Source organism: Periplaneta americana, chromosome 7 (assembly GCF_040183065.1).
Source record: "Periplaneta americana isolate PAMFEO1 chromosome 7, P.americana_PAMFEO1_priV1, whole genome shotgun sequence".
NCBI classification, from domain to species: domain Eukaryota; kingdom Metazoa; phylum Arthropoda; class Insecta; order Blattodea; family Blattidae; genus Periplaneta; species Periplaneta americana.
Window position 1 is genome coordinate 142,834,264 of NC_091123.1, and position 1,153,433 is coordinate 143,987,696.

General features: G+C 36.0%; 12 protein-coding genes and 2 non-coding genes across 21 annotated transcripts; 9 read left to right on the forward strand and 5 right to left on the reverse strand.

Annotated features, from left to right (window-relative positions):
• Positions 1 to 8,316: 8,316 nt before the first annotated feature.
• TfIIB (transcription factor IIB) lies at positions 8,317 to 50,190 on the reverse strand. The gene is made up of 7 exons (XM_069831405.1): positions 50,114 to 50,190; positions 49,833 to 49,943; positions 49,546 to 49,732; positions 37,439 to 37,654; positions 34,040 to 34,172; positions 24,310 to 24,431; positions 8,317 to 13,170 (listed from the first exon to the last, which is right to left on the reverse strand). Exons 1-7 carry the CDS (start codon positions 50,128 to 50,130, stop codon positions 13,009 to 13,011), a joined length of 948 nt encoding a protein of 315 aa, XP_069687506.1. The 5' UTR covers positions 50,131 to 50,190; the 3' UTR covers positions 8,317 to 13,008.
• A 106-nt stretch (positions 50,191 to 50,296) lies between these two features.
• Positions 50,297 to 765,259, reverse strand: Miga (mitoguardin). Of its 2 annotated transcripts, XM_069831414.1 has the most exons (10): positions 764,820 to 765,259; positions 764,538 to 764,691; positions 678,975 to 679,169; positions 88,937 to 89,127; positions 87,371 to 87,472; positions 63,795 to 63,907; positions 59,599 to 59,767; positions 58,346 to 58,579; positions 56,337 to 56,507; positions 50,297 to 51,432 (listed from the first exon to the last, which is right to left on the reverse strand). In XM_069831414.1, the coding sequence occupies exons 1-10, from the start codon at positions 764,916 to 764,918 to the stop codon at positions 51,271 to 51,273; spliced, it is 1,590 nt and encodes a 529-aa protein (XP_069687515.1). In that variant the 5' UTR covers positions 764,919 to 765,259; the 3' UTR covers positions 50,297 to 51,270. The 2 variants fall into 2 exon arrangements, with proteins under 2 accessions (XP_069687515.1, XP_069687516.1); XM_069831415.1 differs by lacking the exons at positions 764,538 to 764,691; positions 764,820 to 765,259 and adding an exon at positions 276,803 to 277,051 and having other exon boundaries at positions 678,975 to 679,091.
• uzip (beta-pore-forming protein unzipped) lies at positions 321,979 to 481,106 on the forward strand. 2 transcript variants are annotated; one of them, XM_069831406.1, is made up of 5 exons: positions 321,979 to 322,376; positions 464,599 to 464,818; positions 466,496 to 466,914; positions 474,105 to 474,439; positions 479,125 to 481,106. In XM_069831406.1, exons 2-5 carry the CDS (start codon positions 464,626 to 464,628, stop codon positions 479,669 to 479,671), a joined length of 1,494 nt encoding a protein of 497 aa, XP_069687507.1. In that variant the 5' UTR covers positions 321,979 to 322,376; positions 464,599 to 464,625; the 3' UTR covers positions 479,672 to 481,106. The 2 variants fall into 2 exon arrangements, with proteins under 2 accessions (XP_069687507.1, XP_069687508.1); XM_069831407.1 differs by having other exon boundaries at positions 322,235 to 322,376; positions 466,499 to 466,914.
• TRNAP-AGG (transfer RNA proline (anticodon AGG)) lies at positions 579,148 to 579,219 on the forward strand. Its single transcript has one exon. It is a non-coding gene; the product is annotated as a tRNA-Pro (tRNA).
• TRNAY-GUA (transfer RNA tyrosine (anticodon GUA)) lies at positions 647,689 to 647,761 on the reverse strand. The gene has a single exon. It is a non-coding gene; the product is annotated as a tRNA-Tyr (tRNA).
• A 56-nt stretch (positions 765,260 to 765,315) lies between the features above and the next one.
• Fbxo42 (F-box protein 42) lies at positions 765,316 to 777,753 on the forward strand. The gene is made up of 8 exons (XM_069831412.1): positions 765,316 to 765,581; positions 765,672 to 765,803; positions 765,886 to 766,097; positions 766,182 to 766,360; positions 768,833 to 768,963; positions 772,000 to 772,139; positions 773,618 to 773,784; positions 776,528 to 777,753. The coding sequence occupies exons 1-8, from the start codon at positions 765,422 to 765,424 to the stop codon at positions 777,369 to 777,371; spliced, it is 1,965 nt and encodes a 654-aa protein (XP_069687513.1). The 5' UTR covers positions 765,316 to 765,421; the 3' UTR covers positions 777,372 to 777,753.
• Positions 777,754 to 777,759: 6 nt separating this feature from the next.
• Positions 777,760 to 813,324, reverse strand: fand (Pre-mRNA-splicing factor SYF1 fand). The gene is made up of 18 exons (XM_069831408.1): positions 813,168 to 813,324; positions 812,556 to 812,704; positions 809,938 to 810,061; positions 806,636 to 806,833; positions 806,288 to 806,472; positions 804,470 to 804,584; positions 803,748 to 803,895; positions 802,171 to 802,322; positions 800,832 to 801,052; positions 797,069 to 797,231; positions 796,349 to 796,462; positions 792,663 to 792,825; positions 791,968 to 792,077; positions 787,237 to 787,440; positions 784,074 to 784,190; positions 781,161 to 781,299; positions 780,711 to 780,887; positions 777,760 to 777,964 (listed from the first exon to the last, which is right to left on the reverse strand). The coding sequence occupies exons 1-18, from the start codon at positions 813,207 to 813,209 to the stop codon at positions 777,870 to 777,872; spliced, it is 2,616 nt and encodes an 871-aa protein (XP_069687509.1). The 5' UTR covers positions 813,210 to 813,324; the 3' UTR covers positions 777,760 to 777,869.
• Positions 813,325 to 813,440: 116 nt separating this feature from the next.
• On the forward strand, positions 813,441 to 827,229 carry LOC138703509 (alpha-aspartyl dipeptidase-like). Its single transcript, XM_069831416.1, has 9 exons — positions 813,441 to 813,559; positions 814,219 to 814,865; positions 815,015 to 815,115; positions 818,018 to 818,138; positions 819,685 to 819,776; positions 821,533 to 821,687; positions 823,707 to 823,877; positions 824,771 to 824,913; positions 827,016 to 827,229. The coding sequence occupies exons 3-9, from the start codon at positions 815,037 to 815,039 to the stop codon at positions 827,083 to 827,085; spliced, it is 831 nt and encodes a 276-aa protein (XP_069687517.1). The 5' UTR covers positions 813,441 to 813,559; positions 814,219 to 814,865; positions 815,015 to 815,036; the 3' UTR covers positions 827,086 to 827,229.
• Positions 827,230 to 829,182: 1,953 nt separating this feature from the next.
• On the reverse strand, positions 829,183 to 837,259 carry LOC138703510 (alpha-aspartyl dipeptidase). The gene is made up of 6 exons (XM_069831417.1): positions 837,001 to 837,259; positions 836,812 to 836,903; positions 833,582 to 833,736; positions 832,738 to 832,908; positions 831,843 to 831,985; positions 829,183 to 829,382 (listed from the first exon to the last, which is right to left on the reverse strand). The coding sequence occupies exons 1-6, from the start codon at positions 837,099 to 837,101 to the stop codon at positions 829,319 to 829,321; spliced, it is 726 nt and encodes a 241-aa protein (XP_069687518.1). The 5' UTR covers positions 837,102 to 837,259; the 3' UTR covers positions 829,183 to 829,318.
• A 136-nt stretch (positions 837,260 to 837,395) lies between these two features.
• Fbw5 (F-box and WD repeat domain containing 5) lies at positions 837,396 to 872,183 on the forward strand. Of its 3 annotated transcripts, none has more exons than XM_069831411.1 (9): positions 837,396 to 837,598; positions 841,926 to 842,193; positions 843,655 to 843,812; positions 845,182 to 845,359; positions 847,905 to 848,370; positions 851,116 to 851,297; positions 852,355 to 852,754; positions 855,942 to 856,154; positions 859,942 to 872,183. In XM_069831411.1, the coding sequence occupies exons 2-9, from the start codon at positions 841,944 to 841,946 to the stop codon at positions 860,222 to 860,224; spliced, it is 2,130 nt and encodes a 709-aa protein (XP_069687512.1). In that variant the 5' UTR covers positions 837,396 to 837,598; positions 841,926 to 841,943; the 3' UTR covers positions 860,225 to 872,183. The 3 variants fall into 3 exon arrangements, with proteins under 3 accessions (XP_069687512.1, XP_069687510.1, XP_069687511.1); XM_069831409.1 differs by lacking the exon at positions 837,396 to 837,598 and adding an exon at positions 841,436 to 841,513; XM_069831410.1 differs by lacking the exon at positions 837,396 to 837,598 and adding an exon at positions 841,441 to 841,508.
• A 3,155-nt stretch (positions 872,184 to 875,338) lies between these two features.
• Positions 875,339 to 910,441, forward strand: LOC138703512 (E3 ubiquitin-protein ligase PPP1R11). 4 transcript variants are annotated; one of them, XM_069831419.1, is made up of 4 exons: positions 875,339 to 875,574; positions 883,198 to 883,306; positions 885,736 to 885,885; positions 899,758 to 910,441. In XM_069831419.1, exons 1-4 carry the CDS (start codon positions 875,494 to 875,496, stop codon positions 899,889 to 899,891), a joined length of 474 nt encoding a protein of 157 aa, XP_069687520.1. In that variant the 5' UTR covers positions 875,339 to 875,493; the 3' UTR covers positions 899,892 to 910,441. The 4 variants fall into 4 exon arrangements, with proteins under 4 accessions (XP_069687520.1, XP_069687522.1, XP_069687521.1 ...); XM_069831421.1 differs by lacking the exon at positions 899,758 to 910,441 and adding an exon at positions 891,238 to 899,722; XM_069831420.1 differs by having other exon boundaries at positions 875,340 to 875,574; positions 899,729 to 910,441.
• LOC138703511 (succinate--hydroxymethylglutarate CoA-transferase) lies at positions 875,552 to 879,867 on the forward strand. The gene is made up of 2 exons (XM_069831418.1): positions 875,552 to 876,856; positions 876,965 to 879,867. Exons 1-2 carry the CDS (start codon positions 875,744 to 875,746, stop codon positions 877,193 to 877,195), a joined length of 1,344 nt encoding a protein of 447 aa, XP_069687519.1. The 5' UTR covers positions 875,552 to 875,743; the 3' UTR covers positions 877,196 to 879,867.
• Positions 910,442 to 916,514: 6,073 nt separating the features above from the next.
• O-fut1 (O-fucosyltransferase 1) lies at positions 916,515 to 933,119 on the forward strand. The gene is made up of 7 exons (XM_069831424.1): positions 916,515 to 916,895; positions 916,980 to 917,095; positions 918,275 to 918,398; positions 923,061 to 923,255; positions 924,850 to 925,022; positions 926,624 to 926,860; positions 928,233 to 933,119. Exons 1-7 carry the CDS (start codon positions 916,757 to 916,759, stop codon positions 928,437 to 928,439), a joined length of 1,191 nt encoding a protein of 396 aa, XP_069687525.1. The 5' UTR covers positions 916,515 to 916,756; the 3' UTR covers positions 928,440 to 933,119.
• An 18,985-nt stretch (positions 933,120 to 952,104) lies between these two features.
• Positions 952,105 to 954,718, forward strand: LOC138703514 (uncharacterized). The gene has a single exon (XM_069831425.1). It carries the CDS (start codon positions 952,412 to 952,414, stop codon positions 953,438 to 953,440), a length of 1,029 nt encoding a protein of 342 aa, XP_069687526.1. The 5' UTR covers positions 952,105 to 952,411; the 3' UTR covers positions 953,441 to 954,718.
• The last annotated feature ends 198,715 nt before the right edge of the window (positions 954,719 to 1,153,433 follow it).

Sequence of the window (1,153,433 nt, forward strand, 5' to 3'; positions counted from 1 at the left end):
ACTCCATTGACGCTAAATAATCCAGTAGTTGATAACTTTCATTAGGGGAGACTGTTGTACCTTTAAACACTTTTCACGTTTTATTTTTTAATTTTGGGAAATGAAATTTTAAAAATGAAAATATGCTTGAAATAATTATTGAAGATTCTTTTACAACTTCCTGTATGTATTTTCCTGTTTTACAGATATATTAAGGATGGAAAAAATAAAATGAAGGGATGTGTAATGTGTTCTAAGGTACAACAGGTTCATGTACCTCGGAACATACACTCTTGTAAGTTAGAACACATGGAATATAGGTGGGAATATAGCTGTAAGAAGTGACAATCATATTTAAAATATATTTGCCATCATAAACAAGAACAGGCTTCTCTGATTTAGATTTTATTTCTTGGAGGAGCAATAAACTTTTTCGACAGCTTTCTTCAAGGCATCCTCTTGAGTGCCTCTTAACTCCAGACTTACTTCGTGACATGATCTTAAAATAAAAGAAAGACAAAAACCGATAGTACTGTGTACATTGGAACATGTTCCATGGTACAAAATGTTTTGTGTTCAAAGGTACAAGAGGGTACACGTTTAAACAAATATGGCTCCCAAAACCAGAGCTTGGAATAAATTATGGAAATTAAAATATGTTATTACTCACCAGATGATACGGAACACACAGTAACAAATACAATGTGGTTTTGTGTTAGAAAACATAATTATATCAATGAACGAAATGTTTACTTTTGGTTCTAAAAAATTTATTTTGACCACAGAACTCACACTTTGCAATAAATCAAACCGAAACTACGACCAGAGCTACTTAGCGGCTTTCTCTACAATCTACTTCAGTTTGAGTCCTCTAGGTAGCAGCAAAAATTAAAAAACAAAAAATTTTCAAAGGTACACTATGCTGAAGGTACAACAGTCTCCCCTAAATAACAAAGTAAAAAACAACTATCTGAAATGTTGCTTCTTCTCGTTTTTATCTACCAATTTACTACTTAGAGAGAAAGACAGTCTGTCAGCTTTCCCAATAACGGGACTGCCTCATTGGACAAAGCATAACACACAGAGTGAAAACAAAAAACAGACCACAAAAGAGAAATGTGGGGAATGAACAAAAAAGGGAAATTAAATACAGATAATAGCATACACATAACAGGCCTAAACATAGTAAACAAATAGATTAGATGTTCAAACAAAAGTTCTTCCTTCTGTTTTGTGAAAACTGACAGTGAGGGGCTGCAGACATTAGTTGTTTACCTGTAAGGAATAGTTGATAGCTAATGCATATTTATACTGTCTCTGCATTCAATATACCAACATAAAGAATCTTACCTTTGCTTCGTCTGTTCATTACAGTTATTGTTTGGGAGAAGACAAGATTTTCTAGGGAAGACCTAAGAGCAGGCATGTTCAGCACAGGCAATTCTAGTCTTTAAACGAGGTGCAATAGTGACCTAGAACCTCAGAATCGCTTGCAGTCATGCACTTAAAAGGTATTCTACGTCACTGTTGTACCTCGTTTAAAAGCTAGAAATGCCCGTGCTGATCATGCCTGCCTTATAAGTAAAATTGTGTGATATAATCCTCCCTTATTTCCTCTGAAATGAACTATTTTCTATATGTAAACTGGGACAAACTTGGCCAGAAAAAAAGGAGTTTAGGCATGATATCAGATGCAACATATTTTTGAAGTCCATTATTTCTTCTCCATTTCTTAAGAATTTTTTACCGTCTTAGAATTAGGGCTGATATCATGGTTTATTATTATTTTTTAAGGTACCCAGTCCTGTTCATTTTCTTCATATTATGCTGTACTGATTAATGTAGCCTGTTATTGATGTCATTTTGAGTGGTTCTGCAATATCTGAATTTCTTTTATGATCTGACCGTATACCTAAGGGTACGTACACGTTGGAGCAATGATAAACGATAAAAGAAACGACCTAGTGACGCTTTGGTATTATCAAAGAATCAAGTGTTCATATCGGAGCAATGAGAAGGCGGGAAGCGAACATTTTGATTTATCAGTAGAAGGTATTCTACACATCCACTTAATGAAAGAAGATATATATATATAAAATATCAGCTGCTAGGTTCAAGGTTAATATAACTTAAATATACGTACAAAATTGAGCCCATTTCTCATCCCAAAGCTAGTATACTGTAAATTCATTGTGTTGTGATTGGTTCTTGTGATCACATAACATATGACGAATAAATACACAACTGATCAATTTGCCAATATCTACAATAATTAATTTAATATGCCGAAATAATAATAAATCGATTAATATTCGGATATATTGATAACCACCGGTTATTATACAGATTAATATTGTCTTAATCAGAGATCATATGAACGACAAGAGCGAAGAAAATGGAACTTCTCTTTTTCGTCGCTTTTATCGTGTATCTTCGCTTTTATCGTTACTCCAATATGCACACCTCAATGACAATGCATGCTTCAATTCTCTCTGATATAGCATTGCTGCTTCTTTGATCGTTTATCGTCGCTCCAACGTGTACGTACCCTTACATACTTAAAGCAGAAATATTAGTATATTGATACAATTATAGCGATTTCTTTTAAAATAAGAGATGTTTTCACAGCACCGCTTTTCAAAAGAGTTCAATTATTTTCCTTTTAAGTACCAGCTACTGCCTTCATCATAATCAGAGACCGGAACTTTGGCAGAACACCTTTTTAAATGTGTTAAATCTATCTTCATTTTGAAAGTAAATCTGTACGAATTATACCTTTGTGATTGAAACGTCACAGTTTTATGTTGCCCTTTTCTGCCCTATTTTAATATAAATGCCTAATTTAAAACATAAATGCTTTATTTCACCTTTATTTGATTATTTATCTATTGTTTATTAATATATTATTAAAAATTGCCTACAGGTATATTTTAATTTATTTCTACAACCGCTACAATGAAAGTGACTTCACCGAATGTATATTACTGTCTTTCACTCAGTTCATATTCTCTTTGCAACAATGAGTGCTGCCATACAAAAAGGTATAACAGTAAGCGTTTTAATTATTATTGCTTGTGTTTATTTGTCAAGGCAACAATGAGTGCGAGTCTAACGTTATTTTTAACTGTTATTTTTCTTTCAGTTTTCATTGCGACATTGTTGTAGCTAGCTAAATATTTCATACCGCAACATATCAGTACAACCAAACACAAAAATGCACTTTTCAAGGCTACTGGGAAGAAGATTTCTTTGCTTCCAACAGTAATTGCAACATCGAGTCGAAGATCTCAATTTGCATTCGACTTATGTACAGCTTTTCTTGCTGCCGAAATCCCTTTGTGGAAAGTGCAAGGTTGTGGGTCTAGTGTAAGGTTTTTGCAATTGCCTTTTATTGCGTATTTTAGCTATTTATAATGTCTTTTTGCCTGCCTATTTTAGCTATTTAAGATGCCTTTTTATCTGCCTCTTTTAATGATTCATAATGCCTAAACTTCCGGTCTCTGATCATAATGTACAATAAGTCACTCAGAAAAATTACAAGTAACTTCCAACTACATACCAAACTTTTGTTAGACTGAGTGTGTGGATGTTTGTGATAGATGGCTATTGGTTTCAAGCAGTGAGGAAATTTTGCTGGTCAGAATTCAATAGGGAACAAATGCCCTTATTTATTCCTACCCATGCCAGATGTCCCAATTTTGTTGTGGAATAAATAATACATCTTTCCATTCCACGTTTTTTTTTTTTTTTCGTCCGGAGGAGGGCCTGTAGACAAACACTGCAGCCTTAGGCTTATTATGCAACCTCCTTATATTGGGATGATTTTGAAGCCCTTAGCACTGCTCTTCAAGCATGTGATTCACTGCTTAGTGCCATTTTATCGATTCAGGTATGACATCGAGTTCTGAAGAAGCCCACGTGAACAGCAAAGCCCCTTCATTTCCCTGTTAATATGCCACCTCCTCAAATCGATAACATCCATTCACAATTCACGTGCTTGCATTCTGCTGCATCCTTTGAACCAAAGATCACGGCACCACAGATTCTGCGACTCACCAAGGTGCCATCTATCTGAGGGAGCTACACTTCCCAATCTGCTGTAGTCCACTGTAGAAATCCGACAGCTCCTTGGAATTTGTGCAGCTCTCCCAGACAGATAACAACTGTAGGCGAATCCTGGAACAACATCTACCATGATATCCTGTCGACCTGAAACTCTTAAGATAATACACGTGTTGAAACTAATGAAGGCAAAAAATCCCAACCAGGTAATCTGTCCCAATTAGGATTTGAACCTGGGCCCGCTCATTTCACGGTCAGACAAGCTAACCATTACTCCACAGCAGTGGATTCCATTCCAAATTATAAGGCTGTTCACAAATATCACTCTACTAATAACAATGGTGAGGGTACATGTGCATTTGTTGACATCTAAATGAAAAATACAGGTGAATAGACCTTAATATTAAGCAACGTTGCTGCACCTCCAAGATCTGCTATGTGCATGTAAACAGACTTTTCAAGGAAAAGAAGAAAAAAACATTTTTACTTTTAATTCCCTTGATTGTCAAAGCTACTTTCGGTACAATTTCATCATTTTTCATGTTGTTATTGTTGTTTAGTCAACTGTCCGAAGACAGGTCTGGACCCCACAAGTGACACCATCAAAGAATTACTCAGAAGGCAACTAGACTAGGAGATGAGGTAGGGTGGCCAGTTCCTTTCCTTCTCCATTGCATACATCACTGTCTAGCTACATATTCCACTAATCAGACATCAGATGCATACAAACAATTGTTCTTCTGCTGACACATATCGTCAAGTGAGATGTACTGCCTGATAATAGATTTAGATATCAGCCAGAACCTCAATCAGAGGTAATTTTTCATGTAATGACTGAAAATGATTGAAATTATATCGAAAGTAGCTTTGGAATTAAAGGGAATTAAAAGTGATAATGCTTTTTCCTTTGTCCTGAAAAATCTGTTTAAATACATATAGCGGATTTTGGAGGCAATGAAGACATTGTCCTGAAACTGCACCAACCAGAAATCTTGGCAGAGTGCTTTCTGAAAGACCGCTGGGATGGTAATATTGATGCTGAAAATCTTCTCATCCTTCTTGGGAGAATGACTGGCAGATCTTTGATTGTTGAAGAGGAACCTCAAACATTTGCATAGCCACTCTGTCAGAATGCTAGTAAAGAACAAGTAATCAAGTAATTCCAACAATACGTCTTCAATAACATATATTAAATATGTTTTGTTTTTGCCAGCAATTTATATAATGTTTATTTTTTCACTATACCTCATTATTACGCCAATTTTTCTCAACTCATTCCTGTGTTTTTCAATACTTATTCACAAATCACTGTATCAAGAATACATTCTCTTCCTATCGAAATTTGCAGGTTATTCAAATCTGGTCGAGAACAATGAAATTTTTAAATATAACAGTGATTATTAGCATGTCTCCTTTAGAAGAAAAATTAAGTCTGTGTTGTACACATAATGGCAAAAAGAATGAGCCGCTGACAATTTCTAAGTTCCAGAGACATAACATTGTGCACGCTCGTCTCGTTCACCGGTAACAATAATTAAAACTATTTAAATTGCAAGTCGTTACGGCATTGGTCCATTGAATGAGTTAATAGTAGTAGCTCAAGGTTCGAATCTCCTACACTCTCTTTTTCTTTTAATTACAAATTTGCCATCATATACATCTCACAAAGCTATATTTATGTGGCGACATCTCTTAGAATATGTCCAAACTCTAATAAATAATAAACCTCCCTCTCTCTTCCAAGCAATACTCCTGTCTGTTAATAAAACATTGTGTCGTCATTAAGCTTGAAGATGGCACAGAGGCAATAGAGAGCGTGGCATACAGTGTCGTTGACCTGTAAGGAGAGAACATTTGATGATGAAGCATGCTGTGGACCGTCTAGCGTATACTCTCCCACAGGACTTCGATTGGAGAAATATAATTTTCTCCGACGAGATAAATAACAACGATGGTCCTGCCCTAGTTTATCGTATGGTTGGCCACCGATACGATGAACGCTTCGTGGGACAACTTAACAGGTCGGGTTGTGTGAGCATCGTGTGTTGGGGGTAGATGTCATACGATGTGGTAGGACTTCTCGAATGCTCCACGGTCGGTTTACAGCAGAAGTCTACGAACGCATTTTGGCAAATGTAATGATCCCTTCCGCCTGACAACGATATCCAGAAGGAACACTTTTCTTCCAGCAGGATAATCACCCAGTACACACTGCCAACCGGATTCAAAGATGGTTTACGAGGAAACTTGATGTTGATCTGGTCGACTGGCCTCCAAAATCACCAGATATGAATCCGACTGAAAATTTGTGGGCTGCAGTCAAACGGATCCTATGCTCTAATTGGGCAGAACAACCACCCGTTTGGACAGCTGATGAATTTTGGGCGAGTTCTAGATGCGTGGGAGGAGGTGGCCATGAATTTAGACTTGTTCCATAATCTTGTGGACTCCATGCCGCGCGGAATGAGGGCAGTTGTTGACGCAGGTGGTTTGTGGACGAGATATTAGTCCCCACCACAGGCCTTTTTTGTTAATATATTAAGAAATTGTTTTTTTTTGTTTATTTAATCATTTATTTTTGTTTCATATGCGTTCGATTTTTTAGGATGTGAAACAAGTATTTTTTGTTTATACAGACCAGATCTCGCCTATTAATAGCCAACAGGTGATGGGCAATAATATTTTTACAAGGCAGGCATAACGAAGTTTATGAACAAATACCATTTCACATTTTTAAACTAATAAATTAATTAAGTACTAATAAAAAAAAATAATAATGATACCGTACCGGGAGGCGAACTCACAACCACTGGTACGAAAGTCAGACATCTTACCACTGGACCACACACAACTCGTAAGGTTGACTACATTGTAGACGGACGACTTTCAATGAACAGACCACAGTAATGCCTTGCAGTGTGTTGCATTTACATGAGTGAACCGCACGATAGAACTTCGCATTTCTATCGACCAAGAGTCGGCCCATTCTTCTTGCCATAAGTGTATATATGGGGCGATTCAAACAGAACACCCAGTGTTAACTGTTGACAAACACTTTACCACAACAGATCACAGCAATAAACAAATATAGGAGTGCAAGGCAGTCTTGGGAGTTTGATGCGGTCTATGGTAATCAAATTTTGAAAACCACGTCTTGCAGAATATAATTCTTACATTATCATAAATAAAAATGGCTGGTTGGCTGCTAATACCACCAGCTATAAGGTGGAATCATCAAATAAAAGGGAGAATAACAGACGAAAAAGACGACTGACATAATTTAATTTTAATATGAGTGGGAAATGAGCATGCAGATGTGTCTAAGAGCCTTTCTATTCGGAGACAGAGTTCTTTATGTGGATTTCTCAGTTTATTTCCTTCATGAAGGAAGCCATGTTCAGGACTTTTTCAGTGTTCTTATATAAGGTGTAATTGAAAAGTTCTGGAATGTAAGAAATAGCAAGTTAACACGCGCTCTTAGCAATGTTGCCAAATGGTGCTGCATAGTGGCATTATTCCTTATTAACTTCCATTTTATCACAGCATCCTGCATCCATTTCTTTACATATGTGCAAAGTGTGTTTTGAGATTTCTGAGAAGGCAGACTTTCACAAGCAGTACATGAAGACTTAATTTTGCTTCAAGCTAGGGAAAATGTTCAGACTCCTGAAATGATGAAAACGGGTTAACATGAAAATTATATTGATTTTTTTTAAACCCAGGATGTCATGCATCATTAATTTTTACCTGAGGGACAAACTGTGAATTATTATTTCAATGTGTTGAAACATCTAAGATAAAATGTCAGAAAAAAAAACTAAAGTTGTGGAAAAACAATGATTCCAACACGACAATGTTCCTACGCATGCCTCATTTCTCATTCGTGACTTTTTGGCGAAAACAAACATTACTGTGCTTCCACACTCACCATAATCACCTGACTTGGCACTGACAGACTTTTCTTTATTTACCGAACTGAAATCCCCTTCAAAAGGACGATTTCAGGTAATTGCCGACATTATGGGAAATTCGCAGACAGAGGTATACTCAATTTCGAATTGGGAGCAGTACATAAATGCAGGTACTTTGAAGGTGATGAGGCTCACTAGGTTTTGTGTACAACTGAATAAAATATTTAAAAACAGTTACAGAATTTTCAAACAGACCTTTTACGTCCAATGATTTCATGCAGGTTTGTACTAGAAAATGTCAGATTAAAGCCAAGTATGAAACACTCGATCAACAAGGATGACTCACAAATAAAATTAACAAGGATCTGTGCAAATTCTTTTTATCTTCTGATACAGGTTAAATACAGTTATAACAAAAATGCAAGGAGGAATCCAGCCGGAATGTTGAACTTACGTATAAAAGAGCCATCGAAACATAAACTGTATAATTTTATTCATACAAAATACTCTATCCACAAATTTTAACATTTTATAATGTCACACTCAATTTCTTCCTTTAATCAGATGCAAACATTTAAAAATCTTACATTTCTCACAATGGAATCAATTTCTGAAGGTTACTCGGTAGCACAGAACGGAACTTAATAAGAAAATAAGAGTGCAATCTATTACATGTAACTACAACAATCATTATCTCATATTATAAGAGTTATATACAGTACTTGATGGCAATTGGTTATATGTGCACATACCCTAACAAAATAAATAAATACTTAATAAATCTGTAGGCAATTACAGAAAGTCTAGAGATAAAAGACAACCAATTACAATAACAATACATTGCAGATAATGTACTATTTTGCAAGAGTGTTCTGTTACGTAATAATGTAGCTGTCCTTTAGCTTTCTGACTGTAGGAATGTCGAAGGAACTTAAATGTCCTAATATATGCTTCAAGAATGCTGTCAAGTCTCTAATACAGTACAATGTTTTAAAGAGGTGTTGATGCTTCGTATACAGAATACAGTAAACACTCGAATACAATGCAATAAAGAATATATACACATCAGTACAGTAGAACCTCGATTATCCATCACCTACTGCTGCAAAAAAATTATGAAGTACAGTACATTATGTTAGTATGTATTTTTCCTACACACGGTTATTACAAGGCCTTACTGTTACACAGTATGTAGCAGAAATTCTGTGCTGTGTTGAACTTGTGGAAAGGAGTGTTTTTCCCATCGTGTTAAACAGTCACTATCTGCTTTCAGAGAAATGACCCCAGAAACTTCCACACAATTGCAAACCAGTGTTCTAGTGGTCAAAAGAAAATGTGTCATGTTAATTGTAAATAGGTCTACCAAAAAAAAAAAGTGCAAATAATTTTGGGATTTGCAAAAGGAGAAACCGTATATCACATTAGAATACGAGATTGGCATTACAATATGCTCGATTTAATAAAATACAAGGATAAAGAGCTATGTATTATTGTACTTCATTGTGTTTATTAGTTATAACTAGCATAATAAAGCATAGTGTTGTGTGTAGTATGTGTTTGCAGCCCCTTCATTACCACGGATCAGTGAGGGAAGTGAGACGGTATGCTCTGGTATGGAATACAGCCTCTGATTTCTATGGTCAGAAAAGATACCGTTAGTGAAAAATGACATACTGTCACTGAAAAAATGTGATCCGTACATTTGTATATATATTTCTTCACAGCAAAGAGTACTATCTTTTTGCTTCGTAGATCTAAACCACAGCCTTCTGGAACTGTATTCAACGTGTGTTAGGACACGTTTATTTGATAAGTCAACCCCTGGAATGCTTAGGACGGTAGCATTTCAAATATAGAAGGCTGTGGTCTGTAGCTTGTGTTGGCCATTGTTGCCAATTTAGTGACTGATGAGATCTTATTCTTTTAAAATATTTGTTAGTGACAAATATCGTTACTTATCTGTTATTTAAATAGGATTACATACAGTACTGTTTAAGAACTCGTTAATGATAGGAATAAAATTTTAATCATTAAAAACTATAGGAAGTAAATTAATTTTGCACCGCTGTTTAGCGATTTTCTGTAAAGGAGTATTGGCAATGTTTGGTTCGGGTTTGAATTTTGAGCTCTACTGCTTCAGTATGCGGTATCATTAAGTGACGGCTAACATAGAGGTTTAAATATAGGCCTAGTACTTGTTATTACTGTAGTGGTGTAAAGGTAAAAAAAGGTATCCCCGTCACACGCCATGTAGACACTTGGGGGGGCTTGGAGTTAGAGACCCATGCTTTTCCTGACCTCAGCACTAGAATGCGGTGGTGTGGTCGGCACCACGCTCTGACCGCATTTTACCCCCAGGAAAGACCCGGTACTCAATTTTATAGGTGGCTGAGTGAATCTCAGGGCTGTTCTGGAAGTTTGGCAACGAGAAAAATCCCGTCACCACTTGGGATCGAATCCCGGACCTTCCAGTCCATAGCCAGCTGCTCTACCAACTGAGCTGCCCGGCCGCCCATTGTAGTGGTGTTTGTAGTAATAATAATAATAATAATAATAATAATAATAATAATAATAATAATAATAATAATAATAATAAAGGATACATTTGTCATACGAGGAGTAAAGACAAAACTTCAGTGACACAAAAGTGATTGTGTTTGTAATGATGGGACTAGGCCCAGTAAATACAGCCTACATGAAAATAATTTTACTATGCGCGCTTTGTCAAACACTTTTTCAAGCCAGAAAAATGGCAGTGAAATAGAGTTCGGTTATTTTCCGACATTTCTGAATGTTACTCAAATCGCAAGCAACTTGAAATTTTTTATTAAGAAATTTTATGTGTTGCGTAATCTTCATAGATTCGCGTTACTGACTACACGAAACAATTTATCGTATGTCATGTACGTGTATGTTGCAAGGGAGAGGGTATACCTTTTTTAAATCAAAGTATGCCAGGGAAAAATCTTGGGGTAGCATAACGCCTCTGGTTTTTTCCCCACTTCTCTCACTGCATGGATAATAGAGGTTCTACTGTATTAAAGTCAGCCCTTGGTTCAACAAACTCTGATTTAGCCATTTTGGAAACAACAGACCAAAATGCTGACAGAATCAATTCCCCTTGTTCTGGATAGTTCCCACTGTCATCTTTCAGAATGTTAAATCCTGCCTTGAGGACGCAAAGACTGATATGGTCGTGATTTCTGTTGAACTCACAACAATACTTCAGCCTTCTGACGTATCCATAAACAAACCATTTAAGAGACGTATATGTCAGTCATATTCTCAATAAATGGCAAGAGAAAATAATGAGTAAGCGCCCGATGGGAAAACTAAAAGCCCATCATTACACAAGACATGCAAATGGACTTTAAGTGCCTCGTGGTTAATTCCTCCTGCCATTGTGTTCTCAAAGTAAGCTGACAGATCTCAGGACGATGCCTGTTTCTCTGACTGGTTTACCACAGCCACAACAACAAACGAATCAGAGCCCAAGATGAGCAATGACAATGGCGATTTCGAAGGTAAGAATTTATATAAACAGTTTTAAAGGAAAGGAAGACTGAATTTTGATGAAAATCAATTGATTTTTTAATTTTTGTTTTAAACAAATCTACAATTGAGGACGTAGCTGCAATAAGGGCCCATACTGTTCTGAGATATATAGAGTTGAAATTTTTAAAAACAGTGCACGGCATATAAAATATATTAAAATAAACAGGTTTATCAGCACTACTGTTCAACATTTCTCAACGAAACTTTGTGGGTATAACAAAGAAACTACGGAGAATCGATTTATGCATTCTCCGGAAAAAGGGCCTATGGGCCCTTATTGCAGCTACGTCCTCAATTTTCCTCTTTCTAAAAAATATAAAGTTTCGCAATTTTGAAGATACCCTGACATCACAGCAGTCGTTTTTAAATCACCCACCTGGATTCGATATACCCACTTTTTTCTTCACTGTTTCCTCACATTTAATTTTCTCAACATTCTTTGCATGCAAAACATTCTCTGTGGAACAATTCTTAATCTACTGCTTTAAAATTTGGTACAGAAGTGCAAAAATATGTAATGAACAGAAATTACGCTGCTTTTCTGCAGCTAATAAGTTTAATATAGCACATAATAATTATTACTTTTTTGAATTTCGAAAATTATTTCTGTATAAAATTTTCGATTTAATGAAATTCAAAAAAATTCCTGAACAGTAATCGCTCATGTGACATTAAAAGTTAGCATAATTATGATATCTCCAAAACTTTTGGACCAAATTAAAAAAATATTTTGCACACCATTACATAACATATAAATGTGTGGTCTAAATTTCAAGAAAACTGAATCAGTAGTTAAGAACTTACAAAATTCAATCATCCATGCCTTTAAAAAACACGAAATTGTTAGTGAGTGCACGCACGCACAATTATTACTTTAATATATAGTGTACCATATATTTTTACTTCTCGTGTAATTTAAGCATTCATATTTTCAAGACGATTTTTTCCCCCAAAAAATTTACGAAAAATGAAAGTAAATACGGAATTAGTTATTAAATCACGTACACACAGTACTTTTATCACTAATTTGTTAATTTATTTTATCATTTTGCACTTACTAATACTTAGACAAATACGGATAATCAGTATCCTGTTTGTTGAATTTAGGGTTGACTACATATTTCTTTCCTACGTTAAAACACCCACATTTCATGTTATTTGTGCACTTGCAGTTTCACTCCTGTCATGTAATGTACGAAGGCCCACTTAGGTCTCTTTTGATTTTAAGAAAGTAATACTCTTTCAGACCGTTTCTCTCTTGTTCCCAAAGACTCTCTTACTTGTTACTGAAGCTAGCAGATGCATCTCTCTGTCCTTTCGCATATTAAATTGTACATAAAATAATAATGTAAATGAGTAACAAACTTCTAAATCACATTTTGCCAGAGTCAAAAAAAAAAAAAAAAAAAAAAACCTACATATTCAGTGCATATTCTTAACAATATATCTTCCTCATGAAATCACTTCTCGTAACCATCTTATTAGTAGGTTTCTTAGTCCCTTACATCTGTGGTAACTGATCAATAGGAGTTGCAAATTTGAAGTCCTCTGGAAACAGCCTTGCAGCATGAGGGTACATGAGTTTGTATGACTGACGAATTGTTACATCTGCCACTCCAGCAATATCTCCAATTTCTTTTTGGCTTCGTTTATCTTCAGAAGCCTATAATGAAAAACTCAATTTTATTAATCACGTATACAATCTTTACATTACAGTAAACCGTATTTTGATATGGTTATTACTACATAATGTGAGCATGTGAGTCATCAAAATACAGTATTATTGTTAATACAAAGAATATAAAATGGAAATTATGAAGTTTGAGATTAGAGTTCTTCTAAAGCAGACGTGGGCATCAGTAGTACATGTCAAACGGAGTCGAACGCAAGGACGTGATCTTCCTCCCTCCACACCCCTAGCTGGGATACCTGTCCGACCGGTTGAAGCACTGGCGGTCAGCAGTGGATTTCACTAAAAAAAATGTCGCTCATTAAGGAAGCTCCTGAAGTAAAAAAGTCCAAAAATATTATTTCCACAAAGAATGGAAAAATGAATTCTTTTGTTGCGAAGAAGGGGAAAGCGTTAGGTGCTTATCATGCTACAAAATTTTACTAGCACGTTGAGCGACATTATGAAAAGACTCGTTTTAATGGAACAAATTTTTTTATTTTATTTTTTATAATAATAGTAGTCCACACCTGTGGAGTAATGGTTAGCGCGTATGGCCGCGAAACCCCAAGTGCAAGTGCACAAATATGGCTGGTTTAGATGTATATAAGCTTAAACAACTTTGCAAAGTAAAATATTCACATCTTCGGAGTTTTGTTATGAAAATTGCTTCCATGTTTGGCTCAACCTTTATTTGTGAACAGTTTTTTTTCTCAGTTGGCCATTGTAAAATCCAAATCAAGGTCACGCATTTCGGACGAAAATTTATTCTATCAGCTCACAATTGCAATGTCTGACATAACTCCCAATTTTGAAACATTTGCTGATTTACGTGACGAAGAAGAATAAACGAATCCTTTCTTTTAAGGGCATGAGTCAATTGACGTAAATTGACAAAAACAACAAAGAACTACAGTAAGAAGTTTAAAAAATAGCCTAATTGTTGTTTTTCTGTTTCTTAGTAATCTGCTTGATATTTTGTTAAGAATCTATTTTTCCTTAGTTTCTTAATTTTATTTTGAAAGGATGCAAATTAGTGACTGATGCCCTTTCAAAACAAATAGGTTCAGATTATGGCATTACTTTTTAACTGTTGTGGAATTGTACGTTTTATATCATTTTATAAGGTTTTTACAGTAATTGTTTAAATTAGAAATACAGTTATCTTTCAGCTTTTTGTAAAATAGTTTGTATTTGTTTTGGAAAATTTGTTTTCTTTCATTGTCATTATTCATAAAAATAACATTCGTAGAAACCGTGTATCTTTTTGTCCTGCGTAATTACTTAACGTTCCGTGTTTGAATACTTCACGTGATCCACCGCTGAGTATTACGTTAACAGGTGATGCGTGTTGCAGCAGAGTAGCACGGCGCATCTCTTTAAATGCCCACGTCTGTTCTAAAGCATTACTGGAAACAAGATTATAAAGCAGCTGCTGCAGCTTGAACATATGTGAAGCCCAGGGTGAAGGTGTTGTTAGTAAGAGTGTGACACAACGATGGTTTCAGTTTCAATAATGGAGAATGACACATTGCAATTGTAATATTGTAAAATTTTTTACTTGTTCCAGATCTTAAAGCTTCATTGCCCATGTAAGGTCTATGGAATAAAATAAATGAAATGAAAAAAAAAAAAAAAAAACCACTGTTGTTTTCCAGCTAGAAATAATAATATACTGGGTTAAGAGATGACGCTGAATTTGAAAAACAAATTGTAAAATATTGTAAAAATTTGTAAAAATTGTAAAATTTTGACTTGTTCCACATCTTAAAGCTTCATTGCTCATGTAAGATCTATGGAATATAATAAATGAAATAAAATAAAAAAAAACTACTGTTGCTTTCCAGCTAGAAATAATAATATACTGGGTTAAGAGATGACGCTGAATTTGAAAAAAAAAATTGTAAAATATTGTAAAAACTTGTAAAAATTGTAATTGTAATATTGTAAAATTTTTTACTTGTTCCACATCTTAAAGTTTCATTGCCCATGTAAGATATATGGAATATAATAAATGAAATAAAATAAAAAAAAACTACTGTTGCTTTCCAGCTAGAAATAATAATGTACTGGGTTAAGAGATGACCCTGAATTTGAAAAAAAAAAAATTGTAAAATACTGTAAAAACTTGTAAAAATTGTAATTGTAATATTGTAAAAATTTTTACTTGTTCCACATCTTAAAGTTTCATTGCTCATGTAAGATATATGAAATATAATAAATGAAATAAAATAAAAAAAAACTACTGTTGCTTTCCAGCTAGAAATAATAATGTACTGGGTTAAGAGATGACCCTGAATTTGAAAAAAAAAAAAATTGTAAAATATTGTAAAAACTTGTAAAAATTGTAATTGTAATATTGTAAAAATTTTTACTTGTTCCACATCTTAAAGCTTCATTGCTCATGTAAGATCTATGGAATATAATATATGAAATGGAAAGAAAAGAAAAAAAAAAAAACTAATGTTGCTTTCCAGCTAGTAATAATAATATACTGGGTTAAGAGATGACGCTGAATTTGAAAAAAAATTGTAAAATATTGTAAAAATTTGTAAAAATTGTAATTGTAATATTGTAAATTTTTTTACTTTGTTCCACATCTTAAAGCTTCATTGCTCATGTAAGATCTATGGAATATAATAAATGAAATGAAAAAAAAAAATGAAACATTAAACATTATTTACAACATACTGGAAGATCTAAGGTATGGAATATTGACAATACATGGAGAGTTTTGGAAGAAAACACAAAAAAGTACCCATAGGTTGTCAGAAGAACTTAGTGCTTCAAAAGATACAATACATCATTACATAGAGTTACCAGATTTTGCAAAATAAAAAAAGGAGTAGCCTACATTATGTTCACTAACACACTTTTTGATGACAAAAAATGAAACACATTAGCTTACTTACTCGAAACAATACATACATGAAATAATTACTGTTGTATGTAAGTTATTTGTTGGTCATTTAGTTCATTTCTAAGTGTACTTTGATAATGATCTGGCATTTTGTAACATTTCGAGATCATTACTTACGAATTTATAAAAATCTTTATGCTCGACCATGCCGAAATGTAGTAATTATACACCTGGTAGCAGTCCTTTAATGCATGTCATTAAAGTACACCTACTCATTAAAGTACAGGTGTTTTCAGCCAATGACAACCAGCTTACAGGTGTTCAGCCAATAACAAGTCAGCTTTGTACCGTTATAAAACCACAAGTATCGAGTGTTCTCGGATATGCAATCGAAAGAAAATTAGCAAAAAGTCACAGAGGCTGGAAATCCAATACTGTCGCAGAAGGTTATGTTCTGTTACTATAATAATTAGCGTTAATTGTAAATAATTTTCAAATAAATTCAATTTGTCATCTCGTTTTTCAATGTCGAATTCAATAATCAAGGTTATATAAAGTTTAATGGGATTACATCAAGGTCAGTGACATTATTGTTCCTCGGAAAAAATCAATACTTTCGCGTCTGCGCACATCTCACAATTCACGACCCAGAATAAGGTCACTTCCGATCTTGTCAGATACAAATAAAATGTATACATCTGAATAATTTCAAGTTAGAAATATGGTCGAGCATAAAAAGTCGTATGAAACTCGCCTATAATGGTAATTAAGAAGCTCGTATGAAAATTATGAAACTCGCTTACGCTCGTTTTATAAACATCCATACTCGCTTCTTAATTACTATCATTATAGGCTCGTTGCATAATGTACTATTACAATTCACTGTTATCTGAAGTTCAGTTTTAATGAAATCTGCAGAACATCTGTTCCTGGTGTCATTCCACTTACTTTTCATTAATGAAAAAATTCTTTCCACGAATGCATTAGATCCACAGATGCTGAACAAAAAATCTACCACCTTACTCATGTTTGAGACATTATGTTCAGGCACAGATGCAAAAAATTAACCCACTTTTGAAACATCATCTCCTTTTTCTTCACAGTTTCACAAAGGTTATCCCAATAACTACAGAACTTTTCATAAATGTCATCAACATACATATGCTCACTTAATTTCAAAACTTCTACTTACTCACTTACTTACTTACTTACTTACAAATGACTTTTAAGAAACCCGCAGGTTCATTGCCGCTCTCACATAAGCCCGCCATCGGTCCCTATCCTGTGCAAGATTAATCCAGTCTCTATTCCACCCCCCTCAAATCCATTTTAATATTATCCTCCCATTTACGTCTCGGCCTCCCTAAAGGTCTTTTTCCCTCCGGTCTCCCAACTAACATTTCTGGATTCGCCCATACGTGCTACATGCCCTGCACATCTCAAACGTCTGGATTTAATGTTCCTAATTATGTCAGGTGAAGAATACAATGCGTGCAGTTCTGTGTTGTGTAACTTCATCCCTCTTAGCCCCAAATATTTTACTAAGAACGTTATTTTCAAACACCCTTAATCTCTGTTCCTCTCTCAAAGTGAGAGTCCAAGTTTCACAACCACACAGAACAACTGGTAATATAATTGTTTTATAAATTCTAACTTTCAGATTTTTTGACAGCAGACTAGACGACAAAAGCTTCTCAACCGAATAACAGGCATTTTCCATATTTATTCTGCGTTTAATTTCCTCCTGAGTGTCATTTATATTTGTTACTGTTGCTCCAAGATATTTCAATTTTTCCACCTCTTCAAAGGATAGATCTCCAATTTTTATATTTCCATTTCATACAATATTCTGGTCACGATACATAATCATATACTTTGTCTCTTTGGAATTTACTTCCAAACCTATTGCTTTACTTGCTTCAAGTAAAATTTCCGTCTTTTCCCTAATCGTTTGTGAATTTTCTCCTTCTACTGCTTTTTCAAAATCCTTAAACTCAATTTCCATATGCAAAGCAAAAATTCTAGAGAAGCATAATGATTGTTACCTGTGGCATCAAACTTCTTTTGCAAATAATCATATTGCTGTAGAAATTGTTGATATCTGCACTTATCTTATTTTGCATTGTTGGGTTAACTCATACATGAGTTGCTTTGCATTGCTGCCATAGAATATATCTTTCATTCTTTGTTGCAATTTTGTGAAGAGGATTTTCATTTTGTTTGAACGTTTCGACACTTAAGATCACACCTTTCCAATTGACTTCCAATGTTGCTTATGAAGTGAAAGTAAATTTCAGGTAAGCTGGCTTGCTCTGGGTCATCATTTAATCAGATAATAGCTTAGGGCAGGCATCAGTACTTTGGAAATAACTTTTAATTGCACCCCAGTTCTACCGTAGTCAAATTACAGTTGGAGTTACGGAGAGCCATCTGGTTGGCACATGTCTTAGAATCTCAGCCCATTGTAAATTCACAAATTCAAAGAATGACTGCAACTCTTGTTTTCTTTTAGCAGAGACTGAGAAATGATAGTAAACTTTTAAGATAATACTCTCCACATCAATATTCAACTTGTCTGCAGAAAATTTCATTGCACTGTGTATTATGTGATTAGAGCAATTAGCCTTCATGATAGTCTTATTTTTACTTGACTGGTACATTGAATGGGTTTGTCCGAAATTTACATTGGTATTGTCTGCACTATATGCAGACAATTGATTCACATTTAAGTTGTAACTTTTTAAACTCTGCAGCACCAAACCATTTAAGGCAACAGCGGTTTCATTAGCATTTTCCACAAAATCTACAAGTTTATTTTGCACTCACTTCAGAGGATCAAAATAACGAATACACACAAGAAACATTTTACGATTACATACATAACAACAGAAGTATAAAAAGCTGCACCACTACAAAATTCAGTAGACTACCACTCGTACAACATTAACTCGATTTAATAGAAACAGTAAGGAAAGATCAACATACAAAAGAAGAACTAAAACAGATAACGTTATGCACTATTACAGAGAGATACTCATCATGAGAATGGCTACACATCTATACAGATGGTTCATTAATAAGTAGAGGAACAAATGCCAGAGCTGGAGTACACTCATCTCTTTTTTTTCACACTATATAGTTGTAGGTGAAAACAAATCAAATTTTGATGCAGAAATTGAAGCAATACTTTTTGCCTTAGAGCAATTAATATGTAGATCGAAAATGTTTTACAATGCTGTCTTACTAGTCGACTCAAAAGCTACAATACAAGCTATAGCATCAAACAAATTACCCCTTACAAATAAAATTAATGAAATCCGAAAACTAATAAAAATACTAGAAAACTTACAGAAGAAAATACACTTCCAATGGATACCATCACACGTTGGCATAAGTGAGAATGAAATTGCTGATGAATTAGCAAAAAAAGGCACAAAACTGCATAGACAAAACAAAGTTTTGAGTATACACACATTAGGCATCAAAATTAAGGCCAAATCAGAAGCAGAAATACTCCATAAAATTGCTCAACAATCACAAGGGAAAAAATGGGCAGATATCGACAAACTTTGGAAAACATATAGCTTAAAGCCAAGACAAGAAGCTGTTGCCGCCTTCAGCTTGAACACCAGTCATGACTGCCTTGCAGCACATCTCTGCAAAATTGGAATCCTTAATACTGAAGAATTTTTTTTTTTTAGTAGGTTATTTTACGACGCTTTATCAACATCTTAGGTTATTTAGCGTCTGAATGAGATGAAGGTGATAATGAAGGTGAAATGAGTCCGGGGTCCAGCACCGAAAGTTACCCAGCATTTGCTCATATTGGGTTGAGGGAAAACCCCGGAAAAAACCTCAACCAGGTAACTTGCCCTGACTGGGAATCGAACCCGGGCCACCTGGTTTCGCGGCCAGATGCGCTGACCGTTACTCCACAGATGTGGACAATATACTGAAGAATGCCCCTTATGCAACTTACCAGGTTCATCTATGGGAAGAGAACACCTATTCACATGCACTGCACTCAACAAGAAAGCACAACAAAATAAAAACTTCTCTCAACTTTATTGGGAAGCAAGAAGCAAAATGAGTTAAATGATCTCAAATTGCGGCCATTAGAGAAGAAGAAGAACAACAACATTTTTACGATTGCTTCTATTTGATGCATCCATAGCAAGCAGAAAAGCATTCTGCAGTTTTTAGAATGTCAAAAACTTACTGACGCTTCTGGGTACAAGTACATTCTTCGCTAGTGCGTCCACATGAAAGTTTAAAAGCAATCACTGAATCTTTGAAAATATGCGATACTAACTTATTACAACAGTCTAGGCTTGAATAACTCAAGTTACATAACACACCAGGCTCAACTCACATGAGCTGCTTCTATTACATTTGTCTTTGTTTTTAAGGTTTACAAAAATAATTCGAGAGTTTATTTCCATTACCTAAACTCAATATTTCCTTTTCTTTGTGGCCATTGTACTGCGAAAGCTGTTTCAGGTCACTTTGTCCACCATGAGAAATACTAAAATACTTTCTGCATATAACACAAAATACCTGATTTTTATCTGGACCCAGTTTAACCTATGAAAACAGTTTTTCTCACTTCTTTAGATACACCTGAGGATGTGATTGTCAGCGTGAGGATTTCAATTTCTTCTCTGGAGGAGTCTTTGATGGATTATCTTTATTTTCATTCATTTTTAAATGTTTGTTGTGTGGATTACAATTACAATGGATTGCTTCTCTCACAATCACACGTGCACAACACAATTACGAAAATGGAACTGAAAATTAACAGCACAGGGCCAGAGACACACGTCTCATCTTATTTGTTTTGCAGTGTAAGTGTTACCAACATAATTCTGAATCAACAAAAGGCTGCTGAGAAAACTAGATTTTTATGCACGTTTTCTCGTTTATATTGGTTTCAAAGCAAATAATAAATAGAGGAATAATATCACTACCAAAAAAATGGAAGAATCTGGGAAAAACGGAGTATCTGGCATCCCTGTTACAATAAGACGCTTAGAAAATCAGACATGAGTTGTAGATCTGTACCTAATGAATTGACACCTGAACAGGCTCAACACAGAGTGGATATCTGTCATCAACTTATCGCTAATCCCATGAATGAGAGATTAGGAGGATTTTCACGTTATGAAAAATAGATATATTACCGCAACCCTAGCATCTCAAAACAGTGCTCGATTCCTGTTAGTCTGCCAAAGTCGCTGTTAAAAAGAATCGGCTCGACTTCAAAATAATATTGTGTGTCAAGTAGAATTCTGAAGGTGTGATTCATTGAGAATTTGTTCCAAATGGATATGTAATTGATGTGGATCTTTATTCTCAACATCTAGAATGAGTTCATAAAGTTTTCAAAGAGAGGTACCAAGCAATATCGTGGAGCAACAGTAACAAATATAAATGATATTTAGGAGGAAATTAAACGCAGAATAAGTGTGGGAAATGCCTGTTATTATTCGGTTGAGAAGCTTTTGTCGTCTAGTCTGCTGTCAAAAAATCTGAAAGTTAGAATTTATAAAACAATTATATTACCAGTTGTTCTGTATGGTTGTGAATCCTGGACTCTCACTTTGAGAGAGGAACAGAGATTAAGGGTGTTTGAGAATAAGGTTCTTAGGAAAATAATAATACAGTAACTGAAATAGAATTATTTTACAACAGGACAAGGTGAGATCCGATAATGCTCCAATAACCATGGAAAAAATGGAGAAATTGGAAAGAATCGAACTATTACCACAATGTATATAGCCCTGATCTTGCACCTTCAGATTACCATCTGTTTCGATCCATGGTCCACTTTCTGCATAGAAGAAATTTAAAAAACTTGGAAGCTGCTGAAATGAGTATCACTGAATTCTTTGCATCAAAACCAGAAACTGGTACCATCGCGGGATAACAAACCTTGCTGAAAGATGGCTCAAGAGCATAAAATCTAACGGCTGAAGATTAGATTAATTTCTGGTCACAACACACTCCATCTAAAATTCTGCTCCAAAATCGACATTACTTATGAGGCAGTATCTGTAATATTCAATAGATACCTTATGAAGTGACTAAACAGGAACTGACATCATGTTGCTGTCAGTAGAGACTTGGTTGCCACATAGTTAATTTATATTTCCACCGTCTTATATTCTTCACTTCCTTTTCATGTTGAAGCACTCGAGATTGCATGTTTCTTTTAATCACAGTGTTAGTAACACTTTTACACTCGCAGCAGCTATGATACAGAACACAAAAGCAACTAAATATAACACACGTGGCCTGGTGCCATAAGTTTGGCAACACTGTCCTGATGAAGAAGAGAATATAGTACCTCACAGGTTGGCATTGTATTGCCAGTTTGTTCCTAGCAGACGGATTTTTCTATTGTAAATGCCAGTAAAAAGTTACGTTCTCACTTGATGTTGTAACGTTATACAAGCTACCCCTTTAGTCCGGACTCATCCCTCACCTATAGAACTACTTCTTGTTTCATCGCTTTAAAACATGGAAACTAGTATAGCTACTGTGGTAAACCTGGAAATGGAAAAGTTAATAATGCTGTGAAATCAAGACTGTTGAAAATAGTATCTATCCAGTACCTTTGCTTCAACCATCTTCTCTCATTTTACAAACCTATGAATCTACAATTGGTTCTCCTCTGAGAATGGCAAAATTTTACAGGCCATACAGGAGAATGGAGAAAGTTACATAATGCAGAACTCCACACATTATATTCTTCACATAACATAATTAGGAACATTAAATCCAAACATTTGAGATGGGCAGGGCATGTAGCACATATGAGTGAATCCAAAAATGCATATAGAGTGTTAGTTGGAAGACCTGAGGGAAAAAGACCTTTGCACAGGCTGAGATGTAGATGGGAGGATAATATTAAAATGGATTTGAGGGAAGTGCGATATTATTGTAGGGACTGGATTAATCTTGCTGGGCTTATGTGAGTGCGGCAATGAACTTCCGAGTTCCTTAAAAGCCATTTGTAAGTAAGTATTGGAGGTTTAACAGGAGTAGTTTTAGCAAATTCATCAATAACTGATATTGTAATTTGTATTACATGACACTTATTACCAAGTACCCTATTTTTATGACATTTTGTCAATAAGAGCAGTATTTGCTATCATAAAAAAATCCGTCATGCAACACCCCATTAACAGCCAGGAACAACCAGTCAACTGCTGGCCTCACGTCCACATGCTTGTGCAGAATGGCAGTATTGTGTGATTACCATGATGATCCTCAAAACAGTTATAACTGGTTATATTTGCTATTATAGCAGGTTTTATTCACTGATATTCACTTTTTACAACCCCAACTATAAATCCAAAATGATTAAAAGTACAATTTGTAACAATTATATGCTCAATGTAGCTCAGTCGGCAGACTCACTGGTCTGCTGATCAGGAGCTGCGCTCAGACTTGGGTTGGATCCCCCGTTTGGTCTGATTGAATGGTTTCTTCTGAGGTTTTCCACAGCCATGGGACTGATGCCGGATGGTCTATGGCGAGTCCTCGGCCTCACTTCATTTCACCCCCTTTGATCTGATTACCTGGTTGGGTTTTTTCCGAGGTTTTCCCCAACCATAAGGTAAATGCCAGGTAATCTTTTGGCGAATCCTTGGCCTTCACCTCATCTCACTACATCTCGCCAAAATATTGTAAAAATTGTAATTGTAATTGTAATCTTGTAAAATTTTAACTTGTTTCATATCTTAAAGCTACATTGCTAATATAAGATCTATGGAATATAATAAATGAAATGAAAAAAAAAAAGAAGTAAATCTAATATTTTTTTCCTGAACACTTCCTTGATTTAGCTGGTATACCTCGACATTACTCAGGGTATCCTGATGCTTATACAGCCTCAAATGTACTATCAATTTCATTCACTGGAGTCCTAGCATTTATTTTCATTATATGAGAAAGAATAGGAACTAATCGACAAATTTTATTAACAACATGAACAAGAAATTAAACTGAATGGCTACAAAATCTACCACCAGCACAACACGTTTTGTTCTTTCCTGGTCTTCCTTTATACAGCATTCAGAAGAAAATTCTCTGATATTTTAAATAGTCTTAGGGCATTGGTGAATTATATATTGTATTCATAACACTCAGTAAGACCAAAACCATTATTTTTAGGGATAAATATATGCGTATGTGTACAAGAACTTGGGTGAGTAATGGTGTCCCGACTTTTTAATAATTCTGTATTTAAAATTCAAACTGCAACCAACCTGTGAAGCCATGTAGATTGCTGCTGCTGCTACAGAAATTGGTGAACGACCAGGTACAATGTCAAGTTCCACTGCTTTTCGGGCAATGTGAGTAGCTGCACGCTGGACCATATTAGGAAGACCTGTTGATTAATATAAAACAAAACTATAACTTTCGTATCTCTCTTTCGTACACAAAATTATATAAATTTCGATTTACGTGAGTACCTAAAAGAAAATTTGTACTAAGGTTTTACACCAGATTTTACACCACATGCAATATCTCTCTCTCTATCTCTCTCTCTCTTTTTTTTTTTTTTTTTTTTTTGTGTGAAATCCTGAGAAACTTCTCTACTGATTACACTGACACATATTTAATGCTACAACTCTAACTCTTAACAAGCGATTCATTCATTAGTTAAATGTAATACTGTCTATATTTCAAGTAAAAAGTTATTTACATTTTCAGAACAAGGCCTGTACCACAGGCCATTCATTCATTCAATCCATTGCTGTGGAGTAACGGTTAACATGCCTGACCATGAAATGAGTGAAATTGCGTTCAATTTCTGATTGGCACAAGTTGCTGGTTGAGATTTTTCCTCAGGATTTTCCCTTCAAGCCATTAAGAGCTGGGTAATTTTTGGTGCTGGACCCTTATAGCTTACCCGCGAATGGGGATATCGGGATGGAATGTAGAGGCAAAACACAGTTGCCACATAGGTCACTTGACGCTCAGATTTAAACGTGTGCATATTGTTTAAAATACACTATGGAGCCCACGCATTTTTTGTCCTTGTCTTCAGATAAAGGCAACAGTTACGCTGTCTCCCAGCCTCCCCCCTCATGCAACTTTCTCCACGCTTGCCAATCAGAACGCCAAACCTCACTGTCAAGCAGAAGTAGAAGTACAGTCTATTTCAAAGCGTCTTAAATTGTTACCGCTCTATGAACTGAAGCACAGTAGGAAAACTTTGCTGTCATATGAGACTGTACTGGTCTCCTCTCGTTACCGCCTCCTTTCACTACAGAACTGCCTCCAACTTCCCCTCTTGGCTCGCAGACTTAACTTGGTCGAGCTGTAAATCACTTCACTAGCATGATCACCTTCATCTCATTCGATAATAGATAACCATAGCAGTTGATGAAGCATCGTACAATCTTCTTAATGTATCCAGCTGTTTGCTGACTGACAACATAAAGTCCACTATAGTCCACTGTAGTCTATTCAGTTGTTGTTTTTCACGAGAAATGAGGGATGTTTTGATCGGTGTTCATTATAGATGCCTGTTGCTAGTAGCCAGAGTTGGGGTGTTGTCAATATATACTGCAAGGCTGTGTCTTCTGCAACTGGTACTCATGATTTTAATTTACTTCTTTTGTGGTTTATGGATGGACAGTATAGAAAAATGTGTTCCAGATCTTCATCATGATTATTATACCACAGACAAGTAGGATTATCAGAAATGTGAAATCGGTGTAGGTACAACTGTGTGACAATGTGACCTGTTCTGGCTCTTGTTAAAAATGTTTGAACACGTGTGGCCAAGTTTTGTACATTTCAAGTCACTTGGTTTCTTTTGTACAAACTAAAATTTTTCCTTTGTCAGAAGAGAGCCAATTGTTGATCCATAAGTTTGTAAAATGAGATTTTACTAAAGCAAAAGCACTGGATAGAGATATCATTTTAAAAGGTCTTGGTTGCAAATATGTTGCCTGTTTTGCAATATTATCGACTTTCTCGTTTCCAGGTATACCACAATGACTAGTTATCCATTGAAATGTTATTTCCTTTTGGAGTTTTTTAGTTTACTTAGTTGTTTCTGAAGTGGAATAATTCTATGTGCATATAGATTTGGTACATATTTAATTATATTAAATATAGTCCCCTTGGAGTCGGAAAGTATGCAAATAGATTTTTCAGAAAAATTACAATAAACGAATTTAAAAAAAAAAAAAATATTTATTTATTCATTCATAGTTTTCTGCCCAAGGGCAGGTCTTTCACTACAACCAAGCTTTCTTCAATCTTTCCTATTTTGCACCTTCCTCTTCATTTCCGCATACTGTCTATCATCTAATATCTTCTTCTGCCCTGAACTTTTCTCCTGTCCACCATTCCTTCCAATGCATCCTTCAGTAAGTAGTTTCTTCTCAACCAGTGACCCATCCAATTCCTTTTTCCTCTCCCTGATTAGTTACAGAATAATTATTCTTTTTTCATCCAACCTTTCTAGCACAGCTTCATTTCTTAATCTATCTGTCCATTTCACACACTCCATTCTTCTCCATATTCACATTTCAAATGTTTCCGGTCGTTTCTCTTCACTTCAACATAATCTCCATGTTTCTGCCCCATACAATGCCACACTTCAAACAAAGCACTTCACTATCTCTTCCTTAGTTTTTACCAGAGGTCCGCAGAAGATGCTCCTTTTTCTATTAAAAGCTTCCTTTACCATTGCTATCCTCCTTTTTGACTTCCTGGCAGCAGCTCATGACACTACTTATATATCTCCAAGTGTCTTAAGCTGACCACTTGTTCCACTGCCTCATTTTGAAATCGCAGATTCACGTTCTTTATTTCTCTTTTGATAAACATGGTCTTCGTCTTGTTTGCATTTGTCTTCATCCCATAGTGCTCACAACTGTCATTTAGCTCCAGTAGCATATCCTTTAGAATCATCTCTTCTGCTAACAATGTCATATCAGCAGCAAATCTTACGCACAATTTTCTTACTTTTACTTCAATCACTAATGAATAAAGCAGCAAATTCTTCCAACATTTTTAATAATAACAATGGATAAAATTTTACTTTAATCACTAGTGAATAAGACAGTGAATTCTTCCAAATTTCTTCCAACATTTTTAATAACAACAATGGATAAAATTTTACTTTAATCACTAGTGAATAAGACAGTGAATTCTTCCAAATTTCTTCCAACATTTTTAATAATAACAATGGATAAAATTTTACTTTAATCACTAGTGAATAAGACAGTGAATTCTTCCAAATTTCTTCCAACATTTTTAATAATAACAATGGATAAAATTTTACTTTAATCACTAGTGAATAAGACAGTGAATTCTTCCAAATTTCTTCCAACATTTTTAATAATAACAATGGATAAAATTTTACTTTAATCACTAGTGAATAAGACAGTGAATTCTTCCAAATTTCTTCCAACATTTTTAATAATAACAATGGATAAAATTTTACTTTAATCACTAGTGAATAAGACAGTGAATTCTTCCAAATTTCTTCCAACATTGTTAAGAATAAGAATGGACAAAATTTTACTTTAATCACTAGTGAATAAACAGAAAATTCTTTCAACATTTTTAACAAAAATAATCAATAAAATTTGACTTTAATCACTGAATATCAACATTTTAAGAAAGTTTTCAAGCACACAGCCGACATATGCACAATGAGACAGTAGTTTAAATGACATACAAAACAGGGGTTGCCTTTGTATTGGGACAGTAATTCTTGTGTACTTTCTGGTATAAAACTATAGGCCTATAATAAATAAAGTGCACCACTCTATTTAGATAATAAAGGAGCTGGAGTCTTGAATTGCATAAATCAAACACATAAAAATAATATTTTCTTCATCATCATCATATCCGTCATGTATTAGACCCAACAGGATCTGTTACGGTCTCATGCCAGCGCTTGCGTGGTCTTCCCAATTTCCTCTTTCTTCGTGGTACATAAGTAAGAATCTGTTTAGGCCATCTAGTGCGATCCATCCTTTCGACATGTTTTTTCCAATGAAGTCGATATTGTTGAACAAAATTAACTATTGGATCCATTTTTAGTTCCTGCAATATGTCCACATTTTTACGGTGTTCCAGCAAAGAGCATCCCGCTGTTCGTCGCATGAACCTCATTTCAGCTGTCGTCAGCCTTTGCTCATCAGCTTTTCTGATTGTCCATGCCTCGCTACTGTAAGTGAGGACCGGTCGAGCTAGTGTCTTATATACCTTTAGCCTTGTATGTTTCTGAACATGGGATGATTTGAAGACGGTGTTAATTACGCCAGTGATTTTTATAAATTTAGATATTTTGTTTGACATATCTTCATCAGTGATGTAAGAGAGGTTATAACCTAAATAGTTAAATGAATTAACACGTTCAAAGTATTATTTATCATGATCTTTCTTGGAATTGGGTTCTCTCCCGAAAATGCCATGACTTTCGTTTTCTCTTTTGAGATTTCCATATTGAAATCTGAGGCGATTATTTGCAAATTATAAATGGCTCTCTGTGAAGCATCCTCTGTTTGAGCGATAATAACCTGATCGTCGGCAAACATTAGTGTATCGAGAACTGTGTTTCGATTAATTTGAATTCCAGCATGATGACTTTGCCTCCAAATGTATAAAATATGGTTCATATATATAATAAACAACAGAGGGGAAAGACCGCACCCTTGTCTAACACCTTGGTTGATGGAAGTCCAGCTAGTAGTTCCGCGTTCAGTTCTTATGGCAATTTCATTTTGTTGATATAAATTATAAATGGAGAGAATGATTTGGTTTGGCACATTATCATAGCGTAAAATCTCTAAAAGTTTATTTCTATCAACTCTATCAAAAGCTTTTATGAAATCAATAAAAGCTAAGTGGGTTTGAATATTAAATTCTCTGTCCTTTTCAATTAAAATCTTCATGGTGAAATAGCTGTCACAATATGATCTTCCTTTTCGGAATCCATTCTGTTCTTCAGTGATTTTGTCTTCGTAAAGATGTGATTGTTTATTTCTGATTATGGCTGTATAGATCTTATATCCAGAATTGAGAAGACTTATACCCCTATAATTTGCACATAATTTTTTGTTTCCTTTCTTATAAATGGGTACTAGAATGGCTTTTTGCCAACTTTCTGGGGGTTTTGATCCTGCCCATATATTGTTTACGAAATATAAAAATCTATAGGTAAATTCTTCTCCAGCGTATTTAGAAAGCTCGAAATTTAAATTATCTTCGCCTGGGACTTTCCCGTTTTTTAAACGTTTATATACTTCAATGAGTTCATCATAAGTAATCATATCTGTTGTGTTGTTGTTGGAAGTCTTTAATGTAAGAGAGATGTTTTTGTGAAACCATATATTTTTAAAGTAATCAAGTAGAGATTCGTTAGGAATAGGGTTTATAACAACATTTTCTTTTATCTCCGAATTTATTTTCTTTAAATTTTGAAAGTTTTGGGTCTTGGTAATGGTAAATCTCTTTCTAATCTTGAGACGAAATCATTCCATTTCTCTCTGTGTCGCTAATATTTCCTTCAATATAATAATTCAATGCATATCGCAGCTTAGCAAGGCAATGTAATGCAAAATTTCGACAGACTGCTCTGCTATATCCACCATATACACTCACTGGCAAATTTATCCTATAATTTATTTTAAGTTATTGTGTCTGTATGTTATATATGAAGATCTAGTCACGAACACAACAACAGTGGAAGTGCTTTGTGAAAGCAACACAGAATCAACAAGCTCCATAATTCCAGATTGACTCACTGATTGATTGTATGTCATTTAATGTTGAAAATTTCCGGATTTTTAATTCATTTTTTTTATTTTACTTCTAATTGTTTTGATGTCACTTTATTAAAATCAGTAATCATGGTACAAAATAAGTTAACATATACTAGGGTTCATATACTTTTTGAAAAAAAAAAAAATATGCGACACTTTCGGTTTGAATAAACCAACCAAATTTTATTGAGTTTCTTATTCATGAACGTCGACAAATGGAAAAGAACATACATTAGGCCTAATTATAATTATAGAGTATAGCAATATTAAAATTCAACTTTAAACAATATTAAATCATTGAGTTTTTCCTGTGATATACTTATCTGATGAATGTATTTTCTCAAGAGAAGATTGATTATGTTGTACCAAGTTATGAAATTCCACACGGTCCTTATTAAAAAACTTTAACAATGCATATCGCTTTCACAGTTTCTACAGATAGACCTAACCTTCTTTTCTTTCGTCCTTAAGGAGTTCATCTGGGAAAACAGTTTTTCAATACTAGCATAGTTATTACCACGTCCTCTACTGGGTGTTCATTTCAAAGTGTGTCACGACGTCACTGTTGTGAGTCAGCGATTTGGAGCGAGTTTCAGCTTTTATGTCAGAGAAGTTGCCTATTAATCAAGGCGTTCAATCTGAACTTGAGAATGTGTACTGTATAACTTGAACGTCGTAGCAACAGTTGGCAGTCTGTAAAGTCTGTGTGCTACCATAACCTCTTTCAGTGGCGGCTGGTGGTTTGAAAATATGGTGGTGCACAATGGATATCGAAGAGGAGTTAAACATACTTTACTTTAAAGTTTAAAACCGTGTATACCTGAGGGGGGATACATATAAGGCTTATTTACGTGCAATTAATAAATAAAATGACTAAATACAAGTATACCTTTTTATACAGAAAGTCCAAAAGTGGAAGGGATCGTGGGCGGAGCTCTCTATATTGCGATTTACCCTCATGAAAAACATTTGAGCACAGAATCGTCATCAGAATGCTACCAAGTAACGAAGTGCAACATTTTCGTTCATAAAATTCAAATGCAGCTTTCGTAGGCTGTTGGGAGATAGCAGCACTTATTATCAGAACGACAACTCTTAGAACTTCAAAGCAAAATACAAGCTCCTTTATGTATTGTGCCGTTTGTGTGCATGTAGACTGAGAAAGTAATGTGCGAAATATGCGACTGTTCATTGCACAAGCCGAATGAATACATTTTTCATGCTTATTACTCCGGACAAATGTCTAGTTGAAACTGATACTTTCCCGGTGAATTTAGTTTCTTCTGCACTGACGTTGGTGTCCATGTCAGGGTGTGCGACAAACCGTTCTCAATGAGGAAAGCAGTAGACCACGCCTCTAACCCCCCGCCCCCGCATTAGCCGAACATCTCTATGAATTACCTTTCATAGGTTTCCAACATCTTTGCAAACCAAGAGGCTCGAAGGCTCCTGCAGACGTACAAAACAAGATGCCAGCTGCAGATAGTCATGAATGAAAATTGTAAAAAAAATATATATATATATTTTTAATAGTAACGAAGCCGGGAGATTAGAAACATTACTGGGGGGTGTACAAACCTGCAACCCCCTTGAGAAGCCGCCACTGACCTCTTTCGAACTGTGTTTTGCGTGGGCAAGTCGTATGCAGGGTGTTTGTTATCATCAGTTGCGTATGGCAACATTCCACAATACAAATCAAATGCTCCGTGTCCATGTTGACCGTCGAAGTTAATGTCAACAAATACGTAAGTAATCGTCTTAACCCTCTCCCCATATCCCGACAGTAAGAAAAAAACTCACCTCAGTACGTGTTTCCAAACAGTTCACATTCCTGCCACTCCAGGCATTACCATACATATCAGTAAGTACTCTTCAGAATGAACGCCGTACTTGCTAGGCAACTTCTCTGGCACATAGGTAATACACCTCTGCGGAAGTGTAAGAAGATTGAATTCTCTAGGCTCATCGACAAGCCACATGACGGCATACAGCGAGTCATGACACACTTTGAACTGAACAAGCAGTAGTTATACTTTTCTCGCGACATGACAGTATTGCCAATTGGTAAGACATTTTTATGAACCAGAGCTTTCGATTTCTTGGCAATTACATGTTAAAATATAAGAATAAGGATGTTAAACGCAAATCCACAAAATATAAGATAATTCTGTATCCCGAAGAAGTTTATCAGGATGCCAGGACACAACCTTATAATAAGGGACGATCCCATAAAATACCAGACATATACAAACCCTACATATACAGATACGAGGAGGATCCAGGAAATAACGACCGTTCGCGCATACCCGCTGCGCAGCTGACTCCCCCTCCTTGTTTGAAGGTCAACTAGCTTCCTTAACATGTGTTCTCATAATGTTGTGAGTACTGGTTGCAACAAGTCGCCATTGTGCATTTTGTGTTACTTCAAAATGAACGACGTGATTGATAATCCCGCCGACTGTGAGGTGAGGAGTGTGATTCGATTTTTGAATGCCCAACATTTGAAACCTGCAGAAATTTACCGGCAATTGAAAGAAGTGTATGGTGATACTGTAATGAATGAAAGAAATGTGAGAAAATGGTGCGAAATGTTCAACAATGGGCGAACAAATGTCCACGATGAAACTCGACCCAGACGCCCATCACTCATCACAGAAGACCTGAAGACTAAAGTGAACAACAGAATCTTGCAAGACAGGCGCACATCACTCGACGAATTGCATATTGCCTTTCCTGACATTTCTCGTTCTTTGCTTGGTGAAATTGTGTCGCAACATCTTGGCTACCACAAAATCTGTGCACGATGGGTTCCACGGCAACTGAGTGACCAACACAAAACTCAGAGAATGGCCTCAGCATTGACATTCTTGATGCGATATCACACAGATGGAGATGCCTTTCTTGATCAAATTGTGACTGGTGATGAGACCTGGGTGTCTCACAACACCCCAGAGACCAAGCGCCAATCACGTCAGTGGCATCATTCCTCATCACCCAAGAAACCGAGAAAATTCAAACAGACTCTCTCAACATAAAAAGTCATGGCTACTGTCTTTTGGGATCGCAAAGGTGTTCTTTTGCTGGATTTCATGTCAAAAGGCACTACGATCAATGCAAATCGTTATTGTGAGACTTTACGAAAACTACGCGAGCCATCCAAAACAAGAGGCAAGGAATGCTTTCGAGAGGAGTTGTGCTTCTTCACGACAACGCCCCGCCCGCACACTGCTGCTTCAACTCGAGAATTGCTGGATCAATTCGGTTGGGAAATCTTTGATCATCCGCCCTATAGTCCAGACCTTGCTCCTAGCGATTTTCACCTTTTCACTAAGCTGAAAGACTTTCTGGGTGGTAGCGTTTTGGAAGTGATGAAGAGTTGAAGAAGACAGTGAACACCTGGCTTAATGAACTGGCGGCAGAGGAGTATAACACAGGAATTCTAAAGCTAGTGAACAGATATGACAAATGTTTAAATGTAGGTGGTGATTATGTAGAGAAGTAAAGGAAGCTTCAGTTATGTAACAGACTTTGTTTTTTCAAATAAATATATATTTTTTAATTATTACAACAAAACGGTCGTTATTTCCTGGATCCCCCTCGTACATAACTTCTGTGGATTTTCACTGAATACAAACTGATTATCAGGGTACAGAACATATAATCCTGAATGGAAATGTTTTTGTATCAATGAAATGTAAACATTCTCACCAATAGCATACCAGGTGTTACCTCCTCTCTACCATTGTTAAAAGGAGCAAGAAATAGAAGTAAGAATTCTAACAATGAGTTAGATTCTATCTCTTAGCATTCCAAATGAGACGAATGTGATTAGATATGAACTAACTTGTGATCAGATAAGAATTAATTTAATTAACTCGCAATGAAACAAAACTGATCGTATAAATTTGCTAGTGAGTGTAGTTCTGATCTTGTGTAATTGAATTTACATCTATCGGTGTACAATGAGAGACTGATTACGAGGGCAGTGTTTCCCTGACACTGATAATTTGATTAACACTGATAAAGAAATTACTCAACTAGATCAATGGAGACTTTTAGAGGACACAGGCTTGATAAATGTTCAAGGAAAAGGGTACAGGACGTAGGCATTTTAAAATTTCATTTCCAATATTGCACAGCATTCAAGAGACAGAGAAGCTATTACTTTCAAAACAACTCATAAAAGTGTAGTTATACTTACCAAGATTGGAACAGAATCGTGACATGAAGTCCCCTGTTGTAATAAGATCCACACTAGTTTCAAGAGCTTTCAGAATCAACTTGAAACAACGTCCGATTTCTTTCTTGCTAATTTTACTAACAGCACATATTTCCTGTAAAAGCACCACAAAAGATATTTATAATCTCAGAAGTAAGATATTTAACATCAATTGAAAGGGCCTATACACTGATTAGAATCCACACCTAAAAATATTAATGGGCACTGCATTCGTTTAAAAAGCTGTATGCAGACAACAGTGTAGAAGAAACAATGGGATACACAGGAGGTGTGAGAATTAAGAAACCTTGGGTCACAGGGAAAATGTTGGAGAAGGTGGAAAAACATCAACATAGAAGAAGGTAGAAGAAACTACAGGAAACTAACCAACGAACTAAGAAGAGAAACTGATAAAGCAAAGGAAGACTGGATGAAAGAGAAATGTAAAGAAATAGAGGATCTAGAGAGAAAAGGAAGATATGATTTAAGTAAAATGCTGCTTCTTCTTCTTCCTCCTCCTCCTCTAGGCTTATCAGCTTGTTCCAGCAGATAAGGAACCGCTCTAGCTCTTTTTAGGTCTTCCAGGACTTCTTCTCCCTCTTGTCACTCCATCTCTTACTCTTCTTACTTACTTACAAATGGCTTTTAAGGAACCCGAAGGTTCAATGCCGCCCTCACATAAGCCCACCATTGGTCCCTATCCTGTGCAAGACCAATCCAGTCTCCATCATCATATCCCATCTCCCTCAAATCCATTTTAATATTATCCTTCCATCTACGTCTCAGCCTCCCCAAAGGTCTTTTTCCCTCCGGCCTCCCAACTAACACACTATATGCATTTCTGGATTCGCCCATACGTGCTACATGCCCTGGCCATCTCAAATGTCTGGATTTAATGTTCCTATTTATGTCAAGTGAAGAATACAATGCATGAAGTTCTGCGTTGTTTAACTTTCTCCATTCTCCTGTAACTTCATCCCTCTTAGCCCCAAATATTTTCCTAAGAATCTTATTCTCAAACACCCTTAAACACCCGAACTCACACTTTCAGAAGTCGAAATTGCGATAGAAAATCTGAAAAAGTACAAGTCTCCAGGTATCGATCTAATTCCAGCAGAATTAATACAAGAGGGTGGAAGGGCATTATCTAGCGAAATTTATAAACTTGCACTTGCTATTTGGGAAAAGGATATTGTACCAGAACAATGGAAGGAGTCCATAATTGTACCTATTTTTAAGAAGGGGGACAAACTAACTGTGGTAACTTTCGAGAAATATCACTTTTGTTGACGTCGTACAAAATTTTGTCCAATATTCTTGTGAGAAGATTAACTCCGTACGTAGATGAAATTATTGGGGATCATCAGTGTCGTTTTAGGCATAATAGATCGACTATTGATCAGATTTTTTGTATTCGACAGATATTGGAGAAAAAATGGGAGTATAAAGGCACAGTACATCAGTTATTCATAGATTTCAAAAAGGCAAATAACTCTTCTTACTAGTCGATTCAATGGCATGCGTTCAATATGTTTATTCCATTCATCCCTTCTTCTAGCAGTCCACTTCTCAAAAGGCTGAATATTGCAGATATTTCTAATTTCTGTATTTCGTACTCTATCCAATTTGATTTTACCTATCACATTTCTTAAAACTTTCATTTCTGTGACATTCATAATTTGTGTTGTTTTTTTTTGTGTCTGATCTAGTTTCCACAGCATAAGTCATGATTGGCCTCATCACTGTTTTATATACTGTGATTTTCGTTTCTCTTCCTAAATAATTATTTTTTCAGATGTAACTATTAAGATATCCTGAAACAGCTGCCTTATTAACTTGATCCCTCACTTCTTCCTTTAGGCCTAAATATCCAGCACTTGAAACATGGATATGGAGAAGAATGGAACGTATGAAGTGGACAGACAAAATAAGACATGAAGCTGTATTGGAAAGAGTGGGTGGAGAAAGAATGATGCTGAAACTGAGCAGGAAGAGGAAAAGGAATTGGTTGGGTCACTGGCTGAGATGAAACTGCCTAGTGAAGGATGCACTGGAAGTAATGGTGAACGGGAGAAGAGTTTGGGGCAGAAGAAGATATCAAACGGTAGATGACATTGAGATAAATGGACCATATGAGGAGACAAAGAGGAAGGCAGAAAATAGGAAAGACTGGAGAAAGCTGACTTTGCAGTGAAAGACCTGCCCTTGGGCAGAACACTGAATGAATGAATGTTATATACTAATCAGTTTAAATAAGTATGTTGTTAATACAGTCAAACTTCCATACAACAAAATCCGATAAAATAATAAATCTTGTTGCAAAGATAAATAAGATTTAGCCATCATTGCAATAATGGTCAAATTTTAAAGAAACCCTCATAGAATGATAAAAGAATGATAGTTTTTTTTTTCCAATTTACTTGATTTTCATGTTCAGTGTTTCACTTTTCACTTGGTATCACCCTCTTAAAGAAATTTACTCGTTATTTCGTCTACCCTCTTTCATACCCATGTTGACCGATCTTGGCATTCTGTACAAGGAATGTGTTACAACAGAACTCTACTTGCTTCAAGGACATGTGACCCTTAACAGGATTTGCCTTTATGGTTCCTGTCACTGTCTTCCTGGTCGCCAGACACCTGTCATATTCAAGTGTTTTTTTTTTTTTTCAAAGTTGGTTATTTAATGACGCTGTATCAACTACGAGGTTATTTAGCGTCGATGAGATTGGTGATAGCAAGATGGTATTTGGCGAGATGAGGCCGAGGATTCGCCATAGATTACCTGGCATTCAGCTTACGGTTGGGGAAAACCTCGGAAAAAACCCAACCAGATAATCAGCCCAAGAGGGGATCAAATCCGCGCCCGAGCACAACTTCAGACCGGCAGGCAAGTGCCTTAATCGACTGAGCCACACCGGTGACTTTCAAGTGTTAGTTGTTAGTGATGGCAGATATGACAGAAAAACAAATCAGTTTAATCCAAAGTCCCCTCAAATTGATGCACTGAAGCATTAAAATTTCTCTTTGTTCAGTACACGTACATTGTCATCAAAGGAGGTAATTTTTAGAAAACAATAGTTTTATAAGTGGCAAACAAAATATGATTTTGTACATACTGAGACCTGAAGAATCCAAAAATGGAGAAACAAGTACATGGTGCCATTAAAAAAAAAAAAACACTCAATGGCACACTCTTTATAAATGAAAAGCATAGTATTTGAAAACATGTTCAAAATATTCCTTCTTTGATACCCTACAACTTTTGTATACATAGTTTCTTCATAAAATTAGAAATAAAGTTACAAGCATTGTTCCATACTTTTTTACTCTTTTTACTCACTCTGTATGTTATAGGTGACCTAGTAACATGTAACTCACCTTAAATGTTCGCGGTACACCTTCTTGACGACATGCAATGTACAGACAGGCTGAAGCAATGGCGTCATTGGATCGACCTTTCAAGTTCTTGCCATCATGCACTTGCTTGAAAAGAATATTAGCACGATCCACAATTGTCTTTGGCAGATTTATACGATCAGCCATACTGGTGATCTCTCGGAATGCATTGATTAATGCTCTGTCTGAGCTGCTCATCTGGAAAGCAAGACATTTTTCCATTAAACACTCTTTAAACAGTTCCCGGCTTCTTTTCCCCTTAATGTTAAAATTTTATAACTCTCCAGTTACTGTAACGAAGGAACAGTTTTTCATGAACACTCTGTTCCTGGTTGACTCCAAAGCTGCAAAGCAAACAACTACAAACAAATTATTAGGAAGACCAATAGTAATAGCAATTAGAAATACAGTGTAATCATAAAGCCATACTGGGTTTTGAAAGATTATATAATTGCAATGAAATATAACAGAGATGTGAAACATCCACTAAATTAAAGAATAACTCTCTAAGTTATTGTACAATCGAACTTCAGTCAATACACAGTATTAATTTGGAGCATTATTATTTCAGAAAAGAAGCAATAAGTTATTATGAAATTACAACAGAAGATATCAATATACGTGTAGATTTAATTACTGTAATATGGGGTCAAAGACTAAATTTAATAAAATGTTTCTGTTTTTATTCGTAACGAATGAACAAATAAACACTTTCATTACTATATTTATTCTTTGATACAACGAAATAAAATATAGTAAAAATTCGTCCCTATTCACCCTCATATTGAATTCATTAGACATGGAGGATCACTGCTTCAATTTGGAATTTTACTTTTGTTCAATTCCTGCTGGCTAAATTCGAAAATTCCAGAACAGAAGTTTGACATACAGCAAAAGTTGTATCGTTGTTTGAAAAAAGAAATCGTAATGAAACCTCAAATTATAGAGGAATCGGCATGTTAAACATAATTTACAAAACATCTGCAGGGGTATTAAATAACAGATTTAAGGTCATCACAGAAAGATTACTGCTAGAAGAACAAAGTGGTTTTATAAAGTGAAAATCATGTAGTGATATAGTAATAAAGGTAAAAAGGTAAAGGTATCCCCGTAACATGCCATGAAGGCACTTGGGGGGCATGGAGGTAGAGCCCCATGCTTTCCATGACCTCGGCACTAGAATGAGGTGGTGTGGTCGGCACCACGCTCTGACCGCCTTTTACCCCCGGGAAAGATCCGGTACTCAATTTTATAGGAGGCTGAGTGAACCTCGGGGCCGTTCTGAAAGTTTGGCAACGAGAAAAAATCCTGTCACCACCTGGGATCGAACCCCGGACCTTCCAGTCCGTAGCCAGCTGCTCTACCAACTGAGCTACCCGGCCGCCCAGTGATATAGTAATATATATTTACTATGTGTCAGATAATACAGAAAAAAATTGAATTTAATAAACCAACCTACATGACATTCATTGACTTCAAAAAAGCCTTCAACAGAGTTCATAGAAATTGCCTGTGGAATATAATGGTAAAACCAGGATACCCAAATTCTTTAGTAAACTGCATAAAAAGTCTACATAGTGGAACATTTTTTTATACTTGACATCTTTAATTACACAGAGAAAACATTTTAATAATCAGGGTGTATGACAAGGATGTACTCTGTCACCCATTCTTTTTAATATTTATATAGATGATACCATTAGAAAATGGAAAGAAAAAACATCAATACGGATCCAAATTAGTAAGAAAGACTATATTAATATACTTCCGAATGTTAAAGATGTTGTACTAATGGAAAACTGAAGATAAACTACGAAAATCAATCCATCTCTTACATCTAACTAGAAAAGAATATGATCTTAGAATATTAATAAATAAAACATATATAATGACATTCCACGGAAAATATTCAATATGTATTAAGATTGTAATTTAAGATCCAATATTAGAACAAGTACAAGGATTCGATTACCTGGGAAGCTACAGTATTACTTTTAACAAAGACAATGATATAGGCCTAGGTCTCAAGCTACAGAGATATCAAAGGATGTATGAAATAATAAATAGAACTGAATATGAGAATTTGTAAATTTTAATGCAAATTTTAATATAAATTTGTTTGCAATTTTTTTTATTTTGGACTAAGTTTAAAACACTTTGTGTGCAATGACTGTAAATAGATAGAAATATAAATATAAGTAAAAAAAATGCAAGTCATTTAGCAATAAAGAGAATAAAAAAAAATACTACGCAATGCAAATAAATCAGATACACAAAATATTTTTATGTTTTACTCATTTCAAATCCTCACGAGTTTATGTTGTCACTGATTTGGAAACTTCAAACCTCTGACCTTGAAATCTAGCTATTTTGACTTATACTCTTACTCCCTGACATGAAAGATATTATGTCACAGGCGGCCATGACTTGTGTCTGCAGGATTATATAATGGGGAACACAACATGGATGTTGTGATACAAAAAAAAAAAACAAAAAGCACACGCGCGCGCGCACACACACACACGCACGCACGCACACACACACACGCACGCGCACACACACACACACACACACAAAGTTGAAGGCAGTAGTTGTGGGTGTACCATCTGCTTATTCTCTGTATGTCTCCTGTTTTTCACTCAAGTTCTTACTTTAAAAGCAAGTTCTACCCTTGTTTATTTTTTTTTTGGTAAATTTAAAGAAATACCATGAAACTATGCATGGTAGAGCAATCTTTGTTTATACATTAGTCTTTCACAATAATGGAATAAAATACACTCACTTGTTAGCGTTTTTGTGAATAACATTTTGGATAGGTACTTTATAATATTGGCCTAGAGCTTTTGTTAAAACTAGAATGATTGACATTCGTACCAGCAAATTGTGTACTGTGGAAATCGTTCGTTTTTTTATTTTTTAATTGGGTTATTTTACGACGCTGTATCAACATCTAGGTTATTTAGCGTCTGAATGATATGAAGGTGATAATGCCAGTGAAAGGAGTCCGAGGTCCAGCACCGGAAGTTACCCAGCATTTGCTCATATTGGATTGAGGGAAAACTCCGGAAAAAACCTCAACCAGGTAACTTGCCCCGACCGGGATTCGAACCCGGGCCACCTGGTTTCGCAGCCAGACGCGCTGACCGTTATTCTACAGGTGTGGACATGGAAATCGTATCCTCTTAAAAGATATAATGTGTAATTCATATTCAGAGTACATAAAGAAACTTTATAAGCAGAAATATTTAAATTGGATGCAGTTATGCAAAAGGAAACCAAAACACAAAATCACAACTTTTTACATAATGTTATCAAGGAGCAGGAAAGAATCATATATTATACAAAAATGACCCAACCCATATCCTAGTACACCTGTAGAAAAAAATCTGCTTCAAAATTTTGAAACAAAAGAAAAACTTCGAACTTAAAAATCTTAGTTTCCATTTTCTGTGAACAGGCCATAATTGTCTAGCAAAACATCTGCACCAAATAGGAATCCAGACCGATCCATTGTGTATGCTCTGCGATTTACAAGAAGAGATGGACAGGAAGCATATTGCATGCTGCATAGCTATAAGATCATCTAGTGGATGCGACTGATACTGGGAAGCAAGAGGTTTATGGATTATTGGGAACTAGACTATACCAAAATCCTGCCAACGGAAAGAAAGGAGAAAGAAAAAACTTTCTGTGGGTTGGATTCCTTTTACATAGCTACTGTCATCAGAAAGAAAAAAAACATTTCTGTGGATTGGATTCCTTTTACATATAACTACATTGAAGTGCTGCCATTGGAAAGAAGAACAAAAAAACTTTCTGTGGGTTGGATCCCTTTTACGCAACTACAATAAAAGCCCAAAATAGCGTGGTACAACTTACAGCAAATTCGTACTTAACGCGGGGAAAGTATGTCCCTCAGTAAAAAAAATAAAATATACAGTACTTTTAGTGGAAATAAATCTTAAAAAAATAAATTAATGTACACGATAATACTACATAGAGTGTTTCTCCAGTATAACATGCTGTCTCAGCAAGTATATGCACAGCCTTTAGTTGACAATGACTTTTTCTTCGGGGTTGTAAAACTGCATTCCAAGGGATTTTGCAGGCTTAACAGGAAACAATTTGCGCATTAACAAATCATGAACGCATTTTTATTTTAGTTTTCTGAAATCTTGTAAAGTAAAAGTTATAATGTACAGCTGTCAAAAAAAAAAGTGGCCGCACTCGTGAACAGCGAATATTTTCAAAGTCCACTTCGGGTCACGGCGATGTTACACGATGCATGTGCTTGTACAAGCAGTTCCGGAACTACGAAAGTGTTCCATATCTGCTCCTCGCAGACCAGCGGTAGAGTGCTTGTTTAATGATTCAAAGGTTCTGGGTTCGGGCCTTGTTCAAGTTTTCATTTTATTTTTTTAATCGTTCTTTAGCGATGTAAATGATATTCAAATTATCATTTATATCCTGTTAATGTTCTTGATGGATATCACGTTATTTATATTTTGTTATCGTGCTTTAGAGATATGAATAAAATTCAAGTTATCATTTTTATTCTGTTATCGTTTTATAACGATATGAATAACAATTATTATTATTGTATCTCCAATGGTGGTTAGCCCTATTTTACATATGTATGTTAGGGCTATAGTTTTATACACAAAAAAGATAAGCAAAAAGAGAAATAGAAAAGAAAATTAAATTAGCTTACGCGATGTAAACAAAACATAAACAATCCGTAAATTAGGCATTGCGATTGCAAAACAAATATCAGTTATCAATTTGAAACATACAAAAACATTAACAACACACATACGTAACACTTCTATAACACAAATATGCAGATTTCCGTACCATACATCATAAAATAATACACAATAGTCACACAAACACAATCAAACTATAATTACGACATTGCGACGACATCAAGCATCCCATAACTGACTCACATACATAACAAATCAAGCATCCGTTGCAACACATACACTTCAACATAGTAACCACACTTTTAAAAGTTACAAATATGGTTCCAAGAAGAATAAATAGGACACTGTTACTAATTACTATTCTTCTACAATTTCTTAAATACATCTGTAATAAATCTGTGAAATTCCGATATGAATAATATTCACGTTTTTTATATTGTTATCGTTCTTTAGCGATATAAATAATATTCAAGTTATCATTTATATTGTTTTCCTTCATTAGCATTATAAAATAATATTCAAGTTATTTATATTGTTATTGTTCTTTCGGAATATAAATAATCTGTATTTTATGTAGATAATTATTATAACACAAATAAACATCTTTCTTTGTAAAATAGGTTATTTTATTTAGATAATTAAATACGTATTATATAATATCTTATATTAATTAAACAAACCGATATTTATCATTTATATTGTGTTATCGTCCTTTAGTGATACTGTATAAATAATATTCAAGTTATTTATATTGTAATTATTCTTTAGCGACATAAATAACATAAATTTAATATTAGGTTTGGAAAAATCCAGTTGCATAATACTGCTATTAGTTTTTCTTTTTGTATTATTACATTATACTATCTTGAACCACAATAAAATGAAAAGGAGTAACGAGGAATTGAACCTGAGACGTTGACATCTAAATTCCGACGTTCGTCCGCTGAGCTACGAGGGCAAAAGTGTGGAAACATTTTCGGAAAAATTGGCCCAATCACACTCTAAGATTTTCTGATGATTCGTAGAAGCTAGTCCAGGATGCGGGGGGCAAAGGCTAATTGAGATTTCCCGATCTCTGATAGGGTCAAACATCCTGATAGAATTAATATTTAACCCTTGCCGTGACTTTCGGTGAAGTCCGGAGGGCCCAATTAGTCAAATCCACTCTCCTCATCTCCACGCTTGGGCCCCCTGGAATTTAATAAGATGCGAAAGAGATAGTGGTGTGCGGAAAGCAACGGGATGTTACCGCATTTAGGCCTATCCTTCCCAAGAAAAACTGCAAACATGAACAAAGGAAGCTTTTAATAGAAGAAAAGGATCTTCTGCGGACCTCTGGAAAAAGAACTAAGGAAGATACTAGTGAAGTGCTTTGTGTGGAGTGTGGCATTGTATGGGGAAGGAACATGGAAGTTACGACGAAATGAAGAGAAACGAATTGAAGCATTTGAAATGTGAATGTGGAGAAGAACGGTGCGTGTGAAGTGGACAGATAGAATAAGAAATAAAATTGTGTTTGTAAAAGTGAGTGAAGAAAGAATGATGCTGAAACTGATTAGAAAGATAAAAAGGTTGGGTCTCTGGTTGAAAAGAATAATAGACGACATTAGGATATGTGGATCATATGCGGAGACTAAGAGGAAGGCAGAAAATAGGAAAGATTGGAGATTGCTGGGTTTGCAATGAAAGACCTGCCCGTGGACAGAACACTTATGTATGTATGTTCAGAATGCCTGGAACATCGTGTCTAAAAACAGTCGCTATTTGCAAAGACTAGTCAATTCCTAGCCCACTCGACTGCAAGATGATCGAGATAAGAGGAAGATAGACTAAATATTGAATTGTGGCTTTTTGTTTTGTTTTTTGAACGCTTAATTGTTTGAATGTTTTAAGGCCGACGCCAGTAAATTTGTTTTGTTTATGCCACGAAAGATATTTTTATTGAGAATAAAATCTTTTTTCTTTCCATTTGCAGCCACAATATCATAATGATAAAGTCATGGCATAAAATATTAATGAACCTGATGTTAATTACTAAAATAATCGTAAAAGAGAAAGGAGCCATTATGTATAGTTTGTCTCTCTCAAAAACAGAACAAAAAAGAACATAAAAAGCACGTGGTTGTAGTCGAACGCAGGACCTCATGAATAAGAAGCCTGAACGCTACCATTATGCTATCGATAACACACAGAATACTTCAATTATAACTGTAGATAACAGGCAACGTGGTCCAACAACATGTAACATCGCCTGTCTCCGAATTCTAACGAAGATACCCGAAGGGAACATTGTTTCAGGAGAGCGGCCACTTTTTCTTTTGACAGCTGTACCATGTTTTATTCTGTCACATGTTCTGAGTGTTAAGTTGTTCAGTTTTAATCTGTGTCACACGTTCTGAGTCTTATTTTAATTAAACGTTAAGTGCAGCAATGTCTCAAAAATGAAAAACATATTCACTGAGCGAAAAGCTTAAAATAATTGACTGTGTAAAAAGCGGAGAAACAAAGGCAAACTTGTCACGGGAATGCGGCATTTCAGAAGGTACAAATTGATGGTGAAAATGAAGAAAACGACCATAAAGATGGCGGTGAAGAAAATGTTGTAGAAGAGGAAGACAATATTCCAAGTGTTACTGAAGTGATATTTCATCTAAATAATCTAGGCCTATTGTCTCTGTTGGAAAGGCAAAATGAACCAAACAGTGTTCGTCTCCTCCATTTTGCTAATATAAAACAATACGCAGAGAAGAAATGCAGTGATTTAGTCAGTCTAATAAAATTTACAGACTTTTTAAGTCAGTGTAAAATCAGGGAAAACAATACAATAACAAGTTTTATGGAACAAACTGCATAACTGGTGAGTAGTTTATATTACAGTACATATTACATTACTTAAATTCATGTATAGAGCTATAGTGCATTAAATTTCCTTAACACATGGACCTATAATCACTTCCGATATATCGCGATTCAGCCATAACGTGGGGGTTAAGTATGTCCCCCAACAATCGTGCTATATAGGGCTTTTACTGTATATTCAATTATGGTTTATAAAAGCTGATAATATTGTTTTAGTTTTGAAGTCTCATAAAATCTTCAAACTGATTCACTCCATACACCTTGTACAGCTGGTAGGTTATATCATGTGTAAATTTTAGAAGGCTGACAGAATATACTTTCTGCAAATTCAACTTGGCCACAGCCTCCAGAATAACTTGGCAATGACTAATGAGTTTAGGTTGTTACTGAAAAGTTCCTAATGTATATAAGTCGTCACGGCACTCCAAAGAACGGGCGCTCTTCCGAACAGGGGCAGCGGCATTTTCCCTAAGGTTAGAGCCCAGTTTAGGTGTGTGTATTAATCGGAAAAAATGTCGGTAATATCATAGAAGACGGGCGCTTGGTTGAAAATAGTAAGTATTACCAACTTTTTTATTTCAGAGTTAAATGTTAGTGATCTTTTAGTGACTTTTATATGTTAGTGCTAGGTTTTTTATACTAGGTGTCGCCATGATTTTCTTTTAATTTGAATAGTTATAGTTGTCATTTATTCTAGAATTTTCATTAATTTTGAAGGGATAATGATGTCAGTTGTTCTTGGTTGTTTGACGTGAGACGTGTTATGTTGTGTCTGATGACTAAAGCTATTGAAAATTTGTCATTTTATGATTCTTGTGATTTACTTTCGATTTGATTGGTTATAGCTGTTATTTGTTCTAGAATTTTCGTTAATTTTGAATAGATAATGACGTCAGTTGTTCTTGGTTGTTTGACGTGAGTGTTGTTATATTGTAGATTTGTCTGCATTTGTCGAATGCGCATCATCATGCTTACGAAAAGGCACTTTTCAGTGCCAATAATTTATTTTGTGTGCACAAGGTTGGAATTTTGAAGTAAGAGGGAAAGGAAGGAATCCGTGTTCTGAAATTTATCTATTAAATTTTGTGTCTATTTTGACTGCATTAGATTTAAGAAATACTTCATTAGATTATTTTTCAACTTATTAAAATTTTAACAATACTGTTAGGAAATTTTAAGTATCCAAATATGTTCAATAGTACCAAGCACTACGTTATTCAACTAGGATCTTTTTTATATTGAAATTATGACACAGTAGCCTTTTAAGTAGGCAGTAGTGTCGTTAAGCCAGAAGTGAAGTGAAGTGTCTATTTTGGTTTAGTTTTTTAGCTGGTGAATAAGGATTGTGTTGAATGTTGAGTAGAAAACTGTTTTTGTGTGGTTTAAAGGATTTATTTACTGAATTTTCTGTATAAGTTAAGGTGTAATAAGTGTTCGAAGAGAATTTGATTTAGTGTAAACACATGGTTCATTTGTGCAAAGTTAACTATATAACAAAGTGTTGGTTTAATTCTTTGTTGTCTGCATGGTTTAAGTTTAGATTACCTTAAAGCCTGTGTCATTTATACTGGAAGTGAAGTGGTTGTCGTTGAAGACATTGATGAGAACTGAATTTCATTTGATAAGGTAATAAATTATTATGTTTTGTTTTGTGTTTTAGTGATTTTTTAGGGTAAAGTGCGGACGAATACTGCCAGAAAAGTACTACCAACTATGAAGTTCGAATGCCACCAAACGCCAAAGAAATCAAACGTGAAAAATTAAATATATTTTCATTTTTTTGGGGGGCTTGTTCTTCTTTAAAAATATGAATGTATATTTGATTTTTCATCTTTGATTTTGTGATGTTTGGTGACATTTGGACTTCATAATTGGCAGAAAGTTTTTTGGTAGTTTTCGTCAGCCATGTTGGATTTTGCCCGTCTTCTAGGAAATTACCAAAATGTCATATAAACATCCGTTCTATTCTCAATATTTTCTAGCCCCTAATTTACGATTAATACACACACACATGAACTGGGCTCTAACCTTATACTCTTTTCGCTGTAAGAAAAATCCTAATGTAAACATAAGCACGTTGCTGTCATACCCGTGATTGGCTCCCAGCCGAAACACTCACATGACGCAGGAAAATATAGTTCGTATTTGGAAACCATAATCTTGTATTATTTTAAAATAAAAAATTGAATTCTAGTTGTTAAATACGATGAAACATATAACTTCACTCATATGTAAAACGCTATGTAAAAGAAAAGCTACTTTTATATTTTGTTATGTACTATGAACGCGGATGAATACCAAGAGTAATACCGAGGTAGTCTGTTCTTGTAATAAGCTGGCGTCAGTTGAGCTCGCATAGCTTTTGCATCCTCGGTGTGTGTGGTTATTAAACATAAGAGTGGAAACCCTCTCAAAAGCGGAGAAAAACAAATAGTCTTAAATGTATATAATAAGTTAAGTGAGTTTTAATTACAGTAATTATAAAGTAAATGTTTCCTAAGCAAACGAATACATAGTAGTGAGGTTAGGTCCACTTGACGAGTAACGGGAAATGTGTAACATGAAACAGAATGTACAACAGTAGGCGGGAACATGTACTGAGAATCTATGGCGCCAAACAGCGGCCAATGAAGCCTCACTTCAGTCACGTGCTATTGTTTATATTAGGATTTTTCTTACAGCGAAAAGATTATAGAGGAAATGCCGCTGCCCCTGTTCGGAAGTGCGCCCCAAAGAACTCATAATCCTGAGGAACCGGGGTGCCTCGGATTTATTATGACTTGTGTTGGGGAAGCCCATGGTCCAGGTAACAAAGAGGTTTTCTCTGGGAGCTCCAGTTCTCCTGTGGCATCCCAACAAATCTCCACCATAATCTCATCCCATCGCAGGTGTATCACAGACCAGTCTTCTATGGTGCACCCTAGGCAATGACTCTAGTCGGTAAATAGGTTTAAACAACTGGCTTCATATAGGTGAATGACGAACAGACAAGTTTCCGCCATTAGGGGAAAAAATTTATTGTATACTGTATTTAATTTTGATTTGCAATTTATCATACTACATTATGTGCCTTTTAAGAACATGTAACAATGTCAATTTTTTATTTTCCACCTTTGCTTATCTTAATGTTTTTGGGTTTATATTAACGTTTTCGATACTTAGTGTGTATCATCTTCAGATATGTATGTCATTATGTGTTGTGAAGACCTAGCCTCTTATTGTGTAGTGGGTTATTCACGTGCGTGTGACTTATCATGATTTCTTAATTTAGCTAAAATTACTAGTCTCAGCCATGTACCACACAGGAACACTCCGACATCAGTTATAATTACACGCACGGCTGTACTAGATATACGGACTCAACAAAAATATCTTGTATCATATACGTCTAAGTACTTATATACAGTAACAGCATCAATGATTTTCACAATAGTCAACATGAACAACAAAAATTAAAAAACAATAAGCCTACAAAAAAACTCCAACAACATACAATACCATACTACAGATAATCAGTGAAAGTGCGTCAGAAAGACAGTATTTTAACCAAGAACAGCAATAACAACCCAATTTTACGACACAACAGGCTAACACAGCCAATCATAAATATGATAAAAGTGTTATAGTGTTTACAGTGTTTTACAGTGTTTTTTATAGTGTATATTTTACTTGTTTATATTTATGTGTCACAATATTGGTTTTAACATAATTTCCTATTTACCTATGTGTGCTTTCAAAAGAAAGAATTTTAACAGAATCATAACAAGCAACCACACACTGCATCAAGTACATTTATAGTAATTTTAGCTAAATTAAGAAATCATGATAGGTCACACGCACGTGAATAACCCACTACACAATAAGAGGCTAGGTCTTCACAACACATATTGATATACATATCTGAAGATGATACACGCTAAGTATCGAAAACGTTAATATAAACCCAAAAACATTAAGATAAGCAAATGTGGAAAATAAAAAATTCACATTGTAAAACATTAAGCTTATCGGCATCTCCAAAATGAAACTAACATGTAACAATGTTCAACATACAGTACGTTGCCAAGGCAAGTACTTTCACAAGGCTTGTGTATCAGTACTACACGACTAACTAAATGTCGCTTTAAAATATTCACTACATATTTTCACAGCAAACTTTCTACCCTTATCTTGTCTTTTGTTTACGATACGCACGACTCGACTAGAATCCAAGTAAGTATACACACCTTATCTTTCTTTGGTAACACAATTGTAAAAAAAAAATACTGTAAATTATAGGCCTAATTTTCTTATTCAGGTAGAAATAGGTATGTTACCAAAGTAATAATGGTAATTTATTATGCATCCCTCCTTCAAGCATCCTATTGCCTAATGCTAAGAAAGTGTCTTGTTGCTGACAGTCTGTAGATATTACTACATAAATTTCAGCCAGAGTATGACAAACTGTTCCGAGTGTATTCATGCCAAGGATATAACAAACTCTTCCGGGTGTATTTATGAGTCTGTATTCATGTTGTTACTTACAGTCCTCCGGTTCTGGTATTTTGAAACTCCAAAACCATCAAAGGAAGCATCTCCACGTCCAGGTCCAATCATTGTTGACAGATCTGATCCATTGAGTAAAGGATTTTCGGGCCCACCAACACGAGATGGATCTGCCCCGGCTTTTTCATTGCTGAATGTTCGCCACTCAGAACCCACATCAATTACCCTGTAAAAAAAGAAAAAAAATACGTAGTGTCATCGTAAATTGCAGATACACGTAGGCCCTCAATTAAACATGTATATGTACGAATATATAATTTTTCAACCTGTCACCCACTACAAGTCCACACTCTGAACATATCTGATCACCAGCTCGGTAATCTTCGATCAGATGTGCATCCGGATGTGCATTGCAGCATATTTTGTTAGCATCGTATCTAAAAGAAAATATATACAAGACACAATCAACAATTAATATGCGGAGGAAGAGTTACAATTGCTAATTATAAAATTCTATCACATCTTAAGTTCTGTACACAAATTTTCAATTTGTATTTTATGTGAAAGTAATACAATATGTCCAAAAATTATAAATATAAACAAATACCTTGATGAACTCGCCATAATCCAGCTGTTGCAAATGATAATGAAACAAACAATTGAGCATCGAGTTGTCCAATGACGATTTCCAGGTTAGCCAACATTCGCCATGGTTATTGAAAAATGTAACATGGTTAAGTAATAAGCGGCCATTTTTTGTCAAATTTCGTTAAATAAAATTGCAACTACGTTTTCATGAATACGCATTTATTCACACCATAATATTTACCATATAATTTATTATATTTACATACCACACGTAAATATATGCTTAAGAAATTATTTATAAACGTATATAATGTATAATGGAAATTAAGCAAGAAACAAAACCAATTTTATCACAATTATTCCAATCCAAGCCTTCAAATTGCAGCGACAAAATAATGAACATAATCACACAATTCCTTTGCAATACAAAATACAATACTTAGTTTAAATTGCAAGCTTGACTTTATGCACAAACATGATTACAAATACATTACAACCATTGTCACATTAAGCTCATTGTGTGATTATGTTATACGTAATATCTATAGTTGCTAGTTTCAAAACTATTCCTCTGTATATACGGGATATAATTCCCATAAACTGCATTTTCTGTTACATTCTCCTTAACCATTCAATCTCAAATCAATGGAATGGTAAACGATTGTAAGCTAATTCAAAGCTACACAATCTTAATGATGTACCAGTACACATCTGGAATAATGCTTTGTTCATAATATACCGGTACAGTACAACATATCTACTTATGAATTTTATAATTGGTCTACAATTTATTCATTATAGATAGCCTTAGTAGTTCGGTCCAAATTATAATTTCAGAATTCAAAGAAGAAAATAAAAGTTATATTTTCATAGCACTTAATTATCCCCTATTACCACAAACAATGGAATTGCACTTAAAAAGAACCCTAAAAAAATAAAATTTATTTAGTATCTATAAAAGATCGACAAATAATAAAACCAAGCCATAAAGAGGCTACAATGTTCCTAAAATAACACGTGGCACAATAAAATGTTGCAAAGGATTTTGCATTAAAGTGTCAAGAAAGATCACTACAAATTATTATTAGAACGTTTGCAGTTAAGAATTTTATAATGTTGTCTACTTAACACTAGCATATCTAGCAATTTTCATTTACACTGAATCTGAATATCATATTACATAGCACCACTAGCACTGGTTGGTATTGAAACCTTTTGATTCACAGCCTCTGCTCTTGATCTAAGGTGGCTTAGTAAATCTTGTGCAAGTTCCTCCACTGTAGTATACCGACATTTCTGGAAACTGAAGATATCTAGTAGAAATCCCATTACTTGATCCTGAAAAATTAAATTAGATATCTATAATTATCTTAAGGAGAATTAAGGCTTGGTAACAGAGCCTAAAAATGAAATGATATACCGTACCTATGTCTTAAAAACAATTAAAACTAAGTAACATCCTGGAAATTAAATGATATACCTACCTCAGATCCTAAAAACTAAATTATATATTGGTATGTATATCTTGACAACACTTATGATTTGGTAACAGATAGAAATTTATACTGGTAGCCTATTTAATTTTTCGTACAGAATAAAAGTACCCATCAAAAGTTTTAAAGCTGTCAGAGTAGCAGGGCAATGACATTAATAGATTGCTTATGTCTTACTATACTGTTGCTCTGTTTGAACTAGCGGGAATGCGACCATTTAAAAATTTGGCAGTTACTTTCCCTCTGTATAAAAAATGAAGTATAGATCAAAGATGTCTGACTTCATATCCAAGAAGCCGGATTTTAAAGATAAATTAAATATTTAGTAAGGCCTTTCTCTGAATGAAAGTATATATACGGCACAAATGAATTTTGCTCCTGAAGGAGAGATTCTGGACAAAATATACTGAATTTCTCGCTGATGTCAAAATTAAATTTTGCTAAATATAATTTTTGTCTATCACATTACCAGAGGTATCTAATGGCAAACATGACAAGCAGTAACTCACTGTAAACGATTCTGTGGAAATTAATTTAATATCGGCTACTAGTATAAACACAATAAAGTAGAAAAAAAGAAAAAACTACGCACTAAAACGTACTAATAAAAACATTCTGAAAACCAAACAATCAAATTTACAATTCATATTGATTTTCAGATGAGCCATTATTACATATATACTTGTATCAAGTTTTAAAAATATCAATCTTTATAACTTACCATTCAATAAAAAAAAAAAAAACAAATGTTACAAATATAACTTATTTTTCATATTTATTGAATTATAAGCCATAAAGATTGATATTTTGAAAACCTGATACAAGAATATACAAACAATCAAAGTTGAGCTATGTACAATGACGGACCAATTCTTTTGAAATGTCAGGATCCTTTACTCCAAATTCTGTTAATGACGTTTCATATACAGCATAAGTTTCAAATTAGAGTGTGTTAATTGGACTTTTCACAGCATGGATCTTTAAAGTGCAGCTTTCGCAAAACTTTAAATTTTGAGGTGTTTCCCTTTTGAACTGGCCCGTCGATATGTGTATTAGTTTTTATATTTGTTATTATATGAAGTATAATGACAAGACATTGTGAAAATTATATTAAAGAAATTGCTCCTAAACTAAATTCAGCATGTTTTGCTATTAGATCTATGCAAGAGATAGTAAATATGAGTATCAATACCTTAAAAACAACATACAGTGAAACCTGCCTTTGCGGTCACTTCATCTAAATGGTCACCTGGCCAAAAGGCCAATTTTCTCTGGAACCAATTGCATTTTCCATAAGATCAATACAAATTCTCTCTTTATTTAGCGGCCACCTCATGCGCCGGCCAGTGGCTGGGGTCTATTGGGATTGGAACCTGACTATAACGGTCACTGTCCAACGAAAATCTTTTCACAGATACTGTCTGACCTATTTTTTCGATGGTTAGAGGACAATAGCTAAGTGTACAACAGTACTCCCTCCATATCTTGGGGTTAGTTGGTTACTGTTTTATGACTCTTTTGTCACTTTCCACTTCGACCCTGCACAGCCATAAATTCTTACTCGTTTCTAAAGGACTGAAACACGGACGTTTTCTATCGAAAATGTCACAGTATGCTTCAGGTCAATAGTTAACCATTCGAATTTTTTTTCTTTCCTCTTCTATCTTCCTCTATTTGGAACAGCTTTTACGAATTTTTCTTCTTTTCATTCAGTTGATTCAGAGAAACTGTGAAGTTAGTTTGAGAGAGAAATCATGCCTAACAATAAATCTAGAGTAGTATTAAGTTTAGAGGTGAGACGAAAAATAATTAAAGAAAGTGAGAAGGGAACATCTGCTAGAAAAATTGCAGAAATATTCGAATGTGGAAGGACACAAATAAACGGTATAATTAAGAATAAAGATGCAATATTAAAAGGATGGGAGAAAAATATGCGTGGTGGCCAAAAAAGGAAGAGAGAATCTGTGTTTGGCAATGTGAATGATTTCGTTTACAAATGATTCAAGTGTGCGAGGGCAAAGAAATTGCCAGCAAGTGGGCCTATGATTCAAGAGAAAGCTCTTGAAATTGCCAAAGAACTCAATGTAAGCAATTTTGTTGCTAGTAATGGGTGATTAGAGTGCTTTAGAAAACAGCATAACATTGCATTTCGTTCTGTCTGGTGAAGGAGGCGATATTGCAACCAATGTTATTGAAGAATGGAAAAAATAGACTACCTTCAATTCTTGCTGAATATGAACTCAGAGACATTTACAATGTTGACGAAATAGGTTTTTTTTTTTTCAGGGCCCTCCCCAGAAAAACTTTAAGTTTTAAGAAAAAAGAGTGTAAAGGGGGGAAGTTGGCAAGACAGAATAACCCTGTTCTTTTGTTGTAATGCTGCAGGAGAAAAAGAACCACTTTAATGATAGGGAAATCATTGAAACCGAGATGTCTGAAAAATGTTGATATGGACTTATTGGGGGTGAAGTGGACTGCCAACAATAAAGCTTGGATGACATCATCATTGTTTGAGAATTAGCAATGCGATTTCAATTCCAAGATTAAACGACAAAATCGCAATGTGATCCGTGAAATTGATGTTTCTTACCCCAAATACATCACACCTCCATTCCCTTGATCAAGGTATTATCCAGTCATTTAAACTGAGGTACCGCAAGCGAGTTTTGAAAAGGCTAGTTGCAAGAATGGAAGAGGCTGACATTAATATGCATGATTGTTGTACACGCACAGTACTAAAAAGTCAATGAAATTCAGTATTTTCATGCTGATTCATAAAAAACCGCAACCTTAATCAAGCGGCCACCTGATAAAATGGCCATTTTACAAGGTAACTTCAGATGGCCGCTTTAGACAGGTTTCACTGTAGTTTGTATGCTTCCACTCGGTAATGAGTTTTGGAATAATAGGTATTCTGGAGAATTTCCACAGATAGTAACAGTATATTCCTATTACAAAAAGGACTAATTAGAATAATAGTAAGTGCTAAATCTAGGGAATCGTGTAGGACCATTTTAAAAAAGCTACAAATAATGCCCATGGCTTGTCAGTATATTTCTTTTATTAATAATCTCCCTCGTATGTAATCATGAAAACTTTGTAACTAATTCAACAGTTCATAGTATAAATACACGTCAGAAAATGACTTTCATACTCCATCGGCAAGTCTATCGTGCTATCAAAAAGGAGTGCGTTATATAGCATTAAAATTTTAATAGCCTCCCTATGGATATAAAAAATGAAGCTCAAAACATAAGATTATTTAGGGCCAAATGAAAGAAGTACATAATTTTTCATGCCTTCTATTCTGTAGGTGAATTCATGACATTCAACAATGCTTCATGAATATTTCTGTGTTGTATTTATTGATACTAAAACTTTGTGTTGTACTAATAGACTATATTATAAAACTCTTCTGTATATATTTCAACTAGACTGTGACTATAATTAAAACTTCATAGTACTGTTAAGATTTTTTTTTTTCGTTTGACATGTTCCGTATTCTAGTTGCGAAGTGATGTACAAATATCTTGGAATGTAAATAAATACAATACAATACAACAGCAGAACTTCTCTTTTCCATGCAAGTATTTTTGTATCCAAACATTTCTTTTCCTGCACTTGTTGTATGTTGTTCATGCAACACTGTACAGATCTGGCCTTTTCTTTCCCAAGTATCAGTGAAATTATAAAAAATAAGAACAAAGACATTCAAGTGTGAAACTTCAGAATGATGGATATTTGGAGCGTCTATCATTATTTTTATGCAAATTCGAATAAAGTGGATTAAATTTTAGAAGGAAAATTCTCAGAGCTTTCCACAGAGAACAATTCGAGCAAAGTTCCAAACAGTTCTCGTAAAAGACCAGCAAACAACTACTACCTGCGTAAAAACTAAACAAGGGCCAATACAGTTATGTGCGTGCTAAAACTTTGTTTATTTTGGGGATATCCAGATACCTTTTCCGAAACTTACTGTGCAGAAAACATTTAAGCACTGGACTTTATTCTTAAGAAAATAGGGGTGGTGATAGATCCTCTAAAAATTTGAGACAAATAAAATGCAGTTAAAAGGTTCTTTTTCAAAACTATCCTAATCCGATGAGTTTATTGTCAAAACTGTCCTTTTCTCCAGTTTGCTACTGTAAAAAAGGTAAAGGTATCCCCATAACATGCCATGAAGACAGTTGGGGGGCATGGAGGTAGAGCCCCATGCTTTCCTTGACCTCAGCACTAGAATGAGGTGGTGTGGTCGGCACCACGCTCTGACCGCCTTTTACCCCCGGGAAGGACCCGGTACTCAATTTTATAGGAGGCTGAGTGAACCTCGGGGCCGTTCTGAAAGTTTGGCAACGAGAAAAAATCCTGTCACCACCTGGGATCGAACCCCGGACCTTCCAGTCCGTAGCCAGCTGCTCTACCAACTGAGCTACCCTTTTCCAAACTATTATTTGAAATAACTTTATAACTTTTAGAAGAATATTTATGAAACGCCTGGAAACCAATCATTTCATTGTAATTTTACACTAGAAGAAGGTTTCTTTCATTAAACACTTACATTTCTCGAGTTACAAGATTTTCACGTTCAGAAGAAAATCATCTGTGATGGATAAGGACAGTTCTGCAATCACTTGCTCATACATTTTAATAACTTTCAACTTGTACTGTTCGTTCAACTGTTGTCTATAATTCTTTATTTAAAATCTATTTATAATTTCATTCTTTACGTTATAAAGTTTTTATACGTACTTTAAAGAACTGACAGATGTCCTTCAAATTTTCATCTGGTCCTAGAAATCCCCATGCCATAAGAGGTGACATTTGTTCGGATATAGCATAAAAATGTGACATGAAACCATATGGAAACTTCAGCATGCGTCGTTTAGCCTTCAGCACTGACCAAACTGCAGTTGTCAAGGCCTGTAAATAAATCATAACAAACAGTTGACATTAATCACTTTGTTATTCGCAAACGTCCATTATAACAAATTCAGAAGAAAAAGTTCAGGTAGGTATAAATTTCCCGAACAAATCATCATATCTATTTTAATCTATTTTATGTAGTATAACTTGTGTAGTAAAAATATATAGGTCAATATTTTCATTCAGGGGTATAGCACGCAACAGATGAAGTTCGCTGGAAATTCTCTTTCTGTAAACATCTTATGACTGAACCAAAGCAGCAACTATGCACTGACCTTGAAGTGAATATTCAATTGATGCAGGGGACATGTGGAAGAATAGTGTGTTTTTAAGACAGAGTTTACCGCAAAGGAGCACGGGCTGACCTGTGCGACCCAGCCAGACAGTAGTGATGAGTAACTCGCTCTTGGACTCTTACTTACTTTTTGCAAGGGTAGGGTTACCATGAGAAGAAATTCTATAGGAGGACATGGAATCTAAAATAAGTGGACATTGCTGAAAAAAGGAGGACTTTTTAAAAATTGGTATGAACAAAATTAAAGATAAAAACAATGGCTCAACTTAGTTTTCTCACTAGTTGCTGGATCACTATTACATCTGTACCCTACTTATTGGTGGAGCCCACTTTGTGCACAAGAGCCTGAAGAGACAAATTTATATCTTGTAACAAATAACTATGGAACTGTTCACAGGACACGTCCTTGAAATTATATTTCGCCATGATGATACCTCTGACTGTCTTCGTTAGCATGCGATTTCGTTCTTTTGTCCATTGAGCAGATATTAGGGAAAATACTCTCTCTGCACTTCCATTGTGACTTGGGATAAATAAATAGAATTGACATATTTTTATGAGTTCTGAGAACGTTTCAGTGCTCGTAGAACTATTGGAATTGAAGAATTTGCACCAATCTTTATCTAAACTTAAATCTTTGTCCAAATTAACTTGATTGGCATATCTTTGTACATTGCAGAAATTGATAAAATAGCTTAGAATCATGAATAGTGACATTTTTAGAGTGTAAGAATTCAATGCATGTCAATAGGTCATCATATTTTATTTTTTATGTGCTCTAACTTCAACCATTGAAAGCAGTTAAATTCTTTCATATGTTTTCACCATTTGTTCAGATATTCTATGCATAATATCGCACATTATTCAATATTTATATTAATTCTCGTTGAAATGCGAAATGCCGGACATTTCAAATTTTTTTTTAAATGCCTGCCGGACAGGATAAAATGATTAAAAAAGAGAACATGTCCTCCTTTTCCCGGACGGATGGTAATCCTATGCAAGAGCCAAAATCCCTGAATCAAGCTGTAAATCGAAAAGGTAATATAAAAATCGAGCCGGCAGAGATGAGGTTCCTACGTTATGTTAGATAAACAAGGGAAAGCTCATATGCAGTCTACCCAGAACAAGACAGGCCTACAATAATACACGGGATATAGATACATACAGAACCAAAAGTGATACGCATATAACAGGAATAAATCTAAGCCCATAAAATAGATTATACTTTATCTATAAATATCTCAACTATATAATGAATAAATGTTGCACACATAAAGACAGTATTATTTATATAACAGCTTGTAAATTGTACTTTAATAAACATTACTTTTCTAATCTATGATATGTATTTTTTTTTACTAATTAAAAATAATTTGCAACTAAAACATGTAAAATAAACTAGAGAACTAGAACATTTTTTTTTTAAATAAAGACTTAAATATAACAATCGATTTAAAAGCACCTACTTTATGGATTTACATATAGAAAAGTAAATAACTAAAATATACAGTATATTGTTAAAATTTGTAATATTTACTGTTTCCTTGAATCCATTGGAGAGCCATCGATTCTGTACAACAGCTGTGACAGACGAAGGAGGAGATTCAAGATCTTCAAATGCATCCATTAGAATGTAGTCCAGAACAACATCGTAAAATGTCATTGATTTTACTCCTTTCAAGCTTAGCTCCTGTTCCATGCTGATCCAATTACTTTGCTCTTGGAGGAAATCCAACATATCTTCATAGGCAATAAGGAAATCTTTAGGATCCTGCAAAATAGCATTGTTTAATAACTAATAATAATCTCCTGTTTCTAGCACCTCTAGGCCTAATCTATATTTCAAAGAGACGTAAATAGAGTAGGCTATCATAGAATACTAAATGACAGTGTATAATAAGTTTTCCTAATAGCATTCGTAGACTACACTGCAACCTTAGATGCACTAAGGCTCTGCGTGTTGCATAACACCAGGCGATATTGAATAATGTCAAGGAAAAAATTGTTCCGGGGCCGGGTATCGATCCCGGGAACTTTGGCTGAACGCACCAATGCTCTTACCAACTGAGCTACCCAGGAACTTCACCCGACACCGTCTCAACTTTTCTCTTTATGTCCACATAACTCGAGTGGGCTGACAAGACGCCAGGAACCCACATCGAGCGCACACAAACTCTGTGGACTTGAAAATTTAGTTTTCTGTTAACGTACCAACAGTAAGGAATATACTACAAATCTAGCGTTCAGGTAAAGCTCCCTGTAAAGTAGACTTGGCTAATGTCTGCCTGAAAGCTAGACTTGTATAGTATACTCGTCATTGTTGGTACGTTAACAGAAAAACACAATTTCCAAGTCACACAGCAGCTCAGTTGGTAAGAGCGTTGGTGTGTTCAGCCAAAGTTACCGGGATCGATACCCGGGCCCTAAACAATTTTTCCCTTGACATTATTCAAGTCTCCTTTACAGGGAGCTCTACCTGAAAAGAAAATTTACTTATTTATTTACTTATTGATTTACTGATTTGTTTATTTACTCATTTATTTATTTACTTATTTGTTTATTTACTCATTTATTTATTTACTTACTTAGCTATTTATTTATTTACTTATTTATATACTTATTTGTTTATTTACTCATTTATTTACTTACTTACTTAGCTGTTTGTTTGTTTATTTATTTACGAACTCATTCATTCACTTGCTCAATCAGCCTCTAGCTGTCACTTTTCTTTCTAATCTCTGCAATTCGCAGTACAACAAATTTTTGTTTAGAAGTTGCTATGAATATTACCTTTTCAGCAAATATAATGAGGTCAGCCAACATTTGTCGCCCGGTATCTGCGAACCAGAGCCATGTGCCACTGTCTTTAAAAAGATACTGGAATGACAGTCGAATACAATGCAGTTTACCTAGGAACTCAATGTCAGAGCTGCAGTGCACCATCTGAGTGCGAAGACACCTGCGGAGTAGAAGAGAACATTTTATAGCCATTGTTATTATACGGTCATCTTAAGAAATTACAGGACTCACGATATAACTAAGTAATCGGTACAGAATCTCTGCAGTACTGTAGTCGTAAAATAACCTCATTTCATTTGTCACAGTTGTGTTACAAATAGTTGTGTTATATATTTTTTTCGGAACATTTTCCGTCTGTCCAAATAGTTGCTTTCTTCGTTCCCTTACTTACAGCCTCAAGAAATGCACATGTATTGCTCATACAATGTTCTAATAAAATTAGCATCAGCGCATCAAACGTAAAAACGACTAATCTTTGATATATTGGCTCCAAAACAACGTCATTGTCAAGTTTGTTTACCATAACATAGCATTCATACTGGTCAAGAAACAAACGCTGACGTGACGATATTCTGAGAACTTCAGTGATCTAAAATTGACACAATACAATGGGATTGATGTAATTATGTCTAACATTTAAAAATAATTAGTTACTGCTGATTGAGGGAAACATTAATATAATTATGTGGTTCGTGATTCCCAGACTTCGTATGTGCTCGTAGGTAGGCCTACACTCCCTACTTTATTTTTTACAAAGTATTCATGGCTCACCAAGTCAGTCACACATACCAATAGCTTAAAACAAGCTTTAAAAAATATAGTAGGCCTACTTGTAAATTTTCAGAAACGTTTATTATTGCATCATAAATTTGGCAAGGCCAATAAACTAAAAAAAATTGATCAAAGGAAAATTTTCAAGAATATTTACAGTGAAACCTCTCCTTACGGACACTCCTCATATACGGATAGATTTTTATGTTCCAACTGAAATAATACAGAAATAATGATAAATTTAACTCTCGTTTACGGACACTCTCGAACACGGACACGGACAGCTGTTTCACAGTCCCAAGCTTGCTTTACCTCCTGACTGCGGACAGAACTTGGATTTGAAGACCTAATGAGTTACAAAAATGGAAAATTTAGTACAGAAATTCCTTAACATGAAACATAACATAAGAGTCTCGGCTACCACTAGCCCAGACGCTACCCCTTGTTATCTGAAAGCGGGTGGATAAGCAAAGTCATAAAATTTAACCTGTCTGATGGGTCCAAGGTTTCCGTGATCGTGAAATTGTATTCGACACATGATAGGGTTAGTAGGATTAATCTCTTCACATCAATCAGTTGTTCTGTTTCCAGAGACATGGCACCTGAACGTAAAGGTTAAGTTGAAAACTGTAAATTACAGTACTGCATAACTGTAGATCTAGAATAAAATTGCACGGCACAGTACTGTATTTTCCTGTTTCGGTCTTATCTATTGTAGTTCAAAGTTGCAAAGAATTTACTGTAATACTGTATACTGTATTTATAATTAAACTACAGTAATACATCTCATTTAAAGCGTAAAGGGATATATAAAGCATATTATAAATTTACTGTTAGATTGGGGAGCCTCCCTCCCAATGAAGGACACCTCCCAGATGCGGACAGAAAATTTTCATCACTATGTGTCTGCTGATTAAGATCAACGCCTGACATTACAATCAGTTGAAACATGACCAAATAGACAATTGGACTGGCCAGGTCGCCAAGAAAGGAAGTTTCCTACTGTCTAGCAGTCAGTGCGAGCAAGAATTTCTTATATAGGGATGTGTGGATATTTCTCTGGTTGCTATGCAACAGCGAGTGTTTATATTTCTCATGTATTCATTAACTTTGTCCGACAAGCGCAAGGAAGTTTCGCAGAAAATTTTCCATCTTCCATAGTTCTTAGTCGTCCTAAGTGAACAATCTTGTTAGAAAATTGAGAGAATGGAAATGTACAAGATAAAAAGCGTAGGAGGAGGTACCATGTTTTGACTCAGGAAACCCTAAACGAGTAACTATAGGCATTAAAAACGGGATAAAAATAAGAAGCGTGCTTTGTGCTCCTTTTTCAGTTTCCTTTACATTTCATCACCATATTTTATTTTTTTATTTTGCTAATAATTGTAACAAAATATAAATAAACAGAAAACTTTAGCTCGCCCCTGAAAGAGTAGAACTCGTGTTCAGAGGCGGATTCCTGAATTGAAATTAAGAAGTAGACTATATAATACAATTTGTCTTATGTTTACCATGCAATAAGAATAGGCCTATATAAATTTAAATTTACAATCTTTCAATTTTTATAAAATCCATACATAACTTTTTAAATGTAACACTAGAACTATTAGAATTGACAAGATTAGGATATTTAAATATGAATTTGTTATATATTCTTGGGCCTAAATTACTACTATGATTAAATACTGTAGCAGTGTTGCATTTTGGTTCAAACAATCTTAAAGAATTCATACCTTTTATTTCATAACTATGCAATAGAATTCAAAATTATTTCGATTTTTATGTATTAATTTTATTAATACAATATAATAAATTTGTCTTATTTTAAGAACATTAAAGTCTAAAAACAATTTTTGAGATGGAAAATCAATAGGTTTATGAAGACATATTTTAATTATTTGCTTCTGTAATAAATAAAGTGGATTAAAATTAGATTTAAATAAGCTACCCCATCCTATAATTCCATACATAATTACCGATTGAAATAAAATTAAGCATATTGTGCGTAATGAACTTATTGACAAGCAATTCCTCAATAAAACAAAATAATATATTATTTTACGTAATTTATTACAAAGGTAATTAATGTGTTCGTTCCATTTTAAATGATTGTCAAAAATTATGCCTAAATATTTAACTACAAAGGACTTCTTAATAATCGGACATTTACACTATATGCAATTTAATAATTAATATAGATGTAGAAGATTTGTTACATTTTTCAGATAATGAGAATGGAATAATTGTGGTTTTATTTTCGTTTTATTTTTATTGAAACTCTTTGAATTAATGCTAATAAACATGTATATTACAGCGATAAATTCTATTTTCAGCGAAATACGAGCGATTTCAAAGAATATGTATGATACTGGACTTACCTCACCGGCCCTGTGAAGAATGCGAAAGGAATGTATCAACTGTTACTCCCTCCAAAGCTACTTGAAACACGTCCCTATTCGCCAGATTCCGAACTGATAACGTCCACAATACAAGCTTCATAAAAACATCAATGAATCACTATACCTGTATTAACCCCTGCAGTAGCTGAATGGTCAGACCTTTAGCCTGCCAATACCTCTTATTAGTTTCACTACATCCCCACTCCCAGCTTCCCCTGTGATGTTCCCCTCCGGCCAGGGAAGGTGAGGTGAGTCCCACACTGCACTGTAGTCTTTTTAAATTTCAATTTGAACTGATTTTTCAGATTTTATTTCGTTCTTCAGGACATGGCAGGAACTTAGTTTTTGTGGAGTATGGCACGCTGTGAAAAGCGCATGCGCAATAATGATCTTTTTTTTGTCTGCCATAGAGCACGTGCATCAAAGAGTATAACTGTGATGCTCTCTGACATGGACAGCGATATTGTTCCCGAGCAGGGGTAAAAGGAGACACCAACTGTTTATAATATTTCGACTGTTAATTTTTAAATTACAATATTAAGTTGTCGGTTGCCATTGAATTTAAACATGAACATCCATTCAGTGTTACATTGTTATAGCAAAATGGTTATCCTCAACGTATAACGTTCCATTTTTTCCTTCAATTTCATGGTTTTTGATTGTGTCTTTTTTTAATGCTATTTTTTTTTTCAAATAATTAATTCTATAAAATCCTATTCTTAAAACATGTTTGCTATAAATGCAAAAAAAATAAATAAATAATAATAATAACATAATTTTACACCTCTAAATACAACACTACGTGCAGAACTTTTCAAAGTGAAATTATGGATTACATTTTTATTTGTAATGTAATGAATAATGATAATTAATGGTAATGATGAGTAGCTTTCTAAGAGGTTCTTTTGCGACTTTTTGCGTGCCGCATGACGCAAGCCGGTAGAGCAGCTGTATGTAGTGAAAAATGCCGCTCAGTGGTAATATTATAAATCCGATGTAGTATATAAGTGCACTTACCTGTATGGAATGCCACCTTCCTCTAGTTTCTTTAGAGCTGACTGATACAAGGGTAGATTTTCAGAGTCTGGGAATATGTCAGCAAATTCTTCAAATTCCCTGAGATCCGCTACCTAAAATGTGATTAATGTTGTCATCAGTCATACATTATAAGAGTTTAATGGCTGTCTTGCTTTGTAAACTCAAGTATGTCTTTCAAAGAAAAGTGGTGCGTTAGATATTGTACATTTTTTCTTGTTTTCGGTAGAATGTTGTTGTTGTTTAGTCAACTGTCCGAAGACAGGTTGGAATATCATAACTGACACCAATAAAGAATCACTTGTGAGGCAAATAAGCCAGGAGATAATGGGGTAGGTCGGTAGAAGGAATCAAGAAATTAAATACACCGTTCAATGATGCTGTACACTGTTTAGAAGAAGAAAATAAATTGACTACTATTTTATTTTCTGACAATCATTGAATCATATTTTCTTGTTCAAAGATGGTGTACAAGTTGCTTGTAAAATATAAGTAAATGTAATTTAAAAGTGTCTGCCTACAAAATTCTTTATTTATTTATTTATTTATTTATTATTTTTTATTTAATGTCACAGGCTTAAGACCTTAGGACCTTTTCTTTCAACCTGCCAGATAACACATAGGCTACAAATACAAACAGTAACAGTAAATAATGCAAATTAATGAAAATCAACAAGATCAAAAGAGAACACTTCAAAATACTTATAGGCCTAATATAAATACAAGAAAAAAGAGAAAGAAGAACTAAGAGTAATAATAATAATAATAATAATAATAATAATAATAATAATAATAATAATAATAATCGTCGTCGTTATCATAATTGATCAGATTTTTTTGTATTCGACAGATATTGGAGAAAAATTATTTATTCATAGATTGCAAAAAGGCATATGACTCTGTTAAGAGGGAAATTTATATAACATTCTTACAGAAGGTGGTATTCCGAAGGAACTAGTTCGATTAATTAAAATGTGTCTCAGTAAAACGTATACCACAGTCCGTATAGGCCAATTTCTCTCGGATGCTTTTCCAATTCACTGCGGGCTAAAGCAAAGAGATGCACTATCACCTTCACTTTTTAACTTTGCTTTAGAGTATGCCATTAGGAAAGTCCAGGATAACACAGAGAGGGTTTGGAATTGAACGAATTACATCAGCTTCTTGTCTATGCGGATGACGTGAATATGTTAGGAGAAAATCCACAAACGATTAGGGAAAACAGGAATTTTACTTGAAGCAAGTAAACAGATAGGTTTGGAAGTAAATCTCGAAAAGACAAACTATATGATTATGTCCCGTGACCACAATTTTGTACGAAATGGAAATATAAAAACTGGAAATTTATCCTTCGAAGAGGTGGAAAAATTCAAATATTTTGGAGTAACAGCAACAAATATAAATGACAATCGGGAGGAAATTAAACGCAGAATAAATATGCGAAATCCCTATTATTATTCGGTTGAGAAGTTTTTGTCATGTCGTCTGCTGTCCAAAAATCTGACAGTTAGAATTTATAAAACAGTTCGGTTGTTCTGTATGTTTGTGAAACTTTGACATTTTACACGTCTTTCTATTCTTCCCCTTCTTGCGGGTCGGTAATTCAAAATTCACAAAGGGATTCTGTTATAATTTTAATGTCTGTCCAGAAGGTTTCAATGAAGCAATCCTACTATTGAACTATCCAGCGTCAAGCTATAAACATGTCATAGAAAACTTATATGAAGCTACCAAAGTAAAGCCAGACAGAAATAAATAAAAAGAGAGGAGAAAGACGCGAGGACATTGAAAGAGAAAAGGAAGAATAAATAAAATAAGATTTAGACGAGAAAGTAGGAAAGAACAATTCGATTAAAAATAACGTGTATTATATGACAAAGTGGAGAGCTAACTTATGAGAAAAAGGATACACAAAAATACTTTAATAAATAAAAACAGAAGATAGGTCTAAACCAGAAGATATGAAGTAGAAGAGTGACAATAATGTGAACTACAAAGTTACTAATTATAATAATTAGTAGATGAACATTTTCATATGTGAGATGAAGCGAATACGTTATTTTGTAGTTGTGCTATTTCCCTAAGTTCCGTCTCCTGCTTTTATGTTAAGCAATACCCATTTAAACAGGATTAAACCAGTTAGTTACAATTCCAGCTTTCTGACGCTCTGACGTAATAATATGTTGCATATATAACACGTCACGTGAAACAACTGACACCTCCCCTACTAGTTCTCGAAACAAGATCCCAGACTGTTGTACAATTTCCGTTTGTTGATTAGACCTACTAAAGGACTATTAATCGAACTCTGACACGGGTTATATGAATGTTTATACCCTAACATAGGCAATTAGTATGCTTAGGTAACATGATCACTAACTGGTTTCATCTGGACTCGGAGTGCATGACATTGTGTTTTGTAACAAGAAACTAACGTTCTCTATACATCATCTCACATAAGGTGGTCTCTAAAAAGAGGAACTAGGGACGTTACGATACTACATTATAAGCGATACTTGGTGTCAATACTGAATTAATATTCAGTATCGATACCTCTACAGTACCAAGTACTAGGTTAAATTGCCCACCTCAAAATTACCAGAGGAAAAATGGTCAAAAACAAAAATGTCCAGAGCAAAATGTCCAAGGGAAAAAGTCCAGTCATTCATTCATTCATTCATTCATTCATTCATTCATTCATTCATTCATTCATTCATTCATTCATTCATTCATTCATTCATTCATTCATTCATTCATTCATTATATTCCATAGATCTTACATGAGCAATGACGCTTTAAGATGTGGAACAAGTTAAAATTTTACAATATTACAATTACAATTTTTACAATATTTTACCATTTTTACAGTTTTACAATTTTGTAATTTTCTACAATTTTTTACAATTTTCTGCGATTTTTTACAATATTTTGGCGAGATGTAGTGAGATGAGGTGAGGTCCGAGGATTCGCCAAAAGATTACCCGGCATTTGCCTTTTGGTTGGGGAAAACCTCGGAAAAAACCCAACCTGGTAATCAGATCGAAGGAGTGAAATGAAGTGATGCCGAGGACTCGCCATAGACCATCCGGCTTCAGTCCCACGGCTGGGGAAACCTCGGAAGAAACCATTCAATGAGACCAAAGGGGGATCCAACCCAAGCTCGAACGCAGCTCCGGATCAGCAGCAAAAAATGTCTTCATACAAAAATGTCCACAACAAAATGTCCAGTACAAAAAAGTCCGCATTCAATTTGAAACATGTATATGCTGACTCTTCAAGGATATCAACGAACAAACAATGGTCGCTGCTCATCATGCGAGTGTTTGGAGGTTAATTCAAAACATCAAAGATGAACAACATGAGAACGAAATTCTCATACACCAAATTCGAGTAGGTCATCGAAATATTAGGCCTTCAGAAACCAACAACGGATAGAGGCAATCGTCAGGAGATATCATGAATACAAAGACAGGAATGATATAAAACGCTACCTTCGTGCAATATCTTATCACTTAAACATAAACAGAAGAGGAGGTCAAGATCAAGAGAAGGAATAACAAATTCGTTGTAAATTGGAGATTTCTGTGTGTTTATACGAACATAAAAAATTATGATCTCATATAGGACATTTTACATAAAAAAATTCGTTGTAAATTGGAGATTTCTGTGTGTTTATACGAACATAAAAAATTATGATCTCATATAGGACATTTTACATAAAAAAATTCGTTGTAAATTGGAGATTTCTGTGTGTTTATACGAACATAAAAAATTATGATCGCATACAGGACATTTTACATAAAAAAATTCGTTGTAAATTGGAGATTTCTGTGTGTTTATACGAACATAAAAAATTATACGAACATAAAAAATTATGATCTCATATAGGACTTTTACATAAAAAATTCGTTGTAAATTGGAGATTTCTGCGTGTTTATACGAACATAAAAAATTATGATCTCATATAGGACATTTTACATAAAAAATTCGTTGTAAATTGGAGATTACTGCGTGTTTATACGAACATAAAATTATGATCTCATATAGGACATTTTACATAAAAAATTCGTTGTAAGTTGGAGATTACTGCGTGTTTATACGAACATAAAAAATTATGATCTCATATAGGACATTTTACATAAAAAATTCGTTGTAAATTGGAGATTTCTGTATGTTTAACATAACATTAAGAATTATTATTTCATGAATAGGATATTTTACATTTGTGAACATTTAAATAAGTGGACATTTAATTCTATGGACGTTTATATAAGTGGATATTTAATTTTATGGACATTTATATAAGTGGACATTGTATTTGTGAACATTTAATTTTTATGGACATTTATGTAAGTGGAATTTTGCTAGTGGACATTTCTGCTTGCGGACATATTGAAATGGACATTTTAACCTCCAACCATCGATAGGTATCGATAAAGTTCATTAAAGAGAAATGCCATTATATTGGGCCCATTATCGGTGATGATGTCTGTATTTGGGGGGGGGGGGGTTCCTATGCCCCATTCATTGAATATTTCCAACATTATATTACTGAGATATTCATGAGTGTGCTTAGAGTCCATTTCCTTCACTGAAGCATTAGCAGATACAAAGTTTGTGTCTTCAAAAAAGTGCACAGTTACAGCCAGGGTCGTTGCGAGTCTGCATTTTAAATCTCGTAGTTGATACAGCGTCGTTAAATAACCAAGTAAAAAAACCATAATATTGTAATTTTTCTGTTATAACATCATGCGAAACACAGTCGAAAGCCTTACTTAAATCACAAATTGTAGCAGAACTAAGTTTATGGTCCTCAAAAGCTTCTAAAATATAACTAATAAAAGTAATAACAGCTTTGGTTGTATTAGAATTAAATCTGAATCCTTAAACTCTCCAGCAATACCCTTAGCATTTGCGCCGCTTTCTAGGCGTTGAACAGCATTTAATTGAACGTTTTGTGACATGATGCCTTGCCGGTATGCGAGGGCTTGGATTCTCGTCACAACAGACCACGTTGTACTGTTTTCTGCTTTCTTTAGACTCAGACGAATTCTACTAAATCGGCGGGGCAGTGTACTAATGGAACTTGGGGGATCTCACGGCAACACTAAAGACGACGAATACGTAGACTTAAAAATTGTTGTGCTGCGCATCACACAACTAAGGTCGGCTATGGACAACCCTGGTAGCTCTAATTCTGATTAGAGCATGGGCCCGGGTTCTGCGGAATGTGAGGCCGACACTTCAGCCCGACTTAGCAGTCACACGAGAGGTGTAATGCTCCAGAACGGACAAAGCAAGTGCATTAATGCCTCCAACCACGAGGGTCAAGATGAAAAGGACCCTGGATGTGAGGTAATTATATACGTTGCTTCAAAGCTGTGCTGTCCAGGTTCGATTAATGACCTCCTGCCTGTACACTTCAGTTTTATTGCATCGGTGTAAAAAAAACAGTACTTATAAGGGCATTACACAAACTTCTAACTGAAGTACCACCAAATTTTTCCATAGTGGCACGTTTCAGCATCAGTAGAATAATTCTGAATTGGGAGTCACGACATAATATTGTCAAAAGCGAGCACACCTATGAGTACTCTTTGCAAAGGATGACGTGAGTGATGTGGGAATCACAAAGGAACAAAAAAAAGAGATACGTAACAGAGCGGATCAATTCATTTACGATGGAATAAGGAAATTAAAAAAAAAGTCTAATCAATAATTGATTCACAACCCCATCATCTAACTCACAATGTGTTGTGACTGAGCAGATATAGACCTAAAATACTAATAATACTTTACTTACTTATGGCTTTTAAGGAACCCGGAGGTCCACACCTGCGAAGTAAGGGTTAGCGCTTCTGGCCGCGAAAACAGGTGACCCGGGTTCGACCCCCGGTCGGGGCAAGTTACTTGGTTGAGGTTTTTCCGGGTTTTTTTTCTCAACCCAATATGAGCAAATGCTGGGTAACTTTCGGTTTGGACCTCGGACTCATTTCACCGGCATTATCATCTTCATCTCATTCAGACGCTAAATAACCTAAGATATTGATAAATCGTAGTAAAATAACTTAGTAAAAAAAAGAACCCGGAGGTTCATTACCGCCCTCACATAAGCCCGCCATCGATTCCTGTCCTGAGTAAGGATAATCCAGTCTCTACAGTCATATCCCACCTCCCTCAAATCCATTTTAATATTAACCTACTATCTACGTCTCGGCCAACCCAAAGGTCTATTCCCCTCCGGTCTCCCAATCTATATGCATTTCTGGATTCGCCCATACGTGCTACATGCCTGCCCATCTCAAACGTTTGGATTTAATGTTCCTAATTAAGTTATGTCAGGTGAAGAATACAATGCGTGCAGTTCTGCATTGTGTAACTTTCTCCATTCTCCTGTAACTTCATCCCTCTTAGCCCCAAATATTTTCCTAAGCATCGTATTCTCAGACACCCTTAACCTTTGTTCCTCTCTCAAAGTGAGGGTCCAAGTTTCACAACTAAACAGAACAACCGGTAATATAACTGTTTTATAAATTCTAACTTTCAGCTTTTTTGAGACTACTACTACTACTACTAACTATTACTGCTATTACTACTACTAACCTAACTACTACTATTACTACTACTAACTACTACTACTGCTATTACTACTACTAACTACTACTACCACTGCTGAGTACTACCACTACTGTCTACTAACTACCACCACCACCACCACTACTAATACAACTACTACTACCACTACTATCACTACTACTACTACTACTACTACTACTACTACTACTACTACTGTATTACTACTACTAATAATAATACACATCATTACCATACATGTAGTAAATGTGATGTAGAGTCGAGCAATATGTCACAGAACGAATAGAAAGGGCACGCGATATTACAGTAACATCTGGAATGCCATGAGGTTCGCAACACGCTACACAACGAATATAAAAGGGATGCTCACTTGCAGGCGCAATTTATGACTTTAGTATTAATAAAAGACGTGTTTCCGATAATGTATTGACATAAAAAATCTATCCCATAATAGGAACAACTATTTTGAAAAAAAAAGTATACATATAAAAAGAGAGGAGAACGACAAGGATAATATTTATCACCTCCCTGTTCAACATCTACTTGGAGGATTTAGTGAAGAACTGTTTTCAGAACAATGGGAGGGGTGATAGTAGGAAGAAGAATAAAGTGCATAATTTTTGGTGATGATAGGGTTTTGTTAGCAGAAATGGAGATGATACTAAGGACCTTGGGGAAAAGAACTAAGGAAGAAACTAGTGAAGTGCTTTATGTGGAGTAGAACACTACATAGGGCACAAACATGGACATTATGACGAAGCGAAAAGAAACGACTATAAATATTTTAAATGTGAATATGGAGAAGAATGGAGCGTGTAAAATGGACATACAGAATAAGAAATAAAGCTTTCATAGAAAGAGTGGACGAAAAAATAATAATGCTAAGACTAATTAGGAAAAGAAAAATAAATTGGCAGAAGAAGATATCAGATGATAGATAACATTAAGATATATGGATCGTATGCGGAGACTAAGAGGAAGACGTAAAAAGAGGGATGCTTGTAGAATGCTGGGTTTGTAGCCAAAGACCTGTCTTCGGGCAGAAAACTGTGAATATATATGTATTCATACACATCAGCAGGGAACGGATTTATATGGACTAAAAATATATGAAATATGTAAATATATATGTAGTTATTTTTACCAAAATATGGAATTAAATATGGATTTTTACCAAAATATGAAATTAAATATGGACTTAAAATTATAAAAAAATGACTATGTACGTTAAATATTGGTACATTTTAATCAAACTAAACAAAAAATATAATGGACGTACCTTATCTTCCAATGTAGTTTCAACAAAACACAATTTTTATTGTCTGTTACCATAACAATAGGTTACAAACATTTCTTTCAAGTGCTGAAAAGTGAATCTTCTTCTATTGTCTCTGAGGATAGATTTATACTGACTAAAAGAGCGTTCGACGTCACAAGAAGTAACTGGTACATAATTCAATTTCACAATGTCTGCTGGGGATAAGTCCAAGTTAATCTTCACTGTTGATTCACCACTCATCACAGCAACAACCTTTTGTAGTTCTTCATATCCAGGGTTTTTTGAAAGTACAGTGTCCACCTTAGCTCTTACTGCATCTGCAACTTTACCTCTACCACGATTCAGTTGTTCCACAGTACTATTTATAATTTCAAAACTTTCAGATAGTGAAAGGTGCCTATTTTGGAGACTTTTGAGCGTTTTTATGATGCATGAAAATGTATGCTGAATGTGAGCTAAGTCATTCTTCACACTTATGTCACAGGTAACTGTTTTCGCAGTATCAATTGAGACTGCATCTTCAGAGTCCAATGCAAGGAGAACATTGTTAATAGAGTCTATATGTTCGGCATAATATTCAACTGCTTCTAGCCATGTACCCCATCTAGTTAAAATTGGCTTTGGTGGCAATGGAATTTCAGGGTACATTTCTTTCAACACGTTAACTCTACTGGGAGCTTTGAGAAATACTTTTTTCACTGATGAAATCAACAAATCTACTTTAGGGAAATTGTCTCTGACCACTTCTGCCACACGATGAAATGCATGCGCCACACAAGTAAAATGAGTCAATTTAGGATATACAACAGATAATGCTTGTCCAGCTTTGACCATATAAGGGGCAGCATCGCTAATAAAGAATAACACATTATCGTACATAATACCCTTTGGCCACAGGATACCCATAGCTTCGTTGAACAGTTTAACTATAGTTTTGTTATTGCACTTTTCTAGAACATCACAATGTAAAAGAATTCGTTCAGAATATTGTTCACTTAACAAACCGATAACTACATTACCAACAAGTCTACCTTCTTTGTCGGGAGTCTCATCAATGGAAACCCAAATTGAACTATCTTTAATTTCATCTCTTATCTTCTGTATTGTCTCATCGTAGATGGATGGAGCATACGTCTTCCTAAGTGTTGACTCATCCGGGATTGTATGTTGAGTATATTTTTCAAGGAATTCCCTGAAGACCTTATTCTTTAGTTTGTAGAGAGGAATATCAGCAGAGATGAGAGAACGGCACAGGTCGATGTTAAACTCAGATCTTACATTCGATGTTGTTGGTTGTGTTAAAAACAATTGTCTCTGCTTGGAATTTAGTTGTTTGTTGGCCTGATGTTTACTAGTTGTAATGTGTTGTTGCACCAGGAACTTTTGTGTAGATGATACTGCACACTGACACAAATTACAAAATAATATTTTATTGTCAGTTGATAAACCATCTTCTTTAAATTCTGAAATGTAACTTGTTAGTTTTGATTTTAAATTGACTGAATGACGTACTTTTGGCATATTTACCGTCTTTATAGTATGATTTACAAAACTGAACCTATGTGTACTCTGACTGGCATTTAACTGTTGAGCTGCACAACTGAAGTCTGTTAAAAATTTTAAATTAAATTAATACAGTTTTGTAACTTACTTTCCCATTGTTGATAGGACTGCTAATTTTCAAATAACTCTGATGTTAAAGGGATTACTGAACATGTGTTTAAATCTCTATTGTTGAAATGTATTTTTAAAAGTTAATGCAATTTTGTTTTGTTTTATTGTTAAACCTAATATAATATGGACTGTTTTATATGAAATATGGAAAATATATGGAAATTAACGAAAATATGTACTAAACTCTAAAATATGGAAAAATATGGAAAATAAAAGTAGGATTTTTCAACCCTACACATTGTGAAACATAAAGATAATGCAAAATATAAATTATATTAGCTTTATAAGTAAATATGTATTTACATATAAATCCTTTCCCTGCACATCAGTAATTAGTATGCATGCATGTATGGAACGTTAATTGTTTTAAATCTATTTACAGACCCAGAAACAAAATCTGGGCCACCTAATTTTACTAAGTTCCAGATGCAATGCATTGCGCATGTGTAGCAAACAAGAGCACCTAAATGTGTGCTACTTGTGGGCAGTCTTGCGAAGCTTGTTGCCTACATAGAGGAGGACTGCTACCAAGACTCTGCCCATTTTTTAATTCCGTATCTGTACATATCATTTTTCGCAGGAAGAACGAAATTTACCAAATGCAAACCTACCATTCAAAAGCATTTATTATGTTTTATATTCCATAAAATAAAATACTAAAAATAATTTTAGACTAATATGGGCAATAATGTTGTGAAACTTCAACTAAGGCTTTCATTATTCTGTTGCAAGCACGTAGTTGTGATTTAATGCAAAATATCGTCAAAATATTTAGATTGTTAAAGTAGGGAAATTACTGAGAATTGGGCTAATGTTCATATGAACGTTGTTTACTTCAAAATGCAAAAAAATAATTAATATCTAACAGCATAAAATTACACGAATTTAAGATGTTGTCTAAGAGCTGATGTTAGTTAGCAATCTAGACCATTCATAGGTTTCTTGAAGAGAGACTCCCCGTTCTCTCAGAGAAAGTACCATTGGTATCACGGCTTCGCTTGTGGTATCAACAGGATGGTCACCCTGCCACAGGATTGGCCTCCACGATCGCCTGGTTTGGCTCCAATGGACGTCTTCTTACGGGGTTATGTAAAGGACCGTGTTTATCAGGACATTCCAGTGTTAAATACATAGAATCAGTATCACATTTTGCTCAGAAAATCCAAGAACGCTTTCTCGCGTTCGTGAAATCTTCGTGAGACGGATAACCTTCTGTACTGAGAAGCAGGGTGGATATTTTGAACATTTGATATAAATAAATACAAAAACAAATAGGTACCGTCCATAGAAAACATGTCTACATAAAATCAAATCTACCAACTTGTGTTCCTCTTTACTTTCCGAGTTTCTGAAAACTATTATCTTTCTACATATTCGTTAGTTGTAAACAAAAAAAAAATATTTATTTATGACCGGCGTAGCTCAGTTGGCTAAGACGCTTGCCTCTCGATCGGGTGTTGCCCTCGGGCGCGGGTTCGATTCCCGCTTGGGCTGATTATCTGGTTGAGTTTTTTCCAAATGTTTTCCCTAACCGTTACGCAAATGTCAGGTAATCTATGGCGAAACTTCAGCCTCGCCTCGCCAAATACCATCTCGCTCTCACCAATTCCGTCGACGCTAAATAATCTCGTAGTTGATACAACGTCGTCAAATAACCAAGCAAAAAAATAATATGTATGCTATGTTATGAAAGTGAACTGCACAACCATAAATTAAATAACTTATTCAATTTGTCCCGCTTCAAACCGTTATTGGTAGAAGCACATTGTTCAAACGCCCAGCATATTAGGCAACCCAACTTACTAGTATATATCAGTGATTCAACCGGTACAAGTCGTGTAGTACTAATATTATAAAACTAATATCAATTTTAGAACACACGAAAGAGTCAGTATTTAAAAACGTAGGCCTATATACGACCTCCAAGTTGATGCGCCCTGGGCAGCGCTTTGAGAATAATTCATTATGTTTTATACTCGCATTCTGTGGAATCTATACTAATAATAAATCTGTAGCCGAAATTTTTGTGTTAATTTTCGATTTTCCAAAAATAATTGGTCCTAACATATATAATTAACCACCCTGAAACCGAAAATCGCTTTTTTTTTTAATTTTTGTTTGTATGTCTGTCTGTCTGTCTGTATGTTTGTTACCTTTTCACGCGATAATGGCTGAACGGATTTCGATGAAAATTGGAATATAAATTAAGTTCGTTGTAACTTAGATTTTAGGCTATATGGCATTCAAAATACATTATTTAAAAGGGGGGTTATAAGGGGGCCTGAATTAAATGAATCGAAATATCTCGCTTATTATTGATTTTTGTGAAAACTGTTACATAACAAAAGTTTCTTTAAAAATAATTTGCGATAAGTTTTATTCCTTGAAAAATTTTGATAGGACTGATATTTAATGAGATAAATGAGTTTTAAAATTAAAATAACTGCCATCTAAGGCCGTGTAATGAATTAAAAAACAAATGACTTCGTCTATAAGGGGCCTTGGACTGCAACAATCGAAAGCTATGAAAGATAGCCTACAGAAGCTAAATTAACCGATTTGTATAATTAATTATTATTTCACCATTGGAAAGTGTAGTTTCTCTAGATGGACATAATGCTATAATGTTATTACAGTAACTTCTGATATAATATAATATAATATAATATAATATAATATAATATAATATAATATAATATAATATAATATAATATAATATAATATAATATAATATAATATAATATAATATAATATAATATAATATAATATAATATAATATAATTTAAGTTATTTGAAGGGTTCAGAACCATAGTGGGCCAAGCGCCATTTACTGAATACGAAGGAAACAAGGGTTAAAATTAAGTTATTACCATAATTCAATGGAAACCTATAACAAGTAAAATAAAATATACACATTAAATCTAAATGATGTCAATCTTCATTAAACTACGAGTATGATTGCATGTAGTAAAAATTAAGAAACATGTTAAAGGAATTGTCATTGCACCAAATGAGTGTCTCTGGACCAAAATGATCGCATTTTAATTATTTGGATGCAATTTAAATTAAGTAACATATTAAACGATTTATCCTTCTATCAAACACGAATGTTCCCTGGATCAAATGTCCTATTTTAATTATGTAATTACTTTATATTTATTTCTAACGGGTGCAGCGGAGCGCACGGGTACGGCTAGTAAAAGAATAAAAATCATTTTCGGACTAATATCCACAATAACGTTCTGCAACTTCAAGTAAGGTTTCCAATATTCTGTAATTGCAAGCTCGTGATTGTACTTTAATGGAAAATACCTCCTAAATACTCAAATTGTTAAAGCAGCTAAATTACTGAGGATTGAGCCAGTGTTCAATTAAATCTTCTAAAAAATGAAATAATAAGCAACATGTAATTTAATGAATTGAAGATGTTGCCTAAGAACTGACATAAGTTACGTCACTATCTAGACGACCTCTTAACACAAAAAATTAATGAAGCGCTGTCCCTATAAGGACTATTGCCATATCTGACACACACGGATACTTAAAACTGATAGCTGACACGCCGTGTTTAACATCAAAGCGATAGCGCAGAACCAAACAGTAGCAGCATTATTAGCGGGTTGGAGCGCTGCCAGGCGTAAATATGGGGCAGGATAATCACACTTGCCAATCAATTAAAAGTGTGCTAATACGTTTCATCTGTCTGTTGCAGCACCTAAATGAGGAAGTCAACAGTGAGTCCTCATGACGCTATATGAAGAGACTAAGCGGAGACTAACAAGCAAACATTCTGATGGGGGCAGATAGAAAAGTTAAATTTTTTTCTTCCACCATGTTAATAATGTCAAAAGAAGTGCTTTTACAAATTTTGGCCACTCGACCGAAATTACGAGGGCCGTAAAAATAATTTCGCCAGGGGCCGTTAACAGAAAAAAAGCACAATTACATTGTGAGAAATTTATTGGAACCGACAGAGCAATTGTTGAGCTATTCTTCAACATATTTTTCATCGGAATTGAGACATTTCTCTTATCATGGGATCGACAGAGAGAGGTGCAGACGCAGTCAAACGCTGGTTCCGATCTGAGACGGCTGACTTCTACAACACAAAAATTGATCCCATGGTATGACAAATGTCTCATCTCCAGTGGGGGATATGTTGACAAATAGCGCAACAATTGCTGTATGTGTTTCAATAAATATTTCCATACAATTGTGCTTTTTTCTATAAACGGCCCCAGGGAAAATCACTTTCTGGACGGCCTCGTAATTGCGGTCGAGTGGCCAAAATTTGTATAAGCACTTCTTTTGACATTATTAACATGGTGGAAGAAAAAAATAACTTTTTTTATCTGCCCCCATCAGAACGTTTGCTTGTAAGAGGAAGGAGGAAAATAGATTGGAGAATGACGGGTTTGCAGTAAAAGACCTGTCTTTGGACAGAAAATTAGAATGAATAAATATTTATCTAATCTAATAGCAAACACATTATTCTGAAGTAATAACTCAAGTTATCACAAAATATGTATTTTCTTGCTTCTGAATATCAACTATCAGACTATAGGGAACCCTTGTGTATCGTATATTTGTAGATCATTTAGCCGCAAAAGCGCTCCCAGGGCGCACCAAGTTGGAGATTGTATATACTTTTTTAAATACTGACTCTTTCGTGTGTTCTATAATTGATATTAGCCTTATAATATTAGTAATACAAGACTTGTACTGGGTGAATCACTGATAGACTAGTAAGTTGGGTTGCCTAATATGCTGGGCGTTTGAACAATGCACTTCTACCAATAACGGTTTGCAGCGAGACAAATTTAATATCTAATCTAAGGTTGTGCACTTCACTTTCATAACATAACATAACATACATTTTTTTTTTTGCTTGATTATTTAACGACGTTATATCAACTACGAGGTTATTTAGCGTCGACGGAATTGGTGAGAGCGAGATGGTATTTTGCGAGATGAGGCTGAAGATTCACCATAGATTACTTAACATTTGCCTTACAGTTAGGGAAAACCTTGAAAAAAACCCAACCAGGTAGTCAGCCCAAGTGGGAATCGAACCTGCGACCGAGAGCAACTCCCGATCGGGAGGCAAGCGTCTTAGCCAATTGAGTTACATCGGTCATAAATAAATATTTTTTTGTTTCTAATGAACGAATATGTAGAAAGATAATAGTTTTCAGAAACTCGGAAAGTAAAAAGGAACACAAGTTGGTAGATTTGATTTTATGTAGATTTTTTCTATGCACGGGACCCATTTGTTTTTTTTTTTTTTATTTATTTAAATCAAATGTTCAAAATATCCACCTTTCTTCTCAGCACAGAAGGTTATCTGCCTCACGAAGATTTCACGAACACGAGAAAGGGTTCTTGGATTTTCTGAGCAAAATGTGATAGTGATTCTGGAATGTCCTGATAAACACGGTCTCTTACATAACCCCATAAGAAGAAGTCCATTGGAGTCAAACCAGGCGATCGTGGAGGCCAATCCTTTGGCAGGGTGACCATCCTGTTGGTACCATAAGCGAAGCCGTCATGCCAATGGTACTTTCTCTAAGAGAACGGGGAGTCTCTCTTCAAGAAACAGAGCGTACGAGAGGCCAGTGACGTAATTTTTATAATCTCGGGTAGAAGTGCATTGTTTAATCCCCAATCTTAAAGTGATTCACTCGGTATGTGTCTACTTGCTAATGAATCAAGGGATCCCAATGTGTATTGAGGGCATAATTTTCACACAGCTATTTCAGTCAGCCAACGAACATGAGATATATAACGTTCTTCATCTTACTACCATAGGCCATAAAGATCCTGATTTCTAGAAAACAGAAATTTCTGAATTTTGAAAAATAATAAATCATATACGAATTTCGAAAAGTGATATCAAACTTCTATTAAAACTCAACATTTTAATAATATATATATTAATCAAATAAACTACCCATAGACCTACACTATTATGAAAATAATTAGGCCTATATATAACAAAGATAATGTATATTACATTAAAATACCGTTGAGGTGATAATTCAAAATGCTTAAGGAATCTTTGATGAGGTCTATGATAATTTTTTGGGCAGTTGGTGGTGAATACCAAATGTGTTTAATAAACCCCATGTAAATTTGGATATACTACGTCCACTACCAAAAAAAGTCTTATGACACTCGTTTTTTGGAGGTATACCGTAACGGATGTTCAAGTCAGAAATACTCTCATGGTTCATAAATACTTTTCTTTTCTTCCTTTGTCTGATCGATTGTTGTTTCGAAATGAACTGTATAATGAAGAACTACAGTTTGGTAATATCATCTCTTCTTACGGATCCTGCTGAAGAGCCGCACTGCACTTCTTCGCTGACATGCCATTTTGATTTTACAACGCAGAAGCTAGCATTGATCGCAGTTTATCGCGAGTGTTTATCAGTAGTTCTCCTTAAGCCTCGTTCACATTTTTCAAGTAACTTGAATTCAAGTCACGTGATTTCAAGTACCTGAATTCAAGTCGCCGTTCAGATATATTCAAGTTATTTGTTTTCAAGTAGGATAAAATGGCGTCCATGGATGTTGTGCAATTAGGAATTTCTGTAGTAGGAAGTCTCCGTGCCAGGGAAATGATAAATATATTGAAGAAATGGAAGACGCGTTGTTCACTATGGGTTAGGAATTAGATTAGTAATAGAAATACACGACCACTGACTATTACAAATAGAATAAGTGAAATCTTCAAGCAGATTTAATAATTCTTATCGCAAATATAATAAAACATAAGCGAGTCTGATTTACCATAATTGAAAATGATTATCTTGAAGCTGTTACAGTTCCCCCACAAAATCTATCAACCACATTGAACCATGCCAGTTTCGGCGATAAATATCATCCCTTCAAGCAACGCTCTTCTCTTCTTAATCCCTCATATCTTCCGCACTTCTTTTCTATCTACAGTTTAATAGTTTTGTATTATTTTTCATAGGCTATCTCATCTGTGTCCACGTTAAAATCTCTGCTGTTCAGTTCTTCAATGAATTCTTCTTTTCTTTGCAGCTTCCTTTGCATTTCTATTACGAAACTTTGCAGTTTCTATCATCCGCAGGGCTTCGTGAATTTTATACAACTTCAGAAACTCAAATATTTGGTCATTATTTCACTTACTGCTGTTTGCTATTATTTTTACGTTCTAGTAGAACTGTAAAACAATCAGCTGTTAATTTAACGCTCTTAAAATAGCTGTTAATTTAAATTCCCGCTCTTTTCTCCTTGAATTCAAGTTATCAAGTGACGTTCACACTTTTCAAGTCAAGTAAAAAGTAGAAAGGGATCCAACTTCACTTGAAACTTGAATTCAAGCCGTTAATTGATTTCAAGTCAACTTGAAACATAGTTCACACTTTTCAAGTTCGTCTTTTCAAGTGACTTGAATTCAAGTTACTTGAAAAGTGTGAACGAGGCTTTACGGCAGAAGCCAAACACATGGCCAAGAGTTTCAATCTCGCTGCAGTCAGAATGACGGCAGCAGATTGTGTTAGGACAAAATGCAATTACGAGACAAAAGCATTAATAGTGCTTACAATAACTTACACAGACCTAATGCTGGCATCCTCCAAGGTGAATATCTCCTCAAAGTCAATGTAACTAACAATGACAACCTGTGAAATTCTCTTATTCTGCTACAATAATTCAAAACGTCTTTGTGTGCAGATTAACAACTGAACACGTTGCCTGGAAGATTAAGACTGACATGGATTCATTCATTACACGAGATGAGTGCCGCCATATTTCATTCATACGCGACAACGCCGCTCTCATGTTTTGTTAAACATAATCCACACACAAGTGCGCTAATTAATAGCTTCAGCGTCAGCCGCGCTCGTTCGTAATGTAGGTAAATGTTAATCCCACCGCTCAGTTTATGGGATATTTCTCTTGTTGAAATAATGACTCAACATTTTTCTGTCACTATCCCAACATAAAGAAGTATAAGTTACTATTTAACTTCTATATGTCATAAAAATTAACTTACTAAATATGAGAGAGAACTGAAGCCAAGAACGAGCAGGTTAGATTGAAAAAAAAAGAAAACAATTAATCGTAGAATAACTTTCTTCATAGAATATTGGGTTGATGCAAAAGTTCTTAGTGTTTTTTCGCTCCGACGTTTGTTTTTATTTGAGATGAACAGCAGACAAAAATTAATCAATAGAGGAGAAGGTGGAAATATGGGCTAGGAGTGGTAATATGGGTTACCTCGTTTTTACTATAGACCTATATGGTGTTGTTAACTAGCGAAAAAGCTCTAAAATTACATCTCGTGTCCATCGTCTGCGTGCACAAAGAGACAAACCAGTTGCCTTTGTGGTGTGGATGTGGTGTGTTCTTTGTGTTTTTCATCAATTTCAAAGTTTTTGCAGGTATGTAGTCTCAATTTTATTCAAAGAAATACATTTCGTGTTTAGTAATCACGCTTGGTGTGTTGCACTGATTAAGAATAGCTCTATCACATGGCATAAGAGTAATATTTATTTAAGACAACAATTCCCATACATAATCTTAGAAACCTTCATGAGTCGATGCTGCTAATATGGGCTACCGCAATGTGTCAAATATGGGATAGGTAGCCCATATTACCAGCACGTTAACACGTCCTGTATTTTCACTATTGTCATTTGAGTTATTTGTTACAGAATATTGCCATTGATGTTACACAGGACTCCTATTTGTTTTTTTTTTTTTTTTTTTTTTTTTTTAGTTTTATTTTCAAATTTTTGTGGTAGTCCATATTTAGACCCCACTACCTATAGAGGACTACTTCGTATATCTTTCAAAAAGTAATTATATGCAAATATCTATTGCAACTATTGACCTTTAAGACTGGAAAAATTGTATATGAATAATTACTTTGTATGTCAATAAAGATTTCCAAGCAATATGCCACACCATTTTCCATTATTATGAGGAAAACAAACTGGTAGCCCATATTTCCACCTTCTCCTCTAATATATCCTCCAACATTACCTATGAATTTCAGCAAATGCTGGGATAGTTTTTCGATTTCGCGTCTGAAGAAATCTTTTAGTTTGGAGGTATAGAAGTCGTCAAGCTAACTTGAATAATTTCAAGGGAAAAATAGTTCCGAGGCCGGACATCGAACCATGATCTTTGGCTGAGCGCGCCAACGCTCTACCGACTGAGCTACCCAGGAACTCTATCAGACTCCGGCTCAATTTGACGCTCCAGTTATCGATTTCAACTGCAAAGCGAATATCAAGTTATTACATGTCTTTTACTACTGTGAAAGCCACCTGAATAAGTTTGCCAGTTTTATCGTATAGCCTACATCCTATATAATTTGCATTTGACGTTCAGTTTTGGAAACTAACTCCACACCATACGTTAGGTCCAAATATGTAGGATGTTCTTACGTCTACGGCGCAATGGAAGACCCAAGAAACTTGCACCAATTGAACACCGTAAAAGTCTTCACGCAGTTCCATCTATTGAATCTTTTTGATCGAGTTTCTGATATCACAATCATCTACTTATTTATGTAACACAGAGATTCCTTAATGTTTCCTAAGTCTTCATTTCTGACTAATGAAGTTCCATTTCAAATTGTCTTTATTTGTAACACACCTACTTCGTATATCCTTAACCTTTTTTCGTCTCCTTTGTTTAGACTCTTTTTTTCTTTTTGTTTTCTTTATTTTTATCCTTCTTCTTTTCTTTATCACTCTTTCTTTTCTTTTTATTATTTTTTCTTCCCCTTTATCTTTTCCCTTTCCTTTCTTAATTTTTTATTTTCTTTATTTTTTACCTTTTCTTCTTCTTTTATGTTTTTCTTTTCATTTCCTTCATATTTTTATTTTCTTTATTATTTTATTTTCATTTCCTTCATATTATTCTTCTCTTTATCTTTTTCCTTTCCTTTACTTTCCTTTTTTCTTTTCTTTATCTTTTTTCTTCTCTTTATCTTTTTCCTTTCCTTCCTTTTATTTTTTCTTCATCTTTTATTTTATTTTCCTTTATTTTTTTCTTGGTCTTCTTTCTTTTCTTTATCTTTATCCTTTCATTTCCTGTATTTTTTCTTCCTTTTATCTTTTTCTTTTCCTTTCCTTTATTCCTTGTCTTTTCTTTATTTTTTCCTTTCTTTTCCTTTATTCTTTGTCTTTTCTTTATTTTTTTCCTTTCTTTTTCTTTATTTTTCCATTACTTTCCTTTCTTTTTATCTTTTCCCTTTTCTTTCATTCTTTGTTTCTTTCTCTCTCTTCCTTTCTTCTGTTTAGCCTTCTTTTCTATCACCTTACAATTGAACACGGTGTAGGAGAGAAAAGATAGCTATGAACCAACACTTGACAAGCATACATTGTGGGCCCCATGGTCGTGTTGTCAGCACGTCGCAGACACCGCTGAGACAACACAGGACAGCGCATGACAAGGGACAAACACCCAGTCCCATGGACAGAAGATAAATCTCTTACATTGCCATTGTCTTAAACCAGATTTAATTGCATTATAGATTTCATCCCCCACCCCCAGCCACCTCCACTTGGAAATTTCAAATGGCACTCCAATATTTTTATACTTAAATATGAAAGAGTATTCAATTGTTTATACACCTTATTCATTTGTTTTCGCATCTTTTGTTTTCTATCGACGCCTGACAACCTGGATTGTTGTTATTGTTGATTAGAGCTGAAGAGAATAAAGCTACAAAAACTTATTGAGTATTTCATGTAATAGTTGTGTTTGTGTATTAAATTATTTTAAAATGTTGTATACCCTTCAAGAGAGAACATAAATCATCCTTATTGATTAGATTTAGGAAATTACACAAAATAAGCTGTGTTTTTATCCTAAAATCAAGTGATAATAACAAAAATACAGGTTGCCAGGCGACGATAGAAATCAAAAGATGCGAAAGCAAAGGAATGAGGTGTATAAACAATTGAATGCTCTTTCATATTTAAGTATAGAAATATAGGGTGTCATTTGAAATTTCAAAGTGGGGGGGGGCTGTGGGGTGGGGGTGAAATCTAAAATGCAATTAAGCCTGGTTTAAGACTTACCCCTCAATATCTAAATTGACGTGTTTTTTGTTTAAATTGAATTCAATGCAAATAATTAATTATTTAGACTGGGAAGTTTTGAAATGAAAGCCCTGTATTGTCAATTCCTTGTATAATACTATTTGCAGCGTTATTTATTTATATTACATCCTAGACTATATTTTAATAATTTCCTTGTTACTTATTATTAGTAATTTCTTCTGCCTGCATCGAGTCATATTTCATAAAACAAGGAAGTTTCTTTCCAAGAGAATAATATAATTATAATAGACATAATTTCACGAAGTTAGAAGTGAAAACAGTGGAGCGACTAAAACTTCGGTAAGCTCGGAAGGGAGAGCGATAATATCTTAGCACAGTCTTTACTGTCACGCTACAACGTCAGGGGGAGTGCAGCAAAAACTCTGCGAACCAAGGGCGGCGCCGACGTATAAAGTGCGAAACTGCTGCTATAAGATAGGGTTCAGCTGAGCAGGGTATTATGAGAGAGGAAGGTGTACGTCGGACCAAATTTAAGTGCCATTAAGTCCAGGTTTATACCGCTAGCTCAAGCGCCCGCGTCCCGATTGAGTAGAGGGCAACATAGAAATTACTTTCGAATGTTAGCTACTGTTATTGTACATTGAAAGTAAGGCTTCTTGCAGTCCGTTTCGTCCCCATCAATCGAAGTCATCCATCCAACGCAGCACTTTGAAATTAGCCGGTATACGCCTTTAGCCTATATAATCATACCCTCTTGCTTCTGAATTTTATACCAGCACTAGAATATTCAGTTAAAATCAGATACTTCACTACTGTCAAATTTGCTAAACATTTCTTAACGATATGTGTTGGCTAGAATTGCTGGTGGCTAGGTCATTAAATGTTACGAAAAAGAGTTCTGTTATCCCTGATCACTTTAAAATTCCTAGTCTTCTTCTTCTTCTTCTTCTTCTTCTTCTTCTTCTGACTTTCCGGTTTAGACGCTTTTGTCTGTTTCCGTTCACTGTTCTAACCATCTTGTTTGTGGTCCTCCCTGATCTTTTCGTTCTATTCTCTGCCTTTGCGTTCAACAAAAGCTTTCAAGCATAGCCCTATATCACAGGACTGGTGCATTTTCTTATAATCTATACTAATAATAAATCTGTAGCCGAAATTTTTCTGGTAATTTTCGATTTTCCAAAAATAATTGGTCCTAACATATATAATTAACCACCCTGAAACCGAAAATCGCATTTTTGACATTTTTATTTGAATGTCTGTCTGTATGTTTGTTACCTTTTCACGCGATAATGGCTGAACCGATTTATATGAAAATTGGAATATAAATTAAGTTCGTTGTAACTTAGATTTTAGGCTATATGGCATTCAAAATACTTTATTTAAAAGGGTAGTTATAAGGAGGCCTGAATTAAATAAATCGAAATATCTCGCTTATTATTGATTTTTGTGAAAAATGTTACATAACAAAAGTTTCTTTAAAAATGATTTCCGATAAGTTTTATTCTTGACAAAATTTTGATAGGACTGATATTTAATGAGATAAATGAGTTTTAAAATTAAAATAACGCCATCTAAGACGATGCAATGAAATAACAAATGACATCGTCTATAAGGGGCCTTGGACAACAACAATCGAAAAAGGGGCCTTGGACAGCAACAATCTAAAGCTATTAAACTTAGCCTACAGACAATGTTTCTGTATTTGTATGAAGTAATATCGGAAGCTAAATGAACCGATTGTATAATTAATTATTATTTCACCATTGGAAAGTGTAGTTTCTCTAGATGGACATACTGCTATAATGTTATTACAGTAACTTCTTAGTAAATCGAGGACAGGTAAGATTAAAATAGCTTCCTATGCGCAGAAAATTTGAGAGGCTTTTTTGTACATTCGTTTTCTTTATTTCTTAAAATAATATTTATGTACACACTCATTTTAATCTCAGAGAATTAACGAACAACTAGAGTGTATTGATTTAGTATGCAGTAATAGTACGTTAGCTTAGCAATCCATTATTTTATAATTCAAATTTTAACTATGCTCAATCGAATCGTGTTAAAATACATAAAATAGACTATATATGCAATAAATGCAATGCAAAAAAAAATGGGTAATGAGCCAAGCAGATCATGTTGCGCTGTTGTAAAAGCTGTTCCTCCTGAGATTCAAGAGCTCCCACAACAAATTAAAAACTTTCTAATTCGAGTACATCCGTTATCAACACACTTTTTACATAATATAATATAATATAATATAATATAATATAATATAATATAATATAATATAATATAATATAATATAATATAATATAATATAATATTATATAATATAACATAATATAATATAATATAAACATAATAATAAATCTGTAGCCAAAATTTTTTTGTTAATTTTCGCTTTTCCAAAAATAATTGGTAATAACAATTAAGTAACATGTTAAAGGAATTGTCATTGCACCAAATGAGTGATCTCTGGATCAAAATGATCGCATTTTAATATTTTAAATACAATTCAAAGTAACATATTAAACGATTTATCCTTTTATCAAACATGAATGTTCTCCGGATCAAATGTCCTATTTTAATTATGTAATTACTTTATATTTATTTCTAACGGGTGCAGCGGAGCGCACGGGTACGGCTAGTTATGTAATAAGAGAAAAGAACTGAATGATGTTAAATGACTATTTTTACAAGCGGAACTTAATCCTAAATGTTTTTCCTCACATCTATAATTATATCTGGTTTGAAAGCTTACCGTAATAAATTCTTGTTTTATTTTGCTTTAATTACGTGCTATTCTTACGATAAACTTGATGTAACATAATACCGAACTGAAAACTTCTTGGAAATTAGAAATTATACTAATAAATAACTCGTAAACGAATAGACTGTATTTGAGCTGCAGTCGATAAGAGAACAAAACTTCAAAACGGGCAATTTGTTTTTGCACTCACCTCATCCTGTGCAGAGACGAAGGACTCCGGAGAGGAAGTGATGGCGGTGCTGGTGTCTCCATGGAGACGCGTGGAGCTGTCCGTGCGGAACAGTACGGATCGCTGTGCAACACAAACAAAGCAACATCAACAATACAGAAACTGAGTACAAGTTTAAATTGGTAAATATTTGCCCTCAATTCTTACATCTCCTGCAGTGTTTGACCACAGCGCCGACTACAAGCAAGGTTTCTCACGTGGAAGACACCAAAATCAGACAGAACAGGGTATCAGCTGAAGAACAGCTTGTACAGGTTGTCTTAGATACGATACCGGTACATACAGAGCAGTTAGTTGGGTGGCCTATCCAGGTTATTACAGGAGAATAAATTTGTCTACGCCATATTACATAGAATAACAGGGTAGCTAATGAGAACATATTTTTTAAGTAAATGGCATTTATAACCCTTCCGATATATCTTTACCGGTGACGTTTCTAGTAACTAAGGAATACGTTTTACTCTTGATAGCAGTAGAACATAATTGGAACGTAACCTTTGTGTGATTTTCTTGACTTTTAAGCAACTCTCTGGAAAAATCAATATTTCCGTCCGGTTTTGTTTGTGACGTGCAATGCATGTCTGCAGCATCCTGATTTTCTATTAATGCAATATTTTTCTTATGTGTATTAGTATTACAATGTGCCTATATGTTTGCGTTTTGTTCTGTTGTAACTGAACAACAAACTTTGAACTGAATTACTTACTGTCCAGTTCCTTCACAATGTTTTATTTAATATTTATTCGTTGAAGCATATTGTTTCCGCTGTATGCATTAGCACTATGTTCGGTTCAAGTTTGTGGAGTATAGTGAAGTTCGATATTCGCCGATGTTCGTTCTGCATCACCTTGTTATAAAAATATTCGCTGTCCTTCACTCATGTTTTAATCTCTTAAGAATTTTAGCACAGATATTGCGGTTAGTTTTTCATATGAAATAAGACGAAGTTTTTAATACCTTGGTTGCCTCTCTCATGTTCGAACATTGCAGGACACTAATATGCACTGAACAACTGAACTCCCGGTACCTTCATATAATACCGCCTTCTTAAGATCACTGTAATTGGTGGTTGTCTTATGCATAGGGACTGCATGACGTAGATCAGTAGTCAAAACCCTGTGTGCACATAACCTGTTTTTTTGTTTGGGTTCTGAAACCGCCAGCCCTGCTAATAATAAATAAAACGAACGCAAAAATTTAAATTTGAATTTAAACATTATTTCAAATTCACAGGTAAGTATCACTGTAATCGGTGGTTGTCTTATGCTGAGTGTAAACAGGGACTGCATGACGTAGAACAGAATTCAAAACCCTGTGTGCACATAACCTGTTTTTTTTTGTTTGGGTTCCGAAACCGCCAGCCCTGCCAATAATAAATAAAACGAACGCAAAAATTTAAATTTGAATTTAAACATTATTTCAAGTTCACAGGTAGGTAACAGGGGAAGCGAAGTTATTGTCCTTGGGCATGAGGGATTACGCCAAGGCCACCCTTATAATTCATCATTGGCTGACATAGTAACTGACCTGATCTAAGAACAGGAGCTCGCATTGGTCCTGCAGGCGGTAGGCCGCGTCCAGAAGTCCCTGCAGGTCTTTGGAGAACTCCGCCTCTTCGCTGCTCGTGACGGCGAGGGGCGCCCCTCCCGCCGACAAGGAGGTGTACGCTGCCAGGGCGTCATCCCAGTAGTTGATGGCAGTCTCCAGGGCCTCCATACCTGCAACAATAAGCAAATTATTTCCCTTTATCTCCCTGATCAGTTTCAGCATTATTCTTTCTTCAGTCTCTCTTTGTGGTACAAAACTATAGAGCAGTGGCGGCTCGTGATAAAATATTATGTGTGTTCACAATTTTGTGTTCCAAAATCGAAGAGAATTTGAAATCGTACGTTTTTAGCCTAATATGAAATGTCATGATTCCAATGTTTCACTGTCGAAAAAACCGTATATAAATTCAAAACAACATATAATAATAATAATAATAATAATAATAATAATAATAATAATAATAATGAAACCTAGTCTTTTTATTTCCAATTTTTCCTGGAAAGCCAGTTTACCCAGTTCTTTACTCTTCAAAATTACTTGAACAGAGTTACTGTATTTTGATTCACAACACATTGATACACTATAGCCTATACCAGTACTGTAATCCCATTCGCATAGATTGATTACTATAAATACATGCCAGTAAATATTATTCTTAAATAATATACACCACCATACAGATATTTAAATTCATACCACCATCACATTCAGCCAGCACGTCTTTGAAAGCCCAACTATGCTATATGCCGACACTGAAGTATAGTAATTCACAAACTACACTCTCGCTGCAGAACTGTACACACATCCACATAAAGTAAACGTTCCGACAGTGAGATGCTGACACCTACAGGCTAAAATACAGACTTATTAAATTTTTTCCTCGAGATATAGCACGTAAACGATAGGCATCGATGCACCTGACATCTGTAGGATTAGATTCACTGTTCACTTAATGCTTTGTGCTCTTGACGAGTCATAAGCGGACAGCGAAAGACAATTTTCTCCCGCGCATACGTGAAATTTCTGTAACCTTCTTGAAAAGAGCACGGCTTGTACGTGAACGGATGTTGCCAAGTTTACATAAGAAGTTTATGCAATATGCGGGAAGTTTAAAATACTCGATCCTGGTATTATACATCCCCACTGCGCCAATACGCTATTAAATAATAAAACTAGTCGTGCATTAATGGAAACAAGGTGCTCACGTGCTCTTGTGCTCTTATTGACGTACCGCCACTGCTATAGAGTAATTTAAGTATGGGGAACTTTACTGTCTCTTACATTCATGATTAGTGTTGAGAATTGCAGTATATGCTCTAGAAATCCTAAATTATGCATGAAAATATGCACTTAATAATGCCGAAATATGCACTTATTGTTCATTAAAATCTGAAGTCAAAACTCAGGAGCCACGATCCCACGGTGTGGTGAAATGAGACGATTGGGAAAATCAAAATAAAACATCCCTCATAATAGTCATCAACACTATCGAGAAAAATCTGGAAAGCTTGGAGAGCTTATGAAGAGAGGTTTAGATCACCACGACCATTCAGGTGCTTCACTACTTGGCAACATAAGGAGCTGTTAGAAGTTGCTTTGAAGTTACTGAACGACAGCATCTTCAGCACAATTTTATTGAAAGGCATTTCTCTAATTGAAGACCTCCCCGGAAAAAGGATGTAACATCAGATTCTTGAAACATGTGATGTAGGTGGAATAAGTAATTTTATGCTCGACCGTGCCGAAATGTAGTAATTATACACCTGGTAGCAGCCCTTTAATGGACCTCATTAAAGTACACCTATTCATTAAAGTTCAGGTGTTCCACCAATCAGAAAATGCCATTGTAGCAATATGAAAGCGCAAGTATCGATTATTCTCGGATATGCAATCGAAAGACAACAATAAATCAATATATCACCTATATTTGAAATGAAGTCAGTCCTGTTACTATAATAATTAGTGTTAATTGTAAATAATATTCAAATAAATTCAATTTGTCATCTCGTTTTTCAATGTCAAGGTCAATGTCGACATCTGTTTCTCGGAAAAAATCAATACTTTCGCGTCTGCGCACATCTCACAATTTACGAGGTATTGCACAAGGTCAGTTCCGCTCCTCAGTCAGATAAGAATAACATGAATACTTATGAATAATTTCAAGTTAGAAATATGGTCGAGCATAAAAAGTCGTATGAAACTTGACTATAATGGTAATTAAGACGCTTGTATGAAAATTATGAAACTCGCTTGCGCTCGTTTCATAAACATACTCGCGTCTTAATTACTACCATTATCGGCTCGTTGCATAATGTACTATTAAAGCATTTATTTATCCAGAGGACTTTGGAAACTTTGTACCAAGAAAACGTTTTGTAACCTAAAGGAATGGAAGGTAATAAATATTATGAAGAAAGGAAAATACCCATCTAATGTAGGAGACACTTTTGTCCACATTCTCCCAAAACCAACGCCATCCAGTGCAAAAAGGCAGATCTGCTTAACGTGATACCGTTTTTATAACAGACTATGCAAATGTTTTTATGTAGAACTCTGCAGACATTTAAGCATCTCAACATCATGTGATATTTAATGTTTTTGAGTTTACTTGATTATAGACTATCACCTCTATTTTGTTTGGATGTTGTAATGTCTCTTTAAAAAATATTACCCTTGGAACACTATAGTCTACGTCAGTCATGTCAACTGATGCCCATAGGTGCAAGCGCGCGCTTTAGAGCTCAGGAGAGCCTGAGCGCTTTACAGCGGAAAGTGACAGACGAAAGAGGTAGTATATGCCGCTTGGTTGAGCTGTATACAGGGATGGCCAGCACTGATTCAATGGCTAAAGAGAAGAGAACATATTAAAACTGTCTGAGAAGTATATTAATTGCATTATAAGAATGTAAGTTTTAATTTTGATGCTCATTTTTCACAACTTTGCTTTTTTATTCAAAAGGAATATTTTCTCTAATTTTTTTTTTTTTACAGAAAAGTGAAATTATCAGATATTTTATTTAGTAGTCTTACAGGTACTGAAACAATGTTTTCGTAAATGTAATATATCGTAAATACGTATAACTGAAGTTAGTGCATTACAAATTTTGAAAATATTCTCATGCGAAATGTTTGTAAGGAAATTAATTAAGAAAGCAACTACTGTTATATCATAAAACAAAAGATATGTGCCCATGTGTTATAAAACGTCAGCTCTATAGCTTCAGCAGATTTCGAGAAAATAATTTAATATTCTGATGACAGGAAGTTGCGCACCATCATCATCTTAAAAGCATAATGTGATAAGAGTTTTGTCATGTAATATTAGTTACAGTTAAAACATATACCTAGGTAACTTTGTTTTGTAATATAGTATTGTTTTGATTAGTTTATTGATTACTTTTATAAGGCTAAAGATGCCATCAAAATCAATTCCAACTTAACATGTCATACATAATCTCTTTCCTTGGGGTATCACTTTCTTTATGAATGACGTGTTTCATTCACTTAGTATAGTATAGTTAAACTAGTATGGAATTTATGTGAATATTCATTCTGAAATCTTTATTATGTTATTAACGTTTAAAACACAACTGCAATAATAAGAAATTGGTGTAAATAATTTTATTTTATAAAAAATATAGATAATATCAAACAGAAAGAAGCCATATAAAAATAACGACATAAAATTTCACGTTCTGTTTGAAGTTTGTATACCACAGTCTTCTTAATCCAACAGGCTGCTTATTCATATACATGCACTTTTTTAATTAGATTCCTTTCAGTTATAAGCCCTTTTCTCTGCCATAGTTTTGTAAAAATATAGGCTATATATTTCTTTTTCCTTCCTTTCCCCCTTTTTTTTTTCTCTTTATCAGCCGATGAATTTATTATCATAGCCTTTTTATCGTGAATTTTATTTAATTTTCGTATTTCTTTTATTTTTTATTATTATTTTATTACATTCCATTTTGATATATTCTTCCTTACGTTTTTCCACATTAACCATTTGTACTAAATGAGTTGCTTTCACTATATTCCAATGTATTTTACTTTTTTTTCCTATTATGGTATTATTTTCATGTTGTTTAGTATCGATTTTATTATGCTATTATTATTATTTTTTGTAATATGTTAGTATTCTGTTCATTAACTTTTTGTTAAATTTTAACTGCTTGTATACTTTGTGACCTGGTAGAGTGTAAGAGAAGGCCCTATGGCCTTAACTCTGCCAGTATAAATAAAGAATTATATTATTATTATTATTATTATTATTATTATTATTAATCCTTCTTCATTACATATCTAGCGCTTGGTGCCCGCGCACGACGTCAAGGTCAGAAAAATGCGCTTGCTTGAACATCACTGGTCTACGTGAAAGCTATAAGGAACTTGGAATTTTCTATAATGTTTACTGTGTTATATATTACAATAAATAGAAATTATTTATATATTACGTTTACGTTTAAGATGAATATGTATTCTTCACAACTACATAAATCTTCTTCTTTTTCTTCATCTTCATGGTAGGCCATCGGCCCGTTCCGCTCTCAGAATTCGTCTTCCCATCGTCTTCTAGGACGTCCCACATCTCTGTGACCTTGTGACTGGTATAATAATGCTTGTTTAGTTAGGTTAGAAGGATCCATTCTTAAAATATGTTCATACCATTTTTGTTTGTAACTTTGAATTTTTTCATTTAAATTTAAAATTTTGAGTTCTTATCTTATTGTTTCACTAGGAATATGGTCTTTTAGAGAACATCCTGGAACGTATCTGAGGAACTTCATCTCTGACGTTTCTAATAATCTTCTGTCTGATCTATTCATGGCCCAATTTTCTGACCCATATATCACAATGGGAACTGCCGTTACTTTATAAAAACTTTAGTTTTGTTTCTTTTGTTGTTTTTGTTTGTAATGTTCTTTTAATCGTCCCACACATGCTTTGAAATTCGTAATTTTTTTCTTTTATATCGTTTTCCCAATTATGAGATATGTGACATAAATAGTTTGAAAAATAAACATAACAACAGAACTGGTAAAGTTTTTACTGTTTCCTGTAAAATTTTCTGAATGGCACATAAAACCTTTGCCATTTCCACTCTTCAAATAATAAATAAATAGAGCTACCCTCTTTTATTTAATGTTTAATATTCATGGCGAGAATGTTGCGTTCTTGGATCACTCATTACTCTGGACGACTTCCACAATCCCGTCACCCCATCGTGCTCTCATCAGCAGAGGTGGAGAGCGCGGATGGAAAAGACTAACGAGAGTCCTGCGATGAAATAATGAGAGGATGAACAGGGGACCGCGCAGGGGAGCAATCCATCATTTAAAACGAGGCCAAGGTCGGCGGAGTTCCCACTGCGACGATGGAATGCTCTGTACAAAATGCGCGTAATACACTCGCAAAGCCAATTCCGCAGCTGTGTGGGCAATCATGATCCACTTGTCCAAATTGTTGCAGCGGGGGTGGCGAAGACGTGACGTCATGGGCCGTGACCTTATTAGCCCCCATCTTCAATGACACAACTCGTCGCTCTGATTGTTTCCGCAGACCCCACGCTCCAGTTTGACTTGTAGTACTAAGTTTATTATTTTTATACGTGACAAAAGAACCTATAAGTACTCGTAGGCTCGGCTGCAGAAACATCGCTAACTAGGGTTTACTTTTGATCGAAGATCAGAAAATGAACTGAATTCTGTCCCTGGTCACATATACAGGGTGTTTCAAAAATATGGGGCATAATTTCAGGTATGTATTTCCCACATGTAGACAATCAAAATAGTTCATTACAACATGTGTCCGGAAATGCTTCATTTCCGAGTTATGGCCTTCACAACATTGAAATTCACCGGAACGTTTTTCTTTCCGCAGGTCGTTGCCGTCAAAGGAGACATTAAGAGGGCACTCTGACAGTTCATTCCGAGGCGAAGGTTACATTCAGTGTTGTGTAGGCGTTAGAGCTGGCAGAGATACACTTCATGTACGGTAAGGCGGACGGCAATGCTGCGCTGGCTCGTCGTTTGTACCAGGAGAGGTACCCACAGCGACAATGTCCAGATCGGAAGACATTTGTACGTCTCCATTACCGTCTGTGCGAGTATGGAAAATTTAACTCTCTTGGTTTGGGAAGGGGACGACCAAGATCTACAACTTCAGAAGTACAGGAGGAGATTCTGGAGGCTGTGAACATGACTCCTTCTATCAGCACACGAAGGGTAGCGTTGCAAGTCATACGACTGTCTGGAGACTGTTGAAAGAGTATCAATTGTATCCTTATCATTTGCAACGTGTACAGGCCCTGTCACCAGCAGATTACCCTGCACGAGTTAGGTTCTGTCAGTGGCTCTTGCAGCAGTGTGGTGTAAATCCGAACTTTCCTGCCTTAGTATTATTTACAGATGAAGCACAGTTCACACGAGATGGCATAACAAATTTCCACAATCAGCATGTATGGGCGTATGAAAACCCACGTGCAACTGTTCCATCTCATCTCCAGGTGCTGTTCTCCCTCAACATGTGGGCCGGTATCATTGGTGATCGATTAGTTGGACCCCATGTACTTGTAAACAGACTTACGGGGCAGGCGTACACAAACTTCCTGGAAAACACCATACCTCATGTTTTAGAAGACACTCCACTGATCAATCGTCAACACATTCACTTCTTGCATGATGGCGCTCCTGCACACTTCAGTCGTACGGCTCGACGGTACTTGGATCGAAGGTTTCCTGATCGATGGATAGGTAGAGGTGGCCCAATTGCTTGGCCTCCACGCTCACCTGATCTGAACCCTCTCGATTTCTACTTGTGGGGCCATTTAAAATCATTGCTTTATTCGTCTCCGGTGCCTGATTTGGAAAGCCTTCGGAATCGAATTGTGGCATGTTCTGAGGACATACGCAATACTCCTGGAGTTTGGGATCGTGTTCGCAGGTCAATGAGACATCGATGTGAGATCTGTATTCAAGCAGGAGGTGGACATTTTGAACATCTTCTGTAATGACAACGACCTGCGGAAAGAAAAACGTTCCGGTGGATTTCAATGTTGTGAAGGCCATAACTCGGAAATGAAGCATTTCCGGACACATGTTGTAATGAACTATTTTGATTGTCTACATGTGGGAAATACATACCTGAAATTATGCCCCGTATTTTTTAAACACTCTATATATATATCAGATTGCCATTCCCATGTTGTAAAATGGCAACATAAAAAGAGAACAACCACTAGGATCTCCACTGTCGGAAATGAATTTTTTGGTAACGACAGCTAGATGGAAGTACTACTGCAAGCTATTGCTCCATGTTTTTCAATTAGAGATATAACGTGACTTCTTTTACACTCGCTAGATGGCAGCATAGTGAAACTGATAAAAGTTGTTGCCTTAAAGTCCATTAAGCTGATCAATCTGTTATATATCTCTTCAGGGGTTCTAATTATGTTTATGTTCCATAACATTGCTCGTACATCACAAAAATTCATAGCGCGAGATGTAAGGGAAAATCATATTTTATAGCGAGTGGTTTGTAATACAGTGTTCGATATTTATATATCTCCTTCGTAACGACCATAAAGAAATAATAATAATAATAATAATAATAATAATAATAATAATAATAATAATAATAATAATAATAATGATTCTAACAACTACTCTGGTTACATCAGCTTCTCGTCTATGCGAATAACCTGAACATGTTAGGAGAAAATTCACAAACGACTAGAAAACACGGAAATTTTACTTCAAGCAAATAAAGCGATTGGTTTGGAAGTAAATCCCGAAAATACAAAGTATATGATTATGTCTCGTGACAAGAATATTGTACCAAATGGAAACATAAAAATTGGAAATTTATCCTTTGAAGAGGTGGAAAAATTCAAATATCTTGGAGCAACAGTAACAAATATAAATTACACTCGGGGGGAAATTAAACGCAGAATAAATATGGCAAATGCCTGTTATTATTCGGTTGAGAAGTTTTTGTCATCTAGTGTGCTGTCAAAAAATCTGAAACTTAGAATTTATAAAACAGTTATATTACCGGTTGTTCTTTATGGTTGTGAAACTTGGACTCTCACTTTGAAAGAGGAACAGAGATTAAGGATGTTTGAGAATAAGGTTCTTAAGAAAATATTTAGGGCTAAGAGGGATGAAGTTACAGGAGAATGGAGAAAGTTACACAACGCAGAACTGCACGCATTGTATCCTTCACATGACATAATTAGGAACATTAAATCCAGACGTATGAGATGGGCAGGAGATGTAGCACGTATGAGCGAATCCAGACATGCATATAGAGTGTTAGTTGGGAGACCGGAGGGAAAAAAAGACCTTTAGGGAGGCCGAGACGTAGATGGGAGGATTTGAGGAAGGTGGGATGTGATGATAGAGACTGGATTAATCTTGCACAGGACAGGGACCGATGGCGGGCTTATGTGAGGGCGGCAATGAACCTGCGGGTTCCTTAAAAGCCATTTGTAAATAACAACCACTCTTCTTTTTTGACGGGAAAACTATAATTTATCATCAAGGAGGGATTATTCATTAACCTTTTTTTCCATTACAGAAAAGATAATATTCACATAATCTTAATGTCAATTAATGAAGCTGTTTCTTAATGCTTAAAAGATGTCGAACGAGAATTCTTCATCATCATGTGTTGCTAAAAAGTCAGTATTGTAAGACTTGAAATGAATCATTCATATTTTCGATTGATAACTCAGCGGGACCACAAGCTTAAGTCCTTTATCGTTGCTTCAATCTTTAGATCCTGAAGGTTAGAAGTAAAAAATACAATTTTGAATGGGTAAGCAAGACTTCCAAACTAAAAGAAGCTCTTCAGACGAACTCATTCCTGCTAAACTCTGCGACTCAAAAGTCTGATATAAAAGAAAAAAAATATTTCAGCAAGATGATAAAAACTAGAGAATGTGAAAAAGCTAAACTCAGCTAAAATATCGTTTGAAAACACACAAACACACCTTGGCTCCGCGAACTTCTTCAAATCAATCGCGGACTCCCAGGGGCCATAGGACCTTAGGTTGGGAACCGTTAATCTAAGGCGTCCTTTCCTTTGAGAATCGCTCGTTGTGATGTAGGGTAAAGTTGCCTAATTCCGTGATACCCCTAATCCCGTGATACATTTTTTAAATTGAATGTCAGTCAAAGCTTTGACGTTTGACCATAGTGCCAGACATCTTTCTCGAAAGAATGCGTCCTTCTCCTACTTTTGAGACATCAGTGAACTTCCTAGCAAGATGCCCAATCCCAGGACATTCAGTTTAAAAACGTATCACGGTATCAGGAGTATCACGAAATTAGGCAACGTTGCATTACGTCACACCAGAATGACAACGATGGCAATTAATTGTGATATGATGAATTCCGGCAGGAGATATGGGAAGACCTCGACAAAATAAGCCCCAAACACATCATAATTTGTATTAGGATCCACTTGACTTACCGGGATATGGACTCAGGTCTGCGGCATGGAAAGCCAACGTTCTAGCCCTAACCGTTCGGCTATCGGTGCGTTTGAAAATTTCATACACCGCAGATGGCTGGCAGACCGCAATGCACTGTGGAAGCTGGAAGCTAGGCTACTGGTATTGTAAAAAGATCTGCGAGTCTAGTGAACAGCAGACAGAGACGTAATTGCACTGAGAAGTGATCACTCTGGGTTTAACGACCCCACTTCCTGCTTCTCCTGCTCATGTACGAAGAAAACGTGAAGCAGATTCAGATTCCGAGTGTCATCTTCTTCGTTGATCGATAGATTTACTGTAGTCGTTATGCCCATATTTAGCGAAACTGCGATGATGCGATATAAGGGCAACAGAATGCAAGTTGGATGAGCATATTAGAATGAAAAACAGAAATATTAGAGAGAAAAGCCTGTTATACAAGCTTAAGGTCTTCACAAATGACAGGATCTGTCAACAATTGAACTTTTGTCCACTTAGCAAATTACATGTTCGAATGATGATTCAAGAAGTTCGAAGCTTATTCGTGACGTCATTTTGAATTAAATTGCTTAGGTGAACATCAATAATATTCCCAATAATTACTCTGTTGTAACAATTTAAATCGCAAGAAATGAAACGATAAATGTGTTAATTTCTTATTCTTTTGAGACGTTACATAACCTACAGAGCGTCAGATAAATTCCATTACAAATATTCAAATTGCTTCCTCTCTTCTGCAATACACTTTTCAAAATTATTTTTTGTGTGCGTTCTTGTGACATTACGCATGCCTCCAAAATCCTGTTTTATAGATTCTCTATATTTTCTGGTTATGTATCGTAAACCTCTGATTTTGACTGTAGCCATAAAAATAAATCTAATGGTGTCATATCTGGCGATCGTACTAGCCATCTTATTGGTCCGTTGCGGTTTCAATTCATCTTTGAGAAAATTCCTTGTCCAGATATTCAAAAATAACTGCTGCATTGTGTGCTAGCGTACCATCCTGCTGAAGGAACATTTGAAATCTGTCTTGAAGAGGTAGTTCAGACAAGAAATCACACAGACAATTCTGAAGAAACTGTCAATATGGCGGCTGTTAAAGTTCCTTGATAAAAGTATGGACCTAACAAGCGTCTATCTAAAATTCCACACCACTCATTAGTATTCCAAACTTGTTGAAGATTTGGGGATTTTCTGCAACCCAATATGGCGATTCACTACTCCTATATTTTGAAATCTTACTTTATACGTTCATAAAACTTCAGATGGGAGACTGGGATCACAATCTATTTCAACCATTACTTCAAAAGCAACATTCAAACATCTCCCATAACCTTATCTCTCAAATCCTATAGAAAATTCAACTTAAATGGACGCATTTTATGCTGTTTCAAAGTTCGATGTCCTGAACTTTGGGATATACCTGATTCTTTTGCAACATGCCTTACGAATACCTGTGGGTTTTGATCAACATACACTGACACTGCTGCTGAATTATCATCACAAGCCACTTTGTTCTGGTGTCCTGGTTGTTTATTTGGTAATTACTAATCACCGAGCAAGCTTTTCTTCAAGTCTGAAGAAAATATTTTTGGAAAGTTGTAATAATGCTCAAGATAAAGTCTGCAACTATTTCGTGAATTTTTCCTGCACTCTCCATAAATAAGGATCATATCCACATAGCCCATTCATCGCTTGAAAACATGTTGCAGAGTTTATTAGTAACAGACAAACAAATATTGTGAAAACAGTTCTTTTGCTGCTATAGAAACATCACGGCCTACCGAATATTTGCATTGAAATTTACCTTTATAAAGATATTTTTGTGCGAGATCGTGCGTATTTGCTTGTTTTCCGCACAGAACCAATACGCGGTAAGTGTGAAATACCACATTCAGTATTCCCAACGTAACACACATAACAATTTCCCTCTTCTTACCGCTTAAGCGCGACATTCATTTTACTGCTTTAGGCTTTTAACATATTATTTTTAGAGACGTTTAACATAGTAATAATTATAAATTGGAAACTTACCACTGCAATTTCACCTAAATTGCAATGTTAATTATTGTTTTTTTAAATATTTGCAAAAATTAAGTAAAGTCTACTACTCCACGAAACTTATTGCATTCCTGATACAAGTAACATTAAGGAAGCCGTGAAAAAATCAACAAGATTCCAGATGCGGATGTTATTACTGCAATATGTTATATAAATAATATTGTTAAAATATTAAAATGAAAAATAAATCATTACATAACCTTACCGTTTATTTTAAGTTCGCATTTATAGACTGGGGGAAAAAAAAGACAAACGTATTACACGGCCTGCTGGAGTATAGTAAACACAGAAAACATTTTATAGCAACAATGTTGAAGAAACGAAAGGATTTAAGTTTTCCGAAGTTGGCGTCATTAAACAGAAACTAACATGGAGATTTCATTGCAACTAATTAGAAATTCGTCTTTCAGGTATGTAATAAACGATCTTCGCACAAAATAATGTACGATACACGAGCGGTATGTTTGTTTTCATGTTCTCGGAAATTAAAAAAGCTCAACTACGTTTCGCTTTTTCAATCTTTTCCTCGACCATGAAAACGTCAACATACCGCTCTTGTAACGTATATTACTATTTCATGACATAACTAAAACTGTACACATGATCCTTAAATGTTCTTGTTTTGTTAATGAATTCAGTACAAAGGTATGGTACTTCATACTCATATCAATTGAATGAGGATAAATAGAGCAATAAATGTATGGGATGAAATGCAGGGTTACCTATTAAAAGGAACTACGTGTTACCACAGTCTAGTATATACAGTCACGAAGCTTGAGTTGTGAGGGTGCTAGAAACAGTAGACTGTGCCGGTACTATTTCGCATTGACTGTAATGAGGCGATATTAGCAAGCCTAATGGTTAGCAACTATCTATGGATGCATATTTACTACGTATTGAGCTACGTAACTATATATATTAGACTGTGGTGTTACTATGAATTTCTGTAACACACTGTATAATAATCAGTTATTCCAAATGGCGTGTGCGGTGTATAAAATAATGAATGAATGATTGATACATAAATAAATAAATAAATAAAACTGAATGAACAAATGAATGAATAAATAAAGGAATGAACGAATCAATGAAGGAAGGAACAAACAAGCAAACAATCAAACAAATAAATAAACATATAAATGAAAAAATAGATAAATGGATAAACAGATAAAAGGATAAATAAATATATATGTAAATCAATAAAAGCAAATAACATATTTACATTCAATGCATCTTAGTATAATACACCTTCCAGAATTAATAAATCTCTATCCTCGAGGATATCCAAAACATGCACATGGAAAGTCGTTTATTCTTATTGAGAAGCGGTCACGTTTGTTCTGTCGGCTGAGTCGCTGAGCATGATCTGGAAGTATACATAATCGATTCCAGGCGAAGACTAAAGGTATTTCTCTGCAGCACCGTACCAGTATGTAACAAGCCTGCGCCGGGACGAAGTGATGCCTGGTCAGGGGCTCTAAGACGGCTCTTATGAGTTCCGTGTGTCCTCCTTACTGAAAAAATGTGGCGCTAACTATTTCTAAGAAAGTATGGGGTGTGGTCAGGAATGTCAGCCATGGCATTTGATCGGAAGGTTTCACACATCATTAGTTTGGGACACATCCTCTGGCGTTCCTCAAAATTATAAGCCGTACGAAATACTGAGACAATTAAGCTCAATTACAGAGAAAACTAATGACGTATAAACTAGTCAACGCGTAGGAGGGTGCCGGTTTTTCTCTCTGCTCTGTATAATTATAATTTCAAACGGCAATAAAAGTTCTTAAATTATACAATTTAATGTCTCCTGAGACAGGTTTGATGATGTGCGAAAATTATTCCTCTAGGAGCAGATCATTTCCACGTGACGAAAACTGGAATAATTAGCTACTAGATCTAATTTACACCACCGAGAACCGGGCTGTGGCTCTTCTACGCTATTAAGGACGTGTGAAAGAGTATTTGCGATAGTTGTGACAGACAAAAAACTTGCAAATTTTGACACTCTCCTTTCAACTAATTTAAATATGGGAGTGCTATGAACCGTCGCGTATTAAATAAATTAAGAAATTACGATATTATAAAACCTCTAAGACTTTCTACCTTGCCTAAAGAAGTAGGAGAGAGAGAAAAAATTCGCCAAGGGATAGTTGCCCTATAACAAGGGGTAGGCCTACCGTTTGGTTACAGCCACGTAATTAATTGCTTTGTATACAATATATATATATATATATATATATATATATATATATATATTCCTTCACAGTTAAGTGATTCTTATTATTATTCAAAAATAAAAACTAACAATTTTTATATCAGTATTTTGCATTATGGTTACACAACGTAGAACTGCACGCATTGTATTCTTCACCTGACGTAATTAGGAACATTAAATCCAGACGTTTGAGATGGGCAGGGCATGTAGCACGTATGGGCGAATCCAGAAAGGCATATAGAGTGTTACTTGGGAGGCCGGAGGAAAAAATATCTTTGGGAGATCGAGATGTAGATGGGAGGATAATATTAAAATGGATTTGAGGAAGGTGGGATATGATGATAGAGACTGAATTAATCTTGCTCAGGATAGGGACCGATGGCGGGCTTATGTGAGGACGGCAATGAACCTCCGGGTTTCTTAAAAGCCATAAGTATTTTGCATAATCTCATCTACACGATAGAAACACAGATATTAAAAAGGACAAAACTAAGCTTAAAATGATCTAAACGAAGTTCTGAGCTTATATTTTTGTGTTAATGTTTAAGTGTAGCTAAGTACGACTAAATACACAACCCACGACGTCATTCTTAAAATTGTTGCGTAATTGAAGGGTTCAGAGCCATAGTGGACCAAGCGCCATTTATGAAAACGGAGAAAGCAAGGGTTAAAGTTAAGTGAATACCATAGTTTAATGTAGATTGGCATATAATTTAGTTTTAATGTGTATACTTTATATTACTTACTATATGTTTCAATTGAATTATGGTAATAACTTCATTTTAACCCTTGTTTTCTACGGTTTTAGTAAATGGCGCTTGGCCCACTATGGTTCTAACCCTTCAATTGTAAAGGTACTAAGTTATTAGGATAACTTAAATATAAAATCATCTTTCCTAACAGATGATAGTCCAAAGGACTGTTGCGGTCTACAAAAGTTTTCCCGCCATCTCTCCACATAATTATAGTATTATAAAATTATAAAATAAATTCCGAAATTACCTTGAACGATCAGTAAGCTGTATGATATCACACATCTTCACCCAGGCGTAAACGGTTTGAGGGACAAACACCTACGAGTATTTACAGTGGTTCGGAAACAAGTGCGGTATTCTTTATGGGTACATTTAATTTGTCAACGTTAGTAGGTGTGCATCTGCAATATGCACTACAAAAATAAACACTGTTGGAAGTGGACCTACTTTTGAAACACGGAGCGGTAAAAACTAAATTTATAGCGCAGTCCTTCATGGCCCGCTGAAAAACGACATCCGCTAGGCTATAGGATATAAGAGCCGTAATTATGTGCATTCTTTATGATACTATGACACGGTGTGAAATATATACATGTAGAGTGGAAATGATATAACTATGCAGATTGAAGGGGGCAATAGAATACATTAAAATAAATAGTAAACCTATTATGCGTTTTGTGATTAAGTGCACGGTTAATTAGAAAATAGGAAAGTCTGCATAGTTTGGCAACAGAGCATCGCCGGCTCACGTACGAAAGCACACATGAACTTGGTCTGAACAGCAGAGTTCCGTCCGTTAGTCACTCCACTAATGTTGCCAAACTTCCTAACAGCAACAAATAAAGATGTCTTAATCTTTTTATTAGTAAGAAAACAGTCAATTTTATCGAAATAACTGCAAATGGATAAATCATTTCTTAGCAGCTTCTCTAAAGATAAGAGTAAAAATCATAATCATAGGGATAGTACTTATCGAGTAAAATAGTCTTAACATTTAAAGGAAACTAGTTTTCTCTGGCAAAAATATTCATTTGGGATTAATATGGTATTAGAGTTCGAATAAGCTGTTAAAATATGCATAGTTATATTCTACCATAGTACATATATACAGGGAAAATGAAAATGATGGACCCGATTTCAGTAATTTGTGTGAAACGTAATGAACGTATTGCATTGTGAGACGTGTGCTTCGAAAGGTAAATTTTTAAATATTACTATGATATACCGAAGTACATATGAATGGGTTATTTATGAAAGGGCCTAAGTCTTGAATACTAAATTGTTAGCAATTTAAGAAAAACTGCTTACAGACCGAAATTTTGAAATTAAGGCTGAAATAAAAATTGTATCATAAATTCTACTAAGCATTAGAGTGTGAAACTTAGTCCTCTTCATATCTAAATCGATGTATCTACACCCAAAGTGCAGTATTATATTACAAACTCATTTTCACAAAATTAGCGAGTGAGGTCCTTTCATAAATAACCCATTCATATGGAGTTTCAGTACAGTAATTCAGCGTTTCCATATGGTGAATAAACGCTAGAACGGAGAAAATTTCTCTCCGGCATGGCACCGGGACTCGAACCCGGTTTTCCAGCTGTACGTGTTGGCGCTTTATCCACTAAGCCAGCGTTTCTCAAACTTTTTTGAAGTGGGGACCACTTTTTAAAGTCAGAACAGTTCCGCGAACCACCTCACTCTTGTTCCCTTCGAAAGCAAATTTATCATTTTCGTAGCATATTTTAATACCAATATACTTACATTTTAAAATTGAATTAAAGTTCTGTACTTTGGTCCTCTGTTATGAATTCGGGTGGTTCCTGGCTGGCTTACAGGCGCGGCGCCAGATGTGCAGGGAAAAGATGTCGAGAAACACCATGTATATAGTGCTTTAAATCCCTCTTTTGTTGTTGAAAGTAGAGTGGGAAGTCGATAGACAGGTAAGGTAATAAATTTCATTAACTGTCTGTACTGGGAGAAAAGTGAAATTCGATTGCCATGTGTCATTTCCAAATTCTGAGATTTTAAGCTATAGTGAGATACGCAATTCGTTCGAATTTTATTTTTTCTTCTGTATTTTTTGAAGGACCACAAGGGCAGACCTCGAGGACCACAGGTGGTCCGCGGACCATAGTTTGAGAAACGCTGCACTAAGCCACACCGGATTCAAGCTCCGATGCCGGATTGAATCCCTCTCATTTTTTTTTAAGTTCTACTGTGTTCCCCTTTGTTGGCCTACCCTCGTGTACCGTGTCACAGTCTGTGTGGCAGTAGACACAATGTCCAACCACAAGTACAGACGTGCATTCATTACGAGTGACTAAGTAGCGTAGATAAATAAAGAAATGATTGGAACAGAACAGATTAATGATTCAATGAATGAATTGGTAATTCTTTAAGTGAATCAGTGAGAATGAAGGGATGAATGAGTGAGTGAATGAATGAATGAATGAATGAATGAATTGGTAATTCTTTAAGTGAATCAGTGAGAATGAAGGGATGAATGAGTGAGTCAATGAATGAATGAATGAATTGGTAATTCTTTAAGTGAATCAGTGAGAATGAAGGGATGAATGAGTGAGTCAATGAATGAATGAATGAATTGGTAATTCTTTAAGTGAATCAGTGAGAATGAAGGGATGAATGAGTGAGTCAATGAGTGAATGAATGAATGAATTGGTAATTCTTTAAGTGAATCAGTGAGAATGAAGGGATGAATGAGTGAGTCAATGAATGAAGGAATGAATGAATGAATGAATGAATGAATTGGTAATTCTTTAAGTGAATCAGTGAGAATGAAGGGATGAATGAGTGAGTCAATGAATGAATGAATGAATTGGTAATTCTTTAAGTGAATCAGTGAGAATGAAGGGATGAATGAGTGAGTCAATGAATGAATGAATGAATTGGTAATTCTTTAAGTGAATCAGTGAGAATGAAGGGATGAATGAGTGAGTCAATGAATGAATGAATGAATTGGTAATTCTTTAAGTGAATCAGTGAGAATGAAGGGATGAATGAGTGAGTCACTGAATGAATGGGTAATTCTTTAAGTGAATGTGTGGTAATGACTAGATTGATAAGTGAACCAACAGGATGGGCGCATGAATTTACGAATAAATGAAGACAGAAGATTTAAAAGACTAATCAAGGAATGAATAAATGGAAGAGTGTCCGGGTGCAGACATACAGATTAATATTCCAGTTTTAAATAATTGAATAATAGAACTTGACAAGGGTGTGGGATTACTCACACAGTTAGCCGCACAATTATGTGCTGTATGGCGTGAAATCATACTATTATCCATCAATCAAGCGCTATACAATCAGAATCATTGACGGTTTCATTGAAACGTACAGACCTCAATGCTCTGTTGATTAGTTATGCCTCGATATGCGTTTCATTGGATGTCGCAGTAGCCCATTTTCTGTGTCTATGCAGTGCGCGCTTTCAGTAGCGAAATAATATTGGTACGACACTAAACATTAACTTCAGAACATGAATAATATACAGAGTGTTAAAAAAAAGTATCCAATACTTTAGGAGGTGCTAGTATGAATAAAAACAAGAAAAAAAAATGTCTAATAAACATGGGTCCTACAACACATACTTTCTGAGATCTGAACACTTGTTTATAGGAGGTGCTCAATGTGACGTCCATTCATGGCAATGCATTCCTCTGCCCTTCGGCGTAAGAAATCACGCACTCTTTGAAACTGACCTGGTTGTTCAAGATAACCAAAAGTCTAGGGGATTTGGGTTTGGGGAACGAGCAGGCCAAGGTGTGGGGCCTCCTCAATCAATCCAGCGGTCCTGAAATGTCAGCGTCAGGTGTTCACGCTCACTGCGGAAAAAATGTGTTGGTGTGCCATCATGCATGAATCACATCTGTAGTCTTTGCTGACATAGCACGTACTCCAGCAAGGTAGGCAATACGTTAATAAGAAAGTTCTGATAACGAGCCCCAGTTAATCTCTGTGGTAGCACATATGGCCCTTAATCTATCACCAAGAACACCTGCCCATACGTTGATTGAGAATCGGTGCTGATGCCTTGTTTCTTCAACTGCATGGGGATTTTCATCAGCCTACACATGCTGATTATGAAAATTCACAACACAATCTCTGCTGAACCCCGGTCATATCCGCAACCAAACTTTTGTTTTCAGTATTCCTTGCGACGTAACAGTATTTCATGCCAAGAGTGTCAACTACGGTATGATTATCTAGTAACCTCCTGTATTGTAGGGCAGAAAAATGCATTGCCATAAATGGATGTCACATTGAGCACTTCCTATGAAGAAGTGTTCAGATCTCAGAAAATATGTGTTGTAGGACCCATGTTTATTAGACTTTTTTCTTGTTTTGATGCATACTATCACTTCCTAAAATATTGAATACTTTTTTAACAGCCTGTATTATTGTGGCAGTTGCGTGGTCAGCTCGTCCTGCAGGAAGATCGGGTTGGGTCCTAATAAGGACTAGGATTTTTCATTAAAAATTCCTTAGTGACACTTGTATAGCACAAGTTGCAGTTGAGATTTTTCCGTATCTACTTCTCCCGTCCACCAAGTTACGCATTAATATCATTGCGTTCAATGAATGAAGTAATGAGAGGGAAATAGGAGGAGAAAATTTAAAAGATACGCGAAAACGCGGAAGGGAGTTCGAGACTGAGAAAGAAGTATGTGAGCTCCAAACCTGTTGGCCATTTGTCTCACTCCGAATTTCGCTATTCCACTGAAGAAGTCTAGAAAATTTTGAATGGGAAAATTCCAGAAATAAACGTAACCTAATAGCTACCACATAAAGTGGTGAGGGGGAGGCGGTGGAGAAGTGCTGAAATAATGCTTGATATGGGAAAATTTTTCAGGAAAATTTATAATTACATCAGTACAATTACACAACTTCGCAAAAACAGTAAGATAATAAAATGTATGCTGATCACATTTGAGATGTCATTGCACAACATATTGGCGTATCTAGCGACAGAACCATTCTTCTGTTTTATTTAAAACGAAGAGTCTTGAATGTTTAGTAGGCAATATGTCAGATAACACATACGTCATCCGTTCGTAATTCACACACATAGTGGGCGATATCGTCTTTGTGTTTCTGCAGCTTACGGACTCAAGGCAGGTTTCCTCTGTCCTATACCATTCTAGTACAATGCAGTCTCTCTCTCTCGCACACAAATAACCATCTCTGCGGCTCAGTCACGTCCCGGAATCACATAATTACTCTGCCAGATGAGTGATTCCAATTCCAATGTTGCTGATCAAACAAGACGCACAACTGAACACAGGGTATCAGCTTCTCTGATGTGCCTTTGTTTCCCTTTCAGATTCAATTGTTTGTTTCTAGTTCATTGATCATCACATACAGGTATAACGACTTTTTAAAACTATAACATTCATCATTACAACCTCTGACTTCATAATAAAGTGAGAAATAAACAGTGTCATCCAAACGACACATAATTTCTTATTACAAAGTTTACGCAGTAGGCACCGGTAAATAAAAGAGAATTAACTTCATTTCTCACACTAGTTTATTAAACCTTGTCGGACTGTAAAGAAAACAACTATATAATTGATCCTACCATAAGGATTGAAACGGGAAGTAGCCAGCCGGAGGATGTCAATTAAGAAAAGATCAACATTTATCTGCCAACAGTTGATTACTTCAAAGCAAAATACCAGCTTGAAAACATTGAGGTTATTGGTTTTCTTATTGGAGCTCGTGGTGTGATTCCCAAATTCTTTAAAAGCTTCAGGAAGACTTTTGAACTACCACTGACACTTACTACTGACATCATAATTTCAGTTTTGAAACGCTCTTGCCAAATTCTTAGTCATCATATTCACTCTGTTTAATTTCTCTTTCTTCACTTTATAATTCACATTTGTTTATTTTAATTTTCTGTCAACAAATTTATGTAAACATTTAATATTTTAAAATTCATGTAGGGGAGTATACTGAGTCCTTCTGGGCTACCTCCAATGGGAGGCAGTTAACAATTAAAAAAAATATATGTTGTATAATATTATAGTATTGTGAAATTTAGATTTTCCTACCAATTTTTTTTTTGTTCTATTAAAATTGTAGATATAGCCTATTAACCTCTTGTATCCTAGAGGATACTTTGTCAATTTAAGGGTTAAGAAAATGATACACGCCCAAAAATATATTTTCGGTATTAGTGATAGGCTATTGAAAATAAGTATTTTCGGGAAAATTTGGAAATCAATATTTTGCAGCATCTAGGGTTCTGTAAATATTATGGAAAAAACAAAATCGGTACGGTATTTTAGATATTTTAAATTTATCTCACTGTTTATTAAACTAAATAAGGTTATTCATAAAATTAATGCCCTACTAAATGAAAAAAAAAATGAATTTTTATGAAACTTAATGCAGAGTTTCATAAAAAAGCAATATTTTCAAACTTACCTCAGTTTTATTGTTTACATTTCTCTGAGGATCTAGCATCTTTTATTGACTGATACATCCTTTTCCATCACATTATAAAAATCTTGACACTTCAGTTTTTAATTGGCACAGGCTTTCTATTCATATTTCATTAAAACAGTAGAGCATCTGCCCTGTTGTTTGACCATTTGTACTCTATTGTCAGCTTCAGTGAGGACATTCCGCGTGAACGCAAAACAATTAATATAAATCTTCCCACCTCTTTAAGTAAACACATGACTTTTGTTTCTTATTTTTTTTTCGATGATGATTTGGTGGTTATGTCTCATTAACATCGGCCCCAACACCAACATTATTTTCTCATTTACTGCCACAATATTGCGAGAAAACGTCAGTTCTTTTGCATGTTGATGAAAAATATGGTATAGAATCACATAGTCAACATAACTCATCTTATGCAAAAATGTTACATTGGCTCTTATGCCTATAATGGGACGATATCCATACATTTCTCTAGTCACCAGTTGTGACGTCAGCAGGGGGCTAGTATAGAGACATGTAGAGATGACTTCATTAAACCTGGATATACAGCGATCCTTAGCACAGTCAGCTGGTGTGGTTGAGAATGAGCTGGCAGTCAGTGTAATAGTTCAGTATGATAAAGGTAGAGCTAAGAGTTTACATGCCCTCTTAATAATTAATAGTATTAGTAATAGTAATGATGATGATGATAATGATGACCAGGGAACGGATTTATATGGACTAAAAATATATGAAATATGTAAATATATATGTAGTTATTTTTACCAAAATATGGAATTAAATATGGATTTTTACCAAAATATGGAATTAAATATGGACTTAAAATTATAAAAAAATGACTATGTACGTTAAATATTGGTACATTTTAATCAAACTAAACAAAAAATATAATGGACGTACCTTATCTTCCAATGTAGTTTCAACAAAACACAATTTTTATTGTCTGTTACCATAACAATAGGTTACAAACATTTCTTTCAAGTGCTGAAAAGTGAATCTTCTTCTATTGTCTCTGAGGATAGATTTATACTGACTAAAAGAGCGTTCGACGTCACAAGAAGTAACTGGTACATAATTCAATTTCACAATGTCTGCTGGGGATAAGTCCAAGTTAATCTTCACTGTTGATTCACCACTCATCACAGCAACAACCTTTTGTAGTTCTTCATATCCAGGGTTTTTTGAAAGTACAGTGTCCACCTTAGCTCTTACTGCATCTGCAACTTTACCTCTACCACGATTCAGTTGTTCCACAGTACTATTTATAATTTCAAAACTTTCAGATAGTGAAAGGTGCCTATTTTGGAGATTTTTGAGCGTTTTTATGATGCATGAAAATGTATGCTGAATGTGAGCTAAGTCATTCTTCACACTTATGTCACAGGTAACTGTTTTCGCAGTATCAATTGAGACTGCATCTTCAGAGTCCAATGCAAGGAGAACATTGTTAATAGAGTCTATATGTTCGGCATAATATTCAACTGCTTCTAGCCATGTACCCCATCTAGTTAAAATTGGCTTTGGTGGCAATGGAATTTCAGGGTACATTTCTTTCAACACGTTAACTCTACTGGGAGCTTTGAGAAATACTTTTTTCACTGATGAAATCAACAAATCTACTTTAGGGAAATTGTCTCTGACCACTTCTGCCACACGATGAAATGCATGCGCCACACAAGTAAAATGAGTCAATTTAGGATATACAACAGATAATGCTTGTCCAGCTTTGACCATATAAGGGGCAGCATCGCTAATAAAGAATAACACATTATCGTACATAATACCCTTTGGCCACAGGATACCCATAGCTTCGTTGAACAGTTTAACTATAGTTTTGTTATTGCACTTTTCTAGAACATCACAATGTAAAAGAATTCGTTCAGAATATTGTTCACTTAACAAACCGATAACTACATTACCAACAAGTCTACCTTCTTTGTCGGGAGTCTCATCAATGGAAACCCAAATTGAACTATCTTTAATTTCATCTCTTATCTTCTGTATTGTCTCATCGTAGATGGATGGAGCATACGTCTTCCTAAGTGTTGACTCATCCGGGATTGTATGTTGAGTATATTTTTCAAGGAATTCCCTGAAGACCTTATTCTTTAGTTTGTAGAGAGGAATATCAGCAGAGATGAGAGAACGGCACAGGTCGATGTTAAACTCAGATCTTACATTCGATGTTGTTGGTTGTGTTAAAAACAATTGTCTCTGCTTGGAATTTAGTTGTTTGTTGGCCTGATGTTTACTAGTTGTAATGTGTTGTTGCACCAGGAACTTTTGTGTAGATGATACTGCACACTGACACAAATTACAAAATAATATTTTATTGTCAGTTGATAAACCATCTTCTTTAAATTCTGAAATGTAACTTGTTAGTTTTGATTTTAAATTGACTGAATGACGTACTTTTGGCATATTTACCGTCTTTATAGTATGATTTACAAAACTGAACCTATGTGTACTCTGACTGGCATTTAACTGTTGAGCTGCACAACTGAAGTCTGTTAAAAATTTTAAATTAAATTAATACAGTTTTGTAACTTACTTTCCCATTGTTGATAGGACTGCTAATTTTCAAATAACTCTGATGTTAAAGGGATTACTGAACATGTGTTTAAATCTCTATTGTTGAAATGTATTTTTAAAAGTTAATGGAATTTTGTTTTGTTTTATTGTTAAACCTAATATAATATGGACTGTTTTATATGAAATATGGAAAATATATGGAAATTAACGAAAATATGTACTAAACTCTAAAATATGGAAAAATATGGAAAATAAAAGTAGGATTTTTCAACCCTACACATTGTGAAACATAAAGATAATGCAAAATATAAATTATATTAGCTTTATAAGTAAATATGTATTTACATATAAATCCTTTCCCTGATGATGACAATAATAATAATAATAATAATAATAATAATAATAATAATAATAATAATAATAATAATAATAATAATACTAGAGGAAGAGGTACAAATATGGAACACCATTTTGTTTTTATCGTTTTGAAACCTACATGTTTTGAATACTGAAAGTAAAGCATTGCCCTGTCTATTGCTGAATGTCCCTGTGAATGATACACCGAACTTAGAAGTTCGTGAGATGTTATAAAATGTTTGAAAAATAATAATTTACTCAAAATCTAACATATTTCTTTCGTAAAAATGGAGGTACAAATATGGAATACTATTAACAAGTTGCAAAATGAAGAAATTTCGAAATCAAAATGGCCTGTACTTAGAAAAGCACAGAACAAGCATTCAGCATCTTCATTAGAAGGTGTTTTCCCAACCGTAATACTGAATCCAGATGAATCGTCTCTCATGTCTTTTATCGAACTTGTTTTATGATTCCTTGCATCGCCTTTTCATTCCACTGTTTTCTAAGTTTCTTAGAAGGTGAAATTTTCCCTCCTCCTACAAGTGCCAACATTAGTGACGAAACAGAAAACCAGGGTATAAAGGTAGAATACTAATAATACCAATATTTCATATTTGTGATGTTATAAGTTATAACCTCAAAACATACGAGTATCATAATTTCAAAATGAAGTAAATTAAACATACATTGTTGTAATCATAGATTATTTCTCTTTAAGAATATATATAATTAATATTTCTAACACTGAGGGATAACAATGTATAATTATCCAACGAAAAACTCACCGCCAAAATTTTCACTTTCTTCGAAAATGCAATAATGATAAACGTTTCAACAGTTCAGCTTCCAATTGCAAACTAACATATTCCCCCGAAAGAGAGTATTAATGCGTAGTAATTTGAAGGCTTTCGCTAGAATACAACTCGTCTCAGGTCGTATATCACACTATTTCATATTTGTAACACTTCCTTTAATACTAAACGCAAAATGCTATCAAAGAGTTTGACGCACATAAATAATATTACAAAAAATAATTAAATCTACAAACTAATTTCTTTGAGATTTGAAAATGATTTTTTCATGAGAACTATATTTTTTGCTTTCCCTTTCCGACTTATCGCCTCTCACTTAAAATTTCCTGCATCGACCGAGTCGAAAATAAAGACGTAATAAGCAGAATGGTTGAAGAACGGGAAATCCCAGTGGCCATAAAAAAGAGGAAGACAATACATCATGTGACAACAAAAATATAAATTACTGAAAATTATCCTCCCAGAAAATGACAGCAAAAAGGGGCATTAGATGGAATAACAAGTCACGGTTATGCAACGTAAGAGAGTGGACGGACTTGAGAAAATTAGAAGAAATAATTTTGTATGGCAAATCGAGAGGATGTTGCTTAGGGTTGTATTTCTGTAGATTTCACAAATACCTGTCGTTCATTTCGAATCAGACACGTCAATCAAGGACATCCTGAGCACGTGATTTATTCCTTACATAATACCACAGTCTAGTATATACAATCACGAAGCTCAATACGTAGTAAATATGCATCCATAGATAGTTGCTAACCACTACTTTCGCTACTATCGCCTCATTACAGATAATGCGAAATAGTACCGGCACAGTCTATTGTTCCTAGCACCCTCACAACTCAAGCTTCGTGACTGTATATACAGGGACATCATTTTATTTTTACTTCAACTTTTATTGTATCTGAGTTTTTGAATGTACTTCACTCCCACCCCTTCTACTAACGAAGTTCCAACTGTCCTCCACACAGAACCAAGGCCGCAGTACTGTGTTAGTGAGTATAGTACGTTTCAGAAATATGTTCGCGTTTTCCAGTGACGAAAACTTCCAATATAGAATCATATTTTCGCAGAGATACTGTCGTCCGTTTGCCTACGTCGCATCCCGATTTCCCCCACCTGCTTCTGCTCGCTCCACTGTAAAGACTAGTGGTTGGGCTTTCTTAGCTCTTTTCTGAAAACATTAATTTCTGTTAGGAATTAATTGGACGTCTATGTAATATTATGCAACTGTTTAAAATAACTTAAATAAAAGGGCCTTGTTAAGTAATTAACTATCACGTGATTCCCCTCCTTTCTACGATCCTGCGACATAACCACTTGGACGGACAGTAGATAGCATGTCTGAGTAATTTTATCTGTGCGGGTCGGGCAGAAATGAAGATTGAATTTACAGTACGTAAGGTACTCTTTGACAGAGTAGGTACAGAATTATTTCAACATGAGTTACTAAGTATGAAGGACGAAACTGGTAATTGGAATTAGATGCAATAGTGTGTAGTGCGATAATAGGCACAAAAGATCTGAAGCCTGTATCGAAATGAACGGCCACCATTTTCAAAAATGTGTTTAAATATCCATATTATGATTATTTTTCAATTTAACTTCATTCTCTATATTGTACGCTAATGTGCTGTAGACAGTATAATATAAACTGCATAATGAATACGTTCGCATGGATAACCCAGTTCGTGAGTAAAAACACTTATTGTTAACACTGTACTGTATTTTGATTAAACAAAACCTAATGAAAATTATCAAACTCAAAATCGCGATATTTCCTACTTTACGTAAATGGATGAAAGACTTTTATTCCCTCCTATACCTAGTAAAGTGGTTTGTTTGTATTTTACGCCAGTACCATCGAACTCCAGTCGTGGAAGGAGGTAGCAAACTGTGTTTCCGGGTCTCAATTATTAATCAAAAGGTATAGCCAGGTTAATATTAAAAATGTTAGTAAAAATAAAATGATGTCCCTGTACTACACTGTGCTAATACCGTTGTCTTACCCTTAAAGTATACAATTCTTCCTTGCTCGCTCAGTTATTCATGTGTTATAATACAGTTCAATCGTGTGTTAATTTAAAAAGTGCAAAATGATTACGCAAAGTTGGCAGTAATACAGAAAGTTTAATGAATCCGACTTGCTAATTATTTTGTGAAAGAGCGTGGAAATAAATTATTTATGTTATTTGCAACGATGAAATCGCAGTCATGAAGGAATATACCATTGAAAGACACTACCAGACAAAACATTCTCGCGATTTTGATCAACACAGTGAGCATGAACACGTGAAGACAAAAGTATTGTTCAAAAGTTACTACTTAATAATAATTTTTATTTCAAGGTGGAAACTACAACTAAGAGGCCTATGTACAGATCCAGAAACAAAATTTGGGCCCCCTGAATTTTCCGAGTTCCAGTTATACCGTACTGCGCATGCTCAGTAAGCTTGTACGTATCATATTGTCCAATCACATGCTCCACTTTACAGTGGAAGTAGGCTGGGGTAGACTCCTTCAGGTTGATCCCATTGAGCCATCAATTTAGTAATTGAAGAAGATGCGAGCGTGTCATAACAGCGGCGGAGCTTCCTACGTGCAGCAGGATAATGACATCAACTCACGCACACGTCACCAAAATTAACTAAATGGTTTGACATATAGGTCAAAGTTACGAAATCCACTGTGAAGTAATACATTTGGCTTAATATTCCTTTTATTTTAACGGAATCAATGACGGAATTACGTCTTGAGCTGCACAGGAGGCAGGTAGTACGTAGAACTATTGTACAGAAGTGCTGTCTGTATGTGATTAACGTGGTCAGCGAACATAGACAAATAACATAAATAGACCTCCAACTCACAAGCAAACGTTCTGATGGGTGCAGATAAAATAGTTAAATTTTCTTCTTCCACCATGTTAATAATGTCAAAAGAAGTGCTTATACAAATTTTGGCCACTCGATCGCAATTACGAGATCGTCCAGAAAGTCATTTTCCCTGGGGTCGTTTATAGAAAAATGCACAATTGCATGGAAATATTTATTGAAACAGATACAGCAATTGTTGCGCTATTTGTCAACATATCCTCCACTTGAATTGAGACATTTGTCATACCATAGGATCAATTTTTGCGTCGTAGAAGTCAGCCGCCTCAGATCGGAACCAGCGTTTGACTGCGTCTGCACCTCTCTCTGTCGATCCCATGATATGAGAAATGTATCAGTTCCGATGGAAAATATGTTGGAAAAATAGCTCAACAATTGCTGTGTCTGTTCCAATAAATTTGTCCAATTAAATTATGTTTCTTTTTTTTTTTTTTTCTGTTAGCGGCCCCCGGCGAACTTATTTTTTACGACCCTCGTAATTGCGGTCGAGTGGCCAAAATTTGTATAAGCACTTCTTTTGACATTATTAACATGGTGGAAGAAAAAATTTTAACTTTTTTTATCTGCCCCCATCAGAACGTTTGCTTGTCAGTGTAAACTTTCGAGAGACTATTGAAGCGATTTTAAATCCATGCTAATGGTGGAAAAAAATCGGAAATACATCACATGTTACATAGCCCGATCGGTATTACAGGTATCCATTATACATATAACGTTTATTAGTAGTATTTTTCATATTACTCCCCAAAGAGCGCAAAATGGTTTATCAGTTTAAATGAAATCTTTACTACAACAAAAATATTTTTGTTTCCATAAAAATATGTCTATCTAAATATCAGGTATGACGTGTCTGAGCCTTTTGTCCGAAATTCCTTCGTTCAATTTTAAATTATTGCAATTATGCAATTATACACACACATACATACATACATACATACATACATACATACATACATACATACATACATACATACATAAGTACATACGTACACACGTACATACATACATACATACATACATACATACATACATACATACATACATACATACATACATACATACATACATACATACATACATACATACATACATACATACATAGAGGGCTTTTCAAAAGTAACACGTAACTGCAATTTAAAATTGAATTAAAAAATTTCGGACAAAAAGTTCAGATAAGTCAAACCTTGTACTTAGAAAGACATATTTTTTTATGGAATACATTTAAATGAGTATAAATGTGTATTTATTTTGTGTCACTTTAATTTAGGAAAAGAATAATGGTAATTTTCTAATTAAACTTACTTTTAAATAATCTCGCATGTACCAACAAAAAGGACACTGAAGCATGAACCGCCTAAGCCTGGAGGTGGAAGAGAATTTTCTTACAAGCTAGAGAACTAACAAGCAAACATTCTCATGAGGGCCGATAAAAAAAGTTAATATTTTTCTTCCACCATGTTAATAATGTCAAAACAAGTGCTTATGCAAATTTTGGCCAATCGAGAGGAATTACAAGGACCCTCCAGAAAGTAAGATCCCCTGAAGCCGTTTACATAAAGAAAACACAATGTCATGAAGCGATTTATTGGAACAAATACAGCAATTGTTGAACTATTTTTCAACATATTCCCTAACGGAACAGAGACATTCATAATACCGAGGGATCAAGTTTGTATAGTAGAAGACTGCCTCTTGGGATCGGAAACAGTGTGTGACAGCCGTCTGCACTTCTCTGTTGATCACATGGTATGACAAAAGTCTCAATTCCGGTGGGTAATAGGTTGAAAAATATCTCAACAATATCTGTATCTGCTCCAATGAATCTTTCCATGAAACTGTGTTTTCTTTCTGTAAACGGTCCCAGGGAAGCCTACTTCCTCGATGGCCTTCGTAACGGCGCTCCAGTAGCCGCAATTTGTATAAGCACTTGTTTTGACATTATTAACATCATGGAAAAAAAAAATTAACTTTTTTATCCTCGCCCATGAGAATGTTGGCTTGTAAGTTACGGATTTTACGTAGGCCTACGTAGCCTACATTGGGTGTATGGCGAGGAAGGGTTGTGAATATCACAGTCCGCAACCTTCGACAATTTTATCAATGACAACATAGGCCTACCTACTACGCAATTATAATCAAAATGAGGACGCACATTATCCAAAGCCGAGATGAATAACGCCAGACGTCATACACCCAACTCTACTTCACAAAATTAGCGCAGATGCCCACGGCTGCTCCAGTTTCACGCCCAATTACACTGAAAAGAGACAAATAAAATATGAAATTTATCTCTAATTCGTTATGATAAGACCAACGGCGACCACGGCTCTCTTTTGTTTCGAACAGAGCCGACGCGGACGGCTTTGTGCCGACGTTCTCAGAACTACACAGTACTAATTACAAGCATACCATTATTCCCATTCGACCAAATTAGATGTTTTCAAAGTGTGGGGCGAGAGCAGCTTTTAGGAAGAGTGGCTACACTTTTTATGAAACAATGTTTCAGAACACCGGTGATGTAAGAAGACCTAAAATAATCCTATTACATTATTCCATTATTATTATTATTATTATTATTATTATTATTATTATTATTATTATTGTATCTATTTTTAAGAAGGGGGACAAGACTAACTGTGGTAACTTTCAAGGAATATCACTTTTGTTGACGTCGTACAAAATTTTGTCCAATATTCTTTTGAGAAGATTAACTCCATATGTAGATGAAATTATTGGGGATCATCGGCGGTTTTAGGCGCAATAGATCGACTATTGATCAGATTTTTTGTATTCGATAGATGTTGGAGAAAAAATGGGAGTATAAGGGTACAGTACATCAGTTATTCATAGATTTCAAAAAGGCATATGACTTGGTTAAGTGAGAAGTTTTATATAATATTCTTATTGAATTTGGTATTCCCAAGAAACTAGTTCGATTAATTAAAATGTGTCTCATTGAAACTTACAGCAGAGTCCGTATAGGTCAATTTCTATCTGATGTTTTTCCAATTCACTGCGGGCTAAAGCAAGGAGATGCACTTTCACCTTCACTTTTTAACTTCGCTCTAAAATATGCCATTAGCAAAGTTCAGGATAACAGAGAGGGTTTGGAATTGAACGGGTTACATCAGCTTCTTGTCTATGCGGATGACGTGAATATGTTAGGAGAAAATCCACAAACGATGAGGGAAAACACGGGAATTTTAGTTGAAGGAAGTAAAGCGATAGGTTTGGAAGTAAATCCCGAAAAGACAAAGTATATGATTATGTCTCGTGACCAGAATATTGTACGAAATAGAAACATAGAAATTGGTGATTTATCGTTCGAAGTGGTTGAAAAATTAAAATATCTTGAAGCAACAGTAACAAATATAAATGACACTCGGGAGGAAATTAAACGCAGAATAAATATGGGAAATGCGTGTTATTATTCGGTTGAGAAACTTTTGTCATCCAGTCTGCTGTCAAAAAATCTGAAATTTAGAATTATAAAACAGTTATATTACCGGTTGTTCTGTATGGTTGTAACTTGGACTCTCACTTTGAGAGAGGAACAGAGATTAATGGATTTGAGAATAAGGTTCTTAGGAAAATATTTGGGGCTAAGAGGGATGAAGTTACAGAGAATAGAGAAAGTTACACAACGCAGAACTGCACGCATTTTTTTCTTCACCAAACATAATTAGGAACATTAAATCCAGACGTTTGAGATGGGCAGGGCATGTAGCACGTATGGGCAGATTCAGAAATGCATAGGCTATAGTGTGTTAGTTGGGAGACCAGAGAAAAAAAGACCTTTGGGGAGGCCGAGATGTAGATGGGAGGATAATATTAAAATGGATTTGAGAGAGGTAGGATATGATGATAGAGACTGGATTAATCTTGCATAGGATAGGGACCAATGGCGGACTTATGTGAGGGCGGCAATGAACCTTCGGGTTCCTTAAAAGCCATTTGTAAGTAAGTTTTATTATTATTATTATTATTATTATTATTATTATTATTATTATTATTATCTAGGGCTCTAGGCAATATATGTATTTATGCACTAGGCAAGGATATTTCATATCGCTCCTATTGCAAATATCGTCCAGAAGTTTTAGAATTAAATTAAACATGCTTTAATTAAAGGCAAGGGTAATGGTGTCCGCTTACACGCCATTTAAGCCGCCGTCAACATAGTCTAGGCTCTAGGGCAGCCATTTTCAACCGATGTCCCACAAGAAAATGAAAACAGTAAAGGTTGTCGTAGCAAAAATTGGAAAAATAAAAGTGAAAAGAGTAATAAAAAAAGTGAGTCCACAAGAGTCAACATCCAGCGAACGCGGATAAAGTCAACATTCAGTAAACACAGTGTAGGTGTGCGAGCGGCAGAGGAAAGAATGATTGACGTGCAGCTAGGGTTGCCAGATCAGTAAAGTTAGAATCTCGTACAAACCTTAAAAAATATCGTATTTTACTTGTCTTTCTAAAAAAAAATCGTACATTAAATACCTCGGCAAAACACATAAAATTGTATTTCCTAAATAAAAAAAATAAGAAAATATCGTAATACTTTTCTGCCACTATATTTTACATTTATATCATAAACTTCAAGTAGAAAGACAAAAAAGTATGTTAGTTCCATTAGTGAATGTGTATTTTGTTTTGGTGCTTCTCAATCTTTTTTTCTCCTTGCGTCCTTTTGCCATTCATCACATTGTCATTCTCTCCTATGGTGACTTAATAACAATACATATAACATTGAGAATATTTTATTATATATTTATACTAATGTACAAATTTTATCTCTTTTGTATTTCACAGTCCACATTTCCACCTAAAATCCTTAAAATTCCCTCCTGGTTGGAAACCACTGGTTTAGATTATATGAGTGTGCCATGGGATTGTAAATTACACCTTCAGTGTGTCGCATGTTCAAAAAACTTGAAAAAAAAACGCAGCTCTAGGGGTAGCGATGGGACATGGGTATTGCGTCGAATCGCACTGGGCTGATTATCGGATTGGTCTTGACGAGAACTACATCTTTCTCCTCACTAGGTAGGTATGGGGAAAGTTATCTTGGGGCTGACCATAGCATAAAAATTCAGCTCCTTCCCTTCTTCTCCTTGTTTTTTTTCCCCAACAAATTCTTGTCCTTGTATTCCTCTGATTCTCCTTGTATTCCCATTAGCCTATTCTGTTTGTATTACCCTGGTTCTTCTTGTATTCCTTAGTTCTCCTTGTGTTGCCCTTGTTCTCCCCTTGTTCTCCTTATTCGCTTTGTATTCCCCTGGTTTTCCTTCTATTCCCTTTGTTCTATTTGTTCCCTTGCTCTCCTTGTATTCCCTTTGTTCTCATTGAATTTCCCTAATTCTCCTTATATTCCCCTTGTTTTCTTTTCAAGATTGCATACAAAATTATGGGGATATGAGAAGTTTTAAGCTACCCCTCCCTTTTACAGAACACTGCACGCAGAAACAAAATAAAGTGGCTCAAATGTATAACAAAATAAAGAAATATCTATGAAACAATACTGTATGTTATAGCTGATATTGTCACGGAAGGACAAGTAATAGTAGGCCTACAGGTTGGAGAATTTCATCTCCGTAGTATTCAAAGTAAGAATCACAAGGAGTAGAGATAAAGACATTAACCTGAGCAGATTTAATATTCTGTGCGACACAATGAAATGAACTTTATAGTATAAGAAGAGGGCAGACAATATCACAGATTTATATAGAGCACCGGCTGTTCCAACTCTCTTGTATGAAACTGAATGCTGAACTTTTAGACTCAATAACAGAAAATGTTAAAAGTGTTTCCAGTTATTGGATGAAGACAGAGAATTGAAGCTATCAGAGATGAATTAAATGTGTCACTATTAGTAACAATGATTAAAAATATCAGAAGAAATGGCAGTCATATGTAAAAGATGGCAAAAATTCGCATTCCGAAAAGATTAGCTATATTAACATCTTAATTACGTAGAATTATAGGAATATCAACTCTTTGATGAAAAAAAGTTAGTTTTGGATCCGAAAGGGGTCATAAATCTGAAGATGATGATAATGATGATTATAGCTACTGAGTATGCGAGTTTCAAAAAAGATTAGGGAAGCTTGGTTCCAGGATTAACTCAAATATTATATATATCTTCACTTTTCTTTTCTTTTCCTATAAAGTCTCATATATTCTGTGGAACTACTTCCTATAGACTTGTTTATCTGTGCGTGACATTATTACACGCTTACAGTAAGTCTTTGCGTCATGGTCTCAGCATAGTAGTTGCATAAGCTAAACAAAAATGGTCCTAAGTTTTAAACCGTAAGAGATGGATCAAAACTATCTACGTTTTTTAAAAGATAGTACTTATTAACGTATAATAGGCCTCCTTGCAATATGTCCGCTCCATCTTCTACGATTTATCTATAGGAAGCGGTTGAAAGTCTGCATTATATGTTTTTTTTTGGGGGGGGGGGGTATTATTTAGACAATGTATGCTACAATTTTATTTTGGGAATAAAATAAACATAATTTTTGGAAAAATCAGTCTTTATTTTCTCATTTACGTCTAATTCCAGACCACATTATAAAAAATTAATCAGCCTCATGGGCTTTGAACACTTTCACTATGCTGCCATCTAACGACTGTAAAAAAAGTCACGTTATAATTCTCATTTGAATTGCATGGAACAACTGTGCTTCCATCCAGCGGTCCTTACCAATCGACAGTAGCGATCCTGGTGGTTGTTCTCTTCCACATGTTACCGTTTTTAACATGGGGATGGCCAATCTGTTACACATGTGATCAAGGGTATAACATAATAAAATTGTCTTTACAAATACGCCATAGATATAAAGTTATTAACATTCAAAGACAAAGTTACGTCAGTGTTACTCGAAAATCTGTGCATTTCATTCTAGTACATCACAAATAACAAAAGTAATGTTATTCAACGTTAAAAATGTATTGCGATAGTATGGAAGTGTGTACGTGGAGCAACAAAAGCATACACATACTCATAGTTGGAGAGAAGAGATGTTCTCTGAAAATACCAAAATGAATAAAATATATCGACAAATTAACTTCAGAATTAGTTAATATTTATAACGATTGTTGTTGTTTAGTCAACTGTCCGAAGAAAGGCCTGGACCCCACAAGTGACACCATCAAGGCATCACTCATGAGGCAACTGGGCCAGAAGATAATGGAGTAGGATGGCCAGTTCCTTTCCTTCTCCATTGCATACATCGCCAATTAGCTATATGTTACACTCATCAGACTTCAGATGCATGCAAACAATTGTTCTTCCTCTGACATATCGTCAAGTGAGTACTGCCTGATAATAGATGTACACACATAACCTCAATCAGAAGATTATATATACTGCGTGTTCAGTTCAAAGTGTGTCATGGCTCGCTGTATGTCATCATGTGGCTAGCCGATGAACCTAGAGAATTCAATCTTCCTACACTTCCGCAGAGACGTATTCCCTATGTGCCAGAGAAGTTGTCTGGCAAGTACGGCGTTCATTCAGAAGAGTACTTACCGATACGTACCGTAACGCCGGTAGTGGCAGGAATGTGAACTGTTTGGAAGCACGTACTGAGGTGAGTTTTTTCTTACTGTCGGGATATGGGGAGAGGGTTAAGACGATTACTTACGTACAGTATTTGTTGACATTAACTTCGACGGTCAACATGGACACGGAGCATTTGATTTGTGTTGTGGAATGTTGCCGTACGCAACCGATGATAACAAATACCCTTGCGTACGACTTGTCCGCGCAAAACACAGTTCGAAAGAGGTTATGGTAGCACACAGACCGTACAGACCGCCATCTGTTGCTACGACGTTTAAGTCATACCGTACACGTTCTCAAGTACAGATTGAACGCCTTGATTAATAGGCAACTTCTCTGACATAAAAGCTGAAACTCGCTTCAAATCGCTGACTCACAACAGTGACGTCATGACACTTTGAAATGAACACCCATTATACTATACTATACTATACTATACTATGCTATACTATACTATACTATGTCACTGCTACCAACCGTCTGTTTTGCACTTACATGCAAAATGTTACCAGATGGTATTCTACGTATTTATAGGTTATATTAATAATAATAATAATAATAATATATTCTTCACCTGACATAATTAGGAACATTAAATCCAGACGTTTGAGATGGGCAGGGCATGTAGCACGTATGGGCGAATCCAGAAATGCATATAGAGTGTTAGTTGGGAGACTGGAGGGAAAAAGACCTTTAGGGTGGCCGAGATGTAGATAATATTAAAATGGATTTGAGGGAGGTGGGGTATGATGATAGAGACTGGATTAATCTTGCACAGGATAGGGACCGATGGCGGGCTTATGTGAGGGCGGCAATGAACCTTCGGGTTCCTTAAAAGCCATTTGTAAGTAAGTAAGTAATATCTCTGCAATTCGTAGGGGTACGGTGATTTATGGCTATCTGGTACAATAGCAAACCTACAGGAAGGGAAGAAATACTCGGAAGGCTAGTTTTAGATTATCCTAATTTCGTGAAGACAGTACAGATCTGTGGACTTAAACCGTGTTTGATGGTTGATAATAAATGATGATGATGATGATGAAATCTTTGCTATACATAGGCATCTCTTTCTTTCGTGGAACTAATGATCTAAACAGGAAATAAACGTCTGGACATCAAAAAGCTTCATGTTCACTTCAACATGGCGGCAATCAAGCTGATGGAAATACCCGTATCTACAGAACAGGAAAGCATTCGTTTCATTGTAGCTGTAATTCCACAATAATGGTTATCCTCGCTTGGTGCGCTCTGGTGGAGATCAGCTCTGATATCACGTGACCCGCACCCCGCTGCTCAAGTCACGTTCAGCGTTTCGCTCCAATAGTTGTACATGTCCTGGAATAATACTTCCCTCGATGCTCAATCAGCAGCTTTCAGTCCTGGGGCCTCGATGCAATAAACGTTCAGAGAAAGAAACCAGGGACTGATTCTTTATATCTACGTGGCACATAAATAAAAAATGAAAGCATGTGTGGAAAATTTCGCTTCGTTTTCGTTTCGTTGTTCAAGAATGTTTATTATCAGACTGCATCGCAGGGTACCGAAACGCATTAAGTTACGAACGCACTGACCACTGTTTTGTGTAGATCGAGGGGAATGAGAGGTTGAAAGTGCAGTTACTTCTTGCCTCAACATGTAAACATTCTGTCACAGTAGGACACAAAATAAATGTTCACGTTTACAAATATAATATATATAGTGCATTTCTAGCACAAAAAATAATTGCCTAACATTACATGTTTAAATTTACATTATATTGTACATGTTTTAACAATATAAAATAATCATTTGTGTGTGAGCAGAAAATAAAAAATATACAGTACTTACATAAAATATATTTCTTCAAAATTCAATGCACCGAATTAGAAGGCACATTCGCAACGTATCAAAAGAAAAGTATCTCTTACTTTCACTCAAGATAACTAAAAAAAAAAAAAAAAAAAAAAAAAACGCTTTGAAATATTGTTGAAAGGGATGTTGGCATGTACAAACATACTCCACAAATGCCGGTGAAATTCTTTTTCATGTTGTAACTTATGTCTGATTTTAATGTTGAAGGCCAGTTTCGACTATATAATTAAATATTTACCATGTACCTTGTGCTATTACACTGCTTTTGAAAAAATCGAGTTCTATCTATCCTTATACTTTTTTTTAACAATTTGCAAAATTCAGTCTTTTTTTCTCTTTAATAAGGAAATATTCCTTTCCGAACTTCTCTATAAGTTCGTTCTGAAGGGAACACTTAATGCTCTTAATTTTCGACATGTTCCTCAGTAATGTGAATTATAAAACAGAGAAATTAACACTAACAGAAAAATACATGTATAAATAATAAAATAAATAAATGAAAAAAAAAATATATATATATACTTGCTTACTCACAGAATCTCAAGTACGTGTGGTGATTGCAGAGACCCACGCCAAGCAGAATTAGAAAGACGGTAATATAATTTCTTACGAAACCAGCTGTACTCTCACAGTGTCATCCCACCCCGTGGGTCATGACGTCATGTATACTCCGTGGGTTCCAAACTTCAGTCTCGCGAATCGGTAACCCTAGGCCGCAGTCTGGTTATATATTAATACGATTTTATAATGTCAAGCAATTTTTCGCTAATTCTGATCAGTGACAAATCGTATGTCTAAGATCCTGTCTTTGTTCACAGTGTCCAACACACTATTTTGTATTCATAGGAAACGATCTAAGGTTCTACTAGCTTTTCTCATTCTGGCAGATAATTTAACTGCATTTAGAATGACTAGATGTATTTTCCAAAGAATCGATTACTATTGTGCTACAATAACTTTTAAGCTTCCTATTCTGTTGAGTATGGTACTGAGAACCTTACAGGCCTTACTGAAACTCAGCTATTAAAACTTTATATCTTCTGAAACAGAATACAATCAATGCTTTTAGCACGTTTATTATGACAAGAGACTAGCAATTTAACTTCGAGCAATCGAACTCTCAGCTTAGTTGTCAATCATCTGGTCAGTGTAGAAGAGTGGAACCACGGCTATGGCAAATGCCATCTATGGCTCACTTTGACATGCCTGGTCTTATAACATAGTAAAAAGGATGGTGTTCTGTTAGGTTCCATTCTTTTGATATGCTGGTACCAGTTATTCTGTAGTTCTTTGAGATGAAGTATTCTGAGATCTGTTCTAATTAATATCTTCATTCCGTTTCTTAATTAGAAGTGTTATTCCCACTACTAAACTTAGGAACTTCAACTCAGCCGTTTCTATTTTCCTTTTATCTGAGCGGCTTTAGTGTCCAGTTCTCACTTTCGTAAGTAAAATGGGTACTACCATAATTTCATAAAATTTTAACTGTGTAGTTTTCTTAGTTTTTTTTATGTAATATACAGGAGCATTGTTTCACATATGCTATAAAATTTGTTTAAATTTATGTTTACGTCTGCTTATTATTTGAGCCGTTCAGAGCATAAGTGGTGTAAGTCAAAAATGGGTAATGAGGGTTAAAGTAAACATTCTGTAAAATACAGTCCAAAGTAGCATGTAATATTCAATTTATTTAAACTATTAGGAGTCGGTGGATAGCAAAAAGGACATATTAATTGCTACTTTGCGCTGTATGTTACAGAATTTTTACTTTAAGCCTCATTACCCAATTTTGACTTACACCACTTTTGCTCTGAAAGGCTCATTTAATCATTTCGTATATTGCTTTATTATTCATTAATTTCATTTATGCATTAATTTAATACAATAATCTATATATTATATGGGGCGAACAGTGACAAAACCGGATAGCTGACGACAGACTCCATTTTTCGTTGGATCTCCCTATTAAACATCCTGTAACAGTTCTTCATTTTTACATAGCACAGGAAAATGGATACAACCCCAACATAATAGACAACATCATAAGAAAGACTAAACGCAAACAAGAAAACGCCACACAAACAAAGGAAAGAAACAAATACATCACACTAACATATGAAAACAAGAACACATACAAAATTGCATCATTATTCAAGAAACTAAAATACAACATTGCATACAGAACACAGAACACACTACAAAAACATCTTAACACACAGACAAGACACACAAATAAATATAATTTAACAGGAGTTTACAAACTATCATGCAATAGTTGCAATGATTTCTACATAGGACAGACTGGAAGATCATTTCAAACACGTTACAAGGAACATATCACAGCCATAATCAAACTACACAACAGTTCAACCTATGAAGAATACATCACAAACTCCAACCACAGCTACAGTAACATAAACAACGACATGAAAATACTACACATCCAGCTAAAACTTGACATCCTAGAGCAATATGAAATTTATAAACATACTAGAACACATCCGCACCACATTCTCAACACTCAACTCAATTTCAAAACACACACCCTTTTCGACACAATCATAAACACACCCAACCACAACAGGAAACCAGAAGATAGCGCAGGATCTCCACTAGTCAAGCAACGTAAATACTAAATATTAACACGGTAAGAAATTTAATCAGTGATTTTGTAACATCTGTAAACATCTTGAATGCCACTTTTTGGCAGGATTAGTTTAGCAACTGATTTTAATGATGTATTCTATGTCATCTCCTAGCCTACATGCTTAGGATTGCGTCACAATAGTAAATCCCTTGTCATGCGACGAGCACTCAGTCATAAAACTGTCGATTACACTCGACCCATACCGCTAAGTGCCTTGTTATCACTTGTTGATAGAAATCAGCATTGGGCAACGCGACGGCAACTTGTAGATGGTCTTGGGCAAGCTGACACGTGGCCATCGACATGCCGACGATACATCGACGAAATTGACCCGGCCCGGGGGAGGGAGATGTTTCCATGGGAACGCCAATATTCTTAACTTGTTCCATAAATCCTTGGAGATATGTGCGTCTGTATGCGTACACGCGCGAGGACTGGGAGTCGGCGAAAGGGGAGACGACGGAAGTGTTCCCAAAGGGAAGATAATCCGTGTGCCCACAGGGTACGCGCTGTCCAATAAACTAGACCTTTGCAAGCAAGACGTCTTCAATCGATAACAAGGCCGTCCCGGGATTGATGGAGCATAGAGCTGAGCAGATGACAGAAAACAAGCGGCGCGTCTTCATAAACACCGGCAAACGAGTTCAAAAAAGAACTTTGCAGCCAAAAGGATTACCTCAAGGAATGGGTATAAAAATAGAAGATAAATTCCTATTTAATTTACAATTTGCAGACGATCAAGTAGTGACTACCCAAGATCTTTTTGATTTAGAATTTATGGTCAAAAGATTAAACAAATTTTATGAATCCTGGGGTCCCTCTATAAATTATAAGAAGACAGAATATTTGGCCATTAATACTAAAAGTAGTAATAATATTGTTATAGATGATGAAATTGAAATTAAAAAGTTAACCAGGCAAAATACCTAGGTACAATTATAACTAAAGCAGAAGGTATTGGCGAAGAGGAAATAAAAAACCGAATTCAACAAAGTAAAAAAATTATAACATGTTTAAATTCTATATGGTGGGATAAACATCTTTGGAAGGATACCAAAAAATATATGGGTAAAATGTTAGTTGAATCTGTATTAAACTACGGAAGTGAAATATGGGTAACGAATGCATATTATAGAACAATAATTTTGACCGTAGAAATGGATTATTTGAGACGAAGTGCTAGAGTCTCTCGCTTGGACCACATTAAAATGAAGAAATTAGGCATAGAATGGACGCTGAAGAGACAGTGTTAAATAGAATAGAAAATAAGAGTTTGAAGTGGTTTGGTCATCTGATGAGAATGGGCGAAGACAGATGGCCTAAACAAATTTACCAGTGGAAACCTCCAGGAAGAAGAGGAAGAGGTAGATAAAAAAGAACTTGGGACAACGAAGTAATGGAGGTCATGCACAAGAGGGGGTTGAGGACTGAAGCCGCACAAGACAGAAGGCTTTGGAGGATTGGCACAGCTGTAGAATCCTGAATATATATATATATATATATATATATATATATATATTATTTTTGACATAAAATGAAATGTGTTTGTGAATAATTTTATCAAACATTTTAGAAAAGTTATTCAAAACAGAAATAGGTCTATAATTACTACCACAGTTTTTACGACCATTTTAATATATTCATACCCATTCATTAAGACTGCTTGGTCTAATCAGATCTGTAACTTATTCTTTTTTCACTCCTATATGTCTATTAATTTTATACTACATGTTGCGTTGGTCAGATCCAAGCTTGAATATGTATCTGTTGTATGAAATTCCATTACTTCCACTGACTCGGCAAAATTGGAGAATATTCAAAGAAAATTTATTTCTTTGTGTTCCTATAGATTTTTACCTAATTCCGATGATTATAAGTATGAGATTAACTGAAAATATTTTAACTGTTGAACTTTATTTACCAGCTGTCAAGATCTTGATTATTTATGTTTTTGTAAAGTCAATAAGGGTGATATTGACTGTGAATCCTTCTTAAGCAATATCAGTCTTTGTATTCCTGCTAAGAGTTTAAGATTAAAAAAAAGTAGAATAGAAATCCTAAATCTCTCTTTCCGGTCTCCAGATGTATAAAATATACCAATTTGCATGGATTGAACTTGGATCCATTTAATGTGTAGTGTATACTTTTTGGAGTTTTATGTCAGTTGTATTTATGTCTTTTGTTTAGATATGTATTATAATATTATTCTCGTCATCTTTTATATTATTTGTATTATATTCATTTATATGATACCATTCTTTCATTTTCAATTATCATTATATTTAATCGCCACAATTTTAATAATTAATATTATTTGCATAATCTTTATACATAAATGTATAATACTTTCTATAAGAATTAACTCCTTTCCTAACATATAGCATTAATGCTTGTAAATCATTCATTGCAATCTTTGTTTTTCATTGTGTTGTTATTATTTAATTTGTACCATAGTTGTTCATTTTATTGTATTAATTGTATCACTGTGCTGGACTTTCATTGGCCAATGGCTGTTGTCCAACACATAAATATCAATAAATAAATAAATAATAATTATTATTACTATTATTATTATTATTATTATTATTATTATTATTATTATTATTATTGATTACCTGTGCAGATATGAATCATGAAGATATCTTCAAATTCGCTATAAATTATTATTATTATTACTATTATTATTATTATTATTATCATCACCATCATTCTCATAAGCTAATTGCTTCGGAATTGAAATTTCCTAACGCGGTCTACGTGCAAATGAGGTTTGTATCCAGGTGGATAAAGTTGCCTTAGTTTCTGAATACACAAGATATTATAGTCTGGACTATTACGCATGAATATTACACGAACAGAGTCCAAATACTGTAGCTACATAAAATTATTTGTGAGCGACTAATTGTGGCAGTTGAAACAAGAACATTAATAATCAAATCTTTTAAGAATCTGAATAGTAAGTAACCTTGGTACGATTACTAGAAAACGTTCTGAAACAGAGTAGGAAACAACCTACAACAGATGTTTGTAAAATGCAAGAAATCAATAAATGTAGGGGCAGAGTAGATTCTGGACAGATATGTTTGAAACAATGGATTTTTTTTTCTGTTAAGACTGCAAAGAAAAATAACGAACGTCCGAAATTTTTCCGAATTGTTAGGATATCAGTTCTTTGTACAGTAAAGGAATTAAATTTATCGATACGCTTAATGTCCGGAAATATGTTCATTCCAATTTTACTATATTCTGTAACAGTGACTGTAATATAAATACTTAAAATTAATGATTGCAAAAGTTTCTTATTGAACATGAATACCTTTTGTTAGAATTATACGTGATAAAAATACAATGTTGTTTTCAGTTTAAAAATGTAAAAAATTGCTATAAAATAATTTAAAATTCCTCATCTTATTAACAAATGAATTTATCGTAGGTAAGACGTGCTAAATTTTGTAACACAAATGATCGTGTGTCGGTCTGTTTGCCGTCTTTAATATTAATAATTAATTATTTGTTAGAGCTTACTCAAGCTTACATGAGTTTTGGAAACAAGCGAAACATAATTTTATATGTCCGTGTCATGATTAGGTTCTACCAAAACATGTTCTCCCGCTTCATCTCTACTTATTTTATATTCGTCAAATACTTCATTAACTCGTACAATGTGTGGGGAATTGGTAAAATAAAATATCTCACCCATCTATAAAAGAAAACGTATGTTGTAGTCTTAGGATTTGCATTAATAAGTTATTGAATTGTTACGAAAATGCTACGTACCTGAAAGGCGCGCCACGGTCCAAAAGACCGACTCTGTATTGTTAGATTCTTCACAAAAAAAAAAAAAACATGACAACAAAAAAGAATAGTAACAACACAAAGTTATAGCTCAACGAAGGAACAGAAGCTAATGCGGGCATGAACTCTTTGGGACGCTTTAAATGTGTTGTCAAAGCGTCAAAGAAAAAAAGCGGGGAAAAGACCGAAGCGCGCATCACTAAGGGTTAATACTTTACTTAATCACTTTTTAATACAAAGTGAAGTATAAATTATACGCAGTGTTTGCAACTCGATTCTTAAAAATCCGTTATTAAAAACATTGCAGAAGTCGCTAAATTGTATATTGTCAAGATAAAATGAAATTATTTTGCTGCTGTGAGCGTTAAATAGCAAGCTAAATTCCTATTCCAGTCAGCACTATCTGTGGATTAATTGTGATAATCATAGCTTATCTGTAAGATGGAAATTGCGCAAATTCTAATTTATTTTATCACAAATCTAGCCTTTTTTTTTGCATATTCTAGCATTTTTAGAAATGTATTTTGATTTCGATTCAATTTTGCAGGCTAACTATTTTTTACACGAACAGCTTATTTGTTTTACTCATCTAGCATATCTTTCGGAATGATTTAGCAACACTGCCTATACGGCATATAGGCCTACTTAATTCTTTACAATCGAAAATCATTCATCATTGCCAACATCTAGTTCCGGTTTCTTAGCTTCGGAGCCACAATCTTTCATAATTCATTGCAAGTTTTTGAGGTCATTGTGTTACTCCCTGAGAAAACGCACAAGTTGGAATTTAAAGAACATGGACGCTGTATTTATTGTGCGGAAAGTCGTTTCCGGGAACGCCGTGATTTGTTACTCTGCTGCATCCGAACTGGTTATTTGAATAGGAATTGAGTTGTCTGCGTCGTAGGACAACCTGTTTCTGAAGTAACAGCTTCGGCAGTGAGCGATTGAAAACCCTCATAAATTATCATTACAGGAAATCGGCACAATAGCAAGCAGTTCTCACAACAATTTCACCTCAAGTAGAACAAAACAAAGCAAACAAACTGGCACAACACGTCCTCACCACCGTGTCTTCCTTAAACAAACAATCATTCCCAATCGTAGCTTAGTCAGCTGACAATTTCTCGCCAAATAGGTAAGGCTTTTCTTCCCGGGAAACATCACTAAGGAGAGGTTGGTCTGAAAAGAAACGACTTGTGGATTGTAGTCTTGCAAAATATACGCAAAATACAATATTCGAAAAGAAATTACCAATATCATAGAATAAGAATTTCGTCGCGTTGTTATCAAAATTTTTTAACAATGTGAGACATGTATCTTACATTAGCAGAGAAATACCATTTCCAGACTCTAATTTAAATTGAGGTAAAGTGCATATTTTTGTGTCCGCAAAAACGGCAATTGGTTAACCGTGGAACGGAGCAACGCTTTCCGTCATTAAGGCCGTGACGAAGTCGGCAGAAAATATTATCCTCCTAACTCAGACACCCGTTATACAGGATTCATCAGGGAAACGGGCGATTTTAAACTACGCGCTACAGAAATAGTGTAGGCGATAGAAGGTGCTGTTATCTGTTATCGCCGAAACTATGCCGTTTACTCAGCGTTACATGATCATTCGCCATGGAACAATGGAACAGTGCACAGTGTGCATAAGCAATCAAAGCATTTTACAAAAACGACAGTTACGAGGCTGGTAGACGAGATTTTCGTACACATTTCAATATCGGAAGTCATGATCCTGTACCTAGCGCAATGCGATCAAATTATGGGTTACAAATTTCGAAGCCACAGGATCTGCTATGACGAGAAAGCCACCGGGTGGAAGAAGAACTGTCAGCAGCTTCGTAACTGTCATTGTTTTTGTAAAAAGCTTTGATTGCATATGCATACTGTGCACAGTTCTATTGTTCCATGGCGACTGATCATATAATGCTGCGTAAATGGCATACTTTCGGCAATATAACGACAGATAACAGCACCTTCTATCGCCTACAATATTTCTGTAGCTCGTGCTTTAAAATCGCCCATTTCCCTGGCGAACAAGATATGATATACATAGGCCCGGTTTCTTCAACCTTTGTTAAATTATAACAGTGTGTTATTCCATTTTAACTGTAAACTTAACAGTTGAAGCATTTCTTCAACTACTGTTAGTACTAACAGGCTGTTAAAACTTATGTTAATTTAACTGTCTAATTTCATGCAATTAAATCATTTCAACTCTCTGTCAGCATAGAAGTATCCAATATGGCTGGTGCGTTAGATGCTGTGCATTTATATCTTGATTATTTAGAAAATGATATCCATGAATACATAAACAGAGCGGATGATTGCTGTGATTTGACAGAACAGAAGTTCATACAAAGGCATGGGCTACTTTCTGCCAAGCCTCACTTTTCACTTTCAAAGTAGATCCGTTTATTTGTTTATTCTCAATAATTGGTTTATACTGCGAAATTATTTCCAGCAGAAGGCTTCTCTCGAACGAAGAGAAATTAGTCTCACGATTTCTTTTTGTTCCAGTGTTTTCCATTTCACAACAGCAATACGCCACTACACGCTACTGTGATACAGACGACGGAAAGAAGCATAAATCAAACCTGAGATAATAGAAAGACTTCTATCCTCTCTGAATCAAACAACGGAAACAAGCGAGAATCACAATTGTCAGAGTTCAGAAAACAGAATTGAGCCTATACTTGGTTATAGGTTATGGTTAAACTTTAGAATCTCTGGTCCTAACAGAGAGTTAGCAAACAGAATGTTAAAATGTGAAATGTAAAGTTGAAGAAACGTAATATTTTTAACAGAAATTCATACTTTTAACTTACAGTTAATTAACGCTATGTTAGGTGCATTTTAACAAAGGTTGAAGAAACCGGGCCATAGTGTTTATCACTTAAACACTAGTAATTCGCAGAATTAGTTCACATTCGAGAAACCTAGTGTTAAAATTTAACTCAAAGATCACTTATAGCCGTAATTCCATGCAACGTGCACACAATTATATTTCCATCCACAAATAACTTTTTGTTCTTGCCGTGCAAAAGAGAAAATATAACATGATGACTATGATGGTTTGACGGTAGTTAACGTTTAGTAGTTACATTCTATATTACAAGAAATTATTCGCCTTTCCGAACTCCAAAATTCATCAATCGCGTAACTATATCCACGGAGAGCACGCTATTTAAAATATACTGAACGTACACAGAAAATGTTACAGGTGCAGTTATCACTGGAAACACTGCCTTGGAAGAATTGAAACGGTGAGATCAATAACCATTTAAGTCCATTTGCACAAGTTTCGAGAAAAATGCAAAAAAGTTTTTTTCGTTTCTTACCTAATTATTATTTTTTGCATGTAATATTTCTGGCCGTTTTAGAGATTAAGACAAAGTAGTATACCAACTTTTAAAGTCGTAACACTTGTGGAAATATCCAAAATTTAATTTCAAATTTGCAAAAATTGAATGCCCAAAAGTGGACTTGAATGGTTATTGATCTCTAGCATGGTGCGAGAAGGCCCGCAGGTTGCGTCGTGATAAGTGCTACACTGTTTTATCCATCCCGTTGTCGACTTCCTATAACAGCAGTCTATGGGGTCAGTGTCCTGTCTCCTAGCTGAGTGTCGCCTGCAGCATTCATCTCTCTGACCTCTGTCGTAAAATACGCAGCAACGGCGAGCGCCAAGTCGGCCTCGTGGTTCGGGGTTCGCTCCCAGGGACCTGGTCTAGTGACTCACTTATCGGGATGTGTCGCAGTCTCCCCAGACGCCACACTTTTATATGTCAACTTCAGTCTTGAAGATTTGCATGATAAGAAAGAACTTCGCATAGTAATATAGCGTCATACTATTCCGGTCTGGAATCTGAGATTCTGGCTGTTGGAAGCAGCAACATTTCTAGTGGGAGTGCTGGAAATGTCGCTTTTGTTGTCTATGGCTAAGATTTGGAGACCTACCACCCGCCAAAACCATGTGTTTAGCAGCCAAGTGATTTTACATTTTTGTACAGTTAAAGTCTGTGTGATGTATCTTGTCTCACTGTGAAAAGAAAGAGAAAGTACATATGTCTTACTTCGTCTGTGTTATTATGGTGATGGGGGAGTGAAGCGATGCCGTCCATCCATCCAGTGGCGGAAGGGACTAGTTGATACATTCTGTAGCGCAAAATAAAATAACAAAATATCTCTCTTCGTTCAAATCTCACAAATAAGGTCAATTAAACAGTGTTCATGGGTTAGATGAGAAACATACAATATATAACACAGTTGTATGAACACTTTTAAAATAAAATATTATTAAAATTGATAAAATTCAGACATGTTTCGAAAGATTGCCTCTTCATCTTCAGTGACTCTACCACGACGGCTGGTTCAGGTGGTCGACCGCAAAGTAGCGTCAGTCTCCTTTAAGCCACGCTACTTTGCGGTCGACCACCTGAACCAGCCGTCGTGGTAGAGTCACTGAAGATGAAGAGGCAATCTTCAAAACATTTCTGAATTTTATCAATTTTAATAATGTATTTTATTTTAAAAGTGTTCATACAACTGTATTATATATATATATATATATATATATATATATATATATATATATATATATATTGTATGTTTCTCAACTCTCTTCGTACTGTGTAGTTCCGTCACTGAGCTTGTCTTTCAAAAACTGAGTTCCGGTAGCCTGTACAATAACAAGGTTTTGAAAGGAATCCTGAAAATTTACAACCCTCCTATAATCGCCACCCTCATTTGAAGGTACTTAGTTTTATTGCTACTGAGACAAGATAAACCTTACCAGGTATAGTAGCATCAACAGTCAGTAAATTACTGATAGCAATTTGCACTTTTATGATGTTGTTAGCAGAGAAGATACTAAGGGATATGCCAATGAAGCTAAATAACAGCTGTGAACAGTATGGGATGCAAATTAAAGCAAACAAGAAGAAGACCATGGTTACTAGAAGAAAAATAAAGAAGGTGAACGTGCGAATTCGAAATGAGGCTGTGGACAGCTTCAAATAGGCCTACTTGGCTGTACTGTAAGCAGTAACATGAGCTGCTGCCAGGAAGTCAAGAGGAAGATAGCAATGGCAAAGGAAGCTTTTAATAGAAAAACGACCATCTTCTGCGGACCTCTGGAAAAAAAAACTGAGGAAGAGAATAGTGAAGTGCTTTGTGTGGAACGTGGAGCAGAAACAGGACATTACGATGAAGTGAAGAGAAACGACTAGAAGCATTCAAATGTGGATATAGAGAGAAATAGAGCATGTGAAATGGAGACACAAAATAAGAAATGAAACTGTGCTAGAAAGAGTGAGTGAAGAAAGCATAATGTTGAAGCTGAAAAGATATATTAATCGGGTCACTGCTAAGAAAAAATGCCTCTAAGGAGAAACTGAAAGTAATGGTGAACGGGGAAAAAGTTCGGAGCAGAAGAAGATATCATTAATATATGCTCTACAGGTATATGGATCGTATGAGGAGCGGAAGAGGAAGGCGAAAAAGAGAGAAGATTGGAGAATGCTGGGTTTGAAGTGAAAGACCTACTCTTGGGTAGGAAATTATGAATGAATGTACAAATCTCGCCCTATTCTGTAAGAGAAAATTGTATAACTTACGTATATTATAAACACATACGGCATATTCGGTCTTAAAGTTTATTAATATTATCGTATCCTCTTTTCTATATTTATGTACTATTTTATTCTATTTCTATTGTTATAATTATATTCTGTAGTCTGTTTTTATTCTGCATTCTGATTTTATTAAGAAATAAAAAATATTCTAATTTTAATAAATGAATTCGAAATAGATTACTATATTTGTACTATCTATACTTCGTGTAATAAAGTAAAATATAAATGTGTACAAATACAGTATATCAAACAAGTGTACATGGAAGTAAGTGACGGTACGTGAAGAACAGCTTCCTCTAAACTAGACAGGATCGAGTGAAGTGTGCCTACACTAATCTCATAACCAGACTTAGAAACTTAATACTCGAACGTGTAGAATACCGCTGGTTCAGGTTAACTACGTCCAGAGCGTAGTTTGGCCGGTGGCAGAGTCGTAGTGCCGCAGCTACCATGGCGTTTGTTGGACAGGTCTGTTGATAGAGTTCCGCGTCACTCAGTTAAATAGGCACATCATCACATGTGATGCTGAGATGCGAGGGGATAAACGTAGAGTAATAAGGGATCATTGTAATAGCAAAAAACACGAGTAAAATCTTAAACTTCTTTCAGAACATTCAAAAGAGGAGTTAACATTAGTTTCTGCACCAGTTTGAAATAAAGAATCACAATTTTTTCTTGATTTCTTTGAAATGATGGTAGCTGCTAATATCCCTTTCAATAAAGTAAACAGTCCCTACTTCAAGGCTTTCAAAGAAAAATGTACTTCTAGAAAACTCCCGTCTGATGTTACTTTAAGGCAGTGATGTCAAAGCAAGCGCATTTTTCTGACCTTGACGTCGCGAGCGGGCATTAAGCGCTAGGTATGCTAGGGGGAATAAGCAGCCTGTTGGATTAAGAAAACAGTGGTGCACAAACTTCAAACGGAACGTGAAATTTTATGTCGTTATTTTTATATGGCTTCTTTCTGTTTGTTATTTTCTATGTTGTGTGTAAAACAAAAGTACTAACACCTATTTCTTAGCCTAATATTGTAGTTGTGTTTTAAATGTTAATAACATAATAAAGAGTAAAGAAGGAATATTCACACAAATTCCATAATAACTACAACTATTAAGTGAATTAAACACATCATTCATAAGGAAAGTGTTATCCCAAAGAAAGACACTGAATATGACATGATAAATTGAAATTTACATTGATGGTATCTTTAGCCTTATAAAATAATCAAAACGATATTATCCTACAAAGCAAAGTTGTCTAAGTATATGTTTTAACTGTAATTAATATTACATAATAAAACTCTTATCGCATTATGCTTTTAGGTGATATTGGTGCGCAACTTTCTGTTATCAGAATATTAAATTATCTCGAAATCTGCTGAAGGTATAGAGCTGACGTTTTACACATAGGCACGTATCTTTTGTTTGTGATGTAACAGTATTTGCTTTGTTAATTCATTTCCTTACAAACATTTTGCATGCGAATATTTTCAAACATTTTCAGTAATACGTATTTACGTATATTAGATTTACGAAAACATTGTTTCAGTAGCTTTACAGCTACTGAACAAACTTCTGAAAATTTCACTTTTCTGTAAAAAAGTTGAGAAAATATTCTTTTTGAATAAACACAAACTTGTGAAAAATGAACATTAAGATTAAACTTATATTGTTATAATGCACTTATACTTCTCAGACAAGTCTAAAAATTAACATGGATACAGTTGTAATAAGTTCTCTTCCCTTTATCCATTGAATCAGTGCTGGCCATCCTGTATATAGCTCGAACAAGCGGCATATACCACCTCTTTCCTCTGTCTCTTTCCTTTCCGCTGTAAAGCGCTCAGGCTCTCCTGGGCTCTAAAGCGCGCGCTTGATCCTATGGGTATCAGTTGACATCACTGCTTTAAGGAATAGCTATTTAAGAATATGCTATGAAAGTACATTGCACAAAAAAGGAAAGTAGTGACAGACAAAATATGGATACCTGTTGATGAATCTCACGATTCTGCTCGATGAAATGGCCAAAAATATCAACAAGACATCAAAAACACCACTTACCAAAGCAGTAAAATGGAAACTAAATACCAACTTGTTCTACAGACCAATGCCGTAACGACTTACAAAAGCAGTAAAATGGAAACTAAATAAAGTTATTTCACAAAACAGTGGCTATTTACATTTATGTGGAATAAGGAACAATGCTTTTTGATAAAAGTGGATCTAAAACATCTCACATAAATATCAATAATATACCGTATTTTCGTTTTGCTCCAATCACGTCGTGTGATATTGAGCGGAATTTATCGCAGTATAATTTTTTTTTTTTACATTAAAGAGAAGAAAACTGACATTTGACATACTTAGAATGACTGTTATGGTTCACTGTAACGCTGTAAACATAGGCTAAACTAAGAAAAGAGAAATGAAAATAAACTAGTGTTAATAGAGATCGGCTATAATATGCACATGTTGTGCTATGCATTGTGTATCAGGTATGTTCTTCACCTCATGTTGTATATAGTGTATACATTGTACATTAAATATTCCAACATTCTTTGTAATTTGTTTTAAAAATAAGGTAAATAAAAATCAGGAACATAATATTATTTTGCTGGAGAGTACAATCTAAGTATTGTTTTTGTTGTCATGCCTTTCCATCCAACCTCCACCCGTCCACCCACTGACTCTGACGATCTCTGAATTCACTGTCTTGTCATTATTAACTGTTTTTTTTCGGGTACTAAGTTTCGAAGTCTGCTCGTAACCGACCAGAAGAAGTTGGAGAACAAATTCCACGTATTTCAGCAGAAGAGAATCGCCCTGAATGGATTGTTGGCCGCTATGACTTGCAGACATGATTCAGATTTTGAGATGTGATGTTACTGAACTCTGTTTGGTGCGTGACCCAGAAGATGTGCCAAAGCCTTTCTTTGCTTGGCGTCGCGTCGCAAAGCATCGCAGCGTGCAGTTCTTTACGTCCGTCGCTGTGACGACGCCGCGGGGTCGAAACTGCCGTCCTTGGTTTATAGGTCACAGGACTAGGACGCTGTTTCTCCCGCTACGTGATCAATCCACCGCCTCTAGATGACGCCAATAGTCGAGAGGCATATTTAAAGGGACAGCATCAACTCCCTCCAAGCTAGAGATGGAATGATTGTTTTTGAGGGATATTATCTGCATTTAAAAAAGGATTTAGCGATGCCGCCCACATTAAGAGCGACCTACAGTCTGATCCGTTTGGGTAGGGATAATATTAATTTATTATAAAGCTATTATGGTAGTAGGAAAAATTTCTTGCTGGTTATATTATGATTAAAAGATAGGAGTTTTCATATATGACCATCAACAATGCATGATCTGAAAGGATAAATGAAAATCGTAGATGACTAAAATGGCTATTACAAATCAACAGCTGACACAATGTGTTCTTTAGTACCCTATGCTAAATTTGAGAATGTTGAAGAGTTCAAAGGGAATTTTGACGTGAGTATAGTATGCGTAATGTACCTAAATACGATTCCATAATGTCGTGGTATCGAACATTTGTAAAAAACAGGTTCTGAGTTTAAAAAAAAAACATGCAGGAGGTAGCAAGCGAAACCCAGTACGAGAAGCAGCTATCTCTTGGCTTGGCCCCCAAACTCCCCAGATCTAACCCCTTCTGATTTCTTCGTGTGGGGTTTTGTTAAAGACATTGTTTATTCACAGAAACCCAGGAACATTGATGATCTGAGAGTAAAAATTATTCAAGCTTTTAAACAAATCACCCCTCTTATGTTACAATGGGAGATTCCTCAGAGCTCAACATGACCCCCATTGCGCACCCTGCACAACTCATAACGGTGATGCAATTCAGTCTGGATTTAATGTTCCTAATTATGTCAGGTGAAGAATACAATGCGTGCAGTTCTGTGTTGTGTAACTTTCTCCATTCTCCTGTAACTTCATTCCTCTTAGCCCCAAATATTTTCCTAAGCACCTTATTCTCAAACACTCTTAACCTATGTTCCTCTCTCAAAGTTAGAGTTCAAGTTTCACAACCATAAAGAACAACCGGTAATATAACTGTTTTATAAATTCTAACTTTCAGAGTTTTTTGACAGCAGACTGGATGATAAAAGCTTCTCAACCAAATAATAGCAGGCATTTCCCATATTTATTCTGAGTTTAATTTGCTCCCGAGATTGTTACAGTTGCACCAAGATATTGGAACTTTTCCACCTTTTCAAAGGATACATTTTCAATTTTTATATTTCCTGTAGTATTTTTATATTTCCTGTAGTATTAATTAAAAAGAAACTGACATTAGTAATAAGACTTATCTGAAATTTCACGGTGAATTGTAAGTCATTCTGCCATATAACTTATGAACGTTTCAGCATTGTCATTATTGCTAATGCGATTAATTAATCTATGCTTTGAAATTAGAATTGAGTGGTTTGCGTGACATGCCTGGGGTCACGACGAGGTACAAAACTCGACCACACCCCCGCCCCATGGACTAGTTAGCGAAGGTAACAGAATAACCCCTCAAGAATGGCTCTTAATCTCTTAAGATCATAAAACGTCAACTATAGTATATGCATCGGTTAAGGTGAACGTCTTTAATAGTGTACAGAGGCACGGTCATGAATTCAAATACCACCGATGATATGAATATTTGAGGCGTTCAGAGTTAAAGTGGATCAAGTCCTTGAGACGTAGTTTTGAGATAACTTGTTAACTTGCTTTAGTGGATTATCTAATTTGACTAGCAATAATTGTATTGCTCCATTCTCAAATTCTAGATTTATAAAATATAAATAATTGTGATGTTAATTGATGCAAAGCTTTGGTGATCCACTATGGCTCAGAACATCGTGAACAAATAACTTAAACCAAAAGTGACTGGTGTCAACTACCGGCAAATGCTTGGAATTAAGACTTGATCAATTACTGTTCGAAAAAGATCCAACTTGAGATAATCAGAAAATGAATTAAAGTCAATTTATGAAAATTTGTGATTGAACCACTTTAGCTCTGAATGCCTCAACTATCTGTTGACAGTGTTATGTCGTGTGTAGTCTTACATGAGGGCCCCGAAACAGGAGTCCCACCATGCATTCGTATAGTCACACTATACATAGTGTTACATAATTATACGTACGAACTGCAGGATTGGTTAGAGGAGAATGAAGCAAGGTAAAAACTCTAGTAAACATACCTCCGGAAACCAGCAGCTCCGAAATCAATGGTGTTTATTTATATCTCATCACTACTGGTGCTATGGGGTAACCTAATACCCGATATGCAGTGAAAGGAGAGAGCGTTATAACTAGGGTTGCCAAATCTCCCATATTTCCCGGGATCTCCTGTATTTGCTCCTAATTTTTAACAATCTCCCGGGTCCCGTATTTTTCTTCTCTTCGAGCATTTTTCTTCCTTATTTTCGCAATGTAAAAATCGTTATTCTAAACACTTGGTTTTGCCGTGAATGATGACTGTTTATATGATGAATTTTGTTGTTCACGGGATGCATTGAAATGTGCAGTCTTTTCAAAAGGAATGCTTGCCGGAAATGGATTTTAGTGCTCTAACAATATTAATATTATAACTTTGGAAAAACTGCCTAGTTTTGTTCTATGCTTACCAAGTACCAATGCTCATACAAAGAGGATGTTTCATCTCATGAACAATAATTGGACAAATGTTCGGTACAGGAGTACGACACATCTAATTAAATCAGAGCTGCAAACTGCAATTGACTTAACTATTATGCGAGGCAAGATCTGTCTCAAAATACTCTTAAGTTAAGCCCAGCTGTCGAAGTGTAGAATAAAGTTGATTTTAGTAACTGAACTGAATAATTTGCTAATTTTCTATGTGAAATTTTGTCTATTACTTAATCTCTCGTATTTTCTAAAAAAAAAAAAAAAGTTGACAGCCCTAGTTATAACATACGTCCACCGTTTATGATAAGGCAGGAATCAGCACATTTCCTCATAGAAACTCGTACACGTTCGAATATCCCAGGCGCGTCTGTAATGAGTTGATAACCACTGAGAATGGGTTCCCGGAGTTCGTTAACATTATCAACAGGTCCAGAATATACAAAACATTTCAAACTTCCCAAACAAAAAATCCAGAGGATTGAAATCGGGGGACCTGAGGGGCTATGGTGTTGGTATGTCATGGTCGATACATCTGTTGTAGAAGCTTTTACATAACAACTCCGGAACATTCAAATGAAAGTGACCAGGTGCAACTACATTTCCCAAAGAGACACATCATCCAAAAGGTTGTGTAACTCATGTTGGAAAAATTGAAAGTAGGAAGACCATTAACCCAGATAAGACTGACGTCCTATATATAGGGCCCGGACGTTTTATTTTTTTAACATTGCTGTGTAAGATTTTCATAGTCGGCAATCATGATACCATAATCCTTATGTGTTATAAATTGCCTCCAATTTTTTTTCTTATATTTAGTCTGTCAGAGTCAATGTTATTATCATATTTGTGTGAAACGTCCGGTGTCCTATATATAGGACGTCAGTCTTATCTGGGTTAAGTCTGTCAAGTAAGAAATCAGGTTTTAAATGAATGAGGTGTATTCAATTGGTGGCCACAGTGATTACATCATATCTCGGGAAACGGTTGGTTTCCGAACTTATTTTTTTTTTTTTTTACTTTTTGCTTTGTTTCACTGTCCTCTAATCACGTCCAGGAGTTTGAGCTTATAATTACAAAACATCCTGTATGCAGTTGCGTCAATTTTTCGCTTAAGCAGCTTATAGCAGTATTTTCGCTACTTGGCATGAAGCCAAGTCTGATTATTTGTTGTATCGAGGGATATAATAGAGAATAAAACACTGACATATTCATTTATAAATGCATCTCCATTACGTCGGGATGTGTATAAAAAAAGTCAAATGAAATGTTGTCTGTTAAACAAATGCAGTGGTTTTATTTTATAGAATGTAACGGTAGTGTCAATATAATATTCAGTTAGTGTTTCAAATTTACTTCAATTTAGTAAAGAGGATTTATATTCATTTCTTCAATAAATCTACTTTATAACTCAGGGACTAACAAAATGCATAAACAAATAAATTGTTACCATGGTAACCATAACCACAGTGATCCAGTCTGTATATTTACAAAAAATGAAGTTTTGCATAAAAGCGTACGGCTTTTAACATATTAAAAAATTATAGGGTGTCATCTAAAAATACTCTCGATGACGTCATAACTCGTACAACAATAGTTACAAAAATATTTTGTTTTCATAAAAATTTTCTTTCTGTGTCTGAGCTTTTGTCCAAAAATCCCCTCATTCAATTTTAATTGCAGTTAAGCGATGGTTTTGAAAACCCCTGCGTATTTAAATATATTTTATTATTATTTTGTGTAATTTTTCGAAAAAATATGCATTACAAAAGTTTTCAGTAGTTTTATTATTGTTTTTAATCAATAACAACGTGCTTTTCAAATCATGTAACGAAACAACAATGCAATAATAGGAAGATGAAGGTCTTGGTTGCGGTTCAAGTGCATCGAGAACCGATATTAATTAATATACACGGCGTCCACAATGAGACTCCAACATTTTAAACAAGTATAGTGGAAAGGAAAATGTGTATACTATAATTACTATACATGAAAATGATAATGTAACTCATCAAATTTTTACTGTTACTGACATAATTCAGTTCAGTGCATTTGCACATGGGCTCCTAGGGTGGCGCGAAGAATGTCGATTTCACGCCATATGGTGTTCAGCATTTCTTCTGTGACAGAGTTTGTGGCGATGTTTTAAGTCCAGTAGGTCATTACCTTTTGTAGTGTATACTCTGTCTTTGACATACCCCCAAAAGAAAAAATCTAGTAGGGTAATGTCGGGGGAACGCGGAGGCCAAGGAATTGGACCGCCATGGCCAATGTAACGATTGGGGAATGTGTCATTTAAAAACTCTCGGACGTCAAGGATCCAATGGTGTGGAACGCCATCCTGCTGAAAAATTATTGTTGGCTGCATGCCTGTTATCTGTGGCACGGCAAAATTCTCCAACATACTCAATTAACTGTTACCAGTGACAGTATCCTTTTGAAAGAAAAATGGTCCAACAATTTGATTTTACAGAAGCAGTCTTGAATGTCGGAGGGTCCTTACTGTAAACATGACGAAGTTCCGTTGCACTTGAATAATGCATTTTGTTTCTGCATACCACCACACAGTCTGTATACGCTCGTTTGGAATCAGCATGTTAGAAACAATCTGTTGTTGCAGCGCCACTACGGCTATTGCACGCACTACAACATTACCACATAAACTTTTTGAGTTCCTGCTTCTGCTCCTTCCGGAATCACAGCTGTACAATCTGAAATGTAGAAGTCATATACTTTCAGAATGTTGGAATCTCATTGTGGTCACTTTGTATAATTGCATGATTAAACACAAAATCTGATTGAGCCTTTCTCTCCAGAAAGAAATCCTGCATATGGTGCTCACTCAAGAGCGAAACTATGTAAGTTCACTCTTAGCTAAGAGACTACAACGTGTTCATAATGTGTGCATACGATTCATCTGCAATACTCGTAAAATTGACCATATAACGCCTTTCCTCCAGTTACTTTCATGGGTGCATCTGAAGGAACGAAGAACAATACATTCACTGTCTCTTCTATTTTGAATAATGCATACTTCTACTCCGAATTATCTGCTATCGCGCTTTCAATTTCTCACATCTCTTCGAAGCCGACATCAAGTATTTCTATCCCTCATCATAGAACGTCTTTATACTCATTCTCCTACACTGTAGAAATACCTCGCCTATGGAACTCGTTACCTAATGACGTCAGGGACTGCCGGACTTTATCATAACTCAAAATTAAATTGGAAAAATTTGTCTTATTTCATGGTTTTTAGGTATTGCTAAAAGTGTTGATTCGTGAGTTTTACTTTAGACTAAAGTTGTAAGTTTCTTGTTCATGTTCGTTAATTAGTTAGGATATAATTAATTATGATAATCACTTATCTAAAGTTTGTGTGACTGCAACTAGTGTATATTTTTGTGTGGCTTTACTTTGTTTATAGTGTGATTTTTCTGTTTATTTCTGTTATTGTATTTGTATTTCTCGTGGCGTGGAAGAGAAGGCTTGATGACCTGAACTACATCAGAATAAATAAATAAATAAATACGTAAGTAAATAAATAAATAAATAAATAAGTAAATAAGTAAGTAAATAAGTAAGTATATAAATAAGTAAGTAAATAAATAAATAAACAAGTAACTAAATAAATAAGTAAATAAGTAAGTAAGTAAATAAGTAAGTAAGTAAATAAATAAGTAAGTAAGTAAATAAATAAATAAGTAAATAACTAACTAAATAAATAAATAAGTAAATAAATACGTAAGTAAATAAATAAAGAAGTAGCTAACTAAATAAGTAAATAAATAAGTATGTAAATAAATAAATAAATAATTAAATAAATAAATAACTACGGTACCGGGTTATTGGACCGGTGATATGTCAGGGGACTACAAGTTCAAGAGGTCCAACTGCGTTGGTTTATTTTTTAATTGTTATATTTAAAATGCAACAATAATTGCGTTTTTTTACAGTTACTCTGATATAATCACTCTGATCTTCAATAGAAAACTTCTTGTCTAATATGTTACACGTACCAGATATGAGTCTCTAAAAATTGTCATATACATGAAGCATTTGCTAAGTGCTAGTATAAAGTATTCATTTTCCAAGTTGAAAATTATAAAAAGTTATCTGAGAGATTCAATGAGCCCAGAGAGATTGCATGGATCAATAGTAGTATCCATCGAACAGCCCGCAGCTATGGAGCTAGACTTCAAAGAATTTACAAACAATTTTCCCGAGATCAAAGCAGAGAAGAAAAAAAATAAAGGAATGAAAGATATTTTATAATTCGAAAAGTTAACTACAGTGAAGCCTCAATTGTAGGCAGTTTGATTTTAGGATGGAGCACATCGACTCAGAGTTCAGCTACCTTATAGGGTCCGCAAGAACAATGTTCACTATTTCAGGCTCTCATTGTATATCGTAATTATACCAACAGAGAATCGAGGCAATTTCGTAAATTAGATCGCAAGAATTGAACAAATAGGTATACTCGTATTTTAAAAGAAATGAATTTATTGCGGTTGAATGTAAACATCTAATAAATAAATGGAAGATTATTAAAACAAGGAAAAATTTTAAATTTTGTGACATCTTTTTGATGTAAGAACTCTGAACTCTAGAGAATAAAAAATACTCATAAATAAAATAAAGTTAATTACTGCTTGTGCCACCACATAAACTATATATAACTTACTTATTTTATATATTATAGTAAGTACTGATTCTTTTGAGAGAGCAAAGAAAGAGCATAATCTCGCCATTGTTTATAATTGGTCTCTTTACTGTTTTTCTATTTTCAAGAATTGAACTGGAAATAGTATCAAAATCACTGATGCCAGTAATACTCCTCTTCCACTTCGCTAATGTACTCTGTGGTATTGACAGTTCTATAGCTGAACTTGCCACACTTACTTACTTACTTACTTATTACTTACTTACTTACTTACTTACTTACTTACTTACTTACTTGCTTACTTACTTACTGGCTTTTAAGGAACCCGGAGGTTCATTGCCGCCCTCACATAAGTCCGCCATTGGTCCCTATCCTGAGCAAGATTAATCCAGTCTCTATCATCATATCCCACCTCCCTCAAATCCATTTTAATATTATCTTCCCATCTACGTCTCGGCCTTCCCAAAGATCTTTTCCCCTCTGGCCTCCCAACTAACACTCTATATGCATTTCTGGATTCGCCCATACGTGCTACATGCCCTGCCCATCCCAAACGTCTGGATTTAATGTTCCTAATTATGTCAGGTGAAGGATATAATGCATGCAGCTTTGCGTTGTGTAACTTTCTTCATTCTCCTGTAACTTCATCCATCTTAGCCCCAAATATTTTCCTAAGAACCTTATTCTCAAAAACCCTCAATCTCTGTTCCTCTCTCAAAGTGAGAGTCCAAGTTTCACAGCCATACAGAACAACCGGTAATATAACTGTTTTATAAATTCTAACTTTCAGATTTTTTGACAGCAGACTAGATGACAAAAGCTTCTCAACCGAATAATAACAGGCATTTCCCATATTTATTCTGCATTTAATTTCCTTCCGAGTGTCATTTATATTTGTTACTGTTGCTCCAAGATGTTTGAATTTTTCCACCTCTTCGAAGGATAAATCTCCAACTTTTATAGTTCCATTTCGTACAATATTCTGATCACGATACATAATCATATACTTAGTCTTTTCGGGATTTACTTCCAAACCTATCTCTTTACTTGCTTCAAGTAGAATTTCCGCATTTTCCCTAATGTTTGAGGATTTTCTCCTAACATATTCACGTCATCCGCATAGACAAGAAGCTGATGTAACCCGTTCAATTCCAAACCCTCTCTATTATCCTGAACTTTCCTAATGGCATATTCTAGAGCGAAGTTAAAAAGTAAAGGTTATAGTGTATATCCCTGCTTTAGTCTGCAGTGAATTGGAAAAACATCAGAAAGAAAGTGGCCTATAAGGACTCTGCTGTAAGTTTCACTAAGACACATTTTAATTAATCCAACTAGTTTCTTGGGAATACCAAATTCAATAAGAATATTATATAAAACTTCTCTCTTAACCGTTCAGCTTTCTTTAATCTCTCTATCACAGCGAACTTAATTTTTTCGAGTACAGTACAATTTTTTTTCTTTTAAGCGTGGTTGCGCTCAATATGAAACACCCGACTAATACCAAGAGACAACTGTACACGAATACCTCATCTTCGTTCACTCACTCCCCACCCCCCTACTGCCTTAAGAGAAAAGGATAAACAATACTTTTTCCCTGTCTAAAATTGGGGCTCCAGTGTACATATAATTTACAAGTTTCTGAGTTGTATTTCATACTTGGCATTTAGAAATGTACAATATTTCTAATAGGCCTCTGTACGATATTGAAGTTATCAAGGGATAAACTAAACCCGATTACAGAATTAACAACGCTAATTGCAATGGAATTCTGCCTTAAACATTTTTACAGTGGCGCCATCGGCTATAGTTACGCCACTTTCTATAATTTCAGATTCAGTCTGAATTCACGTCAATCACAAATTTCACAAAAAAAAATACTGGTAAGTCCATTGAACATTTTACAGATTTTAAAATAATTTTAAGCGCTAGTAGAAAGTAAAGCCATCTCCATTACAGGCCCTGGAGGCCTGCGGAGTGACGAGAGATTAAGACTCCCACTTCCAATGGGCATTAATTGCAGTAGGAATATCAATTCTACGTACCCGCCGCCTTTTCCCCCAAGGAAATATTCTTGGCACTCATTTCTGTTAGAGGCTGAGTAAACCCCATGGTCATAGTGCGGCCGGAACACTAGGACAATAGAAAGAAATCATAGCACCATCGGAAATCGAACCTGCGATCTTCCGGTAATGCTGCGTTACTCCTCAACCCTTCGGCGGGTGCGTCTTTTCTGGTAACATGACCAGGCGCGCGGAGCACATTGTGCGCCACACAATTTTTCATTAAAAACGGCATTTTCTATAATGTTAATTAAATATTTTTAAGAGCGTTCTTATACACTTTATTGTTATTATATTTTAATACAAAGCGAACACTCGAATGGAGGAATAGGCGCGCGCAGAAGAAGTAGGAACTTATCCCCTCCACACATAATCGGAAAATCACGGAATGGCGCACACCGTGCGCCGCCGCGCCAGCAGGAGGGTTAACTGCAACTCTACCGCGCGCATCCTTTAATCGCTAGTAGTAATAATAATAATGTTTATATTTATTTCTTCTGGCGGAGTTAGGGCTATCAGGCCTTCTGACAGCTCAGTTAGAAAAAAAAAACTTAAATATACAATGTTGCAATGATAGGCCTACAAGTAGTATAGGCCTAATCAGTTTATTGACTCTCTGTAGAAATACCTGGTTACTCTAACATTATATTTAAAAAGGGTAGTATGCGGTAGGTACGCGGTATAAGCTTTACACTGTAAATCGAAAGTTCGCATGTTCTATTCGCGATGGGGTTATGGATTCTTTCCACTGATATAATCCTTTGGCCACGCTTTGGCCCTGTGGCTCACACAGCAATTAACAGAAGCGAGTGCAGAGAAATTTCCCTGCTAGCAAAGGTAACCAATACGCAGTGCATCTCTACTGCTACTCAGTTCCAACTGTCTTCTGAGGTGGAGGCTGTAACATCCCGTCAAACTAAAGGCTTTCTGTAGCACCTAATTCTTTTCATTACTTAAAAAAATAGTTTTTAACTAGATATCTCGCTGCAATAGATTGTTCTGACAACTTATATAGGATTTTTCAAAAGTAAGAGGTAACTTTAACTGGTCATATTTTCTTCATTTTCTGAACAATCTTAAAAATTCTGGCACTGGCTTATTACAAAAGAAATTAAATTTCTTACATCACCATGACGAGTTTGTTTCTTTCCATTGTTCTGGTGGTCGTGTTATCAGTAGGCACTTTCCTGTAACTTGGCCTGCAAGATCACCAGATATTAATCCAGCAGCTTATTCTTTGTGGGGCTACCTGAAGGACAGAGTGTCCTTGATGCGTTGAAGGACTCCATTGACACACTATGACAGATGTTCCAGAACCTGAACTCAGAGCTGCTGTATACAGTATTGCACAGAGGTTGTTACTTGTACAAGAACATAATGGTAGACATATACAACACCTTTGATGATGTTATGGCAGTGGGGATGATGCAAAAAATCTCATTTGTTGTGTAATATGCCGGTGCCTGAATTTTTAAGATTGTGTAGAAAATGAAGAAAATATGACCAACTAAAGTTACCTCTTACTTTTGAAAAGTTCCCACACTTTATTTTAAATTTAAATTTCAAAATCATAGAATAAGGAATAAAAGAAAAAGAAAAAAAAGGTGTGTCGTGAGTTTCTGGTAGCTTTATAGGAATGCCGCGAACATAAGAAATGAAGTGAAATATATGAGCCGTTCAGAGCAGAAGTGGTGTAAGTCAAAATTGGGCGATGAGGTTTAAAGTAAAAATTCTGTAAAATACAGCGCAAAGTAGCAATTAATATGTCCTTTGTGCTATCCACTGACTACTAATAGTTTAAATAATCTGAATATTAATTGTTACTTTGAACTGTATTTTACAGAATGTTTACTTTAACCCTCATTACTCATTTTTGACTTACACCACTTCTGCTCTCAACGGCTCATTTGGTAAAGTTACAAGAGGATTCACAACAATACAATAATAGTGGGTAGGATTCCCATTATCTTATGAAGAAATGGTGGAATGAATGACAACCGAAGAAACGGGAGTACTCTGAGAAAACCTACCCACTACTTTCTCTTTCCATCATAGATTCTACTTTGAGTTTTAGGAATTAGAACTCGGCTGTAATACGTGAAGAAAACGACACCTTATCCGTTTGAATGATGTTGTTCTCCCAAACAAATTCAATTAGAGTAGATTATCCTTGTTTTGATTTCAGTTTGTTCTGCTGGGTGTATTTATTGTACATGTAGAAATGATGGTACAATTTATTATCGCAGTCGAGTAGTTTTCACGGCAAAATTTGCACATGTTCTGTCAAAAAGTTTCAGTGACCGCAAATCACGGAAGGGCAATTACCACCACTCAACTATGGAGTAATAAATTTTACCGAAATTTTATCTAATTATGGCATCTGTTGCTTTTCTTGCATGTGATTTATTGCAGGTCGTGCGAAATGAATTATGAACTTCCCCTTATAGTTTATGTTACTTACTTACTTACAAATGGCTTTTAAGGAACCCGAAGGTTCATTGCCGCCCTCACATAAGCCCGCCATCGGTCCCTATCCTGTGCAAGATTAAGCCAGTCTCTATCATCATATCCCACCTCCCTCAAATCCATTTTAATATTATCCTCCCATCTACGTCTCGGCCTCCCTAAAGGTCTTTTTCCCTCCGGTCTCCCAACTAACACTCTATATGCATTTCTGGATTCGCCCATACGTGCTACATGCCCTGCCCATCTCAAACGTCTGGATTTCAAGTTCCTAATTATGTCAGGTGAAGAATACAATGTGTGCAGTTCTGTGTTGTGTAACTTTCTCCATTCTCCTGTAACTTCATCCCGCTTAGCCCCAAATATTTTCCTAAGCACCTTATTCTCAACCACCCTTAACCTATGTTCCTCTCTCAGAGTGAGAGTCCAAGTTTCACAGCCATATAGAAGAACCGGTAATATAACTGTTTTATAAATTCTAACTTTCAGATTTTTGGAGAGCAGACTGGATGATAAGAGCTTCTCAACCGAATAATAACACGCATTTCCCATATTTATTCTGCGTTTAATTTCCTCCCGAGTGTCATTTATATTTGTTACTGTTGCTCCAAGATATTTGAATTTTTCCACCTCTTCGAAGGATAAATCTCCAATATTTATATTTCCATTTCGTACAATATTCCCGTCACGAGACATAATCATATACTTTGTCTTTTCGGGATTTACTTCCAAACCGATCGCTTTACTTGCTTCAAGTAAAATTTCCGTGTTTTCCCTAACCGTTTGTGTATTTTCTCCTAACATATTCACGTCATCCGCATAGACAAGAAGCTGATGTAGCCCGTTCAATTCCAAACCCTGCCTGTTATCCTGAACTTTCCTAATGGCATATTCTATAGCGAAGTTAAAAAGTAAAGGTGATAGTGCATCTCCCTGCTTTAGCCCGCAGTGAATTGGAAAAGGATCAGATAGAAACAGCAGCGTACGTAGAGGTGAATGTGCAGAATTAGATCGTTGGCAGATACGGCATCACTTGAATTACTGCTACGGAGTTTTAATTATAAATAGATAATAAAATTAAAGAAAGCAGACGATAGGTCTTAGTACATAGAGAACAAATTTTTGAAATACATTTGGCAATATCAAGTGAAATTAGTATAACTGCAGATTGAAAGGGCTAATAGGATACATTAAAATAAATAAAAAACCTACTATACGTTTTGTAGTTAAGTGCAGGTTTAATTAGAAAATTAGACTGAAAGTTTGTGTAGTTTGGGAAAAGCGCATCACCGGCTATAAATACACACACGAACTCAAAAGCAGTATTCCGTCCAGTGGCGGCTCCTGCATATTTCTTAAGAGGAGGAAAGAAGTTAACAGCACGAAATGACACCTTCTTGAATGAAACCTGCTACAAATTAGCCTACATGCATATATGTAAGACCAGGTAGTGTTGGGGTTGGCCTTTCCTTCTGTATAGCAATAATCTCTTCTTGTAAACCGAGTTTCCTAAATTGTCCAAAATATATTATGTTTTCACTTCCATTCATTGTTGAATAATTGCGCAAATTAACAATTACAAGGAAATTCACAACCTCGTAGCATTTTTCGAGCACACTACAGCATCACACGTGTTGGAAGAGACTAGCTACTAACTCGTAACCGGAACCGTTTTACGGAAATGGGAATGGGAAATGATCTGAGGAAAGCGAGAACACCGCACCCACCCACGTGATCTGTGTTGCCACATGTACATTTTTACAGGTTCAGTATCACATGATTTTGTAGAATGTCAGTTCTTGTAAAGTCATACTATCATTATTGTTCAAAGCTCCCGGTGGCCGATTAATTTTTATGTTAAAAATTATGTAGTTTGGAGTACCTACTTTCAGTTTCAAATATATTTGTACAAAACTGACAATTTGGCTGTTGACCTGTCTAGTAAACAATGAACAGAAGTGAATTTCAGGGGCCAACTACGTAGAACTACTTTCTCTTTGTTTTACACAAACCCGACTTTAACTTTCAAATACCCACGAAAGTTTCAAACCATGAATAGTAGCTTATATAAAGTGCAATGAATAATATTTTTGATTTATAATTTTAAAAAAGTTTATATAGTATCTTTCGTAGCTTTGCGTTAAAACTGTTTTTAATGTGTCTCCTCCTAGATGTGTTATAGTCCGGTTGAATACAACATTGTTAGGTGGCAGCGGTAGCGAGCTTGCTGCACGACCAGTCGGTTTCTATTTCCCACCCATGCGCTGATTCAGAGGAGGATCTCCTCCCTCTCCGTTCATTTACGTGTTTTAAAACTCTGCTTCTTTCTCTGGCCGCTAGTGCGCTGTTATCTATGTGTGTTAACTGCAGTAGAGGAGGAATGGAGTGCCTTTCCTCCACTCAGACAATCTCGCATCTTTCTCACAGTTTTCCACAGCACATGAGCGCGCGTCGTTTAAAACTCTAACAACCGAGTTTTTCTTATAGCTGTGAACTTAAAAATTATCGAATCTTCCTCGAATTTCAAGGCACATATTTTATTTGGTATTTACTTTCAAAAGAAGAAAATGTGAGGAGGACGTTCCTCCCTTCCCTCCCCCAAGGAACTGCCACTGATTCCGTCCCTTAGTCACTGCAGCAGGGTTGCCAGATTTCCTAATGACAGGAAATAACGATAATTACGTATTTAATTTTTTTTATTTAATTTCAAAGACCGTTCTTTATCAGTTTCTCTAATGATAAGAGTTAATATCAGAATCGTATGGATAGTAGGCTAGTTATCCACTAAAAGTGTTAACATTTAGGGGAAAATTATTTTTTCTCAGAGAAGTATTCATTTGGGACAAATTCATTTAGTGTTCTTTCCAAGGGCAGATCTTTCACTGCAAATCTAGCTTTCTTCAATCTTTCCTATTTTCTGCCTTCCTCTTTGCCTCCTCATATGTTCCATATATTTTCCTCCTGATCAGTTTCAGCATCATTTTTTCTTTACCCACTCTTTCCAATACATAGCCAAATGGTGCCAAATATTTAGAAAAATAATGATTTCTCGTCGAACATTATTTTTTCGCGCCCACTACTACCACGTACGCCTGTAAGTCTTGGTTATAAAACTCCCTATCTATACGAGCGCACGAGTCGACAGTATGGTGTCACTTGCCGGTATCGCATATCTTTGCTTATCTTGTATCTTTTTCAGGTTTCAAAAACAATTTCTTCCATTGCTTTCAATTCTGAAAAATTAATAAATTATATTACTGTTTCTACTGAAAGTTTACAAACTCATTATTTTAAAACTTCATCTTATGTAAATCTCATAGAGCACGTATAATATGTCACGTGACATAAGCGAAACTTTCTTTAAAATCTCTTAATGTATTTATACAGGGTTGATTATTAAATGTGGCATTGTTATGTAATAAAACTGCATTAAATTTAGTGTAATAATAATCCGTGGCGCTACACCCCGTGAAGGGCCTAGACGGACCAACCGGCTGCTGGCCTCACGCCCATATGCCGAAGCAGAGGTGGACGATCATCCAACCAGAATGGAGGTATCGTATGGTTAGCACGATGATCTCCCCAGCCGTTATAGCTGGCATTCGCAACCGGATTTCGCTATCTATCGTAGTTCCCCAAGTGCATCACGATGCTGTGTAGGCACCGGTCCCATACACTAGCCAAAATTTCATGAGAAAATTACTTCCCCCATGAGTAATCGAACCAGCACGCATTCCGTAACGCGAGTCCTAGACAGGATTCCTTAGACCACGACGCCACTGCGCGGGACTAAATTTGTTGTAGGTAACTGAATTAGTAAGAACGTAATAACATTACATGAAATAATAGTGTATTCAAGTATATTGTAGACATACCAAGTTACACGCGCGCAAGGAGTGTTGCCTAACTACCAGTGATTATATTCACTACTATTTCCGTAAGAAGGTGTTTCTGGACATGGGTGACGAATTTCATGTTATGTAATTTTTTTCCGCATGACTCCCTGCGACGGATGTGTGGTCTACATATCATCAGCCTGTCGCGCAGGCGGTCCGGCTTCGAGTTCTGGCTCGGTCTGGGATTCTTAATTGAAAAATTCTTAATGATACTTTTGTAGGTCAAGGTCACAGTTGGGGGCTTTCTCGGGATTCTCCCATCGAGCGGAGTTTCTCTACATACAAGGAAGAATGTTCTGAGCTCAAAGCGCCAGCGACTTACAGTCGAAAACATTGAAATGTTGTGTGTTGAAATCCACTATAACAAGTCCATTAAAACCCAGTAAATGGGATAACGAATGTTCATGATCAATCATGTAACTGGTTTAAATCTTAATAAAATCATTTCATCAACACCTTTCTTGCGCATTTTTTATACATTTTCAGAACCTTTTTCCCCCTTTTCCGATCACAATTTGCAACTTAAAATCCCTTCACTAGATATGAGATATCACCAAAGCAGATAAAATCATAATCCTATGTACTGAAACAATATTATTATTTATTTATGGTATTCATTTATTCATGATCATCCTACAATATCATCGTAACTCCGTCTATCAGGCACCCCAATCTCAAAAGTGGGTTACATATAAGACGCTGTCACGAAGAAGGCCCGAAATGTCGAAAGACAAACTGGTGGAACTGAGGAAACAATTATAGTTTGATCTAATATTAAAATTTATTTTGTCTGACAGCATGAAATTCATTGGTTCAACTAAACAGTTCACGATTCATGAGACCTAACCTACAAATTTATTTTGTTTGATTGATGAAATCATTAGTACCAACTCTAAAAATCGAATACCACTTAAAATGTAAGAAGTCTACAAATTTTACTGCATCATTTATTAAAATTGATATTAATACTATTATTAATTACATTTAAATTTCAAACAACACTCGATAGTAACTTTTGTCTTATGAACGTTGGCGACTTCTTTAAAGGCAAACAATATTGTCAACATAACAATTAGAAAGTAACTGCCAGTTTTAGTAATTGTTAGTACCGAAATTGAAACAAAGTTGACAAAAGAAAATTCAACCTGACAACTAGAAATAACTAAAATCCACTAGCATATGTAGTAATCGGGAGAAAATGTTCAGGTTTCACCCTTGGGGGATAAAGTAAGAAGATCCGAACTATAGGCTACCTATCTGGAGGTCAGCGAAGTGGTTCACCAAGATAAAAGTAGGAGTTTTTCCCACCCCTTCAGAATATATTATTATTATTATTATTATTATTATTATTATTATTATTATTATTATTATTATTACTGAAGATGTCATAATTTAAACATTTTTCTAGGATCAGCAGAAAGGTTGCTTTTTTGCAGCAGGTTAGTTGTAATAATTTAATTCTTTCTACTGCTATTCAGTAGGTTTATCTTTATTTAACGCCACTGTTAAACAACATAGGCTATTTTGAGTAAGCATTTACGTCGAAGCACCACTATTGCTGTTATTTCTATTGATAATTGTTACTCTTAATCGGTTATTTAATAACGCTCTATCGACTGCATGGTTATTTAGTGTCGATGACAGCGAGATAGGATTTTTCGATGTGTGGCTGAGGATTTGCCATGGGGTTACGTGATATTCGTCTTGCAGTAAAAAAAAATTCGGAAAGAGCTTCCGCATGTGGCGGTACTTACAGTTGCTTGCCCAACGATCTCTTCTTTCAAACTACGTCATTTGCATGCTTGTGCTCTTCTGTCGTATACAATTACAGATTTTCCAGGTCATGTAGTTGAAAATTACGCTCTCACACAAATCTCCACGTTTACCATAACAAATTAAATCTGAAGAAAATAAATGATAATAGAATTTCCTCATGTGGCGTCCTGCATTGGGGAAGAGAACCGGTAGGCTACTGAAGTCAGTACAATGGCAAGTGGCACAAGAAGATGCTGGTCTGATCGAGTTTGTAGCTGAATGGTTCGCAGCCGACTGTATGCGCGTCACGCACGCTTGTGCGACCCGAGCTAGTCTTCAAAGAATCTGCCTTCCTGTCTCTCTCTCTTACTCAATTTGTCATACCTACAGCTGAACTTGTTCGGCGGGATTGCAAATTCGGCTCAGTTTCAGCATGCTCGGTGAATGGGACTTGGATGCTGGCGTCTCAAAGACGAGCGACGAGACAGCCTGCAGCGGCGGCTCAGGGAGGGGCGGTGAGGCGTGTTGTTATAGGCCGATAACAAGGGTTCATTTTTATGTATACTTTCGCATTACACATAAAGAGAAAGTATCTCTTTGGAGATTTTAACGGAGATACACTCTTCAACATCACTCATATCGAAAAAGAGATTTATATCATACCTGCCCTCTTTCCGTCCGTCCATCTATCTGTGAACAGTATTTTCTTCTAAATTATTTGAAAGATCTTGTTTCGTCCTATGTATAGAGTGAACCGTAAATAATGTCATTAATTTCAAAGGATCGTTCTTAGAGATATTTAAAACAAAATAGTTTAATACAATTTTGCTCGTTTTTGCTTCCTTTGCGAGATAAAAATTGTTTTCACTACAAAGGAATTTCTTCCTCGTACTGACTGCCAAACCCAGCGGGAATCTTCATTCTCTTCAACAGAGATAGGCTGATTCCAATTTGTATTGCTTTTTTCTTTTTTTATAGTAAGTCCTCGTAAAGATATGCAAATCGAATTGACAGATGGGACACGATATCTACAAGAGCGCAATCGTTCGGACCTGAAATATCATTCCCACTATAGGAATGGTAAACACAAGAAGTGCTAGCACTTGAGCCACAGACGCGGCACCTTTCTGTGTAACGAAGTGTGAAGGTTGAATTGAAAGGTATTTATTTTTTAATGACAAGTTTTTAATTGGTTTTAATTTTCCTTAAAAATTACTGGAAAGGTTGCGGCTCAAAGTACCAGCCGACACTGAGCAAAATATGAACATTAAATATAAAAATAATTAGTGCAAATTTCATCTGGAGTCCGGATAGATGAGAGTAATTAAGCACGCTATATTGATTTATAGTGGCAGTTCCAGTATTAAAACAAGAGGAATATGTTGAACGTCTTCAACGACTTTAGCTGAAACCTAAGCAGATAAATTCATTAGAATATGATTTCATTGGTTTCTCATCCGTCTTTAGATATGTAGTACCTGGAAGCCCGACAAATCGTACCGGGAAATATGTACCGAGACAATTCGTCCCAAGAATATAATTTGTACCGCGACAATTCGTTCCACGACAAATTGTTCCAAGAATATTTCGTTCCGAATCTACCACGTACCACGATATTATATTGTCCTATTGCGAAATTTTAATAATAAAATTAAGAAATTTCAATAATTAAGCAACTGTCTAGCAATAATCCTTAGCAATTGCTTAACATGTCAAAATTTAAAACAAGATCAAAATTCATTGTACAAACTGGTTAAACATCATGGATCGTCCACTTCTCACCATATCTCAGAAAGGCAAAGCGAAATTAATTTGGAAAGGATATCTGTACACCAAGCATAGAGAAAGAAGGGAGAAAACATAATGGAGATGTGAAAGAAGAAGAGAATGTTCTGCTAGAGTTCATTTATAAGTAGGGTCACATCAGGTTCTAAAAGGAAGTGATCATACGCATGCTCTTGATTGGGGCAAGTGCAGAGCAGAGATCAAAGAGTCAGCGCAGTCATCCAACAATAGCGAATCGTCATGTCAGCGGTGTCAAGTGAGACGTACTTAAAACTTAAAAAAAAAAATCAACTATAAATCATTTGGTGCAAAGGGTTCGTAAAGAAAATTTACCTCCCGATCCTAAATCCCTGGATGATTTGGAAGTCATACCAGACTGTTTCCAAATTGATAAGGACGACTCCTTTCTTTCAATGGCGACAGTAAACTGGCAGTATTTATGACTTATTTGGCACAAACGTGGGATTAAAACATGTTGGGGCAATTACTTTGAAACGATTTGTCACGGTACAAATCTTATTGAGGTTCCAAAACGCGTTGTGACAAATAGTTTGGGACGAATTGTCGCGGTACGATTTTTCCGGGACGAATAGTCATAGTACCTTCGAAATGGCCATTACTTCTTGCTTGCAAATGCGTTTTTGTCAACTTCCTTTTTATCCCTTTTTTAGCCATCTGATAATAATTAATGACGATGCAAAGAGAAGGTGCAAGAGAGAAAATCTAAAAGGTTCTCGCTACCCCCTTGGAAGGAATCTCGGGACTGATTGAAGCATATGTGTGAGCGCCGAAGCTGTTGGTCACTGGAATCAGCACTATAAATGCGTGTGAATTAGGAAAGAAAGAAGACAAAAAGATGGGGGAAAAGTGTTTTTTTCAAAACCATCTGATCTGGGATAACAGGAGTACACCTACACTGAGAGTATAGAAATAAAGATATCACATGTTTCATTATACAGATGAGAGGTCAGTCTCCAAAGAAGGATATGAAGTAGCCTGGGTATATTCTCAAAGCGCTCTTTTCCGATTTCTTGCGGGCTCTTTTCCACTCCATGAAACACCTTTCGAACTCCTCCTTTGGGACCAAGTTCAGCTGGCGTATCGGTTTGCAGCCGATTCGTTCCACATTCTCAACTCTTCTTTGCTCACAAATAATACAGTACCAACGTGCAGCCAGTGCAGGTGGACGGTATGTCGAGTTCTTGGTCTAAATCCTTTCTTTCCAAATCCCCAACTGCTTTTCCACTTTATGTGCTAAACACGTGCCTAACTTACACAGAGCCAATTCGCTCGAGAGTTAAGCGTTAATACATGGTGGACCTACATGGATCCGTTCATAACATGGCTCAGGCCACGGTGTAGCTCAAGCTGCTTATCTTCCACTCAGGTGCACTGGGTTAGATCCCCGTCCAGGTCGTGATGGAATTTATCGTGGACAAACAGACGTTTATCTCTATAATTCCATTAACTTTAGATTCTAGATTCTCCACTAATTTTATTATCATTTGCAGTACTAAATTGAGTGGCTCAGTGCCAGAGTTGCCTAAGCCACAATTACACTCAAAAAAGTTACTGAAGTCTAAACTCAGACCTCGTTTTTTGGAAATTACAATACGGGTTTTTGAATCCTATGTAGGAAGGGCTTGGGGCTCCGAGGCCCTCAGGCTTGTTAGGATATGTGGGTGTATGTCGTTATTGGATTCCCACGTTGGACGCCGATTGAGGGTGAGTGGTTATTGGGACCACACGTTGGGCGCCATTTGAGGGTGGGTGCGTCTCGATGTTGCGTGAGATTCACTCAGGGTAGCCGAGTTACGGTTGTGGTGCAGGTTGATGTCGGGAATAATACCAAGCCGGCTACTTAAATAAAAGGCAGCGTAAACTTCAAAACTATAAGTTTATTGTCGTATCCACTTGGTAAACCCTAGAGTATGTATTTCCGGCTGACTTATAATTCAATCGTTGGTCGCAATTCTGTATCGACTCAGTTGCAGCTCTGAATAAGCTCTATCCGATACTATAAATTCAATACTCTGTCCCGTACACTACGACACGAAGCGAAATAGTAGTCCTGTCGACACCAAACGAAGTAGTTATTCTGCCCTGTATGTAGGGCCGCCGACACGAAGTAAAGTTGTTTCGATGATCTCCGCTCCGAAGCGGAATAGTAGTCGTTTTGATGATCTCCGCTCCCCGTCACCCTTATTTATAAAAACCTATCCTACGCTAAAACTAACTATTCTATTGGTTAAAAACTACGTCACTAACTGGCCTAAAATCTATTCCCTATTGGTCCAAAGTGACCTCATAAGCTGGACCAAGATCTCTTCTTATTTGGCGCGAAATATGTCATCTCTAAATTTAAACTTTGGATTTCCCATAACATCTAATTAGTTTGTATATCTCACAAGAATACCCGTTCTTTGGAAAACCCAAGCTTGGCAGTATCTTTCCCACGGGTCTAGTCCGACTCCGGCTTTTATGCTTCATCGAGTCTATACGAAACCCCGCTCAAGGTGGCCCTAAATCTGTCCGATGCTGACAAGTGACGAAACACCTGTGTGGGAAGCTAATTCTAACGAAGTCGCCAGAACATCCCCGCGAATACATGTAATAGAAATATGGAGATATCACTTCGCTAATAAATCGGTCTCTCCCTCTCCTAATTACTGCTTCAAATGCCCATCTACATAACCATTGGAAATTCCCGAAAGAGTTTTCAATGTTATGAGATGTCCCCGCTTTCTGCCTATAACTAGCCTCACAGTTCCCCCACGCGATCAGCCGGTAACACATTATTTACAATACAGTGAGATTACAATGTCACTACAAACAATTACAATAAATATTACATATATCTTCACAAGCCTTTCTATGTACACAACTCTCACACAATAAGCACAACAATGTACAATTTATATCCACATTTACATATGTACAATACCATTCATTCACATATTTACATTTATTTATTAATTGATCAATTACACACTCTGCGTGCTTGGTTGTACCAGCCGCCCTGTACAGGTTCACCTAGCTGTACGCGTGAGACTAACCATCCTACTCTTTCTCATTCCTGCCTCCTAGCCTCTCCTGTTTGAAAGGCCGCAAGAGTTGCTTGTGGTACCTACCAACAGGTTTACTTTTTCCCCTTTCTACCAATTCGAAAGTATGATCTCCGTATTTACTTTTAATTTCGTAGGGCCCCTTGTACAGTAGCTCCATGCGTGAGTAACGTCCTCTAAGGGCGGAAGATAACTTCACGTCCCTTAGCAATACCAAATCGCCGGGTGAGGGCTCCCATTTGTGGCGATATCTTTTAACTTTACCGAGTCTATACTCAGCCTTTTTCCTGATTCGGTCGAAAGCTAGTTTACACAGTAGTTCATCACTAGGAGGCTCACCCTCCTGTATTGCCTGCGGCAAACTCTTTATCATAGGATCGGGATCGATCCCTAACATAAGTTTGATCGGAGCTATTCCGGTCGTTGGGTTGATAGAGTGGTTCATGACTCTCTCAATCACCTCACATTGCCTAAACCAGTCCTTATGGTTTCGGTGACACAGAATACGGAGGTACAATGATATATCCCTAAGCGCTCTTTCGCAGGGATTACCGCTGGGAAAGTATGCGGAGCAATTGTATAGTTTCACGCCCGCATCTTCCAGCCTTTTGCAAAACACTTTCGATTTATGTACCGACACATTGTCACTGAGCACCGCTGTTACCGGACCGTAAGTCGGTATGTAATCTCTAACCAGCTTGTCAGCACACAACTTACTAGAGATATTTCTTAAAGGGTAAATCTTTACAAATTTTGTGAAGACATCGTACGTAACAAATATGTACCTGTGTCCGAAGGACGATGTGGGCATTGGACCGTGTTCGTCCACTGCTACAAGTTCATTCTTTTTACCCCTGATAATGACTTGTGGTACATTGTCATACCTTACATTTAGAGGTTTCGCCCTCTGGCAGACCTCGCAACGAGATATTACCCTTCTAACCTTCTTTGACAGTTGCTTAATATAAAATGATTCTGACATAGTTAAAATGATCCTATCACTCCCAGAGTGACACATAGATAGGTGAAAGTTGTTTATAAGTTCATTCTCCATACTCGCAGGTATGTATATCTTCCACTTCTGGATATCCCTACCATGCAATTTATACAAGATACCAGAGCGCAATCCATACACTTCGTCTTTCACCTGTGAGATTTCTCTAGCTTTGTCCATTAAGGCCCTTATCGCGGAATCCTCCTGCTGCAAATCTGCAATTTTCCGAAATTTTCCCGTCAGAGCTCCATTCCTCGTGGAATCAATTTTCATCACGGCAATTTCGTACGCGGGGGCGGTGATAGTTTCCGGTAGCCCCGATTTGGAATTCAAACGAGAGAGACAATCACCAAAAATATTGTCTGCCCCCGGAATATGTCTAATCGTCACATCATGAGCCAAAATTTCGTGCACATACCTAGATATTCTAGAGTTCGTCAATTTGCATCTACTCAGAAATGCTAGGCTTACATGGTCAGTAAATATGATTATCTGCCTATTAAAGATATACTGACGGAACTTCTGTAGTGCGAAGTACACAGCAGAAATCTCTAGTTCCGTGATTGATGCGTTGCTTTCGGTACGCGACAGTCCCCTAGAAGCTGTGGCAATCACATGTCGCTTATTATCTTCATCTGTCTGACATAGAATTGCTCCATATCCATATGAAGACGCATCCGTATAAATCTGAAAAGGTAGGCTGTCGTTAGGCCTTTCCAACAGAATTGAGTCGGCAAAAAGCAGTTTCGTTCGATCGAATGCTTCCTGCTCTGCCGACCCCCACCTGAAGGGTGTATCCTTCTTTAACAATGCTCTGAGTGGGGCTACATGCTTAGCATAATTGACGAGAAACCGATTCTGGTATTGTAGGATACCTAGATACCTACGAACCTGTTTCCGGTTCCGCGGCGGCGGGATCCTCGAAATGCTCTGAATTCTCTCTTGGTCCGGTCTAATTCCGTCAGACGAAATTACGTAACCCAGGAAAACTGTCTCAACTTTAAAAAAGGCTGTTTTCCCCAGCTTGACTGTCATACCAGCCTCTCTCAATTTAGTAAGTACAAAATCAATATCCCTAATATGCCTATCAACATTATTGCCATATATAAGAAAATCGTCAATGTACTGTGCCAGAAAACCTTTCGTTGAATCACCAAAAATTATGTCAAGTGCCCTTAGTAGCGCAGATCCAGAACTCGCGATGCCGAATGGGCATCGGGTATACTGATAAACTTTCCCGTTATGTAGGAACGCTGTGAATTTTCTCGAGTCCTCGTCCAGCGGGATCTGCCAATACGAACTGGTCAAGTCCAAACTAGTGAATATAGAACAGTCACTGATACGGCCTAACAAAGTGTCCACTGACTCCGTCCTGAAATTATCTTTAACTGAAAACGAGTTAACGTGTCGGGCATCGATCGTTACTCTTAAGCTTCCATTGGGCTTCCTAACCCAGCACAATGCATTTACGTAAGGCGAGTCCGATACTTCTATAACTCCGTCTTTTAACATATCATTTATGACTTCGTCTGCCTGATCCCTTAAAGATAGGGGGATGGGTCTACATTTATGCCGAAATTCCTCCATTCCTACCACCTTAATTTTGTGTGTATACACTCTACACAGACCCGGCGCGTCTGAAAAGACATTTAAATGGCTACCTACAACATCCATTAAGCGTTTTCTTTCACTCTCACTCAGGCCGTGTGCCTGGTTAACTTTATCTCTCACTATTTCTAAAGTATCTGTCTTCCTATTGTTAGACGCGACTACCTGTCTAAGATCGCCAAGCGAACTCTCATTACAATATCTGGCCCTACCGCTAACGAGATTACGTCCTATTTGTCTCGCCTGGACTAATTCGCCGATACACAACTCGCATTCTCCGCAGCCTACTTGACACACTCCCCTAGTTACCTCGTTACCTTCCCACGGATTAACCTCTATAATTACATTCTTACAAATTTTGAGGTGCTCTACAAAAAATAACTCTTCCTGTAATTCAATCTCTCCCGCGGTTCTTTCATCTAACTCCGATCTAGCGCGATCCCTACTGAATGGGACATGGCCTACACTGCCGTTACCTGCCGTAACCCCTAGTCTGTTTTCCCTGAAATCTAATAGCGCGTGCCATTCATAAAAGCTTTCTACTCCAATAATGATGTCGGTAGTCAACCTTTGTATCACAAGAAAAATAGCATTTAATTTCACGTCTCCGCACTCTAACTCGAACCACACTTGATATTTTACCTTTTCCTTCTTCTTGCTTAGGGCGCCCGCACAGTACAGTGAACATATGGGTAACGTTTGCAGTTTTATTCCTGAATCCCTAACCTTTTGAAAAAATTCCAAGCTGCATACATTATTTGTGGAGCCCGAGTCCAACAACACACAACACTTAATCCCAAATATTTTAGCATCTATATAAGGCAATACATAAGTCCCATTATTTTCTAACTCTGGGTTAGTAATATCGCTCTGTCTCTTTACGCTTACCGCGTTGGTGGATTCTTTGGATAGTGACTTATTGCACTTAGCTACAGAAATCTCCGAACCCTTGAGACTTCCGTCTAGCAGTTTCCCGAGTGCGACGCAGTCGGTTCCACTGCTATCTCGTCTCTATTTCTACTATTTATAGGCTCCCGGCCCATACTTATTCTGACCGGACTTTGCTGACGTCCGTTCATGTCTCTATTCCTACTTTGTCCCACGTTACACTGTGTAGGTGGCCTATGGTACCCTTGTGAGGCCATTTCTTGTAGGACGTCTCGCCTATCTCTCTCCTGCTCCTGTCTCCTCCAATCACCTCGATTTTGCGGTCCCCTGCTAAAATTAGGCTGCCAGAATCCCTGTCTGTAATTTCTGTTCCTAAGCCAGTGTGGTTGGGTTCTAAGCCTATTATTTCCATTTTCTTGTCTTCCCGTGTACCATCTTATGTGGTTAACCCTACGCACGGGACCAACACCTCCTCTATCGTTTCTCATCCTGTTATGACTACTCTGGTTATTCCTACTATTATTGTAAGGACCCCCAAAGGGCGGGTCAATCCTTCTCTCCCTGTTGGGACTTTTCCCTCCATTATGGCCATTATGGTACCGACTATATGCATTGTTGGGGCTCCTATCACAACCCCAGCTACTCTGATTTTGGGCTCCTTTCCTTGGGGATGAAAAGGCTGTACTTGCCCCCTTCCCCGCTTTCTGGTCGGTGAGGCTTGAACCCTTTCCTTTGCCATGTTCATAATCTGCCTGTCCACTACATTCATAGTGCGTGGCGTCCGAACCATCCAGCGCAGTCAATAAATCTATTGTTTCCCCGAAGTCTCGGGGCCCTGCTACGATCAGATTATACCTTATGTTCTCGGGATACTGCGAAATCACAGTTTGGATCAGCTCTGAATCCGGTATTGGCTGATTGAGGCTTTTCCCTTTCTTAACAATTTCAAGAAAATAGTCTATCATAGAGACGCCTCTTCCCGCGTCAAACCTGCTCTGATTAATTTCCTTCCTAATTCTTTGTTGTTGTCTTTGTCCCCAGTATCTCTCCGAAAATTTTTCTCTGAATTCCTCATAAGTGACATTATCCCCTAGGGCCACTAGCGCCCAGTTGAGTGGTCGGCTCTTTAGGCTCTTTCGTACGACAGTCATTTTTAAGTCATCCGGCACCCCTCTTACTCTAAAGTACGTTTCTAGCTCACTTATGTAGTTATGTGGGTTTGAAAATTCAACCTCATCAAAAATAGGGTAACCAATCTCATTCAAAATGTGAGTGGGGTACTGGGGACGGCCTAAATATGCCTTGTCGTTTACATTTATCAACTCATTACGCACATCATCCCGTGAGGTCTGACATTCCTCACCAACACAATTGTTGACATGTCTTACATTCATGTTACTACCTGATGCCGGGCTCTCACTTGTGCCCTCTTGTCTAGAAACTGCACGGTCCGAGCTGCTATGTCCGCTTAAATTTGCGGGACTACCCCCATTTAGTACGTCGTTTATTGAGTTCAGTTTACTTCTTAATTCTTCCAAACATTCGTTATCCGCCCTTTCTTTATTCTTTATGGCTCGCTTGAGACCGTCCACTTCCTGATCCATCTCACCTATTTTCTCTTCTACCGAATTCTGAATTTCTCGAACCTTCTCCACTATCGCTTCCTCAACAGCTGATTTTAGGTCGCTATTCTCTCTCGTAGCGCTATCTCTAACCCTAACTTCTAAATCCTTCATACTTTCTGACATCCTATCCATAGCTATCTTCAATTGGTTCTCCATTCCGATCCCATTCTCGGTTAATTTCCCCTCTAGCTTCTCTATTTTGTCCTCCATCTTGTTTCCTCTTTCCGCTAATTTTGCAATATGATCTCTAATCTCTCTCGAACTTTCCCCCAATCTATTTTCCATTTGTTTTATTTGTTCTCTACTTTCCCTCAGAATCTGCTCTCTACTTTCCCTTGAGTTATTCTCTAATTTAGTTTCCATTTGTTTGATTTGTTCTCTACTTTCCCTTGAATTGTTGTCTAATTTATTTTCCATTTGCTTTATTTGTTCTTTACTTTCCCTTGAATGGTTGTCTAATTTATTTTCCATTTGCTTTATTTGTTCTTTACTTTCCCTTGAGTTATTTTCCATGAATTGTCTCATCTGCTCCCATAACTGTTCTAGCGTCATTTCCCCTTTGCCACTGTCTCTACTCTGTTGCTTTTCCACCGTTCGCTCTCCCTCTATTTCTTGTCCTGCGTTATTCTCGACCTCCTCCCTAATTTCCATAATTTCCTCGTCCTTCCTTTGCTCCATGGTTCCCTTGTTTCTATTTCCTCGTCTTTCTCGTATTTTCCTAACTAACTTACTCCTATGGCTACGTAGCATCATCTATATGCTACCCTGTCATCTATCCGACGCTCGCTTTCCCAATAATAATCTAACTAGGCCTGTATTTGCACTCGACTCACTTCCAACAGATTACGCAATACACTTATTTCACTCTTTCCCCCAAAATATCACACAAAAAAAAATACATATATATATATACACCCGAAATATCACACCAGAAATTGAAACATATACACTTTATAATTATTCCCCCAAAATATCATATACATATATACACATTTATACGTCTTCTATTCATACTTGCCACAGCCTCTCCGAGTCGCCTTCTCTGGTGGTCCCCGTGTTGTCTTCTCTAGTGTTGTCGTGATGTCGCGATGGCTTGATTCTGTTCCCGCCTTCCAGCGTCGTTCCTCGGCTATGCAGGGCTGAACTGCTCCGTCCGGTCCTCCTCGTTGTTTGGTGCTGTGTTCGCACCCGGGGCCGGTCACTGGAACAGCTGTCTTCCTTCGAGCCCCACGTTGGAAAGCGCCATTTGTGGGTGTATGTCGTTATTGGATTCCCACGTTGGACGCCGATTGAGGGTGAGTGGTTATTGGGACCACACGTTGGGCGCCATTTGAGGGTGGGTGCGTCTCGATGTTGCGTGAGATTCACTCAGGGTAGCCGAGTTACGGTTGTGGTGCAGGTTGATGTCGGGAATAATACCAAGCCGGCTACTTAAATAAAAGGCAGCGTAAACTTCAAAACTATAAGTTTATTGTCGTATCCACTTGGTAAACCCTAGAGTATGTATTTCCGGCTGACTTATAATTCAATCGTTGGTCGCAATTCTGTATCGACTCAGTTGCAGCTCTGAATAAGCTCTATCCGATACTATAAATTCAATACTCTGTCCCGTACACTACGACACGAAGCGAAATAGTAGTCCTGTCGACACCAAACGAAGTAGTTATTCTGCCCTGTATGTAGGGCCGCCGACACGAAGTAAAGTTGTTTCGATGATCTCCGCTCCGAAGCGGAATAGTAGTCGTTTTGATGATCTCCGCTCCCCGTCACCCTTATTTATAAAAACCTATCCTACGCTAAAACTAACTATTCTATTGGTTAAAAACTACGTCACTAACTGGCCTAAAATCTATTCCCTATTGGTCCAAAGTGACCTCATAAGCTGGACCAAGATCTCTTCTTATTGGGCGCGAAATATGTCATCTCTAAATTTAAACTTTGGATTTCCCATAACATCTAATTAGTTTGTATATCTCACAAGAATACCCGTTCTTTGGAAAACCCAAGCTTGGCAGTATCTTTCCCACGGGTCTAGTCCGACTCCGGCTTTTATGCTTCATCGAGTCTATACGAAACCCCGCTCAAGGTGGCCCTAAATCTGTCCGATGCTGACAAGTGACGAAACACCTGTGTGGGAAGCTAATTCTAACGAAGTCGCCAGAACATCCCCGCGAATACATGTAATAGAAATATGGAGATATCACTTCGCTAATAAATCGGTCTCTCCCTCTCCTAATTACTGCTTCAGATATTAGTCCGAGGATGAAACGTGGTTCTGTTAGCGCTGAAGAATGATGGCTCACCTGTCAGCATCGGATTCACAAATGCCATCCAGGCCACCTATCGACTTGAACAATCATCGCATATAGGCTACAGGGCGCAGAATGGGCTGAAGCAAGCCTGTGTGCAAAGACTCGTTCCTGATCTGGCCAATTAAAGATGGTTCTAATGGAGTGTGAACAATTTTAGTTTAAACTCTAAATCTATTTATATATTTTTTTTCTACATATGGGACGTAATAAGAAAAAACATCACGTCTTAGAAAGGTTTCTACTGTTAATAAACCAAATAATTTTAAGTAATGTATCATAGTGATATTACGAGGAAGAAAAATAAAATGTATAAAATTTGCTGATGATATGGCGTTGTTAGCAGAAGAGGAGATGATACTAAGAGATCTTGTATTTATTTATTTATTCATTCGTTCGTGCATTCATTCATTCATTTATTTATTTATTTACTTAATAATTAATTAATTAATTAGTTTATTTATTTATTTTATTTTATTTTATTTAGTTTTATTTTATTTACTTAATTTAATTTAATTTAATTTTATTTTTTAATTTAATTTAATTTAATTTTATTTTATTTTATTTTATTTTATTTAATTTTATTTTATTTTATTCATTCATTCATTCATTCATTCATTCATTCATTCATTCACTCATTCATTCATTCATTTATTTTATTTATTTATTCATTTATTTAATTAATTTATTTATCTATTTATTTATGTATTTATTTATTTTATTGCTAGTAAGTTTGAAATGAATACAAGTTAATACAATGCAAGATAAACTATCCCACTCCTGAATGAGTAAGACTCGTGCTCAGGAGGGGATTCCAATACAGACAAAAATAAAATTAAAATTGAGAGTGAATACAGATTAAAAAGTGTTTAATATGTTTAAAACCAAACTGTAAATCCAATACATTTTTTAATATCTTTTTATTAATTTGGGGATGATCCGTAATTAAAATTATATTAGAATAAAATTTGTTTAATAATCTGGGTCCTTGACTCATGCTATGATAAAACGCTGCATTGGTTTTACATTTTGGTTCAGACAAAAGCAGAGAATTCGTATTTTTAGTTCTATATTTATGTATATACCTTTCAAAGTTATTCAGATTGTTGTGAAAATATTTTAATAAAATAAAATAATAAATTTGTTTAATGTCGAAAACTTTGAAATGTTTAAACAACAATTCAGTTGAGTAATCTTTCTGTTTTTTTTTAACAAATTTTTAATACTTTTTTCTGTAGTAAAATTAACGTAGTAGTTAGTACTGGAGCTCAATGACAGCTGTCAGCAATATGGAATGAAGATAAATGCCAAAAGTGCTCGCCGGTAGCTGGTAAATTGAAACCATTTTTTCCAGCTACCAGCGACCTAAATGCCTTTAATGCGCATGCATCTTGAGAGTTCGCACACACTTCCCCACTTGCTAAACGCCTACTGATATTCATTTCGACGTGTATAATGGATTGATTAAGATTGATTTCAAATATTTACAATGTTTGGAATCAGGCTCATCCTGACCACCAAAACCTATATCTTATTGTGAAATTTTGAGATTAAGTAGGAGTTGAAATGGATACCAAAAAAGATAAAGGTAGTCTCTTCACATGCCATACAGGCTCTTCGGGACATAGAGATAGTCCCATGTTTTCATGACTTCTGCACTAGGATGAGGTGGAGTGAAATGGATACCAATAATAAGTAAATTTCTAAATGAAAAATTGAAGTTTTACAGCAAGTGACGGTTTTAGAAACTTGAGATAATTATCGATAGGCCTATTGACTTTTAGGTAATTAATACATATTATTTTATCAATGAACTAACTACAGATTTAATGAAAGAGTTTTATTATGACAGAAGACACTTTCCAGAAAAGTGGAATTATTTACGTGGTTATTTCCGCACTAAAAGTATCAAAATGTAGATCAGATGTCTCCAAAAGCGTACTCGCGAGTAAGCCCCTGAACGGAACTGAAGCCAGTACGTAATGCCCGCGCTCCGCCTCACCCATCCCCACCTGTACTGTACTCAATGTTTATGCGCAAACGAAGAGCAGTGGTGGACTGCCATTATCATTGTGTTGGTCGGAGTGTTCCACCGTTTCACAATGTCTTCTAATCATGGACGTAGTACATTCAAGGATGAAAGGAAAGAGAAATATATTTTCGTGTTAGTGGGAAGAATATGAAATGTTTAATTTGTTCGAAAAATCTTAAGAGTGTGTTAAAATTCAACACATGAAAATAATTTATTTTGGGACGTCTGTATAACTGTTGGTCATACATAATAATAAGTATATTACGATACGTTTACACTCAGTTTCGCAAGATATACTTACAGTTTTCGTTTCATTTTAGGTGAAATACATACAAATATTTTGATAAATTTGAAACAAGAAAATACAAACACAAATCACACACGTATCCTCAGTCTTAAACAAAAAAACTTCTTGCTAGCTATGTTCTAACTTGGAATATTGGAAAATCAATGAAGTCCTTTACAGAATGAGCATTTGTAAAATCATGCATACAGTATGTCTTCTAAATGTAATTCGAAATTAATTATTCCATTACTGAATATTCCCCAATCAAAAGTAGAAGCTTCCTAGTATGTCAAAATAATATACAAACGTAAGATATTTCTTTTCCTTTCGATGTTATTATTTGTAAACATAAGGGAGATCGTTCCCGCAACCCTCACTGACCGCTCCCATCTGTTGAGGTACGAGTCTCTCCCCACTTCTATAGCCTTACAGCACACTGTGTTCGGCGGGCAGTATCGGGATCACGAATGACTATACGCGTTTTGGAGACCTCTGATGTAGATCCTGGAGACTAATACAGCTCTTCCTGGAACTTTTACAAACTGTTATTATTTTTAAACACAATTTTGAAAAGCAGAGTGAGGACAGCTACAAAGACTGGCAGATCCAAACAAGCTTCGTTTTGATGACCCTGACTTTCTACCCAGCGACCAGCTAGACTACGAGCGACGAGCTCGGTAACCAGCCAGGCTTCGTCTTGTACGTCCACGACGCTTCGGCAAGGGATATCACAATATTGCCGCCATTTTTATCATTACAATCATAATCTCTATTACGATGTTTCCAAGGACCTGTGATCTTTGACAGGATGTAACGTAGGCCCAGGATTGCACAATACAAAGCAGTGCGTCCCCGAGGAATGAAGATAAATCTCTACTACCCCATTCAGCCATCAAACCCGGTATCACTTGTCTTGTAGCCGCGCACAAGACTCTGTACATTGTCATCGACCACAAAGACTAGACCCATCGATCCCCTTCGCTTGTGTTTCAGTGCTCTCAGAGTGCCTCTCTAAATTGCTTGGTGGTATCTGAAACGCATTCCTGGGACGGCATCGCTGCACCAACTCAGAAACTTAATTGCACTCGCAATATAGCTCGAGATGCCACATTCTCACATAAGTTTTACCAGTTCAACGTCCAACTATATAAAGTATTCAAATTCATTCACACTTATCGCATTTGCTTGTATGATCCCCTTCTCTCTTCGTATATTTGCTTACTCTAATTTTTAACGATTGAATTTCGTTTTTCCCGGCGTTTTATTCACCAACATTAAGTACGGTATGAGTTGAGTTTTGCTTTTATTTGTATTTATTTTACCGTTTTTAAAACACATGAAGTTGCATCAATGGCACATTCATCAACTTTCAATTGAATACTTATTATGATCTCACCAAATTATAGACTACTGAATAAAATATTATAGTATATCGTCGTTGTTCCTGCAATAACTCCTATGTGACATATTTATCGATTTTCAGATTTTTGCTCTATTAAATAACTTAAATAGTGATACAGCAAATAGTAAAGTCTCCTATATGTAATTATATTTCTTTGTTTCGAAAATGTAAGAATTTACAGTCTCCTATGCACGGCTGCCATAGGATGAATAAATGTGTTTTTTCTTCCTACTGAAAATTGTTATATTTTGCACATAGGAGTTATTGCAGGAACAACGACGATATACATTCATTCATAATGTTCTGCCCAGAGGCAGGTTTTTCACTGCAAACCTAGCATTCTCCAATCTTTCCTATTTTTTGCCTTCCTCTTAGTCTCCGCATAATTATGATCCATGTATTTTAACTCTAGCAAAACTAAGGTATTGTAAATAATATGCAGTAGCAACGGGAGAGTAGGCCTACTTTGTGACCGCTACAAAAATGTTTAATTTTGAACATATAATTTTTACATTTTTTATCAGCAAATAGTATGTATTAAAATAAAATTGAAATATCATTGTAAATTTTGGAACAATTACTACAACATAACAGTCTGGTAAATGTTGTGCATCACTTTCTTCACACCCGTCCTCACATACTGGACAAACCACAGTTTTACAACAAAAATGTTACATTTTGAACAATTTTTTTTTAAATTTTGTAACCAGAAAATAGTATGTACTATAATGTAAAAGAAAAATTGAAATGTCATTCTATATTTTCAAACAATTACTTCAACAAGGGGGGATATTTTTTGTCCACTTAGACATATTTTCGTACTTTAGTAAAACTATCAGTGAAAACGATTAAACAATAATACCATAAGATAGAATGATTCATAATTGACAATAAATAATATTTTCATATTTTAATATACCAATTATATGCTTAAAATAAAAATTTTGGAGGAGGTGGGCAAAAAAGTACCCCCCTCCGGTTGGTATTGCTAGCGTTAATGTTATCTATCATCTGATATCTTCTTCTGCCCAGAAGTTTTCTTCCCTTCACCATTCCTTTAAAAGCATCCTTCAGTGGGCAGTTTATTCTTAGCCAGTAACCCAGCCAATTCCTTTTTCTCTTCCTGATCAGTTTCAGCATCATTCTTTCTTCACTTACTCTTTCCAACAAAGCTTCATTTCTTATCGTGTCTGTCCATTTCACACATTCCATTCTTCTCCATATCCAAATTTCAAATGCTTCTAGTCGTTTCTCTTCACTTCGTCAGAATAGACATATTTCTGCCTCATACAATACCATACTCCGCACAAAGCACTTCACTAGTCTCTTCCTTTGTTCTTTTTCCATAGGTCCACAGAAGATTCTCTTTTTTTGCATTAAAAGTTTCCTTTGTCATTGCCTTTATGGCCTATATAAGGGGGTACTTATATCTATTTACTACATCAGTGATGTCAAAGCAAGCCCATTTTTCTGAACTTGACGTCGTGCGCGGGCAGTAAGCGCTAAGTATGGAAAGAGGAAGGGTTATGTATATGAATAAGCAACCTGTTGGATTAAGAAAACAGTGGTGCACAAACTTCAAACGGAACGTGAAATTTTATGTCGTTATTTTTATATGGCTTATTTCTGTTTAATATTATCTATATTGTCTGTAAAATAAACTGATTTCTTAATATTGCACTTGTGTTTTAAATCTAAATAACATAATACAGACTTAAGGAGGTATATTCACTTAAATTCCATAGTAGTATAATATTATACTGTATTAAGTGGATGAAACACATCATTCATAAAGAAAGTGAATTGCAAAGAAAGAGACTGAGTATGACATGATAAGTTGGAATTTTTATTGATGTTATCTTTAGCATTACAAAAGTAATCAATAAACTAATCAAAACAATATTACAGTACAAAGCAAAGTTACCTAGGTACTGCATCTGTTTTAAGTGTAACTAATATTACAGAACAAAACTCTTATCGCATTATGCTTTTAAGGTGATATTTGTGAGCAACTTCCTATATTCAGAATATTAAATTATTTTCTCGAAATCTGCTGAAGCTATAGAGCTGACATTTTTACAACACATGGGCACGTATCTTTTGCTTATGATGTGACAGTAGTTGCTTTTTTAATTCATTTCCTTACAAACAATTTCCATGCGAATATTTTCAAAATTTTCAATACACTATCTTCAGTAATACGTACATACAGTATATTAGATTTACGAAAACATTCTGTAAGGCTACTAAATAAATAGGCCTGAAAATTTCACTTTTCTATGCGAAAATATTTCTTTTGAATAAAAAAATCAAACTTGTGAAAAATGAGCATTGAAATTAAAACTTACATTTTTATAATGCACTTATACTTCTCAGGCAAATCTAAAAATTAACATGGATACAGTTTTAATAAGTTCTCTTTCCTTCATCTGTTGAATCAGTGCTGGCATCCCTGAATATAGCTCGACCAAGCGGCATACACCACCTCTTTCGTCTGTCTCTTTCCTTTCCGCTGTAAAGCGTTTAAGCTCTCCTGGGCTCTAAAGCGCGCGCTTGCTCCTGTGAACATCAATTGACATGCCTGTACTACATGGACATACAGTGGGACGTAGGGCCAGAAAGACGTCGAACCTAGACCTATAACGTACAGGACATCGCATTAGCCGATATACTGTATAGTACTAGATTGTAAGCAAAACTGAAGCTGCGCGCCTTTTGAGATTGTATAAAACGCAACAAGGCGTCGCGTCGGCCGATTCATTGGAAGAGCCACAGTCAGCGCATTTTATTGCCCCACCGTACAGTTTTGTGTTTACACTGCATATCAACTCGCGTGAATTTAAGTATACAACCGCTGCAGAGGGGACGAAGTATGCGACAGGGGTAATACTGGGATAAGCCTTGTCCAACAGAATTAGAGAGCTTTATTCTTCGCGATTGTGCATCACGACTGCTGACTATTAAGCTTATGGTTAAATGCGTCAGAGGGCGCCGCAGTCGAGATACGTAGCGGTATTAGCTTACCTCACCACTGAAAACAAACGAGGACCTGTTATTTGTCGAAGGACAAAATCATTTCTCCGCTGTCAAGCAATTTAAGCGCAGTTTAACCCTGACAACTACTTGTTTCTTATTTCAGTGGAGCAAAATTCAACATTAATTCTGGAATGCAAGTTTTTGTCATACACTAAACTTATACCAATGTATTTACTCCATATGTTGCTCCAGCTTCCTCTGCTTCATTTTTAGTTCTTCACTCCAAGTTCTTTCCTGACTAAACAAATATTCTAAATGTCCAATCAATAAAGATCTTTTTTTAAATATAATCTAAGGGGAGAGGATGGTATTTTTTTTAACTTTTTTCCTATTTGATGTAAAATATTATTTTTTTGTATGTAGAGAGCTCATAGCAGTAGCAACTCAACCAAATATAAATATTTTGAAAAAAATTATTTGGGGGCCCAGATTTGAAAAAAAAATATACCCAATGCAGGATTTTACTAAAACCGATATATCTAAACCATTTTTAAAGATAGATTCAAATAGTTTTTTGCAATGTACTTGCAAAAGCATGCTATACAAACTGTCTGTAACAGAATTTTGATGTTAGTTCCCAAGTTTGTAAAATAAACAATTAAAATTTAATAACACTTTTTTGATTTCCTTTTTTGCAAACAAACGGACGTATTTTTTAAATGAAATCAATTAACAAAATCTGTTACAGATAATGTTTTATAATAATGAAAATTTGCAGTAAAATAAAAAATACAGATAAAAAAATAAAACAGAATGAGAAAATTCAACTGTAATATGAATTGAAGTACAAGTGTCGCCGTAAAATCTGCAGAGAGCCCTTCAAAGCTATCATAGAAGTTTCCTTAATTGTTGTTGTTGGGACTCCAAATTTATGACAAAATGAGACGAATTGAGGACCGTTTTTGCAAACCTGCTAACTGAAAAAAAAAAACTAAATTTTACAGGAGAGACAAAAGACTATAGTAAGCAAGTTTTGCTGTAACTCTCAATTATAGCAGAAAGCAAGTTTTGAAAAAACGATCACACTTTGACACATTACAATGAAGAGTAATAACCCAATTTTACTAAGACGCCTTGAACATCATGTAGAGGCCTGCCTTATGTTAACAATCCATCAAAATCTCAATTTTGCAAATTTTGCAGTTAGCTAGTTTTGCAAAAAAACGGTACTCAATTGTTTTCTTATGATCCCTCTAATGCCCACCATTAATCCGATGACTTCTATATCCCTGAGTTTATATGATGTTTTGTAATAAGGGATAGTTGATTCATAAATTGCTCTTTTCTCTAGATTAACCTCTTCGGATTGATTCTGGTGCGTCTCGAATCTGATGGGTGGATCCAGAATATAACCTTTTGTCTCCCCAGGTTTTGATGTTATAACATCAAAACGCCGAAGACTTCCGGTATCCGCTATTCCATGGACTTCTTCATACAGAATGAGCAATTTGTCGGACAAAACTTTAGGAATATTTTCAGGTACCAAAAACATGAAATTGTTACATTGACATGGGTCCGGAAATGCTTGAAATATAGTAGCCTTACAGTCGTCGATGGCGCAGGCGTTTAACGACTTCAGCACAGCTTCTTTAAGGCCTTCCATGAATTGGAGTTGCCAGCAGTGAATGTAATTACTCTTTGTAAAAATGGCAGTCAAACACGGAAGAAATTTCGATGATTTTACAAAGAATTTAATCCTAGAAATGTTTTTGCACAACTCGCAGTTCTCTATTGTTATAGGTATTTCAAGAATTCTTATTAAGATAATGTTCTCGTTTATTCATGCTGCTGAAGTTTGTATATCATCTTTGCAAGATATTACGATTATAAAATAAATATAAGAAGAAAGAGAACTGACAAAAACAGTGAAAGAAAAAAAACTAAATAAAAAAGAAAGTAGTATACTCGAACCCCCAACCTCACGATTACGTTGTCCATTACGTTACGAAAAACATCATGATTTTCTGACTCGGGTATATGTTCATTCAGTCGTCATATTACCAGTATCGATTACAAACAGAGTTATCTGGTCATTTAGGGAATGTTCATATAATCGAAAACTGCTATCCGACATTCCAGAAACACTTATCTAACGAATACTACTATCGAGTAGATATCTGACGTTCCAAAAATTGACCATAAATTAGAATACTCCGCTACCAGGCCTTTAAAGTAAAAACTATAGCATTTCCACAGAAAAAACCACATGAGGGAAAATAACTTAAAACAGCGTTTCTCAAACTATGGTCCGCGGACTACCTGTGGTCCTTGAGGTCTGCCCTTGTGGTCCTTCAAAAAAGACAGAAGAAAAAATAAAATTCAAACGCATTGCGTATCTCACTATAGCTAAAAATCTCAGAGTTTCGAAATGACACATGGCAATCGCCTTTCACTTTTTCTCCCAGTATTGTCATTTAATGAAATGTATTACCCTACCTGTCTACTTACCGCCCACTCTACTCTCAACAACAAAAGAGGAATTTCAAGCACTACGAACGTGGCGTTTCTCGCCATCTTTTTCCTGCACATCTGGCGCCTGTAACCCAGTCAGGGACCACCCGAATTCATAACAGAGGACCAAAGTACCGAACCTTTTCATGTATTTATGACTTCTTTATAGTTTTGCCGGCACCCAGTCTGCACATTGAAATGGTCACGTACTGTACGTCGTACACCAATAATATAACTCTGAGGTCACAATTTGAAACTTATTTTCCAAGTAAATATGGCGAATTTTCATGGATTCGTGATCCCTTTCATTGCGATATTGAAAATAATAAACTTTCATAGAGTGAAAGAGAACAGTTAACTGAACTCTCGAATGACACCGGACTTAAAATGAAATTCGAAGCGGAAGGTGTGGTTAATTTCTGGACCTCATCACAAGTGAAAAGAGAATATAGTGAATTGTACAATGGTGCTTTAGAAATTATAATTCAGTTTGCTTCTACGTATCTGTGTGAGAAAGGGTTTTCATCGCTAACTCTAATAAAAATAAAATAAAATCGACTTGACGTATGTGACGATCTCCGATTTAAGCTTGTCAGCATACATCCAAGTATAGAACAACTGTGCAAGAATCTCATTAATGTGAGTACCAGCATTTATTTATTTTTTTAGTTAATTAGTTAAAGATTATCTAAACTCTAATACTTTGAATTATTAAAAAAAACGAAAATGAATTTTCTTTTATTTACATTAACTTAATTAGTTAATACTTACTTACTTACTGGCTTTTAAGGAACCCGGAGGTTCATTGCCGCCCTCACATAAGCCCGCCATTGGTCCCTATCCTGAGCAAGATTAATCCAGTCTCTACCATCATATCCTACCTCCCTCAAATCCATTTTAATATTATCTTCCCATCTACGTCTCGGCCTCCCCAAAGGTCTTTTGCCCTCCGGCTTCCCAACTAACACTCTATATGCATTTCTGGATTCGCCCATACGTGCTACATGTCCTGCCCATCTCAAACGTCTGGATTTTATGGTCCTAATTATGTCAGGTGAAGTATACAATGCGTGCACCTCTGTATTGTGTAACTTTCTCCATTCTTCTGTAACTTCATCCCTCTTAGCCCCAAATATTTTCCTAAGAACTTTATTCTCAAAAACCTTTAATCTCTGTTCCTATCTCAAAGTGAGAGTCCAAGTTTCACAACCATAAAGAACAACCGGTAATATAACTGTTTTATAAATTCTAACTTTCAGATTTTTTGACAGAATACTAGATGACAAAAGCTTCTCAACCGAATAGTAGTTAATAATTAGTCAATACTAAAATAAAATTAATATAATTAAAATAATTTTAATTAATTAATTCTATTTTAAAATATGTGTATACTAGTATCAAAATATCCTACAAAAATGATAAATTTGCTTTCGAAGGGAACAAGAGTAAGGTGGTCCGCGAAACTGTTCTGGCTTAAAAAAGTGATCCCCATTTCAAAAACGTTTGAGGAACGCTGATTTAAAACAACACTATGTTATGAACAGTATAAATTTTCAATTACAGATTTCATATATCACACTGTCCACAATAAGATATAAAACATTGGAAGTAGTGGGTTTTCAAGAACGTTTAGAACCTTGACAAGCTCCCCGGGAAGCACGCGGACGACGGACGCGACGGTAGATGGAGCCAGTCAGCCCGGCTGGTCCAGGCAATGTAACCACACGCACGTTGTTTCCTGAATCATTTCTTTTACAATGCGTTTCACAAGTCACGATGACATCCTGCGGTACAATAGACATTCAGGATTACAACACAAACGAATTCCAGCGCACAGCGGCGCTCTACACCCTCGCTTCGTTTTCTTAATCATCAGACACATACAGCGAGTTCACGTTAAAATGAGACACTACAAATTCTCAGATACTTTGATAGATCTCTCACGGATTCTGCAATTCGCTTACTTCTGCGAGGTTACGATTGTTCCCAGCTGCAGCTCGATTTTGTAGCGTATGCCTATGAATTCAGCGTATATAGGCCGCACTTATTTTACTCAATTATTGATTCAAAGACCGGAGTGCGGTCTGTACTCGAGATAATTAAAAACTTCTCTAATCTAATGAACAATGGATAGCTACAGCCACACAGTTTGCAACCGCTAACGGTTTCGACCGGTATCGTTACGTGGGCTATGAACTCGGGAATTTACATCTTTGCCAAATTTCTCAGTGCGTCTATCTTTGACTTAGCTCCTGTCTAAGAACCTAAGAAAAATGTTATTGTTTTCCCGAATTTATTGTCTAAAAATTGGGGTGCGGCTCATACACACATGCGCTTAATACACGCGAAAATAAGGTATCAACGTCACATACCAAGTGATCACACTGTAAGAACAACAGAACACATGAAACAGCAAAAAGGATTTCATTTAATAATTCTTCGCATATATTGCCAGCTGCTTCTAGGTCGAAGCGCAGGAAGTTTAGCAAGGGAAAGTTCTGTCTTCGTTGCATGTAATGTGTGATGAAAATAGCGTATACAATTATGTACAGTAGTGGCAAAAAAACCGGACCGACTCTTGTAGCTGATTTCAGAGCCTTGTTCACTCCAGAGCCACGATAGACTGGTAACTAAGACTTTCGTGGTTCGAATCCTGCCTGGAAGGAAACTTTTTTTTGTTCCTTATTCAAATTTATTCCCAATACTTTTCGATTGCAGCGATATTTTACTACTTAATTAACTTATTATTCCCAGAACATGAATTTTACCACCTTATTTTCTAATGGTTTTCAAATGGGCTACGTCAGCAGTCGAAACTACAAAAATTTCAATAGATTAATCGCTATCTTGTGGATGCGGGCGTGGCATGCGCAGTGGCTCATTTCGGGGACTTTGATTATTCCGTCGGTCCGGTTTTTTTTGCCACTACTGTACTTCTGTTGGTAATAAAAAATTGAAAGTGCAATGCCTTATTATGCTCCATTACGTAGAACTACGTGCTCTCCTTGAATTCTCCTTGTTCTCCTTATCTTCCCCTTGTTTTACTTATATTCCCGCTGTTCTCCTCGTATTTCCCTTGTTTTCCCTATCTTCGGTCTATTTTCCTTGTATTCTCCATGTTCCTTGTATTTCTCTTGTTCTCTTGTATTGTCCACGTTATTCCCTTGCTCTCCTTGCATTCCACTTGTTCTTCTTGTATTTCTCTTGTTTTCTTTGCATTCCCCTTGTTCTCCTTGTATTCCACATATTATGCTTGTCCTTGTCGTTCGTTTTCATTGTCTTCATCACGTTATCTTTGTCTTACCCTTGTTCTTTTTTATTGCCCTTGTTCTCCTTGTATTCGCCCTGTTCTACTTGTATTCTCCTTATTCCCCTTGCGTTCTCCTTGTTCTTCTTATCTTCCCCTTGTTCTACTCATATTCCCGTCGTTCTCCTTGTATTTACCTTGTTCTCCCTATCTTTCTCTTATTCTCCGTGTACTCTCCATGTTCCCCGCGCCGTGGCGTAGTGGTCTAAGGCATCCTGCCTAGGACTCGCGTTACGGAATGCGCGCTAGTTCGAGTCCTCATGGGGGAAGAAATTTTCTCATGAAATTTCGGCCAGTGTATGGGACCGGTGCCCACCTAGCATCGTGATGAACTTGGGGAGTTACGATATGTAGCGAAATCCGGTTGCGAAAGTCAACTATAACGGCTGGGGGGATCGTCGTGCTAACCACACGATACCTCCATTCTGGTTGGATGATCGTCCACTTCTGTTTCGGCATGTGGGCGTGAGGCCAGCAGCCGGCTGGTCGGTCTAGGCCCTTCACGGGCTGTAGCGCCACGGATTATTTATTCTCCAGGTTCTCTTTTATTCCCCTGGCACTCCTTGCATTTCTCTTGTTCTTGTACAGGGACATCATTTTATTTTTACTTCAATTTTTATTGTACCCGAGTTTTTGAAAGTACTTCACTCCCACCCCTTCTACTAATGAAGTTCAACCGTCCTCCACACAGATCCAAGACCGCATATACAATCATAGTAGCCTTACGATCGTAGTAAACAGTACGTTCCAAAAATATGTTCGCGTTTTCCAGTGACGAAAGAGCTTTCAATATTGAATTATTTTCGCACAGGTACTGTCGTCCATTTGCCTACGTCGTATCCCGGTTTCCCCCACCAGCTTTTATTCGCCAGCTAGTGGCTGGGCTGTCTTAGCTCTTTTCTGAGAACATTAATTTCTGTTAGGAATTGGACGTCTACGTAATATTATACAACTGTTTAAAATAACTTAAATAAAAGGACCTCGTTAAGTAATTAACTGTCACGTGATTTCCTCCCTTTCTACGATCCTACGACATAACCACTTGTACGGACAGTAGATAGCATGTCTGAGTAATTTTATCTTTTCGGATCGGGCAGAAGTGAAGATTGGATTTACAGTACGTAAGATAATCTTTTATAAAGTAGGTACAGAATTATTTCAACATGAGTTACTAATACGAAGGACGAAACTGGTAATTTGGATTAGGTACAATAGTCTATAGTGCGATAATATGCACATTAGAACTGAAGCCTGTATCGAAATGAACGGCCACCATTTTCATAAATGTGTTTAAATATCCAAATTATAATTATTTTTCAATTTAACTTCATTCTCTACATTGTACGCTAATGTGCTGTAGACAGTATAATATACACTGCATAATGAATACGTCCGAATGAATAGTTCAGTTCGTGAGTAAAAACACTCATTGTTAATACTGTACTGTATTTTGATTAAACAAAAACCTAATGAAAATGATCAAACTCAAAATCGCGATATTTCCTAGTTTACGTAAATGGATTATCTACTTTTCTTCCCTCCTATACCTAGTAAAGTGATTTGTTTGTATATTACGCCAGTATCATCGAACTCCAGTCGTGGAAGGAGGTAGCAAACGGCGTTGATCCAGAGGTATAGCCAGGTTAATATTAAAAATGTTAGTAAAAATAAAACGATGTCCCTGTACCTTTCCCCGTAACCTTATGGGGAAAAATAACTAGTTCTACCTCAAAACTTGGTCGATTTATAAAACGTGATGTAGGTGCTCGAATTCTATGACATAGTATACATATACGAATAAATTAAAATATATTCCTAAAGTTAAATAGTGATCGTGACTAGCTACCACGACCAATTGGCAAATGAAGACAAAGCACTGCACTGCTTATCTAAGAACTGCTCGTTCACATCGACCTCGAACGAAATCAGACGCGCCGAGCTATTAAGCAAACATGGTCTCATATCACAGACCACCCTGAAACATTGTACAATAGAAAGTAAGAGCACAATAAATCAACCCTCCCACCATTACAAATACAGGCGCGTTTATTATTGCAATAAAGCACATGTGAAGGGGAATAACGAAGCTGGCTTTTAGGACCGCTCGTCCACTTTCCATCTCTAAACGATGCCAAGGATCGCTGTTCACAACTGCTGACCCTTTAACAGTTTATGGTCTTCGAGCCCATAACGCTCACAACAGTCGTTTCACCGTGTTACAAGGTCTTTATTTGTTTCCAAGAAAATGCTTTATGATGATGCTCACGTGAACCATATACGAGTGCCATTTTTGTGTATTCCAGGAATTTTGTTTCCGTTACAATTCTCATGAATTTTTCTCTTAATCAGTGCCAGGGAGATCCAGTCATACGAGTTCTTCGAGGATTACCACACGTGAATTCGGTTTGAGAGCATGGTGTCTCAGTGAATTATAGGCTCAAACACCATGTCATACAGAGGTGCATTAATATCCAACGTTTCGGAGCGTAGTACAGTAAAATCCCGATTATTCGTCACCCTATTAACCGATTGGTGGTTTATCCGACTGTCTTTCTCTCTCGCAGAAAAAAATATCAAGTAGCCTACTGTACATTATATTAGTACGAATTTTTTTTGCGGATTATTTTTTACAAACCTTTAACCTCATGCATTATGGGCTACTCTTCGAGTGGCCGTACTGTTTAACTTCTATGCAAAATGTCTTCTACAAGTGTCAAAAGAAAACAGTTGTACTACGGAAAAAAGTGCAAGTATTCACTGGTTTGGGACAAGAGAAAATGTAGTTCATCTCACATCACAATACGAAATAGGAATTACAACTGTGCGCGATTTAGGCTAATGAAAAACAAATAAACTGTATAAAATTTGTAAATCTACAACATGAGACCTCTACTATTCCTATCTTTCCACAGGCATTCGTCATAAGGAGTTCCCTTGGCCATTAAAAACCCGTCGTTGAAAACCAGACTTAAGTACAATAAATAATGTTTTAATAACTGACTTATCGAAAAATCAAACATGAATTGTAAAAAAAGAAAGACTTAAATTAGTGAACTTCTGATCCACTGTCTAGCGTATTAAAAGAAAAGACCATGGAGGAAATTACGAAAATATTATGTACTTAGTTTATGAAAACTTTTTATGGTACGGATTATCTGATTTTTTCGATTAACCGTTCAGTCCATCCCCTTCATTACTACGGATAATAGAGGTTCTACTGTATTGACATCATCACCGCACACAACGAGAGGCGAACTACTGTATCTACTGGAGCCAGGATTGCCACCTTTTACTTTTCAGATGTAGGAACAAAATTTGGGGATTCTCTACCCATAAGTTCAAAGTTCTTTACACTTTTAATAGATGCCTACTGTTTTACACAAAATATAACATTATTAATCTTGTCTTATGTAAAAATTAATCCTATAACAAACACACACAATACACAAACTAACCTTGTCTTAGTAACATAAATGGAGCATCGAAATAAAACTCATATAGTACAATCCAAAATAATTCTGAAGACAGCAGGTAATACAAAGAATTTTACGAGACACATTAATATTACATTCATTTAAGAGTACTTCTATTTATAATTTATGTTGCTCTTAGCAGATTCGAACAGTTTTTCTTATTTTTTAACTTGTAAACAAATTCTGAACAAGTCATATTAATGTTCATACTGATGAGAAGTTCTGCATTGACCAAATCAACAAAACACTTATTTCTAATATCAGTCCACTTTAAAGTGATGAGAGAAAATTCTTTCTACATAAGCATTGGAGGATGGTATAGTTAAGGCACATGACACCATCTCTGCCAAAGCACGCAGACTGCAATGCTTAAAAATCCCCATCCACATCAAGTTCATAGTCTTGTCGATCCCTTCTCCTTCTAAAACTTATGGTAGTATGATGATGGAAGAGTGGAACAGAGAAAATTTCTCTCCGGCACCGGGATTTGAACCCGGGTTTTCAGCTCTACGTGCTGACGCTATCCACTATCCATTAAGCCACACCGGATTCCCATGCCGATGTCGGATCGAATCCTCTCAGTTTAAGTTCAACCTCTTAGGTTCCCTCTAGTGGCCTATCCTCCTACACTGAGTCATAGATGTATGACAGTGGCATAGTGTCGACACATATGCGCAGAGGTGCACTCTTTATGAGTGACTAAGTGGCCGGGATCCGACGGAATAAGCGCCGTCTTAAATCTTCTGTAGTGTTTTTAAGACACTATTAGTCTACAAATAGAGCACCGGTCGACACTAACTCCCAGTACAGTAGTTGTTTTTAAATGTTTTTGAAAGAAATTTGAATATTTACTTTTATTAATAATGACTGAAGTTTCTGCAGACTGTAGAGGACTGTTTTCAGATAAATGAAAAGTTCTTCTGAAGATACGAGTTATGTGTCAATACTTTTGTTTCACTTCACCGTGTGCAACATTTCCATAGTATTAAAATGTACAGTACATTGTGATTGTGATTTAATTGACGCACAACTCTAACCAGAATTGTCCTCCCTCTGTTCGATCCTTGGTCAGACATTGCTTGTGACTCTTATCGGTGACATTCAAACAATCAGTAAAGTGGCCAGTTGTTATTAGACAGAGCTAACGCAACAATTGCAATACAAAACATAGTTGGTTTCCATTTAGAAAAAAAAAAGTTGACTCTAATATCTTGAAAAGAATTTCATGTACAAAAAATACATTAAGTGTATCAGATGTCTCATTTCGATGCAATTTAACTTGTAATTGTCAGTTTGTGTATATCTGAAATATTTCACACGCTATCGGAGGTGAAAGAGTTAAGTGGGCCATCCTGTATATTGATGAAATTGTGTATAGCAACTTGTAAAGCTCGTTCTACACTTAATGTCTTATCTGACGTTTCACTTGATCAGTTAAGACGGTCAAGTAAATCGGAACAAAAACTTATGTCGACACTATTACATTCTAACCGACGTTTTTTGCTCAGTTACACAGATATCGTGGTAAAAATATTACTGTTAGCGATTATTTCATTGTTTCTCGCGAAATTACAAAGAAGAAAAAATATTCATCGTTCACAGTGGTGTAGAGTACATTGATAAAGAGGGGTAGATTCTCCCATGTGAATTTTCTTCGGAAATTAACGTAATGAATATCGACATTGGAATAATTACTGTATTTGCGAATGGACATACGCTCATTTAAAATTACTGTTATTAATAACCCCAGAAATACACAAAAAAAGATACTAGATTGTGAAGGGCTATCACTTTCCATAACAGGCCGTCAGCTGCTAAGATTTCTAGCGACAGATAGAAGGAGATCATGTCAGGCGTAACCATTTGTATCGTGTGTTCAATTCGTTCCACTAATTGAAGAATGGAACGTGGCTTAGTCGCACAGGCACGATTCTTGAAGAATCCTCAGAAAAAGAAGTCCAGGGGAGTCAAATCAGGTGATCGCGGAGGCCAATGGATTGGACCTATGCGACCGATCCACCTTCCTGGAAACACTTCGTCTACGGAATAAACGCATAATTTGAGCGACACTGTTTCCAAGTTCAAACCAGGCAGCAATTTTTCTCTTCCGCAATAACGTTAAGCGGCTGCGTGGCATTTTATTATTCCAGTCTATCACAACAATGTGTATAGGCATGGCAGTGTGCCATTATCCTTGGCGTATAGAAGGCCATACTACAGGTCATTTTTAGTCCTTGGCGTATAGAAGACCATGCTCCATGTCATTTTAAATTGGCATCAAATGCACATTACACATGGATAAGTAGCTTCCTCTGGCAGCGGAGGAGGGGGTATTTGTTTCCAAATGGACTGTACGGCACCGGGAAGGGTTCTTTCTCTTGAGGGTGAACATCATTTTAAAAAAATATCCAAAATAGTTGATTTTTCGATAATCTCGTTACTTATGAAAGACTCTGTACTATTAGGTAAGATTTTTAACCAATTCCAAACACTCTCAACAAACAATACTCCTCCTTATGTGTTCAGCACTGTGTAAGATTACCGTTTAACACATGAAAAAATATACACACTCAATCTTTATGAAAGAGCATTATAGAGTGGCAACATACAAAATTACAGCGCTTCCGTTCTTGCGTTGCGCATTATGTCATTCTTCCACGCCTACTACGAGATAATGAGAGATATTACAGAAAGGTAGGACATTTTACACTTTAAGATTGCCCTGAAATACGCTAACATAGTATAAATAAAACAATACTAGGCTATATTTCGCTACCTAGAGTAGACTGTATTCCGGGGCAGATATGCACTCTTCCATAGACTCAAACCAAATGATTTGGTTTCTGCGCACTTTGAAACGTTTGTTGCCTGGCTATAATATTCGCTTCATCGTCGTGAATCGAACTAAGGTCCTCTGATTCTGTAGCCACACATCCTACAGCTTGAGTCTTAGTTAAAGACGTTTCGTTATAAATGAGTGCCATGGAGATCCAGTACCTAGTTCCTGGAAGTTACCACACGCGAACTAGGTTTGATATCCAGTGTCTCTTTAATGGATCTGGTTCTTTGCAATTGTGTAATATTTCAATGACTTCGTGATGCTGTCTTAAGACTTGATTTATTAATCAGTCAACGCATAAGAAACGTTTCAGCACATTAAGAAACTAACAGTATGTGGTAAATCAGCATAATGCGAAATCGAAGGTACAGATATCTGGGGTAGACAGCTGATGAGAAGGCGAATGTAAGAAACTTGTGGAATGTGAAAGCAGGTTTCTGTGTACGAGATCGAACCAATGGCTTCACAATGATAGAGTGATAGTACAGTTATAGGGCGTTTCAACCGTTTGGCGGAACGGAAAATTCAAAACGTTTCCGACTATTCGTTTCTTTCATCTTCAGGGAAAGAATATTGGTAAAGAATGTGGAAGGAATTTCTTCCGGAACAGATCTTTAGCTTCCATAGTAACTGAGTCGTGTGTTTGAGTGTGTTTCAACTGTTTGTTTTTCGAAATGGAAATTAATTTGTTCCATCTTCAGAAAATACGAGTAAATAATTACGGAGGTCAAAGAAAGTTCTATAATGGATTAACAGCTTCCTTGGTGAGTTTATGGAATATATTTAGGATTTCTCAGTCATGATGTGAAATGAAAATTTGATTGCAGGATGAGAAAATATTTGAGGAATAAGGAAGCTATACGATATGTGAGGCTTATATAGGGATTGATTTGAAGTGTATCTGTAGAGTGTTTCAAGTATATTTTGCTAAAATGGGTAGGCCTACTTGTAAAACCAGACGTCTTCTTTCCTAGATACATACACGAAACAAAAAAGAAACATAGCTGGACTAAATTACTGGCTATATTTTCCTCGCCCCACAAAGTTGCCTGCTTTACGGACAAATAATTATATCTGCGATAAAAGGTCTCCATTGAAATGCGTCGTTCTCGCAGGACCAAAAGTGATGTACGAGCATAAAAGTACTTCCAAAAGGTCCTTCTGATAGAACTATTGAATCAGATATTTTAGAAACCACACAAGTCCATTTTTAGCCAAAACGAATTTAATATGATTCTGGAATTAATACATATATTTACACGTCTGTAGGAGAAAGTAGACATATCCGTCTTATTTTAAGCGATGAAGTCATGGCTAGGGATCGGATTTATAGAGTATAGGTTTTTAACATTAAACTTAAGGTTATAGGCCTAATAATTTTATTAACTCTCTTTCCATAAACTCTTATTTGTAATAATTAATGGTACATTGTTACAATTAATAACTGTTTCATGTTGAGAGTTAGATGTTAGCGTTTGATTGTTGATATTTTCTTGGGGTAAATATACGTGAATACAGAGTTACTAATGAAGCAGAGATGATGATAAAAAAATAAACGTAAGAGAAAAATAATTATCGGTTATTAATGTTAAAACATCATGCTATGCATTATCAACAATAATCTCATCTAGATTTATCTAGAAAAAAATCAAAACTCGAGAGGGATTTAATTGACTATTACACGATTAGAAGAAAGTATATAAAGATTAGAAGTAACTAAGTACTTCAATACAATAAAATATTAATTGACTTACGAAAATACAACTGTCTTCAAATGTATTATTGTACCATCTCAACATTACAAATATTACGCTAGATGCATGCTAGATGGCAGTAGTGAGTTATGATTACTAGCAATGCTTTCTCGTCGAGAAGTTATCGATCTATACACGATGACAGTGTTACTACTTACTAGTCAAGAAGGCTTTGTTGATTCAGTTTCATTTTTATTAAAACAGTTGCATTCCACTTCAATTATCCGGATCCCAGTAATCAACGTCACTTGACAGATGATTTTCAATAAATCTTAATATTAAACAATCTCTGATACGTGACTATCCATAATATCATATAGCAGAAGCTATAACATAACCTAACTAATATACACAAGTGTTACAAAAGTTTTAATTAACGACGATGACATAAAAAATAAACATGAATAATTTTAAAAGGAATAATTATTGAATGTACAATTTTCAAATTTGAATGTGGTTGGTGGTTCAATTGATGTTATATTGGACGTGTGCGTAATAGAAGTGGAACTCGTTGATTTAGGCCTACATGGTGTATTCAACTTATTCAGGATTTCCGAATGGTGCTCTTCATTTATTTGTAAATAGGATTTCAGAAGAAGCATAGGTATGATCAGTGATTTTTATTAATTCTTGTTCTTGACTGCCAATGCGAGTCATATTTGAAACGGCTGTGCATTGACTGGAGTGGTTTGTAATTATATATATATATATATATATTTTTTTTTTTTTTTTTTTTTTTTTTGACGTCCAGACCAGCGCAGTTTCAAATGTTGGCAAACAAAGAAACAAATGCTAGGGACGCGATAAAATTAAACAAATGCTAGGGATGCGATAAAATTAAATAAATGCTAGGGACGCGATAAAATTAAACAAATGCTAGGACGCGATAAAACTGTGCGATAAGCAGCCATGATTGGTTGAAATACGTCCTTTCGTACCGTTTTATTGGTCAAAAGTAGTATGACGTAGTAAGAGTGTAATAGTCAGTATAATCAGATTCTCATAGGTCAATCGAGTGTCAATGTGCTGGTTGATTGGCTGTATGGTGCTCGCTAGGAATTATCACACTAATATTGCATTGTAATAATTTTATACCATTAGAATTTAAGTTTATATAATACACATCAAATAAAAATATAAAAAGTGTATTAGTTATAATTGTGAATAATGTGTTTTTTTTCCTCTTCTCAACCTTTTTGTCTCATGCGCCCTTTCACCGTTCATCATACTATCATTTGACTAAAAATAGTGTATATAAAATTGAAAATATTTTATTTGATATACTAATGCATATGCATTTATCTCATTGTATTTTATAGCCCTCATTTCCTCCTAAAACCTTCAAAATTTCCCCCTGATTTGGAACTACTGGTTTAGATTATATGAGTGTGCCGCGGGATTTTAAATTACATCTTTAGTGTGTCACATGTTGAAAATGGTTGAAAAACGCTGTGCTAAATCGTGTCTATAACTGGAAGCGTCATTGAATGAAATGCTATGAGATAACGAGTATTCCATAAAACCTTCAACACGCAAGAGGTCTCTACATACCTGAACTATGGAAATCGCCATCACATCTGTATAAATAATTTCTTAACAAACTTGCAAGTGAGAAATGCTGACTTTCAAATCCAGCTTTCACTGGACCAAACAAACAGAGGTCAGACACAACGAGATCGGGGACCATCACAGGATTGGATGTGGCAAGAAAATACATAAAAAATATGCATCGCATTCTCTTAACATGTTATCATTCTATTCTTAACAATGGCAATAACATGAGGTCGAGTTGTGGTATAGGGCTTTGCGTTGTCATGCATCAGGAAAATACTTTTCAGTTTGGAACTCTACTCGTTAACCTATTGTATTATCTTGTCACAGAACATTCTGACACATTCACACCTGTGGAGTAACGGTTAGCGCGTCTGACCGCGAAACCAGGTGGCCCGGTCGGGGCAAGTTACCTGGTTGAAGTTGTTTTCCCTCAACCCAATATGAGCAATTGCTGGGTAACTATCGGTGCTGGACCCCGGACTCATCTCACCGGGATTATTCCATTCAGACGCTACATAACCCGAGAAGTTGATACAGCGTCGTAAAATAACCTACTAAAAAACATTTTAACACTAAAAGACGACTGATTCTTGGTAAAATTTAACTGCTAAAACGACTAATCCGCCCTACAATTCTCACATCGATAGTCTGTTATATAATATTATTTCAGACGATAGGACCCGGGATAGATTCATCCATCTAGGCATGTTTGTCCATTGTGTATCTTATTTATACTGTGCAATGGTTGTTCCAAGTTTGAGGGTTGGTCTGAGTGGCATTTGTGAATCCGATGCTGACAGGTGGGTCAATTACGTCAGCCCTGAAAGACCCAGATCCCATCCTCACACCGAGTACCTGACAAGCAACATTTATTCATTCATAATGTTCTGTGCAAGGGCAAGTCTTTCACTGCAAACTCAGCATTCTCCAGTCTTTTCTATTTTCTGTCTTCCTCTTGGTCTCCGTATATGATCCATATATCACATATTGAGGGATAGCAGCGATCCTAGTGGTTAGCAACTATCTATGGATGCATATTTACTACGTATTGAGCTTCGTGACTGTATATACTAGACTGTGCTAGAACTGTGGCGCTCCCTCTCCCCACTCGCTGCCCAGGATTCTAACATCTTTGGCAATCTTACCCTGTTGCTCTTCCGTCGTGCTTCGTTCTCCCCCCCCCCCTCATGTACTGGTAACTATAAAGTTAAGTCCATTTTCGGCTTTCCCCTTCAGAACTCTTTGATGTTCCTTCATATGGAACGGCGAAAATCGGAGTGAGGCAAATGGCCAACAGGTTTGGAGCTCTCATAAACACTTCCGCTTGGCCCCAATTTCCTTTGCGAAGATACGTTTGCGCATAGGTACCCTTTAAATGTTTCTTCTCCCATTTTCTCATCGGTATTGAAATTGAGGTAATAAATCCGAATATAGTCTGATATCGAAAAAAAAAACACATTATCCTTTACATTATCTTCGTCCCCTATTAAAGTTCATTATTTTACGCCTGTTGCCAACGAGAACGACAACACGTTCAATTAACCAAATCCAAGCAGGAAGGAGTCGAAATGTATACAAACGTAGCTTAATATAAAAAAACCCAAGTGAAACGTTTTCTCTTCCTTTTACCGTACTCTGCCGACATCAATACACACCACAGGATTTACGTGTATAAATAAATGTTTAATCTGCAAAACTTTTTCTTGGAAAGCAGTGGGCCTCACTTACAATGTTTTGCTTTCCTTCGGCGTATCACTAACACAGTAAATGCAACGACGAAAATAAACAACAGACTTAACGTATTCTGTTCGCACAGGGAAAACAAAGTTCTGAAGTTATAGACGTAGGTTTCCCTTTGAGCAACAAGGAATACATAACAGCCACAAAACTTTCCCTTCATTCCCAGTGTGGAAATAAATATGGTAGAATGCATCAGCAACTTTTTGTGTGTGTGTGTGTGTGTGTGTGTGTGTTTCTTTCTTTGGCTAATTTCCATTAAAAAATCTGCATCACATATTACGTTTAAAATCGTTACATCTCTAGAATGTGAATTCGAATCTGGGCCGTCTGGATGAAAGATTGTCGCAGAGCCACAGACGCGGCTTTATCTACTTTAGTTTATCCCCGGCCAGGTCGTGATGGAATAAAATTTGTGTTGGACGCAGGAGATGCTGCAGAGGGTTTTGTTATAGGTACTCCTGTTTCCTCTTTTCGTTCCACCAATATTCTCCATGTTCCCATAATTCAGTAGCTCCAAAACCGATTGTGGTGCTAGAGAGTGCAGTCGGAGCGTGAACTTGCTTATGTCTGTGGAAACACCGGAGCACGCAACTAGTCATAGTGGAGCGCTCCGCTCCGTTTAGTCCCTGTCTGACAACGCTGCCCTAATTTAATGTAGGCTATCATCTGCAATAGTTAAGGGGTTACATACATCTTCGCGGGTAAAAAGATTGATTTTTCATTATATGTGAAAGAAATTTTTAGATATCTATAAAATTGACCAAATTGTGCATTAAAATTTCCACCAATGCAAACACAATACCAGCCAGCAATCTGTAACTTCATCGCTCATTTTCTCAAATCTGTTTACATCGTATCTTTAATATTGTTTCAGATAATTGCATGACATTTTACATGAGCCTTTTCTTTAGTAAGATCAACAAACTGTAGTTCAATCTTTATCCTATTTATTTATTTACCAGAACTTCCTCAAATTAGAGGCTGTCGTTAGACAAAGCATACAAAACAAAAAAGGATAAATAGATTATGAAAGATAACAGAGTAAGAAAAATGGCAAACAAGTACACAAACAAACAATGGCAGTTCACAGGATAAGAAAAGTTACAAACAAGTAAAGAAGCAATGAAAGTTAATAAGAAAAAGAAAAATTATAATGGTGCGTCAGTTTTTTCAGTACACTGGATTAGAGTCCATATAGGTGGTTTCGTAAGAGTTTGACCGACCTTCTAATTATGTGGAGGACCAGTTCATTTAGAAAAGATTTGTGCAGTCCTAGGGTCTTACAGAATTGAGAAGAGACGTTAGGTATCGTTCCTTTTGCTCCAAACATCAATCCCGTGATACCGATATCGTGAAGTTGGTATTTATCTTTATAATACGGAATGGTTGGAACATAGGTTGCTCGTTTCTCCTCGTGTACGTCTTCAGGCTGTCCTTTATATGTTTCAAACCTGATGGTGGGATCAATGATCATACCCTGAGACAGGGATTCGGTAATGGCGATTATGTCAATGCGTCTGTTACTGCCATTGTCGGCAGTTCCGTGGACTTCTTCATAGACGGTGTATTTTAGGTTTCTAAGGGCATCGGCCAATTTAGTTCTAATTGCATGGTGCTTATGTATACGTAATGTTTCACCATAAGGGCAGGCCCCCAGGACATGTCCAAGGGTTTCTATCCTGTCCTGAGACCTACCAGGTATGGCTCTTACAGCACTTACGTTGGCAGTCATTTTGATAGCCTCCTTCCATTCACCGCTAGTCATTCCATCGGGGTTAGTTATCCATTTGTTAGAGGGAGTGAATTCACTGTACAGAATAAAGCAGAAATAAAAACAACACCTGAAAATGTAAATAGTTTTTCCTCATTATTAATATTATTTTCGTCTAGTTTAAAGCTCGGCTTGACAAGTCTGCGACCTCTCAGTTCTCCCGCATCCTCTTTTCCTCACATCTTACAACCACTTCAATTGACCTAACAGTAAAGCCATTCAAATAATTTATATTTGAACAGCTATTTATAAAATTAATACAGGATTTTCATTTCAAAACTTCCCAGTCTAAATAACTAATTATTTAAATTGAATTCAATTTAAACAAAAAATACGTCAATTTAGATATTGAAGGGGAAGTCTGAAACCAGGCTTAATCGCATTTTAAATTTTATCCCCACCTTCACCCCACTTTGATATTTCAAATGGTAACTCTATATTTTTATACTTAAATATGAAAGAACATTCAATTGTTTACATATCTCACTCATTTATTTTCGCATCTTTTGTTTTCTATCGTCGCCTGGCAACCTAGATTGCTATTGTTGATTAGAACTGAAGATAATAAAAGCTACAAAAACTTATTGACCATTTCATGGATAGTTGTGTTTGTGTATTAAATTATTTTAAAATGGTTCATACACTTCAAGAGAGAACATAAATCATCCTTATTGATTCAATTTAGGACACAAAATAAGATGTTATAGCGATGTACCGAAGTACATAAGATATTTCCATGCAGGAATTCTGCGTTATCATATGATGAAGAATTGGCGGAGCGAAGAAAAATTCTCTCCGGCACTGGGACTCGAACCCGGGTTTGCAGCTCTACGTGCTGACGCTCTATCCACTAAGCCACACCGGATTCCAATTCCGTTGCCGGATTGAATCCTCTCAGTTTAAGCTCCACCTCTTAGTTTCCCTTTAGTGGCCAACCCTCATACACTGTGTCACAGATGTATGACAGTGGCACGATGTCCAACACATTAATGTGCAGAGGTGCACTCATTATGAGTGACTAAGTGGCCGGGATCCGACGGAATGAGCGCCATCTTAAATCACTAAGTGATTATATACGCATATCATATTATAGCGATGCACCGAAGTACATAATGATATTTCCATGCAGGAATTCTGCGTTATCATATGGGCTATTCCGTATGAAATCGATCAGTAAAAAACCTCGCATTTTTTTATACTCTAATTTTTTCCCTACTTATACAAGATGCTGAGGGGAGTGCATTTTCAAAAATATACTATCGAAAGTCAAACGGTTTTCGTATTATTGAGCGACAAATTTAGCGTATTTTATAAAAACAAGCCTCTTTCAGCGCTCAGAACTCTGGAACCATTTACTGGAGAACATTGAACGAGAGCTCATTTTGAAGCTGACATTTGGTAGGTTATGTGAAGAAGTAATCCTTATTTTTATTGTACACAGAGAGACAGATAATATGATTTTACTTGCTTTTAGGCTTTTTGGCCATTTGTAAAAATGTAAAAAAATATTGAGAAAAAAACCTTGCATTATTAAGAGGAATTCGGTATTGTTTGCTTAGTGGTACGGCAATACGTTTCGAGGGTATTAAATAGATTATTTTCACACGCCTAGACTTGAACGGCGCAGTACCGCACGCACTGGCCGAGAGGTGAAGATAAGCGAACGTTGGACGTCATTTTACTCCTGTGCTTATGAAAACCTGTGATAAAGCTAGCACAGCCACGACTGTAGACGACACATCACGTGTTTGTCTCCTGGCCTTGCTTCCCTCGGCTATCTCCCGCCTCACAGTCATCTGGTTAGTTCACGCGTGTACTATTTATTTTCTTTATTTGATATTTTCAATACTTTCTTATCAACGTACCACCAGTAAAAAAGATGTGTTTATTTGTACTTTCAATGCGGAATCTTACCATATATTTTAAACATATTTTTTTCGTGGCCAAAGACGTCTTAATGAAGAAAAATCTAAATTTCTCCATTTCAATAAAAAGCAAGAAAAACTGTTTACATGTCAATATGAACTTTAACTTCTCAGCATCAAAATAAACCATGATTTTAATCATTGGGTGAAAGGGTTTCGGAGCCACAAAGTTTAAAATTGCTAATTTTATGAAAATACGATAAATTTAAATATTATTAATTTAAACACTATTAAGTTCTGATGCCTCAAGCTTTGCACAAAGCATTATATCACAGTTGTCTACGGACAGAAAAAGTTTCATTGTATTTAAAAATTGCAAGGTCAATTTTGTCTATATTTCGGTCGATTTGAGATGGAATAGCCCGTATGATGAAGGATCGGCGGAGCGGAGAAAAATTCTCTCCTGCACCGGATTCAATCCGGCATCGGAATTGTAACCCGGTGTGGCTTAGTGGATAGAGCGTCAGCACGTAGAGCTGAAAGCCCGGGTTCGAATCCCGGTGCCGGAGAGAATTTTTCTCCCCTCCGGCGATCCTTCATCATAAAATAACCTGTGTTTTTAAAACAATCAACTGATAATAACAAAAATACACTGGCTGTGGTAAATTCTGATGTTGCTGACAGTAATATTAGCATTGCCGTTATGGAGGCGACCTGCTGGACGCCATGCCAGTCATAACAGAGCAGCGCGGCGTGGCCTGGAATCAGTTGCAGCGTGGCGCTAGCGAGACACTGCGCTGGTTTACGTAACGAGGACCGGCATTTTATTACACGGCATTCTCCGGCAGGCCGGTTCACATTCTGACTCATCCCAGCTCAGTTTTTTAATGTTGTACGTGATGCTAGCTACGTCACCGCACTGCTCAATACCGCTGACGTCATGGCCGGCCAGCCTCCGTGTCGAGATGTGTCGCAACGTGAGCGCGAGGACCGGATAGCAACTCATCGGAAAGTTTCCTAAATGAAAACGCTTTCGCACTTCCTTGATCATCGCCGCAGGAGTGACTTGCCCGATGTGTCAGCCAGGCTTACAACTCCGAATTTCTGTTGTACTCATCTGAGCGCCAGACCAACAGCGGCACGCGCCGCACCACAGAGAGTTCGGTCACAAAACCACAGGCAGAGATAAGAACAGTCTGCCCACGTGACGTGGGTGAGTATCTACTGATTCTACGAAGTTAAAGCTCACTGTGTCAAAAAGAAAAGCAGGAATGAAAAACAAACATATTACCATATTTACTCGCATATTAGACCACTGTTTCCCTCCTTTTTAACGCAAAAAAGTAAGGGGGTCTTATATGCGCATATGTAAAATACAGTTATTAAAGTTAGGTAATATTACGCCTAAAGATACAAATTAGTTTTAAAATAACAAAACATTTTCTCCGCAAAGTCAATCACATCCAATTAAAAGATACAGAATAACTCACTCCTTTGTTGATCATTTTTAGGGTTACCATCCGTCCGGCAGGCATTTAAAACATTGAAATGTCCGGCATTTCGCATTTCAGCTAGAATTAATATGAATATTGAATAATATGCAATATTATGCACAGAATATATAAACAAATGGTGAAAACCTATGTAAAAATTTAACTGCTTTCAATGGTTGAAACTGGAGCACATAAAAAGCATAAAATATGACTGATGACCAATTGACATACATCGAATACTTACACTCTAAAAATGTCACTATTCATTATTCTAAGCTATTTTATCAATTGAGACGCGGAATCCAAGAGGGGCACCAAGTCCATTACATCAAACTTTTGGGAAATTGAAAAAAATGTTTGCTGTTGCTACAAAATGCCTCTGACTAATTATTTTTTGTTTCGTAAGTACATCTCCATTACATCATTTCATATAACCATGGCAACAAGATTCTACTAATTATTTTGCATGAGAAATAAATTTTCAAAGTGATTTAATATTGGGCCCCTCTTGGATTCCGAGTCTCAATTTTATTCTGCAATGTACAAAGATATGCCAATCAAATTAATTTGGTCAAAGATTTAAGCTTAGATAAACAATGGTGCAAATTCTTCAATTACAATAGTTCTGCGAGCACTGAAACTTCCTCGGAACTTTTAAAATAAGTCAATTCTATTTACTTATTCAAAGTCACAATGGAAGTGCTGAGAGAGTAGTTTCCCTAATATCTGCTCAATGGGCAAAAGAACGAAATCGCATGCCAACGGAGACAGTCAGAGGTATCATCATGGCGAAATGTAATTTCAAGGACATGTTTTGTGAACAGTTTCACAGTTATTTGGTACAAGATAGAAGTTTGTCTCTTCAGACTCTTGGGCACAAAGTGGGCTCCACCGATAAGTAAGGTACAGATGTAATACTGATCCAGCAACTAGTGAGGAAACTGACTACAGTCAGCCATTGTTTTTTTATCTTTAATTTTGTCCATACCAATTTTTAAAAAGTCCTCCTTTTTCAGCAATGTCCTCTTATTTTCAATTCCATGTCTTTCTATAGAGTTTCTTCTCACGGTAACCCTTATCATTTTTACATTCACACTTGACACTGATCTCTTTCCTTGAATGACTGACTTCGGAAGTATGGAATGCGAAAAGCCATACCATCAGAAGAAGAAAAAAGGGAATTTGTCTTCCTTTCTGTGCTATCACAATGGAAGAAGTAACAGGACAGAGAGTACGGTAGGTAGTTTGAGGATAAACACAGAGAGATATTCTTCTTTGTCAGCGTGGAGACAATATTGAAGAAGCCACGGAACAACGGTACAGAGAATGGCATGAGCATTACAGTGCACAAGTCTTAGGCAGGAATTTAGAACCTATAGCCTTGGATTGTACTGTACATAAGTCGGAGGGGTCTAATATGCGGATAAATATATCTATACATATTTTATTTTTTGCTCTTAAAGCAGCACGTCTTATATGCGAGAGGGTCTCTAATAAGCGAGTAAATACAGTAATGCGGAAAACAATGATTCACTAACATCGAAGAAACGGTTATAATCTTAATTCCAAACAAGAAGACTCCGCATGTGAACAAATGCACGTGTCTGAAGCCGTTCCTACTGGTTGCAGGAAAAAGAACCTCTTTATGGCGTAGAATGCGACATTAATCAGTTCCCTGTCTGAAAGCACACCTGTTAATATTTTCATAATCTTACTGACCAATTTGTTGTTTTCCTAAATACGAGAAGGAAATACTATATCTGAAGGTGGTGGAAAACTAAGTAAGACTGTCAAGAAAGAATGCGATTTGTAAGCGGGATCGACAACGGACCGTTGAGAATGAGCTGTGAAGAAAACATAAAAAGAAGATTGTGTAATTTATCTACGGCTGCGTCACCACGTAATCAGATTCTGTTACTGTTTGCTCCTTGTGTTGTATTACAATACGCTGTCAGTGCTGTGCGATGTTAAATTACGTGAATTTAACGTCCAGTGACATGTGTACAGTAGTGGCAAAAAAAAAACCGGACCGACCCTTGTAGCTGATTTCCGAGCCTTGTTCACTCCAGAGCATGATACACTGATAACTAAGACTTTCGTGGTTCGAATCCTGCCTGGGAAGGAAACTTTTTGTTGTTCCTTATTCAAATTTATTCCGAATTCTTTTCGATTGCAGCGATATTTTACTACTTTATTATTATTATTATTATTATTATTATTATTATTATTATTATTATTATTATTATTATTATTATATTGGGTTATTTTACGACGCTGTATCAACATCTAGGTTATTTAGCGTCTGAATGAAATGAAGGTGATAATGCCGGTGAAATGAGTCCGGGGTCCAGCACCGGAAGTTATCCAGCATTTGCTCGTTTACTTAATTAACTTATTATTCCCAGAACATAAATTTTCCCAGCAATCGAAAAGTCTTAGTTACCAGTCTATCGCGCTCTGGAGTGAACAAGTCTCTGAAGTCAGCTACAAGGGTCGGTCCAGTTTTTTTGCCACTACTGTACAGTAACAGTGCACAAAACTCGTATAATGTATTATAATATCATAAAGGAAACCGTTTCGTCCGTTATCTGACGTGAACACTTCATAATGTAAGTAGATCTACATTTTCGTAAAAATTCCATATGTTTTCGATGCTTTATGTTAGGTAATTAGTGTAAAATAATTCTGTTATGTCACGTCACGTCACGTCACGCCATTTTTAATTGCTCCACACGTGTTGATGCAGCCCTCATTTTCTGGCGCGAACAGAGGATCAATTAGCAGTTGCGGTGAAGGAGGATTTTGCGTTATATTTGTTGATATACGGAGTCTTCTTGTGTGGAATGATGATTAGTGCTACGATGGAGATTATTATTATTATTATTATTATTATTATCATTATTATTATTATATGGGGCCGTCAGAATGAATATGAGTCTCTTAGAAATAACAGCACAAGAGAGTAGAAGAGACATACTGTAAATAAGGGAATCGAGTAGTTATGTAATCTGCTTCATAGTCCTTGCCCAGTATTAACACTGTTTGGAGAAGGCGGGATTTCAGAATTAAATCATTTTGTGTAAATAAAACTCACCTCACTCACACAGCCACACATCGCTACTTGATACCAAAGGGTATTATGTACATAGCTCTTCGCTATGCTCACATAGGTAAGGCCAGTGAAAGGAAAAATGCGATTTATTATTTGGCTCAATGGTAAATGTGAAGAAGGAGATCCGGGTTCAATTTCCAACCAAGGTAGTGAAGCTACATCTTCTTTCAATAAAGATTGTTGCTTTGTTATTGTGTGCTATCGCATGCGGCATTTTGACATGCTGGCCTCATTACGAAAAGTCCCTAATTGCGAGTATCTACTTCTATCGGTATTTGATGTTAAATAATATAAATATGACGTAGATCCAGTTCTTACGTGAAGATAATTTGTCAGGGGACGGATTTATATATCCTAAGAAACTGCAAAATAGGTCTGTGCATGCACATATGCACTAAAAATAACAAAACAGTGTTTTATTTTAAGGGGTTAGGTACATCTTACAGTAGTAAAATTATTGGAAATATTCAATATTTTTTCCTCCATTACTGTACATCTTGTACAATAATGAAAATTGGTATGTGTAAAACACTGTCCTTCTGCTATATGAAAAAATATTTTTACGATTAAAATATATATATATATATATATATATATATATATATATATATATATATATATATATATATTTTTTTTTCAAAATTCATAATGGTGGTAATTCAATGTGCAGTAATGAAGCGTTTCCCTCATAACTCATAAACTTGTTACTTTTCATGTTCTCTCTCTTTTATTTTATTGCTGAAACTCATGTTTACAATATCATGCTCTTTCAAATACATTCCTTAATAAATAATATATCTTTTTTTTATTTTGTGTTAGAAGAAAATACTGATATTTGACCATTCTTTTGTAGATATGACATGCATAAATACACCCAAAAACGGTCATGACAGAATGTTGGATAGTTTTTTAATTATGTGGGAAACGCTTCATCACTGCATAGTGAACTGGATTTTGAAAAACAAATGTAAATAATTTTTTAAATCTTAAAAATATATTTTTTTTCATAAGGTCAGTGTTTTACACATACTAATTTTCATTATTGTACAATATAAAGTAATGGAGGAAAAAATGTTGAACATTTCCAAAAATTTTACTGCTGTAAGCTGTACCTAAGCCCTTAAGCAATTTGCTTTTATTCATAGTTTCTCTGTTATACATCAGAATACTGTATTGGGACATAACTTTGTTTACTTCTGCTTGAGTTGTATATTTTTCTAAATTGTCAGGAAACAAGCTTCTTCTGTCCACAAAAAAACCTTTTAAATGCTGAGAAATTCCTTCCATTGTTAGAATTATGGAGTGCCTGTTGATTCCCGCGGCATTATCCACAATGATTCGCCGATAACAGTGCACTGTCTGGATGTTGTCAGATTGCAATAAATAAAATATAACCTGTATCTGCATTTCTTCTGTATTCCATTTTTACGATTTTCCTTATTCTTAATTTTGGTTTAAGCACCACATTGCTAAATAGATAACAAGATAGGCTACGCTTCTATACGCGCTAAAAGCTAAAATATGCATTAACTCCTTAAAAATGCATATTTGCTTGCAAATAACTTGAAACGTATATACGGGGTGTATCAGAAATACGGTTGCATTGTGTGATGGCAATTGTTACAGGAAATATGAAATTAGTGTTGGAAATTCTTAAAATAACAACAATACCATACCACAACAATGCTGAGCTTACGTCATTAGTCAAGATGGCGCTGAACATGCAACAACAAATTGCAGTTGCAGCATGGACAATAACATACGGTAATGATCGTGAGGCCGCAAGACAAGCGAGACGTGATTTTAACGTAGCATTGCAGCCGTCGACTGTGGGTAAATGGAGAAAACGATTGCTGGCAGCGGGAAGTCTCCAGAGGAAAACCTCCTGGAAGGCCTCGCAGTAACACGGATGCAGCAACAACGGGAAAGATTCTGGAAGCGTTTGACATTAGCCCACAAAAATCGACCCGCCAAGCTTCGCGTGAGCTTGGAATCAATCATGCCAATGTGTTTTTGTGCTCTGAAACGTGAGAAGTAACATCCTTTGAAACCGACACATACAGGTGGCTGGGAAGAAGAGGACCGACAGAATGGCCAGCCCGTTCCCCGTATTTCACAGCCTGTGACTATTGGCTGTGGGTTTATTTGAAGGTGAAGGTTTATGTGGAAACCGCAAGACGTCGACACGCAGAAAATAGCAATTGAGGAAGAAATTTATGCTATTAAAATGGACGTACAGTATATCATAAATTAATTAATGATTTCTCAAAGCGTTGCCAATTATGTAGAATGGTTTGGATGTGAATGGTGAACAGTTTGAGACAATGAAGCGACTTGTTTAATTTGAATAACTGTCTTTCCAACAGTAATGCCATATTGCCTGTAACAGTAATATTATCATCACGCGATGCAATCAAATGCATAACCGTATTCTGATACACTCTGTCTATGATGGTAGCATATGATTTGCAACTAAAGAATAAAATATGCAAATATGCTAAAATCCCCCCTTAGTTATTGTTAGGCATTAATTGAACTCTTAACTTTTCATAAAAACATTTTCAGAAGAATTATTGACCCCATAGACCAGCGTTGTCAGACAGAGCCTAAACGGAGCGGAGCGCTCCACTATAACTCGTTGCGTGCTCCGGTGCTTCCACAGACATAAGCAAGTTCACGCTCCGACTGGACGTCTCTAGCTCCACAACCGGTTTCGGAGCCTACAACTCTGACACTACTGCTATAGACTATGAATATACTGAATATTTCATTACATTTGGGTCCACTTCAGCAGCCGATAGGATACACGAAAACAGTTTAAAAAGTTCATGTATACGTTTGCCCCATCTTTCCGAGTTCAAGCCAAGTGAACTGTACATACGCACTAACTCTATGTATGTTGCAGATTTTTTAAGAATTTTAACCTTACTATTCAGTGGGCATTTTAAACCAGTAGCATTAATATTAATGCATATAGAGTGTTAGTTGGGAGGCCAGAGGGAAAAAGACCTTTGGGGAGGCCGAGACGTAGATGAGAGGATAATATTAAAATGGATTTGAGGGAGGTGTGATATGATGATAGAGACTGGATTAATCTTGCTCAGGATAGGGACCGATGGAGGGCTTATGTAAGGGCGGCAAAGAAACTGCGTGTTCCTTAAAAGCCATTTGTAAGCAAGTAAGTAAGTATTGATATTATAAACTGGGCAGTTGCTGTCACTACCTGTTTCTATACCTATGTATACGTGTTTCTAGCGATCTTGAGAAGCACCTGCAAAATCACAGTGTCTGTTATGAGAGACTCAGGTGAAAGAGAGGCGAACAGCGGGTAGTAGCATGAATAAATGAGCCGATTCAGTCATTTCCAAACATCTTGAATCCTGAATCCAGACAAGAGATGACTACAGAAGTCAGAGGGAAGCCCCACCACCGACCGACGGACGAACTTTCACAACTTCTACTCATTCTCTCCACCCGCCTGCCCAGGTCCCGGGGCTGTTTAAAGGTCATAAGGAGGTTCACTAATGAAGTAACAGGCAAAGGCACTTTCGATAACACTCGGACGCGAAGAGTGGCTGGAAACCAGTCCGTTGAATTAATGAGGCGTATAAACAAGTCACTGTACACAGTACAATTTAAAAGCAACACATTGGCTGTCCACAACAGTGACCTGAGTTCGAATCTTAGTCAATATCATGGAATTATGGCCAAATCGTTGTCTTTTCTGCTGAAATCGGGGTCCAAATCTCGTCCTGATGAATTTGTGGTGAAGATAGACTTGTGGTACATTTCCTCGGGTATCCCGCCTTCCATGTCATCATTTTATCATCACGTCATTGCCTTGCCCTCTCTGGTAGCTCAATACCAGATCATGAATTTATCTTCAGCGGCATCGAGTTGGTTCCCGGACGTGGAATGGGATGATATTTGCGGTGGATGAAGGTTTCTGGTGACACTTTCTGTGACGTCACTCATGCCATGGAAACAGGAGTATGAGTGGTTTTCCACTCGGTTCGTCTCGCTCTATGCTAATGATGAGCTCTAAAATAAATGGGTCATGGACCTACATTTTCACACACACGAATTTAGGCATTTTTCCAAATTAAAACCCTTGAAATCGGAGTCTTGTCTTTCGCATATTGCCTTCGGTACTTTCGGGCGCGTTTAGTCGAGTGCCACTCTTATAGCGCAAGGGTTCGGATCCCTTCTCTTGCGAGGAATGCCGTTGAGCGATCCTGACCTGTTGCTGTTCTGTCGTGCTTCTCCCGCCTCCTCAATGCGTTAGCTATTTGGTTACGTCCATTTTCGTCTTTTCTCTTCAAAATTCTCTGTTGTTCCTTCAATGGAACGACGAAAATCGGAGTGAGACAAGTCGTAAAGAAGCTTGGAGCTCACACAGGAAGCCTTTTCGCGTTTTTTTAAATATTTTTCGTCCTGTCTTTCTTTCTTTCTTTCTGCCACACAATAGTCATAGAAATATTGGATACCTGGGTTATGTTATATACATTAATAGCAAATAAAATGCTCTACAGTACAATATTAAAAAAACACACACTGTATTTTATTACCGGTACTTCAGTTCGAGTATAGATGTTTCACGCAATCATTGGGCATTTCTTTCAATTTCCTGTCACTTCACTCATTAAAAAAATTAAAAATATACTTCTAGAAACGACAGCTTTGTCTATGTAAAAGGTATCCCCTTTATGGCCGGTTTCTAGAACGTTGGATAACTTTTTATCCTCTGGATAATTTTGAAATTTACTGTAGAAGTGTTTCTACAAATTCAAGATAACTTTATGCTATGAAAAATTATTGGTTAAATTATACAGTTATATGGTTGGATATCTATTTATCCAAGGACAAATATTCAACGTGGCGGATATAAAACAGCTGTTAGCCAACGTCCCGTGTTGGTTTTGTGTTGGTTTTTTTCCATGTATTTTCTTGGATCTTCTGATGAAGTTATACAAATAGTTGAAAGAATAATTATGAAGCCAAGAATATTTGGCAAAAAGTAAGAAATGAAATTTTTCATTTTATGACTTCATTATAAGCTCCTGTTAAGTTAGGCCTATGTACTTCTAATATACTTTTCATATATTTTTACATATACAACCCCTTCGAATCATATTAACAGATGGAGATTTTTCAAGATATTGATTGTCAAAAATCACAGTCCTCAGCATTTTAGAAAGAATTGAACCTAATATTGCCCCAAAATGTAAAAGGTGCATGTCGATTTCCCCCATGCTAACAACTTTAAGATTTTATACCACAGGGAACTTTCAAATATTAATTTGGGACGATTTACAAATTCACAAAACAACAGTATGCAGAGTCATAAAAAGAATTTCACGTTTAATTGCTAGTATGGACATATTACAATGCCCACGGAAGATAAAGCTAAAGCCATGGTTAATGAATTTCATGACATTTCTGGATTCCCAAATGTCATGGGTTGTATTGATGGTGCTAACATTAGGATATAGTCAAATGACTCTGAAATCAGGCCAATATAAAACAAGTAAATGAACTGATAATTTCTGTATGTGATTTGTAATTTGAGTATTAACTTACTAGCAAATTATTATTTATTACTTTAACCAGATTAAATACAAGAAATAAGATTTACACTAATCACAGCTTTCTGAACTCATTAAACTGTTAAATTTCAAGAACAGCCTTCCTGATTATACCAGTATTACTGTTCTACTGGCAGATTTTGGAACTAACTTAATTCATGGATAACTTATACAAGGACAAATTTAACTTGTTGGTTTCTAGAAACACAAAATGTTATCATTAAATAAATTTTATCCATGAGATAGTTCATCCAGGGTGTGTTGCATGAGTTTATACAGAGTGTTCAAATTAAGACGCAACCCTGGCCACGGCAGGAGGGCGGGCGATAGACCATTCTCTATAGCGGGAAAACCAAGCGGTGTTTTGCGATGGCAGGCGGGCGGGCTGGCGGATAGGCCGGTATTTCAAGCGGGAAAACACAGCAGTGTTGTGCGACCCAGCATGCAATTAGTGTCAGTTTGTCATCTGTAAGGTGTGAACGTGTTTGGTCAGTTTTAGTTTTCATTTAACGTGTTTGGTGAACTGTGCTCTGTTTAAGTTTAAATTTATCCTGGTGCTTACCACCATGTGACTTTTATTTTTGGGCCACCGCTGTAGCTCGGTCGGTTAAGGCGCTTGCCTACCGATCCGAAGTTGTGCTCGGGCGCAGGTTCGATTCCTGCTTGGGCTGATTACCTGGTTGAGTTTTTTCCGAGGTTTCTTCCAATCGTAAGACAAATGTCAGGTAATCTATGGCGAATCCTTGGCCCCATTTCGCCAAATATCACCTCGCTATCACCAAATCGACACTAAATAACCTCGTAGTTGATACAGCGTCGTTTAATAACTTAGTAAAAAACATATGTATGTGAACAATCCTCATACATTAGAGGAACTCCAAGAAAATATTCGGGCCGTAATCTCCAGCATTTCAAGGCAGGAATTGGATCGCCGGTGTGAGCGTTGTATTGAAGATGGTGGAGGTCATTTTGAACATCTTATGTCTTAGTCTTAAGGTAAGAAAATAAACACCATTAAATTAATTTTACGGAAGATAAACTAACACTAAATACGGGTAGAAAGAATGCATGCCGGGCCACTTAGCAGCTCAATTACCGCACAACGCCGCTGGATGTTACAGTTTGAGAGTACTGCCCGCCTACCGGTGCCTGGGTTGCGTCTTAAGTTGAAGGCGCTGTAGAATCCGGCCTTTAAATGCCATAAACCATCATGTGGATATGGAGGTACAGCTGCATGCTTTCGAGACCTCAGCACTAGAATGCGGTGGTGTAGTCAACCGCCTCGACCGCCTTTTTCTTCAGGGAAAGACTCGGTACTCAAGTTGGCAGGAGAATGAATGGATCCCGTTGTCTTTATGAAAGTTTTGACAATAAGAAAAATCCTGCCGCAACCAACTGGGTTCGAACCCATGACCTTCCAGTCATCACCAGCTGCTCTATCAACTGAGTTATACGGCCGAGATTTTCTATTTATGATCAGGTAATAGAAATTATAGTAGGCCTACTGACGATAACTTACAAAGAACCGTATTTAGCCTATAGCCACTACATCAGTAAAGAGTATAAAATCTAAAGACAGACTTATCAATATATAAAACAAAATTATTCGCTTTTGAATCACTAGAAAGAAAGAAATAAAAACTAATATCAGCAAGAAAATGACAAAGGAAACAAAGAAATTCTAATTATCTATGCAACGCTCTTCTTTTTAAGAAACGAAGATCCTTACTTACCTATTGGCTTTTAAGGAAACCGGAGGTTCATTGCCGCCCTCACATAAGCCCGCCATTGGTCCCTATCCTGAGCAAGATTAATCCAGTCTCTATCATCATATCCCACCTCCCTCAAATACATTTTAATATTATCTTCCCATCTACGTCTGGGCCTCCCCAAAGGTCTTTTTCCCTCAGGCCTCCCAACTAACACTCTATATGCACATCTGGATTCGCCCATACGTGTTACATGTCCTGCCCATCTCAAACGTCTGGATTTAAAGTTTCTAATTATGTCAGGTGAAGAATACAATGCGTGCAGTTCTGCATTGTGTAACTTTCTCCATTCTCCTGTAACTTCATCCCTCTTAGCCCCAAATATTTTCCTAAGAACCTTATTCTCAAACACCCTTAACCTATGTTCCTCTCTCAAAGTGAGAGTCCAAGTTTCACAACCATAAAGAACAACCGGTAATATAACTGTTTTATAAATTCTAACTTCCAGATTTTTTGACAACAGACTGGATGATAAAAGCTTCTCAACCGAATAATAACGGCATTTCCCATATTTATTCTGTGTTTAATTTCCTCCCGAGTATCATTTATATTTGTTACTGTTGCTCCCAAGTATTTGAATTTTTCCACCACTTCAAAAGATAAATTTCCAATTTTTATATTTCCATTTCGTACAATATTCTCGTCACGAGACATAAGAAACGAAGATACTGCTAATAAAATAAGCTAATTCTCATACTTATGCGGAACAATAAAAATGAACTTAAAAAATGTGAAAAAAAGACAATATTAATGTATAGTCTGTGAATTATATTCGGAGACTAGGAGGAAGACAGAAAAAAGGAAAGACTGGAGAATGCTGGCTTTGCAGTGAAAGACCTGCCTTTGGGCAGAACACTATGAATAAATGAATATGAAAAGATGTAAAACTAAAATTGTATAAAGTAATGGCAGTTCCCATGCTATTATGTGCCTCTGAATTTTGAACTCTGGCCTGAAGCACGTTCGGACATCAAACATTATTCCTACGATAAGAGCGAACAGACTACGCCCAGTAGAGGCCGCAGCGCACTAGCCTATAAAATCTATCGCCCTTGCCCGATCTAACCTCTTGGATCTAATGCTGAGTAACGCCGTGGCCGAGTACAGTAACGATATGTTCAGAAAGTTCGCTTTCAACGCAGCACCGGTGATATTCGAATAAGGATAAAGTAAATATGACTATAACAAGAACTAGAACACATGTAAGCAGTCATTTATTATAATATGTTCCAATTGTCATGAACGCAACCTTGACGGCGTGGGCCACTTCCTAGAATGAGTAACAACGCGGAGAGAAAAAAGCAAACATACACAATTATACAGCAATGAGTCACGCTGTTTATTCTGCGTTGCAAATGACTTCATCAAGGTCACTCCTGGTTTTCATTGATGAAATTAATTAGATTACGTTTCAAGTGCCGGCAAGCATGACTCCTGCACCTGTCTGCCAATAACATGCACATTATTTTACATCAGTGTTCAAAATTAATCATTAAACTTTATATGAAGCACTGAATTGTAAAATATATCCATATATTATGCAACAAACGAAAGTCGTGCTATACCGTGTGCCCCATTAGATACTGCGCTCGCATTTGTTACGGGTAGATGAAGATCGAAACGCATTGTTTCAGAATAACATTTAAATACTCTAAAGATATAATAATAATAATAATAATAATAATAATAATAATAATAATAATAATAATAATACCATTAGGAAAGTCCAGGATAACAGACAGGGTTTGGAATTGAACGGGTTACATCAGCTGCTTCTGAATGCGGATGACGTGAATATGTTACGAGAAAATCCACGAACTATTAGGGATAATACGGGAATTTTACTTGAAGCAAGTAAAGAGATAGGTTTGGAAGTAAATCCCGAAAAGATGTATATGATTACGTCTCCTGACCAGAACATAGTATAAAAATGGTAAATTTATCCTTTCAAAAGGTGGAAAAGTTCAGGTATCTTGGAGCAACAGTAACAAATATAAATGACATTCGGGAGAAAAATTAAACGCAGAATAAATATGGGAAATGCCTGTTATTATTCGGTTGAGAATCTTTTGTCATCCAGTCTGCTCTAAAAAAAAATTGAAAGTTAGAATTTATAAAAGAGTTATATTACTGGTTGTTCTGTATGGTTGTGAAACTTGGACTCTTACTTTGAGAGAGGAACAGAGGTTAAGAATGTTCGAGAATAAGGTCCTTAGGAAAATATTTGGGGCTAAGTGGGATGAAGTTACAGGAGAATGGAGAAAGTTACACAACGCAGAACTGCACGCATGTATTCTTCACCTGGCATAATAAGGAATATTAAATCCAGACGTTTGAGATGGGCAGGGCATGTAGCACGTACGGACGTATTCCATAAATGCATGTAGAGTGTTAGTTGGGAGGCCGGAGAGAAAAAGATTATGGGAAGACCGGGACGTAGATGGGAGGATAATATAAAAATGGGTTTGAGGGAGGTGGGATATGAAGGTAGAGACTGGATTAATCTTTCTCAGGATAGGGACCGATGGCGGGCTTATGTGAGGGCGGCAATGAACCCCCGGGTTCCTTAAAGCCAGTCAGTAAGTAATAGTAATTACTGAACTTGAAACTAACAATAAGACAATGATTTGTGACTTTTTAGAATTTTGAGGCTTTCAGTTCTTTTACTTACTTACTTACTTTATTTATTACTTTCAGTTCATTTAGTTTTTTTATTTAAAAATAATGTATTACTATAAAAGTTACTTACATACCTTTTGTATGGGAGACGTATATTAAGAGCAAGTCTGAAATTTCTGTACTAAATAGAAGAATACAAATAGGCTATAAAGTATCACGCAGAGAGATTTCCTTGTTCCTCTCCATGTTTTAAAATAAAAATTTCATTTCGAATCTAAAATTTTCAGATATAAATTAGTCTTCTTTGTAATGTGGACAATAAAAGAAAGCATATTTTATAATACTACTTTAATATAAATTGCATCTACTGAAAAATAAGCATGCAAGGTTTTATGCAATTATCTCGAATGCATGTTAGAAAATAAACACATAGGTAGTATTGAAAGATGTAAGTTAGGCTACTGGAAAATGCGGGCAAAGCTCCTCTGCAAGGGGGCGTCAAATTCTGAGGGATGATTCTTAAAACAATGTAGACTTTTCTATTAAATTATAAAATAAGAAAGTGCGACCTTTTTACTATTTGTGACCTAGATCTATCCTCTAGCGCTGTGGGGTATAAAATAACATTAAGAAAATATAAAATTAAATGGAGCCAAAATAAAACTTAATAAATAAATTAAAAATAAAGGAATACAAGAATGACAGAACACGAAATACCCAAGAAAGTTATGGACAATAAATTTGAAGGAAGAAGAGGTGTGGGACGGCCGAAACTGCGATGGATGGATGGAGTTTTGGAAGACTTGAGAAAGTTAATACTCAAAAGGGAAGCCGAGGCTCATAATGGGCTATTGTGCTGCTGCTGCTGCTGCTGCTGATGATGATGATGATGATGATGATGATGATGATGATGAAAGAAAATTGTAAAGAATTAATGTAACTCGATTTTATTTAAAATTAATTTGTTCACCCTTAACTTTTAGTCACTGCTACCTGTATAGCAATATACAGGGACATCATTTTATTTTTACTAACATTTTTAATATTAACCTGTCTATACCTTTAGAGAACCGGAAACACCGTTCGCTACCTCCTTCCACGACTGGAGTTCGATGATACTGGCGTAAAACACAAACAAATCACTTTACTAGGTATAGGAGGGAAGAAAAGTAGTTCGTCCATTTACGTAAACTAGGAAATATCGCAATTTTGAGTTTGATCATTTTCATTAGGTTTTTGTTTAATCAAAATGCAGTACTGTATTAAGAATAAGTGTTTTTACTCACGAACTGAATTATCCATGCGAACGTATTCATTATGCAGTGTATATTATATTGTCTACAGCACATTAGCGTACAATATAGAGAAAGAAGTTAAATTGAAAAATAATCTTAATATGAATATTTAAACACATTTTTGAAAATGGTGGCCGTTCATTTCGATACAGGCTTAAGTTCTTTTGTGCATATTATCGCACTATAGACCACTGTTACTAATTCTAATTTCCAGTTTCGTCCTTCGTACTAGTAACTCATGTTGAAATAATTCTGTACCTATAAAAGAGTACCTTACGTACTGTAAATTTAATCTTCACTTCTGCCCGACCGGCACAGATAAAATTACTCAGACATGCTATCTATTGTCCGTCCAAGTGGTTATGCCGCAGGATCGTAGAAAGGGGGGAAATCACGTGACAGTTGATTACTTAGCGAGGCCCTTTTATTTAAGTTGTTTTAAACAGTTGTATAATATTACGTAAACGTCCAATTCGTAACAGAAATTAATATTTTCAGAAAAGAGATAAGACAGCCCAGCTTTTACAGAGGGGCGTGCAGAAGCAGGTGGGGGAAATCGGGATGCGACGTAGGCAAACGAACAGTACCTGTGCGAAAATATGGTTCAATATTGAAAGCTCTTTCGTCACTGGAAAACGCGAACATATTTCTGGAACGTACTATACTCACTAACTCAGTGGTGTTTACTATATGCAGCTTTGATTCTGTCTGTAGGACAGTTGGAACTTCATTAGTAGAAGGGGTGGGAGTGAAGTACATTCAAAACCTCAGGTACAATAAAAATTGAAGTAAAAATAAAATGATGTCCCTGTACAATGCAGCCAGGTATAGGTCGCGCCAGGGATTTTGGCAGATGGATTTTCTAATTGTGATCTGGAGAGCGAGTCCTCTCCGCTGCAAGATCGGCTGTTATCTCTGTCGCAGTGGAATGGGTAGGACATAAGAGTAAACATGCACGCCCGAGTATTTGTGCATTCTGGACAGTCACCTCCAAAAACTAAACAAATATTACAGTAGTCTATATGTGTCTTTGGTATTCCCAAGAAACTTGTTCGATTAATTAAAATGTGTCTCAATGAAACTTACAGCAGAGTCCGTATAGGCCAGTTTCTATCTGATGCTTTTCCAATTCACTGCGGGCTAAAGCAAGGAGATGCACCATCACCTTTACTTTTTAACTTCGCTGTAGAGTATGCCATTAGGAATGTTCAGGATAACAGAGAGGGTTTGGAATTGAACGGGTTACATCAGCTTTTTGTCTATGCGGATGACGTGAATATGTTAGGAAATACTCCACAAACGATTAGGGAAAACACGGAAATTTTACTTGAAGCAAATAAAGCGATAGGTTTGGTAGTAAATCCCGAAAAGACAAAGTATATGATTATGTCTCGTGACCAGAATATTGTACGAAATGGAAATATAATCTGTTACATACATATATATGGAAATATGTTAATCCTTAGTCAATAGATAAGACTGAGTTTTACGAAATACGAACATTAAGGGATGGAAAATGGGAGGCAGTAATGATCAAAATAATTATACCGATTTATTTTTTTTTAACCAGCAGACGTGCAGCCTTTAAATTTAAAACAAAGATTCACTCATAAAATTGGGTTAGACTATTCAACTCATCTCTCAGAATTGTTTCTAAAATGTATAAGGAAAGTAAAAAAATTCAATTTCAACTTCAGTTTTTTTTTTACTTCCGAGTAGAGAGGAGAGAGAAAGAAGTCGACGATTTTAAAAATTCACTAAACTATATTTAACTAGAGACATAAAATTTAAAATGAAGGTTACTCTCAACACAATATTGGTTAAACATTCTTAGATTTTTTAAATACCATATCCTAAGGTACTGATGAAAAGGCAGAAGGGAGTGAGAAATCTCGTCATCCGATCTCGATGAAAGTCGATATCTGGGGATCTTTGCGATCACAGAATACGAATAAGGTATTATTTAGTCCGACTTTGTCCCTAAAGTGGTGGAGTGGGACAAAAATGGGTGAAAAATTAAATTAGATATCTTAGGGGTTTTCGAGACGAAAATTACGAATAATACAATTTGTGCGAATTCAATATGGCAGTTTCAGTACTATGAATTATATTAAAACAAATTAAACATCGGATATCGCACAGGTAACACATGCACAGTATTTAAGGGGGTATGTAACACCTTTTGATAGTAGGCCTATATATTTAGTAAAATCCAAAGTGTAATTTCTACATATTCTGAATGAATGTTGTGCTGGAATTTAATATAGTCATCAGCCAATCCTCTAGATTAATAAACAACTTTTTAGAATCCATAAAATACAGTATTTATTGTGAATGGTAATTATATTTTTCAATTGGTGCAATTTGTGCAGGGAAAATTGGTTTCTCCGATATTTTGTACGATTTCGAATATTTTAAAATGCTTTCTTCTCTGTTCTATTCACAATGTGCGTGTGAAGAAATTATTGTCCTTGTAATATCCATTACAATCCTATTTATTATACTCTTATATAAGTCTACCTTCCGCAGCATGCAATTTTACCCAATTAACCAAATTATATTTTGATTACTAAGAAGAATCGTAATTTTATTAACTTGAATTGTCGCACCACCAGTAGACGATCCCTAGATTATTACTGGACAAATCTTGTATATTGATCTGGTAAGGGTAGAATTATATATATATATATATATATATATATATATATATATATATATATATATATATATGCGCAATGCAATGCTTTTTCCTTTTAATTAAGAATTAATTTAATTTAGAAAATGTAGGCGACGTATTGTAAAATCATTGCGAACGGAAGTCATTTACATTTATTAAAGGTATTCTTTGAGTAGGACTGTACCGTGGTGTGTTTCATAATAAGGATAATTGATATGAACTGCTGTTATGAAAATATGAACGACTCAGAATGTTATCGCATCTCTTTCTCGCAGCTTACACAAACAATATTGGCTCGCCTACTGGAAATGTCATCGAGGTCATCTGCCAAAATCGGTGCCTCCGACTATAACACGCCGAGTAATCGAAGATCGTTCAAGCTCTGTTTCTTATGCATCCCTGGTACAGGGTATTATAAGTATGGCCACCTTTGATGTAGCAGTGTCTTATTTCAGTGACCTTCAAACCAGCTCTATCTACATCAGCGTGAGGTTCTGCCTTTTCCCCTAGAGTTAGCGTTGATATCGCACCAGCAGTCGACAGCAGAAATAGTTTTCAGCAGACTTGCCAGGGAATCAGGATTGTTGTTCCAAGCGTTCGCGGGTGCTCGACTACACTGACCTCTAGCGTTTGAAAGTGGAATTACACGTTAACGGAGCGCATGTGCGCAGAAAAACAGACCAGGAAAATTCGCTCATTGTCTATTTTTTATCATTCCTATTCTCTGTTATCACTGCATGACGTTGTTGCTTTCTTACATACAAAATGTGACATTTTTCCTGTTTGCATCTCCAATAAAGACGTTTTAGTCACGCATAAAAAAAATTGAGAAGGGAAATCCGCTAAACCCTAGAAGGACAAAGTGCGTATGTTACAGACAGAAAAGATTAGAGAATGATAATGCCTGGTGCCTGTCTCAGATGTAAGGCATATGAAAGAACCTTGTTCCTGATTAGCGAAACTTCAGACAAAAATGTATCGTTCATGTCTCGTCCACGCCAAGATTAAACTCAGCATACTCGCTTCTCGTATCTTTGGCAATAAATAATTCCATCTTACAAGTGTCTCCATTTCGAGAGCATTTTTTTAAATAGCTGGACTGGTGCAGTCCGGTAAGATCTTACGTAGTTGAAAAGGGAATACGTAATAAGGCAACAGATTCTCATTCCTGGAGTCTGTGAAGATACTTTGGTCGGAATGAAATGCCGTGTTTGATCGTGCGAGGGCAACTTTAAAAGCGAGACATCAGGCTTCGGCAAAAATAGACTTTTGTGTTCCTCGAGTTGCCGCACCCATGTGCGATGATGGTAGGTTAGTGCCGACCCACTTACAGATGAAGGGGTGGCACTGGTGGCTAGGGTGAAGGTCGTCGTGTGGCGTCTGCGTAGGCGTTCCTGTCATGCACACGTTTATTTACGAGCCACTCGCTGATGTATGTGCTGCACAACGCCGCCTGCTAATTATAAATCATGACAATGCATGTGACAAAGTCGTAATTATATCAAACTTGCAGATGCAGCCAATATCGTAATCACGGGGCACAGTGTTCAGCATGTAGCATCCTCTGCGTAGTTAGGAGACGTCATTCATGCTCTGCAGGACTTGAATTATCTACCCAGGAGTTGATTTTAATACCAATGACGAAAGGCGTGCAATTCGATTCAATAAACCTTTTAGTACCTATCAGGTTATTGTTATTATTATTATTATTATTATTATTATTATTATTATTATTATTATTATTATTATTATTACGTTGGGGACACTTTTTCCAAATCCCTAGACGAGTAGATATTTTAGCGTACAATGCTGACACTAAACAGGGCATCACTGTGGACCCCACGATACGTTTTGAAGTAGAATGTCATCAGTAGGGAGCGGATTTTTATGTGCTAAAAAAATTAAATATATTTTTTTTTATGTGCTAAAAATACGAAAATATTTGCTAAAAATAAAAAAATATATTTTCTTTTAAATATGACAAAAATACCTTACTTAGCTTGGAAAAAAAAAATGTTACTAGGTACCGGTACTCACCAACCACACTTGAGTGCTAGCAGTTGGCCGAGAATTGCAGTGAACAACAAAGGTCATCTCCAAATTCTCCATCACAAATGCATGCCCATTATCTCTGAACAACGACTTATACTGTGAAAACGATCTTTCCACATCACAGGACGTCAGACATGCATATTTAAAGCGAGGAATGTCACATACACATACACCGTCAATTTCACCTACAGGCACATCCTCCAATACTTGAGCAACTTTACACATTTTTTTATATCCACTGTTTTTTTTTCCAAAAAACATTCTGGAATTTGTCCCTTAGTAATTGTGCTTCTGAACCTGGTAGCGAGTCTAGTTTCATTTCCACGACATGCACCTCCCTATTTCAAACAGGTTTTTGGATGTTTCGAGTTTTTTATGGTGTCATACAAAAAGCTTAAATTTGCTAATAGGAAAGCCAAATCGTTTTTTAAATATCTTTCAGTATATCTTGAAGGATATCGATTGACGAAGCCCAATAACAGGGAATCACAAGATATATTCCTTACTTGATAGACATGAGCGAGAGATTTGTTTAAATTAAATAATGTTCATACCCAGCTCTTATCTGTTGTGTTTCACAAAGCGCAGAATAAAATCATCTTTAGCAACAATAAACATTCCTAATTTTGTGTTACAAGGTCTCTCCTCCTTGTCCATGTTAACTTATTCTCTAATAATAACACTGATATGCTGCCTAGCAGTTCTCAGAACTTGTGGCGATACTATTATGAAAATGGATCACGGATACACCACACAGCGCTTAGAAACACGAAGCAACCAAGAATTCTTAAAAAGATAACGTACTTCTGAGTGATATAGTTGATTTAGTTTTAAAATATTTAAAAGTTCTTGTAAAAAAATTATTTAAGTAAAAAACCCCAAGAGTTATGTGTTTATAATAGATTTCCTGAAAATATGTATTTACATAATTTTTTTGTGAAAATACGTGTTTTTATGTGAAATAAAATTCGGGTTTTAAACTTCATGTTCGGAATTTTTAACTTTGTTAATTGTGTTTTATCACACGCAAAAAGAATATTTAATTACATAGGAATCCGCTCCTTAGTCATCAGTTAGCCGAGGTCCACCTTGAGAAGAAGTCGATCTATGAGCCTACAGTCAACTATTTCTAGCTGAAATATTTCTTAATTCACGTTGAGGTATTCGGCTTGCTCATAAGTGCTCGAAGGACTATACCAGCTTTTTTCGAAGAATTTCGACGGCAGTTTGCTCTGCCAACGCCTCTGAGGGATGACATTGTGATAATTGTGTTAAAAATAATTGCCAAATCCTAATTAATCACATAGTGCCATATTAATAGCAATTGTAATTTTTCACGCCATTTTCTTTGTTTCCCTTTTTTAAAACTTAATATCTATGTTTACATATGTATAATAATTTTTTTTGAGGATATACTGAGTCCATAAGGGCTACCCTCAATGGGGGGCAGTTTAATATTATTATTATACCTACGGTAGTTCAACAATACCTCTAGTTCCAAATCTTAAGTTTCCCACTCCACACATCTAGTTCCAATTAACAATAGTTCCACAACATCTCCACACCTTTAATAGTTGTATTTCAGACGATATCAATTTAATTTCAGATATTATCGATTGTATTTCAGATTTGTCAATTGTATTTCAGATGGTACCGTATCAAATGTATTTCAGATTTGTCAATTGTAGTCTATTTCAAATGGTATCAAATGTATTTCAGTTTTGTCAATTGTATTTCAGATGGTATCAAATGTATTTCAGATTTTGTATCTTCAATTTTTGTTTTATTTTTATTCTTATAAAGTATATTGGGTTTCATATAAAGATTTTCAAAAATGTACTGTACTGTAAAGTACTGTACTTCTTAATGCAGTAATAAATTCCAAAGTTATTTATCGAATTATGTATTACATACATACGAACAATATAATTTGACATATGTATTACTGTACAATACAGTACTGTACATAGTCAACTTAATGTAACAAAATAAGCAGTGCATTTAAGATTACATATAGGTATGTAGTCACTTTTATTTCACAAAATAACAAATGTAGGTCTACTTGAGATTTTAATATATATTAAAAAATGGAAAATGGATTAAAAAATCAACTTTATTGCATTTTAGCGTCCGACAGACATATTCTCCATAGCTAAAGTTGAAGCATGTTGAATTGTACTGTCTTGTACTGCACGAGGACAATCATCACCACCTTCTGAAATACAAATTATAGTTTATGAAATACAATTGACAAATCTGAAATACAATTGATGTTTTCTGAAATACAATTAATACTATCTGAAATTAAATTGACAAATCTGAAATACAGTTGACTAATCTGAAATACAAATGATAGTATCTGAAATTAAATTGACAAATCTGAAATACAATTGACTAATCTGAAATACAAATGATAGTATCTGAAATTAAATTGACAAATCTGATATACAATTGACTAATCTGAAATACAAATGATAGTATCTGAAATTAAATTGACAAATCTGAAATACAATTGACTAATCTGAAATACAAATGATAGTATCTGAAATTAAATTGACAAATCTGAAATACAATTGACTAATATGAAATACAAATGATAGTATCTGAAATTAAATTGACAAATCTGAAATACAATTGACTAATCTGAAATACAAATGATAGTATCTGAAATTAAATTGACAAATCTGAAATACAATTGACTGATCTGAAATACAAATGATAGTATCTGAAATTAAATTGACAAATCTGAAATACAATTGACTAATCTGAAATACAAATGATAGTATCTGAAATTAAATTGACAAATCTGATATACAATTGACTAACCTGAAATACAAATGATAGTATCTGAAATTAAATTGACAAATATGAAATACAATTGACTGATCTGAAATACAAATGATACTATCTGAAATTATATTGACAAATTTTAAATACAATTGACTAATCTGAAATACAAATGATAGTAGGCCCTATCTGAAATTAAATTGACAAATCTGAAATACAATTGATAATTTCTGAAATTAAATTGATATTTTCTGAAATACAACTATACTTCAATTTTTTTTTCTTTCATATCTACATGTCATGCGTATTAGTTACCATTGTTGCCAGTTTCCACGACTATATAACATTCATACATGACTGAAGTGATACATTTTCGTGGCTGAGGAAGTTTTCTGCACTTACACGGTTTCCTGTATTATAGGCACTCCCAGAGAAAAGAAAAACATATAGAAGGCTCGAGCTTTAACTGTAACTAGAATTGTGTCTCTGAAGGGTCCTACTGAGTCATGTACCTAATGTGGAAGAGTTAGAATCAATTAAAGTTGTTGTTAATCTAAAAAGGATCGCTGCAGAACATCCCGAAATGCCATCCGCCCGAATTCTACGAAACAAATCAAGAGAAGTGCCGTCACGGGTTTTAGCAGTTCTACCACATCGGCAGAATCCAAAGAAAACTACGACTTAGGGATATTTCAGCTAATCCTCAAACGATCCAAGTCTTTATGCATTCCTGGCGAATTGAAAAAAGAGCAGCAGACGCAGAGACGATGATAAATCAATTGGGAATTTGACAGCGAATCAGAAAAACGCGAGAGAGAAGTACGAAATTGTCTAAGGAAGAATTTGTTATCCTCTTTTTTAATTTAACGAATGCAAACAGATAAATGATGTTCTTGGATATTTACGTATCTTTGAGTACAATATCTACTTCTAAATTTTACTATAAAGAAAATAAAATGTATAATCAAAATTATCAGTAATAAAGGGTTGTAACCGTTTATTATTTACGTTACAAAAATCAACAGTTGCGGAAACTAAATTACTTGTAGAATAAATATAATTTGGCAAAATAATACCCTGGAAGTAAAGTCTTTTGGGAAAATGGGCTGCGGCAAAATTGTTTGTTCAACTAAGGACTGTGGAACTACTAACTTTGGAAAAGACGTTTTGGAAAAACTGTCCACCAATCTTATTATAACTGTTACTATTAAATTTCAGTAATCCCACTGTGCATTATCTATATTATGGTTTTAGTTCATACAACATGATTTCAATAATATAGAAATGAGAGATGAAAGAAATCATAAACAGTGAATTACAAAGTTAAATATATAGTAGATCTACCATCTTGAGTAGCCTATATTTTGTACCCTCTGTTTAGGAAGCTGACATCCTTTATAATTTGTTGGGTCATTCAGTACTGAGTAAATACCGGTAGGTATAGGAGCGATTAGGATATTTAGACATATTTAAATTTATACTGCAATATTAAAAAATTATGAAAATAAGCAGAAATTATTCGAATAGGCCTATTTAGTTGTGCTCAAAAGTTGACTGAATTCATAAAAAAATAGTATATGAATAGCCTATACAAGAATGATCAAAATATGTTTGTCTGCACTTAAATTTTATTGCAATATTAAATTCTTACCTCTAATTGAGGTTCTGGCTGATACTTCTATTATCAGGCAGTAGGCTATGTCTCATTTGTCTCATGTGTCAGAGGAAGAACAAATTGTTGTACACATCTCAAATTTGATTAGTGAACTACCGTGAGTCTCTCTATGCATTTGTAGTGCCGAAATAGTATATTATGCAACGAGCCTATAATGGTAGTAATTAAGACGCGAGTATGTTTATGAAACGAGCTCGACCATATTTCTAACTTGAAATTATTCATAAGTATTCATGTTATTCTTATCTGACTGGGGAGCGGAAATGACCTTGTGCAATATCTAGTAAATTGTGAGATGTGCGCAGACGCGAAAGTATTGATTCTTTCCGAGAAACAAATGTCATTGACCTTGATATAATCTAGAAAGTAAAATAAACATTAATATTGATATAACCTTGAAATTGATTTAGACATTGAAAAACGAGATGACAAATTGAATTTATTTGAATATTATTTACAATTAACGCTAATTATTATAGTAACAGAACATAACCTTCTGCGACAGTATTGGATTCCAGCCTCCGTGACTTTTCGCTAATTGTCTTTCGATTGCATATCCGAAAATAATCGATACTTACGCTTTCATATTGCTACAATGATATTTTCCGATTGGTGGAATACTTGAACTTTAATGAATAGGTGTACTTTAATGAGGTCCATTAAAGGGCTGCTACCAGGTGTACAATTACTACATTTCGGCATGGTCGAACATAAAAAAAAAGAAAAGGTTAATATGCGGAGGGAAGGAACTGGTCACCCTACCCCATTATGTTCTGGCTTAATTGCCTCATGAATGATGCCTTATTGGTGTCACTTATGAGGTTTCAACCAATATTCTGACTGCCGACTATACATACATACATACATACATACATACATACATACATACATACATACATACATACATACATTGTTGTAGAAATGAAGAGAAACGGTTGGAATATTTGGCTGCACTTAAGTTTTTATGAAAACATTAAGTAATTATACAAAATTAAAGGAATGGTTAAAATATTTGGCTGCACTTATATTCTTCCGCCCGGTGGAATAGGCAGTGACCATACCAAGGCATCTTATTTTTCCATTCTTGGCAGTATGTCAGGAATGACATAAGAGTTAATCTTCTCTGGGGGAGAGAATTGGCAAAGAGGTCATCAAAATCATGACGTCATATTTTCATCCCACACAACACAGCTGACCTCAATATGAGCACGGTGACAAACTGAAGAACCCAACAATCAAACACGAGACAGCTGAAATAATTACTGCCTTCATATACATTACGTAACCAAACCGCAAACCCACCTCGATCGCTACATCTGAAAATATGTAAATAACATTAAGATATTCTGTAATTAAGTCTGGCCGTTTTCGAAATGTGTCTCTTCTCTTCGGAGATATACAATTTTGTAATAACCATTAACAAATATTTATTTTAATGTTTTGATGTTTGTTCGAACAACATTCTACTAATACAAGACAATAAACATAAAACTTCACATCAACACAATGATTCAAGGGACTGTACAATCTAAGCACAACAATGGTTTTAAGGGGAAATATCGGAAATAATTCTTGATAGTACGCCTAATAATGTTGTAGAACAAATACCGGCACTTACTTTATATGCAATATCTGACGTCTCCTTTAATATAAGTATGAATATAAGAAGAAAATTATTCTAGTGCTACAGTGTACGTAGAAATGTTGGACACCTAGATATAAACCTAAAATAAACAAAAAAACTATAAAATGACACTCTTCCCAAGTCAAGATGTGTCTTCGAAAAAATTTCTTCAATTAAGAATTTAAAAATGAGCAGCAAATTACAGCAGGATAAGACAACAAAATACGATTTTTTTTTTTTGCTTTAGAAGCTCGCACCAAAATAACAGGCAAAAATAAAGTACTGTAGTCCTACATCTGAAGTGTCACTCACACTTCCTCACTATTATCACTCATTATACCCATAACTACTTTTACTTTTTCTCTTCTCTTTTGATTATTCTCTTCTTCTCTTCCTTATTCTTCTCGATCTTTTTCCAGTTACACTTCTTGATCGCATCCCCACATTTTTCAATCACATTTAGTGCCTCTAAAATTTTTATTTTCAAATCCTTAGCTGTCGCAGGTTCTGACCTTTCTTGACTGTTCATCTCAGCCTTATATCTATCTCTGTCTTTCTTCTTTCCTTTTAATTTCATTATATCTAACACTCACTGAATCTATAAATGGGTTATCTATGCTATAGATTGAATAAATTGATGTGTGTTATTCAGTACATTCCTAGAACCAAGCTTGTTTTGTTTTTTGTTTGTTTGTTTGTTTTTTTTTTTTTTTTTGTTCTAATTCGAATATTATGTTCTGCTGCGGTCTACCTCACGACGTGCGTTTCGGGGAATACGTTCAAGGTGAAGTTCGAGTAGAAAAAGAAGTGAGTAATTGCGTAACAAACAACTTGCGGAGGTGAGCAGTCACTTAACCATCTCCTCCTCCTCCTTATCCGCAGCCTCAAATCTGCGGTCATTAGAACGATATTCTAGGAACAGGATGATGTAGATGTCTGTACTCTTGGAACACCACTCCATGGCGAATGAAAACCCTTGGCCAACGTTCACAATAATTGGACTTCCCTCGCGACCTCAAACTTGACAAAGCGAACGAAGAGGTATGGTATTCCTGTAATAAGGTTGGTCGTACAGCAGTGCTCGTAAAGGTTTTTCTGAACCGACGCATGCGAGATGCGAGGCCCTCCTCGCACAAATCCGGACTACACGAAAGATAGTGAGTGGTTTCTATGGTTGCGAGGTGCGCAGGCATCGCATCTCGCAACTATAGAAATCACTCACTATCTCTCGTGTAAAGATGGGATAAGCTCTTCTTTTTAAGAAACAGTTTCGCCTGTAACTGTTTCATGAACGAAGCTGTTCCAAAATAACAGTTTCATAAGAATATGTTTACAACATCAGTGCCAACTGTTTCAACTTCTCATCTGCTTCAGGAACATGTTTCAAAACCCTTGAATCGTCTTTAAATCAAATCAGCTGTTCAGTATTTTATGGCGACGAAAGTCATTTTTCGTAGGTTTCTGTTAAAGAGTACAGTAACTACAATTCAAAATGAATAGATTTTAGTAAAAATAATGCATATAATTCTAGGAGAGTTTAATAACGATAAGACATTAGCCGATAATATTTTTCGCGGTATATTAATAATTAACACTATGTTTGGGCACCATGAACATATTCTCCATCAATGGGCGGCTAATAATATTTAATATCAGATTTATTAGGGAATTTCATTCGTACAATTAAATTGTGCGGTCCTACATATGCTACTGTTGCACGAAGGCCGTGTGGAATATTGATATTATGTCTACTTTCGATTGGAGGTTGATGATAGCGCTACACGTAGTCTTTGCAGACAGCAAAGAACAGGGAAGGTGTTTAGAAATTGAACTGTTTATCTCTTGGAACCATGTGGAACGTTGAAGTGATCACTGGAGCAAGCAATGTAACACTCTTTGGAAAGTTGGAACAGGTTATTTCACGAAACTGTTTCGATAATTGTGGAACAGTTTCAAACAACTGTTCCAGCTTTTTTTACCCATCGCTACTCTCGTGTAGTCAGGATTTGTGCGACGCGGGCCTCGCACCTCGCATCTCGCAAGCGTCGGTCAGAAAAACCAAGGCTATAGGCAATTGTGAGAAACAGTTGACAGCTGTCACGTCTAATCAACTGCATTGAACATTCGGGTGATGATTAATCTGAAATTGGGCTTTTGCCGAAATTATTTGATGTGTTTTTATGTGAATATTTGAAAATATGTATTTACAATTTAAAAAATTCAAAATATGTGTTTTTATGTGAAATGAAATTTAAAATATATGCTCAGGCGACCTTGTCCGAAACTTAAAACACAATTACGAATTTATGTTACAGTGTAAATAAAATATTTATTTACCTAAGAATCCTAGCCTTACTTATCACATGTACGAGTACATTATTTTCAAGACTGGTAGAACCATACAAAGCAGAGCACACACACACACACACACAAAGATCCCTTGAATACATCATCAGAGACGCTTTAGTAAGATTTGTTTCTGTAAGCGTAAGCAGTGCAAGTGATAAGCGAAGAGTTTATAAAACATCGACAGGGAAAATATTTTCTTGTCGTGGAAGGAAGAATAACATTTTTAAAAGGCACCAGCATATGCCTTTCTTGCATACTTCTTGAATAGGATAACAATGAATTCGTTATCTTAAATAGAGTTGTTATTGAAAGCTACAGATTGTTAGTGCAAACGTGGGTTCTTGATCCTGGCACCAGTCTGACACAGAGAAAAAACACTTGATAGTAGTTATTGTGATGTACCGAAGTACATATAATATTTCCGTGCAGGAATTCTGCATTACCGTATGATGAAAGATGGGTGGAACGGAGAAAAATTCTCTCTGGCACCGGGACTCGAACCCGGGTTTTCAGCTCTACGTACTGACAGTAAGAGGTGGAACTTAAACTGAGAGGATTCAATCCGGCATCGGAATTGGAATCTGGTGTAGCTTAGTGGATAAAGCGTCAGCACGTAGAGCTGAAAACCCGTGTTCGAGTTACGGTGTCCGAGAGAATTTTTCTCCGCTTCACTCATCCTTCATCATATGGTAATGCAGAATTCCTGCACGGAAATATCACACGTACTTCGGTACATCACAATAATATGATATGGGTAAATAATCACTCAGTGATTTAAGACGGCGCTCATTCCGTAGGATCTCGGCCACTTAGTCACTCGTAATGAGTAGACCTCTGCACACAGTGCGTTGAACATTGTGCCACTGTCACACATCTGTGACACAGTGCATGAGGGTTGCTACTGAAGAGAAACTAAGAGGTGGAACTTAAACTGAGAGGATTCAGTCCGGCATCGGAACTGGAATCCGGTGTAGCTTAATGGACAAAGCGTCAGCACGTAGAGCTGAAAACCTGGGTTCGAGTCCCGATGCCGGAGAGAATTTTTCTCCGCTCCACCTATCCTTTATCACTTAATAGTAGGCCTACACACCTCGGGAGAGCGAGACAGCTTAGAGATAAGAGACCTTCTACAGATATTTAAAATAAGTGAACCTATATTGAAATGTCAGAATTCTATCGTATTATCAGGGTATAAGCAACAAAGATAATCTCTATGGTATAGTCATTTGTCAGTCTATAGCCTACTACAACATTTAATTTTTTTTAGTCAAGTACAATAAGTCCTTTGAAAAACAAATTCCTCTTTCTTCACTAAAAATTATCTTTTGTGCCTGAGGTTCCCCTAACGCAGCAACAGCAGCAGTAGTAGTAGTAGTAGTAGTAGTAGTAGTAGTAGTAGTGGTGGTGGTAGTAGTAGTAGTAGTGGTGGTAGTAGTAGTAGTAGTAGTAGTGGTGGTGGTAGTAGTAGTAGTAGTAGTGGTGGTGGTAGTAGTAGTAGTAGTAGTGGTGGTAGTAGTAGTAGTAGTAGTAATGGTGGTAGTAGTAGTAGTAGTAGTAGTAGTGGTGGTAGTAGTAGTAGTAGTGGTAGTAGTAGTGGTAGTAGTAGTAGTAGTAGTAGTGGTGGTGGTAGTAGTAGTAGTGGTGGTAGTAGTAGTAGTAGTAGTGGTGGTGGTAGTAGTAGTAGTAGTGGTAGTAGTAGTAGTAGTAGTAGTAGTGGTAGTAGTAGTAGTAGTAGTAGTAGTGGTGGTGGTGGTAGTAGTAGTAGTAGTGGTGTTAGTAGAAGTAGTAGTAGTAGTGGTGGTGGTGGTAGTAGTAGTAGTAGTAGTAGTGGTGGTAGTAGTAGTAGTAGTAGTAGTGGTAGTAGTAGTGGTAGTAGTAGTAGTAGTAGTAGTAGTGGTGGTGGTAGTAGTAGTAGTAGTGGTGGTAGTAGTAGTAGTAGTAGTAGTGGTGGTAGTAGTAGTAGTAGTAGTGGTGGTGGTGGTAGTAGTAGTGGTAGTAGTAGTAGTAGTAGTAGTAGTGGTAGTAGTAGTAGTAGTGGTGGTAGTAGTAGTAGTAGTAGTGGTGGCGGTAGTAGTAGTAGTAGTAGTAGTGGTGGTGGTAGTAGTAGTAGTAGTAGTAGTAGTGGTGGTGGTGGTAGTAGTAGTAGTGGTAGTAGTAGTAGTAGTAGTAGTGGTGGTGGTGGTGGTAGTAGTAGTAGTAGTGGTAGTAGTAGTAGTAGTAGTGGTGGTGGTGGTAGTAGTAGTAGTAGTAGTGGTAGTAGTAGTAGTAGTAGTGGTGGTGGTAGTAGTAGTAGTAGTAGTAGTGGTAGTAGTAGTAGTAGTAGTAGTGGTGGTGGTAGTGGTAGTAGTAGTAGTAGTAGTGGTGGTAGTAGTAGTAGTAGTAGTAGTGGTGGTGGTAGTAGTAGTAGTGGTAGAAGTTCATTTAAGAACGCTTTTAACTGCAGAGGTTATCCAGGATTGAAATTCAACGTGGGCCAGAAATGGCCAACGTATTTTCCCTGGCGCCCTTTATCAGGGACAGGGTTCTTTTACTTCCTGCAAATTCTCGACACGGACCAACCAAATTTACTTTCCTCTCATGCTAAGCCATGCTGATGATTTTATCGCCCTCGGCTTTGTATGAATTGAAAAGTCCTCTATCATTTTGTTCCTTTGCGCTTAGATCTACCAGAAATATTATTTTATACGATAATTTTTGACCCCATTATATTTCAAACACATTTATAAATAAACCCACACATTTTATAAACGTCTTTACATTGGAGTTTAGATCTAACAAACACTGCATGTTGCATAATGTTTCTGACACGTTGATCAGCGAGATTATTACTGCTTTTCGCAGTGCAACACGCTATTGAGCTATTATACCACAGTATTTTATTTTGTACAATGGCAAGACCCTTAAATTGCATTATATTATTCGCCCCGACTCTACGAGTGCGGCTCAAAGATGTCGCTAGTACCGAGAGTCGTAAAACACTTAGTTCGTCAGAGACTATCCAGAGTGCATCACAGGCGGTCGATCTACCTTACATTCACAATGGATGATGATGATGATGATGATGATGATGACGACGACGACGACGACGACGATGGAAAATGGTTGAAATGTCACAGGAGAATTGGAGTATCCCTCGAAAATATCTGTGTTGCCTGGACCACGGACTTGACCAAAATAAGTTATAAATTCAGAGTGGAACGACCGCGACTTGAAACAAGATACTCTGATTTATACGACTAGCGGGTTAACACTGAGCAACCGTGACGGTCAATACAAAATTTTATTGTTCTTTCGGAGCACTAATGCGATGACTGTGCTTCTGTTATCATCCCAAACAATACTGGTTAAATAGAATTTTGAACAATGGAGACAATGACAAGCATTGCACATTACAGACATCAATGAGAAAGAATCATCACGCATCATTGCACAGACTGCCTAAAGCTACCTCGGTGTTAAATCGAATGCGTAGGTATTACGTGATATGTTTTCATTTCATGATTTGGCCATTCATTGTAGGCTTTATATAAAATAATTATTACAGAACGCCTGATTTCACACATCAAACAGGCATTATCAATTTGAATTCATATTATTTAGCCTAACTGAAGTCAAAACAACCAATCAATGGATCAATGAGAATTACAAATCCACAGGTGGATATTTTTACTACGCTGCAATCTATCTTTATGTGGAACTATCCGTTTGCGCGAATGTTACAGTATCCTGTCGCAATCGACGTAGCTGCATGAACGGTAGTCCTTATATTCCCCTTGTTCTCCTTGTATTTATCTTGTTCTCCTTCTCTTACCCTTGTTATCCCTGTCATCTTCATATACTCCCTCGTCTTACCCTTCTTCTCTTTGTATTCCCTATGTTCTCGATGCCTTCCTCTTATTCTCCTATTCCCCTTTGTCCTCCTTTTATTTCCATTGTTCTCCTTGTTTCCTCTTGTATTTCTCTTATTTCCTTGTTTTTCCTTTGTTCATCTTGTATTCTCCCTTGTTCTCGTTGTCTCCCCACTTGATCTCCTTGTATTCCTCTTATTTCCTTGTTTTTCCCTTGTTCATCTTGTATTCTCCCTTGTTCTCGTTGTCTTCCCACTTGTTCCCCATGTATTCCTCTTATTTCCTTGTTTTTCCCTTGTTCATCTTGTATTCTCCCTTGTTCTCGTTGTCTCCCCACTTGTTCCCCTTGTATTCCTCTTATTTCCTTGCTTTTCCCTTGTTCATCTTGTATTCTCCCTTGTTCTCGTTGTCTTCCCACTTGTTCTCCTTGTATTCCTCTTACTTTCTTGTTATTTCCTTTCTCTTTGTATTCTCCTTGTTTCAACTTGTATTCCTCTTGTAGCGATGAGATGGATTGTATTTTTCTGTTATGGTCAATTTCCAATTTATCACACACACGCGCACACGCACACGCACACCCACACGCACACACACACACACACACACACACACACACACACACACACACACACACACACACACACACACACACCCTTAGTGAAGAAACGGTATCTCTTTTAGACGTCATGAAGAAGTATGAGGACGTGGAGATAGCGCTCCAGGTTTTGATTACCACGGCACTGGAATGAGATGGTGTTGTCGACAACACGTTCAGACCGCGATTTTATGCTTACCACTGGAAAAGACCGAGTATTCAGCTTGACAGGAAGCTGACTCCGAGGTGGACTGCGAGGCCGTTCTGGAAATTCTGGCAAAGAGGAAAATCCGTCACCATTTCAGGGATTGAATCCAGGGCCTTCCAATCCGTATCCAACTTCTCTACCTACTGACCTACTCGGTCGCCAATGAGGGTAAAGGGAGAGAAAATAATCTAAAGCTACACGAATGGCCGTCATTGTAATGGTTCTTGAGGCTAATTTTTACTTTCATGTGAGCTCCTACTATTTAGGCCACTTGTCTTACATAGTTCACACCGCCCAGTGGCAGGTGGGGAAAGGTTCAGTTATCTTCAGTAGCAAACACGACTATGTCGCTCTGTCCTATCGCAGCAACCAACCAATTGCTGGGGGAGGGATGAAAGAGCACCGGCAAAGCATATGTCCAATGATAATCCAAGTTAACAGAACGCCCGAATTTGACACTCCGAAATAGATACAGAGAGGGCAAGTAGATAAATAGTGGGTTTGTTTTAGCGCTCACCCCCAAATTTGAATTGTGAACTGCAGAAACCCCACCCCACATGTCCATTTGAGTAAATTTTTCAGGAGGCACAGAAAACTGATTATCTTCAAAAGCGTTTGATATTTTGAAGTGACTAATTTTTAAAGCGTAATAATAAGTTCTGGTGTTTGAAGTACACGAACTTTAATTTTTTTCTTTAAAATTTTCTGGAAACAGAAAAAATTAATCGTGGGGTTTTTCCAATTCATGTCTAGTAGGCCCAACAATCATTTTATTTCTTTAAACCAATTTTTAGGTGAAGAAGACGGGGAAGGACAATTTTTTTTTCTTATAAAGAACTTTAAACGTATATTTAAACCAAGGAATAAAATTGAAGAAATCACTCAAACATACAAAAGTGTAAAATTATGTGAACAGCAAAGTTCTGCCGTCGATTTGCAAAAGAGGACATGTCCACAATAACAAAGTGTTGGAAAATCGCAAAAACTATAACGAAGTTATCAAATTAAAATATTGATATATATTGTGACAGCTGCAACGGGGTTTGAACACGCGTCCGACAGGGCGCGCGGCAGACGAAACGCTGGTACGGGGAGCATCTGCATGCTGAAGGGCAGAGGGGGTGTATTACGTTAACGCGGCGAGGGGAGGGTGCGCGCGCAGCTGCTACTTGCGGAGTGAATGGGGGACGGACCCTCCCGACTCTTCCAGAAGTCCGTCGAAGTGGAGATATCCAGATAATTCGAGAGGACACCCGTAGAAATTTCTCGTAACTATGATTTTGCTATAAAAGAAGAAACGCGAGTGAACTTGGGCAGTTTTCAGTTTATTCAGTCATTCAGTGAGTAAGCCAGTGAACAGAGCAAGCCAGCCAGTCTTGTGTACCGGAGTTCGACTTGAGTGTGCGTCCGCAACTGTGTCAGCATCCGAAGGCCTGAGTTCGAGTGCAGTGGACCGCAGTTGGAGAGACCTGAGTTCGAGTACAGTGGACTGTCTCTGAAGGTCTGTGGTTCGAGATACTGTGAACTCGAGTGACTGAGCTAGAAGAACTGTGAACTGAGAACTGACAGTTCTGATTTTTAAATAGTGCTTTGTAAATATTAGTTAAGATTAACAGTTCATTCTTGTTCGTAATAGTCCAAGTAAATTGTCATTGTCGTCGGTGGAGTGCACTGACGAATACTGTGTTACTGTGTGGAGAGCAAATCCTATTGTTGAGATAATAAAGTTACATTGTTGTTTATTTTAAAAACGTTACAATATATATATTTTTTCTAATTAGATCACTATGGATACATAAATTCAGGATTCATGAAAATTTTATTTTTTTTTAAGTCTGTTATGTTTTTTTTTCCGATTTCCCAACACAATGTTATTTTGGACATGTCCCTTTTTGTAAATCGACGACAGATTTAATTCTTCAAATTTCTTTAATCCCATAAAAAAAACAAAGAAAAGCAAACAAAATCCTTTTATAATCTTTTCGCTGCAAGAAAAATCCTAATGTAAACAATAGCACGTGACTGAAGTGAGGCTTCATTGGCCGCTGTTTGGCGCCATAGATTCTCAGTACGTGTTCCCGCCTACTGTTGTACATTCTGTTTCATGTTAAACATTTCCTGTTACTCATCAAGTAGGCCTAACCTCACTACAATGCATTCGTTTGCTTAGGAAACATTTACTTTATAATTACCGCAATTGAATTATGTTTAAGTCTTATGTCTTCACAATGGACAGTTGAGGATACAGAAGCCATACTTCAGTATCACATGCTTACGTGAACAACTACGAGCTCAAGTGACGCCAGCTTGTTACAAGAACAGACTACCTCGGTATTACTGTTGGTATTCATCCGCGTTCATAGTACATAACAAAATATAAAAGTGGCTTTTCTTCTACATAGAGTTTTACACATGAGTGAAGTGAAATGTTTCATCGTATTTAACAACTAGAATTTAATTTTTTTATTTTCAAATAATACAAGATTGTGGTTTCCAAATACGAACTATATTTTCCTGCGTCATGTGAGTGTTTCAACTGGGAGCCAATCACGGGTATGACAGCAACGTGCTTATGTTTACATTAGGATTTTTCTTACAGCGAAAACAGTATAGTTTCTAAAATATTCACATGTCCTGGATTTACGGTGTTCCTGCAGTTTTCAGCAATTCAAACTTACTGCCACTGTGAAATGTACACTGAGCACTGTACTTGCTGCACCACTTGAAAGGCCTATGTATGAATACTACAACCACATGAAAAACTGAATTTGAGAAAAATTATGATTTGCGGTGTTTCTGCAATTCACAATTCATTTAACGCCTTAGGGAAAGCACGGGGGACTGTACGCAGGAAGAACTGTACTAATTTAGGACACTGCGCCAATGTTTTAAACACATTTATTTATGAAAAACTTTTGTCACCGTAGTTTCTATTTGTAGCACTTCTTTTTAGTAGAGCCAATAGAAAACTTTCTGGATGCAAACATTTTACAAGCAACAATGTTTTTTCAATTAGCAGGACTTCTTGAAGGTTTCATTGACGTAAACGAGTCCATCTCATACTTACTATGGGTTGTAAAGACGAAAGAGACATCACCCAGTGTTGTGTCATAAACAGGATATCAATGAAATTAGAATCCCCTGTCTCTTAATTCTCTTAATATATCAACAAGTTGAAAACTTAAAGTTATCGGAAGCAGCAGAAAGTTTGGACCTTAAAATCTATATGTAAAGGAAGAAAAATAAGAGATTAAAAAAACGAAGAAAACACCATCACGTCCACACCCGTGGAGTAACGGTTAGCGCGTCTGGCCGCGAAACCAGGTGGCCCGGGTTCGATTCCCGGTCGGGGAAAGTTCCTTGGTTGAGGTTTTCTCCGGGGTTTTCCCTCAACCCAATATGAGCAAATACTGGGTAACTTTCGGTGTTCGACGACGGACTCATTTCACCGGCATTATTACAGCTTGTCCAAGTCAAGTCTGCGAGTGGGGATATAGGGATGGAATGTAGACGCAAAACACAGTTGCCACATAGGTCACCTGACGCTCAGATTTCAACGTGTGCACATCGTTTAAAATACACTACGGAGCGCACGCATTTCTTGTCCTTGTCTTCAGATAAAGGCAACAGTTACGCTGCCTCCCCTCTCATGCAACTTTCTCTCCTACGCCCACGCTTGCCAATCAGAACACCAAACCTCATTGTCAAGCAGAAGTAGAAGTACGGTCTATTTCAAAGCGTCTTAAATTGTTACCGCTCTATGAACTGAAGCGCAGTAGGAAAACTTTGCTGTCATATGAGACTCTACTGGTCTCCTCTCGTTACCGCCTCCTTTCCCTACAGAACTGTCTCCAATTTCCCCTCTCGGCTCGCAGACTTAACTTGGTCGAGCTGTACCTTCATCTCATTCAGACGCTAAATAACCTAAGATGTTGATGTTATGTTTTATTTAACGACGCTCGCAACTGCAGAGGTTATATCAGCGTCGCCGGATGTGCCGGAATTTTATCCCGCAGGAGTTCTTTTACATGCCAGTAAATCTATTGACATGAGCCTGTCGCATTTAAACACACTTAAATGCCATCGATCTGGCCCGGGATCGAACCCGCAACCTTGGGCATAGAAGGCCAGCAAGATGTTGATAAAGCGTCGTAAAATAACCTACTAAAATAAAATTAAAAAACACCATCACCTGTTCTTCAGGTTTTCATCTTTTCATTTAAGGTCCTGACATCATACACTGTACATATGTACGCTGTGAGTGACGCTAACAACTCGAGAATGTGGGAACCAATTTGCGCTGCATAATGTCCAACATAACCCACACACCCACTTCATGTAAGATGAAATTAAGCATTTGTCTTACTCATGAGATGAGATAGTGTCCGACCTGGCAAAGTGCCTGAGTCGCTGAATTCGATGCGATACAAAGACTGGAGTTACAGTCCAGTCGACTTCAGGCGACACCCGTCAACCATTTCTCAATGATACACCTATTATAAATTTGTAGAGAATCGGTCGTGCTATACTCAACTCTAACGGTACCTCGCAGCCAAGGTGCTGGCTTCGAATCCATGTTTAGGACATGAATGTTTCTGTTTTGTTACCGAGACAGGCCTATTTTATATCGGCTTAGGCGCTGAACCGCCGCAAATAAGAATAGGCTATTTACTGTAGCTACGACATTACTCCTGTTCTATAATGTGTAAAGTCAATGAATAGTCAAATATGTGTCGCGTCTGTTGTAGCTTAAGTATTAGACAGCTGATCTTCCATCTAGGCGGCACAGGTTCGATCTCCGGCCAGGTCGTGATGGAATTTCTGGCGGACAAAGCAGACGTTGTAGAGGTATTTCTCTAGGTACTCCCGTTTCCCTCTTATCTTCACTTCCTCCTCATTTCATCTATCATATTCAATAGTCAAAATAGACTGACATGACATCTTTGGGGGTAGTACGGGTTTCCGATACTGATACAGAATGGGCTTGAGGATCCGAGCCCCTGAGGCTTCTCAGGCCACTCGTGTGCGAATGGAATCTGGCTCTTATCAGGTTCTAAGGCAAGATGGCCTACCTGTCACCGTCGAATTCACTAATGTCACCTATGTCATCTTCCGGACTTGGATAATCATCGCACATACAGTGTGGGAAAAAAACTCTGTGCAGAAAATTTGAGGGTGAAAATAGTGTTCAAAATTAAGTATTCTGAGACTAGGAACCGGAAGTCGCAAAAGCCTTGTTACGGCGCTACACGCTTCAACTTTCAAATTTAATTTTTTTGTGAAATCACAAGACCTTGCTTTTATTAAATGCGTGGACAGCATTAAATACACAACAAATCTTAGTAAATGTTCAGGCACAGCATCACTGACATTGTGACAAGTAACAAAGAGTGGCGCAACAAAGATTGGCGTGTTCTTTGGGAGATCCCAGAATTAGTTCCTAAGATTTCTGCTGCTGTCATTATGCGTTGTATTGAGATTTGTTCATTTTTAACTAGCGTGTCGTAAATTGCTTCCTTCATGGCACCCCGGAGGAAAAAATAGCAAGGTGTCAGGTTAGGTGAACGCGGAGGTCATGCTAATAGTCCACTGTGCCCAAATACATACATACATACATACATACATACATACATACATACATACATACATACATACATACATACATACATACATACATACATACAGTACATACATGAATTGACGAACGTTTAGTGGATAGTCAGACAGACAGACAGACAGACAGACAGACAGACAGACAGACAGACAGACAGACAGACAGACAGACAGACAGACAGACAGATAGATAGATAGATAGATAGATAGATAGATAGATAGATAGATAGATAGATAGATAGATAGATAGATAGATAGATAGATAGATAGATAGATAGATAGATAGATAGATAGATAGATAGATAGATAGATAGATAGATACGGCAATGTAATCGACTGTTTTGCGAGGCGTGCAAATCAAGCGCAGTAAATCGTAACCGAGAGGTGCGCCGTCATGTGTAATGGCATTACTAAAATGAGGAAGGAGTCGTCACACGTCGAGCTCGTGAACATTTGCAATGTCGGATATAGGGGGCGAGAAGATCGCTCTACCGTACATCATCACACAGTCTGACTGCTAAATATCCTGACGGGTCTGAACGCTAGTACTCCATTCTCGAATAAATGTTTACGAAACTATAAGACGTAAAAGGAAGATGAATATTTTAAGCTCTTAAAGATAAGAACTTTTGCTCTTTTAAGTCATTTTTTTAGGCTTATGAACTAAGGTAGTCTATGTGATGCAAATATGGCCAATGAAGATAATGTGGCCACATTACTGTTATATAGGTAATTGATATGATAAGCAAAAGTTAATACCAGTATATCGAACCATGTGTTAGGAAGTGTACATAATCAGCGACATTAGTGGGTAATACAGTAGCTAAACTGCTTCCACAGACCTTCTTTATAATATTCCTGTTGGTAAGTTCGTCTTATATTTCCTTTCAAGCAATTGGTAATTATAGTTTCTATATAACATTTTATAACTTGTTCAATGCTGCCTTACAGACACCCATTGCTTATTTAAAATGCATTCATATTGAACTGAAAAATAGCTCATCTTTTGAGAGGTGCTGGAAACAGGTAATATGGCCACATGGATATATGTGACTGTGAAATTTGTGATGTGTACATGCATATATGTGGAATGTGTTAAACACACAAAACACATGTCACACAATACTCATTGATTTTTTTTTTTTTTTTCATTTCTGTGTTTGTTAACTTTGTCGTTCTTTTTTTTTTTTTTTTTTTTCGAATTGCGATGTTTCATAGACCTAGTCAGAAATTATTTTTGGGAATATTTTTTTTTTTGAAGCCAAGAACCATTATTTTCAATCCAAACTTCATTAATCACCAACAAATGTTTTTCTTTCCAAAATAATAATTTTTCTTTCTTTTGGCCATTTTACCTTCATATGGGCACATTACCTACACAATGTAACATTTTTCAAAGTGTAAAAAACAAAGCACTATGATTTAAAGAAAAGTCTTCAATTATTTTTCTATGCATGCATAAAGAATCAAAGCTCATGCAAAAACGCAAAAGGTTTATTTAGGGAATAATACAGTCATGAAAAAATTATTTCAAATTAAGGTGGCCATATTACCTTCAGATACCTTAGCCTTAGAATACGTAGAAGGACACCTGTGACATAGGATAAGCATAGTACATGTCCACTATTTAACGTAACATACGATAATAATAATAATAATAATAATAATAATAATAATAATAATAATATATTTATTTAATCTGGCAGAGCTAAGGCCGAGTAGGCCTTCTCTTCCGCCCAGCCAGACTCTAATTCTAATTAAATACATTTGCTTACATAGTTATTACCAGGGAACGGATTTATATGGACTAAAAATATATGAAATATATAAATATATATGTAGTTATTTTTACCAAAATATGGAATTAAATATGGATTTTTACCAAAATATGGAATTAAATATGGACTTAAAATTATAAAAAAATGACTATGTACGTTAAATATTGGTACATTTTAATCAAACTAAACAAAAAATATAATGGACGTACCTTATCTTCCAATGTAGTTTCAACAAAACACAATTTTTATTGTCTGTTACCATAACAATAGGTTACAAACATTTCTTTCAAGTGCTGAAAAGTGAATCTTCTTCTATTGTCTCTGAGGATAGATTTATACTGACTAAAAGAGCGTTCGACGTCACAAGAAGTAACTGGTACATAATTCAATTTCACAATGTCTGCTGGGGATAAGTCCAAGTTAATCTTCACTGTTGATTCACCACTCATCACAGCAACAACCTTTTGTAGTTCTTCATATCCAGGGTTTTTTGAAAGTACAGTGTCCACCTTAGCTCTTACTGCATCTGCAACTTTACCTCTACCACGATTCAGTTGTTCCACAGTACTATTTATAATTTCAAAACTTTCAGATAGTGAAAGGTGCCTATTTTGGAGACTTTTGAGCGTTTTTATGATGCATGAAAATGTATGCTGAATGTGAGCTAAGTCATTCTTCACACTTATGTCACAGGTAACTGTTTTCGCAGTATCAATTGAGACTGCATCTTCAGAGTCCAATGCAAGAAGAACATTGTTAATAGAGTCTATATGTTCGGCATAATATTCAACTGCTTCTAGCCATGTACCCCATCTAGTTAAAATTGGCTTTGGTGGCAATGGAATTTCAGGGTACATTTCTTTCAACACGTTAACTCTACTGGGAGCTTTGAGAAATACTTTTTTCACTGATGAAATCAACAAATCTACTTTAGGGAAATTGTCTCTGACCACTTCTGCCACACGATGAAATGCATGCGCCACACAAGTAAAATGAGTCAATTTAGGATATACAACAGATAATGCTTGTCCAGCTTTGACCATATAAGGGGCAGCATCGCTAATAAAGAATAACACATTATCGTACATAATACCCTTTGGCCACAGGATACCCATAGCTTCGTTGAACAGTTTAACTATAGTTTTGTTATTGCACTTTTCTAGAACATCACAATGTAAAAGAATTCGTTCAGAATATTGTTCACTTAACAAACCGATAACTACATTACCAACAAGTCTACCTTCTTTGTCGGGAGTCTCATCAATGGAAACCCAAATTGAACTATCTTTAATTTCATCTCTTATCTTCTGTATTGTCTCATCGTAGATGGATGGAGCATACGTCTTCCTAAGTGTTGACTCATCCGGGATTGTATGTTGAGTATATTTTTCAAGGAATTCCCTGAAGACCTTATTCTTTAGTTTGTAGAGAGGAATATCAGCAGAGATGAGAGAACGGCACAGGTCGATGTTAAACTCAGATCTTACATTCGATGTTGTTGGTTGTGTTAAAAACAATTGTCTCTGCTTGGAATTTAGTTGTTTGTTGGCCTGATGTTTACTAGTTGTAATGTGTTGTTGCACCAGGAACTTTTGTGTAGATGATACTGCACACTGACACAAATTACAAAATAATATTTTATTGTCAGTTGATAAACCATCTTCTTTAAATTCTGAAATGTAACTTGTTAGTTTTGATTTTAAATTGACTGAATGACGTACTTTTGGCATATTTACCGTCTTTATAGTATGATTTACAAAACTGAACCTATGTGTACTCTGACTGGCATTTAACTGTTGAGCTGCACAACTGAAGTCTGTTAAAAATTTTAAATTAAATTAATACAGTTTTGTAAGTTACTTTCCCATTGTTGATAGGACTGCTAATTTTCAAATAACTCTGATGTTAAAGGGATTACTGAACATGTGTTTAAATCTCTATTGTTGAAATGTATTTTTAAAAGTTAATGGAATTTTGTTTTGTTTTATTGTTAAACCTAATATAATATGGACTGTTTTATATGAAATATGGAAAATATATGGAAATTAACGAAAATATGTACTAAACTCTAAAATATGGAAAAATATGGAAAATAAAAGTAGGATTTTTCAACCCTACACATTGTGAAACATAAAGATAATGCAAAATATAAATTATATTAGCTTTATAAGTAAATATGTATTTACATATAAATCCTTTCCCTGGTTATTACATTAATATCTAGATCATAAAACAACATGAAAGTAAATAATGAAAACTGGATAACTAATGTTAGTGTGACAATAATAAACACTGGTAAGAAACAGTTATAATAATAATAATGATAATAATACTAATGGTAATAATAATAGTAATAATAATAGTAATAATAATAATAATAATAATAATAATAATAATAATAATAATAATAATAATGAGATAATTTAGATATTTATCTGTGATATATATAACCATTAAACATTGAGAAACCTGAAACAGTTATTATTGTTGACAATAATTGTTAGAAAAATATCTCGTTAGCCTATTCTTAAATTGATTTGATGTCTGACAGTCCCTGACATTACTCGGTAGGGAATTCCAAAGTCGAGAACAGCCACAGTGAAAGAAGATGAATATGAGGATGTTCGGTGGGAGAGAATGGATAATATTGAGGAGTGTTGTGATCGTGTGTCTAGGTTATGATGGGTGGATAAATATAACACCGACAAAGAATATATAATACATATATATATATATATATATATATGTAATAATGCTAGTTGAGATTCCAATCATGACTATGACTAGGGTGTCCTGAATGGACGGGAGCGCTCAAGAGAGCCCGCAGGATCCAATCTCAGTGGTAGCAAGATGGTCAGAAAACTATAGGAAATGGATGGACGAGAAGAGAGAAAATTGAACATTAAAAATAGCCAGTTATGAAATCTAAATTACCTTGCGCACGCATTCGTAGTTTAAAGCACTCGCTTTTATTGAATTGTTTACCGAGGGTTTGAGAAAACATGTATCGAACACGTAGAGAGAAGTAAAAAAAAAAACATAAAAAATAAAAATCTCAGTGGTATCCATTGCTACCACTGGCTACCCCCTGTGGGTGCTCTTGGGAGAGCTGTCGTGATGGAGCTGCCAGTCACCATTCCTCCACAGTTTTTGTTTTGCGACAAACAGTATCTCGCAGGCGACGAAGAAAAATGGTAGCTTTTGTTGATTGTTTGACCGTTAGCAGCGTATACTCATAATGAACCAAATCTTGATAGTCAAAAATCAATGCCAGAACATTCATCACTCTCAAGTGATGCTCGGCTATCTTCGAAGCAATGGTACTACAACTTAATTTGTATTTCCCCAAAAGAAACATAAAAACTTCTTAATGTTCTTATTAGTCTCTTTCAGTGTGTCATTGAGTTTGTGGCAGAATTTGATGCAGATTCTCTGATCAATGAATGCAGTCAGACATTGTGGCACGAAACGAGTACACAAGTGCAGACCACACAACAATAAACACGGGCTTATTGCCAGAGATTGAATCGGATGTCAGGGGTGCTAAAACTCTGTTATACTTAGGAAGATCCAAAGCTTTACGCCACAAATTTTCATCCTTATTCTGAAAATAGTTGGGGAATAATACTTTTTTATCAGACCTCACATAAACAGATTTTTTGAAAAGTAATGCATAATTAAAGAGGTGGATTCCAAAGTGTCATAAGTCCTTTTTATAAAATATTAACTTGCATTATTCACGTTTTAACTTATTCCTTTCAACCATATAATTATATAAATATGTAAGTTTATTTAACAGACTCTTCTAAGTCTTGACTTAGTGTTGCATATGTTTTCTCAAACGGATCTAAGCGCGTCAAATTTATTTTATCAGTTTTTGTAATTTGTCTCATAACTTGTCATTTGGAAGGCCAGTTTGGAAATTCATCTCTTCAATTGCAATTAAAACTGAATGAGAGGATTTTGAACTAAAACCTCAGACACGACAAACCTTGTATTTAGAAATAAATATTTTTATGGAAATAAAATTTTTTATGCCTATAGTTATGAGAGTTATGACATCAAAGAGAATATTTTTGAATGACACACTATAATCTTTTAATATCATCTGAAAGGGCATTTTTTCTATCGCTGTGCAATACTTCATTTGTTTTATACAGAAGCACTGTGGTTACGATTACTATGGTAACTATTTAATCGTTCATACATTTTGTTAGTCCCTGTATTTTGAAAGCAGTTGAAGACCTACTATTCTAAATGCGCTAAGTGCCAATTTTTAAAATTTCATTTTATTCAATCTAAGGAAGGAACATCCATATGAGAATGTAACACTAAAATGTCACTGAAATGAGGAAAATGCTAAAAAAATTCTGCATCTTACAACTAGGGCACAAATGCAGGTATATTATACTATACTTCGGGGCTCTGCACTTACATCTTATATCATAATTTTTTAACTTTAAAATATAACGTTATAACTTACTTCGAAAGCATGGCGTTGAGTTGCTGGTCGTCATTTTCATTTACAAAGAGTTGAAACAAGGGCTAAAATTATTAAATCGATGTTCTTGTGCTTCCTGTAAGTCCCAAGAGATGTCAGGAGCTTGACAAGCACAGAAAAGAAGTGATCGATAACGATTCCACCTAGTGGCAAATTTGAAACTAAATGCATGTATGAAGTATAGTATACTATACTCTAGGACCCAGGAAATTAAAACTAGAAATGAATAAAATATGCTCTTACGGATGATACTAATTAAAAAAAACTGCAGGTTCTACAATAGTATTAATATTCTCGATGACGACTACTGTACAACCATAGTAGCAAAGATATTCTATTTCCACAAAAATATTCCTTTCTAAATAGACTTCAAGGCTTGGTGAGCCTGAGATTTTTGTTAAAAGGCTTCTTATTCAATTTTAATAGTAATTAATTTTATTTATTTATTTATTTAATACTTTACACTTCAGCTACGTTAGGCATTGCAACCCGAAAGAGCAGAAGCTCGTGCTCGGGAGCAGTTCAGATCAGCTATACAAAATATATCACAAAATTAAGAGAGTTCATTGAGCACAATAACATTAATAAATGGTAAAATACATACAGCGTGTAATAATAGGGTCTGTGTATATATAAAAAATACAAAAGTACATAAATATTGGAGTATCAATTTTTAACTCAATCAGCTTAAACAATTAAATAATTAATCTGATTTGTTTCTTAAATCTATGTATGTTAAGTGTACTTAGCTCAGGATAAGCTCTAATTAATGCATTATATATTTTGGGTCCAAAATTTCTGCTGTGTTTTAATCCAGCAGTTGTGTGGCATTTGGGAGTATTGAGAAAGAAACTGTAGTTTTGTCTCGTATGGTATTCGTGAGGATCAAATTTAAATTTATTGTGGTTTTTATGGAAGTAAATCAGCAATGTTTGTTCATAATTTTGTTCTAGATTTGACACACCAAATTCCTGAAAAATTAATTTTGTTGGGTAATCAAAAGGTTTATATAGACAAATTTTGATAATTCTTTTTTGGAGCAAATTTAAAGGATGGAGAGTCGATTTTGCCATTCCTAAAATACAATACTGAATTATGCGCTACTTTTGAAAAAGTCTGTATAATTCTAATGATTATTATTTTAACACATCTTTGTGTCTTCTGACGAAGTTAAAATAAATTTTCATTAAAATTATCAGTCGCGGAATACAAGACTTAACACTTCTCACGAATAACTGGAAATGACTAAAATAGAGTAAATTACCAAAGACTGATTTGAACAGGATAAAATTTTCCATTATGATATATCTTTGCCTGAATTGATATCTTATATCAATAGTGCAAATCTTTTTCTTGGAAAATATTGTTTCAAAACTGAGCCTATTATAGTGGCCGGAAATTTAGGAAGGCGGCGCAGTATCAAAGAGATCCAAACCGTGCACTGTAACGAATACGAAAGGCCGCTTTGAGCTGGACCGACCGCTCCTTTCACTTAAGTTCTAAACTGTAATTTATTTTCGATCGTTGCATAAGTACAACAAAATGACCGAACTGGATTATAAGTGGTGCTGAAATTACTGTCCTTAGTCACGTACATGCGTGTGTGGGCGTTGTAAACGTTACCAGCTTCTCAGGAAGAGTTTTGTAGGTTAAGAAATAAAACAAAATGATAGTTGTAACAGTAAGGAGAGATGAGACTTCCCAAACTTCGATTATTTAATACATTTAATATTTTCGTCAAGGTAACCAGAAAGAACAAACAAAGGAAATTTATTTTAAGGAGATTAGGCCTACTTGTGTTACTAATACAAATTTATGTAGAAATCGATAGATCCTTCCATCCATCTATTCAACTATCCACTCATCCATCCATCCATCCATCCACCCATTCATTCATTCATCCACCCATCCATCCCTCCATCCATCCATACAAATATCCAACTACAGTATCTATCCACCTATTCAACTATTCATCCATCCAACCATTCATCTATACAACCATACATCCAGCCACATATCCATCCATTCATTTATCCAACGTTCCCTTTATCCATCCATCCAGGCATCCATCCAACCATCTACCTATCCTACTATCCACCCATTCATCTATCCATCCAACTATTCACTCCATCCATCCATCCGTCCATCCATCCAAACATCCACCCATTCATCTATCCAACCATCCACCTATCTATCCATCCATTCATCCATCAATCCATCCATCCACCCACCCATCCACCTACACACTCAGGCACGCACCCAAAAACCCGGCCACTCATCCATCCATCATGATACATTTTAAGACGCACAATTATTAATTTAGAATTGAACGGGCTATATCAGCTGCTTGTCTATGCGATGACGTGAATATGTTAGGAGAAAATCCACAAACGATTAGGGAAAATACGAGAATTTTACTTGAACCAAGTAAAGAGATAGGTTTGGAAGTAAATCCCGAAAAAACAAAGTAGGGCCTATATGATTATGTCTCGTGACCAGAATATTGTACGGAATGGAAATATAAAAATTGGAAATTTATCCTTTGAAGAGGTGGAAAAATTCAAATTCCTGGAAGCAACAGTAACAAATATAAATGATACTCGGGAGGAAATTAAACATAGAATAAATATGGGAAATGCTTGTTATTATTCGGTTGAGAAGCTTTTATCATCCATTCTGCTGTCAAAAAATCTTAAAGTTAGAATTTATAAAACAGTTATATTACCGGTTGTTCTGTATGGCTGTGAAACTTGGACTCGCACTTCGAGAGAGGAACAGAGGTTAAGGGTGTTTGACAATAAGGTGTTTAGGAAAATATTTGGGGCTAAGAGGGATGAAGTTACAGGAGACTGGAGAAAGTTACACAACACAGAACTGCACGCATTGTATTCTTCACCTGACATAATTAGGAACATTAAATCCAGACATTTGAGATGGGTAGGGCATGTAGCACTTAAGGGCGAATCCAGAAATGGATATAAAATGTTAGTTGGGAGGCCGGAGGGCAAAAGACCTTTGGGGAGGTCGAGACGTAGATGGGAGGATAATACTAAAATGAATTTGAGGGAGGTGGGATATGATGGTAGAGACTGAATTAATCTTGCTCAGGATAGGGACCGATGGCGGACTTATGTGAGGGCGGCAATGAACCTCCGGGTTCCTTAACAGCCTTAAGTACTAAGTAGCAAAGTGTGCCCTTCAATATCGGTAATATGTATTATTTCTGTACTTAATATTGAAATATTAATAAGTTAATAATAATAATAATAATAATAATAATAATAATAGGCTAAGTAATTAGTAATTAAAATTCCGCACAATAGAAAGAAATGTGGCTCTCTGCAAATTATTATTTCTCATTTTTGGCTCTCCTCTAATTTATAGTAAATACCACTGGGCTAAGAAATTACCGTGGTAGGCGATCTAGCAAAGATTCTCGCATAGTATAAGCAAACAATACAACTTCCGGAAGAACTTTTAATACCTATAGGCCTGTCGAGAGCCACAATTTACCAGATACAGTATGCCAACGGGCTATAGCGTGAGAATGTGGCTGGAGCAGTTTGGAATTAATTTCTCTACAGCTGTAAGTAACCAACAAATGCAGTTAATATTGTACATTTTATTACTCGTGCTAGTGAAATATTAATAACAGCGCTGATACAGCGACAGCCGGTGCAAGGTCGTGGTGATGATAATGGTATTGCGCAGCTCGTCGCTCGCTCATTGATTCAGACTGCAGCCCGTCAGGATACTCACACGCCATTAGTACGACCCAGTTCCAGGGCCCCGACGCTTCCACAAACCCACGCGCCGCCTTATTAAAGTACGCAAGGCGCCGCCACTGCATACGCGTTTTGTTTTTCAGCTTTTTTTCCAGGGCTTTTGTCTTTTTAATCCTCTCGAAAACATGCGAGTCTCTTCTGACTTGAATAAATACTAAGGTGGGTGCTCCTGTTATGGCCATGTTCCTGATATGGCCACCCCCCTATTGTGAGTTAGTTAACCAAAAAATCCGCTAAATTGCAGCAGCATCCAGTGAAAGGGCATCTGGTATGTCACTTGATCGTTTTCCATCCAGTCAGGTTAAGCAATATGGCGTCAGTTGCCTGTTTTGCGGTTTTCATGTGACCTCTTCTTATTTTTCTCTGGCAAGTCTCCTTTATTTTATGCATGTTTTTCAAAGACTTGTATCATGAAAAAAATCGTACTCCATTCAGTTTTTAATGTTCTGTTGATTGATGTTGTAGTTGATGGCGTATCTTTTACGAGTTGTTCATAATCAAACGATTTTCGTGAAAGCTTACCTGCTCCTGATATGGCCATTCAAATGCACCACGGCCATATCAAGTTCATTTCACTTTTACTTTTTCACCTGACAAATTTACATGTCTTATAGCTGGGATTACGCAACAATTTTTTATTTTAAGAAAAACAACTTAATTTTTTATGGAAAAAACTGTTTTGACTACACTTTTGAATTATAAAAAAGATTATTAAGTGTCATTTTTATTTATTTACACCAAAATTATTTAATTCTAGCACAACTGCGCTATAAAACGGAAAACAATCACGATTTGTAGAACATGGAACAAGGGTGGCCATATCATGTGCAGATGTTCCTGATATGGCCACTAGGTAGACTTTTGGAATTTGGGACTTTTTGGACAATTAAAGCTATTTTTATGGGGAAAGGAAATTGTTTTAAGAACGTCCATTAGACTGAGAACGAGTAAGAGAAAAGTGGTTTACATTTTTTTTCAAAATGGCGGCTAGAAAAATTCTCAAACCTTAGCATGGCCATATCAGGGACACCTACCTTACGTCATGGCTCCAACTGAGGCGGTCTGTTCCCTCACAAGTCCATTACCTAACGACTTCTTATATAAATTGACTAAAAAGGTAAAGTAGATCCACAGAGTAAGTATATACCGTCCCTACCAAAAGTTTCAGGACACTCCTCCAAAAGTGATGTTTCACTCCTGTACGTGAAACTCCTTGATGTTTATACAGGGACCATATGCCTGTAAAAAGTGAAGTTTTTTTATGCAAACCCAATGGGTCGATTTCTAAAACACGGACGAAATCGTGGTTCCAAACCTCGGCTTTTGAACCGCGATCGAGGTCTGAATCCTTATGCGATTTCTAAAACGAAGTCGAGACGAGATTTAAGAAGAAACCGAGATTCGTGGGTTTTATATATGGCAACGCAGATTAGAATCGATTTTTATTCTTGTAAACAGACGATATTGGTAAGGAATGAACGTCGGGATTAATATTTATATTGAATTGCACAAATTCACATTCTTTTGTTCTCAGCTAATGTATTGTTATATTTACAAATTTACAGAATATATGTGCGTTTAAAATACTAGTATTACCTAGTATTTAATAGGGAACGGATTTTTGGGTACCAGAATGATATTGCCCAAATAATTAGTATAAATTGAGCGTTTATATTGTAGTTTATCATTTGTTCATAACTACTACCAACATTAACTACCTGAAAACCCGGTTCTAAGGAATTAATAACCTAAATATTAACTGGATTAAAATTTCAATTGAAACTAAAATGTAGTGTGGTTCTATTTTCACATATACTAGGCTAGTACTATGTGGAAAGCCCCAGTAGCATAAAACTTAAAAATAAAAAGACAAAATCACGTTTGCTTTATATTTTTATAGGCCCACATCAATTTCGAGTATTAAATAAAATGTCCAAAATTACTGTAAAAACTAAGAATTAAGTTATATAGTCTTATGGGCATAAATTTATAATTAATATAAAATATTATATCTTACTTCCCTGAAATCAACAAGAAGGTGTAAAAAAATTGTCAACCCGCCGCTTCTTGCACTTCGTTGCAGATTATTGTTTAGCGTTCTTGCTCAATTTTGTGTTGATTCCTTCGAAAATCGAAATATTCGTCTGAAATTATCGTTGTTATATAGTTACAAAGGATTATCTCTGTCACTCATCACTCTAATCTGGTGATTTAATAACGTAGAGACAAATTTTCATTTGATAATTATCCAGCTGATCTACTACCCCCATCTTGAATACATGAAGCCATGGTTTAAACCTACCCCAGCAGTGGCCTCTGCACCAGACCATGGTTTCGAGCCATGGCTCAGAAAAATGAAAAAGATCTCGTTTTATAAATCCAAACGGAGTTTAAAGCCATGGCCGGGGTCTAGACCTCGTTTTAGAAATCGATCCAATCTATCTTCCAAACTGTGGACAATATAACACTTTTTCTGTCATAAAACTTAATGAAAAATTACATATGTTGTAGGAAAAAATTACGAGTTTCTATTACTTTACTAGGTAAATATTTACCTAAGAATCCCAGCTCTAATTGTTAATATTAATAAGACTGTATGTTTAAAATTTGTTAATAGACCTACTCGTATGAATATAAACTTTCCATTTCAGTTGGGGGATATATTGACCCAAAGCCAAAACAATACTAAATTTCTTGGCATAATTATGGATAATCTATTGACTTGGAACGAGCATTCTGATTTTATTGCTAAAAAACTTTGTTCTGCTAACTTTGCTATTTTACAACTGAGAGATATACTGAACACCAAAATATTGATTTCAATTTACTATTCACTTGCTTATGCATATCTTAGTTATGCCGTTTTCTTATGGGGTAACTCTACCAATGTTAATAGGATATTTATTGCACAAAAAATTATTATACGATCCATTTTTAAATTAAAGAGTTTTGACTCATGCAAACCTTATTTTAAACAATACAAAATGTTAACATTTTCATCTATTTATATTTACAAATGCCTAATTTTCATGAAACAGCATGAGAATAAATACAATAAGAATTTAGATTATCATAATTATAATACACGAAATGCACATCTGTTCTCAATAAAAAAATAGACTTGTGAAATATGAAAAATCGCCTGCATATACTGGCATTGTGGTTTTTAACAAATTACCATTGCAGATACAATATTTACCTTATGCAAAATTTAAAGTGAAACTTAAACAGATTTTAACTGATCAGACTTTCTATTCAGTAAAAGAATTCTTAAATCACAAATTGTGATATATGCAATACTACTCGATTATAGGCTATTATTTATTTTAAATGTATTTTAACTTGTAGTGTTTTTTAATTTTGTTGTGTTTTTTATTTATTATGTAATTGACGTGTACATCCATGTATAATGGCCATGTATGGAATAAACAATCAATCAATCTACTTATGAATGAAACGATGTTTCCTCCTTTACGTATTTTTCTTTGCATCCAAAGCAATAGCAGTAGTTCAATAGAAAAATTTATTTGAACAGACACAGCAATTGTTGAGCTACTTTTTCAACCGAACGCTGGTTCCGATCCCAGACGGCTGACTTCTATGACACAAGGATACAAAAATTTATTCCATGGTATGATAGATGTCTCAAATGCAGTAGAGGATATGTTGACAAATAGTGCAACAATTGTTATATCTGTTTCAATAAATCTTTCCATGCAATTATGCTTTTTTTCTGTAAACGGCCCCAGGGAAAATCACTTTCTGGACGGCCTCGTAATTGCAGTCGAGTGGCAAAAATTGATATAAGCACTTCTTTTGACATTATTAACATGGAGGAAGAAAAAATTTTAACTTTTTTATCTGCTCCCATCAGAATTTTTCTTGTAAGTTCTTGTCCCTCACAACGTTCTTCCGATGATCATCGCTATCTAAATATCTTGCGTCATCCCAATACTGTCCAGCTTCCAGTAGTGCATAGCGTTTTGAATCTTTCTTCAATGATGTGATAAACATCGTCAACTCCCCTTTGGATGGAGCCCAACTTTCTAGTCGGTCTACGCAAACTCATTATGTTCTCCCACGCCTATTCTTCTCTTTATAACTTCGTTCCGAGTAGAAAATCCAGCGCTCAGAAGGAGATAGTACATGTCTACTGTTTAGAAGTCTAGTGAATCGTGGACCGTGTATCTGTAAGACATTTTAAATTATACTAATGGAAAAGAATGTCCTGAGATTCCGTTACAATTTTCAGAAATTAATTCCATAAAATTTTAGGATATTCCATATTATGCATATGAACGTAATTGCACTTTCACTGTTATTATCATTTTCGGAGTCATTCCCAACTTGAACATATGAAACCGGATCACTATAGCTTAGCTGTTATTTATAACAATAAATTCAACAGTTATTTGAGCCACAGGTGTAGCTCAAGAATAAACTTGAGGAGCTGGATTCGTAATCTGAATCGTCAATTCGATTTCCTGTTATGTTTATTAACTGTTTAGGTTTTTTGAGATGTTTTCCTCAGCTGTCACCTCGCCAACTTCCATCTCGCTATCATCAATTCCATCAACGCTAAGTAACCTCGCATTTGATATAGTGTCGTTGAAATATATTTAAAAAGCAGTGAGATGATATTTTCTTCTTTAAAGTCAATTTTCTATAGTTTTTAATAAAATATTTCACAAAGTTACAAAGTAGAACACGAACTTTCATAAGCCAGCGGCTTGTTAGAAAGTTCGCGAACAATTGGAAATGTATTTTCAAGTTCTCAGCAAATGTAAGAAACGTTATTATATCAAGCTTTCCAGTATATATACAACAATCAATTTGTTGGCATTTAGAGAACTTACTGACGTCCTCAGATGGTGCTATAAAATTACGGCCTTACGAAAGAAATCTTCTTCCAAGTTTATTAAAGTTCATTCTATACGAGTGATCACCGACTTGTAAACCGTGATCTTTCGCCTTTTTTTTTAATTTATACCGGGTGGCGCGTAAGACACTTTACAATTTGCATTACAATTTATTATATTCTGCGATAGTTACTTAAACTCTGACACACACGAAGACACAGTTTAGTATTCCTGTCCAAAAACTCGAATAGGTCTTCAGTGTTAATCTTTTTTTTTTTTTCTTAGCTTTTCAAGAGTTTCTGGTTTTCTCGCATACATTCAGTCTTTCATCGCATCCCACAGGTAGAAGTTTATATTGGAGTGAAATCAGATGAACGTCGGATATTTCAGTGGCTTTACACCGTTTATTAATGTAAGATTAACAACTTGATCCAAGTACACACGAACATCTCCCTAGCATAATGGAAAGGAATTCCATCGTGCTAGAAGTAGAGTTCATCAAAGTTATCCATATGCATCATGAGTCCTGCTACCACATGTAAACAAATAGATAATAACACTAATCGCATGTCATCTGTCTGCTACGCTTGTGGACAGTCCACAGTATAAAGAAGATACAGTAGAGACAACTCTTGTCGGCACCTTTGATGTTGGTACTAAAATCAAGCTTAGGGAGGTCTAGTTCTCAATGAATCCAACCATGTCGCTAGTATCGGCAGCGCTAACAGCTGATTTTAGTGATCAGATGTTCAGACATGCTAAACTTTCAGATGAAACTTTGTATTAACTGTTGTAATTATTCCTTTGTTCTGTAGTGATATTTGTGTCTTATTATGTAGTTCTAATGAAAATTCACTTTTTCTTTTCAAAATACATATAAAATTGCAGTGTTTATGATTGAAGTAAAACATACTATTAGCGAAATGCTTACCGTTTTATTCTGTTTCTTCATATCCATTGCATTTCTTTCCATATAATGTTATTAGCTAGTCAGCAAAATTTTATTATATCCATTGTTGACGTAACTTCATCGAAACTAATGTCATGATCTATGTAGCTAATGATTCAATATTACGTTACCAACATAAGCATCTACCAGTAACTTTAAAATTAGCGTCAATTAGTGAATATTTTCATGATATTTACATACGGAAGTAATTATTATTATGATTATGTTGCCATTCCTTTGCTTCATGTCTTTCAAATTATTAAAAGATGAGTAATAAATCTTTTCAGTTAATATTAAATTATGCCAGCCTGTCGTAGATGGAGATCCATCTGGCGGAGGTACCAGACAATACACCCGGTTTCGTGACATGCGCACTCAGAATTTGTTCCCACGAAATGGGCTAGTTGACCTTACTGCATCTTCTTTATACTGTGGACAGTCTTTCGTTTGTTTTGTTTCTTTCTTGTTTCGTTACCAGCCTGCAAAACTTCGATTAATATGATGCTAGCCTAAATGTTTTTCTCTTGTTTCGTTGCCAAACTACAAAACTTCGATTATCCATGATACCAACTTTAAACGCCACTAGTAAATTACTAGTGTCAAATTACATGCGTTGTTTTCATATTGCTACACTTACATTTATTTTCAAGAGCGTAAAGTGGCTTTTGCACCACTCTGTACAGTTGCAATATACAGAGTGGACATAAAGTCTTTCCCTAAATATAAACATTTATTACTGAAAAACTATGCTAGATACAAGGATGCGGTTTGCAGCAAATGATACCTCAACTTACCAAGTGTTCATGTATACACCTCAACATGTTCTCCGTTTGTTACCCGGATAATGTATCATCGATACTCGATTTCATGCCATGTCTCTCGTCAACATCTCGCTCTTCCGACCCCAAAACCGAACAATATATCTGTTGATTTTTCCGGAAGTGAAAAATTTTGCACAGACGTCTACAGTTCGACGCGTACAAAGTGCAAATCATGCAAGTTTTGTTGTCAGACGACCGTCCCCGAAGTGCTGCATTTGCTGCGGAATTTCTGGAAGGAATTGAACGACACAATGACTATTTTAAACAACTTTGTCTTTCTCATGAGGCAATCTCTCACACCTCCGGAAAAATCAGCAGACACAATGTTCGGATTTGGGGATCGGAAAATTGAGATTTTGGAGAAAACATGGCATGAAATCGGATTTCGATCTGACGTTCTCCGGGCAACGAATGGAGCACAGGTTGAGATGTAGCCATAAAAACTTGGTAAATTAGATGTAGCCATAAAAACTTGGTAAATTAAGGTATCATTTTCTGAAAAACGTTTTCCTATATCTAGCGTAGGTTTTCAGTAATAAGTGTTTATATACATCCTGTATTACTAAAGTTATTAATATTTACACTAAATGTTAATTTTGTATTTCGCCAACGTGTTATTTGTCAGGCCATCCATTTGTACCTTGAAAGATGTTCAATGTTTTCCAAGACAGATTTCTAACCTGACGTCGATGTACAAACATACTATCTAAGAGGATGCCAATTATCATATGAAGGTGAAAAAGATTTCCAAGCAAAGACATTTAAATACCAATAAATATTGGGCACATCAAATCAAATTTTCAAGTCGAATAAAGTTAAAAAAATAATAAGACTTGAAGTTATGCAACAGTTCAGCTATATGGTAGCGAAAGTCAGAGACTTCGAAAAGATTTAATAAGGTTAAGAGATATAACTTCAGGAAAAATAGTTGAGTGCATTTTGTTAGATCATAAACGAAATGAAGAAATCTTAACAAGGATTAGAAATTATATCTACTTTAGAAAGTGTAAAGTTTATTGGAGATTCAGAGTGGGACAAGGTTGTCGACATTATTGTGATTATGTGCTGAATATGTTAAATGACTGTTAGTTTGCTTGAATAAATACACACATACAGTGGTGACGAGGATTTATGAACTTCAGATCGATACATGACAACTTCGGACGGAAGAGGTGATGCATCGGCTAGAGACATTTTGATTATTGAGAATGCTGGATTGGTTTGGTTACAGCCAGTAGTATTGGGTTGTTACTGGAATATTTATGAAGAAATGTTGGAACAATATTTTAAAATAATTATGTACAGGAAGATAGTAAAGTGGCAATGTTCTTAACATTAGTAGGTGAAGAAGAGCATAACATTTTGAAGCATAAGTTCTCTAAAATAACATCTGTTTTTAAGGAGAGAATTGAATTTTAAGAATTACATCTGTTGTCACATGAGACTGTTCGGCAATGATCCGCTAAGTTTAAGAGTAAAGGTAACGAATACACATTCTTAACCCTTTCAGTCACGAATTATGTTTTTTGTTTAGAAAAGTCTAATTGTTTGTTCTTGACTCCTTTTAATTTTTTGTGAATTGCCCACAGTCTCATTTTTACAGCATGATGCCTGGATTTCCAGATATGAACTGTCCACTTGAGAGAACAAGGTGACTAAAAAGACCTGTCAACAACTGTCCGTGAAGCGGCATTGAAGTTGCTGTCCTCGTAGAGGACGCAGTGAATGAAAGAGTTAAAACTTTGTTGGATGAGAAGTTAGAAGTTGTGTGTGGTCTAATTAAAGGTCCAATGCTGGATAGTCTCTGTGAAGAAAAGCATATCACATCTTTGCAGGATATTGTTGAAAGAGCCACAAGAAAGGAAGCTTCGATGGCAACAATTTTATCATCTTACCCAGAAGTCGATCGTCTTAACGAAGATTGTTGTGCAGAATATGAGTGATAGAAGAGGAGATGTTTCAAGTAAAGAGGACTGCAGTACGGTTGTGATTGTTGTGGTGGAAGTAATCGTAACAAGACTGCCTGGAAGTTTAAAAATTATTACAGTGCGTTCGTAGCTCGGCCGGACCTGACTGGCGCGTCAGCGGTAGCTACAGCGCTACTCTGGCGGCAGGCGCGCCAATCTTCACCGCGGAACGGTCCGGCCGAGCTACGAACGCACTGTATTATTATATAATCACATGGGTCATTTAGCTATTTATTGGTCCAATTTAGGCCATACTAACATGTAAGACTGGGTGACAACAGGATACCTCTACACACTTAACGTAAGACAAATTTATTATATTGTATTAATAAAATTCATGCATAAAAATCGAAATAATTTTGAATTGTATTCTCATAGTTATGAAACAAAAGGTATGAATTCTTTAAGATTGTTTGAAACCAAAATGCAACACTGTTACAGTATTTAATCATAGTAGTAATTTAGGCCCAAGAATATATAACAAATTTATATTTAAATATCCTAATCTTGTCAATTCGAATAGTTCTAGTATTAAATTTTAAAAAGTTATGTATGGATTTTATAAAAATTGAAAAATTGTAAATTTAAATTTATACACGTATACTATAATTGCAAATTGTATTGTATAATTATTAATTATCATTGTATTGTATAATTATTAATTATAATTGTATTGTATAATTATTAATTATAATTGTATTGTATAATTATTAATTTCAATTCAGGAATCCGCCCCTGAGCACGCGTTCTACTCTTTCAGGGGCGAGCTAAAGTTTCTCTGTAAATTTTATGTTTTATGTTACGATTATTAGCAAAATAATAAATAAATAAATAAATAAATAAATAAATAAATTTGAAGACTACAGGAGAAAAACCTAATAAGTCACATTTTGCTGTTTTTATAGGCGAGCACGATAAAAGTTTCAAGACTCATTATAGGCCTATTCTATTGTCTTTGGGTTATCATTCTTCATATTTCTTTGGACTAATGAGGTTGTTATTCTGTACAGTTAAACTACACAAATCTATAGGCTATTGTTTGAGCTATTACATGACATCTAAAACATAAAATCTATAATAATTTTGGACATATCAAATTTTTCCCTTGTACTCTTCACTTTTAATCACCGAGAAGGAGAAAAAAGAAGACTAGGCCGACGGTTAAAACTGCAAATTTTATTTTGTGTGCCGAAACGGGCCTCCTGGTCTACAATAGTTAATAAGTTATGAGAAGATTTATATTGCGGTCTATCAGCTACATATCTCGAAGACTAATAGTGATCTACGGCCCACAGTTCGAGAAATTATGTTATAACTGGTAAAAGTAAGTCATCCTCAGCCGTTGTATCCTCAGATACCATCACTCGGGTTGGTGATTTTTTGCAAGAGCGATAAAATGCGAATGACTGTAAAATGCTTGTCCTTTTATATTTTCATTTTACATACATACCTCTTTTTAAATAATTCTGAATATGCGACAAAATGCGAAATTTATAGTAAAATACGATATAAATGCAAAACCGATGATTTTTTAAATTCAATGTATCTTATATAAAGTTAAATTTATTTTTATAAAGTAATATAGACACCGTGTCCCAAAGGGTTCTTTACAACTTCAAAGTCATGCAGCACGACTTATAATATCATCGAGCAGGGGTTTCCAAACTTTCTACTGCCACGGACCTTTTAAAGTTCATAATTGATTTGGCAGACCCTGTAAAATATGTTGTATAATTTAAACAGGTAAACATTTTCCACATATTAAATATTTGCGTGATTGAATTAAACATCATTAATAAACTGATAGGTATATTAAATATAATTTAACATAATCTGAAAATACATAAAATAGAACGTTGTTATTTTACGTTATATCATATCTTTCCTGTCAAGAATGAAACTAGTTTTTCAGACTTACAATAAGGTCATCAATGGATTATAGATGTCGCTTTGCAGCTGTCGGTTTTGCAAAGTCTAGCTCATTTGTAGATATTCTAAGTCACAAGTCCGGTTTAACATTAACTTTAGTTATATATTCGTTGTTCGAGAAGACTAAAGCACAAAATAGGCCTATGCATAATAATATTAGTAAATAGGCCCAATATGTTGATGTAAATGTACAGATGTGTTTAATGATTTCTTTCATTGGTGTCACTGATTTATGAACATGATTAACAAGGTAATAAATAATTGAAGATTGGAGATAAAATGCTATAAATGCCAATATGTTTGAAAATTAATTTTTCCAAAATACAGTCTATGTTCCTGGCTCGATCCAGTAGGCAAAGAGGATAAGTCTCATTGTAATTTTATTTAGTTTCTAGCTTATCCTAATAGACTATATGTGAAAAATGTATGACATTAAATTATTAGATATAAAAGCCTTGTTTTCTAGGGTCTTTCTCTTTAGCACTTACAACTCTTTTATGTTCAGCCTTCAGTTAGGATCTCTATGTAAGTACGATTTTGATTCCACAATGATATTTTCAATAGGCATTACCTAGCTTCTTATATTAAGGGGAGAGGATGGTATTTTTAAACTTTTTTCCTATTTGGTGTTAATTACTAATTTTTTTTTGTATGTAGAGAGCTCATAGCTGTGGCAACTCATCCAAATAAAAATATTTTGAAAAAAATTATTTGGGGACCCAAACTTGAAAAAAATATACCCAATGCAGGATTGTACTAAAACCGATATATCTAAACCGTTTTTAAAGATAGATTCAAACAGTTTTTGCAATGTATTTGCAAAAGTATGCTGTACAAACTGTCTGTAACAGAATTTTGATATTAGTCCCTACGTTTGTAAAATAAACAATTAAAATTTTGTAACAATTTTCTGATTTCCTTTCTTGCAAACAAACAGACGTATTTTTTTAATTAAGTCAATTAACAAAATTCTGTTACAGAGAAAAGTGTCCTATTAGTCTAAAGAATGTGTGTTCTAAATTTCATGCATGTATCTTTAATAGTTCAGAAATTATATCCATTTTGTCTGGCAATGTAGCAAAAACAATGAAGTTACTGGAAACCGATAAAAGCGGGCGTGTGATTTAAAAATCCGTAGCGCAGGGAGTTTAAATTGACGTCTCAACATCCGATAAGGGCACAAATACCCACAAAATGTTATGCAATGCATTCCAGACATATCAAAGGGTATTTTAAAGGAAAAGAAATTTGAAAATTTATTTTACTGGAAACAACAATAAAAGTGGGCGAGTGATTTAAAAATCCATAATGTAGGAAGTTTAAAAATGGCGATCCACACATATCACAGAGTATTTTAAAGATTTTTTTTAATTTAGTCATTTTTCATCAAACATACCATCCTCTCCCCTTAACCTAGAGTCCATGTTTTCCTTCAAAGCTCTTTCAAAAACTCAAAATGATGAATGTATAAACGCTACAAAATGCTAAATTTTAAAATAAAAACGCTAAATTTCTCATTTAAAATTTCTAAAAATCACCACCCCAAACAATCACGATAACCACTTTGTCGACGACAGTCGAGTTAGCTGAAAATACGTCTTTGTAAAGGGAATTTTGAAACTATAAATTTAAAGAAAAACATTCAGCGCGGCAGCAGAGGTTTTAGTGGCTACAAAGTAAGCAACAGCGATCGTTTACATCCCCCCCATTTTTAAGCAATGCATAAATTCCGTGCGCCATAAATTTCGCTGAGTACAGAATGCATGCACTTCTCAGGGACACATTAAAATAATCTGAGTAAGGAGGGAAGGGCCATGTCTTGCGACTTGACGCCATTTCGCTGTTTTATGACGTGATTAATTCGTTTTCCTTCCCTTTTATGCTTGCTCGCCCCTGTGTGACGCCCGCCCGCCCACCGCCTTCACCTGGATCAGAAGCTCACAAAGTGGCGCTTGCTCCAGCTTTATGGTCCGTCCCAAGATGCTCATTTAAAGTGTACACTCACTCCCCTGAAATAAATGTCACAACTAGCAGTCCAGATTTCGGGACTCGAACGAAATCCAAACCTTTCAATATGTAATAAGACTTGCTATAGTACAGTCGATGCGTTGATTTAATACCCGGTCGGAAGCCATTGTTTTGTGATATACAGTAGAACCTCTATTATCCGTGGTAATAAAGGGGGTGGACTTAACGGTTAATCGAAAAAAATCGGATAATCCGTACCATAAAAATGTTTATAATTTAAGTGCATAAAACACAATTTCGTAATTTCCTTTGTGGTCTTGTGTTAATGTGCTATGTAGTGGATCAGGGGTTAATTAAAAATTCGGTTGTCAACGACGGGTGCTTAAGGGCCAAGGATTGATGTTTGATGATTGTCTGCGGAAAGACAGATTGTGTTGTAGATGTGTTGTAGATTTACGTACTTCATACTTTTTATCCTTTTTATTTCTAATTCGCTTACAGTTGTAACGCCAATTTTCTACTCTGAAGCAGCATTAACCACAATTTCTTCTTTCTCAAACTTCTCAATTATCGGTATTTGTATTTTTTTATAATTAACACAATACGTTTTCATTGACAACTGTGGAAGACATTTGCATAGAAGTTATACAGAACGTCCACTCGAATAGTAGGAATAATTTAAGGACTGAATAAGTTGTACACGGGTTTGTGGAAATTCTTGGGGTAATGTCTTTGGAAGCAAGTAGTCATTATTTTACAAGTAATTATGTTTGTTGCCGAGAGCAAAGCATTTCTACTACATACTTTGTAGTTAGAGTAAAGGATTGTAATAATCTTCTGTAGGAACATAACTTACAGTACTTAATATTTTTTCTGCATCAAAAAGAAAATAGGAGCTAGAAAAAAAGTCGGATAATCCGACAATCGGTTAATAGGGTGACGGATAATCGGGGTTCTACTGGATCTTTTTTGCATGCATCAATACTTGCAATATCACGCGTTGTCACTTAACGCTGTAAAGATCGTCCCTATCTAGTTACGATTTACATTTAGCGATATATTTTTTCAACTCGCGTCAATTTTATTTATTTATTTGGGTTATTTTACGACGCTGTATCAACATCTAGGTTATTTAGCGTCTGAATGATATGACGGTGATAATGCCGGTGAAATGAGACCGGGATCCAACACCGAAAGTTACCCAAAATTTGTTCGTATTAGGTTGAGGGAAAACCCCGGAAAAAACCTCAACCAGATAACTTGCCCCGACCGGGATTGGAACCCGGGCCACCTGGTTTCGCGGCCAGACGCGCTGACCGTTACTCCACAGGTGTGGACAACTCGCGTCAATAGACTCGAGATACCGCAACGATGTTTCGTATTCCATTTGGAGTTGATATCGGCAAATCAATTAACGCATCATTGGTAATCAAATGTTACCGCTTCTTGTGACTGAAGGGCATCTGAGAAGGCCTAATCAGTAAATAAACTCTTATCCTATCTATTCAAAGAAAAGCGTCGTCTTTGATGTCGGCTGGGTATTAATAAAATGCGGGCACTATATTGTACTACCAAAACTTTTGTGGCTTTGATCTAGAAAATACAACTGGATCGGATTTAAGTAAATACATACTGATACGATTTAGGTACATAATGAGATCAAAAGAGGTAGTTACATAAAAATTTACCTCATAAAATAAAAATAAATATAGTGGAATAGATATTAATGTTGTTAGAATCAAATACGAATCACACAAAAACAGAAGCCGATAATTCAATGAAAAATGTACACAGTAAAAATAAAAATAAGCACATTGGAATACATACTAGTATTAGATTACAAATAAGTAGGATTCACAAAATTAAGCCAGAAACCGACAATTGAATAAAATTACACAATAATAATGATAATAATAATAATAATAATAATAATAATAATAATAGGGTAAAGTCGGATGAATCGGGTCAGAAAAGAGAAATGTCTTAATTATAAAACACATGTTCATACCAACGTTGTTTATTGTACGCAGTTACAAACTATGCACTTTAACTGTACGTATCACTAGTTAAGATTGCACAAATACTATTTAGAGTCTTTTAAACTGCATTTTAGTAAAGCTCTGCATGACCCTATTCGCCTTTCTCTAGTTGGGTGAATCGGGTCAAAGTAGTGGTTTAATAGGGTCAGTTGAAAAGCACACATATCACTTAAGAAAAACGCATCTTCAACAAACAAATTTCTTCCTTCCCTCTGCCTCAACACATTTCTCATGATACCATTCCCTTCTTTTTCCTTTGCACTGAATCCAGTCATTAAGACGAACAGATAAAGCATCACTATATTTGATCTTGCATAGTCCACATGATGTATTATTATCTTCTTCGCTGGATTCTGATTACTCACATGGTGATGACGATGATGTGGTTAATTCTGGATTCTCTTGTTGGTGTTTCCTTTTGCAGAACTCTGGTTCACATCAGGAACTTTTCCTCGTTGATCCACCATGATTCTGTCATTGTTGCTAGAGACCCAGTCGGCAAACCATCTCCGAATTCAGGTAGATGCTTCTTACCTTTAAAAATGACCATGGGAGGAATGAAGTTTCCTATGGCATTAGTGCAAGCTAAGTTGGTGACAAGCTCTCATTTTTCTACACACGTCTGGGCATATACAGTTCTGCTTCTTTTCTCGGCGAATACCTTCCTTGTTGATTCGTTGTTTAACGGGAAACCAGATTCATCCGCATTATAAATCATCTGCGGTTTGTCCATCAAGTCAAATTCTTCATTGGTCTTCCTCAACAATGAAAAATACTCCATCACATCTTCTTTATTAAGATCACTGCAACGAGCTGAAGAAAGTCCTTCCGCTTTTCTCAAAGAAATATTTGGGTTTCTTCCCATGAATTTTATTAGCCATGCTTTACCAGCCATTTGCTTTGCTTCAGAGAAGTTATGCTTTACATTATTGGATTCATAGGAAGCTTTACGCACATCGTTTGAGTCCAATGGAAAACAACAGGCAGAGAGTCTCAATATTCTAGAAATAAATTCTTTTTCCTGGTCTTTATTAAATACAGTTTGCCCACCCCTCAATTTTTCTGAAAGATCTTTCCCACTTTGGAGTCTTCTCTGATGGCAGGAATGAGGAACTCCAAATAATTCCTCTGCATGGCGCTGGCTTCTACCTTCCCGGAAAGCTTTAATAGCTTTCTTCATATCGTCCCCTGTCCACAAATAGTCATTTTTCTTTTATACTTCCCCATCTGTAATCATAACACGATCCATAAACTAAAATGGAAAAAAATGAGTACAGAAAATTTTGACCCGTTTCACCGTTTTAGTGACCCTATTCGCCCGAAACGCAATATTTCATTTTAGAGGGTCGGTTCTAATGCCAGAGGACATTAGAGCGCTGGCAATGCCATAACCTTACTTCAAACACATGCATGTATTATGTTACAAATCCCGAATAAATTACAAGACGAATTACATCACTTAGTTGAATATCATTTCAATAGTATTTTAAAAAGTAAAATATTTGCATGCCTTATCTCAAAAAGCACAATCTTCAACTAATAATAACACAACAACGAACATGACTTCCGATGCTTTGCTGTTTTCAACTTGTAGATGAAGTTCTCATGGTCGACTCTAAATGGCAGAACTTCCTTATGTACTTGTTATTTGGCGAGAAGGAGGAAATTTCTAAAAATGACCCGATTCGGTTACTGACTCGATTCATCCGACTTTACCCTAATAATAAAACAACACAGTGGAATACATATTGGTGTTAAGTGATGAATAAACACGATTTACATGATTACACAATAAAAATAAGAAACAAAAAATAAAAATAAATACAGTGGAATACATTCAATTAAATATTTGCAACGCGTTAGGTCTGGCAACTCATCATAAGATACTTTTCTAATTTACATTTAAAAGAAATTAAAGTTCGGCAGCCCTTGACTTCAGGCGGCAGAGAAGAATTCTAGTGACGAGAAGTACATTTAAATTATATATATATATATATATATATTTTTTTTTTTTTTTTATTTTAGTAGGTTATTTTACGACGCTTTATCAACAGCTTAGGTTATTTAGCGTCTGAATGAGATGAAGGTGATAATGCCGGTGAAATGAGTTCGGGGTCCAGCACCGAAAGTTATCCAGCATTTTCTCATATTGGGCTGAGGGAAAACCCCGGAAAAAACCTCAACCAGGTAATTTTCCCCGACCGGGAATCGAACCCGGTACACATGGTTTTGCGGCTAGACGCGTTAACCGTTACTCCACAAGTGTGGACTGTAAATTATATATGATTGCGTAGGAAAATTAAAATCACTTTGAGGTATCGAAAAGTCGAGTTATGGACGTTCGGCTATACATACATACATACATACATACATACATACATACATACATACATACATACATACATACATAAACATTTTATTTTCCATCGGCCGAAGAGGTGCAAAATGCTGTTATACATTAGTTCACCTCCAGGCCACAGAGATTTTTCACTTGGTGTCGCAGTGGAAGTAGTGTGTTAACCGTGGAGAGCATTAAGAGTAAGCTTAATTTCTTCCTTTCTATTAGCAATGACCGGGTTTGTTTTGAATGACGTAAATGCATCCCAGAAAATGTCATACAATGTCCATCACTTGGGTATATAAATCAAAACGTAACAATATGGTAGACATTGCAATGTGACAGGTGTCTCGTACTATTGATTTCATTGTGCAGAGCAATTGCCGTCGCGCTCGCAGGCATCCAGATGTTCAATTGTGTATTTTGGGACTACTGCTGTTGCCTAAGTGACGGTAGGTCTGATGACGATTCTCTCTGTCAAATGTATTTGAGCTCTTGTGCGAAACGTTAATATTTGTTTACTTCGTTGTTTACATTCCAGAGCTTATAGCTTAGTGATCTGCAACGTATATTATCTCAACTTGCTTATTGTTTTGTCAAGAATCTGTGGGAAGCCTTGGAGAGGACCATGATGCCAGACTATTCTACCTAGCCTATGAGATTTAATATTTATTTATTTTAGAACTAGCGATGGTTGGTAAGTTTTGGGAAAAATTGCAACATTATTTTCCTGAAGAAAATAAGCGAATTTCAGCCCCTTAGACTGAAATCTTTTGTGGTAAACGGGTAATATGTGCAATACTTGGAGACCGGAGATCGAATCCTGCCTGATAGCAATGTTAGTTTCGTAGGTGTATAGCAATGGCGGGCATTCCTGCGGCAGTGTCGCAGTGATGTCAGACCTCAGCGAAGCATCAAACTTAACCCCTACCTTCCCCTTCTCCCACTCCATGAAAATACTGCGCGTGTACGTGGCGGATTATACTGGATTGCTGTACTTCGGAGCTTCATTAGTGATACAATTTCTTTCGCAGAATCATATGAATCGAGAGGATATCAAACTTACAAGAAAGGGGATTCTTTTATTTCTCATGTTTAGGATCAGTTACAAATATTCAGGACGCGAACTTAAATATGTACATTCTTAAAATAAATCACCTGTTATACGAGTTCAAAGAACACAGATTCAGTGATTTTAAAGGGATGGAGAAAGATTTCAATATTTTTGCCACTCCTTTTCATGTTTAAATTGAAAATGTTATCCCAGAAGCAGTTCGGGGTACTGAATTTGCAGAATGATAGCCTCTTGAAAGCAGAATATGAAGGTCTGCTGGGGGTTAAATTTTTTTAAAAGATGTCTAGTACTACATATCCACTGCTTAGACAGTTTGCTTAAAAATAATGAGTACCGTCATTTCCCACAACTATGGTCCTGGAACATAACTATTGTCCACGATACAACTATTCAAATTTTGTACTCCATAGCGTAGTACCTCGTTTATCTATATTTTTGCTGTACTGCAGTTTGAATTCAAGTCACTGCAGCTATCTACGAACGGTCTATGTTATTTCAACAATGATCTTTGAATGGTTGTATCGTGGACCATAGTTGTGTTACAGGACCATAGTTATGGGAAATGCCGGTATGTATTCATCAACCTACCAGTGCAAACAGCTGTTTTCTAAAATTAAATTTATAAAGTCCAACCACAGATCCCGCTTAAGCGATGCTCATCTCCTTGCGCAACTGAAAATAGCATGCACAGATATAAATCCCAATTAAGAAGAAATTGCTTTGAAAAATGATTAATTAAATATCACGTGAATGAACTCTTCTAATTACATATGGTAGGTAGGAATATTGTGGCGCAACTGTCTGTAAATCCGTCACTGCACTGTAGAGTGCAACCCCTCCCACAGTATGTAGTTGCCATTTAAATCCTGTCTTGTGGGTTGCGTTCATTTTGCCCACCACTGGTGTATAGAAATTCGGCAACTTAGACCTATTCATTTGCGTACGAATCTATCAAAGAAAGATGCTAACTTGTAAAATTTACAAAGTTCAATCATTTCTTTTGGCAAGATGTCTGTACAGTACGTTTTATTATTATTATTATTATTATTATTATTATTATTATTATTATTACTACTATTATTATTATCATTATTAAATTATCAAATTTATATAAACATTATGCATAATTTATTATTATTATTATTATTATTATTATTATTATTATTATTATTATTACTACTACTACTACTATCATATTATCAAATTTATAAAAACATAATGCATCATAAATTCAGTTTTGAAACCATCATTAGCCCAGAGACATATACGAATCAAAATTTATAAAACTCTTGCTAGACCAGTTTTATCTCACTGACGCGAGGCTTGGACCATAAGAACACCTGATTCCTCAAGAATAACCACTGCCGAGATGAAGTTCATGAGACGGTACTGGATGTCTCCGCTTCAACAGGTTGTTGCGCCTGAAACATATGCTTTCCTTCACACAATAACGTTAAGCGTTTGATCACGTTCGCGACATGGAAAAGACCCTCTTCTTTCCCAGTTTAAGCACTGCTTTTTGTGCGGTTTGCCTGGAATTCACTCTTAAGTTCGATGTGAAAAGGTCATGTGATGATGGCTACACCTCTTGGTACGCTAATGAATTATTAAAATCTTTGTTGTGTTTCAGAGCTCAAGTCACTTGCGGCAATACATTTCCAAGGACAAATCTACCTTCCACGTTACTGGAATACAGAGTAAAAGCACTAATCATAATTATATAATCTATCAGCTAAAATAAATAGTGTGCTCTAAATTTACATTCAATAATAAAATATTTTAATAACTGTACTTTTTAAATACGTACTCTTTCAGAGAACCGTAGATAAAGAAATAAATAGCTTTGTTATCTGATTGAGTCCAGACTACAAATTAAAAATCCCGCGCCGTGGTGTCGTGGTCTAAGCATCCTGTATAGGACTCACGTTACGGAATGCGCGCTGGTTCGAGTCCTCATGGGGAAAGAAATTTTCTCATGAAATTTCGGCCAGTGTATTGGACCGGTGGCCACCCATCAACGTAATGCACTTGGAGAGCTACGATAGGTAGCGAAAATCCGGTTTCGCAAACCAGCTGTAACGGCTGGGGAGATCATCGTGCTAACCAGACGATACCTCCATTCTCCACCTCTGCTTCGGCAAGTGGACGTGACGCCAGCAGCCGGGTGGTCGGTGTTGACCCTTCACGGGCTGTAGCGCCATGGATTTACTTTTACATTTACAAATTAAAAATAAGATTGTTCACAAACTACTAGCTCTTTAGAGCGTATTGTGAGGATGATCTTTAAAGGACTGCCTAAAAATGCATTTAAAAGCAGTAAAACGTAATTTTCAACTATCACATTATAGATCAAAGTAGATCATGTGATTCAGAACACACACGGGTTGGCTTTCCACGGGCTGGAATCGCCTTGCGACTTGCTTTGGCCTGTACGCCCTATTTATGTCATGATTGTCCAAGTTCGATAGGCAGCACGGGCCACATTCATGATTCCGATAGTGACAGGTGGGTCATCCTGTCTCAGCCCTGATACAACCAAATCCCAGAAGAGTAGCCTGATAAGTCCCAGAGTCCGGAGTTCCAAACCCTTCCTGGGTCAGCATCGGAAACATATTTTTACTATTGCAAATAAGAGGTTAAAATGAAAGAAAGGTGGAGAGTGTTGTGGAACAATAGTGAAATTGGAGTACCCAGAGAAAAACCCTCTCCAGCGTCTGTGTTGACCACGATAAATTCCATCACGAACATGGGCAGCCTGGATGGAAAACCAACATGCTAACGGTGAGCCACAGAGAAAGAATAGGCCTATACGAATTCAGATGAATATTAATAGCGAACTAATACAACAAATTACCAAGCAAGTGGCTCATGCGTTTCGCATGGGACAGGAATTCGGGAGGTCCGTGGTTCGAACCCCGGACCCACCAACTTTTCTGTGGTTTTCCACAGTTACTTAGGCAAATGTCGGATTGGATTTTCATTGCCACGGTCCATTTCCCTTCCCCTCCCGTGTAGAAAAAGAATTTAGATTTCATATCATTCATCTTCTTCATCTCATTCCATAGACATATTCAGGTCAAGACGCATGTCTTTGTTGCTTTCTACGTAACCGCTCCTGGGTTTCCAGTTCTTCCGCAAAATCTCTGCCAAGATTCATCCCTTAAGAGCACTTCGAAGGACGCTTCGAAATCTTGGAAAGGCCGTTGGAATGGATCCCATGCTGCTTGGTCACCTTGGCGGTATGAACTTAGGGCGGTGGGTAGGGGGCCCCTGATTGGGTGAACGAGTGACGGTTCACATGCGGCCGATGGGCTGGTACACCTCATCCTCATTCATCCCACAAATTCGGGGTGCGCAATAGACCTCAGTATGGCCGACGTGCAAAGGATCGTCCCTAACCCGTCCCTAGCAACCGTTACCTAACCTAACCTAATCTAATAGAACGACTTCAAATATTTAAGATGCACTATAAGTCATATTTCGGCTTGTCATAAAACATAAGAAGTACTACAATTCTAACGCCTATGTGAAACAAAAAGGCGAAACTTCTATAAAAAATGAAGGATGAGTGGAACGGAGAAAAATTCTCTCCGGCACCGGCCTTTGAACCCGGGTTTCAGCTCTACGTGCTGACGCTCTATCCACTAAGCCACACCGGATTCCCATCCCGATGTCGGATCGAATCCTCTCAGTTTATGTTCCACCTCTTGGGTTCCCTCTAGTGGCCTACCCTCATGTATGACAGTGGCACACTGTCCACACATGTGCAGAGGCGCACTCGTTATGAGTGACTAAGTGACCGGGATCCGACGGAGTAAGCGCCGTCTTAAATCACTAGGTGATTATTTATCGCGTATCATATATTATTACGATGTACCGAAGTACATATGATATTCCCATCCCGATGTCGGATCGAATCCTCTCAGTTTAAGTTCCATCTCTTGTGTTCCCTCTAATGGCCTACCCTCACGCACTGCGTCATAGATGTATGACAGTGGCACAATGTTCACACATCCGGTGTGGCTTAGTGGATAGAGAGTCAGCACGCAGAACTGAAAACTCGGGTTCAAATCCCGGTGCCGGAGAGAATTTTTTTCCGTTCCACTCATCCTTCATCATATGATGACGCAGAATTTCTGCACGGAAATATCATATGTACTTCGGTACATCTTAATAATATTATATAACAAAACCAAAACCAGACATGTCGCACAAATAAAATAATATCAGTCCCAATCTTCTTTAACCATAAGAATATAGGATTTTAAGGAATTCAAACATATGAAATGAAATTCCTTGGGCTAGGGTTAGAGACTGGAACTTCTAGGCTAAGTTCAGATGTGAATTCGAATCGAACGGATGTAAACTGTACGTTGTAAGCAGATATAATTCATAGGCTGCTGTTTTTATACGCCTGGGATATGTAATCCGCCCACACAACAAAACCCAGATAAGGAAAGGCAGCATGTAAATAGCAATTACAACAAAACTCGGATCAAAAAAGTGTACATGTAATTTGTATACACCTCGAGCTTCAGGTATACAATAACACACATTTAAAGTAGGCTATAGCTGATTACGTAACACGCCAAGTCAATATCAGCAGTTCAATACTGACCACAGTAGGGAATTCTACATACATAGGTAAAATACCTCGTGTCAGCAGTTCGTCATTGACCGCCGTACGACATTTTACCGAATCAGAACATTTTAGTGCTTTTAGATTACTGAAAATTAGTGACAGTGGTAAAAAGTAAAGCTATTAGACAATTTTATATTTTGTAGATTTTGAGAACTTAAATGTGTGAAATTGTCTATCCATTCTATAAAATGTTATGTAACATTGAATGTACTAAATGAAGATGTGAGTTCAAATTTGAACCAGTAACACAAAATTACATTAAAAAAATCATTCCGTAAATGGTAAATGTAACGTGCAAGAGGAAAATTTCCTGATATACAGTATGTGAAAGATCATGCAAAAATTAGGAAGGTACGATTCTACTTTTATATTATTATTATTATTATTATTATTATTATTATTATTATTATTATTATTATTATTGTTAGGGGAAACTCGACTAATTCCGCAGTACGGGTAATTCCACAGTAGTGCATATATGATTTTACTGCGGCTTTACAATAGCGTAAACGTACGTTTTGAGAGGCTGTCAACAGGAGGCATGTCCTCTGCAGTGCTATAGAAAAAAATCAAGCATATTGGTCGACACCTCTGCCGGCAATACAATGAATCATCGAAAGTTGGCTATTTTTCGTGTTTTGCTACACAGCTGTCAAGAAAGTGAGCATTGTTACATATAAATTGTTCCTTTTATGTTACTTTCATAATGTATTTCATAATTATTTACTACTGCGAAATTAGCCAAGTCCTATCGCGGATTTATCCACAGTGTTGCGGAATTATCCGAGTTGTTCTTTTCCAACTGTAATATATGTACATCTAAATATATTTGCATTTTAATAGGTCTCTTTATCTCAGGTTTCAGGTTTCGTCCATGTCTACATACCTTGATAATATTTTTCAATAAACATTTGCATAAAAATATGATAGATTTACTTCTTAACATTGCGGAATTAGCCGAGTCACCCCTACTACTACTCATTACGACATTATAACTAGTGTACTAGAAAAAGGAATTGGGTTGTGTCATTGGCTGAGAAGAAACTACCTATTGAAAGATGTAGTGGAAGAAATGGTGAACAGGAGAAGAGTTCGAGGCAGAAGAAGATATCAGATGTTAGACGACATTAAAACATATGCCTATGTATCATATGCGGAAACTAAGAGGAATGCAGTAAATAAGATAGATTGGATAATGCTGGTTTGCAGTGAAAGACGTGTCATTTGTCAGAACACTATGTAAATATACCCTATTTTTTATTCATTCCTTTCTCATGTAAGGCCTATATTACACTATTAAATTTCTGTGTCACGGAATATGATAAAATTTTTGATCAAATAAATATGATCGAATATAAGATTTTGAGTATATTACACTATGTCAAAGCTTTTATCATATCTTTCATCACAGTTCTAATAATAGATTCACAACATTTCTATACCTGTTACAACTGTAAATGCAGTAAAGGTTATCACATTACTAGGCTTACAAAGAAAAAACGTATTTCATCGGCTTAGAGTGTAAACCTGCTAACAAAAAAGGACATTTTACAGGGTAAACAAAAAACTGAGTATAAGTAAACTCTGAAACTTTAGGAGCAAATCCAAAGTAAAGGTGGTGAAGTTTCAGAGTTAATTTATACTCAGAAATCCATCAAATTCTACTGAGAGAACTTCAGTGTGAAGATGTGAAATCCTATATAGCATACTCGTATTAAGTATTTAATAATGGATGGTGAAAAATTTCATGTGTCTCATAATGTAATATTAAACATTTTGTAGTTTTCACAGACCATGTGTACTTAATGTCCGCCATTTTCTTTCTTCCCAGTCACAGATTTTATCAAAGGTATGATGATGACTATAACTTTTATCACAGAACTATGTCACAGCTAGATGTGATCAAAGATGATATACGAGTATTATACTGTAAAAGATTTTATCTGATATATTTTATCAAACTTCTGTGACACAGAAATGAGATAGTGTAATATAGAGCTAAGAACTTTTTTACATCTCGCTGACATAGATAGTATTGAAGCTGACAAATGTCTTCACTGTAATGATGGACAATGGACATAAGAAAGACCAAGGTAATTTACATATATGTATATGCAATATGCGTCAAGGCTACTAAAAATATATTGTTCATTGCCCTCACTTCGCTGAGAGAGACTACGCGGCGCCGCAAATGCTGGCTGGCTCTCGCGAGAAGAGACCCATTAATCACAGACTCCATGCTGGCTACAACGTACCTTCCTCTACATGTTCATCGAATAATTTCATAAAAACACAACGGAGCAGGGGGCAAGGACGGAGTATAAACACATATATTAATTAATATGTATACCCACAGCGAACCAAAACAGAGCGCACTCAGCCTGAAGGGACTTTGGGAATAGGGCAGGGGTCAAACGCAAAATCTACATCAACGCTAGATAAGGTCAAACGAATTTATTCAAGAGTAGCTGTAAAATGCTGATTTCACTTAAAGGTTGCCTTTTTCAAACGAGGAATTTACAAATGTGGAAAATTTTATTATAATTAATGACAGGCAAAATATGAAATTTCATATTCTAAATCATTCCTGCTACAGGCATGGGAACAATAATTTTTTACGAGTCACGATATATGTATAATGTGATTAACACCAAACAATGTTTCATATTTCATAACTCTTTGGTAAAATGTTCAAATTTCATAAAATCTTCATATTTTGTACGATTCTCTTCCCTTCGTTAATATTTTCATAACTACCACTGAACCCCGCTCTCCAGGTATTTAAGGGAGAAAACAGAGATTTTTCCAGAAAAACACTTGAAAAACTCAAGCCAACCATTCTACCAACATGTCCAATATTCCGGGACTCCCATGATCATGTGAATCTCCAAATTCCCTTCAGAGTCATTGAAATCGTGGAGTCAATTAATTTGAGAGGCCAAAACAAAATAAGTGGCTCCTATTTATGTAGCTACGTGTAAATTCATGTTTTAAACGGGTTTCGACCATCAACTGAGGATAATATTAAAATGGATTTGAGGGAGGTGGGATGTGATGGTAGAGACTGCATTAATATTTCTCAGGATAGAAACCGATAGCGGGCTTATGTGAGGGCGGTATTGAACCACTGGGTTTTTATTAAATGCCATAAGTAAGTATTATTATTATTATTATTATTATTATTATTATTATTATTATTATTATTCTCACCTCCATGCCACCCAAATGCCTTCATGGCATGTTACGGGGATAACTTTTATTATTATTAGAGGAACTGGAGGGTTTCATTCCATTCATTAGACACACATATCTTACAGCAAATTGTAATTATTTATTTATCTTAATTTCATCAACATAATTCCTGTAAAGACGTTACACGCAGTCATAGAGGGTTTCCCAAATCATCTGTCCTTTTTTTTAAGTTGAAAGAAACAGGGAAACTTCACAGCCCGATATACACACGCGCATTATTCCAGACAATTCGAGTTTGTTGAATGATAATTTCGCATACTATTGTCAGCGCATTTCCAACCGGCAGATCAAAGTCAAGCAATGGACTGCGTTTGCCACGCGTGTTTACCCCATTCCTGGACCATTCTCCTCAACTAAAATCAGCTGGCACAGCCGGGATTACCAATGCTTCAGTTCACAGTTTTCAGTTCAGGGACTCGTGCGTGGTTTGTACGTTTGTACGTGACCTTGATCCGCCAGTTCGAAATACACTGAGTATAGTACAGAATTACCGAAGATACCACACTTTTTCATAGTCAGATTTTGTGCCATTAGACCAGGGGTACTCAAACTTTTGAAGATTGTGAGCACCGCCCACATGTAATAGAAGTGAGCGAGCACCATGAAACGGAATGGGTTTAATAGGTCTATGTAAATACATAAATAAAATAAATAAATATATTTTTAAAACACTCTTTTTGAACTTGAATGTTACTCAGAATTTCAGTAATGTCCAAGGACAAGTCGCCTTTAGCTACACGTAACAGTTCTGCAGATGTGAACTAGTTAATCATGATCATGCTTTGTTCTTGAGATATCTTATAAGCAGGGAAAGGAAGTTCATGCCCTAAAAACGTGAAGAATACGTATGAATTTATGCCGTAAAAATAGATAAATATGCTACAAAATATGCATTATCAGTCTGAGATTATTTTAACAGAATAATAAGGTATAGACAATTTACGTTTAGTCTATGGATTTTGAAGAGCTTGCCTCATTGCTGAATGCTCCATTTATGCTGTTACAGTTCACAACTAAGCAGTGACGTATGCTTTCTGTTGTAATTCTTCGCCTGTTGTCTCTCAGCATAGCATTTTAGCGCGAAAAACTTCGTTCTACGTCACAAGAAGTAAGAGGGGCTTGCACAAAAACTGTGAGCTGTTCTATAGAAAATTTTGTTGGTTTTTGGGGTGTTTTTCCTTTGAGAATATCTTGAATTTCTTTAAGTTGATAATATCCAGGTTTTTTGGAAAGAATATTTGCTTTTTTCTCTTTCACTGTATCTCCTACATTTCCTGGAACTGATGTTAAACTGGATATTGTTCTATCGAAATCTGCTAAAGACTGCAGTAAAGGAATACCAATTGCTAACTTGAGAGGCTCCCTATGAGGGCGTCATCGTTACGTTCAAAATTCATAAACATAAATTAGTCGTGTTTACGAGGTTACACGCTTTTAAAAATGAGGGAAAGACAAATAAACACATACAATATGCAGTTTCCCTGCATAAATTTTAAAATATGATGCTATTATAAATAAAGGCAAAATATGCACTTTCATGCACAATGAAAGTAATATCATTGTATTCAGAAATTTGTGATTCATGTAGATAATCTTTCAGCATATTCACACAACGATAGAGAATAAATATGCAAATGCATGAACTTCCTTTCCCTACTCATAAGTGATATATTTTTTTTCGCCTAGGTAGATTGTCCCGAACGTAGCCAGACATTCGAGAGAAACACTCAATAGTAGCCTATTTGGAGTCTTTTTGTATCTTCTGCTCACAATAAAGCTACTAATTTCTCCTTTTGAAACAAATATTTCAGCGCTAAGGAGGAATGTAGATTATCAGCTGAAGTTCCGCTTGAGCAGCCATATTATTGTCTTGAATAATCTTATTTTTTCTGATTAAGTCCACATTGAATTGAGAGGGGTTATACACCATGAAATACGAGAAGAACTATCAGGTCTCTAAGATATTAAAATGGATGATTTGTTCCATTTCGTATAACAAAATTTGATTTGAAAAAAGACCTCAGGAGCGTTCGTGCTCGCGAGCGCTTTCTTACTCGCATGTCATTAAAAGAGCACCATGTTGAGAACGCCTGCGTTAGACGATACTTTCGGACAGTGGCGGTGCGTCAATTAGAGCACAAGAGCACGTGAACACCTTGTTTCCAAGAATGCACGACTAGTTTTATTATTTAATACCATACTGACGTAATGGGGATGTATAATATCAGAATCCAGTATTTTAAACTTCCCGCATCTTGTGTAAGCTTCTTATGTAAACTTGGCAACGTGCGTTCAAGTACAAGCTGTGCTCTTTTCAATGAGGTTACAGGAATTGTATGCATGCGTGGGACAAAATTGCCTTTAGCTGGCCGCTTATGACTCGTCAAGAGCACAAAGCGTTAAGTGAACAGTGAATCTATTCTACAGATGTCATATACATCGATGCCTATCGTTCAAATGCTGTATCTCGAGGTAGGAAAGTTTAATAGTCTGTATTTTAGCCTGTAGGTGTCAGCATTTCTTACTGCCGGAACGTTTACATTGTATGGGTGTGTGTACAGTGCTGCTACGAATGTAGTTTGTGAATTATTATACTTCAGTATTAGCATAATAGAATAGTGTAACTTTCAAACACTGCTGGCTGACTGTGATAGTGGTGTGAATTTAAGTATCTGTATGGTGGTGTATAATATTTACTGGCATGTATTTATAGTAATCAATCTATGCGAATAGGATTACAGTAGGCCTAGTGGTATAGGCTATAGTGTATCATTATGTTGTGAACCAAAATATATTACTGAACACACGCTTTTGTAAATGACGGTACTGTGGTATGTATTAATTTTAACAAACGTAAACAATGAAATCTGTTCAAGCAATTTTGAACAGTAAAGAACTGAGTAAACTGACTTACCGGGAAAAGTTTAAAATAAAAATATTGGTTTTTACTATTATTATTACTAATGTTGTCATTATTATTATCATTATTATTATTATTATTATCATTATTATTATTATTATTATTATTATTATTATTATTATTATTATTATATTTTGAATTTATACACGGTTTTTTTCAATAATGAAACATTGGAATCATGACATTTCATATTTTAAATTATCTTCGGTTTTGGAACACAAAATTGTGAACACGCGTTATATTTTATCACGAGCCGCCACTGTTTTCGGATACATAAACAATTTGCAACTTATTTATGGCTCCTTATTTTTTTTTCTCAAGGCTTCAGATAGTCACATATAAATATAAAAGGTAAACGTAACTCACTATGCAAATGTAGGACGCGTCTTCCTCCCACACTCGAATTTTGCAATCGCGTACATTGCGTCTTGCGTAAGAGGCCGTACCGTGCTGAGCAAACAAGAATTGAATGTAGTGCAGGATGCTGGACCAGGGTCGCTCGTGACGTGGTCCCCATCCCAGACGGCGCACCCCCGCTTCGTCCCAGTAACACATTGACACGCGTTACGCCGGTCAGGGTCACTCAATGTTTCACGGTACAAGACTCATCCATATCTGAAAACCACCACCCGATATCATTTTTAGTGGTTTTATCAACACCACCGTTCCATTGTTGTCAAATCGTTCCTGAATCCAATGCAGGTCTCACGTTTTCTTTTTACAAATCTTGGTCTCTCTTATGACAGCATCCACTCGCTTCAGTATTAAGCTTTAGTACTTCATCGCATAATAATCAGCTTTTGTTTCATCTTCCAATATTTCTTCTCCCGTTAATGTTACATTAGTAGGTTTCGTTTGGTAATTTGGCGTCATCCATTCATAATAAATAGTTCTATATGATTATGTACTTCCAAATACACGTTTTCTTGTAATTTGTTCGGCGAAATTTTATTTATAATTTTATTAATTCCCAAAATTACTTTCAAAGTGCAACTTTTGCATTTAGTAGACCAAGTGTAATTTCCGCTCTATTCAACGGCTCTTAAGTTTCTATACATCAGAAACACCATCTACTATTAATACAAAAGGATGTGCTGATGAGTATTCGATGGATAAAAAGTGATTCCTCGTATCTACAAAAATTGTCCCAAGGCCCAACCAGACTCTAATTGAATACAATATTTGCCTTACATAATACAGTAATTATTATAATACCTAGACCGTACAAAAAATAATATAAAAGTGAGTAGTAAAAGTAAATAATAAAAGTAAAAGTAAATAATAGTCAGATAAGTAGTATTAGTGAAACAATAATAAATAATGATAGTAAATAATAATAATAATAATAATAATAATAATAATAATAATAATAATAATAATAATGCAATTAAAATATTTATCCTATAAAACATATAACCATTAAAAATTGAGAAAATTGAAAAATAACTACTATTGTTAAAGAGAATTATTTGGTAAATACTTCCTTAATCTATTGGTTATTTAACGACCTGTATCAACTACTAGGCTTTTAGCCTTCATGGGATTGATGATAATGAGAATAGACTGAGGATTCGCAATACAGTACTCAGATTACATGGCGATCGGCTTACGGTTGGGGAAAACCTCGGAAAAAATCCAACCAGGTAATCCACGCTCGAGCAGATAACAGACAGGATTAGAAGGCAACACATCTGCCGATTGAGCTACGCAGGTGGCGTTGTTAATGTTGATCATGATGATAATTTATATGACGATATATAGTGATGATTAGACTTGTAATGTTGGATACCTATTGTAATAGTAGTAGTAGTAGTAGTAGTAATAGTAGTAGTAGTAGTAGTAGTAGTAGTAGTAGTAGTAATGGTAGTAGTAGTAGTAGTAACAGCAGTAGTAGTTCTATTTTGTTGACAGAGTTAAGGCCATAAGGTCTTCTCTTCCACTCAACCAGGTTTCAATAATATACATGAAATACAAAATTATGTGATAGATTACAAAACAACACAAAAGAAGCAACCTTAGAAATTACATAAAATATAGTAGAAAATTACAAATAGTCAAGATCAGTTACATAATATAAGGAGAATATAAAATAAAGTAGAAAACTACATATAATCAAAATCAGTTACATAACATACACAATTTATAATACATAAACTGCTCGAGATAATTCGATGATTAATTCACTTGAGATACAGTATACAGTTAATATACTGATAGGAAAATATATGTGGGTTACAAGACATAAAAAGTTGAATAGCAAAATCGTACTATATAGCATACAGTTACAAATGATTAAGTAATATATCAAGATAATGAAAAAGGGGGGGGGGAAGAAGAAGAGAGAGGAGAAAAAAATAACAACTTGGTCATTTAAAACTAGTTAGAGACTTCCGCAAGAGTCCAGTTCTGTTCAATAAAAACATTTCTAAGTAGAGTGTGCTTAAAAGATTTTAGACTCCGACTGCTCCTGATTTCCTGTGACAAGGAATTCCAGGAACGGGCTGTGTGTATTGTGAAGGAAGCAGAGTAGAGAGATGTTTGATGATATGCAATTGATAGAACAAAGTTATCCTGTGAACGCGTATCACGGTTGTGGTGGTATGCGTTACGGTGATTTCAAGTAAACAGTGTACCTGCTGAATACTCCGTTCGCCAGTAACTACCGTAGGATGCGTAAGCAGTGTACCTGCTGAATAATAATGCCGAAGGTTAAAGGTTCTCAGGCGCATATTTTTGCAGCGGAATTTGGTGAGTGTTTTGAAATGAATGACGGGAACAGTACATGTAAATTATGTAATAACATACCAGGTGACAAGCGATATTATATACAGAGACATTGTAGCACAAAAAACGAAAGGATACTCAAACCCACGAATAATTCTATGATATTTTTCTGCACGTAACGAAAGGTACGTAAAAATATATCTTTGTAATGCTATGAAGCGTATATTTACTTTTAGAGCTGTCCAGATTTGTTTATGTGCACCTTGTTATTCCCGTAATCGATCGCAGATGTCCTCGTAATAGCTCACGTCCTCGGTCTATGTGCATGCTGCAGTCAACTTGTGTAATCGGTCACCAGCATTACAAGCCTAGTGATGACCGTCGCATAATTCAACACACAGCAAAATCTCGTGCAAAATAATAATCACTTACGTCAAGCATATGCATGGGGCTGTATTTACAGAGGATTTACATCAGGATTAACCTTATGTGAGATTATGTACACAGCTGTGACGCAGTCTTAACACTTAATTTAAAGAGACAGGGAGTGCGTCACGTTTATAATCCTGTGAGAAGAACAAAAGTAATAAACACGGCGCGGCGGCTGACTGTCTACAGAAGTGAAGTACTGCACCAGTATTTGTTTTTAAATTAGAATCCCATGTCTACCTCCTACAGCAAGATATTGTGACTCATACAAATAACAGACCAGCAACAAGGGCTGGGACCACGCACACCTACTTTGAGAACTTTGTCAAATTTATTTTCTCATTATCAAATGTAAGATAGAGTCAATATGACCACACTAAGCTGTTCCCACACACCTAATAGTAAACGCAGGGTCTCCACCAGTGAAAAATAAAAGGAACCAAACTTGGCGGAAGAAAATACCAGATCTGGGAGAAAAGTATTACATTCACTTTTCTCCAAATTTTACAAATACTTTTTTTCCCCTAGTTTAGTCTTTTATATAATACTTCGATGTAACTTACTGAGTTTTTTATTTTACTTATCCATAATGGCTTTACTGGTATCGATGCGTTACATGAAACATAAAACACTAAAAATAGAAACTTTCCATAACTTGATCAGAATTGACTTTCAATCGACTGTTTTAACCTTTCTAATGTTTGTAATATGATATGTATAATATACAGTATTATGTACAATACAGGGCATATCAAAAGTCCGGTAACACTTTCACTATTTTATTACACAAAAACTACTAATGATAGCACTTTCAAACACACGTCAGTTTAAAGTCAAACTCTCAAAGTTCATTTTACACCTTAAAGTACGGTCACACGTCGCTACTTTTGCAGCGCTACTTTTATACTGCAGCTGCAAAAGTTGCGTGTCGTGTTCACACGTAAGCCAAAAGTAGCGCGCTGCACGCTACTTTTCGTGCTGCGCAACCCGAGTGCAGCAAAAGTTGCAACTGGAGGTTGCGAGTCTGTTCACACGCAAGGCGCTACTTTTGCAGCCGCAGTCTTGCTGCAAGTTCCCATCTCAGTGTTGACTTCTCAATATACATTTTGTGGTTATGTTCGCATTATTAAGAAACTTATGCGAAAGCTTCCTTATCTATTATTTGCTTTTCTGTCGTATCTAGTATTCAGAAATTGACATTATTTTTACTATAAAGCTTTTAAAAACGCTTATATACTTAAATGATAACCAACAGTATATTCACGTAATCAATGTTGGCAACCCTCCTGTTTGGATCTACGCTACGGAAAATTAAAAAAATGAATTATATCCTCAGCAATTATACTCAGACTGTGTTGTGTATTTAATAACTGTTACAAATAATTTATTTTCATCACATTTAGCATTAAAATATATCCAAACGATAAAAGTATCATTGGCACATTTGGGTGGTGACACTGGTTGCAACCGCAGCAAAAGTTTCAACAAAACCGATATCAAGAATGCTGCGGCTGCAACCCTGAGAACCCTGTTCACACGTCGCTACTTTTAAGTTGCGCGCAGCATGGAAAAGTAGCGGGCAGCAGGTTCGGCAGTCGCTACTTTTCGGGTTGCACCGTTGTTCACACGTCGCAGTACAAGAGTTGCGCAGTCTTTTGTACTGCAGCGCTGCAAACGTAGGCGACGTGTGATCGTACCTTTACAGAGATTCAATGTGTGAACCACGAGTGCCTCGGCAGATGTCCAAACGGTAATCAAACTCTTCCCATACCCTTTTCAACATATCCTCTGTGACCGTGGCGGCAGCTTCTCGAATTATGGTTTCTAGTTCCCCTAAATCACGTGGCAAAGGCGGTACAAACACACGGTCCTTTAGGTACCCCAATAGAAAAAATTCACATCCAGTCATATCGGGTGACCTTGGTGGCCATGTCATGAAACATCTGTCCCTTACTCCAGCACGTCCTATCCAACCATCAGACATCTCCGTATTCAGGTAAGCACGAACTGCATTGTGGAAATGTGGCGGAGCCCCATCTTGCTGAAAGATGAAATCTTCATCGAGATCTTGTCTAAGTTGAGGCACCAACCATTGCTCCAACATGTCCAGATATGAATGTCCAGTCACAGTAGCCTCAATGAAGAAGAAAGGTCCGTACAGTTTTCGTCGTGACAACGCGCAGAAAACATTCACCTTTGGTGAATCACGCTCATGTTCAATGATTCTGTGAGGTTTCTGTGTACCCCAAACACGACAGTTGTGCTTGTTAATTTTTCCACTCGTATGGAATGTCGCTTCGTCGCTGAAAATTAAGTTTTCGCTACGAATTTTCTTCCCAGCTACAACAACAGGCAGCAGACGACGATGACTTATTCAGCCGTATAAAGTACTCGTATTTGTTATTGTATTGCATTAAACTAATCTTATTTTTATAGATGGCATTCCCAAAATTAAAGTTTACTGAAAACAAAAAGAGAGGAAGAAAATTACAATGAAACAAAAGTACTCCTGATCTACTACTGTCCTTCCTGGATTACAATGTCTTGACAGTTGCATTGCAATGCACAATCATATTCATACGAATATTCTCAAAACGAAAATTCCTATGCTGATAGTCACTTAAGGGGTTAGGTACAGGTTATAGCAGTAATATTTTTGGAAATATTCAACATTTTTTTCCTCCATTACTGTATCTTGTACAATAATTAAAATTGGTATGTGTAAAACACTGTTCTTCTGCTATATGAAAAAAAGTATTTTTACGATTTATAAAAGTTATTTATATATATATATATATATATATATATATATATATTTTCCAAAATTAAAAATAGTGGCAGTTCACTGTGCAGTGTTGAAGCGTTTCCCTCATAACTCATAAACTTGTTAACTTTTCATATTCTCTCTCTTCTATTTTATTACTGAAACTCATGTTTACAATATCATGCTCTTTCACCTAATTCCTTAATAAATAATATATTTTTTTATTTTGTGTTAAAGAAAAGACTGATATTTGACCATTTCTTAAATGACTTTATTTTTAATCAGACAATCTATCAAAGGTATAAAACTGATTTTGCATCATATTGTAGATATGACATGCATAAATGAACACAAAAAATTTCATCAAAGAATGTTGGATAGTTTTTGAGTTATGACGGAAAAGTTTCATCATTGCACACCATTTTTAATTTTGAAAAAAAAAAAAAAAAAAAAAACATAGCCTATATCAATAATTTTTTCAATCGTAAAAATATTTTTTTTTTCAAATAGCAGAAGGACAGTGTTTTACACATACTAATTACCATTTTTGTACAAGATACAGTACTGGAAGAAAAAATTGTTGAATATTTCCAAATTTTACTGCTGCAAGCTGTATCTAACCCCTTAAGAGAAGGTCGATTGTTTATTTGATAGTGATGTAGATGCTGTTTCTTCTTTCGTATTCATGGAATGCATATTTAAATGCTTAATATGTTTTTTTTTTTACTGCAGTGAACTTTTAGTGCATAGCCTCTTGTGTCCTTGTATTTCTACATTACATACTTCACAAGTAATTTTATCGTCATTAAAATAGAAATGCGACCAAATTCTTCTATAAATTGCTGTATCTTGTGCCCGTTTCGCTTTGGCATTTTCGTACTGGGATACTCTTCATCTGTACTGAATGCAAATACTGTATATAACTGACTATGGTATTGCTATCTACGGTCATTAGTTTTATAGGCATACGCAAGTCCCTCATGCATTTGTATGTATTCAATACCTCCCTCTGCAGTGTATTACGTCACAGCAGACGGAAGGCTGGTTTACTGCATACAGTTCTATAGGGGAACAACTTACAAAACTCCGTTGGTCTGCCCATGCGTCAATCTTAAAGAGTTACATAATATACTATTTAACTCCTCCTTCCTGTCAACCAATAGTAGCGCGTACTGATAGCAGTAATGCGTCAGATGACTTGTCAATCTGTAGCGACAATGGTTTAGATTAAAGGAGGGAAAATCCAAACTCCGCCTCCAGCACAGCGGTAAGGTTTAGTAACTTCCTACAACGGAGTTTTGCCAGTTGCAGGCCTATAGCAGTGCAGAACATAACTTGCGTACACTGCTAATCACCACCACCACCACCACCATCATCATCATCATCATCATCAAAGTTTGAAAGCTGAACTAACTTTTAAATTCTCAAACATGGGGTCTCCTTAACCGTATAGTCGGCATGGAAACAAGCTAACTCGAAGAAAAACATAAAATACATGAGTCCTATGTAAGTGGCATAAGAAGATGAAATATCTGAAAGCATCAGAAGCCTAATTAGAAGAAGCGGATGAAATAATAATTTCGAATCAGGATACAAAGCCAGTAAACATAACGAGAGTTCTATCAAAAATGGACATTCCGGCTCTCAGATAGACCTACAGATTTTTCCACTTCATTAACAGGTTGTCAGAAATCTTGTGCTTCGCTTCGAAGGTCAGCTCTATTACATTATCCACGTTCTATCCCTAGCCAAAAATATCAACTCATCTCCTGTCAGTGCTGACATTCAATCTATCTCGTAACGCAACACACAATACACGTATGTCCCACATTCAGTGTGAGTGAGATATGTCTGAACCCCGGGGAACCGAGTGACTCAAGCAGCGAGTATAAGATACACGTCACCGCTCACTTTCACAGGTCAGGGTCGCAGGTTACAGGTAAGTTCATTACTATTCAGTGACATTTCCCAGAAATGAACAAAATTGTTTTCTGAAATAATTCTATCAACTTTATCAGCTATAAAGCGCCACAATGTCAGACATGTGATTTCTATCAGAGTTATCACTAGGACACGGAAGTTCATGCATTTGCTTTTTTTTCTTAGAGGTTAAAAATGTATGCTTATACATTATGTGCACGAATTATGGAATTTTCAGTTATTTGAACATGATTTTATGGCGCATATAACTGTATACTTTCGTGATTTTGATTAATCCATCATATTTCAATATTTTAGTGCCTATATGGCATATTTTAATAAGTTTTATGGTATTTTTAAAATCTGGAGCTTTGTATTATGCTCGGCACATATTAATAGCCAACGAGGTTGTTAATTCATTGGACTCGAATGATGCTACATCAATAGAAACAGTGCAAAATATTTTGTCAGGCACTGGGTTAGAAGAGAATCTTGTTTTCATATCTGCCCATTTTTCTTTCTAACAACAGCCATAACGTCACTGGAAGATGTAGATCTTCCTTAAATGAATCACTTACTGTTTAAAAAAAAAAAAAGAAAAAAAACAATATGCAATTTAAGTTCTGTTCAAAAAATGGCGGTGTTGTAATTTATGTTAAAAACATCTAAATTACAAACAGATTGATGTAGGTCATATATGAGATGAAAAAAAAATTGAGATGACCGTAATTGAATTAAGTGATCATACGCTGATAATTGCTGCGTTGTATAGATCACCAGATGGCTGTGTTGATATATTTTTAGAGGACATGGAAAAATGTCTAAATTTCCTAACATCTTTAAAGGGCGAGGTAGTAATCTGTGGCCACATAAATGCTCATTTTGACATAACTTCTAGTAGGCAGTCAGCCTTTTGTTTACAAAACCTTCTAAGTCAAGAAGGTTTTCATTGCGTAAATCGAGAACCTGCAAGAATTAATGCATGCCTGGATAATATAATAACAAATATGAATCAGAACAATTATATGTGCTCTTTAGTTAAGAATAACATATCTGACAATGATTACACTAAAGTTTGTAGTTAAGTGTAACGCTAATCTAAATCTAAATAGTATGATATTAACTAGATGTTTTACAGATTTGGGTATACAAAATTTTTCAAATTCATTGAGAAGTATTGATTGGTCTAACATCTTAGATAAAAATAAGTATTCCGCGGAAACAAATTTTGAATTATTTTTTTTAACTTTTTTACAGGAGTTTGACATAAGTTCCCCTGTCGTAAAGAGGTCTATGAAATCGTGTACTTTATTAGGCTCTAAAGGTAAAAGTTGGTATTCCCCTAAATTACATGCTATGAAAGACAAATTAATGTTACTACAAGATATGTGTAAAAAAAACTTGTGTGATAACAAAATAGTCAAAGATTATCAGGTTTCCTATAGGAAAGAGATACAGGCTGAGAAACAAAAAGCTAATGAAATGTTTATAAACAAAGCTGATAATAAATGTAGGGCAGCTTGGTCAATAATAAATTCTATAGCTCAAAAAGGTGAAAACAAAAATAAGAATTGTAGGGATCTGCATCCAAATGTTTTAAATGATTATTTTACAAAATCAATAGGTAAAATCATCTCCAGTATACCTACATCATTAGAAGAAGCATTAAATAGTCTTCATCAGTCAAACATTCGAGTTAATGTCAATTTCACCTTAAGTGAGGTATCTTGTGAACAGGTCTTTGAAGCCATTTGTAAGTTAAATGATACTAAGAGTAAAGATTATTATGAGGTATCAGCCAACCTTGTAAAATCAGTCGCTAATAGTATAGTTATGCCATTGACTTACTGTATTAATTTGTGTATACTACAAGGTGTATTTCCAAATATGTTAAAAATAGCAAAAGTTATACCTATATACAAGAAGGGTGACATTACATTGCCTAGTAGTTATCGGCCTATCTCCTTAGTCCCAATATTTAGTAAAATCTTTTAAATCTTGATAAAAGATCAATTCTATAGTTATCTTGAAACTAATAACTTAATCTTAAATCAGCAGTATGGTTTCCGTACTGGAAAGAGTACAGTGGCTGCAGTAAATTCTCTTTTGGAAACTGTATATCATGCATATGAAAATGGTGAAAGTACAAAGGCAATTTTTTGTGACCTTAGTAAGGCATTTGATTGTGTTAATCATAAGATCCTGTTGGCAAAACTTGAGTACTATGGTGTGAATGTAAAAGAAATTAAACTGTTTAAATCGTATCTTGAAGAAAGATTTCAGATTGTTTCTGTAAATGGTGTACAATCTGAATCAACACACGTTTTAGTGGGGGTTCCTCAGGGCTCCATTTTAGGTCCTTTACTGTTTATAGTTATGTTAAATGATGTTGGACAATTTGTAAACTGTAATTCTAAAGTTATTTTGTATGCAGATGATACAACTTTCCTAAATGTCAATAGGTCACTAGATATTCTTACAGAACAAACAGAAAGCACATTACATCAGTGTAAAGTTTGGTTTCATAAAAATGATTTTTATCAATGATGAAAAAACACAAATGCTGACATTTACTAAAAAAGATATTAGTGAGGGTAACCAAGAGGATATTAAACTGTTGGGTTTCCTCATAGATAGACATCCATCTTGGAAATCACATATTAGGTATGTATGCAGTGTTATCTTCTGTAACCTATTTGTTAAAAAAATTGATGAACATTGTTAGTTTTGAATATGTTCGAAATGCATACTTTGCCTTTTTTCAAAGTGTATTCAGATATGGACTTATTTTGTGAGGAAATTCTAGTGATATTACAGACATTTTATTAATTCAAAAGAAAGTTATTAGAATACTGACAGCTTGAAAAAGTAGAACACACTGTAGACCTCTGTTCATACAGGCAGGTATTCAGACCGTCATAAATCTGTACATATATGATGTTCTAGAGTTTATGAAAGAACATTTGCAAGATTTTAATATGAGAAGTGAGATACACAATCATACAACGAGGAATAGGCAATTATTAGATTATCCACTTTGTAGACTTAGTGTGACAAAAATACTATAAATTGATTGGAATCAAATTATTTAATAAGCTCCCTGTAAACATTCAACTTCTTCCTGTTGAAAGTTATAAAACAAAATTGTACAGTTGGTTAATTAAAAACCCACTTTACTCAATAAATGAGGTCTTTGAAATTGACATACATTTTTAAACAATGCAGTTTTAAATGTTATGGTTGTTGTTTCTTAACTTTTTTTTAATAATGAGACTTTAAATGAAACCTAGTGGTAAATCAATTTACATTTAAATTTCAATGTATTAATGAACAGAGTAAATTGCACTACCTTATGTTGCATTTTTAAAGTTTATCATTAGCCTCTGTTTGTAGTATTCTTAATTAGTTATTAAACATATCACAATTAGTACTTGATACTGTCTTTTATCTAGTAAATATAGTACTTTTAACTTTATATTATGTAATTTGATAAATATCTACATTGTTTTTATAATTAAATTTTTATTTTGTATATCTATGAAGTGTATTGCAGTAAGATTGTAACATTTGACAATGTCTATAGTGAAGTTTTTCATTCAATGACAATAAAGATTATTATTATTATTATTATTATTATTATTATTATTATTATTATTATTATTATTATTATTATGGGACAAAAGTGAAAGAGAAAGTGAATTATGTAATTTCAAAATATTCTGGTTATAAACAGATCTGCGATATTCGAGACATCCTCGAAGCAAAAATCGTCTGTCACACCAAGAGACTTGCTTCTCTCTGTGGAGCAGTTAACATCATTTAAATATGCCCCAATAACATCTTGTGACGTGGAGAGAAGTTTTTCACGTTACAGAAGTGTTTTGCGAGACAACAGACGAAGTTTTTCATTTGAACATTTGTGCAAAGTGATGGTTGTGAACTGCAATTCATCAGTCAACATTGGCAGCGGGACCACTTCTGCTTCAGCCTCTTCTAAGGAATAATGTAAGTTTATTATTATTAATACTAACTCGTCTAGTCTACTGTCAAGGGACATTAATTCTTTTAATTTAATAGTGCACATTTATTGGCATATTTTCAACTTTTTAAGAGCATATTCGCATGCATATTTCATAATATTTTAGGGCAGACGTCTCAATAGGGCCTCCTAGGAGCACTTCCTCCTCTCTCTATTTTTTTTATGTAAAAGTGAAACAAGATGCGGGAGCAGTTCGTGTATCTCCGTATGACGTCATTGACCGCGACGTTTGAATAAACATCTGCAACCGCTACGATGTTGTGTCCATCTCCGAGGAAAGAATGTTCTTATTACCGCAAATGTATGAAGAAATAAAAGCTTTCATAGGGCAAGTGAAATTGTGGGAGTCGCAAGTTTCAGTGGGTAACTGTTACCACTTTATTAATCTAAAATTGTTACCTACGTATTCTGAATCTAGACCAGTGTAACAAATATAATGAAGTACTGAAGGTCTTCAGAAAATAATTTGAGACCAGATTTAAGGTTGTTTGTGAATTTCTAAGATGTTTCGGTTATTTTTAATTATTGAAAACATTACGAACTATATTATTTAACTGTTATTGTAATTAATATATTAATATTGACGTATCATAAAAATACGTACTTTAACAACCAACAAGTTTAATTGTAATTTTAGTATTATTTAATTGAATTTTATTTCATTTAATACAGTATAAACTTAAAAAAAAAAGAGAGATACCAAAAACCATTTACTAGAAATGAAGTACTGTTGTTGTTTTGTCAACGGTCCGAAGCCAGGTCTGAACGTCATAAGTGATACCAACAAGGCACCACTTATGAGGCAACTAGGCCAGGAGATAATGGAGTAAGGTGGCCAGTTCCTTGTGCTTAAATAATTACGTAACATGTATGGTTCTTCATGCTTCAGATGTCTTATTTTTACTAATTGATATATATATACTCAGAAAATAAATTTATTATCATTATTATTATTATTATTATTATTATTATTATTATTACTGCAAACTACTTAAGAAATTTTAATCCTTTCGAAAATAACCGTCTATTGTGACAGTACAACTCAAAAGTGCAGATTTGTGACATTTCTCCCTCGACAGTTACAACTTAGCTCGCTCATGCTTGTAACATGAATCAGCGATCGGCTATCTTCGGGTATTGCACTGATCTCTTCTGCTGACCATGCTATCTACACTTGCTCTCTGTAACAACTTTCATGCGTTGGCCTTGAGACGCCTGTTTTAGCGCATGGACTTCCGGACCCTAGTTATCACCCATTTTGATAAGAAATTTCAAAATTCAATACAATATTAATTACAATAGAGCACTTTAAACACGTAAATGTGTAGCCTGTACGAAAGACGTGAAATATACAATAAACTAAGCAAGAAGAGGTGTGGAAAAATCCATAAGATAATGAACAAGATTATATACAGTCATTATATAGAACATATATGATTGTGAAGGAAGGGTCTTAACAGGGCGTCAAAAAATCTGAGGTGTATCAGGCCACCTGCAAATGGAATACGTCACCAGCTTCGGGAATGAAACTACAGTTGTGTTAGTTCGAATGTTTTATTTTTGTTTAGATATAAAAATGGAGAGTACGATCTATGATGAGAGAAATAATTAATGAAGGGCATGCAAGCTAATGCGGTACTTGCGTTCTTATTTTAGAGTACAAACAAAAAGAGAGAGAGGGAGAGAGAGTAAGAGAAAAAATGTAGCCTATCTGTTTTCTAGACAGATCACGTGACCTGGTTATGAAAGCGATACCTACTGAAAGGGTCTACTCTATGACATGTCGTAATGCAATTTATGTTTGGGATGTTTTATTGACGTTCACTGCGTATCTGCAAGGTGGCCTTGTACACGGTTACGGACTGCTAAATTCGCGCTGAGTAAGGAGGAATGTCAATTTGTGTGACACGTGGCTTCATAACTCAAACCCGTGCCCGAGATTCTGGAGGATGCATTCACACAACTTGTCTGGTTATCCAGAGCAATCTCATCTCGCGAAACAAAAAGGAAAATTTAATTAAATCGCCAGACACGTGCTGTCTCCACCCAAGTGTCATGCCTGTGCGCTCCTCAGTAGCTGTTGGTTTCTATCTGTGACACGTATTACATCATGGAGCTACAACAGCCTTTCAATAAGTGACGACACAATCCCCTTTTACAATAAAATAAAATAGAAAACCAGTTTTTTTTAAGTTGACAGCAGTGTGCCATATTACGTTGTTTCATCTCCAGATTTCAGCAGAAACATTCCTTATATATCATAAGCACCAAGTAAGTGCTATAGACATAGGCAAAAGTACAAATATTTTAGTCAAATACCGTACAATAATTAAAATGTTATACAGGACATATCAAAAGTCCGGTAACACTTTCACTATTTTATTACACAAAAACTACTAATGATAGCATTTTCAAACACACGTCAGTTTAAAGTCAAATTCTCGAAGTTCTGTTTACACCTTACAGAGATTCAGTGTGTGAACCACAAGTGCCTCGGCAGATGTCCAAACGATAATCAAATTCTTCCCATACCCTTTTTAACATATCCTCTGTGACCGTGGCGGCAGCTTCTCGAATTCTGGTTTTTAGTTCCCCTAAATCACGTGGCAAAGGCGGTACAAACACACGGTCCTTTAGGTACCCCAATAGAAAAAATTCACATCCAGTCATATCGGGTGACCTTGGTGGCCATGTCATGAAACATCTGTCCCTTACTCCAGCACGTCCTATCCAACCATCAGACATCTCCGTATTCAGGCAAGCACGAACTGCATTGTGGAAATGTGGCGGAGCCCCATCTTGCTGAAAGATGAAATCGTCATCGAGATCTTGTCTAAGTTGAGGCACCAACCATTGCTCCAACATGTCCAGATATGAATGTCCAGTCACAGTAGCCTCAATGAAGAAGAAAGGTCCGTTCAGTTTTCGTTGTGACAACGCGCAGAAAACATTCACCTTTGGTGAATCACGCTCATGTTCAATGATTCTGTGAGGTTTCTGTGTACCCCAAACACGACAGTTGTGCTTGTTAATTTTCCGAGTCACTCGTGGTTTACACATTGAATCTCTGTAAGGTGTAAACAGAACTTTGACAGTTTGACTTTAAACTCACGTGTGTTTGCAAGTGCTATCATTTGTAGTTTTTGTGTAATAAACTATTGAAAGTGTTACCGGACTTTTGATATGCCCTGTATTTACAGAAGTTCGTGATTATACTACTCTGTTCATTTTCAAGCGTTCCCGATATGCCTTGTCGTATTTTAGCTTTTTATGCTTCGTCATTTCACTGAAACTAACTGTTGAGCACAACTATTTCACAATTATTTCTCCCTAAACTTAATTTTTTTTTATTATACTAGCAGAACTTGTAATTCTGGATCGAATGACACCAAAACTAACGCTGTACGATATATAATTCCAGAGTTATAGGCGTTTATTGGCGCATGATTCAACGTTTTATCTCTCTATATCGTCGCTAGGCAGCCGGGTAGAACAGCTGGCTACGGACTGGAAGGTCCGGAGTTCGATCCTGGATAGTGATGAAATTTTCTCGTTGCCCAACTTCCAGAACGGTCCCGAGGTTCACTCGGCCCCTATAAAATTCAGTACCGGGTCTTTCCCGGGGGTTAAAGGTGGTCGGAACATGGTGCCAACCAAACCACATTCTTCTAGTGCCGAGATAAAGAAAGCATTGGGCTCTATTTCCATGCCTCCTCAAGTGCCTTCATGGCATGTACCGGGGATACCTTTACTTTTTTTTTTTTTAATATCATCGCTAGCTCCACCACTCCTATAAGAAAGAAGTCATTTTTTAAGCTTAAACCTCAAATCGCGAGAATTATTCTCTCTAAATCTGTAGATCCAAAAGACTGGAACTAGTAGGGGAAACTGGGCTAAGTCCGCAGTAGTGCATAGGGTAAACATTGGTAATTTCGTGATAATTTCATGAAAACTAATTTAAAATGCAAATGTGTAAATATATCCTTATTCCGATTTTTTCATCTAAAAGACGAAAACTTGCTGTACAAATCTGAAGACATAAAAGATTGGATACGTTCTTGAATATATGCCAAGAACCACTTTTATAACTTAAGCTGAAAGGTTGGTTATTTCGTGATAACCTTGGTAATTTCGTGAGAGGTAGAAGAATTGTGGAAAAATTCATTAAAGTCAAATGAAATTCTCATTTATTGTTACAAGACTTCAAACATAGTAATTCCGTCTAATATTCATAGCAAGAAAACATAGAAATACATATCTACACATAATAAGAATGAAATCAAAGTAAAAATTGAAATTGAAAAGGCATCTTCTTTGCCCTGAAAGGGTGAACACTTTTATTACTGACTTTACTATAGCCTATATTACTAGGGTAACTCCAAAAGTAATGCATAACATTTGTTTAAAAATTATATTTTTATCCTACAGCTTTGCTATATTCACAGAATGTAGATCATCCTTAAGGAACAAAATGTCACTTTTCCATATAATCCCTGCCCCTTTCAACTGCCTTACGTAACCTAGGAACGAGGGCCTGTAGACCAGCACAGTAAAAGTCTGGACCAACACGTCTGAGCCACTCTTTAGCAGCGTGCACAAGGGAGTCATCTTCTAACTTCGTTCCGCGAAGGGATCCTTCAGTTTACCAAAGAGATGGTAATCGCACGGTGCCAGTTCAGGACTGTAATGCGGATGTTTCAGTGTTGTCTATCCGAATTTTCTGATCTGGTCTGTGGTCTTGTGACTAACATATGGCTGTGCGTTGTCGTGCAATAGCAGAACATTCTGCTTCTCTCGATGTCGTCGAACACGACTCAGTCGAACTTGAAGTTTCTTGAGAGTTGCAACATACGCGTCAGAATTAATGGTGGTTCCGTGTGGCATGATGTCCACAAGCAAGAGTCCTTCTGAATCGAAAAACACAGTAGCCATAACGTTTCCTGCCGAAGGTGTACTTTTGAATTTCCATTTCTTTGGTGAATTTGCATGATGCCACTCCATTGTCTGCCTCTGTCTCCGGTCCAAAATGGTGGAGCCATGTTTCATCTTCTGTCACAATTCTTGCAAGTCATCTAGCACTTATCATTGACACTTAGCATGATAACAAATCAAACAGAAGCTACACTGAACCCATTGCGTCTCCGTTTTCTTTTCTGTTATCACATATTGTCTTCAGATTTCTAAAATTCCTATTGTAATACATTTTATACTATTTTAAAAATTGTAACACTTAATGCTCAACAAAATTTCGCCTCAAACAGCTAAGATTTCTATCAGTAAGTCTAAGCCTATATGGCGACTACAGATGTATCTAAAATTCCAAAAACATTTCCTAAAATTTCATGAAGATACAATAAATCTTTGTACCAAATATCATATGTTTACCTTTAGTAATAAGCCTGTAATGTAATTACAAAACTCCACAAAATTTGTATGCCAGAGAAGTCGACGCAAACTTGCTCTCTCCGAACATAAAAGCTCACTGAAGCAACTACAATAGTCACACAAAGCGTAGCTGTATGTTTCTGGAAACTGGACAACATATGCAATCCCTTGGCGGAAATTTGGATCTCGTAACACCATTGGTTAGTTCACAAAAGAGCAAAGAAAAAGTATCACGAAATAACCACTGCCACGAAATTACCAATGTTTACCCTATATGATTTTACTACGGCTTTACAATAGCGTGAACGTACGTTTTGAGAGACTGTCAACAGGAGGCATATCCTCTGAAGTGCTATAGAAAAAAATCAAGCATATTGGTCGACACCTGTGTCGGCAATACAGTGAAACATCGAAAGTTGGTTGTTTTTCGTGTTTTGCTACACAACTGTGAAGAAAGTGACCATTGTTACATATAAATTGTTCCTTTTATGTTACCTTTATAAAGTATTTCATAAATATTACTACTACGGAATTAGTCAAGTCCTATTGCGGATTTATCCGCACTGTTGCGAAATTACCCTAGTTGTTCTTTTTCAACTGTAATATATGTAAAACTAAATATATTTACATTTTAATAGTTCTCTTTATCTCATTTGGTAATGAAAGGTTTCGTTCATGTCTACATACCTTGATAATATTTTTCAATAAACATTTTGATAAAAATATGATAGATTTACTTCTTAATATTGCGGAATTAGCTGAGTCTCCCCTAATTATATAAAATTCGGGCATTATTGACGACAGACATGTTATTCTATTGAACCTGACGCAAGTTGCAGAAGTTTATTCTCGCAGTTTTTGAGCCCAGCAAATGTTTGTGTCATGGCCCATGAGCTGTTTGTTCTACTGCAGTCTGAAATTACGTATTTTATATTGTTCGAACAGGAGATACGTGACAGCAGAGGAGTGATTGTTTGGCGATAACGTGATCGCAATTGCAGGAATCTGCTCCACTGTTCCACCTTCCCCACGGGCTTCGCAAAACAAAGCAATTCCGCAGATGCATGAAAATCGTTCTAATGAAAACAACGGCTGATTAAATTCTTTCTATTTTTATACCAAGTCATTAGAACAGAATTCTGCAGTACGAAGTGAAGCGATTCATGTATAAACGCCAATTACATAGGGCGAGCGTTCAAATCATTTCAAAATGAAAACTTTTTCAATTTATGTGTTAGCCTGAGGAAATTCGTCGCTATATACCTCGAATCGGATTTTATTAGGTAGTTCCGAACATAACTTACAGACAGCCAGATTTAAATTAAATAAAATGCCATGAATATAATTTTAAAATGTCGACAAAATTATATTAGCCTTTAATTGTTGGGAGCACTTAGAATAAACATTGTTTTGCAGGAAAGAAGTATAAAGAAATGAGTAAGTTCGATTAAATCGTTATAAAAAAATTCTGGCCCGTATCAGGCATACACTGGCAATAGGCATTGGAATACGTCATCCAGTTACGGAAATTAAACTACAGTTACATTGGTTTGAATATTTTATTTTTGTTTCGGTTTATAAATGGAGAGTATGGATCTATGGTAAGAGAAGTAATTAATGAAGAGCGTGCAATATATTTTCTCTTCATAGGAAATGACATGACATTCCGAAATTAGTCCTAGATCACAACACATTTTTCACTGTGGTTCACTCAAAGTGTATCTGTGTGTCTATTATCATTGTAATATTGCAGAACTCGAAACAGACAAGTTGTACCTGAAGTCCGTAGCTGCTCCCGTTGCTGAGATATTACTAAGAGAGTCCGCGGAATACGGCTAATTTTATACGCAAATTCGACACCCTCATGTCCATGGCGACGTGGATGTGTTCACACAAGTTATATTGGTTCAGACTTAATTGCTAATAATATCATAATTTGGCTGCGGCTCGTAGTCTTGTTACAGTAAGCATTTGGAATTCGCTGTCATTTTTGTTTCACTACTGATCCCCGAACGGTTGTCCATACTCAGTGCGAGGAAAGACGTTTTCTACGTTAGAAATCCAATATCAGAATTGAAGACTGGACATAAGAAAGGCTGTAAGCGTCAAGGCGTTGAAAATTAGTTAAAGAAAATCTATGTCCCTGGTCCAACCCACTATGAAAAATGATAAGTCCCATTGTAATATTACATAGGCCCTAGATTCTCGCATAGATGTGCAAAACGTATTGTATTACATTACTAGGCGCACAAGAAAGTTCTGTTTTCTACGTTTGTCTCTTTGGCACTTAGGCCTACAGTCTTTTATATCAAGTCTGCAATATTGAAGATACTCAAGTGAAATAAATATGGAAATTCATTTGTTTATGTTGTAGTATACAAAGAGTTCTTAAGCACACAAGAAAGAAAGCAAAGCCGAAATGACAGGAATAACAACACTATCAATATTACGGGGGTCATCCTCGACGACCATAATATAGACGTATACGAGGATCTATAGAAAGAATTCTTTCTTCTTAATATTTTGCTTTAAAGATCCTCTAACGTGGGGCTCAAAAAAGTATTGGTTATAGGCTACGCTGCATCGCACGTAGAGCTCTGTCTTTACAAAATGCTTGTGTGCACGTGCGACTAGTTACTGTAGCGGCTGTTTTTACAGTCCGCTTCGTGTGAATGAACTCATAATAGAATTTACATTTACAGGATTACTTATGTTTCAAATTAATTTACTCGGGACAAACAATAATTATAATCAAGCACTACAAGGGCTATTCTTCACAGTTGTATTAGGTATCTACTTTACCGTCTTACAAGCTTATGAATATATAGAAGCACCTGTCACCATTGCAGATTCCGTTTATGGTTCTACATTCTTTATTGCACATTTACAAAAAAAATATAGCCTAATTATCAATTCTGTAGTGCTCGGGAAAAGTGGCACAAGTCAAAAATGTTAATTTTACAGAAGAAGGAAAAAACTGTCTTCACACTGGTTTATGTCGATTTGATTTTCTTCTGTATGAATTATTCTAATTTTGAGAAATACTTATGTCTCTTTTCCCAAGCGAGCAGACGTTCCATAAGTTGTCAATAAATTAATAAAAAATGTTTGTGGAAACTGACTTATGCCACTTTTCCCAAGCACTGCAGAATTAAGTCAAACACTATTTCCCCATGCAAACCTGGCTTTCAGGTAAACCTCCCTGTGAAGCAGACTTGAATAATATCAAGAGAAAAATTTTTCCGGGGCCGGGTATCGAAATATTAAAAATGTTATGTTTTATTTAACGACGTTCGCAACTGCAGAGGTTATATCAGCGTCGCCGGTGTGCCGGAATTTTGTCCCGCACGAGTTCTTTTATATGGCAGTAAATCTACTGACATGAACGTATCGCATTTAAGCACACTTAAATACCATCGACCTGGCCCGGGATCGAACCTGCACCGGGTATCGATTCCGGGACCCTTCGCTTAGCGCACGAATGCTCTACCGAATGAGCCATCCAGGAACTACACCCGACACCGTCCCAATTTTCCTTTTACATCCACACAACTCAAGTGGGCTGACAAGGCGCCAGAAACCCAACTTTGAGTGCACACAAACTCTGTGTGACGTATAAATTATGCAAATCTGGCTTTCAGGTAAAGCTCCCTGTGAAGCAGCCTTAACAATTCAGACAGGCGATCCTTTTCTTCAAGAAATTTTAGAATTTCCTCTCGCAGAGCAAACAATTTTGCCAATGTGTGGCTGTATCTCAGGCACCTTACGTCTGCGCCCATGTTGCTCTGTGGAGACATGCTGAAACTGTCGTGCTCAAGAAATAAAACTCTAAAAGCGCTCGTACTTTAATATTCAATGTTCAGTTTTTACAAGAGAAAAGGCGAGCCACGCAAAAAGCCATGACGGCCCGGATGCGGCTCGCGAGCCGTAGTTTGGACGACCCTAGTTTAGGAAGAATTTTTGTTTATAGAATGAAAGACGGTATGCCCAAACCACTTTTCTTTTAGTATCCCGAAAAGACAAAGTACATGATTATGTCTCGTGACGAGAATATTATACGAAATGGAAATATAAAAATTGAAAATTTATCTTTTGAAGAGGTGGAGAAGTTCAAATATCTTGGAGCAACACTAACAAATATAAATGATACTCGGGAAGAAATTAAACACAGAATAAATATGGGAAATGCCTGTTATTATTCGGTTGAGAAGCTTTTATCATCCAGTCTGTTGTCAAAAAATCTGAAAGTTAGAATTTATAAAACAGTTATATTACCGGTTGTTCTTTATGGTTGTGAAACTTGGACTCTCACTTTGAGAGAGGAACATAGGTTAAGGGTGTTTGAGAATAAGGTGCTAAGAGGGATGAAGTTACAGGAGAATGGAGAAAGTTATACAACACAGAACTGCACGCATTGTATTCTTCACCTGACATAATTAGGACCATTAAATCCAGACGTTTGAGATGGGCAGGGAATGTAGCACGTATGGACGAATCCAGAAATGTATATAGAGTGTTAGTTGGGAGGCCGGAGGGAAAAAGACCTTTATGAAGGCCGAGACGTAGGTGGGAAGATAATATTATAATGGATTTGAGGGAGGTGGGCTATGATGATAGAGAATGGATTAATCTTGCTCAGGATAGGGACCAATGGCGGGCTTATGTGAGGGCGGCAATGAACCTCCGGGTTCCTTAAAAGTCAGTAAGTAAGTAAGTATAAAGGATGCTGAAAACGTATAGCCTATTGCTGGGAAAATATATAAATATATTTTTAAGCATCAGACTTCATATAACGAAAAAGGCAAAAACAAAGTAAGCTTATGGATAGTTCCCTTAAATAACGTCTCTAAAGTCTGTCAGTGTAATTCTGAAACACACTATATAATACGATTCATTTTAAGCAGTTCCTTTTTGCGACAATTCTACCAAGAGCGGAACTCTATCGGAAATTGATGGCTACCTGTATTCGTTTTGTTCCAAGTTGTACAGGATCCGCTAACTGCGAAAACTGATTGAGCTCTAGAACTATCCCGTGATGCACGGAACGGTAGGCTAATCCGTGCACGCTATATTAATTTGCAGCGTATAAGAACTTACAAATCCCACATTCATGCGTTTTATCTACAGACCTATGTTGCACGCCTCCAGCAAAATATGACATGTGTTCAACAAAACGCTCGCTTTTCGATTGAAATAATAAGTGTACAAAAGCGAAAACAACATATGAACAAGAACGGGCAAAGGTCAGGTCGTTTGAAGTCGGTATAACATGCAATCTGCTTCACTATTCATTAAAAATACCAAATGCCTTTTTGCGTAGAAAAAGTACAAATGAACAAGCTCTAATATGTTTCAAGAATGGATAACACAACAAACTACAAGCCATGAGAACATCGAATACTTAGGAGACACCTAAAATCTTTTAAATCAGGCAGGAATTGCTATAGTATATCTATGCCTAAATTATGATGCATGATGATCAAAAAGAAGTTTTTTTGACAATTATTAATTACTGCTTATCCCGAGATCAACTAGATGTTAATGACTTTTAAAGTTTTCATTTTTTTACTTTCTGGCATACTTCCTCCTTTGAGCTGAAAGTAGACCACCATATTATGGTAAGGGCTGGCATGTGATCGCTGGCAGTGAATGTCATACAGAGAAATTTTTTATTCTGTATGTAATTGAAATGTCTTTTGTGTGCGCAATTTGCAGTCTGGATAGACTATTACTATTTATCCCTTGCTCTATAGGGTAAAGGTTGGTAATACTGTGATACGAGTAATATTGTGATAGTTATTTTTGAGAATTTATTACAATTTTACTGAGTAAGAGAAGGTCCGGTTTTGTGCAGAAACTTGTCCACGAACATTCCCTTAATATGTTGACACAAAAAAACATCTTCCTCTCGCTCAGTAAAATTCTAATAAATTCTCAAAAAGAACTATCACAATATTACTCGTATCACAGTATTACCAACCTTTACCCTAATACCTATTTAGTCTGCTTTCAAAAAAACTGAAAGAATTTATGAAACAGTTATATTACCGTTTGTTCAGTATAATTATGAAACTTGAACTTTCACTTTCAGAAAGAAACAGAGGTTAATGGTATTCGAGAATAATGTGCTTAGGAAAATACTGGGGTTAAGAGGGATGAAGTCACAGGAAAATGGAGAAAGTTACACAACACAGAACTGTACGCTTTGTATTTTTTCACGTAACATAATTAGAAACATTAAATCTAGGCCTATATGTCTGAAATAGGCAGGGTATGTAACACGTATGGATGAATCCAGAAATGCGTATAGCCACCTGAGTACTGAGAGTATAGTATACTATGCTATTTTTAATACATGATTATGTTATAAGATGTATGTACAGAGACTCGAAGTATAGTACAATATTTGTGTCCTAACTGTAACCTGCAGAATTTTTTCAGCATTTTTTCCTCATGTCAGTGACTTATTTTTTTAAGTGTTGAATGATATTGAACTTTAAAAATAAAACAACAAATGTCTCAGGACTCAGGAGGATAGAGTATTAATTGGAATATCGGAGGGAAAAAGACCTTTTGAGAGGACGAGCCGTAGATGGGAGGATAATATTAAAATGGATTTGAGATAGTTGGGATATGATGCTAGGGACTGGATTAATCTTGCTCAGGATAGGGACCTATGGTGGGCTTATGTGAGAGCGGCAATGAACCTGCGGGTTCTCTGAAAGGCATTTGTAAGTAAGTAAGTTATGTAAGTAAGTTCATAAATGGTGACACCGTGTTTCAAAATTATGGCAACACTTTCATACTATTAATATTAAGAAAGTATTAATTATACAATATTCGTGCATTATATTTGTAAAAAAAGACTCTCAAAGTTTTTATTGGTAGTTATATACCCTCAATGTGAGGATCCTTTGTTATAACGCATACATCAACACTACAGTCAAATTCTTGCCACAGTCTCTCCAACATAAGTCTATTTCTGTGTATAGATGCATTCGCAGCAATGATCCGATGCCTTACTTCTTCAAGCTCATCGGATAGAGGTGACACATAAACAGCATCCTTCACATACCCCCAAAGAAAGAAGACGCATGTGTCAAGTCTGGTGACATGGGAGGTCAAGGACGATAAGCTTTATCAGCGGCGGTAGAACGACCAATCGAAAGATGTGACATATGGTCAATTCGAAAATGACTAAGAAATAACTTTTGTACATTGTTACTAAATATGTTCTCCCAAGCTGCAAAAATCAAAACTATTATGTGTGGAGTTGCCAATATCTGCTATGGCAACAGAGGTATGAAATACGTTTTCCGATACTTAGAGCTTGAAACTTATGGAGTTCAACTATGAAATAACGTATAACATGTTAATTTCTCATTATTACTGTACAGTATTATTATTATTATTATTATTATTATTATTATTATTGTTGTTGTTGTTTGTAATAGGCCTATATAACGAAAACAAGTCAACTTCAATAAATTATTGCCATGGTAACCGAAATAGCTGAAACACAATCAAAGACAGCCATGGATTCAATGAAAAGATTAGACTTTTGTGGTCTTACCTCGGGACGAAAGCACTTACGGACACTACTTTATTCAGAAAAAATTAATTACCGGTACATGCCCTCTATCATATCTGAAAAATAGGAATATTTATTCTGAAACACCTTGTATAACCTCGTTATTCCAGGTCTGGATTGGCAAGGGTTGTAACCACATAACCTTGAACTTTTAACCCCTCTTATTCACTTTAAGTTCTTGTAGAAATTCATAAACAAAGTTTGACTAAACTTGTGTGTCTACTGTCTATATTACATTCTGTACAAAGTTTCAAAATTTTGAGCTGAATTGTTCCGTATTTCTCCTATTCCAAGTTCCTTTCTTCACCTTGCTGAAAATAAAGGTGATAAGTATTTCGTGGAAAATACTGTATAGGAATTAAGGTTAATACAGAAAATAAATATCTGGAACAAGTGTCTTATTTCCAATAACTGGGTTGTGATATCATTTCCAGCAACTGGGTTGTGACATATGTCATATAACACAACGGCAACGTGGAAGCTACTTACGTAAGTTAGTAATGGATCTGTGGTACACTCGAAAACATAAAAAAAGTGACAGGAAATTCACGAAATTCCAGTGATTACGTGAATAAATGTTCATATTGCTTTGTCATTTTTACTGTTATATTTTAATATTAAGAATATCGCTTTGCCAGACACTTACTCACTTGCAAGTAGATTAGGTAACACTCTACAGATCGCAGCAGCCGTACGCTTTGGCGTGTGCAGTATCTGGCGGTGACTTTTGAACTTCGTGTTACACTAAAAATGATACAGATTTTCTCATCAATTGTACCTTTAAAAAGTATTCACCTAAAAAATACGATACATGACTGCGTAGCATTGATTCCCTTATATTGCACTACCAAACTTACAATGTAGAGACGATTGTGCACCCTACATGTGATGATTTTCCAAATACGATGAGTGGTCCAGAGGGCTATCGTGAATCCGAGGCTGACAAGCGGGTCATCCTGTCTCTGCCTTGACAGAGCCAGGTTTCATGCCCAGGGGAGTACCTGTTATACTCCAACACCAGAAGCTCCAACCCTTTAAATTATCGGGGACTCTTCGTACTACTGCCCAAGACTTAGCTCCAATGTAATTTATATTGTAAATGGAATGTAGGGGAAGTACGGAGTGTTGATAGAATGAAAGAGGGAAAATGCAATATCCCAAAATATTATTTTTCATATGATGTTAAGGAACTTTAGGCTGTAATTATTAATGTTCTCGATGATGATGTAACTCGCAGAACAATAGCCACAAAAATTGCAATACTTCATTTGTTTCATGGAGAAGCACTAAGGTTGGTTGTGGTTACTATAGTAACAATTAAACTGTTGACACATTTTCTTAGTTGCTGTGTTATGAAAGCAGTTTTATTGGTGAAATCATCACGAAACAACATGTTCTTAACAGACACTGAGAGAAGTGAGATAATGATGATAGCATTTTGTACCAACAAGATGCTTCTTCTCATTTTGCTGCTCCTTTTCGGGAATATCTGAATGAAGTACCAATATTTCAAAATAATTGGATCGGAAGAAGAGGACACTAGAGTGGCCTGCAAGATCACCTGATCTTTCTCCATTTAATTACTTTTTATAGGATACTGAAATGTAGAGTCTTTGCTACGAGACCTGGTGATATTGATGAGTTGATGATGAGAATAAGGAAGGAATGTTGAGAACTGCAATCAGCAGCAATTGGAAATGTTAAAAAGGAGTCCATACAGCGCACTAGCAATTGGTAGACTGTGAATAAGGAACGTTTCGAATAGCTATCTAATTAAATAAACTGAATTTAATGTCTAAACTCGGAGAAGGCAATTTAGAACTTCAGAGAAACGCCGTTTCAATTAAAGACTTGCATGAACGCAAATTTAAAAATGTAATCTTTCAGACGATATTAAAAAAGCCATTGGGCGTAATTTAAAAATATTCTCGAGTGCATCGCAACCCGCACTATAGTCGCAAAAATATTTTGTGTCTATAAAAATATTCCTTCCTAAATAAAAGTTTTGACGTGTCTGAGCTTTTAGTCCAAAATCCCCTCATTAAATTTTAATTGCAACTATGCGTTGTTGTTGAAAACCTCTGTAGACCTATATTTAACTTACACCTGCGTAGAAATTCGTTCTCGTAATTCTAAACACAACTTCTCATTACTATGCGGCAAGCTTGTAAAGAAGATGAGCACCTGCGAGACAGATAACTCTTCAGTCATTACTGTTTGGCGGGATTTCTAGCATTGAATCTTAGGCGTCAGTAACGAATATTACTCTTTACTGTTTTTGCAAATCTATATGCAGACAAAAGCAATCAAGTGCACTTCTGTTAATAGATTAAAGTATAAACCTGACATGGCCATGTAACATATCAAGTGTTCCAATTTAATAAAAGTCAAATCACTAACCAATCCTACACAGAATTGTGTTAATAGGAATACACTTTATGTAATACATCTGTCATCCCATCTTTAAGGGGTTAGGTACAGCTTACAGGAGAAACATTTTTGGAAATATTCAACACTTTTTTCCTCCATTACTGTACCTTGTACAATAACGAAAATTGGTATGTGTAAAATACTGTCCTGCTGTATGAAAAAAAATATATATAATATATATTTTTACGATTTAAACAATTTTTTTTTTTTTTTCAAAATTCATAATGGTGGTAGTTCACTGTGCAGTGATGAAGCGTTTCCCTCATAACTCACAAACTTGTTAACTACTTCATGTTCTCTCTCTTTTATTTTATTGCTGAAACACATGTTTATAATATAATGCTCTTTCAAATACATTCCTTAATAATTAATATTTTTTCTTATTTTGTGTTAAAAGATAATACTAATATTTGACCATATTTGTTAATGAATTTATTTTTTATAAGACAATCTATCTTGCATCATATTGTAGATATGACATGCATAAATACGAGTACATACAAAACATTTAATCACAGAATGTTGGATAGTTTTTGAGTTATGTGGGAAATGCTTCATCACTGCACAGTGAACTGAATTTTGAAAAAAAAAATAAATAAATAAATAAATAATTTTTTTAAATCGTAAAAATATTTTTTTCACATAGCATGCCTTAAATTTAATTAAATTGTTTTGTATTATAATATAGCTCAACTTATAAATGATCGTTTGCGTTTGTAAATTTAATAATCTGATTGGCTATGTATTGTATACTATTAGTAGAGCCATCGACGTAGCTCAGTCGGCAGACTCGCTGGGCTGTTGATCCGGAGCTGCGTTCGCGCTTGGGTTGCATCCCCCTTTGGACTTTGGTTTCTTCGGAGGTTTTCCCCAGCCGTGGGACTGAAGCCGGATGGTCTATGGCGAGTCCTTGACATCAACCCCTTTGATTTGATTACCTGGTTGGGTTTTTCCGAGGTTTCCCCCACCGAAAAGGCAAATGCCGGGTAATATTTTGGCGAATCCTAGGACCTCATCTCATCTCACTACATCTCGCCAAAATGTAACAAAATTGTACAAAATTGTAAAAATTGTAGAAAATTACTAAATTGTAAAACTATAAAAATTTGTAAAAATTGTAATTGTAATATTGTAAAATGTTGACATGTTCCACATCTTAAAGCTTCATTGCTCATGTAAGATCTATGGAATAAAATAAATAAATGAATGAATGAATGAATGAATGAATGAATGAATGAATGAATGAATGAATGAATGAATGAATGAATGAATGAACAGTGTTTTACACATACTAGTTTTCATTATTGTACAAGATACAGTAATGGAGGAAAAAAAATTGAATGTTTCCAAAATTTTACTGCTGTAAGCTGTACTTCTTCTTCTTCTTCTTTCCCTTAGTTTAACCTCTCCCTTTTAGGTGCATTTACACGAGCCACGCCACACGGGCCTTACAGGGCCGCGACCTGTCGGGAGAGGAATTAAGCTATTGGATCACATACATACTTTTTTGACCACACAAGGACATGGAGGGCCTCCCCGGATGAGGGATCAGCTCAGTGCCAGGGCCACCTCCGATACAACACAAACATTTAAGACATTACACAGCATTCACTCACACATATGTAAGGATTAAGGGAAGGATCGCCGTCCATGGCCGGACTTTCAAGAGGTACAATCCCGGCATTTGCCTGGAAATAACTGAGGAAACCATGAAAAACCTCAGTTAGGGTTGCCGGCCCCTGGGATCGAACCCCGGACCTCCCGAATGCAAGGCCAGCCCTCTACCCTTCCGCTAGCCCGCTCGGTAAGCTGTACTTAACCCCTTAATACAAAATACGTGGACTACGGAACAATAAACCATACGAAGTAAGAGTTTAATAGACAGTAAAATAGTATAACAAGCTAGTTATAACTGTGTAGAAACTTTAGGAACATGTAATTGAATATCAATAAATACACACTGTCTCTAAAAATGTTAACGCTTACAAGGACAGTGATTCAGTTAATGTTTATGTTACTGTACAAAGGATCTTGGAGAGGAGACATGTTTTCATTTCTTTAAAATAAGGTACGTCATGGTATTTAAATAGCTACAATGAATTTGTTTTCATCCCTATTGTAAAAATAGCTACAAGATTCACCTTGGAGCAAAAACGAAAGATTGAGACTTGGATGAAGGTGTTTCAGTCCCCCACAATGATTCGCAAAACATATGAAGCAATTTCAACATTGACCCACCATCTAGATTAACCATTTACCGCATTTATGACAAGTTCGTCGAAACCCAGTTCATTTGCTGACAATTACAAAGCGAACAGGCCGATTCCTTGAAAACACAGTTGCTGTACAAGATGCTTCCTTACGTAATCTGAGCAAATCAACAAGACGGTACAGTACAGAATCTGGTCTCCCCAGGTCAATTGTTTGGAAAATCTTGGATGGTGCTCCACCACACTTTGCTCGGGAGGTCTGAACGTATCTTAATGAAATATTTCAACGAAGATGGATTGGTAGAGGAGAACCAATTCAATGGCCAGCACGTTCACCGGATCTTACTTCCGACGATTGACCGTGGGGTATTCTGAAAGACACTATATATATATATATATATATATATATATATATATATATATATATATATATATATATATGCAACAAAGACACGCAATGATGATGATCTGCGAAAGAGAATAACGGATGTAAATGCAGCAATCTCACAAGAAATCCAAGCTCTGCATACCACATGGAAAAGATTCCTTACATGTGTTGACCACGATGGTGAACAAATGGAGACATTTTGAAGTTGTATTTAAGTGTGAATCACTACCCATGGTACTATAAAGAGATCTCTAAAAATACGAGACGAGAAACTAAATTAAAGTTTTATAAAGTAATGGCAGGTCCTATATATGGCTGTGAATTTTGGACTTTAACTAAAAAAGAAGAACAAATGATTGAAACAGCTGAAACGAATTTTTTAAGATATTGCTCGATATAACCTACTAGATACACAAGAAGTGAAGATATTCGAAATGAACTGAATATCTTTAAATTAACAGACAAAATAAAACAATATAGAAACAACTGGAAGGACATGTGGACAGAATGAATGATTCCCGCATTCCAAAATTAGTTTTAAATTATAAACCGACAGGTAGGCCTATAAGAAATATTGGCAGAACAAGAAAAAAATGGATATAATTTTTGACTACAACCAATGAGACCGGAACGAGCCTTGATGGCTTAAACCGTGAAATTTTGATGATGATGATGATGATGATGATGATGATGATGATGATGATGATGATGATCACTATCCATATAGAGATATTAGATATGTTAAGTCAAGGCCCATCCAAATTAAAAAAAAAAGGAAAATACGTTAAGTCCGAAAATTAGTGGAAGGCGAGAGATATTGGATACGTCATAAACAAAACTTACCTACAATAAACATATCAGCAGGGAGAGAACAGTTGGATGCATATTGGTAGATAAAAAGAAGTGATGAAGTTTTACAGAACTATAAATCACACTTACTTTCGACGATCTTAATAAAGACAAAATTTATTGGATATAACACGTCAAAAAAGACGTGTGTACAGATATTAACACTGCTGAACCACAGATCAAAAGAGAAGGAAATTTGTTTGCCGAAACATACCGCTTGGTGTAATAAACGTGAATGATTATTATCATGACGAACCGCCTTGGTAGCTCAGTTTGTCGCCAACAAACTTATGATGCCTGCAGATCCGGGTTCGAATCCCTGTATTGACGCAACCGTATTTGTGGTGGACAAAGTCAACAAAGTCAAGGTTCATGAGGGTTTTTCGCTGGGTACTCACATTTCTCTCCATCGTTCCACTATCCATTTCAATATTAATTTATAGCATCAATATTACAATAGTATAAACTAAAACTATGTCGACGTGATGTAGTATTATGACTGGCTTACAGATGGCATTAGTCTGAGGACTCTGAGGAGTAGTACTCTTTCTGAGGGAGTGAAAGGGCAATATAGTGGGACTTCACCGGAACATTAAGTCTATATGACTAAATCGACAGATGGCATTACATAACTGAGTCACTAAATCTACAAAAAAGTGGCCGTTTAAGCTACAGGAAATATTCTAAAGTAAAGGAGTGATAAGTCACAATAAGTCAATTTTATTATGCGGTGCTATCCTTCGGGCCCTCCCTCCTTATAAAAATGCATTATGATGTCGGCAATCGTTTTATATAACGATGAGGTTCGTCTCTATAAATTCGTAATGTTGAAAAGATAGTAATGCGCATAAAACTATATATATTTTTCATTGAGTTATTTTACGACGTTTTATCAACTGCTGTCGTTATCTAGCGTCGGAGTTAGATGAAGGTGATGATTCCAATGAAATGAGTCGGGATCCAGCGCCGAAAGTTACCCAGCATTTGCTCTTAATATGTTGAGGGAAAATCCCAGAAAAAGTCAACCAGGTAACTTTTCTAAACTAGGGTTTGAACCCGGGCCCGCTCGTTGCATGGTCAGACATGTTAACCGTTACTCCACAGCTGTGAATATAAATCTATATTAATGTGCTAATGTTTTCACTGCCATTTTCTTTTGAGTTTTCTACTTCTAAAGGTTGAGGGACAGTTTTAAAGCTGTACGCAAGCCACAATGCATTTTTAATGTGATATGGTGTTCTATGCCAGGTGCAGCCAGGAGTCTTGTCGTTGCCACGTCATGGAAGTTTCGTTATGTGCATGTCTAGGGTCAGGTCGCGAAAATGTCCATAATAGTTCAATCAGATCAAAGCTTTCTCCTTGCTATAGAGCTAAAAATGAAGAAATGTTATCCTAATAATCGTTGTATCATATAAGCGTTTTCTTTTTTTCCCAGTAACAATAAAATTGCAGCATATTTATTTTCTGACCTGAAGAATTAGTCCACAATAACAATTATACAGGGTGTTTAAAAAATACGGGGCATAATTTCAGGTATGTATTTCCCACATGTAAACAATCAAAATAGTTCATTACAACATGTGTCCGGAAATACTTTATTTCCGAGTTATGGCCTTCACAACATTGAAATTCACCGGAAAGTTTTTCTTTCCGCAGGTCGTTGCCGTCAAAGGAGACATTAAGAGGGCACTCTGACAGTTCATTCCGAGGCGAAGGTTACATTCAGTGTTGTGTAGGCATTAGACTGTGCGACATGTATTCAAATCAAGAGCTGGCAGAGATACACTTCATGTACGGTAAGGCGGACGGCAATGCTGCGCTGGCTTGTCGTTTGTACCAAGAGAGGTACCCACAGCGACAATGTCCAGGTCGGAAGACATTTGTACGTCTCCATTACCGTCTGTGCGAGTATGGAAAATTTAACTCTCCTGGTTTGGGAAGGGGACGACCAAGATCTACAACTCCAGAAGTACAGGAGGAGATTCTGGAGGCTGTGAACATGACTCCTTCTATCAGCACACGAAGGGTAGCGTTGCAAGTCAATGTTCCTCATACGACTGTCTGGAGACTGTTGAAAGAGTATCAATTGTATCCTTATCATTTGCAACGTGTACAGGCCCTGTCACCAGCAGATTACCCTGCACGAGTTAGGTTCTGTCAGTGGCTCTTGCAGCAGAGTGGTGTAAATCCAAACTTTCCTGCCTTAGTATTATTTACAGATGAAGCACAGTTCACACGAGATGTCATAACAAATTTCCACAATCAGCATGTATGGGCGTATGAAAACCCACGTGCAACTGTTCCATCTCATCACCAGGTGCGGTTCTCCCTCAACATGTGGGCCGGTATCATTGGTGATCGATTAGTTGGACCCCATGTACTTGTAAACAGACTTACGGGGCAGGCGTACACAAACTTCCTGGAAAACACCATACCTCATGTTTTAGAAGACACTCCACTGATCAATCGTCAACACATTCACTTCTTGCATGATGGCGCTCCTGCACACTTCAGTCGTACGGCTCGACGGTACTTGGATCGAAGGTTTCCTGATCGATGGATAGGTAGAGGTGGCCCAATTGCTTGGCCTCCACGCTCACCTGATCTGAACCCTCTCGATTTCTACTTGTGGGGCCATTTAAAATCATTGGTTTATTCGTCTCCGGTGCCTGATTTGGAATCCCTTCGGAATCGAATTGTGGCAAGTTCTGAGGACATACGCAATACTCCTGGAGTTTGGGATCGTGTTCGCAGGTCAATGAGACATCGATGTGAGATCTGTATTCAAGCAGGAGGTGGACATTTTGAACATCTTCTGTAATGACAACGACCTGCGGAAAGAAAAACGTTCCGGTGAATTTCAATGTTGTGAAGGCCATAACTCGGAAATGAAGCATTTCCGGACACATGTTGTAATGAACTATTTTGATTGTCTACATGTGGGAAATACATACCTGAAATTATGCCCCGTATTTTTAAATACCCTGTATATTACTCATTGGTCATTATATGCCCCAGAAACAAGTAATCTCAAGGCATCAAATCAGGGGAGCGGATTGGCCATTCAACTGAACCTGCTCTTCCGATTCAACGTCCAGGATATGCGAGATTTAGAAATTCTCGTATAGCGAGAGTAAAGTGTGCAGGTGCATCGTCCTTCTGCATCCCCACCTGCTAATACACTATAAGTGTCACATTTATTAACATCTCTGGAATAACTGGCTTTAATAAGTTGTACATTTCTCCATTCAAATGTGGTGATAAGATGCAAAGTATGATTAGCTACTTTCGCAATGTAGGTCCTAACATTACGGGCTTGTACTGGCTGAGGATTATTTTGGGGACCACAGGTACCCATTCCAAAAATGTTATATTTCGATCCTTCCATAAGCTCTTTCAGTTTGAGCACAACCTCTTGAATCACCCGGTCTCTCTAGACCAGCCCTCTCCGCACGTCACCAATTAGAGATCAAAGAAATGCTATTATGGATTTTCAATGAAAAATTTCAACCTGGATCGCCTGCATGACTGCAGGATGGTGTAGACCACGGAACCACCGCACGAGAAAAACTTTCAAATAACTCCTCATTTTTAGCTTAAAGAATAACAGTAACCTAGCATGAATCACATTCTTAGAATTTTATTAATCCAGTGCTATTTATGATAAAATATGTTATTAACTTATTTGTAACATTTCCTGAAACATATTTTATAGTGCAGCTGATGAATGTAGATCTTTAACGTTGCGTGAAAGTCACTGTCCTGGAATGGAATCTCGCCTGGGACATGAGCGTGAATGTGATGTTACGATTTGTCTTACAAGCACATATTCTCATGGGGATACATAAAAAAGTTATTACTTTTTCCTTCCACCATGTTAATAACGTCAAAACAAGTGCTTATACAAATGTTTACCACTCGAGCGCAATTACGAGGGTCGTCTAGGAAGTAAGTTTCTCTGGGACCGTTTACAGAAAGAAAACACAATTTCATGGAAAGATTTATTTGTACAGACACAGGAATTGTTGAGTTATTTTTCAACATATTCCCCATCGGAATTGAGATATTTGTCATACCATGGGATCAACTTTTGTATCTCTGTGTCGTAGAAGTCTGCCGCCTGGGATCGGAACCAGTGTGTGACAGCCGTCTGCATCTCTTTGTCGATTCCATGGTATGACTAATGTCTCAATTCCAGTGGGGAATATATTAAAAAATAGCTCAATAGCTCTATTTGTTCTAATAAATTTTTCCGATGAAATTGCATTTTCTTTCTGTAAACGGCCCTAGGGAAACTTATTTTTACGGTCCTCGTAATTGCGCTCGAGTAGCCAAAATTTGTACAGGCACCAGTTTTGACATTATTAACATGGTGGAAGAAAAAAATAACTTTTTTATCTGCCCCCCATGAGAATGTTTGATGTTAGTTTGAGGCCTGGCATCCTTCTGACGTATGTACCAGCATATATCATATATGTAGGCTTATGTATCTACGTAATATGTATAGAGACTCGAAAAATCCAGGTATAGACTTAAGATCAAGGACGTTCGAGGTTTGTAAGCGCAACAGCAAGAAAGTTACGTTGGAGTTCATTACCCTGCAGCAAATGAAGACCTGCCACACGAATCCATCCTTGAGATGGACCAACATACCAGCATTACGACGAAACGGTAATTCTGATTACTATAATCCTGCATCAACAAGAAAGATGCGTAGCATGGAATTACATAGCAGCCTATTATTTTGAAACAAAAAGTTAGTCCTAGTATACGTCGACTCGAGAAGAATGTCTCGAAAACTTCGCGAGAAATGCGGATGTATAGAAAAATAAACGATGTAATACAATTTATATGTATTTTCAAAAGTGAGAGAAAATTTAGATTTTTCACATTTTCTTTCACGTTTATGCAATCATTTTTTTTTGTATCCAATGGCGGGTATTTGACTGTGTCATTGACACAAGTGTAACCAAGTATCAGCTACGAGCAGAAGCTGTAGTTCTTTTTGCCGTCGTATACGTTGCCCTCGGTGCACCATGGGAGGCGAACAACATGATGATGATTATGATGAAGCATGATGATGATTATGATGAAGATGATGATTATTAATGGAGAAAGGGTGGAATGCCGGTAGGGGGAACGTTAGTATCCCGGGAAAACCTGCCACCAAGCGCCGTCTTTGTCTATCATAAATTCACTTGAACACCCGATTATCAGTCAATTTTAATCCACTGCGAAATATCTATCATCATAATGTCCAGTACGAAAAATGTCGCCAGTTATCATATGTCCAGTATAAAATATGTCCACAGTCATTTAATGGCCATTATCTTAAATGTCCATTGTTATTAAATGTCTAATAACAGAAATGTCCACAGTCATCAAACGCCCATAAAATATGTCCACAGTCATTAAATGTCCAATGTAAAAAATTTCCATAGTCATTAAATTGCCATTAAAAATGTCCGGAGTTATTACGTGTATGGTATTATGAATATGCAGAACAATATTTATGAAATGTAAATAAATCATACAAGTTAGCTTTTCATTGTATTAATAGGATTAAAGGAATTTTAAGAATTAAGTAAGCTGAATAATTTCAAGGAAAAAATTAGTCCGGGGCAGAGCGTCGAAACCGGCATCTTTGGCTAAGAACGCCAATGCTCTACCGACTGAGCTACCCAGAAATTCTACCAGACCCCAGCTCAATTATTCCCTTTATATCCACATACCTCAAGTGAGTTGACAAGACGTCAGGGACCCAACATTGAGTGCACACATTTTGTGTGATTTAAATTTGTGCTTTTCTGTTAACAAACAGTAACGTGTATTATGCTATTCATATAATCTTGAATTTTTGTATGTTGTGTACTTTTTTCAATTTTTTTGGCTTAAATATGAAGTCCTTTATAATATAAAAAAATCTTTCTTCGTCATCTTCACTTAAAAATTGTTGTAAAGAAATTAAATGATTGTTACTACAGAGCGATTGAAAAGTCTCTCCGCGGCTATATTAGTTCTAGTAATCCTGTAGAAAGTTGGCACTCCCCCATTCATTCCGGTTTGACAACCTCACACTCCCAGTACGTTATATGCTTAGCGGCCAGTGCTGCCACTTGAATTCTCTGCCTAGTGGATTCTCGGCTACACAAGCACTGCGGAGAGAATTCTCGATCGCACTGTAGTAGTTAATTACAGAAACCCCACATGTCCAGGCAATTCAGATTTTTTTTTTTTTCAGAAAATACTAAAGAGAAAAATGAATTATCATGTATGTCGAACACTAGAACTTATTATTATGCTTGAATAAAAAAATGCCACTTCAAAATATCAAACGCTTTTGAAGAGAATAAGTTTTTTTCTGCCTCCTGAAAAATTTACTCAAATGGACATGTGGAGTTTCTGTAATTCACGATTCAATTTAGTAAAAGGTCTAGCGATGATAGTGGGAACTTTTTCAATCGCAATAATTTAATTCCGAGTTTAAGCTTTGAATCGGTATGATTAAATATTGTTTAAATCCCTTCGTTTTCACTGTACTGTAGTACAAAGCTTTCTGATTGTACCTTATTAAAAATATACTTAGCGACTTCGTCCTTGTGAAGAAAGTGAATAGCGGAGAGCTATACAGATGCCAGCCAGCATCTTCCCTCATAAAGGCAACAGCAAAACAACAGAGAGAAAGGATTAACTGCCACGTCGTTTTTTGTTTTACTTCTTTCACACAGTAGTTAATATCCTTTTCATTCCACCGACGATTCATAATCCTTTGCTAATCTTGCAGACTTTGATCAGTCTAGTTTTTTGTCTCAGTTAATCTTCTTCTCGGTTTTCTTTTTGGCGGCGTTTTGTTCATAAGGCAACCGTCACACCGTCTTACTGATTACGTGCGTAAGATATTTACAAACTTTTCGTGACGGGACTACGCCCTAAAAATAATATAAACTTCGCAACATCGTCTTATTTCATTTAGGCAATAACGCCATGCTTATACTGCCATAATTTTATTTGTTAGTGTAATTGTTCATATCATTTCGACATTCAGTATTTCACAGTAAGAAACTGTGGTGTAGATATAGCAATGCAACAAGTGTCACTATGTCTACGTACTGAGCTATCGCAGTCACTTGTTCGAAGCGGAGGAAGGTAGTCACATTAACCAAGGAGGCGACAAAATACAAATTTCGCTGGCAATACCACCCATCGTTGTAAGATTGGGTTTTGGTATTATTAATTAATTTCCCAACCTTTTGGTCTAGTGTTTACCAACGCTGGCTGTTGTCAGAATGTTTCAGATTTGATTCTAGACTCTACAGAGGGACGTTTCTTCAGTTAGGAGTTGTTACTGGCTAGGTGTTTACGCTGTCGTTAGCTTTAAGTTAAATTTAGTTATATACAGGGTGTTAAAATAGTATCCAATATTTTAGGAGGTGCTTTTTTTATTTTTAATTTATTGCGTTATTTTACGACGCTGTATCAACATCTATGTTATTTAGCGTCTGAATGAAATGAAGGCGATAATGCCGGTGAAATGAGTCCGGGGTCCAGCACCCAGCATTTGCTCGTATTGGGTCGAGGGAAAATCCCGGAAAAAACCTCAACCAGGTAACTTGCCCTAACCGGGATTCGAACCCGGGCCACCTGGTTTCGCAGCCAGACGCGCTGACCGTTACTCCACAGGTGTGGGCTTAGGAGGTGCTAGTGTGCACCAAAACAAGAAAATAATGTCTAATAAACATGGGTCCTACAACACATACTTTCTAAGATCTGAACACTTGTTCATAGGAGACACTCAATGTGACGTCCATTCATGGCAATACACTCCTGTCCCTCGGTGTAAGGAATCACGCACTCTTTGAAATTTATTTTAATACATTAATAAGAAAGTCCTGATAACGATCCCCAGTTAATCTCTGTGGTAGCACGTATGACCCTATTAATCTATCACCAAGAACGCCTGCCCATACGTTGATTGAGAATCGGTGCTATGTCTCGTTTCTTCAACTGCGTGGGGATTTTCATCAGCCCACACATGCTGATTACGAAAATTCACAACACCATCTCTGCAGAATCCCGCTTATATCCGCAACCAGACTTGTTTTCAGTATTCCTTGCGACGTATCAGTATTCCATGACAGAAATGTCAACTACAGTATGATTATCTGGTAGTCTGCTATATTGTAGGGCAGAGAAATGCATTGCTATGAATGGACGTCACATTGAGCACCTCGTATGAACAAGTGTTCAGATCTCAGAAAGAATGTGTTGTAGGACTCATGTTTATTAGACATTATTTTCTTGTTTTCATGCATACTATCACCTCCTAAAATATTGGATCCTTTTTTTTAACACCCTGTATAAGTTATACCGAATGTTTTGAAATTCCCACTCCAAATTTCTTGGGCTTGTAGAGGGGACTGGGTAGATAGCATTTTGAATAGGAACTCATGTAAAATAAATTTTAAAAAGTATTAAAATTTTCCTCTTCTGGTGGGTCAAAGAGACGTACTGACGTAATTCCAGTTCCAACCAAAATGTTTTTAATGTCCAATGCCAAGGAAACAAAGAAAATGTTCATTTTTCCTCTTCAAATGATGGTTAGCCGACCAAGGAAGATTAATTTTTGAGGAGCATAGAAATCCTTAGCATAGATTCCATCGGTACAGTAGATTTGCAGAACGCACAACATTGTAAATAAATGGAGGGGGTAGGCCTAGAAATTTGCCATTAATTTTTCATTATCATTTCGCCAATAATAATAACAATAATAATAACAATAATAATAATAATACTAATAATAATAATAATAATAATAATAATAATAATAATGGTATCTGAAGTCTGACTAGTGTAATATGTAGCTCAGGGACCGTCAAGTGACTACACTCTCGTGCGTACGTACAAGCCCTCAAGCCCTGACGTACGGCTGCGGGCAAGGGTAGCTGCTTCCACAGTGGCGGAGCTAAGAACTTGTATGTGAACCAAATTTGTGATAAGAATGTAAATTAATTTCAGCTTTTAATTGAAGCACGCTTTCACTGTTAATTGCACTATACTGAAAAACAGTACTCTATACAATTTTGTACAGTTAACTATATACGAAACAAATTTTTGCATGTTTGCACAATAATGAAACAAAACAAAATATACACTTTTATACAGATTAATATACTGTTTGTCTTCTTCTCATTGCTATACAATTCAATTAACAAAATAAAACAACAGTACAAACATTGTCATTCAAATACAATTCTCTAATAATAGTACTTTTTCTTAAACATCAGAGATCCGCTGCGATTTTTGCAGTTTTCTGTTAGTAAGCAGCTATTTAATTCTCGGAGCTATTGTTTTAGTACCAGCCAATCGCAAACATACTTTCAATTGTTCATCACTTAGTTGTTTCTGTGACGTGACTTTGTAAACTTCATTAAACAAAACAGTGTTTCGCATACGTAGGTTGTCCCGAACATTTACAACGTTCTTGCAGCAAGATTGTACTGTTTAGGAAACCTTTCTCGTGGAAAACAAGTATAGAAATGGTTAATACTTTTTTGTTTTGATACTTATCCTTTAGCTCAATATCGCTTTGTAAATCAAGTATTTCTAATTGTAGTTCAGCAGGAATATCCAGGACACTCACTGAAAAAGATATTCCAAATATCTTAAATTGTTGTTCAAGATCTCTAATATCCTCAAATCTACGTTCGAAACTTCGCACAATTGTTGCATTATTCTTATATATTCTTTCATGTCCAAGGCTTCTAACAGGTTTCCCATGTACATCCATAAATAAGGCAGTTTCATTTCTAAGTGCGAGAAAACGTTCCAGAATTTTTCGACTTCACCACCTTACCTCGGTATGGTAGAGTAAATCCCCATACTGTTAATACCATCAAGCAGTGCCCTGAAGTCCCTGTGATTGAGTCCTTTAGACCTTATGAAATTAATTGTTCGCATAACAACATCCATTACATTGCTAAGGCTCATGTTTTAGCACATAAATATTCCTGGTGCAAAATGCAGTGCACCGGTGCCCCCAAGCGACCTCGATAGGTTCCACCACTGATAGACTGCAGTGTACAAGTGTACTGCCCGCAGTGGAAGCCGTAAGCAGGCCTGTACGCCCTCTCGCGATCTTGACTCGACTTTGCTGAGCCTGATGTAGCTAGTCGGCGATGTATGCAATGGAGGGGGAAAGGAACTGGCCAACGTACTCCATCATCTCCTGGCCTAGTTGCCTCATAAGTGGTGCCTTCTTGGTATCACTTGTGAGGTTTAGACCTGTATTCGGACAGTTAACATAATAATAATAATAATAATAATAATACATTCTCATCTATCCCAATACCATCGGAGGCAATTTCCGTATTTCCCCCGCCTCACACACTGATATAGCTTAGGAAGTAGTTGCATGGCATTGGAAATAAACACTTTTTCTCTATACAACAATACCTACTGTACACTGGGCATAATGAGAATTTAATGTTTGGTCGTCGTTCATGCTCTAGTTTTCAGGCCTTGATACTTGCAAACGGATGTTTTTTTTCTGCTTACATATTATTATATTTTATTTTACTTTCACCGTAAAAGCCTCGACTAAGAGAATGTGTTTGTCTTTGCCACTTCTGAATCTAAATAAAAAATACGTTATTTTAAGTTGTCAGTTGCTTAAAAGCAAGGTTAGAAGTTTATACTAAAGATTGTTCATTAGAAAGGAATAGGAACAACATTTTTTATCCTTCAATATAATCTTAAAACAGTGTAGGCCCTAAAAATGGATCATCATTACAGTTATCATCCACTTATATTTTAGGACTTATCGTCCGTTTATTTTCATTCGTGCGATGATCTTCTATCACATTAGACATTCACGAGATGTGAGACTTTGAGTTTGTGGTCGTCATGGCTTAGGAAAAACATAATCTCTTAAAGAGGAGAGAAAATATTTCTCCCCATTAACAATCGAAGGTCTGTTGGGTTTATCGAATACAGCAAAAATATGATTGCGAATGAGGTTGCGTCTTGTGTTTTTTAAGTTTCTTCTTCAAGATTTCACGCTAGGCTTATAATCTTGTTGATATTAGGCCTATTCATGATTTCGCTATTTTCCATTCTGTTCATCAATCCAACTAATAGCGAAAAGAAAAAAAAAATTGCAAAAGAGGTTTAAAAATCAACTGAGCTTCGTGATAGATGAAACAAAATAAGAGATTGGAAACACCATTGACGGCAATACGGCAAGGCGCTTCTTTGAGAACCGAATAACTGAAATCGACGAGGAAATTATGACAAGATTTCACACAGTCCTACAAACGAGATCATGTAGTTTCGAGATTTACTGTGCAGTGTTTAATAATTGTTATTGTGTAGAAACATGAAAAAAAAATTGTGGAAACATATAACCAAAGCCACCGTTTCTGGCGTGTGAAATAAGCAGTGGGAACGTTGAGAGCGAGTGTCTTATCTTTGTCGCAATGTGTGGGCGAGAAAGCTGACAACTAACTGGCAGACGTGACTTCTGTTTTAGGAGGTGGCACCTCTCTCAGCCGAAGTGGCAACAGATGCCACTGACTGGGCAAAGTACTCAAGGACACATCCCAGAAGCGCAAAGTGCGAGTATCTTGCATTCAGTGGACAATAAGACTGACAACACTGTGATTGGCAGATCGCTGACGTGACGTGTATTTGGGTGGTACCGTTGTCAGCTGCACTGGCAACAAGTGCTCACTGACTTGCCTTTTACTTAAGGACACACGCCAGGAACGCTGGCGCTGGCTGTACCTACGGTATCAAATGCCTCCTACAATGCACAAAATGTTAGTTTATGGACCTATAGTGATTTTCTGAGCTTTACACATTTCACTTAACAATGTGTCAGAGGAAGAACAATTGTTTGTATGCATCTGAAGTCTGACTAGTGTAATATGTAGCTAGTCGGCGATGTATGCAATGGAGGGGGAATGAAACTGGCCATTATCTCCTGGACTAGTTGCCTCATAAGTGGTGCCTTCTCGGTATCACTTGTGAAGTTCAGACCTGTCTTCGAACAGTTGACTAAAAAAAACTCTCTGCTGGCCATCTAAGTGACGAAGCTCAAGAAGCTCGGGAAAAGATTTTATTTTATTTTAGTTGGTTTTAATGACGCTGTATAAACTACTAGGTTATTTAGCGTCGATGAGATTGGTGATAGCGAGATGATATTTGGCGAGATGAGGCCGAGGATTCGCCATAGATTACCTGACATTCACATTACGGTTGGGGAAAACCTAAAAAAAAAAAAATCCAACCAGGTAATCAGCCCAAGCGGGGATCAAACCCACGCCCGAACGCAACTTCAGACCGGCAGGCAAGCGCCTTAACCGACTGAGCCACGCCGGTGGCTTCGGGAAAGAAAATTAAAAAATACAGAGAGGGGTTTTCGCGAAAAATGACTCAAGTTGAAACCAACGAAGATGTATTACATGGAACTATCACTAGTTGTTGAATATAAACAGACAGGGCTTTCTATACCTGAAAATCCTGAATACAGTCGTAACAAAAATAGGCTCACATCACTCTTAAGGTACGGTCACACATCGCTGCTTTTGCTGCGCAACTTTTGTACTGCAGCTGCAAAAGTTGCGTGTCGTGTTCACACGTAAGCCAAAAGTAGCGCGCTGCACGCTACTTCTCGTGCTGCGCAACCCGAGTGCTGCAAAAGTTGCAACTGGAGGTTGCGAGTCTGTTCACACACAAGGCGCTACTTTTGCAGCCGCAGTCATGCTGCAGGTTTCCATCTCCGTATTGACTTCTCAATATACATTTTGTGGTTATGTTCGCATTATTAATAAACTCATGCGAAAGCTTCCTTATCTTTTATTTGCTTTTCTGTCCTAACTAGTATTCAGAAATTGGCATTATTTTTACTATAAAGCTTTTAAAAACGCCTATATACTTAAATGATAACCAACAGCATATTCACGTAATCAATGTTGGCAACCCTCCTGTTTGAAACTACGCTACAGAAAATTAAAAAAGTGAATTATATCGTCAGCAAATATGCTCAGACTGTGTTGTATATTTAATAACTGTTACAAATAATTTATTTTCATCACATCTAACATTAAAATACATCCAAACAATAAAAGTATCATTGGCACATTTGGGTGGCAACACTAGTCGCAACCGCAGCAAAAGTTTCAACAAAACCGATATCAAAAATGCTGCGGCTGCAACCCTGAGAACCCTGTTCACACGTCGGTACTTTTAAGCTGCGCGCAGCCAGGGTTGCCAGATTGGGCTACAAGTAGCCAATTGGGCTACTTGAAATTTGAATTGGCTATTGATTTTTACCATTGGGCTACTTGCGACTTTTTGGGCTACTCAAAAAATTTTGGGACTATTTTTGGGCTATTTTCTTTCTGATTTGAATTTGTGCAAAATTAATAATAATAGGTGTAATAATAGTCTTCCACTCCGTGAAAAAAAAAAAAAAAAAAAAAAAACCTTTTACAGTGTACGTCTCGCCTTATTCTACCACCATCTTAACCACGAGAAACGAAGTACCTATGCGAAATACATACAGTATATTGCACAATGTCACATGACCAAGCCAGTGTAAGGGGATTTTCTCGTTTCTCCATGACCAGTGCTAGCAGAAATGCAGGGCGAAGTGCGGCCTGCAGGCAGATAATAATCAGTTCCTGTTTTTACTTTACTTCAAGCGTTAGTATTTTTGTGAATGCCGATGTAGTTTTATTACAATAATCTTAAATTAGGAACTAGGATCTGTTGTAAAAGTAATATACAGTTTTTAAGTTATATTAGAGTTACTTTTTTGACATTTTTTTGTACAAAGTAGGCTAATTATTATTGAATTCTGAGTCCTATAGTGAAATAATTTTAAGAGAACTGTGTTTGTTGTAGAAGTGATATACAGTAACATTTTAAAATTGTGATAGTGAATAACTTTTTATACATTTATTTTGTTTTGTGATCATACTGAAAATGGAAATATTTATTATTTCGTTCTGTAATTGCTGAAAATAGAAAAGTGGGAGAAGTACCTTATACCAAAACGTTTAATAGCCAATGGTTAAATGATACTTCATTCTCAAACTGGCTTCAGGATGTGAAAGACGACAGCAATAAAGCAGATTGTAAAGTTTATAAAGTTCAAATTAGTGCTCATAAAGGAGACTTGAAAAAAAAAAACATTCCGATTCCGTTAAACATATATAATCCGCGAAATATAAATCTGCCATTTATATTGGGCTACTTATTCTGAATGTTGGCTACTTTTTCAGGCGAGCTTTCGCTACTTTTAGTTGTACCAATTTGGCAACCCTGCGCGCAACATGGAAAAGTAGCGAGCAGCAGGTTCGGCTGCCGCTACTTTTCGGGTTGCACCGTTGTTCACACGTCGCAGTACGATAGTTGCGCAGTCTTTTGTACTGCATCGCTGCAAAAGTAGCGACGTGTGACCGTACCTTTAGGCTTTAAAATGTGCACCCCTGTCTTAGACTGACAAAACATTTGTAAGGAATGTCTCATCAAAGAACAGACAGAGGTAATCCTCGCCGATTGTTTAATTACAGCACCTGGATGTACTGCACGTTGCACAAGGATGCGCAACACTGTGGCAATGGGGTAGATAGGAAACTTCACAATGCCTCGTCCGCCTCGTGTAACGGTTCGCTCCTGAAGTCCTGAATCATGATATTCAAAATGCGGAGGGGAAGGGAAAGGAGGAAATCTACTTTGAAAATGATGTCATAGACTTAAAAGAATGCGATTGGTCGTGTACAGTGACCAATGGGGAGTAGGAGCGGGTAAAATGAGTGGCCGCGCGGAGCCCGACCGCGTCGCCGGCCAGCCCGCACATCTTCCCGGCGACGGCGAGCGGTTCAGTTTGTTGGTGGCTTGTGGAGAAGTTGCACGTAGCTCTCCGCCTGTGTTAACCCCTCGCGCTGTGTATAAACACAGCATAGACTGTGTTACATCAATCGATAGTGTACGAGTATTCATCTGTCTGCGACTGTATATTCGTTTCATTCAGTATATGATATAGCCATTGTTCTTATGTGTGAAGTGAAATCAATATATTGATCCCATAATTGCCATATTCAATTGATGATTTGCAGTGTTGTGTGTGTAGTGTTTTGTTTCTGAAGCTCTCCTATATAGCCACGCGAGCCGGGACTTTCCCGGGAGTATTTAAAAAAAAGTTCAGGTAAGCATCAAACGTTGTTGGTGATACGAAATAAAAGTAACCCCCTGTATTTCCTTACAAGATACATGTATAAATGTGCAACAGGAAGAGGTAAAATACGAAGTTTATAAAGAAATGTAAATATTCGCTGTACATACTCCACCCCTTTTATTTGATTTTTGTTTTCATCGAGATAAAACTGTAAAATTTAACGCAGTGCATATTCCACTCATTTTCTTTGCATTAAAACTTCATAAATCATTGCAATGGAAAAAAATTAATGTCTATAATACGATGTTTTTTTTTTATTTCTCAGCCGTATGTTGAAATTTAATCTCCAATATTTTTCAACTGCCTACATTCCAGAAGTAAAATAAATTCCTAGTATTACTGTAAAAATAATTCTTGTAATGAGTGCTTGATTATACTTATTTTCTAGAAGTCCATAACTTTTTTAAATTTTCTAATAAAAGTTTAACTAATTCATATATGGAGCTTAAATCTATTGCTAGAAATAAAGTAAAGTTTTCCTCAAGAAATGTTACCTTCACAATAAAAGTCTATATTGAGCCCCGATATGAATGTCTAAGTCTTACAGTCAGATAAAATGTATAGCCTATAAATATAGGCTACTAGAAAACACGTAATATAAATATGCAATTAAAATTACATAAATAACAGATCATGTTAATGAATTTACCTCATTCACTACTGTCGCAATGTTCATGGAAAGTTATTCTGAGATTATTCTCTGTGAAACTTCGGCGTCTGTAGCTGAATATTTTTATGCAGTGAAACTGTGCTTCCTACGTCACAAGACGTTACCGGTATCAACACAACTACTGAGCGGAGTTGCCAAATTTATGTAAACAAAAAGTACTAAAATGGTTACGCTTTTTCTTCCGTTTTCTTCATAAATCTGACATTTAAGGAGGTAAAAAAATCAATGAAATGTTCATTTTTATATGATTAGGAAAGTAGGCACACCAGACATTTTTTTATTGAAATATGCATTTATACGTGCAATGAAATATATGCCATAATCGAATGCATAAAATTGTCAAGTAATATCTGTTTTGTATATTTTTAGAACGACATTTCGAACATTATTTTGCATATAAATTCGGACTCCTGTCGTAAGAATGTGACATGTTCACTGCACGCTCTTTAACACTGTCAACATTCGACAACGCGTGTTTTAAAGAGTACAGTATAGGCCTATATTTCTGAAATTGAAGCTTATTTATACCGGTTTAAAAATGTTCTCTCCAGATCAGATACTTATAGTAGTGTACATACTTCATAACTTAAAAACTGACATGATTCAATTTATGCTTCCATCTCTTTGTTTTCTTGGTTCGATTCCAGTCTGGAGCAACGACTATCATGTTAACTTCAGCTTTTTCAATGTAAGCCAACTTTAAGCAGTTTTTATTTAAATCTCTTTCAGTTCATTGTAATGCCGTGCTCTGTAATGTGTCACTTATTCTACGCAATTGAACTTTCGTTACATGTAAGTGTGATATGACGCCTTGGTTAGGAATGTAGATTGCATTGTTTATGAAGAGTCTATGCTATTGTATTCAACGGTTTAGGCGGGGCTTTGGCATTACATGGAAGTTACGGCCGAAGGTTCGAAACCCTCCTCGGGTATAAATAATAGTTTGCAATGTAACACTCTCTCTTCTGTTTAAGCCAGGCGTCTTTTAGATTGCATATAGCAGGGGTTCGAGAGAGGAAATGAGTAGATGATTCACTGATTCGCTTGTCTGTAACGTATAGCACCAAAAACTAAATAACACCAATTTCGAAGTATGAATTAGACTTGCAGATATTGATACTGCAGATTGTTTCTAGGTGTGAATATAATTTGAAAAATGAATTCGCAAAATATCTGCTATGAAATACAGAAGAAATGAACCAGAAGTGGTTTAAGTCAAATACAGAGCAAAGTAGCATTTAATATATCCTTTGTGCTATCCACTGATTACTAACAGTTTAAATAAATTGAATATTAATTGCTACTTTGCGCTGAATTTTACAGAATGTTTACTTTAACCCTCATTACCCATTTTTGACTTACACCACTTCTGCTCTGAACGGCTCAAATATAGGTGTAACGTCAAATTGCATCAAACTGTCAGAATCACCAATATTTTATATAAAATAGATAATTAAATTTAATTCCTTATCTTTTTGCATTGCAATCTACACCTCTCCTATATCGCATTGTAATGTAATTTGACGAAAAGGGAGGGACATAGCTATATTATACATTGACGGTCAGTTAAAAAGTGTAACTGTGAGTCTACAACCACAGTCCAGTAGGCTATATACAGTCACGAAGCTTGAGTTGATGAGGGTACTAGGAACAATTGACTGTGCCGGTACTATTTCACCTGGTTTCACATTGTATGTGATGAGGCGATAGTAGCGATTCTAGTGGTTAGCAACTATCTATGGATGCATATTCCCTACGTATTGAGTTTCGTGACTGTATATACTAGACTGTACTATAACTGGAAGGAGACTATACAAAAAATAAAATAAGCATATTATAGTGAAGGGAAGCGAAACTTAAAAATATTTTGTTACGCCTTTATGATGTACAGATACGGAAATAAAATTTGGAGCTCCCTTATTTCGCTTACAACACACTGCGCATGTGCAGTAAACAAGAGTCTCTGTATGTAGACTGTACTATAAAATACTAGTAGACAACCGTGTGAAATAATTGCCTACCTATGGGTGGTCTCCCATCGAGAGTATCGTTCCAAATTTTAATTCCGTATCTGTACATAGCTAATTTTGTAGGCGTAAGTCATCACTAAAAATTTTCACTTTATCAATAACTCACGAGCCTGAATCGCTTACGAATTTATGCATAAGCGAGGAAAACATGGCGTAATATTTAATAAGACCATTTCGCGAATAGAACAACAAATAATAGTAAATTGGTAAAAGAAGACTGGCTCATATTATTTACTTAAATCTTGCCATATTTCGTACGTATTCGTTAAAGAAAATGAAAATATTTTACTGTATTTACAATTAATACAATTATTCACCTACTGTTAGACCTAACTACTGATGAACGACAGAAAAAATGAAATAATAGAAATATTCATGTTTATTACAGAAACAATTATATTTTCAAATATATAAATTTAATTAAATGCACAATAATTATGGAATTGACATTCCGTAATAGTACATTTATTAGGTGTAATTGATGTAGAGACAATTTTTATTTTTGAATATAATTTCTGAGTTTATTAATAATTAGGTGATGGTGTTTCTCATAGATTTGTGAAAACAACTGCGAATCATCAGCGACAAGACAAAAGTGACAATATGAAATCCACAGTATTGCAGTGATAGATGGCTCTGATTGGTTGAAAATCAACGGATTCTAATACACCACTGGTGAATTGATACATAAACGAACTACTGTAGTAATCTTTACTGAGTCAATTTCTATCGTATTTCCAAATAAAACAAAACTGTGATTAACTGTATAAAAGGAGTCATAAAAAGTTACCAAGTCCTGTACAGAAAAGAACTGCGATGTTGCAAAAGTGAACTAAGAGATCTTCACAAAATAGGTTACATGTTTTTAGTATCTTTAATATAGGAAAATAAACTTCTTGGCACGTCAGTTTCTCTGTGTACAGTTCTCTTATCTTACATTATTTGCAGCATTTTGTTTATATTCACTTATCATCATCATCATCATCATCATCATCATCATCATCATCATCAAACAAATCCAGCAGGATCAATTAATGAAACCTGTTCATATACTATGAATCCCCGATAGTTAATTATTGTCCCTTAATTCCAATATTTATCTCAGGTATATAATTAATTATACGTTTCGTAATACGGTCGTCAGTAGTGCTTATTGCATATATTTATATTCAAAATATTCCGCAATCTTTCTCGCTTGTCTCAATAATTCTTTTGTTAGGTTCAGAAATAAGAAATCTACAACAAAAGGGGTGCTACCACATATTTGTAAAATTTCTGGTTCCTTTCTTTTCATATACAGCACTTTGAATTGTATTACATAAATAACTGAATCTATTTATTCGTTTTACAATCGGCAACTTAATTTCTTATATAGGATATATTTATAACAGCTATAGTAGTTGAACTTGTCCATTCTAAAATTTTTTCATCAAGAACAACTTCTGCTCTACGTATTTCCCGTCCTTTGAAGGCTAATATTTTTGCTTTATTTGTTGAAATACATTTATAATTGACATATTTATGTTAATTAAATTATGACTCTCTTTAAGCTGTTCTAGGAACAAGGTAATAAAATCTAACAGCAAAGAGTATTACATATAAAACCCATCTCTAAAGAGTCCACGGCGCCGGAGGATATGCAGCGAAATATAATAATTATGTTTTGTTATTTTTATGCATTACTGATATGATATCTAAACAGCTCTTTATTTCATCGACCTTAGCAACCTAAACAATGACTTGATCCACAGCAGTGAATTAAAAATGTGTTTAATTACTCTTTCCTTTACAACTAGCATATTACCAACAATAAAATTCACGCGTTCATTAATTTATCACTTCTTCACGACTAACACAATACCAAGAACAGGCCTGCAATTTAAAATAAAATTGCTGAAATTTTTCTTAGGCTATATTATCTGGTTTCCATATCAGTAATGTATAATAGTATATACATTATGCAACGAGCTTATAATGGTAGTAATTAAGACGCGAGTATGTTTATGAAACGAGCGCAAGCGAGTTTCATAATTTTCATAAGAGCGTCTTAATTACCATTATAGGCAAGTTTCATACGACTTTTTATGCTCGATCATATTTCTAACTTGAAATTATTCATAAGTATTCATGTTATTCTTATCTGACTGGGGAGCGGAACTGACCTTGTGCAATATCTCGTAAATTTTGAAATGTGCGCAAACGCGAAAGTATTGATTTTTTCCGAGAAACAAATGTCATTGACCTTGATATAATCTAGAGAGTAAAATAAACATTAATCTTGATATAACCTTGAAATTGGTTTAGACATTGAAAAACGAGATGACAAATTGAATTTATTTGAATATTATTTACAATTAACGCTAATTATTATAGTAACAGAACATAACCTTCTGCGACAGTATTGGATTTCCAGCCTCCGTGACGTTTCGCTAGTTGTCTTTCGATTGCATATCCGAGAATAATTGATACTTGCGCTTTCATATTGCTACAATGGTGATTTCTGATTGATGGAACACCTGAACTTTAATGAATAAGTGTACTTTAATGAGGCCCATTAAAGGGCTGCTACCAGGTGTATAATTACTACATTTCGGGATGGTCGAGCATAAAATATTGTATAGCACACCAGAATAAACAGATTTTACTTTCTTATAGGCCTACTATAAATTACTACATTCACCAGCACAAAAAGCGAAACACATCACAATTTTCATACTTTTTATTATAGAATCTACGTCATTGCTATTGGTAATTATACCTACCGAAAATATTTTGGTTACCACAATAATATACCGATATTTTACCGACAATTATTTTAATTAGCGATTAACGATTCAATTGTTTTCTAGTCGTATAGTCATTTGTATGAATACCTTAAATAAAATAAAATTGAAGTGTTTCGCTCTTGTCTCGGTCAGTGAACATCACAGCCATGAGAAAGAAAGGGTTGTACTTTAGAAGTTGTGAATACCCGTGAAATCTGAACATTTCCGGACCTTAGTCTAAGACCTGTTACATACAAGGCTAGCCATATCGGGAGCTTCAAACCTCACGGTTACTACGGCAATACAGGATAAAGTTTAGTCTTGCCGTATCACATACTGTAAGAGAACAATACGTGACATAAATACGGAATGGAAACACTATCGGCCAGATTCTTGGGTTTCAAGGAACAATAGCAGACGTTATGGTTGTTGCATGGGCAACCAAGCAACGAAATGGAACTGTACAGCACAAAACCAGTCGCCATGCCAACTGCGTATGCCGGTGTGAACGACGCTGGAAGCCGAACATATTCCTTCTGTACAGTGTGATCATAAACAATTAAGCCATGCATATAAAAATTTTCTGCGAATATATCTTGACTTCTTTGCTGGCTCTCCCTGCACATTGTTCCCATGACAACCTGTATACCGGGTGTAACTGGATTCTGGTAAACCCCAAAATATATATTTTACAGTTATACGATTGAAATGAAACTTGGGGAAAATGTTTAATGTGATATAAAATACACAAACATCTGTGCCATTGAAATACCATTTTCGTATTAGCTGAAAATAACTTTAATTTATTTAATACATATGGAAACAACAGTAGCTGCTATGGAATATCGTGGTTTTGAAACAAATGAATGTTTGTTTACATATTTATTGTAATAACGTTTACATATTTATTGTAATTGCGATGGTAGACAAATTATTGCACAATTATACTTCATAATGATGGAACAGTTGTTCAATACTTAAATAACAGATTCGGAGTAAACTGGATAGGGGCCAATGGCTCTGTTACTTGGCCAGCTACGTCACCTGACTTAACGCTGTTAGACTTATTTTATTTTCCCACCTAAAAATGCTGTTTCTTCAGCACCAACGACTTTAAAAGATTTAAAAATCGAAATAGCTACTATAACCCCTTAGCAATTACATAATGTTATGGGGAGGTAATTGAAAGAGCCAGTTTATGACAGTGGTCATTTTGAGCAACACACAGACATCTTGGATTATTAATTCAGGATATATTGTTAAAAATTTCTTTGTTCTTCGTAAAGAAAAAAGAAACTAAACGTTCAAGAAATGATTAAAATCCTGTTCCCTTTATTCTAATGACTAGAACTAATGACATTGAAAAATATCCACAACCAAAATTTCACTTACTACCCATCAGTGAAATCAGGATTTGCAGACGATACGTCTGTGAAAATATATACAGTGTATTTCATTTGAACTAAGCGATTTTTTTTTTTTTATAATCTGAATTGTATTTTTTTAAATACTAAAATCCAGTTGTAGCCTCTGTATTTTGTTCCCGAAAACATTACACCAAATTTCAAATTTCATAAATGTCGGTGTAGAAATACAAAAGATATTTGAAACCTATCAAAATTCATTTACATCCTGTATAATGACTGGGAATACAAGTGGCGTGGGTGTTTACTGAATTCGAGGTTGTACCAAATTAGATCATTAAAAATGAAAGGATGTGCGAAATTGGGTCGTTATATATGAAGACAACAAAAAGGAATTGCAAGTATATATGACAGTAAAGTAACGAAGTACAGAAATAACAATGTTGACGTAATGACACAAAATGGAATTTCCAGACAAAGAACAAAATTTAAGTTAAAAGGAACAGTCTGTTGTACTGTGCGAGATATCAGTGCAACATTCTAACTGAGCAATTACTACTGCTACTTAGGTTTATTTGTCTATTTTATTGCTTATTTATCTTCCTACTTTTTCTTCTTCCTTACTTATTTATTTCCATTCCTTGTTTTTACCTCTTTCGTCATTTTCTTTTATTTCTTCCTTCCCTTTCTTTGTTATTATTTTTGTCATCTTTGTATCTTTCATTTCTCCTTCTTCTATGTTGTTGTTGGTTGTCCCAAGACAGGCCTGAACCTCATAAGTGATAACAAGAAGACACCACTTATGAGGCAACTAGGTCAGGAGATAATGGTGTAGGGTGGCAGTTCCTTTCCCCCTCATGTGGTAGCTACTAGGTTATGTCCATTTTCGGCTTTTCCCTTTGAAAATCAGAGTGAGATAAGTGGCCAACAGCCTTCGAGCTCACATAGGCACTTCCTCTAAACCAGTAGTGTCAGAGTTGTAAGCTCCGAAACCGGTTGTGGTGCTAGAGACGTCCAGTCGAAGCGTGAACTTGCTTATGTCTGTGGAAGCACCGGAGCACGCAACGAGTTATAGTGGAGCGCTCCGCTCCGTTTAGGCTGTGTCTGACAACGCTGCTCTAAACCCTAAATTCACTTGCAAGGACGCATGATCGCGTACTTCTTAATTGTTTCTCCCCAATTTCCCCATTATTTCATTGTATTCGCATAAATGGAGACACGAAAGAATTCTTATGTAAAAAGGAAATAGGCTGTGAATACTGCTGGAAATGTGAACATGGCAGCGTTCCAATTGATTTTGTCACAAGTTTACAGTTTTCTTTTTTGCAGTCACCCTACAACAAGAAACATGATACAAGCACGAACACGAGTAATACCATGTACCGAGATACGAGAAGCCCTGTATTGAAAATAATGCGATCACGAACGGAACTACAAAGAAAATAATGGAATTAATTATAGTGCACCACGTGTGATACTGGATACAACGAATATGCGCGTCCGTAAACAAAGCAGCGCTTCTCCTCATATGAATTCTGTATTAAAAAAATTTAAGCCTTGTCATTTTGCGTTCTAGGTACATAGAAATTTAGACGTATTGTATTTGCATCTGATTATAGGTTTTTGGATTTAAATCCCGCCGAGGGTAGGCCTACTCATTTTTAAAGGTGACAAAATCCTTAACATAGAATCCTCCGGTACGGAAGTGAGTCTGGAGACCCCTTTTCTTGTATTCGACGGCACGTAAATAATTGTCTTTGATAGAGAGGGATCCATACAAAATTACCGACCAGATGTTTCTTGTCTCCATCAAGTTCTCTTCTTTACGGATAGTTTCTGCGACAGTCTATCTATCGTGACTGCAGATGATTCTGCAGAATGTCTCGAGACCACAGAGACCTCTGGCGAACAAAGCAGCAAAAAAAAAAAAAAAAAAAAAAAAAATAGACGATCCGAATTTGCATGGATTTAATCGCAAATAAAATACGTCTGTCTTTATAAGAGTCTGTTATTACTTGGTTTACTGTTGGGAAGCGAAAATTGAGTTACAAGATTACGTAGTTATAAAAGAAAAGGTCATATCAATGAAATAAGATTATTATTTATTTACTTTATTTTATTTTTTTTTTTACTTTACGCAGTTTCAGCACGGACGTCATTTCAGTTTTTGCTTGTGGGGAGGGGACAAGATTTTTAGGGAATACCTTGTAGGTTTATAGCATGGTGTACTCCCTCCCTATTTCATATTTCCTCTGAAATGAATTATTTTCCATATCGTAAATTGAGGTAATCTTAACCGTTGTGGTAAACTTGACCAAAAAAGAAAAAGAAAGAAAGCAAATAGATTTAAACCGTGATGTCAGATGCACTTTAAGTATTTTTGTATTATTTCAAATTACATATAGGGTTGATATGGTTTAATTTTTTTGTTTTGTGGTCAAGTTTACCCCGTTGTACAATATATATATATATTTTTATTTTTTACCAAGTTATTTTACAACGCTGTATCAACATATCAGGTTATTTAGAGTCTGAATGAAATGAACGTGATAATGCCGGTGAAATGAGTCCAGGGAGCAGCACCGAAAGTTACCCAGCATTTGCTCGTATTGGGTTGAGGGAAAACCCTGGAAAAAACTTCAACTAGGTAACTTGCCCCGACCGGGATTCGAACCCGGGCCACCTGGTTTCGCGGCTAGATGCGCTGACCGTTACTCCACAAGTGTGGACCTTGTACAATATATTTCCAGTTTTCACACATAGCCTTTTTTTCTCTCTTGTAAGGAGGAAGGACCCAAAGACTTGCACTGCAGCCTGAGGCTTACTGTGCTTACCACTCCTATTCTTTGAATGATTGGGTAACTGAACGGCCGCGCTCTTGTACAAGTACAGCACGCCGCACCGTGAACTTAACTTTGTCTATGGTATGAATGATGATATATGAATTAATTATGGCGGAATGAACCCGAGGTCCAACACCGAAAATTACCCAGCAATTCTGCTTCAATTGGTTGAGGGAAAACCTCGGGAAAAAAACCCCAACCAGGATTTGGTTTCATGGTCAGACGTGCTAACCATTACTACACAGCGGTGGACACAAGTAGCCTTAGTTATAACTTCTTATCCTACTTATAGCCTACTATGCTGCTAATATTACGTAGGTGCGAAGAAATGTACACACGCTATTTTATTGATAACGAAATTTTAATTTCGATTAACATGAAAATTCTACTTTAATTCCTAATAGGTAATAAAGCAATGGGTAACGCCTTTGTTTCATTTGATCAAAGTCCTTAATTAGCTTGTCTTTTATTCCTTAAGCGTTCATAAAAGTGGAATAATTACTAAAAGTACAGTTCTTACAGTTTTTCTTTAGTAGTACGTGCAACTAAATCATAATTTTCTTCTAATCTTAAACTCAAGGGGAAGGGCAATTTCCCCTCTTTAAATAACGTGTCTGGATTTCACTGACCTTAGAATATTTTCTATTACTGAACCTGTAAATAAGTGGGAAGAATATGGTATTAAAGTAGACCGACAGAACAAATCTTAAAACTAAAGACATTCGGGAAGAAATAGTGTAGAAAAAAGACAACAATGGTTTGCCTATTCTTGATAGGTTTTGATGGTGATTGATAAAATGAGTGTTTCAGTTTTCTCTGTACTATCAGAGCTCCATCTAAATAAAAAAAAAAAATCTGCGACCCTTCTTGTATATGATTACACCGTCGAAGCAAAGGATTATTAAATTTCAGAACATTTTATATTTTTCCCTGCTGCTGGATGTCCGTAATTTAAGAAAATCCAGCTAAAGCTTTGTGCTACCCCGACAGTAACATCTGCCACCGCTTCGTCTTTCCCCTCTGCAGCCCTTAAAGCAGGGTATATTTTCTGCCAGCTGCCCTCTCAAGAAAAGTGTTAAAACTGTTTCTCCGGCAGACATGCAGCGGCCATAACACGGCCATCCCGTGTAATTATTTAGAGATGCTGTCCAAAGACGACGCTACAAGTCACTGTAATTGACAGAGTCGGCCTTCTTATTAGCAGCACTCACTCGCACCTTGACTTCCCTCGGCGTCTTTATCGGATAAATAGCGGACACACCACCCCACACTTTGCTGATGGAGAATCAATACCAAACTAGCAGGCATGGCAGATCCAATGCACTCCACGTCACTTTTAGTGCCGTTTTCATTGACAGCCTGCTGTTTCGCATTCATTTCGAAGCTTTTAAAAACATTCATCAGCAATTGAAGGGTCTGGTGTAAGAGAGGAGTAACTCCATATTACCATATTTCTCAGGAAAGACGATTAAGTGTCTTCCTCTTGTGCCAAACACATAAGCGGGGTAAGTTTCAATCTCTTGTGATACGCTCAATTTCCAGAGTATCTACCTCGTTCGTGTACCAAACCTGTCATTATGTTTTCTGTATAAAAGATTTTTTTTTTTAATTTTGGAGTTACCTCCCTCTTGCACCAACCCCTTCAATTCCTCCCTATCAGCTTGGATTCGAGAAAGAGCATTCTACAACTCGTCAACTTGAATGCATAGCTAAAGTTTTCGAAGCTAAACAACGTATCTTAGCTATATTTCTCGACTTGAGAAAAGCTTTCGACCGCGTCTGGCTCCCAGGACTTCTCTATAAGTTGCATAAAATTGGCACTTCAGTTACACTTACAATATAATCCATAGTTTCCTCACACCTTCGTGTGAAAAATGGAAATGAGAAATCGTCATCCAGAGTGATCAACGCCGATTTCCGACAAGACTCTGTCCTTTGTTCTATCCCTTTCAATATTTACGAGTACATTTCTGATTTTTCTGCAGATGATACAGCTATACACATAGTTCTCTCAAAAGCCTACAACCTCAAGGCTAGACAACATTTACAATCTGCTTTAGCCCATAACTACTTGGCTTAACAAATGGCGTATATCTCTTAATCACAGTAGGGTAAAGTTGCCCATTTCCGTGATAACCCTCATCCCGGGACACTTTTTAAAAATTGAATGTCAGTCAAAGCTTTGCCATTCGACCATAGCGCCAGACATCTTTCTCGAAAGATTGCATTTTTCTCCTGCTTTTGACACATCGGTGAGCTTCATAGCAAGATACCCAATCCCGCGACATTCAGTGGAAAAAACGATCACGGAATTAGGCAACGTTACCCTAAATGGCGTCGCGGTCTAAGGCATCCTGCCTAGAACTCGCGTTAAGGAATGCGCGCTGGTTCGAGTCCTCATGGGGGAAGAAATTTTCTCATGAAATTTCGGCCAGTGTACGGGACCGGTGTCCACTCAGCATCGTGATGCACTTGGGGAGCTACGATAGGTAGCGAAAATCCGGTTTCGCAAACCAGCTATAACGGCTGGTGGGATCATCGTGCTAAGCACACGATACCTTCATACTGGTTGGATGACCGTCCACCTCTGCTTCGGCATGTGGACGTGAGGCCAGCAGCCGGCTGGTCGGTCTTGGCCCTTCATGGACTGTAGCGCCATGGATTTATATCACTACTCCCAATAATACTAGACAATATTCTCATCCCATGGAAACCTCCAGATTAGACAGTGAAATACTTAGAAGTTCATTTATATCAACTTGAAGCACCACATCAACATTAAACTCGAGATTCTTAAAACTTTATCCTCTTATTAACAGAAAGTCGTCTTTACAAAGTAACATTAGAATTCCATTATAGACTTCATTATTCCGCCCTCTAGTCAATTATGCATGTCCAATTTGGGGCGATGCAGCGCCAAACAAAATTCGAAGAATGCAGTCCTTTCAAACCAAAGTACTATGAACTGCTGTTAATGCACCTTGGTTTATCCGTAATTCACAACTGCATAGAGAACTGGGATTATACACTACACAAGAATTCATCCGAAAGTAGGCAAGAACATTCTTCTCACACCTTAACAATATCTCAGGAGTAGCTTTCTTTTCTCTCGGGAAAAGATCCGCTGAACCCACAAGAATCAAGAAGTGTCTTACACAGGACATTCTATTACAATCTTCATATTCACCCAATTTACCCGATGAAGAACAAACATATAATAATAATAATAATAATAATAATAATAATAATAATAATAATAATAATAATAATAATAATAATAATAATGTATAAATTTATAAAATTATATTCAAACATTCTTATATTTTCTGTATAAATTGGTTGACTTCTTTCTTGTTATGTACTTATAAGCCTATATTGTAATGCGTATTTTTTCACAGATCTGTACAGCGCTACGACGTTCACTATCAATAAAAATCTATTAACAATAAAGAAATATAACTATCATATCCGATGCTTGATCATAATCGTCGTCGTCCTCATCGTCTCTTCAAGGATTGGAACCTTTCGCAAATTCCGTTCTCTTACCAGAATTACAAACTCGCACACCCACTATCATGGAATACTTCGCCATCCGGCCGGATAACATAGTAGTACTAGTATAGAATGACACAACCATCCGGCCAGTCATGGTACACTACCGTGTCATTTCACGTGACTCAAGTTACACGTGTTCACACAGACAATGACTGAGACAACTTTCTAAAAATATAAAATGAATAAACCTTTCATAATAATTTAATTGATGTTTTCATGCCCGCGACTAACGTAACAATTTACAATATTATCAATCTACAAACTGAATAAATAACAGAAGAATATGGAATGAAAATTTCAACAGGGATATAATAAATATCAATGACTTTTAAGAGACAAGATCCAGTAAGAAGTAATGCACCTAGTAATAAACAAAATTACTGAACATAATTGTCACCGGTAACTGAATTATCTAGGATGCTTACAATCGTATGAAAATAAATATATACATACTTAACAAAATTTAAGTATTTTTAAGAATAACAGAAATAACTATTAAGAATATATTTAAACCCACAAAAAGTCTTCCGCTCTGGAGTAACGGTTAGCATATCTGATCGTGGAACGAGTGGGCTCGAGTTCAAATTCTGGTTGGGACAAGTTATCTGGTTGGGTTTTTTCGCCAGGTTTTCCCTCAACCAATTGAAGCAGAATTGCTGTGTAACTTTCGGCGATGGACTTCGGACTCATTTCACCATAATTTATTCACAAAGGACCATCATCATCATCATCATCATCATCATCATAGTCCGGGTTAAGTTCACTGTGAAGCGTGCTGTATTCGTACAAGAGCGCGGCCGTTTCACAACAAAATCATTCAAAGAACAGTGGTAAGCATAATAAGCATCGGGCTGCAGTGTCTCGGGTATCTCCTCCATAAAAAATGAGAACCACGAAATCTTCAAAAAGTACACTAATAAAAACTTGACGTACTCCTCTCCCAATTTCACTTCCTTCTGACATTTCTTCTGCTATCCTGACTTTGACTCGTTTCATATAAATATTAGGGTAATTATAGAATAAGTGCATGCGGAATGACGTTTATGAGAAAAACTGCACAGTATATTTGGTCAGGTTGTAAAAGAAATTAAGATATTCTAAATTAATTAAAATTCACCTCAATTTTAGATAAAATCATATAATATGGATGTCAAGATGGATTGAGTGATCTGTCACTAGCACACGCTATTGAGACTTCTAATTAATTTCTCCTTTTGAACCGTGCCTGCATTTACAGAACTCTGAAAGAAACTTAACTGCAGCGTCTAAACGATAAAGAACTTGGAGCATATTCATGGGGAGTGTTTGCAGTTTGTAACTTCACTCAACTCTCCTTCAACCCCTTATCGCAACCCTCTTCTAGATTTTATTGAGAATTCTGGTCGACCACTGGCTTATCAAGGGGGAGAAGGGAGGGTCTTCCAACTGCGCACAACCTTCATGGGAATATTAGTATCTGCAAAAGCGGCATTGCAGGTTTAAATCCATTGAGCCGCCTACCATTCAGCTCGTAGACGCGGCAATCTGGCCAAATGCGACGCATGGCTAATGAAATCTTCACAGTGGCCATTCATCTCTATCTTTGTTCCTTTTAATTTGGAATATTCGTCTTCATTAAACGTATAGCAATGAGTGGGGCGAGGGGGTGTAGGAAACGCTTTAACTGGCATTTCACAATAAGCATGCTCAAGAGCTCGGATGTGTATTCAAATACAATACTGAAATACGAATAAGCACAAAAATTCACTGCTGTTCATGTTATATAGCAATGTCTCTGATGTAAACAAGTGGTGTATGGAGAAGTCATCTGTAAATATTCTTCGTTCCATGACAAAAACATCTTTTCTCATTATAAGTGTGTCCTTTCTTTAGATGTTTTATAATCACTTTGCTTATAGCGTAGAATAACAAATCTTATTGCAGCGTCTGAGATAACTTATTCAAGGGATTTTTTGGTGTATTAATTATTTAAAAACCTACGATGAAGACGAGCTGCAATACTCAATATGTCACCTGAATATAATAGCACAAAATTTCAATATGAAAATTTCCTCAAACAGAATAAAAATTATGGCGTTCCAAGGTAAACAGCCAGTTAGGAATAAAATTTGCATTGGAATCCATACGTTAGAACAGGTAAACTCATTTAAATATAGGTTATATTTTAACATATTTACCTGTTACTGATATATCTGAAAATATTCAATATTTTAATGGAGCTTTAAGAACCACCAACCAGGTCTTCACAACCAGGAAAACCCAAAAACATACCAGGTTAAAAGCATATAAAGTACTAGCATGACCTGTCCTCATGTATGGTAGTGAGGCCTGGACTGTCCGAAACTCAGATGCTCAACTCCGAACAACTGCGGAAATGAGGACTGCCGGCTACAGCTTGCTTGACCACAAAAGGAATTGACTAATGACAAAAGAATTGAAAATTATACCTATTTATGAACATCTCAACCACTATAGGCCTAGACAGAAATGGCTTAACCATGTCAATAGGATGGACCGTTCCAGACTCCCAAGACAAATTCTCCGCTATATATCACATGGAAGACGATCTTTGGGACGCTCCCTGAAAAGGTGGACGGAGACTGTAACAGGCCACTAGGCCTATTACCTGCAAGGACGATGATGATGATGGTGCAACTTCTGTTGTGCTCTGTACGCATCTGCAGTGATGTAGTGATAACACTGCTAACGCTGAATCTCAAAGGACATTTTAATGTCAGTTATTATGCTGTGTGGAAGAGTTTTTGTCTGTTTATCTTGACTAACTAACCGTAACTTACATTACAAATAATTACAGTGTTATTAAGTTATTTAGAACCTTAAGATACTCCAACTATTTTCATATTTACTTCAAGGAAAGACCAAAACATGGAATATAAAAAAGGTGGCTTGAAATAAAACAAATTTACATGTCAAAATTGTGATATGAAACATACGTTTCCTTATACACATTTTTTTCTTTTTAGTGTTTGGAATATGACAAGATTTGCAGCAAGTTATAGATTAAAATAAAGAGTATTTGAAACATTATTTAATGGATTAAGGCAACTTAAACTATAAACATATTCATTCAACAAAAACATTCCCACATTAATTTTAAAAAAAAATTCACCTCGGTATGACATTTTCTTAATATAATTTTATTTTAAATCGTTTTCGCCTATATTTGTTCGGCTTTATGATAGATCTACACACATATTTGAAGTGTTAAATCAAAACAGGCAACACTGGTCATTGTGTCGTGACACATGGCGATTGTAATGTAGGCCTACTTTAAAAGGAAAGATAAGAGGTTGTCATTGTGTCAATATATGTTGGTATTAAACTATAGGAGTTATAGACGACAAACAAAAGCTTTCTTGCTATAGAACGAACTGTGGTTACTCTTCGCGATTTGTCGGAAAGAATGTGCACGTGTGTGATGTAAGAGATTTGAACATATTATGTCTGTACATTGTGTTAATAATACTGGTAGTGTTGGGTAAAATAGAGTATAATTTTAAAGATATATGCTTTCTGTAAATGTTGTAGAAAGTTGCAATTAATTTTGTACATAAATCCGAACACTTTAATTGTTGTCATATTGTCATCATCGTTATTTTTGTGACTCGTTCCTAATTAGAACTACATTTGATCATTTGGATAGCCTAATTCAGTGGAAATTTCAGCGAGAGAATCACGTGGATCCGGAACTACCCAAGAATCTGGAATAACATTTTTTTCTTCCGTTGTTTATATATTTGAAATGAGCTAACAAAAACAGGAACCATGCTCAATTTAACTCTTGTCTTGGTGATAAATGTAATAATGCTATGACGATATTCGTATTTTCTGTGTCATATAGAAGAAATACTACTTGAAGGTACGAGACTAGTTTAACTCCGAGCAGTGATCTCACAAAATATTTTTCCTCGTATCGTGACCTGGGGTAAATGTCGTGTGTCTTGTCGGTCATAAGATTCATGCACTCATCACAGTAATAGTAGGCCTACTGCTTTTCTTCTTTTTCGTCCCTGGATGGTAAACTGGTTGAAGTTACTTCATCAGCTGTCATCAGCACAGTGCACCCTCGGGCTAGCGTCTTTTACCCGTGGATAAGACATCACTGGCGTGCATCCGTGGGTGCTGGCGGGTATGCTTTCTCCCTTCTGCACTACGGAGCATATTAAGATGCACTCGTTACACTTTACCCATTTCAGCGAGAGCTGACGACCACTGGCTTACATGATCTGCCGATATTTTGCTTTCCTGACGGTTTGCGCAACATTACCTCCTTCGAAAGTCTTCCAGTAGGCCTATTCACTCTGATATACTATTATTTCCATACTGCATATTCATATGAGGCGCTCAGCGCACAAATGGCCCAACCCACAAAATTTGCATAGTGAGTTTATGGCTTTAAAGAGCTCCCCATATTATTCTCTTCAAAGTGTAAATCGACCTAATCATCATTCCCAGTTTTTTCCATGAGATTTCAGCACAACTTTCGTTTGTGTATTGCATTTCGCCCACTGTTACAAAGAAATAAAGCGGAAATATATTTTTGTGGGTTGGCCAGTTGTGCGCTGAGTGCCTCATATTTTCTAATTTCATAAGTTATTTAATGAATATAAAATTTTCTTCTTTTGTGCTAGAAATTTATGCAATTCTAAACACCCATTTACCGATCTCAAAAATCTCATCTATGTTGTTCGATTCATGCTTAAGTCATAAATCAGAAAAGCCGTAATTATCTACGTAATAATGTACTTCTTATCTTGGTGTCTCTCTTTTTGAGTATGCTAAGTGGAGTCTTTCATATTAATAATTTAATTCGAATGTGTAGACTACATTAATTTCGTGGATCACACAACATAGAGAAATCATGAAAAGATGTCCACAACTGTGGAGTAACGGTTAGCGCGTCTAGCCGCGAAACTAGGTGGCCCGGGTTAGATTCCCGGTCGGGGCAAGTTACCTGGTTGAGGTTTTTTCCGGGGTTTTCCCTCAACCCAATATGAGCAAATGCTGGGTAACTTTCGGTGTTGGACCTCGGACTCATTTCACCGGCATTATCACCTTCATCTCATTCAGGCGCTAAATAACCTAAGCTGTTGTTAAAGCGTCGTAAAATAACCTACTAAAATGAAATAAAATAAAAATGAAAAGATGACAAGAAGATTGACTCAGCACCGTCTTTCTCCACAAAAAATTCTACTAACATTCGGCGGGATTTGAACTGGGATCTTTGGTATTAAAAAACCGACATCCCTTCCTCTCGGTGAAATTCCAAGTCTTGAAAATAAATTTGCAAGTCGTCTTCCGTAACTGTACATTTCGCTGACAAAGTACAACTAATGGCCAACACGTGGATAGCGGCGTCTACTACAAACAGGGCCACCGCGCGCAATCTGTAATACATGAAAAAAAAAGTTCGTTCATGAGAATGTGGATCAATACACGGGGACCGGCTGGCTAGTTGCTGCGCGCTCGTTTTTGCTGTAGCAATAAGCTTAGGGCTTCCTTCTTCCGCACAGCGACAAGTGTATAGGCCTATAGCAAAGCATGTGATGACGCAACATTCCTAAATCTTGCGATGTTCCAGACAGGATAAGCGAATCTTGGGACTCACACCTAACCGACATATCTCTGTGAACCGAGATAGCTACTTTATCCGTGATTTTACGCAGTCTCTCTTAGAAATAGTTCAAGAACATACTGAAATAAACCACAACTACTTCTATATTTATCTCTATATTGATTTTCTTATGGAAGGAGGATAAATGTTACGATGAAAATGTTCCGGAATTTTTTCACTTCGTGGGATGTTCAACAAAGACAGAAAAAACATCTGACTGTTGAAGCAATGTTATTTTGTGTGAAGGGTCGTCGACTTCGCTACCGCCCCCACTGCAGAGGGTAGGCAATACTGCCTGACACTCACATGTCACTCCATATTTTCCTTGGTCTGCGTTGGTCACGTCCGTCACCAGCTTAATACTGATGCGCACTCCTAAGCAGTCGCATTTTTTTCATGCTTTTTAAATGAACTTTCCCATTTTTCTGCACTGTTCACTTTTTTCATCGAATGAATAAATGCTGAGTTTACTTTGTATTTTTTCATTCTATGTAGTTTTTACATGCCATGCGTTTGTTCCTCTCAAAAATTTAATTTCTGCTGCTTGTATTTTGAAATCTATTTTTGTTGCAATCTAATTTTCATTCCCGAATGTTAGAACTGCTAGGGTCATGACATTATAGTATACAATTTAAATTTTGTTTTTCTTCTTGCTTCATTTTTCGTACTGCTATGATCATAACCAGGCTTCGAGACTTTGGACCCGATACAATAACTTTACTGTGCATATGCTATAGGCTGTTGACTCGCTGCAGGTAGTGAAAGGTAGAGATGTGTTGAGGTAACAACGTTGCTATTTAGAGTAGAGTAAGGTAATATGGGGAAACACACATATGTACATTCTGAATGACAGTGCCAAGAGAATGTCAAAAACATTTATTCTCCTGTCTTTTATAAGCATTTGTGTTTAATTATACACAGTGTTAATGGTGGAAATAAACATGTATCAATTTTAATTTCTTCATTTATCCCATGGATCGTATTTAGTAAGTGAAGTTACAGTACCGAATTGCAATGTGCTACAAGATAGATTTTCAGTGTCTCAAACGTAAATCTTTTTCGGTTATCTGCCAAACACAGTTTGTACTGTGAAAAGCTGCGCTCTACGTCGCATGACGTGATAGGAGCAAAACGATAAAACCTAACACCATTGCAATCTCTAAGAGACAGTCCTTTATTCTCGGGTGACTCTATGTCCACTAATTTGCTGCTTATATTACACAATGTTCCATATCCGTTATTTTTACATAAAATTTATTTCCACTTCTGTTTTACACTTTCAGTAACCGGTGTACTTGGTGTCTCATTAAATCTCTGTGTCATTTCCTCAATTAATTTGAGGGCTTCCGGCATCTCTTGCTCTGACTTTTCTAATCGTGTAATAGTTTCAGACACAGTTTGAAAATAGGTTTGTATGAAAACCAAATTATTAATAAGAACCTTCAAATCCAGAGCGTTTTTCTTTGTGTATTTGTTCGCATCCATTCTACAGTACCCCCACCCACTGTACGCTTTACCACTATATTCAGTACGCCGTTATGCGGATTTCCCATTGAACAACTCTATTGGGTCCGAAGTCTCGAAGCCTAGTCATAACCTTATAAAATTTCAATTTTGTTTCTCTTGCTTTATATTTCATTGCTCCCCGTTTTGTCCCACATATGTTTTAGTTCGTTAAAAGTAAAATCGCTCATTATAAAATCATCTTAAGGCCATAATTCATTTACGCTGCAGAATTATGAAGGAATATTGAGATGACAGAACAAATACTGAAAAGAGCAGAGCACGTTAAGTTTGATGAATCCACTTCGTTAAAAAGAATGGATATTCTGGTTTATTACAATATGTTATTTCATTCGAAAGTCCGTTTATGATCCTTACTTAATTGCTCATATTTAATTATTATAACAATCCATACATTTTATCTTTCCACGCTCGCGAAGCGGCAGTACACAGCGCAGCTGTCCACATGCGGACGTGGAAAGATAAAATGTATGCTGTGTATTCTTATGTACTTTCGTTTCGTTAGATTGATTTAAAATTAACTTTGCACTGTAAATTAACTACAATAAACAATTGTCTCAATCACACATTGCAAGACTTCGCAAATACGACTTGAACACGCGGAAAATGTTCCTATAATACTATGTAACCCTAAACGTGTAGCGAAAAAGTTGTACACTTCAACTTCTTATTTAATTCATTTAGGCTTCATCACAGCATCACAGGATGTTTTAAATGATATTCTAGTTTCCTACTAGTGTTAATTACGAAGCAACAGTTTCCTTTTCGAGTTACTGATTTGAAACTACAATTTGCAATTCCCCTTAGTGAAGATTAGAGCTAGAGGTGCAATTTGTTAACTGTGAATTCGAGGAATTGAATCCCTAATTTCAATTTAATGGCAATTGGGAGGTCTGTACCAAGTTCCGTTTTATTTCCAAGAAATAATAATGCACATTATACATAACTGGACTGCGCAAATTAAGGTCCGCGATCCGAATCCGACCCTCTCGGCCGTGATTCCGCAATGTAACATCGCCGCATCGGAACATTTCCTAAACAGAAGAAAATGCTGTGTATGGGCGAGAAGAAGAACAGAAAGAAGGATTTTGTATTATGAGAAACGGTCGTTTCACACTTCTACACTATTCGTTTTTCTGTATAAATAGACTACATGATCCAGATTTGCGCACGTGTTTTGATTTGCTTCTTTCGTTGCGTAAACGTATCTTTCCTTGGCGAGAGAGTACAAAGCTTACTGTTAAGACATTCTTGAGCTAGAGATTTGAAACTTTTACTGAGTATACATATTAACATCAGAACCACATATTGTAAATTTCAATCTTCTCTCATATACACTTAAAAACTTATTTTGTTTTCTTAATTTTCTTAGTGAAAATTCTATTTCTAAACACAATTATTATTTTAATCTATTTTTTCTTAAAGATAACACTGCATATTGTGCAATGGAGCATTAGTAATGCCCTACTCTAATTTGTTCATTTCTAAAAAAAAAAAATACATAATTTCTTCTATCTTCAAACATTAATAAAAAATAATACTGCTTTACGTATAATTCTCTAGTAATAAAACTATGCTGAATACAACCAATCAAATGCTCCATTTCACAACAGAGATATTAATGAATAAGTATGCCAAGTTTCATCACTCTAGCTTTAACCATTGAGAAATAAAATGAATACTTGTCGTTGAAAACGTAGGAAATTTCTTTTTTTGATGTAATTAAATTTAAAGTTTTGATTAACGTGAATTAACACAACTTCTACAAATTCATTTGTAGATTAAATATACAGACATTATGCCATAAAATTTTCACGAAAATACTTCTCCTGAAACCGTACATTTTTAGCGCGAAAATTAAAAAAGATCAAATTTATAAAAAATTATTATTATTATTATTATTATTATTATTATTATTATTATTATTATTATACAGGTTTACAATGCATTAGCAGCATCTTCCTCTGCCCAGAGTCTACAATCTTAGGCCTATCTTTTTCCTCCGACCTTCACTACAGTACGTATCTTCCTATTCCCGTTCTTGTAACCCCTTTTAACACATTGTCTTCTTGGCTTCCTCTATCCATGTATTTTGAGGTCTGTCTCTTCCTCTTCTTCCATAAGTCTAAGGAATCCATTCTAGTATTCACTTTGGCAATTTTTCATCGCTCATCCGTTTCACACATTCATACCACCCCAGTCACCTATATTTTACACAATAAAAATTGAATTTTGCATATTCATCTTTTGTCTAATCACCTCATTTCTTGTTCTTTCACGTCTAGAATACCTGGCTGAACGTCTCAAAGAGTCCATTTCCATTGATAATAATTTTGACCGTAAATTTTTATTAATCTAGCAAGTTTCCGCTCTGTATGTCACTATTGCGAATGTGTTTGAATTCTGGTGCCTTTAAAAAATACATTTTTGTTCCATAATATGAAATTTAACACAGCTGTTCCTGATCTTTATTTATCCTACTCATATATTTAATATCACCATCTCTACTAATTTCCTTATTAATATTGACATCTAAATATTCAAAATCATTACATCCCTTAATGAGACCTTTTCCACCTTGCAAAACTGAATCTCTAGTATTTTCATCACATCCCATAATATATCATATATTTTCTAAATATATTTTTAAAGCCCATTTGTCATTCTACCGATTTTCTAATCATATATTCCGTATCTTCATATTCTGTTGGTATTCATTACTTTAGAAACGTAAAATGAGGAAGTATGCAATCATTTATTAAAGTTTGTACACCCCTGTCCTGAGCGTTAATTTAGCAGAATTAGGCCTGCTGTAAATCCTCTACCACAGCCCTCTAATTTATGTATCACTGCTCGTCTGGATTTCCCAAACGGACAATTCAACTATTTGGTCGTGATGTCATCGTTACAACGACAGAGACTATGCACGTTAATATGTAGCGGTCGGCAGTTTGTAATTCGCTGACACATCTCGAAATGTCCTATATGATTTCGAGAGCAATTTCTCACTACATCAGACTCTCCATTAATCGAACTATTAAGCAATTTCCTCAATACTTTCCTTCTGTGATACGAGCAACTAGATATAGAATTCTATGCAATCATTATGACAAAGAACTGATTACGGTCGCGAACGCCTAGGGCGAGACTCGACTTCTTTACCATGAGTTTTCTATCTGATGAATTAGAAAACTGTCTGAGTCTATCTCTGTGATATCTTCGAAGCTGCAGATCATCTCAGTGCCAAAGGACCTACACTCGACCTCTCGAAAGAGATGAGAAATGTACGTTAAATATAACCAAAATGTTTAGTATAAATATGGGCTTACTTAACTTCATTTTTTTTAAGTGAAAAGCTTATGCTCTAGTGTTCAAATAAACAAATCGTTACGAAAATTGTAACATGTGATGTCAGTTGTTTAGCTATGGCAATGAGTTGTCACACTATTCTGACGTCACTTGCTTAGCAACGGATCATTCAGATGAAACGTAGTAGGCTAATTTCACTGTAAATACGTGTGCGCGCGTGCGTTTTTTTTACATATATTCAATAAAGAACTAAGGAAAATAATCATTAATAATATTTACAACGCATAACATTAATAAAGAAGAACCAATTCCTTAAAAAAATAAATATCACAATAACACGCAATCGAGAACATGAACGTTTTGCGCAATTACAGGGATCCTATGAATGTCCTGTCACTTTTATTTTAAGAACTACTGCAGCCTTGTAGTTTTCGCAAGAATATCTCTTACTGTAACAGAAGTAAAATTTGAAATGTAAATTCAAATAGTCGCTTTCTTTCTCACTTGATTATAAAACGCGCCAAGAAAAATGCGTTTCTAAAATGTATGTATAAAGAGGAGTTTAAAGACGTTTGAATGTTAAAAAGGCCATATCAATAGGTTCATTATCTCAGAAACTATTGAGTTAAAAAATGTGATTTTTTTAGAGGACGTTTATTCATTTCTGTTGAATACACTGATAATCAATAATTTTAAATATCGATTATATGATTTTTATAGATTCAGGCATTTTGTTTCAAGATTAACTGTTTAATGAAATTTAACAAAAATGGAATCAGAACGTTACAGTAATATCTGAATTATGTAGTAAAAATTTCATGCAGATGCACTGTACATAATAGTTTTTTTTTTAGAAAATGTAGTATTTATGTTGAAAAAAATCACTTTTGAGTAAATCGCGTTTAAAGAATAGTGAATACTTAAAAATACACAAATATTTTTAAAAATGATTTTAAAATAGTAAATATTCTAATATTTTAATAAATCAAGCGCCAAATTAAGCATGATGGTCCATATATTCAGATAATAAAAATCATAATTTGTCAGTAAGGTTCTTTGTGACTGGAACAGGAGAGCTAATATGTTTTTTTAAATACATCATTTACCTGTACTGGTATGGAATATTCTAATAAAAAACCACCAAATTAAGGAGAAATATCCATATATTCAGATAGGTACTATAAAAACTCAAAATTTCAGTACTTGTCAGTTAAGATCTTTAACCACCCCTTAATACCAGTACCCCAGTTTCACAAATTAAAAATAACAAAATACTCGTACCATATTAAGAATGTTAGCGGTATTGTGAAGTCTAGCGTCCCCTGTCTAATAAGGTTGAAGTTGCATGCGCTGATAAAACCCGCAGTCAGAAATATCGGATCCAATTTGTGTCGAGTTAGATGTAAAAAAAAACTAATGCAATTGATTTTCTATAATGCTGAGATACGAAATGCAGTCATCAATGAAGCTCACTTCTGTAATATCGGCAAATATTGTATCGCTAGGTACGATTTCCGATAAATCTAATACGGGTCTGCAGATCCGAAAATTCCGGGAAGGACTGCAGCTCTCACTTCTGCTCGAGTTGACGGAAGATTCCCCCCTTCGAGATTCATTCAGTCGATCGGCGAAACGGAGGAAGACGAGCGAGGGGCGAAACACTTTTTCTACGACAAGAATGTTTGGACTGAAGACGAGCAGGGAGGAGGGAACGAGGTAATTTCACGACCCGAAACTGTCGAGCAGAATCCTACAATGTGCCCAGGAGAATGAGAGAGTCGTGGGAATGTTTGAATGTTATACTTTCACAGAGAATGCGTTCGAGAAGAATGTGGTGAAAAGCTAAACGCAGCCAAGCAAATTACAGGCATGAGAATGTTTGGGCTGTTCATTGTGTATCATCCTGAGATGCAACGTTGCTGGAACTTTTTGTTTGAAATATTAGTCCATTCCTGTACACATTTACAAATTGCTAAGAAAACTTAGGGGAAATAATTATCATTTCTTTGTCTCTCAGTCATCTGTGTTTATCGTTAGAGTCTGGAATCACTGTTCCAAACCAGGTAGGAGATAACTGATTATTGAAGATAAAAATTCTTGCCATTATTTCGTTACGAGAGGAATTAAAACGGGATCGCGTGTTACTGGACTACAACAGAATGGCTAACAAGAGTTCCCAAACAAAAATCACTCGTAATTTTTAGTTTCAGAATAATTAATCTTATAAACCTCTTTGGTCGCTCACAGCCGTGATCTGGGCCTTCTTACTTTATATACCCTAGGGATGAATCCTAACCATTTAATTTCCGCTCCCCTATTACTACAATAATGCTAGTGAATTACAGTGATTTTCTAATTGCCATGTTGAAGTTTCTTTTGTCAAGTTTGTTTCGAATTTGGGTAGGCCTACTACTGATATATTACAATTGACAGTTACTATATAATTATTATGTGGCAGCATCGTTTGCCTTTGAAAAACCTGTCAACATTCATGAAGCGAAAGTTAACAGTGAGTTTTACTTCAAATTTGAACATAATATTAATATTAATAAATAATACAGTAACACTATTATTAATAACAACAGTATACATTTTAAAAAGGCATTCGGTTTTCGGAGTCCGTACTAATCATTATTCATGAGATCAAAGAAAATAAATTTTTAGGTTAGGTCTCGTGAATCATAAACGGTTTAGTCAAACCAATGAATTTCATGTTCCCAGACAAAATAAATTTTAATCATAAATAAACAAACAAAGTTAATAATAATAATAATAATAATAATAATAATAATAATAATAATTTATTATTTCCGTATATAGAATTGTGATTTTGCCTGCTTTGGTGATATCTGGTAACAGTTGGCAACACTGAAAAGACGGCCATATTAGCTTCTTAGGAATTAATCGTACGTGATTTATTGGTAAAAAAAAAAACAGTCGTGATATCACAGATACATAGACAAAGTCAAAAGAAAAACAAACGAACTAACTAAAATACTATATCAACACTAGTTTCCATAAATTTATTTACATCATAAACCTCACTCGTGAACCTCACTGTAGAAGATAGAATCTGGAATAGATAATGTGTTCTGAATTTCGGGGTACGATAGTTACCCTCACCGTTACAGATTTAATTATTACAGCATTCTTCATTATATTTCATAAAAAAAGGCACATGGTGGCGAACGAGATACTGTGATACCAAATGGAGATGGTCAGCAGGTCGATATCGGGATGCCAAGGGCGAGATCCGATTTCTCTGTTAGGATTGGTCTGCAAACCTGGTGATCGTTAGAAAACTACCTAATTTATGTCTGTAAATAAACAGCGCTTCAAATACAAATTCCTTCTTTTAACATGGGTTCATACACACATTAGTACACACAGTACGGTCGCAATGGTGAAGGAACCTCCCTCTTCGCAAAAATAAGAAGTCAAAAGGCATAGAGAATCATAATTATTATACAATTACGTGCAGAGAAGTTTACTAACTATGAAGATGCGAAAATATCAAATCATATTCAAGGGGATGAGATTTTTCATACAAGAAATTGCGCTGCTGGAAGCTTTTGCCGTTGAGCAATGGGCTAATACAATGGGTATAAAAAGAGTAAGGCAAGTGTAAACAGAACTTCCTTGCTTTCTACTAATTGCTTACAATGTTTTTTTGTCATTCGTGTTTTAACCCATTCATCTACTCTAACGGTTTTAAGAAATTTTACGCTTCTGTTACTCTCTGAAAGGTAGGTCAAGCCTGTGGGAATCAAGTCAACTGTGAATGAAATTATGTAAACCTCACAGGCAGAAAAAAAAGCTGTCAAAAGAATAAACAATAGTGTTAGATCTCTTTAAAAGAATTAAAAAAAAAAAGCAATCAAGGTATAAAAAAGATCTTTCCGTTTCCTGGCAACCATTCAGAATTGTATCAGCGGATGCGATAGCTAATGAACTGAATGACATTGCAAAAGAGTCAAAATCGGTCGTATGCCGTAACGTGATGTTGAAATTTCTTCGTGTTAGTTTTTTTTTCCTCCAACTTTACTAAGTTTTCTCTATTGCTTGTTATGTTTGATTGTGTAAAATTGTCACAAAGACGTAGGCTACAATATTATAGCAGGCCTATGTATTTCCAGGTGACTATTACAGATTAGGTTTCAGGATAAGTGGAAGATGCTATCGTAGGTTAGATTTCCATATTTGTCAGTTCGATGTCCTATTTTGCCGGCGTCGCGCCTAATCCTACAGTTTCATCACCATTTAGCATTCGTAATTTAAAATGTTTAAAAGGGCAAAATAAGAGCAAAGTCATTGCAAAATTTAAATGGCTATGAAAGATATTACGTTTCTCGTATTAGAACAGGCAGGAAGCTAAAAAAACCTTTCCCGTTTCCTGTCTAGCATTCAAAACTTTTAACGGACGTAATGGATAGTACACTGGAAAATATTTAATTTAAGAATAGAAACTAATTTAATTTGCGTTTAAATTGCTCTATGCCGTAAAGGGAAATGTATTTATTATTCTTTTTTATTTCGTGTCAGAATATGGATGTTCCACAATGTAAACACCACCACTGCAAGATCATAATCTATACCAAAAACAGCGTACAAATTTTAAACGAGTAATCCTTTAAGAGGTGTTATAATTCTCATGCGTTTTTAAATTAAATTTGACAAGGAAGTATTAGATCCATGTTAACCATGCCTCTTAGCTACCGTAAGGACTTGTCTTGTTTACGTTTCCTGGAGTGCCGATACGTAAAATATATGAAAAATATTGTTCTCAACACCCCCTAGGTATGATCCCATGACATGATCTTTGCCTACCTGATGAAAAAGTCGACAATTTTTAATTGTGCTGTGCAGATTATAAAAACAATGTGAAACGTCTGATTCTGTATCAGCTAAAATTTCTTTCCATTATATGACTGTAGGAAAGGTTGGAGAAAGCTGAGTTTGCAGTGAAAGACTTTCCCTTCAACAGAACAGTATGAATGAATTAATATGACTATGACATTAATACGAGCATTTCTTACAATATTATTTACGTACTTCGTGGTATAGGTATTTTCCATTAATTAAAATATTGTAACTAGCGCATACTTCTTTTCTGTCAGTTTGAATTTATACAATTTTATTTAAGGACTGAACATTATTGATATCTTAAGCCTTCTTAGTAGTTCATTTTAAAATGAAATAGCTCTAACACTGCCACAACTAAAGGATTATTATTTTCTTCTGACTGCAGAATATGATTTTGCGGTATTCATGCGCGAATTTCGAAACACTCTATATTTTTACTTATATCTGGCTAGAGTCTATTCATTTCTCCGATACGAAACTAGTTGAAACTCCCTGAACCAGTATGTATTGTTATAATAATTAATGATAATGGCGAATATCCTTTCGGGTAAAGCGGAGAAGCCGACGCGATAACACAGTATCCTTAACTTACTATATAGTGTTTGTTGAATTGGAAGATAATGAAGTCTAGGGGAGGGAAAACCTTTATATATATACGTGGCTGCAAGGGAAGGAGATGCAATTCTACTTCTGTTCCCTGACTTGTGCCAAACTGCATTGTTTTGGTTGTATCGACCGGAATGAAGGAGGGATAGACACCGCTTACAGGAGTGGCAAAAATGCTAGCGAAGAGAAATACAATGAAAAGAACATTTAACATAATGTATTCGGATGTCAAAAGAATAAATGGAAATAACGTACAAGGGAGAAAAAATAAATCATATATCGGTACTTCTACTATACTGACATCGATCAATAATACATTATTATTATTATTATTATTATTATTATTATTATTATCATTATCATTATCAGCTGAGTTTTCACAGGGGGATGTGAAACTAGTTCCGGGAAGAACGTTCGCGACAACATCGTCACGCTGCGGCTGTGAAGAAACAATTGCCAATGTGAAATTTTCACTAACCTCGCGAGAATCACTACGTGACTTTTTGCTAAAAAAAATATATAAAATTAAGTTTTGTGGTCGCTTAGACATATCAAAGAACCGAGAACTGTAATGTAAAGTTTATATTAAAAATATTAATTGTCAAAAGTACAAAACGTTAAATGAACGTTTCACAACGCCAGAACTCAAACTAACGAACGAGTGAGTTTAAAATCGACAATACACAATATTTAATATCTGCACTGCAGAACTGTCAAAACAACCTTTCCAGTATGTTTCACAACAAGTTAAATTTCATATTGTGTAAGCTTCATTTTATTATAGGCGGTAGCTTTCTCTATAATGAAGATAGCATTGTTATAATTCGAACGTGCCGCATCACCAAACATAGGGATTATATTCAAGGAGGGGTAGGAGGACTATGCCTTTTTCGATGTAGATTTTGTTACATTTACAGTGAAAAATTAGAGAAGGGGAAACGATTATGGATAAAAAAAAATACTCAAATCTAAATATGTCTTTTTTTTTTTTTCAAAACGTTCAAGGGTGGGTTCAAACCCGGCAATCTCCCCCTGGCGTACGCTCCTGCTTCCCGTAAAAAATGGGACAGTTCCCCTTTTTGGCCTAGATGCCCGGCGTCTCCGTAATGTTTAATCGCGATGCGCAAAAGTCCCGTATTTTAATCAACTTTATTTTGTAATGTAAAAATCAATAATTTCTCTGACTGGTGTTTACGTCATAAATTAGTGTTGAAATTATTGTTTTGATTTGTCTAGATCGGGAAACAGCCTCTCTCAGAGAGCTTAGCTTCTCCCGCTATTAAGTAGGTACTCATGTACTGACTGATCTGTTTTCAATACGAGTTTCCCACTTCTAGTATAAATATTTGCAAATATTTTATTCTGAAATCAGCAAACATGAATGAACTATCCTATATGAAGGGTATTGTTAGACAAAAAGATAAGACGTGTAAAGTTATCAGGAATCCACCCCTGAGCACAAGTTTTACTCTTGCAGGGGTGAGTTAAATGTTATCTGTGTATACTATATTTTATATTACAAGTATTAGCAAATAAAAAAAAATGAAAAGTAGTCAAGTGACATACAGTAAATAAGTAACATAAATAAGTTGACCTGAATAAACATTGTTTAAAGGCAATAGTGTTATTTTGTTAACTCCCATATTTAAATCTTACTTAATACATTTTCAAAAATTCGTAACTTCAATTTCTTTATTTACTTACCTATCTCTGATATTTTCCCACACTCTGTTAACATCTAACTCTTTCTCAACTTCGTCGGAACTTCCTAAAGTGGAAAACCTATTCGAAATTTCGACCTGATAATGTTGCTTAGTTTCCTCGTCCTTTAATTTCAGAATATTGAATTTACTAATATTAACTTGTTGCTCTACTCGCTTGGCTACTGATAGTCTTTCTCTTAATTCTCCAATTACCAAAATGGTCAGAATTACAGTCTGCCCCCCCTGAAGGTTTGAATGTCTACTATACTAGTACGTCTCCGTTTATCTATCAAGATGTGATCTATTTGGTTGTGTGTCAATCCATCTGGAGAAGTCCAAGTATATTTATGTATATCCTTATTGGGGAATATTGTACTTTTGACAATTAAATTTTTTGATGTCGCAAAGTTGACTAACCTAACTCCATTGTCATTACTAGTTACATGTAGGCTCTCTTTTTCAATAGTTCGTTAAAAAATATCCTCCCATCCTACTTTAGCGTTGAAATCCCCCAATAAAATTTTCATGTGATATCTAGTTAACTGATCAAAAGTATGTTCCAATTCCTCATAGAAGCTAGCCTTTATATCGTCGTCTTTCTCTTCTGTAGGGGCGTGAGCATTTATAATTACGATATCGCACCATCTACCCTTAAGTACTAAATATGATAACCTATCACTGATAAATTCGACCTTTTTTACTGCTGATTTTATTCTTTTATGGCAAAGAATCCTGTTCCTACTTGATGATTATTGTTTCCTTCCCCATTATACAACAAGTAATCTCCTATTTGTGATATGCCATTCCTATCTAATCTAACCTCTTGTACTCCCATGAAGTCTGTTCTATATCTAGCTACATCTTTTGCTACTAATGTTACCCCTCCTGTTCTATAAAGACTAGTTACGTTCCACGTACCAAATCTCATAACCTCATTCCTTTGCTGTGGTCTGAATTTCTTTACAAAAAAATTAAAATAAAAAAATAAAACATCGGTAGTAAAAGTGCCCCGTATTTTCATGAGACGTATAGCAGGCTTTAAAGAAGCTAATATTCATGAATGATGAGATGTGATGTTTTGCCATCGCATATTATGATTCGAGTGACTGTGGTGATGTCACTATATTATTCGGTTGGCTTAATTAAGACAGCATAATTCGCAAAGCAGCGGTGTGTTATGTGAGAAAGGAGTAATTCAAAGAATAAAGACAGCAGTGAAGGTTGGGATTAATGACGTCGAGTTACTCCGGAGTCCTGCAAGGAAGCAGCTGCAACAACTGTAACAAACGATGTAACCGCCTGCTGCCATTGGGCCGGTATGTCAGGCCTGTCGACCTTCACGTATAAAAATGACCGTTAAAATCGTACGCGAAAGGAATTGAAAGCATTGTAAAGACAGAACGTCACAAAAACCAGACACTCTCCCGTTTGAAAGGAGCTCCCTCCACAATTTGCGCGGCACGAGGGAGATTCCTTGAATGAGTTTTGTCGGCCAAGCAGACGTGCACAGAGATTATAAACCTGGAACGACGGTTTACTGTCAATGAGTCAAACGTACAGAGCCTTGCTCAAATTTCAAACGGATGAAAACTGCGCTGCGTATTGATTTTCTATAGCGAGCAAATACAGTGACTTAAGGGTAATTCACAATGAAGTTGATTAACAGCGAACGTTAATTAAGGATGTTAATTGACGTTGATAACAAAACTTCTTTAATATTCTGTCCACACAAGAATCACATTTTAAGGAACACCACTAAGCATTATTATTATATCCACAACAAATAGTTATTTAAAAAAACGACATTTCATACAAGTTGAGAGGATGCGAAAGCATTTCTTTCCCCTTCTACTTGCCCTGAGTTCGTCAGTAACAGGGCGGTAGCTGTTACCTCTTATACCTGCATCCCCCAAGTTGTACAAACAAGAAAATAAAATATTAAATAAAGAACATAAGTGAATATAAAGTACAGTGACACAGATATTTGACAATTACATGGATGAGTATATTTTAGTATCGTTTTTTGCAATATTTTCAACTAACATTTATAGTAAGGAATGTTAGTTTGTATTTTATAAAGTCAGGGGGAAGTGACACAGTGCAGATTGTCCCATTGTGTGTGTTGTAGAGTAGCAACTAACGGTGGAGAAAACATTTATCTTCTGCTCTCAGTAGTTTTCAATGTGTCAGTTGATATAAACAACAATAAAATGAAATATAAACGCTTAGTATAGACTTTCGAAATATAGATTATCAGTAAACATTTTCAATAATATAATTTTTCACTATGTTGAAAGTCAATTAGTCGAACGTTAGTAAGATGGATAGTAGCATCTTCCCCTTCACTGATGGTTGAGAGTGTGAGTAGAGGGGAAGGCCTATCAACCAAACTGAAATGAGGATTAGACAACTAGTTACTAAAGCTAGTTTTGTAACGTGTTGACTACAATATTTTATCTGTGTTTCGTCTGTTTAACGAAAATTATTTTAAAAATGTAGAAAATAAATTTATAACAATTTTCAGTTCATTTGAGTCCGTCAAAACCTATTTGATTGTATAGAGTCGTTTCCAAAGAAATATAGAAAAGTGTGTTGTAACAGTATATTACGATACAAGGTTGAGAATTGCTTTTCACAAAATCGAGAAAAAGTTTGAAAAACGAACAGAGCGAGTTTTTCCATTTCCGAGATTTTGTAATGCACTTCACATACGTGTATTGTACAACATTTTTTGCACGATCATTTTTTAAAATTGCAAATACAATATATTTTGCATTGAAAATTTAGAGCAATATTATTCCAAAGCCTTCGCAAAACTGCACTGTAGTGGTAACTAAGTAACAATAAGTGCATTGTAATGCACTTATTGTTATTGTTATGAAGAATGGTTTCCCTACCAACAAGTTTCTGTGTGGGAATTCTAACTTCAAGGCCTAACACCAATAGCTTTAAATACAACGAAAAAGACGATCGTGCAAAAAAGTATGGTATAAAATGCTTCATAACACGTTGCCACCGAACTTGGATCCCGTGGTATGTGGTCATTAGTTGCTGGTGGTAGTGCTGTGTACTGTAGGCTATACCCTGGGCTCATGGGACCGGAGTTGAGGGACCGTAGTAATGCCTGCGCGGGAAGGTGAAAGGAATCTGTAGGGTGTAGGGGAGTTCGGAGGTGGCCCGCAGAGGGCATTACAGGATGCACACCAATCCATTCCAGGTTGTACAATGGCCCAAGCGCCCTAAGTGCAAGGCAGGCCCCAGTCCGTGACCCTCCCCTCAAAGGCGACTAATAGTTTCGACAGTGTGAGTATTGGTTTGTTTGTAAATATTGAAAACAAGTAACTGTTTCTAAAATAAAATAGCATTATTGAATTCCGATTTTATGTTGGGAGCCATGTAGGACTTACATTGATTTGTCATCCTTTCGTGCTGTATATTTTCCTGGAGCCTTGTAATCTTGCACGTGTTGTGCAGCGGGGAATCGATACAAGCGGTTCGACAAGTTAATTTTCGAACAATCCCCTCAGGTACTTGGTAGTCAATTTGTGTGGAGTTGTCCCTTGATGCAGCAGCACGAGACGCCTTCGCGTCGCCGTCTGTTCGTCGCATGACGCGTCGGAGTATTTCCATGAATGGAAGCAAGGAAGTCTCTCTGTGTTTGGCACGTGTACACTTCATTTTCTTTTCATCACGGAGGCTGAGTTCTGGCGTCATACAATGCAGCACGTTCCAGGGCAGAGAAGTCATTCACGCATTGTGAAGACAGTCTTCCGGATATGACGCGTGGTGGTCGTAAAGCCCAGCGAATTTCATCTCTAAAAACATAAGGCGAATTGTCTATATTCGTACAGCGCCTTCCTTGCATGCATTTAAAATTTAAAAGTCCATTTGGGCGGCAGTCCTCTGTTGTGGTTCAATAGCACAGGGCTATTCAATTCTTTTCCCATTTCACTTCGAGAAAATTATAATGCTTGACGAACCACATCATGTGCTACTGTCGACCGAAGTGTAGCCTACCAATGAAGATCAAACAAACGACAGTAAATTAAAAGCACTTATTTCAACAGGTAAAGGTAAGGGTAAAGGTATCCCCGTAACATACCATGAAGGCACTTGGGGGGCATGGAGGTAGAGCCCCATGCTTTCCATGACCTCGGCACTAGAATGAGGTGGTGTGGTCGGCACCACGCTCTGACCGCCTTTTACCCCCGGGAAAGACCCGGTACTCAATTTTATAGGAGGCTGAGTGAACCTCGGGGCCGTTGTGAAAGTTTGGCAACAAGAAAAAGTCCTGTCACCACCTGGGATCGAACCCCGGACCTTCCAGTCCGTAGCCAGCTGCTCTACCAACTGAGCTACCCGGCCGCCAATTGAATAGACCTGTAGTAGTATATCTTACAATAAATTGTCCACACCTGTGGAGTAACGGTTAGCGCATCTGGCCGCGAAACGAGGTGGCCCGGGTTCCGATTCCCGGTCGGGACAAGTTACGTGGTTGAGGTTTTTTCCGGGGTTTTTCCTCAACCCAAAATGAGCAAATGCTAGATAACTTTCGGTGCTGGACCCCCGGACTCATTTCACCGGCATTAACACCATCTCATTCAGACGCTAAATAACCTAAGATGTTGATAAAGCGTCGTAAATTAACCTACTAAAGTAAAGTACAATAAATTGTGCGGACCAGATCCGATCCTAGTGGCGAAGTGGAAATATTTTCCTTCCTATCCCTGAAACTGATTGTGTGTCCCTTGTATTGTGGCTTTTCTGTACTGGGTTGCTTAAACGACGAACTTTGGTTAAGTTTACAAGGTACTTTCCACTTCTACTATGTTCCATCATTTATTCAATAATGGTCAGTCGGTATAGCGATGGCCTTCTGTGCTCGAGGTTGCGGGTTCGACCCCTGCCCAGATCGATGGCATTTAAGTGTGCTTAAATGCGACACGCTCATGTCAGTAGATTTACTGGCATGTGAAAGAACTCCTGCGGGACAAAATTCCGGCACACCGGCGACGTTGACATAACCTCGGTAGTTGCGAGCGTCGTTAAATAAACCATTTAAAATTTAATTCAATAATGGTCACCCGATACTATGTGGATCCACAGTCAAGTGGTGTTGTATCGTAAGACGGCAAACGCTTCAACACGTTTTCCAAGACAGGCATGATTGGATCAAGATGATGAATCAATTAGTACTGACTACCGAATAATAATCTTACTTTTTGCGAGGGAGCTTTTTCTCTAAAATCTTGATGTTATCAGTGCAGTTAGGCCTACCTACATGTACTTTATAGACAACAGTTTATTTTTCGCAATACTTCAGTACTTGACAACGAAATTATTGTCTGTTTTCGAATAATCTCAGCTTACTTGACAGACTATCCGTTTTAAATGTTTTTATCTTCGTACATGTACAGTATCTGACACAAAAATTGACCCACTTCCTGCAGCATGAATTTGTATAAGTCCAGCTTCAGACAGCGCCTGGTTCACACGAGGAAAAATCTATCGCATTTATAACCATTAAGATAGAGGATTTTTATGTTGCAACTAATTTACCCTTGGGTAGAAAACTGACTGATGACGAATCTGGGTATATTGTTTGATAATCTATATTCATGTAGGTAGTCCTAATAAATCTGCTACATGAGATTAAAAAATCTTTAGACCTACTTATAATTTCGATGGAAGCCGCACTTTCAAATTGGTTACTAGTTGATCGCTCTAGACTGTTAACCCTTACACCATCAGGGACTATCGCAAATTACTTAGACAATTATAGAAAACTTATATTTGACAAGATCTTAGGGTTTGTAATGTGTAGTTTTGTCAATATGCTTCAATAAGTAAGCAAAATCAAAGCTATCTCTAAAGATCCTTAGAGTGGAGGGATGTTAAGGTTCAGAGCTCACGAGACATTCGGCATTGAGTAGCAGTATGGATGTCACTCCCTACATGCTGGCCGTCTTTGGAAACAGCGTGGTCCTCACATCTGTTAGAGCCTAAGTCAGCGTTGTCAGACACAGCCTAAACGGAGCGGAGCGCTCCACTATTACTCGTTGCGTGCTCCGGTGCTTCCACAGACATAAGCAAGTTCACGCTCCGACTGGACGTCTCTAGCTCCACAACCGGTTTCGGAGCTTACAACTCTGACACTACTGGCCTAAGTGAACCCAGAGTCATAATAATTTGATCAGAAGGATTATTTCACTGAAAACATCCATGACTCTACAGGAAGTAGAACCCGCGACCTTCTGGCTTGTAGCGCAAAACTTTAACCACTAAAGCATTGGTTTTTCTGAACCGACGCATGCGAGGTGCGAGGCTCGCGTCGCACAAATCCGGACTACACGAGAGATAGTGAGTCATTTCTATGGTTGCGAGGTGCATCTCGCAGTTATAGAAACCACTCACTATCTCTCGTGTAGTCCGGATTTGTGCGAGGCGGGCCTCGCACCTCGCACGTCGCATGCGTCGGTTCAGAAAAACCAAGGCTTAAGCGCGCCGTTTCAGTGAATCCGACGCAGTAATTGAAAAATACGACCTCACAGGTATTTCCCTGGAACCCTTGCCTCTGATTGTGAGTGGCATTTGTTACACGACATTTCACTATGTTTTATTTTGAAAGTTGTATTTAATCATGATTCGTTTGTTTGTTAAATTTAAGGGATAGGGTATTTCACTTGAGTTGTATTGTATTTTATTTAATAGAGACTCGCATTGTTCGCTGTTTTTAAATTCTCTATCATCCCGCCACTATATGTCTTCATTCATCACTAGGCGAGACAGCAAGTAAAATGCATGGGGCGTGTCACACATTGTCACTTCACTGCAGCGCTGTCAAATGGGGGGGACAGAAACCCCCAGTAGAAACGAACTTGTATTAATGTAAAAGAATTGGTGTCATTAAATGTCACATACTTTTTAATTGTGTGTATGACGCAGCGATTAAAGCAAAAGAGAACTCTACTTTAACAAATACAAGCGTACAAGCTCGAAATTAAAACTTATACCGACAGTTTTTAACAAGGCATGGCAAATTCAAACGTCACTTTGAAAGATTTGGAATAGTTTCACCAAACAGTTCCTCCTATGAGCGTGAAGAGACACTGGAAAGTCTACTGTTCAAATGTCTTTTACATGGCAGGAAAAAAACGTCTTCACAGTCCTATATCAACTACTGTAATAAACTACTCTCTCAATTAGTGAAATGTTTAAAAGACACTCCTTCGTAATAGAATTCTCACGGTTCGTGGAATCAATATTTGTGATGCAGAAAGAGAAAAGGTAGGCCTACCTCATGTTGCAAAAATTCAAAATTGACTTTTTCGTTTTCTTATAGGAAATAAAAATGCAAACATTTTAACATAAGAATGACCCTGGTACCACAAAATGGGACTTCTTGTCACTTCAATGTAAAATGTCCATATCGACATGAGATACCTTTTAGCAGCAATGACTGTGAACCATTAGACTTTTTTGCCATCTCACGTTGAAATATGCAATAAAATGAAAGAACATTCGATAGATTACTGGTCGCAGATTTGACAAAATTTGCTCGTAATTACAGTATATAGGCTATAACTCGTGTAAATCATTGATATATATATGTATAAAGATGAGTAACTACTCTTTACTCAAAATTCTTGAGTAGGTATTCAATTTCTTATGGATGATAAGAAATTACTCTTTGCTCTGATTCTCAACATGAGAATACTATAATTACTCTCGTTAGAGTAGTTACTTAAAATTTCATATGCATAACGAGTCGAGTATCCACTTTTGGCAGAGTAGTTACTCTGTAATTTTAAATGACTTCAGTAGATGACTCATATCTGAAGAGTAAAGTTTAAAAGGGTATAGTTTATCGAAGTATTACGATGTAGGAAAGTACCGGTAGGCTATTTAAACCACGGCGTGACTCCTTCAGATGTGACTATAGATCGGTACATCGATTTAAGAGGGAAAATGCACAATGGATGGCTGAGCACATTCTAGGGTAGTCATTTCCAACTGGATAACCTGTGACGTCGAAGCACGTTTCCCCTCTCGAAGCAGACCCAGTAGAGCACGTGAGGGAGGGTAATGTTGTGTCTCCGCTATTAAAACTTCTCCATCCCTTCCACTGCCACTCCTACTTTGCTAGCTATGCTTCCCCTCTGAAGGAGCTCTAGAGCAGAGACTGTCGTCCTGGGTAACGTAGTCGGTATAGCGCTGGCCTTGTGTGTTCGAGGTTGCGGATTCGATCCCGGTTCAGGTCGATGGCATTTAAGTGTGCTTAAATGCGACAGGCTCATGTCAGTAGATTTACTAGCATGTAAAAGAACTCCTGCGGGACAAATTTCCGGCTCACCGGCGACGCTGATGTAACCTCGGCAGTTGCGAGCGTCGTTAAATAAACCATAATTTAGATTTAATTTAAAAAGCAGAGACGTGTGACGTTAGAAAGCCAGGAGTTGGAAATGCCTGTTCTAGGGGAATCTAATGAAACTAGAGGTAGTGGAGAAACAATTGAATGTTAATAATTACATAGGTCTGCGATGAAAAAACTTTTCAACATACGCTGCCATCTGCAGAGCGAACATCGGCGAATATCGAACTACGCCATACTCGACAAACTTGAACCGAACATAGCGCCTGTAATGCATGACACTATTCATACAACAGTGGTCTTAGTAGCGACTGTATGTGACTTGTTAGTGATCATTCCAAACTAAGTCTAGAAAGGTATGTCATGCTGAAACCTCGAACTTAATTTCATATTGCAAATCGTAGTTATGTGAACTCCCAAAATAAATTGTATTATACTTAAATTTGGAAAAATCATACCGATAGAGAAGAACTGAACTCAGTTTTGCATTCAGCACCCCAAAGAACAATGAATTTATTATAAACTTTTAAAGCAGTTTTTGTAAACTTTAATTTCGCAGGCCTTATATCGAACTCTGTTTACAAATTCAAGACAGCCTGAACAAAAAATTACTCGAGAACGTAAAAGATTACTCACCTTACTTACTTTACTTATCCCAGCGAGTTTGCTCACGAGTAGATTCTCGGAGAATTTACTCGAATTTTATACATATGTATAATTTTCCTTCCACCATGTGTAACCGTTCAGTAAATAAGCCAATGTTTAAACGTTAAAAATAAGATACTATTTATCCTGCTTTCAGCTGTTGCGCCTACCGAAGTCAGAAAATGAATCTAATACAGTAGTCGCTATATGGAACTAAGTTGTCCGATGCTTCCTTATGAAAACAAAGTAATAGCTCGGACCCCAGAGTTCTATTTATATTCTAATTTCCCCAACAATCACACGTAAGTGTAACCACAAATTATTGCACAATATAAAGCATGACCATTACCCTCCGCATAGGGATTCAACACAATCATGAAGGCAAGGGTTGTATTGAGGAGGGGGTGCAGTATCAGCACATGGTGGTGTATGTTTCAGCCGAAATGTACATTGTAATGAAACAGTCATCCAGGGGTGGAGAGCGGGAAGTCGATACCGATGCACAATAGAGCACATTAAACCGGCCTCCTTTCTGCGACCTGCCACTTGCAAAGATAATGAGCTTTCATCGGAAATAACCCTTCAGTCAATATTTTGCTAATTAAATTACTGCGGGTGAGATGGGCGTGCTCCTCCCATTGAGCAGCTTCCCGAAGTGTTCTCAAATGAGGGGAGAAGGCTCCCACATGGCGAGTATCTCTTTTAGTAAATAGAAACCAACACACTGGAGGGAGTGTTACATAATATCGCTGACCACTCGACAGGCATCTGCAGGGCATTGGTGTTCGTTTAAAACTCTCCAGAATGACGTGGTTTGTGTGTAGGGATAAAAGAAGCTACAGCATTTGAGGACACTTGGTATCAGTATCCGTATGCTTTACCTTACCTCAAAATAAATTTAATTTTCTTCAGAAAAGCTGTTACAGTAGCAAACAAAATGTTCATCAACCATAAAACAGATCCTGCTCAGTTTATTGATACCCATAATAAGAACTAACATTATTTTCTTTCAGTTGACAATAATTAAAGCCACCGGCGTGGCTCAGTCGGTTAAGGCGCTTGCCTGCCGGTCTGAAGTTACGTTCGGGCGCGGGTTCGATCCCCGCTTGGGCTGATTACCTGGTTAGGTTTTTCCGAGGTTTTCCCCAACCGTAATATGAATGCAAGGTAATCTATGGCGAATCCTCGGCCTCATCTCGCCAAATATCATCTCGCTATCACCAATTTCGACGCTAAATAACCTCGTAGCTGATACAGCGTCGTTAAATAACCAACTATAATAAAAAAAACAATAATTAAACACTACGCTATGTTGTCCGTTGTCAACATGACGTCCTGTTCTGCGATTCGTGAAAGCGCGGCGTCATATTGATTCCATTTCCCATGTCAGGAGTCTGTCTATTTTCTGTCCAAAAGGCTAACGATCTTACTAATAAAATCTCTTATACAGACATTTAACTGCCTTATACTTGCACAATGAATATCTCGTTTATAAGTCGTGTGTAAATTCCTGACTAATGAATCACTACATACGTCGTGTATAACAGTACAACTGTTACACAACTACGTCATAGTTTCGTCATTACTTCATTACGAAAGGTAACAGAATACACTGAGGTTGTCTATTGCATTCAATAGTGCGAGCTAGTGTGCTGCGTCACGTATCGATAGTACAACTGAACCTGATCGATTACCACGCTATATTTTGGTCAAAGAGTACAAGCTACAACAATATTATTCTAATTATTCTGTGCTCTTTGGTTTGTTCTTCTGTGATTACAAGACAACCATCATAAAATGACAATCGATACGAACAGCTGTTAGAGGTGCGGCCATTTTTTTCTGTATATAGGTACAACGCTTGAACAAGGAGTTTCGTGTATATAACTACTGCAAAGTAATTCCCATGTATAGTTACAGACTGTTTATAGATCCATTGCTTATGCAAGGTTTATTATTAAGATAAATCTTACAATAGTGTTAAAACTCTCTCTCTCTCTCTCTTTCTCGAAGAGGAGGAGGAAGAAGAAGAAGAAGAAGAAGAAGAACAGTAAGATTCATAAAGTTTCCGTCATTCTATTTGCTATCCCTTCTCAACCTTCTGCCCTTTAAAAGAAATTTATTTAATTTGCGTGAAGTTTGGTTGCTGAAGTAAATATAATTATCTTTGAGCAACTCGCGTGAAGGAAGAAGTTGTTAAATTGTTTAAGCGCGGATTTGTAAATAATAGTCTGTGTACGCCGGAGTGGAGACTTAATTTCTAACTTGTTAAGTTTCCGCCATGAACTGCCGTGGAGCGAGACAGTCAAAAGGAAGGAAACAAATCCAAGAGTCCGTATTTCCTTTCTCTTCTCCGGCACGTAGAGTAAGCTCAGAGATTCAACATCTGTGGCACAGAAAAGTCAAGTAAATATAATTTGCAGTACCTAACAGACAGCTAGCGCAATCTCCTCTCTTTGTACGGTACCAAAAGCGTGGTTGTTAGAGTCAACATTCAGACACGACCGCCTTCAATTTGAAAGATGTTACAGCACGTTAAGTCGGTCTATTTTGCTTTCCATTTGTGGATCTGGAGATATATAGGGCTTTCATTTAAAAACTTCCCGGTCTAAAGAACTATTTATTGAGGTTTATGAGAGCAACAGCTGGATATACTCGCTGGGATCATAAAAAAAATGAGGACATAATGCAAGAACTTCAAATAGAACCTATTATGCAGTTCATCAGCAAATATCAACTTCAGTGGAAGGGTCATCTCGAACGAATGAATCGATACAGAATTCCAAAAGTATTGTTTCATTACCATCCATATGGCAAAAGATCTCTAGGCCGTCCAAAGAAGAGATGGACTGAAAATTCTAGTTTGAGACCGTAACAGGCCACTTGGCCTAATACTTGTTAGGAAGATGATGATGATGATGATGATGAAATTAAATTTAAACAAAAAACACCTCAATTTAGACATTGAGGAGCAAGTTTAAAAACCAGTGTTAATTGAATACCTTTCCGGAAAAAGGGTGTCTCAGCAAATTATTGAAATTACGACTTAGTTGGAAAAAGTAATTTTATTTCATTTATAACTAGGGGCCAGGAAGCTCACGCATTTGCACATATTTTTCCATTGGCTGTAATTAATTGCTGATTAATTATCTTCACGAATCATCAACATTTAATCTTATCAAACCAAATTTTATGTTGCATATATTTACATATTTTGGCTTTTTTTATATATTAATTATATTATTGTGGCATATTTTCGCGTTTAAGCTCATTAAATCTGATTTTATGTTGCATAAAAATGCAAAGTTTGGATTTGTTTAATGAAAGTGTCATACTCTGTTTTTGAAAACTGGTATTGAGTGAAATTACTATAATTATTTTTACCAGAAAAGTATTGAAAGTTTCGCGGCACACCTAGCGAATCTCACGGCACTGTAGTGTGCCGCTCTCAATAATAAATGTAAGTTTAATCTCTTCTAATTTGGCCTACAGCGTTATTACATTTATTGCTTATTATTATTATTATTATTATTATTATTATTATTATTATTATTATTATTATTATTATTATTATTATTACTTATTTATCAGTGATATCAAGAAATATAGAATTTTATTACTGCGTATTTTAAGGCTTTTAAAAGCATATTTGGATGCATATTCAGTAGGCTTTTAGGACATGAATTTCCTGGCCCTATTTATAACAAAAATTATTACGTTCATTCCATAGCAGAATAAACTTGTGTCCTTGATTAGTCAAGTGGTTCTGCTAGTAAATATAGGCCTAATATATGTTCCTAAAATTATTTTCATTTCTTCTGAAACATGAAGTATTCCGGGGACATCTTCAATTGTATTTTAGGTTTTACCCTTTCATTCCCCCACTCCCGTTTCGAAATTTCAAATGGCACCTCTAGATTAAAATACTTAAATTTGTGTCCAGGCGCTCTAAACTCAGAAGTGGGTTACAAAATAAGCCATTGCCAGGAGAGACTAGAAATGTCAAATGACAACCTGGTGGCATTGGGGGAAAAATTTGAAAGTGTATTCAACTTTTTATACATACTACAACCAACTGACATTAACAATAATCCAGGTTGTCAGGTGGTGCGGAGACAGAAAAAAAAGACGTGAGAATAAATTAATGAAATGTGTAAACAACTGAATCACTTTCAAATTTAAGTATCATAATAGAGCGGGCCCGGGATCAAATTCTGGTTGGGACAACTTACCTGGTTGGAGTTTTTTCCAGGGTTTTCTCTCAATCAATTAAAGAAGAATTGCTGAATAACCATCGGCGTAGGACCTCGGACTCATTTCGCCATCATTAATTCTCATCACCATCATCAGCATCATCATCCATACCATAGCCTGGATTAAGTTCAATGCGCGGTGTGCTGTACTTGTACAAAAGCGCGGCCGTTCGGCTACCCAATCATTCACAGAATTGGAGTGGTAAGTACAATAAGCCTCAGGCTGCAATGTAAGCCTTCGTGTCCCTCCTCCGTACAAGAGAGAAACAAATAGTGTTATAGAGATACCATTTGAAATTTCAAAAGGGGAAGAGTGAGGTGGTGAAACCTAAAATGGAATAAAAACTAGTTTAATATCTAAATTGATGTGTTTTTATTTAAATTAAATTAAATTGAAGTAAATAGTTTAGTCTGGGAAACCTAAAAAGCAATTAACACTAGTTTTAAACTTCCCCCTCAATATCAAAATTGACGTATTTTTTTTTAATGAAATCGAGCTAAATGGAAGTAAATGTTTATTTGGACTGGGGAATTTTGAAATGAAAGCCCGGTATATGTTTGTGTAAAAACTTTTAAACATTTTTATATATTAAAAATTTATTTGTCATATAATGAGGACTTAATTGTTTGAGATGTAAAATGAACTGCAAGGTGAAATTTCAAGCATATAATTGAAGCGTCGTTGGACTGAAGCATCCATTTGAAATCGCAATGAAACTCGTTTGAGAGAACATTAAAGAAAGAGGCGCTTTGTGAATGAATGGATTCGCTTCCGAGTTTGATGGGTGATAAATTACCCTTGCGGGTGTAACGCGATGTGACTGTGAGTGATGTTCAAGCCAGGAGGAATTAAAAGCAAACGAGTTAAGACTATCGTGAGAACCCACACCGTTCATCAAAATAACTTAACCGTAACGTCAACACAGTGGATGTGCTCCAAACTATTATAATCTGTCTTCTTCATCATGTTGGTACTAAAGCTCAAAATATGGGCTGAGAGTGTGTTTATGATGGATTATAACTCTCGAGGGAAGAGATAAGGAAAAACAAGATTCGAATTCAATTCAAGTTGATTTCGTTTCAAGAAACAAGATTTCTTCGACCATTTTCGTAATTTTAATTTTTCTACCAACGTGTTTCAGAGTAAGATTACGTGCCAATGAAGTCCATCATTCATAATTATTCAAGTCCCAGTGGAGTGATATCTCTTCGGGCACTCAGGACTTCGCACCTGTCATCTCAGCATATCGTTGTTGTTCCTGCAATAACTCCTATCTGACATATTTATCGATTTTCATATTTTTCTCTATTAAATAACTTAAATAGTGATACAGAAAATAATAAAATCTCCTATATGTAATTATATTTCTTTCTTTCGAAAATGTAAGAATTCACAATCTCCTATGTACCACTGCTATAGGATGAATAAAAGTGTTTTTTCTTCCTACTGAAAAACTGTATATTTTGCACATAGGAGTTATTGCAGGAACAACGACGATATGACTCTATACTTTGTTCCATAATGTCTGACACGAGAAGATGCTGGCCTAGGGACGAGTGGGGTTATTGCTCGACCGAGGCGAGTGGTGACGTGAGCGTAATGTGAACTATCGCGATGACGATATATGAACGCAGGAGAAGTACAAGTGGCGCTCCGGCCTGCAGGACTCCCCTGGCCTTGGTCGAGTAATACTTGCTCGAAACCTGGGTATGCAAGCGAACCTTAGTGTAGTCAGTCAGTGTGGGTTTGGGGATACGCCCATCTTGAGGGTTACCCCAATAGATCTTGAAGGGTCGTTGTGCTAGATCGTAGTGCTTCCCTCCCGAAATTCTATTGCATTCCAGGGCTACATATACAGCACATCACCAAGAATAAATAGTTTGTACTTACTGAATATAAATGTTTAAACAATTTTATCAGTACGGTTTAATATTGCTCTATTTGATTATATTTTGTTGTCAGGCATTTGCCTAATATCTTGCTTTTTACATAATTTCTCCCGCATAAGGGTACGTACACATTGGAGCGACAATAAACGAAAAAAGAAGTAGCGATGCTATATCAGAGAGAATTGAAGCATGCATTGTCATTGAGGTGTGCATATTGGAGTAACGATAAAAGCCAAGATACTCTATAAAAACGACGAAAAAGAAAAATTCCATTTTCTTCGCTCTTGTCTTTCATATGATCTCTGATTAAGATAATATTAATCTGTATAATAACCAGTGGTTATCAATATATCCGAATATTAATCGATTTATTATTATTTCGGCATATTAAATTAATTATTATAGATATTGGCAAATTGATCAGTTGTGTATTTATTCGTCATATGTTATGCGATCACAAGAACTAATCACAACACAACGAATTTATACTAGCTTTGGGATGAAAAACGGGTTCAATTTTGTACGTATTTAAGTTATATTAACTTTGAACATAGCAGCTGATATTTTCTATATATCTTTTTTCATTAAGTGGGTGTATAGAATATCTTCTACTGATAAATCAAAATGTTCGCTTCCCGCGTCCTCTTTGCTCCGATATGAACACTTGATTCTTTGATAATACCAAAGCGTCGCTAGGTCATTTCTTTTATCGTTTATCGTTGCTCCAACGTGTACGTACCCTTTGATAATTTAGAAATGGTAAATGCCTCGACTTGCGCAGTAAATGGACATCAAAATACATTACATATGCATTAATAGTAGGCACTATACACAGAAAGAAATGTAAACATGCCATCAACGCGAATGATTTATCGATTGTGTTATTTTCCTCTTTGGTGGGAAAGTAAATTTGAGTAGGATGTCTTGACAATGTAAGCATGCAGGTCGTAATCAGATCACAACTTGTGGAATCGACTGAAAAAAATTCAGAGTAGGACTTGGGACTACTTTTTAATACATTTGTACTGGACGGAGCGTGCAATGTGGTCCGGAGTTTGTCACGATACACATAAATCTGGACCCAGGCCCGCGCCTCTCTCTCTTTTTCTCTCTGCTTTTTATTGCCACACGCAAAGCAGCCGGTACAACATTTGATAAGGGGCTCGTTTTCTATTTTTGGAGCTTTGAAATACGAATTCATTGTTCTTCGCTGTCTTATCTTTGCTGCAGTGTCATGTCCGGCGCGCCCGGAATGCCACGTTCAGGAACGTTCATACCTGAAACCTCTGGCGTAAGCAACAACTATGATTTCTATTAGTTGCTTCTCGGAACGTTATCCCATTAGGAATCCAATGAAATTGGTCTTGTGGGAAGGTGACATGATGCAATAGTTTCCAATCGCTTGCTACAGAGGTGAAGACGACTGGAGAAATGGTAGCATTGGAAACGAAATACCGTATGTTCATTTTAATACTTCCCACCTTGAATAATTTTAGCTGTGCAGGGGACACGATTTTGAGGAAAAACATATTGATTTACTATTCGATGGTAAAGTTCAAAATCACTGCTGACTGAATGTTCTGTTCATATCTTCGCCTCCCACCACCATTTTTTAGTTTAAAATTGCAACCCCTATCTTCAGACACTCCATGTTAAAGGGGACGATAAACCCTAAGGGTGCTATTCATAGACATTTCGCAGCACGCGCTACGAGCGTACTAAGCTAGCCCCGGCTATCCACTGGTTACTTGTACAGAATTCAAATCATATGCTATCGCTAACGCTGGTTTATGAATACGAAAAACGCTGATCATCAACCGGAAACCCGCGCTGAAAATGTATATGAATACGGCCCTTAAACTCTAATTCGTCTACTAAAAGAAAAAAAATATAATTAGGTCCATCAGTTTGAGATGGTCATACAATGCCACGCTCCACACAAAGCATTTCACTAGGCTCTTCCTTAATTATTTTTCCAAGGTCCTCAAAAGATGCTCCTCTTTCTATCAAAAGTTTCCTTCGCTATTGCTAAGGGGAGGGGTTACCGGGTTTGAACCTCTCCTTGGACTTTTTGAAAAAAAAAATAGATGTATTTTTTTATCCATAATCGTCGTTTTCCTGTCCCTAATGTTTCACTGTTAGAGTAACAAACTCTACATCGACATAAGCATAGTCCTACCTCTCCATTATAATCCCTTTGCTTGGTACTGTAGCACGTTCGAATTATAACAATGCTTTCTTTATCATAGAGAGACCTACGCCTAGTACCGTACTGACTTTATAATAAAATGATGCCGACACAATATGAAATTTAACTTGTTGTGAAACATATTGAAAAGGTTGTTTGAATAGTTCTGCAGTGAAGATGTTAAATACTGTGCATTGTCAATTTTAAACCCTTTAAGAGCGATATTCACCAATTAGAGTTCTGACTTTACTATGAAAAGGTCGTTTAACGTTTTGTGCATTTCATAGTTCACATTTTTTATATAATTTTCATATTATCCTTCCGGATTCTTTGATATGTCTAAACGACCGCAAAGCTCAATTTTACAATTTTATAGCAAAAAGTCGTGATTCTCGCGAGGTTAGTGAAAATGTCACATTGGCAAATATTTCTTCGCAGCCGCAGCGTGACGATGTTGCTACCAACGTTTTTCCCGGAACTAGTTATACATCCCCCCTGTGAAAACTAAGATGATGATGATGATGATGATGATGATGATGATGATAATATACAAAATGTAAAATGGCGATCATGTAAATTGTAAACAATTTTCTGTGTACTCTACTGGCCATTGCTATTCTCCTTTTGACTTCATGGCAGCAGCTCGTTACCACTTTGTATTTCAAAGCTATCCACTTGCTCTACTTCCTCATTTCGAATTCTCACGTTTCTCTCGTATATATTTCTTCCGATAACAATGGTCTTCGTCTTGTTTGCATTTATCTTCATCCATACTGCTTACAGCTGTCATTTCGCTCCAGTAGCATATCCCTTAGTATCGTCTCCTCTTCTTCTAACAAGGTCATAATCATTAGAAAATCTTATGCACTTTATTTTTCTTCTTATGGTGTTCACTATTTCAAATCCTCAACCTGCCAAATCTCTTTATACAACTAACTAAGCTCACTACCACTAAAAAGTGTGATTTAATCAGTTGATACGCAACAGAAAGTACCTAGAAATACAGGTTATCTGCCAAGGATAACTTTAATTTTCTGTCTGCAGTAACGGTATTCTTTTTCTGTAAACGTATTCTTTTCTTATATCAGACAGCCTTTCTTCTTGTCGTCTTAGGGGCATAATATACGCATTATTGTGTCGGCTTGCGAGGGTGGGGAGAGTGGACGGTCGTCATGCTCATATATAGATAGGCAGGGCACGGAATGTGGTCCATCAGGCTGCTAGACAGCAGCTGAGTCTTGCAGGAGGCACCACTGCATTGTATTATCTGTTCGCTCATTGACAAGTTACAGACACACTACAACACAACTGAGACAATTGTACACAGCATCTAGGTAGGTCCGATCACTCACCGTTTCATCTACTCGTGAGTGTACTACCATTGAGTGGAAGAGAAGGCCTTACGGCCTTAACTCTGCCAGCTAAAATAAATCATTATTATTATTATTATTATGTAGAGTATTCACATACAGTAGTTATCGATATAAAATTTCTGATAATTATAATAGCATAATTGTATAAGTTACACCATTGGAAAGAAATGTACGAAAAATTTCTTTGTAAGTAAGAAATCACAACATTTGCAGAATTTGGAGAATTTCAAATACTGTAATAATAATAATAATAATAATAATAATAGTAATAATAATAATAATAATAATAATAATAATAATAATAAAGGTAATATAACATTATCTATCCTATCACGATAGGTAATCTTTTTTGGTAGTTTTTGGTAGGTTATTTTACGACGCTTTATCAATAGCTTAGGCTATTTAGCGTCTGAATGAGATGAAGGTGACAATGCCGGTGAAATGAGTCCGGGGTCCAGCACCGAAAGTTACCCAGCATTTGCTCATATTGGGTTGAGGGAAAACCCTGGAAGAAACCTCAACCAGGTAACTTTCCCCGATCGGGAATCGAACCCGGGCCGCCGCAGCCAGACGCGCTAACCGTTACTCCACAGGTGTGGACTTTTTTGGTAGTCATATTATTTCATTTTATATATTTATTTTTATCGCTATTGGTTTAACATTGCAAATTATTTTTGGAAATCCTGTTACGTCTAAGGGTTTAGATTGATCAGAGAGCCACCGGCGTGGCTCAGTCGGTTAAGGCGCTTGCCTGCCGGTCTGAAGTTGCGTTCGGGAGCGTGTTCGATCCCCGCTTGGGCTGATTACCTGGTTTGGTTTTTTTTTTCCGAGATTTTCCCCAACCTTAATGTGAATGCAAGGTAATCTATGGAGAATTCTTGGCCTCATCTCGCAAAATATCTCGCTATCAACAATCTCATCGACGCTAAATAACCTAGTAGTTGATACAGCGTCGTTAAATAACCAACTAAAATAAAAATAATAAAATTGATCAGAGATAAACATTATATGCACCCTTATTTTAACCAGATGACTAAAAGGAAGCGTGATTTCGTTTTTAAACAGAATTCTGCAACAATGCATGTAGCCAATATTTATTTACTCTGACAATTCGTGGTATGTGCGAAGATAGGGCGATTAACAGTAATTTGTGGCCTTCACGATCCCCTTACCTTATACCCTGTGACTATTGTCTCTGAGACACACTGAAGACAAGAGCGTACAAAATAAATGCACATGACTTAGACGAACTGAAAAACAATATCCGAAAGAAAAAGCCTCCATATCACAACGTGAACAGCAATGAGTGATGGATAATTTCTTAAACCGGTATCAGAAATATATATAAAATGGAGGACAATTTTAACACCTTGTTGGATATACTGGCAGAGTAAAATGAGATTAAAACAATTTGTGGCATTGAATAGCCAACAATGCGCGGAAGGAGAGAGTCGCGTGCCCAGAGCAAAACCGCAATGCTGCGGATCCGGCTTCAACTGATCATCCGGTATAAAAATTAAATAAAACCAACAAATTGGCATATGTGATAGATTTTAAGGTAATGGTGGCGAAACAAGGGACACTGACTAAAGACAATATTTTAGAATTCAGGCAAGAACTATCAGGTTTTTACAGACGGTTATTGGATGTGAGTTTATGAATCTAAAGAAAACAAAGACTTGTAAATACTCAAATTAAATAAAAAATATATAAATATTCATCTGTCTCAAGCATTATAGTTTTCAGCTACAAATCCGGCAGGCAGAAGATCGATTCTCGGTCAAGAAGTGAACATTTATCTCTCCCTCAATAAGACGATGTTTGTTCCATTGTCTAAGATTTACCGGATTACCGGAGTATCGGTATTGGGAGTAGCACATGAGAATACCATATGTTCATTTCAAAACCCTAACGGACGGATTTATTACCATCACCGTCGTCATCATCATCATCATCATCATCATCATCATCATCATCATCATCATCATCATCATCAAGGATTGGTCTCAACAGACCGTTCCGTCTTCAAAGGAAATAGTCTGCCCATCTCATTGGTGGTCTTTCTTGCAGTATTTTTCCCGTTTGTATTTATAAAATTTGCGTGAGTATCTGTTTGGTTTCATTCTTTCAACATGATGAAATAACGTAATTGATAGTCTTCAATTTTATCCAAGATGTTAAAAATGTTTAATGCTTTTTTTTCTCATACGGTCTGTCCTTTTATATCCTGCAATCTCGCGAAGGAAACGTATTTCTGCCACCTCTATTCTTCTTTTTTGTTGTTTAGTTAATATTCTGAACCATAAAGTAACGCAGGTACAGCCATAATTTTGTAGAATTTTAGAATTGTATTTGATCCTGTTTTTCTGCATAACGTCCTTTTGAAAGATATTTTGTTTATGTCCAGATCTAAGATATTATTATTAAAACTAATATTATATCCCAGGTATTTAAAGTTACTGACTTGTTCAAATGATGAGTCAAGATTATTTATAATAACGTAAATATTGATGGAAATTACTCTGTTCCTTCCGACAAAGATGATTAAGTGGTCTGATTTTAATAAAATAATACTTAGTACACGCACTCTGAATTTCAGAATTATACACAAAAATTCCATTTTCGTCATATAACAGCACATTTATAGTACAACTGTACTCTCTATCTTCTTACAAAATGAAAGACAAATACCATAGATAAATGCGAGCGTTATGCTAGGTATGGTGCAAGATTAACAACGCCCAGATAAGAAATGTAAACTTCTCTATCCAATTTTCTTATCTACATCCGCAGTAAACTACAAAAAATGCATTCATCGTCTTCTGAAAACAAAAAAACAATTGAGTTTGCACACATCCAAATCAGTTGGGAAAGGCTACATCCTTAGTAGTCAATTGGCAATGCCTCAACACCTTCCTTGCTTCAACGATGCTGTTGTTATGTACTCAGCCATCGCGTGTCTACGTGTTATTTGACTAAGACATTTCGGAGCAAAGACGAAGATTCATCGCTCCTATTATTTGAGAAGGGGTTCGTAAGGATTTGTAATATACCGTCTATTTTGATTCTGTGAGAAAGTGGTTGGTGGCAGACATTTCCAAATACTATAATATATCATGTAGTATTGCACTAGTATTGATTTAAAAGGCGCGACATAAACTACGGCTATTTCCGCCCTTTAACTAAATTTGTTTAAAATGATATACATTTAAACAGCGAGCAATATGGAGTAGACTACGATCGCAAATTAAAATCATTGTCAAGTTGAAATTAAAACAAAAACTTAATGACAAGGTGAATCGTATTTATACAGGATGAGACAAAATTCGTTAGGTGATATACAGGGCCGGAGAGGTATACGTGCAAATATTTTAGAGGTAATCAGAGGTATATACTGAACCACGTTATTTAACAAATATCTCGATCTTCGAAGTTACTTTTTAGGTATGAAAAAATACCATGTTTTTATGTTAGTTATTACTTCCAGGCGAATTGTTTTCTTTACAAACGCCTCACTAGTTACGCGGAAGTCTAATCTTGTGGGGGTTGTCTCTGTCCAGGCTTACCATGAAGGCCTTTGTGATGTAACAGGTGATCAAATAATTTATCGTGTATCCGAACACAATCACCTCTTTACATTAATGATTTATTTTGTACTGTAATACGTTCGAATTTCGAACACAGCCTACATTTTTATTCTCACAAGTATGGTAGACTGCAGTAAAACAAAATAATTTAAAGTAGTGTTATCTAAATTATCAAGTTAAGAAAGACTTTATAAGTGACATGACATTCACTTCTAAACTATCACGAAATAACTGAAATAAATTCACATTTAAAAATTGTTATTGTTAATATTTCCTAAACTAGTGTGTTTATATATATATATATATATATATATATATATATATATATATATATATATATATATATATATTATATAGAAACATTGTGTCACATTACGAAGGAAATGTCACGTTGCGATCCGCGATCCTCGGTCCGAGATAGAGTCTTTGGTAAACAGCAACGAACAATAGTCTATTTGGATCCCACGATTTGGAAATCGTAGCCAACAGAGCTCCCTTGACACGACTCTTGCTGTTCCGTACATTAAATGGATATCGGCTAATTCAGCATCAGGGAATCCTTCCATTACGTCAAGTGAGGTTCCTGCAAGGTTAATCACCTTAACTGTTTATGCTGGAGTATAATAATGACATCGAAAGACGTGCGTATAGTCGAAACTGACAGGCGTTTCATAGTATTACCATCCATAAAACATCATACCGTAAAATACGTGACACATTTATGGGAAAACTATAAGGACAAGGGAAAAAGTAAATAGGGCGTTATTTCACTTGCATTTTTCTTAAACAAATATAAAAACATTTGCACGTATACTCCTCCCACTCTGTATACGTAAGTTACCAGATTTTTTCACAATTTCCGGGGATAGATATCGGCATATGGAAAAACTAGCGGTACTTTTAATATTTCTGTTAGTTTGCCATTCACTTACCGTATATTGTTTTACACACTTTAAAGAATTGAAATACTCATTCTAAATTACAGAATAAAATATTCTTTCTACTTAACTATTAAACTGCTGGTACGTTTCAGAAGAGTGGATTTTTTTAAACAGGTTTTTTCTGGATCCGCAATTTTGCAGCAAATATCTGACAGGTCATGTTAAAGCTGGTTAAGATAGCAAGCATGGCTCTAATATAAACTCATTCTGGCTGTAGAAATCATGTTTATTGAAGAGAAACTTTTTCACTGAAGCATTATTTCCAGGAAGACACAGAAATAGTTCAACTTCTGGAGTTGTGCACAGGAAATAATTTTCGCAGAGAAAAAATGTTTAAATGTCGCTGTAGAGATACTAAAAAATCGGGACAATTTTTAAACCCTTTTTTTTTTTTTTTTTTTCGGACACTGGAATTCAGTACGATTCTGGATAGTTCAGGATCTATAGCAACCCTGTTCTTTCATGTAAGACTACCTCTTTTCTTTCGATGAAATATACCATATATCTAATTTTAACCTTGCTGAATTGCTCGGAATGTACGGCGTCCTGCACCGAAACGCCTCACAACACTTCGATTATTCCCCCTTGCACCGCCATATGGCTTCTACGAAACGCATTAGCTTACGAAGGGACAAGAAAAGCGGAATTTACGAAATCGATCTTGGGTACGCTTCCCCTGTCGACCTTGCCCTCGCCCCTGAACTCTGCAGGATGGACGAGATGTCTCGGTTGCCGGGCAACAGGCAAGCCCGACCGCAGGTGTGTTGCAGACGACGCGCGCGCGCTTTTCTCCCCCCCCCCCCCCCACCGCACCAAGTTTACACAGGAGCCCAAGGTTTAAATTAGATGAAAACACGCAGGTTCTTTTTCAGTAAGCCATGCATTCCATCAACGTTATCTTGACAACACGTGCTTTCATTTCCTGGTTAAATAAGCCAAGTTGTTGAGGCACTATCCGCTATTCACAAGAGTTACACTACCATATACAGTACTACTATAATGTTAATAATACCAATAAATAATGTCTTTGATATATTTTCACTCGGCCTTCCTCTTCTTTCATGCCAAACATGTACGGCTACCCCTCCAATATATTAACTATAGCCGCATCGCTGGTATTTCCGGCAGACAATCACGTTGCAGCTCGGCTACATTTAAACGTGCGTGTATTGTCATCGGCCGCTGATGACGTTGTGTACTTCCACACTGCTGCCACAGTTAGTAAACAGCTGTTAATTAATATATCCCTACTGTCCTGTTCGGCGGCAAGCAGGTACAGCTCGTCCAAGTCAAGTCTGCGAGTGGGGATATCGGGATGGAATGTAGAGGCAAAACACAGTTGCCACATAGGTCACTTGACGCTCAGATTTCAACGTGTGCATATCGTTTAAAATACACTACGGAGCGCACGCATTTGTTGTCCTTGTCTTCAGATAAAGGCAACAGTTAAGCTGCCTCACCCCTCATGCAACTTTCTCTCCTACGCCCACGCTTGCCAATCAGAACACCAAACCTCACTGTCAAGCAGAAGTAGAAGTACAGTCTATTTCAAAGCGTCTTAAATTGTTACCGCTCTATGAACTGAAGCGCAGTAGGAAAACTTTGCTGTCATATGAGACTGTACTGGTCTCCTCTCGTTACCGCCTCCTTTCCCTACAGAACTGTCTCCAACTCCCCTCTCGGCTCGCAGACTTAACTTGGTCGAGCTGTAGCCTATATACTGTCGGTGACTCAGGAGAAGACGAGAGCGGACTGAGGAGGAAGGGATGTGAACAGACAACGTACAACACGTGCAATATGTGTACTGCAGTAAGCGGAAACATTAGGTCTCCTTATGTTCAACTTAGCTTTAATTTCCATACGCATTGTTACTCATGTTTCCAGTACGAGTAATAACCTGGCTACTGGGATGCTTATCTGAGCGATGTTTATAATAATCAACAGCGATAGTCAAGAAGGTCACATTCTTTCCGCTCGTCTTCTTCTGAGTAACGGACAGTACAACATGCAACAACGCGGCCAGCTTAAGACGTAAACAAAGAGGAGGGGCCACGCCGGAAGTAACAGCGACGCGGCTATAAAACTGTGTTAGTATGTCTAGACAGGAAAAATATGGAAATTCTTGTCCTAAACCTTTCCTGATAACGGTATTAGGCCAAGTTTCACGATGCAAAATGTGTAGAATATAGTTAACACAACAAATTTCATATTTCATAACATTTTGACAACATTTTCATGTTTAATAAAAATTTAACTATAACTGAACCGAGTTTTCCAGATATTATACGGAGATAATAGAGATGTTTTCCAGGAGAAACTTGAAAAAGCCAAGCCACACATTCCATCATTTTCCAGGATCCCAAGTGCAAGTGAAATTTAAAAACTCCTCGTATCGTCAATAAATTGAAGAAACCAAAACAAAATAAGTTGCTCATTTTCTCGAATCCAGTGAAAGTCTTCTCAATGTTGCCATGTCTACTTATATACGTGTCCATGTTTCAAATGATTTTCAATCATCAATTTTTCTGTCTACTTATTTCATTCTCTTTTTGCAACTTCTTGGGTTCCATCGTACAAAACAATATTAGAAAATGCAATCTTGTGACAGAAAAATAGAAAAGTTAATTAAGTGTTGTATTGTAACTAGGATTGACTCCCAATGTAAGAACTATTTTTTTTCTCTTCAGTATAAAAAAATTCTGTTATCTAGCTCTTGCATTCACTTAAGGATTTCGTGAAATAGGAAAATTGTTTAATTATGCAGATTGATTATATTTTATTTGGCAGAATATTAAATACCGGTATAGCCAAAACTATTAATCTCCAAAGCCTTATTTTGTAAATATTGATGTAAACCTTCTCCAAATGGTTTAAGAACGAAGATATTTTAGTACTGAAATATTCATTTCATATTTTCCCTAAATAAATGTGATATTTCGGCAAAATTGTCTCCATATTGTGCCGGTCTCTAGTTATCTACGTATGACCGATTAATTTTATTATTCTCTTCTCTAATGACAGCAAAACTATTTTATTAGGTATGTAGTATCCTTGTGACCAATTAATCATGGTGTACGATCCAACATTTCTGAAACCACCTTCACACCCTCATGTAGCCTATATTCGGAAGAATTAATGTTTTTTTTACGTCTGTCAGTTAACAATTAAGAATTTTCTGTTAAACCAGGCTAATTTAAACCTTTAACAACTTTCTATAGGTCTGTACAAAGAACTCAATTTAATTTTAAAACAATTATAAAATATGCTGGATTTGCATTCCTAAAATATAACAACTCTGAAATAAATTACAGAAAGATAACATAATGTCGAGAATATTGAAACTGAGCAGTGAAGAGTGAGAAAGAAAAGAAGCAAAAGAAAAAAAAGAAAAGAAAAGAAAGCTGTGCAGTTGAGAGCACACTTGGAAACCATCCAACAGATTATTCATCAAGACCTTCGATAATAGAATTAATGAGAATTTCTCTACGACACACACAGTTCATTATATTATTATTTTGGACATATTAGTCTTGCAGTTTTAATGACAGAGATGTCTGTGATAAGCGCCGGAAGAAAGAAATTTACCATAAATTATTATACAAGTGATATATGTCTATGAAAGAAGCATTCATAGCTATAAACGTACCATCAATGGACACAGAACTTTGTCATTATACATCAAATATTGGAGACCTGAACAGTATATAGCCATTGTGACATGAATGTGTCTGCTTGAATAGTGATACTTTGTTCGGTTATCGGTCTGAAATTCTTGGAAGCAAGAAGCTGGCGTCCATTAGAAATTCCAGTAAATATTTATATCGTTTCTCGAGGACACCAGCAAACATGGATGAATAAAAAGTTAATGAACTCTGAAAAAAATCTGTAATTATTGCCGTAACGTTCATATATATTAAAAATTATCAAAGATTAGACATCAAACTAAAAACAACAAAATAACATCAACAGTAACAACAAGAAATGAAATGTTACTTTTTAACTTTATATTTAAAAATTACCATCCATGAGCGAAATGAATAAGACTCACTAAAATATAATAAAACATTTTTAAATTGAAATAATGATGTAACTTAACTAAGAATTTGAATGACAAATAAACACCAGCATCTTCCTCTTGCGCAGTTTCTATTTAGCTGCCCTGTTCTGTTTTAAGTCCCTTTCCTCATTTTATTGAAAACGCCTTATCCAATATTGTACAGTTTTCATATTTCGCTGGTTCAGGCATACATGCTGAATTTTGTTATGATCTTTAAAAAACAAAAATAGAGTTTGTTTACCAGAGCCCCGTGAAATGATGAAAATTTAGTGGGATTTCCAATTATGAACGTCAGTGTACATTAATTTCACTCTGATTCATATCCCTAAAGTGATTATTGGGCCTATACAGGGTGAAAGGTAACCTTTTACAATCCTTCTGGGATATGATATCTCGAATTATGACAAATAAGAAAGTCTAATAATATTTTGTTCCCAGAAGGGCGGTTTAAAAAAAAAAGTATTTTATAACTTGAAATTATAATTAAATTTTTCATGAAACTCCTCAAAATTAGATTTTTATCTCATGTAGGATATTACAGTAGTATTTGCGTGGAAAATAACACAGATTTCGAATAAATCGCGTTAATAGTCGTGTACACATTGCATTGGAACAGGGCAGTGCCACGCTGGCAACACTGTTTCTTACGTACGCGAACCATGTGGCCGAGCTATGTGTACGGAGCGGACGCTACGCTTACATTCACTTCGTCATTAGTTGCAGGCTACGTGCAGTTCGAAGCAGTTGAAACACAACGAGATGCCACAGTTTTCTAATCTTGAGTATCTGGGCATTTTATTAATTTATGGCGAAACTGGTCACAATGCCGCTGCAGCTACTACTGGATCAGGAGTGTTAAAAGTTGTAGACACGCAACTAGTGGACACTTCGAACAGTACCTTTGAAAGACACTGTAGAGAATGGTGTGTAAAATTTAACAATGTACCCCACATTAATAGCCTATGTATCATTTTCATTTAGTTTCAAAGTTGTTTATTTCTTCCAAACATTGTATTGTAATTGAGTTGGAGTGACATCAACTTTGTGATCCTCAATGTAAATCATACTGTATTTAAAGGATTAATTTTGTTTTTTGCATAATTTTTCATTCTACTCTATTATTGATGAAACTGTCTTAAAATGTAATGCAAACTACGTGTTTGTTCGTACTAAATTTAGTTCTGAAAGGATACAATAACGAACGTTTCATCATAGATAACGAATAACGTCACCATCATCATCATCATCATCATCATCATCATGACGCTTTAGGCCTCTCGACCTGTTGCGAACTTCATACATATTCCTTATTCTTGGTCTTGCCATCGTTTTCTTGGTCTACCAATACTACCGAAGCCCTTAGGTTGATACCCGAAGATTAATTTAGGCAGTCTTTCATCACTCATTCGTTCTACATGGGATCTCCAATTCTGTCTATATTCCACAATTTTGTTGTTTAAGTTGTAGATATTCAGTGATTGTCTAATTTCTTCGTTTCGTATTCTGTCTCTCCTTGTTACACCCATCACTGAGCGAAGGAACCGCATTTCTGAAGCTTGAATTGTACTTTTATCTCTACTAGTGAGGACCCACGATTCTGCTCCATATAAACCCGCTGGTACTGCCATCGTCTTATAAAACTTCAACATTGTTTCCTTCCTTGCCTTGTTTTTTAAAGTTCTAGTTATTGTACCACACATTCGGTTGAATATTTCCGTTCATGTAATTAACATGTTACGATTACATAAATTTTGATTTGATTGAATTCTCAACAGATATTTTTGTTTACAAAACGGTATGTGTGTACATCCTCTCAAAACCCCTGCCAAGCAGATGATTGGAGCGGCATTCAGTATGCTGGGATGCAATGATCTCATGAAGTAAACACTGCTACTGTCTACAACGCTGCAACATTGCAACATTCGTTCGTTTTCGCGAAATATTACAAAAACTATTGGTCGTATGAAAAAATATTTGACAAAACGTTCCCAAATGACATGATCTGTTATGTGTGTGAAGGATTGTAAAAGGTTACCTTCCACCCTGTATACAGTTCGACAACATTATTATTATTATTATTATTATTATTATTATTATTATTATTATTATTATTATAATAAAATATAAAGTCTTCTGAATGACAAAGGCTTGTACAATTTGCTGTTCTAAAGAACGCATTTCGTATGAATTTAAATTAATTTTTCTTCTGGAGAACGGACGCGCTCATTAACGTATACATCGTACATGTCTGGTCTTGGAAGCCAATGTGTTTACCCTGGAGAAATGTTCTGTACATACCAAGGTAATGTTTTCGTCATCCTCCGCCTTAATAGACTTGCAGCGATCGTTCTGAAAGTAGACTCGACTTTATTAGACAGCTGGATGCAGCCTGGCTAGCGGAAGTAGAAAGATGGGGCGATATGCGAAGTTAACACCAACTGCATATACTATAAACCAGCGAGCTGTTATCAATATGCTGTTCATTCGGGTCCCCTTCCACACATGAACGCATAAAGGGGTTACCCGTGAGATATGTGCAGTGCACGCCTTAGGTAAACATTGTTACGGGACTCTCACTAATGGAAGATTGCTTAAAGAGGTCGACAACCTACAGCTTCAGTGCATACTCCTCCATGCCATGTTTCACTGTGACTTTAGTTATAGCAAAAACCTGGATTTTCGTGGCCTAAAATCACCACATGCCCCAAAAAATCTGAAAAAGGTTAACACTGCTAATAATTTGCATATTATGATGTTATTATAAGTAAGTAGCTCGTTGAGTATTAATGGAATTTTGGATATAAATCATTACAGTAGGACTAATTTACTATAATGAAACCAACAAATTCATGATAAATTTTTTAAGGTAAGTAGGGGTAAAGGCAACCCATAAATTTAATAGTTCAACTTTGACATTAATAACTTGTTGAACTGAAATTAAAATTTGTCTAAAATTTGAACAGGTGACCATTAATACCTTACCTAACTATTTATGATAAAAAGGAAGAAAAATTACGTTATTATTTTGAAATCCACGAACACAAAACATATTTTTCGGCTCATAGGTTATACTTGCCCCCATGCTGGGGCTAGTGTAACCTAGTAGGCTACTTTTCTGCAGCAAAGATCAGAATATGTCTTGGGGCAAGTAGATATGAAAGAACATTACATTTTGTATAAAATGAGAATTTTACATTTTTGACATTTAATACACTGGAAATATCTGAATGACAAAATGACACACAAACTAAATAAAACCCATTCTTTATGTTCGTAAGAAATTTTGCTTAAGACACATTGACAGAATCAAAGGACACATAAAATCAGAGTTTTATATTTTGAGAGCGAAAATGATTCCACTCAAGAATATATGTGAAGTAACTTCTAGTAGCATGAACATTCGATAGTTGACGCCACTTTACAAACTCGTCTTTTTGCGTTTAATGGCATGGGTTAACTTACAGTTAAGGTGAACCGGGGTAACTTTAAATATGTGGCATAATGCTGCACCTCCTCTGTTACCTCAGCACACTCTAACCCTCCTCATACTATCCTGTATTATTTTGTGCTTTGGATAAATGGAGCGAATCTGGTCAAGTAGTGACATGACAAAAAATAAACAATAGATTAAACGACATTAAGATATACTCTATGAATCATATGCTGAAACAAAGAAGAAGGCTGAAAATAGAAAGATTGGAGAATACTGGGTTTGCAATCAAAGACCTGTTCTTGGACAGAAAACTATGAATGAATAAGTGAATGAAAATAATAGAGATATTCAAATACGCCAAAATACTGTAGTTATAGCCTAATACCAAGTAAGCATTATACAGAGTGATTTATATAGAACTGACACATTTCTTTCATTAATTGTTCCAAAACGAATTGTGCTAGCGACAACTTATTATACCTAAAATGTAGAGGAATTTTGGGAGATTATTTACCTCTATAGCAAATGTTGAAAATGTCCTCCATCCTGCATAAGGCACAACTCAACACGTCGTTCCATGTTACTGGCCACTCGTTGGAGGACTCTGTTGTCAATAGCTTGAATCTCCTGTGTGATGTTGTGCTTCAGATCGTCCAATGTCTGGGGACGTGTGGCGTAAACCCTGTCTTTTAAGTAACCCCATAGAAAGAAGTCCGGCGTTGTCAAATCCGGAGATCTCGGTGGCCACAGGTTCCTGGAAATTATTCGGTCGTCACATAACCGGATAAATGGAACCATGCTTCATCTGTGAACCATGTGATTGACAATATGGCAGGATTTTGCACAATGAACGTCTGAAACCAACGACAATAATTCAATCTTTTATCCTTATCTAGTTCCTGTTGCTGATGAACAACCGTAACCCTATATGGCTTTAGGCTCTCTGACACATTGAGTAGGTGTACCCTGTCTCCTGCGACAAACGTCTTAATTATTTTTTGGGTGACTGCTCCAGTCGTGCTCTTACGTCAACAACAACCGTGGGAAGTCTAGTAGAACGATGCTTGCCCTTTTCACTCACCAGAGATCCAGTTGTTTCCAATTTATTTTACCAGTCCCAGTATTGTGTTTCTTTTGGGAGGATTGCGAACACCAGATTCTCCCTGGTATGCCCTTTGAGTAGCTGTGGCCACCGAGATCTCCGGATTTGACAACGCCGGATTTCTTTCTATGGGGTTACTTAAAAGACAGGGTTTACGCCACACGTCCCCAGACATTGGACGATCTGAAGCATAACATCACACAGCAGATTCAAGCTAACAAAACGAGTGGCCAGTAACATTGAACGACGTGTTGAGTTGTGCCTTATGCAGGATGGAGGACATTTTCAACATTTGCTATAGAGGTAAATAATCTCCCAAAATTCCTCTACATTTTAGGTATAATAAGTTGTCGCTAGCACAATTCGTTTTGAAACAATTAATGAAAGAAATGTGTCAGTTCTATATAAATCACTCTGTAATATCAATATGTGTGGGAAAGGGGATACGTAAAACGTACAAACACGAGTTGAACAGTATAAAAAAGCATATTTGCTACAGAGAGACTCCTGGGGCACATCAGACTACTCGTGTGTGGACGGGATTGAGGCAGGATGGCCCAACTGTTAGCGTCGGCTGATCAGGAAGGGCTTGTGGCTTATCAGGCTACTCGTCCGCGAAACGGTACCTGGCTCTATCATGGGCTGAGGCAAGATGGCCCATCTGTCAGCGTCGGATACACGAATGCCATCCAGCCCATCTATCGGACAATCATCGCATATAAGGGCGCACAATTGGCCAATGCCGTGTCTAAGTGTAAGGATCCAGTCCACGTAAAGCCAAGCCAAGTTAAGACAAGCTACAGAAACCAGTACGAATTATTGTAAAGAATTCAATTGGTTTTCATATGCACGAACAGTTACACAGAATGGATATCGAATACATAACTCTTCACTGGAAAATAATAAACATGCGGGATTCGAACACATGGCCACCAGTTTCACACCACGATCGGAAACATTATTTCCCAATGGTGAGAATATTGTTAATTTATTTTACGTAAATTATGTAGGTGACTAAATGCACAGTCATAACAGTTTAATTGCATGTAGTTCAGAGTGAAATTCCGTGTATTAGACCACGACGAAGGTCACTGTTTACGTACATTCAGACTTGTCACTGAAGGAAGCCCTACTATTTGCTCTCTTCTATTAGTCCGGAAAACACTCCTACGCGCATGGCGAAGCTAATGCTGTGCATACATATACAGCGCGCTCATCCAATTGTCAAAATTTAACTTAAAGTAGATGTAGTGCGACGTCACTGTGACAAGTGAACAGTCAAGAACATGATGGTAACAAAGGAAGCTGAAGCTATTCAAATTGGTTCTACTTTGTTTACATTTTCGAGTTGCTGTCCTCCAAATAATGAGAGGAGAGAAAGGCGAAAGTATACTGGGGTTCAAGTAATATTATTTTCTAAGAAGCTAACTTGGTCGTCTTTTCAATGTTGCCAACTATTAACAGATATTACCAAAGCAGATAAAATCACAATGCTGTATATACTGAAACAATAATACTAATTATTTATTTATGTATGGTTGATTGATCTAATATTAAAATGTATTTCGTCTAGCAAAATGAAATTGATTGGTTTGATTAAACAGTTCACGATTCATGAGATCTAGTATAAAAATGTACTTTGTTTGGTCACATAAAATGATTAGTACGAACTCCGAAAACCGAATGCCATTTTAAAATATATGCTATTTATTTATTTATTGATTTTTACTGCATTAATTATTGCGTTCAAATTTCATATAACATCCGGTAGTAACTTTAGTTTCATGAACGTTGGCAATTTCTTCAAAGGCAAACGATAACAGTTTGAAAGTAATTCCCAGTTGTAGTGTATGTCAGTACCGAAATTCGAAACAAAGTTGGCAAAAGAAAATTCAATCTGACAACTAGAAAATCACTATAATGCACTAGCACAGCGTTTCTCAAACTATGGTCCGCGGACCACCTGTGGTCCTCGAGGTCTGCCCTTATGGTCCTTCAAAAAAGACAGAAGAAAAAATAAAATTCAAACGAATTGCGTGTCACACTATAGCTTAAAATCTCAGAGTTTGGAAATGACACATGGCAATCGAATTTCACTTTTTCTCCTAGTACTGCATTTTATGAAATTTATTACCCTACCCGTCTATCGACTTCCCATTCTACTCTCAGAAGCAAAGGAGGGATTTAAACATTATATACGTGGTGTTTCTCGACATCTTTTCCCTGCACATCTGGCGCCGCGCCTGTAACCCAGCCAGGGACCACCCGAATTCATAACAGAGGACCAAAGTACCGAACCTTAACTCAATTTTAAAATATAAGTATACTGGCATTAAAATGTGCTACGAAAATGATAAATTTGCTTTCGAAGGGGAACAAGAGTAAGGTGGTCCGCGGAACTGTTCTGATTTTAAGAAGTGGTCCCCACTTCAAAAAAGTCTGAGAAACGCTGCACTAGCATATGTAGTAATACAGGGAAAATGCTCCACCCTTAGGATATAAAGAAAGATGACCCGGACTAAATATACATATTGAAACTTGAGGGAAAAGCACCTTATGTTCACACTACATTTTTTCTGTGCACCTTTATAAGATGAACAAAATATAAAATTATAAAAGGAAAAATTGTGAGGGTGTCGTGTATAGTTCCTGGGGTAGCTCAGTCGTTAGAGCGTTCGCGCGCTAAGCGAAGGGACCCGGGATCGAAACCCGGCCCCGGAACAATTTTTCCTTGAAATTATTCAAAATAAAATTATTCTTTAAATTAGATTCTGACCCCATTGGATTTAAGAGTTGTAACATATAATGAAAGTTCCAGCCATGACTCGTTGGATAGCGTGTAAGCTTCCAACGAAACGGCTCGTTGTTCGATTCCCGACGTGAGCGAAGATTATTTCTACTCCATGGAACTGAGCGTTTCCTTTTTCTCTGTCGGTCGTCTCGGAAAGGAAGCAAAAACGAGCAAAATTGTATTAAACTTTTTTGTATGAAATATCTCAAAGAATAACTTCCTGAAATTAATGACATTACTTAAAATTCATTCTGTTTTTACAAGATATTAATAACTCAACTAAACAATGTTCCCTAACAATCACGGACCACAAGTTTTTACACTTTCTATATACTACTAAAATTTAGATAAAATACTGAAGAATTCGGTACGAAATGACGAAACATTTTCATCTCAACATCACCATTCTCCGAATCTTAAAAGTCGTCCTGTACCTGGAAACACTGCCACAGTACAGAAAGCAACTGATAACATTAAATCAGCTCGCAGACTTTGCACGGAAGGATTGAGGTACTGAGTGTTGTAAATTGTGTAGTTATTCGTAAGATAGTCGCGTCGTCCGCTCCTGCATGTTTTATGCGTCGTCGCAGTCGTAGGATTATTAATAATTCACACAGACTCCAACATAACGCGTGTGTCTGTAGCGTCTCCTGCATAGTAACCAATCAAGAGTCGACGCAGTAATTGTTTGCACAGGATCGTGATGATCTTAAGGAGGAACTGCACGAAATAAATCGCTAGCCCTACAAAACAAATTTCGTGCCACCTGTCAATCTATAATCACCTTAAAAACTCTCTGTCATGATTTCCTTCTTTATCTGATTTACGGAAACGTTCATCACGAAGCAAAAATTAGGTCTGCTATGAACTGAACACGTCATGCTGCACTAGAGTGTAGATTTGGCGAAATACACTAAGTTATAGCTATTTTCAAGATAAAACAGATGAACTACAATCACCTTTTAAGTTACTTTTAATATCGTAGACCTCCCGCTATAGCTGAAATGGCAACGTTTTTGGCTATCGTTCAAGCAGATAAGATTTTATCTTTTTTTCCGTAGTAACAAGGTAACTTATGTGTCTATTGTCTTTTGTTTTGTGTTATTCTAAGGAACAGAGATTCTTTGCGTCGTGTTAACCATTACTTACTCACAAATGGCTTTTAAGGAAACAGCAGGTTCATTGCCGCTCTCACATAAGCCCGCCATCGGTCCTTATCCTGTGCAAGATTAATTCAGTCTCTATCATCATATCCTACCTCCCTCAAATCCATTTTAATATTATCCTCCCATCTACGTCTCGGCCTCCCCAAAGGTATTTTTCCTTCCGGTCTCCCAACTAACACTCTATATGCATTTCTGGATTCGCCCATACGTGCTGCCCATCTGGATTTAATGTTCATAATTATGTCAGGTGAAGAAAACAATGCGTGCAGTTCTGCGTTGTGTAACTTTCTCCATTCTCCTGTAGCTTCATCCCTCTTAGCCCCAAATATTTTCCTAACAACATTATTCTCAAACACCCTTAATCTCTGTTCCTCTCTCGAAGTGAGAGTCCAAGTTTCACAACCATACAGAACAACCAGTAGGCCTAATATAACTGTTTTATACATTCTAACTTTCAGATTTTTTGACAGCAGACTGGATGACAAAAGCTTCTCAACTGAATAATAACACGCATTTCTCATATTTATTCTGCGTTTAATTTCCTCCCGGGTTTCATTTATATTTGTTACTGTTGCTCCAAGATATATGAATTTTTCAACCTCTTCGAAGGATAAATCTCCAGTTTTTATGGTTTCACTTCGTACAGTATTCTGGTCACGAGACATAATCATATACTTTGTCTCCGAGTTTTAATTACATTTAATTCTTAATTGTTTCATATAATCATCAATAAAATAGTTGTTGAAGCAGTTTATTTAATTTGTTTACGTTCCTTAACCAGAAACAGTAATTTTTAAAAGAAGGCCTGCCATGTTTCAACCGCTTTATTGATCGCTTGCAATTGCTTCACCGTGTGACTTATTGACAGTGGACGCAAATAGTTGAAAAGTTAAAATACTTTTCGCACTAGTGTTAAAAGTACTTTTCGCACGCTAATCTATAATAATCAGTTTTTAACAGATTGCCTAGCGTTGGAAGATCTTATTTAAGAATGGCTGTCTAAAAATAATTATACAGATATCTAATTTTAATAAATCTAAATAAATACCTCAATAATATGGAAAACTTAGAGATAAAAACATGACTAATGTTTTGTAAGGTGATGACAGAACAAATGTATAATTTGACAGTGACAATTAAGGTTCGGATAAAGTAGCTGTATCAGGATACGCTGTATAGCTGTATAGGATAGGGCCTTGACTTGCTTCAGACTAGATAAACACTACCCACTTCCACTAGCTAAAACTCTACCTGCTGGGAAGAGGGCTCCCTTACCTCTAGCTAAAACATCAGTGAATGGACAGTACAGCCGATAGGAACTGAATATAAATGTCGTCGTCACTACTGTCGGCTGGGGGACACGCGACAACTAATTAATGTTTGTAAATAAAACACACGGACCAAGGATGCGTAGCCTGATACAACTACTTTATCCGAACCTTAATGATCATATATGATAAGAGACAAATATAATCTGCGGAAATCAGGTTCGTGAGGTCAGTGCTTGGGCTTGATTTTCTGGAGATAGAGACAAACATTTACATATAACCGAAACAAATAATTTTGGAACGTGAAAAGAGACTCGTATGAAGCTATTTTAAGAATTACAGAATAAGGATTTCGTAAAATATCTCTCTGCCATCAATACGAATTCTTACTTGATCTAGAACAAGGATGAAAGACATTATCTCTCGAGAATGGAATTGCTGCTAATACTTTGTGGAAGATGAAGTCTTAACACGGTCTAGTATATAGTCACGAAGCTTGAGTTGTAAGGGTACTAGGAACAGTAGACTATGCAGGTACTATTTCGCATTGTCTGTGATGAGGCGATAGTAGCGATCCTAGTGGTTAGCAACTATCTATGGATGCATATTTACTACATATTGAGCTTCGTGACTGTATATACTAGACTGTGGTCTTAGTATGGGCTTCATGTTTGATTAAATACATGAGGCAAAAATAGATCGAGAGAAAAAGAAAACTAAAATTAATTTCTTCTGGAGTCTGCATTGTTATGAATTTCTTATTAACCAGAATATTTCACTGTAACTTCTGGCTAAAGTTTTCCTTCCTGCCCTAAATCCGTGTCGTATATCAAGGAGAGGATAAATCAAATTCCCCAGTAGGATGGGGCCCCGGGCTATAAATCACACTACGGATAATAATAACTCGAGTTATCTGTTGTAATAGGCAATTGAATAGAAAGGCGCGCGCCTCCCTGTGGTCCGATCAGCTATCAGCTGCCACACAAGTTTCGTCAAAGCCTTCTCGAAATCGATATTTGTTGCAGGATAGGAACATTGTAATTAGTGGTGTCTTAGTTTTTGCTGCTGGTCTGCGGTTATTAATATGCGAGACAGAAACATAACCTCTCAGCTCTTTCTAATTCTCAGTCTCTCTCTTCCTTTTTCTCTTGGGAGAAGTTGCAGGTTTGCGATGACCTTGTCTTACGCGCATCCATTAGCTCCCTTGAACATAAACTGAAAATACTGCTCACAAGTGGCCATTTCGCTGTAAGAACAGTGATGTTTCTTACTGGGAACATTAGGCTCTCCAGTGTTTTGAGACTGAGTAAAAAATATATGAAGGAAATATTAGCTGAAGTCATGGTCTTTGCGCGAATAAAGCTCACTGAAGCGTAAAATATTATAATTTAAATTCAATATTATAGCGCAGCCCTGGGCATAAAGGGGAAGGGAAAAGGAAAGAAGATATGTCCACCCATGTCTTTTCCGCTTCACCGCTTTAGAAACGAATACTTAGTATAGCACTGTGCATCAGTGGTTGATTTTAGGCAACCAGCGAGAGCTGAAAGCTATGATGCATGCCTTATACCAGCCGTGGCGAGAACGTGACTCGCGAGACAATGTGGCTCGTAGTGATAGCTGTGCATTTCGCTTGCTTCTAACCTCCGCCAACCCCCACCCTCTCACTCACTGGAGGGAAACTCCGTTCCATTGTATTTTTCTCTGACCTGCGAGTGGCATATGTCTCTCTCGAAACCATGTACGAAAGTTCCAAGTAGGTTGGGATGACGCATTTTTTTTGCTGTCAATATGATGAGAATATTAAATGTATGATTTGTTCACAAGTATTACGAGGAAAACGGTTGTATAACATAAAACGGCATTATACTACATGTTACTGATGAAACATTAAAAGGTTAAGTGTTTTGTTGTTGTTGTTATCATCATCATCTCTGTACGTCGTCCCTTTTTCAGCAGATGTACGAATAATGCGGTTAGCTCTTCAATTTGAACTCACCGATTTACTATGTGATGTCAAATGAAAGCTACATGTAAGGACTTGACAAATATTGAACTTTCAAATCTTTGCCAAAAAATAAATATCCGAAGATTCGTTCTTTCGCTTGCTCTGTTGAAGCCATGTTCGCTACAACTTACGTTTGTGAAAAAATATTTTCAACAATTAAAATAGTAAAAACCAAATTTAGATCACGACTGACAGACAAATACCTTCGTGATCAACTACGACTGGCAATAAGTGACATAATTCCTGATTTTGAAACTTTGTCGCAGAGACATTCTGAAGACAGTTAATTTTAGGTTATGATATTATTCATTTCTTTCTTCGTTACACGTACTAAACATTAGTTTGTAGCCTCGTACTGTATAAAATTATATTTAAGCGCTTGACGTAAGAAAAATGAAAAATCCGTTAATAAGTCAGACAGTTGCTTCACTTCCACTTCGAGTGTCCGCCTCCCTCCATAGGTACTATGCACGTTGCAGGTTACACAGTGGCTCGGCGCACAATTACATTTTCGCCACCGCTGCCTTATACAATCCGTCATTCAGCAATGTTTGCCTTCAGGTCTACTCGTATCGTCCGATACATAACTACCTCTGACAGGGAACTGTGGAATGGGGAGTTAAGAGGTAGGCCTGTTGTAGAGTGTAAAATATCTAATGCTGAAGAAAAGAATGTCGGTGAAAATATCTAAATCTATAAATGTTATGGCTGTCATAAAATACATAATTTAAAATCCCGCTCAGTGCAAAACGAGACTCTACACGATTTATAAAACATTAGCAAGGTCATTCCTGCGGTATGAAAGTAAGGCATGAAGCATAAAAATCTGTGCAATAAAATACAATGTATGGTAGAATATTTTAAATAAAAATGTTATAAGCTGTGAAATGACACATGTTGAAAATATTGGAGTTTGTAAAAGTTGTAATGGTCATAAATAATAATACTCTTTATTTCCCAAGCAGCAAGACTTACGTGAACACCGTGACGCAAGAAGACCGCTAAGAAAAAACGCAGGGCAAATACAAGATAAGGAATACAAACTCAAGTCCCAATAGAAGCGAGATAAATTTCCACTTCCATAATCGGGAAGCGAACCAGGATCCACTGGATTTGTAGATGAAACGCCACCACTTGAATTATAAAAGACTGTATAAATATAAATGGATACCAATCAAAGGTGTCCTAGATCATATATGTAACAGATATGTCGGAGTTATAGGCTTTGAGGTTAACAACTTTTGTCAGGTTTAGTACGCTGTCATCTAGTTGTTACATAAGGAGTCACGTCATAATACCCATTTGAATTGCATTAGCGACTGTGCTGCCATCTCGTGTTCGTTTACGGCGGACGGGTGGCGATCCTGGCGGTTGTTCTCTTCAAAGTGCTGCCGATTTTAACGTAGCGAGGAGTTATCTGTTACATATATGATCTAGGGAGGTGTTTACGTCACTTTATTCTTTTTCGGAGAGATTTTCGAGCGTGACTCAGGAAATAAATTACAAGATTTTATAAAGACGGGAAGACGTAAATATCAGCTGGCGTCATGCAATATTAACCGAAGAATTATGGAAAATTACAAACAAAACCTTGGAATAAATTCTGAGATTGAAATGAAACAATGGGACAAGAAAGGCCAACTCAATAAACTCAATACAAGCATATTAAAAAGAAAGTTAAAGATTTTAAATAAAATAACACCAACATAACACAAATGTAAACTAAAATGTTGCAATTACGACTAGATTAGTGTTTCAGTGTTCTCCTAGCCTCCGTTGTGTCCAGAGGAGTAAAGTTGGAGCAGTGTGTAACATTGATGTGCGTGTTTTGGATTCCCGTCTTGACGACTCTCGGTTTCATGTGACAATTTACCAGATTAAGGCCGTCATCCAATACTTGCTTACTATTGCATCGACAAGACTGGAATTTTAACAAGGCCAGATAAACTACGATGACAGGCCACGTCAAATTTCATGTTCCACTCTGACCTTCCTAACGTATCGTCTTGTGCAGTTATTGATAATGAAGATCGACATGTCATAGACTTGCAAGAATTCCACAGTGGTGGAGTTACATTTAAAATATGTATTAACACTGTTACAACTATGTTCTCTAGTGAGGTCGCGCTTCGATATCCGACTCTGCCAAAGGATTTTTCCTTGGTTATGAATTGTTCTTTGGTATGTATATATAGGTGCCAAGAGGGTACTGGCGCACCCTACCAAAATACCTTCTGAATATACCCTTACGAACTCTTAGTGCAATTTACCAGCTGTTCTGTATACTTTACTTTACCTCAAAATAAGTTAAATTTTCTGCAGAACTATGGCAGATAGACAAACAAAATTTCCACCAATAATAAAACAGACCCTGCTGAATTGATTCATATGCATAGTAAGTAACTAGGATTATTTTCTTTCAGTGACAATAATTAAACAATGTAGCGAAGATTATCTTTTTTTTTCCGTTTTGTACTATTTTATCAGAACGTACTGCAAATTTTTATACACACTGTTCAATAGTAATTTGCCATTGTAAGTGAAAGATTTTTTGACATAAAGTATTATTTGTTTTACCTATTAACGTAATCATAATACAAATTATTAAGACAAGTAATGAATTAGAAATAATAATAATAATAATAATAATAATAATAATAATAATAATTAAGACTTTGTCAAAAAGCTTTCACCAACAATGTCAAATAGCTAATAAACAATTATTATTATTATTATTATTATTATTATTATTATTATTATTATTATTATTATTATTACTACTACTACCAAGGATAACACATGATTAGATTTCATCAAGGAGAAGGAAAAGAAGAAAACCAATGACAACATGGAAAAAGGGCATTCTGGAAGCGATGAAGAGAAGACAGTTAAGAGGACAATGGTTGAATAGAGGAGAGTAGTTTCTTGCAGTACGAGAAATTTACTGATTTGGCTGTCAGAAAATGTGAATATACATTGTAAACTAACTGAATAATAATAATAATAATAATAATAATAATAATAATAATAATAATAATTATGAAGCCTTATAGGATATGAAAGCTCTTGGCTGCCGAGCTTAAAATATAATACCACTGCACCCTGTCCACCACTCCACCATAGCCAGTCCCAAGTCCGGTTGAGAAAGAGAAGGGGAAGGAGCACACTTCGTTAAAAATCCCAGGCTCAGTTGACCTGGCTATCAGTACTGACAATGAGTCCATCCATGATTACGAATAAGGCACAAAAAACTCTCTAATTGTAGTAAAAGTAGTCTCTCTATGGGAAGGAGACCCCAAAAGCAAACCCTTTGCGCTCCAAGTTGGAATTTGTGCTTCGGAATAACAACCCGACCATGAGATCCTTTTAGGAGAAATAACCTTTGTTGTGAATCTGAATTACTAATAAGCAATGTTGAAGTTCCGACAGATAGTTCATAAGAAAATTGTACCAGACAGAAAAGGACAAGAAGAAGAACAAAAATTGTCAAGCCAATGGTTTATCGCCAACTGAAAGCAAATTATTCTAGTTACTTATCATGGGTATCAATCAACTCAGCAGGGTCTGTTTTATGATTGGTGAAAATTTTGTTTCTTCATATGCTACAGTTACGTAGAAAATTCAATTTATTTTGAGGCAAGGCAAAGCATATGGAACAGCTGGCAAACTCTACCAATTGTTCTTAAGGGGTTAGTAGAAGTCGCTCGCGACTTGATGGACTTAAAGCAAGAGGACTATTTTAGCCCACTTGACTTAAAGCTAGGAATGTAAGACCACGAACTTTTTTTTTTCACAATTTTTTGTTTGTTCATGTGCTATAGTTCTGAAGAAAATTCAATTTCTGTTGTTATTTGTTCATCTGCTATAGTTCTGAAGAAAATTAAATTTCTGGTTTTATTTGTTCATCTGCTATAGTTTTGGAGAAAATTCAATTAATTTTTTTATTTGTTCATCTGCTATAGTTCTGCAGAAAATTCAGTTTATTTTGAGGTAAGGTAAAGCATACGTAACAGCTAGCAAACTCTACCAAGTGTCCTTAAGGGTCAGTAGGGGTCGCTCGCGACTTGGACTTAGAGCTAGGGATGTAAGACCAAAAACTTTTCTCAGAATTTTCCATCTGGTCTGATCGCAACGATACGTGTGATTAGAGACTAATTACTACAACAAGAACTCTTTATCAACAGACTTAAATTCTAAAAAAAGGTAATCTAACAATATCTGAAAAAAAAAAAAAAACAATGGACGCTACAATTAACTGAATTTATACTGAGGAAGATGTCATTCAGAGTGTGCACAATGTTCTTTATGCTATGGTTACAAATGGTTATGTCTATGAAAAAAAAAGTATAATGCATTACTCGGTAAGCTACGTTAAGTACATTAAGCTTTATTTAAACTAAGGGATTCAAATTGTCTTAAATTTCCTGCATATTATGTAGCAGCATCCTTGCAGAAGATTTTAACGAGCTTCCAGCACCGTAAGACAGTCGTGTATATATAAAATGTGCCTTACGCCTTAAGAATTCCCCTTCGTGGAGAAAGCTCATCGGATTTACCTGGCATGGGTTCTTAGAAGACTTCGCATTGACTGGCGTGGAAACTTTCCTCATTTCTACGTTAATTTTAAATGTCTATTCATGTCTCAATAATAATGGACTTGGTACAGGATCCGCCCCAAGTCACGATAGGCCTGTCTTTCATTTGTGGTGAGGCTGCCAGAAGACTATATACATATATAGATATAGACGGCTATAGACTAAAAGGTATAGAGTTTAGACATATACCGGAACATGGCTCCACGTGGAGTGTAGCATCATGAGAGAAGTATTTTCTATATACTGCCGATGAAGAAATGTATTACAGTACATAACCACATGACGAAGCACTGTGAGACCTTCGAAGTGATTTAAAAGGAATATGACAAAAGATAGGCTACCTTTCTCCGAACAAAATGTACAAACCTTCCTCATCATTCTCGGAATCAATGACAAACATTCAGTGAAAGGAATGGCTTCAAAACACGATGATTCATTATTATTCAATTATAAAGCTTTGTCACTGATTATGGCTTGTAAATTACATCATATTCCGAATAAACCGCTAATGACGTCAAAAATTATAGCATTTGATCCTGACCTTCCGGGAGTTATCAATTGTCCGAAGGCAGACTTCATTTGTATGTTCAAAGTCAACGTAAATTATGGAAACTGCATACGTACAGATCACTTTTATTTCTGCTTGATTCAAAATCGTTATAGTGACACTTGTGGCGGACAAGGTCGCAGTTGAAGTTTTTCTCCATATTAGGCATCTACATCATTTCGTCACCATTTCTTCATTTCGTCATCATTCCATAGCATTCCCCGATCGCCAACTGGCGGCGCACGAAGGGGGCTGGCCTAGGGAAGAGGAGGGGTTGCCTAATCGAAACCTGGGTACGCAGTGAACCTTAAGTTTTGTTGTAGTCAGCCGGTGTGGGTTTGGGAAAGCGCCTAACTTATGAGCAGGCTTCGAGACTTTGGACCCGATACAATAAGTTTACTGTGCATGCACTATAGGTTGTTGACTCGCTGCAGGTAGATAGAGATGTGCTGAGGTAACAACGTTGCTATTTAGAGTAGAGTACGGTAGTATGGGGAAACACACATATGTACATTCTGAAAGTAAATATACATTACACAATGACAATGTCAAAGGAATGTGAAAAGCATTTATTCTCCTGTCTTTTATAAGCATTTGTGTTTAATTATACATAGTGTTAATTGGTGGAAATAAGCATGTAGAAATTTTAATTTTTTCATTTATCCTACTGGTCATCTTTAGGAAGTGCAGTTACAGTACCGAAATACTATGTACCTACTACAAGATATATTCTCAGTGTCTGAAACGTAAATCTTTTTCGGTTATCTGCCAAAGTTTGTACTGTAGAAAGCTGCGCTCTACGTCGCATGACGTGATAGGAGCAAAACGAAAAAACCTAACTTCATTGCAGTCTCTAAGAGACAGTCCTTTATTCTCGGGCGACTGTATGTTCACTAATTTGCTGTTTATATTACACAATGTTCCATATCCGTTATTTTTACATAAAATTGATTTCCACTTCTGTTTTACACGTTCAGTAACCGGTGTACTAGATGTCTAATTAATTCTCTGCATCATTTTCTAAATTAATCTGAGGGCTTCCGGCATCTCTTGCTCTGACTTTTCTAACCATGTAATAGTTTCAGACACAGTTTGTATGAAAACCAAATTATTCGTCAGAACCTTCAAATCCAGAGCGTTTTCCTTTGCGTATTTGTTGGCATCCATTCTACAGTACCCCCACCCACTGTACGCTTTACCACTATACTTAGTACGCGTTATGCTGATATCCCACTGAACTGCTCTATCGGGTCCGAAGTCTCGAAGCCTGCTTATGAGTTAGCGCAATAGATCGTAACAGGTCGCAGTGATGGGCCATAGTGTCTCCCTCCCGTAAATTCCATTCCATTCATAATATCTTAAAATTTTCTATATATTATATTTTGTGTACAATAATATCTCAATTAATTACTTACTTACAAATGGCTTTAGAGAACCCGGAGGTTCATTGCCGCCCTCAATAAGCAAGTATGAAACTGGCGACAAATTTCTTGAGCTGCCATAACGATACAGTTTTTTTTTTTCTCAATTTCCTTCCATTAAATGAATTTACATTTTTACCACTGAGTCCGGCAATTCGGTATGAAACCTTTACGAAATTATCAGCTGCAGAAACGTTAGAATCTTTCGTTTTCATATTGTTAAGTGTCTATAATTTACATAGCTTCACCTGCAAATAAAATTGCCAAAATAATTATATAATTAATTTCTTAATTCATATAATGATTCAAGTTCAAATACTCAACTAATGATACCTAATTGCGATGTTGACATACTTCAAAGTATATGCCATACCCAGCAGGCTATGATGGTATCTACTAAAATGTAATTTAATATTATATTGAGAGAAATAAGAGTATGCTGATTCCTTATTGCAAATGAGGCATATGACTTCATTTTACTCTTTTATACAACGAACGTGTACATAGAACGTGTCTTTGAGGACATTGTCACTACATACGCATACTGATCGAATTTATAACACAACTAAGGCAGGTTGATTGAATTTATAACACAACTGAGGCAGGTTGATTGAATTTATAACACAACTAAGGTTGTTTGAATTTATAACACAACTAAGGTTGTTTGAATTTATAACACAACTAAGGCAGGTTGATTGAATTTATAACACAACTAAGGCAGATTGATTGAATTTATAACACAACTAAGGCAGGTTGATTGAATTTATAACACAACTAAGGTTGTTTGAATATATAACACAACTAAGGCAGGTTGATTGAATTTATAACACAACTAAGGCAGATTGATTGAATTTATAACACAACTAAGGCAGGTTAATTGAATTTATAACAACTAAGGCAGATTGATTGAATCTATAACACAACTAAGACAGGTTGATTGAATTTACAACACAACTAAGGCAGGTTGATTGAATTTATAACGCAACTAAGGCAGATTGATTGAATTTATAACACAAGTAAGCCAGATTGAATTTATAATACAACTAAGGCAGGTTGATTGAATTCATAACACAACTAAGGCAGATTGATTGAATTTATAAGACAACTAAGGCAGATTGATTGAATCTATAACACAACTAAGGCAGGTTCACCTCATGGAGCGATACCGTTCTCCTCAAATCCAGGAGGTGGAGTCAACTATGACGTAAGAATAGCTCTGGCGAGCTACATTTTGGCTTGCTTGTTTAACATAGTTTCAGTAACATGTGAATCACATTACTAGGTCCTTATAATGTCATGATGCAGACAGAAGGTGAACATTTAACGGTAAATCTAGCATCCTTTTCCGCTCGTTCTCTTCCCTCCTGCCAACTGAATATTATTTCCGCTGGCTTTTAAAATAATGGCATTAGTTTCCGAGCACTTGCAGGGGAGGGAAATACACCGCAATGGCCCCATTCTCAGCGGGACTAATTGGCAAGTCTGTTAAGTGGTAAAAACAGTTCTGCCTTCGACGTGTGGCAGTTCTAGTGAACACTAACTCTGAAAAAGATAAATGTTGAACGTTTAAAAATGTATATAAATATGACATCATTTTTGGGGAAGATATCTATAGTGTAGTAGTGGGGGACGTGACAATGGGAGGCTGAATAATTACAAAGGAGGAAGGCAGTTTAAACTCCGCGCAGAGACAGCTAGAGCAGCACGAGGGAAGCATCCCGGAGAGTTTTAAGGCAGAGCAGACACGTGTTTTCTGCCTGCGATTCGCACATGGGGTGTTGCCATGGATACAGCAGAGGGATCACACTGCATCAGGACCTGACTGCGGCATCGCAGTCCGCGGACACGAGCGCCTGACGTTTTTCTGCAGGTGTTCCGAATATTCACGGAAACAGCGAGGTTGTCTAATCCTCTGCATGCTGCTCGACTGTCCCTGCATGCTACTTTAAGTGGCATTGCTGGCACCGCAGGCTAGTGGGGCTAATTCCTCTGGGGAGCAAGATTAATGACCACAGTTCCGATATTTCCCCTTATAACTAGTGAAGTTCGCGCAACCAAACTCTGATACAATACATCGAACAGCAACATAGACAGCAAAAGATTAAATGATATTTACAGAGTGATGATTGAAGCAAAGATATTATAATGTTGAGATATAGGGAAATTACTAATCAGAAGTAAATATACTGTTCTCCAACCAGGAGATCAATCGTGAAAGGAATGTGCTTACTATTGCGTCATCTATTGGAGCGAAGTAGATAGATAATATTACCGTTATAACGTCAGTTTAAAAACCATGCGCTCTCCTGCATATGTTATTTCCTGTATGAAGGGATTAAAAGACCAGGAGATTAACAGTGATCTAATTTTGTAACTAGGGTAGTACAGGGACATCATTTTATTTTTACTAACATTTTTAATATTAACCTGGCTATACCTTTGGATCAACGCTGTTTGCTACCCCCTTCCACGACTGGAGTTCGATGATACCGGCGTAATGTACAAACAAATCAGTTTACTAGGTGTAGGAGGGAAGAAAAGTAGTTCATCCATTTACGTAAACTAGGAAATATCGCGATTTTGAGTTTCATAATTTTCATTAGGTTTTTGTTTAATCAAAATACGGTACAGTATTAACAGTGAGTGTTTTTACTCACGAACAGAGCTGTCCATGTGGACGTATTCATTATGCAGTGTATATTATACTATCTACAGCACATTAGCGTACAATATAGAGAATGAAGTTAAACTGAAAAATAATCATAATATGGATATTTAAACACATTTTTTTTTAAATGGTGGCCGTTCATTTCGATACAGGCTTCAGTTCTAATGTGCATATTATCGCACTATAGACTATTGTACCTAATCCCAATTACCAGTTTCGTCCTTCGTACTAGTAACTCATGTTGAAATAATTTTGTATTTATTCTATAAAAGAGTACCTTACGCACTGTAAATTCAATCTTCACTTCCGCCCAATCCGAAAAGATAAAATTACTCAAACATACTATCTACTGTCCGTCCAAGTGGTTATGTCGTAGGGTCGTAGAAAGGGTGGAAATCACGTGACAGTTAATTACTTAACGAAGCCCTTTTATTTAAGTTATTTTAAACACTTGTATAATATTACGTAGACGTCCAATTCCTAACAGAAATTGTTTTCAGAAAAGAGCTAAGACAACCCAGCCACTAGCTGGCGAATAAAAGCTGGTGGAGGAAACCGGGATACGGCGTAGGCAAATAGACGATAGTACCTGTGCGAAAATGATTCAATATTGAAAGCTCTTCCGTCACTGGAAAACGCGAACATATTTTTGGAACGTACTGTTTACTATGACCGTAAGGCTACTATGACTGTATATGCGGTCTTGGATCTGTGTGGAGGACGGTTGAGCTTCATTAGTAGAAGGGGTGGGAGTGAAGTACATTCAAAAACCCAGGTACAATAAAAATTGAAGTAAAAATAAAATTATGTCCCTGTATAAGTATGTGTGTACCAATGTTATCGTTTGTGCTGTGAGAGCTACACAATAGAGATACGAGTACCCACGTGTGTGACCTTATGACATCTTATGACATCAACATTCATTCACAGCATTACCCCGCTGCGTCTCATTCCCCAGAGACTTTCTCGTGGTTGGAGTACAGTAGATAGAATAAGATCTAAAGTTTGTAAGAAATATTTGGGGAGCCCATGGAATGCCTCAAATATAGCAATATAGAGATGTTGAACAAAAGTTGGAATAGTAGGCTTAGGTATTTTGATACAACTTTCTTCTGACAACGGCGCCGAAAACTGTAAAACAAGAGAAAATAGATGCAAACCGCAAGTGATAAACTACAAATTAGTTATGCGAAACTTAAAAAAACGCATAATTGTGAAAGAAACTGAGTTACCGTCAACGCGAGCTACTTGGACCCTTAAGGTGTTACTTGAACCCAGAAGAAAAAAAATGTTTACTTACCACTGGAGTAACTTAGGTGAAAATATTTGTACAGATGAAAGTTTGCAGAGAAAAAAACCACAACTTTCGACACCAAACTGTTATTTTACATCGACGAAAACATTTTTTTCTTCTGGGTTCAAGTAACACCTTAAGGGTCAAAGTAGCCGGCGTTGACGGTACTTTAATGTTCAAAACAGAAAAAAAAAATCCTAGTAGTTACACATTTTAAAATCAAGATGCATGAAAAATGTGTTTTCTTTTTGCATATCTGTACGTAATTCTAAATAAAATGTATCGTTAAAATCCGGGCCATGATGATGATTATGACAATAAACAAGAATTAGTAGCAGACGTTTTCGGAAAACTTTTTTTTTATTCTCAGTTCACGAATTCTTATTAAGAAAAGGAAGCAGAGTTATTGTTATTTTTCGACGAAAAGCACGACATATAACATTTTAGCAACGTAGCCTACTGATAAAAACTGAACAACGCAATATCCGATCCTGCGAACTAGAACACATTAATGTACTCGTAGAGTTCCTGGAGTTGCAGCGCATGTGGCCTTGTATAATTTGAAACACGAGTAGTTCAACATTCGCGCTAATTAGCCGTAGCTCGGTTCCTACAGTGACACCCGCACTTGTTCGTCGAAACTTTAACCTGATCCCAACCAGAGTAACTTTTCTAATCAACTACAAAAACGGAGAGCGAGGGATTTTGCGTACCTACATTAAAATAACTTTCTTATGAACGAAAGTAATCAAATTTGTCTAGTTTATTACTGCGCAAGGTATTACAAAAAAAAACTCCTGTTACCTTGAAGATCAGTTTTAGATTGATCAAAGTTTACCGGCTTCACTGCCTTTCATCCTATGATAATAAAGCATCCGCCTTTCTCTTTGAACAAGTTCCTAAATGCCTCTCGTCTTTGAATGTAGACGTTTGTTGTACTTGCTGTAGTAGGGTAAAGGTTGGTAATATTGTGATATTAATATTATGATAGTACTTTTAGAGAATTTTTTACAATTTTACTGAGCCAGAGAAGGACCGGTTTTGTACAGAAACTTGTCCACGAACATTCCCTTAATACGTTGACGCAAAAAAAAAAAACCGATCTTCCTCTAGCTTAGTAAAATTGTAAAAAATTCTGAAAAAGAACTACCATAATATTATTAGTATCACAATATTACCAACCTTTACCCTATATCTTAGCAATAATTGCGAATTATCTGTAGGTGATGCGAGAATTTTTTGATATGTAACTTCTACATTCGACGTACATTAAATACAAAAAATGAAATAATTTTATAAAAGTGAAGTTACACTGACTTCATTCGACTTCGCTTGCAATGGAAATGCTTACGCCATAACCGATAACTAAACAATGTAAACCAGTCCCTTCCTCTACACAGTTCTAAGAAGTGATATACTTATCACACTATCTTTTTTATAGTTATCAACAGACGATTTAATATTGTCGAAATAGTGAATTGCCCTCCCTTACCTGCAGTAGTGTGTAAGTTTTAAGAAAAGGAAGGTAAAACAGAATAAGAAATACTTAATTGCACTAAGTAATCACCAACAGCAAGATGAGTTTGCTATGTACAAATGAACTCAGTGTTAAATCTTAATCATTGTTAATAACAGCACGTCTTATTTAGGAGTTATAGTTCGAATTCGATTCGTAAAATAACCGTTAAATATCGAATTCAACTATAGCGTTGCCTTATGGCCAAGTCGTAGCGAATTCGATTCGTAAAATAACCGTTAAATATCGAATTCAACTTTAGCGTTGCCTTATGGCCAAGTCGTAGTGCTCGAGAAACCTGTGACCCGTGTCATAACAAATCCCATCCTTTCCTTCTTTTTTTTTAAGATGTTCTTTCTATAGTACGGAGAACTTCGACCTGAGATAAGTGATCAGCACGCTTGGAGCTCACACAATAATTCCAATTGGACGGTGATTAGCAATAGTGATCCAAGAGCTAAAAACCTGTTTTTAGATATTGGCCATTGAAATAAATGTTTTATATAAAACATTTTATGCAAGAAGTATTATAACATTCATACTATTACAAAAAAAAATAACACAAATAATACCAAAAAAGCTAACCGATTTTTAATAAGAAAACACCAGTTGAAGTAATATTTCAAAGCAAAATAAATAATCCATTTTGAATCTTGCGTACACTACTTTTAACACTTGAATATAAGTAATTGATTAACTAGCGGACTTACTCGTGTTAATTATGTAAGTCTGTGCGGCTTACAGCTGTTTCGGTGCTTCATCACACCATCCTCAGAGCCTACTAGATCTCGGCGTCATCTCGTACTTCTCTGCCTGTTTGGGTGCGTTTGATTGTTGAAAAGTGGAGTCAAATAGTGTTTGTGTACTGAAATTGATCTGTTTGTTGAGAATTTGATCGGGGTGTGTTTTAGTGTGTTTGTATATTTCGTATTGTCCTAGTGTTTTGAGTTAAATAAATGAATTTTATGCAATCAACGAATTGTTGCTTATAAATAACGGCAAAATTCAGATATCGCATTCTTGATTTTTTCTGACTTAAATTAGCCTGCCATCAACAGATTTGAGCAAATATCTAATTTTTTCAAATTGTCGGTTGGTCTATTATTGTGTAACTCCGTCCAATTAGTCCTGAAACTTCTACCGATTTCGCCCCTATTTCTTCGTCTAATGCAGCGCCGAACTATGTCTATGTGTGATTCGAACCGAAGATCTTAGCTTGCAGACAGCGTCAAAACCCCGACTTAGCTGTTTCACATATCACGGACTGCAGATTATTTCCCACTTTAATACTAATTGGTGAGGAATGAATTAGGAAGCAAAATGCAGATCGTATTATAAGGTACAGCGGAAAGTTAGCATTCTAGCGGGTCTATTCCATAGTTGATATGAATTTCATATTTATCCTGTCCCGTTTCCTCCCTCGACACAGAATTTGTGATTACTGCTGGTGTTTGGGACGTGGGGAGGGAAGAGGGAGGAGTGCATGAATTATTCATCGCTCCGCATTGTATGGGACAGGGTGGCTCACCTCGGCTGGGGGATGTCCCTAGCCAACTCGGCCACTTCAGCTCCCGATGACGAGGGACGCTTGCATGCACTAATTGGATTCATGTATCACTTGAAGTTTAGCGAGTCCACACTTGGTTTAAACGTAGCAAATTTCATTCAGATCGAAGGCCTCACAACAGCGGAAGCTTCTCAAGTCAAATATTACTTTGCTTTCCCATTAATTCAGCCTAAATGTCATACAAGTGCAGCTCTTAAACATGGTGCTAGTTTCGGCCCAAGACTTTATAATAAAATTTTCCAAATTTGAAATATTTTAAAATTGAAGCTTTTAAAAAAGAAATTTATAAAATTATTTGTGATATATAATATTAACAAACGTATTTTTTTTTACCTTTTATTTCTGTCGACTATATTCATGTTTTTATTCAATATCACTGCCTTCTGATTGTCAATTTATATTAAATGTGTTTTATTCTCCGTTTTTTTCTCTTTTTTGTGTTATTTATTGGTTTGAATTAAGTTACTTACTCTATTTAGTAAACTGTTCTTGTAAATTGTATGTTATATTATTGGCTAAGAGGACTCGCGTTACGGAATGCGCGCTGGTTCGAGTCCTCATGGGGGAAGACATTTTCTCATGAAATTTCGGCCAGTGTATGGGACTGGTGCCCACCCAGCATCGTGATGCACTTGGGAAGCTGCGATAGGTAGCGAAATCCGGTTGCAAATGCCAGCTATAACGGTTGGGGAGATCATCGTGCTAACCACACGATACCGCCATTCTGGTTGGATGATCGTCCACCTCTCCTTCGGCATGTGGGCGTGAGGCCAGCAGCCGGCTGGTCGGTCTAGGCACTCAACGGGCTGTAGCGCCACGGATTATTATTGGCTAAGGCCACACCGTTCACGAGCCTGGCTCTTACGGTAGTGGCTAGAAACATTTTTGTTTTATAATTTTAATTTGTACTCGCTAGCTAGCTACTTAAATAAATAAACTACATAAATTACTTCGTTCTAACTATCGGCTACAAATCATTAATGTTTTGTCTGTGTTACCTATCCCTATGTACTGTTCGCTCACTGACACCTTAACCTGTGGGAAGGGTCAGTATCTGTCCTGGTTGAAGCCAGTAAAGTATATCGGCACACGGCAATTTTAAGCAAACCAAGCGCAGTTGAAAAGGCTAGTTACTATTCTTCGTTTACGTGTTGAAACTAAAGTTTTGTGTTAGGATTAGTTAAAATGTAAACTAACTGCTACATTGTGTGGCGCCCTTGGCAGTCTGTCTCTCGAAATATTGATAGTAACGATGAATATGACCGGTGTATGTCACCAACGCGGAAAACCCATACATACAAAGAGTAATCAATAAGGTTCCGGACTGCCCTGAATGTAGGCAATACACTGCACAAAGGAAACTGAGAAATTATCTAGAATCAGGGAAACGCCTGGAAACTATACTAAATGCATTACTTGAAAGATAGAGAAGAAGACTAACCATAAGGCGTATATGGAGAGATTTTAGAAAAAATTGCAACAAGTTGTTGCTATATTTGCAGAAAATCATGTATAGAAGCTTAGTTATTAAAGGCAATCCGACGCTGTGTGATAGACTGACTCAAAAGGCATGGAAGCAATGATCCTCAGTGACAAGTGCGTGTATGTTTAACGGTACAGTAAATACAAGTACAGTTTGGAAATATATTGATTGCACCTTGTACAAAGGAAAATCAATAAGGTTTCGGACTGCCCTGAATATAGGCAACACACAGGGCATAGGAATAGAGAAGTTATCTAGAACCAGGAATCTATGCTAAATGCTTCTCTTGAAAGGCAGAGAAGAAGACTAGTCATAAGGCGTACATAGAGAGATTCCAGGAAAAATCTCAATGGGTCCTTGACATGTTTACATAAAATCACTTGTAAAAGCTCAGTTCTTAAAGACAATCTGACGCTGTTTGATAGACTGACTCAACAGGCATGGAAACAATCATCTTCATTGACATGCGCATGTATGTTCAACGGTACAATAAATACAAGTGCAGTTCGGAAATATATTGACTGCACCTTCTACATAATGTTTTATTTTTTCAAAGTGTATATCGATATTTAAGGAAGGAGGACAATGCCATAATTCACTTGCAACGTGGGTTCAGTGGTTCTGTGGTATGAGAACTCGTATTCAATACCCATTGTATTGCTGCGGAGAGAGCTAAGAACTTTTCATATAGTCGGGGCGGTTAGGCTTGCATAAAATTCATACTGTTCTTCTGATTAGGTAACGACTAAATAATTGAATCTACTAAATCTGTTCTCCAGCTTTGGGTACATTTCAGGGATATTTTACTATATCTAGCGCAATTATTTACCTTAACGTTTTTCATACTAACGCTTGCCGGCCCGGATGGCTCAAGCGGTAGGGGCACGGCATGTCCCTATCGCTTGGTCCGAAGGGTTGTGGGTTCGAGTCCCGCCTCGGGCATGGGTGTTGTGATTGTATTAGTATAAGTAAAAACAAAGGTAAACAAACAGAAAAACAAAAATAGATACCTTTGGAAAAACGGCCTCTGGCCGGTCGAAATTTAAATAAAAAAAATGCCGCGCATACTGACGTGTAGCCATTGGCGATTATGATGAAGACTCCTGTTTTGAGGTCGAAGGCACCCATTAGGTCGGATTCTGTTAGTCCCGTATGACAGGATGACATATGAGTATGGAAGTAGGCAGGATGGATGAAGATGAAAGTGATAATGACGGCGGAATTAACCCAGCATCTGGCGCCTCAAGTTACCCAGCATTTGCTTTTAATGGGTTGAGAGGAAACCCGGAAAAATCTCAACCAGGCAATTTGTCCTAAACACGATCCGACCTCGCGCCCACTATTTTCGCACTCAGACACACTGACCACTGCTCCAAAGCGGTGGAGTTAATTTTAATGAGCGCAGTACTCCAGTCGCATTTGTGAGTTTTGCAACTGAGTTCTGGCATTGTCCTACTCCCTCCTCAAAATATTTAGGCCTATACAGAGTGTTTCAGAAATATTTTGACAAACCTTGGGGGCATGTTCCTCACACCAAAACAAGAAAAAAAGTTCATATAAACATATGTCCGAAAATCCTCAGTGTTTTAGTTATTAATGAAAGAACATAATAAAACATGTTAGATATGTCAGCTTAGTAGCAAGTGTTGCAACTTCAACCAATTGAGAAACTCATAACAATGCAACTGGAAGCAAGAGGAGAACATTTTGAACATTTGTTATGAGTTTCTGAATTGATTAAAGTTGCAACACTTTCTGCCAAGCTGACGATATCTAACAGATATTTCATTATGTTCTTTCATTAATAACTAAAACAGTAAGGATTTTCGGATATATGTTTATATTAACTTTTTTCTTGTTTTGGTGTGAGGAAAATTCCCCCAAGGTTTCTCAAAGCATTTCTGAAATACCCTGTATAAGTTACATTTTGAATGATTTTAGTTCACCGTGTATGTATGGACTTACAGCGTCCAAATGGTGACATCATCGCCAACAGTATAGTGACAGACTCCCAAGGACGCCACATGATAACTGGATTACACTTTAAATAATATCAACACAAAACTTTGTTTCAATTCGTATGCGAAGAATACTAACTAGCCTCTTTAACGTGTTGTATGTAACTGCGCTTGGTTTTCTTCAAACTGATGTGTGCCGATACGGTTTACTGTTTCAACCTGGACCATTCCTTCCCACTGGCAAAAACATGAGTGAACCAACAGTATGCATATCCTTTGACACGGAAAATGGTCGCTCTCCTGTAGTGTGAATTTGTCTTAAGTTTCATTGGGTTTATGCGAGATTCACATGGGAAAATATTAAACATCGAGGTCCGAGAATGAAATCAAGTCGTAGGAGCGACGTATCTGTATGTCACGAAACGACATATTCTCAACGAAGCCTTTATGGCTTAGCGATAGGGTTCTTTCTTCTCGTTACAAATACTGGGCTTCGAAACTCTCTATGTCAGCGTTTCTCAAACTATGGTCCGCGAACCACTTGTGGTCCTCGAGGTCTACCCTTGTGGTCCTTCAAAAAAGACAGAAGAAAAAATAAAATTCGAACAAATTGCGTATCACACTGTAGCTTAAAATCTCAGAGTTTGGAAATAATACATGGCAATCGAATTTCACTTTTTCTCCCATTACAGACATTTTATAAAAAATTTATTATCCTACCCGTCTATCGACTTTCCACTTTACTCTCGGCAACAAAAGAGGGATTTAAAACACTATATACGTAGTGCTTCTCGACATCTTTTCCCTCCATATCTGGTCCCGCGCCTGTAACCCAGCCAGGGACCATCCGAATGCATAACAGAGGACCAAAGTACAGAATCTTAATTCAATTTTAAAATATAAGTATACCGGCATTAAAATATGCTACAAAAATATACATCTGCTTTCGAAGGGAACAAGAGTAAGGTGGTCCGCGGAACTGTTCTGACTTTAAAAAGTGGTCCCCACTTCAGAAAAGTTTGAGAAACGCTGCTCTATGTAAAACGCAACCGTGCACATGATTCCCGACATATTCCGAGGTGGGACAACCTCTGAACAGTGACCAATTTCCGTGTCAAAGAGTGTACATTCCACCAATTGGTGAGTATCGCTCATTAATACGGTTAGGTCTGTCGTTGATCAGATCCTTGGGCACATCAATGTATCAGTATGACTTGTTCATCAGTTTCATCTGGACAATAGTGTATGAGAAAATAGTGGAATGATTGCACTGAAAACGGGAGTGTTCCGAGGAAAAATGCTTCAATGCCATTTTCATTTGCCGTAAATTCCATGTGTTTCCAGTCCAGTTTTCGACATACAGAGTCGACGCACTACTCTCTTGGCTAACGGCGAGCCAAACGCTAATCTAGTTGATTAATGGTCCTTACAACCCTTGCAGAATCTTGACCTCAGTCAACATCTGTGCATTCTCTTGATTTGACACGCTATGCGGACACACTAGAGTACTTCCGTGATGTTGCGCTAGCATGAAGCCGGAAACTGCCATAAGCAAACACAGCACAGCACAAACATTCATGCCTAGGAGGATTCGAACACACGACAGCGGCTTCCACATTGCGTTAAATCTGTGTTTTTTAAGCCTTTGCGTACACCACCGCAGCGGCAATCTATTTTATCAGTTTGCACAATCACGGCGAAATCCATTATTTATTATTACGAACAACTGGGGAAATGAGTGATGTGTTACGGTTTACCAACGCAAAGAGGGAGCAAAACACAGCAGCAACAAGCATCCTTCTATACATAGTAGAGAAACCTCGGATGTTTACATGGAAACAACTGGCAGGATACTGGATTTTAATAATATATCGTAATACAAGTACGGAAAGGGCTCTACTGCAAGATGAGAATGAAAGTTATAACGAAGCTCGTACCCCAATCAGACGATTTTGCAATTGCCACTTTTGCAAGTGTATTACACGCTATATTTTTCTACGAAAGTGATTGAATTAAATAGATAAGGGGAAAATTTGTAGGTCTACCTGTCAAAATTAGTCTTCATTATTATTTTTATCTCAAAACGCGTAATATTGTAAGTTATGTTTTCAGGAGGCTGTCCTCTCGCGGCAACAATATCGTATTCTTGATGTAAACAACAGTTCTAATTTTAAAGTAGAAATTTAATTCAGTAATTACAGTTTTAATAATTTGCGCAAAAAATAATGGATTCTGGTGATGAAAATGAAACCAGCGAATTAATTAGGCTTAATATTAATGCCAATAACAATTTTTAAATCACTGTAGAAACGTTCCATTCAAATATTACTTACTTACAAATGGCTTTTAAGGAACCTGGAGGTTCATTGCGACCCTCACATAAGCCCGCCATCGGTCCCTATCCTGTGCAAGATTAATCCAGTCTCTATCATGATATCCCACCTCCCTTAAATCCATTTTAATATTATCCTCCCATCTACGTCTCGGCCTCCCCAAAGGTCTTTTTCCCCCCCTGCCTCCCAACTAACACTCTATATACATTTCTGGATTCGCCCATACATGCTACATGCCCTGCCCATTTCAGACGTCTGGATTTAATGTTCCTAATTATGCCAGGTGAAGAATAAAATGCGTGCAGTTCTACGTTATGTAACTTTCTCCATTCTCTTGTAACTTCATCCCTCTTAGCCCCAAATATTTTCCTAAGAACCTTATTCTCAAACACCCTTAATCTCTGTTCCTCTTTCAAAGTGAGAGTCCAAGTTTCACAACCATACAGAACAACCGGTAATATAACTGTTTTATAAATTCTAACTTTCAGATTTTTTGACAGCAGACTAGATGACAAAAGCTTCTCAACCGAATAATAACAGGCATTTCCCATATTTATGCTGCTCCATTCAAATATTACTATTCATAAAATGTTAAATATTATAAGAAATTTTCTTGTGCATATGCATTTATTAGGAAAGTTGTGGAAATGATTTTCCGCACTCAATGCAGGAAACCTTACTTTCAGTGCCAGTTTTCTTGTCGGATATGCTGTCTTTCCACACGTTCGTAGAAAAAGTTTATTTTGATGTTTTGTATTGAACAAAAATTGTCAATCTCTAAATCCGACTATTCATGAGTTGCCTGAAAGATTCTTTTGAAGAACATATTTTTGAGGAATATGACATAAAAATGTACAAAGAAGGTAGGCTTACATAATAAAATATACTCGTATGTGGAATTTCCGTGATTTTGTACCTTCTTATAGAAGTAGCGTGGGAGCTATGTATCGAGTCCATAATCAACAAGGCAAGGAAAGGAGATGGAAACCGCTACCTGAGGGATATTATCACAGTCTAGTATACACAGTCACAAAGCTCAATACGTAGGGAATATGCATCCATAGATAGTTGCTAACCACTAGGATCGCTACTATCGCCTCATTACAGACAATGCGAAATAGTACCTGCACAGTCTGTTGTTCTTAGTACCCTGACAACTCAAGCTTCGTGACTGTATGTACTAGACTACTTTCTTACTTACTCTCATGTTGGAGCCAATAGGCTACGTTTAAAGTTCCTACATCAATGATAGAGCGCAAAAACCCGACAATTTCTCACTCATTAAATACCGAGACAGTCTTAAATTATCTGGCTTGACGATATGTATCAGAGGAAGAACAAATTGTTTGTATGCATTTTAAGTCTGATTAAGTGATTAGTGAAATATGTTACTAGTTAGCGATGTATTCTGTGAAGGGGAAAAGGAACTGGCCACCAGTTTATTATTATTTGGCCTCGACAAACAATACCTAGTTTTATTTGCTGATAATATTATTGCTGATTCCATTAGAATTTTAAGTCATCACATATATAAAATATTTAAATAAAAAAAAAACAACAGTATGTCATATTATGTAGACCTAAACACTAAACGAAAATGTATTTATTGTACTTATTGTCTTAAACGATTGACCATGTCAACTGTGTCTTAACGCAACTTGTTACACACAAACAGCATCATTTAAAATGAATAAATTAGACCGCAGTTCACTAGATGAAAACCTATTTTTTCTGTTGATAACTTAGTTATAACTTTGAGACTTCGTATCTTCTTATTTTAGTAAGATTTATGCTTAAGTACTTAAGAGTACTTAAAAAAGTCTGTTTTTACGTTTTTGCCTATTTTTGGGATTTCATGCTAGGGAGGGAACCTATATTTTTATAGCCTATTCCTCTCTTAAAATATCTTCGTATTTCTATGTTCTAAGAAGTCCAACAATGTCAATGTATTATGCATTTATTTCTAACGATATACAATAAAACATAACTTTTTTTAAATGCCATTGCAGACCCATTTATGCCCAAGACTTTTTTTTTTGTTCAATATTTTCATAATTTTTCCACCGCCACATGAAATTGAAATGGAAGTTAATTATTGTGCTGCAGGCTCCATTGATTCTTCTAGTATACACAGCAATGAAATAAAAGTTAATTTTGTAATTCATTCCTTTGCATTTTTTGCAGGAAAATAGCTAATGCAGACTGTTGCGAAAACGCAACACTAGGCAGATATGGGTTAAGAGAACTGAAATACACATAATTCAAGTAATTGAACGATTCTTTATAAATCTTACTTTTCATTTTAGTGTAAATTCTGCCTATTATTTTTACGTTTACAGATACGTGTGGCATACACGAAACATTTTATATCGCTAATAGCTTAATTTGTCCATCGCTTTCTAATAACGGTTAGCATGTCTGGCCGTGAAAAGAGCGGGCCAGGGTTTCAACCCTGGTTGGAACAAGTTACCTATTTGAGGTTTTTTTATGGGTCTTCCCTTAAAACCATTAAGAGTAAATGCTGGGTAACTTTTGACGCTGGACCCTGGACTCATTTCGCCGGCATTATCACCTTCATTTCACTCAGACGCTAAATAACCATAACAGTCGATAAAGCGTCGTAAAATAAACTAATAAAATAGCTTAATTTTTGTATTTAGAAATATATGTAGGCCTAAATACATAATATTTTCTTTAATTACTTCACACTTGTTAAAACCATTAATATTAGTTTTCATTTTTGGGGTTTGCAAGCGGTGGAACAGATTTTGTTGACTGCATGACCGGGAACCCTGTGAATATACTGTAGTATTCAGTATTGCTGCAAAATTCTCGCAAGAATGATGGCGGAACGGGTCTAGGGTCCAACCGTAGAAGAATAATGATAATGCAGAGGACGAGGCCCAAAAAATAGATTGAATACTTCTGAGCTACTAACATTGGAGCATGCCAGTGGTTTAATAATGCATCAGTGCAAGTTCAATGGAAAGAGAGTCCTACAGTGTAACCCCACTACCAGTATCTTTGTTCTACATGAACCGTATATAGCAAACAAACCGTTTAGAGAGCGATTCACATATGTATGTATATTGATATTTAACTTTGATTTCTCTTGACACGGCGAGCTGAGCGCGTGGGAAGCAAAACACTGAACGGTTTGTGATGTAGTTTTGTAGATGAAAACTCAATCAGTTATAAATACTTATCGAATTTCCCTGTTAGGAATCCATGAATATTGATGTCAAAATACAAAATGCATTTACACGATTCACTACTAGAATAAAATACATCATGATGACATACGAAAATATATAGCTACAAATGCGTCGTGTAATATAGCCAAATTAAAAAATATCTTAATTTTCGTATGTTCTTATTGTCTTCTACCGGTATTGATGCGTACAACAGTGAATAAAGTAAACTTAGAAATGCCTTCATGCGTTTCATATACAAGGTGCAATCAATATATTTCCGAACTGCACTTATATTTATTGTATCGTTAAACATACATGCGCGTGTCACTGAAGATCATTGCTTCCATGGCTATTAAGTCAGTCTATCGAACAGCGTCAGATTGTCTTTAAAAACTAAGTTTCTACGTGTGATTTTGTGCAAACATAGCAAGAACTTTTTGCGATTTTTCATGAAATCTCTCCATATAGCCTATGGCTAGTCTTCTTCTCTGCCTTTCAAGTGATGCATTTAGTATAGATTCCAGGCGTTTCCCTGATTCTAGATAATTTCTCCGTTTTCTTTGTCCATTGTGTTATCTACATTCAGGGTAGTCCGGAAACTTATTGATTGTCCTTGTAGGGCTATCCAGATTTGAAGAAGGAATACATAATTAAGGTTGTGATGCAGGAACCATTAAATTGGAAGTGGGTAAACGCCTGAAGCCGGGCAAAGTTTTCGAACCACATATAATGTGAACGTCATTGATGTAAATTACATGTATCTGTTTCAGATTTCTGGTGTACTTCGGGAGAATCCATACTAAAATTTTTAAACATAAAATCTCCTAACAAATCTCCCCCTCACGCAGTAGTTAACATAGAGGAACACAATATGTTTAATGCTCTATCATACCGTCGCGTTTCATCTTGCAACTCGATTTCGGCATTAGTGTAGGTAGGTCTATTCAGTGATTGTCATCACTCGCTGAAATGGGTTACGGGTAAGCAGTGCATGGCGACATGCACCCTTATGCAGGAGGAAGCATACCCGCCAGCAGCCACGAATGCACGCTGGTGCTGTAAGAGACCTGCTGGTAAGAGAAGCTAGCCCGAGAGTGCAGTGTTCTGATGACCGCTCTATATGATCAAGTTGGCGGTTCAGAACAATACTATCGTAACTATCACTATTAGCGCTGTTAGTTACGATAGTATTGTTCTGACCCGTCGAGGTGTTCCATACGTCGTATGAAGGGAAAGTAAAAGTGTTTGAGGAACTATTTCATGCCAGAGTTCATAACGAAATCGAAATAAATCGCAGTTTGTTTAATGTTGGGAGAAATTACATGCACTGTCTCACATTTTGGCCATCCTGATCTACATTGATAAAGAAAGCTGTGGTCGTAGACCAGGAAACGTTTTCTTCCCGTTGCCGCTGCAACTCTAAATCGGCGGAAGATGACTTGTTAAGATAACTCGATCGTGTTTCTTGCTATCGGAACATGAATTATAATGTTACACGCGATAAAGATCTATATCCTATATCTGCCGGAGTAGAATGCCGTGCAACGGGGCTTAAAGAAATAGTCTACGTCGAGAAACTAGATCCTCTATAAGACGGTATTTCGTTTTCCATTTTTTTTATTTCTTTCTTAATGCCCTCGGCTCAAGTAACTGGTCAGAAGCTCCTACTGTGTGGCAGATGGTATACAGAGATGGCTGGCAAGTGTGGACAATTCTCAAGGGGCAATAATAAAGAGGGAAGATAGAAAAAGCGGAAGCATCTCAAGAAAATTTTCCCACAAATTCAATTTGGATCCCTCAGATGTCGAGAGATACATATCTAACGGAAGTAATAGCTGTTAGTTGGTTGATATAATTTTTCGTTTAAGTATTACTTTAAAATTGATAACTACAGTATTGCATTTATTATTAACATTTAGTACCAATGGAAGTTTAAAGTTGATTTTATGAAACTTCCTATGTGATAGTACAAAGCATAATTTTTAGGAGAAAAAAAGTAATTAGATATCAATAGGCCTACAGAAGAATATTAGATAATTCGGTAGAAAACGTTGGCAAATATGATGTCATCATCAAGGATCAGTATAGGCCTATTGATGTTTAATTAATTTTTTTCTCCTCTGAAAAATTATGCTCTGTACTATCACATAGGAGGTTTCATAAAAACAACGACGATACCTTATTCTCAAGCGTTTTGTATACAAAGCTCCTGAGTTCAAGTAAATTTTCAAACAAGGTATTTAGAGATAACCTCACTTAAATAGAACAAATTGTGTTCTGTATTGGACATTGTACTGGAATATACACAGTACGAAATCCTCAGTAATACATGCCTTTGTCAGTTCTGTGACCATGTGCTTTTCGGAGACATTTCAATTATGAAATGACTATATTATATTTCAAATTGAATAAATAATCAGTAGTACGAGTTTTGTTTTATGTTCTAAAGATCATTTAGTTATTATTAATCTCAGTCGTGTTCTGTGTTTGTAGAGACTTTTTAGTAAGAAGATGTCCTTCCAACAGGTTACAGGTTATTGAATATTTTAGCACATGATAGTATTCCAAATCAATAACAGCTATTTACAATATTTATAATAATAATTATATACAGATTAGGATTGAAAACAAATATTCAGAATGGAAACGAATAAATCAAGGAGTGAGACAGGGTTGTAGTATATCTCCTCTATTATTTATAATATACATGAATCACATTATTAAGGAATGGATATTGAATCCACATGGAAGTATACCGATAAGTCGTTTGTCCCAGATAGATACTTTATTATTTGCTGATGATATTGTGTTTATGGCAACTTAAGAAGATAATTTACAACGTTTGGTTTACAACTTTAATCAAATGGCAGAAAGTTTCAATATGGAAATTTCAACTGACAAATCTAAAGTGATGGCTTTTTTTTTTTTTAGGAAAGGAACCAGTCCGTAGCAAAATATGCATCAATAATAAGATCATTGAACAAGTCAAAAATTTTAGTTATTTCGGTTACCAAATTTCATATGAAGAAGAAAAGGATTTGAATGAGAAAATTATTAAATTCAACAGAACAATGGGGATAATTATTAAACAGATATTCAAACTAACCTTAGTACAAAAGCACACGCCCACCAGAATTTATAAAACATTGGCCAGACCTATACTCTGTTTTGGTAGTGAAGCTTGGACGATTCATAATATTGATTCACAAAGATTAACGGCGGCAGAAATTAGATTTATGCGTCGTACAGCGGGATACACGAGAATGGATCACATTAGAAATTTTGACATTATGAAAGAACTGCAGATTGAACCGATTACGGAATACCTACAGAAATACAGACAAAACTGGAGATCACATGTCATCAGAATGCCTCGTTCTAGAATTCCACGCCAAATTTTAAATTACCATCCTGTGGGCAAGAGATCCTTGGGCAGACCGTGCAAGCGTTGGCAAGAGACCGTAACGGGCCACTAGGCCCAATACATGCAAGAATGATGATGATTTAATTTTTAATTTTATTGGGTTAGTTTACGACGCTGTATCAACATCTAGGTTATCTAGCGTCTGAATGATATGAAGGTGATAATGCCGGTGAAATGAGTCCGGGGTCCAGCACCGAAAGTTACCCAGCATTTGCTCGTATTGGGTTCAGGGAAAACCCCGGAAAAAACCTCAACCAGGTAACTTGTCCCGACCGGGATTCGAACCCGGGTCACCTGGTTTCGCAGCCAGACGTGCTGACCGTTACTCCACAGGTGTTGACTTGATAATGATGATGATGATTAATCTCAGTCGACATGACAAATGAAAAAAAAAACGTTGGCTACACACCGGTAAGGATAAAGGTTTCCTGTTAATAAGATAGTAAATATTAAGAAATACTCACTAAATATTTTTAAATCTTTTCTGACACACAAGTGTCGCACACATATCTTCGTTTCCGTGAATGCAACGACATGCTTTTAAATTTGACATGAAGTCTTGCACTACCGTCATATAACAACTCTGAGACATATATGTCTACATAAAGAATTCTGTGAGACATCAACCTGTCTCCCCTTGCAGAAACTTAATATAACTTGGCTGCAAGGAAGAGACACACCAGGCCTATGTTTACCTCTGGGAGGGTTAGGGATGAAAGCGGCAGGAATCTTCTGTTGAATTGAAAATACAAAAATCTCTTTAATATGAAAACGTTACATTACTTCATTTATTAGAGCGACAAAACTGCGAACACATCATTGAATTCTATTGGCATTCAAACAAATCAGTGCTCTATTATGTATTCAGTTAAAGAACGAAGTAAACAAACAATGTTTGTATTCATAAGCTTACATCTCATTGGTCGTACAGTAGGCTGCAGTATAGGAAGGGAATCATAAAAATATCACAACTTAAAGTAGACTGTAAAGAGCGATTGCTGTAAAAACTAATAGTTCTAGCGGCAATTAGATCGTGATTGCGTCGTGGATGTTGTTTGTGATGTTTATTGGATAAAAATAAGACACAGGTTAAATATGATAGAAAAACAACAACGTAAAGAATACGAATTTTCTCGCAGCAGATAAGAAAGTAAAACCAGAAAGAAGGAAGTGGGAATCACACCTTTTCATCATCTTGGAATTCGGAGCCTTTTCTAAACTACACGATGTCTATTCATTCTTTATTCAATATGACTAAATGCTTGTTACAGAGAAAATTATAAATTTAACTGTTAATTTCAGTATATCTATGCTACAGCGAAATATATTTTTTTTCGCAAATTTTTTGTTTAGTACTGTTGTTTTTTTATTTTCTCCAATTCTGAACGGTTTTTCTTTCGCATGATTTATTGTGTAAGATCGACCGACATTATCTATGCTTAAAACAAAAACCGAATGACCAACAATAAGCAAACTGTGACTATCTCAGTGAAATGCAATTCCTTTGTGCATGCCACAGCTTAATATTTATTTTTGTCCAAAAGCTGTTATTTTTAACGACGCTGTATATTGCAAGATTATTTGGCGTCGTTAGAATTGGTGATAAGTTATCGAGATAGTATTTGACGAGATGATGACCAGGATTCGTCATGAATTCCCTGACATTTGCCTTACAGTTGGGAAAACGTCGGAAAAACCAAACTGGGTAATCAGCCCAAGCGGGAATCGAACCCACGCGCTAGCGCAGATGCAGATCACCAGGCAAACGCACTACCGCCTGAGCTATGCCGGTGGCCTGGCGGATACTTGATTTTGTGTCATTCACTCAGGCGTTCGCATCTAGGAATGAAGCGCCGAATTTGTAATTCTCTTTTCCTCCGTAGTCGCTATCCTTGATGCACTACAGGAGGCGAACTACATTCTATTTCTGGAATCTGTGGAGTAAATCGACGCATTTGGGTGGAGCCTAAGGCAAGCGAATGGGCGGAACTATCAGTGCGAGAGTGTATTGCGGGCTGCATTGGCTCACGGTCGCTAAGGGGTAAGATGCGCGTGACAGAAGGTGATAGGTAGGGATGGCATTTTAGACGCTTATCTTCCCCCCTCCACTCATCACTTGCGCAAAGGAATTGTTTCGGTTCCTATACTCCACAGATTCCAGAGACGGAGTATAGGTCTACATAGTCGCATATAACTGATAACTAATGTAGCAATAACGGAATGCCGGTAAGGGAACAGTAGTCCCTATACCAAGCAAAAACGTACCACCAAGCACCCTCTTTGTCCACCACAAATTCCACGAGGACCTATCAGCATGGAAAGCCGATGCTGTCAGTTTGAATTTTACCGAGCGCATGAATTTCCTGTGCTCTGTGTTGTCTTTAGGCCCTACCTTGATCCAAATTACGTGTGTTTCATAACTTGTCTTTCTAATAGTGATCGTAAACTTCTACAGACAAAGAACCAAATTAAATTAACCAAAAGCAATCGGACCCATAATTTTGGTAGAAAAATACCTATATGTGTATGATGTATTTTTGCTTGGAAAAATACAAACCATGTCACCAATAATTATTAATAAAAATTAACACTTTATTTACTGAACCACTGCAAGAGGCTAGTGGCAAACAGTAAAATTATCAGAATAGGAGTACTATTATTAAGCATATTATATAAGTTCAAGAAATTATAGAATGCCCATAGTCAAGCCAACGTAAAAGACAAAAGGCTAGTCCTATGTCTATCGCTGTTTTTATTTGGTACTAAAGAACAGTGAGCTATTTACGAATGTGAGCAGGATTTATTTGGAATACGCTGAAAAACCCTGCAACAGCAAGTTTGGAGCTGAATGTCTGAATTCATAAGACACTAAACACCCCACGAGTTTGGGGAGGCAAGAAGTCTCTTGGGAACGGAAGATGTAAAAATATTCAAGTTTTATAGCCTCCAACCCCGTTTCCAGACTTCGCTGCAAGTTCCATCTTGAGTTCCATCTCTTTCTCTGTTTTACTAAAATGTTTTCGTATAATAAAGTATTCAAACAATATTTCAAATAAATCTGGATATTAGTTCTTTAATGCTAGATTTTATTCTTCATAACGGACTTCATTTCAAACGTTCAAATTCGATCTTTCGACTTTTTCGTTAACTTATAAGCATAGGTAGCCTACTGGATTTCTGCACTCGCCCATATGTGTTACATGCCCTGCCCATTTCAAACGTCTGAATTTAATGTTCCTAATTATGTCAGGTGAAGAATAAAACGGTTGCAGTTCTGCGTTGTGTAGCTTTCTCCATTCTCATGTAACTTCATCCCTCTTAACCCCAAATATTTTCCTAAGAACCTTATTCTCAAATACTCTTAACCTCTGTTTCTCTCTCAAAGTGAGAGTCCAAGTTTCACAACCATACAGAACAACCGGTAATATAACTGTTTTATAAATTCTAACTTTCAACTTTTTTTAGAGCAGACTGAATGACAGAAGCTTCTCAACGGAATAATAACAGGACTTTTCCATATTTATTCTGCGTTTAATTTCCTCCCGAACGTCATTTATATTTGTTACTGTTGCTCCAAGATATTTGAATTTTTTCACCTCTTTAAAGGATAAATTTCCAATTTTTATAGTTACATTTCGTACTAAGTTCTAGTCACGAGACATAATCATATACTTCGTATTTTCGGGATTTACTTTCAAAGCTATCTCTTTACTTGGCTCGTGTTTTTCCTAATCGTTTGTGGATTTTCTCCTAACATATTCACGTCATCCGCATAAACAAGCAACTGATGTAAACCCGTTCAATTTCAAACCCTCTCTGTTATCCTGGATTTTCCTAGTGACATATTCTAGAGCGAAGTTAAAAAATAAAGATGATAGCAATAGTTATTTATGGTACTTGTGACGTAACTGCATCTTTATTGCGCGAGTGGAAAGATCACGCTCACAAGTACCATACGTAATTTTATCCATGACCATAACGAAAAATTCTGTTTTATAAAAGAAAATATGTTGAAAATAAGTCTTCATATAATCACATATCATGGCATGGATTTTAGAATCGATACGTGTACTAGGTAGGTTGTGATGTACGAGGCCATGATTAGTGAAGAATGGTATCTAAGGCGTTGGAATAACAAATCATAATTAATTATATAATTTTACTATATATTTTTTCATTTTAAACGTGTATTTTCGTCTTTTTGAAGTTTCAGAGATTATTTAGAAGTGTTCACGGGACTAATGTGATTAAAATACTCGTAAGTTCACATTTTACTGCTGTAAACTAAAGAGGAATATTAAAACGTAATTAATCATCATGTCTCTTTAGCTCAGTTGACTAACGCGTGTTGTTTTAAAATCCTATAAACCCATATAAACCCAACTTCGCAGGTTCAAGTCTCCTCGCATCCCAAAAGGTAAATTGTTACAGAATTAAAAAAAAAATACATATTAGATATGGATGCAATGCACAAATTACGACTAGTGAAATAAAGTAATGTTGAATAAAAGCCTACTTTACAAACACAAAAGTATTTAGTAAAGGCATGGTTTTCGTTGTGGTCATGGATAAATAAAGTTTATTACGTATAATTTTAATCAGTAAGAAAAACCAGCATGTTTACACCAATATCCTACTAATATTTCAACACCGATGGGAACAATTTGGATCCTGGAATTTTAAGCCCCGTTTTATAGTTCGCGGCCAGGCATTTTGATTAACCGGCTGAGTTATTCGAATATAAAAGATTAATGTCCAAATGATGTCAACTTAATAGTAATATTATTAAACACCAAACCGGCTTACGTAATTCTTTGTGTAGTATTTGCATGGACCGTAAATAAATACGTTATTTAGAAGTGGAGTGTGAAAATACCGAAGCAAAAGTCTATATATCACGATTTGTAAAGCCATTTAACGGTACAGTGAACCTTTGCAACTGTACACCACATAAGCCGTACGACAACTAGAGCACGAAATCAAATTATCGTGTAGATCTGTTCTGGCACGCACTGTTTCTCTTTGCTCACTTCGCGGTATACTCGAGGATATATTTAATTGATCCTAACGTGAAAACAAACGCGTTAAGAACCTGGAATTATGTCGCTATGAGAAAAACATAAAACTAATAGGGAACGCAAACAAAGCTATGTCGATAGTCCGTAGACCAAATGCTCATTTTAGGATTTTTAAGGGGAGAAGATGCTTAAATATAGGAGAAAAAAATTTATTTTCTCTCCTATAAAATAGTCTACTCTTTGAAATGTGAAAAACGTATTTCATAAAATCTAATGCGCGTGTTTGGCCTGTCAGCCGCTATGACGCCATTTTTAATGCCCTGATGAAGTTTCCAAATGACACTAAACTTTAATTGCAACTTCCAGTAACTTCAGATTTTCCCTTTAAAATACACTTTGATACGTGAAAAATACATTACATAAAATTTAATACGCAATTTTTAAGTGACACTTGACTTCGACTGCAATTACCTGTAACTTTAATTATTTGCTTTGTTCAAAAACAAAAAAATTATATAATTATCTCCGATACTATTAATAGGCTATTATATGCATGATATTTGGTAGGCCTACATATATTCTTTAAGCTATTCGGAAACTTTCCATTGGAATATAAATTTGATATTTTATTGCATTTGAAAAATATTCCTCCATATTTCTATAAAGTAGGCTATCTGTAAAATTCATTCTTAAGATGTAATCGTTTAAATTGCAATTTTGAAAACCAGTATCAAAATTCTGCTCAAGACATTTTCTAGAACGTACTTTTAGGAATTATCTTAAAAAATGGGCTATCTATCTTAGTGAATTACTATTTACTGTCCCCCCCCCAAAAAAAAAATTGGGCCCCAATTTTTTTTAACTTATTTCGAATTTAAATTGTTGCAGTAATGATATTTCTGCATACAAAACAATGTGTATCAATTAGAAAACAAAAATAAAAATTCAATATCTTTTCCACTTAAAATTTTATTTTATTTTATTTTGGTTTTGATTAATTTTTTTATTAGAGTAATTTACTTTCTTCTCTATTTTTATTTTTCCTGTACACTTCAGCATATTCGTGCATATTGTTCACGTCTTTATATACTTTTTTTCCTGCTTTGTCTTCAAGAGGCCTCTGCAGTGTCAAGGGGCGGACAGATCTCAAGTCTTAATCCAGAGTGTGTCCTTAAAATAGGGAACTTCGTAGCGCGAGAAATACAGTAGGTTATTATAATTTTACCTAGAGCCATTAAAGTTACAGTTTTTTTGTGTATTGTAGTCTAAGACAGGAACTTCTAAAAAATACATGGACCACTCCTAAGTACTGCAGCCGAAACAAAAATAAAACATTGAACACAACATAAATGTAGTTTCCTTCCCGAAACTGATTGACGTATTATTACGTGCCAGTATACGCTATCTCTGGTACACCACAGAATTTGTTTAACGGAGATTTATATAGGAGAACCATGTAGATTGTTGTTGGAATGAAGAGGAAAAAAACGGGAGAAAAACCGAGAAAAGCCGTCATAATTTTGGTTTCGTCCACTACAAACACAACTCTGCCATTGACGGGGATTTAAACTGGGTTTCGCGATCGCTATAAGCCACCACTTCGCTAAAGGCTGGTTCACAATAAACCGGGAACAGAAACGACAACGAGAAAGAGAACGGAAATATTGTTAAAATACATGTTTTTAAATATGAGCATTCACAATTAACTATTGTGAATACGTACATTTAAATACATTTATTTTAACATTATTTCCGTTCTCGTTCTCGTTGTCATTTCTGTTCCCGGTTTATTGTGAACCAGCTTTAACTGAAATATGAAGGCTGCGCCAAGTTTTCTTCGTTCAGTAACAGTGCTTTTTTCTAGCACTGTCCACTCAGTTCTATATTTCTGAAGGAAGCTAAGCTATAAAATTTTTTGTCCTTTAAAAATCCAGTGCCCTTGGTCAGTCAGATTTCAATCCGTAAATATCGTACCCATTGGTAGCCATAATAGCATATCAAGGACGACCAGATGAGGAATCACTTTTATTACTATTACTTTCAGATTTGTTCTCACTGAATCCTTCCCCCGTTAAATATATGGAGTCATGCTTTACGCACATTTGCTCCGCTATTATTTTCGCATGCGTTCACAACGATTTGCATTCATTGCTGAGGGTTGCGGTGGCGGCTCTCAAAGAGAGACAGAGCGCTACGGAAACGCTCGACAAGAAACTGCAGGTATTGCAACAAGCGTCCAGTTTTGTTGTATAACGGGATATCCTGTCGCTTGTGCAATCAATCTCTGAATTGGAAGCGGGCATGAAAGCATTCTTAAATTACCTCGACGAAAGTTTATTTACAGTCTTCCGCTGTGACTCAAGTGGTAGCGGCAGTTGATTCAACGGACCGGGTTTCGACTCCCTGACAGTAGAGTGTTCATTTATCTCATTTTTTATTGGATTATTATACGACACATTATCAATATATATGGTTATTACGGGTGCATAGACATTTCGCTAGCCCGCGCTACGAGCGTGCTAAACTAGCCTCGGCTATCGTCTGATTACTTGTACAGGATTCATATCATATCATGTCGCTAACACTGGTTTATGAATACGAAAAACATTAGTTCGCTGATCATTTACCGGAAGCACGCGCTAAGAATGTCTATGAATATGGCCCCTAGCGTCATTATACCCTACCACAAGACATCTTTATATTCTTCATCCTATACAGTTTCAGTTGCTAGAAATTGGAACTCGCTTCCGAGTGATATAAGGGGTTGTTGGACAATAACTTCATTTAGGTCAAAATTGCATAAATTCTTACTTAACAGATGAATTGCTGATTAATATTTGTTACTTATAATGAAACTAACATCTGTCCATTATTATTATTATTATTATTATTATTATTATTATTATTATTATCATTAATTTTTCTAAATAGATTTACAAAACCTCTAATGGCAATTACATTAATATTCTCATTATAGAAATAGAAATATATATATACATATATATATATATATATATATATATATATATATATATTCTCCCTGTAACATAGTCCTAGTAAGCTTATATTAAATTAATTTTCATCATTTTACTAGCTATCTCAAATATTAAATTAATTATAATTCATTGAATTAAATTAGCTCATAAATTAAGTTACTACTTTACCTTATAGATTTATCTAAATTTAAATAACTGTGTAGTGAAGAATATTGCTAGAGAACCTTTTAAGTGTAGTGTAAATATTTGTAATTTAAATTTATGTATTGTATTGATTAAGGCTGGTTGAGTGGAAGAGAAGGCCTTATGGCCTTAACTCTGCCAGCGAAAATAAAACATGATTATTATTATTATTATTATTATTATTATTATTATTATTATTATTATTATTATTATTAAGTGTGATGAAGGTGAGTGAAATGAGTCCAGCGCAGAAAGTTACCCAGCATTTGCTAATGCTCCTTATTTCAAAAAATCTATTAAAAAATTGCTGTTAACAGAGAAAATTTGAAGTTCAATTATTGTGATATGTGTTTTTCTTTTTTTTTTTTCTTTTATTACTTTTTATTCTGTTATTCAATAAAATGTCTTAACATTAACTTATGTGGAATCTCCTCTGTGCACGAGTATGTAACTTACTCTTTCTGGAGGTGCTAGAGAGTTCTTACATAAAAAATCAATATGTATCTTTGTTCTGGCAATAAAGTATTATTATTATTATTATTATTATTATTATTATTATTATTATTATCATCATTATTACTACTACTATTATTATTATTATTATTATTATTATTATTATTATTATTATTATTTGCTCTTAATGGATCGAGGGAAACTCCTGAAAAAATCTCAGGTATCTTGTTTCTATCAGGATTTGAACCCGGGCCCACTCGTTTCAGACATGCTAACCGTTATTCCACAGCAGCAGACTCTTTTGATTGTTCTGTGGTGCCTTAAAGCTGTGGCATTGCAGCGTTTTTGTTATATGAACAAGCAGTTTCATTACTTGTTAATGTCTTGTCTCAGTTAATAACCTAATCTACCATTAAAAACCTCCATTGGGCTGCATAACTAAGGAAAAAACTGACAAAAGGATTTAAGGAAATCCCAATGCTTGCATGAAACGTCTATACTCGAATTAAAATAATGAAATACAATATGTACTATCTTTAACGCTGTAATGTGGCGTATTTTATTTGATGTTCATGTAGGCTACATAACCTAAATACCCAATATTTACATGCATATTGTGTGAAAAACATCGAGACATATTAAATAGATTAAATAGCGAGATGAACCGTGTGGAAAACCACAAGACATGAAGTTCATCTTACACTTCTGTTTCCATGGTGACGTCAGAGTAAACATCTTTTGACAAAATAATACAATTTTTCTCTCTTACATCTTCAACATAGGTGTGCATAGGTATCTCTTCTTGTGTAGGTTTTCTGTCATTAAATCCCAACATCATCAGTATCTCAATTCGCTTATTTTCTGTTTTTTAGTAGGTTATTTTACGACGCTTTATCAACATCTAGGTTATTTAGCGTCTGAATGAGATGAAGGTGATAATGCCGGTGAAATGAGTCCAGGGTCCAACACCGAAAGTTACCCAACATTTACTCATATTGGGTTGAGGGAAAACCACGGAAAAAACCTCAACCAAGTAACTTGCCCCAACCGGGAATAGAACCCGGGTCACCTGGTTTCGCGACCTGACGCGCTAGCCGTTACTTCACAGCTGTGGACTCATTTACTGTTTAAAATATCTAGTTTTATATTGATTTCATCAATAAAACTTGTTTTCATAACACAAGGACAAAGAAAATATATAGGAACTCAACAATAGTAAAAACAGCCTACTGGCATACCTACAGATTGTAAACGCGAGGTATGACTACAGATGTTAAAACGTGTATAAATAAACTTGACAAAAAAATATATCAACAGTAAAATTGTTACCATAGTAACGAAACCATAGTGAAATATTGCATAAAAATATTTGCACTTTCAGATGATATTAAAAACTATAGAACATAATTAAAAAATATTCTCGATGACGTCATGGCTCGCAAACAATTTTTTTTCCTAAAAAAATATTCCTTTCTAAATAAAAGTTTAGACGTGTCGGAGCGTTTTCAAAATTCCCTCATTCAACTTTAATTTCAATTTTGCGTCACTTTTGAAAAAAAAAAATCCTATGTAAGTGTTTGTGGTCCTCTTTTCCTGTCCTCCTCTCCTGATGAATTCGATATATTGTTTCCAAACTCTGGATAATTTCTCACTATGACAAGGTATAGAAAGTAGAGATGAACAACGATCGAGAAAGCGAGACTAACAGCGCACGCAAACCCGAAAACCCGCACGACAATGTTGTATTACGTCGCGTCCTTGACGTAAAGACTGGTTGTGAGTGTTCCGAGACACACTCCGATGATGACTCCCGAAGTCCCGAAGTCAAGTAGCCTTGAATCGCCACAGTTGTTTATACCTGACTGAGCTTTTATCTACTTTGGGAACTGTTATATGAAGAGTCCACTGCAAGAATGATGGATGTCACTTTCTTGTCGAAAATGAACCAAGACTGTCAAAGCATAGCTTAAGACATATAGAATGTACATAGAGAGTTATATGGCATTAACACTGATAGTAATTGTCCAGTAATGATCGGAAAATCACAGTTAATCTTTGAGCGCTGAACATTTCAAACTTTCAATTGCTTCTCCTGGAAAAAGTATTCCAAATGGCATCCATCATTCTTGCAGTGGACTCTTCATATATGTATGAACAATCAAGTAGCCTATTTGAAACATCATATCTACCTTTCAATGTATAATAATCCGTTCCGCAGTCTTTATTTAATTACTAGACCCTTATTAAAAGGCTAGGAATTTTCTTTTCATATATTTAAGATCAAGTGTGCAATCTCAAGCAAAAAGATATTAATGTTATGTTTTATGTTTCTTAGAAATGCAAATTTATTTCAGATTTTTTTTCTATTTATATAACCATAGGTAATATATAATAGAATCAGAACATTTTGATAACTAAGATACTGTTCTGTCTTTTTGTCTCATTTAAATATTTATAGTGTTATTTATTTCAATTTTGTATGTTATTCAAAGTTACGAAATATTTCCACGCCGACCAAGTGCTATTTCGAGAATGATGAGCGAGACTCGAAGAGCACGAGAATGACGAGTCGAGACTCGAAAGACAAATGCAACGAACACAACGAGCGAGAGCGGCAGTTAGTTTTGTTCATCTCTAGTATTTTTAGTAGGTTATTTTACGACGCTTTATCAACAGCTTAAGTTATTTAGCGTCTGAATGAGATGAAGGTAATAATGCCGATGAAATGATTCCGGGGTCCAACACCGAAAGTTACCCAGCATTGTTGAGGGAAAAAACCTCAACCAGGTAACTTGCCCCGACCGGGAATCGAACCCGGGCCACCTGGTTTCGCGGCTAGACGTGCTAACCGTTACTCCACAGGTGTGAACTTCATCTGTAGTAGAAAGGCCTTGTATTAAATAAAAATGTTATTTCGACAGCATCAGATATGAATGTAAAAGTATACAGAAAGAGACTAGAATATCAAAATTTAACTACAGAAGTTCAGAAAATGCGCAACAAGAAATGCCTGATGTTATTGCGGCGCTGTAGCGAACTTCCTGGTTATGTAGTCAGAATGTGTAGCAAGACATATTATTTAAGGCAGCACATGACAAATAGAAGGAACATCCACATTCAGTCCTACAGAAGGGAAATAAACCTCCTTTTTCTCTGTCGGGTATCCAACTTGGGTTCGCTTGACTTTAGACTGAAACCAGTGGCGGCTCGTGATAAAATATTATGTGTTCACAATTTTGTGTTCCAAAATCGAAGAGAATTTGAAATCGTACGTTTTTAGCCTAATATGAAATGTCATGATTCCTAAGTTTCACTGTCGAAAAAACCGTATATAAATTCAAAACAACATATAATAATAATAATAATAATAATAATAATAATAATAATAATAATAATAATGAAATATAATCTTATTTCCAATTTTTCCTGGAAACCCAGTGTATCCAGTTCTTTACTCTTCAAAATTTCTTGAACAGAGTTCATTGTTTACGTCTGTTAAAAATTAATACATAAAACAATTTACAAAGGCGTGTGTTCAGTAATATACTGTATTTTGATTCACAACACACTGATACACTATAGCCTATACCAGTACTGTAATCCCATTCGCATAGATTGATTACTATAAATACATGCCAGTAAATATTATTCTTAAATAATATACACCACCATACAGATATTTAAATTCATACCACCATCACATTCAGCCAGCACGTCTTTGAAAACCAAACTATGCTATATGCCGACACTGAAGTATAGTAATTCACAAACTACTCTCTCGTAGCAGCACTGTACACACATCCACATAAAGTAAACGTTCCGACAGTGAGATGCTGACACCTGCAGGCTAAAATACAGACTTATTAAATTTTCTATTTTATATAGCACGTAAACGATAGGCATCGATGCACCTGACATCTGAAGGATAGATTCACTGTTCACTTAATGCTTTGTGCTCTTGATGAGTCATAAGCGGCCAGCGAAAGACAATTTTCTCCCGCGCATGCGTGAAATTTCTGTAACCTTCTTGAAAAGAGCACGGCTTGTACGTGAACGGATGTTGCCAAGTTTACACAAGAAGTTTATGCAAGATGCGGGAAGTTTAAAATACTCGATCCTGATATTATACATCCCCACTACGCCAATACGGTATTAAATAATAAAACTAATCGTGCATTAATGGAAACAAGGTGTTCACGTGCTCTTGTGCTCTTATTGACGCACCGCCACTGCCTGAAACGTTTCCACTTGAGCCACAGCGAAGGAAATAACCTCAATTGTCCTCACATGATACTGGTGAAAGAGAGAAAAAACGCACGGTAACGTAGACAGGAAAATAATGATCTGCTCGAGGAGTGTGATGTATATAAAGTTGAGTTTTTTGGGAAGAAAGGGTGAACACTGTTCAATCACACGTCCGACTACACGGCCATCAAACCACGCACCAGAGTTTTCAGAGTTCAAGTTCATTAGTGGGAAACCGTTATTGGATTTTGCGGGAGATTTACCGAAGCGTGGAACTCTTCTTGAACACCGCGTCGCGTCGGATCGGATCGGGATCGAATCGCAGTGCGCAACAGCATGTGTGCTCCGCTCTGCATTGTAACTTCTTCAAGACGGCAGAATCACAAAGGAACAGACACTTTAAATTTCACGTCTATCGTTTATTGAAACGTGAATGACGTGCAATCATTTCAGTCTGGTTCGAATTCTCTGATGCTGTGCGTCAGTAAATTCCACAAATAACGGAAGAAAATAAAAAAAAATACGCGAAAGGGAAAAGGGGTAGTATTCATTCATTCGCAAACACAAAAGCACAAAAAATAATCATCGTCCTCGCCACCACCACCATCATAAAAAACGCGGGTTATATCAAAGGATTCTTTCGGTTACGAAGAGGTTACGTATTTTTGAGGATATAACTTCATTGGACGTTATATTTTCTTTCTTTCTATGGGTTTATATTTAGACAATATGATAGTTATTTACGATATGAGTGTCGTAACGTTTCATATTACAATACGAGATTGGGGAGTTGACAAACGAGTATTGTAATATGAAGTTATGATAAGTAATCGTACAATTTTTTAATCGCTTTCATAATATAAAATATTTTTAATAAAAGTAATTATATTAGTTTTATTAGTTTTGAACATGCCTCTTGTGGAGAGGTTATTGTATTATTGTTAGTTTATTCCTGCGAGAGATGATTCGTTTATGTTTGTTTTATTAATTTTGAATACGATATATCAGAAGAACGGCAGTACTAGGAGAAATAAACGAACATTGCTAAAATGACTTTAAACGAAAATTGAAATATTGAAAATACTGTAAATTCTTCAACTGAATAGGACAATAGTGCTAAAATATTCGAGATATGTGGAAAAAAGAGTTCTCAGCTTCCTGCAATATCTCTGCCAGGATTCATTTCTTAAGAGCACTTCCAAGGGCGCTTTGACACCGTGGAAGGGCCGTTGGAATGGATCCTGTGCTGCTTGGTCACCTTGCCGGTATGAACGTAGGGTGGGGGTAGGAGACCCCCATTGGGTGAGCGGGTGAGGGGTCACATGCGGCCGGTAGGTTGGTACACCTCATCCTCATTCATCCTGTAAATTCGGGGTGCATAATAGGCCTCAGTATATGGCGACATGCAAAGGATGTCCCTAATCCGCCCCTAGCCACCATTACCTAACCTAACCTACCCTAACCTAACCTAACCTAACCTATGTGGAAAAGATCACAATAAGTTAAATTCTAAGAGTCCGAACCCTCGTAATTATAGTAATATTGTAATACTCACCTAGTGAAAGCCACGGTGTAAGATTTACTTATTAGAATCTGAGCATCACTTACCTGAAACAGAGAAAAATGTTTCCTAATTAGTACCATCGAAATCCCGCGTAAGATATGAATAATGTTAATGTTTATAATGAATAAAATCAATTCCATTTAATTTAATTATATGTGTGGTTCACATTACGCAACGAGTTACGTAATAATAGTATAATTACCTAACTAGTTGCGTAAGAACAGTATCATTACCTAACTAGTTGCGTAATAGAAGTATCATTACCTAACTAATTGCGTAATGAATGTGTTTACAACACTAAACTAATTTTTTTGTACACCAGCATTATAAACAGTCTTTATCGTCAGTAAAAATCGTGCATAATATGCCACAATATTATACCAGTGCCGTAAAATATTACCATGCCAACTAAAACGACGTGACTTCTATTGATTCATGCAATAAAGTACATTATACACTAGTTTCGCCTGCATGTGTTCCCCGTTTTGTGCAACATAGCAGAACAGTAGACTAATTTAAATTATTTAAATGGAACACATTTCGAATATCTTGGCTACGTTTATGGATATTCCGCTATTCCATAGAGATTTGTGATGGAGTTTAATTCGGATTTTATTTGAAAAAAAAAATACAAAGGCGCAGCTCTGGCGGTAAGGCGTTTGCTTCGTGGCCCGGAGATGCGCTTGGGCGTGGGTTCGATTTCCGCTTGAGCTGATTATCTCGTTTGAGTTTCTTCCAAGGTTTCGCTCAACTGTAATTTGTGGCGAATCCTCGGCCTCATCTCGCCAAACAGATCCTACCATTTCACTACCACCAATTCCATCGACGCTAAATAACCTAGTATTTTATACAGTGTCTTTGAATAAACTAAAAAAAAAAAATACGCCTACTTGGAAAGCTCCCATTATTACATTATAGACTACTTTAACTTTGCTCGACATCTGTAAATCGTAAATAAATAATATTACAGCACAAGTAGAAACTAATTTATCTAAAAATAACAAAATCATAAATAAGAAATACGAAAAGAATTACCAATACTGTATCTCATATCATCGTTATAATCATCATTAACATAATCGTAAATTTTTTCTTCTTAAATTATGAAGGAAACGTTTGGTCCATTCTCTCCTTAACCTACTGATGATTATAAATCGGCTTTAGACATGCACAGACAGTGGGAACACTTGGTCACCTGGGTATTAAGATAAGCTGCTTACCGGGACGCCCTCATTTCGGTCTCATAAAGGCGTACATTATTCGAAACAGTGCTGTTCGACCGGCTTAAATTTCCTATATATGTAGCTTCATATGTTCACTTTATTTTCTTCGTTTTCTCGTTCTAACCACTTAGCTACATTAACTGTGTAACCTGCTACATTTCTCAGGAATCTTCCTTGTACTGCTACTGTTCATTGAGCAGGATTTTTTTCATAATTTAATATTAACCGAATAAAAGTACCGAAACTGTCATTATGTTGTAAAATTTTAAAATGTTTCTTTGCTTGATCTCTTTGAAGGTATTTCAATTGCTGCACATAAATAACTAAACTGTATACAGATTACAGAGTGATTCAGAAGGTTGTGCTCAAACTGGAGGAGCTTACAGAGGTTGGAATATGACAATTTTACAATAGAAACTTATGATTTATGAAGCAATCCAGAGTCAGTATAAGCTTGCGAATGTCAGGTACTTTTTTTTTATTTTATTGGGTTATTTTACGACGCTGTATCAACATCTAGGTTATTTAGCGTCTGAATTATATGAAGGTGATAATGCCGGTGAAATGAGTCCGGGGTCCAGCACCGAAAGTTACCCAGCATTTGCTCGTATTGGGTTGAGGGAAAACCCCGGAAAAAACAACCAGGTAACTTGCCCCGACCGGGATTCGAACCCGGGCCACCTGGTTTCGCAGCCAGACGCGCTGACCGATCTGGTACTAAATGATGAACAACATACCAATGAAATAATAATAATAATAATAATAATAATAATATTAATAATAATAATTTGTGCAAAACATTAAGGAGGTAAACATTACACGGACTTAACAATTAGTTTTGTATTAAAACGAAAATTTGTTCGAACTGACGACTACTATATTCAGTACAGACTTCGTCCAAGTAAACTCTGGCGCACTCCCCCAAATACTCCAGGCACCTCTAGAACCGCATCAGATGCTGAAAATATTCCGGCTAAGGGTGTCTCGTAAACGAGGCTTTTCATATGCACCCAAAAGAAGTAATCAAGAACCATAAAATCAGGGGAGCGGGCTGGCCATTCAATCGGTCCTCCTTTTCCGATCCAATGTTCGGGATATATGAGATTGTATAGCAAGAGTAAAGTGTGCTGTTGTATCCACATCTGCTGACGCGCGATAGTCTAAGTGACACTTTTCCTAACAGCTTTGGAACAACTTTTTGCAAAAAGATGTTGGTAATCTCCCCGTTTAAACATGTACGAGGTAAGGTGCAAAGTATGATTACATCCGCCATGTAAGCTCTGACATTATGGGCTTCTACTGACTGAGTATTACTTCGAAGACCATGGGTTATATTTCTTCTCCTCTATAAGCTCTTTGAGTTTGAGCACAACCTTTTGAATGATCCAGTATTTTGTTCCATGCATCTTCACTGTTGTAAAACACGCTTTAAAATAAAAGCAGCTGAAATATTAATTTCTTTTATGGTTTTCGCGTCTGATAGTTACATTTAATTGGATGGGTTTCTTATAACACTATGGCTTCAGTTCTACATATTATACGTATTGTTTGATTATTTTATTCAAGTTAAATCTATCGTGGTACATTTTCTGGAGTGACTATTATGCCTTGACAAACTGGGAATGAATATTACATTGCTTTGTCTTTGTAACAAAATGTATTTTAAACCTACTTGAGAATTATTGTGCACGATGTCGTTTATATTAAGGCTGAAAGTGTAGATGACATGAAGAGCAATTTGCCTTGCACCACAAATTGTTGAACGTCTCCCTTATAAAACGAAATGAAAACCTAATCAGCAATCTCTTAATGGAAATAACAATGAAAAAATATGGAAGAAACTTTTCTTCTAGTAGAAAAGAGGGGAAAGAGACATTAGTCATCATCATAGGGGATTGTAAGCTGAAGTCTGAGGAGGAGATTCTTCTAACCCCTCAGCTTTTGTTATTGTTTTATGATTATGGTAATGGTAGTGGTAATGGAATGAAGTACATACAAATCAACCGTCAATGAAACATCGTGAATCTCCAGGGCTTCGTATGTGGGTGTTACCTCCCTACACCCAATCTGTGTTGAAGTGGACAGTGTCCAGGCAATGAATATTAAATAACAAACTAAAGGATATCCGCATTTCACTTTGTGAGGGGGCGTAACATTATAATTCAAATGTAAACCGCCCAACTGTTATGACAAGCGATTACATTTTAAGGACCGGAAATCTTGCTTCGTGGTCCATCTTATACAGGATATTTGATAAGTTTAAAAGCTTTAGGGCTTTATTTTAGTAGGTTGTAAAATACGACTAAAATGTCCTGCGATATATATATTTTTCTTCTGAACGTAGTTTTTACAGAGTTAATCCTTAAATTGGCAAAACTTCATTTCTCACACTAGTTTATTAAACCGTGTCGGACTGTAAAGAAAACAACTATCGCAATGTCCATATTTTATATGTCTTACAATATTATAGTACTGTGAAATTTTAATTTTTCTACCAATTTTTTTCCTATCAAAATTATAGCATTCCTATTAACCTGTTGTATCCTACAGGATACTTTGCGAATTTAAGGGTTAAGTACAAAGAAACAGTGACAGGCTGTACAGATTTTGAGCTATTAGACTGCACATCAACATCAGTCTGCCACGTGAAGTTGGATATAAGACATATGTAGAATAGGTACCAAAATATTCCCTATATAATAATATAGTAGAAATTAATGTAATGACTGTATAATGTCATAAACATCATGGCAATGAATTCACATTGAAATGCTATTGTAGAATCATGCTGAGACTTCAGCAGGATGTAGGTAGAGAGAGAACATGGATACGAAATTTCACTTGGCATCACGGGATATAAACCCGTGGCCTCCAATTTTAAAAATGGACGGTTTTGCTGTTCGGCAAGAGGTGCGCCACAGACAGAAATCTTACTATGATTTCATAAGAGGGGGGGGGGAAAGAAGTATTTTTCGTTGGCGGCTCCCCTCTTCTCGTAAAAGAAGCAAACGAACTTGAAGGTTTTATCCAATTAGCACAGCTCTATCATCGTTAACAGGCTTCTTGAGTTCATCCCTTGAATTGCTCTGAGGAGAGAGAGAGAAAGATGATGGGAGGGGCGAAGGGAGAAGATTAGGCAAGCCATCAAGACGTAAGAAAAGATTAGGGGACTTAAGAGAAGAGGATTCTCGTGGTTGGCGCCAACCGACCATAGACACTCGCCCTCAAGCCAGTAATTTTGCTATCCGAGAACATTATAACCTGCACAAAAACTACCACGTTAACCTCTGAAGAACTCCAGAAATGCTTCCCGGAAGGACACTTTCAACTGTTATTCAGGCACATGATCCATTATTCATTTTCCGAAATTAATTATTATTATTATTAGTATTATTATTATTATTATTATTATCGTGATCTTATCTAAATTACATACATACATACATACATACATACATACATACATACATACATACATACATACATACATACATACATACCATACCATACCATACATACATACTATTGAGAGCTAAACGAGATTGAAAGTGTGAGCCGGGACGAGGTATACAAGAAAATATAATCTTGTGATTATGACGTACTCAATTATGCCTATCAGTTGACATTAACTCGCTACTATTTTAAACATTTCGTTTTGGTACGCTATTCAGCACGTGTACAAGAGGTAGGCCTATATAATACTGCAAAGTAATTTTATTCAATATACAGAGTGTTTCAGAAATACTTTGACAAACCTTGGGGGCATGTTCCTCACACCAAAGCAAGGAAAAAAGTTCATATGTCCGAAAATCCTTAGTTGTATAGTTATTAATGAAAGAACATAATGAAACAAACATCTGTTAGATATTGTCAGTCTGGTAGCAAGTGCTGCAACTTTAATCAATTCAGAAACTCATAACAATGAAAGTTTACGTTCAACGCGTTTCGAGGTACAATCCAACAACTTAACTTAAGTTTGTAACCGATAATAATATTAATTTTGTTAGATAATCTAATGGTATTATCGATACAAGTCTGCTGATGCACCCATTCTATCCTAGATGGAGACTTGTTTACTACAGTCATTTGTCACTTGTGTACATTCTGAACATTTGTTATGAGTTTCTGAATTGATTAAAGTTGCAACACTTGCTACCAAGCTGACAATATCTAACAGATGTTTCATTAAATTCTTTCATCAATAACTAAAAAACTAAGGATTTTCGGACATATGTTTATATGAACTTGTTTCCTTGTTTTGGTGTGAGGAACATGTCCCCAAAGGTTTGTCAAAATATTTCTGAAACACCCTGTGACATCAAAAACGTTTTCCTTGCATCTTTAACTCATCCTGATTGTACAGGGACATCATTTTATTTTTACTAACATTTTTAATATTAACCTGGCTATATCTTTAGAGAACCGGAAAACCCGTTCGCTACCCCCTTCCACAACTGGAGTTCGATGATACTGGCGTAAAACACAACACATCACTTTACTAGGTATAGGAGGGAAGAAAAGTACTTCATCCATTTACGTAAACTAGGAAATATCGCGATTTTGAGTTCGATAATTTTCATTAGGATTTTTATTTACTCAAAATGCAGTACTGTATTAAGAATAAGTGTTTTTACTCACGAACTGAGCTATCCATGCGAACGTGTTCATTATGTAGTGTATATTATACTGTCTACAGCACATTAGCGTACAATATAGAGAATGAAGTTCAATTGAAAAATAATCGTAATATGAATATTTAAACACATTTTTGAAAATGGTGGCCGTTCATTTCGATACAGACTTCAGTTCTAATGTGTATATTATCGCACTGTACACTATTGCATCTAATTCCAATTACCAGTTTCGTCCTTCGTACTAGTAACTCATGTTGAAATAATTCTGTACATACTCTATAAAAGAGTACCTTACGTACTGTAAATTCAATCTTCACTTCTGCCCGACCCGCACAGATAAAATTACTCAGACATGCTATCTACTGTCCGTCCAAGTGGTTATGCCGCAGGATCGTAGAAAGGGGGGAAAACACGTGACAGTTAATTACTTAACGAGGCCCTTTTATTTAAGTTATTTTAAACAGTTGTATAATATTACGTAAACGTCCAATTCCTAACAGAAATTAATGTTTTCAGAAAAGAGCTAAGACAGCCCTGCTTTTACAGAGGACCGTGCAGAAGCAGGGAGGGGGGAAATCGGGATGTGACGTAGGCAAACGGACAGTACCTGTGCGAAAATATGATTCAATGTTAAAAGTTCTTTCGTCACTGGAAAACGCGAACATATTTCTGGAACGTACTATACTCAGTAACTCAGTGCTGTTTACTATAGGCGGCCTTGATTCTGTCTGGAAAACAGTTGAAACTTCACTAGTAGAAGGGGTGGGAGTGAAGTACATTCAAAAACTCAGGTACAATAAAAATTGAAGTAAAAATAAAATGATGTCCCTGTATTTCCTATGCAGTGTAAAATATTACCATGGCAACTAAAACTTACCATTATGCAAAGCCTGCATGGTATAGTCAAAAAACAAGGTAGGCCTACAATAAAAATGTAAGGAAATAGTAATATGTGTTATAAGAGCGGTATGTTGAAGTTTTTATGTTCGAGGAAAAGTTTGAAAAAGCGAAACGTAGTTGAGCTTTTTTAATTTCCGAGAATTGAAAGAAAACATACCGCTCCTGTATCATACATTATTTTGTGCGGAGATCATTTATTACATACCTGAAAGAGGAATTTCTAATTAGTTGCAATGAAATCTCCATCTTGGTTTCTGTTCAATGACGGCAAATTTGCAAAACAAAAATATCTATCTTCAACATTGTTGCTTTAAAATGTTTTCTGTGTTTACTATACTCCAGCAGGCCGTGATATACGTCTGTCTTTTTTTCCCCCAGACTATAAATGCGAACTTAAAACAAACGGCTTCCTTAATGTTACATGCATCACGAATGCAGTAACTTTAGTGGAGTTGTAGAGTTTACTTAATTTTTGCAAATATTTAAAAACAATAATTAATAGTGCAATTTAGGTGAAATTGCAGTGGTAAGTTTGCAATTTATAACTATTACTATACTGAACGTCTCTAAAAATAATATGTTAAAAGCCTAAAGCAGTAAAATCAATATGTCACTTAAGCGGTAAGAAGAGGGAAATTGTTATGCTTGTTAGGTTGGGAATACTGAATGTAGAATTTTAGACTTTCCGCGGATTGGTTTTGTGCGGAAACCAAGCAAATACGCACGATCTCGCACAAAAGTTTATAATGTCACTGTACATGTACTGTGTACTATACATACATGCATACCGTCCTCGTCCCAGCTCTGAAACCCTGGCAGAAATGCATGTCACGTAGTTAGTCTGTCTAACCTTAGGTTTATCTACCTTACAGTGTCTGCTATACACGATGCAAGAAGTCGACATTTAGAATTTATTAAAATAATGTGATAATCATCAATTTTGCAAGAGTGACAAGTAAGGCAAGTAACTGTTAAATTTTGCCTAACACTGCTATATTATAAACAGATAAGAATAAGAAACCGTGGATTTATGATACACACACAGTCTAGTATATACAGTCGCGAAGCTCAATACGTAGTAAATATGCAAACATTAGGTAGTTGCTCACCACTAGGATCGCTAATATCGCCTCATTACAGGCAATGCAAAATAGTACCGTCACAGTCTATTGTTTCTAGCACCCTCAAAACTCATGCTTCGTGACTGTATATAGTAGACTGTGATACACATACTTCAAAGCATTAGATAAAAAGGGATTGAAGCATGAAAAAAATCTATTATAACTGATTACAGGAATAAAACGCAAAAATCTCTCGTAATGAAGTTTCGATAAGATGTAATGCACTCCACAGAGATTGTACAATAAACAGCAAACGTGAAGTCGCGAGCCTTGTGACTAAAACTAAAATATTCTTAATATGGACATTGGACTATTATATTTGTAGCGAAATACATTATTTTTGCAATCTAAAACTGCATGCAACAGTTAAGGGACGACTTTGCACGCTACGTGGAAGGTCCGGTAATTGATCTGAACCTTGATTTGACCACGAGAATTTGTCTACTGGCAGTATGGTGTTCTGTGTTGTCTCAAGTGGACACCAAGATATTCTTCTGCCACAGATGTAGAAGCATCTCACAAATATCTCGGAATAGCATAGTATTCGTTACGTATTTTAATAGGACAGAATAAGCTAGGCCTAAATTCACTGGCATGATGTCTATTTTATAGCAATTATATTAATCATCATCATCATCATCATCAACATCATCATCATCATGATATCTGTAAATTCAAGAGTTTGTATCTACATTTGACTCGTTCCTCTTGACTCTACTAAGGATCATGAAACCAAAAACACACATTCACAAATAGTGGTATTTCATGGTAATGTGGTCAGCAAGGCACCAATCACTGCTTACACAACACAGAGCAAATAAAAAACATGGGCTACATAATCAGTCCCTGTAGAAGGGAGATGAATATCCATTTATCTTCTCTTCGGAAATAATCTGTACATATTTTAGTACATTTCCGTGCATAATTCAGTATTTGTTTTCGCATAAATAGCCAAGCGCAGTAATAAACTTGTACGATAATGGGTCAGTTCATGAATTCATAAGGGAACTCGGCACAGCGAACTGAGCAATTTGTTCAGTGTCGTATGTTGGCATGCCATTACTCATTACGACAAATATAGGTTAGCAGGATTACTGCGTCATTTTTACGACCACCTGCGCTCATTGTGTGCAGCAAGCAACACATTTCTAATGTACAATTCTGATCATGATTTTCGGAACGTGGCAATCAACGAATAATGAATCCACTGTAAACTTTTACCGAGTTAAATCAACACAGCACACATTGGTAATGTAATCTCGGCTTCTCACAAAACAGTCATTCATTCTCTCTCTCTCTCTCTCTCTCTCTCTCTCTCTCTCTCTCTCTCTCTCTCTCTCTCTCTCTCAAGAGTAAGCCATACAAAACATACAACACACTGACTATTTGTATTAATGCCTGATATGGATTTATGAACGATGCAACAAAAACGACAGCACGTAGCACAATAATAATATACGCCGTGCTAAAATAATGGTAATACATTCATAACATATCTTTGGAAGTACGTATCAATGAGAAATTAACACGGTACACGCCATTTGAAAGTCAAACTTTCAAAGTTCCACGTTCTAGGTTTCGGAAAACGTATTATTTATATTGTCATGCGAGACATTGTTGAAAAAATGGCAACTCTACAACATAAATCGTTTTGCGTTCTGAAATTTTCGAGAACAAATTCAATAACAATAGTACAAAGTTTATTTCTTAGACTTTTCCGAATTTATCATCTCCCACATCGTTGGATCCGACGTGCTACCGCCGCTCATCTGGCCTTTCGCCCTTGGCCTCCCAGATCACCAGACTTGACACCATGGAACTTCTTTCTTTTGAGGTATATGAAGGATATAGTTTATGTGCTACCTCTACTCCAAGAGTTTGAAGAAGTAAGACATCCGATAACTGCTGCGATTGCACCTACAAACAGAGATATGTTGGAGTGAGTGCGGCAAGAATTTGACTGTCGTGTTTATGTACCTATGCCGTGTAACAAGGGGTTCTCACATTGAGTGTTCATAACGTGCCAATAAAAACTTCGAGAGTTTCTTAAAAAATTATATGCACTTGATATAAAAGTGTTACCATAATTTTGAAACACGATATTGAAAACTTATCTGATGCAAGAAGAGTCACTGATGAAAATTTGCCTTTGAAGAAACGGGGATTAGATTGGACAGAAAAAGGTTGCTGCTGCCAGCGCTTTCATCACATTTTTCAAGGACATAAGCTCAAGAATAGTAGCAGTAGCATTTGTTTTAATGACGCTTTCAACCTGCAGAGTTTATTCAACGTCGGCGAGAAATGACCAAGGAATTTTGTGTGGAGTCCTTCATCAGCCACAAGTTCTTCTTATGTGGCGTAAATCTACGACATGGGTCTCCCAGTTTTTAGTTTCCTTCCGGAGTAAGCCATGTTAAAAATATTATAGTCCTCGGGCGGATTTGAATCCGCGAACCTATGATCCAACAGCCAGTCGAGTAAACGTAAAGCCACTGAAAACAATGAAAAGTCGAGAAAATCGTTAAATAAATGTATTATGTTGGTGGTAACGAAATTAATGTAATAATGGATATATGGCGACGTCGAATCGCCTCTGTTAAGCCTTGGCTTTTCTGAACCGACGCATGCGAGTTGCGAGGCCCGCATTGCACAAATCGGACTACACGAAAGATAGTGACGCAGACCTCGCAGTTATAGAAACCACTCACTATCTTCCGTGTAGTCCGGATTTGTGCGATGCGGGCCTCGCACCTCGCAACTCGCATGCGTCTGTTCAGAAAAACCAAGACTTAAAAGTAATATCTCCACTCTGTGTAGATATAAGAGAGTTTAAAATGTCTGTGAGATTCTGTTTCAATCAATCTTAATACAAAACCAGTAATGAGGAATTATATGTATCGTTATTCATAATAAAACTGCTCCTATAAACATGGCGATGGATTGCAACTGAGGTCGTGCTAGAAGAAGCGGAATTCTATCGTGCCCTGGCTTGTTTCTGCTCTGAAACGTAGCAGGTGTCGCGGTTCTCGTTAGAAACCATGACAAACTACATAAAATCATGTATATTGCATTGCAGTAGATAATTGGCTACGGTCAAAATGCCATTATCGTTACTGAAGTATTAATGTCAGTTAAAAGTATTTTCGTAAGTGTTTCCACAGACCATGAAATATCTCGACCACTGCTGGTAATTCACATCGAAGTTGGGGCCTAATGTCCGTGGCTGCATGTACTTTCAGGACTGCCTAGGAGGCGAGATATTCGTCGGTAATGGTATTTAATAATAGAGAGGAAAGAAAACTCATTGAAAGACACGAAGTATGACTAAATTTTAAATGTGCCATATGTGTACCTACACTCACACACATAGCAGAGAATGTCATTTGTAAATGAAGTCTACATCCCAATTACGATGCGATCTCGATGGTGTAAATTAGTGAGCTCTGTTTCGATAACTGCAGACAAAAATAGTACTCTAAATTAACATTAATTTACTGCAAGATTTTGAGAGATTAACATCTTGGATGAATGCTTTACATCTTATAAAAATGTTCCAGTTAACATTGCCAAGTTCTTGTCATGTGATGTTGAAAATTTGAATGATATTCTTATGGCTGTTACGGAGGCTTAGCGTCGTTTCGAAACGTAATAGTGTATGGACGTCAACCTCCCAACATGGAAAAACACCCGGTTCTGAGAGAACAAAGGGCTATGACCCGTCCCAGGTACCTGTAGAGCAGAAAGACGAAATAAGACCTCTGCGCAAGAGGCATGTAGTAGGGCTAGGACCAATGATCGCTCTGGGGGCAGCATTGGTTGAACGAAACTACCAATCGCTTGCAGGGAGGGCATCATTTCTATCTGAACTCTATCGCGAGCATCTTACCCCTTAGCGGTCTCGAGCCCATGCTGCCCGCAATACACTCCGGCACAGATAGACTCCGCCCCCATATGCACCAAGTCACTCTATAGAATCCTGGGACGGACCATACAAGGAAGAGTAAGATAAGAACATGTGTAAGATTCACTGCTGCGCTAACTTCAGCTGTCAGTTGGTTAAAATGAATGAATTAATTAATGGAATGGGAGGAAAAACATTGAAATATACGTGGAAACTAGTCCTTGCAAGAGAGTTCGGGGCTGTGAAAAACTGAATATATGAGCTCCAAGCCTGTCGAACACTTGTCTCAAACAGAGTCTCGCTGTTCCAGTGAAGGAACTCTAGAGAATTTTGAAGGGGAAAGTAGAAAATGAAAGTAACATAATAGCTACCACATAAAAGGGGAGAGGAGGAGAAGCATGACAGCAGCAACAGGAGAAGAAACGTCGTACTATGTATAAGCCTGCACATTGAAAGGTGCCGAGTCTTTCCGCAGTGCAAGTGGAAGCGTAGTAAACTCGCCTCTATACCGAGGCCAATATGCGAAAGCCAAGGCTCCTATTTCCAAGACTTTTATTTGGGGAAAATGTCGAAATTTTGTGGACAAGAGGATGTAGGTAAATTTCCTAGTCACTCAGTCACTTCTTTGTGTTAACATTCAAGGTGTCCGTTAGTTTCCCACGTCGTCCGTCTCATTCCATTTAAATTATTAGTTTGTAGGGGAAGGTATTATGAGTAGGTTACGTCCATTTCCAGCTTTCCCCTTCAAAGTTCTCTATAATGTTACTTTGTATGGAATGACGAAGATAGAGTGACACAACTGGCCAACAGACTTGGAGTTCACATAGGGACTTTCAGCCGCAATTTCTCTCGCAAGAACGCGTGTTCGCGTACGTTTTGAATGTTTTTTTCTCCTCGTACCGTAAATTTAATATGCATCCAATTAAGAACTTCCGTGATCTGAATTGTACACAAAAAAGGCATTATTAAACCATTTGAAGAGTCAGATATTTGACTTAATTTATACATTTTACGGTTTAAGTAGATACGTGTAATTAATTTTACACAAATTTAAATAAAATAGTTCTAATGATGAAGGATGAATGGAACAGAGAAAAATTCTCTCCGGCACCGGGATTTGAACCCGGTTTTCAGCTCTACGTGCTGATGCTCTATCCACTAAGCCACACCGGATTCCCGTTCCACTCATCTTTCATCATATGATGACGCAGAATTTCTGAACGGAAATATCATATGTACTTCGGTACATCGTACTAATATATGAAATGCGAAAAATAATCACTTTTTGATTTAAGACCGCGCTTACTCCGTCAGATTCCGGCCAGTTAGTCACTCATAACGAGTGCACCTCTGCACATGTATGGACATTGTGCCACTGTCATACATATATGACGCAGTGCATGAGGATAGGCCACTAGAGGGAACTCAAGTGGTGGAACTTAAACTGAGAGGATTCAATCCGATATCGGGATGGGAATCCGGCGTGGCTTAGTGGATAGAGCGTCAGCACGTAGAGCTGAAAACTCGGATTCAAATCCCGGTGCCGGAGAGAATTTTTCTTCATTCCACTCATCCATCATATAATGACGCAGAATTTCTGCACGGAAATATCACATGTACTTCGGTACATCGTAATAATATAAAATAGTTCGAAGTCTGTTGGCCACTTGTCTCAGTTTTATTTTCGCCGCTCCAGTTGAAGGAAAATTACAGAATTTTGGAAGAGAAAGCCGAAAATGGACGTAACCTAGTAGCTACTACATGAGGGGAGATATCGAAAGCGCAAATTTGAGACACATTTCATTTTATAATGGCAAAATAAATTATAAATCAATCATATTTCGTAGGTCATCTTGTAAGGAAAATTTGCGGAATTTGTTACTAACAGCGTATAACCTAATTTATGTCATTCATTATTCTTTGCGCGTCTAAATATAGAATTAATGATACACGTTGTCCGATATCCTGGTCCCCACTCTCTTTCTGTATTTGAAATCATGTTTCCAGAGCAAGGAGTTCTTTGTGGTTGACGTGCAGTGATAAATTCTTGACGCAGTGCTAGGTATACAGGTCTGTAAAACGGACATGTACGTGCAAGACAATCGGTTACATGAGACACGTGTGGAAGATAAAGTCCGTGTGTTTGCACGCAGGCATGATTCTTGAGGCAGAGTTTTCCACGTAACCAGGAGCTAATCTTGATTTAGGCTTGCTTCAGTTGTGAAGTCATTGACAACACACTATTTCCACGCAGTAAAAAAAGACAATGCTGAGATATGCTCCGAGCTTACTTGGAAATGAACTGTATACCTAAATTATTCTTGTTGGTTGATTATACGCAGCGCCGTTAGCCTAACGGTTAGTCCTTCTACAGCGAAGACGCAAGTTCAGATCTTGGCGAGTTCAAGTGGGATTTTTGCTTTATTTATTTATCTATTTATTTATTTATTATTTTGCTAATAATTGTAACATAAAATATAATATATACAGAAAAACTTTAGCTCGCCCCTGAAAGAGTAGATCTCGTGCTCAGGGGCGGATTCCTGAATTGAAATTAATAATTATACAATACAATTTGTCTTACGTTTACTGTGCAATTATAGTAGGCCTATATAAATTTAAATTTACAATTTTTCAATTTTTATAAAATAAATACATAACTTTTTAAATGTAATACTATAACTATTAGAATTGACAAGATTAGGATATTTAAATATAAATGTGTTATATATTCTTGGGCCTAAATTACTACTATGATTAAATACTGTAACAGTGTTGCATTTTGGTTCAAACAATCTTAAAGAATTCATACCTTTTGTTTCATAACTATGAGAATACAATTCAAAATTATTTCGATTTTTATGTATGAATTTTATTAATACAATATAATAAATTTGTCTTACGTTAAGTACATTAAAGTCTAGAAACAAATTTTGAGATGGAAAATCAATAGGTTTATGAAGACATATTTTAATTATTTTCTTCTGTAATAAATAAAGTGGATTAAAATTCGATTTAAATGAGCTACCCCATCCTATAATTCCATACATTATTACCGATTGAAATAAAGTTAAATATATTGTACGTAATAAACTTATTGACAAGTAATTCCTCAATAAAACAAAATAATATACTATTTTACGTAATTTGTTACAAAGGTAATTAATGTGTTGGTTCCATTTTAAATGATTATCGAAAATTATGCCTAAATACTTAACTTCAGAGGACTATTTAATAATCGGACATTTACACTGTGTAAGACAACAATCAAAATTATGTAATTTAATACTTGATATAGATGTAGGAGGTTTGTTACATTTTTCAGATAATGAGAATGGAATAATTATGGTTTTATTTTCGTTGATAGAAAGATAATTTATGTCAAACCATTTTTTTATTAATTTAAGTCCATTATGTGAATTATTATATGCATCATACCAGGTTTTTCCACCAAAAAGTAAAACTGTGTCATCTGTGCTGAACAAATAACGCTGTTAATTAAACCAAATTATGGCCAATCAAATTACTCATCTTCTAGACAAAATAAAAATAATTTTATGAAGGCCTATAAGCAAGGGGTTCCGGGTTAAAATACTGTTTGTGATCCAGTCTGAATTTATGGACCGCGCCAAAAAAAAACTTCAGACCATACTTCCACACTATATGAAAAGAATATAAAGACAACATTGGAGCGTGAGAAGTCTTAAATTTAACGATTATTGTCAGTGGAAACAAACGGCTGAAACATGTCCGACGAATGTAATTAAATAGAGGTCCAGAAACATAATCACTAGGTTACCACTTATCAGCATATAAAATCTGCGCAGTGTATCTGTTATTTCGTGACATTATTAACCTTTCCAGATTCTCCGTGTCAATTCTTCGTCATGGATATATGAGACACTCCGTTGAAAGTAATCTGACCTCGTTTACGCGCTGGCTTACATTGAATAAGTAAACGTTTTGAAGTAGCCTGCAACATAAATGCCTTTTAAAATACTGCGTTGTCCGTATTTTTTATGATTATGTAATCATATGGAGTTCGTGGCTCTAATTTTTGACAAGTAACTTGTATGATGTCATGTATCCTTCAACAAGTTTCGGTACAGGCCTTCAGGTCATGCAGAATAACGCAACGTAGTTACACGAAAAGGACCCACCCTCGCTTTTATCTCTCGCGCATCAATAATAAGTCATGAGAATATTACTTATACTACATGCTGGGTTTGTATTAGAGACAAATTATTTCACGGAGAAAATTAATGTTTTACAGCTCTTCCAATTTGAGTAGGTTTCAATAAATATTCTATCAGTTATATTTCAAAGATTAGAGATCATCCCATGACTGAAAGTAAGTAATAATGGTCTCTTAAATAATTTGAACACGATGTGATACATAGATGTAGGTACTATATAAATATTTTTCTACATAGCTGACATTCTATTAGTGTTAACGGACTAACGGTGTACAGTAACTCTGATTAACTGAAGAAACGAAAGCATAGTAAGGAAATTTGGAATAAATGTAATTGTAAGATTTTTCAGTTTTCAGCGATTCATTTCCTTTTATCAGATGCCAATGGTGTGCTTGATGTAATCTTCTTTTTTACAGATCTCTTATCCATGGTTTTCATTATTCTTCCTCTCCAATGGCAACGTATACAAGGGAGTGATCATCCAGTGATTCTTTGAAGCCACCTCTCTTCCGTCATTCTTCTAACATGTCCATACCATCTCAGGCTCCGGAATCTATTTTATCAGTGATCTACTCTTGTAAAGCCTATCTTTCTCACTTTGTATATGAGCTTCTTGAGCGATTCATGAGTATTTTGCTCTTACTGCGCCTAAAATAATTCATTTCCACGGCCTACACATGTTTTCTTTATCGATCATACAGGGTCATATGTCACTGTAGTCGTAACAGTTATCTTGAAGAAGGTTTAGTAATAACTAAATACAGAGATAATTTAAAATCAATCACACAGCATAAAACACAAGTCGATCAAAGCGAAATAGTTTAGTTGACCTTCAGAAAAAAATGCCGGAACAAGATTGTGAAAATCATAATATATGATACAAACACAATGGGAGAGACTCGGCTAATTCCGCAATATTAAGAAGTAAGTCTATCATATTTTTATCAAAATGTTTATTGAAAAATATTATCAAGGTATGTAGACATGGACGAAATCTTTCATTACCAAATGAGATAAAGAGACCAATTAAAATGCAAATATATTTAGTTGTACATACATTACAGTTGAAAAAGAACAACTCGGGTAATTCCGCAACAGTGCGGATAAATCCGCAATAGGACTTGCCTAATTACGCAGTACTAAATAATTGTGAAATACATTATGAAAGTAACATAAAAGGAACAATTTATATGTAACAACGTTCACTTTCTTCACAGCTGTGTAGCAAAACACGAAAGACAGCCAACTTCCAATGTTTCACTGTATTGCCGACAGAGGTGTCGACCAATATCCTTGATTTTTTTTATAGTATGCAGAGGACATGCCTTCTGTCGACAGCCTCTCAAAACTTACGTTCACTACTGCGGAATTACCCGTACTGCGGAATTAGCCGAGTTTCCCCTATATTAAACAAAAAATTAATAATCAGATGGCAGGAAACAGATAAAGGTTTCTTACACAAATAATAAGATAATAGGTAAAGCTAACCCGTGGCGCTCTACGGCGTATGTGGGCATGGAGGTAGAACTCACACGTTTCCATGACCTCGGCACTAGAATGAGGTGGTGTGGTAGACCTCCCAAAGACTCATTTAACAGGAAGTTTAATGCATCCCAGAGCCGTTATAGAAATTTGATACTCAGAATTAATCATACTAAAACAAGCATTTCTATGCAATTTTTGGTCTAAGAATAATCTAGAGTAGGCTATTTTGTACATGTTTTGCACATGCCAATTCATGGTTCCTTTTGCTAATATATACATCTACAGATAAAAGTCATTTCAATCGAAATATATAGGCTATAGCCGAAGAAACAACAAAAGTGCAGCTGTACTACAAACAACGTCATTAATTCGCAATCGCGAGCTATGTTATAACATCACACATGTTATTAAGGAGGATTGCTGGAATCAGATCATACTAATCAACCTGCAGACATAAAAAGTAGACGCATTACGGCGCTATATTTCATCTCATTTGAAGATTTTCAGAGCCGTAAGCAATATTTACAGCCAATTGCACATAAAAAAAACTTTCACACAAGCGATGGACATGGCTAGTTGCTTTCGATGGACGTATTCTGATCTTAATAACTTAGTTGAGAAGATATAACTATTCAAAATTATTCATTCTTGCCTAGACCATAAAGCACACTGCGTTGTTTTGGCAGCATTTTCTTTAGTTAGACTTGAGGAATATACAGAGTGTAAGGGGTATAAGTGCTGTCCTTTTACAGTCGCCGGGACGGTCTACAGCAGGCCTGCACAAGGTTTGCGCTCTCCGAGCCGGCTCACAGCTCATGAGCGGAATGCAGATATTAGCCGCGCTCTGTATAAGGGTGGACTGGAAGAAGGGATGATCTCGTACAAAATATACACAAAAGGAAGTACTATTACGAGTGCTTATGAAATGAATTCCCGTTCAGTGTTTGCAAAACTATCTTGGACTATTATTAATTAATAAAAAAATTTATTTTACAGAAGTCATAGAAATTCTATAGCTACTTAAATGTACAATATCATTTTGTTATATTTTTATTTATCAGAACATCAAAACAAGGTTTTATGCTGTTGGCAGCTGAAAGGAACATTAGCCTACTGATCGTAATGAAACATCAGTTACAGATATTCGATGTCTGCCTTTATTAAAGTTGATTGTGGAAAACAGTTCCTCACAAATATAAATGTTGAGTCAAACATAGCAATCATTTTCACAGCCAGCCTGTGTAGTCGTGGATATTATTGCTAATGTTTAGTCTTGTAAAACTCAACCAGACTAGTAGTATTATTCAAACGATCTTTAGCTCTTAGATCACATGGAAGATCAATAAGTTCGAGCTGTAAATCGTTAAATGTTAAATGTTATGTTCCGTCTTTTAGATTCTTCCATATTGTACTGTAGCAGTAGGTAAGCAACGTGAAACCGTCACTGAGAATAGGCCTACACACTGCACTCCACTAGATAACTGAGTGGTCGTTTCCCTCTCCTCTTCCTATAGCAAGTCTACTGTATGTCATTCTGACGTATCTTCCTCTCCGTTTCGGCGAGCAGTAAACACCGCTCTTCCGCTCCGAAGGAGCGAGCGCGCTCTTTGAGCGCTGTTTGTGCAGGCCTGGTGTACAGGATCAAAAAATGTTGATACAACATAGGGTCAAAACTTTATAGTTTTCCCAGAAAAAATATTTCTTTCCTTATTTTATTTGCGTTATACTGCTTATATCGTTAGTAAAATTACGAAAACAATCAGTAGGTATATCTAGCAAAGAGTTAATATTATTTGAAGCAAATATGTGTTCCATTACGTTTTCGTGAAATTAAATAAAAATGCATGCTTAAATTTGTTAATATTCTGGCGTGAGAGATGTGGCAACGTTGAGCAGGATTCATTCAGCTGACGTAATCTGCACAGACATACAGCTCAGCTGAGTTCAAGCTCCCTGGCCATCTGGTCTCCTGCCGAGAGGATGGTAGTTCAGTACAGGTATTCGATAAACAACTTGCAATGTCATTCACAGTTCAGGAATAGCAGGATATTATAATAGTATATTAATGTACGAAGAAAGTCGTCGTAGTTAAAGTGTACCGACAACGTTTTCCGCAAAGAAGTTTACCTAATCGGCGAACTTTTGTAGCAGTTATTAGAAACTGGGAATCTCTTACCCCGTTTCGAAAATCACACAACCGAAATGTATTTTAAAATGATATCGGTACTGCTTTACGGAAACGGGAGATATTAAAATTTTGCATTAGAAAAAGTTCGTGTGATTTTGTGCAGTACATCATTATTATTTATTTTTTAGACGTGCAATAAAAATGGAGCAATACTGTAAATAAAATGGAAATTTTCCTTAATTTTCTATTAATGAGATTGAAAGTTTGTATTTGCTGCTCTTTTTATGTAAACAACAGTTATCCTGGTCCGCCCCTGCATTAGAACAGAGCATCTGTTTTGTACCCGTGTGTCTGTATCCGCTTGAGCTGTGCTGTGAACGCACAGTGTCCCAGGATATATGAAGAGTCCACTGCAAGAATGATGGATGTCACTTTCTTGTCGAAAATGAACCAAGACTGTCAATGCATAGTCAATGCACGAAGTCTAATAATAATAATAATAATAATAATAATAATAATAATAATAATAATAATAATAATAATAATAATTATTATTATTATTATTATTATTATTATTATTATTATTATTATTATTAAACAAGGGGTTTCGTGTGTATAAGTACTGCGAAGTAATTCCCATGTATAGATATACGTTGCTTATACATCGATCGCTTGTGCATGGTTCATTAGTAACGTTTTCTGGCCTAACTATGCTTAAGTCTGGTACAAAAATTATGCATAGTTTATTAGTAAGACTGTTATTCTTTAATGTCCATGCTACTGTCATCCGTCAAGTAGAGTAGGTGGTTCTATAAACTGTTCTGTAGGTTCAGTTTATTTATTTTTATTACAAATCCCTCTCCCACTTGAGCTATTTGACATACAAGATAATTGAAATCTGAACCCATTTTGATAATATTTCTATTAATCGTTATTTTTGTTCTTAATCGACTTTCGTCATGTAGTGCTAATATATTTTTTTTTATTCATTGGTTTTTAGTTCTAAATTATCTGCAATTGCTCGTTCGTATGTCGCTATTTCCGATATTATAGTCCCGTCGCTCCTATTTCCGGCAGCCAATCACGTTGCAGGTCGGCTACATTTAAACGTGTGCGTCTTGTCATTCGCTATTGATGATGTAATGAATTTCCTAAGGCTCGATAAATACTTAATATAATCGCCCGCCACTTTGGCTCTTTCATTGGCGTTCGCAGAAATCACACGAGGACGTTATTTGCCGCTCAATTATTTGCTCAATTACAGTGCGTTTGATTTATTATCATAGGAGCTACAACATGATAATGTTTAACGGTGAAGCAAATAGATTCCTCATCTGGTAGCTCGGCAACGAAAGAACAAAAATGGCGAACGATACTACCTACCTAGACTTTATAGAGCCTTCACTTCCTAAGACGTAAGCAAAGGGGAGGAGTCACACCGAAAATAACAGCGACACGACTTTAGCTATGATTATTTGCTACATTTATTAAAACTCATTTACCCAGAAAATTCCCACTTGAATTTTTTTTTTTAATTTGTTTGTTTTGAGTAGCCTATACAATCTGTGTTTTGCCATGGGCATATCACAGGATATTTACAATGTTATACACAGGATATTTACACTATTCTACACTTGTATTTCGGATGCTATTCTTGAAGAGAACAGTAGATGTTTATGAAACTTGTCACTCTTACTGTGTTGTGTGTCCTCATCATCTGGTGCAGATTTTGTTTCGACAGTACTGAAGGCCGGTCTGTTGAAAAGTGTGTGCATTCCGTCAGTAAATGTATTGCTGTCTGAGGTGTTTTCTCGGGGCAGCTGCATAGTGGAGATGGTGATTTGTTAATTCTGTGCAGATATGATTTGAAGCATCCGTGGTTTGTCAGGAATTGAGTGAGGATATAGTTTGGCCTTAGGGATATTGAGAGTCTATGTGTGATGGACGGAATATACTCCACTTGAATTTTCCGGAATTTGAACCCGGATATAAAATCTTAACGACCATCGATATGTATACAACAGAGGGGAAGCAATTGTAATTTTTCAGGGCTCATATTAGATGTAAAGTAAATCTAAGTTAGCAATCACAGAGATTATTAAATATCTGAATATTACTCGCAGATGTAAATCTTTCTTTTCCCACACAACAACAAACATACTAAGTGCCCGAGGGGGGAGGGCTCTGCACCTATGAGGAAGGATTTCCGTAGTAGTTTCATACACGAACAATGTTATGTAGGGTGATGTATTTCTATGGCACCCCCCGTTGCCTGAGGGATACATTCCCTATACAATGGTACTGAATGGTGGGGTGAAAAGCTGGGGACTTCATTATTGTATTGAAGAATCCGCACATGGGAACTTCGTGTCTGATGAGCTCTGTGGGAAATCCATACACCGAAGTCTCACGTTGTCCATCAGTGAATGAGAAATTCGTAGAGACGGGAACGTTGGTTGGCTAAGCCTAGTCCACCCCAGTTCCCAAGCTAGTTCAAGGAAAAGTGGATTAGAATCAACATTGTATAAATGACTCAAAACATAGCTCTAAATAAATGCAATCTGCGACAATTTTTGTACAAACAGCTTAAGGAATTATGAGTTCTATACTCTGCATATTATTATTATTATTATTATTATTATTATTATTATTATTATTATTATTATTATTATTATTATTATTATTATTTTGCTTGCTACTCTGACGACAGTCGCGGATTCGATTCCCGATGGGGTCATGGATTTTTCTAACTGACCTATTCCCTCCAGCTGCACTATGGCGCTAGATCGACTCAGGCTCTAGCAGTTCCCTTGGAACTAAAGACGGCCGGCCAACAAGGAGGACTGACATCCCTACTGCTACTAAGCCTTAACCTCTTGCAAACTTGTGGACCTCCATGGTTCATAAGCAGAGAACATCAATGAAAACGATTTTATTACGATTTCTGTATATGTGCAAAGGATAAGAGATAGCTTCGACGCTACGCGAAAACTGCGGGGCCACCAGTATAGCTCAGTCGGAGAGGAGCATGCCTGCTGTTCCGGAGCTGAGCTTGGGCGTTAGTTCGATTCCCGCTTGGGCTGATTACCTGGTTGTGTTTTCCGAGGTTTTCCCCAACCGTAAGGCGAACGTAAGGTAGTCTGTAGCGAATCCTCAGCCGCATCTTGCCAAATACCATCTCCCTATGACAATTTCATCGACGGTAAATAACATAGTAGTTGATACAGCGTCGTTAAATAACCAACTAAATAAGAAAACTGCGGTTTTGGCTAAAATTCCTCGTAAATCATGGATATGATTTCACTGTGATGTTCTGAGTCCCACTATGTGCGTTATAGTTTAAGGTGGGAACAAACCCGCGCAGGGTCTGTAAGGGCCGTATTCATAGACATTTTTAGCGCGGGCTTCCGGTGGATGATCAGCGTTTTTCGTATTCATAAACCAGTGTTAGCGATAGGATGTGATTTTAATTCTGTACTAGTAACCAGTGGATAGCCGGGGCTAGCTTAGTACGCTCGTAGCGCGTGCTGCGAAATGTCTATGAATAGCATCCTCAGAAACGACCATTACCTTCATAATCATAATCATCATCATCATCATCATCATCATGAGGCTAGATAATTTTGTCGTATTCTAATGCGAAGCCGGTTTCGCAAATCTTCCGACACAACCCTCGAAGAAACGGTCAATTTAATAATTTCGCCATCAATTCTGGATGTAAATTGCCAGTTCATTACATTCAACGCGGCTATGTGTTTTCCACGCTTGTCAGCCGTAATAGTTACAGTAATCTGCAGGTCAAAGGTCGTGAGACCAGCTGATCGACGATTGCCATCTCCGAAACACTGGTGTGCGACTGAAACACACTTCCCTTCCATACGTGGCGATCTTGAACCTTCTTGCGTACACGTATGTCTTCCTGCTTATTCGGAAACAGCCTGAGGGTAGGTTGAAACAGTAAACATGCAATGTTACAACATCCTGCAGGATTGCGTGACGAATTATAAGACAATTAAAGTGTTTACATTTGATGTATGAACATCCGTGTAACAAATCTGTGCTTTGCAGAGTTTCGGAGATGAAAAAAGAACACAATACCAATATTATAATAATAATAATAATAATAATAATAATAATAATAATAATAATAATAATAATAATAATAATACTTACTTACTTATTTACTTACTTACTTACTTACTGGCTTTTAAGGAACCCGTAGGTTCATTGCCGCCCTCACATAAGCCCGCCATTGGTCCCTATCCTGAGCAAGATTAATCCAGTCTTTACCATCATATCCTACCTCCCTCAAATCTATTTTAATATTATCTTCCCATCTACGTCTCGGCCTTCCCAAAGGTCTTTTTCCCTCCGGCCTCCCAACTAACACTCTATATGCATTTCTGGATTCGCCCATACGTGCTACATGTCCTGCCCATCTCAAACGTCTGGATTTTATGTTCCTAATTATGTCAGGTGGTATACAATGCGTGCAGCTCTGCGTTGTGTAACTTTCTCCATTCTCCTGTAACTTCATCCCTCTTAGCTCCAAATATGTTCCTAAGAACCTTATTCTCAAACACCCTTAATCTCTGCTCCTCTCTCAAAGTGAGAGTCCAAGTTTCACAACCATACAGAACAACCGGTAATATAACTGTTTTATAAATTCTAACTTTCTAAATTCTAATAATAATAATAATAATAATAATAATAATAATAATAATAATAATAATAATAAATACCATCATGGATTAGAACAATTGGTTCGTTCAGTTCTCGCTCTTATGAGAATACATTGAAACCTCTCCATACGGGCACTCCCAAGATACGGACACTCCTCATATATGGACAGATTTTTATGTCCCAACTGAAATAATATAGAAATAATGATAAATTTAACTCTCGTTTACGGACACTCTCAGACACGAACACGGACAGCTGTTTCACAGTCCTAAAGCTTGCTTTACCTCCTGACTGCGGACAGAACTTGGCTTTCAAGACCTAATGTGTTACAAAAATGGAAAATTTAGTTTTGAGAATTGTACAGAAATTCCTTAACATGAAAGAAGACAATAAGGATCTCGTAGGCTACCACTAGCCCAGCCTGCTACCCCTTGTTAGCTGGAAGCGGATGGATAAACAAAGTCATAAAATTTAACCTGTCTGAAAGGGTTCAAGGTTTCCGCGATCGTGAAATTGTATTCGACACATGATAGGGTTAGTAGGATTATTCTCTTCACTTCAATCAGTTGTTCTCTTTCGAGAGATATGGCACCTGAACGTAAAGATTAAATTGAAAACTGTAAATTATAGTCCTGCATAACTGTAGACCTATTACAAAATTGCATGGCACAGCACTGTATCTTTCTTTTTCGGTCTACTATAGTTCAAAGTTGCAAAGAACTTACTGTAGTAGGCTACAGTAGACTATATTTAGAAATAAACTACAGTAATACATTTCATTTAAAGCGTAAAGGGATAGATAATGCACATTATAAATTTACTGTTAGATTGGGGAGCCTCCCTCCCAATAAAGGACACCTCCCATATGCGGACAGATTGTTACGTCCCTTCGATGTCCGTAAATGAGAGGTTTCACTGTACAGCAATACAAGAGTACAATAGGTTCGGACGTAACAATCCGGAGCTTACTCATAATACGACTGTAGACTAATTACTAGTTATTGAAATTTCTGTTCATATCTATATACCGTAGTTATATTTACATTCAGTTCTGATTGGGTGTCTTGCATTGCCTTTACTAGGCTATCTGTAAAACTATATCCTACTTAAGGCTTAAAGATAAACAGATGAACCCGGAACTCTTAGAGTAGAATACTATTGAAGTAAAAAGTCACAATATTCTTGTTTATGGAACAAAAGTTACGTAACGAGTAGGGGCGGTACCACAACAACCTCGTCCTTCAACTTGGTGGTTCGCGGTAGTCATTATACTCGCTGCTTTCTCCTCACATGCCAGTGGATGCAAATTAAATATCTGCACTCGCAAATCATGGACAATCCTTCCCTAAATTTTGCAAATTATATATCATCTACATTTTCGCTAATTGTATTCTGCAAGTCAAATCACTAATTATTAGACAACATACAAAACAAAAAACTTTTCTTTTATGGCTTTAGTTATACCAAAGTTGAGACATCATACTGTGGAACATACAGCAGTACATTCCTGTGTTGATATGACGAAAACAACACCGCGGTTACGGTCTAGATCAGCGGTGACCAAAACTCGAACGGCAGTGATTACACGCGAGAGACAGTCTAGAAGTAAGGAGACGGGGAGAGGTACTTGGCATGAAAACTACGACCAGTGGTGGTTCGTGCACTGACATTGATTTATTCATCAACCCCGCGAATAAAAATAGCAAGTTTTGCTGTATTAGTAATGGCACTACTGTCATCAAGAATCAATAAAAAATATATACATTTTTTTTCCTTTTTTTTAATATTCCTCAATCACCACATTATTATTATTATTATTATTATTATTATTATTATTATTATTATTATTATTATTATTATCATTATTATTACTACTACTACTACTGATAAATCTATCAGTATTGTTATTAGTATTACTATTATTATTATTATTATTATTATTATTATTATTATTATTAAATCAATAACTAGTAAATAACTGATAATAGTCGTCAAAAGTTTAAAAATAGAACATTATGCAACGAGCCTATAACGGTAGTAATTAAGATGCAAGTATGCTTGTTTATGAAACGAGCGCAAGCGAATTTCATAATTTTCATACGAGCGTCTTAATTACCATTATAGGCAAGTTTCATACGACTTTTTATGCTCGACCATATTTCTAACTTGAAATTATTCAAAATTATGTCATGTTATGGTTATGTGCGAACTGACTTGAATTGTGAGATGTGCGCAGACGCGAAAGTAATGATTTTTTCCGAGGCCGAATGTCATTGACCTTGATAGAGAATAAGATGAACATTAGTCTGATATAACCTGGAAATTGATTTAGAATTGAAAAACGAGATGACAAATTGAATTTATTTGAATAATATTTACAATTAACGCTAATTATTATAGTAACAGAACATAACCTTCTGCGACAGTATTGGATTTCCAGCCTCCGTGACTTTTCGCTAATTGTCTTCCGATTGCATATCCGAGAATAATCGATACTTGCGGTTTTATAACGGTACAAAGGTGACTTGTCATTGGCTGAACACCTGAACTTTAATGAATAGGTGTACTTTAATGAGGTGCATTAAAGGGCTACTACCAGGTGTATAATTACTACATTTCGGCATGGTCGAGCATAAAATAAATTAAATGGAGATATAGTGTAGTAATTATTTTATCATTCAAGGGAAGATGTAGGCCTATATATTGAGGCACGTAGGCCGTATATAAGAATTACGGTAACACTTGCTGATAAATAATAATACTAATAATAATAATAATAATAACTTAATAATGCCTTTTATACCTGTGTATTCAGCGTAATGCTCTGTAATGACACTTTTATATACTACTACTAATTGAACCGTTGGGCAAAGCAAAATATTACATTTTCTCCGACAGCACAGCGAATAAATTTCTTTTTCCATTCTGTACGAAACCTTCTGTTCCTGCTCGTAGAGACAGAGGCTTTGTAGAGCGACATGGTACAGACACTGCTTACCATCAGTACGTGAGCAAGACAGAGAGCAATGTACAAGAAGCTCCCCTTACCAGTATGAATGTCTTTGATTACACGATGTAATCACGATACCCAGTTTGGTCACCGCTGCTCTACATAAAGGACAAAGTACTTCACATACGAGAAAATTCTTTTTTGATGTAGGGATGCTTGAACGCCTCAACACGTGAAAATCTTAAAATCGGTAGTTTTAAGTAATACGTTCCCCCGAATATAGTACGAGAAAGTAAACAACCTATCAAGTAAACGCTATTTAAGTCTTCGGTCTACCTCACGACAGCTAAGTTCCAATAGTTAGTTCGTAGGAAGTTCCGTATCTATGAAACGCCAGGGAGGCTGCAACAGTAGACGAGCAATAGCTCATTCAAGTCACACGGATATTTAAAGCAAGTCGTTGCTCTTTTCTTTTATTTTGTATTACACGAGGTGAGCAGACACTTCATGATTCCAGGTACGGGTAAGGCACGAGTATTGAACATGACTTTCTTGTACAAAGTGCAGTACACCTCTTCGACAGGAAGAGGGGGCGATGAACTGTATATGGCAGACAAAATCAAACACCTGCAAGTTGTAATAGACACATGAACGTACTTCAAACACTTTTGGGTCTTCCGCTATGGAGTTTTACGAACATGAACAAGAAAACCCGAGTTGGATTTCCGATATAAACGTCAAATGGAACTTTAGGAACTACAGAATAAGAGGACCTGAGTTTGATTTCCGGTAGAATGAAACAATTTACTAATGATAGATTATGGTGTATCTTCTTCTTATTCTCTTTAGATAAACTGTTTATCCTGTTTCTTCCAGAACACAATTTCATCTTCTTCTTGGTCTCCCGAGTCTTTCCATTCGGTTTGTTGTGCCGTATTATTCTTGATTATCTTTCAGGATTCATTCGTGAAATATGGTTGTTACCTTCTCCGTACCCAACAACCGATATTCTCCGCCTTATTCTGGTATTTCCTCACTTTTTACGTTATCTAATAATCTTCCCTATTAATTTCCTCAACATCTTCATTTCAGTAGTTTCTAACTGTTGAACTTTCTTGTCTCATTTCCTCTGCATAAATTAAAATAGGTTTAACGACGGTTTTTATTCCTCCATATTGTGCCATTCAGATATCCGGATGTGGTTGTTCCTCTGACAGTCTGGTGTTCAACTTTCTTTTTCAGTTCTCCATTGCTTGTAATTTCTTCTACAAGATATTTAAAGACTATCACTTATTCAATTATTATTTTATTATTTTTCTCCAGTTTACATCGTAGGAGTACATTACTTGTTGTCATTATTTCTGTTTTTATTAGTTGATATTTTAAATCCGTACTTATTCCTGATAATTATTTGAGAAACAGAAAAGTAATTTCTGTAAATTTTATTGTCTTCATTATACGATATCAATAGTGCATCATCTGCATCGGCTACAATAGTATTTCGTACATAAGATATCATACAGTATATACTTATTCCGGTATATTGTATAGTAGTCCAACAGCATAGCATTCCTTGATGTAATACGCAATTTCGATAGAAGATTAAAATTGTATACTCTATGACAGACAAATCCAAAGACATGAACAACTTGCAACTTCTAGTAGTGGGTTCCTTCCTTGTCTTGTGTTGGTATCGTGTTGTCTCACGCGGTGATACCATGCTGATGAAGCCCCAATCTATCCGAATGCCTAGTGTTTATTACAATGTATCGTAAAAGTGATACTGTAACAAAGCATTGCGTCCAGCTCTTGGAGATTGGTGGTGGTGGTGACGGTGTGGTGATTTTTTGTGTAGAATTCCTCGATGATTCTGTGAAGTCAATTCTTAGTCCACGATGACGGAATTGAAGGCGCTGAACTGTGACCTCCTCGCCGAATAACAAACACTTCTGCATGCTGGCTGGAATCTGTGATAGTAATGAGGACACTTCGTTAATTTATAGTTTGCGTAACCGATCATCGGGTCACAGAGTGTAGCCGTTCCGGAAAATATTCAAGAAATATGTCATGATAAGCAGACAGTACAAAGCACTCGTCTGTTTTATAATTAGTCATTTCTGTTCATAACAGGACTTATAGCTTTGGTATTTAAGGGCGATTAAATTCTTGGAATGGTTTCTTTGGAAACGTAGACTTGGATTTCGTGTCGCATATTTATGGGATATACTATATACATACAGGGTGGAAGTGAAATAACTTTGCAGCTTGAAAGGGACGATACGCTACACATAAATGAATAGAAAACCTATATTACATTTTGTAATTAAATGCACGGTTAATTTGAAAATTAAGTTTGACGTTTCAGCAGTTCGGCAACATTGTCGCTAATGCTCTCTACTCGCGAAACAGAGTAAGAGGTCAACGAACTCGGCGAGTCTCCGTGTAAGCTGCTCTCTAGGCCAAGGCGTTGCCATTCGCATGCTTCGTGCAATGGCTTGAGTTTGGAGGTTTTTAAAATTAAATTTACACGAAAACTGTGCACGCTATTGAAATACGCCAGAGGGATAAATTATTCTTTATTAGATTTCCTATCGAAATGGACAAAAATTACGCTTCTACTCGAAATAGTTAACGAATAAGAGATTGTTAAACATCTGCGGGGAGGGACATTTTTTTTCTCAAAAAAAAAAAAAAAAAGACTATGAACTTCCCACCAATATGATACTACAGTTTTTTTTTTTTTTTTTTTTTTTTTCATACAACACGAGCTAATCGCTCTGGAAATCTGCAAGGCTATTTCACTTCCACCCTGTGTATATATACAGTGAGGTTAGTTGGGGACGCTCGAGTTTTCGTCCAGAGTCTCTGGAGAAAACTCGAGCGTCCCTAACTAATCTCACTGTAGAAAGAATCTTTTCCTAAATAAGAGGAATGCAAGCAATATGAAGTGTCCACATCACTGAGGTGAAAAGAAAAGAGAGCCACAGATCTTAGGATTTCTTAAACTCGACACTAGAAGACAGTGACCCTGAAGTCAGTTTATTGGAAGCTGAGTGGACCTATATATTTTAATTCGTTTACGGAGTACTTACTCTTTCTAGAGTTTTCTGATTTATACGTATTCCACTTAGAACAGAATTCTTGCCAATGAAACCATTATTTTGTTTTATCCGTGGATATTTCCATAGACTGTTAAATTAGTTATATTGTAATTTTGAATTATGGGCAGACCATTGTAAGTCGTCTTTGGAGGTGACTAGTAAGATTAAATCAGCTGTAAATACTGTTGAGTTTAAATACATTTTAAGATGTCTATGTTTTGTAGATGTGAATTCGGACAAGGTAGAGTATCCACCGGCCACTGAATGAATATTGCACATCTTTATTACTGCCAATATGGCGCTATAAACCAATTTTCAACACTTTTACCACAGCCACAACACATTTCGATTTTTACTGCACTATATATGGAATTATCACTGCATTAACACATTAATTCACGAAACACACACTTAACGAACTAAATATAATTATGAAGAATGGAGACAAGTGTCGTCTGCCACCACGTTCCACTTCTTCCATTAGATGGTGGACAACATTTGCAAACGAAATGATACTAAACGTGAGGAATGTTACTACAGGTGTGTAGTATAATGTGACAGGTTAGGTTAGATGTGCATTATGTGAGAAGTTCGGTTAGGTTAGATTAGGTGTGTAGTATGTGAGAGGTTAGGTTAGGTTAAAATTAGGTGTGTAGTATTATGTGACAGGTGTTGGCGACACTGAAAACACCGTCACAATCAGGCAATATGACCATCTTTTTCATTCACGCACGACGAATTCGGTATATAAGTAAAGTACGTATTTGGTGCGGGATGGGTGAGCATACAGCTCTCCCAGTGATCATATCCAATTTCCACTACTTCATACTATAAATCCTATGCATTTTCAAGATATTTTAACAATTTTCTCTAGTGTCAGGGACATAAGTAACCTTCGCCGTGAATTATTTTTTATTATTTCATTCAATATGTTGAATAAGAGAGATGAAAGTGCACATCCTTGTCTGACACCAATAAAAATCTCTAATTCAATCACTTATCCCCAACTTCATCTGAAATTAAAGTTACTTTGTATTAGTGTAGATAAATATTTTGAATGATTTAGTGAACAAAAATATCATAAATTAAAATCTTTGCAGAATATTTCGGTTATGTTATCAGCATTATCCAAGACACAGCTTAAGGGCAAACATATATTAAGATGAAAGTCGTTTCGAGCTCTCTGCAATAGAAATAAATATCCCCATTGTTGCAGAGATTCCAAATCTAGAAGAAATAATTAAAAATGAGATACACCGTAATTTATGTGCTTTAACACCACGATATTCCCCATTCAAGTTGAGTGAATTTATGACCTTGTTGTCCAGTATGATTCATTGTAGCTGGGAGTGAACGAACCTCGATGAGTCATTGGTTCCAGCGAACGTAGGCGTTGATACATTCCTCTGCTACGACGGGCTAGAAGGCTAGATGCAATTTGCTATAATGAGTTTTTTTTTTCTTTTTGCAGGTTAGACGCGGACGGAAGTTGACGACCATGTTGTCGGGTAGAAGACCTCAGATATTGACGGCGCTGTGCCTCGTGCTAGCTGTGACCCTCGCTCAAGACAGTGTCCATATCCGCTCCAACTACAACCAACTGGTCACCTCCAGCACCCTGCAGTGGGTGCCAGCCGAACGGGGATTACATCCTGAAAATTCTGTTGTCGGCGCTCACGAAATTGTGGAAGGTAAGGACACACTCACCACTTATATATTATTCAGTAGAGCCTCGATAATACTAACGTCCGATAATCCGAACGCATTACTGAATGTACGTACAATATCGGAAAGTACAGAAAACAAGAGAATACTGAAAAGATGAGCCAATGAAGCTCCCTCCTCTATTTACAGTGATGTGTAAATCGGATAAGAGAGAATGTTAAGCGGAATAAGAAAGAAATTCAAAGATTTCTACCACCTTTTTATATCCATAGTACTGTAGTGCACAATGTATGTTCTTTTTTTAAGTTCTGGTAGAATAATTCCATATATTTGATAATCTGAACTATCCCAGTTTCAATCCATTCGGGTTATCGATGTTCTACTGCATTCTCTTTCCAGCCAATGGTTGAAGTAGAAGAAGAGGGTGATTCCAAAAGTAAAGTAATAAAAGCTCTCACGGATGACACATTCCCCATCTTGTTCGAATTTCCCACCAGGGCAGCAACAGGAGGCCACAGCTTTATCACGCAGTCATTAGATAGCGCTTATGTTGTATTAGATTCTCGCAATACCAGTTATAAGATGGCCAAACATGGTCTAACGTGAAATTGAGTAGTGTGATCCAGTTTTTGCGTCTGAACCGTACCTCACTAGCTGAAATTCATCGTTAACTTTTTGAGGTGTACGGTGCGAAACGGCGCTTCCGGCGGGAGGTACTGGACCATCCTCCATACAGCCCCGACATGAACCCAATGATTTCCATATGTTCGGACCGTTGGACGAGCTTCTGGGTGGTAACCGATTCAACACCGATACGGTCGTTCAGCAAACCGTCATGACGTGGTTTCAGGGACTTGACGCAGATTTCTTCGTTGCCTTGGTCTATCGTTGAAACAAGTGTTTGGTGACTATGTTGAAAAGTATTGGGTACCAGTGCCCTGCTACTGTGTATCAGTATATCTGCCTGTGAAATAAAATTTGTCCATGAGATTTCTTGTTATCATACTTTTTGAAGCATTCTCGTAGCTAAATGCATGAGTCACAATGATTCCTGATTATCTGTTAGATGCGCTATGCCTCTAAGCTCATGCTTGTAGTCATCTTCTGATTTCAGTCTCACGGTAATTGTGTTCAAATGTTCGTTTTTTTTTTTTTTTTTTAGGAATAGCTGTCTAAAAATATTTGTTGCTATCATACACTATATCACCTCTGCGGTGGCCGAGTGGTTAGAACTTCAGCCTGTCACGCAGGCGGTCTGGGTTCGAGTCCTGGTGAGGCCGGGGATTTTTCCTTGTGGCGGGCAAGGTCGCAGTTGGGGTTTTTCTCGGGATTCTCGCGTTTTTCCCCATATTAGGCATGTACATCATTCCATAAACATTTCTTCATTTCGTCATCATTCATTAACATTCCCCAAACGCCGGCTGGCGACACACAGAGGGGGCTGGCCTAGGGACGGCTTCCTCGAAAGCTGGGTACGTAGCGAACGTTAGTGTAGTCAGCCGGTGTGGGTTTAGGATGCAGTGCTGGGTCATAGTGCCCCGCTGCCCCCTCCCTAAATTTCCATTCCATTCCATACACTACCCTTCTCAAGGTTTGACTTAACACATTTTTTAATGTTACAGTATAAAAACCATTGTCAGGATGTAATCAGTATTTAAAATGCCGGATATGGTAGTCAAATACAACTGTGTTGTTTCCGGCAGCAGTCGGCGAGGAAGACTCTGTTGGAGGAGAAGACGATGTGACCGTGAAGAATCGTCCCGTCTACGTGTGCCGAGCGAGTTACAGCGGATTGTGGGTGTCTGGAGAGCTTCGTCCGGGTGAGAAATCGTGCATCGTGACCTTCTTGGGCACCAAAAAGAGCTACGAACGCTACCAAGTGCTGCAGAATGTGGACAACGGCGCGCGATTGAGTTGGGTCCGCTGGAACAAATTCAGCATGATTCACACGGGCGCCGTGGCGTGCGGGGACGGCGTCGAGACTTTCGTGGCCAGGCACAGGGTCAACTCCAACGAGGACAGCAACACGGCTGACGACGACGACGTCGTGGTGGGATTCACGCATCATATTGGGAAGCTGGACCCCAAAGATGGTCTCGGCAAGATCTCCATTGTAGACAAGGTGAGACTCATATTTCAAAATATTGTTACAAATCCAAAGACGACGTTAGTCCTTAGATAAACTGACACTGTATATCTACTTTCATATTTCTTCTTTATCTTTTATTAGGCTAAGTCTACTCCCCCCATTCTAAAGGAGAAGTCATCTACAGTACATTATCTGACGTTGATAAAGTACGTGCTATAAAACACTATTATTATGCCAGTCATGAACAGTCAATCTTTGCTCCTGTTTTTGTTTGCGTTTCCATAGGAACCCTACTCTGCTGCCAGGCTCAATACATCCCCTGATTTCCAATATTTTCATGTTGTTATGCTTTCCTGTCTGTCAGTTGGAGCTTGTTTTCCCAAAAGGTTAATATAGTACGCATGAGTTGTCTCTGTTATAATAAAACATTTTTGTGCACCAGCATTTTACAATATTTATCGTTAGGTAGTCAAAATCGTGCACAATATTCCACATTATTGTACCAGTAAAATATTACCATGCCAACTAAAATGTAATGAACTTTTGTGCGAGATCGTGCGTATTTGCCTGGTTTCCACACAAAACCAATCCGCGGTAAGTCTAAAATTCCACATTCAGTATTCCCAACCTAACACACATAACAATTTCCCTCTTCTTACCGCTTAAGTGACATATTGATTTTACTGCTTTAGGCTGTTAACATATTATTTTTAGAGACGTTCAATATAGTAATAATTATAAATTGGAAACTTACCACTGCAATTTCAGCTAAATTCCACTGTTAATTATTGTTTTTAAATATTTGCAAAAATTAAGTAAACTCTACAACTCCACTAAAGTTACTGCATTTCGTGATACATGTAACATTAAGGAAGCCATTTGTTTTAAGTTCGCATTTATAGACTGGGGGAAAAAGACAGACATATATCACGGCCTGCTGGGGTATAGTAAACACAGAAAACATTTTAAAGCAACAATGTTGAAGATAGATATTTTTGTTTTCCAAAATTGCCGTCATTGAACAGAAACCAAGATGGAGATTTCATTGCAACTAATTAGAAATTCCTCTTTCAGGTATGTAATAAGCGATCTTCGCACAAAATAATGTACGATACATGGGCGGTATGTTTTCTTTCAATTCTCGGAAATTAAAAAAGCTCAACTACGTTTCGCTTTTTCAAACTTTTCCTCGAACATGAAAACTTCAACATACCGCTCTTGTAACGCATATTACTATTGTGCGAGATCGTGCGTATTTGCTTGGTTTCCGCACAAAACCAATCCGCGGTAAGTCTAAAATTCCACATTCAGTATTCCCAACCTAGCACACATAACAATTTCCCTCTTCTTACCGCTTAAGTGACATATTGATTTTACTGCTTTAGGCTTTTAACATATTATTTTTAGAGACATTCAATATAGTAATAATTGTAAATTGGAAACTTACCACTGCAATTTCACTTAAATTGCACTGTTAATTATTGTTTTTAAATATTTGCAAAAATTAAGCAAACTCTACAACTCCACTAAAGTTACTGCATTCGTGATGCAAGTAACATTAAGGAAGCCGGGGAAAAAAAGGCAGACGTATATCACGGCCTGCTGGAGTATAGTAAACACAGAAAACATTTTAAAGCAACAATGTTGAAGATAGCTATTTTTGTTTTCCAAATTTGCCGTCATTGAACAGAAACCAAGATGGAGATTTCATTGCAACTAATTAGAAATTCCTCTTTAAGGTATGTAATAAACGATCTTCGTACAAAATAATGTACGGTACACGAGCGGTATGTTTTATTTCAATTCTCGGAAATATAAAAAGCTCAACTACGTTTCACTTTTTCAAACTTTTCCTCGAACATAAAAACTTCAACATACCGCTCTTGTAACGCATATTACTATTGTGCATCAGCATTTTACAATATTTATCGTTAGGTAGTTAAAATCGTGCACAATATTCCACATTATTATATCAGTGTCGTAAAATATTACCATACCAACTAAAATGTAATGAACTTATAATATCATGATGGTATAACTTGTGCCATAAAATTACAGTAATATTATTAAACGATTTTCCATGCAGAAATATTTAATATATCATTGCTGTCATAGCAACTTATTTTTCATAGACCATATTATCAAACTACCCACCATTACAAATGTGATATGTTATTTCTTTGTGAATTTGATTTATAATGCTGTCGTACAAAAAAATAGCACATGAATCGTGTTTATAATGTTATTCAGTTATTACATTCGTTAAAAGTTTATTGATGTCAATACAGAGAAACCCTGTCCACATAAAATAATAAATAAAGGGGAATGGTAGAAGATATGAAATTCCAGTGTCACTAAGTTGCATATATTATTTGCGAGCATAATAGCAAAACTCACAAACATACAAGTTTTCGAATTTTATTTTCAGTGCACTATCAACGGACATTTCTAGCAGAATTTCTTTAAATTTTAAGGAACGTTCAGGGGAACTTATGACTGTGGTGGAAAACGAATTTGTAATCCAATCATTGGTTCTATTCTCTTAAAATTTACGTAGGCCTACCTCGTAAAGTTTTCGCATACCCCTGGTTGAATACCACTGTTCAAAATCATTGCAAATATTGTACAGTGTCGGCGGACGAACTTTCTGAACTCTGTTGAGGAAGGCATTTTCAAACCATCTTCAAACCATCTCAAAATATACGTATCACATGAAATAATATAAAGATTCGATGCTACACCTTCTCCTAAAAATAAATTAGTATTCTAAGTGGTGCTCCGTGTAAATCACTGTACTTTTCGTGAATTGGTATTCACCGTGGAGATGTTACAGGACAAGCACAGACAAAGGACAAACACCTAGTCTCATGGAATTGAAATAAATCTGCGGCGATGCCAGGAATCGAACCACGGATTGCATGGTTGGAAAGTACGCGCGCTATCCACTAAACCACAGCGGCGAGTACAATATTTTTACTTTTTATTTTTATTTAAACGGATTGTAGTAATTATATTTTTTGTATTTTATAAAGCCCTATTGTCACTATTAACTTTATTAACACTTAAATAAGAAATTATAATTTCCTTGTTTGAAAGTGCATACCGTGATATGAGAGTAGACGAAAACACGGTGAGGATAGGCTACCGCAATGTGGGTCAGTACAAAATCTGGGCTTTACTTAAGACAACCCAGGACATCATATTGAGAGCAGAGTATAGAATGTCCCTATGAAAGGTATTTATCTAACAGTATTAAAAAAAAGAAAGGAATAGCCCTCAGCTTGTTGTCTAAGAACCAAAAGCTTTCCGCGTTCAATATTCACGTCCATTTTGGTTCTAAAAACACACTGGATAGACATATTAGATTTTAGAGGGAAAGGATGGTTAAATATGGTGAAAACCTGCTAAATTTTCAAAAAGTGTTTTTCCTTCAAGATATCCTTTGATGTGTAAAATATACATTACATAAAATGAAATGCACATTTATGGATGTGCCAGTTGCTGTGACGTCATATGACACTTCGATTCCAATTTCCCGTAGCTGTAATGTTTTACTTCATTCCATACAAAAAGTTACACAATTATCTTCGCGACTATAAACGCTATATGCATGATACTTGGTACACACATTCTTTAGGCTATTAGGAAAATTTTCTCCGGGATAAAAAATTGTTATTTTGTTGCATTTGAAAAACATGCCTCTATTTTTTTATAAAAAAATTCATTCTTCAATAATGTAACTGTTTATCTTACAATTTTGAAAGCGAATATTAAAATATTAAAAATTGTTCTCCAGAACGCGCTTTTAGGAGTAAAATATCATAGAAATTTTTAATTCGTCTTTAAAAGGGGTTGATACATATCCATTTTAATGAATTACCAGATTCTATTTTTTTAATATGCCATCTTTTTTTTAATAACAAATTTGAATTTAAGTTACTTCAGCAATGACTCTTCTAGACATAAAAATAAAAACTCTGCATCAATTAGGAAAAAAGAATTCAAATTTTAACATTATCTCCCCTTATGTCAGTCTGCTAGCCGCAACACTCATATGCAACCTTCTCATGCGGTGTCAAAATTTTTACTCGCAAGGCGCAAACCGGAAATATGCACAATAAGTGCTTTACGAGATATAACTACTTTATTTTGGACACCTTCTATCTGTACACCCAGTACGTATATTCTGCCCTAGATGGTTTCCAACCGACGACCACATGTAGACAATTGCCAGGACACTATCAAGATTTTGGCGCGCATGACTACAACAGGAGATGCGCACAACTATACATAATCTGTTCTATTGTAGAAAGTTTTCAATTCAGCACTTCCAGTTGGTTTTGGCTCGATGTCAGATTTGCAATCTCAATGACATCAGAGTGCGTGATTTGTTCATCTCCTGCGATTTCCAACTTCCATAATTCATTTTGCTGGCGATCGTTCAAAAATAAGTTCCTTCTTCGGAATACTTACCTTGAGCTTCCGGTTCAAGCACTTCTGTTGTGCAGGCAAAGCATTCTTGGCTACCACTCTGGAACTGCTGCATAAATCTATTCTGGAAGTGTACGCGTAAATTTCCCACGGGATCTCCAGGATTATAAATTTCAACATCGCGATTCGGCTGCTGATATCACTCTATACGTCACTGTTATCGTGAGGAGAACTACACTTGGCATTCAAAATATTACCTACGTAAAGACGAGGATTTCGTGACAGGACATGTAAGAAAATTACCCGTCAATGAGAGGATTACAGGGGAAATTTAAAGATTGTTTCTAGCTCGTTTAACTCTGCTAGAATGAGATCAGCAGAGTTTAAACCCTGTTTGAAGAAATAGTTAAATCATGTAGGAACAGCTGGGGTGGTGTTCTCTTTGTATTGCAATTGTAATTAAGTTCTTAAAAAGACTTTTGAAAGTTTCGTTACAACTAGGAAAGATAAGATTTGTCTGTTTCCCCTTCACATGGACTAAATGTGTGTTCCTAATCTGACAAAATTTTCTTCCGTCATGCTGACAACATGGAAAAGTGATCCTTTCTTTGAATGTTTAGCAATAGTTCAAATTGAGGCCATCATATCAGAAGCGCGTATCAACAAATTTTGCATTATTGAAATATTTTAATGAAACCTATTTATGTTTGAAAACAATCGTTTAGGAATTATAGTGGACAGAAAGAATCACAGTATCTTCTTATGTAAACAAGGATAGGGAAAATCATTCCATATTTATACGGCCCTAATGTAAACTTTCAGTTTTGCTAGTACGTTCTTCTGGTATGATGCCCTCGAAATCATTACCCAGAAGAATGAGAACTAAGCGAGCCAATGTGTAGTAGTGTTGTATCTGTTAATAATAATAATAATAATAATAATAATAATAATAATAATAATAATCTTCTGCCAATACACAGTTTTGGGTTGTTTCCCGTCTGTGAATGGAATTGGTCCGTCCAACGTCGGTGAGGTCTGCCTAAATCTCTTCGTCCTCGCGGATGATAATACAAAAGTCTCTTTGGTAAACGATTTTCAGGCATCCTAAAAAGGTGGTTTCTCTCCATTTACGTTGATAATGTTGGACGTCTGCGGTCATCTCCTCAACTTCTCACTGATTTCTTATGTCTTCGCTCCTAATGCGGTCCCGCAAAGTAACTCCTGTGAGTGATCGTAGAAATCTCATTTGTGATGCGTTGATTCTATTTATTTCCTTTTGCCGCAGTGCCCAACATTCACTGCCATAATAATAATAATAATAATAATAATAATAATAATAATAATAATAATAATAATAATAATAATATTTAAGGTTCGGATGAAGTAGCTGCATCAGGATAGGCTGTATAGCTGTATAGGATAGGGCCTTGATTTACTTCAGACTAGATAAACACTACCCCCTTCCACCAGCTAAAACTCTACCTGCTGGGAAGAGTGCTCCCCATCCTCTAACTAAAACATCAGTGAATGGACAGTGGGGGTACACGCGATAACTACAGTGCGTCTAGAGATAGAGTGGACCGCGGCGGCCTTGGACTGGGAGAGAGTTGCCGCACCTACTGCCAGACTTACATGTAAACAGCCGGCAAGGCCACTATATCTCTAGACGCACTGTACTTAATGTTTGTAAAGAAAAATGCACGGACCAAGGATGCCTATCATGATACAGCTACTTTATCTGAACCTTAATAATAATAATAATAATAATAATAATAATAATAATAATAATAATAATAATAATAATAATAATAATATAGTTTTTTTCCAGTGAATCACTTTGACCAACCTTCTCCCCTTTGCCTGCACACATACATTTTTTGCAAGTCTAGTTTTTTTTTCACATTTAACTGAAATGAAAAATAAGGTATGAAATCGTTTTTCCAAAAGGGTGCTAAAAACCTTCGCCGCCCATGTCCTTTTCGCTATGGATATTAGGCAACCAGCGAGAGCCGAAAGTTCGTAAAAGCTATGATGGCCGCTTGATACAAACCGTAACTGACCTTTCTGTCTGCTCGTACCGCACCAAAACATTATTGTGTCAGCCGGGGAAAATCGAGTGGGAAGTTAAGGGACGTCTGTAGTGATTCAATCGAGTCATTAGCGCCGAGGCCTGGAATAACGGGTAACACACTGGCGAAAATGGCAATTCTGCGCTTGTATTACAATATGATATTTTCTGTCCACTCATTGCACAATCTTTCATTGTATGACCTAAAAAGCTTGTACAACCACATGATTATCAGTACTATCAGCAGCAGGCCTGGGTGCTGGTACCTCAATCGAGTCACTGCAGACTACTCCGTAACTCCCCACTCCACCTTCCCCGGCTGAGGCAGTAATGTTTCGAGTAGACAGGAAGGTAAACATTGGTTAGTGACGGATTCTATAAGGCAGACATCATAGCTTTTACGAACTAAAATTCACCACTGATGCATAGTGCCTTAGTTTTTTTTTCTAAAGAGGTTTAAACGTAAAGAACATAGGGGGCAAAGGTTTCTGCGTTCATTTCATTTCTCCTCTATTCGCAAGGCTGATCTGCAGGATATTAAGTTTCCGGAACTCACGTGAGAGCAGAGGCGCCAGTCCTGAAATGAAATTGTCTCCAAAACGTTTCCCAAAACCGTCATCCGTGTTATCAACAGAAATTGTTTGACACTTTGTAGTACGTTCCCTGTAATGAATAAATCCAAGTAATCTGGGTTAATAATAATTTAGACTTTTTTTACTGACAGAACGGAGACGAACAGGAGTATACATTCGGCGAGGTGCTGGTGGAAACAGAACCCGTGCGCTACGAGCTCATGAACATCAAGTTTGACCGCTGGAGGAAGAAGGTGTCGAGACATCCCCGCATCTTGGCTGAAAACGTGCTCAGCAACGCAGGCGCCAACTTCCCTGTGAACGTGGATTCGGCTCTCGCATATGATAGCGAGTATTCCCTGTACTGGGGACAAGGAAAAGCTATCCTCAAGGGACTTCCCACCATCGTGAGGTCCGTCAACGGCACGCCGATCGGAGAAATTCGATGGGGCATCCCAGACACTGAGGAACGCAAAGACATCTACAAGTAAGTGGTGCTGGAGGTTTCTACTCCTCCGTTACATGTTCTTTCAGCCTTCTTTTTTATTCTTCTCCATCTGATTCCTCTTCTTTCTTCCATTGCCTTTTCTGTCTCCATCTTGCTTTTCTTCTCTTTACCCTTTCCATCTTTCTTATACTTATCTTTATCTTTACCCATTTTCTTTTTTTTTATTCCTCTCCCTATTACCCTTTTTACCTTATTTTTTCACGTCTTTCCCCACACAGAATATGGACACCCGTTCCGGGATCCGTGGTGAAACAAAAAATGACAGAATTTCAAATGCTTACTATAACACTATGGCCCGGTTTCTTCAACTTTTGTTAAATTATAACAGTGTGTTATTCAATTTTAACTGTAAATTTAACAGTTGAAGCATTTCTTCAACTACTGTTAATACTAACAGACTGTTAAAACCCATGTTAATTTAACTCCCCAATTTCATGCGGTTAAATCATTTAACTCTGTTAGCATAGAAGTATTCAATATGGACGGTGTGTTAGATGCTGAACCTTTATATCGTTATTATTTAGAAAATGATATCCATGAATACATAAACAAAGCGGATGATTTCTGTGATTTGACAGAACAGAAGTTCATACAAAGGTGTAGGCTATTTTCTGCCAAGCCTCACTTTTCGCTTTCTACATAGATCCGTTTGTTGTTTATTCTCAATAATTGATTTATACTGCGAAATTATTTTCAGCGGAAGGCTTCTCTGGAACGAAGAGAAATTAGTCCCACGATTTCTTTTTGTTCCAGTGTTTTATATTTCACAACAGCAATAAGCCTCTCCACGCTACTGTGATACAAATGATGGAAAGAAGCATACCGGGTAAATTAAACCTGAGAGGATAGAAAGACTTCTATTCTCTCTACATTAAACAACGGAAACAAGCGAGAATCGCAATTGTCAGAGTTCAGAAAACAGAATTGAGCCTATGTCTTGGTTATAAGTTATGGTTAAACTCTAGAATCTCTGGTCCTAACAAAGAGTTAACAAACATAATGTTAAAATGTGAAATGTAAAGTTGGAGAAACGCAATATTTTTAACAGCAATTCATACTTTTAACTTACAGTTAATTAACGCTATGTTAGGTGCATTTTAACAAAGGTTGAAGAAACCGGGCCTATGAGTCACAGCGCAATGTTAATGTTATTAGTAGTTGCCATGAATCACGTCCATTGACTCCACCTTCCCTCGTTATGAATATGAAGGCACCGAAGTTGCGCATAAATTAGCCGTGTCATGCGACCTCTCTCAGTAATATTTCGGCATTGAGAGAGCTACATCAATGCAACCACTCGCTTGATTTGTAATCGCGAGTTCTCCAATATTACAGTAATATTAGACACGTACAGATCGAGAAGGGAGACCTGGCATGTGAGCTACGCGAGAGGGGAAAGGATGAGGAATCAGAAATAAAGTTTGTTTCGGTTTGGTTAATATTGGACGAATATAGCCATACAGAAATTCAATGCGGACTAAAATCTTATTTTTCCCCTTCATACCACTGCTGATATAGCCACGATGCGTGAGAAGGTCACCGGACAGATCTTGCCTCTTCTGCTATAGTCTACGTCACGTTTTGAATGAACCATAGTAAAAAATTTCGTGTGAGCTGGGAATAATTTCGGAAATGTCGCTTCATATGAAGAGGAAATATATTGCATTAATTACTTCTGTTATCATAGACCCTTACTCTCCACTTGTAAACCGAAATGAAACTAACAGTATTGTTGGGTAATTTCATTCCCAGAACTGGGTGACGCACATATTCTCCGTGTAGGTGTATCCCTGACAACGCAACATTGTTTTCTTTCGTTTTTTCTCTCCATTTGTCGTGTTGCCTACAATGTTCATTCTATTCTCTCCTTCATGTTACCCTGCAGTTATTCATCCCCATCTCTAATCTTCAATTTATTAATTTTTCTCGTTTCTTGTTTTACTTTTATTTCTTCCTTTCCTTTGCTTTTTCTTCTCTCTGTTCTTTTTATTTTTCAACGTCATTTTAATCGTCGTTATTTAGAGAAAACTAGAACAAATGCAATAATGCTGAAGGCTGGAATGAAAGCTGACAAGTACAGCAGAAGAGAGAGTATTCTTAAAACACGAATAGTGATGCTGAGTGCTGACATCTTTACGTAAGTAGGCTTGCAAAACATTCTTGCTCCATAATTAGTCCTTTGCCTAAGGGACAAGGGTCGTACACTCTCAAGAAAGCTTGTTGTATAAGAGAATTCTTCCTGTTATTGCGCTGCACTGTTCCCCTGCTACATTTTTATAAGCTTGCTGCAGCCGCAGGAAACAAGAAAATGCTTCACCTCATTAACTGTGGTGGGTGTTTTATTTAACGATGCTTTCAACATTAGGAGGTACTCATCTTAGGTGAGATTATACAGTACAATAGGCGAGAGTAACGACTAGCAGTAATTAATTTTGACGTGAAGAAAGAACGGCACGTAAATTAATTTTGGAGTCCTGTCAATCAAGAACAGCTCAATTCTATAACACAGGTCCTCTGACTTGACAATCATATATGAGGAAATCATGTCAAGGACTTTTATTGTTCTGTATGATATGAGCAATTGAGATTCAATGCTTGGAAACAGGCGATTTTTATTTTAGACACCTTCATGTCTACCACTGTGGAGTAACGGTTAGAATGTCTGAGTGTGAAACTGACGGTCTTGGGTTCATATCCTGGTTGGGACAAGTTACCTGGTTGGGTATTTTTCGGAGGTCTTCCCCTTCAACCTATTGAAGCACAATTGCTGGGTAACTTTCGGCGTTGGACCTCGGACTCATATCGCCTTCATTAGTTTCAACTTCATATACATCATCTCTCAATAGTTTCAGGTAGACCGAGAATAAAGCACGATGTAGTACCGTAACTTGTATAAAGATGACATCATTCTGAGAAAGCTGCAGAATTTCTATGGGGGCGGAAGAGCTCTCGTAGCGGACTGAGTCGGAACTGGGTGTTGTGTAGCTGAATTGATAGTTGGCATACAAATAGTCAGTCACGATCTTATACGAATGAGATCTTCAACTGAATATAGAATACAGCAGGATGTAATGCCGTGACGTTATACAGATAATATCGTTCTGAGAAAACTGCAGAATTTCCATGGAGCGAAGAGATTCTCGTAGTGGACTCCGTCGGAACTGTGTGATGTGTAACTGAATCGATAGTTGCCACCAAATAGTGAATCACGATATCTACAGTAACGCGGTCTTCAAGTCAATATAGGATGCAGCAGGATATCGTATCGTGACTTTCATACGGATGGCATCGCTCTGAGGAATCTGCAGAAGATCAAGGGGTAGGGAGGGTCTCTCGTATTAAGAGAGAAAGCTGATCTGGTTGAAACAGAAACAGTGAAGGTTCCCGGTATTTCTGTCAAGCAGCAGCTGCAGGTCCTATTTCCTCTACCGCTGTTGGTTGTACAAAAAATCTAATGCCCGAAGGATAACATAAACACCAATCAGGAGTGATGAAATACGCTAAGCATTACGGGATTCAACAGCCACGCAAATAAGGGGAGATGAACTCGTGAGAATAGTTGAATCGGAATCTTTAGTGATTAGTCATTAAATAGGATGTTCAATTCTGAAAATATATTAAATTTTTTAATATAATTTAGCACGTAACGCCATCGGCGTGGCTCAGTTGGTTAAGACGCTTGCCTGCCGGTCTGAAGTTGCACTCGGGGCGGGTTCGATTCCCGCTTGGGCCGATTACCTGGTTGGGTTTTTTCCGAAGTTTTCTCCAACCGTACGGTGAATGCCAGGTAATCTATGGCGAATCCTCGGCCTCATCTCGCCAAATACCATCTCGGTATCACCAATCTCATCGACGTTAAATAACCTCGTAGTTGATACAGCGTCGTTAAATAACAAACTAAAAAAACTATAGCACGCAACCGAGCTCGTTCGCTAAGACTCATTACATCACCTATTTTTTTTAAATAAAATATAAAATGAAGGGTAATGTGAATAAAATGAAAATTATGTTGATTTAAATTTATACTTTAGAGAAGCAGAAAAAGATTGGAAAAAAACCATCAAAAATCATTGCTCCATATAGCACCGGGAATGAAACCTTATCCCCTCCTCTTTATTATGGAGGAAGTCCCTAAGGTTTGCACCTCAGCGTGAGGCCTATTGTGCTGACCTGATCACCTTAGACATGAATGATTATATGAAGTCCGTAGACAGTATTTCTGTAAGTATCGTGATTCACTGTTTGGTGCCATCTATCGATTCAGTTATACAACATCCTCTCCGACGGAGTCCGTTCCCTTGGCAGGTCTGTAGCCTGTCCAGATGTTATCTGTATGCATATGACGGTATCCTGTCGGTCGACCTGAAACTGTTTGAAGATGATAAATCAAGTTGAATTTAATGAAGCCAAATGAGTCTGAGTTGAAACTTGCCCAACAATTCTGCTTCAAGTGGTTGCGGGGGAAACTTCGGAAAAACCCCAAACAGATAAATTGTCCTAACCAAATTTTGAACCTGGGTCCTCTCGTTTCAAGGTCACACACGCTAACCGTTGCTCCACAGCAGTGAACATGAAACCTGATTACGTGAAATGATTAACTCGCGCCATAGGATAAAGCCAACATAGAAGGACTTTATATCTGAATGTGCTTGCTGTCTTGGCAGGGTGGAGTACCTTCTTGAACCAGGCACGGCCGTGAACGTGACACTGCGAGGCAACCACACAGAGTCCGAGATGCCCTACACCGGTGAGCTGGTCGCAGTTTACGAAGACCAATCCACGAAAGCGCGCACCATCCACGGCAGCCGTCGGGAAGTGGCGATGTTGGACGTGAAGCCAGAGTTCGGACCCGTGTACTACATCGTCAACAACACGCTGGTGCCCACCACGACGACCACGACCACTACAACCACCACGACCACGACGACGACCACGACCGAGGCTCCCGATACCATGGCGCCCTCGCCACCTAAGAAGCAGAAGAAGCCCTTCGAAGAAAACAATGACCACATCGGCAAGGGGGAGAACCAGAGCATGATGTCGGACGAAGGCGGCGCACAGTCCCTCAAGAACAAGCAGGAGAGGGGCTTCGCCATCGATTCCAACGGCCACGGCGGCGCAGCGGAGAGGGGGCTGTGCAGTATGTGGCACGCCGTCACCTGCGTCATGCTGCTCCTCACTTACTCCGAGGTCGTCCGAAGAATAACGTAGACAAGCAATCCGATCCCATCCAGTCTAGAGTTATGTGTTTATAGTAACGCATTGTGTGAATGCAGGGCGTGAGAGATGTTGCAGATGGTTATGCATGCTTATGATGTGACGTATGAACCAATTGTACCTGTTCGAAGGTTTGGGATGAGTTTGAGTGCGTGAGTGTACACTGTACATACATTTAAAAAAATAGCTTAATATATTCAGTGTCTCAGTCCTCCTCAAACGTTACTTTATTCTTATCGTACTTCTTTCCACATGCGGAAGAGGAAACGTAGCCGGTGTGTATATAACTATATATTATGTAAATATATGTAACAAGAATGGATTTTTTAAACATGACGGAATCGTAGGTTCAAATTATTGCGAGAGGTGTCTGAAAAGTTTTGTACACGACCTTATAACTTTTCAATGGCTTGCGGTGTTGAGATGATACATATACAGAAGCAAGTCCACTGACTTGTAGCTGTATTATTTATTCCGTCAATGAAGGAATATGTGTTAGTTCTCACAGTTAGTCCACCGCGGTAACTTTAACTTGATCGTCCGACTTTCAGATCACACTTAAGTGTTAAGTTGAAGCGAAAATCCAATGTTCCAGATCTGGACTGTAATGAGTGTGTGCAAGTTCAACATTCGCCATATTAAAAGAGCAAAAATGTTTTTATAGCCTAAAATCCGTATGTAGTGTACCTTTTTTTTTTAACATTCCAATTTTTTTGCCGCTGAAATCTGAGTTTTCTAACGTCGTTGTTTGATTAGAAGGTTGTCACATTCTTGATGAATTTGATCAACTGCCGTGATAAGTCTTCCTGAACGAGATGTGTCGTTAAAACCACATTTAGAAATCACTCCTTTCAAAATGATAGCGCTGTCTATATCATAATCAACCACATTATTGCATTTTTCAGTGACTGAAAGTTTCTTTGAGTGCAATGATATACTTTCACATTCCCATCCAATACGCAGCGTCCACTTCAGATGGATTGATGTCACTTCACGACGATGAATGAAGGCACACAATACTCACGCACAGATCTGGCTGCGCCTTCTTTATATATGAAGTTACAAGCTCGTGTTCAAAAACTTCTCAGCCACCACTAGTAGATAAGAAATTGGCCTTTCTTCATGCTACTCAGCATACTAAGTGATACACTCATTTAAATAATGTATAGTGCTTTATATTGTCGAAGGGGGAACAATGACACTAAAATTTGTATGCAAGAAAACATGGAAATTCAGGTTGTAAACAGCATTAGCATTAGTCTGTATAGATTCACGTGAGATGAAGGGATAAATCAAGTGCTGCTTGCTCATAAACATTCCATTCGAATCTTACAGTTTATATATAAATTAGTAGAGATTTTAAAAGGACATAGCGTGACCCCAGTTGTACAGAGCATCTCAGAATCAACTTAACTCGCTCTTGGTCGACGAGAGCTGTAATTCAAATACAAAAACACCCTGTAGGGAAGATGGCACTACCAGCGATGAGAAGACAGTTTTATATTTCATCTTGAATTAATCTTATATCCTTTTCGATAAATTCAGCAACATTATACAAGTATTTATGATAACGAGAATCTTGTTTCTTGACGATCATTTGGTTTCTGTTCCATAGTTTTATATCACGATTATTGTTTAGTAATATTTAGTCTGGCTTAGGAACGAAATGGTTTTCCGATTTATTTCAAAATAATGGAATTTTTCAGTAAATTAAAAAGTAACTTGTTATATGTGTTAATTTTCCGTTAGATCCAGAAATCTGCAAAGCGCACAGCCCGTTAAGTGGATTACTTGTAAAATTTCTTCAACATCAAATTATAATCATTATCATCATCATCATCACCACCGCCGTCAATAACGTCGTAAGTTTCATAAAGCATGAATTAGGCTATAGGCCTATTGAATCCGAAAATTACAGCTTCCTTCTACTTCTTTATAGGGCGTCTAACATCTTTTAAGTCTCTTTCAGTTCCATAGTCGTAATTTTTTTGGAGATATGACTGCAAGCATATCGTTCTTTTCTTTAACATTTAGATAGCTTCTCATCCTTGTTCTTGTTATTGAGTTCTGAAGGACGACTTGTCAAAGGTTTTAGCAGACACGTATCTGCACATTCTAACCTTCTGTAATTTTGTTTAGTTAAATTTCATTTTTAAGATCATGTAACCAGACACATAAATTTATAAGATTTTAAATGTATAAGTTTTCTTACTTTATAACAGGATGATCTTTCGAGTATGCAAATTAAGTGGAGAAATTTCTTACGTTCAGTTTTCGGCTCACTGAAATGTAAATAAAAATGTTGCATTCGAAGTAACTAGACCAGAGATATTAATTTTAGTATTACATACATAGACACCATCCAATATGTCCATAAAATTGTGGGAAGCAATCTCTGTGAATGTGTCCGTCACTGCCACTTAATTTCGTCAACTTTAAGGAACTTTGAACCCAATAGAGCGTATGGAGCAGCCAAAAGACGACAATAAGTGAGTTTGTTGGAATCTGAGACGAATTTTAATTAAAGTCCATGTATTTGAGATGTAGTACGAAAAATAACAATTGTAAAATATTAGCTCATCTATTATTAAGAAGGCTTGGCAAAGATTGTATTTGAGTACGCACTAAAATAAAAGGAAAATGTGAATCTTGTGGCTGTTTTAATAACAAATTAGTGATAGTGTATCTATGAGAACTGACATGACATTGGTGGGTGAACAAGTGTGATAAATATATTTTGTAATTAAGGTTAATGGGACGTTTGTATAATTACATGTATGAAGGAAACGCGCAAACATGGCGGTACCTCTCTCTCTTTTCTCGTGTAACTGTACCCGAGGTGGTGAAGAAGCAACTACTACTGGAATCCAAATGCTATTGCACACACTCAACTTTATGTTATGATTTTGCAGACAGTACAAAAATAGGAAGTGAAGAAAGTTTCAATTTATTGTTTTATAAGGTGCATGTATATAATAATTGATGTTCCTAATGTAAAACTTCAGCCTATCTTTTTCTAACTTATATTACATCATTACGATAGGATAAATGCCAGAAGGTGTTGCATAGCAAAATACTTCCGCCAGAAATTGGGCTTCTTGAACTAGCGCAATCACTGGCATGAATTAGATGTAAAGCTTTGAAGAATATGAATCATAACATTTGACAAAGGAATAAACCTAAAAATTTCAAGATAAAAATCCATAAAAAACTAAGCATGGTACATTTCTATGTGTTCAGATATTTACAAGACATATTACCAAGTACCAAAACTTGTATGTTTCGCATATTACAGTCAGGTTAGATATTTTTCCGATATATAAAGGAAAACGAACGAGACGTTTTCCTGTCCGAACAACGTGGCCGTTAAGCATGCAGGAAGTTCACAGTAAAATACTGACGTCACATACATCATGCAATGAAAGAAGTTGCAATTACCGGTCCTTCACCTCTGTGTCAATCAGTTCACATCTTAATCTGTAATTATAACGTCAGGTGTCAAGGGTATACGAAATGTCTGCAGCGGACAAGCTGTTAAGATGGCTGCTACACGCAATGCTTCCCCGACAGGCCGGCGTGTAGGTTTATGTACCTGATTGTTTAGGCCTATATGAGGTACGGTATATCTGTGAACAACCTGCATGATAGGCGTTGTTCTTGTTAGCTTTCCTTTATATAGATAGTGATCTGATATAATGATGATTTATTATTGAATTCTGAGGTGTGGGTTAATAAAATTTAATCCTATGTAAATTCAACTGTACTCTACTATCTAAAATTACATTCAAAGTTCTGTGTGCGCACATTTGTATAATTAATTCCCTTATTTCCCCAACCTTCTCTTACAGGGAATGTCACAGATTCTACGATACAGGTGAGGAATGCTGATCTTTTATCATACGGAACACTGTGCGTATCGATATGGAAACCTATATATATATATATATATATATATATATATATATATATATATATATATATATATATTTCTATAATATCGATATTTTCATAATTAATGCAATACCGCTTATAAACTGAAGAGGATAGAGGAAAATCGCAATAAGCAGAACGCAGAACTCCGCCGCGTATCGGTATGGAAACCTATATATCGATATTTCTACAATATCGACATTTATCGATATTTTCATAATTAATGCAATACCGCGTATAATCTGAAGAGGATAGGGGAAAATCGCAATAAGCAGAACGCAGAACTCCGCCGCGTATCGATATGGAAACCTATATATCGATATTTTTATAATATCGATGTTTATCGATATTTTCATAATTAATGCAATACCGCTTATAATCTGAAGAGGATAGGGGAAAATTGCAATAACCAGAACGCAGAACTCAGATCACCACCCCTTCCACTTTTCCCCTACTAGCTCATCAGACACACTACGTCAGCGTTTCTCAAACTTTTTTGATGTGGGGACCACTTTTTAAAGTCAGAACAGTTCCGCGGACCACCTTATTCTTGTTCCCTTCGAAAGCAAATTTATCATTTTCGTAGCATATTTCAATACCAATAGGTCTATATTTATATTTTAAAATTGAATTAAGGTTCGGTACTTTGGTCCTCTGTTATTAATTCGGGTGGTCCCTGGCTGGGTTACAGGCGCGGCGCCAGATGTGCAGGAAAAAGATGTCGAGAAACACCACGTATATAGTGCTTTAAATTCCTCTTTTGTTGCTGAGAGTAGAGTGGGAAGTCGATAGACGGGTAGGGTAATAAATTTCATAGAATGCAGTACTGGGAGAAAAAGTGAAATTTGATTGTCATGTGTCATTTCCAAACTCTGAGATTTTAAGCTATAGTGTGATACGCAATTCGTTTGAATTTTATTTTTTCTTCTGTCTTTTTTGAAGGACCACAAGGACAGACCTCGAGGACCACAGGTGGTCCGCGGACCATAGTTTGGGAAATGCTGCTCTACGTGATAGGCGAGAGTTGTGTCGAATGCACATTTCATGTGGGTGGGGATAACTTCCCCTATTGGCGTTCTCTTTATTGCGATTTATCCGAGGATAGTTGTCTCGTGAGCGCTGTTTGATATCCCTTAAAATAACCAGAATATCAACAACAAAAATAAGATTTTCAACAACAATATTGATTAATTGCAAAGTAAAGCTTACATTGCAAAAAGAAAAAAATCCAATTTTATTACAGAAATGACTAAATTTATAACTAATAAAAATCTAGTACTAGACGATGATAATAAATAATGCACAAGAACACATCTTAAGAGGCATTTAGCATTTATCTCTATTGCGAAAAATCGCCATTTCTAACCTTACAACTAGACAGCGGATTTTCGGTCCCTACACAAAGATAAGACGTCACGTCCCTTGGCTTAGGAAGGAGCGTAGCAATGAGTTCAGTGACTCCCTGCAACTGACGTACATCTAATGTTGAGTGTCGGGACCGAAAATCCGCTGTCTGCTTGTAACAGCAAATGATGTGTTGAAAGTACTCGCAATGGCTCTTGGACGCTGACCTTGTGGATACGTTGCAGGCAATCACTACAGAAGTAAATATTTTGTATGTCACGCTTTATTAAAGACTCAGTCCATTATGGTAATTTATTGGTCACAGTTTTTCCTCACGCATCTTCAAAAGAGATCTTTAAGTTGTATATGCCTAAGTGATGAATATGTGTGCGTAGATGCTGGATTAAGCAGAGGCAACCATCAATCCGCGAACTTCACAAAAGTCAAGAAAATCTTGCTAACTTCTATAAGCTCATGAAAATTGAAAAAAGAAAGATGGGATTACTTTCCCAGTATATTAAAAAAAATCAAATGTAGAAGTATGTTCGTATAATTAAAAGAAGCGAGAAGAGCACGATAAACAGGGCATATCGTTTGGAGCTTCGAGAAAGTCTCCCAAAGCGTGAAGTGGAACATAATATGTAGTGTAGTGTGGTCGAAATAGTTTACTAAATGTACTGTTCATGGCTTCTGTTTCACTCCGCTGGTAATTGAATTTCTTCTAAAGTTTTAAGGGACAGTCGGGTAGTATCGGACAGTGCGTTTTTTTCATCTACCACCATATGGTAGTACCTGAATGACAAGGTTACGTTTCTCTATGCGACATCACAGAAACGTAACCTTGTCAATCAGGTACTATCATCGTGTGGTAGATGAAAGAAACTCACTATCCGATATTACCCGACGACCGATACTACCCGACTCTCCCCTACTAATACATTTCAACTGTCAGCAAGCGTTAGGGGAAATATGGTACTAATAAGTCTAAACTGTTAGCTCTATTAATGCTAACAGAACTATTTTTCCTATACCTTTTTTTTTTCTTCCCACATTAGGCTCGTCATTACTCCGGACGCAACGCAGCCTTAGGCTTATTGTGCTACCTATGTTTATAATTTAATACCGATTCATCAGCCCTGTGTCCTTAATTAAGGTGTACAGTCCAGATATAGAACTCTGCTCAATATCCTTCGGTTCTAGAGATTCTTTCCCAAAGATAAAGTATCTTCTGCGAATTCCTATAATAATAATAATAATAATAATAATAATAATAATAATAATAATAATAATCATCATCATCATCATCCGTGGCGCTACAGCCCACGAAGAGCCAAGACCGACCACCCGGGTGCTGGCCTCGCAGCCACATGCCGAAGCAGAGGTGGACGATCATTCAACCAGAATGGAAATAAAGAAACAAAGTTAGAGAAAAAAGAAAGCACGATAGAAAGAAAGAAGAAAATAAATTTAGAAAAAAAGAGAGAAGGGAAGAAGGAAATAAAGTTAGAATGAAAGAATGAAAAAAGAAAGAACGATGGAATCAAAAAGAAAAAGGTAGGAAGAAAGAAAGAAGAAAACAAAGTTAGAATGAAAAAAGAAAGAAGGAAAGAAAGTTAAAAAGTAAGAAGGAAAGTTAGAAAGAAAGCAAAGAGGAAAGAAATAAAGGACAAAAGAAAGAAAGAAAGAAAAACAAAGAACGAACAAAAGAAAGAATAAATAAAGAAAAAAAAATTTACTCAACAATTAAATTTTTTCGGCGTCTTTGAACACTCCTCTGCCTCCTTCCGTTTGCTTGCTTTTGGGACAGTCAGTGTCGGCATCGTGAAACTGTACGATAAAACTTCGTAAAATATGTTTTTTTTAAATCAGCTTCTTTATTTCTTAAAAATATATTACCTATTTTTACTTTTGCTGTTGTTGGCATCGTTAGAGCTTCATATAGCCTAAAGTTCGTTAGCGTACTTTGAGCTGTTCAGGAGAGAATAAGTGTTCTATAGTCCCGACGCTGTTATTTCCGGCGTGACTCCGCCTCTTTGCTTACGTCTTAGAAAGTGAAGGCTCTATAAAGTCTAGGTAGGTAGTATCGTTCGCCATTTTTGTTCTTACGTTGCCGAGCTACCATACGAGGAATCTATTTGCCACACCGTTAAACATTATCATGTCGTAGCTCCTATGATAATAAATCATACGCACTGTAATTCAGCAAATAATTGAGCGGCAAATAACGTCTTCGTGTGCTTTCTGCGAACGCCAACGAAAGAGTTAAAATGGCGGGCGATTATATTAAGTATTTATCGAGCCTTAAGAAATGAATCAGCGAATCACAAGACGCAAACATTTAAATATAGCCGATCTGCAACGCGATTGGCTGCCGGAAATTAGAGTGACGGGACTATAGATGGTGACAATGTGAAAGTCACAGTCAAGATTTTTCTATGATTCCTTCTATGGTTCCTTTTTTAACCCTGTACGTATAGTCTATTTTCTACCTTTCAAATGATGTGTAGTTACAGGTATCCTACAAGCAAAACTCAGCTCAGACTCCTCGCGCCGCGCATGCTCTACCCCTCTTACCCTCCTGCAGTAGGCGGGTTCTTTGATAAGCGGCTACTGGTATAGCTATAACGGCTACGGTTGCGGACATGTGCACTCAAAAGAGCAGCTGTAACAATAACCAATTAAGTGAATATAACATTACAAGATGTCAACATCGTCTTTTTCTAAGTCACAATCGGTATCTATCTTCACTGGAACTGTCCTCATATTTAAATTAAATTAATATTTAATATAAAACGCTATGTGACTCCCTGACTCTGTAGCAATAACACTTGTTCAGTTCAGCACAAGAAGATAATACACGCGCATACGCATAGTGTCGGTGGTGTGACTGGAGACGGGGAGCATGCTGGGAAAGGGAGCATACGTCATCTGCGCGAGACAGTCACGCCCGCTGGTTTCTGCGCACTGTTTTGTTTGTTGGATGCCTATAGTAAGCACGGAGCATTGTGAACCAACCGTGGCTAACGCGAAAGCCTAACACCGCGTTCGCCGAGGTGACCCTTCCTCCCATGTGCACCAAAATGTATGACGTTTTACGTCAACAAATCCTGTAACTAAAAGTAGGAGGGCTCGAGGCAAAACTTTCCGATCATTTATCGCACACGTCAAAATTCTACTCTGAAGATAATACAAAAGGCCTACATTAGTGATCTAATTGTAATTACAATTACGTCTGTCCTAAATAGGTCTATCCATATCTTTGATACTTCTTCTGAGCATGTTTTGTTTCAGGTTAAAGTTGGAATGCAAAGAAAAATCTATAACGAATAATGTGTCCGTGTCTTTTAACGTCCCTGCGTTTTAACTATCATGTAAAGAATTGTCTCAGTTCTACACATCCAAACATTATTGGTTGTGGAAGACCAGTTGATTGATTAGATAAATCACTGGACTCGGAGCCCTAGATTTCAATGTGTGGTATCGTCCGAAGTCGATAGTGAATGCCAGTTACATTCCAAACAGAACACAATGCAAAAAGAAACTGTTGAAAACAGATGAACTCTATACAAATATTTCGTATATATTACGAAATAGTTATTTATGCAACAAGTGGATAATCCTGATGATTATCCACGAGTTGGATACAGCACTTTATAGCATCCTAGCATTATAAATTATATGAAATAAATTATAAATCAACAATAGCAGTCCACACCTGTGGAGTAACGGTCGGCGCGTTTGGCCGCAAAACCAGTTGGCCCGGGTTCGAATCCCGGTCGGGGCAAGTTACCTGGTTGAGGTTTTTTCCAGGGCTTTCCCTCAATCCAGTGCGAGCAAATGCTGGGTAATTTTCGGTGCTGGACCCTGTATTCATTTCACCGGCATTATCACCTTCATTTCATTCAGACGCTAAATAACCTGAGATGTTGACACAGCGTCGTAAAATAACCTAATAAAATAAAAAATAATAAAAAAACAGCTGACAAAGTCTTCCTATGTTCGTATCGATTAGTTGAGCCTGGCAGTGGCTTTGAATAAAGAGAAATGGATGACCTTGCAAGTATTACAAACTCTAGTTATAGGTTAGGTATCAAATTTTATGTTACAAATGTTCTTTTATTTTGTTAATATAGTTTCTCTGAACCACAGACCTGTTTTGTGATATTAAATTGTTAAAGATTGTATATAAATTATACATTACCTTGTGTCCTGCGTTTAATTTCTTGTTACACGGCGCGTGGAAGCGGTAAGCAAGATAGCCAGACGAGTTGCATGCATCCCGACTCAAGCGTTCCGGTATTACGTCATAGCGAATACGACATTGTTATTATTGGCACGCGTGCCATAATAAGCCGATTACGAATGATATTGGATGTAGTAACAACCTGTTTATAATGCTAGGATGGCATAAAGTAATTTAAACTTTTATTATGAACACGGCAGTTTTATTGTTGTAGAAATTATCTTCCGTTTGTATTGTTTATTAATGTTTCTTTGTTACCTACAGACTATGTATAGCTCACACATCGCTGGTTTACGGCGACCAAAGATCTGAGTTCAAATCTCGGCGTTGACAGAATTGTATTTGTAGTGGACAAAGCTAAAGTTGTAAGTTCTTTTTCTCAGGATTTTCCAATTTTTTCCTCGTTATTCCACCAACACTCTCCACAATTCCCTTTCCATATATTGAATTTAAACAAATAAGGTATCACTTGTGTTTGCGTGACGCCGAATCGATCGTCTGTCATGGTAGATGTTTCTCGTAGTGTGTTCCAAGATTCGTAGATGGCACTGGATCAGGACGACGCTGTATCTTCGCTTACGACAATGAACTGACATTAAAATCGGACAGACTTCGAAGTCTTATGCGATATTGTAGCCAATGACAGTGGCTTCACTCAGCGTTGAAATAGAGCCTTAAAACGTATGCGTATATCACAGCTGGCTCAAATATATGAAATGACTGTGCAAATTGTAATGTCACTGAAAATCAATAAAAACTATCCTTATGTATATAAATTTCGCGTTCTGAATCTCTTCAGAAATATTTATACAAAGGTTGTAGACAGGTTTTAAGCGTTGCGATGGAAACTAGTGAAAGAAGACAGTATTTAAACGAAATAGGGCCTGTGTACTTCCTGGGTTAATTCTTACTGCTGTCCGAACGTCTAGTTTTACGAGACAAGCCAACTCTCCAGTCAGAGACGTTCCACTTGATTTCCGTCGAGGTATGTCGAGGTGGCATGAAGAGGCACCTAGTACCTGGTTCCCAGGTCTTCTGATAAGTCATGCTTCATTTACACTTTATACGTTAAGTACTAAACACTATTACGGGAAATTTGGCTTTTACTAATTGATATTACAACACTACGCTTGAAAGAAAAATACTCTGCTTTGCAGATTCGATACAAGTTGAGTAAAGCCCTAGGGTGTCCAGAGAAAAAAAATGAAAAATGAGAAAATAAGACAATGAAAGTGAAAGAAACAGATGAAGGACTCGGTACAAAATGACCACTTCTCTTTGTTTTTATTAATTTTACAGGATAACTTAAAAAAAAAGCCATTACTGAGACTCCTTTTATACCAGTCATTTTTCGTCTGAACATATAATCAAAGCGTCAACATGAACATTTCGCTAGTTCCGTCTTTATTCTCCGAAATTAGCTGGATCAGTTCAGTGGCGTTACAAAATAACAGAGGCTACGAGTACGTCTCGAAATGCGAGCTTTTAGAATAGCGCTGCATTGGATGCTATCGCATAAATTACGTGACGTTGTCGCATCCTGTAGGCTTTCATTTTAGGTACACGATTGAAAAGGAATTGGTTGGGTCACTAGCTAAGAAGAAACTGCCTACTGAAGAATGCAGTGGAAGGAATGGTGAACGGGAAAAGAGAAGATGATAAACGACATTAAAATATGTGGATCATATGAAGAGACAAAGAGTAAGGCAGAAAATAGGAAAGATTGGAGAAAGCTGTGAAAGACCTGCCTTTGAGCAGAACACTGAATGAATGAATGAATGAATGAATTGCAGTGGTATTCAATCTATGGTACGTGTATTCCCAGTTGTCTCACACCTACGCATTCCACTGACTGCATATGTAAAAATGTTGACATATTTTATTATATTTGTTGCTAATTATTTCAGTTTGCATATTTTCATTGTTTTTATTCCTCATATAATTACTGTACAATGCAGGTTGGAGGCGCGATGGTAAAAAAATAATTTTGGTGATGATAATAATAATAATAATAATAATAATAATAATGATCGTGGCGCTACAGCCCATGGAGGGCCTAGACCGACCAGCCGGCTGCTGGTCTCACGCCCACATGCCGAAGCATCCAACCAGAATGGAGGTATCGTGTGGTTAGCACGATGATCCCCTAGCCGTTATAGCTGGCATTCACAACCAGATTTCGCTACATATCGCAGCTCCCCAAGTGCATCACGATGCTGGGTGGGCACTGGTCCCATACACTGGCCGAAATTTCATGAGAAAATTTCTTCCCCCATGAGGACTCGAACCAGTGCGCATTCCGTAACGCGAGTCCTAGGCAGGTTGCCTTAGACCACGACGCCACGGCGCGGAACATTTTGGTGATACGTTAGCAAAAAAGATTGAATATCACTGCACTATAGTGTCCTACTAGCGCTCAAATTACGTCGTTATGGTCCAATACACTGGACTCACTGGCGTATCCCCCCATACCTTACGTACGGAATGCAAGCGGGATGGGGAGAAGTTAACTCTTAGGATGAAAGCTGCATCCTCATAGAAGTTCCATAGTTTGCCGCATTGGGTCGGAGTGTAGTAGCTGTGTTCCAATGGTGGGAAGAAATTGGTTTTGAGTATTGGCAATGTGACAATTTTAAACATATATTATGAACACCCATTATTTACGGGATTTGTCAGTTTTATAACATTGATATTATTATTAATGAACTATAAAATCGCATTTTTGTTTAGCCGATTTATAATTTCAGTAGCAGAAGAAGTAGCTATATTAGCAACATTTTTTTTCAGTTAGCCAGTGATTAGATGTTGGCAAACTTGTTACGTTTAAAGACACAGTCAGTTGATGTGAACAGATTGGAAAGGAGAGGGAATGTGTTGTCATTGGTTCTCAGTTTAGTGTTCAACCATAATATTCATATCCAGGTATCAAACCAAAAACCATATCGTCAGCTTACTTTTTATAACCTTAAGTCCAATATTTTTCGAATGTTGAAATCTCAAAGTGCGTAAGCTGATAAAATCTCTTACGCCTAAAAATGTTTCTGTATGTCATAAATAACAAATGCTGAGGTATAAAAAGAATTGGAAATTATTTCGGTTTCCTGTACAATTTTCTCAAACGCAGTTACGAGATTTTAGATGTAAACCAACGATGTGGTATGCTATATTGTGGTCAAACATTTAATTTAAACTGACTATTACACTTTTACTACGTCACACTACTTTCGACCAATAAAACGGTACGAAAGGATGTCTTTCAACCAATCATGGCTGCTTATCGCACAATTTTATCGCGTCCCTAGCATTTGTTTAATTTTATCGTGTCCCTAGCATTTGTTTATTTTTATCACTACCCTAGCATTTGTTTCTTTGTTTGCCAACATTTCAAACTGCGCTGGTCTGGCCGTCAAAAAACAGAAAATTACAAACCACTCCAGTCGATGCACATCACTTTCAAATATGACTCGCATTTTGGCATTCAAGAACAAGAATTAATAAAGATCACTGGTCATATATGAAGAGCACCATTCGGAATCCTGAATGAGTTGAGGGATACACCATGTACACCAACGAGTTCACTTCTTTTACGCACACGTCCAATACAAATACGTTTTATAGTTTAACCAATATAACATCAACTGAACCACCAAAACATTCAAATTTGAAAATTGTACTTTCAATAATTGTTTCTTTTAAAATTATCCATGTTTATTTTTTATTTTATCATCGTTAATTAAAACGTTTCTTGTTTATTTCATCATCCCTAATTAAAACTTTTCTAACACTTATTCATATTATTTAGGTTATGTTTGTTATAGCTTCTGCTATATATTATGGATAGTCACGTATCAGAGATTGTTTAATACTAAGATTTATTGAAAATCATCTGTCGAGTGACGTTGATTACTGGGATCCGGATGATTGAAATGGAATGCAAATGTTTTAATAAAAATGAAACTGAATCAACAAAGCCTTCTTGACTAGTAACAGTACAGAGAGTTCAATGATGATTCCATAGTTGGCACAACTGATACCGGTAACAAGAAAACATCATCATAAAACACTACTGCCATCTAGCGTAATGTTGAGATGGTACAATAATACATTTGAAGACAGTTGTATTTTCGTAAGCCAATTAATATTTTATTGTATTGGAGTACTTTGTTATTTCTAATCTTTATATAGCCTACTTTCTTCTAATAGTGTAAAAGTCAATTAAATCCCACTCGAGTTTTGATTTTCTCTAGATAAATCAAAACCTCTAGTGAGATTACTGTTGATAAATCATTACGCTTCTTTTGGAGAGTAATATGAAAATACTAGTAACAATATTGTTCATATAATGCATGCCTGTAATATCGATCTTGCTACAAAACACGAGATGTAGTTCCGATTTTTGCCACCATTGGCTTGGCTTTAACATCGCTTCAATAGGTTCTCGAAGGTCTACATTGAGTTGGAGGTCTATGTTGTCTATGAATGTAAGCTCACTACGCCGAGCCTATTATCAATAGACATAATGTCGGTATCCGGCGTTGTACGTGAATACAATAGGACCTACCAAATTACCGCTCAACCTCGTGAACTTATTTCTGTGTTTAACGTTGGAAATACTTGACACCGAAAAATTAACCACAGAAATTCAAAGTCTGGTATGTTTATACTGTAGGTTACTGGGGAAAAGTTATACAGTGAAAGAAAGAAAGAAAATATATATTATCGGGGTATTTCTTCAATTCTTCCCATTCCTGGCCGTCGTCAGCATGTCATAGGCCGCCGCTGAAGGCTACACAAACATAAAAGGGACATTTATGTAGTTCCCACAAAACGTCTCTATCCTGTCGGGAATAAACTCTCTTTCGCTGAATTTGTAGCTAGAAGCGTTAAGTTATGAGTCGCAGGGAAGGATTTCTGTCTTCATTTCTCCCTTAGTAGGCTATTAAACCAAGATACTCTAGATAAACATCAGTAATCCATCTCGGCTGAATAGGTTTCGTTTTTTAGCCGACTGCGTAGTTCTCTCATCTATATTACAGAACATTCATTAAAGTAGCATTAGAGAGAATTTTTTACACCCATACTTCGTAATATTTTAACTACAGCAATAAAATGAGTGTTACTAGTACTATTATTATTCTGCCTTAGATTTCTCTCTCAGTCCTTCCAGTGTTGCCAATTTTGAGTAATAAACACATTCATTATTGAAGCTCAGAAGATCCAAAGATATACAGATTCTACCAGAAGTTTAAGGACACCCCTTCGAAAGAAATGTTGCACTCCTGTCCTCATACTTAGGACCTATGTGAAATCCCCTGATGCTTATAAAGGCACCAAATGCCTATGAAAAATGAAGTTTTTTACTGCAAACCCAATCTCTCTATCTTTCAAACTGCGAATTATATAACAATTTTTCTGTTATGAAAACTTACTCAAACATTACAGTTTTGGTAGGAAAAAAAATTATTACTCCACAATGGATGTATTTAGATCAATGAATTTTGGGATAGTTAGAAATATCTGAAAGGCTTCTTGTGCTTTTTTTTTTTTTTAACAAATTGAGACACCTCGTTCACGCAATGAAATACAGATTTTTTTCTTTATTTTCTTTAGGATAAATTTTCATTTTCTAAAATTCTCTTGAATTTGAAATTCGCAGCAAATTGACCGGAGACCGCCACTGCCACTTACATCATAACATTTAGATGTTAACACTGGTCAATCAGCTTATTCCCTCCATTTTAGTAAACAGTTGTGGAGTTTGCTACAAGTGTGGAAAGGTTAGATTTCTTCCTTGAAAGAAAGTGAAAACGGGTCGAAATTCAGTGAGCATGGACATGAAGTGACAGATTACTGAGATGTGGAAGAATGACTTAAGATATTATCTAACTCTATCCCAAAATCCATTTATCTAAATACATCAATTCTGGAGTAATTAATTTTTTTCCTACAAAAATTCCTCTTACACCAATATGTCCACGGACTCAAGTGAGGCATATGTGGTGTGCGTACTTTTGAAGTAATTCCCTTGCCTCTATCACTAATGGGTGACGGTTGTATTTGTCAGCGATGCAGTGAAGGGCAGCTTGGGAGTCACTAAATATGCGCGCTGTGTTTTCATTATTAATGCACCATTTCGTAGATTCATTCATTGCTAGAAGTTGTGCCTGAAAAACTGTGCAATAAGGAGACAGTTTTAATTTGGTGCAAAATATTTCATTATTGCTGTGACAGACAACAAATGCGCAGCCTACTTGTTCTTCCAGTTGATTACTTTTGTGTCATGATCCATCTGTATATATGTGGTAGTCGTGTGTCGAGGAGCACATGAGGAGTTGTCCTTTTGATGGAATGCTTGGGTGGCCCACTGCTATGTGGTTCGCTAACTGTTCAATATTGTGGTTGTTGAATGGTGTAGTGGAGATTTCACGATTTTTTTTTTTAAGTCAGACAATTGAGCTCTGTAGATTCCAGTAAGATCTAATGGTTCAATAGCTGCGATGACTTGAGATGCATCAGTTGATATAGTTCGGTAAGTTCGAGTAATTCTCAGTAGAAAGCCTCTCGGATTTAATGTTGACAATTATATAGATAAATAACATTTTTATCCAAACAGTTGTTTCATTTGCAAACACCCGTGTGACAAGACATACCTTCGGTACAGTCTCTCAGTTTCTTTGCAGACATACTGTATGTGGGTTCCAATAATCCATAATGGTTTTATGTACCGCCACTCGTTCTTTTTGTCCCCCTCCCTCACATAAATACATTTAGTTTATTTCGTATTTCATTTGCTTTCCCACGTTTACTGACAGTCCCCATTCACCGTATTCCTCGATAAATCAATAAATCTGCAAGTATAAAACTGACCTAGAATTCGCAGACAGAATATCATTATGTAGGTACCTAGAGTACATGAAGTCCAAGGCAGACGACTAATTGCATTTCAAAGAGAATTAAGCACCCATAAAGGTTCTGCATTGACTTGTTACTACGCCTGCATGGTCAAAGCTGGAACTTGGGGTAAACTTTTAACTCATTAACGAGTCTGTCGGGCGGGACACGTGTGTGGGGGATGTTCGCGTGCCGCGCACAGCCGCGTTCCTTAAGAAGCGGCACTTCCGTCACGTTCAGTGGCGTGCGGCAACAATCTCAGTCTGCTAGCTTGAAATGCTCACTAGCTAGAACCGGATTCGGTACCTATTCGGCAAAGAAAAATCGAGCTCTACCTCCATTCCATGGGACATGGCTGTGTGTTCTTTTTATTTTATTGTGTTCCCTTTAAAAACCCATTTAGAGATTTTCGCGAAAATGCACGTTTTCAGCATTATTGATTTCGAAAAAAGTTGCAGCAGATTTTTAAATCCTATTTATTGCGTGACTATGTATTTTTGACGTGAATAATCTACGTCTTTGTTCGAGGCACATTTGACCAAACAGAACATGTAGCGGATTTCTGCTAATCTTGATATTTAAAATACGATAGTATATACAGGTTGATTCACAAAGAGCTTACAGAGCTTATTTCCGAAGACATTCTGAGCAAAAAATGTCATATAAACATTTGTCCTAATCTCAATATTTTCAGAGTTACACTAATTTGAAATTGTTTGTAAAATACCATTGTTCTTGAGTTTTAAGGGTAAAAGAATATTACAGATAAAAAATGAACTATTCAGGAGTATCATTTCTTTAATTAGCTAATATTCAGAAGCTAAATTGTGTTGTCAATTCCATAGTTGCTTTGTAAAGAATTTTTTTTTTCGATTTTTAACTACAAAATTACATTTTCTTGCGCATTTATCACAAAAATTGTTACAAATCACGCCACTCTTGTAAATTCTTCAAGACTGTACGTTAGGATGCATAATTAAACTGTAAAGAATCAAGTTCGTAAAGTCGTATGATTTGTAAGAATTTTTGTCATAAGTGCGTAAGAATAATGTCATTTTTAGCTAAAAATTGAAAAACAAAACCTGTACAAAGCAACCGACAACACATTTTAAGCTTCAGAACACTATGATGAAAGATGAGTGGAATGGAGAAAAATTCTCTCCGGCACCGGGATTTGAACCCGGGTTTTCAGCTCTACGTGCTGACGCTCTATCCACTAAGCCACACCGGATTCCCATCCCGATGTCGGATCGAATCCTCTCAGATTAAGTTGCACCTCTTGGGTTCCCTCTAGTGGCCTACCCTCATGCACTGCGTCATAGATGTATGACAATGGCACAATGTCCAATGTGTGCAGAGGTGCACTCGTTATGAGTGACTAAATGGCCGGGATCCGACGGAATAAGCGCCGTCTTAAATCACTATGAGGTTTATCTTGTCTCAGTAGCAATAAAACCAAGTCCCTTCAAATGAGGGTGGAGATTATAGGAGGGTTGTAAATTTTCAGGATTCCTTTCAAAACCTTGTTATTGTACAGGCTACCGGAACTCAAGCTCAGTGACGGAACTACACAGTACGAAGAGAGATATTTTGTAATTTTATTTTGCGCTACAGAATGTATCAACTAATTCCTTCCGCCACTGGGTAGATGGACGGCACCGCTCCACTCCCCCCATCGCCATAACAACACAGACGAAGTAAGGCCTATCTCCTTTCTCTCTCTTTTCACAGTGAAACAAGATACATCACACAGACTTATTTTTCGCATATCATATATTGTTATGATGTACCGAAGTATTGATATGATATTTCCGTGCAGATATTCTGCGTCATCATATGATGAAAGATGGGACGGCGGTTTTTCTGTTATTTTACAGTATATGAATGTGCAATATTATGATAGATCTATGAACTAACATGTATTATTTGTTGTTCACGATTAACATTTTCAGCGGTAATCTGAAATATTCAATAGATGTACATACTGTACTAGGAAATTCCCAATGATATTAAAAGAATCTACGGATCCAATGTCACGGACTGTCGCAATAAGTCGTAAAACAACATTAAACCTGAGCAGCTGGTATGCGACTCTATGCATTGTACCTGGAAAACCCATTAAGAAGGCAAGACCTGCCATACCATTAAGATAATTCTGCTACGATAAGCAACTACGACAATGAAACTTAAGAAACTTTAACATCCGAATACGTTTGAAAGTGCAAGTGACAACACAACCTATGTTTGATGTGACAAATATTAACAAATACGTATTTTCAAACAAAAGCGAGGAGCAACAGAAGAAGAAGAAGAAGAAGAAGAAGAAGAAGAAGAAGAAAAAGAAGTGAAGTACAAGAGATGGAAAATTTATAAACTTCCAAATCTATTTGTTAACGAACAATGCGGAATAGGTAATAAATACATGATTTGACTTCGATGAAAAGATTGGAAGACTGGTAGACCAAGACTGGTAGAATGGTAGACCACGGCATCTCAGCCCGGAAAACCTTCATCACAGACACCGGCCGTGGAAGCACACATTCTAAAATAGAGTCTCTCTAGAGAAAAAGTAATGAAGGATAAAATCGCTGCTAGAGAGTTTAAAGTAACACAGTCGGATGAAAATTTAAAAAGTACCATTGGGACAGTTTTTAAATCTGTGTTCGACAGCAGTGTAAAATAATTTAATTTTGTATGTTGTCCGGTATGCGGGGAACTGTATGCTCATGCCACACGTGAAGCGAAAGCACAACCAATGCGGCCAAGTGGAAAGGCAGTAGAATGCAACCAACTGGTGAGTTGATGTCAGTGCAGTGCTGAGCAGTGCGGTGGGCTTCGAAGCCCAGTGCGAAGGGCTAGGAAGCGGCCGCGTCAAATATAGTCTTGAGTGGGCTGGGCTGCTGACGCGTTCGGACTGGCAGTGCTGAGCAGTGGGCTACCGCGCATTACTCTGGTTTCGCTGCACTTGTTACAAACAAATATAATTTCTTCTCAGCATTCAGTAACTGAAGATACGAAAGGAATTAAGCATTTTTAATAACAACTTATAAACAACTTCCATTAGAATACAAAATTTTACTAAATTTCCGGTGTTTTAAGAAATGTTACGAAAAAAGGTTTTTTACAAGATTATTTATTTTAATTCTCGGCTGGTTTATTTATTTGATGGTTTCAAACTTGTTCTTTCTCCCTTAAAACTTCACTGATACCTGACTGTTCTTATTCATTTCATTTCTTTAATTCTTATCATCTTTTATGTTTTTCACAGACTGTAGATTTATGATTTGTTATATTATTGTTGTACAACATATTATGTACCTGTTCTTGTATATCCACTGAATATGAGATTTACTCCTTGGGGCATACTCAATAAATTAAAGAAAATGTATTAAATGAATATCTTCCACTTGTTGTACAAGGCCACCTTAAATATTGAAACCATCAAATAAATAATAACAGAGGTATTTGTTTTCAATTTATTCCTACAGTATCAACCTGATTGAGGCGGCACGGCACGGATATAGCTAAAGCGAATTGTTATTTTAAAACTCGTTAAATATCGTTCCTGTAAACATATTTTTTCATTTTCATTTTACAGTGAAATTTGTTTTTAAAACACTTGTTGGTAAATCGGTTCTTAAGTTCGTTCTTCAACATCTTGTTCAAGTCGGATATTTTTTGTTATCGCATTGTCGTGGTCGTGGCGAGAGTAAAAGGAAAGTGTGCAGCTGCATAGTTATATTGTAATGCCGGTATCACTGCTTAAATTTAAATGCTTGTGTAAGCAAGAATGTATTATTGAAAATCCAATCGGATGTGTTTATTATATTACGCTATGAATAATAACCAGAACTCTCAGCTACATTTCCAGTATAATATATAGTCAACAATACTATTTCGTCACTTTCCAGCATGTGCACTATATAATTCGATATGAAAGGTTTATTCCGCAAATAGTTGGAGTTTATTCTTCAATTTGCTTTATACTTCCTCTCGAAGTAAGAAATATTCGTAATAATTTATTATACCACCAACAAAACCTATACTTAAAAATAAACCACAGCTTGCCTTTCACAAATCAATTTTGTTTCAAGAATGAATGCTGTATAACTTGTGAGGTTCAGACCTGTCTTCAGACAGTTGACTAAACAACAAAAAAATGAATAAGTTTGAATATATTTGTTTGCATCGAGTCTGATGTGCTTCGCCAGATCGACTTTGATGACATATCAATGCTTTTTCTGTGAAGAAAGTGCGAGGGATATCTTTATAATTATTCACAAGTAAGACGCATGTATTTTGATTCCAGTAATTTATTGTTTTCTGAATTGTAACATTTCAATTAAAACTAATTTAAACTAAACATGATCCGCATAATAGCTGCTCATAAACTGTTAGTGAGAGTTGGGGGGCGGCAAATTTTAGCACTGCCTAGGGGCGGCACTATACCTAAATCCGGAAGGATTAGGTCAATTGGAAAAATTTATTATCCCATCGGAAAACAACCTTCGGCTTCGTAGCATAGAGCTTTAACCACTACGCTACCACGTGCCCAAACTGTTTCGTAAACGAGCCGAAACTTACGACGGATTTTCGTCATTCTTCGCTCCACCACAGTGAGCAGCACGCCTCGCTGTTGTCTGTGTACAAAGGCAAATGCAAATGCCACTACAGGACATGCTCAGCAAAGCGAAAAAAAAAGTAGTTAGTTCTCCCTCGGACCTTTTCAGAATTTGGGAGGTGCTCAACCGCATCTGCCCGCTGCTGTGAGGAACATCCGAAATATTTCAATAGACGACCGTTGACTCCACCCACAGCTGCCACGTGTCACAGTTGTAAATAGAAGGGATCACTTTATCGATTCAACCTGGGCAGTTTTTCCCACGATGAGGATTATGGGATATTGTCGCTTTTGCTACCATTAATTTCCTTTTTTATGTCCATTGTGAGCGATTTCGCACATTACGTGACGCAAGTGTTCGACTCGCGTGTGTGCATCCATGCACGGTTACTTCCGAATGCGATAAATCCGATTGCTTTGCTCATCGACTGCAAGTCTTCTTTTCGATAGAATGTTATTTATAAACATGAGCGTCATCTATAAAGTAACCACTTCATGTGGCACAATGGTTCCCTAACCCTCAGTCGAAAATGGAGAAACATTCCCTTTGTTCTTTTTCAGAAAATAGTTCCTGTTAGAAATGGAATTTTGAGAATAAGTCCATTCTGAAAAAAATATCAAATCATTGTAACAACGGACACAATGATTTGTGATCCCACTGACTCAAATATTCCACTACAATAGTATTACTTAGACAATTCGTATTCCCTGTCTTTGATTAGTGACAGCAGACAAAGCCCTTTGCAGTTCTGCGCTATGTGGCGTTTTTGTATTGATATAGTACTCCCCTTATTCCCTTGTCTTCAGGAGATATTTTTTTCTCTTCAAGCCTTACACTAGTGTGCAAATTAATCTGAACACATCAAATAACATCACGATGTAACTGAACACGTTTACAGAACCTAATAATAAAGCTAAGATGCAATACGAATTTCTTTGAATTTGAAAACTTCATTCAGACGTTTTTGATTGAACTAAAACCTCGTTAATAGGACCCCGATATGCCGGATTTCGTTCAATCCGGACAGGCAAAAAACGTGAGTTTGGAAAAATTAAGGTAGCTTGTTTTAAGACTTATTTCTATACATTAGAACGATGGAATTAAATTAAACACAGAATAAATATGGAAAATGCCTGTTATTATTCGGTTTAGAAGCTTTTGTCATCCAGTCTGCTGTCAAAAATCTGAAAGTTAGAATTTATAAAACAGTTAACTTATATTACCGGTTGTTCTATATGGTTGTGAAACTTGGACTCTCACTTTGAGAGAGGAACATAGGTTAAGGGTGTTTGGGAATAAGGTGCTTAGGAAAATATTTGGGGCTAAGAGGGATGAAGTAACAGGAGAATGGAGAAAGTTACACAACAAGGAACTGCACGCATTGTATTCTTCACCTGACAATTAGGAACATTAAATCCATACCTTTGAGATGGGTAGGGCATGTAGCACGTGTGGGCGAATCCAGAAATACATATAGAGTGTTAGTTGGGAGGCCGGAGGGGAAAAGACCTTTGGGGAGGCCGAGACGTAGATTGGAAGATAATATTAAAATGGATTTGAGGGAGGTGGAATATGAAGATAGAGACTGGATTAATCTTGCTCAGGATAGGGACCGATGGCGGGCTTATATGAGGGCGGCAATGAACCCCCGGGTTCCATAAAAGCCAGTAAGTAAGTAAGTATAATAAACGTGTTTTGTTCCTATAAACGGAGTTTTAATGCACTTTCTACTGTTCTTTTACGTAATTTCAATTAATCCGGACTTTCGTTAAACCGGTAAACTTACCCCAAATTAGTCCGGATTAACGGGGTTTTACTGTTTTTTTCTCCTCACCATCATGATACCACACTTTGACTGTGTTCCAAATTATGAGATTTTTTGACGTATTGTTAGTCTTCCTTTCATGATTGACCAGAGATTTTCGATCGGGTTGAGTTTTATGACTAGTCAAGGACACGAATTTGATATTTGTCAGAACCTTTTGGGATAATATGTGACACTGTGCAAAATTTTGTTGAAAAAGTCGCATTCCCACATGGCTATGTGAACACGCACGGCTTAACTCGACAAAAGTCTTCCTCCATGAAGACTCAAACAAGCGTTAATTTTTCATCACCAGTCCAAGGCATGACGCCTTAAAGCACACAGTCGAGAGACATCATAACATGTGTCGCTTTCAAAATATTGAAAGAATTACATTACAAATAGCTTTTAGAGAACCCGGAGGTTCATTGATGCCCTCGGTCCCTATCCTGAGCAAGATTAATTCAGTCCCTACCATCACATCCCACCTTCCTCAAATCCATTTTAATATTATCTTTCCATTTAGCCCTACGTCTCGGCCTCCCAAACGTTTCTTTCCCTCAGGTCTTCGAAGTATGCATTTCTGGATTCACCCATACGTACTATATGCCCTGTCTATCTCAAACGTCTGGATTTAATGTTCCTAATGTTAGGTGAAGAATACAAATCGTGCAATTCTGCGTTTTGTACCTTTCTCTATTCTCCTGTAACTTCATCCCTCTTGGACCCAAATATTTTCCTAAGCACCTTATTCTCAAACACTCTTAACCCTTGTTCCTCTCTCACAGTGAGAGTCCAAGTTTCACAACCATACAGAAGAATCGGTAATATAACTGTTTTATAAATTCTAACTTTCAGTCTTTTTGAGAGCAAACTGGAAGACAAAAACTTCTCAACCGAATAATAACAGGCATTTCCCATATTTATTCTGCGTTTAATTTTGTCCCGAATGTATTTATATTTGTTACTGTTGCTCCAAGATATTTAAATTTTTCCACCTCTTTAAAGGGTAAATTTCCAAATTTTATATTTCAATTTCGTACTATGTTCTGGTCAGGAGACTTGAAAGAATTACAGAAAATAAATATTTAAAACATTAGGGGAGAGTTGGGTAGTATCGGACATTGGGTAATATCGGACAGTGAGTTTCTTTCATCTATCACCAGATGATAGTACCTGAATAACATGGTTACGTTTCTGTGATGTGCATACAGAAACGTAACCATGTTATTCAGGTACTACCATCTGGTGGTAGATGATAGAAACGCACTGTCCGATATTACTCGATGTCCGATACTACCCAACTCTCCCCTATAGACATTAAAGCATTCAGAGTCCAGGAGGTCTTCATTGTAATACGCTCTATAATGAAGTTTATGTGTTGTTACCTAAAAAAAAACTGGTGTACGCCCTATTCTAATTGTTTTGGTTAGAAAATATACTAAAGAACATTATTTCTTTCTGCCCTAGTTTCTTCACGACCGTTAAAATACAATGTGATGCCCCAGAAAGAAGTTACGCCCATAAACATCTCTCAGCTTCTTCTCACATAACTTGAATAGTATCTTCCTCGTCGAGATCTCCTCTCCTTAAAACATTTTATTTTATACGGTTCAAGACGCAATTTACGACTAGAACAATTATACTGGCATTAATGTGCACCAGCAGTCGACCTAGAAAGGCCAATAGAATCTGGCAAGAAATAAAATAATGCACGGAGACACGGCGCCACGGAGGCACCGATCATCACTCAGAACATAACTTAGTGCGCAGTCGCAGAAAGGAAAAGGACGGCTTATTCAGAACAATGCTGTTTCCTTACCCAGTTCCAATAACCGCAAAGTTGAAATATCACATTCGTCAATAAGCGTAAGAGTCTTCAATTCTGGGTCAACGCTGCTGCAAGTTGTTGAAGGCAATGCCGTCTTAATGACCATTAAACTACTTTTTGCTTCCAGGGATTGGTCCGCTCCGACTCCGTAATTGCTGATTCTATTTTCTATATGCCTCTTTACATTACATTCCTTTTTCTTACATTGTGTGTATATAAGATTTATATGTTCTGGAATATCTCTAATTATAGACTACCTATATCTGTCTACAAACATATAAAACTACCACACAGCTAATTTTCATTCGTGCAAAAGAATTCAGGTCGGATAATAATTTAACATTTAGACAAATAAACGAAACAATTAAAGTTTAATCTCTTTAGAAACAAGATCACAAGACGAGCTTCAAATTGCATCAAACCAAATAAACAAAATTAATGTGTAGCATAAATTTAATATTAAAATCTCTCATTCAGGATCTGAAACAATGTGAATGTTTAGGGAAAATATATAAAATGTGAAGGTGGTAGTAAAAACGATGCACGGACGGAAGTTCTACAGGAAATATGTCTAATGACTAGACAGTGGATGAGTGATGACTTATCGTTGAATGTAGGTGCGCATTTACTATATGTTACATTTTTTTTCATTCAGACCATTGGCTGAACAGTTTTTAAACGTAAACAGACGACGTCAACATGCTACTGTATCTCCGTACAGTCAGAAGGAAAAGAAAAATAACGTACTGTAGTACATACCTTGCAAGTTCAGTCCTCGTCATCATTGATGCAATTACCAGCGTTGCAGTAAACGACGATATACTCTCGTAAGTTGTCGAAGCTGAATCGTCTTCGCCTATCGCTTAAACAGTTTTTGTATCGAGAGAATTTCTGAAGAAAACCTCTAAAATGGGGATCACTCAATTTCTTTAGAGAAATATTTGCACTGAGCATCATGTTCCACGTGTCGTTTAGACCCGCACAACTAAATGATGATGATGATAATGATGATGATGATGATGTAGATGGTTCCTCAGATTTCATTTCAACGCATTTCCTGTGCGATATACTGTTGCAATGTTTCTCTATAGCCTGAGTTGTTCTGGTTTTTATTTCAATTTTACATACATTACACACGATATTGTCCTCGTTAATACATAAAATGTCACTCTCATACTTCTTAATTGCATTTCTTATCTCTGAGCGAATTTAACGTTTTGACTTCGACATTATGAATGGATCAGCACTACACTATTCAACTCCTACTAAATACTTGAGCAGGATAACACAACTGCACACATTGGGTTGCAATGTTACTATGAACGGACCGGGGTTCCTTCGTTATGCACGCTGCTGTACTTTTCCTTAAGTCATCCCGCATACACTGTCTGCTAATGACATTATGTCTACTTTTTTGCATCTAATGGCAGTAGGTCTACGGCAACATGTCTACATAAAGCAGGTCTACTCTTTCTTTTAGTCTACTTTAAAAAAGTCTACAAATGAAAATGCTTATTAGAAAAAGTCTAATGAAATATTTGTTATATGAAGTTTTAAGGAACAAATTTATGCAACTTAATGTGCTGTATTATTTATTATTTTCCCTTTAGTTCTTCATTGTATGTATACCATACAGCCTATTTGTAGAAGTATTTAAAATGGAATTACTGTGTTTCGTCAAAAATGCTTTGATTGGAAAAACGTTTGTGATAATTATGTATCTATGACAAGAGAAATGAAAACATTTCACGTGAATATTTTTAAGTCCATCTGAAATTGAAATCACTTATCTACAGCGACTGTTTTAACACGGCCCTTCTTACATAAAGATACAAGGACATCATTTTATTTTTACTTCAATTTTTATTGTACCTGAGTTTTTTAATGTACTTCACTCCCACCCCTTCTACTAAGGAAGTTCCAACTCCACACAGAACCAAGACTGCAGATAGTAAGCAGTACTGAGTTACTGAGTATAGTACGTTCCAGAAATATGTTCGCGTTTTCCAGTGACGAAAGAGCTTCCAATATTGAATCATATTTTCGCACAGGTACTGTCCGTTTGCCTACGTCGCATCCCGATTTCCCCCACCTGCTTCTGCTCGCCCCTCTGTAACAGCTGGGCTGTCTTAGCTCTTTTCTGAAAACATTAATTTCTCTTAGGAATTGGACGTTTACGTAAACAGCTGTTTAATTTAACTTAAATAAAAGGGCCTCGTTAAGTAATTAACTGTCACGTGATTTCCTCCCTTTCTACAATCCTGCGGCATAACCACTTGGACGGACAGTAGATAGCATGTCTGAGTAATTTTATATTTTCGGGTCGGGCAGAAGTGAAGATTGAATTCACAGTACGTAGAGTAGGTACAGAATTATTTCAACATGAGTTACTAGTACGAAGGACGAAACTGGCAATTGGAATTAGATGCAATAGTCTATAGTGCGATAATATGCACAAAAGAACTTAAGCCTGTATCGAAATGAACGGCCATCATTTTCAAAATTGTGTTTAAATATTCATATTATGATTAATTTTCAATTTAACGTCTTTCTCTATATTGTACGCTAATGTGCTGTAGACAGTATACACCGCATAATGAATACGTTCGCATGGATAACTCACTTCGTGAGTAAAAACACTTATTCTTAATACAGTACTGTACTTTGATTAAAGAAAAACCTAATGAAAATTATCAAACTCAAAATCGCGATATTTCCTAGTTTACGTAAATGGATGAACTACTTTTCTTCCATCCTATACCTAGTAGAGTGATTTGTGTTTTACGCCAGTATCATCGAACTCCAGTCTTGAAGGGGGGAGCAAGCGGTGTTTCCGGTTCTCTAAAGGTATAGACAGGTTAATATTAAAAATGTTAGTAAAAATAAAATGATGTCCCTGTATAAATCAAAGGAATAAAGAAGCATCAAAATAAATTATTAATTTATTAAATAAATAAGTCATCGTTATTGTTAGAATTTCGTATAGTGTAAAAGATGATATCCCGGATGAATAGGTGGTCTCTTTCAGGAAATGCCGCGATGCACATATAAAAACAAACGACAAGGAATCCATCAAAATAATAATTAGGCCTATAAGTTGCGCATTCCATTTGATTAATATTATAGCACATGCATAACCTGGGTCATGAACGAACAAATGAAGCTCATTAGCTAACGAATACAATTCGGGTGACATCGATGCAAATCCCATAATTGACGAGCTTTTAACTTTTGTTACAATGTTTCTCGAGTAGTAGAGAGAAAAAGCATGAAGCAGCAATAATGTTCTTTTCTAAGACCAGAAAAAAATGAACATTAGAGATGGGCTTCCAGTCATTTATAAAACCGGAGAAATTCAAGAATTTCAACAAACTTAGATTACTTTCAGCGCAAGGAGACAAACAGGATCCCATGACTTAGCATCTATCTGCCAATACGGCGACGAAACCAGGGATATAAAAACAACGATGAAATGATCAAGAGCACTGCTCTTGAAATTCACAGACACAGATCACATAGTATAATCTTTTTTTTAGTTGGTTATTTAACGACGCTGCATCAACTACTAGGTTATTTAGCGTCGATGAGATTGGTGATAGCGAGATGGTATTTGACGAGATGAGGCCGAGGATTCGCCATAGATTACCTGGTATTCACCTTACGATTGGGGAAAACCTCGCAAAAAACCCAACCAGGCAATCAGCCCAAGCGGGAATCGAACCCACGCCCGAGCGCAACTTCAGACCGTCAGACAAGCGCCTTAACCGACTGAGCCACGCCGGTGGCTTCAATATAATCTTAAATATTTCAACATAATTATGAATGACCTCAGCAAAATATGGGGAAGAAAATGTGTTGGCTGGCAACACAAGAATAAAATTAAATGAGCATATTATTAAGACGTCTAAGGATGGATGATAGTAGGCTAAGTAGGATTGTCAGGACTGTCAAATGGAACTCTGCTATAGTAATGGCTGTGAAGCATCTCGGTATTGCGGGCAGTGTAAGGCGAAATAAACATCATTGCAGAAAGACCTAATTTTCTTTTCGCAAACGTGATGTCACACTCTAGGTTAATGTCTGTAATTATCAGCTTCCCACAACCCGTCTTAATTCTGACCTACCAGGAAGCTACGCCTGACGTTAATGAGGGCAAAGTGCTATAGGAAATTTACTTCAGAAAAGATGTCGTAACGACGAAGAATTACTTACGGTGAACTCCAATTTTCTCCATTTTCGCATAGACACAGCAGTTAACTCATACTGAACGCGAAATTCTGTTCTTAATTAAAGAAGCGTTCTAGAAAAACAGGCTGCTACGAGAACGACACGTGCGCATTTGCTAACAATTCACTTTTCTATCATGTTACCGCCAACATTTAATCTATATTTTATAGCCTATTTTATTGAACTTTAATATACATACAATGTGGCTGTAAATAGTATTTCAATATTACGACACCGGCATGCAAATTCTACTATTGTCACTATGATAAATGAATGCTGGTGGTTTTACTAATAAAATAGTAATATGCGTTACAAGAGCGGTATGTTGAAGTTTTCATGTTCGAGGAAATGTTTGAAAAAGCGAAACGTAGTTGAGCTTTTTTAATTTTCGAGAATTGAAAGAAAACATACCGCTCGTGTATCGTACATTATTTTGTGCGAAGATCGTTTATTACATACCTGAAAGATGAATTTCTAATTAGTTGCAATGAAATCTCCATCTTGGTTTCTGTTCAATGACGGCAAATTTGCAAAACAAAAATATCTATCTTCAACACTGTTGCTTTAAAATGTTTTCTGTGTTTACTATACTCCAGCAGGCCGTGATATACGTCTGTCTCCCCCCCCCCAGTCTATAAATGCGAACTTAAAACAAAGGGTAAGGTTATGTAATGATTTATTTTTCATTTTAATATGTTAACAATATCATTTATATAACATATTGCTGTAATAACATCGGCATCTGGAATCTTGTTAATTTTTTTCACGGCTTCCTTAATGTTACTTGCATCACGAATGCAGTAACTTTAGTGGAGTTGTAGAGTATACTTAATTTTTGCAAATATTTGAAAACAATAATTAACAGTGCAATTTAGGTGAAATTGCAGTGGTAAGTTTCCAATTTATAATTATTACTATATTGAACGTCTCTAAAAACAAAATGTTAAAAGCCTAAAGCAGTAAAATCAATATGTCACTTAAGCGGTAAGAAGAGGGAAATTGTTATGTGTGTTAGGTTGGGAATACTGAATGTGGAATTTTACATTTTCCGCGGATTGGTTTTGTGCGGAAACCAAGTAAATACGCACGACCTCGCACAAACTCTTATACAGACGTTTTAACTGTCTTATACTTACACAATGAATAGTCATGTGTAAATTCCTTACTAATAACACAGTCTAGTATATACAGTCACCAAGCTCAATACGTAGTAAATAATGCATCCATAGATAGTTGCTAACCACTAGGATCGCTACTATCGCCTCATTACAGACAATGCGAAATAGTACCGGCACAGTCTATTGTTCCTAGTACCCTCAACAACTAAAGCTTCGTGACTATATATACTAGACTGTGCTAATAATCACTACATGCGACGTGTATAACAGTACAACTGTTACACAGCTACGTCATAATTTAGTCATTACTTCATTACGAAAGAATATCTGAGGTTCTCTATTGCGTCCGATAGTGCGCGCTAGTTTGCCGCGCGAAGTATCGTTAATACAACTGGGCCTGATCGATTACCACGCTATATTTTGGTCAAAGGGTACAGCTAAGCAACCATCATCATAAAATGACAATCGATACGAACAGCTGTTAGAGGGGCGGCCATTTTTTTATCTATATACAAAGCTTAAACAAGGAATTTCATATAGGCTATATAACTACTGCTAAGCAATTCCCATGTATTTCTCGTACAGAAACTACACACGGTTTATTAGTAAGATCGCGGGAGTTTATGTTATTTATAACTCGAATTTCTCTTTTACCTAAGTAGAAATATTTTATTTCACTGAAACAATCATTTAAGGGTGATAGCCTTTTGGCTATAGTATTTCATTTACCACATTATTCATGTAATAAAAAATCATTACTAAACTGATCTGAACCGATTTCGACTGAACAATTAGATTCTATTAGTGATTTTAATAAAATTATTGAATTTCATTGTACCATTCCTGGATTTCTTGGATAATAAGACTCGTAGATTCTGAACATAAACAAAAAATTGAATGAGGTTTCATAGAATCCCTGTCATTGCGTGAAACGTTTATGGTCTCGGTTGGCTGTTATTAGGGACCGTATTCTGACCCAGGGCGTACAGAGATAAGATTAGATGTTCAGGGACTATATTGACGTGACGTCATGTTTGGCGAGTGCCACAGGTATATCAGGGAACACCTGCATCTTGTTTGTGCTGCGGTTGACGTTTTATTCATGATTCAACACTATACCTAGCAGATTCTCCACAATGCATTATAATGATAAAGATTGCTACTACAATAGCTTTTCCTACAATTTAAATTATTTATTCATTTATTCCATTGATTTATTTTGACTGGCAGAGTTAAGGCCATAACGCAACCAGCATAAAGTAACAGCAATACAGAAAACATTGAAATAATAATAATAATAATAATAATAATAATAATAATAATAATAATAATAATTACATATATAAAAATACATTATTATTATTATTATTAATATTAGTATTATTATTATTATTATTATTATTATTATTACAGAGTATACAAATCAACTGAACTATGTTTATCAAATTAATAGAATTAAGTGTTGCAATTACTTAAAGCAGCGTTTCTCAAACTATGGTCCGCGGACCACCTGTAGTCCTCGAGGTCTGCCCTTATGGGCCTTCAAAAAAGACAGAAGAAAAAATAAAATTCAAACGAATTGCGTTTCACACTATAGATTAAAATCTCAGAGTTTGGAAATGACACATGGCAATCGAATTTCACTTTTTCTCCTAGTACTGCATTTTATGAAATTTATTACCTTACCCGTCTACCGACTTCCTATTCTACTCTCAGCAGCAAAGAAGGGATTTAAACACTATATACATGGTGTTTCTCGACATATTTTCCCTACACATCTGGCGCCGCGCCTGTAACCCAGCCAGGGACCACCCGAATTCATAACAGAGGACCAAAGTACCGAACCTTAATTCAATTTTAAAATATAAGTAATTTGCTTTCGAAGGGAACAAGAGTAAGGTGGTCCGCAGAGCTGTTCTGACTGTAAAAAGTTGTCCCCACTTCAAAAAAGTTTGAGAAACGCTGACTTAAAGTATTAAAAAAAGTTGCCCATTATACACAAAAATATAATCATATAAAAACATTAAACCGAGATATACTAGTTTTTTAACATCTTACTTAACGACGCTATATCATCTATTACGTTATCTTTTTTACTCGGTTATTTTAACGACGCTGTATCAACTACGAGGTTATTTAGCGTCAATGAAATTGGTGATAGCGAGATGAGGACGAGATTCGCGACAGATTACCTAGCATTTGCCTTATGGGTGGGCAAAACCTCAGAAAAAACCCAACCAGGTAATCAGCCCAAAAAGGAATCGAACCCGCGCCCGAGCGCAACTCAAGATCAGCGGAAAGCGCGCTACAGTCTGAGCTACGCAGATGGTCGATACGCTACATATTGCATACATTTCCAATAGGTCTATAATAGGTAAAGCATGTATTTCTCATTTGTTCATAAAAGCGAAATTATATTCTTGTGAATAAAACCGTCAGTTAACACACTCAGCTACAGCTGGATTCTGTAATCATATATCAATATCAACTCCATTCGCTGAAGACATTATTAACTGTCATTCTATATTACCAAGAACAATCAAATGCGACGAAGGCCACAGGTGCTCTTAACATTACCGCGACTGAATAACCCACTATTATTATTAATAAATGCGAAGAAACCAGCTGCTGTTGCTGATCTTATAAGTTCCCCATTCCTTGTTTTATTTGACTCTGTTCTTCCTCTTATGTCGCAGGAAAAATCTGACATTATTGTAAGCGTCACGGTTTACAACTGGAACTAATCCAAACCCGATAAACCACAAAGTGGGAGTTACATGGAAAAATATAAGAGAACTCTTTCTTTTCCCAAAGGATATACGCATATACTGTACAGCAATTTGTAAATTAAAGAAGAATATTCTTACTCTCTCTATATGAAGGCTTAAATCGCGGACAGTCTCAAGTTGAATTTGTAGTGTAGTGCACAAGGACCGTGCTGGAGAAGTATTTCCCTTTTCTTTGCTCTATTATTATTATCACCCTACCATCACTGTAAATCAGCGGTGACCAAAGCGGGTGTCGTGATTACATCGTGTAATCACAGACATTCAAACGGATAGGAGTAGTTTCCTATACATTCCTGTGGTTTCATTCGCAATACTAAAGACAAGCAGTGGCAGTATCATGTCGCTCTACAAACTCTGTCTCTACGAGCAGTAAGAGGTGGTTTCGTAAAGAATGAGGAGAACTTTTTTGTTGTTCTGTCGGACAAAAGGTAATATGTTTACTTTGCTCAACGGTTCAACTAGGAGTATATAGAAACATTAATTGCTACGCTGAATAATTTATTATTATTATTATTATTATTATTATTACTGACCACTAAGTATGTGTTCTATAATTCTTCTGTACGTGAATGAACATTGATATTTTTTTATCTTCTCCCTAGAAGGATAAAATTATTAGGTTTTATCGCAGTTTTAATCTTCTTAATCTTTAGATGAGGGTAATTATTTATTAGTTATTCATTTAATAATAATATTATAGGAAAACTGATTCAATATCATGTATCAACGAACTGTTAAACGCCAGGAATTTTTATGTCTTAAATCATAGCCAGTAAGAGAAAGAGGAGATAAATAAATGTAAGGAAGTCAGCTACCTAATGGGGTTTCAAATATCTCGTGCCCTAAAGCCTTTTAATAAATAATTAGTTTTCTCAAAAGAGTAATAATTGAAATAGCTTAAATAACTTGTCCGTAAGAAGTTTTTAATTTTGAAAAACTACGAATTTCTCGACCAAGTATCGAAAGAAGAATTTAGAAAATTCCTGACTATCTTCAAGAGGAAGGTTAAAAAAAGAAGCTAGAAAAATCGTATATTATTCACTGGCTCTTGATGACAGCAGTGACATTACTGATACAGTAAAAGCTTGAGATTTTTACCCGCGGCATTAATCAAGATGTTAGTACAGGAACCACCACTGGTTGTAGTTTTCATAAAACCTCTTTTTCCTCCGTCTTCTTACGTCATAGGCTGTCTGTCGCATGTAATCACTGCAGCTCGAGTTTTTGGTCACCGCTGCTGTAGACTGTAAAATATTCCTCGGTATGCAATAGAAATGACGGATGCATAAGACGAACGACGGATTGGGACCTACCGTCACCTACTTCAAAATTGTTTAAATGACCTGTCCTGCATTCTTTGCATATGTAATTAAAAATATGTATGTTTTTATGCAATCAAGGCAGATGAAATTATTATTATTATTATTATTATTATTATTATTATACTCATCTTACTGTTTCTAACGAGTCAATATAAGTTTACAAAAGCCACTCGTAGCTACGACAATGAGTGACTAAATTAATTTTAAACGGAACATTGTTATATGATACAATATTCAATATCAAATTATTATTTACAATGGGTAGCCACTTAATATAATTAATAGTTCATTAAGATATTATGTATAACACTCTTAATTACACTCGTGCGTAAATGGATTTTGTATATCAGGATTTAAACAATCTTTTTCGTTAGTCAATATAGTCACATTATTGTTCCAGTGTCGTAAAATATTACCATGCCAACTAAAACGTAAGGACTTCTACTATTACGGCATGACTTGTGCTAAAAATTAATATTATATACGATTTTCCGTGCAACTTGATATTTGAATACATCACTGCTGTCATAGCAACTCATTCCTCATAAAACATATCAAACTACCCAACATTACAAATTTAGTATGTTATTTCCATTATTAATTGTCTTATAATGCTATCATATAAAAATAGCATATGAAACACGTTTATAGTGTTATACAGTTACGCATTCGTCCAGATTAGGAAAAGAGTCTGAACACTGATTTATGTAATACAGTAGGCCTATAACATTACAAAATAGTTTCATAATATAGTATTATCACACTCGTGCATAAATAAATTTAATCCATTCGTGGATAAAATGTATGTATGTTTACTCACTTGTGTAATAAATAACTATTTTAGACAGCCATTCCTAAAAGTATACATATTTTAACGTTAGGCAAGCGTCTTACAAATTGACCATTATACGGTACAGTGAGAAAAGTACGTTTAAATGTAGTGTGAAAATATTTTAACACTGACTTTCAATTGTTTGCGCCGATTGCAATTTTTTCCACTAGATGACACACGGAAGCAATCGCAACCGATCAATAAAGCGGTTCAAATAAAGGCATTCTACATTTTTACAAATGACTGTTTTTGGTTAAGAAAGTACACAAATTAAATAAATTGCTTCAGAAACTTTTTATTGATAATTTATACAAAACAAGAATTCAACGTACCTGTAATTAAAAAATTAAGAAGCACTCACTTCGAGCCAGGGACCTTTCGATTTGTATTCGAACGCTCTACCACTGAGATACAACACCGGCTGATTTAACGTGATAAAGTTTCACTATTACAATGAGACGGATTGCAGCAGTGGCCAAGTTAGGGTAATTGCCTGTACATCAGTACAAACGTCTAAAAAAGTGCACGACACACATATTAAAAATGATATTATTTCGCAAATATGCCTGCTCACAAAATAAAATGTAATTTTTAACACTTGTATCATGAATTAGTAATTTATTATTTATAACAAAATAAACATGTACGACTATATTAGATGGAGATGTTTGGGTCAGTGGATTAAAAAATTGTTGACACAACAGAGCATTCAAACAATAACAAAACAGCAGGTCTACTTGCATAATATTTTAGGAAGTTGTCATAACTCAGACATTAGACTAAAAAATATGTATTTAATGTCAAATGAACTTTGAATCAACCTAACAGACCCTATGCTTACTTTATATCGTCGTTGTTCCTGCAATAACTCCTATGTGAAAAATATACAATTTTTCAGTAGTAGGAAAAAACACATTTATTCATCCTATGGCAGCCGTACATAGGGGATTATGAATTCTTACATTTTCGAAAGAAATAAATATAATTACATATAGGAGATTTTATTATTTGCTGTATCACTATTTAAGTTATTTAATAGAGCAAAAATCTGAAAATCGATAAATATGTCACGTAGGAGTTATTGCAGGAACAACGACGATATGTTTGTGTAGGCCTATAGCGATATTCTACATGATGTGAAAAAAAAGGAGGAACAAATTAGAAGACATGTTATCGTATGAATACCACAGTTGGATACCATTCGAAACTCCCCTAGTCGTAAGGGAAGAGAGCTTTGTTGACTGCTATAAATTTGGAAGCCGAAAGTAATGGGATAGAGTCTTACTATGAGGATTAAGAGATTAAACTGTGGAAGCAGAGAAAGCAATTCCGAACATATCAGGACAGAGAGAGTAATCAATTTTCGACCTTAAACACAATACCCGGAGTATTTCTGCACCTGAAATGAAAGTGGTCAGCAACGGGTAAAGAGGTCAAATTCTTGTAAAATATTGATAAATGCAATAGAAGTTATGTTTGTTAAAGTTGCAACACTTACTTAAAGTCAGCTTAAATGTAATTACATTTAAGAAACTAAAAAAAAGAGACAATAAAAATTTAATTTAATTTAATGTGGCCACACGAATATCATTTTACGGCTGTGAAATCGAATGTTAAAAAGTAATTCAGAAGACTGAAACCTTACAAATTAAGTTAAGTTAATTAAAAATAAATAAAAATTCAAAAATAAATAAAATAGATAAATAAATAAACCAATAAATAAGTAAAACATGGAAGTGAAGATCATAATTATACAAAGATGCTGAAATACACGGTATCACTAAATCAGCAGCCACACAATATTGAAAATTACAGAGAAAAGATGACAATATTTGAAATATCCGTAATTTGCACATTGGGAAAGTTACAACCATGTAGTTTGCTGCAGACTATAGAGTAGAATAACTCCCCAACTTCATCTGCGTGTATGTGTGTATGTGTGTGCGTGCGCGTGCGTGTGTGTGTCTAATGCCTACCCACTTCACTTGCGTGATTCGTGTTCCGCATACTGCGGACAGATGGCAGGACTGTGACCCATTTTCAAGTTGCACACCACTTCGGCGAGCCACGTTATGCATGATGTGTATCTGCAAAGAGTTATGTGGTGTACTAAGATGAGTGTATGTGTAATGTAGGGAATGGGTGATGATGATGAAGGTGAGGAAGGGAGTAGGTGAAACCCGGTGCCAGCATGTAGCCTGCCTATTCCTGTCGAATAGCACAAGGGGGCCGTCAGGCTTAACGTCCCCGTCCGACGGACGAATCACTATCAACAGCGACATATGCCTTCTCTTCATATGCACTGCGCAGAGATTTGGGATTCAACCCAGGCATATTGGTGCACAATTTAGTGATCAGAGGTTGTGCACCGCCATCTCTCCTAGTCCCGAATCGAATCTGGACCGGCTAGTCTGGAAGCAGAAGCGCTACTACAGAGCTAACTCGGCGGACTGCCTCTATAACTTATGTAAGCACCGTCAATTGTAAACACATCCAGCTGATAGTTCTATACGACTCACACTCGATATAATACTCCGCTTGTTTTGCTGCCATCGCAGCTACGATTCGCTTTTTCAGTTCCTGTAGATTTGTGGGTAGGGTTGGCACATAAACTATGTCTTTCACATAGCTCCATAAAAAGAAATCACATGATATTTCTGGAGATATGGATGATCAGCGTTGCAGACAAAGATAACACTGCGTTCCATTGAAAGGTGTTGGAACTCTTGTTTAAGAAAATTACAAAATTTCGAGATAAAAATCTAGAAAAAAGAAAGACACGAATCCGATGCTTAGTGGTGGTGGTGATATTGATGATAATAATTACAGAATATACACCATGCCAGAGAGTTTACCTTACTATCTACTATTGAGTACTTCTGGGATTTTTCTCCGTGTCACTTCTGAAGAATGTTTTACACAATGAAAATGTTGTTTCTACACCATAAGGAATTACCGGTAACCAAAAGGAAAACGTAGGATTGCCAACTTTACTTAATCATCAAGATGTAAATAAATCTTCGCAAAAAAATGCAGTGTCCTTAATTATCTCAGCTTCAGAAATTGAAAATATCAGTAGAATTACGCAATATAAGTTATTGTATAAATTGGAAATATATGTGCAGATATTCTAAATATATACTTACATAAACAATCAAGCGATTTATCAATAGAATAATTCACAATGTTTTGCGAAACGTTATATACAAAGTGCGTTTACATGATATAAATCCAAATTCTGACGATGTTATTCAGCGATTATGTTGCTCTTTTGATGAGATGGGTTGGTCTAATCGCTGGTAAAATCAAAGCATGTCACTAAACAGAGTCCACAGCTCACAACACAGAGGCGAAGCTAGTTTAGTAGTTTCGGATGTCTGATTTTGATCGGTTCAAACATTCATTAAAAGAAATTTGAGAGCGTCTATGAATACAGCTACGCCGTATTATAACTGTCTTCACTTTGAGGTCAAATTAATCTGCTTGTGGCACAAATCCTCTGTGGTCAGTCATAATCCTCTTACGTCTAGATTCAAAGTAGAGCTTGCCCAGCATGTCGCGAGTCACTTCCAGATGTTCCTGACACACACCGGGGAGGCACTCTCCTTTGTAACATGCAGTAAGGAGGAGAAACCTACAAACCCCTCAACAGCGGGCTATACATGTAGTTTCTTAACGATTTGGCCAAAACGTTCTTATTTCCAGAATTGGATTCAACTCCACATTTCTAACTACTACTCGGATTCACAGAAAAGAAAGCTCTTTCACAAAATAAGGCAATCAAAAATAATCTTCTAGATCATATACCAGTGATGTCAATTGATGCCCATAGGAGCAAGCGCGCGCTTTAGAGCCCAGGAGAGCCTGAGCGCTTTACAGCGGAAAGGAAAGAGACAGACGAAAGAGGTAGTATATGCCGCTTGGTCGAGCTGTATACAGGGATGGCCAGCACTGATTCAATGGATAGAGGGAAGAGAACTTATTAAAACTGTATCCATGTTAATTTTTAGATTTGTCTGAGAAGTGTAAGTGTATTATAAGAATGTAAGTTTTAATTTTAATGCTGATTTTTCACAAGTTTGCTTCTTTATTCAAACGGAATATTTTCTCAACTCTTTTACAGAAAAGTGAAATTTTCAGATATGTTTGTTTAGTAACCTTACAGGTACTGAAACAATGTTTTGTAAATCTAATATATCGTAAATACGTATTACTGAATATAATGTATTAAAATGTTTGAAAATTTTCGCATGGAAAATGTTTGTAAGGAAATGAATTAACAAAGCAATTAATACTGTTACATCACAAACAAACATGTGTTGGTACAACGTCAGGTCTATAGCTTCAGCAGATTTCGAGATAATTTAATATTATGATAACAGAAAGTTGCGCACCAATATCACCTAAAAGCATAATGCGATAAGAGTTTTATTAATTAATATTAGTTACAGTTAAAACATATACCTAGGCAACTTTGCTTTGTGCTATAATATTGTTTTGATTACTTTTATAAGGCTAAAGATACCATCAATATAAATTTCAACTTATCATGTCATACTCAGTATCTTTCTTTGGGATAACACTTTCTTTATGAATGATGTGTTTAATTCACTTAGTACAGTATAGTTGTAGGTATTATGGAATTTGTGTGTATATTCCTTCTTTACTCTTTATTATGTTATTAACGTTTAAAACACAACTGCAATATTAGGCAAAGAAATAGGTGTTAGTACTTTAGTTTTACAGACAATAAGCTTATATAAAATAACAAACAGAAAGAAGCCATATAAAATTGACATAAAATTTCACGTTCCATTTGAAATTTGTGCACCACTGTTTTCTTAATCCAACAGGCTGCTTATTTCTCGTTTCATAACTAGCGCTTAATGCCCGCGCACGACGTCAAGGTCAGAAAAATGCGCTTGCTTTGACATCACTGTCATATACTAATAACCAGGGAACGAAACTTGTTGCTTGATGAAACAGGTTTGCTGTTACTGTAGGTACGAGTTTGTTTACTTGCGCGTGAGTAGTCATGGTCAACGGTGAAGAGGGATAGGCAGAGACCACAAATTTCCGCATAATGACATGAAGCGTAGAATGAATATAGTAATTTCTAATAATGTAGGGGAGTCGGTAGGCAAATTAACTAATTATTTCAGTTTAGACTAAAAGACTGAAATACAAGAATTTAAGCATGTCAGTAAACTAATAATTTATAAAACTGAAAAATACAAGTTACATGATTCATATTCATTGTTTCTTAATTTAAATGACTTATTCAACCCAGCAAATATTGTACAGATAAATGTTGATAATGTTACTGCACTCACAGAAAGAGTTAAACAATGAGCTATTTCAAGGATATAAAAAGAACTGATTGCAGTGTAGCATTTGGGTCATTCCATGCAAAAAAGCATGTTTTTGAACCATGACGTCTCGAAAGTTAAAAATATTGTAGTAAGTTATTTTGTATGTTCTAAATATGAATTTCACGTACTATTATATTTATATTCTTCATAGTTTTGCAGCAATCAGCATTTAAAATACTGGTTTAGCAAAGAACACGGCTTTATTCATTGAAGTTTTCTTATTAAGTAAAAGAATATGGAAAAGTGATTTCAATGCAATTCGAAAAAGGAGAGCCCAGTTTATAAATGCCCTCAAAATGAAAAAATATAGAATTTTTTAAATAGTTACTCGCCGTAAAATAACTTAAAAAAACATAGAACACAAAATGCAATTCATGTTTACAGACGAAAAAACATGTGTTTAATTCTTTAAGGTATATTGATTCCACTGTGAAAATTTCAAAATGGTGACTTAAATACCATGCCAGTTTTTAATTTAAAAAAATAACTCACCGGAATAAAGGAGTTCAGCAGGTAGGCTCGTACTGTACAGAATGTCTCCATTGCTGCACGATCAAGGTCAGGAAGACGGACACACAGTGCTTGAGATTACTCATCGTCATCATGTCTCGCGATCGCTGTAACTGCCACACACAGCACGCGATTTTCAACCATCAGAACAAGAACTAATAATTGTATTAATTTAATTATTCATAGATTTTTTTAGATACCGTCATAAAACTTGGGAGGAGGATTGATAATAACATTGTCTTCATTATGAATTAAATTCGCATGAATTTAAATTGCTGCATTCGAACATAAAACTATTTATTAATTTCAATGAGATGGTTTTATGAGCATCCCTTAATATTATTCGAATTAGTCGTTAAGGTATTAAAATATGATGGTTCAGGTTTACAATGGCGTCTTTTTAATTTCGATGACACTTCATATAGGGTGTCTAGAATATTTTAAATTATGGATAACATGCAACTGTCACCCATTTTTCAGTCATCGGTATGACTAAAATATTAATGATATGGCGGTCATAGGTGGCAGTTTAATTTATTTTATAATTACATTATTATATTAAAAGCCCAAAAAAAATCCATAACATCACTGGCATATTCTTAAAATTTTGTATGGAATGACCCATTTCTCACTTTGAAAGAAATAGTTTTGAAACACTCATCCAACACTTTCAATGTTAAAGTTGACGACCTCTCATGTTGAATTGCCCTAAATTTTCACCTGCAGCGTTGAAATGTGTCTGGGTTCCTTGTGCATCTGTTGAATAAATTGATGTATGAAACCTTCTTTATCATTATTTTGACGCATAATGCGTAATATAGGGTTATTTTTCACATAAAAATCTCTTTTCAATTTATAAGAAATTGTTGCTGTTATCTTACAACTAATAGCGATAAAACGAAAAATATAATATTTTTATCACGATTTTTTCGAAGTTACTACGGAATTCTGTGATCTCTAGCCCATTATGTAAGTTACTCGTCGCAGTTGATAAAGCGTTGTAAAATAACCTCCTAAAAAAACATTCCTGTATGTGCCAACGCTTGATCCTCTTTTCTGCGAGGTTCAGCCGGGCTGCGAGAGCCTTCTGAGTTCAGGTCAAGTGGGAGACACTTGCTGGCCGGAAGCAGCTGGAATGCACGCATACTGATATTCAATTAATTAGGGGAGCAGATCCTTAATGAAGACCACCAAGTGGGCTCAATTACTGAATTCTTAAGGCATCGCTTGATTATTCATGTGCTTTCTAGTGGGATTCTTTAATTAATGGCTTTTAATAATCAAATCACGAGTTCAAATCGACTTCATTTAAACTCCAGACGTGCCGGCGACAAACATTGAGCTTGTAAATTGGAATAACTGTTGAATTTTGGTATTTGTAAATAGAGGGAATGAGATCGGAAATTAATAAATAATTTCATTCATTTTTGTCATCAACGTCACCATTATCATCAATTTCACACTCCGGCGTCCTATTCTCATAATCTAAGGCAGGCATCGCAAAATGTTACAAATTCATGACGCAATATAAATACTACCCGCGACACACAAACTGAAAACATAGGGTGGGGGATGCTGGTCGCAGTAAGCTAGACAACAGAAGTGGTTTGTGATCGTCACTACCTTCCACGTTCATAACAAAGAAATAACAAGAGAAAGAAGGAATGAATATCTTTTTAGGATTATATTATTTTCATCTGCATTCTATTATTTTTATTACAATATTTTCATTCGGTAAGATCTCAAAATTAGGGATTGCCTCATAAGTAGCCACTGCCAATTGTGCACGAAGGCTGACATCTGTCAAGTTTTATTTTAGTATGTTTAATTTCGAAAAAAATGTTCACAAATATACGCAGAAACGCACACAGATGCGATTGTGGCAGCAAATGATCTAAGACAGGCTTGGAGAACTGGGCGGCAATTGTGGCGCTGCGTCACTCATCGAATACGTCACTCACCCCTTCCTTCCATCCTTGCGTCATTGACTTGGTAGGGGAGGGGATTCGTATTCAGTGTCTGTCTTATGTGTTTCTCTGTAGTGGCCAATCCTCACGCATTGTGTCACGGAAGAAAATGAAAACTAAGAGGTGGAGCTTAAACTGAGAGGATTCAGTCCGGCATCGGAACTGGAATCCAGTGTGGCTTAGTGGATAAAACGTCAGCACGTAACCCGGGTTCGAGTCCCGGTGCAGGAGAGAATTTTTCTCCGCTCCACCCATCCGTCATCATATGGTAATGCAGAATTCCCGCACGAAAATATTACACGTACTTCGGTACATCACAATAACTAATAATAATAATAATAATAATAATAATAATAATAATAATAATAATAATAATAATAATAATAATAATAAATCGTATTGCTACACCAGACAACGAAATACTGAAATATTGATGTAGAATAGATTCTGATTTCTCGTAACTTCAATTGAAATACTTCACTGATGTTATTGCGGAGTTATTAACAGTCTGTTGTACTTTTAAAAAACGCGAAAATAAAACGAGGAATCTAATAATGGCGCTGGACAAAAACGTTGAGTCTGACACTCTCAACAATCCACAAATTCCATCATATTTTTTACTGGATTTATTTCACATGAATCTGAAGGAAAAAATTATAATAATTCATGTAGGATAATTTTTAATTAAAGTTCGCTGTAATGTAATTGCAAAATACAATTTTAATCTAGCGCAAAATAACATACCAAAACAGTGAAAAAGTTATTGAAAACTGATAGGCCCTTAGTTATGGATCGTATAACGCCAATCATTCTATGACGGTTCGCTTTAGAGGGATCAGCGTATAGAAACACGTGTTCATTTTTTTAGTTTTCCGTCCATTTCAATGCACGACGGTGGAAGTAGGCAGGACATCCAAAGAAAATTGGAGTGAACGTATACATGTCTTTGATGGAATCTACTTTGGCTTTATAAGAAAATCAAATTAAGGTACCTGGAGATGACGTGACGTGCAACACCTAAGGTAAAGAGAATGTGATCGGAATATTTTAAACATTAAAGGCAGGAGGGAGATGTATTCAATAAAAGTAAGAGCAGGTGACAGGATGTCTGGCAATGCAGATACCTAGGATAGACTTCGACGTCAAAATTCTATTGGGTTGGAAAGTTAAACCTTAAAATAGCCTGCGAATGCTGTCCCATCATTAATTCAATTACGATTATTTTATCTTTTACAGTCACTCAAATTAAGACGTTATTACGAAGACAGAAACGTAATTAGCAGTGCATCAAGAACTGGGTGGTGGACGACCTCCCAAATTACGAGAAATTCCTGACTAAGAAGTCGGGAAAGGAAAAAACAAGGAAAAAATTGTAAGTCATTCATTTCTCATCAATAAAGTTCCTCGCTTTATGGACAGGTGTCTGTTCACAAAGCTTCTGTACTTAGTAAAACGGTTGAAATGTGTATTTATGTATTAAGAAAAACAAAGATTACAATAGTTTAAATCTCTGATCTGCCCTTTTGCTAGACACACAGTAGTGATAATTTCATACTCGTATTTACTCCCTCTGTTCCAAAATATGGTATAGAAATATGTAATTAATTCTGTTCCAAAATATAGTATACATTTGTTAAAGTTCTCAGTAATATTCCCTCTGTTCCAAAATATGTTATTGAATGATGTAGGTCCTAATTAATTCTGTTCCAAAATATGGTATAGAAATATGTAATTAATTCTGTTCCAAAATATGGTATACATTTTTAAAGTTCTCAGTAATATTCTAATACATCTTCTAGATACTTATTTGTTTGATAAATTGACACAAGAAAAACATAAAAGTTAAGTATATTTCATTCTGTGTGATGTCAAATTAATAAAAGAAAAAAAAAGCATTGTTTTGAGAGAGGAAAATTAACATAAAAACTGCAATAAATTATAACCCACTTTTGTAAGACTGTTGAGCCTTAGATGTTCTATTCAAAATTGACTGGATTGGTGTTACATTTTCTGCAACAGGAACACCGCAGCAGGTGCCCATTTGATTTCTGTTCATAATGAACTATTTAAATATTATAGTTTGATGCACTACAGAAGATTACAAACAATCACAACTGCAGTGTCTGATTGTCCCTTCACTACTGAACAGAATACCACACAGCGAAATATTTCGTGCGCGCATGCGCAATAATCAAACCTATTTTGTTTGAATAATTTCAAGGAAAAAATGGTTCCGAGACCCTTCGCTTAGCGCATGAATGCTCTACCGACTGAGCTACCCAGTAACTACACTCAGTCGGAACAATTTTTCCCTTGCAATTATTCAATCTGCTTTACAGGGAGCTTATACCTGAAAGCCAGATTTGCTTATTTTGTTTGTTACTATATCATATTTTGAAACGGAGAGAGTAATTCTTTGAATGTCGATAAATTAGTAGACTGCTCCGCCGATTTAGTAGAATGCGTTTCAGTCTAAAGAAAGCAGCAATACAATACAACGTGATCTGTTGTGACGAGAATCCAAGCCCCCGTATACCGGTAAAGCATCATGTCACAAACACGTTCACGTCTGAGTATTTTCGACAAGTAAATATTATTCAACGCCTTGAAAATGGCGCAAATATTAAGGATATTGCTGGAGATTTTCAAGTGATATTTATTTATTAATATATTCATTCAATTTATTTATTTACTTATTTATTTATATTTATTTAATATTGTATTTTATGCTCGACCATGCCGAAATGTAGTAATTATACACCTGGTAGCAGTCCTTTAATGCATGTCATTAAAGTACACCTACTCATTAAAGTACAGGTGTTCAGCCAATGACAACTCAGCTTACAGGTGTTCAGCCAATGACAAGTCAGCTTTGTACAGTTATAAAACCGCAAGTATCGATTATTCTCGGATATGCAATCGAAAGAGAATTAGCGAAAAGTCACGGAAGCTGGAAATCCAATACTGTCGCAGAAGGTTATGTTCTGTTACTATAATAATTAGCGTTAATTGTAAATAATATTCAAATAAATTCAATTTGTCATCTCGTTTTTCAATGTGGAATTCAATAATCAAGGTTATATCAAGTTTAACGGGATTACATCAAGGTCAATGACATTATTGTTCCTCGGAAAAAATCAATACTTTCGCATCACACATCTCACAATTCACGACCTAGAACAAGGTCACTTGCTTGCGCTCGTTTCATAAATATCCATACTTGCGTCTTAATTACTATCATTATAGGCTCGTTGCATAATGTACTATTATAGATACACATATTGTAGGAAATAAAATTAATTTGTATTAATGTTGTATCAGATTCACTTTTTATAATGCATTAACAACTTTTGAATACCCATTCCCGCATAATCGATTTTTACTGTCCATAATATTCCTTGACATTCATGCCGTATCTAAACTTGATGCTTGCCGATTGCAGGGGACTTGTTCAGTGTGTTATATCTAAGTAGGTAAACATTGGCTTTCTCCTATATCGACGGAGCAGTGTAATTACATACATTACACAGGACATATAACGGTTTTTATTTTGCACGGTTTTATTTTTCACACTACGGCAGAACTAATAGGCTATATTTAATTCTGAGTGTTTCTTCATGTTTATCTTTTATTGATATATATTTTTCTCTTCAGCCCTCAAAAAACAGCAAATTTCATACAGCCTGGGAAATTTCCCACCAACTGGTAACACTGACTTGGGAGATTTGATTGTGAGCTATCTTTGAATGATCTCGTAACGACATTCATAGGAATTTTTGTATCGCATGCTCAAAGTTAATTCTCCAAAACGTTGACACGCAGTTTGGATGACTGCTGTAGGCCTACTCTATGGACTGAATTCGTGATGAGTACCAATATAGAGTTAAAAACCAACACTTTCATATAAATACTGAGCTGAATGTGATAAATAGATCTCCATTATCTTAAGTACACAATTTTTCCTTTCGTGTTGCCGCTAGGGACATTCATTTTAAATAAACAGTGTTATGTGACGTAGCACAAACTTTCACAGTATATTTGCCGGAAAAATTTTAAAACAATACGCTGAGATAAAGTTTTGATAAATAATTTTTAATTAGTTATTTTGCGATGCTTTATCAACTGCAATGGTTATCTAGCGTCTGAGTGAAGATGATAACAGCGAGATTAGTTCAGGGTCCAGTGCCGAAAGTTATTCACTTCGCCCTTATTTTAGCTCAAGGATTGACCCTAATACTAAAACCTGTCTAAATTATTTGCAGAGAAAAGTGTAAAGTTTATGTACAAAAATAAAACGTGAACAGAATCACAAACTGCAAAGAGATAGCGGTACGCAAATTCTTGTGGATTTAAAACAATGTAATTATGGCGTATTTGGGTATGCTTGTTCTGAAATAAATGAGAAAGCATGATCGAACAGTATGGTCACACTGGCTTGTACATGAAGCGACAGGTCAAAGTCATAATAAATTATTTTGATTTACAAAACGTACGTTCTTTGTTAGCTTCAGAGAATAATTATCAGTTCCGTTTAAGGATTCTCTGAAGCATGAGTTCAGTAACATGTCATAAGGTAGTAGTTTACTCTCTTCAGAGCGTTTTTCTTTACCTGCCACCATATTTAATACAGTAATTATTAGGTTCATTCATAATTTCGTAACGTTCTTTAATCAAAATTGTTAATTTTTATTTTATTTTTTATTTTATTTTACATAAACAAAATAAATTGATTAATCAAAAATATCGTCGTTGTTCCTGCAATAACTCCTATGTGACATATTTATCGATTTTCAGATTTTTGCTCTATTAAATAACTTAGATAGTGATACAGCAAATAATAAAATCTCCTATATGTAATTATATTAATTTGTTTCGAAAATGTAAGAATTCACAGTCTTCTATGTACGGCTGCCATAAGATGAATAAATGTGTTTTTTCTTCCTACTGAAAAGTTTTATATTTTGAACATAGGAGTTATTGCAGGAACAACGACGATATGTTCTCCTGCATTCTTTATGAACGACTCACAACGTTCGACAGTTATTCGATTCCTCGTCTGAAGAAATCCGGTGGTTCGGAGTTGAAAAAATCGTCAAGCGAATTTGAAGAGCAGCTTCGTTATTAAAGGAGATTCCAGGACCTTGTTGCGTAGAGAATGGAAAATATGAAAATATGATGGAGCAAGATCAGAAGAATAGGGTGGATGTGGAATAACCTTCAAAGCGATCTCTTGGAAAACCGCTTTTGTAATGTTAGCGGTATGCGGACGGACATTATCATGCTGCAAAATCAATTGATGCAGACATCTCGGTCGTTTTTCTTGAATGGCGGCCTCATGGCGACTGAATTATTGACAATAAATCTCAGCGGTGATAATTACATTCTTCGGAAACAAGTCATAGCAGATAACACCTTTGTTCCCCAGATGCACAACATTAGAACAAAGTGAATACAGGAGAACAAAGTGAATACAGGAGAACAAGCGGAATACAAGGAGTATAAGGGGAAATATGCAGAACAAGGGTAATACAGAGCGAACAAGCGAAATACAAGGGAAACTGTGGTGAACAAGGGGAGTACAAGATGAAGATGAATACAAGGATAACAATGGGAATACAAGGGAAACTGTGGAAAACAAGATGAAGGGGAATACAAGGAGTAGCAGGGGAAATATGGAAAACAAAGGGAATACAGGGAGAACAAGAGGAATAGAAGGGAAACTGTGGAGAACAAGGGTAGTACAAGATGAAGGGGAATACAAGGAGAACAAAGGGAATACAAGGAGAACAAGGGGAATACAAGGAGTACCAAGGGGAATATGGAGAACGAGGGGATACAAAGTGAACAAGGAGAATATAAGAAGAATAACAGGAAATAAGTAGAACAAGCGGAAAACAGGAAGACAAGGGGAATACAAGAAGAACAAAAGCAATACAAGGAGAATAAAGGAAATACAAGGAGAACAAGGGGAATATAAGAATAACAAGAGCTATATAAGGAGAATAAGGGGAAAATAAGGAGAACAAGGAGAATATAAGGATAACAAGAGCAATACAAGGAGAATAAGGGGAATACAAGGAGAACAAGGGGAATTAAGGATAACAAGAGCTACATAAGGAGAATACAAGGAGAACCGAAATACGAGAAGAAGAGAATAATAAGAGAAATGCGGATACAAGGATAAAAGGGGAATACAAAGAGAAAAGGGGGAGTACAAGGAAAACAAAGGGCATATGAGGAGGAAAAGGGACATACGAGGAGAATAAGGGTAATACAAAGAGAACAAGGAAATACAAATAGAACAAGTTGAACTTACATTTCAAAATGTTTGTAATTTTCTTGCAAAAAGAGTTTTATAATCCTTTCATACAATCCGCTCATTGTGCTAGCATACCAATCGTAATTCCTCTGTAGTTAGAACAATCCTCTTAATAATAATAATAATAATAATAATAATAATAATAATAATAATAATAATAATAATAATAATCGCCAAAACTGTATTAGAATGTTTAGATATTTTGTACATCGAATTGTGTATATTATGCTACATATATGAGCAGTGAAGTCAGAATAGGCGAATAGCAGAAGAATGTACTGCAGTGTGATCTGGCTTTCGTTACGTCATATGTTTGAATTACAGAATGGTAAAGGACTTCACTTAAGTCAGTGTTAAGACACAAGAATGACGTTAGTATCAATGAAGTTGTAGAACGACTGACAAATACGTGGAAACTTTATCACTTCGCCATGAACATAGAGAGAGTCAAGTGTTTCACCTACAAAAGCTAATTGCGATTCCAGTCCGGATACTGCAGAAGATCTCATAGAGAAGAAAGAGAGAGTGGATGGTGCAGACTACTGGCATAGCGACACCGAGGCTAGACAGGAGACTGAATCCGTCGTCCTGTCTGCTCCATATACAGGAGGATCGATACCAGAATTGGAACAAGTTCAGCAATACAAGCCAATAGGATCTCATCTCGCTCCCTGCGTCCCTTTTCTTATTTGTGCGTAGAGTTCATTATTCTCATAAAGGAGTGACGACCTCGCGATCCTAGGCTAGATATTTATACCTACTAGAGGCACTAAATTTTTACAGTAAATTCTGCTGATGTAGCTATTTTTGGAGGATATTGCGGGACTAAACTGAAAGGGAAGTGAACAAATATTCCCTACGCCGTAAATTATTTAATGGCTCACGCACGCGATTCATGAAACTCCTCACTCTCGCAATCGTTGTTCTGTGCTTTTCTTAGTAGAGCCCATTTTAACTTTACAATTTTGTTAAACTTGTGATTTGTTAATTGTATTCCATATTTGTACCTCCATTTTTATGAAAGAAATATGTTAGATTTTGAGGAAATTATTTTTTTCAAACATTTCATGACATTTTACGAACTCGGCGTACCATTCACAGGGACATTCAGCAATAAACAGGACTGTGCTTTACGTTCAGTATTCAAAACATGTAGCTTTAAAAATGATAAAACAAAATGGTATTCCATATTTGCAACACTTCCTCTATAACTTGGAGATGTATATTTTTTGCTGGTATATTCCCATAGAATTTCATGCGGACTCATCTCTGCACTGTTATTACTGCCGCGCCTCATACTTAACATGCCTGCATTATACAATAACGTGCAGTGTGCTTTTAAAACATAATTTTGCCGACCGATTGTTGCTCTGTAGGCTTCACTCTAAGCGTCACGTTGTCACGTCTACTTCCTCGATAAGAATAAGCACTAGTTTGTTATATTGTTAAATGGCTATTATTATTGTTATTATTATTATTATTATTATTATTATTATTATTATTATTATTATTATTATTATTATTACTGTTTCATATACGAGTACATTGACATTCTTAACTCTTAATAATAACTCTTTAATAATAATTATTAATCACATACTTTAATGTTCGTTCTCAGCACAAAACATTGTAACCTCGGTTTTAGTCCACGTGGATTAGACAAGTAGGTGTCGTTTTATAATGGAAGCAGCTTATTGGTTGCAACATTGAAATTGAGGAGAGTGATTGGAGCGGCGACACAAGAAATTGAAAACAATAATACAATTAAATTTCAAAGACCTGCCGAATGTTATGCACGAGGCCGCTCAAAGACCTGCCGAATGTTAAGCATGAGACCGCAGCGATAATATGGTAGATTTTATTAGTGGAACCCAAGTACGCACTCATCTTTTTTAAGTAAAATCAACATAATGTGAAATGTAACATCAACTTCTTCTTCTTCTTTTTTCTTCTTCTGCTGTTAAATCAAGAATTGGATTTTAAGTCCCGTTTTGAAAGTTTTTTTTAACGTAAACTGGGGTCTCCATCATTTCCTCGGCCGCCCTACCAAATGGAATATAATTAAATGCCTGTGATCTCAAATGCTCAGAGAACATCCATTTCTTCTGAAGCGTTTTTACACCTTCAACCACACTTCTGGTTACATTATACTAAAATCATAAACAGGGTGATCCGTTTGGGTATGGATAAAATAAAAACACCGTAAAACATTTACTACTGAACTTTATTTGTTGAAGCTTTGTGCATAAAACACTGAAAGATGGGAGATTCCTCAGAGCTCAACATGACCCCCATTTCGCACCCTGCACAACTCATAACGGTGATGCAATTCAGCCCATATCAGTTGTAACATAAGCGGGATAATTTGTTGAAAAGCTTGAGTAATTTTTACTTTCAGATCATAATGTTCCTGGGTTTCTGTGAATAGCCAATGTCTTTAACAAAACCCCACACGAAGAAGTCAGGAGGAGTTAGATCTGGGGAGTTTGGGGACCAAGCCAAGAGATAGCTGCTTCCCGTACTGGGTTTCGCCTGCGACCTCCTGCATGTTTTTTTTTAACACAACCCGTTTCTACAAATGTTCGATACCACAACATTATGAAATCGTATTTAGGTATAGTAGTGGCAAAAAAAAAAAAAAAAAAAAAACGGACCGATCCTTGTAGCTGATTTCAGAACCTTGTTCACTCCAGAGCACGATAGACTAGTAACTAAGACTTTCTTGGTTCGAATCCTGCCTGGGAAGGAAACGTTTTTTGTTCCTTATTCAAATTTATTCCCAATACTTTTCGATTGCTGGTAAAATTCATGTTCTGGGAATAATAAGTTAATTAAGTAGTAAAATATCGCTGCAATCGAAAAGTATTGGGAATAAATTTGAATAAGGAACCAAAAAAAGTTTCCTTCCCAGGCAGGATTCGAACCACCAAAGTCTTAGTTACCAGTCTATCGTGCTCTGGAGTGAACAAGGCTCTGAAATCAGCTACTATTGTACATTACGCACACCATACTCAAGTCGAAATTCCCTTCGAACTCTTTTAATACTCTCAAATTTAGCATATCAAAGCACACATTGTGCCCGCTACTGATTTGTAGTAGCCATTTTAATCATCTACGATTTTCATTTGTCCTTTCAAATTATGCATTGTTGATTGTCATATATGGAATCTCCCATCTTTTAATCATAACATAACCGGCAAGAAATGTTTCCTACTATCATAATAGCTTTATAATAATAAATTATCCATACCCAAACGGATCAAACTTTATATTTCATACGTACTCACGAGAACAAAGCAGAGAACTCAAATTCCCATAAAATATTATTCATTCGAGAGGTCAAGTAGTAAAAGTTTTATCGAAATTTTTATGATCATGGGTTTGCGAAAATAAATAATAAATATTGAGATAACATCGTAATGAAAGTGTAATTTGAATTCACTTCAGATATACTGCGCAATGAGTCAAATGGGTTTCCACATTTAATGATGTCGTAATCCGATTTTACGATTCTCTAGAGATTTTCCCTTGCTATCTATAGAACCTGACTATGAAGTCATGGAATCTCATATGTACAAACCTCAATACAATGTACTGCAGCTAAGTACATCTTTCAGCTGGAAAGAGACTAATTATTGCCTAGTTTTGGAACCCAGGTTTGAGGCGTAGCAAACCCATTCATGGAGTTGCAGAGGATGCCATTCATACCTACCACTAGGAACGATTATCTTTCCTTAGTTGTCCATGTCCTAATCGTTGATGATGTAAGTAGTAGCGTTGCTGGCCACAAATCCAGTGTAATCAGATTCGACTCTCACTTGTCAGAAGGGAAGTAGATATTCATCTTTCGGGACTACATGTTTCGCTGAGCTTTTGACTGTGACTTACAGAACCAAGTATGTTAAAAAATATCATAGACTACTATTATAATAATGAGGTAAGAATTTAAAGTATTTTTACAGAAACTGTGATTTTAATTACAATGATTTTTAATAATCAAATAATTATTTCAACGTAGTAAACACAGAAACATTATTACAATACCCTATTTTAAATAGTATCTTATTAAGAACTGCTAGCAAAAAATCAAGTTGCGTACATAATTTGTTTTTTTTTTCTTCTTCTTTTCTTTTAGATGTATGCATTCACATTCATATAGGCCTATGTAAATTTAAAAATAATTTTTCATATAATAGTACACAATACAGAGCAAAGAAAAATCTATGCAGTTAAAAGTTATGTCTCACATCTTAAAATATTGCAGCAGTGTTGAGATTCACTCCTTCATAGTTTCCTTGGACATTGTTCACTTTATTTCGTTTTCTTTCCTTTCAGTTTTTATCGCCATTGTACGACCAATGACTCTATTCAAGTGCCACTGCATTGAATTAAAAAAAAAAAAAATCTTAAAATATTCACAAACGATGCATTATAATTATGTAAAATTATGGCTGCAAATTTTTCAGAATCTGAAGTTTAAAAGTTAACAAATTTATTACGATTTTTCCATGGCTTTATATACAAGTCCCATTAATTAACAAACCCCACATTTTTATAATGATGAGGTCTGTAAGGCACATCTTATCGGACGACAAAAGTGGCGACAAGGGGTTGGTGGAATTATGGTAAGGGAACGAAAATTGCATTCCCATAATTAATATTTTAATCTATGAGAATATTCGAAAGACATATATACTGTGAGAATTTTGTAAATTAAGAAAAAAAATGTTTATTAAAAGTAAAAACATATTATTTTGTATTCTTTAGTTCAGGTCAGTTCTTTAGGTCAGTGGTTGACCATAGGAGGTCGTGTAAAGAGCTGAAGGGGGGATGAAAAATGATTTACAAAATAAAACAAAAAACGCGTTATTAACCCACATTTATGTTGTACTCATAGTGCATACATTTTACCTTTCCACGCTCGCGGAGGTAGAGCGGAGGCGGCAGCGGAGCTGTCCACATGTGAGTGCGGTAATATAAAACGTATGTACTGTAGAAACATAAACGTTTAACGTAAAACAAAAAATGTTTCAGTGCTTATAAATTTTTAAATAATTAATGCGATAAATGTGTCTGTTTTTCAGAAAGTAGCTTTCTTTTGTATTCGATACACGCACAGTGTCAAGTTCAAGAAGATTTCTCGCTTTTATTTTGATGACAATCATAGACGAGAAACTTACTCGTATATTCCATAAACTCCCGGTTACGATTAATGCTATAAAATGTAAGAGCTTATTTTACAAGATCCAGGTATTCATGCATTCTTTTAATCCAAAATAGGTCTACGCTCTGCGAAAAAATCTATTTTCAATATTCCATCAGTAGGTTTATATTTTAATTATTTTTCCGCAATATAAATACATATATAGAATATAAGAGCTATATTACTTTTCTTTTTAAATTTCAATCAGTTTGAAAGAAAATGTCCAATAAGCATCTCTAATTGTCGTAATTGTTTTGAGTTTCTTCTGGAAAATACTCAAAAAGCTGTTGTTTAAAATGTGAAAACTTAATTGTACATCCGCATAGGTAACTTAGTAGGCCTATTTGTCGTATCATACATTACATAGCTAAATTTTCCACTAGTTTTTTTAACAAACTAGAATTAATCAAATTTCTTTTTGTCAGGTTATGTCGATCAGAAAAAAAAAGTTTCCTTATAAATCCGTCGACTTTATCTCTGACTGTTATTATGTTAATATCTTGGCCTTGCAAACTACTATTCAAAGTTATACAAATCTGGCTTTCAAGTTTAGCTCCCTGTAAAGGTGATTTGAATAATTACTATTCAAGTCAGCTTTACTGAAAGCCAGATTTGTATAATACACGGTACTGTTTGTTAACAGAAAAACCACAAATTTAAGTCACACAGGAAGTGCGCACTCAATGCTGGGCTCTGACGTTCTGTCAAACCACTTCAGGAATGTGGATATAAGTGGAATAATTGAGCCGGGTCTGGTATAGTTCCTGGGTAGCTCAGTCGATAGAGCGTTGGTGCACTCAACCAAAGGTCCCGGATTCGATACCCGGCCCTGGAAATTTTTTTCCCTTGAAATTACTGTTCAAAGTGTACAAGTGTTTGAAAACTATATAAGCAAAGAAGGTCAGTCTAAGATACCAAAGAGTATTGGAAATTAGGTTTTCCTATTCCGATTTCTCGTCTTGCAGCTACCGGTACATTATAATTTAAGTGGTATCCACTGGTTTTCAGTGTAAATATCGGTTTCGATTTTACAGGAATTTGTATTTTTCGAGTGGGGTTAAAATATCGGTAATGTAATGGGGGATCGCAAACAAATGTCTCGCCAAAAGTGGGTCGCACCTTAAAAAATTTCGGGAGCCACTGCTTTAGGCAACTGGGTTTGCTTATCATTCAATTTATTTTCTTTAAATTTGCGTTATCATATGATAGATTTGTTGGTAAACTTTCACAATTTTTTTTACCTTATGAGTTTTACGAACAAATTCGTAAAGTCAGTGTTATCACAAATATGTAAGAAGTCTTTACATGGCTGTACGGATACTGAGTACTGTACTAACAACAAGGGTAAACAACGTTAATTAACACGTTTGACCGTCGTATGATAAGCAAATATTTTTCCAGTCTCTGATCAGTATCTTCATTGACACACATATAGAAAATTTTTGGCTTTAGGACTATCATAAGAAGATAAAATTATTCTACAAATTTGTATGAATTGAAAGATTCAACTCAGCAGATATAATCTTTCTTTCTTTCTTACTCTGCTTAACTTCCCCCTATATCCGACTTACAAACTACTGAGTGTAGGGAAGATAGATACATTTGACCGAACACTAAACTTCTCACAAATGCGGATCTCTCTAATCATGAGATCGACAAGGCGCAGAGTCACAGCTGAAACATCACAGAATAATAAAAAGACAACACATGAACACTCAGTCCAGTGGACAGAAGATTAATTTCTTTCATTGCCCACGATGAGAATCGAACCTAGGACCATGAATACTTTATTGGAAAGCGTAACCACACATGACAAGATCAACATTTAAAATCAATAAGATGAAACCTATTCCTTTACAAATAAACCTATATTTATATGATTTTATCTTCCGTCCACGGGATTGGACGTTTGTTTCTTGTCATGTGCTGCTCTGTGTTGTACCAGCGGTATCCCTGTGTCGTACTTACCACACGACCGGGAGGTCCGCAATGTGCCTGTCTAATGTTGATCAAATTATGTATTACTCTCTCCTACACCGCAAGTCTGTAAGAAAAGGAAATGTAAAACAAAGAAGAAGAAAAAGAAGAAGACGTTTCAATATTGTGTACACCTTAATGTTTTAAAAATCGACAGGCGCATAACTTTATTATGCTGCAAAACTACTGGTCGGTGCGATTACTTGTAGACAGGTGCATATCTTTACTATGCTGCATATTTTAATGTATAAGGTGAAGTACCCAAATAAGAGACAGGTTCCTAATAAGAGATACATTGTTAATTTCTCCGGTATAATTTGCCATCTCTCGACAACTATGGGAAATCAATATGTGTGCTTCTAAGACATCGTGTTCTTCGTCTAACCTCAGTTGAAAGTAAGCAACGAATCTGAGAGCAAGCAAAGTAATTTTTCACATTTTCAACTTTTTGATGGTTTTTGTTGAGGAAGTGAACAGCAGTTAATGTGAGGTACAACAAATGTAGTATTAATTTTATAAAATTTCTGGGAAAATGTTGCATTTAATAAGGTAGATTGCTAATAAGAAAGATAATTTATAACCTTGGGTAGCTATTTCATTTCTATTTATTCCGTTCCCTAATAAGAGGAGTTAGACCACTGCTGCACTGACCCCTTCAATTTTAAAATCTTCCTGAATTTATTAAAGTATCTACATGATTTAACAATGATATATATTGCTTCAATTTTCAGCCAAACGATAATAATTTTTGTCCATGTTCAAAAATAAAGTTAAATAACACACGTATCTCTTATTTGGAACCTCTTTCCAAAACATCATTATTTCCCAGTTTTACTTCTTTTTATAATTTAAAATAATAATAAAAACTGACTAAAATTTGTATTAACAATTCTAAAAATAGACGAAATGCTGTATGTATTCCACTCATTCAGATTAAAAATGTCTATTCCCATCCTCATTTATAAGCAGTTAAAAAAAAGGTGTCTCTTATTTGGGTACTTTATCTTAACTACGTGTGGGTGTGATTACCTATCGACAGGTGCATAGCTTTACTATGCTTCATATCTTAACGTAAAACTACGTGTGGGCACAATTATCTGTCGACAGGTGCATAGTTTTACTATGCTGCATATTTTAACGTAAAACTACGTGTGGGCACAATCATCTGTCGGCAGGTGCATAGCTTCATTATGCTGCACATCGTAAATTAGAAATACGTGTGGGTGCGATCACCTGTCGACAGGTGCATATCTGCACTATCCTGTATATCTTTACGTAGAACTAGTAAGTGTGAGTGGTGCGAGAAATGAATCAAGGAGAACAAGGGAATATTAGGACAAGTGGCATACAAGGATAATAAAGGGAATACAAGAAGAACAAGGGGAAGAACAGGAAAACTAGTGGAATACAAGGAAAACAAGTGTAAGACAAGAAGAACAAGAGTAAGACAATGATATGAAGTGAAATACTAGAAAAACAAAGGCATGACAAGGAGAACAAGGAAGAGGGTTACATTTTTACTTGACAGCTAATTCTCAAGTTATCCACCATATCTAGTGAGGAGAAAAACGTAGTTCTATGTCAAAAGTTATGAAACTTCAAACTGTAATTTCCTCTTGAATAATACGATACACTGGATATCTTACATCATAAGTTCAAAATATCCACTTTCAGATATGGTGACATGAATGTTCCACTCTGTATATAGGCTACAGCTTTATGACTTACTTCCTTTGAATATCGAAATATATATGCAGCTATCCATTCCAGCAATTCGGGAGTACCAACATCAAAACAAGCATAAAATACTATATATGAATCAATCATAACCTGAAAATCTAGTTTTGGCTCTTACTTCCTTTTGCCTTCTGACGCAAGGTATGTATACAGTGTGCGTGTGTTTATTATTTTAGTAGGTTATTTTACGACGCTTTATCAACATCTTAGGTTATTTAGCGTCTGAGTGAAATGATGGTGATAATGCCGGGGTCCAACACCGAAAGTTACCCAGCATTTGCTCATATTGGGTTGGGTTGAGGGAAAACCTCGGAAAAAACCTCAACCAAGTAACTTTCCCGGACCGGGAATCAAACCCGGGCCACCTGGCTTCGCGGCTAGACGCCTTAACCGTTAATCCACAGGTGTGGACTATATATACATATATATATACATACATATATTTATTCCACACCTGTCTATTGCAATGTGTGATGTATGTGTGCGGTGGATTATTCGCTTTACCCATTTCTCTCTTCGTCACTGATAAGATGCATTTTAACATTTCAAGGCTCATAATAAATTGTATGACACATAATGAAATGACTTTGTGGTATTTCGTAACTATGATTTGTCATGACTTTAGTATGTCAAGAATGATTAAGACTGGATAATAATCGTGGAGAGTCGACCTTGTATTCGCATAGCTTGAAATGCAATATCTGTAGTTTTGTTTGCATTTGATATAGGTTTTTATTTAACTTTTTAATAGTACTGCGGATGTTCTATGTATAGCAGACCTTGTACATGTTCAATGTCATTCAAGAACGTACCTTGCAGTTCGACTTTCGGAATTTAAATGGTAGTCAATTTAGAGGACACATTACATTCAAAATAAAAATGTTGCTAATGAAACTTCAAGCTGCAAAATACAGGGTTATTCAGAAAAGTTAAATATTTCGATGTTTAAAAAATAAATGTGATACAATACAAGTTTTACATTCGTTACCCATTTTTAATATTCGCGCTATTCGTAGCAAGGCAAATATCGAGTAGTTATTTGGATTCACTCATCACTTAGACCAGTGGTTCCCAAAATGGGAGTCGCGACCCCCTTGGGGGGGGGGTCTTTGTAGAGAGCTGAGGAGGGGTTCCGAGATGAATTACAAAATAAAGTAAAGGCATCTTGTTATCATAAATTTGATTTAAATTTATAAATATAAACATAAGCAACGATGATCATAAATACAAAAATGTTTCAATGTTTATAAAGTAAACAAATAAATAATGGAATAAAAATGTCTGTTTCTCAGAAAGTAGCTTCTTAAATCTGGACTCTGCATTCGATATACACACAGTCATATTTTCAAGTACAAAGAAACTATTCGATTTTGTTTTGATGACAATTATATACGAGAAACTTATTTTATATAATAAGACTACAAGGTTACAAATATTATAAAAAATTTAAGAGCTGCTTTTGCAAGCTCGACGTATTTTCGCATTCTTTTCGCCGATATCCTGTCTACGCTGTGCGAAAAAGTCTAGTTTCAACATTACAACAGATTGCAATGAGTTTCTGCATCATACTTTTTTTTTAATGTATCACAATTCAGTTGAACGCAGCTGTCGAAAAACGGATTCAGTATCAATTTGTGACTCAGTTTGTCCCGAACATACTAAAAAGTTGTTGTTTAAAATTGTGCAAACTTAACTGCGTGTCAGAAAAACTCAGTACTTTTCGTACTAATACCACAGTCTAGTATATACAGTCACGAAGCTCAATACGTAGGGAATATGTATCCATAGATAGTTGCTAACCACTAGGATCGCAAATATCGCCTCATCACAAACAATGCGAAATAGTACTGGCACAATCTACTGGTCCTAGTATCCTCAACAACTCAAGCTTCGTGACTGTATATACTAGACTGTGCTAATATGCAGCTAATTTTTTTCATGAGTTTTTAATATAATGGGATTAATCAAATTTATTTTTATCAAATGATGTCAACCATAAATCAAGTTTCTTCATAAATCCGTTGGATAATAGATAACGTAAGCATTATTTTCGATTTGTATTGAACTATTACCACAGTGCCACGGAGATAATAAGTTAGTTTGAAGTACTAAAAATGATTTTTACATAATATTTAATGTCATTGTTGCATCATATATCTGTATTTTGACGTTTTTTGGGTGATATCCACTGGTTTTGAGTAAAATTATTGTTGCTTTCGATTTTACAGAAATTGATATAAATGAGACTCGGGAGGAAATTAAACGCAGAATAAATATGGGAAATTCCTGTTATTATTGGGTTCAGAAGCTTTTGTCATCCAGTCTGCTCTCAAAAAAAGCTGAAAGTTAGAAATTATAAAACAGGTTATATTATCGGTTGTTCTGTGTGGTTGTGAAACTTGGACTCTCACTTTGAGAGAGGAACAAAGGTAAGGTGCTTAGGAAAATATTTGGGGCTAAGAGGGATGAAGTTACAGGAGAATGGAGAAAGTTACACAACGCAGAACTGCATGCATTGTATTATTCACGTGACATAATTAGGAACATTACATCCAGACGTTTGAGATGGGCAGGGAATGTAGCACGTATGGGAGAATCCAGAAATCCATATAGAGTGTTAATTGGGAGGCCGGAGGGAAAAAGACCTTTGGGAAGGCCGAGACGTAGATGGGAGAATAATATTAAAATGAATTTGAGGGAGGTGGGATATGATGATAGAGACTGGATTAATCTTGCACGGGATAGGGACCTATGGCGGACTTATGTGAGGACGGCAATGAACGTCCGGGTTCCTTAAAAGCCGTAAGTATATACTGTAGGAAGGGCACCAATAAACGTATAGAAAATTACAACGATGTTTGACATTCCAATTCAATGAAACGAGCGAAATGTGCTAGCCGTCATTACATGTTAAAAAGTGAAATAACTATGAACAAGCAGCAAACGAGATAATTTCAACAGCATTGCTACGTACTTTAAAGAAAACTAAATTGAATGCATTTACAACGACTCTGCGCTAAAACTGACTACGGAGCTGAACAAAAGTATACCAGTCTCTATGTAAAAAGTCCACCTCAGCCAAGCAATAACAGTCCCATTGTTTGTTTTACCACAAAGAAACTACAATGCCTAAACCTGCTTCTGGACAGAAGTTTTCAATGACACATAAACCTACCGACAAAGTCCGCAACGTTCATAAACGCTGCCACAACACTGAAGCCTTGAATATGCGGATCGTTGTAAAGCTTCAAATTTAACTGCTATCGTTTCCTGAACTCTAGAAATCGAAGTAGAGAACCCATTCCAGGTGCATTCAAATACGAGCAAAAAGCATTTGCTGTGTTAACCTGGTCTGTCCGTTGGCTGTGTGTCTGTCCCTTGGACGTAGTTCTATTATAATAAACTTGAGATTTACGTAGTTTCTATAAAATCGTCGATGGTCATAGTATACGTGTCGCTTCAAGCGCAGCTTTGATGCACCGTGCAAGCTATGGTATTGGTTAGAATCCCTCCCAGGGCATCATTGATGTTTGCTCATTGCCGAAGTGATATTGTGTTTTGTTTTTCATTTATTTTTTTCTAGAATGGAACTCGACAACATTTCCATCAAGTCTACCTCACACAAAGTAATAGTCACACAGAAGGATCGTGTAATATCGGGTCAACAAAAAGTCCAGATATTAGCTTAGCTGAAATATCGAATATATTCGTGCAACGAACAAGCATTCTGATGGGGGCAGATAAAAAAGTTAATTTTTTTTTCTCTCACCGTGTTAATAATGTCAAAAGAAGTGCTTATACAAATTTTGACCGTAAAAAAATAAGATCGCCAGGGGCCGTTAACAGAAAGAAAACATAATTTCATTGGAAAAATTTATTGGAACAGACAGAGCTATTATCTAGGTATTTTTAAACATATTCCCCACCAGAATTGAGACATTTGTCACATCATGAGATCGACAGAGAGATGCAAACGGCTGTCAAACGCTGGTTACGATCCCAGACGGTTGACTTCTACGACACAAGGATACAAAAATTGATCCCATGGTATGATAAAATAAATGTCTCAATTTCAATTAGAGATATGTTAACAAATAGCGCAACAATTGCTGCATCTGTTTCAATAAATCTTTCCATGTAATTGTGTTTTTTTCTGTAAACGGCCCCAGGAAAAATCACTTTCTGGACGGCCTCGTAGTTGCGGTCGAGTGACCAAAATTTGTATAAGCACTTCTTTTGACATTATTAACATGGTGGAAGGACAAAAATTAACATTTTTATCTGCCCCCATCAGAATGTTTGCTTGTTAGACATTTTGATCTGGAAGAGCTTGAAACATGAAATAGTTGCTTTTATCATCTGGAAAACCGAATTTCGCGAATTATATATATGCAATTTTTACTGTAATTTCAATAAATTCAAATTCAAATAATCGTATTATTACTCCAGGCTGAGTAGCGTCAGCATAATATATTACAGGCCATTCGTTATCTCGTGAAACCTACCTTCACGTTAGGGAAAGAAGAAAGTTGATTGAGAAACTTCTCTCCCTCGCTACGCTTCTACTTGTAGCTAGAGAGCTCACTTACACCCACTGTAAGGTTCTTACTATATGCTATGGCGCACGCAAGCTTTGGTTTCACGGTTGGAATTTATAGGTTTTATTAAAGTTTATACAAATCGCGTTTTTAGCTCGAGGAACGAAAGATTTTTCCAACTGGATGTCACACACTAACAAACTTATGTTTTTCTGCACGCGACCATGAAACGTTTGACAGATATGTGTGCAGACACACGAATTTAATGTTTTTTTTTTTTTTAGACTCGATGGCATTTGTAATTTTTATTCATGTTTATATGCCTTAAATCCCGCAAACCTAAATTTTTACAAACTTTGATCTATAACATACTTTGTCTTACTCCGGAATAGCACTTTTAAAACATTCACTGCTTATAAGCAACAAGGATTGTTACTATAGTCACTTTTCTCTCCCGTACATTATCACACCACTGTGTGATTAATGTCTTGAGCGTAAGCCTATTTTCATTAGAGGCGTTTCATGGTTCGTTAAAAATTTCTTACCTTACACCTGATTATTAGAGTTTGCTGTTGCAACACATATTTAGGCTACTGGTGTGATCTAGGGGTGAAGAGCGGAACTCACTTTCCTAGACCGTAACAAAGCGTGGGTTCGACTCCTGTGTAGGCTGGGTATTTAGTTCGGTTCTTTCCCTGAGGTTTTACTGAAGTGTAATGTGAATGTAAGATAATCCTTTGACAAATTATCGGTATTTAGTTCGGTTCTTTCCCTGAGGTTTTACCTAAGTGTAATGTGAATGTAAGATAATCCTTTGACAAATTATCGGATCATCTCGCCAAAATATTACATTGCAGACAACTATTTCTATCAACGTCAGCGGTAACCGCACAGATTCTATAACATCGTTACATAGCCGATTAAAAGAACATATTTATTACAAACCTACTTGAAGCTATTCATCTAACATTTCGATTCGGAGGTTGAAACACGTATGAGCTGAACATGTCTCTGAAGTAATTTAAGCCATCAGAGAAGCAATCGTGTCATCTATGGTTTCAATTAAAGAATTTCTCACGAGTTTTAGTAGTTTAAAAATGGGCAGGTGCAAATCTTTACTATCCTGTACATATTTACGTAGAACTACACGTGGACGCGATCACCTGTCGACATGCGTAGCAAATATAATATAAGGAAAACAAGGTAAATGCAAAGAGAACAACGTAAACAGAAGTAGAACAGGGAAAACACAAGGAGAACAAGGGGAATATAAGTTAAAGGGACAGTTGGAATGAAATTTTATATAAAAAAAGATCAAAATATCATTTTTCGGTTTTCTTTGTATGAAAATATTCCTTGGGAACTTTGGAATTTGAGAGTAAGCGGTTTTTCGTTTCTACGTGTTTTTTTTTTTTTTTTTTTTTTTTTTTTTTTTTTTTTTTTTTTTTTTTTTTTAGCTCCAGGAGTGATTTTGATATAGGTCTGCTCCATAAGTCAGTATTATATCCCCTTTCACAAATTTACCTTTTTCTCGAAACTACATTTTTTACGTCCAAAATGCTTCATGCGCATGCAGTTTTCACGAAACTCAATTAAAATATTCGTACGTACCCATGCGTGTATTATCTGAGATCTAACGTTGAGACGTTTTAAAAGTATCTTGAAAATTTGGAGCTAAAAATTATTACGTAAATAAAAAATATGAACAAATAATTGTCTGATTTTTTTAAATTTATTGTGCCCACACTTAACAGCGTAACATGAATTTCTCAATGTTACAATATTGCCCAAGAATCTGAATCAATAAGAAAACAATATGATCTTGTTGTATTTAAATACAATACGCATGAAACATTTTGATTATATCACTAATTTGCATAATTAAAATAGAATTAACTTCGAAACTAGCAGTTCGATTCAGTTCAAAATTTGCACACACCTAGTTCTTAATTCATTAAAGATACAGTTAACAAATGAAATATATCATATTAAAATTGTAAATATTTCAAAACTCCTAGTCCCTTAAGAAGAGAAATACAGCAGCTGCCATTGATATGGATCATATTATATTATTTCGATATATATTTATTTATTATCTCACATAAATGAAGAGTTCAGAGCCTTAGTGAGCCAAGCGCCATATATTAAAAACTGAGAAAACAAGGGTTAAAATTAAGTGCTTACCTTAATTTAATGAAACATATAGCAAGTAATAGGCTATAATGTATGTACATTAAAACTAAATGATATGTCAATCTTTATTAAGCTATGGTATTCACTTAACTTTAACCCTAGTTTTCTCCGTTTTTAATAAGCTTAAATGGCGCTTGGCCCACTATGGCTCTGAACTCTTCAAATAAGCTTTGGAAGCCCAAGATAGCGCAGACTAAAATAAAATAGGAAGAACGTACGAAAAAGAGGCAAACTTTTCTTAATCGCACAAATATTTATTATTATCAAAAGGACCCATAAGTGTGCTTAAATGCGACAGGCTCATGTCAGTAGATTTACTGGCATGTAAAAGAACTCCTGCGGGACAAAATTCCGGCACATCCGGCGACGCTGATATAACCTCTGCAGTTGCGAGCGTCGTTAAATAAAACATAACTTCTTTAAAAGGACCCATCGTTCTCGCCCGAATTCGATCTTACGAACCTCAGAATGTAAGTTAATGTCTGTTTCAGAGACAATAAAGTAAATATTCTATTATAATTTTGATTGCGGTAGCGATTAGTTTGCGTCATGTCGTCATGCATGTATAAACACTCATTACGGATCTATGCATGATGCTGGTGTCCTAGGAGCAGATAAAATGCTTTCACATAATCGAGGAAATCCGCGGAGCGCTGATATGAATTATGATTGAGGTTACACTAGTTTATCGGAGGGAAGGGAGTCTTCAAAGGGAACCGCTGCGTGGTGGCTTGCAAACAACAGGACGTAAGGACAGTCATTAAATTTTATACGCTGGGCGGCAGGGGTTATCGAGACTTGTTCTGCCATAGAACTATCCATTTCAAAACTCAATTTTGGTGTGCATGAATACAATGCCAAAAGGGTGGAGATATCCCTCCCAACATTTAATAATACTAGGGATAACAACGGAGGGGTGGAAACTCCGTCATCTATATTGCAAGAGTCCCTCTATAGTAGGGTAAGGTTGGCTAATTCCGTGACATATTTAATAAAGTCTATATTTATGCCAAAATTGTACTACAAGTTTTCAAGTAACACGTAAATACGTTATTTGGACCTTTAGCTACAGCTTTTACAACATTCAGTGTCAACAGTTTCACAAGTTTGATATATAATATATGATTCTTCATTGATATACAGTGACTCCTAAATCCGTGACAGGGAAAAAATTCCGTGATAGTGGTTTCCTAATTCTGTGAGCGATATTCTAATTCCATGATACTAAAATAATCATCATTAACTGCTCAGAAAACAACCGTGTATTTGGAAAAGCACTTTATAAAGTCATGGAATATTGTTTTAATATGGATTAAGCAAGAAATTATAACATATAAAAAAGAGTCTAAGTGACAAATTTCATAGAAAATACTTGTGTAACTACAGGAATACATATTACATATTAATATATTATAAACAAAATAAACTGGAAGTTAAATTCAATACAAAATTAAATTTGAATAAACTATTTCCCATTATTTATATTTCTAACAGCAACAGCAGTAATTAAGTTAAATATATGCCCTAGTATTTTATTATAATTGAAGAGTCCACTGCAAGAATGATGGATGTCACTTTCTTGTCGAAAATGAACCAAGACTGTCAATGCATAGCTTAAGACATATAGAATGTGCATACAGAGCTATATGGCATTAACACTGATAGTCACTGTCCAGTAATATTCGGAAAATCACAGTTAAGCTTTGAGCGCTAAGCATTTCAAACTTTCAATTGCTTCTCCTGCAAAATATATTCCAAATGACATCCATCATTCTTGCAGTGGACTCTTCAATTATAATTGATGTTTTTTTATAACTTATTTTTATTTTTATTTTCACGAACTATTTTCTTTCATAGACATTAATTTTCATAATTTATCGTTGGCATCACTGGTCGAGTGAGTCAGGAAGAAGAAATATGAAAATAAATCCGAAAATGGGAAAGCTCCTGTAGCATTTTTATTGTCTCATAATGTTTAAATAATCATACACATTGATTCAGCTGACTATAATCTACAGTAATATATCATTTTTATAATGCTATATTAATTCCTACCTCAAATACAAAATGTTTCTTCAGTAGAGAAGAGAAAGAAAAACTTACTGGTCAACCACCTTTTACTGAACAAAAGCTTCTGCAGTCGACTGCTTCTTTTCAAAAGGCGGGTAGTCAATAGAATTGAAAAGAAGACATCTCCTGACATCCGTGAAGTATTTCAAAAACTTAAAAGTTAGAGATCACAACTCCATGGCAGTCAATTAGGGTGCTATTCATAGACATTTCGCTAGCCCGCGCTACGAGCGTGCTAAACTAGCCCCGGCTATCGACTGGTTACTTGTACAGGATTCATATCATATCATATCGCTAACACTGGTTTATGAATACGAAAAACGTTAGTTCCCTGATCATCCACCTGAAGCCCGAGCTAAGAATGTCTATGAATATGGCCCTTGAAATTTTATCACGGGATTAGGGGTATCACGGAATTAGGCACCTTTACCCTATAGCGAGTTCGAAGAAAGAAAGTGTGGTAATGCGACTGTTGTAGAAGTGTCCTTGTAATTCCAAAGGAAATGTATTCCTTCCTATCCAAATGCATTAAGAGTAATGTGGTAACTTATTATTTATATAAACTATATAGGGATTACTGATTATAAATAATTATACTGTGCAATAAGTTATAAAAATAATAATAGATAATGCTCTAGGAAGTAAAGCAATCATGTGAAGACAGTGACTTGTTTTCAGAAACAACAAGCGATTAATCTAATTGAACAAAGGGAGATAAGAGTCGAGGAGAGAGAAATTCCTTTCACGTTTTACCCCATCTGAACACACAGGGCGAAAACCAATTTTTTTTTTTTCGGAACAGCTTTACAAAAAATGTTTACTAGACAAACTCGAACTCAGTGTAGGAAACCGAGGAAGATTTCAAGTACGCCGGCCTTCCCATTTGCTGCAGCTGAACAACATTGGATCCACTCACACGATTTTAGATTCCACTATAATCAGACTCAGGAGCACGTGGCGATATCATTACACACAAGCGACGCTGAACAAAACGCCTGAAGTTTGTTTTTCCTCCAGACTGAAAATTTAATGTTGCTTTCCTTCATCCCCTGGCGTTTCTGGTTATTAACGAGGAGGGAAGGCAGCTTAAACAAGTTAAGCACCCCCTCCTGTCAAAGTAACGAGAGCAGAACCCTTCCTATTCAACGCGGTTCTTACAAACCAGTGGGATGATGCAGCTGGAAAATTTCGGAGCAACTCCAAAAGAAACAGAATTAACCCACAAAAGATGAGAAACATGGAAAATCCATACACAGCATAGCAAATCACGCAGAAAGTTTTGAATATACACCTCTGTATATCTATTAAGTTGATTATGCAAAAAATTTTCCTGCAAAAGACGTGGAATCTTATATGTATGATCAATATCCCATTCATTAGGAGAACAAAAGCATTACCATAAAAAATCGACAGTGGATCATAGCTATACCACAGTCTAGTATGTACAGTCACGAAGCTCAATACGTAGTAAATATGCATCCATAGATAGTTGCTAACCACTAGGATCGCTACTATCTCCTCATTACAGACAATGAGAAATAATACTTGCACAGCCTATTGTTCCTAGTACCCTCATAAACACAAGCTTCGTGACTGTATATATTACTGTAGATTGTGGCTTTACTATGCTGCAATCTTCACGTGTGAGTGCGATCACACAAGGGGAATATAGGCCTACTAGGAGAACGGCAGGAATACATGGAGAAAAGTGAGAATACAAGGAGAACAAGGGGAAGAAAAAGAGAACAAAGGGCCAAGGAAAACAAGGAGAATAAGAAAAGGAAAACAAGTGGAATACAAGTAAAACAAGAGGTAAAGAAGGAGAACAAGAGAAAAGACAAAAAAAAAAGAATGCAAGAAAAAAAATAAGTCCGTGGCACGACAGACAACGAAGGGCCAAGGCTGAACAGCCGGCTGCTCGCTTCACGTCCACAAGCCTCAGCAGAGGAGGATGATCATCCAATCAAAACGGAGGTAACGTGTGATTAGCACGACGATTCCCCCAACCGTTATAGCTGGACCGCGGAAGCAGATTTCGCTATCTATAGTAGCTTCCCAAATTCATCACGATGCTGGGTGAGCACAGATTCCATACACTGGCCGAAATTTCATGAGAAAATTCCTTTTCTATGAGAACTCAAGCAGCGCATATTTCGTAACGCGAGTAGGAGAACAAGGAAAATATAAGGAGAAGAATGGTAAGACCAGGGGAACACGGGAAAGACAAGGAGAGAAAGGACAATACGAGGAGAACAGGGAAAAGACAAGGAGAACAAGAAGAGTGCAAGGAGAACAAGAAGAATGCAAGGAGAACAAGAAGGATGCAAGGAGAACAAGGGAAGTAAGGGGAAACAAGGGGACAAGGATAGCAAGGGAAATGCAAGGAAAAGAAAGAGAACAAGATGAATAAAAGGAGAACAAGGGAATATAATGAGAACAAGGGGATTACAAGAAAAACCAGGAGAGTAGTTTGCAATTTTTACGTATTGGTCAACTCCCAATTTTTTAATAGGTTATTTTACGACGCTTTATCAACATCTTAGGTTATTTAGCTTTTGAATGACATGAAGGTGATAATGCCAGTGAAATGAGTCCGGGGTCGAGCACCGATAGTTACCCAGCATTTGCTCATATTGGATTGAGGGAAAACCTCAGAAAAAAACCTCAACCAGGTAACTTGTCCCGACTAGGATTCTAACCCTGGCCACCTGATTGCGCGACCAGACGCACTAAAATTCTCAAATTACACCCTCATACATAATTACAGAAAATCGTCCCTTGGCGAATCTCGACAACTCAAAAGAACTGAGAGAAGGAAACTCGTTCACCAGGGAAAAGGTAACTTACGTGAACAGTAAGGTACACAGGAACACATGATGTAGCGCAGCGTTGTCAGACACAGCCTAAACGGAGCGGAGCGCTCCACTGTAACTCGTTGCGTGCTCCGGTGCTTCCACAGACATAAGCAAGTTCACGCTCCGACTGGACGTCTCTAGCACCACAACCGGTTTCGGAGCTTACAACTCTGACACTACTGATGTAGCGTATGGCGGAATCAGCTCGCAGAGTAAGCACAATTGGAATGCAACTCATTCCATAGCGGTGTATAATAAGTTCACTTGGGCGCAGTAATTAAAGGATTAGTTACTGTATTATATTTATATTTGTTTATTTAACGACGCTGTATCAAATACTAAGTTATTTAGCGTCCGATGGGATTGGTGATAGGTAGATGAAATTTGGCGAGATGGGAATGAAGATTTGCCATAGATTATCTGGCATTCGCCAATCGACTGAAAAAAAGAAAAGGCTGCAGCTGTGGGCTAGTGCTGACAACTTCATCATGATATTGCGCAAAACTTTGTAACATCAAGGCTTGTCAACTTCCTTACAACCCAGATTGACTTCCTGCGACTTCTGGCTTTTTCTAAGGCCAACATCGTCCTTGAGGAGAGGAGATATCAGACCGTGAACAAGATTAAGGAGAAAACGACGGGGTAGCTGAAGAAGATCTCGAAATAGACTTTAAAAATTGGTTTTTTAAGTTGAAGGGACGCTGAGATAAGTGTGAAGGGTCCCATGAGAAATACTTTGAAGTATATTAAACTGTCATTGTCCTCGGTAGGCTACTTTCTTAAACATTGAGTGGCTGGATACTTTCCTGTCTTCATAACTTATCGTTTTGCCTTAATACCTCATGTTCCTCTCAGTTTCTGTGTTTTTCTCAATGTGAAACTATTTTGCACATTATTAATTTTGGAAATAAACATCTTTAATAAACAACTATTCTATCCCTAGTCTGATTTTCTGGCTAATACGTTGGTTGTTTTATGCTATAGCTAACTTTTCAAGTTGGTATAACAAAATTTCAAGGCAGCCGACTAGTTCAATTGGTAGATAGACTGACTACGAAGGTCTCGGTTCAATCCTAGGTGTTGACAGGATTTTTGTCATTACCGAAATTTCCAGAACGGTCCGGAGGTGTACTGATTGACTGCATGGTCTTACTCGGGGGTAAAAGGCGATCGGTGACTGGTGCCGACCACACCACCTCGTCCTTTTGCCGAAGTCAAGAAAGACTGGAGCACTACCTCCAAGCGCCTTAATGCAGGATTGTCAGATTGTGTTTCGATAATGTCTCTCGTGAAGGGTTCAAATTTCCATTTTACGAGTAAAATTTCTCTCTGTCTCTCGTCTACTTTGCACTGTCAGACTTAATTTCGACGCAATTAAAAACTCTACTTAATTTCACTACCGGCAGATAAAATGAACGTCACTGGACTGCCTGTCTCTAATGAATGTGCATGAAATCGCAATGTGAAAAAAATTATGTAGCGTTCTATAAATATGAGCTCGGTAATTCGTCGAATATCCCTCTCAGGACGAAGTATAACAGAAGAACAATGAAAAACCTGATATTACAATGACTAAAGCTACGACTCGAGAAGGTTATTCCCTTCCCTGATGTTTCTCCCTTCTCGGACCAATGCTCTCCATCAAGAATTCGGCGAAGTCGTACAATATTCAGTATTCATATTTATTCTATAAACAAGTTGAGAAATATGATGATGGAAAAGTGGAACAGAGAAAAATTCTCTCCGGCACCGGGATTTGAACCCGGGTTTTCAGCTCTACGTGCTGACGCTCTATCCACTAAGCCACACCGGGTTCCCATGCCGATGTCGGATCGAATCCTCTCAGTTTAAGTTCCACCTCTTGGGTTCCTCTAGTGGCCTACCCTCATGCACTGCGTCATAGATGTATGACAGTTGGCACAGTGTCCACACATGTGCAGAGGTGCGCATGGTAGGGTAGGCCACTAGAGGGAACCCAAGAGGTGGAACTTAAACTGAGAGGATTCGATCCGACATCGGAATGGGAATCCGGTGTGACTTAGTGGATAGAGCGTTAGCACGTAGAGCTGAAAACCCGGGTTCAAATCCCGGTGCCGGAGAGAATTTTTCTGTTCCACTCTTCCATCATCATAATATTATGACGCAGAATTTCTGCACTGAAATATCATATGTACTTCGGTACATCATAACAATATATGATATGCGAAAAATAATCACTTAGTGATTTAAGACGGCGCTTATTCCGTCGGATCTCGGCCACTTAGTCACTCATAACGAGTGCACCTCTGCACATGAGTGGACATTGTGCCACTGTCATACAGGGAACCCAAGAGGTGGAACTTAAATTGAGAGGATTCGACCCGACATCGGGATGGGAATCTGGTGTGGCTTAGTGAATAGAGCGTCAGCACGCACAGCTGAAAACCCAGGTCAAATCCCGGTGCCGGAGAGAATTTTTCTCTGTTCCACTCTTCCATCATCATATGATGACGCAGAATTTCTGCACTGAAATATCATATGTACTTCGGTACATCGTAATATATGATACACGAGAAATAATCACTTTGTGATTTAAGACGGCGCTTATTCCGTCGGATCTCGGCCACTTAGTCACTCATAACGAGTGCACCTCTGCACATGAGTGGACATTGTGCCACTGTCATACAGGGAACCCAAGAGGTGGAACTTAAACTGAGAGGATTCGATCCGACATCGGGATGGGAATCTGGTGTGGCTTAGTGAATAGAGCGTCAGCACGTACAGCTGAAAACCTAGGTTCAAATCCCGGTGCCGGAGAGAATTTTTCTCTGTTCCACTCTTCCATCATCATATGATGACGCAGAATTTCTGCACTGAAATATCATATGTACTTCGGTACATCGTAATATAAGTTGAGAAATGTTTAAATAAAACAACAAATAAAATAAATCTAAATGAATCTAAAAAAGTTGCCAAAATGCTAAAATTTCCCTCAATACTTCCCTGGAATGTGGGAAATTTTCCTCCATCTGACATCACTGCCTTAATGGCGTATAAAGGGTATACCTTCACTTTTATAATAAAATCTCATATAATCCGTTGTTTTTACAGTGCTGACAAAGATGGAGGAGCAATAGAAATGATGGCACGGTAGCCTCTACGTGGCGTTAAAGCAGCTCCTTAGTCGTATACAACACAGGCGGCAATTCGTATGTAGGCTATAAGCAGGGAAGCACAAACATTTCCAATTCATTATCTTTCAAACTCTTTCCCTTACGCTCTCGAGAAACAAGGACAGAGGTAGTTTTGTATGCGGTCTACGACGGAAGTCTTGCCCATCACTTAGATTACTTTCAGTAAAAAGACGGAGCCTACGTGCTACAGCTAGACAAAAACAAGAGTATGAAGAAGGGACTTTGGGTGGCATCTGACATTCTTTTGCTACTCTGACATACAATTACTTTTTTCCGTCTTTTCTTTCTTTTATTCTACTTTCCTTTGCGTGTTTTCATATCCGAAATCTTTCAGAACACAATCAAGAAAATTGTACTACAGCGTATTTTAGTTAATGCAAGTCTTTGAAGATGAAATAGCAGGCAAAATGGCTCCATTTAATGGGCCATTAATGAACCCAGTGTTGGTTTTCGACGCCGGAGTCCTCGGTTCAATTTCTTAAGTGTTAAACTGGAATTTGAGACAGACAAAACGTGTGCGGATACAGAGGAGAGTTACGATGTCATTTTCTACCACTCGTAGTAGACTACAGGATGTAAGTTGTTCATTTCTGCGTAATTTTGGTTTTCCGCTTGACCCGGATTGACAATACAGTAATATTTAATTTTGTTGGCCAGTTGCAACACGAAAGCAATATTACAGTTAGTGGATAAGTTTAATAAAACACATTCTATAAATGACGAGAAAATAAAACGAAAACGTCATGGGATGCCAGGAAAATTAAGTTTAAGTGCTTGTCTTGTTCTGCCAAACAACTTTCTGCACTTGTTGTACGTCTTCAAGATGATTATGCGACGACCTAGTAATATCTCAGCATTGGACAGCACTACTCGATTCTCTCATTAAATCTTATTCACGATAGCACAACACAATTGTCTTACTTCAATGAAATCTCACTCACAACTGAATGCAGGCGGGAAGAGCGCCGTGATTTCATAGAGGGGAATGCCAACGATTGTACGGGGTCTGGCCGTGACCGACCTAGCAATGTTTCGGGACTTTTAAATTGCCTGGTCTGTATTTAGGTATTATCAATGATCAACACATAAGATGGAATAAACATATAGCGTACTCATTTGTAACAAGCACCGTAAAACTATTTATAAATTTGGTATTCTCCGAAATTATTTACCTATTCATATTTTAAGAGTAATATATTTAGCAATATTTGAATCTATACTTCGGTATGGTATGAGTGGTTCGGGATAAAATGCTAAATCACATCTTATTTTGCTGTATTCGCTTCAAAAATAATAATTAATATTCGTTCGTCAAACCGTTTTGATTACCTAACACATTTGATTTTTATAGAATTTTGTATCCATACTATTAAACAGGGAGAAAGGAACTGGCCATCCTACCCCATTATCTCCTTGCTTAGTTGCCTCATAAATAGTGCTTTCTTACTATCACTTGTGAGGTTCAGACCTGTCTTCGGACAGTTGACTAAACAACAACAATATTAAACAAATTTACAATTTACCTTAGTTGAACTTTTTTCATAAAACTGATAAAATAAAGATGACATAGAAACATTTCATAATTCTAAGCGAAATATGTCACCTCTTTTACTTGAACTAAAATATAATTACAAAACCTGAATAACTCATTATTAATATGTATTGTGGACCAAGATTATACAACAGTTTATTAAAATAAATTCAAAATTAATTAACATTAATACTAATAATATTTTGAGTCAGACAATTAATATCATACCTATTTCTTTAAATTGAAACTGTCTAGTATTTAACTTTTTCGTAGAGATACATTTTTTCAACTAGTGTTTTTTTCCTCAATTTCTATTTAAAATTGTAATTATATTACTTAACTTCTAGTATTATAATATGTAATTGGTTCTAGTATTATAATATGTACAGTAATTGGAACTGCCTCAAGTACGAACATTTGCTCTTTTGAGTACAAACTATAATATATTTTAACCGAACAAATCCAAAATATCAATTTTTCAGAAAACAAGAAAATTGCCTCTCACGTTTTTCATACAATAAAATAATGTAACATACTTTATATAGGTATCTCATATATCTACCAACTTTGGTAAAAAGTTTCACTGTTCTCTTTCACATGATTTCTTGGAGAAAAAAGAAAATATTTGGACATATTCATTTTTTACAGAAAATTTTATAAGTACACACATTAATTGAGAAAAAATATATGAAATCATGTTTCATTCATATTGTCAACTGTATCAAGATACAAATAAGTACTTTATAAATGTTTTATTGAATTAAAAACTAAATGTTGGAATGATTTCCTGAACAAGAAATCAATATTGTTATGTTTATAATTTTCTCTTTCTAAATTTGTGTCCTTCAGTTTCTGAATTCTTCGCACGTCAGGTATATCAAGTACCGAAAAATAATTATTTTAATAACACAATAAATTATGCTCAATCAAAAATTATTATTATTATTATTATTATTATTATTATTATTACTATTATTATTACTATTATTATAATAGCTGTTTTCACTCATCACATTGTCATCTTCTGCCACCTCAACATTCTCCTCATTCTGATCACTTGCTTTTTTGGATCTAGTTCATTTTGATGGCCATTCATTTGTGAAACTAAATGTTTAACCAATAATATCGACAATAACAGCTAATATGGCCATGAAACAGAAGAAGGCAACACTAATGTAATCTTCATAATATTTTCTAACAAGAACCGGATAAGTTTGTGACTTGTCAGACTTTTGCTAGAAAGACGTTGAACTAATCAGCTTTTTGCAGAAACGCTACATTTTCAAACACTCATTTCAACGGTACAAATCCGGTTTTTGTAGAAACTTATTATGTCAATAGATGCCGCTTGAAATGAAGTGAAGAGAACTGTACTATTCAAAATTGGAATTTTTGGATTTGTCCGGTTTTTCTATCAACCCTTCAAGTAATTTGTAATTTAAATAAATTCAAATTTTTATGTTTGGAATGGAATGAAATGGAATTTAACTGAGGGAGGCACGGATGGCCCAGCACTGCGACCTATTGAGATCTATTGCGCTAACCCTCAATATGGAATGAGTTGCAAGCCATAGATCCCCTACGCGCACCGCCCTAACCACATGACTCTCTTAGGCCCAATTGTATAAAACTCCCTGACTAAAGATCAACTTTGATCTAAGATCGAAAAGTGAACCGAGTTCAGACACTTCTTCTATTGTATAAAACTTTTCTGCGATCAAATTACCTTGGTTCAAATGCAATCTAAGTTCACGTGAAAAGGATTTGGCAACATCGCATAAACAGATGAAATAAGTGATGCGCGGACCATATTATACAGGTTTGTTCAGTGTTGCCAATCTAGCGACTTTAACTCTTTTTCAACAACAATTTTTTTTAACTTTTATATTGCTTAAATAGGGATTTAGTGACCTTTTTAGCATCCCATAGTGACCAAATTTAATCTTTCTTTGTTGATAATGATAAATCTAGCGACTTTACAACTACTTTTTGGCGACTTTCCGTACACTCTGTTGGAGACACTGCTTTTTTGTGCAATGTAAATAATGGCGGACAATAAGAAGAAGGTTGACTGTTCTCCGAGTTGTTATCATGTTATGGTGTTTGATACTGCTAAACATAATAAAGCTTTATAAAAGAACAATTTTCGTTTAGTAATACAGTTAATTGAAAATTTATGAATGTACCTATCATATCCATTAATAATTAATGGTTGTTATAAACATAATATAATTACAGGTTATGTTATTTGATACTGCTGAACACGATAGGGCCTTATAAAATATAAGATTGTTTGTGTATTAAGGCAAGAAATTGAAAGAAATATATATAAATGTACCTATCATATCTATTAATATTAATAATAATAATGGATTTTTATTTGCATAATCTGTCACTCGTATATTTCAAACAGAAAAAAAATAACTGAACTTGGATCATCTAACTTAATCGGAGAAATTTCTTCAGTCAAAGTTGACTTTAGTTTGAGACAAATTAATCTCAGATTAGACTTTATACAACACAAAATTCCAAGTTCAGCTGAAACAAGGATCAATTTAACCTCTGATCTAAGATTAAACGGTTTATACAATAGGGCCTTAACGACCGGTCCCTACAGCCGACAGAATCCATATACCATTCCTGCTTCGTGTTTAAATGTCTGAAGTGTTCCTAGAAGTTGTTTATGTAAAAATGAACGATAAGTTCTTACGTATATAATATGTATTAGTATTACTGTATAATCTAGTTTATACCCTTAATTTTCTGTTTACCGGGTTTTAGTTTATGGAGATAAATTCCAATCACATTTATTACTTCGGATAAACGAGGTCCTACTGTATTATCAACAGTAATCTCACTAGAGGTTTTGATTTATCTAGAGGAAGTCAAAACTCGAGTGGGATTTAATTGACTATTACACGGTTAGAAGAAAATATATAAAGATTAGAAGTAACGAAGTACTCCAATACAATAAAATATTAATTGACTTACGAAAATACAACTGTCTTAAAATGTATTATTGTACCATCTCAACATTACAAATATTACGCTAGATGCATGCTAGATGGCAGTAGTGCGTTATGATTAGCTGTTATCTTGCTATCAGTTGTGCCAACTATGGTATCTTCATTGAACTCTGTAGACGATTACTAGCAATGCCTTCTCGATCTAGATCACGATGGCAGTGTTACTAGTCAAGAAGGCTTTGTCGATTCAGTTTCATTTTTATTAAAACAGTTGCATTCCACTTCAATTATCCGAATCCCAATAATCAACGTCACTTGACAGATGATTTTCAATAAATCTTAATATTAAACAATCTCTGATACGTGACTATCCATGATATCATATAGCAGAAGCTATAACATAACCTAAATAATATATACAAGTGTTAGAAAATTTTAATTAACGACGATGACATAAAAAATAAACATGAATAATTTTAAAAGGAATAATTATTGAATGTACAATTTTCAAATTTGAATGTTTTAGTGGTTGGTGGTTCAGTTGATGTTATATTGGACGTGTGCGTAAAGAAGTGGAACTTGTTGATGTAGGCCTACATGGTATATTCCTCAACTTATTCAGGATTTCCGAACGGTGCTCTTCATTTATTTGTAAATAGGATTTCAGGGAAGATAGGCTACATAGGTATAACCAGTGATCTTTATTAATTCTTGTTCTTGAATGCCAATGCGAGTCATATTTGAAACTGCTGTGCATCGACTGGAGTGGTTTGTAATTTTCTGTTTTTTTTTTTTTTTTTTTTTTTTTTGACGTCCAGACCAGCGCAGTTTGAAATGTTGGCAAACAAAGAAACAAATGCTAGGGACGTGATAAAATTAAACAAATGCTAGGGACGCGATAAAATTCTGCGATAAGCAGCCATGATTGGTTGAAAGACGTCCTTTCGTACCGTTTTATTGGTCAAAAGTAGTGTGACGTAGTAAAAGTGTAATAGTCAGATTAATAGGTTTATAACTACTGAAGCTTTCCTGGCGACTTGATAATTCGAAATTTTCTCGGGCTTCCAGCCAGGTCATAAGTTGGTGATCCACCGACGTTTCGAGGATGTTCATCTTCCTCATCTTCAGGGTTAAATGATATCTGAGGGTACCCAGCTCCTTAACTCCTCGGCTGACTCCCTCTGGCACTATAAATTAAGGAGCTGGGTACCTCAGATATTTAACCCTGAAGATGAGGAAGATGAACATCCTCGAAACGTCGGTGGATCACCAACTTATGACCTGGCTGGAAGCCCGAGAAAATTTCGAATTAATAGATCTATATTTAAAATCAACATAAGGTTTCATATAAAGACACAAAAGTGTGTCTATAACCAAAAACACAAACACAAGTAATTGCAGATAAATGAGAGTGCAATGAATCTCCTGGAAGTTTGCTTTTAATATGTAATCATACATTTTTGTTATTTTTTAGGAAAGGTAGCGGTGTTTGGGATAAGCTATGTTCCGCTGTATATATAATTAATATTAAATTTATAGACCATAATATACTGGTACATGACGGCTCTTCATTATTATGTGCTTTAACATCCCGTGTGTAATTAAATGCTTTTTAAATATTTACATGGCGACGCCTCGCGTTGTCGGGAATGCGTGTACCTCAGATTATGCATTCTGTTACAGCAAGCCACCCACTGGCCTCATAGAGTCTATTGTATTGTCAACACAAAATCATTGCAAAATACGTTAGATAGCCACCCGCAGTCCAGACAGAAATCACTTTGCTAACCTCACAGAAAATAGCATCATTCACGTACGTCTAATCGAGGTCGACCAGTATCCCCAAATTCAAATAAAAAAACTAACTCAACTCCTATATTATACGCATGTTACAAGGGGATGCCCATTGCATAGCGAACTGCCAAGGACGACGGGTTTCGTATGTCCATACGGAGGAAATCCGAACGAGTCTTCGACTTAACTGCAAAATGCCTCATACGGCAATTCCCTGCACCTGAAGCACAGTGGAAGAATTAACACTTCCAACAAGTTATAGAACAATCTACGAGATATCTATAGCTTTATCTGCTGTATTTTTTGTATTATGTAATTCTTAGGAAAAATGTAAGAAGAATATAATAAGTAAGGGTTCAAAATAAAATACGGAAAACTAAAAAATTATTCAGAAGATATAAAAAAAATAACGAAAATATAGTATCAACTGTAAATTATACAAACTCTATGTTAAAATGCCCGAATTTCATCGTAATATCAGCAAGTAAGCATTGAAGATATAAAAACATTATTGGCGCACATCACTCCGACAACGCTGAAATTCTTCATAAAATAAAATCAATAGACGTCCACGTATGCTGGTTGGATGACGTGTAGGATATCCAGTCTGTATTGGAGTTCCGCCCCAGAGTGAACATACCGGCGCTTTCACAATCTATAGCAGGATGGTTCTAAGTTCCGCATCTATACGTCATAAACTCTGCCCTTGACATAGTTTTATTAAATGATATCCAACAGCTCATCAGGAAAACGTGAGGCCAGTCCACCTCAAAGTGACAGCAGTAGTCAGAAAATAGGATTTTGTGCAGGTACTTTAAATTTATCGACACTAAATGAATATGCGTGAAAGTTAACCACTTTTTAAATTAAAACTTTATGCGTCTACCAAAATAGTTGTCATATTTTTACAGTTTACTTTCTGACAAAACGATACAATTAGAATATTTTACTGCAGACACCCAGTATTTTAAATATCTTAGGTAAATATTGACGCATCTTATAAGATAAACACAAAAAAATATACAAAGTGTGAATGTCTGACCGAGCACTTAAAAAAACTATTTAATTTATGTGTTATGAAAAATCATATATAATTCAACCGTAAAAGCATTCTAACGAATGGAGATAAGGCATTTTCTCTATAATATAATGATATAAATAAGTTGTCAGTTATAGACATTGATTATTTCAGATGATATGCAAGAATTTCAGAATTAAATAAGATAAAACATTATGCAACGTTAAAAGAACAATTCGAGTTACGAGAGGCATTCCAAAAGAAGTAGAAGAAAATAATAAAAACACTATGGTCACGTTATACAAGGCAAGACACAAACATTGCTAACGATACTTGGTAGTTAGACATTGCAGCTTAAGAGGAAAGGTTCACCATTGGCCTGCAAAAATTTGGTGAAATTCAGTTTTTTATATCTCAGATAGGTCTATTGTAGAAGCTAAATGCTTAATATACATGCTTAATATACATACATTACAATTTGTAAAACTCTATTCAGAATATCAAAATAGCTAATAATTACCTGTAAAAATAATATTAAATTTGCGTAATTTTTTTACAACCGTAAAGCATTTGCATAATACAATATACATTATTTTAAATATCTGCATAATTATTTTACTGGAATGTTTTAAATATACCTACATCAACAACATAGTCTAGGATCTTTTACCTATTCCTTCAAGAAATATTTTTTTCTTAATCGTTACCTTCAATATTAAATTTCCTAAAATTTTTTATTAAGAAAAAAATATTTTCTGAAGAAATAGATAAAAGATTCTAGACTATGTTGTTGATGTAGGTCTTTAAAACATTCCAGTAAAATAATAATTCAGATATCTAATTAACTGTATATTTTCCTATTATGTAAATACTTTGCGGTTGTAAAAAGATTATGCAAAATTGATTTATTTTTACAGGTAATTATTAGGTATTTTAATATGTTGAATACTGTTTTATAAAGTGTAATGTATGTATAATAAGCATGAAAAGTTTTGTTCATTTAGCTTGTATAATAGCTGAGATATATATAAAAAATAATGTCATTAAATTTTGCAGGCCAATGCAATGGTGTACCTCTCCCCTTAAAGCGCTTGTGAATGACAATATTTAAACCTTGTATTTTTAATACTACAATAGGTAATTAAATGAAACTTCACCACAGTACAAAGCAATTTAAGAATGATTTATTGCATATAGTAAGCAATAATTTTTAACGGGTTTATTTATGAAAAAAAAATTTGGTCTGAATTCTTATTTTTTGCACACATTTAAGTGCATATTTCTCAGATAGATCTAATGTTAGATTTATGTCTGTCAAATATGAATATTTTATGTTACCCAACATTTCTGACTGAAAATTTAAAACCGAAATTTGATCAAATACGCAGTTATTCGTTCAAGGAAAAAACGCAATTATAAAATTTGTTCAGAAATCGTTAATTTTTTTGCAATAAAATTAATTAATTTCCAAATAAATAATTAAATTATATCAATTTGTAATTTTAATTACAAATTGTAGAATTTAACGCTTCAAATGTACAGTAACACGTCCCAATATAGTATGTCAAACTGTTTCTAAAAAAACTACACCCAAAAATGTCCAAAAAAACATCAGAATTTAGTCCCTAAAGATATTTTTTTCATAAATCAAGCTGTGAAAAAGTTACTACTTACTATAGGCATTAAATTATTCTTAAATTGCTTTCTGATGTGGTAAAGTGTAATTTAATTATCTTTAGTAGTATTAAAATATAACTGTTCAAAATATTTTAATTTCCAGTCATTCGAAGCAACTGTCCTTAAGGAGGAGGTAAATCAAAGAAACTATGATGGGAAAATTAAAGTATGAAAAATGTAGACACTGCGATCGATGGAGAAAGAGAGTACCGTCGTTAGAGTGAGGAAAACCATGGATACATCGACAAATTCCTGATAATAAATCGTTGAGCTTGTAGCAGTATAAATAAGGATTAAGACGCGACCTCAGAGCGGCGTGGAAGCTACGGTCATGAATTCCAATTCCGTTTCGAGCATGGGCCTACCGACATGTTGTCTAATCATGGTTAAGAACTTCGTATCCCTTGCTTTATCTCATAATGCGGCCACTTCATCGATTTTAATAAATAGCAGCTTTCACCACAACGTTCTTCAGAACTTTCACCCTACCGAAGAGCTTATGGACTGAGGGATGTTCCTTTGCCACCCTACGTTTCTATTATGGCTTGAAAAAGCTCATCTCGCTACTAATGATACATTATAGACAATGGCGTTGTAAAAGACGGTGATCCATCTCTGAGGATCGTAGCAGGAGATTTATGTAGAGCCAGTAGACACTAAGCTAATGCTCCGAGAATAAACTTGATGTAATGAAAACTGTCTTGCTCTGTGGCCCAAGTCTTAAAATGTATTAACGCTTTCGTGTGAAGTTGTTTAGGAAATATTGTCGAAGGATCAGTAATCGCATTAAAGCAATTCGCGTTGTCATTCTTCATCAAACACTATTATATTGATGTTAATTATCTTCATACCAATCGCGGTACAGATATAGTCTAGTTTTGTACAACTGTTAATAAGCTAAGGACTGAATTCTAGGACCTCTTCAGATTATTTCTTGAAGTATAGGATTTTTCATACCTCTAATTGAGGTTATGGCTGATAGTACATCTATTATCGGTAGAGAACGGGTTTTAGCATATTTGCATGTTTTTATTACTTAGCTGCAAATCATAAGCTGAGAAATGAATCCTAGGACCTGTATCTTTTCAGATTATTTCTTGAAGTATAGAATTTTTCATACCTGTGATTGAGGTTCTGGCTGTAGTACTTCTATTATCAGTAGAGGGCGGGTTTTAGCATATGTGCATGTTTTATTCCTTAGCTGCAAATCATAACCTGAGAACTGAATCCTAGAACCTGTACCTTTTCAGATTATTTCTTGAAGTATAGACATTTTTCATACCTGTGATTGAGGTTCTGGCTGTAGTACATGTATTATCAGTAGAGGGCGGGTTTTAGCATATTTGCATGTTTTATTCCTTAGCTGCAAATCATAACTTGAGAACTGAATCCTAGGACCTGTACCTTTTCAGATTATTTCTTGAAGTATAGGATTTTTCATACCTGTGATTGAGGTTCTGGCTGTAGTACATCTATTATCAGTAGAGGGCCGGTTTTATCATATTTGCATGTGTTATTCCTTAGCTGCAAATCATAAGCTGAGAACTGAATTCTAGGACCTGTACCTTTTCAGATTATTTCTTGAAGAATAGGATTTTTCATACCTCTGATTGAGGTTCTGGCGGATAGTACATCTATTATCAGTAGAGGATGGGTTTTAGCATATTTTCATGTGTTATTCCTTAGCTGCAAATCATAAGCTGAGAACTGAATTCTAGGACCTGTACCTTTTCAGATTATTTCTTGAAGTATAGGATTTTTCATACCTGTGATTGAGGTTCTGGCTGTAGTACATCTATTATCAGTAGAGGGCTGGTTTTAGCATATTTGCATGTTTTATTCCTTAGCTGCAAATCATAACCTGATAACTGAATCCTAGGACCTGTACCTTTTCAGATTATTTCTTGAAGTATAGGATTTTTCATACCTCTGATTGAGGTTCTGGCTGTAGTACATCTATTATCAGTAGAGGGCCGGTTTTATCATATTTGCATGTGTTATTCCTTAGCTGCAAATCATAAGCTGAGAACTGAATCCTAGGACCTGTACCTTTTCAGATTATTTCTTGAAGAATAGGATTTTTCATACCTCTGATTGAGGTTCTGGCTGTAGTACATCTATTATCAGTAGAGGGCGGGTTTTATCATATTTGCATGTGTTATTCCTTAGCTGCAAATCATAAGCTGAGAACTGAATTCTAGGACCTGTACCTTTTCAGATTATTTCTTGAAGAATAGGATTTTTCATACCTCTGATTGAGGTTCTGGCGGATAGTACATCTATTATCGGTAGAGGACGGGTTTTAGCATATTTGCATGTTTTTATTACTTACCTGCAAATCATAAGCTGAGAACTGAATCCTAGGACCTGTATCTTTTCAGATTATTTCTTGAAGTATAGAATTTTTCATACCTGTGATTGAGGTTCTGGCTGTAGTACATCTATTATCAGTAGAGGGCGGGTTTTAGCATATGTGCATGTTTTATTCTTTAGCTGCAAATCATAACCTGAGAACTGAATCCTAGAACCTGTACCTTTTCAGATTATTTCTTGAAGTATAGAATTTTTCATACCTGTGATTGAGGTTCTGGCTGTAGTACATTTATTATCAGTAGAGGGCGGGTTTTAGCATATTTGCATGTTTTATTCCTTAGCTGCAAATCATAACTTGAGAACTGAATCCTAGGACCTGTACCTTTTCAGATTATTTCTTGAAGTATAGGATTTTTCATACCTCTGATTGAGGTTCTGGCTGTAGTACATCTATTATCAGTAGAGGGCGGGTTTTAGCATATTTGCATGTTTTATTCCTTAGCTGCAAATCATAACCTGAGAACTGAATCCTAGGACCTGTACCTTTTCAGATTATTTCTTGCAGTATAGGATTTTTCATACCTGTGATTGAGGTTCTGGCTGTAGTACATCTATTATCAGTAGAGGGCGGGTTTTATCATATTTTCATGTGTTATTCCTTAGCTGCAAATCATAAGCTGAGAACTGAATCCTAGGACCTGTACCTTTTCAGATTATTTCTTGAAGAATAGGATTTTTCATACCTCTGATTGAGGTTCTGGCTGTAGTACATCTATTATCAGTAGAGGGCGGGTTTTATCATATTTGCATGTGTTATTCCTTAGCTGCAAATCATAAGCTGAGAACTGAATTCTAGGAACTGTACCTTTTCAGATTATTTCTTGAAGAATAGGATTTTTCATACCTCTGATTGAGGTTCTGGCGGATAGTACATCTATTATCAGTAGAGGATGGGTTTTAGCATATTTTCATGTGTTATTCCTTAGCTGCAAATCATAAGCTGAGAACTGAATTCTAGGACCTGTACCTTTTCAGATTATTTCTTGAAGAATAGGATTTTTCATACCTCTGATTGAGGTTCTGGCGGATAGTACATCTATTATCAGTAGAGGATGGGTTTTAGCATATTTGCATGTGTTATTCCTTAGCTGCAAATCATAAGCTGAGAACTGAATCCTAGGACCTGTACCTTTTCAGATTATTTCTTGAAGAATAGGATTTTTCATACCTCTGATTGAGGTTCTGGCGGATAGTACATCTATTATCAGTAGAGGATGGGTTTTAGCATATTTGCATGTGTTATTCCTTAGCTGCAAATCATAAGCTGAGAACTGAATCCTAGGACCTGTACCTTTTCAGATTATTTCTTGAAGTATAGAATTTTTCATACCTTTGATTGAAGTTCTGGCTGATAGTAGGGGAGAGTCGGGTAGTATCGAACATCGGGTAGTATCGGACAGTGCGTTTCTTTCATCTACCACCATATGGTAGTACCTGAATGACATGATTACGTTTCTCTATGCGACATCACAGAAACGTAACCATGTCAATCAGGTACTATCATCGTGTGGTAGATGAAAGAAACTCACTGTCCGATATTACCCGACTCTCCCCTACATTTATTATTAGTAGAGGACGGGTTTTAGCATATTTGCATGTTTTATTCCTTAGCTGCGAATCATAAGCTGAGAATTGAATCCTAGAACTTGTACCTTTTCAGATTATTTCTTGGAGTATAGGATTTTTCATACCTCTGATTGAAGTTCTGGCTGATAGTACAGCTATTATCAGTAGAGGGCGGGTTTTAGCAAATTTGCATGTTTTATTCCTCAGCTGCGAATCATAAGCTGAGAACTGAATCCTAGAACCTGTACCTTTTCAGATTATTTCTTGAAGTATATCTAGGATTTTTCATACCTCTGATTGAGGGTCTGGCTGATAGTACATCTATTATCAGTAGAGGGCGGGTTTTAGCATATTTGCATGTTTTATTTCTTAGCTGCAAACATTGTGATACATTTTTGAACTCGTCTTAATGTGTGTAATCAATGTTACATGATTAAAGTATGTAGTGCTATTTGAAAAATTGATGACATCACGTGTATCTTGTACCATAATGTAGTTACATGCACCAAATCTCTACATTCATGTTAGCCCCTCGTTCTAACATAACTCTCAAAAACAAAAATTGCAATACCTATTCAAACAAAAAAGTTATAATAGCTGCACAAGATAAATGGGACACCCTATATATGGTGGTGAAACGAACTTTGAAGATGTAGGTTATGGTTCTTCTGTTGCTCCTGTTGCTGTTCCTCCTGATGAGGAAGAATATATCTTCCATTTCTTAGCATTGTCATTAGGTAAGCAGAAAACAGAATGTTTAAAAATCATTTCATACGCTCATATTTAATTTTTAGCAGTTATATCCTTATAATGACTTTGAAACATAACTTAAATAAAACACTGTCAAGACGGTTTAGGTAAAATAATCCAAATAGGTCTAGTTTTATGTGTAGAGTACGATCCTCCAATGAAAAGTAAGATAATTTGGAAGCATTTGTGCGATACAGTAAGCCGCAGGGTTGGCAACGCTGCGTACGACCTAAAACGAAGAAAATATCTGGACCATCTAAGAAGAGAGAACAAGTCATCTGCAGTTAAAATAGAATTGAAATGTATGCAAATGTAACCTATCCTTGAGGCATTTGTTGTTGATAGGCATACTGTTGATGATCGTGACATATAATATTATCTCGAACAGATATTATGATGCTTTATGCAGTAGTAAACGATACTCTTGTTTCAATAACGATTCTCTTCTGTAATGGATTAACGATGAATCATAGCGTGAAATATTACGCAGGAAACCACAGCGATTTCTTGGCACCTAAACTACTGCAGTCACCACAAACAACATAGTATCAGCATCAGTGTCGATAACTTCCTTTAAAGGATGAGAATGCGAGACCTACCATACAGCACAAACATGACGTCATACTCCTTGTATCACACACATGCGTTTGCTCTATTTGCTGATGTACCTCAGAAATGCTATCCATTTCTCTGTGTATTATCTGCTTCTCATTCAGCAACCAAACTTCACTTCCATTATTGTAATATCATACTTAAACCACCACTGTTAAACATACTGGATCCTCTGTTTTCTTGGACCGGTAGCTGCGTTTCGAATCTGAATATTTGCATAGCCTAAATGCATTCCGGGGGAAATATCTAATAACAGTTCCTATTTATGCAACATGTGGATAATCTTGATGATTATGGCATGAGTGAATATTTGTCGCATGAACTATCGTTCGTGCGACAATTTTCACGATTGTCATAATAATATTATCCACGAGTTGAATACAACTCTTTATGGCAACTTAGCATTATAAACTGTAGGAAATAAATTATGAAATAATTCGGCATCCATATCTGACATAAGTGTTCATATATGTTCGTATTGATAGTATCGATTAGTTGCGCCTGGCATTGGCATTGAATAAATTGCAGGTAATACAAATTCTAGTTATACCTTAGGAATAAAATTTTGTGTTACAAATGTCCCTTTATTTTGTTTATATAGTTTCTCTGAACCACAGAACTGTTTTATGTGATATTACAAAAGTGATAGAAAATTGTTAAAGACTGGAAATAAATTATACGTAACCTTCTATCCTGCAGTATATTTCTTCTTACGAGGCGTGTAGAAGCGATAAGCAAGAAAGCCAGACGAGTTGCATGCATCCCCACCCAAGCGTTCCGGTATTACGTCATAGCGAATACGTCATTGCTATTATTGGCACGCGTGCCATAATAAGCCGATTACGCACGATATTAGATGTACTAGTAGTAAAAGCCTGTTTATAATGCTAGGATGACATTAATTACAAATATATTTTTGTTAATTGTTATGAAATAAAATATAAAAAATAAAGAAAAATAATAATTCAAATAAAGTTGGAATGTAATCCAATGGATTTTCGCATAATTTTTTTAGAATTAATTCATTTCAAACCTCATGTTTCCTGGAGTCCTTGAAAAAATATAATTGTATAATAATTTGCTGAGGATTATATATAAAGAACGTCAGTGTACAAAGAGAAATTCTAACATATTTGTTTATTAATTAATTAATTTCTTTATTTCCATATTTCTTTCTTTCTTTATTCATTTATATCTTTCTTTATTTTTATTTATTTATTTATTTATTATTGATTGACTTCATATTAAAATGTATTTTGTTCAGCAACCTGAAATTTATTGGTTTGTCGAAGCAGTTTACGATTCATGAGACCTAACCTAAAAATGTATTTTGTTTGATCACCTGAAACGACTAGTACGAACTCTGAAAACCGAATGCAGTACTTTAAAATGTGTGCTTTTTAGTTATTACAGTAATATTTACTGTATTTTTATTAATATTGATATTATTAATATTAATAATTATTAATTACATTCAAATTTCAAACAACACTCGCTAGTAACCTTCGTTTCATGAATGTTGGCAGCCTCTTCAATGGCAAACAATGCTGTCAACATAACAGTTAGGAAGTAAGTACCAATTATACTATTTCTCAGTACCGAAATTATAAAGAAAATTGGCAATAGAAAGATCAACCTTACAACTAGAAAATCATTATAATGCACTAGCATACGTAGTAATAATCCCGTGCCGTGGCGTCGTGGTCTAAGGCATCCTACCTAGGACTCGCATTAAGGAATGCGCGCTAGTTCGTTTCCTCATGGAGGAAGAAATTTTCTCGTGAAATTTCGGCCAGTGTATGGGACAGTTGCCCACCCAGCATCGTGATGCACTTGGGGAGCTGCGATAGGTAGAGCAATCCGGTTGCGAAATCCAGCTATAATAGGCTGGGGGATCGTGGTGCTAACCACACGATACTTCCATTCTGGCTGGATGATCGTCCACCTCTGCTTCGGCATGTGGGCGTGAGGCCAGCAGCTAGCTAGTCGGTCTGAGCTCTTCACGGGCTGTAGCGCCACGGATTATTATTATTATTATTATTATTATTATTATTATATTATTATTATTATTATTATTATTATTACTTACTTACAAATGGCTTTCAAGGAACCAGAGGTTCATTGCCGCCCTCACATAAGCCCGCCATTGGTCTCTATCCGGAGCAAGATTTATCCGGTCTCTATTATCATATCCCACTTCCTGAAATCCATTTTATTATTATCCTCCCATCTACGTCTCGGCCTCCCCAAAGGTCTTTTTCCCTCCGGTCTCCCAACTAACACTCTATATGCATTCCTCGATTCGCCCATATGTGCTACATGCCCTGCCCATCTCAAACGTCTGGATTTAATGTTCCTAATTATGTCAGGTGAAGAATACGATGCGTGCAGTTCTGCGTTATGTAACTTTCACCATTCTCCTGTAACTTCATCCCTCTCAGCCCCAAATATTTTCCAAAGAACCTTTTTCTTAAATACCCTTAATCTCTGTTCCTCTCTCAAAGTTAGAGTCCAAGTTTCACAACCATAACTACTACTACTACTACTACTACTACTACTACTACTATTATTATTATTATTATTATTATTATTATTATTATTATTATTATTTACGAAATAGGGCGAAAATAGCTAGGTTTCACCTTAAGGTATAAAGTATGAGGACGCGAACTATAAAAATATCATAATAAGAAGTCACAAATTAAAAAGCTAGACATCAGAGAGTAGTATAAAATCAACCAACAGATAGAACAAATGAATAGAATGCTCACATACAAAAAAAATGGAATAGAAATTGCGTGAGAATTACAAACAGGACACGAAGCATTAGCCGCCCAAGAAAAATATTATAAAAATGTGCCTTAAACAGCCTCTAATCTTGTATGACTTGAGGCTTTTCCGGCGTTTGATGTTCTTCTAACTCTTCTCGGGTTCTCAGCCAGGTGAGTTGGAGATTTGCTTCCAAGCTTTCGATGGAGCTCTGCCATCATCTTCAGGGATAAGAGTTATTCTAGGCTGTAATCTTATATTTTTTATTTAAACTAAGCTTTACCTTAAAATAGCTAAGAATAAGAAGTGCGAAAACGTTTAAGAATCACAGATTGGTGAATTCTGTAAAGGCTCCAGCACGCATTAATGCCGCGCACATAACCTGTGCGACAAGCTATTACTGCGTGAGCATTGTTCGATGGGCGGGCCCGTGTACTCGATTCATTTAAGACGCTGTAGCCTCACAGCACTCGCCTGAATACCAATGTAGTGTGCGTCGCTGCTTTTATTTTATTTTATTATTATTCATACTGCAAGTTTCACTAGATCTGGAGATATAAGCGGATTACCATACCTGAGTTTTCTATGAAGGATTTCTGTAATGCATATCTAGATACAGAACTGCTGCAGCCCTTCTCCCATGCGAAACAACATACAGCATACAGGGTGATTCAAGAAGAAATGACCATACTTTGAGGGGTGATCAAGCAATTAGTCCCTCTTGAGGGAAGGAACACGTGCTGAGGACTGACCTCAGACGTAGGCTGCTTAGGCGGGTCCATTGAAATAGAGTAGTGTGTATGCCCTAAGGCCGCTCGCACTACAAATTCCCCTGCGGGCCGCCTCCGATGTCTCCTACAGCCTACAATATCCATTTACCTTTCCGCGTAGGCCTCACTGCGATCCTTCAACCCCGGTTTCACTAGCAGTACATACCACTACCACCAGCAACTAATGACCACATACCACATAAGTTCGGTGGCAGCCCCCAGTCGACTCTATAATGGAGCAAGCCCAAAATATGGAAAAAGAAACTGAGTTGATGATGAATTTTTTTAAGTAGGTTATCTTAAGACGCTTTATCAACGTCTTAGGTTATCTAGCGTCTGAATGAGATGAAGGTGATAATGCCGGTGATATGAGTCCGGGTCCAGCACCGAAAGTTACCCAGCATTTGCTCATATTGGGTTGAAGGAAAACTCTGGAAAAAACCTCAACCAGGTAACTTGCCCCGACCAGGAATCGAATCCAGGCCACCTGGTTTCGCGGCCAGACGCGCTAACCGTTACTCCACAGGTGTGGACTTTGATGATGAAAGAGGAGAAGTGTAATTAAAATGGCGAAATGAGTCCGAAGTCCAGCGCCGAAAGTTACATAGCAATTCTGCTTCAATTGGCTGAGGAGAAAACTTTGGAAAAAACCTCAAGTAAGTTGCTCCAACCAGGATTTGAACAAGGACCCGCTTGTTTTTACGGTCAGACATCCTAATCGTTACAGCGGTGGACTTGAGGGGTGGTAATATGGATGATTCTAAAATAAAAGCATTATATAAACAAATACGTTACTCTCAACGGTTTTGGAGGAAACCAATCGAAAACATGAGGAATGGGGACAGTGCAGCTGACAGTAAATTAAGAGATTGTTACCTATGTGTTGTGTTTAATTGTCCATTTCTCTATACGTAACATAATCAAAATGTCGCCGTCAACCTCCAGCATTTGCTAATTTGGGCTGGTTCGGACATTCCTTAATGTGATCACAAACATTTAAAACACGGGCAAGCAATTGTTTCCGTGTTTCCACTTTGTGCTTTGTACACTTCGTTCTTTAGCCAACTTCAGAAAAAATGATCTAATGGTGTAAAGTCGGGTGACCTTGGTGGCCAAGAAATTACACCATGCCGTCATACTCTGCCTGTGTAAAAACTCATAGCATTGTAACTTAGTAAACTGCTACAACGCCTGAAAGGTATGCAACATCTTATGCTATTTCACATTTGTCAGCAGATTAATTGTTTTTCTGCTGTTAGCTTCTTGAAAAGAGTGAGGAATTCTATAATGCGCCGTTGTAATATTATTTTGCAACACTGTCGGAGGTTGCAACTTCGAACAGCTACTCTGATTGCATTCCTACTGTCACAAGACAACATTATTAGGCTATGGAGATATGTTGTGATCTACTCACAAACCCTCTCAATACACATTTTTACATTATAAAATACTATCAGCATATAACAATACTTTATAACTGCAGAAAAACAACCAGCTGTTAAAAATGAAGGTCAGAGTGCAAGAGGTATTATATAATTGTATTTCAGAATATATCTAAACTTCAATGTCACTCTGCGACAACAGGCTTCACCAATCATTCATTCCATATCTCAAGACATTTTGTGTTATCTACTGTAATAAAATATTTCACCGTTATTCAGGATCATTCTGTATACACACAGCATGCTATGTTGCGTAGCCTACTAACAGATAATATTTCTTGATTTTCTAAGTGCCTGTGGCGACCTACAGAAACAAACTATGAAATCACCTGATAAGCTGAGATTGGTGTCCATTTACGGTGTCTATGAAATGAATCATTGAACAGGGTAATGTTGATCGTGGAGAAAAAGCTTAAAATTAAGTCGGACGTCAAGCATTCAGTGCAAACAAAACTGAATACACTGTTATACCCAATTCATACGCCTTAGTTAATGGAAATTGTGGCTTTTTAGATGCTCGGAATAACACGAGTCATTCGTCCTTAAGCAACGTTGCCTAATTGTAATGTTAAGACTCAGTCGCTGTTAAGTTAAATATTGTAACCAAGAAGAAAATGAGACGTGCGAATTAAGTCGCGTGAAAAGCATTACAGCACGCATGAAAACTAACTTGTTTGTGTGTGAATAACTCATTATATAGGCGTTATGGCTGCCAAGTCATTATCAGATATGTACAGAAAGCAACATACGTGCCGAAGCCTCCATTTCTTACTGAGCAGTTCTTTACTGCTATCCATAATAAGATTAACATGATGCCTTTCATGGTCACTGCCTTATTCTCAACTAACCAGATGGCACAGTCTGTTTCGCCAAAAACACTTGGAACAACGACTACAACTCATTTTGATCGGTATTGTGAACCTTATTATTATTATTATTATTATTATTATTATTATTATTATTATTACTTACTACTTAATTACTTACTGGCTTTTAAGGAACCCGGAGGTTCATTGCCGCCCTCACATAAGCCCGCCATTGGTCTCTATCCTGAGCAAGATGAATCCAGTCTCTATCATCATATCCCACCTCCCTCAAATCCATTTTAATATTATCTTCCCATCTACGTCTCGGCCTCCCTAAAGGTCTTTTTCCCTCCGGCCTCCCAACTAACACTCTATATGCATTTCTGGATTCGCCCATATGTGCTACATGCCCTGCCCATCTCAAACGTCTGGATTTAATCTTCCTAATTATGTCAGGTGAAGAATATAATGCGTGCAGTTCTGTGTTGTGTAACTTTCTCCATTCTCCTGTAACTTCATCCCTCTTAGCCCCAAATATTTTCCTAAGCACCTTATTCTCAAACACCCTTAACCTATGTTCCTCTCTCAAAGTGAGAGTCCAAGTTTCACAACCATGAAGAACAACCGGTAATATAACTGTTTTATAAATTCTAACTTTCAGATATTTTGACAGCAGACTGGATGACAAAAGCTTCTCAACCGAATAATAACAGGCATTTCCTATATTTATTCTGTGTTTAATTTCCTCCGGAGTATCATTTATATTTGTTACTGTTGCTCCCAGGTATTTGAATTTTTCCACCTCTTCAAAAGATAAATTTCCAGTTTTTATATTTCTACTTAGTACAATATTCTCGTCACGAGACATAATCATATACTTTGTTTTTTTCGGAATTTACTTCTAAATCTATCTCTTTACTTGCTTCAAGTAAGATTCCCGTGTTTTCCCTAATCGTTTGTGGATTTTCTCCTAATATATTCACGTCATCCGCATAGACAAGCAGCTGATGTAACCTGTTCAATTCCAAACCCTCTCTGCTATCCTGGACTTTCCTAATGGCATACTCTAGAGCAAAGTTAAAAAGTAAAGCTGATAGTGCATCTCCTTGCTTTAGCCCACAGTGAGTTGGAAAAGCAATCTGACAGAAATTGACCTATACGGACTCTGCTGTACGTTTCACTGAGACACATTTTAATTAATAGAACTAATTACTTGGGAATACCAAATTCAATAAGAATATCATACAAAACTTCTCTCTTAACCGAGTCATATGCCTTTTTTAAATCTATGAATAACTGATGCACTGTATAGCCTACTTATACTCCCATTTTTTCTCCATTATCTGTCGAATACAAAATATCTGATCAATAGTTGACCTATTACGCCTAAAACCACACTGATGATTCCCAATAATTTCATCTACATATGGAGTTAATCTTCTCAAAAGATTATTGGACAAAATTTTGTACGACGTCAACAAAAGTGATATTCCTCGAAAGTTACTGTTAGTCTTGTCCCCATTCTTAAAGATATTAGGCCTATTATTATTATTATTATTATTATTATTATTATTATTATTATACTTATCATCATCATCATCATCATCATCATTTCTGAAACTCACGACTCTGACCTACAAACAGCTTTAAAACTGAACTTCGTTCACTGTGTACACAACAGTGATCATATTGGATATTTATTTTAAGAAAAGCGTAGCTATCTTTCCTAATTTATACGTCATGACGTGAGACGATGTCAAGCAGTTGTTCATAAATAAAGTACACAACATTTCTTGTGTTGTTGTTGGCGGTGGTTTTACACGGAATGATGTGGCAGGTGCCACCTTATCACTGCAGCACTGTAAAAACAGAGTCCTTTTATTGCGAACATATTGACAGTAAACTAGCAACTTTATGGCTTGTTTTAAGATTGCTTTGCGTCATTCTGCGGCTATCATGGCGTTGTGATATAAAATATGAAATGTATATAGCTTATTTATTGCGAATCATAAATTTGTGTTCATTACATTTATTCTACAAGGGTGGGCCTCGATGATCTGTACTAAGGATAACTTCACCTTCGTACTGTAGGGTACTTAACCAAGTAGGCAATGAAAAAGAAAGAAAGAAAGAAAGAAAGAAAGAAAGAAAGAAAGAAAGAAAGATAAAATGTTGCCATGGTTATTGCATTATTATTGACTAGCCGTACCCGTGCGCTCCGCTGCACCAGTTAGAAATAAATATAAAGTAATTACATAATTAAAATTGGACATTTGATCCAGGGAACATTCCTGATTCATAGAAGGATAAATCGTTTATTATGTTACTTAATTTAAATTGCATTTAAAAATTTAAAATGCGATCATTTTGGTCCAGAGACCACTCATTTGGTCATAAAAATTATTTTAGGAAATACAGGAAACGAACGTACAGAATAGCCTATCAAGTTTTCTGTGCATAAGAAGCTATTTTAATCTTACCTGTCCTCAATTCACTCAGAAGTTAATGTAATAACATTATAGCATTATGTCCATCTAGAGAAACTACACTTTCCAATGGTGAATTAATAATTAATTATACAAATCGGTTAATTTAGCTTCCGATATTACTTTATACAAACACAGAAACATTATCTGTAGGCTATGTTTCATAGCTTTCTACTGTTGTTGTCCAAGGCCCCTTATAGACGAAGTCATTTGTTTTTTATTTCATTACACCGCACCGCCTTAGATGGCGTTGTTATTCTAATTTTTAAACTCATTTTTCTCATTAAATATCAGTCCTATCAAAATTTTGCATAGCATAAACATTATCGGAAATCATTTTTAAAGAAACTTTTGTTATGTAACATATTTCACAAAAATCAATAATAAGCGAGATATTTCGATTTATTTAATTCAGGCCCCCTTATAACCCCCCCCCCCCTTTTAAATAAAGTATTTTGAATGTCATATAGCCTATAATCTAAGTTACAACGAACTTAATTTATATTCCAATTTTCATCGAAATCCGTTCAGCCATTTTATTGCGTGAAAAGGGAACAAACGTCCAGACAGACAGACAGACAGACAGACAGACAGACAGACATACAAACAAAAATTTGAAAAAAAGCGATTTTCGGTTTCAGGATGCTTAACTATACATGTTAACACCAATTATTTTTGGAAAATCGAAAATTACCAGAAAAAATTTGGCTACAGATTTATTATTAGTATAGATATTTGTGAATGAAAGTAGAGTATGAAATGAAAGACTACGTGAAATAAAATATTTCAGAAATATTGAAATTGATTTTTATTAATTGACGGCTCCATAAGCAATATACAGGAAGGAAGTAAAATAAACTTGCAGATTGAAAAGGACGATAGGGTGCACTTAAATGAATAGAAAACCCTAGATCATATATGTAACAGATAGGTCGGCCTTATAGACTTTGACGTTAACAACTTTTGCCAGATTTACTACGCTGCCATCTAGTTGTTACATAAGGATCCACGTCGTAATTCCCATTTCAATTGCATTAGCGACTGTACTGTCATCTCGTGTTCGTTTACGGCGGACGGGTGGCGATCCTGGCGGTTGTTCTATTCAAAGTGCTGCCGATTTTAACATAGCGATGAGTTATCTGTTACATATAATTATGATCTATGATAAAACCTATATTACATTTTGTGATTAAATGCACAGTTAATTAGAAAATTAAGTTGAAGTTTCAGCAGTCCGGCAATAACGCCGCTAACACACTTTACTCGTGATACAGATGTAAGAGGTCAACGAACTCTGTTTGTCTCGGTAGTGAACTGCTGTCTGCCTCGACGTTGCCACTTGTCGCATTGTGCAGTGGCTTGAAATTAGAGGTTTTTAAAATTAAATTTACACGAAAACCGTCCACGCTAATGAAATACGCCAGAGAGAGGGATAAATTATTCATTAGATTTCATATCGATATGGATAAAAATCACGATCCTATTTAATTACAATTACTCAAATATATAGGTTGGATAAAAAGTAATGGCAACACTGCTGTCACGTGACGATGGTGCGTTCGAGAGCTGCCAGCTGTGTGGACATGAACAAGGACTGTTCGATGAGTTAGTGCAGCCAGCGGCGACAGTACTCCATCAATCTACTGCAGTGTGTAGAACGTTCACTTTCATAGGGATAGTGCGAGCGCCCTAAGACCATCCTTACGAAACTAGAGCAACGTTCCTGGATCAAAATTGAAATGGCACGAGGTCATAGTGCACAAGAATGTTTTCAGGGACTGCGTGAAGCATGTGGCGATGCAGCGTTTCCATATCGCCCAGTTGCACGATGGGTTAAAGCGTTCCGGGAAGGCCTTGTTGCACCGGTACCAAAGGGAAGGTGACGACTTTCTTGGACGAATCGTCGCTATGGACGAAACCTGGACTCGCTCGTATGAACCAAACTTGAAACGCCAATCAAATGAATGGAAGCATCCCGGTTCTCCTCGTCCAAACAAAGTGCGCCCTACACAAATTGCTGTGAAGGAGATGTTCATTGTGGCGTATGACATTGATGGGGTAATACTGCACCACGCTGTACCTCCAAGGCAGACGGAAAACGCGGACTACTGGAACATCCACCGTACTCACCCGATATGATCCATGCGATTACGATCTTTTCACCAAAGTAAAAGAACCACTGCGAGGGACCCGGTACAATACCAGAGATGAACTTATCCGTGCTTTAGGGCGGTCAATACGGAACATCAACAAAGATGGACGCGCTGATGGTGTACGACGCATTCCAAACATTTGGCAAAAGGTAATAAATAAGGGGGGGGGGACTATATAGAAGGTACGTAAATGTTGTACCCCTGTGAATAAAGCCATGCCAGAAATATCGAACTGTTGCCATTACTTTTTATCCAACCCTAGTAATAATTTAATTACAACATGATGATTGTCATTGTTTTAGTAAGTAAAATTCACAATAAATTTGAAGGGCATGTTTTGACCAATTTCGTAATTTCTAGCCTTAAACTTTCGTTTTCTGGGTACAAACTTCTGCTTACAAAGTGTAAATTCTCTCATATATTTCTAAAAGTTACTGGTTGCATATGGCGTGTAATTATGAAAAGTAAGCATAGGCCTACATGTGATTAAAACCAATTAACCTTAATGCAACTTTAGAGAATAAAATAATGCTTCTGTTTTTCTTTATTACATACTTAAATTTCATTTTAGTATACCTCTATATAGACAGCAAGGGAAATACACTGACTGTTATTTAAGGCATTTTCTCAAGGACAAGATATTTATGTCTTATGACTGGCATAGTTGCCTCATGAGTGATGCCTTATTGGTGTCATTAATTATGAGGTTCAACCTGACAAATCTTCATCTCCTAGGGCGAAGAATCAGATGACAGGTGCGCTAGCTTTGTAGCTGGAAATGCTATCATTTCGATGAATAACAGAAATAAATGGAAGAGCTATAAGAGTAGATACAGAAGAAAAACAATTACTACGTTTTCATGGAGTATTCAGATCGATTTGAATACATTTACCGTACTGAATACGATCTTTCCGATCCCTGTTTTCATGCAGTTTTCGATACGAATTGAATACGAAAGCTTAAGTTTCGAAAGTAGTTGTGTTGGTTAACATATCATCGACATGTTAGCATGTTGGTCACTCTGTAGATCTTAGCTGTAAACAATGTTGCGTTTTGTTAATGAAGCGCATGAAAACTTAATATTCTGACTGTTAATGAAGAATGATAATATTAGTTTTTAGGAAAAAAATATTATAATTATATTACAACACGCCTTTTCAACATACATAATTGCCCTCGCTGTTGGCAAAACAGCTGACACATCAAATAAACGACGATCGTTCACGCGCTTAGCGTACTGAGATATTGAGATCGATTCGAATACGATACCCGTTTTCAGGAAACTCAATCCGTATTGAATATGATCCGATCCCACTTTTTATGTGTATCGACCTTGAGACTCAAAGCGTTTTGAATTCCCGTTTTCATCGAAGTTTCAATACGGTAATCGTATTTAGATCGCTTTGAAAAAGTAAAAAAAAGTAGTAATTCAAAGTCACAATTCTCATAAGGGTGATATCATCTAATTCAGTATTACTGCAAACTTTACTGTTTTTCTTATCAAATCTGGTAAAGGAGAATTATCACAACGGATACAATCATCCTTTCCTACTTTTGCATTAGGAACAGGAATAAGTTTTGCAGTAATATACTAAATAAGAAGATGACATCAACCTCAAGAGCATCGTGACTTTGATTGTTTTTCCCTTGTACTCTTGACATATTCTACTCTGTCATGAGGGAATAATGTCCTTTCTGCTTCGAAACTGAAGACGAGTAGACAGCAAACAGAAATCGAATGAACCTCACAGTGCATCAAGGTCGGACGTGAACGAGTGCCAAGACTCGTGCTTTCCCAGCCAGCCGAGTCGCTCGTAAACTTTCGCTTACTGTAATGTGCATTTCACTCCGTACAGACAATCATAGAACTCAACACTAAACCGCCGCGTGGCTCGTTGGTCTAGGGGTATGATTCTCGCTTAGGGTGCGAGAGGTCCCGGGTTCAAATCCCGGACGAGCCCACTTTTTTTTTTCTTCAAATTTCCGTCCTATTTAGAGCTTAATACACTTGCAAGTAACCTTTATTAAACATTAACGGAAACATGTGCCGTATAAAACACTTTGCAAACGTGTGAACTGACACTCGCTTTTATCATTCTATTAACTTCATCCTTCAACAAGTATACTACATGGCCCAATTTCACTTCCTTTTGTATGTAGCAGAATATTTTCCACTCTTCGACCAGTTTCTAGCTTCTGACTTTTATTTATTTTGTCTACCTCTAATACAAAGTGCAAAAAATATCCTCATGAGCAGGTTTAAAGCTGGAGACGCAATTGTCGCAGTGTGCTAATATAATATGACAAGAAGTTAATGCATTTGTGCTAAAATACTATACTGAAATTGTTAGTGTATTAATTGATTTTTAATTTATTGTAGCTTGGGGAGCTCAAATTTAAATCTGGACCAAAATATATAACATTTTGACAAAAATCCCTGAGGAATTTAATGGCTGTCACTTATAATTTGATAATAAAATGCTTACTGACTCACTGAAACAAAGAAATTATGTAAAATTAACAATTTCGAAGTTGCTAAATATTTTAATTAACAAAATGAATAAGAGATTGGGGGATTTAAATAAGATTACAAGTTTTAACATATATCCCCAAAATGTCACTGGCGACAGCAGCTATGGTGAGCATGAAATTAATTAAACACATGAATAGTTAAAACCGGCAGAATGTACGAGTAGTAATGTCAATTAAATGTTAATGGAGTCGTCACTGTTCAAAAAAGTTATTAAAAGCAGATGTCAGAATTTGAACTTTAAGGAGCTTTTACAATTTATGTATATCAACAAATTAGAGGAACATATCCCACTGGTAGAAATGATAATTGAATATGTTGCAACGATTCTTGTTTATACAGTAGAACAGCGATGGGCAAACGCTGAACGATTTGATAAGCAACCCGCAGAACCATAAAATGCCAGGTAGTCGGAACGAACTGATAAATGAAGACATGGACGGACAATGAGTGCAATTGCGGATTGCCGATTTTTAGTTACATAGTGATTACGGTTTATGTATAGTTTAGACAATAATAAACAAATAATACAAAACAACATTTTAATTACTTTCGTTTGCATTTGCAATTATTTCGTCAAAATCTGGGTTTCCTTCAGATGAAGCTATTTTTAGCTGCGCCAACAGATGTTCGTCAGTCAAACGAGATCTGTACTTTGACTTGACATATTTCATTTGTGAAAACAGTTGCTCACAGAAATCTGCAGAAGCAACAAAGTCAACATTTTTGCTGCAAAGAATCTTAATGGTATGCGTTTAGCAACTGAAAATTGTTTAAATACATCGACACAAAGTTTACTTCTTTCAGACAAGTAAGTTATCATTTTGCACGGATATTAATTGTAACTGCAAATCCAATCTTATCTTTGCAGGTTCGACGTGCATAAGATTTACAAAAAAGTTAAAACTATTTACTATGTTTTTGAAATCGGCAAATCGTTTTTCTAAAAATTCAGTCTTCATGTTTTCTAATAAGGGAATATACTTATTAAAGTCATTGTAGTCATTTTTTTAATGTAAGATTTTTATTTATTCTTTAATTCACTTGTAAACAAATCAAATTAATTAATTGATTATATAAATTTTCTGTATACAGAATCAATGTATAATAAAATACACTATGGCGTATTGATATAAATTGATTAATTAAAGAAAGAAAATTTCATCTAAATAAGAGGACTCAGGGAAGAATGCAAGAATACTTGTTGCATTGCCGCGCTGAATGGCGATACCAATGCGCTGACGTAGATATTGACTGCTTCAAGGTCCCCAACTTCTGCCTATGGTGGAGATAAGAGCTTTGGCTTCACTACATCATGATCCAAACGTTTCAACCGCAAAAGGAATAAAAATATAATTATCCGTAGTCATTTGTATTTTGGAGAGATTGCAAACAGGGAAAATGATTCAGCTGCCCCTCTGATAGCTGTCCCTTCTACAAGTCCACTGCACGGCAAAGGATTTAATTGCATCGTACATGTTCTCTATACTTTGATTTCTTCCTTGAAGTTTCTTGTTAAGATCAGTTAAGTGCTTTGATATATCAACAAGGAAAGCCAAATCTTTAATCCATTCCTTCTTTTCTAATTCCACAATTTGCTTTTCCTGTAAAAACAACAATATTGATCAATGCACATGAACATTATGCAAATATAGCAAGCATAATGAAATGAATGATAACTTTTAATAGAATAAAATAGTTGCTTTCTAAAGCTGTTTGTATGCAAATGTTACTGACCAGACATTTCATAAACTCATTTACTGTCTCACGAAGTTCAAAGAAGCGATGAAGCATGTTACTCCGACTGAGCCACCTGACATCAGTAGCTATAGCAAAACAGATCTTCATAATCGGTTTCCATGTCCTCCAGAAGCTTTCGAAACTGTGGATGCTTTAGGGCTTTTAATTTAATTTTATTATTGTGTTTACAACCACTCCTTTACATGTGTCATTAGCATTTTTTAACATAAAAGGCAAAGGGCACTGTCTCCTTTGGGAATGCAACAAAACTGTTCTTCTCATTCACTATTAAATTTGCGTTTTTATATAGGCATATAGGCTTTGAATGTGCTATGACGACTTTCCAACTGTAACTGTGTCGCTGTCCGACACTGACTGATATTCAGGTTACGAACACCGAACTCCCGCATTACCATCTCTTGTCCTTTGCGGGAACGTCAAGAACCACTTCTGGTTCGTAAACCAGTAAATGCTCATCCATGTAGTAGAGCAGTGATGTCAACTGATGTCCATAGGCGCAAGCGCCGCTTTAGAGCTCAGGAGAGTCTGAGCGCTTTACAGCGGAAAAGAAAGAGACGGACGAAAGAGGTAGTATATGCCGCTTAGTCGAACTATATACGTACAGGGATGGCCAGCACTGATTCAATGGATAAAGGAAAGGAAGAGAACTTATTAAAACTGTATCCATGATAATTTTTAGATTTGTCTGAGAAGTATAAGTGCATTATAAGAATGTAAGTTTTAATTTTAATGCTAATTTTTCACAAGTTTGCTTTTTATTCAAAAGGAATATTTTCTCAACTTTTTTACAGAAAAGTGAAATTTTCAGCTACAGTATGTTTATTTAATAGCCTTGCAGGGACTGAAACAATTTTTTCGTAAATCTAATGTATCGTAAATATGTAAGACTGAAGATAGAGTATTGAAAATTTTAAAAATATTCGCATGGAAAATGTTTGTAAGGAAATGAATTAACAAAGCAACTACTGTTACATCATAAACAAAAGATATGTGCCCATGTGTTGTAAAAACGTCAGTTCTATAGCTTCAGCAGATTTCGAGAAAATAATTTAATATTCTGATGACAGGAAGTTGCTCACCAATATCACCTTAGAAGCATAATACGACAAGAGTTTTGTTATGTAATATTAGTCACAGTTAACACATATACAGTACCTAGGTAACTTTGCTTTGTACTATAATATCGGTTTGATTAGTTTATTGATTACTTCTTTTATAAGGCTAAATATGGATTAATATCAATTCAAACTTATCATGTCATACTCAATCTCTTTCTTTGGAATAACACTTTCTTTGAGAATGATATGTTTCATTCACTTAGTACAGTATTGTAAGTTGTACTACTATGGAATATATGTAAATATTCCGTCTTAATTCTTTCTTATGTTATTAACGTTAAAACACAACTGCAATATTAAGAAATAGGTGTTAGTACTTTTGTTTTACAGGTAATATAGATAATATCAAACAGAAAGAAGCCATATAAAAATAACGACATAAAATTTCACGTTCCGTTTGAAGTTTGTGCACCACTGTTTTCTTAATCCGACAGGCTGATTCATATACCTACATAATCCTTCCTCCTTCTATACCTAGCGCTTGATGCCCGCACACTACGTCAAGGTCAGAAAAATGCGCTTGCCTTGACATCACTGCACTAGAGTATAAAAGAGGCTTTACTTGTATCAAATTTATCAGAACAGTAGTATGCTATGGAAGAAACGAACACACATGCTTCTTCCTCAATCCTTCAACTGCAGCTGACGTAATTTTCATCCACTTCACAGTTTTGCCAACCTGTGCATTATTTAAAAATAAAACAAAACTTTCATCCAAAACCCAATTCAATTCTCCCTTAAGATCAGTGTTGTAAATTTACGGCATATAAAATAACTTCTCTCTGATAGAGGGCTGCAGTCAAACTTTATCAGCTATAGGCCTATCTCTCCCACATTGAATTTCACCCTGAATTATCACTGCAGTTAAAGCATTGTTAAATAAATACACCTAGTAGGCTAGTAGTACTAATACAATGATGGATGGATAGATGGATGGATGTCTAAGTAGAAACATCAAATGACAGTATGAGAAATAGGGAATTTTTCCACATCACGTTTATTTATTCAGTAATTTATTTGGACTTGACGGAATATGAAAAGTGACCCCTCCAGCGGAAGGGCTATGCTCTAGCATTTCGACCAAAATTACACCTTTATATCAACACTTCAGTGAAGAAAACTTGGACTCTATTCGTCAATATTCAGAATGCATTGTAATAACTTCACGTGGGAGCGTAGATTTGGATTGAGTGCCAATTCTCATCGTAACACTGGCCTTAATCATGGAACCAATTAAAACCAGGAAGAATGTTAATAGCGGATCCCCATGAAGTGAGAAGTTCTCTTATTGGCTGCCAGCCATTGCTGCTGCAGGCTGCGTGTCCTGCATAGCTGAATATCACTCCCTCACATTAAACCATCAACGAGCGATCATATGGCCCTGAGCTATCTTGAGCAAATGGCGACGAGGCAGGATATGAGAAATTACAATTATTAACGTGTTTATTGCATAGGTGAGTATATCCACCGAGACAGTGACTCCTAGTTTGATATGAAAATGTCTTTGATTATGAAGTCATGTCGAGCTTAAGAGTAACTCAGGCTTCACGTGGGGGAATCATCAATCTTTGGCACAACTCTCAGTCTGGAGGACTGGAGCCAGAGGTTCCTTTCTCTAAATGAATCGGGGATTGCAGAAACAACATATGTCATGAAAACTAAATTTTTCAGTAGACACAAAAAACGGTATTACTGGTCGTAGACCACATAATTGGTTATAGTACTGGCTTCTTCAGACAGAAGCCCAATAGATGTGTCGTTTTATACTAAATCTATTGCAATCTAATGAACTGTTAATGAAATGAATCAATATATATTAGCTTGACATGTGCTGTTTCTGCAAGGAATCAAAATTGTAGTATAATAATTTCAGTTCAACTAAAGTTTATTTGTCAAGTTAGGGATATAATATATGCATAGGCCTACTGTGTACTTAATACATAAGTTCAACATATAAATGAACTTATTTTTCCACAATAGGCCAATGAAGAATATTATTGTAAAATTTTTGATATTCATGTGGTATGTAACACATTAGTTTGCGTATATCATCAAGGTTCTCTCTTTGAAATGGCACGATTTTGTCTGGATATTCCAATGAAGAAGGTAAATATAGTATTCTCTATTGTTGTTCCGCCTTTCTCTGCCATTGTTTGAAGGCGGACAGACTTTGCTTCTTTTGGGGACACAATTTTGTTAGGTTTCGTAACCAATGAAAACTCTGTTTCATTTAAATTTCAAATGAGAATACGCTTGGTATTCGGTTCTGCTTTCTCATACACACTTCCTAGCACATCATAACAATCGTTCAAGTTCGAGCGAGATGAGGCTGCTGCTCTATGGTAGGACAGATTTTCTGGCTGGCGCATACTTAACCCGTAGCGCTTCTTAAAGGAAGCTCGAATCTGCGTGCCACTCGAACTGCTCTGCCGGCAATTAGTGGAAACTAGTCAAGAAATGGAGTACCGGCAAAAGCACATTGCGAACAAACTATATTAGATAAAACAACAACCAAGGGTTCAAATTAATCATAAGAATGTGGAGAATTCATTAATCAAAGTGTGATATTTACAGTGTCGTAGCGTCAATGTAAGCTAAAAAGCTTAGCTTCCCCAGTTAATAATAATTTCATAATAAACCTGCAGTTTATGGAGAAATTATTTATTAATTTTAATAGAATTTATATTTACACATTAAATATTGTGATGCGACAGCTCAGGATGATTTGTGATGCAGCAGTAAACAAGAAGCCTGCACACACCAGCTTCCAAGCAGATTGGTTTCTTCTGCGTAATCCACCCCGCAGATTTTCCATCTCTTTCTAACTAAACTACCCTAGTCGCAAAGCTCGCAAGAAGCTAGCTTTAACATTTAAAATAAGTAGTTTCCGAGTTATCCCTTTTCGTCAGTTGTGTTCAGTTGAAGTGTTAGCGTGCATTGTGGCTGATATAATAAATAATGAGCGAAATAACGGTTCCTGACACTAATTTACTTGAATTATTTTTAGGACAAAAGTGTGAATTAAAAAAACAAATGACCGAATCCCTTGCTGTCAATGAAGGACACAACCAAAAGACAGACGCATACTTACGTAATGACACTACAGTAATATTGTGATTTCTCTAAGTATGACAGGGAGTAGCTAATGTTATACGTATACGTGTCTATTTGTTAGAGATATGTGTAAACCGTGAAATCACATTTTACTACGTATCATTTGAGGTCATGCCTTATTGGTGTTACTTACGATGTTCCAACCAATCTTCGACTGCTGACTTGACGTTGACTACTATTTATTTTAAGACTATTTTTGTAATACGTTTTCTCATATTGCATGAAAGACAACTTGAGTTAGCTTCCCCTGCTCAAAATTTCATGCTACGCCACTGGATATTTACAGTTCTGAATATTTCGACGATATAATGTCCAGAAACACAACACTGTAAATTCACTCACGATATCTCAGCAAACACACACCTACTAAAGCAGCTAGTTCTGCAACTTTCGCCAAAATGCGTTGCAATGGGATCTTCCTGCATGAAACATTCCCGACAAATTCTGACATTTATCTGTAATTTTTGTAAGCTCAAACGAACACAGACAACTCCGCAACTATATGAGATACTGCGAAATTAGGCGTACTGCGAAATTAACCAAGTTTGCCTTATACGCTTTTTTCTCAGAAGTAATATTTTTTACTTCATGAGTTTTGCTTGCAAACCTCAGTTATTTTCAGCGCTGAGAAGTACTCAGTTTTATCCTTTCTCTTTATTACTAGCAATTCAAATTTTCTGAATACTACAAAGTAAAATTTTTGTCCAACAAAAACATTGCTTGCCGCGTCCATTACCAGGGAATCGGCTCTAGTAGACCTAATTGTCACTTTCGAAAAATAAGCGCAATAGCAGTCTGAAAAGTTTGGCCTTGATCTAAGCTCCAGCATATTTCAGGTCAGGTTTAAGAGGAATGTCCCGTCCCGTCCTTTCACGCACTTTAATTATTATTTTACTTACTTCCATCAGCAACAAAGATCTCAAGAGTCCAAATGGAACAGGGGGCGGAATTCAATTGGGCTTGCTAAAAGGGAGGGGAAGTGGAAAAGCGAGCAGTTCTTTATTGGACAGATTTAAATTACAAAACTGATGGGATGGTCGCGTAACGAAAATGAGGACTGAGAACGGCAGCAAAAGAGAGTTATTCTGAAGAAGCTTTCCTCACAGCCCTTTAGCCACCACAAAACAGATTTCCCGGAAACTGGCCAATCGATAAGGTATTAGCGTCGCACAGTGGATCAGAATGCAAATATGAGTTCACAAAATTAATAACTTCTCTTTTGACAGGTTTCTTTTTATGAAACATTGTGTGGGAGTTAAAGGTAGCATATATTTTTTGTGTGCAAACTCTTATTTTTCTTCTTAAAATGCAGCCTAAAGGAATGGTCACACATTGCTACTTTTGCAGCGTAACTTTTGTACTGCAGCTGCAAAAGTTGCGTGTCGTGTTCACACGTAAGCCAAAAGTAGCGCGCTGCAAGCTACTTTTCGTGCTGCGCAACCTGAGTGCAGCAAAAGTTGCAACTGGAGGTTGCGAGTCTGTTCACACACAAGGCGCTACTTTTGTAGCCGCAGTCATGCTGCAGGTTTCCATCTCCGGGTTGACTTCTCAATATACATTTTGTGGTTATGTTCGCATTATTAAGAAACTTATGCGAAAGCTTCCTTATCTATTATTTGCTTTTCTGTCGTATCTAGTATTCAGAAGTTGACATTATTTTTACTATAAAGCTTTTAAAAACGCCTATATACTTAAATGACAACCAACAGTATATTCACGTAATCAATGTTGGCAACCCTCCTGTTTGGAACTACGCTACGGAAAATAAAAAAAAAATCAATTATATCGTCAGCAATTATGTTCAGACTGTGTTGTGTATTTAATAACTGTTACAAATAATTTATTTTCATCACATTTAACATTAAAATAAATCCAAACAATAAAAGTATCATTGGCACTTTTGGGTGGTAACACTGGTTGCAACCCAGCGAAAGTTTCAACAAAACCGATATCAAAAATGCTGCGGCTGCAACCCTGAGAACCCTGTTCACACGTCGCTACTTTTAAGCTGCGCGCAGCATTGAAAAGTAGCGGGCAGCAGGTTCGGCAGCCGCTACTTTTCGGGTTGCGCCGTTGTTCACACGTCGCAGTACAAGAGTTGCGCAGATTTTTGTACTGCAGCGCTGCAAAAGTAGCGACGTGTGACCGTACCTTAAGGCCTATTGTGCTTACCACTCCTGTTCTGTGAACGATACTTGTAACCAAACGGTCGAGCCATAAACTTAACCCGAGCTATAGTATGGATGTGAGTTATGTTGATATAATTTAAATTTATTGCTAAAATATATTATGCCTTTTTAAAATTTGTAATGAATTTTTCAAAGATTATTGTGCCTTTTTTTTAAAGTTCCTATTGCTCTTTTGCCTTCCTATTTTAACTGTTATAAATGCCTAAACATCCGGGCTCTAAGAAATGTAAAAAATTATATATTACAGTTACAGTACATTCTAATAAAATTGTCTTGTATTTCTAAAATTTAAATAAATAGGCCCATATGGGGATATTGTTACATGAAAAATATATTTCATAGTCAGATTCATACTTCACTTTTCACCCAATAAAATTACATTTCACAATATTCTATCATATATTACTCCTTTATTTAACATAAAATTAATTATTTTTTTTATTTTATTACTTGGCACAACATAAGCAATTTTCTGCGAATTAGTAATAAAATTGTGAATTAAACTGATTCATCAATATATACAAATCAATTGTTTGTCAGGAATGAATATTCCATAATTAAGCTATCAGTCATATTTGTCAGTTTATTCTGCACGACACAACAAATTCACGGAGGAAATCCTCCGAAATTAAGATCTATAATTTGTTAGTTGTGATGACATTTAAAGTCAATTTACAAAGACAAAACAGTGCTAAGTTTCTAACAAAGCAATGCTGATATAAGAACTAGCTATTTTTCACTTTATCACAACTGTCACTTCGAACTGTAACTAACTAAAAGTAAGTCAAACTATAGGGATTTGTGTGTGTCGTGTGTGTAAAGAATGACAAATGTTTCCATATCAATCATTCGTAATAATAAATATCTCACAATGCCGGCTGTTTCTATGGAAACTTCAAGACAAACGTAAGCTGAGGCGTGATCTTCATGGAAGACAATCAAGCAAGATCGCTAATTTCGTATTATAGAAGGTGAGTTACCCGTCATCCCACTAAACTCTCTCCATGGGGCTACATTAGAGTGCCTCACATTATTAAATTCTAGTTAAGATCGGGTATCGGTAAAACACCGCCGCCATCTTGACTTAGACCACGCGGCCTACTCCGGTCCAACATTCTTCACCTTTCTAAACTACTTTTAGGCTGATACTTCCAGTACTGCTTTCGGAAGGCTATGACTGTCCAGTCTCTATTCGTTACTTTACTTTTAGATTTGAAGGATCCACGTAAAAAAAACATGCTAATTCACTAACCTTAAATTTTACAGGGTAGCTTTTCCAATTCACTGCGGGCTGAAGCACGGAGATGCATTGTCACCTCTACTTTTTAACTTTGCTCTAGAATATGCCATTAGGAAAGTTAAGGATAACACAGAGGGTTTGGAATTGAACGGGTTACATCAGCTTCTTGTCTATGCGGATCACGTGAATGTGTTAGGAGAAAATCCACAAACGATTGGGGAAAACACGGAAATTCTACTTGAAGCAAGTAAAGCGATAGGGTAGGAAGTAAATCCCGAAAAGACTAAGTATATGATTATGTCTCGTGACCAGAATATTGTACGAAATGGAAATATAAAAATTGGAGATTTACCCTTCGAAGAGGTGGAAAAATTCAAATATATTAGAGCAACAGTAACAAATATAAATGACACTCAGGAGGAAATTAAACGCAGAATAAATATGGGAAATGCTTGTTATTACTCCGTTGAGAAGCTTTTGTCGTCTACTCTGCTGTCAAAAAATCTGAAAGTTAGAATTTATAAAACAGTTATATTACCGGTAGTTCTATATGGTTGTGAAACTTGGACTCTCATTTTGAGAGAGGAACAGAGATTAAGGGTGTTTGAGAATAAAGTTCTTAGGAAAATATTTGGGGCTGAGAGGGATGAAGTTACAGGAGAATGGAGAAAGTTACACAACGCAGAGCTGCACGCATTGTATTCTGCACCTGACTTAATTAGGAACATTAAATCCAGACGCTTGAGATGGGCAGGGCATGTAGCACGTATGGGCGAATCCAGAAATGCATATAGAGGGTTAGTTGGGAGGCCAGCGAGAAAAAGACCCTTGGGGAGGCCGAGACGTAGATGGGAAGATAATATTAAAGTGGATTTGAGGAAGGTGGGATATGATGGTAGAGACTGGATTAATCTTGCTCAGGATAGGGACAAATGGCGGGCTTATATGAGGGCGGCAATGAACCTCCGGCTTCCTTAAAAGCCAGTAAGTAAGTAAGTAAGTAAGCATTTCTTAACATTAACACACTGATAGGACATCATTAGTTGTATTTAGGGATGTATTGCAGACCTGGCTGGCCCAGGCAGCGTCAAGGTATATTTCTCGAGAAGAGTTGGCACCAGGACACATTTTTTTCTTTCCATTTTTTTTTTCTTTTGCCAAAAGTTGTATTTTATTCACATTTAAACATTTTCACAGTGAAATGTACTCCGCAGACCCAACAACCTGGATTTGATTCCATGTATTTTCGTCTCACATTACGTAAGTATTCCTGCGTAAATAGTAGTCTGAAATTAATAAATATTAAGAAAGTAAATATCGCAAAAATAACAATAAATACCATAACAATACATTCTATTTTGTCTATAATAATAAAAATGTAAAGTAAACCTGCTCTAAAAAAATTTAAAAAATTGGTGGTGGTGGTGGTGGTGACGACATAAACAACAACTACCGATACTACCGAAATTTCAGAACCAGGGCACATTTTGCTTACAAATATATCACTCGTTGTGCTATACCCCAGGCGGGCGCACTGGTGACTCGACGGTCGTCCAATACCAAGACGATAAATATTTCCAAATCGAAAAATTCCGCAATGGTGACAAGAACTTGGCGAAAATAAAAAAGCCTTCCGAATATATTTATACAGTTACGATATTTTTGGACTATAGTCAATCACGTGTTCACATCTCGGCACTCGAATTCAAATCTATACAAGTATTTCTTCTAAATCAACGTATGACCATTACCTCCCTAATGGAACAAACACAACTCTTCTTGATACACCTATAATACAGTACAAAATGAAAGATCGGTTAAATAACCAGCCGTCCTAATATAATTCGAGAGTCATTTTAAGCCCGTAAAACTTACAGCCCATATAATAGCACATTATGCAACGAGCCTATAATGATAGTAATTAAGAAGCGACTATGGATGTTTATGAAACGAGCGCAAGCGAGCTTCTGAATTACCATTATAGGCGAGTTTCATACGACTTTTTATGCTCGACCATATTTCTAACTTGAAATTATTCAGATGTATACATTTTATTTGCATCTGACAAGATCGGAAGTGACCTTGTTCTAGGTCGTGAATTGTGAGATGTGCGCAGACGCGAAAGTATTGATTTTTTCCGAGGAACAATAATGTCATTGACCTTGATGTAATCCCGTTAAACTTGATATAACCTTGATTATTGAATTCGACATTGAAAAACGAGATGAGTAATTGAATTTATTTGAATATTATTTACAATTAACGCTAATTATTATAGTAACAGAACATAACATTCTGCGACACTATTGGATTTCCAGCCTCCGTGACTTTTCGCTAATTCTCTTTGGATTGCATATCCGAGAATAATCGATACTTGCGGTTTTATAACGGTACAAAGCTGACTTGTCATTGGCTGAATACCTGTACTTTAATGAGTAGGTGTACTTTAATGACATGCATTAAAGGACTGCTACCAGGTGTATAATTACTACATTTCGGCATGGTCGAGCATAAAGTAACATGTTTAGTACAAACTGTACAACATTGAGGTGTATTTATTTCTAGTGTCTAATTTCACTATTCCTGGTAGGTCTAATTTCTTTGTTCGAACTTCTGCAAAAGCAGAGAGACAGATGTCGAAACAGCAACAACAGAGATCTTGTGTTTCGAATCACCAACGAACATACGTTCCAATTCGAGTCAGTGGGACTAAACAACTGTGTAACATGTTGGAAGCATTTAACTTAAAAATCCTTCCTCTTAACCCCACCCATCACACAGCTACTACTGAAACGCTAATAGATCTAATTATTACAAACAATCCTGACAGAATTGTAATATCAGGGCAGTTGCCTGTTCCTGGGATTTCCGCACACGACTTAATATTCTCAGAGTATTCTCTCCAGTGCCCGAAAGCTGCAGCGAAATTCATTACATACAGAGATCTAAAACATGTCGACGACGATCAATTAATTTCCGACGCTATGGAATTGCCATGGCATACAATATTTAACTTAGTCACTGTTGATGAAAAATTGACCGCTTTTAGTAACATGGTGATACAATTGTTTGATAAACATGCACCATTAAGGAAAAGACGTGCCACTCATCGCCCTGCTCCATGGATGACTGATAACATACGTAACCTCATGGCGTCACGTGACGCTGCCTACAGGAAGTATAGACACGATAAATCTGAGGAAAAATTTTACAACTATAAAAAATTAGGAACAGAACAACGCAAAACATTAGAAATGCCAAACGCCGTCATGCTCTCAGTCTTGTCGACCCCTCCATTTCCCCACGGTATCTTTGGAAGCATTTACGTGACATGGGAATAGGAAGTAAAACTACAGAAACTGAAATCTCAAACATATCACTTGATAAACTTAATCAGTACTTTACTTCACCACCCACCTCACAACCTGATAAACAACAAAAACTTAACACCATTAATACTCTCTTAGCCATCCCTCTTCCTGCTCGCGAAAAGTTTTTCTTCTCTAATATTAAAGACACTGAAGTTAGGCAGGCTCTTAAAAACACTACATCTACAGCGCAAGGCTCTGACAACATAAACATTGTTTTTATTAATAAATTAATCGATATAGTGCTTCCTGTGATAAAACATATTTTTAATTCATCCATCATTACTTCTACCTACCCAAATCTTTGGAAAACGGCTCTAGTGCGTCCTATACCTAAAGTAAACACACGTACATCTCCTAAAAACTATCGGACAATCTGCATTCTTCCCGTTCTATCAAAGGCTCTTGAACGTATTCTCCATAAGCAATTAAGCAAATATCTGATTGAATTTAATATTATCGACCCCTTCCAATCTGGATTCAGAAGAGGGCATAGTACTTCCACTGCTTTATTGAATTTAACTGAAGATATACGAGAGGCTATGGTAAACGACTAGCAACAATATTAATTTTATTGGATTAAAGCAAAGCATTTGACTCTATTGACATGGATCTACTATTAACTAAACTTCGAGTGTTAAATTTTTCTGACAGCGTTATCATCTGGATGCACTCCTACCTCACTGGCCGCCAGCAGCGTGTTGTCTTTAATAATCGGTTCTCCTCCTGGCAGAGAGTAGAGTCAGGATTTCCCCAGGGTTCGGTATTGGGTCCATTGCTATTCTGTCTCTATATTAACGATATCGCCAAGTCATTTAAATATTGCAGATATCATATTTATGCAGATGACGTTCAATTATACATTTCCGCCAGTCCTGATAGACTAAGTGACTGTATTAACAGACTCAATAAAGATCTCGAATCCGTTTCATCTGGTCTCAACAATTCGGACTTAACTTAAATACAGATAAATCACAGGCTATCTTATTTTCGAATAAAAGATTAATCCCCGATATTAATAAGCTGAACCTTCCTCCTGTGACTCTGAATAAAGCGATCATTCCATTCAGTTCAACTGTAAAAAGCCTGGGAGTTCATTTTGAATCTAACCTTACCTGGGACACGCATATCAAACACACGTACAAGAAAGTATTTTCCACTCTTCACCTTTTAAAAAGATTGTACCACTATCCAGCTAAATTAAAGCAGACGCTTGTACAGACTCTTATAATGCCTCATTTCGATTATTGTGACGCTTTATTCAGTGATCTCAGGGTGGATTTATCCGAGAAACTGCAACGTGTTCATAATGCGTGTGTTCGTTTCATTTGTAATGTCCGCTACTACGATCACATTTCGCCTTCTTTCGATAAATTATTGTGGCTCAGGTTAAATGAGAGGAGGAAGTTACATTCCCTTTCTCTCTTATACCGAATTTTACACACCTCTACTCCCTCTTACTTATCTGTCCGATTCCACAGTCTTTCTCGATTTCATAACTTAAATACTCGGTCACAATATGATAACACGCTAGAAATACTACTCCACACATCATCTCTTTATTCTTCTTCTTTCACTGTTGCTACTTCTCGTCACTGGAATTCCCTGCCGCCTGAAGTCAAGGGCTGCCGAACATTAATTTCCTTTAAATGTAAATTAAAAAAATATCTTATGATGAGTTGCCAGACCTAACGCGTTGCAAATATTTAATACAATGTGTTCAACCGTATTTATTTTTATTTTTTTATTTTCTTTTTGTTTCTTATTTTTATTGTGTAACCATGTAAATCGTGTTTATTTATCACACTTAACGCCAATATGTATCCCACTGTGTTGTTTTTTATTATTAACCTATTTTTGTGTACATTTTATTCAATTGTCGGTTTATGGTTTAATTATGTAAATCCTACTTAACTGTAATCTAATACTAATATGTATACTAATGTGTTTATTTTTATTTTTACTGTGTACATTTTTTTATTGAATTATCGGTTTCTGTTTTTATGTGATTCGTATTTGATTCCTACATCATTAATATGTATTTCACACTATGTTTATTTTTATTTTATGTGGTAAATTTTTATGTAACTGCCTCTTTTGATCTCATTATGTACCTAAATTGTATCAGTATGTAATTACTTAATTCTGATCCAGTTTTATTTTCAATTATGTAAGCAAGTTTTATCCTGGTTGAGTGTAAGAGAAGGCCTTACGGCCTTAACTCTGCCAGGTTAAATAAAGCCAATATTATTATTATTATTATTATTATTATTATTATTATTATTATTCTTGTTATTATTATTATTATTGTTATTATTGTTATTATTATTATTATTATTATTATTATTATTATTACTATTAAAGATAGATATTTCAATTCACATCACCAACGACAAAGTTGTTTTAATTAAGTTCAAATGTACAATGATACACGTTTCAATTCAAGATAGTGACGATATATGTTTCAATATTCAATTCCAGTCAGGAGGCGAAAACTTTGCGGCAAACAGCGGTTCTGCAATTGCCAGAGATAGCGGTGTCACATTTGCCTGAGGAAGCAGTGTCAGAATTGGCAGAGGCAGCGGTGTCGTCAGTCGCAGCTGTTTCCGTATTACTACATGCAGAAATTTCGGCATTGCTAGCTGCAGCTGTTTCGGTATTGCTAGCTGCAGCTTTTTCGGTATTGCTAAGGGCAGCTATTTCAGTATTTCTAGGGGCAGCTGTTTCGGTATTGCTAGCTGCAGCTGTTTCGACATTGCTAGCTGCAGCTTTTTCGGTATTGCTAGCTGCAGCTTTTTCGGTATTACCAGACGCAGCTCTTTCGCTATTACCAGAGGCAGCTTTTTCGGTATTACCAGAGGCAGCGGCTTCTGTGTAGCCAGAGATGCGGCGAACTGATATTTGAGAGAAGGGGCCGAGTAACACTTCAGAAATGCGACGGTGTTAAAGCTGTGAGAAGCGGCGGGTAACAGTTGAGAGATGCGGCGGTGTAAAAGCTGTGAGAAGCGGCAGAGTAACAGTAGAGACATGCGGCGGAGTAAAAGCTGTGAGAAGCGGCAGAGTAACAGTTGATACATAGGGCGGAGTAAAATCTGTGAGTAGTCGCAGAGTAACAGTTGGGACATGCGGCGGTGTAAAAGCTGTGAGAAGCGGCAGAGTAACAGTTGATACATAGGGCGATGTAAAAGCTGTGAGAAGCGGCGGAGTAACAGTTGAGACATGCGGCGAATTAAAAGCTGTGAGAAGCGGCAGAGTAACAGTTGAGACATGCGGCAAAGTAAAACCTGTGAGAAGCGGCGGAGTAACAGTTGACACATAGGGCGGTGTAAAAGCTATGAAAATCGGCAAAGTAACAGTTGAGACATGCGGCGGAGTAAAACCTGTCAGAAGAGGCAGAGTAACAGATGATACATAGGGCGGTGTAAAAGCAATGAGAAGCGGCAGAGTATCAGTTGAGACATTCGGCGGAGTAAAACCTGTGAGAATCGGCGGAGTAACAGTTGAGACATGCGGCGGAGTAAAACCTGTGAGAAGCGGCGGAGTAACAGTTGAGACATGCGGCGGAGTAAAACCTGTGAGAAGCGGCGGAGTAACAGTTGAGACATGCGGCGGAGTAAAACCTGTGAGAAGCGGCGGAGTAACAGTTGAGACATTCGGCGGAGTAAAACCTGTGAGAAGCGGCGGAGTAACAGTTGAGACATGCGGCGGAGTAAAACCTGTGAGAAGCGGCGGAGTAACAGTTGAGACATTCGGCGGAGTAAAACCTGTGAGAAGCGGCGGAGTAACAGTTGAGACATGCGGCGGAGTAAAACCTGTCAGAAGAGGCAGAGTAACAGATGATACATAGGGCGGTGTAAAAGCAATGAGAAGCGGCAGAGTATCAGTTGAGACATTCGGCGGAGTAAAACCTGTGAGAAGCGGCGGAGTAACAGTTGAGACATGCGGCGGAGTAAAACCTGTGAGAAGCGGCGGAGTAACAGTTGAGACATGCGGCGGAGTAAAACCTGTGAGAAGCGGCGGAGTAACAGTTGAGACATGCGGCGGAGTAAAACCTGTGAGAAGCGGCAGAGTAACAGTTGAGACATGCGGCGGAGTAAAACCTGTCAGAAGAAGCAGAGTAACAGATGATACATAGGGCGGTGTAAAAGCAATGAGAAGCGACAGAGTATCAGTTGAGACATTCGGCGGAGTAAAACCTGTGAGAAGCGGCGGAGTAACAGTTGAGACAAGCGGCGGAGTAAAACCTGTGAGAAGCGGCGGAGTAACAGTTGAGACATGCGGCGGAGTAAAACCTGTGAGAAGCGGCAGAGTATCAGTTGAGACATTCGGCGGAGTAAAACCTGTGAGAAGCGGCGGAGTAACAGTTGAGACATGCGGCGGAGTAAAACCTGTGAGAAGCGGCGGAGTAACAGTTGAGACATGCGGCGGAGTAAAACCTGTGAGAAGCGGCGGAGTAACAGTTGGGACATGCGGCGGAGTAAAACCTGTGAGAAGCGGCAGAGTAACAGTTGAGACATGCGGCGGAGTAAAACCTGTCAGAAGAAGCAGAGTAACAGATGATACATAGGGCGGTGTAAAAGCAATGAGAAGCGACAGAGTATCAGTTGAGACATTCGGCGGAGTAAAACCTGTGAGAAGCGGCGGAGTAACAGTTGAGACAAGCGGCGGAGTAAAACCTGTGAGAAGCGGCGGGGTAACAGTTGAGACATGCGGCGGAGTAAAACCTGTGAGAAGCGGCGGAGTAACAGTTGAGACATGCGGCGGAGTAAAACCTGTCAGAAGAGGCAGAGTAACAGATGATACATAGGGCGGTGTAAAAGCAATGAGAAGCGACAGAGTATCAGTTGAGACATACGGCGGAGTAAAACTTGTGAGAAGCGGCGGTGTAACAGTTGAGACATGCGGCGGAGTAAAACCTGTGAGAAGCGGCGGAGTAACAGTTGAGACATGCGGCGGAGTAAAACCTGTGAGAAGCGGCGGAGTAACAGTTGAGACATGCGGCGGAGTAAAACCTGTGAGAAGCGGCGGAGTAACAGTTGAGACATGCGGCGGAGTAAAACCTGTGAGAAGAGGCGGGGTAACAGTTGAGACATGCGGCGGAGTAAAACCTGTGAGAAGCGGCGGAGTAACAGTTGAGACATGCGGCGGAGTAAAACATGTGAGAAGCGGCGGAGTAAAAGTTGAGACATGCGCCGGAGTAACAGTTGAGACATGCGGCGGAGTAAAACCTGTGAGAAGCGGCGGAGTAACATTTGAGACATGGGGCGGAGTAAAATCTGTGAGAAGCGGCGGAGTAACAGTTGAGACATGCGGCGGAGTAAAATCTGTGAGAAGCAACGGAGTAACAGTTGAGACATGCGGCGGAGTAAAACCTGTGAGAAGCGCCGGAGTAACATTTGAGACATGCGGCGGAGTAAAACCTGTGAGAAGCGCCGGAGTAACAGTTCAGAGATGCGGCGGTGTAACAGATTCAATAAACGAGTAACTGGCAAAACTTAAAGTTCGCTATGAATTAATAAATATTGATTGTTAAATTATATTTTGCAGTGACTGTATTACAATACTTATGTAATTAATTAACATGTTTATTAAACAATTAGGCCTATTGTGTTGGAAACTTATTCCTCAATTCGAGGTCCACTTAGAATTACACAGATGGCGGACTTCGTCTTGGACACTTGACACATCCTTCAATATATGAATAAAATTACACGAGTTATCAATATTATAAAACAGGTTCAATCTCAGATCATGAGTGCTTTATATTCGTGCCTTAAATTCTGTAAACATTAATTAGTCCAAAGCCAATATCAGGATGAGTCCCTGCAATTTCCGCAAATGTCTTGTGATCTGCGTGATTTTAATTAAAATTGCGCTTAAACATCAATGTTTTTTGTCTGTTAAAGTAGTATCATTCATTCTCAATAACGGGTTTCTGATATTACATAATCCTTGCGGAACTTGCAGCGACAAAGATTTACAGAGAATGACATTTTGATTAGGGAAATCAAATTGGAAGAACATATATATTCAAAACTGTATTTCTGTGTATGTTTTGGGTTACACCTAAGAGACCAAACTCATGAATATCTCTTATGAACGAACCCAGCCTGTAGAAATCAACGAGTTTCCCCATTGTGAGTATTATTTGTACTTCCTGCTTCTAATTTCAAACGTAACGGACACCAGACACTACTTGGATACCCTGAGAATAGTTTAATTCTGCCTACAGTACTGAGGATTGTCAATATTGGCACCGAAAGTATTCAAGTGTCTGCAGCAACGGCACATAACGATAGAAATGTGCAGTATGGAATGGGATGCAATTGATAGCAAATATTTGTTGAACATTTTTTATGTTACATAGTAACCAAAGATCTAATTTTTTCGAATGGGTGTACAAGTACGTTTTGGTCACTCTATTTCTTTTTTCACGAAGCTGAAATGTTTTACACTTTTCCCAACAATCCATTTTCTTATGTAGCGAATTATTCATATTCCTTTTTAGAGTTTATTTTCCATTAAAATTTAACAGTCTTATTTCAAATAAATCTTTACAACCGAATAATAAGATATTTTTTCTTTGTTGCATTACATACAAAACAAATATAATGACTCCCGGGAGGAAATTAATCGCAGAATAAATATAGGAAATGCCCTTTATTATTCGGTTGAGAATCTTTTGTCATCCAGTCTGCTGTCAAAAAATTAGAAAGTTAGAATTTATAAAACACTTATATTACTGGTTGTTCTGTTTGGTTGTGAAACATTGAGAGAGAAACAGAGATTAAGGGTTTTTGAGAATAAGGTTCTTAGGAAAATATTTGGTGCTAAGAGGGATGAAGTAACAGGAGAATGGAGAAAGTTACACATCGCAGAACTGCACGCATTGTTTTCTTCGCCTGACATAATTAGGAACATTAAATCCAGACGTTTGAGATGAGCAGGGCAGGTAGCACGTATGGGAGAATCCAGAAATGCATATAGAGTGTCAGTTGGGAGACCGGAGAGAAGAAGTCCTTTGTGGAGGCCAAGACGTAGATGAAAGGATAATATTGAAATGGATTTGAGGGAGGTAGGATTTGATGACAGAGACTGGATTAATCTTGCACAGGATAGGGACCGACGGCGGGCTTATGTGAGGGCGGCAAACCACCGGGTTCCGTAAAAGCCGCTTGTATGTAAGTATGCATTAAATACAAAATATCATATATTTATTTAAATTATATTTGTTACATTTTCTTTAGTTCTAATACTATTTTATTTGCCGAGCAATATGCTCACTCTAATCTGTTATAGAGTATACAAAACCTATAGTTATTACTATTTAATAGGAAAAAAGTTCATACCGGCACCGGGAATCGAGCCCAGGGCCTCTCAGCTCTGCGCGCTGAGAGCTCTTTCCGACTGAGCTATGCCGGGACACGATCCACGGCGCCGGCCGAACCCCTCTCGTAATGCTTTTACAGCCTTACTACCTGCATTTGAGACGATACTATTCATACTGGGTGTTCATTTCAAAGTGTGTCATGACCTCACTGTTGTGAGTCAGCAATTTGAAGCGAGTTTCAGATTTTGTCAGAGAAGTTGCCTATTAATCAAGGCGTTCAATCTGAACTTTAGAACGAGTACAGTATAACTTGAACGTCGTAGCAAGAGATTGCGGTCTGTACGGTCTGTGTGCTACCATAACCTCTTTCGAACTGTGTTTTGCGCGGGCAAGTCGTACGCAGGGTATTTATCATCGGTTGCGTACGGCAACTTTCCAAAATATAAATCAAATGCTCCGTGTCCATGTTGACCGTCGAAGTCAATGTCAACAAATAGGCTACGTAAGTAATCGTCTGCCCATATCCCTACAGTAAGAAAATAACTCACCCCAGTACGTGTTTCCAAACCGTTCACATTCCTGCCACTACAGGCGTTACCGTACGTATCGGTAAGTACTCTTCAGAATGAAGGCCGTACTTGCTAGGCAACTTCTCTGGCACATAGGTAATACGCCTCTGCGTAAGTGTAGGAAGATTGAATTCTCTAGGCTCATCGACTAGCCACATGACGGCATACAGCGAGCCATGACATACTTTGAATTGAACACGCAGTATATGCAGGAGCGAATATATAAATGACTAGGTGGCCATATTCAACATCAGTTTGTGACAACTGCTAACAGTTAATACATCACATATTCATTTTGTATGAGGTCTCGCCCACCTCATTGGATACTACACGGCTACTATGAAGTAGCCAATATGTACTATTACTATTTAATATGAGAAAAATTCGTACCGGCACCGGAAGTCGATACCAGTTCCTCTCAGCTCTGCGCGCTGAGCGCTCTTTCCAACTGAGCTATGCCGGGACACGATCCACGGCGCCGGCCGAACCCCTCTCGTAATGCTTTTACGGCCTTACTACCTGCATTTGAGACGATACAAATCATATATGCAGGAGTGCATATTTAAATGACTGCTCAGTTGGAAAGAGCGCTCAGCGCGCAGAGCTGAGAGGTCCTGGGTTCGATTCCCGGTGCCGGTACAAATTTTTCTCGTATTAAATAGTAATAATAAATATTGGCTACTTCATAGTAGCCGTGTAGTATTCAATGAGGTGGGCGAGACCTCATACAAAATGAATGTGTGATGTAAAACCTAACGTGTTACAGCCTCAGTCTTTCGAAACTAAGAAAACTGAAAAGACAATTACTTTAATGAAACCTATACACAGCAATTCACAGGGTAGGAGACGAGACAACAGAAGAAGTGCAACAGCGACAGCAGTACGAAAGGATGCCCTTTATCACGTACACTGTTCTACATCTACTTGGAGGGTTTAGTGAAGAATTGTTTTCAGAACAGGGGAGGAGTGATAATAGGAGATTAAGAATGTTTTCATTTTATTTATTTTTTTAAGGTAGACTTATCCCAACCACAAATAAATATAAAAGAAAGAAAAGAAAGCCTAAAATAAAAAAACATAGAATTAATATCTCTACCTAAAAAAATAATACAAAATAATATTCTCATAAATAAAATGTGCCTAAGATTTGCTGATGATATGGCGTTGTTAGCAGAAGAGAAGATGGTACTAAGGGATATGCTACTAGAGCTAAATGATGGCTGTCGGCAGTATGGAAAATTTTATGTTACGGTTTATTTAAGGATGCTCGCAACTGCCGAGGTTACATCAGCTCGTCGGTGTGCCGGAATTTTGTCTCGCAGGAGTTCTCTTATATGCCTGTAAATCTACTGACATGATCCTGTCGCATTTAAGCACAGATTGGACCGGGATCGATCCCGCAACCTCGAGCACAGAAGGCCAGCGCTATACCAACTGCGCTACCGAGGTCGACGGCGGTATGGAGTAAAGATAAATGCCAACAAGACGAAGACCATGGCCATAGGAAGAAAAGTAAAGAAGGTAAACTTGCGAATTCTAAATGAGGCAGTAGACCAAGTTGACAGCTTCAAATACTTGGGGTGCAGTATAAGCAGTACATTACGTGCTGCCAAGAACTAAAAAGGAGTACAGCAATGGCAAAGGAAGTTTATCATAGAAAAACAGACCTTCTGCGGATCTCTGGAGAAAGAAATAAGAATGAGGAGTGCTTTGTGTGGATTGTAGCATTGTATAGAACAAAAACTTGGACATTACGACGAAGTGAAGAGAAGCGACTAGAAGCAATTGAAATGTGAGTTTGGAGAAGGATGGAGCGTGTCAAATGTACAGTCACAATAAGAAACGAAGCTGTGTTGGAAAGAGTGGATGAAGAACGAATGATGCTGAAACTGAGCAGAAAGAGGAAAAGGAATTGGTTGAGAAGAAACTGCCTTCTGAAGGATGCACTGGAAGGAATGGTGAACGGGAGAAGAGTTCGGGGCAGAAGAAAATACTTTTGGTAAATGACATTAAGATATACCCTATAGATCAAATGAGGAGACAAAGAGGATGGTAGAAAATAGGAAAGACTGGAGAATGCTGGGTTTGCAGTGAAAGACAGACCTGCCCATGTGCAGAACACTTTGAATGAACGAATTATTTTCTTTATCATTAGGTTTAAAGAGATAGACAAATGAGTTACAATTCGTAAAGTGCTCACATTTAAATATAACTCTACAACATTGGTCGGCATTACTTGACTCGCGTTTCAATCCCACATTAGGCCAGAAGGGCGGAGGGGTAAGACATGATCTCCGTCCCATTACTAATCACTTGTTCATCCAATGTTACGCAGTTTGGATATACTCTCCCGCCAATCTTCCCCTTTGCTGTTTATGTGGGCTCTACTTTATATGACGTAATCTTCGCTGACCACTGGTTTACAGTAACCATCGAAATCATAAAATTTCACACACAACAGTTATCTGAACGTATTCAGTTAAGATAAAGTTAATCTTCAGGTTCTATACATGTTTTGACGCTATTTCCGCCTAATTTTCGGTAACAAATACTGTACTTGTAGCCTACAGTATATTCTAATAAAATTGTCTTGTACTTCTAAATTTTAAATAAATAGGCCTATATGGGGATATTGTTACATGAAAAATATATTTCATAGTCAGGTTCATACTTCACTTTTCATCCAATAAAATTAAACATTTCACAATATTCTATCACATATTACTCCTTTATTTAACATAAAATTAATTGTGTATCAAATATGTATCAAATATGAATGAGGTCTCGCCCACCTCATTATATTTTGCTCGACTAGTATGACTAGTCAGTTTGTTTTTTTATACCATTAAGAACGAGAAAAATTCGTACCGGCACCGGGAATCGAACCCAGGACCTCTCAGCTGTGCGCGCTGAGTGCTCTCTAACCAACTGAGCTATGCCGGGACCCGATTCACGACGCCGGCCGAACTCCTCTCGTAGTATCGTGTTACGGCCTTACTGCCTGCACTTGAGACGATACACGTCATATATGTACAGGAGCGCATATTACATGACTTTATGGCCATATTCAACAACAGTTTCTTTAAACTGTTAACATCATATATGTATCAAATATGAATGAGATCTCGCCCACCTCATTATATTTTCCTCGACTAGTATGACTAGTCAGTTTGTTTTTTTATACCATTAAGTACGAGAAAAATTCGTACCGGCACCGGGAATCGAACCCAGGACCTCTCAGCTGTGCGCGCTGAGTGCTCTCTATCCAACTGAGCTATGCCGGGACCCGATTCACGACGCCGGTCGAACTCCTCTCGTAGTATCGTGTTACGGCCTTACTGCCTGCACTTGAGACGAGGTCCTGGGTTCGATTCCCGGTGCCGGTACGAATTTTTCTCGTACTTAATGGTATAAAAAAATAAAAAAATAATATTAATTATTTTTTATTTTATTAGTTGGCACAACATAAGCAATAATAAAATTGTGAATTAAACTGATTCATGAATTTATACAAATCAATTGTTTGTCAGGAATGAATATTCCATAATTAAGCTATCAGTCATATTTGTCAGTTTATTCTGCACGACACAACAAATTCACGGAGGAAATCCTCCGAAATTAAGGTCTATAATTTGTTAAATGTGATGACATTTAAATTCAATTTACAAAGACAAAACAGTGCTAAGTTTCTAACAAAGCAATGCTGATATAAGAACTAGATATTTTTCACTTTATCACAACTGTCACTTCGAACTGTAACTAACTAAAAGTAAGTCAAACTACAGGGATTTGTGTGTGTCGTGTGTGTAAAGAATGACAAATGTTTCCATATCAATCATTCGTAATAATAAATATCTCACAATGCCGGCTGTTTCTATGGAAACTTCAAGACAACCGTAAGCTGAGGCGTGATGTTTTTGGAACACAAGCAAGATCGCTAATTTCGTATTATAGAAGGTGAGTTACCCGTCATCCCACTAAACTCTCTCCATGGGGCTACATTAGAGTGCCTCACATTATTAAATTCTAGTTACGATCGGGTATCGGTATAACACCGCCGCCATCTTGACTTAGACCACGCGGCCTACTCCGGTCCAACATTCTTCACCTTCCTAAACTAATTTTAGGCTGATACTTCCAGTACTGCTTTCGGAAGGCTATGACTGTCCAGTCTCTATCCGTTACTTTTATATTTGAAGGATCCACGCAAAAAACATGCCAATTCACTAATCTTAAATTTTACAGGGTAGCTTTTCCAATTCACTGCGGGCTGAAGCAGGGAGATGCATTGTCACCTCTCCTTTTTAATTTTGCTCTAGAATATGCCATTAGGAAAGTTAAGGATAACACAGAGGGTTTGGAATTGAACGGGTTACATCAGCTTCTCGTCTATGCGAATGACGTGAATATGTTAGGAGAAAATCCACAAACGATTGGGGAAAACACGGAAATTCTACTTGAAGCAAGTAAAGCGATAGGGTAGGAAGTAAATCCCGAAAAGACTAAGTATATGATTATGTCTCGTGACCAGAATATTGTACGAAATGGAAATATAAAAATTGGAGATTTACCCTTCGAAGAGGTGGAAAAATTCAAATATATTGGAGCAACAGTAACAAATATAAATGACACACAGGAGGAAATTAAACACAGATTAAATATGGGAAATGCCTGTTATTATTCCGTTGAGAAGCTTTTGTCATCTCCTCTGCTGTCAAAAAATCTTAAAGTTAGAATTTATAAAACAGTTATATTACCGGTTGTTCTATATGGTTGTGAGATTGGACTCTCATTTTGAGAGAGGAACAGAGATTAAGGGTCTTTGAGAATAAAGTTCTTAGGAAAATATTTGGGGCTGAGAGGGATGAAGTTACAGGAGAATGGAGAAAGTTACACAACGCAGAGCTGCACGCATTGTATTCTTCACCTGACATAATTAGGAACATTAAATCCAGACGCTTGAGATGGGCAGGGCATGTAGCACGTATGGGCGAATCCAGAAATGCATATAGAGGGTTAGTTGGGAGGCCAGCGCGAAAAAGACCTTTGGGGAGGCCGAGACGTAGATGGGAAGATAATATTAAAGTGGATTTGAGGAAGGTGGAATATGATGGTAGAGACTGGATTAATCTTGCTCAGGATAGGGACAAATGGCGGGCTTATGTGAGGGCGGCAATGAACCTCCGGGTTCCTTAAAAGCCAGTACAGTAAGTAAGTAAGTAAGCATTTCTTAACATTAACACACTGATAGGACATCATTAGTTGTACTTAGGGATGTATTTCAGACCTGGCTGGCCCAGGCAGCGTCAAGGTATATTTTTCGAGAAGAGTTGGCACCAGGACACATTTTTTTCTTTCCATTTTTTTTTCTTTTGCCAAAAGTTATATTTTATTCACATTTAGACATTTTCACAGTGAAATGTACTCCGCAGACCCAACAACCTGGATTTGATTCCATATATTTTCGTCTCACATTACGTAAGTATTCCTGCGTAAATAGTAGTCTGAAATTAATAAATATTAAGAAAGTAAATATCGCAAAAATAACAATAAATACCATAACAATACATTCAATTTTGTCTACAATAATAAAAATGTAAAGTAAACCTGGTCTAAAAAATTAAAAAAAAATGGTGGTGGTGACGACATAAACAACAACTACCGATACTACCGAAATTTCAGAACCAGGGCACATTTTGCTTACAAATACATCACTCGTTGTGCTATACCCCAGGCGGGCGCACTGGTGACTCGACGGTCGTCCAATAGCAAGACGATAAATATTTCCAAATCAAAAAATGCCGCAATGGTGACAAGAACTGGGTAAAAATAAAAAAGCCTTCCGAATATATTTATACAGTTACGATATTTTTGGGCTATACTCAACCACGTGTCCACATCTAGGCACTTAAATTCAAATCTATACAAGTATTTCTTCTAAATCAACGTATGATCATTACCTCCCTAATGGAACAAACACAACTCTTCTTGATACACCTATAATACAGTACAGAATGAAAGATCGGTTAAATAACCAGCCGTCCTAATATAATTCGAGAGTTATTTTAAGCCCGTAAAACTTACAGCCCATATAATAGTACATTATGCAACGAGCCTATAATGACAGTAATTAAGAAGCGACTATGGATGTTTATGAAACGAGCGCAAGCGAGCTTCTGAATTACCATTATAGGCGAGTTTCATACGACTTTTTATGCTCGACCATATTTCTAACTTGAAATTGTTCAGATGTATACATTTTATTTGCATCTGACAAGATCGGAAGTGACCTTGTTCTAGGTCGTGAATTATGAGATGTGCGCAGACGCGAAAGTATTGATTTTTTCCGAGGAACAATAATGTCATTGACCTTGATGTAATCCCGTTAAACTTGATATAACCTTGATTATTGAATTCGACATTGAAAAACGAGATGACTAATTGAATTTATTTGAATATTATTTACAATTAACGCTAATTATTATAGTAACAGAACATAACATTCTGCGACAGTATTGGATTTCCAGCCTTCGTGACTTTTCGCTAATTCTCTTTGGATTGCATATCCGAGAATAATCGATACTTGCGGTTTTATAACGGTACAAAGCTAGCTTGTCATTGGCTGAAAACCTGTAAGCTGAGTTGTCATTCGCTGAACACCTGTACTTTAATGAGTAGGTGTACTTTAATGACATGCATTAAAGGACTGCTATAAGGTGTATAATTACTACATTTCGGCATGGTCGAGCATAAAGTAAAGCATTTGAGTCTATTGACATGGATCTACTATTAACTAAGCTTCGAGTGTTAAATTTTTCTGACAGCGTTAACACATGGATGCACTCCTACTTCACTGGCCGCCAGCAGCGTGTTGTCTTTAATAATCGGTTCTCCTCCTGGTAGAGAGTAGTCAGGTTTTCCCGCAGGGTTCGGTATTGGGTCCAGTGCTTTTCTGTCTCTATATTAACGATATCGCCAAGTCATTTAAATATTGCAGATATCATATTTATGCAGATGACATTCAATTATACATTTCCGCCAGTCCTGATAGACTGAGTGACTGTATTAACAGACTCAATAAAGATCTCGAATCCGTTTCATCTGGTCTCAACATTTCGGACTTAACTTAAATATAGATAAATTACAGGCTATCTTATTTTCGAATAAAAGATTAATCCCCGATATTAATAAGCTGAATCTTCCTCCTGTGACTCTGAATAAAGCGATAATTCCATTCAGTTCAACTGTAAAAAACCTGGGAGTTCATTTTGAATCTAACCTTACCTGGGACACGCATATCAAACACTCGTACAAGAAAGTATTTTCCACTCTTCACCTTTTAAAAAGATTGTACCACTATCCAGCTAAATTAAAGCAGACGCTTGTACACACTCTTATAATGCCTCATTTCGATTATTGTGACGCTTTATTCAGTGATCTCGGGGTGGATTTATCAGAGAAACTGCAACGTGTTCATAATGCGTGTGTTCGTTTCATTTGTAATGTCCGCTACTACGATCACATTTCGCCTTCTTTCGATAAATTATTGTGGCTCAGGTTAAATGAGAGGACGAAGTTACATTCCCTTTCTCTCTTATACCGAATTTGACACACCTCTACTCCCTCTTACTTATCTGTCCGATTCCACAGTCTTTCTCGATTTCATAACTTACATACTAGGTCACAATATGATAACACGCTAGAAATACTACTCCACACATCATCTCTTTATTCTTCATCTTTCACTGTTGCTACTTCTCGTCACTGGAATTCTCTGCCGCCTGAATTCAAGTGCTGCCGAACTTTAATTTCCTTTAAATGTAAATTAAAAAAATATCTTATGATGAGTGCCAGACCTAACGCGTTGCAAATATTTAATAGAATGTGTTCAAATGTATTTATTTTTATTTTTTTTTTATTTTCTTTTTGTTTCTTATTTTTATTGTGTAACCATGTAAATCGTGTTTATTTATCACACTTAACGCCAATATGTATCTCAATGTGTTCTTTTTTATTATTAATCTAATTTTGTGTACATTTTATTCAATTGTCGGTTTATGGTTTAATTATGTGAATCCTACTTAACTGTAATCTAATACTAATATGTATACTAATGTGTTTATTTTTATTTTTACTGCGTACATTTTTTTTTCATTGAATTATCGGCTTCTGTCTTTATGTGATTCGTATTTGATTCCAACAACCTTAATATGTATTTCACACTATGTTTATTTTTATTTTATAAGGTAAATTTTTATGTAACTGCCTCTTTTGATCTCATTATGTACCTAAATTGTATCAGTATGTAATTACTTAATTCTGATCCAGTTTTATTTTCAACTATGTAAGCAAGTTTTGTCCTGGTTGAGTGTAAGAGAAGGCCTTACGGCCTTAACTCTGCCAGGTTAAATAAAGCCATTATTATTATTGTTATTATTATTATTATTATTATTATTATTATTATTATTATTATTATTATTATTATTAAAGATAGATATTTCAATTCACATCACCAAAGACAAAGTTGTTTCAATTTTCAATTAAGTTCAAATGTACAATGACACGTTTCAATTCAAGATAGTGACGACACATGTTTCAATATTCAATTCCAGTCAGGAGGCGAAAACTTTGCGCCAAACAGCGGTTGTCCAATTGCCAGAGATAGCGGTGTCATATTTGCCTGAGGCAGCAGTGTCAGAGTTGGCAGAGGCAGCGGTGTCGGTGTTCCCACAGGCAGTGTCATCGGTGTCGTCAGAGGCAGCTGTTTCCGTATTGGTACATGCAGCTGTTTTCGTATTGGTACATGCAGCTGTTTTCGTATTGGTACATGCAGCTGTTTTCGTATTGGTACATGCAGCTGTTTTCGTATTGGTACATGCAGCTGTTTTCGTATTGGTACATGCAGCTGTTTTCGTATTGGTACATGCAGCTGTTTTCGTATTGGTACCTGCAGCTGTTTTCGTATTGGTACATGCAGCTGTTTTCGTATTGGTACATGCAGCTGTTTTCGTATTGGTACATGCAGCTGTTTTCGTATTGGTACATGCAGCTGTTTTCGTATTGGTACATGCAGCTGTTTTCGTGTTGGTACATGCAGCTTTTTTCGTATTGGTACATGCAGCTATTGCTAGGGGCAGCTATTTCGGTATTGCTAGCTGCAGCTGTTTCGACATTGCTTGCTGCAGCTTTTTCGGTATTACCAGAGGCAGCGGCTTCTGAGTTGCCAGAGGCAACGGAATCGGCGGTACCAGATGCTCCGGTGCAGCGGTTGGCTGAAGCAGCATTGTAAAGGTTGAGAGATGCACCGAAGTAGCACTTGAGAGAAGAGGCTCAGTAACAGTTCAGAGATGCAGAGGAGTAAATCTTGAGAGAATGGGCGGAGTAACAGTTCAGAGATGCGACGGTGTTAAAGCTGTGAGAAGCGGCGGAGTAACAGTTGAGACATGTGGCGGTGTAAAAGCTGTGAGAAGCAGTAGAGTAACAGTTGATACATAGGGCAGTGTAAAAGCTGTGAGAAGCGGCGGAGTAACAGTTGAGACATGCGGCGAAGTAAAAGCTGTGAGAAGCGGCAGAGTAACATTTGAGACATGCGGCGGAGTAAAACCTGTGAGAAGCGGCTGAGTAACAGTTGGGATATAGGGCGGTGTAAAAGCTGTGAAAAGCGGCAGAGTAACAGTTGAGACATGCGGCGGAGTAAAAGCTGTGAGAAGCGGCAGAGTAACAGTTGAGACATGCGGCGGAGTAAAACGTGTGAGAAGCGGCGGAGTAAAACGTGTGAGAAGCGGCGGAGTAACAATTGACACATAGGGCGGTGTAAAAGCTGTGAAAAGCGGCAGAGTAACAGTTGAGACATGCGGCGGGGTGAAACCTGTGAGAAGCGGCAGAGTAACAGTTGAGACATGCGGCGGAGTAAAAGCTGTGAGAAGCGGCAGAGTAACAGTTGAGACATGCGGCGGAGTAAAACGTGTGAGAAGCGGCGGAGTAGCAGTTGAAACATGCGGCGGAGTAAAACGTGTGAGAAGCGGCGAAGTAACAGTTGATACATAGGGCGGTGTAAAAGCTGTGAAAAAGGTCAGAGTAACAGTTGAGACATGCGGCGGAGTAAAACCTGTGAGAAGCGGCGAAGTAACAGTTGTTACATAGGGCGGTGTAAAAGTTGTGAAAAAGGGCAGAGTAACAGTTGAGACATGCGGCGGTGTAAAAGCTGTGAGAAGCGGCAGAGTAACAGTGGAGACATGCGGCGGAGTAACAGTTGAGACATGCGGCGGAGTAAAACCTGTGAGAAGCGGCGAAGTAACAGTTGATACATAGGGCGGTGTAAGAGCTGTGAAAAGCGGCAGAGTACCAGTTGAGACATGCGGCGGAGTAAAACCTGTGAGAAGCGGCGGAGTAACAGTTGAGACATGCGTCGGAGTAAAACTTGTGAGAAGCGGCGAAGTAACAGTTGATACATAGGGCGGTGTAAAAGCTGTGAGAAGCGGCGGAGTAACAGTTGATACATGCGGCGGAGTAAAACGTGTGAGAAGCGGCGAAGTAACAGTTGATACATAGGGCGGTGTAAAATCTGTGAAAAAGGGCAGAGTAACATTTGAGACATGCGGCGGAGTAAAACTTGTGAGAAGCGGCGGAGTAAAAGCTGTGAGAAGCGGCGGAGTAAAAGCTGTGAGAAGCGGCGGAGTAACAGTTGATACATAGGGCGGTGTAAAAGCTGTGAGAAGCGGCGGAGTAACATTTGAGACATGCGGCGGAGTAAAACCTGTGAGAAGCGGCGGAGTAAAAGTTGAGACACGCGGCGGAGTAAAAGCTGTGAGAAGCGGCGGAGTAAAAGTTGAGACATGCGGCGGAGTAAAACCTGTGAGAAGCGGCGGAGTAACAGTTGAGACATGCGGCGGAGTAAAACCTGTGAGAAGCGGCGGAGTAACAGTTGAGACATGCGGCGGTGTAAAAGCTGTGAGAAGCGGCGGAGTAACAGTTGAGACATGCGGCGGAGTAAAACCTGTGAGAAGCGGCGGAGTAACAGTTGAGACATGCGGCGGAGTAAATCCTGTGAGAAGCGGCGGAGTAACAATTGAGACATGCGGCGGAGTAAAACCTGTGAGAAGCGCCGGAGTAACAGTTGAGACATGCGGCGGAGTAAAACCTGTGAGATGCGGTGGAATAACAGTTCAGAGATGCGGCGGTGTAACAGATTCAATAAACGAGTAACTGGCAAAACTTAAAGTTCGCTATGAATTAATAAATATTGATTGTTAAATTAAATTTTGCAGTGACTGTATTACAATACTTATGTAATTAATTAACATGTTTATTAAACAATTAGGCCTATTGTGTTGGAAACTTATTCCTCAATTCGAGGTCCACTTAGAATTACACAGATGGCGGACTTCGTCTTGGACACTTGACACATCCTTCAATATATGAATAAAATTACACGAATTATCAATATTATAAAACAGGTTCAATCTCAGATCATGAGTGCTTTATATTCGTGCCTTAAATTCTGTAAACATTAATTAGTCCAAAGCCAATATCAGGATGAGTCCCTGCAATTTCCGCAAATGTCTTGTGATCTGCGTGATTTTAATTAAACTTACGCTTAAACATCAATGTTTTCTGTCTGTTAAAGTAGTATCATTCATTCTCAATAACGGGTTTCTGATATTACATAATCCTTGCGGAACTTGCAGCGACAAAGATTTACAGAGAATGACATTTTGATTAGGGAAATCAAATTGGAAGAACATATATATTCAAAACTGTTTTTCTGTGTATGTTTTGGGTTACACCTAAGAGACCAAACTCATGAATATCTCTTATGAACGAACCCAGCCTGTAGAACTCAACGAGTGAGTATTATTTGTACTTCCTGCTTCTAATTTCAAACGTAACGGACACCAGACACTACTTGGATACCCTGAGAATAGTTTAATTCTGCCTACAGTACTGAGGATTGTCAATATTGGCACCGAAAGTATTCAAGTGTCTGCAGCAACGGCACATAACGATAGAAATGTGCAGTATGGAATGGGATGCAATTGATAGCAAATATTTGTTGAACATTTTTTATGTTACATAGTAACCAAAGATCTAATTTTTTCGAATGGGTGTACAAGTACGTTTTGGTCACTCTATTTCTTTTTTCACGAAGCTGAAATGTTTTACACTTTTCCCAACAATCCATTTTCTTATGTAGCGAATTATTCATATTCCTTTTTAGAGTTTATTTTCCATTAAAATTTAACAGTCTTATTTCAAATAAATCTTTACAACCGAATAATAAGATATTTTTTCTTTGTTGCATTACATACAAAACAAATATAATGACTCCCGGGAGGAAATTAATCGCAGAATAAATATAGGAAATGCCCTTTATTATTCGGTTGAGAATCTTTTGTCATCCAGTCTGCTGTCAAAAAATTAGAAAGTTAGAATTTATAAAACACTTATATTACTGGTTGTTCTGTTTGGTTGTGAAACATTGAGAGAGAAACAGAGATTAAGGGTGTTTGAGAATAAGGTTCTTAGGAAAATATTTGGTGCTAAGAGGGATGAAGTAACAGGAGAATGGAGAAAGTTACACATCGCAGAATTGCATGCATTGTTTTCTTCGCCTGACATAATTAGGAACATTAAATCCAGACGTTTGAGATGAGCAGGGCATGTAGCACGTATGGGAGAATCCAGAAATGCATATAGAGTGTCGTTGGGAGACCGGAGAGAAGAAGTCCTTTGTGGAGGCCAAGACGTAGATGAAAGAATAATATTGAAATGGATTTGAGGGAGGTAGGATTTGATGACAGAGACTGGATTAATCCTGCACAGGATAGGGACCGACGGCGGGCTTATGTGAGGGCGGCAAACCACCGGGTTCCGTAAAAGCCACTTGTATGTAAGTATGTATTACATACAAAATATCATATATTTATTTAAATTATATTTGTTACATTTTCTTTAGTTCTAATACTATTTTATTTGCCGAGCTATATGCTCACTCTAATCTGTTATAGAGTATACAAAACCTACCGTTATTACTATTTAATAGGAAAAAAGTTTGTACCGGCACCGGTAATCGAACCCAGGGCCTCTCAGCTCTGCGCGCTGAGAGCTCTTTTCGACTGAGCTATGCCGGGACACGATCCACGGCGCCGGCCGAACCCCTCTCGTAATGCTTTTACAGCCTTACTACCTGCATTTGAGACGTTACTACTGGGTGTTCATTTCAAAGTGTGTCATGACCTCACTGTTGTGAGTCAGCAATTTGAAGCGAGTTTCAGATTTTGACAGAGAAGTTGCCTATTAATCAAGGCGTTCAATCTGAACTTTAGAACGAGTACAGTATAACTTGAACGTCGTAGCAAGAGATTGCGGTCTGTACGGTGTGTGCTACCATAACCTCTTTCGAACTGTGATTTGCGCGGGCAAGTTGTACGCAGGGTATTTATCATCGGTTGTGTACGGCAACTTTCCACAAAACAAATCAAATGCTCCGTGTCCATGTTGACCGTCGAAGTTAATGTCGACAAATAGGCTACGTAAGTAATCGTCTCCCCATATCCCGACAGGAAGAAAAAAACTCACCTCAGTACGTGTTTCCAAACCGTTCGCATTCCTGCCACTACAGGCGTTACCGTACGTATCGGTAAGTACTCTTCAGAATGAAGGCCGTACTTGCTAGGCAACTTCTCTGGCACATAGGCAATACGCCTCTGCGTAAGTGTAGGAAGATTTAATTCTCTAGGCTCATCGACTAGCCACATGACGGCATACAGCGAGCCGTGACACACTTTGAATTGAACACGCAGTATATGCAGGAGCGAATATATAGGCCTAAATGACTAGGTGGCCATATTCAACATCAGTTTGTGACAACTGCTAACAGTTAATACATCACATATTCATTTTCTATGAGGTCTCGCCCACCTCATTGAATACTACACGGCTACTATGAAGCAGCCAATATGTACTGTTACTATTTAATGTGAGAAAAATTCGTACCGGCATCGGGAATCGAACCCAGGGCCTCTCAGCTCTGCGCGCTGAGAGCTCTTTCCGACTGAGCTATGCCGGGACACGATCCACGGCGCCGGCCGAACCCCTCTCGTAATGCTTTTACAGCCTTACTACCTGCATTTGAGACGATACTATTCATACTGGGTGTTCATTTCAAAGTGTGTCATGACCTCACTGTTGTGAGTCAGCAATTTGAAGCGAGTTTCAGATTTTGTCAGAGAAGTTGCCTATTAATCAAGGCGTTCAATCTGAACTTTAGAACGAGTACAGTATAACTTGAACGTCGTAGCAAGAGATTGCGGTCTGTACGGTCTGTGTGCTACCATAACCTCTTTCGAACTGTGTTTTGCGCGGGCAAGTCGTACGCAGGGTATTTATCATCGGTTGCGTACGACAACTTTCCACAATACAAATCAAATGCTCCGTATCCATGTTGACCGTCGAAGTTAATGTCAACAAATAGGCTACGTAAGTAATCGTCTCCCCATATCCCGACAGGAAGAAAAAAACTCACCTCAGTACGTGTTTCCAAACCGTTCGCATTCCTGCCACTACAGGCGGTACCGTACGTATCGGTAAGTACTCCTCAGAATGAACGCCGTACTTGCTAGGCAACTTCTCTGACACATAGGTAATACGCCTCTGCGTAAGTGTAGGAAGATTGAATTCTCTAGGCTCATCGACTAGCCACATGACGGCATACAGCGAGTCATGACACACTTTGAATTAAACACGCAGTATATGCAGGAGCGAATATATAAATGACTAGGTGGCCATATTCAACATCAGTTTGTGACAACTGGTTACAGTTAATACATCACATATTCATTTTGTATGAGGTCTCGCCCACCTCATTGAATACTACACGGCTACTATGAAGTAGCCAATATGTACTGTTACTATTTAATATGAGAAAAATTCGTACCGGCACCGGAAATCGAACCCAGGACCTCTCAGCTCTGCGCGCTGAGCGCTCTTTCCAAATAAGCTATGCCGGGACACGATCCACGGCGCCGGCCGAACCCCTCTCGTAATGATTTTACGGCCTTACTACCTGCATTTGAGATGATACAAATCATATATGCAGGAGCGCATATTTAAATGACTGCTCAGTTGGAATGAGCGCTCAGCGCGCAGAGCTGAGAGGTCCTGGGTTCGATTCCCGGTGCCGGTACGAATTTTTCTCGTATTAAATAGTAATAATACATATTGGCTACTTCATAGTAGCCGTGTAGTATTCAATGAGATGGGCGAGACCTGATACAAAATGAATAAGTGATGTAAAACCTAACGTGTTACAGCCTCAGTCTTTCGAAACTAAGAAAACTGAAAAGACAATTATCTTAATCAAACCTATACACAGCAATTGACAGGGTAGGAGAAGAGACAACAGAAGAAGTGAAACAGGGGCAGCAGTACGAAAGGATGCCCTTTATCACGTACACTGTTCTACATCTACTTGGAGGGTTTAGTGAAGAATTGTTTTCAGAACATGGGAGGAGTGATAGTGGGAGGAAGAAAAATTATGTGTATAAGATTTGCTGATGATATGGCGTTGTTAGCAGAAGAGAAGATGGTACTAAGGGATATACTTACAAGCAAACATTCTCATGAGGGCAGATAAAAAATTAATCTTTTTTCTTCCATCATTTTAATAATGTCAAAAGAAGTGCTTACACAAATTTTGGTCAATCGAGTGCAATTACGAAGGCCGTAAAAAAATAAGTTTCCCTGGGGCCGTTTACAGAAAGAGAAAAAAAAATCATGGAAAGTTTTATTGGAACAGATATAGCAATTGTTGAGTTATTTTTCAACGTATTCACCACCAGAATTGAGACATTTGTCATTCAGTGGGATCAATTTTTGTATCCTTGTGTCGTAGATGTCTGCCGTCTGGAATCGGAACCAATGTGTCACATGTTTTTGACATGAGTTGTTTCTGCGCGCTTCCAGGATTTCACAGGTCTCCAAATGTGAGACGGCTATACTGAAATATGTGGTTTCTGCATGGAATGATAGCCCTATATCAACAGTCCATGAAACTCGAATAAACTCATTCGCCACACATAGTGACATGTGCTGTTTCTGCAATCCCTGATTCAAATAATTTCTTCTCAGACATGACTTCGCGGCCTATATGCACGTGACTTGAATTCGGAGGTAACTTTGCTAGGCGGATTAGTAATGTCCTCATTTCTACACTTAATTTGTCATTTATCCCTACAGCTTGGATGAACTCGTAATGAAATCGATAGGTAGTATCGCAGTGAGTACAATGAAAGACAAGGACAGTGGCGAAGCCAAGATGTAAATATTGGGTAGGTTGAAAAAATCTGCCCACCTTATTATTTTTGTAGAGCAGATGTTTCTTGGCTTTTGTATCAAAATTTGTCTATAAAGATGATGCTCACTCATTTTCACACCCAAACAGGATACAGGTAAAACAATAAATAGCTTATTTGTCTCAGAGCACCCTCTTAGTTAAGGATATTTGTTATACCATGACAATTGAAAATTTCTATTTTGTCTTCTTCCATCCGTTATTTTAATATGTAAATGTAAATGTGGTGTCTATCTCCTGTCTTTGTAAGCACATTTTGTTTCACACGTCCAACTTGAAAACTGTTCCTCTTTTAATTCTACAAATAATGATTTCAATGTTCTCTCAATATGAGCCATTTTACACAATTTTACACTCATGTACTTTTGATTAAACTAACACTCAACAGCACAGCCCATTCACAGAACGCCAATATAGCGTGACGTATTATTGTGATAGAAGGCTAGTTTCGTTTCATACGGAGATGTAGCGAATCGATATCCCCTCCCCGGTTCCCCCTCAAGCTTGCGAGTCAAGGTCAAGGTTTAGAGGCTTCTACCATAAATCTCGCACTGAATTCTCCATTCTGGAATAACTGTCAATAGTGAACTTAATATATGGAAGGATGGAAGTGAAAGCAAGTGTTACGATACGTCGTTATTACGAACTTATAGGACTATTGTTACTACGTATAACTCAAATTTTTTTGGGTAGGTTAAGCCTCAAAAGCCTATTAAGAACTTCGCCACTGAACAAGAGTAGCAAAGAAATTAAAATGTATTTCTATAACGATAATTGTGCCTATCTTGTGACATGCTAGTAAAATTTGGATCATCATTAAACAGGAAAAATATGGAATTTTTAAATATGTATCATTGGCTGCTTTCCCTTCCTACCTACCTACCTTCCTTCCTTCCTTTCTATGGCGCTTTGCCTCCTTTCAGTCCATGGCCTCCCCAACTTCCTTTCTCTTATATTCTGTCTAATGCCGCTGTTTTCCAATTCTTTGTTATAGGAAAGAGAAACTGCGTCCTTCTTAATGTTATTCTTCCATCTGTTCCGTGGTCTTCCTGCTAGCCTTCTACCGCCCAAACTTCCTCCTAATATAGAGTTCATATATTATTTTTTTATGAAAAGGGACATTTACAAAAAGTTTGAGAAAAAATTTGGGACTCCCCCCCCCCTCCAAAAAAAAAAAAGGACTGAATAACAAAATCCAAAAATTGTTGACATAAATTTTATTGACAAACGTTTGTGAACATTCACCTTTGCATTGTGCATTCAGATTGGCTATTTATTCTACAGAGGTAAATGCTTTTTTTTTGTTGTGCTTATCTTATTTATATAGGCTATTTGATCAAGAGACTTAGTTTCTTTCGAAATTTTGTCACAAAATTCAGCATATTAACTTGTGTTTTTGACATTGAGCAGCGCATTAACAATTTCAACTTTCATTCTACTTTCTAATTTGACCATAGGGAATCCACTTTCCTCAGCAGCATTTGGGCCAAGAATAACTACACAAAATTCTACCAAATTAACAATATTCTTAATGTTAATGTTTTTATTATTGAAACAGACAAACATTTCACATCAGATTAGAGTTCAAATAGTTCTTCGTGGTAGTATAAATGACGCTTTCTAGTGTTCATATCTTTAACTGCACAGTACTAGAAACCAAATAAAATACATTGGAAAAATATCATCGCAAAAATTAAGCGGGACATTTGAGCGTACGCAAAGAATTTTTTGGACAGCGAGACATATTTCCAAAATACTTAACTGATCCTGGAAAAATGGAACGGGTGGACACACTATTCTAATAGGATATTCTTTGCGAAACGATGGTCTTCTATTTTCATCACATGAGTACCTCAATTTTATTAAAGCTACTCTAGAAATGGTAAATTTCGTAATCAGTAGAGCTTCGATGTTAATAAATTTCTATTCTAAATTGATTTCATAAGAAAAGACCGAAAAATATGTCCGGTTTGCGCCATCGCAAAGAGAATATTATAAATTGTTATCCATTTCCGACTCCAGCACCGCAGGGGTTGCGTGGGTGCTGTATTCAAAATAGGATACGGCTGTTGAGCGTCATTTTATTTTTAAATAACACAACATAGAAGTGAACATCCGACACGGATAAGCATCCAGGCATTCCAAGGTGTCCGAATCAAAGGTATCCAAAAGTTTCCAAAAGAAAGAAAAAATTTAGTCAAAATAGTGGTTATTTTTCACTGCGTAAAATGTATGAGAGAATGCAATTTAATTTCGGAATGAATATTATATTTACGTCTTTAATGCGAATTTAAAATCCAGTTTCCTGGAAATGTACAAATATTAAGGTAGGCCTATATGTACACCTTTACACACAAAAAATTTTGTTTTGTATAATTTTGCTCTGTAAAATTTTTATACAATTGAGAATGGTACCAGAAAGAGAATGAAGTGAACAGATCTCTTGAAATTATGTCTAAATTGTTTATAAAAATTATTTTATTTATAATTTTGACATGCAACTGAAACCTGATAGCTCATGCAGTTTTTAAGATAGAGCCACAGTTTTTTCACTGTTTTATAGCTAAAACTATTATTTAGTGCCTGACATAGAGCTATTTTTTATTTTTATTTACATTAATTAAATATTACCATATATGTAAATTACAATAATATTTTATGTTGCATAAATCATGTAAAAAATCCACAGATAATTAATAATTATTTTAATGTTATTTTACTCATTGTCAGGCACTGGGGGACATTTCAAGCTTCAAAATGACACCAATATCTTCTTGGTATCACCATATTTGGCTGAGACATCATGTTTGAAAGAATTAAATATTTTAAAATTACTATTTACAGGAAATGAACCACAAACTTTCAGGGCCTAGAAGACTCCATCATCATATGTCACCCCTTAAGCAGCTTCATGTCGGTCCAGTTTCAGATTCTCTCTGCCTCTCAAATACCTCCTCTTTGTTTTAACTTCAGGTGTTGAATGTTTTTTTTTTTTGGCATTTTTGTCCCTATTTCCATTGAATGCAACAAATCCTGCATTGGTGTTTGTCCCAGGGTTTATGCCCATCCTCCTCAGAATTGTAATTTATATTTTTGGACTCTTATTAAAATGGCGTACAACATCATTGACACACAAATTTACAGTTTTATGACTAGCAGTAAAAGATTATAAATACTTCATTATGTAAAAAAGTTTTTTTTTCAATCTAGATCATGCCCAGATATCTATGCATCTATTTCGGGACTAGAAAGAAGTTTATTTTACAAGCAATGCTGGACGAGGGGATTGACTGCTACGAAGATCACTCCAAAAGTAATGCACTCCAAAAGTAAGTGACTGTGGCTGATGATGCAGCATTTTGGAAAATGGGACTTATCTGAAAAACCATTAGGCATAAACCGAAAATGTTTTAAATCAAATTAAAGGGGAGAAAATTCTCTATTAAAATAGTTCTATTTTGAAAATTCTAATTTTTCATCATTTTTTGCGTTTTGTGGGTGTACATATACCTTAAGGACACTTCGAAGAAGACCAAGCAAATCTGGACGACCAATCTGTCCTGCAGTCAATTACCGAACACGTGGAAGCAGTCAGGAAGGGCTCCTGCCTGTGAACTGATACAAAGGAAGCTATTGCAATCTCAGCATCGTTGACAGATACAAATAACAAGGATGTCTGCGGCAAAATAATTGCAAGACCGTTTCGTGTAGCAGCAGCTTGTCTCTTGGAAAGGAACGTCAACAACAGATGTTTGATAAAGTGTCACGGTCCCTGCTGTCGGGGCTTAATCTATTTCAGGATAACAGAAGCAGCAGATAAAGTGCTGAAAAATGACACGCTGACGACTGCCATTGTAATCCAGGACCAAGACGTCAGATTCCCTCACGCACAAAATGAACACGCTAGGCCTACAAGCCCACTCCTGCACAAAGTAACTGCACTTGTATCAAAGTATGAATACTGAAAGGGTTAGTAACTGTTAGTAAAGAGCGATTAGTTATAAATAAATGTCGCCCATGATAGTATAGCGGCTACCGTACACGTCAATAAATCGAGCTTCCAGAGGCGATGGATTTCAAAGAGCTTTAAAATCCTTTGTACAGGGACATCATTTTATATTTACTAATATTTTTAATATTAACCTGGCTATACCTTTAGAGAACCGGAAACACAGTTTTCTATCCCCTTCCACGACTGTAGTTCGAAGATACTGGCGTAAAACACAAACAAATCACTCTACTAGGTATAGGAGGGAAGAAAAGTACTTCATCCATTTACGTAAACTAGGAAATATCGCGATTTTGAGTTCGATAATTTTCATTAGAGTTTTGTTTAATCAAAATACAGTACTGTATTAAGAATCAGAGTTTCTACTCACGAACTGAGTTATCCATGCGAACGTATTCATTATGCAGTGTATATTAGATCTATACTGTCTACAGCACACTACCGTACAATATAGACAATGAAGTTAAATTGAAAAATAATCATAATATGGATATTTAAACATATTTTTGAAAATGGTGGTCGTTCATTTCGATACAGGCTTCAGTTCTTTTGTGCATATTATCGCACTGTAGACTACTGCATCTAATTCCAATCGCCGGTTTCGTCCTTCGTACTAGTAACTCATGTTGAAATAATTCTGTACCTACTCTATAAAAGAATACCTTACGTACAGTAAATTCAATCTTCACTTCTGCCCGACCCGCACAGATAAAATTACTCAGACTTGCTATCTACTGTCCATCCAAGTGGTTATGCAGCAGGATCGTAGAAAGGGGGGAAATCATGTGACAGTTAATTACTTAACGAGGCCCTTTTATTTAAGTTATTTTAAACAGTTGTATAATATTACGTAAACGTCCAATTCCTAACAGAAATTAATGTTTTCAGAAAAGAGCTAAGACAGCAAGCTTTTACAGAGGGGCGAATAGAAGCAGGTGCGGGAAATCGGGATGCGACGTAGGCAAACGGACAGTACCTGTGATTCAATATTGAAAGCACTTTCGACACTGGAAAACGCGAACATATTTCTGGAACGTACTAAACTCACTAACTCAGTGCTGTTTACTATATGCGGCCTTGGTTATGTGTGGAGGACAGTTGGAACTTCATTCGTAGAAGAGGTGGGAGTGAAGTACATTAAAAAACTCAGGTACAATAAAAATTGAAGTAAAAATAAAATGATGTCCCTGTATATCTTTCTTTGGCAGGAAAGTGATATGGGAGGTTTCTGTTGTACTCGTACTATATTTAAAACATGCAAAAGATCTCTGTCCCTGAGAAGATTCAAATAAAATTTACCGACCACTTCTCTAGTCTAGATCGTCAAAATTTTAAGGTACTGAAATAGGGTCACTTGATATAAAATGGAGATGAACCAAGGTGAACCTTTCAGGTATTTTTAAAGGGTTAGGTACAGCTTGCAGCAGTAAAATTTTTGAAATATTTAACTTTTTTTCCTCCATTACTGTATCTTGTACAATAATTAAAAGTAGTATGTGTAAAACACTGTCCTTCTGCTATATTGAAAAATATTTTTACGATTTAAAAAAAATTATTTACATTTTTTTTTTTTTTTTTTTTTTTTTTTTTTCAAAATTCAGTTCACTGTGCAGTGATGAAGCGTTTCCCACATAACTCAAAACTATTCAACATCCTTCGATGAAATTTTTTGTGTGTATTTATGCATGTCATACCTACAATATGGTGCAAGATCACTTCTCTACCTTTGATAGATTGTCTGATAAAAAATACATTCATTTAAAAAAAAAGGTCAAATATCAGTATTTTCTTCTAACACAAAATAAAAAAAATATTATTTATTAAGGAATGTAGTTGAAAGAGCATGATATTGTAAACATTAGTTTCAACAATAAAATAAAAGAGAGAGAACATGAAAAAGTTAACAAGTTTATCAGTTATGAGCGAAACGTTTCATCGCTGCACAGTGAACTGAATTTTGAAAAAAAAAAATGTAAATATATATTTTTTAATCGTAAAAATATTTTTTATACAGCAGAAGGACAGTGTTTTATACATACCAATTTTCATTATTGTACAAGATACAGTAATGGAGAAAAAAAATGTTGGATATTTTAAAAAATTTTACTGCTGTAAGCTGTACCTAACCTCTTACGCTTCTGATGAACCGTCGGAGAAATAGTATATCAGTATAGATCTGAAATAAGTTTTAATAGCTAATAAATCCGAAATATGTTTAACACTAAGAGGATTTTCATTATAATGGTGATATACATACATCGAATTTTATACGGTACAACACACATTGAAAAACTCGATTTTCTTCTTAGCCCAATTGAATCAGAAAATTCAGAAACCCCACATGTTCACTAAACCAAATTTTTCAGGAGAAATAAAATATTGTACAGATATTGTTATGTTGGGATTTAATATTTATTTTTTATGTATACATATGACGGGTAAGTAGAAGCATACACACAAACTCTGATACTCTGGGTCAAATAGTAACGAAGAAAATAAACATTATATTGAATGTACGTTTGGGGTTTCTGAAATTCTTAGGCGCAATTAAAATACTTTTCAGATTAACTGAAGTAGTAACCAGGGTTGCAGAACTGGGGAAGAGAGGGGTGGAAGTATGGGGAAAGAGTTCGTTCCCCCATCCACAAGGTCGGAGCCTTCAATGACGTTTCTGTGACGTTTGGCAAACACACTGGCATAGTTTTTCATCCCTGTTTTATACAATTACAAAGTTGTAACAGTCAATCTTCTGGGTCTTTGTCATATACAGGCCAATTATATGTAATAGAATAGAACATATTTATATCGTATCATCTTCATCTGGAAGGTACGGTTTGAAATTCTGTAGATCTACCATTTTCTTCCGGTTTATAGGGACACTCCTTTGGTATGCAGAGGTTGTAGGCTGTGGGGGGGGGGGGGAGATGGAATTAAAGATGGATCAGCTAATACAAATCTTCCTCTGGTCCATTAATACATTTCTTACACCTAACAACGCCTTTGATTTCATGTGAATAATGAAACTGGGAGTGGGCACATGTGTGCTTTCTGTTTGTAACGATGAGTCTACATCAGCGGTGGCGAAAATGTAATCGTGCGCCAAGCCACTGTGTAACCTGCAACGTGCATAGCACCTATGGAGGGAGGCGGACACCCGAAGGGGAAGTGAAGCAACTGTCTGACTTATTAACGGATTTTTATTTTCTTTACGTCAAGCACTTAAATATAATTTTATACAGTACAAGGGTACAAACTAATGTTTAGTACTTGTAACGAAGAAAGAAATGAACAATATCATAACCTAAAATTAACTGTCTTCAGAATGTCTCTGCGACAAAGTTACAAAATCAGGAATTATGTCACTTACTGCCAGTCGTAGTTGATGACGAAGGTATTTGTCTGTCAGTCGTGATCTAAATTTGGTTTTTACTATTTTAATTGTTGAAAATAATTTTTCACAAACGTAAGTTGTAGCGAACATGGCTTCAACAGAGCAAGCGAAAGAACGAAGCTTCGGATATTTATTTTTTGGCAAAGATTTGAAAGTTCAACATTTGTCAAGACCTTACATCTAGCTTTCATTTGACATCACATAGTAAATCAGTGAGTTCAAATTGAAGAGCTAACCGAATTATTCGTACATCTGCTGAAAAAGGGTCGACGTACAGAGATGATGATGATGATGATGATGATGATGATAACAATAACACTTAACCTTTTAATGTTTCATCAGTAACATGTAGTATAATACCGTTTTATGTTATACAACCGTTTTCCTTGTAATACTTGTGAACAAATCATACATTTAATATTCTCATCATATTGACAGCAAAAAAATGAGTCCTCCCATCCTACTTGAAGCTTTCGTTTTTGTAGAGGTATATGGTTTCGAGAGAGATATTGCGATGAGAGGATGGGGGTTGACGGGGGTTAGAAGCAAGCGAAATGCACACCTATCACTGCGAGCCACAATGTCTCGCGAGTCACGTTCTCGCCACGGCTGGTCTACATCTTAAAAGCACGAAATCCATGTAATCTCGATTTTCATAAAAAGTGTACATGTGGGGTTTCATGTACCATGAAAGCCTTACATCTCATAGACTGACTTACTTTTCCAGCGCCTCTGCGGTACAGTAAAACGAAATATTCACAATTAAACCAGAAAAAATACATATCAACAAACAGATTTTTTCGAAAATTGACCGGGTTGTGGTGTTCTGGAATTCAGGTTATCAGTACTGTTTGATCCCAACATTGCAACTCGTTCATCAAGTATTCACTGCGAATCGTAGCGTACAAAACCCATATTAAAGTGTTGATCCATAAGCGTTCCCCGTCATGACGTCAAAGCCTTGTGCTTGCGTGAGGATATGTAATTCTCTTCAGGGAAGTGTTAGAAATTCACATTGCATCACGTTAATCGTTTCGCTAATATAAAAAGGCAGCCATCATGTGATACGTTCAGAGCGTAAAACTAGCTCCCCTCTCATATTATTACCGAGTCGTAGGGGAGAAAAATTCAATATTGTAAGGAATACTAGGGCGACTTCCTACGCTCTCAAACGTACAGAGGAAATTGGCATATTTTATATTTCTCGTTCAAAATTACATTTTATGTGGGAGTTTTTATAGGGAAGGTTTCAGTAATCAAATATATTATGGATAAACAATGATTCTGCCTACCAACACCAACAAAAATTCCAGGAGTAGACTCTTATGTTCTTTTTCGATTAGAGAATTATCCTGTCTTTCTTTGGCCGCGTCCATATCTCAGCGGTATCGCTGTGGTCTTCCATCCAGGCTGCCTGGGTTCGATCCTGATGGCATTTATGGTGGGCAAAGCAGACGAAGAGGGTTATTCTAGGGTACTTCCCTTTCTGTCTCGCCATCAGCTTTCCCCACTTACCCCTCATTTCATCTACCTACAACAGCCTTGGCGAAAATGTGATTGTGCGCCGAGCCACTATGTAACCTGCAACGTGCATAGCACCTATGAAGGGATGCGGGAAGTGAAGCAACTATCTGACTTTTTAACGGATTTTCATTTTCCTTACGTCAAGCACTTAAATATAATTTTATACAGTACACAGCTACAAACTAATGTTTAGTACATGTAACGAAGAAAGAAATGAGCATTAAAACATAGGACACATGATCACAAATTAAAATTAACTGTCTTCAGATTGTCTCTGCGACAGAGTTTCAAAATCAGGAATTATGTCACTTATTGCCAGTCGTAGTTGATCACGAAGGTATTTGTCTGGCGGTCGTGATCTAAATTTGGTTTTTACTATTCTCATTGTTGAAAATAATTTTTCACAAACGTAAGTTGTAGCGAACATGGTTTCAACAGAGCAAGCGAAAGAACGAAGCTTCGGATACTTATTTTTTGGCAAAGATTTGAAAAGTTCAACATTTGTCATGTCCTTACATCTAGCTTTCATGTAACATCACATTGTAAATCTGTGAGTTTAAATTAAAGATCTAACCGCATTATTCGTACATCTGCTGAAAAAGGATCGACGTACAGAGATGATGATGATGATGATCATCATCATCATCATTATAATAATAACAACATTAATAATAATAATAATAATAATAATAATAATAATAATAATAACAATAACAACACTTAACCTTTTAATGTTTCATAAGTAACATGTAGTATAATGCCGTTTTATGTTATACAACCGTTTTCCTTGTAATACTTGTGAACAAATCATACATTTAATATTCTCATCATATTGGCAGCAAAAAAATGCGTCCTCTCATCCTACTTGAAACTTTCGTTTTTGTAGAGGTTTCGAGAGAGACATTGCGACGATACACCACTCGCAGGTCAGAGACAAATACAAATGGAACGGAGTTTGACTACAGTGAGTGAGAGGGTGGGGGTTGGGGGAGGTAGGAAGCAAGAGAAATGCATAGCTATCAATGCGAGCCACAATGTGCTCGCGAGTCACGTTTTCGCCACGGCTGACCTACAATATGGACTAAATAAAGTGTACCGAGTTTGACTATGTTGCATTTGCAGCTCAATGAGGAAAAAATATTGGCGGCATTGTTAATTATTATTACTTCAGTTGTTGCTGTGAAAGGCACATTGCCACAACGGTACTCATTATTCTATAAAAATAATTTCTCGTAGAGCATTATTTTTGTTCGTATGCAATTGGTCGAGGTGGCAGAGCTATAGTGTGAAAGCAGTATGCGAACTTTATCAAGAGAAATTTCATAAAGATCCACCATCAAAGAGTACAATATTACTCTTGGTGAGTAAATTCAGGCGAACTGGCCTCAGTTTTTTGTCAGCGCAGTGGAAGACGTAGGAGTAAAATAGCTACAGACAACGTCTATATGGGTATACATAGGTTCAAAAAAAATTCCAATCTCCTAAAAAAAGGCCAGCGACGGATGACCAAGGAATTAAATCCGAAGAGAGCGTCAGTTCAATAAATTATTGACAAATTGAGTGTGTTTTCGTACCGAATACAGGTTAGTTACCGTCTGCAATGTGCTTGGGCTCTTGAAATTATGTATAAAAATGAAGATTTTCTTTCTAATATTTGCATGTTCAGTGATCTTCATGAGCGTTACGAAACTTGTGTAATTAATACTGAAGTGCTTTTACATGTGGTCCATGTAAATGATAAATTTCATGTTTTTTTTTTTTTTTTTTTTGTTTTGGTCTACTTTTATGAACCATATATGCAATAGTTATATGATTATGTCTCGTGACCAGAACATAGTACGAAATGTAAAAATTGGAAAAGTGAAAAAGTTCAAATATCTTGGAACAACAGTAACAAATATAAATGACACTTGGAAGAAAATTAAACGCAGAATAAATACAGGAAATGCCTGTTATTATTCGGTTGAGAAGCTTTTGTCATCCAGTCTGCTCTCAAAAAAGCTGAATATTATAACTTATAAAACAGTTATATTACCGGTTGTTCTGTACGGTTGTGAAACTTGGACTATCACTATGAGAGAGGAACAGAAATTAAGGGGTTTGAGAATGAGGATCTTAGTAAAATATTTGGGGCTAAGAGGGATAAAATTACAGGAGAATGGATAAAGTTACACAACACAGAACTGTACGCATTGTATTCTTCACCTGACATAATTAGGAACATTAAATCCAGACGTTTGAGATGGGCAGGGCATGTAGCACGTATGACCGAATCCAAAAATGCATATAGTGTGTTACTTGGGAGGCCAGAGGGAAAAAGACCTTTGGGGAGGCCGAGACGTAGGTGGGAGGATAACATTAAAATGAATTTGAGGGTAGTGGGATAATATGATAGAGACTGGGTTAATCTTGCAAAGGATACGGTCCGATGGCGGGCTTATGTGAGGGCGGCAATGAACTTCTGGGTTCTTTAATAGTCGTAATTAAGTATATGCAATAGTTAAAAATAGGAAAGAGTGAAAGTCTGGAGGAACTACGATGCTGATATAGGAAGGGCTTGTCAGATAACGTGGAGAAGGGATCTGACTCTATCATATTTCATCTTTTATACCTAGATGATTAAATCACTGTTCTCTGTAAGGTTATATTCTAGAATTAAAATTAAAAAGAGTAAGTATGTCCTACTAGTGTAATTTATTTTATAGCTTTACGTATGAGTTGATACTTGTTTTTACTTAGAAGGATAATCAATACTCTGATAGAATAAAATAAAATAAAATATTATTTTTAAGGAATGTAGTCGAAAGAGCATGATATTGTAAACATGAGTTTCGGAAATAAAATAGAAGAGAGAGAACATGAAAAAGTTAACAAGTTTATGACTTATGAGGGAAATGCTTCATCACTGCACAGTGAACTGCCCCCATTTTGAATTTTGAAAAAAAAAAAAAAATATATATATATATATATAATTTTTTAAATCGTAAAAATAATTTTTTTATATGGCAGAAGTACAGTGTTTTACACATACTAATTTTCATTATTGTACAAGGTTAATTAAATTAAACAATTAAATAATTATGTTAGTGTAGGCTTAAGCGTAAAATAATACGTTTTCATTATTTAATGTTAACTCCACTCTCGGCTAAAAGTTCTTGCTTCATTGGGAGTGCCAACCAAAAATGTACTATTATCTTTCAAGCAAATTATTATGATGATGATGATTATTATTATTATTATTATTATTATCATTATTATTATTATTATTATTAGTTTAAATATGTTAACTGAAATTTAATTTTCAATCTATGCACGTCATAGATGTATGTCGGCGACTATTGATATACATAGAAGGCTGTGAGCCAGTTAGACTTCGTGTTGACACAGTAACAAGGGAAGATCACGTTCTTGTGGGATGATTGATAGGATCAGAAGACTTTCCTGATAAGCATGTTTAAGGCAAAGTATGGACTGCTAATAGACCACTCTGAACGAGAAATTATGCTAACCTAATACCTGAGCCAGGAAGCGCGTGCTGCGGAAAAGATACGGTATCCATAGTAAGCATCTTTATTAGTGGCATGAGTTACATTTAGCAATCTTATCGTCGTCAGAGTTCAAAGACTGCTCAGAACAAGCTTTCAACTTGAACCATAAAGAATGAATGGAAAATTGATCGGCCACAGTAATCACTAATCACTGTTCACTTCCGTTAAATCAAATCCAGAATGTAGCCCTAGCATCTAGCTATACGAAGAATGCATATTCATATCATACCAATTTGGAGATTCACACCGAACGTTCTACCAACTGAGCTACCCAGGAACTCTACCAGACACAAACTCAATTTCTCCCTTTTATATCCAAGCCCTCAAAGTGGGCTGACAACAGTCAAGCAACCAACATTGAGTGCACACAACTCTGTGACTTGAATTGTGGTTTTCCGTTAACGAACAGTGACGTGTATTATGCAAATCTAGCTTTCAGGTATAACTCCCTGTGAAGCTGATTTGAATAATCTCAAGGGAAAAATTGTTCCGAGGCCGGGTATCGAAGGGAGAAACTGAGTCGGTGTCTGGTAGAGTTCCTGGGTAGATCAGTTGGTATAGCCAAAGGTCCCGGGTTCGAAACCCGGGCTAGATTTGCATAGTATTTTCATGTTGGAAAATGAAACTGATACTAATCATCCAAAAACAAAAACTAAAATATTCTTTCTTCATATTCATACAGCACGTGTACACTCAATTATAATCCCTAATACCGCTGTGTCAGCTGTTGTAACTCTCGTTTCAATTAAATTACGAGTATATGTATGCACTGCTATCACGCAACAGTTACATTTACAGTTGTTAATCAAACTAACGTTATTAATGTGCGAGTATTTATTAAGTTAGCGTGGTGCTGAAACTATATTAGTTGTTTACCTTTGACTTGATGTTCGTTTATTAAAAAAATGAATCAAAAGTATAGTAGAGATCGATTTTCTAAAACTACGCACTGAACGCGGGTAACGTCAGTATATTAAGTTCTCTAATAGTTATAGTTTCATTAACATGAGACAAACACAGCTCATCGTGTTTCAGTAAGTTATGGACATGGCGTTTTGTTATTCTGCAGAATGGGCGAAAAAAGAAAAGTTGACTATGAAAATAGATAGTCTTGTCGGATTGAACAGTATTGTATTTGTTACAGCACTGGAGCCAAACCAGTTATGTTTGATCCGTCGGCAAACCGTTGCTATGACCCGACATAAAGAGGTACTACGAAACCAAATACGTACAAATAATTTTCAGATAAGTATCCAATTTGTAGCACGTTTCATAAATCAGCTTTCAAACTACACGATGTCTGCGTCGCAGGTTTATTAGTCGCTCTATGACTAAACAAGAAAAATGTACTGAAGCTTCTTTAGGCACATCATGGATTTTAGAAATACAAACCAAACCATTTACGTATGCAATTTGTTCATGATTATGAATGAAGAGTAGGGATCATATTTTATAGTGAATAAAAATCTGAAATTTATTTATAAAAAATTTGATTAAATTCGGTGTTATTTCGCACAGAAAAAAACTATAAATTCGGTATTATTTCCCATTAAAATAATAATGACTTTTTTACTCTCGTGCAAATTACATTACTGATTGCAACTACTAAAACTAGAGGTCTGTATCGTCAAGGGATTAGAATCTCTGTACATATTAAGAAACTCAGAGTTTGCTTTGTGAGAGAAATTTGTGTAATAGTCTCCCATACTGTGTGTGAATAATATAAACTAAAAGACATCACAAAAGATTCAGGCTATTTTTACTTTGCTTATGACTTTTAGAGAACCCGGAGCTCTCACATAAGCCCGCCATCGGTTCCTCCCGCGCAAGATTAATTCAGTCTCTACCATCATATCCCTCCTCCCTCAAATCCATTTTAATATTATCCTCCCATCTACGTCTCGGCCTCCTCAAAGGTCATTTTCCCTCCGACCTCCCAACCAACACTCTATATGCATTTCTGGATTCGCCCATACGTACTACATACCCTGCCCATCTCAAACGTCTGGATTTAATGTTCCCAATTATGTCAGGTGAAGAATATAATGTGTGGAGTTCTGCGTTGTGTAACTTCATCCCTCTTGGCCCCATATATTTTCGTAAGCACCTTATTCTCAAATACCCTTAACCTCTGATCCTTTCTCAAAGTGAGAGTCCAAACTTCACAACCATACAGAACAACCGGTAAAATAACTGCTTTATAAATTCTAACTTTCAGGTTTTTTGAGAGCAGACTGGATGACAAAAGCTTCTCAACCAAATAATAACAGGTATTTCACATATTTATTCTGCGTTTAATTTCCTCCCGAGTGTCGTTTATATTTGTTACTGTTGCTCCGAGATATTTTAATTTCTTCACCTCTTGAAAGGATAAATTTCCAATTTTTATATTTCCATTTCGTACTATGTTCTGGTCACGAGACATAATCATATACTTTATCTTTTCGGGATTTACTTCCAAACCTATCTCTTTACTTGCTTCAAGTAAAATTCCTGTAGCTATTTTTATTTTACATTATTTTACATTCACTCGAAATACGGTTCCTCACATTCAAATTCCTGCAGTGAAATACGGTTTGGATATTATATTTTAATTACTTTAAGAAATCCCACTACCTTATTAATATAAAATCGTAAATACAGCTAACCCCAATCACCAACATGCCTGCCAACAGTAAAGCGCGCAGAAAACTTACCTTCACCAAAGCTTACTCTTTTAATTCAAGCATATACTGTATCTACGTGACTTCTAATAAATAGAGAGTAACTCAAAAAATGTATACACTGTTTGTTCATCAATAACTCTGGAACAAATTGAGATAAAAGTCTCTTTTTGGGAAAATTGTAGCTTAATATAGATGTTCGAAGTGGTCACCATCAGCATCCAAACACTGTCGATGCCGCCGATCTGCTCCATGAACTACGTTCTGTAACGGGTCCAATGTGATAGCTGCACAATGATATTTCGATTTTTTTTAGCGCGTCCAATGTAGCTGGATTTTCCCGATAAACAACATCGTTTAGCGTCCCCATAGGAAGAATTCGAGAGGTGTATATCTTTTTGGCACTTTAAATAAAAAATTCGAAAAATAAATTAAAATCTCCTTTGAAAAACATTAATTTCGTATAAATATGTGCTAAAACCAAACATTTTCGTATATACAAACAAATTTCGCGAGTTTAACTCTGGAAGAGTTTAAACCATAAATGTTTGTATTATTGCGATGTACCGAAGTACATATATCTCCTTGAAGGAATTGTGCGTTAACATATGATGAAGGATCGGTGAAGCGGAGAAAGGTTCTCTCCGGCACCGGGATTCGAACCCGGGCTTTCAGCTCTACGTGCTGACGCTCTATCCACTAAGCCACACCGGATTCCAATTCCGATGCCGGATTGAATCCTCCTCTCCACCTATCCATCATATGATAACGCAGAATTCCTGCACGGAAATACCATAGCCTATGTACTCCGGTACATCGCTATAATATGATATGCGTATATAACCACTTAGCGATTTAAGACGGCGCTCATTCCGTCGGATCCCGGCCACTTAGTCACTCGTAATGAGTGCACCTCTGCACATTAGTGTGTTGGACATTGTGCCACTGTCACACATCTATGACAGTGCATGAGGGTTGGCCACTAAAGGGAAGCTAAGAGGTGGAGCTTAAACTGAGAAAATTCAATCCGGCATCGGAATTGGAATCTGGTGTGGCTTAGTGGATAGTGCGTCAGCACGTAGAACTGAAAACCCGGGTTCGGATCCCGTTGTCAGAGAGAATTTTCTCCGCTACACCGATCCTTCAACATAAATGTTTGCTTTTATCAGTTGAAAACCCGTATTCGCGAATATGTGGTTTGCGAAAACTACGTATCTCTAATGATATTATTACCAGTTATGGACCACAAAAATGCTATCTTATACCTGGAAAATTGATTAATACACATTTAATGTCTACAACAGGGATTAAAATTCCAATTCTTTGAACAGTTCTTAGCCGGTTACGTACACAGTCTACGGATTTAATTTGGTACTACACGAGGATCAACGATAGCTTAGTTTCTTGAGAACTTCGCATCATAGAAGATGAAGATCGATATCCGGCAATCCTCTGACATTTGCGACGGAGGCGGACAAATCGGCTGAGGGCCAGATTTTTACGAATACTCTGATATTCCGTTCCATTTCGAATTATACCATTCCTCTATTACCAACCTACCGTCACCAAAACAAGAATAGTCTTTGTAATTGAAAAGAAACTTCGAATTATTACGAATTCGAGCGATTCGAATGAGTTATGTTTGTATTAACAGAGGGGCAAGCACGTGAACTCCGCAATCACTGGGCGGTTAATTGCATGCCTGAGCTTGCATTCGTTAATTGTGAAAACAAGTCCCTGAATAAGACTGCTATAAATCCTGGGTCGCAAGCAGATAAATAATCTCGACGTGCTTGTTGAAGTTATATAGCACATACAACAGGAGATTCGTCCTCGATCTTTTGTTTTATTATTTTCAAGCTCCTCAAACAAATCCTGGCCTATTCATTTCCACCAAAATCATTCTTGAGACCAAATATGGCAAGAGGAAATAAACTTCGAGAACAAATATCAAATTTTAAATGTCAAGATTGCGAAGTATATATAAGGAGAAAAACAGAAAACTATGTTGTTCTTCTTGTTCTCCTTCTCCAGCGGTAAGCCCAGGACCTATTCAGGCCCACGTTACCGAGGACGGTCCGGATCTTGTCCTACTAGAGACTGTTTAGGGAGCTTCTCCTTAAAACGGAGATAGACTAAGTTAACATACTATATCGAGAAAGAAAATTGCAGGGCCTCTAGCAACCAGGGTTCAGTAGACGGCTGACAGAAACGTCTATGATTCAAGTGCTAGAGTGCGGTCTTCAAACTGTGCAGCTAGGGTTCGAGTCTCAGGAAGATCGTGATGGACAAAACAGACGTTGCAGAGAGTTTCTCTTGAGATACTCGCGATTCCCGCTATCATTCCACCAACACTCCCCACTTCAACTATATTTCACCTCTTTCATCACTTCTTAGCCCCAATTTCGGACTTTTTACCGATGCAGAGTTAACGAAATTGGAACTCGTGTAAGTAGTCATTATTCCCCCTTGCAGTTCGGGAAAACCTCGGAAAACCCAACCCCTAATCAATCCAAAGGGAAATCGATCCCACGCCCGAATGCAGCTCCGAATCAGCAGACAAACGCACTGTCATCTGAATTACGCCGGTGGTCCAAAGTCGGTTACTTAACGACGATGTATCAACTGCTAAGTTATTTAGCGTCGATGGAATTGGTGACAGCGAGATATTTGGTGAGATGAGCCCGAGGATTCGCTATGTAATTACCTGACATTCGTCTTACAGTTGGAGAAAACCTCGGAAAAACTCAACCAGGAAACCAGTCTAATTGGGAACCGAACCCACGCTCGGGTGCAGCCCAGAATCAGTAGGAAAACCAATATTTTTACCACAATCTAGTATATACAGTCACCAAGCTCAAGACGTAGTAAATAATGCATCCATAAATAGTTGCTAACCACTAGGATCGCTACTATCGCATCATCACACACAATGCGAAAGAGTACCTGCACAGTCTATTGTTCCTAGTACCCTCATAAACTTAAGCTTCGTGACTGTATATACTAAACTGTGGTTTTACTCCTACCCTTATTGCTATCACTTCTGTATCACAATTTGGCCTACTAACACCATCATATTTGTAGCTATTAGCTACCACTATCACAATCATCGCCATATCAGCACTACCACTCACTATCACTATCATAAGGGGAATAGCAATGACAAAGGAAGCTTTTAATAGAAAAAGGAGCATCTTCTGCGGATTTCTGGAAAAATAACTAAGGAAGAGACTATTGAAGTGCTTTGTGTGGAGTGTGACATTATCATATCACTATTAAATCTTGAAGTATACAGCCCTTGACGAAATAATGGCTCAAAACCATATCAGCCACCGGCGTGGCTCAGTCGGTTAAGGCGCTTGCCTGCCGGTCTGAAGTTGCGTTCGGGCGCGGGTTCGATCCCCGCTTGGGCTGATTACCTGATTGGGTTTTTCCGAGGTTTCCCCCAACCGTAATGTGAATGCAAGGTAATCTATGGCGAATCCTCGGCCTCATCTCGCCAAATATCATCTCGCTATCACCAATCTCATCGACGCTAAATAACCTAGTAGTTGATACATAAAAAAAAAACATATCTGTGCTTGTCTCTGTAGAGTGTAACACGACTGAAATGCTGTAAAGTACGGTCACACGGCTTCGAATTCTGTGGAACAGAGCTAAATCTCCACATCTTATCGGAAATCGAACTCGGATCCGCTGAACTTGCAGCTAGAAATGCAGTCGTTTTAGTCAGAGCGGAAGACTCCAAAAATTTAAAATTCCATAGGATATAACCACTGGAATAACGCAGATAGGATCGGGCATCGAAAGCAGGAAAAGACCAGTTGTGAAATTACAGCGACCTGCCATGGAGAGCTCAATTGCCAGCGGGCAGTGCAGTTAACGAACTCCGCTGTATAATCTCTTGGTAATTTACACACTACCTGACATTTCTGATACGAAAGCACACAATTATAAGAGAGAAAATTAAAAACTTAACTGTCTATCGAGCCACTGTTTAACTCTCTCAACGAGCACACAACTTCCAGTTAAGGAATGACGTATCGTTATTTTCTGATGGTATAATCACTATTCTTGTACCTTACGTCTGGTACACATCACGCCACAACGTATGTACGGGTATGAAGGAGCTACAGCTGAGTTTACTTTAAATTCATATTTGAGCTTCCTTTAACCTGACACTAGAATCTGTCTCAAAATGATCCCTGCGATTTTAATATGGCTTATTTCTGAAAGTGTGTGAGTTGTAGGAAACACTCTCAAGAGACAGCTATTGTTATCCTCTAGTTAATTAAGAGTGGCTACTATTTATGCATTCACTGGCTACTGTTGAAAAGGTCACTGTTAGAAAATTGTGCTATCGAAACCTCAGAGCACATTTTGTGTCCTGAATTTCGCAGCCCATCGTTCTGTTGTGACTGCAGGATGAGAAAGATGAGTCCGTTTTTCAGCAAGATGATGCATCACCTCATTTCTACCATCATGTGGGTCAGTACCTCAACAGGCTTCTCCCTTAACATTGGCTTGGTCGATGAGGTGGCCTCCGTACTCACCTGACTTCTCTGATTTCCTTCTATGGGGATACATAAAGGACGTTCACGTTCCATCTTCAGCTAACAAATTTCAGAAGCTACGGCGTCGCATCACAGCAGTAACACGCATATCCGCAAACAACAGAAAAGTAAAAATCCTCAAAAAATAGAACAATAGTTCACAAAAATCGCAACAAAAAAATACTAGCTCGGCAAGAGAAAGTGGCAACGCTGCATCAAATTTAGTAACTAAATTCCTACCTCCAATCAGGCAAAAAGTAATCGTGCTTTGTAATACAGAGTTATTCCAACTTATTTATACTTGTTCCGGTGAAAAGTCAATAACTACATTGTGTATGTCGCTTTGATTTTAATGTTGTTTGTTTGTGAAAATGAGTTTAATAAAATATTCAACGGATAAAGGAAATTATTGCATTTTTTAAATAATTTTCAATATCGACAACATTGATCATTAAAGTATGATAATTAACGTTCGGATGAAGTAGCTGTATCAGGATAGCCATTCTTGGTCCGTGCATTTCGTTTACAAACATTAACTAGTTATTGCATATCCCCCAGCCGATAGTAGTGACGACGTATATTCAGTTCCTAGCGGCTGTACTGTCCATTAACTGATGTTTTAGTTAGGAGGTGGGGAGTGATCTTCCCAGCAGGTAGAGTTTTAGCTAGTGGAACGGGGTTGTGCTTACTTAGTCTGAAGCAAGTCAAGGCCCTATCCTATACAGCTGTACAGCTTATACCGATACAGCTACTTTATCCGAACCTTAGTGATAACATTCCTTCGCGATGTAGTACCTTTAAAAATGTACAATAGTTTTTTGACTATTTTACACTATTATATCGATACTGAATCTATTTTTTCTCCTTATTTGTGGGTATCATCTCTCTACACTACAACAAGAAATGGACCTAAAAAATTCCATCTACATTTAAAACGTTTATTTTATCACAATTTCATTCATTTGCTATATATTCATCTTTAACTGAATTTCAAGAAGGGAAATAATGTGAAAATGAATAGTATGTCGCGGTGAAGGAAAACTAAAAAATAAATAGTGAAGTAGGCTTAATCGTAGGCCTACTTATCTGTTGCAATTTACACGAAGAAGAAACAACATTAATAATAATAATAATAATAATAATAATAATAATAATAATCTTTATTGTCATTGAATGAAAAACTTCACTATAGACATTGTCAAATGTTACAATCTTACTGCAATACATTTCATAGATATACAAAATAAAAATTTAATTATAAAAACAATGTAGATATTTATCAAATTACATAATATAAAGTTAAAAGTACTATATTTACTAGATAAAAGACAGTATCAAGTACTAATTGTCATATGTTTAATAACTAATTAAGAATACTAGAAACAGAGGCTAATAATAAACTTTAAAAATGCAACATAAGGTAGTGCAATTTACTCTGTTCATTAATACATTGAAATTTAAATGTAAATTGATTTACCACTAGGTTTCATTTAAAATCTCATTATTAAAAAAAATTAAGAAACAACAACCATAACATTTAAAACTGCATTGTTTAAAAATGTATGTCAATTTCAAAGAACTCATTTATTGAGTAAAGTGGGTTTTTAATTAACCAACTGTACAATTTTGTTTTATAACTTTCAACAGGAAGAAGTTGAATGTTTATAGGGAGCTTATTAAATAATTTGATTCCAATCAATTTATAGTATTTTTTGTCACACTAAGTCTACAAAGTGGATAATCTAATAATTGCCTATTCCTCGTTGTATGATTGTGTATCTCACTTCTCATATTAAAATCTTGCAAATGTTCTTTCATAAAGACTAGAACATCATATATGTACAGATTTATGACGGTCTGAATACCTGCCTGTATGAACAGAGGTCTACAGTGTGTTCTACTAATTGAAGCTGCCAGTATTCTAATAACTTTCTTTTGAATTAATAAAATGTCTGTAATATCACTAGAATTTCCTCACAAAATAAGTCCATATCTGAATACACTTTGAAAAAAGGCAAAATATGCATTTCGAACATATTCAAAACTAACAATGTTCATCAATTTTTTTAACAAATGGGTTACAGAAGATAACTTAATGCATACATACCTAATATGTGATTTCCAAGATAGTTGTCTGTCTATGAGGAAACCTAACAGTTTAATATCCTCTTGGTTACCCTCACTAATATCTTTTTTAGTAAATGTCAGCATTTGTGTTTTTTCATCATTGATAAAAAAAAACATTTTTATGAAACCAAACTTTACACTGATGTAATGTGCTTTCTGTTTGTTCTATAAGAATATCAAGTGACCTACTAACATTTAGGAAAGTTGTATCATCTGCATACAAAATAACTTTAGAATTACAGTTTACAAATTGTCCAACATCATTTAACATAACTGTAAATAGTAAAGGACCTAAAATGGAGCACTGAGGAACCCCCACTAAAACGTGTGTTGATTCAGATTGTACACCATTTACAGAAACAATCTGAAATCTTTCTTCAAGATACGATTTAAACAGTTTAATTTATTTTCCATTCACACCATAGTACTCAAGTTTTGCCAACAGGATCTTATGATTAACACAATCAAATGCCTTACTAAGGTCACAAAAAATTGCCTTTGTACTTTCACCATTTTCATATGCATGATATACAGTTTCCAAAAGAGAATTTACTGCAGCCACTGTACTCTTTCCAGTACGGAAACCATACTGCTGATTTAAGATTAAGTTATTAGTTTCAAGATAACTATAGAATTGATCTTTTATCAAGATTTCAAAGATTTTACTAAATATTGGGACTAAGGAGATAGGCCGATAACTACTAGGCAATGTAATGTCACAACAAGACTGTCTCTAAAGGGCGAACTTCAAGTTCATTTCTAAAAATAACTTATTTTGTGAGACATTTCCACTAAGGAAGAATTATGCGATTTTTTTCCATTTCTCAAGAAAGCTTACATTGCGATTTTGTCCTGTGACTTTTTCGCATTTAGTCCGTAATTAGTGAGTGTTTTGGGATTTTTGCTTACACCTCTTCACAAGTGTAATAGAGGTGATAAATACTGACGCTGCGCTGAGTGTGGGAGGAATAATAACATCTATAAATGTTCCAAAGGTTCACGTATCGAGTACTTGTAAGTTACCAAACAATATGCCTGTACACTAGGATTCATTGCGTTGCTGCAGTGTTAGTTAATAGTTATAGACGTAAAGTATTACAAAATAGCAGCAATAATTTTGGGACACGGTATATACAGGGTTGTTTCCGACCTGTGATAACGAATTTTAATGACGTCATGTGCGTCAGGATTCACACGACAGCTGAACTGTGGCGCGAGGTGACAGACCAGTAGTGAGTGATCTCATAGTCAGAGTGCACGGCGACTCACAGCAGAAATTCCCAGGAAAATCGAGCCTTTTTTTGGAGGGGTACATTACGATCCTTTTCAATGACAAGTACAGTTAAGTGAAAATAAATGAAGTCTGCAATAAACGAGGTTTCGTTATTTCCAAGAAAGGCATCTTCTGTGTAGGCTACTTAATAAGATTGGTAAAGCTCGAATGGAATTAATTTGTATCATCTCTTGGGGTACGACGACTTGTGACGGGGGGTGGATTTGCATGCTTTTTCAAATCTGGAATGAATCCCATCCGAGCTTTGCCAGTCTTATAAAGTACACACAAGATGCCTTTCTTGGAAATAACGAAACTACGTGTTTTGCAGGCTCCTATGATTTTCACGTAACTGTACTTGGCATCGGAAAGAGTTGTTATGTACCCCTCCCAGAAAGGTTCGATTTTCTTGGGCATTGCTACTGTGATACACCGTGCACTCTGATTATGAAATCACTCACGACTGGTCTGTCACCTCTCGCCGCAATTCAGCTGTCGGTGTGATTTCTGACGCACATGACGTCATTCAAACTCGTTATCACAGATCGGAAACAACCCTGTATGTATAAGAATTTAGGCCTAAACATGACGGTAGGCCCTGAATTAAAGACAGCGCTGAGAATTTACAGTATACAAAAATACAGGCAAAGACTGTGGCTTCTACAAGGCTGCAAGTAATTTGGTCGGCTGTACCGTTTTAAAAGTGTGGATTTATATGTTCGTCGCATGGTAGATTAAAATAAATTACTGTTTGTTGCAGCGCTTCTCGCTGATTAACGTGGTGCCCTCTCGCATGTAATCCACCTCTCATTCCACTGCATAGTCGTACGTTTCATTCGTTATCTGGAACTCCCCTCCAACAGGAGAAAGACTATCATTTAAAATAAATTAAACAGGCCACCACCCAAACAATGTGTTCGCAGCGCTATAGTACGAATGCACCGCAAAATAAGTCAGAAAACGCGCCAAGTTTTACTTGTTCACTTACAAGTAATTATTTAAGTTAAGTCTTCAACACTGTAATTGGACTTCGGCTATTATGTTCATAAACAAATAAAAATAAATAAATAAACAATTCATTGATTCAAACTTAAAGAATTCTACGAACTTTCGGACTACTTGTGTATGGGCTATTTCATATGAAATCGATCAGTAAAAAACCTCGCATTTTTTATACTCTAATTTTTTCCCTACTTATACAAGGTGCTGAGGGGAGTGCATTTTCAAAAATATACTATCGAAAGTCAAACGGTTTTCGTATTATTGAGAGACAAATTTAGCGTATTTTATAAAAACAAGCCTCTTTCAGCGCTCAGAACTCTGTAACCATTTACTGCAGAACACTGAACGAGAGCTTATTTTGAAGCTGACATTTGGTAGGTTGCGTTAAGAAGTAATCCTTATTTTTATTGTACACAGAGAGACAGATAATCTGATTTTACTTGCTTTTAGGCTTTTTGGCCATTTGTAAAAATGTAAAAAAAAATATGGAGAAAAAAACTTGCATTATTAAGAGGGATTCGGCATTGTTTGCTTAGTGGCTCGGCAATAAGTTTCGAGGGTATTAAATAAATTATTTTCACACGCCTAGGCTTGAACGGCGCAGTACCGCACGCACTGGCCGAGAGATGAAGATAAGCGAGCATTGGGCGTCATTTTACTCCTGTGTTTATGAAAACTTGTGATAAAGCTAGCCCAGCCATGACTGTTAGACGACACATCACGTGTTTGTCTCCTGACCTTGCTTGTCTCGACTACCTACAGTCAGCTGGTTAGTTCACGCGCGTACTATTTATTTTCTTTATTTGATATTTTCAATACTTTCTTATCAACGTGCCACCAGTAAAAAATATGTTTATTTGTACTTTCAATGCGGAATCTAACCATATATTTTAAAAATATTTTTTCGTGGGCAAAGGCGTCTTAATGAAGAAAAATCTAAATTTCTCCATTTCCATAAAAAGTAAGAAAAACTGTTTACATGTCAATATAAACTTTAACTTCTCAGCATGAAAATTAACCATGTTTTTGATCATTGGGTGAAAGGGTTTCGGAGCCACAACAGTTTAAAGTTGCTACTTTTATGAAAATACGATAAATTTAAATATTATTAATTTAAACACTATTAAGTTCTGATGCCTCAAACTTTGCACAAAGCATTATATCACAGTTGTCTACGGACAGAAAAGTTTCATTGTATTTAAAAATTGCAAGGTCAATTTTCTCTATATTTCGGTCGATTTGAGATGGAACAGCCCGTATGTAGAATGGAGGGGCTAGCTTTGCTGAAGAAATTTGAACGGTTCAGAGCCATAGTGGCCAAGCGTCATTTATTAAAAACGGAGAAAGCAAGGGTTAAAGTTAAGTGAATAACATAGTTCAATGAAGATTGACATATCATTTAGTTTGAATGTGTATACTTAATATTACTTGCTATATATTTTTTTTTATTTTAGTACGTTATTTTACGACGCTTTATCAACATCTCACGTTATTTAGCGTCTGAATGAGTTGAAGGTGATAATGCCGGTGAAATGAGCCCGGGGTCCAGCACCTAATGTTACCCAGTATTTGCTCATATTGGGTTGGGGGAAAACCCCGGAAAAACCCCAACCAGGTAACTTGCCCCGACAGGGAATCGAATCTGGTCCACCTGGTTTCGCGGCCAGACGCTCTAGCCGTTACACCACAGGTGTGGACTACTTGCTATATGTTTCCATTGAATTATGGTAATAACTTCCTTGTTTTCTACGGTTTTAGTAAATGGCTCTTGGCCCACTATGGTTCTGAACCTTTCATTTGATGTTATAGGCAGTGGCGAAGCTCTTAAGAGGCTTCTGAGGCTTATCCTACCCAAAAAAATTGAGTTGTTATATCTAATAACCGTAGTCCTATAAGTTCGTAATAACGATGACAATCGTAACACTTGGTTTCACTCCGATCCCTCCATATATTAACTTCATTGTTGTCAGTTATTTCAGTAAATAGAGTTCAGTGCGAGACTTGTGGCAGAAAGCCTCTAAAAGGTATGGCTACGACCTTGACTCGCAACCTTGACGGGAGACCGGAGAGGGGGTATCGATTAGCCACATCTCGGTACGAACCGAAGCTAGCCTTCCGTCACAATAATACGTGGCGCTACGTTTATTGGTGTGTTGTTCAATGCTAGTTTATTCAAAAGTGCATGCGTGTGTATGTTATATATTAATTCTGTGAAAAATGGGTCATATTGAGAGAACAGTGAGATTATTATTTGTAGAATTAAAAGAGAATCCGTTTTAAAGTTGGACGTATGAAACAAACAGTGCTTACAGAGATAGGAGATCGATACCACGTTTATATATTAAAATAGCAGCTGGAAGAAGACAAAATAGAAATTTCCATAATACGAGTAGGTCTATAAGAAAATTTCTTAATATTTAATATTCTTGGCTAACAGGGTGCTCTGAGACGCCTGTATTCTGTTTGGAAGGTGAAGAATGAATGGTCATCATCTTCTTGTGGAATCTGTGTCACAAAAAATAATAAAAAAAGCCGAAGGTACGCAATCCTGTATGAATCTGATGGTTTTAATATTTTGATCTCGCAATAATGACACTTCATCATCACGAAACGTATTCAGAATCATTCTTGCAATTTCAAGACATACAGATTTCAGTGAAAGTCTTCGCAAAGAAAGTAAATGTTCTAGCAGTCTTGAGTTTCCATATCTACGACGGTAGTCACGTATTAAGAGAGGTTATGTTGCATATCTCTGACGTTGAGCGTCTGCCTACGGCGCGGCGGACGGTTTACGACACGAAAGTTTATGTGCACTGCTATGCTTTGACGTGATTATACGTTAAATGTCGAGAACGTCACGTCTGTCGGAATAAAAATATGACGACTATAATTTCCAAGTTGCCAGGCGACAAACATAAACAGAAGAATTGGACGTGTCGGCCGCTTAACGCGGAATCACGACCCCGCTTCTGAGTTTGCAAGTGTAGAGCCGATTGGCATTTATTCACGCCCTCGCATGAATGTCACCGCTCAATAATTCAGGCACGTGGCTGATTCTTTGCTTTGTGTAAGTACATAAATCAGCTCATATGCCTACAATTGTACCGATCGTCACTGATTAATAACGGCCAGAGTGGATTTTGTTAAAGTGTTATCAAATGAGAACGTCTTGCGCCTTAAAGATTTAAGGGAACCAAGACGCTTCTATCTTAACCTATGTAAACTTAATGGTTTTTAGCGCACCACTTATCAGAAACTATTGGGAGTACAGTAATGGAATTTTACAGTTCATTCCTGGCTCTTTTAGCGTTAATTTTATTCTGGGAAAATAAATCTTAATCTTCATGATATGATTTTTTTCATATGATCCACACTTGAATATTATTTTTTGCTACATTTTAAGGTTAATTCCGTTGCAAATTTTAATTTCATAATATGCTTGTGTTGTCATGCACTAAGCTATAATTAATGTTCCCTAACCATAGAAATACAAAGACATACCTTACTTTAAAGAAATGAAAACATGTTCCTCCAAGGTTCGTGTATTATTACCAGGCAGCGAAACTTAGTGCTCTATGAAACAGGTTCGCTGTTCCATTGCTATAGGTATGAGTTTCTTTCCTAAGTTTTATGTAATACTCTTAGTGAATTTGATTCCCAAGAAACTAGTTCGATTAATAAAAATGTGACTCAGTGAAACGTATAGCAGAGTCCGTATAGGCCAGTTTCTGTTGATACTTTTCCAATTCACTACGGGCTGAAGGAAAGAGAGGCACTATCATCTTTACTTTTTAACTTTGCTTTGCTCTAGGACATTCCATTAGAATTCAGGATAACAGAGAGGGTTTGGAATTGAACGGGTTACATCAGTTGCTTGTCTATGCGGATGACGTGAATATGTTAGGAGAAAATCCACGAACTATTGGGGAAAACACGGGAATTTTACTTGAAGAAAGTAAAGAGATAGGTTTGGAAGTAAATCCCGAAAAGACAAAATACATGATTATGTCTCGTACGAAATGGAAATATAAAAATTGGAAATTTATCCTTTAAAGAGGTGTAAAATTTCAAATATCTTGTAGCAACAGTAACAAATATAAATGACACTCGGAGGAAATTAAACGCAGAATAAATATGAGAAATGCCTGTTATTATTCATTTGAGAAGTTTTTGTCATCCAGTCTGCTCTCAAAAAGCTGAAAGTTAGAATATATAAAACAATTGTATTACCGGTTGCTTTTATTTTATTTTTAGTTTATTAGGTTATTTTACGACGCTTTATCAATATCTCAGGTTATTTAGCGTTTGAATGAGATGAAGGTGATAATGCCGGTGAAATGAGTCCGGGGTCCAGCACTGAAAGTTACCCAGCATTTGCTCATATTGGGTTGAGGGAAAACCTTGCCCCGACAGGGAATCGAACCCGGGCCACCTGGTTTCGCGGCCAGACGCGCTAACCGTTACTCCACAGGTGTGGACTTACCTGTTGCTCTGTATGGTTGTGAAAATTGTATTCTCACTTTGAGAGAGGAACAGAGTGTTTGAGAATAAGGTTCTTAGGAAAATATTTGGGGCTAAGAGGGATGAAGTTACAGGGAAATGAACAAAGTTACACAAGGCAGAACTGCACGCATTGTATTCTTCACCTAACATAATTAGGAACATTAAATTCAGACGTCTGAGATGGGCAGGGCATATAGCACGTGAGGGTGAATCCAGAAATGCATATAGAGTGTTAGTTGGGAGGCCGGAGGGAAAAAGACCTTTGGGGAGGCCGAAATGTAGATGGGAGGATAATATTAAAATGGATTTGAGGGAGGTGGGCTATAATGACAAAGACTGGATCAATCTTGCTTAGGACAGGGAACGATGGTGGGCTTGTGTAAGGGCGGCAATGAACTTCCAGGTACTCTAAAAGCCATAAGTAAGTAATGAGTTTGTTTACTTGCGCCTGAGTAGAGTCATGGTCAGCAATGGAGAGGATGGATAAAGACCACAGATTTGCGCATAATGACATAAAGTGTAGAATGAATATAGTAATTTCTGTGTAATATAAGAGATTCGGTAGGAAAATTAATTAACCATTCCAGTTTGGACTTAAAGACTGAAAAATAACAATTACTTAAGCATGTCAGTAAACTAATTATTCAGAAAATTAAAAAATACGAGTTACATGATTCATTGTTTGTAACTTTAAATGAATTATACAACCCAGCAAATACTGTACAAATAAATGTTAATAATGTTAAAGCACTCACAGAAAGAGTTAAAACAATGCGTTACTTCAAGGATACAAAAAGTACTGATCGCAGTCTAACATTTCTTACTTTGAAAGAAATTGTTAAAGTTGACGTGAATGAGGCATTACGAGCTTTCATGTTGAGTTACCCTGAATTTACATCTGCTGTGTTGAAATAAGCTGGGTGCCTTGTGCATCTGTTAACGCAGAAAGGTTTCACTTAAAGTAGTACTTTAATATTGTTAGTGACAGTAGGTGCAGAATGAAAAAAATAATATAGTGACTTCTGCTATGCTTTCATTCCACAAATAAAAACGGCAAATGTTACATAAAACAAATCGCGGGCTCAGAATGACAAGGTTCTATCTGAAATTTTTTAGCAAAATTGAGATTTTTGTTGCATTGAATTCTGCTACTTCACTGCTATCTACCATATAAATTATATGTTGATATCTAAGTTACTGTTCGTGATAAAGTTAGTTTGAAAAGGTACTTATCTGCATTGATTTTATTATTAACAACCAAACTTTTAAAATGCTCGCCTGTAAAATTTACTAAACACTAGATAGAACCTTGTCATTCTGAACCCTCGAAATAATGTTTTTTTTTTTTTTTTCTTGTTGTGTTCAATTTTAATATGTAGAATAAATTTATGTATGAAAACTAATTATCATGATTTTGATGCCTAATAGGTGAAATATTATTTCACGATTTTTTTTTAGAAATTAATGAGAAATTACGTGGTCTATAGTCCATGATGTAAGTTACTGTCGACTGCAACACAAAGCAAGTAAACAGCAAACAATTGCGGTGACGCCGTCTTAGGAAAAACTAAGGTACACGGGGCACGACTCACGCCACCTTCTACTGTACACAGTAGAGGGACTCTAGAACACAGTTAACCTGAAATCACCTGCCTCGGGCACTAAGTTTCGCTGCCTGATTATCACATGAACATAAACGTATAAATATTGACATCCTTTAGAAATCCCCTGATTGAGTTCTGGCTGATATGTACAGTATTGGCAAAAAAAACCGGACAGAGGGAATAATCAGTCCCCGAAATGAGCCACTGCGCATGCCACGCCCGCATTCACAAGATAGCGAGTAATCTATTGAAAATATTGTAGTTTCGACTGCTGACGTAGCCCATTTCGAAAGCCATTAGAAAATAAGCAGGTAAAATTCATGTTATGGGAATAATAACTTAATTAAGTAGTAAAATATCGCTGCAATCGAAAAGTATTGGGAATAAATTTGAATAAGGAACAAAAAAAAGTGTCTTTCCCAGACAGGATTCGAACCACGAAAGTCTTAGTTATCGTGCTGCCACTGTGAACAAGGCTCTGAAATCAGCTACAAGGGTCAGTCGGGTTTTCTTTTTTGCCACTACTGTACATCTATTGTCAGGCAGTAGGCCCTACATCTCATTTGATGATAGGCTATGTGTGAGAGTATTATACATTTATTAATTTGTCCTGCAGAATAATATCTGCAATATTGACTATTAATTTTTGAGGAGAAAAATTCGCTTCGGCGCCGGGGATCGAACCCGGGTCCTTGGTTCTACGTACCAAGCGCTCTGACCACTGAGCTACGCCGAATTCAATCTCCTCAAATATTAATTGTCAATATTACAGATATTATTGTGTAGGACAAATTAATAAATCTATAATATTCTCATAGCTGCAGTGCATATATTTGTACAGATTACTGTGCACGTAACTGTGGAATCCCGGCCAAACAAGTCACTCAGCTGAGTGCGCTCCTAGTATAATGGCAGTTGACATTGGACATATACGTCAACATATATGCCGAACTTGGAGTCAGGCCACAAAGGGAAACATTGAAGGAGGAGGATTCGGTCCGGTGCTGTGGATTTAATTCGGCGTAGCTCAGTGGTCAGAGCGCTTGGTACGTAGAACCAAGGACCCGGGTTCGATCCCCGGCGCCGGAGCGAATTTTTCTCCTCAAATATTAATTATGTGTGAGAGGATTAACAATTGTTTATATGCATCGGAAGTCTGACTAGTATAATATGTAGCTAATCGGTGATGCAATGGAGAAAGGAACTGGCCACCCTACTCCATTATCTCCTGGCCTAGTTGCCTCATAAGTAGTGCTTCTTGTATCAGTTGTGAGGTTCAGACATGTCTTCGGACAGTTGACTAAACAACAATCCTTTAGAGACACGGTGTAACCTAAGCCTACACCTATACATGATTTCATTATTAACGCACAATTTTATTATAACTGTAGAAACTATTGAGGGACGATGGAATTATAATAAGTCTCTAATGGAACAATGATGTAATGATACAGTCAGAAGAAAGAAAAGATTGAAGAGACAAGTTTTATAAAATTTCTTCCTTTTATAGCGTTTACTAGCAGGCCTAAAATGTTTGGTCTGCCGGCGGGTGACGAAGAGAATCATCTCCGCGATCGGTGTTTCCCCATGCCTGCTACAGTTGTACTTCCTAAGTTAGTCAGCATCTACTGCGTCAGACTTATATACGTTTCTATACAAGGGAATCAATTAATAGGAACAGGTTCAGTCCATATCCTTATACAAGCAAGAACTCGCGCGCGAACGAAGGTGATAACTTGCACGATTAATTACTACATTCGAAAAGGAAAAACTTTCACTGTTATGAACGTCCGGATAACAACAGGTTTATCTAGTTAACAAGCCCGCTTAGAAGGAGAGCTGCACTGCACCCATCAGTTACGCCTCTCGATGAAATCACTCCGAGCTAAGCCCCTGATCAGGCCTAAGACTTTTCAATGAAATATCCATAGTCACATTTGTGGCGGACAACGTTCCATCGCGCTCTCCATACCATTACGCTTTATTAGGTTTGATCTATTTATTAATGTATTACAAACATAACGAATTATTAAAACCCATGAACAAGACTCGATTCCGATTTAAAATCAAATAAAGAATCAAATAATTCGTATTTCATAATTTTCTTTTATCTTGATGACTAATTTATATCAAAAAATTTTTTCTCTTGCAAATTAATGTGTTAAGGGAGTACAAGAATAATTAAATTAATTTTAGTAGAGTGTAAAATACAAATATTTTACATTTGAAGGTTAACATTCTCATAATGGGGAATACGTATACTTTTAAAAGTCAAGATTTCCATATTGCACGCTCTGTTTTAGCAATGACTATCATATAAAACACAAAACAAAGATGTGTTTGTTGAAATTTTCTTTTTTTTTTATTTGTAGTGTAACCATTTTGAAAATTTAAATCTGTATTTTATACAAACTTAATTCAACACGTGTCTGCCTGGGTGGTGCAGTCGGTAATGATCGCCTTCTGTGTCCAAGATTGCGGGTTCGACCCCGGCCCTGGTCGACGGTATTTAAGTGTGCTTAAATGCGACAGGCTCATGTCAGTAGATTTACTGGCATGTAAATAAAGAAACTCCTGCGGGACAAAATTCCGGTACACTAGCGACGCTGATATAAACTCGGCAGTTGCAAGCGTCGTTAAATAAAACATAATTTACAATTTAATTTAACAGGCAACTTCCAAAGAGGCTATGTATTATAATTATTTATGTACAATACATAACAATGTCATGAAAACATAAGTTTAAATTTTTATTATTTTAAGTGTCAGTATATTTTATAATCTTTTCGCTATAAGAAAAATCCTAATATATACAATAGCACGTGAGTGAAGTGAGGCTTAATTGGCCGCTGTTTGGCGCCATAGATTCTCAGTACGTGTTCCGCCTACTGTTGTACATTCTGTTTCATGTTAAACATTTCCCGTTACTCTCTCAAGTAGACCTAACCTCACTACTATGCATTCGGTTGCTTAGGAAATATTTACTTTATAATTACTGTAATTAAAACTCACATAACTTATTATATACATTTAAGACCTTGTTTTTCTCCGCCTTTGAGAGGGTTTCCACTCTTATGTTTAATAGCCACACACATCGAGGATGCAGGAGCCATACTTCAGTACCATTATGCTTACGTGAACAACTACGAACTCAAGTGACACCAGCTTTTTATAGGTCTCGCAAGAAGGCAATACGGACGGAAATAATGCGAATGAAACAATGCGATAAGGAAGAGAGGGCGACAGGAATGGTCACGACATAACTTGGAATGATATTCAAGAGTACAGTCGGAAGAGTAACGACATCGATAGAATCAGTCTTGCGTTGTGATAGTTAATTACGACTTTACTTCGTTCCATTACATGTGAATACGTTTCTTGTATTATTTCATTCGTAAACACATGTTGCGCGTTTAACTGCCTTCAAATTTTTCTCTTGCTACGTTCTTTATATCCACAGCGATGTCCTCATCTGTTCATCTTCTTGGAAGAGACAGTACTTCCATCAGCCAGCACCTCTCCCCCCTCTGCGTGCCTACATACACACGTCAAAACAGACAGCAACGCCACCATCGCTTTTCCGTAATCGTTCCTTGCGCGAGCTATACAAGAACAGACTACCTCGGTATTACTGTTGGTATTCATCCGCGTTCATAGTACATAACAAAATACAAAAGTAGCTTTTCTTTTACATAGCGTTTTACATACGAGTGAAGTTCTATGTTTCATCGTACTTAACAACTAGAATTCAATTTTTATTTTCAAATAATATTATATTATGGTTTCCAAATACGAACTATATTTTTCTGCGTCATGTGAGTATTTCGACTGGGAGCCAATCACGGGTATGACAGCAACATGCTTGTGTTTATATTAGGATTTTTCTTACAGCGAAAACAGTATAGGTACCAGTGTACGCGGACCCACTTTGAACACTAGTGACAGTTAGTAATAGCAATAGCATTTGTAGTTGCAGTTATATCAGTATTAGAAATTATGGTAGTAGCAGCAGCAGCAGCAGCAGGAGTAGCAGTAGCAGTAGCAGTAGCAGTAGCAGTAGTAGTAGTAGTAGTAGTAGTAGCAGCAGTAGTAGTAGTAGTAGTAGTAGTAGTAATAGTAGTAGTAGTAGTAGTAGTAGTAAGAATGTTGTAGCTGTACTCTTGCATTCATATCACGGTTTGTAGTCGAAAGCATTTTAACTCTTGTATTGTTGTTATAAAAAATGACCAAATTTCATGCATTTAACACAACTTGACATAAAATAAGACTTGCATAACTACTGCAGAGAAATCCATGCACTTATATGCAACTCAAGCACGTACTTACGTAACAAACACTGCGGTCAGCGGTGGTCGAAGCAAAACACGAAGTGATTTCAGACTGACGCCATTGCTTCGCTTTGTACAGCGGCGCAATTACCGGCATAATGTTACAAGCGATGGAAATTGCTCTTTGAATCAATCGTGGAAAAAAATTCTAACAATGAACCACAATGTTAACACTAATCTGAAAGTAAGCCTACATCAGCAGTAGTTTCGTAGTCTTCTTTGGAATTCAAGAACTGATATTCTTATACCAAACTGTTATTTTGTAACCTGAAATTCTAGGTAAAGGCTGGTTCACAATAAACCGGGAACGGAAACGGCAACGAGAACGAGAACGGAAATATTATTCAAATAAATGTATTTAAATGTCACAATTAACTATTGTGAATGGTCACATTTAAATACATTTATTTTAACATTATTTCCCTTCTCGTTCTCGTTGTCGTTTCCGTTCCCGTTTTATTGTGAACCAGCCTTAAACCTCAACAGGCGTAACTGTTCTAGAAAAAGAGCGACTTGTCCCATGTCGAATTTCCAGTCTTTTCTATGGGAGACATTCACCCACATCAGTGTGTTATGTTTAACCTACTATACTACTATTTGGCTTCTGCAACTGGGCGTCGCTTCGCCATCCCCATTCTCCGAACTATTCCATCTTGTGCATTTTTTTAAGTAGGTTATTTCACGACGCTTTATCAACAGCTGAGGTTATTTAGCGTCTGAATGAGATGAAGGTGATAATGCCGGTGAAATGAGTCCGGGGTCCAACACCGAAAGTTACCCAGCATTTGCTCATATTGGGTTGAGGGAAAACCCCGAAAAAAACCTCAACCAGGTAACTTGCCCCGACCGGGAATCGAACCCGGGCCACCTGGTTTCGCGGCTAGACGCTCTAACCGTTACTCCACAGGTGTGGACCCATCTTGTGCATCCTCAACTTCAGATTTCTTTCTATGATCACCGATAGCATCCATTCCTTCCACCATAGCTTCTCTTCTTTCTTATAGCCGATGATCCATCATGTATATCCGCAAGAGATGACCAGAACATACAATAAAATTGATATTAATTGACTTACTAAAATTCTATTTCATTATTATTCGTTAATCTTCGATGCTACTTACCTATTAGAGTTCTACGAAATGTTTATTTGGCCATTATTCAGTCTATCATTCAATATGGTACAATTATTTGGAGTGGAAGTACAAGAATTAATCTTAGTCCGTTAAATTTACTACAAAAACGAATAATTAAAATTTGTTTGAAGAAACATTTCGATTATCCAACTAAATTAATTTATTTTGAATTTAATGTATTTAATATTGAACAAATTTATAAGTATACGCTGTTAAAATTTTATCATAAAAATCGTAATAAGTTTGTATTACAGACACACAATTATGACACAAGACGAAATATTAATTCAACATTAGTAGAACCTAAATGTCTCACATCTGCTGGTCTAAAGCATAGCATAAATTTTGGCCCTCGGTTGTACAATGCTTTAACTAAATTACACCCAGAACTTCTAACATGTAACCCACTAACATATAACAAGAAAATTAGAAACGTGTTAATATTTTCAATTTGATTAAATAAATTTATAGCATATGTGTATGAATTAATCAACCTATATTATATTTGTATTCTATAATTTTGAAATATATATTAGTCCTACTTTTCACGTGCGATATTATTCTTCTCTAGTGTTAATATTATATTATATAATTCCATTGCCGCTGTAATTATATTTTAGTTCCTATTTTATTTTACTTATTTATTTTTATTATTATTATTTTTTATTTTAATATTATATCTGAACTGCGACCGAGCACGAGCGCTGCTCATTCGGTCTCAAATTTTGTTAATACTACTGTACCTTCTTTTTTTATATTGCTTGTATTATTTTATTTCTATTTCTCTTGTTTGTTTTGTAATATATTCTTTATTTTAATTATATTCTTTATTAATGTTACCTTCACCAAAAAGTTTAAACGGAACCGCCATTTTCAGTCGACTATCTATGCGGGAAACAAATGACAATCGCAAAGCATGTTTTATAATACCGTAAAGAATTTGCAGTTTGAAATGTTGGTAAACAAATAAACAAATGCTACGGAAGTGATAAAAACAAATGCTAAGGAAGCGATAAAAATAAATGCTAGAGAAGTGATAAAATTGTGCGATAAGCAGCCATGATTGGTTGAAAGACGTCCTTTCGTACGATTTTATTGGTCAAAAGTAGTGTGACGTAGTAAAAGTATAATAGTCACTCTAAAAATATTCCTATTATTTCCGCTTCTTGTAAGGGTCCAGCAGCTAGGAGTGTTGCAAACAACTTGTCTTCTCAGTTAACATGTGATTCAGTAGAAGATGGCTGTCTTCTTCTTAAACATATTTACTGTCCGTCCGTTTGATTATATCGCATCCCTGTTTCCCCCACTCGTTTCTCCTGGCCCCTTTGTAAAGGCTAGTGGCTGAGCTATTAGGCATGTCTTAGCTCTTTCCTGAAAACATACTATGCTGTTCGGAATTGGATGCCTACGTTAGATTATACAATTGTTTAATAGTACATTATGCAACGAGCCTATAATGGCAGTAATTAAGACGCGAGTATGTTTATGAAACGAGCGCAAGCGAGTTTCATAATTTTCATGCGAGCGTCTTAATTACCATTATAGGCAAGTTTCATGCGACTTTTTATGCTCGACCATATTTCTAACTTGAAATTATTCATAAGTATTCATGTTATTCTTATCTGACTGGGGAGCGGAACTGACCTTGTGCAATATCTCTTAAATTGTGAGATGTGCTCAGACGCGAAAGTATTGATTTTTTTCCAAGAAAGAAATGTCACTGACCTTCATATAATCTAGAGAGTAAAATAAAAATTAATGTTGATATAACTTTGAAATTGATTTAGACATTGAAAAACGAGATGACAAATTGAATTTATTTGAATATTATTTACAATTAACGCTAATTATTACAGTAACAGAACATAACCTTCTGCGACAGTATTGGATTTCCAGCCTCCGTGACGTTTCGCTAGTTGTCTTTCAATTGCATACCCGAGAATAATCGATACTTGCGCTTTCATATTGCTACAATGGTGTTTTCTGATTGGTAGAACACCTGAACTTTAATGAATAGGTGTACTTTAATGAGGTCCATTAAAGGGCTGCTACCAGGTGTATAATTACTACATTTCGGCATGGTCAAGCATAAAATAATTTAAAGAAGAGGCTCCGTTAAGTAACTGTCATATGATTTCCCCTCCATTTCGGCGACCCTGCGACATAACCACTCTTACGGAAAGTACAATGAGAGATATACGCTTCTTAAAATCGTCCGTTTCTCTGTCGGAACCTCTTTTAAAATTTTCTTCACTTAGGGATTAAATTCAAAGTTCTGTTTCAGTCTCATTCAGCCATCGCAAAGTTCTTACATCGATTAGATTAATAGTCTTATCGCTATGTTGAAAACGGTGTAAATACCTCTTTAAAATGACCCTTCTTTGCTTTTTGTAACGTCTTACAAAGGCACAATCACTTTAGCTGGCTACTATTCTGCCCTCCCCCCCGTTTGAATTGTGAGTGGACTCATTTAAACATGTTTTTTTTTTTTCTCCTTGAAGCTATATCCTATTATTCTCTGGTGGCCATGACTATACCGTAGCATCGAAGTAGTCACGTGCCCTATAAGAACCAATAAGATTCAGTCTATCTTTAATCACAAAAAATACAGCTTTTTTCTGTGTAGAGAACAGCAGTCCTATTGACAATAGTTGAGAGCTGGGAACAACAGTAGTAACAATCCTCAGAATCATCTAGGCAATTGAAATTACACAATGAAACTATTTCCTCTCCAATAAGCAACATTTCTTACGAAGTCGACCTTGCAAGCAGCACTGAAGATCAATTAATATGAAGCCCATAAATTGGAAAACAAGTTTATAAAACATCCGCAAATTGCGACGCATGATAACATTTTTTCCTTAGAATTAACAACCTCGCTAACCTTAAGATATAATATCAGTGTAAGTTTCGCAACTGTTATTACTAAAGAGAAATGATTCTATAAATCAAAACAAACAATTGGTAAGCAAAATGCGTACAACTCCACGTGAACTCCTTCATTTCAACCTTTTCCTCAGGTAAGAAATACGGATATTATGTAGGACAAGTTAAGATTGTCATTCCATTGAAAATTATCTAGAAAAGAACTCTACTAATTGTAGCAATTAAGAACTGGAAAACCGGGTTACGTTTTTCAACAAGACATTTTTTAAGCATCCGTGGCGTTATAGGTCTTGAGGCGCCGTCTTTCGTAACGTCTTGATTTACAGCTTACTAATTACATGTGTAACATTAAACGCAACAAATTTCTCTGACGCTAGTAACACTACGCATTTCAGGTATCTTTCCGTCCTGAACTGTTCCAGATTCTACATAAACAGTCTCAAATTACATCAACGTCACTATCATCCTCATCATATACATCCAGGAATTAAGTCCCTTCTTTTCGCACTCATGTGAGCACTGAACACAAACATATAAATTTATTCGACTCACTGGTCATATCTAAAGATAGGAATTTACTCACAGAGACTACAAGATTAGCTATGCATAGAGTGTTTTTTTACTTGGTTATTTAACGAAGCTGTATCAACTACGAGGTTATTTAGCGTCGATGAGATTGGTGATAGTGAGATGATATTTGGCGACATGAGGGCGAGGATTCCTCATAGATTAACTGATATTTACCTTAAGGTTGGGGAAAACCTCGGAAAAACCCAATCAATCAACCCAAGCGGGAATCGAACCCGCACCCGAGCGCAACTCCGGATCGGTAGCCGACAGAGCTACGCCGCTGCTCATAGAGAGTTGTTGAAAGAGTGAGCGTAGCTAGTAATGCAGGTGCATGGGTACCTGTTAGGAAACTCTGCCGTGGTAAAAGCAGGGTGAGGTTGTAGCTTTATGCGGTTAACCAATTAATGAATCGCAGTGCAATGTAAACAAACCAATTGCCGGAGCACAATGCTGAACTCTACGCACGAGAAACGTATCCCCATTCAATTGCTGCGATACAAAACACATTTCAGTTGTAACCTGGCCATATCTCAGGCTTCACGTCATTCATGACGTAACGACAGTCTAAGCTCAACTAACCTAATATCCTCATGTTGTGGTATAAATTCCTATCTTTAGTCAAATCATTAGGATCGCTTCAAAGAGAACACAGCAGGTCTCCATAAAAAAATAGAAAAATTTTCATTTTTCTACCTTAAATCGAACCCTAATTTGCTGAACTTTGAGCCAGAAACGCTACCACTTAAGTCAAAATTCAAATTGTGTATATCCCTATTAAAACACAGAGATTCTTTACTGGTTTAGTAAGGAAATTTGATGAGAATATAATGTAAATATTGTTACTGTTATTTATCCATCTGTATGTGAGTAATGCCAACATTGTATTAACTTTTTATAGTTACACATGTATTGTGCACGCGTCTGTTTCGTGTCTATGTCAAAGCACGACTGTACAACATTATTTTTAAATATATTGCAACCATCCATCGATTATAACAAACTCTTTCATGTAGAGTAACATGTAGGGTAAAGGTTGATAATATTGTGATACTAATAATATTGTGATAGTTCTTTTTGAGAATTTTTTTACAATTTTACTGAGCGAGAGGAAGATCGGCTTTTTGCGTCAACGTATTAAGGGAATGTTCGTGGACAAGTAAAATTATAAAACAATTCTCAAAAAGTACTATAATAATATTATTACTATCACAATATTATCAATCTTTACCCTATACAGGGTGTTTAAAAAAGCATTCAATATTTTCAGAGGCGGTAGTATTTATCAAAACAAGAAAAGAAAGTCTATTAAACATGGACCCTGAAATTAATATCTTCTGATAGGCCTATATTAGTATTTGTTCATAAAACTATAGGAGATACTGAATCTGATTTTCATTTTTAAAAAAGCATTCAATATTCTGAGAGGTGGTAGTATTTATCAAAACAAGAAAAAACAATCTATTAAACATGGATCCTAAAATTAAATTTTGTACGAAACAAGAGCTTTGAAATTGATATTCCAAGAATATCACATCTAATTTTAGCTCTTTTCTTGTTTCTTACTGGGTGGAAATCTGCACACGCGTTTGAGCAAGCTCGTGTTCGAGGGGCGGTTCCTATAAATAACTATTTTATACTAAAGGACATTCAATAAAATTACAAAACCAATATAATTATAACAAAACAGGGACAATTACGAAGATAAAATTAGAGAATCAAGTCAAGAACAGAATATAAGTTGGAATGAATAAATAGTAGATTGAAATTAAGAAAAAGAAAAAAGGAAAAAGGGACTAAATAATTTGCTTGATATTTTTCTTAAATTTATTAAACACAAAATAATCTAGTCTAGATTTATTATCAAAATAGAGTTATAGCCTTTAACCTTGGTCCGTAACTCTGGCTATGATTTATTCCAGTGTTGTATAACATTTACGTTCATTAAAAGACATGTTCAATTTCTTCTGGTAGGATAAACATGTTTTTCTTCTTTATATTTCAGACGATTTTTATGGTAGTATTTTAATCATGTATATTCATATAGTAGTTGTTCAATTTGGAGAACATTAAAATCGGAATAAATCAAATTTGTTGGATAATCAATTATTGTCTTGTTTAAGCAAATTGTAATTATCCGCTTTTGAAGCAATATGAGTGGAGGAGTGTAAATTTTATTGCTCCTCTCCATCCGATTATACCATACTGGATGACAGATTGAACCAAATCTAAATAAACTAACCGCAGAATGCAAATCTGGCTTTCAGGTATAGCTCCCTATGAGGCAGAATTGAATAATTTAAAGGGAAAAATTGTCGATCCCAGGCCCCTTCGCTACACAGGATATTCTGCTTCACAGGGAACTATACCTGAAAGCCAGATTTACGTAATATATACGTCACTGTAGGTACGTTAACAGGAAACCACAAATCAAGTCACACAGAGTTTGTGGGCACTCAGAGTTGGGTTTCTGACGCCTTATCAGCCCACTTGAGTTGTGTGGATATAAAGGGAAAAGTTGGGACGGTGTCCGGTGTAGTTCCTGGGTAGCTCAGTCGGTAGAGCATTCGTGCGCTAAGCGAAGGGTCCCGGAATAGATAACCGGCCCTGGAACAATTTTTACCTTGAAATTATTTAACCGCAGAATTTTTGTAGGGATGTAAGAGCGAAGAATTACTAATTTATAAATTGTTTTACGAAGTCTGTTATATAAAGAAGAAACATGTCTATCCCATTTTAAATTATGGTCAATAATCATTTCTAAGTACTTCACTTGAGCTTGTTCCTTCATAATAGAACATTTCCAATCATAATTATTTGAACAAGCAGCATTATGAATTATTATATTTAATTTATCACAAGATTTTAATTATTGTAAACCACTTGCGTTTAAGGAAAATGGAAAGCATCAACACTAAACGCAGATATAAACTCATTGATTAAAGTGTCGGCGAGTTTACCAGTAGCATTCTGACAGATTGCATTACTTCACGTAAGGCAGTAGGCCTACTCCAGATGTTCCTTTGTCCACAAATCACTACTACAGTGCATCTGCTCCAAGGTTAGCAATATTCCCGAAACAATTAAGTTCATTGAAAAAAAGTGTATAAACTTGAGGAACTGTAAGTGTCGATTTTCAGTCGTTCTCAGATCGCTTCGTGGGCAGGTTATTTTATGGGCGGAGTCTTCTTGCTAGCCATAACTTTCAGAGTTGCTCCGAGCGTCTTGGACTTCTATTAAATGAGTACCGGTGTGCTACCAGAGAATAAGTGAATTATGTTAACCGTCCATCTTCCTCTTCTGTTGAGGTTACGAAACAACGAGCTCTCTATCTTATACTGTATTCAAAAGACGCTAGAACAGAGTGTAGGAGAGAGTTGGCAGTATCGGACATCGGGTAATATCGGACAGTGCGTTTCTTTCATCTACCATCAGATCGTAGTACCTGAATGACATGGTTACGTTTCTGTATGCGACATCACAGAAACGTAACCATGTCATTCAGGTATTATCATCTGGTGGTAGAGGAAAGAAACTCACTGTCCGATATTACCCGATGTCCGATACTACCCAACTCTCCCCTGTACAGGGAATTTTGTTCATATAATTATCATACAAAGCTTTTAATACACGAAAGAGACCTGCATCCATCCATACACATACATACATACATACATACATACATACATACATACATACATACATACATACATACATACATACATACATACATACATACATGCAGTCCACATCTGTTGAGTAACGGTTAGCGCGTCTAGCCGCGAAACCAGGTGGCCCGGGTTCGATTCCCGGTCGGGGCAAGTTACCTGGTTGACGTTTTTTCCGGGGTTTTCCCTCAACCCAATATGAGCAAATGCTGGGTAACTTTCTGTGTTGGACCCCGGACTCATTTCACCGGCATTATCACCTTCATCTCATTCAGACGCTAAATAACCTAAGCTGTTGATAAAGCGTCGTAAAATAACCTACTAAAATAAAATACATACATACATACATACATACATACATACAAGGGGCTCACACATACATTACATACATACTGCTGAGGTTTCCATACGTCACGTAAAATACGGGAAATTTTCGCTAATGTGCCCCTCACTTCCCCGTTGTGTCAAGGGCTGTTGTAACATAACCGTGTTACTCGGTGGTAACTTTGAACTATTTCACGAAAGCCATCTGAAACGTGTTTCAAATCTGTGCCAATTGCAAGCCTGGACTTGAACGGAAATAATATTCAACAATAAAGACAATTTTTCTCTGTTGTGAGCCATGTAGCACGCCATGCACTGAATCTACAGTATGTCTAAATATTCTGGTAAATAAATAAATACTTGGTTGCTAGGCAAACACGCGCAGTAACTGTTTGCTTTGGTGCATAGTGTATGACTGACTCGTGACAACTACAACCAGAACTATCGGAATGATCTCCAGAAAGTATACACACAGATGGCTTAACACTGCTGATACTTGGGGAGGGGGGAAACACAAACAAACACACAGAAACTGTTGCTCTTTTCATTGCATTTTTAATTGAAACGTGACACGAAATACTAATCATTTCATTAAATTGCCTTAATAGTATGTAATGGCCCCTGCTAGTTATCCAGAATTAAAACGTGACAAGATTATGTCAGAATAGTAGAAAGCAGAAGACATTGCTCCGTTTAAGCAATGATACGGTATGTCACTACTGCAATCATGATGCCTCCTCTCATATAGCAGCTCTAGAATATTTATTTTGTGCTCATTAGTCATTATTGTCCTTCGCTAATCTCAGCTGCGACGTTTGCAGTGATTATTAATGGATTTCAATCTACTCCATGTTATTTAATTAGGTTATTCTTCTCTTTCTCCTTGGTAAGGTGTGCCAGGAGATATAGCATTCATCCTGTAAACTAGACACTTTTTAAAACTTGCTAGATATTTTGTATTAAACGGTCCGTCTCCGGACTTCAAACGAACTACATTTTTAGAGTAAAAATATATAAGATATATGTCTCCCGGAAAACTAACCTCTAAATTCGAGAATATGAGTTAAAATAATGAATACAAAAGAAAAAAATCCCTCCCCAAATATCTTCTAGCAAAGTATTTCATGCAGACAAACTCATGATCAGAGTCTGGATTATCATATAAATGCATGTTTTTATACAGGGTGTTAAAAAAAGTATCCAATATTTTGGGAGGTGATAGTATGCATCAAAACAAGGAAAAAATATCTAATAAACATGGGTCCTACAACACATACTTTCTGAGACCTGAACACTTGTTCATATGAGGTGCTCAATGTGACGTCCATTCATGTCAATGCATTTTTCTCCCTTACAATACAGCAGACTACCAGATAATCATACCATAGTTGACACCTCTGGCATGCAATAATGATATGTCGCAAGGAATACTGAAAACAAAAGTTTGGTTGCGGATATGAACGGGGTTCAGCAGAGATGGTGTTATAAATTTTCGTAATCACCATGTTTGTGCTGATGAAAATTCCCAAGCAGGTGAAGAAAGAAGGCATCAGCGCCGATTCTCATCAACGTATGGGCAGGCGTTATTGGCGATAGATTAAGGGCCATACGTGCTACGACAGAGATTAACTGGGGTTCGTTATCAGGACTTTCTTATTAACGTATTGCCTACCTTGCTCGAGTATGTGACATGTCAGCAAAGACTACAGATGTGTTTCATGCATGATGGCACACCAGCACATTTTTTCCGCAATGAGCGTGAACACCTGACGCTGACACTTCAGGACCGCTGGATTGATTGGGGAGGCCCCACACCTCAGCCTTCTCGTTCCCCAAACCTAAATTCCCTAGACTTGGTTATCAAGAACAACCAGGTCAATTTTAAAGAGTGCGTGATCCCTTACGTCGAAGGGCAAAGGAACTGCCCTAAATGGACGTCACATTGAGCACTTCCTACGAACAAGTGTTCAGATCTCAGAAAGTATGTGTTGTAGTACCATGTTTATTCGTCGTTTTTTTCTTGTTTTGATGCATATTCTCACCTCCTAAAGTATTGGATACTTTTCTTTAACGCCCTATATAAGCTTGTTACACTTCTCAGACTTTGCAAATATTCGTTCTATGACCGTACTTTTTCCATGCATGTTTGCATGTTTTGGCCTTTTTGGGGAGAAATCCACATTTTGAATATTTTCGATTTAATAACAGATATTTAGACTTATATTATGTCCTTTTCCTGGATTTAGTGCATATATTATGTTAACTTGCATAATAGTGCATTTTATGAATGTTGCTTCGCACAATTTTGTATTTTCACGTTATTTGTATATTGAGAGAAAGAAAAAAAGAGAGAGAAAAGAATGGTACAGGTAATATGGTTTCGTGGCATCCTACCTGACAACTAGTCGTTGGACTTTCCACTAATTCTTCCCTTTGTTACACTGGAAATTCCAAAATCCAACTCTCGCTAGTTACGACCCGGGGGTTAAAATACTGAAATAAATTATGGCAGAAGGAGCATGCTTGCAAACTGCAATTTAGCACACTTTTGTGTCGAATTGTTAAGTGTTGCTATAGCTCCTGTTAGAATTATAAGAAGAGATTTTGCGCCAAAATGGATTGAGGGAAAGGAATTTCTAAACACGGACGGTGATACAGTCTATTGTGATTGTAGTAATAAAGACCTAAATACTTGTGTATTTTGGGGCACCCGATAGTATCGCGGATAAGACTAACACATATTTAAACTTTTGTATCGCATATTATGTCCTTTTTTCTGGATTTAGTGCATATATTATGTTAACTTGCATAATAGTGCCTTTTATGAATGTTGCTTCGTAGAATTTTGAATTTCCACGATATTTGTCTATTGAAAGAGAGAGAAAAAAAAAGTTACTGGTAATATGGTTTCGTGGTATCCTATCTAACAACTAATTTTTGGACTTTCCACTAATTCTTCCCTTTGTTACACTGGAATTTCCAACCCCCAACTCCCGCTAGTTACAAGCTGGGGATTAAAATACTGAAAGAAAGGATAGCAGAAGAGCATGGTTGCAAACTGCAATTTAGTACACTTTTGCATCGAATTGTAAAGTGTTGCTATAGCTCCTGTTAGAATTGCAAGAAGAGATCTTGTGTCAAAATAGATTGAGGGAAAGGAATTTCTAAAGACGGACGATGATGCAGTTTATTATGATTGTAGTAATAAAGAGGTAAGTACTTGCGTATTTTGGGGGGCGCGATAGACTCAGAAAAGAGACCAACAGACTGTAAACTTACACAAATATTTATTCAGCTTGAAAACGCCTTCTGAGGACACGTGAACATTTTTAGCTTTCTCTCCTGCGAATTTTTCTTCTTATCACTGTAATGTTATTCGTTCGAACACAATGTTCAACCAACTCCAATTGAACTCATATTAATTCGAACTTGGGCCTTTGGCGAAGAAATCCAACACTCTAGCCGTTCGGTTAATAACACGAAATGAATAACATACATGTCTATATTTCAAACTTAAATACATTTATGTACATACATAACTACAATATTATTTCTTACTCTCCATGCAAAAGTCTGATGCAAATTTATGTCAAGTGATAAGGTTATGTAATACGTTGAATTTATTACTTAACTCATAGATTAGACATCCAGCGATACACTTAACCTGGGATGGCTTGGTGCCAAGCAGGTGAGCAAGCCTGTAAATGCTGTATCATTAGCGAAGGTTAAAAATTCTTCACTTTCATACAAGCAAACCGGAATCAGTGGATGTATAAACACAAGACAGATTACGTCAAGTCACAGCTCAAGACATGGAAACTACAGTAGGCTCAACAGCATGAAACTGTTGGATGAGACAAGTCATCAGTATCAAACAAACCGCATTAAAGTCAAAACGTATTCTAACGTGAAAAAAGAGCTTAGGGATAACATTGATTTTGTTTAAAACAATTATCCCTAATCTGTTTCCTTCCTCACTAAAGATTCTTAGGATCCTCAAAACCTTGCAGGAATCTCTTCCTTGGTCTTTCACACTTGATGATGTAATTCATTAATGGTTTAAACGTGTGTTGAAATAGTAGAGAAAGTATTACAAATATGGCATACCATTTAGTTTTTTTTTTGTTTTGTTTTGAAACTTACATGTTTTGAATACTTAACGTAAAATATCGTCCTGTCTATTTCTGAATGTCCCTGTGAATGGTACACCGGACTTAAGAGTTCGTAAGATGTTATAAAATGATTGAAAAAATAATAATTTACTCAAAATCTAACGTATTTTCTTCATAAAAATGGATATACAAATATGGAATACTATTAACAAGTTACAAAATTAACAAATTTATAAATCAGAATGACCTCTACTCAGAAAAGCAAAGAAGCATTCAGCATCTTCATTAGAAGGTGTTTTCCCAACTGTAATACTGAATTTAAATGAATCGTCTCACGTCTTTCCTCGAACTTGTTTTATGGCTTCTTGCATTGCTTTTTCATTCCACTGTTTTCTAATTTTGTTGGAAGGTGTCAACACTAGTAACGAAACGGAAAACCAGGCTATAACGATGGAATACTAATAATAGACTACTATTATCTCATATTTGTGACACACTGATGTTGTAAGTCATAACTTCAAAAAATATAATTTCAAAACGAATATACATTGCCAAAAACGTAGATTTCTCTTTAAGAACTTGTCGCTAAAATGTTCACTTTCCTTGAAAACGCAATAATGATAAACATTCAAACAGTTTAGCTTCTAACTGCAAACTAACACAATCCCACGAAAGATAGTATCAGTGCGTAGTAATTTGGAAGGATTCCGCTAGAATACAACACATCTTAGGTCGTATATCACACTATTTCATATTGGTGCCCCTATTTCATATTTTGTAACACTTTCTCTACAGCCTTCTCAATTTTTGGTACTATGGTATACGAGGGAGAATCAGTAAGTTACAAATTGAAGTAGCGACCTACATTTTTCAATGAGGCACCTGAAGTTATCACCACTAGATTGCAGTGTTATCGTTATCGATATGCGCACAAGCGAAACAAAGAAGCAGTAGTTGTAAGATGGAGGCACCTCTGCACTGGTATACAATTGGCGATTCTATCCCAGCATTGATGCACGCTTTGTCTCGGACTGGTAATAATACACTCACGACTCATAACCTGTGACTCTCCAGGTTAGCACATCGTCCCCTTCACTCTGACTGGTCGGATCAAGTCGCCAACCTGTTGCACATTTGTCTCCGCGACAATCTCCACTGACTGACCGCTTCGGTGTTCGATATTCGTCCATCCTTTAGAGAACTTCTACAGCCATTTGTAGACAGTCTGACATGACAGGAAAAGCTCACCATATACGGGTAGCATTAGGGGAGAGTCGGGTAGTATCGGACATCGGGTAGTATCGGACAGTGCGTTTCTTTCATCTACCACCATATGGTAGTACCTGAATGACATGGTTACGTTTCTCTATGCGACATCACAGAATCGTAACCATGTCATCATCGTGTGGTAGATGAAAGAAACTCACTGTCCGATATTACCCGATGTCCGATACTACCCGACTCTCCCCTACTTTATGAATTTTCTTTGCTGCCAGACATTTTTCCCACAAAAAAGCACAAATAGAGTGCTGCTCGACAATGGTACACTCGTGCAGAGATATCGACATCTTGCATCTGCTGCTTTTTTGTTTCGCATATGCATACATCTATCACTTTGACACCTGGATAATACTGCCATCTAGCGGTGACAGTTCCATGCGTCTTACTAAAAATGAATATCGTTACTTAGATTTGTAATTTACTGACTTGCCTGTGTATGACTGTCATGGTGACAGACATGGTGTCATAGATCTAGAAACATTCCACGTTTCGTATCTACAGTATATAATCGTCTCGATCACTAGGTAAGTTAACAGTTCATGGTAGCGGATCCAACACGTACAGTACATTCTAATTTTCTTGTCTTTACTCATGACCATGATGAACCAATACGTAACTGTGACACCAACTTTCGGAACCAAGTATTGTTCCCATTTTAAAGGTTCATCTAGTGATTTGGATCTATGATTTCCCTTCTCAAATACATTTGTTTATATTATGTATTTATTTATTTACTTACTCAGTTATTTATTTATTTATTTATTTATTTATTTATTTATTTATTTATTTATTTATTTATTTATTTATTTATTTATTTATTTATTTATTTATTTATTTATTTCTGATGCTCGTCCGCCATTCAGCCCTGATAAAGCGCAGTCTGTTGAGCCCGTCTACACATTCGACTTCTTTCTTGTTTCATCTCAGACATTTTCAGTCTCAATCGAGACAATCGCCCGCATACATCTGTCCGCAAAGCAGGGAATGTGGTGAGGAATACACAATGAGTTATCTTTCAACCGCAATAAAAAAAATCAACGCAATAATGTCATTTGTAATATCTATACAGTTCTCGGGAATTCTTGGCAGCATAACAAAACTGCAGTATAGTCTGTAGTCGGCATCTTAAACACACCTGCTATACTCTGTTGGTCGCACAATATTTATAGACTGTTTATTTACTATGCATTTTACTGGGCAAATAATACTGCACCTGTCTATTTCAGTAATGTATAATATTAATCGCTGCTTTCATATTCATAAACGTCTTTTTTAATGTTAATCTATTCAGCAGGGATGAAAATAATACGTTTAAAGGAAAGCATGCAGTACGACACAAAATGTCTTTACAGAACTAATTTTTACAACGGGTTGTATCTTTCAAATATTCTTGGTTGTGATGTAACACAAATAGGTTGAAAAATATATGCGGTAGTATAAATGGAACATTAGCAAAAACAGCAGCAGACGAGGATGTCAACAAGCGATTGAAGAAGAAACAAGAGACTTGCACTAAAATAATGATGACGGCATCAGGTAGACAGGGGAGAACAGAAGGACGGCATACAGGAGCTGAGAACAGCAAAGAGAGTTCAGTGTATTTGGTTCAGTGAATCCAGCTGGAAGAACAAATATGAATCAGCAATTACAGAAGGGACCGAGAGATGAAGAAAATATAAGATAAGAAGACAAGATTCTGCAAGAACTGGAAGGGATTAAGTACATTAGCGATACAGGACAGAAAAGTTATAACTTAAGAGGTTGGTGCATGAGTGACAAAACATAGGAAAGTGATAAAGTGAAAATAGTATGCATGAGTGACAAACTTAGGAAAGTGATACATTGAAAATAGTTTGCATGAGTGACAAACTTAGGAAAGTGATACATTGAAAATAGTATGCATGAGTGACAAACTTAGGAAAGTGATACATTGAAAATAGTATGCATGAGTGACAAACTTAGGAAAGTGTTACATTGAAAATAGTATGCATGAGTGACAAACTTAGGAAAGTGATACATTGAAAATAGTATGCATGAGTGACAAACTTAGGAAAGTGATACATTGAAAATAGTATGCATGAGTGACAAACTTAGGAAAGTGATACATTGAAAATAGTATGCATGAGTGACAAACTTAGGAGAGTGATACATTGAAAATAGTATGCATGAGTGACAAACTTAGGAAAGTGATACATTGAAAATAGTATGCATGAGTGACAAACTTAGGAAAGTGATACATTGAAAATAGTTTGCATGAGTGACAAACTTAGGAAAGTGATAAAGTGAAAATTGTATGCATGAGTGACAAACTTAGGAAAGTGATAAAGTGAAAATGGTGATAGTGACAGAAAAGACGGTAAGGCAAGAGAATAATGGTGAAAAAGGATAAGATACAAGTAATAACCAAGGAATGATAATAAGTAGACTTCGTGGAATTGCCACGAGAATCGTAAGGTTTACTACGCACGCAGTGTAGACTGTATAAGAAAGGGGCGTGCAACGGATTGAGTATGCCTCTGATGTAAACACTGAGCAGTATACTGCGGTTACAATAAAACCTGTATCCTGCATTCAAGAAATATAATGATCATTGAAGTAAGAAATGTCTAAGCATGTAAATACACAATTATTTTATAGTGAGATATATTAACTCTTAAAATTTAATGTAATATACTCACATCATCCTTGATATGTGCATTGCATTGAAGAGTTATGTACATTTTGAGCGACTGCAAAGTAACCTCCTCAAACAGTTTTTACATTGGAAAATGTACGTTCAACATCACACGATGTAGTAGGTGCATATTTGAAGAACGGAAAGTCATTACTTTTTAGTACATCAACTTCAGACGTCTTGTCGTGACCTGATAGCACATCATTTATAATATGAAGTTGTGATTAGGCAGAATTCTTAGCAATAATGTTTCCCAACTTACATTTCACTTTTTCTGAAATTAGTGAATTGTTATTTTGGATAACGGTTTGTGATATTTATACACATATTTAGGGCTTCTGAGAGTTTTAGTTTAGACGATTCTAACAGGATAATGCTTTTGGACAGATTTTAAAATTAAAATCAATGAATAGAATGTCTTCCAATAGCTGTTCAGAAAGCAATAATTTTACAGCTGCAACAGCGGAACTATCTGTGCTATCCAATGCATAAATTGCCTCCATTATTTTGCCGTAATATTCTGCATAATAATTAACAGCATCCAACCACGTTTTCCAAAGGGTCAAGACTGGCTGTGGGGGTAAGGGTATTCCAAGGGCAATTGTTTGGAACAACAACACTCTCATTCTAGTATGTTTGATTGAATTCTTCTCAGCACTGAACAAATGTTAAGCTTTGACTATTCCAACCACAGTAATGCAAAAACAAGTGCTTACATAGGTATACATTAGCTGTAGCTGCTCTATCTATTTGGACCGGTCACAACTCTTAACATGAACTGCTTATACTACGAGACCGGGCGGCCGCTCGCCTCCTCTATACTACCGTACGTCGACAACCTGATTGCATGCTGCGTGTGGCAATTCAACGAAGTCTAATAATAAGTAAGTAGTGATACAAATATAATAAAGAAAGTGGGAATGGAAATGTAGTGAAACTGTAGAAACTACTTCGTCTGAAAATATACAGAGTAGATTAATGGGAATAAGTGGTCAGTGAACGTTAGTGATTCAAGTGAATAAATAAGTTAACAACTATGGAAGAGTTCAACTAATGTAAACAATGTTGGGAATAATTAATAAGGAATTGAGAGAAGTGGTTGTTTAGTTAAATGAGAATAGTAAGAATAAGATAGATAACTCGGAAAGAGAGGGGTAAGTAGAAAGTAAGGGAGAGAAACAGAGATGAGAGACGTGATAGAAAAGTGATCAGGGTCATTTATATGTAATAGCCGGATGTTCAAAAAATCGTAAACAGAATATGTATCCAAGGGAGTGATGGCACTGCATGCAGAAATGTGAAGGGCCATTACGATCGATGTAAGCTGATGGAATAAATATCATATCATATCAAATGGAACATTAATCACAGAGTGGATTGGAATAAACTATGGGAATCCTAAAGAAAATTGGCGTGGATTGGAAAGAGAGAAAGCTATTCAGTAACCTTCATATGAAACAACGAGTCAAAGTCAGGACAGGAGGAGAAATGTCAGAAAGAAGCGAGGAGTACGTAAGAGAGCTAATCGAAAAGTACATAACTAGACATGTACCGGTATATAGCATTCGAGTCGCGTCAACAATACCACCATTGTTAGCGTTCGTCTTTCATTATATCATGTCCGAAAAATTATAGGCCTAATCATTTACTGAATACAGGTTTGTGTAGTTGAATTTTTATACTAATGCGCCGAGCAGATTGTCCAAAATGGAAAACATTGAGCATTGTGCCGTCATTAAATATTTCGTAGAAAAAATGGCGTGAGTCCGCCAGAAATTAAAGAAGACACAGATACGGCATTGGGGGAATGAGCTACTGCGAAAATATGGACAGCTCTAAAATATAGCCGAGACAGCGGGGAAGACGATCCCCGCGGTGAACAGCCAGTTGCCAGTGAGGAAATCGACAAAATCCACAAAGTAGTGTTGAAAGATCGTCGGTTAAAGTACGCGAAATTAGCGAGGTAATGCGCAGCTCTACTGAACGGGTAAGTGGGTGGATGCCGCGTTTATTATCGAAACGAAAAATAATGTAAGATATCAAATTTCGAAAGAATGTCTGCCTGGATTATTGAGGTTTTTGAGGATAGATGAAACCTGGATCCGTCACTACGTACCAGAGACAAGAGAGCAGTCTAAAAAATGGAAGCACGGTGACTCTCCAACTCCAAACAAAACAAAGGCTGTTGAATAGGCTGCAAAAGTAATTGTATCAGTGTTATGGGATTCCAATGGAATAAACATGATCGATTATCTAGCAAAGGGCAAAGCAATAAACGGAGACTGCTATTCAAATCCCCGGCTACAACTGAAAGAGAAAATTCGTGAGAAAAGGCCAGCTATCATCAAGAAATAAGTGTTGTTTCATTCTTGTAATGTGTCTGCTCACACATCCGCAATAGTGGTTGCTATACTACGCGAACTAGGGTTCGAATTATTGCCGCATACCCCCTATTCATCGGATATGGCACCCTCTGACTTTTTTCTTCTTCCCAAAGCTCAAAACTTACTTGAATGGAAAGAAATTTTTCATCGGATGAAGAGGTGATCACAGCAGTAGTTTTCCTTTGTAGATTTCGAAGAATCTGTTTACAAGGAGGTCATAAAAGCACTGCAATACCGTTGGGCCAAGTGTATTAATATCAGAGAAAATTATGTCGAAAAAATAAAACTGTTTCAAAATATTACAGTTTAATAAAATTGCTATGCTAGGCCATGAAATTTTCAAACAGTCCTCGTATAGACAATTGGCTCCCACGCATTTCTGGAAAAGATACGGTCGACAAAAGCACAGCCAAAGTACAAAATAGCTATTATACAATGATATGCAAACAATATTAAAAATTGGAGATAATCAGTCCTGTAGCAAAGTTCAGATATAGACACTTCATCATTTCTCTTGACGCTTGCTATCGGAAGCAAATCTCTGTTGTGTTCTGCATTAACATTTTACAGATTCCGACTCATTCGTAAGAAAAAATGAAATACAGGACTGACATATACAGAGATCAAAATAAACCGAATTCAACAGTATTTGTTTGAACGTCTCGCTGATGTTTGCAATATCAACATGTGTTGTTTTGAAAATCAATCAATTTCAGTAAACATAAAAAGAAGGTTTATAACCAATTTTTTTGTGCTTTATATTAATCAATACTGTTGTCCGTCGCGCAGTTCACAATAACATACAGCACTTCAATAAACATAAAAACGTGAAGTTACACACAATTTAGATGAAATGTTAATATTTTTCGATATGATAGCGTACAATGTAACATGTTTTAACAAATACGAAGATATAAGAACAGATTGGATATGCAATGATTCAGATGAAGTTAACATCAGTACCTACCGAGAAATACAAATCCATACACTACTATAATGGCAGTATGTTCAATACAGCATGCCTGAATTCAGATTTAGATGAACAAGCAATGAATGTAATACTAATACAATATGATTCCTAGAACCAAAACAGAGGTGCAAAGAATTTTTAGTACATTATGCCCACAATTTCAAATTCTACGAATAAGTAATATAATACTTAACGCAGTTTAGTTCCACGAAGTGTATCAATACATCCAGAATTCCAAATTCTTCGAAAAGAGTGGCGTATTACTAAACATATTTTAGTTTGAGAAGCACACAGTTCGGTATGATATAGGTCCCAAAATTTTCAAATTTGATGAACAAATAGCTTAGCACAGTTCGTAACATAATAAAGTTACCAGCAAAATAATCGAGATATATCTACAGTATGTTCGGTAAAATATCCTTAATTTTTTTTAAATTGATGAACATCCAATGTAGTACGTAACACATTATAGTTACCATAAGTAAAATCGAGATATAACATACTCGTATAATGTGTACGGCAGGGCCGGGCATGAGAGCGGCTCAATCTAGCCGGCCAGAGCTGCTCTCGCTCCGAAAGGCACTTCAATTCCAAGCCAGAGCAGAACGCTCACGCAGTGGCGGACTCGCATTACAGCTACCTTCCCTGCATTAATGTAACAAGAGGATATTACATCAATCCATTGTACATTACAGAATTTATAACACTCTTATTAATTTAATGGAATAAACTTCGCTCTATGCACACACACAAATCATTAGGCTTATTTACATAACCAATACGTACATACTGCAACCTCCTCACCACGGTTCTACGAGACAGGCATATGGCTTCCACTTCCCCTACTTGCTCTGGACAGAGTTCATCTGCCAATATAATTAAACATCGCTTGATTAACTCACCTTCATTGAATCTTTTCAATTCCTTTGCAATTTTGTGGCAAATTTTGTAGCTAATTCTCATAGTCGGTTCACTAAGTGCATTATTGTCATCCTGTTAATATATAATATAATATATAATATAATATAATATAATATAATATAATATAATATAATGCGATGCGATGCGATATATGATAGGATATGATATATGATATGATATGATATGATATGATATGATATGATATGATATGATATGATATGATATGATATGATATGATATGATATGATATATGATATGATATGATATGATATGATATGATATGATATGATATGATATGATATGATATGATATGATATGATATGATATGATATATGATATTATATGATTTATATTGCATTATAAGTTATTATAGTACATTTAGTAATATATTATTTTAAATTATACAAATATTATGATATATCATAGTATAGTATATTACAGTTCATGATATATAATATGATATATTATATATTACTAAATGTATAATAACTTATAATGCAATGTAAATATCAAATAGATACTCTAATATAATGTACTTGAGAAACTTTTTCTTTAAGTTGTATTAATTTATGGCGTTCATTACTAACATATTTGTCATATTCAGTAGCATGTTGTAAAGAATAATGTCGTTGTACATTGAACGTCTTAATCAGTTGGAGTGTTTTATGACAAATTAAACACTTTGCTAATCCACTGTTCTCTACCAAAAAGAACTCCTCCTCCCATTATATATTAAAAGCATTGGGAGTAGCGGGATGCTTTAATGTATGAGCAGAAGCTCCGTCTTCAAAGTTCGCTATCTGTAGAGTCACCACTACACCGACACTGAATGACGTAGGCCTACAGTATGCGTACGTCACACCGCTCGCGAGACCCGCTCTTTAAAGCACACAGCGCTCATTTCTCAGAATCATGTAATGTGCCCAGCCCTGGTGTACGGCATGAAAAACCTAAACTTACAAATTCTAAGAACAATCAATGTTAGTATGCCTACGCAACATAATCCCTCCGCCGACGATAAAAAAAAATAGGCTTATCACTCCGCCAACAATAAAAGTACTCATTTCGCTCGCAATAAAAAATTAACACTCCGCTGACGATAAAAAAGAACCTAATCACTCCGCCGACGATAAAAAGTACATAATCACTCCGCCGACGATAAAAAGTACATAATCACTTCGCCGATCTAATCACTCCGCCGACGATAAAAAGTACTAAATCACTTCGCCGATCTAATCACTCCGCCGACGATAAAAGTACATAATCACTTCGCCGATCTAATCACTCCGCCGACGATAAGAAGTACTTAATCACTTCGCCGATCTAATCACTCCGCCGACGATAAAAAGTACTTAATCACTTCGCCGATCTAATCACTCCGCCGACGATAAAAGTACTTAATCACTTCGCCGATCTAATCACTCCGCCGACGACAAAAAGTACTTAATCACTTCGCCGATCTAATCACTCCGCCGACGATAAAAAGTACTTAATCACTCCGCCGACGATAAAAAGTACATAATCACTTCGCCGATCTAATCACTCCGCCGACGATAAAAAGTACTAAATCACTTCGCCGATCTAATCACTCCGCCGACGATAAAAGTACATAATCACTTCGCCGATCTAATCACTCCGCCGATGATAAGAAGTACTTAATCACTTCGCCGATCTAATCACTCCGCCGACGATAAAAAGTACTTAATCACTTCGCCGATCTAATCACTCCGCCGACGATAAAAGTACTTAATCACTTCGCCGATCTAATCACTCCGCCGACGACAAAAAGTACTTGATCACTTCGCCGATCTAATCACTCCGCCGACGATAAAAGTACTTAATCACTTCGCCGATCTAATCACTCCGCCGACGACAAAAAGTACTTAATCACTTCGCCGATCTAATCACTCTGCCGACGATAAAAAGTACTTAATCACTTCGCCGATCTAATCACTCCGCCGACGATAAAAAGTACTTAATCACTTCGCCGATCTAATCACTCCGCCGACGATAAAAAGTACTTAATCACTTCGCCGATCTAATCACTCCGCCGACGATAAAAAGTACTTAATCACTTCGCCGGTCTAATCACTCCGCTGACGGAAAAAAGTACTTAATCACTTCGCCGATCTAATCACTCTGCCGACGATAAAAAGTACTTAATCACTTCGCCGATCTAATCACTCCGCCGACGACAAAAAGTACTTAATCACTTCGCCGATCTAATCACTCCGCCGATGATAAAAAGTACTTAATCACTCCGCCGACAATAAAAAGTACATAATCACTTCGCCGACGATAAAAAGTACATAATCACTTCGCCGATCTAATCACTCCGCCGACGACAAAAAGTACTTAATCACTTCGCCGATGATAAAAAGTACTTAATCACTCCGCCGACGATAAAAAGTACATAATCACTTCGCCGATGATAAAAAGTACTTAATCACTCCGCCGACGATAAAAAGTACTTAATCACTCCGCCGACGATAAAAAGTACATAATCACTCCGCCGACGATAAAAAGTACTTAATCACTTCGCCGATGATAAAAAGTACATAATCACTCCGCCGACGATAAAAAGTACATAATCACTTCGCCGACGATAAAAAGTACTTAATCACTTCGCCGATGATAAAAAGTACTTAATCACTCCGCCGACGACAAAAAGTACTTAATCACTTCGCCGATGATAAAAAGTACTTAATCACTCCGCCGACGATAAAAAGTACATAATCACTTCGCCGACGATAAAAAGTACATAATCACTCCGCCGACTATAAAAAGTACATAATCACTTCGCCGATCTAATCACTCCGCCGACGATAAAAAGTACTTAATCACTTCGCCGATCTAATCACTCCGCCGTCGATAAAAAGTACTTAATCGCTTCGCCGATCTAATCACTCCGCCGACGACAAAAAGTACTTAATCACTTTGCCGATCTAATCACTCCGCCGACGACAAAAAGTACTTAATCACGTCGCCGATCTAATCACTCCGCCGACGATAAAAAGTACATAATCACTTCGCAGACATAAAAAGTACCTAATCACTACGCCGATGATAAAACATATGTAACTGGTTTCAAATCACCATGGCGTTACTTGTTTAGTGATTATTAAAGAATGTACATTAATATTTCATTAACATTCTTAATTTCTGACGTTTGTCAAATGAAAATAAAAATTGAAGATGGGCTTTCGATCCATCAATGAGTTGACTACTGCCACCCAAATCAGTGAGGAATAGGCCCACTACGCAGTTGGTAGCAATAAAAATGTTAGATGGAATTTAAGTGCGTTATTCTAAGCTTACACACGAATTTCATAAATATTTTCAGTAAAGTGATAGATAATGTTGATGTTAAGTTGTTCTAAATTATCTAAAATACGAGTTTTTATAAAATATGCGATCTGAATAATATACTTTGACGAAATGAATTAGTGGCTATTGTTTGCAGAACTAAGAAAAATGTGTAATTTCTACTAAGAAAACCGTGTTAAAAACTCAAAGTAAAATGAGTTGACTGTAATACCCTATCTGTAGAATTTAGGCACCTTATTCCTACACAACAGCCGTTCCTAAATTTTCCTTGTAAAATTTCAATCAAAGGTTAATACAGGCTATTTCAAAAGTGATAGTAAAATTTACAGAGAAAAAGTAAAAACGAAGAGAAACAAAAAGAGTTCCAGTAAACATGAGTCCGCAAATTAACCGTTTACGAGATAACGCCATTTTGTGCTGGTTGGGGCCCGTTGAATTCTAAGTACTAATTCCAACAAAAGCAGTGACAATTTAATTTAATTTATCGATCACGAGACAGGAAAATTCATAATTTTGGCTCCAAAACCACGAAAATGTGACTAAACATACACAAGTCCACCGCTGTGGTCTCGTGGTAGCGTCTACGCCCCCGAACCCAGCGGGCCGGGGTTCGATTCCCCGTTTGGAATGAGTTGCCTGAATGAAGTTTTTTCGGGGCTTTTCCCTCACTCCTATGGATGAATATCAGGTAACTTTGTCAGGCGTATGGAACCCTACTCATTCTCGCCGTTTCTTTCCTCCCTCATAATTCCGGTTGCCTTCCTTGGTTTTCAGATCGCGCCTGCGGCGGCCCTCCAAGGCTACTGACACTCTCGGGTGGCCTCCATGGCTGTCACGCGTAGTAGTTGGTGACTCAGCAGGGGAACCCACTCCCCTCCCGACGGGAGAGGGGGTCTACACCTCAGATCGTTGAGGAGACGCGAGGGGTGGTTTACACCTCAGACCGTTTGGGAGGGGGAATGTGGGGGCTGTTTTGGGTGGAATGGTACACAGACTTGGATGGATGGCGTGACTGGTCGTCAGAGTGTTAGCGGTTAGATCGGTTCGGCGTAGATGCGGTGTCGGTGGGCTTGCAACTCCTCCCAGGGGCGCACAATAGACCTCAGGTCGAGGTGCACAGGGATATTCCCCTCCCGGCCACACGAAGAGAGAGAGAGAGAGAGACATACACAAAACATATATATATTTTTTTTAACAACAATAAAGTTTGTGGATAAACAAGGTACAATACAGTATTAAGATGTTAACTGAAGAATTTTACAGCAGGTGTTCAAAATGTTACCCACTTAAATGCATCTGTCTAGTCTTCTCCGCAAAGACGCAAGAATGTGCTCGAGCAATCCTGGATAATTCTTCATTTCTGGAAGGCATCTACAATCTGATGCTGCAGTTCTTCACGTGTGATAATGTCTGTTGTGTAAACTAAGCTTTTTGCGTAACCCCATACACAAATTCCAAAGGATTTAAATCCGGTGATCTAGGTACAGATCCTCCTCTATCTATCCACCGTTCACCATACCGTCTGTTTAGATATGGTCTCACTCTTACTTAGAAGGAAATGGGATGGAGAGAGCGCGGTATAGCATGAATGTTGCCGCTTTACCGTATCCAGGCGCTCGGTTCACTGGCGGCTTCAACCAGCAAAAAAATGGCATTATCTCTTACACAGTTATTTGCGGATCCATGTTTACTGAAACTTTTTTGCTCTTTTTCGTTTTTACTTCACATCTCTAAATTTTTTACCATTACTTTTGCATAAATAGCATATATTGCCTCTATCATAAATGTCTTTGTACCTTTCAATTAAATTACCGTTAATGTTTTCTTATCGGGCATTAAATTAAAATCCATTTTGTTTTCTATTTGTATTCTATATTTCCTGTAATGTCGCGTAATGTTGCTCATTTTCACAGCTGTAACCTTATCAAAGATCGAGCATTTATTTCCATTATACGTGTTTTTTTTTTTTGCGTTGGTCGATTCGTAGTGTGACTGACCGATATGGATATGTCTTCGTATAATATGTTTCTGATTAAAATTTAAGCTTAAACTTTCAAGGTCCGCATACTTCTGGCTGGTGTTGACGAAATGCATATGGACTATTCCATATCAAATCAATCAGTAAAAAAACCTCGCATTTTTTTAATACTCTAATTTTTTCCCTATTTATACAAAGTGCTGAGGAGAGTGCATTTTCAAAAATATACTATCGAAAGTCAAACGGTTTTCGTACTATTGAGCGACAAATTTAGCGTATTTTATAAAAACAAGCCTCTTTCAGCGCTCAGAACTCTGGAACCGTTTATTGCAGAACATTGAACGGGAGCTCATTTTGAAGCTGACATTTGGTAGGTTATGTTAAGAAGTAATCCTTATTTTTATTGTATACAGGGAGACAGATAATCTGATTTTACTTACTTTTAGGCTTTTTGCCCATTTGTAAAAATGTAAAAAAATATTGAGAAAAAACCTTGCATTATTAAGAGGGATTCGGCATTGTTTTCTTAGTGGCTCGGCAATAAGTTTCGAGGGTATTAAATAAATTATTTTCACACGCCTAGACTTGAACGACGCAGTACCGCATGCACTGGCCGAGAGATGTAGATAAGCCAGCGTTGGGCGTCATTTTACTCCTGTGTTTATGAAAACTTGTGATAAAGCTAGCCCAGCTATGCGCTACTAGACGAAACATCGCGTGTTTTGTCTCCTGGCCTTGGTTGTCTCAGCTAGCTCCTGCCTCACAGTCAGCTGGTTACTTCACGCGCGTACTATTTATTTTCTTTATTTGATATTTTCAATACTTTCTTATCAACGGTGCACTTTGTACTTTCAATGCGGAATCTAAGCATATATTTTGAAAATATTTTTTCGTGGGCAAAGGCGTCTTAATGAAGAAAAATCTAAATTTCTCCATTTCCATAAAAAGTAAGAAAAACTGTTTACATTTCAATATAAACTTTAGTTTCTCAGCATCAAAATAAACCATGATTTTGATCATTGGGTGAAAGGGTTTCGGAGCCACTACAGTTTAAAGTTGCTAATTTTATGAAAATACGATAAATTAAAATATTTTTAATTTAAACACTATGAAGTTCTGATGCCTCAAACTTTGCACAAAGCATTGTATCACAATTGTCAACGACGGACAGAAAAAGTTTCAATGTATTTAAAAATTGCAAGGTCAATTTTCTCTATATTTCGGTCGATTTGAGATGGAATAGCCCATATTCTGATTCTTATAAGTCGTAAGAAAAATAATAGCCATTCATTTGAAGATTGTCATTCAAAATTTGAGGAACGTTGACAAAGCCGGTCAATGGACGTTCACAGGACTGAAGACTATCTCTACGCAAAATCATCAGTTCATCACTCACCCATGACGCCGAGCTGCTGCGGGGTGAGCTGCTGGGTCCCAATCTCCCCTGCACCCATCAAACCAAGCGAGGGAAGCCCTCCCGCTCCAGATACTGTTGACAGGCGATCGCTGGACAGTACCGACCCCTGTCTGTGAAGACTCCGCATCCCCGGACTTGCACTTCGACGGCTGCTCCCTGCTTGGCTGAGCACATCTGCAACAGGGACAAAATAAACTCAAGGAACATCATTCAACGCACCCTCAAGGGGAAGACATATCAGAAAATGCACTCACGACAAGGAAATCTTCCTCCTGCAATAAATATTCAACCGTTCCACTGTTTACTGTGACAGTTGAGTGCGTTTTAACCGACTTCTCTCCCTCTGTCTTCCACGTTTGTATAAAATATATCGCAGAACATCTATCGAGCAAATATTTCATCTCTCTCTGGTTTCAACTTGACAACTTTCGATTTGGTTCTTGTTCACCAAGAATCACTGTGGAATACAGTACACTAGCACTATGTGACACTGCTGTTCACGGTACTAGAGAGATTATTATGTTTGCAAGTCGATCCGAAGCTCGCGGCTTCAAATCCTACCCAAGGCGACGGATTTTTAAGGAGCGATAAAAATCGATTACATGACTTCTTTCGGAAGGGAGTTGTATAGTTGTGGCACGTAAACGAATCCTAAACCAGGAAAAATTTCCGGTTCTTATTATCCCATAAAACGCTTTTTTCTTTGTGGGCAGATTTATCTGAAAAACGCCTATTTTGCTCTTTTCCATACAAGATTGTCGTATGGTATCTGTATGTAGGGCAACGGTAGTGCGTTCATTTTACAAAAAAAAATGGAGGGGAAGCTTTAAGAAATCTGTGGTTCCAGGGCAAAAGGTGATATTTCAATTTTTGGATAAAATAAGATTTTGCGATATGTTGTGCATCCTGGTGGTATCATTGTTGTAGCAAAAGATGACATACATATCTCTATTATTTTTCTCTCTAAGACATTACGAAACACAATAAGATTTTATACGGTCATTCAAACTTTAGATGCTCGCTCCTGAAAAACTGCAAAGTGAAAAGTTTTCTCTATTATGCATTCCTTGAAACGCCTGAAAAATTTCCTTCCTACTAAACTCAAATTCTAGTACAGAACCTTGTAATGCCTCACTTTCACTATTGTGATGTTTTATATAGCGACCTAAGTGCTGAACCTTCTCAAAAACTTCAACGTGTACATAATGTCTGCGTCCGATTTATTTTCAATATCCGCCGACATGATCATATATAGGAATATTTTCTACGACTCTCCTGGCTCCGCTTGCAAGATCGACGTTTAGTACATTCTCTTTGCCCGCTATATCGAATTATACATGATTTCACACCCAACTACCTTGCCTCTCGGTTTACTCTACTGGCTTCACATCATAATCGTAACACACGTTCACAGCACAATCTGTTGCTATCAATACCACATCAGACATCTCTGTACCCAAGTTCTTTCTCAACAGCCATGGCCCGCTCCTGGAATTCGCTGCCGCTGGAAATCAGGGGTAGTCTTAGTCCTCAGTTGTTTAAAATTAGGTATTTTAGAAATATTTTAAATGCACAGAATTAGTTTTTAGGTATAATTTTTATTTATTATTATTATTATTATTATTATTATTATTATTATTATTATTATTATTATTATTATTATTATGTTTTAATGCCAATGAGTCAAATGAATGAATGATTATAAAAAATTAAAACCACTCAAATGTGATAGGATTAAAGTGACATTTTTTTACTATATAAGCTGTTTAAAAATTACTTTTTATTTCCTGAAATTTGAGTGTGATACAATAATTATAAAGGCGGTCAGAGCGTGTTGTCGACCACATCACCTCATTCTAGTGCCGAGGTCATGGAAAGCATGGGGCTCTACCTCCATGCCCCCCAAGTGCCTTCAAGGCATGTTACAGGGATACCTTTACCTTTTTTTACAATAATTATATGTGCACATTTATCATTAGACAGAAATTAGACACTGATGTAATGTAAATGTTGTGTACATCATTATAAGTACTGAAAATATAAAACTAGGTAAGGCAGATTTGAAGGACATTGATTAATACAGTACCCATTTACAGTATAAGCCAGCAGATTTTTATTGTCGATGTTTCGCGCAGGAAGTAACCATTGGAATTCCTACAATCACGTCACTCGTCAAGCATGACACAGATGATTATAGTATGCACTGAAACCATAAATTGTATGGTTTAATTTCATAATTTTCGGTCTGGATAAGACCCCAGAATTTATGTTGTTTCAGTGCATGCTACGTCAGCAGAAATCTTCATTACAATCTCGCATATTTTACGATATTGTTCTCTAATGCTATACTCCCTGTACTAACCACAACAACAATGTTGATTTCCATGCAATTAGACTTATCATGTTCAACGAGTAATGAGCTATGAACGACATAAATGGAGCAGCGTAGCTTTTTGCATAAATTCTGCCATCAAACCATAAACAAAATTGATCAGAGCGATTTGTTACAGCGACGATAACAAATCTAGTAGATCATACAATGTTAGATGCAGTAGACTATACAAGACTAAAATTCTATAAAAATATATTTTGTGTTGTTATTTAGAGTAAATAATAATAATAATAATAATAATAATAATAATAATAATAATAATAATAATAATAATAATTACTGCAATTATTATCAATGCTCATTAAAATAAACCGGATACTTTCTAACAGCATATGAAACTGTAATATTTCTCAAAAAGCAAAAGAAGCTGAAACATGTATATAAGCCTATTGCCACCGGCGTAGTTCAGTTGGCTTAGGCGCTTGCCTGTCGACCCGGAGTTGCGCTCGGGCTCAGGTTCGATCTCCGCTTGGGCTAGTTACCTGGTTGGGTTTTTTCCGAGATTTTCCCTACGTCAGATAATGTATGGCGAATTCTCGGACTCATCTCGCCAAATACTATCTCGCTATCAGCAATCCCATTGTTGATACAGTGCCGTTAAATAACCGAGAAAAAAAAACATGTCTATACGAGTTCAAATCTGTGAAAGTTATCCCGATATTCGTAACAACAGCTCTGTGTTACTAACAACTTAAAATGCTCTTACAAAGTTATCTCTAAAATACTCGCACATAAATCACTTACACACCAAAATTAGGAAATTTTTCGTTTTATGTTAAATATTTCAGCTGGAATGACTATATTTGGATGGCCTCTCAAATCCTGAATCCAAATGAAAAACCTATACATAGAATATAACACCAACTTTCATGGTATTTATAGATTTCGAGAAAGCTACAGCCAATAGAAAAAAAAATATGGGGCATCATGAAACATTTAATGGTAGAAATGGGAAGCCTGTATACAGAAAATAAAATTTTCTAGAACCTAGATCGAAAAATAATAAAAAAAACCTAACGGCATTATATTATATTATATTATATTATATTATATTATATTATATTATATTATATTATATTATATTATATTATATTACATATATTAATTTGGTAGACAAATTTTAAATTCAAAAGCTCATTTTTGATACCTACATTACTCTTTTCAGATGACAAAGTCCTCATACTTAGCTCTGAAGATAAGTTACGGAAAACGCTCATTAAATTGAATACTGTAGTGAAGTACTCTAGCTTAAGGGATTAGGTACAGCATACAGCAGTAAAATTTTGGAAATATTCAACATTTTTTCCTCCATTACTGTATCTGTACAATAATGAAAATTAATATGTGTAAAACACTGTCCTTCTTCCTATTTGAAAAAAATATTTTTACGATTAAAAAAAAATTATTTACATTTTTGTTTTAATTCATTTCACTGTGCAGTGATGAAGCGTTTCCCACATAACTAAAAATTATCCACCATTCTGTGATGAAATGTTTTGTATGTATTTATTTTTATGTGGCAGTTCCCAAGTTTTCTTTCCATAGGCTACTTATTGAGGAGAAAGACGTAGTTGTACCACAGTCTAGTACATACAGTCAAGAAGCTCAATAGTAGAGAATATGCATCCAATGACAGTTGAACTTTAGTTGCTAGCCACTAGGATCGCTACTATGGCACAGTCTATTGTTTCTAGTACAGTTGCTAACCGCTTGAAGCATTGTATCGCGAGAAATGCAAAAAAATCACCTCAAGATTCGTCACTGTAGTTGTACGTCAATAAACCAGAACAGTTGATGAGCTCAAGCTGGATTCGAACCCACGTCCGAGAGCGCTACTACTTGAATCACAGCTTATGTAAATAGAAAAGAAATTACAATGAATAAATAATTCATATGTCAGGCCCTGGAAAGGTGTTCCTAACTGCGCCGTGGTATCTGGAGCAATATGGCATTTGTCTGGGCTGTGATTAGACCGAATTACTGATGACGTGCAGTGCTCCCCTTCTGTTCGCCCTCCGTCCGGAAACGCAAATGTAATAAAGAGCCCCATGGAGAATTCGCAAGAGGAAAAGGTCAGAAGATATCATCTAGAAGGACTGCGACTGGTATCTGCAACGTCACAGACGTCTACCTCTAACCGGCCGTGACTGGTTTCTACGTGCTGGATTACGAATATTATAGTTCCAATACTTATAAGCATCAATTTTATCAATAATAACACTGGTGAACAGTCACTTTGCGCCAGACATAAAACTAACAAATTTTTACTAATTTCAACCTCCTGAATTCAGAAATAACAAGCAAAATGTTCCTTCAGTTCGGGTTTTCGAGATGCACAATATAATTCATTTTCTATGCATTTTATTTAAAAAATCACTGTATTTCGTGTGTAACCATTTTGTTTTACAAATGTGACGACCCATTATGTAAAAACAATATTAGTATAAGTAGACCACCATGTTGGAAGAAATGGAAATTATTTTCTTGCCCTTTTACGAGTCTATTTGGAGGGGGTGAAACAGGTTCGCAGTATGAATCCGCTTGAGTTTACCTGATTTTACTTTAGATGTGTTTTTCTTTCAATGTGAGCTTTAATGACATTACTATAGTTTATATTTTGCAATAGACCACCTTGTCAAAACCACTTCTAGAAGCGGAAATTGTTTTATTGCCTTTTTCGGTCCCATTTGGAGGAGGAGAAACAGGTTCGCCGTATGAAATCGCTTCAGTTTACTAGGAAATTTCCGTGTTTTTAGTATTCTGTGTGAGACGTGTATTTCTTTAAAGTGTACTTTAATGATAATATTCAAAGTACGAATGGTTTATATGTGCAGATTTGAAGGTTGTAGCATTGCTTTTTGGAATGCAATTAGGCTACACAAAAGTTTGCTGCTTTCTCTACGAATGGGACAGTCGCGCTCGAGATAAGCATTATAAAATAAAAGTATGGCCAACACGACAATCACTAGAGCCAGGGAAGAAAAATATTATACATCAACCCCTTGTACCTCAAAGTAAAGTAATTTTATCCCCTTTACACATTAAGTTAGGGTTAATGAAAAATTTTGTTAAAGGGATGAATCATGAAACTGAAGCATTTAAACACATCCAGGAAAAATGTCCTGCTACTAGTGACTCAAAAAGAAAAGAGGGAGTTTTCAATGGACCACAAATTAGAGAAATGATGAAGGACAATCACTTCGAATCTATGTTGGAAGGAAAAGAGAGAGCTGCCTGGATTTATTGAATTTTCTGGGTAACCGTAGAAGTGAAAACTATGAAGAACTAGTGAAACATTTACGGTTGGAGTATGAAACTATGGGTTGTAATATGTCCCTGAAAATTCACTTCCTTCACTCACATCTTGACTTTTTTCTCGAGAATTATGGCGATTTCAGTGATGAACATGGTGAGCACTTTCATCTATAAATTTCAACAAAGATACCACGGACAGCAGAGTACCAGTATGCTAGCAGATTATTGTTGGACTTTAGCTCGTGATATACCTGATGCCCAGTATAAAAGAAAATGCAAAAAAATAAAGCTGTAATCTTCTGAACAGTGAGTATTTAACCTTACTGTCATTATATAAAACAGTACTTTGAAGAGATATGAATTTGAAAATTTCTCAAAAACCTTAACCCACAACTGTTTCTTATTGTCATATTCGTATTCAGAAGATTTAAATTATATAGAAAATATGTATCACATGCCCAGTGCAAAAAAAAAATTAAAATTTGTTACGCAGGGTAATAAACCAGCATCACCAAATAGTTATGTATGCTAATGCACAAGGTTAATAAAAAAGTTTTATTTTTAAATGATATAATGTTTAAAAAAATTGAAGTATAGACTATACTTTAAAAATAAAAACGTATTTTTATTTGTAAAGAAATACGGTTAATTTAATTGAGTTTAAATATTCAATATGATAAATAACAGTTCTAATCTATAATGAGGTCCACATCTGTGGACTTATAGAGTATCTAAGCGATAAAACTTTTTTCTAAGTCAGTACATTGGAATATAATGTCGTACCTGTTAATATAAAGTCTCGTACATATAGTTAATGTATGGATATACAAGATTTTTCTGTGCTTTCTTTATTCTGTTTGCACAAAATCTGGTATTGCACAAAATCTGATAAATCTTCCGTTCGAAGTTTTGGTAATTAAATTTTTTAAAAGTACCTGTTTAAGCTGCATTAATATTTTTGTTCTTACTGAAAAATGTTGTTTTCTGGAATTGCGAGATTTTGGAATAAGAGCGACGGTATGCTACTTCAGTAGGCTAATTTTTCATATTCTTGCCCTTTCTGTATGTTCCAACAAATTCTTGGGTTGTGTTTGTATTTTATAATTAATGAAATAATATATCTGTAATATTTTACTCTCTCATTATAGAAAGTACTGCGGTGTTCTACTATGTCTTGACCTCTTGACAGACCTCTGGCCTGTTGGATCCAAATTCCGAGTCTTGTCATCCTTTCTGCGGCCTTCCTGGTGATCTTTGTCCTTGAGGAGATCCATGCGAACAATCCTGTCGGGCCGACATTGTTGTTTTTTATAGACCTCATTTCTTTTATCTTCTTTTTGCCATTGAATATCTTGTATGTCATATATTCTTCTAGTTTTCTTGGAGTAGGGGGAAAGTAACTGGACACCTTATCCAATTATCTTCTTGCTTAGTTGCTTCATGAGTGATGCGCAGTTTCGATGTGCGAGTCCCGCTCCCTAACACCGGATACGACGACGACGATGACGATGATGATGATGATGATGATGATGATGATGATGATGATGATGATGATGATGATGGTGGTGGTGGGATTAACATTAGGCCTATGTATAGGTATTTATTAGTCAATGATGGTGACCAAGCTGTTTAATGTGCAATTTTCAAATGGTGTGAAACCATTATGCGAGTTCGAATGTTGTATAAAATGTCTATAGGCCTCTGACACACCGATAGTCCAAAGGCTAGAAAATCGGCTTTACACGCTGGTAACCCGAATTCGAAACCCGGCTGATCCAATTGGACTTTATGGTGGACAAACACGGTGTTTGATGGTAAGTTTTCGCGGTGTATCCGCGTTTCCCCTATCAGGATTCCACAACTGCTCCATTAATCATCATTATCTTACGGTGTTATTTAGTTTCTCCTTCTATTGTGCACTAAGGGTAACGCCTTCATGGCAGCTGAAAGAACTACAAGCTTCGGCACGTCCCTCACTAGTTGGGAACGATTGGGTGAAGGACGGAAGTCAAGTGCCCGTCGTTAATTAAAAAAAACTCAGTAGACTTATCTCAGATTTAGGTTCTAAGTCAGAATTAAAATGTCAGTAAGCCTATCTCAGATTTAGACTCTAAGTCAAAATAAAAATTTCAGTAGGTCTAGCTCAGATTTAGGCTCGAAGTCAAAAGAAAAAATTTCAATAGCCCTATCTCAGATTTAGGCTGGAAGTCGAAATAAAAATTTCAGTAGGTCTATCTCAGATTTAGGCTCGAAGTCAAAATAAAAGTTTCAGTACGCCTATATCAGATTTAGGCTCGAAGTCGAAACAAAAATGTCAGTAGGTCTATCTCAGATTTAGGCTCGAAGTCAAAATAAACATTTCAGTATGCGTATCTCAGATTTAGGCTCGAAGTCAAAATAAAACTTTCCATAGGCCTATCTCAGATTTAGGCTCGAAGTCGAAACAAAAATTTCAGTAGGTCTACCTCAAATTTGGGCTCGAAGTCAAAAAAAAAATTCAGTAGGTCTATCCCAGATTTAGGCTTGAAGTCAAAATAAAATTTTCAATAGGCCTATCTCAGATTTAGGCTCGAAGTCAAAAAAAATTCAGTAGGCTTACCTCAGATTTAGGGTCGAAGTCAAAATGAAAGTTTCAATAGATCTATCTCTGATTTAAGCTCGCAGTCAAAAAAAATTCAGTAGGCATACCTCAGATTTAGACTCGAAGTCAAAATAAAAATTTCAATAGATCTATCTGAGATTTAGGCTCGAAGTCAAAAAAAAATTCAGTAGGCCTACATCAGATTTAGGCTCGAAGTCAAAATAAAAACTTCAATAGATCTATCTCAGATTTAGGCTCGAAGTCAAAATAAAAATTTCAGTAGGCCTATCTCAGATTTAGGTCGAAGTCAATATAGATTTCAATGCGTCAGTGTTCTGCCACGTCATGACAGCTATCAGTAGAGATGGTAGATTTTAGCAACTTAAACACTACAGCAACACTACTTTGTAGTGTCCTGGGATGGAACATTTTTTATGAAAAGTTTGATGGTAGAAATTCAATGTCGTCCTAACCCATGCTGTTACTCAATCACAGTCATCCGCTATCACGTACAACTTGTTTGAGGGAACAATGGACCTACACTCCGTTTCTGAAATCTGTAGAGTAAGTCGACGCATTTGGATGGAGCCGATGACAAGCGAATAGGCGGAGCCTATAAGTGCGGGAGTGTGTTGCGGGTTGCATCGGCTCACGGCCGCTAAGGAGTAAGATTTGGGTAGCAGGAGGTGGGTGATAGGTGGGGTGGTATTTTAGACACTCGTCTTGAAGCAATTCTTTTCCCCAGCGCGGTCACTGGACTGACCCCCTCCACTCACCACTTGCGCAAAGAACTTGTTTCGCCTCCTATACTCTACAGATTCCAGAAACGGAGTATAAAGACATCGCATACACAGACAATATTCTACCATCACTAGATAGATTAGTTGAAAATTCGGGATAACGGTACAGGTAACAACAAAGAGAGCATCAGTAGTTCACATTCCTCTACTATTCATACTGTAAAAACTAACCTGAAGAGGTAAGAACCTGCATGTGACGGGGCCTTTACGAATATTCTGATTTTTTTTTTACAAAACATAAAAAGGCTCATAAAATGTAATTTCGCTCTTATAGCGCAGAAAAACACACATTTCGCATTTTAAACTCAATTTAGTATTTTATCGCGGATTAAATTGAAGAGTTTTTGAAAAAATAACCACAGTCCAAAAACATAAATTTTCAGGAGAAATAAAAAAACATCTGGCATGGGTGTTGCTGACACTTCAAGTATGAAATTCATCATCCCATTTCATAGGGTATTGTAGAAACTTGAGAAATCTGAAGTACATTTATAACTTAAATTGCCTCATAGAAATACATGTGTAAATGCAGGTAGCTGTGGACAATGATTGTTTTAAGAAATAATACTCTGTTGTGATTGAAATGTGCTTCTACTTTAATCTTCTTTTTCTTTATTATATCCTGTTTCTTCTCCTTTCGTTTCTTACGTTTCTTCAATGGGATTATTTCTGCACACAAAGATGACTCCATAACTAATACAACAATTCACGTATCAAAGTATTTTTCTCTGAGATGACTTTTGCCGCGTACGTAAGAAGCAGTACTGCCAATCTACTACAGTTTAAAATTGTATGGATAAATGTTTCAAGATGATATTAATGGGATATTTGTAAATGCTAACATCGCCCTGGTCAGACAATGACTGTCTTCACAAAAAAGTCTTTGGACTATGGTTGTTTTATGAAAACCACTGAAAATTTCCACTCTTATAACATAGGCCTATGGTGTTCTTTTCCTAACAACTGATGGCAGCTACAATACGCTTTCCATATGCTTAATATCTCAAATTTGCATATTTTGGACTATGGTTCTTTCTTTTTTAACTTCAATTACAGATACAGTAATATACTTAACATCCTTTTAAACACACTGTGGACCGTATTCATAGACATTTTTAGCGCGGGCTTCCGGTGGATGATCAGCGTTTTTCGTATTCATTAACCAGTGTTAGCGATAGGATATGATTTGAATTCTGTACAAGTAACCAGTGGATAGCCGGGGCTAGCTTAGTACGCTCGTAGCGCGTGCTGCGAAATGTCTATGAATACGGCCCAAAATTACTTATATAGACAATATTCTGACACATTTCGCTTTTATCGTGATTGCGAAAGTCTAGCATCTTTAGCTATCAGCTTGAAATAATTTGAGGTTTCTATAAGAGAGATCGTAATTCATATGATTAGCAAAACGAAGGCAACCTTTTTCAATTCGAACGCATTCCATGTGCAAAAAGTTATATCCAGTGCATGATGTTAGGGGCTTCATAAATTATCCTCCGAGCAGTGAGTTGCTGAATGCCTTATTGATTTGTATGTAGCTGTTTACTGCGGTCTGCATCGGATTTATTGGCTAGAGGAATGGAACATTCATCAGAACCAGACCTACCGGCAGTATATTCTGAAGTTGCCATTTTATCGCGTTAGTGGATAAATAACTGAAACCCATTATCGATGCACATGATGTATGACATCAGCTGCAGAGTATCGAACCAGGTATAACATAGCAGAACACGAGTATGTACTGTACATAGTCATTGTTAATGCTACAATATCACGTACCGTTTCCTGTTTTAAAGAGATATCACTGCATATCCATTACACGTGCTTATTTTGCATTTCCAATTTAAATTCATTGTTTTTGTTATGATTCTAATTGATTATTATTTTATTATACTGTTATTCGCCGGGTCTATGGATACAATATTATAGCGCGCTGGTGTTTCATCCAGGCCTTCGGTTCGATCCTCGGTTAGGTCCTGATGGAATTCATGGTAGACAAAGTAGAATTTGCAGAGGTTTTTTTTTTTTTTCGGAGTACTTATCATTCTTTCAATACTCTCTACCTTCCCCTCATTTCATTTATCATATGCAGTAGTTTAAATAGTCTGGGATGAAGTCTTGAGGTAGTACGAGTTTCCGATGCTGATACAGGAAGGGCTTGGGGCTCCAGGCCCCTGGAACTTATCAAGCTACTCATATGTGGACAAGACTAGGCTCATATTACGAGTTGGGGCAAGATGGCCCACATATCAGCGTCGGCTGAACAGGAAGGCTTGGGGCTCAGGGCTTCTGAGACTTATCAAGCTACTCATATGTGGACAAGACTAGGCTCATATTACGAGTTGAGGTAAGATGGCCAACATATCAGCGTCAGTTGATCAGGAAGGGCTTGGGGCTCAGGGCATCTCGGGCTTATCAAGCTACTCATATGTGGACGAGACTTGGCTCATATTACGAGTTGAGGCAAGATGGCCAACATATCAGCGTCAGCTGATCAGGAAGGGCTTGGGGCTCAGGGCTTCATATGGGGACGAGACTTGGCTCTATTACGAGTTGAGGCAAGAATGCCAACAAATCAGCGTCAGCTGATCAGGAAGGGCTTGGGGCTCAGGGCTTCTGGGGTTTATCAAGCTACTCATATGTGGACGAGACTTGGCTCTATTACGAGTTGAGGCAAGATGGCCTACATATCAGCGTCGACTGAACAGGAAAGGCTTGGGGCTAGGGGTCTCTGGGGTTTATCAAGCTACTTATATGTGAACGAGACTTGGCTCTATTACGAGTTGAGGCAATATGGCCAACATATCAGCGTCGGCTGAACAGGAAGGGCTTGGGGCTCAGGGCTTCTGGGGCTTAACAAGTTACTCATATGTGGACGAGACTTGGCTCTATTACGAGTTGAGGCAAGATAGCCCACATATCAGCGTCGGCTGAACAGGAAGGGCTTGGGGCTCAGGGCTCTAGGACTTATCAAGCTACTCATATGTGGACGAGACTTGGCTCTATTACGGGTTGAGGCAAGATGGCCAACATATCAGCGTCAGCTCATCAGGAAGGGCTTGGGGCTCAGGGCTTCTGTGGCTTATCAAGCTACTCATATGTGGACGAGACTTAGCTCTATTACGAGTTGAGCAAGATGGCCCACATATCAGCGTCGGCTGGACAGGAAGGGCTTGGGGCTCAGGGCTTCTGGGGCGTATCAAGCTACTCATATGTGGACGACACTTGGCTCTATACGAGTTGAGGCAAGATGGCCCACATATCAGCGTCGGCTGACCAGGAAGGGCTTGGAGCTTAGGGCCTATGAAGCTTATCAGGTAATTCGTATGCGGACGGGACCTGGCTCCAACAAGGGTTGAGGCAGACTGGCCCACCTGTCATCGTCGGATTCACGAATGCCACATAAGCCATCTTTCGGACTTGGACAATCATAGCATTAGGGCGCACAATGAGTCATCGGGTCCGTCCAGAGTACAGGCCCTCTTAAAGCCAGCCAGCCAACACTTCAGAGAACAACGCTCGGCTGTATCGCCACACAACATCGTTGCTGTTAAGTGTACTATGACGTGCACCCAGGACGGCAGTGTATAAGTATGGATAAACAAACACATAATGAGATTCATGCGTTCGTGTGTTTATGCTTAATCTCAAGACTTTAAATGGTGCAGCTTAAGTATTCAATTACACACAGAGTGTTTATATATGATTTACGATACAAGAATCAGCCAGTGAAATTTAAAGACGATATCAGGAAACATTTCCATCTTAAAGCTCCAAGTCACAAAACAGTCTATGATCCAGTGAACACATTTCAAGAGATAGAAAGTGTTAAAGGTAAGAGTAAGAAGCACAAGAAACAGTGGAGGTAGGATTATCAGCATAGGCAATTTTATATTGCGTAGGCTATAGCCTGAAAAATTATCCTAAAATTGTTACGTCGTATTTCGCGGGAAATGAGTAGGCGTATAAAGGGTGATTCTGGAATAACGTAATGTTTTATTTTGACCGGCAGAGTTAAGACCTTCTCTTACATTCAACCAGTATGAAAGAAAATTACAAATTGCTATAAACAAACCATAATTCTATGAGTTAATAAAATAGGGTGTGGTAGTATGGACTATTCTGAATAAAAGAGTTTTAACATGTTTCCAATTTTCAATGGTGTGGAGATACACCTGTTTGAATGTCACGCATAACAGGCGTTGCAAATGGTAAAAAACAAAAACAAATGACTTAATGATTATATTAATTTTATTTACATGGAATAATACATATCAACAATCCAATACACTTTCCCCTCTGTTGACAACAGTAAGTGTTGCTGTTCTGAGGTAGTCTTATTGCTCTTTTGAGAGGGCAGCACTATTCATAACGTGAGCGATCAAATTCGTCCCAAGTGCTTACTTTGTTTTTGTACACTTCACTCACAGACAAAAATCAACAGGATTAAGGTCTGGCCAATCCAGTAACCATCACGGGAGATCCATCATATGGGGAATGTGGGATTTAATGATGTGTCACCTGACCGCTAAAATGTACAGGAGCGCCGTCATGCTGGAAGAACATGTCCAAGGTAACTACAAGGGACGATTTCAGAAGAGCGACACGTACTATTCCTTTGTACGTAGTAATTTATCTTTGGTTCATACCATTTGCAAGGCTTGTTATGAGTAACAATGAACCAATTTTACCCTCACACCAATTGAAAATTATTATAGGCCTATACATTTTTATAAAGACCTTTTTTTTTACTCACAACAGTCCATATTATCACTCTAAACTGAATCAGACTGTATAACTTACTGCTCTGTGTGAAACGTGGCACACAAAGTGCACAAACCAAATCCACATAGCCTGACACAACCGAAAAATAACATCCATCAAAACATCGCCTCCAGACTTATGCATGTCCTTGCTTAATTTTTGCGTGAAAACGTTTTAGCAGCTTACGTATAATATTTTCTTAAATGAAAAACATAGCTGAGTCGTGATTCAGTTGAATAAATGACAGTCTTTCACTGAGGTGACCAGGATCCGACAATACGAGTCAAATTCTTGATAGATAAAGCGGCTCTGGGATAGTTTTCTCCGAGTACTTCGGTTTCTTCTGCTAAATCATTCCACCACTGCTCCATACCTGTAAGAATGTGACACATTCGGACAGCACAGGTTATTCCCATTGGTGTATAAGAGAACCTTAATGCCTGTTCGGTGCAAGTACCGAAAACAGGACTGAAGAAGATACATAAAAAGTTTGTCTTCTGTCCATGTCGAGTTTTCTTCGTAATCGATATGGGCTATTCCATATGAAATCGGACAACGAAATACCATGACATGTCAGAATTGTCTGAAATTTCGTACAGACGTTTAGTATATGGGAACTAGTAAATGTACAAATTTTGGCTTTCCTTAGCCCAGTAGTTTTCAGATAAAATTCTTTAAAATTTAGCGTATTTTGTATTTTCTTCTTACTTTAAACACATACTACTACGCCTGGCTTCGAAATAAAAAATTAAGCTATAGCTAATTTTGTAGTGCACATTTAAGTGTATTAATGGGGTGTAACACATATATTTTATTGTTTGTGGAAATCATGGATATACTGTTTTTTGTGATTTATAACTTGTTACCACCAAAAAAGTATGGATATAAAATACTATAATATTAGTTATTGTTGAGACAAAAATCATACAATTTTTTTTAAAAAGCTATTTTAAATGAAAAGCCTTAAAATAAATATTTCAAATCTCGCTATAAAAATACGCGCTCCCTGCAGCGTCATGCGGCGATGTGAGAGGAGCCAGAATGTTCTTATCAGCTGGCCTTGAAACAGCTGGTGTGTAGTCACAACACAAGGGATGAGACGATTACGTGACCCACCAGCCAGTCTTCTGCGTATATTATTACAGGGTGACAGAGGATATTCAGTTCCATTGTTTGAAAGTTTTCTGTTATTGTGTTGCAGAAAATTCAACAAAAACTACTCTGTTAAGGTAAGATGATGATTACGTATTGCCTTAAAAGCAAGAATTATAGCTATCAATCATGCTATTACAGAATCGCGTCACAAAAATACATGTGCACATTATCGGTACTGAAAAGTCAAATCCTTTTTTATAGGGTGCCCAAAATGGAAAATCGTTTTAGGACAGATCGCTGCTTCAGCCCCTTCCAACGATTACATAGAAAAAGTACCACAGAAAAGTTGAAGGTAGTGCCAAATTGGATATTGGAAAAGTTTAACATTCCCATTAACTTAAAAAACTCTGTGAGAATGTGTAAAACGTGTTCCTGCAATTATACAAGACTATAATAATAATAATAATAATAATAATAATAATAATAATAATAATAATAATAATAATGGCTTTATTTATCCTGGCAGATTTAAGGCCGTAAGGTCTTCTCTTACACTCAACCAGGAATAAGATTTGCTTACACAGTTGAACATAAAACTGGATCGGAATTAAGTAGTTACATACTGATACAATTTAGGTACATAATGAGACCATCCCCTACGGATATTACCGGTACTTCTAAATATTGTGCTGAACAAATTACAAATCCCAATTCTGATACCTATCACAGTGATAAAACTAATGTAGGAGGAAGCGCAGGTAACCCAAGTGTTACAGAGGAAAGAACAGGAGAGAAATTATTGAAGTGGATAGTGCTGATAATACAAGTGACGGTACTACTACTACTACTACTACTACTACTACTACTACTACTTCTAATGACTTTCAGAAAGAAATTGAGATTCCAAAATTAAATCAATCGCTCGCTTCTATTGAGGAAAGTCGACTGGAACAAGAACATCGCATGCCTTCATACCTGTCTCCACATCAAAGCTGGAAATGAAACTTTTCTCCAATGCTGCCAATAGTGTTGAAGTAACCATCAGTAAACAGTAACAGGTTAGTGTAGGATTATGTAATTATTTTAGTATTCAGAGAAATACGTCTTTCATTTCGAGTTGTTTTCAAATGCATGAACTACTCGCATGACGCAACTTACGAGCTGCTAGCGTTGGCCAACTACGCGCCCGCTCAGCTTGCTGTGGGATGCAGCCGCGCGGCGAAGAAATCCACGATGAGAATTCTTTCTTTATTTTTTTTTTCACCCTTACCCAAAGAAAATTTTGGATCTGTAAACTGTGTTTCATTCTATATTAAGTCGCCCATATTGTCGTATTTTTATGTTTCAGCTATTTTTAAAGAAAAAAAGTAAAATAAATAAATCTGCCTAGTCAAGTGAATAAGAATTTTAAAAAAATCCCTCCAAAGTCATTATGTTACTCTCTGAGTCTGCTTTAAAAAGAGATGTCGTTGAAAATTCTACCACTAAATGTCTCTGAGCAATGTTCTTCCAAAGCTGAGAATTTTACGAAAGTACGATAAATTTGACGCTCTATAAAATGAAATGCAATATTAGTTGGGGATATTTTAATTCACCATTAGGCTTGTCCAGTGAAGGCCTTTCAATGACAGAAGCACCGTTTTATTTAAAAAATGCGAGGTCAGATTTTGTGAAATTTTGTCCGATTTCACATGGAACAGCCCGTATGTGTCAGCGCGTCCGCCGCTAGGGAAACTGTCAACGTAAAGGTATAGCGGAGTACTGTTCACCTCTATTGCAATTCCACTGCACTGATTTCTTTCTTCTATAAAGCCATTGTTCCTTTTAATTAATTACACGTTGTAGTAAGTTTGTGCGAGTCACAAATCACTAAATTCAAATAAAGTCTATACGACACGTGTGTGTCAGAAAAACAACGGAAATTATATGTCTAAATTACGAAATTAAAACGGTTCTTGACCATACAAATTAATAATAGAATCTGGCTGCCCTTCCATTGACAGTGTAACAGTGTGACTCATTTCGATGGCCGGATTTAGTTTCAAGACCTTCCTGTGGTTTGCTCGTTCATACGATCCGACGTTGTATGTTACGTATGCGGAAGTTCCAGATATAAAATACGATGAAACAGCCAGTACAGAGGAGCTTCAACGCACTTTAGGTACTGAAGCATCGTCAATTTCCAAACAAAAATAAAACTACGTGCTTCTGGCAGTAAGTTAATACTTGGTGATCAAAACGTTACCACGCTGACCACAGATTCGTGGGTTTAAACACGGTCAAAGGTGGTTGGTTTCTAAGAACAATAAAAGACCTTAACATAACTTCCTCCGAAAGGAAAAAGATCGTATTTTGAAGATGGTTGTGGAACTTAGACTCTCACTTTGAGAGAGTAACAGAGTTTAAGGGTGTTTGAGAATAAGGTTCTTAGGGAAAATATTTGGGTCTAAGAGGGATGAAGTTACAGGAGAATGGAGAAACTTACACAACGCAGAACTGCACGCATTGTATTCTTCACTTGACATAATTAGGAACAGTAATTCCAGACGTTTGAGATGGCCAGGGCATGTAGCACGTACGGGCGAATTCAGAGTGTTAGTTGGGAGACCGGAGGGAAAAATACCTTTGGGGAGGCCAAGACGTATATGGGAGGATAATATTGAAATGGATTTGAGGGAGTGGGATATGACGATAGAGAGTGTATTAATCTTGCACAGGATAGGGACCGATGGCGGACTTATGTGAGGGTGGCAATGAACCTGCGGGTTCCTTAAAAGCCATCTGTAAGTAAGTAAGTAAGTAAGTAAGTAAAAGAATCCCATTAGAATGTCCGAAGACATAAAACCAAGAAGATTTTTGGAAAGGACACCAGCTGAAAGAACGAAGAAGGAAGACTATACACTACATACTACTATATTACATGATGGAGAATGAAAATATTACCTACGTGGAAATTAATGTCCTAACGCGCGGTTCACATAAATAACGTCAAGATGCTCGTCAGATGATGATAGTTTAACCTTCGCTTAGATTCAAACTACGGTATTTCATCACCGTCGCAAATTACTGGGCGGTAGACATTGCTAGAGCGCTGGACTTATAATCCTAGGATCCGGGTTCGATTCCCGATTTATAACTTGTGTTGGGCAACCCCATGGTCCAGGCAACACAAGGGTTTTCTCAGGAGCACGGGTTTCCCTGTGACATCCCTACTGCCTACTGAAGGATGCACTGGAAGGAATGGTGAACGGGAGAAGAGTTCAGGCCAGAAGAAGAAATGTCAAATGTTATGTTTTATTTAACGAACTGCCGAAGTTATATCAGCATCGCCGGTGTGCTGAAATTTTGTCCCGCAGGAGTTCTTTTATATGCCAATAAATCTACTGACATGAGCCTGTCGCATTTAAGATATCAAATGATACATGACATTAAGATATATGGATCACATTCGGGGACTAAGAGGAACTCAAAAAATTTGGAAAGATTGGAGAATGTTGGGTCTGTAGTGAAAGACCTGCCCTTGCGCAGAACACTATGAATGAATGAATCCTTCAACCTGCCACACGAAAACACACTTGCGTCTCCAGCGAAGAGGAAGGTAAGTCTCGAAAGGAAAACCTTTCTGGGGTCACAGGGAGTGTGATATTCTCCATCCCAAACAACATATATGCGAGAGATATTTCCCTCCTCAATAATTCCCTAGTAAGACTGACACAATACGCTGGCGACGTCACCTATTGGGTCACGCAACCCTGACACCCCTCCTCTAGGAAACTGTTATATATAATACCCAGGCAATATCTGAATTGACCAATAAGTGACGAATCACAGTCAATAAGGGAAAAAAAACTATAGATGTCAAGGAATACCCCTTAAGCAGTAACGTATCCAAGTGGCACCACCAAACCACTCCTCCACTCAAATTAAGCACTGATTCGCCTCTATGCACACACCCCTTCGTCTCCCTCACCCAAAAAAAATTAGAATTCGGCTAAAGAATAATCATCCGCCAAACTGTCTACCTACCAAGACGCACTTGCAATAAGAAATGTAACCTACCATACAAAATCACATGCTGTAAAGGACATTTAAGTGGAAGAAAAAACTTTCTCGGGCCTTCTGGACAGAACTGGGATCTCACAGGACGGTGCCATATCCCCACCCCATACAACAACCATGTGACAGATGTTCCCCACCCAATGACCCAGTGAACTCGCACATTATGCTGGCGACGTCGCCTATTGGACGCCCACCCTGACACCCCTCCGCTAGGAAAGAGTTAAACGCAATACTCAGGCTACATAAAAAAATTGACCAATAAGTGACGAATCACAGTCAACAAGGAAAAAACCCACAGATGTCAAGGAATACCGCTCAAGCAGAAAGCTATCCAAGTGGCACCACCAAACCACTCCTCCACTCAAATAAAGCACTGATTCGACCTCTATGCATACACCCCTTCGTCTCCCTCGCCCAAACTCCTCCCACAACCCAATAAAAATTAGAAGTCGTCAAATTGTCTACATACCAGGACCCACTTGCAACAAGAAAATGTAACCTGCCATACAAAATCACATGCTGTAAAGGACATGAAGTGGAAGGAAAAACTTTCTCGGGCCTTCTGGACAGAAGCTGGGATCTCACAGGACGGTGCCATATTCCCACCCCATACAACAATCATGTGACAGATATTCCCCACCCCTATGATCCGCTGGACTCGCACATTACGCTGGCGAACGCCGCCTATTGGACACCCACCCCTGACACCCCTCCTCTAGGAAAGAGTTAAACGCAATGCCCAGGCTACATAAAAAATTGAGCAATAAGTGACGAATCACAGTCAACAAGGAAAAAAACCCACAGATGTCAAGGAATACCCCACAAGCAGTAGCTATCTAACTGGCACCGCCAAGACACTCCTCCATTCAAATAAAGCACTGATTCGCCTCTATGCATACACCCCTTCGTCTCCGCCACCAAAACTCCTCCCACAACCCAATACAAATTAGTAGTCGGCTAACGAAGAATCATCCGCCAAATTGTCTACCTACCAAGACGCACTTGCAACAAGAAAATGTAACCTGCCATACAAAATCACATGCTGTAAAGGACACGAAGTAGAAGGAAAAACTTTCTCGGGCCTTCTGAACAGAAGCTGGGATATCACAGGACGGTGCCATATCCCCAGCCCATACGACATCCAAGTGGCAGATATTTCCCGCCCCAATGATCCGCTGGACTCGCACATTACGCTGGCGACGTCGCCTATTGGACAGAATACTCAGGCTGTATAAAAAATTTACCAATAAGTGGCGAATCACAGTCACACGGAAAAAAACACAGATATCAAGGAATACCCCTCATAAGCTATCAAAGTCGCTCCACCAAAACAGTCCTACACTTAAACAAAGCACTGATTCGATCTCTATGTATACACTCCTCCGTCTACCTCACCCAAACTCCTCCCACGACCAATCATAATTCGAAGTCCGCGAAAGAAGGATTCTCGGCCAAATTCCCCACCTACCAAGCCGCACTTGGGACAAGAAAATTCGGAGTAACGGTTAGCATTCCTGACCGTGTAACGAGTGGGCCCCGGTTAAATCCCGGTTGAGACAAGTTACATGGTTGAGGTTTTTTACAGAGTCAACCCATTAGGAGCAAATGCTGGGTAACTTTCGGCGCTGGACTTGGACTCATTTCGCTGGCATTACCACCTTCATCTCACTCAGACGCTATATAATCATAGCAGTTGAAAAAGCGTCGTAAAACTACAAATTAAAAAAAAGAAACAAGAAAATTTACACTACAACAAAAACAAGACTCGCTCCTCACATTACTAAACCACATAAACAGGAAATGCACACATACGGCAATCAACCGCCTATGTCTGTAAGAATATACACCACTCGTCTTCAAGAACTCATTAAAAACAAACAACAAATCAACACCGGCAAAACTCCTCTACAACTACCACGAGTCCCTCTCACCAAACCAACACAACCACAACCACTTATTGGAAATTTGAATATTGCCTGAAATATCACAATAGTATATTACGATACAAGATTGAGAAGTGATATTGTAATGCACTTCACAAACGTGTATTGTACAGTAGTGGCAGAAAAAAACCGGACCGACTCTTGTAGCTGATTTCAAAGTCTTGTTCACTCCAGAGCACGATAAACTGGTAACTAAGACTTTCGTGGTTCGAATCCTGTCTGGGAAAGAAACTTTTTCTTGTTCCTTATTCAAATTTATTCCCAATACTTTTCGATTGCAGCGATATTTTACTACTTAATTAACTTATTATTCCCAGAACATGAATATTACCAGCAATCGAAAAGTATTGGAAATAAATTTGAATAAGGAACAAAAAAAAAGTTTCCTTCCCAGGCAGGATTCGAACCACGAAAGTCTTAGTTACCAGTCTATCGTGATCTGGAGTGAACAATTCTCTGAAAACAGCTACAAGGCTCGGTCCGGGGGTTTTTTTTCCCCCCCACTACTCTACAACATTTTTTGCAAGATCATATTTTTAAAATTGCAAACAATATATTTTGAATTGAAAATTTAGAGCAATATTATTCCAAAGCCTTCGTAAAATTATACTGTAATGGTAACTATGTAACAATAAGTGCACTGTACTGGATCTATTTTCAGTGTAGTTTTAGGTTATGAAGAATGGTTTCCCTAGCAACAAGTTTCTAGCAACTTTCAACAATAGATGTAAATACAAGAAAAAACATGATCGTGAAAAAAAAAATAGTTTGTTCTCCATTAAAGTCTCCATAATCACCCAGACCATTGTGTCACCGAGGGGAGGGGGGGACTGAAAAAGACTGAAAAAAAACGACAAAAGTGTACTGTATAAGAACAGTGAGTGTCATCGAACATTCCAGGTATTTCTGTCGATCGACCAGCGGCAGGCCCTCCCCTCCCCTCCACTCCCCACACTTTCGCCGCTGCTTGTATCCGTGAACTCACGGCGCTTCGACGGATTAAAATTTACGTATTATGTTATACTAATCTTAATCAGTTTTAAAAATTGGACCTTCATATTTTATTCTCACGACTTCGTATCTCCTTATCTGCATGGCTGGTGAATCCCTCATGTTTAGCTTATTTTACCACTCCAGACTGGTGTTTATGTTATCCTTCACACGTCAGCTCTTACTCTGTAGGTGCCAAGAGAGATGGAATGAGAAAAAGACGGAGATTTTCAATAAAAGTTACATACAGCTCGTCCAAGTCAAGTCTGCGAGTGGGGATATCGGGATGGAACGTAGAGGCAAAACACAGTTGCCACATAGGTCACTTGACGCTCAGATTTCAACGTGTGCACATCGTTTAAAATACACTACGGAGCGCACGCATTTGTTGTCCTTGTCTTCAGATAAAGGCAACAGTTACGCTGCCTCCCCCCCTCATGCAACTTTCTCTCCTACGCCCATGCTTGCCAATCAGAACGCCAAACCTCACTGTCAAGCAGAAGTAGAAGTACAGTCTATTTCAAAGCGTCTTAAATTGTTACCGCTCTATGAACTGAAGCGCAGTAGGAAAACTTTGCTGTCATATGAGACTGTACTGGTCTCCTCTCGTTACCGCCTACTTTCACTACAGAACTGCCTCCAACTTCCCCTCTCGGCTCGCAGACTTAACTTGGTCGAGCTGTAGTTGATGAATCCTCGTCTCTCGAAATTAGCTGTGTCAGTCTTTGGTAGCCTGCAGGAAAGACACACAGTGTGTCAGCTAAAAATAAGAGCAATTTATTACAAAGAAGGAGAGTTCGGCCGGCGCAGTGAGTCGGGTCTCGGCATAGCTCAGATGGAAAGAGCGCTCAGAGCGTATAGTTGAGAGGTCCTGGTTCGATTTCCGATGCCGGGTCGAATTTTTCTCCAATAGACCTAATAGGTATCTATATGTTGATTACTTACAGAAAGTAGTCTTGGTTATTCAATAAGGTTGGCGAGGCCTCATGGACTATATGAACATATTTATTACGCTGTGTTGTGTTTTTCTATGGTTACATATTCGACGCATGAACGTGCATACATTTTTAACACTTACGTGTGGCAGAGTAAGAGAAAGCTTTAAACGTAAATTTCCTGGCTGCTAAGTTCCCTGGGGGGGGGGGGGACTAAATTTAGTAAAAAAGATCTCAATTCTAAATTCTTGTCGCTAAGATTTGTTGGCTGGCTTGATTTCTTGAACAATATGTTCATATACGGAAATAAAATTTGGAGCTTCCTTAATACATAAGTTTCGCTTACAACACTGCGTATGTGCAGTAAACAAGAGCCCTTGTATATATGCTACTTGTGAACAGTAGTGCGAAATTGTTCCCTACATACAAGTGAACTCCCACAAGACTCGCTCCAAATTTTAATTCCGTATTTGTATACCCTTTGACACGGAAATTGCTCGCTGTTCAAGTTCCACCTTGGAATAGCTCGGGAATCATCGTGTGCGCTGTGTTTACACACGTGCGTTTTACATAGAGAGATTCGAAACTCGGTCTTTGTAACGAAAAGAAAGAGCTCTAAGTATTATCGTTAATCCATAAAGACTTCGTAGAGAATGGCGTTTAGTTGCAAAATCAGATACAACATTAAAACATAATTTTTCAGTATGAAGGAGAAACCAGCGAATAGGGATTATAAAGAATGGACACTTCGCGTCGGTACCTTTGATGTAGCCGGACTGATTTCAATGGCCTTCAAGCCAGCTAAAGCGTGAGATTCTGCTTTCTCCCTAGAGTTGGCGCTGACATCACACCAGCTAGCAGTCGACACAGCGGAAATATAACACATAATTAATACATCTAGGTACATTATGTACTCAAATAAAATAAATTGGATCCATAAAATAATAAATCCGACATTAACTGTAATGTCTAGACTCTAGAGTTCCTTTATAATGACAGTTGAGACGTTGACCCCAACAACAATTAAAATATGTAATGATTTGATAGCGTTGAAAATGGAAAAACAAAACTCTTGCGAGAAATAAAACCATATACCTTTATTATATTATATACAAATATTAAACTAATTCGATACGTAATTTTATAATGTATTATATTATCTTATAATATAATTTATTATATCTGAAATATAAAATATTGTTATTACAACTAGTTTGTCACTGAGAAATAAGGAAAAGCTGTTAACTTGAATTTATTTGAAGCAAAGCGTTACTGGATTATGCAATAAGCAGGGAACGGATTTATATGGACTAAAAATATATGAAATATGTAAATATATATGTAGTTATTTTTACCAAAATATGGAATTAAATATGGATTTTTACCAAAATATGGAATTAAATATGGACTTAAAATTATAAAAAAATGACTATGTACGTTAAATATTGGTACATTTTAATCAAACTAAACAAAAAATATAATGGACGTACCTTATCTTCCAATGTAGTTTCAACAAAACACAATTTTTATTGTCTGTTACCATAACAATAGGTTACAAACATTTCTTTCAAGTGCTGAAAAGTGAATCTTCTTCTATTGTCTCTGAGGATAGATTTATACTGACTAAAAGAGCGTTCGACGTCACAAGAAGTAACTGGTACATAATTCAATTTCACAATGTCTGCTGGGGATAAGTCCAAGTTAATCTTCACTGTTGATTCACCACTCATCACAGCAACAACCTTTTGTAGTTCTTCATATCCAGGGTTTTTTTAAAGTACAGTGTCCACCTTAGCTCTTACTGCATCTGCAACTTTACCTCTACCACGATTCAGTTGTTCCACAGTACTATTTATAATTTCAAAACTTTCAGATAGTGAAAGGTGCCTATTTTGGAGACTTTTGAGCGTTTTTATGATGCATGAAAATGTATGCTGAATGTGAGCTAAGTCATTCTTCACACTTATGTCACAGGTAACTGTTTTCGCAGTATCAATTGAGACTGCATCTTCAGAGTCCAATGCAAGGAGAACATTGTTAATAGAGTCTATATGTTCGGCATAATATTCAACTGCTTCTAGCCATGTACCCCATCTAGTTAAAATTGGCTTTGGTGGCAATGGAATTTCAGGGTACATTTCTTTCAACACGTTAACTCTACTGGGAGCTTTGAGAAATACTTTTTTCACTGATGAAATCAACAAATCTACTTTAGGGAAATTGTCTCTGACCACTTCTGCCACACGATGAAATGCATGCGCCACACAAGTAAAATGAGTCAATTTAGGATATACAACAGATAATGCTTGTCCAGCTTTGACCATATAAGGGGCAGCATCGCTAATAAAGAATAACACATTATCGTACATAATACCCTTTGGCCACAGGATACCCATAGCTTCGTTGAACAGTTTAACTATAGTTTTGTTATTGCACTTTTCTAGAACATCACAATGTAAAAGAATTCGTTCAGAATATTGTTCACTTAACAAACCGATAACTACATTACCAACAAGTCTACCTTCTTTGTCGGGAGTCTCATCAATGGAAACCCAAATTGAACTATCTTTAATTTCATCTCTTATCTTCTGTATTGTCTCATCGTAGATGGATGGAGCATACGTCTTCCTAAGTGTTGACTCATCCGGGATTGTATGTTGAGTATATTTTTCAAGGAATTCCCTGAAGACCTTATTCTTTAGTTTGTAGAGAGGAATATCAGCAGAGATGAGAGAACGGCACAGGTCGATGTTAAACTCAGATCTTACATTCGATGTTGTTGGTTGTGTTAAAAACAATTGTCTCTGCTTGGAATTTAGTTGTTTGTTGGCCTGATGTTTACTAGTTGTAATGTGTTGTTGCACCAGGAACTTTTGTGTAGATGATACTGCACACTGACACAAATTACAAAATAATATTTTATTGTCAGTTGATAAACCATCTTCTTTAAATTCTGAAATGTAACTTGTTAGTTTTGATTTTAAATTGACTGAATGACGTACTTTTGGCATATTTACCGTCTTTATAGTATGATTTACAAAACTGAACCTATGTGTACTCTGACTGGCATTTAACTGTTGAGCTGCACAACTGAAGTCTGTTAAAAATTTTAAATTAAATTAATACAGTTTTGTAACTTACTTTCCCATTGTTGATAGGACTGCTAATTTTCAAAGAACTCTGATGTTAAAGGGATTACTGAACATGTGTTTAAATCTCTATTGTTGAAATGTATTTTTAAAAGTTAATGGAATTTTGTTTTGTTTTATTGTTAAACCTAATATAATATGGACTGTTTTATATGAAATATGGAAAATATATGGAAATTAACGAAAATATGTACTAAACTCTAAAATATGGAAAAATATGGAAAATAAAAGTAGGATTTTTCAACCCTACATATTGTGAAACATAAAGATAATGCAAAATATAAATTATATTAGCTTTATAAGTAAATATGTATTTACATATAAATCCTTTCCCTGGCAATAAGGTAGGCGATGTTTGAATCCTGTGTCTCAAATCTGTTCTCAATTATTATCTTAGCGTATGCTCGATTACACTAACCTCTAGCGCTTGAAAGTGAAACTAACCGCTGGCGCACAGAGAAACAAAACACAGGAAAATTCGCTCAGTGTCCATTCTTTATAATCCCTATTCGCTGGAGAAACGTTTTCAAGGAACCAAGGATTTGCAACCAATACTATTCTTTCATCATACAAATCCATGTGATGTATCTGCCTTTGGAGCATAACAGTGCTATAGCAGTTGTAGAATCATATGAAGATATGAAATATAACATTAACTCATTTTCGGAAAAAAAAAAAAAAAAAAAAAAAAAAAAAAAAAAGTGATGTATCTGATTTTGCAACTACACGTTGTTTCATGACACACAACAGGGCTGGACATCGGGAGCGCATCCAGACTCTAAACGGGGACGCTTAATATTCATCAGTCACGGAATCAACGCTGCACTGTGTTCGACGGGGAAGAAAGGGGATGAAGAGAAATTAGATGGCTCTCCGTGAGAGATTAGAATCCGCTCTTGCTGCCCAGCCCTGACATACAGATACGTCGCTCCTACGACTCCTCTTCATCCTTAGAGTTCGATGCACAGACAAATTTACGCTACAAGGGAGCGACCATTTTCCGTGCCAAAGGGTGTACCTTACAGAAGTAATAATTTTTACATTGCGTAACTTCCGCATCGACAGAAACAATCACCACTGCCATCCACATCAGTGACGAAAATATTTGAGTTGAACTTCCCAATAAAAACGATAAAAGTTCCCTTGAGCCCTTGGTTTGTTTCATAGACAATCAATTTCAGAGAAATTCGAGAGGGCACCCTGTGTAATCAAAACACTGCGGTATGTAAAATGATAATCTAAAATATAAAACAATAATTTTCGGAAGAAATACATAACGCGGTATCTGCAGGAAAATACGGGGATGGCAGATGTTGCCATTAAATCGGGTGGATGTTTGGAGTTCAGTGGTGCGGACAGAGTCATTAGATAATGCTCAACAAAGTAGAAACGTTCATATCCGACAGACAACAGGAACTGACAGGCTGTCAGTAGGTCTGGTTCAGCAGGCATGCAACTTCCTACAAAAGGACTCTAGGGAATGGCCAGTTTCCCTATTGCCTTCTGATATTACTACAAAGCAAATGGGCGAATATCATATCACGAGTGCGAAATTGCTGAAACATATCACCGTAAGAGAAACAAATAAGTGAGATGAGATTACGAGGATTAAAGGCAGACTACGCACTTATGAAGCTGAAATTAAATAAATACAACTCATAATTAGAGATCGGATGTTTGTCAGAATGCTTAAGATTGGAATTCGTTTATAATATCTCACATAGCCTATAAAAACGAATATGCATAAATTTGATGACAGAGAGGTTTATTATGCCTTTTTCTGCCATTTAGAAAATTAAATGTATATTTTAAGAATAAATACCTTTCTCGCCTTAAATAGGTTAATCCCTCTTTATTTATTAATTCATTATTCTAATATGTGATTTAAAGTTTCACTATTATAATTGCCTCGGCCAAAATGATTCCTAACGCCGAAATCAGATGAAGTTTCAATTACTACAGAGTAATACTATAAATATGATATTAATGAAAATACAATATTATTAATTCTACTAGTACACCTTGAATTATTTAAGTCTTTTCTTTAGTGTAAATTCCTGATCTAATGGAAAAGAAGATATCACGGCCATAACTGTACGAAGTTAAATAAATACAAGATGCAATCAATGTACTTCAGAACTGCACTTGTATTTATAGTACCGTTAAACATATATGCGCGTGTCACTGAAGATCATTGCTTCCATACCTGTTGAGTCAGCCCATCGAACAGCATCAGATTGTCTTTAAGAACTGAGCTTCTACACGTGATTTTGTGCAAACATATCAAGGATCCATTGCGAGATTTCCTGGAATTTCTCCACATACTCCCTATGACTAGTTTTCTTCTCTGTGTTTCAAGTGAACCATTTAGTACAGATTCCAGGGGTTTCACTGGTTCTAGATACCTTCTCCGCTTTTTATGTCCTATGTGTTGCCTATATTCAGGGCAGTCCGGAAACCTATTGATGGATTACCCCTTGTATGTACAGTAGTGGCAAAAAAACCGTACTGACCCTTGAAGCTGATTTCAGAGCCTTGTTCAGTCTAGAGCACGATAGACTGGTAACTAAGACTTTCGTGGTTCGAATCCTGCCTGGGAAGGAAACTTTTTTTTGTTCCTTATTCAAATTTATTCCTAATACTTTTCGATTGCTGGTAAAATTCATGTTCTGGGAATAATAAGTTAATTAAGTAGTAAAATATCGCTTCAATCAAAAAGTATTGGGAATAAATTTTAATAAGGAACAAAAAAAGTTTCCTTCCTAGGCAGGATTCGAACCACGAAAGTCTTAGTTACCAGTCTATCGTGCTCTGGAGTGAACAAGGCTCTGAAATCAGCTACAAGGATCGGCCCGGTTTTTTTTGCCACTACTGCACATTAATAACACTTCGAGTGTCATTTCCAGTGACTAGGGCATTGAATATCACAATAGCGAATTTCTATTTTAACAGTCGTAACCTGGGGAATAGTCAATTACCACGTAGTCTCCCCGATGCTTTCCTACTTTGAAGAAGATGGTGATTAACAGAGCAATGATAGAATGCCGACAGGAAAAATGGGAGTTCTCCGCGAAACCTACAACCAAACACAGCGTTTCTCATACAGAAATTTCACTTAGGTTCATCGGGATTTGAACCGGCGTTGCCAGTGTGTAAAGCTGACGCTCTATAGTCTAACCATTCGGCTTTTTACCAGTGTATATCGTATTCTTAAAATAGCACCATCAACACAACGGTATAAAACGATACTAGAAGAATAATTTATCACAGATAATACTACGAGAGGATCTGAGAACACTGATAAGTTCTCAAGAGAAGTACCTACTATCGAGACAATTTAGTAATTAGGTAGCTCAGATCCATGAGTGACATTTAAATAAAATTAAATGCATACTGTATAATAACGGAATGATGATAATTGTTTTAGAAACAGTTTTAGAAACTTCTGAACATTAAAAAAAAAAAAAAAAACATTCAACGTTCGGATAATGTAGGGTTAGCGATCTATTTTATTTACACCTTGTTACATAAAGTTACATTACGGTTGATGAACATGATGTGACAGCAGAGAATTCAAAAAGCACTAAGTAATGTGTAACCAATATGTTCAAGTTATATAAATTCATTCAATCCTAGTTTCTGCCCAGGGTAAGTCCATCACTGCAAACCTAGCAATCCCCAATATTCCGTCTTTTCTGCATACGATCCATATATCTTAATATTGTTTATCATATGATATCTTCTTCTGCCCCGAACTTTTTTCCGTTCACCATTCCTTCCAGTGTATACTTCAGTAGGCAGTTTCTTCTTAGCCAGTGACCCAGCCAATTTCTTTTCCTCTTCCTGATTTATATGAATATCAATATAAATGAAAACGTTTTAGTAAATTTCAATTGAAAAATAATTCTACGAGTATTATCATTAATATCTAGTGTTACATGTAACAATGTCAATAGAAAAACACAAAAAAGTTAACCAATTGTAAGGTTTCTTGAATAGTTCACATTTTTCAAAAAGGATTCTTAATGTTCAAACTTGCTGTCTGTAGTCATCATCATAATCATCATTTTATCTTCATCACACCACCACGTCATTAAAAAAGGAAGTACAGTGGAGTCCCTCCGTTGGAAACTTCTGTTATGGAAACTTCTAATTTGGAAAGCTAGCTGACTCCGCCCACTACAGGAACACCACTTAATACATTACTGATACGGCGATCGCTTTGCTCATGCTCGACGTTGACATAAAAAATACAGTAAAGAAGAAGAAGAAAAACATGTATTTAAACTTATACATGAAAATATTACAAACTTATATAAGAATTATTTTAGCATTAAATTTGTACACATACAAATATATGGAGAAGATTTTTTAATAACACATACAAAATATAAGAGTAAATAATTAAGTGAGAATTCCTCTAAATAAAATAACTGTATTAACGTTAACGACAAAAATATTTTTTAAGTCATTTAGACTGATAACCTTTCATAAAACATTTACTCAAACAAAAAATTAAGTTGAAACTTGTAGGGAATCTGCTGCGTGGTGCCTCCAACGTTTAGAAACAAGTATGTACAGTGTTTGTACTCACCCTGCTGTTTCCATCTCGTTCTCTATCTACGAGTCACCGAGTTCATCGTTCGGCAGTGGTTACATCGTCTAGGTAGGGACGAGACAGAGACCAATAATGTAATACACAGTACGTACAAACGAATAAAATTACCTTTGATTGGCTAATAGTTTTATCCCAATTTATAAACAACGAAGGGACTCCACTGTACTCGAAATAACTCTCCTCTCTGTTCATAAAAAATCCCGCAAGATATCAAATACATTCGGCCACGGGTTTTCTTTCAAAGTCGTCAGTTTTCTGACGGTTAAGAATTAATGCATGCATTCCTTGTATTCAAATTCGTTCGGAAGAGTCCGGTCCTGTAACAAAAACTCTCACATTAAGCTTCAATGACTTCACAAGGATATCGATTCTATGTTGGTCATTCAGTTTTTATAGTTCAGTGAACATGCATAGATTGTCGCAGTTCAGCGACTGTGACGTAATCTGTTCACAATTAGATTGTAACACTTTGCAGTATGTTTACTTTTTTATGTTTTTTTTTATTTTTTTACCAAGCAGTTATGTAGAAGATCTTTTCGGCAGACAAAAAAGCAAGCCTCCTGCTACACCGTCAAAATCATAGTTCGAAGATAATGCCAGCTAATTTTATTGCTGCTCAACTTGTAGGCTAACAGGAATTTAACCTGAATTAATGCAGTTTTATTTATTTGTGTTTAAAAAATTAAAGTTGTGCAACATTTCTCGTGGTGTTTTAATACTGTCACCTGTCACTGTCAATCATAGTTATGCGATTTTCTACACACGTAGGCTTCTAACTCACTAACTCCTTAAGTTATGTCATGCTTTAGGCGGGTCGAACTCACGACCATGGCTTCCGCTCAATTTAAAATTGTGCGCCTTAAACGTTGTCGGCACAATCACATTTCTCTTCTGCGGATACTGGTCTATTATCATAAAAGGGAATTTAGTTTACTGCTACGGAAAATCAAACTCTCACAGTGCCAAACTGTTCCCGTCTTCGGACGGAATGGAAATAGCCTAACGCGATACGGCTCAACTCCTATCAGTTCTTTAGTGGAGAGTAAGTCATTAGCAACACAAATCGTTTGAAGTTAGCTATAAAGGAGGAAGACGTTTTCTACAAAAATGTGGCAGATACGTTCCAAAGCCCTAGCAATCTGTATGTGCATTGGGTATGCTAATGCAGCTTCCAACCAGAAACTATAAACTAGAGAAAATCTTATTTTCAGAAAGAACACTTCACTTTTCAGTTATCACGTCCGGACTTCGAAATCAATTGATTTGAAGCAATTCTTCCTCAGCAGTATAGGGGTAATCGTATTTGCAAGTTCAAACTCGTCCGAAAAAAATGGATTTTTCGGACGATAAAGAATACAGTATGTCCCGTTATTGTGTACCTTAAATATGTGAATCGTGTAACACATACGATAATAAACAAAAAATATTATATGAACTAATTTTCTATACGGTTTAGTTACAGATATATGAAGAGACACGGTATCAATTAAAGATGTCGTTCCTAACCACATTCATGTTTACTGTCGCAGTTTGTTCTATCATAGCAGGTGTTCAAAATGTCCATAATTACAATCGCAGCAAAAGAGTGCCCATCTATGCCATGAACTCTTTAATTTTGGAAGAAGAGAAGAGAGTTAAGAATCCCAGCACATGTCTCCACAATTGATTGTCAGAAGTGATTTCAGGTGGGATGTTTTCCTGCATACACATGAAATTTTAGATGACCGAATAATAAAAAATCACGAGGTATGGGATCGGGTGATCTTACCGGCCACGGAACAGGCCCATTCCTCTCAATCCATCGTCATGGAAGTTCCATGTCCAAATGTTTGCGATAATGTGCAGCGTATATACGGGCAGCAGCACATGAATTCAAACGTCCCTCCCCAAAATAAGATTCATGTCGGTACGTTTTCCATTAGAATTCTCGTCGACTCACTTTGAGAGAAACTCTATAAATAAGCCGTTTAGACTATCAGTTCATATGATACAGCTGTGTTTAAAGTATTTCTTTCCTGCAGAGCTGGGATCACACGTTGCCTTAGCAGTTTGCAGTAACGTTTGCCAGGTGTTTCGTACCATTTATTCAAGCAAAAAGGGATAATGATCATGATCAAAGTAACCGTGAAGCCGGACCAGTGACTCATTCACTATGCAGAAGTACTTCATGAATCCCGTCTGGAAGCGCATCAAAAATTCTGCAGTTCCCAGTGTTCACCTCACCAGTCTGCTTCGTCATACCACAGAATAGGCAAATGCCAGGAACCATTAACTTCTATTCTTGCAAGGAACAGAAGAGTGAAGTTGACAGGTTGCTGTGCTGCGCAATGTATTACCACAACGATTATGAAGAGCACGACTTGAACTTTTCTTGCATCAAATTTGGTGCTTCTGGCGTCAATAGTTCTCATTTACAGCATTTAATATAATAAATAGACTACAGTTATCTCCAGAACAAAATATAAAGCACAGGATCTTTTGCTACACAAAATTTATGACATCGGAAACATTCGACACATTAAGGGGAGGTTGTAAGCTGATTTGGATCAAAATTAACATTTTTTGGTTTTTAGCTGAACTAATAAATTAAGAAAAAGTCGGTAGGTTAAGGAAGATCACAACTACATGTGTGCAAATTTTCATAGATGTGGATTGAATAGTTTCTGAGATAAGTGTACCTTAAGGAGGTTGTAAGCCCTATCCTCGCCGTGTTAAATTTAGCAACTTCAGGTACACTTATCTCTCTTAGTAGGTTATTTTACGACGCTTTATCAATCTCAGGTTATTTAGCGTCTGAATGATATGAAGGTGATAATGCCGGTGAAATGAGTCCGGGGTCCAACACCGAAAGTTACCCAGCATGTGCTCGTATTGGGTTGAGGGAAAACCCCGGAAAAAACCTCGACCAGGTAACTTGCCCCGACCGGGAATCGAACCCGGGCCACCTGGTTTCGCGGCCAGACGTGCTGACCGTTACTCCACAGGTGTGGACACACACTTATCTCAGAAAATATTCAATCTACATCTATGAAAATTTGCACACCTGTAGTTGAGATCTTCCTTAACCTACCGACTTTTTCTTAATTTATTAGTTCAGCTAAAAACCAAAAAATGTTAATTTTGATCCAAATCAGCTTACAACCTCCCCTTAAGAAAGCAAGTAAAATTCTATCTGAAAAAAAAAATTTCCATCCTATCGCAGATGCAGATGGCTCTGCTAATCTTCTATAGTGCCTGTCATCTAAAGTAGATACTATGTGAAAAGTACTCTACTGTTCAGGTTAGCCATAAAAAAACATAGAAAACAGTTCTTTCATAACGTAAACTCTATCACTTATTTTTCCAACAGTCAAATATATTTTTCCTGTCATCATTCACCAGCACGCAAGCTCTTACCATAATTTTTCACCGATAAAATTTTCCGAGGTAGGAATGCCGACATGGCACCACCCAAGCGATGTACTGAACGCGATCTACGACTCTTTGACCAAATTTAATGTAGAAAATGCAAAATTTAGGATGGTAACTTTGGTTCGAGTAGATCACGTCCAGGAAACTCATGGAATGCAAAAATAATGGGAAATCGTCCATCTTGCAGTCACTTTTGGACAGTCCTACTATTATAAACACCATCGTCTGTCGAAGGCAATTAATTCTACTTTACATGCACTTTCATTTCAGAATCGAAATGAATCATTATAAAATTACCAGAATTCTAGAGAGGTCTTAGCAGACCATATCTGGAGGCAAAGGAGACTAAATGTCAGAAACAATACACGAAAGACCACATTGTATTTCATGTCTAAAATTGGCAGCGGGAACTTGGTTTTAATTAAGAACGCTTTCAACTGCAGAAATGATTATGCTCTAATGAAAGGCCACTACTCGAGTTCAGTTCACAGCTTTCAGAAATTTGATTTATCATTAAACATTGATCTCACACGCTGCTGCAGGCAGCCGAATGGTTGACAAGTTTGCCACGAGAGATTAGCGGCTGAGACCCTAGGGATAGCAATGTACTCATTTAATTAATAAAATCCTCCTCTTCGCAGAAAAATAAACAAAGCCGAAGATACCGAATAATAGATTCCGACTTCGAGAACACGAAAGGATACTATTCCTGAATTAAATGGCTCTCATTTCTCGTTAACATTATAATCAAATCCTGCTAGTAATCATCATTTATCATTTAGCATCGTATTTTTCTATATATGGAAGGGACAGAGCGTAAGTTTTCTGTACAAAGAGCGAAGTTTTCTATGCGTGCAACTCAGACAGAAAAGCATAAGATAAGTAAACACTCTATGGCAGTGGTCGTCAGCACTCGATGAAAAGGGTAACGGGTAAGAAGTGTATCGAAAATGCACCGTCATGCAAAAGAGAGAGGGAGAAAGGATACCCGCCAGCAACCAGGGATGCACGCTAGTGCATCTCTTATTCGCGGATAAGAGACGCTAGTCCGAGGGTGCACTGTGCTGATGACCACTGCTCTACGGGTACATTTTTAGCCAGGCAGAGATCGCACAGAACTTCTTTACGGTTACCAGATACACGCAGATATGCAGATTGTTGGCATATCTATGAAACAAATTTCTAGAGATGGTAGAGGAGATTAAAGTAACAATTTGCTACGAGAAACCAACATTTGGAGCTATATCGTTTAGTCCAATGTTTCTCAACTTATCTGATGATAAAGTTCTTCTTTTCCTCATATTGCTTTAGTGTCGCCCACTAGCCTTTAAGACAAATGCAAAACCCATTCTGAATCATCTAGTTTGTAGTTGGACAACCGAACATTCAGAGGGAGAGATCAGGCCGTATGCCTCCAAGGCAAAATGCGATACGTCATTTCTCGTAGTTTTTCAGGAGCGAGGATTGAAGGTTTTAACGACTTTATAATGTCATAGTAATCATGTTTCATAACAACGGTGAGAGAGAAAAATAATAGAGATATTAATGCGTCATCTTTTGCCACAATGAAGATACCATCAGGATGCACAACATATCGCAAAATCTCACTTCTGTCAAAAATTGACATATCACCTTTCGCCTTGAAACCATAGAGTATGTAGGTCTAAATACAATGGATTCCGCTTAATAGGACCACATTGGGATCATGCGTTTTGGTCCAATAAAGTTGCGTATTAGGACCAAGCTTAGAGAGACAAACACAGTAGGGATTCGATCCCGGCTCAGGTCGATACCATTTAAGTGTGCTTAAATGCGACAGGCTCATGTCAGTAGATTTACTGGCATGTAAAAGAATTGCTGCGGGGCAAAATTCCGGCACACCGGCGACGCTGATATAACCTCGGGAGCTACGAGCGTCGTTAAATAATCCATAATTGAAATTAAAATTTAAAATACAGTAGGCCTACACATCAATATAATATGTATCTAATTCCGGTTAAGAAGCCCAGCCAAATTATTGGACCAAAACGCACGGTCCCAACGTGGTCCAGTAAGAGTTTTTTAGTAGGTTATTTTACGACGCTTTATCAACATCTCAGGTTATTTAGCGTCTGAATGAGATGAAGGTGATAATGCCGGTGAAATGAATCCGGGGTCCAGCACCGAAAGTTACCCAGCATTTGCTCATATTGGGTTGAGGAAAAAACCTCAACCAGGTAACTTGCCCCGACCGGGAATCGAACCCGGGCCACCTGGTTTCGTGGCTAGACGCGCTAACCGTTACTTCACAGATGTGGACTTCCACTCTAGTCTATGTGTCTATTGAGCGCGTCAGTTTTGGAAATAATATTGATCCCAACAATTCTGTCCTGACTAAAACATGTTTCCTTTGTTAGGTAAGATGGCAGAGGAAACTTCGTAGACTATTTAGTTTATATGACGTCATTCCATTTTCGGTCAATGAAGTGTACCGTAATGAAATTTTGAATTCCAACCAATCACAGTCATACATCGCGATAATTTCTGCAACTCGATTTATCACTATCAATTTATCGCATGGTCGTTCTTTTGTTTAGTCAGTGTCGCCAACTGTTTCCACGTAAATCGATGAGCATAAATCCATTGTATTAAATAAAGTACGAAATCCTACTTCCACATCTACATTTTAATCTTATAATTCCATGTCCATTGTATCTAAACAAAATGACACTCCTTCATAACAATTGTTCATTTAATCAGATTATTTGTAATTATACTATAAAATATTTAAATTAAATCATGATTTCAGCAGATAATGAAAACGTATTTCTGTCATAATAACAAAAGAAAAGTGCAGTACGTGTAATTAACATTTTTAAACTTTTATTTCGTTTTCTCAATTGGCATTACTGAATAACATTGAGTTTCTTTATTGCAGTAATCGATATTCATCTATTTCGACTTCACAATGTTTGAATAGGTTAAGTATTTATAATATACAATTATTAACATCTGTGAACGAATTTTATGGATATATTATTTACATTTTTATTTTATTCACGAAATAGTCCTAATTTGATGTCACTCGAAGCTCTGAGATTTCACTTCGCTCGTGGGTTTATCGGCAAATCTCAGACCTCTTGTGACATTACTATAGATAAAATTTATTTAAAAAGAAAATAATTTATTATGTTTTCATTTAACGCAAAATAGTCTGATGTTTAAATGTTCACAGAATTTTCAAAATTATTATTATTATTATTATTATTATTATTATTATTATTATTATTATTATTTTGTTCGCGGCCCCCTTTTAGCTGTCTCGCAGTTGAGGATCCCAGGTTCAGACGCTAGAAGCCCATATATGATTAATTTATTTTTAAGATTCAATTAATAAAGCTATTTGTTGAAATTATTTTTCAATTATTGTAATAGGTACAACCTGCAAACTAGGCTACCCGTTAACAATACGTGGCTGTTTCGCATAATAATTATTGTTGCTAGAAATCTCTCTTAACCATTTTATTTAATTTACATTGAATATATTCCTTGTCAAATAGTGGAAGAAGATATTTCAGGAAATTACATTACAGAACATATTCGAACTGGAGTCCTCTCGTCCCGATACAAAAAGTATAACGCCGTAGCGTTGACTGTAGCATCCTTTAAAAAATCTCAAGTGTAGCTCGGATCCTGTAACAGGTAAGCAAAATTCTTGTCTGTAGCTATTCCTCCATGTTAACAGACGTCTCGTATACAGTTGCTTTGACATGACCGCATAAAAAGAAAATCAAGTAAGCTTAAATCTGGATATTGCAATAGACAACAATTTCACACTACCGTCTACAAGTAGCATTATATGCAGGGGCTCTTGTTTACTGCACGTGCATAATAAAGCAGCTCCAAATTTTATCTCTACATGTAATATCAGCCTGATAGTCAAAAACCGCCTAAGTAGTATGCAACCCAACGAACAGCTATGCCAAAAGATTAACTTCATGCACAGTAACAAGGGGACATACTGCTTTAATGGCTTGTAACAGTAAACGGTACATAAACTTTGAATTCATTTTTGTATATATTCCAATAAGTCATATAATAATTAAAAAATACAAAAAAAGTAAAGTTTGATATTTCCGTCTTTGGCTTATTTATTAAAATGTCAACAAAGTTATTTTTGCTCATACATATTATTACACGTAAACGTTTTCGCCCCTTGTTATGGGCATCATCAGATAACTGGGTGGATTATCTACTGTCCAAATTTCACGAGAGGATCCCTGCGAGGGGAGTATGGTCCTTGCGGGGTAAGAGGAGAGAGTAAGCCAGTAACTCGGCGTCCTTGAAGGAGCAGGTGGATGAGAGTGGTGTCATTGGTCGACTGCGACAAACAAGGCTCAGTCAATGGCCGGCGGGTTTCGTGTCGGAGGTAGGATATAAGAGTGGGGGAAAAACTTGCATTCCTTGCTCGGATCTTCTTGTGTTATGTTTTATTTAACGACGCTCGCAACTGCAGAGGTTATATCAGCGTCGCCGGATGTGCCGGAATTTTATCCCGCAGGAGTTCTTTTACATGTTAGTAAATCTACTGACATAAGCCTGTCGCATTTAAGCACACTTAAATGCCATCGACCTGGCCCGGGATCGAATCCGCAACCTTGGGCATAGAAGACCAGCGCTATACCAACTTGCCAACCAGGTCGACTCTTCTTGTGAAATGCGAACTGTAAATATGGTAAATAAATCCATATTACATATTGCAAGAGTTTAACCAAATTTTTACAAACTTTAAAATTTAAAAAATGTAAAAAAAAACATTTTTAAAAACTTTTAGAAACAGCTCTCGAATTGAAAAGTAAAGATTAATTCTTGTTAATTATTTTTAATCTTAACTTTTCAATTCGAGAGCTGTTTCTAAAAGTTTTTTTAAAAAGCTTTTTTTTTAATAACTACTGAAGCTTTCTTGGCGACGAGATAATTCGAAATTTTCTCGGGCTTCCAGCCAGGTCATAAGTTGGTGATCCACCGACGTTTCGAGGATGTTCACCTTCCTCATCTTCAGGGTTAAATTTTTTAATTTTAAAGTTTATAAAAATTTTGTTAAACTCTTGCAATATGTAGGGCCTAATATGGATTTATTTACCATATGTAGATATCCACACAGTTTTCTGATGATACCCATAACAAGGGGCGAAAACGTTCACGTGTTATAAGATGTATTAGCAAAATTAACTTTGTTGACATTTTAATAAATGTCAAAGACGGAAATATCAAACTTCACTTTTTTGTATTTTTTATTAGTAAACGGTACGTTTCAGGAGTCAAGTTTTTTCTTTCTTTTTTCTTTTTTTTTCCCCCTCGCTGTTATTTATACTCGCTTTAACATCTTTGGTCATATCGCGAGTTAATCTTTGGTTGAAATCTGAAGGTCTGTGTACTATTTTTGAGACTGGTTCTATTGTCGTGAACTATATACTGAGGCCGGTGATTTTCAGGGATTTTGTGGTCCGAATTTCCTGGCATTTGCCTTACGGTTGAGGAAAAACCCTGAAAAACCTCAACCAGGAAAGTCAACCCGACCAGGAATCGAACCCGGGCCCTCTGCGTAAGAGACCAGCATGCTGACCCCTATACCACAAAGGTGGTCCAAGTTATTTATGAGATGAGTTACGACCAATAATTATTGCTCCTTTTGACCCCCTTTACTATAACCATCACGACAAGTTCGTAACATAATCTTGTGAAGATTATTTATGTATATATATATATATATATATATATATATATATACACATACATAAAGACCTATATAATATACCAGTTCGTGGTCTAAGGCATCCTACATAAGACACGCGTTACGGAATGCGCGCTGGTTCGAATCCTCATGAGGGAAGAAATTTTCTCATGAAATTTCGGCCAGTGTATGGGACTGATGTCCACCCAATATCGTGATGCGCTTGGAGAGCTACGATAGGTAGCGAAATTCGGTTACGAAAGCCAGCTATAATGGCTGGGGGATCATCGTACTAACCATATGATACCTCCGTCCTGGTTGGATGATTGGTCACTTCTGCTAAGACATGTGGGCGTGAGGCTAGTAGACGGTCGGTAGGCTTGGGCCCTTAGTATCGTACTCATACTTTTTCTCTTCGTATGCTTATTCTTTTTCTTAGCCAGTTTCATCTTCACTACTGTCCATGTTTTGTTCTCAAACGCACTCTTGTTGTTATTACCGGTACCTTTGTTTTATTTTCCCCTGCCTCTTACTGTTATTGTCCAGATCTTCTTGTCTTTGTCCTTCTCTGCATCGACCGCATCCTTGTTCTTCTCGCCCTTGATTTTATAAATTTTCTTATTTTTTAGTCCCTGCTTTTCTCCAAGCTCTTTTGTTACGCCTTTTTTTCCTATTGTTCTTGCTCATTAGTGTTCTTGTTTTTCTTTTATTTGTTCGTGTTATTGACCTTTATTTATTCATCTCTTCTATTTAGCATTGGAAGACTACTTCTTCTGACATGCGTAACAAAAAAAAGAAATAAAAATAAAATCTTAACTTTCTTCGATAGAAATCAAACCCGGACCGACTGATTTGTAGCTACATTCACTGTCAGTCACTCAAATGGTAGGCCGGCCAGCCTTCAGCGTGCGAGATACTCTGACATGCAGCTCAGACGGCTGAATTTTGTTCCTTCCCAATGCCGCACTATTTCCTGTGCTTGTCGGAAAAGGAAATAGACACGTTTATTCAAATGCTACGAAAGAACATGAGGAAATATTTGGTGCCAGATACAACCGGGGATGGAATGAAATCTCGTTATGCCGTTGATTGAGTTATTCAGCGTTTCGCATTCGTGAAACCGACATGTCGGAGACTTTGCGAGTCGATCTCTTGTATGTAAACTGGTTCTGAGTTTAGGCATACTTTACTATATTCCAATAGCTCAGCGTTTTCCAAACTTTTTGATCGCGCTAAACTTATTCTTCAGCACTTTAGGCTTTTGGCCCATTCTTACCGATTAGAGGTAGTTTCGTCATTGTATAGATTAAACGCAGGATTTTTTAAAAGCAAAACATAGTTGCAATTAAAATTGAATGAGAGGATTTTGAACAAAAGCTCAGAAACACCAAATCTTGTATTTATAGGGGAACAACTTAGTAAACTCCGTTGGTCTGCGCATGCATCAATCTTAAGCTCCCAAGTCAATATTATAAATTACCAATCAATAGCTTCAAAACTAGATTTTACAATTGGTTATTAAATAATCCTTTTTATTCTGTTGCTGAGTTTTTCAACACAAATTTGTATGAAATTGTATTTCAATAAATAAGTTTAATTGCAATTTAGTTAGTATTCTTTAATTTAAAAGTTTCAAATTATTTCATGTTTTCATTGTATTATTTAAATTTTACTGTTTTTTATGTATTTATATGTTTTTCAATGTATTCTGACGAAGCCTAAAACTGTATGTCTAATGGCCAAATAAATTGAATTGAATTGAAGAGTGACACAATATACTATTCACCTCCCCTTTCCCCTTGCCACTACTGTACATTATCCTTCCATCCATCCAGGTTGTAGGTCTTTCTCTCTTACGCTTCCATTGAGGTATTCCACTTTTTGGTATCTTGTCTTCTTGCATCCTTTTTACGTGCCCGTACCATCTTAGCTGTTTCAATGTTATCTCATCCAAAGTTGTAGATTTCACTCCTACCATTTATACCACACTACTTTTTACCTATAAAGTAACATGTGCAGAGAAAAGGACTCCTATAAACATATTTTATTGCAGTGTGTCGAATTGGAACATGCACAGAGAAAATATCTACCACCCTCGATGCTAAGTCAGAATAGGAGTTCGCTTGCATGTCTTAACCTCATGAGGAATAGAGAATACGAACAAAAGACTGGATTGTTCCTCTTGAAGGCGAGACAGATTAGAACTTCAGCTGTTGAAGTTTGTGATACGAACTGACAAAGGGATAATGGTATCTACCCAATTATACACTTTTATGTCTGTTTTAGGTTAGAATATATTGTATAATGTGTTTTGTTGTGCCATTTTTATTTTAATATGTGTGTTCTTTTAGAGATTGGTTGGATATAACCATAGGTGAGGGGGGTGAAACCTACAAAGTAGGACTTGTTTTAGGTACAAAGCACGTACGGTCAGAAGACCCGTGCATTGGATTTTAGAGAAAATTAAGATAATATAACATCTGTATGCATTATATCACTCAATAAATCCATCTATCTATCTATAAAGTAGCATGAATTGTTACATATGAAGAACCGAGGAATTTACGATATAATTTTTGCTCATGATACTGACATTAAAAAATGTTCACAGTTTTAGACAAAGGTCCTTCCTCGTTTTTATTTTCTTTCTATTTCATAATAATGTGCTTGTCCTCTTTTTCTGTGTTGTATTGCTTAGAGTGTATTGTAGGTCTAAAACTATAGCTTCAAGGGATGACCAATAGGGAATGAAAATCCTCAAAGGAAGACCAAGACACATGATGACGTCAAAGGGTTTGTATAATTTGTACTACAAACGCAGGACAGGCTAATTCCATCAAACAAGAAGCTCTGCTTTGCACGGATTGAAATATATTAGTTCCCCAGCCTGGAAGTACGTTCTACTTGAAATTCAAAGAGCGACGTCTATCACAGAGATCGGAATCCCATTTCGAGTTTATGATCACAAGCTGGCCCGTTAGTCGGGTTTCTTCGCCGTAAGAAGCTGAAACATCGGTGTCTTCTTCCACACGACCACCGTGCAAACAAAACAAAATGGACCCAACCCCAACCACAAACACATGACATCAAGATCAAGAACCGTTACCCGTGGCAACGAGAATACTAAGCAGCGTCCGACGGACTTGCGCACAACTGAACGAGCAGCTCACAATCAACATTCACGCGCAATCGCTCTTTCAATATAGACGACGCGACGATATGAATAAGGAAATGCCAGTTTCTTCTCGTTTGTAATGGACAGCACTTGACAACACAGACAGTCGTATAATTTATACGGTAAAGTGGTTCTAGCCATCACACTCCTGTCGGAGATATGGCTACGAATGAATTCTCTTCTACTGATTCTGATTTCGATTCTGTTCCTTACAGTGTGTTCAGCTGAAAATATAAAAAAGGACATCTAAAAGGTACTGCACCTGTGGTTCACCTCCACTCCTCACCAGAAGGTACAAGGGAGGAGCTCCATTAGGGATTTGGGGGCGAAGTTTTTGTTTTTCGAATAAAAATGCCTGTTTTCAGCTTAAATCTGTTCTAAGCACGTTAAAAATTTAAAGAAGTATTTTTCATGGCTTCCCCTTCACTTCTTATAGCCATTCCGTTCCTCCCGCAATTTTAATTCGTTTTTCTTTTCTTTTTTACGTTTTAAAAAAGTTATTTTCTAAACTTATAACTGACTACACATAAAATAATATACGTTCACATATGTATGGTAGGCCTATACAACATATATATTCTATACATCTATACTAATAATAAATCTGTAGCCGAAATTTTTCTGGTAATTTTCGATTTCCCAAAAATAATTGATCCTAACATATATAATTAACCACCCTGAAACCAAAAAATGTTTTTTTTTTTAATTTTTGTTTGTATGTCTGTCTGTCTGTTTGTCTGTCTGGATGTTTTTTACCTTTTCACGCGATAATGGCTGAACCGATTTATATGAAAGTTGGAATATAAATTAAGTTCGCAGTAACTTAGATTTTACGCTATATGACATTCAAAATACATTATTTAAAAGGAGGGTTATAAGGGGGCCTGAATTAAATAAATCGAAATATCTCGCTTATTATTGATTTTTGTGAAAACTGTTACATAAGAAAAGTTTCTTTAAAAATGATTTCCGATAAGTTTTATTCCTTGCAAAATTTTGATAGGACTGATATTTAATGAGATAAATGAGTTTTAAAATTAAAATACAATGCCATCTAAGGCGGTGTAATGAAATGAAAACCAATGACTACGTCTATAAGGGACCTTGGACAACAGCAATCGAAAGCTATGAAACATAGCCTACAGAGAATGTTTCTGTGTTTGTATGAAGTAATATCGAAAGCTAAATTAACCGATTTGTATAATTAATTATTATTTCACCATTGGAAAGTGTAGTTTCTCTAGATGGACATAATGCTATAATGTTAATACAGTAACTTCTGAGTGCTCTCTGGACCAAAATGATCGCATTTTAATTATTTAAATACAATTTAAATTAAGTAACACATTAAACGATTTATCCTTCTATCAAACACATATGTTCCCTGGATCAAACGTCCTATTTTATTTATGTAATTACTTTATATTTATTTCTAACAGGTGCAGCAGAGCGCACGGGTACGGCTAGTTTTAAATAAAAAGCTGAAGTCACTTCTAATGTTTCTAATGCACAACCTTTTCCTTCCAAACAAAAATAAGTACAACAAACCTCGCAAACGAGTATGAAAAAGAGTGTACAATATTATAATATGAACTTGGTTAAAACTGAAAAATGTTACACACACTTCTTAAATATCATAACTTCACAAAGACGCAATAAATGTTTTATTTCTTGTAATTTTTCCTTATTAATTTTCATGTCCTGTTCTGCGAAAGAAACCCCAAGTTTAACGTTACTTCATTACAAAAACAAAAGAGAATAAGACACTTTGTTTAATCTTGGCTTTGCCATTCTGCATTTTCTTCATCTTCTTTTCAGCTTCTTTTTACAAATTATCGGCCTCATTTAGGATTGTTTCTACTTTGGCCTTGAGAATTTGTCGTTTGTAGACTGGTGATGTTTTCAACAAAATGAAAATGAAGGACAATACCGAAAATGAAAGACGAATAAAGGACTTCATCAAAAGTCACAGTTTTAAAAGACAATTCTTTAAAGAAAGGACATTTGGACACACTGTTTTTAAGTAATACAATTCAATACTTACTTAGTTACTTACTTATGCCTTTTAAAGAACCCGTAGGTTCATTGCCGCCCTCACATAAGCCCACCATCGGTCCCTATCCTGTGCAAGATTAATCCAGTCTCTATCACCATATCCAACCTACTACAAATCCATTTTAATATTATCCTTCCATCTACGTTTCGGCCTCCCCAAAGGTCTTATTCTCTCCGGTCTCCCAACTAACACTTCATATGCATTTTTGGATTTACCCATAAGTGCTACATGCCCTGCCCAAATCAAACGTCTGGATTTAATGTTCCTAATTATGTAATTGTATTATATGTATTATGGGCCCCTACCACCACAGCATGGTGCGTCCTCCGGTTGCGGATAGAGGAGATGGCCTCCAGATACGAAGAGTAGCTGCGAATATATTGAATAAGCAGTCGTGGACAGCTTGTGGGTTGGGCGAAGGGCTAACAACACATCACCCCATCACCGTAAAAAAAACATCTTGTTACGAAACCACACAATAAGCCTCGGAATAGAGTTGAATACATATTATTATTATTATTATTATTATTATTATTATTATTATTATTATTATTATTATTATTGGATCTAAACTATTTACAACTGAAATTGACTTTCGGCGTGTAGCAACCCGAGTTTCAAGAAAATATAAAATTAGGAATAATATAAGTTAATTAGGCAGATGATAGGAGAGAAAAATGCAATTTTGGATGAGATAACATTAAAAAAGCTAAGATGATAACAGGCACGTAAAAAGGATGCAAGAAGACAAGATGCCAAAAAGTGGAATAGGCCTTCTTCAATGGGAGCGTAAGAGAGAAAGGCTTAAACAACTTGAAAGGATGGAAGGATATGTAGGGGAGAGACGGGTAGTATCGGACATCGGATAATATCGGACAGTGCGTTTCTTTCATCTACCACCATATGGTAGTACCTGAATGACATGGTTACGTTTCTCTATGCGACATCACAGAAACGTAACCATGTCAATCAGGTACTATCATCGTGTGGTAGATGAAAGAAACCCACTGTCCGATATTACCCGATGTCCGATACTACCCGACTCTCCCCTACAATCAGCGCTGAAGACATTAAATCTAGAAGAGAACCAGTGTTACAATAGAGAAAAATATAAAAGAGCCCTAGAAACATATGTTACACATTAAAAAGCCGACTATATTATTATTATTATTATTATTATTATTATTATTATTATTATTATTATTGCTATTGTTATTGTTATTGTTATTGTTTACTCATCCTGATGGGAAAATTATTTTCACGAAACTAGAAGATATAACTTCCTGATTCGTATTATGTTGCAATCTTGAAATACTGGCGCTTCTTCTTAGGTGATCCATTTCCATTGAAATCAGTCTTTTTTCTAAAATATGCATTTAAAATCCAAAACTCACATCCATAAGTTAAAACTCATCCCACTAATATTTTCCCAATCTACTTCTTGGTATCCTTCCAAATATTTGTGTCCCAGCATATCGAGCTCAAACAAGAAATAATCAAAGCCGGACGGATCTCACAGTCCGGATAACTAACAACAAAATTTGTTTTCAACAGAATCAGATGAGGAGTTACTACTTAGTGATCAAAAATATTGTGCAAATGTGCCATGTGTTGTTGTCTGAGTCTAATTTCCACAAGGACATATTTTAAACTCCGAGAAAAGTGATAAGATGTGTTCATCGGAATGGTGACCTCGTGACTGTATAGACTAGACTTGGAGAACTGGGCGACAATTGTGGCGTTGCGTCACTCATCGGATATGTCACTCACCCCTTCCTTTCATCCCTGCGGCATTGACTTGGTAGGGGAGGAGATTTGTATTCAGTGTCTGTCTTATGTGATTGCGTACGGGCCACAGATACGTCATTCAACGTCGGTGGACTGTGGAACCAACGCTTTCCCAATGCTTTCCATTCCTCTCTAGCCAGTTCTGTATCCCTGGAATAGACTATACTGGGTGTTCAGTACATGTCATGGCTCGCTGTATGCCGTCATGTGGCTAGCCGATGAGCCTAGAGAATTCAATCTTCCTACACTTCCACAGAGGCGTATTACATATGTGCCAGAGAAGTTGCCTAGCAAGTACGGCGTTTATTCTGAAGAGTACGTACCGATATGTACGGTAACGCCTGTAGAAGCAGGAATGTGAACTGTTTGGAAACACGTACTGAGGTGAGTTTTTTTCTTACTATCGGGATATGGGGAGAGGATCAAGACGATTACTTACGTATTTGTTGACATTAACTTCGACGGTCAACATGGACACGGAGCATTTGATTTGTGTTGTGGAATGTTGCCGTACGCAACCGATGATAACAAATACCCTGCGTACGACTTGCCCGCGCAAAACACAGTTCGAAATAGGTTATGGTAGTACACAGACCGTACAGACCGCCATCTGTTGCTACGACGTTCAAGTTATACCGTACACGTTCTCAAGTTCAGATTGAACGCCTTGAATAATAGGCAACTTCTCTGACATAAAAGCTGAAACTCGCTTCAAATCGCTGACTCACAACAGTGACGTCATGACACACTTTGAAATGAACACCCAGTAGAGAAAGTCAGCACCTCTGTCGTAATATGTATTTTCCTGTAGACCGCATTTTTTAATTATCTTCACCTATGTTCATAGCTTTAAGTACAGGCAATCGGTTTATCGGTCGTAGATTTGTTCCCTAACAATATATAGTGTTTAAAATTAAACAAATTTGATAAATTTATAACAATTTAGATTGAGAAATTCTTAGTTTGTGTAAATAACTGAACATTTGAATACCTGTGAACACAAAGTATTCTTTTGAGTAAAAACTTTGTGATAATGACTAGGAAAGAGCCTAATACATGAGAGTACATTTGCAGTGTGACGTTGCCAGAGATGAAAATGAGAGCAGGCAAGAACTCACGAGTTAGAACAAGGGCCTGTCTCCGGACTAATCGACTTTTCTTGTCAACGTCAACTTCGGGTCTCTAAGGTACACAAAAACCAGGGTGCAGGGTGTACGAAATCAGCAAGAGTTTGAGAAAATACACAGACACAGCTTTGCTACAAATGTTTTAGAGATTGGTACAGATAGGCCTATCCAACTTCAGTTCAAAATACAAACTTTAAAAACTGTTTGTTAACATTTTCAGTAGGTTATTTTACGACGCTTTACCAACATCTTAGGTTATTAATCTTTGGTCGGCGGGAAAAGGCACATCAGTCAAAAATAATAATTTTTCAGGGGAGACTTTCTTTTTAATTTACTCTTAACTGAATATAAGTATAATAATGAAATTCATGTATGTTAAAGTAAGACCCTTTTCAATTTAAAATACAAGAAAATTTATTATTTCAAAAATTAGAAAAAAATATTAGACTTATGTGATTAGGTACAACAGAAAAATCGACTTTTTAACTTATGTGCCTTTTACCGCCGACCAAAGATAGCGTCTGAATGAGATGAACTTGATAATGCCGGTGAAATGAGTCCGGGATCCAGCACCGAAAGTTACCCAGCATTTGCTAATATTGGGTTGAGGGAAAACCCCGGAAAAAACCTCAACCAGGTAACTTGCCCCGACCGGCAATCGAAACCGGGCCACCTGGTTTCGCGACTAGACGTGCTAATACTCCACAGGTATGAACTGTTTGTTAACATTTAATAAATAATAGTTCTATACGTAGTATACAGGCTTGTATAAGGAACCAATTTCATTTTAAACGGTCGGTATTCTTGTAAGTCAGGGGGTCCGGGATCCTGAATTTATAACTTGTATTCGGCAACCCTGTGGTCCAGGCAACACAGGGGTTTCCTCCCGATACTCCGGTTCCCCTGTGACATCCCAAAAATCCTCCATCATCATCATCATCATCATCATTCATAATGAATTTAATCTACACCCGCCGCATGTAGTGCACTCTGGATAGTCTCTGACGAACTAAATGATTTACGCTTTTCGGCACTAGCGACATCTACAAGTCACGTGTTCTGTCACTCTCACTTTCACAGACTGTTACTCTCACATATTTTCTCCTGCTTTGTCTTATTCTCGCAAACATATTTCGTTTTCATAGTGTTATTTCTAATACTCAGCTTTCATTCTCTCTCTCTTATATTGCCTGCCACACACATACCATGTTTTACTTTCACAGTCTATCATTCCTCCTCTGACATAATATACAGTGTGTAAACGATATAAACTGCAAAAAAAATACTGGTGATAGAGCATAAATTACTGAACAAAAAAGCCTAATCAAATGTTTCTATAATTTTGTGGTTTCCCTAGAAAAAAAAAATGTTATCTGTGAGTCTAATGTTTTTGGAAATTATAGTAGACCGTCATTATTTACTTCAGTCCGCCACGTACTACGCGACCAAGGCGGGAACCGTTTTGTTTGGTGGCTCTGCGATTCGCTTCGCAATACAGGCCGTGCTGTAAAGTCCGCATCAGATGCAAAATGAAGCACATGCTGAACTGCGCTCTTGTTTCGTTATTGTTAATACGCTTTATATGTTATATATTCGTATAAGTTTATAGTTTAGTTTTATTTATCATATACTCAGACACACAGAAATCTATTCAGAAAAAAACACCACAACATCGGTGTTCGTAAAGGAGAGAACATGAATCGAAAGTAACGTAAACTAGCTACCGTATTTGATACAATATTGCATTTGATATCATTTCTTACCTTAGCATTTCTCATTCTTTACCTTCTTTTCTAATCCTACTAATTGTTTTTAGTAGGTTATTTTACGACGCTTTATTAACATCTTAGGTTATTTAGCATCTGAATGAGATGGTGATAATGTCGGTGAAATCAGTCCGGGGTCCAGCACCGATAGTTACCCAGCATTTGCTCATATTAAATTGAAGGAAAACCCCGGAAAAACCTCAACCAGGTAACTTGCCCCGACCGGGAAAGAACACGGGCCACCTGGTTTCGCGGCCAGTCAAGCTAACCGTTACTCCACAGGTGTGGACTACTAATAGTTTCCTTATTTACATTCACAATAGCTGCAGCATGCTCTGTTGCCTTCGACAGAGATAGGAATAAACCAGTTGTCTTTTCTTCATCACTAAACTTTATGGCATTATAAATAACGCTCCGCGCTTGGCTACGAAACACACGTCTTCCTATACGCGGCATTGCGACCAGATCGAAACGCTAGGTATTGGATGTGACGACACTCCAGCAGTAAACATAGGCACCAAGCACGGAGTTCCTCTTTCTGCCACGACGGGTCCCGCCTTGGTCGCTTAGTACATTGCAACTGTGGTGATATCCTTGTTTACAAATCAGAGTAGGTATCTCTATTGTGATGGTGTTAGCATGTTTTGGCAATGACGTTCACATTTACTCGAACAGTAAATATTAGATTACTATCAATCCTAAAAACATGACATTTTAGGAATGAAAAACAAAAATAGAAGGACCAAAAAAAAAAAAACAAAATTTCACTACACATCATGTTTAGTAGACCGAGATGTATAGCCTGTATAATTTTAGCAGTTTATATCGTTTACACACTGTATATTTACATGTATATGTCATTCTCCCAGATTCCCTCTCACTCTCACATATTATATCACACCTCATTCTCTCTCAGTCACACTTTTACTTTCAATCTAACAGAATCTCACCCTCACTGTCCTTATCGTTTTCTTTCATTCTCTCAGGGCCACTCTCAATCCTACAAACCATATTTTATTTTGTCTCGTCTCTCGTTTCTCGTCTCTCGTCTCTTTTCTTCTCTTCTCTTGATTGCTTTTACTGTTGCAGATTCACTCTCACTCTTTCACACACATACCTCACTATAGCACTCTGACTTCCACAGTTACTTTCAGTCTCTCCAGACTTCAAAGTTTTTCTCCATATGGCAACTCTGGCTCTGAATTATAAGGATCCTCTGTTTCAAAGTTATTCCCTTGTTGCTCATACTTCTGAATAGGCTCAATCTCTCCTTTCCTATGGTTCCTTGAAACGCCTCGTTGAATTTAATTATAGTCCATGTACCAGACCATTCCGAAGCTGTATATCACAAAACATGCAAGGAGTTATCAGCATCAAACATGGACGCGACTCTGGAATCACCAGCTCAATCTACAACGATACACAGAAACAACTGGACTTGACCGAACATTCTCTCTACCATTGTACGTATGGAAATTAGTTTAACAAAAATTATGCACAGAGTCCTGGCTAGAGCCTTTACTTTCCACGCTCAGGTTTACGGAGCAAGGGAGTCCGAAAGGAATTTGTAGTTCTTTTAGTCGGTTATATAATTACGCTGTAACAACTACTAGGTAATTTAGCGTCGATGAAATTGGTGATATTGAGTCGGTACTTCCATTTTTGTTAATGGTACTTGCCAAGATGAGGCCGAGGATTCGCCGTGGATTATCTGACATTCGTCTTACAGTTAGTGGAATCAAGGAAAAAAATCAGATAATCAGCCCAAACGAGAATTGAATCCACACCGAAGCGCAGCTCCGGATCAGCAGGAAAACACGCCTACAGCGTGAGCAACGCCGATGACTCGAATTTGTAATGGACAGAAAAAAGTGGAGTTGAGCAGGTTTTCTCAAAGCACTACCTTTTCTCTAACATCCCCTCAGAGTTCATAATCATCAATGCAAATATCGGTGCAGAAGTAAACTAGACTCTATTGCACCGTATCTTTCCAAGGAAACTACGCAATTTCAACGGCGAACGATTCACGGGCAATTAACCACGGACTTTGACGTCATCTTCATCTTCCGATATAGCTCAACATGAACAAAACGACGATCTTAATGAAATACTTATTGTGACTGAAATGGATTACTGAAGGAGTTTGGCACGAAAATCCAAGTCATAAATAAACGCTGCCATGCTTGGTGGCAATAGTTTACAATTATACTCGTCCACTTCAAGCAAACATATGTCACACGGATTTTTATGTCAAATATGTCTTATTTTATTTGAAGAAAAATATATCAGCGTGATTTTTTTTGTGTTTTAAATACAGTTTATAAAAAATGTAGAAGCGATTATGTTTACATACCATAAAGAAAACATCAGTAACACAGGCTTTACGAGGACCTACTATTTTGGAAATCACTTTCCAAAATTAAAAGACCTTTCACAAGTCTCCCTTAAGAACATTATGTCCTTCTTGAAACGGTCAAGATTGTTGGGAGATTAAGGGGTTAGGTACAGATTACAGCAGTAAAATTGTGGAAATATTCAACATTTTTTCCCTCCATTATTCTATCTTGTACAATAATGAAAATTAGTATGTGTAAAACACTGTACACCTGCTATATGGGAAAAATATTTTTACGATTAAAAAAAATGCAAAATGGTGGCTGTTCACTGTGCAGTGATGAAGCGTTTTCCTCATAATCCAAAAACTATCCAACGTTCTGTGATGAAATGTTTTGTGTGTATTTATGCTTATCATACCTATCTTTGATAGATTGTCTGATAAAAAATAAATTCATTTTAAAAATGGTCAAATATCAGTACTTTCTTCTTACACAAAATAAAAATATATATTATTTATTAAGGAATGTAGTTGAAAGAGCATGATATTGTAAACATGAGTTTCAGCAATAAAATAAAAGAGAAAGAACATGAAAAAGTTAACAAGTTTATGAGTTATGAGGGAAACGCTTCATCACTGCACAGTGAACTGCCACCATTTTGAATTAAAAAAATAGAAGTAATTTTTTTAAATCGTAAAAATATTTTTTTTTTCATATAGCAGAAGGACAGTGTTTTACACATACCAATTTTCATTATTGTACAAGATAGAATAATGAAGGAAAAAAATGTTGAATATTTCCAAAACGTTTCTTGTTGTAAGCTATACCTAACCTCTTAATGCAAGGGGCAGCACAAACAATCCCGAAGGATTGAAGTGCTAAGGTCATTGAGTGAATCTCCTGTAAATTTAATACAATACTAGGACCTTAATTACTGTTGTGTATTCTCGTGTATTATTCCCGAGTGAAATAACTCATAGATTATAAAAATTAAAAAAAAAATACTTTTTAGCATAGGTACTTATAAATCTCCGCAGAAGCTCGTAAATCTTTGTAGAGCTCGAGGTTGAAGGACAATCAAACGAACCACATTCCAGTTTCTCTTTTCTCGGAAAGGATCATCTCAATTGGTAACTCAAGCCTATCTATTCTTCTAATCATGCCTTCCCATTATTATGTTCATTTTATCGACAAAGGATCTTCATAATCCTGCTGCATTTCACTTGAATTACTTGATTGGAATGCGAATTTCTTAGAACAGACTACAAATACGCATCTCTGTTTTCCGGGCCATATTAATGCTGAACAGGGTCATGGAGGAGCTCGCTTTATTAGATCTAAGATCGTAGCAGAGAACGCCTCTTTAGCATACGTTTTACACTTTATCCACGCTGTTATAAAATAAGAGAAACATGTAGGTCTAATATATTATACTTTATTTTGCTAGTGGAGGGAAAGTCACGAAAAAGAAAGAGGAAAAAAAAAACTTAAGATAAAAATGTAAGAAGAAGTAGTGTTCTAGAAAATTACTCGGACACAATTATTTCAGAACTAGAAACGTTGACCACCGAAGAACACAAAACCAAACGAGCTTCCAGTGCATTGAGCTTTCTCACACGTTACAGTGAGCAAGGCGATGAGTTTCTTGACCATATCGTGACAGGTGACGAGACTTGGGTGTCTCACATGACACCTGAATCGAAGCAGCAGTCCTTGGAATGGAGGCACACTGCATCGCCAAGGAAAAAGAAATTCAAACAAACCATGTCAACACGCAAGCTCATGTGCGCTGTTTTTGGGACAGAAAAGGAGTCCTACTCATTGAATTCTTGCCTCGGGATGAAACCATTAATAGAGAAACCTATTGTCAGACCTTGAAGAAGCTCCGTCGCGCAATTCAGAACAAGAGACATGGGATGCTGACCGACGGAGTTGTGTTGCTTCATGACAACGCTCGGCCACACACAGCTCGTGACACCCAAAATCTCATCTCGGAATTTGACTGGGAACAAAATGACCATCCCCCCTACAGCCCGGATTTGACTCCGAGTGACTTTCATCTCTTTCTGCACCTCAAGAAGTTCCTCGGTGGGCAATGTTTTGATGGCGACGATGAAGTGAAAACAGCAGTGCGGGAGTGGTTCGCATCGCAGGCGGGCGAATTCTACAATGAGAGGATAGAAAGATTTGTGCCACGACTCGATCAATGCCTCAATTATGGTGGATATTATGTTGAGATGTAATTGAAGTGTGGGGAATACAATGCAACAAAAATGGTTTGTAAATATCTTCCCGTTTACTTACTACGCCCTTTTTTAAAACTTACTTTAAGAACACACCTCGTAACTGTATACAGATAAGGTTTCCAAAATTTGTAACCGCGTGAATGAGTACATAAGCCTAATTCATACTTAATTTTTTCAATGTTTCTTCGTCCGCGGTAGTCTAGTGTTTGCCATGCTAGCCGTTCAATCCGAGGTTTGCTGGTTGAACGAGGGCGATGAATTTTAAACCGGCGATAAAATATTCAGCATGGTTTCCTCCGCGAGATAAGTGAAGCTGTGAGTTTCATTTTTGAAATTTATGAAACGCAAAAAGTTCTTTCCTTGATAAGAGGACTCCAGGAAAAATTTTCCAGCCATTTCTAGCTCACGTTGAATTTCGACACTGAATAACCTTTACAGCTGAAACTAAGAGGAAACTGAACTGACTTTTCTGGTTTTATTATAGTCCAGGGCTCGTACTTTTCTTGTCTCTGTTAACATGATGACATGAAATTATTTATATTTGGCTTAATATGCTGTAGGCCGGAATTCATTATCCCTCTCGGTAATATGAAGATGAGATGTGGGGTATGATTAGCGATTTGAATTTTGATGTCACGAAAAGTTGTCGATAATATTTATCTGGAATCCTTTCAACCGGGGATAGGATTCTTTCTACATATCATAAATCTACGATGTATAGAGTCTATGACAGTCATGTCAACTGACGCCCACAGGCGCAAGCGCGCGCTTTAGAGCTCAGGAGAGCCTGAGCGCTTTATAGCGGAGAAAGAAAGAGACAGACGAAAAGGTAGTAGGCTATATGCCGCTTGGTCGAGTTATATACAGGGATGGCCAGCAATGATTCAATGGATAAAGGGAAGAGAACTTACCAAAACAGTAGCCATGTTAATTTTTGGATTTGTCCGAGAAGCATAAGTGCATTGTAAGAATGTAAGTTTTAATTTTAATGCTCATTTTTCACAAGTTTGCTTTTTTACTCAAAAGGAATATTTTCTCAACTTTTTTTTACAGAAAAGTGACATTTTCAGATATGTTTATTTAGTAGCCTTACAGGTACTGAAGCAATGTTTTCGTAAATCTAATATATCGTAAATACGGATTACTGAAGATAGTGTATTGAAAATTTTGAAAATATTCGCATGGAAAATGTTTATAAGGAAATGAATTAACAAAGCAACTACTGTTACATCATAAACAAAAGATATGTGCCCATGTGTTGTAAAAACGTCAGCTCTATAGCTTCAGCAGATTTCGAGAAAATAATTTAATATTCTGATGATAGAAAGTTGCGCACCAATATCACCTTAAAAGCATAATGCGATAAGAGTTTTGTTACGTAATATTAGTTACAGTTAAAACATATACCTAGGTAACTTTTCTTTGTACTGTAATATTGTTTTCATTAGTTTATTGATTACTTTTATAAGACTAAAGATACCATCAATATCAATTCCAACTTATCATGTCATACTCAATCTCTATTTATTTTTTTGGGGGGAGGGGGATATCACTTTCTTTATGAATGATGTGTTTCATTCAATTAGTACTGTATACTTGTACTACTATGGAATTTATGTGAATATTCCTTCTTAACTTTTTATTATAATTTGTATGTTATTAACGTTAAAAACACAAATGCAATATTAAGAAATTGGTGTTAGTACTTTTGTTTTACAATGACTATTACACTCTTACTACGTCATGCTACTTTTGACCAATAAAACGGTACGAAAGGACGTATTTCAACCAATCATGGCTGCTTATCGCACAATTTTATCGCGTCCCTAGCATTTGTTTAATTTTATCGCGTCCCTAGCATTTGTTTCTTTGTTTGCCAACATTTGAAACTGCGCTGGTCTGGACGTCAAAAATATACATAAAATTACAAACCACTCCAGTCGATGCACAGCAGTTTCAAATATGACTCGCATTGGCATTCAAGAACAAGAATTAATAAAAATCACTGATCATACCTATGCATCTTCTGAAATCCGATTTACAAATAAATGAAGAGCACTATTCGGAAATCCTGAATAAGTTGAATACACCATGTAGGCCTAAATCAGCGAGTTCCACTTCTATTATGCACACGTCCAATATAACACCAATTGAACCACCAACCACATTGAAATTTGAAAATTGTACATTCAATAATTATTCCTTTTAAAATTATTCATTCGGAAATCCTGAATAAGTGGAATACACCATGTAGGCCTAAATCAACGAGTTCCACTTCTATTACGCACACGTCCAATATAACATCAATTGAACCACCAACCACATTCAAATTTGAAAATTGTACATTCAATAATTATTCCTTTTAAAATTATTCATGTTTATTTTTTATGTCATCGTCGTTAATTAAAACTTTTCTAACACTTGTGTATATTAGTTAGGTTATGTTATAGCTTCTGCTCTGAGAGGATAAAAAGAACTTCTGCTATATGATATTATGGATAGTCACGTATCAGAGATTGTTTAATATTAAGATTTATTGAATAGTAATCATTACAGTGTCTGTATAAAGACACTACTGCCATCTAGCATGCATCTAGCGTAATATTTGTAATGTTGAGATGGTACAATAATATATTTGAAGACAGTTGTATTTTCGTAAGTCAATTAATATTTTATTGTATTGGAGTACTTCGTTACTTCTAATCTTTATATACTTTCTTCTAATCGTGTAATAGTCAATTAAATCCCACTCGAGTTTTGATTTTCTCTAGATAAATCAAAACGTCTAGTGAGATTACTGTTGATAATATCAAACAGGAAGAAGCCATAAAAAATAGCGACATAAAATTTCACGTTCCGTTTGAAGTTTGTGCATCACTATTTTATTAATTCAACAGGCTGCTTATTTACATACATAATCCTTCCTCCTTCCATACCTAGCGCTTGATGCCCGCGCACGACGTCAAGGTCAGAAAAATGCGCTTACTTTGACATCACTGGTCTATGACTTTACTTCCCTCCCGAAGGTAGCCATGATAAGAATCTTTATCTTTCTTAAAATCCATGGCTTTCGTTTGGGTTTGCAGGTGCAAAACAGATTACAAACGCTGTAACCACTCGACCATTGCGAATACAAGTATTTGGTGTTAGTAAAGATGGAGGAGACGATAATTAGCCTATGTTATAAATATCACTCATGACGTGAATGAGTCTCTTTTTGCTACCGAGTTATTTAGCTCCATCGTGCACATGTGGGGATATAGAGATGGGTTCTAAAGTGGACATCACTCCCACACTTGGATGCATCCCCTCTGAGCCACCAGACCGACTAGTTAAGATTACTTTAATGGGAGATTTTAATATCAACTTCCTCTTATACGCCCGTACAAAAATGTCAGCTATTAAGTATGACACTGATTTCTTAACCACTCTAACACTCAATGAAGCACTCTCTAAATTGTGTCGTTGACAGCAGCTTTAACAACGGCTAACTTAATAATACCGATAAATTAAGCGTTTACTAGTTTTCATTTAACACCATTTTCACAGAATTCGATCATCCGGCGTCCATGATGATGATGACAATGTTGGCGATCCTAAGGATGGGTATGATGATATTAAATGATGATAACGGTATTCGTGGTGATGGTAATGATAATATTATATTATTAGAATATAATATTGGTGATGGTGGTGATATTGGTTATGACGTAATATTGGTGGTAGCGATATTGGTAGTAATAATGATGTCGATGATTATTGATGGATATGATGATATTGATAGTAATAATAATGGTGGTAGTGATATTGGTGGTGGTGATATTAGTAGTAGTAATAATAATAATAATAATAATAATAATAATAATAATAATAATAATAATAATGGCTTTATTTAACCTGGCAGAGTTAAGGCCATAAGGCCTTCTCTTACACTCAACCAGGATTAAAACTTGCGTACACAGTTGAACATAAAACTGGATCGGAATTAAGTAATTACATACTGATACAATTTAGGTACATAATGAGATCAAAAGAGGTACTTACATAAAATTTACCTCATAAAATAAAAATAAACATAGTGAAATACATATTAATGTTGTTAGAATCAAATACGAATCACATAAAAACAGAAGCCGATAATTCAATAAAAAAATGTACAGTAGAAATAAAAATAAACACATTAGTATACATATTAGTATTAGATTACAATTAAGCAGGATTTACATAATTAAAACAGAAACCGACAATTGAATAAAATGTACACAAAAAATAGATTAATAAAAAAAAACACAGTGGGATAGACTACATATTGGCGTTAAGTGATAAATGAACACGATTTAGATAATAAAAATAAGAAACAAAAAAAAAATAAAAATAAATACAGTGGAACACATTCCATTAAATATTTGCAACGCGTTAGGTCTGGCAACACATCATAAGATATTTTTCTAATTTACATTTAAAGGAAATTGAAGTTCGGCAGCCCTTGACGTCAGGCGGCAGAGAATTCCAGTGACGAGAAGCAGCAACAGTGAAAGATGAAGAATAAAGAGATGATGTGTGCAGTGGTATTTCTAGCGTGTTATCATATTGCGACCGAGTATTTAGGTTATGATACCGAGAAAGACTGTGGAATCGGACAGATAAGTAAGAGGGAGTAGAGGTGTGCAAAATTCGGTATAAGAGAGAAAGGGAATGTAACTTTCTCCTCTCATTTAACCTGAGCCACAATAATTTATCGAAAGAAGGCGAAATGTGATCGTAGTAGCGGACATTACAAATAAAATGAACACACGCATTATGAACACGTTGCAGTTTCTGGGATAAATCCACCCTGAGATCACTGAATAAAGCGTCACAATAATCGAAATGAGGCATAATAAGAGTCTGTACAAGCGTCTGCTTTAATTTAGCTGGATAGTGGTACAATCTTTTTAATGAGTGAAGATTGGTAGTGATGACTAGACATCGGAAGTTAAGGCACTAAAAATGGTATTTTAGGCGCCTAAAAAGGCTCTAAAACAATAAAAGTAGGGCAATAAAAGGCATTGAAATTATAGTGAATCACTCATAATTCATAAAGTAAACATCTATAAGACCATAAGTAACTTAACAAAGCACACTGAAAAAGCAGTTTCTCTGTTCTATGGACTTGTTTCACTTGTACTTGTTCATCCAGAACTTCACGTCCATAATTTGAGTTACAATAAATAACAAGCAACTTTTCAAGATTAAAGCACAAAATTCTGTCACGTTTATTGGACAAAATCAGTGTGACGATGATTAATGTAACAATAATGAGACGTCGGTAGAGCCGCGAAGTCCTACCAGCAAGCAACAAATTATAGTTGGACTCACCGGGATGCGAAACCGGGTTATCAGCGTGGAAATCCAACGCTTCATGTATTCGACTAATAACTGATGTTTGTTGTTGTTTAGTCAACTGTAGGAGACAGGTTTGAACCTCACAAGTGACACCAATAAGGCATCACTCATGAGGCAACTAAGTCAGGAATTAATGGGATAAGTCAGTGCTGGAGTCAGGTAGCAGTCTTGAGTAAGGACAAGGTCGATTCCGGAGTAAGCGAAACAACAACACTGCATTGCAACAGGGTGTCCCATATCTATGGTTATTATAAGAACTGCAATTTCCTTAGTTTCGAACGCAGAAATAAATGCAGTATTGTTGAGTGAGTAGTCATATAAAGAAAAAGGCAAAAATGTACATATAAAAGCAAGAAAGGGGCAAGAAAAGTACAGATTAAAAAGGCGTAAACGGCAAAAAAGTCAAGATCAAACTTCATCAGAATGCTTCATTTCTCATGATTTGTGCACATTTACTAAAAGCCTTTAAATATGAACATTCAAATATAATAGCCATTTTCCTAAACATCCGATGTTTAGTGATGACAATCATGACGGTGGCGATTATACTGAAGATGTAATTTAAAATCCCGCGGCACACTCATATAATCTAAACTAGTGGTTCCTAACCAGGGGAAAATTTGAGGGTTTTAGGAGGGAACGTTTGCTGAATGTTGGCGTGTGCCGCTTCGCTGTACGTGGACTCACGTTTTTTACCACACATTTCACTTTCATTTTTCCAATTTCGCTACGACAACCTTTACTATTTTCATTTCCTCGCGGCACACCGATTGAAAATGGTTGCCCTACAGAGTGTTAGGAGTATAAGTGCAAATATTTTGACATTTATTTAAGAAAAATGTATGTAAAACAACGCCCTATTTATTTTTCCCTTTGTTCTAATAGTTTTTCCAGAACTGTATCACGTATTTAACGGTCTGATAGTTTATGATTGATCATGCTATGAAACGCCTGTCAGTTTAGACTATACGCACGTCTTTCAATCACATCTTCTCCAGTATAAACTCTTCTTCAGTTAAGGTCATTAACCTTGGAGGACACTCACTCACTTAAATTTCACGTAATGTTAGGTTACTAAATTAACCGATATTCATTTAATGTATGGAACAGAAAGAGAATCTGCAATGTAGTAAGGGAGCTTAATGGTTACGATTTCCAAATATACTAATGTTCATTATTGTGTACCAAAGACTATGATATACAGGATCTCTTCGTTCTCGGATCTAAGATCGCAACTTAACGTTGTTTCATTCCATCATGTGACAAGACTTAAAAAAAATAATAAACTAGTTAAGAAAATCTTAAATTTTGTTAACAATTGAGAGTTTGATTTATTTAGTTCGTTTCTTTTATTTCAATAACAACAATAAATTTTTAATGTGATATGTTTAAATTATTTCGTGATAGTTTAGAAGTGAATGTCACATGGTTTATAAAGCCACTTTCATTTTGATAATTCAGGTAACATTACTTTCAAGGCTTTTGTCTAGTTGCATTTTATGACCCTTATGAGAATAAAAATTTACACTTTGTTCGAAATTTGAACGTACTACAGTAAAAAATAAAGAATTAATTTCGTGCCATGTGTTAATGTAAAAACGTACCACAAAATGTGTTTCTGTTTGGATACACGTTAAATTATTTTGTTACCTGTTACAGTACAAACACTTTCATGGTAATCCTGGATGATAAGACAATCCCCCGCAAGGCTGGACTTCCCCGTAACTGGTCATGCGTTCGTAGGGAAAACAAATAATAGCCTGGAAGTATTAACGAACCAAAAGACATGGGATTTTTCATGGCTACAAAATAACTTCGACCCTACTCCATTATCTCCTGGTTTAGTTGCCTCATGAGTGATACCTTATTGGTGTCACTTATAAGGTTCAAACCTGTCTTCGGACAGTTGACTAAACAAAACAATGTGGTGCAGTATACAGAACTTTCATTTTATCTCTGCCGGTCAGTGACCGTTAAATTTCAAGTGGCTTATCTTACTCATGGGTGTCAGCGTATTAAAAAGCTTTACAACCTTTCTGCCATCCCCTTGCCTCCCCACCGCAAATGTGACGCACAAAGACAGAGATAAAATTAATATAAGATCTGTACTATACCAGATTACCTTTAAAAATAACTGCACGTATACTCTTAACACTGTGTACAGGGTGCACAATGGGCCAATATGGAACGAAGTACTTGGATTCACCCCTCTAAATGGAATTTCCCGACTAGGCGCATTTTAACCTACATCAGTTGACTGTGCTAAGATTCGCTGTTCATACAAGTTTCATGCAGTCAAACTCCCATGTCCTTAGATCGGAGAAATACTATGAATATGAGAATGGAATGGAATCGGCCAGATTGATGTTAATGTCTAACATGGGGAAACGGGAGAACCCAGAGAAATACCCCAACTGCGATCTTGTCCGTCACAAGTGTCACATAGATTTTTCTACAGTAATCTCACTGGAGGTTTTGATTTATCTAGAGAAAAATAAAACTCGACTGGGATTTAATTGACTATAACACGATTAGAAGAAAGTATATAAAGATTGGAAGAAATAAAGTACTCTAATACAAAAAAATATGAATCGACTTACTAAAATACTAAACTGTCTTCAAAATGTATTATTGTACCATCTCAACATTACAAATATTCCGCTCGATGGCAGTAGTATGTTATGATGAATTGTTCTCTTGTTACCAGTTGTGCCAACTATACAATCTTCATTGAACTCTATGGGCAATTACTAGTCAAGAAGGCTTTGTTGATTCAGTTTCATTTTTATTAAAATAATTGCATTCCATTTCAATTATCAATATATATTCAACAATCTCTGATACGTGACTAGTCTATCCATAATCTCATACAACAGAAGCTATAACGTAACCTAAATAATATAAACAAGATAAATGATAGAAAATTTTTAATTAAGAATGATGAAATAAACATGAATCATTTTAAAAGATACAATTATTGAAAGTACAATGTTTGCAAACAAAGAAACAAAAGGAATGTGATAAGAACAGACAAATGCTAGGGAGGGTAATAAAAATTGTAGGATAATCAGCCATGATTGGTTGCAACACGTCGTCCCGTACCGTTTTATTGGTCAAAAGTAGTATGACGTAGTAAAAGTGTCATAGTGTATGAAAAACTCTCATGTTCCCGTTCCCCATCTCTCGTGACGAGTGCGATGATGTCGCAGTAGCGTTTGTTTATTTCATTAATGTTGTACTTTTTAGCCCGATATTCTATTCATATTAAACCAGAATGGCTGAAAAATTGTCTAATAAATAAATTCATACAATATGCGCACACGCACACACACACACACACACACACATACATACATACATACATACATACATACATACATACATACATACATACATAAATACATACATACATACATACATACATACATACATACATACATACATACATACATACATTACATATATATGCACACATAAATATTAAGTTTAAGTGGTAATACAACTGTAACAATTTGAATCTTTATTAAAATGGTGAACGAATTCCAAAAAGCAGTGACGTAGCTTGGAAGTGATTAATCTTCATTAGGTGAGACTGTAACATTGCGTAGAGAGGAGCAATTCGTACTTGTTTGCCTCTCCGCGCTCTCCTTTATTACGTAGTTTATAATACGCTACACAAACATGTTTTCCTCCATTACAGTCTATGTTCTCTGTAAATAGAGGACTGAGGTGGACCCAGTATAATGCTTTACATCTCACATACAACTATGTTACAAGAAATCGTGAGTGTAACGTGTAACACCACTGAATTAATCTGTGGCGTCAGCTGTCTTCTCAAATCAACTGATTGAATTTCATTACAGTCACTATCTACCCGTTATAATTCTGTATGACCCTGACATAAGTATATTCTGAATTGTTTTATATAATAACATTGAACATGACAAAATCTATTTCGATATTTTCACAGAGGGAAAAAAAATCTTTGGACTCATAATAATCTTTTTTTTTTTTTTTTGTTCTTTTACGCTCTTAGGCAAATATTATACATCACCTTTGCTATGACTGAGTTGTCAGACTTTCGGGGCCTGTCCCGCAGACGGTCAGGGTTCGAGTCCCGGTCTGGTCTGGGGCAAGGTCACAGTTGGGGTTTTCTCGGGGTTCTCCTGTTTCCCCATATTAGACATCAGCATCATTCCGTCCGATCCCCATTCCATTATTATTCCATAGCATTCCCCGAACGCCGTCTGGTGACGAATGATGGGGACTGACCTAGGGACGAGTGGGGTTGGCATTTCGAAACCTGGATACGCAGTAAGCCTTAGTGTAGTCAGCCGGTGTGTGTTGAAAAAGCGTCTAGCTTGAGTGTCAACGCAATAGATCTTCTGGGTTGCAGTGCTAGGCCGTAGTGGCCCCCTCCCAAAATTCTATTCACATTCAGTCTCTAGGGGTCAATTCTTCCGAAAATGATACATGTACAATAGGTATAATAATTTTACACAGAAGTATCCGGAACGTCCTGTACCTCCTCATCCGAGAGTTGTGGCATTATCCCGTTTTTCACCATGTCGAGGTAGACCGCATCTGTCCCATGACACTGTTGTCCTGTTGTCTTCTGGAAACGGCACAAAATACCTTCATTTTGGTAATTTCACGTTCCAGCGTGGGAATTCTGGGATTCCCCTACCAGGATTGTGCTTACTGACATTTTTGGATAAATTAAATGTCATTTCGTCACTAAAAATTATCGTGCAGTGACAGCAGAAAACTTTTTCTAAATATAGCCATCCCGGTTACCGAACCTTACAGTGTGTGATTTCTTCCTGTGGAGTTTCGTCAAGGACAATATTTACATCCCTTTGCTTTCAAGAAACTGTCGGAACTACTAACGCGCATCAACACCATCATCAGGAATGTCACACAAGATATGCCAAAGAGAGTTTGGCGAGAATGAGAGTACAGCCTCGACATCTGCCGTGCCACACGTGGTGTGTACATAGAATCAATTTATGGTCAGTTGCAAACTGCAAATGGTGATCATATATTCTGCTCACTATTGGTGAAAATATGGTCTTACAAATAGTCCAATAATTATGGGCAAGATATATACTGGACATTTCAATAATTCAATGACTTTAATGTAGGTTACTGGATCATTTTGAAAACGCCGATGATTTGTACTCGTAAATTTAGCCTCCACAACGTGCACTTACACTTGTGTACTAATGAAATAACTTCCTGTAGCCCACACAATGTAACAATTTGGTGTTGCATGTTGCATGAAGTAATTTTTATTACTAGGGGCACGATAGAATTCTGTCGGCAGACTTTCATTTCCGAGCCCAGCATTAGTAACGCCACTCTCTAATTACGTCTTTGTACAGCTACAAAATAACCGCTGTGGATATTCCAAGTTCATGGAGAAAACTATCATGTACCACGTGTGATGTTTTCCTCATATGTTCATCATAAATAAGCTCGCTCATTCCAACATCCACGACATTATTCCGGTGGAAAGTTCAAAAGAGTGAAACAGACTGTGATCGTGTACGATCATGTCGATGTCCCCTTGGCATCAAGTACCGAGTTCACATCCCGGCAAGTCCAAATGAAATATCGTAACTCGGTTTTACAATAACCTTCAGCAAAAACTGCGACGGAAAAAGTAGCAGAGGACTCATCGAATCCCTACAATTGCGTAAAATATTTATGTTGTTGGTGATTGTTATTGTGAGCATGGTTGGAATTGTGAAGATGTTTTGGAATTCGAAATCAATGTTGGGTCATTCCATACAAAATTGTAAGAATATGCAGCGATGTCATGAATTTTTTTGGGCTTTTAAAATAATAATGATAAGCCACCGGCGTGGCTCAGTCGGTTAAGGCGCTTGTCTGCCGGTCTGAAGTTGCGTTCGGGCGCGGGTTCGATCCCCGCTTGGGCTGATTACCTGTTTGGGTTTTTTCCGAGGTTTTCCCCAACCGTAATGTGAATGCAAGGTAATCTATGGCGAATCCTCGGCCTCATCTCGCCAAATATCATCTCGTTATCACCAACCTCATCGACGCTAAATAACCTAATAGTTGATACAGCGTCGTTAAATAACCGACTATATATATAATGTTATTATGAAAGTAAATTAAACTGCCAACTATGACCGTCATACGGATGACTGAAAAATGGGTGGCAGTTACATGTTTTATCCATCATTTAAAATATTCTAGACACCCTATATGAAGTGTCATCGAAACTAAACAGAAGCCATTGTAAACCTGAATAACCATATTTTAATACCTAAGGGTGCTATTCATAGACATTTCGCTTGCCCGCGCTACGAGCGTGCTAAACAGGATTCATATCATATCATAGGCTATCGCTAACACTGGTTTATGAATACGAAAAACGTTAGTTCGCTGATCATCCACCGAAAGCCCACGCTAAGAATGTCTATGAATAGGGCCCTTAAAGACTAATCCGAATAATATTAAGGCATGCTCATAAAAACACCTCATTGAAAAAAAGAAATAATTTTAAATTTGAATGCAACAAATTAAATTCATTCGTATTAAAGAAAATCTTATTCTTAATCCATCTCCCAAGTTTTATGACTATCTCAAAAAACCTGTGAATAATTAAATTAATAAAATTATTAATTTTTGTTCCGGCGCTTGAAAATCGCTTGCTATGTGTGGCGGTCGCAGCGTTCGCGAGACTTCATAACGATGAGTAATCTCAAACGTCCGTCTCCCTGACCTTGATCGCGCAACATTCTGTACGACGGGAGAGCCTACCTGCTGAGCTCCTTTGTTCTGGTGAGTTATTTTTATTAAAAACTGACATGATATTTACGTCAACTTTCTGAAATTTTCACAGTGCAATCAATATACCCTAAAGATTTAAACACGTGTTTTTTTCGTCTGTAAAAATGAATTGCATTTTGTGTTCTATATTTTTTTAATTATTTTACGGTGAGTAACTATTTAAAAAATTATATAAAGGGCATTTATAAACAAGGCTCTCCTTTTTCGAATTGCATTAAAAATCACTTTTCCATCTTCCTTTAAATAGTAAGAAAACTTCAATGAATGAAACCGTGTTCTTTGTTAAACCAATATTTTAAATTCTGATTGCTGCCAAACTATGAAAGATATAAATATAGTATTACGTGAAATTCATATTTAGATCATACAAAAATAACCTACTACAATATTTTTAACTTTTGAGACATCATGGTTCAAAAACATACTTTTTTTGCATGGAATAACCCTGTTTGGTATTTCTTTTTATTTCTGTTTTCATATTCTTCGCATTTAAATTTAACAAGGTGGACACTTATCGTTAATTTCTTCATAATCGCTTTCTCATTCCATGAGTTTTGAGACAAGCAGACAGACAAATCATATCATTTTTTTTTTCGATATCAGAAATATCTTTAAATTCTCGAAATTGTTTTTATTTTTTCAGCACCTCAGTACTTTCCTCTTTGCAATTTTTATGATGAGAAAGTAAAAGTGTCCACATGTAATAGCAGCTTTTTTCCCGCATATCGTCTCCATTATTTTGACGGAAATGTATAATTGCAGGTGTATATGGAGTCGGGCCTCTCATAATGGCGCCAATGCATTGTGACAATTCTCCAAGCTCTTTAATTCGATTTCCTTATAGTCTGCACAATGTTTTTTAAATAGTTTCCGTTTTATAAATTACCTTTGCTAGACAGAAAGGAAATTACTAGTGGAATTCAATTTCTACACGTCCTGCGCGTTTCATCACGAACAGTGCAGCTCTATAGCGTTGAGATTGGACCGTTAAACAAGTACAAGTTTATATCCACGCATTCTCCGTTGCTGAACACTGTCTTTCTTTCAGATTAATTAAACTTATTCCACTCTATGAAAAAACTTGTGTAATACTCTATGGTGCTCACAATAAAGATGTGATGGGAATATCAGAAGTGAGGTGGGAAAATAGTGATGAATTGGTGAGTGGTAAATTTAGGTTGTTTTATTCAAATGGTGAATGCAGATGAAGTCATGATGTATTACTGAGACCACGTGTAAAAGATAAAATTACATCAGTGCGTTATGTAGATGACCGAATGATTTAGATGAATTTATGACATTCAACAACGCCGCATGAATATTTGTATCTTTGTCTTGTACTAGTAGACTATATTGTAAAACTCTTCTATATATATTTCATCTACACTGTGACTATAATAAGACTTTGAAGTACTATTAAGATTTTTTGACATGTTCCACAGCTATTCTAGCTGTGAAGCGATGTACTAATACCATACAATACAATAATGGTGAGACTACTAAGGAAGAAAATAGGCTTTGGGCTAGTACAAATTTACACATTGTATTAGCAGAAGAGGAATAAAATTATAAGAAAGCTATGACAAGAGTTAAGAATGAGAAGAAGAGAGCGTAATCCTAATGGGTGACTGTAACGCAGTTGTTGAAGAAGGACAAGACGGGAGAACAGCTGGAAAATATAGACTGAAAAGGAAGAAATGACATAGGAGAATATTTGGCGAGAGGAAAAAATGATTATTGGAAATACAATATTCCAACATAAAAGAAGATACACGTAGACATGTCCAAAGGACGAAAGGAGATATCAGATAGACTATACCATGGATACAGAACTGGCGAGAGAGGGGTGGAAAGCATGGGGAAAGCGTTGGTTCCCCGTCCACAGTCCACCGGCGTTGAATGACATATCTGTGGCCCGTACCCAGTCACATAAGACAGACAATGAATGTAAATCCCCTCTCCTATTAAGTCAATGACGGGGGGGGGTGGAAGGAAGGGATGAGTGGCGTATTCCGATGAGTGGCGTATTCCGATGAGTGACGTAACGCTACAATTGGTGCCCAGTTCTGCAAGCCTGGACTATACTGTAGAGTAGTAATACAGGAAAGATTTCGAAATTGCTTCAAAAATGCAAAAACTCTACCAGGAGCGGATATTAAGTCAGCTTATGTCCCTCTCATAGACGATATCTGTCTGAAGAAGATAAGAGGAAGACAGGTGACGAAGAAATTGGGCATGCAAAAACTGAAGATAAAATCTATATTGACACAACAGGAATGGTGTGAGACTCAAACCCACAACCTTATAGTCTTTACCATTATTGGCTGTACGCCTTAAGGGGAGGCAGAAGTGAAATTTTCGAACAAAACTGAAGAAAAAATTAAAAATCTGGTTTTTTCCATTTTTATTATCTTTATTTTGATATTCCGATGTTAGTTTTTGATTTTGTGCCCTTAAAAGTATGAAATTAAAACCAAGATAACTGTATTACTATATTATTTCCATAATAAACTAATATTTATCATTATTTATATACCTTCTCTGAACATATAAATAAAAAGAAATTTTGAAAATTTCTTACAATATGGTGCATGGCGCATTTTATATCAAACGATATAAAGTTTTATAAAATGATTAATATTTACAGAATTATTGTACTTAGAAAGTTGAAACTTGGCATGTCCATTACTAATAACATATTCAGTATCCATGATCAATTTCAAACAAATCGGGTAAATTTTGTGGATTTTGAAATATTCACCTCTGCCTCCCCTTAACCGACTGACCCAGCGTGTCATGCATACTTTTGCCTTTTAAAATGCATATCTGATTATGGGTAGGTCTATGTATTCAAGGAAACGACTATGCATCTGCGGGGTTGCATAACTTAGTATAGCTTACTATAGGCACAGTGCAAGCTCCTCTGGCGGCGACTGTTGTTACTAACTGCAGGACAGCAGCGATAGAGTTATGCTTGAAACGTATGAATGTACTTTAACGTCTCAGGTTAAATGATTAGAAATATGGATAATCCTAAAAAGCGGAAAGGTAACACAAATTGCTGTGTTCTTTGGTGCAGTAATGCTTATAGGAATATTCATTCTCAAAACAGAAAACTGAAGCGGAACAACGTTAATTGTGGATCCAAGCAGTACGCAGACGAAAGTAATTAGGCTACACTGCTTGTAAATAACCATAGTATTATTATATACTAATGTAAAAAATAGAATCTATATTTATGTTTATAAATAACCATTAAGTCAACAATGACGGGAATTTATAATTTAAATTTCAATGCTGTATGTGCTATTATATTAAAAAAACATAGTACATAATTGCCGAGTTCTTTACATATATATTATGTATAATATTAGAAACAATAATATATATTTATTTTTAAATGTATTCATATCGATATTTAATTCTTGACTTCAAGTGCTGATGGTTCACCTTGGGAACCAACACCCACAACAAGAATCTGCAGTATTCATTTTATTGGGAACGAGATCAGGACACTTCCAAAACCAACATACCGTTCCCAGTATTTTTCCACAAGATTACAAGAAAAAGTTGCTTCATCTCAACTAGCTTAGAAAAGGTATGAAAGAGACACAAAAAGAAGAAGAAAAGATAAAAATTTAAGTATTATGGAAGGTGAATGCTCAACAAGTGTTATTTCGAAAAATGAAGTAGTCAGTCATAGGAAGAAGCAAATGAAACCATTCTTAGTGATTTTGGTTTTTCTTTCACAATTGAATTATGAGAATTCTCTACTCAAGTGTCTATTCCATTACATCCCGAACTGAAGTCACATAAGAAAAATGTTATGACAAGAGTTCAGGAACAGATGATATGTTTAATGAAGTGCAAGGTTTCCAAGATTATTCTTCAAAAAGAGATGAGACAGATCTATCAGACTTAATGGGAGTGACATTTGTGGTTTTGAATATATTGTTAAAATTGCTGCCAATTGAAACACAATCATATAGTAAGATTAGTGAAGAAAATAGTCTACTCATATTTTCACATTAAATTGAAAACTGGATTGTCGTATTCTGCTATGACGGTGATGTTCGGAGGTCATCGTACAACTATAATTATGATGTATTTTTACCACCACTTTAATGCTGTTTGTTACTGTAGTTTTGTGTTTTGGCCTAGCAGAAAAAGTATTCAGGAAACAATGCCCGCAATATTGCAAAGAAAGTAGACTACCCAAAATCCAGAGTGACAACTGATTGTACTGAAGTTAAAGTGGAACAGCCACGTAACGTGGAACAAATGGTGGCCTTCAAATCTAAATGCTACGGTGGCAGATCGAGTGACACATTCATAACAACTGATTGCGGATTATTTACTCTATTAGAAGGTGGTGATGAAGTCGGATTTTCCCGGAATAAAAACAAACCTCTCCGATAAAGTGATCATTGTTGTTACTTCACCGTATCTGCATGATAACAGATTAACAGCTGAAGAAGTCGAAACTACTCGGCAGTTTCGAGCGTCGTTAAATAAAACATAACATAAAAATGACTACTTTTAGAATTAAAACACATTATAATACGTAATTTGTAGAGATATTATACACATATAAATATTACACACATCATGACATCATAAATACGAGTATATCATTGTTTTCGTAATACGACTATTCCTCCCTCATTCAATGGTCTGAAATCTAATTTAAATGCCAAACGACTACACTGATATTTCAGGAACTCTGTAGTTACATTTTTACACTCCTCTAGCAGTACTGAACTTTCGACTGCGTCTATTAAATAATTAAAGACTGTAGAATGCTGGGTTTGCAGTGAAAGACCTGCCCTTGGGCAGAACACTATGAATGAACGAACCTATTCTTGCTAATATTACAACTTTTTATCGGCAGAAAGCCGGATGTAATTTCTATATCACACATGACTAGTGAATGAATGAATGCTAGCCTGTAGTTAATTACGAATTGAGACACTGCGCGGCGCCACCAGTACGATTTCCAGACCCATGCACGGTGCCTATATTCCATTTCTATGTGCCTACTTATATGTAATTGTGGTTGGTGGTAATACTATTTTGGTAAGCGAAGTTTTCAACTACAGAATTTATTCAGAGTCGAAATTCAATGCGGACAATAAACAGCCGACAAAATTTGCCTGGAGTCCTTTTATCAGGAACAGGATTCTTTACATGTTGTAAATCCGCGACGAATCCTCATCGCCTTTGGCCGGGTTTGAACTAGCAAATCTCGGATCCAACAGTACGTTAACCACTAAACTACCGAGGACAATTTTTATGTGTGTCCCTTAATATTTCCTTATAAATTTCAAACCATCTTCAAACTCGGAGCATATTTATTATTTCATGCTCCCCAGTTCCCTTATTAATACAGACTCCTAACTATTTTGGTTGCTCTTATGAGTTACACGTACACTGCAAATCCATTAATTAATACCGCTGACTTAGCACGAGAACAGAGAAGTGGAAAGCAATGTCTCCACGCTGTTTCTCCTCTTCCATTTACGTCTGGAATACTTATCTCATACTAACTTGAACGTATGAGTAGCTACTCCCGTCTTGAGGCAATTTCACGCGCAAGTATTCAAGAGCCTTATACAGAGTGTTTCAAAGAGATTGTAAAATACAAAGTAGGGTGGTAGGGCAGGACATTTGGAGCCGTTTGAGATAGGGTATACACGTCTGCCGAAATCTCCTTTCAGAACTACGTCATTGTAAAAGTGCTAACTCCTGCAGGTAGGCAAGTTTCTTGAAATTAGAGGCCCTTTTGGTGACTGGTATAGCTCGCATAAGGAACGATTACCGAAAAACAGTGGTGGCGTTACTGTCTGTTTTGATGTGTGTATGTAGGTACGCCGAGGGAGCGAGAGGTACGGGCCGATGGAAGTACTGTCTCTTCCAAGAAGATTAAAGATGGGGACATCGCCTGTGGAAATAAAGAGCGTAGCAAGAGAAAAATTTGAAGCGAATTAAATGCACAACATTATGTTTAAGAATATAATAATGATACTCTGCGAGGGGAACGCTCCATCACTACATAATAAAATAAACGCACTTGGAACAAGACACGTATTCACATGCAGCGGAACTGAAACTAAAACCCTAATGCAACTATCACAATGCAAGACTGATTCTATCGATCTCGTTTCTCTCCCGACTGTACTCTTCAATATCATTCAAGTTATCTAGTGACCTTTCCTGTCACCCGCTCTTCCTTATCGAATTGTTTCGTTCGCATTCCTATCGTCGGTAATCCCTGCTTGCGAGACCTAGCTAGCGCAAGGAACGATTATAGAAAAACAGTGGTGACGTTACTGTCTGTTTTGACGTGTGTATGTAGGCACGCCGAGGGAGTGAGAGGTACGAGCCTATGGAAGTACTGTCTCTTCCGAGAGGATGAACAGATGGGGACATCGTCTGTGGAAATGAAGAGCGTAGCAAGAAAAAAATTTGAAGCAAACGCGCAACATTATGTTTATGAATATAATAATGATACTCTGCGAGGGGAACGCTCCATCACTACATAATAAAATAAACGCACTTGGAACAAGACACGTATTCACATGCAGCGGAACTGAAACTAAAACCGTAATGTAACTATCACAATTCAAGACTGATTCTATCGATGTCGTTTCTCTTCCGACTGTACTCTTGAATATCATTCAAGTTATCTCGTGACCTTTCCTGTCGCCCGCTCTTCCTTATCCAACTGTTTCGTTCGCATTCCTGTCGTCGGTAATCCCTGCTTGCGAGACCTATAATACCAAATTTAGCCTGAGTTGTAGTCTGTGTTGACAGTTGAACGCATCATCAATTAGTGGAGTAACAACGAGAGAAAAGCGCAACACGGTGAGTTGTTTACATTTAATTTTATTACGAACTGATGTATTTGAATATATTTTAAATTGAAATTGTTGATTTTATAACACAAAATTAATACTGTAGGCCTACAATCTTTTAAGCACAATAGCGATTCTTACATTTGTTTTGAAGCCCACATTTTACAACTATGCCACTCTCCTCTCTTGTTACCATTACACTGTGCTAATACCAAACTTAGCCTGAGTTGTAGTCTGTTTGTTGACAGTGCACTGTGAACTCATCTCAACAACATGGAACGACACGCGTGGCGGGAATACACCGACATGTTTCGACGGACATAGGTCTACATTCTATTTCTTTCATTCAGTCTAGAGTGGAGTTAATTGACCTTTTATCAGACAAGATTAAGAAGTCCACCGCTGTAGAGTAACAGTTAGCATGACTCACCATGAAACGAGTGGGTCCGGGTTCAAATCCTGGATGGGACAAGTTGCCCGGTTGAGGTTTTTTCCGGGTTTTCCCTCAACCCATTAAGAGCAAATGCTGGAAAGCTTTCGACGCTGGACTCTGGACTCATTTCACTGGCATTGTCACTTTCATCTCACTCAGACGCTAAATAACCATAGCAGTTGATAATGTGCCGTTAAATAAATTAATTAAAAAAAAAAAAATAAGAAATTTTTATTAGTTACCATAACTGGTAAACCTTAATGGATAATTTATGATAATTTCCGTCACAGAGCATCAGTCTTACACAAGATGTGGCAGTCATGCCATCTAGCGAGACTGATATGTGATGAACTGGTGAGTGCGGTACAAAATAATATTCGTGCGTTTATAAGTTCACTTCCTTTGTGGATGAATTGAGTTTCATTTACGAAAATAACTTGGTGAAGGTTTCTCCGACAGCTTAATTCTTTACAGCACATAGCGACCATTCCGACGGCTACTGTAGAGGCAGAACGGTGCTTCTGTACTCTAAAACAAGGAGAATCTTTCATGCGAAATATCGAACTTTAATAAACTTATCATACATACTTTGTAGCGCAGAAAGAAATAAGGCTTATTTCATTTATAAAAAAAAAATAACTGAAGTATGGCGAGTGATCATATTTTTGCCGGTTATTTAACGACACTGTATCAACTACTATGTTACTTGGCGTCGATTGAATTAATAATAATAATAATAATAATAATAATAATAATAATAATAATGGTTTATTTTAACTGGCAGAGTTAAGGCCATTCGGCCTTCTCTTCCACTCAACCAGTATGATAGAAAATTACTACAATGCTATGAATATAACATAATTAATACAATACAATTCAAAGCAATACAATACTACAATACAAGACAATATAATACATAATTAATATAATACAATGGCAATTATTTTTATCTTCACAACATCAATAAAATAATTATGTAATAATAATAATAATAATAATAATAATAATAACAATAACAGTAATAGTAATGATAGTCATACCTAACTTAAATTAAATTATTAAACTCGATCACAATTGTAACTTCAATTTGACTGCGCCCGTAAGAAATCGTTCAGCCTTTTCTTGAAAATGGTTATTGTCTGGCAGCCCCTTATCTTCTGAGGTAGAGAATTCCATTCACGGGGGACTGAGACAGTAGAGGATGAATAGTGGGATGTTCTGTGGGCAGGAATTGCTAGGATTTGGCTCTCCTGTGACCTGGTGTTAATGATAGCGGCATGGTATTCCGAGAGATAAGGCCGAAGATTCGCCAAGATTACTTGACATTCGCCTTACGGTTTTGTAGTTCCGGATCAGAAGGTAAACACACCTACCGACTGAGCTACACCGGTGGCAAGTGCTCATATTAATTAATTCATTCATTCGTAGTGTTCAGTCCAAGGACAGGTCTTTCCTGCAAACTCAGCATTCTTCAATCATTTCTATTTTCTGTCTTCCTCTTTGTCTCCGCATATGATCCATATACCTTAATGTCGTCTATCATCTGATAACTTCTTCTGCCCCGAACTCTTCTCTCGTTCACTATTCCTTCCAGTGCATCCTTCAGTAGGCAGATTTTTCTTGGCCAGTGACACAGCTAATTCCTTTTTCTCTTCCAGATCAGTTTCAGCATCATTCTTTCTTCACCACTCTATCCAACACAGCTTCATTTCTTATTCTGTCTATCCATTTCACACGCTCCATTTGTCTCCATATCCATATTTCAAATGCTTCTAGTCATTTCTCTTCACTTCGTCGTAATGTCTATGTTTCTGCCCCATACAATGTCACTCCACACAAAGCAATTCACTAGTCTCTTCCTTAGTTAATTTTCCAGAGGCTCGCACAAGATGCTTTTTTTTTCTATTAAAAGCTTCCTTTGCCATTGCTACTCTTCTTTTGACTTCCTGGCAGCAGCTCATGTTACTGCTTACCTTATGTAACAGATAGGTCGGCCTTATAGGCTTTGAGGTTAACAACTTTTGTCAGGTTTACTACGCTGCCATCTAGTTGTTACATAAGGAGTCACGTCATAATTCCCATTTGAATTGCATTAGCGACTGTACTGCCATCTCGTGTTCGTTTACGGCTGACGGGTGTCGATCCTGGCGGTTGTTCTCTTCAAAGTACTGCCGATTTTAACATAGCGATAAGTTATCTGTTACATATATGATCTAGGCTGCTTATCATACATCCCAAGTACTTGCTCTACAACCTCATTTAGAATTCGCAAGTTTACCTTCTTTATTTTTCTTCCTATGGCCATGGTCTTCGTGTGCTCATACAGTATTGTAATGTAATAATAAGTAACTTTATGTTGTAACTACTAATGAAAATAAGTAGGCGAATAAACAAACAAATAAATGCACATCTCGCGAGGTCCCGAAAATGTGGAGGTGATTCAAGATTTCTTCACTGAAATAACGAAGTAACCAGTTACATATTGTCAGAAATGACATTCAAAGTGATGATATTAATTACTTACTCACAAATGGCGTTTAAGGAACGCGGAGGTTCATTGTCGCCCTCACATAAGTCCACCATCGGTCCCTTATGTTGAGGTTTCGTAACTAGCTCTTTTTTTTACGGTGATGAGTTGTTAGCCCTTCGCCCAACCCCCAAGCTGGAGGAACACCCCTTATCGGCTGTCCGCGACTGCTTATTCAATACATACGTAAGGAAGAATATCCCTATCACCACGCCTTGGCGCGTCCTCAGGTTGCGGATAGAGGAGACGGCCTCCAGATATGGAGGATAGCTGCTAATTTTCGTATTTTTCTTTTTTTATGTATTATTTTATTACATTCCATTCGCCGCATTCTTCCTAAGGTTTCCCTGTTAATTATTTTTGTACTAACTGAGTTGCTTCTATTATATTCCAATCTTTAGATCTGTATTTTACTTTCTTTTTTCTATTATGGTATTATTTTCATATTGTTTAGTGTCGATTTTGTTATGCTATTATTTTTTGTAATATGTTAGTATTCTTTTCTTTAACTTCTTGTTAAATTTCACTGCGTGTATATTTTACGACCTGATAGATTCTAAGAGAAGGCCCTATAGCCTTAACTCTGCCAGTATAAATAAATAAATTATTATTATTATTATTATTATTATTATTATTATTATTACCACCGGAGGGAAAAAGACCTTTGGGGAGGCCGAGACGTAGATGGGAGGATACTATTAAAATGGATTTGAGGGAGAGTGAATTAATCTTGCACAGGATAGGGATCGATGGTGGGCTTATGTGAGGGCGGCAATGAACCTGTGGGTTCCTTAAAAGCCATTTGTAAGTAAGTATGTCTTATTATTATTATTACTTACTTACTTACTTACTTACTTACTTACTTACTTACTTACTTACTTACTTACTTACTTTTAGGGAACCCGCAGGTTCATTGCCGCCCTCACACAAGCCCGCCATTGGTCCCTATCCTGAGCAAGATTAATCCAGTCCATATCATCATATCCCACCTCCCTCAAATCCATTTTAATATTACCTTCCCATCTACGTCTCGGCGTCCCCAAAGGTCTTTTTCCCTCCGGCCTCCCAACTAACACTCTATATGCATTTCTGGATTCGCCCATATTTGCTACATGCCCTGCCCATCTCAAACGTCTGGATTTGATGTTCCTAATTATGTCAGTTGAAGAATATAACGCGTGCAATTCTGTGTTGTGTAACTTTCTCCATTCTCCTGTAATTTCGTCCTTCTTAGCCCCAAATATTTTCCTAAGCACCTTATTCTCAAATACCCTTAATCTATGTTCCTCTCTCAAAGTGGTAGTCAAGTTTCACAATCATAAAGAACAACCGGTAACATAACTGTAATAGAAGCCTGAAAAACGAATATTTAAGATCAGCTTTAACCGGCTAACGCTCATATTGCACCAGCTCGTCAAATATTATTGACCAACTATCAGGATATCAACCAAAAGGAAATACAATAGATATCCTCTGAGGAGACTTCTAGGTTTATTGAATGTGGAATCCGAAGCAAAGTACTGATGTAAACACACGCCTCCTATTCTGAGCAGCTCTTATGGAAATCTCACCCTTATCTTTCCGTCGTACAACCTGTTTCTGCTAACGAGGTACGGAGCCCCGCGCCATCGCAGAATAAATCACATTTGAAACTGAGGAAATGTAATTTCAAAATATGTCCAGAATTACTGTACTATCCAACGTCAGACTATAAATTTGTTGTGAAAGATACACAACAGTTTTCAAGCCAAAAATCAATAGTCATACAGACTACCAAACTAGAGAGAAAATAAAATTGATAAGTCGAAATCATTTGACATTAATTTACTCACAGAAACGGAATACTTGACCTGACATTTATGAAGGACTTACCGATGATGACGCCTAAGCAGCACATTTTAAAAACAAGCTACTCCAAATACTTCAACTCAGAGAAAGTTATCCAACATGCTTGAATCAAAATACACCAGCTCCATTCCGAAAGGCGCCATAAATTTAGCCTTACAAACTCGCGGTTTATTTCATTCAATTAAAGACCATGATTATATCCATATAAACATCAAACGCCGTATAAACTTCGCCGACATATAGTCAGAACCATAAGATGCAGTATAAACCTACTTTCCCAAAGTGCATTACACAAAATGAACATAATACTCATGTTTTATTATATTACGGTTTATTATGCTATTTATGAATGGCGGGATGCGATGAGTTGTTGGCCTTGTCCCTCATACCTCGTGAGAGACAATAAGACTTGGTCATAAAGATTTTCTCCAAGCCATCTTACTTCTTCAGCGTGAGCTCTTCGCTGGGTGTGTCAGCAATACAGGACCGGTTACATATGACATCACTGCCTTAAATAAATGCACTACTGTACCAATACATTTACTACACGTGAGAATATAAAGCTTACCGCTCACTTATGTAATCGAAATGTAAAAAAATAAAATACAGACACGTTTGAACACCAGGTTCTGCTCTATCTTCATAACAAAAATATTTAGAGCAAAAGTGGTGTAATGCTACTTCCACACGGTTTGATTCCAATGCAATAAGATTTTACGGCCTAACGAACGCCAGTATAACGAAATATTTAGTATTACGAAATTATTTTCTGCCCCTTGCCTTTTTCCCATATAATTTAATGTTTAAATATTTCAATTGAACCAATAATTTAATTTTACGAAAAAATCAGTATGACGAAATAAAAATTTCGCTCTCTCGCAGAAAAAAAATCTTTTTTTTAATATTTTAAATATATAATAACAGGTGTTCATAGATATCTGACCCCTACTAATCGATAGTGATCGATAATTTGTTCAAGTAAGTGTGACTTCTTTAGTTATTACTTCTATGAATAGGTGGCGAAGATAACAGTCAGTGTCGCCAATAGTAGGCATGCATAAATATACCCGCAATATAAAATTCAAAATTAAACCCTCCCCCAATGATTGTAAAAAAAAACACTAGATTTAGCGGGAAGCCGCTATTACTGTCACTTATGAGAATAAATTATACCGTACTTTATCTATATCAACGTTTTCTCAAATACTTTTACCCGTCCCAAAAAAGTAGGGTCATCTATTGAGAACTAGCTCACGCTGAACTATTTCAAAGATTGTCAGTTTGTTAGCTCTGATTCTAACTAGAAAGTTCGCTTACACGATCAGAAAATTGGAGGTCAGATATCTTTGAACGCCAGTGTACAATTCGTTAGCAAGTATCATATTTTAATTCTATCTATCTGTCTGTCTGTCCGTCTGTGCGTCCGTCCATCCGTCCATCCATCCACTCACCCACCCACCCATCCACCCACCCACCCACCCATCCATCCATCCATCCATCCATCCATCCATCCATCCATCCATCCATCCATCTATCTATCTATCTATCTATCTATCTATCTATCTATCTATCTATCTATCTATCTATCTATCTAGCTAGCTACCTATCTAGCTACCTACCTACCTACCTATCTTTTACATGCCAATAAATCTACTGACATGAGCCTGTAGCATTTAAGCACGCTTAAATTCCATCGACTTGGCCCGGGATCGAACCCGCAACCTTGGGCAAAGAAGGCCAGCGCTATACCAAACCGCCAACCAGGTCGACTATATATGTTGTAATACTACATGTTTTTAAATTTCTGAATAATTACATTTTCAAAGTTACAAATTTACTAATTACATAAGCAATAAATATGTACAAGAGAAATATATACAAAGAGAACAAAATGACAATCAAATGCAATTTCAAATTTTGTAAATTCCTGCTGAGATAAGCAGAGGTTTGCGACAAGGATATTCTCTTTTACCCACTCTATTAGACATGTATATGAATGAACAAAATGACAAAACGAAAATATATCACGTACTCAACTGTCAAGAATATTACAACTCAATACCATATTATCTGTAGACGACCTGGTAATCATATAAGACATCAGACAGAGACATTTAAAAAAGCCAGAATTTGATTAAATATACTCATAACAGAATATGGGCTAAATCTCTATAAATAAAACAAAACCAATGGCACATGAAGGACTTGGCCCATTAATAAGCACATCGTTATCGAAAATAAAGTAATAGTAAGAGTTTCTGTGTGCATGTGCGTGCGTGTGTAGTGTGTAGTTTGCACCTTTCCCTTCTACTTTATGTCTATCAATCATGTTGCAGAAAAAAAAATTACGTAAGTATTTTGTATTATTTCCCCCTCCACATAACCATGCTATAATGCACTTTAACAATTAATTTTTGGTCAACCAACATTCTTCATTAACACTAATGTGTGCTCACCATAAAACAGTATTTTTTATATCAGTAAAGAGAAAGAAGAGCCCTCGCCCTTGTCTGAAATACTTTGCATTCTCTGAATATTTGTCTCATGAATTTATTCATCTCTGTTCTCTCCTCTCTGTTCGCAAGCACCTCTTTTATGATTCCATTTTAAAATTTTCTACTCCTGAAACTTTTCAATGCACTGACAACTTCCTCTTCAGGAACCTTCTCTGTATTAAACCCAGGTTCCCTTTCGTAAATTTGCGTTATGTTGATACATTCTCCTTACCTGCACCTGACATCATTCTACATGCTTGTCTAGAGAAAAGTATTTTTTTTTTAATTTATTTATGTATTCCTCTCCGTTAGCATATGTGATTTTTAATTAATGCTTAATTTGCAATTAGGTCTACAGTCTTCGCAAACGTGTGTTGAAAATTAAATTAACCAGAGAATCGGAATTATTATTTTTTTAATTTGAGACGTACAAGATTAGCATACTTAGCACACTGTTGCGAAATCCTGAAATATAATCTATTCACTAGCTTGCGCTTTGCTATTCTTCAACTGTTTTACTTTCAGAAAAGAAAAGCAGACGTTTCTTTTAATTTCGAAGTATTATTGGTCCTCCCAAAATGTGATATTCTTTATACTCCTCATTATTATTTATAGGTAATGAAAGGGAAAAAATGTATTAAGCCTTGGACTTTTATAACAAAAAAGTGCCAGGAATTTGAGGAGATCTATATCACTGAGTGTAACGTTTAAACAGAAATTAGAGTAACGTAATTAGGATAAATAAATAGACTTACAATTTGCTGTAAGATTTAAGCGTGTCTGGATATGTTATAAATAGGCGACAGATGTTGATGAAAAGTCATCTTATTATTCACATTAGAACGATGCCTATTAATATAGAATCCTTTCTATGTTAATGTCAACATAAAAATATAATTCCTTATATTGCATTTGTTTTGCATTTTTTTAACTAATAGGTCATTTTTATATTTTTTCGGCATTTTTGGTCATTTTTAATAATTCGAAGTTATTTTTATATTCTGGAAGAAATGGTGAATGGGAGAAGAGTTCAGGGCAAAAGAAGATACCGCTATCAGATGATAGACAACATTAAGATATGTGGATCATATCCGGAGACTAAGAGGAAGGCAGAATAGAAAGATAGGAAAATGCTCAGTTTGCAGTGAAAGACCTACTCTTGGGAGGAGAACTATGAGAACTCCCAGAATTTCTGCACCTGTGGAGAGTGTTTTCTTTCATGAAAATAATTTGAACACCTGAAAGGAATGAATTCCAAAAAAAATAATATAAAAGCACTGCTTCAAATTAAAGCCAATTCAGAGTTTTCATGCGAGTATATCTACGACTTCAACAAAGAAAACACTTCTTTTCTAAAGCAAGTACATTCTTCCATGAAGTATGAGAATAATCTGTTTGTAACTATCAGGATATTAATGTTATGAGAGTGGAAGTATGATAAATTCAGTTTCGCTGTTAATTGTATATGTATTGGTACAATATAGCAGATAGCTTTATTTAATGCAAATGATATCCCAAATTTGGGGGGAAATAAGTGTCTGTATGTTTGTATACAGAATTATAGCAACTCTATAATATAATATAATTTATTATATATTATAATTATATATAATTATATTATAATGACTAATGAATTATTTTGGCTTTATGTTCACAATACTTATGTATAAAGATAATAAAAAGATTATATAAAAATTGTACTGCTCACATCACAATCCGAGGATTTTTTTTATTTCTTGGTAAATTTTATTTCGAGCCTTACTCCTTTAGTCCAGGAAGGATATTTCAACATTCCTTTACCGAAGAGAAATTTGTGTAAACAAATGCGTAAGCGTAACAATGCGAAATGAATTCTTAATGGTGTTGTAAATAATTTCTTTATATTCTTAGATGAAATTAATCATTTTAAGTAACACAGATATGTTGAATAACACATCTTATAACACCATAAAAAAGTCAGAGGACCGTTTCAAATTCTTTTGTTGAGCAATAAGTTTGTAGTCAATTACAATGATCCAGTAGCATTGTTAACACAGTTATTTAATACTAGCCGTACCCGTGCGCTCCGCTGCACCCGTTACAAATAAATATAAAGTAATTACATAATTAAAATAGGACATTTGATCCAGGGAACATTCATGTTTGATATAGGATAAATCGTTTATTATGTTACTTAATTTAAATTGTATTTGCATAATTAAAATGCGATCATTTTAATCCAGAGACCATTCATTTGGTCATAAAAATCATTTTAGGAAATACAGGAAACGAATGTACAGAATAGCCTATCAAGTTTTCTGTGCATAAGAAGCTATTTTAATCTTACCTGTCCTCGATTCACTCAGAAGTTACTGTAATAATATTATAGCATTATGTCCATCTAGAGAAACTACACTTTCCAATGGTGAATTAATAATTAATTATACAAATCGGTTAATTTAGCTTCCGATATTACTTCATACAAACACAGAAACATTATATGTAGGCTATCTTTCATAGCTTTCGATTGTTGCTGTCCAAGGGCCCTTATAGACGAAGTCATTTTTTTTAATTCATTACACGGCCTTAGGTGGCAGTTATTTTAATTCTAAAACTCATTTATCTCATTAAATATCAGTCCTATCAAAATTTTTCAGAGAATAAAACTTATCGGAAATGATTTTTAAAGAAATTTTTGTTATGTAACATTTTTCATAAAAATCAATAATAAGCGAGACATTTCGATTTATTTAATTCAGGCCCCCTTATAACCCCCCTTTTAAATAATGTATTTTGAATGCCATATAGCCTATAACGAACTTAATTTATATTCCAATTTTCATCGAAATCCGTTCAGCCATTATCGCGTGAAAAGGTAACAAACATACAGACAGACAGACAGACAGACATACAAACAAAAATTTCAAAAAACGATTTTCCGTTTCAGGGAGATTAATTATATATGTTAGGACCAATTATTTTTGGAAAATCGAAAATTACCAGAAAAATTTCGGCTACAGATTTATTATTAGTATAGATTAATTACTGTATTATATGGTTGTCATAATATAATTTATTGTATTTGTATTTTTATTTATAATTTTAACATATTATGAAGAAACAGTTGAAGGTACAATATTATTTTATATTTAAGTGAGACTGCAGAATTTTTTTCCTAAAACCGTCATTGATACCATCTCAGACATTTTTTAATAAGTTTAGGTCTACCGGTACTTCACTTTTTCGGTTAAGGCTATTGAAGATATTTGTGTACGTAAAAATACGTATGATACATTATTTTCGCATTATTTTACATTAGTTTTAGCTATATTTATTTATAGTCGCTTTAACTCGTAAATATTTTAATAAACTATTTTCTGAAATTAAAAATATAATTTTAATTATAATATTAACTCTAAGACTACTATTTACACAAATAAATCATCCCTTAGTCATATCGCGACTGTATAGTTTACTGTTGGGTTTGCTTGATGCTGATGTACCATAATATTTTGTGGTAATTGGGGTTCAATCCGGCATTCATCTTTATTTACCTGCAAATTAGTTACATTCAGTCGAGGAAAACTACGGTAAAAACTTCGACCAGAATGATCGGCAATAGTTATTATTTTAGCAGTATTCCAGTACATTTTATTTTAATTTAATTTAGTATAATTCATATAAATATTTCAACAAAATAATCTAAATTATTAATACAAATGTAATTTAAACTAATTGTATTATGTTTGTTTTTATGTTGAGTCGTTAAGAAAGGCATTTTCGACTATCTAAATTCGAATCTTACAGTTTATGCCATCACGCCATTGCGCAACTCGGTGTAGCAAAATCAATCACGTCAAGTCTAATTTCAGGTAACGTTATTGAAAAAATAAAAGTATTTTAAAATTAACTTTTTTTTAATGAACTGAAACTATTTCTACAACATATTACGTTTAAATGCCGCGGTAATTGCACTGGTTACCAGTTCCCGCCATATCATACTGCGCTTGCGCTATACATACTCTCCGAAATGCATAGTTGTTAGAAGGTTATTAAGGTCACACCATTAATGTTCTAATATGTGATATTAAAGTAAGAAAATAGCACATGATCTTAAGCAAAGTCCCACAAGGAATACTGTAAGGCAAAATTAAAAATTCTAAAGGAACGGGAATATATAAACTACTTTGACAACGCATTCACTAATAAATGCATTTAACACAGAAATATGTTTGCTGTGCTGCCATCTATTGACACTAGTATGCAACAAATAGCGGTATATTTGATAATGACATCACAATTTTATTCTAACATTCTTGTTCTTCAAATAAATATAAATGTTAACATGTTATGTTACGATTATGTTTGAAAAGTGTCATCGGTAAAATATATGTAGGCTGAGAATGAAATTATTAAAAAAAATAAATGACTGAAGTTAATATAAGATCACAAAACAGAAATAGTCTAACATGTTGTAAGGTCAAAATAGTCTATATTTGATTGTATTAAATCCAAATTATATGCCATAAATTTGAAAGTAAATTTTAAATATTATAAACAAAACGTATCCTTCTTTGAATGTCATCTGCATAAATCCTAAAGACTTAAAACAATGCAAATAATATGGATTCTCAAAACATTGAGTCGATGATTTTATCAAACAACAAAGGAGAATAAATTATTGAAAAGACATAAACATAACGAAATGAAAGATACATTTCAAAAGTTAATAGTTACCTATCAAAATTTGCTCAAAAACATTAACGTATCTTAATAGTCAAAAGAATATGTTAACCAGTGACTCTGACACAGCAATGTATACATTTAACATAAATTCAATAAAGAAATTAAAATATTTATCGACATAGGTACTCTCTCACTGATTTAATTACCAATTGGCATTATTATATAATACAAAACTCAAGCAATTTAAATTGAAAAAGGCACAACACTTGCATATATTTGGAGATCCAAAACAAAAAATATAAAGTTGCACCACTAACCTCCATTTGGACTTCTTGTTCCATGCGATGAGGCTGCAATTCTTTTACCCCCTCTTCTAAACGTTCCAAGATTCACAGTCCTCCTCCTGCGTCTCAGATATCGAGCCAGAAACCCAATTAATGCAACTCCTATTGTCACTGACAGCACAGTAACCTGAAGTAAAATATCACAAAACATCATGAAGAAAAATTAATCCATAGACATGTCTATAACCAAAAGTAAGCAAAAATCATACAGCATTTATAATTAAACATATTTCATAATTACACACAAGGACTTACCTTCTGAGGTACTGATAATTGCACATTCCTTAATGGTATGAAATTTCTCAGATTTGGGAATTTCGTTATAATGGGATTCAATTGTGTTATGAGAGACATTGTGGCTAGATCTGTCAATATTGAAATCCGCGAATCACGCAAATCAGCCTGTTTATCTTCAGATCTCAAAAGTATCACATAAATAAAAGGGAATCTTCATGGATAGCAGACTACATTTGTCATGTGGCTGAGTTCAAAGAGGTTATTCGAACCTGATTCATCGGTTTTCCTTTTACTGCACTTGTAAAACAGACTATCGCAAAAAAATTATTTCTTAGGAAGGAAAACCACCTATTAAAGGTCCTATATAACCAGTTTTCCAACGTCTTACTCTTTACGAAAAGCAATGACAAATTAAAACAGGACACAAAATCAAAATACCGCGGCAATGATCCATATTCACAACTAGCAGCCGCCTTTTCGTTCCATTTTCTTCCTCTAGGTGTCAGAAATTGTGTGTGTACAGAAATGGTGGTTCGTGTAGTTTGAGAATGGCACTTTGTGTACTGTCATTCGTTTTTGTTGTGCTGAAAATTGAGTGATTAAAGTGTGAATTTAAAAAAATGAATTCACACGCCCCTGTTGGATCGTTCATTAAATTTGAAAGTACAGTGGATGACCTACCAGATGAAGTTTTAGAGTATATTCTCAGCTTAGTTGCTCCATACAAAGATTTGCAAGAATGTGCACTGGTATGCAAAAGGTGGCATAGGAGTGTCAAAAGTGAGTATCTGTGTGGCATAAACTTTTAATTATTTTATGTCATATCCAAAAAAAATAAATAAATAAATCTGTGTCATTTTGTTTTTACAGATGTTATTCGCCACGCACAGAAAAACTTGAACAGAGCAATATCAGACTTTAATATTCGTTGGGAAAATATTACTCCAGCTGAAATGGCTCCATCGATTACTAAACGGTATTCTCATTCTGCATGTCGTTACGGTAAGTAATAATATTCAGTTTCACAGCTATTTCTTACGTAGCTATCAGTTAATACAATATGGATTATATAATTTTCTTGCAGAGAATTCTATGTATGTATTTGGAGGATGTACTTCAACCAGCACAACCTTTAATGATCTGTGGCGTCTGGACCTCAACAAACGTCAGTGGGTGAGACCACTAACAATGGGAACTTATCCTTCCCCAAAAGCATGCGCTTCTATTGTATGTTACAAAGAAGCCTTAATATTGTTTGGAGGTTGGACCCACCCATCTCCATATCCACTTCATCAGGTATAAAGGTTGTATTATGATATATTCTGAATTTAATTTAGTTGTATTGATTATAATACTACATCGAGTTATTTTACATTTCAGGCATGGAGGTTATTTAATGAACTTCATGTTTATGGCATTGTGTCCAATAGGTGGACATGCATCAACACTCCAACCACTCCTCCCGCGATGGCTGGGCACTCAGCCACGATTCAGGGAGAATGGATGGTTGTATTTGGTGGACTGCAGAAAACAAATGCCTTATTGGGACAATATGGAAGGTAGACTAATATTTATTGTACAGTTAATTAATTCTTTGCTACCATATTCTGGAATTTGTAGTGACTAATTTCCAACTTTTCTTAACAGAATTCATTATCAGCACTAGTCAAGACCTTTGAACATGGCTCGGTGCTGGAAATCAACCAGTCATAAAAGTTTCTCAGAATTTTATTTCCTAATAAATTATGTTATTTAGCCTATATAACCATCACATAACGAAGTTTGTGACCTTTTTCACGAGTAAACTTCAGTTTACAGTTTCTTTCCTTCCTTCTCTCTGCCTCCACCACTACTACCTTGTGTACACAAAATAAATTGTTGGTACTGAAAAGTGCCTTTTCGTAAGTGTGATAAAGCACATTCGACAAACCCTGACAAATCCGGGTAAGATTGCAGCAAACCATAAGTTGAAATGTTTCATTTAAAAAAATAATGATATGCCAATAAATTGCATTGTTTAAACCATATTGTATGTTATTTTGATATTTCTAAACCTGATAGTTACTTTAGAACAGCATGTAGAAATTCGTGAGAACCAATTGCCGGACCATAATATAATTGATTTTATATTGAAGTCACTTCTTCTTATCCCTCATTCTGTGAAATGTTATTATTGCAGTGCAGCTGTTATTTAATTTTGGTGATGTTAATACCCATACTTCACTTACATACAGAAATTCTGGAACAGCCATTAATTACTGAATAACTTTATAATATCTTTACTGTGTTAACTTTTGCAATTTACCTGGCTGACTAGTTTCGAAGTAGTATCCTTCATTGTACGAAGCCTAGCAAAGATCCCGCACTGTCTTCTGGTTTCCTATTGTGGTGAGGTGTGTTCATGATTGTGTCGAAAAGGGTGTGTGTTTTGAAATCCAGTTGAGTGTTCAGGACGTGATGTGGGTTTGTTTTTGTATGTTTATAAATTTCATATTGTTCTAGGGTATTAAGTTTCTGGTTTTTTGGTTGGATGTGTAGTATATAAATATTTAAAGAAAATAATCTGCCCTCAATGAGGGTGACCATAAAGATCCAGAATAAAAGCACTACAGAATAATTTAGAAAGACAGGAATTGTTTAGTAAAAAATTCAGAGAAATGCAAACCCAACACAATCATCAATGGCAAAAATATAAATGATAATGTAATATTTTGATTGAATCCTTAAGAATGTTCAACAGAATGTTTTGAATTTTAAAAAATCGGAGTCCGAGTGCTTTTAAAATATCACATGTGAATTTAGGGAGTGTGCCACGTGCACCAAACAAAAGATCAGAAACACTCCACTGACTAGTGGGAATGTTATATTTCTCACTTAGATAAGGGATGCAGGATTCATAAATGGATTTCTTCTCCTCATCAACGTGTTGTGCCTGCAGGGCATCCCTCTCGAACCAGATTGTAGGATCAAGGACTAATCCCTTAGATTGAGTCCTGTGGATGGCTACAATATCTGCTCTTCTGTTCGAATCTAAGGATGAAACGCAGTGGACCTCCTCGTGTACCTCCCATCCGCGACACTTGAGGACACCAGCAATACCGGTCCTGGCCTTATGGTGTCGATTGATGGGCAGCAGCTCCGTTTTTCGACAGAATCCCAACACGTGACCAAGAGTTTTCGTCTCGTTGCAGCCGGGATGGCTGTGTCATGTCAGTGTCAATGTTGCTGTAGTGATTGGAGTTTGTGATGTGTTCTGCGTAGGTTGAATTGTGTTGAAATATTGTGTATAAGTGTTAAAAAAGTGTATCGAACAATGAATAACATTAATTGCTTTATAAAACTTCAGGTTTCTTTTATTCTAGGAGTAATCATTATTGTGCCATCTATTTGCATTTATTTTAATTTTGTATTTCCTTTGAATGTCATGTCACATCCTAGACTATCATAATGTAGTATAATATATGGAGATTTTACTTATGTTGAGTTTTTATGTTTGAATACAGTATTTTTTTTTACCTTGAGATTAAAATTTTCTGGTATTTGCGCAGCATTATAAATATGATAAATATGAATAATTTCAAGGAAAAATTGTTCCGGGGCCGGGTATCTATCCCGGGACCCTTTGCTTAGTTCGCAAACGCTCTACCGACTGAGCTAGCCCAGGAACTATACACGACGCCGTCACAATTTTTCCTTTTATATCCACACAACTCACATGAGCTGATAAGACGCCAGAACTCAACGGTGTCGTGTATAGTTCCTGGGGTAGCTCAATCAGTAGAGCGTTCGCGTGCTAAGCGAAGGATCCCGGGATCGATACCCGGCCCCGGAACAATTTTTCCTTGAAATTATTCAAACCTACTTTACAGGGAGCTACTACCTGAAAGCCAGATTTGTATGATAAATATGTTTGATGGTCCATTTCAGAATGTTGTAATATGTGCTGGTTATCAGCTTATAAAAGTGTGGTAATGTATTTATTATTATTTCTATTCCTGCAAAGTAATGTATACACCTTATATCTGTTGTAGTTCAAATGATGTGTGGTGCTTCAACTTGGAGACTCAAGCTTGGAACAAGCAAGCAACAACAGATGTGAAACCACATTCTAGATATGGCCAGTCTCAGATCTCACTTGATGACAAAAATATACTGATATTGGGTAATACATAAAATTAATTTTTTACTAGGTATTTTTTATGTTCAATTGTAGTAGAAGAGTGACAGTGATATTCTTAGAATGTCGTCATTGTTAGTGCTGACCTTGTTACAAACATTTCCCTCACTTCCCTTGCACTATTACTATTATTTGTTTGTACATAGTAAGTCAGGCTGAAGTCGGTTATGAACGTTCGAAGAGAGTGGTATTATTTATGGTTACCACATTCTTTCCACACTTTCTGGTGACAGACATCGATATATGAAAAAACTACCTATAACATTTCTGTTAGTTTACCATTCACTTTAGGCCTGTTGTTTTTACACACTCTAACTAGCTTCTCACTCCAGTTCATGTTATCATTGAGTAGGGCACATGGGCATTGGTTAACGTTAATTTTTGTAGATCATGTGCCGTGAATAGCAGTGGCGTAGCATGAAATTTTGGGCAGGGGAAGCTAACTCAAGTTGTCTTTCATGCAATATGAGAAAACGTATTACAAAAATACAGTCTTAAAATAAATAGTAGTCAATTTCAAGTCAGCAGTCGAATATTGGTTGGAACATCGTAACACCAATAAGGCATGACCTCAAATGATACGTAGTAAAATATGATTTCACTGTTTACACATATCTCTTAACAAATAGACACGTATACGTATAACATTAGCTCACTCCCTGTCATACTTAGAGAAATCACAATATTAGTATCATTACGTAAGTATGCGTCTGTCTTTTGGTTGTGTCCTTCATTGACAGCAAGGGAGTCGGTCATTTGTTTTTTAAATCACACTTTTGTTCGTAAGTCAGTTTTGATAATATAATTGTCCTAAAAAAATTCAAGTAAATCAGTGTCAGGAACGTTATTTCGCTCATTATTTATTATATCAGCCACAGTGCACACTAACACTTCAACTGAACACAACTGACGAAAAGGGATAACTCGGAAACTACTTATTTTAAATGTTAAAGCTAGCTTCTTTGCGAGCCTTGCGACTAGGGTAGCTTAGTAGAAAGGGATGGAAAATCTGCGGGGTGGATTACACAGAAGAAACCGGTCTGCTTGGAAGCTGGTGTGTGCAGGCTTCTTGTTTACTGCTGCATCACAAATCATCCTGAGCTGCCGCATCACAATATTTAACGCATAAATATAAATTCTATTAAAATTAATAAATAATTTTCTCCATAAACTGCAGGTTTATTATGAAATTATTATCAACTGGGGAAGCTAAGCTTTTTAGCTTACATTGACGCTACGCCACTGGTGAATAGTATTGCAACTCAAAAGTACATTATAGAAATTGGATGTTTTTTGTCTGAAATCCCAATCATCTACAACTCCATAGTAGTGTTTGTGGTTTCATACCAATAGTATCGGATATGCTTTACAAGTGAAGAATTATTGAATGTGTACGCAAATATAATGGGGTTGTATATTCATATGCGGATGATACCGTAATTCTTTTTGGTGAAAAATCTTGGAAAGGCACTTATATTCATGTGAATAATGAATTACAGGTAATTAAAGAGTGGTTTGATTCAAACACTCTTTCCTTAAACACATCCAAAACAACTGTTGTTCCATTTTCACTAAGGTCCAGTGGTCTTCAATCTCCTCAATCTTCCTTTAGGCTCAAAATTCATCATTCAGATTGTTCTTCTCAAAATTGTGAATGTTCCATATTAACCGAATCCTCAGAAGTTAAGTATTTAGGCATTACAATCGACGAACACTTACGATGGAACAAACATATTACATATTTATGCAATAGATTATGTAAAACAATTTATATCTTTGTTATACTTCAGTCATATTTACCAATTAATATTTTACGTCTCATTTATTTAGCTTTATTTCAATCCATTCTCCAGTATGGAATTTTAGAGTGGGGACATGCATGTATTACTAATCTCACTCCACTAATACTTATTCAGAAAAGAATAATTAAAATATGCCTTAATAAACCAATTGATTACTCATCTGAGCTTTTGTTTACTGATTTTAATGCTTTGAAAATTAAACAGATTTATTATATTGCCTTATTAATCTTCATACATAAAAACCGTAATAAATTCAAATTGTATCATTATAAATATGGAACTAAAAGATCCGATTTTATATGACTAGAGGAACCAAAGTGTTTCACAAGCACAGCTCTGAGCCATGGTACCTATTTTGGTCCAAGGTTATACAATAAAATAATTGATAAATACCCAAATTTGGAAGATTTTAGTATCAGAAATTTCAAAAATAGCGTTAGGAATTTAATTTTTAAAGAATATATATTGATTTAATATGTATATGTATTTGTATGACTTAAATTGTTAAAATTGAAATTATATTTTTAAATTTAATTTATTCCTGTATTTTTTTTTCTTGACCCAGTTTGTGTCAAAAAATTATCTTGTGTTTATCTTTGTGTTTAGATATCTCCCTGAGCACGAGTTTTTTACTCCTTCATGGAAGAACTAAGATTGTATTTTTGTCCATGTTATTTTATTAACAATAAACAACAATAAACTTGGTTTCGCAGATGGCAGTGGTAGGAAGGTAAGAGGTTTGTATCAGCAGGCTCCTTGTCATGACAGAAAACTCATTTTGACTGCATTCACTGGCTTCTGTGTGAAAATGAACAGGATCCTGGACATACGAAAAGATATTCTGCACCATATGGAAGAGAATTCTGAATCATGTTCATACAGATATTTTTCTTCCCTGGCTACGAGGAACATGTTTCCCAAGTTTGGCCTATCCATTTAGATACATTTGTCGGCCTGGGTAGCATTGTCGGTATATCGCTGGCCTCCTATACTCGAGGTTGCGGGTTCAATCCCGTCCCAGACGACAGGCTCATGTCAGTAGATTTACTCTTGCGGGACAAAATTCTGGCACACTGGCGATGCTGATATAACCTCGGCAGTTGCGAGTGTCGTTAAATAAACTGTAATTTAATTTTTTTTTTTTTAGATACACCTTGATTATTTTGTTTCGGAAGACATCAGCCTATGAGTAGGCCTAACTGAGAGTTCTTCGTTACAGGTGGCTGTGGAGGTCCAAACATGGTTTTCAGTGATGTCTGGCTCCTCTCACTGACAGATCCAGTTTGGACATGGAGGGAGGTAGCAGTGAGGAATCCCCAGTGGGCTGCAACACACATGTGGTGCCATCCAGCGTGCAAGGTATTCATTTTTATTAAAATAATAAAAGATGAGAGTATTTAAATGTACAACAAACTGTACTGTCTTCCTCCGACGAGTTTAGCGCTGGGACCTGAGGTATTCTTGCCATCGGTGCAGGGGTTTGCAGGTAGATTCTTTTGTTGCTACAGACAAGCCAAGCCGAGCAGAGTGGGAAGTATTAATCGTCCAAAAATATTCAGTCTTCAGTTTGTAGTAGTGTGCGACTGTGTGCACGTGTTAGGTACTCTATATATGAGTGAAATGTTTTCAGTATAATTGTACTTCCTTCCAGACTGCCGCTGTCACTGTTCCCTCCCACTCCAGTACCGTGCTAGACTAATCAGAACCATTCCTCTCAGCACTAAACTCCTCAGAGGATGACAGTAATTCCTGAGTATCCTAGGAAAAGTGCAGTTGCATCCTTTCGATTACTCACAGAGCATAACTGTTTGTCAAAACACTTCAACAAAATTTGGAATTTTTTCTTCACCATTGTGCAGTCTTCAGGAAGAAATGGATAAGTATCATCTTCAGCAATGTCCAGCTCTTACAAAAATGCGTGGAAACATATTTGATTTATTATGCTGTTATAATTCTATAAAATATTTCAAAGTTAATAGTTGTTTTTGTTCATAATACACCATGATTACGTCTTTGAGACATACATTGCACCAGATACACTATTTCTACCATGTTTTTGGGCCCGTTTCGCAGCCACAACTAACAGAACCACAAAAGCTGCGAGTCTTTCCATTCACGCTTGAATACATTATTTTATAGTAACCATCCGAATATATATATACTTTTACCGAGCTATTGGAGGACATCCAGTCAAATTCTGTTTCACTGAATGACAAGGGTATAAAGAAAACAGCAGTCGAGGAGAAGGAAGGATTTTTAAGGGAAAAAATTATATAGCGAATCATGATATCGCAAGATTTCATTTTGTCAAATCACTTTCTTTTAAATTTCTTTCTATACCTTAAAATCATGTAAGAGCTTGGCAGTTTCCCAGACGATCTTAAGGAAGATGACAAAATGTTTTTACCACAGAGTATTTTTAACCATACCAACCAATTAGTCGTACTAGTTTGTTGCCAATTCCAAGTGACGAAATTTAGTCGGAACTGAGTTTACCTATACACCTTTATTAGCAAGGACTCAGTTTGCCTATACACCATTTTTGGCAGGGACTTAGTTTACCGCGTTTTTAATGGTAGGGACTGACTTTACCAACACTGAGTGGGAGTGAACCTTTAATATACTAATTCTGAAAACAAATGGCATGGCAGTTCTGAGTCACGCTTCTGAAAGAAGTGATGCTAAGTTTTTTTCATTGTGATGTGTTATCCTCATCCGCATTTACATTTGCAAACCGTAAATGTAATGGCAAGCATGGTTATCACCCAGCCACTAAGGACAACTGTCTGTATAGTGATATTGAATATAATGTACTCCTGTTTCATACTTATTTCCAGATTGGTCAACGAGTAGTAATCTTTAGTCGGAGTCCTGTTTCCACTGCACCAACATTTACTTACAATGCACAGTGGAACACTCCTTCACAACTGCGGATCAGCATTGCTAATGTCTGGGTTCCACCTCGAGAAGATGATGTTGTACCAGCAGATGTAGTGAACAGAAGGTCTGTTTCAAATGTAAATGTTCGGAAAGCTCTGGTCTTATACAGTATTGTTATAAGCAGACAGCGCATTTTTGGTCTCTAGCCAGTGATAAGATGTCACGTTCCTTGGCATATGGAGAGAGCATAGCTATGAATTCATTGCCTCCCTGTGTGGCTAACGAGAAAGACAGGCTATGGCGCAATGTCACATTCTTAGTCTTGACATGGCCAACATTGAATAAGTTTATACATAAATGTACGTTTAACATGAGTTTAATATAGCAATTCCTTTGTTTTTTAGAACATTGAACATACAGAGCATTCGCCTACAGGTGAGGCCAGGAAAGCGGCATGTACTGATACGCCACTTTGTGCGCGCAGTTGTTGAGACACGCTCGACAATCAAGGACATCAAGGTCGACAAGTTATCAATTGTGAGCCAGATGTTGCAGTATTTAACACGTGCAGTGCAGTTTCTTGACACAGTTGCTTAAATATTCAGCGTTGTGTAAAATTTGTTAACAATGCAAAACGCAAAATTCATGCTTGAACAAAGAGTTTTTATGTATGATGCATATGTGAAAACAGAGTCATGTAGAGAGGTGTGTAGGCAATTTGAAGTGAGATATTCGGGTGCTCCAGTTCAGGGTAGAGAAACTGTTAGACGTCTTGTTAACAAATTAAGGACAACAGGGTCGATAAATGCTACAATTCCTAAGCGAAAATGAAGAGTATTGACGGGAGAAAAAATTGATGAAATCAGTGCACGCTCTCCTAATAAATCTCTAAGACGTGTTTCACAGGAAGTTAGTGTTTCAAAAACATCAGTCTTTACTGCTGCTAAACTTTAAAATTAAAACCCTACAGAGTATAGTATAGAAAGCGGAAGCTTACGGATAGAAGATTCCCGCAAGCAGGCCGCTTTCCTGGCCCCACCCGTAGGCGAACGCTCTGTATGTTTATATTAAGCAAGTGTCATGATGGCCATGACTAGACTGAGATAACCATGTGACTCTGATTCACGCCATAGCCTGTCTTTCTCATTAGCCATGTCTCCCTACAACTGACATAGACCTAGCGTTCAGTATCAGGACCGAAAATCCCCTGTCTGGTTATAAGGATGGCATAATTGATTTTTATATCAAGGAGGGGATGAACAAAAAAATTTCACTGTATCACTATGCAATAATTCTTCTACTGGTGGGAGCACCAACACACGAAATGTGCAACTATGCGTATTTTTGTTCTTCGCACACTACTGCATCATCTGTATGAGTGTGTCAGGTGACAGTATCACATGGTGGTATGGCAAAGTTATGCTAATTCTATAAAAAAAGAATGTTGCAAAAAAATCAGTTTCAATATTTCCAAATAAATACACGTTTTTACACCCATTCTTTAAAGAAAAAAAAATTATCTGGCATGTCATTGAATAGATTTTTTCATATTCAATGGCTGTCGAAAATGCCCTCCACAGTTTGTTCCTCACTAGAGTCGACGGCAATTCGGAAGGCAGTAGTCTGCTAGCGTTTGCGTCGAGAGAGACAGAGAGACCAAGGCAGCGTACAACATTGCCACATCGTACTTCACGAGCACGTGCAATACAAATAGCGCAGGAGAGAATTTAAATTATCAAAAGACAATAATTATCTAAGCTGTTAATTACTGTAAGCATGACACCAAACAAACCCTCTTTCCTTCACTAACAATATTCTTAGCACGGTTCTCAATCCCACACCACATGCTTCTGAAGTCTTTTCTTGTGCGTTGGCAATGTTGCAGCTAGCATCAAGATGGCCAGCAGTATTCTGCTCGTCAACGTTTTTAAAATAATTATACACCTTACCCTAGATCATATATGTAACAGATAGCTCATCCCTGTGCTAAAATCGGCAGCACTTTGAAGAGAACAACTGCCAAGATCGCCACCTGTCCGACATAAATGAACACGAGATGACAATACAGTCGCTAATGCAATTCAAATGGGAATTATGACGTGACTCCTTATGTAACAACTAGATGGCAGCATAGTAAACCTGACAAAAGTTGTTACTGTTAAAGCCTATAAGGCCGAGCTATCTGGGTATATATGATCTAAGACCTTACACACTGTTTTCCGCGCCTGCCCGTGCTGTACTTGTTTTTTTACAGTCTCTTCTTCCATTTATTTATCTTACACACACACACGCACGCACACACACACAGTAAATGTTAGTTTTACTTATTTAATATATTGAAACACTCACACGTGAACAAACGAACTCGAGAAGTACTTGTTATAGACTGATTCTGATTGGTTCTACTGTACAAGCTTGTGACGTCACATACCAAAACTGCTACGGCGCATATAGCAGCTGACCGCCTTCCAAAATGCCATCAAGTCTAGTAATCACATGAGAAAAACACGTGATCACAGAATTGTTTATACTTTAATCTGCATGAATTGACTGTATTTATAGTAAAATGTACATTAGTTTTATGTTCAATTTTTCGCATGGACGCTTTCTTTTCTTTTCTCCATTTGGCGGAAACGTAAATTGCGAAAAGTTTCAAATTACGGCAGCATAAATACAGGGAAAAAAATATTATTATAGGAAAATTGAAAGGACAAAGAAAAAAATGTTGTAAATGACGGGGAAACTTTAATTGTACGAATGTAAAAGTGAGGTTTGTATTCAAATCCAGCCTCATCAGTAGCAGAAAATACTGTATACGAAAGATAAATCATTCATATCACTGTTTGAAAATGTGCCTTTTCTTTTAGAGCTCTGGAGTGTTTGTCTGAGCCTCGGCCAGTGGACAGAGATTTGAATGTCAATGGGCGTCGGGGAACACTCAGTTCCAGAACACTGTCAGCAGGAAACGTCCCGCAACCAGCAGTCTCCACAAGCTCTAGCAGTGGAGAAGAAAGTGACAACGAAATTCCAGGTCCTTCATGCAGTCGACCATCTCCAGAACATCGACCGCACGTGAACGATCATGCCAGAGTAAATCAACTTAATTGTCCAACGAAACCTTTGATAGCATCATCATTTAGTGATAACGAAAATGCAGGGCCAAGTGGTTTGGGTATGGCAGCATTCCGTGACCCATCACCAGTACTGAAACCTAATGCCTCCAAGAATCGTCAACGACAGCTTGAATCTCTAAGACGAATGGAGGAAAGAATAAGAAATCTATCTAAAAGTGGGAGTGGGAGTGGCAGCGGCAGCAGTAATGGCAGCAGCATTCCTATGCAGAATGTCTCAGCAGCACGATCAAACCCGATAGCTTCTCCTAATATTATGAACACCTCACCAAGTCCTTCACCTTCAAAATCCCAAGTGATAAAGAATGCCATGACGATGTTTGTTTTGGATATATCTCATGTTTTAACTGATGAATGTTACGTGGAATGGCTTCCAATAAAACCTGAAAACATATCAAACGGTGAACCAGAAGAAAAAATTTTATATACACTTGTTGCAGGAAAAGGCGAACTAATAATGTTTGGCGGAATTCAAAAAGATGCCACGTCCATAACATCCCAAGCTCAGCTGTCGTCCAACGTGACAAACACAGTTTCCAACTCACTGCACTTCATTACAGCACCGAGAGGAATTATATAAACTGTTTCAATTTGCAAAATATCTGCAAGTTAGCCAAATTTTAATATTCACACGCATTGTGCTAATAACACCTTATATTGGCGAATATACAGGCTGATCGATATGAAGGATCTGGAATATTGACGACAATCCAAGTAGAAGTTCATTGTGCCATTCTTTATAACATGTAATTACACTTGCAATTTCTTTGCAACAGCCATGAATGCTAACAGTTTAAATCATTTATCTTTCCAGCGGCCATTGCAATCAGTTGTTCAGTTTCACATTTGTGTTGTACTAAACAGTTACATCAAATGTTGTGATATTAAATCTATTTAACAATGGAATGAATGTACTGTATGAAATAAATATGGAGAGAGAAATTAAATAATTTATGAAAATACACTCATTTTTATAATAAAAATTCCATTTATTAGGTGAAGACACAAGCAATAACCCAAATCCTTATTTTTTTCTTATTACGGATATTCTGTCTTCATAAATGTCATGAAGTAACCTTTATTCATTCTCTTCATCATCATCATCATCGTCGTCTGGCTTCTTCAGACTTCCAAATACTTCCTGCGGAATTGGCTGCTTTTGCACTGGAAGATCTGGGAAAAAAACAGAAAAGCATATAAGTTTCATTGCACGACTTATCATGAACACACAACTGAATGAATGCAGTCTTTGCTTTCCACACTAAGATCAAATCCCGGCAAAATCAAGTGGACTTCGTAGTAGACAAAGTCTGTGTTGGGGCATATTTTATTGAGAAATTCATGTCCTTTTCAGTCACTATGGTTGCAACAATATGGTGTTATCTCACATATTGCAAGAGTATCACTGGAAATTATCCGACACTTTTCAGGAAGGCTGATTTTCAGAAATATAGAATATCCCCTTCCTGCAAACTCTCCTCCCTTAACCCTCAACTGGTGTCTATGGGTCAATATAGACCCATATTGCTTGATATCGTAATGTACACTTAAAAAGCGATACCAGTTGAGGGTTAACACCCACTGGTGTGTATTTGTGGGATTGTGTATACAGAGATCCAATACCCAACGACATAATTCAGGTTAAACAAATCTTCAGTGACGTTCATCAACGTTACTAAATATGCATAAAGAATGGTGCACAGTTTTTACACCCTGTGCACATTAAAAATATATTATAATGAACAAAACTGACTGATATGTTTCTGAATTGAAGTTCGTATTAGAGTAGAACTCATTTTTAACGAATCTTTTCTTTTCCTTAAAAGGGGGTTTACACAAAATGCGAAGAAAAGGCTAAAATAACTAGTACTAACGTGTGTTATATACTGAACATTATTATGATTTAATTAAGCCTATAATTATTATTTACATTAAATTTAATTATAATATTTTCTAACTCTTCAAATGGTAAGCTACGAATGTTTTTCCGTTTGATTGAACCTGAACCACACTAAAACTCGGCATTGAAAATTTCTTCTTTCTCTTAATTATCACGAATTAAATTATACAGGTTTTAAATGAGCTTTTATCTTGTTTAATTTCTAATTAGGGTTACCAGATGAAACAATTTAAAAGCAGGGCATGAAGGACTAACTTGACACTTAATGTGACTTTATTTTTTATAACATATTATATAAGTTAATAAGGTAATTTGTTAATATTTGTACAATAAAATTAATAAAAAACTATTAATTATCACGAATTAAATTATACAGGTTGTAAATGAGCTTTTCCCTTGTTTAATTTCTGATTGTTAATACTTCTCTGATGACCGAATTTATTTTAAGCAAGGAATGTTTTTTTTTTTTTTTTAATCCAGTAAATACTTGTGGAAATTCATACACAAAGGTTGTCTTAAATTAAATTTTACAAACATAATTCCTTTAATGGACCCCATATAAAGGCGGTTTCTGTCTTTGGTCCACTGAAAATTGACGAGAAAGAAAAGCAGGACAATTTCTGATTGAATTGGCAAACCATGCTTTTTTGTCGTGTGTTATTGTTATTCGAGGATTAATCTCGACATTCCTTTCACTTTCTGTCCAACAGTTAATTTCTTCCATTTAGTCGCCATTATAACGATGCAGAAAGAGCATAAAGTAACAAAAAAAAATTTGCAAACAGGATCCACCACATAACTCGCGAGAACAAAGCAAGCAAAGCAACCGCTCTGTGAAAGCAACGCAAACCGAGACCATAAAGAATAATGCTGCCACATGGCACCGCATTACTGTTGATTGAGATTGCTATTGAATATACCAGTACTATTGATTATTGAAAGTCAAGTCGATATTTCAGGCTTCATTATCACAAAATTCACTTGAAAATTATTCCTTAAAAGTTGGATTTCCTTAAGTTGGGTTTTCTTAAAAGTGGGAATTAATTATATTATTCTTATAGCACTACGAGGGACTTAACAGATTATTCCTTACAAAAAGGAATGTTAAAACGGGGTTTTACTGTAATTCAAAAACAGTTATGGATGGTTATGTTTTAGAACAAGTTGCAAATGTTAAATATTTACCGATGTGATATTAATTTTAAATATAAAAATTATTTAGTAATTTCTTCATAATTCACAACCATCTTTCTCATCGGTAAAGTAGCAATAAGAAACTACTGCATAGTGCCATCTTTCTCAGAAGAGTAACCCCATGATGTTCCAATACTGGAAGATTTAAATATGGCACTGTACAAGCAAACACTTTTCGAAATAGTCAGTGAATTTGTATATTTGGGATCTACTATAACTGGTAATAATGACCTTAGAAAGGAAGTTGAGAACAGGATTAAATCGGCCAACAGAGCTTATTATGCACTACTTCCAGTGATGAAGAGCCAGAATGTATTTAGAATTACCAAAATCCAAATGTATAAAACCTTGATTAGATCGGTGGTTTTATATGCCGCTGAAATGTGGACTTTGAATGCGGATGTGTGTAAGCGACTCGGGGTGTTCGAGAGGAAGGTACTGAGGAGGATTTTGGGAGCGGTATGTGAAAATGGTAACTGGAGGAGGAGACATAATGATGAATTAATGGCCATCTACGGTGAACTTGATATAGTATCCACGATTAGACTTAGCAGATTGAGGTGGATAGGACATATTGGTAGAATGACGAGCGAAAGGAAGGTATATCAGATGTTCCACAGTCAACCAGAAGGGAAAAGGAGGAGAGGAAGACCGAAGAATAGATGGTGGGATTCAGTTCAGGAAGACATAAGGAGGTGCGGAATTATTGGATGGCTACAGTTGGTGAAGGATAGAGCAGCATGGAAGAGGACATTGCAGGAGGCGAAGGCTCACTTTGGGCTGTAGAGCCATAATGATGATGACAAGCAAACACTGCATACTCACCATCTTCTGCCTCTTGTTCAGCCTCATCTCCTTCCTCTTCTTCGTCATCCTCATCATCATAGTCTATGTTAATCTCGTCAGGATTAATAACGCGAGTAGTGTCAGTTCCATCTCTATCCATGCCCTGGGTCTCTCCACGCACGAACAATATGTTGCCACCCTTCGGCTGCTGTTGAGCTGCGAAACCATACAAGTAATGCGTAATATTACAGCATTATAAGATGTAACAAACTCAATCACTTGATATTTTCATGGTGGGAAAGAAACACCAAAATCATAATACAGTACTTGGAATGTAAAAACAAACTGCTAAACTAATGTAAAAACAAACTGCTAAACTATCAAATCGAAGCATTGCTGATATCAAGATACTAGAAGTATCTGTTTTATGTCAGAGCAAATAAACTGTCTTCCCAGTAGTATCCAATTGTGGTGCCTGCTATTACTTACCAGGTCTCTCCAAATGAGCCATTTGAGCAGCTTTCGCTTCCAACATTCTCATTCCATCCTTGGCTCCTGGTGCAAGATCTGCCACAGTGCCAGACACATTACTGGCTGCAGACAGCATTTGGGCAGACATCATATTCACCTGTTTATCAAAATATTAATCAGTATAAATATATGTGTGAATGTTTTGGTTGTTTATATTACAGCCTACTCCAGTATAAATACAAGATGGAACAATGTATATTCAGTTGGCAACTCTACATAGAGCACATAATATAATTAAGGAAATATCCTTACAGAAACTCTGGAAACACATTATGTAATTTGGATTAATATGTTTGTTTCAGAATTAATTTAGATTAAAGAACTTTTTTTTATTTACCACTATGACCAAAAAAATTATGATTTTTAACCCACTATGACTAAGAATTTTACATCGTTTTTCCATGAATTTATTCACTCCTCTACAGGGTCCCTACTACTGTATAATAAGGGAAGCGATGAAAGCAAAATACATTGAAAAAGAACATAAAAATATAATATTTGTGTTATTAGTAAGGAGCAAATTCCTGTGTAATTAAATATTCTTTTTGCGTGTGATAAAATACAATTAACAAAGTTAAAAATTCCGAACATGAAGTTCCAAGTTTAAAACCCGAATTTTATTTCACATAAAAACACATATTTTCACAAAAAAATTATGTAAATACACATTTTCATGAAATCTATCATAAACACATAAATCTTGGAGCTTTTTTTTTTACTTAAATAATTTTTTTACAAGAACTTTTAAATATTTTAAAACTAAATCAATTATATCACTCAGAAGTACCGGTACGTTATCTTTTTTTAAGAATTCTTGGTTGCTTCGTGTTTCTAACAGCTGTGTGCTGTATCCGTGATCCATTTTTGCCTCAAGTTCTGAGAACTGCTAGGCAGCATATCAGTGTTATTATTAGAGAGTAAATTAACGTGGACAAGGAGGAGAGATCTTGTAACACATAATTAGGAATGTTTATTGCGGCTGAAAATGATTTCATTCCACGCTTTGTTTGTGAAACACAACAGATAAGAGCTCGGGTATGAACATTATTTAATTTAAACAAATCTCTCACCTCTCGCTCATGTCTATCAAGTAAGGCAATATGTCTTGTTGTGATTCCCTGTTACTAGGCTTCGTTAATCGATATCCTTCAAGATATACTGAAAGATGGTTATTTAAAAAACGATTTGGCTTTCCTATTAGCAAATTTAAACTTTTTGTGTGACACCATAAAAAAACTGGAAACATCCAAAAACCTGTTGTCTGAAACAGGGAGGTGCGTGCCGTGGAAATTAAACTAGACTCGCTACCAGGTTCAGAAGCACAATTACTAAGGGACTAATTCCAGAATATGTTCGGGAAAAACAGTGGATATAAAAAAATTTGTAAAGTTGCTCAAGTATTGGAGGATGTGTCTGTAGGTGAAATTGACGGTGTATGTGTTTGTGACATTCTTCTCTTTAAATATACACGTCTGACGTCCTGTGATGAGGAAAGATCGTTTTCACAGTATAAGTCGTTGTTCAGAGATAATCGGCATGCATTTGTGATGGAGAATTTGGAAATTACCTTTGTTCACTGCAATTCTCGGCCAACTACTAGCACTCAAGTGTGATTGGTGAGTACCTAGTAACATTTTTTTTTCAAGCTAAGTAAGGTATTTTTTTCATATTTAAAAAAAAAATATATATTTTTTTATTTTTAGCAAATATTTTCGTACTTTTTAGCACATAAAAAATAAATATATTTAAATTTTTTAGCATATAAAAATCCGCTCCCTAGTTATTAGTGGAATATTTTTTGCTTCTCCTGAAAAGTTGTCAAAAGTAACTTAATTCCTTTTAGCTCCGATCGATTCAATTGTTTGTATACATCTGAAGTCTGAACTAGTGTAATATGTAGCTAGTCGGTGATGTATGCAATGGAGGGGGAAAGGAACTAGCCACCCTACCCCATTACCTTCTGGCCCAGTTGCCTCATAAGTGGTGTCTTCTTGATATCACTTGTGAGGTTCAGACCTGTCTATGGACAGTTGACTAAACAACAACAATCATAGTGACGATGGAGAATTGTTGGGATGTCATAGGAAAACAGAGTACCCAGAGAAAACCTACGTCATCTGGACCACAGCTTGCCCAACACAAGTCATAAATTCAGGGTGAATCAACCGGGATTTGAATTCAGGCGCCCTGGCTTATAAGCCCAGTGCACTAACACTGAGCTACCATGGCAGCTCAAGAAAATTATAGGAACCATAATAATAAGAGAATTAAGAATATTGAAAATACATAAAAGACGAGTTATGAAAAAAAAAAAAAAAAGAAGATTGTGAGGCGGTAATGCATGAAGGTTGCAGCATGTCAAGAAGGAAAAGAATAATGATCGCAATAATAAGAACGAGAAACACATAGGAGAAGAGTTTGAAGAGAAAATTTCAATGATGTGATTATGTAAGAATTTAATAAGTCAAGGAGAGAAAGGATCTCATGAACACAATACTAAGAGAAATAATAATAATCCGTGGCGTTACAGCCCGTGGAGGGCCTAGACTGACGAGCTGCTGCTGGCCCACATGCTGAAGCAGAGGTGGACAATCATCCAATCAGAATGGAGATATCGTGCAGTTAGCACGATGATCCCCCCCATACTAAGACAAAAGACGTGTAAAATAAAATGTCAGCCAGATAGCAGAGTTACAGTCCATGATAACATTACATTGTTCAGGCAGAAAGTGTAATGGTGGAATGGATGTACTCACAAGTGGCTGGAAGCAAAATGTGTGAAAAGATTTTATTGATGGTAACAGCTCCTCTCAGCGCACACTGAGAAAAGGTTATCCAGTTTTAGAATGCTAGTGCACTGTCAATACTGACCTGCGTGTTGTAAGTTGCTTGGACACTGCGTTTAATCCTCAACATTTCACGCATTGTATCTTCATTTCCATGTCGTACTTCAAATTCTTTCCATGTCTGCCAAAAGTCTGCTGTTACCTGTTAGCATACAAGTAATATTACCATAAATATAATCAATAAATACGATGTGAATAGAAAAGTGTATATAACCACAACAGGTTGTCCCGAAATTCGGGCACATAGACTGCATCATGTGAATCCTGGATGAAAATTGAGACGAAATTTCGTCCGAAGAATTTCTAATTCAACAATTAGGCAACACAGCACAACATAGGATATCTTTGTAATCTACTGTCATGTAATGTTTACTTTTATTATTGTAGTTAACAAGCAATAAAATTATAAAAAAATAGATAAACAATAAAATACTTTATTACCATTTTATAAAGGAACATAATGTAACACAAAAATAATTCATACATTACATAAAGATAATTAAAATTACAAAAGGAACCGAGGGCGTGGTTTGAATCACGATATGTTTAGTTTTAAAGCAGTATACAAATAGCCTGAGCTACGATCACAAGAGTAACATTTTTCTGCAAAACAGTGTTGCCACATTGTGCAATTATAAATTCTTCAAACGAAATTTTGTTACTAACATTTTCGTCTCCATTTTTAACCAGAATTCACGCAGTCTAGTTCGTGTGTGCGAATTTTGGGACATTCTGTAGAGAGAAATGGTTAGGTCATGCAAAGAGAATGCTTTGCTGTGTGGAGTAGAATTCCAAATGCTCCACAACTACTAAGCTGTAAGTTCACCATCACCATCATTTGCCTGTTTCTCACACAATGGTGCTTGTGCTGTTTTTTATGTCCATTATCCTAGTACAACTTATAATTCTAATTTAATTTAGCTTCTAATTTTATCACATTTTATTAACAAGGAATCAAAACTACAGTACTTATAACCAGAACACAAAGGTTAAATACATGATGTAGATGATGAGTGAAGTTGAATTATCTCTCTAGACTTTCAAGCAGACTCACAAACGTCTACTTATACTATACACAACATCATTAATGATTACTCTGCTTATGTTTCTTATTTTTAGTTAACCAATAAGTCACCTCAGCAAATAAATTATATTTCAGTTGGCGAATTCAACTGCAAAATAATTTACAGGAACTCAGCCATCATCTTCGCCTTTAAGTCATCACAGGTGAAAAGAAAATGGGAGAGGGGGGAATAAGCATAAAATTTCACATACGAAATTAAAATTTATTTATCATGATACGAGGATCAGTTAGAAAGTAATGCCTCCTATTTTTTCTCTTTAAATAAGTTGGTAATGTGAAAAATTTTAATTTGGCACGATTCCTCAAACCTACTTCTACAGTCCACTGCAGTAACAGCTTCCTAAGCTAACAGATGGCAGTACTGCATCAGTTTAGAAAATAGCTGACATCAATGTATGTATAAGACAGCGTGATATGATAGAATTCCTGAATGTGGAAGGTGAAATGCTCATTCACATTCGTGAAAGGCTGAAGAAGGTTTATGGATGTCAGCACTGTTAGACGATGGGTTCGTCACTGTACAGAAGCTGAAGGGGAAGCACTGTTAGTTAATAAAAAGCGAAGCAGCCAGCCGATGACTGCAGTGACTCCACGCGACATATAGGGACTTGACAAGATTATTCATGATGACCGCCGGGTAACAACAGATGAATTATGATGTATGCTTTCCTTCGGTAAAGGCAGTGTGATGGCTATTATTTATAAAATGGGCTACTCTAAAGTTTGTGCACGCTGGGTACCAAAAATATTGACTGCCCAGAATAAAGAGGCAGGGAAAACAATAGCCTCCAATCTGTTGCAGCACTTCAGTGTGGAGGGGGAGGAGTTCTCGACGAAAATTGTGACTGGAAATGAGACTTGGGTTATTTTTTTAACCTTGCCCAAGAGGCAGCCGACGGAATGGCATTACACATCACCGAAGAAGGAAAAAAAATTTTAAACTGTACAATCTGCAGGAAAAGTTACGGCGACAGTCTTTTGGGATGCAGAGGGTGTGATTCTGGTTGATTTTTGGAGCAGGGTCGCATAATAAATTCTGTCCAATACGTTGAAACCCTCAAGAAGCTTAAAACACATCTTTGGTAAGTTGGCCCATCACAAGCTATGGCAGATATTCTTCTTTTGCACGACTATGCAAGACCACACACCAGTCAATACACCATTGGCGAGATTGCGAAAATTGGTGGGAAGTCTTGCCTCCCCCACCATACAACCCTGACCTAGCACCATCAGACTTCCATCTGTTTAGTCCACTAAAGGAAGGTCATTGTGGGCATCACTTTGAAGATGAGGAAACCCTGAAAAATTCAGTGCATCAATGGCCGAGGAAGAAGCATCATGATTTTTACTGCACTGGAATACATGCTCTTGTTTCAAGGTGAACAAAAATTGTGAAAAAAAGACGGAGATTATATTGAAAAGTGACAAATTAATCGTGAATGTTGTGGCTGTTATGCTATGTAAATTTCATTTAATTTTCTTGTAAATTAAAAGAGAAAAAAAAAAACTGGAGGCATTACAATCTGACTGTCCCTCATAGTTGGCTTGTGGTGAAACTTTCGCTTATTTCAAGCATGTTATAATGTCAGTTTTCAACTTTTCGGAATTACTTACTGGTTAGACCTTAAGGAATATAGTTTTCCAGCACTACCAATGATTCACTTACTCTATTGACTCCATTATGTCTGCATAGCCTTAACTGAATCAATCAGGAATTTACTATTAGGAATTCTTATTCACTTCTTCTCCTTCTTGTTATAGGAATCAATGCAAGAAAAATTTTTAGAAGAAATTAATGTTATTTGATCTCCACAGGTATTGACAAATGTTATTCAGAGGGGAGATAACTTCGTGAATCATTCTGCACAGTCTTAATAAAGATAACGTTTGCAATGATAAATCAATCTATACAATTTGTAACAACATGATTTCTATCCAAATATGTTTAATGCTGGATAAACTGACAAATAAAGGGCACTGTGAAAACCACTTATTCTAACTTGAATGCTGAAAATATATTTGTTATAAATATCGAAAATACTTTTTAATAACAATATGTTATACTCAAATACAAGACAGCGTAAAAAAACACAAGTGTACACACCCTTGGATCACACATCTGGCTGCAATGAGCATAAATGGCTCGTGCTCTGTCAATTTCACCAAGTTTTGTTTCCATCTCGGCAAATCGCAAACACATTTCCCGTGCATTTTCTTCTGTGAGCACCTCTATAGCTTTCTCATATATTTGTCGTGTTTTTGGCACACCATAAATTTCAGCGGCCTTTTTGATGTAAATGTTAAAGAGCTGGAATGAAACACACAATATCATTAATACATTAATTAAAATTAATTAAATTCCTTGTAAATTGTAGATCTCAGACCTACATAACATGTGATGAAATTTGGCTATGATTCAATGGCTTACAATACAAGTATTTTATTATGAAAATTTGTACTGTAGATGAATTACAAATAAATAAGTAATGCAGACCTTACAAATTGCAAAATTCTATTTCTAAATACAAGCTGTAGGATAGCATATATTTCTAATCTATTCAACTACTTTTAATTTTAACAAAATGGCAACATATTTATTTTGATGTACCGAAGTACATATGATATTTTCATGCAGATATTCTGCTTTCTCAGATGATGAGAGAGAGATGGAACGGAGAAAAATTCTCTCCGGCGCCGGGATTTGAACCCGGGTTTTCAGCTCTCCGTGCTGATGCTTTAACCACTAAGCCACGCCGGGTACAATCCCGACACCGTTGAGAATCGTCTCAGATTAAGCTCCATCTCTTGGGTTCCCCTCTAGTGGCCGCCCTCTGCACTACGTCATAGATGTCTATGCACGCAGGACCGAAGTCCATACATGTGTAGAGGTGTACCCGGCGTGGCTTAGTGGTTAAAGCATCAGCACGGAGAGCTGAAAACCCGGGTTCAAATCCCGGCGCCGGAGAGAATTTTTCTCCGTTCCATCTCTCTCTCATCATCTGAGAAAGCAGAATATCTGCATGAAAATATCATATGTACTTCGGTACATCAAAATAAATATGATATGCGTAATAAATCACTTTGTGATTTAAAAGACGGCGCCCATACCGTCGGACCCCGGCCAACCAGTCACTCATTTGAGTGCACCTCTACACATGTATGGACTTCGGTCCTGCGTGCATAGACATCTATGACGTAGTGCAGAGGGCGGCCACTAGAGGGGAACCCAAGAGATGGAGCTCAATCTGAGACGATTCTCAACGGTGTCGGGATTGTACCCGGCGTGGCTTAGTGGTTAAAGCATCAGCACGGAGAGCTGAAAACCCGGGTTCAAATCCCGGCGCCGGAGAGAATTTTTCTCCGTTCCATCTCTCTCTCATCATCTGAGAAAGCAGAATATCTGCATGAAAATATCATATGTACTTCGGTACATCAAAATAAATATGATATGCGTAATAAATCACTTTGTGATTTAAAAGACGGCGCCCATACCGTCGGACCCCGGCCAACCAGTCACTCATTTGAGTGCACCTCTACACATGTATGGACTTCGGTCCTGCGTGCATAGACATCTATGACGTAGTGCAGAGGGCGGCCACTAGAGGGGAACCCAAGAGATGGAGCTCAATCTGAGACGATTCTCAACGGTGTCGGGATTGTACCCGGCGTGGCTTAGTGGTTAAAGCATCAGCACGGAGAGCTGAAAACCCGGGTTCAAATCCCGGCGCCGGAGAGAATTTTTCTCCGTTCCATCTCTCTCTCATCATCTGAGAAAGCAGAATATCTGCATGAAAATATCATATGTACTTCGGTACATCAAAATAAATATGATATGCGTAATAAATCACTTTGTGATTTAAAAGACGGCGCCCATACCGTCGGACCCCGGCCAACCAGTCACTCATTTGAGTGCACCTCTACACATGTATGGACTTCGGTCCTGCGTGCATAGACATCTATGACGTAGTGCAGAGGGCGGCCACTAGAGGGGAACCCAAGAGATGGAGCTTAATCTGAGACGATTCTCAACGGTGTCGGGATTGTACCCGGCGTGGCTTAGTGGTTAAAGCATCAGCACGGAGAGCTGAAAACCCGGGTTCAAATCCCGGCGCCGGAGAGAATTTTTCTCCGTTCCATCTCTCTCTCATCATCTGAGAAAGCAGAATATCTGCATGAAAATATCATATGTACTTCGGTACATCAAAATAAATATATGCGTAATAAATCACTTTGTGATTTAAAAGACGGCGCCCATACCGTCGGACCCCGGCCAACCAGTCACTCATTTGAGTGCACCTCTACACATGTATGGACTTCGGTCCTGCGTGCATAGACATCTATGACGTAGTGCAGAGGGCGGCCACTAGAGGGGAACCCAAGAGATGGAGCTTAATCTGAGACGATTCTCAACGGTGTCGGGATTGTACCCGGCGTGGCTTAGTGGTTAAAGCATCAGCACGGAGAGCTGAAAACCCGGGTTCAAATCCCGGCGCCGGAGAGAATTTTTCTCCGTTCCATCTCTCTCTCATCATCTGAGAAAGCAGAATATCTGCATGAAAATATCATATGTACTTCGGTACATCAAAATAAATATGATATGCGTAATAAATCACTTTGTGATTTAAAAGACGGCGCCCATACCGTCGGACCCCGGCCAACCAGTCACTCATTTGAGTGCACCTCTACACATGTATGGACTTCGGTCCTGCGTGCATAGACATCTATGACGTAGTGCAGAGGGCGGCCACTAGAGGGGAACCCAAGAGATGGAGCTTAATCTGAGACGATTCTCAACGGTGTCGGGATTGTACCCGGCGTGGCTTAGTGGTTAAAGCATCAGCACGGAGAGCTGAAAACCCGGGTTCAAATCCCGGCGCCGGAGAGAATTTTTCTCCGTTCCATCTCTCTCTCATCATCTGAGAAAGCAGAATATCTGCATGAAAATATCATATGTACTTCGGTACATCAAAATAAATATGATATGCGTAATAAATCACTTTGTAATTTAAAAGACGGCGCCCATACCGTCGGACCCCGGCCAACCAGTCACTCATTTGAGTGCACCTCTACACATGTATGGACTTCGGTCCTGCGTGCATAGACATCTATGACGTAGTGCAGAGGGCGGCCACTAGAGGGGAACCCAAGAGATGGAGCTTAATCTGAGACGATTCTCAACGGTGTCGGGATTGTACCCGGCGTGGCTTAGTGGTTAAAGCATCAGCACGGAGAGCTGAAAACCCGGGTTCAAATCCCGGCGCCGGAGAGAATTTTTCTCCGTTCCATCTCTCTCTCATCAAATGGCAACAGTTTTTCGAGTTGAAGATCTTTGTCGAAATTCTGATTAATCCAATTGGATTGTGGCATTAAGTCTAGAAAACGTAAATTAGTATAAGAAGAAACCCATAATAACAATAAATTAGGAAGCTCTTGTAATATATGCGGTATTAACAGAAGAACTCCGAAAAATACATCAAGAATTAAATTTTATATAACTATGGCAGTGAACTACGCATACTGAAACAGTAATACAAAGCATAATACAATCAACAGCAGAAGTGCGAATTTTTACAAAAAACTAAACAGAATGAGAAAACAAAAATATCTGAAGTTACAACAATCAGTAGTGAAAAATACACAGCCAATAAGGGCATAAAATAAAGGTAGATCTAGAAAATTATGGATTAAACAAGTCAGAGCTCCAATAAGCCAAAGAAAATGAAAAAGTAAAATTCAAATTATGATTTATTTAACGACGCTCGCAACTGCAGAGGTTTTATCAGTGTCACCAGTGTGCCGGAATTTTGTCCCCCAGTTCTTTTACATGCCAGTAAATCTACTGACATGAACCTGTCGCATTTAAACACATTTAAATGCCATCTACTTGGGCCGGGATCGAACCCACAACCTCGAACACAGAAGGCCAGCACTATACCGAGTATGCTACCCAGACCGATATGAAAAAGAAACTGAAAAGAGCAAGAAATGGTACAAATTTACATAGATTTTCATAGAACAATCAATAAGAAAAATTATGTATAATCATTGTGCATATAACGATAATATGAGCTGTGTTTCATCATGAATAAGCAGTAACTTTTGAGAAATCTGACAATTACATATTAATACCATTCTTTAATAAATCTGTAAACGTACCTATTTAACACAAAACAGTGCATCCATGCATACCTGAAATTCCTCGATAGGCGAGGTTTAAAAAATATTCAATGATAGTGTAATTAGTCAAGTTTCCTGGCTCCTGACTACCAGGTTTAAATACTTATGATTTATGCTTACTGGTAAAAGATACATATGTAAATAAATATGTAAATAATTCTCACATGCTATATGAATTAAAAGAATGTTCTTGTTGGAACTTCCAACATGAGACAAAAACTTGCTCATGTTGTGTTTTTTAGAATATACGAGGCATGTATCCAAAAATGGGAGTCATCACTTCGAGATAGTATAGGGTACAACTTTTATGTCCCAAACAAGAAATGGATTCGGAACACCTCAAAATCTGTGCTTCAGTGGCTGGTCATGATAATATCTTTGAAAAATATTGGAGTGCAAGAGGTCAAATGACTTTATTGTCAAACGCCTGGCATTAGAAAACAACTACAACTTTTATGTCCCAAAATGGCCAACAGCTTAACAGTTCATCAGGCAACAGCACACCAATTGGTGACACTGTGTTCTCTCCGCAGTTCGGAGGTTCAAATAATTAAAACACCTTGTAATTACTTACCAATGAGTTTATCTTGAACACCAAAATTTTGTTTTTATATTCAATTTTGTGGAATTCTATATAAAAACAGATTTAACTTCTCACCTCAAACATTTCTTCTGGTAAAACTGCTTTAGTTGCTCTTTCATACACAGCCATAGCATGTCTTGCCATTCCATGCTCCTCTTCTAATTTCGCATATAGTAAGTAAAGGGCTGGAAAATAGTAATAAATGAAAGTCAAAATATTGAAATAAGCCGTACATTATGTACACAACAGACAGTCATAGATTCGAAAACCACTTACATGGATATTTTACTGTTACTGATGTAATAGTGTATGTTTCATCATGGAAGCTCTACCACATGTGAAATAAATTAAATATAAAAAAAATAAACCAGAAGGTAGAGGCGAACAAATAGTGAGAGAAGAAATAAAAAAAGAAAGCATGTATGAAAAAAATAATTAAGAAAAGAAAGCAAAGGAAAGAAAGAGAGAGAGAGAGAGTAAAAAAAGGAAAGAAAAGAAAGAAACAGATTTACAGGTGGACTCAAAACCTGCTATTTCAGTAAAAGCATCGAACAAAACAACCAAAAATATAAATTATTGAAAATATGTTAACTTATCAACTTATAAAAACATGGAAGAGAACAGCATTACAATGAATACCATTTATTCAAGAACAAAAGAATCTTAAAAAATTAAAGAAAGAAAGAGAGAGAGAGAGAAGGAGAACAATTATTTAAAAAATACATATATTACATTAAAAAAAGTGTAGTGTACAAGAAGCATAATCTTACTCTTTGCAAATTTTGGTGGACAGTTCTCTAGGCACTGTTCAAACAGATCTCTTGCCCGTTCAAGTTTTGTTCCTCCATAACGATTAAGGAATTTAGTCAAATATGTATTCCATATATCATACACATTGGGCCATTTAAACAACGCAATGCCCTTTTCATAGGCCTGAAACATAAAATGAAGTTTGTACTCACAATCAAGTCTTGTACACACAATGAAGTATCACCACAGATGATAATGAAATATCAATACAGAAAAAAAGTGTAGCCAAATTTCAATTAAAATACGTCCATTTGTTCATTAATTATCCAGAGACTTGAATTAAATGCTTCAGTCATCATACTCTCAAACACAGTCTATCTTTTGTATCATAAATAACTGTGAAATATTCATAGTAATGAATATAATATGTATAGTAATGTCTCATAAATGTTGTTTTCCAATAACTTTGAAATATTCATAGTAATGAATACTATATAGGTATACACTAATATATTTTTAATGGCAAGTAATTATTATTAACCAAGCGGGTCTCTCTAGAGTAGCACGTCAAAGCTGGTGATTATTTTCCATCTTATAAATTGTAACACATGAAAGTCAATTTCCATTCCATCAAAGACAAAGACATAATATGGTCACAATTGTCATCATGAAAGAAGAAATGGCAATATCCACTACCCACCACTACCATCACCAACAGTGAGAAATGCTTGAATGATGATGGGAGAAATGGCAGTAGTGAACATAGTCTCTGTTCACCAAAAATTGCATTTGGACTCAGTAGGATTTCAGATATTCTTGTAGAATTAAAAATGCTATTAATAATAGCATTTATTCAAAATTAGTCTGAATTAAACATCTGTTGACAGGATGAAAAATGGCAAAATTCCGTAACAACTTAATATTAGATCTGAATGGCGGAAAGAGCAATGGTGAATTAATATTTCTTGACAGAGTAGAGTAGATTTTTTTCCATTGCTAGTGATAAAATATAGTTTCACGACATTTCAAAGATTGGTGAGATCCTCAGTCATATAGACAGCTGTATGTAATGATCCCGATGAGTAGGCTTCCTCTCACCTGATGACGAAGATAGAACCAATCTTCGAAATGTCGTGAAACTATATTTTATCACTTACTTACTTACTGGCTTTTAAGGAACCCGGAGGTTCATTGCCGCCCTCACATAAGCCCGCCAATGGTCCCTATCCTGGGCAAGATTAATCCATTCTCTATCATCATATCCCACCTTCCTCAAATCCATTTTAATATTATCCTCCCATCTATGTCTCGGCCTCCCTAAAGGTCTTTTTCCCTCCGGCCTTCCAACTAACACACTATATGCATTATTGGATTCGTCCATATGTGCTACATGCCCTGTCCATCTCAAATGTCTGGCTTTAATGTTCCTAATTATGTCAGGTAAAGAATACAATGCGTGCAGTTCTGTGTTGTGTAACTTTCTCTATTCTCCTGTAACTTCATTCCTCTTAGCCCTAAATATTTTCCTAAGCACCTTATTCTCAAACACCCTTAACCTATGTTCCTCTCTCAAAGTGAGAGTCCAAGTTTCACAACCATAAAGAACAACCGGTAATATAACTGTTTTATAAATTCTAACTTTCAGATTTTTTGACAGCAGACTGGATGATAAAAGCTTCTCAACCGAATAATAACAGTCATTTTCCATATTTATTCTATGTTTAATTTCCTCCCAAGTATCATTTATATTTGTTACTGTTGCTCCAAGATATTTGAACTTCTCCACCTCTTCAAAAGATAAATTTCCAATTTTTATATTTCTATTTCGTACAATATTCTCGTCTCTCAGGTTGCGGATCGAGGAGACGGCCTCCAGATATGGAGGGTAGCTGTGAATATATTGAATAAGCAGTCGCAGACAGCCGATGAGGGGTGGTCCTCCAGCTTGGGGGTTGGGCGAAGGGCTAACAACCCATCACCGTAAAAAAGAGCTTGTTACGAATCCTTCAAATATTTTATCACTAGCAATGGAAAAAGTCCACTTCACTCCATTACCAAACTTAATATACAGAGTGGAAGTGAAATAATCCTGCAGATTGAAAGGGAAGATAGGCCACACTTACATGAATATAAAACCTATGTTACGTTTTGTGTTTAAATACACGGTTAATTAAAAAATTGAATTTGGAGTTTCAGCAGTCTGGCAATATCTTCTCATAATACAGATGTAAGAGGTCAATGAACTCAGGTCTGTCTGTACCTCCCACCTCTCTCTCTGGCTACAATGTTGCAATCTATTCGCATCATTCAGTGGCTTGAAATAAGTGGTTTTTTAAATTAAATTTACACAAAAACCGTCCATGCTATTGAAATAAGCCAGAAGGATAAATGATTCTTTATTACTTACTTACTTACAAATGGCTTTCAAGGAACCCGAAGGTTCATTGCCGCCCTCACATAAGCCCTCCATCGGTCCCTATCCCATGCAAGATTAATCCAGTCTCTATCATCATATCCCACCTCCCTCAAATCCATTTTAATATTATCCTCCCATCTACGTCTCGGCCTCCCTAAAGGTCTTTTTCCCTCCGGTCTCCCAACTAACACTCTATATGCATTTCTGGATTCGCCCATACGTGCCACATGCCCTGCCCATCTCAAACGTCTGGATTTAATGTTCCTAATTATGTCAGGTGAAGAATACAATGCGTGCAGTTCTGTGTTGTGTAACTTTCTCCATTCTCCTGTAACTTCATCCCGCTTAGCCCCAAATATTTTCCTAAGAACCTTATTCTCAAATGATTCTTTATTAGACAATAAAATACACACTTTCGTCGATATTCAACAATGTTCATTAAAATTCATAAAATGCAATAAAATACAATAAACAATCACAACAGTTGTAAGAAATGTGATTGTTTATTGTATTTTATTGCATTTTATGATTCTTTATTAGATTTTCTGTCGATATGGATAAAAATCACAATTCTATCCGCAATAATTACCGAATAAGAGGGTGGTAAACATTTGGGGGGGGGGACATTTTTTCTGAAAGAATTATGAACTTCCTACCAATATGATGTTACACATTTTTTGTTACATACAATATGAGCTAATCAGTCTGAAAATCTGCAGGGTTATTTCACTCCCACTCTGTATATGGCAAAGTGAAAGAAAAGTTTATGATGACTCAAGGAAATATGGTGACAACAATGGTGGCAGTGGTGGTGGCAGTGGCAGTGGTAGTGGCGGTAGTGATGACACAATAGATAGATTTAGGTAGATAGATAGATTTATTGTCATCAACATTTATATATTAGTTATGGTGTACTACAACTTATGTATATGGGTTTCACCATAACTTTCTATTACATTTACTTACAAATACTATGAAATCCCGACAGTCTATTAAACTAATACCTCTTCTACTATCCTTATTAACTTAACTCCACACAGTCAATTTCTCCCTATTGACCTTAAACATTAACCATCTGTTCATTCCCCACTTATGTTCCTTCAAGCATTCCAATCTTGCTAACATAAATTTATATATATTTCCGTCTTTCTACATCGCATCTAGCTCGTTCTACTCTACAGGATATAGTATTATTCTGTTGAAGATGACACAATAGACATGTAGATAATGACTAGGTTAAAACCAGTTAAAAATTATAATTGCTATCTACATCAAAGCTCTAATACTCACTCTAAATGCTTCTTCGAAGTACTTGTGTTCTTCCAGAAACAACCCATAATTGATTATAATCTGAGGTGTAGCAATTTTTAAATCTATGATACGGTCGTATACTGCTTTGCAGGACTGCAAAAGAACAACATGAAGTTTCACATCTCTCATTATACATTACAGTATAGCCTACACCACATGCAACTCTATTCCTTTATGTAAAATTTTGTGAAAAGAATGCTGGCCTCTCTTCTTACTCGCGTCCAGAAAGTAAGTTCCGATTGGTTGTACTTGTACGAAATGATATGTGTAACAATATTTCAACATCACAATAATACACACGTTAACAAGAGCTTGAAGTGGTCAAAATAATAGTCAAGTAAAGGAGAAGGAATTCAAAATGTTCATGAATTGTGAAAAACGAGCCTGGAGAACAACACTGACTTATTCAGATTACAAATGCTGTCCAGAATATCTCTAAAAATTTGAATATGGCACACTACCGAAGTGTGTAATTTGCCATGAACATGATATGACTCTTAATCAAGATCACTTAATGACATTCAAACAAAGATGATGTGTAACTACGTTTTACTGGAAAGGGTGATCTGATGAATTATATATATATATATATATATATATATATATATATATATATCAATAACTTCAATCACCAATATAAAATAACAACACAAATATAATAAAAAGAAGAATAAAACATATTCAGGCAGAGATGATTACCTTGAATGTGCCGAAACTTTCCTCCAAATCTGCATACATAGACCACACTTTAAGTGACTTGTACAGCCTCATCTGCACAGTTTCTGTCTCATCATGGTAAGCCACTTTGCGAGGAGGCATCACTGTTGCCTTCTGCATTAACTTCACTGCTTCTTCGTAATTCCTATAAGCAAGTCGAAGTAATCACATTTGGAAATATTTGTATGTTTTTTCTCAAATTTTATTTCCTAATAATTATTCTTCTTAGACTACCATATTTACCCGCATAATAGACGCAATTTCTTTTTTCGATTTTTATACCAAAAACTAGGGTGCGTCCTTTAAGCGAGGAAGAAATTTTAGTGAAAAAAAAAAAAAAAAAACACGTATTAAAGGTGCGCCAGCTCGAATGCTAAAATAGTTTATAGAATATGTAACAATATATAGATCGCGAATAATTTATATATATGGATTGCATCGCACTTAAGACGATTGCTAGTTAGCAGCAGTTGTATAAACAGATGATAATTTATAACAATGAATACAGCAAGACACTTTATTGTTATTAACACTAGTCTTACCTCATTCACTGTCAGGTTCAGCATCACTGCTATCATTGTTGTTTAAAAACTTGAATTTAATCATAAGCAGTGCATCCAATCTTACGACTTTCGATATTATTAAAACGATCTTTGTTTAAAATGAGATGCGTCTATTGCATGGGTTTTTTTTTTTTTTTTTCAATTTTAACGCGAAAAATTGGAGTGTGTCCATTATACGCGGGTAAATACAGTATATATTAAAAAACAGTTAAAAGAAAAATTATTTCCTAAAACTCAACCACTTTTAACTCGTTTTTCTTATAAAAATATCCAAATTACATTTCCCAATGTATAGGTACAGTACAGTACATTAAATTGCGTATTTCTAGTTAATTATTATTCTTCCGAGAATATGACAATGTGTATTGTTGAAATACAGCAGAACCTCACTTATATGTTATTCACTTCTCGGTTTTTTCGTGTTTATATTCTATATTTTTAAGACACCCACCATTCTCCATTAAATTTTCTCTCAGTTGTACGTTTTCACATTTGTATGTTACATTATTTGTCAGTCTACACATGCGAAATTCATTCATTTGTTATTTTTTCGTTTGTTTTGAAAGTTGTTGTTGTTGTTGTCTAGTGCCTTGCATCTGGCAATGAAGCCATTAGCAGTCGTACTTTCCAATACTTTTGAACTGTAGTTTCTTCTGATCTTAATGCTTCACAGGTCTTCAAGTGATCTTCATTCATTTCTGCTGGATCATTACACAGGGCAGATATTGGTGTAAGGGGTAGTGATGCGCCTCCTATAGCCTCTCCTACCCAATTCCCAACCTCAAACTGCCCGTGGTACACCCTGCTTTTAACAGATGAGGATCGGGAGACCAAGTCACAGCGGTATAACTGTTTCATCTAAAATGGAGGAAATGCCATTTACATATGTGCTGGCCTATCACAGCACAACAGCGTCCCTCAGCGGCACATGAGGGAAAGGTCGGTGGATCTAAATAACATCTATTTAGTCCTCCCGGCTATGTCCGAAGGACCCGTTGACCAACGACAGGTGCGGTCCCCCTTGCATAATGGGGGTTTAAGTTGGGTGATGTAACTGCCACATTGTAAAAACTGGTGCACGTTAAGAAAACAGTTACATGAAAGCCACAACATACTGTCTTCATGCTACGAGTTGGCGCGGGGAGTAGATAGGCGGGACGGGGGAACTTCACGCTACACTCTGACCTGAAAACTTCGTCCACTTACTTGGCTACACGGGAACGGAGTCAGACATAAAAGATTCCGCATCTTCGATGCTGTCACTATGACTATCATTATCACATTTTTCAAAATTTCTGGAGTATGATCTGTCCATGATAATAGTCTGTTTATTTTCCAGCCGTGTATATTAATTCGAATCTCTCAACAAAGCCATTAGCCCCACCACCCCCATCCTGATGAACAACAATGAGTGTTCTGGACACATTTACAGTAGTCAAAACTCCCGTAACATTTTTATCATGCCAGAACTTGGGAAACGTTAAATTGGTAGGCCTATCTATCCGCATTTCGTCCAGATACAAAATCGGTTTTTCCACTTTCCTAAGCTTTCTTATTTGCTTTAGATATCTTCACGTATTCCAATTTACGTTTTCCTCAATTTTTTTTGCTGCACACTTCTTCCACCTGAAATCCTTTTTCTTCAGTATTCGTCTTAATGTTGTCTTTCATTTCAAATCAATTCTCTCTTGTAGCAGGGGTAAAAGCTTGTTACTACTTTTTTTTTTAGTTGGTTATTTAACGACACTGTAATAACTATGTACTAGCTTCTTCAGTGTCAATTGAATTGATGATGGCGAGATGGTATTTGGTGAAATGAAACCAAGTATTCGCCATAGATTACCTGACATTCGCCTTCCGCTTGGGAAAACCTCGAAAAAAAAACCAACCAGGTAGTCAGCGCAAACGGGAATCGAACTCACTCCCGAGCACAACTGCAGATCAGCAGGCAAACGCGCTACCTCCTGAGCTATGCCGGTGGCCCTCTTTCTTTTTCAAATAAAAATTCTCAATTATATTTTTTTTTGTCAATCTCCCGTCGAAGTCATCTACATTTGCGTTTCAGTAGTCTGGACATTTACATTGTTTTTCTCCCTCAGGTGTCGACAACGTACTTTCTTCTGTGCAGGCTTTTATTTCATTCCTTATACGCTGTATTGTTCTTGTGGATAGATTAGAGTACTTTTCTACCTTTGCTGTAGGTTTCGTAAGAGGAATGCAAAGGTACTGTTGTTCTTTTTCTTCATCACAGAATTATTTTGCACTTCCAATAATATTCCTTTCTTCGCTATAGATTGTCAATCCTTGTTTCCTCTTTGTCGACATATTTACAATAAACAAAAAACTGCTATAAACCTAAATAACTGTATACAATAACACAAATTCTATTAACCGTATTATTATCAACACTATTAACACGAAAAGCAAAGGATAACTAAAGCAATACAAGATTTGTGGTATACTGAAAACAATTGTCTTGTTGAAACTAATAAAACACTACAGTAAAAACCCCACTATTATTTTCACAAAGTCGCAAAGATTCATAGACACATGCAGTAGATGTTTGTGAAACAGGAATATTGCAGTGAACAGCGCGGTGCGCATGCGCGACTGTTTCCCCTCCGCCCCGTCTAAGCACTTCAGCCGCCTTCTCCTGGCGTGACAACAGTACATGAGTATGAGTCTTAAAGATAAATATTCCGGAGTTAAAATTGTCCCCCAATCGGATCTCCGAGTGGGGACATCTTTAGGCAAATCTCACCATACCAATTCCAATACTTTGTTTTGAAAGTAAAAGTATTAAATATGATATACATACAGATTTTTCAGTTTGTTTGAAGTGACACATGGTAGTCTCAAGTTTTTTTCCATTTTTTTAAATAACGCAAATGATTCAGTTGCTTATCATGTTACAGTAGCCTACTGATATGGAAACAAAACTTCATGACACAGAAAAGCTTGCAGCTATTTATTCAGACTAATAACTCTTTTCTAAGACAAAAGGTTCATGAGTACCTACTTCTGATTGTCATTTCCTTCTATTCAATTTAATCCATCACATTTTCTTAGCTTATAAGAGCTGAAAATTCTTGTTACTCACAGTACATAAAACAAGATATCCTAGTAACACTTCCTAAGAACACACTCATCGATAATATGAAAATTGCAAAGAGTGCACTTACTCATGGCGTATTTCCATCTCTGCCCATTCACACCAGACTGATGCTAAATCATCCACTTTGCTGTACGGAACGTGAGTAGCTTTTTCAAAAACAACACGAGCGTCATCAATTTGGCTATTCTCTTCATAAAATTTCGCAAATGCGACCCATAAAGTGTGAAGTTTACCAACAGCAAGTTTAGGATCTACGGTCTGAACTGCTTCTGTGTATGTATTAATGATCTGTAACACAAAGAAATATAATGTATCATATACTGTTACAAACAGCAAAAATTTGTACATTTAATCCTCCACTTAACATGGTAAGTAATTTAATCAAAACACCACATATGTTATGTCACAGGGTTATATCTTTGTACTAGTGATGCTCATAATTCTCTGAAGATCCCCAGGAATCAAACAATTCCTTGAGGATCTGTGGACACATTTGCTAAATAACTATGGGGTGTACTATCAAAAATACAGAAATGCAAGAAATTTGATCTGAACAAATGTAACTTTTCGTTCTGAGAAGAAATTTTAAAATGTTACATGTTGGGATCAAATTTCTGCACATTCAAAGGACAAAACTAAAATTCTCTCATCATTTATTACCATAATACACTGCTCTCTTAAATTGACTGAGCATATTAGGAATTAAATCAATGGCTTTCCCAAAACACGCCATGAAATTTTTCATATAAAACAATTTTTATCTTGAAAATAAAGCAAAAACGAGCAAAATTGTATTAAACTTGTTTGTTTGAAATATCTCAAAGAATAACCCCCTAAAATTAATGATTACTTATGGTTCATCTTGAGCCAAAAGCTTAACTCTTTCATTCAATGAAAACCACATTTAGTTTTTTTTTTCTTTTTCTTTTTTTTTCCCCCCCCCAACTAAAAATTCATTGCCCTCAAATGTGATTATGGTAACCACTCAACCACTGCCGACGAATAGCCAAACTTGTTTTATTGATGATATGTTTATTTCCCATTTTTGACAATTGTCAAGAAGCCTCCTTAACCACGAAGTGAGTGGTAATCAATTTATAGTCAAATCATCCAATGAATTATTACATAATATGCTACATGTATATATTAGTACAAGTCTTTAACATGAAAAGATGAAGCACTTAAAAATTGGCATAAATACAGGGAAGAAACGTAATATTATAAAGGATCTCTCACACAATGATCTATTCGGAAAAAGATAGGCAGACCTATTAGCTAAAGAAGTTCAAATTCAAGATTGTCTAAATAAAACATCTAACTGGGAAAAATTAAAACAAAACTGTAGGCCTATATTTTGTAATGATAAAGCAGGTAAGTCTAAATGCTAAGAGCAAAATTAGTACTACCTCATGCGGTTTGCCTTCATACAACAACACTCGTTTATGCCACTCGTGTACGTTGTGTGGATTCTGACGCAAAAGTACTGAATTCAGCAGCAGTAGTCTTCGTTCCATAAGATGCTCAAATCGAGCCAATCGAAGTTCTAAATCAATATCATCTGTAATGAAAATTAATTTCATATATTAAATATACATTTACAATTTAATTATCCTAATAATACATAAAATGTTACTTGTTTGCAGATGCACAAATGACTAGGAGACATATGTCCCATTATATACTTAGTCGCAGGATCTGTTATGTTCAATGGATTTTAGGGGAAAAAAATATAGTAGAACCTCTATTTAACGTTTTTCTGGGGATCGGAATAGTTAACCTTAAATGGGGGTTGACGCTAAATAGGGGTTTGCTATTTTTGTTTAAAAATGTTTGAATGTCTTGCAAAAATGCAATTTATTTGCAAAAAAATTACAATCAGTAAATTATGGACAATACTATACAAAAAAATGGAAAACATAAGAAGAAGTCTTTTTCTCGTCATCTCAGATATCTTAGCATTTGGATTTTTTTCATTTTGCGAATTAAATTAACTTTTTCCATGAGAAAAGTGTTTTCCTTTTCACGGTCATCGTTTTCTAGTGATATGCACAGTAACGGTGAAAAATTCCATCTCTTCACTGTAGTAGCGCTGACACCACACACCTCAGCGAGCACAACAAAGACAAGAAGCGATTGTCATGGATGGCTGCTACATCGATCACTCAATGTGATTGGTTCTCGCAAAGGGCAGGAATTAGCAGACAAATAGGAACATAGCTTCAAGTAGACGTGGTGAGGTAGGATGCCTCATGTGGCAGTGAGGCAGCAGCATTGTCAAGTCGATGATTCTTAAAAAAATTGTATTTCATGCGTTGAATCGAAATGCATTTATTTTTGCATTAGTCGAGATTTAAAAAAATCATTTAAAAACAATTTTTAACGTAAAATTCTGGTTTCACAGCAAAGAGAATAACGCTAAATTGAATATAAAATACATTAATCATATGTAATAATTATTAGGATCATGAAATTTCAACGTTAAATGTCAAAAAAACATTAAATGGAAGTCGCCTAAAATCGGGGTTTTACTGTAGAGACAGAGAGAGAGACACTAACCCTTGAGGAGTAGCAAATGAGGTTATGAACACTATTTCAGAAAAATGTGCAAATAAGAAAAAAGAAATGGATTTTTTTAAGATGAGCAAAGAGATCTCCTTTCCAGATGAATTCAACAAAGAGCCATAATTATTTCCTTTTATTTTTATGTATATATATGTGTGTGCACATGTGTGAGTGAGTTGTGTATGTAGTGTGAGTTACAATATATGCGTGTGCACACATGTGCATAAATCGTATGTAAAAATGGCATAATGAATAAAATGTAAAATACCTATATATAAGTAACCACAATGTTACCAATAGCAGAGAATGCATAAAATCGCTCACTTAAATCCGTGAAAAGTCGTGTATCCTGAGAAAAGTCTGAAGCTATCGCAATAAAAAATGTTAGAGATCTTGCGTACATCAAAGTAACAATCTTTACCTTCTTCTGTTGGATTTAAATTTTCTGCTGCCTCCTCCATTCTCTTACTGAGACTTAATTCTTCAAACTGTGCATAAGCATCAAATACCTGAGTGAAATCTCTCACAGTAGTAACAGTCTGTATAGCTTCTTCATAAATATCTCTGGCCTAAAACAAACAAAATAACTTTAAATTTGATGCATCATTACAAAGGGAAAGAGAAGTCATTCTTCCACCTATTCAAAGAGTCTTTAATATCCTTGTTGGCCTTTAAGCTTGTAATTTAGTATCATTTTATATCTCTCTGCTGCACATTCTTAAAATACATGTGCATATCAGATACGTGTGTTTTCTACTCTTTCTATTAAATTTACTACATTGTTTTCCTCTGATCTAAATCTGTGTATCCCATCATTAAACATAAGAACTTCACCTCAGCATATCATTTCTTTACGTATTCTTTTATCTGTTCAATTTAATGTTCAATTTTCACTACCAAAAGTAGTGTTATCCATCCGAAATCTCTCTTGTAATAAGAATAATTTCCTCTAGCCATCTTTAAACTTTATGGGAGCTTTCGTAAAGTTATCAACCCTTTGACAAAGTGCCTCTATCACAGCTCTGGAGTTACAATTAACCATGTGGTTTACCCTTAGCTTACTCTTCACTTTATTTCTTTTACAATATATATCAGCAATAGTCATCAATTTCAATAATTATATTCCGAAATGATTAATCTTACCCTCTCAAAGAGACCACTACGGACATAGTAGTCTGCCAAAGAGTTCCAGAGGTGACCTAATTGGTCTGTGTATCTTCTAAGCCCTCCGCGAATAATAGCATCCACATTCAGAGATCTAAAACACATTAAACAATAAATGGTATAAGCCTACTTACTACCTGGAGAAATCATGGTATATTTCTAATCATACAGTATGCATGTTTAGTCTTGGGTGTTTTAGGTAAGTGGGAAGTCTCTTCCTATTCAACACGAGATAATATAGATATTTCAATAGGTTTCGGCTAAAAGAAAGAATTAAAATATACAGAACTACTACAATATAACAATAATTTAAAGGAAAGAGTTTAACAATTTTCAATTTGTAATGGAATTGCGAAACGTAAACTTTTGTTACGAGGGTCACTTCAAAAGTAAAGCACAACTTTTTTTTTTTTTTATTTATTCTTTTATTCTACACCTTTGCAATTTATGAAGGTCATAGATACAACCTTTCCGCATGTATTCAAATTTAATTTAAGTCGTTTCCGTGAGTGGCGCCATGATAGCACTCCTTCAAGATGGCTGCTGTACTTGACATTCGTCAGAAGCAACGTGCTGTTATTGAGTTTCTGTGCTGTGAGAACGAGACAGTGGGAAACATTCACAAGAGTTTGAAAAATGGTGTATGGAGATGCAGCTGTCGATCATAGTACGGTTAGTCGGTGGGCAAGCAGATTATCTTGTGAAAGAGGCCACGCCAATATTCAGAATACTCCTCACAATGGTAGACCCTGCACTGCACGAAGTCCTGACAATGTGCAGCATGTTAACAACATGGTTATGGCTGACAAACGCGTAACAGTAAAAGAATTGTCACTCCAAGTTGGAATAGAAGCAAGTGTGTGCAGAATATTAAAACAGTTGGGGTTAAAAAAAGGTTTGGGACAGGTGGGTTCCGAGGATGTTGACAGAAGCCTATAAAGAAACCTGAAAAACAGTATGTAGCAAACTTTTGGACCAGTGAAGATGACTTTCTTGCAAGAATTGTGACAGGAGATGAAAAGACAACACACCAGATCAGAAAACTTGGACAACGCTGAAACATCCACCTTACAGTCCTGATCTGGAACCATGACATTACTATCTTTTTCGTAAACTGAAGGAATCCCTTTGCGTAACTCCCTCATACACGTTGCTAAAGAGTGGTTCAGACGTGTTGGCTCAGACTTTTACAATGCAGGTATACAGGCCCTCGTTCCAAAGTGGTGTAAGGCAGTTGAAAGGGACAGGGATTATGTGGAAAAATGACATTTTGTTCCTAAAAGATGTCTCTACATTCTGTGAAAATAGCAAAGCTGTAGGATAAAAATGTAATTTTTATATAAATGTTGTCCATTACTTTTGGAGTGTCCTGGTAGTGTCGAATTCCATTTGTGAGGTGGAGACACTCGGACAGCAGAATTCATTACCCCCATGATGCAATGATAAGCGATGATGATGACTGAAAAGTGGAATTTTGAAGAGAGAGGAGCTCGTAAATTTTGCTTTAAATCATTACATTCATGGACAAAGTTCCTTCACTTAACAAAAATCTACATTAGAGGACTTCTACCTTTACTTTTCTTCCAAAGATAGTCATGCCAAGAATTAATGTTTATGAAAGAAGCATATAATAGCCTATTAATTTAATGAGAACACTAACAATTATTTAAATATTAAAAACTAAAATAACTTTTCTAAACTTTTGTGTGTGCGTGTGTGGAGGGAGAAAGGGGCAGAGGGAAATATTTGTGTGTACTGAATTCTCATTACATGACCAATTAATTATAATTTAATTACCTTACTTTGTCCGGATTCTTAGATATTAGTTCACAGAGTTCATTCCACAGCTGATGATTTGACTTGCCATGTTTTGACACAAAATCTTCTTTATTCACAATATATGCAAGTTTCATAGCTGCTTCGTCCAATCTTCCTATTGATATCAAGTATTCAATATAATCTTCAGCATCTTCAGGATATAACTGTAGGAAGTAACAGAGAAAAAATTTCAAAATGCATTATATTTTATCGAAGTATATGATATGATACTATGCTATAATATATTATATATATATAGTTTGGCAAGGAATATGTGATATAATATCATATGATAAGCCATGTGATACTATGATACAGTTAGTTTACCTTAAGATACCTCCTAAACACCCTAACAGCAGTTTCAGGAATGTTGTGCATTTCCACAAATTTCAGATAGAGTGGCCAAACACGATGGTGCTGTGTAATTGGTAGAGCACGAAGAGCTCGATCGAAAACATGCCGTGTTCTAGTGATGCGACACTGGTCCATCAAAAACTGGCAATAATCAAGCCAGATTCTCGGCATCTACAAGAAAAAATATTGAAAACTATGTAAGAAATGTAAAATTGATTTTTTAACAGGAGTGTAATGCTGAAAAAATGATGTGCAATAAATATATTTTTGTTGACTCTGAGATAAAATGAAGTCAGATGAACTTGATCTATTAATGAAACATAAAAGTTCTCCAAAATAAATTAAGAGATGTTCTGAAAAATATGTACAGTATTAAAATTCTATAAAAATAATAATAATAATAATAATAATAATAATAATAATAATAATAATAATAATAATAATGCAGGTAACTGTGTAGAGATTAAACAAGATCCTTCGCACACCTTTCAATATACATAGGCCCTTCAACTACACAACAATAACAGAATTAATATAACATGCATATACAGAGTGATTCACGAGGAAAGGTAAAAAATTTAGGATGTGAATTCTGAAGTCATTCTGAGTCAAAAAGTTCATATGAATATGGGTCCCGTTTTCGAGCAGTTAGAGAGATATGGCTCTTCGATTTCACAAAAACTTCTGGGATTCCATTGTACTGACTCTCATTTAGAGACAGATAACGGACAAATTTAAAGTTCATATTCAGATATGCATACATACCTAATATTCTAAACATCAGGGTCGATGTTTTCGCACATTTTCAAAGATACCTCCTTCTGCTTCAAAGCACTGTTGCGCTTGGGTGTGAATCGCGCTCATCGTTCGGGAGAGTTGCACGTGGCTGTTCTTTATGCCGCATCCAAAATACGGTCGATTAGCGCCTCTCTCGTTTCTCCCTTCCTTTGCTATACTAAGTCTTTCATCCAACCCCATTGATAGTAAATACTCTTCGATATGGTACCCTCCTGTTCGGAAAGTATCGTTCATATTCAGCGACGGCACGCAAGAAACTTCCATCGCACAAACCATAAACATACACAATATCGGCATATTCTGTAGTCGAAAATTTATATGGCATCTTGAAAAACATAACTTAACACTTCCAATAACTGTACCTGTATAACTACTGTACTGTAGATAGCTGACTGAACTGCTGTGAACTAAGTGATAGTGGTATTTGTGTTATATGCTGGTTCTGTGTCATTACATCAGACAAGGGCAGGCAATTGGACATCTGTAATGCCCCACCACCCAGTTTGTTTCTCTTATCTACATCACTCACAATGCAGATTCCAATATTACGTCATTCATTGTGATCAGTGACCTTGTCTCACATTCTCACGTCAGCAGCATAATATGGTAACGTCTGATTCACAATGGGGTGAGACGTTTTACCGAAGAAATGCATCTAACTCTGCCATCGTTCGAAAACGGACCTATGTTCATATGAACTTTTTCACTCAAAATGGCCTAAGATATCGTATCCTAAATTTTTTACCTTTCCTCGTGAATCACCCTGTATATGCAACTGTCTATTGTTTATTTATTGAATGACTTAATACCTACCTACAGCCATCCTTGTGCTAACCTATTATTGGACAGTTGGTTAGCACAATAACAATAATAATATTAATAATAATCATCATCATCATAATCATAAGGTACCATTATGCAAATTCTAAATTTATAATGTAAATGGATCATATAGCCGATAAAATGAAGAAAAGCATTTGTAAGAATACTTTTACTTCCATAAAAAAACTGTTCTAATTGATAAGTCCTCCTCCTTTACTAAAGAATCAGTATTTGATATTGTCTTAAGGGTATTGTACTTTGGTGATTATCCTGGGAAACATACTCTTTTAATCTCGATTATGGTTCTTTATATAAAACTAATGATCAGAGCATAGTTGAAATGTCTGAGAAATGTGAGTTAGATCAAGATTACTTAAAAGAAAAATATAATTCCAGAGTCTGTGATGGAGCCTCCATAATGTTGGGGGAAAAATCTGGAGTCGTACATGACCTACAAACGTTGTTCCCAAATATTCTCATGACACTGTACAAATCACCTTCTGGATCTTAATGTTGCCAACACGATGAAAAAAGCTTCCAGAATAAATAATTTAAAATTTGTATGGAGAGGTTATATTCTATGTAACATCAGTTGTCAAAAAAAACCAGATAGAGTTGAAAGAAGTTGCAGATAAAAATACTGAAAATAGGAAAAGTTTCATTAACTTGTTGGATTGCGTAAAGTAAGTGTAGTGTGAAATTGTTTTGAGAATTGTTCCTACTCTTGGTGGTCATTTTAGTCAGGCTAGTCAATAACCTATCAGATGTAGTATTAAATAAAAAAAAAATATGACGATCTTTTACAGAAGATAAAGTAAAAACACCAATTTTGAATTTAAATGTCACAGCAGATGTTCTATAGGAAGTGGCAGATCAGATCTGTCGAAAATTCTGCAAAAGAAAACTCCTCAGTTATACAGGCTGATAGAGTGACTATCCATGTCTGAATGTTGTTGTTGTTTTCTAATGCCAGGCGTTTCACAATAAAGTCATTTGACCTCTTGCACTCCAATATTTTTCAAAGATACCGGTATTATCATGACCAGCCACTGAAGCACAGATTTTGAGGTGTTCCGAATCCATTTCTTGGTTTGAGTTGCACAATGGGCAGTTAGGGGACTGATATATTTCAATTCTATGCAGGTGTCTGAATGTATGGTAAACGATCCTGGTCCTAAGCTAAGCAAAGCTCAAGAAGCAGTCAAAACTCAAGCAAGCCATGGTAAGGCTATTATTAAAGTAAGGGTGCTGATAATAAAGTATGCATAAGTCTGTCAGATTACATGAAAAACCTAATAATGACTTAGATTCTTTTCATGTGTTGGTAAGAAACACCAGTAGTGACAGTGATATTCACCTTCTAGTTTATAAAACTTTCTAGAAAGGTTGAAATTTCTATCACCTAAAACCTACTCTTTAAATGACAACAGTGAAGTTAATATTCAATGGAATAAGGTCATGTGACAGCAGTTCGTTTAAACCATTGGAAACCAATTCGGTTCTATAATGTGACCATATGTATTGTACAGGAAAAAAATTCTTCAGTCACTTCTCAGGTAAGTTTAATATAACAAGCATTGTACAACAATACCATGCATGTAAAATTTATCTTACACTTTAATATTCGTTAATTCTCTAGGCACAGCAGCACTTACCTTATGCATGAACACCAAAGATCTCTCATAAGCATTATTCACATCTTCATATGAAGGATCTGTAATACACAATCCTTTGATTTGTCTCCTCCGAAGCTTGAGATAACTATACCATAACTTATAGCTGTGAATAAATAAAAGAAAAACGTTAAAATATGTATTATATTTTTCCTGATATATACAGAACGGAAGATGTTCAATGACAGTCCTTTCAAGAAAAGAATGCTGAGCATATTTGTTCCTTTGTGCTTAGATTTTCCATAAATAATTGTTTTGCATGACGAATTCTAATTCCATTATCTTTAAAGCATATTTATAAATACACATTTTATAAGCGTCTTTACATTAAGAGTTCTCGATTACAAGAAATAATTCTACATAATGTTTCTGTCACGTTTACAGTTAAAGAGTATTTTAATACTTATTTTAATTATTAATAAATTAATAAATAATTTTAAGTAATGCATGTTTGCAATGCTATTACCAAACGAGTGCTTCAACCTAACACCTGACTACCATGTGACCTACCATGTGATGTATTCCGAATCTCACCGGACAACAATGACGTCACGCTGCAGCGAAATAGAAACAAAACTGCTGGAAGGTTCGATAGCTATCATGGCGGCTGTACAAGTTGTTGTTTGTGCTACACTAGCAAGATTTTGCGAAATTTCCGTACTGTCATCTCGTTCAAAGAAAAGAGAGCATAAACAATTTATCTCTTGAACCAGTAGTAATAACTGGTCTGTTGACATGTTCGCTCATAAGCCATTAACATATTGTTTTTACGTTATGCACATTACAAACAATACAGCAGAACATACCATCATGACACAATAGTGCACGATGTCATTCGTCTGCTAATTCCCGCCCTATACAAGAACGAATCAGATTCACTGATGGCAGCTGATGGAGACTGCCACCACCTCTGCAAGCTGATGGAACCGGTGCAACACCAGTGCAGCATCAGTGACGTCATCGTTGAAATTTGGAACACCGTGATGCCATCAGATTGCTCAGCGCTGAGATTCAGAATACGCTTTTTAGGACAATCACCTCATAAAAAAGGTCTCATATTGACATTGACTACATAACCTCCTACACTGCAGTGGAGAGGAGATGTTCTTATGCAATGGCAAAAGTTACTGTATTTACTGCGATGTTGCAATTTTATCTAGAAACAAAGTCAATTTCCCACTAAATACAACAAAATAACCCAAAATGGCGAAGGAAAATTCGGTTTCTTCGGTCTTAAGGATTTACTTTGTGAAGTTACTGTCACTGAACACCTTTCACACTGTATATAGAGGAGTCATCAAACGACACTGGTTGTCAGAGCAATCTAACAATGTACAATTACCACTATAAACACTACTACAAAATCTATCACTTTGTTGAATGCATGCCTTAAACGCCTTGAATAAATCTTGAGACACATGCTGCAGCTCATTCAAGTGTAATTAATTTTACTGTTCGCAAGTTAGTGTTTTTCTGATCATGCAGTGTGCGACTTTTTTTTTCACAGATCTTATTTTTTTATCGGTTATTTTACGACGCTTTATCAACTGCTATGGTTATCTAGCGTCTGAATAAGATGAAGCTGATAATAACAGCGAAATGAATCCGGCGTCCAGCACCAAAAGTTACCCAGCATTTGCTCTTAATGGGTTGAGGGAAAACTTCGGAAAAAACCTCAACCAGGTAACTTGTCCCAGCCAGGATTTGAACCAGGGCTCGTTTGTTTCACGGTCAGGCATGCTAACCATTACTCCACAGCAGTGGACCGCAGACCTTGTTCCACAGATGAGGACAACGACGATGATAGAAAATTGTTGGGATGTCACGAGGGAACCAGAATGCTCAGAGAAAATCCCTGTGTTGCCTGGACTACAGGCTTCTCCAACACAAGTTATAAATTCAGGGTGGAGCGGGATTTGTACCACCCCTCTGATTTCTCCCAATGTGCTAGCACTGAGCCACCATGGCGGTCTATGCAAAATTTTTAAACCTTCTTTCTTGAAGTTGCACATTTTTACGTATTTCAGTTTTAAAAAAGAATGTTTGTCGCTATTTTATTTCACAGCTTTTTAGAGTTTTTTGGATAGAATGTTTTTACCTAGCAGGGTTTGTAATGTCAAGTCATGACATATTAATCAAAAACAGAATGGCAGGGCCCACAACTTGATGTTTTTTTACTGGTTATTTAACGACGCTGTATCAACAGGTTATTTAACGTCGATGGGGTGGTGATAAAGAAATGAGGCCGAGGTTTCGCCATAGATTACCTGTTATTCACCTTACAGTTGGGGAAAACCTCGGGAAAAACCCAACCAGGTTATCAGCTCAGCAGGGATTGAACCGACGCCCGAGCGCAACTCAGAATCAGCACATAAACACCTTAGCTGACTGAGCTATGTCGGTGGCTAACTTCATGTTACAAAAGAACACACACACTCACTCACTCTCTCTCTCTCTCTCTCTCTCTCTCTCTCTCTCTCTCTCTCTCCCTCCCTCCCTTCCTCCCTCCCTCCCTCCCTCTCTCTCTCTCTCTCTCTCTCTCTCTCTCTCTCTCTCTCTCTCTCTCTCTCTCTATTTACTTCTAACTTTAAATGACTCACCTTCCTGGTAGTTCCTTCAGTGCTCTTTCAAATATAATATTAACAGTATGTTTTGGACTTCCTTTTTTGTGTTCAATGTATCGCAGCCAATGTTTAACAGAAAATGGATTGCGAAGAATTTCCTCTTCATATGGTAAATCATCTTCATTCTAAATAATAACATAAAATTGTGTTACTATAAGCAACATCTTAGTACGTAATACATTAATTATGCGTCCAATCATCAACTTTAGTTAACAGTAAGCTTAAATAAAAAACACACCAAAAACCAATAACAGGCTAATTTATTAATTTCCTTCCAGTGCCTTCAGCATTGTCAACTATAACCATTCTGATTCTGCCTATAGTGAAAGAATTTCTGAGGCACAATCCTTTCCCTTACATATAGAATTACTGTATATCTAGACAGGAATTATGACATGTATTATCTGATTCAGATAATGACTCATTTCCATGCATTTACCGGCTCTCTAAATGAAACCAAGCTTATAATGAACTTAAAGCTGTATAACACACTGTTATGACAGATTTAACAAAGTAACATAACCTATAAATCACAATAACCTCCAACAAAAACAATAAAATTACACAATATCAGTAATTAAAACTCACAAAGATAAGCTCTATATCACCCTGTTCTTCGTATGATGACATAATTAACACAGTGTTCAATATTATAACCTATTTTTCATCATAATTTCTAACACGAACTCGATACGAACCACACGTCTCAACAAAAATACACGAATCCAGTGGCACCAACATTTTGCTCCAAACATTCCCAACCAAAATCATGAATTTTCCCATTACCCATTACGAAATCCACTTCTTGTGCAATGGAGGAAATTTATTCCTTCATGGAATGTTGAGAGCAAATACGTTTTATAGTTTAAGTAAACGCGCGAGATCTCTTAATACGATTTAAATGGCTTCAAGGCCATACTACATAGTAACAAATTTAATAACAAAGTCGGCTAAAACAGTTTTTTTTTTTAGCTAGATCGGTAAATCCCATGTGGGTCGCGACTCGCTGAGGGTTCATATAAAGAGCTGAGGGGGGGGGGGGGCTTTTTTTAATTCTCTTCTCAAATCTGAATTCTATATTCCATACACACACTGATATTTTAAATTTCAAGAAGATTTCTCGTTTTTGTCTTGATAGCAATCAGACTAGAAACTTATTTTGCACAAATGCGAGTTTGCAAATTACTGGAATACCAATATAAAAAATTTAAGAACTTCTTTTACAAGCTCTAGGTAGTCTTGTATATTCTTTTACTTAAAAACTGCGCTATGTTGTGAGAAAAAATGTGTAGTTTCAACATTCCATTAGTAGATTTGTCATATTTCAATGAGTCTTTCCTTAATTTCAGTTATTGCAGCCAGTTGAACGCAAATGTCTAAAAACGAATTAAATATCCATCTGCGACTGTCGTAATTTTTTTTTAGTTTCTTTTAGAAAATACTCAAAATGTTGTTGTTTAAAACTGTGCAAATTTAATTGCATATTCACAAAAGCAAACTCAGTATTTGTTGTAACATACAGTCCGTAGCTAAATTTTTCATGAATTCTTTAATATACTGGAATAAATTACATATTTTTTTTTCAAATGATTTCGAACAGAAATCAGGTTTCCTTTAAATCCGTCAATTTTATTTCCAGCTACTATTCAAAGTGTTCAAATGTTCGAAAAATATATCACCAAGGAAGGTCAGTCTAAGAAAATGGGTTTGCAAATTCCGACTTCTCATCTTGCAGGTACTGGTACATTATAAGTTGGGTGGTATCCACTGGTTTTGAGTATAATTATCATTTTCGATTTTACAGGGATCTGTATTTTTCGAATGGCGTTAAGTAACTTACCCGTATGGTAGTGTGAAGACGCAAACAAAATCTCGCCCAAAAGTGGGACGCACCTTCAAATGTTAAGGAACCAGTGCTATAGATTATATAGAGATCAACTGCATAGCTCAGGTGATAGTGCAATGGACTCATGATTCTCAGACGTGGCTTCTAATCCCAATTTTGTATTATTTCATTTTATTTATTGTATTCCAGAGATCTTACATTAGGCATTAGCACTGAAGCTTTAAGATCTGAAACAAGTCAAGAGTTATACAATTTTTTGGCTAGATGAGTTTTGCTGGAGGTCTTCCTCAACTGTAAGAAGAATATCAAGCTGTACTTGCCATGGAAATTTTTTGGACTCATCTAACAAAATACCATTATGCCAAAAACTGTTTTTTCCTAATATAAAACACGAAGGAAGTCACTTCTGCGTGTGTCAAATTTGACAAGTTATGCACAAAGTGAGTAAAAAAAATTATTCACAATAAAATCACAATTTATGACAGTACCGGTACTATCTACTTTTTTTTTGCAATTTTTTTAAATATTATTTATTATTGATTTATTAAACAATTTTAAATGTATAACTAAGTTTTCTGTAACTGTATAGGTCGCGCCAGGGATTTTGGCAGATGGTTTTTCTTACTGTGATCTGGAGAGCGAGTTCTCACCGCTGCAAGATCGGCTGTTATCTCTGTCGCAGTGGAATGGGTAGGACATAAGAGTAAACATGCACGCCCGAGTATTTGTGCACTCTGGACAGTCACCTCCAAAAACTAAACAAATAATACAGTAGTCTATATGTGTCTTTGGATTCCCAAGAAACTTGTTCGATTAATTAAAATGTATCTCAATGAAACTTACAGCAGAGTCCGTATAGGCCAGTTTCTATCTGATGCTTTTCCAATTCACTGCGGGCTAAAGCAAGGAGATGCACTATCACCTTTACTTTTTAACTTCGCTCTAGAATATGCCATTAGGAAACTTCAGAATAACAGAGAGGGTTTGGAATTGAACGGGTTACATCAGCTTTTTGTCTATGCGGATGACGTGAATATGTTAGGAAAAACTCCACAAACGATTAGGGAAAACACGGAAATTTTACTTGAAGCAAAGAAAGCGATAGGTTTGGTAGTAAATCCCGAAAAGACAAAGTATATGATTATGTCTCTTGACCAGAATATTGTACGAAATGGAAATATAATCTATTATATATATATATGGAAATATGTTAATCCTTAGTCAATAGATAAGACTGAGTTTTACGAAATACGAACATTAAGGGATGGAAAATGGGAAGCAGTAATGCTCAAAATAATTATACCGATTTATTTTTTTTTAACCAGCAGACGTGCAGCCTTTAAATTTAAAACGAAGATTCACTCATAAAATTGGGTTAGACTATTCATCTCATCTCTCAGAATTGTTTCTAAAATGTATAAGGAAAGTAAAAAAAATTCAATTTCATGTAGGCTACTCTCTTAAAATAAGTTCAGTTTTTTTACTTCCGAGCAGAGAGGAGAGAGAAAGAAGTCGACGATTTTAAAAATTCACCAAACTATATTTAACTAGAGACGTAAAATTTAAAATGAAGGTTACTCTATACAATATTGGTTTAACATTCTTAGATTTTTTAAATACCATAGCCTAAGGTACTGATGAAAAGGCAGAAGGGAGTGAGAAATCTCATGTCATCCGATTTCGATGAAAGTCGATATCTGGGGATCTTTGCGATCACAGAATACGAATAAGGTATTATTTAGTCCAACTTTGTCCCTAAAGTGGTGGAGTGGGACAAAAATGGGTGAAAAATTAAATTAGATATCTTAGGGGTTTTCGAGACGAAAATTACGAATAATACAATTTGTGCGAATTCAATATGGCAGTTTCAGTAATATGAATTATATTTTTAAAAATTAAACATCGGATATCGCACAGGTAACACATGCACAATATTTAAGGGGGTATGTAACACTTTTTGATAGTAGGCCTATACATTTAGTAAAATCCAAAGTGTAATTTCTACATATTTTGAATGAATTTTGTGCTGGAATTGAATATAGTCATCAACCAATACCTCTAGATTAATAAATAACTTTTTAGAACCCATAAAGTACAGTATTTATTGTGAATGGTAATTATGTTTTTCAAATGGTGCAATTTGTGCAGGGAAAATTGGTTTCTCCGATATTTTGTACGATTTCGAATATTTTAAAATGCTTTCTTCTCTGTTCTATTCACAATGTGCGTGTGAAGAAATTATTGTCCTTGTAATATCCATTACAATCCTATTTATTATACTCTTATATAAATCTAACTTCCGCAGCATGCAATTTTACCCAATTAACCAAATTATATTTTGATTATTAAGAATTGTAATTTTATTAACTTGAATTGTCGTACCACCAGTAGAAGATCCCTAGATTATTACTGGACAAATCTTGTATACTGATCTGGTAAGGGTAGGATATATATATATATATATATATATATATATATATATATATATGCGCAATGCAATGCTTTTTCCTTTTAATTAAGAACTAATTTAATTTAGAAAATGTAGGAGACGTATTGTAAAATCATTGCGAACGGAAGTCATTTACATTTATTAAAGGTATTCTTTGAGTAGGACTGTACCGTGGTGTGTTTCATAACAAGGATAATTGATATGAGCTGCTGTTATGAAAATATGAACGACTCAGAATGTTATTGCATCTCATTCTCGCAGCTTACACAAACAATACTGGCTCGCCTACTGGAAATGTCATCGAGGTCATCTGCCAAAATCGGTGCCTCCGACTATACCTATTACTTATCTCTGATTAACTTATAATACCAGTATAAATATAATTTAAATAAGAATAATTCATTTGTAACAACAGCTTCAACACTGACATTGCTGAAAACATAGCCTATACTCCAGATGTGTTGGCAATAATAATAATAATAATAATAATAATAATAATAATAATAATAATAATAATAACAATCATCAACATCAATGGCTTGACAGCTCAGTGAATAGGAAGTCTATCTAGTGCAAAAATCAATTCCTTTACATAACACTTTTATTTTTCAAAATGTCATTCCTTTCTTATCCAAACATTATTTTCATACACTAAAAACTAAAAGAGGGAAACTGACTTTTGAGCCCCTCTGAAAATAGAGAGGACGTCATTTTAGTGTATTTTATTTCAAACTTCATGTGTTTTTCTTCCTCTTTTTTAATACAGGTATATTTTGTCATGGAAACCATGTATAAACATTATTGCTCAATGAATCACCTTCAATAGTTCATAATCTGCTTGTTTTACAGCGTACCTTAGCCTCTATAGAATGATATAAAATGTTTCTGCGGTCTCTTACTCAGAAAATAAAAGTGATTTTAAGAGGAAGTTCTCTCAATGAAGCTGACTCATATTTTCGAAATATGTCTGGTGTTTTCTTTAGTTTATTTCTCATTTACTTTTAAGGGATTTTAGTCATATTACTTATTTATTCATTACGAGTATAGTATGATGCTTGTAACTAAAATTATTACTAATGTAATGTGTCTTGGTCATAGTAGAAATTTTCATATATTATAAAATATATGTCCTTTAATTTCAAGCACCAACGATCAAGAGACACACTGCTACAGGAAGACATGTTTTACTTTTGTCCAGTTCTACAGTACATGGTTCTGATTATCTGGAATTTGCGTCAGGGGAAGTAAACAAGCTTCTTCAGCAGTAAGTTCAATGTAAAATATTCTTATACAGACTTAAATTAAATGTAACGTGACAAAAACTTGTATTTACTTTTATTCTATCAATTCAAATACTTGGACTCTCACTTTGAGAGAAGGACAGAGGTTAAGGGTGTTCGAGAATAAGGTGCTTAGGAAAATATTTGGGGCTAAGAGGGATGAAGTTACACGAGAATGGAGAAAGTTACACAACGCAGAACTGCATGCATTATATTCTTCACCTAACATAATTAGGAACATTAAATCCAGACGTTTGAGATAGGCAGGGCATATAGCATGTATGGGTTGATCTAGAAATGCATATTGAGTGTTAGTTGGAAGACTTCAGAGGAAAAAAACCTTTGGGGAGGCCAAAGCATAGATGGGAGGATAATATTAAAATAGATTTGAGGGAAGTGGGATATGATAGTAGGAACTGGATTAATCTTGCTCAGGATAGGGACCAATGGTGGGCTTATGTGAGGGCGGCAGTGAACCTCCGGGTTCCTTAAAAGCCATTTCTAAGAAAGTAAATTAAGAAAATAGTATTAATTGATATATGTAGATAATTCTAAGTTCGTTAAAACAAAAAATTAAAGCATCTTAAGGGTACTGGCTAGAGCTAGTAACGTATTTTCACATAAATACAGTATGAATATATAAATTATTTTTTCCTCTGTTTCTATCAAACACAGACTAATGTCCTTTGCATCGTATGATAAAAAAATGTTGGTGAGTTGTGAGCTGGCCACATAACGAAATTATCTTTCATTGTTTTAATATACGCATGGCAATATACAAAGAAAAGTCTATTGAATTTGCTATTGTCAACAATTAGGAACACCTATTACAAAAGTTCTAATCTCATACTTTTTCAAACTTCTCCCCCTTCCATGTCAAAAACATATTATTTCAGAAAATGAGTGGAATAAAAATAGTACTTTTTCAATTACACAAGCACAGTGTGACAAATCCCATACATTTATTTTGTCATATAAAAATAAGTCATATCGCTCACATTTTCACTACTTGAATTAGGTAAATATTTTAAAATACTATAGTAGTCCATTCATTTTGAAAAAATATATAGTTTACATTAGCATACAAAATTTCAGCCCTTTATCTTAAGTAGTTTCTGAGTAAATGGTTCCTGAATTTAGAACAGAATTCCCTGTATTACCGTACTTAAAGCAAAGTCGCCATAAGTACAGAAGTATCAATTCACCAAAATAATTTCGTCTAGAATTACCTTTCTTTCTGTGCATTTATAGGTGGGTTGCGTAGAGTTTATATAATGCAAATAGCATTATTTTTAAATAAGGCGATACTATTTGTTTCGAACATATACAGCAACTCTTGCTCCTTCTGTTTTCAGATTTATCAGCTTCTGTAATTGAAAAATAAACTTTAAATGTAGAATCATCATTACTGCACATAACGTCACTTTCAAAATAAGGAGCCAGTAAGGTGGCTAAATTCAATACCGTATATTGTATTACTCTAATGGTATTAGATTTTCATGTTATTAACTATTAAGACTATCTTTCCAGGTGTGACGTCTCATGTATCTTGTTTATCCCTTACGCATTGCGTGATTACGATGGATATGCAGATAAAATATCTGCTGCTTTTATGATGTGGGGTATGTAGAATTACTTCTTGTTTGTTATAATAGGTTTTAATGTTGTGAACTAAAACTGTAATACTGCAAATCTGTACTCATTTTTCATTCCTCATTATAAGACACAATATATGTAGTTTATCACTGCTTTTATATGCCTCAGACTACACATATATCCGAGCACAAATATGTAGCGCATCCACCCTCTTCTATTGAGGAAGTGTTTGTTTTATTGGTGGACATTGCTCAGTTCTAAAGATTACTTGTTTTACATTTGTGAGTATAATAATTATTTCAATGCCAAAGTCCTGAAACTCTTCAAATACTCTTCTTGAGTTAAGTCTAACTATTCAGTCCTATTCAAAGTTTTGTGAACAAAGAAGTCTCAAGCAAAATTTAGCCACTTTCCTCCCATAAACATTTCTGCTTAGTGAACAGTTATGTCTACAGATTAAATTAAAATAACATACTGAAAGGTATTCGAAACTGGATAGCAGGGATTGTTAAAAAGATTTCGTTACTCTATTGTTAGGGAAGAAGATGAATCTAATATTGTTTGTGAGCAAAATAGTTTATACAATAATTTACAAGTTTCAAAATCGAGGCAAACTATCTTTTGGTACCTAGTAGGCTACACTTGGCAGATCTGGTAAAAGAATTATGTTATCAGTTGTTTAATATTTTGTTCTTGTAAATGTAAACAATATGATGATGTAAGAAATTATGCGCGGTAACAAACCAGAAAAGTTCTACTGTCTTATGTTACTGCAGAGTTTCAATTTGAAAATTTCTACAATGGTTGAACAAAATATAATTTTGTTGTAGTCGTCAACACATGCAAACACAAAGAAATAGTCGCTCTGAAAGATAATTCCTACCTTCCGAAGGTAATTGGAATTTAAAAGACTTTTTACTTGGTAAAATTTGTACTGGCTACGTTTTAATGCTGAGTGTTGTGTATAGAATTTTTGTACTAAACAATTTTACAGTTAACCCTATTTTTTATACAGTACATACAGAGTGTTTCCGTCACCATGTTATGAACTTCCAGGAATGACGAGAAAGGTCGAAAGCACCAACTGAGATAAGAAATCCTGGTTCAGAAACGCCCTAGTTAAAAATTATAAGCCATGACAATTTTTAATACAAAATAAGAGAGTATGCAACCTCTCTTTCATTTTTGGGCTTTGGGATGACTATAAAATTGGAATAAAAACCTAAAGCTCGCCATTTTGTAGATTTAATTAAATTATCTGCTTTGTAATATTGCATTTTATCATATCATACTAAGCTGATGAATACACTAACAGTATGATACGATCGTAACATTAGAGTAAATGCTCAAAATAGTGCCTTCCAGCTTTGATTGCAGCACTGCAGCACAGTCTAGTATATACAGTCACGAAGCTTGAGTTGTGAGGGTGCTAGGAACAATAGACTGTGTCGGTACTATTTCGCATTGTTTGTAATGAGACAATATTAGCGATCCTAGTGGTTAGCAACTATCTGTGGATGCATATTTACTACGTATTGAGCTTCGTGACTGTATATACTGGACTGTGACTGCAATAAGTTCTGTTCCATCCTCTCATACATCCCTGGAGCAATTCTCCCCTCCCTCCCCTCCTCCCCCTCCCCCCCTCTCTCTCTCTCTCTCTCTCTCTCTCTCTATATATATATATATATATAACATATCCTCCCATCAGTATACCACTGATATTCACGATGTGAATTTACAGATTCAGATTCTACATGGCTATAATAATTATAATTGTAGGTTACAAAGTAAATAGCATCCACAAAGCAAAGAGCCCTATGGAAGCAGTAAGAAATGCAGAAGCATTTTATGTAGGTGGCGGTAATACTTTCCAACTTCTGAAGACTCTGTATGACCAGAAGTTAATTGAACCTATCAGGAAGAGAGTACTAGAGGTAATGCAGTGATTTTCATTAGGAACATTGTTAAGTTAGATAAGATCCTAGATCATATATACCCAGATTGCTTGGCCTTATAGATTTTCACGGTAACAACTTTTGTTAGGTTTACTATGCTGCCATCTAGTTATTACATAAGGAGTCACGTCATAACTCCCATTTGAATTGCATTAGCGACTGTACTGCCATCTCGTGTTCGTTTACAGCAGACAGGTGGCAATCCTGGCGGTTGTTCTCTTCAAAGTGCTGTCAATTTTAACGTAGGGATGAGCAATCTGTTACATATATGATCTAGGATAAGATTAAATGTCTGTGGATATTAATCAAATACGGGAAATGCATAAACACTTATTTCAATTCAACTATATTCTTCTAGGTGCAAGAAATTAATATCAAGAAACTACTCTTAAGGATGTCTTGAAGTGTGAGTTCAGAATAATGGGAGGGGGAAAAGAAAAAGGTAGAAATATCAAATAAAGAAAGAATAGCAGCATATTCATTGTTGTACAAACTAGAGACCAATAGTCACAGCAAGGAGGAATTAAGTATTAAGTTGTTCTTCTTCTGGCAAATCTTGCCGCCAATGCAATGTAAAATATTCATGCATTTATGAAGTATCAGTATGTGTTCAAAATGTCATCTAATTTTTTCATATACCCTTGCTGTTGTAATGATAATGGGCATCTCCATGAGATCTAACGCCAGGCACCAGCAGGATGATCAGAGGTTAGAGAGGCACTTACATGATCTCCTCGGGCTCCGTCTGGGTTTCTTCTGTTTACCCCCGAATGGCTTCACATACCATTGAACTCTCTCTTCAAACTTCTTTTCAACGTTCGCTGTTGGAACTTATTCACTATGGGTCTAATGCTTGCATTCAGGCTTAGAAAATTTTAAATTACGTTTTATTTAACGACGCTTGCAACTGCCGAGGTTGTATCAGCATCGCTGGTGTGCTAGAATTTTGTTCCGCAGAAATTTTTACATGCCAGTAAATCTACTGATATGAGCCTGTCACATTTCTTGTTGTTGTTTAGTCAACTGTCCGAAGACAGAACTGAACCTCACAAGTGATACCAACAAGACACCACTTATGAGGCAACTAGGTCAGGAGATAATTAGATTAGATTAGATAATGAGATAGGATGGCCAGTTCCTTTCCACTTCCATTGCATATATCACCGATTAGCTACATGTACATTCATCAGACTTCAGATACATATAAACAATGTTCTTCCTCTGACACATACCATCAAGTGAAGTGTACTACTTGGTAGATGTACATATCAGTCAGAACCTCAATCAGAGGCATGTCGCATTTAAGCACACTTAAATGCCATCGACCTGGGCCAGGATCGAACCCACAACATCGGGCACAGAAGACTAGCACTCTACTGATTGCCACCCAGGCCGGCTTCAGGCTTAGATGAAGTTTACCACTCGAGTCTCAAGGAACACGACTTCGAGAAAGTATTAACTATTTCTTCTTCCATCAGCTCTTGTCGCTAATGCTGTGGGAAATATTTATGCATTCATAAAAGATCAAGACGTGCTTAAACTGTTACCTGATATTCTTCAAATGTTTTAAAATACATAATGCTTGTAAAAAAACATTCGCGAGGTATGTTAGTATTTACCCTTTTATTAATATTAACTTCTACGTATCAATGAAGGAAGGAAGATATGTTGAAAACTTGGGATGGAATGGAGACAATACATGGAGAGGGTTGCTGCCAGTCACGGGAAATTATTGTTGAGAAATTTGACAATGGATAGAAGTGGTTGGGGACACCCAATGCCTAAAGACATAAGGGTTTAGTAAATGAAAAAGACGAGGTAGGCTTTCAATGAAGTCCAAACGTAAATGGTGGCTTCGAAATAATTTCAAGAACTTTTTGTTCTTATTTCTATTGTAGAATATCATTTAAAACGTGATGAGTAGACGAAAGTTTGTTTTCTAATTTCTGAATGTTTGAAAATCATACCTACTTTTAAGTTTTACATGCTACATTTCAGGAAGGTGTTCCATATATAGGAAGCAGTGCAGGATCTAATGTAGCAACAATAAGCATTTGTACAACAAATGACATGCCTATTGTATATCCACCGAGCTTCACTTCCTTGGGACTTGTTCCTTTCAATGTAAATCCTCACTATCTGGATTCCATACCAACAACTTACATGGGTGTAAGTACCAGCTAAAGATAATCTTTCAAATATATTAACAATCCTTCCAATGATTTCAAAATGGTCAACTGTCATATTGTAATAATTATCACCTTACTTTACTTTTCATTACATTAATTACATAAGAAACATTGTGATGTTGCAAAGCATCAAATTTTATTAATGTTGTTGTTGTTTTCTAATGCCAGGCGTTTGACAATAAAGTCATTTGACCTCTTGCACTCCAATATTTTTCAAAGATATTATCATGGCCAGCCACTGAAGCAAAGATTTTGAAGTGTTCCGAATCCATTTCTTGGTTTGAATTGTACAATGGGCAGTTAAGAGACTGATATATTCCAATTCTATGCAGGTGTTTGGCCAAAATTTTATTAATGTACTGTCATATATTTATTTACCATCACCAAAATTGAGAATGCATACATGCATGAAATTCGGTCAAGACAGCCAGTGTTGGAGATAAAGGAGTTACAGTGCTCCCCATAAACAAAGCTATGATGCCACTTTACAGCATCATCTTAATAGTCCAGGGAGTACCATGTTAGCCACTGATATATGGTTCGCAAGTTCAAACCTGATTGAGGGCAATAAAATCCTCGACAATACTTTCTTTGTGAGCAAATTAAAGCTGTGGGTTTCTTATCATAGATTTACAGAACATGCCATGAATTTTAGTAGCATTCCTCATTCACTTTCGTCTCTGCACATTATGGTGCAAGCGAGGAACAGAAATATGTTCAACTTATATAAAAAATTAAAGAATATTATCTACACTTCTGATATTCAAATTGTTGCTAAATACCTGTAAACATATATCCAGCAATTAATTTTAAGTTTACACAAAGACAAGACACTTACTAAAAAAACTACTTCACACTGTCTTGTTATTTCAGGAAACACGGGAAGAAAGAATCCAACAATATCATGAGATTCCTGGCGTTCCACCTGTGGTTGGTTTGAGGGAGGGAAGCTTATTGCTTATCGAAGGAAATACAGTAACACTTAAAGGAAATAAAGGTGCACGCATCTTCATGCCGTAAGTAATTATACATAATGAAAGAAAGGTTGCTGCATATTAAGGAACCTTGATATTATAGGGCATACTCTATTTTTTCATATCTTCGTATGGTTTAATTCAAGCATCTTTCATGGTACCCCATTCTTTTAAATGTGCTCTAAGTCAGGTTCTGATTCAGCTTGGGAGATATTTTTTGCAGTTATCTAAAAAAAAACAAACAAGAATTCAGCAATTTATTTTTCTAATAAAGTTGGCAAAGGCAAATGAAATACAGACGTTAGGTCCTTTTTATAATGTCCACAATTTTAATGTCCATTGTATTATATCCTTTACATAAAAGTCGATTACACTATGTCCATAAATATATGTCCTATGAAGTATATGTCCACTTTATTTTAGTCCAATTGCACAAATTTTATGTCCACATTTTTACGTCCACTACATGATTATACAATATATATTATGTCCAGCTACAAATTTACTTCAATTCCCTACTCAATCTCTTCTGCCTATTCATCTTCATACAGCTTCAGATGATAACTAGTGGTTTTGAGGTAAGTTCTGATGTGTCCTTCTTCATTGTAGTGGTTGTAATTCCGTACAATCTCTTCAACTCGACTTAAATTTTGTAGGTACGATCTTTTAATAGGGTGTCGCACATTCAAATGCCCGCCAAGCAATTGGATTATTATAATTTAATTATTCCTTTGGTTTTTCTTGATAAATTCCATGTATTTCCAGACCGACGCGTGATGTGTCACGATGTGTTTCTGAAAGCGATTGTGCCAGCCCTCGACTATGTTATTTGTTCGATGTTGTCCTGCCAGAACCTGATTATAAGTATTCCATATTTCAGGTGCGAATCTAGGTGGCAATGCTCTTCTTCTTCGAGCAGGTGTTCCTCGGATATAAGTTCTTTCCATGTACAATGCTAAAATCCATTATATCAGGCTGAATATTATCTATAAGGCTATCAAGAACAGCGTAAACATCTTCCAGTGATGCAAAAGGAATTGACTTACATAAAAATGGACATAAATGAAAGTGGACTTAAATAAAAATGGACATAACAGCCATGGACCCAAAAAAATGGACGTACATAAAATGTGGACATAAATGAATGTGGACAAAAATATTAGAGGACATAATTCATATGGACATGGTTTCAATGGACTTAACGTCTTGGAAGCCTTTCAAACATGTTGTTGTTATCAAATGCTTGGCTCTGGCAATGAAGCCACTAGCTCTCGCTCTCCAGTATCTCTCTGTGCTGGATCCAGCAGGTAGTGCTTCACAGGTTTGAAGATGTTCTTCAGCCATTTCCTCTTCTTTGTGCACAGGGGACAATTTGGACTTGTATAGATACTAATTTGTTTAGACGTTTTGCTAAATAATCATGTTCTGTAATTAGTCAAAATTTTGCTGCTGCCATTTTCCCAGGTGTTTGTGGAATTATTTCTGGTTTATTGACTAAAATAAATAATGGGTTGTAAAGGATAGTGAAGTGCATTCAATAACCTCTCCTATCCGAATCCCATCCTCACCTACTCGCGATACAACCTGTTTCTACAAATGTGGCTCTGGGGACCGAATAATGGTGGTATAACCAAAACATCAGAAATAGGAGAAATGCTATTTCACTAAATATACTGGCCTGTTAGGGCATAAAAATGACCCACAAGTGGCGATTGCAAAGATAGCTGGTAGAACTGATAAAGATCTTCTGGCTAGGTTTGAGGAATCCATTGACAACGACAGGTCATATGGGGGGTTTTGAATGAGTGGGTGATGTAACCACCATAGCAAATAAAAAGACTTAAAAAACGGTTATATGTGTATGCTCAAAAGATTATGATGACAGTTCCTTCAGATAAGTTTTCCAGGGTTAAGAAAGTCCCCCGTTCGGATCTCCAGATGGGGACGACGATATCTACAATCTAAGAACAACACCTTAGTCTTTCAAATATAGTGTAATAGGTTGCATTGATTGAACACTTTCTATTGATTTATATATGACAAATTCTTATGTTAAGCATAAAACGCTAGGAAAAAATCAAAGTTATATCTTCAAGTAATACAGATGACTTTTATTTTTAATTCATATTTACGTTTTGTTGCAGGGGAAAGGATCCTAAGGAATATGAAACAGGATCGGATCTGAGCTTCTTGCTGAAAGGCATGTGTTCCTAATTTTAACAAGAAAATATTCAATGTAATAACTAGTTTCAAAATGTAAATTTTATTGAGAGTATTTTATAACATACTGAATACATAAGTAAAACAATATGTTTATTTAATTTGTACTAATTCAGTAATTACAGTATTATTTATAACCTACAATGTGTATGATTCTTTTCGTCCCATTCTTGGAAATTTGATATATTCTTTTGCAATATTATTAATTCCAATGTGACAATTATATGGTCATTCAAAAGTAATTTCAAACTTCAAAGTGTTATGAATATTATAATATTTGAGCTTGTTTCTCGTAAATTCAGTTTGGCATGATGACATAACATTATTTGTTTCTAAAAACCAATTTAGTTTGTCTAATATCATACTTGCAATGATCTTTGCCACATAGCTTGTTACTGATATAAATTTATAGCTGTCTACAAGTAGTTCTGATTTCATATGGAATATCTTTTGGTGAAAAAATAGTAGTTGCTTGGCAGAAAATCTGGGCTGTAGGGGAGAGTAGTCGAAAATCTCCCAGTTGAATTCCCTGATGAAGCCTTTGTGCGAGATACAGTGGAGCCCCACAATGTCGTGCGGGAGAATGACGTCCTTGTAAGCATTTGTTATGGATTGGCCTCAGAAGCCTCTTCGGCATTTCACAATAAACCTCTGACATTATAGTGGCCCCTGGTGTCATGAATTCTATCATCAAAATTCCCTTGCAGTCCCAGAACACTGTAGTTATAATTTTTCAGTACAACAGTATTTGAATTTTTTGGGCTTGCTTGGAGAAAAATTGTATATTCAATGTTGTGACTGCAAATCAAGCTTTCAGGTATAACTACCTGAATAATTTCGAGGGAAAAATTGTTCCGGGGCCGGGCATCGAACCCAGGACCTTTGGTTAAACGTACCAACACTCTATGAACTGAGCTACCCGGGAACTCTACCAGACACCGATCCAAGGTCGATACCCAGCTCCGAAACAATTTTTCCCTCGAAATTATTCAAATCAACTTTACAGGGAGTTATACCTGAAACCTTGATTTGCATAATACACGTCACTATTCGTTAACAGAAAACCACAATTTAAGTCACACAGAGTTAGTGTGCACTCAATGTTGGTTGCTTGCCCACTCTGAGGTCTGTGGATTTAGAGGGAAAAATTGGATCGGTGTCTGGTAGAGTTCCCGGGTAGCTCAGTTGGTAGAGCATTGGTACGTTTAATCAAAGGTCCTGGGTTCGATGCCCGGCCCCAGAACAATTTTTCCCTCGAAATTATTCAATGTTGTGACTGTTTCATGATCTCTGCATTTATGAACTGAACACACATTTTGCCTCCAGTAGCATTCTGTCGAGAATTTTGTCCCCCTTCAAGGCTGAGCCCATTCTTTGAGCTTTGTAAACATTGCCAGTTTCAATAAAACTTGTAATAACCCAAACTGAGGCTCAAATGCTAGTCTACCATCTAGTTCGCCCAGGTTCGATTCCCAGCCAGATCATGATGGAATTTGTGGTGGACAAAGCGGATGTTACAGAGAGTTTTTCTCGGAGTACTCCCACTTGTCTCTATCATTCCACCAACATTTTCCATCTTTCCCTCATGTCATCATCCGCAATAGTTAAAAATGTGCTTGGGTGAATTCTTGGGAGTAGTACTGGTTTCTACTGACTTAGAAAGAGCTTGGGTGCTGGATTCTAATGTTTATCATGCACTCGTCTGGGGATGGGATCTGGCTCTTATCAGAGCTAAGACAGGTTGGCCCATCTGTCAGCACTGGAGTCACGAATACCACCTGAGCCATCTATCGGACTTGGACAATCATAGCACGTATAGGGCATACAATGGGAATGTAAACCTGGGTGCAAGGATTTGTTCTAGGTCAAGCCCTCAAAAAGTCAAATCAAGCCGAGCCAAAGATTACATGCACGCACACACACGCACACACACGCACACACACACACACGCACGTACGCACACTGTAGGAAGAATATGTGACATTTCACATGACACTATTTTTAATGTCTGAATTTTAAATTTTACACAGACAGAAACAAACATTCGCAATGTTGTGAAGCTACCATGAAGTTTGTAAAAAAAACTACACATGACTTTCATATTAATATACTTTTACTTCATATAACACATTCATACATGGTATAAATATGTAAATAAAAATGTAAATATACGTACATTTCAATTTTAACAATGTCACACTGATTTTTTTAAATTACTTCCAAAACTTCACTTGACACTCAACAGGAAACTGAGGTCAGACCCTGTTTCATATTCCTTAGGATCATTTCCTCTGTAAGAAAAAGAAACTTACAATGTTATACATTTTTTTTCTTGAGTGTGTAATTCCAAAATTGACAATATAATGAAATGACTGTGAAGGAGTAATAAGTACTAAAATTAAGAAGAAATACTGGAAGAAAATCTGTCCACTGCATCTCTATCCATCATAAATCTTTCTTAATCCCTATAATTACAGTAGTCTCAATACAGCAGACTTCAGTTTAGCATACTTTTCAGTTTTGAATCTCCTGCTAAAATCCCACACATTATAATGCAAAGATATTTCGCTTTTACATTACCAGTGCTTGTGATTATTTCATTATTACATACGAAAATTTTTTTTTAAGTTTATAAATTGAAGGGGTGAGAATGAGATAGTCCAAAGCCACTCTTTTAACAAAAATTGCTTTTTTGCGGGAATTTATTTCTTACAAATATGAGAAAGCTACTATTAAAATATTATAAAGGTTACTGAACAAATGACAAATATACACCAAAGAAATTATGATAATGCACCTAATAGCATTGGACTCTAAACCTTTAACACACTATCCTGTAAAATTTTGTCTTTGTGACTTAAGACCATATCATTCTCACCCCTTCAATTATTTTTTTTACCTTTTGCATCTTTAGTTCATCTATTGTTAGCTATAGGTTTTATATAATATGTGTATCTGTTTTTATTCTGAGCATGTCAACTGGAAATGTAGAATTGTATAGAAATGAAAGGAATGATATCCTAGCCCTCAAAACCTAATATCTCGGGACTGAAGAAAAGAAGAGTTGACAAAGGTCAAAAAAGAAAAAAAGGAGAGGAGATTGACATAAGTAAGTGGAAATAATGTCAATTTCAGCTCGAGATCCTATGGTCACCATCCACATACTCATGAGATACGCAATGTATGTTGTCCTATATTCTGGATTAATGAAATTGAAGTTTCGTATCTGTAGCAAAGATCCTAAAATGTAAATAAAGAACATAACATAGTTTTTTAAATTTTGATGGAATTTTCAACGATGACTAATGACAAAACGGCCTCATAATTTGAAGTTCTTGTATAAACCAATGAAACTGACACTATTTCAGGGGGATCACTGCCACCTTGTAGATCTTTTGCACTAGCCTCTAACTATGAGCATTCCCAACCCAAACTAGTTGATTACACTAAGATTCATTGTGTATCTAGATTTCTAAGCAGACAATCCTGTGTGTCCCTAGATTAGGCTGAAAGGAAAATTGTGGAGAAACATTAACAAGCTTTGGGAAAAATACAAAAGCCAACAAAGGAAAGAAGCTACTGCTGCCTTTAGATTAGCCACTGAACATACCTCCCTAACTGCTCACCTCTACAAAGCTGGCATACGTTCAACCAACAAATGTACCATATGCAGGGAATCCAACAAAAAAAAAGGGGGGGGGGACAATAACCAACTGCAGTGGTCACAGAACATCTCCAAGCCTGATTACAGTTACAATAACAATTTCGATTCCTGGAAATGGACTTGCAGGAGGAAGGGATGAGTGTGGCAACATTATGTGTATGAAAACAAATCCTTCACACTGCTGAAATTAACATCCACTCAATTCTCTGGTGAGCAGGCAAAAGGGCTTAAGACACTTTATGCAAAATTGTAGGAGGAATTTTAAAAAATTTAAACAACTGCTGTAAATCCAAAAAATGACATATTTCGGCTATTTCATGATTTTCTATATTGTTCACGTCACTGGTTTTAGGATCTCTTTCAGGAAGCGGGTTTAATGAAGGAAATCTTATATCACAAAAATTATTACTTAAGTCCTTTTCCCGCCCACCAGAGAATTACTTCACTGTAATAGAGGACCAACATATAGAGCAGTGAGTAGTCGATGTTTTTAGGTTAGCATACACGCATAACAATTCGCATATTACAGAATCATTAGTTTATTTCTACTTATCTCGCTCTCCTTTCTCTGTGGTGTAAGCCAGGCTTGGTGATATTTTGCGTCCACTGTACTAATTTATTCAGGTCTTGATAAAAAAAGTTACAAGAAACAGGAATTATCAATGCACTCTATTAAACTGTTTGGTAACAAATGGACTCATCCTCCAGTGTTGGTCATTAGAAGAAGAACAACAACAAAAGAAGAGAATAACCATTTTATCTAACATAGGGAAATGGGAGAACTACAAGAAAAACCTCAACTACAATTTTGTCCAACACAAGTGTCACTATGGATTTTTCAATGAAAAATTACAGGTCTAACTGGGACACGAACCCAGGCTGCGTGACTGGCTATGGTCTAGACCACTCAGCCACCACAGGGACATTTCATAACCACACAATTATGAGTTAATTCAAGGCAGAACAGGCCAAGGAACATATGCGTCCAATTTCTAAACATTAAACCCAAAACAGTCTGCATAATTTAAGAAACATGTAGTTTACGAAATTTCCTGAAATATTATGAGTATAAAAAACATTTACTTACGGCATAAAGATACGTGCACATTGATTTCCTTTAAGACTTATTCTGTCTCCTTCAATGAGCAACAGGCTTCCTTCTCTCAACCCAACAACAGGTGGTGAGTCAGGAATTTCATGGTATTGTCGAATTCTTTCTTCTCTAGTTTCCTAGAAAGACAATACTAAGCTGTACTTATTTTTAATAACAATAACAATAACAATAATAATAATAATAATAATAATAATAATAATAATAATAATAATAATAATTTATTATTATTATTATTATGTATTTATTTATTGATATTTATGTGCTGGACAACAGCCATTAGCCAATAAAAGTCCAGCACACTGATACAAATAATACAATAAAATGAACAACTATGGTACAAATTAAATAATTGAGATAACAACAAAATGAAGAACATAGATTACAATGAATTTATAAAATTTTATGGAAAGGAGTTGATTCTTACAAAAGTATCACCAATTTGTGTATAAGGATTACGCAAATAATATTAGCAGACATTGCCATATTCTAATACTTCTATACATTGAATGGATCGAAATCGCTTACATGTAAGTTAGCATTTTTAATACATCTGGAGACCGCCAAGGAAGATTTAGAATTTCTAATACAGAGAGTTTGTAATGTCTCATGTCAACCGAATAATAACACGCATTTCCCATATTTATTCTGTGTTTAATTTCCTGCCAAGTGTCATTTATATTTGTTATTGTTGCTCCAAGATATTTAACTTCAATGATAAAATCATAAACTATATGAAAAACTAGATTGAATACATTAACACAATGGGCCACTCAAGATTTTTTAAAGTAATGAGATCACCCAATAGTTTCATACCACATAAGCAGTAATGAATGAATTAATTAATTAAGAAGAAAATGACGATACTTACTCCCATGTGCTTTTCTGGATTAGAATCAAGATAGTGAGGGTTAATGTTGAAAGGAACGAGTCCAAGAGCTGCAAAGCTGGGTGGATATACTATAGGCATGTCATTCGTTGTACAAATGCTTACTGTTGCCACATTAGAACCAGCACTACTTCCGATGTATGGTATACCATCCTGGAAAATAATATACAAATTATAACAAGAATAAGTCGACTATTTGCATGTTAAGTCAAATCTGATACTTACAGTATCTGATATTAACGCGAAGTTTGATTTACCACTAGATACAGACACTCATTAATCGAAATGATTGATTTCCATGCCCAAATCAAATTTCTGAAAATTCAGGTAAAACTTTAGGTAAAAAATTATGGTGCTGGAAGATTTCTCAGGCTAACTTCCGTTTCACCTATCTTAATTCCAGTAATTGTCTATCATCACCTCATGATACTAGCCAACTATGGCTCTGAACCCTTCATATGAGATAATGAACCTATGCCTGAAGATGCCAATTTGCAAAAAAGTTTGCAATACCAGTATATTATTTTATTAATAACATCAACAAATTATTATGTCTTAATATTTGTTGTTGTTTTAAAACCTTGATAAGTCATGTTGACTGAAATATATTCAATAAAATAATCTAACATTTGAAATAGGTCCGGGATTTCGCTAAAACAGGTATGTATTTTCAAATCCATTCAAGACTTTGTGTATGCATGATGTGTCTCTATATATGGTTGGTTGCTTTCTAATGGCAAACACTGAAGATTTGCTTCATTTATCTTCTGGCATCCCAATACAGTACCATATGTGTCTATAATATATACCAAATGCAAAAATTTACCTCTAATACGCGCTTCCTTATAGGCTCAATGAGTTTCCCATCGTAAAGAGCTTTCAAAAGCTGAAAGGTGTTACCACCTCCTACAAAAAATGCTTCTGCATCTTTTACAGCTTGAACAGGATCCTTTTCTTCATGAGCACTAATTACTCCATATCCTGAAAGACAAATTATTCAGAGTTAAATAACTGCAGAGTGCAAACTGATGGAGGGATGATGGGCACCATTCCCTCTTGGAGAATTTGGTGTCTTCTACTGAATATACAAATAGTACCAATATTCTAGTTTTAATTATATAAAGTGTACTCTTGACATATTGTTGGATACATAGGCTATACATATCGCACTCCCAGTAAAATAGTGTCCTACCGGTAAATCGAAAATTGTGATTTGTAAAGAAAGGCTATGCTATTTCCTAGTAAAATACTGCTGTAAAAATATTTTAGTAAGTAGGTACCAACACCTTTAATAATTTACTATTTTATTATTAGAATTTCATACCTCCAACCAGTAAAATAGTGTTGAAAAAAATTTACGAAAGTAATATGTGATTTTCGACATGCAACAGTACTTTACTGGGGGTGCAATGTATGTTACAACTCTCTTATTTTTTCTTAGAAGGCCTACATGTTTAATCTCTCTCTAAACAATAATGAGGAAACTAAAGTCTAAATAAAAATTGTTCATTTTCCTCAGTTTAACATGGATATAGATTATGAACGCATGATGACAAACTGAAAAATCATTATATTAAAACTTCGATTTTGCTACACATCATACACAGGACTAATGTTTGATTTATGTTGCATTAAGATGAAATGAAACTGACAGATGGTATAACTTTACAAATATATCTGGAAAAATAAATTAGCGAGTTTTCGTAAGGTCAAAGATCACTGACAGGTCAGGTTTGGTTCATTCAGGCGATATTTCTTTACAATTACGCTGCCAAAAAGAGGTAGGATGTATTTACGTACTTGGCTTTTAGTCCAGTCATACATAAGTTACTGTAATTAAAAGACAAATTGAGCGGCAACGTCAATGTCACACCGGGATAAGATTGGAAGTTGCTGTGAAAGTGGTGATCAGCAGAGACACCTTACACCTTATACTGTCCATATATCAAAATGTCCATATGCCAAAATGTCAAGGAGATCAAAATGTCCATAGTACATAAAATGTTCATAACACTAAATGACCATAAGAACAAAATGTGAAAAGGATAGTTCTTTCTTCATTGCATACATTTGCCAAAATTGAATTACACTCTTCATCTTGGGGCACAGCTCTAGATTTCAGATGATATCCAATTCCTCGTAGATATGTAAGTATTTCTCCATTCCGTGCATAAGTGTCATAGTTCTTCACAATTTGGAGTATTTGTCTCTGATTTGTGATGTATGCTTTATTTAGAGGTTCCTTAATTTGTGTATGTCCACCTCTTACTTCGATGATTTGCATCCATACTTGATTTTCTTCATTCTTGAAGCCTTGAAGATTGCTGCCGGAAATTATAGAAGCTTCACAAATTTTTCTTTCGCTACATCTCCAGTAAATTTTTGTTCTACCTCTGTTGTAGTCATGATGGTGGTACATGTATTCAGGATAACTAAGGAAAGACTTGGCCCTTTGTGAATTCAAGATTTCAGCTGGTCTATCCATTGCATTTGACAATAACATTTTACATAGGTTACTATAACGACCATGAACAATTGATTTCAGATGGTCTAGCCACTGCACTTGAAAATGTTACATAGGTTACTATAACTACCATGAACAATGGATTTCAGATGGTCTATCCACTGCACTTGAAAATGTTACATAGGTTACTATAACTACCATGAACAATGGATATATTGGACATTATAAGGTGTAGTGGACATTTTGACTCTGGACATCAGAGTGAAGTGGACATTACAGAACTATGGACATTTTGACTCTGGACAATTTGGCATGGACATTTTCAACATGGATATTATTTCATGGCCATTTAGATGCATGGACATTCTAATCCTGGACTTTATGACTGGTAACCGAGAGACAGGACCTTGCATGTAAGCTTTTGGTAGATACATGGATAGACAGAATGGGTTTTCATAAGGTCGAGTATCAGTGACAGGTTGGTTAGTTCAGACTTTTGATATGCTTTGCATATATAGGTTATGCTTTTTGATACGCAGATAGAAAGAAGACAAGCTTTCGCAAGATCTAGAATCAGTGACAGGCTAGTTTTGATTTGTTCTGGCTTTTGGTATGCCTAGAATATACGCTTTTTGGTAGACAGATACACAAATAGATTCACCCTGGACCAAAGAAAGGAGTGATTTTTCGCGTAGTGCAACATCATGGTGGACAAATGAATTAGCCTATGCGATGATAGCATGTTAAAATGTCGGAGAAAAGGTATCTGAGCCGCTTTGAGTGGGTTTGTAACTTTTGCAGTGATCACATCGTGTCTCTAGAGTAGTGTGCTGCAATTCTGAGATTACTTTCAATGATTTAAATAGGCCTAGGTTTTTTCCCAATGTATGGTGTGTACTGGGATCGAAGTTTCACCAAATCATTGCTAGGCCTAGTTAAAAATTAGACGACTTGAGAGATTTAAGATTCCAGGTTTGTGTAAAGTTATTGAAATTTTAAACCATCTGGTTAGGTGTAGGTATATGATTAGCAGTTCTAGGGTCCAATTCATATTCTGTAAGTGTTGCATCATTCACATAGTGCATTGTTTTTGTGACATGGCGTTGTTTAACACTTTAACATAAGAACATAACATGGTCGTTTTTGATCTAACCTAAGAGCTAAAAGGGAAAGTGAGCTAAGAGGGAAAGTAAAGTAACAAAGAGGGAAAAATTAACATAAAGAGCAACACAGGCAATCTAATATCGCGAATGGAAACAATGAATTTTACGAAACATAAACAACAGAGAGCAAGGGGTACCGTAAACTAAAACATAGTTGGATGAAAGTCAGACAGGAAGAAGTGGAGAAATAGTGGATAGAAAAGGTATCGATAAAGTAAATAAATATGCAATTATGATCCTAACATTTAGTAACTTATTTGTATGCAGCAATTCGATAAAAAAAAATTGGTTGACAGGTTAGGAAGCCTTAATGTATCTGGGTGCTGTAGTGTAAAGCTCATAACAAGTCTAATGGCAATGTATTATCCTAGATCATATAATCTAGGGTATTACTTAATTATAGATCAAAATAAACGAAAAATTGCATACCCCACTTCTCAAAAACACGTTTGACTTTGCTTGTGTAGCCGTCGTGATCCTTCAAGGCATAAGGAACAAACAGGATTCGCGAAACGCCACGTCTAAAGAAAGAGATGAAATAAAATAGGTACCGGTACTTCAAATTAGTGTGTACTTTAATAACAGGCTTAACTATTACGAATAAATAATAAAACATACTCTTTGAGAAATTTGCTGATATCTTCATATGCATGCTGTAGATATTCAGCGCCGTGGAGTGTAGAATTCGATAATAACAAAACACGTCTTCCAACTGACATTATTATTTTCTTTAAAATGCAACTCTAAAATTGTAATACAACAGTGTAACACCAAGGTATATGGATTTACTATAGGTGTAACACATCAACTCCTATCAGTCATGTGACTGACGTCTTGACAAACCACTCACGATAAACCATTATTTACTATCAGCTATCGATATATCGCGGATGCAAAAGGGGGTTAAGTAGAAAAATGAAAAAAATGAATTGTCTTACTAGCAGTACCGGCAGCGCCAGAAGTGTCTTCGGAACGATTCTAGAATACTACAGATAAGCAGTAAAAATCGCGCCGCAATGTTGCGATAACTCAAAGCCAATTGTACAGAGAGACAATACTTTCTTTTTATTCGTTGATTTTGTTTTATGAAGCGAAGGTAGTACAATTTTTTTGTCCAGGGGAAATACTCTTCTTTTTTCGCTGATTAAATGCAATAGTCATTTTAACTTGATATTTTGTAACAACCTACTAAGCTAGCCAAAGCCTTTGGTCCAGGGTAAGTTACCGTAATTTTTCAGAATACCGGTACCGTACATTGCATATCGGTACCGGTAACCATCTAACTGATCTACACTTCCTTCTTCTCTCCTTTGGTTAGAGTCTAGGGTTAGAGTCTCGACACAGATGGTCACAAATACGGAACAGTTTGCTTACTTGTATTATTTTAAAGTTAAGCTCTGCCCCTGCAAATACATGTAGGGCCTACACGAAAATGCTGTTAAATCTTATTTCATACCGGTAGCAATTTATACAACAAAGAGTGCAGCAGATTCTACTACATTGACAAATAAAGAACACATCGCCAGTTTCATTATAAAAAAAACTGTAGGGACAGATCAGACAAAAACTGTCATTACCAGTACTTCGTAAAATGTTTTATTAACCTTGGTTTTTTAACATACACATTCATGTATGTACGAAGTGTCCACCAATGCCTTCAGAATACAGTTCATCTCATCTGAACCATGACTGTCGTATTTGTTGTAAGATGTGCTGCGTATCTTGAATCATATTTTCTGCAGCTATGATTGCATTCCACAAAACGAAGTTCTCTTGTGTCATGCCATTGGGAGTAGACCTACACAATTCCCTTCATGTGGTTCCAAAATCAAAGATCGCAGGATATGAGATAGGACGATCAGGCCAGCTATATAACAAGTACTGTGTGTCCAATCTACCACCTCAGTACTGGTGCTGTATAGCATTTACCTAAATGGCGTCACTGTACAGGAGTAGTGTGCAGGGGCTCCATCACGAAGAAGCTATAGTTCAGTTGTGTTGCCAGCAGAATGTCCTCCAGTAATTGAGAGAGATCGATCTGCATAAAGTGTAGGTTGTCATCAATTATTTGTGCAGGCAGTTCGCATGGTCCAAGAAGACTTCTGCCCAAATATTTATGTAGAATTGATTTTGCAAACTGACATCCAGGACAGCATGTGGATTCTTCTCGTTGGCCCAGATGTGCTGGTTGTGGAGATCTTGACATTGTCATTTCTGTTAAATATTACTTCATCCATTTCCAGTATTTTGCTGAGAAATTGTGGAACTGAGGAATGGGGGTGAAGCATCTACTCCCAGAATGCTCGACTGTGTTCCAAATTAAGTGGTGGCATTCAATTCTTACACAGACTGCAAATGGAATGAGTGCAATGATTGGTCATGTACTGTCTCCATACGGATGACTGCGACATGCTAATTCTTCATTTGAATTTGGGTCTCCCATCATACCAACAATGTTCACACACAGCAATGAATGAGTATTGCATACTATGTCTCCAGCACACTGAATAATGCGTATCAAATCCTGCTAACCCACAATGTTGCACATATATTGATAACTAAGCAGTTCCAGTTATATGTTGTTATGAGACTTTTAGTTTCTTTTTTATTGTAGTATTCCCTACACCCTTTTATTGTATTAATTACGAATCTTTCTCTACATCTGTATTTTTAAGTCATAACTCATCTTTCGGAGGAAAGGAACTGGACACCCCAGTTCATTTTTTCCTGGTTTAGTTGCCTCATGAGCGATGTCTTATTAGAGTCACTTATGAAGTTTCAACCAGTCTTCAGACTGCTGACTAAATACAGTGTGTATCAAAATTAATAGCGAAAACTGGAATGGTTGAAAGTATACATAATAGAAGCAAAAAAGTTCCAGTAAACATGAGCCCACAAATGGCTCGCTATTAATTTTGATACACCCTGTATACAAACAATTTAAATTCTTATTAGTGTCAATTCTCTCATTTTCTTCATAACAGCATGTGCACATACCCACCCTCTTCCACACACACACACACCTACAGCTACATCAAAAGAAACGGAGAGATGAGTGTTTTAAGATGTCATGTCTTCCATTTCAGTTTCAGTGCCCTTTATCTTTTCATCTCTTTTCTTGTTTCCTAAAGTCTTCCACATTTCCTTCTTCCTGGCTGTGTCCACAGATTTCTTCGTGACTGCATTCTACGGCTTTAAGGCTTGGAGAAAGTTAGAAATAAAAACAGTTACCCTTGTTGGTGAGGGTGCTGGAAGTATTTATGGTCATTTGGCATCCACTAATGTGGATATAGTAGGATCTATCAAAAAACATTTGTTTAGTAGCTCAATGATTATTCTTAGTTATTAAACAAAGTATATTCAGTTTACTTCAGTTTTATCCAATTTATTAATCTTCTGTTAGAGGAAAATGCCTGATATATTTTTTTACTTGCTTTATACATTACTGAATGAGTTATTTCGGAAACAGCTTTCATAAGAAGGGAAAAACTATATAAAATAAAACTCAGTTTTCCTATAATATTAGATTAACTGAAACTGATCTCAAAGAATCTATAAGCACAAAGTTTCTTGGTTTAAAGTTGGATAATCACTTGAACTGGAAAACGCAAATAGAATATAATACTCCTAAATTGAGCTCTGCCTGTTATGCATTAAGATCGTTATTTTCTATTGGCGATATAAACACCCTTAAAATGTCATACTTTGCTTACTTTCATTTTATAGTAATGAAATATGAATTAATATTATGGCGCAATTCATCTGAAGCTAAACATATTTTTGTTTTAAAAAAGAAAGCTATATATAAAGATAATGACAGGTGTGCATAAAAGGACAGAATGTAAAAAAAATTTCCAGAATTTATAAATACTGGTACTGACCTTATCTTCTGAGTACATTCTTTCCCTGATGATGTTTTATATTAAAAACGAAGATGCGTTAATACTAATCAAAACATTCATACTTTTAATACAAAACATGAATCATATCTCAATCTACTCTCTATTAGTCTAACTTTATAAAAAAAGTGTCCACTATTAATGTAGTACTGCCTAATTAATTGTCTTATAACTTTTGAAGGGCCAAGAGGAAAGGTTCAGAACAGACATAATCAAATTTCTACATACTTACACTTTCTACTTAACTTATGAATTGTTTATGCATGTAAATTGAATTAATATTCTTGCTATGTATTTTAGATTTTTGTAGAGCCAACAGCATAGCTCAATTGACAGACTCGCTTGCCTGCTGATCCAGAGCTGTGCTTGGTCTTGGGTCAAATTCCCACTTGTACTGATTACCTAGTTGAGTTTTTCCGAGGTTTTCCCCAACCGTAAGGCAAATGTCACGTAATATATGGCGAATCCTCTACCTCACCTCACCTCACCTCACCTGGTTTTCCAGGTCGAGATCTTGAATCTTGATAACTGTAAAGAGTGGTGGTAATGATGAAGAAACCCAGTCAAAAGTCTCGGAATATATAAAACATTTTAAGGAAAATACATTACGAAAAATATTCATTACTTCAGTGAAATTTCTATTATTGATGGCATATTTTTTCAAGATGTCAAAGATGTTAAAGAAATGAAAAAAAAAAATCTTCCAACATATTTACACGCCGATAAGTTAAAATTATTAGTAAATATGTTTGATTTATCATTTCTAATCCTGACTGTGTGTAATTCGATTTGCTAGTCAGTTATAGTGGGTCAGTCTCCATTCGCCGGGTTCTATATCCACCACATAATGCAAGTAGGTACACAGTATACTGTGGCAGGTAGTTCAAATGTACCGCTTCCGATGATATGTACAATTTCTGATTATTTTTCATGGCTGCCCTGTCGGTCCTGTCTCGCCTTTCCTTAAATCTACACTATAGAGAAATAAATTACATAAAAGCAATAGATGAAGACTGAATTAATATTTATTTACAAATAAAAAATACCTTATGCTTTAACAAATAGCAATTAAAGCAATATTCCAAAGGTATTATACCTTTTAAGAAACAGCTGAGTCTAGAAATAAGAAAAATATATTGGTACACCTGCTGAATGAAATCAGCTGGTAGACATCAGCTGTTCCATTGTTGTCAATGTGTCTTTAAAAGCGAAGAAAATAAGAATCGGGTGAGGTACGCAGATTTTTAACATATTGTTTGTGAATTTCTAATAGTCAAATTAGTAAATTATCATATATTTATGAACGTCGCATGTTTATCTTCAAATTTGGGTTATTACTTTGTAAACGACTGCATTCCTTTACTTGAAGTTACTTGTTAATGAGGAGACATAATTTGTACTGTACAGTAACTTAAGCAGATATGTTAAATTTTTAGTAGGATCTTGCACAGATCTTATGTGACTTTTATAACTTATATAATGCCGTATAATTTGCTAGAAGCGATATTCTATGTTCGTGGAAAGAACTGAAACTGTGCCGATGGAATAACACCGACACAATTTGCATTTGCTCATATTTGTAGAAATTGACTTTTAAATGTTAGAACCAAGTACTATAGTTCGATATGTATGATTTTTGTTCAGTGGTAACAGGTGTATGAAATGGAATCTGAGGAGGACAGACCAGATAGTACTTCCTCTTCAAGTGATGCGTCAACAGAAACGAATAGCAACTGGTATTACCTGCCAGATTCTATTCTTCTTCACATATTTCAATATCTTTCTGCTAGAGAATTACTTGATGTGGGACTGACATGCAGATCTTGGCTACGTGTTAGTTATGACGAGTTTTTATGGAAAGACTTATTCTACTATAATTTCAAAATTGACCCATCGGTCAAGATAGTACCAGGTAGGCCTATGTTCAAATATTTTAATACATATAGATATAGATTCGTAACAAGTTGTAAAATGTTATACTTGGCACAAATGCAATCGTTCTTTGTTTTCACATATCAACTTACACTGGACAAAGACCCTTTGTTTGTTACATGACTGAGGTAATACCTGTAGTGTTTTATGTTCAATTTAAATTAACATAAACAGGGTGTTGATATAGATATCATATTGCTAAATTTTAAATTAAGCAGGTTTCAAAGAATTTGTGGAGAAAAACCAAGATTAGCGAAATCTTAAAAATCACATTACATTTTGCAAGATGATAGGGACGGTTTTTGGACATTGAATTAAACTTTAAAAACATAAAATAAATGTCATACATCTTGATTACACACTTTCAACACTTTGTATCACTTAAGAATTTACTTACACTACTAACAACTTTCTAGCGTTAAAAAGAAAACTAAGTGATAAATTACCTAGTTGACGAGTTTCGACTTCGTGTCAGTCATCCTCATATCTAGTGAGAACTAGTAACTAGTTCTGAGGATTACTGACACGAAGTCGAAACTAGTCAACTAGGCAATTTACCACTTAGTTTCCTTTTCAACACTAGAAACTTGTTAGTATAACTAAATTCTTAAGTAAATAAGTCAAGCAGCCAGAGATGAGGTTCATACATTTGGTGGTAGATAAAAAGAAGTTACGATTTAAATGACTAGAACTGAATATATAATATAATTGCTTACAAAAATTATAATAAAAGAACAAAGACGACATGTACTCATATTGTAAGACTAAGCACACTTTCCTATGTAATTAATACATCACATACTTAAAGAACACGAATATTTGTGCTAGATATGATGCTCGTTGGAAGGCTAAGGTATTATCACAGTCTAGTAAATAGTCACGAAGCTTGAGTTTATGAGTGTACTAGGAACAATAGACTGTGCCGGTCCTATTTCGCATTGTCTGTAATGAGGCGATAGTAGCACTCCTAATGGTTAGCAACTATCTGTGGATGCATATTTACTACGTATTGATCTTCGTGACTGTATATATACTAGACTGTGGTATTATTGTTACTGAGCGCTACTAATTTCTTCATAGATATAAAATCCGAAATGATATTTCTTGCTTTTTATCAAATGTGTACTGAAATTAGATTCAGTTTAAATGATAACACAGTCGATGGGGTATGCTTTTGAAGTTTTTACTTTACATGGACATATTGGTGGTTAAATATGACTAACATTTGCAATATCAATGTGTTTGTGAGTTATATTTTTGTTTGTGTCCTCTCGTTTTAATATTTTTACAATACTGCATAACAAATCAAATAAATATAGGACTAAAGTAGGAGGAATAGTGGCATCATAAACTGAAAATTGTACTTGTGCCTGACTTCTGTTTCGATTATTTGATTGTGAGTAATGAATGGATCTCCAAACTGTTTTTTTTTTCTCCTTAGGCAAGACATCATGGTTAGCTGAATACAAGCGTCTTTCTTACCACACACCTGTCGTCCAGACAGAAGTGCTCAAAGAACACTCACATCAAGTTCTTCATGTCAGCTTTGCACATAATGGAAAGATGTTCGCAACATGCTCAAAAGATGGATATGTTCTGGTAATATCTATATTTTAACTGTGATTTTATTCGTGCTTCCAGAATGAATTGTCTTGAAGATATGATTCTGATTCATTTTACTATTTATTCTAATTAAATGAAGACTGGAGCCTAAAAATTTTGAAATCACTTGGCTATTGGATTTCATGAATTTTGGAAGCAGTTGTGTATCCTAGTATCGTTGAGGGTAAGGGCAGGATTGCCAGACGTTCTGGGTTTCTCAGGATTGTTCTGGATTTTAATGGTGTGTCTTGTGTCCTGGATTGAGTTGTATTTGTCCTGGAACGTAAAAAAATTTGGAAAAATATAATTTTTTGCTCATTTCTATAAAATTATTTTTAAAATTCCTTATTCATTTTTTCAAGACCCTGTCCAACTACAATATGATCAATGTTGTCATTGCTGCCTGACACCTCTATTGAAATAAAAACGATACTACTATAATATGTAGGCTATTAGGTATTATAGAGTAGACCTATCTTTATTCTTTACTCTCTTTGAAAGTTGATTTATTATTAAAAAAATATAAACACTATGTTATTGTGAATTTTTTCTTTATAGATCAGGCTGTAATACATAAAATCAGTTGTATTACAAATTTATTAATTCAAATGTTTAGTCACGTGAAGGTACGCAATATCATCCATCACCTGTCCCGGGATTCCTAATGAGAGAATCTGACAACCCTGGGCAAGGGGGAGAGAGAAGATGGAGATAATATTTTATCTTTTTTTTAGTTAGACCTAGGAACTCGTATTATCAAAGTTATTTGAATGTTACAAAAACGTGAGTAATAATAATAATAATAATAATAATAATAATAATAATAATAATAATAATAATAATAGTAATAGTAATAATAATAATAACAACAACGTTTTGGATGATTTAACTGAGAAATGCTTATTTTCTGTGCACTTAAATTATTTATAAATTACATTGGACGTAAGAAGTTGCACATGTTAGCAGAGGTGTCGCATTGGCATTTAGCTTCATTTCACACAGGCCTATTTGTTGATTTTGCAAGACTTAAGCAACTTCGTACTTGGTATAAAGAGTGTACGTGGGCAGATAAGAACAGGAATTACTAATAATAAAATAATTTGTCATTTCGTGAATTATCAATAATTGAAGATGAATTGAAAAAACAAAACATTTGAAATGCTGAAAGCGTAGATTTCTGTGAAAATTTATAAATTGGCTTTGCATTATGACTTCACTTTCTTTATACTTCGTATTATGAAGAAATTAAAAATCGCTGATCTCTACATGCATGACTAGTGATCAAGAAAACAATTCACCTGCAGTAAGAAGGACAGTTGCTAACTATAGGCCTATAAATATTTATTTTATTCTTGTTAATTTTTAGGTGTGGGATTCAAACTATCCAGCTAGCATCAAATATTACCATGATATGAAGACGTTCAGCTGGAAGTACACGCAGTTCTCACAATTCAATCAGTCTGATACATTACTTCTGGTATCTGGGGTTCACTTTGGCACACCACATAGCACTTCAGGAGAAATAGCAGTGTTCAGTCTTCAAGGTAACATACGAGTGATGCAGAAAATTAAATGCTTAGCAACTGTAATGACTCACTGAGACTGTAACAGGCCTTGGGCCTTGTACTTGTTTGAAGGATGATGATGATGATGATGATGATGATGATGATAATGATTATGCAACTGTATACTTAGAAAAGATGTGCAGTTACAATGTCCTAAAAAGCGAAATTTCAGATCAGGTTGTTTTTCATGCAAACAAAGAGGAAGAATTTAATATATGATGTGGTATATCTGTTGTGTTTGGTCAGAACATAACTCCAAAAATGGCTTTTTTTAGCTGAAAGCGCAGCTCTATATGAAAAGCAGTTCTCTTGCGTTTGGTACAGCCATGATCTTTCCATCTAATCTTATGTTATTTTCATTCACATTTGTATATAAACTAGAATTATGATTTGTATTGGAAAAGTGAAAATAAAAATGCTTGTATCTCAAAACAGGTTTTTTGGAGTTATCATGTTTTGACCAATTTGTCATGTATTTTCCCATGTAGTAGTGGACCTTACATTTATTGTATACAGTGCCACTACTATATTCCTTACATGTACACTTACATTACATCATGATTTATATGCTTGCATTAACACAATACACTCTCTAACTCATTTATTTTCTTTTTCTAATAATAATAATAATAATAATAATAATAATAATAATAATAATAATGGTTTATTTTAACTGGCAGCGTTAAGGCCATTTGTCCTTCTCTTCCACTCAACCAGTATGATGCAAAATTATTACATTACTATAAACAAGACATAATTAATACAATACACTACATAATACATAATTAATATAATGCAATAACAGTCCCTTTTATCTTCCCAACGCACCAATAAAATAATTATGCGATAATAATAATTATTATTATTACTATGATATGATATAAAATATTTCTTGTCAAGAATTATCTGTGTAATGTAGACTTCATAATTTGTCACTTCCCCCATCTGTTTCACTTGGATTTTCACTTACGTCATTGAACTTCACTGCCCCTTATCCGTCTTTATTCTTTTCCACTTCTTCTGCCCTTCACCTTCCATTTATCACCTTCTTACTTATGATTACTGATTTCAACTATTTCTAATCCAATTCGTTGGTACCAACCCTGTTCTATCTTCTCTCTCTGCCATTTTTCCCCAATAACTTTAAAAACTTGTGCTTTGCTTTTTTTCCTCTCCCTGTTTTATCGGAAGGATTAATAATCAGGGGTAACCTGTAATAATAGTATACAAAAATAAAAGTCGGGCATTCAGAATATAAAAGAAACTTCAATAAATGATACCTTAATATTACCAATAAATTGTCAAGAACTGAAGCAAAAACTGTTGTGTGTTTTATTCTGACATGTAGCTAGAACAAGACATACTGGTAGTACAGTAAAACTGAATTTAGTACAGAAAGAGTTGATATTAAAATACTCGAAAAATAATACGTAAAAAAGAGGAGATCATGCAAGAAATAAAGATGAAACTATTGTAAAATTCAGCTAATATGGGTATGTAACAGAATGGATGAATGGTTGAAAGTAAAATAGTAAAAACAGCATCAGATATATTATGAAAAGAACTATATTATCAAAGGAATACAGAAGCATTAGCCACCTAAGAAAATCATAGAAAAACTTTGCGTTAAACAGGCCTAATTTTAAAATTTCAAAGTTTTAAGTTTTAAAGTAAATTAATTTAGCCACAAGCATAGCTTAGTTGGCTAAGACGCTTGCCTGCCAATCCAGAGTTGCTCTCGGATGCGGTTCGATTCCCACTTGGGCCGATTACCTGGTTGAGGTTTTTCCGAGGTTTTCTCCAACCATAAGACAAGTGTCAGGTAATCTATGACGAATCATCGGCCTCATCTCTCCAATATCATCTCGCTATCACCAATTCCATCAATGCTAAATAACCTCTTAGTTGATACAGCGTCACTAAACAACCAAGTAAAAAAATAATTAATTAATTAATTAAACAATTAATAGAGACGGATACGAGGATAATATGTCCCATGCATGCCAAAATCATGAACATACAAATTTAGAATTTCGAGAAAAACTAAGTTGAGATTTCAAACCTTAAAATTCGGGAATCTGTTTCATCCGCAAAATTTTTTATTGGAATCTTATTTTATTATTTATCACAGTTCTTTTAATGTTTAATGGCCGTATCTATTCTGCGTATCTTAGGACCAAAGGCAACATTTATTTAATTATGTTATTTGCCATGTTTGCTTAACATTTTACTATATTTCAGGACCCCTGAGATCATCAGTGTACAATTTGCTGATATGTGTGTATATATATATATATAAATTATTTTTATATTTATAAGTAGAGTTGAGGGGGAGAGGAATTGATCAACCTACCCCATCATATCCTGACCCAGTTGCCTCATAAGTGGTGCCTTGTTGGTATCACTTGTGAGGTTCAGATCTGTCTTCAGATAGTTGACTAAACAACATAGTATTTTTACACTTCCTGGTTACCTTAATGATTTTTTAATTTGTACAACTGAAAATAATTTGTTTCCTCTTCAGCCGGCTTCAACTTGCAATGCAGAGTAATGAATAAGCCTTACGACATCTTTGGAACTTGGTACAGCGATCGTCACTTGCTCTCTGGGGACCTGCACTGGCTTGCTCATCTAGTCAGCACTTCAATTTTATGGCTAAACAAAGCATCGCAAGAATCAGATTCAGAACTTGTACCGATCATGGATCAACTGTACAAGTTTTACAACTGTAATGCCAGTTCGATACGAGCTGTTATGGTTGCGAACTGCTTGGCTCCATCTCCTCCAGAAGTAGAAGCAGCTTCTTTTGAATCTGGAGCTTGGACAAGCAAGGATCATCCTAGCAGTGAAAGGGGGAATCCTCCTTCACACACTGAAATCAATAATCCGTCTTCATCAGGGTACAGCTCACCAGGACCGTCAACAGAACATGCTTTGACAGAGGACGAAGAGCCACCAGAAGTGTTGCATCCAGTGTCTTCTAGACTTCAGTACGTACATTTATAGTATAGCAAAACCTTGCTAACACGTACCCTCTATAAAAAGGAAACCTGCACAAACGAAAAATAAATTTTGGAACGAAATGATTTCCTATGTAAAATAATACTTTAAAACGGAAAACTGCCTAATGCGAAAACAGAATCATTTTTGGGCACCATTTAGGTAAAAAAAACCTGACTAAAACGGATAATTTTAAGCATAACTGTTGCTAAATTCTTTCAAACGATTTTAAATTTTGCGATAATATTGTACGAAGCATGACATAATTTTTTGTGTGACTGTACATGCAATGATCTGGAAGACTTTCGCTATTCTTTGTCAGGCGTTGAAGGTGGGCAGGTTACCGATCTCCTGTACCCTTACTTCTTCCAACCCACTTGCATTTTCTTTCATTTATTCTCAGTTTTGTGCTAACAAGCCAATACAGTGGTAAAGGATAGTGCCAGTAGAATAAAACTGTGACTAATTGTAGTGTAGTGTCAATTTAGTTTCACATTACCGTTTGTTTATTTCGAGTTCTGTGTTAGTATGTCAATACAGTGTTAAATAACAGTGGGAATTAAGTAAAACTGTGCTATTTAATAAAAAAGTCTAGATGATCAGTTCTATCATGAAAGAGTGGCTTCATAATTTTAATAGAGCAATGAAACATCAAGGTCGTAAGGACATATTGTTTTTAGACAATGCTACCTGCCATCCAAGGACTGATTTTTCTAAAGTGAAGTTAATCTATTTTTCACCAAACACAACTTCAGTTACACAACCGATGGATCAGGGCGCAATTTACATTCTGAATTGATGCAGGACGCGAAGGAAATCCTACAACGTTCCCTTAAAAAAAAAAAAAGTCGCGGCAGTGCACTTTAAAAGAAATGTGGGGCCCAAGAAACAAGGGCGCAGAGAGAAGGAGAGAGAGAGAGGCTGCAATTACGTAAGTTAATGATTATGAAAATAAAATTCACTTTACATGTACTGTAGTAACTTTTATTTCAAATTATTTCTTCATTGTGTTCTTCCTACAGTGATCATATTGCAGTAGTCTATTCTTAGTTTTGCCAAAACTCAACCCTTTGTAAAACTAAAATCTGTGAAAACGGAAAAAAATTCTGGAACGATCATGTTTCGTTTTAAGGAGGTTTTTACTGTATAACATTGAACACATAGCATTTGTTCATAAATATGATCTCTCCAATTAAATTTATATTCCTAAACATATTGTATTTAAATACAAACTGTCCTATCTCACTATCTGTGTGGAATCTACCTTCTGACCATAGTAGTCATGGTACACTGTTTCCCAACAAACTGTGACCAGTTTATCAGACACAAAATATTGTACCGGTTACCACAACTCTATAGTGGTGTCCGTACATTCTGACATTTTTCCACGGTATTGTGAATAAGTACTAGTTTACCACAAATACTGATTGCCCAGAGCAAAAATGCGTAGAAGTCAAGGACCCATGGTAATAATAAAAAGTTTCTCAAATTTTTGCAGAGGTGACTCCATGTCATAGTCTTTGATTACTGTGTACAGTTATAAATATTTTTTTTTTCCTTAATTCTAAACTCATAACTTCTTAGATCATTTTCCGAGTCATGGTCGTGTCATATATGTAAATTTTGTTGAACCTAAAAAGAAAACCTAAATTGGACCTTAAGAACTAAAAAAACCTAAATTATAATTAATATGTATTCTTCTGTATTTACTGCGATATTTATAAATATATTTAGAAATTTCAATTTATATTATAATTTTATATCCTCTTCTGCATTGGAGAAAGTACTCAATCTTTACCCCTTCATTCTTTTGTTGTTTTGGATAAAATGGTTAACAGGGAATTCCGTATTTCTTTGTATAGTGGGCCATCCTTCAGAGGCTTCCCGTGCGTTTTTTTTTTTTTAAAGCAAGACGAAAGCACTGCAGCAAGACCGTTCTTTTATTACATTTGCTTCACCGTCCCTGCAGCAGCGCTGTAGCAAGCATGCAGCAAATCAAAACTTCGCTTTACGAGTTTGCTGCACGATCCATCATGGCAGAATGTGTGTTTTGGGCTTTTGCAACGTTTGTTATTGTCAAAATCGTCTAGTAATAATAATTCCATGTCATTATCATGAAAGTCGAAACTATTTAACATGTTCGGTTCTTTTAGGGTTAAATTTATTACGGCAGAAATAGAAGCCAATATTAATTGTCCACCATTTTGCAGTCATTTGACCTACTTACGTTTTTTTTCGACACTCATTTTGCTGCAGCAAAGGCATGAAGCGCTTAAAAAAAAAACGCACGGTTCACCCTCTTAAGGGCAATGATTGGAACTGTATGTATCTTGGAATTTCCACTGATCGCAGATATGACACCCCTGTACAAGATTGTGGACAGGAACCAGATAAATGTCGAGTGATGAGAGACTCTGTGATGTGGATATCGTCTTGATATTTCTGGACAGCAATCATAGGCCATAGTTAATCGTTTACCAACAGTTGCTGTACAATGTAGTTCAGGAATTAATATAAGATAGGCTACGAAAAAGTCTTTCTTTTTTTAAGTTTTTTCATTCCCTTACTGGATTTCAGGGAGGAGAATAATTAACATTGATCTTATTATAATTTGTTTTATTTATTTATTTACTTACTTAGTTATGTACTTAGCTACTTACTTACTTAGTTAATTATTTATTTATCTATCAATAAAATATGAAAGTACATTCCCATGTGTTGTAATTTAATTTCAGGTGCAGCACACTTGAAGGCGCATTTTTAAATTGGCGAAGACTAGGTGATGGAATGGATTATGCATGCCCTATTCAGTACAATGCTGAATATCGCCAAGTAGAAACACAAGGAAAACGAGAAAATGCTGCAGGTGGCACTTCTGATGATAGTGATAGTGAAGAAATTCGTAGTATTGTTCCAGGTACATATTAATAAGACTTTCATTTTGGACTCTAAAATTATACTTACCAGAATACTTATTATGAATGTTGTCGTAGACAGTATCGTAATCATCAATTCAAAGATTTCTGTTTGATCATGATTTTGTTCTTTCTTTTCTTTTACATATTCGTTTCCTCTCCTTTCTAGTCACAAACATGTACTGAAACTTGTAATATAACGAAAGTTAAAAGAAATTCTAAATTATAAAATGATAGTACAGTAAAATTTCTGTTAACCGAAATATTAGGGGCTGACCCCATTTCGGGTAATGTATACCTGTTTTTAGAGATAAAAGGCTAGAAACTACTTCTTAAGTTATGTACACGATAACATTACGTGTGTTAAAAAAAATGGATACAAAATTCATATAGTAGGTACACTATTACGAAAGCTAAATATTGATTCTTAACTATTGCTTCAAGAAAAAGTTCGAGATTTTCTTTTGGGTTTTTTGTTCGCATCTTTTTCTGGCAACAATGTCATGCCTGCTTAGTGCTGGAGGAGGATTTAGCCAGCTGGCATAAACAATGTGTCATGTTGTTGCCCTCGCATGCATTTCTCTGACCTGCTTAATGACAACTAGCCTGCACGTCTTCAGAACTGCTTCTACTTTGACCTTATATTTCTTTTCCATAAAGTGGTGACATTAAAAATAAATACAGGATCTTTCATATGTAACGAGTCTATCGAAAAATTAACTATTTTAGATAATTTTTTGAAATGATGTTCTTCATCCTCATGAGAAAGAACCCTTCCCAGTGCAGAAAACAATGTATTAGCTGTATCTTTTTTTGTAACCAGCATATCATGATTACTACCGGTAATTATGAATAAACTAGCATTGTTTGTGTAATACATGTCATTAAAATCCAATCTTTGGCATCAATGTATCTTTCCACTAATGCCAGAGATCGTGGTGCAGTTGAAAGTGTCGTTATAATGTTATAATTATTTTGATCATCATTATCATCATCATCATATATGAGAAAAAATCTGTACGCAATTTTTGTAAATAATGCATCTTTCATTGCGTTTAGATGATGTTGAGCTGGACGAAGTTGATGAAGCAAGTTCTGGCATATCTGATGCTTCTATGGAGACAGAAGAATGCGCTAGTGAAAGTGATGATCTCTCAGAACATGCCGAGAAGTATTTAATATTCACTACAGGCTCAAAGACTTACACACCACATCAGATAGGGTTTAAACGTATCAAGTCTGTGTCCTTCCCTCGTAAAATGGATCCGGGACCTTCACTACGTGAACGCTTGGCTGAGAGGGAGAGAGAAAGAGAGAGGGAGAAGCAGAATGCCGGAGTACCGCGACCGGAGCCCAACTGGCTGGTGTATGAAGAAGTTGCCGACAGGTTTGACAAGGTCGATCATCTCATAGACCTCCACGGCCATATAATAGGCATGGGACTCTCTCCAGATCACAGGTATGTTGTTGCTGTCGAGCACTGATATAAATGGTTCTTGTTAAAGAATTATTAACTTCTTGCCACCAATTTCAGTGCAGTGCACCAATGGGACTTTTCTTGTATGTTTCTGAAGTGCACTTTCTCAATTAATCTACTTCTACTGGTAAATCTTCTGATTGAGGTTCTGGCTGATATGTACATCTATTATCAGGCAGAACGTCTCACTTGACGATATGTGTCAGAGGAAGAACAATTGTTTGTATGCATATGAAGTCTGACTAGTGTAATATGTAGCTAGTTGGCGATGTATGCAATGGAGGGGAAAAGGAACTGGCCACCCTACACCATTATATCCTGGTCTAGTTACCTCATAAGCTGTGCCTTCTTGATTTCACTTGTGAGGTTCAGACCTGTCTTTGGACAGTTGACTAAACAACAACAAATATTGGTAAATATGTGAATATTTTTTAATTAGAATTATGCAGAAGTAAATAGAAATCATCTGCAAAATCCCATAAGTAAAATTAGTTTATTTTACATTATTATATGTTATTTTTTTATTTTAGGAACATAAAATCCAGACGTTTGAGATGGGCAGGACATGTAGCACATATGGGCGAATCCAGAAATGCATATAGAGTGTTAGTTGGGAGGCCGGCGGGAAAAAGACATTTGGGGAAGCCGAGACGTAGATGGGAAGATAATATTAAAATAGATTTGAGGGAGATGGGATATGATGGTAGAGACTGGATTAATCTTGCTCAGGATAGGGACCAATGGCAGGCTTATGTGAGGGCGGCAATGAACCTCCGGGTTCCTTAAAAGCCAGTAAGTAAGTATTTCTTTATTTTATTTAAAATTATATATGTCTCAAAAAAAAGTTGTAATACTACAAAACATTATTTTGTTGCGGTAATGAATATATTTCTTTGAGGTTTTGTCCCCCTCTCCCCCCAAATAATTGACGAGTAGTTTCTCATTGTAGACTTTTCTTTCTCTTAATATGCATTTAATCCTTGATCCTGTCTCGATAAATGAGTCTTCTATGAACACAAATCATGAATATAGAACATAATTTAGAAAATGTTTATTGGGCAAGCTATAGAAGGCGGGCAAAAATGACTGAATATCGTACTTTTAACTGACGCAGTTTGGTGAGTATCTGCAACATGTTACTGCACACACTGTGCAAAAGTGCATTGAACATTTTTCATGAACTTAAATTTCTAATGTACTGCAATTTAAATAAACTACTGTAAATGGCAGAGTAAAAATATAACAACCGCAGTTTTTTTCGTAATCTTGTAGTCAAAATTATAACATTTTCTACCTTGGATAAATTTCAGAACACGGATTCCTTCCTTTCCCTCTTACTTCAAAATTCCAACCTTGTGCACACAAAATAAATTATTGGCACTCAAAAGTGCCTTTTCGTAAGCATGATGATGCGCATTCGACAAATGCAGACAAATATGCTCTTTTTAGTATTTTAAGATATAATTGTGAGTGAGGAATCCGTATATTGAAATTTCCCCCCCCCACCTTCTTTGGTTGATGGCATAATATTTTTAATACATCTCAGAACAACACTCGTGTATAACCGAATTTTTGAGGTCCCTTAGATGATACTATATCCAAGTTCTACTCTATACAAAATGTAAGGGTTCTAAGTGCCATTATTTTAACTGATGATTATTCATGTTATAAGGAAGAAAAAAGTCCTCACAATTTTTTTCTAATTGCAATATTTAACTAATTATTAAAGTTTACAATATTAGATGTTTTGCACCGTTGCTGGATGGGAAGGAGGAGGTTTACAAGTACACAGTACAGCTCAAGCGGGTACAGTCACACCGGTACAAAACAGATGCTATGTTCTAATGCAGGGGCGGACAGGGCAATTTTGTTGTTTACATAAAACGAGCAGCAAATACAAACTTTCAATCTTATTAATAGAACATTATGTTAAATTTATATTTCATTTAACAATATTGCTCCATTTTTTAATTGTACGTCTAAAATATAAACAATAATGGTTTACTGCACAAAATCATACTTTTTTTCTAATGCAGAATTTTAATCTCTCCTGCTTCCATGAAGTAGTATAATTTTTAAAGAAATTGCTCGTTGTGTGATTTTCGAAACGGGGTAAGAGACTCCCAGTTTCTAATAATCATTGAGAAACTGCTACAAAAGTTCGCTGATTAGGTAACCTTCTTTGCAGAAAATGTTGATGGTATATCCTTCTTGCCGCACTTGAATTACGAAGACTTTCTCCGTAAATTAATAACATATCATGATATTCCGGAATTGTGAATTACATTGTAAGTTGTTTATCGAATACCTGTACTGAACTGCTATCTGCTCGGCAGGAGACCTATGGAGCTTGAACTCAGCTTATCTGTACATCTGTGCAGAATGCTGTCTGCAGAATGAATCCTGCTAAACATGTTGCCATGTCTCTCATGCCAGAATATTAACAAATTTAAGCTTGCATTATTATTTAATTTCACGAAAACGTAATAGAACACACAAGACGTTTGAGATGGGCAGGGCATGTAGCACGTATGGGCGAATCCAGAAATGCATATAGAGTGTTAGTTGGGAGACCGGAGGGAAAAAGACCTTTAGGGAGGCCGAGACGTAGATGGGAGGATAATATTAAAATGGATTTGAGGGAGGTGGGGTATGATGATAGAGACTGGCTTAATCTTGCACAGGATAGGGACCGATGGCGGGCTTATGTGAGGGCGGCAATGAACCTTCGGGTTCCTTAAAAGCCATTTGTAAGTAAGTAAGTAATGTTAACTCTTTCCATCTTGAATCTTGCGTACACTACTTTTAACACTTAAATATAAATGAGTGATTAAATGGCAAACTTAGTAGTGTTAAATTATCAATTATAATTTAATACTAGTAAGTTTGCCATTTAATTATTTACTAACTCTTTGCTAGATATACCTACTGATGTAATTGTTTTCGTAATTTTACTAACAATATAAGCAGTATAACGCACATAAAATAAGGAAAGAAATATTTTTTTTTGGGAAAACTATAAAGTTTTGGCCCTATGTTGTATGGACATTTTTTGATCTTGTAGACCATTCCCTACAACTGTGAAAAGAATGCCACTTATACTCCTTACATTCTGTATATGTTTTTGTCGACAAATGTTACGTATACATTTTTCTTTTTCACAAAACAGGTACTTGTATGTGAACAGTCGTCCATGGCCAAGAGGATATGTGATAAAGAACCCTCTGGATCCTCCTCCTATCGCACAGGAAATAGACATCCATGTCATAGATCTGGTTACACTGAAGGAAGTTGGAACAATGCTTCGAGCACACAAGGCATACACTCCAAATAATGAATGTTTCTTCATCTTCTTGGATGTGTGCAACGAATATGTTGCAAGGTGAGTGTTGTGTCAGACATAAGTAAATAATTTAAAATGTCTCACCATTTATTTAAATCCATAGAAAAACTACCTCGGTACATGTCTGCATCTGTTTGTTGCTTTGAGTATGAGAGTATGTACGTGTAAATCATTTATGATTACAGGTAGACTATTTTGGGTACACTTATTAATTGGATTCAGCTTTAATAACATGACATTCTTTGCATGATATATTACAGACATTACTCATTCCTTTATAAATTATATAAATCATGATCAAGGTAGGCTTGTTACAAAAAATGTATAATTACACTGAACAACAAGAATTTTGCTCGGACTTAAAACAATATGACCCTTATGGTTTGGTGTGCGCTGAATCCGAAAATCTCTTTTCTTCGTATCATGTAAGGTTTTTAAGATATATTATGATTTCACTTTTCGATAAGAGCTCTCCTAGGAAACATCTGGTGTGGATTGAGGGTTGTAAAGCAAAATAAAAGCCAATACATTTTATAAGTTTATGACATATTTCCGGTTTCTTATGGTTGTTGGCATGTTCTTTTGTACTTCTAATCAATGAACAGATAATGGTCCCTTCTATTCAGTAACTTTCATAACAGTTCAAAGTGAGGTCTGTGCAATGAACAAACAAGGGTGTGGTTTTCAGTATTTAAAAGAAAAGTTTACCAGTTTGAGTGAGTGAAAATTAAAAGAGGGCATTTTCATCGGCCCACATATCCGCAAAGTTATAGCTGACTGTTTGAGGAAAAACTTTCCATTACAGAAAAAAAATGGCGTAACGCTTTCAAAGATGTTTGCTCAAATTTCCTTGGAAATTCTAGGGCAGACAACTACATCAAACTTGTAGAAACCATGTTAAGCGCATATGAGAAAATGGGATGTAATATGTTTCTCAAAATACACTTTTTCTTTCTCATTTGGATTTCTTTCCTCCTAACCTTGGATCGGTAAGCGACAAGCATGGGGAAAGATTTCATCAAGATATATCTGAAATGGAAAGGCGATATAAAGGAAGATCAACATCCATCATGCTTGCAGACTATTGTTGTTTCCTTGTAAAAGACACTACCGGGTCTAGTTATAAACGGAAGTCATCCAGAAAATCCTTTTAATTGATTAGTTCAAATTCCGAGATTTTTTCATTATACACATGAAATATTTTTATTATTGTTGTGTTCTTTGTGTTTTAAATTATGTACATCATTTTTGTATCTAGTACACATTTTTCAAGTATTATGAGACATTTTGAATCCCTAGTGTGTTGTAATTTTATCAGTAGCAGTGAAAAATTAAAAAAGAGACTTTTTTTCATAAATTCAATTCACTTTCCCCGAGAAATGGTACGTGATGGGGCAATTTGGATTTTAATTTCAGATTTCGGGCACACATATTAGTAATATTCACCTATTTTTATTTCGGAGTAAAACAAAAAGTAAAAATTTGTTGTTCAGTGTTATTACTTAATTTTTTGCCATTTTGAACTTTCAGGTTATTTTTTAATCTTCTTTCTTCTGTTTTTCATGTTCTGTAATTCATAATTATTATTAATTTGCTGCATCATCATCACATACAGCTTCTCGTGACTTTTCAAGTACTCTGTTTTCATGGTTTCACCGAGATCAAGTTAAGTGAACTCTATTTATTATGTGAGGAGCTGATTTTCAAAATGTCTCTTGTCCGCCTTTTAACGGAAATGAACTTTCTGTGTCCATGCATTCTTCAAATATAACTTTACATAACAACTGTCATGATTTTGCTTCAGAATGCCCTCTAAACCACTACAATCTTGCGTTAGAAGTGACTATTGGAATCAAACTAGACTACTATCCACAGCAAAAATTGCGACAAAATACTAGCTCCAACTTTGAAATTAAAGACTCTGATGATCCCATTTGATTCTAAATGCACCTAACCACTTTGGTTTCATAATGTCTCTTGCCTAGCTGGTAAGAAATGTTAGACCTAAAAACGATTTTCTTCATTTCACACAAAGTTATGGGAATGGACATGGGTTATTTTGAAAATAAGCTTCTCATGTCTGCTTGCATAAGTTTGCTCTTTTCTCAAAACTTGCAGAAAGAGAAATTGCCGCCTGTGATTCTACAGTCTGATCCGTTTGGGTATGGATAATTTTAATTTATTATTATAAGGCTATTATGATAGTAGGAAAAATTTCTTGCTGGTTATATTATGATTAAAAGATAGGAGTGTCCATATGTGATAATCAGCAGTGCATAATTTGAAAGGACAAATGAAAATAATAATAATAATGGCTTTATTTAACCTGGCAGAGTTATGGCCGTAAGGCCTTCTCTTACACTCAACCAGGATTAAAACTTGCTTACACAGTTGAACATAAAATTGGATCAGAATGAAGTAATTACATACTGATACATAATGAGATCAAAAGAGGTAGTTACATAAAATTTACCTCATAAAATAAAGTAAACATAGTGAAATACATATTAATTTATTAGAATCAAATACGAATCACATAAAAACAGAAGCCGATAATTCAATAAAAAAAGAAAAATGTACATAGTAAAAATAAAAATAAACACATTAGTATACATATTAGTATTAGATTACAATTAAGTAGGATTTACATAATTAAACCAGAAACCGACAATTGAATAAAATGTACACAAAAAATAGATTAATAATAAAAACAACAACACAGTGGGATACATATTGGCATTAAGTGATAAATAAACACGATTTAGATAATAAAAATAAGAAACAAAAAAAAATAAAAATAAATACAGTGGAACACATTTGCAACACGTTAGGTCTGGCACGTAGTTATTTTTCTAATTTACATTGAAAGGAAATTAAAGTTCGGCAGCCCTTGACTACAGGCGGCAGAGAATTCCAGTGACAAGAAGTAGCAACAGTGAAAGACGAAGAATAAAGAGATGATGTGTGCAGTGGTATTTCTAGCGTGTTATCATATTGAAAATCGTACATGATTAAAATGGCTACTACAAATCAACAGCGGTCACAGTGCGTTCTTTGGTATGCTAGATTTGAGAGTGTTAAAAGAGTTCAAAGGGAATTTCGACGTGAGTATGGTGTGCGTAATGTACTTAAATATGATTCCATAATGTTATTAGTATCGAACATTTGTAGAAACAGGTTCTGTGTTAAAAAACATGCAGGAGGTCACAGGCAAAACCCAGTATGAGAAGCAGCTATCTCTTGGCTTGGTCCCAAAACTCCCCAGATCTAACTCCTCCTGACTTCTTCGTGTGGGGTTTTGTTAAAGACAACAATGGACATGGGCTGAATTGCATCACCGTTATGAGTTGTGCAGGGTACACAATTGGGGTCATGTTGAGTTCTGAGGAATCTCCCATCTTTTAGTGTTGTATACACAAAGTTTCAACAAATAAAGTTCAGTAGTATATGTTTTACGATATTTTTATTTTATCCATACCCAAATGGATCATCCTGTAGTATTCTCACTTGTTCATTCCAGGATGATGTGGCTGTACTGTTTTAAAGAAGCAGAGAAAATGTGATTATTAATTTTAAATGTTTTTTTTTTTTTTTTTTTTTTTTTTTTTTTTTTCCTTCAACTGCCAATAGACAACTTTTCCAATTTAATGATGTCTGTTAGTGTAGTCAGTGGGAAGCAAAAGTCTGTCATACAGACATGATTGCATGATTGACATAAACCATCAACATTTTCTCGTATGATGATGATGATGATGATTATTATTATTATTATTATTATTATTATTTATAATCAGAGTATTTATTTTTTAATGTATGTGTATTTTAGTGGTGCAGAAGACAAACACGGTTATTTGTGGGATCGTCATTACGGAGTGTGCCTTGCCAAATTTCCACATGTTGACGTTGTCAATTCAGTGGCCTTCAATCCTCGTGATCCTGAGATGCTTGTCACCACTTCCGATGATTATACAGTCAAGGTGTGGAGATCAAGAAGCAAAGTCAAACACTTGGGACTAGAAGATCGTAATTTTCCTAGAGGATTGGAAGTTCGGCGGAAAACTGCGAGATGTAGATCTAGGTCTAGCGTCCCATCTGAACCTTCTCAATAGTAATATTTACTTAAAGCATGCAATTGTAAAAACGTTATCTTGCATGGGTGTGAATGGAAACTGATTTTTGATATCCCAGAAGAACTGACTGATGCAAAAGAATCTTGGTATTAAATGAAACAGGTCTTTTTATTAAGTGAAAAGTTTATGCAATTAGTTACTGTTTTTATACAAGGAATATCTTTGAATTCCCAACTGGTGATAAATAGAAACATATGATATATTTTTTTGTCCATGATCAAATGAGATGTTAACATTTCAAAATGCGTATTAACTTACAGTTTTTTGTCCCTTTTTTATCTAACAACACAATTAACACTTCATGCTATGATTATTCTTTCCTTTTTATGTAAATATCACTGAGTTGATATGAAGCACTGTGATCCTAAATTATATTAGTTATTATACTTAGAAAAACACGGTATATAAGGTGATTCATAACATTGTTCCAACACTTATGGAGCTTATTTTTTGGGTAATTTTGAATATGAAAGTTCATATGAACATATTTCCGGTTCCGGATAGTTAACACAGTCACTTTCATTTGTCAGATATTCATCACTGTGAACCAGACTTACTCAAACACAGCCTGATCAAAAACATTAGTGCGCTATGGAGTAATATTTCCTGCTAGAATTTCAAAAACTGAACAAGAGTGTTAATTTTAGAAATAAAGTGTCTCATATCGATGTTGCAAATCTTATCTTAAGGGGTTAGGTACAGTTTACAGCAGTAAAATTTTGGAAATATTCAACATTTTTTTCCTCCGTTATTGTATCTTGTACAGTAATGAAAATTGGTATGTGTAAAACACTGTCCTTCAGCTATATGAAAAAATATTTTTACGATTTAAAAAAATTATTTACATTTTTTTTTTATTTCCAAAATTAATTTCACTGTGCAGTGATGAAGCATTTCCCACATAACTCAAAAACTATCCAACATTCTGTGATGAAATTTTTTGTGTGTATTTATGCATGTTATATCTACAATATGGTGCAAAATCACTTCTCTAACTTTGATAGATTTTCTGATAAAAAATAAATTAATTTAAAAATGGTCAAGTATCAGTACTTTCTTCTAAATATATATATATATATAATTTATTAAGGAATGTAGTTGAAAGAGCATGATATTGTAAACATGAGTTTCAGTAATAAAATAAAAGAGAGAAAACATGAAAAAGTTAACAAGTTTATGATTTATGAGTTTATAAATTACAAATAATTTTTTTTAAATCGTAAAAATATTTTTTTCGTATAGCAGAAGGACAGTGTTTTACACATACCAATTTTCATTATTGTACAAGATATAGTAATGGAGGAAAAAAATGTTGAATATTTCCAAAACTTTTACTGCTGTAAGCTGTACCTAACCCCTTAATACGTTTTTCTGCCTTATTCATAGTAAACTTAGCCTCCTTTCCGAACCTACTTCTCTTCGGCTATAGTAAGATGTAGTTTGAGAAATGCTTCAGAATTTGCTTGACAGGCATGGAAGTGTATAGGAAATCGTAATTTCATTAAAAGAAAATCTGAATTTTGACTGCATACAAGTTCATAAAGATAATTATTTAACAGCAGAAGATGTGAAGAGAAAAAAGTCTCTGAAATTTTATGACGAAGTTATTAACTTCTTATTGACAGTCGTGCAGTTAGAATTACTAATAGATTTTTCATAAATATTGAGAAATAAAAAGCTTCTCTGTTGAAAATGACACAAAAAGACTGGCACTACTGTCAATGACCCAGAGTGTATACATTTTAAACAAGGCGAAGTAATTTTGGAAGAATTAGATTTTATAAATTTGTAAACTTTCTAGTATAGAATTTGAATATTGAAGATATAATTTAGCTTCATGTGCTTTCCACGATAATTTAATGGAATAAACAGAACAGCCCAAAAGAAAGAACCCTAACAGCTGTTAGCAAAATCACTCTTTTCCTATTTTTCATGGCTGTTCCAGTCATTGCATATACAGCAATAATGGCTCTGAACTGCAATTACCAAAGTACGATTCTCATGAATCGCATAAGTGTGATCTGTGTTTGAAAAATAAGTAAGTTTTGAATATTTACTGTTACTGTCATTTTGCATCACATTTTGTCCATCAAGCACTGATTACTCTGTAATGCTCTGTAAAATAAAATTTGATATAAACTCTTTTTTAAGACTGAAATGCACAAAAACGTACAAAGTCAAAACAAAAATGTTTTCGTCATTGTTTACTGCAAACATGTACTTTTGATTTATTGAAACAGTGCTTTTGCAAACATTTATTTTGATATTTTATAATCTTTTCCTATAGCTATTACAGTTACTCCTCTCTTTTTCTTAATAATTATTGTAGGACCGTAGGTATTGGTAATCGTTTCCACATGAATTCTTTTATTCAGAATGACCTAAGTGATAATTTGGCCAAGTACTGGCATAGCTTCATGAATTACCTTGTATATTTAGAAGTTTTGTTCTTTTTACAATGAAATTGTGATAGAACGAACATCATTAATCTATATTTGTGTATTGTCCTGGATACATTCATGATATACTCTGATCCAAGATAAAAGATTAAATTTTTTATATGCTTGAGGAAAAATTCTCTCAAACTATGGAAGATGTACGATTCCTATTTTTCACCTTTTCTACTCAAGTAAAAATATAATTTTTAACAGTTACAGAATCTAATGTATTAAATATTTTGATTTTTATTGTTATAAGATTGTAAAGATGCTCAAGTAAATACTTCGAAATGGCACATTATATTTAACATTGTTGTGTAGAGCTGCAAACTTTATAAAATGTCAAGATGGAAATTATTATATAAGCAACACTCAAATAATATTAATTTTTGACTTGTTGAAGTTATACCCACCTGTATAACAAGCTAAATATGTTACTCAATATTTATGCATTTACCACTTGCATATTTATTTTACAGGATATCCTTTGGTTTTAGGCAACTTTTAAGCCATTGGCTGTGGAGAAACTTCCGGGCTTATACCATGTTGGCTTGGTGTTAGTGGCTGACGTTTCGATCACCGTGTTGTGGTCATCCTCAGAGCAATGGATGACCACAACACAGCTGTCGAAATAAGCCTGGAAGTTTCTCCACAGACCATGTACACCAGCCATGGAAGCCTATGTCAACACTTAACTTTTAAGCCAGTTATTTTCAAATATTTTTGGCATACCTTTGTGAATAGCTAATATGTGTAGGTTTCTTGTTGTAAACACTCTCCATTTGTTTGCACCTTGTTAAACCCTTTACAGTATACAGTTCTGTATTTTGTAACTTTAAGAGCTATGTTTAATGATTTAATTGCTATACTGCCTTACATTCTCATGATTAATATAATGTTTTGAGCTATTTGTTTTGTGACTAATTTTCAGTTGCAATAGTCTTAATTTTTAATGTGTTTGTGGCAGTTATTTCTGAAAATGCTTTGAAGGTTGTGCTACACGTTAAATCGCAGTATTTATAAATACAAACGAGGAAAAAATAAAGGAACGTATTTTCACGAACTATAAAATGTTAATGTCTCTTTAACGTTTATGTGGGTTCTCTAATTAAAATAATTATCAATTAAATGTAAGTTATTAATTAATATATAATAATAATACATTAAGTACTCAACATATACAATGTGTCCTTTAAATAATGAGACTATTTATTGCGAAACATTTTTGTTACAGACTTCCAGTATAATCAGCTTCCAAATTCATACAGTGATAATGACTCATATCCATACAGATCCTTGAAAGCACACTGGGAAAATTGCATTGAAATCCTTTTGACAGTCAGTTTTACCATCAGGAGTAGACATAAGTCTGATGTTACCAAATCTGACTTTGGGGACAGGGGTTTGAAAAAACAATTGATATTTGAATTAAGAAACTGTATCGAATTGAACACAAAATGGGTCTACATTGGCATGCAACATCTGTCGGTTTTTTCGGAAATGCTCGTTTCTAATATGGCGCATTTGGATGTATTCAGTGTCGAACCTTCAAGCAGCATACTTGTGATGGATAATTCCAGCAACAGCGCGAGTTTTCTCAACATTTTCCTAGTTTTCATTGGATGCAGTTGAAACTAGTTACCCTGGAAGAAGATAATCCTTTATTGTTTTTTTTGCCTTTTTTAAAATGCTTTACCCATCAGAAAACCTGTGCACCATTCTGATATCACTGCGCACACTTTTCAAATCCTTGTATACTTACATGACAGTTTTCACCAATTTAAAATTAAATTTAATAACTGCACGTTGCTCCATGTCGAAAATGTTCACATGCCAACAAACATATAATGCTTATTTCCATGATATAAAGATTTTACAGAAGCAAACGTGAGCTTTCAAAATGCACACTTTCGAAGTCATAATAGGATCTCTTGCTAATCGCTTTGTAGAATACTAAAATAAATAATCAGTCTCTTTATTTAATGAGAACAGTGTGTAAGCCTAAATAAAACAACTGTAAGAACATTTTTTTAGTCCTAAACATCTTGGATAGAAAAAAAATGTATAGTTATTGTGGATATCTCTGTTTCATCATGCCTGTGCCTCATTGTTTGGGAAAAAAGTAGATGAATTTAACACACTATTTATTGAATCATAGTGGTGTAAGGTACTGAGTTTCATAAGGCTTCTGTGTAAAACACAGGTTTTTACGTGGTATTGATGATATTCATTATGCTACTTTGATGAGCACACAGGTTTCAAAATATTTTGTATATATATTTGTCAAAGAATTATACATAAGTAACAAGAAGATGGATAGATTGTGATTGTTAAAAGTATTGTATGCGTTGTTACGAAGAACTGGAGTATTCTATTTCATGTTTGGCTCTATACGACATAACAGTCCATCATTATTAAGATATTTTTAATAATTGAAACGTAACATTTACTAATACATATACTAGTACATGTAATATCTTCATGATATTATATTCAAATGTGTTTTTACGATTGTTCCAGTAATATAAGAAGTTATTCCATTATACTCTGTTCTGTATCATAATACACAATGAATAGTGTTTGAAATGATATTACATACTATTATAAAATTTATGGAACTTGCGATTCTGTAGTGTTATCTTTTTTTAAAATAACACTATACCGTACATTAGATCCGGAGATGAATATTTTGTATTAGTGGGTTTGGGAAAAATTAATAACTTCATTTTTTTAATCTATAAGTGCAAAATTTTAACTCTTAGGTGTACACCATTGCAAATAACGATACATTATTCTTAATTTTCACCGATACATAATAATAATAATCATAATAATAATAATAATAATAATAATAATAATATCTACTATTTATACAATAATATTCCCAGCAGTTCACATTTTATATCAGTGATCGCCAAAAGCTGTGTCGCGACACATGCCCCTGTCTCTACCCAAGCATAACGATGACATCAAACCCCCACCCTCTTCCTAGCTCCTTCACTTCGTTAGAAGTAAGCAGATAGGTATCAGCAGCGGACGTACAGTACACTTGTAATAGGCCTACTGTAAGTGTGTCGATACTGTGTTTCGAAATGTCTCTTTCGGAACAGGAAACTAATAAGCAAAAACGCAAATTTCAAGAAGATGGGAGAAACATTTTTCTTTCGTCCTGATGGGTAAAATGTGAGGTGCTTAATTTATTGTAAAATGTTACATGGAGTATATAGAATGTAAGGGGTATAAGTGCCGTCCTTTTCACAGTCATCGGGGATGGTCTATAGTGTCAAAACTCGATAGTTTTTCCACAAAAATATTTCTTTCCTTATTTTATTTACATCAGTAGATACATCTAGCAAAGAGTTAATATTAGTTTAAATATATATTTGTATGTTCTATTACGTTTTCGTGAAATTAAACTTCCCGTGTCTCAGAAAATTCGCTGTGAGAACTGAAGCTATGTTTGATTCAACATACATATGTGTACAATTTTTTTTCTAAAATGAACACTATAAAGTCATGTGAAAGATCTCGCTTAACAGATGAGAGTCTTCATGCACAAATTACGGTGATTGCTTATGATGAAACTCCTGATTTCAAATGTCTGCTGCTGTAAAATACGTGTTTTCTATCATAACGAATAAGATATATTTTGTTTTGATAATTATACAATAATGATGAACAGAAGGTAAAAAAGTTAACATGGATTAAATGTATGTAACTAGTAAGTAGAAGAATATTACGTTGTTTTTGTTTTCCGGTCACAGTCCGTCTATGCACTGCATTACCTGAAGCGATACCCATTCCACTCAACTCTCTGCAACAGTGGTGTGTGGGTTGCATTTCTATTACGTCACCATTTCGTGGTGTTTGGCAACCACTGTTTCATATGATACACCTCGAAGCAATTCTACATGAACCTTCTGTGATAAATCGTGGTATGTTTCTGTGTAGCCTTGCCTATTTGAAAGTACCTTTTGCTTGCATACCCGTAGACTTCACATGCATGCTGATTATAACCTTAATCTGAAATAATCACCATTTCATTAAGTTCTGAACTGTTATGTATTCAGACCACACACGTTTCAATTCATATATGTCTAGGCTTAATCATTTTTCTTCTTCATGTTCAACTAATATAAACTATTAAGTCCTTCCTATGTAAGACAGTCATTCACTCCCATATGCCATGTTTAAGCTGGTATTTATTAAAGACACAGCGTGGAAGTTGAGAGCAGTCAAGCAAAGGCCAAAAATTCATGAAGTGCAGTACTCCATTGTAGATCAAATCAAGGCTATATTTTATGAATACCAGTATAAGCAAGAAGGTCAGATAGATAGATTTATTCGTTCCATAATATTCTTACATTTGCTTTATAGTACAGAATAAAGAACATGTCCAATTCTTACGTTTAACATATAAATACAATACATATAAAATGCAAATATGAAATATATACAGAATTAATACCTTAATAACAATAATATTTTATACAATGTAATACGTTTACCATTTAACAATATTAAAATATTTACACAGTAGTGTGAAATGTCAAGAATTCATCTACAGAATAGAAAGTGTGAGATTTTTTTAGTTTTACCTTAAATAATACAGGGTTTTGGCTATGATTCTTAACGTCTTCGGGAAGACTATTGAACATTTTTATCGCCATGTAATGTACTCCCCTTTGAGAGCATGATAAATTTGATGCTGGCATATGAAAATCATTCTTTCTGCAGGTATTTATACTATGTATGGCTGAATTAGTTGGAAAATTTTCTTTATTACGTAAGAGGAAATTTATTATAGAGTATATGTACTGATTTATTAAGGTCAGAATCTCTAATTTTTTTTAAAATAATCTACATGATTCTCTAGCCTTTGCTCAGAGTAATAGGTTCAAACATATGACATTTATTTACATTTTCATAGCGTGTTGTAGAAGTAAAAGCATGGAACTGGACGAAGGAAAGGAGATACTGACAACTCATATTCCAAAATTACCAAATGAAACTCGTTAAGAAAATGAATCGTTTACTGCGAAAAAAAAAATCTGCTAAATCGTTCTGTACCTTCATAGGATAGGCATAATTTAATCGTTGTTTAAACTAAGCTATGGTTACACTGCACCAAGTAATACATAGGATGATTCAGAATGATGGAAATATTTTCATATATTTCTTATAAATTGATTATCAGTTACACAGTAACATAGTGTGTATCACTTATTAGCGAAAATTCCGAAGTTTTAATTGGCATCTTACAAACACTCAATATGAAAACTCCATATCACTGAGCATGCATCAGTCTGATAAATTCTTGACACAATTAAATGAAATTGAATCAATTTCCTTCGAACACACATATTCACATACCCAAAGGAGCAAATGCTCGTACTCGAGTGCATTTTAGTTACCGTAAAATGGAGTGAATAGGGATGCAGGGGGTGAATAGGGACGAAGTTTTATTATTTTTTATTTCTTTGTGTCAAAGATTAAATATAATAATAGACAATAATAAGAGTGTTTGTGTTTACATTCATAATGAGTGAACAAATAAACACTCTTATTATTATATTTACTCTTTGACACAAAGAAATAAATAATAAAACTTCGTCCCTATTCACTCCATTTTACGGTACAATATTCAGTACCAAATAGAACAGCAAGACAAAATGTAATAAAAAGTGAACATAATACAAAAAGAATAAATACAATACCATACAAAATGGAGCAGGTAACATAAGGATAATATTGAAAGTGCGATGTATAATATATAAAATAGAATATATGAAAGTGAACAAAATACAATACATTGGACGATAAACAAGCACAAATAACAGATAAATAAATAATAATTAGACCATAATATAAAAATGTATGTTACTTATGTAGGTTTAACCAATTTATAACATAAATTAATAATTGTACGTTTTAATGAATTCAAGTATTTTCTTTTTAAATATGTAAGAGGGATGAAGTTACAGGAGAATGGAGAAAGTTACACAATGCAGAATTGCACACATTGTATTCTTCACCTGACAAAATTAGGAACATTAAATTCAGACGGTTGAGATGGACAGGGCATGTAGCACATATGGGCGAATCCAGAATGCATATAGTGTGTTAGTTTGGAGGCTGGAGGAAAAAGACCTTTGGGGAGGCCGAGACGTAGATGGGAGGATAATATTAAAATGGATTTGAAGGAGATGGGATATGATGGTAGAGACTGGATTAATCTTGCTCAGGATAGGGACCGATGGCGGGCTTATAAGAGGGCATCAATGAACTTCAGTGTTTTCTAAAAGAAATATTCTACAATTTCGGATTTGACTTATAAAATCGTTGTGCAATTTTGGGTCAGAATTTGAGCTGTGGCTTTTGCCTGCTTCGGTATTGCATTTTAGTTCAATGAGAGGGCATGAGATCCTCTCCAACATATCCTTGTTTATGGATACAATCGTAGAGCTCCTTTGTTTTAATAATTATTATTGAAGGTCTTGTGGCTGATGTAGTACATACACGTCCCAAGAAGTCGTGGAGAATCAGGTCTGGTTGATAAAGGGTGCGTACTGGTATTTGTTTACTCATATAGTACGAGAATTGCTTGCTCTTCTAAACTCTGGAGTTTGAATACATGTGTAGCAATCGAATTCATGTTGATAACTGCCGTCTGTGTGTAGTGATTTTTTATACTGGAAAATCAGCTTTCTATTATGAGAAATCTTAAGTGAAATTTGTAGTGGATAAACATGGTGTTGGGGCAAAATTCAAGATACTTCCAGTTCCTTCTCCAATTTTTAACCATCCTATAAAAAAGTGTTTATTCCTGCCAGTCCATATGTAGCATGGATTTCATATCTTACCAGTTACTTGAACTTAAAATGCAGTAAATTACAAAAGTCATAATGAAAGTCATGAGCAATCCATTGTTATAAATCTTAATTTAAATTTTTTATACACACCAGGTACATCATCTTAATCTACAGACTTTTCTGTCACTTTTCAATATAGTCTCTATTTTTTTTTGCATACATTTTCTTTACCGTTCTGTAAGTTTGAAAATTCCCTTGTAGTACAAGTCCATTCCAGCTTCCCAAAGACACTGACGCACTGCTTTCCAGATGTTCTCCAGCTTCTCGTAGTTTTGGTCTCGCAACTATACTTTTACAGAACCGAAAAGATGGTAGTCAGAGGGTCCCAAGTCGGGACTGTAAGGAGATTGCGGAAGAGTTTCCCACCCAAATGTCCTGATTTTCTCCACGGCAACACGAGCAGTGTGAGGCAACACATTGTTGTGTTGCAGGATGATCTTTTTTCCAAGACATTTCTCACGCAATGCACGACTGAGTTTCAAAAGTGCCTGGATACAGCAGACAGCATTTATGGTCAGCCCAGGTTCCAGAAATTCAACTAGAATGCATCACAGAACTCATCAACTCTTTCCTTGTTATGTTCCGTGGAGGCAGTTCAAGAGCAATCGCTACAAAGCTTATCTTGGATGCTCGTGTTCCCATCTTTAAAATGTTTCACCAATCTCCTAACACTGTTGGTGCCTATGCATGCTGAAGTTTGAGGTGAATTTCAGCAGCAGATTTTTCCTCTTTAATTATGATATTTTATCGTTAACCTACATAGAATCTTATATAAAAAAATTTTCATTTTCAGTATCAAGAAACTTTTGAAGATGTTCCACTAATACTACACTACTCCTCTAAATAGATGATAACTTTCATAGAATTACGTAAGGCCATCTGTACACCATTTAATTAAACTATGTTTATTTAATTTAATATACTTATAGAAATCCGGCTAAAATATCTATAATTTCTAACATTGAAATACATACAAAATACTTACAAAAGTTTCATTTTCCAGCATTAAAAACTTCCACAGGTACTTCAATATTACACCACTGTTTCCTAATATAAGACAATATACTGTTCTCCAACCAGGAGATAAACCGTGAAAGGAATGTGCTTACTATTGCGTCATCTATTGGAGCGAAGTAGATAGATAATATTAGAGTTATAACGTCAGTTTAAAAATCATGCGCTCTCCTGCATATGTTATTTTCTGTATGGAGGGATTAAAAGACCAGGAGATTAATCGTGATCTAATTTTGTAACTAGAGTAGTATAAACATGTGTATATCAGTGTTATGGTTTGTGCTTTGAGAGATAGCCAATAGAGATACGAGTACCCACATGTGTGACCTTATGACATCAACATTCATTCATTCACAGCATCACCCCGCTCCATCTCATTCCCTGGAGACTTTCTCGTGGTTGGAGTACAGTATAAGTACACACAAATATTTACGTAAGTTTAAAATTGTGCATTTAATTTTACTCAAATGTTGTTTAATTAATTCAACACTGGATTATCTTCTATTTTAGATAATACTTCAACATTGGCCTACAATTCCAAATATCAACCTTACCACACAGACACATGAGAGCAACCACCTATTCAACCATAAAACAATACCACACTAAAACTCTAAGTCTATACATTTCACATCTTGTAATCTAAAAATTGTAAACGAATTTTCACTCACACTAATAAAATTAATAACTTGTACAAATTCTGCATGATCAATCATAAACACAAGACGAAATAATTGTAAAAATGTAAGTGAAAGCTCGTAGCACATATTTTAAATATTTTTACTTTGTATCTTTAATTTTAATTTTAACTTTTAACCTTAGTTTTTATTGATATTTGATATTCACTATGCTCATGCAAACTGAAAATGAGGTTAACATATTGGATAATGTAAGAATGTATCTGGTGATGTCGCAGGCGCGATGAAAACATTAATACAAACAGTAAAATATGTAATATAAAGGAACTACCCCTTAATACTTGTATGATAAGTCATAGACTGAAAATAATAAAACCATTTAATTTAATCTATTACGACTTATCTGAAAAAATTCTCAAAATGAATTGTGCAAGTACCTAGTTTCATTTCTGATTTGAAGAAAAGGAATACGTTTTAAGCGTTCTACATATATATGCGCTTTTTATGCGTGCAGTAAGTGCAAGTTCTATAAATTTTATGAAAATATAAGAAGCTCCGTTAAATAAAATTAATTTACTGAATTTGAGTGTCATATGTGATACATATTTTGTGGTGTTGATAATGTAATCCTGTGTTTCTTTGTACTTTAACTTATCTAATAGATCTGTTTGCCACATAGTTTGAAGATTTTGAAGTACTTCTTATAAGTACAGTGATCGTAATGTTGAACTTTACATGTTAAAATATAACCTAATTTTCACCTCCTTGCATATCTTCTGAATTTTCAGTATGTATTTCTATGTACTAATAATTGTTGGCTGTATAATATTGATGAAATAAGCTCTTTAAAATAGAATAAAATACTCAAAAATATAAGCGTGACATATTTGCTAACATGTTTAATATGTTGTAAAATATTTTGACAACAGTGTAAAAGTCATGACAGGATTGGTTCAATAAAGTTTGATTTTCATTACACTGATACAGTAGAATGCAAAAATGAAATGTTTATCTGTTAGCTTAGTAGAACACACAACCTCCATATTTAGTACTAGAAGTCAACAAAATAAATAAATACAGTAAATTGGTACCAGTACAGGTATGCAATGATTAGATTGGTAATCTATTTTATTTAAAAATATGTACCTTCATCTTTAATTTCTCTTGATTATCATTTCATATCAGTTATCACCCTATTTTTTCGGACTTCCTAGAAATATCTAATACTGTATTCGTCCGTGCAATCCTCATTATTCTGACCTCCATTCTGTTGCTGTGCTTGTTTTATTCTTTCCATCTGTTAGAAACTCATTTATTGATGTTTTCTATATTGTCATTAAATTTGATGTTCTTACTCTTTTCTGTCGACTAAGGTTTTTCTTACTACTCTAGTACAATAATTTCTTTAACATACAGTAAGCATTCTTCTTTTTGTTTTCACATAGAATAAGTCTTTTCATGCACCAAGTATGGCTACTCGTTCAGGAATCTGTGATGAAACAAAAAATGGCAGTATCTATTTCAAATGGTTATTGTAGCAAGACTATAAGCCACTAGTTGAAACCGAATGTTCTGTCTGAAACACTGCAATAGGCATGGCGTAGCGTCAGTGTAAGCTAAAAAGCTTAGCTTCCCCAGTTAATAATAATTTCATAATAAACCTGCAATTTATGAAGAAAATTATTTATTAATTTTAATAGAATTTATATTTACGCGTTAAATATTGTGATGTGGCAGCTCAGGATGATTTGTGATGCAGCAGTAAACAAGAAGCCTGCACGCACCAGCTTCCAAGCAGACTGGTTTCTCACACTCATTCTTCTGTGTAACCCACCCCGCAGATTTTCCATCCCTTTCTCACTAAACTACCCTGGTCGCAAGGCTAGAAAGAAGCTAGCTTTAACATTTAAAATAAGTAGTTTCCGAGTTATCCCTTTTCGTCAGTTGTGTTCAGTTGAAGTGTTAGTGTGCATTGTGTCCGATATAATAAATAATGAGCGAAATAACAGTTCCTGACACTAATTTACTTTAATTTTTTTAGGACAATTGTATTATCAAGACTGACTTACGAATAAAAGTGTGATTTAAAAAACAAATGACCGACTCCCTTGCTGTCAATGAAGGACACAACCAAAAGACAGACGCATGCTTACGTAATGATACTAATATTGTGATTTCTCTAAGTATGACAGGGAGTGAGCTAATGTTATACGTATATGTGTCTATTTGTTAGAGATATGTGTAAACCGTGAAATCATATTTTATTACGTATCATTGAGGTCATGCCTTATTGGTGTTACTTACGATGTTCCAACCAATCTTCGACTGCTGACTTGACATTGACTACTATTTATTTTAAGACTGTATTTTTTTAATACGTTTTCTCATATTGCATGAAAGACAACTTGAGTTAGCTTCCCCTGCTCAAAATTTCATGCTACGCCACTGGCAATAGGTACTCACACCAATAGTAGAAGTATGTTTATTCCAAGGTGGTCCACCGCTATGGAATAATGATAATAATAATAATAATAATAATAATGCTGTGAACAAAAATGTAACTTGTGTGACTATACCCACTGAATGCCATCACCCCCTGCTACGAGCATGAGGGTGCCAAAGTCAAATATATGTCAAAGGGAAAATTAAAATTAACCTTTAGGAGCTGTGTTTCCATTATAGTGGCCAGCTAGTATTATGGTCATGACGTGATGTAATATGTTATATATAAAATACGTTGATATTCTTTAATTTTATATAACATTAAGGAGATTTCACTTGATTAAAAGAATAATTTTTTTGTAATATTTTTTTTTTTTCTTAAAAAAGGAGCAAAATCATTTTACCTGCAGTCAACTGAAACCCCGTCAGCTTCCATGCATACCATTACGCCAATTGTTTTACATGGGCCCTCCCCATCCTTTACCACAGACTCAATTGACTGCAGTGGCCAGGAAGTGAACCTGCGATCTTAGGCATGATATGCTGATCGGATGTATCTTGTGCACCTTAAACCGCTCGGCTAATGAACCCAACACGAATTTACCCGATTATGCAGGTATTATGCTGGTTAAGAGACATTTGCGTACAATAGTGGTATAAGTCTTCCGGCTTCTAAGGGTTAAGGAATTGAGGCTTCCTTAGCGTAGCAATAGTATCAGGTGTCAAATATTCTGTGAATAAGTCTGAATCGTATCCCTATTGGAAAACATTTCAAAAACCTTTGTATCGTGGTGATCCAGTTTCAGTACCAGTCTGTCATGAAGGAATTTGTGGCAGACAAAATGGGTACGAGGTTTTTTTTTTTTTGGGGGGGGAGGGGGAAGTGTTTCTCCCGTTCTTGGCTCACCATTATCATTCACATTTTTTTTCCTTTCTTGTATGGAGGGGGACCCGAAGGCTTGCACTGCAGCCTGAGGCTTATTGTGCTTAACACTTCTATTCTGTAAATGATTGGGTAGCCAAACAGCCGTGCACTTGTAGAAGTACAGCATGCCACACAGGCTATTGAATGGATGATGAAAATATGTGAATTAATGGTGGTGAAATGAGTCGGAGATCCAACGCCGAAAGTTATCCAGCAATTCTGCTTCAGTTGGTTGAGGGAAAATCCCGGAAAAAAACTCAACCAGGATTTGAACTTGGGCCCTGTTTGTTTCATGGCCAGATATGCTAACCATTACTCTATAAGCCGTTCATTTCTCTTCGGCTGTCACTATAAAATAATAGAGATACAACCTTTTTGCCTCCAATTGACTGTCCCCAGCCGCTTGTGCCCCTCTCTTCCCGTTCCCCACCCCAATTACAGGAAGTTTATTACCAACGTTAATTAGTTGTATTCTCTATAGTAGGTTAGCGAATCAAATGATTTATGTGTATAAATGCCCTTAGATCTAAAATAAACAAACCCATTTATACCCTTCAATCAAACTGTTCAAACATTTATTTTTTTAACGGATGATGATAATCCTTTAGAAAATTTATAACTTTCACACACTGGGAAAGGTATATTTCTGTTTTATCGTTTGTGACCCTGCGTATGATTGATTCATTCACGGCCGACTTGATGCTCGCTTCTCTGCGAAATGAGCATCAAATCGGCCGTGTTTTCTCCGTAAATAACGAGACAGCTGCTAGATGGCGTTGAAGTGTTGAATTAGTAAACATGGCGTTGTAGGTGGAGAAGAAAGGTGGAGGTAGTTAAATTATAAGTAAATAATTTTGTGACATTTCACGAAATTTATAATCTAGGTCAAATTGAAAAAGATTGTGGCTGCAACATTGTTATGGCGGAACAAACAAGGGCTTCGACACCTGCGGAAGCAACAGTAACCTTGGTTGAAAGTGAAGAAGATCATTTGCAGCAGGTACGGGTCAAAGGTTGTACTTGTTATCATGAATACTTGTGACGCTTGTTTTATGTAATACATATGAGAGTATGTAATTGTAACTAAGCGAGCTCGGACCGTAGGTTGCGTAGTTCGGATGTAGATCATTGTGATTGCACCTGTGCGGATAAAATCGTAAAAAATTAGAATGTTTAAGTTTAGTAATTCCAGTGTTCGTTTGTATTGCGGAATGGTGTATAATTTATCATTGCAAAAACAGAAGCAGAAGTTTCTGTGCAAACGTAATGGAGTGGTGACAAGCATTAATACAATTGCCAATAAGGCAGTTGAATATGATAGAAGTCCACTAGCTGGTGTAAGAATCTTGGACTTGACACGTATTGTTGCTGGACCATTTTGTACTATGATGCTCGGAGATTTGGGAGCCGAGGTTATTAAAATTGAGAGACCAGAGGGAGGGGATGAAGCTAGAAAATGGGGCCCACCATTTTTGAAGGATAGTTCAGAATCGTGTTATTTTTTAGCTATGAACCGGAATAAGAAAAGTGTCTCTGTTAATCTCAAGTCTGGTCGAGAATTGATATATGAATTGGCAAAGAAATGTGATGTTCTTGCAGAAAATTATGTACCTGGAAAATTAGATGAGTTAGGATTAGGCTATGATGATATTAAGAAGATTGCACCACATCTCATTTATTGTTCTCTTACGGGCTATGGCAATGAGGGACCATATGCAAAACGTCCAGGATATGATGCTATAGCATCATCAATTGGTGGCCAATTACATATAACTGGACACAAAGATGGAGAACCATGCAAAGTAGGTGTTGCCATGGTTGATATATCAACGGGATTGTATGCCCACGGTGCGATATTAGCTGCATTACTACAGCGCACGAAGACAGGTCGCGGCCAAAAGATAGATTGCAACTTGCTATCAACTCAGGTGTCGTGTCTGATTAATGTGGCATCGAATTATTTGAATGCTGGACTTGAGGCCCAACGGCGGGGCACTGCTCATGAAAGTATAGTTCCTTATCAAGCGTTTCCAACATCAGATGGTGAATATATCACAATTGGTGCTGGAAGTGATCAACAATTTGCAAGCCTCTGTAAGAAATTGAACTTGGAGTCTTTGTCATCTGACGAAAGATTTTTAAATAATAAATTAAGAGTGAAAAATAGAGAAGTTCTGATCAGAATTTTAATGGAACAATTTCAGAAGAAATCCTTGACTCAGTGGTTAAAAATTCTGGATGGTTCTCCATTCCCATTTGGGCCAGTGAATAACATGGAAAAGGTACGAGTAATATTATATTTTTAAGTGTTTCATATACAAATATGAACTTATTCATTTAAATAGGTTCTGCTGATATATTTTTCATGTATGAAATTCTTGTTTTAACAGGTGTTTAATGACCCACACATCCAACACATAAAGTTAGTTAAAGAGATGGAACATCCAACAGCAGGTTCTTTGAAGGTTGTTGGGCCACCTGTGGTTTACAGTGAAGCATGTAATGAAGTTAGACTTCCACCTCCTCTTCTGGGACAACATACAGACGAAGTGCTTGGAGAACTTCTCAATTATTCAAAAGAAAAAATTCAGAGTTTAAGAGCAAGTGGTGTGATTGGTTGAAGTTTTACACCTTTGTTAACAAAGGACATTAAAATTAATTTTTAATATGACACCAAGAACATTTAAACACACAGCATAAAAAGTAGGACTACAGTGTCTTTCAATAATAACCATAATTTATGCATGGATTAATGTTTATTTTTGTCAAATTTGTCGAATTTAAAAAAATTAACAAATTTGACAAAAATATAAATTCATGCAGGAATTGTGGGTATTATTGAAAAGTACAATGAGAATTTTCTTTCATGTGTTAAGCCTGCAATGAAAATCTTCCATTCAGAGTCCCACATCGCAGTATTGCAAAAAAAAAAAAAGAATTGTGTGTGCGTGCGTGCGTGCGTCAATTTCCCATGACTATGATCAACGTTTCCCTCACTGTGGTATTATCTCACTGTCAAGACTAGACTCTATGGTGGAATCAAAGCTGAACTATTGTGCATCATATAGCCTATACAACAAATGTAAGACGTGACTGAAACTACAAAGTTGGCTTTCATAATCACTATGTGAACCCTCGATGGTGTTTATGTTAATTAATTAACTATTATTGTGTGACAAATGTGTTCTCTGAGCTTAGGTCTTGACTATTAATAAGTGAACTATATCGAGGCAGGGTAACAGTTTATATACATAGCCCTGTTTACAGTAGAGAACATCATATGCAAAGTGAGTAATTATGTAGAAGATGGGTAAGGAACGCAGTAACATGTTTATGTTCTAGTATTCTTTTTAATTCTTCCTTTTTATTTTTATTCTCTCTTTCTCCGCCTTTTTGTACCTCTTACTTTGCCCGCAAATCAAAACTAACCTAAAGAAATTAAATTAAGACCAATCTGAACAAAATATCACGTAAACAAGCTACAACTAGCCTGAGGAAACCAAATCCATTCTAAATTAAAAGTCACATAAATAAGCTAAAACTAGCTTTAGAAAAACCAAACATAACCTAAACAAAAAGTCACATAAACAAGCTAAAATTATCATGAGAAGCTCAAACCTAATCTGAACGAGGATCGCATGAATTAACTAAAACTAGCCTGAGAAAGTCAAGCCAAAATGGAAATGGCCTATTCTAAGTGTTGCATGATAGAGGTGCATCTTTTATTAATTTTTGTAGTACCTTTTTTTTTTTTTTTTTTTTTTTTTGTAATACTGTATTGTACTGTTCATAAATATAGGTCATTGCAAACTAGCCTTATCTTATGACTGTGAAAAGTACATGACGTGATAACAGAAGACATTACTGATATAGATATTTTTAATATGATTATACACTTGATTTTGTGTAATGTTATCACTGTTATCATTCAACATACTATATAAAGTTGATGTACTGTACTCATCACTCAGTCACGCACATGTTAAGGCGCTTGCCTGCCGATCTGAAGTTGCGCTTAGGCGTGGGTTCGATCCCCGCTTGGGCTGATTACCTGGTTGGGTTTTTTTCCGAGGTTTTCCCCAACTGTAAGGTGAGTGCCAGATAATCTATGGCGAATCCTCGGCCTCATCTCGTCAAATACCATCTCGCTATCACCAATCTCATCGACGCTAAATAACCTCGTAGTTAATACAGCGTTGTTAAATAACCAACTTAAAAAAAAATTAAAAAAAACTACTTCCAGTCACTCATGTGGAGTACCTAAGGACGACTTCACCTATTTGTTTACACCAGAAACAGTCTAATCTGAAATGTATTGGGTGAGCAAAACTTTCCTATACTGCAATTCTATAATTTTTCTATCATTAGATATGCTGTAACACACTTCTTACTGAGACAGTATATCATCAAATCATCAGTAATTTAACAGCACGAAAACTGTTCATGTAATAATTATTTATGTAACAATTACGCAAAGCAGGGCTTTTAACCAATGAATCTAGATGTTTATGGATGAGGTACAACTGAGTCTGTAATATTAGATGAGTCTGCTAAAGTTCTTTGTGTACATGTTGCATACAAATTTTTTTTTAGTAAAAGCTATTTGAATTTTAAGAAAAATATATAATCATATATTGTGAGACAACTTGTGTAATAGACCTACCAAAGAGAGTAATAGTAAGCCTGAATGTGTGCATACATATGAGGGGTCAAAAGCAAATGAGTACAAGTGACATTTCTAAAAACATGAGTTAAGGGTAAGCTAAAGTATCTAACATTTTAGTGGCAAAGAGATATTTCTTTTAATCACATCACACACTGAAATTGAAATTAAAAATGTAACTGAATTTACGAAAGCTTAAATACTTTCAACCACATTTTCTCGAAAGTAACTTAAGTGCACTTATACATAAATATATTTTTATATAAGTAATATATATCAGTATTAAAATAATTGAGACTCATACTTATATATATAAAATATATCTCTAAATTTCAACAATAATGCTATATTATTTATATATAATCTGTATTTTATGTAAGTAATTATTATAATATAAATAACCCCTTTGCCTCTGATGTCCTCATATGTGAAATTAATAATTAAACACTTTGTGTATTCTCAAATAAAATAGCATGTACTAGTTATATTAGCTTTTTATTACATATGAAATGTTTATAATTCGTTATTGACATTTGTTGTATTTTTGTAAATATATATTGCTTTTATGGCAAGTAACATTTATACTGGATGTTAACTTATATGTGGGAATCTTTAGGGAATGAATGGAGGACCTAAAAACAAACAAAAATGTTCGTTTAAATATATAGTCTATTTTGCTTTGTTTTTTTAAATACAGGTTCTTTTATTTTATGTGGTTTAGGTCTTTCGCATCATTGGTCTATGTTTATTAAAGTAGTTTGCCTTGCCGAAAGAAAAAAAGAAGAAGAAGAAGGAAAGACTATTGAAAACAGTATGAATTTCTACTTATGGAGACATTTAAAAGCAATTGTATATTCAAGACTTCTGAGAACATTGAAATTCTTTGCTAGTGTGTTAAAAAAAGGATGTCAGCAGATATAACAGACACCTGGAATGTGGGGTGATGTAAAACAGTAATTAAAAACAAAGGGAAATTGACTATATACTTCCAAGAACTGTTTTGCTTGTTTTTAAGTCCTCTATCCATTTTGCAAAGGTTTTACACATTAGTTAACATTCTGTGTATACAGTTTGTTTCAGGTTTAATGTTTAAGGAGCATATTCCGTGGTTTGTTCGTCAATCCTGAGACACGTGTGTGTACATGCTTTTTTTTGTGTGTGTGTGCACACATATCTTTCACATAAATATCACTGTTAGGCCTATATTTTTTTATCAATTATATTGTTATAATGAACCTACTGTTCACCGTTTTTCAATTTTTATGTAGGCTACTGGGAAATTTTAGGAATGTTGTTATATTTGTAATAACCCTTTATAATGCTTTATGTGTTCAATAAAATATATTTCATAAAGAAATAAATTTGAGCTGTTTTATTTGACTTCAAGAATGCTTTTTAACTGACGAAATATTTACCATCAATAGGATCATTTGATATTTAGAATTGAGAAGTTGTTGAATATAATTCATAGGGATATGGAAGTATATAGAGACACTGGAAATGTAAAATATAGAAAAATTTTCGTTCAGGATTTGTTATTTCATCTTGTATCACAGAATTTGAGGGGCACACCAAAGCTTCCTGTTTTGATTGCAGTCTGCTCAGTATCTTACATTCTGCAAATTTATTTGGCTTATAAACCAGAATACTGGCCAAAGGCATAATGGTTATCATTTCAAGTAAGTATCCAAAATATTTAATCGCATAACTCATTTTCATCATGTTAGCATTTAACCATCTTTAGGTGACTGAGGCAATCGTTGACAAGTGGATTCTGTATATTATTTCCTAAGGATATGCACTCAATAATCTGAAAGGATTTGTTCGGATTTTTGTTGTATAACTTACTTGTCTGAATTTCCGAATTGGTCATCTTTAATAGTGTTTTTATTTACCAGTGAGAGCATTACTATTTTCTTGTAGTGTTCTGGACTAAACCTGGAAATAAAATGAGCAGCTCTAAGGATGATGTATTTTTAATTATGTCAACTTTGAAAAAAATAAAATAAGTTTCACGTTATCCATTTCATTTATGCTTTCAATATTACCGCAACTGATATATTATCATGACTTTCTTTATTTTGACCTTGACCCATATGAAAATCCGTCTAGAATTATCTGGCCACAATTCTGGATGGAATCCAGTCATGCAGACAGGAGTGATATGGTGAAGTGGATGATGCTCAATTTAAAATAGTGCAAAAGAGTAAAAATCCGAAAAGAGCCGAACAAATTCATTCCAGTTAGTGAGCACATACCTCTACTGTACATTCTTGAATATTTAACAATCCTGCAGTCAGAGATGTCCTTCAAGAAAAATTATTACACTAAGGCTAGTCATAAGCGGTGAAGGGACAGTCAACCATTAATTCATACATCTTACATAGTCATTCATAATCTGCCATCTTAAATACATTTATGTTGTGCCATGTTCATCATTTCAGTAAAGAGAACAGGGAACAACTGGATAATACGCACTGTAGAGCAATGTCGGTAGTCGACGTTACTTGCTGGCCATAGTCACTGGGCCGTACCAAGCCGTGTCAAACAAAAGACAATCGAAATGATGGTAGTGAAATTCGCAACTATATTTTTAAATAAATCACTCCATTAGTCAAGTGCAAGGTTTATGTAGTACAACAGTGGTGTTTTTAATGAATTAAAAGAAAATGGAGATGTAGTAAGATCTTAAAGTAGTTTATCACAATGAAATGAAGAGGAAAAAAGGTTTGTTTCACGGAATATCATTCAATTGACAGAAAGTAAATTTCCGGTTAATGTTCTCCAAAGTGTGAAGTACATAATTATGACCACGTTGCCGTTTTATTTGTGACCTAAGGAAAAATACCTACCCTTTTACGAAAAAGAAATTTTAGGGACCATGAAATTATTCACCGCTTTTGTTATATTATTGTTTATCAATATTACGAATTCCACGCGAAATTTTAAATTACCATCCTGTGGGCAAGAGATCCTTGGGCAGACCGTTCAAGCGTTGGCAAGAGACATAACAGGCCACTAGGCCCAATACATGCAAGGATGATGATGATGATCAATATTACGAAACAAAAACTGTCATAAAGGCCATGACTGACTAGAAATATTAATACCAAAGAGATAAACCATTTCGGCTGTGATGAAACAAAAGGAAATGCGAGAGATATTTTAGTTCGAGATAAAATGGACACTTTACAAGACATAGTGGAACGTTTCCAGAAGAAAATGACAAAAATGTACAAGCCTTGCCTGTCTGCACATGCATGAACTTGGTTAATAAAAACCTAAACTAACCAAATCTAACCTTCGTATATGCAAGGTGTGTAACTGGAGCAAGAAGGGATCTTCTTCATTTGATCTGCAATGTACACGCGAAAATAAATTCAAGTAAGGATCATGCTCCAACTACATGAGAGATCCGCACATGCGCTACAGCAAAACTGTTTCTGTCCCGACCCTCTCATCTAAACCACATAATCTACTCGCAATATTTACGCAAATACACCTTGTCGCAAACAGAGGTGCTGTCTCTCAGTAATGTTCAGAACGAAGGAGGTACAGAGAGAGAGGAAAAAAAACAAATTTCTCCTTCTGATGACACCACACGCCGTCATGTTCTTATGTTGACGACATTGTTTATTTAGTTCAATTTGGTGGTAAACGTAATGGCACGATTCAAAGCTACCGTGCTAATTCTTCAGTTGAGCGGAGAACAGCACTGATCATTAGTAACTCTAAATTTTGTCAGTTGTACATCATTTTTATCTTTTATGCAGCTAATACAAAATTAAATACCGGTATCTTGTTATGTGCTGTTGGTATATATATATATATATATATATATATATATATATATATTGCTGTATAATGTGTAATTCAGACACTCCACTCTTTTTCTCTTGTATAACTTTTATATTTTTGTGCTATATTTTTTTAAATTCTTCAATAATACTAACATTTCAGGATGTTCGTACTGTGCGCCTACGACTTAGGAAACCTGAATCAAAGAAGAAAGTACAATGGCAGTCAGGAACTGTAGATAATGAACATTTGAACAAAAAGAAATCAAAATGTGAGTATAATTTTTTTCATACAATACAAAGGATAAGACTGATATAATATTTTAGGCTTTCACAGTAAATGTGTTCAGAAATAGACTTTTGGATATTCCATTGTTTTCTGGAACCTAACATTTCCAATATATCGGAACTACATACAGATTTCATATCAGAGTAAATTTAGCTCAATTGTTTCGAGTAGCCAGATATAACGAGCCCAATAGATGGCACCTTCTTTAGTTCTACCTATTTGCCCTGATGATAGAACCTGTATGTAGTTCTGAAACCTGTATGTTAAGTTTCAGGACATTGGAATTCCCAAAGCTATTAAAATTTAGGCCAAAAGAAATTAAAACAATATTTTCTCTTAACTACAAGTCCAGTCATTTTTTAGCGTTTACTTAACAATAATACCTGTCAATTTGATTTTTGGCAGAGATTTTACGATACAGTTAGACATCAACTAGTGAGTCATGATCTGTAAGATTTGAACTTTGGCCATTGTTTTTAAAAGTCTTTAGTTTTGGGAAGTTATTTCTTATCTTCTCATTCCATTTACCTATGACAAAAGTGTACAAGGTTAAAACAAAAGTTTACAAAAATTTAATACGAAGTTATTTTTTTTGTGCAAACCTAACATAGGAGCTATTCATACCAATATTTTGTAACTTCCCCCCCCCCTCCCCTTTATATATTGTTTAGCATTTATACTTTATTTGAAGGCAAAAAAAGAGATAATGTATAATAGACTTCATGAAAGTACTATTTTTATCACCATTATTTACAGAGCTATAAACATTGTATGGTGGCTCACAAGTCAGACAAAAAATTTCACTAGTCAGCATGGTCAAAGTACAGAAGTGCAATTAACAATAGAATTTTTTTTTTCACTCAAGTAAATACTCCTCACATACGAGCAGAAGGATATTTTTTTGAAGCCCTGATTATTTATTTTAGGCACTTTGGAGCATGATGAAAAAAATTATTTTCCAAATTCGTATATGGGTATTCCTTTGATTATTAGTTTTTTTTTAAATAGTGATGTTATATTTTGATTATAATTCATTTAAGTACTTTAGGCCTATAAGTTTGAAAATATTTATTTCTTATGAGTATATGTTAAACTGTGCCATTAATTCTATCAATTCTGACATCAAACTAAGTACCAAAGACATAAAAATAAAAGTGAAATATTGACAAGAAGTATGTCTTGAAAATGTTTCTTTAATGACAAAACAGAAAGTGCTTTCTTTTTAAACTGAATCCTGTTTTGTCTTTAATAGATACTACTGTTTAATCTTATGTAAGTGTGAATAATAAAAATTAATCACTTGCGTGAACAATACTAACATAATTATTGACATAAAATATTAATGGAGTTTGTCTCTTGGGAATGTGTATGATGGAGTAGTTTGCTATTAATGGACATTGGTATTGAGAATGATTGTCGGTTTTGGAAAGATGTTGGAGTAACAGCAAAAGAAATTCTGCCCCAACACAGTTTTTATTTATTATCACAAATTCTACTTGGACTATGATGTTTCAGCCACTTCATTAATATTTTTATAACAGAGGTCACTTGAGCTGGAAAAGAACGTAAATGGTAAAGTGCAGTAAGTTCTTTACAAACAGCATAGCAATTGAAATTTTTTTTTTCTAGGCAAGGCTTCCCTTTTTTTGCTTCAAAGAAAAATTTGTAAGAATAATTCTTACTACTGAAATGAAATTCAAGGAAATATTGCAGTAAATTGTTTCAATTAGCAATCAGTTCATGAATAAAACGAATCTTAATAATATGATTTTTAAATTCATAACATTCCTTTATGTAATGAATTCAATCATTAAGTCATCTGGTGTCCATAAACATACAAGACAAAAAATGTATAAAATCCTTGTTAACTCCGTTTTAATGTATAGATGTTATGTCTAGACAGTTAAAAAGAGAGACGAAATGCATTTAATATCAGCAGAAATTATGTTGATAAGATGCACAGCCGATTTTACAAAATGAGGCTATGAAAGAATTAAATATTGCTAGAACTGAAAATAGAAAAAAACATGTTATGAAGTACATACAGAAACAAAGAAAGAATTACACATACTGTCAAAGAATGAATAGGAAAATAATCCAAGAAATCATGCTGAAGATTCTGAAGATATAATATTTATATGCAAGCAGTTATGGTTTCGAACATATAATATATAACCCGTACTCAACATTTTAATCGTGAAAGTTTGTCAGAGTTTACTGGGACATGACACACTGCTGGGAGAGAGAGTGCAGTAGTATTGTGACAGGTAATAGCCACAGACTTTTTAAAAAAACTCTCCTGTTTACACGTGGAAAAAAGAAATATATGAAGGTACTGTGAAATATTCTCATTGCCTTTTTTAACTGTTATTAAAAATGTACATCTGATTAGCCTATCATTTATTTTAATAGGTTGTTGTCAGTATGAAAAGCCTCGTGTTTTTGGTGAGAGTTCGTCATCTTCTGAAGATGAAGAATGTGAAAATTGTCATGGTCATGTTGAACGAAAGAAAAAGAAGAAGAAGGAACCCCCAGGATCGACGGAAGATTCCGCAGAGCCAGGTGAGTTAAACCAGTGAAAGCAAGCATGAAATTTTCTGTTGCTTAATTGTGTCTCAAGTCTCTCTCTCTCTCTCTCTCTCTCTGGATTTTCTTTGTTTGAGTTTGTTAATGCACAGCTTTTCTTGTTATAAATCATATTTTAAAGTATGTTTGCTGTAGCACTTTCTGTTATAGATATAATAAAGTTATTTCACAAAATGAGTAAAAGAAAAGCTATTGCTAGAGGAGACATAATGACTCAGCCATGCAGTTATGTGTTGATGTACTATTCAGAAGATCTGGCTTCGACTCTCGACACTAGTATCACAGTTCTTTACCCCAGTTTCACTAATGGAACCTCACTAATTCCTAATAAATTCTGTGCCACATGTGGAGGTTTAAATGCATACTTCTGTTTTTTACTATAAATTTAAAAAGTGATTTCTAAGTAAATTGGTGACAATCTTGAAATGAGCACAACCATTTAAAAATTTTTCATATTTCAAAAGTTGTTGTCCACTCTATTATCACTACACCGATCAAAATACCCCTCATTTCTCATGAAAAACAAGAACGGAAAAAACTACAGTGGACTATAGTGGTCCTTATATTGTCAGCAAACAGCTGGATACATTAAGAAGATTGATTATTATCATCACTATTGACACTACTACTGTTGCCACCATAAAGTACCAATACCACTGCTATCATCATCACAACCACCATCACTATCATTGCTAATTTTTATTATTATTATTATTATTATTATTATTATTATTATTATTATTATTATTATTATTATTATTATGTTGTTGTTGTTGTTGTTGAAATCCATTTCAGGATTATAAACATAGAAATAAATAAACTAGCACATTCAACATTTACAGACACATTCATATTCCTACCATTTTAACACAGAGAAGTATCTGCGTAGTATATTGAAATCTTGTTGTACATATCGTGAGACATTATATTTTATAATTACTCCCTCTGTTCCAAAATATGGTATAGAAAGATGTCATTAATTCTGTTCCAAAATATGGTATACATTTGTTAAAGTTCTCAGTAATATAATGTAACTTTAATACATCTTCTAGATGCTTATTTGTTTGTTTGTTTGAAACCAAGAGATAGTTAATTTTAAAATTACAAAGGGTGGTCCAATATTCGATGACAAACTACTTTTTAAATTGTTAATAATTCTTGGAGGGTCTGATATGCGATGGTGTCCTATTTGCGAGTAAATACGGTAATTAGTTGGCAATGTCAGCAGTGTATGGCACCAGTGACCCAGGAGTGTTCACTGCAGTCACCAGTGACCATCACTGGCGATTATGACTGTTGTCCCAGTATGAACAGGCCTTAAGGTGTCTGCTTCAGGTGACCCAATTCCTCATGTGTTTAAGTGTGTTTGTGAGTACACCTGTAGAGACGTGCAGGTGTGCACATGTGACATGTAAGCATATCTTTGTGAGGGATATGTGGACGTGTGTTTGATAAGAGAGTCACTCCCTACTCAGCAGTGTTAAATAAGATTTTTGTGAACAGTTCTTTAAAAAAAAAAATTGGTTATTTTACGACGCTTTTTCAACTGCTATGGTTATATAGCACCTGAATGAGATGAAGGTGATAATGCCAGTGAAATGAATCTGGGGTCCAGCGCCAAAAGTTAACCAGCATTTGCCCTTAATGGGTTGAGGGAAAACCCCTGAAAAAACCTCAACCAGATAGCTTGCCCCAACCAGATTTGAACCTGAGCCCTCTTATTTCACGGTCAGGCATCCTAACAGTTACTCCACAGCGGTGGACAACAGTTCTTTCATAATTACAAAGTAAGAGGGAAGAAGTTTATTTACTTCTAGTCTTCCAAAGTTCCATATGGACCGTATACTACTCTGTTAGAAAGTAGCTACTCTCTTTCCAGCTCTAAAGATCGAAGTAAATGTAAATAAATGCACGTGGCATAATGGTTCCTGATTGGCTATTGGACGCACAATGCTCCAAACTCATGCTTGTCATCTTCGTCCTCATATTAAAATAGTTCCTTCTAAAATAATAAAATGTATAATATACATGGAATACGAGTGAATTAAACATGCTTATAAGAACACTTTCTTACGATTTAAACAACATGTCTATATTAGTAGTTTCAGACATTGCGTGTTAAATCATTGTAACATGTATTATGGCAACGGGCATGCGTAATAGGCATTAAATCCCTCCCAAGGTGACTTGCAGCTTCACAGAGCACATCAGCACAGCTGTTAACACAGTGCGAGATTCAGTGTTGCCAACCTCAAATAAATTTCTGTAGAATTAAAGAAATTCTACACTCTTCAAAGAATAACATTTAATCACGAATCTACAGAAAATGAAAATCCACTATTCCCAGTAGAGAAATAATAAATATTAACCCTCTGTGAGCATTTTACGGGTTAGTTCAATGAATGTGTTGAAATGTCTGCAATATATCAGACGGTGGCTGCCCTATGTGCTCACTTGCTGAAAATAATGCTCCCTGGTGGCTGCTTTGGTAGCTAGCTTGCAATTGCGGAGTAATAAATTTCGGTTTTGTTTACGTCTACTTCAATCTTTAGTTGGAAATAGAGTAGGTAGCACTCTTAATATATTCTCTGGTACATAATAGGGGTTTCATATTTGTCCAGCCATTTGAGCTAAAACACATTAAACGAAATTGTGTTAAAGGAATGTTGTGTAATTATAATTAGTAATACTTCTCTAATTTATTATAGTTTTAAGAACTTTAATGTTTGTCTGCATGTTTTATTTTGTTCTACGTGCTATGTCATGACCATTTGCTGTCCCTGAAATATCTGAACTTGACTTAAATTTTAAATAATTCTGTTAGAAAGTGCTCACTTTTTTCAATAGTGTAGTTACACTAAGTATTGATTCATGTGCGCCATTAGTTCTTTATTTTTCACTTACCCATTCACTTGTTAATTTTTAATTTTGGTTTGTTAACATACAGAAGTTCTTAGTAGTGCTATATTGTGATCCTTTTGATATTCTGTTAAAATAATATTACAGAGAGTTCATTTTAAAACGCAACCCATACAATCACTTGATGGCCAAGGATAATGGGCATCATCCTTACTTCACTGCATAATCCATCAAAGACATCTGCTGTTTTTTAAGAACATGACATTTGCAACCCTATACTTAGTATAGGCAGCTTTAATTTTGAGATGCTGGTTCACAGTCATCATTTTGCAAACTTGATGAGCCAAGAGATAGTTGACTGGTGGTTTTGACAAGCTCAGATTTCTCATGTGTGTTGTAAACCTGTAACACAGGACCTCTGGTTTTACATTTCTTTTGAAGGAAACCATGATAAAAATTGTTATTGGTCCTTAAAACTCATCATCCTTAGCAGGGTTTGTACTTCCAAACTTTGTATGTCCAGTGGCAAGCAGGGTTAATCACTAGGAATAGGATTTATGTGCACTATAAAGTAGTATTTCTATTTCATATGTATTTAACCACGTCCCATATGCGTCTGATATCAGCTGTTTTCTGATTACTTGGGCATGTTGTTGGAAGCAATACACATTATGTCCAATCACAGAAGTCTTTAAAGAAGAAAAAACAAATTTTAGTGCAGTGTCTCTTGATAACTGTTGCAATGGCAACTTGCTCTTGTAATACATTTGGTGTGCTGTGACTACTTGCCTCCCTTAGATATTATTAGATAAAGACTTGAAGATTTAAACTTCGCAACGTTGTAAACCACTTTACTCAACCGTAATGTACATCACACATATCCAAATATAGTTGATGTCATTTTATCATATCAGACGCATATGGAGGTGTGGTTAAATATATACGAAATAGCTATACAATAAAATCCCTCATATCCAGCACCCAAATAACCAGCAATACCAAAACAACGGCAATTTTGGCTAGGTCAAAAAAAAAAAAAGTAGTCATTCATTTGAAAGGGAAGAGTCAGCCAAAGATGTGAGTGGGTTTTCGTGGATTGCACATGCCTCATATTGTGTTTACTCTTTAAATTGTTCATGTGTGAAAACATAGTCAGAAAACCCCATTATGTCCTTGGAGTAGATCGGGTACCATTGGTAAGCTGTCACTTGGACCTTGCAAAAATGCACAGAGACGATATCTTTAAATTTACCATTTGAACTCGCCCGTTTTGAAGAGATTTGGATGAGCCTAAATAGCAAAGTGTGAAATTTTCTGTTCCTACAGCAAGTAAAAGTTTCATTTGAGTGACAGATAGTATCATGGCTATTACTGCTAAGCGCTGCTATTGTACAAAGGATTCTGCGAAATGCAAATGAAATGTTCTTACACTCAAATCATCGAGCGGGACTTCATAGTTGAGATGTTGACTACATTGCACTTCATGTCACATGGCCGCCATGTAAAATTGTCATAGGTTATGAAAACTTTTAGTATATTTTACGCTATTATGTATTACTGTATTACAATAATTATGAACTGATTAATGTACATTACCGTATTCAGTACTAAAATAAACATTGTACATATTTCAAAACTTTATTTTTAAATATCTCTATGAAAATTACTACATTTCAACATGGAAAAAATGTTTGTGCAATACAGCATGTCTTTACATAACCTATAAACATATTTTCAAATTATCCAGAAAATCAGTTATCCAGCACTGGCTTTGTCCCACAGTTACCGGATACGAGGAATTCTACTGTAATACCTTATAGTGCATAATAATCCTATCCCTATTAACCACATATTCACTAAGGACGACTACATATTTTGTTTCTGCTATAACGGATAATTTATAGGGAGTTTGTGTGTAGAATAAAAACAGTATTGAATCAGGTTTTGCCAGAGTGTTCGTATTTCACTTGCCATTATTACACAACCGCTTCATAACACTTCATTATTACCAATCTTTGATGAGCTATTCTGTCCTGTCATCTAGCATTGCAAAATATTCTGCAATATATGACAAAGTTTTCATATCTGAATGGCTACTTGAGCTGAAAGAATGGTAGGAAATTGTAAAATGTAGGCTATTTTAAAAATTATAAATATTAACTCTGGTTGCATTTTAAAATAAACATTCTGTATGATAATAATATTCTTCTATAAGCATAGTACAATATGTTAGTCTTATATTAAATGTGTATTTAAAATAGCAGAGATTTTAGATTAGTTTGACTATGACTTTGTGTTTTTTGACTTTGTCAATGAACAGTGTCTTCTTCAAGTTGTAGAGGCACAGCCTTCACCTTAGAAATATGTTGGTTTTTAACATTTTAAAATAATATTTTTAAGAGGTGAGAGCCTGATTGGTGAAGGTTTTTACTTTGAGTGCAAATGCATTGTTTTTCTTTTCTTTTACAGAGGCTACTACACCAAATTAAAGTTCCCCTCATTATTTGATTATGAGGATACCAAAGTTACGATATCACACCATATATTTACTTTATTGATGTTGTAATATGTTTAGAAATTGAATTTGATTTTTCATAGCATTACAGTACCATTTAGACTGTTGCTTTTAAAAATTATAGAACACCAGTAGAAGATAGAATGGTACATGCTGCTGTGAAGCTGTGTTAGATCAGGGATGGCCAACAGCTTTCATTAGAATAATAATATTTAGATAGTAGTTACATATACATATATAATTATATGTATCAGATGGTTGATCTTATAGAAGAACTTAGTTTGTAATAATTCCCAAATTTAATCTTGGATTCCAGCTGATTTTTATTGAATCTATGATAGCTTACAATTCTATTTCACCATTTGTAATAACTTTCAATTTTGATTTCATTACACCATCTCGAGTATTGCATAGCTAGCCACTAATGTAATTCTTTCAACATCATTAAAAATTTCCAATAAATTTAGTTGTAGAATGATTTTGGAAAATTTTTTTAGAGAACAGTTACATCTCTATTGAAATTCTTTCTTTATCAAAACTCCCCCTCAGCCCCAGTAATTACTTGATTGATCATCTTATTCCTAGCATTCCTTAAGGTTTAATACATAGAAGCTGTATATCAGTTTGCCATATTACACATTGTCTGAATGAACTATGCTGAAATTAATCTAAGTTCCAATAAGATGATTATGATGACGATGAATAGAAAGTGATGGAATGATTGCAGAGGAAGTAGGAGTACCACTTGAAAATGTGTCCCAAACACCATATATGCGAAAGAAATTATGCTTTAGCCTTTGAACTTACAATACATCTTTAAAAAAATCATATAAAAACGCTAAAATCTTTACAAACAGTGCTGTCATGGAGGCCAGACGAAGCCATATATTACATGGGAACCTAGAATCTTTTAATGAACTATATGGAGGAAGAGAAAATTTTGCCTATATGGAGCCATACAGTGTATGGGTGCCTAAGTTTTGTACATGGAGATTATATTTTTACACGGAGATCTGTACTGATCTTAGATCATCTCTTGCAGTTCCTAATATATCTTCTTTGATGTTCATAAACATAAACGGTCCACCTCTACAATGTTGGAATCCAGAACCATACATAAAAAATTGTATTTTTCCAGAAAAACTACACCAAAGGAGGCAGTTTTCTTTTGCTTCATGTGATTTTTAGTTTGAAGTCACAAATACTTTCAATGTAAAAATCGTGTGATACTTGCCTGTTTATTCTAATGCACTGTTGTAGCTTTACACTCCCCGACTATTTGTTACTAATTTATCAACATAACATGTGAGAAGTCCAGGACAAATTATTAGGGAAATGGTCTATTTCCCTATTATTGCATCCTAAACCTCTCGAGTGTAATATTTGTAACAAGTTGAGGAGACTACAATATGGCATTAGAATATACTGTACAGGTAAGTATCAAACGATTTTTATGTTGAAAGTATTTGTGACTGCAGACTAAAACTACTTGTTTATCACTATATTTTACATCTAATAGAAACCAGTGAAGCAATGGGAAATTGTACTTTCTTTGGTATAGCTATTTATTTACTACTTCCTGGACATAAAAACATCCATCAAATAATGGTCGGAGGGGCAGAGAAAGAGGGGAGTAAAATATATTTCAAGGGAGAAAATAGAGGGGGGGGGGGGCGTATGGCCAAGAAAAGATTACCATGTCAGCACTGCTTATATAAACTATTGCAAATAACCAAAATTTCAGAATCAAAGATTTAATACTTCATTCAGATAGTGTTAACAAAGTGTATTGTAAAACTACTAAAGATTGTGGATACTAAACAAAAAGTATCTAAAATAGATTATAGGTTTATTACATGGATTAAAAAGAAATAGATCCCATTTGTGCTAGATATTTCAAGCCACATGAATAGACTAGGTCTTTCTTGTGTTAATGCGAAGCATTGGTAGGCTAAAAGTTCTTATTTTTGGTAACCACATTATACAGTAAAAGTAAGTGAACTCTCTCAAGACCTAAGTACCAGCATAGTAACCTTTGGAAAATATTCTGTGGATAAATGTAAGAAATGCATATTAAGTCTTCAAAGTCTCAGTGTTATTTTAATTAAAATGGAATGAAATATTATTGCGAGAAAGTACAGTGTGTCTGTGCCATCTAGATCGGGAAATTGATCAGCTGCTTATCCATTAGTTTCATACAAGTCTGCTGCTAGGAGGGGATGCTCGCATTCAACAGTGAAAGTGACAGTTTGGCTGTACTTGAATACAACCAGGTAAAAATTCAGACATAAATTAGTTGACAGGCCAGTACCCATTAGATGTACAATGTTAAGATTATTTTACAGGCTCAGTGAAACAGGTTCTTTAAATGACAGAAAAACAAGACGAAAGAATTGTGTTCTTACAGAGGGAAAAAATCAATTAAATTGGAGCAGTCTTGGAATGTAGTCCTCATAAGTCTCTGAAACATTTAGCAAGGGAAACAGGAATTTGTAAGCCATCTGAAAAAATGGCAACAAAATTATTAAAATAAAATTTTACAGAATTCCATCATTTCATGAATTATTACACCAATTTGTTTACCTTTTTATCTAAAAACTTTAGTATTGTTAGTTAGCCTTTTGGGTGGTTGATTTGGGTATGAAATTTCTAGGATTAATATTGGTAACAAATTATTGTCTATTAAATTTTATTTATATTCAAGATTTATAGGTTCTATACAGCCCCAAGATTGCAGTCTTAGACTTAATTTTTTTGTAGTTAGCTGTAATAGAAGAAGAACTGATGCATGTGAATGACAATTTTTTGAAAAGTTGTGAAATATGTGTAGAAGAAAATGGACATCATATTATATAGCATCTTCTGCGAGCAGGATGAATGCTGAATGTTATTGTGTTATAATATATAGGTCTACCCAATTTTCGATCCAGTTAACTCCCAAGACCACACATTCTCGTTTAGTGGTAGAGGCTTGGCTTTCTATTGGAGAAAAGTCTGACCAGTTTCCCGATCTAGATGGCTCAAATGCACTGTACAAAAAAAAGAGGTTAAGGTCTTGGAAATAAAATGATATTAATAGAATTAAAGATAGATAAAATGATTACAGAATAAATTACTCATTTTATATATTTCTGTAAGGAACAATGATATGGAATGCAAATCGTAAACATACAATAGAATTAATATAATTGGAATGCGAAACTTTGGTAGACACACATGAACTCTAGCAAAACTAGAGACATAAAACTTGTAACATTTGACCAAATAATATTATAATCAAAGTTCTCAACCATCTTTGTGTTTCACACCAATGGATCTGCTGCTTAATATTTGAAGATACCATCTAGTATCTGAAAGCAGAAATAAAGTGAAAACTTCCTTTTCTTATAACCATGATGTTAGGGATATTGCATTTCACCTTACAGAAGCTTCCTGGCTAGCAGAATTCTAGAAAGGACTTGATTGTCCATTTCTGGAATCATTGGAAATCAACCAACAAAAACAATCTAATTCTTTATTCGAAAATTAATCAAAATAAGTTCTAAAAATTTACAATTCTGGAGAGTTCTCCATTTTGTCATATATTCCATTTTTTTTGTCCTATAACAGTTAAATTTTTTAAAAATAAAATAACAAGATAAGAGGAACAACCATTTGATACATGAAGAGTATTTTTCTGTGTGTATAAGTGCTTTCGAATATTTTGTTAATAGAAATAAAATAATATTTTATGTTTTGTTCATGCAGTGTGCAATTTTATATGGTGTTATTTCAAAGGTAAAATAGCTAGAGAATTTAGCTTGCATACATTACATAATGTATTCGAAGTTATGTAAATAATTATGGTGTAGAGTTAAGTGAATAACCATTTTTTGGAGGTAGTTAGTAAAATGTAGTTATATCTAGTCAAGTTTAGAAGTTATCTTTTTTGAACATATCATAGTTTACAAAGAGAATATTGTCCATTGTGTATATCATATAATTATTTACTAAATGTGTAGTTTTCATTATAATAAATTACAGACTTCCAGCAAGTTAAAGTAATTACAACTAATTTACCTAATAATGACTACAAATACTGTGATAAAATTCAAACTTTAAGCTGTAGTCACCACCGTTGCTCACTGATTAATTCGGAGAATCGTCTCTTTTTCACAAAATTAATATTTTAGCTCTTTTAAAACAGAAATATGGTTGTTTTGTTGACAATACTGAAATTTTAAATACGCCATTAGATTGTCATGTTAGATCCAGCATAAGGCATAATATGGCTTCCTATTGAAAAAAAAATGTTGTATATTTATGGCACCTAAATAATTTGCCCTGGATGAGATGGCTGTATGCAAAAATTTATCAGCCATTTCTCATTTACGTAAAAATCCAATTTACTATGCATTGTCCTGCCCTTCTATCCTGTCTTAGGAAGTAATGAGTTTTACTTTACAAGTGCTCCCATTTTAAAAATGAAATTTGACACTGCCAAACTATCAGAGTTCAAGAAGGTCTTCGTTGTCTGCTGGGAACCAACCCAACAAAAAGAAAAACTCTCAATTAAACAAAGTTGTTCTGTGCCCGTAGACTGTTGGTTGGCCATCCCTATTTAGAATTAAGTATTAAAGCTATTTTTATTAGGTTAGGCATAATAATACATTAAGCACCAAAACAGACAGTACTAAAAATGGATACTGCACTTTTATGTAACTAGTAATCTATAAACTACAACAGGCATGTTCAGCATGGGCAATTCTAGCCTTAAGCGAGGTGCAACAGTGACGTAAAATATTATTTAAGCATGTGCTTGCATGCTATTCTGAAATTCTATGCCGCTGTTGTACCTTGTTTAAAGTCTAGAATTTCCCATGCTGAACATGCCTGAACTGCAGTCAAATAAGCAGCTAAGAATATTTTTGCAAAACAAAGTTCGATGTTCACTGACGCCTTTCTTTATAAAACACATGGCATAACCAAGTAACCTATGTTACCAAAAAAGTGCTTTCCATACTACATTCCTTAAACAGCATTCGAAAATTCCTTCCGCTATCACTCAAGAAAATACTAGTGGAAACACTAGTAATGCCCCACTTCGATTATTGTGATTTTCTACTGACTGACCTCAATGTCAACCAGTCGCAAAAATTACGTTTTCATAATTCTTGTGTTCGCTTCGTTTGCGATGTCCGTCGCGCTGACCACATTACCCCATCCTTCCAAACTCTAAACTGGCTACGGCTTAACGAACATAGAAATTTTCATTCTCTTGTTCTCCTTTTCCAAGTCCTTCACACTTCTACACCTACCTACCTTGCCTCCCGTTTCAGTTACCTGTCATCATATCATAATCTCTTCACACGCACGCAAAATAGCCGCATACTAGCCATATCAACACATAAGACATCATCATATTCATCATCATACACTATTTCGCTCTTGTGCTTGTGGAATACCCTATCCAGTGACATCAGAGACTGTTGGAATTTAGTAGCGTTCAAGAGGAAGCTTATTAAGCATTTTCTTACTGCATAGAGTAGGTTTAATTTGTACTTAATCAATAAAAGAAATGCTTCTCTCTTCTTAACTTTTACAATAAACTGTCTAACTCTTATTAATCAGTTAATCTTTTAGTACTTTGATTTTTTATTGTATTTGTAAATTTAATATTAATTGTAATTATAATTATAATTGTATTCTTAATATTGTAGTTGTAATCCCCTGGTAGAGGGGAAGAGAAGGCCTGATGGCCTTATCTCTACCAGGTTAAATAAATAAATAAATAAAAAATGTTCAGAATGCTTTTCATTATCTTTTACACAACTTTCGTAATATCATATACATTTTCTAACATGTTTGCAAATAGAGGTTGCTGCAGTTAGTGGGGGGGGACACTATATTTTTCTGTACTTCAAAAAATTGTTGTTAATGGATTCTCCATAAAGATGGACTCGTTCACATACCCAATACAAGTACATTCCCCAAAGTGTCAACAACTTAAAACAAACATTTCACAAAAGCCATCTGAAACATGTTTCAAACTTGGATGCCGTTTGCACGTCCAAGTCTGTATGAACGGAAATAATACTAAAAAAAAAACCTTTCTCTTCTTTTGTACAAACCATAATTGCAGCACTAAGCTAAGTTCGAATCTATAATAGTTCTAAATATTCTTGCAAATAAAGAAATACTTGGTTGCCAGACAAACATGTGCAGTAGCCAAGTGATAATTTTAGTACTGTTTGTTTTGATGCACTCTGTAAGTGACGTATGATAAGTTTCTATTTCTTCTGACAAATGTATTGGTAAGCAGATGTAATATCATTGACTTGGGACATGAGAAAAGTATAGGCTGATTTAAAGGCAGTGGTTGGTTTAAAATGGCAGGCAATTGTCTATAAGTGAAGATGGCATATTTCGAAAATTTAAAAAGGGATGGAAAATTCATGGTCAGAATCATCTTTTGAAGTTTTTGCCTGTTTATAGTGCAGACACTTCCATCTTTGAGGAAGGAGAAAGAGTACTTAAATTTGTAACAGAACTTGTATGACCTAATTAGTTTTAATTCGTCATTGTTCCTCTCCTTTTTTTTTTCTTCTGATGTTTCTTTGAAACTATGCGCATTTATATGATATGAAATTATACAATCCTTTACAAATGAAATAGATTCAAGAAATTTAAGAGGGTGATTGCGAGATAAGGACAGATGTGTTGTCTGTGTTCAGAATGGAAGAACTAGGTCAAACTGATGCAGCAAATGGTATTCTCTAGGTCAAAATTGTTCACCTTAGATAACAAGTGGTAGCACAAGGAAATATTAACATCATGGTGCCCTCTTAGGATATTACGCTATAAAATAATAACTTACAGCTTTCGGCCTCTAAAATGTTTTTCATTCATACTAACTATTGCATCATTTTACCTCTCTCTCTGACAGCAAAAGTATACTGCTCGTCTATGATAGTCTTCAAAGGACATGACCATGATGTTAACACTATTCCAAAGCAACACTCCCACCTGTTACACATTGTGAATAATTTCCCTACAGATGCTTTCATATACCAAGTTACTTTCACCAGGCTGCACTCATCATCTTGAAATGTGGAGACAATTTGCACATATGTTTCTAATCATGTTTGTGTAAAGAAGTGCTCAAACCTTGTCTGTAACAAATACTTTTTTTGTGAATCTTGACTGAACAGCACCTTCAGTATCCAGTACTACCTTACACAGGCCAGAAGTGTTCAGCTTGGTTGCAACAATATAGCTTGATTTATAACTGCATGGTACAGAAACTAGAGCACATTATTTCTTAAATATATTTTACTTAAAGACCCTCTTAAACTGTAGAGATTGTTCAGAGTAGTTGAGATGATGGAGTATGAAGGATCTTCGAAACAAAGTTTGCCTTTTGGTAATGGAAAGATGCTGCCACCCAGAAAATAAAGCTGTTCTCACTCTCTGCATTTCGACGTGATTAGCTTGCCTTTTTACTCCGCACATAAGTTCAGTATTCTTTACAGATTTCTAGAAATTTCACAATTTATGTGAAAGAAATGTCTTACTTACGGTTTTTTGGTATCATATTTACTTGCGTAATTCACCTTCTCAAGTAATTTCTCCCCTAAGATTTTTGGAACATGTTTTTCAGAGTTTTATTTTCCTTGTGTAGTTTCCTCCTGAGTAAACAAAATTGGTGACTATTTTTTCCTCCAAGATCATTTATTGCCTCTGAATTTTGAGAAAAAAGGGGAAAATTACGAGAGTAAATAGGGTATCTGCTTTAAACCTTCTGACGCAACAATGCGTAAGTTAAATGGCCCATATAGAAAGTATTCATTATTATAATTGTAACTGATTGACTATTGCCGCAGATTGCATTATCCAGGCGAAAATTGTTTTGTTTCAAAATTTATTGATTCATCTCTAATCTATGTTGGGTAGTACCATACAAAGTGAGATTTTTTGGCCATGGTTTTCGTTTTCATACTACTTATTATTGCATCATCAACATTCTTTAAAATTTGCCTGTTTTGTATACAGAATTTAGTGAACACTAGTAGTAGTAGGAGGAATAATAATAATAATAATAATAATAATAATAATAATAATAATAATAATAATAAAATAATACTAATAATAATAATAATACTAATTATAATAACAATAGTAATTAATTCTGTGCGGATTATTTGTGATTATGTTCCTCGATAATCATATGCATTGCCGGATTTACTCTTTTCTCCACTATATGTGATAGAAGTGCAGGGGGTGTTTACAAAGTTCTAGGAAATTTTGTAGTTAATTCGACCATCTTCTTCTGTCTTAACATCTTATCGATTTATAAACTAATGTGAATACAATTTTATTAATAGAATTCAATTACTTTGTGCTCTGTTTCTTTAATTAAAGTGAATTTAAACGAAAATGTATACTATTCATTTATTTTTATTTTAGGAAAGCAAGTTTTGGATCATTTTATGTAGTTTACAGCTTCCAGACTATTCTTGGTGAGTGTACTGAAGCCAGTAATACAATTTACAGATGGATAGATGAAGTCAGGAATGAGCGATGGAGGCTGAAGACAAGTAAGGATGGAACTAAGGCCACAGTGGAATGATTGGTGAAGTGTGAAATAAGTGCTTGAAATTCAATATGGTTGAGTGTGAGAAAGTGAAGCCAGAAGAATTCTTAAACTACAGGGACCAGAAGAATACCTCAAAATGAGAATTAGTGGATGTCTGTTAAAGGTCTAGATTTGGTATGGTGTTGTATACTTTTGTAATGTCATTAGTATGGACAACAGTGAGGATGTTTTACATCCATCTGGAAATATAATTTAAAATGAACCTAAGAAAGAATTGATATTAATTAGAATGAAGACTTCTATAAAGTGAAACTCGCAATTCTATAATTATTTTGCTTGAATGTTGTAATAATTTGCTGAAGGTAACATCATCATTCTGATCATTTTGCAGTTGGAAGAAACTATAGCTGGTTAGGAGTGAATATTGCTCTCACTACTACTTCTTTCACAAATTTTTGTTATTTTAGTAATGTTTAAAATCTTTCAAGGTCTTTCGAGAATATGATGTAACTAGCAGTCAGTGAAATTCCTTCAGCATTTAAGAATACAGGTGTAAAGAGTTGAAGTCCATTGAAGGAGGTGTACTCGTGATGGCGTTCTGTATAGAAATATTTACGAGTAAAGTATTTATCTGTCTTTCCCAGAACTTTGTAAATACTCTTTGTATATTAATCATAAAGAAGTTAAAAATATATATCTTTAAAATTAAATTATTGCCTTGAATGAAGTACAGTGTATGAGAAGATTAATATTCACGCATCATTTTTTAATTAATTGCATACTCTTGAAATAAATTTGCATAGAATGTATCTTTTGATAACATCTAAGTGTGAAGTCACAAATGATGTAATTAATGTAACAATCATTAAAATGACAATGTCTTTGACATAATTAACTCATTTCTGATGGAGGACATTTAAATTTATGTCTACTGCGATGTGAAGGGACGTTTAAAATGTGTAGCAAGAAAAATTCAGTATTTAAATGAATGGCCATACTTCCTGCAAGAACCGATATTTATCTGTAACATTTATTACGTTATATTAATTAAAATACATATTATAATATGGTCTTACAGTTTAATTACGTTGGGATTTTCTTTTTGTGTGGTAAGGCTTAAAACGTCTATTTCTCAGTTTCACAGAAGAACAGTGTGTCTTTGACATTCATTGGTTTTCCTTTGTTTGTAGTAGCTATCTAATCAACTCAGGTTGCAGACAAACCTCAACTACTGCATGTTAAAATGCGGCAAATTTGATATATGTTTAAATCGATCCAGTCGATCATTCAAAAACTTACAGTTTGTTACGCATGACTTATGAAAATATATTATTAGTGTTGATGTTCACAGTCCAAATAAGGTTATGCATTTCCTATACCGAAGCATCAGGGAATGTGTAATTGTATATAGAGAATTAAAAATGTTGAGATGGAGTCTTGGTTCATATATGGACTCACAGCACAGAACTTTGCCTGCAAAGAGAAATCACTTACCATTCATTAGTTGAAAAGGAAGTAATTGGCTTAAGAAGAAAATAACTGTTGTTATAATATAATATTGTAATTTTTATTAGTAACAACAATGTAATTTATTCGTCACAACAATAATTCCTTTCTACAATTCGCCTTAAACGCTCTCGTCAACAATTGGATTTTCACTCAACACAATATTCGTTATAAAACTCCACCGACGACAATGACAATTTACTTGGACTAGTACGAACAACAATGAACTGTTAATCTTAACTAATATTTACAAAGCACTATTTACAAATCAGAACTATCAGTTCTCAGTTCACAGTTCTTCTATCTCAGTCACTCGAGTTCACAGTATCTCGAACCACAGACCTTCAGAGACAGTTCACTGTACTCGAACTCGGGTCCCTCCAACTGCGGCCACTGCACTCGAACTCAGGTCCCTCCAACTGCGGTCCACTGCACTCGAACTCAGGCCTTCGGATGCTGACGCAGATGCGGACGCACACTCGAGTCGAACTCCGGCTGGCTTGCTTGCTCTGGCTTACTCACTGACTGAATAACTGAAAAACTGCTGTCGTTCCTTCGCGTCCGTAATTTATAACCACAGCGACGTAGCCTCGAAAGTTCGAATTCGCGAGTCTTCCACTTCGACGGATTTCTCGGCCTCTCTAGGCAAGCAGAAGATGCGCACGCAAACTCCCTCTCCACTCTCTCGCCGCGCGCCGTCCCTTTCCCCTTACTCTCCGCCGCACACCGTCCCCGCGCGATCTGCTTTCTTGCGGGATGCTGGTCGTGAGTTCGAATCTCACGTCGCTGTCACAATATGCTTGTTCAAAATCTCAAAATTAAAATAACTCAGGAACAAAATTTCTTCCAGAATGTAATTGCAAAAAGAAGTAGGGGAATACGGAAAATACAAAACAATTTATGCTAATAACATCCTCAAACCTTCATAATACACAGAAATATGTTATTGTTTTTCATGGTTTTTTTTTTCTTATTTTTCTTCTCTCTTGTGGTAGTTGGTAGAGTATGCATAACAAAGATGCAGGTGGAAATATCTGTAGTGCATTACACCATCATCAGCAAAGTATAATTACTTTTATTTGTTACTTTTAACAGAGATTTTCACTTTTGTAATATTCGTTAGAAATTTATTTGATTTTTAATGCAGCATATTGAATAATGATTGGTTTTATATTTACTGAATTTATTTTAGATGTTGAAACATACACTTGAAAAGAAGCTACAGATAAATAACAAGGATATTACTAAAAACAAAAAAAACAAAAAAGATCAAGTTAGTTTTATATTTCTTTCCTGTCTAAAAGTGTTGTGTACTTTGTTCATGTATGTAAAGAATTATAACATGAATATCACAACACTAGTGTTTAAACAGTTTTAATCATGTATATGGTTTCAAAAATCATTCATTCTTGGTTGAAAATCTTCTTACCCTTTGGAACTTAAAAATATAACACATAAAAATTATGAGTTATTTTTTTCTTACCATGTTTCCTTTTAATTATACTTTCACCTTTCCTGATTACCGAGCATGACTATTGAATCTGTCAGTATACAATGATTAATGCATTGTGCAATCCTAGAGGTAAATTTCTGGCAAATATTGTAGAATGATTTTGATGGATAAACTGCTGTACAGAGGTTTTCCCCATCTTTTCTCTCTTATAAATTTATAATCATGTTATCTTTTCATCTCTGAACAAGTACTTGTAGGTAGTTTTAAAAGTATGTTAGGGTTGCATTCTTAACATTTCGGTTACTCTATGAATTACCAGTAATGTCACACTTACGGCGATTCATGACTTTTGAACTACATGATAATTGGTAATCATTTTTAACTTTGGCTCCAATACTTCAGGAAAACAAACCGGCTATCAGTCTATTACTGCAGAAGTCTATAGTATACATTAGACTTAAACTTAAGTCTATCTACGAATTAATTCGTTACATGAAATATAACCATTTTTTAGAAATTACTTAGTCGTCTTCATCCAATATTACAACCTGTTTCTGACCATGACTTCCATGACAGTTTTTCTTCCGTCTTACTCCAGCGTCCTCTCTTTTCTTTCTCTAATACATTCAGTTTTAAGATCTTCCTCAACTTTTTCCAACAACCATCTTAGAGGGGGTGTACAACTTTTCTGGATCCCTATGGATGGGTGAGGGTTACAAGCATCGTTTTCATCCTTTCTCATGACATGTCCCAGCCAAGATAAAAAAATTATTTTATTTATATATATCTTTCGAGTAATAGTTAAAAAACTACAAACGGAAATACCGTTGGTAACATGATAAAGAATTGAATTGTTGAGGAATGCGTAAAAGGTATAATGAGAAAGCATGTGTCATTTTAAGACAATTTTTTTTTAATTAGGATTCTGTGCTGTAAGCACCATAAGAATACGTTAATTTGTCTCATATTTTATGTGACATTTTTACATTGCATTACAGTTTAGGTATATGCATAACTGTCTATTAGCTTTCTGTATGTCACTGGGCATCAATATTATTAACCAGTTCTGCGCATCTTTCAAGTTTTAACGACCTTCTATAAATCTTTCAGAATCTTTGATCTGATTTATAATTTTCTAATTCAGTCCTCGGACACTCCTGCAGTCTCACAGGTCTGCAGAGGCATCTGCCTGCATGAAGCAGAAACTTGACAGAAAATTAGTTTCTACCTCTTATAAATTTTGTGACTTGATTCCTTTCCGAAGAAAACTGTGCTGAAACCCACTTCAGAAGTGACTAGGCATCTGTCAAAAAATGGTTAACACAGGCGGTCTCTGAATTCATGTGAAGAAATTCTGGAATATGTAAACTGGAAGTTATTGTATTTTCCCTCATGGCTAACTCTGTTGTAATGAGTACATGCATTAAAAAAGTTTACTTATTTAATTTTAAGCCATAGTAAGCTTGTTTAATTGTAAGCCAAAAGAGTAAGCTTAAGTATAGAACATTTTCCACATAGTTGCTTACAGAATCTCATTTTCCAGTTTATTCTGTTTCATATTCCAACATTTTATTTAGTTGCATATTTTTACATTTTACAGCAAATAACTTATTGGATGTGTGGTAAAATTCCCCTTTAATAGAAGTACCAATAATTATGCCAGCCAGCAAACTCTGTAACAAGAGAGATATATTCTACTGGATAATAAGGAATATCCTTTACAGATGTAAAAAAATGTGTAGATGTCGGTGGTGGGGATAAATATTTTGAACGTCATCTTTCAGACTGGAGAATGCTTTCAAATAAAGCTATGTATTTTTATTTATAATGTAATGAGTAATGATAATGCTATGTAACTATTCAATGGATTTTTTTTCACTACAGTTTGGAGGTCGCATGACAGAAGCCAGTTGAAATTAATGCTTAACAGAAGTTTTTAAATCAGGTGGATCATATTTTCTTACCATACATCAAGGACATATTGATAGGACCAAGTAGTGTATAGTTTAATATCATTACTGCAGTGATGCATCTCTAAAATTAAAAAAAATTCAAATTCTGATTTATTCACAATTTACATTTTAAATGAATACATACGAAATAGATACCCGAAATGAGCATATGCTCGTGCTCAGGTACAGTCCAGTAGTCTACATAAATTTTAGAGAGATCAATAATAATGTTGATGATAGAAATAATAGTAACATCAATAATAATAATAATAATAATAATAATAATAATAATAATAATAATAATAGAATAACCGTGACTAAGATGATATAAAGATAGTAATACAAATTAATAATAATAATAATAATAATAATAATAATAATAATAATAATAATAATAGTAATAAAACAAAAATATTTACAATAATAAAAATAAATACAAGACGGATAAAATAAAATATAAAACCACTTAGCGAGAGTTAACACAACTTAAATAAGCATATAATAACCAGGAAAAAAATGATGAACTCGAAAATCAATATAAAAGTTTGTTGTATCGCAGACGACAGCAACCGCCGTATTGACATTGAATTATGCATTTTTGGTAGTAGGGGGGAGCTGAAGGTCTACGTAACTGCCGTTCTCTTCAAATCTTCTCTATAATGAGTATTTAAATTCTTAAATTAAATGATACGTTACTTGTTCCATGTTCATTTGTTACGCATCAGAAATGGAACTCTGCTCTTTCTCAGTATTTGTAGAGCTATTATTTATGTGCCTAAGTTTGACTTGTCTTGAAATAGAATTTAAATCTAAAACTATAACACTGCTCTGAAGGTTGAACCAATATTTGCTTATGGCTCTTGTTACATAACTGTAATTCTCATTGTTCTGTTCAAAGAGCAAGAGTATGTATATATAAGGCAGGAAAATTGATAAGGAACAGGAGGACAGTTCGATTTTTCTTGTACATTTCGGTTATAAGACAAATAAAATTAAAAAATTATTGAAGCTAATAAATGGCAAGTATTCTTTTCCTCCTTCTCCTTTATGTCTTCATGATAGATTTCTAGTCTGATATTGAATAGTTCAGTGTTGAAAACTGTCGCCTTGAGACTTCTAGACCAGTTAATATTCAATCTTTTTCCTGCTCATAACCCTAGAGACACTTTTCCACTCAAGTTTGTACTCCCAAAATTGTTAATTCAAATGATATATATTGGTAACTATATCTAAACTTTTATTATTACAATGTACCGAAGTACATATGATATTTCCGTGCAGAAATTCTGTGTCATCATATGATAAAGGATGGGTCATCTCTTCGGCACTGGGATTTGAACCCGGGTTTTCAGCTCTACGTCCTGATGCTCTATCCACTAAGCCATAATAATGTGATATGCGAAACTAATCACTTAGTGATTTGAGACGGTGCTCATTCTATTGGATCCCGGCCACTTAGGCACTCGTAATGAGTGCACCTCTGCACATTAATGTGTTGGACATTGTGCCATTGTCACACATCTGTGATGCAGTGCATGAGGGTTGGCCACTAGAGGGAACCTAAGAGGTGTAACTTAAACTGAGAGGATTCAATCTGGCATCAGAATGGGAATCCAGTGTGGCTTAGTGGCAGGGACGTCGCTAGGGGGGTGCGAAAGGGTGCGCAAGCACCACATAAAAATCGGAGCACCCCTTTCCGCACCCCAAAGGGCAATTTATTAACAAAATACTAGGCATAAATTATTTTGAAGAACAAAAACAAACAAACAATTTCTTGGATGTGAAAAACTACATCCCATAGTGTATCGTAATGGATGTAATGAGCAATATTAATAATAATATTATTATTATTATTATTAGTATTATTATTATTAATAATAATAATAATAAACAGATGTATAGTATGCACGCAAGTGCATGAAAGAACATTTTGGATTTTTTATGTACCACATTTCTACAGCTCGCACCCCATCCGCACCCCTTCCTCTGATCCTGGCGACGTCACTGCTTAGTGGATAAAGCGTCAACACATAGAGGTGCAAACCCGGGTTCAAATCCCGGTGTCCGAGAGAATTTTTCTCCACTCCATACATCCTTTATTATATCTAAACTTAATTAAACTCGACAATTTATCAATTATTAAATCATCTATTTTTAAATTATAAAAGAGATAATCATGCTATTAAATAAATAATTAAAGGAAAAACATTACAGATATCATAAAAAAGAAAAGTTATGTTATTATGTTATTAACTTAAGTGGTTCTGTCTTGTTAATGAGATGCCTGATGTTTTCTGCGCTCCAGCTCCTGATTTCTTGATTGAGTCTTATTGAGTTCGAGTATCAGAGATGATTCTGGATTCAAGTGATTTCTGTGTTTAATTTTGATTAATGTGAGTACAGAAAACCTTGCTCACACCAAATAAGTAGAGGGAAATAGCAGAGGGTGTGAAATGGCAGTGTCACTAAGTTCCATATACTTTTTGCGAGCATAACACCAAAAATCATAAATTGACAAGTTTTCGAATTTTATTTTCAGTTCACTGTCAATGAAAATTTCAAGCAAACTTTCCTTCAGTTTTAAGGGAAGTTCTGAGGAATTGAAAGCTGTGGTGGAAAACGGATTTGTAATCCAATCATTAGCTCCGATCTTTCATGAAACATACAGGCTTATTTTAAATTTCACATACCCCTTAAAAAGTCTTCTGGGGTACCCCCGGTTGAATACCGCTGCTCTGGACTGTTACTTCTGTGGGGTTAAAATAGTAAGATTTTCTTGGTAATCTTGCATTTCCATTCATAATGTTTATTAATCTCACTCAGATCTATAAAATTTTGTATCTTCAAATTTTTTTTTAAAGGTAACTAAGGTGACTAGATTTAGAAAATAAAAACCAGGACATCCTTATGAGATACTAAATTATTGCTGAAGAAATCAGCTGTACAAACTAAATGAAGTTACTGTTATTTTAATTCCTATGTTGGAAACAAAATCCCTTACAAGGACAGGAACAATTTTTAAATGTTTATGATTGTAGGAATCATCCTCGCTGCTTCTATTTCCTTCACAATGGGCGTCATTACAAAAGGGACCAGTACATTCTCTAAAATCTTCTCATATTTAATGTCACCGCAAATAAAGCTGCTTCTATTTAAGAGAGAAATGTAATAATTTTAACTCAGTGTTGATCTTCCTAATCAGGAAGGCATTGACTTTTCAGAGAAGAGTAGTATATATATAAATTCGGCACAAATTCAAATATTCTCACTATGAGCAAATGGTCGATTTTAAAATTCAAGACATTAAAGTTTTCGAGGACACTGCAACAAAGCATTCAAAACTGACGTCTGGTCACTCTGAAGATAACTTCATTTCTAATACCATTAATGTTTTTTAAATTTGCTGTTGGTGTAAAATCTTCATTTGCTAGTCTTCTAGTCTCCCTCTTATTTCTCTCTCCTTCTCCCTCCCGCAGCTATCTCCCTTTCCTCTTCTTTTCCTCCATTGTTTCCTCGTATAGACTTTTACGGCCATTGTTGATCGTAATATCTGTGAGCAAGTCATAATAACTTTGCCCGTATTTTAGCTGCCTATCTGGAGTGTCTGCAATTTTTAGCAGCCATTGGCATAGAACCAAGCTGCTACTCTTCGTTTTTCAGTCGGAGCTGTCTCTCTTAGTTAAGTTTTCAGTTTCAGGACACTGGAAATTTGCCCTCGCCCTGTTAGAATTTGCTGCAAAAGCTGGCAGATGATAATCCAGAATAAAGATCTAAATAACAGTGGACATTGCCTCCCAACACCAACAGTTTTCTCTGAGCTCAGTGCTAGCCATTTTTTCTCCCCCTTTCTTAATTGACTGGTTGCTCAGTTTGTATTGCAACTGGCTACAGACAAACTTATACTAGTTTTAATCCCAGGTGGTGGCAGAATTTTTCTCTTTACCAAACTTTCCAGAATGGCCCCATGGTCCACTTAACTTCCTGTCCATTGAGTACTGGACCTTTCCCAGGGGTGAGAAGGCAGTTGGAGAGTGGTGTTGACACTACCACCTCATTCTAGTGCTGACATCTACCTCTATGCCCCCCATGTGCCTTCATGGTGGCTAAAGGGCACATCTTTACTATTTTTTTCTCTCTCTCCCAACCAGCTTGCAACCGTATTGCGAAGTTATTAATTAAATAACTAAAGTTAGTAACAGACAACTGATTTTAATTTTATATTGCAGTTTTGATAATGGTGAACATAATGGTAAAATGATATATGCTTATGGAGGAATATTGTGTTAGCACATATTTTCTGAATGTGAAGTATCAGGTTAAAGTTGAATTTCTCTAATGAGACCACGATGAATGATAAAAGATCGTAGGCCTATTGGGACTCAATGCAAGAATATATAGCAGAGACTGAAATCACATAACTAATCACAGTGAAAATTTACAAGAGTACAGGTACGTTAAGTTACTATATCTTTGGAAAGCTTTAAGGGTTAATAATTTCGACAATGGAACCCATATGGGACCATTGGTGATTGCTATGGTGGATTCTTTAAGAGCATAAGTAAAACTAGAAATTTTTAAACAAAAAAATACATATATATATAAGAATTTCAGATGAACATATATGTAAATTATGACGAACTTTGAAGATGTAAATGTATTTTTAATATTGCAACTAGGAGAGTATTGCAATATTATGTTTAGAATTTTGAGGGTGAAGTCTTATTTTAATAATTGTACAGTGAATTGACATAACTTTTAAATTATACAAGTGGAAATGTAAATATTATATAAACATCTATATGCTCGGCAGTAACGAGCTGGTACTGAATAATGATGAATATGAAAAGATTTAAATAATACGAATTTAATATTAAGAGAAGTTTGCATATCACTGCCTTGCACAATATAACATTAAAGCTAGGAAGTAAGAATAATTAAATATAATAGTGTTGAATGTTATGTAAATACATTCTTACGTCTTTATGACAACTCACAGTTAGTTGTGTTACCCACAAAGGGGAATAAGTAGTGTAAAATGATGTGGTACACATTTGTGTTGTTACAAAATCGGACACAAGTACCAGGAATAAGATTTATTTCTTCTTAAATCTGTAAGTTGAAAGCATTGACATTGAATGTATTTTATTGTAAGTCTAAAAGCAGAAATGGCAAATGGAATAAATCCATGAAAAATTTGTCTTCAGTATTTATTGTTGTAATTTTATATCATCAAATAAAATAATTTATAATATGCTGCAGTTGAAATTGTGAGAAGTTCAGGTATGTCCTGTGGAACAGTATTTTTCATGTTGTGAATTAGCAAGTAATGTGTAACTCGTAAGTATAAGATCCCATGCATTGCATAGAAGCACATTATAGTTAAAGCAATAAAGAAACTTGAACGTTTTCGAGATGTCTGTCTTGTTGAATGTGTTCAGCTATTGAAGATCTTAAATTCTACTTCAGCTTTCCCCATCTTGTGATAATTATACGGTATGTTAATATGTTTCACTATAAGCAAGTTAAGTATATCACGAATTCTGTAACTTCAGTTGTATTTATTATGCTTGAATTAAGCTGGTAAAATAACCATGATCAATTATAGAATGTATTAAAATGCTTGGCATTTTAGTCATTAAATAAAATATATGCAGAATAGATTTCTGTATGAACCAATTGTCAATTTGATTCATTGTGAGTAGATACTGCTTGAATATTATCCATTCATTCAACCTTGTCCGTAAATTATTTTCCCTTTCCTCAAGTGAAATATGGTTTATAATTTTGTGTTATATTTTTACCTGCAAAATATAAAATCCATTATTTTCGTTGTTTTTAAAGCAAATCAGCATTAGTAAAAAAATTTTACAATGAATGAATTTTGTGAGCTTTTATAAAGTTGATCGTGAAAATGCAAATAACCATTAATTAACACAATTTTATGAACTTGAACTACCTGAAATGTCACTTCTCTGTGTATAATAGTTTTCACCAAGTTCTGCTTCAAATTAATGTCAGTCTGTTATCGAAAATGTTTTCTTAATAATTGAATCGGTCGGAGCTAAAAGGAATTAAGTCAAAATATGAAGTTTTGGGTTATGCAACAATTTGAACAACTGATGTCATGCGCATCGAACGGTGGAAGAAGGAACTAAGACTTTTAAATATTCTTTTGTCTTCTATAATATAAAAATATAATATTTGTGTTATTAGTGGAATATTTTTGCTTCTCCTGAAAAGTTGTCAAAAGTGACTTAATTCCTTTTAGCTCCGACCAATTTACTTGTAATGTATAAATCTGCCTTTGTGCAAGAAATTAAGATTCAGAAGTGAGTATCAGTAGTTTAGTACTTGCCTAAACATAAGTGTCTAATACAGTTCGTCTCCCCAACTTAATAAGCCATAAGTATTTGAAATAAGAATTTGTATAGGTATGAGGAGTGACTGAAAAGTTTTGCACATGAGTTCGTAACTCGAACAATATGAGATAGAGGAATGAAACGTAAATAAACACAAGGGTCATTTCATAAGTCATGCAGCTATATTATATCAGCCATACAGCTGCAGGAATAGAAATTCACTATATACAATTGAAGGTCACTGGAATGTGCTTCGCAATGCTAGTACCAAATTGGGTCCCGGTGCAGGAAGCAATGGGTAAGGGAAATTGAAAGATGCATAAATAGCAATCATTGTTTTATTATGCACAAAAGGAAACAAAGTACATTACTCACAGCTAACACCCTTCAAAATAATCCCCCAAGGCTTCCACACATCTTTGCCAATGATGCTGCAGGTGTTGAATACCATTGGCTGTGTGCGATTTGTCTATGTGTACCACCTCTCGTCAAAACACTGTTAAGTTGTCCCTGTTATTTACAAACTGCTTCCCACACAGTGGCTACTTCAGTTGCGGAATGAGGTAAAATTCGCATGGACTGAGATCAGGCGAGTCTGGAGGATGTTCCAAGATGTCCAATTTTCATGTATGATCGCTCTTCAACTTTACTTACATTATTTTTGGAGCACAGCCTCTAGCATACTAACTTTTGCGTGTGCTGTCAACTAGCCACCAATGCACACAGATGCAATCTGGTGGCGACATTCCGTACAGTGTACAATAGGTTTTCAAACGTATATAGTGAACTAACCACATTTTCGGTTATTCGGAAGATATAACATAGTTGCCATGACTTATAAAATGACCCTCGTAAATGAAAGAATGCGTAAAAAGAAATTGTACCTTAATATTCCTTTTAAATAGTAAGTTTATATCTTATCACAATGCATGTTCTCCTCTCTTCCTCCATTAATTCCACCTTGTAACTAGCTTCTCCATTTCGTCTGTGAAGAAATATGGTATTTCTTGAACCACTTCTTCTTGGTAGTCTTAAGTTGTATATTATTACGATGTACCGAAGTACATATGATATTTCCGTGCAACAATTCTGCATCATCATAATATCAAATTATTGCTTATTCCGTTGGATCCCGGCCACTCAGTCACTCATAACGAGTGCACCTCTGCACATGTGTGGACATTGTGCCACTGTCATACGTCTATGATGCAGTGCATGAGGGTAGGCCACTAGAGGGAACCCAAGAGGTGGAACTTAAACTGAGAGGATTCAATCCGACATTGGGATGGGAATCCAGTGTGGCTTAGTGGATAGAGCATCAGCACGTAGAGCTGAAAACCCGGGTTCAAATCCTGGTGCCAGAGAAAATTTTTCTCCATTCCACTCATCCTCCATCACATGATGACGCAGAATTTCTGCACAGAAATATCATATGTACTTCGGTACATCGTAATAATATATGATATGCGAAAAATAATCACTTTGTGATTTAAGACGGCTCTTACTCCGTCGGATCCCGGCCACTTAGTCACTCATAACGAGTGCAGCTCTGCACATGTGTGGACATTGTGCCACTGCCATACATCTATGATGCAGTGCATGAGGGTAGGCCACTAGAGGGAACCCAAGAGGTGGAACTTAAACTGAGAGGATTCAATCTGACATCAGGATGGGAATCCGGTATGGCACGTAGAGCTGAAAAACTGAGTTCAAATCCTGATGCCGGAGAGAATTTTTCTCCGTTCCACTCATCCTTCAGTATTGAGTTGGTCATCAGACTCGTCCTATCTTCCTCTGAAGTCATGCTGGAAATAAGAGAAAGTCAGATACTTTCAAATCTTGGGTTTAAGGAGAATTTGAAGAGTATTAAATTTGATTTCTTCAATGGTTCTTGAAGTGTGTGGTCTCACATTATCATGATGAAGTATGGCTCAGTTACAGTAGTCAACATGGCAAACACATCATCTCAATTCCTTCAAGGTGTCAATACACAATTTTATATTTATTATAACTACATTATATCTATTTCAGTTATTCATAAGTTACTTCGTTATAATAGAGGTCATGACGTTTTTTTTGGCATAGTAATGTTTTACGGCACTGGTACAATAATGTGGCATATTACGCACGACTTTCACTTGCGATAAAGATTGTTTATAATACTGGAATATATTGATCATTGTTTCTATATTTCCATTAGAAATATTTTTACTCTAAAAATATAATTTGGAATAGGTTATCAAAATGTTAATTTTATTCTAAATTACAACTTGTTTATAATTACTGCCAGATTCTGTTGAACATCATAATTCTGCTGACAATGTGGAAATTTGTCATCTCAAAGACAAGAAGAAGAAGAATAATGATTTTGAAGATTTTGTAGTTGACAGCGATAGAGAAGGACCTATAGCCAGTACAAGCTCCCAATTATACCGGGGACAGAACAACTAGAGGCTTCAGTGACGTCACTACAGAAGAACCCACACACAGCAGAATTGTTCGTTGCAATACAAACTGAAAACGTTGACCACTTACTTTCACTGATCCAGCTGCGCTCTCACAATACAATAACGTCTGTTCAGAAAATGTTTTGCAGCTGAATGGTACCGTATACCTGCTAGTGCGGGAGGAGGGGGTGGTTGGACAGTAAAAGTAACCGTCTCCAAGCTTCTAGATGTTCTGTCCCCAGTATACCCATGACAAGTAAGATGAAGTTCTGTTGGAAGTTCGGAGGAAAATAACTATCATTTACTTTTCGTCACGAAACAATCACTGAAATTGCATCACAAATTAAGTTATTTGTTATAATAAAATTATACTACTGTGAGACTATTGATCATTGTTTCTGTATTTCCATTAGAAATATTTTTTACTCTAAAAATATAATTTGAAATAAGTTATCAAAATGTTAATTTTATTCTAAATTACAACTTGTTTATAATTACTGCCAGATTCTGTTGGACGCCATAATTCTGCCGACAATGTGGAAATTTGTCATCTCAAAGACAAGGAGAAGAAGAATAATGATTTTGAAGATTTTGTGGTTGACAGCGACAGAGAAGGCCCTACAGCCAGTAAAGCTCCCAGTTACCCATAACAAGTACAGATGAAGCTCTGTTGGAAGTTCAGAGGAAAGTAACTATCATTCAATATTCGTCACAAAACAATCACTGAAATTGCATCACAAATGAAGTTATTTCTTATGATAAAATTATACTACTGTAAGAGTATTCTGTTACTGCTAATGAAATAATAAACAGGTATTCAGTATAATTTTTTTCCATTGTTGATAGTTAATAAAAGAATGATGAAATTAAAGTATGTCAGCATGGACACTGAATTATACAAATCGCACGACTGTAGCTCATGTTTTTTTTTTTTTTTTTTTAAGATGTTCCTCAAGTGTAAGGCGAATGTTAAGCAATCCCATGGCGAATCTCTGACTCATCTCGTTATCACCAATTTCATCAATGCTAGATAACCTCACATTTGACATAGCATTGTTAAATAAACCCTTAAAAATATATATTGCAGCAGCTTAGATATCAAAAGTCTTGACACAGATCTTTCAGCTTTAGTTCGTTTCATAGGGTACTATGACAAAAATTTTTTAATTGCCCTTGAAAATTCATCGTTTTTGGCTGGGTTTAAACTACAAACTTCGCTTTGCATCCAGTAAATATGGCACTTAGATCACAGAAGTTGGCTTCTCATTTACATTTGTCAAATTTTAATTTTATTTACATGATATTTCATTATTAAGTAACATTTTTGGTTTATTAATATAAAAATTATCGTTTTAATTGCATCCTCCTGATCCTCTCTTCCTTTTCTTCCTCTACAGTACATTATCATCGTCTTTTGAGGGTTGGAATTCTTGCAGTCCATTCTATCCCCATTGAATGAAGTTGTTCAACATCTGCTTGATCTTCCTTCTCTTCTCTCGTTTGGGTAGGATTCAAACATCACTTTTAGTAGACTTGCACTGTTCACTTGTATCACATGATTTATCCAGTTTATTTTACTTTTTTCTGTTGTTAGTTTGTATATGCTCACCTTCTTTCTTGTATCTCCATTTCGTTTGGACTCTTGTAAATAATGTCCAACAACATGAGTGCACTAACATCTCAAAAGGCACAATCTTTCTATCTCCGAGTACATACGTTTCACTTAACACAAATCATCATCTTCCTTGCAAGCATTAGATTGTTTAGTCTGTTACAATCTCAATGGAGAATTTTTCCTTCATCTATTTCTTAGTCGACTTAATGATGTTTTAGCAGCTGGTTGGTAGTAATACATGACCTTTGGTATTCTATTCGAGGACATCCGATGTAAGAAGTTGAACCACTTGATCTAATATTTCTGAATGTGGTGCATTATGGGATCTACTTTTAAATCCTGTAATATATCCTCATTCCTCTTATGGTCCACTTTTCTATACTCTGCTGTTCTTGTCAAGAACTTCATAAAATAACATAGAAACCATCCTTTTTTAAATTTAATTTCTTTATCCTCTTTTGTTTTCCAACCCAGAGTTTTCTCTATTGTTCAACAGAACTTTGCAGCTATTGAAAATGTGATCCACGTTTATTGTCATAGGGCCTATTCTTACTACAGTAACCTGAGGGATCACCACCTATACACATTATTTGTGAATGTTTTTATTTGATTTAAATGGGATGTCGTTAATAAATATAAGTAAACAGTTGGTACTGGTACATAAATTAGCATGAGAGGTCACCAGCCTATTTCAGAATCTCCAACTTGGAAGACCAGAGATTATGATTTCCTGTTTCCTATGCCTGGAAGACGGATCATCTTCACCACAGCTAGCTCACTCTGACTGGTTCCCTGTAACCCTGATTTGGGTCCCATTTCTGGGTGCTGACAGCAGGGGTCAGCTGAATCTAGGTATTCTCCTCCCCTTCCTCCTTTCTCAATCTGGATTGGGACTGGCTAAGACAGAAGACTTCTTAATTCCTATATGATTGGAAGGATTCTTGCAGATGATGATGATGGTGGGTGGAAGATAGGTTTCGGGCAAGAGGAGTAGAAATATTTCTACTCCTCTTGGTTTCGGGTTGGTAAAACTTAATCAAGGTGGGTAATTCAAATTCTCCATTTTTCGTTTATGTATCATCCAACTAAGCTTAGAAGAGAGATCGCTCTTTTAACTCCTTTGTATCATCTCATTAGCATACAAAATAAATGAGACGAAACTAAAATATAATTAAATTATAACGTGAATACTGTTGATTTTGTGCAGAGTGGTTACTATGAAGTAATTGCTACTGAATTAAATATAGTGAAACAAAAATAATGAAAGTGAGTTGGGAGTGTTCTGAAACAAATTTTAGGCGTAATTTCTACAGGTTTTGTATGCAAAAGGGAAGTTGCACTATCCAATAAAATTCTTTCCTCCATTTTCCACTGGCATCGACCCTAATTCGAAAACTCAAACTTGGAATTCCATGTTAAAAGATAAATCACAGTTGCGTGCAACCAATGCCACCCGCAACACAGCCATCGCCAATCCTCAAAACATGAATGTACGAAGTTGGCGACTCTTATACGAAGTAAGTTGAATGTTGGCAACAGTGAAATTACAATAAACATTGTAAAAATATGAAGTACAAGGGAATATTCGAATATAAATTATTGTGCACTTTATCACACATAGTACAAATTTTGTTATCAACAAATATCTTTGTAACTTCAACAGAAATAGATTCAAACGGGTATATTGTGTATTGTCCTTGTATGGGTAAGATAATTGCTTACCAATAAAATTGTTTTCGTATTTAGAGGTTATGTTACACTTATAAATAATGATTTTTATCTTTACTAGGCCGGTTCGGAAATCAAGCAGATCATTTTTTGGGTGCATTTGGCTTTTCTAAAGGCCTGAATCGAACTTTGGTACTACCACCATGGGTTGAATACCGGTATGGAGAACCACGATCGGTAAGGAAACTTTATTGCATTGGACAATAACTTGGAATTCCAACACATTTGTACAGTGTTTCGTTTATTTTGTTGAATTTTTGGTTACTACGAACTGTGTGATTAACGTAAGAAGTTTATAAGTACCTATTCCTATTGACAATTTTATTACTGTAGTCTGACAGTAGTGGAAATCAGTAGGTACACCATTTTCTGTGTCTGAGAGAGTACTTTTTTCCTGTGGTGAAACGACTGCAGAATTCCCTCAACTTTTCCATCCTAACGCTCTATAGCCTGTATAGGCCATGTATTTATTTGTTTGGTGTCATTTAGGCCTACGTCTTGAGAGTGAAGCCATTGATATTTTTTATAGACCTTGTCTGTGGTGTAATAATCATGATGAAGATCTGGAACACATTCTTCTATACTGTCCATCCATAAACCACAAAAGAAGTAAATTGAAATCATCAGTATCAGTTGCAGAAGACACAGCCCTGCAGTAAGTTATAGGCTATATTGACTACACCCCAACTCTGGCTACTAGCAACAGGCATCTATAATGAATCTCGTGAAAAACAACAACTGAATAAACTACAGTGGACTATAGTGGACTTTATGTTGTCAGCAAACAGCTGGATACATTAAGAAAATTGATTAAGTGATAGACCCCTTTCTTGTACCTATCCCATAATATTATATTACGGTAGGCCTACTATGGTTTCCTGGCTTTCACTTCTTTCAAATGAATACCAAGCTCTGTCGAAACTATATTATTCATTCTTTTTCACTTCATTCGGAATATATCTGTTCGTTTCTATAATTTCTCTTATTACTTTATTTGCTTTACCTGAAATTCTATCAACTCTTCCTAGGACATAATCTTAAAAATCCATCTCAGCTAGTCTATTTATTATATTATTAATAACTTGGTTAAAATTATTCATTTTGTAGTGTGTGGATTTGCAGCTTCTGAATCGATTATTTAATTTATGTCTTGAATAGTTTCCACACGAGGGCCTCACATTGAGTGCATATAAGGTCAGTATAAAATTTCGAACTTTCCTCTTTCAAATGGTGATAAGATCATGTATTTATGTTCAACATTGGTGAAAATATAGCCTTCTGAAATCGTCCAATAATTTGTAACCACTGTGTACTGTACCAAATGTTTTCTAGAAAAAAATATTTGTATTGTTTCAGATTCAAGTTCCATTTGATACCTATTTTCAAGTTGAACCATTGTTGAAGTTCCATAAAGTCATGACAATGGAAAATTTTATGAAGAGTGTTGCTGTTGATTTATGGCCGCCCAATAAGAGAATAGGTATGTATGGTGTGGGAAATTTAAAAGTTCCGAAACATTGCTCTGCCAGTCATTGGCCCAAACCCCACAAAGTTGCTGGCATTCCCCTCCATGACAGTATGGCACTCTTCCTACCTGCAATCAGTTCTGAGTGAGATTTTATTGGAGAAGAATAGTTACGTTGTGCAGTAGTGAGTGAGATTTCATTAGAGAGTACTCCAGTGTTGTGCAAAGGTGAGGTATTCACTGCGTCATCAGATATACATCTTGAAGATGTACATTAAGTTCAGGAAGTTGTGTGACAGAACAAGACAAGCATTTAGACGTAAATTTCCTTGTAGTCCAGTTCCAACACGAAAAGCACTATTAAAGCTAGTGGATATAAGTTTAATAAAACAGATTCTTTGACTGTCCAGAAAAGAAAATGAAGACTCATGTGCTTGCAGAAGAAAAACTTGATGAAATAGGAGCTGCCTTGGAAAGTAGTTCTCGAAAATCTTTATATTCTTGAGAAAAAATAACGTTCACCAAGCAAGAACTCAGAATTTAATTATACGGTAATTTTGCCGCAAAAGAAATCTATGAAGTACCCTTTTATGTTTTATGACTTTATTGTCAAACGCCTGGCATTAGAAAACAACAACATGTTTTATAAAAATTGTAAATTTGAGAAACCTAAAATATATTTTATTAAACAGGTGGTGGGAGAGCCCAGGCCCAACTTGGGTTGCAGAGCCATTTGATGGATGGAAACAGGTGATAAACTTGTCACCTTATCTTATTTCATTGTAAAGAATGTTATGATTCAAATATTATAGTTGCCGTTAAATTCTTTTAAAAATGATACATAATCAAATACATAGCGCACAACAAAGTTCTCATAGAATCAATTCAGGGACATACTAGTATTTGAAATGGTCGCATCGGAAATTCAATATAGGCTACATGTGATTTCTCATAATTTTATGAAAAATATTTACTTTAGTTATACTTTTGTAGTCTCTGAAAGAAAGCATGATGGAATGTTAGAAGAAATACATAGTGCATTTTAATTTCGTTATAGGCCTATTTAAGGCAAATTATCTGGATATATTTGTTTAAATAATTAGAAATTAAAAAATAAAGTTGTTCATATTGCTTAGAAAGTTGGACATTAAATAGAATAAATATTTTCCTTCTGCTTTTAGAACATCAATAGCTATCCTCGATGATATTAAATGCAACAACTTGGTAAAAGAATTCTGCAGTTAGCTTTGGTTTTTGAGTGGATATAGTTGTTTAATGGCAGGTTGCTTGGATTATAACCACCAGTCTTCTGGATTACTTATAGTTATAAAACTTATCCCTCATCTTACTTTTAATCCAACTGGAAACTAACCTAGTTTTTTTACTAGAGAAAATTTGTGAAATTTTTTTGTCGACCTGGTTGGCGAGTTGGTATAGCACTGGCCTTCCATGTCCAAGGTTGCGGGTTCGATCCCGTGCCAGGTTGATGGCATTTAAGTGTGCTTAAATGCGACAGGCTCATGTCAGTAGATTTACTGGCATGTAAAAGAGCTCCTGCAGGACAAAATTCTGGCACATCCGGCGATGCTGATATAACCTCTGCAGTTGCGAGCGTCTTTAAATAAAACATAACATTTTAACATATTGTGAAATTTTATGTCAGTTTTGGTAACCAAGAATAACTTTTCATCATTTCTTTGATGAATACTATGTCACAAAATAAGATTCTTCTTGTAGCACAGCATTGCTCTATTATGTAATCAGATGTAAAGTGAGAGACTATTTTCGGTCATTTTTTTTATTTTTAATGTAGATGTTCTACATTTCAGGTACTTTATTGTATTCATTTAGTTTTTATTTTTGCAGTTCTGATATGTGGTAATTTTTCGGAATATCTGTTCGTGTTTGGTAAATTCTGTTTTGGTAATATACAGTGTAGGCAGGAAGTCAGTCCACATTGAGAGAGTGGAGTGTACACACTACCAACATTAGTTATTTTGGTAACACGAACTCCTGCTTGTAACAACAGCATATCCTTAGCTACACAATCCCCATTGAAAGACATGTCAATGACCCAGTCCAGGGGCTGTTGCCAATTGAAATACTTTTTCTAACAGCAGACTATCACTCGCCTTAGTGTGGAGAGACTTCCCATCCGCACTGTAATTGGTTATTATAATATAAAATAAGTATCTACTGAATTCTTAATATGTGTGAAACCATGATATGATATATGATATGATATGATATGATATGATATGATATATGATATGATATATGATATGATATGATATGATATGATATGATATGATATATGATATGATATATGATATGATATATGATATGATATGATATATGATATGATATGATATGATATGATATGATATGATATGATATGATATATGATATGATATGATATATGATATGATATGATATGATATATGATATGATATGATATATGATATGATATGATATTATATGATATATGATATGATATATGATATGATATATGATATGATATGATATGATATATGATATGATATGATATGATATATGATATGATATGATATATGATATGATATATGATATTATATGATATGATATGATATGATATGATATGATATGATATGATATATGATATGATATGATATGATATGATATGATATGATATATGATATGATATATGATATGATATGATATGATATATATGATATATGATATGATATGATATATGATATGATATGATATGATATGATATGATATGATATGATATGATATGATATGACATGATATGATATGATATGATATATGATATGATATATGACATGACATGACATGACATGACATGACATGACATGACATGACATGACATGACATGACATCTTTTTAAGTTATGTGTAGAGCCAGATTTATAGGGACTAAAAGTTAATAGGCATAGTTTTTAAACATAAAAACCATGACCTACTCCTTTTGGATGTAATTCTTGTGATTCAGTATTCTCTATGGTCTTTAATACTTCTAATTGCATATATAAATAGCACATTGTCCAATCATTTTGACTCAGTTCTCTGTTATTGCATTTCGAGGTCTTCTGAACCAGGCTTTAAAATCCTCCTAACAGACACCACATCCATTCAGCTACACGCAATGTCATTCCTAACTTACAATGCCTATAAATATGGGCGCTAGTTATGTATAACGTAAAAACCTACTTTGGAAATTAATTATTTTTATTCATGTCCAGAACCTCAATTAGTTTTATGTACTATAATCCAATTTCTTAAACCAGAAGTTGAGCAAATAACATGCAATTAAAATCGATTATCTTTGTATAAACAAAAGTGAGCAATGTTTGTATCAAACCTCTGTGGTTTTTTTAGTATTCTCTACGTGTTAAGGGATTAGGTACAGCTTATAGTAGTAAATTTTTTGGAAATATTCAACATTTTTTTCTCCATTACTATATCTGGTACAATAATGAAAATTGATATGTGTAAAACACTGTCCTCCTGCTATATGAAAAAAAAGTATTTTTACGATTTAAAAAATAATTATTTATATTTTTTTCTTTTTTTCAAAATTCAAAATGGTGGCAGTTTACTGTGCAGTGACGAAGTGTTTCCCCCCCATAAACTTCTTAACTTTTTCATGTTCTCTCTCTTTTATTTTATTGCTGAAACTCATGTTTACAATATCATGCTCTTTCAACTACATTCCTTAATAAGTAACTTTTTTTTTTTATTTTGTGTTAGAAGAAAATACTGATATTTGACCATTTTTTAAAATGAATTTATTTTTTATCAGACAATCTATCAATGATGGAGAAGTGATCTCGCATCATATTGTAGATATGACATGCATAAATACACACAAACAAAATTCATCACAGAATGTTGGGTAGTTTTTTAGTTATGTGGGAAACGTTTCATCACTACACAGTGAACTGAATTTCTGAAAAATATATATATAATTATTTTTTTTAAGTCGTAAAAATATATATATATATTTTTTCATATAGCAGAAAGACAGTCTTTTACATCTACTAATTTTCATTATTGTACAAGATACAGTAATGGAGGAAAAAAAGTTCAATATTTCCAAAATTTTCTTGCTGTAAGCTGTACCTAACCCCTTAATGTAAGGTAATGTCTGTTTAAGAAACACTTGCAGACTGTAGGGCTTTTTCAAGATGATACCTTAAGTTGACTATGTAAACAGTTGATTGAGACTGCCAATCCTTGTTGAGTGTAAAGCTTGAAGATATCCTGTCCTTGAAGAACGTGATTGCTTCGGAGACGAATGTTCTAACGGAATTTCTGAATCGTAAACCAAAGATCTGGGACTGGGTTTGCAGAATCAAGTTACAAGGAACTTACAAAAAGTTATTGCAGTTAAGTTGCATTTGTGAAATTCACGTTTCCTTTTTGATCAATGATCAATCAGTAAATCAGTAATGAAAAATAGCTGACTTTATAGCAAAGCAAAAAAGTGCTATGTTTGCTTATTTAAAAGGCAATATGAAATGTTATGTTTCTACTATGTTTTTTTTTTTTTTTTTTAATTGGAAATTAAGTAATATTTCTTTCTATATGTGTAAGTTGTTGCAATGTCGTCAGTATCCTTAGTATTTTGTTGTTTCATTTTTCTCTTTCTTATGTATATTGTTCTTTCTTTTAGCTTTCTGTTACACTGCTAGAGGCAATGGCAGTGGTGGATGCAATGCAAAGGAAGGAAACCCATTTGGACCATTTTGGGATACGTTTGATGTAGATTTCATAGGATCAGAGTTTTATGGACCATTGCATTATGATATTTATCATCATGATATGTCTAGTAAATGGAATGAAAAATATCCTCCAGATAAATGGCCAGGTATGTATCAATGTCTGATGAAAATTGTACCTTTATGAACTCATAACTGTTCAGTCTGCATTCTGTTTTCGTTCTTCATTGAGTTCGTTCCTTAATAAAACTAATTTTTTTAAATTATTTTTTTTATATTCATTTCATCAGTAGAGCCCGGACTTATGTAGCCTCTGGCTGCGAAACCAGGTGGCCCGTGTTCGATTCCCGGTCGGGGCAAGTTACCTGGTTGAGGTTATTTCCAGGGTTTTCCCCTCAACCCAGTATGAGCAAATGCTGGGTAACTATCGGTGCTGGATCCTGGACTTATTTCACCGGCATTATCACTTTCATTTCATTCAGACGCTAAATAACCTAAGCTGTTGATAAAGCGTCGTAAAATAATCTATGAAAATAAATAAATTTATGTAGCCCTGTACTAAAAGTTAATATTTCTACTCAGTATGGTTCATAAACTTACAAGATGTGTCCTCATTCCTTTTAGATGCCATCATTTTCATTGACTATTTTGCTTTGGTACTGTTAATGATCTTACCTGTTACAAGTCAACATGCTGTTTACAAGATACATTCTCAAGTCTATGTAACTCAGTTCTCTATTATTAGATTTTGAATTCTTGTGAACTATGCTTAAAAATTCTCCTAATAGACATCACATCCATTTTAGTGCATGTGGGGCCATTTTTTTTAACTTTTAGTGCATATAAATCTGTGCTCTGTTCAATCTATGTGTGAACAAAACAAAAGAAAAAGATATTACAATGTACCAAAGTACATATGATAGTTCAGTGCAGAATTGCTGCGTCATCATATTATGATGTCGGAGAGAATTTTTCTCTGTTCCACTCTTACATCATCAAAAGAAAAAGGCCTAATTATTATACATAATTCAGATATGTGATAAGTGATGGATGATACTTTTTATTGTCTCCATTTATTATTATTATTATTATTATTATTATTATTATTATTATTATTATTATTATTATTATTATTATTAGTTTTCTGTGCTGGTAATCTGGGTTCGAATCCTGGCAGGTCCAAGTGAAATTTGTGGTGGACAAAGACAGTGTTTGCTGGTAGGTTTTCACGGGGTATTCCTGTTTCCCCTACCGACATTCCACATTCAATCCTTTAATCATCGTCATTATTATGTGGTGTTATGTAGTTCACATCCCATGGAGCATTGATAACTTCGCTGTATCACTCATAGAAGTGTTCAGTAAGTTTACTGAAAATATCAGCACATGTTGATTAAGAAAGTAAATGCACTGACAGCATCATTCACTGACATGGCGATCATAATGACTGATTTTAATTTAAGTGGAGTTCAACCACTCTGTTGCTCTTGAACAAGTTAACATATTCTCCTGTACTGTCCAAGATCCTCCTCACCTCCACAAACTACCTGCTACTATTTCGTAACTTCTCCAAGTTCCACGATAGTAGATTTTGTGGGCTGGAAGAAAAATCATTTTAATGTATTTTCAGGTTTGGTCTTTACTTTTCACACCTGTTTGCTAAGAATCCTCACTTGTTGAGCCTTTTGTCATATATTTCTATATGACTTCATTAATTGCATGACTTTTCTTAATTGCTTTCAGTTCTTGCTTTTACTGGGGCACCAGCAAGTTTCCCAGTGCAGATTGAGAATCGCGAACTTCATCGCTACTTAAAGTGGAGTGAATCAGTCCAGAAACAGGCACGAGATTTCATCAGACAGAAACTACCGAAAGGCGCCTTTATTGGTATTCATTTACGAAATGGAATAGATTGGGTGAGCTGTTATATTCATGAAGTTTGTTCAGTCAAATTTTAACTTCTGAATTTATATTAAAAGTACTTACAAGAGTTTATGTAGTTCAAATTAATAATAATAATAATAATAATAATAATAATAATAATAATAATAATAATAATAATAATAATAATAAATTTATTGAGCTCTTTTTTATAAAATTTGAAATTATATAATTTATAAGAAGCTCACTCCCGAAAAAGGCAAAGCTTATACTTGGGAGTGTTCTTGGAAATGTAAAGTAAAATTTTATACATAAGGGCATATATATATATATATATATATACCAAACAGCGTACATTGCAAAATTAAATAAGATTAATTATAATATAAAAATGCAGCAAATATTGTCAGATAAAAGTTTAAAATTTGCAGAAATATTTTGTTCACTTTCTTTCTAAACCCAAAATCATTTATTAATGCAGAGGGAGACTAATTATTAATTAAATAATTGTATAGTTTTGGGCCAAAATTAGTGCTATGCCTCAGACCTGATTCAGTAATACACTTTGGTTCAATTAGTGGGAGAGAAATAGCATATTGTAAAATAAGCTTGATAATTTGAAGAGTACTGGTACTTAGTTTTATTTTTGTTATAATATGTTAACAATATAAATTTGTACTGTAATCCTTTTTGATGTCTCAAACTTTTAAATCTATATATATGAGATTTTTTGGATAATCTAGATGCTTATTTAAACAAATTTTAATTATTAACTTATTAAATTAATTCAGGGAAACAGAATAGACTTTATTAAATACATAACTCAATATTACAATCTTAATTTCTAGAATTGTTTGTTTTTAGAAATAAAGATATTACTTTTACTAAAATGTGTTATCTTGTGGGGCACACTCATCATAGGATGAATCAAAGCAAAAGATTTTTTTAACACTGCATATATTGGCCTGTAGCCATTGTGCCTCTGTCTACCTTTTTGCCGATTATGATGATTCCTGTTCTGAAGTTGGGACACCTATTAAGTCGGATTCTGTTCAGCCCATATGTAGGATGACTTGAGTGTGCAAGTAGGGAGGAGGATAATGATTGCGAAATGAGTCCAGGGACGAGCACCAAAAATTACCCTTGCATTTGCTCTTAATGGGTTGAGGGAAAACTCCAGAAAAAACCTCAACCAACAATCGATCCCAGACCTGCTAGTTTCGCAGACTTGCTAACCACTACTTCAGAGTGGTGGACTATTAGTGTAATGTTATCATTTTGGAATGTTGAAAACATTCTCATATTACAGACATTTTAGGGTTGCTGGGGGAGGGGTGTTGTTCTTCGAATTGATGTGAGAAGCCCTTTTAGGAGTCCAATTTCCTCCTTGGTGATCGTGATTATTATTATTATTATTATTTTTTTTTTTTTTTTATTTTTTTTTTTTTTGTTGTTGTTGTAACTCTTCTTTCTTAGCCATTATAGTTTTAATCATCAATCACCAATCATTGCATTGCCACCACGAAACTATGATTACAGGTACTGCACATTGTCTTGTGTCCTTTGTTCATTATTTGTTATTGCTATCTTGGTGTTCTACTTAAGGCATTAATCTTTATTTTTCTCTTATTTTCAGGTTCGCGCATGTGAACATATCCACCATAGTCCAAACTTATTTGCAGCCCCTCAGTGTCTCGGCTACAGAAATGAACGAGGGACAGCTACAACAGAAATGTGCCTTCCTTCCAGAGATACAATTATAAGACAACTGAAGAGAGTGTTAAGGAACGTTAAAGATTCTGTTGCTGTGTTCGTTGCATCAGATAACAATCATATGATAAGTGATCTCAAAGAAGCATTAAAGAGAATGGAAGTGAGTTGAATACACTTTATTTTAGTAATTAATGTAATTTGCATTGGTTATGCGTGATTGGAAAAATGAGTGGTAAATTAAGACTGTTACTCATGAGAGAGAATAATGATAGGGAATACACATTATCATTTTCAAGTAACATTTTGTGTTTGTGTGTGCGTGCACAGGGCCCTTAACTTATTATTCATCCTGACTCTAGGAGCGTGGCTCATAGGTGCTATTGCTGAGAAACATAGACCAGTTATTCTTCAGAGACTATCAAGAGTGCACAATAGATGGTGGTTCAACATGGGCGCCCATTAGGGGCAGCAAAAGGGGCCTGACCCCTCTCCTCTCTATAATATTTATTTTAGGTTGATTTATTTATGTAAAAAATTATATTATTTATGTTGGAATTCCCTGTAAATTACTAATAATAATAATAATAATAATAATAATAATAATAATAATAATAATAATAATAATAATCATGATGATGATGATGATAATTTATTGTTAGAACAAAGATATATACGTATTGCTTTTTTTATATATATAAAAATCAATCTAGTACCTACATACTCGTGTTCAGGGAGCATTCTACAAAATGTTAAGACATTTTATTAAATAACAGAATAAAAAGTAAAAAAAAGAAAAAGAAAAACACAGATATCACAATAATAATTGGAACTCTAAACTTTCTCTCTAAACAATAATTTTTTATTGATTTTTTTTAATAAGGAACATTAACAAGAGGTTCTCTGAACTGTATACAATTTTTTAATGTTAAACAGTAAAAATCGAATTTTTAAGCAAAATTTACAAAAAATATCACCTCAGTGTATTCTTAAAAAAATTTGAAGTACATTTTTATTTCAGGTGCAATAAAGTAAGGAAAAGGAAAGTAATATCTCGAATTCAAGTTTGAAATTAAACTTTTATATCAACAGTAACTCTTTTTGACAAATTTTCAGGCTATATTTTTATTCTGAAATATATGTGCATAATGAAAATTGTATTTAAGTAGTGCACACTACCTCCCCAAAAATATGAGCAATGAAAGATAAGCATTCAGAAGCGTTCAAGATCCTAGTATTAACAATCATGAGATCTAAGAAAGTACTTAATGCAGGGGCTTCCTTTAAATGTTTTGTATTTTAATTACTAAGGACAAAAGTATTTTAACAGCCAGGTAGACTCAATCAAGAGGAGAGGAATGGGGAGAGGACCACAGTCATTACACAATAGCATTGCCCAATCATTAGTTCTTACTATCTCACACTTTCAGAAGGCATAATTTTATATAATATTTCTGAAAATAAATATGAAATGTTTAAAAATAGGTTGTAATTACTTTGCATGAAGTATAGCTTAACCATGATTTTATTTTCAGGTTAGTGTTCATCGTTTGGAATCTTCAAACCCTCATGTTGAACTCGCAATCCTTGGTCAATCAAATCATTTCATTGGTAATTGCATTTCATCATTTTCTGCATTTGTCAAGAGGGAGAGAGATGCCCGTGGCCTACCTTCATCCTTTTGGGCTTTTCCAACTGAACGGTTAACATCCACTTCAAGTCAGCCACATGATGAGTTATAATTAATCTCGTGTACTGCGAGGAGTCAGAAAGTAAGGTTCTGAAAACAGTAAAGCCTATTTTATGCAAATATTTAAGAAAATAAACAATATTATTTTTCTATAAAACATATTAAAGTTGTTTTCAGACTAAATTGTTAAAGGTGTAAGCATTTTCCGCTGATTGGCACGAATTCAGAACTGAGTTAAGTAAAAAAGTAGTGCTTTTTCATTGTGAATAAAATAAATTACCACCTTTGCGTTTGTACACTTAAGGGGAGAGGATGATATTTTTTGGTGAAAAGTGAGTAAATTTTCAACAGAAAAAAAATTCATTAAAATGCTCTGTGTTGTATGTGGAATGCATAGCATAATATTTTGTGGGTATTTGTGGCCTTATCAGATGGTGAGACGCCATTTTTGAACTTCCTGTGTTATGGATTTTTAAATCACTCGACCCCTTTTATTGTTGTTTCCGGTAAATTGAATTTTCAAAAAAAAAAAAATTTTTTTTCTTTAAAATACCCTTTGATATGTGTGGAATGCATTGCATAACATTTCGTAGGTATTTGTGCCCTTATCAGATGTTGAGACGCCATTTTTAAACTTCCTGCGCTATGGATTTTTAAATCACTTGCCCCCTTTTATGGTTTACAGTAACTTCATTTTTTTGCTACATTGCCAGACAAAAATGGATATAGTTTCTGAACTATTAAAGATACATGCATGAAATTTAGTACACACATTCTTTAGACTATTAGGAAACTTTTCTCTGTAACAGAATTTTGTTAATTGATTTCATTTTGAAACTACGTCCATTTGTTTGCAAGAAAGGAATTCAGAAAAGTGTTATTAAATTTTAATTGTTTATTTTACAAACGTAGGGACTAATATCAAAATTCTGTTAGAGACAGTTTGTAGAGCATGCTTTTGCAAGTACATTGCAAACAACTGGATGAATCTACGTTTAAAAATGGTTTAGATATATCGATTTTCGTAAAATCCTGCATTGGGTATATTCTTTTCAAATCTGGGCCCCCAAATTTATTTTTTTTCCAAAATATTTATTTTTGGTTGAGTTTCTACAGGTATGAGCTCTCTACATACAAAAAATTAATATTTTACACCAAATAGGAAAAAAAGTTTTAAAATATACCGTCCTCTCCCCTTAATGCCTTGCTGAAGCAATAACTAGCAAAACAGACTTGTTAGTGAAGTCACTATAGAAAAGCATATTGTATTTTCAAATCTTACTTTCTAACTTACCTTGGAGTACCAGTGCAAAGGAAAAATGACGTTGAATACCAAATGGTGGTAAGTTGGAGTATTTATTATTCACAATTATATTTATAAAACATGCACGGTCACAATTTAGTTTATGTGCTCTTCGATTTGCTGGAAATGTCATGAGTAGTTAATGATAGTACTCATGGACAAAGTATGTAAGAGCTTGGTGTTAGACTTTGCTTGGCACATGAAGATAGCTAATACAGTACAAAAAAACTTCAAAAAATACATCAAACCTATTATCCTTCACTGACAGATATTTAAACTTATCTTCTTTATCATAGTAAGAACATAAAAAAGATAATTATTTAAAAAAATGAACCATTGGATCTGTGCCCCTTCAGCGCTGTCGTTGTTCTTGGAAAAATTAACGCCTGTACTCACTCCATTCCACCCGCTTTCCTCCTACTACGTCAAACAGCAGGCCACGAACCTTGCCGAATAGGGATGTTGCCAAACTCCTGTCAAACGGTGTCATAAATAACTACTCCTCCATGCTACAATATCATTTCTTTCAATCAAAATACATCTTGTATTTCTACATTTTTAAAACCAAAATCCCATGTCTTGAATCACTTTCCGTAGCGTTTCTCTCCAGCCTTGGAAATGATTGCTTCTCTTGCAACCTTCAGCAATTTCTTCAATGTTGAAACTTCTTTCTGTATGGTATAAAATTCTTGTATCTTTCTTCTTAAAATACATCGGTTCATATCATCGACAAGAATTAAAGGTTCCCTTGGTCTGTTCTTCCTAGTGATTCTAGCTTTTCATCTCTTGCACAGACTCCCTTTCTTTAATTTTCTTTATTAGGAGCTCTGACCTGCCTATATAAATTACATAACATGTATTAGTATTAGTTAAGTAAGTAATTTTAATACGTAATTAATTGAAATAAAATAAGCCTCATCTGTGATCGCAGCTACTCTTTTCGTTGCCTGATTTATAGGAAACAGATATTGACCTGTTTGTTTCTCTTCATCGAAAAATGCCATTACTTGTTTAATAATATTTCTTTCACCACTCAATGCTACAGTATTTATGTTGAGTTGACAACACTGGACTGCAAGTGCAAATGAACTGTCCCGCAAGAAGGCTCAAAATTGTGAATAATGGGGAACAGAAAGGGAGAGAGATAGAAAAGAGAGAGATAGGCATGCAGGGACAGAAATGAATTACAAAGGCTGAGAAGGAATTAGGGTTCAGTTCCCATATCTTACGGGGGCACAGATCCAATGGTCCGACAATACTTGTATTACTCATTTCTATATGAAATCTTCTGTGTGATGTTAATTAACATACTACAATGCTCGAAATAGTCTTCTACATAGATTTGAAGTAAACTATTTTTTTTTTTATTATTGTTAACATTTTCCGAACTTTAGATAAAACAGCGTCATTTTCTTATAAACATTCAGCAGCTCCTAGGTGCTTATAGTAACCAGTCCAGTGTCAGACTCAGTGGTGCAGACAAATCTCATTGTGGTGTCAAAAATACAACAGATCCTAGGCTTATAATTTCGTCTTTCTTAATCATTTTGGGAAGCACTGTAAGTCATCGAGAGTCACTGACCTGTAATAAATAACTCTAATTGTTACTCCAAAATATTTGAAACATAACAGTTTTGCCAATTATTTTCAATATCATTAAAACTGGTCTTGACTTTCACTCTTATTGAATTTTTTTTTGTCAATACAGATTCAGGCAGATTTTGGAATTGTTAACTCAGGTGTGTTTATTTCTATCTTAGAAGCGTTTCCAAAATATAAAAATTAACGTGTCATGTCTTAGATTCAGAAAGATTTGGAAGGCTTTCATTGGCTTTTATAATCAAGAAATTCGGTACAATCCAACTCCTAAGATCCTAGGATTAATTTTTGATGAAAAACTTTTATGGAAAACACATTTAACCAATGTTGCTTCGCAGTATCTACCACGATTAAATCTCTTGAAGATCATAGCTAATAAGAAATGGGGATCAGATATCACGACAATGCGTCTTTTTATAATGGTTATATACGATCAAAATTGACCTATGGATGTGAAATATGGGGAGGAGCATCAGCAACTCATCTACAAAAAATTTCTGTTCTTCAAAACTCAGCCATAAGATTATCCCTAGGTGTACCAAAAACCACATCAACTGTTGCCCTAGAAATTGAATGTAATATTCAACCAATCAGACACTATATATTACAAAAGGATCTAAAAATACATTTAAAATTGGAAGCCACATCCAGATCTCAGATGTTCTTCAAACTGTCAGATGATATCCTGTGTCATTTCTATAAAATAAAAAAAGAATAAATACCAATCTATATCACAGATGCACTCATTGCTAAAACTCCAGTTGTGAACGAAATTCCTCCATGGAAATGGGTGATTCCAGAACATAGCATACAAATTCCAGGAAATCATTCCAAAGCTGATCCTCCATACATTCTTAAGTTAGATGCTATGGAACTACTCTGCAGCACATATAAGAACTACCTTCAAATTTATACAGCTGGATCTCTAAATCCTAATAATGGGACATCAGGAGCAGGGTATTATATTCCAAAATATCAAGAAAGTTATTTCATACCGTGTTAATCCTCCTCCAGTCTTGACACTGAATTGCTAGCTATTGATGCTGCTCTTCAGTGTGTTACTCAAATTTCTGAAAAATCTATTTGCATACTTACCGACTCCAAGGGGGCTATATTTAATATAATTAAATATGTACCAAACCTATATGCACATAGAATTATTCCAATTCAGAAAGAACTAAGTAAACTAAAAGAACTCCAAAAGGAAATAACATTTCAGTGGATACCTAGTCATTGTGGTATACCTGGAAACGAGAAAGTCGATAATATTGCAAAACAGGCACATATTTGCAACCAAGACCTCTTCAAGTGATATCTCTATCCAGTGCTTTTGCTTCAGCAAAGTCTCATTTTACAAACCTATGGATCAACAATTGGCTCTCTTCTGACAAAGGAAAAATTTTACAGTCTGTACAAAAGAAACCAAGTGACCTGGAAATGTACAAAAACTTGCCCGGACATGTTCAAACATTTTTAATAAGAGCCAGAACAGGTCACATTGTCACTCAATTGTACCTACACCGATTTCAGATTTCTGATAATCCTACTTGTCTGTGGTGTAATAATCATGATGAAGATCTGGAACACATTCTTTTATACTGTCCATCCATAAACCACAAAAGAAGTAAATTAAAATCATCAGTACCAGTTGCAGAAGACACAGCCCTGCAGTATATATTGACTACACCCCAACTCTGGCTACGAGCAACAGGCATCTATAATGAACACCGATCAAAATACCCCTCATTTCTCATGAAAAACAACTGAATAGACTACAGTGGACTTTATGTTGTCAGCAAACAGCTGGATACATTAAGAAGATTGATTGATCGGCTTTTATGTATACACACCATCTTACATACCTATGCTGATAGATGTATGAACAACTGCAGTGGGAAAGTAAGATAGATGAGAGGAGAGACCAGAATTTGCATATATCACGAGATTTTACTTCCAATTATTGAGACATAGAATAAAATCAGTTGCAGAATCTGAATTGAAAAGAAAACAATTCACAAAACATAAAATGAACTATATTCAGAAGATCGGTAAACCTTATACATAGATGATATTTGACTGTTTTTTAAATATACTGGGAGCTGATTGAAAAAATATGCTGAACAGTGCAGTACATCAACCAGCAGCAATAGATTAATACCACAGCCTAGTACATACAGTCGCGAAGCTTGAGATGATTTTTTGCATTTCTCATCATACAATGCTCCAAATAAGTACTTTAGTACGATTCTTGGCATCCCTCAGTGCAGTCCCTACCTGGAGATCCGATTGAGGGACTATTTCACCTCCGGAGAATTTTACACTGAGGGACTCCATGAATCAGAAGCAGTGAAAAATATAGTGGGACTGCGTTGGTGTTAATGCAGCTTATGTGGGTACCTCTTTGTTACTTGTTAGCTTAAACAACAAGTTTAAGCCCCCTCACAACGACAAGGTGAATACCCACGAGGATAATCCTACTTGTCTGTGGTGTAATAATCATGATGAAGATCTGGAACACATTCTTCTATACTGTCCATCCATAAACCACAAAAGAAGTAAATTAAATTCATCAATACCGGCTGCAGAAGACACAGCCCTGGAGTATATATTGACTACACCCCAACTCTGGCTACAAGCAACAGGCATCTATAATGAACACCGATCAAAATACCCCTCATTTCTCGTGAAAAACAACAACTGAATAAACTACAGTGACTATAGTGGACTTTATGTTGTCAGCAAACAGCTGGATACATTAAGAAGATTGATGATACAATGCTCTAAGCGACTAGCAACTGAGAGTACTAGGAACAATAGACTGTGCAATAGTAGCGATCCTAATGGCTAGCAACTAAAGTTCAACTGTCATTGGATGCATATTGCCTACATATTGAGCTTCGTGACTGTATGTACTAGACTGTGTTAATATTGTAGAATATGTTTTACGCATTTTTTATTTGCGAATTGTACATGACTTTCACACATGACATGCAAATGGCTCAGTAGTCTTTGTTCTTATTTTTAATTATGTGATTTATATTGTATAGACAGTTTTGCTCACAATTAATCAGTTTTTTTCTGTCAAGGTAAATGACATATTTTTCTATGACTACCTGCAGGAGACCGTATTACAATATTATCATTATACCCACCATGCACTTTCATGACATCTGAAGAAGAAACCTTTATCTTCTTATATCTATATCTGTAAAAATCATTAACAATGATGGTGGTCTTGTTACATTGCTTAAACATTGCTTCCTTTGAAGATCTATTACATCTCATTTCGTGTACCTTTGTTTCGTGTCTGTAGGCTTAATATAGAGATTGGTCAGCATAGATATCTTTCCACAAAGCCAGAAACTTGGAGGATTTGAAAACATTAGGCTGTAATATTCGAGGATGAGATTGCTATGACATGGGGCCTGTGGCTTTACGTCTTTTCTGGAAAAAGATAGGTTAATACATTTTATCATTCCTTACAAATCCATTGTTCTTGGCCAGACAAACTATGTTAAGCATGGTAGCCAGGGGACCACTAAGGACGACTTCGAATCATTATACAAAATACAAAAATGTTTAATTGCACGAGGTGATAACACTGTGTTTTGCAAATAAATGTTACTCCGGTAGCTTAAGCTATCTGTACACTGCTTTAAAATTAAATGTTCATGGTTCAAACTACCTCCCTAGTTTTTTTTTTAATTAGCTAACTTTCTGTAATGTACGAATTATTTTTGAGTTGCATTATGTTCCTTCATAACTTCATAACAAATTGTTTATAAATTTCTCGTTATTGTTTGTTAATTAGAATAATAAACACAGAAAACATTACATTCTAGTACACTACTAAGACATGCTATATTGTGCAGCATTGCCTAATTGTGCAATTAAAAACTTCTCTGGCAAAATTTTGTCACTAACATTTTCATCTCCATTTTCGTCTGGGATTCACACAATGTAGCTCATGTGTATGAATTTCGTGACATTTATACAGTAGAACCCCGATTATCCATCACCCTATTAACCGACTGTCTTTCTCTTGCTTTTCTTTTCGGTACAGAAATATATGAAGTACTTACATTATATTAGCACGCTATTTTTTCTAGAGAGTGTTACTACAAGACCCTTACACAGAATGGTCTACTGTTCGAGTTTTCGTACTGTATAACTTCTATATAAAATGTCTTCCACTGGTATCAAAAGAAATCGTGTTGTGCTAAGTATAAAAAAGTGCAAATAACTGAGTGGTTCGGGGAACAAGAAATTATGGCTCATCTCAGAATACGAGATTGGAGTCACAACTGTGTGCAGTTTAATAAAAATCAAGGATAAAATGTATAAATTATGTAAATTTACAACACGAGACCTCCACTATTCCTATCTTTCCACAGACAGCCATTACAAGGTGTTTCCTTGCTGGGGTGACCAGACGTTCTCTTTTATCCGGACATGCCCTCCTTTTTATGCCTTTGTCCAGGATCCAGGCTGATTTTTAAAAAATTCAAGAACTGTCCTCCTTTTCGTAACTTGTATGCCAAATAGTTTGAAATTATCTGATTTGACGCCTTTTTCAAGTAACTTGCCTGTAGGTGGCAGCAACATCGATGGAATATACTGTTTGTCAACAATCATAATAACTCTCTTTGCTCCCCCATGTTGTGGTCGTCGTTCACAGGTAGACAGTAAATCGAGAGATCGAGGTGCGAATGTAAATCTAAATAGATATTTTCTGTCCTCTTTAATAAATAGTTCCCTTGACTTTCATTTGTAGCTAACTGTAAAATCATTATTATTAAATGTTGTCATAATTATTTTGTAATAAAATAGATATTAACATACTTTTAAGCATGATATAAGCCTAAACCTGTATATAAATATTTTGTAATAAAATAGATATTGACGTAATTTGAAGTATAACATAGGCTCAAGCCTAAGTCTAAGTACATATTTTCTGTCCTCTTTTTTATCGATGTGAATCTGGTCACCCTATTCCTTGCCCTTCAAAACCCATTGTTAACAACCAGACTTAAATCAGTTAACTTTTGATCTACTACCTAGCGTGTTCAGTACAAGACCATAGAGGAAATTACGAAAGTGTAAGCAAAAAGGGGGTCGACCTGGTTGGCGAGTTGGCATAGCGCTGGCCTTCTATGCCCAAGGTTGCGGGTTCCATCCCGGGCCAGGTCGATGGCATTTAAGTGTGCTTAAATGCGACAGGTTCATGTCAGTAGATTTACTGGCATGTAAAAGAACTCCTGCAGGACAAAATTCTGGCACATCCGGCGACGCTGATATAACCTCTGCAGTTGCGAGCGTCGTTAAATAAAACATAAAATTTAGCAAAGTGGTACGGATTATCCGATTTTTTCGATTAACCGTTCAACCCACCCCTTCATTACCATGGATAATAGAGGTTCTACTGTATATCTCACAGAAAAGTTATTTCTGATATAAGTAAATGGATGGAAAAGTTTGTGAATATGTCATGTGACTGGTTGGATGGAACACACACATTCTTAATATGATTTATGTGAGTTTATGTATCGTTTTCAATTATAATAATATATTCACGCCAATAGTTATTAATAATTAAGTATTATATATTTTTGTATAATTTTTTATTTGTCCCATATCCCATAGTTAAAATGCTGATGATGTAAAGCATATGAAATACAGTAAATGAAATGAAAAATGTTTGTTTCACAGTTTGTAAGGTTCTCCAATTTTGTATAATGTAGTATTTGCTGCAAATGCTTTAGAACGATATTTTTATACAAAAACAAATACTGAAATATAGCCAAAATTTACTGAAATATACACTATACCAGTAATCAAAATTAGTAAAACTGTAAGATGCATGATGAATCTAGATTTCTCAACTATGTAATGGGCATGCATAAGAAAATGCATAATTACTAGGGGGCAGATGTTGATGACTTAAAAATTTACTTATAATGATCATTAAAATGCCCTTAAACTAATGGAAAAATGACATTTAAATATTATTCACCATGCTCGCACCACAACTTCTTAAAAATTAGTCACCTTACTTCAATGGCTGCAAATATCGGAGAGAGGAGACAACTTCCTGGAATTTGGCTAAGATAAAGAAAAAGCACATGTAACAAAATTAAGGTTTTGAGGGAAAACTATAGATTTTAATGAGGGTTTATAATGTGTTTCAATCAGGGGTGGTCCATGTCAGTGCCTTCATTCTCCGTTTCCTTTTCCTTCCGCGCTTCACGTTTGTTACCAGATCTTCCAGATGAGGGAGTGTGAATGACAAAACAAATTGTGGGCGCAGCGTGCATTCTTGCAATCTTTGTGTTAAAAATACTGTCTACTACAGTAGACATTCCTTCCGAACCGTGTTGAGGACACAACATCTTGTCCAGGACATGGTGAAAGTTTCCCCCTTCCAAACATAAATTCTAAAGACACCCTTGTACCGACAAAAGAACAGTAGCAGTCAAAGTCCTCACTTAAACTAAGCTGTTGTCAAGCATTTTATATTACTTCTGTTGTGTGAAATGAACCCTTCAATGGAATGAAACTTCACTGTTATTCGTTTATTCATTAGGTAATTACTACTGATCTATTTGGTTAGAAAATGATTTAGCAGACCTATCAGCAAAGAAGAAAGTAAAATGCATTCCAAATGATCTGAAAGTTCTTCTAAGTATTAAAAATGACCAAAAAATGCCGAAAAAAAATATAAAAATGACCAATTAGTTCAAAAACGCAATATAAGAAATTACTTTTTTACGTTGATATTAACATAGAAAGGATTTCTATATTAATAGGCATCGTCCTAATGTGAAAAATAAGAAGATGACTTTTCATCAACATCCGCCTCCTAATAATTACTATTGTTAAATAATATCGCTTGTGCATATGTTCCAGAATATTATATGTAACATGCATTGATGAGGGTAACCCTCTAGTCATCATGAAACTGAGACTATGTTAACATTTACTATAACTATTTCTTGTTAATGCATATCAAATGGACGTACACACTTAATTCTTTCTTCAATTCAGAATTTGGATGAAGATGATCTTCCTGTTCATCTTCGTTTACATCAGGAACACACTTGGAGTTGAAGCTTACAAGCTTACACATTCTGGGATATGATGTAACATTCCCTTTTCATAACCATTTATTGTTTGTCACCAAAATAATTTACCTCTTTTTACTGTATGTATTGTGTTATGTACAAATGAAATGCTGAGAATGATAAAGACCTGAGCCAAGATGAGAAAAAAGTGAACTTTATACTATTTTTAAATTGATTCCAAGCATCAAATTAATGGTATAATTGTGAGAATAAATGGCACTCGTCAGTGTGTCACATAGCATGTTTATCAGGCCTGTACAATAGATTTTGGCTTAGGACTGTATCAGTTCGCGTGATTGCAATCAAAGTGTGCTCATTTTTTTTATGTACAACTGAAAGATGATTATAAGTAAATATGAAAATGATTTGTTATAAATATTACCATGAAAACTAATAAATTTGTATAAATTACAATATCATTTGAAAACGTGTGTTTACAGAAATTCATTATTTAAGAGCCTACATCATCTCTTCATATTTATTTTCACAACTTGCACCATAATCATCTGTTCCTATTCCCTATAAAGACCTGCAACAATTTCCTATTTTGGTTATAAACATTAGGTAACAGGTAAGAATTAATTTTTAATTATAATTAAGAGAGAGTAGCAGTATCATTTTCACTGAGAGCTTCCATTTTGACATTTCTTATGGTCATATTATTTTTATGTGATTTATTGATTCAATGCATTTATTGAAATAAAAATATGCTTGTTAAAGTATTGATTTCCCAGCATCGTGGTGATCGAGTTTCTGGGCATTTCAGTGTCAGATGGATGAGCAGAAGAGTTTTCATGCACACTCTGCTGTCCACCGTGGCATTTCAAGTCGATTTGTCTTGCTAGCAGTGCAAACGTAAAATGTCAGTGCGTGCATAAAAAAGTAATTTACAATGTTGAAGATGCTTCATTAATTGAAACAGTGGAACAGCACCCCTGTCTGTATGACTTAAATGACGATTTTAAAAATCATAGTACTAAAGAGATTGTTTGATAATCCATGTTGAATATTTCGTACACTACTTTCAACACTTGATAATTGATTAAATGGCGATCTTACTCGTGTTAATTATGTAAGCATAACACACTACAAAGAAATCTCAACACACAAACAAATAAATACAACCACACAGGCGTATACAAACTCACATGCAATAGTTGCGACAGTTTCTACATTGGACAGACAGACAGATCATTCCAAACTCGATACAAAGGACACATTAAAGCAATAACCAGAGGACACAATACATCTACATATGCCGAACACATAACTAATGCTAACCACACATACAATAACATAAATACAGACATGGAAATTCTACACATACAACCCAAAAACCAAAAACTCAACACACTAGAACAATATGAAATATACAGACACACTAAAACACACCCCAATCAAATTCTCAACACACAGATCAATTTCAGAACACACACACTATTTGACACAACTCTTCATCAAACGAACGCACCCACACAACAGGCAGCGAAGTTGAGCTAGCGCCAAGATCTAGTAGGCTCTGAGGATGGTGTCGAATAGCACCGAAACAGCTGTAAGCCGCACATGCTTACATAATTAACACGAGTAAGATCGCCATTTAATCAATTAGATTATTTGAGTCCAAATAGCAGAAATGATGAGGAAATCAGGTAAGGAATACATTGTATTTGATGGAATAGGTACTATAAAGGTAGGCCTATTAAGAGAATTCTCTGATAAATCCAAAAAGATTGCATTTAAGTCCAGTAATAGAATATAGTGCTGCATGTTAGGATTCTTACAGATTGGAGCATATTAAGACATTAGATTAGGCTGACCAGACATCCCCGATTTCCGGGGACAGTCCCCAGTTTTGAGTTTCTGTCCCTGGGGAGCAAATGTCCTTCTTTTGTCCCCAGAAGCTTTGATTTTGTTTCAATAAAATTTTACACATAAATATTTAAGGATCGTGATGGAACTGCTGCGATTCAAGCACATTTCTGAACGCTTCTCAGTATCAGACAGAAGAACCAGCGAGCACAGTGTGAGATATTCTGCACTCTTTGAGAAGAACATAGCGTCTTTATCTTTGGTCATCTTAGCATTCGCATTGCGCAGAAGTGTGAGAACTGCCGCAGCATCCATTTGTAAGTAGTTCAAAAATGAGAAATTTTGTGACAAGCCAACACGTGAAAAGTGGTACGATATTTTTCAACATTTCAAGAAAAAATTCATTCTGTTTGAAAATCTTCTCAAAATAGTGTCATTACTCATTAATCATGTGCCTTCCAGGCAGTAATTCATGTGTTGAAAGACTTTTCTCCACAATGAACTCAATCTGGATTGATGAAAAGTCAAGAATGGAAGTTGAAATAGTTAAAGCTTTGTTAGGTCTACAAGTGAAAAAAAAAAAACTTTCATTCCTCATTTGAAGAACTTAGTGTGAAGCTGTATAGGAATGAACAGATCCTTACAAGGATACATTCTTCAGACAAGTATTTGTAAACTGTGTGTGTTAGAATTCAGTGTATACAATAGGCCTTCATGTGAAAGACTTCCATGCATGCAGCAGTACTGAAATTGAATTCTTAGTAACTATAATTATCTATATACAGGAGTTACGTGTCTTTATGCATTTAATTCAAATCTTTAAGATACTCTGTAAATTTAATGTGCAAAGTTCTATCGTTGTATCTACTGTTACATGTATTTTCTCTGTAACATTTCAATGGAGAGTGGCTAGGTAAGTGTTTGTGGTTTTTCTTGAAATTGCCGATGTCCCCTGCTGGACCATAAAAAATCTGGTCAGCCTACATTAGATAAGATTCAGAACCGGGATCTTAAGCTTCGTTGGAATAAATAATTCAAGATTAGAACAGGACACTCCCACAGACAGAAGAGCACGAGTTCGATTATGCACAATATTCAAAACATACAGATGTGACCCTGCCTGGAGATACTGTAAATACAAAATAAATTACAGCCGACAAATTACTCTTCAAGGAACGACCATTCACATAAATTTAAGGAAAGGAAACCGAGAGCCAATTCATCCGGTTATACTGGTCGGGTAATGAGATTTACAGTGAATAGTAGTGTAAGTGCAGTGAATTATATTTAGAGTGTGTGTGTAGTGTTTTGTAGTGAAAGTGCAGTGACCAACGGAGCTAATTCAGTAAGTTTTACTAACCAAGTAATGAGTACAGTTAATGTATAGTGATTATCTCTAATCACAGGGGATGTTGAAAATGTTAATAGTGAAGAGAGTAGAAAATAGTAGTACTTATAACATATCTCTTTATAGGCTTTTGATTGTATATTTTCTTGTTCATTATATTATTTGCTCTTGTTGATTTGTTTCGTTTTTATTCCTACTCTGTATAACTTTAGTTTTTCAGTTATATGGTTATTTTTTCTTCTTACTTGCCTCAGTTCCCAGTTAACAGAACCTTCACAGTGGTCTCAAGCAAGACTGCAGATAGCTTATAAAATACTCTGAATACGCATAGAGTTAATAATAGTACCATAGTGATTCTATGTGAAACTTGATAATCCATTTTGTATCTTGCGTACACTACTTTTAACACTTGAATATAATTAATTGATTAACTAGTGGACTTACTCGTGTTAATTATGTAAGATTATGTAAGAAATATACAAACACACTAAAACACACCCCGATCAAATTCTAAACACATAGATTAATTTCAGTACACACACACTATTTGACTACTCTTCAACACCTTTCAACAATCAAACACACCCACATAACAGGCAGAGAAGTTCGAGATGACGCCGTGATCTAGTAGGCTCTGAGGATGGTGCGTGAAGCACTGAAACAGCTGTAAGCCGGACAAATCTTACATAATTAACACGAGTAAGTCCACTAGTTAATCAATTAACTATGTGAAACTGTTTTCCAATACCTTTCGAGCACACGATAGCTGATAGTTGAGCACTGATTTTTCTTCATCTCTGAGTCTGTGGTCTTGAACATTGCTTCATCATGTGTTGTCCCAGTCGGAACGCTTAAGCACCAATGACAACATAAAATGGTACAATAATGTCCTTGTTAAGCCTTGGTCGCGTCGGTTCAGAAAAACCAAGGCTTTAGGCAATGATGTGGGAAGAGGGAGCAGATAAATGGATATTTTTTTGAAGTTTTTCCCTAATTCTGGTTTTTCAAGTATGCCACTTGTCTCCTCCTTTTCCATAGAATCTTGTATCTATAAACAAATTTGTAGTTTGTGTCCACAAATGCAAGTGACACAATCTTTGTAATTAAAGTAAAAAGAGGCTGTTTTGGAGGGGGGGGATTCTGATATGTTTTTTTTTTTATCAGTGGCTGATAAGCAATTTGGAAATTGCCACTTCTCCCAGAATTCTTCTGCCATACATTTTTTAAAACTTTCTGATTGGGTTTAGGCCTTAGGATTGATGGTAGCTTCTTACTTAATACATGCAGCATGTCTTCTTTTACAATTATTATAATATTATAACTTTGCAATATTCGAAACACAAATGCCAAAGATCGAAAAGATTGCCTAGTGGCCATGTATATTGAAGGAGAAAAATTCGCTCAGGCGCCGGGATCGAACCCGGGTCCTTGGTTCTTCATACAGAGCGCTCTCACCATTGAGCTTTGCCGAAGTTCAATCCACAGCACATGATCGAACTCCTCTCCTCCATTGTTTTTCCTTTTGTGGCCTGACTCCAAGTTGGGTATGTATGTTGACATTTTGTATTAAGTCAACTACCATATACAAGGAGCGCACTCAGTTGAGTGACTTGGTGGCTGGGATTCCATAGGGAAAAACACTGGAAGAGAGGGGTTCGATCCAGTGCTGTGGATTGAACTTCGGCGTAGCTCACTGGTGAGAGCGCTTGGTACATAGAACCAAAGACCTGGGTTCGATCCTTGGTGTCGGAGCGAATTTTTCTCCTCTAATATTAATTGTTACCATAACAGATGTATTCTGTAGGACCAAAAAAAAATCTTTACGTAGATACTACTATTTTTGTTTTTGTTAGACTAAATATAAAAATTATGCACATTTTCTCTTTTTTACTCAAGGTACGTGAAAAGAGGTGGAAGAGCATCCAAACAAAACATAGGTAAGGGTGAAAATTGGGTCCTCAAGGAGTGGAAATGAAAGTTAGAAGTGTCATTGTCGTTCTTTGATAGTAAGCTTACACATTATGAGAAAATAACAAGTACAGATAAATAAGAAGCAAGCATAAATAAAATGATGAGTAGGGTGTACATGTATGTAACTGTGGCAACCTTTTCATAAGGGAAGCTAAATTTGTGATTATTATTATTATTATTATTATTATTATTATTATTATTATTATTATTATTATTATTATTATTATTATATAGTTACAGCATAGTTTAACAATGTGTGCACAAGAAAGGGTCTAAATATTCCTTACGTGGGAATGTAGCATTACTATAACATTTGACAACTCAGTTGTTACCATAGCAACAGGTTTCCAGCTGTATGTGATCTTCAGTTTTTTTTTTTCGATTCCAGTGCTAATAATTCCATCTTTAGGGAAAAAAAAACAGGTATAGAACACTGTTAACACATTTTTTCCCCCCCTATTCTTTGACTAAATTATTAGGCTTCACGTGTATTCTGTGTTACTGTACATAATTTTTTTTAATGAATGTGTTATAGAACCTAACTATAATAATTAATAATGCTAGTTATAGCTAGACATTTCAGACTTCCCGCTAAAATATCTAATGATACTCGCATTTGTCCTGCTTTTTTCAACGAGAGATTTTCATTTGTTTTCGCATTCGAACTTTTTGTGTTACTAATAGTTTTGCAATATTAATGGTGAATGTGCGTATTTTTGGATATAGGCTATTAAAGTGAGACTTTTCATTTCTCGTTATCGAAGCGATGTGAAAGTGAAATGTATAGTTATTGTGTACTAAGAATATTTTTCTACAAACCACGGGAGTAGAAACGGGGGGGGGGGGGGGCCGTGTCCGATAGAAATGAGAAATATATCGTTGCAAATAAACACAAATTCGCTAGTGATAAACAACTGATACAGACGTTGTGAACAATTCGAGAGGAATAGAATGAAGGTACTCATAATAAAGCACATACTTTCACGAGTTCCTCTTACAAAATCGCAAGATATTCTACAATTTCAGCCGTCTTCTACACCGATGGAGGAAATGACCTTGACTCCTTTGCATGAAATTCCGCTCCAAGTTACAGGTAAGGTTCTACCTATATTAAACTAACACGTTGACCAAGTAGGTACTTGTATCATTACTGCTATTACATACTGACACATAGGCCTATGTATACATTTTTTGGGCTTTTGTCAATGGTTATTATCTACCAACGTCAAAGACGTTATAGTTATATGTCACAAACGTAGCTTATAGAGTACCGCGATTGCCTACTGATCCGAAGTTACGTTCGTACGTGGGTTCGATTCCGCCTGAGCTGAATACTTGTTTTTTCAAAGTGTAAACTTAATTTCAAGAGCCTATCTTCTTTATCACCCCACATCACATACGGGACTGACGTCTGATTTGAGTTTCTTTATGGGTTAAATGAGATAGCTAAGTGGCATTAAGCCGAGGTATATGGCAAGGTTAGTGGATTAATTGGGGGATTGTTTAAGTAATATAAGGCCGAGGAATTGTGTAGTGTGGGGAGATACTGAAGTTTCATCATTTCAGGTACCGTAACTTTATTTGGAGTGCTGGTGTGAATATCTTTGGTTATGTAAGCAATGACATAATTACCGGTACGACGCGTTTTAAACAAGACATTATAAATGAAGGTACCGTGTGCTGTCAGTTGACGGGAATGTCAGATACAGTATTTTCTAGACTTATTTTTAATATCTATATTTTTATCTACTTTCTTTCTGTGATTATTACCTATCCGTTCAACAACGATTGTGCATTGCATCTGCATAGAGCGGTTCTGCATTGAGACATCTGTGAGGTGCGTGTCCAACCACAATAAGACGAATTTCTTCTTGTACTGTGGTCCAACAATGAGTATGTATCCATGTTTACGATTAAGAACGTCTTATTCATATTGCCTATCACTTAGTTTTAATATCAAAACAACCTAAGCAGTTGTCTTTAATTCCATTTTATAACAGAAAACTTTCAGTTGTTTTATAGGAATTATTTGAAAGAAATATAGCCAGTATAAGTGAATTATTGAACATATCAGTGCAGCAGAAATAAAAATAAAATACCGGTACTTAAAAGTTACGACTATGGTTGGATTTTGTGGAAATGGACTTCTCCAGGGCGTAACTTATGCTGTAGGCCTATGTTGATGAGTATATATATTTTTATTTGCACTGCATTATAATACGTAGCCTACATTAAATCGATTTTTTTATTAGCTGCATTGGTAATTTGCTAGGAGACGTCGTTGCATATAGACCACTTTTACACTAAACCTAAAATTTGTTTTTGCAAGATACTGTATACTAAAACTCTAAACTGACCTAACCTAAACTTTTCCTTAATGTGACAGGTTACGTTAGGTTAGTGTTTTAGTATACGTTGTATACACTAAGGTTAGGTTTAGCGTAAAAGTGGTCTATATGCAACGACGTCTCCTAGCAAATTACCGGTTTATAGCCCCATTTTGGCAAAAGTGTGCAATATTCCTTCAGTGGCCGGTCAATACTCTACCTTGTCCCGGTATTTTAAAGTAGGCCTAGGCCTACAGATAATTAAATACCATATTATTATAATTATGATATTTCTCTTGGTAATAAGCACTGTCTGTCGCACTTCCTATAATTACTAAATTGACGTTATTCTGTCATTACTAGATCTCGGAGTTTTAGGTTCTTATAAACTAACTTTTAGGCACTTAAAATAGGCCTTGAATTTATCAAATTAGGCATTAAAACATAGATTTAGACACCAAAAATACAATTTCAATCAGCTAAAAATGCTATTCCAGGCAGCTACATTGTAATTTCTATATACACAAACTACGTAATTATAAAAATGCAATTAATTAGTGAGTATTAAGCATTACGATATACAGTGACAAAAACAGTAAAAAATATTGCGGTTAGAAAGTTTATTTTTTGTCAAGTCTTAAATTATGAATACCGGTACGTAATTTTTAATGAATTCATCGGCCTCATTGCTCTAAGGCTGCTAATACATAAGTACTCATATTACAATTAAATTAAATAATTTGCTAATGAATTTACAATTAACATTCATAATTGGGATTGCAATACATAACAACGTTTTTCTCTAATTTCCTATTGTGAAACTTTGCCTTTTCTTAGACAGAACCAATTTATAAGAGGAAAAAAAATTCTTCCCAATGATACCGAAGCAATGGATGCATATTTAAATGTAGCAATATTTGCTATGCTGATTTCTTTAGGGAGAACTACATCCTCCCGATTCATCACATTCCTACTGTCTTCTCAAGTGCTCAACAAAACTAAACACCTTCCAGGAACTTCTTTATTCCTACAACCAAACTGTTACAGGATATTTGAATCAAATTCACCCCAGGACATTCAAAACTTTCTCTTTCATTGCTACACGAAAATTTAAAAATATATAATCTACGTAACAAATAGAAATAGGCAATTTTAGACTCTAAAACCTTAAAAATACGCATTTTAGACACCATAAAACCGCTTTCAAACGTTCATATTGTATATAAAATGTGAAGATATTTAATTAGTTTTAGTTTATCCTTACAGAAAAAAATAGGCATTTAACCTAAAATCCGAGATCTAGTTATACAACCTCTTCTGAATATTTAATTTTGGTAAGAGGCAGGGATTTTTTAAGCCTGAATGGGAATGTTCGAGCAGTCTCGAGGGAATCTGGGCTTTAGAATTCTGACAGCACTGATTGTTTCTTTCTTTCCAAAGCTCTTCTACTCACCAGTTTAATGTGACCTCTAATCACATATATAACAAATTGGCTACCCCCATGTTAAAAATGGTAACATGTGAAAGAGAATAACCACCAGGATCACCACTGTCGATTGGTAACGACCGCTAGATGGAAGTACAAGTGCTCCATGCAATTCAAATGAGAGTTATATCACAGTCTAGTATATACAGTCACGAAGCTTGAGTTTTGAGGGTGCTAGGAACAATAGACTGTGCAGGTACTATTTCGCAATGTCTGTAATGAGGCGATAGTAGCGATCCTAGTGGTTAGCAACTAACTATGGATGCATATTTATTACGTATTGAGCTTCGTGACTGTATATACTAGACTGTGGTTATAACGTGACTTTGTATGTAGCCGTTAGATGGCAGCATAGTGAAATTGATAAAAGTTGTTGCCTTCAAAGCCTATAATGCTGAGAAATCTGTTATATGTGATCTGGTTTGTGACAGATATGTTATTTTTTATACAATTTATTATGGGCCGTCGCGCATATGGGGGCGGAGTCTGTCTGTACCGAAGTGTATTGCGGGTAGCATCAGCTCGAGTCCGCTAAGGGGTAAGATGCTCGTGGTAGAAGGTAGAGTAGAGTTCAGATAGAAATTATCCCCTCCTACAAGTGATTGCTCGCTTCGTTCAAGCAATGCCCCCAGACCAGTCATTGGCCCTAGCCTTCCCACATACCACTTGCGCAGAGGTCTTGTTTCGTCCTTCTACTTCACAGATCCCTGGGACGACCATAGAATATAACTTCTTTGACTTGTATTACGTTTGTACACTGACGTTCAAAGATATCCGACCTACTAATCGATGCTGATCGATAATTTGTTAGTGTAAGTGTGGATTCTTTTGTTATTGCTTCTATGAATAGATGGCGAAGATAACAGGCACTGTTGCCAATCGTAGAAATTAAATTTAAATTATGGTTTATTTAACGACCCTCGCAACTGCAGAAGTTATGTCGGAGTCGCCGGTGTGTCAGAATTTTGTCCCGCAGGAGTTCTTTTACTTGCCAGTAAATCTGCTGACATGAACCTGTCGTATTTAAACATACTTAAATGCCATCGACCTGGGCCGGGATCGAACCCGCAAACTTGAGCACATAAGGCCAGCACTCTACCGCCTGCGGCACCCAGGCCGATAGCTCGGACTGATTACCAATTCCATCGTCGTTAAATAACTTAGTAGTTGATACAGCGTTGTTAAGTAACCAACTAAAAAGAGGTAATAAATAATGCTATCATGGAAGAGAAGGCCCTATGTTCTGAATCTTGTCAGATTAAATAGATGAATAACAATACCAGTGCAGTAACGCACGTTTCTACTGATCCGGGACTACGCTTGGGGTGGGTTCGATTCCCGGTTGAACTAATTACCTAGTTGGGTTTTTCCCAACTGCAAAGCGAATGTCAAGTAATCCCTGATGAATGCTCGACATCTCGCCAAATACCATCCCGCTATCACCAATTCCATTGACGATAAATAACATAGTAGCTGATACAGCGTCGTTAAATAAGTTTACTTACTTACTTACTGGCTTTTAAGGAACCCGGAGGTTCATTGCCGCCCTTATATAAGCCCACCATTGGTCCCTATCCTGAGCAAGATTAATCCAGTCTCTACCATCATATCCCACCTCCCTCAAATCCATTTTAATATTATCCTCCCAATTACGTCTCGGCCTCCCCAAAGGTCTTTTATCCTCTGGCCTCCCAACTAACACTCTATATGCATTTCTGGATTCGCCCATACGTGCTACATGCCCTGCCCATCTCAAACGTCTGGATTTAATGTTCCTAATTATGTCAGTTGAAGGATGCAATGCGTGCAGCTCTGCATTGTGTAACTTTCTCCATTCTCCTGTAATTTCATCCCTCTTAGCCCCAAATATATTCCTAAGAACCTTATTCTCAAAAACCCTCAATCTCTGTCCCTCTCTCAAAGTGAGAGTCCAAGTTTCACAGCCATACAGAATAACCGGTAATATAACTGTTTGATAAATTCTAACTTTCAGATTTTTTGACAGCAGACTAGTGACAAAAGCTTCTCAACCGAATAATAACAGGCATTTCCCATATTTATTCTGCGTTTAATTTCCTCCCGAGTGTCATTTATATTTGTTACTGTTCCTCCATGATATTTGAATTTTTCCACCTCTTCGAAGGATAAACTCCAACTTTTGTAGTTCCATTTCGTACAATATTCTGATCACGCGACATAATCATATACTTAGTCTTTTCGGGATTTACTTCCAACCCTATCTCTTTACTTGCTTCAAGTAGAATTTCCGCGTTTTCCCTAATCGTTTGTGGATTTTCTCCTAACATATTCACGTCATCCGCATAGACAAGAAGCTGATGTATCCCGTTCAATTCCAAACCATCTGTGTTATCCTGAACTTTCCTAATGGCATATTCGTTAAATAAGCTATTTATAATAATAATAATAATAATAATAATAATAATAATAATAATAATAATAATAATAATAATAATAATAATAATAATAATAATAATCGTGACATGTATTAGGCCTTTACTGTACAGTTTCATGCCATCTTTTATTAGGTATTCCCTTTTTCTGTCATTAGCTGTTACCAAATAAACATGAACATGTATCCCTTATTCTTCCTACAGCCCTATGTAATTTTCCTTTCTGTTTCCAGTTTCCTTCGTGGGGTGCATTTTCAGTCTTCAGAACACGTGGTCAAGGCTGCGGAGGCGATTATGGAAGACCAATAAAAATGGTTTTCAGCACGTCTTTGAAGACTGACATAAACACTGGGACAATAGCTGGAGACTACTTTGAGAAATATCATAGACCGGCAATATTTAGAGGGTAAAAAAATAAAAATAAAAGTATAACCTTAAAAAAACATGGTCATTTAGTCTTGAACATCTGTCGTACACACATACACACATATCCACGCGCGCCCTCGTTCATTTGTTCATGTATTAACATGTTTTTCATTGACTTGTTCATTCACTAAATTCTTGATTTAATAATTAATTGGAGATTTATTATTATTATTATTATTATTATTATTATTATTATTATTGTTATTATTATTATTATTTATTACTAGCTGCCTACAAGGAGAATATATTACGATAGATATTCTTTTTTACATCTGTTCCACTTGCAAGTGAACTTACAAGAAATATTTGACACTTTGTGGAACGATGAGAAAGAATAGGCAATGAATACCTAAGTTATTGTTGCTTAGCCCTAAAACGGGGGAGGTGTCGATGACAAAATGGTAAATGAATATTCTCTGAATAGAACCGCAAGAAGATGGCCTTATGTCTTATTTCTGAACAATGTCTCAATGCTTATATACTATGGAAGGCGAAGAACCCACATCTTCAGTCAAGTTACGCACGGAAGAAGGAACATTCTGCTCCAACTTGGGAAGGAGTTGATCATTCCGCAAGTGAAATGACGAATTCAGCATCCCACAGGACTTCACAAACCAGCAATAACTGCAATGAGATATCTTGTTTCTGAGCCAGAGTCTATGGGAAGAGAAGATGGTGAACCTCCAAGCTATAAAAAAAGCCGATGTCAGTTGTGCCCTAGAAAAACTGACAGGAAGGCTAGTGTATTCTGTGAAATGTGTAAAAAAAATACATTGTGGAAGTCACTTTAAGAAAAATTTCCATGCAGTGAAACTGTGAAGTAGATTTGAGATGGGAAATTTGTTACTTAATTTTCTTCTGTTCAGCTGTACACCCTATTTATTTTTCTATTTTTACTTTTGATAATATGAGCAAAAATATTCACAAAAACAATATGAAGTGTAAACACCGCATTGAAGATAGTGATGAAACTGCAAAGGATATTAGAATTCATATCTAATAATTTCTGCAGTATAGGTATGCACTAAACTACGTGTCATCATATGATACATGTAAATATTGGATTTTGGAAGATGTTCGTAGACATGATTCAGTAACTGCCGATAAAAGAAATTACACACAAACTATGCAATGAGTCTGACCTCTGATATTGATATTGTGTGTTAAGTCATCATGGCCCATTTAACTTTAATCGGTGACAATAGAGGTCGCGAACATCAATGTGAAGTACGATAGTACGAAGTTGAGCTCATCGCCGGCAGATGGCTGACGCTTTCACTAGCATTGTTTATTGCGTGAATTTCAACATTCTTGCTTCATAAGTTGAAATTTCAATTTACATCTATGATTTTCATTAATGAAAGAAAAAGTTACGCATGTTTATCTTCCTCTTAAAATGAATTTCTTACTAATACCAGTACAATTCCAAAGTATTTCTTTTTGTGAAAATGACAAATTAGAAAATGCTTTTATTCATAAAAGACTTGAGATGACGATTATATTAATGTATTTGTTTGTATCGATTAATGTTAATGCATATTATTCGCAATGTTCACATCTAACGTAAAGAAATCAGTCGTGGGTGAGTAATCTGACGAAAAGGAACAAAGCGAAGCGTGAAACGCAGGGTCATTTTTTCTTTTTATCGAATAACGTCATTCACAACTTCCGTCATATTCCATATCTAAATACATATACAATACGGTCTGAAATAGCCCACAATGTTAGCGAGAGTACCGTAAGTTTACAGGAAATTTATAGAGTACAGAACTTGCGATTCTCAACCTTATTGTTATTGGACATAAAGACTACCTTTGAAGAAGATTCGGTGCTTTCCCGTAGGAGGCAGTTCAGTCGCCTCTTTTAAATGACGAAGGACGTCCACTGATTGGTTGATAAGTAGGCCGTGACGTCAGGGCAACGGAAACTTACATATATGGGTAGTGGTGACATCAACTGCCATTCTAGTAGAAAGTGCCAGGAGGTGAACTGTGTAAGTGCTGTAGTATTGGATCAGACTCCGTGCGGGGAAGAAGTGTTGTGTTCGCGCAGATACATACGTGCTCGACGGAGTCGATAGCTATCGAAGGAAGCTTGTGAATAAGTTATATACTAAAAACAAAAGAACTAGTGGAGTGAGTGTGTGCGCAAGTCGACAAATTTTTTTGTCGTCTTGGTAAGCTTTTAAATCCACCCCGCTTTCAACAAGTGCAAGCTCTAGTTATGGCAACAGAGGCACAGAGACTAATCAGCATTTCGCTGACAAAGATAGCGCAATCTCGCGCCCAACGTGGTGGTGTTAGTCTGCATAAGAACCTGCTGGTTGCCACGGTTCTACAGAAAGCTCGCTACATCTTCATGGAAGAGGCGTACCACATGGTCCAGTCGCAACAGAATGGCGCGAACAGCGGGTACGTGACATCATCCTCGGCCACAACTCCGCAGGACCACCAGCAACACGACGAGTACGAGCAGAACTACGACGACGAGGGGCTAGTGGCTTTAACACCGGAGGAGGCTGGCATCGGGTCGTCGCACCAGTCCACACCAGACTCCGAGGAGGCGTCGTCCGGAGCACCCCACCTCCAAGAATTTCTTCAGCCCTCCGCGTCCTGCGTGCGGTGTGCAGACAACATGTCGTCCGCTCCGTCCTACGAAGACGACAAGGAAAACCAGACGCCGCCCCCTTACCACACAAGTCCACAAAGTGAAACCCCTACGTATTTGGACTTGGACAAAACGCCGCCCCGGCCGGACAGTAATGTTGTCCTTCGTGATAGATCAAACTCGACAAGTTCGTGTTCGTCGACGAGGTGCCTGAAAAGACGACGAGCGGTTGCGGAGTGGGAAACTGAGGAAGCGGTGTCGTCCATACTGCCGAAACGAGCCAAAACTACGTCTGGTTGTTGTGAAGGTGACGATTCTGTGTTCTTGGACGATTCTGCTCTGCTAGCGGACTGTGTTGTGTCGTGCAGTGACGATGAGGACGACGATGACGATGATGTTCAAGAAGACGGCAAAGGGTCCACAACAATGGAAATCGACAGAATCACGAGTCTAGTGTCTATATTCAGTTTCGGGAACTTGACAGGTAACGCAGCGGCGGCGGCAGCAGTAGCCGCGGACATGTCAGCGGGGGCGGGAATTGGGAAACTTACGCGATCCGTATCCACCCCTGACCTCTGCTCGGCTCAAGCCAAGGAAGGTGTTGACGTTTTGCAGCAAAGACCGTTTCTTGCGATGACAGTTTAAAACCCACCGAAATCATATGAACTTTGGTTTTTAACGTCCGTTTAGCCCGACAGTGAAGAGCAGCATCCGTTTAACGACTTCCGTTCCTCCATCTATACCTGGTCTTCGAAGGTGGTGTAATTTCCTCCCTCAACCCCCACCCTCTATTTTTCCGTTACGACAAAATTCACGTTATCCCATACCATTTTACCTTCCCCCCCTCCTTTTCATAGAACTTTGTTGAATCGCTTCCCCTTCTCCAAAATAGCAGTGTTGCCACAAACGAAGGGCTTATTTATAAATCACACAAAACCAACGAACTTGCTAATGTGATCTCTTTGTATTCTAAATGAACGTGTTAATATTGTGTGATACGAAGACTTGTACATCGATTATATAAAGACTGTTTAAACGTTTCCAAACTCCGATGACATAGACAATACGACACTTGTATTTTTATAAGTATTGTGTTCATAATTGTATATAATTGGTGTTCGAAGCGAGTTGTAAATTAGGTTTTTTTTTCTACAAACGATGTGAAATGAAAAAAAAAAGTGTGAAATGATTTTTGAGGGGATTCTAAATTGGTTTCTACATCATTATATGTAGTTGAGAGAGCCTAGGCAAATGTGGCAGTGGTATTTTTATATGAGCATTTATTATACAAATTTATATTTGTAATTTCTGTTTATACATTTAGACAGGCCTAAAATTACTTAAAAGTACGGTTTGAATGCTTTCGATTTGCAAACAGTGTGGGAATTGTTCCAGACGGTTGACTCAGTAGTTGGACTGGCGGGTAACAACCGGTTTTGTTGCCCCCCTTCTCACACATCCTTCCTCTCCCAACGCGTTACCCTCCGACTGGCGAAGTTATACCCAGATATGTTGAAAGGAAATCCAAGCCAGGTGTCTACCCTTAGGCTTTTGTGAACCCTTCAGACTGTTCAAAATGGAATGATGCTGATGTATAAAGGGACCAAAGGCAGGCTGGAGGGTTCATCCGACACATACAGTGTTGCCAAAATTGTGTGTGAAACGTTAATACCACTGTTACTGGCGTCTGCTTTGACCACTGCAATATGTGTGTGTGCCACTTGGAAGCTGCGTCGCAATACACGGTAATGTTTATTTTGCTATTGTTGTAAATAAATTGCAGCTTGAATAGTGATTCGGTCACAGTGGCTACTGTAAATCCGCTGAAAAATTAATATTTCAACTCTGTTTTAGGAGTCTTGTAAATATATATTGGTAAGAATATAAGAAAATTATAAAAAATAAACAATGTTTTCTTGCAAATTCATTGATTGTTAATTAAATGGTACGTCTGTCTCGAAACATGCGGATTATACGATCAGGTAACCGATTTCATTTGCGTGTTATATCTTGGTGAAGTGGTGTTAATGGAACTGGATGATGAATAACACTGATCGTATGAACTGTATGTGAGCCGACGTACTATATTAAACACCTCCTGTCATTCCTTTCCATTCTTATAGAACTATCTAATAATGTTAGGTAGCATTTTCTGAATACGAAACTACAGTGAAGTGTCGGAGCGAATGAAGAGGACAAGTCTTACAATTAAAAATTATTTACTTGGCCATCTTTTTTTAAATTCTCTGTAGATAGTTTATTTAAATAACAAAATTGTTTGGTATATATGAATGGGTTATTTATGAAAGGGCCTAAGTCGCTAATTTTGTGGAAATGAGTTTGTAATGTAATAACTGCTCTTTGGGTGTAGATACATCGATTTAGATATGAAAAGGACTAAGTTTCACACTCTAATGCTTGGTAGAATTTGATACAATAGTTATTTCAGCCTTAATTTCAATATTTCGGCCTGTAAGCAGTTTTTTCTTAAATTGCTAACAATTTAGTATTCATGACTTAGCCCCTTTCATAAATAACCCATTCATATAGTAGTACAAGCGGTATTTTCTGCGTGGATGAATGTTGCAGGAAATAATTCATATAACGAAAAACCGTAGGCTATTATTACCAAACTGGGAAGTCTTAAATTTTTAAGATCACAAGTTTCATTTTTGCCTTCTGTCATATTTCGTGGATAGTTACAGTGAGTCACAATGTGTATTACCACAAATTTGGTTCACGGTAAAATATTAGTTTTTATTCTGTTTATGTTGCAGTTGTGGACCAACGAAAATACTATTTTTTAAGAAAAAATACTTTTATTAATTTATTATACTACGGTGACACATCTGTAGGTCAGCCATATTTTGCATTGCAGATCTAATGATTTACTTCAGCCATTTAAAAGTTGCAGATTCAGAAGAATGTTGTTCAGTCAACTGTCCGAAGACAGGTTTGAAACTCGTATAAGGCATCGCTTATGACTATGAGTAGCATAGTACACTAATCAGACTTCAAATGTAGGTATACAAGCAACTGAAGGGGTGAGAATGATATAGTCCTAAGCCACATAGACAAAATTTCACAGGAGAGCATATTGGAAATTTTTAGAGTCCAATGCTATTAGGTGTGAGTGACAATTTCTTCAGCATATATTTGTGGTATTTGTTGAGCAAATTTTATAATAGCCTACTAGTAGATTCCTCATATTTGTAAGAAGTGAGTTGGCACAAAAAATTGTTAAAAGTGTGTTTTGAACTGTCTCATTATCACCTCTTTCATTGTTCTTCCTTTGACATATTGTCAAGTGAGATGGACTGTACAGTAGTGGCAAAAAAAACCGGACCGACCCTTGTAGCTGATTTCAGAGTCACAGATTCAAATTTTGCTGGTCACAAAACACATCCTTCTTGTATAATTAATTGTAACAATGACATTTAGTGCATTTGTTCGATTCTTACCGTCTTTTGTTTCCTTCAGTGCCTCAAACTTACAGATGAAAAAACTTGAGAGTTTTATTTTCATCTGGCATCAATATTACATTTCTACCTCTATTCGGCAAAGATAACTGCGTATTTTTACATTAAATAGCAGTACATACCACTAGCTTCACTATCCATATTGAAATTTATCACAGTTTGACACAATACACAGAACAGGATTCTTTTGTATCAGTTATAAGGGTCGGTCCGGTTGTTTTGCCACTACTGTACATATCAGCCAGAACCTCAATAAGAGGTATGAAGTATATTATTGCCATATAAATTCATTTATCCTCAAACTAGCATCGAATTAAAGTTGCGTTCTTGGAAAGTGTTCATTTGCTCGAATACGCAACAACTAATGATTTAAGTACTGCTACCAACAATGTCAGCTGTGTGACCCATTCTGTCTTCACTGGAATTTCTGAGCCAGCACGATGGACTGTGACTAAGCGTGGCTCATGATCACTTCTAGGGAAAATACGAGGGACGCAGTTCGTACGAAAATGAGGTAAATACCTATTTCCCTTTCAGGAAACCAAACTGTTTCTGTAGCAAAGTGCAATTTGCGCATGATTCGACACGCACGTCACATCTTGTGCAATAGCAGGACGTACGACGCAAGTCTCGTCAGATTCCGATAAGATGTCTTTGCCGACATCCTGCTACATTCCGAAGTCCGCATGACAGAGTTCATAATCCAGTAATAATTATTTCCTTTCCGTTCATTCCACGAGGGTTATAATGATGAAAATTCATTTTGCGGATAAGAAAATACAGCACAGTCAAGGAGATGAAACGGGTTCGAATCCCAAAAGTTTGTGATACACAAAATCTACCACTATTATTACACAATCAGGTATCACGTATTATCGTATTATACAGGGTGGAAGGTAAGGTAGTACATTAATTGTAGGATGTGATTCCTTAAAATATAACGAACAAAAAAGTATATTTCGCTCGTTTTTTGCGAGGTTTTTGAAGAAATAATACTTTTATGCCGACATTTCGATCGCGAATTTTACGAATACTGTTTAAAATACGCTGTACGTCCAACTGGACACTAATGCAATGCAAACATCACAGCAGCTGATCAGTTGCGAGTACTACGCAAATTGTCTGCCGTCTCGACAGCGATGCCAGATTTTTAGACCTTCTGTACGTGACTCGATAATCAATATTTCCAATGTTTCTTCAATCGATTATTTCGAAATTTGTGAATTTTCTAATTAAAATACTGCTACAACGTGAACATAACAAACGTTCTCTTCGTTGTTATACAAGAAATTAAACCGTATTTTAAACAGTATTCGTAAAATTCGCGATAGAAATGTCGGCATAAAAGTATTTCTTCAAAAACGAGCAAAATGATATTAGACATTTTTGTTCGTTATATTTTAAGGAATCACATCCTACAATATGTACTACCTTACCTTCCATCCTGTATAGAGGATTTCACGTTAGGAAAAAAGCATTGAGCATATGGGGCCATTCCATCAAATGACCAGTTGCCATAGAAACGCCTACCTACCACATAGCTTGTACAATTATTAGGCAAGACCAATGCTTTTTTCTTAACGTGGATTAGACCTATATACAGTACTTACATACAGAGCTGTTGGATTTTTACCTTGTAGATCATAGAGAAAATACATTTTTTTTTTTTTTTTTTGCAGTTTTATACCACTGGAAGCCCAAGTCGGCTGTGTTAACATGACTTATATAAGCATTTCGTTCTACTAAATAATATTAAGTTAAATACTTAATTCTGATTCAAATTATTTGAACAATGGAGTGAGCAATGTAATTAAAAATAATATAGTTATATCCAGGGAAAGGATTTATATGTAAATACATATTTACTTATAAAGCTAATATAATTTATATTTTGCATTATCTTTATGTTTCACAATGTGTAGGGTTGAAAAATCCTACTTTTATTTTCCATATTTTTCCATATTTTAGAGTTTAGTACATATTTTCGTTAATTTCCATATATTTTCCATATTTCATATAAAACAGTCCATATTATATTAGGTTTAACAATAAAACAAAACAAAATTCCATTAACTTTTAAAAATACATTTCAACAATAGAGATTTAAACACATGTTCAGTAATCCCTTTAACATCAGAGTTATTTGAAAATTAGCAGTCCTATCAACAATGGGAAAGTAAGTTACAAAACTGTATTAATTTAATTTAAAATTTTTAACAGACTTCAGTTGTGCAGCTCAACAGTTAAATGCCAGTCAGAGTACACATAGGTTCAGTTTTGTAAATCATACTATAAAGACGGTAAATATGCCAAAAGTACGTCATTCAGTCAATTTAAAATCAAAACTAACAAGTTACATTTCAGAATTTAAAGAAGATGGTTTATCAACTGACAATAAAATATTATTTTGTAATTTGTGTCAGTGTGCAGTATCATCTACACAAAAGTTCCTGGTGCAACAACACATTACAACTAGTAAACATCAGGCCAACAAACAACTAAATTCCAAGCAGAGACAATTGTTTTTAACACAACCAACAACATCGAATGTAAGATCTGAGTTTAACATCGACCTGTGCCGTTCTCTCATCTCTGCTGATATTCCTCTCTACAAACTAAAGAATAAGGTCTTCAGGGAATTCCTTGAAAAATATACTCAACATACAATCCCGGATGAGTCAACACTTAGGAAGACGTATGCTCCATCCATCTACGATGAGACAATACAGAAGATAAGAGATGAAATTAAAGATAGTTCAATTTGGGTTTCCATTGATGAGACTCCCGACAAAGAAGGTAGACTTGTTGGTAATGTAGTTATCGGTTTGTTAAGTGAACAATATTCTGAACGAATTCTTTTACATTGTGATGTTCTAGAAAAGTGCAATAACAAAACTATAGTTAAACTGTTCAACGAAGCTATGGTTATCCTGTGGCCAAAGGGTATTATGTACGATAATGTGTTATTCTTTATTAGCGATGCTGCCCCTTATATGGTCAAAGCTGGACAAGCATTATCTGTTGTATATCCTAAATTGACTCATTTTACTTGTGTGGCGCATGCATTTCATCGTGTGGCAGAAGTGGTCAGAGACAATTTCCCTAAAGTAGATTTGTTGATTTCATCAGTGAAAAAAGTATTTCTCAAAGCTCCCAGTAGAGTTAACGTGTTGAAAGAAATGTACCCTGAAATTCCATTGCCACCAAAGCCAATTTTAACTAGATGGGGTACATGGCTAGAAGCAGTTGAATATTATGCCGAACATATAGACTCTATTAACAATGTTCTCCTTGCATTGGACTCTGAAGATGCAGTCTCAATTGATACTGCGAAAACAGTTACCTGTGACATAAGTGTGAAGAATGACTTAGCTCACATTCAGCATACATTTTCATGCATCATAAAAACGCTCAAAAGTCTCCAAAATAGGCACCTTTCACTATCTGAAAGTTTTGAAATTATAAATAGTACTGTGGAACAACTGAATCGTGGTAGAGGTAAAGTTGCAGATGCAGTAAGAGCTAAGGTGGACACTGTACTTTCAAAAAACCCTGGATATGAAGAACTACAAAAGGTTGTTGCTGTGATGAGTGGTGAATCAACAGTGAAGATTAACTTGGACTTATCCCCAGCAGACATTGTGAAATTGAATTATGTACCAGTTACTTCTTGTGACGTCGAACGCTCTTTTAGTCAGTATAAATCTATCCTCAGAGACAATAGAAGAAGATTCACTTTTCAGCACTTGAAAGAAATGTTTGTAACCTATTGTTATGGTAACAGACAATAAAAATTGTGTTTTGTTGAAACTACATTGGAAGATAAGGTACGTCCATTATATTTTTTGTTTAGTTTGATTAAAATGTACCAATATTTAACGTACATAGTCATTTTTTTATAATTTTAAGTCCATATTTAATTCCATATTTTGGTAAAAATCCATATTTAATTCCATATTTTGGTAAAAATAACTACATATATATTTACATATTTCATATATTTTTAGTCCATATAAATCCGTTCCCTGGTTATATCTATTGGAATAAGGCAATAGGAAACGAATATCTAGGCTATCCGCATTGCAGGTGGACGCGTTCCAATGTGCGTTCTTACCAGAAAGAAACTAAAACATGATGGGAAAATATTTAATTCACAATTGAAGGGGTGAGAATGAGTCCAAAGCCAGACTTTTAACAAAAATGGTTTTTTGTGCGAGTTCATTTCTCATAGCCCTACTTATGAAGAAGCTACTATTCAAATATTATAAAAATTACTCAACAAATGGCGTATACACCGAAAAAATTATGATACCGCACCTAATAGCATTGGACTCCAAACCTTTAACACGCTCTTCTGTGAAATATTGTCTGTGTGGCTTATGACTATATCATTCACACCCTTTCAATTAGGTACTTAATCTGTACGACATTCTAAATCACTCTTGAAGGCACTGAAGGCTGCTGTTATAATAACAGTGTCAGAGGGTAAATCGTTGTAGAGTAACTGTTAGCATGCCTGACCGTGAAACGAGCAGACCCGGGTTCAAATCTTGGTTGGGACAAGTTACCTGGTTTAGGTTTTCCCTCAACCCATTAAGAGCAAATGCTGAGTAACTTTCGGCGCTGGACCTTGGACTCATTTCGCCGGCATAATCACTTTCATTACATTCAGACGCTAGATAACCATAGCAGTTGAAAAATGTCGTAAAATCAATTAAAAACAGTGTCATAGCTGTATTCTACATCAGTCAAAGTAGGTGAATGCTTAACGTGTCTTAAATGTTAAATGTTATGTTTTATTTAACGACGCTCATAACTGCAGAGGTTATATCAGCGTCGCCAGTGTACCGGAATTTTTGCCCCGCAGGAGTTCTTTTACATGCCAGTAAATCTACTGATATGAGCCTGTCGCATTTAAGCACACTTAAATGCCATCGACCTGGCCCGGGATCGAGCCCGCAACCTCGGGCAAATGTCACACCGAACCTGGCGACACATTATTTTGTGTGAGGAGGATGGGGGACATACTGACCCTTTCGACACTTTGGACATACTATTAGTGTAAAGTGTATGTACTGTCCGTTACTCAGGAGAAGACGAGGGGCAAAAATGTGACCTTCTTGACTATCGCTGTTGATTATTATAAACATCGTTCAGATAAGCATCCCAGTAGCCAGGTTATTACTCGTGCAGGAAACATGAGTAATAATGAGTATGGAAATTAAAGCTAAGTTGAACATAAGGAGACCTAATGTTTCCGCTTACTGCAGTACAAATATTGACTTGTTGTCGTACGTTATCTGTTCACATCCCTTCCCCCTCAGTCCGCTCTCGTCTTCTCCTGAGTCACCGACAGTATGTTTGCATTATAACTAGAATTATATAAATACAGTCGTACTAATAAACCGTGTGTAGTTTTTATACGAGACTTATGCAGAGTTGGGACAGAAAACGTTACTAATAAACCGTGAATAAGCGATGGATGTATAAACAGGCTGTAACTATTCAATGGGAATTGCTTTGCAGTAGTTATATACACGAAACCCCTTGTTTAAGCGTTGTATATAGAGAGAAAATGGCCGCCCCTCTAACAGCTGTTCGTATCGACTGTCATTTTATGATGATGGTTACCTTGTAATCACAGAGGAACAAACCAAAGATCATAGAATTATTAGAATAATATTGCTGTAGCTTGTACTCTTTGACCAAAATGTAGTGTGGTAATCGATTAGAGCTAGTTGTACTATCGATATTTAACACGCCACACTAGAGCGCTCTACCGGATGCAATAGAGAACCTCATATTCTATTACCTTTCGTAACGAAGTAATGACGAAACTATGACGTAGCTGTGTAACAGTTATACTGTTATACACGACCTATGTAGTGATTATTAGTAAGGAATTTGCACACGACTTATAAACGAGCTACTCATTGTATAATACAGTTAAATGTCTGTATATAGAGTTTTTATTAATAAGACCGTGAGTGTATATATTTGAGGTAACGGGACTTTGTGCCAACCCTGTATATAGTTATACATCCTTTTCTCATATTTCGTAGCTTATTTTTTTTCTGTCGGGATTAAATCTATGTTGCATGGCTTGAAGGCCGTTTTCAGAATGTAGAAATATATAGATATAAGTAAACTGCGACTACCAATAAATTATACCAGGAATCGCTACTAACATAGGCGTACAGCTTATCTATTTAAATCTTAAAATTTATATAAACAGGCCTATCTACATAATTGCCTCTTATGAAAGCAGTGCGTGTGTTACTAAGAGTTTGTAAGAATTTCTTTTGCTGCTGTACCGATTTGTTATAACAGCTAAATAAAAATATGTATTTATTATCTAGTCATTTAATAATATCATCATTATCGTCTTAGATATAAGCCCTCTTACGGTCTCTTTTATCCATCTTTTGAAGAGACGGCCGAGAGACTCAAGAGCGCTCGCAGGATCCAATATCAGTGGTAGTAAGATTAAAAAAATAGAGGAAACGGATAGACGAGGAGAGAGAAAATTAAACATGAAAAATAGCCAGTTCTGAAATCTAAATTACTCTGCGCAAGATTTCATAGTTTAAAGCACTCGCTTTTGTTGAATTTTTTTACCGAGGGTTTGAGAAAACCTGTATCGAACACGTAGAGAAAATAAAAAAAAACGCGGAAAAATAAAAATCTCAGTACTAGCACTTGATGATGATGATGATGATGATGATGATGATGGATGTTTAATAGGGCGCATCAGCATCTATGGCTATTTGCGTCCTTATCTAAAGTTCTTTAAAACAGAAGAAACTTAAACAATAGCATAACTAAAAAACAAACACAAGCATCAGTTGTCACGTACAGCTCGAATCAGCGTTAATGGCCCCTGTCCTTGGTTGTTTGGCTAGCGAGCGAGCTGTGTGTTGCGTCATAAGAACAATTTAATCACAAATGTGCATAGGAGGGGAAGAGGAAAGAGGAAGAATGAAAATAATATCTATGCTCGAAGCTGAGGGACACTCATGTCAAGAAAATATAAGTCATCATGACATTGTTTAGTCAACAGACGTAGTGGTTAGTAACGGGGCGCGTGGAAGAATACTATGTTTTAAGACGGAGTGTACCGCGACATGATAAGAAGGAAGTGTTGGGTGTTATGACTATGCGGCCTGACCTGTGTGACCCAGCCCGCCAGTAGTGACGAACCTCGCTCTTATAGTCTATCTACATACTTTTTGCAGGGGCCAAAATCCCTGAATCCCTGTAAGATATTCGTAGAGAGTTTCCCTCTCTTGTCTAGTTCTGATTCGGCGCACAGTTTGGAAATCTGTCCCCATTGTCCATTTAAATCTATCTCGTACTTAAAAGACCAGCGCGAAGGAAATAAACTCTCGATGCTGACATGTTTAAACCTGTCTTTGTTCTACTCTGTGTAATCTCCTCGCTGAGCCTAGTAGCAGGCAACCCGCTCACTTCATGTGTGTACTTTGTCCGGCTTACGCGACACGTCACACGTTCTACGCTACACATCTTGCAACGAGCCCTAAATCACGTGACCATGGGATCTGCTGAAGAAATGAAATTGCCAACACTGTTATAATTTCAGCGCACATTGCGTCATTGTGTCAGGTGGTATAACGAGGAAAGAACGTTGCGCAATCGGCTTTGATCGTACGATGCCGTACAGATACAAGGAAAAGAGTTTGTGAGTAAAGAAATTACGCCACCTATTGTAATTTGGATCAAGTTGTATGTTCAAGCAAGTTTCGGGTGGTAAGATGAAAGATACACTCCATCATGACACGAGTCATGAATGACATGTTTTCATGACCTAGACACTAGAATTAAGTGGTGTGGTCAGCACTACACTCCTATCACCTTTTAACTCGGGGAAAGACCCGAGACTATTTGACAGGAGGCTGATGGGCCCCTGGGGCCTTTCTGAAAGTTGAGCACACTGTGCTTATAGTAGATTTAAGATGAGATCAGTGGTTACATTTTGCAACTAATAATAATAATAATAATAATAATAATAATAATAATAATAATAATAATAATAATAATCAATTACCGATTACTCGATTACAGTCACAATAATTACTAAAGCTATTGTCCACACCTTTGGAGTAACGGTCAGCGCGTCTGGCCGCGAAACCAGGTGGCCCGGGTTCGATTCCCGGTCGGGGCAAGTTACCTGGTTGAGTTTTTTCCGGGGTTTTTCCTCAACCCAATATGAGCAAATGCTGGGTAACTTTCGGTGCTGGACCCCGGACTCATTTCACCGGCATTATCACCTTCATCTCATTCAGACGCTAAATAACCTAAGATGTTGATAAAGCGTCGTAAAATAACCTACTAAAATAAAAAAATAAAAAAAACTAAAGCTATTATCATAAGTGCGTAAAATATATAAAATAAGAGATTTGACGTAACATTTCAAGTATTTTATTTTAATTGTATACAATTAACATTATAAAAATTAGCAGTTAACATAATGTTAAAAAAAATATATATTTATTTCAAATGAAGTTTATAATAGCCTACAGGCCTATATTTAACCTTTCTTTGACGTAGGTATGTAGTTTCACTCGCATTCAAGCCGGTGCCAGTATTAGAAAACAAGTTGATTGGTATGATAAATCCGCCGCTGCTTCACCCAGCGGCCATATACTGGGAATATCCTCTTTTCCTCTAACACCTCAAGATAGATATAATAATATTCCGAGAGGTTACGGCAATGATGCATGCAAGTCAAAAAGTGAATAGTTCTTCCTCTTTCTGAAAATTATATGCCACCATAATCCAACTGGATTTATGTGCATCTGTGAAACAGAAATTACAGTATGTATACCGTACAGTGCGTCTACTTCAGCTGTGCCATTTATGAGGGTAAAGGTTGGTAATGTTATAATAGGGTAATATTGTGATAGTTCTTTTTGAGAATTTATTACTATTTTATTGAGCGAGAGAAGGATCGGTTTTGTGCAGAAACTTGTCCACGAACATTGCCTTAATATGTTGACGCAAAAACCCGATCTTTCTCTCGCTCAGTAAAATTTTAATAAACTATCAAAAAGAACTATCACAATATTACTTATATCACAATATTACCAACCTTTTCCCTATAACTTAAGTAATTTGTTCACATTACCAACCTTCAAAATATGTCATAATTTTGAGTGTCCAAAGTGTGTGTTTTTTACATGGTGTGCAAAACTTAAAAAATAAGTACAGTAAAAGCAAACTCAATTTTAAGTAATACTCGTATATTTGATTATGGTACTGTTGGTGATGTTCAGGGGCAGGTATTTATGGAGATTAATTTTATCATTTGTGTTTTTTAATATTGGTGTCGGCAGAGATTATTGGAGATTGATTTGTACTCTTGGCGGAGATTAATGGAAATTTTGAAAAATACAATTATTTTGGAATTGGAGTATTAACTCAGTATGAATATTAGGCCTACTTCTCAAATAAATTAACATTAAAGGTTCGTTGGACTCTGGTAAAGGTGCAATATGGCTAATAGATATTTGTTGGATTGAAACTGTATTTAACACACATTCATTTAAAAAAAAAACTTGCATCCTCAAATTAACACTTTCAAATTATAAGTGAAATGTTGAATTCTCCGTCTTTTGAGTTCATTAATGTAATCAGAACACCTGGAATACCATGTAATGTAGCCTACTTGGATATACATGTAGTCTATAACAAATTCAAGTGAAAAAGAAAATCCGAAAAAAAAAAACTAAAATATTAAATTCGCTATAAAACGACGCAATAGTAATAATTCGCGAATGTGTTCGTATTTCGTCATTAGAACTCTATTTCGCGATTTGTCGCGATTGTTTAATCCGCATATTATTAATCAGAAACACTTAATTCGTGAAGATTAGTAAAAATCTATTGCATATCTATTATATCTTGATTTTCGCGATCTCCATAAATACCCGGTCCTGGTGATGTTATTGGTATTTATACCCGCACCATATGAAGTTGAAGGTAAAACACAAATTGTAGCCTAATGTCTTACAATAATTAATAATTATATCCAAAGACATTTCGTGAACTGTTTCTTCCAACAGACAATGGCGACTCATGATTGTTATTTACTTAGTATCTCAGCAACGCAATTATTGTAGTTAATTCTTCAGTATTTGTACATTTCACAGGAACTGAAAAATTCTGATCTAATGTTTATTCCGAGTACTTGGTTGTGAAAAAATCATGTTTACAACAAAACAAAGTGACTCACTACTGCACTTGTGAGATTTTTTTAACTCGCCTCACAGCTCGTTTAAAAAACCTCTCACTCGAACAAAAACGAGTCGCTTATAGGATTACTTGTTGTATAAATAACTATTTTGTATGAGGAGAGTTTACAAAGTTGTCTTTTATTTAAAGTATTGTAAATGAAACTCTGTCCTCCTATTTGGGTGTACAATCCATGATTTTATTTATCTATGCCTTTTTTAGGGCAGTTTAAGAATATAAAACAAAAATAGGGTAACATGACAACAAACACATGAAGAGCTTATGTCATTTCCATGCTATTGCTCATTTATGGTCTTAACCAGTTCCTATGTAATGAATATGAACTATGTTTTTTAAACAAATGGCTGTTGTGTTACTCAGTAAATGTGAGACAGATTTGTGATACGGGATTGCACAACAAGGAAGCACTAACACTCAGGAAATGACAAAGATAACGTCTCTGCCGATAAGTAGATAACGAATTTTATAGGCAGTAAAATTCGTGTAACATGTTGCTATGACAAGCATTTAAATTCTGCAAAAGTCCACTTGTGACATTATGATGCAACTTTGTGAATATTCGTGATATATGAAAGATGTTTTCTGATGTTCTGTCTACCTCTATGTATAGGCCTACTTGCTGCCAAGCTATTTGTTTAAATTTTTGAAAACTGTTAATTAGGAATTACAATATTGAAATCTTGGTCATTTTGTTTTAGTATGCAAATAGGTAGGCCTACTACACTTCATGCGGGGAAAGAAAGTACCTGACAAATATTTAGCACTTACTTTGTACCCCACTCTTTCTCGTTGGACCCAGCTTCAAAGTTAAAAGCAATAAATGAAAAATCCAGTATACTATTCCTAGAAAGAATATCCGCATTGCATTATTTTAGGTTGTTATGGAAACAGGCGTAGAAGCTAATATGGCAGTCTTTCCAATTTTGCCAACTCATACCATATACAGTATCACCAAATCAGATGAAATCACAATGCTATGTACTGAAACAACAACAACAACAACAACAACAATAATAATAATAATAATAATAATAATAATAATAATAATAATATTGTCATTATAGATTGATTTTTTCTGGTAACATGAAATTCATTGGTTTGACTAAACAATTTATGATTCATGAGACCTAACCTAAAAATTTATTTTGTTTGACCACATGAAACGTTTAGTACGAATTCCGAAAACCGAATACCGCTATCAAATGTATACTATTTATGTATTAATTTATTATTCAACTGTATTATTTATTAGTATTAATAATATTAAAATATATTTCTGTACCATCGGTTTTCCTCCATTCTTTGTACATTACCATGCCATTTAAAGGTTTTATCGATTTCAATGTTTATTTTTAAGCCATTTTGGGTCATTGGGTCTTTTTTCTTTAACTTAATGCCTATTAATCCATTGATTTTTGACGTATAAAACTCTTCGCTTCATCCAAATTTCCACAATTTTGACAGAATTGTTCTCAGACTTCATTATTTCTCATGAACGGCTGAATGTGTACAAACAGAAAGTAATTTAAATTGCGCTGTTTATTTCTTTTCATCGGGTACACCGTGGACGCAATATTGTGACAGTGCATGGGGATTAACTTCCTTTAGTTTTCTTTTATCTCCGTTTTATCTACATTTTTTAAACGGGCAAAGATTGAGTGTGTAGCGATATCGCTTTGATTAGATATTGTTCAGCCATAATGAGAGATCAGTAAATCAGAAGGTCATTCGACCAGTCGAGCGATATTCAGAATCGACTAAAAGTCAATTAAGATACAATGCTGACCTACAGACAAGTACATATCACTGGTGAATCGATTCGAGATATCGATCTTTGGTGTAATGCCTATAATATCGACAAACAATTACTACTGAAATCACTATTTGTGCATATATCAGTTTTAATTATTAAGTTTATGTACTTTTGAACTATTAATAAATAATACTAAATACTAATACTAAATACTGCTAAAATCAAGTGTGATGCTAAGGTCAAAAGTGGAAAAGAGAGAGAAAAAAATATATATTCATGTCAAATTTCCAATATCTATCATAACATCTTAATCTAATAATATAAAGTCATTCAGAAATCACTTCAGAATTTAAAGCGTTATGGAGCTAAATGACAGCTGTGAGCAGTATATGATGAAGATAAATGCAAACAAGACGAAGACCATGGTCATAGGAAGAAAAGTAAAAAAGGTAAACCTGCGAATTCTATATGAGGTAGTAGAACAAGTGGACAGCTTCAAATAGATACTTTGGGTGAACTATAAGCAGTAACATGAGCTGCTTCCAGGAAGTCAAAAGGAGGATAGCAATGGCGAAAGAAGCTCTTAATAGGAAAAGGAGCATCTTCTGCGGACCTCTGGAAAAATAACTAAGAAAAAGACTAGTAAAGTGCTTTGTGTGTAGTGTAGTATTATATGGGGCAGAAACATGAACATTACGACGATGTGAAGAGAAGTTACTAGAATCACTTGAAATGTGGATATGGAGAAGAATGGAGCGTGTGAAATGGACAGACAGAATAAGAAATGAAGCTGTATTGGAGAGAGAGAGTGAAGAAAGAATGTTGAAATTGATCAAGAAGAGAAAAAGGAATTAGTTGGGTCACTGGCCGAGAAGAAACTGCACAGCCACCGGCGTGGCTCAGTCGGTTAAGGCGCTTGTCTGCCGGTCTGAAATTGTGCTCGGGCGCGGGTTCGATCTCCGCTTGGGCTGATTACCTAGTTGGGTTTTTTCCGAGGTTTTCCCCAACCGTAAGGTGAATACCAGGTAATCTATGGCGAATTCTCGGCCTCATCTCGCCAAATACCATCTCGCTATCACCAATCTCATCGACGTTAAATAACCTAGTAGTTGATATAGCGTCATTAAATAACCAACTGAAATAAAAAGAAACTGCATACTGAAGGATACATTGGAAGGAATGGTGAACGGGAGAGGAGTTCGGGGCAGAAGAAGATATCAAATAATAGACAACATTAAGATATATGGATCGTATGCGGAGACTAAGAGGAAGACAGAAAATAGGAAAGACTGGAGAATGTTGGGTTTGCAGTGAAAGACCTGCCCTTGGGCAGAAACACTATGAATAAATGACAAATATTATATTATTTGAAGTAAAAAAACAAACAAACACATTACTATGTTGGGCAAACAATTGGGTTTTTAATTGTCACTTTCTGTTTTACTATAATTACCATATAGTTGATCAAGACTTTAATGATTTTATTAGTAGGTAGCTACTGCTACAAGAATTTTGAAGCTTCAAGCATGCTTCTACCCTTAAGGGGAGGCAGAGGTGAAATTTTCGAACAAAACTGAAGAAAAAATGAAAATTTGGTTTTTTTCATTTTTATTATTTTTATTTTGATATTCCGATGTTAGTTTTTGATTTTGTGGCCTTAAAAGTATGAAATTAAAACCGAGATAACTGTATTACTATATTATTCCCATAATAAACTAATACTTATCATTATTTATATACCTTCTCTGAACATATAAATAAAAATAAATATTGAAAATTTCTTACAATATGGTGCATGGAGCATTTTATATCAAACGATATAAAGTTTTATAAAATTATTAATATTTACAGAACTATTGTACTTAGAAAGTTGAAACTTGGTATGTCCATTACTAATAACATACTTAGTATCCATGATCAATTTCAAACAAATCGGTTAAATTTTGTGGATTTTGAAATATTCACCTCTGCCTCCCCTTAAATGTTATGATACAGCTGGTCCAATGCTATCATGAAAGCAATAGGAGTCTTTTTCAAGATCTGAGAAAATAGAGAACTCTTAACACTTTAAGAGAATTTTGATTCATTCATTTGTTCATTCGCGTCTTCACTCATGAATTTATTATTGCACGCCTACGTACATGTATTCAAATATAGAACATTTAAAAAAATTATAATCGGCAATCTAAAATTCTGGATCTTAATCAAAGTCTTCAGATGTAATTTTTGGGATTTCGTGCTCTGTTCTGTCTAAACGTATGAAGACGAAAAAGAACAATGCGTGCTCATAGTGCCATGAGTGGAAATCGATCCTCTTGGGGAAAGTAACGACAACTTTTCGCTGCTTGGATGGGCTCCAGTCAATTCTTCTTCCTACAAACAAGCGGATAATGTTGACATGATAGCGCACCGCAATCTGTGGACGCACTCCCCTTACATGCCGTATTGATTGCGAGAAATTTTGTGACAATGAGAATCCTGAACACTACGTGACTCAGCGCACAGCGTCAATGTCTGAAGTCTGAAGGGCTCTTTGCATGGACAATACAGAAACCGAACTGACTCATACAACGGCAGATTGAAAACGGGCCCGTGTAGAGGGGTCAGGAAAGGAAGGGTGACAGAAAGAGAAAGAGATTACAGTCGGATAGTCTGCCTCATAATGTTTTTCACACGTGAGGACCCATTTTCTTTATCTCTACAAGCTACGAGTTTGTTTCAGATTACAGGACAGAAGTGAATGCTAATTGATTTGTTCCGAGAGCAATTCTACGTATTATACAACACATCTACAGTATTCTCGAATTCACCCTCGAAAGTAATAGAGTTAGTATAGGACCACAGTCTACTATAGACAGTCACGAAGCTTGAGTTTTGAGGGTGCTAGAAACAATAGACTGTGACGGTACTATTTTGCATTGCTTGTAATGAGGCGATATTAGCGATCCTAGTGGTGAGCAACTATCTTATATTTGCATATTTACTACGTATTGAGCTTCGCGACTGTAACTAGACTGTGATAGGACTCTGCATTGCCGTTCAGGTGGATTGTTTTGTAAAATAATACCGATCATGGTTTTTTGTCACATTGTTTTTGTTATTCTTTCATCGATTTATTTATTTATTTATTCTGGTGTAGTTAAGGCGATCAGGCCTTCTCTTCCACACCACCAGAAATACAAATACAATAACAGAAATAAAAAGGAAAAAAAAAACACTATAAACAAAGTAAAGTCACACAAAAATATACACAGGTTGCAGTTACACAAACTTTAAATGAGTGATTAAGCATAATTAATTGTATCCTAACTAATTAACTAAAAAAAACAAGAAACTTGCTATTTTAAACTAGAGTAAAAAACACAAATCAACACTTCTAGCAATACCTAAAAAGCATTAAACAAGACAAAATTTTCCAATTTAATTTTGAATTGTGATGAAGTCCGGCAGTCCCTGACGTCATTAGGTAACGAATTCCAGAGACGAGGTATTTCTGCAGTGTAGGAGGATGAGTATAGAGACGTTCTATGATTAGGGATAGAAAGAAGTGCTTGATGCCGGTTTCGAAGAGTTGTAAGAAATTGAAAGCGCGATAAGAGATAATTCGGAGTAGAAGTATGCATGATTCTAAATAGAAGAGACAGTGAATGTATTGTTCTTCGTTCCTTCAGACGCACCCATGAAAGTAACTGGAGGGAAGGTGTTATATGGTCAAATTTACGAGTATTGCAGATGAATTGTATGCACACATTATGAACACGTTGTAGTCTCTCAGTTAAGAGTGAACTTACATTAGTTAGTAAGGAATCGCAATAATCAAAATGGGGCATTACAAGCGTCTGAATAAGATTCTTTTTTAGACTAAGTGGTAGAAATTCTTTCATATGAAACAAGGAGTGAAATTGAGAAAATATTTTTTGCAAGTATGTGTTACTTGAGTGTTCCAATTTAGATCGTCATCCATAAAAATGCCAAGAATTTTAACTGTTTCACTGTATTTAACAATAATCCCATTCAATATTATATCTATAGTAGCGGCCTGGGTTACGTAGTCGGTATATCGCTGGCCTTCTGTGCTCGAGGTTGTGGGTTCGATTCCGGCGCAGATCGATGGCATTTAAGTGTGTTTAAATGCGACAGGCTCGTGTCAGTAGAGTTACTGACTTGTAAATAACTCCTGCGGGACAAAATTTCGGCACACCAGAAATCTTCGTTCGTCTTCAACTTATGTATCCGGATCCAGGAAGTTCTGTTATTCATAATGTCATTTTATTCCATCATTTCTCCTGAACTCTTCTATGTGGATCCAGAAGTTTCTACATTTTCTGAATTTGTTCTATCTGGAACAAGAGAGCTCTGTTATTCATGAACTGCGTTTTCTTCTGTCATTCGTTTAGACTACTTATCTGTAGGCTTATTTAAATATAAAAAGTTTTGTTATTCATTAACTGCGTTTTCTTCTGCCGTTCGTTACAAATAGTAACTGGATTCAGAAAGTTCTGTTATCTGCCGTTCGTTACAAACTGTATTTGGATTCAGAAATTTCTGTTATATTATATTAACTGCGTTTTCTTCTGCCATTCGTTACAAATTGTATCTAGTTCTGTTATTCATTGACTGTATTTTCTTCTGCCGTTCATTACAAATTGTATCTGAATCTAGAAATTTCTCTTCTGCACGAATATTGCATTCTCTTCTGCCGTTCGTTCTGAATAATTGAATATGAATCCATCAAGTTCTGTTATTCGTGAACTGTATTTTCTTTTGCATATGAATCTAAAAAGTTCTGTTATTCATGAATTGCGTTTTCTTATGCTATTCGTTTGTAATTCTTACATCTTAATCTAAAAAGTAGTGTTATTCATTAACTGTATTTTCTTCTGATATTCGTTTTGAATTCTTGCATCTGAATTCCAAAAGTTCTGTTATTCATTAACTATTTTTTCTACTGTCATTCGTTTAGAATTCTTGTATATGAATCTACTGTAGAAACTTCTATTATTAATGAATTTTGCATTTTCTTCTGCCATTCATTCTGATTAGTTATAGTTTCTGGATCCAGAAAGTTCTGTTATTCATAAATTGCGTTTTCTTATGCTATTCGTTTAGAATTCTTGCATCTTAATCTAAAAAGTTCTGTCATTCGTGAACTGCATTTTCTTCTATAATTCGTTTAGAATTCTAGTATCTGAATCTAGAAACTTCTCTTATTCACAAATATTATATTCTCTTCTGCCGTTCGTTCTATATAATTGATTATGGATCCAGAAAGTTCTGTTAATCATGGGCTTCATTTTCTTTCCTATTCGTTTGGAATACTTGCATCTGAATTTAAAAAGTTCTGTTATTCATTGACTATATTTTCTTCTGTCATTCGTTTAGAATTCTTGTATCAGAATCTGAAAAGTTCTGTTATTCATGAACTGCATTTTCTTCTATCATTCGTTCTGAATTATATCTGGATTCAGAAAACCCTTTCATTCATGAACTGCGTTTTCTTCTGTCATTAGTTTAGAATTGTATCTGAATCTACTATAGAAACTTCTTTTATTAATGGATTTTGCATTTTCTTCCGACATTCGTTCTGATTAGTTATTGTATCTGAATCCAGAGAATTCTGTTCTTCAAGAACTGCGTCTTCTTATGCTATTCGTTTAGAATTCTTGCATCTGAATCGACAAGTTATGTTATTCATGAACTGCATTTTCTTGTCATTCGTTGTGAATTGTATCTGGATTCAGAAAGTCCTGTTCTTCATGAACGGAGTTTTCTTCTGTCAGTCGTTTAGAATTCTTGTATCTGATTCTAGAAACTAGTTTATTCATGAATATTTCATTCTCTCCTGCCATTCGTTCAGAATAATTGTATCTGGATCCAAAAAGTTCTGTTATTCTTGAACTGCGTTTTCTTCTTCTATTTGTTTAGAATGGTATCTGAATCTAAAACGTTATTCATAAACGTAATTTTCTTCTGTCATTTGTCCTGAATTGTATTTGGATTCAGAAAATTATTTTATTTGTGAACTGCATTTTATTCTGCCATTAGTCCTCAATTGTATCTGAATCTAGAAAGTTATGTTATCCATGAACTGCATTTTCTTCTGTTATTTGCTTAGGATTCTTGTATGTGATTCTAGGAAGTTTTATAATTTATAAGCTGCATTTTCTTCTACCAATCATTCTGGGTGCTTCTTTATTCATAAAGTTCTGTTATTCATGAACTGCGTTTTCTTCTGCTCTTCGTTTAGAATCTTTGTATCTGAATCTAGAAAGTTTTATTATTTATAAACTGCATTTTGTTTGTCAATCGTTATGTTAATAGTTTAAGTCGTTTCTGATCAGCATTCAGACATTTAGTGGTCCATTTTTTAAATAATTTCCTCACTCTCAAACCATGATGTAAGACACGTTCTTAGGACACTTTCAGAATGTCTGATATTGAGCCTAATTTGTCGATCCTCCAAATCATGTCATGCACGATATCGATCATTTCTAGAGTGGTCACAGAAACAGTTCTTTCAACGGGGTGTTCATCTTTGTTCTCCGTTCTTCGTCTCATAAATTCCGCAATCCAGTTTTTTATGGTGGCATACGAGGATACCAGTTTCGATACAACCTTTGTCAATCACAAATTCCATCTTGGACTAGTTGGAATTGAACTCGGATATGGAGAGCAGACGCTCTGACCGTTTGACTAACGGTATGCCTCAAGTAAAGTTTCTTGCCTTTCGTATTATTTGAAAACACTTGCATTATGATAGAGCAGCACTGTTTTCCTGCAATCTGGCCTCCGTTTCTGTGAAGTATAAAATTATTTCTCCAGTTTGCCCCAAGGTGTGCAGACATGCCAGTCCATTGTGTAATTTTACACTTGAATGACTCAGGTCCATGCATGAGGTCGTGCAGCCCAGAAATATTCCGTTATATCAGTGCGATTTTAAGTGTGCGCCTGCCTCGGAAAGAGCTGCTTGACGTGCAACAAGTGGGATTACTTGCAGCATCCATGACGTGGATACAGCCATTCCTAACAACAGGATTTTTAAAACCTTTGCTGAAAGTCTTCAATGAAAGGAATTAAAAAGAACTGCTAGGAATTAAGTAAGGCGACATAACGCGACTAACTTCTAAATACTATGTACAGTAGTGGCAAAAAAACTCGGACCGACCCTTGTAGCTGATTTCAGAGCCTTGTTCACTAAGAGCACGATAGACTGGTAACTTAAGACTTTCGTGGTTCGAATCCTGCCGGGCAGGGCATAGTTGCTCCCCACGGTCAGGTAAAATGCAGCAGATAAAAAAGGGTCCCTGTTTTGTGGGCATAGTTGCGCCCCGTTCCCATCAGGTAGAGAAAAGGGGCATGGCATAGTTGCGCCCCGATGAAATAGGCAGAGAAAAATACATTACGGAAACTCGAGTCTCGTAATCAACCAACCTTATTGATTTCTAGTTCGATTTAATATTTATTAAAATGAACACCACGAAGTTGGCAGTACTTTATTAACTGTTTTTCTACTGTTCATGCAGTGATTATCGATAGCCTATCGTAAAAATGAACAGCATGAAGTTGGCAGTACTTTAATGACATATTCAAATGAGTGAGGCTTGGAATATGGGGGCCTTAGCAGTCTTAACATTTTATTAGTGATTTTCACACCGTCTGTGACGTATAGTGAGGTTAATTTAAAATGAATATTAAGATTAGTGAAAATGGTAAAGAATTAACAATTCACAATGGTTTCAAATTTCAATTTTCGAAACCCTATACCGTAGGGTTAAGATATCGGTGTACAAACAAAAAATGCAGTTCATTTATTGTGTGTGATCGATAAAAAAAGTGTTTTAAATAGCAAAATTGATCATATGCTAGGCCTACCTGATTTCAATGCACCTACTATTATAATATGTTTAAGTAATTTACTTATTTTGTTTACTATGTCCATGGGGGCGCAACTATGCCATGTCCATTCTGCTACCTGATTTCTTCGGGGCGCAACTATACCATGTCCATTCTGCTACCTGATTTCTTTGGGGCGCAACTATGCCATGCCTAGGCCTCACAATTGACCGCAGAGCGCAACTATGCCATACCGATCCTGCCTGGGAAGGAAACTTTTTTTTGTTCCTTATTCAAATTTATTCCCAATACTTTTCGATTGCAGCGATATTTTACTACTTAATCAACTTATTATTCCCAGAACATGAATTTTACCAGCAATCGAAAAGTATTGGGAATAAATATGAATAAGGAACAAAAAAAAAAGTTTCCTTCCCGGGCAGGATTCGAACCGCGAAAGTCTTAGTTACCAGTCTATCGTGCTCTGGAGTGAACAAGGCTTTGAAATCAGCTACAAGGGTCGGTCCGGTTTTTTTTTTTTTTTTTTGCCACTACCGTACAACATAATGGTTATTTATAAAATTGTCATACACAGGGTCCGAATTAAGTTTTTTGATGTGGGTAGGATAGAAACATGGATACAGAATACCATATATAAAGTTATTATTATCCTCATTCGATAGGCCTCAACGCTTTTTCGCACTGAGTTGCTTCTCTTGCATCTTGATCATAATACTGTAATATAATTATATCCATGAGCAGGCTTAAGATGAGATGTGTAATTCCTAAGTTATTGATTGTTGTCAGCTTGCCGGTGATGATAGTACATCAATTTTAGTTTCTTTGCTTACTTTATACTGTACAAAGTACATATATTCGTATTAAAACAATGATATTTTATGAGGGGTGATAGAAGTTATCCCTGGCAGGGATGTTAATATGAATTTATGAGAGGGGGATAACTTTGCAATAGGGGGGATATCCCCCCATCCCTCGTTAATTCGCACCCTGCATACATCTCTAAAAGCCGGGACTGTCCCGATTTTTAGATTTCAGAAAGTACCCCGCTCGAAATTAAAAAAAAAGAGTCGTTAAAGTCCCGATTGTGAGGAAATAAAAAATAATCAGTTTTGATAAGAGTGCGATTTTTCGCTTTCTTCACGAACTAAACAGTGTGCTTATAATGCGATGTATTTCTATGTGCATTTGATCGCGCTGTTTTTAGATCAGAACCCTTTAATTACTCATATTTTCATTTTTTACGGAATCTTAAAAATTCTGGCACTGACATAATACACAAGAAATAGAATTCTTTTGCATCACCACCCATTTCCATAACTTCATTGTAGATATTGTATGTGTCGAACATTTTATTCTTGTACAAGTAACATCTCTCTTCAATGCTGTGTATATGCTGTGTACAGCAGTTCTGAATTCGTGTTCTGGAATATCTGCCACAGTGTGTGCAACTCATCGATTATCTTAGGCTTGCTCAAGAATACTCTTTCTTCAGGTAGCCCCACAACCAATAATCCGCTGGGATCTAGCGATTCTGTAGGCTAAGCTACAGGGAAGTTCTACTGATAACAAGACCACCAGAACAATAGAAAGAAAACACTCGTCATGGAGATGCAAAAAAAAAAACAAAAAAAAAAAAACATTTCTTGTACAATAAAGGCCCATTCACAATGAAAATTAAACATAACCGTAACGTAAACACAGAAGTTTGCGGCCAGGTTATCAAACGGGATCATTCACAATGATTCACATAAACATTGCCGTTAGATGTTAACATGAAAGTTTGCAAACTCCAAACTTTCTTGCTTATGCTTACTTGATTTGCAAACAGTACACAATCGTGGAGCGCTGATGTATACGACAGAATATGAGGAAATGTCGTCGTTGTTATGTTTCCATGGTTACCAAGTATCTTTGCGGTTATGTTTATGTTCCCAACGTGAATGTTCTTGATTTTACCGTAACGTTTACATTTTTAAGTTAACGTTTACGTTATGTTTAATTTTCATTGTGAATGAGCCTTAAGCCATTGCCATAAGTTTTAAGATTGTGTGCAGAATGAAGAAAATATTGTCAAAGAAATTTACCTCTTACATTTAAAAAAACCCTATATTTTAAAATATAGGCTAGTAATAAATAATAATAATAATAATAATAATAATAATAATAATAATAATAATAATAATAATAATAATAATGATTTATTTTAACTGGCAGAGTTAAGGCCGTAAGGCCTTCTCTTCCACTCAACCAGCAAAAAGTGTATATACATATACATGAACTTACAAAGAATTCAACAATTTGATTTAGATGAGAGTTACATGTATACAAGAGTTATTTACGAATTAAACAACAAAATACCATGAACTATTAATTAAACACTGAAATAAACTGTGTAGCAGAATTAAACTAAAATACATAGAATGTTAATATATTTCAAATCATATTAGATAGTAGAAAGAGATTATTATGAGACAATTTTGAAAATACAGCACAATCAGGATGATGTCTAAAGAAAAAAGTAACAGTGTAGTCAGTGATAGTTTAAATCAGTATGATTGAAGTGAAATGCTAATAAGGTTATTTTTTAATAGCACAGTAATATGCATAGCTTTACAGTAAATTGTTAGACTACGTATAAAATACGTCACAATATATTTAGAGGTCACTCTGTTTACAGTTTGTTCCATCTGTGCTGAACTTATGTATGACAACTCTAAGCTACAAATTCCTTCATGTTTGGGGAATGAAAACATAGATTTTGAAATAGATCATCTTCTCCTCCTACTGAAGGAAATTGCTCATCTTAATTTGTCCCATTGTGCACTCCGTCCACAGACTGAATAGACAGCCTCTGGGCAAGTATGAACTTGCATAGACCGACTGGTTTAATCCCCTTCAAATCCGCAGGGGCCAACGAACAGTTCCCAAGGCACGGGTGATATTGAAGTTCACTACAGAATGACCGTTTGCAGGCTTGTTGTACCTGTTATAACATGTGGGGAGTCTGAGGAATAGACACTAGCCATGACACTTGTCATTTCTACAACTTTGTCGAGAGAAGGCAATTGTAACGCGTACATGACATACAGTAGATAACACAGTTTCATACGTACTAAGAGATGGTAAATTGTGTTTTTAGACGATCGTGCTCTTTTGTTGTACTTAACGATGCTGTTTACATGTCTCGTAAGTTGACAATACAACACGTTGCCTGGTTGCTATACAAACAAAAGAAAAACGATGTTGTAATAGTATATCGTCGTTGTTCCTGCAATAACTCTTATGTGCAAAATGCAAAATTTTTCATTAGGAAGAAAAAAACACATTTATTCATCCTATGGCAGCCGTACATAGGATGAATAAATGTGTCTTTTCTTCCTACTGAACAATTTTACATTTTGCAGCCGTACATAGGATGAATAAATGTGTCTTTTCTTCCTACTGAACAATTTTACATTTTGCACATAGGAGTTATTGCAGGAACAACGACGATATTACGATACATAGTTGGGAAGTGCTGTTTACAAAGTTTGAAAAACGAGCAGTTCAATTTCCGAGATTTTGTAATGCACTTCATAAACGTGTATTGTACAATATTTTTTTGCACCATAATATTTTTAAATTTGCAAATACAATATATTTTGCATTAAAATTTAGAGCAATATTATTCCAAAGCCTTCGCAAAACTACACTGTAATGGTAACTAAGTAAGCTAACAATAAGTGCACTATAACGAGTCTATTTCAGTATAGTTTTATGTTATTGTTTCCCTAGCAACAAGTTTCTGTGCGGTAGGCCTAATTCTAACTTTCAAGACAATAGCTCTAAATACAACGAAAAATACAATCGTACAAAAAAATATATATTCAAGTATAACTTAAACTTAAAAAATCTTAGATGTGACCATACAGCAAGTATAAATATGTGTTACACTGTCGGACTGTCCCTTCACCGAATCGGCATGTTTATTCACTTGTAGTAATAATAATAATAATAATAATAATAATAATAATAATAATAATAATAATAATAATGTAAGTAATAATAATAATAATAATAATGCTAAGAAGAAGAAGAAGAAAATAGTGAAGTACAAAGCATATATATATATATATATATATATATATATATATATATATATATATATACTGTATATGCACGATTGTGTTTTTGTTGTATTTACAGCTATTATCTTGAAAGTTAAAATTGCCACACAAAAACTTGTTGCTAGGGAAACCATTCTTCATAACATAAAACTAAACTGAAATATACCCATTATAGTGCACTTATTGTTACTTAGTTACCATTACATTGCAGTCTGGAATAATATTTGCTCTAAATTTTTAATGCAAAATATATCGTATTTGCAATTTTAAAAATATGATGGTGAAAAAAATATTTTAAAATACACGTTTATGAAGCGCATTACAAAATCTCGGAAATTGAAAAACTCGCTCTGCTCGTTTTTCAAACTTTTCCTCGATTTTATGGTGTGGTGACGCACTTATCTCACTTGTATCGCAATATAGGCTACGTATTATGCATATGTAATAGATGTTCAACTTAAATATAGCTCCCACACTATGTCTTGCTCTGCCAATGACGCGTTTCACAGTTCTCGTTAGTGATCACGAAACTAACATGACGTCTTAATCTGTTTCTATAAATAGCCACCTATTTTTTTCTTTAGAAATTGTATCAATACAGTATATAATATGATCTACTTTCAGTGTTGTAATAGCTGGAGATATGATTTTATCAGTGACACGGTATTTGCCTTCTAGTTGATTGTTAACCATCTGCGAAACGTATTGTATTGATGAAACTAAACCTGGAGTCAAGAGCTAACGTCATGAACTTGATTTGTTTTGTCACACCCATGCAGTAGGTCTACAACTTAAGTTTTTATTTAATTGCATTTACTATTTCTTCCACAACTATAAGACATAAATCTGTGCAAATTAACCTTTGATACATTAAAATTGAACTGTAGTACTTACACGTTTGGCAAATTACAGTGTAAAAGTGCTTGATATTCCACATACTACATATTTTGTCTTTTCGTCTATGCTGTTAGTTTTTAAAAGACGGGGTATAGTAGTTAGGCCTACTTTTGTAACAAGGAATGTTTTATTTTAGGAGACACTTCTTTAAATACTATACCCACTGTTCGCAGATGACTTGGCAATATTTATAGATTCAGAAGATAATTTACAAAGTAGAATATTTAATGATAAAATACACATATTTGGTCAATATTACAGTGTTCATGAAATCGATAAAATACATTGAAGGAGATATGTTACAGTTGTATGAACACTTTATAAGTTTATTGAAGTTCTTAGACATGTTTCGGAGAATGCTTCTCCATCTTCAGTGATAAATTACATCGACGAAGTGGTTCAGATGTTCGAACTCTGTTTGCTTGGCTTAAAGTAGACTAACTATTATCTGATTACTTCCTATTCTTCTGTTTTAAATGAATTGCTATCTATTCTTCCCTAGCTATCCTAGTCTATTCTCTCTCTCATACCTAGACTGTCCCCTTCCATTTCTCGCTCTCCTATCAAATATTGCATATTCCCTTCCTTAATAATTTATATTATTTATTTTATTCTCTTTTCTCAAATCTACCTCTTCTTAGTCATTATTTTCCAGCTATTTTCTCCGAAATTATTTGTTTACATTTCCCAAAGGACACGTTATAAACTTTGGATATTTACGCCTTTTGATTCAGATTATTTTATAACATAATTAATAAATAATACATTTAAAACATAAGAACAGTTTAAAATCGCTGTCACATAAAATAGCAATAACAAATTAGTTTAAAAAAAGAACAAGGTGAAGCATGGTAAAACGTTTAAGTTAAAGGTTAACGTAGCATGCCAATTTCATTACCTAATCGGAGAAACAATAAATGCTAAAAGGTCAAAATTGATTCAGTTGTACAAATTTAACAAGATTGCAGAAAATGGAAATTCTTTTAGGAATATGAAATGTGTAGATGGTAATAATTCACTAAATGTTTATTTCAAAAAGTAAAAATGTGTTAGTTTTTTTAATTTCTAGATTAGTATGTACGTACATTCCTGTGGAAAAACTAAATTCCCGCAGTTTTTAATTTTTAAATACGCTCTCAGATTCAAGGATGGATAATGGATCAGTTTGCACCGACATTGTTTCTTCGTGACATCAGAGGGAGTGCAGGTGACGGTATCGTCATGTCCTTGACAGGTTGTTGCCTCATTGCAGAAAAGAAAAATGAAACCACGCGCGAAGGAATCCAATATGAGTTAGTGTAGTCCAATGATCTTCATAGAAACAAAATGAACAAAAGAGAGTCTCAATAGTTTTCAGGTGCAGTCATTTATTCCACACAGTTCTAGCCTGAAAGTGAGTAACAGTGCATACGTGAATTATCACATTATTATGGTACTTACAAATGGCTTTTAAGGAACCCGAAGGTTCATTGCCGCCCTCACATAAGCCCGCCATCGGTCCCTATCCTGTGCAAGATTAATCCAGTCTCTATCGTCATACCCCACCTCCCTCAAATCCATTTTAATATTATCCTCCCATCTACGTCTCGGCCTCCCTAAAGGTATTTTTCCCTCCGGTCTCCCAACTAACACTCTATATGCATTTCTGGATTCCCCCATACGTGCTACATGCCCTGCCCATCTCAAACGTCTGGATTTTAAGTTCCTAATTATATCAGGTGAAGAATACAATGCGTGCAGTTCTGTGTTGTGTAACTTTCTCAATTCTCCTGTAACTTCATTCCTCTTAGCCCCAAATATTTTCCTAAGCACCTTATTCTCAAACACCCTTAACCTATGTTCCTCTCTCAGAGTGAGAGTCCAAGTTTCACAACCATACAGAACAACCGGTAATATAACTGTTTTATAAATTCTAACTTTCAGATTTTTGGACAGCAGACTGGATGATAAGAGCTTCTCAACCGAATAATAACACGCATTTCCCATATTTATTCTGCGTTTAATTTCCTCCCGAGTGTCATTTATATTTGTTACTGTTGCTCCAAGATATTTGAATTTTTCCACCTCTTCGAAGGATAAATCTCCAATTTTTATATTTCCATTTCGTACAATATACTGGTCACGAGACATAATCATATACTTTGTCTTTTCCGGATTTAACTTCCAAACCGATCGCTTTACTTGCTTCAAGTAAAATTTCCGTGTTTTCCCTAAACGTTTGTGTATTTTCTCCTAACATATTCACGTCATCTGCATAGACAAGAAGCTGATGTAACCCGTTCAATTCCAAACCCTGCCTGTTATCCTGAACTTTCCTAATGGCATATTCTAGAGCGAAGTTAAAAAGTAAAGGTGATAGTGCATCTCCCTGCTTTAGCCCGCAGTGAATTGGAAAAGCATCAGATAGAAACTGACCTATACGGACTCTGCTGTATGTTTCACTGAGACACATTTTATTTAATCGAACTAGTTTCTTGGGAATACCAAATTCAATAAGAATATCATATAATACTTCCCTCTTAACCGAGTCATATGCCTTTTTGAAATCTATGAATAACTGATGTACTGTACCCTTATACTCCCATTTTTTCTCCATTATCTGTCGAATACAAAAAATCTGATCAATAGTCGATCTATTACGCCGAAAACCGCACTGATTATTACATTACATTATTTTACGTCACATGATATTAAATGACATTAGGGTGCATTACATTATACTACATTATGTTGGATTACATGATGTTACACACATTACATTGTGTTAAATTACTATTACATTGTGCAAATCTAGCTTTCGGATAAAGCTCCCTGTGAAGCAGACTTGAATACTTTCAAGAGAAAAATTGTTCCCGGACCTTTGGCTGAGTACACCAACGCTCTACTGATTGAACTACTCAGGAAATGATACTATTAAATTGATTAGGTTTTGATTGAGATACGAATACAGGTAATTATTTGGGGACAGAAATAAGTAGGCCTAGTTATAGAAAACATAGAAGAGAGAAACGAAGCTGTTATAGTGTGAAGAAATTATCCTAGTGATAACTATTAATAGGGAAGGTTAGAAAGATACAAGTTGAGCGGAAAAGAAAACTGAGTAAAGAGTAAGTAAAATTGTAATATTTTAGAATAAGAGATTGCAGTTATTAGGTTATAATGAAGAATAAAATATAAATAAAAAAAATACTTACGAGTGAAAGTAGACGTTTCGGCATAAATTTGTATTTTTTTATACAGCGATATAAAACGATCACATTGACACCAGATATGTGAAATGTACGAAAAACATGTCCGTATATGTTAGGAAAAAAATTATAATAAAATTAAAATAAATTGGTCCCAAAATTAACAAGGCCAAGGCTATATAATACTTCGTCCGGACAGTTTGTATTTTATGTATTTTATTTCTATGTGAAACAATAATTAGTGGTAATGATAAGTGACTGTCCATACCCATGAGAGTATTTCGCGACACTTTTGTGGGGCGCACGTAGGAAGACAATAGAGTAGCTATGGGAAGAAACAAAATATGCCGCTTAACTATAAAATTCTAATACCGGTGCCTATATTCGAACTTCTTCTAAGAGTTGAAATTAGATTCACTCTTTGAGACTCCCGTGAAGTCAGGTCAGTACGATAGCCAAGCTTTCACCCAAGGCAAAATAAAACACACAAATATCGACGTTAAGACAAGTTTCGAACTCAAGACCATGCAGTGTCAAAACTGCTTCTAGGCTTGTTGTGTACACTGAGATATCGACATACTGTATAGGCACTATTCCAAATCAATAAAACCTTGTAACCATCGATCATGAAATTAACAAATTAAGTGAGTTATTGGATCATAGAAGCTGCAATCGCTTAATGTATGAAGATAATTAGAAGTGCAGGAATAATAAAAGCCGTCAAGTCGGCAAGACAGAGTACGCTGCGATCGATAAGTGGACGTGTTCACTCACCCTTTGAGTAACCCCTTGTATCCTTCAGCCTCATAACAAGACGCAACAAAACCCCTGTTTGTCCAAGTCTCTCCGCTTCGCTTACCAAAGTTCTTTATTATATTTGTCATTTTTCCTGTCGCACAATAAGCTTCCCTTTCATGTCTTTTTCTTGCTTGTTTCGAACAGAGATTCGGAAAATTTAACGAAAGCGAAACAGCAACCACAACAGCGTCTTGCACTGTTTGTGCGTGCGTGAATGTGTGTATATTTATGTGCAGAGTCGTGCCAGAACGCACCAGGGCGCCGGCCCGGTACTTTTTTCTGCAACCTGAGAGCGCCCTGCTTCTTTATTTTAAGGGGAGAGGAGGGTATTTTTTAAAACTTCTTTCCTATTTGGTTTAAAATATTAATTTTTTGTATGTAGAGAGCTCATAGCTGTAGCAACTCAACCAAATATAAATGTTTTGAAAAAAATTATTTGGGGCCCCATATTTGAAAAAAAAATACCCAATGCAGGATTTTACTAAAACCGATATATCTTAACCATTTTTAAAAATAGATTCAAACAGTTTTTTGCAATGTATTTGCAAAAGCATGCTCTACAAACTGTCTGTAACAGAATTTTGATATTAGTCCCTACATTTGTAAAATAAACAATTAAAATATTATAACATATTTTTGATTTCCTTTTTTTGCAAATAAACGGACGTATTTTTAAAATGAAATCAAGTAACAAAATTCTGTTAGAGAGAAAAGTTTCCTAATAGTCTAAATAATGTGTTCTAAATTTCATTCATGTATCTTTAATAGTTCAGAAATTATATCTATTTTTGTTTGGCAATGTGGCAAAAAAATGAAGTTACCGGAAACCAATGAAAGGGGGCTGGTGATTTAAAAATTCATAGCGGAAGAAGTTTAAAAATCGCGTCTTAACATCTGGTAGAGGCTAAAATACCCACAAAATGTTATGAAATGCATTCCACACATATCAAAGAGTGTTTTAAAGAATAAAATTTTTTTTTTGAAAATTAAATTTACCTGAAACAACAAAAAAAGGGTGCGAGTGATTTAAAAATCCATAACGCAGGAAGTTTAAAAATGGCGTCTTAACACTCGACAAGTGCACAAATAACCACAAAATGCTATGCTATGTATTTCACACATGTCACAGAGTACTTTAAAGAATTTTTTTTTAAATTCATTCATTTTTCACCAAAAAATACTATCATCTCCCCTTAATTTATAAAATAATTGTCTTACTTGCAGCTTATTCAACTTCGTATTTCATAATTATCTTACGGATTAGTAGTAAATACAGTAGATTCTCGTTAATCCGAAATACACTAATCCGAAAATCTGGTTACTCCGAACAAAATTATATATATATATATATATATATATATATATATATATATATATAATAAATTTACTGTAATAGTACAAAGTAGCAAAAAGAAAAAATGTTAAATTCACTCAATTTCTTTTACTTAAAAAATTATGAAAACAGCACATTCAAGGGTACTTACAATTAGTGTTTTCTGTACATAATTTACACATCTGTCATGCTCATAAAATCAGTAATTCTCTGTTGTCGTAATGAAGTGAATCTGTTGGTTGTGGTTCTAAAAATAACAACAGGGTACTCCCACCACCGTCTCTCAGCGCTCGCGAATTGCATGGATTGCATTAAAGGAAATATTACTGTTAATCCGAAAACCTTATAATCCGAATAGGTCTTGGTCCCAAATAGCTCGGATTAACGAGACTCTACTGTACTAGCGGCATTATTAAGAAGCAATAATAATAATAATAATAATAATAATAATAATAATAATAATAATAATAATAATAATAATAATAATCACTGGTAAAATTCATGTTCTGGGAATAATAAGGTAATTAAGTAGTACAATATCGCTGCAATCGAAAAGTATTGGGAATAAATTTGAATAAGGAACAAAAAAAGTGTCCTTCCCAGGCAGGATTCGAACCACGAAAGTCTTAGTTACCAGTCTATCGTGCTCTGGAGTGAACAAGGCTCTGAAATCAGCTACAAGGGTCGGTCCGGTTTTTTTGACACTACCGTACAAATCAATTGTAAGACTCGTACTTATGCTCATTGGTGTGAATCCAGAGGAATAACACAAAAACTAAGCAGATAAATGAAGCAATAGAAATGAAGATTTTAAGAAGAATTATTACAGAAAGTTTACTAAGGAATAAAATCAGAAGCAACATGAATGCAAAATTGAATCTGTGTATAACTGGATAATGGAGAGAAAAATATGGAACACATTAATCTATGGTCACCAGATTAGTTAAGATAATTTAGAGATTGGAAACCAAACGGAAAGAGATGGAAAGATACGTTAACACAGCATTGATGACTGGATGCAACAAGCCGTAGACTTAATGCAAAAGGAAGAATAAGATAAATACTTTATTGAAAGTGAAATCTTTTTAATTCGAACTGCAAGGAGAACCGAAAAAATCAAATTATCCAAAATTCGAATTAACAAAGAAGTGATATTTAGGGACATCAGTTGCATAGTTAAAATTAATTTAAACTCACCTTGGCTATATTGAAGGAAATACTTACTTACTGGCTTTTAAAGAACCCGGAGGTTCATTGCCGCCCTCACATAAGCCCACCATTGGTCCCTATCCTGAGCAAGATTAATCCAGTTTCTATAATCATATCCCACCTCCCTCAAATCCACATTAATAATATCCTCCCATCTACGTCTCGGCCTCCCCAAAGGTCTTTTTCCCTCCGGCCTCCCAACTAATACTCTATATGCATTTCTGGATTCGCCCATACGTGCTACATGCCCTGCCCATCTCAAACGTCTGGATTTTAAGTCCCTAATTATGTTAGGTGAAGAATACAATGCGTGCAGTTCTGTGTTGTGTAACTTTCTCCATTCTCCTGTAACTTCATCCCGCTTAGCCCCAAATATTTTCCTAAGCACCTTATTCTCAAACACCCTTAACTTATGTTCCTCTCTCAGAGTGACAGTCCAAGTTTCACAACCATACAGAAGAACCGGTAATATAACTGTTTTATAAATTCTAACTTTCAGATTTTTTGACAGCAGACTGGATGGTAGAAGCTTCTCAATCGAATAATAACAGGCATTTCCCATATTTATTCTGTGTTTAATTTCCTCCCGAGTATAATTTATATTCGTTACTGTTGCTCCCAGGTATTTGAATTTATCCACCTCTTCAAAGGATAAATTGAAGGAAATAGAAAAAAAAACAACAAACAAACTTGGTCTTACATAATTTAAACAGTCGTTACAAAATGGATTTTATTATTGTTTATTTTATCATAGGTGTTATTGTAGAATGTACAATTGAAATAATTCTTTTGAAGAAGCTGGTAACAACTGGCGTAGCTCAGGCAGTAGCGCGTTTGCCTGCGGACCTGGAGCATGCCAGCGTGGATTTGATTCCCTCTTGGCTGGTTAACTGGTTGGGGTTTCCCGAAAATATTTGTGGCGAATCAGACACATGACAATAATTTGTGACGAATGATATTTACGTGCAATTTTATCACATTTTATGTACAGTACTGAGCTTTTCAGCCTTTTAGTCACTACGAAATTAACCTAAATCCTCGAACTCACTGTAAACATCCGCTGAATGACCTATAGATGCAGGTATACGAATTATATGAATCAATTCAGCGTCATAGAGGTAGAGCGAATATTTAATTCCACGTGTCATGGCACCTGATTGCGATTCAGCGCCTCAAGTGTGACTCAGGCTCTTAAAACTCGGCGCAATCACTTATCTGCTTGCGTCACCCATGCCTATACAAAGCACTTCACGCAGCGACTGACTGTCACTTTTGTAGAATGACCTTGATAACCCCCCTTTTCTCTTTCTGGTTATCCCTAGCACAACTAAATGTCTATGCACTAAATGGGGGCAGAGTTCGATTCCGAGCAAATTCTACGAGATATACGTAGGTTTAAGATGAAGAACGGGACATGAGATAGCGTAATGGTTATGGCGCTACTCTACAAAGCCAAAGGTCGCGAGTTCCATTTCCGATGAGTCATGCATTTTCCAATTGAAAACATTCAGTTACGTTAAAAATTAGTCCCTGCGATGACTGCGTGATATAGACTATCAGTCTGCTACGCAGGTGGTCCTGGTTCGAGTCCCGGTCAGATATAGGAATTTTCATTGGTAAATTCATAGGGAAGTATTATATGATATTCTTATTGAATTTGGTATTCCCAAGAAACTAGTTCGATTAATTAAAGTGTGTCTCAGTGAAACATACAGCAGAGTCCGTATAGGTCAGTTTCTATCTGATCCTTTTCCAATTCACTGCGGGCTAAAGCAGAGAGATGCACTATCACCTTTACTTTTTAACTTCGCTCTAGAATATGCCATTAGGAAAGTTCAGGATAACAGGCAGGGTTTGGAATTGAACGGGTTACATCAGCTTCTTGTCTATGCAGATGACGTGAATATGTTAGGAGAAAATCCACAAACGATTAGGGAAAACACGGGAATTTTACTTGAAGCAAGTAAAGCGATCGGTTTGGAAGTAAATCCCGAAAAGACAAAGTATATGATTATGTCTCGTGACCAGAATATTGTACGAAATGGAAATATAAAAATTGGAGATTTATCCTTCGAAGAGGTGGAAAAATTCAAATATTTTGGAGCAACAGTAACAAATATAAATGACACTCGGAAGGAAATTAAACGCAGAATAAATATGGGAAATGCGTGTTATTATTCGGTTGAGAAGCTCTTATCATCCAGTCTGCTGTCCAAAAATCTGAAAGTTAGAATTTATAAAACAGTTATATTACCGGTTCTTCTGTATGGTTGTGAAACTTGGACTGTCACTCTGAGAGAGGAACATAAGTTAAGGGTGTTTGAGAATAAGGTGCTTAGGAAAATATTTGGGGCTAAGCGGGATGAAGTTACAGGAGAATGGAGAAAGTTACACAACACAGAACTGCACGCATTGTATTCTTCACCTAACATAATTAGGGACTTAAAATCCAGACGTTTGAGATGGGCAGGGCATGTAGCACGTATGGGCGAATCCAGAAATGCATATAGAGTGTTAGTTGGGAGACCGGAGGGAAAAAGACCTTTAGGGAGGCCGAGACGTAGATGGGAGGATAATATTAAAATGGATTTGAGGGAGGTGGGGTGTGATGATATTGACTGGATTAATCTTGCACAGGATAGGGACCGATGGCGGGCTTATGTGAGGGCGGCAATGAACCTTCGGGTTTCTTAAAAGCCATTTGTAAGTAAGTAAGTAAATTCATAGTGACACTTGTGGGGGGTCAAGATCGCAGTTGGGGTTTTTCTCTGGGTTCTCCCGTTTTCACACATTACAGTAGGCACCAACACCATTCCGTCCGATATCCATTCCGACATTATTTCATAGCATTCCTAGATAGCCGGCTGCCGCCTCGCGGAGAAGACTGGTCTAGGAATGAATGGGATTGCCTGCTTCGAAATCTGGATGGATACTCAGAGAATCTTAGCGTAGTCAGCTAGTATAGGTTGATATTGCTCCTACGTAGTTCTCAAATATGGATATGGTAGTAACGTTCTTCCAACTCTTTCAGGATAATAGCAAAGGGGTTTAGGGCATTTCGTAACCGGAAATTTCGTCACCGTTACAGTTTGTCACCTATTTTTCGTCATTACTTTTTTGGTCATCAAATACATTTTGTCATCATGTTTTTTTGTCACTGAGGAGATTTTGTCACCGAAGATATTTCGTCACCAAAATAATAATAGTAAGGTATGTCGTAAAATAGATGACGTAGCTTTCGCTGAAGTTCCGACTTCAGCTTTCATTGCTTCGACACATTCCTCAGCTCCAACTCTACACCAATTTGCTGAGTGGTTCGAATGCTCTGTAGGTTATTTTATAATGATTTTCTTATGTGAGGATATAGTCATCAGTGAATTACAAATGTGGCGCTGATCACATCTTCATACAATCCCGGTCTTCGTAACTCTGTGCTTTGTATACATGTGTCCATCATAGATTAACTTATCTCTTGCTCTATTACTTTTTACGAATCGAAATAATTCCGCCATATCTTAACTTGAAGATTTTGAAACCAATGAATCCTGTAACTTGAAGATTTCGAATCCAAAAAATGAATGTATTCTTGGAAACGAAATGAACAATATGAACACAATGAATCCTGTAACTTGAAGATTTTGAATTCAGAAAATGAATGTATCTTTGGAAACAATATGAACACAGTGAATCTTGTAACATGAATATTTCGAATCCAGAAAATGAATGTATCCTTGAAAACGAAATTAATAATATGAACACAATGAAATCTGTAACTTGAAGATTTCGAATTCAAAAAATGAATGTATCCTTAGAAACGAAATGAACAATATGAACACAATGAATCCTGCAACTTGAAGATTTCGAATTCAAAAAATGAATGTATCCTTGGAAACGAAATTAACAATATGAACACAATGAATCCTGTAACTTGAAGATTTCGAAACCAAAAAATGAATGTATCCTTGGAAACAAAATGAACAATATGAACACAATGAATCCTGTAACTTGAAGATTTCGAATCCAAAAAATGAATGTATCTTTGGAAACGAAATGAACAATATGAACACAATGAATCCTGTAACTTGAAGATTTCGAATCCAAAAATCAGTGTATCCTTGGAAACGAAATGAACAATATGATCACAATGAATCCTGTAACTTGAAGATTTCGGATCCAAAAAATGAATATATCCTTGGAAACGAAATGAACAATATGAACACAATGAATCCTGTAATGTGAAGATTTCGCATCCAAAAAATGAATGTATCCTTGGAAACAAAATGAACGATATGAACACAATGAATCCTGTAACTTGAAGATTTCGAATCCAAAAAATGAATTTATCCTTGAAAACGAAATGAATAATATGAACACAATGAATCCTGTAACTTGAAGATTTCGAATCAAAAAATGAATGTATCCTTGGAAACAAAATGAACAATATGAACACAATGAATCCTGTAACTTGAAGATTTCGAATTCAAAAAATGAATATCCTTGGAAACAAAATGAACACAATGAATCCTGTAACTTGAAGATTTCGAATCCAAAAAATGAATGTAGGCCTATCCTTGGAAACAAAATGAACAATATAAATCCTGTAAATTGAAGATTTCGAATCCAAAAAATGAATGTATCCTTGGAAACAAAATGAACACAATGAATCCTGTAACTTGAAGATTTCGAATCCAAAAATGAATGTATCCTTGGAAACGAAATGAACATTATGAACACAATGAATGCTGTAACTTGAAGATTTCGAATCCAAAAAATGAATTTATCCTTGAAAACGAAATGAATAATATGAACACAATGAATCCTGTAACTTGAAGATTTCGAATCAAAAAATGAATGTATCCTTGGAAACAAAATGAACAAAATGAACACAATGAATCCTGTAACTTGAAGATTTCGAATTCAAAAAATGAATATCCTTGGAAACAAAATGAACACAATGAATCCTGTAACTTGAAGATTTCGAATCCAAAAAATGAATGTAGGCCTATCCTTGGAAACAAAATGAACAATATAAATCCTGTAAATTGAAGATTTCGAATCCAAAAAATGAATGTATCCTTGGAAACAAAATGAACACAATGAATCCTGTAACTTGAAGATTTCGAATCCAAAAATGAATGTATCCTTGGAAACGAAATGAGCAATATGAACATAATCAAGTAGGAGGTTATACTTATATTACGTATCATTTCATATACGTAGGTGTCATCAAGGGAAGCGACACGATGGGGAGAAAAATTGTGGTGGCGAATAGTGACCAGGAAATTAAATTGGTGACAAAATATGGTGGTGAGAAAAGTGTTTTGGTGACAAAATATGGTGGTGACAAAAGTGAAGCGGTGACAAAATGCTGCAGTGGCAAAATGTAATATATGACGAAATCACCGGATGACGAAAAATCGGTGACGAAAATTCCGGATCTCATAGCAAAGTATATATGATACCGTATATAAAAATTCACTTGGTGTCCTTGGTCGTTCACTTTCCATGTTCCATTGGCATTGTATAAAAACTGTGATGTCACCGCGTCAGTTTCAAATCCGGAGAAGGATCACTTCACACGGGTCCATAGTGCAAAGTGCGCATGCGTCTGTAATACCAGTGACCTGTCTCTTACAGTAGACATGTATTAATACATTTCATAAGGTGAGATTGGTATGTAGTAGAATTGGACTGAACTGTTATTTTATAAACAGTTTTACCTGTAACTGTTTCAATGAACTGTTAAAAACAGTTTCGTAACATCACATCCACATCCATTCATATCTATTCTAATGGCGTAGCTGCTTGTTTCAACCATTAAGATCACAGAAAACCTTTATGATTACAAACTAACATAATGTCGTAACAGTATACATTACGAACTTTATATCATATTAGTCTCATAAGAAAGAATGACTCAAAGAATTCTTGTTTTGAATATTGCGGTTTACACATCAAATTTCTGTGTCACAGAAGTTTGATAAAATATATATGATAAAATATTTTACAGAGTAATATAGCATCTTTGATAACATCTAGCTGTGACATAGTTCTGTGATAAAAGTTATGGTCATCATCATACCTTTGATAAAATCTGTGACTGAGAAAGAAAATGGCAGTACACATAGTCTGTGAAAACCACAAAACATTTAATATCACATTATGAGTCAACGCCTCCTTTCAATGAGGAATTCTGTTCTTATATGAAACTGCTTTTACATAATGAAATCGGGATATTCGGCCCTCTGTGTAGTTTTAATACATTTTTTGAATGTATTTAAATTTATTTTATGCTCGACCATGCCGAAATGTAGTAATTATACACCTGGTAGCGGTCTTTTAATGCATGTCATTAAAGTACACCTATTCATTAAAGTTCAGGTTTTCGATTATTCTCAGATATGCAATCGAAAGACAACTAGGTAAACGTCACGGAGGCTGGAAATCGAACACTGTCGCAGAAGGTTATGTTCTGTTACTATAATAATTAGCGTTAATTGTAAATAATATTCAAATAAATTCAATTTGTCATTTCGTTTTTCAATTCTAAATCAATTTCCAGGTTATATCAAAATTAATGTTCATGTTATTCTCTAGATTATATCAAGGTCAATGACACATTCGTTCCTCGGAAAAAAATCAATACTTTTGCGTCTGCTCACATCTCACAGTTTAGGTCAGTTTCGCTCCTCACTTACATAACCATAATATGAATAATTATGAATAATTTCAAGTTAGATATTATGGTCGAGCATAGAAAATCGTATGAAACTTGCCTTTAATTACTACCATTATAGGCTCGTTGTATAATGTACTATTGTGTGTCTTCCGATTTGTGCACTACGTCTAATGCGTGCAACGTCCACCGTTGTAATTTCATTTTCATTTTCGTACTTGCAAACTTCTAAACGTAAGATTTTTAACGTCGATCACATAAATTTTCCACAGCTTTTAGTTTGCATGCCTTACTTTACTATTTTCGGTTGATTATGCTTCCTTCATTTAGGTTATGGTTAAACTCATACTTGTTCAAATCACATTTTTTAATGTTTCACCTTCTGTATGAACTTAAGCTCGACATATTTTATACGGCTCCACGTATAAATATTACACTAGGATATATAATAACGAAATAATTAAAAATTGTTCACTAAAAGTAATTGTTTATTTTTTCACTTAACTAATAGTAAGCCATTTGCTAACGGTCATTAAACCGAGTTACCAACTGTTTCTTGTTGTTCAATTGTTTGTTGTTGAAATCTGTTCTTTCAGACCAACGGGGAACCATGTTACCAATTTCTCCAAAGAAAATTTACCGTGCAGGTTCTACTTTCTTTGACCTGTTGTAGGACCTTACATATCCAAGTTGGTTTATCCCTTAACCGTGTAGAAACTTACATACATCCGACCACTGAAAAGTGGGTCGCACCTTGAAAAAGTTTGGGAACCACTGGTATAAGAGATAATTATAATATTTATAGCAGTACTACAGTCCCGTCGCTCTTATTTCCGGCAGCCAATCGCGTTGCAGGTCGGCTACATTTAAACGTGTGCGTCTTGTGATTCGCTGCTGATGACGTTATGCACTTCCTAAGGCTCGATAAATACTTAATATAATCGCCCGCCATTTTGGCTCTTTCGTTGTTCGCAGAAAGCACACGAGGACGTTATTTGCCGCTCAATTACAGTGCGTTTGATTTATTATCATAGAAGCTACAACATGATAATGTTTAACGGTGCGGCAAATAGATTCCTCGTCTGGTAGCTCGGCAGCGAACGAACAAAAATGGCGAACGATACTATCTACCTAAACTTTATAGAGCTAAGGCGTAAGCAAAGAAGAGGAGTCGCGGCGGAAATAACAGCGACGCGACTTAGGGGTAACGATTGTAATGGAGAAATGTTTAAGATAAGCGTTTATCTTTATTTTTGCGTTTAGTATCTGGAACGTGCTTTGTCCACTTACTACTAATTTAAACTTACTGAATGGAGCGTGCTCAGGATAAGTAAAAAGTCCAAACAATACTTGCGCAAACGTTGATAAAGATCCCGCAATTGTCAACAGTCTTTCTGTAACGATTTCCATTTTTCGTCAGTAGCCTGCAATAATTCTGTGCAAGAATAACACTTCAAATGTAGCATATAAATTTGTAAGTGTTGTAATGTCCTCCCAATGCGTTATCGCGAATTTTTCGTGCAACGGACTCAGTTTTGATCCCCAGCGCTCACTGGAGCGTTATTTTGAGCGGACAAGATCAGAAGACAATTTTTTTTTTCTGGAGATTCTTCCGTTTCCCACACCTTTAACATCCCCCAATTACTGTTTTTAACGTGAAATGTTTATGCGCTTGACATTTAAAAAATCAGGTGATATTTTCTTCTAGTGTGGTGACGTCATTCAAGTGCGCTACTTCACGCAAGCGATAAGAGCTTCGCCACTCCGCTCAGGCTGGGAATATATACAGTAAATAAAAGCTTAAGGAGATGTTTAACTTCATTTTATTTTCATCAAAAATTATTATTCGTGCACAAATGGAGATAATTAATAAATGTGTGGAGTATAAACAACCTGGTTGGGGAGTTTGTATAGCGCTGGCCTTCTGTGCCCAAGGTTGCGGGTTCGATCCCGGGCCAGGTCGATGGGATTTAAGTGTGCTTAAATGCGACAGGCTCATGTCAGTAGATTTACTGGCATGTAAAAGAACTCCTGTTGGACAAAATTCCGGCACATCCGGCGACGCTGATATAACCTCTGCAGTTGCGAGCGTCGTTAAAAAAAAACAAACAAACGAATAAACGCAGAAATAATTAATTTAACATAGTATAATTGAGGGGTTTGCCGGAAGAAGGGCGTATACATCAATATGGTGAATTCAGATACATGCAATCCAAGATTTTAAAAGCGCACCGGAATAAAATGTTATACACGCACGCAGCCCTTTCCTGCAGGTATGTACAGCACAATCAAAACAAAATTTCGCTACTATAATTATTCACTACATTTTAAAGCGTTTTCCCGAAGAAGGACGTATAGGTCTATCCGCATTTCTTCCGGCAGAGCCCTCAATTATAAAGTACTTAACTGTGGTATGAATTTCGAAATGAATCAAATTGTCTGTAATCAGTGCTGATGACAAATTATTTTTCATTAGATCATTCCAATTTCAAACAATTCGTTGGCATCATACCACAGTCTAGTAAGTAAACATTCACGAAACTCAATACGTAGTAAATATGCATTCATAGATAGCATAGTTGCTAACCACTAGGATCGCTACTATCACCTCATTACAGACAATGCGAAATAGTACCTGCACAGGCTATTGTTCCTAGTACCCTCAACAACGCAAGCTTCGTGATTGTGTGTACTACACCTTTTCCAGTTGTATTTCAGAAAATATCAATTGTATTTAAGAAATTATCAAATGTATTTCAGATTAATCAATTTCATTTCAGAAATTATCAATTGTATTTCAGATTTGTCAATTGTATTTCAGATGGTATCAAATGTATTTCAGATTTGTCAATTGTATTTCAGATGGTATCAAATGTATTTCAGGTTTGTAAATTGTATTTCAGATGGTATCAAATGTATTTCAGGTTTGTCAATTGTATTTCAGATGGTATCAAATGTATTTCAGGTTTGTCAATTGTATTTCAGATGGTATCAAATGTATTTCAGGTTTGTCAATTGTATTTCAGATGGTATCAAATGTATTTCAGGTTTGTCAATTGTATTTCAGATGGTATCAAATGTATTTCAGATTTGTCAATTGTATTTCAGATGGTATCAAATGTATTTCAGAAAATAAGCAATGCATTACATAGTCACTTTTATTTCACAAAATAACAAATGTAGGCCTACTTGAGATTTTAACAAATATTAAAGAAATAGAAAATGGATTAAAAAATCCTCAACTTTATTGCATTTTAGCGCCCGACAGGCATATTCTCCATAGCTAAAGCTGCAGCTTGATGAATTGTACTGTGTTGCACTGCACGGGCACAATCGCCACAAACAATATTATGTGTGTTGCTTCATCAATTTTACTCTCTACAGTAGGTAAATTAGCCTACAAACCAGGAGCTATGACGTCAGGAATTCCAAGATGGGTTTTTACGTACGTCTTCACTTTACACCAAATGATCTCGATTGGATTTAAGATTGGAGAGTAAGGTGCCAACCGTAACTTCTGAAATACAAATGATAGTTTCTGAAATACAATTGATACTATCTGAAATTAAATTGACTAATCTGAAATACAATTGATGTTTTCTGAAATACAATTGATACTATCTGAAATTAAATTGATTAATCTGAAATACAATTGATACTATCTGAAATTAAATTGATTAATCTGAAATACAATTGATATTTTCTGAAATACAACTGGAAAAGGTGTAGACTGTGGCCATACTATGTGCGTATCGTTTCATCTGTCAATTGCATTGTTGTCTCGAGGTTAGGGCTCGTGGAATGAAGAAGTAATTAAGAAGTAATTAACGAGAAGGCTCCGTCCTGTTAAATTTAAATGTGAGAAGTATAAAGACATAAATTAAAAGAAATACCACAATTTTATTTCAAATTCCAAACATCCTTAAAATCCCAACCATGCTCACAATAACAATCACGAACAGCATAAAAGTTCCACGCAATTATAGGGATTCGTTGAATCTCTTGTCGCTTTTCCTTCCTAGGCCCTAGGGATCGTACAAACAACGCACCTATTAATGTTCGGAGTTCAGAACTTCTATCCGTATTTCCGTACAAATAGAAAATTTTGTTAAATGACAGATCAAGCCTGTTAACTTATACAGGTTAATATCATCTATTTTTCTTTCTTATAGATTTTGTCATCATCATCATCATCATCATCATCATCATCATCATCATCATCATCATACCCATAATTCTAAGCTTATTTGTTCATTTTTTAAATATTTTATTCCTTCTTTATTTATTGGTTTGCAATGTTGTATCCGTCATTCAAACTTCAAAGCTGTAACATTTTCGCCTTCAGCATGAAATTTCTTGACGCAATCTTCATAAAGATATGAACGAACCAAAGGCACAGAGATAAGGCGAAGTACGTACATATAATATTCAAGGTCTCTATCGCGTGTTTCTATTGCAGAGACGCGAAACAGTGCAGTTTCGTTGAGTCTTGAACAGAATTAAAATGATTAAATTCTCCGATTGGCTTGTAGCACTGTAGTGAATGACTACATAAAGATTCATTAATATTCTCTGACATATCTTAGCCAATTAGGAGAGAGGTCGCCATTATTTGTAGTCGTGAGCTGACGCGGACGGGAAGTTAAGAAGAAAGGAGGATTCTCATGTTTAATCAGAATGAAATTGTTATGAAAGTTTATTATAAACAAAATTATAAACGAAACTGTTAATCAACTAACAGCATTATTGAAGTCATCATTAAAAGTTCCGTTAGTCTACAGTTCAGAGGCAAGAAAGTAACTCCATTATTATTATTATTATTATTATTATTATTATTATCATTATTATTAAGGAAAAATAATTAAGTAACATTATTTGTGATAAATAACAGCATTTTTGACGTATAACGTCTTTATTCGACCTACAATAATGGAAAAAATGAAAGAATTTGGTGGAACGGAAATTATAACAGGTCGCCATACAAATGCTTACGTTATGTCCGATAAACACAATAATGTGAACGAGTCCATTTCTATACATAATCCACATTACAGGGCTTTCATTTCAAAACTTCCAAGTCTAAATAACTAATTATTTAAATTGAATTCAATTTAAACAAAAAAAAAACACGTCAATTTAAATATTGAGGGGGAAGTCTGAAACCAAGCGTAATTTAATTTTAGATTTCACCCCACCCCCAGTCACCCCACTTTGAAATTTCAAATGGCACCACTATATTTTTATACTTAAACTAGCCGTACCCGTGCGCTCCGCTGCTCCCGTTAGAAATAAATATAAAGTAATTACATAATTAAAATAGGACATTTGATCTAGGGAACATTCGTGTTTGATAGAAGGATAAATCGCTTAATATTTTACTTAATTTAAATTGCATCCAAATAATTAAAATGCGATCATTTTGGTCCAGAGACACTCATTTGGTGTAATGACAATTCCTTTAACATGTTTCTTAATTTGTATTACATGCAACCTTAGTTTAATGAAGATTGACATCATTTAGATTCAATGTGTATATTTTATTTTACTTGTTATAGGTTTCCATTGAATTATGGTAATAACTTAATTTTAACCCTTGTTTTCTACGTATTCAATAAATGGCGCTTGGCCCACTATGGTTCTGAACCCTTCAAATAACTTAAATTATATTATTTAATATTATATATATTATATTATATTATATTATATTATATTATATTATATTATATTATATTATATTATATCAGAAGTTACTGTAATAACATTATAGCATTATGTCCATCTAGAGAAATTACACTTTCCAATAGTGAAATAATAATTAATTATACAAATCGGTTAATTTAGCTTCCGATATTACTTTATACAAACACAGAAACATTATCTGTAGGCTATCTTTCATAGCTTTCGATTGTTGCTGTCCAAGGCCCCTTATAGACAAAGTCATTTGTTTTTTTATTCATTACACGGCCTTAGATGGCAGTTATTCTAATTTTAAAACTCATTTATCTCATTAAATATCAGTCCTATCAAAATTTTTCAAGGAATAAAACTTATCGGAAATCATTTTTAAAGAAACTTTTGTTATGTAACATTTTTCACAAAAATCAATAATAAGCGAGATATTTTGATTTATTTAATTCAGGCCCCCTTATAACCCCCCCTTTTAAATAATGTATTTTGAATGCCATATAGCCTAAAATCTAAGTTACAACGAACTTAATTTATATTCCAATTTTCATCGAAATCCGTTCAGCCATTATAGCGTGAAAAGGTAACAAACATACAGAAAGACAGACAGACAGACATGCAAACAAAAATTTCAAAAAAGCGATTTTCGGTTTCAGGGTGATTAATTATATATGTTAGGACCAATTATTTTTGGAAAATCGAAAATTACCAGAAAAATTTCGGTTACAGATTTATTATTAGTATAGATATGAAAGAACATTCAATTGTTTATATATGTACCTCATCCATTTGCTCTCGCATCTTTTGTTTTCTATCGTCGCCTGGCAACCTGTATTTTTGTTATTATCAGTCGATTGTAGGATGAAAACACAGCTTATTTTGTGTAATTTTCTAAATTGAATCAGTAAGGATGATTTATGTTCTCTCTTGAAAGATATACACCATTTTAAAACAATTTAATACACAAACACAATTACTATTACATGAAATGCTCAATAAGTTTTTGTAGTTTTATTCTCTTCAGCTTAAATCAACAGTAACAGAAATACAGGTTGCCAGGTGACGATAGAAAACAAACAAATGAGATGTATAAACAATTGAATATTCTTTCATATTTAAGTATAAAAATATAGGGGTGTCATTTGAAATTTCAAAGTGGGGGTGGCTGGAGGGTGAGGGGTGAAATATAAAATGCAATTAAACCTGGTTTCAGACTTCTTCCTCAACATCTGAATTGATGTGTTTTTTGTTTAAATTCAATTCAATTTAAATAATTAGTTATTAGACTGGGAAGTTTTGAAATGAAAGCCCTGTATACATAATTTACTTGGAAAAGTGTATAAAAGAAAACATTAAGTTCACAGTATAATAAAGTTATGCTGTACGCGAAATAGAGGAGCTGGCTGCAATAAGAGCGGCAGCCTGTTAACGCTGTTATTGCATAGAAATATGTTTTTAAATATTATGTTTTATAAAAGTTCTAATTTTTATTAATATGTAAACCAGGCGTCTCAAGGCCAACGCATAAAAGTTGTTACACAGAGCAAATGTAGATAGCGTAGTCAGCTGAAGAGATAAGCGCAATACCCGAAGATAGCCGATCGTTGATTTATGTTACAAGCATGAGTGAGCTAAGTTGTAACTGTCGCGGGAGAAATTCCATAAAGCGGCACTTTTGAGTTGTACTGTCAAAATAAACGGTTGTTTTAGGAAGGAATAAGATTTCTTAAGTCGTTTGCAGTAATAATAATAATAATAATAATAATAATAATAATAATAATAATAATAATAATAGTAATAAATGTATTTTCTAATTATATATTATGAGTAAAAAGAAGACGTCTGAAGCATGAAGAACCATACATGTTACGTAATTATTTAAGCACAAGGAACTAGCTACCCTATCCCATTATCTCCTTGCCTAGTTGCCTCATAAGTGGTGCCTTGTTGATATCACACGTGAGGTTCAGACTGTCTTCGGACTGTTGTCTAAACAACAAAATACTTCATTTCTAATAAATGGTTTTTGCTACCTCTCTTTTTTTAAGTTCATATTATATTTAATAAAATAAAATTCAATTAAATAATAATAATTAAATTACAATTAAACTTGTTGATTGTTAAGGTACATATTCTTATGACATGTCCTCTCAAATTCTTTTCTCAAGTCCTTCAGTACGTCATTATATTTATTATACTGGTCTTGATTCAAATTAGGTAACAATTTTAGATTAATAAAGTGGTAACAGTTATCCACTGAAACTTGCAACTCCCACAATTTCGCTTTCCCTATGAAAGCTTTTATTTGTTCATACATTTGCGGTAATAAGGACATTCTTTCCTCGGAGATGGAGACAAAATCGTAGCGGTTACAGATGTCTATTCAAACGTCGCGGTCAATGACGTTATCCGGAGATACACGAACTGCTCCCGCATCTTGTTCCATTCTTACATTAAAGAGAGAGAGAGAGAGAGAGAGAGAGAGACAGGAGGAAGTGCTCTGAGAAGGCCCTATTGAGACGTCTGATATAAACCCTTAACATAAGATTAATTGTTACCAAATGTAAAGATATTTTTCATAACAATTTTACAATTTGTATCTAATGTTTCTACCAAAAGCGATTTTTTTACATTAAAGCTGTTATTGCACCCAGTTCCTTAAAAATAATTAGCCTATAAAATATAATGTATAAATAATAATATGATTAATTTTATGAGTTAATACGTAATACATTCTCCTATTATTATACTCTCAATTTTTTTATTGAATGTCGATGAAAGATGTTCTTTATTTAATATGTGCAAGCCTGACAAACCTACTAAAGTTTCACATCGTCACCGAAATCTCGGCTAGTTTAAGAAAGGAAACTTTTCTGAGAAACGGAAGAGTTCATAATAGCTATTAAAGTCTAATTAGTAAACATCAAAATATTACGAGAGTTATATAATGAAAAAAAGAGATTAATTGGCACTTTCACAAAATGTCACATAGCCCGTGAAACAATAAAACACATCTCAGCAAGATCTAATTTCTTCACAGACATACTGATTATTTTTATAATCATAATGAATTGCAAATATATTTTATCATAATATATCTAAGTACTCGACATAACTTGAAACTAGACGCAACCATTCCGAACTACATACTCACATCCCCATCGAGAGTGTTTAAAAATAAAACAAACGAACTGCACTTTGACATACCAGTTATCATAGCAGATAAAGACATTTATGACAACGGATCAGATATTGCAATATTGACAATCAAAATAAACTACGAGCATACTAATTGTTATAATAATAATAATAATAATAATAATAATAATAATAATAATAATAATAATAATAATAATAATAATTTATTTTAGCTGGCAGAGTTAAGGCCGTAAGGCCTTCTCTTCCACTCAACCAGCAAAAAGTGTATATACATATGCATGAACTTACAAAGAATCCAACAATTTGATTGGAGTACCAATCACAAAGAACATAGAAAAATAAATAAACAGAACTGTCGCAAGTAATAAATCGTCTTTGAAACTGAAAGCGATTTTCCGTTCCACTTGTACAGTGGGGGACATAATAATTATTGTTGAGCGAGCGAAAATGTTTCAAGATCTGTAGCGCGATTCATAAGAGATTACAGTTTTAATTCCTCCTCAGCATTGATAGGCCTATTTAATACGTACAACATGCCCATAAAGTCTCGATCTATTTTAAAGAAATAACGCAGATATTTCTATGAAATTATTATATGTTTATTACTATGCTATACAGGGTGATTCACGAGGATTTACCGTCACTTACGGAGCTTATTTCCGAAGACATTCTGAGCGAAAAATGTCATATAAACATTTGTCCTAATCTCAATATTTTCAAAGTTATATTAATTTGAAGTTGTTATAAAATACCTTTTTTCTTTAATTTTATGGATTAAAAATATTACAAATAGAGAATGAATTATTCAGAAGTGTCATTTATTTAATTGGCTAGTGTTCTGAAGCTAAAACTGTGTTGTTAATTACTCTGTACAGATTTTATTTTTCAATTTTTAACTAAAAAGACATCATTCTTACGCACTTACCACAAAAATTGTCACAAATCATATGACTTTAGGAACTCGATTCTTTATAGTTTAATTATATATCCTAATGTACAGTCTTGAAGAATTTACAAGAGTGGCGTGATTTGTAACAATTATTGTTATGAGAAATCCATAAGAAAATGTAATTTTGTAGTTAAAGATCGAAAAAAAAAATTATGTACGAAGCAACTATGAAATTCACAACACATATTTGGCTTCAGAATACTAGATAATTAAATAAATAATACTCCTGAATAGTTAATTCTTTATCTGTAACATTCTTTTACCCTTAAAACTAAAAAATAATGGTATTTTACAAACAACTTCGAGTTAGTATAACTCTGAAAATACTGAGATTAGGACAAATGTTTATATGACATTTTTTGCTCAGAATGTCTTCGGAAATAAGCTCCGTAAAGGACGGTAAATCCTCGTGAATCACTCTGTATACATCTGTTTTATCGCTTTTCAACATGGCCACCGTCCATTTCGAAGTATAGCTCTCAACGGTCTATTGTAGCTCGAAACACATTCTGAAGCATATCTACGGAAATTCGTTGCGCAGCTTCTCGAATGCGTTGTTTTAGAACAGGGATGCAGAACTGTGGAAGAGGGTAGTAGAAGCATGAAGAAAGCGTTGGTTCCCCGTCCACAGTCCATCGGCGTTGAATGACGTCTCCGTAACGTTCCGCAACCAAATAGCACAGACTCTGAATACAAATCCCCTCTACCCTATCATGTGGAGGTGAGAGGAAGGGATGTGTGACTTATTCCGGCTTGTGACGTATGCCACAATTGGTTTCTAGTTCTGCACCCCTGTTTTAGAACCTCCATACTCCTTATCTTAGTTCTGTACACTTCTGTTTTGATGTAACCCTAGGCAAAGAAGTCTAATGGGTTAAATCTGATGACCGTGTAGCCCATAGTCTGGATGAACCTCCGCCGACCCATCTGTTTGGAAATCTGTTATTTAGGTTTGCACAATGTTAGCGGAATGAGAAGGTGTCACATCTTGTTGGAACACTACATTGTGCAAAATCACATCTTGTTCCAACAGTGTCTCCAGAAACAACTCCAGCATATCGAGATATGTGGTTCCTGTAATGGTGGCTCTGCGAAAAAGAAGGAACCATATATTTTTGTTTTAGTCAGTCCCAGTCAGACACTCACCTTCGGTGTCTCTCTTTGCTACTCATGGAGTGTGTGTACCGTTGTGTCTGTGAACAGTACCACAAGAGTGTGAAACGTCGCCTCATCACTAGACAGGATATGCTCCATAAGATTGTCATTCACAGCCTCCGTCAGATCGTAACACATAGCTCTACGAGCTGCATAATTCTCAACCTCCAATTTTTGGAGCACCTGCAAATTATAGGAGCGTTTCTTAAGCGTAAAATGTAACACTTTCCAAACAGTTGATTTCTTGCTCCAGGAGATTTCGGAAAACTGCTGGAGCAAGATCTGGAGAATATGGTGGCTGTGGAAGGACAGGTATATTGTGTTGTGCGAGGAATTCGCTCACCAAGAGCGACCGATGTGCTGGGGCATTGTCATGATGGAGAACCCAATTCTGTCCTTGCACAAGTTGGGTCTTCTTCGTCGAACTGCATCACGAAGACGTCGAAGAATTGCGCCATACGCTTCCTTACTGGCAGTTCGACCCTCAGGAATAAACTCGGAATTTACGAGACCCTGGACAGCGAAGAGCACTTCAGGCATTACTTTCCCCTTTGATCGGTCGGCACACTGAGTCTATACGCCTGGAGGGTAGGCCACATACTACACGGACAAGGCAGAGAAGTTTCCTACAGAGCATGGCGTTGCCACCCGAAGTTCCGGTATTTTCTGACTCTACTAGTATGAACGAACAAATTTGCTCAATGATCAGCGTTGTTTTTCCTATTGTTGAATTTCAATAGCTTTCCGTTTTCTTTTATTGGCTCCTAACTCAAATTTGCTTGGGAATTCCATTTTTAATTATGGACATTCCTACAAAAACATTTTAACATTACCATTACACACCTATACCAACAGAAATGAGATAAACTGCAAATAACATAAGCACTAGGCACTTGGTTTGACACTCAATATAACGAGAACTGACAATGTTGTTCACTTCGACTGCTGAATTCATTATTAATTATTATTTAAATAGGCCTATTGTTACATGGTAGTCAACTTTTACAAGTTGAACACATTAAACTCTGCAATCAACTTATGACTCTAAACTTAAAACAATAAAGTGATTTTTTATGCGTTTCCTAACATAATCCATTACGTCATTATTTATTTCCTCAATTCTGATTTTCAATTGGCAGTTGTTGTCTATTTCATTTTGCATAATTCATTTAGGAAAGGTTGGTTCCTGGATTTTGAGGTCCCCAAAATCATGACGCCCTGAAGAGAGGCACCATAGGCTCCTGCCTAAATCAGCCCCTGGATCCCATGGGTAGGCCTTCAGTTTGAGTGTAGTATTTGTTGTTGTATGTGAAGTAATGTTGCTTAGTGATTATCAGGGAAAGGATTTATATGTAAATACATATTTACTTATAAAGCTAATATAATTTATATTTTGCATTATCTTTATGTTTCACAATGTGTAGGGTTGAAAAATCCTACTTTTATTTTCCATATTTTTCCATATTTTAGAGTTTAGTACATATTTTCGTTAATTTCCATATATTTTCCATATTTCATATAAAACAGTCCATATTATATTAGGTTTAACAATAAAACAAAACAAAATTCCATTAACTTTTAAAAATACATTTCAACAATAGAGATTTAAACACATGTTCAGTAATCCCTTTAACATCAGAGTTATTTGAAAATTAGCAGTCCTATCAACAATGGGAAAGTAAGTTACAAAACTGTATTAATTTAATTTAAAATTTTTAACAGACTTCAGTTGTGCAGCTCAACAGTTAAATGCCAGTCAGAGTACACATAGGTTCAGTTTTGTAAATCATACTATAAAGACGGTAAATATGCCAAAAGTACGTCATTCAGTCAATTTAAAATCAAAACTAACAAGTTACATTTCAGAATTTAAAGAAGATGGTTTATCAACTGACAATAAAATATTATTTTGTAATTTGTGTCAGTGTGCAGTATCATCTACACAAAAGTTCCTGGTGCAACAACACATTACAACTAGTAAACATCAGGCCAACAAACAACTAAATTCCAAGCAGAGACAATTGTTTTTAACACAACCAACAACATCGAATGTAAGATCTGAGTTTAACATCGACCTGTGCCGTTCTCTCATCTCTGCTGATATTCCTCTCTACAAACTAAAGAATAAGGTCTTCAGGGAATTCCTTGAAAAATATACTCAACATACAATCCCGGATGAGTCAACACTTAGGAAGACGTATGCTCCATCCATCTACGATGAGACAATACAGAAGATAAGAGATGAAATTAAAGATAGTTCAATTTGGGTTTCCATTGATGAGACTCCCGACAAAGAAGGTAGACTTGTTGGTAATGTAGTTATCGGTTTGTTAAGTGAACAATATTCTGAACGAATTCTTTTACATTGTGATGTTCTAGAAAAGTGCAATAACAAAACTATAGTTAAACTGTTCAACGAAGCTATGGGTATCCTGTGGCCAAAGGGTATTATGTACGATAATGTGTTATTCTTTATTAGCGATGCTGCCCCTTATATGGTCAAAGCTGGACAAGCATTATCTGTTGTATATCCTAAATTGACTCATTTTACTTGTGTGGCGCATGCATTTCATCGTGTGGCAGAAGTGGTCAGAGACAATTTCCCTAAAGTAGATTTGTTGATTTCATCAGTGAAAAAAGTATTTCTCAAAGCTCCCAGTAGAGTTAACGTGTTGAAAGAAATGTACCCTGAAATTCCATTGCCACCAAAGCCAATTTTAACTAGATGGGGTACATGGCTAGAAGCAGTTGAATATTATGCCGAACATATAGACTCTATTAACAATGTTCTCCTTGCATTGGACTCTGAAGATGCAGTCTCAATTGATACTGCGAAAACAGTTACCTGTGACATAAGTGTGAAGAATGACTTAGCTCACATTCAGCATACATTTTCATGCATCATAAAAACGCTCAAAAGTCTCCAAAATAGGCACCTTTCACTATCTGAAAGTTTTGAAATTATAAATAGTACTGTGGAACAACTGAATCGTGGTAGAGGTAAAGTTGCAGATGCAGTAAGAGCTAAGGTGGACACTGTACTTTCAAAAAACCCTGGATATGAAGAACTACAAAAGGTTGTTGCTGTGATGAGTGGTGAATCAACAGTGAAGATTAACTTGGACTTATCCCCAGCAGACATTGTGAAATTGAATTATGTACCAGTTACTTCTTGTGACGTCGAACGCTCTTTTAGTCAGTATAAATCTATCCTCAGAGACAATAGAAGAAGATTCACTTTTCAGCACTTGAAAGAAATGTTTGTAACCTATTGTTATGGTAACAGACAATAAAAATTGTGTTTTGTTGAAACTACATTGGAAGATAAGGTACGTCCATTATATTTTTTGTTTAGTTTGATTAAAATGTACCAATATTTAACGAACATAGTCATTTTTTTATAATTTTAAGTCCATATTTAATTCCATATTTTGGTAAAAATCCATATTTAATTCCATATTTTGGTAAAAATAACTACATATATATTTACATATTTCATATATTTTTAGTCCATATAAATCCGTTCCCTGGTGATTATGTTGAAAGAGTGTATCCAAGATTGAAGTAAAATATTAGAACTATTCAATTTGAATTCTCAGAGAGAAAAATATATTTACTATTATTATATTAATACACAATGTACTCGGTATGGCATAGTTGCGCCCCCCCCCCCAGTCAATTCAGAGGCCTAGTTGCGCCCCGAAGAAATCAGGTAGCAGAATGGACATGGCATAATTGCGTCCTGAAGAAATCAGGTAGCAGAATGGACATGGCATAATTGCGTCCTGACGAAATCAGGTAGCAGAATGGACATGGCATTGTTGCGCCCCGATAGGCATAGTACACACGAAAGTGATTGTTATAAAATAAATAAATTACTTTAAAATATTATAGCTGTCTATTTTACCGCTTCTGAATTCCTCAATCACGTGGTTTAAAAAACGGAGCCTATCGATATCGATATACTATCGATAATCGCTGATAAACAGTAGAAAAACTGTGAATAAAGTACTGCCAACTTCATGGTGTTCATTTTAACGGTATCGATAATGAATATTAAATCGAATGAGAAATCAATAAGGTTGGTTGATTACGAGGCTTGAGTTCCCGTAATGTCTTTTTCTCTACCCGTTTCATCGGGGCGCAACTATGCCATGCTTCTTTTTTCTACCTGATGGGAAACGGGGCACAAGTATGCTCACAAAACAGGGACCCTTTTTTATATGCTGCATTTTACCTGACCATGGGGCGCAACCATGTCCTGCCCAATGTACTAGTGAACTCATTGCAAACACACATCGACAACTACAACTTCGTTACTGGAGATACGTTATGTATGTATGTATGTATGTATGTATGTATGTATGTATGTATGTATGTATGTATGTATGTATGTATGTATGTATGTATGTATGTATGTATGTATGTATTTATTCACACTGCAATGGCTATATACCCGGTGGCAGTGGTAACTAATTACACTCAGTAATGACAATAATAAACTTATTAATTAAAAATACAATTAATAATAATATTAATAATTAATACTAACAATAATTAATAATAATAATAATAATAATAATAATAATAATAATAACAACAGGGAATATCCTAAATTAAATGAAACGATCACTTAAAATAACATTTGAAATAAATCTAATTTGTATCTTAAAACTAAGATCGAACTAAAACCCACGAGTATGATATGTTCATATCTGCACAAGTACCTTTCAACATTACACTCATTTCGCTGTCAACTCACTCACTGCACTGGAACTACGACACATTTCACTGATTCTATCCTGATTTCACTAACACTTCAAAAACATTTCACTGTTCAAATACTTTGCACTGCCACTATAAACTATAAAGCTTCACTGATAGGAACACGTTTCACTTACACAGCACACTTCACTGACACGACATACTTCTTCACTGATACAACACACTTCACTGACACAACATAATTCTTCACTGATACAACACTTCAATAACAACATATCATTTACACCCTTTAACTACTGTGTATAATTACCGTCTATTAGTAAGGTCCTTAAGCCTATTTTTAAATACATTTTTGGTTGTTGGTAAAGCCTTTAGTAAGTCTGCAGGTAAAGCATTCCAGTCCCTGATAGTACGACTGAGAAAATAAAACTTTCCAGTGTCCGTCCTCTGCCTTCTTTCCCTCAATTTATATGAGTGGTCGTTCCTTGAAGAGTAATTTGGCGGCTGCAGCCTATTTTTTATTTCTCTCCAGGCAGGCTCACCTCTGTATGTTTTGAACAGTGCGCATAATCGAATTCGCGTTCTCCTGTTCGTGAGTGTGTCCCATTTTAATGGTGAATTTTTCCGACAACACTTGAGAGCCCGTTTTTGAATCTTTTCCAGTGTCTTAATATGTTCTAATTTAAGTCACACAGAATTTGTGTGCACTCAAAGTTGGGTTCTGGCGGCGTCTTATCAGCCCATTTGAGTTATATGGATATAAAGGAAAAGTCGTGATAGTGTCGTGTATAGTTCCTCGGGTAGCTCAGTCGGTAGAGCATTCGTGCGCTAAACGAACGGTCCCGGGATCGATACCCGGCCAGGGAACAATTATTCCTTGAAATTATTCAACTGCATACAAAGCTCGAGCGGGATAAGACCACTAGTGAACTTGTGCGCTTCTATAAAAATATAATTGGCACAATGTTGTGCGCTTTCAAAGCTTTCTAAAACTTTCGAGAGATCGATCTTCTGTGCTTTCGATGCGGATTCCATTGAAACTGTGTTGTTATTAAATAAGGGGCGAGAAACATGGTTCGTTTCGAATATTGCTCACTGTATTTACATAATGTGTAGTTTATGCACGATCTGCGAACCGCACGGTCATATTGGATGATGCACATATCAGACGTTGTAGATAAGATATAATACTACGCAAGTTTGAGAATCAACAAGATAACGTACGCCGAGTCATCACCATGTTGCGTTGGAGACTCGAAAGTAGCAGGATCCTGCGCAAAACTTAAGCCTGATTGTCGTACGTAGATTAAATACAAGCCAAACTACCGTTTTTTCCGGATATGAATACAGATCCCTGCTGATCAATAATTTTACATATAGTTATTAAAATGAATGCCTTCAATTTGAAATATTGAGCACCAATTAAGATAATCATTGCATTGAATAAAGATTTATCAAATCGTTAAAAGTTATATATAGCTACAGTTACAGTTCCAAAGTTCCTTCTGTCAATTCTTTATCCATACGCACAATACAACTTCTCTAACATACTTCAAAGACCACCGGCGTAGCTCAGTCGGCTAAGGCGCTTTCCAGCCGATCTGGAGTTGCGCTCGGGCGCGGGTTCGATTCCCGCTTGGGCTGATTACCTGATTGGGTTTTTTCCGGCTTTTTCCCCAACTGTAAGGCAAATATCAGGTAATCTATGGCGAATCCTCGGCCTCATCTCGCTATCACCAATCCCATCGACGCTAAATAACGTCGTAGTTGATACAGCGTCGTTAAATAACCAAGTAAAAAAAAACATACTTCAACCTCCATTAATCTTTAGCCTAAGTTGCTGTTGCGTTATTCAAGTAAAACTTGTTTACAAATCGACATAGAACGAGTAAATTAATCTGTTATTACTGTCAACCAAAAACAGTGTTTTTGTGTACAGTAGTGGAAAAAAAAAAAAAAACAGACCGACCCTTGTAGCTGATTTCAGAGCCTTGTTCACTCCAGAGCACGATAGACTGGTAACTAAGACTTTCGTGGTTCGAATCCTCCCTGGAAAGAAAACTTTTTTTGTTCCTTATTCAAATTTATTCCCAATACGTTTCGATTGCTGGTAAAATTCATGTTCTGGGAATAATATGTTAATTAAGTAGTAAAATATCGCTGCAGTCACCAAGGTTCCTTCCCAGGCAGGATTCGAACCACGAAAGTCTTAGTTACCAGTCTATCGTGCTCTGGAGTGAACAAGACTCTAAAATCAGCTACAAGGGTCGGTCCGGTTTTTTTTGCCACTACTGTACATAAGGCTTGTGATGTTATGTTATTTTCACATGATTTGTTTCGTAATGAAAAATAAGGAAATAGAGCCGAATTTAAATTAATTGCCTTTTGGGCAGTTTTGACGTAAGAGAATCAACACACAATATACAGATCTTTTAAAGGAAATATAAAAAAAACGGCGAGGGAATACACAAAACGGAATTTAGCAACCTTACGGAAAAAATAAGATCATTTTAACATATGTGCCACAAACTATATTTTGTATTGCTGTTCGTCCATTTGGTATGTAAACAGTTTCCCTGCTGTGTTCCCGCTCATTGTAATAGTGGAATTTTATCACATTAAAAGCAGGCAGTCGTAGAGGATTGGCCTGCAGAACGAGAAATCACCGTTTCAAACGGATGCCTCCTAGTTTTATGATTACATTTATTTCATATATTTAGTTGTTTCATATATTTATCAATAAAATAATTCTTAAAGTAATTATTTAATTTGCGCACGTTTCTTAACTAAGCCGCTTTATTGATCGGTTGCGATTGCTGTCGTGCGACATCTGGTGGGAAAGAGTTGGTAATCGGGGCAAACAGTTTGAAAGTTAGTGTTGTCTGTTTTATTTTTAATATGAGTGCATTGACTAACTTCTCATTACCTGTTAAAATAGTTCTCATTTCTATCATAGTTACCTTCTGTTTTTTTAACTTCCTTATCTAATGTAAATTATATAATTAAGTTCGTGTAAATGTAAGCAAACGAGTTCATTAGTATTATTTTCTTTAACAAAGTTACTGTGTATTGTCTGTTTTATTAATTCATTTCTTTAAATTTCTCTTATATTATTTAAATCGTAATTTACTTATTTTGAATGTAATTCCATGTTAACTCTATTGTGTTCTGATCCTTAGGACAAGCAATCGTGCTGTTTGGGGCCTTGAGTGGAATAAAAAAAATACTTATCGCTCTAGTGTTAAAAGTATTTTGTGCGAGATCGTGCGTATTTGCTTGTTTTCCGCACAGAACCAATACGCGGTACATTCAGTATTCCCAACGTAACACACATAACAATTTCCCTCTTCTTACCGTTTAAGCGCGACATTCATTTTATTGCTTTAGGCTTTTAACATATTATTTTTAGAGACGTTTAACATAGTAATAATTATAAATTGGAAACTTACCACTGCAATTTCACCTAAATTGCAATGTTAATTATTGTTTTTAAATATTTGCAAAAATTAAGTAAAGTCTACTACTCCACGAAACTTATTGCATTCCTGATACAAGTAACATTAAGGAAGCCGTGAAAAAATCAACAAGATTCCAGATGCGGATGTTATTACTGCAATATGTTATATAAATAATATTGTTAAAATATTAAAATGGAAAATAAATCATTACATAACCTTACCGTTTGTTCGCATTTATAGACTGGGGGAAAAAAAGATAGACGTAGCCTATATCACGGCCTGCTGGAGTATAGTAAAGACAGAAAACATTTTATAGCAACAATGTTGAAGAAAGATATTTTGGTTTTCCGAAGTTGCCGTCATTAAACAGAAACCAGCATGGAGATTTCATTGCAACTAATTAGAAATTCGTCTTTCAGGTTTGTAATAAACGATCTTCGCACAAAATAATGTACGATACACGAGCGGTATGTTTGTTTCGTGTTCTCGGAAATTAAAAAAGCTCAACTACGTTTCGATTTTTCAATCTTTTCCTCGACCATGAAAACGTCAACATACCGCTCTTGTAACGTATATTACTATTTCGCACGCTACCATAATTATAATAGTCCATTTTAAACACGCTTGCGTAGGGTTAAACAATCTGCTTATAGAACTGGCTGTTTAGAAACGTATTTTACAGCAAACTTTCAGTGATTCTACTTTCCGCTTGTATACAGCTGTCTTATCAATAATGTAAATCACGCTGACGTTCGGTCAGTCTACGATCGAAAATGCAAGCTCGGCAGAGACAGCTGAAAGTTTAAATTCCGATTGGAGCTGACGCCGCTAGAATTGAGACATTGCTTATAGCCTACATTTCAGTGTGTGATTTTGAGTTCTTAAGTATTATGGGAATAAAATTAAACAAACTCTTGTTCTCTCGTGGCGATGTGCATCAACCTCATTTAAAAATGTCGTAACCTTTGGTTACGAAATCGCGGTTGAAATGTAATTTCTGTGCGCCAGTGGCGTAGCGTCAATGTAAGCTAAAAAGCTTAGCTTCCCCAGTTAATAATAATTTCATAATAAACCTGCAGTTTATGAAGAAAATTATTTATTAATTTTAATAGAATTTATATTTACGCATTAAATATTGTGATGCGGCAGCTCAGGATGATTTGTGATGCAGCAGTAAACAAAAAGCCTGCACACACCAGCTTCCAAGCAGACCGGTTTCTTCTGTGTAATCCACCCCGCAAATTTTCCATCCCTTTCTAACTAAGCTATCCTAGTCGCAAGGCTCGCAAAGAAGCTAGCTTTAACATTTAAAATAAGTAGTTTCCGAGTTATCCCTTTTCGTCAGTTGTGTTCAGTTGAAGTGTTAGTGTGCATTGTGGCTGATATAATAAATAATGAGCGAAATAACAGTTCCTGACACTAATTTACTTGAATTTTTTTAGGACAATTGTATTATCAAAACTGACTTACGAACAAAAGTGTAATTTAAAAAACAAATGACCGACTCCCTTGCTGTGAATGAAGGACACAACCAAAAGACAGACGCATACTTACGTAATGATACTAATATATTGTGATTTCTCTAAGTACGACAGGGAGTGAGCTAATGTTATACGTATGCATGTCTATTTGTTAAGAGATATGTGTAAACCGTGAAATCATATTTTATTACGTATCATTTGAGGTCATGCCTTATTGGTGTTACTTACGATGTTCAAACAATCTTCGACTGCTGACTTGAAATTGACTACCGGGTACTATTTATTTTAAGACTGTATCGTTGTAATACGTTTTCTCATATTGCATGAAAGACAACTTGAGTTAGCTTCCCCTACTCAAAATTTCATGCTACGCCACTGCTGTGCGCTATTCTTAATCACCGGCTACTTACACGTGGTTAGCTGACACCTCACTTAACCAGGGTAAAGTCTGTGATGGTACACTGTTTCTACAAAATGACGAAAGGAAATGATCTATATATCTCTGCAAAGATAATAGTCAACGTCTGATAACGACTGCGCTTATTCTGTTCTACATCAAAAGGAACTTATGTATGTTCGCGTTTCATTTGTTTGCCTTTGGGCACTGTTGTATTTGCGGGTTGCATTTCTTTGTTTTTTTCAGTACTATTAGGTTAAAATCGTATTAAAAGCGAAAATGATTGTATTCCTATGTGAGCCTGAAGTATTTATTGATGGGCTTAATTACATTTAAATGTTTTATATAAAAAAGTGAAATATCCTTAAAGGAAAAGGATGAAGAAGATTAATATGAATGCGTGTGTACAATTCAGGACCACAATTATACCAGGGAACTGTGCAGTATCCTTAGATCCATCAACAGGGGAACAGGAAGTCGCAGGTTCGATTCCCGCTCGAGGTTGTGAAATTTTTCTTTCATACCATGGCATGATTGTGACTATAATAGTATTTAAATTCACTAATATGTCACATCAACGGACGTGCATACGTCATCAAACATCGTAAGATGAAGATTACATCAATAACCTCTCTTTGCTCAGCCTGCGCCGCGCCGCACAGTGATCCTTTTACGCTCTCTAGCCGCGCAAAATTCGATTTAGTATTAAAATGGTGTAGAAACATTAAAATAACATTTTGTACATATGTTAAGCATTTTACTTATCCATATCGACATGATTCGAATTCAATTGAGGCTTAATATTAACTCTCAATCACAGACTAAAGGCATTCTATAGGCAGCAACACTGTAGAAATTCAAGTGTTCTTCGCTGCATTTATGAAATATATAAGTAAAATACATGGAAGAAATCAGTTACATTATAATTTTTATTTTAATTGCACCATTAACTTCACACATGGCAATCTATACTAATAATAATAAATCTGTAGCCGAAATTTTTCTGATAATTTTCGATTTTCCAAAAATAATTGGTCCTAACATATATAATTAACCACCCTGAAACCGAAAATCGCGTTTTTTAAATTTTTGTTTGTATGTCTGTCAGTCTGTCTGTCTGGATGTGTGTTATCTTTTCACGCGATAATGGCTGAACCGATTTATATGAAAATTGGAATATACATTAAGTTCGCTGTAACTTAGATTTTAGGCTATATGACATTCAAAATACTTTATTTAAAAGGGGGGTTATAAGAGGGCCTGAATTAAATAAATCGAAATATCTCGCTTATTATTGATTTTTGTGAAATATGTTACATAACAAACGTTTCTTTAAAAATGATTTCCGATGAGTTTTATTCCTTGCAAAAGTTTGATAGGACTGATATTTAATGAGATAAATGAGTTTTAAAGTTAAAATACAATGCCATCTAAGGCGGTGTAATGAAATGAAAGAAAATGACTACGTCTATAAGGGGCCTTGGACAACAACAATCGAAAGCTATGAAACATAGCCTACAGAGAATGTTTCTGTGTTTGTATGAAGTAATATCGGAAGCTAACTTAACCGATTTGTATAATTAATTATTATTTCACCATTGGAAAGTGTAGTTTCTCTAGATGGACATAATGCTATAATGTTATTACAGTAACTTCTGGGCCAAAATGACCGCATTTTAATTATTTAAATACAATTTAAATTAAGTAACATATTAAACGATTTATCCTTCTATCAAACACGAATGTTCCCTGGATCAAACGCCCTATTTTAATTATGTAATTACTTTATATTTATTTCTAACGGGTTGAGCGGAGCGCACGGGTACGGCTAGTATTTCAATAAAAATACTACATGGTTTCTTTTATGTTAATCATGTAAGATATTTCACTACAATCAGTAAGTACATTTTCTTTCCATAGGGAGAGTAGTGGGTGCCTCAAATTGTAACAAGTTTATCATAACAAAATTCATAATACATTAAAACTAGATACACGTGAGTGTATTCCTATATATTCCCTACATATATTTACACGTATATTCACAATAATGATTTCACCTCTACAGTAGCGATGAGGCGCGTGCCATTCCTGCAGCTATGTGCTACTTATGTGGTCCTAAGAAGGGTGGTATTGTAATCAAACATTCATTTTGAGGGATGTGCCACACATTTATCATTTCAGTGTTTTCTATTATAACATAACTAGTTTTTTATTATAAACTAGCCGTACCCGTGCGCTCCGCTGCACCCGTTAGAAATAAATATAAAGTAATTACATAATTAAAATAGGACATTTGATCCAGGGAAGATTCGTGTTTGATAGAAGGATAAATCGTTTAATATGTTACTTAATTTAAATTGTATTTAAATAATTAAAATGCGATCATTTTGGTCCAGAGACCACTCATTTGGTGCAATGACAATTCCTTTAACATGTTTCTTAATTTTTATTACATGCATCCATACTTTAATGAAGACTGACATATCATTTAGATTTAATGTGTATACTTTATTTTACTTGCTATATGTTTCCATTGAATTATGATAATAACTTAATTTTAACCCTTGTTTTTTTACGTATTCAGTAAATGGCGCTTGGGCCACTATGGTTCTGAACCCTTCAAATAACTTAAATAACTTATATTATATTATATTATATTATATTATATTATATTATATTATATTATATTATATTATATTATATTATATTATATTATATTATATTATATTATATTATATTATATTATATTATATAAAATGTGTTGATAACGGATGTACACCGATAAGTAAGTTTTTAATTTGTTATGGGGGCTCTTGAATCTCAGGAGAAACAAATTTTATTTTACAACAGCGCAACATAATCTGCTTGGCTCATTACCCAATTTTTTTGCATTGCATTTAATGCATATGTATTTTATGTATTTTAACACGATTCAATTGAGCATAGTTAAAATTTGGATTATAAAATAATGGAATGCTAAGCTAACATAGCATACTAAATCAATACACTCTTGTGGTTCGTTAATTCTCTGAGATAAACATTATTTTAAGAAATACAGGAAACGAATACACAGAATAGCCTATCAAGTTGTTTGTGCATAAGAAGCTATTTTAATTTTACCTGTCCTCAATTCACTCCGAAGTTACTGTAATAACATTATAGCATTATGTCCATATAGAGAAACTACACTTTCCAATGGTGAAATAATAATTAATTACACAAATCGGTTAATTTAGCTTCCGATATTACTTCATACAAACACAGAAACATTCTCTGTAGGCTATGATTCATAGCTTTCGATTATTGTTGGCCAAGACCCCTTATAGACGAATTCATTTGTTTATTTCATTACACCGCCTTAGATGGCAGTTATTTTAATTTTGAAACTCATTCATCTCATTAAATATCAGTCCTATCAAAATTTTTCAAAGAATAAACCTTATCGGAAATGATTTTTAAAGAAATTTTTGTTATGTAACATTTTTCACAAAAATCAATAATAAGCGAGATATTTCGATTTATTTAATTCAACCCCCTTATAACCCCCCTTTTAAATAATGTATTTTGAATGCCATATAGCCTAAAATCTAAGTTATAACGAACTTAATTTATATTCCAATTTTCATCGAAATCGGTTCAGCCATTATCGCGTGAAAAGGTAACAAGCATACAGACAGACAGACAGACAGACAGACATACAAACAAAAATTTAAAAAAAGCGATTTTCGGTTTCAGGGTGGTTAATTATATATGTTAGGACCAATTATTTTTGGAAAATCGAAAATTACCAGAAAAATTTCGGCTACAGATTTATTATTAGTATAAATTGTGAGGAAAATTTTACAAGTATAAAGTAATGGGGAAAATGACAAGACGTACACTAATATTGAACAGTTGTCACTACTAATTTTTTCTTTAATGTAATTCAGTGTTTAAAGTGTTTTCAATAATATTTAGTTCTCAGTGCTGCTGTAAGCATCAGATTAAGTTCCTGAAGCGAGCGCGGGGTCTTGATAAACAAAGAACTTTATTGAGTATAGGTCCACTTCTCTTTCACGTTTTGTTTGTGAGACTGCTTATTACACTATTTGACGACACCAAAAGCATATTCAGCATTAGATGGCAAGCCACTTATGGAAACTTTTCTATAGGCTATTTTGTTCCTATAAAACAAATTTCTCTCTAGCAACTTCTTTTTGTGACTGGAATTTACTCAGGATTCGGTGACAAGCAAGCAAAATTAACAATCTTAACAGTATCTTTAAAACGGATTATCTGTGTAAGTTTTCAAGTCATTATTTTACAGTAAACAGTTAAATAGTGCATCACTTCTTTCTGCGTTGTTATCTGTATGGCGCCAAACATGAAAAAGATCGTTCCGCGATACTCTTCTGAGAGAACTAAAACCAGAAGAAAAAAAAGCAAACTTGCAAAAAGTAGCAGTTAGTTTTTATATAGGAGAAAAGATAAGATATTGGCTTTAGTCTTGTGAAAAAATTTTGACCAGTCGTTGACAATTCTAAATTTCCGGGTGTAAAAATACTCAAATTTAGAAGTTAAAATTGCAATGATTTCTCAATTTGCAAGCAAATTTCACTTTAAAGTAGTAAGTTCTGTGGGATTTTTAAAATATCACAAACGTAGCACATAACGTAGTCTCCCATATCCACCTGTAACCGATTAAAATTGTCGGAAAAAACACGTCCTTCCTAGCACAGTTATCGAACATAAATTATGAGCTCGGCTTCAGATCGGGGATGCGATAAGAAACGCCATACTTCTGACTACTTTTACAACACAAGAGCTGCACAAATAAGCATAACTATAACAAATCTCGTATCCTAGGATATTATAGTAATTAAAAACTCCATAAAACATGAAAATATGTGGTACTCAAATTTTGTATTTTGCGCGGCCATATAATGAAAAAAGGATCATTGTGCGACGTAGGGAAAGAGATAGGAGATGGCCTACTCGAGTGTTCCTTCTTAAAATACCGAAAATATCAGTTGCATAGAATCGTAATGTAAGCAGCCGATTCATAGAAGAAATAGATTTGTTTTCTTAATTATTCCAGGTGATTAATTTGTTGCAGCAGAAATGACACGGTAGATTTTGATAAACGAAATCCCTCCTGAAATTTTATGTCACTTAACTCCTCGTAAAAATTCTCTCTTTCCACTAAAGAAACTTTACGCTTACCATCATCCTTATCTGAGTAACCCGAATACAATAATAATTGTGTTCGAAATAATGAGCTGTGGATCTGGCCGCCATTTTGTTTTACTAGGCCTACTGATCACTGGTTGAGCTCGAATATGGCCGGTTAGGTATTATCGTGATTAACCTTCTGTGTAAATCTTAGCAGAGATCGATATACCGTGAAAATGCTTAACCAGGCAATTTTGACAGGTATTTACACTAACTGACGTTGATGCACGTGGTTATTGGTCACGTCGGTAACAAAAAGTTGATCTACAGAAACTTCATCCAGAATGATGTGCATCTCAAATTGAGACATACAGTAAGATTATTTAGTCCTGGCAGTCGCCGGCGATGTGCGCCTGGGTCAGGCGAGTCAATTTAGTTACGCCAAGGGGTGTTTGGGTTAGTCACTCGCTTGCCTTCGGAGCGATCGGATGTCACGCATGCGGTATAACGTTGTTTTTCCAGTACAGTTAAGCTGTACTGCATTCTTTTACCGACCGCTTGCCCTTATCTCTACTCCGGAACTCTCACCACTACTCCTATTACTTCCCCTCTTTCGCGTCGTCGAGTCAGGACTAAACAATCGGTCTGTAACTGCGTAACTATTCGGGATGAAATTATATTCATGAACTTTTCCTTAAAGAAATAAATTCCAACTCACAATCAAAGTTAAGACTTTGTGAATGACAAGAGAAAAAGAGAGAGCAATTTATTATCGCGGACTTAATTTTTTATGACAGATTTGACATTTCATTGATGTGTCTTTATCAGACTATATCTCAGACTTTATGTGGCCCTCCCTATTCAGTTAACAAACAACATATCACTCAAACTCAATTGTACTTCATTCAGCAAATGTTTATAACGTGTCAAAACAAATTTCAGCAGTCGGAGATTACTAGGCGATTTCTTACTGGCTGAGAGCCTCAGAACGTCAAGCGATACGTCATATTACAGAATATTGGGGGTCTCTCGGTGAAGAGGATGGGTTGCGAACGACCTTGGTGACAAGTGGCCATTATATCAATATATAAATTTATTTAGTATAACACAAAATTAGATAATCAAATTCTGAGATATAAATGTGTAGATTTATATCTATTTCTGCTCAGTATAATTCAACCACTGTAGCAACTTTCGAGGAATATCACTTTTATTGACGTCGTACGAAATTTTGTCCAATATTCTTTTGAGAAGATTAACTCCATATGTAGATGAAATTATTGGGGATCATCAGTGTGTGTTTAGGCGTAATAGATCGACAATTGATAAGATTTTTTGTATTCGACAGATATTGGAGAAGAAATGGAAGTATTAGGATACAGTACATCAGTTATACATAAATTAAAAAAAAGGCATATGACTCGGTTAAGAGAGAAGTTTTATATGACATTCTTATTGAATTTGGTATTCCTAAGAAACTAGTTCCATTAATTAAAATGCGTCTGAGTAAAACTTACAGCAGAGTCCGTATAGGCCAGTTTCTATCTAATGCTTTTCCAATTCACTGCGGGCTAAAGCAAGGAGATGCACTATCACCTTTAATTTTTAACTTTGCTCTAGAGTATGCCATTAGGAAATTCCAAAATAACAGAGAGGGTTTGGAATTGAACGTGTTACATCAGCTGCTTGTCTATGCGGATGATGTGAATATGTTAGGAGAAAATCCACAAACTATTAAGGGGAGAGGATGGTATTTTTAAAACTTTTTTCCTATTTGGTGTAAAATATTATTTTTTTTTTGTATGTAGAGAGCTCATAGCTGTAGCAACTCAACCAAAAATAAATATTTTGAAAAAAAAAATATTTGGGGGCCCAGATTTGAAAAAAAATATACCCAATGCAGGATTGTACTAAAACCGATATATCTAAACCATTTTTAAAGGCAGATTCATCCAGTTTTTTGCAATGTACTTGCAAAAGCATGCTCTACAAACTGTCTGTAACAGAATTTTGATATTAGTCACTACGTTTGTAAAATAAACAATTAACATTTAATAACACTTTTCTGATTTCCTTTCTTGCAAACAAACGGACGTAGTTTTAAAATGAAATCAATTAACAAAATTCTGTTACAGAGAAAAGTTTCCTAATAGTCTAAAGAATGTGTGTTCTAAATTTCATGCACATATCTTTAATAATTCAGAAATTATATCCATTTTTGTCTGGCAATGTAGCAAAAAAATGAAGTTACCGTAAACCGATAAAAGGGGTCGAGTGATTTAAAAATCCATAGCGCAGGAAGTTTAAAAATGGCGTCTCAGCATCCGATAAGGGCACAAATACACACGAAATGTTATGCAATACATTCCACACATATCAAAGAGTATTTTAACTTTTTTTTTTTTTTTTTGAAAATTCAATTTACCGAAACAACAATAAAAGCGGGTGAGTGATTTAAAATTCCATAACGCAGGAAGTTTAAAAATGGCGTCTCAACATCTGATAAGGGCACAAATACCCACAAAATATTATGCTATGCATTCCACACATATCACAGAGTATTTTAAAGATTTTTTTTTTAGTTTACTCATTTTTCACCAAAAAATACCATCCTCTCCCCTTAAGGAAAACACGGGAATTTTACTTGAAGCAAGTACAGAGATAGATTTGGAAGCAAATCCCGACAAGACAAAGTATATGATTATATCTCGTTACCAGAATATTGTACGAAATGGAAATATAAAAATTGGAAATTTGTCCTTTGAAGAGGTGGAAAAATTCAAATATCTTGAAGCAACAGTAAGAAATATAAATGACACTCTTTAAATGCCACGTCCCCTTACAGCCATAATTAAAAAATATATATGTATGTATTTTTGATTAATGAATTAAATCCAGTTGGAGTATGAAAATATACATTATAAAGAAGTGAAATAGCTAATGAACATTTTTTGGAAATATTTCATGATTTTCAGTGGAGTCTTCCCTTAATAATAATCTCTTTAAGCTGGTGGTTTATTGACAATGTTTCGCTTTACGAAGTGACCCACTTTTTTTTTGCCGGCCAATGTATTTAGAATTTAATACTGAAGCTGAATTGTCTGCAAATTGCCGATTGTAGTAAGCCTGTATGGTGTTGAACAGATAGCACTGAGGTATATCTCGCAGTTTGATAGCGACGTTCAAAATCCAAGGTCAGTCCCGATACACTCAAGCGTCGCGTGATGGCACGTGTATACCGTCCACTCTCTATTATTCTTCGTCTGCTCTAACACGCTTACAACATTCTTGTTCTTTCTGGAATTTGTGAGACATTCCGAGGGTTTAACCAGATCTGCTCTTTTCCTCGCACACTTTCGCTCCTATACAATTCCATGAACTGAATTTGTATATATAATGTCTCAAGAGGAATGTAAAACACTTTAGGGTAATGTAGTTCGGGTTAATCTACATCGATTTAACATGACGTATCTTTGAATAATTTCAAGAGAAAAATTGTCCCGGGATCGATACCCTGCCCCGGAACAATTTTTCCCTTGAAATTATTCAAGTCTGCTTAATAGGGAGCTTTACCTGAAATCCAGATTTGCATAATATATACGTCACTGTAGGTATGTTAACAGAAAACCACAATTCAAGTCACACAGATTTTGTGTGCACTCAAAGTTGGGTTTCTGGCGTCTTGTCAGCCCACTTGAGTTGTGTGGCTATAAAGGGAGAAATTGGGACGGTGTCGGGTGTAGTTCCTGGGTAGCTCAGTCGGTAGAGCATTCGTGCGCTAAGCGATACCCGATCCCGGAACAATTTTTCCCTTGAAATTATTCAAATCTGCTTCACAGGGAGCTTTACATAAAAGCCAGATTTTCCTGATATATCTTTGCCCGAAATGTAACGGTTGGGAAGTTATTGATGGGCGTACTTTTAAATGGAGAGAGGCATTATAGACGTATTTATACGTTTAGGAACATTGTGATAGGATACAATATTGAAAATGCTGCATCTTGTGTTGTTACAATAAGATTATAAATTTATTTTAAAGATTTACGATAAATCATATGATTGAAAAACTTTAAAATAAATTTATAATCTTGAACTGATTCATCTGAAAAATCAAAAATGAATTCTAAGATTGTTACAATAAGTTCATTTCACAATTGAGTACAAATTCAGTACGAAAATAAAATAATTATACCAGACACATTACTAAGGTTGCTCTTCTTAGGTTATTATGCATTCCATGAATTGTAAATTCATATCGGGTACAGGTATCGGTTCTCTTTCCGACCTCAGTAAAACGGGCAGGGCATGGTTGCGCCCCACGGTCAGGTAAGATGCAGCAGATGAAAAAGGGTCCCTGTTTTGTGGGCATGATTGCGCCCCGTTCCCATCAGGTAGAGAAAAGGGGCATGGCATAATTGCGCTCCGATGAAATAGGTAGAGAAAAAGACATTACGGGAACTCGAGCCTCATAATCAACCAACTTTATCGATTTTTATTCGATTTAATATTCATTAACGATACCGTTAAAATGAACACCATGAAGTTGGCAGTACTTTATTAACTGACTTATGCAAATGAGTGAGTCGTTGGAATATGGGACCTTAGCAATCTTGACATTTTATTACTGATTTTCACACCGTCTTTGGCGTATAGTGAGGTCAATTTAAAATGAATGTTAAGTTTAGTGAAAAGGGTAAAGAGTTAATAATTCACAATGGTTCTAAGTTTTGATTTGCGAAATCCTGTACCGTAGGGTTAAGATATCGGTGTACAAACAAAAACTGCAGTTCATTTATTGTGTGTGATCGATAAAAAGTGTTATTTGAAATAGCAAAATTGATCATATGTTACCTGATTTCAGTGCAGCTACCACTATAGTCTAATATTTTTAAGTAGGCCTAATGTATTTATTTTATGACAATCACTTTCATGTGTACTATGCCCCGGTATGGCATAGTTGCGCCCCGCGGTCAATTGGGAGGCCTAGGCATGGCATAATTGCGCCCCGAAGAAATCAGGTAGCAGATGGGACATGGCATAGTTGCGCCCCGATGAGCATAGTACACACGAAAGTGATTGTCATAAAATAAGTAAATTACTTAAAAATATTACAGTGATAGCTGCATTGAAATCAGGTAGGCCTAGCGTATGATCAATTTTGCTATTTAAAATAACATTTTTTTACTGATCACACACAATAAATGAACTGCATTTTTTGTTTCTACATCGATATCTTAACCCTACGGTACAGGGTTTCGAAAATTGAAACTTAGAACCATTATCAATTATTAACTCTTCACCCTTTTCACTAAACTTAACATTCATTTTAAATTAACCTCACTATACGCCACAGACGGTGTGAAAATTACTAATAAAATGTCAAGACTGCTAAGGCCCCATATTCCAACGGCTCACTCATTTGAATATGTCAGTTAATAAAGTACTGCCAAATTTATGGTGTTCATTTTAACGGTAGGCTATTGATAATCACTGCATAAACAGTAGAAAAACAGTTAATAAAGTACTGCCAACTTCATGGTGTTCATTTTAACGGTAGGCTATTGATAATCACTGCATAAACAGTAGAAAAACAGTTAATAAAGTACTGCCAAATTTATGGTGTTCATTTTAACGGTAGGCTATTGATAATCACTGCATAAACAGTAGAAAAACTGTTAATAAAATACTGCCAACTTCATGGTGTTCATTTAACGGTATCGATAATGAATATAAATCGAATAAGAAATCAGTAAGGTTGGTTGATTACGAGGCTCGAGTTTCCGTAGTGTCTTTTTCTCTACCTATTTCATCGGGGCGCAACTATGCCATGACCTTTTCTCCACCTTAAAGGAACGGGGCGCAACTATGCCATGCCTCTTTCTCTACCTGATGGGAACGGGGCGCAACTATGCCCACAAAACAGGGACCCTTTTTTATGTGCTGCATTTTATCTGACCGTGTGGCGCAACTATGCCCTGCCCCTATGCCCATCGGGGCACAACTATGCCATGTCCATTCTGCTACCTGATTTCTTCGGGGCGCAACTATGCCATGTCCATTCTGCTACCTGATTTCTTCGGGGCGCAACTATGCCATGTCCATTCTGCTACCTGATTTCTTCGGGGCGCAACTATGCCATGCCTAGGCCTCCCAATTGACCGCGAGGCGCAACTATGCCATACCGAGTGAAACACTTGGTAGCTTGCCAGTTTCGGTTAACATCCGGTAAACGGGAAAACACAGGGACGAATTTTGTCTGAGGACAAAAATCCCAGGATTGTCTCCGGGAAACGGAGGCGACTGGTAACCTAAATTGAAAGGTAAAGAAAAAGGGATGAAGATACTCCAACTCCGTGACGCCGTATGGCATAATGAAGACATAGAGGCATAGCTCACATGCTTTCTTGACCGCGGTTCTAGAATGAGGTGGTGTGGTAGACATTCGCCTTTTTACTCCAGGAAAGAACCGGTACCCAATTTGGCAGGAGGCTGAGTGCATCCCGAAGATCTTGTGAAAGTTGTGATGACGAAAAAAACTTCGTAATTACCCGGGTGCGAATCCGGGACTTTTCAGTTTGCACTTCATATACATCCACAGAGTACATAACGCCTTTCCTTGCACTGTACACACCGCTGAATTGTCAATATATTATGTATTTATTTACACTGCAGGTGAACAAGTACCCGGTGGCAGTGGTATACGCAATATAAACAATACACAATAAAATTACAATGCACAATACAATTATACAATACACACTACAATTATATACACAATAATTACAATTAATAATACATAAAATAACCTAATTAATAAGTGAATCTAATTTTACATTACAACCTACATATGTATAGTCCCTACATAAGTTTCACATTGGTACTGATAATAATCTTCTACTTTACTCTCATCTCACTCACTGTACTGGCACTATGACACATTTCACTGAAACTTTAGAACACACTTCACTGACACTATAGAACACATTCACTGATATTATAGAACACATTTCATTGACACTATAAATGATCACTGATCGAAACTATTCACTGCACTGTAAAACCATAACTTCACAGACTCACCTCGCTTCACTGATACAACAGTTCCAATCCTTATTCATACTTATAAACAGAACTACATTTAAACTAAAATTTAGTCTAAGACCATCTTACACGCTATTTCTAAATAATTTACAATTCTGACCAAGAGAGTAACTCGTCAGGCTAAGTAAATAAGTTACATATCATCTTAAAAAAATAAATGTCACCTTAATTTTAATTTACACGTTATACACAACTTTTTAAGTTATTATTGAATCTCCTTAAGCAAGGACAGCCCTCAAAGACCGCTGCATTCCAATCATTTATACTTCTATTTAAAAATGAGAATTTACCTACATCCGTTTTCTATTTCCTACATTTGATTTTAAAATCATGGTTGTTCCTACCGTAGTACGTTCTTTTCTCTAACCGAGCCGTTATGTCCACCCATGCTTTCTGACCTAGATGTGCTCTATACAATGATGCTATTCTAGTTTTTCTACGTCTCTTTTCCAATGTTTCCCATTTAAGTTCTTTTATCGTATCATTTCCGTCTTCTCTTTTACCTTTAACAAATTTAGCTGCCCTATACTGGATTCTTTCTAAGGAATTTATATGATATATTCTATAAGGATCCCAACATGTAGTTCCGTATTCCAATAACGGTCGCACTAACGTTAGATATGCTATTTCCCTCGATTTGGGGCTAGCCTTTTTCAAGATTCTCATAATAAAGTGAAGTGCCCTCCATGCTTTACCCTTAACATTATCAACATGCTCTCCCCAAGAAAGTTTGAGTTTAAATATACTCCTATTAGTAGCGATGTCAGATGAATACGGTCATCAAATATCTGTGAAGCCACATAGGCCTACCATATTTAACCAGTAAAGACTTCTTTTGTATAGTCGTAAGCAATGAGAGTCATAGGTCGCTTTAATCCAGTGACTCGCAAACTGGGATATACCCTCAAGGCCGGCGACCAAGTACGGTTGCCGGACAATAATCGCAACCAAGTATTTCGTCACATACAATACCTTGAATTAACTCGATGGAAAACGTTATGTAACTCACTGGGTTTTCCTGCTTTATCTCAGAAACGACGACCAGCCTGTGTAAGATAATGAGGACATCCGCAATGCTTGTCACACGAAGCACATTTAAACTGTTCGAAAAAGAACTCAGTAGCCATACTTCGAAAATAAAAATTGACTTACTGTTACACGATTACATAAACCAACAGATCCTTAAATATTTGTTCCGAATAAAGGAGTTTAGGACGTCATTTTCAAAATGTCAGTGCATATAACTATATCGTTCACGCATGAATTGCAAGCAGATATCACAACAATAAAATTTGAAGAGAAGTTCACTTCAAGAGCGAATATTTTTACTAAAAATAAATATCCCATTTACATCGCTCGAAACATGCTATTAGTCGGCCTCGGTAGCGTAGTGGTATAGCGCTGGCCTTCTGTGCTCGAGGCTGCGGGTTCGATCCCGGCCCAGGTAGATGGCATGTGAGTGTGCTTAAATGCGACAGGTTCATGTCAATAAATTTACTGGCATATAAAAAACTTCTGAGGGTCAAAATTCCGGCACACCGGCAACGTTGATATAACCTCTGTAGTTGCGAGCATCGTTAAATAAAACATAATTAAAAGAAAACATAACATGCCATTAGACGTCATTACGCTTTCTGACTGCATGTATCATTATCACTAACACTACAATCCTTTGTGGGAATCGGGCCCTCGGATAACAGCTTTCCATCTTGTTCTGTCTAAAGTTATATTTTTCTGTTCTCATATTCCCCTTGATTTCCAAATCCGATATCTCGTCATCCATCCACCTTTCCTTGGGTATTCCCTTCCTTCTCCTGTTGTGTGGCCTTTCCTTCAACATCTTCTTACGTATGTGTATTTCCGACGTTCTTCCTGGGTGTCCCAATCGTCTTAATTTTTTAGATTTTATGAATGTGGCAGTATTTTGTCCTTCTATCAAATTATTTAACCCGTGATTGAGGCGTCAGTCTCCATCCGTTTGCTCATTGCGCTAGCCCATAGGAAAACAAATTATGCTGTCACAAAACTGTGAAATATCTAGAACTCGCTAAATTTCAATGCTGAACATGAATAATTATTTAAACTTGAAGGGCCGTATTCATAGACATTTTTAGCGCGGGCTTTCGGTGGATTATCAGCGTTTTTCGTATTCATAAACCAGTGTTAGCGATAGGATGTGATTTGAATTCTGGACTAGTAACCAGTGGATAGCCGTGGCTAGCTTAGTACGCTCGTAACGCGTGCTGCGAAATGTCTATGAATACCACCCGAAATGTTTATACTTGAGTATCAAATTAATAAAACGTTTCGATAATTTCAACATCTGACGTCACTTGCTTAGCAACGACACTTGTGTGAAATTTTTATGCTCGAGTGTCAAATGAATAAAACGTTACGAAAATGTCAACATATGACGTCACTTGCTTAACAACGACAATGAGTTAGTCACTGTATTCTGATGTCACTTGCTTAGCAACGGATAAATGTGAAACGTTTATGCTCGAGTGTCAAATGAATAAAACGTTACGAAAATGTCAACATCTGACGTCACTTGCTTAACAACGAAAATGAGTTAGTCACACTATTCTGACGTCACTTGGTTAGCAGCGGATAAATGTCAAACATTTATGGTGGAGCGTCAAATGAATAAAACGTTATGCAAATGTCAACACCTGACGTCACTTACTTACCAACGACAGTGAGTTCTGTTAGTCACACTATTCTGACGTCACTTGCTTAGCAACGCATAAGTATGAAGCGTTTATGCACGAGTGTCAAATGAATAAAACGTTACGAAAATGTCAACATCTGACGTCACTTTCTTAACAACCGCAATAAGTTAGTCACACTATTCTGACGTCACTTGATTAGCAACGACAATGAGCTATGTTAGACTAATCTGATGTCATTTGCTTAGCAATAGATCAGACTCTTACCTTGATATGGTGCTTTCTATACGGCTAGACTTACTTTATTGCATGAGTCACTGTAAATTACTTATTTCTCTTGTCATAGACCCATACTAACGGCTCTCCAACAAACCAATTCAGATGAAACACAGTAATTCCATTTTAGTACAGATATGCTCTGTTTCAGTGTTCAGATTTTTATTAAAATGTACAAGAGGGGAAATAGCATGGTAGAGATTTAGGAGCAAGCCTATGTATTTTAAGTAAAGTACACATTTCAAAGTGGTATTCTGTTTTCGGAATTCGTATAACTAATCACTTCATGTGATCAAACAAAATACATTTTTAGGTTAGGTCTCGTGAATCGTAAAGTGTTTAGTCAAAGCAATGAATTTCATGTTGTCAGACAAAATACATTTTAATATTAGATCATACTAATCTACTAATTACCAACATAATGTGCGAGAGGTCCAGAAGGAATATATACTCGTTCACAAATTATTGAACTATTTAGAAAACACCTCCCTACATAAAGATGAGATGTGGTAAATAAGTAAATAAGCAAGACATTGTTATCGTTTTATTATTATTATTATTATTATTATTATTATTATTATTATTATTATTATTATTATTATTATTATTATTATTACAGTATTTCAGTACATGACATTGTGATTTTACTCTCTTTGGTGATATCTGGTAGTATTAGTTGGTAACACTGAACAGACGGCCAAATTAGCATTTAGGAACCACTCTTACGTGATCCTTGCCTTACGGAAAGGATAAAATGAAAGATTTAATAGACCCTACTTGAAATACAGAAATATTTTGATTAAACTACATATTTTCAACTTTAATTAAGAGTCGTAGAATCCACATAATATTTAAAATAAACATTATAATGTACATTTCCCATTTGAAATTCAGACCCGAGTCTTTAGGGATGATCCAAAGATCTAGTAAGGATCACATAAGAACAGTTCCTAAATAGCAAATATTGCCGTCTTGTCAGTGTTACCAACTGTTACCTGATATCACCTGATCCTACGTACTAAATAACTTATTTACTTACCGTACTTATGTTGGAAGGTTATTCTAAATAATTCAATAATTTGTAACATATTTTCGTAGACAAACATTGGTTTGACTAAACAATTGACTCACGAGACCTAACCTAAAAATGTATTGTTTGACCACATTAAATTATTAGTACTAACTCCGAAAACTTACCTGACTATAGTCTTGAATTATAACCACAACGCAACACATAAAATAACTATTATGTATTAATATTAATACTGATATTAATTAATTATTAGTATGTTCAAATTTCTCTAGCTTTCTTCTTATCAAGTACGATATGTAATACTATAATAGTCGATTGATAGGTACAGAATTTTCATAATATTTATTTTCAAACTAGAATTCTCCTTATTATTTTTTTTCGGAAGAGAACGGTTCTTGCTGAGTTGCCTCACTAGAACAGAAGGCAATGGGCAGAAACGTATATACACGTGAGGGTCGAAATGAGTGACAGTTCCCCTTAGCCTTTCAGAAAGTAAACACACGATGTTCTGTCTTCGATCCTTTGTTGTTTATATCTATTGACGAAATTACCAGTAACGGGAAAAGGAAAGGTGTTGTTATTGTGTGCGAGAGTTCATAATTTGGTGGAAATTTACTGCGTGCCAGCTGTGTATCTGGAGAACTGTTGCAACATTGCTTCCGTAAGACATCTAACTGCTAAGTGTCTAGAATAGGTAATAAAACTTAAGTGTGGCTATCGGTATGCTGAGAGAACAGTGTACAGGATTCGAAGTAAGTTACGATAAGATCATCCTGTCTCGCAGACGATCCGGGTTCGAATCCCGGTCAGAACTATGATTTTTCATTGAAAAATCCATTATGATACTTTTGGCGGACAAGCAGTTGCGGTTTTCTCGGGATCCTCCCGTTTCCCCATATTAGGCATCGACATCATTCCGATCGACCTTCATCCCATTGTCATTCCATAACATTTCCCGATTGCCGGCTGCCGACGCACGGAAAGGGCTGACCTAGGGAAGAGCGAGATTGTCTACTTCGAATGCCCTTAGCCGGGTGTCAGCGTAATAGTTCCCTCAGATGAGGAGTGCTAGGTTTCGCCCCCTCCCTTCATGGTAATACCATGAATAAATATGTAATAGGATGCGAAACTGCGGTCAGCACCATCTGGCGGTGGGGGGTTGAAATAAGATGATCAGCACCCAACGTCGTAGGTGGTGAAAATTAGAACTACGTGTTGGGTACATTACCCAGAGTTCTCTATCTGTTCGAGATATTGCTCGAGGACTCGATGAGGAGCCAAGATGGCAGACAGAAACTTGCTAATAAGTGAACATAAAGTGATATTACGTGTGTATAAGCAGTGTATGTTAAACAGTGATGTTTATGGACGTTGTAAAAATAGTGTTGTTGAATGTATTGTAAAGTAATAGTAATATAATAAATTGCACTATCTTAGTAGTTCTTGCAGACTTTTCAATTGCACTGTACAATAAATACCCAAAGAATACAATCCCAATTATCTAACCTTTTGCTTTATTTTTTTTGTCTCTGTCTGGTTATATTTTAAATGGGTAGTGTAAAATAGATCGTCTCTTTTATCTTCCTGTTGGCTCCGGTAAGAATTTTCAGTAGAAGCTGCTGTGAGGAATAAAAATGTAAATGTTTTATTTTAAATTGGGTTAGTTTTGAATATCGATGAGGGTGGGAGGGAATACTTTCTGCACAGTTTAACATTTTCGTCACCAGGCGCGCTGCTAAATGCATGGAGTAATTACTTTTTTCGCTACTTGGTGCACTGCTAGATGTAATAACGCCCCTCCCTCCAACAGGTGGCAGCAAGATCATTTTCTACAACAGCGCCTCCAGTATGTGTTACGGGATACTCGGTAAGCTTCGCATCCTATTATATATTCATCCATGGTAATTTCGGAGAGAGTCAGACCTATCCTGCCGTCTTTCGACACTACAGTCTGGCAAAGCAGATCGCCAACTTTCGCGGATAACGTTATTGACGTCTCACGGCACTACAGTGTGGCAAGTGATTTTCCACGGACTTCAGGAATGCGGAACTGGAAGTGAGAAAGGGGTGGAAGCATGGGGAAAGCATTGGTTTCTCTTCCACAGTCCACCGGCGTTGAATGACGTCTCTGTGATCCGCCCGCAAGCTTGTGGCGGATTACAACAGACTGGTGTTCGTGAACAAAATGACGAAATTATTTCCGATCACAGTAATTACAACTCGCTCTGCTCGTTTTTAAAACTTTTCCTCGATTATGTAAAAAGCACTTCCCAACACCTTATATCGTAGTATAGGGTAAAGGTTCGTAATACTGTGATAGGAATAATATTGTGAAGGTTCTTTTTGAGAATTTATTACAATTTTACTGAGCGAGAGAAAGATCGTTTTTTTTTTGCGTCAACGTATGAAGGGAATGTTCGTGGACAAGTTACTGCACAAAACCGGTCCTTCTCTCGCTCAGTAAGATTGTAATAAACTAAAAAAATAACTATCACAATATTACCCGAATCACAGTATTTCCAACCTTTGCTCTACTATTAAAATGAATCTCATATCACTATTAATGGTATACTTACCACTTGCTTTGTATTCATTCAGAAACTTTTACAATTGAAATTTATCTTAAAAAACAGTTATTGCGATGTACGAAGTATATATAATATTTCTGCTTTATCATATGATAAAGGATCGGTGAAGCGGAGAAAAATTCTCTCCGGCACCGGGATTCGAACCAGGGTTTTCAGCTCTACGTGCTGACACTGTATCCACTAAGCCACACCGAATTCCAATTCCGATGTCGGATTGAATCCTCTCAGTTTAAGCTCCACCTCTTAGTTTCCCTTTAGTGGCCAACCCTCATGCACTGTGCCACAGATGTGTGACAGTGGCACAATGTCCAACACACTATGTGCAGAGGTGCACTCATTACGAGTGACTAAGTGGCCGGGATCCGACGAAATGAGCGCCGTCTTAAATCATTATGTGATTATATACGTTATACGCATATAATATTATTGCGAGTACCGAAGTACATACTGTATGATATTTCCGTGCAAGAATTCTGCGTTATCATATGATGAAGGATCGGGAAACTAAGAGGTGGAAAAACATAAAATTGTTTAGTCACACGTTAAAAATTGTTAAAATTTTTAAAAAAGATTTCAACGCGATGTTGCGTCTTCATCAGTGTCTCCTGAACTACTGGTGATCTTGAATTCTACGATGTGCATTTGTCAGTTGTAGGGGTGGGGGTGTGTTGCTCTTATGGTGGGGGCTGGTTGTTTGTGTGTTATGATGTATCATGACATTGAATACTGTGTGGGTATTGAACTTTAATTGTGTATTAAGTATATGTTGTGGGTATGTTATTGTATGTTTATATATTTCTTATTGTTTTAAGATGTTTAACTGTGAACTTTTTGGTGTGATGTGTAAAATTTCCATATCTGTTTCTATATTATTGTAGTCATGGTTATTGTTGATAATGTGTTCTGCGTAATTTGATGTGATGTAGAGTTTGGTTATAGCTTTAATATGTTCATTATATCTTATGTGAAAGGATCTTCCTGTCTGTCCTATGTAAAAATGTGTTGAAACGGGCCGTCTATCCAAGGTATATAAGCTTTTTTTAAAAATTTTAACACTTTTTAACGTATGACTAAACAATTTTATGTTTTTAACAAACAAAGTGTTAACGTGAACTAGAATCAATGATAAGAGGTGGAGCTTAAACTGAGAGAATTCAATCCGACATCGAAATTGGAATCCGGTGTGGCTTAGTGGATAGAGCGTTAGCACGTAGAGCTGAAAACCCGGGTTCGAATCCCGGTGCCGAAGAGAATTTTTCTCCAATCCACCGATCCTTCATCATATTAACAAAACAGGTTGAAATTTAATGAGAATTTGTCTTTGTAGATTACACTTAAAATATGTAATTAGAATAAGTTCAGTAGTCTCATAGCACTATTCATATTTACCATTTAGATAAATAAATAAATTACGGGAGAAAATACTGTATTATCAAATACGTGAGACAGGAGACTGTGGGTAAAATACGGGAGACGTGGCAACCCTAGTTTGCAATGAAGCAGAAAACTATGGATGAATGAATGTTGTGCACTGTGCAGTGTCAATGTTTGAATGAAGAGCAATATATTACCTCGTCCCTTTCTTGTCACCACGTGTTTTCGTTCTTAACTGGGAGGGGGAATGTTTATTTCTCCTGCCAAAAGCTCTGGGACAGAATTCAACTTCAGTGTCAGGGAGAGAAAAAAGGACTTACGACAAGGCTGCAGAACTCAGCAGGTCTGTATCATCCTCGGTGCGGTACTGCTCCGGTCATTGACGTCCCGTATCTGCTTTATTTACAGTACAGAAAAGTTCTGCTGTTGCGGAAAGTGCGAGAGGCATGCCAGACGGTTCTCGACGCGGAACTCGAAGATTGCAGCAGCATTCCCTTGTAATTAGCTGCTCGCAGATCTCTTCAGTCAAATGTTAATTCACAGGTCTACTACTATTTCTGTTTATAATACTACTAAAGTCTGTGTGATGTATCTTGTCTCACTGTGAAAAGAGAGAGAAAGTAGATATGTCTTACTTCGTCTGTGTTGTTATGGTGATGAGGGAGTGGAGCGATGCCGTCCATCCATCCAGTGGCGGAAGGGACTAGTTGCTACATTCTGTAGCGCAAAATAAAATAACAAAATATCTCTCTTCGTACTGTGTAGTTCCGTCACTGAGCTTGTCTTTCAAGAAATTGAGTTCCGGTAGCCTGTACAATAACAAGGTTTTGAAAGGAATACTGAAAATTTACAACCCTCCTATAATCTCCACCCTCATTTGAAGGGACTTGGTTTTATTGCTACTGAGACAAGATAAACCTTACCAGGTTTATAGTGGCTTGTGCGGCAAATGCTGCAAACTAAGTTCATTAGACGTTCAAATAAACATTTTTCAGATTTATTTTGAATTAATACCAGACATTTTGAAAGTTATTTGCTTCCATAATAATGAAACATACTCCCTCTGAATGTTTTTTTTTATCCCAAATACTTTTTCTTGGACTTATCCACCTTCAGTTTTTGAGTTTCAACGCGAAAACAAAACTAACAATGTCAGGACGATCAGTGGGTTTTTCATGTGGGAGCAAAGCAATAGCTATTTCAAGTCATTGTGGATTGTAGGTGGAATTAAAAAAAATGTAAGGTTTGTTATGCTTTCGAACAAAAGACATAGCATCTTGGTATAGCTGGTGCATGTTTCGTGAACTACCTTGAAATGTAGAGGATAAAATCATTTTATCTTGCAAAGAGATCTTTGAAATGATCGGGAGACTACAAAATTTTGTAGGCCTCTTATTTTATCAGTAAGTAATACCTTTCGGTCTTTCCTTAGGAACTTTAATTTTTGCGCTCTCTCGAGCCAATACTGAAGAGAATGACGCATATAAATATCTACACCACACCGCCATTAAATATATGGAAAAGACTCAACCCCACTCGATTAATAAGTCAGTGACCTTCCAAAATATATATTGAGTACTTGGAATCTTCGTCGCTACAATTGAAAGATGCAATTGGTGTCATTGATTCGCTTCTACAGAAACAAGTACCAGGATCCGTGGATGAAACCGTCACATTAACACTGAAGAAAGTATTGCAGAGGAATCCAGGCTTTGAAAAAATGAAAAATGTGTGCTCCATTCTCTAGGGGGAAAGCTTCAATTGTCAGTTACCGTTGGTACCTGCTGCATTGGCGGCGATGAAATTAGCACCTATGACGTCATGTGTTGTCAAAAGAACCTTTTCGTCTTCAAATGTATTTTGAGAGACAATAGAAAAATTTCTCAGTCGAGAATCTTGAAAAGTATTTGGTCATATATTGCAACCAGGAACAGTACCAGTAAATAATGTTGTTTTGTTTGTTTGTTACTTTTTCAAATAATTCTTGATCAAGTTTGAACAAATTTAATTCAAAAGTGGTGCGTGTACTGTAACTTTATCTATTGAAAACTGAAATTTATGTAGTTATATCAAAGCAAATTATATTATATAAAATGTTAATTGTTACAATAATTTATTGAAACTACAAATAATGTTAAAGGGGAAGAAGCAAAAATTTAGAATCTTATAAAGTTTGGTAATAGTTTGGTTCTTGAAAAGGTCACTTTCGTGGTCCATGTTGCCTTAATAAATATATACAGGGATATTTTATTTTTACTAACATTTCTAATATTAACCTGGCTATACCTTTGGTTTAAAGGTTGAGAATCGAAAACACCGCTTACTACTCTCTTCCACGACTGGAGTTCGATGATACTGGCATAATATACAAACAAATCACTTTACTAGGTATAGGAGGAAAGAAAAGTAGTTCATCCATTTACGTAAACTAGGAAATACAACGCTTTTGAGTTTGATAATTTTCATTGGGTTTCTGTTTACAGTACAGTATTTACTCACGAACTGAGCTGTCCATGCGGACGTATTCATTATGCAGTGTATATTATACTGTCTGCAGCACATTAGCGTACAATATAGAGAATGAAGTTAAATTGAAAAAGAATCATAATATGGATATTTAAACACATTTTTCAAAATGGTGGCCGTTCATTTCGATACAGGCTTCCAATTACCAGTTTCGTCCTTCGTACTAGTAACTCATGTTGAAATAATTCTGTACCTACTCTATAAAAGAGTACCTTACGTACTGTAAATTCAATCTTCACTTCTGCTCGATCCGAAAAGATAAAATTACTCAGACATGCTATCTACTGTCCGTTCAAGTGATTATGTCGCAGGATCGTAGAATGGGTGGAAATCACGTGATAGTTAATTACTTAACGAGGCCCTTTTATTTAAGTTATTTTAAACAGTTATATGGATATAATATTACGTAGATGTCCAATTCCTAACACAAATTAATGTTCTCAGAAAATAGCTAATGCAGCCCAGCCACTAGCCTTTACAGAGAGGCGAATAGAAGCAGGTGGGCAAAACAGGAATGCGACGTAGGCAAATGGACGACAGTACCTGTGCGAAAAGTTGCAATATTGAAAGCTCTTTCGTCACTGGAAAACGCGAACATATTTTTGGAACATACTGTTTACTATGACCATAAGGCTAGTATGACTGTATATGCGGTCTTGGATCTATGTGGACGACGATTGAACTTCATTAGTAGAAGGGGTGGGAGTGAAGTACTGTCAAAAACTCAGGTGCAATAAAAATTGAAGTAAAAATAAAATGATGTCCCTGTATTTATGTTTTAAGAATAACTGCAAGGATACATTTTTAACAATCGGGCAATTTTTGCGACCCCTTTCACAGTTTGGACATAAAACCTAAAAAACCATTCACCTGTTCCAAAACCTAAAATGGTCTTTTTAAAAACCCAAAAATCCGGTCCCTAGCCTTATTACCCTTGCTGCTGATGCTACTATTACTACAGCACTGTATTCCGTGTTTACGAACCTTGACCTTGAGTGAGAACATCGGCAGTAAATAACAATAGGAGTGAGGGTGAGTTTTGCTCCCGACAGCTTCAGACATATTTTCCTCTTTGTAAAAGACACTTTTGTCCTAAAAGTTGTTAGAGGCCATACACTGTTGCCATGGTCACGGCACAGTTTAAGGTGTGCGAATCCTCGGCCTCATCTCACCAAATGTCATCTCGCTCTCACCAATTCCATCGACACTAAAATAGCCTTGTAGCTGATACAGCAGCGTTAAATAATCAAGTAAACAAAGTCACGCTTTACTTACTTATGGCTTTTAAGGAACCCGGAGGTTAATTTCCGCCCTCACATAAGCCCGTCATCGGTCCCTATCCTGAGCAAGATTAATCCAGTCTCTATCTTCATATCTCACCTCTCTCAAATCCGTTTTAATATTATCCTCCCATCTACGTCTCGGCCTAAAAAGTCTCACTTTACCAGATAAAATTGTTCTGTGACTTCACTAAACTTAATCTTTTAAGCCAGTTCACATTCAGTGGTTAGCATTGGTAGATTGTTGAGTTTTTCGTCTTAGGCAACCGTCCGAAGACAAGTTTGAACCTCATAAGTAACACCAATAAGGCATCACTCATGAGGCAACTAGGTCAGGAGATAATGGCGTAGAGTGGCCAGTTCCTTTCCCCCTCCATTGCATACATCGCCGATTGGCTACATATTCCACTAATCAGACTTCAGATGCATGCAAACAATTATTCCTCCTCTGACACATATCGACAAGTGAGATGTACTGCCTGATAATAGATATACATATCAGCCAGAACCTCAGTCAGAGGTATTCTTCTTCTTCTTCTTCTTCTTCTTATTATTATTATTATTATTATTATTATTATTATTATTATTATTATCATCATGTGGGAAGAAATTTCCTCATGAAATTTCGGCCAGTGTATAGGACCGGTGCCCACCCAGCATCGTGATGCACTTGGGGAGCTACGATAGGTAGCCGGTTACAAAACCCAGCTATAATGGCTGGGGGGATCATTGTGCTAACCACACGATACCTCAATTCTGGTTGGATGATCGTCCCTTCTGCATCGGCATGTGAACGTGAGGTCAGCAGCCTGCTGGTCGGTCTTGGCCCTTCATGGGCTGTCGTCCCTCGAACTATTATTATTATTATTATTATTATTATTATTATTCTTTGTGTATTTAATGTGACAGAGGTAAGGCCAGTAGGCCTTCTCTTCCGCCCAGCCAGACTCTAATTCTAATTGAATACAAAAGTGGTTAGAACAATAAAGGAACTTCGGGTATTATGAAATACCATTTTCGTTTTTATTAAGCATCTAAACATTATTGACACAAAGTTAATGATTAGTGAGTATATGATTTGCTTGACTTCTTTTTAATTGTTTTTCGTAGCGTCAAATGAATAAATCAATTTTATGCTACATAAATAACGGCCAATAAAAAAAATGTACATTTTTCGGGTAATATGAAATACGAGAGTAATATGAAATACAGCAATTTTTACTCGGTAGTGTCTGCTTTTATTTAAAAACAGTTACTGAAACAATCAGAAAAACCTAAGGGCCGTATTCATAGACAATTTTAGCGCAGGTTTCCGGTGGATGATCAGCGTTTTTCGTATTCATAAACCAGTGTTAGTGATAGGATGTGATTTGAATTCTGTACAAGTAACCAGTGGATAGCCGGGGCTAGCTTAGTACGCTCGTAGCGTGTGCTGCGAAATGTCTATGAATAGCACCCTATAGCTCTAAATGAATACTTGAATACTTAAAAAAAAAACAAGATGGACGTACATAATCTAATCCAAACCAAACACAGTGGTTTAATGTCAACATACAGTAGCCACAGTTCGTTTCCGTTAATCGAGAATCTGACAACAGGAAGATTTCTGTATATGTAGAAGTACCGATAATAAAATGTCTTATTTCATCTTAATAATTATATTTTTCTTTCGGTTAATAGGTCAATCATATATACAGTTATAAGTCAGGGCAATAAGGAATACTGGTGTTTCATATTACACGCATAGTCATACAGAACCCAGTGACATCAGAGACTGTCGGAATTTAGTAGCGTTCAAAACCAAGCTTACTAAGCATTTTCTTACTTACGTAGAGTAGGTTTAATTTGTACTTAATAAAAGAAATGCTTCTCTCTTCTTAACTTTTACAATAAACTGTCTCGCTTTTATTAATCAGTTAATCTTTTAGTACTTTGATTTTTATTGTATCTGTAAATTTAATATTAATTGTAATTATAATTGTATTCTTAATATTGTAGTTGTAATCCCCTGGTATAGCTCGCGCAAGAAACGATTACCGAAAACTAATGGTGGCGTTGCTGTCTGTTTTGACGTGTGTATGTAGGCATGCCGAGAGGGGAGAGGTGCGATCCGATAGAAGTACTGTCTCTTTCAAGAATATGAACAAATGAGGACATCGGTGTTGAAAATAAATAACGTAGCAAGAGAAAATTACGAAGCTAATTAAACGCGCAACATGTGTTTACGAATGAAATAATAATACCGTGCGATACAAGACACGTATTCACATGCAGTGGAACAAACTAAAGTCGTAATGTAACTATCACAACGCAAGACTGATTCTATCGATGTCATTTCTCTTTCGACTGTACTCTTGAATATCATTCAAGTTATCTCGTGACCTTTCCTCTCGCCCGCTCTACCTTATCGCATTGTTTGATTCGCATTCCTTCCATCGGTAATCCGTGGTTGCGAGACCAATAGAGGGGAAGAGAAGGCCTGATGACCTTATCTCTACCAGGTTAAATAAATAAATAAATAAATAAATAAATAAATAAATAAATAAATAAATAAATAAATAACATAGAATTGATTACTAAGAAGTTGTTACTATAGTTACTGTAGTTCAACCACAGTCTAGTATATACAGTCACGAAGCTCAATATGTAGTAAATATGCATCCATAGATAGTTGCTAATCACTAAACGACATTTCATACAAGTTGAGATGACGCGAAAGCATTTCTTTCCCCTTCTACTTGCCCTGAATTCGTCAGGAACAGGACAGTAGCTGTTTCATCTTATACTTGCACCCCCCAAGTTGTACACACAAGAAAATAAAATATTAAATAAAGTACCGGTACATAAGTGAATATAAAATACAGTGACACAGATGTTTGACAATTACATGGTTGAGTATATTTTAATGTTGTTCTTACAATATTTTCAACTAGTAATTATAGTAAGGAATGTTAGTTTGTGTTGTAAAGTTAGGGGGGAGTGACTCAGTCAGATTGTCCCATTATGTATACTGTAGAGTAGCAACTAGCGGTGGAGAAAACATTTATCTTCTGCACTCAGTAGCTTTTTAATGTACCAGTTGATATAAACAGCAATAAAATGAAATATAAACGGTTCGTATAGATTTTCGAGATATAGATTATCAGTAAACATTTTCAATAATATCATTTTTCACTATATTGAAAGTCAAATAGTAGAACGTTAGTAAGATGAATAGTGGCATCTTCCCCTTCACTGATGGTTGAGAGTGTGAGTAGAGGAGAAGGCCTATCAACCAAACTGAAATGGGGATTAGAATCGCTAATATCGCCTAATTACAGAGAATGCGAAGTAGTACCAGCACAGTCTATTGTTCCTAGCACCCTCACAACTCAAGCTTCGTGACTATATACAGTACTAGACTGTGGTTCAACTCAAGCGTGACTCTAACGTAGTACCAGAAGCATTTTATGAAGTAGTTTTCACGGTTTCTGGTAGGTTGTGGCATTTTACAGAGATGAACCATCACTATTCCATATTACCCGCATATTCCATAATACGCGAAGCTCCCGAAGTGCAAACCTTCGAGTCCCTCCTCCGTACAAAAGAAAAAATTGTGAATATTTTTGTCTTCCTCTCCCTAAAAAAATACCTAAAAATCGGGCAGGGCCCCCACTCGAGTGCTGCCCGTTCCCCCCTTATGTGCGCCCCTGAACCATTTCTGTCAAGAAAGTAATAAACAAAGCTACACTGTTTCGCTCATATCATACACTTTATGTTCAAGTGTGTCGCGTGTTATGCCAGACACCGATGTTGTTTACAGTAAACAATAAACATAGTCTCTGTTTGTGTTGACTAATGATAGCGACAATTCTGTTTTTCTGAGGTATTCTACGCCACTTAGTTAAACCTCACTGATTGGCTGTTATTTTCTGGCCTGATTTATACTACGCATTGTGATATCTCCGATTAGATAAGACTAGATCATCACCGTTGTGATACTGCGTGAGGCGCGGTTTGGTTCGTTCTGCTCGGCAGTCACCCGGTTGCACAACCTTGCCTCAAGACTTGTGAAAGTTTTTAAAAAGACTCGGTCGAGATTAGAAATACGTATCACGTGACTACGAGAAAGTTGTCCCTTTAAACAGAGACACACATGCGTTTCAGGGGAGTTCACGGTCCGTGAGAATAGCCTGCATCTCCAAGGAAACTCTGGTGTATAATAATAATAATAATAATAATAATAATAAAAATAATAATAATAATAATAATAATAATAATTTATTTAACCTGGCAGAGTTAAGGCCATATGGCCTTCTCTAACACTCAACCAGGAGTAAAACTGTGTTACAAAAAACACTACAAATTTACAAAGTACACTACAGTTTTACACACAAAACTGAATGAGCTAATAATAATAAAGTGTAAACAACAAGTAAGTAGAAATCAGACATAATATATAACATACAAAAAGAAAGGAGAAAGCATAATAAAATGTGAACAGCGGGTCAAAATAAATGAGACATACAAAGTATAAAAAATAAGACAATTATTGATAATAATAATAATAATAATAATAATAATAATAATCATAATAATAGTGATAAAAATTAGAATAGTAATAATAATAATAATAATAATAATAATAATAATAATAATAATAGTAGTAGTAATAAAGTAGTGCAGTACAAAGCATACAATGAATACAATATTTTTAGGTACACACAGTAAGGAAAATTATGATTATATACAGCTCACGTTATCACATTATAGATATACCATTATCGGAAAATATGAAAACAAAAAAATAAAATAAGTTAAACATCACTAGAACATAAAAACGTGAATACGTGGAAAATGCAATACAACACTTGTCATAATAGTAAGTTAGTTTGGCAACTCGTCATAAGATAATTTTCTAACTTGGATTTGAAAGATTTCAATCTTCGGCAGCCCTTGACTTGATTATTATAACGAAATTAATACACAACCAAATTTAGTGTTCAAATTAAGTTAAGAAAATTTAAACAAACTGAAGTGATGAGAGCACCATAACAAAGAGAAATCAATCTATAGGTAATTCAGCAAATGTTTGGACTACGTTCACGATGCAGACTTACAACGTAAACATAACATTTGATGTCAACTGCAACTAGGGTTGACATCTTTTTTTGAGGAAAATACGAGAGACTAAGGCCCAATTGTATAAAACTCCCTGACTAAAGATCAACTTTGATCGAAGATCGGAAAGTGAACCGAGTTCAGACACTTCTTCTATTGTATAAAACTTTCCTGCGATCAAATTACCTAGGTTCAAATGCAATCTAAGTTCACTTGAAAAGGATTTGGCAACATCGCATAAACAGGTGAAGTATGTGATGCGCGGGCCATGTTGTACTGGTTTGCTCAGAGTTGCCAATATAGCGACTTTAACTCTTTTTCAATGACAGTTTTTTTTTTTTTTTACTTTTATATTGCTTAAATAGGGGTTTAGCGACCTTTTAACACCCCATAGTGACAAAATTTAATCTTTCTTTGTTGATAATGAGAAATCTAGCGACTTTCCAACTACTTTTTGGCGACTTTCCGTACACTCTGTTGGAAACACTGGTTTGTTTTGCGCATTGTAAATAATGGCGGACAATAAGAAGAAAGTTCATCGTTCTTCAAATTGTTATCATGTTATGGTGTTTGATACTGCTAAACATAATAAAGCTTCACAAAACAACAATTTTCGTTCAGTAATACAGTTAATTGAAAATTTATGAATGTATCTATCATATCCATTAATAATTAATGGTTATAAACATAATATAATTATAGGTTATGTTATTTGATACTGCTGAACACGATAAAGCCTTATAAAATATAAGAATGTTTGTGTATTAAGGCAAGAAATTGAAAATATATATATATATATAAATGTACCTACCATAGCTATTAATATTAATAATAATGATTATTCTTTTTGCACAATCTGCCACTCGTATATTTCAAACAGAAAAGAAATAACTGAACTTGGATCATCTAACTTAATCCGAGAAATTTCTTCAGTCAAAGTTGACTTTAGTTTAAGACAAATTAATCTCAGATTACATTTTATACAACACAAAATTCCAAGTTCAACTAGAACGAGGATCAATTTAACCTCTGATCTAAGATTAAATGGTTTATACAATCGGCCCTAAGCGATGTATAATGTTTCACATAGAAAATTGACAAATTATTATTCATTTCAGTTAGCAGTACTAAAATGCAACTATATTCCACACTTCGGATTAAATTAAGAATTTTTTTAACATTTTGTCTCGCTTAATAGTCTCAAACAATATATAAAAATTCCCTACATAGGTAGTTAAAGTTAACTGTGATTTGAAGTGCTGATTTCACTAGGTGTGTCATATGATGAAGGATGAATGGAACGGAGAAAAATTCTATCCGGCACCGGGATTTGAACCCGGGTGTTCAGCTCTACGTGCTGACGCTCTATCCACAAAGCCACACCAGATTCCCATCCCGATGTCGGATTCAATCCTCTCAGTTTAAGTTCGACCTCTTGGGTTCCCTCTAGTGACCAACCCTCATGCACTGCATCAAAGATGTATGACAGTGGCACAATGTCCATACATGTGTAGAAGTGCACTCGTTATGAGTGACTAAATGGCCGGGATCCGACGGAGTAAGCGCCGTCTTAAATCACTAAGTGATTATTTTTCGCGTATCATATATTATTATTACTCATCCTTCATCATATGATGACGCAGAATATCTGCACGGAAATATCATATGTACTTCGGTACACCGTAATAATAATAATAATAATAATAATAATAATAATAATAATAATAATAATAAATGTTTCTCAACCTTTCTGATTATGAAGCTTCTTTTTTTTCCTTACATTACTTAAGTGCGGTTCCCTCACCTCAAATGTACGGTAGAATATCGATGCATAAGAAGTGATATTGTACCTCGTATCTGTAAATTTGCATGTGAATAAGAAAAAATTTAAAAAAATTAATGTTTCTCAAAATAGACGAACTTTTTATATGAAACAGTTTTCTGCTTTACAAGATCTTCTACTCGAGGACAAAATATTAGTTAACTGTCCAATTCTGTGAACACAATAATAATGTAGGCCTAGTTAATCTAAATAACCATTTTTGCAGATGTGAGGTTTCTAAGCCATCGATATAGAACATAGTAATGTGAAATTTGGCATCAATATAAAGGGAAAATAACGTATTATGTTTTTAGGTAACGTAAATAGTCGAATTTTTTTATAGAACTTTGAAAAATTATTATTATTATTATTATTATTATTATTATTATTATTATTATTATTATTATTATTATTATTATTATTATTATTAACATTTTGCTCGCGGACCCCCAGAAAGCCGCGGCCCCCTGTTGACAATCATTGGTCTAGACTAGAGACATGTGGGGATGTCTGTATGAAATCTATAATCTTTTCCCCGTAAGAAAAATCCTAATGTAAACAATAGCACGTGACTGAAGTGAGGCTTCATTGGCCGCTGTTTGGCGCCATAGATTCTCAGTACGTTTTCCCGCCCACTGTTGTACATTCTGTTTCATGTTAATCATTTCCCGTTACTCATCAAGTAGACCTAACCTCACTACTATACATTCGTTTGCTTAGGAAACATTTACTGTACTTTATAATTACTGTAATTAAAACTCACTTAACTTATTATATAGATTTAAGACTATTTGTTTTTCTCCGATTTTGAGAGGGTTTCTACTCTTATGTTTAATAACCACACTCGAGGATGCAGAAATTATACTTCAGTACCACGTGTTTACGTGAAGAACTACGAGCTCAAGTGTCGCCAGCTTGTTACAAGAACAGACTACCTCGGTATTACTATTGGTATTCATCCGCGTTCATAGTACATAACAAAATATAAAAGTAGTTTTTATTTTACATAGCGTTATACATATGAGTAAAGTTATATGTTTCATTGTATTTAACAACTAGAATTCAATTTTTTATTTTCAAATAATACAAGATTATGGTTTCCAAATACGAACTATATTTTCCTGCGTCATGTGAGTGCTTCGACTGGGAGCCAATCACGGGTATGACAGCAACGTGCTTATGTTTACATTAGGATTTTTCTTACAGCGAAAATAGTATATATACGCAGTGAATCTTAACGCAGTCAACTCGTTTGTTTAAGATTGGTTCTAGCTCAGGTTTATCGTAATAGTTCACCATGATGGATGTAGCGATAAGCGTTTCTTCTCTCCCTTCAAGATAATACGATTTTCAACGGTCACTTGCTTTTACATTGCAGACAGGTTTTGCAGTGCTTCTCGGTAGCTTGTATATCTATATCTATATATATATATATATATATATATATATATATAATTTGAAATGGTAATGGAAATTACGGGAAAACGGCTGAACGGATTTTAATGAGTGACCCCTCATTTTCATGCCTGGCATTCAAAGTTTTTCGGAAAAATAGTAGTTTTCAGTGAAATGTCAATTTTCGTACATAATTTTCCTATTTTACAAAATCCATCTGTTGTCAGTTTTGAGAACTAATTTTATTGAATCACGGCCGACTTGATTGAATTTTAGAACAAAACAAAACACACACTACAATAAACAATAGGCTATTACACGAAACATTATACCTGCAGGATTGCTGACATATTTAGAGCTGAAATTCAATTTGTTATTAAAAATAATATACAGGTCTCATTCTGCAGTGTATAATTTTGTGAGTACAGCTGTGTATTGGATATTCAAATCTACGAAACTTGAGGTGGTTTGATGACATTATTACCATTTTAGAAATTACATATTATTATGGTTAATGTCATGATGCGTCTATTTTTCATTAATTATACATAATATTAATGTTATATTGATGACATGAAAGAAAACGTTTTGAGGTTATGTAAGTAAATGTAGAGAATATCTTAATTTAGATCTTCATTTCTATAATTTACTGAGTGGCTGCTATATATAACTACAAAACTTACGTAAGATAATAATATTGTTTTTAAAAATCAAATATTTTTATAGTTCTTAATCAAGTGGGATTGGGTCTTTTTCATATACTTAATGGCGGTATAGTGTAGATATTGATATGTGTCATTGTCTTCAGTATTGGCTCTAGAGAGCGCAAAAAATACAGTTCCTACGGAAAGACCAAAAGGTATTACTTACTAATAAAATAAGAGGCCTAGAAAATGTTATAGTCTCCAGATCATTTCAGTATGATCTCTTAGTAGGATAAAATGATTTTACGCTCTACATTTTAAGTTCTACATGCAGCAGCTATACCAAAATGCTATTCTTCGAAAACTTAGCAAACCTGACATTTTTTTTGAACTTTCGCCTACAATCCACAATGACCTGAAACAGCTATTGCTATCGTCCTGACATTGATACTTGCGTTTCCGTGTTGAAACTCAAAAACTGAAGGTGGATAGGTTCAAAAAAAGTATGTGGCCTAAAAAACCCATTCAGAGTGAGTATGTTTCATTACTATGGAAGCAAATAACTATCAAAATGTCAAGTATTCTTCATTGAAAATAAATCTGAAAAATTTTTATTTGAACGTCTAACGAACTTAGTTTGCAGCAGCATTTGCTGCACAAGCCACTAGTTCAAGTATATATTCTTGCTGCGTTTCGAGTCTCGATCTTCCATTAGCGAATCTCGACTTTGTTTTGAAGTAAACATTAAGAGCTTGCAGCTACCAGTCGTCTAATTTTACATCGTTACGGCTTACGGTTGTTTCTACGTGAATGTATTGTGAATGGTTGCTCTCAATGAGTTGGTTCCTAGCCTTCGTGTCAACTAACCGTTGTGCTGTGCTCCAGTAAGATGTGATAATTATACCGAATTCTAACTATGCGAAGTCGTAAAAAGAGTACGCGTGTGCCATGAGACCTGGAAGCCAGTTGCTTGACGAGAAACTTGCTTTACATTTTGTTGGCTAAATCCGAAGAAAAAAAAAATATATATATATAATATATTGCTTCTTTTTTTAACCGTCCTCTTGAATATAATCAGGAATTTTCTAAATTCTTCTCTCGATACTTGGTCGAGAAATTCGTAGTTTTTAAAAATTAAAAACTGGTTATATACAAGTTATTTAAGCTATTTTAATCATTACTCTTTTGAGAAATTCTGTTCTATTAAAAGGTTTTAGAGCACAAGATATTTCAAACCCCATTAGGTAGCTGACTTCCTTACATTTATTTATGTCATCTTTCTCTTCCAGGCTATGATTTAAGGCATGTCAGTTGCTGGCGTTTAACAGTTCGTTGGCACATAATATTGAATCAGTTTTCCTACAATATTATTATTAAATGAATAACTAATAAATAGTTACCCTCATCTAAGGATTAAGAAGATCAAAATTGAGATAAAACCTAATAATTTTATCCTTCTAGGGAGTAGATATCAATATTCATGCACGTACAGAAGAATTATAGAAACACATACTTAGTGGTCGTAATAATAATAATAATAATAATAATAATAATAATAATAATAATAATAATAATAATATAGACCTACTCCTAACTGAACCGTTGAGTAAAGTAAACATATTACATTTTGTCCGACAGAACAACAAAGAAGTTCTGCTTCTCATTCTTTACGGAACCACCTCTTACTGCTTGTAGAGACAGAGTTTGTAGAGCGACATCAGTACGTGAATGAAACACACAGCAATGTACAGGAAACTCCTCGTACCCGTTTGAATATCTGTGATTACACGATGCAATCACGACACCCGCTTTGGTCACCGCTGCTTTAGAAGAATGCTATCGCGCAAAGAAAACAGCTCTAAGGTAAATAGTAGAACGCAGATGCATTGTCGAATTAAGTTATAGGACAGGAGTTATTCCGCAATTTAAATTGGGCCATTGGATCCGTCCGGAGTTCAGAGCTCGAAAAGCCAGACAACCAAGAAAGCGAGGATAGCTGCGGTTCTGCACCAGTATTTGTTTTTATTTTAGTAGGTTATTTTACGACGCTTTATTAACAGCTTAGGTTATTTAGCGTCTGAATGAGATGAAGGTGATAATGCCGCTGAAATGAGTCCGGGGTCCAGCACCGAAAGTTACCCAGCATTTGCTCGTATTGGGTTGAGGGAAAACCCCGGAAAAAACCTCAACCAGGTAACTTGACCCGACCGGGAATCGAACCCGGGCCACCTGGTTTCGCAGCCAGACGCGCTAGCCGTTACTCCACAGGTGTGGACTCTGCGCCAGTATCTTACCTTTTTATGTAGGATGCTCTGAAAAACAAAAAGGTTCCAATATTTAGAGAAGAGATAGTATTCATCAAAACAAGAACTAAAAGTCCTACAAACATGGGTTCTAAAATTAATATTTTCTGAGAAATGAGAACACTCAGTATAAGCCAAGATTTGTCAAGTGTCCTTTACGCATTCTTCTTTCAAGGACTTTAGTAACAAGAGCTGTTCCAGTCTGTTATGTTGTCTACGTAATTACATTTCTAGTGAAATATTGTTAATTTAGTATCTGTATTCACACTCTTCTTGCTCTTCATGCCTTTTAGTAGTTTTAATTTATTTTCCTATCGTAATTATAGGTCTAATTATTTCTCGTCTCCCTCTAGTTTCATTGTTTTGTTATTATATACGTGAGATTTCATGTTTAACACATGGCAGATCAGAAGGATCAAGGCAGAACTTAAATAGGTGGATTATTACGTAATTTGTGCGTTGTATAAGAATATTATTTTCCTTCTACAGGTTTCTGAGGTCACACATCCAATGCATGCAAGGATTTGTAGTAACCGTTTCCAACAGCTCATCTTACAAGTAAGTGAATTCATTAACAAATTAACAAAAACTAAAAATCCCTAGATCACAAGAGATTCCAGCATTTACAACGGTAACTTAAATTTTTCCCACTGAATGAACTATTTAAAGTGTGCGCTGATTATCTGCTTACATTTTACTTACTTAGCCCTACTTACTTACTTATGGCTTTTAGAGAGCTCGGAGGTTCATTGCCGCCCTCACATAAGCCCGCCATCGGTCCCTATCCTGAGCAAGATTAATCCAGTCCCTACCATCATATCCCACCTCCCTCAAATCCATTTTAATATTATTCTCCCATCTACGACTCGGCCTCCCCAAAGATCTTTTTCCTTCAGGTCTCCCAACTAACACTCTATATGAATTTCTGGATTCGTCCATACGTGCTACATGCCCTGCCCATCTCAAACATATGGATTTATTGTTCCTAATTATGTTACATAAAGAATATAATGCTTACAGTTCTGCACTGTGTAACCTTCTCTCTTCTCCTGTAACGTCATCTCTCTTGGCCTCAAATAATTTCCTAAGCACCTTATTCTCAAACACCCTTAACCTCTGTTCCTCTCTCAAAGTGAAAGTTCAAGTTCATAACCATACAGAATAACCGGTAATATACTTACTTACTGGCTTTTAAGGAACCCGGAGTTTCATTTCCGCCCTCACATAAGCCCGCCATCGGTCCCTATCCTAAGCAACATTAATCCAGTCCCTACCATCATATCCCACCTCCCTCAGATCCATTTTAATATTATTCTCTCATCTACGACTCGGCCTCCCCAAAGATGTTTTTCCTTCAGGTCTCCCAACTAACACTCTATATGAATTTCTGGATTTAATGTTCTTTATTATGTTAGGTGAAGAATACAATGCGTGCAGTTCTGCGCTGTGTAACTTTCTCCATTCTCCTGTAACGTCATCCCTCTTAGCCCCAAATATTTTCCTAAGCACCTTATTCTCAAATACCCTTAACCTCCGTTCCTCTTTCAAAGTGAAAGTTAAAGTTCCACAACCATACAGAACAACCGGTAAGGAATTGTTTTATAAATTCTAACTTTCAGGTTTTTTAAAGCAAGACTGGATGACAAAAGCTTTTCAATCGAATAATAGTAGGTATTTCAATTACTTATTCTGCGTTTAATTTCCTCTCGAGTGTATATGTTACTGTTGCTTCAAGGTATTTGAATTTTTTCACCTTTTCAAATGATAAAATTCCTATTTTTATATTTCCATTTCGTACTATGTTTTAGTCACGAGACATTACTTTGTTTTCTTGGGATTTTACTTCCAAACCTATCTCATTACCAGACATCGGATTCTAGGGCAAATGCCTATTTTGTTTCTTTAGGAGAAAAGTAAAAATAATTATTAATATTTGTGTTTCATGGAAATTGAATGGTATTCAAAGAGTTTTATAGTGCCCTAAAATGCCCTAAAACGGTTATTAGAGCCTAATTTGTTAATATTCGCCTGAAAATGCCTAACGTACTGTAAAGTTTCGCATTTTACTCTTACTTTTTATAATTTATACATGCATTCACTGCGAAATTTAAGGCATTTAAAAAGTGGAAAGTTTGCTTCACACCGGCCATGAAACCATTGATAAAGGAAACAAAATGTTTTGAATCTCACGACACTCGCAATAGATTTCACCGAATTTAACATGTTTGGAGGCATAAATGCCGACAAAGAACCAACCTTAGTTTTGAAGCAGGCAACAATCACAACATGTGCTGCTACCGATTCAGAGATATACTATAGGCCTACTATAAAAATGACTGTTTTCGGTCTGAAACCGATTAGCTGTACTGCCCTTAAGAGTGTCATAAAATCACAATTTTTGGAGAAAGAGTGTTTTTGAAATATTTATGAAAAGTCGTAAAGCTGCGAATTAGTAGGGTAAACCGTTACAAAATATTTAAAAGAATGGCCCTTCTAGTGTTAACACTACCAGGAAATGCAACAATAAGTGGAACTTTGTATTTTTGTCCAATTGAATCTCAATAACAACGGTTCATTTGAATGCTCGTTAACAGTTGCTCTTTCCCTCACCTTATTTCTGTTGAGAAGTTTTGAGCGGTAGGACGTTTTCCTGTGAAGTTTAACGCGATAATGCCGAAAAATATAAGTGCAAAATCTACATTGATCCGGCAATGGCTAAGACAATATTCAGAATTCACTTATGATGGAAAAATAATATTCTGCAAGATTTGTAGCAAACGGGTATGTAACAATAGTTGAAATATATAAATTCTATTAATTTTAATGAGTAGGCCTATAATATTTATACATTGACTGAGCTATCCTGAGGTATAATTCTTTTTAAGACCACTACACTTTAACCTTTTAAATTCCGATAGTTAAAGTATTTGCAGGTCATTAAAATTTTGATTGTTCGAACCCACTAACTTTGTGATAGAAATACGGCAATACAACAATTAGGATTTTATTTTAATTCAGTTTACTCTACATTTTTAGATTTCGCAAGAAAAGAAGTGCCACCTAAAGCAGCATGTGCAAGGAGCGGCTCATAAGGCTAAAGCTTAGCAGAAAAATCAACTGCAACAAACTTTACTAACACAGCCTACTTAATCCAATCTCAGCAGCAATTTCTATGCTGATTTAACCGGAGCGTTTGTTGCTGCTAACATTCCCTGGAATGCAATTGAAAATCCGGTTTTAAGACAGTTTTTACAAAAATACTGCAAACAAAATATCCCATCTGAGTCGACCCTAAGAAAAAATTACTTAGACAGAATATACAATGAAACTTTAGCTTCCATTCGGGAGGATATAGGTGATTCTTACATATGGGTCTCTGTGGATGAAACCTCAGATCCTATGAATAGGTATATAGCAAATATGGTAGTAGGAAAACTTAGTCCTGATGGACCTTCGATTCCACACCTCGTATGTGTTAAGGAGCTTTCGAAAGTGAATAGCCAAGCCATTGCTTATTTTGTAAATAAAGGCCTACAGTCTTTATACTCAGGTAATATAGACGATTCTAAAGTTCTGTTGTTTTGTACTGATGCTGCCTCATACATGGTTGCTGCAGCTCCACTTCTTAAAACATTTTATCCTAACCTCACGCATGTAACCTGTCTAGCACATGGCCTTCACAGGGTTTCTGAAACAATCCGGAATGAATTTCCTCTTGTCAATTCGTTTATTTCTAACACAAAAAAATGTTTTTTGTAAAGCCCCATCCAGGATTTCAATATTCAGAGAGAACTTTCCAGATATCCCACTCCCACCTCAGCCGGTTGTTACACGATGGGGAACCTGGATTCAGTCAGTGGTGTATTATTCTAAGTATTTTAAAGAAGTGGTCACAGTTATTGATAAATTACCTGAAACTGATAGTGCAGCGTGTGTGAAAACAGTGAAAGATTGTCTGAATGACTCACGAGTGAAAAACGATATTGCCTACATAACATCAAACTTTTCTTTCATACCTGCAAGCATTGAACAATTAGAACGTGAAAAACAATCTCTTTGTAGCCAAATAGCAATAGTAAAGGAAGCTCAAGTGAACATGCATTATGCTTTGGGCGAAACTGGGAAAAAAGTTAAAAATAAGTGGGACAACGTATTAAATAAGAATGTAGGATTTTCATTGTTGGAAAAAGTATCAGGAGTGATATCGGGGGAAAGTGTAAATGTTCCAGTAAGTATTGATGTTTCTATTGTACCTAATTTAAAATTTGCGCCTCTCACATCAGTTTCGGTTGAAAGAAGTTTTTCTGCTTTCAAAATGATTCTCAGTGACAAAAGGCAAAGGTTAACTGTGGAGAATTTAGAAAAAATTCTGGTGGTGTACTGTGCAGATAATTATAATAAAGTGTGAGCATGGAACTGAATTTCAATAACTTAAAATGAGTAATCTTGATATCAATAATCATTATTTCATTAGTTTCAATATATTAAATTTGTGCAGCTCTGTTTATAAATATAATATAGTATTCTTTTTTAATGTTTAAACATACTTTTTTGTGCGTATTTTAGTGTATAACTAAAAATTTCAGTGAAAGAAATAAGTATGATACCTTGATGTGCCTAAAATGCCTATTTTCATTAAAATAGAGCCTAATTTTACAAATTTTGAGCTTATTTTAGGCGCCTAAAACTGCAATTTTTAGTGCCTAAAAATCCGATGTCTGCTCATTACTTGCTTCAAGTAAAATTCCCATGTTTTTCCTGATACTCGTAGTTTGTGGATTTTCTCCTAACATACTCACGTCATCCTCATAAACAAGCAGGTGATGTTTCCCGTACAGTTCCAAACCCTCTCTATTTTCCTTGACTTTCCTACTGCATAAAGTATTGAGTAAAATTTGAGTTGTACAAAAATTTTCGCAGTTATACTACAGAGCCATTCTTTTCGTTTTTGTCCGCATGTTAGCGGAACATGCATTGGCGTGTCGCGACAGACAAGCTATAGCTTGCAGCGATGACAGAAATCGACGAGAAATATACAGTGAGTGTAAAAAGTATTCGCACGGTGGGTAATACAAATATATAGCAATAATAAATGTGCTTCAAATCCTATACTTTCAAATTGTTAGACATGAACACAAGTTACGTACAAGTATACACATTCCCTATTATTTGTTTACATATAAACACAAAATTCATTGCACAATTCTCAAAATAAACAATTATGTTTGATTAAAACACAATGATACCAAACAAAAATACGAACAAAAAGTATTCGCACACTGGTCACAGTTTAGTCAGTTCCTTTTCAATTTCAATACTTTGTAGGGCAGCCCTTGTATTTTACAAAAGCCTCTAACCTTCTGGGGATAGAATTTACTAACTTTGAAGTAATATTTGCTGGAATGTTCCACTCTTCTATGATTGCAGTCTTTAGAGACTCTTTGCTGGTAATATGCCTAGTTCTAAGTCTTATTTCTAAATAATCCCAAAGGTCTCGGTTGGGTTGATGTCTGGTGACTGGGGAGATGTCTGAAGGTATGAAGGGATGCTATAGAGGATCCACAGTCGAGTATTGTGGCCCGTATGTTTGGGGTTGTCTTGCATGAATCAGAAATTGCCCCTGATGCCCAGTTTTTGCGCGCTAGGCACTACATGATCCTTCAGAATATCAGTGTAACGTTGGTGATCCATATTGCCCTCTATAAAAGCCAACGAACCCACTCCTGCTAAACTCATGCACCCCCATACTAGTACTCAAACTCCACCTTGTTTCACTGTGGGACGAAGATTTTTCTTTTCCAGTTCAGCATTTTTTTTCTCCACACGAAACTTCTTCCATCAGACTGAAATATATTGAACTTAATTTCATCAGTGAAAAGCATTCTGTTCCAAAATTCTTGGGACCGGTTAAGATTTGTTTCAGCAAAATATAATCTTTTACTCTTATTAACTTTACTTATGTAGTATTTCCTATGGGCGATTCTACTATGGCATTCGCTGCTCCGCTCATATTGGGTTGAGGGAAAACCCCGGAAAAAACCTCAACCAGATAACTTGCCCCTACCGGGAATCGAACCCGGGCCACCTGGTTTCGCGGCCAGACGCGCTGACCGTTACTCCACAGGTGTGGACAAGTTAGGTAAAAAGTTATGTTAATAAATCATTATTTACACTTGAAATTATCATTTATTTCTCGATCCCTCTAAGGGGGACACGGTATATTTTAGACTGTATAAATTATTCAAATTCAGTATCAGTTATAATTTAAAGTCCACGCCTGTGGTGTAACAGTTAGCACGTCTAGCCGCGAAACCAGGTGGCCCGGGTTCGATTCCCGGTCGGGACAAGTTACTTGGTTGAGGTTTTTTCCGGGGTTTTCCCTCAAACCAATATGAGCAAATGCTGGGTAACTTACGGTGTTGGACCCCGGACTTATTTCACCGGCATTATCACCTTCATCTCATTCAGACGCTAAATAACCAAAGCTGTTGATAAAAGCGTCGTAAAATAACCTACTAAAATAAATATATAATTTAAACACAACCCATTTTTATATATTTGTAAATAAATCGTCGAAAACGTCTGCCATTATTGCATAGAAACTCTGAGACTTCTTAAATTAGAGTACCCAGGCATTAAAACCAGTGGAAAAGTGTTATTTCACTAACATACACGAACTTTATTGAATGAATAATAAGAAGTAATACTATATTAAGGCTTCAGCTTATCAAAGTAAGACATAATAAGAATGTTTAGCCGATAACCCCTTACATTTTTTTACGGAAATATACTGTAGAAACAAAATAACGTTTGTTTTAAATTTCTAATAAGAATAATAGAAGATGTATTAAGAAAATCACATCTGAAACTATGTTGCAAATGGAAATTTGTCTACTATAGTGTAAAATATTCTTGTTCATGTTCACTGATTTTGTGTTTTCAAGAATTTCAATTAAATAATAATATAATTTTTCTTTGATAATTAAGACGAGAGTTTTTTTTTATATTAAGCTCTTTTTTGGTGATAGGGCTATATTATGTCCTACTGAAAAAGTAAAAGGCTAGAAAATGGTATTGTAAGTACATGATACTGCCAAAGACCCTGATATATTAAACAAAACATAAGAACTTATTTATGTGTTGGGAATGTTAGAATCTTTTTAGATATCACAGCACTTCACATAATGAACTCTCCTGCCGCTTAGAATCAACGAAATGAAATACAATTTTTACAGACATAGAGAAGATATGGACGATTATGAAAATGCCATCATTGGAATAACAACTTAAGTAGAGTTAAGCAGTTATTGCACCGAGCGTCTCAATTGTGGACTACAAAAAAATTAATACTTCACAAAATTACCGGTATCTACTGAGAATTTTAATTTTAATGAGAAAATAAAATATGACACCAATTAAAGAAAAAGTATCACAACAGAACAAAAATAATAACGTTACACAAAATAAGTCTCGACTTTATCAGAACAATAAATCAACTTTTCTGCATCTATTTCCATATTGGTTCAAATCAAAATTACAGTCATTTGTGAGAATAAAACAAATTATGGACAGCAGACGGCAGTTCTAAGGCGAATGCGTGTAACAAAATAATTTACCAGAGAGCAATGGTCTGGCTACACGTATGATGAGCAAAATGCTTATTGCTTAGTGCTTAGTCGTTCAAATTGCGCTGAACAGCACATTTTCTTCTTTCTCAATAGGCATACTCCAGGCATAATCTTAAACAACACGGAATATGTTGACAAGCAGTTTTGTTCGGTTCGCAGCAGGCCTTAGATACTACATAAGCGAATTAAAAAGTACTTAAACTGATGGATTATTTTCTTGTTGATTGGTGTTTATATAGAATTTCTGATTTTAACAACGCATTACGGAATTAACTTAAATTTATAAAACAATATATTACCGGTTGGAGTGGATTGGAATGAACTGATGGGGATCCTAAAGAAAACTGGCGTGGATTGGAAAAAGAGGATGCTGTTCAGTAACCTTTATATGAAACGAGTCAAAGTCAGGATAGAAGAAGAAATGTGAAAAGGAAGTGAAATAGGGAGAGAAGTACGACAAGGATGCCCTTTATCACCTATCCTGTTCAACATCTACTTGGAGGATTTAGTGAAGAACTGTTTTCAGAATATGGGAGGAGTGATAGTAGGAGGAAGAAGAATAAAGTGTATAAGATTTGCTGGTGATATGGCGTTGTTAGCAGAAAAGGAAATGATACTAAGGGATATGCTACTGGAGCTAAATGACAGCTGTGAGCATTATGGAATGAAGATAAATTCTGACGAGACGAAGACCATGGTCATAGGAAGGAAAGTAAAGAAGGTCAACTTGCGAATTCTAAATGAGGCAGTAGAGCAAGTGGACAGCTTCAAATACTTAGGATGTACTATAAGTTAAGCAGTAATATGAGCTGCTGCCAAGAAGTCAAAAGGAAGCTTTTAATAGAAAAAGGAGCATTTTCTGCGGACCTCTGGAGAAAGAACTAACAATAAGGAAGAGACTAGTGAAGTGCTTTGTGTGGAGTGTAGCATTGTATAGGGCAGAAATATGGACATTACGACGAAGTGAAGAGAAGCGACTAGAAGCGTTTGAAAAGTGGATATGGAGAAGAATAGAACGTGTGCAATGGACAGACAGAATAAGAAACGAAACTGTGTTGGAAAGAGTGGGTGAAGAAAGAATGATGCTGAAACTGATCAGAAAGAAGAAAAGGAATTGGCTGGGTCACTGGTTGAGAAGAAACTGCCTTCTGAATGATACACTGGAAGGAAAGGTGAACGAGAGAAGAGTTCGAAGATGAAGGAGATATCAGATGATAGACGATATTAAGATATATGGGCCATATGAAGAGACAAAGGAAGGCAGAAAATAGGAAAGACTGGAAAATGCTGGGCTTGCAGTGAAAAACCTGCCCTTGGGCATAACACTTTGAATGAATGAAATACCGGTTGTTCTATATGGTTGTGAAACTTGAACTCTCACTTTGAGAGAGGAGCAGAGGTTAAGGGTATTTGAGAATAAGATGCTTAGGAAAATATTTGGGGTTAAGAAGGATGAAGTTAGAGGAGAATGGAGAAAGTTACACAACGCAGAGCTGCACGCATTGTATTCTTCACCTGACATAATTAGGAACATTAAATCCAGACGTTTGAGATGGGCAGGGCATGTAGCCCGTATGGGCGAATCCAGAAATGCATATAGAATGTTAGCTGGGAGGCCGGAGGGAAAAAAGACCTTTGGACGTAGATGGGAAGATAATATTAAAATGGATTTGAGGGACGTGGGATATATTGGTAGAGGCTGGATTAATCTTCCTCAGGATAGGAACAATGAACCTCCGGGTTCTCTAAAAGCCATAAGTAAGCTGTTGAAGCTTACTGTTACTACCAACCAGAAATCTGATTGGTCTGATTAAGAACTAGATAGCAGAAACGGATGCGAATAAGTTATATTTATTCCTGTGAATGAGAATATGTGCTATGATTTAATATAAATGCTACGTGTATATGAAGCAATTCTCTTCCTGCAAGTTACGCGCATTTGTTTTCCGGGAAAAGATAGGATAATAGTTTCCTTGTTGACATAACATACAGTCGAAATTGCACAATGCAAAATAATACTTCATGCTAATGCCATACAGTGGCGAAGCTCTTTAAGAGACTATGAGGGATATGACGTACGTGAGGAACAACAGACCACCATCAGAGTTATGGTATAAGGATTGATGGCTGGAGAGGGATGTGTATTGTCCGTGCAAGTTAATTTCGTAGTTCTAAGCTCTAGCGCTCTCTGCCACCTCGATTATCATCATTTCCACTTTATCATCACAGTTATAATCATAATAATAACCAGGACTGGGATTTCTATGTAAATACATATGCCTTTTCATTATTTACAGTTAAAATTTTGTCATTTTATTTTACTTAGCATCAGTATTTCAAAGCTGGAGCCTGGTATTCTGGGAATTTGAAGTTGCAACCAATTGAACGAGAGCTAGGCTTATTAATGGAGAAAAATTCGTTCCGGTATCGGGAATCGAACCTAGGATCCTCAGCTTGACATGCTGAGTGCTCGTACCATCTACGCTATGCCGGGATCGTAGGGTCCTTAAATATGGAATTAATTTAAAAAATGCATATAACTAGGATAGTCAAATGTCTTTCCTACACGTTGTGAGTAATATGGCATTTGCAATTGGCAACAATAAATCTAAGATTGTCGTCTGGTCAAGTCCATTTACCATTGACAGAAGAGTGTTGAAATTTAAGGGTTAGCTCTAACACGTTCTGCTCTGTAATTCACGAGCCATCAACAGTCGTGTATGAGCTTTGAGTGCGTCTTCAGTGTGGTTTATTAATTGTGCATTTGGAGTGTTATTTAAAATGCCACTAGATCACAAGTCATCGTTTGTAAATTGATATAGTACAGATATTCTTCACATTATTTTGCACAATTTTTTTTGTAATATTTGAGTCTCTATTTTGAACATATTTAGCCTATATGTACAGTAGTGGCAAAAAAAAAAAAAAACGGACCGACCCTCGTAGCTGATTTCAGAGCCTTGTTCACTCCAGAGCACGATAGACTGGTAACTAAGACTTTCGTGGTTCGAATCCTGCCTGGGAAGGAAACTTTTTTTTTGTTCCTTATTCAAATTTATTCCCAATACTTTTCGATTGCTGGTAAAATTCATGTTCTGGGGATAATAAGTTACTTAAGTAGTAAAATATCGCTGCAGTCGAAAATATTGGGAATAAATTTGAATAAGGAACAAAAAAAGTTTCATTCCCAGGCAGGATTCGAACCACGAAAGTCTTGGTTACCAGTCTATCGTGCTCTGGAGTGAACAAGGCCCTGAAATCAGCTACAACGGTCCGTCCGGTTTTTTTTTTGCCACTACTGTACATATTTTATTTTTGTTTTAAATTATTATATAAATCCTAGCTCTGATGTCACCACCACCACTACCACCACCATCATGGTTTATATACTGTATTTGTTCATTCGGAGTGTTAAGCATTTAAAATGCCACTAGATCACAAGTCAGTATTTGTAAAATTATATTATTATATTATTTTGTAATTATTATTTAGTATGTTCGCATTATTTTACTCGACTTATGCTTGTATAACTATATAAATTTTTGTTAGTGTTCTTTAAATATTAGTCTGTAAAATTGTATCAGCTTCTTTCGTTTCTGGCTAAGTGGAAGAGAAGGCCTGATGGTCTTAACTTCGCCAGAATAAATAAATAAATAAATAAATATTATTATTATTATTATTATTATTATTATTATTATTATTATCATGATTAAAATTATGATCTTATGTAAGTGTGAAAGATCTTTTGTAAGTATGGAAATTTGATACAATACAGTTATTCTTCACATTATTTTGCCCAATTTTTTTCTTATAAAATTTGAGTCTATATTTTAAAAATTTTATGTGTATGTACTACATACCGTATTTTATTTATATTATAACTTATTATACAAAATCCTAGCCCTAATAATAAATCATCTCATTAACGTCACTATCACCACCATCATCATTAGAATCACGTCATCATCACAGTCAGCACTATCATCAACACTATAATAAAACAGCATTACTGTCAAAATCAAAATTATCATCATCATCATTGTAAACAGCAACCAAGTTTAAAGACAGCACACTGAAATGTTGCGCCAGACATCCGCAAATAGTGACTTGTCAGCATTATAAGCGACACGCTGTCCATCGGTCGGCAGGTACCGTCCTTGACGCTGCGGACAGACCTACATCGACGTAACAGACGTGGGTGAGAACTATGCATGCTCCGTGCGCACACTTGTTACTGTAATACCGAGGCGAGGCGAGGTTGCGAAACCCAGTGGTTTGCGTTGCCACGGGTCGCCGCGCCGTGCCGGTGTCTTGTCCCCTTTCACTGCTACGAGAGGTCGTGATCTCGAAACTTGAGATTTGAACGAAATCTACAAGCCTGAGGATTGGAGTCAATACACCTAATTGAGTTGTAGGCGTAAACAGCCTTTGCTTTAATTTATTTTTTTACACTGAACTACTTCTTTCTCCTCAGTAAGTATGGCGTGGGGTAACTTGGATATTGATCGTCACATAAAAACGTAATCATCTCGCCGCTACAAGGAGAACAAGGGGAATACAAAGAAAACAATGTGAAGACGAGGAGAATAAGGGGAATACAAGGAGAACAACAGGAAGACAAGCAGAACAAGAGGACTAGGGTCAAGGAAAGCAAGATAAATAGGATAAAAAGGGAAAGACAAGGAAAACAAGGGGAATACAATGCGAACAAGGACCGTACAAGAAGAACTAGAGGAATACAAGGAGTATAAGAGGAATACAAGGAAAAGAAGGAGAATACAAGCAGAACAGATGGAAGACAAGGAGAATATGGGAAAGACGGGCAGAGCATTAGGAATAAAAGGAGAACATGGGGAATACAAAGAGAACAATGTGAAGACAAGGAGAAAAAGGGGAATACAAGGAGAATAACAGGAAGACAAGCAGAACAAGAGGACTAGGGTACAAGGAGAGCAAGAGAGATAGGAGAAGAAGGGAAAGACAAGGAAAACAAGGGAAATGTAATGAGAACAAAGACCGTACAAGAAGATCTAGAGAAATACAAGGAGTACAAGAGGAATACAAGTAAAAGAAGTAGAATACAAGCAGAACAGATGGAAGACAAGGAGAATATGGGAAAGACGGGTAGGACATTAGGAATAAAAGGAGAACACTTAAATGCCATCGACGTAGGCAGGTATCGAACCCGCAACCTTGCGCACAGAAGGCCAGCGCTATACCGACTACGCTACCTAAGTCGATTACAAGGAGAAAAAGTGGGAAGACGAAAACAAGGTGAATACATGAGAAAATGACCGTAGAAGAACTAGAGGAATACAAGGAGTACAAGAGGAATACAAGGAAGAGAAAGAGAATACAAGGAGAACAAGGTGAAGACAAGGAGACTACAAGTAGAATAAAAGGACAACAAGAGGAGTATGAGAAAAACAAGAGGAATACAAATAGAACAAGGGGAAGGTAAAAGGTAAAAGGTAAAGGTATCCGACGAGGAAAAAAAGGAATACAAGGAGAACAAGGTTAAGACAAGGAGAATACAAGTGGAATAAAAGGACAACAAGAGGAGTATAAGAAAACAAGAGGAATATAAATAGAACAAGGGGAAGACGAGGAAAAAAAGGAATACAAGGAGAACAAGGGGCGTACAAGGAGAACAAGAGGCATATAAGATGAAAAAGGAGAATAGGAGAACAACAGAAATAAAAGGAGAAGGGGAATGAAAGGATAACAAGGAGAAGAAGGGGCATACATTGAAAACAAGATGAAGAGGGGGGGAAATAAGGGGAATGCAAGGAACAAGAGAAGTAGCCTACATGGAAATAAAAGGAATACAAGGATAAGGAGGGGAAGACAAGGAAAACAAGATGAATACAAGAAGAAGTGGCATACAAGAAGAAGAGGAAGACAAGGAAAACAAGATGAATACAAGAAGAACAAGTGGCATACAAGAAGAAGAGGAAGACAAGGAAAACAAGATGAATACAAGAAGAACAAGTGGCATACAAGAAGAAGAGGAAGACAAGGAAAACAAGATGAATACAAGAAGAACAAGTGGCATACAAGAAAGAAGGGGAAGACAAGGAAAACAAGATGAATACAAGAAGAACAAGTGGCATACAAGAAGAAGAGGAAGACAAGGAAAACAAGATGAATACAAGAAGAACAAGTGGCATACAAGAAGAAGAGGAAGACAAGGAAAACAAGAGGAATACAAGAACAAGCGGCATACAAGGAAAACAAGAAGAATACAAGGGTAACAAGGATAATAAAACTACATGAAGGCAAAGGCTAGATTATTCTTTGCATATTATAGCCTATGTATGTTGACAGACATACGAAAAGAATGTACAACCTTCTTAAGGAATCTGATATAAATCTTTAAAAATCTAATTTCGACAGTCTCAGTAGCGACTAACCTGAACAGTAGTGGAAGAAAAGGAGACAAAGGGGAAGAAAAATAGGATTGTCTGGGCTACGTGTATTAGCAGCGTTGTAAGATGGACTCGTTTAAAGCTAGTTTATGCACACTAATGAAATGTCATTGCGCCCACGCAGAGCGCTGTTCATTTGCATAGCCTGATAACAGGACTTCGTGCGTCACGGCGATCCAGCTACTATTTAACCCTGGAAGAGGCATTTTACTCCACTCGCACGCTATGTCGGTATCATCTAGTCTGGTGTGTGTATATCGACCGAATCGAAGTGCGAAATGCTCCTTCACCGTAAACAGAGAATCCAATTGCAAGCGGTACCTTCATCTATTGTACTGGCTGGTCGACTGTAGGAAGAAGTACTACGAGATAAAAGCAGACAGAAAAGTGTGGAAAGAAAATGAGGGGAAAGTAACGGAGGAAGAAAATGAGGCGAAAGTAAGGGAGAAAGAAAATGAGGGGAAAGTAAGGGAGAAAGTAAATGAGGCGAAAGTAATAATAATAATAATAATAATAATAATAATAATAATAATAATAATAATGGCTTTATTTAACCTGGCAGAGTTAAGGCCTTAAGGCCTTCTCTTACACTCAACCAGGATTAAAACTTGCTTACACAGTTGAACATAAAACTTGATCAGAATTAAGTAATTACATACTAATACATAATAAGATCAAAAGAGGTAGTTACAGTACATAAAATTTACCTCATAAAATAAAAATAAACATAATGAAATACATATTAATTTGTTAGAATCAAATGCGAATCACATAAAAACAGAAGCCGATAATTCAATAAAAAAAAAAGAAAAATGTACACAGTAAAAATAAAATAAACACATTAGTATACATATTAGTATTAGATTACAATTAAGTAGGATTTACATAATTAAATCAGAAACCGACAATTGAATAAAATGTACACAAAAAATAGATTAATAATAAAAAACAACAACACAGTGGGATACGTATTGGCGTTAAGTGATAAATAAACACGATTTAGATAACAAAAAAAAATAAAAATAAATACAGTGGAACACATTTGCAACACGTTAGGTCTGGCAACTCATCATAAGATACTTTTCTAATTTACATTTAAAGGAAATTAAAGTTCGGCAGCCCTTGACTTCAGGCGGCAGAGAATTCCAGTGACGAGAAGTAGCAACAGTGAAAGATGAAGAATAAAGAGATGATGTATGCAGTGGTATTTCTAGCGTGTTATCATATTGTGACCGAGTATTTAAGTTATGATACCGAGAAAGACTGTGGAATCGGACAGATAAGAGGGAGTAGAGGTGTGCAAAATTCGGTATAAGAGAGAAAGGGAATGTAACTTTCTTCTCTCATTTAACCTGAGCCACAATAATTTATCGAAAGAAGGCGAAATGTGATCGTAGTAGCGGACATTACAAATGAAACGAACACACGCATTATGAGAAAGGGAGAAAGAAAGTGAGAGGAAAGTAAGGGAGAAAGAAAATGAGAGGAAAGTAAGGGAGAAAGAAAATGAGAGGAAAGTAAGGGAGAAAGAAAATGAGGGGAAAGTAAGGGAGAAAGAAAATGAGAGGAAAGTAAGGGAGAAAGAAAATGAGAGGAAAGTAAGGGAGAAAGAAAATGAGAGGAAAGTAAGAGAGAAAGAAAATGAGGGGAAAGTAAGGGAGAAAGAAAATGAGGAGAAAGTAAGGGAGAAAGAAAATGAGGCGAAAGTAAGGGAGAAAGAAAATGAGAGGAAAGTAAGGGAGAAAGAAAATGAGAGGAAAGTAAGGGAGAAAGAAAATGAGGGGAAAGTAAGGGAGAAAGAAAATGAGAGGAAAGTAAGGGAGAAAGAAACTGAGGGGAAAGTAAGGGAGAAAGAAAATGAGGGGAAAGTAAGGGAGAAAGAAAGTGAGAGGAAAGTAAGGGAGAAAGAAAATGAGAGGAAAGTAAGGGAGAAAGAAAATGAGGGGAAAGTAAGGGAGAAAGAAAATGAGGGGAAAGTAAGGGAGAAAGAAAATGAGGGGAAAGTAAGGGAGAAAGAAAATGAGAGGAAAGTAAGGGAGAAAGAAAGTGAGGGGAAAGTAAGGGAGAAAGAAAATGAGAGGAAAGTAAGGGAGAAAGAAACTGAGGGGAAAGTAAGGGAGAAAGAAAATGAGGGGAAAGTAAGGGAGAAAGAAAATGAGAGGAAAGTAAGGGAGAAAGAAACTGAGGGGAAAGTAAGGGAGAAAGAAAATGAGGGGAAAGTAAGGGAGGAAGAAAGTGAGAGGAAAGTAAGGGAGAAAGAAAATGAGAGGAAAGTAAGGGAGAAAGAAAATGAGAGGAAAGTAAGGGAGAAAGAAAATGAGGGGAAAGTAAGGGAGAAAGAAAATGAGAGGAAAGTAAGGGAGAAAGAAAATGAGGGGAAAGTAAGGGAGAAAGAAAATGAGAGGAAAGTAAGGGAGAAAGAAAATGAGAGGAAAGTAAGGGAGAAAGAAAATGAGGGGAAAGTAAGGGAGAAAGAAAATGAGGCGAAAGTAAGGGAGAAAGAAAATGAGGGGAAAGCAAGGGAGAAATAAAATGAGGCGAAAGTAAGGGAGAAAGAAAATGGGGGGAAAGTAAGGGAGAAAGAAAATGAGAGGAAAGTAAGGGAGAAAGAAACTGAGGGGAAAGTAAGGGAGAAAGAAAATGAGGGGAAAGTAAGGGAGAAAGAAAATGAGAGGAAAGTAAGGGAGAAAGAAAATGAGGGAAAAGTAAGGGAGAAAGAAAATGAGGGGAAAGTAAGGGAGAAAGAAAATGAGGGCAAAGTAAGGGAGAAAGAAAATGAGAGGAAAGTAAGGGAGAAAGAAAGTGAGGGGAAAGTAAGGGAGAAAGAAAATGAGAGGAAAGTAAGGGAGAAAGAAACTGAGGGGAAAGTAAGGGAGAAAGAAAATGAGGGGAAAGTAAGGGAGAAAGAAAATGAGAGGAAAGTAAGGGAGAAAGAAACTGAGGGGAAAGTAAGGGAGAAAGAAAATGAGGGGAAAGTAAGGGAGGAAGAAAGTGAGAGGAAAGTAAGGGAGAAAGAAAATGAGAGGAAAGTAAGGGAGAAAGAAAATGAGAGGAAAGTAAGGGAGAAAGAAAATGAGGGGAAAGTAAGGGAGAAAGAAAATGAGAGGAAAGTAAGGGAGAAAGAAAATGAGGGGAAAGTAAGGGAGAAAGAAAATGAGAGGAAAGTAAGGGAGAAAGAAAATGAGGGGAAAGTAAGGGAGAAAGAAAATGAGGGGAAAGTAAGGGAGAAAGAAAATGAGGCGAAAGTAAGGGAGAAAGAAAATGAGGGGAAAGCAAGGGAGAAATAAAATGAGGCGAAAGTAAGGGAGAAAGAAAATGGGGGGAAAGTAAGGGAGAAAGAAAATGAGAGGAAAGTAAGGGAGAAAGAAACTGAGGGGAAAGTAAGGGAGAAAGAAAATGAGGGGAAAGTAAGGGAGAAAGAAAATGAGAGGAAAGTAAGGGAGAAAGAAAATGAGGGGAAAGTAAGGGAGAAAGAAAATGAGAGGAAAGTAAGGGAGGAAGAAAATGAGAGGAAAGTAAGGGAGGAAGAAAATGAGAGGAAAGTAAGGGAGGAAGAAAATGAGGCGAAAGTAAGGGAGAAAGAAAATGAGGGGAAAGTAAGGGAGAAAGAAAATGAGGGGAAAGTAAGGGAGAAAGAAAATGAGAGGAAAGTAAGGGAGAAAGAAACTGAGGGGAAAGTAAGGGAGAAAGAAAATGAGGGGAAAGTAAGGGAGAAAGAAAATGAGAGGAAAGTAAGGGAGAAAGAAAATGAGGGGAAAGTAAGGGAGAAAGAAAATGAGAGGAAAGTAAGGGAGGAAGAAAATGAGAGGAAAGTAAGGGAGGAAGAAAATGAGGCGAAAGTAAGGGAGAAAGAAAATGAGGGGAAAGTAAGGGAGAAAGAAAATGAGGGGAAAGTAAGGGAGAAAGAAGAATTACAGTACATGAATTGTTGATTGATAAATTAACAATGAACGAAAGAAGGAAATAAAAGGAGCTGACATGGGAATAAATGGAGAAAAAGTGATAGCTTAATCGAATCGCTCCAATTGCATGAAACGTGTATGCTGTTCGTGATTGTTATTGTGAGCACGGTTGTTATTGAAGGATGTTCATAACGTTCTTACTCTCGCCATGATCTATTTGTGCTAGGGATCTGAAATTTTGCAGGTTTATAGGTGGATGTCTTAGTAATAAGCATGCCAATTTTTATTGTTGTAGATCGAAGTGAACTATAGTTAAGAGCCAAGAGAATCGTAGGAGGCGTCATGCTGGACAGAGTAGAGTACGGAGCCGTGATTAGGTTCCTCCATCTTCAAGGGAAATCTGCCCAAATAATCCATGAAGAGATGTCAGCTCAGGGTTGCCAGATAAAGGAAACAACCGTCGTACCAAATTATGAAAAATGTCGTACTTCAGCATAAAATTGTCGTACAGTTTTCACCTTACTATTTTTATAGATAGAGTGTATACAAACATATTTAATTTAATTTACTTATTTAACCAGCTAGCTAGTGAGTACAAATTACATTTATAAAATGAAAATGTTTCTAGCCACTACCGTAAGAGCCAGGCTCGTGTACGGTATGGTCTTAGCCAATAATATAACATAAAATTTACAAGGACAGTTTACTAAATACAGTAAGTAACTTAATTCAAACCAATAAATACAACACAAGAGCAAGAATAAAGAAGAAAGAGAAAAAGAGAGAAAAATACACATGAATATAGCCGACAGAAATAAAAGGTAAAAAAATACATTTATTAATATTATATATTATGGATAATTTTACAAATTTCTTTTTTAAAAGCTTCAATTTAAAATATTTCAAATTTGGAAAATGGTTTGTAATTTTATTATAAAGTCTTGGGCCGAAACTAGCACCATGTTTAAGAACTGCACTTGTATAACATTTAGGCTCAATTAATGGGAAAGTAGAATTTTGTCTTCGACTACACTACACTAATTATAGCAGCAAATTTTTTTTCAAATGAAGAATATTACTAATTATTTTTCACATCCACAATGCCATTTAACATTAAAAAAAATCACCATTTCTTTATCAACACTGCCAACTCCGTAAAGCATGCATGATGACGCTTGATCAGAAACAACATCATTACACTGAAAGTCAGCAGAAACTTTCTTTGGCCAGCGCGACGGAGATATTTAGGCTAATATTAATCAATGCTTTAGCTGATAATTACATCAAATTAATCCACCTGCAGTTCACTCAAATCCGACACCGTTATAATATCGAAGCGTTTAGACTTCTTAATCCTACTGCAGTACTATTCCATTCGCTATTACACTGTTACTACGTCATACTACTTTTGACCAATAAAACGGTACGAAAGGACGTATTTCAACCAATCATGGCTGCTTATCGCACAATTTTATCGCGTCCCTAGCATTTGTTTAATTTTATCGCGTCCCTAGCATTTGTTTCTTTGTTTGCCAACATTTGAAACTGCGCTGGTCTGGACGTCAAAAAAAAAAAAAATATATATATATATATATATATATATATATATATATAATTACAAACCACTCCAGTCGATGCACAGCAGTTTCAAATATGACTCGCACTGGCATTCAAGAACAAGAATTAATAAAAATCACTGCTCATACCTATGCATCTTCTGAAATCGGATTTACAAATAAATGAAGAGCACCATTCGAAAATCCTGAATAAGTTGAATACACCATGTAGGCCTAAATCAACGAGTTCCACTTCTATTACGCACACGTCCAATATAACATCAATTGAACCACCAACCACATTCAAATTTGAAAATTGTACATTCAATAATTATTCCTTTTAAAATTATTCATGTTTATTTTTATGTCATCGTCGTTAATTAAAACTTTTCTAACACTTGTGTATATTAGTTAGGTTATGTTATAGCTTCTGCTATATGACATTATGGATAGTTACGTATCGGAGATTGTTTAATATTAAGATTTATTGAAAATCATCTGTCAAGTGACGTTGATTACTGGGATTCGGATAATTGAAGTGGAATGTTGTATTTTAATAAAAATGAAACTGAATCAACAAAGCCTTCTTGACTAGTAACATTGCCATCGTGTATAATTAATAGATCGAGAACTTCTCGACGAGAAGGCATTGCTCACTACTGCCATCTAGCATGCATCTAGCTTAATATTTGTAATATTGAGATGGTACAATAATACATTTGAAGACAGTTATATTTTCGTAAGTCAATTAATATTTTATTGTATTGAAGTACTTCGTTACTTCTAATCTTTATATACTTTCTTCTAATCGTGTAATAGTCAATTAAATCCCACTCGAGTTTTGATTTTCTCTAGATAAATCAAAACGTCTAGTGAGATTACTGTTGATAAAATACTTCCATTGCCGAATATATAAGGAAGGTAGCAGATCTCTGAACTCGTATTTCTACTTTTTCTACTACCATTTCTACTTTTCCGCAATCAAATCAATAGCACTGCGACTAATGTTCTGAAATTTTGATTTTATATTTTATGTTGCAGTTCATGGAAACGGAATGGAATTTATTTGGTATATTTAGCATTAGTAACGTGAAACTATGTTGTAACAGCCATTTGGAGAAACGTATAAAAATGGAACAGAAATATCTTAGTTCGTTACGTGCGGTCGGTGAATCCCAATCTCTGAGAGTTTTCCTTAAAATGAAACTATCTCTCACACAATCAGATGGTTTTATGACCAGCAGGAAACGGAAGTCAACTAACAAACCAGTTCATTTGCTAATTCGTCTGAATGCTAGGAGAGGTGTAGGCGTTATGGCTTTCCTGTTATATAGCTTTAGCGCGGAGCCAATGTATATTCAGTTACCCTATTAGAACTTGTTTCCATAGTGAAATGAAACTACACATCATTCAATTGCTTCTTTTCTTCTTTTTTGTCACGACCTAATGAACTGTACACAATTCATATCATATTTATTGTGGAAAAGAACGAACAGTCCTAGAAGCAATCTTATTACACATTTGGCGATTATTCTATCTTTGTACTGCAGCCTATACTTACTTACAAATGGCTTTTAAGGAACCCGAAGGTTCATTGCCGCCCTCACATAAGCCCGCCATCGGTCCCTATCCTGTGCAAGATTAATCCAGTCTCTATTATCATATCCCACCTCCCTCAAATCAATTTTAATATTATCCTCCCATCTACGTCTCCGCCTCCCCAAAGGTCTTTTTCCCTCCGGTCTCCCAACTAACACTCTATATGTATTTCTGGATTCGCCCATACGTGCTACATGCCCTGCCCATCTCAAACGTCTGGATTTTATGTTCCTAATTATGTCAGGTGAAGAATACAATGCGTGCAGTTCTGCGTTGTGTAACTTTCTCCATTCTCCTGTAACTTCATCCCTCTTAGCCCCAAATATTTTCCTAAGCACCTTATTCTCAAACACCCTTAGCCTATGTTCCTCTCTCAGAGTGAGAGTCCAAGTTTCACAACCATACAGAACAACCGGTAATATAACTGTTTTATAAATTCTACTTTCAGAATTTTTGACAGCAGACTAGATGATAAAAGCTTCTCAACCGAATAATAACACGCATTTCCCATATTTATTCTGCGTTTAATTTCCTCCCGAGTGTCATTTATATTTGTTACTGTTGCTCCAAGATATTTGAATTTTTCCACCCCTTCGAAGGATAAATCTCCAATTTTTATATTTCCATTTCGTACAATATTCTGGTCACGACACATAATCATATACTTTGTCTTTTCGGGATTTACTTCCAAACCGATCGCTTTACTTGCTTCCAGTAAAATTCCCGTGTTTTCCCTAATCGTTTGTGGATTTTCTCCTAACAAATTCACGCCATCCGCATAGACAAGAAACTGATGTAACCCGTTCAATTCCAAATCCTGCCTGTTATCCTGAACTTTCCTAATGGCATATACAATTCTGAATTTATAATCGTACCTAGTTTTTCAGAGATTATTTTGAGGCAAAATATTTTAATTTTGCGAGAAAATTCACAATTTTTGTCGTGATAACGTAAGAAAATCTTAAATGAAGAAACCTGTTTATTCGGGTAATGCATTGCTTTAAAGATCTGCTCTAAATGATGAGAAGTCACGCCTCGTCATCCAAGCAAACATTACTTACACCATTTAAAATAATTCTGTTGGCCAGTTCTTGCCACGTAGTACATGCACATAGAGCTAATGGAATTATCTCAAAGAATGTGCTGAAAATATCCCGCAGGCCGACACGTTCAAGGCGACCTTGAGCATGTTGATAAGATTTAAATGACATCATAAAATGGCCGGTGGTCGACGTACACCGTATCAGAGATTACAGGTTTCACAATTACTCCTACTTGATGTTACAGTAAATATTTACAGTAGAAAATTCACTGTAGGCCTACTATTCTTTTCGTTCGTAAAAATGAATGTGGTATTAATTGGGTAATATCTTGAATGTTAGGCGTGAATGATCGCGAAAATATGAATATTCACTCTGTTAAAAAAATTGAGTTACTTTTATCGACTAATAATTATCTAAGTTAAGAATGTGAAAGAGTTCACACAGGGGAAACTTAGATACGTAGGCATTCTCTGTAAAGAATTTGCTTATTATCAGGCACAGTTTATCATATATTGCTTACAATGTGGACATGCAATACACAAATTTTCACTTTGCTATTCCAATTAGTTTAATTATAATTAATTTTTGTGTTTTTTTAAATGCTGAATTATAATAGTCCCAATTTTCAAAGTATACATAATTTTTCTTTAAATTTGTATTTAATTTATTCCTGATAGATGTATGTAAGATATGCTTTTCATATTTTTCCAATTGCTTAATATATATATATATATATATATATATATATATATATACATATGTATTTACCCTTTTAGTTGTTAAGTTTTCAATTTTTTTTAAACTTCAACACATGATGATTGGAATACTTTCAATAGCAGAAGAAATCACATGTTTCAGTTTACTTCACATGCTTTTGTGGACTTCTGTGCAAAATTTCACTGAGATTGGAGAAAAACTGCATTCATTAGAGGATTTTGAATATTACCAAATATTGAAAATTGGAAAATCAAGAAAACGAGTATCAAAGTACAGCATGTCAAGTATGAAATTCATCATGCCATTTCTTAAGGTGTTTTGGAAACTTAGGAAAACTGAAGTATACATTTATAATTTAAATTGTCTCATAGAAATACATGTGTAAATGTAGTAGGTAATTGTAGACAAAAGTTGTTTTAAGAAAAAAAAAAACTCTGTTGTCGCTGAAGTGGGCTTGAACTTAGATCTACTACAAATTATAACAGGGCATAACTTAAAACAATCTCTCTATTTCTCTCTCTCATATACAAACAGTCCACACCTGTGGAGTAACGGTTAGCGCGTCTAGCCGCGAAACCAGGTGGCCCGTGTTCGATTCCCGGTCGGGGCAAGTTACCTGGTTGAGGTTGTTTTCCGGGGTTTTCCCTCAACCGAATATGAGCAAATGCTGGGTAACTTTAGGTGCTGGACCCCGGACTCATTTCACCGGCATTATCACCATCTCATTCAGACGCTAAATAACCTAAGATGTTGATAAAGCGTCGTAAAATAACCTACTAAAATAGAAAATAAATACACAAACACATGTATACATCAATAACACTACGAACAGTGCTAACAGAAACTTTTTTATCTGAAGCTTACCTTCCTGAAGATATCATATGAAATATAAATTCTAATTATTTTACTTAATCTCTCGTCTTTAAATTTACACATTGTACCGGGATCACTTTTCTTTTATCTGCATTGTTGTGCAGTACGTTATTCATATTTCTCCAAGTGGCGGCCTGAACACCTGCAGACTTCTGACACATGAGGACAGGCTATTACAAAAGAAAGATTACAGTGCTTTCATTCCTCATATGAGGTATAGAAATTCTTACACATTCAGAAATTTAAAATAAATATTATAGTCCAGACACATGATTTGAAGACATTTCGTTAATTTGAGCACAGAAACTTAATCATAAACAAAAGCAAGAAAAAAACTTTTGAATTCAATATTTTCTAACGTTAATAGAAAAAAAGGGGATCAGACAAGTTTGGGGGAGCAGTGCCCTCCATACCCTCCCATAACTCCGCCTATGAAGAGGGGCTGTTAAAATTATTAGAATTATCTTCTGACTCGAAGTTAAAAAATCGTTTTTCCTCAACGTCCCTCTAGCAATCTTGGTTGCTTACATCCCGAGGTTTCCCGAAATGCAATACAATACTAATGTCATTTGTATCAGCATACGTAGGGCCTACGTATGTGAGAATATATTTTCTGCTATAGTTTTGTTGAGGAGAAAAATAGAGATACAGTTAATGTTGAGGCAGATTTGCGACTTAGAGTACCTACAATTGAGCCAGACTTCGCGAAGTAACCTGAACCGGCCCAGTAAATGTAAAAAGCTGGTTTAAGTTTTTCACGGCGATTAAATCAACCATGCCACTGATAACCTCATTTTAAGTCTAAAAACTGATTTCATTTTTGATAGCAAAAACATCATAAACGTACAATGACTTTGTGTTTATGTATTTTAAGATTATCTATATTCAAAAGCTGAAACTGAAGTTTAATATCAGTGTCAATTTATGAAGGATGTTTAATTTAATTAAAACTAGGGGGCGGATTTTAGAATATTTGCATGTTTTATTCTTTAGTTACAAATCATAGCCTATACTACTATTATATATATATATATATATATATATATATATATATATATATATATATATATAAATTTAAAGTTATTTGCAATGAGAAGTCAAGATTTTATAGTGTAGGCCTATATGTAGGCTATATAGTACGGGGACATCATTTTATTTTTACTTCTATTTTTATTGTACCTGAGTTTTTGAATGTACTGCACTCCCACCCCTTTTACTAACGAAGTTCAACCGTCCTCCACACATATCTAAGACCGCATATACAGTCATAGTAGCCATACGGTCATAGTAAACAGTACGTTCCAAAAATATGTTCGCGTTTTCCAGTGACGAAAGGGGTTTCAATATTGAATCATTTTCGAATAGGTACTGTCGTCCATTTGCCTACGTCGCATCCCGGTTTCCCCCACATGCTTCTATTCGCCTCTCTGTAAAGGCTAGTGGCTGGGCTGTCTTAGCTCTTGTCTAAGAACATTAATTTTTGTTAGGAATTGGACGTCTGCGTAGTATTATACCCATACAACTGCTTAAAATAACTTACATAAAAGGGCCTAGTTAAGTAATGAACTGTCACGTGATTTCCCCACCCCCTTTCTACGATCCTGCGACATAACCACTTGAACGGACAGTAGATAGCATGTCTGAGTAATTTTATCTTTTTGCATCGGACAGAAGTGAATATTGAATTTACAGTACGTAAGGTCTCTTTTATAGAGTAGGTATAGAGAATTATTTCAACATGAGTTACTGACACGAAGGACGAAACTGGTAATTAGAATTAGGTACAATAGTCTGTAGTCTATAGTGCGATAATATGCACATTAGACCTGAAGCCTGTATCGAAATGAACAGCCACCATTTTAAAAAAATGTGTTTAAATATCCATATTATGATTATTTTTCAATTTAACTTCATTCTCTATAGTGTACGCTAATGTATTGTAGACAGTATAATACACACTGCATAATGAATGCGTCCACATGGAAGCTCAGTTCGTGAGTAAATACACTTATAGCCGTGTGCACCATTCTCGATCATCTAGCCCGTTTATCAGCAATCACGGAAACATGGTTAATTCTTGACAATGATCAAGTTACAGATGCGGTGCACCGACATTTTCCCTCGATCAACTCAGTACCGTCAGCTGACGGCACGCTCGCTTGAGAAGAATCATCTGAGCGCTAGGTTACCGCGTATAAAACAGCGAACGAACGCACTCTGTCAATTATCGCTTGGTTTTTGTTTGTCGGACTGTTTCAAACATCCTCGCAGTTTTCAAATAACAAGTTTCAATAATCATGGAAGAAAAAAAGAAAAGAGCACCGAACTTTTCACAGTTCGAAGTGGGAATTCTTTTAGAACTCGTCAGCAATTCTGCATCCATAGGTATTAGAGAATAAAAGTACTGACGGAAGTTCTCAAAGAGAAAAGCAGGCTACTTGGTTGGATTTAACCTCACAATTCAACATGAGTTATACGTGTTTACATTCCACATAATTTGTAACGTAATTTATACAGTGGTTATTTCATATTATTAACAATAATTGGGAAAATTTCAGTATACGGATACCTCACTGACAATTATCTTGAAATAGGCTACTAAAAAGAGCCGATTTGTATGTGTTCGTCGAATGTTCATCATCTTTCTTACGAAAAGACACATTTCAGGGCCAATAATTTATTTGGGAAAATTTCAGTATACGGATACCTCGCTAACAATTATATATATATATATAAAAAAAACAATTAGCCTTTGTATGTCGAATACGCATCGTCATGCATACGAAAAGGAAGTTTATAGTGCCAATTTATTTTGTGTGCACAAGGTTGGAATTTTGGAATAAGAGGGAAAGAAAAGTATCCTTGTTCTGAATTTTATCCATTCATTTTGTGTTCACAAGGTTGGAATTTTGGAATAGCCTAAGAGGGAAAGGAAGGTATCCGTGTAATTTCTCTTAATTCAAGCGTAAATAGCCTAATTGTCCAAAACGTCATGTAGGTCCTAATAGTTTCAAACGGCAAATCTATAGCTAATAAGTGATAATCTCGCATTCTACAAAATGGTCATTTAGTTTTACTATATTAGGACAAACTCCAGAACATGGACTGCACCCTTTCCCTCTTACTTCAAAATTCCAACCTTGTGCACACAAAATAAATTATTGGCACTGAAAAGTGTCTTTTCGTAAATATAATGATGCACATTCGACAAACGCAGACAAATCTGTCTTTTTAGTACTTTAAGACATAATTTGGTAGGTGCAATCCGTGTTATAAAATTTTCCCCTATATTATTACCGGCGTAGAATAACTACTTTATTACTATGTTAACAAAATTGGACAGTTAGGCCTAAATAATATTTTGTCCTCAAGTAAAGTCCCGATTTTCCAAAGCAGAAACATATATAAAACCTGAGAAAAAAAAAACATTTTTATTATTCATCTACAAACTTACTCTTTCTACAATAACACCAATTCTGTTATTTCCGCAGTGATTTGCGTGTTCAAGATGCATCATTTCATCTTCAATTCCAGCAAGTACGTCAAATCGTGCCGCCATTTTGGTTTTCTCAACTTGACCATATTCAATTCAAGATAATCGGTCCCACACCCGTGATCAAATTTGATCATCATCAACTCGCTTGTTTAACTTTGATAGAGATTGATACTCCGCAAATTGGCGTTGAAGATGGTCAAGTGCCGACTTAACCATCGTCAAATTTTAATCAAGAATGGTGCACACGGGCATTATTGTTAATACTGTACTGTATTTTGATTAAACAAAAACCTAATGGAAATTATCAAACTCAAAAGCGTAATATTTCCTAGTTTACGTAAATGGATTAACTACTTTTCTTCCCTCCTATACCTAGTAAAGTGATTTGTTTGTATATTACGCCAGTATAATCGAACTCCAGTCGTGGAAGGGGGTAGCAAACTGTGTTTTCGGTTCCCAACAAAGTATAGCCAGGTTAATATTAGAAATGTTAGTAAAAATAAAATGATGTCCCTGTATATATGCATGTTTAAGGGGTTAATGTATATTTCAGCTTTTAGCCATGTAATGCTTAAGCCAAGATTAAGAGTGCGGAAAAGTGGAATACAGAAGAAACGCAGACATTGAAACATTGCAGTAGTTATATTTTATTTATTGAAATGCAGACAGTGCACTGTTGTCGGCGAATCATTGTGGACAATTCTGCGGCAATGTACAAAGCACACCATAATCAAATGCATTGCTGATGCTGACTCTGTGCAAATGCATAATATTGGGACGCTATGATGGATGAAAGCTGAGGTTAAAACAAAAGATAATCAAAACAAGACACCGCTTTGTCTACTTCGCACGTGCGTAAGATTTGACAGTAATCACGAGAACGCTGCAATATGATCTGTTCGGAAGTTACAGGAAATGTTGATAGACTTCTTTGCGCTTGCTAAACTCGAATTTCGCCGCCTGTCAACAATAATGTAGGCAGGATAATGCAATTCTCTGTTTTCTACTTGCCGACGCAAAGTGTGCAATTTTCCCAATGTAGTGGACAAAAATCAAATTTCGACTTGTTTAATTAGGCATAGGTGAATATCAATTCATGTTCTTTAACATTTGAAGAATGTTGTGATAAATAGTTTTTACTGTTTTATCTGCTGCAAGCTATATTTAGAAGGGTATGAACAACGAGTTCTTCCTAACACTTCTCGCTCCTGTTCAGTCGTAGACAGAGAGGCTTACTATGTGGGTGAAAAAGAGCCAATTGTTAGTGGTTTATTGTGTTGTGAAACATGGAATCTGTTGAGATAGGTACGTTCTTACTAATGTAACTTCAATTACAAGTTTGTAAAGTATTCTTCTTCTTACAGAAAGATTTAAACATTACAATTGAAAAAAAAATATTATTTTAAAGTTCTCCAAATATAATGTGAGTTTTAATATAGCCGGTCACGTCCGGTTACAACAATTCTTTTACCATTTAATACAGCATCATTTAGAGTGTTGGATCCCTGTTTTAAAGTTTGCGTGTTATTGCGCATTTATCAGTAATTATTTTTTTCAGTGGTGGGGCATACGGTAACTGTTCCATGTTTGGCATAACAGCAGAAAAAAGGAAAGTTTTAAATCACTTGTGAGTGTTTTAGGCCTGAAAAATTATTCACATGAAATCGAACATCAGGTTAAAAATACATTGGACACATTTTTATCTAACCTTAACAAACGCACAGTGAATCAGAATGCAAATCACTAGCTGGACAGAATTAATAACTTCTCTGCATTCCAACGGATTGTTACGAAACTTTGTACGTGCCTTACAGGTGGCACACATGTTTTGTGTACAAACTCTGATTACGTTTGTACAAGAAAAATTACCTCTTTATAGCGGGTGCATCTAAACAAAATTAATAAATTCTCTACTAGCCTATGTAACAGATTTTTATGAATCTTTATATAGAAGTTACAGGTGGAATATTTAAAGTTTTGTCTACTAAGTCTGATTATGTTTCATAATAGGAACTGCCCCTTTATAGCGGTGCATTTAAACCAAATTAATAACTCCTCTCCTAACAGATTTTTATACAGTTTCAGTTAAAAAAAATAAGGATAATATTTATCTAAATATCAGGTCGAAACTGATTGCAATTAATTGCTTCTTATTTAAGATAGATTGAATAATCAATACTTTTTGAATGCAACCCAAATGTTATATTTAACTACTATCCTATGATGCTCATTCTAATGATCCCTGATTTCATTCATGGTATAAACCGGCTAATAGAATTAATAATAATGTTGTTCTGATAATTGCTGATATTATAATTCTTGATGTGTACATAATAATTGTTATTGGTAATAATAAGGCGATTTCCACGTCAAAGATTAGGAAGATTACTGCGGAATATTCTATTTTTTGTCTACTAAGTCTGATTATGTTTCATAATAGGAACTGCCCCTTTATAGCGGTGCATTTACACAAAATTAATAACTTCTCTCCTATATAATATATTTTTATGAAACTTTGTACAACAATTAGGCCTAAGGTGGCACATTGCTATAATCACAATTTGTACATAAAATATATGCTACCTGTAACTCCTGTACGAAGTTTCATAAAAATCTGTTGTGTAGGATTGCGTAAATGCATCCCCTGCAAACGGGTACCATCGCCTATAAAGGGATAGTTCCTCGTATAAAAATGTAGTCAGAGTATTTACACAAACAATATGTGCTATTTATAAGGTCTGTACAAAGTTTCATAACAATCCATTGGAATGCAGAGAAGTTATTTATTTTGTCCAGCTAGATTTGCGTTATTGCACACTGTGCGTCGTGGCAAATCAGAATATTTTATTTTATTACGGTGACAAGTCAGAGAATCTTCCAGAGGGTGTCTAGTGCATTGTATTTTATAAAATAAAGAAGGTAAACGTGCAAATTCTAAATGAGACAGTAGAGTAACTGGACAGCTTCAAATACTTGGGGTGTAGACTACTATAAGTCTATAAGCAGTAACATTACCTGTTGTCAGAAAGTCGAAAGAAGGCTAGCTATGGCAAAGGAAGCTTTTAATACAAAACGGAGCATCATCTGCGGACATCTGGAAAAAGAACTAAGGAAGAGACTAGTGAAGTGTTTTGTATGTAGTGTGGTACTCTTTGGGGAAGAAATATGGATATTACGACGACGTGAAGCGAAGCGAATAGAAGCATTTGAAATGTGGATATGGAGAAGAATGGTTCGTATGAAATGGACAGACAGAATAAGAAATGAAGCTGTATTGGAAAGAGTGGGTGAAGAAAGAATGATGCTGAAACTGATCAGGAAGAGGAAAAGGAATTGGTTGGGCCACTGACCGAGAAAAAGCTGTATACTGAAGGATGCACTGAAAGAAATGGTGAATGGGAGAAAATTACGGGGCAGAAGAAGATATCAGATGATAGATGACGTAAAGATATATGGATCATATGCGGAGACTAAGAGAAAGGCAGAAAATATTAAAGATTGGAGAATAATAGAAGTCATGACGTTTCAGTTGGCATGGTAATATTTTACGGCTCTGGTACAATAATGTGGCATATTATGCACGATTTTCACTAAGATATAAAGACTGTTTATAATGCTGGAGTAAAAAAGTAAGTTTTTTTCTTTCTATTTTAACAGTGCATGGTTTATTTACCTGGTTTTAAATTCTTATCTTGCCGTTTTTTTAGTGCATATGGATTCGCCCCTATTCATAACATTATGCCAGGCCTGCAGAACCCGTAAGTAGGGGAAATATGACGTAAGCCTCACTCCACTTCTAAGGGATGATCGACTTCTGCGCAGAGTTGTTGACATTCTTTGCGTGTCGAAGGTCCATCAGTGGCGGCACTGTAATTTTCAAAAAGGATTGTAATAAAGTCATTGTATTTATAATGCGTTATGTCGTTTCAAGATTCACCATTATGCTAGATTTTCTGTCGATAGTTTCTTTGAGATTTATTTGTGCCTAACCTGCTTAAGATTTTTCCAAAATTTTCCTCCTATCATTACCCATGGAAACATAAATTTGTAGCATTTAAGTAATGAACATTGAAATTAATATAAATGTTACTATTCATTTCAATACAAATAGAACACAACGAGTGATATCCTTAATTTAACAGTATATAAATAAATATTCAATATATTTATAGTTCGTAATAATGAACTTACCCGAAAGTTTGTCTATTCCGTAATTCTTAATATGGACTTTGTTGAAATGTCGTTTAATATTGAAATGAGTAGAAATAAATTGGATGGGACACAGTAAATACAAATTTCTTTCGTCTTCAACAACAAAATAATTGTATTCCCATTTAGTTTGGAAGTAATGATTCTTCACGGGTTTATGTTTTGCAATGTTCCAGTTCTCTTCAAACTGCAGTACACGTATTCGCGTATTGTGTATTCATTCATTCATTCATTCATTCATTCATTCATTCATTCATTCATTCATTCATTCATTCATTCATTCATTCATTCATTCATTCATTCATTCATTCATTCATTCATTCGGCTGCAGTGCGTTACAATGTTGAATGACAGCATTGACCTCCGGTCATATAGCTATCACTCACTTATCGACATACAATTTATATATATATACATAGCTAGATCTTCTTACATGCACGCATGCATTTTAAAATTTATTTTACATGTCTTTTAACTTATTTATTTCCCTCATTCGTTTTTCTCTTACTTCTGAAAGATATGTTCCTAAGGATTTTATTATCTGTTCATTTGTATTTCTTGATAGCGTATTGTATACCTGCCGCCGCGAGAATGAATGTTGATATAACCGAGCGCAACTAGAACGCTATGACCACACCGATAGAAAATGTGGGTGGGGCAAGAGGGGTACGAAGGCAGTCGCTCTGAGGAGCTACAGTTCTGCAGGTCTGCATTATGCAAATGTTTAATGAGTAGAAAATGATTACCAGCCTAAATTATACAAAACATTATGGGGTCCACCAAAGTGTAATATGAACTTCAAGGGATCCGTGGCACTGAAAAGATTGGGAATCGCTGCGCTTATTGAAACTATACTGCATACATGGGCATCGTGCCTCACTTGAGAATTTGTGCCTCACTGACCTTCACAGAGCTTATCGCTCTGAGTGACATCATCTTCACAGTCCCCGTTCCTCCCTCACGTAGCTCCTAGGCGTGGGCTGTTCTATATCAGTTTCGTAAGCAATATCAGTGGTGGCATAATGGCATTATCAAAGCAGTGTGTACGCGTTAGAAAACGATTATTTCATGAGAAATGGGAGGAAGAGTTTTTTTGCTGTTTAGAAGGGAAGAACATACGATATATGTTACGCTCGAAAATCCTATTAGGCATTAATAAATTTAATATACAACGACATTACTCCTTATGTCATAAAGAACATGCTGAATTAGAAGGTAAGACAAATTAAATGTTATTTTGTCGTACTATTCCGAAGAAAATCTATGATCTTAACATTTGCATAGTATACTTAATACGACATTATACCTTAAACACGCTGCATTAAAAGGTACGAGGGATTAAATATTGTTTATACGTATTATTTCCAAAAGAAATTTATAAAAAAAAATATCAAATGTGCTTAGAAAACGAAATAAGGTTTTCTGAAATTATTTTAGGTCGAGAACGTGCAAATCTATTAAGTAATCTTGAGAAACGCCAGAATATTCAAGAAAATGAACGTAGACAACGTGATGGAATATTATTGGCTAGTTTCGCAATTTCTCACTTGTGATTTAAATCAATTCAATGATGGAGAAATAGTAAAGAGGTTTATGATTAAAGCTGCCGAATTAATTTGTCAAATTGAATAAAAGTTTTTGAGTCTCTCACGTTAACAAAGCGCTTTCCTAATAATTCGCCACTGACCGCCTTAGCGATTACGATAAGGTGACGCAGGTCACAGCAGTTTATACAGGGACATCATTTTATTTTTACTAACATTTTCAATATTAACCTGGCTATACCTTTAGAGAACCGGAAACACCGTTCGCTATCCCCTTCCACAACTGGAGTTCGATGATACTGGCGTAAAACACAAACAAATCATTTTACTAGTACAGGAGGGAAGAAAAGTAGTTCATCCATTTACGTAAACTAGGAAATATCGCGATTTTGAGTTCGATAATTTTCATTAGGTTTTTGTTTAATCAAAATGCAGTACTGTATTAAGAATAAGTGTTTTTACTCATGAACTGAGTTATCTATGCGAACGTATTCATTATGCAGTGTACATTATACTGTCTACAGCACATTAGCGTGCAATATAGAGAATGAAGTTAAAATGAAAAACAATCATAATATGAATATTTAAACATATTTTTTAAAATGGTGGCCGTTCATTTCGATACAGGCTTCAGTTATTTTGTGTATATTATTGCACTATGGACTATTGCATCTAATTCCAATTGCCAGTTTCGTCCTTCGTAATAGTAACTCATGTTGAAATCATTCTGTACCTACTCTATAAAAGAGTACCTTACGTACAGTAAATTCAATCTTCACTTCTGCCCGACCCGCACAGATAAAATTACTCAGACATGCTATCTACTGTCCGTCCAAGTGGTTATGCCGCAGGATCGTAGAAAGGGGGGAAATCACGTGACAGTTAATTACTTAACAAGGCCCTTTTATTTAAGTTGGGGCCTATTTTAAACAGTTGTATAATATTACGTAAACGTCCAATTCCTAACAGAAATTAATGTTTTCAGAAAAAAGCTAAGACAGCCCAGCTTTTACAGAGGGGGTGTGAAGAAGCAGGTGGGGGAAATCGGGATGCGACGTAGGCAAACGGACAGTACCTGTGCGAAAATATGGTTCAATAATGAAAGCTCTTTCGTCATTGGAAAACGCGAACATACAGGGACATCATTTTATTTTTACTTCAATTTTTATTGTACCTGAGTTTTTGAATGTACTTCACTTCCACCCCTTCTACTAATGAAGTTCAACCGTCTTCCACACAGATCCAAGACCGCATATACAGTCATAGTAGCCTTACCGTCACAGTACGTTCCAAAAATATGTTCGCGTTTTCCAATGACGAAAGAGCTTCCAATATTGCATCATTTTCGCATAGGTACTGTCGTCCATTTGCCTACGTCGCTTTCCGGTTTTCCCCACCAGCTTCTATTCGCCTCTCTGTAAAGGCTAGTGGCGGGCTGTCTTAGCTCTTTTATGAGAACATTAATTTCTGTTAGGAATTGGACATCTACGCAATATTATACCCATACAACTGTTTAAAATAACTTAAATAAAAGGGTCTCGTTAAGTAATTAACTGTCACGTGATTTCCCTCCTGTCTACGATCCTGCGACATAACCACTTGGACGGACAGTAGATAGCATGTCTGAGTAATTTTATCTTTTCGGATTGAGCAGAAGTAAAAATTGAATTTACAGTACGTAAGGTACTCTTTTACAGAGTAGGTACAGAATTATTTCAACATGAGTTACTAATACGAAGGACGAAACTGGTAATTGGAATGACATACATTAGAACTGAAGCCTGTATCGAAATGAAGGCCACTATTTTTTAAAATGTGTTTAAATATCCATATTATGATTATTTTTCAATTTAACTTCATTCTCTGTAGTGTAAGCTAATGTGCTATAGACAGTATAATATACACTGCATAACGAATACGTCCGTATGGACAGCTCAGTTCGTGAGTAAAAACACTCATTGTTAATACTGTACTGTATCCTGATTAAACAAAAACCTAAAGAAAATTATCAAACTCAAAAGCGTGATATTTCATAGTTTACGTAAATGGATGAATTACTTTTCTTCCCTCCTATACCTAGTAAAGTGATTTGTTTGTATATTACGCCATCGAACTCCAGTCGTGGAAGGGGATAACAACCGTTGATTCAAAGGCATAGCCAGGCTAATATCAGAAATGTTAGTAAAAATAAAATGATGTCCCCGTATTTCTGGAACGTACTATGCTCACTAACTCAGTGCTGTTTACTACACGCGGCCTTGATTCTGTCTGGAGAACAGTTGTAACTTCATTAGTACCTAGAAGGGGTGGGAGTGAAGTACATTAAAAAACTCGGGTACAATAAAAATTGAAGTAAAAATAAAATGATGTCTCTGTATTTCCCATCCTACTCTGCAGTCTCCTCTCCTAGTAAACAAACTATTTCAAATCGAGTGCCTCACGTAACCGAAAATTTTGCCCATGTATGCTATACTGCGTTCATTATCACTGGTTGTATTACGATGAATATTAGCCATTAATTGAAAATATAAAAAAACACTTGTAGGGGCTCCTCCGTTACTGCGCCACTCTAATGAAAGAAATTGAAGAGACAGAAAGTACGAAAGGAAAATGACGACAGAAATGTGCATGGCGTTGTGCTGGGCGCGTGTTCCCTTGTGCGTAGCGCCTCTCCAGGTGAGTAGCCAGCTTGTCTTCTACCTGCAGGGAGCCTCCGCGGTCACTAACTCTGGCTCGAGTCAACGACCCGGCCGCGCCACACCACGGGGAAAGTTGTGTGCTGACGTCACAATGCGAGGAGCTGGACAGCAGGTGGCCGCCATCTCGACCCTTCGTCGGTCGGTCGGCACGCTTTCGGTGTCAACAATCAGCGCTCTTATCAGCTCCTCGGCAATAAAATTAAATGCCGGCAGTGATTAACGAAACTGTTATGGCCCAACTTTAACGCCATATAGAGCTTGCATGTGCTGACCCCACGACACGACTATGTGTTTGTTACATAAGACATTTAAATAAAGAGATCTTAACATCGTAAGGTATAGTTTTGATAGAGGAAGAAGAAAGAAATCAGGAAAGTCAGAAAAACACAGAATAGAGATTAAGTAGGCATAAAAAGGTACAAGGAAAATAAGAAACAACGAAAGACAGAAGGAGCTAAGCATAGTCAAAGAAATGATTAAGAGAGAACAAAAGTTGAAAAGGATGACTGAACAAAAGTAAAAAAGAAGAGAAAAGCTATAATAAAATCAAAGAAATGAGGATAAAGAAGAAACAGAAGAATATAATGTAAGAAATAGAAGAGGAACGAAACAAGTGAAACAAGAACGATTGAAATTAGTAACAGGCAGAAAATAAATAGAAAATTTGAGTACCTAGGTTATAGAAGGAGAACTCAGGGGAAGAAAGCAAGGGAAAAGATGGAAAGAAGAGCAGAAAGAAAGAAAAAAACACAGTTACACAAGGACGTTCTACTGTTTTGGGTATTAAAAGAAACTAAAGAAATAAATAAATATGGACAGAAATCTGAGAATAGAAGAGAGAAACCGGAAAAGAATTAAAAGTGAAAAAAATATCTACTTAAATGGGGAACTGAGGAAGAAAAAAAGAAAAGTAATAAGGATATAAAGAAATGAGGAAAGAACTGAGTAAAGAAAGAAATGAGAGAAGAACTAAATAACTTAAATGGTGAAAGATAAATGAAAGAGGAAGAAGTGAGAATAGAATGAAGCGGAGGAAGAAGTGTATATAAGGGAGAGAGAAAAGTAAGGTTAAGAGGGAGCAGAAGAAGAAGTAAGGATATGAGGTGACAGAGGAAGAGGTGAAGATAGAAAGGGGCAGAGATGGAAATGAGGATATGGACGGTAGAGGAAAAAGTCAGGGTATGAGGGATGGAGGAAAAAGTGAGGTCAAGGGGCTAGAGGATGTGAGGGATGGAGGAAGAAGTGAGGATAGGATGAGGAGAGGAAGAAGTAAGGATGTGAGGGGTGGAGGAAGAAGTGAACATAGGATGAGTGGAGGAATAATTGAGGATAAGGGGGCAAAGAAGAAGTGAGGATATGAGAGGTGAAGGAAGAAGTGAGGATAAGTTGAGCAGAGGAAGAACTGAAGACATGAGGAGTGTAGGAAGAAGTGAAGGTAGGATGAAGAGAGGAAGAAGTGAGAATAGGGAGGCAGAGGAAAAGTGGGGATATGAGGGTGTAGAAAGAAGTGAGAGTAGGATGAGCAGAGGAAAAAGTGAAAAGAGAGAGACAGAGGAAGAAATGAGGGTATGAAGGGTGGAGGAGGAAGTGGGGATAGGGTGAGCAGAGGAAGAAGTGAAAATAGGGAGACAGAGGAAGAAATGAGGGTATGAAGGGTGGAGGAGGAAGTAAGGGTAGGATGAGGATAGGGAGGTAGAGGAAGAAGTGAGGATTGGATGAACAGAGGAAGAATTGAGGATAGGGAGGCAGAGGAAGAAATGATTGGATGAGCAGAAGAAGAAGTGAGAATAGGGAGGCAGAGGAAGAAGTGGGGATATGAGGGTGTAGAAAGAAGTGAGAGTAGGATGAGCAGAGGAAAAAGTGAAAAGAGAGAGACAGAGGAAGAAATGAGGGTATGAAGGGTGGAGGAGGAAGTGGGGATAGGGTGAGCAGAGGAAGAAGTGAAAATAGGGAGACAGAGGAAGAAATGAGGGTATGAAGGGTGGAGGAGGAAGTAAGGGTAGGATGAGGATAGGGAGGTAGAGGAAGAAGTGAGGATTGGATGAACAGAGGAAGAATTGAGGATAGGGAGGCAGAGGAAGAAATGATTGGATGAGCAGAAGAAGAAGAAGTGAGAATAGGGAGGCAGAGGAAGAAGTGGGGATATGAGGGTGTAGAAAGAAGTGAGAGTAGGATGAGCAGAGAAAACAGTGAAAAGAAAGAGACAGAGGAAGAAATGAGGGTATGAAGGGTGGAGGAAGAAGTGAGGGTAGGGTGAGCAGAGGAAGAAGTGAGAATAGGGAGCCAGATGAAAAAGTGGGGATATGAGGGTGTAGAAAGAATTGAGGATAGGATGAGCAGAGGAAGAAGTGAAAATAGGGAGACAGAGGAAGAAATGAGGGTATGAAGGGTGGAGGAGGAAGTAAGGGTAGGATGAGCAGAGGAAGAAATGAGGATAGGAAGGTAGAGGAAGAAGTGAGGATTGGATGAACAGAGGAAGAAGTGAGGATAGGGAGGCAGAGGAAGAAATGATTGGATGAGCAGAAGAAGAAGTGAGAATAGGGAGGCAGAGGAAGAAGTGGGGATATGAGGGTGTAGAAAGAAGTGAGAGTAGGATGAGCAGAGAAAAAAGTGAAAAGAGAGAGACAGAGGAAGAAATGAGGGTATGAAGGGTGGAGGAAGTAAGTGAAGGCAGGATGAGCGGAGGAAGAAGTGAGGATAGGGAGGCAAAGGAAGAAGTGAGGATTGGATGAGGAAGAAGTGAGAATAGTGAAGCAGAGGAAGAAGTGGGGATATGAGGGTGTAGAAAGAAGTGAGGGTAGGTTGAGCAGAAGAAGTGAACATAGGGAGACAGCGAAAGAAATGAGGGTCTGAAGGGTGGAGGAAGTAAGTGAACATAGGATGAGCGGAGGAAGAAGTGAGGATAGGGAAGCAGAGGAAGAGATGAGGATTGGATGAGCAGAGGAAGAAGTGAGGATGGGAAGAATTGAGGAAAGAAAAGAAAACTGGATATGGAAGGAAGAAATTGGAAAAGAAAAGAAGAAATAAAGAAGGAAAGATTGAACGAGACACGAAACTCTGTTTGTATACATAGGTGGAGTAACTGTAGCCCCATGCCTGCCTCAAGTGGCCGCGCGGGTTGCGGAGTTCAAAGTCGTGCTTGCCCCAGTTCGAGCGCTTCCGAGGCTTTAGTGTAATAATGTGGCGAAACGCATCTGACCTGTCAATGAGCGGGAGCTCAGAGTGTCCCACCGGCGCACTTACAACAAAAAAAGGTATAAATACGGACTCGCTTCTTTTCAGGAGTTCGCTAATTCAAAACCGGCCGAGGACGACGATAAAATCCTTGGCATGACTTCGTCTTGGAAGGAGATTTACGACGTGTAAAAGAACCTTGTCGCTGATAGCTTCAGGCAAAATTTACCGGCCTTTCAGTCCACAGCTGACAGAAAAATAGACGTAATACGTGACAGTACCACGAAGACTTGCCGAAATAAAATAAAGAATAGAGCTGAAAAGTAACTCAAGAATGTGGATTCCGAAGTAAAAAATCTATGATGATAATGATTGTGATTATTGTTATTATTATTATTATTATTATTATTATTATTATTATTATTATTACAGTCGAATTTTTTTTTAGTATGTTAACTTACGACGGTTTATCAACATTTTCGGTTATTTAGAGTCTGAATGCCGGTGAAATGAGTCCGGGGTCCAATACCGAAAGTTACCCAGAATTTGCTCATATTGGGTTGAGGGAAAACCCCGGAAAAAACCTCAACCAGGTAACTTGCCCCGACCTGGAATCGAAACCAAGCCACCTGGTTTCGCGGCCAGACGCGCTGACCGTTACTCCACAGGTGTGGACCCGAACTTTGTTAATTCGAAGTTGAAGGGGTCGTTAAAAAATCGAATTATGCAAGATTTCGAATAAGACAAGTTTCAATTGTTTTCTTACTTTCTACGCCAGAGGCATTTTGATTGAAATATACCAACTTTTTCGAGAAAAAATAATCCAAATCAGCCAACTAAATTTATGGAGCCTCCATGGAAATCATATCCGAAACCTCTTGTAAGAACAAAACTATTTATTCAAGATTTTGTACAACATTGTCAAAATACAGAACATTCATATATTTTTATAGCATTTCTTTGATTGATGCTAAATTCTTCTTGTTTATTGTGCGATTGGAAAATTGTTTCACCGACGTTTTGTTTCCTTCAGCGTAGCACCTTAATTAACTGAAGAATATTGCTGGAGAATCTTTTAAGTGTAGTGTAAATATTCGTAATTTAAATATATATTGTATTGATTAAGGCTGGTTAAGTGGAAGAGAAGGCCTTATGGCCTTAACTCTGCCAGCGAAAATAAAACATTCTATTCTATTGTAAATTCCTGCATGTGGTCCATGGTCTGGGCGATGGTTTCTGGGGATGTTCTGGTCCTTCTTCATCTGAAGACTCCTAGGGCTAAATTGCGGGCCTGACTTCAATTATTTTGGAACTGAATTCCGTAGGATTTCACTTCGAATGATAAAAAAGTCGAATTACGGATGATTTTTTTAACATTGCGTTGTATACTAATGTCAAGGGACCGCGAAAAGTTCGAGTTTTACACGATTTACAATTAAAATGTTCGAATTAGATAAAGTCGGTTGTATTATTATTAGTATCATAATCTTTTTTTACGTTATAAAAACTCTTTGCTCTGAACTGGCAATAAGATGCCATCATCTGTGTCTGTATAGGTTGTCTTCCAGTCAGAAAATTATTTAGCGTCTTAATGTATTTTTCGAAATTGTCTAAATATCGAAGTCTTCTTCAGCCTGCGTGTTATTCAGAAATTCTCTTCCTCTAAAAATTAAAGAACTTACTATCACATAAATGACTCTGATTGAGGTTCTGGCTGATATATACATCTGTTATCAGGCAGTACATCTCACTTGAAGATATATGTCAGAGGAAGAACAATTGTTTGTTTACATATGAAGTCTGACTCTAGTCGGAGAGGAAAAGGAACTGGCTAACCTACCCCATTATCTGTTGCCTCATATGTGATGCATTAAGGCTCATTCACAATGAAAATTAAACATAACGTAAGCGTTCACTTAAGAATATAAACGTTACGGTAAAATCAAGATCATTCACGATGGGAACATAAATATAACAGCAAACATAATTGGTAACCATGGAAACATAACAACGACGCCATTTCCTCATATTCTGTCGTATACTTCAGCGCTCCACGATTATGTTCTGTATGCAAATCACGTAAGCATAAGCATGAAAGTTTGGAGTTTGCAAACTTTCATGTTAACGTCTTACGGTAATGTTTATGTCAATGCTTATGTGAATCATTGTGAATGATCCCATTTGGTAGCCTGGGCGCAAACTTCTGTGTTTATGTTACGGTTATGTTTAATTTTCATTGTGAATGGGCCTTTATTGTATCACTTGTGAGGTTCAGACTTGTCCTCGGACAGTTGACTAAACAACATCACATCAATTACTAGAAGTTACGAAAAGGTTCACTGCGACTGCACAATGAAGAGCTTTCGTAATACGTAGGTAAAAGAGAACTATCGAGAAATTTAAATGTCGCAGTGGTACCGTGACCTTGGTCGAAGCCGGACTCGCGAGATAAAAAGCTACTGTTGCGTCAACATGGCTATACCTGTTGGATTATCGCGTCGCTGTTATTGTGATGAGTGATTGCATGCATCCACATCGCGTGCGGACACAATGGTGTAGGGTGATTCTGGAATATTCCAGGACGCTCGAGATTGGTTTGCGCGTGTCAATGGGCGCCCCATTCCGCTCCCCCTTCCACGGATCATCTCTTCGTGTTTGGGCGAGGGTCGCTCCTGCTAGGAGGGGGGATCGCGCGAGGAGGGGGGACGAGAGCAGATCGATCCCGCGTGGCGACAGAGAAATGCGGCTTCGTGAGGTCTTCCGAGTCGTGGATATTCGGCAAGGTCCCTACGAACGGAACGTTGCAACAAGTATAACAACACCGTTAACGGGGAACGTACAGTGCTTGACGGCGGGAAAGCAAGATCAGCACTGCGGAATGTGTAAAATAGCCTGTGGCAAAACTATCTGCACCAGGGAGCACTGGGTATAGTTGAGACTAGAATTTATGTACTGAATACACTATCACCAGATGTGGATAGAAGTATTCGAAATCAGTGTTGCTTGAAATGAGTAGTGAAACTTCTCATAATGTAGTGTTGCTATTGCCAGGTGTCCCGTAATATACGGGGCATTCCTTATTTCAGACAGTAAGAACTTGTCCCATATTGACCCTATACGAGATATTCAAAATCCCGTATTTACAGCATAGTGAGAAGAGACCTTTTTTCATCATTTTATTCCATTTTTTTGTACAGTTATCGTATAATTTATATTATCAGAAACTTCGCGTCAAAGATTGAAAACAACAAAGAGAATATACATTACAGGTCTCGCAACCACGGATTACCGACGGAAGGAATGCGAATCAAATATACTACGATAAGGAAGAGCGGGCGACAGGAAAGGTCACGAGATAACTTGAATGGTATTCAAGGGTACAGTCGGAAGAGAAATGACATTGATAGAATCAGTCTTGCGTTGTGATAGTTACATTACGACTTTAGTTTGTTCCATTGCATGTGAATACGTGTTTTGTATCGCACGGTATTATTATTTCATTCGTAAACATATGTTGCGCGTTTAATTAGCTTCGAATTTTTCTCTTGCTACGTTCTTTATTTCCACAACGATGTCCTCATTTGTTCATCTTCTTGGAAGAGACAGTACTTCTATCAGCTCGCACCTCTCCTCCCTCGGCGTGCCTACATACACACGTCAAAACAGACAGCAACGCCACCATTGGTTTTCGGTAATCATTTCTGGGGCGACATATAGATTCAAACATAAGTGGTTTCATTTTTGGTGCTATACCGGACCTGCAGAACTGCAACTCCTTAGAGCGACTGTCTTACTGCCCCTTCTTACCCCACCCACCTTTACTACCAGTGCGGCCACGGCGTTCTAGTTACGTTCGGCTGCATCAACATTCATTCTCGCGGCGGCAGGTATACAATACGCTATCAAGAATTACAGATGGACAGATAATAAAATCCTTAGGAACATACCTTTAGAAAGCAAGAGAAAAATTAATGAGGGAAATAAATAAGTTAAAAGACTTGTAAAATAAATTTTAAAATATATGTGTGCATATAATGTAAGATGATCTACCTATGTATATATCGTCCTATTACTAGTAAAGCCGATTAAGTCCACTTTTTGTGTAAAATAAGTTAAGTACAATCCCCGACTTGTCTTTCCGTGCTCTGTATTCTACTAAAATGAAATAAGTCCGAAATGTTGCATGCTGACAACAAACCAATTACTTTATTTGAAGAATTTATTATGATTTTTCGTGGATTAACGAGGTTTTAATTCCTGTTTTTACAAAACTTGCATTACTAGCCTTAACTGGTTTTATTAGTAATAGGACGATAAATAAATTGTACGTTGATAAGTGAGTGATAGCTATAACGACCGGTTGTCAATGCTCGTTCAACTTTGTAACGCAGTCCAGCGTTATATATGTGTGTATATATATATACATATACATATACATATACATATACATATATACACAGTACGCGTACTGCAGTTTAAAGATAACTGGAACATGGCAAAATTTAAACCCATGAAGAAATACTACTTCCAAAAGAAATGGGAATATGATTATTTTGTTGTTAAAGACGAAAGAATTGCTTGTTTACTGTGTCCCATCCAATTTATTTCTACTCGTCATTTCAATATTAAACCACATTTCAACAATGCCCATATTAAGAATTATGGAGTGTATAAACTTTCGGGTAAGTTCATTATTACGAACTATATTTTGTTGATTTATTAATTATATACTGTACTGTTAAATTAAGGACGTCACTCGTTGTGTTCATTTTGAATTGAAATTAATAGTGACTTTCAAGGTTCATTACTTAAATGCTATAAATTTATGTTTCCGTAGGTGATGATAGGAGGAAAATTTTCGAAAATCTAAAACAGGTTAGGTGCAAAGAAATCTCAAAGAAACTACCGACAGGAAATCTAGCATAATTGTAAAACTTGAAACGAAATAACGCATAATAAATACAATGAATTTATTATAATCCTTTTTGAAAATTACATGCCGCCACTGATGGACCTTTGCACGGGCAGAGAATGTAAACAACTCTACGCGGAAGCCGATCATCCCCAATAGAAGTGGAGTGAGGCTGACGTCATATTTCCCCTACTTACGGGTTCTGCAGACCTGTGCTATACACTCCATGTTTCATTGGTATATGCTTGTGACCTCACAGCACAGAGCAAATCATCTGCAGCTATGAGTACATAAGGATGCAAATACTGTGTTACATTAAGCAAACAAAATATCTAAATGAAAGTAAAGTATTGTAAACGAATATAGAATATCAAGATTACGTACTCCAGTTTTCAGAATGATTTAATTAATTTTAAGGGGAGATTCCACTGAAAATCATAAAAATATTCCAAAACGTTTATTGGGTATTTCACTTCTTTAGAATGTATAATTTCATACCCCAAATGGATTTAGTTCAATTCTGATTACAAATATGTTTTTTTTAATTAAGGCTGTAAAGAGTGTGGCATTTAAAGAACTGTCAAATTATTTTTTTATCAAAATATATATTTTTTTTTACAAATTTCTGATTACAAATCTAGTAACTTTTTGTTCTGAAGTTGTCTCCCTAAAGTTACTAGATGAATATAGCGGAGGAGAATTTTGATAGGTATGTATTACATAAATAATATTCATTTTACTTTCAAATTCATTTTTCCGTAAGTTTATTTTTCTTGATTCAACACGAACTTTTTAATTCCAAATATAATCAATGTGGATGAAATTTTTGCTTTAAGTATTTATGAGGTAGCTACAGTATCTTCTATGCATTCTTCTATGTACGAAATGCAGCTAGTTTACTTTATTAATATATTTATTTCATCAATTATAGAAAAAAATATGTCTCGTGACCAGAATATTGTACGAAGTGGAACTATAAAAATTGGAGATTTATCCTTCGAAGAGGGCGAAAAATTCAAATATCTTAGAGCAACAGTAACAAATATAAATGATACTCGGGAGGAAATTAAACGCAGAATAAATATGGGAAATGCCTCTTATTATTCGGTTGAGAAGCTTTCGTCATCTAGTCTGCTGTCAAAAAATCTGAAAGTTAGAATTTATAAAACAGTTATATTACCGGTTGTTCTGTATGGTTGTGAAACTTGGACTCTCGCTTTAAGGGAGAAACAGAGATTAAGTGTGTTTGAGAATAAGGTTCTTGGGGGCTAAGAGGGATGAAGTTACAGGAGAATGGAGAAAGTTACACAACGCAGAACTGTACGTATTATATTCTTCACCTGACATAATTAGGAACATTAAATCCATACCTTTGAGATGGGTAGGGCATGTAGCACGTATGGGCGAATCCAGAAATGCATATAGAGTGTTAGTTGGGAGGTCGGAGGGAATAAGACCTTTGGGGAGGCCGAGACGTAGATGGGAGACTAATATTAAACTGGATTTGAGGGATGTGGGATATGATGATAGAGACTGGATTAATCTTGCTCAGGATAGGGACCGTTGGCGGGCTTATGTAAGGACGGCAATGAACCTCCGGGTTCCTTAAAAGCCAGTAAGTAAGTAAAAAATTATTAGGAAAAAAGTTGTCCTTTTTAGCGGAGTGTCTCCTTAAGTTTCGTATGACATGACAATGGTTGTTATTCTTTCACATGCCACATAATTTCCCGATCCTGATTTATTAGTTATTATTCATTCGTGTGTAGTAGACCCACTTTGGGATGAAAATGAGTGATTCTTCTAATGAAATAAAGATATGTTATGTATAAGCTTATTTATAGACGTGAGACAAAAATCTACTCTTGGCTTGCCCTTGTGGAAAACCATTCCTTCAGAGTCAAATGTGTAATTTATAACAGGGAATCTGCCTTTGGGAAAACACCTTCTAATGAAGCTGCTGAATGGTTATTTTGTGCTTTTCCTAGTAGAGGCCATTTTGACTTTGCAATTTTGTTAATCTTGTAACTTGTTAATAATATTCCATATTTGTACCTCCGTTAGATTTTGAGTTTTTTTTTTTTCAAACATTTTATAACACCATACGAACTTCTAAGTCCGGTGTACCACAGGGAAATTCAGCAATAAACAGGACGATACTTTACATTCAGTATTCAAAACATTTGGGGTCGATTTCTAAAACAGGTCTAGATCACGGCCATGGTTTTAAACTGCGTTTGGATTTATAAAACGAGGTATTTTTCATTTTTCTGAGCCAAGGCTCGAAATCATGGTTTGAAGCAGAGATCATGGCTGGGATAGGTTTAAAACCATGACTTCATGTATACAAGATAGAGGCAATAGATCAGCTGGATGATTATCAAAGGAAAATTTGTGTCTACGGGTATTGAATCCCCGGATTAGAGTGATGAGAGACAGGAATAATCCTTTGTAACTATATAACGACGATAATTTCAGACAAATATATCGATTTTCGAAGGAATCAACTCAAAATTGAGCAAGAATGCTAAATAATAATCTGCAACGAAATGCAAGAGGCGGCAGGTTGGCAATTTTTTTTACACTTATATTAATTATACCTTTATGTCTACAAGACGATGCAACTTAATTCTTAGTCTTTACAGTAGTTTTTGACATTTCATTTAATACTCGAAAATGATGTGGACTTACAAGAATATGAAGCAAACTTGATTTTGTCTTCTTATTTTAAGTTTTATGCTACTGGGGCTTTACACATAGTAGGCCTGTTATATGTGAAAATAGAACCATACTACATTTTAGTTTAAATTGAAATTTTAATTCAATTAATATTTAGGTCATTAATTTCATAGAACCGGGTTTTCGGGTAGTTAATGTTGGTAGTAGTTATGAACAAATGATAAACTACAACATAAACGTTCGACTTGAGCTAATTATTTCGTCAATATCATTCTGGTACTTAAAAAAATCCGTTCCCTAGTAGATACTAAGTAATGCTAGTATTAAACGCAAATACCCTGTATTCTGTAAATTAGTAAATATAACAATAACTTAGCTGAGAACAAAAGAATGTGACTTACTGCAATTCAATACAAATACAGCTGGTGCCAGCGTTTTTGGCGTGTGTTCTAGATATATAGTGTCCAGTTTGTGAGCATGTTGCTAGTGCAGCTGAGAATGGTACCACTTCCTATACACGTCACATCATTGGCAAACACAATTGTCAGCCTGACTGCGGCAAATGTAAAACACAAATGTAACGTTCCCATTACTTATTTCGCACGCCAAAAAACGGTGACGCGGACCATACTAATCCCGATGTTCATTTCTTTCTAATATCGACTGTTTATCGGCAATAAAAATCGATTCTTAGCTGCATTGCCATATATAAAACATACGAACCTCGGTTTCTTCTCAAATCGCGTCTCGACTTCGTTTTAGAAATCGCGTAAGGATTCAGACCTCGATCGCGGTTTAAAAGCCGAGATTTGGAACCAAGATTTCGTCCGTGTTTTAGAAATCGACCCATAGGTTCCAAAACGAAAAAAAAAAAGTGGTATTCCATATTTGTACCACTTCCTCTATATAATAATTTATTTCTTTTTTTAAATCAAACTACAATCTGTTTTTTTTTTCAGTTCTACTTCGCTCACACTTGTTTGTGTGGTTGTTTAAAGCTTAAAATATCCAAGTCCAAGGGATCTTTGCCGAGAATAAATGAAACCCGATACTTATTTTTACTTATATTCTTGCATAACATGCAAGAGTTGCTAATATTTTCAGGTAGCATGTTGAGTGTGAAGGTCACGGAACGTAACATGACGTCCAAATTAAGAAATTTTAGGCCCCGATATAAACATGTTTAACCCCCGGAAGGTCGATGGTAATCGGACACATTCGTGCGGGCCCTGCGTGTAGGAGCCGGCATTGAACTTGAGTGGCCAGTTAGTTCTGCGATGTGCACCGGCCACATTGATCCGCGGTTCGGCTGGCCTAAGCGCTGCTTTTGCATACGAACTTGACCTAGAGAACCCGGTGCGTACTGCGGCATCAAGGACCGCGCCACTCTTGATACTCAGTGCAACGTAAGAGTATAGATGAAGAGGCGAGACCTGGCGTGTGAGCTGCGCGAGAGGAAAGAATGAGCCATCAGGAAGAGAGTTTTGCAGTGTAGGCTTTCACGGCCGGAGAGTTTGTTTCATATTATACGAATCTATCGACACGGAAGTTCATCTCAAACTAAAAACTATCTTTTCCCTCCATACCCATTGGTGATATAGCCAGAGCGCATGATCAGGTCACAGGACAAGTCTTGCCTCCTCTACTGTAGTTGGTGGAATAATTTCTGATTTGACATTTGGCACACAGTCGCCTCGTCGTCTTTTCGATAAAATTGGTATACTTCACTCGCTTGCTTGCTTATTCGGTCAGTCTCGTAGATGCGTACTGACTCACATCCCCACTCACCCACTGACTCAGATTCTAGTGTTACAAAGGCCTACTACGTTTTGTAAAATTAAGGGAGATAAAGAAATCAATAATATTTCACTTAGGCTTTCTTTAGAACGAATCCTTGCTTCAAAATTTGCAGGACAGCTTCAGTGCGGCCCGCGACAGGATTCCAAATCCGAGAATTATTTTAAATGAAAAAAAAAAAAAGAAAGAGAAAAATGAATTTCATACTTGTTTTCCCCTTTTCTCCCCTTTGTTCTCCTTGTTTTCCCCTTGTTCTCCACGTCTTCCCCTCGTTTTCCTTGTATTCCCCTTGCCTTCCCTTGTTTTCTTTGTATTCTCCTTGATCTTCTTGCATTCCTCTTATTATTCTTCCATTCCCTTTGTTCTCCTTGTCTTCCCCTTGTTTTCCTTGTAATTCCTTTTGTCTTCCCCTTGTTTTCTCTGTGTTTCCTTTGATATCCTTGCATTTCCTCTGTTATCATTGTTCTCCCCTTTCTCTCTTTGCATTTCCATTGTTCCTCTTTTATTCGTCTTGTTCTCCTTGTATTCTCCCGTTATTCTTGCCTTCCCCTTGTTTTCCTTGTATTCCTCTTGTACTCCTTGAATTTATATTGTTCTTTTGTTATTCCTCTTGTTCTCCATGCCTTCGTTTGGTATACAAAGTACAATCAATATTTCCGAACTGCACTTGTATTTATTGTACCGTTAAACATACACTTGCGTGTCACTAAAGATCAATGCTTCCATGCCTGTTGAGTCAGTCTATCAAACAGCGTCAGACTGTCTTTAAGAACTGAGCTTCTACACGTGATTTTGTGCAAACATGTCAAGAACCTATTGCGATTTTTCCTGTGATCTACATATACAACTTACGGTTAATCTTTTTCTATATCTTTTAAGTAATGCATTTAAGATAGATTCCAGGCGTTTCCCTGATTCTAGATAACTTCTCAGTTTCCTGTGTCCTGTGTGTTGCCTATATTCAGGGCAGTCCGGAAGCTTACTGATTGCCCCTTGTATATAGACTATATATAATATATGTGTGTATACTCCTTGTATTCTTCTTATTCTCCTTGTATTCTCCCTAGTATATAGAGGGTGAATCACGAGGATTTATCGTCACTTACGGAGCTTATTTCCGAAGACATTCCGAGCAAAAAATGTCATATAAACATTTATCCTAATCTCAGTATTTTCAAAGTTACATTAATTTGAAGTTGTTAGTAAAATACCTTTTTTCTTTAGTTTTACTGGTAAAAAATATTACAAATATGGAATAAACTATTCAGAAGTGTCATTTCTGCAGTGCCTGGGAAAAGTGACATAAGTCAGTTTCCACAAACCTTTTTTGATAATTTATTGACAACTTATGGAACATATGCTCGCTTGGAAAAAGAGCCAAGTACTCCTCCCATCACATTAATTCATACAGAAAAAATCAAATCGACATAAACCAGTGTAAGTTGTCAATAAATTATCAAAAAAGATTAGTGGAAACTGACTTATGCCACTTTTCCCAGGCACTGCAGATTTGTTTAATTGGCTAGTGTTCTGAAGCTAAAAATGTGTTGTCAGTTGCTTTGTACAGATTTTATTTTTCAATTTGTAATAAAAATGACATCATTCTTACTCACTTATCACAAAAATTGTTACAAATCATACGACTTTAGGAACTTGATTCTTTACAGTTTAATTCTGCATCCTAATGTACAGTCTTAAAAATGTACAAGAGTGGCGTGATTTGTAACAATTGTTGTGATAAATGCATAAGAAAATGTAATTTTGTAGTTAAAAATCTAAAAAAAAAAAAAATTCTGTACGAAGCAACTATAGAATTCACAACACATTTTTAGCTTCAGAATACTAGCTAATTAAAGAAATTATCTTCCTGAATAGTTCATTCTTTATCTGTAGTAATGTCACGAGAGGTCTGAGATCTGCCGATAAATCCACGAGCTCTGGGAAATCTCAGACCTCGAGTGACATTTATTAGGACTATTTCGTGAATAAAATAAAAATGTAAATAATATATCCCTAAAATTCGATCACAAAATGTTAATAATTGTATATTTACGAATACTTAACCTATTTAGACATTGTGAAGTTGAAATAGATGAATATATCGATTACTGCAATAAAGAAATTCGATGTTATTATTCAGTAATGCCAATTGCGAAAAGCGAAATACAGGTTTAACAATGTTAATTACATGTACTGCACTTTTCTCCTATTATTATAACATAAATACATTTTCATTAACTGCTGAAATCATGATTTAATTTAAAATTTTATAATGTAATTATAGTAACCTAATTAATACATTAATTAAATGAAGAATTGTTGAAAACGCATTTATCTAATCTGAATGAAGGAATGTAATTTTTTTCAAATAGCCTACCATGGACATGGAATTAGAAGATGAAGATGTATTTTATAGGCTACAATAGGTAAGGTTAGCTGTGTGAGCAGGACCAGTGTCAGCTGTGCCTTACTTCGACCGTTACTAAGTGCTACAGGAAAGTATTTTTTATAGCTCGACAAATGCATTCTCGCTATAGTGTGTAACGGAACTAAAGCTGCATCTACACAGTTCAATATTCCAATCGCGTATGCATGCAATCTGGAAAGAATATTGAAAGAATCAAGTTTAAAACGTACGTTAAATTAAGATGCATGAAGATTTTGTGTCTATATTGTGCGTTGTTTTGAACGTCGTCTTCACTGCGTAAATATATTAATTAATATTAAATATTAATCTTGCATTCATTGCTTTAAAGTTGAAAGAAAAGTTTAACCGTGTAGTTGTATCTTAATGTATTCATGATCATCAATTCACGGGGAAACAGTTGGCGACAACGACTAAACAAAAGAACAACCATGCGATAAATTGATAGCGATAAATCTAGCTGCAAAAATTATCGCAAAGTCTGACTGTGATTGGTTGGAATTCAAAATTTCAATACACTTCATTTGTCGAAAATGGAATGACGTCATATAAACGAAATAGTCTGTAATATTCTTTTAGCCTTTACAACTCAAGAATAATGGTATTTTACAAACAACTTCAAATTAGTGTAACTCTGAAAATATTGAGATTAGGACAAATGTTTATATGACATTTTTTGCTCAGAATGTCTTCGGAAATAAGCTCCGTAAGGGACGGATACTCCTTGAATTTCCATATTTCCCTTATTCTCCTTTCTCCGCGCTCTGTTCGTCGACACTCCTTTCTACGTAAGAATATGCAGAACACTGAAGCTATGCACCTGTCGATTTCTTTTTATCGTCTGTGTGATATGTAAATTTTATACACTCTTTAACGCGTGACTAATATAAAATCTACACAGTGTAATGTTGCTTGTTTAACTGTGTTATGGACGCACCTCGGCCATGTGAAGGCTTCTGTACAAAGCCCTCTTGTTAGCTGCGTCTTTCACTGTGAGTTGCGGGCGGGCAAGAGATCTCTCACCACAGGTTACGCAATGAAATGTCAATCACACAAGTGAAAGTTAGACCACACCTTCGCAAGCTTATTACGATGAATTCTTAAAGTGCTACAGGACTGAGGGTTTTCGAGTTACCATATTCTAACAAGTCTTAGATTGTGTGGTCCGTTTTGTGTTTGAAGATTTAAAAGTACTGCACCATTTTAGATGTACTGTGTTATCATAATGGAGCCACAGTACAAAAGCTAAGTTGGTAGGACAACGGAAGTACAAAGTGTAAAGTCGCGTGTTCGCATCTGGGTGTTAACGAAATTTTTATCGTCATAATTTTGAGAACGACTCCGGGGTGCGTTCAGCATCGGTTCTTTCCGGGGGTAAAAAGACAGTCGTAGCGTGATGCTGACCATAACTCCTTGTAACGAATTTAAAAGTCATGTTGAGTTCAGATAAGTTTGTGAAATAATATCATATAAATTAGTTTTTTATTTTTCAGTCAATCACTTATCATGTTAAGATGGCAGAAATGGATTCTATTACATCAATATACAATATTAATGTACGTCACGAATATTTTCGTCTTACTTTCAAGGCATCTTCAGGTGATAGTTTTCTAACAAACAAACATTTGAACTAGGTGAAAATATTATTTAATAGTACATTATGCAACGAGCCTATAATGGTAGTAATTAAGACGCAAGTATGATTGTTTATGAAACGAGCGCAAGCGACTTTCATAATTTTCATACGAGCGTCTTAATTACCATTATAGGCAAGTTTCATACCCCTTTTTATGCTCGTCCATATTTCTAACTTGAAAGTATTCAAAATTATGGTTATGTGCGAACTGACCTGAATTGTGAGATGTGCGCAGACGCGAAAGTATTGATTTTTTCCGAGGCCGAATTTCATTGATCTTGGCACAGAATAAGATGAACATTACTCTGGTATAACCTGAAAATTGATTTAGAATTGAAAACCGAGATGACAAATTGAGTTTATTTGAATATTATTTACAATTAACTCTAATTATTATAGTAACAGAACATAACCTTCTGTGACAGTATTGGATTTCCAGCCTCCGTGACTTTTCGCTAATTCTCTTTCGATTGCGTATCCGAGAATAATCGATATTTGCGGTTTTATAACGGTACAAAGCTGACTTGTCATTGGCTGAACACCTGTACTTTAATGAGTAGGTGTACTTTAATGACATGCATTAAAGGACTGCTACCAGGTGTATAATTACTACATTTCGGCATGGTCGAGCATAAACACATTTATGAAACACTAGTAAATAGTCTGACCATGCATACTTTACATAAAATGGTTGAATGGCATACATAGTCTTAAAATTAAAATTGACATACAGTCTACCATGTGACGCCAAGATGAGAAGGCCACGTGATCTGAAAACCTCCACTGTACACCTTTCATATAATGCCTCTCACCACGGCGAGTAGACCGAGATTTTCTTTTACATCCACTTCATACAGTCTTCCAATACATTGAACGTAACAAAGAACAAGCCTAGTCTTCAGTTTTATATATAAGAATTTTAAACGATTTTAATTTCATAATTCAGGCACACTGCATGCCTCTCAATGTATTGTATTATAATTATGTTCATTGGAAGGCTTTCTATCTGTATGTCAATTTTAATTTTAAGACTATGTACGCCATTCAACCATTTTATGTAAAGTATGCATGGTCAGACTATTTACTAGTGTTTTATAAATGTGTTTAAATAATATTTTCACCTAGTTCAAATGTTTGTTTGTTAGAAAACTATCACCTGAAGATGACTTGAAAGTAAGTCGAAAATATTCGTGACGTATATTAACATTGTATCTTGACGTAACAGAATCCATTTCTGCCATCTTAATATGATAAGTGATTGACTGAAAAATAAAAAACTAATTTATATGATATCCTTGTAACGAGGTCAAGCAACCATATGGACTTTACCTCCATGCCCCCGCACGCTGTATGGCGTCATAGGATGCCTTTACTTCACTTTATCATATGCGAAGTATAAAGACAAACTATTGTAGCGCTGAAACAATTGATGAGTAACGTTTTGTCAGAGCTGTCAGTGTTTTCTCATATATACTGTATTTTATATTTTTATTATTTTTTTACTAGGTTATTTAACGACGCTGTATTAACTACTTACTAGGTTATTTAGCGTCGATGGAATTGATGATAGCGAGATGATATTTGGAGATGAGGCCGAGGATTCGCCATAGATTATCTGACATTTGCCTTACGGTAGGGGAAAACTTCGGAAAAAAGCCAATCAGGTAATCAGCCCAAGCGGGAATCGAACCCGCTCCCGAGCGCAACTCCGGATCGGCAGGCAAGCACCTCTGTCAGTGTTATGGAACAACCTATCTTTTCCAAGAATCTCTCACAGCCCGCCGCCCAATTCATTTATCAAATGGGGCTCATCGTGCGTATCATAAGATGACCTGTCGAAGGGCATGTTCTCAATGCACAAGACTGGAAGTGATTACGGACTCTTGATCATTCCAGTTTGTCAGAATTAGTCCTTTACTGATCTTTGGTAACTTAACGTTCCTTACGCCCCACATAGGCCTATTGAATTCATCCCGAACTTATTCTGTTTCCGATGTCAATTTTTTCGCTTAGTATTATCTAATGTGTAGGGGAAATACAATGAATTGAGGGTTATGACGCTGACGTCACCACTTGACCATCTGTCCGGATTGACTCATCGAGGGTTGATGAGGGGAGGTTTTCTTTGTGTCATTGCCTGTGATGATGGTGATGAATTGAATTGCTGGGCCACTTTGAGGGTTGTTTAATGATGTGATGAGATAGTATAGTCCTTAGATTAAAATTACTTTCTGGTTATTCTTCATTTTCGGTCTTAGTAATGACATGCAACCAATTAGTGTTTCAACAGGCATACATGCAGTGGCTATAGAGAAAATCGCAGTGTGCGAGTAAAACAAAATCCACACTAGCATCGCGATTATTACAATGTGAAGCTTCAATCAAAGCTTTCTGTTCTTCGTTCTCTTTTTTTCAATTTCTTCAGATTATTAATTTCCTTTCTCTTCAAATTATTGTCTTTTTCCAATACCTCCCATACTCTTACCTTCTCTTCATTCTCTTCCAACTTCCTTTTCCTTCCATTCTCGTCCAACTTCTGCCTTCTTTCATTTCCTTCAACTTCTTCCTCTCTTCATTCTCCAACTTCTTCCTCTCGACTTTCTCCTCCAAGTTCTTCCTCTCTTCATTCTCCTCCAACTTCTTCCTCTCTTAATTCTCCTCCAACTTCTTCCTCCTTTCATTCTCCTTCAACCTCTTCGTCTCTTCATTCTCCTCCAACTTCTTCCTCTCTTCATTCTCTTCGAACTTCTTCCCTCTTTATTCTCCTTCAACTTCTTCCTCCTTCCATTCTCCTCAAACTTCTTCCTCCTTCAACATTTTCGTCTCTTCATTTTCCTCCAACTTTTTCCTCTCTTAATTCTCCAAATTATTCCTCTCTTCATTCCCTTCTAACTTCTTCCTCTCTCCATTCTCCTCCAACTTCTTCCTCTCTTCATTCTAACCCAACTTCTTCCTCTATTCATTCTCCTCCAACTTCTTCCTCTCTTCATTCTAATCCAACTTTTTCCTCTCTTCATTCTCCTCCAACTTCTTCCTCTCTTCATTCTCCTCCAACTTCTTCCTCCTTTCATTCTCCTTCAACTTCTTCCTCTCTTCATTCTTCTCCAACTACTTCCTCTCTTCATTCTCCTCCAACTTCTTCCTCTCTTCATTCTAATCTAATTTCTTCTTCTCTTTATTCTCCAACTTTTTCCTGTTTTTATTCTCCCTCAACTTCTTCCTTCCTTCATCCTCCTCCAACTTCTTTCTCCTTTTATTCTTCTTCAACTTCTTCCTATTTGCATTCTCCTCCAACTTCTTCCCCCTCTTCAGTCTCCTCCAATTTCTTCCTAATTTCATTCTCCCCCAACTTCTTCCTCTCTTCATTCTCCTCCAACTTCTTCCCCTCTTCAGTCTCCTCCAATTTCTTCCTAATTTCATTCTCCTCCAACTTCTTCCTCTCTTCATTCTCCTCCAACTTCTTCCTCTCTTCATTCTCCAATTTCTTCCTATTTTCATTCTCCTCCAACTTCTTCTTTTCATTCTCCTCCAATTTCTTCCTTCCTTCATTCTTCTCCAATGTCTTCGCCTTTCATTCTGTTCCGACGTCTTCCTCCCTCCATTTCTTCCAACCTTTTATTCCATTAATCATTCTCAAACTTCGTCCTGAATTTTTCTCCAGCTTCTTCCTTTCTTCAATCTCCTCCAACCTCCCACAATCTCTTCTTGTTCTCATCCCTTTTCGTACAAACCCTTTTTCCTTGGATACGTAGTTATTTAGTGACATCGGTACTGACAGTTGTATCCGGAGGATAGCTACATTCTGAAACTGCCTCTCTGTAAGAAGCGCTCAATCCACACTTCGCCAATAATCCTTCCTCTTCCTGATCTTTGGAGGTTTTGCCTGACATCGATGTGATGAACCGTTGTTACTAAACAGCAGTGCCTGAAGCAAGAGTGGGACCCCCGCCTCACCGTCGGTGTTCATTGTGAAGTCGGCACTATTAACACTTCGCACAAACGCTTATTACGCCATTGCTTCATTGTCGGTCCATCTCATTCTACAGACCAATGTTCAATAATCACCTGGTCTGCGCAGTTACAGTCGACCGCTATTGAATTGAAAGCAGGGAGGACTCGAAGGGTTAGGCTGTTATCATAATTGCTCTGTCATCAAAGTCCCCCTCCCCACTTGATAGTATGAGCGCAACGTGAGCAATGTTGCAAGGCTGAGACGTACACTACGTAGCAGCTTCGAACGATTTGTTATGATGTGCACTTAATTAAGCATGCCAAGCATGTTAGCTTACATGTTTGGACAGAGCGCAACAGCAGTGTTGCCGCGACCTACTCACGAAAATCAGGAAAAAATCATGGAAATAAAACAGGAGATAACAGTAGATCAATTAACGATTAATTTCATCATTCTATTATATTAATTACAAAACAATGTATACTATAAAAAGGTGATACTTTTGTATTATTACACAATACATCCCCACCACTGAAATGAACAATTTTGCTAATGTAACTACAGCCATCTCTAGTCAATTTATGTAACTAAGTCCATCAACACGTGCAACAATACACAAAATATGTTTGGTAGAACTTTTGTCTGTGGATTCATCGGCAATTTGCATTATCTTTTTGTATTTTCCACTGCCATTATATTTTGGACAATAGCTGTAGTTTTTGTACGCCCTCAAGTTACCTTTGTTGCAATTTCTGAATCTGGACAAATAGACTTAATTAGTGCTGTTAAATGCTCCATAATATTGATCAACAAATTATGTTCTGCTATAAAAGCAGATTGGTCTCACTTCTGCTTCTCTCGCCATAGTGTTTATTTTTGTAAAATCACTCGTAAAACCCGATTGTTTTTTGTCCTAAAGTGTCTGATCTTTTCAAATGCTTTGTGTTTCCGCATGCATTTCCAAACTTGTTTTTCCTCTTACGTGTGGAACAGGACCGATGCACCAAAATTTAAGTGATTCTACATGTTATATATATATATATATATATATATATATATATATATATATATATATATATATATACCTCAAATCGTCTTATACAATTTTCCTTCGATGGAGCACCTTTAAGCAGGAACAAAATAGTAGATACGTAAAAATAATCTTAATAGTGCTGTACGGTATTGATTCTTTTTTTACAAATTAAACCGTTTAGTCATGAATTAAATGGAATAATTGCGAAAATCGTTTAAATAAATCTTTCAGCTCAGCGGACTGCCGCTTGTCACTGAGTACAGCTGAGGAGGAGGGGAAGGTAAGGAGTGCAGGCCGTGCAGAGAGAGAGAGAGAGAGAGAGAGTGTTTGTGTAGTTGCGAGAGTATTGAAAATCCGAGCATAGTACCATGGTGACTATAGCATGCCCAAAAGGCAGGAGAAATTCGGACTTTTGACAAAGAAATCAGTAGAGTCCATGGAAAAACAGGAACACTCCTGCTAAATCAGTAGGTATGGCAACACTGCGCAACAGTTCAGCTCTGGCATGAGAAATGAAATGAAGTCATCAAAATAAACGAAAGGGGCAAAGAGTAGAGGCTTGTAGCCGAAAATCTCTAGTCTTCCTCACAAGGAAACGAAGGTAGTTCCAAAATTAGATACATTTTTCCTGTGTATTTCGAGGAACTATCTAAATATCTTCTCACTGTCATTATCAGTATTATTTTCGATAGGCCTATCGTCATTGCTGCCGTCATTACGAAGTGTCGTCACCGGTGTCGTCGTCATCGCTATCATTATCTTTATGACCATTGGGGTCGTCATTATTTCAACTGTCATTGCCATTGTTGAGAACATTGTCATCACCATGGTCATCATTAACTTTAATGCATGGATACTCTTGCCCCATCACCCATAACAATGAAGAGTGCTTACTGCATTCAACAGTTGACACTCTTCTAGGCTACGCCCCAAATAGCCTGCTCTTGCCGCAACTATGTAGAAATTACAAAACCTTCTTTGCTATATAGTCTATAAAATATTATTAGCGAACCGTATATAAAGTTATGCAAATCTGGCTTTCAGGTAGAAGCTCCCTGTGAAGCAGGTTTGAATAATTTCAAGGGAAAAAAAACTGTTCCGGGGCCGGATATCGATCCCGGGACCCTTCGCTTAGCGCACGAATGCTCCACATTTTAAGTCACACAGAATTGTGTGCACTCGAAGTTGGGTTTGGTTTCTGGCGTCTTGTCAGCCCATTTGAGTCGTGTGGATATAAACAGAAGAATTGTGACGATGGTTCCTGGGGTAGCTGAGTAGGTAGAACATTCACGCGCTAAGCGAAGGGTCCCGGGATCGATACCCGGCTCCGGAACAATTTTTCCCTTAAAATTATTCGTATACAAGGCATTTCAGAAATAAGTACAATTTTTTTTAGAGATGGCAGGTTGTGTCTAGGTGATTATGTTTTGCATAGGAGGATGATGTCCACGATGACCCATTCTCTGACTATCCAATGTCAACATGTTGTCTATCCGCGTAGAAGTTAGGTAGCCGGCATTGAAAAGAGCACCTTTCATTTGTTTACTGCTACTCCACCTTTCGACTACGCAGTGCTATGTAGTGTACAGAACGATTATTTAGTCCTGACAGCTCAGCGACGCGAAAGAGGGGGAGTAATAGGAGTGGGGAAAGTTCCGGAGTAGAGATAAGGGCGAGCGGTCGGTAAAGGAATGCAGAACAGCTTAATTGTACTGGAACCATACTGCTCTACCGCACGCATGACTTCCGATCGCTTCGAAGGCAAGCGAGTGAATAAGCCAAACACCCCTTGGCGTAACTAAATGGACTCGCCTGCGACTGTCAGGACTAAATAATCGTACTGTATCTGCTTTTTGCTCTCCAGTTAATGTTGTTTCTTATTTCGACGGAGTACATGTCGTGGTGGGCCAGTTCATTGGCCAGCACGGTCACCAGATCTCACGCTCTTAATTTTTATTTGTGGGCACACATGAAGACTTTGGTATATCAAAACTTGTTAGACACTGAGAAAGACCTAGTGGCGCTAATTGCCGCTGCTGCAGGCGCGAAGTTCGCGATAAAGCACAAGATGTCCAACGGTCCTTGGTCTGACGAATCGAATTGTGTCGTTAGTGCACCAATGGACACTTTGAATACCTTCTGTGAGTTAAATGTAAACTGAATAAAACTGATCCCCTAGTGTTTTCTCTTCTTAACCAAAGTAGATATCTTGTTCTTCGAAGCCCATAACATTGTGGGATGTTAAAAAGTAGCCTACTCTCTACTTGTTCCCTCTTTCATTCCAAAGCACCTCCTGCTGCCTATCCCCCAGGGTAGCTGTGCCACCTTTGGCATCACGTAGAATAAAAGCGACTCATCTAGGACACTAGTGAATAACCAGACCCAACCTATCATCCCTAAACAATTCGGTACTTATTTCTGAAACAGCATGTATATACAGTAGCGTGCAAATTAATCCTAACACGACATATTTTTACATTTTCTGTCATTGTTGGCCTCACAGCTGCTCATACCGCTTCAATTGACATCTGTAGTACGTGTAATTCCATTGTTGAAGGTCTGTCGTTATTATTTTTTTTTATAATATGTGACTTTTGCCTGTCGTTTTGTACTTATAAGCATTTCAGTTGTGTTGAAGACTTAATACTGCAATCCTGTGTACATTCTGTCGTCTTCACAAATGGATACAACTCCACGAAAACGGTCTAAAATTATAACATTAGCAGAACATTCTTCTATGACACAGAGGCAAATTGCTGCAGAATGTCACATCGGTTTGGCTACTGTTAATTCGATCATAAAACGATACAAGGAGACTGGATCCATCACACCCCAGAAAAAAGGAAACTGTGGCCGGAAAAGGAAGACTTCACCTGCAGATGATCGTTTAATGGTCAGGAAAAGTAAATTAAATCCTAGACTAACTGCTGTCGACTTAACCCGCGAGTTAATGACTACCAGTGGGACGAATATTCACGTCACAACAGTGCGGCGTAGGCTTTTGGAAGCTGGACGAAGAGCTCGTAAGCCTATTAAGAAACAACTGCTAACCCCTGTTATGTGCAAAAAACGCTTAATGTGGGCAAAATTACATCAACACTGGACAGTGAATGACTGGAAGAATGTACTTTTTTCCGATGAGTCTCATTTCGAGGTCCACGGCCACCGTGTTTCTTACGTACGGAAAGGATACGAAAAAGTAACAGCAGCTCATCTCCAACAAGCACCCAAATACCCCCCTAAAGTAATGTTTTGGGGTTGTTTTACACATGAAGGGCCTGGAGCATTAATATCTATCAAGGGAATGATGAATTCTGACAAATATATTCACTTATTGGAAACCAGAATCGTACCCCAGCTGCAAAAATCATTTCCGGATGGCAGAGGTGTGTTCCAACAAGACCTGGCACCATGCCATACGTCTCGAAAAACTACAGAATTCTTCAACAAGAAGAATATTCAGGTACTCCCCTGGCCAGGCAACTCACCAGACATCAACCCCATTGAGAACTTGTGGTCAATTTGCAAAAGAAGAATGCAAAAAATGGATTGTTCAACAAAGGAGAAGATTATTTCTGCCCTCATTGGTGTATGGTTTCGCGATGAAGAAATGAAGAATATTTGTGGGAAATTAGTGGAATCCATGCCAAATCGCCTCAGAGCTGTTATTAGGAACAAGGGAGGCCACATAGATTACTGAGGTATGTCTTAGATCCTTTTTTTTTTATCCCGTTTGAGTGTTTTTGCATAAGTACGTTGTTCGGATTAATTTGCATGCTACTGTAGTGGCATTTTTTCCACATAACAGTAAAACCTGTGTAAGTTGACCACTTTTCGTTCAGCCAAACTTGGTCAAAATATAGATCTACCTAGGCAGAGGCGGCCATGTTACAGAGTTTTTCCAATGTGCTGTGAAGATTAATTTTGCAGATCTTTTCAGTGAATAGAACGTACGACATAAAATAATAATACACAACAATTTTTATTTTAAAGACATTGTTGTTGTTATTTTTGTTTTTAGTCAACTGTCCGAAGGCAGGTCTGAACCCCATAAGTGGTACCAATAAGGAATGACTTAAATTTTTAAATAATATGCTTTATAATACAGAACCATAATATTAGTACCTGAAATAGCCTGTAATTATTAACAATCTAATCAACAATAACAACAATCCAGATTGCCAGGCGACATAGGAAACAAAATAATGTGAGAACAAATGAATGAGATGTATAAACAATGGAATACTCTTTCAGATTTAAGTATCGTAATATAAGGGTGCCATTTTGGGTGCCATTTGAAATTTCAAAGAATAGGTGGGAGTGAGGGGGTGAAACCTAAAATGCACTGGCTTTAAAATTCCCCCTCAATATCAAAATTGACGTGTTTTTTCTTGAAATTAAATTAAATTGAAGTAAATACTTATTTAGACTGGAAAGTTTTGAATTCCTCCTCTGTTGCAAGGATTTCACGCTCAATTACCAAGTTCTCCTCTCCCCCCATATCATATGAGGTGAAAGACATTCATATTCATCATTCCTGGATAAATTTACTTGTAGTCAATGTGAACAAAATTCGCCACTATAGTTAAGGGAAAATCGCTGTACCCAGACAGACAGACAAACTGACAGATGACAGGTCCAAAACCATTTCTTGATTATCGGGAAAACTGAAAACGTGCATTTCGAAAATAAATTTTTTTACAGCTTTACAATATGTTTTTAATGAGATAATTAAGTTAAGACAATATCATTGGAAATACTGTAGAGCAGCGTTTCTCAAACTATGGTCCGCGGACCAACTGTGGTCCTCGAGGTCTACCCTTCTGGTCCTACAAAAAAGGAAGAAGAAAAAATAAAATTTGAACGAATTACGTGTCACTCTATAGCCCCTGTAACCCAGCCAGGGACCACCCAAATTCATAACAGAGGACCGAACTTTTTCATGTATTTATGACTTTCTTAATAGTTTTGCCGACACCCAGTCTGCACATTGAAATGGTCACGTACTGTATATCGTACACGAATAATACAACTCTTAGTGGGTCCGTGATCACTTTCATTGCGATATTGAAACTAACAAACTTTCATTGTGTGAAAGAGAACAGTTAATTGAACTCTCGAATGACACCGGACTTAAAAATGAAATTCCAAGCGGAAGGTATGGTTAATTTATGGACCTCATCACAAGTGAAAAGAGAATATAGTGAATTGTACGATGGTGCTTTAGAGATTATAATTCAGTTTGCTTTTACGTATCTGTGTGAGAAAGGGTTTTCATCATTAACTCTAATAAAAACAAAGTACCGAAATCGACTTCATGTATGTGACGATCTCCGACTTAAGCTTACCAGCATACATCCAAATATAGAACAACTGTGCAAGAATCGTCAGGCTTATCCATCTCATTAACATTTATTTATTTTGTTTAGTTAATAAGTTAAAGATTATCCAAATTCTAATAGCCATGATTTATTAAAAAACGAAAATGATTTTTTTTCTTTTAATATTAACTTAATTAGTTAATAATAATATAAAATTAAATGAATTAAATTAATTTTAATTAATCAATTCTGTTTTAAAATATAAATATACTGGTATTAAAAATTGCTACAAAAATGATAAATTTGTTTTCGAAGGAAACAAGAGTAAGGTGGTCCGCGGAACTGTTCTGACTTAAAAAAGTGGTTCCCACTTAAAAAAAAGTTTGAGAAACGCTGCTGTAGAGTGTAGAGTAAATCGGTCTCTTGTACAGTTTTGGCAAAAGTTATTCAAAATGTGTCTCTTATTTTTTACTTAACAGTTGGTAGCAATGTTACAATCTAATCGGCTTATCTTGTTCCTGTGTAGATAAGTGCGTGTCATTGCCTACATCCAGGCTCCGTCCAGTCCCACTAATTTTTTCGTTTCCTCGTAGAACATATTACAGCTGATAACAGGAAAGCGATTTCAAATAAAAACTTCCTACTGCAACATTCTACAATTTTATCATTTAAACATTTTAGTTGTCCATAACCAACGTTCCAGGCTAAAAATGGAGCGAACTTGTGTTCGAATCCCAGCAGGGAAATGGAAATTTAATATACACTGACGGACAAAAAACAGAAGAAAAAAAACCGGACACCTAAAATTTTAAATTCTTTGTCCTCAAGAAAGCTGTTAAAGCTTACTGATTACGATTATACTACTAGGTTCAAAAAGTTCCCGGAATTTTACTACCATTTTTCGTATTAATATATAACAAGGGATATTATACATTTGTTTTGTTGGTAACATTCATGATGTCATTTCCTTTAAGTTTGCTGATAATGGCAATTATTGGTTTTGAGTTGTAGGCAATTGTTTATCATAGTGTTTTGTTTGTTCGTCGCATTTTGTAATTATGTCCACAGAGCAAAGTACAAACATCAAGTTCTGTGTTTTGCTGGGGACATGATCAGTATGGCTGATGAAGATGGTGATTTCTTAAACAAAATGAAACTGGTGCTACTTGAGTGGAAATCGAAAACATCTCCTCGGAAGCAAAAATTTCCTAGGGACACTTCCAAAGGCAAAGTTATTTTAAATGTTATGTTTTATTTAACGACGCTCGCAACTGCAGAGGTTATATCAGCATCGCCGGATGTGCCGGAATTTTGTCCCGCAGGAGTTCTTTCACATGCCAGTAAATCTACTGACATGAGCCTGTCGCATTTAAGCACACTTAAAGCAAAGTTGTGTTGGAAGTTTTCTTCGACTCTCAGGGTCTCATGCACCATGAGTTCATTCCAGAAGGTCGTACTGTAACGAAAGAATTGTACGTAGAAACCCTCCGTCGCCTCCGGGACGCAGTGAGAAGGAAACGTCCAGAAAAGTGGGTAGAAAACAACTGGTTCCTTATGCATGGCAATGCACCTGCTCATCGCGCAATTATTGTAAAGAATTTTCTTGCCAGGCACAACATAACTGCTTTGGATCACCCACCATACTCTCCTGATCTCTCACCACCTGATTACTTTCTGTTTCCCCGTCTGAAAAGTCATCTGAAAGGACGGAGATTCAATGCTGAAGAGGTTATCGCAAACGCGACGAGAGCACTAAGACGGGTTTCACAAAATGGCTTCCAGGCCTGCTTCCAGGAACTCTACACGCGTTGGCAAAAGTGTGTTGTTTCTGAAGGCAACTATTTTGAAGGGAATGCTGTAGAATAGTGTTTAAGGTACGTTGTTTCTATGATGCTAGCAAATTCCGGGAACTTTTTGAACCTAGTATGTATGTAATTAAAGTTATTTAAACATCTTCAGAATTTTTAAAATAAAGAAAATGGGTGTCGTATTCATTTGTTTTTTATTTAAAATAATGTTATTCCAAAAATAACATGATTTCAAATAAGTGCTTTTAACGATTTCTGAAGCGTTTCTCAATGGTTAGGTGTTTGTTTCATGTTGAACAGTTTAAATGGCTTAAAACGGCCATCCACATATGCGGAACACATCACAAATGCTAACCACACCTACAGAGACATCAACACAGACATGGAAATTCTACACATCCACACAAAAAGCCAGAAACTAAACACACTAGAACAATGCGAAATATACAGACATATAAAAACACATCCAAATGAAATTCTCAACAAACAACCCAATTTCAGAACACACACACAGGAAACAAAATAAAAGGCGCCAAGACCAGCAACAGCCAGTTCTGAAGATGGCCAATAGTAGGCCGAAACATGTTAACAGGTAATAAAATTTAACACGTGAAAGACATATAATACATTTTCCGAAAAATGAGTACTAAAAATCTACTGAGAGATAATAAAATTCATCTGGTGGAGATAATGATTATAATAATTATTGTGTTTTATTGTCATCATTATCCTGTGTCGTAACACTTCTTTAAATTAAGATTTATTTTATATTTCTGAATATTATCTTATTCTTTTATAGTGCAGAGTTAAGTTATAGTCAAATTTAAAGTTCTGTTTACGACAAAAAAAAATTATTTTTATAACAATTTGATTGAAGTTTTGCAAGAAGGACATAAATTACACAAACTGTTTACACTGTTTTGTTTCGAAAACTCATTCATTATCCACTCTAACACTTGTTTTTTTTTTCGTTTACTGCACTTCACTGAAACTTTCTTCTCACCTTCAGAAGTATGTATTACCACCTCTCGCACTAATTCAACCTCTCAGAGAAGCTCCTGATCAATGTTCTGACGAATCAGTTATCATTATTCTTGGAGAGCCTCCCTCAAGATCTTGTAGGGTGTCTGGCTAATGTTGGCGGACCCTACTTCCCAGATTACTTCACAGCTAATCGATAGCATTCATATCCGGACTTTGAGCAAGCCATTCCATGACATGAATCTGGAACTGTTGCACATATTGGGCCACATGCAGGCGTGCGATGCCGTGCATAGGCTTAAAATAGGCTTAAGGACTTTACTAATAGACGATAATTATACACAGTATTTAAAGGGTGTAATTGATATTTAGTTACTGAAGTTTTCTATCAGTGAAGAATTATGTTGTGTCAGTGAAGTGTGTTGAGTAAGTGAAACGTGTTCCTGTCAGTGAAGCTTTATAGTTTATAGTGGCAGTGCAAAGTATTTGAACAGTGAAATGTTTTTGAAGTGTTAGTGAAATCAGGATAGAATCAGTGAAATGTGTCGTAGTTCCAGTGCAGTGAGTGTAGTGTTGAAAGGTACTTGTGCAGATATGAACATATCATACTCGTGGGTTTTAGTTCGAACATAGGTTTAAGGTACAAATTAGATTTACTTTAAATGTTATTTTAACCGATCGTGCTTCATTTAATTTAGGATGATCCCTGTTGTTGTTATTATTATCATTATTATTATTATTATTATTATTATTATTATTATTATTAATTATTGTTAGTATTAATTATTAGTATTATTATTAATTGTATTTTTATTAATTGTGTTTATTATTGTCTTTATTGAGTGTAATTAGTTACCACTGCCACAGGCTATATACCCATTGCAGTGTGAATAAATACGTACATACACATACATCAGCAAAACACCATCACCAATAAATGGAGCAAATGGTACAACATGCTCCTGAAGCTACATAAAGATTAATTTTTGGTCCTACAGAATATACATTGTGTTATGGTAACAATGATTATTATAGGAGAAAAATTCACTCCGGCGCCGGGAATCGAACCCGGGTCCTTGGTTCTGCGTACCAAGTGCTCTAATCCTTCAGAACGTCCACACCTGTGGAGTAACGGTCAGCGCGCCTGGCCGCGAAACTAGGTGGCCCGGGTTCGAATCCCGGTCGGGGAAAGTTATCTGGTTGAGGTTTTCTCCAGGGTTTTCCCTCAACCCAGTACGAGCAAATGCTGGGTAACTTTCGGTGCTGGACTCCGGATTCATTTCACCGGCATTATCACCTTCATTTCACTCAGACGCTAAATAACCTCAGATGTTGATACAGCGTCGTAAAATAACCCAATAAAATAAAAATACAATCCTTCAGAACTGCTGTATTCTGAATTTAAAGTATTTGATATCCATCAAATTTGTGTAATAATGTCTTATTGAATTTCGTACATAAAAACCGAAATATAATTAATTTGTATTCACATAAATATAATACTAAAAGATCAGACAACATATGCTTGACAGAATCTAAATGTACCAGAAATGTAGCATATAATCACAGTAGCAACTTCGGTCCAAGGCTTTATAACATGATAATAATTCAATTCCCTAACATACAATTTGCTAATGCTCCTTATTAAAAAAAGTAATAAAAAACTACTGTTTAGAGAGAGAATTTAAAGTTGCAATTGTGATATTTTTCTTCTTTTTCTTTTTGTACTTTTTATGCTGTTACTTAACAAAATGTCTTAAAATTATTTGGAATGGCCCCTGAGCACGAGTGTGTAACTTACTCTTTCTGGAGGTGTTGTTGTTCAGTCAACTGTCCGAAGACATGTCTGAACCCCACAAGTGATACCAACATGACACCATGGAGGTGCTAGAGTGATTATTATATAAAAAAAAACAACTTCTTTTAGGAATGAGTCTACACCTGTAGAGTAACGGTTAGCACGGCTGGCCGCGAAACCAGGTGGCCCGGGTTTGAATCCCGGTCGGGGCAAGTTACCTGGTTGAGGTTTTCCCGGGGTTTTCCCTCAAAGCAATTTGAACAAATGCTGGGTAACTTTCGGTGCTGGACCCCGGATTCATTTCACCGGGATTATCACCTTCATATCATTCAGACGCTAAAAATAACCTAAGATGTTGATACAGCGTCGTAAAATAACCTATTTAATAAATAAATAAATAAATAAATTTAGGAATGAAGTATTATTATTATTATTATTATTATTATTATTATTATTATTATTATTATGGTTAATGTTCAGTGATGGTGGTGGTGGTAGTGATGGTTGGCTCATGATTCCGAGTCACTCCACTGCGACCGATTCTCCTGGGGGCGGCGCTATGCAGCCTTGCGCCGAGTTTTCCGCGAGGTCACTCTATTTATTAATGGCGGCTCGTGCGTGGGATTTCGACCCAACTGGCGGCTGGCAACGTCTGAAAGTGCAACGCGACTGTCTCGAAATACCTGCAGGAGAAAGCGGCGCACGAAACCATTGTAGTATGACCGGCGCTCAAATTAGAAAACAAGAGCTTGTCTCGCTTTCCTGACTGACGTGTCTTCCAGGCTTCCTTGTGGACGAGCATTCTACGTACAGTACAGTGAATGCTGTTTCCATCATAATGCTGTCTATGCGAGAACGACTTCACGCGTGAAATATAAGCAAGGACAGCGCCTTCAATATTACTTCGCAATAATACCTTCTTTGAAATAGGAAATAAATGAACCACATCCCAAGTGCAATTGATATAATACTTACTTACTTACTGGCTTTTAAGGAACCCGGAGGTTCATTGCCGCCCTCACATAAGCCCGCCATTGGTCCCTATCCTGTGCAAGATTAATCCAGTCTCTACCATTATATCCTACCTCCCTCAAATCCATTTTAATATTATCTTCCCATCTACGTCTCGGCCTCCCCAAAGGTCTTTTGCCCTCCGGCCTCCAACTAACACTCTATATGCATTTCTGGATTCGCCCATACGTGCTACATGTCCTGCCCATCTCAAACGTCTGGATTTTATGGTCCTAATTATGTCAGGTGAAGTATACAATGCGTGCAGCTCTGCGTTGTGTAACTTTCTCCATTCTCCTGTAACTTCACCCCTCTTAGCCCCAAATATTTTCCTAAGAACCTTATTCTCAAACACGCTTAATCTCTGTTCCTCTCTCAAAGTGAGAGTCCAAGTTTCACAACCATACAGAACAACCGGTAATGTAACTGTTTTATAAATTCTAACTTTCAGATTTATTGACAGAAGACTAGATGACAAAAGCTCCTCAACCGAATAATAACACGCATTTCCCATATTTATTCTGCGTTTAATTTCCTCACGAGTGTCATTTATGTTTGTTACTATTGCTCCAAGATATTTGAATTTTTCCACCTCTTCGAAGGATAAATCTCCAATTTTTATAGTTCCATTTCATACTATATTCTGGTCACGAGACATAATCATATACTTAGTCTTTTCGGGATTTACTTCCAACCCTATCGCTTTACTTGCTTCAACTAGAATTTCCGCGTTTCCCCTAATCGTTTGTGGATTTTCTCCTAACATATGCACGTCATCCGCATAGACAAGAAGCTGATGTAACCCATTCAATTCCAAATTGATATAATAATAATAATAATAATAATAATAATAATAATAATAATAATAATAACTTAAGGCCGTAGGACCTTCTCTTCTCTTACCCTCAACCAGGATATATTCCGAAGATTTAGAGAGATGGATTTGAAGTAAAATAAATTACCCTTATTGTAGACATTTTTATAAAATCATGGTTTTGTGTTACTTTTAAGGCACATTCACAACGAAAATTAAGCGTAAACGTAAGAACATAAATTTAAACGCGTAAAATTGCTGGGATGTAAGCATTCGCAATGAAATACGCAAACATAAGTATTAGTAGCCAATCAGGAAAGAGAACAAGTGAAAGAATGACAGCTGATTCAAAATGTCTACTTGTATCGTTCTCGTAATAGTTTCATTTTTGATTGACAATAACTGTAATAAAATACAGAATTTTCTTATAAAATAAAAATTACAATTTCAAAGTATTTTCTGATTCCACGACATGATATACGCAACAATAAAAATAAATAACTGAAACGATACAAAACGAAATGGGTCACGTGCAGGGACAGGTATTTATGGAGATTAATTTTACCATTTGTGTTTTTTAATATTGGTGTCGGCGGAGATTGTTGGAGATTGATTTGTACTTTTGACGGAGATTAATGGAAATTGTGGAAAATACAATTATTTTGGAATTGGAGTATTAACTCAATATGAATATTACTTTCCAAATAATTAATATTAAAGGTTCCTTGGATTCTGGTAAAGGTGCGGTATGGCCAATAGGCAATATTTGTTGGACTGAGATTGTATTTAACACACATTCATTAAAAAAAAAAAAAAAAAAAAAAAAAAAAAAAAAAAAAAAAAAAAAAAAAAACTTGCAGCCCTCAAATTAACACTTTCAAATTATTAGTGAAATGTTGATTCTCCATCTTTTGAGTTCACTATTGTAATCACAACACCTGGAATACCATGTAATGTAGCCTACTTGGATATATAACAAATTCAAGTGAAAAAAAATCCGAAAAAGCCTCAGAATATGAAATTCGCTGTAAAAAGACGCAATACTAATAATTCGCGAATGTGTTCGTATTTCGCGATTTGTCGTGATTGTTTTATGCGTATAATATTAATCAGTCACTAATTCGTAAAGATTAGTAAAATTATATTGTATATTATTATGTCGTGATTTTCGCGATCTCCATAAATACCCGTCCCTGGTTATGTCGTACGTTAAGGAGAGATTGAGCAGCCTATGTTAACAATACTAAATTTCTTATGTTCATGTGCAATTTTCTCAAGAATTATAAAAGATGCATGAATTAATTTTTTCTAGTAGATATTACAGAACTAGTTTTATAGAATAGACCTCATTTAATAGTTGCTTCTTACTAAAATTTCTTTAAAAAATATTTTTAACTTTTTATTTTTTTACTTAAGTATCTATACCTGTTTAAATTAAATAAAATTTGGTTTAGTGCGTAGCTTTTGTTGTAATAAGAGCCTCTGTGAAATTTGAAATTTTTATATCAAGTACTCTCTGCAAAAAAGTGCACCTGAGTATACAAAAATGTACATTCAGAAAAAAACGAAGTAAAATTTTCTTTGCTTTCACTTACTATGAAATCGCACTAAAATGCTCCAAACTCATTCTTCGTCTTCCATCTCTTCCCTCTTCCTCTTCGTGTGTTTTCTTGTTTTTCTTGCCTGTTTCTCTGAGTTATAAGGGAATGACTGAAGTTCTATGAGAAAAGGGGGCGTGGCATTTTATGCTGGAAATCAAGACAAGAACTACAGTAAACACAAAACTAATTTCTCTAATCATATTCTAGATAGGCCTATATTGAAATATGAAATGACAGAAAAAACAAAATTTCCGATTTTTCGACCAAATTCGGTGATCAATGTCCCCTTAATATAATTCATTAATTATATTGAAATTGATAAGGAAGAGAAAAAGGACTCGGTTGGATCACTGGCTGAGAAGAAACTGCCTTCTGAAGAATGCCCTGGAAGGAATGGTGAACGGGAGAAGAGTTCGGGGCAGAAAAAGATATCAGATGATAGACAACATTAAGAGACTAAGAGGAAGGCAGAAATAGGAAAGAATGGAGAATACTAGCTTTGCAGCGGAAGACCTGCCCTTGGGCAGAACACTGTGTAAGAATGAATTGCCGAATTACCGGTTGTTCTATATGGTTGTGTAACTTGGACTCTCACTTTGGCAGAGGAACAGAGGTTAAGGGTCTTTGAGAATAAGATGCTTAGGAAAATATTTGGGGCTAAGTGGGATGAAGTTGAAAGAGAATGGAGAAAGTTACAGAACGCAGAACTGCATACATTGTATTCTTCACGTGACATAATTAGGAACATTAAATCCAGACGTTTGAGATGGGTAGGGCATGTAGCACGTATGGACGAACCCAGAAATGCATATAGACTGTTAGTTGGGAGACCGGAGGGAAAAAGATCTTTGGGGAGGCTGAGACGTAGATGGTAGGATAATATTAAAATGGATTTGAGGGAGATGGGATATGATGGTAGGGACTGGATTTATCTTGCTCAGGATAGAGATCGATGTCGGGCTTATGTGAGGGCGGCAATGAACCTCCGGGTTCTTTAAAAGCCATAAGTAAGTAAGTATTATTATTATTATTTTTATTATTATTACTATTATTATTATTATTATTATTATTATTATTATTATTATTATTATTATTATTATTATTATCGAGACTTGTTCTCATGTATGGAAGTGAAGCTTGGACCATACGTAAATGTGATGAACACCGAATCACTGCCAATGAAATGAAGTTTTTAAGAAGAACTGCTGGCTATACTAGATTAGACAAGAAGAAAAATTTGGATATTTTGAAGGAATTAAATATTGGCCCAATTTTAGAGAAAGTTCAAAATTATAGACGGAAATGGAAATCTCATATAGGCCTACTCAGGATGCCTAGAACAAGGATACCACGCCAAGCACTAAATTACCGCCCTTTAGGAACAAGATCTTTGGGCCGTCCGCTGAAACGATGGAGTGAGACCGTAACAGGCCACCAGGCTTAATAGTGATAGGAAGAAGAAGAAGATTATTGTTACATTGTTAGGGAATGAAACACGTAGCGTAACAGACCAATACATACAAATTACGCTCTTTCTTTCCTTCCACGATTAGAAAATAGTTAAAAGCGGATTCCATGAGTCACTGTGGAGAGACTGAAGGAGTCTCTGCTAAATTTGTTCACCCTTCTGACGATGTGGGCGTCCCGATCCTGCCACCTGACTAATATTAGATCGTGACGCGTTTTCAAAACAACGACCTCCTTGTAAACGAGGAAAGGATTTGCTTATGGAAGTTGACTGAATAAACAAAATCATCCACACATCAATGGCAAACAAGACACTCTGTGTTTCACTTGTGTACTCGGGACTTCTATTTCCATTTCTAAACAAGTATGGCGTAGCATCAGCTCAATCAATGAGGACAAATGGGCCACGGATTAATTATTTATATTATTATATAATGCATACTTATTATCTGTATTATATGTCTATATTTATCATAATCATCATTTCTACGGATTGGGTCTCTTAGCCCGTTCCGATTCCCTCACAAAACATTCCGCTTCCATGTCATTTTGCCTCTTTTTCTCTTTCTTTTTCCATGTGAAATGTAATTAAAAATGTTCTTAGGTGTAGGTCTATATCCTGTTGTCCATTCCATTGATATGTCCTTTTAATCATGGGTATAGTTGTAAATAAAATAGTAGGCCTACCAGAGCGCATAGCGAAAATTTTATTATTATTATTATTATTATTATTATTATTATTATTAGTAGTAGTAGTAGTAGTAGTAGTAGTAGTAGTAGTAGTAGTAGTAGTAGTACGATAAACCCCGATAAGACGCTCTTGAAGATCAAGTAACCGCGTATTTGTAGGCACTGCATATTAGGCGGGTAGTCTAATTTTGACTTACATACGAGCAGAGAAGTGTCTATTGTCATTTGCTTATTGAATTACAACTTACATGGACAAGAGTACATATCCCATTATGTAACACGTCAAACACATTTGCAGTTCTGGTATGTCCCTACTTAGTTCTTTCGAAAAAAAAAAAAAAAACCTTTTATACCGGTACCTGTTTTCCTGGTATGTGAACCCTTTCAATGAATAATCACGTCTTCAAGACGAGTGAAATATGAATTTACACTGAATGACATCGTCACAACAAGAGCTTTCCATTTAACGCTTACTGTCTTCAGAATCACAGTCACAGAAACTTCAGTGCACAAAAATAAAATAAAATAAATTGACTCAAATATTTCCAGAAATACCAACTGAGGAAGGAGGATGTAGGAAAAGTGTAGAGTATTGTAACTATGTAGGCTTAAGTGCGTAGACAAATGCTTTATTATTATTATTATTATTGTTATTATTATTATTATTATTATTATTATTATTATTATTATTATTATTATTACTAGTAATTTGGTATTCCCAAGAAACTAGTTCGATTAATTAAAATGTGTCTCAGTGAAGTCCAATTCACTGTGGGCTAAAGCAAGGAGATGCACTATCATCTTTACTTTTAACTTTGCTCTATAGTATGTCATTAGGAAAGTCCAGGATAACAGAGAGGGTTTGGAATTTAACGGGTTAAATAGTTGCTTGTCTATGCGGATGACGTGAATATGTTAGGAGAAAGTCCACAAACGATTAGGAAAAATACGGGAATTTTACTCGAAGCAAGTAAAGAGATAGGTTTGGAAGTAAACCCCGAAAAGACAAAGTATATGATTATGTCTCGTGACCAGAATATTGTACGAAATGGAATTATAAAAATTGGAAATTTATCCTTTGAAGAGGTGAAAAAATTCAAATATATTGGAGCAACAATAACAAATATAAATAATACTCGGGAGGAAATTAAACACAGAATAGATATGGGAAATGCGTGTTATTATTCGGTTGAGAAGCTTTTATCATCCAGTCTGCTGTCAAAAAATCTGAAAGTTAGAATTTATAAAACAGTTATATTACCGGTTGTTCTTAATGGTTGTGAAACTTGGACTCTCACTTTGAGAGAGGAACATAGGTTAAGGGTGTTTGAGAATAAGGTGCTTAGGAAAATATTTGGGGCTAAGAGGGATGAAGTTACAGGAGAATGGAGAAAGTTACACAACGCAGAACTGCACGCATTGTATTCTTCACCTGACATAATTAGGAACATTAAATCCAGACGTTTGAGATAAGCAGGACATGTAGCACGTATGGACGAATCCAGAAATGCATATAGAATGTTAGTTGGGAGGCCGGAGGGAAAAATATCTTTGGAGGCCGAGACGTAGATGGGAGGATAATATTAAAATTTATTTGAGGGAGGTGGGTTATGATGGTACAGACTGGATTAATCTTGCTCAAGATAGGGACCAATGGCGGACTTATGTGAGGGAGGCAATGAACCTCCGGGTTCCTTAAAAGCCAGTAAGTAAGTAAGTAATGCTGCTGCTATTTACTACTAATCCATACTTATAAATGCAAAGAGGAATAAGAAGCATATAAGACAATTATTATTTTAAAACGTAAAAAATAGTTACATTACCGGTTGTTCTGTATGGTCGGTCAAACTTGGACTCTCACTTTGAGAGAGGACAGAGGTTAAAGGTGTTTGAGATTAAGGCACTTAGAAAAATATTTGGAGAAAAAAAAATGTTATGTTTTATTTAACGACGCTCGCAACTGCAGAGGTTATATCAGCGTCGCCGGATGTGCCGGAATTTTGTCCCGCAGGAGTTCTTTTACATGCCAGTAAATCTACCGACATGAGCCTGTCGCATTTAAGCACACTTAAATGCCATCGACCTGGCCCGGGATCGAACCCGCAACCTTGGGCATAGAAGGCCAGCGCTATACCAACTTGCCAACCAGGTCGACATATTTGGAGATAATAGGGATGAAGTTACAGGAGGATGGAGAAAGTTAAACAACACAGAACTGCACGCATTGTATTCTTCACCTGACATAATTAGGAATATTAAATCCAGACGTTTGAGATGGGCAGGGCATATAGCACGCATGGGTTAATCCAGAAATGCGTATAGATGTTAGTTGGGAGGCCGGAAGGAAAAAGACCTTTGGGGAGGTCGAGTCGTGGATGGGAGGATAATATAAAATGAATTTGAGGGAGGTGGGATATGATGATAGAGACTGGATTAATCTTGTTCAGGATAGGGACCGATGGTGGCCTTACGTGAGGGTAGCAATGAACCTCCGGGTTCTGTAAAATCCATAAGTAAGTAAGTATTTCCTATTGGATAGAGTGGTGATATTTTTTCCAGTTATTTTTTAATAACATAATTTATTTTAAAAATTTGTATAGCTATAAAATCATTTATCTGATTATAATGAAACTTATATGCGAGAATATTTATACCTACAGAAAGGGGATGAGATTTATAAAATTTAAAGTCTCTACCTTAAAAACTGTATAAAATAGAATTTGAACCATCATCCCCCCTTTAAATATAGGTTATTATAAAGAAGAACACTCGGGCGCGGGTTCGATCCCCGCATGGGCTGATTACCTGGTTGGGTTTTTTCAGAGGTTTCCCCAACCGTAAGGTGAATGCCAGGTAATCTATGGCGAATTCTCGGCCTCATCTCGCCAAATATCATCTCGCTATCACCAATCTCATAGACGCTAAATAACCTCGTAGTTGATACAGTGTCGTTAAATAACCAACTAAAAAAATAAGTAAAGAAGAACAAGCGGATGGGCATATAGACGTTAGAAAAAAAGCCACTTTTTCGGTATCATAAATGCGTAAAACATATTTCTTCGTAAAAATATCTCAATATTACTCTCTTTCAGTGTCACTACTTTCTCCATACTTCGAACAAAGACAAACTTAAAGAAAACCCTTTTTGGGAGTTGAAGATATCGTCCTTGTTCTTATTATCGCCTCCATGCCCGAGCTCATAGCGGATGTCCCTTGTAACAGCCAATTTTGGACGTGGCAATTCAGCAGAGTAATGCTTAGGAAATCCATTTACGCCCGCCCACTTCAAGGAAGAACTAGGCCTAGTAGTATGTAGTATAATAATTACATTGCAGACCGCGTCATTCCGTTTCACGGAACTGCACTCACACCACTAGAGTTCCGTCAAATAGCATAAATAATTACACAATTGAATACACAACACAGGGTCTCATTTCTGTGGCGAGAAAATGCGATGTGGGCTACAACTCTGCTGAAGGATTATCTCGAAGACTGTGCTTCGACTACCAACAAGCCCTATATTCTTTATCTGATGATTATCATCAACATATTCTTTTTTTTTTATAGGACGACCTAGGAATGGTTTTACAGAACTACGAATTTGATGCATTATGCGTCTTTCGTGTATGTAGGGTGACCATTAATCAGGATTATCTCGTTTTTGAGCCTTGAAAAACCTGTCCCGACTTTTTAAAATAAATAGGCTTTTGTCACGATTTTTGACGTAAGTTTGCAAGTTACTTATAAACGTTTTACAAATATGCCGATAAATTGTATCTATTACACTTGCATATTGACGACATGGAAAAGATTTCTCTATACTATCGATTTTATCTAATTTTTATTTTAATAGGTTATTTTACGACGCTTTATCAACATCTTAGGTTATTTAGCGTCTGAATGAGATGAAGGTGATAATGCCGGTGAAATGAGTCGGGGTCCAGCACTTAAAGTTACCCAGCATTTCCTCATATTTGGGTTGAGGGAAAACCCCGGAAGAAACCTCAACCAGGTAACTTGCCGAATCGAACCCGGGCCACCTGGTTTCACGGCTAGACGCGCTTACCGTTACTCCACAGGTGTGGACGATTTTATTTATTAATGATGACAATTTTTAACTTGGTATTACCTGTTTTGTGTATCGATAGAACGATAATATTCAAGATTTTTTATCGTTTTTTGTTCATTGTGGATTTTGATCTACTTAATGAGTATATATAGTGACTAATAACACTTTTACTAAGTTATACTACTTTTTACCAATAAAACGGTACGAAAGGACGTCTTTCAACCAATCATGGCTGTGTATTGCACAATTGTATCACTTCCCTAGCATTTGTTTATTTGTATCGCTTCTCTAGCATTTGTTTGTTTTTATCACTTCCCTAGCATTTGTTTCTTTGTTTTCCAACATTTCAAACTGCAAATTCTTGATGGTACTATAAAACATGTTTTGCGATCATCATAGAGTAAATAAGTCATTCAGTACGTAGGATCGTGATTTTACTTCATATGGTGATATCTGGTAACAGTTGGCAACACTGACAATACGGTAATATTTACTGTTTAGGAACTGTTCTTACGTGACCCTCACTATAGCTCTATATTCGCAACTTGTGGGAAGGATTGACATGCGGCTTAAGGACAAGAATAGAGTCGTAGTCACCACCGGTCAAACTGATTTAAAGTATTTAATTGCACTCATCCCGTGACAACTAGGCTGTTGCTGAACGTCGACAACGACGTCAATGTACTCTGCTCTGGTGGGCAGCGGCGAGCCCGTCCTGCAGGAAGAGGAGGAATGCGGTGACTCAGAAGACAGTTTGATGCACAAGGACAGGCGCGACGAGGGCCTGGGGGCACAGAACTACACCGCCATGGGTGGATGAATGTCCGGGTCTATGAATAGATCAATGAACGAAGAGGCGGATGATGCATTCAATGGACGAATATCCGGATAGATCCATAAACGGATAAATGAAGTGTTAGGTAGTATATGGATGGATGGGCAGATAGATAGTTTTATTTTTCTGAAATTTTAACCTAGCACCACCGAAAAAAGCTGCAATTCGGAAACACAACAGCTTTGAAAAATAAACGAATAAAGCAACAAAATATTGGTTGCTTTCGTTCGGTGGTATACTGAGGGTCACATAAAAACGGTTCCTAAACAGCAAATATTGCCGTCTTGTCAATGTTGCCAACTGTTACCAGATATCACACGATCCTACGTACTAAATGACTTATTTACTTACCGTACCTTATGTTGGAAGGTTATTGTAAATAATTCAATTTATTTGTAACATATTTTCATAGGCAAACTATACGAGAAAGGGATCAACATGTCAAGTATTTTGTCTGGCAATACGAAATTCATTGGTTTGACTAAACAATTGACTCACGAGACCTAACCTAGAAATCTATTTTGTTTGACTACATGAAATTATTATACCTGGTAAGGTTTATCTTGTCTCAGTAGCAATAAAACAAAGACCCTTCAAATGAGGGTGGAGATTATAGAAGGGTTGTAAATTTTCAGGATTCCTTTCAAAATCTTGTTATTGTACAGGCTGCCGGAACTCAGTTTCTTGAAAGACAAGCTAGTGACGGAACTACACAGTACGAAGAGAGATATTTTGTTATTTTATTTTGCGCTACAGAATTGTATCAACTAGTCCCTTCCGCCACTGGATGGATGGACGGCATCGCTCCACTCCCCCCATCGCCATAACAACACAGACGAAGTAAGACATATCTCCTTTCTCTTTTCACAGTGAGACACGATACATCACACAGCCTTTAGTACTAACTCTGAAGACTTACCTGATTATAGTCTTGAATTATAACCACAACGCAACATATAAAATAACTATTATGTATTAATATTAATACTGATATTAATTAATTATTAATATGTTCAAATTTCACTAACTTCCAGTAACAGGCTCAGAAATCTAGTACAATTTCAATTTCATGGACCTCCAGTCATTTAAGCATTTTTAGGTGTTATTAAAATATCAATTTTGGGCATAGTTTCATATGAAACGTATACTTGCAAGTTTTTATGAACTTATCTTTTAAGGATTAAAATAGGTTTTTACCTAAAATCCGAAGTTTAATAATAATAATAATAATAATAATAATAATAATAATAATAATAATAATAATAATAATGACCCAAATTGTGAGTTTTCAACGATCTACGGGTAATATCGAGAGCTCAGACAAAGCAATTGCAGCACTGGAGGAAGCGGAGGATGGAGGCTTGTGCATTTACAGGATCGCTATTATTAAACGTGTTCCGTGTAGCCCCTCTCTCTCACAACCAGACAAAACCCTCAACGCCGGCGGTCTAAATTTGGATTGCCCTTCGAATTCCATTGACACGTTGAGGTTCGCGCCAGCATCGCTGTGGACACAGTTAAAAGGCCGCACGGATGAGCAGCTATTAAACTTCGTGCAATGATTTATGGGGGTAAATTAACTTTGTTACTATTGCTTGGCGCCCAAAACCCTTTCAAGCGCCTCCTTTAAGACCATATCGGAGCTTCTTTCTCTGTCTGCTGCTAGACAAAGATTATAGTCTCTTTCTTTTGTATGTATGTATTTATTTACACTGCAAGTGGGCAAGCACCCGGTGGCAGTGGTATATACAATATTAACATTACACAGTTAAAATGATAAGCAATACACAATAAAATTTACAATACATAATATAATTTACAACACATATACAATTACCTGGAATTTCACAATGACTGCTGACAAACATCAGTAACTCAGGAGGGACTGCATTCCAAAACAGTGGGTCGATATTGCAACTTAACCAATGTGATTGTTGTACTTACTTATGGCTTTTAGAGAACCCGGAGATTTATTGCCGCCCTCATATAAGACCGCCATCGGTCCCTATCGTGAGCAAGATTAAACCAGTGTCTACCATCATATCCCACCTTCCTCAAATCCATTTTAATATTATCCTTTCATTTACGTCTCGGCCTCCCCAAAGGTCTTTTTCCCTCCGATCTCCCAACTAGCACTCTATATGCATTTTTGGATGCTCCCATCCGTGCTACATGACCTGCCCATCTCAAACGTCTGGATTTAAATTAAATTAAATTGTGTTTATTTAACGACGCTCGTAACTGCCGCTCGCCGGTGTGTCGCAATTTTGTCCCGCAGAAGTTCTTTTACATGAAAATCTGGCTTTCAGGTAGGAGCTCCCTGTGGATCAGGCTTGAATAACTTCAAGGGAAAAATTGTTCCCTGGGCCGGGTATCGATCCCGGGACCCTTCGCTTAGCACACGAATGTTCTACCGAATGAGCTACCCCAGGAACCATACACGACACCGTCACAATTCTTTCCTTTATATCCACACAACTCAAATGGTCTGACAAGACGCCAGAAACCCAACTTTGAGTGCACAAAATACTGTGTGATTTAAATTGTGGCTTTCTGTTAACGTAGCTACAGCAACGAAGGGTCCCGGGCTCGATACCCGGCCCCGAAACAATTTTTCCCTTGAAATTATTCAAGTTCTTTTGCATGTCAGTAAATTTTGCTGACATGAGCCTGTCGCAATTAAGTACACTTACATGCCATCGATCTGGCGGGATCGAACCCGCAACCTCGAGCACAGAAGTCCAGCACTGTACGACTGCGCCACCGAGACCAACTCTGGATTTAATGTTCCTAATTACGTCAGGTGAAGAATACAATCCGTGCAGTTCTGCATTGTGTAACTTTCTCCATTCTCCTGTAACTTCATCTCTTTAGCCCCAAATATTTTCCTAAGCACGTTATTCTCAAACTTCATAATCTTATTCTTTTGCTATGGTCGTGCCAGAGAATCAATCCCATTCCGAGGCTTATTTTGAGGTTTCGTAAAAAGCTTTTTTTACGGCGATGGATTGTGACAGGTCTCGCAAACAGGGATTGCCGACGACAGAAATGCGAACGGAACAATTAGATATAACGAAGAGCGGGCGCCAGGCAATAATATTCAAGAGTACAGTAGGAAGAGATACGACATCGATAGAATCAGTCTTGCATTGTGATAGTTACATTACGGTTTTAGTTTCAGTTCCACTGCATGTGAATACGTGTCTTGTTCCAAGTGCGTTTATTTTATTATGTAGTGATGGAGCGTTCCCCTCGCAGAGCTATCATTATTTTATTCGTAAACATAATGTTGCGCGTTTAATTCGCTTCGAATTTTTCTCTTGCTACGCTCTTCATTTTCATATCTGTTCATCTTCTTGGAAGAGGCAGTACTTCCATCGACCCTCACCTCTCGTTCCCTCGGCGTGCCTACATACACACGTCAAAACAGACAGTAACGCCACCACTGTTTTTCGGTAATCGTTCCTTGCGCGAGCTATAGCACTTCGCCCAACTCCCAAACTGGAGGACCACCCTTATTGGCTATCCGCGATTGATTATTCAACAATATATTCGCAGCTACCCTCCATATCTGGAGGCCGTCTCCTCTATCCGCAATCTGAGGACGCGCCGTGCCGTGGTGGGTGATACATAGAATGTGATTGTAATAATAATACTTACTTACTTACAAATGGCTTTTAAGGAACCCGAAGGTTCATTGCCGCCCTCACATAAGCCCGCCATCGGTCCCTATCCTGTGCAAGATTAATCCAGTCTCTATCATATCCCACCTCCCTCAAATCCATTTTAATATTATCCTCCCATCTACGTCTCGGCCTCCCCAAAGGTCTTTTTCCCTCCGGTCTCCCAACTAACACTCTATATGCATTTCTGGATTCGCCCATACGTGCTACATGCCCCGCCCATCTCAAACGTCTGGATTTAATGTTCCTAATTATGTCAGGTGAAGAATACAATGCGTGCAGTTCTGCGTTGTGTAACTTTCTCCTGTAACTTCATCCCGCTTAGCCCCAAATATTTTCCTAAGCACCTTATTCTCAAACACCCTTAACCTATGTTCCTCTCTCAGAGTGAGAGTCCAAGTTTCACAACCATATAGAACAACCGGTAATATAACTGTTTCATAAATTCTAACTTTCAGATTTTTTGACAGCAGACTAGATGATAAAAGCTTCTCAACCGAATAATAACAGGCATTTCCCATATTTATTCTGCGTTTAATTTCCTCCCGAGTGTCATTTATATTTGTTACTGTTGCTCCAAGATATTTGAATTTTTCCACCCCTTCGAAGGATAAATCTCCAATTTTTATATTTCCATTTCGTACAATATTCTGGTCATGAGACATAATTATATACTTTGTCTTTTCGGGATTTACTTCCAAACCGATCGCTTTACTTCCTTCAAGTAAAATTTCCGTGTTTTCCCTAATCGTTTGTGGATTTTCTTCTAACATATTCACGTCATCCGCATAGAGAAGAAGCTGATGTAACCCGTTCAATTCCAAACCCTGCCTGTTATCCTGAACTTTCCTAATGGCATATTCTAGCGCGAAGTTAAAAAGTAAAGGTGATAGTGCATCTGTCTGCTTTAGCCCGCAGTGAATTGGAAAAGGATCAGATAGAAACTGACCTATACGGACTCTGCTGTATGTTTCACTGAGACACATTTTAATTAATCGAACTAGTTTCTTGGGAATACCAAATTCAATAAGAATATCATATAATACTTCCCTCTTAACCGAGTCATATGCTTTTTTGAAATCTATGAATAACTGATGTACTGTACCCTTATACTCCCATTTTTTCTCCATTATCTGTCGAATACAAAAAATCTGATCAGTAGTCGATCTATTACGCCTAAAACCGCACTGATGATCCCCAATAATTTCATCTACGTACGGAGCTAATCTTCTCAAAAGAATATTGGACAAAATTTTGTACGACGTCAACAAAAGTGATATTCCTCGAAAGTTACCACAGTTGGTTTTGTCCCCTTTCTTAAAAATAGGTACAATTATGGACTCCTTCCAGTGTTCTGGTACAATTTCCTTTTCCCAAATAGCAACTACAAGTTTATAAATTTCGCTATATAATGCACTTCCACCCTCTTGTATTAATTCTGCTGGAATTTGATCGATACCTGGAGACTTGTACTTTTTCAGATTTTCTATCGCAATTTCGACTTCTGAAAGCGTGGGTTCGGGTATAAATGGCTCAGCAGTTTGTAATAATAATAATAATAATAATAATAATAATAATAATAATAATAATTGTTGTTGCTGGAGGCGCCATAACGCTACAAAGCCGGAAGGTCGCCGGAGTCATGGATTTTCTCCATTGAAAATAGCGCGGTGGCATTTGAAATAGAAATGTTGTCTTGTAGCCATTTGCGCTTCTGCCTACTTTTTTACGATTATGACGAAGAATCCTGCACACCCATTTGATCGGATTCTGTTCGTCCCATATGGCAGGATGAATGAAGATGTTGATAATGACTAGGGGGCGGATGTTGATGAAAAGTCATCTTCTTATTTTTCACATAAGGACGATGCCTATTAATATAGAAATCCTTTCTAAGCTAATATCAAAGGAAAAAGTAATTTCTTATATTGCATTTTTTTGCATTTTTCGACATTTTTGAACTAATAGGTCATTTTTATATTTTTTTTCGGCGTTTTTTGGTCATTTTTAATGCTTTGAAGAAATTTGAGATAATTTGGAATGCATGTTACTTTCTTCTTTACCGATAGGTCTGTTAAATATTTTTCTAAACAAATAGGTCAGTAGTAATTACCTACTGAATGAATAATAGTGAAATTTGAATTTTATAGTTTGAAACAAACTGTAAAGACCATCCCTCATTCCACTGAAGGCTTCACCTCACACAACGGAAGTAATATAAAATGCTTGACAACAGCTTAGTTTAAGTGCGGACTTTGACCACTACTGTTTTTTTTGTCGGTACGAGGGTGTCTTTAGAATTAATTTTATATGGAAAGGGAGAAACTTTCACGGTGTTCTGGACGTACGTTGTGTCCCCATGGAAGTGAAGGGACAGTATTTTTAAGATTGCAAGAATGCAAGCTGCACCCACAATTTGTTTTCTCATTCACACTCCCCATCTGGAAAATCTGGTAACAAAAGTGAAGAACGGAAGGAAGAGACGGAGAATGAAGGCACTGACATGGATCACCACCGATTCGAACACATTGTAAACCCTCATTAAAATCTATAGTTTTTCCTTAAAACCTCAATTTTTTACGTGCCCTTTTCCTTTATCTTGGCCAAATTCCAGGAAGTTGCCTCTCTCTCTCTCCGAGATTTGCAGGGCAGTCATTGAAACAAGCTTACTGATTTTTAAGAAGTTGTGGTGCGAGTACTTTGAATAATATTTAAATTTCATTTTCTTTCAATTTTATGTCATTTTCCTATTAGTTTAAAGGCATTTTAATTGTCATTTTAAGTAGATTTTTAGGTCATCAACATCCGCCCCCTAATAATGACGGTAGAAAGGGCCCAGCATGTCGCCAAAAGTTACCCAGCATTTGTTCGTAATGGGATTGATGGAAAATCCCGAGAAAAACTTCAACTAGGCAACTTGGCCCAACTAGGATTCGATTCCGGGCCCTCGAGTTTCGCTGTCAGACACGCTAATCATACTGCACTCCAAACCGATGAAATGTTTCTTTTAGACTGGTTAATGTATAAAAACCTCCAGTGATGTGCTGTATGATTTCAGACTTGTTGACACACATTCTATAGCTTTTCATCCACTCCTATGACAAGAGAATCAATTTTCACTTTCCTGTCTGGAATCAAACCTCAGTCCATTACATTCGTACTATAACAAGCTATCACTCGCGTCGCAGCTGAGATCCCAGTGCATGAAATCCGATGTAAATGAGAGTTGTCTCCGAGAAAAAGCTCGAAATATCTTGACATGTCTCGTGTGACGTTTGTGGATGAGTGAAGCAGTCGAATACATCGGTCATCGAACTCACGAGCTTCCGGTTGCCAGGCGGTCATTGATGCACGTCTTCAGTGCGGTTCAAACCTCAGTCCTTGATAGATGTGTCTGTAACGGAAATTAAAGCCATTCAAATGCAAGAAAATGTGATCAAGTGACGTGACACACGCATGTACCAAATAAACGACGCAGATGGGCAAATTGAAAAATAAAAATTCATGACGTAATGCAGTAGAGCGTTTCTAAAAAATGCTGACTGTAAGCAGTACTAAGATATCGTCTGCTTACTTCTAAAAGCCCGTAAGTCTAATTTTTACCGAATGTCGAAATCTGTGAATATTTTCAGAATACGTCTTCTGATAATCCGTCGTGAGTCTGAAAATGTTCATATATTTTATAAATAACAAATACATAACAGTTGTTAGCTGGGGTATAAAATGAATAAGAAGTTATTTTGCCCACTTCTACGATTTCCTTAAATGCAGTTACGAGATTTTAAAAGTAAGCCAACGAGATGTAGATCACATAAACCTGCAGAAAAGTAGGCACATTTCTTTATCCATGTGTTAAAAAGAATAAATATTCATCTTCCTGTGCTTGTTTATAAAAGTCTCTTGTGCAGACGCTTCTATTTCTATATTTTGAATATGATGATATTTTACTGACCGACCTTACCACCGGCAACAAAACAAATTTACTAATTTACTAAATTTCACTCAATTTGTCTCAATCCAACTAGATAATATATTACAAGTTGATGTAGATTTTCAGAAATAATTTGATAAGGTTGACCATGATATTCTTTTATCATAGTCATATTAATAATATTATAAATTTGGCCTATAAAAGTTTAGGTTTTGTTATGAGAAATTCTTGTAAATTTAAAGTCAAAACTATAATCATTTTGTATAATTCTATTGTTCGATCTAAATTAGAGTATGCTGCGGTTATCTGGAACCCAGTTACTAATAAATATATTCTGTTACTAGAAAAAATTCAAAATAAATTTCTAAAATGGTTATATTATAGACTTTATAATAATTATCCTACTTATGAGAGTTATGCTACAATGCTTCAACATTTCCATTTTACTAGTTTGCAAATTAGACGAATTTGTCAATCTTTAAACTTTCTTTATAAAATTATTAACAATAAGTTTGGACTGTGTTGGTTTATTTTATTACTAGCCGTACCCGTGAGCTCCGCTGCACTTGTTTTTGATAAATGTGCAGTTTTTACCACATTCAGTAAAATATCTCTGAACTCTGTCTCTCCCCTTTATTAAAACCTGATCAGAAGGTAACGATTATGAATCAATATCTCTGGCCCACTCTTACTTATCCCTTACAGTGTGCTCCACTCTACCAAATCAAAACCAAATTTCTTAATGGTTTAGATAAAGTTACCAGAGGAGCATGCAAAGAGCTTATTGGTCTTCCTCATGACTGCCCAGACGGAATGCTTTACTCCCCTAAAAATATCGTGGTCTTTCGTTAATGAAAGCATCTTGGGAAGCTTATGTGCAACACATAAATATCTGTAATACTCTTCTTCGTGTTGATGACTCCCATCTCCACAATGTTAGGGACCTTGTAAGTGAAAAAGTTTCTGCTCTGTCAAAATTGAATATCACAGTTATTGATGCTATCAACTGGTCAGGTCGTAAAATTCGTAAACACTTAAGAAATGACGCATTCCAAACTTGGACAAACCATACCTTGCGTGGTAAAGGGGTTATTGTTTATAGTGATCTCCCCCAAGGCTAACTCATGGGTAAGCAATCGAAAGGGCCCATCTTCCTCAGAATGGACCAATGCTTTAAAAATGTCAAGCAATATTTCGGCGGTTCGCGCAATACCGGGCAGAACTCTAAGCACAACCCGCTGCCGTCATCCAGACTGTAGCGAGCTTGAAACACTTGGACACGTGCTTGGACAATGTACCAAAGGCGAGCTGCTGATCAATGCTAGACATCATCGTGTACGACATGCTTTGGCGATATCGTTAAAAACTTTAAATTGGGAGATTCATGAGGAAGTACATTGTGTATCATCAGATGGTTCTTTTAGACGGGCAGACATTATTGCTATCAACGGACGCTTAAAACGGGCTCTTGTTCTTGACCCTGCTATCCGTTTCGAAAGAAACCTAAATCAGGCCACCGAGGTTGATATTGAGAAGAAGTCCATATATGAACCTTGTCTGCCGTATCTTTCTCAAAAGTACAACGTCCCTCTTAAACAATGGTTCATCATTGGTTTGCTGTTTGGCAGTAGAGGTTCAATCACAAAATTCACGTGGAATTTTCTTAAGGAACTTCACATTCCTTTTGATTATGTAATGTCTATTCTTATAAATATTATCAAAGATTCTCTTCAAATATTACATCATCATCTCTATTTCAATTAATCAACTTATATTTGCCTTCAACAATTAACTTTCTTTTTTCTTTAATGTATCACATCACATTATTATACATGTTTATTGTATTCAGGACCCTTGTGGTCACTCAAAATTCTTTGAGCTGATGTCTATAATTTAGAAATTTATACATAGTTAAAATAGGACGTTTGATCCAGGGAACATTCGTGTTTGATAGAAGGATAAATCGTTTAATATGTTACTTAATTTAAATTGCATCCAAATAATTAAAATGCGATCATTTTGGTCCAGAGACACTCATTTGGTGCAATGACAATTCCTTTAACCTGTTTCTTAATTTTTATTACATGCAACCATAGTTTAATGAAGATTGACATCATTTAGATTTAATGTGTATATTTTATTTTGTGCGAGATCGTGCGTATTTGCTTACTTTCCGCACAAAACCAATACGCGGTAAGTGTGAAATACCACATTCAGTATTCCCAACGTAACACACATAACAATTTCCCTCTTCTTACCGCTTAAGCGCCATATTCATTTTACTGCTTTAGGCTTTTAACATATTATTTTTAGAGACGTTTAACATAGTAATAATTATAAATTGGAAACTTACCACTGCAATTTCACCTAAATTGCACTGTTAATTATTGTTTTTAAATATTTGCAAAAATTAAGTAAACTCTACAACACCACAAAAGTTACTGCATTTGTAATGCAAGTAACATTAAGGAAGCCGTGAAAAAATCAACAAGATTCCAGATGCCGATGTTATTACTGCAATATGTTATATAAATAATATTGTTAAAATATTAAAATGAAAAATAAATCATTACATAACCTTACCGTTTGTTTTAAGTTCGCATTTATAGACTGGGGGGAAAAAAAAGACAGACGTATATCACGGCCTGCTGGAATATAGTAAACACAGAAAACATTTTATAGCAACAATGTTGAAGAAAGATATTTTGGTTTTCCGAAGTTGCCGTCATTAAACAGAAACCAACATGGAGATTTCATTGCAACTAATTAGAAATTCGTCTTTCAGGTATGTAATAAACGATCTTCGCACAAAATAATGTACGATACACGAACGGTATGTTTGTTTTTTCATGTTCTCGGAAATTAAAAAAGCTCAACTCCATTTCGCCTTTTCAATCTTTTCCTCGAACATGAAAACATCAACATACCGCTCTTGTAACGCATATTACTATTACTTGTTATAGGTTTCCATTGAATTATGGTAATAACTTAATTTTAACCCTTGTTTTCTACGTATTCAGTAAATGGCACTTGGCCCACTATGGTTATGAACCCCTCAAATAACTTAAATTATATTATATGATATTACATATATTATATTATATTATATTATATTATATTATATTATATTATATTATATTATATTATATTATATTATATTATATTATATTATATTATATTATATCAGAAGTTAATGTAATAACATTATACCATTATGTCCATCTAGAGAAACTACATTTTCCAATGGTGAAATAATAATTAATTATACAAATCGGTTAATTTAGCTTCCGATATTACTTCATAGCTTTCTATTGTTGCTATCCAAGGCCCCTTATAGACGAAGTCATTTGTTTTTTAATTCATTACACTGTTTTAGATGGCAGTTATTTTAATTTTAAAACTCATTTATCCCATTACATATCAGTCCTATCAAAATTTTTCAAGGAATAAAACTTATCGCAAATTATTTTTAAAGAAACTTTTGTTATTTAATATTAAAAAAAAATCAATAATAAGCGAGATATTTCGATTTATTTAATTAAGGCCCCCTTATAACCCCCTTTTAAATAATGTATTTTGAATGCCATATAGCCTCAAATCTAAGTTACAACGAACTTAATTTATATTCCAATTTTCATCGAAATCCGTTCAGCCATTATCGCGTGAAAAGGTAACAAACATACAGAGAGACAGACAGCAGGCAGACATACAAACAAAAATTTCAAAAAAGCGATTTTCGGTTTCAGGGTGGTTAATTATATATGTTAGGACCAATTATTTTTGGAAAATCGAAAATTACCAGAAAAATTTTGGCTACAGATTTATTATTAGTATAGATAGATATAACATTATATGCACCTAAGGTTAATACAAAAATTTCGAAATTTATTTTTCATGTCAAGGACAAATACTGTATCGCACAAAAACTCCTCAGTTTTCCAAATGTTAGTTATACAATAAATTACATCCTCATCCGAATGTTGATATTCTTAATATGAATTTCTCTAAATACATAAGTATTTGTTATCACATTTTACAGAATGATGTTGTTAGTTAATTTGAAGCTACTTTCACATCTTATTTCAATTTCTCTTTTTTTCTATTTTGATTCAGTTTTTAATAAGAGTATGTTTGTTTCTTTTCCTTTGTTTATGTTTTATAAATTACTTTGTCAGTCTTGAACATTGTTGTTGGGTTTTGCCTGTTATGTTCAATAATGAATGAATGAATTACCCCATTCCTGGAAGCAATTAGTGGATTTAAACTATATAAAAATAAGACATTACATTCGTTTCTCCTTCTCTTTGAAATTTTGAACTCTTTTCCTTCGTCTATTCCTTCGTACCTGTCGTCTCGCTTCACCTTTCTTTCTTCCCATCATAATTTGAGTAAATGTTCTCGGCTCGAAACTATATTAATAATACCATCACATTACCTCCGCGGACTCATGTATTTCACAATAGTTCTCTCAAGTCTCTGGAATTCGCTTTCTGCTAACATCAGAGACTGTCGAAATAAAATTCAATTCAAATGCAAAGTTACTAGGCACTGGGTCATTAATTGAGACTCGGTTTATTGTAAGTAGTTCTTTTAGTCAAGCATAAATTCATAAATTCTTCAATCCCCAGCAATTAATACATATAATTAATCTATGTTTAATTTGTGATTGAACTAATTTTTCTTTGTTTCGAACATCTGTAATAAATTGTCTAGGCTTTATTAATAGGATCATTTTTTAAATATTTTTATGCTCGACCATGCCGAAATGTAGTAATTAAACACTTGGTAGCAGTCCTTCAATGAATGTCATTAAAGTACACCTATTCATTAAAGTTCAGGTTTTCGATTATTCTCGAATATGCAATCGAAAAACAACGAGGAAACGTCACGGAGGCTGGAAATCCAATACTGTCGCAGAAGGTTATGTTCTGTTACTATAATAATTAGCGTTAATTGTAAATAATATTCAAATAAATTCAATTTGTCATCTCGTTTTTCAATGCCTAATTTAATTTCAATGTTATATCAAGGTTAATATTTAGTTTACTCTGTAGGTTATAGGCTATCAAGGTCAATGTGGAGATCTGTTACTCGGAAAAAATCAATACTTTCGCGTCTGCGCACATCTCACAATTTACGAGGTATTGCACAAGGTCAGTTCCGCTCTTCAGTTAGATACAAATAAAATGAATACTTCTGAATAATTTAAAGTTAGAAATATCGTCGAGCATAAAAAGTCGTATGAAACTCGCCTATAATGGTAATTAAGACGCTTGTATGAAAATTATGAAACTCGCTTGCGCTCGTTTCATAAACAAACACACTTGCGTCTTAATTACTATCATTATAGGCTCGTTGCATAATGTACTAATATACTATTGTAATTGCAATTGTCAATTTAATATTAACTGTAATTGTATTCTTAATCTTGGTGCCAGATTAAATAAATAAATACTAAATAGTAATATATATATATATATATATATATATATATATATATATATATATATATAAAGAATTCTTATGAATTTACAGACTGCTATAGGCTAACATTGTGTTTTAAGACGCTTTCCTAGCCAGGCCTTTTGTATCGCGGTTATCATGGTGGGTTCGCGTGGATGAATTTAGAGGACGATAAAATCCTCAGCATGGCTTCCTCCGGGAATGAAATAAAGTTGTTGGTTTCGTGTTGTATAAATGCGACACCTAAAACAACCTTGTCCCAAGGCTTAAATTTCAATTAAGTATTGATGATACTTTATGCAGGGTACGAATTAACGGGGTGGGGATTTCTCCCTCTATTGGAAAGCTATCCCTCTCTCATAAATTCATATTAACATCCCTGCCAGGGATAACTCCTATCCCTCCTTACAAAATATAATTGTAAGCAAAGAAAATAATATTATCAACATTAGCAAGCTGACAACAATCAATAATTTAGGAATTACACATCTTATCTTAAGCCTGCTCACGGATATAATTATTATTATGATCAAGATGCAAGACAAGCAACTCAGTGCGACCAAGCGTTGAGCCATATCGAATGAGGATAATTATTTAGTGTGTAGTATTCTCTATCTAGGTTTCTATCCCTCCTCATGAGAAATCTTAATTCTCACCCTGCCTTTACGTATGTATGTAAGTGAAAATTTCTCCTTTAATAAAGCAGAAAAGAAAATAGAGGCGACAGAAATGCACTTTTAAACCATGTGGCTATTATATCTTACCTTGGAGTAGCAGGAAGAGGAGGGGAAGTAGAAGAGGGAAGGAAGGGGAGGAACTTGACAGACTTCGTAACAAATAAGAAAACAATTCTTTAACATTTGAGCTCATTTCACACAGAAGACTCCCAAAAATTGTACAGTATATACTTATCAAACAAAGCGTGTACGAAGTGTTCGACGATTATCGCTGTACAATAGCTGATGATGCTGATGATCTCATGAAAGCAAGGTTAGGTAGAGCGCACAAAGTAAGTTTAGTCACAAATATAAATATATCCTCTTTAACACTTCACAAAAACCTTATTTGCTATAATCTTAACATAGTAGTGACTTTTGTATTAACTCCTAAATGCAACGATCGTCAGTTCTCAGGCTATTACAACGCTACAGTACAGCTGTTATGTGGAGTTATATTTCACATGCGCGCGACTTTCTATTCATTGTCCTTGACGAACTCTGAAATACGTGTCCTGAATATCAGAGTAAGTGCTGTCACTTCCTTCATGAGCTGTTACGTGTGCTGAGGCTCAGGTTAAATACTTGCAAGTATGCGCTGAGTCCCTGGGAGAGCAGAGATGATTGGGTCTTAGGAAAACTGCTCAACAATATTACATTTGGGACCTCCAGATGCCTTTCAACACTAAAAACATGTTTAATCATTTAATATTTATGATTGATATGGCACAACAGAAACATTTCAAGTAAAATCCTATGCAATATACAAGTAGCTTCCTGCCGCTGCAATAGCTTAATAGTAGTAGTAGTAGTAGTAGTAGTAGTAGTAGTAGTAGTAGTAGTAGTAGTAGTAGTAGTAGTAGTCGTAGTCGTAGTCGTAGTCGTAGTCGTAGTAGTAGTCGTAGTAGTAGTAGTAGTAATAATAATAATAATAGTAATAATAATAATAATAATAATAATAATAATAATAATAATAATCAGGCCGGGTATTTATGGACCTCGCGAAAATCACGACATAATTGAATTATTACTATTGCGTCGTTTTACAGCGAATTTCATACTCTAAGTTTTTTCGGATTTTTTTTTCACTTGAATTTGTTATATATCCAAGTAGGCTACATTACATGGTATTCCAGGTGTTCTGATTACATTAGTGAACTCAAAAGACGGAGAATTCCACATTTCACTGATAATTTGAAAGTCTTAATTTATGTGTTAAATACAGTCTCAATCCAACAAAATGGCCATACTGCACCTTTACCATAATACAACGAACCTTTAATGTTAATTATTTGGAAAGTAATATTCATATTGAGTTAATACTCCAATTCCAAAATAATTGTATTTTCCAAAATTTCCATTAATCTCCGCCAAGAGTAGCCTACAAATCTATCTCCAACAATCTCCGCCGACACCAATATTAAAAAGCACAAATGATAAAATTAATCTCCATAAATACCTGCCCCTGATGTTAATAATAATAATAATAATAATAATAATAATAATAATAATAATAATAAAGATAATAATAATAATAATAATGATAATCATAAGACGTTGATGATAATAAGTTAATTAGGTTCCGGATTCTTATGTAATTACATATTGCATTCCTTTTCTTGTAGACTACTGAAAATGACCAATGTCAGCGATTTGTGGTTCTGATATGGTTTTAGCTGAGTTTCATTTTACATATTTTTACTTACTTATGGATTTTAAGGAATCTGGAGGTTCATTGCCGCCCTCACATAAGCCCGCCATCGGTCCCTAACCTGAACAAGATTAATCCAGTCCCTACTATTACATCCTACCTCCCTCAAATCCATTTTAATATTATCCTCCCATCTACGTCTCGGCCTCCCCAAAGATCTTTTTCCCTCCGGCATCCCAACTAACACTCTATATGTATTTCTGGATTCATCCATACGTGCTACATGCCCTGCCCATCTCAAACGTCTGGATTTAATGTTCCTAATCATGTCAGGTGGTGAATACAATGCGTGCAGTTCTGCGTTGTGTAACTTTCTCCATTGTCCTGTAACTTCATCCCTCTTAGCCCTAAATATTTTCCTGGGAACTTATTCTCAAACACCCTTAACCTCTAAGAGAGTCCAAGTTTCACAACCTTACAGAACAACCGGTAATGTAACTGTTTTATAAATTCTAACTTTCAGCTTATCTGAGATATGTTCTTAGGGATATTACATATTTTACATATTATGTAAAGAATGTAACATTTTTGTATATCCCTATCTAGGCAATTATTGAGTTTTTAATTTTTTTTATTAAATACGTTTTATTTTTCTGAACAAAGTATTGAATTTTCTTGCATATATCCCTACTTGAAGATAAATCTTAACATCCCTGTCCCATAACACCGTCTGGAGGGCAGCCTTTTGTTCTCACTATAGTACACGAAGCTGGTAAAGACGGAGGGCCCGGAACTGACGTCGTTATGTTGTTCACAATTATGGAAATACTTCAATTTCTAAAGCTGGCTTAAGAGAATAGTTCTTTTAAAAATGAAAATAAACATAAAACTGGGAATTCCAAGTCTCTGTCTGTAAAACACAGTAGTTCGGAGTGCCTCAACTTGCACTAATGTTTTCTCAGATTCTGGGGTGGTTAGGTGCGCCGGTCATTTAATATACAAACTGAAAGTAGGCTATTAGTGAGGGATTTGGATCGGGTGTGAGGTAAGTCAAAATACCATTATGTGTGCGACACAAAAATATTTTTCTAGAAAATCTTAAGGCACGAAAAAAGCATAGATTGTGACGGAGACAAGTTGTATTTGCAAGCAATACAATGGGGTGGAAATGGCAAATCGACTTTCCAGGCTGCATCCTCCCACTTCAACTGACCAGTTAAATTGTGACAACATTTTTGTGAATTTAATGCATTAATAAATAGTGATTTTAAATTATATATTTTATTAATAGGCAATACACAATAACCAATGCCTCGAACAAGTACAAAATTTCAATTATCTGGGTTGTGAAATATCTTATCAAAATGAAAAAGATGTGAACAAGAAAATTACCAAATTTACACAAATTCTAGGAATAATAAACACTACATTAAAAGCTAACTTAGGACAAAAATCTACAAGAATCAAAATATATAATAAAGTAGCATTACCCTCCCTTTTATACGGAAGCGAGATTTGGACATTAAAGAAAAAAGACATGAACAGAATCAAAGCAACGGAAATTAAATCTTTCAGGAGGACAGCAGGATATACTCTTTTAGACCGAAAAAGGAATGAAGAAATTTTAGAACAATTAGAAGTAGATTCAGTAGAAGAAAAAAATCAACAGATACGAATCAAATTGGCTAGATCATGTAAGAAGAATGGAAAATTCAAGAATCCCAAAAATTATGATGCAGTATAAACCTAGAGGACATCGTCGACCAGGAAGACCTTTTAGAAGACTGCTAGATGGGGCCGAAACAGGTCTACAGAGGCCTAATTTGTGACGGATGATGATGATGTACATATTTCTCACTTTGATATTACATAAAAATCCGGGGCCTAAAATAATGTAAGCACAAAGAAGATTGAAATAGGAGAAATGTTGTAGAAGAAAATCACAAATGTTTGTAAAAATTTAAATAATTTTGGTGGACTGTGTCCGGATTGGCTTAACTCACCCTGAAGAGCGGTGATTTTCTGTTTTAGTTTCATTGACCTGTTCTTCTTCTCTGGTATTTGGATTCACATCTGATATGATCTCCACATTTCGTGTACATTCCTACACCAGGCAGAGGGGACAGCGCTCAGCAGCACAACCGGTAGTTTGTTGACAACAGCACCAGTTCTACCACTCGTACCTCCTCCATACAGGCTACGAGCACTTCCCCTACTCACGCAAACATTTCCGCGCGAATTGTAATGTACACAAACTTTCAAGAGAAGGTTCGTTCTGATATAGAAGGTTCTACTATAACATAAATCGTAAAACAACACGAAGTCTGTGGCTTACAGCGCTCTGTTTTCCATCCACGTTGCGCGGGTTCGATTCCGGGCCGCTCGTGATGGAATTTGTGGCGGACAAAGCAAATGTTGTGGTATAATGGTGTCCATCATTCTTTTCGGCTTGCAGCACAACTCTCGACTTGTTCCAGAGTGATGTTGGATAGGTGATCGTGGGTGACGCCGAGGACCGGATGTCAGTGGTGAATTTTCTAATTACTATTGTAGAGGCGTCTTTTGACAGGGGCAGCTCTACAATAAGAACTGCAGAACAGCCATTTAAATGCACTTGAAAAAATTTAAAATGTAAAACGTGCTTTTATGTAATCTAGTTCATTGTTTCATTTATTTTTCCAATTCATTCTCCTTCGATTCGAGATTTTACTGTCTGTAGGAGCCTTGAGCTGCTCGAGGATTTTAGCTGTAGTGTACTTTTCGGATCTGTGATCGGCAGTTCCTGGAGCTGAACGCAGGGTAGTTGGCAGCAGAAGACTGGTTTTCTTCACTGTCCAATAAGACTGCATTAGAGCTGCAACCGAAGCAGCTCTCTCCGAATATACAAAAGAACCGCCAACACCCTCATCTCTTTATGACCTGCGTTAGGAGAATACATAGGCTTCTGGACTTCTGCATATCATTACAGTTCCAGTGTGTTATAGTACTGTGGGTGGTGTGATGTGATTAGTCAGTGTGTCTAAGGAAATATTTTATATTAAAAATGAATGAAATGAAAACCTAATCGACCAACCCTTTTCGAAATTAAAAGAGGAATTGCATGTTAACTTAAGAAATTAGGACGTCCTACGCAAAATTTAAATATTGAAATTTTTGGAAAAAGTCGAGGAAATCATGTAGCCTACTAGCCATTTTAATACCGAAATGTGTAATGGAAACGATTGGTTTTTTACTTTCTCCCCCACCCGTGTATTCTGTTTAGAGGAGAAAATAGATGGACAAACACCGGACTTAAAAACTAGAAAAGCTTGTGGGGCACATCTCCACTACGTGACTAGTTGTACCAGGTGGGAGAGGTGTGTAGCGCACGGATTGTTGGAGTACAATTTCGGGTGCACAGTCAACTTCGAGAAGGGGCTGTAATTACACGCGTTATCCGATTTAGATGCAATAAACAGCATGCGTTTGCTAAATACACTATTTTTCATGCAGAACTGCCAACCTTTTTAACCGCGGGCCGCTACTTATTAATTATTTGTATCTTTACTGAAGTATTCGTGCTTTTTAATTCACACAAATTCGTGTTTTATTTTAAATTGCTTGCGTTTGGTTGAGTCTTGGCTCTTAACCCTTTGAGGCATAGTGGTTTCATTTAAATCATTCTTTACCGCAAGTAGTTCTGTGGTATTATTTCTAGGTAAAAGTCTGAATTGTTTTAATGTCGTGAAGTTGTGCCACAGTGTCTTCAAATAAAGCCACCTCCTAATTTGTATGCAAATTCATGAAAATACAAATTGTTTGCAAATTTCATCTCTATTTTATGTATTTTATGTAATTTGACCAATATCCACCTCAGATTTTTAATTAAGAGTTATGTGCCTCGAAGGGTTAACTCGCCGTAACTCGCAAATCAGTAAACAATTTTAGTAGTTACGTAAGAAAAAATATTTCATTACGTGCATCAGATGTCTTCTTCGATATAATTGAATTTGTCGTATTGTGTAGACCCTATATCAAGAACAGTTGAAACGTTATCGGAAATGAAAAAGTTGAGTGAGCCCCTGGTATATAGGGGGCACAATAGGCCATTTAGTGCCTACCTGTCTATATCCGTCTCGGGCCCTGCCCTCGAAGAGCCAGTCAAGCCAATCGTAAAACAAAATAAATCTGACAAAAATAGTGCGACAGTATTGAACAGATACTAATTGGATGTATATACTGAAACTATCAATTTATATTCCTGCTATACAAATCCAGAATAAACGTGTTTTGACCCGACATGGACTGTCATAGAAACGACACATTTCACATGTTCCAACTTGTTCTCTATGTCTGAAAGCTAACATGACGTAAGCGAACTTTCTGTATCTTTCCTATCTGGATGCGGCTGACTCATGCCAGAAGTCTGTACGCACCGAATACACGTCAAACGCTAATATAGTGCTCATGTGGGCACGTGGAGGTCGGGGCTCTCGGTGTAAATAAAACCAGAGTTTAGAAACTGATTTATGCCCTTACGGCTTGTATTCAGCTTCTAATTTTAACAATTTAAATTTATATTCAGAGAATTACAAAGTTTCAATAAATTTGTATGTATTTTTGTCTGTATTACAAGTGCCGTCACCGAAAATAATTTTAAATCATCTGTTCTTTTTAAGGGTATATTGGAGTGAAATAATGACATTTTTCACGAAAAATACCAATATTTTGTTTTTATTCTTAAAAAAATATCTCGATGCTTGCAGATGCTCCTCGCGAAATTTCAGAGAAGTGCTCCCCTTAGAACATTTGTTTTCGCAGCCATTTCTAAAGTGTGCGCGCTTTAAATCCCCAGCAGGCTCTGTTGTTAAACTCAGTTTTTTCAGTTCTTCGTTTTTGCAATATAGAATCTGCGTTTTTTTTTTTCATTAGGGCTTAAAAATTTTCTTGTCAGATGGCAGATTTGTAATGTTACTGATGCTTACAGCAATTTTTTTGAACACCAGCAATATAATAGTTATTTACGATATGAGTACTGTAACGTTTCATATTACAATACGAGATTGGGAAGTTGTCAAACGAGATCGCAGGCCGAGTTGGATAACCAGTCGAGTATTGTAATATGAAGTTACGGTAAGTATATTGTACAACGTTTCATCCACTCTGACAAAAATTAAATTTTTAATAAAAGTAGTTTTGTTATTTTTATTAGTTTTGAACATGTCTTTTGTGGAGAGGCAATTGTATTATTATTAGTTTCTCCCTGCGAGAGGCGATTCGTTTATGTTTGTTTTATTAGTTTTGAACACGATAGATTTTTGTTTTTAACAAAAGAACAGCAGTAAGCCTAGGAGAAATAAACAAACATTGTTAAATGAGTTCAAACGAGGATTTTGATATTACAAATGCTGAAAATTCTGCAATTGAATGTTTATAACAAATTGTGAACATATTGTTTTAATATTTATAATAAATCAAATCAATCCCATTTTATTTCATGGGTGGTTCACATTACGCAACTAGTTAGGTAATAGCAGTATCATTACCTAACTAGTTACGTAATAAAAGTATCATTACCTACTAGTTGCGGAATGAAAGAGTTTACAACATTTTTATTAATGAAGTTCTAAAAGAAATTATAATTTTATTAATCGAACGATTACCCAATCTTACTTCTAAATATTAAACTTAAATGAAAAATGAAATGTAAAATTTAATAAACTCTCTTGCTCAGATAGATGTGATAAATCAAAACTACTCACTTATTGAAATGTACAATATTTAATGAACTCACCTGCTCCGATAGATATGCCACGTGACTTAAGGAATGATCTTAACATATGATGGATACAAGGAAAGAATGTCCACTTTGGCAAATTGTTCAGGAGAGCAATGTCGTTAGCATATTCTTTCCTGTAGGCTAAATATGAAATCTGTCATAGCGCTTAGACTGTTCGTATTGTCACAGTGTTTCATTCATAGAATTGAACTACATGAAATATTGCTACACACAACATGAAACTCATTTTGGAAAAAAAAAAATGTGGACAAAGCACGTTCTTTCCAGTACCCTTCATGTGTGAAGTAAGACTCCCTTACATCCCCCTCTCAGCAGACGATGCGGTACCTACCAAAGAGGAAAGAATCCCCCAGCAGAAATAGAACAGGTACAGTAGCATTATCATTATGATGCCATGAAATGAAAACAAGATGTTATGTAGGGAGAGTTAAAACGCAAATTTTAAACGGAAAGCGAATATGTAATTGAATGTACGCATGCAAGAAGGTGACTTCTACAAAAGGGCAAGTTTTCAGGAGAAGGTTAAAACTGATTTGTAGTCTTATTGCACAACTTCTTTAATACAACATATCAATAGACAATGGTAATGCCTGCTTTTCTGAGGAATTGTAAGCAATGAATTTTGTTTGCATTAAGTACAATTAATACAAATTAGTTTTAACCTTCTCCTGAAAACTTGCCCTTTTGGAGAAGTCACCTTATTGCATGCGCACATTCAATTGATTTTTTAATTTAAAAGTCATATTGTTTCAGGAAAGTGTTATGAAGTATCATTCAATAATAATTTATATTTTCAGTCAAAACACTTATCAATATGTGAAGTCAGAAAATAATTCTGTTACATCATATTATAATTAAAAGTCACAAATATTTTCGACTTATACAAAAAGTCATCTTCAGGTGAATCCTTAAGCAAACAATTTTGAAATTAGGTGAGGGGCTAATCAGGTACATTTTGATCTAATAGTTGAATGCACATGCAGGCATTTTACAAATATATTCTTGTCATGATTCTAAGGTTAAATGGTTCACATAAAAAATATAAAAAAATAAGACACTTATTTACGAAGATAACTGAAAACTCTCACTTTTGCGTGTGTGTAAAATTATTAGCATCTATGGCCTGATATTATCAATAATAATTTTACACACACGCAAAAGTGAGAGTTTTCAGTTATCTTCGTAAATAAGTATCTTATTTTTTATATTTTTTATGTGAACCATTTAACCTTAGAATCATGACAAGTATATATTTGTAAAATGCCTGCATGTGCATTCAACTATTAGATCAAAATGTACCTGATTAGTCCCTCACCTAATTTCAAAATTGTTTGCTTAAGGATTCACCTGAAGATGACTTTCTGTATAAGTCGAAAATATTTGTGACTTTTAATTATAATATGATGTAACAGAATTATTTTCTGACTTCACATATTGATAAGTGTTTTGACTGAAAATATAAATTATTTTTGAATGGCACATTCAATTGCCCATCAATAACATATTACTACCCCAGTGACTGCTTAAGCTTGGCACGTCCACTAATAGATTTAGTCCAGAATGTTCTATTCGGCTATTACGCATAAAAGTAGTGAACAACAATACAAGTATAGAACATCAAATTGTACATCATAGAAGAAGAAAATTGAATATCTAAAACCAACTTGGTTCACACATTCTCTAGACGTGCAGTAGATCAACAAGTTAGAATTTCCAAGTCATATGGTAAACATGACGCCGGGCGTTACACTTGCGTCTCGTGCCGAGTTCGCATGCGCCCATTTTGAGCCTTATTTAGTAAGCACCAAGGCTCTGCTACTATATCACCGCGCCTGCGCGTTACTCGCTCCTCGAAGGTCTTTTACAAATGAAGCCGGATGGTTGTGACGTCAAGGTCTTCATTGTTCGAGCTGCGGAATCTGCATGCAGTAAAGTGCAAGAATAAATGCACGACTCGAAACTTTCCATTGTCCAGGCGTTACATAAACGGCGTGGCAGGGCTTTAGAAAGTGACACTATGCAGTGATGAATCTGATTCCTGATGGATGCAAATAAACCTGAGAATGAAGTAATTAGAGAAGGAATGAGCGAAGGAATAGAAGAAACGAACTACAGAAGGGAGTGAATAAAAGAAAATTGAGAAGGAAAGATGAAGAGGAGGAAGGAAATACAGGAGGAAGAAAGAAGGAAAGAGCGGGGATTAGGAACGAAAGAATGAAGGAAAGAAAGAAGGAGGAAAAGAAGGAAAGAGGAAGAAAAGAAGGAAAGAAATAAAGAAGAAAAGAAAGAAGAAAAGAAAGAAATAACTAAACAAGAAGGAAAGAAAGAAAGAAAAGAAAGAAAAAAGAAAAAGCGAAAGAAAAGGAAAAAAAGAAGGAATAAGAGAAAGAAATAACGAAACAAAAAAGGAAAGAAAGAAAGAACGAAAGAAGAAAGGGAGGAAGAAAAGAAGGAAAGAAAGAAGGAATAAGAGAAAGAAATAACGAAACAAAGAAGGAAAGAAAGAAAGAACGAAAGAAGAAAGGGAGGAAGGAAAGAAGGAAAGAAAGAAGGAATAAGGGAAAGAAATAACGAAACAAAGAAGGAAAGAAAGAACGAAAGAAGAAAGGGAGGAAGAAACGAAGGAAAGAAAGAAGGAATAAGAGAAAGAAATAACGAAACAAAGAAGGAAAGAAATAACGAAAGAAGAAAGGGAGGAAGAAAAGAAGGAAAGAAAGAAGGAATGAGAGAAAGAAATAACGAAACAAAGAAGGAAAGAAAGAAAGAACGAAAGAAGAAAGGGAGGAAGAAAAGAAGAAAGAAGGAATAAGAGAAAGAAATAACGAAACAAAGAAGGAAGGAAAGAAAGAAAGAGGAAATAAGAAGAGATAAAGAAAGGAAGGGAGGAGTGAGAAAGAGGAAGGGAAAGAATGAAAGAAGGAAAGGCGGAAGAAAAGAGAGAAAGAAAAAGAATAAGTGACGGAAATAACAAAACAAAAAAGAAAAGAAAGAAAGAAGAAAAAAGGAAGGACTGAAAGAGAGAAGGATTTAAAGTAGGAAAGAAACAAAGAAAGGAAAAAGGAAAGAGCGGAAGAAGGAAAGAAATAAAGAAAGAAGGAAGATTGAAAGAGGGAATAGAAAAGACGAAAGAAGGAAAAAATAAAGAAACAAAGAAAAGAAAAGGAAAGAAGGAAAGAAATAAAGGGAGACTGAGAGAGAAGGATATAAAAGAACAAAAGAAGGAAAGAAACAATGAAAGGAAGAAGGAAAGAAGAAAAGGCATAAAGAAAGAAAGAAGGAAAGAAATAAGGAAACAAACAAAGGAAAAAAGAAGGAACGTAATAAATAAAGGAGGAAAAAATGAAAAGTAATAAAGAAGGAACGAAAAGGAATAGAGAACGATAAGCTGAAAAAGAGAAAGAATAAAATAGAAAAAACAAACGAAAAGAAAAGAAACAGAACCGAAGGAAAAATAAAAAGAGCTGACAAATTAAAAAGAAAACAAGAAACAAATCAATTAAGGAAAGGGGAAAAAATCAATGACGGTAGAAAGGGGAGAACGAAACAAGAGAAAGAAAAAATTAAAGAAAACGAAAGCGAAGACCAATAAAAGGAAAAAAGAGCGTACGAAAGACAGAGTGGATGTAAGACTGAGAGTTTAGGAGGAGCGATAGAAAAACGTGAGAGAAAAGGAAAGATGGAAATAATATAAGGAACAGCGAACAAAGGAACAAATGGATAAATGTTTGAATTATGAAAAGAACGGACGAATGAGAGAATGAGCGTATTGATTATTTAATAAACGGATAAATTAATTAACAAAATAATAATTTATTATGAGAAATATGAGAGATGTGCTCGTGATTGGAAAAAAAAAAATGATTTGAACTATGGGAATGATTTCTA

Coding starts and splice junctions, on each gene's coding strand:
- TfIIB (XM_069831405.1), bottom strand. Junction 37,655..49,545: donor AATACCAGAACCGGAGGACT/GTAAGTAACAAC, acceptor CTTGCTTTCCAG/ATGAGCAGCTCAGACAGAGC. Junction 34,173..37,438: donor GTGTACCGCGAACATTTAAG/GTGAGTTACATG, acceptor GTGCTTTTACAG/GAAATATGTGCTGTTAGTAA.
- uzip (XM_069831406.1), top strand. CDS start 464,626: ATGTTGTCGGGTAGAAGACCTCAGATATTGACGGCGCTGTGCCTCGTG. Junction 464,819..466,495: donor CGCTCACGAAATTGTGGAAG/GTAAGGACACAC, acceptor TGTTTCCGGCAG/CAGTCGGCGAGGAAGACTCT. Junction 474,440..479,124: donor GAACGCAAAGACATCTACAA/GTAAGTGGTGCT, acceptor CTGTCTTGGCAG/GGTGGAGTACCTTCTTGAAC.
- Miga (XM_069831414.1), bottom strand. CDS start 764,918: ATGTCTCTCATAACACAATTGAATCCCATTATAACGAAATTCCCAAAT. Junction 764,692..764,819: donor AATTATCAGTACCTCAGAAG/GTAAGTCCTTGT, acceptor ATTTTACTTCAG/GTTACTGTGCTGTCAGTGAC. Junction 59,768..63,794: donor GAAGGTGGCATTCCATACAG/GTAAGTGCACTT, acceptor TCTACTCCGCAG/GTGTCTTCGCACTCAGATGG.
- Fbxo42 (XM_069831412.1), top strand. CDS start 765,422: ATGAATTCACACGCCCCTGTTGGATCGTTCATTAAATTTGAAAGTACA. Junction 765,804..765,885: donor TCATTCTGCATGTCGTTACG/GTAAGTAATAAT, acceptor ATTTTCTTGCAG/AGAATTCTATGTATGTATTT. Junction 773,785..776,527: donor GCAGATGTAGTGAACAGAAG/GTCTGTTTCAAA, acceptor CTTTTCTTTTAG/AGCTCTGGAGTGTTTGTCTG.
- fand (XM_069831408.1), bottom strand. CDS start 813,209: ATGTCATCATACGAAGAACAGGGTGATATAGAGCTTATCTTT. Junction 797,232..800,831: donor GAGATGGAAATACGCCATGA/GTAAGTGCACTC, acceptor ACTTGCTTATAG/GAATTACGAAGAAGCAGTGA. Junction 777,965..780,710: donor TGAACAAGAGGCAGAAGATG/GTGAGTATGCAG, acceptor TTTTTTTCCCAG/ATCTTCCAGTGCAAAAGCAG.
- LOC138703509 (XM_069831416.1), top strand. CDS start 815,037: ATGGTTTTTCTTACTGTGATCTGGAGAGCGAGTTCTCACCGCTGCAAG. Junction 819,777..821,532: donor TGCTGCTTTTATGATGTGGG/GTATGTAGAATT, acceptor TTATAATTGTAG/GTTACAAAGTAAATAGCATC. Junction 821,688..823,706: donor TCAGGAAGAGAGTACTAGAG/GTAATGCAGTGA, acceptor GCTACATTTCAG/GAAGGTGTTCCATATATAGG.
- LOC138703510 (XM_069831417.1), bottom strand. CDS start 837,101: ATGTCAGTTGGAAGACGTGTTTTGTTATTATCGAATTCTACACTCCAC. Junction 832,909..833,581: donor TAAGGAAGCGCGTATTAGAG/GTAAATTTTTGC, acceptor ATTATTTTCCAG/GATGGTATACCATACATCGG. Junction 831,986..832,737: donor ATCCAGAAAAGCACATGGGA/GTAAGTATCGTC, acceptor TTGTCTTTCTAG/GAAACTAGAGAAGAAAGAAT.
- Fbw5 (XM_069831411.1), top strand. CDS start 841,944: ATGGAATCTGAGGAGGACAGACCAGATAGTACTTCCTCTTCAAGTGAT. Junction 852,755..855,941: donor GGACTCTCTCCAGATCACAG/GTATGTTGTTGC, acceptor TTCACAAAACAG/GTACTTGTATGTGAACAGTC. Junction 856,155..859,941: donor TGCAACGAATATGTTGCAAG/GTGAGTGTTGTG, acceptor TGTGTATTTTAG/TGGTGCAGAAGACAAACACG.
- LOC138703512 (XM_069831419.1), top strand. CDS start 875,494: ATGGCGGAACAAACAAGGGCTTCGACACCTGCGGAAGCAACAGTAACC. Junction 875,575..883,197: donor AAGAAGATCATTTGCAGCAG/GTACGGGTCAAA, acceptor CTAACATTTCAG/GATGTTCGTACTGTGCGCCT. Junction 885,886..899,757: donor GGAAGATTCCGCAGAGCCAG/GTGAGTTAAACC, acceptor CATTTTATGTAG/TTTACAGCTTCCAGACTATT.
- LOC138703511 (XM_069831418.1), top strand. CDS start 875,744: ATGTTTAAGTTTAGTAATTCCAGTGTTCGTTTGTATTGCGGAATGGTG. Junction 876,857..876,964: donor CAGTGAATAACATGGAAAAG/GTACGAGTAATA, acceptor TTGTTTTAACAG/GTGTTTAATGACCCACACAT.
- O-fut1 (XM_069831424.1), top strand. CDS start 916,757: ATGAAGTACAAGGGAATATTCGAATATAAATTATTGTGCACTTTATCA. Junction 923,256..924,849: donor TCCTCCAGATAAATGGCCAG/GTATGTATCAAT, acceptor AATTGCTTTCAG/TTCTTGCTTTTACTGGGGCA. Junction 926,861..928,232: donor AAGCATTAAAGAGAATGGAA/GTGAGTTGAATA, acceptor TTTTATTTTCAG/GTTAGTGTTCATCGTTTGGA.
- LOC138703514 (XM_069831425.1), top strand. CDS start 952,412: ATGGCAACAGAGGCACAGAGACTAATCAGCATTTCGCTGACAAAGATA.